This window comes from Copidosoma floridanum, unplaced genomic scaffold (genome assembly GCF_036245765.1).
Source record: "Copidosoma floridanum isolate Cflo_tuat_1 unplaced genomic scaffold, Cflo_Japanese_pri ptg000023l, whole genome shotgun sequence".
In the NCBI taxonomy this organism is placed as follows: Eukaryota; Metazoa; Arthropoda; class Insecta; order Hymenoptera; family Encyrtidae; genus Copidosoma; species Copidosoma floridanum.
Genome location: NW_028321900.1, coordinates 635695 through 1789127, shown reverse-complemented (window position 1 = coordinate 1789127; position 1153433 = coordinate 635695). Strand labels below are relative to the sequence as shown.

At 33.3% G+C, this 1153433-nt stretch overlaps 3 protein-coding genes across 3 annotated transcripts; all 3 read left to right on the top strand.

Annotated features, from left to right (window-relative positions):
• The first annotated feature begins 152180 nt into the window (after nucleotides 1-152180).
• Nucleotides 152181-153452, top strand: LOC106644341 (uncharacterized). The gene has a single exon (XM_089595009.1). The coding sequence runs from the start codon at nucleotides 152181-152183 to the stop codon at nucleotides 153450-153452; it is 1272 nt and encodes a 423-aa protein (XP_089451135.1).
• A 54-nt stretch (nucleotides 153453-153506) lies between these two features.
• Nucleotides 153507-157358, top strand: LOC106644342 (uncharacterized). The gene has a single exon (XM_014359791.2). It carries the CDS (start codon nucleotides 153507-153509, stop codon nucleotides 157356-157358), a length of 3852 nt encoding a protein of 1283 aa, XP_014215277.2.
• A 43537-nt stretch (nucleotides 157359-200895) lies between these two features.
• Nucleotides 200896-1099889, top strand: Cad96Cb (protocadherin Fat 4-like Cad96Ca). Its single transcript, XM_089595008.1, has 17 exons — nucleotides 200896-200908; nucleotides 201316-201602; nucleotides 305382-305474; nucleotides 305554-305661; nucleotides 306663-306764; nucleotides 306837-306962; nucleotides 430299-430493; nucleotides 430636-430723; nucleotides 533055-533173; nucleotides 533238-533384; nucleotides 777343-777457; nucleotides 838310-838379; nucleotides 838457-838567; nucleotides 838934-839107; nucleotides 962809-963029; nucleotides 963536-963816; nucleotides 1099800-1099889. The coding sequence occupies exons 1-17, from the start codon at nucleotides 200896-200898 to the stop codon at nucleotides 1099887-1099889; spliced, it is 2340 nt and encodes a 779-aa protein (XP_089451134.1).
• The last annotated feature ends 53544 nt before the right edge of the window (nucleotides 1099890-1153433 follow it).

The window sequence follows — 1153433 nt, the reverse complement described above, 5'->3', positions numbered from 1 at the left end:
TGAAAATATGACGCCTACTGAAAGTAATCGGCCGTCGTTCTGGTCCATGGACGCGCACTGGATCACCCGTCCCCAGGAGGTCAAATTTCTGCAACTAAATGTTGATAGATCGAACAAGGTAACTGGAGAGGTATACCAGCTGATTTCTGAGAAGAGATTGGATGTACTCCTGCTCCAAGAACCGGCCAAAAGAAAAACGGGTGACTCCTGGACGTGCACTGGACTGGGCGCAAGCACGATCATGGCAACCCGCTCGGAAGAGCCCTGGACGGCAATCGTTGTTGCCAACCCAAAACTCGGTGCTCTGTATATTCTGCAACTAAGCAACCAATGTTGTGTGGTTGCGGAAATCACAGCCTCTGGGCTCTCGTTTTATGCCATCAGCTGCTATTTTAAATACAGTGATGACAGGGAGTCGCATCTTGCCCACTTGGACAAGGTGCTTCGAAAGCTAAAGGAGAAGCGTGTAATACTGGGCGCTGATATGAATGCTGAATCGTCACTTTGGAGTCCAAGAGGCTCCAATGAAAATGGCAAAGCCCTGGAAAACTTAATAGCAACCCATGGTCTCGTGTCCCAGAATGAGATCACCCGGACACCAACGTATGAGTCGAGGGAGCGTAAATCCTGGATTGACGTTACCTTGACAAATTCATTGATGAACCGTGGGGTCCAGAACTGGAGATTACGGACTGCTTGGACAACTGGTGAGCACAAATCAATCTCGTTTAGCTTCAGAATCTGTCAAAGTGAAAAAGAAAACTCCTCTGCCAGATCCAGGTTCGACCTAGGGAGAGCAGATTGGGAGAAATTCGAAAGTGAATTATTAAGACTCTCAGATGAAAAACTTAAAAGTCTGGAACTGAGCAAAATAAACGAGATAGATAAATATGCCCAAGAACTGGGTATAACTATAATTGAGGCGTGCAAACGAACCATGCCCAGAAAGGGTCGCCGGAGGGATCGAAATCCATGGTGGAATGAAGAACTAGCGAAAGCCAAGAAACATTTAAATAAAACGCATTGAATGCTCAAAAGATACCACGAAGATTTCCTGGTAAATGAATATAGAACTCTGCGAAATAAATATAAGGCCATGATACGTCGGGCCAAAAATGAAAGCTGGAGAGACTTTGTTAGTAAAGTGGGAAACGAAGACGTCTTTGGCCGCGTCTATAAGTATATGGCAAACAAGAAAACTCCCCGAACTGCATTTAGTGCACTTCGCACCAAGGATAGTTATACAATGTCAATGAAAGAAACAGCTGAAACTCTGCTAGCAATTCATGTACCGGATGACGACAAAAATGGCGACTCTCCGGAGCTCAGTCGTATGAGGGAGGAAGCTGGGACTCTTCCAGAAACGGAAGACGCCCTGGCATTTTCTGCTCAAGAGCTCAGAATCGCTGGGAAAGGATTAAAGAATAGCAAAGCACCAGGGGCGGATCTGCTGGAGGTCCAGGTTGTCAAAAGAGCAACTGGACTCCTAGCGGATGAGTACCTGAGGTTAATGAATGCCTGCTTGGAAAAAGGCCATTTTCCCCAGGAGTGGAAAAAGGGACGGCTCACGGTCCTATTGAAAAGTTTCGACAAGGACCTTGCAGACCCAAGCTCATACCGCTTGATAAATCTTTTATCCGTGAACGGCAAACTTCTGGAGAAGCTTATAGTCAATAGACTCAACAGCGAAATACTGAGCTCCAGGGGCACATCCGATCACCAGTTCGGTTTTAGGCCCCAGAGGTCAACCGAGGATGCCATAGTGGAACTGAGACAAATAGTAAGTCAATCGACAAGTCGGTACACTTATGGAATCCTATTTGACATAAAGGGCGCTTTCGATAATGTTCAGCACTCAGCCGTCCTTTCAGCTCTGAAAGAAAGGGGTTGCCAAAGGAACGTCTACCAGCTTATAAAAAGCTACTTCGAAAACCGGCAAGTCTTCCTTGAATGGGCCGAACGGTCTGCCTCAAAAATGGCACCAAAAGGGTGCCCGCAGGGTTCAGTGCTTGGGCCCAGTTGTTGGAACCTCGCATTTAACCCGCTACTAGAAAGACTTGAGGCAAGACCGGACGTAGAGTTCCTGGCCTATGCTGACGATCTCATCACAATTGTGAAGGGAAATTCTCGAAAAGAAATTGAAGCGAAAGGCCAGGAAATCGTCGACGAGGTCATAAAGTGGAGCGAAAACATAAAACTTGAAATTTCAGAGAAGAAAACCGAAGGTATATACCTTGAAATCAATGAATTTGAAAGAAATGGACCCAACGTAAAGCGAAGACCTGACAGGCCCAAAAGATCAAGGAAATGGAAAGCAGCTCCGTTATTACGGACACCAGTAATCAAGATCAAGGGCAAAAATTTGAAAACAAGGAAAAACGTCAAGTACCTGGGAATCAACATTGAAGAGGGAATGCACTTCGGTAATCACTGCAAATACCTCAAGGACAGAGTAACGCCGCTTTTTTACAAACTAAGAATACTTGCAAACAGCGCGTGGGGCCTAAGGTTCCCAACGTGCATGCAAATTCACCGAGCGGTATTCGCCCCCACGGTCGCCTATGCAGCCGCGGGATGGGCGGACAAGTGCACATCGCATGACATTCGAATGCTGTCAAGCGCCCAGCACACGACGCTCGTCGCTGCTACCCAAGCTTACAAAACCGTCTCGACGGATGCGCTCTGCGTACTAGCGGGCACACTTCTAGTTGACATTCTTTTAGAAAGCCGAATTGCCCTGTACAAATTGAGGAAGGGGAAACCAATCTCCTTTGGGATCTCAAAGAAGACAGGGCAGAAGAAGTCAGCGAGAAACAGATAAGGGAGGAAGCCCTAGACGTATGGCAAGAAAGATGGGACAGCTCGAATAATGGTCGAATAACTTATTCGTTCATCAAAAACGTCAAAGACCGACTTGACATGAAGTGGTTAGAATTAAATCACGCAACCACCCAGGTGCTCACTGGCCATGGAAACTTCAAAGCAAACCTGCACCGGTTTAGCCTAGTGGACAGTGATGCCTGTGGCTGTGGAAAAAAGGACACATCTGACCATAGACTTACGAGCTGCCCTAGAACGTATGAGAATCGAAAGCAATTCATGCGAAAGGTAGGACTTGATATGTGGCCTGATAGCAATGAATATTTCGTGTCAAGTCAAGAAATCCTTGCCGCTTTCTCGGAGCTCTGCAGATCCATCGTGATAAATGCAAGCTCTGAGGGTGAAGAAGGAACTTGAAAATATAACCTCTTTGTTAGAAAGACGAGTACGAGAGACCAATAGAAAATTTGACCTTAGGGAGTTGCGCCCCTACTCATTTCAAGCAAACGACGTGGCTCCAGGCGGGAGCCGACGGACACGCCGCCTCGAGGTCCCCCGTGGATGCAATCATTGTCAAAGCTGTCTGCGAACGGTTGGATCTGGAATGACCAATCAAGAGTCGGGGCAGCTGATGATTGTAACGAAAGTGTCCGGCCCGAACTCCAACTGTATCGATCATAGAGACCCGATAAGATTTACTTTCGGATCTCCTTGGAGATGCAGCTGGTACGAACCAACGGGCGTCTAAATTTCTCCAAAGTCGGACCTAAGGCGGGTCTCGCGGGAACGCGAATGGGTTACTTCCAGATTCCCTTAGTACCTTTCAAGAGACTGCCAGCCCCAAGCGGTGGCGATCAGTCTGGAAACGGGGAGCAGCATCAGCCGGTTTCCCCGGAGAATATCGCTGTGCACTTCTTCGTGCGTCGTTCTCCTCATCTCCTGCCATATGAGCCGTGATAGGATAGGGACCTTTCCATATTTGCGCGAAGCCGGCGCAAAACTGTTCTGGAGCCCTCGAGAGTGGGTGGTTACGTATGTAGACCAAGGTACCTGGTGGGTAGATAGGACTGGGTTGACCAGTCGGGTAGTGTTGCTTCTGGTACTGCTTTTGATGCTTTATGGCATTAATATACCCCTTTTGTGGGAGTTTTTCTGCCAATTAACGGGTTCTCCATTCTCCTGGTCAAGAGGTATCATGACCCCAAAGCAGTTAAGCCGGAGATGCCCCGGTGACGGCGTTGTGGCGATTTCTTAATTAGTATAATGCTCTCGGTAAGTGTACGTTCCATTTGTTGTGGGATTGCCCATGCAAATGTAGACAAAGGCCTTTCTTAATCTCCTGGTTTCGGCACTCCGTAAGGTTGGCTCGAAGATGATAAATGGGAGTAGTCTAATGTTGGATTTCCCAACGCATACAAGCGTCTTGCCAGTATTGACCGATGAATTGTCGACCATTGTCCGTTAGGATGACTCGAGGATATCCCCACCGACCGAAAACTTCATCCTCCAGGAGCTGGGTAAGCTGGGGTGCCTCCAATAAAGCCAGAGGAAGAGCCTCGACCCATCGACTGAAAAGATCCGTGACAACCAGTATGAAACGTCATCCCCTAGAGCTCTTTGGATATTGACCCATTAGACAAATGGCTATGATCTCCCATGGGTGTTTGGGCTGATGTGGTCGCAGGGTACCTGGAGCAGTGATTGCTCTTTTATAGTATGCGCACAGCCTACAGTCCTGGACATATTTCTTAGTTTTGGCGTTCATCTCAGGCCAATAGTGGTAACCTTTGATACTGCGAGCCGTTTCCTCCATTTCTAGATGTCCCGTGTGGTGAGTGTCGTGGAACTCATAGAACACTCAGGGTACCATGCTTTGGGGCACATAGACCTTTCAACTTGAGTCCTTCGTTTGTCGCTGCCATATCAAGTCGTCGACGAGTCCATGACAAGACAAAAACTGGGTATCTGATAGTGAGAGAGTCGGGCTCTCTGCTGCCTGGATGATCTTGAGACCAAGTTTGAGACAATACGGGTCCTGGAGCTGTGCATCTTTAATTTCATTTAGTAATAAAGGTGTTTCGACCATGCAACAGACAGGTAGAGTTGGTATTTTCCGAGAATTTGTTGGAAGCAGTATCCGGTCCACATCGTCTAGGTTATCCGGCTCCTCTTCCACCGGATTACGTGAAAACAAGTTCGCCAGCTGGTTTTCTCGACCCGAACAGTGTTCGGTGATGGGATTGTACTCCTAGAGTAGGATAGACCATCGCTTAAATTTATCTCGAGTTTCCTTAGCCGTGCGTAGCCAAGTGAGGCCCTTGCTATCCGTTTGCAAGGTAAATGGTCGATGCTCTAGAAAGGGTCGATATTTCTTAATAGCCCCAAACATCGCTAAGCACTCTTGCTCATTGCTATGATATTTTGCTTCTCATGGATTGAACATGGCACTAGCATAACTGATGATACTACGCTGTCCATCGGGTCTGATCTGATATAAGACGGCTCCCATTTCACGAGCGCTAGCGTCTGCCTGCAAGACATATGGCCAACCCTCATGTGGTCAAGCCAATTGTAGAGGTTTCGAGAGTTTTTTTTTTTAGTCGCTCCATGGCTTCTTGAGCTTCTGGTATCCATTTGTATGGCCGTTTTTTGCTAATGAGGTCCGAGAGAGGCGCTGTTATTTCAGAATAACGAAGCATGTATTCCCGGAGCTATCCACTTGTGCCAAGGAAGGACTGCAGCTATTTTCGAGTTTTTGGTACTGGTTAACTGCATAGCTTTTCAACATGCTTGAGTAAGGCTTTGTTTTCCTTGGCGGTGACTTGATGTCCTAGGTATGTTAACTCCGACACTTCGAAGACACATTTTCTGATGGCTACTGTAAGTCCGTGAATTTGCAACCTCTCTAAAATAAAAGCGATATGTCTGAGGCGTTTTTCCTGTGTGTTGGAAAAGGCGATGATATCGTCTAGGTAAACAAGACAGAACATCCCCAGGTATCTAGTTAGGACTTCCTGACTCATTAGCCTTTGGAAGGTCCCAGGTGCTCCTTTCAGCCTGAATGGCATAACTCGGAATTGGTAGCAACCACCGGTGTGTGTGAAGAAAGCTATGTATTGCATAGACTCGGGTGCCATCGCTATTTGCCAGTAACCGCTTTTGAGATCCAACTACGAGAACCAGATAGCTCCACGTATGTCCTTTACAGCGTGTTGTATGTGGGGTACGCATTGAGAGGTGTCTTCGGTAATCGAATTCAGCCAACTATAATCCACACAGAATCACATGGTGCCATCTTTTTTGGGTGTCAAGATGACAGGGAAGCTATATAATGAGATGGATGGCTCGATGATGCCACCATCTAGCATCTCCTGAACTTGCTCCTCGATGAGTTCCCTGCTCTTGTCTGAGCAAGGATATGGTGCTAACTGGTAAGGTTGGTGTGGTCTGACTCGGATCTCATGTTGTATGGTGCGAGTTTGACGTACCTTTTTTGTCAAAGGTCCAAAGACTTCTGTGTGTCCTTGCAACAGTTTGAAGAGGTCAGTACATTCTCCTCGAGTGAATCCATGTTGAACCTGATCTAAGTTTAGAGCTGTTTGCTGATTCTCCCGAGATGGGCGTGACACAAATGGGATGGTTATTCGTTGGCTACTTCCAAAGTATAGCACTCCCCTCGTCAAATGCAAGATAGATTTCTCTGTGTACAGTGTTGTTAGACCAAGGACCATTTGATGTCGTAGGTCTGGTGCTACGAGGAAGCTAAATTTGAATGACTTTTCCTGAATCCGTAGGTCAAGATAAACACTGTCGGAGGTCGTGAGAGTTGCATTATCACAGGCCAAGTCACACTGTTGAGTGTAGGGTGTGATCTTCTACTGTCCTGAAAGTAGTGAGGGATGTACAAAATTTTTGGTAGATGCTCGGTTGACCAGAACAGCTATTTCTCGCTGACTCAGTCCAACCATAATTTTTTGTAGTGGTTGGCGGGGCATACTGGTGACATTTATTGCCAGCGTCCCTCCGGTGCGCCTGTTGCTGGCTCCCCTGACACTCCAGTTTTGTTACCCGGGAGAGTTGAGGCTCGAGTGATTCGAATGGGACAGTCCTTGTGAAGGTTGTAATCGGGACAGAAGTGGCACTTGGGTGGCCAAGTCTTTGGGTTGGCTCCAGTAGAGGTAGTCACTGGAGTTTGCTTGGCATCCGTACCAGACTTCTTGCACCGTGTCTTCGTGAGGTCTTCTTCATCTTTTTCCAACTGGACTGCCATAGTCAGAAGATCCGCGTAGGTCTGGAATGCATGGCTTCGGAGAAACTGACGAATAGATGGACAAATGGGCTCGACGACTGCGGTGATTATTACTTCTTCCTTGGCTGCAGGACTAATTTTTTTTAACAGAAGGTACTTCTCTTGTAGAAATGCTCCTACTGGTTCCTTCTCGGTTTGATGTTTAGAATATAGCTCGGAATGTAGTTTTCCCTGGATCGCCGGACTGTTGAAGCGTGCCCGAAGAAGCTCCCCAAATTGTTTGAAGGTAAAAGACAGATATTTATAAACATGCCACCATTTTGCTGCTACCAAAGTCTGTTAGGTATCCAGAGTGCGATAAGCCTTTAAATAGAGTTAACAGTGGGAGAGAAAGACCTCTGGGTCTTTATAGTTGCAAGCTCCATATGTAGGTAGCTCGGGTTACTGCTCCTGAGCCCTTTGCAGAAGTTTAGCTAGTAGTTCCTCGAGGCCAGTAGTGTCTGTGGCAGGCATTGTAAAGCGTGTTTTTTGTTTTTTTTTCTTTTTGAGTGCCACTAGGTGTTTCCTTCCACCTAGAAAGAGTTTTTGACTCGGTGACTCATGGGCACACTGCTCGTGGGTACCCGCCAGCAGCAGCTGAGAGTTCTTGGGAGATGGCCCCACGTCGGGTGCCAAATTGTTAAAAGTGGCCGTTGGGGTTAGGTGACTTTGAGTGGAAAAGTACAGTTGGAAGAGATCAGAGTCACTCTCGAGTGACTCGAGCCATCCCTTTAAGTCGAACAATGATGGTGGCACTGCTTCCGATGTTGTTGGTGTTGTGGCTCTGTTTGATTCATTGGAATGCAACTCATCGGAGAGGTGCGGCGATTGGGCGGTAATTCGTAGAGGCCTCGACGAGTTGGTCACCAGGTCGACTAGTGTATGTCTAGTTTTTTTTTTTTTTTTTTTTTTTTTTTTTTTTTTTTTTTTTATTTATTTATTTATTTATTTACTACCTTATTACAAGACACCATCTTTCCTACCCTCACTGGGGTCTCTTGGACTCGCCTTGGTGATCTTCTCGATGTCGAGAGGTCTCGGGATCTTGAAGTGGGGGTATTAACCTGGACTATACTCTGGATTAGCGGCTTGTGAAAATAATGCCCAGAATGGTAACAGTATATTATTTATGCACAAAAATCATAGGTCCTAAATAATACACGTGCTTGATTAAATGGTTTCTAGTATACAGAGTGACCATTTAACTTCACCCTCCCTCCAGAACCTAGCCTGGTGGTCCAAGTTGAGTGAGATGGATATCCCTTACGTAAAATTGGCTGCTGATTCTGATAGTGCAACTTAAATTAATGTAGGATAAACTGTCTTCAAGATAGAAAAATTATTTCCTCTGCAAAAATTTGTTGGTTGGATTCGATGCAATTTTCGGCTTGTCCGATGATTTTAACATGGATTGACACTCTATAGGATTATTTATTACTCGATTATATACCGAAAAAGTAAAAGTATTGATGTCAATCATTCAAACTATTGCCTTGTGCAGTGACTTTTCGTTCTCGAAGTAACTCGAGTCACTAATGCTAACTTCGCTCACAATGGCAGCATGTTGTTTTTACATTGCGTCAAAAATTGTTGTTTGATGGTTAAGAGAGTAACTGTGCTACGTTTCAGAGAACTGTCTTACTTAAAGTAGTGTCTACGTATAACAGCCCCCTAGAAAAGTACAGCACTTTACTCTCTCCGGATAAAATTGTATGTCACGCACTTATGGTGGATAAGTAAGGTATGCTCTATATTGCAAGTGTCTTGCAGCTCAAGACAAAGCCAAGGGTGTCAAACTGACGATCTGAGCGATTATTATTTTCTTTATTTGAGCGTATACAATTTTTCGTGCTGCTGCGGGGATTAAAGGGTAGCTTTGCTTTATATAGCGGGAACCTGCATTTTTTGCTCCCCTGGTGCGAAAAGTATCGCTCTCTACTCAGGCACCAACGTACATACCATAACCACGTTCGCGTCCATCGATTACGCTAGTCCTAATTTACGCCCTAGTGGCAAAATATAATACTTCTGCATTTTCTGTATTTTTAGAATAAGTTTTTTTTTTTAAATTTTTTTATTTATTCAAACTTCTCGTGCAGGAACGTACGCCGCTCCTTTCTCACCCTGTTCACGAGCACGTTGGGATAGTGTAAAGATGCCCGCCACCCCCTCCCTGACTTTGATCACGACGCTAGAGTACAGAAGTTTCTGCCGCCCTCCCTGTTTCTTACCACGTTATGGTGATGCAGTGCAGAATTTTATAAATTGACTTTTAATTTTTTTTAAACACTATTGAATTATATTATTATTTGTAATGAGTTACTTTTACTGAAAATTTTTTCTTTCACAGTTCCACGTCACACCTCCAGCTCTAGACCTGTTGTAGCTATGCAAAAGTGTACGCTACTACTCCTCCTTCTCAGCCAAAACTCCTTGCAGCATTGCTCCCGTGCATGTCACCAATTCCAGCTCTGTACCCGTTGTGGCAGCGCAGAAGTACAAGCTAACTGCTCCCCCCCCCAGCCCCCGACAACAAAGTCTGAAGGTCGTAGGTGATTGGAATTTGCATCCCTACGTCGTGGTAGTGCAAGAATGTCCACCGCCCTTTCTGGTCCTGATCAAGTTACGACGTTGCACGACGTCCACCACCCTCTCTCATCCTAGCAACGTCACGTCGATAGAGAAGTTCCCATGGCCCTCTCTGGTCCTTATCACATAACGGGAGGCAGGAATATTCGACGCCTTTCCTGTTTTTGGGGACATGGCATTATCGCGCACCACCCACTTCTTGCCTCAGTAATTAATTTGATATCCCGGGATAAAAAGACTTGTTAGAGTCATTGTAAAGTTTTGTAATAAAAATTTGTAAATGATAAACATAATTTTCATTAAATGAGTCATAAAATTAGTCTAAAAAAAGTTTTAAAACAAGTTTTACAATAGTCTCAAAACAAGTCTCAAAATGATTCTCAAAATGAGTCTCACAATAAGCCTTGAGACAAATCTCAAAACAAGTCTTAAAATGAGTCTCAAAACAAGTCTTAAAATAAATCTCAAGGCGAGTCTGAGAACAAGTCTTAAAATAAGTCTCTAAACAGGTCTCAAAACGAGTCTCAGAAAGGGTATCAGAACAGGTATCAAAAAAGGTCTCAAATCAAGTCTTCAAAAAGGTCTCGAAACATATCTTAAAACGAGTAACGAAACGGGTCTTGAAAAATTTCTCAAAACGGATCTCAAAACAGGTATCAAAATAAGTATTAAAACGGGTATCGAAACAGGTCTCAAATCGAGTCCCAAAATGGGTCTCAAAACGTATCTTGAAATAAGTCTCAAAAAGGGTCTTAAAACATATACCAAACAAGGTCTCAAAGCAGATCTCAGAATAAGTCTTGAAACGGGTCTCAAAACAAGTCTTAAAATAAATCTCAAAACAAGTCTCAAACAAGTCTCAATACAAGTTTCAACATACATGATATGCCGAGCGATGAAAATCTTGTTTTGGCTTCTTGATCATCAAGAAACTTTAGGCGTGCTTCTCAGTCAATAAAAAACCCTTGGCGGGCTTTTTGATCGTCAAGAATAACTCGGTGATCGTCTCGATCATCAAGAAACACTCGGAGGGCTTCCTTATCAACGAGAAACACTCAGAGGGCTTCACGATCGTCAAAGGATTCTGTGAAGGCTTCTCGATCGTTGAGAAACGCTTAGAGAGCTTCTCGATCGTTGAAAAACACTCGGAGGGCTTCCCGATTGCCGAGAAACCCTCGGAAGGCTTCCCGATCATCAAGAAACACTCGGAGGGCTTCTCGATCGCCGAGAAACACTCGGAGGGCTTCTCGATTGGCATGTGACATTTGGAGGGCTTATCGATCGTCAAAGGATTCTCAATCGTCGATAAACAATTAGATGGTTTCTTGATTGTAGAAGAAGTAAGATGAAAAACTATTGGTAACGTATTTTAGATGGATACAAATAGATTTTAGTTCCTACTAATCCTAGAAAAGCAAATCTCAATCCTTGACATTATACAATGTTTTTGGTGTTAAAACTTTACCAATACTTTTTTCTGAATACTATGTTTTTTACCTCGCCGAATGTAGTAACTTAAAAACATTTTTCTATATATATATTCTAATTTCTATTATAATATCATTAACAATAAGAAAACTTTAATGTTTGACAATATTAATGCCTTAACAACGATGATTCTTTTCTTGACTTTTGTATGTAACTTCACAATAAACAACTGATCTGGCATTCTGCAGCTTATTTTTCACGCATTTTCAAAACGCTTAGAGAATTGTTTGATTGATTAAACATACATTGATATGGATCGTATAGTGCCTCGTAAAAGGGTGTTGGAGTGTATTTTTTAAACACGTGTGAACGGTGAAAATAATTTCTGAGCAGCAATGCGCTTATTTGTAGCGAGGTATCCAAACGATTATTGCCCGACGAGAGCTTCATTCCGAAAGTAATTTTTTGCTTTAACTTTTATTTAAATGTAACTATTAACTTTGCAATAGATGTTCAGTTGGCAAGGCCTCATCTTCATTAATTCTTTATATAAATCAGACACATACATGATATTTTAAAAATTAATGTTAAAGAACATAATCTTGAGTGAATTTTTAATTAAGCAAGCATTGGATAAAATAATACATGAATATTGAACGGTATATATGATAATAATGACGGTATAATGGACTTTATGTATTTTGTCAGAATACCAATGTTATAGAATTAAACAAATTGATATCATACGAATACTGTTTAAAAGGAAATAAAGAACACTTCATTTTTGTAATACGCTTGGCAGGTTTTTCAACACAGAAACACCAATGATTGATATTCATAATAACTGAATGCGTTTGTCATTATTTCATTTTATAATAGTATTCTGAGGACTTACAACGAGCATGGAGTTGTTAATCCACCCCGAAGACTAAGGCACAGACCAGTGAGAGATGGTCCACTGAGGGAAATCGTGAATCAAGAGTTTACACGTGAATCGCGACAAAGTGCCAGACGAGTCGCTAGGCGTCACAGTAAGAATTTGTGATTAATTTTTTATATTCATCAAAATATACTTTTATTATAGAAACAGGCCACTAGGCACTCACGTCATGTTTGCACACTAAAAATTGCTCAGTTAAAAGTCGCGCGAAATGATTAATTGCATGCAGCCATTCAAGCATATCAATTTACCATTGTTTACTTATATTTATTTATAAATATTTTTCTATTGCACTCGGAAAATTTGGCTGGTTTTTAAAAAGTGCATCTAGCCAGCGTGGTCACTTGGCCCTCGGTGCAAAAAATGTCGTAAAAAATGTCAATAGCCCTGGCAGCGACGGCGCTTACGTGACGAAGACTACCAATTTGCTTGTTGAGTTGAATAGAGTGCTTTTTAGCAGATAAACATGACACGCGCTCCTATTGTTCCGCTTTAAATGAAAATTTTAAGTGATATTTTTTCATTAATTGTATAAGCATTAAATTTTTACGTGTATGTATTATCCTTAATATTATTTAAATAATTAAATATTATAGATGCTTCTCATAAAACTACACGGTTAATCGTTAAGGAAACGAGGCATCCGTACAAGTATAGGAAAGTTCAAAAACTGCATGAGAACGATGGGGACCGAAGATTGTTATACGTTCGATGGTTGTCAAGAAGACTAAGGTGAAAACCAAATTTTTGTAGTCGCATTTGTTGGACGGATGAATCAACTTTCACACAGCAAGGGATTTGAACTCGCAAAATAAAAGGAACTGGGCCATTAAGGGTCAGCATCCTCATGATATCCATGAGGTTGAAAATCAACAGGCTGGAGAGTCAACGTTTGGGCTGGAATAGTTGGTGATCGGATTACTGGTCCTCATTTTTTGAAGGAAATTTGAATGGCAGAATGTATGGGCAGTTTCTTGTTCATGACCTTCCGAATTTGTTGCGTGGAAATCCTGTACCTGTGGCAGAAATGTGGTGGCAGCAAGATGGCTGCCCAGCGCATAATAGTGCACTCGCCACAGATCAATTGAATGAGATTTTCCCACGTCACTGGATAAGAACAAATGGACCTCGTGCATGGCCTCCAAAAAGTCCAGATTTAACACCCTTAGATTTTTAGTTATGGGGTGTGTTGAAAGAACGATGCTACCAGACTCCCGCAACAACACCGGAAAACATGATCGAGAGGATACGACGGGAATGCACAGCAATAACTCCAGCTGAAATTCGCAGAGCTATTATGAATATCGACAAGAGGTTGTGATGTCTCATAGAGCAACACGGCAATAATTTTGAACAGTGCCTTTAAAGTTTAAAATTTTCTCATTAGTTTCTTTTGATTTTTGTTTTAATTTATCAATGCTTTCATTGTAAAAGTTTATGGCTAATACCGCTGTCAGTGGCTCAGAGAGTATAAGTTTCTATATTATATGATCTATGTAAACCTAATGCTACCTTTTTTATTACTAATAAATTGTTATTTTATTAAACTTTGAGTATAGTGGTTTTCGTAACAAGTGCGTAAGGTACTATTTTATACGCGAGTTGTGATAAATCACGCAGGATGATATTTAGACGAATAATATTACACTGTACGGAGTCAATTTAGCCGTGATATGTTTCGTATATACATCAAATAGATGCTCTGTCTTATTTTTCGTATGACTGTCGTTCTGCGTAATTGTCTTCATATTTGCAGATAGCCGTGATATTTTTCGTATCACTACATGCGCTGTGATTGCTTTCGTGTGAAGTCTCAAGTTGGAATTCTTTTTGGTTGACTAATGATGATGTGCCTTTTTTTCTCTAAGCAAAATTTACCGTGATTTACACATATATGTATCAATTAATTAACAAAATTCGAAACAATCTGTTTTATTAGAAAAAATGTGCAAAATCATGAACGCTGGCTATTTGGCTTAAAAGTCTGATCAAATTTGCACCCAGAGCTTTTAATATTAATGATGATAATAACCAAAGTGCCCATGGGGATCTTTTTTTCTTTTTCGAGGTATGCTTTCTTTGCAAGTATAAACAATTGCACGTTCTATCCGATCTGGTCTTTACAGCCTATTACGGTAGGAAAGATGAAAAAATACTTTTGAATCAGAAAAAGCATGAAGAAGAGTGATAAAGCCAGAAAATGAGAGCAAAGAATACACTTAGCACCACAAGTCACTACATGAAAAGAGAATTTCACTAGTAAAACGTAGTTGCTGATCTTCCTTCGGCTGCATAAATAATATAACGCAGTTAGTGAAACGGAGAAAAAGACGTCAGCCACTGGCTTCTTTCTGTGACCGTAAGCGAGCGTGTAGTCTTTTGGGGGCTAATTTGAAACCGATGAATTTGAATGGAAGTACCTACTACGCAGGGAACCAATTAAAACAATAGAGTTCTAGTAGCACTGTGCTCAGCAGAGATCGCCTACACCTGTATACTGTCCAATCATTATGATAAATTAGGTACCACGCAGTAGTATAAACTCGACATAGTCAGACGCAGAATAAATTGACTTTTCATAGTGATTGCACTCGTGATATTAACAATAGATTTTAAAGCTTTATAAAGAGATAATTATTTACTGTCGTTGAATCATCTCTTCACCGTCCGATTTCTTCGACTTGTTATTCTGGGGCTGTTTCAAGCTTGCCTTTATTTTCATAGTTATGTTTCTCGCGGTTTGTATGGAATCATAAATTTTTTATTACATCTCGCGTTTCTGTGCATACACTAATACAAACATTTTTTACGTTTATCGTAAATATAAGGCCTTTATTGCTAATAATTATAAGTTCAAATTACTTAATAAAAATTTCAATCTGAATTGAATACTAGCGAAATCATCCATTTTTCTATTTATTTTTACATTCATAAGAAAACTGCCATTTGTTTGAACAGTAAAACAAGAATTATTAACAGTAAAACAAAGTTGAAAAACAGTTGTCACTGTTACAATATGGAATATATCACAGTTAAAAATTTTCATAGTCTAACATCGACTCGTGAAGCATTGTAAGCTTGGTTCACAACCATACGAATAAAACTGAGTAAGTCGTTCCATGCAAATTAAAGATGCCGCTCGATGCAAACTTAGATAGCTATTATTTCATGAAGAATCGTGATAGACTTCTAAAACTTATCAAATTCTTAAAAGATCATCCGGAAGTAAATGATCAGGATATTCTAGTCAAAGCAACCCAGCGAAGAATAACAGAAGGACTAGGACTTCGAGACACATACAATGTCTCTGCAATGGCCTGTATTGCAAGTTTTATTGAAAGTTTTGGAGGAGTGAATTATTTTTGCACAGAAGCAATTGGAATGATAGCAGGTCATAGAGCTGTGGCTGTATTTATCATATAGTAAGTATATTCTTACATTTAACGAATAATTAAAAAACATCAATTTCTTTTGAAATTTTTTTTTGAAAAAAAAAAATAGTTTCTTAAAAAGGAAAATAATATCACTTTTTTATTTAGAAAAATGTAATGGACCTGTTATTTATATATTATTTCTACTAAATTGCAGAAACTACACATAGCGTACATTAAGAAGTTGGTATTGAGTGTTTATAAGTACTCACTAATAGAACTATTTTCAGTTACACGCAGGAAGAGTTACCGCCAATACCCGGAAAGTGTCCGTATTACAAATGCTCTGTAGCAGCTGCAATTAAACTGTGCAGAAAAATATATAGTTTTACAGAGAACAAAGAAGTTCCAAGGGAAACCATTTCAGCAATGAAACACATACTACACTCTAAAAATTTTTTACATGATTACACTGATTTAGAGTCACTTTCTGAAGATCCACACTGGAGTAGAGAAGTTTTTTTGGATCGAGTAAAGGAATTAATGTAAGTACAGCTTACATATGGTAATAATATTTTGTATTAATCTTGATAAACTTTTTTTACAAATAACTTTTGTTACAAAAAAAAATAGATAAGAATAATAAATAAATAAATATTTTAACTCTTCTTTTAGAGAACAGCAGATTTCTTTTGACAGAAAGAAAAAAAAAAGGATCATTAGAAAATCTACAGCACATTTACATGGAGATAATCATTCCCAAACTGCTGGTCCATCAGCACCGAAAGCAGAAGCAGGCGAAGACGTTACGCTCCCTGCTCCTCATCGCTCGGCTTCATCTCCCGAAGCACAGCGCGCCTGCGCCGCCGCTGTCTCTGCCACGTGCCCTACTCCCGAGGAGGAGGTTGTGGACGATCCTGTGCCAGCGAGGCGTCATACGCCTGCTGCCCAGCAATCCCGCTCTGCTGCACCCACCGCTGTCTCTGCCACGTTCCCTAACCCCAAGGAGGAGGCAGTGGCCAATCCTGTCCCAGTGGGGCGTCACACTCCTGCTGCCTAGCAATCCTGCTCTGCTGCACCCACCGCTCTCGATAACCAAATCCAAAATCTACGACGGTCATCCAGAAAAATTGAGGCCCCACAAAAAATAAATTTATGGTCAACATATTTTAGTGACCAAATTAAATGAGAAATTTGTATTTTCGAAATTTCAAAGCATACTTTTATCTAAAAAGTGTTATATTGCTATTGCCATTCACTCAATATTTTGTATCTAAGAGATTATTAGTATTATTGTTTTTTAATTTTGCCTATGAGAAACTGTACCACTTTGAAAACATTCTGCATGTAATTGTAAAAAAAAGTGGTATTTCTATTTTGTCGCGTAATTGTGACTTAAACTCTTATGCATTTTTTGTATTCAAGAAGCCAGACGCTTATTGGGATAGGTTAGTACAACTGTCAACATATTGTCATTGGGAAATATTCCTTTCGCAAACATTATTTTCCTTATATTTAACTCAGTCAGTGACAAGGTAAACCCTGATTCCTCCCTTAAGTGTTTGAAAAAATAAACGCCTAGGTAAAATTCATTAAAAGCTCGTTTGGCAGCTCTCATTAAGACTTATCTCGCGGTAATCTATGATAAAATTTTGTAGTGAGCAGCTCTACTACAATATGAGTGTATAGCAATGTCAAGTATGAGAAACCATAAACATGCTAGTGGATTGCTTTACAAGCTTAATTCGGCAGACCATTATCGTAGTTTAACATGTGGTAAACTGTGATAAAATAATTCTTGTAATCAATAGCGTTATTAACAATTGTTTATTTTATTAGTAATTTATGATTTTCCAATGATTAATATGCAAGTAAAAATTGTTTTTTATATTCACGAATTATTCTTTCCAACATATTCTCCCTTGTAGTAGGTAGTTCATTATAATATCTAAAAATGATAACAAAATTGTCACAATTCATATACTTTCTGTAAATACATTATAACAAGCCTTGGTGTTAGCTTAGTAATTCTGTGGCTTCTGAGACTAAGTGCATTTTTTTTATTTTCGAGATAATTGGCTTAAAAGGTTAAAAAGCTACTTTTTAATAGTCAATCGACGAGTAAAAAGCCCTCCGAGCGTTTCTCGACAATCAAAAAGCACTCCGAGCGATTCCCGATGATCAAATAACCCTTAAAATGTTTCTCGACGATTGGAAAGCCTTACGAGCATTTCTCAACGATCAAGAAGTCTTTCCAAAATCCTTTGACGATCGATAAGCCCTCCAAATATCACATGCCAATCAAGAAGCCCTCCGAGTGTTTCCCAACGATCGAAAAGCCCTCCAAGTGTTTCTCAACAATCGAGAAGCCCTCCGAGTATTTCTCAACGATCGAAAAGCCTTTCCATAATCGTTTGACGATCAATAAGCCCTCAAAATATCACATGCCAATCAAGAAGCCCTCTGAGTGTTTCCCAACGATCGAAAAGCCCTCCAAGTGTTTCTGAACAATCGAAAAGCCCTCCAAGTGTTTCTCAACAATCAAGAAGCCCTTCAAGCATTTCTCGACAATTGAAAAGCCTTTCCAAAATCCTTTGACGATCGATAAGCTCTCCAAATATCACATGCTAATAGAAAAGCTCTCCAAGTGTTTTTCGACGATCGAAAAGCCCTCCAAGTGTTTCTCAATGATTGAAAAGCTCTCCAAACGTTCTTTGACATTCGAAAAGCCTTCCTATGATTCTTTGACAATCAATAAGCCTTCCAAATATCACATGCCAATCAAAAAGCCGTCCGAGTGTTTCTGGACAATAGATAAGCCCTCCAAACAATTCTCGACGATAAGTAAGCCTTCTAAGCATTTCTCGACGATCAAAAAGCCTTTCTAGAATGCTTTGACGATCGATAAGCCCTCCAAATATCACATGCTAATCAGGAAGCCCTCCAAGTATTTTTTGACGATCGAGAAGCCCTCCAAGTGTTTCTCAACAATCAAGAAACCCTCCGAATGCTTCTTAACGATCGTGAAGCTCTCCGAGCCTTTTTTGACGATCGAAAAGCCTTACCAAAATCCTTTGACGATCAATAAGCCCTCCAAATATCACATGCTGATCAAGAAACTCTCTAAGTGTTTGTTGACGATAAAAAGACCCCCCGAGTGTTTCTCAACGATTAAGAAGCACTCCGAGTGTTTCTCGACGATCGAGTAGCCTTCTTAGTGTTTCTCAACAATTAAGAAGCCCTCCAAATATTTTTTAATGATCAAAGAGCCCCCCAAGTATTTCTCAACGATTAAGAATCTCTTTAAGCGTTTTTTGACGATCAAGAAGCCCTCCGAGTGGTTCTCGACGATCAAGAAGCTCTTTTAGTATTTCTCAACGATCAAGAAGCCCTTCGAGTGTTTCTCAGCGATCAAGAATCTCTTTGAGCATTTTTTGACGATCAAAAAGGCTTTTCAGAACCCTTCGACGATTGATAACCCCTCTTAATATCACATGCCGATCAAGAAGCCCTCCGATTGGTTCTCAACGACCAAGAAGCTCTTCAAGTATTTCTCAACGATCAAGAAGCCCTCTGAGCGTTTTTCGATGATCGTAAGCCCTTCGAGTGTTTCTCGGTGATCAAGAAGCCTTCTGAGTCTTTCTCGACGATTAGAAAGCCTTCCGAGGATTTCTCGACGATTAATAAGCCTGACCAAAATCCTTCGACAGTATGTAAGCCCTCCCAATGTCACATACCGATCAAAAAGCCCTCTGAGTGTTTCTCTACGATCAAAAAGCCCATCGAGTATTTCTCAACAATCGAGAAGCTCTCTGGGCGTTTTTTGACGATAAAGAAGCCTTCTTAGAATCTTCTGACGAATAATGAGCCCTCTAGATGTCATTTGCCAATCAAGAAGCCCTCCAAGTGTTTTTCAACGATCGATGAGCCCTCCGAGCATTAGGAAGCCTTCTGAATATTTCTCGTCGATCAAGAAGATTTTTTAAAATCCTTTGACGATCGATCAGCCCTTTAAATGTCACATGCCAATCAAAAAGCCCTTCGAGAATTTCTTAACAATTAAGTAACCCTCCGAATGTTTCTCAACAATTGAGAAACCCACCGAGCGTTTCTTGACGATCAGGAAGCCCTTCAAAATTCTAGACGATAGAGAAGCCTTCTGAGCATTTCTTGACAATTAGGAAGCCTTCTGAGCATTTCTCGACGATCTAGAAGCCTTGCCAGAATCCTTGAACGATCGATAAGTCTTCTACATGTCACATGCCAATCGGAAAATTCTCCGAGTGTTTCTCAACGATCGAGAATCTTTCTAAGCGTTTCTCAAAGATCAAGAAGCCTTTTAACAATCCTATAACGATCGATAAGCCCTCTAAAAATCACATGCTAATCGGACAGCCCTCTGAGCGTTTTTCGACGATCAAAAAGCCCTCCAACTGTTTCTCGACGATCTAGAAGCTCTCCGAGCGTTCTGTGACGACCGAGAGGGCTTTCCAGAATTCGTTGACGATCGATAAGCCTCTCAAATATCACATGCCAATTGAGAAGCCCTCTTAGTGTTTCTCGACGATTAAGAAGCCTCCCGAGTAATTTTCAACAAAGAAACAGCCCTCTAAGCGTTTTTTAACGATCGGGAAAACCTCCAAGTGTTTGTCAACGAATAAGAAACTTTCTAAGCGTTTCTCAACGATCAATAAGCCTTTCCAAAATCTTTGGACGATCAATAAGCCCTTTCAAAATCACATGCAGATTGAAAAGCCCTCCAAGTGTTTCTCAACGATCAACGAGCCCTCCGAGTGTTTCTCAACGATCAAGAAGCTTTCCGAGCGTTTCTTGACGATCAAGAAGCCTTTTCTAAATCCTTTGACAATTAATAAGCTCTCTGAATATCACATGCTAATAGAAAAGCCCTCTGAGTGTTTTTCGATGATCAAGAAGCCCTTCGAGAATTCTTTATGATCGAAAAGCTCTCTGAGCATTTTTCGACGACCGAAACGCCTTTTCAGAATCCTTGGACGATCGATAAACCCTCCCAATGTCACATGCCAATCAAGAAGCTCCCCAAGTGCTTCTCGACGATCGAGAAGCCCTCCAAGTGTTTTTCAACGATTAAGAAGCTTTCCGAGCGTTTTTTGACAATTGAAAAGCCTTTTCAGAATTTTTTGACGATTAAAAAGCCCTTTAAATATCACATGCCAATTAGGAAGCCCTCGGTGTGTTTTTTGACGATCGAGAAGCTCTCTAAGTGTTTCTAAGCGATTGAAAAGCCCTCCGAGTGTTTGTCAACGATCAAGAAGATTACCGAGCATTTTTTTAATATCGAAAAGCCCTTTAAGTGTTTTTTAACAATCAAGGAGCCTTCTGAGTATTTTTCAAAGATCAAAACGCTCTCCGAGTGTTTCTTAATGATCCAAAATTTTTTTGAGCGTTTTTTGACGATCAAGAAACTATTCCAGAACCATTGACAATTAATAAGCCCTCCAAATATTACATGCCAATTGAGAAGCCTTCCAAGTGTTATTCAACGATCAATAAGCCCTCCGAAAGTTTCTCGACAATCGAGAAGCCCTCCAAGCGTTTCTTGACAATTGAAAAGCCCTCTGAGTGTTTCTTAACGATAGAGAAGCCCTCCAAGCGTTTTTAGACAATCGAAAAGCGTTTCCAGAATTATTTGACGATTAAAAAGCTCTTTAAATATAACATGCTAAGTAGAAAGCCCTCCGAGTGTTGCTTAACGATCAAGAAGCATTCCAAGCATTTTTCGAAGATCAAAAAGCCCTCCAAGTGTTTCTAAACGATTAAAAAGCCTTCTAAGCGTTTCTTGACGATTAGAAAGCCTTCCGAGCATTCCTTGACGATCGAGAAGCCTTTCGAAAATTCTTTGACAATCAATAAGCTCTTTTAATGTCACATGCCTATCAAAAAGCCCCCCGAGTGTTTCTCAACGATCGAGAAGCCCTCCAAGTGTTTCTCAACGATCGAGAAAATTTCTGAGTGTTTCTTGACGATCGAGAAGATTTTTGAGCATTTTTCGACTATCAAAAAGCCCTTTAAGTGTTTCTTAATAATCAAGTAGCCTTCTGAGCGTATCTTAACAATTGGAAAACCTTTTGAGCATTTCTTGACGACCAAAAAGCCTTCCTCGAATTCTTTGACGATCAATAAGCCCTCTCAATGTCACATGCCGATCAAAAAGCCCCCCGAGTGTTTCTTTACGATCGAGGAGCCCTTTAAGTGTTTCCAAACAATCAAGAACCCCTTTTAGTGTTTCTTGACAATCAAAAAGGCTTTCTAGAAACATTTCACGATTGATAAGCCTATTAAAGTAACATGCCAATTAAGAAGCCCTCCGAGTGTTTCTCGACGATCAAGAAGCCCTCCAAGTATTTTTCAACGATCAAGAAGGTCTCCGTGTGTTTTTCAAGAATCAAAAATCTTTTTGATCAGTTTTTGACAATCAAGAAGCCATTCCAGAACCCTTTGACAATTAATAAGCCCTCCATATATGACATGCTGATTAAAAAGCCTTCTAAGAGTTTTCCAACGATCAACAAGCCCTCCGAAAGTTTCTCGACAATCGAGAAGCCCTCCAAGCGTTTCTAGACAATCGAAAAGCCCTTTAAGTGTTTCTCAACAATAGAGATGCTCTCCAAGCGTTTTTTGACAATCGGAAAGCCTTTCCAGAATAATTTGACAGTTAAAAAGCCCATTAAATATCACATGCCAATTAGAAAGCCCTCCGAGTGTTGCTTAACGATCGAGAAGCTTTCCGAGCATTTTTCGACGATAGAGAAGCCTTCTCAGAATCCTCTGACGATTGATAAGACCTCTAAATGTCACGTGGCGATCGGGAAGCCCTCCGAGTGTTTTAAAACGATCAATAAGCTTTCCAAGAGTTTCCCGACGATCGAAGAATCTTTTCAGATATCGTTGATAATTAATGAGCCCTTTAAATATTACATGCCAATCAAAAAGCCCTTTAAGTGTTTCTCGACAAACAAGAACCCCTTAACGTGCTTCTCAACGATCGAGATGCCCTCCGAGTGTTTCTCAACAATTGAGAAGCTCTTCGAGCGTTTTTTGATGATCAAGAAGCCCTTCGAGAATTCTTTATGATCGAAAAGCTCTCTGAGCATTTTTCGACGACCGAAACGCCTTTTCAGAATCCTTGGACGATCGATAAACCCTCCCAATGTCACATGCCATTCAAGAAGCTCCCCAAGTGCTTCACGACGATCGAGAAGCCCTCCAAGTGTTTTTCAACGATTAAGAAGCTTTCCGAGCGTTTTTTGACAATTGAAAAGCCTTTTCAGAATTTTTTGACGATTAAAAAGCCCTTTAAATATCACATGCCAATTAGGAAGCCCTCGGTGTGTTTTTTGACGATCGAAAAGCTCTCTAAGTGTTTCTAAGCAATTGAAAAGCCCTCCGAGTGTTTGTCAACGATCAAGAAGATTACCAAGCATTTTTTGACTATCGAAAAGCCCTTTAAGTGTTTTTTAACAATCAAGGAGCCTTCTGAGTATTTTTTAACGATCAAAACGCTCTCCGACTGTTTCTTAATGATCCAAAATTTTTTTGAGCGTTTTTTGACGATCAAGAAGCTATTCCTGAACCATTTGACAATTAATAAGCCCTCCAAATATTACATGCCGATTGAGAAGCTTTCCAAGTGTTTTTGAACGATCAATAAGCCCTCCGAAAGTTTCTCGACAATCGAGAAGCCCTCCAAGCGTTTCTTGACAATTGAAAAGCCCTCTGAGTGTTTCTTAACGATAGAAAAGCCCTCCAAGCGTTTTTAGACTATCGAAAAGCCTTTCCAGAATTATTTGACGATTAAAAAGCTCTTCAAATATAACATGCTAACTAAAAAGCCCTCCGAGTGTTGCTTAACGATCAAGAAGCATTCCGAGCATTTTTCGACGATCAAAAAGCCCTCCAAGTGTTTCTAAACGATTAAAAAGCCTTCTAAGCGTTTCTTGACGATTAGAAAGCCTTCCGAGCATTCCTTGACGATCGAGAAGCCTTTCGAAAATTCTTTGACAATCAATAAGCTCTTTCAATGTCACATGCCTATCAAAAAGCCCCCCGAGTGTTTCTCAACGATCGAGAAGCCCTCCAAGTGTTTCTCAACGATTGAGAAAATTTCTAAGTGTTTCTTGACGATCGAGAAGATTTTTGAGCATTTTTCGACTATCAGAAAGCCCTTTAAGTGTTTCTTAATAATCAAGGAGCCTTCTGAGCGTATCTTAACAATTGGAAAACCTTTTGAGCATTTCTTGACGACCAAAAAGTCTTCCTCGAATTCTTTGACGATCAATAAGCCCTCTCAATGTCACATGCCGATCAAAAAGCCCCCCGAGTGTTCCTTTACTATCGAGGAGCCCTTTAAGTGTTTCCAAACAATCAAGAACCCCTTTTAGTGTTTCTTGACAATCAAAAAGGCTTTCTAGAAACATTTCACGATTGATAAGCCTATTAAAGTAACATGCCAATTAAGAAGCCCTCCGAGTGTTTCTCGACGATCAAGAAGCCCTCCAATTATTTTTCAACGATCAAGAAGGTCTCCGTGTGTTTTTCAAGGATCAAAAATCTTTTTGATCAGTTTTTGACGATCAAGAAGCCATTCCAGAACCCTTTGACAATTAATAAGCTCTCCATATATGACATGCTGATTAAAAAGCCTTCTAAGAGTTTTCCAACGATCAACAAGCCCTCCGAAAGTTTTTCGACAATTGAGAAGCCCTCCAAGCGTTTCTAGACAATCGAAAAGCCCTCTCAGTGTTTCTCAACAATAGAGATGCTCTCCAAGCGTTTTTTGACAATCGGAAAGCCTTTCCAGAATTATTTGACAGTTAAAAGGCCCATTAAATATCACATGCCAATTAGGAAGCCCTCCGAGTGTTGCTTAACGATCGAGAAGCTTTCCGAGCATTTCTCGACGATAGAGAAGCCTTCCCAGAATCCTCTGACGATTGATAAGCCCTCTAAATGTCACGTGGCGATCGGGAAGCCCTCCGAGTGTTTTAAAACGATTAATAAGCTTTCCAAGAGTTTCCCGACGATCGAAGAATCTTTTCAGATTTCGTTGATAATTAATGAGCCCTTTAAATATTACATGCCAATCAAAAAGCCCTTTAAGTGTTTCTCGACAAACAAGAACCCCTTAACGTGCTTCTCAACGATCGAGACGCCCTCCGAGTGTTTCTCAACAATTGAGAAGCTTTTCGAGCGTTTTTTGATGATCCTGAAGCCTTTTTAGAATCCTTTGACGATCTATAAGCCCTTTAATATCACATGTCAAGTAAAAAGCCCTACAAGTGTTTCTTGACAATCGAAAAGCCCTTTTAGTGTTTCTCAACGATTAAGAAGCCCTCCGAGTGTTTCTCAACGATTAAAAAACCTTCCGAGCGTTTTTTTAAGATCAAATAGCCCTCTAAGTGTTCCTTAACGATCGAAAAGCTTTCCGAGCATTTTTTGACGATCAGGAAGCCTACCCACTGTTTCTCGACGATCAAAAAGCCTTCTGGGCGTGTTTTGACGATCAAGAAGCCTTTTCAGAATCCTTCGACGATCAATAAGCCCTCCAAATATGACATGCCGATCAGGAAGCCCTCCGAGTGTTTCTCGACAATTGCAAAGCCCTCCAAGTGCTTGTCAACGATCGAGGAGCCCTCCGAGTGTTTTTTAACGATCAAGAAGCTCTCTGAGCGTTTTTTAACAATCAAGAAGCCTTTTCAGAATTCTTTGACAATCAATAAGCGCTTTAAATATTACATGCCAATCGAGAAGCTTTTTGAATGTTTATCGACAATTCAAGAGCCCCTTTAGTGTTTCTCAACGATTAAGAAGTCCTCCGAGTGATTCTGAACGATTGAGAAGCTCTCCAAGCGTTTTTCGAAGATTAAAAAGCCTTTTAAGAACCCTTTGACGATCGGTGAGACCTCCAAATATCACATGCTGATTAAGAAGCCCTTCAATTGTTTCTTGACAATTAAGAATTTTTCCGAGTGTTCCTCAACGATCGAGAAGCCCTCTGAGCGTTTGTCGACGATCGGGAAGCCCTCCGAGTGTTTCCAGACAATAGTGAAGCCTTGTGGGCGTTTCTCGACGATTGGAAAGCCTTCTGATTATTTTTCGACTAAATGCCGATAAAGAAGCCCTCCGAGTGTTTTTCGACGATCAAAAAGCCCTCTGAGTGTTTCTTGATGATCCAGAAGCCCCTCAAGTATATCCTTACGATCGAGAAGCTCTTCGAGCATTTTAAAACGATCAACAAGCTTTTCAAGAGTTTTTCGACAATCGAGAAATCTTTTCAGCAACCGTTGACGATTAAAAAGCCCTTTAAATATTACATGCCGATCGGAAAGCCCTTTAAGTGTTTCTCGACGAACAAGAAGCCCTCAAGGTGCTTCTCAACGATCGAGAAGCCCTCCGAGTATTTCTGAAAGATCAAGAAGCTCTTCAAGCGTTTTTGACGATCCTAAAGCTTTTTTAGAATCCTTTGACAATCTTTCAGCCTTTTAAATATCACATGTCAAGTAAAAAGCCCTGTGAGTGTTTTTTGACAATCGAGAACCCTTCTGAATGTTTTTTAATGATCGAGAAGCCCTTCGAGTGTTTCTCAACGAATAAAAAGATTTCTGAGCGTTTTTCGACGATCGGGAAGCCTTTTCAGTGTTTCTCGAAGATTTAAAAGCCTTCTGGGCATGTTTTGATAATCAAGAAGCCCTCCAAGTGTTTATTAACGATCAAGAAGCCTTCTGAGCGTTATTTGACGATTGGTAAGCCTTTTAAGCATTCCTTGACGATCGAGACGCCTTTCTAAAATTCTTTGACGATTGCTAAGCCCTTTTAATGTCACATGCCGACTGAGAAGCTCTCTGAATGTTTTTTAACAATCGAGAAGCCCTCTGAGCGTTTCTCGACAATCGGAACGTCTTCCAAGCATTTTTTAACGGTTAAAAAGCCTATTCAGAATCCTTGGATGATAGATAAGCCCTTTCAATGTCACATGCCCATTCAAAAGACCTCCGAGTGTTTGTTGACGATTTAAAATCCCTCTGAGTGTTTCTCGATGATCGAGAAGCCCTCCGAATATTTGTTTACGATCAAGAAGCTCTTTAAGCGTTCTTTGGCGATAAAGAAGCCTTCCCAGAATCCTTTAACGATCGATAAGCCCTATTAATGTCACATGCCGACCAAGAAGCCCTCTGAATGTTTTTCAACGATCGAGAAGCTTTCCGAGCGTTTCTTGACGATCAAGAAGCCTTTTCGAGATCCTCCGACAATTAATAAGCCCTCCAAATATTACATGCTGATCAGGAAGCCCTCCAAATGTTTTTCGACAATTAAAAAGCCCTCCAAGTGCTACTCAACGATTGAGGAGCCCTCCAAGTGTTTCTCAACAATCGAGAAGCTCTCTGAGCGTATTTGACGATCGAGAAGCCTTTCCAGAATCCTTCGACAATCGATAAGCGCTCTAAATATAACATGCCAATCGGAAAGATTTTCAAGTGTTTATCGACGATTAAAAAGCCCTTTAAGTGTTTCTTAACGATCGAGAAGCCTTCCGAGTGTTTCATAACGATTGAAAAGCTCTTCGAGCGTTTTTCGAGGATTAAGAAGCCTTTTAAGAATCCTTTGACGATCGGTGAGACCTCCAATTATCACATAATGATCAAGAAGCCCTTCGATTGTTTCTCAACGATCAAGAAGCTTTCCGAGTGTTTCTAAACGATTGAGAAGCCCTCTGAGCATTTGTCGACGATCGGGAAGCCCTCCGAGTGTTTACATACAATCAAGAAGCCTTCTGGGCGTTTCTTGACGATAAAAAAGCCTTCTGATTATTTATCGATTATTGAGAAGCCTTCTCAGAACCCTTTGACGATTGATAAGCTTTTCAAAAGTCACATGCTAATCGAGAAGCCCTCCGAGTGTCTCTCAACGAATGAGAAGCTTTCCGAGTGTCTCTCAAGGATCGAAAAGCTTTTTAAGTGTTTCTCAACGATCAAGAAGCCTTTCGAGTGTTTCTGAACGATCAAGAAGCTCTTTTAGCGTTTTTTGATGATCCTAGAGCCTTTTTAGAATCCTCTGACGATCTTTAAGCCCTTTAAATATTACATGTCAAGTAAAAAGCCCTGCAAGTGTTTCTTGACGATCGAGAACCCTTCTGAGTGTTTTTCAACAATCGAGAAGCCCTCCAAGAGTTTCTCAACGAATAAAAAGATTTCCGAGCGTTTTTAGACGATCAGGAAGCCCTTTTAATGTTTCTCGACGATTGAAGAGCCTTCTGGGCATGTTTTGATGATCAAAAACCCTTCTGAGTGTTTCTTAACGATCAAGAAGCCTTCTGAGCATTTTTTGACGATTGGAAAGCCTTTTAAGCATTCCTTGAAGTTCGAAAGGCCTTTCTAAAATTCTTTGACGATTGTCAAGCCCTTTTAATGTCACATGCCGATTAAGAAGCCCTATGAATGTATTTTAACAATCGAGAAGCCCTCTGAGCGTTTCTCGACAATCAAGAAGCCTTTCAAGCATTTCTTGACGGTTAAAAAGCCTATCCAGAATCCTTGGACGATAGATAAGCCCTTTTAATGTTTAATGCCGATCAAAAAGCCATCCGAGTGCTTCTTGACGATTGAAAATCCCTTTAAGTGTTTCCCGATGATCGAGAAGCCCTCCGAGTATTTAATTACGATCGAGAAACTTTCTAAGCGTTTTTCGACGATAGAGAAGACTTCCCAGAATCCTTTTACAATCAACGAGCTTAATAAATGTCACATGCCGATCGAGAAGCCCTCTAAATGTTTTTTAACGATCGAGAAGCTTTCCAAGAGTTTCTTGACGATCAAGAAAACTTTTCGGAATCCTCCGACGATCAATAAGCCCTCAAAATATTTCATGCTGATTAAGAAGCCCTTCGAGTGTTTTTTAACAATTGAAAAGCCCTCCAAGTGCTTCTCAACGATCAAGAAGCTCTCTGAGCGTTTTTTTACGATCGACAAGCCTTTTCAGAATCCTTTAACGATCGATAAGCGCTTCAAATATCGCATGCCAATCGGAAAGCTTTTCAAGTATTTATCGACGATATAAAAGCCCTTTAAGTGTTTCTCAACGATCGAGAAGCCCTCCGAACGTTTCTTAACGATTGAGAAGCTTTTCAAGCGTTTTTTGACGATTAAGAAGCCTTTTCAGAATCCCTTGACGATCGGTGGGACCTCTAATTATCACATGCTGATCAAGAAGCCCTCTGATTGTTTCTCGACGATTAAGCAGCTTTCCAAGTGTTCCTAAACGATCGAGAAGCCCTCCGAGCGTTTGTCGACGATCGGGAAGCCCTCCGAGTGTTTCCATACGATCGAGAAGCCTTCTGGTCGTTTCTTGACGATTAGGAAGCCTTCTGATTATTTCTCGTTCATTGAGAAGCCTTTTCAGAAAGCTTTGACGATTGCTAAGCTTTTCAAAAGTCAAATGCTAATCGAGAAGCCCTCCGAGTGTCTCTCAACGATTAAGAAGCTTTTTGAGTGTCTCTAAAGGTTAGAAAAGCACCTAAAGTGTTCCTTAACGGTCGAGAAGCTTTCCAAGCATTTTTTAACGATCGGGAAGCCTTACCAGTGTTTCTTGACGATTAAAAAGCCTTTCGGGCGTGTTTTAACGATCAAGAAGACCTCCTAGTGTTGCTTAACGATCGAGAAGCTTTCCAAGCATTTTTCGGCGATCGGGAAGCCCTCTAAGTGTTTCTCAACGATCGAGAAGCCTTCTGAGCGTTTTTTGACGATTAGAAAGCCTTCTGAGCATTCTTTGACGATCTAGAAGCTTTTCTAGAATTCTTTGACGATCGTCAAGCTCTTTTAATGTCACATGCCGATCAAGTAGCCCTCTGAATGTTTTTTAACGATCGAGAATCCCTCTTAGCGTTTCTTGACAATCGGAAAGCCTTCCGAGCATTTCTCGACGGTTAAAAAGCCTATCCAGAATCCTTGGACGATAGATAAGCCCTTTCAACGTCACATGCTGATCAAAAAGCCCTTCGAAAGTTTCTCGACGATCGAAAATCCCTCTGAGTGTTTATCGATGATCGAGAAGCCCTCCGAGTACTTGTTCACGATCGAGAAGCTCTCCAAGCGTTTTTCGACGATAGAGATGCCTTTCCAGAATTTTTTGACGATTGATAAGCCTTATCAATTTCACATGCTGATCGAAAAGCCGTCTGAATGTTTTTCAACGATTGAGAAGCTTTCCAAGCGTTTCTTGACGACTAAGAAGCCTTTTCGGAATCCTCTGACGATCAATAAGCCCTTTAAATGTTACATGCCGATTAGAAAGCCCTCCGAGTGTTTCTCGACAATTGAAAAGCCCTCCAAGTGCTTCTCAACGATCAAGGAGCCCTTCGAGTGTTTCTTAACGATTGAGAAGCTCTCTGAATGTTTTTTGACGATCGAAAAGACTTTTCAGAATGTTTTGACGATCGTCAAGCGCTCCAAATATCACATGCTAATCGGGAAGCTTTCCGAGTGTTAATCGACGATTGAGAAGCCCTTTAAGTGTTTCATAACGATGGAGAAGCCCTCCGAATGTTTTTTAACGATTGAGAAGCTCTTCAACTGTTTTTGACGATTGAGAAGCCTTTTAAGAATTCTTTGACGATCGGTTCGACCTTTAAATTTCACATGCTGATCAAGAAGCCCTTCGATTGTTTCTCGACGATTGAGAAGCTTCCCGAGTGTTCCTCAACGATCGAGAAGCCCTCCGACTGTTTGTCAACGATCGGGAAGCCCTCTGAGTGTTTTCATACGATCGAGAAGCCTTCTGGGCGTTTCTTGACGATTGGGAAGCCTTCTTATTATTTCTTGATTATTGAGAAACATTTTAAGAACCCTTTGACGATCGATAAGCTTTCCAAAAGTCACATGCTGATCGAAAAGCCCTCCGAGTGTCTCTGAACGATTGAGAAGCTTTTCGAGTGTCTCTCAAGGATCAAAAAGCTCTCCGAGCGTTTTTCGCCTATCGAGAAGCCTTGCCAGAATTCTTTGACGGTCGATAAGCCCTCCAATTATCACATGTAGATCGAGAAGATCTTTTGACGATCTAGAAGTCCTTCGAGTGTTTCTTAACAATTGAGAAACCCTCTAAGCGTTTCTCAACGATTGGGAAGCCCGCTGAGTTTTACTCGACGATCAAGAAGCCTTTTGATCATTTCTCGACGATTGGGAAGCCTCTTGAGCATTTATTGATGATCGAGAAGCCTTTTCAGAATTCTTTGACGATCGATAAGCCCTTTAAATGTCACATGCCGATTGAGAAGCCCTCCGAGTGTTTCTCAACGATCGAGAAGCTCTCCGAGCGTTCCTCGACGATCAAGAAGCCTTTCCAGAATCTTTTGACGATTGATAAGCCCACTAAATGTCAAATACGTATTTACAAAATACATCGTTTCTAATGAATTAGCCGAAAACTCCCAAAAAATTAACATTTCGTCTTTTTTTGTACATATTTCTTACATGTAGCAGCTCTACTTATTAGGGACAGACTGGGTACGGTTGTGTCAAAGGACAAATGTGACAGTGGTCATAAAAGGGAACCACCAAATACAAGAGGGGGGATAGATTGAGTGCTCGGCCACTTGTGCTTCACTGCCACTAGGCCACTGCGATTCTTTTATTAGTTTAATCAAGTTGCACGCATAAAACATGCCCTTAAAATTTTGGTGCATTGAACACACGCACATACTGTGTGTACCTCTTGCTCCAGCTAAAACACACGATTAAGTCTTTAACTCTGCAAACTCACTTAAACTAAATAATAATTGAGGATGTTTTTCCGTAAAATACTTATATAAAATCTTTACATCTAATTAGAGCAATCTTTTTGGTACATGTTAAATCTTATCACCTTGCTTAATTTTTACTACATTCTTTTTATTTGGCATAACGCGACTGTTATTATCTCTATCATAGTAGTCTACAACCTTACTAAGTTCTGTCTGGTAATGTCTTACCCTTCTTTCGACTAGGAGTTGCTTGAATAACATCTTAATGTTTCAAATCTCGTGCCTTCTTAGACACTCTCAAAGAAACATTAAACTTCTACATAATAACTCGTAATGTCCAACAGTCAGGTAAAATTTTCAGAATGGAGAATCTCGGTGGATTATTCTCTGACAAAGTGAGAGTTTTTTAGTTCAGTCCATTTATTAATTGCTCCAATTTATCTTCTCTTGATAAACAGTTTTTTTTAGCTTACTGAACTCCTTTATTATCCAGTTGTCTAGAAATCCTTTCATCTATCAAATCCTTTGATAAATTGACAGTATTGGAGTACCTCTTTTTTCTACACAGTTACATTACTTTTATACCAATTTTTAGATTTAGTCCATGAGGTGGTAATACTTCACAAATATTGTTCAACATTTCCACCAGAAAATTTAAATAAATACTATCGTCCGACTTATCAACCCCTCTATGAATTGCGTTATCTATACTATAGTAAGTTTTAATTTCTCTCATTAAATTTTTAAGAATTTTATTTTTAAGTAAGAGGTGTACTCGTTATGCAATGTAAGTATAACATTACTCATCAATTAATTGTAAAGATTAGAAAATATTTGAGAACATATATTATTTGAGATCTAATTTTTAAAAATGTTAAAAGTTCTTATTACCCCTTCCCCAATTTCTAATAAAAATTTTGAAAATTCTTTATCGTTAGAACGAATATTGATCTCTAATTTTTCAAGTTAAAATGAGTTCCATAAAAATGAAGATTTAGTAGTTTGTGGAATTATAATTTGTCTATTACCGTTTTTTATAACTGGGAGAATCTGATGAAAAATACCTCCTTAAATAATTAATTTATTTTCAAAATATTTTTAGTATACCATGAGTCTCTTAACAGTCTGTCTATTTCCAATGCTTTTTTTGGAATCATTAAAGCCTCATCCTAACTAACTAAATTAACTTCTCTTAATTATTTTTCATTAAACTCGAAATCTAAAAATGCACTCTCTATATATTTAAGATCCAAAGAAATTCTTGAAGTTCTATGACTGGTCATCCCCTTTGGAAGCAAAATTGATGCTATGCCAGTCCATGCCATTAACATCATTTTTTTTATTCTGAGAAATAAAAAGATTAAATTAAGGTTTATATAAAAATGTTTTTCCTGATGCTCTGGGACTATCTATAAATAAAATATTATTTTTTTCTAAAATTATATGAAATACATTGTTCTGGTCATTATTTAAACTTTTATACATCGAGTCACACATTTTTTTACTTAAACGAATTTCATCATCTATATCTTCTTTTTTAATCTCCGTTTTTTTTGGTTAAGGTAAGTTTAAGCATTTACATAATTCATCTTCTGATTCTAAAATTTAGTTAATATGTGTAAGAGCTAAAAGATATTTATCATTAGGCAAACCCTTCGTAAAAAATTCTTTGTATTCATTTCATATTTTATTACCTTGAACGTTTTCTGAAATTAAAAACCAAGCAAAAAATTGTCTAAATTAATATGGAAACATAACAGCACTTGTTTCATTAAAAATATCATCGATTTTTTTATTATTGTCTATTAAACCCATTGCAATTGCAGTATCTTTGAAAAATTCAATATCTATTCCTTTATGTGTTCTTATATCTTTGAACAATGTCAAACCAGTTATTTCACTTAGCACAAGTTTAAAAAAAAATTTTCAATGATTTTTCGGACATCCATCAATTAATTTACCTATTGGAATATTTTTTATAACATTTTTTCTTATTCGCCGAATTTTAAATTAATCATCAAAAAAGTAGTATTCTCGAATGTTCGAACACTTTATGGATTTTGCTAAGTCGTCATGGTTATTTAATTAAAACCAAGCTGTTAACTGTGTCTCGTAGTTTTCTATTACAGTTTTAATAGTATTTTCTTTAAATACCAGTTTTTGTTTGTTTTCAAGGTAAACAGATAAATTTACAACTTTATGACTTCTACCGCAAATTGAGAATTCTCGCAATCTCTAAGCTGATTTCATTGGACCTACATATCTAACACCAACGTAACTATTAATTTTATCAAATATTTCTTCATCTTGGTCTTTTAATTTTTGAATTTTCATGTATGCTCTATCACTTCCTTTATGTATATAGTCATAAATATATCTCATGCTTTTAATGGATGTACAAAATTTGACGTTAATATGACATTTCTATTTTATTAACAAAAATTTGTTATACGGTACAACCATTGAATTATTTACTAAAATTTCATTTTTTCTTCAAATTTTATAAACATGTTCTTTGGAAGTATTATTTTTTTTTCTGTATTCAGGGTAACCATTTGTTTAAATTAAGTTACGTATGTAAAAGAAATATTTTCCTTATTTATAATCAATCATACAAGGAGTTAGTTTTGTATGAGGTCCATGAAGCATGTGCTTAATCACTGATTTTGTGAGCTTCGTATTAGCATAAGGAATTTTAGCATCAATTTTTTCAGGTTTTTTTATCAGGATGCAAAGTTATTAAATCATGTGTATGAGGTAGACCACGTTTTTAAATATATAATAATGTTTCTGCATATTTCTTGGACTTCCAATGTATGTAGAAGGAAGTAAGAGAAGATTTCAAATTTTTTCTTTCGTCTTAAAAGTTTTAGAAATGTTGCATGCACTATTAACAATTCCATCTAATAAACCTTGACAACATTTTATTCTTAAGTTATTTTGACTACATCTTTAATAATTGAAACGGTTACATTCAATCATAATGTAAGAATGAGTAAAAAATTTTTGTGTTAGCTGTCCCCTGTATGATAATGGATTAAAATTTATTTCATTTGGTCTGTAAGACAGTCTGTAGAAATAATGTTGTAACATAGTTTGTTTTTCGCTCTTATTTGAGTAGTTTTGAGAATAACTGGTACTTTATCCTAAATCTCCTAAGGAAAATAATATTGGAAATACCATGGGATCAATAAAATGTGACAGTTTATTAAAAAATGTGCTTTTAGGATAATTATTGGGAAATTTTTTCGGGTATTCACAAAGGTAGAAACTTTTTGGTAGTCCAGAGTCTAAAACTAAAATAGCACTGCATACTGCTGTCAATGGTCTATTGTGTGCATGTCTTCTCTGGATGGTTTTTTTAAAAATAATTTAATAATTTGGTGGTTCTTTTACATTCGTGATTTGATGTTTCAGGGGTTGGCATGCAAAAAGCAATGAGGGGTGGAGCCCTACTTGTATGTATATAAATATTCATTTTATTAATTTTTGGAAATAATAATAAATGTAAATAATTATCATTCCACTTGTTATAATAATAATGAATGTGAAACTAAAGTAGGTTACCCAGCCAGACTGCATAGCCTATAACAGACGGGGTTTAAAAGCTTGGGTCTTAGGTTATGTTGTTATGTAATCAATTATTTACTTATTTCATTCATTTTAAGTCTCTTTTTCCAGGGTGACTGTATTCAAAAGTTTGGATCTTCCGTTACAAATTATTTATATAATTGTTTATTTAATTAATACTCTTTCAAGTCACTTTCCTCTAGATTACTGGGTTAAAAAGTTTGTGTTTAAGATGATGTTGTTATTTAATGATTACTTATTTAATAAAAAGATTTTTAATTGCTTTTTTCCGGGTTACTGAGTTCAAAACATTGGGTTTTAGGTTGTGTGGCTATTAAGTCAATTTTTTATTGAATTAACATTTTTTAAAGTTTTTAGGTTAGGTTTTAGGTTATGTTGTAAATTTATTAAACAATTTTTTAAGGTTATGTTGTTGATTATTTATATAGGCACTATTTTATTTTTTACGTATTAAAAACCGCAAAAAAATTACGTTTACCACAAATTTATAGGTTAGGTTTCAATTTTACTGAATTCTCATAGTTTTTCTTTAATGTCTATTATTAAAGAAAGCAAATGAAAAGGACTACCAATCTATTTATCAACTTTCGCAAAATATTAGGTTTTGAGTAAAAAAAACCAAATTTTCCTACTGTGCGCCCCTGGGATGAGGATTTCACTCAGTGCGATACTTTCAAAGTCATGGGCTCTCAAGTAAAAATTGGCACAACCGTACACAGTTTCTCCATACATTGATTTAAGGTCAATTTCAAATTTTTATTTTTAAATGTTGACTATAGATTGAAAGACAGTCAACTTTTATTTATTACTTGCCTGAATTAAGAAAAGAATCTTTGTTATTGTGCATTGCTGTAGTAAGTCAGTAAGAAGGTTTGCTGTTTACATCAACAAATTAATAAAAAATTTTAAATAATTCTCATGCCTCAGAAACTTGCAGAATAATTTTACTTACTAATGAATCAAAGTGCTGTGTAACTATTCTTTTTACAGTTGAAAGTTAGAACTAAGTTATACACCTTATTAGGGATTTAAAAACAAGTTTCAATTTTTACGAAACTATTTTTTGTTTTCTTTATTGAATGTTGTTACTAATTAAAATTGTAACATTCAGTAACTAGCAATAATAGGACACTGAAGATTTGGCTTGATGATTGAGAGAAATGATTCAGTTTAGCTAAGTAGCTGTTATTTATGGTAGCCTGCAGGAAAAGCGTATAACTTTAATTGATAATTAAAGAATTAATCTTAATGAATAAGATTAATAATTGTCAAAGCTATACAATTTTGACATCTACACTAATTATAACTCTCTTCTAGCATCAACATCTTATAATTAAAGTTGGAATGAAGCATTTAGTCAATACAATAAGTAAAGACACAGTATTTAAATATTTCTTATAACAAAAGAAGTAAAATAAATGTTTAGGAAGTTTTGTGTGAGTTTTTTTGAGCATTCGGACCTCTTTTATCTTCGATTGGATATTGAAGATTTTTTAGTATTTCTTAAATGTAGAAGTTATTTTTTTTCCTAAGAATTTATTTTATTATTATGAAACTACAAAATGGCTTTTCAAACGAGGAGTATTACTTTAACAAATTATTAAATATAATTAATATTAAAAATACATTTATTTCGACGTATCGGATAAAGTGCTTACAACATAATGTAAAAACTTAAATAAAACCTAAATTAAGGAAATTAAACAACAATGATAAATTGCATTAAAAGAAAAAAAATTCTTCTGATAGTTGGAATCGATCCCAAAATTGCCAAATGATTCTAAAAGTGGCATAAGTCTTAACCATCTCAGCTATTGTAACTTCAGACAAGAGACATTTTGAAGTCATATTAGTTCATTGATAACCTCTAGGGCTTATCCAACAGTTTATAGCAATTACATTAAGGAAAAATAAAAATCTAGTGGTTATAGCTAAACTTTTATTTATAAATAAGAGCTGAATATTTTTTCAAAATATTCCCTGATTAAAAAAAAAAAAAAATAATAATAAAAGTACGAGAAAAATAAAAGAGAAATGTCTTAAAATTAAAAGTCTGTAAATACAATTACGAGCATTTAGTCCCACGATTCAATCCAATAAGATTAAAAGTTAACATTAAAGGAAGAGTGAGAGCAACAGTTAGTTGTATAACATATACCTAGTTATAGTCAAAGCATACAAAGAGAAAGACTTATGTCGTTGCTTGCTTTGGCCAAACACTTTCGAAAAATTGGCGCCTGGCGGTGTTAAAAACATTGAAGAAAATGTAGACGTAACGTTAACATATTGAGACAAACTAGACATTCTGAACCTATGTATTGTTCAATATAGCTACTGCAGACTACTGCTTTAATACAGTCGTTGTAGTTTTCAAAAGTCAGTTCAGTATTTTGCATTAAAAGTTCTAGATCTAAGGCTTCAAGAATCCTTTCTTAATAAACAGTGGGTCACGTGATCAAGCCTGTTTATTCGTTGTGTGATTAGCTGAGACTGATCAAGTGCGGGTGAATTTAAAAATGGGATTTTGAAAAATCAGTGAACATTCATTTAAATTTGTAAGTTGATAAATTATAATACTATGTGTTACGACAAAGATACAATTATTGTATTTTTCTCTACAAATAGAGAAAAGAAATGTTGGATTAAATTTTTGAGGTTAGCGGGTGGAGTGCGCAGGAGGCGTAGTTTCCTAGTTAGTTAAAAATTTTAACGATGTACACATATGCATATACATACAGTTAACTAAAGTGAACCGCAGTGCAGCATCGTGCCAGCCCTTGATTCGAGCTTAGAAGTCCGAGCGTCAACTCTTTAGTATCGTTTTACTTGAACGTTTCAGTCAGAGCACACTGTAAAAAAAGGCGTTTTCAATTAAAAAAATTTCAAGCTTTCCATCTAGTCTATTTAACAAAAATGTTTCTATGCCTTTCTTTCATTACAGCTAATCCGAACTACATCTGAAGGTGAGAGTGAAAATGATAACGAAATGATACTCCTCTTTGTCCTATAACGGTTAATACTTTGGATTGTTGTTATAATCTAATGATTGAAAATTATTTTCACTGGAATTTTTTGGATAATTATCAATTGTAAGCTGTAATAATAACTGTATTATGGTTGATTATTAGGTTATTAGTCACGACAATGCATTGCGATGTAACAATGTGGGAGCAATGTTAATAATTTCTATTTAAGACTCGTATATACCTGGTTTAATAAAATTAGAGCTACCTTCTACAGTTTCTGCATGCCAAATTTTTAGAGTATGGATGTTATTTCAACCAATGCACTACAGTTCTTTGTTTATCTCTTATTATACTTAACAAAGAAAATTACAAAAAAAAATTTTAAAATCTGGAGTAAGGCAACCTGGTGAATATCACAAAGGATACAACTACTGTGTTAAAGATCCAAAAGTCAAAACAATATAAAGTAGAAAATAAAAATTAAATTTTGAATTTGTAATAAGGTAAATGTTGCTACATCCGTCCGCTTAACCTAATATATGAGAAAGAAATTTTTCTTCAACACCATTATTATTGGAATCACATAAATTTTTGTCAAAAACAAAATTTAACTGTTTATCTTTTGATTTAAAAATTATTTAAAAAATGTTTCTGTTAACGTCTCTATTTTCGTTCGCAAACGATCGTCATGTACCAAAAATTGTTCTTATGTGACCCTATGTTCGTTCGTTAAAGGGATATGTTGAAGATACTGACATAGGTTCAGTAAGAAATGATGCTCCCGAATAAGAAGTATTTATTAATGAACTTTGGACGAATAACTGGATAACAATAATGCATAAGGGATGAGTACTTTATTAATTAAATATGATATAAATAAACAATTTAAGTTCAAAACACTTTTTAATACATTAAATAAAAATAAGAGCATCTTCTTTAAAACATAATAACTATTTCTTCATTTGCTTTAGTTTCTCAATTTTCAGTGATTCTTTTTCCGGACTTAATTTAGCTTTTTCTTATGCGTCTATGTAAGACGTAAGAATTCTCAGGACAATCCTGATAGCTATAAGGTAGTAAAAAAATTTACATGTTCGAAAATTAAGTACCAATTGTTAAGAAAACAAATTTTAAGAGAACAACTTAAAATGAAGGCTGCAAATTAAATAGGATCATTACGAGTGGATTTTGATGACCTGGCAGAGAAATCATATCAATATTTTAATGCTTAGTTTAAATAAACTTTTAAAAAGTTAACGACTATAATTGTTAGTAATAAAAACTAATAAATATTGGTTAAGAGTTTTTTTAATAGATCGCCTAATTTAAGAAACGAGTATTATGAAAATCTCTTAGTTCGATGTATTTTTAGTTGTGCGTAATAATTTTTTTATTAATTTATCATAAGAAAAGGGCATTCAATGCTTTTGGGATAAATTAATTTATTGGTCAGCCATGCACTTTTATTCCAACAAAAAAAAAATTTTAATGCAAGTTATCTATGTATAAATATATTTTTGTTAAACTCATCTGTAAATTAGTATGACTGATAAATGGTAAGATATAACTATCGATATTTATATATTTTTTTTCTTAAATTCATTATCGCCCCTTAAGGGGCTTAGACGTGGCTATTTTGACACTATAAAGTGTATTTAGCCATACGTTGGTTAATTAACGGTAGGTGTGAAACGGCAGAAAAATCAGTAGGTTTTTAATGAAGCTCAAATTCCTTCCAGAAAAAAATCTCATTTATTAATGAAAATTTTTGTCCAGAGTGGAATTTGAACTCCAGCCATCCAGATCAGTTGGCAGACACGCTACCGACAGAGCCATCGTGTGGCTTTATCGATACATATGTAAATCAGTTGATACAAAAATATATTAATTTGAAACAGAGCTAAAGAAGGTCCTGTTTTTTTAAGCGCTAAAAAAATAAAAAAAATTATCCAAGTGCTAAAAAAGATATAAATTCTACCAAGCTCTAAAAGGTGCTAATCAGCCAATCTCTTTAACAGATATTTTCATGGACATATAAGACTAAAATCTTTTAAACTAAAACTTTTTTAGGTGCGTTGCATATGGGTGGTTAGTTCGTCAAACAAGCGAACAAGTGAGCCAAGAAAACAAACGAGTAAGTGAGTCAACGCAAAATATATGTATGGCATGTACACTCGCGCCACTGCTGTGACTATATCTCAACATTCTCTCTCTTTTCCTTTCTTCATAAGTATTTTTACATCATTAAAAAGCTTGTTACTTATTCAATCTGCTTTAATTTTTTGATAAACAACTGCAGTACTTCTGCTAAACTATCATGCAACTTATAACGTAGAACTTTGGTCATCGATAAGAGTCTAAGTTAGAAATAAGGTTTCCAAGTTACTTTGATTAAAGAATTTCCATTATAAAGGGCTGTAAATTTAAGGAAAAAAACTCAGGGCATCCTTATCAGCCGTTTATCTGAATATCTTGTCTTTTTACAGTGCTTTATTTAGTTACATGTCACCTTAAAAGCAAAAGAGTATATTAGGCTGAAAAAAATTACTCTAGATTCTTATCCATAAAACAACATGTTAAAGAAATCTGTCAAAACGTGTACCTGTATTATCCAACTTTTAAATTGGTTCCATCAAACGAACGTTTTATGCTTTTTTTTCCATATTCAACGTTGTTACTGTTCTTGCACGGTTTTTCTAACTGTTAAGAATTTTCTGGCGCTTATTTTAGCAAAAAGGTAAATGGTAGTAAAATTGATTATGCATCAGTGTAAAAATTAATGCAAGGAGCCCAAAAAAAGGTGTCGATCATTGAGTCTGCCAAATCCCAAAACAAATTAATAAAAGAATTTGCTGATGACATTGAAAAAAACCCAGAAATATTAGTGATAAAGGCTGAGAACAAACAAGCAAAATTATCTGCACACTTAGTTTCGTTCGATACAAACAACGGTTATTTGATATGAATAGATCATAATCTTTTTAATCAGTTTAATAAACAAAATGACATGTTTATTGACGGCACATTCAATGTTATACTTTACCTAAAAGGAGTTCGTCAGTTATTAACAATAATGTGCAAAAAGCATAATGTAGTGGATACTACGAAAAAAGTATTAATACCATATTTGAATCTACCGAAGACAAACTTTGGAATTTATTTTTATTACAGCAAGAAAAACTGCTCTCTCCAGTAGTAATTCCCTCCTCATCGATTTCTCTTCTTTAGAGCCTGATTACTGAATAATGTTATAAGAATGGAAATGTATATCGTTCAAAATGTTTAAACTATTACGATTGAACTTGACGTTGTTATTCATCTAGTTTCTGCTAAGGGCACTACTCTGGGCACAACGCACTCACGATTGGGAAGATAGTGGCATTGGAGTGATTAACACTTAAATCTAGGGTAATCGTTCCGCATTCGCCAGGACCCGAAGTTACCAATAGAAAGGAGAAAAAATACTTGGGAAAACCCCAGAATAGCCTGGTGTATTGGGTGCATTTAAACCCAATGTTTATAAACGTTAATAAACACCAGGGCTAAGCTCCTACACACCTCTCACCTACATTGTCCGTAAAAACAGAGAAACAGTTAATCGATCCCAGAAAATCAAACAGTAAAGCCTTCCTTCTAGTTGTGTGACTGTACCAGCCAGGCAAGTTCTGGTTCGTATGTCTTAAAGCCAACCTTTATCCAGACCTTAGTTTCTTGATAATTTTTACCATTGCACGAGTACTGTCAATAATACTCTTCAAATTATCACCCACGAAAATCAAAGTATAATGCACTTTACTTAAGGCCCTCCAAATCTTACTGTAAAAATTACCAATTCAAAAGATCCTCCTTGTCTGGTTGAGCTGATAAAAAAGTTTTGTTAATGTTTTTGGTAAGTTCAAAAAGTTATTCAGTAAAAACTCTTAATCCATGTGAACCTTATCATTTTCTAGTACTTTGTTTAACTGTAAGACTACAGGAAAAATTGCTGCATAGGTCAAATCTTAAAACTCTTCAAAGTGACCATCCTTGGTCCTATGCCTTATTGTTAAGATCTGCTAGAATCTCTGAGCTCATTTATAGAGCTTTGATACTAAAGCTGCCTGTCACTAGTAGAGTCCGTAGAAATTTGTCTTTTAGCTCATTATCCCCCTACTCCCGAACTGGTCCAACCTAATAGACTACAAATTAGGTGTTCCGTAAGAACGAGATCATGATTTTTTTTCTTGGATCAACGCTTCTGTACCAGGTGATTTTATCATAAAACCGGCTCCCCTCTCCATCCATGTGACTAAAGTACATAGTTTGATCTGAAACGAAAAAAATGTATCCAGGAATAAGAAGCAGTTATCAACTCTGTTTGAACAATCGTTTGTGTTTCAATAATTAGTTAGAACACAAGAATTATTTTCATTCCATTTGCACTAACTCAGCGCAGCCAAAGGTAACCCTGTTCTGGTAATTTACAGAAAACAGCAATATATAGCTCCTTCAATACGTGTACTCCTCTACCAGTTTATATTTTAATCTATCCCATTTCAAGGCTGTCAGGGGTCAGGACACAATCTAAAACATTGAAAACTATATTATTTGTAATAAAAAAAGGCTGTTCCTCTTCTTTTAATATCATAAAATTTATCGGATCTAATTAATTCAATTACTGTGATCTTAAGACAGTATTTAGACATGAGATATATTTCTATGATAAATACAACATGTGTTAAGTATGAAAAGAAGTAGAGGGGAAAGCAAATATTAAAACTATTGTGAGAGCTGAGTTATTCGTCTTGCCATATGGGGAGTCCTGTTGATGTACTCTGTTTTTTGTTATTCCTTGTATTTCCTGATGCGGATGTTGAGTAGCTCTTTTTTTTTGATACTCCAAGTTTTGGAGAGTTGGTTCCGTTTATCCTTGCTGCTTTCTTTGCTCTCCGAAAACTTAAAGAATGGCTTCCATTGGAGACTTCTCATCAAACACCATAATTACATTAACTTTATAGTGCGTTTGCCAGACTAGACAGCCAATGTTGATACACTTGTGATCGCCCTTACAGTTAGCTCACTTGGAGGCATCGATGAACCGTGAGCCCTCATATTTAATTTTGATGTACATTATGCATAGAGCGTTTTGACTGACATTTCTGAGTGTGGGTCACACTTGGACGTGACGTGGCAAAACACAAAATTGTTGAAGCCTTCTAGTGACTTGCTTAAGTAAAATTTAACCATTACATAAGCAACATTGTATCAAATTTCAATATGCAAGTTACTCCCTTCAAAAGTCAAAAGGACCATTTCACTGGGTATCCGCTTCTTTTGTGGAACAACATTGGGTTATCTGTTCTTCCTATTAAACTTTTCGCACAACTCTTGTATCAAATTCTTCTTCTTCCGTTATTTTTTGTTCTGTATATTCACTAGGATAAACTTGATCATACTTTTTCTTGATTGTTTGGACTTAGGTGCAAGCAGTTGTACGTTAAAATGTGAGATTATAGGGTTACTTTGAATGACTAAGTCAGCCTCAGCTGGGGACTTGCAGACATCGTCCAACTTCTGTCATGTTTTCTGTTCAATAACTTTTTATTTGTGATCATTTTTAATCAGAATGCCTGCTACTCTAATTTTATTAATCTTGTATCCATCATCATTCATTATGGTGATCCAGACTAATAAATTTGATGTATATTATATTTTGAAGGCTAATTTTCTCGAAGTTATTCTTTGAATTCACTAAGCAAGGTTTGTTCCAGGATTAGGTAAGACTGTATTTATTTGCGGTGGCAATTTTTACTTAATTTTCTTATTCCAGGCTTTTTTCTCTACCTTTTGAGAGAGGCCTGCACCTAGAGGTAAGCCGTTATTGCATACATTCTCTGGATATTTACATTTCCTCTTGTTGTTTGTTTCAATTACTTTCATTAAGGAGCCAGTGGCACTGCCAAAACCAGCCATGGTGCCAAATCAAACCCACTAATGCGCAAGCGCTTGCCACTTTGATGCTACGTCCCTTCACTTGCTTGTATCACATTTGTTAAACACTAATAATAAGCAATATATATTGTTTTATTTATCGGATACATAGGGCTTGATTAGACAAGAATTTGATTAGGATTTCTTATTCACTCCATCACATTCTTGATCGCAAATAGTTATTTCGAGATAACTAAAGTACATTAGACAAATCCAATAAAGTATTTCTTATGATAGTGACATTAAATAAGTAAATACAATTTCCTAAATTATTTTATTAGTAGGACCATAAACCTTAGCACTGCATTCCGTTGTTCGTTGTACTAGCAAGCTTATTACGCCATAAAAACAATTGTCACATTTTATAACTAACATTGTATAAATTATAGGTTGTCTCTTATGCTTTTGCTTAAATAAGCCAAAAAACTTGTAGAAGTACTGTGCTGTATAAAAGTTTATGACAAAATTTTTTCCATCTTTTAAGCCCTGAAGAATCATAAGTGATAATAAAAAAGCATTAATAAAGTCAATAAGCACTTATTTCCGCAAGGACTTTGTAAGAAGATGTTACTCTTATTATTGAGGTATCATACTTGACTTTATAAATATCATCAGTAAAAGCTGAACAAATATTTGAAACATTGAGTATACGTAATTAAATTTACATCACAGTTCTTATTAATGTCTAATAATATTTGGTATGAAAGAGAATCTACAAAAAAAAGGCGTTTTCATCCTTTATTTTTATACAGAGAACCTGGGTTAAGGAAAAAAGACCTCCCTCCTGCCAGCAAAAGATCCCGCTACCTGCAATCTAAAAAAACTCGTGACTATTACTATGTTAGTGTAGTGGAAGTGCAATGCCTGTAACTAAGAAGAATTTAATAACATCTGCTCACTTCTATGTATGACAAAGGTAGTAGTAGTAGTAGTTTTTTTTTTTTTTTTGTGGAGGGAGGGAAAATACATTAAGGCACACCGCAGGGACAGCGATAGTGTGCGACTCGGTGGGTTTTTTTTATTAGACCACCCATACCCACTAAAACCCCCCCGTGCCGCGTGGCTTTTGATCCACCCCGGAACCACGTTAGCATTACTTCAGGGTGGAGCCACCAGAGAGACCATCGCGTCTCACAGCATTAACGAGCTAACTCACCACCATTTGCTAGAGGTGCTGATGCTCTCGAGTTCTAAAAAGGACTCAAGGTCCCTGAGGACCAGCACCGTGTCTAACGCTTCATAGGAGGCCGCCTCCTTAGCCAGCACCACTATAAGCTTAATGCTTTCTCTTGCTGATAAATAAAAAGTACCTAGCGCAGCGTGGGTCCACATAAGCCTGTCTTTCAACTCAAGGCTTTTTTATTTTGGCATCTTTTTAGTGTCATACTGACCCAAAAAGGCCAGCACTACCCTTTTTTTCTAGAAATGCGTATTTAAAAAAGCTTAAAACCAGGGCAGCAGCCCTCTCTGTTACCAGAGAAGATCGCTTCTTGCTCGAGCCGGCCGAGAGTCACCACTCTCCCTCAGTCCCACCCAAGGAGACTGCCCTGGCGTTAAGTAACAAGTGTAAGAATGGTGTTCGTGTGTAATGTATGTATTTGTGAGTACACAATGGTCATCCCAGCAAAAAAAGCGGCAGGTGTACAGTCCCACGATCGCGCAGACAACCCAACAAAACGGGCTGGCGTAAGGCATTAAGGTGCCGCCACATAGCCTCCTCAGTTGTAGTAAGCCTAGATAAGTCGGCCGACCTTGTCTTTTTTGTTTATAAGGCGTACAGCCATATCGAATTTAGTTACCCAGACTTACGTGGGCTTCATCATCCGGCTTCACCTGCCGCCAGGCCTCCAACGCAAAGCCCGGAAAAGGACCCACCACACGCAACCCAGAACAATCAGTAAGTGTCTCTGTGTTTTTTTAGTGGAAGTGTGTGATGCATGTATCGAAGAAGAATGTTTTAACCACCGCTAACTTCTATACACGACGGGTGCTAGTTTTTGTTGGCCCACATCAAGCAATAAAGTGCCACCCACAAAAGCAGCGAAAAGCGAAGAACAAGGAGCACAAGCAGAGCCGGCCCATGCATCCACACCGATTAAGACATGGAGCACAAGTCCCCCGTCTGCATCACCGCAGATACATACGCCAACGCATCACACGCCTCCCGACCCATGCCCCTGACCACCACCATAGAGAGCCACCCCAGCTGCCAATCGTCACCTTATATTTTGAGTAGATGCCCCTATTCACCACCTGGGGATTCGCCCAGTATGAAGAAACTTGCATAAACCCCACCCGGGTGTTGCAGTTGTAGTAGTAGTAGTAGTAGTAGTAGAAGTAGTGGTAGTAGTAGTAGTAGTAGTAGTGGTAGTAGTAGTAGTAGTAGTAGTAGTAGTAGTAGAAGTAGTAGTAGTAGTAGTAGTAGTAGTAGTAGTAGTTTTTTTTTTTTTTTTTTTTTTGTGGAGGGAGGGGAAATGCATTGAGGCACACCGCAGGGACAGCGGTAGTGTGGGACTCGGTGGATTTTTTTTATTAGACCACCCATACCCACTAAAACCCCCCCCATGCCGCGTGGCTTTTGATCCACCCCAGAACCGCGTTAGCATTACTTCGGGGTGGAGCCACCAGGGAGACCATCGCGTCTCACAGCATTAACGAGCTAACTCGCCACCATTTGCTAGAGGTGCTGATGCTCTCGAGTCCTGAAAAGGACTCGGGGTCCCTGAGGACCAGCACCTTGTCTAGCGCTTCATAGTAGGCCGCCTACTCAGCCAGCACCACTATTAGCTTAATGCTTTCCCTTGCTGATAGGTAAGAAGTACCCAGTGCAGCGTGGGTCCACATAAGCCTGTCTTTCAACTTAAGGCCTTTCTGCCTTATTTTGATCCTGCTTGGGCCTTATCCCTGGCCTCTTTCAGGGCTCTTCTGAATGAAGGGCAGCTTCCGCTGCCTGCTTCGTGCTTGTTGTCCGTTGTTGGGCAAAGGAAGCACCGTGCTGGGCCTGTACACTCTTTCTTCCGGTGGTTTGAGCTTCCACACCGAAAGCACAGCTTGGATCTGTTTTCGTTCTCACAGTTGCCCGAGACGTGTCCATATCCCAGGCATTTGTAACATCTTATTACTTCAATTCTTCTTCGTATTCGGCAGCTTACGAAGCCAACTCGTAACCTGCCTTCCTCTTCTACTTGTCTGGCAGTTGTTTCGTCCACCTTGATTAAAGCCAGCCTCTGTCCTCTGGCATTTGGCTTTAAGAGAGTAACTTCTGGCTCCTGGCTCTTAAGTCCAAAAGTCTTAGCGAAAGCCTTTTTGACCTCGTCTTCCTCAACGATGGCATCCAGGTCTCGGACCTCTAAAGTCACTTTTCTGCTGCTTATTTTGACAGTACCTTGTCCGGCTACCGACTTTTCAATTTGCTGTGAGAATGCAGTAGCATTCTCTACACCTTTGGCCTTAATAAGTATGTCTCCTTTTTTTTGTAGTGACAACACTTTGGATTGACACGTCAGTCTTATCGGGGTCGAAATTCGCCTTCATCGTCTTCAGCACCGTTGCAAAGGTTTGTCCTCCAGCCATCTTCACTACTACTGTTGTTGTGGCGTCTACTTTTTTCTTCTGGTTTGTTTTGTCATTCAGGGGAATTTCTTCTTGTTTGCCACTAACTGTTTTCTTTTTTTTTAAAGACATAATATGCTGGCGTTTCTCAGGGCTGTCCGATGGGCTCCTGTTTCTTTTACTACGTTCTATTTGTTTTAGGGCAGTGTTCAAGGTCTTTTTCTGAACATGCCGTCGAAAATTATCTCGCCTTTTTTCCCTCCACTGCAGCGATTCAAATGACGACTTCCAAGCGTTAACGTACGTTTCTTCTTCGTAGAGAAAGCCTTTTCTTAGCACCTCTGCCTCTTGGAGGTGTTCTAGCGCGGCTTTTAGCCCATTCTTAACAGCGTTCGCTGTGTTGCCGTACTTATCGTTAATTGATTGTAGCATCTCTGTTATATCTTTCGTTGCTGATTGAACTCTATCAGCCCATTGCTGTCGCTGAACTCTAAGCTTAGCACCATCTTCTTCAAAAGAGGCAAGCTCCTTCCTTGTCTGGTTGCTGAATACTGACACGTTGCTGTCCTCGGTGTCGTTAGTGCCTATACTCGACAGGCTTCCTCTTCGTCCTTTGTCCGTTAGAAAAGGCCATGAAACATTTAGCAGTCCCTGTTGGCCATGAGACACGTCTTTGTGGCCCCCCCCAGAATCCGTGGGGCCTGCGTCAGTCACCCGGGCTTTCACCGGATCGGAACTGACGGCGGATTCCCTCAGAGAGGTTACCGCCTGGGGTACCTGTTTTACATTGACGTTCTTCATTTTTGCATCTTTTTAGTTTCGTACTGACCCGCGAAGGCCAGCACTACCCTTTTTTTCCTAGAAATAAGCATTTGGAAAGGGTTAAAACCAGGGCAGCAGCCCTCTCTGTTACCAGAGAGAGATGCTACTTGCTCGGGCCGGCCAGGAGTCGCCACTCTCCCTCAGTCCCACCCGCGGAGACTGCTCTGGCGTTGAGTAACAAGTGTAAGAAGGGTGTTCGTGTGTAATGTATGTATTTGTTGGTACACAACGGTCATCCCAGGGAGACGAGCGGCAGGCGTACAGTCCCGAGACCACGCAGACAACCCAACAAAACGGGCTGGCGTAAGGCACTAAGGTGCCGCCATATAGCCTCCTCAGTGGTAGTAAGCCTAGATTAGTCGGCCCACCACGTCTTTTTTGTTCATGAGGCGTACAGCCATATCAGATGTGGTTACCCAGACTTACCCGGGCCTCATCATCCGGCTTCACCCGTGGCCGGGCCCCCAACGCAAGCCCGGAAAAGGACCCGCCACACGCAACCCAGAACAATCCGTAAGTGTCCCTATGTTTGTTTAGTAAGAGTGTGTGATGCATGTATCTGAGAAGAATGTTTTAACCGCCGCTTACTTCTATACACGACGGGTGCTAGTTTTTGTTGGCCCGCATCAAGCAATGGAGTGCCACCCACGGAAGCAGCAAAAAGCGAAGAACACGGAGCACAAGTAGAGCCGGCCCATACATCCACACCGATAGAGGCATGGGGCACTAGTCCCCCGTCAACATCGCCGCAGATACACACGCCAGCGCCACACACGCCCCCCGATCCACGCCCCCGACAACCACCATAGAGAGCCACCCCAGCTGCCCATCGTCACCTCTTATTTCAATAGGATGCCCCTATCCGCCACCCGGGGAAGCGCCCGGTATGGAGAAACTAGCGAAAACCCCACCCGGGAGTAGTAGTAGTAGTAGTCGTTGTAGTAGTAGTAGTAGTAGTAGTAGTAGTAGTAGAAGTAGTAGTAGTAGTAGTAGTAGTAGTAGTAGTAGTAGAAGTAGTAGTAGTAGTAGTAGTAGTAGTAGTAGAAATAGTAGTAGTAGTAGTAGTAGTAGTAGTAGTAGTAGTAGTAGTAGTAGTAGTAGTAGTAGTAGTAGTAGTAGTTTATTTTTTGTGGAGGAAGGGAAAATGCATTGAGGCACATGGCAGGGACAGCAGTAGTGTTAACCTCGGTGGATTTTTTTTATTAGACCACCCATACCCACTTAAACCCCCCCTTGCCGCGTGGCTTTTAATCCACCCTGAAACCGCGTTAGCATTACTTCAGGGTGAAGCCACCAGGAAGATCATCGCGTCTCGCAGCATTAACGAGCCAGCTCACCACCATTTGCTAGAGGTGCTGATGCTATCGAGTCCTGAAAAGGACTCGGGATCCCTGAGTACCAGCACCTTGTCTAGCGCTTCATAGTAGGCCACCTACTTAGCCAGCACCACTGTAAGCTTAATGCTTTTCCTTGCTGATAGGTAAAAAAAACCCAGCACAGCGTGGGTCCACATGAGCCTGTCTTTTAACATAAGGCCTTTTTGCCTCATTTGGATTCTGCTTGAGCCTTATCTCTTGCCTCTTTTAGGGCTCTTTTAAATAAAGGGCAGCTTTCGCTGCCTGCTTCTTGCTTGTTGTCCGTTGTTGGGCAAAGGAAGCACCGTGTTGGGCCTGAACAGTCTTTCTTCCGGTGGTTTAAGCTTCCACACCAGAAGCAAAGCTAGGATCTGTTATCTTCTTTACAGTTACCTGAGACCTGTCCATATCCCAGGCATTCGTTACATTTTGTTACCTCAATTCTTCTTAGAATTACGCAGCTTATTAAGCCAACTCGCACCTGCCTTTCTTTTCTACTTGTCTGGCAGATGCTTCGTCCACCTTAATTAAAGCCAGCCTCTGTCCTCTGGCATTTGGCTTTAAAAAAGCAACTTCTGGCTATTGGCTCTAATGTCCAAAAGTTTTAGCGAAAACCTTTTTGATTTTATCTTTCTCTACAATAGCATCTAGGTCTGGGACCTCTAATGTCACTTTTCTGTCGCTTATTTTCACGGTACCCTGTCTGGCTACCATTTTTTTAATTTTCTGTGAGAATGCAGTAGCATTCTCTACACCTTTGGCTTCAATAAATGTGTCTTTTTTTTTTTGTAGTAACAACACTTTGGACTGCCACTTTAGCCTTATCGGGGTCAAAGTTCGCCTTTATAGTCTTCAGCACCGTAGCAAAGGTCTATCCTTCAGCCATTTTCACTACTACTGTTGTTGCGGCGTCCACTTTTTTCTTCTGGCTTGTTTTGTCATTTAGTGAATTTACTTCTTGTTTGCCACTACCTCTTTTTATATCTTTAAAGACATAGTATGCTGGCGTTTTTCAGGGCTGTCCGATAGGCTCCTGTTTCTCTTGCTTCGTTCTATTTCCTTTAAGGCAATGTTCAGGGTTCGTTTCTGTACATGCCGTTGGAAATTATCTCGCCTTTTTTCCCTTCACTGCAGGAATTTAAATAACGACTTCCAAGCGTTGGTGTACAAATCTTCTTCAGTAAGACAGCGTTTTCTTAGCACCTCTGCCTCTTGAAGAAGCTTAAGCGCCGCTTTGAGCCCATTTTCAACAGCGTTCGCTGTGTTGCCGTACTTCTCATTAATTAGTTGTAGCGTCTCTGTTATATTATTCGTTGCAGATTGGACTTTATCAGCAACTTGCTGTCGCTTTACTCCGAGCCTAGTGGCACTTTCTTCTAAAGACACAAGCTCTTTCTGGTTCTGGTTGCTAAATACCGACACGTTGCTAATCTTGGTTTCGTTAGTGCCTCTACTCGATAGGCTTCCTTGTCGTCCATTGTCTGTAAAGAGAGGCCATGGAACATTTAGCAGTCCCTGTTGGCCATTAGATACGTCTTTGTGGCCCCCTCCAGAATCCGTGGGGCCTGCGTCAGTCACCTGGGCTTTTACCGGATCGGAACTGCTGGTGGATTTCCTTAGAGAGGTTATTGCCTAGGGTACTTGTTGAACATCGACGTTTTTTATTTTTGCATCTTTTTTGTGTTGTACTGACCCTCGAAGGCCAGCACTACCTTTTTTTTCTAGAAATTAGTGTTTAAAAAGGGTTAAAACTAGGGCAGCAGCCCTCTCTGTAACCAGAAAAAACCGCTACTTGCTCGGGCCGGCCAGGAGTCGCCACTCCTCCTCAGTCCCACGCACGGAGACTGCCCTGGCGTTGAGTAATAAGTGTAAAAATGGTGTTTTTGTGTAATGTATGTATTTATTTGTACACAACGGTCATCCCAGCAAGACGAGCGGCAGGTGTACAGTCCCGAGACCGCGCAGACACCCTAACAAAATGGGCTGGCGTAAGGTACTAAGGTGCTGCCATATAGCCTCCTCAGTGGTAGTAAGCTTAGGTTAGTCGGTCCACCACGTCTTTTTTGTTTATGAGGCGTACAGCTATATCAGATGTGGTAACCTAGACTTACCCAGGCCTCAACATCCGGCTTCACCCGTCACCGGGCCCCTAACTCAAGCCCGGAAGTAGTAGTAGTAGTAGTAGTAGTAGTAGTAGTAGTAGTAGTAGTAGTAGTAGTAGTAGTAGTAGTAGTAGTAGTAGTAGTAGTAGTTGTTGTAAGTAGTAGGAGTTGTTGTAGTCTTTTTTTCTTTTTTTAGAAGGAGGGAACGTTTATAAAGGCACACCACAGGGACAGCGGTAGTGTAGAACTCGGTGGATTTTTTTTTTGGACCACCCATACCCACTTTAACCCCACCATGCCACATGGCTTTTGATCCACCCTGAAACTATGTTATTATTACTGCAAGGCGTAGCCACCAGGAAGACCATCGCGTCTCACAGCATTAACAAGCTAACTTGCCACCAATTTTAAGAGGTGCTGATGCTCTCGAGTCCTAAAATAAACTTGGGGTCCCTGAGAACCAGCACCCTTTCTAGCGCTCCATAGTTGGCCGCAAACCTAGCAAGCACCTTTATAAGCTAAATGCTTTCCCTTGCTGATAGGTAAAAAGTACCCAGCGCAGCGAGGGTCCACATTTGCCTGCCATTCAACTTAAGACCTTTTTGCTTTATCTCCGTCCTGCTTGGGCCTTACCCCTGGCCTTTATTAGCGCTTTTTTAAATTATGGTAAGCTTCCACTGCCTGATTCTTGCTTATTGTTCGTTTTTGGGCAAAGAAAGCACCGTGCTGGGCCTGGACACTTTTTATTCCGGTGGATTAAGCTTCCACACCAAAAGCAAAGCTTTGATCTGATTTTTTTTCTACAGTTGCCTGAGACGTGTCCATATTTCAGGCATTTAAATTATCTTGTTTCTTTTATTTTTTTTCGTATTTAGCAGTTTTCTCTACTTTTACTCTTCATGCAGCACTACTCTTCTGTTCACACCACCACAGATACACATGCCAACGCCACACACGCCCCCTAACCTGCGCTTCCGACCACCACATAGAGCCACCCCAGCTGCCCATCGTCACCTCATGTCACGTCTTTAGAGTATGCCCCTAACCACCACCCGGAGAAGCACCCGGTATGGAAAAACTAACGACAACCCCACCTGCGAGTAGTATTTTTTTTTTCTTTTTTTTTTTTTTTTTTTTGTGGAGGGAGGGAAAATGCATTAAAGCACACCGCATGGACAGCCGTAGTGTGGAACTCGGTAGATTTTTTTTATTAGACCACCACATACCCACTAAAACCCCCCCCATGCCACATGGCTTTTAATCCACCCCGGAACCGCATAAGCATTACTTCAGGGTGAAGCCACCAGGGAGACCATTGCGTCTCACAGCATTAACAAGCTAACTCACCACCATTTGCTAAAGGTGCTGATGCTCTCAAGTTCTGAAAAGGACTCGGGGTCCCTGACGACCAGCACCTTGTCTAGCGCTTCATAGTAGGCCACCTACGTAGCCAGCACCACTATAAGCTAAATTCTTTACCTTGCTAATAGGTAAAAAAAACCCAGCGCAGCGTGGGTCCACATAAGCCTGTCTTTTAACTCAAGGCCTTTTTGCCTTATTTTAATCCTGCTTGGGCCTTATCCCTTGCCTCTTTCAGGGCTCTTCTAAATGAAGGGCAGTTCTTACTGCCTGATTCGTGCTTATTGTCTGTTGTTGGGCAAAGGAAGCACCGAGATGGGCCTGGACACTCTTTCTTTCGGTAGTTTAAGCTTCCACACCGGAAGCAAAGCTTAAATCAGTTTTCGTTCTCACAGTAGCCTGAGACGTGTCCATATCCCAGGCATTTGTAACATCTTGTTACTTCCATTCTTTTTTGAATTCGGCAGCTTACAAAGCCAACTCGTAACCTGCCCTCCTTTTCTACTTGTCTGGCAGATGCTTCGTTCACCTTTATTAAAGCCAGCCTCTGTCCTCTGGCATTAAGCTTTAAGAGAGCAACTTTTGGCTCCTGGATCTAATGTCCAAAAGTCCTAGCGAAAGCCTCTTTGACCTCATCTTCTCTACAATGGCATCCAGATCTCGGACCTCTAATGACACTTTTCTATCGCTCATTTTGACAGTACCCTGTCCGGCTACTGACTTTTTAATTAAATGTGGGGATGCAGTAGCAGTCTCTACACCTTTGGCTTTAATGAGTTTGTCTCCTTTTTTTGTAGTGACAACACTTTGGACTGCCACTTTAGCCTTATCGGGGTCAAAGTTCGCCTTTATAGTCTTTAGCACCATTGCAAAGGTCTGGCCTTCAGCCATCTTCACTAATACTGTTGTTGTGGCGTCTACTTTTTTCTTCTGGCTTGTTTTGTCATTCAGTGAAATTACTTCTTTTTGCCACTGCCTGTATTTTTTTTTTTAAAGACATAGCCTGTTGGCGTTTCTCAGGGCTGTCCATTAGGCTCCTGTTTCTCTTACTTTATTCTATTTCCTTTAAAGCAATGTTCAGGGTTCGTTTCTGTACATGCCGTCGGAAATTATCTCGCCTTTTTTCCCTTCACTGCAGAGATTCAAATGACGACTTCCAAGCGTTGGTATACAAATCTTCTTCAGTAAGACAGCGTTTTCTTAGCACCTCTGCCTCTTGAAAATGCTTAAGCGCCGCTTTGAGCCCATTTTTGACAGCGTTCACTGTGTTGCCGTTCTTCTCATTAATTAGTTGTAGCGTCTCTGTTATGTCATTCGTTACTGATTGGACTTCATCAGCAACTTGCTGTCGCTTTACTCTGAGCATAGTGACACTTGTTTATTAGGAGGCAAGCTCTTCCTGGGTCTGGTGGCTAAATACCGACACGTTGCTAAATCCGGTGTCGTTAGTGCCTATACTCGACAGGCTTTATCTTCGTCCTTTGACTGTAAAAAAAGGCCATGAAACATTTAGCAGTCCCTGTTGGCCATGAGACACGTCTTTGTGGCCCCGCTACAGAATCCATGGGGCCTGCGTCAGTAACCCGGGCTTTTACCGGATCGGAACTGCTTCCAGATTTTCTCAGAGAGGTTACCGCCTAGAGGGCTTGTTTTACATCAGCATTTTTTATTTTTGCATTTTTTTTGTGTCGTACTGACATATGAAGGCCAGCACTACCCTTTTTTTCTAGAAATAAGTGTTTGAAAAATGTTAAAATTAGGGCAGCAGCCCTCTCTGTTACAAGAGAAAGCCGCTACTTGCTCGGGCCGGCCAGGAGTCGCCACTCTTCCTCAGTCCCACCCACGGAGACTGCCCTGGCGTTGAGTAACAAGTGTAAAAATGGTGTTTTTGTGTAGTGTATGTATTTGTTTGAACACAACGGTCATCCCAGCGAGACGAACGGCAGGTGTACAGTCCCGAGACCGTGCAGACAACCTAACAAAACGGGCTGGCGTAAGGCACTAAGGTGCCGCCATATAGCCTCCTTAGTGGTAGTAAGCCTAGATTAGTCGGCCCACTACGTCTTTTTTGTTTATGAGGCGTACAGCCATATCAGATGTGGTTACCCAGACTTACTTGGGCCTCATCATCCGGCTTCAACCGTCGCTAGGCCTTCAACGCAAAGCCCGGAAAAGGACCCGCCACACGCAACCCAGGACAATCAGTAAGTGTCCCTGTGTTTGTTTAGTGAGAGCGTGTTATGCATGTATAGAAGAAAAATGTTCAACGGCCGCTAACTTCTATACTCGACGGGTGCTAGTTACTGTTGGCCCACATTAAGCAATGAAGTGTTACCCACGGAAGCAGCAAAAAGCGAAGAACAAGGAGCACAAGCAGAGCCGGCCCATGCATCCACACCAATGGAGGCATGGAGCACTAGTCCCCCGTCCACATCACCGCAGATACACACGCCAACGCCACACACGCCCCCCGATCCACGCCACCAACCATTACCACAGAGAGCCACCCCAGCTGCCCATTTTCACCTCATATTTTAAGAGGATGCCCCTATCCGCCACTTGGGAAAGCACCCGGTATGGAGAAACTAGCTAAAACTCCACCTGGTAGTATTAGTAGTAGTAGTAGTAGTAGTAGTCGAAGTAGTAGTAGTAATAGTAGAAAGTAGTAGTAGTAGTTGTAGTAGTAGTAGTAAGTAGTAGGAGTGGTTGTAGTCTTTTTTTTTTCTTTTGGAAGGAGAAAACATGCATTAAGGCACACCACAGGGGCAGCAGTAGTGTTAGATTTCGTAAATTTTTTTTAATAGACCACCCATACCTACTTAAACCCCCTTCATGCCACGTGGCCTAAGATCCACCCTGGAACCGCGTTAGCATTACTTCAGGGTAGAGCCACTAGGGAGACCATTGCGTCTCACAACATTAACAAGCTAACTCGCCACCATTTGCTAAAGGTGCTGATGCTCTCAAGTTCTGAAAAGGACTCGGGGTCCCTGAGGACCAGCACCTTGTCTAGCGCTTCATAGTAGGCCACCTACTAAGCCAGCACCACTATAAGCTTAATGCTTTACCTTGCTGATAGGTAAAAAAAACCCAGTGCAGCGTGGGTCCACATAAGCCTGTCTTTCCAACTCAAGGCCCTTTTAACTAATTTTTTTCTTCTTAGGCCTACCTTCTGGCCTCTTATAGGGCTCTTTTAAATATAGGGCAGCTTTCACTACCTACTTTGTGCTTATAGTCTATCGTTAGGCAAAGAAAGCACCGTGCTGGGCCTGAACATTTTCTTTTCCAGTGGTGTAAGCTTTCATACTGAAAGCAAAGATTGGATCTGTTTTCTTCCTTGCAGTTGCCTGAGACGTATCCATATTTCAGGCATTTGTAACATCTTGTGAGTTTGATTCTTCTTTGAATTTGGCAGCTTATGAAGTCTAATCGTAAATTGACTTCTTTTTTGCTGGTCTGCTAGTTGCTTTGTATACCGTTATTAAATCGAGCCTTTGTCCTCTGGCGAGTCCTTTTTTAGGCTGTTGTTTGAGGCCTGGTGGCAGGTGGAGCCAGATGATGAGTTTCAGGTAAGTCTGAGTAACCACTTCTGATATGGCTGTACGCCTCATAAACAAAAAAAAAGTGTCGGACCGATTAATCTAGCCCTACTGCTACTGAGGAGGCTATATAATGTTACCTAAGTGCCTTACGCAGGCCCTATTTGTTAAATTGTCTGCGCGGTCTCGGGACTGTACACCTGCCGCAAGTTTCGCTGGGATGACCGTTGTGTACCAACAAATGCATACATCACACAAAAACACCCTTCTTACACTTGTTTCCCAACGTCAGAGCAGTCTTCGTGGGAGGGACCAAGGGAGAGAGGCGACTTCAGGCCAGCCCAAGCAAGGAACGGTTCTCTCTGGTAACAGAGAGGGCTGCTGCCCTGTTTTTAACCTTTTCCAATTACTATATTTCAGAAAAAAAGGGTTGTGCTTGCCTTTGCGGGTCAGTACGACACTAATAAAGATGCCAAAAAAAAAAACGTCAATGCAAAACTAGTACCTTAGGCAGTAACCTGTTTGAGGGAATCTGCCAGCAGTTTTGATCCGTTGAAAGCCCGGTTGACTGTCACAGGCTTCACGGATTCTAGGGGGGGGGCACAAAGATGTGTGTTATGGCCAACAGAGACTGCTAATTGTTCCATGGCCTTTTTTTATAGATAGAGGGCGAAGAGAAAGCCTGTTGAATATAGGCACTAACGACACCAAGGACAGCAACTCGTTAGTATTAAGCAACCAGACCTGGCAGGAGCTTTTCTCTTAAGAAGAAAATGGTGCAAGCTTAGAGTAGAGATACTGCAAGTGGCTGATAAAGGACAATGAGACATGTCAATATCCGAGGCGTTTGTAACATCTTGATACTTTAATTCTTCTTTGAATTTGGCAGCTTACAAAGCTAACTTATTAATTTTCTTCCTTTTTTGCTGGTCTCCTTTTCCTTCGTCTACCGTTATTAACGTGAGCCTTTGTCCTCTGGCATTTGGTAACAAGAGAGCTACTTCTGGCGACCTCCTTTTTAGTTGTAAAGTCCTAGCGAAAGCCTTCCACACATTATCTTTTTTTACAGTAGCATTCAGGTCTTGGACCTAAAGTGCCACTTTTTTGTTGCTCATTTTGACAAGACCCTGTCCAAAAAACGACTTTTCAATTTGCTGTGAGAATGCAATAGCTTTTTTTATACCTTTGGCCTTAATAAGAATTTTTTTTTTTTGTAGTAACAACACTTTGGGTTGCTACATTAGCCTTATCAGGGTTGAAGTTTGCCTTCATCGTCTTCAGCACCTTCGCTATGGTCTGCTCTTTAGCTATTTTCCCTACTTCCGTTAATGTCGCGGGTGGGGTTTCCGCTAGTTTCTTCATACCGGGCGCTTTCCCTGGTGGCGGATAGGGGCATCTTCTTGAAATATGAGGTAACGATGGGCAGCTGAGGTGGCTTTCTGTAATGATGATCGGAAGCGTGGATCAGGAGGCGTTGGTGACGTTGGCATTTGTATTTACGGTGGTTCAAACAGGGGACTAGTGTCTCATGTTTCCGTTGGTGTGAATACATGGGCCGGCTTTGCTTGTGCTCCTTGTTCTTCGCTTTTTAATGCTGCCATGGGTGGCAATCCATTGCTTGATGCGGGCCACCAAAAACTAGCACCCATCGTGTATAAAAAAAAGCGGTGGTTAAACCATTCTTCTCAGATACATGCATTACACTCTCTCACTAAACGAACACAGGGACACTTATGGAAGGTTCTGATTTGCATGTGGCGGGTCCTTTTTTAGGCTGGCGTTTGAGGCCTGGTGGCAGGTGGAGCCAGATGATGAGTTTCAGGTAAGTCTGAGTAACCACTTCTGATATGGCTGTACGCCTCATAAACAAACAAAAAGTGTCGGACCGATTAATCTAGCCCTACTGCTACTGAGGAGGCTATATGGTGGCACCTTAGTGCCTTACGCAGGCCCTATTTGTTGGATTGTCTGCGCGGTCTCGGGACTGTACACCTGCCGCAAGTCTCACTGGGATGACCGTTGTGTACCAAAAAATGCATACATCACACAAAAACACCCTTTTTACACTGGTTTCCCAACGTTAGAGCAGTCTCCGCGGGAGGGACCGAGGGAGAGTGGCGACTTCAGGCCAGCCCGAGCAAGTAACGATTTTCTCTGGTAACAGAGAGGGCTGCTGCCCTGTTTTTAACCCTTTTCAATTACTAATTTTTAGGAAAAAAGAGTTGTGCTAGCCTTCGTGGGTCAGTACGACACTAAAAAAGATGCAAAAATAAAAAACGTCAATGCAAAACAAGTACCTTAGGTGGTAACCTCTCTGAAGAAATCTGCCGGCAGTTCCGATCCGGTGAAAGCCCGGTTGACTGTCACAGGCTTCACGGATCCTGGGGGGAGGGGGCAAAAAGATGTGCCTTATGGCCAACAGGGACTGGTAATTGTTCCATAGCCTTTTTTTATAGACAAAGGACGAGGAGAAAGTCTGTCGAGTATAGGCACTAACGACACTGAGGACAGCAACGTGTTAGTATCAAGCAACCTGACCTGGCAGGAGCTTTTCTCTTAAGAAGAAAATGGTGCTAAGCTCAGAGTTAAGATACTGTAAGTGGCTGATAAAGGACAATTAGCAACAAAAGATATAACTGAGACGCTACAACCAATTAACGATGATAATGGTAACATAGCAAATGCTGTTAAGAGTGGGCCTAAAGCCGCATTTGAAAACCTTGAAAAGGCAGAGGTAATAAAAAAAGGCTTTCTTTCTGAAAAAAAGTGTTTACAAGCTTGAACTTCTGAAGTAAAGGGAACAAAGGCTAGATAATTTATAACGACATGTACAAAAAAAAACCCTTAACACTGTCCTAGAGCAAATATAACGGAGTAAAAGAAACAGGAGCCCATTAGACAGCCCTGAAAAATGCTAGCAAACCATGTCTTCAAAGAAAAAGGAAACAGGCAGTGGCAAACAAGAAGAGATTCTTCTAAATGACAAATTAGCAAATGGAAAAAAGTTGACGCGACAACAACAGTAGTAGTAAGAATGGCTGAAGGGCAGACCTTTGCAAAGGTGCTGCTGACGATGAAGGCAAACTTTGACACCAACAAGGCTAATGTGGCAGTCCAAAGTGTTGTCACTACAAAGAAAAGAGACATACTTATTAGGACTACAGGTAAAAAGAAAGTTATTGCATTTTTACAGCAAATTAAAAAGTCAGTAGCTGGATAGGGTCTTGTCAAAATGAGCAACAAAAAAGTGGCACTAGAGGTCCGAGACCTAGATGCTATTGTAGAGAAAAATAAGGTCAAATAGGCTTTTGTTAGAACTTTTAGACTTGAAAGCTAGGAGCCAGAAGTAGCTTTCTTGTAACCAAATGCCAGAGGACAGAGGCTTGCGTTAATAACGGTGGATAAAGCAACTAGCAGACCAGCAAAAAAGAAGGCAATTTCCGATTTGACTTCGTAAGCTGCCAAATTCAAATAAAAATCAAATTCACAAGATGTTACAAATGCCTGGAATATGGACACGTCTCAGGCAACTGCAAGGAAGAGAACAGATCCAATCTTTGCTTTCGGTATGGAAGCTTAAACCACTGCAAAAAAAAATGTCCAGGCCCAGCACAGTGCTTTCTTTGCCTAATAATGGACTATAAGCACGAAGTAGGTAGTGGGAGCTGCCCTATATTTATAAGAGCCCTAGAAGAGGCCAGAAGGTAGGCCTAAGTGGAAAAAAATTAGTCAAAAGGGCCTTGAGTTGGAAATCAGGCTGATATGGACCCACGCTGCGCTGGGTACTTTTTATCTATGAGCAAGGGAAAGCAACAAGCTTATAGTAGTGTTTGCTAGGTCAGCGGCCTACTATGGAGCGCTAGACAGGGTGCTGGTCCTCAGGGATCCTGAGTACTTTCTAGGACTTGAGAGGATCAGCACCTTTAGCAAATGGTGGCGAGTTAGCTTGTCAATGCTGTGAGACGCGATGGTCTCCCTGTCGGGTACACCCTGAAGTAATGCTAACGCGAATCCAGAGTAGATCTAAAGCCACGTGGCATGGAGGGGGTTTAAGTGGGTATGGGTGGTCTAGTAAAAAAAATTCACCAAATCTAACACTACCGCTGTCCCTGTGGTGTGCCTCAATGTATGTTCCCTTCTTTCAAATAAAGAAAAAAAGACTACAACTACTGCTACTACTTACTACTACTACGACTACTACTTTTTTTTTTTTTTTTGTGGAGGGAGGGGAAATGCATTGAGGCACACTGCAGGAACAACGGTAGTGTTGGACTTGGTGGTTTTTTTTTATTAGACTACCCATACCCACTAAAACCCCCCCAGCCCCTCATGCCACGGGGCTTTTGATTCACCCTGGATCCGCGTTAGCATTACTTCAGGGTCAAGCCTCCAATGCTGATGCTCTTAAGTCCTGAAAGGGACTTGGGGTCCTTAAGGACCAGCACCTTGTCTAGCGCTTTAGAGTAGGCCGTCTGCTTAGCCAGCACCACTATAAGCTTAATGCTTTTCCTTGCTGATAGGTAAAAAGTATCCAGCACAGCGTGGATCCACATAAGCCTGTCTTTCAACTCAAGGCCTTCTTGCCTTATTCTGATCCTGCTTGGGCCTTATACCTGGCCTCTCTTAGGGCTTTCATAAATAAACGGAAGCTTCCGCTGCCTACTTTGTGCTTGTTGTCCATTGTTAGGCAAAGCCATGCTGGGCTTGGACACTCTTTCTTCCGGTGGATTGAGCTTTCACACCGGAAACAAAGCTTGGATCTGTTCTCGTCCTTACAGTTGCCTGAGACGTGTTCATATCCTTGGCATTTATAACATCTTGTTACTCCAATTCTTCTTCGTTTTGGCAGCTTACGAAGCTGACTCGTACATGACCTTTCTTTTTCGCTAGTCTGCTAGTGCTTCGTCCACTGTTATTAACGCTAGCTTCTGTCCTTTGGCATTTGGCTTCAAGAGAGCTACTTCTGGCTCCTGGCTTTTAAGTCCAAAAGTTCTAACGAAAGCCTATTTGACCTTATTTTCCTCTATAATAGCATTCAGGTCTTTGACCTCTAATGTCACTTTTTTGTCGCTCATTTCGACAGTACCCTGTCCAGCTATCGACTTTTTAATTTGCTGTGAGAATGCAGTAGCATTCTCTACACCTTCGGCCTTAATAAGAATGTCTTTTTTTTTGTAGTGACAACACTTTTGACTGTCACATTAGCCCTATCAGGGTAAAAGTTCGCCCTCATCGTCCTCAGCACCCTCACAAAGGTCTGCCCTTCGATTGCAATCTTTACTACCACTGTTGTTGTCGCATTCACTCTCTTCTTCTGGCTTGTTTTTCCATATAGGAAAATTTCTTCTTGTTTGCCACTGCCTGTTTTCTTTTTCTTTGGAGGCATGGTTTGCTGGCGTTTCTCAGGGCAGTTGATAAACTTCTGTTTCTTTTACTTTGTTCTAATATCTTTAGAGCAGTGTTAAGGGTTATTTTCCGGACCTGTTGTCAGGACTCATCTCGCTTTTGTTCCCTCTACTGCAGGGATTCAAACAACAACTTTCAAGCGTTTCCACGAAGAAAGCCTTTTCTTAGTACATCTGCCTCTTGAAGGTGTTTAAGCGCGGCTTTTAGCCTATTCTTAAAAGCATTCGCTGTGTTTCCGTACTTATTGTTGATATATTGGAGCGTCTCTTTAATATCTTTCCTTGCCGATTTAAATTGATCAGCCAATTGCTGTCGCTTTACTCTGAGCTTAGCACTACTTTCTTTTAAAGAGGCAAGCTCCTCCTGGGTCTGGTGGCTAAATACTGACACATTGCTGTTCTCGGTGTCGTTGATGTCTATGCTCGTCAGACTTCCTCTTCGTCCTTTGTCCGTTAGAAAGGCCCACGGAACATTAAGGAGTCCCTGATGGCCATGAGACACCTCTTTTTGCCCCCCCTCCCCAGAATCCGTGGGGCCTGCGACAGTCACCCGGGCTGTCACTGAATCGGAACTGCCGGTGGATTTCCTTCAAGAGGCTACCGCCCGGGGTACTAGATTTGCATCGATGTTTTTTATTTTGGCTTTTTTTTTACGGCGTACTGACCTGCGAAGGCCAGCACTACCCTTTTTTTTCTAGAAATAAGTATTTGAAAAAGGTTAAAACCAGGGCAGCAGCCCTTTCTGTTACTAGAGAGAACTGCTACTTGTTTGGGCCAGCCGAGAGTCACCGCTCTTCCTTAGTTCCACCCGCGGAGACAGCTCTGGCGTTGAGTAACAAGTGTAAGAATGGTGTTTGTGTGTAATTTATGTATTTGTTGGTACACATCAGTCATTCCAGCGAGACGAGCGGCAGGTGTACAGTCCCACGACCACGCAGACAACCCAACAAAATGGGCTGGCGTAAGGCACTAAGGTGCTGCCATATAGCCTTCTCAGTGGTAGTAAGCCTAGATTAGTCGGCCCACCACGTCTTTTATGTTTATAAGGCGGACAGCCATAATAAATTTGGTTACCCAGACTTACCTGGGCTTTATTATCTGCCTTTACCCGCCGCCAGGCCTCCAACGCAAGCCCGGAAAAGGATCCACCACACGCAACCTAGAACAATTCGTAAGTGTCCCTGTGTTCGTTTAATGAGTTTTGTGATGTATGTATCTTAGAAGAATGTCTTATCCGCCGCTTACTTCTATACACGACGGGTGCTAGTTTTTTTTGGCCCACATCAAGCAATGGAGTGCCACCCACGGAAGCAGCAAAAAGCGAAGAACAAGGAGCACAAGCAGAGCTGACCTATGCATCCACACCGTTGAGACATGGGGCACTAGTCCCCTGTCCACATCGCCGCAGATACACACGCTATTGCCACACACGCCTTCGGATCTACGCCCTCAACCATTACCACAGTGAGCCACCCCAGCTGCCCATTTTTACCTCATATTTTAAGAGGATTTTCCTATCCGCCACCCGGGGAAGTGCCTGGTATGGAGAAACTAGCGAAAACCCCACTCGGGACTCCTACTTATACTACTACTACTACTACTACTACTACTACTACTACTACTATTACTACTACTACTACTACAACTACTACTACTACTACTACTACTTCTACTACTACTACTACTACTGCTTCTACTACTACTACTACTACTACTACTACTACTACTACTACTACTACTACTACTACTACTACTACTACTACTACTACTACTACTACTACTACTACTACTACTACTACTACTACTACTACTACTACTACTACTACTACTACTTGCCGGGTGGAGTTTTCGCCAGTTTTTCCATATTAGGCGCTTTCCCAGGTGGCATATAAGGGCATCTTTTTAAAATATGAGGTGACGATGAGCAGCTTGGGTGGCTCTCTGTGGTGGTGGTCGGGGGCGTGGATCGGGAGGCGTGTGTGGCGTTAGCGTGTGTATCCGCAGCGTTGTGGATGGGGGACTAGTGCCCCTGCAAAAGGTTCAATTGTTCTTTAACTGTTTAACATTTTATGAAAAATCATATTTTTTTTAGTGCGACATAAAAATTTATTGATCAAAAAGTTCTCATGTCATTAAAATATGCTATAGAATCTTAATATCCATTAGCTCCTAACAACTTTGAGCAAGCAATATTTTGCACATCATATTTGTAGCCACCTTTTTCCTTCCATACACCTTGATAGTTGATGAAATTTTGTTATTAGTGATCGATGATTTAATAGGAAAGCAAGTGTGCTCGACAAGTGCTGTAAGATTTCCATACCATAGTTTATAATACATATACATACAAATCATTGCATATAATTGTAAAATTTATGTAAGTCAAACTCTAGACAACAGAAATTAGTCAGACAAATTATTGTTAAATCTATGTTAACAAATCAACACTGCTGCACACGTATGCTCATGTATGTTTATTTGTTTTTCCTGCTTTGAACATAAAATTTTCTCGAAAGGTTCTCAAATGGCCAAACATGAGCTACTAAACTCTTATTCATAATTATTACTTTCTTTGTATTAACTATTTTATCTAATCGTCACATTTTATAGAATTGATAACAAGAGCCACTTCCATATTTAAATTGTAACTTTGTTATCTTTTGATTGACACATAACTTTCGCTATCGTAACTACTGTATTAATACTTTTACTTTGATTTATAATCATCAGTATATTAACTACTTTTCTGATCTCTACTACTATATTGTAGCTACTCGCTTCAAACAAAGTATATATTTTGTATGTAACATCTTTAAATCCCTAGCATATTAACTTTTTAAAATTTGAAATCTTATTTTTGGGCTACTTTTATAATCTGTATCGCAACTCAGATCTGTCTCAACCTACAAATAGCTATCATCTATTGCACTACGAATAGGGTTCCACTCGCAAATACTTGATATTCGTTCATACAAAAGACAGCTGATAATTTTTTATCTGCTTATAACATAAAATTTATAAGTTAGAAGTTTATTTTTACCAAGATTTCTTTATAATTTTCTGAAAAAATTAAAAAAAGATTCGTAACCATACAACATCATGTGCTAAGTGTTTATTAAACAATTTTTATGTTCATTATTAATCATTTAACAACCCTCATTGTTGTCTTCCACTTAGGCAGACGATTAGGGTTGTCTTATATTCAATAAAGAATGACAGGTAAACCGTCGCATTCGCATATTTTTAAATCGTGAATTCTATTATGACTAAAATACATTCAGTTTTTTATTTAAAAAAAAATGAAGTATATCTGACAATAACTATTGAATGGAACGAGACACTGACCATGTCACGTGGTTTGTTTTGCCATATTATTGGAGAAACATTAAAATATTACTTACTAATGAGTGCTATACACTTTGATTAATAATGTGTTTCTCATACATTTAAGTACGAGAATACTAACACCACGATGATTTAGCTGCATTGTTGGAACTTATGTGGAGCTAAAAGAGTAATGCAACACCCTTATTGTAGAAAAAATTAAGAGTCCTCATTATAGCTCTTTTAAATCGACGCAAGACCTGAAAAAGTTTCCTTATAAGCAATTTTTATGAAAAAGTGCTTTTTTCACGTGAATGTGGATGTCATTTTGTTTCCCAAAATATGACAATTACAAATTTATAAAAGATATCTATGAGTCGCTCATTTAGGTCTTGTTAAGACATTAGAGGGAGAAAGAAAATTTGTTTTTCCACAATTTTGGTGAAAAACGCATATGTCGCGTGTTTTTGGCCGCCATTTTGGATATTATGGCTCACAGTTAATTTTTTTCATATAGTTTAAAAAATGAGGTTCCAATATATTTAATTTAAGCCTTTGTCGAATCCTATCAGGTTCATGCAGCAAGTTTTACAATCAATTTAGCAGAAAAAAGGTGTAGGTCACGTTGTTTCGACAGCTATATTGGATCTGCAACGTGAATTTTTTACACATGCCACTAAGCAATTAATACGAGAGGTCTAAACCTTTCTTTTGACTATCTATAGAGTTTTAATAACCCAAACCAATTTTAGATAGCAGAGGATCTCCCGTTCAGAAAAAATGCCATATACATGAATACATGTATATCTTCCTACATTATATAGTTATCTCGATGGGGCATTCCATACCACCCCCTTACTGCCTTCCCATAGATCCCCATACACCCCCACCGTGCCTCCACCCCCCCCACTAAATAAGGTAAAAACCCGTCATTTTCTCCTTTATTTAGACATATCGCAGTTTTTTTCCAACACCCCCCCCCACCCACCACAGACCCTCTACAGCGCTAACGTAGTTTTTCGTGCCCCTCTCCCCATTTACTACTTTTGAAGAATCTGACAGGGATCATACTGTCTTTTTTGACCTTGATATGTATACAGACGTGTTCGTGTCGTATATACTAATCTTTTATTTTTAATCTGCTATATTGCCGAATACTTTCAGATTTTTTTTTTGCTATGATTTATCTCATTGTCAAAAAAGATTTTAAAGTCATAATTGATCGTTACGCAAAGCTTAAATTACATTTAGTTTATCATTATTATAAACCGTGGAAGTTTCGCAGTAAGATAATTCATTAAATGAGTTGACTTATAAAACCCCTATTAAACCACAAAAACTTCGGTCTATTCCTATTCCGTTTTAAATAAATGTTGCAATGAGTAGAATAGATAAACACAGTATATATTTATGGGATGTATTATAAGGTCATTTATTTTGTCTATACATATAAGAATATTTAAATCATGTTGTAATTATTAAAAAAATTATTACATATAATCAAAAATTTCTTTCCAAACGATATTTTCAATATTTAAAATATTTTCTCTATCGATTCAAACAATAAGTTTATTTTTATTTTTGCATCTTGAAAAAATTACATACACTTGACTATGAGAAATTTACAGTTTATTTAATTATAATTCCAGATTATCAAGACTTTGACCTTGAGACTTGTTTATAGTCATAGCAAATGCTACAACGAATGAGAATTATTTTCTTTATAAAATGAAAAGATAATTATAAAGTAGTTTTGGTATTAAGTGTAATTCTTGAAACAAAAACTTTAGTCCAATTTCTTCTCTAGTACGTATTTCGCCTTTTACGTTATACTTCAATAATTGAGTAATTTACAATCGTGTACCGTTACATAAGCCGTCTAATATACTTAAATTTTTAATTAACATTACTATTGTGCCTTTTTTAATTTAAGATTATGAAGTGGCAAGCTTTCACGAATACTGTTTAATGTTTTTACGGGAAAATTTATACAATTATTATCATCTGAATCATCAACACCTACATAGATTGCATTATTGATGCTGTATTCTGGATACAGCATATTAATCCTATGGTATTTTCTTTATTATTCTCAGAAGAAGATGTAGGATGGAGTATATGTGATAGACAAAAATTCTTAACAAAAGCAGAAAATCTTACGCTGCTTCAACATAACTTATAACAAACTTTTTATCGACCAAATTGTAAAATTTTTAAGTTCCATACTCTATGCTGTAAGATTAACGCATCAATTTTTTTGCATGGATATATTATGATAAAAAGCAATAGAATAACATTATCAAGATGCAACGGCAATAATGCGAAAGTTTGGACGACCTGATTTTTTTATTACCGTTACATGTAAGCCTCAGTGGTTAGAAACAAAGCAAACTTGAAAAAACTTTTCTGAAGGTACCACTCTGAATAATATACCAAATATTATTATTTGATTTTTTCATGCGAAATTAAAATTAATCTTAGACGATAAAACTAACTACAATACTTTTGGAAAAGTTATTGCTTACGTTTATACCATTGACTTTCTAGAAAGATGATTACCTCATTCTCATATTATTGTATTATTTCATATTAACAATAAATTATTTACTACTATCGACATAGATAAATATATTTGTGCGGAAATTCCACTTGATTCACGAATACGAAAGTTAGTTACTAAACAGATGCTTCATGGATCTGATGGTAAAGATAGTCCATGTCTTATAAATCATCAAAAAATTCATACAAAAGTTTACTTATGATACTGTTTTTAAAAAAATGTGTAACAAAATCACAAAAAAAGTGACAATAGATGTCGTAATCATATGTATAGAATCAAAAATTGTAATAAAAAAGTTTTAGTTAATAATTCAATGGTAGTACCATACAATCCATTTTTCTTAACCAAATACAATTGCCACATTAATGTTAAGTATTGTGCATCTTTTCAAAGTATAAAGTATTTTTTTAATTGTATTCATTAAGGAGAAGATAGAGCATCACATAAGATAACGGAACATATACGATTAACGAAAAAGATGACATACAAATTTCTTATTGAATATCAGATTATGCAGATGGCCGCTATTTTAGCCCCATGGAAGCAGCATGGAGATTGAAAAAATTTCTTCTGTGTAGACGTAGTCATTTTGTATTTAATTTACCAGTAATCTTGTTATAAGTTTCAAAGAAGGTGCTATTGTTATGCTAATAAGAAACTTAAGTATATTGAATGGATTGTGCAATGGCACTAGACAACGTATAGACAAACATGTTTAAATATAATTTAGAAGCAAAAATAATAACTGGTGAATGTCTGGTAATGAAGTAGTTATTCTAAGAGTCACGTTAAATACAAGCAATAATTTATCTTTACCGTTTATTATATACAAAAAACAGTTTCCACAAGCTCTAGCTATTTCTATGGCAATCAATAAATCGCAAGGCTAATGTTTTGATAAATTAAGATTTTACTATAAAAGACCTTTGTTTTTTTATGGTCAACTATACGTACTAATATCAAAATGTAAAAATCCTGAGAATATATTTATGCAAAATGATTAGGAGAACCAAGCTATTATTAAGAACATTGTACGGCAACAAATTTTTGATCGTAAGCAATTTTTTTATTTTTTTGTCAAAGTTTATTTCTCATATTTTTTATTTTTCTTTAAGAAATTAGGTTTTTCAAATATATAGAATATTTCTTGAAAATTGAATTTTTAACAAGTGAAAATAAAAGGAAAACTTATATTTAAAGACACTAAATTACTAGTAAATTCTGGCATTAAAGAAAATAGAAATGCTCGCACTACAAAATTTTTTATGCATATTATAACTTTGACAATCACTACGAAAATCGTAAATTTTGAAAAGAATTAATTTTACCAAATTTAGGAGCAGGACAGCCCTAAATTTCATATTAAAAACTTCAGAATTATAAAAATTGTCGTATATTTTTAAACACCATCTTCATAATCATAAAACTTTCACACTTTCATTTTTGTGCCCATTACCATATCACTGCTACGAAACAAAAATAATAAATATTTGTTACTGAATGGTAATTCGTACGATTATACAGATATGTTCATCTTTCTTTTACAAAAAAGCCTTTATAGTAAAATGTCTATCTCTGAATACGTTAATTCCAAATATTAGTTGTTTTTATTATATTATAAAATATTGTAATACGAATCCATTGGTTATATGTATGTTTTAAGTATACTGAAATATTAGGAGCGGCATCAGGAAGAGTGAACAAACTGGGAAGCAATTGATTCTTCCTCTAACAAGTCCATTATTTTGTAGATATTAATTGAAAATCATTTTGAGTTATTGAATTTTTAAGTTTTAAATATTTCTTTGGGTTGGCGTGCAAAACGCGCAGGAGGCTAAGCCTCACTAACACACATACACACACACACGTATTAGTGTGTGTACGTGTGTGTTTGCGTTTTTTTAGAGGGTAATTATGCAGACAATCACATGCATGTCATGGGAATTATGAGGACAAAAGTGAAATTATGGGGACGTCCACATAACTCTACCATGTTATTGTTACAATTCTGTTCTATGCGCTTCTTACAGCCCTGCCCCCCCCCTCCAAAAAAAAACTTTTTTACAAATAGCTCGTCACAAAATAATGTAAAATTTGATCGTTTTTTACGTGATTTGGACACAGCTCAAAAATGTACTAGCCCCACATTCAGCTTTCTTACGCTACTCTCCCATCCACCCCTAACACTTTTTCTGATCCTCTACTGTCCCCAACACTGTTTTTACATGCATGAGCATGCTACTAAAGCATAAGAATAAAATATATGCACCTAATTGTTCTAAGCATATTTATTCTGTCAACGGTCTGAACACCTTAAAGCTAATCCCCAAACAAATCTTTTAAATGCATGATTAAGGTCGTAGTTACGTGGGAACGAAAAAGTTAGCAGATTATCACAGCGTCTAAGAAAAAAGTTGGTTATCCTACTAAAGATCTCATTTGTTGTGTAATCTTATTCTATAACTTAATTTAACTTGTATCAAATAAATACATACACACAAAGTACAAAGTACATTTAGGAAATTTAAATATACATTAATAAATAAGTGTACTCATCTAAAATGATGAATCTTTGTAATTCCGTAAAACATTATAATAACAGTATTTTTTGTTTGTTATAAATGCTCACGAGCATTTAAAATCTACTGACTTAAAACCGAACAAAAATTCTCACGTTTTTGTGACGTTGCCGTGAAAGTATATATGCTCAAAGTGCATAAAATATTCCTTACTGTTTATTTTTTGTCTTGTAAAGTTTATAGTTCACTGCCACTAAGGGATCAATAGTATAAGAAAATGTAGCTACTCTGTGCTTCGTCTTAAGACATTTAAGCTGATTTCCAAACGAACCTATAACATCTTTTTTAAAAGCCGTGGTTATGTGGGGTGAAAAAAGCTAGCAGAACGTCACAGCGTCAGAGAGAAAAGTTAATCTCCCTATTAATGTTTTTATTTGTTGTCAGAAAAAAAAGGGAATCTTTGGAAGCGCTTGATTTTTGTTCTAATTAATTGGTTCAGGTGTTCCCTTTTTTGGAGTAAGACTTCTCTAGACTAGCCTTGTGTGGAGAATCAACCTATGAAGTGAACAAGCAAGCAAACGGAGGCTTGTATACCTATAGCTATGCATCCAATATGCCCTGGATTGGTTGTGTGGGTACTACTTATATGACATGTGCACACGATCTCGTACATTCCTCATCCCAATTTTATCTTTCACGTGCGTTTCATGAATACCAAGCAATGTTACGATACACGTCCTCGTTAGTGATCGTACGTTTACTCACCTGCACTTCTTTAAACACATTTAATTCTATAGAGAATGTAATTTAAAATTCAAGATTTCAAAGCCACTCGCATTGACTGGACTAAGAATTATAGTTGAAATTTATTTTATATGTACACCCTAAATTCTACTTCAAATTTAAAACAATAAGTACACGTTATACGTGAAAGGTACCTGTGTGTCGGTGTTACAATGTAAAAAAAAAAAAAAAACAATTGTACTCACATACTGATCCACAATATAATAATACTGAGAAGTTAAATTAGTAGTAATGATGGAAATTTATCTTTTTTTTTTTTATTTTCTCCGCTAACAGTACTCAACCACTTTCTACACTTGTATGAATTTATGTAAGACAAAACTAGCTAGTTCAAAAGTGTACACAAATTTTAGGTTTTGAGAAAATTTTTTCTGTGTTATCTTAATTTTTTTTTAAGATTCAATTGTCATGAGAAAAATATCGAAAGTTTATTTAACAATGAATAAACAGTGTGTAAGTGCTTATTATCATTTAATTATGAGACAAATAAAACCTACAATGATTGTTTTCATCAATTAATAAAACATTTTTGTTTCAAGAAGTACCTAAGGATATAATTCATTTACAATAACGCCTAACAATAATGGACGAATGATGAAACATTTCAAGTGCGATCGCAAATTCCAAAATTACATATGTAAGTTTCAATCACCAAATAACATAAGGTGCTTACAGGCCACCGTATTAATTTTATTTTTACTTTATTATTTATTAATATTATTTATAATATATTTCCTTTCATTATTTATATTATATTAATAATATTGTTTATATTATATTTACTTTAATACTTTTTCCATTTATGTGTATGTACATATGTGTAATGTTAATTTGAAATCGGTGAGAAATTAACATTTTGCTTAAAAAGGCTTTATCTCCCCGTTTAGTATGAAATTTTTTTTGCTTTAAACAGTTTTAAATTTAAAAAATTAGTCTTCAAGCACTGCAATCTTCTTAAATAAAGGAACCCAATTATTAGACTATTTGTAATAGATTTTTCGTAATTGGTGCCCAATATTTGCGTGCAGAATATATATTTTTTCTTGTATTATTTTAAGAAATTAAAGAGATACAAAGATTGTTTTTAATTTTAATATAATATTGAGTTTTTTAAAGAAACTTAAGTTTCATATGTCTGCCTACTAAGTATTTTATAGTTTAATACATTTATATATTCGTGTTTATAAAAAAGACTTATCATCATTGTGAAATTGCTTTAGATTCTGTGATGTTCATTTACATTTTTAATGAAACAAATAACCTAACAATGAAGTAATGCAGCTCGTCTACCATTGATTTTAATACAACTTAATTTTGTAGATGTTCAAGTAAGAAACTGTGGAAATTGATAGAGAGCTGTATTCAAGATGACAGACGTGAATTTTAAAATTTTCTTATTCTTTTATTGTTGTTTCAACGTCACTTCCAAACAGAGTAAGTAACCTGTATAAAAAAATTTTCTTATCCCTAGCCATTATTCTTAAATTAGTACTTGATTGTGAGAAAATTGTTTTTATTTAACTATCGTACTACATATATTATTCGTAACCTAATACTTACACATATTTGAACAACTTAAAAAATTTCTAGGACATAAGTAATTTTTATTTCTGCACATTTTCTACAGTTTTGCATGTTGCTCCTAATATTTATAAAACAGCTTGATTTTCTTTATATCATTAGACATGCTCATTTAAAAAAAAATCGATAGAATTAGGTTTAGGTTTGATAATAAGAAAAAAGCTAGAAAAGAAGTTGGAAAACCACGCAGGGTCGTCGCTTTATTCAGATAGCACTTAAAAGTATGTATCTGATCAAAAATCTCTTAAAGTTTGAAATAAACATCAACATCTTTTAAGTAAACTACAGTAAGAAATTATTAATAATAGAAAATACCTTTCAAAACTTAATGATATGCTTATGATTCTTGTTTTCGTTAATATCTGGCTTTTAAGGAACTTTAAGAGGCTACTGGTAATAGTATCTTGTTTGTCTATTGAAGAAATTGTAAAAAAAGTGAAAAGGTATGATTTTTTTTCCTTTTATACATATATGACATGATGCTACAAAAAACAACAGTTATCAATCACCATAAGGCACGTGATTGGTTGAGACAAAGTAAAAAGTTTCATTGGTTTTATAACCTTTTTCATGCCTAAGATGCGGAAGAAAAGTCTATGATAATTTTTAAGATGTTGAACGCAAACCAATTAGGTGGGATTCTTACTATTGCTCAAGTTTTAAATAATACCAGTGTAATATGTAAGAAAAATTGAGATTTACAACTAATTGTGAATCCTATCCTTATGTTGTACATGTATTTTATATGGGTAAATCTGCAGTAAGTGGTTAAAAATGCCTTCAAGAATCCTTAAAAAAAAAGTTGATTGAAAAAATTATTTTTCATCGTAGTTGTACTTCAAATACCATCTAAAACGAATATCCAAAGCGATTCTACTACAAAGTTTTTGGGTCAAAAGTTATGTGGTACTTTTTATAAGACAATAATAGTCTATTTTTTAAAAACATACCTCTGTTTCTGATGCGTGTAGCTGTTTATATATATAAAGTGTTCTAAGCCCAAAAAAAATCAAAGCTAGAAATAAGCTCTATTGGTTGAAAGAAATTTGTTCTTATTTTGTGCCTCCATTCAAACGTTGTAGCTCTTCAAAGAGGAGCAACAAACATCGCCTAAAAGAGATTTCGTAGATTTTTGCCGAAAATTCATAACTAAAATAAAAAAAACCCTGACACTTTTAATTTCTGGCACTGAAATTTAAAGATTTTTTTCATCAATGGAGCTTTGCTTGAACGCTCAGTTGAGCCTAGTTTAGATCATCTATAATAATGTACTCCTTAGCTATTAGTTTCGGAAGTGGAATTGATATTAATCGATGTATTTTGCAAAAAAAGGCTAATTAGATCAAACGTCGAGACATGTGTCTCATGTTTTACCTCAACATTACTAGAGAAAAAGTTTTGTAAAATTTCAATGCACGAAAGCTAGAAAAAGACACACTTTTACCACGGAGGGGTACTAAAGTGACGGGTACGGAAGTGGTATTTTAAGCTTTGGAGTACTATTGCGGCTCGTAGAGTTAACACAAACGGCTTTCTGCTGACAAATTATCGATTCCCAATAAATAGTACAGAAAAAACTTTTTTCTAACCTGTATGAGTAACAAAGTGCTGGAGCCAGGGAGGAGATGGAAGTAACCAAAACTTTTGTACTCCTAAAAATTGAAAATTGAAATGTCTGTCAATTAAAAAGATCTAAATTTTTGACAGCTTTGGTTTGTGCATTTATCTTGATATAATGTGATATTATAAAAGTGATCACTAAAAGGTGTTACGAAGTTTAGTAATGTGATTTTCCAAGAGGTTTCCGCTATAACCAACGTTTTTGATTAAATTGTGGAATATTTAAAATTTGGTTAAAACTCTTGCTTATAAATTAAAAATGACTGTTATGATGGCATAAATGTAACATACGACTTTTATACTTGATGGTGTATGTGCAAGGATGTGGCAAAAGAGCTTATTTTTGTCCTAGTAGATTATTTTAAGTACGAAATCGAGATTGGGACAGAGTATGAAAATGACATTTTAACCATATTTTTTTATTTATTTCTTAGAGAAGTCAATGTATGTGCTTAAAAGTTTTATCTAAGAAAGTTTAGTAGATGCTTTTGTAATATTATCAAGAAATTTAAGTTTATTTAATGGCTTACGCAATGAACCTAGACTAAGTATAACAAAATTAATCAAATATGATTAAAAAGCAGAAGTAATAACTGGTGATAAATCTGCTAATGAAGTTTTTGTACCGAAAATCACTTTTCATACTAGCAGAAGTTTTTCTTTACCGTTTATTTTGTATGAAAAACAGCTTTCATTAGCTCTAGCTTTCTCTATGAAAATTAATTAATTACAACGTAAAAGTTTCAATAAATGACGATTTTACTTCAAAAGATCTGTGTTTGTTGGTAGTGAACTGTACGTATTGGTATTAAGATGTAAGACTCTGAAGAATATATTAACACGAAATTATTCTGAGAATCAATTAAACATTCTTAATATCGTATGACCAAAAACTTTTAATTACTAATAAATTTATTAGTTTTTTTTCAAAATTTATTCTCTATAATTTTGTCTGTTTTGTCTAAAAATTTAGTCTTTAAGTGTATGAAATATATCCTAATTTTGAGTTTATTAAGTGAGACTCACTACGGTGGTGTGTTGACATGTAATGTGAAACGTCTTTAGTTAAAAATCTTACATCTATTTCTAACACTTCTCATAACAAAAATCTTCTTGTTAAAAACATATGTGTTCGGAATCCATACCGTTCATTTGATTGGAAGTTAAGAGAATATAATAATGGTGAAAAGTACCGTGTATTAACAATAAAATAATTGTTGGCCCTAAAGGGCCGTTGATTCACAGTTTCTCCCATAAAATGTACGAAAAGAGCTTTTTTTTGAATCTGTAAGGATTTTAAGTTTCCAAAAATGTATAATTAAAAAAATTGTTTGTTTTATCTCACAACCTTGTTACCGAAGTAACGAAGTACTGAAGCTTAATTTCTACATATTTTATCTCCACAAAAATACAAATACATATTCTACTTATTTAAAAATCTGGAAAAGTTAAGAGATGACTGTGATAGTATGATGAAAAACTGATCTCTTACGCAACGGATTCTTTATTTATTAATTTTGACGCTGCTGTTTCACTTTTGACAAATGTTAAGCGTCAGTTTCTTGACGCCTCAAATTTTATTCATTAGATGTATTTGAAGTTTTCCTTCTTATTTGCACTCTTGTGACTTTTGGCATGGTTAAGACTTTAGCGAGCCGTAAGGGCTGCTTTTGTCAACTTCGTTAAGTTCTAATATGTTTGTTGGCAAGCTAGTTTGACGTCCAATGGCCCCAAGAAGGGCCAGTGAGCTTCTTAAATAAACTCTTTCTTGACTGAAATTTTCAGTAAAAGTGACTGCCTCGATATCTTAGGGTGATCTTCTCTGGCCAGCTGTTGTAGCTTCAGACTGATTGGGAGGAAAACTATAAAGTCTGAGGCTTTGGAGCTAGTTGTAGAGCTCTTTTCTAACGTCTCCTGAAATTACGCCAAAAACGTTGGTGTCTAAGGCACCTCCTTTTTTGCAGACTTAGTTGTTTTGGTGATCTCAGGTGAGAATATTAGTTTGTGATGCTTGCCCGTTGAAAACTGTCCAGTTAGCTCAAATTTAATTTTTCTTAGTAACTGTTGGATTCTCCTAGCGCAGACGTTGGAGATAATCGTGATTCCTAGTTCAAATCTTAAAAGTCAAGAGGGGAATAAATAATCATCAGTCACCAAAACTCCCAGCCTTACGATGAACTCCACTCGTGACATCTGCCAGTGAATCACTGACTTGGTTCAACAGTGGTTGGCTTTGTATAGTCTGTTAATTGACGAATCGTTGCCGGAAATAGTAGTCAAAACATCTTTGTTGGGAAGGTAGTTTAAACTCAAGAGGGCGTTAAAATAACCGATGAAATCAATGATTAAGTAAGGAACGTAAGTACTTAAAGTGGCCCTGGAAAGGGCCAGTGGTGAGACTTTCAGCTATTCTTTATTATTATTCTTGATGATCGAGAGCTGGCTGCGGATAGCTTTACTCTCACCCTCGAAGTCTCTGTGTATGGATACCATAATGGAGGGAGGTACACTGCTGACCAAAGAATATCTTGTCTTCGGGTTATTTTTCAGATCACCAATCGCTTATCGTTAGTCAGGAAAGTGGGCCTGAAGAACACCTCCTTCGTGGGTATACCACTGAGACAACCACTGAGATAAAAGCCGTAGTGGCTACCCATAGTCCTCAGGGCTATCTTCCCTTACTTGCATTTGTAGTAAAAAATTATCTGACGGTACCAGGCCGCAAGGTTGAACGGCCACAAAACTCTGAAGTGTTGGAGCAGGTTGTGCTCCAGCTAGACACGTCTCTTGGTATCCTGCTAGAGACGTTATCGTTTTAAAAATTTTTTTATTGGTGGCACTTATCCATCCTGGTAGATCATAGTGGAATCAGACGTAGATTAATCGCCCATTGGAAAAGATCATCGTCAGTAGCCGGGATACCCAACTGCACGACTATTAACTGTATTCTTGATGTATTGCCGATAAACGACTATAGAAATCCCTGAGACGCTGTGGCCTATTATTACCACACTTATTTTGTTCTATTGCAGGTAGCCTCCATTATATGTCCACGCCACCTAGCGGATTATACTTAATTAACGTTAAAATCTAGCGTTTTTTAAAAAATTTGAGATTATTTATTGCTATTGTTATTTACTTTTTTGAAGATAATAACCATTCTTAAGAGTATTCAGTCGATTATATAAAATTTCAACTTTACCGACTTTTCTAAGAATTTGTTGTTAATAACTTATTATAAAACTTGTAACACGTTAGCTGGGGATTGCGACTAACGTGTGTGTATACTTAAAACTTTACCTGTAATACTTTCATGTACTCTATGCCAACTTTTTGTTAAAAGGGATTGGGGAAGGGCTGGGTATCACTGGTATTGTGCAGCACCGTGTGCAGCAACAAGTGGCGCTGTGCAGCAATTATGATTGTATAGCTTTTTTAGTCGGTGACACTCACTAACCGAATACGGAGGCACCACACTGTCACAGCTGCACTCGGTGCTGCCCAAGCCGAGACACGACAACAAGACGCACTTTATAGTTAACTGTTTGTTTATTAAGGTTAAATAATAACTGTCATTGAGGTTACACTTATTTCATGGCACACCACAATGGCAACGATTCCTGTGTTATGGCTTGCTGTTGCCACTAATACGTAAATTAAGGTGTCGTTCACGGTAACTAGTGATAGGGGATTCGGGCTGACTCTATATAGCATAAGGGAAGGGTAATGAGGGACGACTACTTTCACGCACGCAATACACAACACCAACACTGTATACGTTTACCTACCAGGCTACTACTCCAGTGGAGTACTTAGTGATGCTCCTGGCGATGCTACGAGCGCCAAGGGTACCAGGGAACCTGGATGACCGTGTGAGGGCTGGCTCGTGTGTGTGTGTGTGTGTGTCTGGCACTGAGATCTCGGCTTCACAACGTCACGGCAATTTGGCAGGCAAGAGTCTGCTGACGCCGTGCCTTGCTGTTCTGGTGTTGGCCTCGCAACAAGCTCAGGTGTCTGTTCTTGTATCGCCGCGCAGGCGCACCGTATGCTATGCGGCCCAGTACACACTATCAGCCAACATAGCACCACACATAGGCCACCCCGACTACATTTATGCTCCCGGAACACCAACACACCGATAGCTGCCATTCACAGATTAATTCCTTTAGTAATGCACACACACACATCCCCAAGGTACAGGTACAGGGTGAACGGAAGGAGAGTCAGACTGAGCTCTATAGTTACTCTTAATCCCACGTCATACGGGCCTGATACTGGAATTTAGTACGCTACAGCAAGCCACATGCAGGAGAGAACTAGCTACCTATAAAACTCTCGCCATTTATTGTTGGTGACAAAGATTCCGTGACATGTTTGGATGTATATTCAATTCGCCACGTCACAAATTATTTAAGCCGAAAATGATGAGAACAGCCCCAAACTGCTGCTTTCAGGATTCAATCAAGCCCAAATTAAATGCAACCCGTTGTGATTTGAGAAAAAAAAGTTACATTTTAGATTGTGCACGCTGATCCATTCCGCAATTATCACAAAATGTTACCTTTTCTCTAAGCTCGCAACAAATTGTATTGAATTTAAGCTTGATTGTTCCTTCAAAGTACCAGCTTGGGAGCTCTTCTCATAATTTTGGGTAAAAATAGTTATATAATTAGTTATTAACAATAATTTTTTATTATAGGGGAGTCGATAAAGTAGAAATTTTAGATGATATACTGAATGCCCTTAAGCCATCTAGAAAGTGTTAATAAAATCAGTATGCAAAATTTCAGCAATATTAATTGAATAGTTATCGTGGTTAGCGATTACGACGGTTTTAGTGACTTTGCTTTATATTTTAGTAAGATTAGAAACATCATCTGAAGATGTCAACCAAACTGAGTAACACAAGTTAGTAATACATGATATAAAGCTGATATTATTGTAAAGTTCTTAAAATGTTTAGTTATTGAGTTATTGAATTACGTGGATATGAAACAATTCTTAGAGAGTTGGTGCGTAGAGCATGCAGGAGGACGAAGCCACACTAGCATATATATACGTAAATACTGATTTATGCATACTTTACGTACTTTTAAGATGTATGTTTGTAACGTTGAAAACTTTTTCAGACAATTAGTATAAGTCAGTAATCAGTCAGTAATGGATACAGTCTGTATTAATAAGTTTTTGGTTGTTGAGTGTCAGCATAAGTTAGAACATTTATATAAATGTGTATTGGGAATTTTTTGTAGACACAGCGACACTCCCCTTACCTGTCTAATCTCAATTATTGAAACAAACAATTGATTTTGGGCTTAAAATTCTCAGTTAGAGATCTTTTCAATGTCCTGTACTGACTTTCAATCACCAAATCTCTAACCTCCTTTCCTCCTGGAAGCCACCTCAACCAACTCAAGCAAACTAACCATAAGCAAGCTAACTCTAAAAGTAGTGACTTTGGTTGTTTATCTTTGTTAAATAATTTTATCTTTTTCTATAAGCTAGCCATAACTTCTATTACCTAACCCTCAAGCAGGCTCACTTACATGACCCATGGTAGAACTAGCTTATTCACTTATTCTTCTTTAAATATTTTAATATCACCTTACAAGTAAGTAAAAAAATCTACTTTTAACTCCTAAAAAAAGCCCCTTAAAAACTGCTAGCTGGCTAACGTATCTGACTCTACGTAGAAAAAACTAAGCCATTCATTTTTTATCAATTATTTAAATTTAAAATTTCAAGCAAGCCAAGCTTTTAATTCCCTACACATCTCACCCTAATTATCCACCCTCTAATCTATCCACCACTGACTTCTCAAAATCACCCCTTTCAAACTACAAGCAAGTTAACCTTTGTTATTCTATAAACAGTGAGTTAAATTCTAATTTGACATGAAAAATTAGAATGCCTTACTATATGCGAGCTATAGTATCTGATATCTAATCTTTATAAAATAACTTTACCAAACTACAAATGTGCTAGTTCATATGACTCATTGTACTGAAAGCTTATTTGCTTTACTTTCTCAAAAGATGGTGGCAAAAACATATTTATCTAGTTTCTAGTTGATAAAAGTTCATGAAAGTCTTAAATTTTTTTGTGGACTGAGAGGAAATGCATGGAGGCATATCAAAAGGATATCAGTAGTATGGGACTTAGTGAATCAATTCTAATGGACCACTTATACCCACTTAATCTCCTCCCCCCTATGCCGCATGGCTTTAGTTCCACTCTGAAACCATGTTAGCATTACTTTAGGTTAAAGCCACCTCGGAAAACATTGTATCTCACAGCATTAGCGAGTAAGCAGGCTACTATTCACATCAATATGACGTTATTTACGACAATGCCATAAAATGCTTTTAAATAGCCATCGGTTAAACAACAACCTATGTAAATGACGTCTTTTGAGACGTCGTGAAATACGTCTTTTGTGACGTCGTAAATGATGTCATATTTACGTTAATGTGATGTGATTCACGACATCATGAATGACGTATTTTGCGATGTCTCAAATGACCTCATGATCGACGTCATAACTTGAGATAGGGAGTTTTTTTGAGTTCTAAAAAAGACTTGAAGTCCTGAGGACTGGCATCCGTTATCTAATGCTCCATCATAGGCTTCAATCTTTTCTAGTGCTTGATGCTTTCCCTTGTTTAATGTACTCAACGCAGCTTGAGTCCACATAGGCGTCCACAGCCCTCCATCCATTTTTGGTGCGAATCATCAGCATGTTTCCGTGAGTCGACCCACACGCCCAGGTATAGAGACGCACCAAGACGCATATGCTCCTCGTCTTATGTGAGTGCTTCCATACATCCCTAATCGACTTAAAAACCTCGGCTACAAACATTACCATCGAACATCCCCTTCAAAGCCCGTACTAATCATACACAAGACTGACCTTTCCTCTTAAGTAGATTGGTATCAGCCTTTTAAGTGTTTTTCAAGTTGTCTAATATGCCTAAGGGTTAAAATGACGAAGGGACCATGGAAGAGAGGTGGTTTGCCCTTGCCCAAAAAGATGAATCATGGATCTCCCAGCATTTACTAAGCAGTTCCACGGACAGGTTATTAAGATAAGTTTGTTATTTAGATAAAACGTCAGTATTAAAATTCACAACAATAAATTAATTTAAAATGATACTTAATATATCTTTTAATTAATTTGATTGAAAAACTCACAAACAGCTTTGACTTTGTTTTTAAAAATTATAATATTCTTATTAGTAGTTTACAGTTTAGATAGGTCATTCTTAAGATCTACGAATAACTTATTATATGGAGAATCATTTTATTGGATAGAAGATGGTTATAAAAGTCATAAATGTGAGAAAAAATTTTTTCACTAGTACCAAAAAATAATTTTAAAAAAATTCATACACTATACGTACCATTTGTAGTATATCTTAATTTAAGCCAATGCTGTTACAGTCCAAAATTTCCAATGTTATTGTCCCAACGACCATCTTGTTCAGCCTTTCTAAGCTATTCAAGTAGCTCAACAGGTACAGTGGTATCAAATAAATCCATAATACTTTTTTTGTCTACTCTTTCTTCTTCGTTACTGACTACATTAGATTTTCTTTAATAACTTTTGGAGGAACCGGTTTTTTCTTCTAAAAAGTACATGCACCTCCACTGCATCAGAATTAAAAGAGTACAGTCCACTTGCTCTGAATTCACTTTTTAAGGTTTTTTTTATGGGCACGAGTTTTAAGTTTTCTGTAGAATATTGACAAAATGTTCTAGATCAAAAAACGAAATATCTAGAGGTTGCAAAGCGTGAGTAAGGTTTGGATACAAAGTTATCAGCTCTATCTTCTTTTTTGACAAAATAAGACTAAGGGTATGTTTATGTGGGATAAGTGTCCATCAGAGTAGAGTTTAACAGAAAACTCTATGTCTTCTATAATCAGACAAGGATAAAAGAGTATTGGCCACATACTTATAAAAAGTTTTAGCTATTCAACCATTATCAGAAATGTCAATACTGAGATCCTTACAAAACTGTGACAAAACTTTTTGTGGGTCTTCATCCTTATATTTAAATAGAACCGTTGGTGCCACGCGTATTTGACTTGCATTATACATAAAAAAAACAGAGAGACTCTCATTCTCCTCAGCATGTATTTCTTGGTAAACGGTACAAGAGCCTTTTTTAGCAATAACTTTTTGAGGATTCGGTAATAGTTTCATACTGGTTTCATCACAGTCACGTATTTATGATGGATCAATGTTAACCAAACTCTTTGTTTCCAAGTACTATTGCATGATTCGAAGCCAATGCATTTAATTTTCTTCTACCTCTGATGCTCGGTTTAAAGTCAAATGAAGAGATGTTCTGATAGCCAAACTCAGGTGACATTTTTTGAAAGACTCATAACAGTGTTGGCTGGAACGTCTGTGATTAAACTTGTTCTTCCTATCTAATTTAAAAATGTAAATTTGTATATTGTCTAACAATTTACTCTTAATAGTAAAAAATCTGAACTCTGATTTTTTAAAAACCAGTTAATAATCTTTATTTCTTTATCACTGTGTAAGATAATAATTGTTTATATTGTTGTCTTTAGATTCTTCACTGTTTGATAACAAGAAGTCGAAGACACCTTATACTTATTTGCAGCTTTTCTGTACGAAGTACCTTGGTAGATAGCATCAGCAGCTTCATGCAACAAACTTACATCATATTGTAAGCTTTTTTGACGCTTTTTTTGTTTCTTTAAAATATTTGCAGCTTTGTCATTTACTTAATAAGTTTTCACCTTCCTGTTTTTTTTTTTTTTTTTTGGCTACCTTAGATTGAACTTTTTTGTTTAACTCTTTTCTCTTTGTTTTTACCCGTTACTTTTATGGCCTTAAATCTGCACAAAAATTATCGACAATGAAAAATAATCCTGCACAATGAAGTGCAGATTGCATTTTTTCGAATTTAGCGGTTGTATTGTTGTTAACATAATAAAAACAAGTATATTTTAACTTGTGGATTTAAATCATGATCAAGTGCCTTTAAAAATACATTTTACTGTAGAAAAATATTTTCATTACTAATATATAAGGACCTTCAAGAACTTTTTTTAATCAAAAACCTTTTTTTTTAATAATGAAACCTATTTTATCTGATCCTATCTCAGCGTGTTTCAAGAGGCGAACATGCATTGAATCCGGTACGGGCACACGAAGTACTCTTTGTAAGCCGTTTTATATGGGAAAATAAAAAAAAAAATATACATCATATTAAACAGCTATTTTTATCATCAAAATAATAGTTAATGACGATTTCAGCTCCATAATGGTAGATTAGTTTTGAGTAGACTAGATGTACAAGTCTTACATTCGTTCAAATTACAAAAATTAACCAAAATAACGAAAGACTAAATCTGCTTCTAACTGCTCCTAATAGTAAAATTTTATCATACAGTTAAAGTGTTCAAATAAGATAATTTTTTTTGGTTACATTTTTCATCTTCACAATTCACTGTTAAAACCTGCTAAATAAATGAATGAAAATTACTCACTACAATTTTTTGTATTTTCTTGCTCTATCTTAGCTTTTTATTTTTTGATGAAATATCGTTTTACTTCAACTAAGGTGAACGTTTTAGATGGACGTTTCTTAGTGGTGCTTGTACCTTATGGTTTCAAATTCTGGTGTTTTATTTAAGCATAATCTCGTCAAAAACACAAAAATCCTACTGAAAAGTTATCCAACATATATACGCTTGTATCGGTAGTTTTATCTTGATGTTCATGTAATGGTTTTTTCATTATTTATTTTTTAGATTTTAGAAGATTTAGAATGCCGTACTTATTATTATTCGCTAAACTTATAAAATAGTCATAATTAATCAATAACTATTTTGCAACAATATTTATACAAACTTAGTTTCAGTGCTGTGAAATCGTAATCGAAAATAATTGTTTGGTTTTATTTTGGCAATATTTGGTCCGATTCTGAAAAAATTTTTTAAATAATGGTTAAAAGTAAAAAAAAAAAAATTAAGCAATTATACTTTATTGTAAGATATAAAAATGAAAAATAATTTCATATATTAGTGTAAGTAAACAAATTGTTTGAATTAAATAATTGTGTACATGAGTAATAATTTATCAAAAAGTTTGTTAAGAATTCAAAATTAATTTCGTTTTATTAACATTAAATGGCTTAGCAGTACGTAGAATAGACACTTGTAGATATAACTGTAAGATCTCTATGGAACACGAATATAAATTTTAAGAACAAAATAGTAGTTTCAGGACGGGATCTTTGTCAGATAAATAAAAACATAGTCACAGTTATGAAAAATAGTAATATAAGTATGATTGTTATAGAAATCAGCAGACTAGCGTTAATTTTACTGTTTTTTGTTTACTTTAATACAGTTTTAAAATACAATAAAAAGATGTAGAATTTTCAAAGTTACTTATTTTACTTGGTGAAGGGAAAACTAAGACATTTTATTGAACGTTGGTATAAAATGGAAATCAAAGAATGCCAATGGAAAAATTTTCATTGAAGATAGTAATTACTTAATAAACAGTGTTACTTAGACTTAGTTTTTCAATAATAAAATTCTGAATCAAATGGAAGTATGTACAAAAACATAGTTTATTGTAGATTAGGTAACTTATGAAAGTGTTGATAAGTTTGATGGTAATATTTATATTAACTTTCTAACTAAAATACTAAATACTTTTCGTAAAGGCCAACGACTTTATGAACTTTTACAAAATTTAGCAACAGTATTATAAATCAAAAATGTAGGCATAGCGGACGGCCTATGTAATAAGACAACGTTAAAAATAACTTAATTATTAAAGTAGAATATTAAAGCAAAAGTAATAACGAAAGATATGATTGAAAATAGAGTTTTCACCCCAAAAATAACACAAAATTCTTGAAGTATATTTTTATTAACATTTATTTTGTACAGAAAGTTATTTCTTTTAGTTTTGATGTTTGCTACGATAATTACTTATAGTAAGTCTTAAGGTCACAACTTCAACAGCATAAGTTAGTTTTTGAAGAAACCTTTATTTTTATATGAATCGTATGTTGCAATGATAGAATGCAAAATTTGACATCGTTTTTATACGAATACAACATGAAAATGATTCAGACATAAGGAATATAGTTTAGGAAGGATTTTTCAATGACAAATTCTAAATCCGTAAGTATGAAGTAAATCTACTTGCCCTCAGAGTGAAGTAGAAAAATATATCAAAGTCATGCTGTTTTAGAACTAAAAAAAATTATATTAGATTTTTTAGTAAAACTAGACCTATATTAAAGTAATTTTAATAAATATTTTAAAATACAAATTATTAGAACTTTGAGGTAGAGAAAAAATACTTTTGTTTATTATAGATTCGTCATGACAGAGAATGCAGGGGGCCACGAAGGGGGTATAAGGGTGACAAAAGGAGTGTAAAAGAAGCTCCTAAGATTGTTGGGGGAAATAGGTGAGGCTCAAGAATGAATGGAGTCTATACAAACAAGTAATAAAACAAAAGAAATTTTCCTCATTTTGCAGGGGTGATAAGGAGTACTAACACTTAATTGGTTGGTCTAGACAGCTCCACCAAAAGAACTCCACAATATAAGAAAAAAGATATGTGTGTGTGGTTGTGTGCGTATGTGCGTTTAATATTTAAAGGTAATGTGTATGTATATACATACATCAAACTTCTACTACCAGCTAATGACTGAGCATAAAAGCGTTGTATTCAGGTAACAATAGTGTTATTGTTTTATACAATTCCGCATTATTATAAAAAAGACAAAAAACTTAGCTTAACATTTTGACTTTACATATAACATTAAATTTCAAAGTGTTTCACGTTTTCAAAGAAAGATAAAAACGAAAAATTATATTTTTTTTATTTTTAAATACTTTTTTAAAACTTTTAGTATTTTTTTTTTTAATCATAAAAGTAATTTAATATTTCTTTATCTGTTTTATAAATACTCAAAAAATCTAGTAATGCACTTTTTTTAAACTATATTATGAGTATTTGTTTTCCTACTGTCAGCCGCAAAACTTATCTAGCCCTCCACAGTTCTTTTACAACTGCTCTACACGTTGTAAGAAAAATTTTTAATTTAAATTTATAATTTTTAGATGATTAATAATTGTTAAATGATTCTGAAACACAGCAGCATAACCTTATTTAATTGTTATAATATAAATTCACTATTTGATAATGAAACAACAATATTAATCGTTTTTCAGCATTTTCTTTCTTTTATGGAATATATAAAACTATACAAATAACCATAATAAAACTAATGTCTTAATGGATAAGAAATATGACTATTATTTAATCCTGTTTTAGTATAGAATTGAAGGTTGAGGACTGTAGTTTGACGCTTTTTTGCAGGCTGTGGAAACAGCAGGCAGTCTAATTATTTGTTTTTTTACTAGAAATAAAATAGAAAAAGTGTTTTAAAATGTTCTGGTTGACGGATCTTTTTTTCTTCTAGTAGCTCTGGGTAAGCTACGTTAATAGTTTTCATAGCTTTTACTATCTTTGGCTTATTTGATAACCATTTTATTTTTAATAACTTGGACAAAAAGAGACATAAAAAAAAAAAAAAACAGTAAGTCACTTTTTGGCAAGTTAGTTTCATAATTAAGTTCTGTACTCGATGTGCGGTAGCAGACTACTGACTAAAACACACACCAAGAAATACATCTTTTGCAAGGTTTTAGTTAAAACTGCTTTATCTTACGTACTATGGCACCGGTACTTGCTGACTTAATGTATATAGACTTGGTAGCTCACTTATGTTGTCACTTGACAGTTTCAAGAGGCACAAAGTACACAGTCAGATTTGTTAGGAAAGGACTTTCATTAAAAATGACTCTTTTAAGAGTATTAAAATTTTATCATCAAGAAAGAAGAAAATATGATACAAAATAGAATAATATACAATAAAATAGTAGTTTGAATAATTAATGCAAGTCATCATCTAACAGCCTTCCCTTCTCAAAACTATCGCTGTCCTTAGTGGATACATATGTGAAGGTAATCTGAGTTGAGGTGAAAAGTTGACCATGGTAAATAAAGTACTTAAAAAAGTAAAAAAAAAAAAAAAATGTTTCTACTTTTTACTGATACTTTCTTAAAATTATTCCAACCTTATTTGTAAGAATCTATTGCAAACAATCCTAAATATATATGTAAGTTTTATATTATTAGACATATTATAACAATCACACTAAATTTTTTTCTTTAACACTATAGTATTATTGTAAAAAAAAGAATAGCAGTATGGAAGACACTTAAGTAAGTGGTAATTATTCTACAAAATTAAAACATTAATATGGAACTGTGAAGAAAGAGCGAATAAGAGGCATTATTATGATTAATTAGAAGTTACTGCTCTCTTTTATCTCCCCACTCCTTGGGTTTATTTTCTTTTGTTACTGGTTGATTTGTTAAGGAATTCAGAATTTTTTGTAAAGCCTTTTCTGTGTACATCGTTGTCTTCTATATGTGATGCCATGTCTTTGATAAGTGATTACCTCAACTTGTTGTTAAAAAAAATGGTAAGTTTATTCTGTATTTATTATTTTGCCCTTTTTTTAACGGGTTTGGCATACTTCCTAAGATATTTTGGTTTATCGTTTTGCAATACCAAAATAGCACTTTCTGGATTAATGTATTTTAAATATCCTTAGAAAAGTCGATCTCTAACAATATAACAATACTAGCAGCCCCCCGTCTCGGCTTCACCCGAGAATTACTAAATAAAACACCGTAGTGTGTTGACATGTAATGTGAAACGTTTTCAGTTAGAAATCTTACACATATTCCTGACACATCTCAGAACAAAAATCTTCTTATTAAAAACAAATTTTTTCGGAATCCATATAGTTTATTTGGTCAAGTAATAAGGTGTGAAAATTCAAAAAAAATAATTATGCTAAAAAGTACCGTGCATTCTTTGTGCCATGAAATAATCGGTGGCCATAAGAAGCCGTTGATTTACAGTTTCTCCCATGTTATTCACAAAAAGGGCTATTTTTTTAAGCTGTTAAGATTTTAAACCCCCAAAAAATTTATATTAAAAAAATTCTTTTTTCTCATATCTTACAACTTTATTACCAGAGCAACAAAGTCCTGGACCTTAAACCCTACATTTTTATTGCCACAAAAACACAAAAACATTTTCTACTTATTTAAAAATCTGAAGTAGGATCTTTAAAGATTTCAGAGATTGCTGTGAGGGTACAATAAAAAAATTATCTCTCACGTAATGGACTTTTTATTTGTCGATTTTGACGCTGCTGTTTTACTCTCGATAAATTTTCTGCGTCAGTTTCTTGACGCCTAAGCAAAATTGTATTTATTAGATATATTTAAAGTTTTTCTTACAATTCACCCTCTTGCAACTTTTGGCATGCTTAAAAATTTTTTAACCCCTAAAAGCTGTTTTCTGTCAACTTTGTTAAGTTCTAATATATTATTTGGCAAAGCAGTTCGACGTCCGATGACCCTAAAAAAGACCGGTGAGCTTCTTAAGCAAACTCTTTCAGTCTTCAGTTAACAGCAATTGTGATTGCCTGGATAACTCAGAGTTTGAAGCATTGAAGCTAATTGTAGTGCTCTTTCCCAACGTCTCCCGGTATAACGTTGAAGACGTTTGTGTCTAAAGCACCTTTTTTATTTTGCAGATTCAGTTTTTTGATGACCTTAGATGGAGAGATTGGTTAGTGATACTTGTCCAGTGGAGGCTGTCCCGTTGGCTCAAGTTTTTTTTCCTTCATAGCTGTTACAGGTTTGCCTAGCGCAGACCTTGGAGAGGATCAGTGATTCCTGGTTTAATGCTGAGAGTCGAGAGGGTAGTATAGGGTCGTCGGTCACCGGGTTTTCCAGTCTTGCGAAGAACAACTCCGCAGGTGATGTTGTGCGTCTGCCAGTGAATAGCTGACTTGGTTTAATAGTGCCCGTCTTTAGTTAATATAGTCTTCTAGTCGTCGAATCGCTTCCGGAAATGGTAGTAAAAATGTATTTGTTGGCAAGGTAGTTTACACTTAGGTGGATCCTAAAAAGAACCGATGAAATTGATGGTTAAGTAGGGAACGCCAATACTTATAATGGCCCTAAAAAGCGCCAGTGGTGAAACTTCCAGGCTATTCTTTATTATTATTCCTGATGATGGAGAGCTAGCTGTGAGTAGCTTGACTCTTACCCTTGGAGTCTCTGTGGACGGAGACTGTACATGAGGGAGGTACGTCTCTGATCAAAGAATATCTCATCTCGGGTCGTTTCCCGGATAACCAACCACTCATCGTTAGACGGGAACATGTGGGTAAGCGCGTTGGGAACGCGATGACCAAGAAGGTAGCCATTGTGGCTACCCGTGCCCCTCAGAGCTGTTTTCCCTGGCTTACATTTGTAGCCATAAATTCTCTAACTGCACCAGGTGAGATGGTGGGACTGCCACACAACTCTGGTGAGTTGGAGCAGATTGAGCTCTGGCTAGATATGTCTCCTGGTATTGTGGCAGAGACGACATTGGTTGGAATAATTTTTTTTTTTTGGTCGCACTCGTCGAGATTCAGGGTGAATGGACACCTAGGTCCCTTCCCCCTTGGATAAGAGTGTCGTCCGTAACCGGGATACCCAGCTGCAAGACAGTCATCAGCATTCTCTATATAGCTCGTTGAACTGCCGAAGCTCGACTTCATTACTATCGAGACGCTCTGGCCTATTATAACTACGCTTATTTAATTCTTTTGCAGAAAGCTTCGATTTTATATCGACGCCACCTAGCGGATTTTACTGAAGTAAAGTAAGAAGCTAGCGTATTTTTGCAAAACTTTGAGCTCATTTATTGCTATTGTTATTAAATTTTTTACGATAAAAACCATCTAAGAAGTATCATGAATCTGTGTGCAAAATTTCAACAAAATCGGTTCAGTAGTTTTCGTGGTTAGCGATTACAACGGTTTTAGCGTTTTTGCTTTATATATTAGTAAGATGTTAGAGTTCCAAGTAGAGAAAATTGGTTAAAGAGGTCTCTTTCTCTTTTTCTTTTTTCTATATTTTATGGTAGAAGAAACGTAAGTTTTTTTGGATTAATATTTAGTATCTCACTTTTATCACTGTTTGGTGATGTTGACAAGAAATTTTTTTTTGCTTGGCGAAAAGTGGATATTATATAAAAAGTAGAAAGTTTCCTAATTTCCATTCTTTATTTTGTGTTTTATTAGGCTTTTTGATAAATGAGTCACTAGCATAAATGGCTGTTAAACTTTGATGTGTATAATTATGTAAGTCGGAAAATATGTGAATTTCCTTGATGTTTCTTTTATTTTCTAATTGTTGAATGGTTTTATGAAAAGAATGATTTATATTGACTTCAACCTTTATTATTATTTAATGTTAAAGTCTATTATAATACTTAGAAGAAAAATAGTATCAAAAAACTATTGATATATGAGTCATTTTTTAACTGTTAGGTTGTATGGAGTAAGAGTATCAAATCTTTCAATTTTTTGTTTTTATTTTTATTTGTAGATTTTCTGCTTCAGTTTGCATTTTTTTAAGTCGTTTAATAAGATCTTGTAAATATAATGGACCAGCTTGTTACCTTCCATTTATAGGTGTCTTCAAAGGCAATCTTGGTACTTTCTTAGGGACTAGTTCATATGGCGTAAAATTTGTTGCTGTATGTACACTGGTGTTATATGTGAAAGCTGCGAATTTAGTCTTATCATTCGATTCGTTATATCTATCAGAGTAAGTTCTTATAAGGTCAGCTAAGGTGGCATGATTTCGTTCTAGTACTCCGTTCGTTTGGGAATGATATGCTAATCTTGTAAGATAGTTGGTTCTTAGGGTTCTCATAAGTTGCTCTAGTAAATAAGGCATAAATGAAGCTTTATTATCGGATAAACTTGCTCTAGGACCGCCATGAACTAATATAAGACTTTATACGAATGCATCAGCAACCTTGCTTGATCTTAAATCTTGTACAGAAAGTAATGGAATGTTCTTAGTTAAATTACACTGTACTGTTAGTAAGAAAAAAATACTATTTAATGTCATGTGTAATTTACTAACAGTATTAAAAAAAATCGTATCAAATCATTTTGTAAGTGTATCTGTAGGTCCCTAGAGTTGTCTTGTTTTTATCCGTTAAATCTTGTTTTCTTGACATTTACTGGATGTGAATGAGAATTTTTTTTCTCATTCCTGGCCAACAAAATAATTCTCTTATTTTCCAATAAGTTTTAATTACTTCTTTATGTACTCCAACAAGGCTGACCTGTAGTGTTTACATTATCCCATTACGTTTTTGAATTCTTGGAGAATTAAACATTGCTGTTATTAATCCAGGTTTTTCCTCATCTGTAAGATCTTTCCTGTATGGAAATTGCAATGTTCTAATGTTTTGTCTAAATATTATTTTTCGTAGTGATTTAAGACCTTTTGTAAGACCTTTAGAAGTTATTTTATCGGTATATATTCCACTAATAACAGTTAACATTATTTTGTGCCTTTTTTTATGTGTTATTGATATTTGGCTTATATTTAGTTTTCTTATTTTCAAATAATTAACGCCCAGTGTGGCTGTTAACCTCAACAGCATTGGGACAGGTATGACTGGCTTACAATTTTTTCTAATAAAATGAATTATATTGTCTCTTTTGTATGTAAGGCAATTTCTGGTGGTAATTACATTATTTCTTAGCTGGGCCCTTCTTAATTTCTAATAATCGTCCATACAACTGCTACTATTAATTAAACTACCGTACACTTTTTGTATCAAATAATTAGTTAAAAAGGATATTAGTCTGACGGTACTCCAAAATTCAGTGTAATACCTCGATTTAGTAATTGATTTTTATTGTAGTATGTTTGTTTGTTGTTATTTTTATTTAAGTTATCCAGTGATTCTTCTGTTATTTGGTCCAAGTCAGGTGCTTTAGATCGGATGTTTCTTGCAGTAGTAGTAGTTCTTATTTGCGTCAGGGTACTATAATTCACGGATGTATTTATTCAATATGTAGGGGAATTAATAATTTGTCATACGTCGTATGTATCTTAAAATCCTACCTTTATCAAGTAGGGGTTTAAATTCTGTTGTACATCTTGATACATCTGCAATTTTTCCATGTGATTCAGAATCATCAGAGTTGTTGTGGTCATAAGAATCCATTCTGGTCAATAATATGTCTAGAATTTCAGGATCTGGTTTATCCCCATTAGAAAATTTTGTTATTAATAAAAAGTCTATATCAGCTTCTTTGAATTTATCATCAACGTCAGTCTTGTTCAAATAATCTTTAAAACTTTGATTGAATTTTTTTTTAACTTTTTCTTTTTTTTTATTATAAATCTCGTGAATTTTACTTATCTTAGTTTTAAATTGGCCCTCAGAACGTCATCATTTAAATTTTCATTCAGCAAAACAGGTGTCACGGACATTTCAGTATTCTGTGCGTCTGAGTCTCAATCAGCATCAGTATGTAAGTCTACTTCCATTTTAGTTTTCAGAAAATTGTCATTTAGGCTACTGACATAGATGATCTTTTAGTATTTAAAAATTTTTTTCTTAAGCTCTAGTCCATTTAAAGTTTTCTTTTTTTTTTAGTAAATCTTACAGTGGCCTTACTACTTTTGAAAAATCTTCAATAAAACATTTTTGGTATTCTGCTAACCCTTAGAATTCTCTTATATTTTTCACACTTCTGAGTTGGAGGAATTCTCGAACAGTTTGTATTTTTTCCAAGTCTTGTTCAATTTCTTGTTGACTTATGATATGCTTAAAAAATATTACTTTTTTTCGCAAAAATTCAACTTTATTTGGCTAAAGTACAATATTTGCTGATCTTAACTTGTTGAAAAGTACGTTAACTATATGGTTGTGATCTTCTAAATCTTTTGCGTAAAAAGTTATATTATCTTGAAGTACCAATATTTTTACATTTAATGAACCCCTTAATAAGAGATCAAGTAGCTAATTAAACGTAGAAGGTGCGTTTTAGAAGCCTTCAGATATTTTTTTTGTACTGGTAATGTCCATGAGGTGACGTAAATGCTGTTTTATACTTATCATGTTTAGTCATAGAAAATTATTGGAATTAACTGGACCAATCACGAACTAAAAAATATACAGATCATTTCAGCTGGTCCATAGTATCTGCAATGTTGGGCAATAGATACTTATCACTAATGATTTTCTTATTCAGTACTCAGAAATAGATTAGAATCCCTTATCTTGGATTTCCATAGCATTAAGGTTTCTTAAAAACAATCAAGAGAGGTGAATTATACGGGCATGACAAAGGCTTAACTATTCCATCATTTCATTTTTTTGCTACGTAATTTTCTAAAACTTTTCTATTTACCGGTTGGTAACAATATTGTTTAGTGTGAAAAGGGATGCTATTTTTCTTCAGAATTTTATGTGTAGTAAAATTAGTATAGGATATGGGTCTCCCAGTAACAAAAAGATATCTGGGAAATTGAAAAACAGTCGATAAATTTGGTCTTGTTTTTATAGGTTTAAGTGACGGGTACGCACAGGTCCCTTAAGCTCTCTTATTCTATCCTGTTTGTCTTAGATCATTGGTCTTTCATGTACACCACTTGGGTAAAATTTAAGTGTTATATATTTAAACAACAAAATTTCTCGTGATATCAATTACAATCGTAATATCGTCCTTGTTAGTATTCATTTTCATGACATTACATTGGCCAGTCTCATTTCTTACTATTCCTTCCTCTAGATGAACATCACAATGTCCAACGTTAACACGCAGTAAGTCTCCTTGAATTAAATTAGTATTAATAAAACTTATTCGTTGTATTTGTCGTGTTCAAGCCTTGATTGAATATTTATTAGTTAGTTTGTCAATGTCTTTTTTCATCTTTAAGGTAATGTTGTTCCATACTAAAAGTAATTTAACTCTGTTTACTACCATGAAGTTAGAGTGTATCTTGTTCGTCTGACTCATTGTTTTTTTTGGAAATGCTTCGTTAATTAGTTTTATTATTGGTAGTTTTCGTAATATTATCACTCCTCTCTCATAAAATCAATTTATTACATTTATTTCGAAAATGCATATCAGCTTTGATGTTTACAAATTTTTTATATTTGGTTGTATTTGACTTTTTAGGTAAGCCTACGATGTATCTGTTATAAAATTTTTATGGGTCAATTTCATTACCAAGACACTCTGCTTCTTTTTTTGGTATTAAGGGTAGTAGCAAAAATTCGAACCTCCTGCACATTTTTCAAGCTTTATTGCCATCTGTTCTTTTTCATCCTTTTCCAATTACTCTATTTTTTTAAAAGTTTTTAAAAAGAAATCGAATTTATAACCTCGTCGTCTAATATAATAGCAACATGATAATATGATAATGTTGCACATCATTTTTTGAAAAAATTGTAACCTCACAGGCAGCCATTTTTGTCTAAAAAATTGTAAGGGAAAACACAGACAGTTTTTGGTTTTTCTTTTCCAATTGTACACGTTGTTTCCTTACTTTAAACTAGTTGAAGTGTGATTCTGGCTAGATTTTTGATCTTACGAGTTTTTACACGTGAATATGGGCACAACTAGTCAAACTTAATCAAGTAAGTAAAAATGCTATTATGTAGAATATGTGTGATAAGGCAATTTCTTCCTCCCTGGACAGATAACTTTATGCTTGTAGGCTCATTGCTTACGCTAACTCTTACCATGCATTATAAAAGACATAAACAATATAGAAACAACTAGACAGATGCATAGATGAAATAATAACAACAATCATGCATCTGACAAGAAATACATTATGGATAATCAAGAGAAAATACTTGTTTTTTTATGTGTGTATGCCAATGTATAAGTTAAGGTTTCTAGTGTAAATATTTGTTTGGCGCATGCATGTAAAATAATTTTGGAATATGTTTTATAGGTGTATGCCTGCCAACGGAACAATAATTGTACTTTGTGTATTGTCTATACGCTAAAGTAGTAGAGCGCAATTAACCGCTCGTACATCTCAATTTCTACGTGAGCATTGTCTAGGGCATGGTATATGATTGAAGGCTCCTTCTGTGCAGAGAAAAAATGAGATTATCTGGATCATTACTTGATACAACTAAGCACTTTTCTTTTTTTAGATTAGAAGGAAGCACTATGATTCACTGTTTCATACTATAATAATCATTTATGTATAAATATGGGGTAATCTGTATAGACGTGAGACCCCTCCTCGACAAAAATTGGTGAGGCCATTTAAGGCATATAAGGGCTTAAAATTTAGCTCAAGACCTCTTTTTGCAAATGCCGTGTGGCGATCGTGAATAATCCAATATGGCGGACCAATATGGCAATTAGAAGCAAGTGGGAGTATCCCAGAAATCAGGTTTTTTTAGTATTCAGCTCTGAAAAGCTTTTGAAAGACAGGTAAAAAGATCAGATACATTTGAATATTATTACTAGACATGACCATGGACCGAACTACAGTTACAAACATGTTTAACCACAGATAACCATAAAAAAGTGACTAATAAGTGAAAAAAATGTTATATCAGCTACCAAGGTCACCTTAGAGATATGCTGACGAATTGTTTTCGTACAATTATGATATATCAACTTTATTGCTCCTTTTCCTATGACAACAAATGCGATTGAACAACCCTAACCTTAAATAAGTGACGAACAAAGCTGTTTTATGTTGTAATAAGGCTTCTAGCACAGTTTAAAGAAGAAAAGAAGAGTTTTTTGGCGCCATATACATTTCTGAGTGACATAAAGACCAAGGCTCGAGCTGAAAACCTGATGCATCGTTCCTAACCTTAAAAAAGTGACCAGAGAATCTGTTTTGACGTTGTAATGATCGTGTGAACACATTTCAAAGATCGGAAAAAGAGTTTTTTTAGCGCTTTTTTCATATCTGAAAAACATGAAGACCAAAACTTTAGCTTGAAACTCAATGAATCGTCCCTAACCCTAAAAATGTGACCAGTTGTATTCTGCTTAATATATTTTCGATAGTCTTGGATGCAAAGGAGCAAATGATTTCTACTCACTTTTTGCAGATGGATGACAATATATCCAAAGACGCCTCTAAATACAATTAATGAACATTACTGACAAAAACTGTTCAAAATTAATCACAAAAAAACATTAAGGAATAATCATAAATTCATTTAAGGGATGTTTTTAAAAAACTATAGTAAAATATTGTAAAAAATTGTTAATATTGTATTAAGTAATAGTTGTTGATGTTAAGTAACATGTAAGATCTACATCAAAAAAAAAAGAAAAACTTTCATCTTTCCACATGATAATACTGTATTTACAATTAAAATAAACATAGTTTGAAAAAATACGAGTTACTTAACTGTTAAAAGATTTTCTCGTAAAACATCAAATTATAAAACTAGTGGTCCTGAAATACAAATGAATCATTGTTTCGTGGTAATTAAAAATAATCATCTGCAAATAAAACAATATTCCAGCGCAACACAATCAACATTACTTCAATATAATATAAAATTAAGAATGTTACTATATCTAAAATGAATATTATTATTTTTACTATGATATATTGTAATAATAAGAGAACGGTGCCAATAATATTGTTTTTAAAGCTATAAGCGTACTGAATTTTTTTTTTTTTTTTACTTTTTCTCAAAAATTTAGGATGTATTCCACAGAATTGATGTATTTTTATAATTAATTTTGAACAATTTTTTATTGCTAGGGTTTATTAATTGTGTTCAGAGGCGTCTTTAGATATATTGTCGTCCATCTGCAAAAAGTGAGTAGAAATAACTTGCTCCTTTGCATACAAGACTATCGAAAAGATACTGAGCAGAATACAACTGGTCACTGTTTTGAGGTTAGGGACGATTCATCGGGTTTCAAGCTAGAGCCTTGGTCTTCGTGTTTTCAGACATAAAAATAGCGCTAAATGAACTCTTTTTCCGATGATTAAAACGTGTTCACACGCTCATTACAACGTCAAAACAGCTTTTCTGGTCACTTTTTTGAGGTTAGGAACGATGCATCGGGTTTTCAGCTCAAGCCTTGGTCTTTGTGTCACTCAGAATTGTATATGACGCCAAAAAACTCTTCTTTCCTTCTTTAAACTGTGCTAGAAGCCTTTTTACAACATAAAACAGCTTTGTTCATCACTTATTTCAGGTTAGGGTTGTTCAATCGCATTTTTAGTCATAGGGAAAGAAGCAATAAAGTTGATATATCATAATTGTACAAAAACAACTCGTCATCATATCTCTAAGGGAACCTCAGGAGCTGATATCACATTTTTTTCACTTATTAGTCACTTTTTTATGGTTATCTGTGGTTAAACATGTTTGTAACTGTAGTTCGGTCCATGATCATGTCTAGTGATAATATTAAAATGTATTTGATCTTTTTACCTGTCTTTCAAAAGCTTTTCAGAGCTGAATACTAAAAAAACCTGATTTCTGGGATACTCCCACTTGCTTCTGATTGCCATATTGGTCCGCCATATTGGATTATTCACGATCGCCACACAGCATTTGCAAATAAAGGTCTTAAGCTAAATTTTGAGCCCTCATACGCCTCAAAACGCCTCACCAATTTTTGTCGTGGAGAGGTCTCATGTCTATACAGAATGCCCTACATATACTCACATATATATCTTCCTATATTTTATAGTCATAAGAGTTAGAGCGTGGTTTTTCTTCTCCCTGCTCCCCCCCAGCTCCCTCCAAATAAGGTAGTTATTCTTTTATTTTCCTGCATTTTTCGAGTAATCCTACTTTTTTGATAGCTCCCTTCCGCTCTCCCCCAACCTCCGCCCGCCCCCCCTCAGCTCGCCCCCCAGCTCACCCCCATTTTTCCCATATATTATGTAAATATATTAGTAAAGCCTTGTATATTAACTGTTACAAGTGGTCTACTTTTCATATGTAATTTGATTTGACCATAACAACAAATTTTGTTACAATTATCTTACTAACGACATTTATTTTGGTTACATACTCTTAAATGACTTTTTAGGTGCTCTGCTTTTAGGGGTTAGCGCAACATCTACCGTACACCCGTGAATTAACTTTATTTTGTTACCATGATTGTGAGACAGTTTGATACTAAATATTGACTAAGTAAATTTTAAATTGTTATTTAGGATCTCAAGAGAGCACCGAAATTTTTTTGAGGAGTTAGAGCGTGTTAAAATGATTTTATAATAAAAATAAAAAATTAAGTTAACCCTACATAACCTTTTCCACAATTTTGACAAATATTTTTTTGAACGTTTTTTTCATGACTTTCTAAATGTCTCTGTTAGTGATAATTTCTTTTTAAACTTTTTTCGCATTTTATACTCTTAAAAATTTTTTCAATGTCTTGGCATTCCTTTGTGTAACGCAAAAAGTTTTTCTTGTTAAATGTTATAATGCTACACAGATCACATAAAAAAAATTTTTTTTGTGAATTTTTTCGTGCGATGATAGACACTCTTTATTTGAAAATTTTGAGTTACATTTATCATACTCATAAAATTTTGCATCCATGATGGTGTATCTGAAAACATGTAACAAAAAACGGATTGTTTATGATTACATAAATCTAGGTACTAGATGGTACTGAAATTTGCTTTTTTGATGAAAGATAAGATTTGCAAGAGAGTATAAATATAGTTATGAACTATAGAATAGTTTTTTTGTTACTCTGAAATTCCATTCCAAACAATATTTTTAATTATAAATTTGTTTTCTGATTTAATTGGAATAAAAATTTTTTTTTGGTTCCAACATCTAGACAGTGCAACATATAATTGCCCATTGGAAAATAATGGTTTTCTAAAGTACAACCCTAAGGCATCAAAGCTTTGACCTTAAGATTTATTGATAGCTATAGGAAGAGTCAAGATAAATGGAAATCGTTTTCTGTACAATATAAATGGTAGTAAAGAAGAATTGTTTGTATTGAGTGTTATACTTAGACTAAAGACTTTATTTCCTTTTTTTTTTTTTTTTACCTGAGATTATTCCAGCTTAGATGTTGTATTTAAATAATTTTGTAATTCATAATCTTGTACCATTGCAAAGTACTTCAGATATGTTTAAGTTTCATATTAACATAACAATAGCGTTGATTTTTAAATCTAATTCGTGTGAAAAAAGACTTTCTTTACTACTCTTTAAATATTCTGTAGAGAAATCAGTATAAATAGTATCGTCTAATTTATCTACTCCTTTGTGAGTTGCTTTATCAATACTATAGTACGTTACTAATATTTTAACCATATTATTTTAAATTTTTTTGTTCAAAAAGTGAGTGTATTTATTGTAAGATATTAATTTAGCTTTACTTAAAAAAGAATCATCATCACTATTAAAAATTTAAGAACATATATACATTATTTGTTTTCAGTGTCTGAGGAATTATAAAAGTTTTAATTTTGTTTTCTTCTATATCCAGTAGCAATGAAGACAATTTTTTATCAATTGAACGTATATTATTTTTTAAATAGAAAATATTAAATAAAGGCCAAAAATTGGAAAATTTAAAGGTTTCTTGAACAATAGAAATTTTGCTTCTGTTTTTTACTACTGGGAAAATTTGACGAAAGGCTCCACCTTAAATTATCATTTTATTTTCAAAAGGTTTATTACCACTAGATAAATCTTTTGAAGTCCTATCAACGATTTCTAACGCTTTTTTCGGCACCATAGAAGCTTCATCCCAAATAATTACTTCTACATTACGTAATTTTTGTTTATCTGGCTCAAACTGGAAGGATGCACTTTCTATAGTGCTTCATTCCAAAGGAAGTCTGAAAGTTCTGTAAGTGGTCATTCCCTTTGGAATCAGAATAGAAGCAATACCTGTCCAAGCCATGTAAGAATTTTTTTTCAATTAATATAAAATAATGAATTTATCTTTTGTATAGAAAAGTTTTTTCAGATCCACCAGGACCATCGATGAAAAAATTTTTTTTTTTTTTTTTTTTTAATTTTATTACTTCTTGTAAAATTTGACATTGATTATAATTGACTTGTAAAAACATTTCATGCAATTTATGTTTACAAAATATCTTTTCATCATTGTCAGTATCAAAATTTTTTTTTTCGTTTTTGTTGGTTCTGGTAAACTGAAATCTTTACAAGACATATTTTCAGAATTAAAAATTTCGTTTGAATGCAAAAGAGCTTTATTTTGATCATCTTTACAATTTTTAATAAGAAATTTCTTGTATTTGTTTCAAATAGTATTACCAAAAAAATTTTCAGACATAATAAACCATGCGAAAAATTTTTGTAGTTGAAAAGTCAGCATAACGTTACATGCTTCTTTAAAAATTATATTGTTTTGAAAATCGTGTTCTACTTATCCCATAGAAATAGCTGTTATTAGTGAGGAAAAATAAAAAGTGATTCTTAAGAATTCATGTAATTAATTATGATCAATATACATTTATTACATATATAAATTTTAAGTAACAATTAATATAATTTGGGTATTTTTCCATACTTCGTAAATCTAATTTGCAATTACGGGGGTTGGTGCGCAGAGCGTGCAGTGGGCATATATAGTTATAAGAGGTTAGAAATATCTATTGACACATTTAGGATAGACAGCTCATTTGAAAAAGAGAGCCCCTAGAAGAAATAATAAAGCTTACCAAAAAAAATTCAAGGGCACATCTCTCTGTCTATATAAATTTTACCACTTTTATTTGAAATTAGCAGCTTGTTTTTCATATTTCTTTAAAAACAGACCAGTAATCATACCCCAGCGTAGAAAATTTATTCCCGAGTATTTTCGAAAAATGCCATAGTCTTACGAATTCTGTAAAATATACTTCAACATATTATTTTTATACTAACAATTAATTTTATTATTTTTTAAGGCCTTAAAAAATGTTAATACAAACCTTATTTGGAAAAAATTACACTTATAACACAATAAAAGGGGGGGTTGGCGTGCGGAGCGTGCATGGGAGCGGAGCTTCACTAGTATGTATGTATATATTTATATATGTATATATAAGTGTAAGCTTCTGCTCATGCATTTATTCATTGTTGAGGGCCCTAAAGAAATTTTTCTTTGCAGAAAAAATTCATTTATCTAATTGAGTGTTCTATCAAATTTTAAATTTATTTTATTCCTGCTGAACATTAATTTTAGTATCGAAAAAATTATTTTTCTGAAGCGTACTCACTACTTTTGTTTGAAATATTATTCATTATTAAGTTAGTTCTTAGTCAATAAGAAACATAATAATATTACCGTTGGTTAATAAGGCATCTAATTTTTTTTCTAGAAGAATGTTCTTAGCTAATTGTTTTTGTGAATAAAGATTTTTGCCACTTTTTTTGTTTTTCTCATAACCCATCTAAATTCAAGTGATTGTGTGCTAAAATTTTTTACATTTTTAATTTCTATTTAAATATTTTCTTTATCCATCTAGTGTGTTATTATGTTTTTGTAAATTATAAAAAGATCACTTTGATAAGCAGATCTTCAATTTAGAATGTCCACTGTTAAAGCAGGGCAGATAAAGTGAATATCTTTAATGAGAAAATTGAAAACAAGAGTCAATAAGACTGCTTTAGTTTGCAGATCTGATGTTGAGGTTTACATTTGTACGTTTAGTATAAGAGATTACAAATTCATATTTCTTTACTATTGTTTACTATATAAAGTTATCTGACTTTTTTTGTGTTGATAACAGTAAAACTCTTTTTTGTTTATTTTATTGTTTATTCATTTATGGATTATTTTATTTTTCTATTACTCAGAAATACTGCATATACTATGGTCTCCGCAACAGCAGAGCATATACATGTCGGCGTTTATGGCACTGTATGGGTTGTTACTCGTCATTTACTTACATACTTCCTTAAATTGTATTTAGTGCTTCTTCAAAAATCATAATAAAAAAAACATAGAACAAACAAACAAGTAGATAGAGACCATAACTACGATCTGCTACCATTTATGTTAAATGTTTGTAACTATCAGTTAATTCTACCTTCAATGATGAACTGAAGATTATCGACGGCAGTGTCACACTTTTTTACAGGCTGTGGGACCAACAGACACTTTAACTATTCGTTTAACTGTAGGAAAAAGTATAAAAAATTTTATAAACTTTGCGTTCTATTTTTTCTAGCAGCTTTGGGTGAGCTGTGTTCATCATGAAAATAGCTTTCACTTTCGTTTACTCGTTTTAAATTGATTCATTTTAAATGACTATTACAAAAAGACAAACGAAAGAAACGAACAATAAGTAACTTTTTAAAAAGTTACTTTGGTAATAAATTAAGTTCTGCACTTGATGAGCACTAGCGAAAAATGGGGCTGGTACTTGCTGACTTCATATACTTAGGCTTAGCGGCTCGCTTCAGTTGTCGCTTGACACTTCTGAGAACCACAAAGTACACAGTCAGCACAGGGCACCTCTTCTGTTAAGATTGACTTGTTTAAAAGCCTGAAAGTTTTCACATTAAAAAAGAGATAAATAATTATGTGATTTGTCACTTAACACTTGATAATAAGAAGTTCTAGGAAGTTGATTTCACCATTTTAAATGAAGCTTTAATGCTTGTATTTTATGCATTATTGATAGTTGGTCAATTCTTAAAAGATCTGTGCATCAATAAATGCTTTTAGGAAGTTAATCATTTTATTAAGGATAAAGTTTTAATATCACCTCGTGACTCTCCGTTGGTAAGCGCCTCGGGCGCCCCCTTGGTTACCACTTTCTACGAGCCTCACTGAGAGAGCCTCGGTCGATGCATGAGCTAGAGCTTGGCTGTAGTCTAGCAGCAGTACTCTGCAGCAACATTTCAGCAGCAACCCTCATATCAATCATCACGTTTAATCATACCTACGTTTTTTATCTAAATATTTATTTATATAAAGTCATAGTCTTTTGTCCTTGAACTGCTGTAACTTGATTTATTAAAAGCGAGTTCAAGGTTGTACGTTTGGTCCACTAAAGTTAGCTTAAAAAAATATAGAATAAAAAAATTAAATTTTGCAACGTCCCAAGAAAATAATAGTATTTAAAATCAGATGGAAAAATTTAAAGAACTTACAATTAATACATAAATTTTTGGACTTGTAAAATTTATCATATAGAGGAATATTCAGTTATTTAGTGCATTAAATATGACGGTAAGGAAGTATTTTAACTTAGTAAACAGTAAACAACTGGAGTAGTATTATTAATGTGCAAAAGGTGCCATACAGATAAGTATGTTTTGCTCATAATATTGACATCTTTCTTTTCATTAAGCGTAAAATTGTTAAGATTTGTGTGTATGAGTTCAGATATTATGCTCTAATTGTACACCATCTCTTTGCCACAAATCTGGACACTATTTAAATTAATGTTATAATTGTGGCTTACAAGGTGTTCAACAGCTACAGAGACATTTTTGTGCATTGTAGAATATTTACTTCTACAGTGCTTCGAAGCCTGTATTGTCTTGACAACATAAACAGTTAGACAGTCATTGCAGAAGAATTTGTACACAACCTATGTTTTATCTAATTTTTTATTCTTATTCATGTTTAATTTTAATTGATTCTTCAACTGTTTGTGATAAGATTGTAAAATTTTTATGTAAAAAAAATAAAAGCTATTTTTAGGTTGACGGAAAAACTTATGGTCCATAAAAGCTAAGGGAAATAATATGTGGTAGAGAGTTGGTAGATAACTCTTAGGTTCAGGAGAAATGTGTGGAAGTCAAGCTATTGTGTATTTTTAAATGCAAGAGGTCTGGTTGTCATTCTCCCGCAGTAACTATCAAACAATCTGAATTTTTACTGTGAAAACTGTAGTGCGATAGCAACATTACCTAGTAAACGAGATTAAATATAATTCTTATTAATTGTCAAGGGGGCAGAAAAAATTCAGTGTAAGAGATATAGATGTAGCTTTTCTGTGCCAGTTAGTTATGATATGATACTTTTTTACAGTTAAAGTGATACCAAAAAAATTGTTGATATTTCGGTTTTGAAGGTTATAAGTAGAACGGAAGTTGCTATGGTAATTGTTAAAAGTGTTGAAATCTACGTTGATATGATTCTTGTAACTACAGACAAGACACCAATATATATTCACGTATCTATAATAAATTAACAGGATGCATTTGCTCTTTTTTTTATTCTGATAGATAAGACTCTTTGCAGTCAGTCATAACAAGGTCAGCAAACATCGGAGTTGTAGAAGGATTCATGAGCGTGCCGAAGATTTGTTGGTAATTGGTGTCATTAAAATTAAAAAAACGTTTAAAAAAATTAATGTCATTTAGTCTTTAAGTGTGTTAAAAAAGATTCATCACTTGCTATAAATGTAGTATACCATTCGACAAAAAAATTAATGGGTCATGGGATCCACGGTTAGAACGAAGAACGACACTGCGTTCATGTTGTTTACTAAAACAAAAACTTGGAAAAAGAATAAAAAAAAAAAAAAAAAATAGTTTACTACTCACGATGGTTGAACTTCGTGAGTACTGTATTTATGCACGACGTTCTCACGAAGTTCAGCCATCGTGAGTAGTAAACTATTTTTTTTTTTTTTTTTTTTTTTTCCAAGTTTTTGTTTTAGTAAACAACATGAATGCAGAAGTAACGTTTACAGAGCTTTGTTCTTCCTCTGGGTCTGGCGACCCCCTTGTTACCTGAGAAATTGTGTTTATACTCATCTCATGTTTAAAGAACTTCGTTCTTACCGTGGGTCCCATGACTCATTATTACCCCCTGGTTTGTTGTTTTAATTTCCTTTATAATTTTTTCATTTGTTTCTTTTTTTTTTAATTTCTTGTTTTATTTTTTTCTTTGTTTCTTGTTTTAATTTTTTTTTTCATTTCTTGTTTTATTTTTTTTCATATTTTGTTTCATTACATTTTTTTTCATTTTTTTGTACTGCCTTTAATTAATTTCTTTTTTTTATTTTCATATTTATTTTTTTTTTTCATTCCCTTTTTTATTGCATTTTTTTCATTCCATTAAATTAATTCATGTCTTTTGTAATTTTATTTTATTTTATTTTCATATTTTATTTTATTAATTTTTTTTTAAATTTTTTTTTCACTTATTTTTTTGCGATTTTATAGCCCATTAACACAATTTTTGTTTCATTTTTATTTAATTACTCAATGACATTGTGCCATTATTTGTTTGTTGAATTCGAAATAAGCGCCTTTAAAAACCATTGATACGTTTTTTAACTTTATTCTACATGTTCATTTTTTTTTTAATTTTTTTTTTAGATGTATTATTTAGAAAACTAATACATAATTTATCATGAATTATCATGTTTTATCAGCTAATGCATATGAAAATGAAATATTATAGTTACGAACCACATGATAAGTACAAGAAACCGAGTATTTATAGCCGGCAGCGCTCGTAACAGAGTAGGTAAGGTACTGGACTCATATGCAGGAGGTGGAGGGTTCAAATCTCTTTATTGGAAATTTTTTTTTTTTTTTTTTTTTTTAGAATTGTAAAAGAAATAAATTAAAAGTCAAAATAAAAATTATAGTGAGAAAATGAAATTAAAATTTGTTTAAAAATTAATTGCTTGGGAGTGTGAGGGGGAATGGTGGGCAAAGGTGTGCAGAAGAGTAACACGGCATGGTTGGCAGATATACATATATAGTGGGGAGAGAGGAAGTGTATAGAGAACAGTAGGTGAGGGGGACGGGGTAAGTGGAGAAACTTGGGAGGAAGAGACTCTGGGGAAACCACTTTCGTTTCAAAAAAAAAAAATCTGTCGGTTTTAAAATTCCAGCCCCCCAAGTAACGCGACATAAAGAACTTCGTTCTAAAAAGCATCTAGAGATATTGAAACAAGAGTCGTTGATTTGTCTTATTAGTCAAAAGCTTTTATCAATGTAATAAATAAATGTAGAGAAACAATCTTTAAGACTATTATAAATAATTTTGGGCAAAAGCTAAGTTGGGCTATTAGCAGTAAAAATAATAGGTAAGCTGTTGTACTGAGAGGGTTCTGGCTCATTTTCCTCCTTTCTCTAAGGGGAGCTGTGGCGTGAGAGTTCTGGCTCACCGAGGAGGGAGCTGTAGCGCGAGAGTGAGGGGCTCAATTTAGTGGCTGCCGTGGAGGGGGAGTGCCACACGTGTGGTGTGTGTAAGAAGTCGTGGGTCAGTCGTGCTATTGCACGAGCTTATCCGCACTCCTCCCTCTTCTAGTGTCGGCTTGTCTCCCAGACTAGCTTTTGGATGGGATCACTTATCTACACGCATGAAAATGTACACATGTGTACTTGTATGTATGTTCTCGCACTTATCCGAATGATCATACATGTAGATATCAGTGAAATAAGAAAAGTAAGCAAATTAATTAAATATTTTGTGTAAGAACATGTTTTACTTATGATAATATAATTTTTTGTAAATAAACGTAAATAAACATTTTTTTTGGCAATAATACGTGATATTTATGGCTTACTAGTTTAAGACCCTGTGCTTTTTAAATAAATGTAAGTAGTGAAATTAAAGTTTTAAATTGTTAGGAGAACATGTAAATGAAAAATATGCAAATAAATAGTAATAATAACAAACAACTTTAATTTAATACATATATTTGTGGCTTCAAAACATGTGAAAATTTTTCTCAGTCCTAGCTAGGACCAATTTTTTTTTTTTTTTTTTCATTATATCATATCCATCTTTCTTTGGATGAGAGCAACAATTTTCTTTTACTTTTTATTGGGAAGCATCATGGTGCTCTTCTATAAGAGGTCTTAGGCTATTTTTTTCTTCCTTCTCTATTCTGAGGCGTTCGTATTTTGGATGACTATAGGACGGATCTACGCTTTTTGATATTGCCTGCTTGATTGTAACAGGCTAATTGAAGCTGAATAAAAATTTTCATCAATTTATAAGAAGGCACTAATCAAAAGATATCCTTTTTTGATCTTTCTTTTGACACTTTCTTTTTTTTTCTTTGCCTACACACAGTCATAGTTTTTGGCATCAATATTATTATTAGGTTCAGAGTCACTATTAGTGTTAGCAGAAGTAGGTTCATCAACGACATCTTAACTGGAAGACATTTTAGAAATTTTCTTTTCATAACTATTAACTGCATCTATAAAACCTTCCGTATCTGGTTTAATGCTGCTTTCCACCAAAGAGCACATAAATAATTTAATCTTATGAGCTTTACTGAGTGTGCGAAATTTCTTTCTATGTAGATGTTTTTGTGCCTCATAAGTACAACCCATTAAGGGTTTTGTTGAATATCGTACACTAACAATGTAACGTCATGATTGCATGATATACTGCTGAATGTTTATCACAGCACACTCTATAGTGCATTCTAATACATGGCTATATTATCTTTATTAACTTAAATTCGGTGTGCATTTTTTGCTATAGCGTACAAGTGCTGTTGTAATTTTCTAATGGAACAATCACCCTCAAACCAACGAAGTCTATGCACTTCCTTCGACTGATGATCGTTATTTTGGTGCACATCTATACAGGTAAGTTGAAAAATTGTATGGGAGTCACATTATCCAATAACTTATGGCTGGCGTCGTAAGAGACGCAACAGCCTCTTTCTTTTGGTAAAAACTGTCAAGAAGTGTCAAAAAGACCTCCCATCTCCATAACATAGTTCATGTATAAATCGATTATTTTTAATTTTTAGCTTAAACAAGTGGTACTAACTATGATATAAACACGTATTCGTCACGTTTGATGCTGCGTAATAAATTAAGCAGCCCTCTGCGCTGAAATTAGTTTATGTACGTCCTACTTTATGCTAGTGTATGTTTTATAAAAGCTATTTATTGTTGCTTAGTTTTAAAATTTTATGCTAGTTGAAGATAATGGTTAAATATATAATAACAATAAAAGAAACTTAATACATTTGTTTGTGCTGATAAGTGAAAACAAGTTTTATTAAGATGATATCATACATGATCTCCAGAATCAGCGACATCTTCCCACTCCATAGCAAATTAGAATTTTTTCATTCTTTTAATATTGTGGGTGACATACATGGATCTATACGCACTGTTATGATGAGGACATGTAGTTGTTAACAGTGGAAGTCCAAACTCTGGAGAATCAACCATGTCATTAACTTAAAAGTTAAACCTCTCTCGCCACCTTTTCTTCAATTCTCTAATTACGAAAGCATTCTATCATCTTTGAGATTTTCTAGTAGTACATTCACATTTTCTGTATAGTTAATATTATTTGATTTCCAATCTTATTTATAATAGTAAAGCTCAAGCCATGTATATTCACATTTAAACTTTTGACTTGACTTACGCCAAGGAAACAGTGGTTTGGAAAGAAACACGTGTGGTTTGACGCTCTCACTTAAGGGAACAATTGGTAATTCTTTCAACACATAGTTATTTCCAGGCTTGTTGAAGCCTTGTATGTTCACTACATACTCCATTATAGCATAGAATAGACTAATTAAAAAGACTAATGCTGTTTTATTTTTTATGAGCAAGTTTAGACAGGTTTTCTCACATCCCCACTCACGGGATTCTACTCGACTATGCGATCATGTAGAATCAGACAAAGTGCAGCAGTTCCTTGCGAATAATTTTCTCTTGACTTACATTCCAAATGCACGTCACCTGGTGTGCTTTCCAAAGCCTAATTTTGTTTTGAACAGTCAATAATGACGAGTGGCATGTATGTAATAAAAATGTTTTTTATTAATCATAGGCTTCATTTTTTTACCATAATAAACATTTGAAAAATTAGTATACATGTTGTAGAGTAAAAAAAATTGATAAAGATTAATATGGAGATTGAAGTTTCCATAGGGGTAGTACTAAGAGTTAAAAAATAACTTAACATTACTTAAATTACGATGATAAAAGTGACAAGTTTTAGCAACTTTCTGACCTTTACGATTTGTTTCAAAGCCTAAAACAACAAAGCACGGCTTTTCCAGTTTATTTGATGTTTTTATGGTCCAAACATATTTTAGAGTTGTTACAAGGAGGAGATATTTATGTAACTCCCAATTTCAGAAGCTCAGGAGAATCAGCTTATCTCTTGCAATGACATTAAGCAGATAAATCTTAAGTCTGTCTGCCACAAGTACGTCAGTATGCTAGTGCGTAAAGCATGAGCCATTCTATTCGAGTCAATGTCATTTTAAAGTCTTTGCAAACATCCCTAGCAAATGTTGGTACGACTGTTTTTAAGTCATTTTTCGATCACGTGAGAATTAATTCATGCTTATCATTCACTACAACTTTACGATAGTCCTGAGAATAGCCAAGTATCTTGCTTAAAGATATAGAAACATTAAAATGACCGTTATCATTAACTTATTTGTTTGTTTCTGTAATACCTAGTTATCCTGTGATTTCTAGCATTAAACTTTGACCTTGATAGTGCGATATCCAACCTTTCATTTTAATGGCATAAAGTTCATAGCAAATTTATTCAAACAAACGACTAACAGCATTATTAATTAACATAGTTTACGTTACTGCAGTATTATTGTTCAATGTTATACGTCCGCAAATATGTAGAGCACTTTGTGAGAGTAAGAGACATAAATCATGACGTTGAGATGTAAATCTCATCACTATTGTTAATAGCTGATGGTTTAGCCAACGATAACTTTAAAGCCTAGGCTTTTTAAAAACTGTACGTTTCGACGTAATAATGCTTTGGTTGCTTAGTAATAACTGATTTTTCTTTTTATGTTGGTTAACTTTTATATCCTCTATCAATATTTTCTTCTTTTCTTCATGATGTATAAAATACCAATTTCTTGAATTTAATTGTTTCACGTGTAACCTTATTGTTATGACTTTTTCTCAAAAATTTATTCATTTTAATTCCTGATCAACGATCCGAGCTTAAAGATGATCTAATATCTAGACAGCAACGCGTAGGTAAATTCTTTGTGTTAAAATTTCAAGATTCTTATACTAAGGAGAAACTGTAGAAAAAAATTCAGTAATTGTATAAATTTTACGTTCAGTTATACATGCTCCAGCAGTGATGTTGCACTCAACTCAAAGTGCGTTTGCCTTAAGAATCGATACAGGCTTATCTGACTCCTGAGTTTTATTTGGTGCAAGTATGCATTTTTTATAACCTAAAACTGGTCCAAACAAGTCTCCTGGTCGAAAATAAATTGAGTGACTACACGGAATCACGCTACGAAACGTATTATTGTTTGGCTTTACATTATATCGAAATATATGTAAGTGTTAATATGTCGATGAGAAAATTATCTATACCTTAAATTTCATAGCTGTTCGTTAGTAAAGTTACTACCTCTTTACCCACGTTAAACTGTTTATTATTATCATTAATATTAGGTACGGAATTGAATGTCAGTAATTCCACTAAACTAAGAACGTAATTTTTTTGCGGGGAGAGCTCAATTCGAAGAAAATACAGTATTTTGTAAACGTATAATGTAATAGATTAACTTGAAGTGAATTCATCTTTCATGACAGTTCATCGATTTATGATAAATTTTTTTTCATCTTTGCTTACAAAGGCTTACGCTTAAGGTTATTCCTTAAAAATCTTAGACAGAGATGGCTACAGTTATAAGTTTGAAATTCTTTAAATCTTTTGAAATTATGCTTAAGAATACCAACAACACGGTATAACATCAAATCTAGCGGTGGTTGTAGATCATCAGAGCTATCAAAATATGTTACGACATCATTTTATTTTCATATGCAACCTTAGAAGAACCAGGATCTTCTTTATTATGTAGATTAACAATATCTGATTTATTTAAAAAGTGGACCACTATTTATTAAATTTTTTTTTTTTAATGCTCCTCAAAAATGTGGTATCTTTATTATTTTTGCACAATTTATTATATCTTTATTTGTGATAGCTTGATTAGGCAGTTTTACTTTAAACTTTTTTTTTTTTTTTAACCCCTTCTTGGTTTCAAGTAAAGATCCAAACCTTTTTATGTGGTTTTAGGAAGAGGCCCATACCAAGTCAAATACCTTCCATTTTTCTATTGTGTCTTGTACTTTCTTTAAGCTGTTTCTTGGCTTCATTTTCTGGATTTTTTGTTTTATATATACCACTTGCGCCATTACAAATAGCTTCTATAGCACTTGAACCTGCAAATTTGGGTACGATGTATGGTAAAAATTCTCCAATCTTTTGAGGTATGTGTAACATAAGTGGTATTTTAATATTTTTCTTACCACCTGCTTTTTTCATAACTGCTTAAGATTCTTTTAAAGTAGATTTTACTTAGCGAGCATATTTACTTGTAACCATGGACTTTCTATCACTTTAAATTAAGTTTTTCAAAGTCACTATCTTCCCAACTTTCTTCTTTCTAAGTTATTTTATTTTTTTGAATTTTTAATAAACACATTTCTCATTTTAATTTCACTTTCATTTTGCTGCTTAGAGCAAATTTGCGATAGCCTTTTTACCAATACTTGAATCTTTAGCTTTGAAGCGTTGCAAAGTCTTTTCCGAAAGAATTTTACCTGCTACGTTGCTAGCCATCATGTCGTCAGAGTTTTGAGAATAAGCTTTATCGTATTATCAAAAATCTTTATTCAATAGATTAGTGCCCAGATTTCCACGACTTAATCTTTTAGCTAGTTTAGTGCCCGGCTCGCAACACTAATATCCTGGTACGTGCAGTTCTACTTGCAGTTTCTTTACGGCTGTATTTATAATACCACGACCTTTTTATTGATGAATGATCATCACTTCTCGAGTGCCAAACGTTAACTAAGCTTGTTAACCTCAGTAGCACGCTATTAATATTAAAAAAAAAAAAGGATTTAATGTTTAAAAACATGCTGATTAGACTATCACTTGCTGTCTCAGTTGCGTCAGCATACAGTGTACATGAGCTTTGTGGAACAGACTATTAAGCTTCCATTTGTAAATCTTAATAATATTCTGAAAAAAAATAAGCAAATTAAACGCCACGACAGTTTGCTACCCAATACTATAAGAGCTGTTTTTGGCGGTCCATCAAACTGTGCAAAAATGAACAGCTTACTATCTCTTATTACTCACACCAATGTATTGAGATTCGAGAATATTTATTTGTACTCAAAATATTTAAGTAACCCAAGTATAAGTTTAAAAAAAAACTATTGGATCCCATTTATATCGTAAAATATTTTTCATTAAGCGAGCATAAATCAGTTATATTTACCGGATAAGGCTCTACCCAACTTCATAATGATATTTAAAGACATTGCCTGTGAAAAACAAAATTATGTGAGAACCTTTTTCTGTATGGGGTGATACAAAAATAATGACTGCTTCTATCTTTGTCAATTTTATGCTCAAGTTCCAAAGCATTAAGTCCAAGATTATCGAGACCTCTTAGTAAAATTTTGAAAAGATGATATGAATTTAAAACACATTTATAATGATTATGTTGATACAGACTTCATATATAATGATTTAAAAAAATCATGTGTTATATAATGGGAAGTTGGAAGACATGGATTTGTCGTAAGAGACAAGGAAAGAGATGTAAATAATGGTAGATATAGGAAAGGATTTAACTCCTTTGCAAAAAGTGTTACTCATTTACATTAGGTATGCATCAGTCTTTTGTTTACTATGAAGCGGTAAACATGGATACATTTCATAAGATAAAACATGTTCTTTAACAAATTGAAAGAGCGAGAAAACTGTGAAACAAAAGCATCAATTGTTCAAGTTAAGAAAAAAGAATTTTGAAAAACAAATTAGAAAGACTTTCAAGCCTTTTACTAATCCATTTTGTGAAATTATCTATAAATCAAATAAAGAAAAAAATGTACCGCAAAGCTTTGAATCTCAATCCAAAGAGTTTTTCAAGCCTTTAAAGCCTTCTAAACCAAGAAAAAATATCGACACATCAACGTTTTAATCATCTAATAGTAACACTAACAATGAAAATACGTTCTCATCCATTGATATTATTAAAAACTACAATACTGATGTTAAAAAAAGGCATGATGATGATGATGATAATTCAGCGCATAATGTTATGAAAACTTCATCCACCAATTTTTATTCAAAAATACTTGATGAAATCAAGACAAACTTTAATCGAATTCATAGAATAACAAGAGAAAAAAATAAATACGTACTTGGTGATTTATCATTCAATTAAGAAATAGTCAAATTTAAATAGAGAATCAAAGAAATCCTATAACGAATGAATTGATGGAGTTACTTATTAAAAAGCATCCTGATAAAGCATACGTGATTCCAGGTAATAAGGCTCGTCTCAACAACTTTTTTAAATGTCCTTTTATTAAAAGGTTAGATAACCAATTTCTTTCATAAGCAAAGAAAAGGTTAAGCCAGGCACTTGCCCCTTGCATAAAAGAGAGCGGAAAAACCAAAAATTAATAAACATCCAAGAACAAAGAAAATTGAATCGTTGCTAGGCATATATTGTACGTATGTCTCTGGATCTGTCTATACAAAAACGCTGTTCAAATACTTCAGGCCCTTGCCATTTACCGCCAAATTCAAATCGATCGAGAACGAGAAAAGAACGGCCCTGGACAACCCAAATGATCACCATGCACGCATCCCCGTGCTATGAAATTATTTCTCATAGTGTTGAGATACGCAATAATGGAAGAAATAACTACTCGCTCTCACGTAATACAATCAAATAAGAATCGCAAGCAGTTCCTTGTGAGACGCACATAAACATTTTATGTTTTCCTAATACTATAAATGAGAGGGGCCCTCAAATCATGTACATTAGGTTAGTCTTGTTTCCTAATCGACTTAACGAGAGACTGATCACACGTTTTTAAATTCTCTGTATCTCGTTCTCTATTAATATTTTTACTAAAGCAATGTCTATTTAACGTTTTGGGAAAAAGCTATTCTTGTGATCTTGTTCTGTCTCTAAATTTTTATTTTATCAAAATTAAACTTATGTGTAAATTCAATGCTATGTTGTGATGGTATAGATAAATCTTTTTTTTCTCCATGTCTTTATTATTCTGACATTCTTAATTTAACAGCTCTCGATGTTTGACCGACATAACATTTTAAGTGATGATAAATATTATTTACAGAAAATAATCCTTAAAAGCAATTATTTAAAGATACTTAAAATTTTGTAAGTGGGTGGGATACATACGGTATTTTCGATGAATTTAATAAGTTTGGTTAAGATATTTATAAAAAAAAACTTTTATAAATGCTATGGACTAATAAAAATACAAAAAAAAGAATTTCCTTACCATATCATTCTCTTGACACTGAATTCACCTACTTGTAATTTTTCTAAATTTCTTTCTGATTTTTTTATTAAGAATACTCCACGGGTGAAATTACACATAAAAAGTAGTTATAATTAAAAAAATAAGTAAAATGAAATCATCATTTTACCTGATAACACTTATTAGTCTAGATATAGTTAGTTTATTTATTAATAATAGTGACGCCTTTGTTGTAAATGCAATTAAACATTTCTGGAAATTTTTGAATGGTAAAATCAATGTTTTGCTCAATGAATTTTGCGAAGGTGTATCTTTAATTTTGAATTCAACTTTTTTCCATTTTAAAAACAAATTTGATAAACAAGTTTTTGGCTATTCAACCAGTGGTCCCTGTGGTTCAGTGCTGTGTGATCTTGTAATGCGTTTGCCTAAAATTTTATGCTTAGAGAAGTTATGTTTTAATGTTCCACTGTGTGTACAGTACGTGGATAATATCCTTATGTGTGCGCATTAAATATATCAACAATACTAAAAATATTTTTAATAGCTATTGTCCAGAATAACAATTCACTGTTAAATCATGTAATAACAACAGCATTAGTTTCTTGGACTTAAAAATTATCATTCAACAGAATAACACAGTACTAATTAATTGATATTAAAAATCCACACACTAAGGCCGATCCTTGAGTTTTCTTTCCAATCATCCAATACAACATTAACTAGGTATCATTTACACATTACTAGACTTTTCCATTAAATTAGCAGACACTCAATTCCATAACAATAACTTAAAATTAATCAATAAATATTTACTAGCTTACAACTACCCTCAAAAATTTATTAATAAATTCTTAAACATAAAAATAAATACCTCAAAAACATATATATGATTAACAATCGCCATAGAAATGATAATAATTATAAGCTCATCTTATCATTACCGTGTATTCCTCACTTGCATGGTCCTATTAAATATTATTGTAAGAAGCATCACATTGGTCTTGTGTACAGCTTAAACAATGAATTCGAATTGATCTTTTCACTTAGAAAAGATGTAACCGAGCCACTGGATGAAACCAGTGTCATTTACCATATACCATGTGCAAATTGCAACTGCTGTTATGTCAGTCAAACATCGAAAGCTGTAAGATTAAGAATCGCAGAACACAAAAAAGACATGGAGAAAAAAAAGATTTATCTGTACCATCACAACATAGCACTAAATTTACACATAACTTTAATTTTGATAAAATAAAAATTTAGTGACAGAACAAAATCACAAAAATTGCTTTTTTCCGAAAGGTTCAATAGACATTACTTTAATAATAATATTAATAGACAACAAGATACAGAGAAATTAAAAAAGTGTTGTCAGTCTCTCAGTAAGTCGATTAAGAAAGGAGACTAACTTAATGTACACGATTTAAGAGCCCCTTCCAATTATAGTATTAGAAATACATGAACTGTTTATGTGTGTCTCACAAGGAACTACTTGCAATTCTTATTTAATTGTATTACGTGCGTATACTATGTCGTTTGTGTATATGCAAAGCATAAAAGCAACTGAACTTGAAACTTTGACTATATTACGATTTTATATTCCTTTCGTAAGAGGCAGAGGTATGTTGTACGCTTTACTTAATTTGCATTTATTGTATTTACTAAAATTTGTATGGTAAGGAATTTCTTATTACTCATAGATTTTTGTACCTGATGAGAACCAGGATATTGTCTAAGCGGCCGAAACACTGTTTCGTTTTTCAATAAATACAAAATTCAACAGTACCACCATTGGACGTTGTTTTAAATTATTTACTAACTGTCATTGGACGTATTATTCAAAAATAGCATTTGTTTTGTAATATTTTTTCCCGAGAAAAACTCACTAGTTTTGCACTTCCGCAAATTTTACAAGTTTTCATACAGGTCACAGAAACACACTACTGGAGGTTCATACTTCCGCTACGCGTACTTGTTTATCCTTTTCTGGGAATTCTTGTTTTTTCACTACTTTCCGCCACTGATTTTGCTCTAGATTTTTGTCAAGAATTAATACTTGATCTTCCTCTTTCAAATATTTCTGATAAGTGAACCATTTTTTACGTGGAATCAACGTTAAAAGATACTCTCACAGCCAGAGCTTCCAAAACAAATTAACGTAAGACTGCGCACCGCGCCAATGCTTACTTAAGTTTAAAACTTGAGCGTCACGTCTTCTAAAACTTATCTTGCCCGATGACGTACATCATGAAAAATGATTTGGCATGAGCAATTTTCTGTCTCGTGGATCGACCAATGTATAAGTTAGCGGAGAAAAACTGACACAATGTTTGATTTTAATGAGAGTAGTTCGCGGAATTTCATCTTTTCTTCTTCGCTTTTTTAAAATCGCTAGGAGAGCCATTTTAACCGTCCAAATTTGACGTTCCCACACTACCCCCATGCATGGAGAAGCTGGTGGATTGAACCTCCATTGTATCTCCTTACTTAAAACAAAATCTTAAATTTCAATTACATCAAAGTCTTTAAAAGCTTTTTTTAACTCTCTGCTTATTTCTACAAAATTTGTCCCATTATCGCAATAGATTACCGCTGGCCTTTCCCTTGACACTGAACGAACATGGGCCCAAAGTTTTTTAATTCACAGTGTGTAAAAGGTTCTTAGCAATCAAATAATCTCGTGTCAGGCAAAGCAGCCATTTTAGGGTTCATTAAAAGTACTAGAGTAATTGCGGTTTTACTATTTTTTAAATTTATAAATCAACTTTTTCAGCGTAATACCAATTTTTCATCTAAATATGGGTCTAGGCCAAGAATTTGACCACTGATAGGGGGCTGATCTGACAATTTAAGAGCTTAAAATTTTGCCACAAAACTGAGTAGCTGACTTATTTTAAAACACGTTTGTTTAGTTTAAATGCGTATGGAAAATGGTTGGATTTTTTTATTTTGCATCAAACTAATTGACTCTAAGACGCACATTATTGTAGATAAAAGTTTTTACTAACAAGAAAATCGAAAAATATCTTCTACCAGTTCCTGCAGAGTTAAATAAGCAACTAATTACTTTTACTTGAGTATTTCTTCGTCGAACTTTAAGTACGAATTTTTCTCTGGGCCAATTTAAATAATTCTTGAATAAAAAATTTGGACCTGTCAACTACCTGCTGTTTTAATCTAGAGCATTCAGAGTAAGAAGAGTTCCTCATCTGTAGGGTTGTCTAGAGTAAGAACCCATTGACACTCAAATTTTTCTGACTGTTTCGCGATTTTTGATAAACGATTTGCTACGAAAACTTTAAACTCACAGGGCTCTTTTCTAATTCAACGATGCACGGTACTCAAATTAGACCAAAAAACGCGTCGTAAAATCGTAAAATTGTATTCGTTTTTAATCGTCCTAGCTGCTCAGACGGCCAATAAAGCAGCTTGGAGTTTCAGGCACGAAATTATTTATTTATTTTTGATCGGGGCTATGCGACTTTTAGCCATTATGAACGTGATCCAGAAATTACCGTTAGGAAGTATAAAATGCCAATAGGCGACTGTGAAGAAAGCTTGCAAACTTGCGTCACAAAATATGTGAAGCTCAGCTTCTGTTTGCTGCTCATCTTTTCAGTGATAGCAACGATCCAGACAAAAATCTTTTAGTTTTGATGAATTCCATAACCATGATTTGGCTAGTATCGTTTCATCTTTCCCTAAACGTTGATCCCAACTGATCTTCTTTATCCAAACTTCTTCCATTAATATACGCAATTCAATGGTAAATGGTGATAGCAACGACCCAGACGAAAATCTTTTAGCTTTGATGAATTCCATAACCATGATTTGGCTTGTATCGTTTCATCTTTCCCTAAACGTTGACCCCAACTGATCTTCTTTATCCAAACTTCTTGCATTGATACACGCAATTCAATGGTAAATGGTGATAAAAATTCGAGTGGATCAAAAATTAACATAAGAATTGCCAACAACTGCATTTTTGAGTAAATTTTAGATGTGTTCACAAAACTAGGATTGATTTTGGGAAAATGCACTTTAAAATAAAATTCATCTAAGGAATTTATCCAATTTAAACCTAAATCTATTCCATTCTCATTACCTTTCTCTAACTAAATCAAATTTTGTGGGACAGCTCTTAAGATAGTCATCCATGTAACAGTTTTTAATTAAACTATTTGCGGCTTGTGGGTATGTAGATTTAAAAAGACTAAGGTTTTTACTTTTAATATAAAGTGCTGTGCAGGGAGAAGACTTTGCGCCGATTAACATAGATGACACAATGTACTCCACTGGCTTCCCACTATGATTCACCCCTTACCATGAAAATCTTTGAGCGTTGCAATGTTTCTTATGGATCTTGGTTTTTAAAAACATGTCATGGATACCAAATTTTATCACGAAAAAATACTGTCTGAAACGCATCAAAACACCAAGTAAAGCTTTTAAAAGATCTGGGCCTGACAAAAAAAGATTCTGAAAGTTTATATTTCTCATCTTAGTAGCTGTATCAAAAAAAAAAAAAATCTTCCCGGAATTATTAATATTTTTTCCCCGAAAATAAGGCAAGTACCAAAGCCTTGAACTTATTGATTCATCACTTGCTTTTTCAGCGAAATTATTTTCGAGTAGCCAAGTAACTTTACACTGACGCGTGTTTCTTGGTCTTTGTCAAGTTTTTTTCAATTCAAAAAAGGCGATGTAAGGCAGTTGATCGACCATCCATCGGAGGTTTATCGTCTGTTTTCCACTAGAGACCCACTCCCTAAGGGCCGTTTACGTATATACTTGTTTTTTTCCAAAATTTTGATTGCACGTTTATCCCCGTTGGAAAATTTTTTATGCTATATTAAACCAATCGATGCGATGTCAAAATTCGTCTCTATTAATTTAGTTAATTTACTTTTCATTGAATTCCTCAAAAAATTTTTTTTATCGAATGCAATAGAGATTTTATTTAAACTAAAAACGTTTGATATGATATTCACGCCATGTAGGGCCCACCCTAACAAACATCAAAATAAAAAGAGCTTTTCTGACCTTAAAATTTTGATTTTACGGGTTACAATAAGTTCAGCATGACTTTGGCCCAATAACAAATCTGGGACTTCGGTAAATGGCAGAATCTTGATACCCAGTTCTTTTGAGAAGAATTTTGTTAATATTTGCCAAACCTGAGCAAATACATTGCAAGGGTAATGCAAGATGGTCAATCACTAAAACATTCTGCAAAAGGTAAGTTGAACCAAAACCTTTTGTTTTGGAATTTACTTTTTTATTAGCCACTAAACATATTTCTATGTCACCGGCGCAAGAAAGCGAAAAATTAACTGACAAATCTTCCACACCTATTTCTTTTTCAACTTTCGCATTAATTATAAATGCGGTTGCTCCATCATCTTGAAGTGCAAAAATTTCTTTACTACCTTTAGGGCCAGTGATAGCGGCAGGAATAATGTGTAACAAAGTTTTCGAACCCAGTTTACAGAGTCTTCGTTTTCAATTGTCTTACCTTCACAGGAGACTTCAATCGTCATTTGATCCGCTTTCTTTACATGTAAAAGAATATGATGGTGAGATTTGCATAACTTGCAAGGCTTCTTCGTGCAGTTATTGCGAGGATGCCCATCTTTTAAGCAATTGCAGCTCAGTTTTTGTGTGCGAATTATTTTTCAGCACTGCAACGAAGAAGCTCTGCTGAAATGACAATCTTTGATTGAATAATTCCCTCTGTTATAGGGAGCGCAACAGTCCTCATTACTCTTAGAAAAATTGTTTGAACTTATATCCATAACTTTCGCTTTTATGGACATTTTCGCTCCACTGTATACATAGTTAGATAATTTTTTTAAATCAGGTATCTCTTTATCTTTGTTAGCAGCAAAATGACTGTAATTAAATAAAGTTAATGATATAATTTTTTCAAGACTTTGTTGGCCAGATTGGTACTGAATATATAACTTTTGTAATTTGAAGATTTTATGGCGATTACGGTATTTCTTAAAGATGTCGCACAATCAATAAAACTAATTTTTTTTAAATCAATTCACGGAAGTTGTTTAATACATTAACAATCTTAAACAAATCATTTTCGAATTTCCATAACGCAACTCGAGCGTTTTCATAATTTCATGTGCACTACTTCTCCCAGAAAACAAAGTCTTGGCTGATTCTCGCACCTCTCCATATAAGCAATCGAACAATCGCATGATATTTTTTTGGTCCGAGTAGTTACCCAATTCTTTTAAAAAATAGAAAGCTTCCTTAATAGAGATCAAGTCAAACGAATTACCCAAAAATGGAGCTAGAGTTCTAGAACAAGTTAATTTTTTTATCAATTTTGAACTACCAGCGCTAGAAGATTCTGAAACTAAAGAAAGAGTTTGTTTGATAAAATCAAAATAACGACTGCCAGGATCCTCGCTCAACTGTTCCCTTACATTTTCATCTGAATTTTAACGACGCTCGTTGAAAGAACTTACAGTTTGTTTAATATTGTTATTGGAGAAGTGACCTAAGTAGTCAACAATTGGTAAAAAAGACGATTGTGAATTTTGAAAGTTCATAAAGGCTGATGACGTTGGTAAAGATGGTAATGGGAATGGTAATGGTGGCTTATACAAATCAGTCATAACGAACGGATCTGAAGCCCGTCGATGTAGTTCACGTTGATCTGCAGCGAAAAATGACGGCAATTTGTCCCAGCCATACTCAAGATAAGGGTCGGGGCGGTACGCGATGATCAGCAGTAGGAAACAGCGGCAAAATCAGGACAGGAGCCTGGGGCTGAAGTGTGTGGGAGAATGTCGGCTGTACAAGAACTGGTGGCAATGAGAGCAGCAGCTCTTGAAAACTAGCTGGGTAGTGGTCTCAAAAAGCGTGAGAGTGCACAGGCTGGACAAAGGCTGGAGATGGTTAGAGCAGTGGCTCTTGAAAGCCAGCTGCGAACAGGGGAGCCGGGACAGAAGCTTGGAGAAGCAGTTAAGCCAGCTCGTTACAAGTAACTGCAGGTCCTTGCAGAAGTTTTGCTTGGCTTACAGCTGGCTCTCGTTGTCTCTACATTTTTGTTTTTTTACTCGAAATTATTTTTCACAAAAAAAGTTTTGAAGAAAAATTTTGTTTCACTGATTTGTCTCGAAGGACCAAAAATGTTATCGCACAACATTAGTGGAAATGAAAAATAAAAATAAGTCAAGAACTTTTTCAAATGTCCTTTTTTTTAAAGGTTAGATAACTGATCGCTTTCGTAAATAAAGAATAATTGAAGCCAGGTGCTTTTTCCTTGCATACAAGAGAGTGAAGAAGCTAAAATCAGTAAACATCCAAAAAATAAAAGAAATTGATTCGTTGCTAGGCATAGAATATACGTATCTCTTTGTCAATGTCTGTAAAAAACGCTGTTTAAATACTCCGGGCTCTTGACATTTGCCATTGAGTTTAAATTGTTTGAGGACAAGCAAAAGGCGGCCTTGGACGATCCAAATGATCGCCATGCACGCATGCCTATACACTATGAGATCATTACTCATAGTGTTGAGATACGCGATTACAAAAGAAATAACTACTCGTTCTCTTACAAAAAAAATATTTGTTCTGTAACACTCCCAGATTAGACATCTGTAACAAAGAAACACAAAATTTTTTGTTAGTTTTAATATTCATAAAAAAAAATAGGTAAAAAAATATGAGTATGAAGAAAACAAATAGATATTGACCTAAAAATTGTGTTTTGCTCTTTTTCTTAACAAGAGCTCTTAAAAACTGTCCGTCTCCACATTTCTCCTCTTGTAAGGTTGTTGTTGGTCGATACCTCTTAGTATACTAAACGATCGATGATTTGATGTCATTGTCTGACAACTCTGATGATACTAGCCTGCAGTTAATCGTGTCATTTTTTAAATGAGGTTTCTATTACCACATGAGGTAGCTATACTATAAAAGTCTTACTCTCATTCGTTTTTTTTTAACAAATCACTTCTTGCTTGTTGTCATCACCCTTTTGTTCTTCTCTTTTGGGTTCTTTATGTATTTTATCATTCTTGCAAGATGATGAGTCAGTTATAGAGGTAACATTACATTGCTCACTATTATGCAAACTGAAAATTACTATACTTCGCTCATTATTTTGCATTTAATCATATTTGCACTTATTTTGCAGTTGCTCCGGATGTAAAGGTTCCTCTATTTCTTTTCGTAATGTCACCAAGTTGATCCCTTCTTGAAACTTTTCTTCTATATAAGCTGTATTGCGTCTGTCCTCGTTATTATTTTTTTTTTCTTCGTTTCCCTGGGTTGTGAGTCTCGACTCTCTATGTATTATTTTATGGTTTCTCGAGGGTATATCAGCATGACTCTTATCTCTTGAACTTGTTACGTTTTCTCTATCCTCCTGAGCTTTCTCTCCTACTATCACTTCATCTTGCCGATTTAAATTTACTTTTTTTAAATTTAAAATTAAATTTAATTCAGTTTTAAATGGTTTAAGGGTATTATTACTTGAGCAAAAAGCTATTTTTATTGTCTTTTAGTATAAATCTTGTGCAGATGAGATCTAATAATAATTAGCTATTGATTTGTGTTAATGTTTTGATTGCGTAGGAAATCAATGTAATCATTAGAATAAATAGTGGCTTTCACAACATTGGTCTAGACACCCTTTGCTTTTGTTATTCTGTCTTGATTCTGAACAAGAATGCTATACATTCTACTTCTAAGACTGATACATTTCGTTATAATGTTACCATTACACTAATCCCTCATTAGTTTTATGATTTTTTTATTTTTTAGTGGAATTTTATACTTATTACTATTTACGGGATAGTTAGGTATATTGGATTCTCAAATGTCAGTTTTCATAGTTCCATAAATATCATGGTTTTTAATTTTATATATTAAACTGTCTGTATCAGTATACAATAGCTTACAATTGTTTTTTAGTTTAGAAATCCTGTAATCATAATGAAAGCAGTATACAAGCTTTTTAGACAAGTCCAATATACTAAGCCCAGTAGATACGGACTTTTTTATCATTACTTCCCATCGTTATAGTTAAATTGTTACAAAATTTTCATCAAATATATCACAGCTATGACGGTTGGGTTTAGCAATACATGCAAATGCACCGTAACGCCCATCCCAGTTGTGTAAAAGCTTAAAGTTGATTTGCTTTCTTACATTCTTCATTTTTTTTTAACAATATCGTTATTGAAAAATTTAAAAAACATTTTTTCAAATTTGCTTTTTTTCTTTTATCACTATTCAGGTCTTTATACTTTTAGAGCCATTCACTCTGCTGGAACTTTAAAGCCCTAAAAATTCTTGTTACTCTTAATCCATGATTCTTAGTTTGCTTGAGAGCTTTATAATGAAGTACATATTCATGCTTATTGAGTATGCAGTCATTATTTTTTTCTGTTTAAAACTTAGAGCTAAAATTTATACAGAGCAGAACGGTAAGTCTTTATGAAAATTACGGAGCTGCTTGGAGTATTCCAAATCTACTTCTAAAATGTATCCATAATCACTTTCATTGCTCATTGCATAAAACAGTGAGGTTGTTTATCAACGTTTTTTGACCCTCTCAAATCCACTATAAGAAAATCGTTGAGTGATTGCCCAATCATGTAAATTGTTTACATCTAAATAGATTATACACTTGTAACATCATTTTTTCTGTAATCATCAATATAGTGATTATTTGCTTTGGCATATATGTTGCAGGATTGACTTATTCCTTGTCTTATGCCTTTTTCAATGAACAGAAACATGCCAATATCAGTAATAAGTTACAGTGAAATCTGTAAAAAAAGTTATAATTTTGTTTTGGAATGTTCTAGTGAAACTCTTTGTGTATATATTTAAACTTACTTTAGTTTTTTCAACATAGCATTCCAGTGAAGCCTGGTAAGCAATAAGCAACGTCTAATTTGTATTCCTCTAGACAACTACTTCTAAAGTTTCTAAAAACTTCTGCTCATAGAAGCACATCTATCTTGAAGTCTTAATATGAATACTGTCCAAGATTTCCTACATTAAATATTTTTGAACTGTTTGAGCATATTTATAGTTCTCAGTACTTATATGCGCGTCATATAATTTAGTATAAGAAATATTTTTTGATGAAAGCACAGTTTTTTGCAATTTTTCAAATGGTAATTATATAAAAACACACCCTTTCTTTTCAGCAATTGGATTTAATGTATGCTGTATGCATCGTCTTGACTAAAAGTAGTCTCTTAAATATTATGCTATTCCAAATAGAATACCAACTTATCGAGCGATGAAAGTAAAAATTGGTAAGAGTCAATATACCGTAATTTGTTTCTTGTTTCTTCAATATGATTTGTAAAAGAAATATATTTTTCTTTTGTCTGAGGTATTACTTTTACCCCTCCAGGAAAAAAAGTTACAAGTTCTTGTATAAATAAATGTGCATCATAAGTAGTTACTTAGCTTGTGGAAAACTATGGGTATTGTTTGCGAGTCTTGGTATTTGAGATTACATTCATTATGTGCAGGGGCTCGACATCTAAAATTGAAAACAAAACTTTTTTTATACATAACTTTAAGGAGAAAATAATGTTTATTTAAGAAGTCTAATTGAAAATAATTGCCCCCCAGTAAAGTGGCGATGATCATGAATTTTATAATCATTTTTGTTAGAGATCTCGCACATATGACATTCGTCAGTCTTCAAAAAATCAAAATTTTTTCTTAAATTAACAATCTTATTAGTACTGAATTATTATATATACTTTGCAAAGTTATCGCAAGATCTTACATTTTTCAACAAACCAAGTAGCTGGATTTTTACAGCTTTCAGCTTCTTTTCTGTGAAAAACGTATTGTTATTTAGTATCGTTAAAACTGCAGTTTAGGTGGTATCCAGCACTTAATGCTTTATGGTGTTGTATTGCTCTCTCATCATTTTGTACAGGTCTTACTTAACACTCAAAGTCTGCATGTACTATAATTGGCACTTGATTTTTCTTCTTATGATTTTAAAATTAAAAAATGTTATTACCACATTTTTTTGGCAAGTTAACTTTACATTTATTGACTTTAACGCACTCCAGTATGTGTCTCATAAGTTTTTTATGAGTTTTAAAGAAATGCAGACAACGATTGCAAATATGTATTTAACGTTAACATTAAGTTAGGGAACTTCTAACAAGCCGAGACAAGTCTTTCACCCACACATAATGACAATGGTATTCATCACTATACGTACGACTAACCCTGCTCACTAAGTTTTTTTCTGACTCAGCATCCTCTTTGTATGCCTCTTCTTCTTCGTATGCCTTTTCTATATACCTCTCTTACAATCCTATTATTAGCACGGTTAAGATCGTAATTTGTCTCTTCACTCTCTTCTACATTATCTTTTTCTGCATCATCTTCTAACTCTTTCATCATTTCAAAATGATTAAAATGATTATAATGTTCATTGTTAAATTTTTTTTGTTTTTTATTTGCTTTTCCCTTATTCTCCATTTCTATATACTTATTTTGTATGAGTAACAAATTTGCATGTTTAGCTTTTTCTTACCAGTAAAATGAAAGGAAAAAGTTTTGAAAGTATTTTTCCTTTTTTCTAAGAAATGTACATTAACTGAAATATCATTTTGTTTTTTAAATTTCGGTATTGGCTTAGGTTGTACTGGGAATGTTATCCCAGGAAAATCGTCGTTATTTTCATAATTTTTTAGAGTCCCGATACACATTTTTACTTGCAGGATGCAGTGCCGACAAAATAGTGCGTTTGGAACATTGGTGATCTAAATTCTTAACATTAACGCAGGCTTTTTTTTAGTGATAGAACTCGGTAGTTGTATGTAAGAGCTACTATTCATAGCCTGATATTTATTTATATTTATTACTAAATTTAGGTTAGAGCGCAGAGTTCACCCAGAATCTCCTTCTCAAAATTCATTAATGTCAGTAGCAATAGATTTCTGAATCCTATTTTCGAACCATTCATGCAAATCAGTTGTATGAAAAATACATTCCGACTTAGTGTTAAAGTACTTAACTGCAGTAGTCTTCGTACCATTTTTCACCAAGACAAGTTCTGCTGCTAAAACTGTATTAATTCTTAAAGCATCATGCTGATTTAGAATTTCTGGCACTTTTAAAAGAAACTCTTTTTCCGCAGAGTTCAGAAATTTTACCACACCCAAGTGCTTCTTTCTTCACCACAGCACTATTATCGTCACTATGGCTTGATGTAGTAGCAAGTCCATATGCTTGAATTTCCAATTTTTTAAGAAATGTTTCTAAAAAAGTTGTTATGAGACACTCAATATTTCATAATTTTTGCTCAATGTGCGATGACAATTTCACAAATTGTTAATGGTTTTTAATGCTTTCAAGCACTATCACACTAGTCTCAACTATATCTTGAATTTCACGTTATATTTTTACTATTTAACAGTCGTTGATGCTTTACTCACACTATTTTACGAAAACTAAAAAATTTTCTACACAGTCAGTATAAGCAGAACTATTAGATAGTCGTTCCATGATGCGGACACCGATTGCTAACGACCTTAAATGGTTATTGTGGTGCTTTGACATATGTTTGTAGCTGTTTGGTTACGTAGATTAAAGCGCTCCCTCCTAGTGGTGCATTAGAAAACTAGAATACACGTATAGAGTATAAAAAAAGGTTTTAAGTAAACATTAATATAAGTTGGCTATTAGTTATACTAGCTTGAAGATGGCTTAACACGTGACTGATATTTTAGGCTTCAAGAGTATATTTAACGAATTAATTTTTAAAGAGGTCGCAATTCTACCTTTAGAGAGAAAAAATTCTACCCCTACAGTATTTATTTTCGAGCCCCCACCTCTTGGGTCAGCTAAGGCCTCAAAATAAACGTGAAAACCGATATTGAGTACGTAATTACTCCTGCCTGGATCTCTGGGAATCTGGAAAAGTGCCCTATAAAAATTTAATCATCTCTTTTCAATCCATTATTAAAAAGAATGACGTAATTTTTGTTAAAAGACTTGAAAAAACGAAATTGCTTTGTCAAGTGCTCCTCAATAGGTACATGATTCGTCAAATCCAAAGTATTATAAATAAGAGATAATAAATACAAACTAACGGACTTTTTTATCTCTCTTAGGTTCATTAATAGTTTTAAAAAATGTTTGTCACTGAAACAATTTAACATGTTTAATGGGACATGTACGAATGATACATTGAAATTAGCCTGTTATGCTACACAAAATGCTGCAGCTATAAAAAAAAAATATTATAAACAATAAGGCTTAACAGATAAGCTTTTCTTGTTATGAAGCTCATTGATAGAAATTAAAAAAGAAAAAATAATAATAAAAAATCTTAGCTACAGAAGCAACAGTCGGACTCAAGGCAGGTTCGTGAAAATTGGTTGAGAGAACCGATTCTTATAAAATTAAATAAAGTTGGCGATTACAGCTAGCCAATTTGGTTCTCTACCACATAAGATAAGTGATATTATTTTATGTGTATTGATAAAATGATCACAAAAAAAATCTTTAAGTATTGATTTTTTATCCCCATCGTCTTAAGCCACTTTGTTTATTTATTTCAGGTAAGATGCTGATGTCTGAGCAACGTGCCAAAAGCATACTTGTGCTAAAAATATATGCGGACGTGGAGAAAGAAGTGGAAAATTCTGTCTCTAGACAAGTAAAAATTTTGTACAAGACCATTAGCTTATGACTTTATAGTTAAGCTAATGCACACTCAAAGAAAATTTAGTAAAAGTGTAAGATTTAAGTATCACACATTAATAAGTATGCGTATATAAACTAATATGCTTGGGCAAAGCTTTTCTCGTATACAAAGATATATCACTTGCTCTTTTGTAGCTAATAGCAGACAGGTACACTTTTATTCATACTCATGCCTTTGCGATTGAAACACAGTTATGGGTCACTTTTATTGATACAGCTTGTTAACTTAGATCTTATCGCTTCATCTGTCAAATCTCACTCGACCGAAAGAGAGACTTTTCTCTTAAAAGCCATTCGTACAATAAAGTATGATAATAAGTCGCTTAAATCTTATATGTGCATCAAAAAGTAAATATTTTTTTATGTTATAAAACACGAATCCCGCTTTTATTTCAGCATGGACATTAAAACTGAATTTCACACAATACCTTTCTTATAATTGAAACATGTTGAATATCAGTGAAAGCCCTATATTGTAACCTTATAAGCAAGTCTGCTGTAGATAAGAGCTGAAAAATATATATGCACATTTTTATTTTATCTTTACAGTTTGAACACACAACTCTCAACTTGCTTAAAATTTTTGATAGTAAAAAGAACTGCTAGAAAAGGTTTCAGTCGCTCAGATGTCTTTGAGCGAGGAAGTAGTCGTTCCTAACGATGCTCCTACACTTTTCATTGAGAGTTCGAGTTTACCAATAGTGAATTCAAGATTTGATGCCTTGTTAAGGTCAATACGTCACTGACTGTTTCCATTTAAGTATGTGAAAGAAAGCGTTATCGTGAAAATTCTACTGTGGAAAAATCACTATCGATTTTTTCAATTGTGGTACGTACCAGTTGAACGAGTATCCTGGACTTATTACTGACAGGAAGACATGGAAACCGTATGAGTTCTACTTCAAATCTAAAGGAAATGCAAATTTAATACACGTTGTTTTATATTTTATGAAAGACACATACACTACTTTGCGGTGCTGTGAACTTTTAAAGTGCAGCGCGGAGGACAGAAGAAGATGTATCTTCTGAATTAGTAAGTTGTTTAAATACAGTAAAAGAATGTAATCCTATTGCATGACACACCTGCTATCATAAGATTTACCTCAGTGAGTAATAAACTAAAAGTGTGGTGAAATCCAGATGTTGAGTAGTGATGCATGATATTATTTTTCACCACTGTACAAAAGACTTTCTCTGATATTTTTTATGACTCTATGTCAATACAGGCTTACCTAATAAATTTTTTGAAATTTTTTTATTTTACACAAGTGGTATCAGTAGGAGTTATATCCAAAGCTAACAGTTGTTATTTTTAAAATAAATATTTCTTGATTTTTTTTACAGCAGTGGTATCAGCAGTAGTGTCAGCAGCAACTTTAGCCACTTTCATTAAATAAAGTTGGCATCTAAAGTCAACCAAGTTTTTTCACCATCGTATAAGAGAAGTTAAATTATTTTATGTGTATCAATAAAATAATCGCAAAATATACAAAATATATTTGTTGGTGTTGATTTTTTATCTTCATCTTCTTCAAACAGCCTTGCTCAGCTACTTTCAGTAATATGCTTATGTCCGAGCATGATGAGCCACTCCAAAGGGCGCGTGTGCTGGTACGATTCTTAGATTGACCGTGCATTGCTCTGGTCATCCAGGATTAACCTGGCTGCTGCAATAAGAAACAATATTTTATGCAACAATCCATCTAGGGTTAAGATAGTCTAACATTTGACATTACGGCAGCAAGCACAGATAAGCTTAGGCAACAGCACGGCTGACCCAGCACATCGTTAACACGCGTACAAGCACATATATGCGCGCACACATATGTACATTTTCATGCGTGTAGGTAAGTGGTCCCATCCCAAAGCTAGTCTGGGGTACAAGCTGACACTAGAAGAGTAGTGAGCGCGAATGAGCTCATACAAAAGCGTGGCTGACCTACGACCTCTTCCATACACTGCACGTGCGGTGCTGCTCCTCCGCGGCAGTCACCCACTCAGAGGAGGAAGCTCCGTACCCTCGCACAACAGCCCCCCCTTTGGTGAGCCAGAACGCTCCTAGTACACCTATTTAGGTATTTATAAAAGGTTTTCTTTGTGAATCTTTGGTAGCTCATAGGCCTTTGCCATGACTGTATTTGTTTGGATAATACGAGTATTCTTAAATTTTTTGTGCAGAAGACCATTATCACTGCTTCAATGATTTATATGTGTTGTGTTGCAAAAACGTAAGAGAATAATGCTTAAAAATTTGATAAATATTTGTATTGTGAAGTAAATCTCATATTGTTTTGGTATATTCTTCCTCGTCTATACAAGTCACGACGCTTCTCTTATTTGCATGCGTGGAAAAATGTCTGCTTTTTTAAAAGTTTCGGTTACTTTTAATTTACGTTGGAACAGCATTTTAGGGCATGAAATATGAGTATTATATTTAAATTAGTTTAACATATTTCTGACTAATACTTTGCGTATATTACTTTTGAATTGAATACTGAAATTGTATTTTTTAAGGCAAAATTCCATGTCTTCGACAATACCAACAACTTGCTGACGGTTGGAATAAATTAATGCATTTCAGTCTACACCTAGTAAAAAACGTTACGTCTACTGCCAGGGATATTGACACCAGACAAGTTCATGATTCACTTTTTTTGTCGGTAGTGTTGAGAGTTAAGAATTGCATGATCATTGCAAGAAAAAATATCATCGTTAACAATTCGAGTAATCAATTTCTCTATCTTGCTTCTTTTTCTTCGGCAACATTTAAAAAACATTGTGTGTAATTTATTATCTGAAAAAGTGACAAAAATGATTGAAAACTTAGGTTAATGAGTTATTATTTCTCGTTGATCAGACGAATTTCACTTTACGTGTAAGAAAAGAATTTAAACATAAGTAGATGCTTTGAGTTTCCAAGTAAAGTAAGCTTTTTGATATTTCCTAATGCTGTATTACACTTTTAAGCGCAAAACTGACGAAAAAACTATTATTAGCAAGATTTTGTCATAGGTTGAAAAAATGTAAGGGAATTACATCATACCGTCTGCAGAGAAAAAGAAAGCAGTGTTATGATAAGGATCTCAAAACATCTTGGCAGAGCAAGATGAAGTGCTTAAGTAGAGCTATTGTATTGGCACCATTGTTGTTTAACTTCACTTGTTAGAATAAAGTTCTAGTTGTTTGTGTATTTTGGCTTCCCTGTGTAAAATGGGACGATGAGTAAGCACATATGATATTAAGACATTTTTACAAGAAAATTGTACATTATAAACGTACAAACTGTTAGTTTTCATATGTCTAACTTTATTTTCTGACCTTAAAAATCCTCTTCCACATTTTGTACAAATTTTTTGAATTTAACATTTACTGTGAATTTTTGTATGTCTATTAAAATGAGTAGATCTCTTAAATTTTTATTTTTAGTTTAATTTAGTATAAAAATAGCATGCCATGACTATCCATGTATATTTAATAATGCAATTATTAAACGTCTTGAAAATTAAAGAGAAAAAAAACCAGCGTGTTATAGCTCTTTTTCCAGAGTGGTATGGAAATTTGTTAACAAATTATATAATTAAAATAGTTATTAAAAGAGTGGTGAGAAATGTCTAAAAAAAGTTAGTACAAATATTGAATTATCGCCCGGACTATGGTTTTGATAAATTATAATTGTTAACATAGGCCTTAAGGTATGGAGCAAAAGGATTTAGTCAAAATTATATACTCTATCTCAAAATAAGAACTGAGTGATTTAACGAAACTGCTTCATTTCTAGTGTTGTATGAAAATTCATGTGATTTTATTCTTAAAATAGTTGTAATTAGTTTGAAATTGCATTAATGGAACAGAACTTTTCAAAATGTTCAGAATAGTTGACGGAATATTTTATGATTGGATCACGATTTCGAAGGTCATAATATTTTTGAAGAAGCATGTAATGTTATACTGCCATGCCAATAAAGAATTTTTTTTCGTGTCTTTTTTAATATTTGAAGATATTTAAGGCAAAAAATTCATGAAAAAAAATTGAAATAGGTTTTAATGAAATATTTTGAAAATGGGAGGAAAAAAATTCGTTATTACAGCTGAATTTAAGCTTCTAAATTGAAAAAAAACTGCAAAAAGTTACCGAGAAGCCTCTGATTAATAAAAATTTTTTTAAGTTATTATTTAATATTAATAAAGAAAGATTAAAATCATTGTAAGTGCTAAATAAATAGAAGACAACTCATGATTGTTCCGATATTTTTAGCAAAGATATCAACTTTGCAGTACATAACGTTATTCTTGCATCTCGTACCAAATATGCTTACTTTTTTAATACTAAAATTCTTAATAAAAAAAAAGGAGTGAAAACATGTAATAGCATCAATTATGCTATTTACAAAGGTGAAAAGTTTGATGGTCATATTTATGTCAAGTTTGAATTGAATTTGTAAACAATAATAATAAAGGATTACATCCATAAAAACTTTATTTCAAATTTAAATTAATTGTTATATTGATATAAAGTAATACAATTAATAAACTTATTGTCAATTAAAGATAACTGATACTACCACGCCACAGCACTATCTCATGGGTGGTGTAGAGATGTGTTAACAAATAATACATATAAAATGATTTTTCAACAAACGGTGGAAAATGTCTAAAGAAGGCTTAACCAAACATTGGAGCCGTACACAGACAATGTGCTAGAAATTATAAGGGAACTGATGTTTTTTTCTTAAACGGTGTAAGAGAAGCTGTGGTGAAAGGGGGGGTGAAAGTAATAGTTTAACTAAAAATGACACGATAACCCACGTACTTTTAACTCGTTTAGAGATGTAGCTGAGGAGTGGCTGAGGTAGTTCTTTAAAATAGCGAGATAAGCTTATTGGGTTATCCAATTATATAGGTTTATATAACAGTAAGGAGGCTGGGAGGAAGTAAAGGGTGGGTGGAGATCTTTTTAATTTTGTTTGGTGGCTGAGGGGAAAAGAAGGGGGGCTTAACGGAAATTTAACTCAATAAAAATAACGTAAGAACCTCGAGAATTTTCCGTTATTCGTAGGGGGTCTTTAGGGGGTTCATAGTGGTCGGTGGGGGGTTTATTTACCTCCAAAATCGCTATATAATGTAAAAAGATATATGTACTTACATATATATATATATATATATATATATATATATATATATATATATATATATATATATATAGTTGTAAGAAAGGTCATCAGTAAGGCTTCCGCTTAATTGTTCGCTTCCTCTCTGAACGATTTTTATGTATTTTATAATCATAACAAACATTTGATGCAAATTTTTTTTTTTTTAAAGTTATTTTGATTTGCTTATCGCCCCTTGACCCCCCCCACCGCTACTTCATACAGTCTTATATAACCTCCTTAACCTAGAAATAATGATGTTTAATTTTGTAAATCAGTAGGCATTTTGTAAATTTCACAAATAATGTACAAAAATATTAAACAGGTAGTTGGAGTCATTTATTTATCTACGAGTTCATTCCAAAGACAGGCAAAAAATTGTTTACGAAGTAACAAAAATGGATAAATTTATAATTAACTGAAGAACTTTTTTAACAGTTTGGTTTTATATAAATCAAGTCAATTGTTTAGTTTGAACGTTTTTACTAATAGTTTAACGTCAGTAGACTACAATAACTGATAATTTTTTTGCTTCCTAATGCGAACTGAAAATGAAAAATAGTACTATTTCATACAAGAACAAATAAAACTATCCTCAGGGAAGAACCACCAATGGCAAAAGTTTAACTGAGAGTAGCTGCACTGAGATATTGTGCTAAAATAATATGGAATGAATGCACATAGATTAAAATCAAAAGGAAATAATATTAAATGTCACAGTGATTACATATTACATAAAACAACTCATACATGCTGTATCTGTAGCAAGTAGGTGCCATAAAAGTGTTAACTACGGCTTATTTAAAAGAACGACTTTGTTAACATTTAAGTAGTTAGCTGATTTCTACCGTTCATGTTTGCAGACGCATGATTTACCGAGTAATCCTTTCATTATACTGATGATTTTATAAGCCAACTGCAATATCCTAATTTGTAAACTGGTTAAGTTTTTATGACTTTTATCAAAGGTAAAGAAAAACAAGAAAGTCTCGCCTTGACTCTGATAAGACGTAAGAAAATCCACACACGTATCTTCAATGTAGGCAATGGGATTTGCTTCTTCTGGAGGCATGCGTGATAATTTCTCCTACAACGACCAACAGCAAAAACATTTTTATCAAAATTCTACCAAAACTCTGATTTATTATTATTATTTTTTTTTTCCTTTTCAACACTATAATCAGCCAAAAACACCCATAAACATAACTATGCCAACTCATTACAAACGCAGCACTATTATCAATTCCTTTTATTTTTGTTATCATTACTATTATTATAACTACTACTAATATTATTATTACGAGCTATTATGGCAACAACCATTGTTATTACCATCCAAGTATTAGAGCTAATTGATACATCATAACACACCGATCGTTTATTCACCCGAGCATCTCTTAAAATCTTAACCAATTTGTACCGTTCTTTCTTCAGTGAGCTTGACTAAATGAACGAACAACATTTAGCATTAGTAAACATAAATAATATTCTATCTCCTGGTTAATATTAAGTCATAGTAAGATTTTGTAACAAATGATGTAATAAGATGTAATTATTTTGTAATAAGATGATGTAAAGAAGAAAGGAAGACCTTGAATCAGTGGATCATGTTCCCTTCTCTTGACACGTACAGGAGAAAAGCCAGATGTGGGAAGCGTCAACATAGTTCTAGTCGATTAAATTTTTGGCCATTATCGCTCCCTCAAGATTTCCTTCCCGACAAGATTCCCTGCGTCGATTAAGAGCCAACGCGTGGATGAGATTCGCTACTCTATATAAAAAGGGCCTAAAGCCCCTGAAGTGGCTGTCAATTCTTCGTTATCACCCTCGAACGGTCGATTGGATAGCTAGAGTCCTCCTCTGTTGTCGTTTAGTCCTCCACGAGTACGGTTCTGACTTCAATTCCCGCTGGTTCGCCGTGTCTTAAGTTTTTGTTTGAATAAAAGTACGTGATCAAGGTAAAATCAAAATTTCAATTTTCTTTTTCTTTTCTTTCTAAACGCACACACCACTTATACACTCACACCATTACTCGCCATGGTAGTGATACTACCAAAATACCAAGGAATGATCGGATTAACGCAAGCAAGTGCAATAGAATATTGCATAATAGTCACTTCAAGTTGTGTTAAAACAGTCGTAGTGCTCTGCAATAACCGTGTCGTTTGATTGAACTATCCTTTAGCCCCGCATTCCACCTACACGCCCAGCGTGAGTCCCGAGTCATCAAGCAAAATAGACTCAAATAAATCGCCGTGCTGACGTAACAATGGAATATAAAAATTAAATGGACAACAGTTATTAGAAATAGTATATTACATCACGATGCAGGGAAGTAGTAAATTCCCGTCTGCGTTTATATTGCCACCCGAGGTAAAGCCGAGACTCGTAGGAGTCGTTCACTTACGTATAAAATTCAATTACACACAAAGTTTATATTAAAATCTGTTATACTGGGACTATAGGAATCATATTAGTATGCTATGATCCTGTGATAGCTGTTTTCTTACATGAAAAATTCAGAAATAATATATAAACTTCATTCACTTATACTTTCACAATCGCTTCCAGTACTCAGACGTATAGAGACTAAGTACTTATTTATTCTTAGTTAATGGATATAACAATACTCACTATCTAAAATCATTAATTTTTATACTCTGCAATCTGCATTTTCGTACGGCATAAGTATTGAGGTTATGATTCAAGTGTTTTGGTTATCGTCAGCTGACTGACGTACATTGTTAAATGTAGCTGTATACACAAGAGTAGCTGACGACTAACATGAGAAAGTAACTAGGGGAGATCTGCGCAGTACCTTAGTGCGCAACAAAAAAATTCCCGTCCTGGTCAGAAATGCACAACTTCCCAGCCTGAAGTTACGACTGGAATGCGAACTTTCCATGAGGGTATGACGAAAAATTTATACATGTAGGTGGATTAGATGTTTTTTTTCAAACGATAGAAGCATTTTTTTTTTTTTTTAACTTTTAAGTTCAATTTCTAAGGTATAAGACATTAACGAATGTTACTAAAAACTTATGTTGCAAAATCAATACAAATGTCATCGTCAGATTTATTTACATTCTTGTATGTGGCCTTATGTACAATATTAAGATTGATAGTTTCTTTTTAACTGAGTTTGACATTGTATTATTTGAAAAGTATGCCGTACTTCGAAGCCTGGATGAAAACTATGCCTTTCACTTTAGCCCCAACGAAGACTACACCCTTGTTTCCCCCTAGTATACCTATTATCTACAATTATTATTTTATAATAACCACAGAAGTTAAATAACGTAATCTCCTGTTCAACAAACATTAAAAATCCACACATAATGCTTATAGAACTCTATATTTATGTTTAAAATTTTTAATTTACGTATTGTCTCACAGCCAAACTGTATTTATCTATCTGGAAAATTAAAGGGCTTTTATGTTACAACTTTTTTATGAAAAAAAAAAAAAAAAATACTTGTAGTTTTTAATAAATAAATTTTTTGTAAATATACAAGATGTATTCTGTTTGTATTCATAAATATAATAGCCTTCAATTTATTAAGTAAAGTCAATAAGTTGTGTAAAAATCTTTTTCCAAACAATATTTTCTACTTCAAAATTTTTTCGCCTTTCTACTTAAATAAATAAATCATTTTTTTCTTTTTATCTTAATAAAGCTACATGTAATTAACAATAAAAAAATTAGGGTTTTTCAAGTACAAACCATTATTATCAAGACTTGAACTTTCAAATTGGTTTATTGTCATAGCAAATGCCACAACGACTAAAAATTTTTCACAAAAAAAAATAAAAAGTCATGTTAAGGAGTTTCCTAAGTCTAAGGTTATTTTCGAGATAAAGACTCTATTTCTGATTTTTTCTACGGTTATTTTTCCTTCTATATTACACTTTTATAATTTTGTGATTCGTAAACGTGTTCCATTACAGAGTCCATCTGATATACGTAAATTTCTCAGCAACATCACTATTGTAACAATTTTTAGATTTAGTTTATGAGGTGGTCATTCTTCACAAACATTGTTTAACATTTCCACCGAAAAATTAAAATAAATATTGTCGTCTGATTTATAAGCCCCTTTATATAATCCGTTATCTATACCATAGTAAGTTCTTACACCTTTAGTTAATTTTTTAAGAATTGAATTATTCAAACAAGAGGTATACTTGTTATACGATGTAAGCATAAAATTATTTAAACAATTGTGGATATTAGAGAATATTTAGGAACACACATCATTTGAGATCCAATTTTTAGGAATGTTAAAAATTTTTACTTCCCCTTCCCCTATTTTCAATAGTTATTTTGAAAATCCTCTATCATTAGAATGAATGTTACTTTTTAATTTAAAAACTTAAAATGAGTTAAATTGAAATGAAGATTTAATAGTCTGTTCAATTATAATTTTTCTATTACCATTTTTTATCACTGGGAGAATCTGACGAAAATCACCTTCTAAAATGATTCATTTATTTCCAAAATATTTTTCAGTATCACATAAATCTCTTAACGATCTGTTTACTATTTCCAATGCTTTTTTTTGGATTATTAAGGCCTTATCCCAAATAATTAAATCAGCTTCTCCTAATTTTTTTTTTCTGATTCAAATTCTAAAAATCTACTCTCTATTTTATGAAGATCTAAAGGAACTCTAAAAGTTCTATGACTGGTCATTCCCTTTAAGAGCAAAATTGATGCTATGCCAGACCATGCCATTACCATTATTTTTTTATTTTGAGAAGTAGAAAAATAATTTAACGTTTTGTATAAATAAGTTTTTTCCGACTCTCCAAGACCAGTTATTAAGAAAGTATTATTTTTTTGTTCACGAACAACATGAAATGTATTTGTCTGCTCATTATTCAAAATTTTATACATCGAGTTAAACATTCCTTTACTGAAACGTTTTTCATCATCTATATCTTCTTTTTAACTTCCCATTTTTTTGGTGTAAGTAAATTTAAGCATTTACATAATTTATCTTCTGATTCTAAAATTTGGTCAATATGTAAAAGTAGTTAAATTATCTTTACTTTGGGCGAACCCTCCGTAAAAATTTTCTTTGTATTTATTCAATACTCTATCACCTTGAACGTTTTCTGAAATTAAGAACCAAGCAAAAAATTATCTTAATTGATATACAAACATAATAGCAATTGCTTCTTTCAAAACGTCATTAATTTTTTCATCATTGTCCATTAAACCTATTACAATTGCAGTATCTTTAGAAGTTTTCTAAGTTATTCCTTTATATGTTCTTATATCTTTGAACGATGTCAAACCAGTTACTTTCGTTAATACAAGTTTTAAAAAAATCTTTAATGTTTTTTTAGAGCTACAATATTTAATCCACTCGTTTCAGGATTTTTGAATACATTTTTTCTTCTTTGCCAAATTTTTAATTTCGTATTTAGAATGTGGTATTTCGAAACGTTTACATACTTTATAGATTTTGCAAAGTCATCATGTTAATTTATTTAAAACCAAGCTGATAACTGTGTCTCATACTTTTCTATAACAGTTTCAATATTATTTTCTCGAAATACAAGTTTTTGTTTGCTTACAAGGTAAACAGCTAAATTTTTAATTGTATGACTTCTACCGCAAATAAGGAATTCTTGCAATCTACAAGCTTCTTTCATTGGGCCTGCATATCTGATACCAACGTAACTATTTATTTCATCAAATATTTCTTTATCTTGGTCTTTTAATTTTTGAATTTTCATGTATGCTCCGTCACTACCTTCATGTATATAGTCATAAATATATTTTATGCTTTAAATAGATGCACAGAATTTGACGTTAACATGACATTTGTATTTCATTCACAAAAATTTATTATACGGTACGACCATTGAATTATCTACTTAAATTTTACATTTTTTCTAAATTTTATAAGCGTGTTGTTCGGAAGTATTTTTTTTTCTATATTCAGAGTAACCATTCGTTTAAAAATAAGTTACGTATGTCAAAGATTTGGGGAATTTTTTTTTACATTTTTTATCAATCATACAATTACTTTATTCTCCGTAAGGTCCATGAAGCACATGTTTAATCACTAATTTTGTGAGTTTCGTATTGTCAGAAGGACTTTTAGCTGAAAGAAATGCATTAATTTGTTTAGGTGTGACATTTTTTTCATCAAGATGCAAAGCTATTGAAATATTTACGTGAGGTAGACCACGTTTTTGAAATTTAATGGTATAAACGTATGCTAATTCTTTACCACATGTATCATTTGTATTGATGTCATCCAAAACTGACATTAATTTCAAATGAAATAGTCTAACAGCTAAGGTTTTAATATCATTTCGTGTTGTATTTGATATACATCATGAATAATAATAAGGAATAGCTACAAGTTTCATCACCGGCCCTTTTCAGGGCCACTATAAGTATTTACGTTCTCTTAACCATCAATCTTATCGGTTTTTTTAAGGGTCACCTTAGTTTAGATTACCTTGCCAACAAATACATTTAACTACAATTTCTGAAGATGATTCGTCAACTTAAAGACTATGTAAAGCCGGCCACTATTAAACCAAGTCAGTCATTCACTAGCAGACGTCACGAGCAGAGTTGTTCGTAGCAAGGCTGAAAACCCAGGTGACTGACGATCCTATACTACCTTCTCAACTTTAAGCATTTAACAAGGATTCACCAATCCCCTCCAAGGTTTGCGCTGGGAGAATCTAACAGCTATGAAGGAAAAATAATAAACGTGATTCAACGGGACAGCTACCAACGAGCAAACATCACAAACCAACCTTTCCACCTTAGATAATCAACACAACTGATTCTTGAAAAAAATGTGCTTTAGATACTGTTTTTGATGTTATACCAAAAGACGTTGAGAAAGAGCTCTACAACTAGCTCCAAAGCTTCAAACCCTGAGGTATCTAGGCAGTAACGTTTGCTGGGAACTTCAGCCAAGAAAGACTTTACTTAAGAAGCTCACTGGTCCTTTTCAGGTTTATTGGACATCAAACTACCTTGCCAACAAATATATTAAAACGTAATAAAGTTGAAAAAAAATAGACTTTAGGGCTCACAAGAGTCTGAACTATGCCAAAAGTCACAAAAAAGTCGAATTAGAAGGAAAACTTAAAATGCATCTTATGAATACAGTTTTAAGTGTCAAGAAAATGACGAAAGAATTTCTCAGGTGAGAGATTAGCGTTTTACTATAACCCTCATAGTAATCTCTTGAATATTTCAGATTTTTTAATAGGTAGAATATGTATCAGTATTTTTGTTGCAATAAATGACGTAGAGATTAAGCTCCAGGACTTTGTTGCCCTGGTCATAAGTTTGTGAGATAAAGGAAAAAAATTTGTTAATGACAAATTTTTTGTTATAGATATTGATGTTATTAATCGATGGGTAAGTATAACGTCAAATTATTATACATTGACCTCTTCCATCTAAATTGCGCTATGTATATTTTTTATAGAAACGTTGCGCTTATTTTTAGAGTGAAAGTCGCTGGAGTGCTAAAAACTTTGTCAATTAAAAATTACAAAGCAGTGAAAAAAGTTATCCGCTTCGGTTAATTGACAAAGTTTTTCGCACTCCAGCAATTTTCACTCTTAAAATAAGGGCGACGTTTCGATAAAAAAATATACATAGCGCAATTTAGATGGAAGAGGTCAATGTATAACAATTTGACATAATACTTACCCATCGATTAATAACATCAATATCTATAATATCGGCATTCAACCTAAAGACACGCTTAAGCAGAGCAGTGGAGAAGGGTGTCTGCCGTGGCTTCGGTGGCAAAGTTAGTTAACGCACTTTCCCGGCAAGAAGGAGGCCCAGATTTGACTCCTGGCCGAAGCAGATAACTTTTTTCGCTGCTTTGTAATTTTAAATTGACAAAGTTTTTCGCACTCCAGCGATTTTCACTCTAAAAATAAGCGCGACTTTTTTATAAAAAATATACATAGCGCAATTTAGATGGAAGAGGTCAATGTATAATAATTAAAAATTTTTTGTTATGTTTGAATCTTTACAGCTTTAGAAAATAGCTTTTTTTGTAAATTATACGGGAAAAACTGCAAATCAACGGTCCTTTATGGCCAATAATTATTTTATGGCATAAAAAACGCACGGTACTTTTCAGCATAATTATATTTTTTTTAATTCTTACAGCTTATTATTTGGCCAAATAAACTGTATGAAGTCTAAACCAACATTTTTTTAAAAAGAAGATTTTTGTTGTGAGAAGTGTCAGAACTAGATGTATAATTTTTCACTGAAAACGTTTCACATTACATGTCAACACACGATGGTGTTCCATTGAGTGAGTTTTGGGTGATGCCGAGACGGGGGGCCGCTAGTTAGTATATATTCTAAAAGCACGTAGTCCTCATATACATATAATGGAAAGTACGGTAATAAATATTTAATTATATGTGTATAACTATTTTACAGAAACAATATACAGTTAAGTTCAATTGTTTCCGACATTAATTACTCTGTTTGATTATATTGTCTGTTAAATACTACATCAATAAACTGACAAGTTTTTTTTTACGATCTGTAGACATCTTAAAGTTTATAATGTTTTATGATTTATGGAAATAGATATTTGTTCAAAATTGACAGACAAACGCAATGCTGTAAGTATATTTTATCTCCTAAATGTCTAAGAATGTAAAAAAAAAGAAATAAATACAATGAAAAATATTATTTTGTCATCAAAAGCAAAACTCTTTTGATTTGACATCTTGTACTGTATAAGTATAATAAAAATTATATTTGTGAGCGTAAAAAATCTTTCTCAAGACGAAAATTGTCATGATTATCACAGTTTTTTATAATCATTATAGTAATTATCATCATAATAATGAATCGTATAAGTATCCTTATCGTTATTACTAACATAATCATAATGATAATCACTGTGATTATACTTAACACTATTATTATAGTTATCAGTTGTAATGCTATCAGTATTATTATTATTATTTCTGTCGTTATTAACATTATTATTATAATATGAATATAGCCTCATTGCCCCTCATAATATTATTAGTAATACATCGATTAAAAAAAATATAATGAAATAATAGTATTAACTGCTTAGAATAAAAAAGTACATAATCCAACGTATTTTAAAACTGTACGCTACAATATGACATAATAGTTGACAATTTGCATACTTCATTGAAACTGTTTGATGTTCTATGTGTATGTTTGCACACCATCACACTCATATTAGTCAATAAATAAGAATGCTTCTATTTTCTATGCCATTATTTCTAAAGAATTACTATAAAAGAACACGTATGACTTGAAACTATGTAAAAATAATCCTAATTCAGTCAATATAATTGTTTCAGCAGTTTGTTTTTTAAGACGAATGGCTCTTAGTATTTTAATTACGTTGCTGCACTGTCATCCACACGCAGTAGAGCAGAGCCAATAAAATGTTTCTAGGTCGCTTCCTGCTACTGCTTGCTGGCAGTGTGAGCTGCTCCACTGCTCTCTCTCTCCTCTTTCTTAGTTCAGAAGCCGAACAATGCGGATATAGAGATAAGCCCCCTGCTATACCGTGGTCTACTTTTACTTTAGATTAGTAGCAAGAAAAGTTTGAGTTAAAAAAGTTTGATTTTAACATTTAACTGCCGGTGAATTGGTTCTCTCATGAGTACCTTTGCTATTTTATCTGTTTGAACCCAGCGTTCTCAGCCCTAGCTAGCACTACTTTATTACTGATGGCATAAAGTGCAAAGGGAAAGCACATACTTTATGGTCCTTTGAGCTGAATTTCAGGTAGTCAACGAAACAGTGGATGCGTGAGCAATGGGGCTTCATTGTAGGCAGCCACGAGGTCTATGAGTACGCTGGCCATGTTAAGTGATACAAAGTACGAGGGAGACAGAGAAGTGAGTGCGCCATCTTAGATTTACGAGTTCACAGTAATGTTACGCCAAGTGTTCGTTATTGCTGTTGTGTGCCTTTGTTTCTTCGTTTATATACACACACACACACACACATACACACACACATACATACACTACCCAATATTACTACTGTCTGCCGTTATTTGTACATGCACACACACATACTCCTCGTTATTACTGATGTGTGCCATCGTTCATAAACACGCAGTTACACCTACTCTTTTATTGTTGCCGTAGTGTTGCTGTAATACGTACCCAAACGATTGTACTACGATTTTTACGTCTTGCTATTTTGTCCAACCTGCATACTCACGTCTCGTGTTGTTCTTATGTCTTTAACATAGTTTTCGTATAATGTATGAGAAGCCACCTCATATCCAATGCACAGGAGGACGTACAAATTCTCGTGCTGCTACAGCAGTGTCCTGCACTTTAGCTTTAGCAGACAGGCTTACGTGCAAATCATCTCAAGCGAATTATTTTTCATGCACCATCATGCCTGGCAATGGTGACAACTGATGCAGGGGACAAAGTGTGTCAGGAGCTTCTCACTCGTCAAAAAATCCTGGCAACCTACATAATAAATTGTATTGTCAATACAAAGAAATCCAAAGCAATCAAACAACTTATAGTTTTTGATTTAAAGAACAGGATAAAGTTTCTTCAAGGTTATTGGGACAAGTTTGAAAGCAATGACATTAATCTCTGCTTGTGGGCAGATGACTTAAAATATCAACCTTACATTAAGGACGAGATGTTCAGCAAAACCCTTACTATTTTTAGGGAACACCTGTTGCTTCTTTAAGAATGCTAAGCTTGTGCCTACATTGACCAACTGTGACGCTCTATTGGTGAACTGCATCACCAGCAAGCTGTCACCAGATACTTAACTCGACTGGGCCAAGGAATGTTAGTCAAAAAAGATTACATTTGTCACATACCAAGCTCTCCAGTCTTTCCTCGAGACCAGGATCCGTACCCTGGATCAGCTTGATAGCATCATAAAGAAAGCTCGTGCCACTTCGTCAACTGAGGGCAGCAAGCCAAAAGACAAGGGCCAATCTTCTCAAATTCAGTATACATCTGTTCTTTTTTCAACATCGCAGCAGCCTACAACTACGCAACAGTCACTCAAGAGAACTAAGGCAACGAGTCTCCGTTGCTTAGAGGCATATTACACTGGTCCATATAAACAGCTCATGGAAAAGTCGGTGCCAAAGGGATGAGCCTTTGTTCAGAGCTGGAGACTTTGCTTTAACTGCTTGGGATCATCTCACCTCTTGAACGAGTGGCCCTTCAAAACCTCGTATAGTGCATGTCAGAGCAAGCATTACACTGCATTGCATATGGATCAAACATAACAGCCAGCCTCTTCAGAATTAGGAAGACCAAGATCAATCCAGACTAAAGATAAGTGTCAGACTTTCTTGGATTCCACAAAGTATTCAGCTGCAATTGCTTCTTTTACTAGCAGCACTAAATTGTTGTCCACGGTTATCGTATTGCTTACATCGAGTACTGGTGCCACTTATCAAGCCAGGTCTCTATTGGACTCATTCTCAGAAGAGTCTTATCTGTCAATGTTGTCAATGTTCTCAATCTAAGGGTCACCCCAACCTGCATGGTATTCAATAGTTTGGGCGACTCAACCTCAATAGCCAAGACTTGGGTTAATCTCTCTGTTAAATCTCCGTCTGATGACAATTTTGATTTTCAAATTAAGGCCTTAGCAATGGCCAAACTTCCTCCTTGCAATGTCAACATCAAGAGCTGGAACCACTTTAGAAACTTGAATGTAGTTGATCCTTTCTGCGGCACACCAAGTCTTATTGACTGTCTGCTAGGTTTTGAAGTCTTTACTGCTGCTCTACGCCCTGGCTTTATCTCAGGATTGTCTGGCACGCTTTCAGCAATCTGCATAGTATTTAGTTAGGTTCTTCTTGGAGGTTCTATAACCATCCAGCAGCTCCGAGGTAAACTCCACTTAAACTTTTACAATGACCATAAACCAACAGTTGTCTGTTGCATTATGAAAATTCTGGGAGGTCGAAAAGCTTTTTGAAACTAACTATTTATTTAATCCCAGATGACAAGAAATGCTATGCGCACTTCCAAGAAAAAGTACAAGGAGGTAAATTAGGTCATTTTATTACTCGTCTTCCGTTTTCCAATACGCCATCTTTTTCAGGTACTTGAGAAGCAGCTCTGGGTTCCTTACGGAGCATGGAGCTACGGTTGTTGGATAATCCGGCCCTTCAACAGGCCAATAATGTATTCATGACAGATTATAAGAGTCTTGGCCACTTGTCACCCATCCCCGTCAGCAAATCCGAACCACAGCAAGTAGCCTACTTTTCGTATCACCTAGTGGTTCATGATGACTCTTACAAAAAATACAGGTGGTCTTCAATGCATGAAGCAAGGATCATCACAGTAGCTGAATAACTGTATGCTCCCAGGCCCTAACCTCCACGAAAACATTCGCACAGTCCTAATTAAATAGAGGTTCGAACGTTTCGTATTTTCATGTGACATAGTAAGGATGTTTCATCAGTTCTTAGTGAATTGTCGTGATCGTGATTGGTAAAGAGTTCTATAGCATGATTCTCCAGACATTCCACCAACCTCTTATCGACTAAACACTGTCATTTATGGCGCAGTTTTGGCTCCATTCCTTGCAAACGTTTGCATGGTTGAGCTTGTTGAACACGAATCCTCACACTTTCCTCATGGAGCGTCCATAGTTGAAGGGGATCGATATGCCGACGATTTTTTAATCGGAGCTGATACGGAGCAGGATATATGCAAAAAGGCCCAAGAGCTTAAAGGCATATTGTTATCAGCCTGCATGGCATTGTACAAATGGGCTTCTAACTTATGTAGACTGCTAAGCCAGTCCAGCCCCAAGATCCTCCAATCTGTCAAGCATGTTGTGCCGGTGGATGCATTACCATCAGTCTTATGTATGCTCTGGATCCACGCGATGCACACCTTGCAGTTAAGAGTGGCAGTTTGTGATGTCAAGAAGTCCATCACCAAGCGTCACGTGCAATCAAGTGTGGATAGGCTCTACGATCCTCTCGGGTTTTGCAGCTCCAGTTTTTATTAGGGCAAAGATTCTGCTGCAAAGTCTGTGTCTTAGTGACCTAGACTAGGACCAGACACTACTGCCATCCATCACGCTACTCTGGCGGGCGTTTAAGTCAGAGTAACTGAAAATCAGCCAGCTACGTATTTCACGACAGCTCCAAACGAACTCCTAGTCTCAGTGGAAGGTACATGAATTTCGCGACGCTTTTGAAAAAGTTTACGTAGCAGCTGCTTATGTCGTTGTATGCAACGAATCCTCCTCCCACTCAACTCTCATAATAGCCAAATCCTGAGTTATACTTTTTAAGACTCTGAGTATACTGCGTCTAGAGTTGTATGCAGCTCACCTTCTTGCGGAACTCATCAAATTTCTCGAAAAGATCATCCAAAGAGCTCTTCCAAGGTTACATTGCTGGTCCGATTCAGAGATAATCTTGACCTGGCTTTGCGGCTACTCACTACGTTGGAAAATCTATGTCGCCAACCACACTATCAACATATATACATCACTGCCTCAAGTGACCAAGCATCACATGGCATCCAAGGATAACCCGACTGATTGTGCCTCAGAAGGGGTTTGGATCGAAACTCTAGAGGCTTTGGCACTCTGCTGACACGGTCTTCGCTGAATCGTTATCAATAAGCTGGTGCGGCTTACCATGGAGTCAAGAGCTTTTTCTCCAGAAAACCTAGAGAGTCCTCCTATGGCAGGCAGCGCGCCCTGTGTTATCACCGAAAATTAGATAATACTCATCAATGGCCTCACACTTACATAATGATTATTTAAAAACTATAACTAAGAAAATGTTACCTCTTTAGCCTAGCATAGGACTGTTAAGTTATTCAATTTTTTTTGCAATTATTGTAAGCCACGTTAAAACATTATCTTCTTAACCTATTCCGAACCTTGCAGCCTTAACTGGGATATCCTTCTAAGACAACGCGCTGTAAACGATGTTTGGCGGGCGGCATGTTTTGGCCGTTTATTATTTAAGGCCGATGGCCCTTGATATCTTAATTATGTTGCTGCATTATCATCCACATGCAGTAGCGCAGAGCCAGTAGAATTTTGCTTGGTCGCTCCGTGCCACTGCTTGTTGGCAGTGTGAGCTGCTCTGGTATTCTCTCCTTTTTTCAGTTTGGAAGCCAAACAGTGTGGACGTAGAGACATACCCCCTGCCGTAGCATAGCCTTGTTTTTATTTTAGATTAGTGGCAGAAAAAGTTAGAGTTAAAAAGGTTTGATTTCAACATTTAACTGCTAGTGAATTGTTTTTCTCACGCGTACCTTTGCCCTGCTGTTTTATCAGCCTGAGCCCATTTGCTTAGCCTTAGCTAGTACTACTTCATCACTGATGGCATAAAGTGCAAAAGGAAAGAGGAATATTAAAAAAATAATAGAATTTTTTAAATTTAAATGTAATAAATTAATTTACTGATGTGAATTGTAATAGTTTTTTTCCTTTATTTCGTTTTTTATAAATGACTTTACTATTCAGAAGCTTATTTAAGTCAAGAAAAACTTGAAATAATTGTTATTAAACGTGAAATAATATCACAACCTTTATGTTTATAAAATAAACACATAAAGCGTTGTTTGATATTAGAAAGTTTTGACAGTTGACGAAGTTGTATAATAATTTGTTCGATTTTGTAACATTTACTGCAAATATTCTGAAACATAAAGACAAAGCACTTTATGATTAAAAATAACAGGATCAAATTTTTGGTACTAATTTTTTAAGGACGTTCGGTAGGGACAGAACCCTGTGGTGAATCTTTTTGAAATTTTAACCAGACATTCTTATTGTTGTGACAATGAAGCTGTAAAATTTGAAGAGGTTCGTCGGTTTCGTTTCCGAGATATTGAATTTTCAAGTTCAGTCATTTATGGGGGAACTTCTAAGAACTCAGTTTAAAAAAAATTGGCGTGATGAATGTCTCCAATTTTTTTACATATCACAGATTATGTTATCAACTATATGTACACAAGCGCGCAGTGGCTCAGTCGGCTAGGTCGTGGATTGACACGCGGGCGACCGTGGTTCGATTCCCGGCCAGTGCGACTTTTCGGGCAAGTATCTCTGTGTCTTTCACATGTGCTTTTTCACCACGCAATGCTCCTCGAGGAGGGTGTAGGCAACCTTCTCGCAGCATAATTGCCTAATTTCCCCCTACCCCCTTCCAGTAATGGGAGGCCTCCCATCCCTCTTGCCTTTCTTCTCCAAAGTGCTAAGTGCCCATAGTAGTGCTCTTATTAAAGGGGCCGGACGTAGAGCACTATAATGTAGGAAAAAAAAAATTTATGTACACAAAGTTTCACGATAATTGTCCAATTAGTTGATAAACAAAAAAATTACATAATAGTTGGACAAAAACGCTACGGCAACATCGCAAGAAGCGGAAATTTCAAAATATTCCAGGACGTAAATCAGTAAATATTTAAACATTATTGTAGATATTTATGTATTTCTGTATAAAACATAAGCTTATACACATGTGTGAGTGTATGTACATAGGTTTCACCTGTATCCATAACAAAACAATGTATTATAATAACACATATTTATTTTTCTTAATAAAATTTTTTATTTCTAGTTTTTATACAATACAATTTTTTCATACAAGATAACAAAATTAAATGCTTGTAGTAATCGCAAAGGCTAGAGTCTGTCCTAATTATTTAACATATCACTTTCAATAAGACTTTTCAAGTCACATAAAAATTCAAGAATTTTATTTACATTCGCTTCTCTTTTGATAAAAAGATTTCGTTCATTTAATAGAAAAGATCTTAAACCAACGTCACCTTCCATCAATTTATCATTAATTACGTAAAAATTAGCTCTACAAATGTTAGCTACGAATATAATTGTATGTACATATATCTGTCACAAGTCTTTTAATTATTTACTCATTTTCATTACGTCATTATAACGAATAAAAATCAAATACTTACATCTTTAGCACAAATACATTACAAATCTACACATATGCTGCCGTAACCGACGCAGCAGACAGTGCAGATACTGCAGAGTGCACACCACCTGATGTGTGTATATATGTGTGTACATGAACACTAACATATTGGAGACCCGTGTGGCGATGCCAAGTCTTCACTCATCGCTACTTCCCCCTTGCTCCGCAAGTGGTTCCCCACCGTTATCTCTACCAAACGTCCTTAACTTCAATGGTTGAGAGTAAAAAGTCAGTTATTTATTTGTAATCATATGACGGCCATTAAAAAATGTGAGCATTAAGCAAATAGTTAATTTAAAAAGTTAATTTAACAATTTAAAAATATATATTTAAGTAAAAAAAGTTAAAAAAACGAAGCAAAAACTTTTTCACATCAGCTTAAAGTTGCACAATGATAATATCAAAATTTAAGACGATGAAAAATTTTGAAGCTTACAATTTTTTTATCGATAAGCCAATCAATATTTAAAACAAAATATACTAGCAAAGTTATCATGATTTGTTGACGTAGTGGTAAATCTCTCATTGTTTCCATTGAGATATCTGGGATGGACTTTAAATACTTGAGAAAATACTTAAGAAACTAAGTAGAGTTTGACCTACAAATTCTAAATTTTTATTGATGTATAAAGCATACATGAATTGAAAAAAATTTGAATGTTACATACATTTTTATTTCATATTTTTAATCAAAAGACTTATATTTCTAGTAAGAGTAGTAGGAGATTGGTGCAAAGAGCATGCAGGTAGTAAAGACCCACTAAATATACATTTATGTAGTATTTTATAGTTATCGATGTAAAAAATCAAATACAACGACCCAACAGCCTCCAAAACCTTTCCTGGTTGACCATAGCCCCTTCGAAGACCCACACATAATCCAATTGATACTCAACTGCCCTCTTGTAGGCCCTCACAAATTGAGGTGAAATTTTATCTTTTTCTCCGTAATATTGATGTTCCGTCGAGAGACGGAAATCAAACGGAGCGTTTGTATACCGTTCAACTCAAACACACCTTTTCTCTCATGTCTTCTCCGCGCCCGCTTAAGCTCATCGCTGGTTGGCTCACGGCTGGCCAATGTACGAGCGGCAGTGGGTGGGGCGTCGAGACTTACGCGTATGCTTGTCGGCGCTCTCTCGCTCTATTGCTTTTTGCACGCCTAACCGCACGCATCTCCATTGCTACCAACGCCTGCATTTTGCTGCCTTCTCGCTTCCAGGTCATCGTACACCAGGAGTCGACGGCTGTACCAGACGCTTACCACCAGAGGATCACGCCAACGCTAAGTCACCTCATCCTTTCATTATACTCGCTCTTATACGTTTAATCATTTAACCTCCCTCTGTATCTTTCCCACATTCTCTCCTAACATTCTACATATCTCCGCATACTCAAACCCCTTCCACGTCTTCCTCTACCTCTCTCTCTCTTTTTCTCTGCTGATCTATTGCTCCTATACGTCTGACATTCTCTCTCTAACCCTTTCCTATTCAATATATATCTATATCTCTCTCAATTTTATATTATCTTCACCTTCGTTCTCAAGCTATTTTCTACTTGTTGCTATCTCCCCATTTCTTTACATTCTACATACTTAGTTTCATTGCATCCATTATCTCATTCTTTCTTGCTCGTACACGCTCCACATTTTCATTCAATCCTTTCCCAGTGGCTGTACATTCCCTCTCTCTCTCTCTCTACTTTTCTGTAGTCCGCCATTTTTGCTACCATTACCAGGGCATATTCTACATCCTCGCCAACCCAACCAACGTGCTATCGCTCTCTCCTCTCGCATGAGTTTGTTCGCATCATTAGACCTGTACGCCTCTCGAAACGGAATAGTTAACTCCTCGCCCGATCCATCGATCGCAGCGCCAGCTGCGTCTGAATTGTCGCAAGGGGCAATTCCGCATTTCCGGACGTCGGTCCGCTTTCACCAGCCTTGCGCTGACTCGTGCGACCGAGCAGGGCCCGCCGGTTCGCAAGGGAATCCTGTTCCTACCTTCATTAATTCCTCGCATATTCACACACCGGAAGTCGTTACCAGTAGGTCCTTCCGTACAATCACACACATCCGCATTTACGCACACAAGACCAGTCCGTATCTAAAATTCCGCATTTTCATATCTCATTAGTTAACAATTTCATCGATTTGTATTTGTCTTCGTTTCTTAATAAATCTGGGTTTTTTATGCCGCTGGCTTTTTCCCATTAAATTGGTTTTCTTTATTTATTTATTAACCTCTGTTCAATTTCAGGTAATCAACGCATCATAACCCCTATTATCAATATTTAAACTCTCAACTTATTTTTTGTTATTATTTTTTTTATTATTTATATTTATTCCCCCCCCCCGTTTTTTTTTTAATTTTATTTCTGTTTTTATTTTATCTATTTTTTTTGATTGATTTCTTGTTACGTGAGCCCCCCCCCCTTTTTTGTTCATTCTGCCCTAATCCCTTTTTAATTTGGACCAGGCAATCCATGTTGGATCGGCTGTGCTCCCACACGACAATTTGGTGCCTCCTGTGAGGTTTGAAGTTTACTGCCTCATCAACATCCCCATCAATCATCGTTGTTTCCAACGCCATCGCTCCCACGGATCAACCTTCTCCCAGCTGTCAGAAGTTGAGTCAACGTCGTCAATACAGATAAGATTTGTTTTCTTTTATTCTTTTTGTTGTTAACCTTTTTCACTTTTTTCTAATTAGAATCAGCTTGGTTTTAAGATATTTCTTTACATTAGTTTTTTTTTGGGGGAACCATAAAGGTGGAGAGTGGGTAGTTTTTATTTTATAAACAAGAAGAGGGACCCGTGGTATTAACGCCATCAGGATGGCAGTTGCAACTTCCAAGAGTTTATCGATAAAGGCAAGGCTATTTTCGGATCGATTAGACGGTTTGGAAAAATTTGTAGGGGGCCCAGACGTCGACAAAGTCAGCGCGACTTTACGTTTGGGGGACCTAACCCGTAAATTTCAAGAATGTGAGGACTTAATAGAAGCGCTTAGTGTTGAGAACGGAAAGGTAATGGAAGTAGAGACGTGGCCAGAAATCAGTAAGCGGTATTACAAGATAGCCAGCGACATTGCGAAGTTGAATGCTCCCGACGGGATGAACAATGCGTCTTTAGTAGGTCAGGGAGGAGGAATGGGCTCTTCGACTTTTGTAGAACACCAGCGTCTCTTAAAACTCCCAGTAGCGGAACTTCCAAGGTTTAGCGGTGGGCACGAAGAATGGTTGTCGTACAAAAACACTTTCTTGACGATGATCAATTCACGCAGTGACATCGATAAACTGGTCAAGTTTATGTATTTGCGGAATACTTTACAGGGCGAAGCGTTGAACAAGATCTCGATTTATACCATCAGCGCGGAGAACTATGACAAGGCTTGGAAAACTCTGGTCGATTCGTACGAGCGTCGGCGTATTCTGATCTCCAAGCATCTTGATGCAATCCTCGACATTCCGCCGTTGAAAACTGCTACTTCCAAGGATTTGTCCATAATGGTTGACAAGGTGAAGCAGCACTTGAATTCGTTGGAGTCTCTTGGTGGTATGGAACCTCCCCGTATGGTCGTTCGCTTACTTGAAAGGGCCTTACCATCGCCCATTCATCAAAGATGGGAGGACTCGCTTGCGGTGGACGAACTCCCGAACCTTGAAACATTTTATTCGTTCATCGAAGGGGTAGTTTCGAGGATGTACACCATGGAGAATGATTGTCCGCAGTTCAAAGACGCCATCGAATCAGCCGGCAAGCCGAATCTGGAACCCAGGAAAGCGAGGAAGACCAACGACGGTGCTCGGATCCTCGTGACTACAGCAGAGCAGCCATGCGTGAAATGCGGTCAAGCACACTCGCTGTATCGTTGTCCAGAGTTTGCTACTTTGTCGGTCCAAGCTCGGTGGGATTTCGTCAGAACACATCGTTTGTGCTTCAATTGTTTGCGTTCACATGTCGGAAAGTGCAACCTGGGGCATTGCAGGCGATGCGATAAGTACCACAACACCTTGTTGCATGCGGACCCGAAGACGTCCCAGTCAACAGCGAAGTCTGGTGGAACTCTTGGTGGAAATTCGTCCAACAACGCTTCTCACACATGACTAGGTTTAGATATTTTCAGTGCCGTGTCTAGGTCACTCACATCTCAACTTCTCATGAGCGCGGTCATTTGGGTCAAGTCAAAGAAGGAGAGCTTCATCGAAGGTCGTACACTGTTGGATACTTGTTCCACTAATCATTTCGTGACGGAGCGTTTCGTGCAACAACTCCAATTTCAGCTGCAGGCTTGCGAAATGCCCATTAGAGGCTTTGGAGGAAGTGGCTCCATATCGAAGGGGTCTATTGAACTCGTCATTCGTTCGCGAGTCAATGAATTCCAGAAGACTCTAAATTGCCTTGTAGTCCCCAATATCACCAGCAAGATTCCAAGCGAACCATTTCCACGGGAAGTAATCGATATTCCGCATAACCTTCGATTAGCTGATCCGCAGTTCCACGTTCCTCGTCCGGTCGACATTCTTATAGGTTCAGGTGAGACTCTATCTTTTCTGTCAGTCGGTCAGATTCACTTGGCTCGAGAAAACTACGATCTTTACTTGCAGAAAACGCAGCTTGGTTGGGTGGTTGTAGGGGGAATAGACCAAAATCGAGATAGCGTAGCTACGTGCAATTTAGTCGAGTTGAACGAACAGCTCACGAAGTTTTGGGAATTAGAAGAGGTTGGTAGTCAGTTAGGTTACACCCCAGAAGAGACTGCGTGCGAAACCCATTATGTCGAAAACACGAGACGCGATAGTAGTGGTCGATATGTCGTTAGATTACCATTCAAGCAGTCAGCTGTACCTCTCGGAAATTCACGGGCTAAGGCGTTCCGACAATTCCAAGCCATGAAACAACGGTTTCTTGGGAACTCTGAACTTCGTGTAGAGTACACTAAGGTTATGCAGGAGTACATCGATTTAGGTCACATGACGCTCGTCAATAATGAGAGTTTTGGAGGGTATTTTATGCCTCACCATGCAGTACTCAAACCATCTAGTACCACCACAAAAACTCGAGTGGTGTTCAATGCTTCAGCCAAAACAGATAAAGGCCTCTCCTTGAATGAAATGCTCATGGTGGGACCTACAATACAGCCAAAACTCTTCGATCACATTTTTCGATTCCGCACTCACACGTTCGTTATCACGGCTGATATAGAGCGTATGTACAGGCAGATCCTTGTCGATCCTCGTGATAGGTTGTATCAGCAAATCTTTTGGTTCCACGAGGGCAGAATCAGGACATTTGAGTTGAACACCGTCACGTTTGGCGTGTCGTCCGCTCCATTCTTAGCTATTCGTACAATCCATCAATTGGCTGAGGACGAAAAGGCAGATTTTCCAAAGGCCAGTGCCATCTTGAAACGCGATTTTTACGTAGATGACTTGCTTAGTGGGGCTGATTCAGTAGCAGAAGTCGTACAGATTCGCAACGAACTTATTCAACTGTTGGCTCGTGGGGGATTTACTATCAGGAAATGGGCTTCGAACCATCGACACGCGTTAGATAATTTAGAGGGACGAGTTTTTAGAACAGAGTCTGTCGTCGAGGGAGATCCTGTAGTCAAGACGTTAGGACTAACATGGGATTCAAAGTCCGATGAATTCCTATACACGGTCAATCCAATCAAGTTGCCCGCAACAATCACGAAGAGAAACATCTTGTCAGAAATAGCTCGAATTTTTGATCCTCTAGGTTTGTTAGGTCCAGTTGTATTCGCAGCCAAGGTTATTATGCAGGAGTGTTGGAAATCAAAGGTAGGCTGGGACGAATCTGTACCTCAGGACCTGTTCACCAAGTGGGCCTCGTTTGCTAAGCAGCTTAACTTATTGGAAGGGGTATCGTTTCCAAGACACCTTCTTTTGCCACACGCTGTCACGATTCAAATCCACGGGTTTTGCGACGCCAGCAACCGAGGATATGGGGCTTGTTTGTATGTGAGATCAGTGGATAGGTCTGGGAAGGTTCTCGTGCGCTTAGCTTGTGCGAAATCCCGCGTCGCCCCAGTCAAACAAACAACGATTCCTCGACTTGAGTTGTGCGGCGCCTTAACGCTGGTTCGATTGTTCAAGGAGTGTAGGGAATCCTTTCCCTTTGTCATTAACAAGGTCGTATTTTGGTCCGATTCTGAGATCGTGTTGCAGTGGATCAAGAAATCCCCTCAGGTCCTCAAAGTCTTTGAAGGAAATCGTGTCGCTGAAATCCAAGAGTTGTCATCAACGATAGAGTGGCGTCACGTGGCAAGTAAAAACAATTTCGCGGATGTTCTTTCCAGGGGACAAAACCCGGCCGAGTTCGTCGAGAATCGTGAGTGGAAGTCAGGAAAGTCTTGGTTGTATGGTCCAGAAGAAGCATGGCCAAATTCAACGAGAAATCACAACATCGATTTACCAGGCTTGAAGGCGTCAACTTGTCTCTTATCGACTTCGAAACCCTCTCATTCCGCAACACCAACTGCGTCAAATTTGTCGTTTCAGGAATCATCCACGAGTCCACCATTCTACAAGCGATCCTCATCCTACTTTGCGTTAGTTAGCTCCTTGTCTTATTGCTTGCGCTGGCGTCATGCGTCTGATCGAACCAAGGCACCACTCTCGATTGCAGAAAGGTCCAGAGCAGAAACAAGGCTTTTAATTTTCATTCAACAGGAACAGTTTGGCAAGGAGATTGAGCAGATCAAGGGAACCGGAAGTACAAAGAACACCAAACTCGCTGCGTTCGATCCATTCATTGACGCGGACGGTCTACTTCGAGTAGGTGGTCGACTACGACACGCACAAATTCCTGATCGTCAGAAGTACCCGATTTTGTTGCCCTCCTATCATCACGTGACCGATCTTATCATTAGGGAAGTCCATCAGTCTTTGTTGCACGCGGGAATTCAAGGCACGCTGTATAAGATTCGTCAACGTTTTTGGTTGTTAGATGGTAAGAATCAGGTTAGGCGGATCGTCAGGCATTGCATTACATGCATTAGGCATCGACCCGTGAATCTTCAGGCCAAAATGAGCGACTTGCCGCGAGCGCGTGTCCAACAAAATGCGGTTTTTCAGCACGTAGGCGTTGATTATTTTGGGCCAATCAACATAAAGGAGAAGAAGTTCCGAAATCGAGTGATTTTACCAGCTTACGGTTGCGTTTTCATCTGCATGCCCACAAAGTCCGTCCACATCGAAATAGCTAGCGACATGACCACAGAAGCGTTTCTTGGAGCGTTTAAAAGGTTTATAGGGCGACGAGGAATCCCATCGCACGTATACTCAGATAACGGAACCAATTTCGTAGGTGCAAATAATGAGTTACGCGAAATCTTCAACCTAGTCCACTCAGACTCTTTCCACGATACAATCAGCAGTTACGCTGCGAAGCAAAACATCAAATGGCATTTCAATCCGCCAGTGTCACCACATTTCGGTGGGATTTGGGAATCCGCGGTAAAATCGTTCAAACATCATCTCAAACGCGTTATCGGAAAGCAAGTGCTTACCTTTGAACAACTCAATACCCTTTGCATCGAAATCGAATCAATTTTAAATTCGCGACCTATCAGTTCAATGTCAAGCGATCCAAACGACCCATCAGCGCTTACACCCGCACACTTCCTTATTGGTCGTCCTCTTACGATGATGCCTGATCACGATTTGACTTCCGTTCCAGATAACCGACTACCAGCATGGAAATTCATTGTGAAGGCGCGGCAGGACTTTTGGAAACGGTGGCATTTAGAATATCTCAACGAACTTCAAAAAAGGACAAAATGGCTCGAGGGAAAGGGAGAAATCAAGGTCGGATCTGTTGTCATCTTAATGGAGAAATCTCAGTCGAATTGTCATTGGCCGCTGGGAGTAGTCATCAAGGTGGATCCTGGGAGCGATGGTGTCGTCAGGGTCGTCGACGTCAAGATAAGGAATGGAATATACAAACGAAACATCACCGATCTGTGTCCATTGCTCGAAAATCAATAATCACATACAGGTCTTGTGTTGCGCACACTTCACACGAACATATACGCTATAACCCACAATTTTGCTCGCTTAATCTCGCAACGGGGGGAGCCTGTTCCGTCGAGAGACGGAAATCAAACGGAGCGTTTGTATACCGTTCAACTCAAACACACCTTTTCTCTCATGTCTTCTCCGCGCCCGCTTAAGCTCATCGCTGGTTGGCTCACGGCTGGCCAATGTACGAGCGGCAGTGGGTGGGGCGTCGAGACTTACGCGTATGCTTGTCGGCGCTCTCTCGCTCTATTGCTTTTTGCACGCCTAACCGCACGCATCTCCATTGCTACCAACGCCTGCATTTTGCTGCCTTCTCGCTTCCAGGTCATCGTACACCAGGAGTCGACGGCTGTACCAGACGCTTACCACCAGAGGATCACGCCAACGCTAAGTCACCTCATCCTTTCATTATACTCGCTCTTATACGTTTAATCATTTAACCTCCCTCTGTATCTTTCCCACATTCTCTCCTAACATTCTACATATCTCCGCATACTCAAACCCCTTCCACGTCTTCCTCTACCTCTCTCTCTCTTTTTCTCTGCTGATCTATTGCTCCTATACGTCTGACATTCTCTCTCTAACCCTTTCCTATTCAATATATATCTATATCTCTCTCAATTTTATATTATCTTCACCTTCGTTCTCAAGCTATTTTCTACTTGTTGCTATCTCCCCATTTCTTTACATTCTACATACTTAGTTTCATTGCATCCATTATCTCATTCTTTCTTGCTCGTACACGCTCCACATTTTCATTCAATCCTTTCCCAGTGGCTGTACATTCCCTCTCTCTCTCTCTCTACTTTTCTGTAGTCCGCCATTTTTGCTACCATTACCAGGGCATATTCTACATCCTCGCCAACCCAACCAACGTGCTATCGCTCTCTCCTCTCGCATGAGTTTGTTCGCATCATTAGACCTGTACGCCTCTCGAAACGGAATAGTTAACTCCTCGCCCGATCCATCGATCGCAGCGCCAGCTGCGTCTGAATTGTCGCAAGGGGCAATTCCGCATTTCCGGACGTCGGTCCGCTTTCACCAGCCTTGCGCTGACTCGTGCGACCGAGCAGGGCCCGCCGGTTCGCAAGGGAATCCTGTTCCTACCTTCATTAATTCCTCGCATATTCACACACCGGAAGTCGTTACCAGTAGGTCCTTCCGTACAATCACACACATCCGCATTTACGCACACAAGACCAGTCCGTATCTAAAATTCCGCATTTTCATATCTCATTAGTTAACAATTTCATCGATTTGTATTTGTCTTCGTTTCTTAATAAATCTGGGTTTTTTATGCCGCTGGCTTTTTCCCATTAAATTGGTTTTCTTTATTTATTTATTAACCTCTGTTCAATTTCAGGTAATCAACGCATCATAACCCCTATTATCAATATTTAAACTCTCAACTTATTTTTTGTTATTATTTTTTTTATTATTTATATTTATTCCCCCCCCCCGTTTTTTTTTTAATTTTATTTCTGTTTTTATTTTATCTATTTTTTTTGATTGATTTCTTGTTACGTGAGCCCCCCCCCCTTTTTTGTTCATTCTGCCCTAATCCCTTTTTAATTTGGACCAGGCAATCCATGTTGGATCGGCTGTGCTCCCACACGACATTGATGTAGCACGATTTTTCTCTGAATCCCCTATTGCCCCCATAGCCTCCACAGATCCCTTACATATTTCAAAGAACCTTCATAAGTATCTCACTACCCCTACACATCTTTTCTTGAATATGATTTTATTGGGTTACTTATTTTAATGAACCCTCTTCATCCCATCCTTGATACCCCTTTATTTTGACAATACCTCCCTTATTCTTACAATGACACTTAGCTACTCTTTAATCATTCCTTATTTCAATAATATCCCTTGATCTCCTTCAGCCTTCCTTTTTTTGTACAAACTGTAAGCCCTTACTTAACTTCTACTTTATATAAGTATAAACTTTTTTGTTTCTTCATTACTGAACCCAGTAAAATATTTCACTCAGCCTCTACCCCCTATTACTCTCTAACACTAACGTAATTCTGCTTGAGCTGCCTTCATTATTAGGCATTACAGTAGGTTTTTTATTTTGTTTAGTTAAATTTTCTGTCAGATTCTTTCAGCCTTATACTTTTATTTTATTTATACTTCAATAAATGTAGTGGAAATTTCTTCCAACATTCTGTCCTATTAAATAGGTCCAGTACATTTCCATCATTTTAGAATATTGAAACTAAGTCTTACTCTTACTTTGACTACCTTGATAACTACGTGTTTTTTTTTTCTATTGAATTTCAGTGTAATAACTTATAACCATACTGTTTTTAATTTTTAATTAGTTTATAAAATGTGTTATCAAACACAAATAAAAACAAAATATGGTTACTTTACACTCCATCCAAAAACAATAAATATTCTTATAAAATTTTTACAAAGTCGATTTTGCCAATATTCATACTTACTACATAGAGGCAAAAATCTTTTTTTCCTTTTTACGAAACTATGAAGATTACTTTCATCAGTTTAACCTTTTGTCTTTAACTAAAGATCTGCTACTAGTTCTAGAAAACCTTAGGATTGAAGAAAACCATTTCCTGTAAAAAGTAAAAGGTAACCAAGACTAATTTTTTATATTTACAGTAACTCATAGTTTAATAATCTGTGTCCTGATTTTCTCTATTTTCATCAATTAGTAAACATTTAACTTTAATTTATACATGGATTAAAAAAATAAAATTGAAGTTTTAATCATTTTATTAAAAAAGAGTTTATTAAAAAAGTTCAAATAACTGTGGATTTAAAAAAAAAATTCGCACTCAGTACGACCTTTAAAAAAATATTTGTCATAACATTTTTTTTGGCTTTTTTTCTTAGAAAGAACCGTTTACTTGAGTCATATGTGTGTGTATTTCATACTATTCACCCAATAACTAAATACCTGACTTTAAAGAGGAATGTTGTTTTCTTTATTATTTTTCTGTTGTATTCATTCTAAAACCAAATATTACCATTAAGTTCTAAAACATTAGAATAAAGTGAATGAAATTGTAATTTTAACGTTTTTTTTATAATAATACTCTCGTTACTTCTTTTTAAAAGGATAACCATACAAAATAAACTTTTTTCTCAAACTATCGATTTATTTACAAAAAAAAATTGTACAATTATATGACGTAGAGTCTCGTCTCATATTTTTCAAGTTGTTTTGAAAAATCACGAAGCCTTTTTTTCTACAATTAAATTTAATTTTTCTGGCTTCTTTCTTATTTTTGATCCTCCAGAAAGGTTTTACCATACTAAAATATTTCTCAAATCTAAAGTTAAACCAAAAATTATATTTTCTGTTACACTAAAAGGTCAAGGGATGCAATACCAGTTATGATCACAAATATATTTTTTTTCCTTAAAAATAAAATATTAATTAGAAGTTTTGTATAAAAATATTTAAGCTTGGTCATCCACGATCGTCTATAAGTAGATTTTTGTTATTCTGATAACATATAATTTTCAAAACATTTTCTTTAATACAGTATTATAAAATTAACAAAATATTTATTATTTATTCATAAAATGTCACTTTAATAGTGTTTTTTATGTTTATATAAAGAATCTCTTTTTAGTTATGATACGTTGAATTAGTAAAACATTTATTTTTTAACTTATAAATTTAACGTATCTAAAAAAGTGGCATTTGCTATTGATTATAAAATCTTCTGTAAAATAAGGTTTATAGTTTTTCGAACGAATGTCCAACAAAAACTTTCTCAAGGACAATTTATTTTCTTAGTAGAGGCCCCCCCCCGTACTTCACCCAAGGTTCACTGACTGGAGCCCTTTAGTGTGTTTATACGCAATGTAAAACGTTTTCAGTTTAACATTTTTCATATATTCTTGACACTTCTTGAAACGAAAAATTTCTTACTAAAAACATTTCTGTTTCAAATCCATGAAGTTTTGGTCGAATAATAAGCTGAAATAAAGTAAAAAAATTATAATAATGTTTAAATGTACAGTGCACTCTTAACCACCTAAAATAGTTGTTAACCATGAAAACAGATAGTTGATTTACACTTTTCACTTCATAAGACATGAAAAAAGCTGTCTGTTTAAGTTGTAACGATTTCAAACAAATACAGTCACACAGACACACACACACACACACACACATGTCTATTATTGTGGCTTCCCGGACAAACTGATTGACTCAATTTTTTCCAAAATTGATTGGGTATGATTTTAATTCATGTTAAAAGAATTAAGGATTATAAACAATTTTTTACGGCACAATACAATGAAAATAATATACAGACTGGCCAGTATAAGCGCGCTTCCATCGAATCTTCAGGTGATTTTAGAACAACTTCCTATTTTCTACGCTGACCACATCGGAACGTCACGCTCACATCCATCACATACAATCCCACACTTATTCCTCATCTATATTTAATACCCAAAATATAATTGTATACAAAAAATTAAGAAGAACCATCCTATCGTATAGCTTCTTTTATTAGGGTGTTATAAATAACATGCCAGTGAATGTCCCTTTTGATGACATTCATAAAGCATATGTTTCTTTGACAGATATTATTCAAATGGCAAACGTATATTGCAATAGCATTCAAAAAATCCACAAAAACTGCAGCTCGTTTGACTGTGCCACTCTTTTATACATCTTACGTTTAAAAAAATCAATATTTAACATGTAACCTCATGAAAAAATCACGTTGAATGGCATTTTTATGATTAGTAGGAGTCTCCTAATTTTTTGGGTACACAAGATTACTTGTAGATGAACCTATCGAATTAACAAATAAACCCACAAGTTGGTTTTCAAATGAATTTAGAAAGAGGGGGTGAAGTGTGCGTAAAAGCATGTATGTGAGTACATCCACATGAGAAAAACAATTGCTAGCTTTACTGTACACGTAAGCGTTCCTCTCACTTCTCTGAAATTTTCTCCCAGTAACTATGTGAAGAACGTCCTTTAGTCAAAAAATCACTTTACTTATAAATAAAAAAATTTTCAACGAATGAAACACAATAAAAATTAATTATTGCATTCGTACAGTACAAAAATAAATTTTTTCTTAATTTTTTAAAAATATTAAAAATTGTGTAAGTAATTATTTATTTGTTTTAAAAGTAACAAATTAATGATAAGGAAGTAAATGTTAAGTGTTACATAATATAAAAGCTGCTTTGCTTATAAACGCTAATTTCATAATTTTTGAAACATGTACGTAAGAAATATATTTCAATAAATAAACTATCTATTTATTTGATTTATAATTAAAGAAAATAAATTACTAATACACAGTACATAAGAATTTATATTTAAAAAAAGCAACGAACTGTATCATAAAGTGCAGTAATCAAGTTGGTTATACGGGCACGTTCATAGCAGAGTTGGCAAGGACCTTGGTCAGTTTACAGGAGGTTAATTTCTTTTCGAAAACTGTTTTTTTTTTTTTTTTTTTTTTTTAGATAGTTAAGAAAAAAGTATAGTTTAAAACGTGTACTTTACTGTTGTCCCGTCATGTTGTGCGGTGTCATGTGGTGTAGGGGGATCAGAAGTACGTCAAGAGGGGCGTGGCGAAGGGGGAGAGTCAAGCAAAATCCACTTTTGTCACACTTTTTCTGAAGGTCAAAATCTAAAATCGTTGATTTACTCTCACGCATAATGTACCCATAAAAGGGTAACTTCAAAAAATTCCCAAACAAAACATCGAAAAATGTCGTACTCTGAGAAAAATTTAATAAAAAAATTATTATTGTAAAAAAGTATGCAATTATTTTATGCTACTGCTGATGTTACTTTACTCTTTAAAAAAACAAGTTGCTGCTTTAGGTACTTCAGATGAGAGCATCAAAACAGAGTGTGTTTATCTAAGAAAACTTGAACACGAGAAAATGAAAAACAAAATAAAACGTCATTACAATTTGCTTAAAATTGTATCAAGCTGTGAAAGGTCACCAACATTTAAAACGTATGTGTACAAAATAACACTCTCATGGATGTCGGCAAAAGAACTTTATAAAAGAGATAAAAGTATTGTTAGCCATAAATATCAACCAAAAAGCTTAAGTTTCATCTGTAATAAATAGAAGTAACTTTATCAACAACAAAATTTGAATATTATGCGATATTTAGTAAAATTTGTACTAATAAATTAAAATTTTGCGTAAAAATTCTTCTAGATTTTGGCAATCTTGTTTAGAAGATTTTCATCCACTTAATTCAATGCCCATATCCTTGTTTGTAACCCAAGTGGCTCAAGTCGTTAGACTCCATAGAGTCACCTGAACTGTGCCTCAGATTTTTTTAAACATCTGACACCAACGGACCTTTTTATTATACCAGTGCTAAATAATAAACATGAATAACAAGTCTATTAATGTCTGTAAATGACAGGACGTTGAATAGGCATGAATAAAAAGAAAAGAAAGATAAAATTATAATATCTGTTAAATTAACAGCACTTCAAGAACAGAACAACTCGCATGTACATGTTGCGTGTTCGAACGCGATACACACCTTCTTCTTCACAATTCAAAGCGAACTGGCTTAGGCCTTCAGAGCCTCGCATCACGCCGGCAACGAACTTGCCTGCCCATGAAGCGTCCTACTCTACCGATGGTGGATCAGCGACCAGAACTTCGATCTCAATGTTGTTTTCATATCATACGAGTTTCTTTCCACGTCGAGTCGATTTACAGCCTAAACGGCCCCAGGCTTTCACCTGTGCACGCTAATTGACCTTCATAACAACCAGAACATCTCGTTCCTCGAGGTCCATAATTGACAAAGATTGGCTTGACGGCCGTGAATCTTGCGCCGATAAAGCACCTCGACCCATGTTCATCGTTTTGCGCATTCATCAACTCGACCTTAGGCATCTCTGCTCTTGATCGCTCTTCGCACCATTTACAATCTTTTGTGTTAACTCCTTGATTTACCAGTCTCGCGCATTTACAAGTTACGAGATATCGCTTACAGCAAATATACATACGCTAGCGCTCCTGATCCTTTACAATGTCATTATTATGTGGTGCTTCATCTATTACATTTGTGACGAGGGTAAAGCGTGAGTACCATGAGTGTTATAATTCGGTCGGGAAGCTTAGCACTAATAGGATTGAACGTGATGTTGAATGGAAAACTGATCAAATAGATCAACTTGGCCGAGTAAAGGGGATTCGCCTCGGCTAACAGAGAAAATAAAGCAATAAGATTTCAGTTGTAAAAGGAAGCCTTGTAATTGCAGGTAGTACTTGAAAATCGTGAATGGGCTTACCCAGTTGACGAAAAGTAAATCACCTCCCAAGCGACTGTCTTCAGAAGTTAAATTGTCTTGGAGAGAAAGTGAGAGATGGAAAATGACTGGTCGTTATGGCCGGAGAAGCTCCACCAATATTCCTTGGCAAATGACGTGCCAAGAAAAAAATATGTACTGCTATTTCTTACATTCTTAGGAAATCAGGCATACACACTGTCAATAAACCTTTGTTCGCTGGGGTTGCTGGCTATGAAATAGTTAGAATATGAAAAATCACCTGGACCGATGCTAAGTGTGATTATGGAACGTTACACGTTCAAAGAGTGTAAGCAACTCCATGGTGAAGATGTTCAATCAAATATGGCTAGAATAAAAAATTCAGCAACCTACTGCGATTTCAGGGTAGATTTGTACAATTACTTGCATGACCTGTTTGTCTGAGGTATCGTAAGTGATAACATTAAAAAGAAACTTCTGGGAAAAAATCAACTAACATACCAACACAAGATAAATTTAGCAACAGCTTTCGAGGTAGTGGAAAGAGATTCAGCACACATGCAGTCATCGAGTCAAAGCAGTGCTGATACGTGCAACTTCCTCTCCGAGAAATCAAAGAAAACAGAGCCACTCAAGGAGTCAACGGGAATTGTGCCTAAAGTTTTTTATCGTTGTGATTACATGGGACACTTTACTGATAAGTGCAAATTTAAAAATCGTTACTGTGACAAGTGTGACCAAATAAGACATTTGCAAAATATATGTAGGAGCACAGAAGCTAGCGTGCGTACATTATCATCGTGAGTGTTCAAGTTAAGGATGCTGAAAATAAGTTTTTCTTAGAATTTTGTATGTGACCAGGTCAAAGCACATTATATTATTATTACCATGGGAAGAAGAGTTGTGTCAAGAAAAATTAATTACGTTTCAAATAAAGTACTTTTGAAAAATTTGTTTTCGTGATCCCAAAAAGTCCGAAAAAATGGGCATCTGCCGAGTCAGTGGATAAAGATTATAAGTTTATCAAATTTTTTCTTACAAACAATCATGAACCATGGATTAATAATATCTTTGAATTTTGTATAAAATATAATGAAGTGAATCCAGTAACATTTTCAAGTCAAAATAATTGGAAAATATCACGTAGATGTGAAATGCATCCATTGTTTTTATCATGACTCCAAATCAACTCAGTAAAACTTTTTTTGGCTTATTTGTTGTGATTTTAAGATCGTTTGAAAAATTTGAATTAAAACAATAACTAGCTCGAATGTAAGTACTAAATTATAACTTATTTTGGTGGGAACATTTTATTTTTGATGAAAACTTGTGCTTGCATTTAACAATTATTTTATTTTAAATATTTCAATCTAGTCTATAGATGATGCCTTACCCCTTCCGTTATTTTTAAAAGTGTTCACAACTCAAGGTATACTAGATTAAGGTTGAAAATTTGAAAAAAAGTATTCAATACTTTGCAACGGATCACATAAATATTTTTGACGTACTAAAAGACCTATTATTTTGTAAAGTGTTACTAAAATAATTATAATCATTTGGTTGAACAGAACTTTAAATTGTTAAGATACAAAAATAGTTTTTTTTTATACTTAAAATATTCTATTTTAATAAAAAAATTATATTACATGATAAAAATATTGTATTCTAAAAGTTTTTTCATAGTAAAAACGTAAAGTTTTTTTTTATAATCGTTTGTGAGTTTTAGAAGCTGACATGAACTCAAAAACCAGAAAAAACATTGATTTTTCTAATTTTGTTTGCTCAATAATGCCTTATATAGTGATACTATGCTTATTAAGGTAGTAGTTTTCCAATACATGGGTCAATCGTATATATAGACATACAATACTAAGGTTATGTTCAAATATCATCCCGTATTCAAAAAATCAGAGAGAAAATTGAATGCCTTTGAGTACACTTATACGTACATAAACATATATACATCTATCTACTTGTACTTATGTAACAATGTGACGTTACCCTATCCGTGATATTTACTTGGTTATCTTCGAAAATCAAACGAAGAGCACCTTTTTATTACTATTACTTTAAAACTATGTGATCAGGAATTCTTAAAAAAATGTATGTGTGATCTTACTGTCTAAGATAGTTTTCAGTAGTTTTTTAATTATTTATAGATGTACGGTAAGTAACACTTTTTAAAGTAATGAGGCTATATAGTGTTTGTATTATTGCTCCAATGTTAAAAGAGTGATTTTTTGACGAAGATATTTTGATAACGACGAGGTAAATCAGTCTCAAATTTTTTACACATAATTCTCGACGTTTATATCAGTTTTGCTGAAAATTTCGTACCTTTTTAGATACTTTTAATTTAGGAAGCAACCTTAAGGTAGTTGTGCTGGCTGCAAAAAAATAACAAGCGTTTTTAAGACAGAATGGTCTTAACAACCATCACTTATTATGGGTACTACAAAGGCTTTTACAAAAGGTTGAAATTCTCTTGGAAAATATTTAAGATTTACAAAAAACACGAAAGTGCTTCCGTTGAAAGTGATAACTGCAGAATCTCGTTATCAGGCTTATATTTTATAATTAGAATACGCATTTTATATACACATCTTTAAGTACAGAAAAAACAAAATAATATTTTGATCAATTAAAAGATAGCAATATTAAAAAAACTCAGTGATTTATTCACACAAATTAATCAGGATTAAGTATCAATCACTATTGAAACGTTAAAATTATGTCCCAAATAATTTCAGTCTCAAAATGTTGAATAGGGTTTCTTTTGCTTACATTACTTAGCAGCTATTAAGTTAGCAGATACACTTTACATTAGAGGATAATAGGTGTGTGTGCTTGTTCTATAAAACGAATGTGGATCTGGAATTTTGAAAACTATCCTATACAAAAAGCCTACAATAAGATATAATAAAATAAGCAGTATCAGTACTAGTCCTGTCACTTTTTTTTTTCCTGTAAACAACAGTAACTATTCTAACTATGAATTGGATTCTGGCTATTATGTATTCACTCAACTCAATCGCAAACTAACTACAAAACAGAAGTTGTTCAAGTTTTACATGAAATAAATTTTTAGATTCTCAGAAAAGTATTTGAGGACTTCCACAATTTTGTAAGACTCGAACAATTTAAGAAAACAATTGTAAATTTAAGGCCTGCTACGTGTATTTACCATTAAGATTAGTAGTAAGTAATACACCTCCACATCATTTTAAAAAGTATACCAATCCAAGATAAAGTCGATGAACATGCAAAGTACTAATTTTTCTAGGTTTAAGCCTCACTAATATAGGAAAGTTCTTAACGCTAAGTTGTGTGCCACTCATGCAAATACTAACAACCTATGGTCTAGCTTAAGGTAGTAGTCGAGCACTCTACAGTTCGTGCCATAATGCTGTAAATAAAGTTTATTGATTAATAATAAAATATTGTTAATTTTCATCTATACTATCAGCTTGCGTACAATGCACTGGAAGGAATATACATACAGATTCATGAATACATGTAGAGATCGACGAAAGCAGTGTTGCCGGATTTTCATAACGCTCCTCGTTCTACTGTAATTTCACTGAATTTATCAACTTTGCAAAACTTTAACAACAAAACTATACCGCTGAGCCCTTTTAAATTGGAACCACAGTTGCTTTATAATATAAATTATATCATACTATTTTTTACGAAACATTGTAAGAAGCGTTTTAGAGATATAAGCAAATTTTGTTCACAAATCGACCCCCAATCCAGTGCTTTCCTATACTTTCCGTGTTAAAAGTTCAACATTAAAACTTTAATATCTCCAAAACTATACCGCTAAGCCTCTTCAAATTTTGGCTTATGATAAATAATAGCAATTTTAAGGCACACACAAAATTTTAGAAAAATCGTAAGAAAAGTGTTTTTGATCGACTACTACCTTAACTACACACCAAGCCTGCAAAAATCTGGAGAAGCTTCTACGCAAAGTTTTAATTTACGATAACAAACGTAACTTAATAGTACACAATATTATAACTTTGTTACTTATAACATTAATACTATCCATTAAAAATGTTACTTTGACTCTTTGGTTAATATGTATTGACAACAATAGTTTGATTCAATTTATAGAGTTCATTTTGTAGGCGTTGGTTAAAACGTTTTATTTATCTACTTTTGTAAATTTTGGTACTTAATCGCAGCTTAATGTGGTTGTTAAGAAGTTGCATCAACGTTCTATTTCGTTCTACAATTTTTCTGTATTTTATCGCAACTAGTCTTTTCAAAAAGTAAAAAATTAAGTGCAATATATGAAAAAATTGCAATGAAGGCGTTTGCATTAAAGATATTTTTTTATTTTTCTCAGTGTACGACGTTTTTTGATGTTTTGGCTTTGAAATTTCTTTTTTTTAGTCGTCTTAGCGTATTTGCATCGATAAAGTTACTGTGTCAATTTTGTATAGAGTTCAAACTTTCTCAAGAAGTTTTATTATTACTGCATTATAACTAAAGTAAAATATGGATTTCAATGGGCTTATTTATGTAATATAAAGCCGAAATTTAATACTATTCACTTATCTTATGACGTTGTAACCGAATAGTATTATGCTGCATGTCTCATCCATAGCATGATTTTTCAAGCTTTCAAAATAATTAGGACATAATTTAATAGTTGCCTATTAAGAAGTATTGTCTACTTTATTTCTTCTTAAAAAAAGCACTCCTACTTTTACTGTTAAACTTAAACAAGTTTTTTCGGTATTGTTGGATTTCACTACTACTGTTTAAACTGAAAAAGCATTAAAATAAGTTTCACAACCAGAAGCAGGAATCAATCGTTAAAAAAAGTCATGAAAAATCTGAATTTTCAGTTAGGTTAATAAATAATGTTTGTAAACAAATAAATGTGAACCATGGCCTGAATAATAAAATAGACTATTCTAAATGTTTTATTTCATTATGTGACTGACAACTTAATAATGCCTTAAGATTTTTAATTAGTCAGTCTTACACGCTACTTAGTCCAACAGTACTTACGTAACTCAATCCTTCATTATTTCGAGTGTTACTTTTTTCGATGATTTAATGGTTTTTAAAATCTATTCCGTTTTACTATCCTGACTGTTTGGAATTTTTTTTAATAACATTTGTAAAAAATTTTTTTAAATTGTTAACTTTTATAAGTTGGGTTGACAACTACTTTAAAAAAAATCTTATCAGTACAAGTGTGCCTAGTTTTTTTTTTTAACACACTGCTGCAGTGACGCAAAAATAAAAAGATTCAGATGCCGAATAATGTTACGATGGTAAGCATTTACTTGCCATCATGTTATTCAAATTTTCATTAATTTGATACATCTTTGATAAAGCGTTCTTTCAACTCTTAAGAAAACATCTAATGATACTGGCACTCAAGTGGTATTTCACCTGGAATACTTTTGTTTACATAATTTTCTTTATTATTATAAAATTCTCATAGTGTACGATCACTAACAGCATGAAAAATGACTGGCATAAAATTGTGTGTAAGATAAGAATTATTAAATGGGGTTAATTCTTATACTTTGCTGCAGTGTTTCTTAAAGAATTAGTAAGATACTCAATTAGACGTTCTGGCAGGGACATTTCATACGTTAAATTGGAAAATGCCATCACAGAGTGATTTGCATTAGACCACAACTTATTGAGGTCGACTGATACTGCTTTTAAGTGGACTGTTGTCTTTAAATCATTATTCATGAAAAATCTTGCTCCAAAAACTTGATGTTGGATAAGTAATGGATTATTTACACATTGCTCTACTGCCCTGTCATCCTCCACACCTTTAGAAAATCCATCATAGTTTTGTTTATAGTCAGGACTGCTCTTATCACGCCCTATATGGCACTCGCAATCACTTTTTGCTAAAGCTGCATACAAAACTTTTTTTTGTTGAGCAGTGCTCTATTAAAAAAACATGATCCAACTAACCATAACACGATCGTCCAGTTCCTTTCCTTTGCCATCCTACGTCGTAAGCAAATGTCAATCTGTTCTTTTCTTGTTCTGTTTTAATAATGGAAATATAATAATGTGATGATCGTAAAATATGTCATGGATACCAATGAAAAGATCTAAATAATGTATTTGACAGTCATTAAATTGTACGTAAGGCGATTGGAGAAAAGAAAACATAATTGGAATCTTTCCCATTTTTTTAATGGTTGTGGGGGGGAGGGACCAACCTTCCACTGGTCCCACTAGAAGTGATCCTACTCAGAGGGTACGGACCACCCCCCTTAAAGCCAAGTACCTTTGCCCCCCTGACGGCTGCCTCTACCTAGTACACCCTCTCCAGCTACGTGTCTAGAGGTGTTGGAGACTGCCAAGCCGCTCATCTGGAGTATATTCGAGGTATTACCCCCACTTCAAGATCCCGAGACCTCTCAACATCGAGAAGATAACCGAGGCGAGTCCAAGAGACCCCGGCGAGGGTAGGACAGATGGTGTCTTGTAATAAGGTAGTAAACTAATGTCTCGTAAAAGAGCCTAAAAATAAAATTGAAGTTAAAAACTGTCAGCAAATATTTATAAATCCTAACCTCTGAAAAAGGGACATATAGCTACATCATAGCGTAGCAGCTTATGACTGTTGAGTTGGATCTGAATGACACTTAACAGGAAACCAATTACTATATACAGCAAAAGATTGTTAGAAGAGACATATTATTAGTAGAATAGTAAAGAACTACCCCAACCACCACGTTAAAGTAAAGATGCCTCCAAAGATCTAGAAGATATAAGCATTTTTAAAAAACCAATATTTTGCTTGGCCTGAGTCACAATTAGATAAGTCATACCTTTGTAATCCATTGCTTTCCGTTAAGTAACATCTTACTTGTAACGTTATATTAATTAGGTAATTCAATCTTTGTTTTTTATGGCTAAGCAATCTCCTTGTCATTAAATCCAGAAGGAAAAAAATTTTTCGCAGTATCCTGACAATATGTCTAACATTTATAGGTAACTGTCTATATTTTTAAACCCTGGGTAAGTAAAAGCAGGATAACACATACTATAAAAAGAATGATAAATTTTGCACGTCTTACTTCTTATACTTTTACTGTACACTACCTATCACTACTATTACACTGTGTAACTATTTAGAAATACTTTAATTATAATAACGATTATTTGTTCCAATATAAATATAAGCCGTAATTTCAATTAAAAGTAACAACTCATAATATTTTTCTTTGTGCCAGTTATATTAGTTGTACTATGATGACCTCAATTAGTTTTATAATAATTATAACCGTTTTTGTTAGTATTATCATAATTGTTACGAGCTTTCGCAAGACCAACATTATCGGAGAATTTCGTTTATTTAACATGTAGGAGATTAATAACTACTATTATAATTTTAGTCACAATAAAAGATTTTTTGCTCATCATTATTGTAGTTACAACTAAAATTATTAAAGGCTGTTTCATTGGAACAATTCTCTCTTTGCCTTCCTGTAAGGTTCCTTCCTATTTTTTGACTCTTTGTCTGAATCACTTGCATTTCTAACTACTACAAATTTGACAATATAGGTATAAGAATGTCTATCTTTATTCTTAGACATACACAGATAATGAACATATTAAGGGCTATCTTTATGATCGACACTAAAAAGTTTCTTGATACTGACAATTATAACAACTAAAAACTAAGATTATAAAAATAATTGCTTCTGCTGTTGCAAACACAAAGATTATTATAACAATATAGATTATCTTTTCAACGGTTACTTCTTATTATTACTTCATATAATTAACACTGATATTACTGTACCTAGCCTCACCATTATGTTGTTTTTGGTGCTGCCAAAGCAAAATTTGCTACAACAGCAAGTCAGGGAATCTAACTCTGAAGAGTTTGGGCAGCCACAACGGCCTCTTTCTCAGTAGTTTGTTCTAACAGCATATCCACAGAGAAATTATTTTACAGACCTTTTTTCCGACTAACGATGAGCGGTTTGTTATCTGGGGAACGACTCATAGACGAGATATTCTTTGGTCAGCCGTGTACCTCCCTCCAGCACGGTCTCCATACGCAGAGACTCTAAGAGTAAGAGCCAAGCTACCCGTAGCTGGCTTTATCTTCAATAATAATGAGGAATGGCTGTAAGTATCGACACAAGCTCTATTCAAGGCCATCATAAGTATTTTTGTTCCTTCATTTATCATTAATCTCATCGGTTCTTTTAAGGCTATCTAACGTTAAAATACCTTGCCAACAAGTACATGTTTAAATTCATTTTCAGTCATGATTAGTAGACAAAAAGATTATATAAAGCCAGCCACTATTTAACTAAGTCAGTCATTCAATGGCAGATGTCACGAGCGCAGTTTTTGGTTGCAAGGCTGGAAATCTTGGCGACCAACAACCTTAGATTACCCCAGTGTGCCGAGATCGTGCTGAGAACTCGCGCACACTTGTGCGCAGCCGGCCTCCGATTGGCCGAGCGACTGCGCGTCGTTTGAACGTCCAAAACTCAAAGACACAGAGCTCAAAGCCCGAACACATGAGACCCAAATGCCTAATCCCCAATGACCCAGTGCGCTTACTTGGCCGCACTTTTTTTTATTTATTGGTAAGAAAAATCTCAAGCGGCTAATCCCCAACGACCCAGTGCGCTTACTTGGCCGCACTTTTTTTTATTTATTAATTACCAAAATCCCAAGTAGCTAATCCCCAACGACCCGGTGCGCTTGCTTGGCCGCACTTTTTTTTATTTATTGGTAAGGAAAATCTCAAGCGGCTAATCCCCAACGACCCAGTGCGCTTACTTGGCCGCACTTTTGTTTTATTTATTAATAAAAAAAATCTCAAGCGGCTTATCCCCAACGACCCAGTGCGCTTACTTGGCCGCACTTTTATTTTATTTATTAATTACCAAAATCCCAAGTGGCTAATCCCCAACGACCCAGTGCGCTTACTTGGCGGCACTTTTATTTTATTTATTAATAAGAACAATCTCAAGCGGCTAATCCCCAACGACCCAGTGCGCTTACTTGGCCGCACTTTTTTTTATTTATTGGTAAGAAAAATCTCAAGCGGCTAATCCCCGACGACCCAGTGCGCTTACTTGGCCGCACTTTTTTTTATTTATTAATTACCAAAATCCCAAGCGGCTAATCCCCAACGACCCAGTGCGCTTGCTTGGCCGCACTTTTATTTTATTTATTAATAAGAACAATCTCAAGCGGCTAATCCCCGACGACCGAGTGCGCTTACTTGGCCGCACTTTATTTTATTTATCGGTAAGGAAAATCTCAAGCGGCTAATACCCAACGACCCAGTGCGCTTACTTGGCCGCACTTTTTTTTATTTATTGGTAAGAAAAATCTCAAGCGGCCAATCCCCAACGACCCAGTGCGCTTACTTGGCCGCACTTTTTTTTATTTATTAATTACCAAAATCCCAAGCGGCTAATCCCCAACGACCCAGTGCGCTTGCTTGGCCGCACTTTTATTTTATTTATCAATAAGAACAATCTCAAGCGGCTAATCCCCAACGACCCAGTGCGCTTACTTGGCCGCACTTTTTTTTATTTATTGGTAAGAAAAATCTCAAGCGGCTAATCCCCGACGACCCAGTGCGCTTACTTGGCCGCACTTTTTTTTATTTATTAATTACCAAAATCCCAAGCGGCTAATCCCCAACGACCCAGTGCGCTTGCTTGGCCGCACTTTTATTTTATTTATTAATAATAACAATCTCAAGCGGCTAATCCCCGACGACCCAGTGCGCTTACTTGGCCGCACTTTTTTTTATTTATTGGTAAGGAAAATCTCAAGCGGCTAATCTTCAACGACCCAGTGCGCTTACTTGGCCGCACTTTTTTTTATTTATTGGTAAGAAAAATCTCAAGCGGCCAATCCCTAACGACCCAGTGCGCTTACTTGGCCGCACTTTTATTTTATTTATTAATTACCAAAATCCCAAGCGGCTAATCCCCAACGACCCAGTGCGCTTGCTTGGCCGCACTTTTTTTTATTTATTGGTAAGGAAAATCTCAAGCGGCTTATCCCCAACGACCCAAAGCGCTTACTTGGCCGCACTTTTTTTTATTTATTGGTAAGAAAAATCTCAAGCGGCCAATCCCCAATGACCCAGTGCGCTTACTTGGCCGCACTTTTTTTTATTTATTGGTAAGGAATGCACTGGGTCGTTGAGGATAAACCGCTTGAGATTTTTCTTATTAATAAATAAAATAAAAGTGTGGCCCAGTAAGCGCACTGGGTTGTTGGGGATTAGCCGCTTGAGATTGTTCTTATTAATAAATAAAACAAAAGTGCGGCCAAGTAAGCGCACTGGGTCGTTGGGGATTAGCCACTTGGGATTTTGGTAATTAATAAATAAAAAAAAGTGCGGCCAAGTAAGCGCACTGAGTCGTTGGGGATTAGCCACTTGGGATTTTAGTAATTAATAAATAAAATAAAAGTGTGGCCCAGTAAGCGCACTGGGTCGTTGGGGATTAGCCGCTTGAGATTGTTCTTATTAATAAATAAAACAAAAGTGCGGCCAAGTAAGCGTACTGGGTCGTTGGGGATTAGCCGCTTGAGATTTTCCTTACCAATAAATAAAAAAAAGTGCGGCCAAGCAAGCGCACCGGGTCGTTGGGAATTAGCCGCTTGGGATTTTAGTAATTAATAAATAAAATAAAAGTGTAGCCCAGTAAGCGCACTGGGTCGTTGGGGATTAGCCGCTTGAGATTGTTCTTATTAATAAATAAAACAAAAGTGCGGCCAAGTAAGCGCACTGGGTCGTTGGGGATTTGCCACTTGGGATTTTGATAATTAATAAATAAAAAAAAGTCCCGCCAAGTAAGCGCACTGGGTCGTTGGGGATTAGCCACTTGGGATTTTGGTAATTAATAAATAAAATAAAAGTGCGGCCAAGTAAGCGCACTGGGTCGTTGGGGATAAGCCGCTTGAGATTTTTTTTATTAATAAATAAAACAAAAGTGCGGCCAAGTAAGCGCACTGGGTCGTTGGGGATTAGCCGCTTGAGATTTTCCTTACCAATAAATAAAAAAAATTGCGGCCAAGTAAGCACACTGGGTCGTTGGGGATTAGCCGCTTGAGATTTTCCTTACCAATAAATAAAATAAAAGTGCGGCCAAGTAAGCGCACTGGGTCGTTGGGGATAAGCCGCTTGAGATTTTTTTTATTAATAAATAAAATAAAAGTGCGGCCAAGTAAGCGCACTGGGTCGTTGGGGATTAGCCGCTTGAGATTTTCCTTACCAATAAATAAAAAAAAGTGCGGCCAAGCAAGCGCACCGGGTCGTTGGGAATTAGCCGCTTGGGATTTTGGTAATTAATAAATAAAAAAAAGTGCGGCCAAGTAAGCGCACTGGGTCGTTGGGGATTGGCCGCTTGAGATTTTTCTTACCAATAAATAAAAAAAGTGCGGCCAAGTAAGCGCACTGGGTCGTTGGGGATTAGCCACTTGGGATTTTGGTAATTAATAAATAAAAAAAAGTGCGGCCAAGTAAGCGCACTGGGTCGTTGGGGATAAGCCGCTTGAGATTTTTCTTACCAATAAATAAAAAAAAGTGCGGCCAAGTAAGCGCACTGGGTCGTTGGGGATTAGGCATTTGGGTTTCATGTGTTTGGGCTCTGAGCGCTGTGTCTTTGAGTTTTGGACGTTCAAACGACGCGCAGTCGCTCGGCCAATCGGAGGCCGGCTGCGCACAAGTGTGCGCGAGTTCTCAGCACGATCTCGGCACACTGGATTACCCTTTTAACTCCAAGCATTTAAGCAGCAATCATCGATTCTCTCCGAAGTCTGCGCTGGGTAAACCTAACAGCTATGAGGAAAAAATAAACTAGAGAAAACGGGACAATTTTCAAGGGGCAAGCATCACGAACCAATTTTCCCACCTTATATTATTTATCAAAGTTAATACGCCACCGTCAAAATCGACAAATAATAAATCTATTATATGAGAGATCAGTTTTACATGATAACCCTGACAGTAATTACTTAAACTTTTCAGATTATCAAATAGGTAGAATAATGTGAATTTGTTTTTATTGTAGTAATGAAAATAAAGAGAGATTAAGCTCCAGGACTTTGTTGCTACAGTAACATAGATGTAAGATTGGAAAAAACAATATTTTAACTGTATATTTTTTATTAATTTTAAATTGGTACAGCTTAAAAAATAGCCCTCCATATTTATGTAAATTCGAAAAAGTATCAAAAGTAACAAATCAATGGCGCATTAGGGCCAACATTTATTTCGTGGCGTAAAGAACGCACGGTGCTTTTCAGCGATATTATATTTTTGTTACATTTTACTGCTTTTTATTTGACACTGCATGTATTCTGAACGGAAATATTTGTGGCTACTTTTGACCTCTATTCAAAGCTGTTTCTCTCTCAATCATTCATTAGTAATCTAACAACATATTTATACGTCACCATCTCCAAAATCTGCGTTCAAATTGTTATAAGTATTAGTGACACCATTCTTCTTGCTCTTCTTCGAAGCCTTTGTCGTTCTTAGGAAATTTATCAATATGTAAAATAAGGACATTAAGTTTTGAGTTTATTCTTAGGCAGCCCATTAAAAAAAAATTGTGTGCTATATTATTTTTAATACTTTTAAAATTCACGTCTTTACTGTTACCCAAAAATTTCGTTGATATCTCTTTAAAACTAGAATATACTACTTTCTTATTATCTTTCATAGTTCTTTTAAGCTCTTCTTTTCTAAATAGAGAACAAATTTCAGGTCTATTTAAAATAACTACGCTTAGTTCACCATTTATTTTTTGAGAAAATACTTTGCACAAATATTTGCAGAGTTTTTTTACCTTAGTTTAAGGTCTTGAGAAATTTTTCCATCAATTCAAGAATTACGTGGTGGCATTCTTTACTGTTCATTATTCATGAAGTCATTTATTTTAAAATTATATCGATACAATGCTAGTCTAAACTACAAATGAAATTTTTCACCTCAAGGAATAACTAATGATTTGTACAAAAAAAATTTTTTCTCCTCCTCTAATAATCATTGAACCAAAGATACATTGAATAAGACACTTTTGTACACAATAAAAATTATATAGTGTCATTGTTAAAGTTTTATCTTCGTTGCCCTTCATATTCGTAAAATTTGATTTATGCGTTGAATAGCATGGTTTTCTTTACTCCAAACAAAGTGTTACGTATAATAAGTTTTTATATTTTTTCTATAAATTCTTGCCATGAATGTTTTTCTAAATTATACCTTAACAAATTGTCTAAATATGCACAAGAAGCATAATTGTAGAGACTTTATCAATTTTAGTATAATTTTTAATTTCAATCTTAGTGATTGCAGTATTATATTTAATACTTTTGTATATTTTAAAATCGTTGAATGATATTCTCGATTCATTAATGCTCTTTATTAATTAGTTATCTTAGAAAGATATAAAACTCAATTAAGTATTGCTGTAGGTTTTTCTTAACATTTTTCCTGTATTTCTTAAATCTTAAGGTTGTAATTAAATAAACATGATATGAAATATGCACGCACTCTAATGATTTTGTGAGAAAATTGATTTTACTAACTTAGAACTAAGCTATTATGAGTGATGAGCATTGATCATGTTTTTTATTAGATTTTCTTCAGATGTTTGCTTCTTCTCAAAGTGTACAGATAAAATTACGTCTTTGAGTTACTTACTCAGAAAAATTTCTTCCTTGTATAATTTGTATTTTTTTTTTTTATTAGAATACTAGAACACTAATAAACGAGGTAACTTAAATTCAAAAAAGTAGCTAAATAATAATAATTTTCTGGGGGGTTGATGCACAGAGTACATAGGGAGAGGAAGCCCCGCTAGTATTTGTATAGCTATTTGTGTAAGTTAGTCCCCACAAACTCCTCACCACCTCGCACATCATCTAACAATCAACCACAGACCCTCTATCAGTCCCTCAAAATGAGGTAAAATTCCGTTCTTTTCTTCGTAACTTCAGTTTGACTTGCTATTGATTCCGACACCCCCCCCCCCTCACTTTATACAGCCACGTAGTACCTCCACATACCCTTCACCCACCCAAAAGAATTGTTTTAACCCCTTCTGAACCTCTACAGCCACTACATTATTTTTATGGAATCTCACTGGTATTACATAAATTACTAAGACGTTAAATTTATGCAAACGCCGTATCCGTTATTCTGACTGGTATTACTTCTTAACACGCACCCTACTACCCTCCACTGACTTTATACATGCTTGAATATATAATTTTAATTATATATTTCCTTAGTTACTTCCACACAGCCCAGAACGTAAATAAATAAACTTTACTGATATTTTCAGTTAATAATTTAATTAATAGTTTAGTCATGTATATAAAGAAGAGTAGGATAGTCTTTTAGTTGATATTAATTCTATTTTGATGTGCGTATAAGAACAAAGTTTTTATTTTAGGACTAGGGAGCCGAATGAAAGCGGGTATGATCTTGAATACCCATTATAAGGACTATAGTGCAGCGATTTCTATAACAATAATTACTGAGATTGATATAGTAACTAATTCTTTTATCAACATCAATGAGAAAAAAGTAATACCACAACAAATAGTAACATAAATTATTATTATAAGGCCTACAGGCCATGTAGAAACGGCTCAGTTTTCTCAGAAAATTTCAAAAACAATTATTGTGGAAAATATAATGAAAATTGGCAGAGAAAAAATAATCACAAGCAATGTAATTTTTATTTAACCGCAAAAATCCTAGTAGTTGCTATGCATACCAAAACTGGAGTCTTAATTCTAGAAGTAATTAATTTTATCGATGCAAAAATAATAATTACAATAAATGCTCTTAAAATAATTATAAGGATGAAAGTCAAAAAAGTTTTCATCATAATTATAATGAAAAAAGTTTTCAAATAATCTAACATCCAGTGACAACCACCTACCGCATCATTAAAACTCTCTAGCGGCGCACCCCTAAGATTGTTCAGAGATGAGATCTCAGCGTTTCAATCAAAACTCAATGCAGATAATAAGCCAACAAGTATAGCTTTTGCGTTTCTTATGCTCAGAATCGCTACACAACTTTTATGCTTCATAAGGGAGCTGCAAAAAACTTTGTGAGAATAAATGAATTACGTCGAAAACATCACACTTGATCTTGATAAAAGGAGCTGTAAATTAAACTACTAAAAGATTTCTTACTCCATCGAAATTTAGTTGTATTTAAACTCTTGACTAAGAATAATATTCTTAATAACGACAAACAATATTGTCACTCATTAGTATGTAGAAAAGTTTAAGAAAAACATATAATCAAAACAATAAGTAAGTAAATAATTAAACTCTTCTCATCACCATACAATTGACATATTCGGATTGCTTAAAAAACTGAATAGTTAAGGAAATACAAAATTAAGAGTAACTATTGATTTTAAAAATTTAAGTTTAAAAAACTACTAGTGATGCATACCCACTGACTAATACAGCTGATATAACGGATTAACTCAGTAGATCAGTATACTTTGTATTATCTGGTTTGGCAAAACGATTTTAACAAGTGCTAATGGCTAAAAATATAAGATCTAATAGATCGTGACTAAAAAGTGAGGTAACTTTTTGACCAGCTAAGATCAGCAAGAATGGTAGTTAAACCAGATACAGTTAAGTTCTCACAAAAAAAGGTCATCTTTCTTGGGCATATAGTGAGTTAACAAGAAATTAAACTGGACCCTAAAAGACACAAGCTGTTAAGGATTTTTTTACCTGAAAATAATTAAAAACAAAAGATAATTTTGTGAGTTAAGAAGAAATTATGGACACCATTATAGAATCTATTCAGGATGAAAGAGAAAATAAAATCGATCGAATGACATCAAAAAGTTATTAGTGCAAAGAGCCTGTACTTTGATTTCTTGACCTTAACAAGATATTTGAAGAAATATCAAATGCCTCTGATTATGCCATTGGAGCGGTATTAATTCAAGAAAAGGAAGAATTAAGGTACCCGGTCATATACCTGCCAAAAACTTTAAATATGGGATAAAAAAATATTCAGCAACTAAAAAAAACGTTTTGCTATATAGTATGCAATGCATCACTTTTATTCTCACTTTAAAGAAACCAAATTGATTTTTGTAGTTAATCATGAGCCATTGCAATGCATGTAAACTAGAAAAGAAGTAAGATAGTGTTCATTACGTAAGATGTTTAAGTTTACTGATGATGAACGTACCTTTTAATGCAAGCTTAGAAACCTTAACAGCAATGGAGATACATCATCTAAAAATCTTGTAAAACCTTTTGGTAGAAGGCTAATTATATAAATAATAGTTTTTCTTTACTGAGAAAAATAATGCTAGGACAAAGAAAATCAAAAGATAAACCAAAAATAAAAACACAACATTACGAACAAGCTGGTTTCCTGAGAATGACTCGAGCGACTTTGAAAATCTTTAGAGAAACATACAAAATTACTAACGTATGACCCTAGACCAAGTAGATTACGACAGAAACTGACTAAAGTGGACTCAGAACAACATTGTGATTGACTCAGACACTGACGTTACAAGTGCTGGAATACCTGTAACACCTATTTTGCTTAAAAAACTTAGATAATGATGTTACTGAAGTTTAATTAAAATCTATGATGAGTAATATGATAGAGATTAAGTTCTAATCTTTAAGAATATCAAATCAAAGCTAATAATGATAATGGATCCAAACAATCATATGTGGACTTTAAATCTAAAACTAGTTTTTCTGATGAAAAGTAACTGGACCTTCAAATTCAACATATTTTGACTGGAATAGACTTTTGTTTTTCTGCTAATTTCGATAATTCTGTATTAGATAAAAGAGTTGCTTAAATATCCAAGCATGCAGAAAACTTTGAACCTACATTCGGTGAAGACAAAATTTTACAAAAATATACCACAGATGAAAAATTATCAATTACTCTACGTATTCTACGAGAAAAACTCTAACCTCAAGTACACTTACACAAAGGACTACTCAAAACAGACAATCGAAAGCATCCCATTTAGAGAAAATAACAAAGAAACCTTAGGAATCTTTTTCAAGACTGTTGAAATCGGAAGGTGCACTGGACTTTAATTATTTTAAAATAGAGAAACCAAACGTAAGCCAAACATTAGCTTTACATTATAAAGGACATTGAATATTATTAACTGTAACTAATGGAATACCTACCGGCTTAATAACTTTAGAAAGAGTTTACCGAAAGATAATAATATAGCATGATATTAATAAATTAATATTGGAGCACACACCCACTCAAGGATTAAATGAAGTCTTGTTACATTTTGTTTTACAATTTAAGTATCCTTGCTGATGTAATTAGATGACAATGGTTCTTGTGAATTTAAAATTAATGTGGTCAAGATAACTTTATTTTACCTCCTTGCGTAAGAACGGAAAGATTGACATCTCTGGAATCATCAGTCAAATTATTTTTACACAAAAAATAGAGTACCAGTAAATTAACTCATTAGCTGATAATTTAAAGTTACTCTAAACACCTTATTAAAAACAATTCAAAACTATTTAGTTTAATAAAATGAATCAACAAGAAAGAGTAAAAGATACAAGTCCCTTACAAATACATAATGAGTGTACGAGAAAAAACGTAAATTAACGTCAACTAGTAATCAGAAAATCTTTTCTAGGATATTATAAACCTGTCAGACGGACGTTCACTTATAGTTTGTCACATAAACCCTTGAAAGATACTAATGCCTCTCACGACGCTACAAAATGAATTTGAAAGGTAAATTTATATAAAAAAGCATGGATAAATAATAATTTTTATGTAAAAAACATCATAAACTAAATATAAAAAAATACGAACTGACAAGTTTGAATGTACAAACTTTTTTTTATTACATAACTTCATTAAAACTATTATTATTATAACTGTCACAGCAATAATCAATAACAACGTTAAAAGTTGTTCCAAAAAAATTATGAAATGTCGTGTCTGAAAAAAATTCATAAAACGTACCGTTAATTTAATAGACACATTACACAAAGTAGCTATAAAACAAGAATCAAAAAAAGATAAACTCACTGAAGATACGTTGAAATTAGTAAGAAACATTTAAAATATAAGTAATTCAAAATTCTACTTTTTATGAAGTCACAGAGTTTTTATGAAGTTAATATATATCGTTCGTTACATAAAACTTTTGGCCAATTAGAAAACGAAGAAAACATCAAAGAAATCCACATACCTCCAAATTCTTAGAGTTATGCACAATAAACTATAATGGCCAGTGAGTGACTCATTCGTTAAATAACCTGATAACACACTCAATTAAGAAAAAGAAATCTAGACACCTTCTACTTTTAAGATAAATTTCACCATTGTCACTAAAAAAATTCAGAATGATATCAAAAATATCGTCCAAAAAAGACTCATGTGTCTTCAACCATGGAGAATAGAAAGAAAAAGAAATGAATTCTTACATCATTATTTATTGATTTGGAACCCTGGAATATTGCTATATAGTTAGAGATCGACAAAATAAACTATTTCAAGGACATGTTAAATATATGGGTCATGAAAGTGCTATCTTGGCATTCCAGAATAAAAAATCTGAATACAGAACTAAATATGCTGGAGGTATTAAAAAAAGTGCACGATACAAAATGAATCTAAAAATAATGCATTCCTTTTAAAAAAAATTACGTAAAGTTAATTGCGCATTATCGACATATTATTAGACCACTCTAGTAATTTGTGACATTAATAAATAGAAGCAGAAAATACATAAGATAAAAGAACCTTATCATTTTATATTCTACATTCTACGCCAACAAGAACGTTACTAAGTTTCAAAATTCCAATTTCAAGGGTTATAGAAAAATGGGTGAAAGGTATCCTCAATTTTGGGGGGTAAAATTACTCAACTTTTTTTTTTTTTCATATGCATCATAAAAGTATGTCTTGGGGCTTTAAATAAGAGGTCTACCAGGTTATAGGTTCCAAAAACTTTTTGGGTCCTAACAGGGCTCAAAAACAACTTTTTTTGCGTTTTAATTTTTTCCTTGCATTCTAATCATGAAATAAAACTGGTAAGATTTAAGTATACAGATGACTATCTTTTTTTGCGTTTTAATTTTTTCCTTGCATTTTAATCACAAAATAAAACTGGTAAGATTTAAGTATACAGTTGACTATTACTTTTAAATAGGACTTTTTTTTAAATTATGAAGTTGAACATAACCTAAAAAAAAAACTTCGTCCTTAAACGCTTTTTTTTGGCTTGTTTTATAATACCTGCATGAAATTTTTTTTCTCCATCTTGTAGAGCGTCTATGAATTAGTCCAAAACGTATTTTTTAAAAATTTTTTCAGGGGTATGCCATGTTTAAAAATACAAAAAACTATTTTTCTGACTCTAAGGGACTTAAACATAACACTACCTCACATCTCATTATTTTTCCCGCGTTCTAATTATGCACGATATCGAAAAAAATTTATAAGCAAATAATTTTTAAATACTCTTCAGTTGAATTTTTTTTTAATGAATGGAGTTAAACATAACCTTGAAAAAAATTATTTAAACTTCAAAGCGCAACTTTGGCCAGGTTTAATAATACCTGCATGAAAGTTTCACTTCCCATGTTGTAGAACGTCCAAAAATAAGTCGAAAACGTACTTTTCGAGATTCTTTTCAGTGTTGCGTCATGTTAAAAAATTTAAAAAACTGTTGTTTTTACTCCAAGAGACCTTAAAAGTAGCCTTTTATCACATTTAATTAAATTAAAAATGTCTTATGCATTTCTACAAATATAATGTATATTTGCATACCCTACAATTTAACAGCTCCTTCCAGTTCCTTTTTTACAAGTAAATAATGATAATACTAACACTTCAAGCTATCATTTTCCTTTAAAAGTTAAATTCTTAGAACAAAAGAAAAAAAATAAAGTACTTATTGATTAGGCTTAAGCAATGTTCACTGGCTGTATTTTACAGAATATTAATATATTTCATGAATTTTCACACCATCATTGAGGTATCGTAAATGGCGCATTAGGTTTTTGTTGTGAATCTTCGCTTTGAGTTACATTGTAACACTGATGATATTTTGAGTTTAAAGGTGATTTATGCTATGCATGAACGTATACAATATTTTACGGAGTTCCTTCAATTTTTCTAAAGTCACTTTCATCTGCACTGCAAAAAATTCTTTTTTAGTAGCCTTACCAAATTAATAGTACAACTTTCAATTGAGAAAAAATCTAAATACCTTGGTGCATTACAAATGATTTAGAATTCTAATCTTCATCACTCTTCTCGTTGATCACCGGATACACGTTATTAATGTTAAAAAGATCAGTCACTACTTCAGCGGGTTGAATCACGTTCGACAAGTATCTGCCATGTGATAAAGGATACAGAAGCACAGCAACATGAGAGCAACATCCAATTGTTTATAGGCCAATAGCACAACTGTAGCAGTATTCTTGTATTGTAGTTATATTGTCCTCGTTAGTATCGTAATGAATGTAATATTTGTAAGTTCTGGTATTAACATGCCTAGATCTTACTTAAAATCTTACAATACCTGCATCAGCTTTTAAGAAACTTATATAAAGAGTATCATCATCTTCAAGCGTTTCTCCTACATAGGAAATGGCTTGCTGTATTTAACAAGATCCCGTGAAGAAAAGTTCTAGTTCTTCCAATGTCAGTTCTGGTAAGTCAAGTAAAGCAGAAGAAAATATTTTTTAAAATTGTACCGATTTTTGATTGTAGTTTGAATTTGCTATTTTTTTAGCACAATAATTGACGACATTATTCTGCTACTTCATTCTTTTGACAATTACATCTAATTTATTATTGTCTGAATTAGGTCAAGGTCCAGTGATATTTTGAATGAAACGAGCAACTTGACAGTATATTGCAGAATCTGGGAGGGCTTGTTTTCTGAATTGATGATGTGATAATTTATACTTTTGTGCAAGAATTCCATGTATAGCTTCGATAACCTAACGAAATTTCGTAACGTACTTTGATTCATTTGATTCTTTAGTTGTAAGTTGATTTCTGTGACGTAGTAGCTAAAACTATCACACCACTGTATACCTTTACAGGAGCAAGTCATCGGCAGCTACCGAGTCTCATTACAGACATAGATATATATATTTCTGGATTACACAATGCTTTTAATGTGTGTTCTTGGTGCCGCGGACTACGAGCCAGAGGAGAGAGAAGGACCGAAGACCAGGAAAGCGATTGAATGTGTGTGAGGTATGATTGGGTAAGCGTGTGTGTAAGATAGAGAAGGAGAGATGGAAGAGCTCGCAACGCGTCGGAGAGGAGTGAGTGCCGGGCGGTCATGTCGATTCCCCTAGTTTTTGAAACCTCCAACAATTTACCGTTTTTAAGGCGTGTTGGAGATTTTTCGGATACCCGTGAGGGGCATGCGCATTGATCAAACTGGACTGCAGTAAAGCAGTAGTAGTTGAGTGGTAGCGGGAGACAGAACAGTGGAGAGCCTGGCACGAGCAAGTATCGCACGGAGCTGCATAGAGAGCAGATAGGAAAGAGAGAGTCATTGGATGTAGGAAAAAGTGACAGGTAGAGCAGAGAGTGAGGAAAGAGATCCAATAAGAGAGCATAGGAGAACCCTGAACAAGACTGCCCGACAGTTGACCATGATACCAAGTCGACGCGATGATCGAGATGAACTCCAGGTGGCACCGGGTGACTGCGAGGACAGAGAGAAGGTCATTTCACGGAGGATGGTGCATTAGATATTATTTCGAGGTAAAGGGTTGGGGACGATCCGAGTGAGTCAGGATAAGTGTGTGTAGAATTTATATAGGGATAAGAAAAATTGAATTGATTGAAGGTACGATTAAGGTCATGTCTGAGTGTGCGTGTAGCCTAGGTACTGGCCACTGACAGTCAAGCCAGGGAGGAGGTCGACGGTGAGGACAATCGGAGGTGATAACCCTAAGAAATCTACCTCGAGAATAACGTGCCAATATACATAGTTATCTAGAGAGAGAGAGAGAGACAGAGAGAGAGTGTAGAGCATTGAGAGTGTGCGGAGGAAAATAAATAGCGCGATCGCGCTGTGAAAATTTATATTAGTGAGTGTTTATTGATAAGTAGTGCCCTCATTTGCCCCCTGCTGTTTTCCTTTCAGGAGTGTTTGGTGTTCCCGAGCCAGACACCTGTGGCAGACCTCCCGGAGGAGAGATATCCAGAGTGTAGGGACATGGTAAGAAAATTAGTGAGAGTTTTGTGAGGGGATCCGGTACGGCTGTTTATCGGCTAGAAAAATGCTTGTCACATTTCTTTTTTTTTTTTAAGGCTGGCATCAGTACTATAAAATCTTTAACTTATAAATGAGTTGTGATATCTCTAAATCCACGGTCCAGAATGAAAACATCTTTTTCTCTTAAAATACTCATAAGTTCATTTGGATCTTGTAAAATATGATGAAGTATTGTGGCATTATTAAGAGTATCTTTAAATGGTCCAAGAAGATCAATAATAGACTCATCCGTGGTACAGATGGTAAAAGGCTTGCATAATGGAACTTTTTTTTGTCCAAAATAAGATTTTTGCTGTTAAGAATTATTTGCACTTTTCTCGTGTCTTAAGTAAGTGCCATCATAAATAACAAACAAAGTATCATCTAAATTGTACAAAAGTTCTGCAGCCTTTGCCTGTTTCTTCAAGAAAAAGTTTCGGTTATAAGCCCTAATTCCAAAGCTCTTTGGAAGTATCTGTTCTTTAAAGGAATTCAAAATAGAATTTATCGAATTTTTAACAATCTTCTCAGTAACTTCTAAAGTAGCGGCTATCAATGCATATAAATTTCCGGATTTTAGTTTAAATGAAAGTATTACAAGAGCTTGAATTGTATTTATATTAACAGATTTTCCATTATTGTGAACATTTCTTTAAGCTGTAAAATTATATTTCACGAATGTCCGATGAAAGCTTTCATACATTTGTCTGATAATATGAATTGACTAATTTCATCATGTAGTTTTACATTAGATTGGTTTAATAGCTTTTTCATACATGTTTTCGCCTCCCCAACTTCAATCGTAGTCTCTATCGAATAAACAGATATCGTTAGTATTAAGTTTTCATAAGATCTTTTTTAAATTAAATGACTAGGATAGCACTGATTCCAGTTGGGAATAAACAAACATTATTTGGAATGAACAATCATGTTGTTTCTCTCTCCACATGGAAAACAATATGCTTTTAAAAAACCATTCTTTCAAAAGGCACTCATCCGTTGGAAAATACATCGAGAGTTTACTTGATTCCCTGTTTAATGAAAATTAGTTAGATTTTTGTGAAAATAAAGTCAAATCTGGTGAAGATTGTTTATTACACGTTTTAAACTCGTCTTGATTGATCAAAACTTTAGATAAGGCTTGTGATAGTTCCATATCATCACCTTGTAACTCGGTTGAAATTTTTCTGTTCTAGCACAGTCTTAGAGTTTCAATCAGTGTTTTCTGTTGAAAGATTTTTATAAATTTGACTCTTTCCATACCTTAGTTTCAAGGAACATGTGTGACAAAAAGTGTGATTTGATTGGACATAACAGTTATAAGTCTTGAAAAACTCTTTAGCCCGTTCCTTTGTTTGAATTTTTTTCAAATACTAGTTTTTTTTCTTGCGTGGGAAGACTTGACACTTATAACATGTAGTACCATTCTATTTGTGTGTTTTTTTGAGGCTCTTCATTTGTAGAACTCATTTTACCTTCTGTAAATAATGTGTTTATGAGTATTTGTTAGTACTACGTGTAAGAATGACGCTTTGGGATTTAAGACAATATGTTAGCTTTATACTGGTTTTTTTATAAAATATTTTAATAATAACAAAGGGTTATTAATATTTTACGAAAACATAAAAGGTTAGATAGTTCTAATGAACAATTAGCAATTATTTATAGAATAAAACGTTTTTTTTCACTTCGTATTTTGGGTAATATGTAAAATTTCTATAAAGTGAAGTCCCTATTCGTGAAACACTCTCCACTATAAAAACTTAGCAATTCATCATAAGAGCTTGAATTAAGTGAATTGAACATACATACCGCAGTTGTAAATAAATAATAAAAGAATTTAAAAAAAATTTTCTAATAATCACTGCTGAATTAAAGGTAAGACTCAAAAAAGCAGGAACTCTAAAGGAAAGCTGTTCTTCACGATGCTTCGAGTAGCTTAGGTAGTAGAGAAGTGAGTGTGATACAGGCAGTGGCCCGCTCTATGCACTTGCTCGTTCGCCAGAGCATCACTATTGCGCTGGACACTGACTGTCAGACTGTCAAGGTCAAACCACTCAACTTTTTCGTGGTAAGTCTTTACGAAGTGATGTACATTTATTCATAAAATTATTATTTTAAGTATGAAATAAATTCGAAAAATATTTTCTTGGACTTAAAATAAATTGTAATTGAAAATGCAATAAAAAAATTTATAATAGGATTTTTTACCTTACATAGATATAAATATCTATTTTGTAGGATATAATTTTTTTTTAACCTGCTGAAAAAAAATATTTTGTAATCCAAGACGTCTTTGAGAAAATAGAGCCACTGGCTATTCGTCTATTGATACTGCACCTGAAACAGAAATAAATACCACTTCTTTACCCCTTGAAAGTAAAAAAAATCAGTGGTGTTCAAAAAAAAATTAAAAAAAAAGCGCCTAAAGATGAGAATGCTTTGTCATCTAAATAAGTATTATATTAAAAATAATATTTTATTATTTGTATTTAATAAAGAGCTTTCACAAAAATAACGAAATCATACATACGTATATATGTGTGTATTCTTCTACACTAAGACTACTATTAGTACAATGATTGCAGAAAATCAATAAGTACAACAACTTTTTTCTTAGCTTACATACATGTATATTCACTCGATACTTCGGTAAGTTATTCTTGAAAGGATCACATACACATAAATAAATAAGTATCAATCTCAATATTTTAAATATTCAGCTGTTTCATAGAAAATTGTCATACATCTTGTTTTATTTAAATTATTCTAAGAGCTGTACTAAAAAACTATTGTATATTGTTCGGTATCATAAATGCTTTTAATTTCTAATGCCGTTGGTTTACTTGTTGTCTGTCGTTCAAATTGTTATTTCCAATGCTAAAATACGTTTGAACTAAGCAACTACTATCAAAGTATTTCATTCAATGAATTTTATTTGCAAATAATTAATGTTTGATCTTCAATTTCCCCTACTAAAAAATAAAAGAATTTTATGATTATCGTATGACTACCATGTGACATTTTTCAAAAGTTTCATACACATCCCTATTAAATATACTTTTTGATGGTGAAACATGACATAAAGATACATAAATTAAGTAATTTCCTAGCAGCGTGTACACTAATTTGATAGTATATCTGATTATAAATTAGTATTTCATTTATTTTTGTTATCACCATGCATCGAAAAATTTCATAATTAATAGTTGCTTATTTTTTGTTAAAATACACATTGTTTAGTAGTTAATCAATGACAAAGATTCAAATTTGTATGGTGCCACAATCTGAGTGTGATTTTTCATAGATACTAGCGCTAGAAAAACGGGAAACGTGATTTAGAAACTTCTACTGGTCTACTTTTTGAGATATCAAACTCAAAAGTCAAAAAAATCATTTTTCTGCCCTCGGGTGGTTTTGGGAGGCTGGTACTTCCTCGGGCAAAAAAGCAGTTCTCCGATACACGTTCGGAAAGTCTCCTTTACGAACCTCGTTACGGACCTCGCCTTCGGCTCGGACCGCAAACCTGTCGGTTCGCAAACAAAGACTTTTCAAACTCGTAGGAAAACTACTATTTCGCAATAGTGTGCTGAAAATAGGTGTTTTCCGCACTGATATTAGAGTGGAAAATCGATTCTTCCCTAGTGTGCGGAAGATATTTTCCGCACACCTTTTCCGCACACTATGTGGAAAAATCTATTTTCCACACTAATATCAGTGCGGAAAACACCTGTATTCCGCAAACTTATTGCGAAATAGTAGTTTTCCTACGAGTTTGAAAAGTCTTTGTTTGCGAACTGAGAGGTCCGTAATGAGGTTCGTAAAGGAGACTTTTTGAACGAGTATCGGAAAACTGCTTTTTTACCCGAGGAAGTACCAGCCTCCCAAAATCACCCGAAGGCGGAAAAAACTTGTACGCAACTCGTGTGAGACGATTTCCCGCACTCGTGTGATAGACTCGCACTCGTGGCCGGTGACGGTAACTCGTGCCGTGCGATCACACTCGTGCTACGCACTCGTGTGCTCAACTGGCACTCGTGCGAGTCAATCACAACTCGTGCGGAAATCGTCTTTTCCACACTTGTTACCTTAATAACTATTATGTATAAGTGCAATATTACTGTGATTTCTTGTCAATTTGATAGAAAAAAGTAACAAAAATTTTTTTACTTGTGTATTATTCAAAATATTAAAGTATGACTCCAACGGCAATGCTGTCTAATGGTCTTTATTTATTTATTAAAGCAACGTTTCGGACACTTTAGAATGAGGCCCTTTTCAAGCACTATAAATTTCATATAAATCATGACAAAATTAATAAAAAGGTAACAAGGTCTGTCTGAAAAAAGAGAACATCTTTCTCTCACCTCTCCGACTCCCTTTTGGAGCCCGAGTAAGAGCAACCAGCCAGACACACCTCATACTAGCGGGCAGTCGATGCGTGACGCGCAAAAAGACTTAACTGTAACGTTATCATACCCATTGTTCCGCTAAAGTTAACGATTGTGAATAATTTTTTTAATGCAAAATGGGTATTTGTTAGTAAAGTGTGCAAGTTTCAGAGTTCTACGCGTTTCACCGTCGCATAGGGACTTAAAAAAAAAAAAAAACCTAACTTGGCTCCACATGGTCGTATCATGAAAACTTTTTTTTTTAAATTCGTAAAAAATAAGCACAATGCATTGCAGTAAGTTAGATACGTGCAATTATCAAAATATGTAAAAAAATTGCAAAAAACCGATAGAAAAAAAAAGCACTTTTTTCGGAGTCCGATTTCGGCATCAAGAATTGACAAGTTTTACTTACTACAAACATTGCATGATAGAATAAGTCTAGACGAAGAGATTTAGCCTTGAAAAGTTGCTTCAGCATAATTTCCTGACGTCTATTGAAGTTTTTATGAAAGGTGTTTTTTTTTGGAAAAAATGCGATATTTCGAAAAATTTTTAATATTTTTCGCTAAAAAAAAAACTGAAGGTTTGTGAACCAAAAACTTACAATTTGACCAAATACCAACTTTAAAATCTCAAAAAAAAAAGTTATTAACAAATTAAAAAAAGACGACTTTCGATGGTTTTTTTAAGTTTCCTCATCAATTACGCATTCAAATTATATTCAACGCCCATCAATCGATAGGTTTTTTTAAGATCTACAACTTTGTCTTCTAATTTTTTGGCATTGGAGGTCAATTTTTTTTTCAAACGCGAAAAAAATGATTTCCGGACTTTCACGAACTTTTTAGGTTAACTCAGCCACTGAATAACCGAAAAAAGAAAACACTATGTTTCTTAAATCATTTTTTTTCATATCAACATATTTTTTGTTTTCTGCTAACACTAATGTCATCCGTTTCATATATTAATTGACCTAATATGCTACAAGGCGTAAAGGCATGATCACTTTAAAAGTTTAAAAAAATTTAAAAATATCTTAATTTTATCGTCTGCTCTTTCAATGCTACATAACCAATTTGATCGCTCTTTTCAAAAGACAGTTAATGTTAACGAAAAAAAGATTAGTAAAGTAATTGTTTGATAGAAATTTCTATAAAACCTTCATACAGTTAATATATTTATCATTGACTTAAGGAAGAGTTTAGTTCGGGTGGTCATGGCTTTATACAAACTACAAAAGCTTACGCGTTTAAATAAGAGTGTATATCAGTGGTAAGTAGGTATGTTACTTAAGGTATGTTACCTAGTTTCCGACACGATCAGAAACTGGTAAGATACCTCATGATGTTTCTGACATTATTTCTAACATTTTGGATTAAAATAGTTTTTCCGCGGAAACCAGGGTATTTATTCTTAATTCTAACCTCTCGCGTGGTTTGACAAGGGAAAAAAAAATTATAGCAATATGGCAACAAGGCAGTTTCCTTTAACTTTCTTCTTATACTGCTTCGTGATTGGCTGTCGAAATAATGAACAGTCGCTGCACTGAGCTATCGTTGTCGTCGAAATACACGTCACTGAAATGAACATTCATAGTTTTACTGTAAAATTGAAGTGAACTGTCGTTATTTCAGATCTCCACCTCCCCCCCCCCCGAAATATACTGTCCTGTCTGTAAAAGAATTCTACAAAATACGGCAGAAAAAAGACGTGAAGAAAATTGCGTTCTCACAGGTAAATGTGAAGAATGGAAAATTAAAATGAGAATTCATTATATCTATTAATGTGTTTATTGATCACAGGAACACCTGCAAGCAAAACGATTTAAAACCTGTATCAACTTGCCCAAGCTCAAAGATTCCAGATCCAGATCATGCCTCTGAATGTTCTCAGGATAGTGAGCTTTGTAACAACAAGAGCTCTTCAATGTAAAAAAGAAAATATTGGAGCAATATAGAAATACCCAGAAAAGAGATGTAAATTTTAAAAACGAAGCAACTTAACATACTGAAAATTCAGTGTCCGAATTCTTACAGGTTTCTAGAGATTCATTAATGATTTTATTTTGAATACTATCATGATTAAAATAATTTTTTTGGGCTTCTCATAATAAGACAGTTCTTATTCCATTAAAAAAAAAGAAGCATCACTTATTATCTAGATCAGGTTGATCATAAAAACCACATGGAAATTAACAAATATTTTATAAATTTTATTATTGTCAATAATCTCTCATTGGACATTTTGGACTCTGATTATTTTTAAAAGTTTTGTGAATCTGTACGCCCAGCATATAACTCTTATCCTTTAACTCGGTTGTATCTGATACTACTTTGAATGATATCTATCAAAGTTATAGAAAATCAATTAAAAATAGTACATGTGATGGAATTATTTTTATCGATGAGCAAGATAAAAATGAATTTATTAGTATAATGACTATTACAAGAACTAATGGTGAAGATAAACAGTATATATATATTTGGAAGAAAGTGATGTAAATGAATCACTATTGGATTTTATTGCTCGGTCCATAGATAAATTGAAAGATTTATGTGCAAGTAATGTTGACACAGTAATTTCAAACTCTGTTCATACTTTTACTATTGAAGAGATCGGATAAGACTATTAGATCTTTTCATGCACTTCTATAACTATAAATAAATTGATAAAATTGGTGACAAGTAAAAAACTGTTTGAAAAATTACTCAAACTTAGTAATGAATTTTAAAACCAGGGTAATGAAGAAGAGATCCTGAAAAGATACAATTCCAAGGTACCTGACTTTGGCAATGATATAAATTATCAAAATATAAAATTAGATTTTGCTTTTATTATGGAAAAAATGATTTCCATAATTAAATTTATTCCATCAATGCGTCAAATTATAGCTGAAAGTAATCTTAATTTGGATTACGAAACTGTAATGATTACAATTCAAGGAAAAACTGAAAGCAAATTGGAAAAAATAACAGAGATATTATTAGATATATATGAAACTTTATGGGTGAAAGCTTACAACGTAAAAATTTGTGTTGCAGTTAAGAATTTTATCAATATTTTTCAGAAATATATTAATTTACTAAATAAATTAGATATAAGAAACTTACTTTGTAAATTTTTTAACGAATTTGTTATTGCATACGTCTTACATTCTGTTTTTTGAGGATTACATTTGGCGATCTTGAAATCTGACTACAAAGTAAATGTTCAAGAATTTTTCAGAAAAAAGTTTAGCCAAAGTTAAATGTTAGCATATCTCAAGGATAAACAAAAAAACTGGAATTTTTTAAGAATTGTATAAAAAAAAAAAGCTTTTCCTAAGTGCTTTTATGAAACACTTAAGCCAATATTTCTTGAATTTGCTGAGTTCTGTTTAAAGATTATCAGCATTCCAGCTTTTGCTACACCTTATAAGAAATTTAAAATTTTAGAAAGAGATAACAGTGATAAAGAAAAAATTAAAATCATCGAAGGGTTGTAATATTTATTTAAATGTAATAAAATAGCGTTGGACTAGATTTTTATTTTTAGTCATTAATGATTGTATGTTCAAGTTAATAAGTATCACAATTATAATTGTTGTTATAATCAAAACCTTACAAAAATCAATGTATTAAGATAATTGATATAACATAAATGTTCATAAGTCGATAACTTAAATAAATTGTAACACTGTTGCATAATTCTAAAAATTTTAATGTAAAAAGGTTTGAATTATGTTAGAAATATATGTTAATAAGTTGTAAACTAATGTACAGTTTCCACTACTAATAAATAAACGTTATTCCTGTCAAAAGACTTTCGTAATTTTTTTTATTCATTGAATATTCCTGGTGATGATTGATGTTTCTTGTAAAATAATTTTGGAAGTAGTTTATAAAATGCGGAAAAAATTCTAAACATTTTTTTATTCTGAATAAAATTATTCAAATTTCAAAAAATAAGAATCAAAGAGAGCATTTTAATGAATTTCCTTATCCTCCAATGCCGTATCTTATAAAACAACTAAATCATTTATTCTAAAATAATAATACAATGATATTAACTTTGATGATCTTTCCAATGTTAAGCGACTGCGTTTCGGAGAATGTATGTAAGTTTGACGCCTTATCAAACTTAGTCACCTAGACACGCACACCACTACTTAATTGTGCGTGCTCAACCGTGACTGAGAAAACATTCATTGGAACCATGACGCGGGTGCACGGTTGATGAGAGTCGCTCATGGATCGTCTTGCTGCGTAGTCATTGAGTGCTTTAACTTGCAAATATGAGTATGAAATACCGACTATTGTATTAATTTAGGTGCGGTATTAAAATTTATATTAAAAATATTCTCACACTAATTATAGACATTTTGTTCCTCTGTAACTAGCTATTTTAATGCTGCAACAACACTTGTTGAGTTATTTTTTCAACCTTTTTTTAATTTAGCTAAACCCCTGATTTCAAGGCTTATAAATTAACACAATATGGGTGACGTAAAGGCATTGTTCTACTCCGCTTCCAAAGCTGTGGATGCGAAAACTATCGTGATAAAAGTAAAAACGATCTTATGGTGGAACAACCAGAAATTTTTTAATTTCCTTGATATCAACAAACAAAGCAACAACAGTTACGGCTTTTCGAATAACAAATGGAGTAGTAAAGAGTCTAAGAACACGCAACAAATTTAGAAATGTAGTCATAACTTTGAAAGAAGGTGAACTGACAAATTAATATGGATGAAGAAGGTAATGTTATTTTTCATGAGTGTTATCTTGAGGCGATTCAAACTGAAACCCCCACTGCATTACAGAATCCCACAGAAACTCCATCACATGAAAAATCAACCTATTCTGTCTTCAAAAACATGATATTAGAAAAATTTAATGGAAAGAACTTAAATGCTGAAGCTTGGTTAAAACTTTTCGTAAATGACTGTAAAAGGCTCGAAATTGAAGAACACAGAAATGCAGAAATCTTAAGATTATTTGTAGAAGGCCCAGTTTTGGAATTATTTTCAATTTTCTTAAAAACGAACTCATTGTCTCATGCTTGGGAGTTCTGAAATAATTTATTCGTAGACACATTTACTCAAAAACCTTGGTCCAAAATCTCATATGCCTTCACTTTTAAATGTTTAAATGGATCTGTTTTGGATTTTGCTTGAAAAAAAAAGAAAAAATAAATATTCTCATAGATGTAGACCGGAACCTAACTATTAATTCTCAAATAAACGTAATAGTGATCTTGCTACCAAATTTTGTCAAGTCTTGCTTGGATAAGAAAAGCGTATCTAGCATGGATGATCTTATGTCAAACTCAGACAAATAGAACCGTTAAGATCCAAGTATAACAATAGCTTTAATGAAAGGAATGAAGATAAACACAAAATCCAAAACAAATATACCCGTGTTCACACTGCGAGAGTGTAGGCTTCCCAAATAGATTTTACCCCAAGCAAATGTGCCGCACGAAAATGGCTCATTAGAATCAAATAAAAATAAAAAAACTAAAGTAACTAACAACATAGAAATTAAAGATGCTATTGGATATTCTAACAAAGCAAAAAACGAATAGTGTCCCCTGTTATCAAATTAAAAATTTTGCTAAATGATGAAATAGCCATTGGTCAACATGAGTCGGGGGCGAATATATGTGTGATTAGTTATCATTTTTGGAAAAAGTGAAATCTGAATAAAAATATAAGTGAGGACAAAAATATACAGACAATTTCAGGAACCCCAAAAGCTGAAGGTATGATCATATTACCACTAACAATATTTTACATAAGGAGACAATTAACATTTTTTATAATAATGAGCAGTTCGTTCAAAGAAGATACATTTGTTAGGCTTAGATTGCATAAAAGAATATAAACTTTGTCAAGAAGAAAATCTAAAAATATGGCAAAAACACAATGCAAATAAAAAAAAGATAATAAAAATTATAAAATTAATAATATGGTAAAAAATACTATTATTTATGAGAATAATAGTTTAAAAAAAATATTGATTAAACGCAAAAAAACCGTCGCAGAAAAAAAAATTTAACGTTGGTACCGTAAAGAATTACAATACAACCATTAAACTAACAGAGAATAAATAAATAGTAAGAAAACCATACTAATGTTCAATTAAAGATGGAGTAAAAACAGAAAGCCAAATCAAAAAGCTATTAAAGGTGGGGTTAATAGAGGAACTACGTAGTCCATGTGCTGTGCCGGTTACGTTAGTGTATAAGAAAGAATAAAAAGAAATCCCGCTTATGCATCGACTATAGAGAGTTAAATAAAATAGTAGTCTCAGAAAGACAACCTTTTCCTAGAATTGATGACTGAACGTTACGAGCTAGAGATTGTGAATACTTCACAAAGTTATATTGGCAACATCATTGAATAGGAAAAACATTTACTGTTTTCACAGATCACAAGCCATTAGAAAACTTTAATAAAAAAAACTGTAATGACCAAGATTCAAGATAAACTTTAAACTATATGTGTCTATTTGATTTTAATATATAATGTAACCCAGGGTATAATAATTTAGAAGCAGATTGCTTATAACGTAATCCTGTATTAGAAAAAATCATCAAAGAGTATGAAACATCAAAAACAATTAAAATTAGACAAAAAATATAAAATAAAGAATAATTGTCTATAAAGTGTTAGAGAATTCAGAAAAAATTTGGTTAGCTTAAGAATTTAGAACCAAATTATTTAAAAATATTCGTAACAAATAAGGAAATATAGAGACAAAATAGTTAACATTAACAATTACTAATAAATTCTATTTTAAAAATGTGCATTGCCACATAAAAATAATATATAGATCCTGTGAAACTTGAATGAAAAGTAAAACTAGAACAGGAAACTTCAAAGCTCGATTATCTCAACTGGATCCAGCCTCTGAACCATTCGAAATAGTTTTATTAGACACAATAAGAATTTTTGCAGGTAATAAAAGTCCAAAAAGGTATCTACACCTTTTGATTGATTACTTCTCAAGATACGCTTTCATCCTGACATCAGAAATGCAGGTTGCAAAAGATTTTATAAAAATACTACAACAAACGAAAAATAGGGAGAAAGTACAAACACTATTCGTGGAACAATAGGCAGAAATCAATTTAAAAGAATTTAAACAATTTTTAAAATCCAGAAAGATAAACTTAGTTTTCGCCGCAGTGAATTACGCCTTCTCTAATGAACTAAACGAAAAAACTAATCAGACGCTGGTCAATGAATAAGATGTGAAATATTAAAAAACACAAGTCGTCCGTGGTCAACCATAGCAGAAAAATGTGTAAGTAAATACAAAAATATGATTTACAGCTCAACAAGTTTTACGCCAAATTACTTACTAACAAGAAGAGAAAGATCAATATTACCTATTAAAATTACGTCAAATGTCTGAGATAAATTAATTAAAAACAGATTAATAGCACATCAAAATTTAAAAAAGTAAATAAACAGAATAAACTTTATTACGATAAAAATAAGCTCAACATTGAGTACAATGTAGGAGATTTAGTATACATACGAAGTGAACATAAGTTAAACAGAAAAAAATTAGACCTGATTAGAACAGGCCCGTACAAGATGAAAGAAAAAGTATCAAACTGTATATACATAGTAAATAGTGGATTTAAAAAGATTAAATCGAAATTTTTCCATGCCAACAAACTAGCTCCCTATCACATCCCACGCTCCTTTGTCATGGTGGGAGGGATAAATGTTTGACGCCTTATTAAACTTAGTCACTTATACACGCACACCACTACTTAATTGTGCGTACTATACCGTGACTGCAAAAATATTCGTTGGAACCACGACGTGAGCGCACGGTTAACGAGAGTCGCTCGTGGATCGTCTTGCTGCGTAGTCATTGAGTGCTTTAACTTGTAAATATTAGTATGAAGTACCGACTATTATGTTAATTCAGGTGCGGTATTAGAATTTATATAAAAAATATGCTCACACTAATTGTAAACATTGTGTTATTGTATGATAAAAAATTACAGTTATTTTTTTAAAAATCTGTTTTTTTTTTTATATGGCTTACTGATGAAGCTTATTCAAGCAGAGGCCTCTTTTACTTGCTGTGATGCTATGAAAATGCTCTATTAAGAGAAAAAATTATTATTTTTACGTCTGTCACCTGTCATTTAATGTTAGAGTCAACTTTTTACTCCCGTGCTTCACAAGTAAGTTGTGGATGTGAAGCAAAACGTGTTGGCTCAGACAACTCGTATGAATTTCATAGACATCAAAAGTATCTGACTATGTTAAGCAGCAAGGTACAATGAAAAAGGTCAACCGAAAGTGATTTTAGAGACTATATATACAGAAGAAACCATCACAACTTCTTTTCTGCCCTTGAGTTCATTCCTGTAGCTTAAGAAATCACTAAGAAGTAGTGCACGAAGTACTAGGGAATTTCTAAGCAGCAGCATCAACCACCGATGGACGTGAGTTATTAGTAATATAATAAACACTAAGCCAGGAGCGACGTTGGCTCAGTGGTAAGCATGCTTGTTACTGATACAATGCAGTTCTAGAGGTCGAAGGTTTGATTCCCGGTAAATGCAGACTTTTTAAAAAATTTTCTTTATCAGGAAAAATTTCTATGTAACCCCGGCTGTTTCGGGCGGATTTTTCCGTGGAATTTTCCTTCAGAGTAATTTCAGGGTTTTTTCCTTGCCCTACAGGTTTTTGGGCCTGGGTGAATGTAAAACAGTGTTAGGGATATAGGTAGGGATTAGCGGACCCGCTACCAGGCGTTGGGCAGGGATTGTCGGCCTTACCGGCGAGGAGTGGTCCCTGAAACATGGGGCTTCTCCGGGGATGTTTATTAGCTTAGATCCGATGCTTTGACAGAGAGCACTGGCTTAACTGGTGAGAAGTGGACGTCCTGGAATAATGGAGTCTTCTCCGGGGAAAGGCTACACAGTGGTGAGTGGACCCAATGCACCATTGGTGCAGAGAGTGCCAGCTTAACTGGCAAGGTGTTCCACTGGAGATACTCACACTGTGTACATGAATTCAGGGAGGATATGAGGAAAAAGGTTTCAAAATAGGTGTGGCAATACGTTTCCACACATAGGTGGTAAGTGGGTGGCTTCCGCGACTACACCAGCAGGATGTCGTAATAACCCAGCATAAAAAAAAAAATTTTTTTTTAAATCAAATAAAAAAAATTAACACTAAGCTTTGTTACTAGAACCTAATTGATATTGTTGAAATACCTAAATTATTTTAATTTTGGTAAATAAAAAAAAGAAAAAACAACAATGTAATTCGCATCGTTTATTAAACTTACGCTTCTCATTCAAGTAAATGTATTGAATAAAGCTTACAAGCTGAATACTACGAAACCTATAACGAGCATCATATAAAAACGTTCAAGACGATACTCTTGATAAGTCTAGTTATGACATATTTAAGGTAGTTTTGATATTGAGCACAATTAGCAAATATATAATATCACATAAGCTTCATTAAAAGAACATGCAACGTAAATCTAACTTGCAATAGCTTTTCGTATGGAATTTAGTCAGTATGGACAAGCACAGTAATAACTTATTATGCCAAAGTTCTCTGGGGAATTTGAGTTTTTATCAAGGAATACCACAAAGGTTTAAAAGAAAAATAATTACAATTTTTGTTTGTTTGTATGTTTTAAACTGTCATTTAATTTCTTTTTCACTACTTCTTGAAAATCATTTAATACAAGTGTGAAAAAGAATTTTTTTTCTAATTTTTCGTTCTTAAGTATTCTTACACAAACTAATTGAGCAATTGTTTCTCAATTTAAAAAAGAAAAATGCATTCAACCCTGCATAAATATTGTACAAACAGATCAAACAAACATTTTTTTACATTTAAGAATTTTTAGTGCATAATATTTAGTGCAAACAGAACAATACCTCTCTGTTCATTCATATTTCTTATTGAAATTATTAATACAATTTTTTTCAGTCACAGAAGACGTAAGATGTTTCTTAAATAATGGAGCCACAGCTGTACACCTGTTAGTAAATGAAAATGTCAAGGTTGGTGAGACTATAGGTGTTCTTAATATATTTGGTGATCCAAGTTTTCTCGGAGACATCATGATCAGTTTGCAGGAAAATGACAGCCCTATTACTATTTTGCCCTATTCTCAAAATCTTACATTAACTCGGCCACTGGATAAGGAAGGAGTAGATGGTCCTGCTAGCGTATATATCAACATTATGTGTCAAAGAAAACGTACTCAAGATCTGGTATAATTTCTTACAACTTAATATATGTGACATCTAACTTCCAATACTTACTGAAAAATAAATTAATCAATTATAACAATACACGATTTGTCATGTAAGCCAAGCCAAGTAATAATATTTTTAAGTTATATAAAGCATAATTAGAGAAAAAGTTATTAAGAAACTACCTTTAAGTATCTTTCAGCTATACTGCTTTTATCTTTTCTAAATAAAAGTTTAAGTTATGCCTTTCATGAAATCAGAAACCTAGATACCTGTACTCCTTTACTATTTCTAATTCCTCTCCCCTATGCATCCACTTCTCATCTTTTTTCCAATTTTCTCCGTTTCTAAAGACCATTACCTTTGTTTTTGTCATATTTACATCTATTTTATTTTTTTCACTAAACCTTCTCAGATCTTTGATCACTCTTTTTAACTCCTCTTTGCAGTCCGACAGGGCCACTACGTCATCTGAAAACTTTAGACAGAATATCTTTTATTTCTTATAACTATTCCCTCTGCATTTTTTCTTTTTCACTCATCCTCCAAATCGTCTATGTATATGTTGGTTAGTGTTGGACTCAATGTGCAACCTTGCCTTACATCCCAGTTCGTTGCAAAACTTTTAGTAATCCCCTTCCCTGTTATGACTTCGTTTCTCGTTTTCTTGTATTTTTTCTGGATTACTTTGAGTATTTTACCTTTTACACCTTCATTCTCGAATTTTTCTATTAAACTTTTTCTATCCACTACATTAAACGCTGTTTTAAAGTCAATGAGTATTGCATATATTTTCCCTTTTTTTCTTTCAGTTTATTACCTACTAAACTATTTAGGATGAATATTTGGTACCTCGCTTCTCTTTTTCCCCTGAATCCTGCCTGGCTTTCTTTGATTTTGTCCTTCTCTTCTGTCCAGTTTCTTATACCATTCACTATTATATTTTCCAATAATTTGTAGCTTACATGTAATAGCGCTACCCCCCACCCCCCGTTATTTCTAACATCCGCCTCGTCTACTGCTTTAATTATAGGATAAATCCTTACTACTTCCCATCCCTTTACTAGCTCTACCTTGTTATACATTTTGTTAATAATATTTGTTAGTTTTACCTTCCAATCTAGTGATAGATTGTTTGGAAATTTGGCTGCTATTCCATCTTTCCCTGCAGCCTTTTTATTCTTCATTCGTTTTGACGTGCTAATTACTTCTACTACCGTTATATTTCTATTTACGCTTTCTACCTCCTTATTTCTTTTTTTAGTAGCTGGTTCCTTTTTATTTATTGGTTCAATTTCTTTGTATTAATCCTTATCTATTTCAGGTCCTAGCAGTTGCTTGAAATGTTTTTTCCACTAATCTTTTTTGATATTTTTCTCTTTCACCACCTTTATCGGTCTGAATGTTATGATTGCGTTCCAAAATTCCTGCATCTCCTTGCTTTTCTCTAGTTTCAAATACTTTTTCGCCTCCCATTCTATTACTAAGTTCTTTTTGAGTTCCCTAAGCCTTTTCCTTTCCCTGTTGTATTCTTCCTAATTACTTCCTACCCAAGTCTTAAACCATTTTCTTAACGCCTTCCTTATTCCTTTTTTGCTTCTTATACTCTTTTCTCCAGTAATTTTCTTGCCCTGCTCTCTCTACTCTAACCTTCTTCATACTTAACTCATCGGCTAATTCCCATACATTTTTAGTTACGAAGTCCCACCTATCTTATATACTTTTCCCCTCCCCTGTTATCCTCCCTGTTCTTGCAATCATTGCTTCCTCATAGTGTCCTGCTTTTGTCTTATCCCATTTTAATTCAATTATTTCTTTTCCTATTCCACTCTTTTCCCCCCCCCTGTTTTTTTTGTTTTACTCGCTATTTCAAACACTACTGGGAGGTGATTCGATTTAATTCTAGGTTCTACTTTCAATTTACATTTATCACTTTCTTAATCTCTATGAGGCTCAAGAACTAGATCAAGCACTGAGTCACTTCCATCTCTTATATTTGACGTTTTTTTCTCCCAGTCCCCTTTCATGGCTCCATTTTTTACTTTCAGACTATATTTATCACAGAAGCTTACTAACTTTTTATCTTTGCTGTTTACCGCTTTATCCTCAGACATTCTTATTTTTTTACAATCATTTATCTTTATTTTTTGTAGATCCGCTATTTTTGCGTTAAAGTCTCCCACTATAACAAAGTTTTCATCTTTAACCACAAGTATATTTTCCAAATATACTATTACATACTTGATCCCTACATTGTTTTACATAATTATGAAATTCGTTATTGAACAAGATTCCCTTTACTATATAACCCCAAACTCCCATTCTTTGAACTCTGTTCCGTTACTATTACTTTTTACTCCTACCGTGACCCCTCCCTTTGCCCTCCCTCTATTCTTCTGTCTGATTGCTGTTTTACAGAACCACTTGTTATTACTGTCTAGTTTATTTTTGACAAATTTTTCTCAGTTTTTTTTCTAGCCACGTTTTCTGCAGCATAATAACATCAAAATCTTTCAAAAATTTTTATCTTGCACTTGCTTCTTCTCTTTCTGCTCTTCTTCTGTTTCCTTGTGCCAAAAAAAACTGCTTGTTCTCCTGCCTTACTAGCATGCCTTCTTTTTCCAACCATACCAGCCACTGACCATTGATGTTGATTTTCTGATACTCAATTTTAACTCTCTCATTGTCCCTTGCCACTTCTTCTCCTAATTCGTCTATCCTCCTTTGTATTTATTTCTCCCTTTCCGTATAATCGTCATTCATCCAGATTTTGTATCTTTTTAACCATTCCTTCGTTTTCATAATTTTTATTTTGTTTTTTAAATTATCTGTCACTATCAGCTACCCTCCTGCCACCAGCCTTATTCTTCTAATTTTTATTGGTATCTGCAAATTTGTTTCTAATAGTAGCGATATTTTTGGTTGTACACCAGCATCGACTGATCTAAAACCTTACACAATTATTTTTACTATTTTTTTTTAATGTCATTTTATCGGGTTGTTTCACTGTACTTTTTTCTATATATTTTTCTATATTTATCTGCCACTACCTATCCTTCCTCTTTTTCTCATCATTTACGCATTTGATTTCTGTGCACTAATTACTTTTCAGTAGCCCTTCCACCTCTGTTCTCACCTGTTCAGCTTCTGTCTCTTATCTGGCTTCAGAGGCCTCTCGTTCCACTATCTGCTCAGTTTTTGACTGTCTACTGCTTAGTTTTTCTATTCTCTTAATCAGCTCCAGATTGACTCTTTTGGATAATAAATTCAATTTCTCAAACTCCTTTGCTTGTTTAGTTACCGTTCTTATCATCTCCTGTTTTTCCTACTCTATCGCTTACCGTACTTTCTTCATGTCCTTCATTATTTCTTTTTTCTCTTTTAGTGAATCAAATATTATACTTTTTAGCCTCTCAATTCTCTCCATGAGTGCTTCGTTTATTAACTTACCTACTTTATCCTCTTCCTTTTTTTCCTCTTCTTTTATTATCTCATTTTTGGATTCTGCTAGCGTCTCAGTTTCCCTTACCATCTGCCCTGTACACGGATCCTCTCTGTTCATTTGTTGTTTCCTCTTGCAAACGCTGCTCATACCTTCCTCCTCCTAGTCCGCTCTTCTCTCTCTCTCTCTTTCTTTCTCACCAACCACTTATTTACTATGTAGTCGTCGCCTTACTGCTTGTCCTTTATAGCTTCTCCTATCTCTGATATGTCCGTTCTTGACCTGTTTTCTGCTGTTATGAAGGCTACCTTGTCACTTACTGCCAGCAGGAATAGCTCCCTTCTGACTGATGTGTCTTACTTCAAATACCGTTTCATTATTCCAGAACCTTCCACACCATTCTGTCCTCTCTCCAGTCTTCCTCTTCTTTTTTTCGCTTGACCTCCTTTCTCATGGCCATGACTTTTTTTCTCGTATCTGCCTCTCCCACTGTCTTCATTTTATTGTCCGCCATATTTCACGCCTTACATTTTGAGCTTTCGTATGTCCCATAGGTTTCCCGCGTAATTACTTAGGATAACACTGCCCAGTTACCACCTCGTATTCACGCTCTTTTTTAAACACTTACTAACAATTTTTATACTTTGCAACCTTTTATTTTGGCACTTTTCGTAAAGCGCCTCGCATACGCGTGTTATCCTTATGACCATGGAACCTAACCTCCATGCATAGTAATACGTTTAAACATAGTTAATTGCACGGATGCTGTACTGCTCGCCTTCACGCTTTGAGTAACCTGTATATTATATATCATGTTCATTGAACATAATTGTTTGGGGTCAGTAAAAGGTATTTGAATAGGGGGAAGTTGTACAAAGGATCAGTGAAAAGCAGAAGGAGATCTGGATAAACAATGTCATGAAATGAAGTAATGAAAAAAAAAGTAAATTCTGCCTTTTTTGGAGGGTGAGGGCCTTTGAAAGGTTGTTTTAAATTTACAATACATGCAGCAATAAAGTATGAAAAAATATACCTGAATATATCAGACAGTTACTAAAAAGAGGCTTTTCACGCTACTCTTCGCTTCATCCCCCCGTCCAGCCTCCTTGCTTCCTTGCGTTGTCCTCCACAATATACAACAAAATTCAATTGCTATTATTATTTCTTAAAACTCATAAAATAATACCTTTAAATTATAGAGTCTTTCTGGCACTCGTATAATTTAAAAGTCCTCTACAATCTTTCTCAGTCAATATCTGGCACCCACAAAAAAAGTGAAAATTTTTCTAATTTAACTGTTATTTTCACCTAACAAGTAATTCTATAATTGTTTTGTGACCCCCTTCATGCCACTACCCACACGTTCTAAGGTCCCTCTCACAGACCCTGCCATTTATCTTAGAAACACATGTCACTATTAGAATACTCACGCAAATTTTAAGAAAACTCCATAGATGTATCTATAATTCTAACCCAATTCTATGATTTGTACGTCCTTTCTACTTTATTTTCCATAGCATATGTAAAACTTCTATTTTTCTCAGCTGTGTATATTTTTTTTGTTTTATAATAATTATTACACCAAACTCATTTGAATGAGGGTGACAGCTGAGGTGAGTTAGCTTTCTTTCTATAACTATGTCTTTTATACTTTAAGTCTTAGATACTTGCGTGCAATCCGATAATATACATCTGTATTTGATAACAAGTAGCAAAACAATAATAGAAACCATAGTTGTCTTTGATCAAACAAAAGAGTAAACTTTAATAAAATATATAACACTTGACCCTCTCCATCTGGCTTCAATCTCGATTCACTAGGTAAAGCTTGGTTATAAGTTTACACGTGATGTCAAGCATTTGAGTTAAAATTTTTGCATTTATTCTTAAACCTTGACAAAACAAAAAAAATTCATTCAGAATCCGTACGTTTTTAACTAAATATGAAGCTAGAAAAAAATAAAATAGAAAAATAATAATGACGCTAAAATGTAACCAGCGTTCCTAACGTCATGTAATCGTTGTTGACCTTAAAAAGGACCGTTGATGTGCACTATCTCTTGTTAATACATATAAAAAAAATATAAAGGGTTTCTCGTTAAAGCTGTAAAGATTTAAAAATAAAAAAAAAAACATGAAATTGAAAATTTTTTTTTGCAATCACAAAACTTTCCTACCAGAGCAAGCAAGTCCTAGAATCTTATCCCTCAATTTCTTACCACTACAATAAATAAAATTACTAGGGTTAGAACGATATGCTTATCTGTTACGTAGTTAGTTGTTTATCCGTTTATTTTTACAACAATGTTCCAATTTTTATGAATGTTCTGAGTGAGTTTCTTGACGCCTATAATTGTATACATTGAGAGCTTTTAAAGTATTTCTTTTGATTCGCTTTTTGCAACTCTCAGTATTGTTAAAAACTTTTGTGAGCTGTTTTTTGCCAACTTCATTGTAATATTCTTGTTGGCATTGTTTGTTAAGCAGTTCAACGTTATTTGGCCCTAAAAAAGATCGGTATGATAAACTCTTTTTTGACTGAAGTTTTTAGGGAATGTGACTGCCTTGATGGATGTTTCCTGCCTGCTGTTATAGCATTAGACTGGTCGCGAGAAAAATCACAACATTTTGAGGCATTGTAGTTAGTTGTATTGCTCTTTTTAAATGTCATCTGATGTTATGCCAGAGACGTTAGCATCCGAAGCACATTTTTTTTATCGTGGAGCTTTGTTATTTTGATGATTCCAGGTGAAGATTTATTCGTACTGCTTGCCTGTTAAAGACTGTTCCGTTTGCTTAAGTTTGTTTTTTCCTTATAGCTTTACTATAAGATTTACCTAACACAGACCTTGAAGAGGATCGGTGATTCCAGGTTAAATGCTTAGAGTTGAGAGGGTAATGGAGGGTCATTCGTGGTCGGGTAACCCAACCTCGTGGCGAAGAACTTCTCTTGTAATGTCTGTTAGTAAATGACTGATTTGTTTTGAAAGTAACAAGCCTTGTACAGTCTATTAGTAGACAAATCATTGTCAGAAATGGTTGTAAAAATAAGTTTGTTTGCAAGGTAGTTTGACGTAAGATGTACCTAAAAAGAATCGATGAGACTCATGGTGATTTAGTAAGCGTTTGAGACTTATGATGGATCTTAAAAAGCCCAGTAGTGACAGTTTTAGTTATTCCTTATTATTTTTATTATTTTAAATAATCAAAGTCTCTGCGTACGTAGAGCATGCTGGAGAAAAATATGCCACTGGTTAAAAAATATTTTATCTTTGGGCCATTCCTTGGATAAGGAACTTCTCACTAATTTGCAGCCGATGTGGATGCCCCAACTTCTCAGGGTTATTTTACCTTGCTTGCTGTTGTAATAGAAGGTGTTCTGTTAGCCCTTGATCAGTTCAAAGAACGGCCACGTAACCCTGAAGTGTCAGAGCAGATTGTACTCTGGCTGGACGTATCCTGGTGACGCCAGAGACGTTGGCATTCTGAACGCGTATTTTTTCGTGACTCTCGATAATCTTGTCATATCACGGTGAAATTCAACTTAAGTCGCTTATGCATTAGAGAAGAGTGTCATCAATAGCTGTTGCTGCTCACAATGCGATTTTCTTTGATGATCCTATTTTGTTTGTTCAAAAATTTCTCTAGCTTGCTATTTTTCAATCATAAAAATTGCTGTTACAAAGCACACCAGATAGTTTCTACAACGCTACAAGGTTACTACAGATAACTTAACTACTCAAGTATTGTATAAAAGCTTAATTATTACCTAGAGAGAATACAAGATGGTCTACAATATTATCCATACGTAAAAGAACGTTCAAAAATCAACAGTTCTTATTAATTAAGCTTCGTATCATGTCTTTTGTTTCATTATAACCTTTTTTTGCAATTAAATAATTATAAGGTGCTATAGGGAATGTAGGAGGCTATCTCAAAATGTGTGGGGAATTGTGGAAGTATAGAAAAGCTAACGAGAATTTTCGATATGTTAAAGTCACCTGAAATTTGAAAAAATTTTCCTATTATGTGTGGGGAGGCTGTAAGGGGCCTATGGTGAGAAAGTATGGAATCTTCCCCGCCCCTCAAATAATTATAGAATATAAAAGTAGTTTACTAGCAGAAATTTTGCCTCCATGAGCGCTCCACGCTCCAACTGATCACTAAAAAATTGTGAAAGCAATGAGTTTATCTTATATAAGGACCATTTTTAATCCTAAACAATATGAAATATAAACATGCTCGTCAGCTACAGTATAGTTCTCTGTTAGCTGACGATTGGCTAGTTAAGTTAGGAGTTTGATTAAAATTTTTTTAGATGAGCTCAATCGTAGCAAAAAGACCACGAAAAGCCAAGTATTGTTTAGTTACATTTCTTTGAAGGGTCTGTAGCGTGTGGTGGAGGGATGCAAATAATGCTGTTAGGACAGTAGGAAGACAGCCTATAGGCAATGAAGATGCAATAGGGAGTATGAGCTCAGTTTTAGTTGGGTTAAAATATCAGAGAAATTGAACAGAATTTTTTTGCAATTTATAGGAGTCCTTTGACAGAGGTTTTTCAAGGAGAGGGCTCTATACATTTTTTTACATAGTAAACGATATAATATAGTAAAGTATTTGAGTATTTATATGTACACACATACATGTTAGTGAATACATGTATGTATGCATATATCTGACTGTATTATATAGTATTTTAGGGTTATTAAGGTAATCTAGCTAGCTTTTATTTTCCCCTTAGTCTAATAACTTATTTTTTATAATGATATTATGAAGGTCAAATTTTATTGCCAAAGAGTATATAAGAACTTAAAAAAGTAGACAGTAAACAGCCTCTGGGATCACAAAAATCTTAACCATGCCAAAAGTCACAAGAGGGCAAATTGGAAGAAAAACTTCAAATGCATCTAATTTATACAATTTGAGGCGTCAAGAAACTGACGCAGAATATTTATCAAAATTGAAGCAGTAGTATCAAAATCAAAAATAAAGAATTCATGTAGTGTAAGATAAGCTTTCCATCACAAGCTATACAGTAATCTCTTAAATCTTCTAGATTTTTAAATAGGTAGAATATGTATTTTTATTTTTGTGGCGATAAAAATGAAGACATCAATCTCCAGGATCTTCTTGCTCTGGTGATGAAGTTGTGAGATTAGAGAAAAAAATTTTTAATTACATGTTTTTTGTGAGTCTTTAATCGTGATAGTCTTAAAAACAGCTCTTTTCGTATATTATACGGGAAAAACTGCAAATCCATGGCTCTTCAGGGCCAATCATTATTTCATGACATAAGGAACGTGGGATATTTTTAAGCCTTATTATTTCATTTTGACTTTTAACTTCTTATTCTTTGACCAAATGAACTGTATGAATTTCAAACAAATACGTTTTTACTAAAAAAATTTTTGCAAGAAAATTACAGTTATTTTAGAAGATATCTCCACACACCTTTCGCTACCTCTTTCACCTATTCTTATTTTCTCTGATTTTTTTTAAATACAATAAGTTTTTTTTATCATTTTGTTGTTTTAAATTGATTCAATTTTATTTTTACTCTTAATTGTCATTTACTACTCCTTAGGCTTTTACCACTATTTATTCATTTTTTCTTAGCACTTCTTAATGTAAGCTAAAAGAAGATCAGTTAATCTGTTACTTGATTGTGTCGAATTTTTAGAAGAAATCCTTCCTGCCCCCTCATTCTTATAATCTGCTTAAGCCTTCCATATATTTCTTGATTTTTATAGTATCCCATTGTCCCATTATCTTCTTTTATCTTAATAATATCCTGTGGCACTCTCAGTCATTCTCATTTCAGTTTTTTTTTTGCTCTTTCTGGCCTCTCCTTAATATAAGGTCAAACTTTTATAATTTGCTTGTTATTTGACCTAATTTAATTATTTATTTTTTATCCTTAGTTCCACAACGTTTTTTTGAATTTTATTTCATAAATGTAAGTTAAAAATTTTGCCTCTTCTCACACTGTTTAATGCATTGAATTTACTATTCTGTACCTTTTGAAATTCTTGAAATATCAAAGAAATTAAAAAATGATTCTAATGCTTGTCGATAAACTAACATGTCGATATGCTTACAATGACTCTGAAAAGTAAACAAGCAAAATGTATATATTAATTACTATATTTATTGGTGCATATGTATATGGCAGCACTTTTAAAAAGCTTTCTTAGAACAATCCATGCCATTTTGATAAAAAATATACTAAAAATTCATGATGAAAATTTACATAGTTTGTATTATAAGAAAACTTTATAAGAGATAAGTAAAAATGAGAAAAATATCACCCCTGGTAGTGGATCAAACGCACAATTGCAGGTTTACTCGACGGTTGCTCTACCACTTGAGCTACCAGGGAACCATACGCTCAGTCACAAAGTAGAATTAGGTAAGTTTATATTCTTAATTATTAAGCTGTTTCACCTCAAGCTTAACTTGATAGGCGTATTAAGAAGAGCTTGTTAATAAGTTACAAATTTTCATATGACTTTAAGAAGTATACAAGTAATATTAATACATTTATCATCGTATTGATTGGTGAATATGAAGATAATGGCCCTTTTAGAAAGGCACTCTAAGAACCATCTATACCTTTTCTGATAACATATAAACATCAGATTTATGATAACAACTTACATAAAGTAGAACACCCAATACTTGGACAAAATGGAAATTGAAACCAATACTTGGATGGTGAAAAATCAGTCGTTGTAGCAAACGAAAAAGAGGTATTATAAGAAACGTAATAGATTAGTATTGCTATGATTATTTTTTATTGTGTGTTTATTTTTTAATCAATTTCAGCAAAATTCAATACAAACCAACAAATTAAAATTTGATCAAGGTTCTACAAGAGTGTGATAAGTTTCCTCTGTTTACCATGATTTTAATGATGGGTGATACTCATTGAAATACATATAATTTATTTATATGCATGCAGTATAGTATTAATATACTATTTAAAAATTAATTTATAATTTACTTAATGTAATAGCGGACAAAAGATATTTTTATTATATGGAATTGTTTGTTCACGTATATCTCGAATTCGTAGTAGTTTGACTAACAGAGAGCTCTTGTCTAACTTCAAATCATAGGCACAAAAACTTCCTAGCCAGTACACGTACATCTGCTCAAAGTAATTTACCTTTTAAGACAATTTACTCAATCCGTTAGTTTTATGAGCAAAAGTGTATAAAAAGTGCAGAAGAACTGTGTATTAAAGAGCACTTTTCTGATTAGTTTTGTCATTTAGGGATGCACCTTTTTATATAAAGAGTTTTTCCAACAATTTAAATAGTTATCCTTGGATTCACTGTAAATATTACAGATAAAATATAAGCTCTGTAAAGAAAAAAGCTGTTAGAAAAAATAGTAATATAATAAAAAAGGAGAAAAGTGAAAGTCAAACAAAAACAAAAAGAAAAAGTGAGAATAATTAAAGTGTCGAAAAGATGCCAGCAGCAGAAAAAAAATGAAATATAAAATTACGAATCTACAAACCTAAACAAAATTAAAAACTTCTAAAAAGAACACCGTGACACTGATAGAACAATTTAAAAATTAAAAAGATGTAGGTATCGTGAAAAAAATTTGAATCAAAAAGAAGGTGTATAATTTTACATAAACAAAAGTGTTGAAGACCGAAATAAACCTTTAAGGATTTATCTTGTATTTGATAAACTATTTAAAAAAAAAAATTTTTTATGCAATTTAAAAATTTTAAACACTTAATTATATATTATTCATCACATTTGTGAACCTTACCTCGCTATTAGGTGTTTATTAAAATATTTACTTCAATTTTAATGAGTACTTGCGCCTTATATTTTTGAACGTATACACTATCCTTTCAATTGGTACTATTGTTATAAGAATTATGACTTCAAGATTTGAAATTAACTAGACGTTTTTCCAACTTGTAGTAAAAAAAAAATATTTCTTTTTAGATACATCTATAATATTTCAACTAAAATCGATCTTCGAAAGAAAAGATTTTCTACTCTTTTTATTCAATCACATACCTATTTTAGCAAAGATTTCATAAGAGTTTTATTTTAAGTCAATTAATAAACACAAATAGAGATATGAAAACCTACAATTTTTATTTAATCACATACCTCTTTCAGCAAAGATTTTATAAGAGTATCAATTAAAGTCAAATGAACTCCACTTAAATTTTAAATAAAGTTTTTAAAAACTTATTTTAAGTAACGTTTTAGAATAAACACATTCATTTTACATTTTAACAAAACTCTTTTGAAAATGTAAGTTTTTTATAATATTAATCTTTAAATAACATTTTCAAACATTTTTTAGATATATTAACTTATAACTTAGATAAAGATGGTTGATAAAAAGTCGAAAAAAATTTGAAAAATGTAAAGAAAAGTTAAAGAAACTTTTTCAAATTTGCGTTAAAAGTTCCAGCCACGTTTCACTTTGTCTGAAAAAAAGACTTGAAAAAAACTTTTTCCGAACAAAAACAAAAGAAATTTTTTTTTTTTTTTTTCTTAAAAATTGATTTCTCTACGTGGGACTCATCATCTTAGTGGTCCAGGGTAAGGATAGATGAGTGACTCTTGCCTATTCAAAACTGCAAGAATTAAAAGGGTGACCAAGGCTACCTAACTGCGCAATAAAAAGCTCTGTTTTTGCATCTACTACTGAACAAGTAGAGAATTGGGCATTTTGCTTGGGACTATTATTAATAGAATTACTTACTTTGGTTGTCAGTGGGATACGCCACCTCATGGATCCAATTTGTATGACAATGTATTTTTCTATAAATCTTAAGCGAAAATTCTTGTTTAAAAATTGTAAAGCAGTGTTTGCTCTTCATGTGGTTAATTAATCCAAAAAGAGTGGAGACAAATTTTTCACTTTCTTTTTAAATAAAGAATACGCTAAACTATACAGATCATTATCTAAAAAAATTTAATTATCTGAATATTTTTACATACTGACATTACGTTCTCTATCTTTATAAATAATTTTTCATATTTTTATTTAATTGAGCTTGTTTTAAGCAAGTTATTCTATAAGTTATTTTGTGTTATGAATGTTATATATTGTAGTATTACGACATCCTCTTTAAAAAAAGAATTGTGAATATTAGAAGTTCACATATCATACCTGTAATATTAACTTAACATAAATCGTTTCGAACAATCTAAATTGTATATTACCTTTTGATTAACTAGTTAAATCTTTTTTAATGCAGCAAATATCGTAACCAGAAAAAAAGTTAAAACTAAAATATAATACTTTTATATCATAATTGACTTAGAATACAGCATATGTAACTTTAAAATATTTTGTTTTATATTGAAAATAATAGCTAAAGCAAATTTTATTAAAGAAAAGACCAATGTCAAAGTTTAAATGACGTGATTTTATTTTCAACACTTTACAGTTTTTTTTAAACAGCTCAAACAATATTCTTTTATAAATTTTTTTCTTATCAATTAACCATAAGAAACTCAATTTGTGACAATAATACATATGTTGAAGGATCTTTAAACAGACGTATTGATATAACAACTTAATAAAAATTTTTTTAATCATATAAGGTTTTCATCAAATTATTATTATTTTTATAGGGTACGTTTTTATAAGCAAAGTTAAAATCATCACCTAAATTAATTATAAATATTCAGAAACATACGTTTACATTTTCTTGTTTCAGGTAGAATTCTACTACTATTTTTCTTATGGCAGACAGTATTTGAAAAGAATCACCACCTAAATCAATTTGTCTTTTTTTTGAAAATGATTTCTTATTGTTGGATTTCTCTTATAAAATTTAATCAACTATTTTTGAAGCTCCCTAAAGGATCATTTAAGCTTAATCCTAAGCGTTCGAAGCCATTTTCGTAACTTTTGTGTCTACATCGTAGTTGTATAGATGCCCTTTTAAAATTTTCCAACTGTGGATGTAAATGAAATAGTAAATGACTTGTTGTTTCCTGAAGAAGTAAGATAAGATAAATTCCAGACTTCACCATTAAAAGATTTACCTTCGGTTAAATTCTTAATAACGGTTGTTTGGACTTAATATTACCCTCAATAGTGGGACTATTGTTTAAAATCATTTTTCCGCCCTCGGATGGTTTTGGGAGGCTGGTACTTCCTCAGGCAAAAAAGCAGTTTTCCGATACTCGTTCGAAAAGTCTCCTTTACGAACCTCGTGACGGACCTCACCTTTGGCTTGGGCTGCAAACCTCTCGGTTCGCAAACAAAGATTTTTCAAACTCGTAGAAAAACTTCTATTTCGCAATAGTGTGAGCAAAATAGATGTTTTTTGCACTGATATTAGTGTGGAAAATCAATTTTTCTACATAGTGTGCTGAAAATATTTTCCACACACTATGTGGGAAAATTGATTTTCCAGACGAATATCAGTGTAAAAAACATCTATGTTTCGCACACTATTGCAAAAAAACTTGTACGCAACTCGTGCGGGACAATTTGCCGCAATCGTGTGATGAACTTGCACCTGTGACCGGTGACGGTAACTCTTGTCGTGCAATTGTTCCCGTCAACTCCGGCCACTCGTGCGAGTCAATCACGACTCGTGCGGGAAATTGACTTTTCCGCACTGGTTTCGTAAGTTACTATTTTCGTTATTTCGATATGTTTATTACTAGTAGACCCCACGTCTCGGCTTTGCCTAAGACTTACTAAATGGAACACTGTATTATGTTGACATGCAATAAGAAACGCTTGCAATTATAAAAAAAATTTTACATCTGTTTCTGATACTTCCCAAAACAAAAATCTTCTTACAAAGACATATTTTTTCAGAATTCATACAGTTTATTTGGTTAAGTTGCATGCTGTAAAAAGTGAAAAAATTTTAATCATGCTGAAAACTACCGTGCATTCCTTATACCATAAAATACTCGTTGGCCTTGAAATGCCATTAATTTACAGTTTCTTCTGAATAATCTATGAACAGGGCTTTTTTTTTAAAGTTGTAAGGATTTAAAGCTCAGAAAAAATATATGATTGAAAAATTTTTTTCTCTTACCTTACGACTTTAAACCAGCGCATTAAAGTCCTGGAGCTTGATCTCTACGTGTTTTATTGCAACAAAAATATAAAAACATATGATACCTATTCAAAAATCTGGAAGATTCAAGAAATTATTATGAGGGTTATAGTAAAAAGCTGATCTCTTACTTAATAAACTTTTCCATCAATTTTTTATTTTGTGTTATAAATGTTAATTATTGTGGTTTTAAGAAGAAGCATCCCCTTTAACAAAGAAATTGTAAGCATTGAAAGTTTGCATATCATACCTGTAATATTTACTAAACATAATTCGTTTACAACAATCAAAATTGTTTATTATATTTTTATTTACTAGTCATATCTTTTTAAATCGAGCAAATATCAAAATCAGAAAAAAAAACTAAAACTAAAAAATCATAACAAGTAAATAGAAATTTTTTAATCGTATACAGTTTTTATCAAATTATTATTATTTTTATAGTGTGCGTTTCGTCGAAGCAAAATTCAAATTGTTATCTTAATTAACTATAATATTTTAAAACATTTGTTTACATCTTATTTTTTCAGATATAATTTTTCTTTTATCTTCCTAACGGCAAACAGAATTTAAAAATAATCATTATCTGAATCAATTTTTTTTTTTTTCTTAAATGATTAAGTATTGTTGAATTTTTGCTATGAAATTAAATCATTTATTTTTAAGGCTTTCTTAACGATCATCAAAGCTTGATCTTAAATAATCAAAGCCGTTTTTGTAATTTTTGTGTCTACATTGTAGTTACGAAGACGCCGTCTTAAAATTGTCCAACTGTGGATGTAAATGAAACGGTAAATGACTTTAAAAAAATGAAAGTGTTATTATGTATTCTCGACTATTATGTAAAGGTGTAAGTGAAGTTTTATTTTTACAATTCATTTATTGACTGAAAAACTACTACCCAATAAGTGCATTATTTTCTTTATTGACAAAGTTTTAAGAAAACTAATTTTCACATGTATTTCTAATTTCTTCATTCAAATCACTTTTTAAAAGTCTTGAGTTCGCAATAGAATTTTCGTTACTTGATAGTTCTATAACAGAAAATGTTTTCTATATTATAAGTATGGACTATGCTTGTTATAAGAACCATGTAACGTGCACTTGTTAACTTGATTTTTTTAATTTTTATTCTAATGTAATATACTGTCAGATGCATTGGCTTTTACATCCATTGAATTTTAAAATTTGTTTTCCAGATGTAAGGTTATTAAAAGATGAGTATACATCAAACTTTTTCTTAACTGCCAAAAAAAAAAGTGTAAATGCAAGTAAAATAGCCAAACAATTGTGTTTGGGGTAAGATCTAATGCTGTATTACTTAGGTATCTAAAGATGAAAATTTATTACCTGTTTTATTTTTTATCACATGTCATAGTCATAAATAAATCTGGCTCACGGCAAGTTCACAATATTACAATTGCATTATAACACCACATCCATAGTGGTCCACTAGTGATCTACTAACTTTCGTTAATGTAGTATAAAGAAAAATTTAGAATTTAACATGAGTGAGTACTTATTCTGGCTTCTAAAACAAAGTAAAAGTCAAGATAACCATTATGTTAGTTTGGAAACTTTACAGCAGATTTCGAGAAATATTTAAGAAGTGTAAATAGAAAAAACTATTCTTGTAAAATAAAATAAAAAATAAATTGCAAAAATTCATAACACATAAAAAACGAGGATATTTTAAATTTTGTTACTCAATGACCATTTGATTTCTACAAATTACGTTAATATTTGAGTTGAGATTTAATGTGCTTAATTAATAAATCTTATATTAAATTGATACCTTACAATCTCTTTACACCCTTTTGTTTTAAATGTTTTCACCTGATGACTAATAGATTTCGGTAGATTGTATAAAAAGTACTTTAATATATTTACCACCTGTCCTTCCTCTAAGTCTTCAATCGCATTTATATTATGCGATAATCTTACCACCTCTCGTTCAATATATTGTCAGTTAATGAAAAAATTTATTAAATGCTTTTTTTTAAATATTTTACATTTAAAGTGTCTTCTTGCTACTATTAAAAATTAAATAAATGAACATTTTTTATTAAATGACGCGTACATTGCAATACTTATTAATATGTTGTAACGGGGTGTCCGTATTCACTTATGGCCTTGATTGCCATAAATAATTACGAGGAATACTCTGACCGGGACTGTGTTTCCCGGGCACCCACGGAGACACACTCGCGTTACAACGCGGACAGCGAGTCCGCTTTTCCTTGTTCACGTCTGCTTGCTGAGGGGCCAGCTCAGCTCTGGCTCAGTTCAGGACGCTCGCGCGTTGGTGTTTACGCGCGAGCCCGCGGAGGCGGCAGGATAAGGCCGATGCCCGGCTTACAGCTCCCTTCTGGACGCCAAGATTGCTGTGGATAAAACCTGTAAGGAAAGAGTAGCCGAAAGGGCTTCGTACAAGGGAAGGCTCTCGCAAAGCAAAACAAACATTTACTGATCAAAAGAACGGAAACTATATTGTCTGCACTAGTACAAAAGCATACGCACGTGTGTGTGTGTGGGTTTCGCTCGATCGCGTTAACGGCAAAGCCTGTACGGTCAAGGAAGGCTTTCCTCTTGGGGCCAACGGCCAGCGATAATTCGACCGGGCACAGAGAGAGATTATGCGGCTATTATGGTTCTCGCACACGCACTGCGCTTACCTGGCTTTTCGCAGCCTCTTATTTGCACCTGCTCGCCTAGCAGTTGGCCTCTCAGCAGGAATATTTGACCTGGTGTCTAGTCGGTAAGCCTTCTCGTTGACGGTACGTGGCTGCAGGAGCGGGCGAGGCGATGGCGAGGTTGTCCTCTCGTGGTTTGACAAACGTAGCGGGCGAGAGACGCACACGTGTTTTCCCTACCTATACCTTATCCCTTCTGGCCTGATGGCCAAGAGCGTCCCTCGCTAATACTCATATCAAGACGCTTGTCTTTCCTTTCTCTCTCTCTTTCGCACGCATTATCGCGCTCCCTTCCCCTCTCGCTCTCTCTCTGGCCTTTCTTCCTCGCGCAGTCTAGATGAGTGTAAACGGCGTTTGAGTATTAACCGCCCGTTACACCCCTGCCCCAGAAGATTCGTAACCCTGCGGATCTTCTTAATGGAGTCGCTCACCAAACGGCGGAGAGAGGAAGAACAGGATGAGCGTAGGAAGAGCAGTGCAAACATTTATCATAGAATGATAGAATAAAAAAAAGAAAAAAAAAATTTCTCAACATTTGCTTGGGCCGTTCTGGCCTCTATTCTCTCCCCCGCCCAAGACGGTTTGTGCTTGCCACGAAGCTTCTTCCAACTGCATTCTGTCTTGCAGTGGGAAACCACGGAGGGAGAGGATTTTAACAATTGGGTGGAGAAATGAAAACTCATCTGTGGTATCAAATGATTAGATGTGATCATGTATAAAAGAAGAGAAGGACACAAATGTAGCATGTCATTCAAAAAGAGAAAAAAAATTAAATGATAATACGGAAGAAGAAAAAGATGTTCGGCGTGAGGTGCCTGTGGTCAGAAGGACCTTTTGATCTCTGAGATTTATTGATTTTTGCGGTGCCAAGTGCCATCTGGGTAACACTCCCACATGTTGTGATCCTTTCGGCGTGGGCAGCGGTCAGTACGCTTCACTAAAAAAAATCCACAGCTGTGACAGAAGCCAATGCGCCCTGTGCTGGTGTACTCTGGCCACAGGGCCGTTGGGTCGCTAGCAACGGTGCTCGGGTACCGGGGCCAACGGCAGGTGTCAGTGGTCGTAGGCTCCCCTGAGTGTGCGCGGGGGCTTTCCCTCAGCTCCTCCTCCAGGCGGTGTTGGCGTGCCTTGGAGTAAGCCAGCGCATTCTCGAAGCCCTCAAAAGCCGCTCTAATGTGCCGGGCTGAAACCTCATGAGCGTTGGAGTCTTCGTGCGCTCCATACTTCAGGAGATGTCGATGCATCGCACTCAGGAACTCCGTAACCTTTGCCCTAGTTTCTCCGAGAGCGCAAGCGGCACTCTCCTTTAGGCGGCTTATCTCAGCCACGCTTCTCTTCCGTGCCAAATCATGAGGTGTAGGGGCCGGTGCGTGTAGCTCCTGAGTTGCCAAGGCTGCCTCTGAGTAGGGTGCGTTATTCTCGGCAGGGGTAGCCTGTGTGGCTTGATCCTCGCTTCTAGCGTCGCCTGGTTGCTCAGTGTAGGCAGCGTCTTTGGCTGGAATGGCCTCTGTGACTTCGAAGGCGGGTATGCCAGCTTCTGAAGTGACGACTTCCATGGGGTCGATGACGAGTATACTTGCCTCTGCTGGGCTGGCGTCTAGGGCCTCAGTTGCCGACGCAATGTTTTCGGTCAGCGCGGCCGCTGTGTGAGTGGCTGGCGCACCGATCTCTGCCAGAGTTTCTTCCATGGCCTCACTGGCCAGGGTTTCGCTTTCGGCTTGGGTAGCCTCAGCGACCTCGGAGGTTGAGACCACGCTTACTGCCGGGGCGGCCTCCATGGACTCGGTGGCTGGCGTATCATCTCTGGCCGGAGTGGCCTCTTCATTTCCGCGGGCGGGTAAGCTGTCTTCCGTAGGAGTGAACTCCATGGGCTCAGCGGCCTGGCATTCACTTGCTGCATCATCGCGTTTCTCCGTGGTTGCGGCATCCTCGGTATTGACCGTCTCCCCTGTTGTCTCATACCACTTGCCTGACTGGTCCATGACGGGAGCGTCAGCCCATGAGATGCCCAGCTCGTCCACGTAGGCGAGGGATCCCACCTAGTCAGTCCTTGCGTGTGTAGGTGGTCGGTCAGCGTCCTCTGCGTCGGATAGCGGGTAGTCCGGCCAGGATGGCCCTAGGCGGGTGAGGCTGGCCGTGAGGTCATCTGCTTCCGTTAGCCAGTCTACGACCAGCGGCTCAATGGGGACGTAACTGGAGGACACCGTTATGTCTGCGGGCTTCTCTTGTTCGTCCAAGTGCGTACCCCTCAGCCGTTCTTCTATCTCGTTCTCAGGGGCTTGGTCCATTACTGAAAGGTGGTAGTGAAAATAGATAAGGCAAATGATGAAAACAGTTATGCGAGTAATTAATGAAATGTATGAAATGACGCATGAACGGTGTAGAAATTAATAAGAATAAAAATAAAAAGGATTGGAGCTCGCAACTAGTAAGCCGACGCAGTGGCTTTCTTCGGGCGCCCCCTCTTGCGCTTCCCTGGCGCGTCGACCCGCAGCGGTTGGTCTACCTTTTTCTCAGGTTTTGTCGACTCGACTGCCTGTACACCCGGGTTCTTAGGCGGGCGCCCGCGCCTCCGCTTGATGGGTCCCGCAGCCTCGCTAGGATTTACAAGGTTATTCGACGGCGGGGCATTGGTCTTCGGGGTTGCAAGGGGCCTTTTTCGCCGGTGACCCCGACTTCTATTTACAGACTCGTCATCGCACAGATCTCCCGCGGTTACGCTCGCTTCCGGTGGGTCGCGCTTCGCCGGTTCTTTGTTCTCCAACGGCGGTAGGGATAACTCTGCAGATTTTTCATCTTCTTCGCTCTCTGAAGTGTCTTCCCTTGTCGAGTAGGCCTTCAGTTGTTGCACATGAACAGGGCCTTCTTTCACGCCTTCAGCGTTCATTAGCTTGTATGAGTTGGAGCCAGTATTCTTAAGGATGGTGTACGGACCAACGAATTTTGGTGCCAGTTTCGCCGCAAAGTTCTTACTGGCCGAGGATAGAACTCGATTCTCCTTCCAGAATTTGTCACCAGCCTGGAATTGTACGTCACGTCGGCGCACATTATGCACCTATTTATTATAGTATTTGGCCTGTTACTCTTGGGCTCGCCTCGCAGCATCGTAGGCTTCTTCGTGCAGGAGTGGCAGACGAGTCATTCGATCCTTCCATTCCTCGATGGCTTGCTGACCGAGAGAGTTTATTGCCGTGTGGTCCGCTTGCCGCTTCAGAGCGTTTGGAGCCAGTGGCTCGCGGCCGTGGTTGAGCATGGCCGGGCTCGAGCCTGTGGATTGGTGTTTGCTTGTATTATAGGCAAACACGAGCTCGGCAAGCTTTCTATCCCAGGTACGGTGGTCTTTTTCGATGAAAGACTTGATCATTGTTTTGAAGACCCTATTGACTCGTTCCACTGGGTTTGCCTGTGGATGGTATGCGGGCGTGTAACAGTGTGTAATATTCCGTTTCCGCAAATAGTCGTCGATTAGGCGGTTTTTAAACTCCGTCCCATTATCGGTGAGGAGCTCCAGCGGCGCACCGAATCGCCAAATAATTCTCTCTTCGAAGGCACTTAGTACAGCCTTCGCATTGGCTTTTCGCACGGGTACACACTCAATCCACCTAGTGAACAGATCTTCAAAAATCAAAATATACTCGTATCCGTGCGGGCTGCGTGGTAAAGGACCCATGATATCGGCCGCGACGACCTGCCACGGGCCGGGAATTACGCACCTGCCCATCAGACCCGCTGGCCGCTTTTGTTCTACTTTAAGCAGCTGGCAGACCCGACACTTCCTCACGTGCTTGGCTGTGCTTTGATAATATTTAGGCCAGTAGTAGTGTCGGGCCAGGCGCGTGAAGGTCTTCTCTCGACTAAGATGGCCTGCAAACGGCTCGTCCTAGCACTCCTTCTGCACTTTATTTCTCCCCTCCTCGGGTACGACAAGCTTCTACGCGTCCGAGTCGCCCAGCGTATCGTCAATTTCGGGGTCAGGGTGGTACATATAGAGTTGTCCACCAACGATTTTCCAGCGCGGAAAATCGGTGGGCGAGCAACTGACTTTCTTTAACCAGGCGTTATACCAGGCGTCTTGCGTGATATCCGTAAGAGTCATCGCTCCAATAGGGAGCTCCTTCTCTTCTTCGTACAGACGTGAGAGCACATCTGGCACGTAATTTAATGCACCTTTTCGATGCTCTATTTCGAATTCATAATTCTGCAACTCCAGTGCCCAGCGCGAAAGTCGTCCGGTCGGGTTATGCATATTGCGCCGCCACCGGAGGCTACTGTGGTCCGTGATGACCTTGAAGTGACTTCCTTCTACATACGGGCGGAACTTGTGTATAGCCCAGAGCACAGCGAGACATTCCTCCTCAGTCACGCTATAATTCTTTTCCGCTGGCGTTAAATTGTGGCTAGCATACTCGAGCACTCGCTCCTGCTCGTCGACCTCTTGCGTGATCACGGCGCCAAGTCCAACATCACTGGCGTCTGTTTGAAAAGTGAACGGCGCGTCGACGAGGGGCCTTTGTAGCGTGGGTACCGAGGCTATAAGAGCCTTCGCATGCTCAAAAGCATTCTGTTGTACCTCGGTCCACTCAAACTTACAGTCTTTCCTTAGTAATTGGGTCATGGGATTAGTGACAGAAGCATAATCAGGCAGAAACTTCCGGTACCAGGAAGCCATGCCTAGAAAGCGACGTAACTGCTTTAGATTCCGGGGCGCCGGATAAGTTAGAATTGGCTCAATCTTCGTTGGATCAGGGCGAAAGCCTTCACGGTTTATAAGGATTCCAAGGTAGCGAACCTCCTCACGACAGAACTCACTCTTCTTTTTATTGATGGTAAGTCCCGCGGCTTTTATCCTCTTAAGTACGTGTTCGAGCCACTTCAAATGTTCCTTGAAAGTCTCGGGGACAATAATAATGTCGTCAAGATAAGCGTTGGCGAAGGGCTCTAGTTCAGGACCAATCACCTTGTCGATCAGCCGCTGGAACGTGGCCGGGGCTGTACTCAGGCCATATGGCACTCTGCAAAACTGAAATAAGCCCTTTCCCGGTACGGTAAACGCGGTGATCTTGCGGGCGCGCTTGGACAGCGGTATTTGGTGATACGCGCTGCTCAAATCCAGTGTAAAGATGAATGGAGCTTTGCGAAGCTTGCGCAGAATTGTCTCCATGTATGGTAAAGGGTACGCGTCCGATTCTGACACAGCATTTACTTTCCTGTAATCGACACAGAAGCGATAATCGCCATTTGACTTTTTTATCATCACGACAGGGCTCGACCAGCTACTGTCCAACGGCTCTATCACTTTGTTCTTAAGCATTTCATTTACTTGCTCGTGCATCTCCTTTTGCAATTTCTCTAACACCGGATAATAACGTTGTTTAATCGGCTTTTTCGTGATCAGCCCAATATCGTGCTTGATCCACGAAGTACAGCCAAGAGGTGCTTCATCGTTGTAAGGCTGTTGACTAGCCGGTGGACTTGCTCTCTCGCTCTCTCGCAAAATTTGGCCTGCATATGCATCGAAGACTACCCGAAAAGCTCTCATGAAGTTCATGCCTAGGTAGCAATCGTCCTTCATGTCGGGCAGGATCGCAACTTCGATCTCCCTCGTTTGTCCTGCGAACTTTATCGGGAGGACTGCATAGCCTGCACATCAGGCTACACTGATACCCGCTAGGTCAGCTCCATGTCCGTAATGGGGGCTCAGGACCCGGCCGTATGCGCTGGCTAGTTGCAAGCCTATCTTGCCCATCACCGTTTGCTTCGCACCGCTGTCTACAAGGGCTTGAAATTTATACCCCTGTAACGTGAATGGAAGCCAGCACCGGCCCTTCTCTTCCCAATCTCGCTCTGGGACCTCTTCCTGGTGCACTTCAGGAGAGGGGGGGCTGAGGGGCACTAGAAATGCTCGCAAACGAGGGTTGTGAATCCCAAGAAAGCGTAATTCCCTCGCTTACGCTCCCGGGTTGGCGTTTCCCGGATTGCAGGGGCAGTCCAGGAAGCGATGCTCTGTAGAGTTACAGCCGAAGCACCGTGGCTTCCCTGGCGCGCGTTCAGCTGACGCCACGCCACGCCCTTGGCGCCTTGGCTTTTTATTGTTCGTGTCCTCTTCTTTTCTTGGTTGCGTTGTCTTCCGCTGTTCTACCTCTTCGTTCCCTCGGTCGTCACCATTCCGACCGGAGTCATTTCTTTCCTGTTTTGCCCGAAAGAGTTGTTGCAGCAATTTTTCATTGGTGCGTCTGTTGGCTTCTTGTTCTATAACTCATTTCTGTAGCAGGCTCAAGATTGTTGGGTAGTCGGCCGTTTCCTTCACATCTACGGCGCCGATTTTTGGGGATGGCTTGGGTTTCTTTGACACCGGTACTATTCTTGGACAGGCTAACTCTGGTAGCGCAAAGTACTCTGGCGCTGGAGGTTCCTGAAAATTTTCTTTAAACTGTAGCAGCCGTTCGGCCTCCACGGCTTGAGTTTGCAGGTCCCACGAGTCACGCACCTCATGCCGTTTAATACACAGCTGCAGTTCCGGCCTCATATTGGCAACAAGCAGATCGACTTCTGCTTCTGCATCCATCGGTAGGTCTAATCGACGCAACATCGCCGTAAGTTGCGTTAGATAGCCCCGTACTAGCTCGCCATCGTATTGTCGGTGCATTAGCGTGTCCTGCTTCAACTTGTGCTGCAAACCCTTGCCGATGTCGAACCATTTCCTTGCTGCGGTCACGAATTCTGCCCAGGTTCTCAATCTCCATTTCTCGTTGCGAAACCAGAGAAGCGCATTGTCGCTTAGGAGCGCGGGCACCGCTCGTAGCATTTCGTCGTCCGAAAGGTTGACGAACTCTCGGCATTCCTGTACTTTTGTGTAAAAGGCGTCAAAGCTCTCTTTGCCTTCCCCTGTGAACTTGAGATCCCACTTACGCACTACTTTGCCCAGATCGCGAATTTGTTCTCTGTTGTTGAAGCTGCTGGCCGCTTGAGCACTACCTGTAGTTATCTCTCTCCCCCCTCCCCAGGCTGGACAGAAGTCCGATGCCAATGGAGTGGAGCGGCCAGAAGGCTTCTGCTTGCCTAAGCCTGCTGTTTGATGATCAAAACCCTCGCTATTAAAATAGTGCTGTGTAAAGGTGTCCTGAAACTGTACTTAATTGCTTTCGCAATTTGTGAGGCAGGCTTGATTTGCACCTAATATCGACGAATTTCTAGCGGGCCTAGTGCTACTCTGCAACTCTTTGTATCTTTTCAACTCTCTTTCTTGGTATTCCCGGTTGAGATGCAAATCGTCTATTTACTTCCTCATCTGTAGAACTTCGTTGGCAAATTCCGCAGGTACAACAAACGGTTTGCCACCGCTGGTCGTGAGTTTAAAGACTTCTTCATTTTCTTCTTCTACTGAACTTACGCAGGGCGTATCTTTTAGGGGATGGCCTGGAGTTCGCACAGCTGGTGTCTTCCCTTGTTTTCTTGTTTTGTCGTAGACGTCAGCCGATTCCTCGTCGTTGTCTCTTTCAGACTCCTCGGAGTGATTCTCTTCTATTAAGCAGGTGTGGTGTAGATTTTGTTGCACTGCTTTTTCGTCTAAAAGTTGCAGCGCGTGGACATCTTCCCAATTCTCTCCCTCGCTTTCCTGAGGCATTTTGAGCTCTTCATCCACTGCAGTCTCAATAAATAAAGAGCGAGTGGCACAGCGTCTAGTCCTGTCTTCGACTGGATTGATTTCCCTAGTAAAATCTTGGGGAATATATTCTCCGGACAACCAGCGTGCAAGTCTGGCAGCTTTATCAATCCTCGATCCGTCCGAACGCAGTTCTAAATTCTTCATTATCCCTTCGCAGGTTGGTCGACCTGCGACATCTAGGCAATAATTTTCTATGATCTCTTCGGCCTGTGGCCCGAGTCCGCTTATCTTCCTGTAAAACGGCGGTGCAACAAATATATAAAAAAAAATTGGACGTGTAGCTGAGTGTAACTCACTCTGAGAAGAGGAAAGGATCGGGGAGCTACAATTAGGGCTGACTCTACGCTCAACTGTTAGTTTAACGTAATTGAGAGCTCTTTTAAGCTTCACAACTTGTCTTAAAAAAAAAAAAAAGATTTCAGAAAAAAAAATTTAATAGAAATTACTTCATCAAAAAAAAAAAAAAAATTTTAATCTAAATTTAAGTGCGACAACTGTAACTCCCTACTAGTGTAAAGTGTATGTAGTACAGGAACAGATAAATACAACTATGTTTTTGTGTACTTGCCTACACACAGCTACTCGTCTCCGCTTTTACGCACGCGGTCAACAAGGCGTTCAGCCAAGCGCGATGTTGCTTGAAGCCGAAAAGCAAGCTTGTACGCCTTGACTTGGGCTTTGTAAACAAATCAAATGTAGTATTCTAAGTATTAATCGAAAGACACACGTAATGCAAGATAACTTCTAAAGATATAATCTATAAGAAAATCAAAACAATCTATTGCTACAAAAAGCCCAAGCCGAGGAACTATACACGGATTATGTATGTTCACAATACATGTAAGTCCTCGTTGACTGACAACAACGTGACACGCTCTCGTGCCCTTAGCGACCTATCGACTCTCTCTCTGGCCACGCGCGAGTCGAGGCACAAATGTAAACACACGCAGCCTTGAAAAATCCGAAGCGCACACACACTACCCTAAAGTGCATTAAGTTGTAACTAACACGATAAAATAAAACGCTGATTTACATAAAAATCACCTATAGAGTGTGAGGCCTTTGCCGAGCATCTCATGCAAACCACAAAGTCAGGCGCCAGTTGTAACGGGGTGTCCGTATTCACTTATGGCCAGAATAGCCACAAATTAATACGAGGGATACTCTGACCAGGACTGTGTTTCCCGGGCACCCACGGGGACACACTCGCGTTACAACGCGGACAGCGAGTCCGCTTTCCCTCGTTCACGTTTGCTTGCTGAGGGGCCAGCTCAGGACGCTCGCGCGTTGGTGTTTACGCGCAAGCCCGCGGAGGCGGCAGGATAAGGCCGATGCCCGGCTTACAGCTTCCTTCTGGACGCCAAGATTGCTATGGATAAAACCTGTAAGGAAAGAGTAGCCGGAAGGGCTTCGTACAAGGGAAGGCTCACGCAAAGCAAAACAAACATTTACTGATCAAAATAACGGAAACTATATTGTCTGCACTAGTACAAAAGCATACGCGCGTGTGTGTGTGTGTGGGTTTCGCTCGATCGCGTTGACGACAAAGCCTGTACGGTCGAGAAAGGCTTTTCTTTTGGGGCCAACGGCCAGTGATAATTCGACCAGGCATAGAGAGAGATTATGCGGCTATCATGGTTCTCGCGCACGCACTGCGCTTACCTGGCTTTTCACAGCCTCTTATTTGCACCTGCTCGCCTAGCAGTTGGCCTCTCAGCAGGAATATTCGACCTGGTGTCTAGTCGCTAAGCCTTCTTGTCGACGGTACGTAACTGCAGGAGCGGGTGAGGTGATGGCGAGGTTGGCCTCTCGTGGTTTGACAAACGTAGCGGGCGAGAGACGCACACGTGTTTTCCCTACCTATACCTAATCCCTTCTGGCCTGATGGCCAAGAGCGTCCCTCGCTAATACTCATATCAAGACGCTCGTCTCTTCTTTCTCTCTTTCTTTCGCACGCATTATCGCACTCCCTTCCCCTCTCGCTATCTCTCTGGCCTTTCTTTCTCGCGCAGTCTAGATGAGTGTAAACGGCGTTTGAGTATCAACCGCCCGTTACAATGTATAATTTATTTTCACAAAACACTAACACTCGATTAAACGTATTAAAATAACCTTTATTTCTGAATAAAAAAGAAAAGGAGTTTTTTGTCATTTAATGATCCATAGAAATAAAAACAAAAGTTATTTGATTGAACATTTTGTTAGCTTATTCGTTTATTTTTAATGAGTTTGATATTTTTATGTGATTAACTTACCAATTTTTAATAACACAGTTTCTTTACTTCCAGCAAACTAAAACAAATTCAGCGTGCTATAGATATACCTAAATGGTAGTTTTAAAATTCACTAACAAATAAAACAGAAAAAAGTGTTAATAAAGAGTTACCAGGACCGTGCAAGTGGATAAGAAATTTCTTTAGACATCTACATGTGTACCAGTTCACACGATGATAAATGTATCGATATTGCTTGTATAACTCATAGAGTCATATTACAATTTCTAACTTATCAACTAGTAGTACAATTATTTTCGAATACATCTATTAAATCTATTAAAGCTTCTGGTAAAACAGCTCAAGAACTAAGAATATAAGCCTATCTAAGCCTACGGTGTGAGTGAACGTACGGCTTCTCGGTAGCTAAAGTGGTTAATGAACTGTCAAGTGAGCAAAAGGTTGTGTATTTGATCTGCACCCAACGAGGTACTTTTTTTTATTCTAACTTATTTCTTTATAAGTTTTTTTTAAATAGAAGATATGTGACATTTGATTATAAATCTTCAGCATGTATGCATGGATGGTTTAAAAGTCGTTACATAAAAGCGTCACTATCTACAATTGTCAATGTATCAATAGTGCTTGTGTACCTATTAGAGTAATCCTTAATTTTTCAATTAGTTATAAGCATTTCAACAATTTTTAAATATACCAGATTGAATTAAACTGGAGGTAAAAAACAGCTAAAAAATAAAAAACAGGAACTTATCTAAACCTACGGTGCGAGAGTAAATGTGTGGCTGGGTTTTTTACTTTATTTCTTATTTTAAAAATGTTGCTTAAGATATGAGTAAAAATAAAAAAAAAAAAAAAAAATTTCGTCGGGTGCGGATCAAATACACAACCTTTTGCTCACTTGACAGTTGATTTACCACTTTAGCTACCGAGGAGCTGTACATTCACTCACACCGTAGGTTTAGATGGACTTATATTTTTAGTTCTTGAGCTGTTTTACCACAAGCTTCAATTGATTTAATAGATGTATTTGAAAATGATTATACTTCTTGTTAATAAGTTAAAAATTGTAATGTGGCTCTACAAGTTATAGAATTAATATTGATACATTTGTCATCGTATGTATTGGTACACATGTAGATGTCTAAAAAAATTTCTTGTCTACTTAAACGGCCCTAATACCTACATTTTTGTCAATTTTAATTACAGTTATAATATATGATAACACTTTCTTCTGTTTTATTTGTTAGTGAATTTCAAAACTACCATTTAGGTATAGCTATAGCACGCTGAATTTGTTTTAGTTTGCTGGAAGTTTAGAAACTGTGTTATTAAAAATATGCAAGATAATCACATAATAACATTATACTTATAAAAAAATAGGCAAATAAGCTAATGAAATTTTCAATCAGGTTACTTTGTTTTTACTTCTATGGATCATAAAATGACAAAATTTTCCTTTTCTTTTTTACTCAAAAATGAAGGTTATTTTAATACGTACAATCGAATGTTAGTGTTTTGCGAAAATAAATCATACATATCAATACGTATTGGAATGTACATATCATTCAATAAAAAATGCTTATTTATCAAAACGAAGCTCTTTATACCGCGTGCTTTTGAGGGCTGGAATTTTAAAAATAACAGATTTTCATGAAATGGAAGTCGCTTACCAGAAGTCTCTTCCTCCTTATTTATTTTATTTCTTCCTTCACCCTGTCACCTTCAGCATCAGTCCCCTACACACTTTTTCTCACCCTGTCTCTTCCAACGATGCTGCGCTAGTCGTCTGCATACCTCCTCTCATCACTCCCCGTTTGGCCTTGCCCCACCATTATCCTTCACACTACACCATTAAAGTACACACACCAAGCAACTAATGTCTTATTCAATCATAATTGTTTTCTCTACGATAATATTCTGTAAACTGAAAATTTTTTCCTTCTACAGTTTAACAAAAAAAAAAAAAAAAAAAAAAAAAAAGACCCAAAAAAAAAACAAAAAAAAAAAAAACACTTTCCAAGAGATTTAAACCCTTGACCTCCTGCATACGAGTCGAATATCTTACCCGCTCTGCTACAAACGCTCCTAACATGAGAATTGCGGTTTTTTCTACTTATACAGTGGTTCGTAACTAAATTTTAATTTAAAAATTCATTTACTGATTATTCACTGATTTGGTTCGCTAATATATGATATTAATTATCAAACTATTTATTTGATTAACTTTTTTTTTTTTTTTTTTGAGTAACTATTTTCCAAACTTAAATACAAAATTTTTTTAGCAGGAGCTTTTCCAGACATTAATGAAAATTTTCTTAATTTTTACTAATTTGTTAATTGTCAAGTTAATCAATAAATAGTTATTTTTACGATTATTTCATTTTTTTCAAAGTTTTTCAGCTTTTTTATAACAGTCTTAAATTTTTTACATTTTTTTATCGTTCTTTCATCAATAGTTTATTCTTACGAGATTTTATAAATACAGTTATTAATTTTTATTGCGTTTTATTCTTCCATAGTTTTGTATTCAAGACTAAGGAGATTTTTTTTAGTTCAAAACGTTCATCACAGTAAGTGGGGGAAAAGTTTAGAGAGGTAGGAAGAGCGCAAATATGTAGTAACGGTGTCAATAATTTTTTTCATGTGGATATACCTATACATGCGCTTTTACAAATACTTGATCCTTTCTTCCTTATTTTATTAAAAAACAAACTTGTGAATTAATTTCCAAATTTTATAGGTTCATATAATAGTAATCTATCATACTAAACATTCAGAGCTTTTAACTGATCATTTACTTATATTTTTTTTAATTATTTAACGCATTACAGTAAAAAAGTATGACACGTCTTCCACTGCATATAAACTAGTTTGACAAGAAAAAGAAAAAAGAAGTCACAGCTTATCATAGATAGCCGTAAAACTGTTAACAATATACTTAGTGTAAGGAAAAAAAAAAAGAAAAAGGAAAAAAGAAGCGAAATAAAAAAAAAATAAAAAAAAAAGATTAATTAAAAACGTAAAAAAATAAATAAAATAAAGGAAATTAAAAAAAATAAGAAAATGAAAAGAAACCAACTAGGCAGTATAAATGGATCATGAGACCCATGGTAAGAACAAAGTTCTTGAACCATAAGATGAGTATAAGGAAACACAATTTCTCAGGTAACAAGGGAGTCACGAGACCCATAGAAAGAACGAAGCTCTATAAGAATAAGTACTGCATTCATGTAGTTCAGTAAAACAAAATCTTGAAAACAAATTTAAAAAAAAAATAAAAAAGAATTTGTTAAGTACTTACGATGGTTATACTTTTTGAGTACGTCGTGTATAAATACAATACTTACAAAGATAAAGCATCGTAAGTACTTATTTATTTTATTTTTTATTTCTTATTTTTTAAATTTGTTTTTTAAGATTTTGTTTTACTGAACTACATGAATGCAGTATTTATTTTTATAGAGCTTCGTCTTTCCTATTGGTCATGTGATTCATTGTTATGACCCTCTTGTGACCTGAGAAATAATGTTTCTTTATACACATCTTATATTTTAAGAACTTCGTTCTTACCATGGGTCTTATGATCCATTTATACCGCCTAGTTTGTTTCTTTTGATATTTTTATTTTTTTTAATTTCCTTTATTTTATTTTTTTTTTTACTTTCTTATATAATGTTTTTCTTTCGTTTCTTTTTTTATTAAATTTTTTTTTTTCTATTATATTTTTTCTTTTTATTTTTAATTTGATTTTTTTTTTTCCATTTTTTTTTTTTCATTTTTTTTTCTTTAATTCTTTTATTCAATTCGTTTTCTTTCTTTAATTCTATTTCTTTTTTTTTTATTTTCTTATTTTCTCTTTACGCAATGTACATAGTTAACAGTTTTATGACTTTCTAATGATGATTTTATTGGTAATAGTAGCAAAAATTCACTTTAAATTCAAAATATTGAAAAAAAACATTAAAAAAATTTTTTTATCAACTGACAATATATTAAACAAGAGGTGGTAAAATTATCGCACAATATATATGCGATTTGAAACTTAGTTGAAGGGCAGGTGCTAAATATATTGAAATACTTTTTATACAATCTACCAAAATCTATTAGTCATTAGGTAAAAACATTTAAAACAAAAGTGCACATTACATGGTCTTTATAACAAGTGTAGTCCATGCTTATAAATATAACAGTATATAAACTTTTTTTGGTGTGACCTTTACTTTATCTAACAAAGATTACAATAAAAAGAATACTAAAATTTAAAAAATCCACAGGTAAATTGAATTAAATTTCTACCAATGACATACCAACATTTTTTCACATTCATCTTGGGCTATGTGCTGCAAAGATTTTAAAACGCACAGAAAAATTTTGCATAGTAACTCCAAAGATTCTGCTATTAGCATGGGTTTCACGAAGCACAATTAACAAACTAAAGGAATATTTACATGACAGTTTCTGTAATGAAACTAATAAATAACGAAAATTCTTTGCGTTCTTTAGATTTTAAAAAAGTAATTTAAATAAAAAAATTAGAAATACATGTAAAAATTAGTTTTCTGAAAACTTTGTCAGCATTAAAGAAAATGATACACTTATTGGGTAGTGATTTTTCAGTCAAAAATAAAATGTTCAAACTCAAACTTTACATACATATTTCCATTAAAGTGAAGAATAAATAATAACACAAATTTTATTATGTACTGTACATAAATATTTAATATTTAATATCCTATGTAGAATTTGACTAATATGTAAAGCAAAGTCACTTAAACCGTTGTAATCGCTAACCGCAAAAACTACCAAAGCAATTTTGCTAAAATTTTGCATACTGATTCTTACTGATTTAGAAATGGTTTTCGCATTTTTTTCTTGGAAAAGTCAATAACAATAGCGATGAATAAGCTTCAAGATTTGTTATAATAAACTAGCTTTGTGCTTGAGTTCAGAAGGATTTGCTACGTAGCGTCGAGGTTATTAGATGCCCCATCGAGTTGACGATGATCGAAGTCGATCATCTGCACTACATCGATAACAGAGTAGTGCATGATTCAGCTGGGCGTTCGGGCTACCGATGACACTCTGGGCAAGCGAAATAAATCGGGTTTAACCCCACATTGCCAAATTCACTAAAAGCCACGGGAAAATAGGCGTTTGGAATGTTAATGTCTCCGATAAAATACCAGAAGATTTGTCTAGCCAGAGAACAACCTGCTCTAGCACTCCAGAGCTTTGAGGCTGTTCATCCATCTGATCTAGTGCCGTCACAGACTTTTCTACTTCAAATGCGAGCCAGGGAAGACAGCCTTAAAAAGTATGGGCACATACAACGGTCTCCTTCTTAATAGTCGTCCCAACGGCACACCTACAGAGAAGGTATCTTTCGGGCCTACTTTCATTGACTAACAATGAGCAGTTGGTTGTCTGGGGAATGACCTGAAGACGAGATATTCTTCGGTCAGCGGAATACCTCCCTCCTGTACGGTTTTAGTACACAGAGACTCAAAGGATAAGAGTCAAGCTACCAACAACTGAGGCTGCAAAACCAAGGTGCTTTAGACACCAACGTCTTCGACGTTATACTAGAAAAGGTAAAGAGGCAATTATGTTTGCTAGAAACTTCAGTAAAAAAGAGTTTATTTAAGAAGCTCACCAGTCCTTTTTAGGGTCATTGGACGTCAAAGTACTTTAACAATAAATATATTACAACCTTATACAGTTCAAAAAATAAGCCTTTAGGACTCACAAGAGTCTTAACTGTGCCAAAAGTCACAATAAGTCAGATTGGAAAAAAAACTTTAAATGCGTCTTATGAATACAATTTTAGGCATCAAAAAACTGACGAAAAAATTTAGTAGTTATGAGATTAAATTTTTACTATAACCCTCATTATAATCTCTTGACTCTTCCAGATTTTTAAATAGGTATAATATGTTCTTGTATTTTTGTTGCAATGAAACACGTAGAAATGAAGCTCCAGGACTTTGTTGCTCTGGTTTAAAGTTGTGAGTTATTAAACAAAAATTTTTCAATTACAAATGTTTTGTGAGCTTTAAATCCTTACAGCTTTAAAAATAGTTTTGTTCATAGATTATTCAGAAGAAACTGTAAATTAATGGCATTTCAAGGCCAAGTATTGAATGACATAAGGAATGCACGGTAGTTTTCAGCGTAACTATATTTTTTTTACTTTTTACAGCATGTTACTTGACCAAATAAACTGTATACATTCTGTACAAATATGTCCTTATAAGAAAATTTTTGTTATGCGAAGTGTCAGCAACAGATGTAAAATTAATAACTGCAAACATTTCTTATTGCATGTCAACATACTACAGTGTTACATTTAGTAAGTCTTGGGTAAAGCCGAGACGTGGGGTCTACTAGTAATAAACATATCGAAATAACGAAAAAATTATTTTAAACAATAGTCCCGCTATTGAGGGTAATATTAAGTCTATACAACTGCTATTAAGGATTCAATCGAAGGTTAATTTTTTAATGGTGACGTCTGGAATTTATCTTATCTTACTTCTTGAAGAAACAACAAGTCATTTACCATTTTATTTACATCCACAGTTGGACAATTTTAAAAGGGCATCTATACAACTACAATGTAGATACAAAAGTTACGAAAACGGCTTAGATTATTTAGGATTAAGCTTCAATGATCCTTTAGTGGGCTTCAAAAATAGTTGATTAAATTGTATGAAAAAAAACCAACAATAATAAATCATTTTTAAAAGGAGACAAATTGATTCAGGTGGTAATTCTTTTCAAATCCTATCTGCCATTAGAAAAATGGTAGTAGAATTCTATCTGGAACAAAAAGATCTAAGCGTATGTTCCTAAATATTTATAATTAATTAAGATGATGATTTTAACTTTGCTAATAAAAAACGTGCACTATAAAAATAATAATAATTTGATCAAAACCTTATACGATTAAATAAATTTTTATTTACTCGTTATTCAAATATGTCTGTTTAAAGATCCTTCAACAGATGTATTATTGTTACAACTTATGGTAAATTAATAAGAAGAAAATTTATAAAAGAATATAGTTTGAGCTGTTTCAAAAAAACCTGTAAAGGGTTCAAAATAAAATCACGTCATTTTTACTTTGACATTGGTCTTTTTTTTAATAAAATTTGCTTTAGCTATCATTTTCAGTATAAAACAAAATATTAAAGAGTTTCATATGCTGTATTCTAAGTCATTTATGATATAAATGTAATATATTTAAGTTTTAACTTTTTTTCTGGTTACTATATTTGCTGCATTTAAAAAGATTTAACTAGTTAATCAAAAGGTAATATACAATTTAGATTGTTAGAAACGATTTATTTGAAGTTAATATTACAGGTAAAATATGTGATTTTTTAATATTTACAATTTTTTTGTCAAAAAGGATGTCGTAATACTACAATATATAACATTCATAACACAAACAAACTCATGGAATAACTTGCTTAAAACAAGTTCAATTTAATAGAGATATTAAAAATTATTTATAAAGATGTCAGTATGTCAAAATATTCAGATAAATTATTTCTTAAGGATGATGATCTGTATAGTTTAACATATTCTTCATTTAAAAAGAAAGTGAGGAATTTCTCTCCACTCTTTTCGGATCCATTAACCATATGAAGAATAAACACTGCTTTACAATTTTTAAACATGAATTTTCGCTTAAGATTCATAGAAAAATACATTATCATACATATTGGATCCATAATGTGGCGTATTCCACTGACAACTAAAGTACGTAATTCTGTTGATAATAGTTTCGAGCAAAATGCCCACTTCTTTACTTGTTTAGTAGTAGATGCAAAAACAGAGCTTTTTATTGCGCAGTTAGGTAGCCTTGGTCACCATTTTAATTTTTACAGTTTTGAATGGGCAAGAGATACTCACCTATCTAGACCTTGGACTACTAAGATGACTTGTCTAACGTAATAGAATTAATTTTTAAAATAGAAAGAAACAAAAAAAAAAATTTTTTTGTTTTTTTTCAGAAAAAAATTTTTTCAATTCTTTTCTTCAAATAAAGTGAAACGTGGCCGGAACTTTTAACGCAATTTAAAAAAAGTTTCTCTTAACTTTTCTTTACATTTAACAAAATTTTTTTGACTTTTTGTATACTATCTGTATTTAAGTTATAAGTTAATACATCTAATAAATGTTTGAAATTGTTATTTAAAGTTTAGTGTAGTTAAAAACTCACATATTCAAAAGAGTTTTATTGAAATATAAAATGAATGTTAGTTTATTTTGAAACGTTACGTAACATAAGTTTTTAAAAACTTTGTTTAAAATATAAGTGTAGTTTAGTTGCCTTAAAATAATACTTTTATGAAATCTTTGCTGAAATAGGTACGTGATTAAAGAAAAATAGTATTTGTTCGTATCTCTATTTGTGTTTATTTGCAGATTTCTCAACTTTGTTGTTAAGTACAATTCGTGTTTAGTATTTGTACAAAAACATATATTTCTGATATTAGAATCCGAACAGCAGTCAACTTGTTAGTCCTCTGAAAATTAAAAATATGTGAAACACAATTATTTTCTTTATTACAACAGACAGCTTTTTTAACAACGTCTTTTCTTACAACAGCATAACTTTTACATTTTTCGGTACAACTTCCGTAATCGGAAAAACGTGAGCACTAACAGGTAAGTATAAAATTATACAATAATCCATAATAATATGTATCTTTAGTATTAAATATAAAACAACAAAAAATGTTTCGTTTTTTTAAGCATACGCATTGGTTTTATCATGAATTTCAGAACTCAGGAATTTACCAAACGTATAAGATTTTTCGTTATCAAAGTGTATTTTTCACTCACAAAAATGATTGCATACATCCTCTGAGGACAGCTTTATTTTTTTCACCTAACACAAACATTGTATGGCCAATTTTCTTTAGTTAACGTCTATATGTGCCTTTTTTTACAATATTTTTGCAATAATAATGAATGTCACTTTTACCTTCTGTAACTTAATTTTTAATTGCTGTTAAATTGAGATGTGTGGTAATAGAAGAGCAAATTTGAAGTTTAGGACTGTTCGAACCATGAATGTACATAACATGACTCCAAGAGGACCATGTTTTGTACCTCATTAGCCGTGTAAAGTTACAAATGCACATTTTAAGCAATGCTCTTTGGTTTGTGCAAGCTTACAAATTTACTTACAAATTTTGATAAGAAACTTTTTGTATCATCTATCTCTTTTTGCCTTGTACTAGATGCATTTAACAGTTTAATTCCAAAAACTAATAAAATAAAATGTTTGAAATATTTTTTTGACATTATTCCCTTTCTTAGAGGTAGATTATACGCCAGTAAAAATAATTTTTATTTTGATGCTTTTCAATATTCATGATTATTTACTTGTCTAAGAATTTTAATATTCTTTATCTTTCTATTAATCATGTCCATGTAACCATGTAGGGAAAAGAAGTTTAAATTGTCTTCGAAAACAGGTGCAAATAAAACAAGATTAGATATCTTTGCCTCTACCCAAATTCTAGCAATGTCCAAATTTTAATTCCTTATTAAAATATTGTAGGGCACTTTGTTAATCATTAAATAAATTGACCAAACACTCAGTTTAGAAGATTTAAATATTGAACGCTGTCACTAAACCATGGAGGCGTCACATTGTTGGGAATTTTTGAATGTCTGGCAAAGATTTGCATACAGAGATATCGACAAGATCCTCATAAATACAGTTAACCTTTTTTTTATCACCAGAATCTGTAATTTAAGTTTTGACGAAAATCTTTTCTTTTGAAGATTGATTTCAGTTAAAATATTATAGATGTATCTAAAAAGGGATATTTTTTTTCTTACTACAAGTTTAGAAATCATCTAGATAGTTTAACATCTTGAAGTCATAATTTTTACAATAGTGCCGATTGATCGGATAGTCTTTACGTGCAAAAAGTTTTTTTAGTTTGTAGACAGTTTTGTTGCAATTCTTCGGTTTAATGCAATGTAAGTTTATGAGAGATAATGTATTAGCTGAAAGTGATCCCATAATATTATGCCTTGTGGACAAAGTAAAAAAAGAAGAAAGACCTTCTCCTAATGTTATTGGTGCCCTAGCATCAATTGGTTGATTTGATTTGTTAACTTTTTTATTACTACTATTATCGCTGTCTGATTCTTCATTTTTACTGTCCTAGTCGTTGATTTAATTGCGTTTGATGAAGAGCTTTGCGTTCAAGAGACTTTACTGATTTTTGTCATATACCTTTGCTTATGTAAGAAAGACAGATAATCTTTGTGAGGATCACTGTAGCTGCATTACTCTTGTTTGTCCGTTACTTATGCTCAATTTCTTATAACTTGGTTATTTGACGAATCTTTACTGTTACTTTCCCTTAGTAAGTCACAGAATTTTAAAAATGTTATTCCAACTTTGAATAATTTAATGATAAAAGTTGTTTTTTGCGTTGCATGCATTGCATGACAGTTGGTTAGCACGCCTCTGTCGAGGAACTGGCACCAATTAGATATGTCGCTCGCAGGCAACTTGGAGAACTGCAAGAATATCTGAGCTTTGTGCTATTTGCGTGTAAATACTGACACTCTGGAGCTTGAAGGTGGCTAGCAAATTTTTGCTGAGGCCCCACATCTTTACTTAACCTGTGGAGAAATTGGCCATGATTGGTACACTGCAACGAAACTAGGTTTACATCCCTTACGTGTTATTGCCAACACCATAGAATTTAAAGTCAGACATCACACTTCTGTCACAGCCCCGCAAGCTCACTTAACTCGTGAAATAAGTACCATCCAGGCATACTGCAACAAACCCATACAAAAAGTGTTAAAGAATATTTTTCTGATATAAGAAACCCTATACAGCTTAGATTTCTGGAAAATTTTAAAAACTCAAATGCAAGTTTATGTAAATGCGCATATATCTCTTGACAGCGTATCAGAGCCACTACTAGTGTCATTGATTTTTTGATCACTTGGCTTATTCGTTTCTCTCTTCCATTCATTTAGCAATAGATATCTATTCGCCTGCAACCATCCATTCAATAGACGTTTGCGTTTCGTGCTTATCTTGATAAGTTCTATCAGATCACAAATAAAAATATTTTATTTTGCGTATGATTTTGTTTGTTAATTTTTTTTAAGTCATGTACGGAATCTTTTAAAAGTTATTGAAGTAAAACGTACCTGTGATCAACGACACTGAACAACAAAGATTCCTTATGCGCTAGCAGCATACGTCTTTTTTGCAGTTGTGCGTTATCACTATTTACGCTTTGTTACTGATACCAATGTTAAATTTGTTCTAACAAATTATGACGTTATCAACAAATTTTTATTCAAATAGCAACTTAAGAACGGAGCTGTCATTGCGATAGCCCAAACCGTTGCAAATTAAAAAAAAAAATTAAATTACTAACTAGATTTGCAGGAAAAAACAAGGGAGATTAGCATTATCCGAGAAAGCGATGTGTGACAAGAAAAAGGAAAATGCGGAAATGGCTGATATCCGAAGAAGACCCTGAAGACTAGCGGTAAGTCCACTTCTTTAAAAGGGGTCAGAGTAAAGCATTGGTCAGTATTATTCTCAGTTTAAATTATCTTACTAAAAAAAAATTAAATTTATCTTTAATCATTTTTAATAGGTGCAAACAAGAGATAAATCTCATTGTGAGGGAGAAAGCTAGTAAAAAATTAAGCAATTCTGACTCTCCACTATCATTTTATTATGTTTTGTTTACTTGCTGCCTTTTCACACTAGCTTGGCTATTATTTTCATTTTCAATAGAAAAATCAAGTTCTGATTACGTTTTTTTGATATTAAAGATTTTTTTTGTTTTTTTTTTTTTTTTTTTTTTGTTCCTTTGTTAGCTTCGTTACTCTTTTTTTTTAACATTTCATTCATACGTCAAAGAAAAAAAATGTTTTAAGCTGTCAATATTGAATTTGCGGGGAACGAAGAGTTACTGGACTCCTAGTTTATCACCACCGATGGAGACGTTCTTACTGCTAAAGACGACTCTTTGAGTACCTTGGTTCTTTTAAACGAAAAAAAGTAAGCCTGAACTGAAAATGAAAAATAGCATGAGATAAGAGAAAAATTAAACAAAGATAAACGTAAGAAAATTTTTAATGAAAACCACGTTATTGAATTTGATGCCTCTGAAGAAGAGAGTGATAGCTGCAATAGAAGTGAGGAAGAAGATGAAAGGGACAGTGAAAAAGAAAACCTTGATCAAGGTATAGGGTGAAAAAAAATGGAAAGCCTAATAAGCAAAATGATAGTGGCGATAATAATGAAATTGAGAAAAGTAGCAATGAGAAGGAACAAATTAGTAACGGTAACACTGATAACCACGTAAATCAGAAACATTCAAAGAAGTCAGACATGAATGGGATGCAAAGAAAACTAAACATGTTTTTGAAAGGCAGTCATCAAAACAGCATACTTTTGACATAAAAAGATTAGAAACATGCAAATGTGAAAAATTGATGAAATTTTCTAATAAAAACATCAAAAAATTTGCATAATTCTCTAAATTGTATGAACTATAAAAATTGAGGACAAAGAACCACCAAAAAAAATAGTATTATAAGAAGCAGCTTAAAAAACTTCAGTAGCAGCAGGAAATCTCGAAATGAGGACAATTTTGATAATTATTCTCACTTGACTACAGAAAGTAGCTTGGTACCATTGGGAGAGAAATCGTTGACTAGAGTCACTAAATGGAGCTTGATATATACAAGCTATCAAACAATGGTTCGTAAATAATAAGATGACATTATTGGCAAGAAAAATTTTAGAATGATATCACCAACGTGAAAAAACAGTTAAGATCCGATACTAAATGATATTTATAACGATGATTTTGAGTTAGTTACGATGAACACAAAAATGAAAAAGGATAAATAGTACAGAATATCGACAAACATTAACGTCATATTGTGCTTTGTTAAAAAACAAAAAAGTTAATATCAAAAAAGAAGATGACATCGAGTTAGAAGATGAAAGTGATGATAAAAGCGTGCGGAAAGAATAGGTCAAGCGACAAAAAAACATTAATCAAAGTTGAAAAAACGTCACGAAAAAGATAAGGGCTAAAAAAAGACAAGAGTACATCAAAAAGTAGCAATCATTTTGAAATAGAAGAAACAGAGCTGGATAAAAAAAAGGTAGAACTGCAAATGAAAATTTAAGAAAATCTTGAGAAGATTTCAAACATTGAAAAAAAAGATTTAAAAAGGAGTAATGCAGATGGGGTTACAGGGATTTAAAATTAAAAAGTACAATAAAAATACAGTTACATGATACAAAGAATTTTAAAATCTCAGACGATTATTACTTCCCTTTGATTTTTTTTTTATGAGCTGCTTGTACGTCAGGAATTTTTATCATCATGTTTCACTACAAAATCCATTAAAACAACATTTTAACTTTGTAAAAGGCTTATTTAACTTTTTTTATACATTAATTACCTCAAACAATGTAAATTGACAAAAAGCAAAAAAAAAATTTATCAAAGGTAGAAAAAATTTTTTTAGTAAGTTCGGAAATTTTTTTTTTCATTTGTGTTTATTGTTCTGACTAATTTTTTTCTGTCTCAAGAAAATACTCAAAGAAAACTTTTTTGGAACAAGAACATAAAAACTTTTTCTTAATTTTTTTAAATTTGATTTTTTTTACGCAGGGGGCCATGAAAAAAAGGTGTTCAAGGCACCAATGTCTTTGGCGTAACATCAGAAAACAATAGGCAAGAGCACAATCAGCTCTTATACTCCAGAAAACTGTTGCTGTTTTTCTGATCATTCTTATCCTGCCAGAACTTCTGTTGCTAAAACAGCAGGCCAGAAAATACTCCTCTGAGAGTGCAGGCCGCCACGTCTACTGGAAACATCATCAGCCTTCTTTTTAGTTACTCGGCTCAATGGCACACCCACGAAAAAAGTATTCTCCAGGCCAGCATAACTAATGTCAAGGGATTGATCATTAGATAAACCACCTATAGTCGAGACATTCAGATACTTTCAGCACGCTCTTCGTATGCAGAAATTCCAAGAAAAAGAGTGAAGATGCCCTGAATCCAGATACTCGAGCTCTGCACTGTACCTGTGGACTGAGCCAAGTTGTGGGCTCACTCTTGAGTAGTCTGGTGCTACTATAGCAGGCCAGCGAAGATCACCGTGAGGTATCTAGACAGTCATGTTTGTTAAAGACTTCAGTCAAAAAAGGGTTCAACTCTCCGATTCTTCCAAGATCTAACAACTTCTGTAAATCGTGAGGAATGCACTATAGTTTTAAGCATTATTATATTTTTAGAACTTTTTTACAGCTTATTATTCGTCCACAAGTGCATCAATTCCAAAAAAAATTTGTTCATTTGAACTAAAATTTTTTTTATTTGGAGATGTGTTAAAACTAGATTCAAAATTCAGAAGTATTATAATAAATCAAAAATATTTTATATGGCATGTTAGAACACTGAAGTGTTCTATTCAGTAGATTTTTATTTGTTACTTTATTTATTCTATTAGCTTTTCCCTGATTCTGATTCTTGTAAGACAGTTTTACTAATGGTAAAAAGAAATTTCATTGCTGATCAAAATTTTTGAACGTTAATTGAATGCAACGCTAGTCCAATCCATACATACTTTTCTTTTTCTTTAAGAAATAAGATAAAAAGCTTCTGTTTAGGAATTTCTATGTTCTATTTAGGAATATTTTACCTAACCCTCTAGGACTTTTGTTGATCAATGTTCCATTATTCTTTTGGCATATAATTTTTAAAATATGTTCTCATTGAGTGTGTCTTTTATTGTCAAAAAAAACATCATATTAATAGTGTCTTTATTAGAGTTTTGTTTTTTTAGTATTCTTGCACTGTTGTGAAGCATCTACTTTGAGTAAAAAAAAAATATTGATCACCATACTCAATTTGATGCGGATAAAACAAACGTTTCTGATTATTCAAAAAATCTATTTTTATTTTTTTATATTTCTTATTTTATAAGTTTTTGAAACAAATTTCTAAATTTATTATAAGAAATTTAATTTTCGTTAATGAAAAAATATAATGAAAAAAAGTACTAGTTTTTGAGCATTTAAACAGATCATTAAGAATTCAAATATCTACATAAAGAAGAAAAACAGAGTAAAGTTAGAAAATTATTTAAACAATTAAAAAAACGAATGAATTCAATAGATTACATCTTTAATTTAAAATTGTAAACTGTACAAATTTTTCCTATTGTGTGAGTTCTAAATATTATATTAAAGCTTTTTTCTATCATTTTCCATGACAATGTTACAATTGTGTCATACAATCATAGTGTTGGAATGAAATATAATTTTTAAGTAGATATAATTGTATATTTGAGTACATATTCATGTTTAATTATAATGTATAAGTTCTACATTTTACCATTATCTGGGAGTAAAGCTCAGTGTGCCACACGTACAGTGGTTCAAAGCAATATGTACGAAAGTTTTAAAAATATTAACACTACTATGCGCTTTTGTACAGTGTGGTCCAATAAAATAATTTTAAATAACTTCTTTGAGTTTTTCAGCGTTTCTTCTATGATTTTTTATAAAACATTTGTCTCACTTTGAATGAAATTGGTGCACTTTAACTTGATATTTTCTAGTTTATCTGGGATACCATTTAATATTTAATTTGTAACAAATTTACTTAAATATTCCAAATTTATATGGCTTAATGCTTTATGTCAGTTTTCCTCTTTAGTATTAATTTTACTTAGGTTATTCGACATTTCTTACTAAAAATGCTGAATACCTTGACTGCTTACACTAATTGAAAAAGTTTCATTTTTATCGTTTTTCTCTATAGAACTTTTTATGTGATATTAATTTCTTTGAACTTAAGTCATTGTTATTGCTACCAGTTTGTAACTAGCTTTATTTTAAATTTTTGCTAAAGCAGTAATTGCTTAAGTATTATGTAGTATTTTGATTTGTTAGTAAATATAAATTTAATTTTCTTAACTTAGAGGCTTTTACGTTATGAGCATTTTATAGACTTACTTTTATTGAATTTTTCAAAATGATAAATTACGTTATTCCTAAACTACAGGCAGTACTTTCTAGTGTACTGCTACTTCTACACTGATACATGTACGATGTTTTGGCAGATTTGGACTGATGAGAGAGATGCAAATCTTCAACGCATCGTGTGGAACAGCAACGAAGCTAGTACACTCTAGCCTTATTGACTGTTGACTGTAATATACGGAACATCATGTGCACCATATCTGTTTCTACATGCTATCCAATAGCCGTGCGAGGATAAGGAAAGGACATCCAGAGATTTTAAGTGACCTTCCTGGTTATTGGCTTCTTCGAAAGACGTAGCGACGGCTTGGCACCGATAGCCCATTCAGTAAACTTGAAGTCAGTTGGAACCTGGTCACTGATCGATTTCGATTCGTACCACCAGCGCTTCAAGCACAGCTGATCATGAAACGTTCCATCCTTGCCAAGCTCTTGCAGCTGTTCGATCTATGCGGTCAGCTTACTCCCACTGTCTTGGTTGCAAAGTTATTAATCCAGGACCTTTGGCAAGCTGGCTTTAACTGGAATGAGACTGCACCAGCTTTTTCTCCTCACATTTTGGAGGACTCTGAGAGGCTGGAATAAAAACGGTCGAAGGTTATCTCTAACGTACCATTGGCTCTAGGAACTTGACGTTTGAAAAACTTTTAACTCCTCGGGCCAGTATCGAGATGGTACTCAATAATCTACCACTTCCTCTTTTAACTTGTATTACTGATAATCTTGAAGTCCACTTCTTGGTCACTTTCTCCTCAGAGTCCTTCTCCATTCTATCATGAATCCTAAGACTTCATCTGACTGCATCGATTGGCTGACCCATTAGTGGCTCATTCGCAGCATACGTGACTATAGTCTTCATTTCGTTAAAGTCAGAAATATTTGAATACCCTTCAACAGCAGCCAAAGTGATATCGTCATCGTTTTGGACCCGACCCTCCAGCTTAGCGAAAATTAGCCACTCGGTCGTATCATCGCCGTCCACACTGGTCACGATGGCTTGGTTTGAGCGGCTACTATCAAGACCAGCACTGGATACTACACACAACTTGTCATGAAGCTGACCCTGCTCCCATGGACGTCAGATTTAACTATGGAGCCTATAGCCCAAGATCATGCTATCAATGATATCGATCCTCTTTTGGTGGGCGGTGTCTGAAGTTCCGAGTCATTCCCGGATCAAGGCAGGCGGATTTTTCAATCTGAATCACGCGCTTCGTGGCCATATCATTGTCATTGACGCTACAGCTAGATGCGACATCACCATACACATACTGTGAAGACAGTGTGCTACCAGCAGTCACAAAACAAAAGAAGGTGCTCTCTGATCTGGCATTAAGAAAGAAGAAGCTCTCTGTTCAGTACTCTCGAATTATTTATTCCTTTAGCACTGTATGATTCAATAAAAAATACACTTTATTTAACAATCTTTGTTTCTACATTATAGTTGCTGCCGTGTGCAATACTATTTTTACGTCTCAATTAAACGTTGTAGAAATAATATTTCTGTCATTAGGATTTGAATAGTGAGATATTTTATTACGATTGTACATGTAGGGATCGAATGAGCTGAAAAAAAAAAACATTCTTGTCTGCCTACTTGGTGTACCAGTACATTTACTTTGTCTTACGGGGGGGTGGGGAGGGTATTATTACCGTATATAGTACATACATAAGCTTCCATTTAACATTGTAGCATGAGCATTGCGGAATAATGTTTTCGCAACTTTTTTGGCTTCTAAAGCACCCTGTAAAACGCTAGAAAAAATTTTTGGTACTTTTAGTATCATGTTAGCCTTGAATTCATCGCATAGGGCACGCACAAATACTTAATCGCTAACTATTTCTAGATGTAATTTTAAATCAGACTAATAATGTTTCAGAATATCGTTAAAAGCAAATTCTATTTTCGCTTTTTTCGCACCTCGATTAATGAGTTAGGAGATTTTTCCGTGAAAATCGTGAATAATTTTTCTCTTTTTTGTTAAACAATTACTTATGTCAGTAATATATAGAGCGTAAGTTCAAGAGTGAGAAAAAGGGGCATTTTAATGGTTTATTTGATCCTCTAATGTATTTAATGTTTCTCCATCGAAACAACTTTTTGCTCTACCTTTTGATCTTGGAAGGACTGTTCTTAAAAACATAGGTTCTTCAAAATCTAAGAAGAGGGACGTACCGTTTCAATATCTCGCAAGAAATCTCTAAGTAGTGCATCTTAATTACGTTGTATGGCTGTATGTGAGGCAACTTTATCGAAACAAAAAGCTAGATTATTGAGGTCTACAGTACGTAATACTTCAAGGGGTTCTAGTTATTTTTCAGCTTCCATTGCCCTAATATAGTTTCAGCATCTGTATCTTTGTTGCTACATTAGCAATCTTTTTAAAATCCTAAAGTGTATTTGCATGATGGAAAATTTTTTAAAATAGTTAAAAAAACGAAAAAAACTCTAGAAAATAAAATGAAATGGTACATAAAAAAAGTAAAGTAAACGAAAAGTATTATTCTGTTGCAGCATTTTTTTAGTAACTCAAACGGCATAGTTTCCCATAAAAAATGCCAATTTTTATGTTAAAACATCTAAATATGCCTAAGGAAGTAAAGCGCTAAGATCGTAGATTTATTCTATAAACAAATAAATTTTATTTTTTCTTAATAGAAAGTAAGTATCGGACTAAAGCCTTTATTTACTCTTACTTACAATTTGCTATCTTTTAAACCGTGGACTTGGCACGTCAGTGTTGGATTTTACCGACTAATACGTATAAAGTGGTGTTGGTGTATCATTCGTGAAACTAACTAACTATATAAGTCTCTGTTTATGTAATAAAGTAATTGCATATTTTAATTCGTCTTTTAATCTAACGTTCTTATAAAGGTGTTTCTCATGCGTTAGTCTGCTTAATTTTCTTTTATATTGAATTTATAAATTGAAGCTAAAGTTCTGTTTTCATTAACTGTTATTTTATGTTTTAAAATATGTAAACTAAGAAAAGAAATTAATTTGCTTCTCTGATCATTGGTTAGCCACTTCTTACACGCACATAGTCGCAAAATCTTGCAAGGTTGACCACAACGATGGTTGTAATCCTATACGAAATGACCCATGGCCATAATAATAATCAGGCTGCTGCTTTCAACGTTGGAATCTAAGTCAACGGTTCTTTCTTTAAGTTTCTCTTTATTTAGGTTCTTAAAAGATTTTGCAGTGGTCTGGCTTGTTTGAGCTTTTTTTCGCAAATTGGTCATTAAACTAAGTTGACATTTGCTTACAATGCATGCTCTTAACACACGTAACTTTATCACCGAATTAGGTCTTACATTTACTTTAAAGACGTAACAAAACTCACCCCCTGATGTTTATGGTTACTTAAGAGTACTGAATGGAAAAGAAACGGCACATCTTGATGTGTGCAAGGTTTTATACTCTAGTGTTAAGGGAACCTTCGTCGGGTGAGGGATCCGAGCGGCCAATCAGTTTTTAACAAAATTTCTCACAATTAACACAAGCATGATCGTGGTGCAAAAATTAAACAGAGATTGGTGGTTAAAAATGCTGATCTCCCAGATTTTAAATTTTGGTTGACGTGGATGTCAAAGTGTACGATATTCGTTGTGAATCATACGCAGTAATGAATGTTAAAATTATAATTTATATTATATAATTATATTATAATAATATAATATAATATATTATGACATAATATAATATAATAATATTATATTATATTACATATATTATTATATTAATTAATATTATATAATTATTAACTGTTCCCATTCTTGCGTGTATTAATGCAAATTTATGCTATTAGATAAGTGCTTCACAAGATTGTTCAAATTATACACGCGTAGTTTTGGTTTTGAAACAGTAGCTCTTTTTTAAAAAAACATATATAATCTACCTTTCTAGTGAATACATTCTTCACTAATTAAGTAGCATTCATTGTTCATTACACATATGCGTCATTATTCTTATCACGGGCCAAGTTTATACCTAAAGTTTCTAAATTTTTTGTTTTAATTTAAGACTTGATTCTCAACACGATTGAAGCCACGTAAAAAATCTTATAAGAGCCCCTATAAGAGCCTGGATGTCAGGTCTGAAAATTTTGTCTTACCAAAACTAAAGAATTATTAGAAAAAACATATAGTGTCATGTATGATTATCAAATAGCATGTATCCTATTAATACGGTAACTTAAATCTTATTGCTATTTCGTAAATTCATTTAGTAAGATTTGATTATTTATTAATAATTTATTTGAACTGAAAATTTGTTTATAAGTTGGGTAGAGTAGTAGTCAAAGAATGGTGGCAGGCTAGAAAAATCGTACAGTGGAAACAACTAAAACTTGTGACATAGCTTTGAATAAAAAATGGTAAATAGAATCGCTGGATTTATTGTACATCTAAAAAACTTTGTTATAAATGGCCTGTTGGCGTGGGCAGCTTTAAACAAAAAGAATGAGTTGGGCGTGTTGAGAGTTGTCTTCGAGGGTATTGAATCAAATGTCGAGATCAAGCATTAATGAGCACTCTGAACTAGAGACTCTACGTGTGATTAAGCGTTGTTTCTGTTGAATGTTAATGCCACTGCTAGACCTGTTACCGCTGGTAGGTGGTTGAACGCTGATTTGCGACAGTCGAGATGAGCCCGTAGCCAAAGCAGTTCTCTCGATCGTTAGACAACAAAACCCGAGAGTGTAGACAATGGTTCTTAAAAATAGGTTAAAAAGAGAGTTAAAACTAAGTATTGCATGGTATTATACACTGGTATTAATTGCAATTAATTAATACTCTAGTCACTGCCGTAGCAGAGGTCTCATTGAGCATGTGAAAACATAGCATAAGCTTGTTATTTTGTAGGTATTATAATTGTTTTGAAGAAAAACTAACTTGCAATAACAGTAAATACTTTTTTATTCAATAAAATTATGTATAGAAAAAAGTTCTAAGTTGATTGCAACTGAGACTTAAAGAAATATAATAAAATAGTTCGAAACAGATAATTATACTGATGTTACCCTAATAGTATAATTTTATAGTGAAATTTTGATAGAGACCACATATATGAAAATTAATAGCTTTCTTTCTCATTACTAATAATCCAAAAATAATCGTATTTATAATGTATAATATACAGTACCGCTAAATACCAATTTGTCTGATTGTTATTAAAAAACCATTGTTATATACATAATTGTATTTTCTCTATTGATACATAAGCTGTTGCTTGAACACCTACTACAATGGAAGGTACTTATTCTATAAAGATAAGCGTATGCAACCAATTGCGCATAAAAGCTTCTACTATGTATATAAAAACGTTTTACTTATTTTCCTTATGAAAATTAAAGATTTAATGTTAACTTAGGTACTGTTACATAAAATTCAAATAATAATTGCTGTAACAATACCTTAAACCAATTTAAATAATACCACATAACGTTCAGTTTATTAGAAAAAGCTGTTTAAATAGTAGTATAAAGGTAACAGCAGCGTAATACAAACCGTATTCTTCTCACGATTATGCAACTATCATAGGATACGGAAAATAACGTCTTACTATAAAACTACATTCTTAGAATTACGTTAGCATCATAATCAATTTCAAATTTTTTCATAATATTTTATCAAGTCTTGGTGTCTATCAGTTTTTAACTTTTTTTTTATGTACAATTCCATGGATTGAAAAAAAAATTTGTATTTAATAAAGCTCAGTTTTACTTTAAAACTATTAAAAAATGTCAAAAAAACATGAGCTCATGTTTGTATACCATTTACAAGAGATTGTTTTTTACATTTTTTTTGGTCACGATGTTTTTTACACATATAAAAATAACATTTCTTATTTAGATTTGTACTTTAACATATCATTTCTCTACGAAATCATAGTATAAAGTAATAAACTATCACTACAAAGATATCATAACGTGTGTACTAGCTTATTTGACTAGCAAACTAAGTTAAGACAATCATCACAACTTCTTGAAGGGTCTGAAATATAAAATAAGATCAGTGATGACTATTTATTTAAACACTGTCTTGCTGCACTTAACTTATTGTTGTGCATTGTTCTCGATTGCGCGTCTGCTTATTGCTGGCATACCAAACTTCATGCTTTTTAAATTTGTTATACGCCCTGATGTTTGCTCCTTTGGTGCAATACGTAGCAAATGTTATTGAGTGATCCAAAAGCCATCAGATATTTGGTCCACTTGTCGGTCGTAATTATGAATTACGAAGTGTCTACAACTAGCAAAATATTCGTTGTAGTTGTGATTGTTGTTGTGTTAGCAATGGCAGTAGGCTCCTTTTGTTGGGTTGTAATGCAATGCATAATTATCTTTTGCATTGCCTCAGCTTCATACTCCGTACCATATTTGATATAAGCAGGTACAATAGTTTTCCCGTCTTGAGATTTGTTGGAAACATAAATATCTTTTACGATAAATATTTTAATACGATGTTAATGTTTAAAGAACTCCGTCAGGTAGTTAGAATTATAAGGTTTCTTTATTAGGACACACATTACCCTATTTGTACGTTTTACTCATACAAAGTGAAGGATAGACATTTTTTCATCTTCGTCACATGCTTTGATCACGGTATTTTTATCTTATCTACATGGTAATGATCCAAATAGAGGCGGCTGTGGCTTAATTGACATTTGCTTTCTTTGTACTGATGATTGATTTGTCCCTTCTATTTTGATGGTTGGTGCTGCATTTAATGTTGCTGCCTCAACCGCTGCATCACATAGTTGGTAGTATTGAGCGTTGTACCTGGTGTGTGGTGTAATGTATGGCTGTTCCTCTAAGAATAGCATCGGACCAAAGTTATTCAGAGTTTCCTCCATTTGATGTTTATTGATCAGATCTTTAACCGTTATGTCCAACCAACGTCTATTCTTTGGTATATTGTAAATTCTTGTTAACTTATCATTTATCAGGGACTCGAATGCCGTTGATGTTGCCTAATTCCTCAATCTATTTGTTGAATAAGATAGTAAATCAGGTAGCTTCTGTAGCGTTGGTGCTGCATTCAAACTGTTATCTGCCATTTTTGCCTTCGGTGGTAAACGACACACCACCTCATAACTCGAATAACCCATAGCACAGGATTCCCGTTCTGCAAACTGCCCTATTCCAAAATACTTGAGTATCTCTTTGAGCATGACTTGACTATAATTTTTCTTTAATAGTATGTTAAGTCATGATCTATCATCCATTGCTTTGACGATTTTAGGGTTTTGTGTGTCCATTGTGAATGTAATTCTGTAAGCGTAAATATAATAGGTGTTATAATTATTATTGATTGATGTACATGTATGTATGAGTACTATTGTAATGTATTTCGCGCTGTTAATAGTTTTAGTAATTCATAGGTTATGTGTGGAATGTCAATATAGAATTAAAATAATATTTATGGGGCGGTATGATTGGCAAGGAATACATAGATGGATGCAATCATTGCTTATCATGCTATATCGAAAAATTTGGACTTATGTATTAAATGTAGTCTTGGAATGATCTTCTATGCCGATATCTAACGATATAACCATATTTTAGGGTACCAAATTAAGAAAAACGGTTAAAGAAATCTCTTTCCCTCTTTATATCTTCTATATCCTACGGTTGAAGACACGAAAGTCTTTTTGGGTCAACGTTTGGTATATCATTGTCACTTTTTGGCGATGTTGGTGAAGAAATTTTTTCTGCTTGACAAATAGTGAATTTCATCTTTGAAGCTAAAAGGGTCTAAACTTCTTTTCCTGTATTCAGTGTTTCATTAGAATTTTTATTAAATAAATCACTGTTGTAAATAGTGGTGACAGTTTGATAACGACATAAATCTAGAAGTACGTGCATTGCCTTTATGTCTTCTTTATTCTCTTACTGTTCAATAACTTTATGCAATGGTAAATTTACGTCGACTTTAATTTTATTGTTATTTTATTGTCAGAGTTCATCGTGCAGCCTGAAAGAGATATATTATTTAAATACTATGGATTTACAAGTCCATTTACAATTTTTTGGGTGTATGGTGTGAGAATTTATACCTCCGTGTCTTTATTATGGGTCTAGTTTTAATAGTTTAGGTATTTTTCAATATGGTCAATTTTGACATAAAGTTCAATTTGGTTGACATATCATGACATATGGTTCTTGTTCCTTGGAATCTTGTTTTATGGTTACTCGGGGATCTGTGTTCAGTGGATAGATGGTGAATTTTATACATTTTTCTGAGAGACTACATTTTATAGTCTTCTAAAAGCAACTTCTTGCTTTATTTATGAATATTGCTATTATAAATATAATGGCTTCACTGACATGACATATTAAAATAAAATAAAAAGTTTGTTTTTTCTACAACTTTCGGGTTCATATTTTCTTCATTTGATTAATTATGTTCTGTACAATTGATGCTTCATCTGTCCATGATTAATTATTAAAATTGGGTTCTTAAATCTAGTTTATAGCGTCATGAAAGGCATGTATGTCTTTTAAAGGCTTATGTAATACAGTCAAGTTCAAGTTTACTTCTGCGTGATAGGTATATTGTGTCTAAGGGATGATCTTGTGTTCACTAATTAAAGTTATATTGTATATTTTTTTTATACACTCATCATTTATTCCTAAAAAACCTATTATTATTTCTGGACGATTCATTTTATTACAGTAGATTATGCTTAATTGTTCTTTATGAGGTTTCAAGAATAACTATGAATTGTCAACGGGTAAATAAATCGAATAACTTTCCGTTTCAGGTGAGAATATAATTTCACAGTATTTAAATAATTTTGTTCCAGGTAGTAATAGCATAAGAATTTTGCATTGGTTCACAAAACTAAGTTTTTTTTAACGTTTCTACACTGAGAAAGAAGTGGGAGAGCAGAACTTTTTCGAAGGAGCTCTGCTTTACCAAACAGTAGGGCTACTTATCTCCGCTCGAGTGAGGCAGCTGCTGTCCCACAGCGAGAGACTAGAGCCCCCCTTGCGGTGCATCCACAATCTCACTTGGCGAGACTGCAACTGTCTCCTATGTGGCTATTTCACTAACGGTGCGATTTTGTCCACCCAGTGGGATGCCACAGCTCCCACTCACGCAGGATACAAGCGATCCTTCCAGTGTGGAATACCTGTTGTACCGGAAGTGGCGCTACATACGCCCTACAACTATGAGAGCATAACCTCACCACCGCTGGTACATCCCAGCTCCCACTTCTTTCTCAGTGATATATATATGCTATATATAGCATAGCATAGATAACCATATACTGATTTATCACATTGGTTAGATGTTACTTTGTTTACTCGTAAATATGAACTATGGTCTGCTGCTACTGCTACGTAAGGGTACGATGGTTTTATATAGACAGATCCATTTTTTCCAGGTTGAGGTATCATGACTGGATGTAGTCTATAAAGATTATAAGGGGTTTGATTTACAAGTGGCATTTGTAATATGACCATAATTCTGTATCTTGATGCACAACATCTAATTTGCTTCGAGTGATTATTTCGCTAGCAAAAAGATTCTCTTTTAAAGCTCCAAATTCAAAATACCCTGCTTGGTTCTTCACCTGGGCTATGGTTTAAATATATTTGGAAAAAAAAAGCTTTGGATGTGCTTGACTTCTTTGTCAGTTATGCAAAATATCAATTAGACCTTCATGGAAACGAATAATGTGATCTAAAATAGCCTCATTTTTTCTAAGGTAAGCTGATAAATGTATCAGATATCTGTTGAGAGTAATACCTGGTCCTGAAAGCAATATATCAGAAACTTGTTTTAAAATATGCTCATGGCGTTGTGTAGAGTAATATAGTTCTTTGAACGCAGCTGCAAAAGAATGGCTATTTTGTTCATACAATTTATTATATTCGTTTTAATCAGTATGCAAATTTTTAATGTAAGTGTTCATAACGTTGATATGATCTTCTGTTACTAAGCTGAAAAGTCTTTTAGAAATTCTTTCAATAATTCTAAAAGGTGTATCTTTGTTCGTATGCTGTGTGGTGAAAAATGTTATGTACAGCATGAGTTCTTACAGTATTTATTATGCTTAATAGTAGTGCTTTCAGATACGTCAATCACTATATTTTTAAATTTAAGAGATTAATTTCTATATAGTAAGTGCAATAAGGATATCCAAACTGGACAATGTAATATCAAAAAATTTCAGAAGGGGTTTGTTTTAATGCAAATTTATCAATATCTACCCATATTTCAATCTTCCAATCAGTTCTTTTAATTCTTGTAATACCAATTCATTTTTAGTATGTTCCAGAATTCGTTTTATGTGGTTCTATGCTATAGTTGCCATGATTAGCAAACCTTAATTTTGTGCAATCTTTAAGCACTATTGTCATTAAGATGGCCAATAGAATAAGCATCGTTCTGGTTTCTTTTTTCTTTCTGCAAGACATGTAGAATATAATTTTTACAAGGATATTATTACTGGGGAACTAGATATGTTTTATCTGTGTGTTTCCGTATGATTTCACAATTGTTTTTTTAAGTAACACATCATTTCCCTCTGAAGCCATTTTAACCCTTAGGGGTTCAATATAGTAGCGATCAAATAAATGGAAACGCACTTCATTCTTTACTCAAAAGTAATCTCCTGGTTTAACATTTAGAGGCCTAAATATTATATTATATCTTATTTTTTCTTCAATTTTATCTTTAAATGTTGATTTTCTGCCACAATTAACACTTCTTGATGTCGCTTAATAATATCTTGTAACTATAATGGATAGGTTCGTAATCTTTTATCTTCAGAGATCTTCGAAGGCATTCCTGCTACTTTTCCAAGTACTAGTTAATAGAGCGTAAAATTTCTTGCTGCATATAAACTCTTGTTATACTTGAAAGCTGCAAATTTGGCTAAATTGTACCAGTCATCATAAGTTTTGAAGTAAGTATTTATTAAGTCAGCTAGGGCAACATGACTTCACTCTAGTGATCTGAGTGTTTAAGGATGATATGTTGATGTAGTTAGATTAATAGTCATTAGGGTTCACATGAGTTGAGATACTAGGTCTGGTACAAAGACAAATATGATGTACTTAGTCAAATTACACTGTATGATTATAAAATGACAATTGCCAATTGGTGTCATTCCTAATTTAACGACGGTCTTAATGGAAACTTTATTAAAAGCCTCAGTAGGTGTATGTGTTAGCACCACGGGTACTCTTGTTTGTATTCGTTTAGTTCTTTTCTCTCGACATTTGCTGCAATAACGAACATAATTAAAAATATTATTCCTTATTCCAGGCCAACGAAATTGTTCCCTTATTTTTTAACAAATTTGGTTTATTTCCTTATGCCCCCCAACAGGGCTATCATACAGTGTTTGTATTATCTTATTATGTCTTCAAATTTTCGGAAAATTAACCTCACCGTTACGGACAGTAATTTGTATAGATGTTTTATCAAAAGTTTCTAATAACATTTTTGTTACCACTTTAGGTTCTGATTTCTCTGTAAAATTTTTTTTTTTTTAAATTTGGAAAGTCTTAGGATTTTGTACCACGGGTACTCTTGTTTGTTTTCATTTCTCTTGACATTTGCTGCAATTATGAACATAATTAAAAATAGTGTTCCTTATTTCAGGCCAACGAAATTATTCCCTTATTTTTTAACAAATTTGGTTTATTTCCTTATGCCCCCCAACAGGGCTATCATACAGTGTTTGTATTATCTTATTAAGTCTTCGAATTTTTGGAAAATTAACCTCACTGTTACGGACAGTAATTTGTATGAATTTTTTATCAAAAGTTTCTAATAACATTTTTGTTACCACTCTAGGTTCTGATTTTTCTGTAAAATTTCTTTTTTTTTTTGAAATTTGAAAAGTTTTAAGATTTTGTCTTAACAATAATTTCGTTAGTATTTTAAAAGTTTTGTAAGATTTCTAAAGTTACTAAATTAGGAGATTTTTTATTAATTAAAACTGACAGTATTTTATGTCCTTCATAAGGTGTTCTTAATATTTGGTTAACTTTTAAGTTATTGGATTTCAAATAACTAAAGTCTAGTGTACCTATCCATCTCAACAGTCTTGAGACAGATGTGACTGGTTAAAAAACTTTGATAACAAAATGAACTATCTTGTGCCTTTTCTATTTATAACACTATCTGGTAGTAATTAAATTGCTTATTAGCTTATTTCTATAAACGTTCTTGTAAGTATCAGTACTACTGCTATTAGTGCTAAGATTTACTTACATCTTTACCTGCTGTTGTTGGTATCGATTGATTAGTTGGAAAGGGTATAAGTCCAATAGTAGTATAAAATCAAGTGCAATACTTTGATTTATTGATTGGTTTGCATTGCATTTTGTTTGTTTGTTATTTTCATTCAAGTTATCTAGGGTTCCTTCTGTTAATTGTTCAAAGTCTGGTGCTTTAGACCATCTGTTTTTTGCAACAACAGAATTAGCCATGTGCGTTGGTGTACTAGAAATAAAGGGTAGATTTTCTTGAATACGAAAGGTAATTGATGATTACCTACTCATCATACATTTTCTTAAATTTATATCTTTGTCAAATAGGGGCTTAGAGCCTGTTGTATATCTTAATAAATATGCGATTTTTTATCCAATACACACTTATCAAAATTATCGGGATTTTAGATGTCCATTTCAATTAATATGTCCTGAATTTCATGATCTGGCTTATCTCCATCGAAAAATCTGGTTACTGATAAGTCCGTATCAGCTTGCTTGGGTTCATCATCGTTGTTAGACTTGTTTAAATATTCTTAAAGACTTCAATCAAATACTTTTGTTGACTTTCATAATTCTTGAAAAACAACTTTATCAATTTCACTTGTCGTAGTTTTAGGTTGGTCTTAAAAAACGTCGTCAATTGAACTTTCACCAAGTGAAATGAAATCACGAAGATTTCAGTACTTGTTGCATCTGAGTCTAAGTCAGTATTTGAATTTGAGTTTACTTTCGTTTTAGTCAATTTTTGCCGTTATTCACTTTGTCTTGGATAATATACTGTTTGTTGTGTATCTTCTCCTGACAATTCTTCAAAATCACTTGGATTTTTTTCGGAAATTTTAGGTAATTTATATCTCTGACAACTCTGACCTCTAAACAAGGTTATTTATATCTCTGACTAGTAGTTGTGGCATTTCCTCATTTCTGAAACTATTCGGTTTAATTTCGATAATTTCTGTATACGTATCGCTAGCGTGACATTTTCTAATATACCCAGTCAAGATGTAGATAATGTCTGTGGTTGTGGATAATTCCTCATTTGAATCCTTTAAAAAATCACAATATTATTTAATTTTTGCCTTTTTTTGTTTGTTTTTAAACCAAAAGTCGTCTTGAGCCTCTGGCCAACTTAAGTACATTTATTTTTGGTTTAGTAATGCTTTTGGGTTTTGTTACTTTCGCTGTTTCCTTCAAGGTTGTTGGCAATGGTTCAATAGTCGGCTAATTAAATATTTTTACAATTCCTTTTCTCTGGTTTTGTAGTTTTGTTTTTCTTTTTTTCTTTATTTCATCAAGATCCATCTATATAATTCCTAATAATGATAATACACAATTTATATTGTTTTTTGCTTACAAAAATGGTCATACTGGACTTGTAGATAATGCAATAGCATTGGTATTGAGTTTTTCTGACTTGTATTTAAAAATGTATTTATATTTAGTGAATTTAAACATTCAGCGCATTAAACACTGGCCCACATTTCTTCTTGTATTCATCTAATTCAATGGTTTATGATCAGCTGCAAGAACAAACTTATTGCCTAATAAATACAAATGAGAATGGTTTATTGCATTTAGTGCAGTCGAGCATTTCTTGTCAGTCGTAGAATGATTTAGTTTTGCTTCTCTTAGCGTTCTTATAATATGAATGACATAATAGTCAAACCCCTTTTTTTCTTGACTTAACATCACTCCAATAGCGTAGTGAGATGCGTCTGTTGTTAACTTGAATAATTTACTAAAGTCAACAAATTTTAAAGTAGGCTCTTGACATAGATGGTCTTTTAGTACTTAAAGACTCTTTTCTTGCTCTGCAGTTCATTTAAATTTTTTTTTCTTATTTGATAAATCTGATAGTGGCTTAGCTATTTGAAGAAAAATTTTCAATAAAGCGTCTAGAATATTCTTTTAGTCCTGAAAAGTGTCTAATATTTTTTATAGTTTCTGGTTGGGGAAATTCTCTAACAGCTTGTATTTTCCTAGGGTCTGGCTCAATTTATCGTTGACTTACTATGTGCCCAGAAAATATTACTTTCGTTCGCAAAAGTTTTGCTTTATTTCACTGAAGTACCATATTCGCTAATCTTAACCAGTCGAAAAGTGACCTAACATTATGGTCGTGATCTACTAGATCTTTTGCGTGAATCATAATATCATCTAAATACAGTATCATTTCCACATTTCATAAATTTCTCAATATAACATCTATTAGTCGTTGGAACGTGACAGGTACATTTTTCAAACCTTCGGGCATCCGTTTGTATTGGTAATTTCTACGGGGTGTCATAAACGCTGTTTTACACTTATCATGTTCAGTCATAGAAATTTGTTGAAATCCACTTGCTAAATCAAAAACTGAAAAACATGCGGATCCTCCCAACAGGTTGATTGTACCTGTGATGTTAGTTAATGGATATGAATCTTCAATGGTCTTTTTTATTAAGTTCTCGATAATTAACTACTCTTGTCCATCTTGGAGTTCCATAGCTATCGGGTTTTTTGGAACAATCCAAAGAGGTAATTTATATGGTGATGACGAGGGCTCAGTAATTTCATTGGTAAATTTTATTTCTACGCGCTCTTCTAAAACTTTTCCATGTACCGGTGGGTGACGATATTATTAAGTGTTAATAGGGATGTTATTATCCATCGAGATTCTATGTGCAACAAGATTAGTACAGGATAAAGGGTCTTCTGGTCACAAAAAAACTTATGGAAATTTAGAAATCAATCGACAAGCTCGGTCTTGTTCTTCCAAGTTTAAGTGACTGGTACGCACAATTTGTTTTAGGTCTTATTCTATCTCGTTAATTTTTAAAATCTAGTCTTCCATATTCGCTGCAATTATCGGGATCAAAGTCATTTGCAATGTATTCAAAGGTAAGAATTTCTCTTCCATGGTTTTTTAGTCATAACATCATTCTCATTAGTGTTTATTGCCAGAATATTACATTTACCGTTCTTATGTCTTACTACGTTCTTTTTCTTAAATTAACGTCATCTTGTCCTACGTTAATTCGTGGTAAGTATCCTTCAGTTAAATTGTTATAAATAAGATTAATTTTTACTATTTGACGTGTTAGAGCCTCACTTGCATATTTAGACAATTTATAAGTGTTTTTTTGTTTCTCATTAAGGCAATGTTGTTTTACACGAGGAGTATTTTTACTCTGTTCAATAACATAAGCTTAAAGTGTATCTCGGTTGTCAAATTTATTATTTTCACTGTGTATTCCACTTTTATCAGTTTTATTATAAGTGAGCTTCATGAAGTTATCACCTCTTTCTGATAAAATCAATATGTAATATTTATTTTAAAATTGCATATCAGCTTTAACGTCTCTAAATATTTTGTATTTAGGTGTATTTGACTTTTTGGGCTGGAAAGAATCACACTGCAGATGTATACGAAAACTATAACAGATAAGAGCTTCTCACGAAGTCTATCATAGTTTACGAAGTCTGGCAAAAACCAATTTACATACTCCCGCTCCACCGAAAACAATCACGCATAGCAACACTCTTACGAAAGAAAGCATAGTATACGTAGTCGGACGAAAAATATCACAGCTAAGTGCAATATGACGAAAACAATCACGGCTTACTATACTCCGACGAAGAAAATCACACCTCCTAAAGTCTAACGAAAAATATCAAGACTTACTACGCTCTAACAAAAACTATTTCGGATAGCAACACTCTTACGAAATATATCACAGTTCGTAGAGTTAAACAAAAAATATCACTACTAACTGCTATCCGACAAAGACCATCACGGTATCTTTTAGCCAACCGAAAAGCTTTACAACTCGTCTAGTTTAACAAAAATAGAGCACGTCTTACTACGCTTCAAGGAAGAAAGACATATTAATATTGAAGATATTCTTTGCCATTATTATAAATGTTATGTTAAAAGGGTGCAATTGAATGTTGAACATGGCAGTTATTCAATGGAAAATCTACGAATCAACTTGCTAAACAGCACACCCTACAGGTAATCTATTTTTATACAGAAAACGTTATTTTTACCTAATATTTAGAGGTATACTTACATAAATTTTAAAATATATACAAATATAAGCAACTCAATTAAATTATCGATGAGTAAGTGATCATGCGAGTAATTTAAAATTAAAATACAAAGTGACATTTTTTTAATTGCTGCGCATGACAATTTTTTGACAAACTAGTCGTTTTAACTGAAGAAAAAAAAATATATAGTTGCGTGTGCATACTTGTCTTTTATAGAAATTTTGCTAAATTAAATAATTCACATTAGAACAAAAAAATAATCTTGAAAAAATTTTGATAACCTAGTACAATCAAAATACTTTTCTTACAGAATTACTCTTTCACATATCAAGCACACGTGTATAGATTTTCAGATTTGATAATTCGCACAAAGCAAAACGTTACACAATAATAGTCAGCATATGCAATAGCAGGCGATGCGAGTTTTATATTATACCGAAGGTTGCAAATAATTTAAGTCAATCTTAATCCGTAAATGGCAATAAAACAGTAAACTTTCGTTTTATTTACTTGTTATTCAAATAGCAATTTAATTTAGGTTTAAATTAAATAGTTTTCTTTAAGAATTTTATTCTATTGTTAATTAAACTTAGTTGTAGTTAATAATTCTTATTCTTATATATTATGACACTTTAGACTGAATATTTATTATTACTGGACTCTGCAGACGATAACTTCTTCTTAAGATTAATGAAATTGCGAATAGGTAAAAAAATAAAAGTCGTTTGAGTTGTACTTAAGAAGATGATTAAATTTAGATGTTAATTGAAGTACTAATAAATTTATAATTTAGTTCAACCGTAATTAAAATAACTTTAATCAATTAAATTTTGTTTACAAATTAAAACTTTCTTATTATTTATTGAATTGAATTTTCAATTGATATAAGATTTATTTCTTAATACAATTATAATTGCAATTGTTTTGCATGAGAAATTAAAAATTTAAGTCTACTGAGTGTACCAAAAATAGAAAATTTTTATTCTTGACCATGAAATCACTACGAAAAAAAAATAAAAAACAAAGTGAAACTTATTTAAGAAGATTAAAAATAATGCTGTAACACGGGAAGACGGTCTCATATTGGCACCTGCTGATTCATCAGTCGTCAAGTAATGCAGTACTTTCTTACCTTAGTGTTGATGATCTCAAATTGATTTTTTGATCTTAAATTGATCTTAAATTGATTGCTTAAAAATGTTATATTACTTAAATAAAATTATCTAAATATTTTTGTAAGTCACTCGTTTTTATTAGGTTCTGATCGTTAAGTCTTTGAACTCTAAGAAGGAAAAGTACGTTAGTTTAGGGAGACTATAACAAAGTGATTCACAGGTGAAAAGTTATCTCATGGACACAAGTACAACTTTGCGCCCTCAGAAAAAAACGTCATTTGCACCTCAGACACAGTAGTAGTAAGTTTAGTTAAGAAAAACAGCACTGAGTTTAAGGCCTTAGTGCAAAAAATTATATTTCTACCTTGGGCACAAACATATTATAACAAGCGTGCACTTGGGGCTCACAAGTGGCACTTTCGCCGTTAATACATAAATAACTATTTTAATATATTATTTTTTTCTATGACTTGTTATTCAAATCAGTTATAATAATAAGACTTATGGTGATCACAGAGGATTACTTAGTGGACTATTATAGATGAATTTATGTGGTGGACTGCGAGGTCTGTGAAGACTAAAGAGTATCAAAAAGTACTAGAGAGGACTAAAGAGGACTAATTAGGGTGAGTTTAATTTCGAGGTGAAAAATTGTTCAAATTCTTAAATCATATTGAATTTTTACGATTATATTTTTAACTATTACAAAATGTAATACATTTTGCCTTCTTTATTAAAGAAACAACATAATTAAAATCTAATCTTAAAACTACAAATTAAATCGAAGTATAATCTGAGGTACATACGATGGATATAATTATGATGACACTGAAGTTCGGAACGCTCCAGAAACGAAATTTGGAAATTTAAATAAGGATTTTAAAACGCAGCAGAATTGTCAAAAAATAACTAATAATAGTGCTGAAGACTTTCAATGACACAAAAACAAAGAAAAAAATTAATTTTCAATGATTATACCCCAACCCCAAAATTCTCCTATGTACCTATGCTAGCTTTCGTACCCGTCCTTAATTCTAGCTTCTATAACTCAAAATCCAGATCGAAGGCCCCGCTGAAAATAATAAAAATTGTTTATTATTACATAAAAAATATATTAAAACGAAAATATCCCGAAAAAATTGACAGGACGTGTAAGTTTCCCTCGATTATTCATCGTACGTGCATTTCGAAAAAGGTAAAAGTCCAACTTCTGGCTCTCACAAAAAAAACCAGATCGAAGGCCCCACTGAAAAAGATACACATTGTTTATTATTACATAAACAATGTATTAAAATCAAAATATATGAATAAAATCGACAGTGCGGGTAAGTTTCCCTTGATTTTCAATCGTACGCATATTTCGAAATCGGTAAAAAGTAATGTAAGTCTATTTTCATCAGTATTATTATAGTGCATTCTATTATTTTCGTAAATAAAAATTTTTTGAACAAGCTGGTTTGAAGTACAACATAAAGTCAATTAATGTTAAAAAAATTAATAAATTCTAACAGTACTTGTCAACAAGTTTTTTTTTCATCCGAAAAAAGTCTCACTTGAGACTATGTGCAATCGATAGTGAATCATGGATAACGTGATAAAACATTGTCCCTCGGACAAATTTTTTTTTTCCCATTTTAAAAATGTTACGGGACTTTAAATATTTTTGGCGACGCGCGCCGCTAAGGAAAACTCAAGTTTCTGCCGTGATCGGCCTCGGCTTCTGTATAGTACATTCCGCTCTTTTCTCCCCACTTGGCTGCACCACACTCTCCTGAGCCGCCAGTGAAGCATGAGCGCACTTATTTTTGCTATTTGCTATTTATTTGGCTTTTGGGTACCTGGTGGACGCGGATATGCCAGATTTAAATATTTGTTTTTTTTTAAGATTTGGAACCATTATTCATTACTGGTTAACATTGGCACGGTCTTACTCCGATAAACCAGGAGCTTACAGCGAAAAAGGACATGTGAAGATAACACAGAGGTACTACAAGTGGACGGAGCGAAGAATCAAACCCGAGCTCTCTAGGTGCCAATATGAGACCATCTTCCCGTGTTACAGCATAATTTTTAATCTTCTTGAATAAGTTTCACATTGTTTTTAATTTTTTTCTCGTAGTGATTTCATGGTCAAGAATAAAAATTTTCTATTTTTGGTACACTCAGTAGACTTAAATTTTTAATTTCTCATGCAAAACAATTGCAATTATTATTGTATTAAGAAATAAATCTTATATCAATTGAAAATTCAATTTAATAAATAATAAGAAAGTTTTAATTTGTAAACAAAATTTAATTGATTAAAGTTATTTTAATTACGGTTGAACTAAATTATAAATTTATTAGTACTTCAATTAACATCTAAATTTAATCATCTTCTTAAGTACAACTCAAACGACTTTTATTTTTTTACCTATTCGCAATTTCATTAATCTTAAGAAGAAATTATCGTCTGCAGAGTCCAGTAATAATAAATATTCAGTCTAAAGTGTCATAATATATAAAATAAAAATACTTTATCGAAAAGATTTAATCAAACATTTTAATTCACAATTCAATTATTAACTACAACTAAGTTTAATTAACAATAGAATGAAATTCTTTAAGAAAACTATTTAATTTAAACCTGAATTAAATTGCTATTTGAATAACAAGTAAATAAAACGAAAGTTTACTGTTTTATTGCCATTTACGGATTAAGATTGACTTAAATTATTTGCAACCTTCGGTATAATATAAAACTCGCATCGCCTGCTATTGCATATGCTGACTATTATTGTGTAACGTTTTGCTTTGTGCGAATTATCAAATCTGAAAATCTATACACGTGTGCTTGATATGTGAAAGAGTAATTCTGTAAGAAAAGTATTTTGATTGTACTAGGTTATCAAAATTTTTTCAAGATTATTTTTTTGTTCTAATGTGAATTATTTAATTTAGCAAAATTTCTATAAAAGACAAGTATGCACACGCAACTATATATTTTTTTTTCTTCAGTTAAAACGACTAGTTTGTCAAAAAATTGTCATGCGCAGCAATTAAAAAAATGTCACTTTGTATTTTAATTCTAAATTACTCACATGATCACTTACTCATCGATAATTTAATTGAGTTGCTTATATTTGTATATATTTTAAAATTTATGTAAGTATACCTCTAAATATTAGGTAAAAATAACGTTTTCTGTATAAAAATAGATTACCTGTAGGGTGTGCTGTTTAGCAAGTTGATTCGTAGATTTCCCATTGAATAACTGGCATGTTCAACATTTAATTGTACCCTTTTAACATAACATCCATAATAATGGCAAAGAATATCTTCAATATAAATATGTCTTTTTTCCTTGAAGTGTAGTAAGACGTAATCTATTTTTTGTTCAACTAGACGAGATGTAAAGCTTTTCCGTTTGCTAAAAGATAATGTGATGATCTTAGTTGGATAGCAGTTAGTAGTGATATTTTTTGTTTAACTCTACGAACTGTGATATATTTCGTAAGAGTGTTGCTATCCGTAATAGTTTTTATTAGAGCGTGGTAAGTCTTGATATTTTTCGTTAGACTTTAGGAGGTGTGATTTTCTTCGTTGAAGTATGCATACTATGCGTTCTTTCGTAAGAGTGTTGCTATGCGTGATTGTGCGAGTGTGTAAGTTAGTCTTCATCAGACTTCGTAAACTGTCATAGCCTTCGTGAGAAATCTAAAGTAAGTATTTTTTTCGTTCCACTAAATGAGATGTGTTTTTCTTTGTTGAAGCCAAATTTACTGTTATTTTCTTCGTACGAACCGTCACAATGTATCCGTTACAACTATTTAGCCATCTCTGTTCTTTACATCTTGAATATAGTTCTTGAGCGGAATATTTTTCTCATCCAATATAGGAACGGATTGAATCGTATGCTGAAATGAGAAGTTGGCATTGAGAGTCTTCATCAGTGCTTAAGCTACAGTAATATTGGCATCATTGTTTCTATTGACTATTTTATTTGCTGTATAATTTGCGTTGTGTACATTTTTTAATTCTTCTATTTATTTATTTTCAGCCTATATTCTATCTACATGTGTGATTAAAAAAAATTAATTATAATATTATTTTATTTTGTTTATTGGTTTAAGAAATGTATATTAATAAATCCTTCACATTCATTGCAAAAGACATAAGTAATAAAGAAATAGTTAGACTTATATATATTTATATATATATTTACGTATAGCATGATATGTAACGGTGGCATTTCCCAAGAACCACGTGAAGAGCAATTTTTTTTGACGCGAACCCCGTTAGAGTTAATTTTTTTAAGTAAATAGCTTTTAAATCGGAGCCGATTAAAAATACATTCTAAACTACCCCTAAATAGTGTTAAAAGGCTATAGCACGCTCACATGAACTCGCGACGTTGCCACATTGTTATTGGAGCCTAGTCAGTAAGCAGTAAGAACTATATCCATGTGCGCACGCAAGAGTGTCAGCTACTGCTGGTAACTTGAAGGTTGGATAAAAAAATTTTTACCTAAAAGTAAATATTGTCTGCTCCTTATGTTGTCAGTTGTTTATCCAAGCGCTTACTGTCCTTCTTACTCTCATGTTAGACAAAAACATCTTTAAATTTTTTAACTTATTAGTAATGTTACCTTAAATTTAAAAGAAAATAAAGGCCATATCAGTAGGAATTTTTCCACTCTACGCAATAGTATTTTTGCAAGAAAAGTCGACCTCTAGGTCAAAAATATTGTTAAGTCTTGCTTACGTTCTCAGGTATGCCGTGCTGTACACGATTTAGAACGAGTCCATTTATAAATTGCAATAATCAAAGTATATTACAGTTGATATTGCTCATAAAAATTATTTATTTAGTATCCAAATTTACATACTTGAAAACAATACGTTTGAAAATGCTCTAAATACTATCTAATTATTTCAACAAAAATTATAGAAAATCTTTTTTTTAAAATCATTAACTTTACAGTGTATTGAATAGAAATTTAGAAATGTCACGTTAATAAAATGTTTGTTTGATGTACATCTTTATTTATTTAAAACTTAACCATCAATATAAACTGATACAATGAGAATAGAAAATAGTTTACAACATACAGAGAATAAATTTAATCGCACTGAGTCCCTACCAAGTGCCCGGGAAGTCCCCACCAAGTGCCCGGGAAGTACCCACCTAGTTCCCGGGAAGTACGCACCGAGTACCTGGGAAATACCTGCCAAGTACCCGAAAAGTCCCCACCAAGTGCCCAGGAAGTACCCGCAAAGTACCCGCGAAGTACCCGAGGAAATACCCAAGGAAGTGCCTGGCAAGTGCCTGGAAAGTACCTGCCAAGTGCCCGGGAAGTACCCGATGAAGTGCCCATCAAGTTTCCGGAAAGTACCTGAGGAAGTGCCCTGGAAGTACCCGTGAAGTGCCCGGAAAGTACCCCAAAGTGCCAGGGAAATACCCAAGGAAGTGCCTGGCAAGTACCCGCCAAGTTCCCGGGAAGTACTTGCCAAGTTCCCGGAAAGTACCCACCAAGTACCTGGGAAGTACCTGAGAAAGTACACGCTAAGTACCTAGGAAGTACCCAAGGAAGTGCCCGGGAAGTACCCACCAAGTGCACAGGAAGTACCCGCCAAGTGCCTGGGAAGTGCCCACCAAGTACCCGGGAAGTCGCCGCCAGGTGTTCAGGAAGTGCCCGGCAAGTATTCGACAGTATTGTACTTGGCGGAGACTTCCAGGGTACTTGGCGGGTACTTTCCGGGAACTTGCCAGGTACTTCCCGGGCACTTCCTTGAGTACTTCCCGAGTACTTGGCGTGTACTATTTGGACGCTTGGCGGGTACTTCCTGGGCACTTGGCGGGTACTTTCCGGGCACTTGGCGGGTACTTCCCGGGCACTTGGTGGGTACTTCCTGGGCACTAGGTGGGTACTTCCCGGGCACTTGGCGAATATATATTCTGGGTACTTTCCGAGCACTTGGTGGGTACTTCCTTGGGTACTTCTCCGGCACTTGGCGGGTACTTCTTGGGCACTTGGCGGGTACGTCCCGGGCACTTGCTGGGCACTTCCCGAGCACTTCCTCGGGTACTTCCCAGGTACTTGGTGGGTACTTCCTCGGGTACTTCCCAGATACTTGGTGGGCACTTCTCGGGCACTTGGTGGGTACTTTCCGGGTACTTTGTTGGGACTTTGTGCGATTAAATTTATTTTCTGTATGTTGTAAACTATTTTCTATTCTCATGGTGTCAGTTTATATTGATGGTTAAGTTTTAACTAAATAAAGATGTACATCAAACAAACATTTTATTAACGTGACATTTCTAAATTTCTATTCAATACACTGTAAAGTTTATGATTTTTTAAAATAGATGTTCTATAATTTTTGTTGAAATAATTTGATAGTATTTACAGCATTTTCAAACGTATTATTTTTAAGTATGTAAATTTGGATGGTAAATAAATGATTTTTATGAGCAATATCAACTGTAATATACTTTTATTATTGCAATTTATGAATGGACTCGTTCTAAATCGTGTACAAACGGCATACCCGGAAACGTAAGCAAGACATAACAATATTTTTGACCCAGAGGTCGACTATTCTTGCAAAAATACTATTGTGTAGAGTGGAAAAATTCCTACTGATATGGCCTTTATTTTATCTTGAATTTAAGGTAACATTACTTAAAAGTATAAAAATTTAAAGATGTTTTTGTCCAACATGAGAGTAAGAAAGACAGTAAGCGCTTGGATAAACAACTGAGAACTTAAGGAGCAGACAATATTTACCTTAAGGTAAAAATTTTTACATCCAACCTTCAAGTTCCCAGCAGTATCTGACGCTCTTGCGTGCGTACATGGATATAGTTCTTACTGCTTACTGACTAAGCTCCAATAACAATGTGGCAACGTTGCAAGTTTATTCAGGTGCACTATATTCTTGCAATTCCATTTAGGGGTAGTTTGGAATGTATTTTTAATCGTCTTCCATTTAAAAGCTATTTGCCCTAAAAAATTAATTCTAACGGGTTTCACATCAGAAAAAGTCGCTCTACACGTGGTTCTTGGGAAATGCCACCATTACATATCATGCTGTACATACATATATATGTATATATACACATATACACATATATGTAATATGTATATATTCTCTAATGTCTCTAATGTAAATGTTTGTTTGACGCACGCATGTGCAATAAGTTTGCTGTAATTTTTATAGGTATACGCCTGCCAACGGAACGATAAGTGTGCCTAGAAACTAAACTAAAGAGAGTGTAATCACGCGCGTTTGTATGATATTATCTACTTTAGGTAAGGAAGTATATGGCGCAGGGATTTATAATATGGCATGTGTAGCTATCTAGCTAAATTGCTACGCCACCATGATCTAGGGCATAATTTAAAACTTTCTCTCTTCATTGAATAAAAGTATTTTCCTTCTAGCGTGCTCAAATACACTATCGCTGTATTTACTCTCAGCTACTGACTAGCATACGTATTTTTAACAGTGTATGAATCCGTGTTAATACTTCTACGCATATATGTGATCGTGTGACAATGCAGGCACTGATGCCGTAATGCCAGCTATACTGTGTGTATTAATACAATACTCATATGCTTGCTCATATAAAATTTTTGGTTCCGTTTGTTTACTCTGCCAGGGTCTTAAACTAATTTTTTATACGTAAATACGCTAAAGGCACAGATTTTGTATATTATATATGGAAGTCCATGTACTTCGTAGTCCATTATAGCCAAAAGTTTGTGCTTGAATAGCAGGCACACTAGGAATGCTTTGCACTACAACTATATTTACCGTTACGTGCAGTTCGTCGTATACAACAGCTCAAAACCTATGGCTAGAGACTCTCAAACTTTATTTAAGAGTGAGAGTTTTCCGTAGACACTGTATGCTGACATACACCTATATCTAGGGGGATCAAAAACTAATTCAACGAATCCAACACTTTTTTTCTTGAAGTATATTGTCTTTGTCGTCTTGTTTCATTTACCATGGTTACACATCCCTAAAAATATACGTACTACAACCTTATACGGTGGATAATATCGATACACTTATATGAGTATTCTGTTCAGGCACAACACAATTTCTATGCCTATGAGTTATGAATAAGGCTAGGAAAAATTATAATGATTTTCGAAAAATTAGTAAATTTTCAGACTTTTAATTTTTTTAATTTTAAAGTTCCTTTTTCACCAAAATGAATAAATTAATTAATTGTTCGTTGATTTTAGCTTCAAAATTATTAATTCAACTATCCAACAGATCAGCTTCTAATGAAAGCGAATTATGGTAATTTTGTATTAGATAATGAGTTAATACCAATCTCTTTTCTAGGACTACTTTCTGTCTTATAAGCTCCTGCACTAACAATTTCAGACCAATTTTGTAATTTTTAATAAATTAAGTTTTAGTCAGTGCCCTCTGATAAATTTAAAAGTTCCAGGTGATCGATAATTAGTGAGAGCCGAGATACATAAAATAAATAAATAGATACAACGTGTATTTAAATTTTGTATGTTGTGTTATCAATGCAACGTTTTGTTGACCATTTGTGTCAGCCTCATCAGACTACAAAATTTAAAGCACAATAAGAGATGTGGTAAAACTCACACACAAAAATAGAATAAATTTAATATATAAATTATTACCACAGTTATACAAGAATTAGTAAGTATCTTGACTTACTCATCACCGGTCGAACTATCGACTGACAATAAATCACACAACAAGCCAGCACTTACATAGGCGAAGCAACAAAGTTATATGACAAAGGAAAATGAACTAGTTCAGGATATTTAAACCTTCGTGGTAAAGAATGGTACGCTCGATGAAAAAAACACATTTTTCTTCCTAATAATCTTATGCTTGTCTAGCTTAATGTAAACCGTTTCGGAAATGATTTTTTTTTGTAATTAAACTTTTTGTCAAAGATTTTGAAGTTGTTCCAATTGAATTATTGGTTAAAAATATTTTGATGTGCACAAACAATAGACTAAGAATTTTTGTTATTAATGTGTTCATTAATGAGAAGCTAAGCAGCTCGATTTGTCTTACCCACGTATGACGCAGGACAGTTTTTACAATAAAACTTATATACGACTTTTGTTTATTTAAGTTTTTCCCTTTTTTTTCTTAAGCGGACGACGTGGTTAAGTTTATTGTTGATAAGAGGGTACGTGTAAATATTATAATTTCTTAGCACGGTTGATGTTTTTTTTAAATTATTGTCTATATATGGTATACCAACTTTGCAGAGAATAAGGGCTTACAATAGTTTTATTGTGATGAATATATTTGTGTCTGTTTAATCTTACTTTTGTATTTTCGTTTATATAGTTCAAAGAGTAATTATTTTTTGTCAATAGGTTTTTTACTCTAGCAATATTCGCACTGTAAGAACGTGTACTGCAAAGTAAAATTGCTCTATCAACTAAATTAAAAACAATGTTTCTTTCATAGCTAACTGGACGACCAAAAAAATAATTTAAAATACGTCCGAAAAAGGTAGATTTTTCAAACCAGTCAAAATTAAAATGGTTCAAATTTCTGATAATGGTTGAGTCTAAAAAGTTAAGTTTATTGTCACTCTTAACTTCATGTGTTAACTGTAGCTTAGGATGATATGAGTTAAAAGCATTTAAAATTTGGTCAATGTGTTTCACGTTAATAAAAAGTAATACATCATTTACGTAACGGAAATATAGAACTAAATGAATGTTGTAATTATTTTTAAAATAGAGGTTCAGTCATTTTCCAGGTCATCCAATACAAGGTCAGCGGACAGAGGTGAGGTGGGAGAGCTCATTGGCGTGCCAAAAATTTGTTTGTAGAAATTGTTGTCAAAGGTAAAAATAGTATTATTAAATACAAATTCCGTGCATTGTCGAGTTCTGTCAATAGAGATTCGACATTTATTCATTATGTTCTATGTACGTCGCTTGATGCTACTCAGTACTAATTTTAAAGGGTGATAAGTAAACAGGGAGCCGACATCTAAAGATACTCATCTGTAGTTAGGAGTGAGTTATATATATTTTTTTTTTTTTTTTTAAATTTAAAACTGTTATTAATGTGTGATTTTAGAAGTCAATCAAAGTTCTAAGTTCATTGTGAATTATTTTTGTGAGAAAATATGTAAGGCTATTAACTAGAGAGACGATAAAACGTAAGATAGCCTTAACTCTTTTTAGCTAAGGTTGTGTCTGTGAGTGCCTAAAGTTGGGATGGTACGTTCTAGAAAGAAAATCGTTAGAATTCAGGTTCTTTAAAATATTAGAGGTTATCTTTTGTAGATAATATCATGGACTTTAAAAATTATTTTATAAATGTATCTGACAACAAATGATGCATTTTTTCTGCATAGTCACTTTTTTTGAGACAATCTGTGACGTTGCCTTTGTCGGTGAAGGTAAAAAAAATATCAGGATTTTAATGAAAAAATTTTTTGTTTAATCTCGATTTATTGAGTATTCTTGGTCCTTTCTAGGAAGAGCTGGCTTATGTTTACAGATATTAAGTCAATATTAAGAAATTTTTTTGCAGATTTCAGTCTTCACTCGATCGTTAGTCTTGAGGTGTGAGAGACCTACTTCAAGGTGACAATGACACACAAAAAATCACGTTTGTGAACGGTTGATGGGACGTTAAAGTACGATCCAAGAGAGTCAATGTCAGAGACATTTCTTGAAAAGGCTATGTTTGTTAAGTTGTGTATCGAATTGTTTATATTCGTCGTGGTGCTTGTTTAAGGAAAGATTTAAAAAATTTTTTTTTTGTTGAGCAGCATTAGATCTCTTGTATATAATGTTCTGTTTGATATTAATTAATTTATAATACCTTTCAAGAAGTATGTACCTATGTTAGCTTTTAAACAGCAAATTGAATTTTGCAAAAACTAATATGTGTGTTAAAATCGCTGATTTTAAAGCTTAAAAGATTCTAACAGAAGTATAAGGCACACTTATTAAAACAAACATATATATATTGCAATGAAAATTAATGCCTTTATTCTCATTATAGAAGTATTTTATGTTGTTCTTAAATACCCTTTCGTACCTGCATTTGAGTAGAAATCTTCGTTGTGCTATACTGGTAGATAGTTGTATGAAGAGATCTTAACAACGTTTTAAAGTGTTGCATGTATAAGTATTAAATCCCTTTAAGATGTTTTGGTAGAAGTGTAGAATGGTGTTAAAGTCTTCCTCTGCTCCAAGACTCATATCAATGATTAATTAAGTTTAAGTCAGTGCTCTCCGATGAAGTTGTAATTTTAAGGTGATTAGTGATTTCTTGGGGGCGAGATACACGAAATGGATAAATTTATACAAGTTGTAGTTGAATTTCCTATGTTGTTCTAATAACGCAACGGTTTGCTGACTCTTTGTTTCAGCCTCATCAGGCTACAAAATTGAAAACATCTGGTAAAACACACACACAAAAATAAAATGAATTTCAGATATAAATCATTACATAAAAAAGCTATTCCTAGAAAGGACCAAGAATACTCAAAGAATTGTAATTCAACAAAAAATTTTTTCCTCAAAAATCCTGATATTTTTTTACCTGTACCGACAAAGGCAATGTCAAGCTTTGTCTCAAAAAAAGTAATTATCTAAAAAAAACGCATGATTTATTGTCAAATACATTTACAGAATAATTTTAAAAAATCCATTCCATTCTCTACAAAAAAGAACCTCTAATATTTTAAAGAACCTGAATTCTAACGATTTTCTTTCTAGAACGTACCATCCCAACGCTAGGCACTCACACATACAATCTTAGCTAAATATCATGGCTTGCCAAAAAAGCATAAGGTTAAGGCCCCCTTATGTTTTATTATCTTTCTAGTTAATAACCTTACATATTTTCTGGCAAAAACAATTTACAATGAACTTAGAAATTTGGTTAACTTTAAAAATCCATTATTGATCACAGTTTTGAATTAAAAAAAAAAAAAAAAAAAAAATATGCAACTCACTCCCAACTACAGATGAGTCTTTAGATGTCAGCTCCCTGTTTACTAATAACCCTCTAAAGTTAGTACTGAGTAGCATCCAGTGACGTACATCGAACATAATGAATAAATGTCAAATCTCTATTGATGAAATTTGACAATGCACGGAAGTTTTATTTAAAAATACTTTTTTAACCTTTGACAACAACTTCTGCCAACAAATTTCTGGCACGCCAATTGGTTTTATCACCTCGGCTCTGTCCGTTAACCTTGTAACGGATGACCTGGAAAATGACTCTTGCTCTATTTTAAAAAATAATTACAATATTAATACAGGTTTATATTTTTGTTACATAGATGATGTATTACTTTTTGTTAACGTGAAACACATTGACCAAATATTGAATGTTCTTAACTTATATCATCCTAAACTACAGCTCGCACGTGAAATGCAGAGTGTCAATAAACTCAACATTTTAGACTTGACCATTATCAGAAATTTAAATTATTTTAATTTGGACAGGTTTAAAAAATCTACCGTCTCCATATGGTGGAAATGCTTAATACATAATGAAAATACATTATGGGAAAACTGAAACAATTGTCGTATACAAATTTTTTCGTTAAAATTGTCCTGCGTCATACGTGGGTGAGACAAAGTAAGCTGCTGAGATTCACATTAATGAACATATGAGGACCAAAAATTCTAAGTCTATTGTTTTGATTAGGACAGTTTTAAGATGTTTGACAAAGAATCTAATCACAAAAAAAAATTATTTCCAAAATGGCTTACATTAAACATAACAAGCATATTTTTATTAGAAAGGAAGATGTGCTTTTTCATCGAGCGTACCTTCCTTTACTACGAAAGTTTAAATGTCCTAATTGAGTTCATTGCCCTTTGTCGTCTGCCTTTGATGATTTGACCATATAAGTACTGGCTTGTTGCGTAATTTATTGTTAGTTGATAGTTCGACAGGTGATGAGTAAGTCAAAAAGTCAAGATATTTACGAATTCTTGCGTACCTGCGGTAATAATTTGTGTATTAAATTAATGTTATTTTTGGGTGTGACTTTAACCAGGTCTCTAATTGTGTTTTTAATTTGGTAGCTTCATAAGGCTGACACAAATAGTCAGTAACACGTTGCATTAATAAAACAACATAAAAAAATTTAATACACCTTGTATGTTTTTATTTATTTCATGTATCACACCTCCAACAGATCACCGATCACCTTAAATCTCATTTGTTTTTTACTACTCGCAAAATTATGTGTTGGGAATTCTATTACATATTGTTTTATAAAAATAAATGGAGTAATTGTATGTATGAAAGAGAAATTACTAGATTACATCAAGTCCCTATTCCATCTTTAAGAATTTTTTTTCAACAGCTAACAATATTAAGTGCGAGTCTGTTTGTATAAATGTGCTTGTTATTTTGATAAATCACTTTTACCAGTAGATCTACAGTAAAAAGTATTTGCTATCTTAGGACGACTTATGGGTATAAACCACTCTGGTTACCAGATTCAGGTTAGGAACAGAAAGACCGCTCCGGTAAGCAAATCTTGTGTATAAAAAGTCTGCTACTCAAGCAGGACTGACGTATGAACCACTCTGGTTGGCAGGTTCAGGCTAACAATAATGTATTTGTTCTGTCTTGTGAGTATGTATCTGTGTGTGTGGTATAGGAGATTACTAGCTTTTATTTTTCTACTATTATTTAATACACAATGTTATCTTATTTTTTACTTTTTTTTTATTGTGACAATAAACTTTTCTTGGTTATAGTACCGTTAATTTAATAATATTTTTTTATTTTTTTGTTAGTTTTTTTAAATTTCAATATAACAAAATATCGCATGCATTAGGCCCTTCACGAAAGCACATCATATAAACGTCCGTGCACACTACACTATATGGAGTATCACGTGGCATTTATAAACATGCTTCCTTGAATGGTAATTATTGTTTTTTAAAAAATAGCACTAAGAAAACATATAATAAATTAAAAAATTATTAGAGACTACATAACGTGATGCTACTAGTTTTTGTCAAATAATCAATCGTAATTATTTACCTGTATCATCTGGTAAGAACTGGATAGTTGTAGATTTGAGTCTCACGCTCCCTGACAGGCTGCGGAGCTAGCAGACTGTATAACTATTTCTTGGTATGTGTATCAAGGAAAGGCAAAAAAAGTGTGTTGGGCTTTGTAAAATATATGTATCAACTTGCTTTTTTTCCTTCTATTTCATTCTTTAGTACTCCCTCTTTTGACATTATTAATTTTATTTGGTTTTAACTAACGAAATATTCTGCACTATCTATCATACTTATTTTCTTTATTCATTGTTACAATGAATTACAATTAATTTATCAAAGAATTATAATCATTTCTATTGAAATATTAAACAAATAATTAAGGACCACACTCGATGAGCAGTGGAAAGCTACTAACTAAAACGCTGCACAAAGAAATGCACCTCGCTAGAAGCTTTAGTTAAAACTTCTTTATCTTACATGCGATGGCGCTAGTACTTGCTGTCTTCACGTGTTTAGACTTAGGAGGTAACTTTGGTTGTCACTTGACACTTCCGATAGCCACGAAGAACACAGTCACCTATGTTAGGTGACAACTTTTGTTAAGTATGACTCTTTGAAGAGTCTTAAAGTTTTAACATTGAGGAAATAAATAGAATGTAAAAAAAGATAAAATAAGAATTTATTTATTTACGCAAGTCGTGACTTAACATCTTTTTTTAAGAGTTATTTATTATTGTGAATAATTATTTAATACCATTTATACAGTACATTGTTAGTATCATTGTTGTATCAGTAAAAAACGATGTATATATTCCTTCGTTAAAATTTTTTGTCAGACTTAGAAAAATTATCGTGCAAAACTCAATCAAAAACCTCCATCTTTTTCATCTCCTTTTAGGGGCTAGAAACTTACTGATTATTCAGAAAGTGAAGTCCATTAGCAGGTAAGAAGCTGCAAACCAAAAATCTGATCCAGCATTTATGCTCATTGGCTTTCCTACCTTCCTACCTCTCACTGCTCTCCATATGTATGTACACCACCATGCATGAGATGGCAGAGCATGCAGGGGGGCATGGCTATACTGTATCTTGGCTGTGCCACCTCACCGCACGCTGATGGTGGCTGATGCATCTCTTCTTATTACTTACTTTAACAGAAATTGCAAGGAATACTTAATAAATTCTTTTTTTAGCTTTGCGCGTGTTAAAAGATGAACAAAACACTTTATGAATAGGAATGTTTTTGTCCTGTACGCTGGTATTCTTGTTTCTATCATATTTACAACCGCTTACATGATATGGGCACGAGAAACTTAAGAAATGATTCTTACATTAAACTAAGGATTAAAAAATTATCTTCGTAATTTTTCCCAAGTAAGCGCCATTAAATACGCATAATATCAAAAAAAGCCAATTCACGAAGTAAATTTCTAATTCACGGCTTAACCAAGTTAATTAGCAACTCTAAGAGACGGCGTACATACTGTCTAGCCTAAGCTCTAGTTGACTTGGAGACGGTCAATAGTTGGGATGTATGATGTACGACTATAGCAGGTCTGTCACAACGATTTTATGTTTGGAGTATTATTGGACTGTTTAATTATCTTCTTGTGAATGCCTATCAATTTTAATAAGTATGGTAAAGTATGTTAAGCCTTAAAATTTGACAAAAAACACGAAACAAATTCACTTACTTTATATTTGGATTACCTTTGTGAATTTATTCTTTTATATCTCTTAGTGTTCTTGTTACATTATTTATATCAATTTTATTGAAAAAAGCACCATCGAATTTTTCTTAAGCAACACTGGTGATGTGGTATCATTTGTTACATAACTTACAACGGGCTGTCTAACCTAAACATGTAACTTTATGAGTGAATAAAAATATTGGGGCTCTAACATCTGCGCACCTTGTGCACCAGCTCTTACATCGCTAACATAAACAGAAGTGGAAAGTTTTCATCAAATTCCCCCATACAGAAAATCGTGTTATTGAAAAGCTAATGCATTCTTACGAGACTTTTTTTGTATTTAAAAATTTTAAAATCATTTAAAATAAAACAAAACAATTTATTTATATTCCAACAACAATTATCCATCAAAACATTAAGAAAAATTATTAACATTGTTACATACCTCGATAATAATTCTAATCTGAAATGCTTGTATCTGTATTCTGAACCAAGTAAGAAATTTTATATGAAAGTTACTCTCACATGTTTCAACTATCTCATTGCTACTTAATTATCAATTATCCAGCTACTTTTTGTAAGTTGCCATGGAAATTACGTTAAATGCGGTTTTTATTTCAATTTTTACTTCCACCTGAAAAAGTTATGTAATTTTTTGAATCTTTTATTTGATCAATTTTTATGAGATATACATGTGTAGCTTATTTGATCTTGCTTGACATAGTGCATTCAACATTTCATAATCAAACATGACATGATTTGCTATAATTTAATAATAAAAATATGTCATTAAAAATAATGAATTCACAAATTAATGTTAAGCAGTAGAGACAAATGTTTTTTTTATTAAATGTAACTTTTACTGAAGTTACTAAAGTTTTTGTAATCGCCAACCACGAAAACTACTCATCTAATTTTGTTAAAATTTTGCATACTGATTTGTGACACTTCCTAGATAGTTTAAGTATAGTTTTTATTTTTAAATAATGTTTAACAATAGCAATAAATACGCTCAAAGTTTCGTTAAAATACGCTGGCTTTTTACTTCAATTCTGTAGGATTTGCGACGTGGCATGAAGTAAAATCGAAGCCATCTGCAATAGAACTTAGTAAGACTGGTTGTTATATGACCGAGAAAAGCATGTTCTCTCACAGTCAAACACCAACAGTGCATGAATATTAGAGCAGGGAGTCATGAAGCAGTATATTCCGGCTATCAACAACACTGTTAACTTATAAACAAACGACGTACGTCCAATTCCATCTCGAACCACCAAGATTAAGGGGTGCCACTAATAAAAAGGTGTTTTGAATGCTAAGATCTCCGGTGAAATACTAGCAGACGTGTCTAGTCAGAGCTCAATCTGCTTTAGCATTTTGGAGTTTTGCAGTTATTTTAACAACCAGCCCTGGCACCACCAGAGCAGATTTTGCTACAACAGCAAGCAAAGAAAGACAATCCTGGGGAGTTTGAGCCACCCGCACCACCACAGCTTCCTTATTAATGGTTCGTCTGAGTGGCATACCAACAAAGGAGGTATTCTCTAGACCCACTTTCCTGACTAACGATGGGTGCTCAGTTATCTGGGAGACAACCTGAAGACGAGATATTCTTTGGTCAGTGACGTACTTCCCTCCAGCATGGTCTCCGTACGCAGCAATTCCGAAGGTACGAGCCAAGCCACAGCAAGCTCTTCACTATTAGTGGAAGAAAACGAGATTTCTGACTGAGAAATCCAGAGTGGGTCAAAAAAATTTCTTTGTATAGATCTCCAGCCCAACAACAAACTTTTTAACTTTTGAAAAAAAAATTTCTGCAAAAGGTCCAAAAAAAATAATAAAAATGGCTAAAACAGATATTTTTCTTCAACCAAAAAAGCTGTAATTCGGATAAAAAAATGTTTTGCATGAAAAAGATGCACAGTTCCAAGTCGAACAAAATTAACTCTCGTGGGCCCTGCCGTTTCTCTGCAAAATACAAAAAAGTATCAATTTTGCCTTGTTTTTTGATAGTTCGTATCTGCCGTACTCATCAATATTTTGATTTTAAATAGAAACAGGGCATGGGTCTTGTGATTCTCCACAACTCTACACAATTTTAAGAAAATCAGATGCAAATTTTTCTTGAACTGTCAAATTTACTAAAAATAGTTCCTTCCAAGAAATAGCTCTAAAAAGGTTATTTCACTACATTGAGCAGTCTCTAAAAACGTTTCCTCTTAATAAAATGTTAATATAATAATGGTTGAATTTTAACAACTCTTACTTTTTTGTAAGTATCTGAAAGATGTATTGAAAAAAAAAAAAACACGCCTGAAAAGAGTAAATTTCAGCAAACGGGACAGTCTACGATGGGCAATCATCATAAGCCAATCTCCCCATCTTACAATAACAAAACAACTGAGTCTGCAGAAATAAAAGGCGTAGTACCAAAAGACGTTAGGAGAAAGCTCTAGAACTTGCTCCAACGGTTAAGATGTTGTTTTCCTTCTGATCAGTCTACCACTTTAACCACAGGCCAGAGAAGATCACACTGAGGTATCCAGGCAGTCACGTTTGCTGGAAACTTCTGTCAAAAAAGATTTAAGGTCAACGGTCCTTTTGAGGGCTATCGGACCTTAAACTATCTTACCAACAAATATATTATAACTTAACAAGGTTGAAAAAAAGAAGCCCCAAGTGTTCATAAAAGTTTTAACCGTGCCAAAATTTGTAAGAAGGCAAATTCGAAGGAAAACTTTGTATGCATTCAATGTGTACAATTTGAGGTGTCAAGAAACTGATGCAAAACATTTATCGAGATAAAAGCAGTAACATCAAAATCAACAAATGAAAAACTTATTTAGTAAGAAATCAGCTTTTCATTATAAACTTAACAACATCCTTTCATGTCTTTCAGATTTTTTAGAAGGTAGAAAATGTATTTGTATATCTGAGGTGATAAAACATGTACAGATTAAGCTCCAGGACTTTGCTGCTCTGGTAATAAAAATGTGAGATTAAAAAAAATTTTTTCAATCATACATTTTTTGTGCGTTTCAAGTCTTTACAGCTTTTAAAAAAAGCTATTTTCGTACATCATGAAGGAGAAGCTCAAATCAAGGACCCCTTAGGTCTTATTATTATTTTATCACATAAGAAATTCACGGTACCTTTCAGCATTATTATGTTTAACTTTTTAAAGCTTATTCTTTGACCAAATAAACTATCAGGATTCTCAATATATAAGTTTCTTATAAGAAGACTTTTGTTTTGCGAAGTGTCAGGAATATATCTAAAATTTTTAACTAACAATGTCTCACATTACATGTCAACACACTACGATACTTTATTTAGTGAGTCTCGGGCAAAGCAGAGACGGGGCTACTTAAATGTATATATTTACATATATATTAGTTAGGCCTCTTCCTGTTCGCGTTTTGGGTGCCAACTTCCTTAGACTCTGTCTAAAAATAAGAGTTGTATCATTTTATAAAATAACTTTACTTTATCTCAAACTTGTAAGCCATGTGATTTTATACATGTAGAAGTAACGTATATCGCATAAACATATTTTATATTACATTGTACGATACAAAGCAATGTATCGATTTCAAAAGATAAGATAATATTGCTTACATATATACGTATTGGTCCGTATACTAAATCCATCTCAGGTCTGATACACCCAGCATGGATCTGGAATAGATCTCATACTGATAATTCGTCTTATTTTGAATAGTATTATGAACAAATACAAGTGCTTTACATAAAGTATAAATTGACCGATTTTGATGTTTATCCAATAAAATAAAGAAATACAATAAAAACTTTAATGCACACTGGGTCATTTCTTTGTATTAAGCTAATAAGTTTTGGCTATTGGGTGATCTGAGATACTCCTCTTGTACTTTATGAATAAATCGTCATGAATGAATAAGTGCTCATTTTATGCTTATTTGAGGCTTTAATCTTACGTATAAATAATCATACATCCGTGAGATGGCATAATCTACCCAAAAATACTCCAAAATCTCTTGCACCAAAGATACTTTTACCTAGCTTATTCTGTACATCATTATATGCAACTATCTGATTGGAAATAACCTCAGTCATTCTGTATGATTACAGCCCAGTCTAAATTTATGTATTTGTTAGAGTTAGGCAATCTTCAATACAAAACGCCTCAAGCCTGTGAAAGTAAAAGAAATTCACATAGAAGTAGCACATGAGGGATCTCTATCACTTTTATAGGCTTAAGTTATTTAGTAGTGTGAACTGCGTGCTCTACGTGACTATGACCTTAGAATTATTCATAAAACTTTTTTATTTTATTTTATTTTGTTTTCTTAAAAAATTTACACACAACACTCTTCACACGATTAACTGGAACATTTCCTCTTCTTTTTCTTTCTTACGTTACTTTTTTCAAAGTTTTCATTAAACCATGTGTGATCGTTACAAATTTTACTTCTGTAGGGAATATGTCAGTAGTTAGAAAAGGAGTTGAACAATAATTATCACAAATTTTAATTTATAGAATTAATATAAATGTAACATGTTAATAAAAGCATTACTTAAATGATAATTTTAATGTATATTGTTTAGCATTTTTATCATGTGTTTATAAATTATAATTAATAATTTGATTTTAAGAAGTATAACGAAGAATATCAGAAGGAGCTAGAGGTGGCCATTTTAAATGTGAAAGGGGCTTAAGATTAGTGGGGAGGGTAAGAAGCACCTTTACTTTTGAAGGATATTTTTTTTAGTTATTTGCATAGAGAAATTTTAAATTTTTTTCTTCATTTCGAGAGAAGCAAGGTGTGTTGTTGACTGATATAATTATAACATTAAAGATATAACATAAGGCCATAAGGTATCTCTTTTTCTATTAGTTGTGTGTTTCACAGCTTATATTTAACATTTTAGATTTTTTAACTTTTTTGTCTATTTGGTTTAAAGTCTAAGGTTTTGGTTTCAAGAGAGTTGAAATTAGGATTCAATTCTCGTCCATGTGGGGTGATAATAAGCTCATTTTTTTGCATTCCTATCTTCATTAAGACATTTTTTTCAAAGCTCTCTTTTGCTCATCCCCGTGTGATGTAGGGCCAGAATCGTAAGCGAACTAGTATGTGGCGTTGGTTGGATGGACTTAATCAATTTTATCTTGAGTTCCTAAGTAGAATGTTTAAAATAATGGAAGGTATAAAATAGAAATATTTATTTTTGTACGTGGATTGTCGTTCATTTAGTTTTAATTAATATTTGCAGTAGTATTTTTTATTTGGTGAAGTCGGTTCTTAATATATTTTTGGATGAAAGGTTACGTATAGTAATTATCGAGTAAAATTGTTTTGACTATTCGAATATTCTTTTCTCAAAAGAACGTATCAGACAGAAACATAGCTTGATTAACCAAATTGTACATGGCACTTACCTTAGAAGACGTGGGATGGTTTGAATTAAAATGAATCAGTCTATTTGATAAGATTTGCTTAACGTAATAACACATAACTATTTTTGGGATTTCGTACGTAATTTTAATGTCCAAGGAATGTAGGAAATTATTTTTTCGATTCCCGCAAGTAAATCTGAAGTGATTGTCATATTTAATTTTATTTGAAAATTGTTAATAATTAATTTTTTATATTTGTATGGATTATTTTTTGTTAAAATATTTATATATTAGTAGCCATACAATTACATTTATTAACATTTTTTGTTTTCTATTAATAATGTGAGCCTAATGAGGTTGGCGTAAAGATTAACGAAACGTTGCTCAAAATAACATTAAGCATTTTAGAATTCTTATTTTTGCTTCTTAATGAGCTATCAACTGATCGTATGGTTATGCATGAACTTGACTTGTTGTGGTAGAAAAATTTTAGAGCAGAGCTACATGCTTTACATCTAGTTTTATGAAGAAATTGAATTTTTTTCGATATTATTCTTAAATAAAGTACTCGCATGAAGATTTAAAAAGAAATCACTACTCAAATAGATTTGTTCGTTTTTTAATCTCTGAATATTATTGCATAAATATTCGTGAATTTGATTAACTACATCTAAAGATTTTTGGATCATCAGAGTCTTATTTTGAATAATTTAATTAATTTTTATAACGGCTTCTTTTAGTTGTGGTTTTGACGTTGCATTTCGACACTGTTTTTTGAGTTTCTCAACATGGAAGATACATCAAGGTGTAGTAATAAAAAGGTGTTGGTTCATATAATTAACAAATGTAAAAATTCTTTTCCGCAGTCAGGTGCAGCCATGACCTCTAAAGATCTTAAAATTTACCATATTTTAAAAAAGACGAAAAATATACTAAATATTTCTCAAACTAAAAAGCCTTTTCTATCTATCGTCTTTTTAAAGTTTTTAGATTTATCTTTATTAATTGCATCATTATAAGAATTAAGTATCTTAATATTTGTATGATTTATATAAATTATATAACCATGTGAAAAACTTTTATCTGTGTATCAATTCGGCTCTCTGTTTTTCCCAGTGATTATTTTAATTTTGAATTTTTATTTTTATCATTGCCGTTTGTATTTTAATCACCATTTTTATTTATAACTTTGTTTTCATGGAAACTAGTTTTTATTATGTCATCTTTTTCTTCTAAGCCAACAAAATCTGTGCCATCGTTGATAATATAAACTTTTCTAGCTCCGCCTATTTTATTACTCATCAGAACTCTATAAACAACATTTTCATAACCTATCAAAAGTCCTAAATCTACTTTTTTGTCCCATTTAAAATTTTTTCTTACCTATGGCATTCTCACAGAAACTCTACGTCTATAAACTTTCAAACTTTATTTACTAGGCTTAGTCCAAAACATAATTTCCAAGGCTATTTTATTCTTTTCAACACTATTAGTGTTGATTCTACTTTTTAAATAAGCTGTTGCATTTACTATTTCTAGCTAAAATCTATTATAAACCCTTGCTCCTTTTCATAAACATCTTTACATATTCACAATACCCCTAATCAATCTATCTGCCGTTTTATTGAATTCATTTACGTAAAGTGGACACCGTTTAATAGGTATACCTTTTTTACTTGCAAATTGCTTATGTTGCTGTGGTCATCCATAAAAGTCAAAAAATATTTTTCACCACTTAAGCCAGTAGTGCTATGTTATGTATTTCAATTGATACGTACAGTTCTTAAAATATCTTTGGCTCTTTACCTGCCATTTTGTAATGGCAAACTATGCATTTCATTTTTGAAACAAATTTTACATTTCAAAAAATCTGACTCTTATTCTATAGGCAAAGTTTTTAGGATTTTTTTTATCGCTTTTTGTTTTTAGATGATTAAAATTGACACGACCAAATATTTTATGTAGTGTTTCTTTTTTAGTTACCTTACTTTTTATCATTAAATTTGACTTACTTTCGATAATTTCACTTGCCATATGATAAATATCACTATTTTTGATAGCTAGTGCAACAAAATTTTTGTTTGGATCAGAAATTTTTGAAATGTTACCTATTGCAACAAAATTATTCACTTTAGTTACTTTTCGTAATTTATTAGATTCTTATGTATCTCTTTCGCGTAAGAAGAATTTTTCATAGTATTTACTTTATTTTTAACATAAACATTTTTTTTATTAATTTGACTAACTTTAGTTGCTCTTGTAAAAGAAGCAGCACCTTCTTTCACATTCATAAAATCTTTGAATTCAAATAATTCATAAAAATATCGATGATCATTGATGATATGATCTGAGCAACCACTATTAAGTCACCATTCTACCTCACTAGCACAGATATTTACTTCAACACGCGACTCATAAGGTCTTTCCTCAAATTTTGCATTGAAACTTCTAATATTATCAACTTCATTTTGATGCGTTAGATTCTTCTACTGACAGCAACCTCCTCAACAATGTTGACTAGAGCCTCCACCAGCTTTATAACCTCGATCTCGACCACCACGATGTTGGCACTGCTATTGTTGTTATTGGTGCCAGCCTTGTTGCTACTAAGCACCACCTTTTTATAAGAATAAATGCTTTGCCTTATATTCGTAAATTGTGTCTAAAAATATCTATATTTTCTGTACTTGAAACATGCTCCATCTTTTCTTTCAGTTCTAAACGCACTTAGACTGTATTTGATTTCATCTTTCTTTTCTTTTAATTTAAACATTTTTATTTAACTTTGTACGTACTCAACAGTTTAATAAGATTATTGTATACATTGACTTAGTCACTAATATAACTTAATTAATTTGAATTTCTTTATTATTTCGTAAGCCATTTCTTTGTCTTTCATGAACTGTAACTGATCCTTCGAAATATTTCTATATATTGTATTGATCGACTTCAAGTCCTTTTCGATCCACTTTTGTTCATCCGTCGTTGCCCTAGGTTGAGTCACTACTGCGCCATATGTCTTTAATATCAGGGTTATGGTAGTTTTTTTTTTTCAACACTCATAATGTTTTCCATCAAATACCAAAATGCATACTTCATTCGCCATTTTGGCTTCTTCTTGTTTGTTCGAACGTTATAGAATTTTCTTCATTATACGTAACATTTTTGATATTTTCACAAAACTTTTTCATAAATTCTTTATAAGTGTTGGATTGATACTTTCTTTTAATTCGATAAGTTTTAAAATTTTGAATTAGATACTTGAACTAGACTTGTAGTTGTTGATTATTATGGGGCGCTGCAGCAACATGTGAAAATCAAATGAGAGCAGCAATTACCACGAACTTGACCACAATGTTAAAAATATATACTAGGAGGTACTGGATCAATAATGTTACACTTATTAACACCTTAATCAATAAATTTATTAATAGAAACAAAGATATTACAAGACCTTCTTCCTTAATACTAAGAAAAATTGCAAGAGCGTGCGTGCGTGGCAACGGTCATGTTCTGTCGATCTAACTGTATAAACACACAAAAACATATTTAACTGTATTAATACATAATATACATATTATCTTGCAGCCATAGTGCTTATGCCGCATAAAAAATATCAGTTGTTACGTATCTAATATAAATTAATTCATTTTATATCAGGTGCATTGCAAAGAGCAAACGAGTCACACTTTAAGGAGTGAAGGGCAAATGTCATTGTGACAAAATTATTTTTAACAAACATGAACGTTAACTTTCAATATAATGTGGTACTTTATGCTAAAATTTATTAATATTCAGCATAAATGAATGAATAATTCATGAAAGTTCAAGAGTATACGGAAATATTAACGCTCACGCTTAGATTACAAGTCTAGCATTGTTAGCAAGACCTTTTGTTTTACGCCGTGTCTATTTGTACCTTATATCCAGCTATACGTATGTACCTTGCTCGCTTCGCTCGCTTGAAAAAAAAATTAAATTGAGATTTTATAAGGACGGATAGTAAAATTACCCACCATGCATGCGTATCAGCTATATCTATGTATTTACGTGGATATATGGTACAAATAGACACTACGTTGGTTTTAAGCCCTGGCTTACAGGATTTAAAATACAGATTGGCTTTTAATATTTTTCGTTCTAATAACCTCATTTACATAGATGTTTATTTCTGTGTCTTAAAATATTTTATGCATGTATTATGGTCTCCAGATTTATTTTTTCAATGTCTGATGGTCCAAAAGAGTATTCTTACGGTTAAAATATTATTTTGCTGCTCTTTCAAGGAAGAATCATCAGAATAAATTTTTGTTTAGTAAGACCACAAATCACATTTCCTTCAAGAATACGAAATTATATGTGTTACAATATTTTCAATTTTACCATTATTACAAGCAGTATAAACAAAACTGTTGGAGGTAAGCAGTCATGTGCGAACTATCTTTAGTATATAAATTGTCACACAACTTTTGCCACTCGTGCATCTTACGAATATTTACCATTTCCATCATTCCAATGGTTTTTCATGACTATACGTGAAAGTATATTCAAATAGAGTTGTAAAGAGGGTAGCTAAGGAATCATTTGGTAAAAAAAGTCTAAAAAATTGTAGTCTCAGAACAAAAAAAAAGTTTCTGGCGCTTTTTGAAAAGTGTTACAGTGGCTTTCATCATTCTTGTATCTGCATGAAAAGTACTTTTAAAACTTTTGAATAGTTATATAAAAAAAGTTATTTTGTGTAGTCATCTTAAAAAAAACTCAATTCTATTATATTTCAGCACGATCTTCACGTAAGCAGGACAAGACCATTCATAAGTGATACGATTAAACAAAAAGCATTACTCACTGATTGCATTTTTATTCTAAAAAAAAGTTTTATGTTTTTAACCGTTGAGCTGAATAAACTTTATTTGAGTATTTAAAATACCTAATTTTTTCATATTTTAGTCCTACTTACATTTATAAGAATGTTAAGGAAACAGAATATTATACTTTGTTACCATATTTACCAATTAAGTTTTTTCAACAAAACCATATAAAATGTATAAATACCTATATGCACGCACCTATAGCTTTTTTTAGTTTTATTACTAAAATAACTTGTTTATTTTCTAGAAAATGCAATGCATGATTTTACTTTCATAGTATATTGTAATGGAAAAAAAATTAACGTATTTTGCAGACTGTCTTCTTGTTTATTCAATTTATACATGACTTCTTCATAGCGTTAGTGATACGTTTGAGTTTTTTCAACATTTTATTTGTAAAGAACATTATTTTGAAACGGTTTTAACATTACACGTTATTTCCTAACATCAATACTAACAATGAAAGTTCTTAAGGAAAATTTTTTTTACATTCTATTTTAATTAAAAAGTTTTGAAAAAAATCTTGTTTCATGTATAAACATATCATAAAAGAATTCATTATATTTACCTAAGCACTGTATCAATATGTGAGAATTTGTTTTCCTCGCTGGCATTTAATACTCAACTAACTTTCCATTACTTTGGAATTTTTCATAGTCACTCAGGCAGCATTAAAAGCAAAGACCAACGTGCATCTGGAAAGTAGTATATGACCTGCAAGTTTGATGTGCTGCGGTACTATGACCAAACATGACTCATGCACATGCATGCTGACTGATGGAGACCAGACATAAAAAACTCATATTATCATAACAGACTCATCTCAACTCTCATGACAAACTCATCTTGACTCACATGACAGACTTCTCTTATCTTCTCTGCTCTTATATTTTTTAGAGCCCAAGCTAGGTGGGGCCGACGGACGTATGGCTATATGTTCTATTGTACGTAACACGTTTGAGGCCGTGACGTTGTCGTTCTCAAAGGGGATCATTTCTTATTTTTCAAAAGTGTTATGTGTGTGTCGTGTACTCTTCTATCTTATAATTGTTTTATAAATTTTGAAGTTTTTATATGCTCTGCTTATAACATGCTTTTTTTTGCACACTTATTTTCCTTTTTTCTATTACACACATAAAGACGTTTTACAAGAAATTATAAAACAAGTTGCTTATGTTACATTTTTTTGTGTTTATCTTACAGTACGTAGTTCTTAGTTAATAATTTATTTTATTTAAATTTTCTTTATTTTATACGTGTATGTAGACATTATTGATTTGATAATGACAACAAAAGAGTAATTTATGGTTTTTTATTTTTTTTTTGCTAAATTTACAGCACATATATTTTTCTTTAATTATTTAATTCATGTATGCTATGTTTCTTTCACTATTGTGTAAGTTTTACTTTTGACCGTGATAGGACTGACATTTGCCAACGATGGGGTTTGTTATTTTATATCAGATTGACTCAATTATTCTGGAAATTGAAAGCTCATGATTTCTACAGTTTTTTTGGAACTTAACTGCAGGTGTCTCTGCTCTTATAATCTTCTGACTTCGTTTATGAGACAGATGTACTACTTTCTTAAGTACGATTTTTTCTCATGCAGGTACGCACATATGTGTACAATATGTTTTTGTTTACTGTTATTCTAGTCTCATTGTGTCAAACGAATTTTTTTCAGATATCTGAGTTGTTGTTCTTCGTCGATCAGTGTTCAGTGTAACGTCATGATCAATAACGCAAGCATAAGTTTTTCTCTTTGATTGCAAGGAAGACGTTTTTTTAAAATGAACAATAATCCATGTATTTTTGCCATTGATTTTATTGGTAGATAAGGAATATAAAAATCTTTATGGAGTACTTAAAGGATTATAGCTAAGTGACCAATCAATTAAAATTGTAAACTGTAATTTTATTCCTTTATAATGTAAATCAAAATAATTGTAAGTAATATTCCTTTTTTTTTAAAAGTTTGCATAGTTCCCATCATTAAAAATTCACTCAATACACAGATCTAAAGTAGGCCACATTTACCAGTAAGTGTATTACTAAGTATTTTGTTGTTCAGTTTTCTAGTTGGCATTATTAGTTGTGTTCTTCTTTTATTTGTTGTTCCTTTTTTCAGTATTTTGATTTTGTTTTTATGAAAACAAAATAGTTTTTTCGCTTGTATTCTTGATGGTGAATATATATATTTATTATTATAAATAATGTCCCTTCTTGCTCCTCACAATTTATTCTTAAGAGTTGCAACATGTGATAACTAACTATTTGTGCACTTACATGTCTTTCTGAATGTTAGATATACACCATTTGCCGTACATAAGTGTTCGACTAAAATTTTGCTTCTGTTTTTTGTCCTCTTATTTACAACGCTTTTTATTTTTATATTTTATATTTTTATCCATTTTATTTTTTTTTGTATGACAATTATTCATTATTAATTTCACATTTTCTGTATATATTATAAGTATTCTTTTATTTTAATTAACTATTGTTGTATTTTATAGAGTGCGTCTGGGGGGCACGAAAATTGGACGATACCCTAATGATATTTGTCTGTTAGTTACATCGACACTCATATTTTATCCCATATTTCTACCAACTTATCTCCACGTAGCAATATGACATCTGAAAATCGCATATTTACCTGTAGGCAACTGCGAAAGTACGTATTATATGAGCTATATTTCTCCAGCTGCACCTATATCCTCGTGTTAAACATGTATTTGGACTTTCACTCCTGCAGGAGTCAGGCTCACTGTCGGATCCACTCGGTATTTCTTTATATCCTTTTTTTATCTCTTTGCACTTCTTGCACCTTAGGCCTTGAATTTAGATCTTTCTCTCTATCTTCGTTTTTTTCCTTTAAGACGCATGCTTTGTAAGCTTATTTACGTGTACTACTTTAATTTCATCATTTCTCTGTCACTTGTCATCATGACTCTTACAATTTATACTTGTAATTTAGTATTGGCCATGATATTGACAATTATATTTTACTTTCAATAGCTCTTTTAGTTGGCAGATCATATCTACTTCCATAAAAAAATTTGGTATTAAGCCTCATGTAATAGTAATATTTTGACTTATACTTGTTTTGCACTTGCATTAACGCTGCTATTTTTCTTATTTTTGTAACAGTATGTGTGATCTTCTTGAAGCACTTATTATATATTTGTTCTGTTTCTATCTGGTTGAAGCTCGAAGAACTACGAGCTCTCTGCCCAAAAAGTAACTCATATGGCGTGTATCTTGTGCTCTCATACTCCAAAATATTACATCCTAGCATGCATTAGAGTACTAATTCGTCCTATTTTTTGTTTTAATCAACATCTGCCTTTTGATATTCACATGAAATAAAAACATTCTCTCGATTGCCTCATTGACCAACAGTAATTTTCCCATGGCTCTAAAATATTAGTATTTCCGGGATCCAATGGTTTATTTACAGATATGTGAAAATCTATAGACATCTTCTTACATGGCCTGCTCGGTATGATAATAATAATCATCGCCTGTTAAGTCTTAACTCAAACGAGTTTTTGTGTCTAACATGAGTTATATCCAAGAATGAACTACCTGACCTCTGGCCTTATTTTTCTCTAGTAAAAGTCTTTCAAGATTCTATCGTACGTTTAGTTGATTCCTCTATGGCCTTCTACTGCTGTCTCATGATATTCCTTTATAACTTTGAACTGTTGGTCCACCAGTGGTACAACTAGTATATTTGTGTACAGCGTATATATATATATAAGTTTTATATCGTTAAAAGTTTTCTCTCATTGTTCAATTTGGTATATTCATTGATTAAGATTTAACATTGTCGGGTACCTCACTGCTCCTATATTTTTTATATGGTTACTCATTACCAGCCCTTGAAGAGTTTTCAAGTCAGTTTTAATACCTGACCATAGTACAATACCCTAAAAGTGTTTTTTCATATACGTGGGCATTATGGATACTTTACTCTTTTTGGAAATTAACTATTCCTAACTACTCTCTCGTCGTTATTTATGATTACTGGGTCAATATAACCTCGTTCGTTAAGCGCATTCATCGTTTCTGTATGTGGGACGTTTTCCAACACGGAGCAGAAGAATAAATTGTCTAAATATTTCAAAGGGTGATCTTTGACTTGTTTTATTTTCTGGAACAGAGGGGGGTCTGAACAATCGTTCAGGACCCACGGTGGCTTATCAAGCGGTTATCAGTTCCTGCATACTCTGTATCTATTTAGCGTGCTTTGATCCTTAAGATTATTCTTTTCATTAGAGTTGCTTTTATTTGCCTCTATTAGAGCTTTGTTGAGATCTCTACTCTTCCTCTTTTTCTTATGACAACTGTGACGTGCTACTGGGATCATGTACTGATGGACAATCAGGTGGAGGTGTGTCTCTATACTTATGAACAACATAATTCGTGTAAAAAATCATTTTCAGTATGCTCCATTTGTCTATACTTTTTTTTTCCTCCTAAGATTGAAGCAACTCAGTTTCCCGCTTCATGTCAATGTCTGATTTTTCACTAACTGTTGGTCCTCTTTCTTTTGTATTTTGTTTTATCTTGCCTTGCTAATTGATAGCGATGAGTGTTCTTAAGTAATTAATAATGAGATACAAAATACTCCTTATTTTGTTTACCGTAAGGCTTTAAAAAATTTTGCACCTTATTCTCTTCTAAGTGCCCTGCAAGTGTATACAATCATTTTTCTTAAACTTCTTTACAAATAAAACTATGCAGTCACTGTTATCGTATTTTGTATCAGACTGCAGGATTCTTTCTACTTCTTCTAGATCGACGCACTTGTTCTTCCACTTCAAGTTACGTAGTATGTAGAATTCTCGTGTTGTTAATGTATTGCAGATTAAAAAAAAAGCAAATTAAACAGGCAAGTGACCTGGTATTTTAATTAGAAGCTCCCCCATAAACTTAAGAATTTTATTCGTTTCAACGCAGTTTTGTTCTGAATTATTATAGAATATATCATAATCTTTTGTTTTATTTTTAACTTTATCCTCCTTATTTATATAATGACTTATTATCTCTTTCATTGTATTTCCATCCCCCAGTGAATTTTTATTTGTTTGTGGCGATGCACGTGAAAAGCTTCCCTTGCTTACGTGTTCATCTTTATCTCTTGAGCCAGTTCTCTATTTCAAGAGCTGTCGAAATATGTTTGTATCATTACCTGTGCCTTCCATCAGATTGCTTAAAGGTCGATTGGTGGTAATATTGGATTCCTAAATATCTATTCTCATGCTCAACTTACCTTTAAAATCTCGACGCTTGACATCTAGTTTAACTTTTTTGGCTTGCGAAAACCGTTAAGATTCACTTATTATTTCGTGTCCCTTTTTATTAAGCATGTCACTCTGCACTGTTGCTTCAGCGTATGTGATCTCAATTCAACCATGCTTGGTACATCTGGCTGTTGCCTGTTATACTCTTGGAGCACATTTAGTGCGTGAGACTCGTCCTTTTGGTCACTCTTTTTTGGTTTTTTTTCCTTCATTCTTGCTCGATTTGCTGTTTATACTGTAACCCCAATGTCTTGCTAATTTGGATTTTCCATTTAAGGCAGTGTTATAGTTTGCTATGACAATTTCCTTTGACACACTTTCTACTTTCGGCGTTATTCAAAAATTTGGTTGGTACTTATGCAATATATCTAGTTGCTTTGTAAGGATTTTGCGTTATAATTTCAGTTGCATGTCAAATTCCAAATAAGATGTGCTTATTATTCCCACTTTTTAAAAATATTTTTTTCTTCACACATGTTGGCTAATTTATTATCAGATTTCGCCTGTGATAAAGTCTGTTTTTCACCATTGGTGAAAGCTTGTGTTTGAATATTTTTTGTGTAATTTTCTCTTGTAATTTTTACCACTTGGTTTTATAACCTTCCTTTTTACTTTGTTTCTCATGTTATGTTCTTTTACTCTTTATAGTTTTACTTGCTACCAGCCACTTTGATTAATGAATCTGCATCGCTTTGTTTACTGATTATTATCTGAATTACTCATCTTGTGTAACTTTTCTCTTTCTACCTTTTTATTAGAATCTTCTGAATCAAATATCTTTATCTGACATTTTTTATATTTTTTAATTATGTTTTTCTTCTTTCTTGTCCATACTTTGATTATTCGTGCAGGTGGCACGTTTATAATATCATAACCATATCTTTCGTGCTCTTCGAAAAATTCATATAACTCTTGTCACGGCAGTTCAGGGGTTTTTGTCTTTATCCTTTACAATTAGATTGAAGGACAGTGCATCTGCTGCCTTATTAGCTATACCTGGTCTATAAACAACGTTAAGCTTATAGTCTCTTAATTCAGCTGTAAGCCTATTAAATGTTTTATCAGATTTCTTCAAAGTATGGTAGTAATTTGACGGCTCATGATTAGTGATGACCATAAATCTTTGTCCAAATTAATACAACTTAAGTTACTTGATTGCAAATAATATTGCTAGTACTTCTTTATCATATGTAGGATAGCGTAGCTCACTCACTCGAAAGGAACGTGAGGCGCACTTGCATGGTCGGTCTTTAGCAATTTCTTCTTGGCTTAGGATCACCTTTATTGCCTAATCGAAGATGTCTGTCATTACGATAAATAGCTTTTTTAAGTCCAGTGCTGTGGGTACAGGCTCTCTATATGATGCGTCAATAAATTTTTTAAAAGCAAGCTCCTGCTGCTGTTTTCATTTGAACTCTGTTTCTTTCTTTAAAAGTTTAGAGAGTGGTTAAGCAATTTTTGCAAATGTTTTCGTGAACTTCCTATAATATTTGATAAATCAAAAGAAAATGTCTGATTTTTCGTGCTTTTGTAGAGCTTTAATATTTTCTAGCAGCTTCTATCTTTTTTAGGTCAGTTTTTGTTTGAATATTTTTCACAACATGTTCTAGATCTTTCAGTATGCCTTACAGAAATTGGTTTTTGTATGGCTTAATTGTTAGGTTTGCTTTTCACAACTGTTGTAACAGCCTAATAAATTGTTCCTAGTGTTTAAGTTAGAAGCAAACACCACTATGTTGTCAAGATAAATCTCCATCTTGTGTCCCTGCAGACCTGCTAGTCTGCTAGTGCCAAAGTCAAGGCTCTAAAGAAGGTATTCAGAGAGTTAGTAGAATCCATACAAATTCTTTTATAATGCTAATGCCCATCTGATCTATAAAATGCTGTCTTATGGACATCATTCTCATGTATTTTGATATAGAAAAACCCTTGTTTAAAGTTAACAACTCTTATACAGCGTGCTGACGCTAGATGTTCAAGTATATCACTTTTAAATGAAATTGGGTGTTAGCTGCCTGTTGTTATTTTATTTAATTGCCTAAAAATTTGTTACAATGTACCAGAGTTTCTTAATGTTTGGTTCGGCATTTTTCAGCATGATCTACTTGCTAAAACTATACAGTGACTCCGATGGCTGTATTATGTCTTGTTTGAGCAGCTTGTTTATCTCTATTTTATCTGCTTCCTTATGGCTGGTGGATAGCTGGTGTATTTTCTCGCTGTTATCGATGTTTCCGTAGACGCACTTATCGTATATTTTAATAATTTCGTTGCTATTAGAGGCTCCCCTTCATGTCCAAACACATATGGGTATCATTCTATAATCTCTCACACATTTTTTTTCTCTACCTCATTACAACTCGGCACAATGACTATTTTTATTATTTTTTCTACTCTTGCTTTCTTGCTTATCAATATTTGTCGGTTATTACCTCTCTTATGGGCCTAAATGTTTTCAACATTGTTATAAACGACACTGCCATGCATAGTTTGCCTTTATTTTTTGAATCTTTTTTGTTTTCGATTATGTAATTTATCTCATTTTCACTCCCTTTAAGTGAATCCATCACTTTCTTACACTTTTTATTTTTTCCAAGCATTCGTATAGAAATCTTACGTATTTTTTTTTCATCGCCTTTATCGACGTCACCTGTTTTAGCTGTTTTAATAATCTTCACTATAATAAGCCCACGAGCAAGACCGATGTATTTATTATTTTGTATGTTGTATTCAGACATTTTGCATACACCTTATCGTCATTATTTATTGCAATGAAGTTGCAGAGTTAAATTTCCTCTTTTTATTTTTGTAGAGGCACCTAGCTCATTTCTGTTTTTCTGTGCTCTCGGTTAACGTATGCATATAGTACTTACCATGTTTTAGCAAAAATTTCGAGCCTTTCGGGTATTTCCAAGGAGATTTTGATTCTAATTTACGTAACAGTATTTTCTGTGACAAAAATTTAGCCCTTATACGACTTAAAAATGTTCTATCCTATTATGCCTTCCACTTCTGTGGCAAAATAGTTTAGGTCTACGTGTGAGGTACACAGGGTACACATAAGACTTTGGACTAGGATTTTGACTAACCCCAGTGTTTGGCGTGTTCCATGAATCAAACCTTTGTATTTACTTTTTCCCTGATATTTACTGTTATCTTTGATTTCTGTGCCTGTAAAGGCATAAAACGGAGCGCTTTAGCTTATAAAAGGGCTCTCTAAAATCATTAATGGTGGTGTATGACTTAGATTTAACATGTTTACTTTTAGCATGCAGAGTACCTGTGTCACTTCTTTATTTTTAATATCAGAATTTTCTTTAATCTTTCTGAGTAACTGCGCTATTATTCTGATATTTTGCTCAAAATTCATAGATTTCTCGTCTCTACATTTTGTGTATGCCAGCTTGTCGAGTTCGTCACTTTCTCTACTCTTTAATCGATTTTCAAGTGACTTCTTGTTGCTGACAATGGCTTTATCTACATACTTCGTAGTATGAGACTCTAATATTTTATCCTCTTGGTCACGTTTCTTAATCTTAAGCAATTGTGACTTTTCATTTATTGTTGGTTCATGCCATTAACAATTAGGGATAGCGTTAAACGTCCTGCGAGTTTGAGTGTTTAGTTTTCAAGTTGCTTATCCAGCTTATCCCAATGTTTTGTTCATTACAATAATTTTTTTTATGATCGCCCCTGTTGTTATGATAGTAGGAGTTCTAATTATTTTGCTAGTAACAATTATCATCCATTCTGTCGTCATATCTATTATAACTATCACCTTATTTCCTGTTATTTTAATTATTACTACCATAATTTTTATAATTATTATTATTATCATAATTCATATTTTTATTGTTGATGTTATCATTATTATATTTATTATTAAAGCATCTGTTACCACCACACTTATATCTTCTTCACTGTAAATATCAATCATTATTATTGCTAATGTTTGGTCTATTTTGCCCAGTGATATGAAATAGGCCATTATTCGGGGGATTGTTTTCCTCTCCTTTTTGACAAACATTTTGAATGGTTCATTGGTGGTTGGTTGGAGTTCGTTATTTTTCTACTTTGCACATCTTGCTACAGCTTTTGCATTCAGTAGTAAGGTAATTTTTTGTATTTTCTACAATATGAACACGATTTAACACCCTTATCTGACCTTCTTTATTCAATCCCTCTGTCCACGCTCTCCACTGGTGCATCATTGTAGATAAGGCCTACGATGGCATCATACTGTCTCTTGGTGTTGTCAGCCCTGAATCTCCTCTTTTGTGCTATGATTTACCAGTGGGGACTTAACTCATTGTCTACAGTAATAGCTGTTTTAATAGCCTCTTTTAACGTCTTTGGCTTAAACTCTACAACATTTAAGTTATACAAAGACTTTAATCAGTACAGGAACTGCCTCATAACTTGGCCGTTGGGGGGTTAAAGCCCAGTCATATAATGAAGCATAAGGCTGTTTGTGATTCAGTTCTCCACGATTTACTCTTGTCATGTATGCGTCTTCTTTGAATTTATCATTATTATCGTCGTAAAAGTGCTTGGCAAGATTTCTTTTCTCCGATATCAATTTATTTTGTTACAATGCCTAATTTCACTTATGTTTCTTTTGCCTTTAAATACATCCCTAATATTATTCTTTTCGTCTCAATCACTATAAATTTTCCACTGTACTTTCGGTCTCCTTTTTCTTTAATATATAATTTCAATCACCCAACTCTTGATTATCAAATAGTGCAGTCAGTCTATGGATTTTGACCCTTCAGAAGAGATATGGTAAAGAAAAGTACGTAAAAAATCGGAAATTTCACGTAAAATTCAGAAAACTAAAATACAAACAACTGGTGAATTGAAAATCCACGGTAAAGAAGGCTTAATTGTGCCAAATACGCTTTTTTCCACTTTACTCTCTTCAGGCTCGTCAAATAAAAATAAGTTCTAAACAAAAGTTGTAGAACTATCGATTATGGATCAATACGTTCAAATTAGATGTTAATAAATTAAAAAGTCAATTTGTAATTCACAAAAAACCGAAAACAAAGCGTTTTTGTAAAAAGCTAATATCCTTGCGAATAAAGATATTTTTTTTATAAAATTTAAGAGAAGACTAGCTCTTGCCTAACTTAAAAATCACGTTTTGAAACAATTAGAACAATTTTGTAGCTTTTGTAGCTTTCCAAAAAAATTGATTTCTTCGGAAAAATCATGGTTTTTTAAAAGTTCTATATCTCATAGACGCTTGCATTTTTATACTCCTTTTTGGGCCATAAGTTCTCTTTAAACGTTGTTGTTATGTTATTAATTAACTCTTCCTTTTTAATTCATTGGTAATTGGCAAAAAATTCATGAACTCAATAGCAAGTGAGGCATATTTAGGGCCAACTCCTTCGCTGGCAGTACTGGCGTGTGGTTGGGAGGAGGGATAGGGGTTTTTATAAAAAGCCTATATCTTTGCGAAAAAAGTTTTTTTTCAGAAAACTTAAGGGAAAAACAGCCTTTATCCTGCTTAAAAACCACGTTTTGAAAGAATAAAAAAAAATTTTTCACTTTTTTAATAAATTAAATTTTTCAAAAAATTATATTTTTTTAAAAGCTTTATATCTCATAGACGCTTGCATTTTTATACTTTTAACTTAACTCAAAATTTTGTTAAAATTTAGTAGTTACGTTGTTTATTTTTGCGCGCTTCTTTATTGAATCGATAATTCACAAAAAATTTGTTGAAATATCGTGTATTTTTAAAACAATCAAGAAAATAATTTTTTTTTTTGAAAACATTTTTTCTTGTATTTTGGACAACAGGATCAAATAGCTGGTATTCTATTACAAGTTCACAAAATTTCACTTTTGATACTTGACCATTGGAGGGGTAATAAATTTTTTTTTCAAAAAATCTAGTGCCCTTATTTTTGTAAATTAAGGGCTAAAATTTTCAGAGTTCTTAGATTGATACGTGCACTATTTATAAAAAAGTACTAGTGCAACATATTCCCTTCCCATTATTTGGACACTCAATGGCATTCAAAGTATACTTGGGTCTCACTCCTTCGCTGGCAGTACTGGTGTTTGCAATTACAGGTACTGGGGTAAAGACGCTGTTCATGTTCATAGATGTATAAAAATACGCTTTCCTTATACGTACCATGACGCAGTTTCAACTTCACATGAAGCCTTTAAATGATTATGTCTCTTGAGCGTAATGATGTGTTTTAAAGAAATAGTTCGAATAAAGTTTTGAAGAATTGTCACATAGATAATAATTGTTGAGCATTGTTTTTTTTTTTTTTTTTGTAAAAAATAAATATTTATTTGACACATTACTTATAAAGAATTTTTAGTTAATTTACAAGTAGATGGTACTTAATTGATACGCAGTTTTTTAATCGCAGGCCACTCCACTTCCCCCCCCCCTTCATCGCTAGTGCAGTTTTCGCTGTACGAAGTGAGTACGAAAGAGTCGGCTTTGCTTTTTATCTCATTATCATCTTTATCATTATCATTATCTTTATCATTACCATCATCACCAGCATTATCATCATCATCGTCATCATCATCATTATTATACATATATTGGTCTGCATCATTATGTTGTTCTGTCTGCTATTTGTTCAATAGCCTTTTCATTTTTTTCTGAGCAGTTTTAAAACTCTTTTGGGGGAGTCCCTTTTGGTAGCGAAACTTAGTTCCAATAAAGTAGTATACTCCAATAGATTTGTATAGACCTGTCTTACTTAACCTGTCTATAGTGAGTCACTGATCTGATTGAGATGATCGTCCCTTGCGTATTTTTTTCTAAAACGTCCAATGTTTCAATATTTGACATTTAACACCCCTTTTAAACTATCATGAAGGTATCAAGCATATTTAAACTGATACTAAGTGGGTAAGGAAAATCAGAAAATCTTTTGGTATTATCCAAGCTTATGCAAGATTAAAATCCAAAATAGAGATGAGCATGATGTACCTTTCCGTACGACCCTATCCTTAAGCAAGAACAAATCATGGACCTTAGACTTTAATATCTGATATACATAGGAATCATCCCATTTTTTTAAAGCACATGTATAATTTATGAAAATAAAAACCATTTAATTTTTATAAAAATCTGTATATTTTTTTTTTTTTTGATGAATTTGAGAAGTCAGAAAGGAAAAAAAATTGCTTGAACCATTGTTTAATGCTATTTTAAAACTTTATGCACTCAAAAAATTACTTAAAAATTAAATTGCAGCTCTTCACAGTAAACAACTTCTTTTTTCTGATTTGACTTACAGAATAAACATATGTGAAAAAAAGCTTTTATTATAGTAAAGACGCTTAATCAAAAAAATATTTAACTCTAAACTTTTTACTTTAACACTTATCTTTACTTTTTTTTATGCCACGCTATAAAAATCTTAGAAACATACGCTGCATAAGAGTGCAAGAATAAAGTAAGGTCTTTTTTTACATAACCAAAATCACCATTATCTGAAATTGCCAAATACTTTATGTTATGTACTGATATGTATTACAAGTATGGCAGCTAATTTACTCATTTTAATAAGCATGATTAAAAACTTTAGTAAAAGGTAGTAAACTGTAGTAAAAGGTAGAGTATATTCGCTATTCACCTATTTCATGTGACGCCGTCGAAGAAGAAAAATTGTTCCTTGCTGAGATCACCAGAATGTACAGAGCCTTATAGAAAATTTTTTTAATAAGTTTAAAAAAAGGTTAAGAAGAATGAATTGACCAAATAAATCAGTGATTTGAGTGTGTTATATGTTATGTAATATGTGAGTGTGTACAGTTATAAATTTTGATTGGTGTTGTCATGTGTACTACAAGATTGCAAAAAACAAAAACATGGATTGTGACTGTGATAACACAGCATATGTTAGTGCATATACATGCTTTAAATTTTTATCGGCAAAACGTAGGGTGTCCCATGGGTGGATGTGTATGCCCGGTATTTGCTGATATAATTTTAGAACAGGTTGAGAAGAGTGTCTTGTTTTAACTACAAGATAACATTTTGCTATATTAACGTTATGTAGACGACATCTTAGCAATATGATAAAAACACAAATACACAATATTCTAAATAAATTAAATAGTTACAATAGTTTCATACAATTTACAGTTGAGAAGGAAGTTGACAACTATTTACTCTTTTCATGTATGTTAATCATTAGATTTGACAATAAAGGTTGCTCCCTTGATTAGTATAAGAAACCTAGCAGTGTTAATCGTGTATTAAGTTACCATACATACCACCCCACGTCAGTGAAAAAAAGATTCGTTATAAATATGATTGACAAAATTTTTAAGCTCTATGATAGTTAGTTCAGAACTAAGAATATAATGAACATGCAATGTGTGTTGTCTAAGAACTGTTACCCAGAAGACTTGGATATAAAAATAATGAAAAATGGATTCAAAAAATTCTGTCATGGCAATATGAATCAACAAACTTCTATTCTATAACCCAAAAAACTACTCATAATTATACCCTACAATCCAATTATTGCTTCTAGATGTAATAATTTCTTGAAATCCAAAAATTTCAGGGTAGCAAACAGTTTTGATAACAAATTATCTTCAATCATAAGATTGGGAAAAGACTCCTTAGAAATAGGACAAAAATTTATACAGGCCAAAGTTTACGAAAATTTACGACCACATTAAAATAACATGAGGCACTTCATAAAAAGAAATCTAAAAAATCTGTTTTTTTCGTATATGCCACGGAATATAACCATAGTTTCGACTTTAATATTTACAACTGTAACAAAAATAATAAAATCATAGGCACTGAACAAAACCAGATACATAGAAAAATCATAGAAATGTTAACAATTTTTACTTTGATCATAACATCAATAGAAAAAGTGACTTAGATGAATTATCTAATACATTTAAATATACCATATCTTAGTTTAAAAAGAAACAAACGAATAATAGTTTCTTCAGTTGAAACTAACACGAACATATTAATTTTTACTCATATATTCCTCAAAACTATATCCACGCACACACCCTTATACACAATTCTAATAATAGCTAAATAATCAAACTCATCCTCTCAATGTAAACATGTACATGTAGACCTCGTATCTTGTAATCTCATTGCTCGTATGTCCATTAGTGTGAACAGTTTACCTTCAGCGTATTATTGTAAAGAGGTCTCCAGTGTATTTATAACATGGTTTCTGTATCTTACTAATGTATAAAGCAAAGTCGCTAAGATCGTTGTAATTGCTATTCGCGAAAGCTACTCAACCGATCTTGCTAAAATTTTGCATATTTATTCTTGACACTTCCTATATGGTTTTACTCTAGTATTTTTACTATAGTTTTACTATAGTAGTTTTACTATAGTATTTTTACTATAGTTTTACTATAGTTTTACTATGGTAGTTTTTATTTTGAAAAAGTTTATAACAATGGCAATAAATAAGCTTAAAGTTTTTCAAAAAGACGCTAATTTTTCTTGTTAGTTCAGTAGAATCTGCTAGGTGGTGTTGACAACAAATCAAAGCTACCTGCAACAAAATTAAACGAGTGTGGTTACTATATGCTGCAGCGTCCTGGAAACTTCCGCAGTCAACTACCGGTAGTTCATCAAGCTGCATCAAGAAAGTTGATATTGCAAGCCAGAAAAGACAGCCCTGAGAAGCACGGGCAGCCACAACGGCTTCCTGCTCAGTAGTCGTCCCAACGGCATACCACAAAGGAGATATTCTTCAGGCCCATTTGCTGACTAACGAGGAACGGTTGGTTATCTCAAGATCGACACAAAAATAAGATATTTTTTTGCCAGAGGTGTACCTCCCTCCATTACGGTCTCCGTACACAGAGACTTTAAGGGTAAGAGTTAAGCTACATGCAACCAGCTCTATATCATCAAGAAAAATAATAAGGAACAGCTGAAAGTTTCACCACTGGCCCTTTTCAGGGCCATTATAAGTACTTACGCTTCCTACTTAATCATCCATTTCATTAGTTTTTTCAAAGGCCACCTAAGCTTAAACTACCTTGCCAACAAATACATTTTTACTGACATTTCCGAAAACGATTAGTTAATTAAAAAACTATGATAACTAAGGACGGCCACTATTAAACCAAGTCAGTATATCACTGGCAGTCGTTGCGACCGCAGTTGTTCGTCGCAAAGCTGGGAACCCCGATAACCGATGACCCTATATTACCTTCTCAACTCTAAGCATTCAACCAGGAATCACCGATCCTCTCTAAGGTCTACACTGGGGAACTTAACAGCTATAAAGGAAAAAAAAACTTGAGCCAACGGGACAGTCTCCACCGAGCTTGCGTCACGAACCAATCTCCCCACCTTAGTCATCAAAACAACTGAGTCTGCTAAAAAAGAAGGTATTTAAGACACCAACGTCTTCAACGTTATACAAGGTGCCGTTACGAAAGATCTTTACAACTAGCTCCAAAGCTTCGGATTTTGTAATTTTTCTTCTGATTAGTCCCGGGCTTTAATAGCAGGCCAGAGAATACTGCCCTGAAGTATCCAGGCAGTCACGTTTGTTGGAAACTTCAGTGAAGAAAGAGTTTACTTAAGATTCTCACCGGTCTTTCTTAGGACCACCGGACGTCGAACTACCTTGCCAACAAATATGTTAGAACTTAGGAAAGTTGACAAAAAACAGCCTTTAGGGCTCACAAAAGTCTTAACCATACCAAAAGTCGCAAGAGGGCGAATTAAAAGAAAAACGTTAGATGCATTTAATGAATACAATTTAAGGTGTCAAGAAACTAATGTAGAACATTTGTTGAGATTGAAACAGCAGCGTTAAATTGACTACTAAAGAATCTATTGCTTGAGAGATAAGCTTTTTAATCAGTATTTTCAGAGTAATCTCATAAATTTTCTAGATTTTTAAATAGGTTCAATATGTATTTGTATCATTGTGGTGATAAAAAATGTAGATACAAAGCTCTAGGATTATGTTGCTCTGATAATAAAGTTGTGAGACAAGAGACAATAGTTTTTTTCTTTAATGTATACTTTTTGGGAGTTTCAAATCTTTAACAGCTTTAAAAAAAGATCTTTTCGTAGATTATACGGGAAGAACTGCAAATTAAAAGCCTTTAGGGCCAACAATTATTTCATGGCATAAGGAATGCACAGTATCTTTCACCTTAATTATTATTTTTTTTTTTTCTACAGCTTATTATTTGACTAAATCAACTGTATGAATTTCGAACAAATATGTTTTTTATAAGAAGATTTTTGTTCTGAGAAGTGTCAGGAATAGATATAAAATTTCTAACTAAAAACATTGTAAATTACATGTTAACACACGACGGTGTTCCATTTAGTAAGTCTCGGGCGAAGCCAAGACAGGGGGCCACTAGTAAAATATAATTGGTGGTCTATAGTGCGTGAGGTTTTTACGTAAAAAAAAGAGAGGTAGTGCACGTCATTATATCTTTACTTTTATTTTATTGTATTTTATGTATAATAAGCTAATATATGTGTGAATGTGTTGACAGTGTTAAAAGATCTCTGAGATGCGGCGAAATATTGACTAATAGATAAATAAAAAGTCTTGCTCAAGAAAATCCAGTGGTGTATTATTGTGGAAGTCAATCCTAAATGACTTTTATTTGCATTTATTAAACAATTTTTCTATAACGCTGCATGCATTCTGGTGATCTTAGTGAGGGACACTTTCTCTCACTCGTCCGCGCCCCGTCACAAAGGTGCATAGCAAATAATTTTTTTTTGTCACTAAACCAAGGGTACAATTTATGCTTTATTTGACTACATACAAAATTTTCATGTTATATTAACTGTTTCTTCAAGAGATTTTCATGATTACTTAATACAACACATATTCGCATTTTTTATTGCTACATAATCATTTTAAGAAATCTTACAGTTTATTAAAAGAATCTTGTTACTGATTAAAAAACACTTTTTGACAGAATTTTGTTATTCCTGTACACATCAGAGTAACGGATGCCAATGACAATGCCCCAGAGTTTGTAAACGGACCATATGTTTTGAATATTTCTGAAGTAAGATTTGAGTATAAAAAATCTCTGTAGCTTCAACAACAGTTATCAAATAGTATAGACCATCTGTTACTTTCAACAGGTTACAGTTGTTGGAACCAGAGTTCTGCAAGGTGTAAAGGCTGTGGATGCAGATCAGCCTGGGTCTTATTCTACTGTAGAGTATTATATTCTTCCCAGCATCTATATGGTAATCTTTTTCAATAAAAAATATACACGCAATATTTAATGTTATACTTACAAAACTTTTTGCTTAATTTCTGAAGCCTAGACACGTCTTTAGTGTTTTATACTATAAACATATTAATCGTGTGATTTTATTACGAAAAAAAAAAAAAAAAGTAAATTGACACAGCATATTAAAAAATTTCGTTTTAATGTTTTTTTCCCCCTGCTTCGTAATGTATTATGAAAATGATGTTGTTATGAAAAAATTAGTGATTTGCTCTTGTTATTTTTATTTGAACATTTTTTTGAAATTAATATGGTGAATAATCCGTGAAAATGTTAACCACAAGTATTTTCTAACTTCTTCAGTAAAAAAATTCTATATCGTTACTACATTAAAAGATGATGCTACTTTGTTTTTGTGGTAAGACATTCTTGTATTCAAATTAGACAGAATTTTTGTATGGACACATATATTTTATTGTTCTGTTGAAGATTTCTTTAAGCGCATTAATAAAACTTACGCATCTTGTTAATTGATGAAACATAAGCCAAAAATAGGATGTTGTTGATTATTTTTAAACTAGAGATTAATATTTTGTCCTATTGTAGTTTGTATAAATCTTACAATGCAATCACGAAAATTATTGTCTGTTTGTTTATAAGTTTAACAGCATGCTTATTGAATATAATGGTTTGATAAAATTTTTTGGACAGGAATCAATGTACATGCATATAATTCACCTATGACACAATTTGACTATACAAATATCACAAAATACACAAGTAAAGCTACTATACTATGTAGCTAAAATAAGAATATAAACCTAAATCAATAATACAATGTAACAGTATACTTGGTATTTATTTTACACTAGTTTAAAATTATGAAAATCTAAGGATAACATATTTCACGGATCAACAGAAAAAAATCTTCAACTAACATTTAAAGAATTTATTGAGATTAGTATATGATTGTTAGATTCTGGGATGTTTAGTCTCACTAATAAGTCGTTAATTTAGGATTATTTTGTATTTGAAAATGCAATGGAAGGTACAATGGTGCTACAAAAATCTCTTGATTATGAGGCTCTCAGTAACTTTTCCGTTAAGATATGTGCTCAAGTAAGTATAAACAAATATGTTTCGTATTAAACAGTTAAATCAACATATAGTGACTCCACAATTTGCTTGTAGGATCAAGGTTATCCTCCACTATCTTCCGTAACAACGCTTTACGTTAATATCATTGATGCAGATGATCAAAATCCAGCCTTTAGTAATGACCAATATAGAGTGAACATTCCACCACAAGTAAAAACCGTAAGTAAAAAATTGTTTTTACTTAAAAGTAAAAATACATTGTACACACTATCTTTTATCTAATTCGAGAATTATGGGTGTTTATTTGCTGTAGTGTCAAAAAAATGTACGGATCTTATTGAAGTATTGAATAAAAAGTTAATGCGTAATTTTTTACTCGAATCAATTATAGTATAGTGAATAGATGATTTTTCTAACAAGTTCAATATGTATTAAAGTTAATATTTGTACGGTTCCGTGCTTCTGTTAAGTAAAAAATGCGTATCTTAGCATTTTTTTCGGACTAGAAAAAAGTTTGTCTTACAACATGAGAAACATTTAATTAGTGGACATTATATACCATTTCGATAAGTGATAAAAAAATCAACTTAACATTTCTGTATTAACACAGGATATACATATATATATATATATATATATATATATATATATATATATATATATATATATATATATATATATTGTTACGGGGTGCTCGGGAGAAAATGACGCAAGAAACAGGACATGCCCTTATGTCCTGCCTTATGTGATTTTGGCCGGGCTTATCAGGGCCGGAGACCCTCGACAGCACTCCTTCTATTTTTCTACAGGTCAAACGACCTGTAAACCTTACCTAATAACACTGTTGTCAAGCCTAGGCGTCGAGTGCTCCGCTGGCTTATAACTCAAGGCCACGTATGTCCCTGATACGTTTAGCAGCTAGATATTAAATGACATGTATAGGACTGGGACCATGAAACTTTTAAAGTTAAGGACACACACATATATATACATAAACAAGAAAGATTCTTAATATTATGAATAAAAAAAAAGTGTATTGAATCCAAAGTATTAATTAAACAATAAAAAATTGTGTATTTTTATGTGCCTGTAATTAATAATAGAGTACGTTATAATACACCTCGTTGGAGAGATCAGTCTTCCACGTATATTCATAACTACAATCGGTGTCCAACTTCTGCGTCCTACGCAGTGGGTTAACCTCACGAGCTAATACATAAACCCTGCACAATTAATGAGGAGTGGACTTACTTTATTTTCCGATGGCTACAAAGTGTGAAGTCAAGGTCAAAATGCGCATCCTGAAGATGTGAAAACTGGTGGGCGTCTCCATCAGCCAAGTATCCTTTCAGATTCGGCTGGTAGCGCCGACCCGAGTGACTTAATACCCAATACCAGCAACGTTTACCCTTGCTATTCAGGCTCCTGGTGACACATCCATCCAGGCTCCTAACCTCTTCGCGCATCTGGCTTGCTCGAAATCTCTTGCTGGTTTCTTTAACTCATCACTCTCTTTCCGCTCCACCGCAACCCCTTTCCTTTCGACGAAAACTCCTGCGAACCCCAAATGGCGGCACCATTACGACCTCCTTCTAGACGTTGACTACTCGCTTCTCAACTCTACTAACCTGTGATTCGCGGATCTAACCTTCGACCGCTAAGATTAAAGGGAGATTATCTATATTCTTTGAATTATGATACGCTAACTTTTTTAAAGGCAGAAAGAGAACAAAGAATCAGTTTTAGGTACCTATCTAGCGAAAGCTAAAATTTTTTTCCTATCGTTTTTTAAGCCTCTGGATTTCGCGATGAGTCTTTGAGTTAAGCAATTTGGTCTGCCTGGTGTCACGCTTCGGAGACTCATCTGCTTCGCTCACACATATGATATTCACCTTTGGTGGGTCACTCATGACCGTATTACCTACATCTATTGGCGGTAGAGCAATCCCAACAGCGTTTTCTTCTTTCCATAGCATTGTTGTACATGTATTGAGGCAGAAAATTGGGATTGAATACGTTCATTTACTGTCTGCATCTACAAAGTCATACTTATCCCCTCCTATAGATCCTCGTTATTACTTACTGGAGGATATATGGGTGATAGTTGGGCCAATAGCATAGGCAAGGGAATCTAGTAAAGGTCTCCTGGCCCAAGTGACAAGCCATTGATTTGAGAGGACCCTTCCAAATGGCTATTGTTGGATGCTTCATTGGAATGACCAGTTTCTATGCCTCTTGATCACAAAAAGTGTTTGTGGAGTGGCCATCAACCGTGCTGGAATTTTCACACGTAGGATAAATACTCTGTCCACAGGGATTGATGATCTGCCCTTCTACGGCCTGCGTCACTGTATGTGTAGAATCAGGATTATGCAGCGCCCGAAGTTTGCAGCTTTCAACCTTAAGTTGTTACCACCCATGGCAGTCATCCTCGTCTTTTACTTTTGATGAGAGGCATTTTTCTGATGACACATAATTTAGCAAGTGTTTGTTTGTGAGAGGTGGCATAAGACCCTTATTTACGCCCACCTCGCCCCGTTCCCCTTCTTTTTGGGGCATCTAAGAGCTCCATGGCCTACTTCATCGCAAGCGTGGCACCGGCCACTGAAGGGTTGTATGGGCTTTTCTTTTTTTTTAAATTTTTCTGCTTCGTTTTCTCTTAAGGGCTTAAAGTGCGTTGAGTCTGACCATGAGGTAGAGCAGCTTTGACCACTTCTTTGGGTGATCGGATGGGTCTTGTGTTATTGTCTTTTCGTCAATGATGCTGTCCACCCCTCATAACTTTATTTGGAGACGGGCCACCCCTGTCAATGTGAGTTTTCTCACCGTATATCATATCAATCAAACGCTTACGCATGATCGTGGTGACGTGCGCTTGTTCTTCTTTTTTAGAACGCTTTTTCCACGTTTTTCTCTTTATGTGGCTCCTGGGAGTAAGGCGGGACAGTTTTGGGTCAGTTCTACCGGCCTCTGGTTTCATTATAAGACTAGAGGATAATTTTTCAAGTAGTTGCTCTTGTCCTTTTATGATTTAAGCGAGTAAAAAGATTATTTGGTCTTCTGACCTCATCTTGACGACTCCAGCAATCTTGGATTGTTTTTTTGGATCCTTTGCTACCTTCCTTGAGTTTAAAACTGTTTCCAGAAACAGAAAGCTTTCGGGTGAAGGTGGTTCTTGGAATGTAAACGGTAATTTTCTTATTCGCTCGGCCTCCATGGCTTTATGTAAAAGATCCCTTGTATGCAGGAGGTCCTTTCACCTGACCATGGCTTGAAGTTCCGGCCTTATATAATGATAGTACTAGTCAAGTTGTTTTCGTTCTGGCCATATAGGTTAAATTCTTCTTACGATGGATTTAATTTGTACCAAGTAATCTAGTACAGACTTACCAGCATATTGAGTCCGTAACTAAGCGTCTACAGCTAAGCGATATTGTAATTCCTCACCTGTTCTAAACCAGGATCTTTGATTCGACACAAAGTCCTTAAAACTCAACCAATTATCATTTTCGTTGTGGAACCAGGTAATCGCAATACCCGTGAGGATTTCTGGCAACGCTAACAGGAGTTCCTTCTATGTGAGGTTGGCAAATAGTCGACACTCGTCTATACGCGTGAGGAATGTGTCGAAGTTCTCATGACTAGCTCCAGAAAACTTTCTTTGTCACTTTCTTGCAATTTGTCTAATATCTCGGAAGCTCCTTTCTCTCAGCTGTCCTGCAGGGGCATAGCTGGTGTAGTTACTACAAGGATCATTCCTCCCCTCCCAGACTGTAGCGCCAGGAATAGTCAAAAAATGTGACTGCAAGGCATTAATACTAGAAGCTTGATACGAGTTTGTGTCTCCTAAGAACTGTATTAGCTTCGGTCGTTCCGTATTGGCTTTAATTTCAGTCTTCTCTGACCTTACAGGAGGGGTTAATGGTGATTGGATATTTTGCACTTCTTTGGTCACTGTCTCTCTCGTACTCGTTTACAAATTTTAAGGGCTCTTAAACTCTACCAAGAGCCGAAAATATAACACGTAAACAACGCACATTTTGCTTATGTGCTCGTCTTATCCATGTCTGCCCACGCACCAATATACCTATATTACTGTACGCATTATCTTTACGATCGACCTTGCAATTTATTAAAGCTACTGTGGATTTTTCATCGATCGCCACGTTACGGGGTGCTCGGAAAAAATGGCGCAGGAAACAGGACATGTCCTTATGTCCTGCCTTATATTATTTCAACCGGGCTTATCATACCCAGAAACCCTAGGCAGCACTCCTCATATTTTTGTTTAGGTCCAACGACCTGTAAACCTTACCTAATGTCACTGTAGTCAAGGCCGGGTGTTGGGTGATCCACTGGCTTATAACTCAAGACCACGTATGTCCCTGATACGTGGAGTAGCTAGATATTAAATGACAGGTAAAGGACTAGGACTTCGGTTAAAGTTGACGACACACACATATACATACATTAATAAGGCCGATTCTCAACATTATGAATAAAAAAAAATATTGAATCCAAAGTATTAATTAAACAATAAAAAATCGTGTGTATGTGTGTGTGTGTGTCTATAATTAACAATAGAGTCCCAAACAGAAAGCTGAAGAGGGCTTCATGTAGGGCCTACATTGGTTACCCAGTTACCTATGTAGGTCCAACTAGGGCAAATACATAGAGGTAGATAGCGCAGTCGAATGGGAGATTATGTGGGGCCAATATTAGCATCCTAATTAATCTATAAGGGACAGGGTCAGAAAAATAAAGAGAAATTTGAAAATCTTATTTAAAAATTAATGTAGGCAATGCATACAAGTCTAATTCGTAATGACATTCATAAGCATAATTTATTTGCAAATCACTCACATTATTAAATACTCCCACTTCATTGATTATTCCACGATTCAAAATTGTAAGTACTCACGAACTCTTTTTAATTTAACAACAATAAACGGTATTTTTTGGCACCCGTAGTAATTTATTAAAATAATGAAACTTGAGTAAATCTTCGTATTTAACACTTAATTGGTCTGTCCCCAAATATATATATGCATACCTTTCCACTCTTATATCTTTTGATGCGTACAAGAAAAAGCTAGGTAGACAATAACTTTCTCGTCCTCAGTTAGCGCCCCTATAGAGCCCCATCACAATCCTAGCTTGGTACCACCTAGGTCACTCACATAGGCCCCAGCTAACTAGCTTGAGAGCTCTGCTAACTTTTCGATCAGGGTGCATTATAATAAATCTTGGTGGGGAGATCACTGTCCTCCGTTCATTTATAACTATAACCCGTATCCAACTTCCGCGTTCTACGCAGCGGGCAGACCCCAAAAAAGCTAATACATAAACCTTGCACACTTAATGAGGAACGGACTTACTTTATTCTCCGACGGCTACAGAGTGTGAAATCAAGGTCAAAATGCACATCCTGAAGATGTGAGAACTAGTGGGCGTCCCTACCAGCCAAGTATCCTTTCGGATTGGGCTGGTAGCGCTGACCCGGGTGACTCAATACCCAATACTGGTAGCGCTTATCCTCGCTATTTGGGCTCCTGGTGACACGTCCATCCAGGCCCCTAACCTCTTCGCGCATTCAGCTCACTCACCATCCTCAGTTGATCTCTCTAACTCATCGCTCTCTTTCTGCTCTATCACGTCCCCTTTTCTATCTACCAAAACTCTCGTGAACCTTAAACGGTGGTGCCGTTACAATATATGTATGTATACGGGTGATTCTGCTGTAACTTGCTCAGATCGGGTCCGGTACTCATACTTACGTGCCGTAATAAAATCCAAAACTTTAAGAACGTTAAATTGTGTTAAATGTTGTTAACTTCACTTGACATTTCTTCTAACACGGATATAAACTTCTTTACTGAGATAATTAATCATTTAGAGTCGAATTTTCTATTCTGACCCATGTCCGTAATTTTGTTTCACTTATAAAAGCTTTCACCAGTAAAAAAAAAGGGCATATCTGCCACTTTGGCGTATACGCATTTTGAAATATAGCTACTAAGGATTAGATTTGTACCATAGTCACAACAAATATCGAAAAATGAGAATGAGTTTTCACTGCATACATTTTGTCCGCATATTTGCCCCATAATCGTGGTTTTAACAAAAATCATTTTAAACTTGTAACTTTATTTACTTGAAATGCTAACCAATCGTCAGTTTTTAAAGTATAGGACTAAAAAAAATCCTTATGACAGTAGTACCTGCAGTTGTTACCTCTCAAATAGCCAAGCTCTTCTTTTTGCGTATTTCGCACGTACAAACATTTCATTCTGTTCCGACCCCCCATGGAACAACCACTCAGTGTACGTGTGCAGGTACGCAAACGACAGTTTCTTATTGCATTTGAGGCTAGCAAATAACGTATGGGTGGAACAATCATTGTCATACGTCTATGAGTCGTACGAGCTCTACGAACATTAAAAATTCTATTCCGAACTTTTCCATTCCGACCCTACCTTACCTCAAAGTGCCGTTTTTTTTCGTTTTAGAGTAATCAATCCCAGCCAAACATTTTTTTTATCACTGTTGGGCTAAAAGTCGAGACACGTGTCTCGGGGTTTCGTCCAATTGGCCTCTTTTCGCTACATAAATGCAAAAACGGTGGTGCTACTTCCAACGTTCGTAACCAAGTGGTGCACTCTATTAGATGGCTTTATCTAAACTTAAATAAAAGCAAAAATATAGTCCTTATAATTAAAACAAAAATCTTTGAATTTTATGGCCCGAATGAGAAGTTGTAGTGAATTTATGAAAAATACTGGATTTTAGCCAAAATCACATTAATAGCGATATTCACGCCTTAGTTAAAACAGCTGTCACTTTTGAATGAAAGCACAAAACCGAACAAAATTTTTTTTTAATTAATTGGTCTTGATTCCAGCTTTTATTTTAGCCCAGTAAGAATACTCTCACTATTAAAGGAGCTACATGTGTTAGAAAGAGATACAACTATTTAAATATCGATGTAAACTGACTTTTATAAGATTTCGTATAACTTTTGACCAGCAAATTTAATAGTTGCATCACTTTCAATGTTTGTTAATGATGTTGTGTACAGTCGGAATACAATGAAAACAATTTTTTTTAACCAAATTTTTTTTTAAATTTTTCAAGTTGATCAGAGCAAGTTACGACAAAATCACCCATGTATATATTGTTTTATATCAGAGTATCATGAGTAAAGTAGTTGCAAAATTTTTTAACAACTCAATAATTTAAGATTAACCATCTAAACCTATCCAATTTTATGTTGCCATACGGCTTACAACACTGACACTTGCTCATTCTTATTAGTATTTGATTATTTAGTTACTTTCAAAAGTGCTGGCAATCGTCTTGAGCCAAATTTCAGGACGATCTGATATGAATTTTACATAGAAATATTTTGATGACAAAAAGTCCCTCAAAGGTATTTGCACTTGCACAAATTGCATGTTAATTTAAAAAGGACTTAAACCTCCTGTCCAAAGAAATACGTTAACTTATGCTCCTTGTACTGTCAAAGAATTTGGCTGACGCTAACTGAATAAGTAAGCTTAATTAAAATAAATTATTAAACAGTTATATGTCAGGTATATTAGTACATTTAGAAGCGTTGAAGTCAGCGGTAAGTGTACATATTGAAGTGTCAATTGCTACATTTTATCTTCTGATATGTAGTCATTAGTAATCTTTGGACTTGTACGTATCTTTTTTCTAATTATAAGTGTTTTCAATGCTGACACTTAGTTTTTGACTCATAATTTTCACTATTCAATTAAAGTATTGGACGTTTAGAACCTCTATTATGGTATTAACTAGCTTAGCTCCGATTTTTCCCAAGAACTTATTATTGTTTCGTATGAACTTTGCCAACGTTCGTGAAAAAGTTATAGGAAAATTATGAAACATTGGTGTATCAAAAAATACATTAGTCTTGATTTGGCCTATCTGTAATACCTGTTTAGTATTTTATGTAAAATTAGGCACTGATTGTTAAATTACGTTTAATGTCATTTAAGTTTGTTTTCAGCTTCAAATCAAAAACTAAAAAGAGATTTGCTGACATTTCCATCTCAAGGCATAGTTTATAGTGCCAGTCGTATTTTACCAAGATGATATTTTCTTGGCATGATGGGCAGATCCTTTTTAATTTCATTTGTGTTTTGCACAGAAGACTGTGTACTTTACGGTGAAATTTGGATATTAAATGTACATACGATGAATGTGTTATTATTTCACGGCTTTTTTGCGAGTCTTTTTGAGAGTAATTCGGTCCATACATTTTGAGTCCTTTGAGGGCCCTTTCCGTCGATTCTTCGTTACAGTATGTAGCGAAACTTAGGTATAAGTGTCTTCCATCGTAGCGTTTGACATCTAATGGGTAGTAGTTTAAATGGCTCAAAGGGCCAAAGGTCATTAACAACCAAGTGTATTCATTCAGATTCACAATGGCTGGTACCTTAGATACTACTTTTCGCGGAAGTGAGTCATTATCTTTGGAATCGTTATTTATTTTAATCGTGTTTTCTGTTTTTGGGTTTTTTGTGATTACATTTTTTGGCTGTTAAGTTATGCAATACACTGAAATCTGGCGCATGTTTTCTGCCCACTTAGTGGATTTATACGTTACATGAACGGGAATAATATCTTCCCGTGTTTGTTTTTTGGTTGAAAAATGAATATCTTCTATTGGATATTTGTTTTCAAAAAATTCAGTAATATAGTTTGTGTTAATAGGTTTTTTTAAAATGACGCTTATTTTAGTCCCTGTACGATTTACTCTTACAAATCGTAATATTGGACTAAGCTCTTCTTCATTAACTTTTTTAAGGGTTTTGACTTCCGTCGTTGACTCTGCATTCTTAGTTTGTGCTTCGATAATTCGGGAAGATGATTTGTCTTCTATTTCAATGGTTGTTGTATCATTTGAGGTTGCTGCAGCAACTGCTGCATCACATAGTTGGTAATATTCGGCCTCGTAGCTGGTGGCCATTGGCGCTAATCAATTGGTTCTTCGGTCATTATGTTTAACCAACGTCCATTTTCCGATATATTGTGGACCTTGACTTGTCTTTTATTTGGCAAGGGGACAGGTGCCGTTGACTTTGCCCAATTCCTCTCGTCTGATACATTTGATAATGAGTCTAATAGCTCTTGTAGCGTTGGCGCGCATTTAGGTTATCAGCCGCTAACGCTGCCTCCCGTGATGAAAGGAATGCCACTTGCGTAACTTGAGTACCCCGAAGCACAGGGTTCCCGTACGATGGACCTCACTATCCCAAAGTTTTCCAGAATTTTTTTTAGCATTAGCCTACTATAATCCCCCTGCAGCCGTATGCTAAGCTGGGATCCATCAGCCATTGCTTCTATGATATTAGCGTTTTGTTTATCTATTGTGTGTGTCATTCTGCAAGCGTAAATATGATGGATGTTGTGAGGATCATCACTTGATACTGTACATGCATAAGTGTTCTTGTAGTGTACTTCGTGTTGTTATTGTTCGTAAGTGACGTATGGAATGCAAATATGAGAATAAAATGAGGTTTATGAAACTATTGGATAATGGGTAGGGAATACATGGATAGATACAATTATTACTTATCATGCTATGCCGAAATATTTGCGTATTTGTTATACAATTAAATAAGTTGTTTTTATACATGCTAAAGTTTAATATTACAAAAGAGAAGAAAAAAAAAATTTTGACTATTTAGTAACATGCAGCTCAAATAGAATACAACATGCGCTTTCAAATTTGAAGCCTAATTACTATTATTTTTACAATTATTATATTTATTTATTTATGTTAATATATATATATATATACACATATATTTTTTTTTTTTTTTTTTTTTACTTATGATAAACGTACTTCATATAAATCCTACAGATAAAATTAAAAAGTAAAGTGAAGTTAAGAAGAAGGAATACGTGAAAGAGAAAAATTGATTGTATAAAGCCTAAAGTTAAAATCTTAGAACTAAGTGATGTGTGTTCGACGTAGAAGGCGGCTAGTTGAATGGTAGGGTTCAAGTATTGGGTTCATTTTCTGCTCTTGATTGATCTTTTCTCGTAGATCAACGGTTTTGGTAAGAATTGACTTCGTTTCTGTAGATTGTGTACAGCGTTGTCTTCTGCATGTAATCACATGTCTATGGTGGGTCATTAAATCAACTTGTTGTTGATATAATTGGTGAGTCAATTTTCGGTTCATTTTGTATTTTGTACTCCTTTTAATTGGTTCAGCGTATTTCGTGCGGTATTCAGGTTCATCGTTCTGCAATGCTAAAATAGCGCTTTTAAGATCCATGTATTTTACATGTCTTTGAGATAATGTTCCCCGCTGATCTCTAACGGCATAACAATTTTCTAGGGTGTCAAATTAAGAGAAATGATTAAAGAAATCTCTTTCCCTTTTCGTTTCTTCTATATCCCATGACAGAAGACACATAAGTCTTGTTGGATTAATGCTTGGTGTATTATTGTCGTTTCTCGATGGTGTTGGTAAAGAGATCTTTTCTGCTTGAAAAATAGTGGATGTAATCTTAAAAGAAGAAAGTGTTTAAACTTCTTCTCCTGTTTTTAGTGTTTCATCAGTTACTTTAGTAAATGAATCACTATTGTATTTAGCGGTTATAATTCGATGTTCATAACTATGTAAATCCGTAAGTATGTGTATTTCCTTAATATTTCCTTTATTTTCTAATTGTTTAATAACTTCATGTAAAGGTGGGCTTATGTTGACTCTAGTCTTTATTGTTATTGTATATTTGGAGTTTATCGTTTTACCTGAAAGGAAAATAGTATCAAATTACTATTGGTGTATGAGTCCAATTTTAGTTTTTAGGGTGTATGGCGTGGGAGTATCAAACTCCGTGTCTTAAATATAGGTCTAGCTTTAGATGATTTAGGTATTTTTTGTTTTTCTTTAATTTTAACATACAGTTCAGTTGGTTCGTGTTCATTTGGTTCTTTTTTTATGGTTACTCAGGGTTCTGCGTTCAGTGGGTTGATGGTACGTTTTATAAATTTTTCCGAGACACTATATTTCATAATGTTCTTGAAACAGCTTCTTGCTTTGCTCATGAGTATTGCTATTATAATCATAATAATGAAAGCTTTAATGACATATCGTATTAAAGAAAAAAGAAAAGTTTGTTTTTCCTCCAACTTTCGGGTCTTTATTTTCTCCATTTCATTTATTATATTTTGTACATTAAATTCTTCATTTGTCCATGCTTGTTCAGTAAAGTTTAATTCTTGAATCGATTTTATAGCATCATGGAAGTCATCAGTGTCTTTTAAGGGTTCATGTAGTACTGTTAAGTTTAAGTTCACTTCTACCTGATAGATATATTGTATTTGAGTGATAATCTTATGTTCACTGGTTCAGATTAATCCGTGAGTTTTTCCTGTACATCCATCATTCATTCGTAAAAGACCTATACCTTTTACTCTTTCTTGTTGATCCATTTTATTAGGACAGATGATGTTCAATTGTTTTTCATTGGGTGTTGACAATAACCATGAACTATCAGCTGGTAGATAAATTCATTGGCTTTCGTTTTTTGGCGTAAACATAATTTCACAGTATTTAAATACTTCTGGTCCAGGTCGTGATAAAATAAAAATTTCACATTCGTTTATAGAATAGGGTTCCTTCAGCGGTTCCATAGCCGCGTATATATAAGCATATTTTGTCTTATCGCATTGGTTAGATGTAACTTCGTTTAGTCTCTAATACGAATTATGGTCTGCTGCTACGGCTAAGTAAGGGTACGACGGTTTTATGTAGGCAGATCCATTTTTTCCAGATTGGGGTATCATGAATGGATGCAGTCTATAAAGATAGTAAGGGGTCTATAAAGATAGTAAGGGATCTAATATGACCATGGTTCTATTTTCTTGATGTACAACATCTGATTTGCTTAGGGTACTTATTTTGCCAGCATAAAGGTTTTTTATTGGTGCTACAAATTCTAGATTTTCCGCAAGGTTCTTCACATCCCGGGCTACTGTTCTAAATATATTTGGAGAAAATAGCTTTGGATGTGCTTGACCTCTTTGTAAGTCATGCAAGATGTCAATCAGATCTTCATGGGAACGAGTAATGTGATCTAGGGTAGCCTCAGTTCTCCTAAGGTATGCTGACAAATAAATCAGATATATGTCAAGGGTAAAATTCTGTCCAGAAGTCAATATATCAGCAACTTGTTTTAAAATATGCTCATGGCGTTTCGTGGTATTGTATAGTTCTTTGAATGCGGCTGCAAAAGTATGGCTATTTTATTCGTACAATTTAATATATTCTTTTTGATTGGTATCCAAATTTTTGCTGTTAGTGTTTATAACGTTAATATTATCTTCTGTGACTAAACCGTAAAGTCCTTTAGCAATGCTTCCAATAATTTCAGAAGGTGTCAGTCTTTTTGCTTGTATGCTGGGAGGTGGAATAATGTTATCTCCTGCATGGATTCCCACAGTCATTATTATGTTCAATAGTGTTGCTTTGAGGTTTGTCAATCGATTTATTTTTAAATTCAAGAGGTCCATTTCCATATAGCGAGTGCAATTAGGATAACCAAACTGTACAATACAATATCGAAAGGTTTCGTTTAATCCTTGAGTAGTTGTTTGTTCCAATATGAATTTATTAACATTGAGCCATATCACAATCTTTTAATCGGCTCTCTTAATTGTTGTTATACCAATTTGTTTGTAGTATATTCCAGGGTTCGTTTCAAGTGGTTCTATGCTATAGTTGCCATTATTAGCATAGTTTAAATCTGCGTGGCCTTTGAACGCTGTTGTCATTAAGATGGACAATATAATCTGCATCGTTGTGTTTTTTTTCTCTGGAAGACATGTAGAATATGTTTCTTACAAGATACTATTATCGGGGAACTAGTTTTAATTTATCTGTATGTTTGCGTATGGTTTCACCATTGGATTTTTCTAGTAACACATTATTTTCCTCTAAAACTGTTCTAACCTTTAGGGGTTCATTATAAAAGCGATCAAATTTATGGGAACGCACTTCTTTCTTTACCCAAACGTAATCTTCTGGTTTAACATTGACAGGCTTCAAAATTTCTATCATATCTTGTTTTTGCTTGTACTTTCATCTTTATTTGTTAATTTCCTGCCGCAATTTGCATTTCTTGAAGTCGCCTTATAAGATCTTGTAAATATATACATAATGTATATATATATATATATATATATATATATATATATATATATATATATTGACATTGGTTACTAGATTAGCTCCATTTTCGTTCTTATAATTATTAGTATGACTGCTACTATCCTTAAGACTTACATACACTTTTCCGTGCTGTTTTTTGTATCGATTGATTGGTTGAAAAGAGTATAAGTCCGATAGTAACATAAAATCAGGTGCAATAGTTCAATTCATTGACTTATTTTCATTGCAGTTTATTTGTTGTTTTCATTTAAGTTATCCGGGGTTTCTTCTGTTATTTGTTGCAAGCCCGGCGCTTTAGATCGTCTGTTTTTTGCAGTAGCAAAAGTACTCGTTTGCGTCGGTGTACTAGAACTTAAGGATGTATTTTCCTGAATACGTGGGGTAATTAGTAATTTTCCACTCGTCCTATATTTTCTTAAAATTTTTTTTTCATCGAATAGGGGTTCAAGACCTGATGTACGTCTTGATATATCCGCAATTCTTTCATCTAATACAGAATCATTAAAATTATCAGGATCGTAGGTGTCTATTTCGGTTAATATGTCTTTAACTTCGGGGTCCGGTTTATCTCCATCAGAAATTCTAGTTACGGATGAATATAAAAAAAAAAGAATTATATATGAAAAAAAAAGTAAATGAAAAAAAAAAGATTAAACATGAAAATAAGAAAGAAATTTAATAAAGGAAATACAAAAAAATGAAAAAAATGTAATAAAATAAAATATGAAAAAAAAAAAACAAGAAATAAAAAAAAGTAAATAAAAAAAAAAATAAAGACAAAAAAAAAAAAAAATAAAAAAAAAAAAAAAACAACAAACCAGGGGGGATAAATGGGTCATGGGACCCACGGTAAGAACGAAGTTCTTTGAACATGACATGAGTGTAGTAGTATTTATGCACGACGTTCTCACGAAGTTCAACCATCGTGAGTACTCAACTATTTTTTTAATTTTTTATTTTCATTCGTTTTTCAAATTTTTGTTTAGTGAACTACATTAATGTAGTACTAACGTTTATAGAGCTTCGTTCTTTCTACGGGTCTGGCGATCCCTTTGTTACCTGAGGAATTGTGTGTTTAAAGAACTTCGTTCTTACCGTCGGTCCCATGATCCATTCATCCCCCCTGATTTGTTGTTTTTTTTTTTTTTCTTTTTTGTTTTTTTTTTTTTTATTTCTTGTTTTATGAATTTTTTTTTATTTCTCGTTTTATTTTTTTTTATATTCCATTTGATTACATTTTTTTAATTTTTTTGTATTTCCTTTATTTAATTTCTTTCTCATATTTATATTTAATCTTTTTTTTTTCATTCCCTTTTTTTTCATATATCAATCTTTTTTTTTATTTTAAATTTCGTTACTTTTTTTTTATTCTTTTGTATTTCCTTTACTTCATTTCTTTTTTTATATTTCATTTTATTATTTTTTAATATATTATTTTGTTTGTTCAATTTTCATTTAATTTCATTATTATTTTTTTTCATATTTCATTTTTTCATATTTTGTTTCCTTTTTTTTCATATTTAATTTCATTACTTTTTTTCATTTATAAAAGTAATTTATTAGCATTATTGTAATGCCAAAAAAACCTCAGGTTTAATGAGAATCGGACAGTATTTTATGCATCAAATGCATTAAATACAAATGTTCAATGCGTAATAACGCGCCTTATTATATTTAATATACATAACCATATTTATTCTAATTGATTTTTTTTTTTTTTTTTTTTTTTTTTTCTCCAGATGTATCATTTAGAAAACAAAGACATAATTTATCATGAATTAAATGTTGTATTAGTAAATGCATATAAAAATGGCATATTATAGTTACGAACCACACGATAAGTACAAGAAACCGAGTTTCTGTAGTCGGCAGCGCTCGTAGCAGAGTGGGTAAGGTACAGGACTCACATGCAGGAGGTCGAGGGTTTAAATCTCTTTATTGGAAATTGTTTTTTTTTTTTTTTTTTTTTTTTTTTTTTTTTTTTTTTTTTTTTAGAATTGTAAAAGAAAAAAAATTGAAAGTCAAAGAAAAGTACTGTATAAAAATAAAATTAAAATTTGTTTAAAGATTAATTGCTTGGGAGTGTGAGGGAATGGTGGGTAAAGGTGTGCAGAAGAGTAACACGGCACGGTTGACAGATATACGTATATAGTGAGGAGAGGGGAAGTGTGTAGAGAACAGTTGGTGAGGGGGACGGGGTAAGGGATGAAACTGGAGAGAAAGAGATTTCTGATTAAAAAAAAAAAAAATCTGTCCGTTTTAAAACTCCAGCCCCCCGAGTAACGCGACATAAAGGACTTCGTTCTAAAAATCAGACTGTTCGGGCTCATCATCATTGTTAGACTTGTCCAAATATTCTTGAAGTCTTTGGTTAAATCTCTCTGTTAACTCTTATTTTTTTTGATCAGTAACTTTATTAGTATTATTTGGTAGTTTGAGGTTGGTCTTCAAAAACGTTATCATTCGAACTTTCGCTAAGTGAAATTGGTGTAAATGAAATTTCAGTATTTGTCATGTCTGAGTCTGAATCAGTATCCGTATTTGAGTCTATTTCTGTTCCAGTCAGTTCTTGCCGTAATCCACTTTGTCTAGAGTCATATATTGGTATTTGAGTATCTTCTCTTGACGATTTTTTAGTATCGCTTGGGTCATTTTCGGAGAACATACTTGTTCTTGACGATGCACCAAGGTTAATTATATCTCTAACTGGTAATTGTGGCATTTCCTCATTTTTGGAACTATTATGTTTTATTTCTGTAGTTTCAAAATTCGTATCGCTAGCGTGTGATGTTGAGGCTACTGATTCTGAAAAATTTACTTTTAATGAGCTAGAATCTTTTGATGTATTTTTAGTGACATTCCCTAATATATTCGGTTGAGGTGTAGATGATTTCTGTGGCTGTAGAGATGTTTTTGTTCGGGTTCTTTAAGCAATTACACTATGATCTAATTTCGGCCGTTCTTTGTTTGTTTTTGAACCAAGGGGTCGTCCAGGACCCTTGATCCACTTAGGTACATCTGGTTTTGATTTAGTCATGCTTCTTGGTTTTGTCACGCCTATCATTTCCTTCGTGATTGTTAGCAATGCTTTAGGTTTGAATGTCGTTAATTTGGGTGCTCTTACTATTCTTTACCTCTGACTTTGTAATTCTGTTTTCTTCTTTTTCTCTATTTTCTTTCGACCCATCATCATAACTTTTAGTAATGGTAATGCATTGTTTATATTATTTTCTGCATTAAGAAATGGTCCTACTGGGTTTCTAGATAATGCATCAGCGTTGGTATTGAGTCTTCCTGGTTTGTATTTAAAAGTGTATTTATAATCGGTGAATTTAAACATCCAGTGCATCAAACTCTGACGTGGGTCTTTTCTTGTATGCATCCAATTCAATGGCTCATGATCGGCTACGAGAACGAATTTATTTCCTAATAAATACGAACGAAAGTGATGCATTGCATATAGTGCGGCTGGACATTCCTTTTCAGTCGTGGAATAACTTATTTCGGCTTTATTTAAAGTTCTTGAAAGGTAAGCAACAGGATGTTCAAACCCATCTTTTTCTTGACTCAATACCGCTCCAATTGCATAGTCAGATGCATCTGTTGTTAACTTGAATGATTGACTAAAGTCAGGGAATTGTAAAATAGGCTTTTGGCATAGGTGATCCTTTAGTATTTGAAAACTCTTTTCCTGCACTTCAGTCCATTGGAATTTTTTTCCCTTTTTTAATAAATCTGATAATGGTTTAGCTATTTTTGAAAAATCTTTAATAAAGCGTCTATAGTATCCTGCTAGTCCTAAAAATTGGATTATATTTTTTATAGTTTTTGGTTGGGGAAATTCTCTAACGGCTTGTATCTTTTTAGGGCCTGGTTCAATCCCTCGTTGACTCACTATACGCCCAATAAATATTACTTTTTTTCGCAAAAATTCAACCTTATCTGATTAAAGTACTATATTTTTTGATCTTAACCGATTGAAAAGTAACCTAACTTTACGCTCGTGATCTACTAGATCTTTTGCGTAAATAATAATATCATCTTAATACACTATCATTTCAACATTTAATAAGCCTGTCAATGTGAGATCCATTAGTCGTTAGAAATAGTCGTGGCAGGTGCGTTTTTCAGGCCTTCGGGCATTCGTCTCTATTGGTAATGTCCATGGGGTATCGTAAATGCTGTTTTATACTTATCATGTTCATCTATGGGAATTTGTTGGAATCCACTTGCCAAATCAAAAACTGAAAAATATATGGCTCCTCCCAACTGGTCCATGATATCTGCGATATTAGGCAATGGATATGCATCACCAATGGTCTTTTTATTAAGTTCTCGAAAACTAATTACTACCGTTCATCTTGGGTTTCCCTGGCTATCAGGTTTCTTAGGAACAATCCAAAGAGGTAAATTATACGGTGATGACGAAGGTTCAATTATTCCATCGTTAAGTTTTTTTGCTACGTGTTTCTCTAAAACATTTCTATGTACTGGTGGGTGACGATATTGTTAAGTGTTGATAGAGATGTTATTTTCTGTCGGAATTTCGTGTGCAACGAGGTTAGTACAAGGTAAAGTGTCTCCTGGTAACGAGAGCATTTCTGAGAATTCAGAAATCAATTGATATATTTGGTCTCGTTCTTCCAAGTTTAAATGACCGGTGCGCACGAGACCTTTTAGGTCGTTTATCCTATCTCGTTTATATTAAACAGTTGGTCTCTCATGTTCGCTGCTAGTATCGGGATTAAATTTAGGTGCAATGTATTCAAAAGGTAGGATTTCTCTTGGGTATATTTCAATCGTAATATCATTCTTATTAGTATTTATTGCTATAAAATGACATTGACCGTTCTAATTTTTCACTATTCCTTCTCCTAAATATATGTTATCACACCCTACATCTATTCGTGGTAAGTATTCTCTAGTTAGATTAGTATTAATTAAATTAATTCTTACTGTTTGATGTGTTCGAGCCGTAATCGTATATTTAGTTGCTTCACTGGTATTTTTTTGTTCCTCATTAGGGCTATGTTCTACACTAGGAGTATTCTTAATCCGTTTAATGGCATGAGGTTGGTCGACTAATTCATTATTTTCACTGTATTTCCCACTTTTATCAGTTTTATTATCAGTGGCCTTCATAAGATTTTCACCTCTTTCTGATAAGATCAATTTATCAAACTCATCTCGAAAATGAAAATCAGCTTTTATGTCTCCAAATTTTTCGTATTTAGGTTTATTTGACCTTTTAAATGGGCCTATGATGTATTCGCCATAAAATTTCTGTTAGTTAATTTTATCCTTAAGGCATTCCGTCTTTTTGTTAGTATCAAGGGTTGTAGCTAAAATTTGATTTTCCTGTGCTTGTTTTTTTAATTTTATGGTTTTTTGTTCTTTTTCATTTCTTTCCAATTGCTCTATTTCCTCAAGAGTTTTAAAAAAAGGCATGGGGTTTATTACGTCATCATCTAGTACTATAGCATTATGATAATATGATAATGTGGCTCGTCGTTCCTTACAAAAGTTTTGACCAAATAAACCGCCATCTTTGATTAGAAAATCGTTAGGGATCAGATAAAAAATCGTAGGTTTTCCTTGTATGGTCATGTACGTTGTTCCTTTAGTTAAAACTGAATGAGGTGTGATTCCAGTAAGGTTAATAATTTCACTAGTCTCTACTCGTGAATATGAATGCAACTGATCTAATTTAATCAGATTTGTGGTGGCACCATTATCGAGCATGAGTGTTATAAAGTGATTTTTTCCTTCTGGGATTATTAACCTTATGCTTGTAGGCTCGTCGTCTACGCCAAGTCCCTGGCAGGTACCAATGTGAACGGTTTCAATTCTGTTTGGTGTAGGGATTGAATTCTGTCTTTGGGGGCTCACCTCCGAACGACGATTGGGGTGAGCCGCCTGAGAGTTTAAATGATGCGGCAAACGGTCGCCTCCTGGTTGGTATTGATTTTGTAAGTTCTTATTCTGATGGTTAGAATTAAAACTTCGTTGATTATAACTATTATAATTATTATTTCGGGAATATCTATTGTAATTTTGACCTCTGCCTTGGTATCCTTGATTGTTACCAGGATTAAAATTAGCATTCCTTTGAGTGTAATAATCATTAGGATTTTCGTTTTTATATCGTCCGGAATTATTCTGATAATAATTAGAGTTTCTGGATTGATTTTGAAAATTTCAATTTCTTCCCTGATTCTGATAATTTTTACAGTAATTCTGTCCATTATTTTGTTGTTAATATTGTCTATTATAATTTTGATAATTATTATACTGCCTATCAGCGTGATTATTCTCATTGTCGATCTGTTGTTCATTAACTTGTGCCACTTAATGTAATGAGAATGGCTGATCGGAATAACTATTCTACTGTTGATATGAGTTGTTTAAATAATTTCTAAAGTCACTACGAGGTAGTTCTTAATATCGCGTATCCGGAATTATGCCCGCTCTCATTCGGCTCTCCAATCTCAACGCGTAATCGACGGCGTCGGCTAGAGAAGCAGGTTTTTTCGCATCTACCTGCTGGTTGATCATAGGTGCTAGTCCTTTTATGAACATGTCTAACGCCATGTCTTTCATAGGGATCATTATATGTGCGTCGTATGTATTGCCTTCATCTGTCATTAAGGCTTTTTCAGCACTGCTTAGCAGTAGGCTTACATAATCATAATATTCACCAACTGATTGGCCTTGTCGTAGGCGCCCTTTCTGTAGCTGATTTTGATAGTAAGCAACGGTTTTTCCTCTTGCATATCTTTTTTTTAAATGGGTTATAAATGCTTCGAGGTTTTCGAAATCTTGGCCACTTACGCTTACGCGTGTGGCACCTCGTAGATTCTGCAATACTGCTCTTTTATGTAAATCTTTTTGATCATTTCTGACCCAGCTTTCTCCATTTCTGACATCTTGTATATAATCTTTCAGTGGGATATTTTTCCAATTAAATATAGGGATGGATTTAATCGCATGCTGAAATGAGAAATGGCATTGAGAGACTCCATCAGCGCTTCGGCTTCTGTGATATCGGCATCATCGTTTCCATTCACCATTTTTTTAGTTGTATAATACCTTGTGTGCGGTTTTTTTCTTCTACTTGTTTTTTAATTTTTTTTAAAACTATTTTTATTCTAATTTTTCTTTTTTTTATTCTTTATGTGTGTAATTCTAACAAAAAAAAAATTATACTACGATTTTGTTTTGTTTCTTTGTTTTGGAAAAATATTCTATTAAATCCTTTACATTTATCGCAGAAGACATAAGTAATGAAGAAATAATTATATTTATATATATATGTATATATATATATGTGTTTACATTTGTGTGTGGATGCGTATGTCTTTAATGTTAGCGTTTGCTTAACGCATGCAAGTGCAATAAGTTTGCTTTAATTTTTATAGGTATACGATAAGTGTACTATGTCTATGTCCAAAAACTAAAGTCAGAGTGCGTAATCAAGTGCACTTATATGATATCATCTGCTTTAAGCAAGGGAGTATACGGCGCAGGGATTTCTAATGTGGCATGTGTAGCTATGTATACGAATTGCTACGCGAGCATCAGCTAGTAAGCGATGTAATATTAAAGGGCTCTTTCTGTACCTGAGTATCTGACTTAACTTAACACTTTTTCCTCTTTAAGCAAGAATGGGCTCGATGGTCACGGTTTAAATACCGTATTAATAATTTTTTTATGTATTCGTATGCATATGAGTAATTTTCTGACCATGCGCTTATGTGTTCTTGAGTACCTTTAAGAAGCTCTTTTTGTGGGAAAGCAATTAATTTATTAAATTGTGTATTTAATTGATTTTTAAAATTATCGCATTTTCGCTGAAGATTAATTTCTGAATTATAAAAATTATTTTTCCGAAACGTACTTACAACTTGTTTTTCGACTTTTTTGTTTTTTGATAAACTACTGTTTAATGTATCACAGTTATAGTAATTTTGTAACTGATTATTAATAAAATCTAACTTTTTTCCTAGAACGTTTTTCTCTCTTATAAGCCCCTGCATAAACAATTTTCTACCACTCCTCTTACCGTTTTTATTACTCGCAAAATTATTCGTTGGCGGTTTTATGAAATATTATTTTATAAACAATTGTGGGTATATAAGTGAAATAATTAATTGTATTAAATCTTTACTCCGTTTTTCCAGAATTCTTCTTCTACTGACACTATTACGTGGAAATATGTCTGTGTGTATGTATTTGTTATTTTGATAGACCACTTTGAGTAGCAGATCTAGGGTAAAGAGTGTTTGCTATTTCAGCAGGACTAATGGGGATGAACCACTTTGGTTAGCAGATTCAGGGTAGGAAGAGAAAGACTGCTCTGGTAACCAGATCTTGGGTATAAAATGTCCGCTATTTCAGCAGGACAAAAGGGATAAACCGCTCTGGTTAGCAGATTCAGGGTAGAAACAGTGTATTCGTTCTGTCTTAAATGCGTGTAGTATAAGAGGTAACTATTTTCTTATTTTTCTATGATCATTTAAAACACATTATTATATTATTACACATTTATTTTTTGTTATTTTAACGACAGTTACCTCTTATTTATTTTTTTGTTTATTTATTATTGTAGTATTATATTTATTATTTTCTCTATCTACTTTATTTGTTTATTTATTTTTTTTTTTAGTAATAACAAAATATTGCATATACCATGCTATCCACAAAAGCACAGCATATACGCGTCAGCGCACAGTGTACTATATGGGGTATTACGCATCATTCATTAACATGCTTTATTAAATGGTGTTTTGTGTTTCTTAAGAGAAAGATAGTAATAAGAGAATATATAATAAACAAACAAATAGCTAGAGACCATCAACCCCTCTCTGCTACCAATTTGGTCAAATTACGTTTAATGTCATTCAAGTTTGTTTTCAGCTTTAAATCAAAAACTAAAAACTGTGGACTATAGTCTCACGCTGCTTTACAGGCTGCGAGACAGCCGATAGTCAAACTATTTGTTTGTTTAAGAAAAATTAAAAGGAACGAAGAAGTAGAGTGTTGAATATAATATCCAGATCAACTTACCTTTCTTTCCACTAATTATTAATTCGGATGACCTGCACTTCCTCTTTCCGTCGATTTATAATTATTTATTTATATTTATTTATTTGTTATTTATTATTTTATAATAATTCGAATTTAATTTCTAATTAGTTTTATATCACTTCATTTTATATTACTAGTATACTTATAAAATGAAACAGAAAAGAAAAAAGTAGACGGAACGTCTGGTTAATCTCATAAAATTAGTTATTACGTCTGCACTTGATGACCGGCAGCGGGCTACTTACTAAAACGCTGCGCAAAGAAATGCACCTTGCACGAAGTTTTAGTTAAAACCTCTTCGTCTTTTTTGCTATGGGGCCAGTACTTGCTGACTTCATGTGTTTAGGCTTCATGGCTCGCTTCGGTTGTCATTTGACGCTTCCAAGAGGCACGAAGTACACAGTCAGCTTTGTTAGGCGACGACTCTCGTTGAGTATGACTCTGTAAAGATTTTACAGAAGTAGTGAAAGTCTTAAAATTTTTTTATTGGGAATAAAATATAACAGGATAAAATATAATAAAAATAAAAATTTATTAATTTATGCAAGTCGATACCTAACACTGATGTAATAATTTCGTTGCATTTACGATCTAAAACTAAAATAATGTGATTTATAAAATATTTTGTATTTTGTAATATTAAATGGGTTAAAATACCATTTACCAATCATTTTTAAACAGTATCTTTATGTTTGTTATCAATTTAAAAGATCTTTTGGTAAGTTACAGTAAGTTAATTTTAAATGGACAAGTATTTACATTTAAAAAAAAAATAAACATAATGCTACATTATTTGTATACAAACTTTTGTATTATCATCGATTATTAAAGGTATCGTGCAAAATGTCAAGACAACTTATTACACATGTTGAACCATTAGAATATGCATCTTAAAATAAAATTATAGTTTTTATTAGGGAATCTTATGAGATGCTCCGAATCAGTCAGACGATACCATAATTTTTTTTTAACGTTTCTACCTATGATATAGTTTGATGATGTAATAATTTAAGGTTTCTCAGTATGACCCATAAAAAATTGATGGATTAAGCTGCAAATAATTTTTAAAAAGCTAACACCTTAAATTTTACTGCATTGTCATAATTTAATATGATTTACTCCTAGAAGAACACTAGTTTGTTAGAGCATGACTATTTATTAGGCAAAACTTTTATAAATCAAGTCCTTGCTATTCCGCAAATGGCCTCTTCAGGATAACAAACATCCGTATACAATATAAACCTTAAGAATTACAAATACATAACATTGATAATAATAACTATATTATTAAAATTACCATGTAGATGCTACCATAGCACGTTTATCAGGCAGTTAATTTATTTCCTATTATTTATACATTATAACTGAATCATAGAATATAAAATAGTATTCAAATATTTTTTTTTAAAATTGTATAAGAACAAATATACGTATATACGCACATGTATATATATGTATATATATATACATATTTCTTTATTATATAGTCGTAAAACTGTTACAAATGGTCTAATTTTCACATATTTTTTGATTTGACCATAACAAAAAACTTTGTTACAATTAACTAACTTACGATGTTTATTTTTATTAGATAGCTCAAACATTACTGAAATTTGCTTTTTTAATGGAAGAAAAAATTTGCAAGAAAGTATAAAAATAGTAATGAACTATGAAATAGTTTTTTTTGCTACTTTGAAATTTTATTCCAAACAATATTTTCAATTTTAAATTTGTTTTCTGATTCAATTTGAAAAAAAAATTTTCTTGGGTTTCTACATCTAGACAATGCAACATACAATTGCCCATGATAAAATATTGGTTTTCTAAGGTATAATCCTAAGGCATCAAAACTTTGACCTTGAGATTTATTGATAGTAATAGAAAAAGCTAAGCTAAATGGAAATTGTTTTCTGTACAGTATAAATAGTAGCGAAGAAGAATTGTTTGCATTTAGTGTTATTTTTGGAATAAAGACCTTATTTCCTTTTTTTCCAACTGTGATTATTTCAGCTTCGATGTTGTATTTGAATTATTTTATAATTAGTTATTTTGTACCATTGCAAAGTCCTTCAGATATGTTTAAGTTTCATATTAACATAACAATAGCGTTAATGCTTTAGTTCAATCCGTGTGGAGGAAGACCTTCTCTAACACTATTTAAATATTCTGTAGGGAAATTAATATAAATATTATCGTCTAAATCATCTACTCCTTTGTGAGATGCCTTATCAATACTATAATACGTTACTAATGTTCCTACTATATTATTCAAAAATTTTTGTTCAAAAAATATGTGTATTCATTGTGAGATGTTAATGAAACTTTAATGATAAAATAATCATCATCATTATTAAAAATTTTAGAACATATATCATTTTTTTCCGATGTCTGCGGAATTCTAAAACATTTAACTTAGCCATTTCCTATATCCAGTAGCAATGAAGAAAATTTCTTATCAATAGACCGTATATTATTTTTCAACTAAAAATATCAAACAGAGGCTAAATTTTAAAAAACCTTATGGTTTCTTGAACAATAGTAATTTTGCTTCCGTTTTTACTACTGAAAGAATTTGACGAAAGTCTCCACCTAAAATTATTATTTTATTTCCAAAAGGTTTATTACTACTAGATAAATCTTTGAAAGTCCTATCAACGATTTCTAACGCTTTTTTCGGTATCATAGAAGCTTCAACCTAATTAATTACTTATACATTACGTAATTTTTGTTTATTTGGCTCAAACTGAAAGAGCGCACTTTCTATAGTTCTTAAGGAAGTCTAAAAGTTCTGTGAGTGGTCATTTTGTTCAGAGGCAGAATAGAAGCAATAGTTGTTGTAAGAAAGTTGTCTGTAGATGTGAGAAGAAGTATTCTTTTTCGTTGCAATTTGGGAGTCTAATTTACTGTCACATTTTTGATTAGACATTTTGTAACTTTTTAAAACGAATTCAACGAAGTCAAAGTAAACGAAGAAAAAAATACAAATGGGCCACAATTTTAGCTATAAAAAATTGAAAGAAAAAAACCAATTAACCAATGATACTGTTAACACAAAATCAATTTGTAATCCTGACGATATCGTAATTCTTTAATTTCTGACAATATTTCAAATCTTTTAATACGTTGTCGTTTTAAATATATAAAAATCAGGCATTAGTCAGGGGAAATAAAAAATGATTGTTAAAAATTCATGTTATTAATTATAAGCAATATACATTTATTACATATATCAATTACGGGGGTTCGTGCGCAGAGCGCGCAGGGGTCAGATATAGTTATGAGAGCTTAGAATGAGGTTTTAGAAATATATATTGACATATACAGGATAGATAGCTCATTTTTTTCATAGCTTAAACTGTTTCGTTCGACGATATACTGTCGGTCGGCTCCCCCTCCTGATCGTCTCGGCGCTTCGTTACGCCGCTATCGCTGGCATCGATGGCCTGTGCCGGGACCAGCTCAGTTCGTCTCCTGACACACAGGTTCATGCATCAGCTGGCCAGCTCCACGCCTCTACCAGCCAAGCCACACACGCAGCAGCCAGCAAGCCGCTCGAGACAGCTAGTCCACCAATGTTTCAGCAGAGCGTAGTACGCAGAAAGCATGCTATTCGAGCAGGATTCAGCAACAAGGAGAGGAAAGTCGGCACGATGTAAGTACGCATTAAGTCCTGCATCTTGTGTTAATGCGCGTGTCTTGCACCTCCACGTACGTTAATTAATGTAGCTGGAGGTCATGGCCGCCACGCTGCCTATGATACGGATTGCGTGGCAGCCGTGGTTCTCGTTTATCAGCCACCACGGCCACCATATCGCAGGCGTCGCCGACTGGTGCTCGCGAGTGCACGCGCGCTTGGGATCGCCATATTGTCTGCTCGCTGTGCGAGCGTTGGCCACCACCGCCACCATATTGCAGGCGTCGCCGACTGAAGCTTGCGCACTCTGGACCGCCACGGCCGCCATGATGCCCGTGTCGCGGATTTGAGGTTTGGCTGCTCGCTATGCGAGCGTTAGCCCTGGCGGCCGCCATGTTGCCCGCATTGCATGACTGCTGCTCACAAGTGCACGTGCACTCGAGACCACCACGGTCACCATGAGGCCCGTGTCGTGGATTTTATGCAGTCTACTGAGCGTCTGGCGCTTTGCTGCCTTGCTCACAGAGTAGTCATCCTTTCCGAGCGCCTGGCGCCGTGTCGCCTCGCTTACGAAACAGTTGGCTCAGCAAAGCGACTTTTAACTGATCAAGAAGCGTTCGCCTCAACTTCCGTTGATGATTCAACGTTGAACTCATTATATTTATGATTTTCAGGGAAACCGGACAGGCGTCAGCCCTGGTCGGCACCCAACAACGGCTTGGCAACGTCATCGCTCGGTTCACGGCCGCTGTAAAGGCCACCGAGACAAGCCACTGGATGCTTATCTTTTATCTTGTCTTTTTACATGGTTCCAATACCTTGCTATGCCGTTCGGCAGGGGATCCCTAATGGTAAGTTCTTCAATCAAGGCTACTCTTCTTGCGTCGTTAGGATGTGGAGCATCCTCTTTATTTTATCTTATCACGTTCAGATTTACCATACAAAATTTCAATAAGCACAATTTGTCTACCGGACTTTGTAAATCTGAAGATGAAATGATTTGTACAACCGATTAGGCGAATCAAGCTACTACAAGAGAAACGAATAAAATCTGACTGTTTTAACTTGATTGGCTCCAATCGGGTGATTCTACGGTTCATTACAAATTGGCATCGCACTTGCTACATATACATACACATTTATTTACTCCTATTGGTTGGTGTCACAGTTTTTGAAGGATGGCTAATTTTACAACTTGTAGTAAAAATTGCATGGGACCTCTATATTGTTAAAGCCGTGTGAGATATTTTTTGTTCATCATTCAGTGCTCGGCCATTATCAGTTGTTCAGTTATGTTTTTAAAGACAGCTAATGGGAGTATGAATTCTATTTTTACAATGGCTTATTTATTTGTTTTTGTTTATAGTTTACATAACTGCTTAGCTAGAGAGGTCCAAGATACTTGAAAAGGACTGCCTTAAGTGCAGTCGAAACGTTGTCAACTGAAAAAAAGACTGAACAGTAAGCCCTTCGAGTTTATTAATTCTTCGCACTATTATTACTTATTATTTTCATTTACTTTAAAAGCGATGTAAAAGTTACTTGTATTAGTATTTACAAATGCTTAAACTTATAACTGCAACAATCATTGATTACTTTTTTATTTTGAATTTAAAATCGAATAGGTGGTCAAGTTAAACAAAGCGTGAGATTTCAAACTTATTATCAAAAGCAGTCTAAAAGTAATTTAAGTGACCCACCTCAGTAGTCTCATATTTAAATCTTTTTTTTATGACATGTAGTTTCGAAAATGTAAAATAAGGTTTAATTAAAATCATCTGCCATCCTGTATTACATTTCTCTTGTTAATATTTGCAGTGTCTTACTAAAAATGTTTTAAATAAATTATTTTATTGCTAAATAAGACAGTGAACCCTTTCTCTAAAAAAACAACTGTCAATTAAATAGTCTAGGTTAACTTTGCAGAGAAAAAGAGAGACATAGTGGGTAATGTTAAATAATTTTATTATTTTTGGATTACCCACAATAACATTTTTATTATTTAAAATTATTGAAAAAAACGAGTTATGAGTCTTAGGACCCCGGAAAATGTGAAACTTCTCATTATAATGTTATTTAAGTCGGTATAACAGAAATAAACAAATAAGAGTTTACTTAGTTGAAATAGGTCTTTAAGAATCCAATATTAAAATAGTAAAAATTTTAATATTAATATGTGTATTTAAGCACATTCGTGCATGAAATGCAGACATTTATTTATACACTATACTTATGTCACACTTGATTCGCCCATTCTAAGTTTTTTCATGTTTGCTTACATGTATAGATACACACATGTACACATTTTTACTTATAAGTCATGCAGAACAAAACATGAGTTTTTACCATACTGCACTAAAAAAAGGTATTTGAATGCTGTTACGGCAATGTCAGTAGTTGAATATTTAATATACATTGTCTTGTACAATTTTAACTTTACTATTTTAAGAAAGTCAAACGATACATGTGTCGTATATAACTAAAAACATTCTTACAAAATGAAAAATAAAGTATCAGTTAATGTAATTTTACAAGGTAAAAAACTAAATAAACAATCCTAAAACTTATATGCCACTATGTATCACGCAAAAGCATTATCCGAGAACATAAGAAAATAATACAAGAATAGATCTACAAATGTATGGTTTTCGTACAATTCTGTAAAAGATAGGCTACTACATTCCCGATATGTGTATGCACAGTTTAGTTAGTGTAACGTCAGAAAAGCATAATTCAATTTTAGTATCAAATTTTTTTTTTTTCGTTGTTAATTGTTTAGCGCAACGACCAAAGTTTCGTAATTATTCACAATTGAATGCTTAGAATTGGACCTCTCTAGCTAAGTAGTTCTGTAAACTATGAACAAAAACAAATAAATAATAAATAAGCCATTGTAAAAATAGAAGTCGTACTCCCATTAGCTGTCTTTAAAAACATAACTAAACAACTAATAATGGCTAAGCACTAAATAATAAACAAAAAATATTGCACATGGCTTTAACAATATAGAAGTCCCATGCAATTTATACTACAAGTTATAAAATTAGCCATCTTTCAAAAACTGTGACACCAACCAATAGGAGCAAATAAATGTGTATGTATATGTAGCAAATGCGATGCCAATTTGTAATAAACCGTAGAATCACCCGATTGGAGCCAATCAAGTTAAAACAGTCAGATTTCATTCGTTTCTCTTGTAGTAGCTTGATTCGCCTAATCGGTTGTACAAATCATTTCATCTTCAGATTTACAAACTCCGGTATACAAATTGTACTTATTAAAATTTTGTATGGTAAATCTGAACGCGATAAGATAAAATAAGGAAGATGCTCCACATCCTAACGATGCAAGAAGAGTAGCCTTGATTGAAGAACTTACCATTAGGGATCCCCTGCCAAACGGCATAGCAAACTATTGGAACCATGTGAAAAGAGAAGCGTTTGGACAAAAAGACAGGGCTCTCGTCTGAAGCACAAACCTAGAGACAACTTTCTCGCTTTCACGAGCAAATCAGAGGATAACCCTGATATGATATACTTAGACACGGTCGTTAGCAAAATTTGAGCGTTCAACCTAAAACTTCTTAGGACGTGTACTCAACCTCAAGGCTCAGATCATTCATTTTGCAGAATTAAATGTGACTCCGTAATCTTATAATACGATTTTTAAGATAACTTGATCTAGCAAACTAGAGTAACAGGCAACGGCACCCCCCGCTTTAAGTTTACCTACAACATATGTGCGACTAAAATTTGAGGCTACCTTACCCCAACCGACGGTAATCCAGTAGAAGCTTGGACGCACATATATAACAGGCATGGTGGAAAAGGAGCTTAAATTCTTATCTACCAGGACTGTTTTAACGTAATCAGTGTCTTCACTTATACGCTATTACTGAGATAGCCTAATTCCAGTGAAACGACAGGCCCAACGGAAAGCCAGATGGTGTACATGTAACAGAAGCAGTGTAGCGGGGAGACGCTTTTCTGATTAAATGTAAGTGCAGGCCACAGCACTTTTTGCACGATTACAACAGCATTTTTTAATTGAAACAATTTTTCAGGCTATCAAATGCAAGCTTAGGGCTAAAATAATAATAGTCTAGTTGCATCCTTCCTATGTAGCATAGAAAATTTAAAGGCTCTGGAGAGACTGAAATGCTGAATGGATTAAGGATAACATGCGAATTACACAACTAGAATCACTCTCATGACATAGGCACAAATACTGTAGAGCAAGCTTAATAACGTAATAACAAATAACGAGCAAACGTCATAACTGAACGTAGAATCACCTGTTATTAGACTCAGTTAGATGCTTCACTGTGAGATAAAGTAGATAAGTTCTCTTCTCCTTTGTATGACATCAAGCACTTGATGCCACATGTGTGTGAGTGCATCGGAGGCTACTCGAGCTGAGTGCTCCGCGCCTGCAGTGTGCCTGAAGCGCATGCGTCGCGCTAGAGAGAGAGTAGACTGTGCTCCGAGCCTCACGTCGTTGTGGTCAGTCAGCGCTGAATATCAAGCACGAGAGCCAGACGTTGTCACGCTGAGCTTCTCTATCACTCTTGTAACAAGATTTCGTGCAAGAAGAAAAATAAATTTGATCCGAATCTACCTTGCTGCATTTTAAGTATCTTATTTTGTGCATAACGATACCTGCCCTTCTCCCTTTAACGTCCAGTACATCATGTTCGCATTAACGCCATCTCTGAGGCATTGATATCGCACATCCTAAGGTCTTTGCCCCTGGTAATGCAAGTATAGAGCCGGTGGACCTTTTCACGCCAAAAAAAAGTCTTTTACAATCTTCTACCGAAGAACGTGGCATTAAAGAATCCAGTGAAATAAGCCACAGTACAGTAGAGGATTCGATAAATCTCATTTTACAGAAAGATCAAGGCACGAAAAGTACCATGGACCAATTTTTGCCGATACAATCGCCTCAAAACCTAAGGGACGCTGATTCTTTCACCTACCCAAGGATACCTTATCCGGCCAAAATGGCACAAGCAGTAACGCTTAAGGACTCCCTTAAGATGGTCCCAAAGTTAAGTTGCGACAACATCTTGCTGAGAGCATTTGTAGAAGGATACGACAAAGCAATAGATGAGCACTGTTGACGAAGAAAACTTAACCAAACTATTCAGAAGTAAGTTAATGGATGAAATTAAAACAACTGTGGGTGCCACCTGCTTTGCTTACTTAAATGCACTGAAAACACACATCAAGACAATATACGCACCTTCCAGAACCATTCAACAGCTGTTGGGGAAGATGGGCTCTGAGTTTCAAAGGGGCAAAGAGACCGTCATGTTCTTTGCTAACGGGATGAACGATTAACAGCAACAAATTCTAGAAGTCAAACGACTAAAGGATGGCATGGCTGTGCTGAGTACCTATATTTTATCCCTGGAGCAAGGCGTGATCAATTGTTTTAATACCAGCCTAAAACCTTAAGTTAAGAGCAGAATGACCACGAGTCCAGATAAAAAATTAAGAGATATTATAAAGAGGGTTATTTAAATAAAAAAAGCCCACTAAACGTGAAACGCACTACGTAATCAAGCAACTCAATAAACCTTACAAATAAGAAATAAGAACTACACTCTGTTTTGCAAAGTATATAACTCCACTGAAAACTTAGACGAGGGTTGCAAGGTCTGCCAGTTATGCAAGAACCCAAGCCATTGAACCACCAAACACTACTTCTTTACTCTACCTAGATGCGTTATTTATTGTAGATTAAATCATACAGAGCAACAATTAGACAGAGATAGATACGCCAATTGTGCACCAAAACAGGGCATTTGGCTATAAACTGTTGCTAATATATCAACTGGCCAAGTGACAACGTTGCAAATTGTAACGAATTAGGATGCCAGCTCTGTGGCGCGTCTGATCAGGCCGATCAGGCCGATCAGGCCATGCTACAGATAAAAGCAAATCCCGCACATACTCTAAAAATTTAAGGCACGTTATTCAGGAGTGCCAGAAAAGACTATATAATGAATAAATGGAGCTAGGAAATGGCATGGGGGCAAGAGTTCTATGTGCTACTCCGGCATCACCCTAAAATAAAGGGTACTTAAATCCTCTGGCTTATAGATTTTTAGAGTCAATGCAGTACATACGGATACGCAATCAAGCTGCTTGCCTTATTTAGACCTCTATCTGGGAGAAAGCCCCGTTTAGCTGACGATCGATTCAAGATCACACGAAAATCTTCTAAAATGAAGGAGCATCACCCATTAAATGAGACTGTGAAGTTTCAAGGAAAAGGTGAAGAGACAATCTTAGTAGTGGGAAAAACAATGCTTAATTTATTTGGCCACGTGTTGACTTAACACGTTATTAGAGACCCTTTTGCAATATCACATGACAGAATATTAGAAATAATATGTTTGACAAAGGCAAAATGCGAAATAAATTATCAACATAATCCTTTGAAATTTCCAGACCATGTGAGCAGGTTAAAAATAAATCTCACTGGAAACCAAACCTTACTAATATATAAAGCAAAGTCGCTAAAACCGTTGTGATTGCTAACCGCGGAAACTACTGAACCGATTTTGCTGAAATTTGGCAAACTGATTCATGATGGTTTTAGTATAGTTTCTATCTTAAAAAATTTAATAAAAGTAGCAATAAATGAGCTCAAAGTCTTGCAAAAATACGCCAGCTTTTTACTTAAGTTCAGTAAAATCTTCTAGGTGGCGTCAACATAAAATTGAAGCTACCTGCAACATAATTAAATAAGTGTGGTTATAATACGCCGGAGCGTCTTGATAATGATGTAGTCAAGCTTCGGCAGTTCAACCAGCTGTATAGAGAATGCTGATGATGAGCTTGCAGCTGGGTATCCTGGTGACGGACGACACTCTTCTCTAAGGGGGAAGAGACGAGATATTCTTTGGTCAGCGGCGTACCTCCCTCCATCACAGTCTCCATACATCGAGAATCCCAGCGTAAGAATCAAGCAACCCGTAGCCCAGCTCTTTATCATGAGGAATAATAATAAAGAATAGCCTGAAAGCTTCACCACTGGCACTTTTTAGGGCCATTATAAGTATTTACGTTCCCTACTTAACCATCAATTTCATCGGTTCTTTTTAGGATCCACCTAAGTGTAAACTACCTTACCAACAAATACATTTTTACGACCATTCCCGGAAGCGATTCGTCGACTAAAAGACTATATTAACTAAAGACGGGCACTATTAAACAAAGTCAGTCATTCACTGTCAGACGTCACAAGCGGAGTTGTTCGCCGCAAGGCTGGAAACCCCAGTGACCGTCAACCCTATATTACCCTCTCGACTCTAAGCATTCGACCAGGAATCACTGATCCTCTCCAAGGTCTGCGCTGGTAAAACCTACAACAGCTATCAAGGAAAAAAAACTTGAGCCAACGGGACAGCCTCCACTGGACGAGTATCACTCACCAATCTCCCCGTCTAAGATCATCAAAATTAACTGAATCTGCAAATAAAAAAGGTGCTTTAGACACCAACGTCTTCGACGTTATACCGGGAGACGTTGGAAAAGAGCACTACAACTAGCCCCAAAGCTTCGGACTTTGTAATTTTTCTCCCAATCAGTCTAAGTCTTTAACAGCAAGCCAGAGAAGATCACCCTGAGGTATCCAGGCAGTCACAATTGCTGTTAACTACAGTCAAGAACGAGTTAACATAAGAAGTCACCGGTCTTTTTTAGGGCCATCAGACGTTGAACTACCTTGCCAACAAATATATTAGAACTTCACAAACTTGACAGAAAACAGCTTTTAGGGGTCACAAAAATTTTAACCATGCCAAAAGTCGCAAGAGGGTGAATTGGAAAAAAACTTTAAGTGTATCTAATAAATACAATTTTACTTAGGCGTCAAGAAACTGACACAGAAAATTTATCAAGATTGAAACAGCAGCGTCAAAATTAACAACTAAATAGTCCATTACGTGAGAGATCAGCTTTTCATTGTACCCTCACAGCCATCTCTGAAATCTTTAAAGATCCTACTTCAGATTTTTTAATGAGTGAAAAATGTATTTGTGTTTTTTTGGCAATAAAAATGTCGGCATTAAGGTCCAGAACTTTGTTGCTCTGGTAATAAAGTTGTGAGATATGAGAAAAAAATTTTTTTTTAATATAAATTTTTTGGGGGTTTAAAATCTTATCAGCTTTAAAAAAAAGCCGTTTTTGTCAATTACACGGAAGAAACTGTAGATCAACGGCTTTTTATGGCCACTAATTATTTTATGGCATAAAGAACGCACGGTACTTTTCAGCATAATTATTTTTTTGAATTTTTACACTTTATTATTTGACCAAATAAACTATATAGATTCCAAAAAAATATGTTTTTAATAAGAAGATGTTCTGAGATATGTGAGGAATATGTGCAAAATTCCTAACTGAAAATGTTTCACATTACATGTCAACACACGACGGTGTTTTATTTAGTAATTCTTGGGCGTAGCCGAGACGGGAGGCTGCTATCACACATGTGTAGTAGATATCAGTAACTAGTATAAAGAACTCTTATACCTTAGTACACACTGACCTATAAAGAAATTTTTCATAGACACAGGGTCAAAAATTAGCATTATCCAGCAACGAATAGTCGATAAAAAATCAATAATAAGGCATTAAATCTAACAGTAGGAGCACAATTAGCGAGACTACAATGGATCTTGGATCTTCCGAAACAAAACTCTGAGTAGTTGGCAAAAACGCCAAACTATCAGTTAAAGGGATACTCAGCTCCGTTTTTCTTAGCGAAAACAAGGTAAGGATGAATTTTAGTAAGGGTTTATCAACCATTAGTGCGGAAAGAGTACTGCTTTACTCTAGAGACTGTAACACTGCTTCTTGACCTGAAATAAAACGAGGTGCCGACGCACTGCTAGCAAATCTCGATCGCGTTCGTCACGTTGTCCCTCTCACCTATTGGGTTTCTGCTCCTGAAAAAGGGGGACAGGCGCGGGAGTTCTCCCGTTCTACGAGAAGAACTATTAATTTACACACAATAAACACCTTTCACTGTTTCTTTATTAAACACTTTACACTAATACACAGTCTCCCTCTCTTCACAATACACGACACAATGCTTCACTTTGACCTCTGGACGGCGCTACAGCGACTCCGCCTCACAACCTGCGAGCCGCGAGCGCTCGTCCACCACGTCCTGCTGGTCCGGGACCAGGAGGGGCTCCTGCTCGTCCTCGACCCACACTACTACGCACACACTCACACTCCGTCCCCAATCTCTCACACTGCTATACACTCTCTCTCTCTCTCTCTCTACTCTACTATCTACCCTAATACACGACAACACGCACGAAAAATGGCGGCCCTCCTATGTACCTCGCGGTCTCTCGTTAGCCTCGTCTCGTCAACCCAAACTCTCTCTCTCTCTCTCTCCCTCACTGTCTACACTACAATCTCTCTCTCGCACGGTCTACACGACACACTACTTTTCTCTCTCTCAATATATAATATCTCTATCTCTCTCTATCTCTCTCTCTCTCTCTCTAGCCTCACCTCCTGGTCAAAACGTCCGCGAGTCCAACCCGGCGTGATGTCGTCCAGTGTCCTCGAGTAAGTCGTTCGTCCTGCGGCTTCACCCTTTCTCTTCTCTCTCTCTCTCTCTCTGCTTCTTCTCTCAGCGGCCGTAGTCCTCGACCTGGAGACCTCGTCGTCCTGGGAGAACACAGCAGCTTCTCGTCTCGCACGTACACTTCTCTCTCTTCTCTCAACACTCAACGCACCTTCTCGAAAACTCTCTCTCTCTCTCTCTCTCTCTCTCTCTCTCTTAACTCTTGCCACGAAAACCCGTCAAGTCACCGAAGCTCTCGCTGCTCGCGCTTAAGCGTGCAGTTCGAGGCTCTACTCCCGACTCACTCACGATCTCTTGCTCAAGCAATGGCCGCCGCCACTGCTGCCGCCACGTATCTCCTCTCGCAGTCACTCTCATACATAGCAGCTGCTGTATCTCGGTAGTTGTGTTCGCACTTTCCTTGTCCTTTTCTGCTGGCGTTGCTGTGCCTCTGCATCTCAACTGTTTGTCCGTTGGCGTCCTCGTCCCCTCCTCTCAGCGTATATACAGCTCTCGAAAAACAAACAGTTCGGAGAAGCGCCAAATTAATGCTCTTTGTATACATGTTTCATCAGCGAGAGCATTTTGGAATATAGAGGCCATTTTGCCTCGTTACAAGACTATAGGGAAGCCAATTAGTTGAGCTCACAAGTGTTCGATACTACTAACGTACTTACAGCAGACAATATGGATAAGTTAAGATTAGGCAGATCAGAAATTACCCTTCACAACCTTGAATAATCCGATAAATTTTGCACCACTGGAGAAAGGCACACGTATCTGGACTCTATAGATAAAGTATTCAAGGAATTTAATATACCCGCATAAACAAGCAACAACACCGTTAATATATACCTTATGCAGTCGATCTAGACAAACAATAACCATCGTTACACTCAGAACACAAACAGTTAGACCACCAGATAAGAGAGGTAACTTGAGGCAATAGACTTCAGCAACTTATGAGAAAAAGAGAAACAGAAAGCAGAGACGTTACTATAACACCACTGCAAGAGATTTCACCTCGATGGCGACGAACTAACGTCAACCAATGTCGTGATCCATCGTATCGCAACTATTGACGACGTACCAGCTGTCACACAACAATGTTGACTATCGCATGCCTTAAGAGCCAAAGTAAAATGACAAGTACAAGATCGACTGGATAATGGCATAGTCAAGCAAACTAAATTCAGTTACAATACTGCCCCTTAGATCACGCCCAAGAAAAGCACATATAGAACACCCAAGTGGCGAGTAGTGCATGATTTCAGAGCTTTGAATAAAAAGACTATCCTTATAAGTTTCCCCTTACTCAACATCACTGACATTTTTGATTAAGTATAAAATTCAAAGTCTTATGAAGCCATTGATTGTAAATTTGGATTTCACCAAATCTTAGTACACCCGGACGATATGCATAAAACAGCCTTTTCTACCCTCAATAGGCACTACGAATTCGTACGGATGCCCTTTGGATTACAAAAAGCTGCAGTTGAATATCAGTAAGCAATATCACGCATGTTGAACAGTTTAATCAATAAAGGAGCATTTGTATGTACTGACAACATCGTAATTTACAAAAAAATCCTCGAAGAACACGAAGACCTTTTCAACAAAGAGCTGAAAAGACTAAGGGACACCAACTGGAAACTCAATCTGAGTAAGTGCAAACTGATACAACAAGAAGTAAGGGCAAATATTACGCGAGAAAGAACTCAACCACAATTCCGAAACAATAGAGGTAGTCAAGTATTTTTGAGATTTTCGGCCTAGTACCGGACATTCATTAAAAATTTGGCTAAAAAAGCAAAATCTCTAAGCAAACTACTACAAAGCAATGAGAGTTTTCAATGGCCTGAAAGGCAAGAAGGAACTTTCCAAGAGCTCAAGGAGGCCTTGTGTTGTGCTTCCTTCCTCCAGTTCCCAGATTTAAACTAACTGTTTATAATAATAACGAATGCTTCAGGATTTGCCATTGGAGGAATTCTCTCTCAATGTCAGATAGGCAGCAATCTACCTATAGCATACCTCGTGAGTCCCAACGGGTCCCAAACTGCGTTACGACAGTCCTCATACACAAGCCACCCCCCCCCCCAATTCTTATTAAATAACTTAATGTCAAGAAGAAATAAAGGGTCAATCAAGATGAATCTACTTGGACTGATCCTGCTCTCTAGAATCACCATGACCTCTACGTTAATGGGTAATAATTGCGAGGCTCAATCTGTTAAAGTTACTACTTTACAACTACTGGACGTGGAACCCTGTAAAGCCCCAGTAAAGACAGTGAAAACCACGATGAAATATGTTTAACTCTTTAAATTTAAGAATTACATGAAAACATACAATTGAGTGTTAGGTTGTAATCCCAAAGAAACATTCACTACTGCTCCGTAGTGTACAACGGAGTAGCTAAAATCATCAAAAACGTGAATCATGATGACTATCCAACACTTTACCTCACTGGAAAATACAGACAATACACAGATAAATACGGCTCTTGGAGTGATGTCACTGTTCAAGGTACGATTCAAATGAAGCTACAGAAGTTTTTCGCCCATGTCAACTAACAAGAACATATCCTAATACTTCGGTCAGGTACCCGGTACCAAGTAAGCACAGAAAAGTGTACAGATCAAGATGGCAGTAGCACACATAAGACAGCCCTGCCCCATTTGAACTGCAAGTTCAAAATATATAGCACTTTATTCAAGGGAACAGTGGACAAAATCCAAGATACCGTTGACGGTGAGAAAAAAAGTATACATTCAATTGCATCTGCCGATATGACATTTGCTCTCGCAGTAAAAAGGCACGATAACGTATGTGGCTACAACATAATTAAAATTGAATACCCAAAACTGACTATCTATGAAATTAAAAAACAGCAGTCATTTACTAGCAACTAGCAATTAAACCCTGAAGATGTAGATCTCTTTGCGTATATCAATTCCAAGTTTGTCTACGTTGAGAAACATGTAAGAGCCCAAGTTAAAACACTTTATCAAGATATAGTAATTCAACAATGCAAGATAACATACATAGTACTGGAAAATGCTTTAGTCATAGCTAACAAATCCCCAGATCGTTTTCGTATATTATCATGAAAAGCTCCAGTTACATGGTGACAACAACAGGAGAAGCCATTTGCATTATAAAATACGTCCGTATAAAAGTAGCAATAGCAAAAAACGAAGAATGCTATACAGAACTACAAGTAAAAAGAGAGCTTCATACTTCAACTGGATAATGAAAAATTACTTGAAGAATTAGCAAATTCAACCTGAAACCATATTTAAAATCAATTGACAACATTTAGCTCAGCCAATGCTGGATTTGTAGCGCTCTACATCATAATCAGCTCCGTAAAAGCGATAGTCAAAGCCTTAATAAATAGATATCTACTCTACCAAATATACGGTTGTTTTGTGCGAATGCTGGGAGCACTTTAGAATGTTTTAGCACGGCTATTTCTATTCATTGGAGATAGACCAGATGACGCCCACGAGCAAAAAGATAGACGCCCAGGTTGACAAGGTAATTTAGAAATGCAACACATATTAGTAAGAGAACCAGATCAACAACCACCAAAAAAAAAAAATTATAATACCGAACTACATGCAAAAGTTAGCAGCTCTAACAATCCAGTATAGCAATGAGAAAAATGATACGTCTTCTCTTGCAATCTCAAAATCTGCATCTACATCTTTCTTGCTATATGAATTAGTTGTGAGGGCGGGGCTCTCTACACTACCCCTATTCCCCCCGCAAAATAAGAAAAAATTTAAGTACTGTAAATGATATTTTAACCCAACAAATTAATAACCAAAGACCCGCTGGGCTCCCCCTCAGCCCTCCTGCACAATTTTTAAAATCCCCCCACGATCCCCTGCCTCGCAGTTCCACCTAGCCTCCAACAAAATAAGGGAAAACACCGACAATTTTCCTGTTATTCTGAACCATCAATAGTTTTTCTTATTTTATTGTAAGGCCCTCAACGCGCGGCTCCCCCACTATTTGTTACCGATCCAACACCCCGTGAAATATGGAGGAAAACTTTATAGATTTGTAGCAGCTCAGTCTATGGTATATCAATAGGCTATTATATCCACAAACTGTACATTAGCTGACACTAGCTGTAGCTAGCAATCTCAAGTGGCAGCTCCTACAACTTACATTAAACTAGCTCTAAGCTGTATATAGTTATCTATTTATTCCACACTGCCCAGGAGGCCAATCGATAGATTTAATGCTTAGCAACAACGAGTACAAAAGACATCTAGTATAGTTAAGACTTTATACAAATATTAATAAGTATGAAATCTCAGGCTCGTTGACCTTCTTTTGTTGGTAGAACTTCTTCTGTAAATTAAGATTTAAATTATTTCATGTAATCGTATGACATACGATGATCACAAATATTTATTAAAACTTAAGTAGTCAAAAAATAATAAAAAATTGTTGCAGTCATCGCCAGTAGCTTAATGAAACTACGAAGAGACAGAGCTCCCTAATGTTCGATTTAAAGAAGAAGAAAATTACCATTGATAGGTATAGTGATTATTTGGTTTTTCGTCTCCAACTTCGTAAAGTAATTTAAAAAGTTTTTATTAACGAAACTAATAGTTCAATTTATTGAATTTATGAATTTCATTTTAAAAATATGAAAAAAAAACTTCAAAGAAATGATAACTTAATAGTTTCGGATATAACCGTACTTTTATTACTATGTTTATGACAGGAATTGTTTGGCGAAAATCTTCTCCCAAATTTCTAATTTATTTTTAAAATGTATGTTAGTATGTTATTTATCACGCAAAATTCTGTTTACTTTCTCTCAAGCTTTTTTCGGAATCAGAAAGGCTTCATCCCACATCAAATCAATTAGACGTAAGCATTTTTTTTAGATTTAATGTTAAAAAATGCAGGCTCAGTACTATTTAAATCCAGAGGTAAGCGAAAAGTTATATTACTAGGCATACCTTTTGGTAGTAGTACTGATGCAATGCAAGTCCATGCCATTGACAAAATTTTTTTTCTTAGTGATATAAAGCAATAGATTTATGTTTTGTATAAAAAGGTTTTTCCTGATCTTCCAGGACCATCTATACAATTAATTTGCTAAGCGTTTTTACAAAAAATTTGTAAAATATTATAATTATTCCAAAAATTATGATCATGTTTTTTCTCTTACATTAAAAACCATGCAAAATATTTACCTAATCAATGAGGAAGCATGCAAGTACTAGCTTCTTGGAAAACATCAGTCTGTGTATCATACTTAATTCCCGTGATTAATCCCGTGGCAGTTACAGTTTCTTTTAATGTTTTATATTTTGTTTAAAAAAAAAAGAATAAACTGATTAACAGGGGCTGTTACAGGACTAATGTTAAGACCTTAAAATGATATACTCTTGTAATGGTCAGAAAATTTGGAAAAAATATCTGTTTGAACTTTTTGAACTATAATTTCTTGTTAGGGCTATAAAACTGATGCATTTATGACATAAAATGAAATGAACTGAATTATGTATTGTTAGTAATGCAGTGTGCTTCTCACACCCTTGACTACCTTTTGACACTTCACCCAGAAAAAAGAACACATTTTTGCATTTAAATTTAGTGGCCATATGAGGTGTTACTTTTCAGATTGCCATACCAAAGTGTGGGACTTAACTAATTTATTATAATTTTTGGAAATAATAATATTTTATTTTATTAACCTGAAAAGCTTACTAAAAAATTAAGCTTTCATTTTTAGCGTTAAAAGACTCTATTAAACATTCTGGAAGAGTATGAAGTAAGAGTTTTTAATATTAAGATAAAAAATTTTCCGACAACTTGACTACACATCAGTAATTAATCCATATAACAGTTATCATAAATAGAGCTGCATTTTATGTGCTGTAGACCATAATTTTTTGTAAGAAACACCTTATAAACGTGTAGTAGTCTTTTTTATTCTCGTACCCCTGCTAAAAGTATGACTTTCTTTTCTGTTTTAAAAAAGCAAAGTGGCACATACCTTCGAGGTGAAAAATTGCTTGTACTGCCAGTAGAAAAAATATTAACTATACTTAAAGTTTTCTGTGTTTGCCAATGGATGGTAAGTGCAGCAAGTGAGAGAATCTAATCATGGCAAATAAGTGACAAAATTGTTTTTCTGTGTGATACGAGGTAATAAATTTTTGTTTTCTTAAAAAAGCCTTTCCTGATTCTTAAGAACCACGTATAAAATAAATCTGCTTAACGTTTCTACATAGAATTTTAAAAATGTTTTTTGTTCATCGTTCAGCTAAGAACATATTGAAGCGAACGTATGTTTACAGAATGCAACTTTCTCTCCATCTACGTTGTTTTGTAGGTCAATTTTAAACGGTACAGTTCAATTAAATAAATAATTAATATGATTTATCTTTAAGTTTGCAAATTTCGTTGATGTGCAGAAGAGCATAATTTTCTTTATTTTAAATGAAACCTTCACAAAAAAAGTTTTTATCCTTATTCCAAATTTTATCATCTCGTATGTTCTCTGATATTACAAAACATAGAAAAAATATATAATTGATGAGAAAACATGCAAGTACTAGCTTTTTCAAAAATATTGTCAATCTGTGAATGGTATTCGATGAGACCCATGGCAATCACGGTATCTTAGAATTTTCAACATTTTATATCTTTAAATATTTTTCAGTCTCTAAATAATGTTGCTTAATTTTTTTATTTAATATTAAGTCAAAAAAATTAATCGCTTATGATCTTTTGATAATACTGTATTTAATCTACCTGTTATAGAATTTCTTCTTTTTTTTTTTTTTTACCTTAATAATTAGTTATATTATAGATCATAAAAATATAGTTATCCAAGGTACTAAAATACTTTAAAGATTCTGCAAAATTATTAATTTTATCAAATTTGAACCAAACTATTAGATGTGTTTGCCATTTTTTCATTGTATTTCTAATTTTATTTTTTTTGAAAATAAATTTTTGTTCATTTTTTAGGTGCACAGCAAGATTTACAACCTTGTGACTCCTACCACGAAGTGGATATTCTTGTAATCTCCATGCAGCTTTCATGGAACTGAAATATCTACTTATAATAAAATTTCTCTTTTTATCTATAATAACATTATCGGAATAACTTAATTCTGAATTTCAATAAAAGCTCTATCACTACCTTCATGAATATAGTCGTACATATATTGGATGCTCTAAATAGATTTACACTACTTAACTTTTATGGGGCATTCATATTTTATTAACAAAATTATAACTTTCGGTAAAACTATTGTCAACTATAATTTTATGTTTATTTTAAGTCTTATATCCATGATTATTCATATTAATAATTTTTCTGATATATTTGGGATAATCATTATTTTAACGATGTTATGTCAGAAAATGTTTTAGGAAAATTTTTGATTTGTTTGTTAATGAATGTATTTAAACATAGGCTTTTTTTAATGTAAGGACCATGAAACATGTATTTCATAATTAATTTGGCAAGTTTCTTATTATTTAAAGGTATTTTAGCCGATATAATTTGACTCATATGCTTAGGTAAGATTTTTTTATTGTTAGGTTGTAGTGTTCCGAGAACATAAGCATGTGGTGAACTACGTTCCTGAAAATCCATAGTATAGCCATACGTTATTACTTTTTCAACGAGAATGATCATTATGAATCTCTAATAATTATTTCAATAAAGAAGTCAATATAATCAACACTGAACATTCGCGTATCGCAATGAAATTTTAGCGTATAAAGAGTAAGCACATCAAATACAATGTTTCTGAACTTAACTATGATCTGGTAACAGAAAGCTGGCCCACTTAGCGTGCAGAAAAGTAAAAAAAATGTAGTTGTATGATTTTAAACCTGCTAAGCTCACTCTAAGTAAGTTTTTCTTTCTTTACCAGTTTAATTTAACCAAATAAAAATGGATTGGATAACCTCTGAACAAATAACTGGCAACATTAGCACCTTTGAGTAATTAGCTTACTACTGATACTATATTATTAATTTGTTAAAGAGAGGGTTGGCGTGCAGTGCGTGCAGGAAGGTAAAGCCCCAGTAGTATATGTACACAATATAAAACTACAAACAAAAACAATAATTAAGCAGGTATCAAGAGAATATGGTTCTTAGAGAACTGTTTCTAGGTGTTCATGAGAGCCGTTAGTACCAGATTAAGGAGAAGGGTAATATGTTGAGACATGGCTCAACATATAGTGTAAGAAAAAGAAACAGTTTCTTTCTTTACATTTTTGCTCTTTTTTCTTCTCTTTCTTTAAATGCTAAGTCAACTAATACTAGGCATAAGAGATAGATAAACTTTAAGTCTGGACACGATAAAAGTTCGCAGAAGTATTTTCCTACATTGCAGGGTTCCTTATGAATTACTATTAGCCGTAAGTCACTCTGGGCAAGTGTGGGCCAGCCAAAAGCCAAACACTAACCCTTGACAATAACTGCAAATAAAATATCTTAATCATCTTACACAGCGTACCAATTCCAGAGGCTTATTAAAACCCATAGTACCAGTTTAAGGAGGGGGGTTACATGTCAGAGATGCATGTTTAAACTTTCGTGTCCGATTTTTTTTTCCGATGTTAGTTGTTCAGCGCAGCAACCAAAATCTTGTGATCATTAAACATTAAATGTTTTGAACTGGACGCCTCTAACTACGCAGCTCTTTTAACTACGTACAAATACCTTTAAATAAGCCAATGCAAAGGTGGTAGGCGTACTTCCATTATCTGTTTTTAACAACATAACTGAACAACTGATAATGGCCAAGCACTGAATAATTAACAAGAAATATTCCACACGGCTTTCACAACATAGAGGTCCCATGCAATTTTTGTTGTAAAGTTGACCATCCTCCGAAAACTGTGATATCAACAAGTCGGAATAAATAAATATACGTATATATATATATATATATATATATATATATATATATATTTATGTAACAAACGCAATACCTATTTGTAATAAACCTCAGAATTACCCGATTGAAGCCAATCAAGTTGAAACAGTCAGATTTTTATCATTTCTCTTATAGCAGCTTAATTTGCCTAATCGTTTGTACAAATGATTTTATCTTCAGATTTACAAACAGCGCAAAGCAGCCTTGGTTGAAGAACTTACTATTAGTGATCCCGTACCGACTCGCATAGTAAGGTCTTAAAACCGTGAAACAAACCAAGCGCTTCGACAAATAAACAATTCTTTCATCTGAAGGACAAACCCATTATCAACTTTCTTTCTTGGACACGCACATCAGAGGACAACCCTGACACGTTTACCCAGCGATCGTTGTCAGTAAGTATAAGACGTTTAACCTGAAACTTCTCAGGACGTGTACTCAACCTTAAGACTCACCTGCTCATGTTCAGCTGTCTCATCATATTCTATTAATAATTTCAACTTGAATGAAGAGTGAGTTAGCATTAATATTTTTTTTCTATTTTTTATTTTTCTAAGACCATTTAATATTCAAAATTTGGTGTGACTCCATTATCCTTTAATAGGATGTGTAAGAAAAATCGATGTAGTATTAACTTGAGTAACAGGCAATGGGATCGTACGCTCTTAGTTTACCTTCAATACATCCGAGACTAAGCTTTCAGGCTACCTAACCTCAACCTACGGCAACCCTAGGAAAGAGGAAGGAGCTCACCGTTTTCCCTACTACGACTGTTTTAACGTCATAAGCGTCTTCACGTATACATCATTGCTGAGATAGCCTTACCGTAGCTATATAACAGACCGAGCGGAAAGCTAGACAGTGTAGAAGTGACAGGAGCATTGTAGCTGGGAAACACTCTTCTGATTAAACGTAAGTGCCGGTCACAGCACTTTTTACGTAATTCTAAAAGTGTTCTTCAATTTAAACAATTTTTCAGGCTATTAAGTGGAAGCTTAGGCTAGAAATTAATTATACTCTAGTTTTATTCTTCTGACGTATCATTCGCTATCATACTTATTACCGCCTATTTCAACACTTAATTACTTACTGTATTGATAAACAACCTGTTACATTATTATTACTCGTTTATAAGTAGTTTTTTACTTAATTCTTAGTTTTTAATACTTAACTTCACCTTATACATTGTCTTTTTATAATTTTTTTATTTTAATAACTCTTTAACTATTATAACTGCACTTCTTGCTAAGTTAAAAGAAGTCTCCTTATGCACCATTTCAGGTCCTAGACTTATCTGGATGTAACATAGATAGTATTCTATTCTTAAAAGCTTCACAAAGTTTTGTACATTGACAGCCATCCATTGTATAGAATGATGTCATATGCATACACCATCGAAAAAAAATTTCAGCTCAAATTTTGTGGAATTTTTCCTGCAGCCGCATTTTGACCTCGACGGCCACCTACCATTGAACCACAGAAGTTTACTTTTTAAAAGTCAATTTTTTTACACTTTGACTATGTATAGTGGTATGACGTTTGAAAAATTAGTTTACATTGGCCTAAAACTTTTTTTATGGACATTTTTTGGAAGAACCTCTTTTTAGTTTTTTCAAAGTCTCTGGAATGCTACAAAATTAATCTTGTTACAATTTGTGTTTGTATAGATATTGAAGATTACAAAATTTTTATTCTATTAAACTTTTGAGTCTTCATATCCAATAGAACGAAAGTTATAGAATTTCGAAAAAATGTCCTAAAAAGGTGGTTTTTTGCAACCTACTTAGAATTTACTAGACTGATCAGAGCTTTAAATAACTTATCCGAACTGTTTGTTTATTGCACATTTTTCTATTCATTACATTTTATTTTTGAAATTCATAGTTCTTTTACAAATCGCAAAAAAAGGACTCTAGCGATTTTTGAACTTTTTAAAAATATTTTGCCCTATCGATAAGCGTTCAAACTTAATATCTTACTTTTACTGTTATTATCCAACAAAAAAAACCATAAAAGTGAAGTTTGCAATTTTATGTAACAGATTTTTTAACTTTTCCAGACTCTAACAGTGGAACAGGGCTGTGGTAATACACGAAAAATAATGATGCACTTTGTTGGGTATATTTTTTTTATCACTGTATTAGTTCAAAACTAGTTCAAGTAGTCTGATAAAATGAAATTGTTTCAATAACTTGATTTCTACTTATATAAGTAGAGCATTAGAGTTTTATTTAAAATACTTAAAAACATCTTATTGCATAGTTTTTGCTGCTCTCCCAATCTCTTGAAGTACAAAGATTTTTTTTCTCTCATTTTATTGATCACTATTTGTTAAAGGTCATCTTAGAAAAACTTCGATATAACTAAATAAGATCGTTATTCTCAAATAACTCTGTACAAAAATTAAGCCGTTAAACAAATCTGCTTTGTTTCAAAGAACAAATGTATTGTTAACTGATACACTATTCTAGATTTCTTGCAAGTAACATTTGAATACAACGAAAAATTATTTAACAGTGTACAGTATCACGCTCTTGGGGTATAAGGTACGATTACGTTTGGTTTATTATTTCTCTGTTCTTTCTTGTGAGGGTAAGAAATTTGTTTACTATTATGACACATAAAGTGATTAGTGACGTGATAAATCATACTTATACAAGGGTTTGTATGGAGGCACCTTTATTAGGAAAAACGATTCAACCAAGCAACTCGCAGGTACAAAGCTGGATTCGTAATGTCCCTAATCCAAAGCACGAGATACCTTACTGAGAGCATGTAGATACACAGTCAGGTTTTTATTGCCTCTGACAGGTAGAATATAACATCTCAGGTGGTTTTTCTGCCTTTGTTATGTAATTGAATAAAAAGTTTAACTCTCTTCAAACACTACATGGCGCAATAGTTTCTCGATGTCTCAGGATAGCTTCAGTTCGTATTTCCCTGAAGATCTGCCGGTCCACCAACCTTCTATCTAGAGGACTTACCCCAGTTTTTAATGCCTTGGGGGTTGGCTCCTTACCTGAGTGGTCCAAAAAAGTGAGCAATGGGGAGGAAAAGCTAAGAGATGGCACTAGCCTCGTCGCCGCCTCACCTATTGCTGTACGTGTTTTTCAAAACCAAGAATGAATAAAGAATAAGACAAGTTCTTTGAGAAAAGATAAATAAACAAATTTATTAAACATTTAATAGGTACACAATGCTTTAAAGAGCCCCACTTATATGTAAAGGGTAAGACCTTCTGCGTAAGGCAGAAGCAGAGTGATCGGTCCGTGTCTCTGTAGTGCCTTTTATACCTAAATCTGTGGTGGCGGCTTGACTAAGGTGGCTTGGCCACTGGAGAAAATAAAAGTTTTACTTAGTTCTTATTATATTAAAGAGGGTGCTAATACACATTTATAAGCGCGAGAATTCAAATTAATAATAGCTTTGGTTTAGTGACATATTTGTCTATTGTATTAATTAAAATTTATTTGCGACGACACATTTTTTATTATTGCTTGATACAATAAATCATAAGGGAGATGATCGTATTCATTACTTAATAAAATGTAAGAGGACAAGATTTTTTAAAATATTGCAAAAACAGAAAAAAACAAATTTTGCTACATTGTTGTTGCTATAAAAAATCATAATTCTAAGATCCTTTTATGTATCGCACAAACGTTAAGAGAGAGAGAGAGAAAGAGAGAGAGAGAGAGAGAGAGAGGAAGATGGTGGAGGATGCTTAGTTAGGTCCATTTCCAACTCCAAAATCTTTCACCTGTTGTGAAGAAAAACCTAAATCATGAGTGTGTGTATGCTAACTGTGCAGTTTATTTAGGTACATAAGCTGTGTGAAACATAATAAAATAAGAGGCTTCAAAGATGTACTTGTGTTTTGTGGATGCTATCAAATTATAACCTCCAAATTAATATAATATACTAAGTTATATGAGGAGCAGATGATAATTTAGTTTGCAAAATAATAAAAAAACTAAACAAATGTAGTAATGAGTTGACAATCACAAACAAGAAAAAGAAACAGCTGAAGAAGGATAATCAAACATTAAAAGATTAAAGAATAGAGACATTACATCAAAGAAAACGCATAGTAAAACAAAAGGATGAAAATAGTAAGGATGTACACAACGACAATTTAAAAGAATTCGAAAGACGACAAATACGTTTCTTTTTACTAAAAGAATTAAATATAGAGCTAAAGAGCGAAAACAAATATCTACAACAACATATTAAACTTTTAAAACAAAAAAGTACATATGCACTGGTAGTAGAACTACCTTATGATATTTAAAATAGTAATCAAAACAAAACATTTATGAGAACTCAAGAGAGAGCCAGAGAAAAAGTAAGACAAAGTGATGATCAAAACGAAACAGATAAGTAACAAAAGAAAGTAAGGTCCAAACTAAAAGAACAAAATGTCACTTAATTTACTTTGAAAAGTTAATAATGAGAATATAACATTTAAGTGTAAAACAGATAGTAAGATAAAAATGCTAACAAAAGACTTGTCTAATAGAATATAAGGAGAACTTAAAAATCCTAAAAAGTTCATTGCTCAGGATAGTAGCATTAAATTTATCTCTGATTATTTGAACAAAAATGAGCTGCAAAAAAAAAATGTACGAAAAAAATATACGAGGAGTATAACACGTTAGTCTAGGGTTATAACTAACGTGTGTGTTGTACTTTTTTTTTGCTAAAATCTCACTGTGACTGTATTCGGGAAGGGATCATGTCATTAACAGCTGTGTGTAATGCTAACTGGAGCAACCTGTAGTTAAGTGTAGAGGTAATGTAGAATAGCTTTTAAACACTTATGCACACTATATTACTCAAGTTCCTGTCCTCTGGCAGCTACACTTGGCATTACCTGCGCCAAGCGAGTATTCTTACACCACCTTTTTTATTAGATTGAGTATATTTATTTATAATTATAAATTTTAATAATCCAATGAATAATTTGTTAATTTCATAAACAGCTACTTAAATTATAACGGTGACACGGCACACCGCAAAGGTGACGGTCCAGTGTCATGGCTTGCTGTAATATATAAACTACGTTATAACTGACGTTTTATGCATATTGACACTCACAATAGGAGACTTAGATAGACTCGAATCATTATTACGGCTGGCGAATAAGAAACGACTGCTTTTACACTCCACAACACACAGCACCAACACTAGATATAGTCACCTACCAGAGTATTACCGGTGACAATCTTTTTGACAGTTCTCAATCCTCTTGACGATGCTATTCATGTCAGGAGGGCCCAGAGAACCTGGATGGCCATGCAATAGTTCGCTGGTGTGTGTGTGGCTCTGGGTCTTGGCACTCTTTCTGCACTATAACTCGGCAGGCGATAATCTGCTGATGTCATGCTGTACTGTTCCAGTGCAAGCCTCGCAGTGAGCTCAAGTATCTCCTTGGGCTCACTGCACAGGCGCAGGCACACCGTATGCTATCCGGACTACTACACACCATCATCCAATACAGCACTACACAGTGGCCACTAATACTACGATTGCTCCCGGAACACCGACACACAGACAGCTGTCTTTCATTGATCCACTCTCTCAACATCGTGCGTGCACATACACATACACACACAACATACACATACACACACACACACACACATCTCCAGGATAAAAGTAGGAAGCACGGAAGGAGAGTCAGACCAAGCTCCATAGTTACTCTTAACGCTGGGGTCTAGGGGCTTCAAACCAGAATTTTGTACATTACAGCAAGCCACATGCAGGAGAGAAAGAGAGAAAGCCACCTACGAGACCCTCGCTGTTTATTGTTGGTTGAAAAGGCTTTGTGACGTGTTTGGATGTATATCTAATTCACCACGTCACAGGAGATAATGTTAAATCAATCATATTTTTAAGCCTAATGTACATGGATTTGCAAATGTTAAAATGGAACTGAAAAGCAGTGCATACTTCATTCGGATGAGTGATAGACATGTGTAGATTGGGTGTTAAAGATTTAAAACCTTTGATGAGTATAATTTAACGAGATATAAAGAATTCTGTTGACATTTTTATAACATAAATAAATGTGCAATAACTCTTGACAAAATTTTGTAAGATTTACACTTTACCGTGAGGCTAACGAAAAATATGGTCTCAAAATTGATGGAAGGCATAAGGTGAGTAAAATAAAAAAATGATCTTCCTTTAAGCGACTACTTAGAAAAGTAATCAAAGGACCTTATGATTAATAAATACCTTACATAAAATTCGTAAAAAGTAAGTTGTATAAGTATTATTAATTATAACAAAATGAACAGAAAGAAAATAACTTGTGACAATGTATCTGAATACGCAAGAATAGTCAACTGCGAGGTCTTGTAAACATTTTTAAGTAATATAAGAAGTATTGAACCCTATAAGCTTAACCTTTAAACATATCTTACTAAATTTGCACAACAGCCAGATGTTTAAATAAACTCAGAAGTATCGTTAAAAACTAGTCCATCGTTCCTTGATATTAAGGGATACAACTAGTGCACAAAAAATAGCAATATAAACGAGGTAAATAGTCTCATTACGTTTACTAAAAGTAATGTTAAGCAAGAAATTGAAGCCCAAGTACATAGTAAACTACAAACTCTGATAGTCTTATTGTGAAATGGTGAAAAGATGATTAAAATAATACGTATATATATAGACATGTTTTGACTATAAAGACACAGATTTTTTTCTAGATCTCAATACATGTCTTCAAGTAACAGTGACAGGAAAAAACATTAACTCATAGGTGATATAAATTTAAATATAGCGGAAAAAAACGACATATCTACAAATTATGAATTTAACTTTTCATAAACAAGGCTACTAGGAGTGCCAAGCATAACAAGGCCTGAGTGTAATAAAGAAAGGGAAGGGACATTCATAGATTACACACGCGCGCGCACTTGTGTGAGAGAGAGAAAGTGTGTGTGTTAGAACTAGCCTAGATTCTAAAGTATACAAATTTAAAGAAAGAATATCGGACCACTGCCCATTAATATGCTAATTTGATTTTAAATAAAAAAAAAGATTAGAAATTAAGTCATCGATTATAATAAACTTACTACTGTAGAGAAACAAGACAAGTGGTCAGTTAATTATAATTTGGGAGATGGTCATAATTTAGACTTTACACTAGAGAACATCATAACAAAGGTTATTAGGTTATTGGTTACTGTGTTAAACAATCGTTAATCAAGCCTAAGAATCTAACAAATACGAAGTTCTGGATTACTCAAGGGCTTAAAAATCATGTTGAACTGAAAAAAAATATGTACAGAGTTTGGAGAAAATACAAATATTTATAATAATTATACATTTAAAATTTGCAAAAAATACAACAATACTTTTAAAGAATTTTTAATAAGAACAAAAAATATGTAAAAAAGTGAAATGTTAGCAAAATGTGATTGCGAAACATTGTGGTTCATTGTTCAAAATAAATTTAGCAACAACAAAACCCAAGTAAGAAATATTAGTTGTATACAGAGTGCTGATAGTAATCATAATAACAATAAACTTTTAAGCTGAATAGCTTAATAGACATTTTAGTACATTTTAGTTACATGTTTACTAAATAAATTGAATAAAAGAGATTACTGATCAATATATCTAAAAGGAGTAGATGTTATACTGGTTTTTTAGAAGGTGATAAGCTTGAGTCTGCCAATCACACGCCAATATCTTTGATCTTGAATTTTGTAAGAATTTATGAAAAACTAATTTATAACAGGTTGTACCATTTCTTGATTTCTAATAAACTCACATTGAATAAACAATATAGATTTCAAAAAAATTAAAGCTGTACTGGTGCTTTTATCTTATTCAATGATTACATAAATATAGAACTTGACTTATCAAAACCAACTGCAGAAGCCCCACTAGATTTATCTGAAGCTTTTGATTGTGTTGATTGTGTACTGCTTTTAAGTAAACTTAAGAACTATAAGCTGTGGGGAATGACGCTAAATTAAAAACTATCTACATGATAGACTTATGAGAGACATTGTTGATAATACTACAAGTCATGATAAAACTATCCATATTTGTGTACCACAGGGTACTATACTTGTTCCAGTGTTATTTCTAGCATACATTAACTCATTCTTCGTACTGATTGAGTGAGTCACTTTCTTTGTTGATGACATGGTTGTGTTTTCTTGTTCAGATACTTGGACTCATTTAGAAGAAGTATTAATAAACAAATTAAACATAATATTCTATTGGTTTTATATTAATAAACTAGCTACTTATATTAATAAGACATCCATTACGACTTTTAGCATATATAATGATTAAATACCACGTAATTTTCACACATAATCATAAAATTTATATAAAAAGTGAGACAAAGTACCTTGAACTGACCTTGAATAATGAATTTTGTTAGGATCGTCACATTAATAACTTTATTGGAAGAACTTAATACTTGCTGTTTGTCTTTTATAGGCTTAGGTTTGTACTAAAAACCAGTCAGTTATTAACTGTATACTGAACTTTATTTGACAGGACAGAGACTTATGGCATCTCAGCTTGGAGATCAGCGTATTAAAACGTTTTGGGTCTTTTACAATCATGACAAAAGAGGATCATTAAAATTATTTTTGACATGAAATATGAACGGATGAGACTTAAAGTAAGACCATTTATAATTTATTAGGCACACGGTTTTAAATATCTCGTCTAGGTATATAAAGCTCTTCAGTACATATATTCAACTAATTCAACTAAAACTAACAATGAAAGCACCCTGTATTTAAAATGTAATTTAAATAGTGGGAAATGTCCTAACAAGTACAAGGCCGTTACATTGTTTAGTGAGCTGCCACACGAACTTAAAATTTTAGAGAATATTAAAGGGAAGAGAGACAAAAAAATTATAGAAGACTGGTGTAAAAGGTTATGAATAAGATTACAAACAAGATAACTACATTTAAAAAAACCATTGGTCGTACTTCTTTGCTCTGCAAATTTTGTTAGTAAAAAAAAATAACTAAATTGTCTTCCTGCTAACTTCCTTTTGTTTGTTAAAAATAAGTTTTTCTTTATTAGTTTTAAAATCTCTGCTCTAAAATATAAATATCTCAATGCTTTCTTGCTGGAATAAATTTAGTTTGAGTTTTATATTATTATACAATTATAGATTAGTGAAAGATTGAAATCGTAAAAAACTATAAATTTATTCTTTTATCTATGTTTATTATGTGGGTAATAAATAAAAAAATTAAAGTAATATTACAAAATATTTAATTTATTTAACTAATACCGTATAAGTTAAAAGGACGTAGAAAAGAAAAGTGAGACTACATATCATGTTTCAATAGAAGAAATTAGCTTATACCATCACAAGAACGTGAAACAAAATTAGTTGAAGATATTAAAGTACTGTGTGTGGACGGGTACTTTACATGGAGTAGCTGAAAATGTAGCAAAATTTATTGCTAGATAAGCTGAAATAGAATAACAACGATAAAATTATTATTTCCTTTTCAAGTTATCATGCTTCAAACGGTACCATTGATAATTCAATAAAGAATGTTTTCAAAATAATTGTAATGGATAATTGATTAAAATAGACGTATTGATTTTTGATAAAAAAACAAAAATCTCGAATGTCTGAATATCCTTAGTGCATAGCTGCTTCTTTGCATTAAAAAACAAATAAATTTTCTTATGGACCTACATATTTTATTAAAATTACTTTTTAATTATTATTTAAAGTTAGATATGTTTGTATACAACAAATAAGTTACCTTACGAAGTTTATTATTGAAGTTTTAATAACTTTATTATAGATGAACTCATTACTTTTCATCAAAATTTTATATGTAGTTTCACCTTTTTTGTCTACGTCCTTTTAATTAACATCCAGTTATTTAAAAGAATTGTAAATTTTTTTATAAGGCTCTTAGCATTTATAATATCTATCAAAATATTTTGAGAGTTACGATTTTTTAGAGTCACAATAATAAAGTAAAATTCGAGGTATTAAAATAATCTTATTTTATTTGACTATTAACCTCGTTTTGAACTTGAGTGGTAATGAAAAAAAATTTGTACTCAGTCAGATGTGTCATTAGATTAAATATGTAACTACAGCACTGTTCTTACCATAATTTAGAAGATAGTGTTTGTAAAGATATACTAGACCATTTTATACAATAAACCATCACATTATACAATTTTTTTTTTAATTTTTTCTGAGCCATGAGAAAAGTTGACATCTCTGATATAGTGCATTTGTGCTGACCTCTAAGCAATTAAAATAAGGCTCTTCGTGTAGTTCCGTGAAATTCCTCAGTACGTTTGGTAGAAGTAATCATCTGCTAACTGTCAGGGGTCTAAAGGATTGTCCAACGCTTGTAAAGTTCGGTAGGTGAGACTATACGTGCCAATTAAGTTTGCATCAACGATTTCCAAATAATACTAAGTCACATTCTGTTGCTTATGCACACTAGAGTACATGCAATCACAAGGTGAATTAAAATAGTACAAGAATTCTTGACAAAGAATGGCATTCTAACAAATAAATCATTTCGGAAGCGATTTATATTGAACTTGATAAAAATAATTTCAATAAATAAAAAGACGTGCTTTTCCCTAACAAATTATGTGTCTCTTTATTACAACAGTCTTACAGTCCCAATAAAGTTCAACGTTGTCGACTTCTCTTGCTTACCTTTTCTTTACATAAACATAATGATTGGCATTAAAAACTGTTAGTATTACATGTGATTTTCAACACGAAAGACATTATCCTTATACAATGTTTATGTAATTAACCCTCTCGTGCACATTAGGTTCAGAAACATATTAGCATCTTGTATTCACTTTATTGTAAGTAGATTTATAAATAGTCTCTAAAAAGTGTTATTTATTATATTCAGCCTGATTACGCCAGCGCACATGGGTAGCAAAATGTTGCAATGATAAAGATGCAGTAAATCCTAAGTGCATTTTTGTACGTCTAATAAAAAAAAACAGTTAGAATATTGTAATGAATTTAAACTATCAATAAAGCATGTAAAAATTATCTCGCTTATATCTTTTTCATGGTAAGAGACTGGATATGCTTTTAATGCACTTTAATAAGAACACAATGATTCTCTAAGCTTATAATGTAAATAGTAAGTCAACTAAAACGATGAATTTTGTTTAAAATAGTTAACAATCAATTGTAGGATAATGTAACTAATGTTTTTGATTCTGGTTACATCAATAAAAGCGTTCCAATAGTAGTAAAATTCATCAAAGCTTTAAAAAAGCATACTCAGACTGTTATTCAATGAATACAGTTTAAAATTATCAAAATTAGAACTTATGATTTTGTCTGCTTTCATTATAGATTTTTGATATTTCAAGATCTTTATCCAATTTTATGCCTTGATTGTTGTCTTTGCAAATTAAGTGTTAATTAAAATATTCAAAAAGCTCTTAAAAATTTGACGTAATGTGGAGCAGACAATGATGTACGTCTAATTTTCGCATTTAAATAAACTTCTAGCAGACCAAGCAGACACACTTGTGTGCACGCATATGTCAGCTATAGCAATAAATATACTGACTCAGCTGTATGATACTGTGGCAACGTCAGGCGTTCAAGCATTTGCACCATTGCTGTGCAACTAGGGCTAGTTTATAACGTTTTTTTGATCGCTATCTATTTCCAAACTATTGACACTAAAAAATCAGTTCCAACAAGGTTTTATAAAAAATCGCTCCATATGCTGTTTTTGGGAAATCCTAGTGTCACATATTAGCCCGTATATAGAAATAAAATAACCTTACGTATTTAAAGTGTTTTAAATAATACTTTATTTTAAATTATAATCGAAAGAATTATTAATAGTTTTTGCGATCATTACTTTTAATTTAACTTGAAGTTTGTTAAACTCTATTCAGTAGATCTCATTTTTTTAAAGATAAGACTTTTTTACTTACATTTTCTTTTCAATTCTTGCAATTCTTTTTATTCTTTGTTATTTTATAGTACTTGTTTCTGTAAATTCATTGGAAGTATCCTTAAAAAAGAAGTAAAACCAACGATTTTAAAGTTAAAAAAAAAAAAAAAAATTCATTTACAATTTTACGTTTACTTTATCCACTTATAAAAAACTTAAAAAAAATCACTATCGTGAAAGGAACAATTAAGTAAGTCAATATTTTTTATTCATTCGACGTATAACGTTAACAAGTTGATGAAAAATTGTTGAAAAAACAAATGTTATATTCGATCCTCTAGAGCACCAAATAAATGACAACCACATGATGTATGCTTTAAAATTTTTCTAAATATTAACGATTCTTCAATTAACAATGTAATATTAACGTCTTATGATACATACTCATGGTTTTTAACAAAAAATCTTCAATATAATGACAGGAGAAACTGTAATTCACTGGCGCATCGATTATGCGACACATGACAAAGTGAATTAAACAGATGACAAGATTTACATTTAATTGTTAACAGAATTTAAAATCAATGTTAAAGTTATTTTTTATTAGGTTAACCACATTTTTAAGTTAACTCTATTATTATTATAAGGAACTAAAGTATAGGTAGAAGTCTTGAGAATATTACACGTTTTAAAATAACTTAATGATACTTGTTTAAGTACAGTATTTAAAAAGACCCTATTACTGGTAAAAACAGAAAAACAAAGATTTTATCTAATGAATTACAATAAATACAGGTAACTTATGATTAAAGCCTACTTTTTTAAGTAGAAAACCATTTGTAGGCAGTAAAGTTTTCTGTATAAGTATTTTTCAATTGTAAGGTAAAAGTTGTGATTCGGTAAGATTAGACTATAAAAAATCTTTATTTTCTCATGCAAAATTGCCTGCTGTACTGTTTTGTGGTTAAAATCCAAATGAAACTTTCTTTTAACTTTAAAAATTACATAGAAAACAAGTTAAGAACTGTAAGATAAAATAAAGTTATCGATCTTCCATTGTTGGGCGTACTCATAGCACAGTGGGTAAGAGGTTCGCCCAATGTGCAAGAGGATGGGGGCTCAAGTCTCTAGAAACTGTTTTTTTTTTATTTTTCAATTGGTTGAAAAAAAAAGGAAAACTCAAAATGTGCGGTGTAGTGTGGTGCAATGATGTTGGATGTTGGGTGGTGTACGGGGACTGGAAGTACGTCAAGAGAGGCAGGGCGAAGGAGAAGAATCAAGCAAAATCCACTTCCGTTATACTTTTTCTTAAGTTCATCAATCTGAAATCGTTAATTTACTCCGTTGGACAGAACGTGCTTATAGAAATGAAACTTTAAAAATACAAGTATCCTTTTTTGAATACTAATAATAACGATAATATAACTAAGGTAGAAGCAATGAAATCAATGGAACTATTAAATCAAAGAGAAAAAAGAAGGAAAGACTTTGTAAGTGTGGGCGTTGGTCACTAATAGGTGGTTGAAAGTACGATGAGCGATGAAAACCCAGCTCGACTGTTCCGTATTTATTTTATGAAGAAGCAAAACGTTATCAGTAAAGGAGGTGATATTACCCATGAAGGATAATATTCAGCTTTTGCTAACTGGTAGCTGATATGCCAAGCTCTCAAGCAGAATAGCTATTTTCTCATCATCAACTGCAAATGAAAGTTTGTGTTCAGCTGTATCATAAATTAAAATTCAGCACACGCACGATCACGACACAGCATTGAAAACTATACCTAGATAAGAAAAAAATGAAATAATGTTTTTGTGGTTACGACTAGAGAAAAGGTTTCTGTTATTGCTGCCAGAACAGAAATGACAATTTATTGATTCATTGCTCGAATTTATCTTTTTGTTGTCATGGTAGTATTCGCAGGGTAAGAATTCTGAACAAAACAAATTGACGGACTTTTACCAATTTTTAATTGATTTTTGATTGTGCAACAAAAATAAGAAAAATAAGAAAATAAATGTTCGATGGAACACTTCTAACTTTATATACATATGTCTTTATGTGCTATATAATGAAATGTATAAAGCATTCTATATGAACTTCATTGTCCCCCAGAACCCCTTCAAATAGAGAAAAATTCGTCTTTTCATGATTCTTCTTGTTTTGGTATGATGTTTGACATTTGGTGTGAAAAAATTATGTAAAAAAAAGTTCTTTTCGAATCAAAAATTTTTTAATCAATTTTTTGACACTGTTTAGAAAACATATAGATGGACTTTATAAATAATATTTATAAACGTTAAAACTCACAGTTATTGACCTCTAATGTGTATGAATACGTAGTAAGTCTTATGAAATAGTGTTAGAAATTTTATTAGTGTGTATAAAGTTCATGGTGTGTTAATTTTTTTTGTTTATAACGTCATACAAGTGTGTGAGTAAGTTTCTCATAGTTATACAATGGTAGGAACCATACAATTAGGCCCCATATATATAATTTACTTTTGTAAAAGTTATTACTGAACTCTATAAAACCACAAATAATTGCTTTTTTACTAGCCTTTCTTTAACTACTAAAATTACATGATAAATATGTACAGATCTTTGAATTTCTTTTTTTTGTTAAAAAATTTAATACCAAACTGATGCTCGTTAGGAAATCTCTTTCTTTTCAATATTTTCTATGACAAAATCATTCTGACTTATAATTTAGATAAATATCTCATTTTAAGTTTTGCATCTCAATAACGCACCAAAAAGTTAATCATGGGAAATCAAAGACTTTTTAAAGTGTAGACGAATATTATCATATCTTTTACCTGGAGATTTAGTGATAGTCATATCAAAAGCTAAAACAAAAGAAGATTGTGTTCTGTATAGAATGAAAGTTAGTAAAAAAGTATTTTGAGTTTTCAAAATTAATTTTGGAATAAAAACTTTTTTTCCGATCTTTTTTCTAGTGACTATTTTAGCTTTTATATTGTACTTATATAATTTCCGTATTTGTATGAGTGTACCACAAGAATCTATCTTATAAACTTAAGCTTCTCATTAACATTAGTTTACTTCTAATTTCTATATGAAGTTCATCAGAAGGTAAAAAGGTCGCATCCAAATGCCGTGGACAGTTTTTTGGATTTTTAGACCCCCCTCTCCCGTGTAAACTTTGTGTAAATCAGAATTGAGCCCCCTCCCAAGTTTAGATTAACTTACTTTTTTTATATTAAAAAAAAAAAATTTCAAATATATCTTTTAATTAATTACTATTAAATATTAAAATACTATAAGTTCTAGTAACGTTACAATGACAGTTTTTTCAAACAGAGTGTACCAGCAAACAAAGCAACGTTAGTCATTATCAGTATTAATATAAATACTAGCATGTTAAGAAATGCTGTCGAAGAATGCCTTAATCAATGAAAATCATAGTAGGATTTCAAACGAAGGAGCTTAACATCAAGTACAAAATTTTTGTGCGTCAAATGTTAAGTAGTAATAATGTAAAAGCTTATATTTTAAAATAAAAAAAAGTTTTTTGTTACAGATAAACTAATTGCCTGGCTTCTCTACCTCCAGCATAAACATACGTATAACTCAACCAAACCCCCCTACCCCTAAGACTGTCCATGGTATTTGGGAAAGACTGCTAAGCCTTCCCACATACCATTAAGCATTTCTACAGAAAAATTAATAGAATTATTGTTATCTGCCTTATTAACATCTTTATGAGTTACTAAATCTATGAAATAACAGAATTTGCACTCTCCTCCAATTCATTTCAAAAATCTTATTGTTAATTGCTAATTTGAAAATTGAAAATCTATATTTATAAGACAGTAAACGGCTTCCCTTTTTTTTTCTCATTTTTTAAAATCATTTAAAGACATTTTTAATTTACCTAAGATCTTCTTCTAAATTAACTTATTGATTCACAAAGGATTTTTCTGTACTGTATAAATCATGTAAAGTTCTATCAACTGTATATATAGCTTTTTTTAGAATCATTGATATCTCGTTACAAATAATTACAATAAGTAAGACCGTAAATACTTTCCCTTTCTCTTTTCTCATTTTTGAAAATCAGTTAAAGACATTTTTAATTTACCTAAGATCTTTTCCTAAAACAACTCATTGATTTCTCAAGGATTCTTCTGTACTGTATAAGTCATGTAAAGTTCTATTAACTGTATACATAGCTTCTTTTAAAATCATTGATGCCTCGTTACAAATATTTACATTAACCTTATGTCATTTTTTGATTTTCAATTTTAAATTGTTAAATAGTACTTTTAATATTATTTAAGTTCAAAGATATCCGAAAATTTCTGTGACTTGTCATTCCTTTAGGAAGTAAAATCGATGCAATTTTAATATAGGCCACTAGTAACTTTCATTTACCTTAAAAAATAAAAAAAAAAATTATGTTTTGCATAAATAAATTATCCTAGAACCTCTGGGGCCATGTTTAAAATAATTCTTATAACTTCTTTGCACATAGTATCAAAAATTACTTTCTGATTGTAATTAAAATTAATATACATAGAATGAAACTTTAGCGTACGAAATAATACTTCATGAGTATTATGTTTTTCAAGCTTTTTGTATTATGGGTCAGTCACAACATTTCCAAGATTTTTGTTATGATTTTAGAATTTGTCATATATGTTAGGGCAGAACTATCCTTGTTAGTATCAAAATTTTGTGAAAATTTGATTTATACTCATTTCATATTCTGTTAGCTTCAATGTTTTTTAAAATTAAAAATAAAGCTAAAATTTTCTTAGTTGATAACAAAGCGCAACAGTTATTTTTTTTTGACAAATATCTATTTGAAAATCATGCTTAATCACACCCATCATGATTGCAGTATCCTTAAATGTTTTTTACTTTATTCCATTTCATAATTGCATTAATATCCGCATTAATAAATACCTCTTAAGCTACTTAAGTATTTATATAAATTAAATCAGAAATTATTAAAAAGCAAGACTGCTAAATAACAATATTTTTTGTTTATATACAGCTGAACTACTGTCCTTCAAATAAGAAGAGGTGCATTAGTTGTCCTATGGCCAGAATTGTATAAGTAATTTGAAAAAATAAAATTTATATTTGTATTTTGTTTAGTCCATACATACATACACACACACATACATACAAGGATATTCAAAAGTACTTGAGGATTTTAAAAATCCCTGTACATTTAAAATTTATCACTCTTAGGCTCAGACGTGGCTTTCTTTTGTACGAAAATAGTGTTTATGAGCCATTGGTGCAAATCTGGTCTAAGCTAGTTATCTGGCAAAAAGTATGCTTTAAAAAAAAGTAAAAGATCACTTTCACCACAAAAACTTTTGTTATTTCCGGCAAACTCGTTTAAATAAAATTTGCATTTAAATTTATTTTTCCACTTACAAATAAGATAATTAGCAGCGTACTTTATGACACACTATCCAAGATAACGTTTTGTTTAGGAGTAACCTGTTAATAAAAATCTTCTTATCAGTAATTATAGTTTTTATTCTTATAATTGAAATACTCTTGGCTAACACAGATCTTGATGTTCAAATCAACTACATTTTGCGTGACATTTTGTTTTTTGTTCTTACTAATAACTGCAGATTAATCATTCAATACAGGTTGTATCGAATTGGACCCTAAAGAATTATATGGTGCAATTGAGCTCAGTGACAAGAACGAAAAAGTTCACTGCACTTTTCCGATTAGATGCGTTGTTTAAACAGTATGAAGAATGAACTGATGACAAAATCGACCTATCAGCAAGAGCTACGCGACGTAGGGGCCTAGTTTTATTTAGTATGGAGGGAAGAAAGGTAAGTAGTTAAAGTAGGGGAAAAAAGTACGACTTATTTGTAGTGGGAGAATGATGTTGATCAAGCATAGTAGAGGTTAATACGGCAGGTATTGTACCTGCTAAGGGTAAAAAAAAACAGAACAAGACAAGACTACGACTGCGGCTGATTGTATCCTAAGCATAAGGTAGTAAGCAAGCAGTTTTCTTTTTAAATAGGCACTGAGTTTTTTTTTCTTTATAGTAACTATATTAACTAATTAACAAGATAGTACGAAAAAACAAGAAATAATTAATTGAATCTTTATTTATAACTACTTTACATACTGTCAATAGCGTCACAAATAGGCATTCATTGTCGTTTGTTACTAATTCAGCAATGATTAATATAATAATAATCTAGCATTAGTGCTAAGTATTTTAAAAGGTTTTTATCACAATATTATGAATTATAAAAAGTAGGTGATGAAGACTTATTGCCAACAATCGTAATTTAAAAAAGTGATTATTTCACTTGGTATAAACGGTAGGTGATTAGTTTCTAGTGGTTAATAACTCATTATTATTGCTTCCATTCAATAAACTGATAATAAGGCAGTTAAGAAGTAAAACTGCATAGTTATTGTACCGTTTACATCGAGCAAGCGTTAGCGGTAAGTGACTTGATTGTTTTTTCCATACTTCATAAGCTATTAATAAATGGCAATCAAATATCGATCTTATGAAGCGCTCTGTTGTTTCAGTGTGATAAATAATTACTCAAAAAAATGTAACCAAGCACTCAGTAACAATAATAATCTTATTACCCTTTTTTAAGTTATAAATAGACGGAAAAATTACTATTTAACATGGGTATCAACAAATTTTATGATTTTGATACGAAAATTCATTTATTGAAGGACTTAATCAATAGGTTCCATGCACGCTCATGTAATTGGTAAGATTTTTTATATCATTACTTACTTTCGAATGAAAAATTTATATTTGAGATTTTTCTTGAACTGCTTAGAAACAATAAAAAAGGTCGGGAGCAAGCCACTTGGCTCGCCAAATTAATCCTTATTATTTTATTTTTATTTATGATAACGAAGCCCTTAAATTATTAGCACTAACTTAAATAAATAAATGACTGTAGGACATAGGCTCTGAATTACTTAATTATTTTTTATTTGATTCCATAATCAATGTGTAAGAAGAGCTGGATTTAGCACTTAGCTTGCGTCTTGGCTTATTATTTCATAAAAAGAAAAATTATTGAATAAATAAATAACCAGAAATCGTCAGCACATACCTTATGTTACATTTATCTTTAGTAACTTAAAAAAAAAGTAAATAGATTGCGATTGAGCCCCACCACTTTGCAAGTTAAGCGTCATTTCTTGGGTTGAGTGTTCTGCTCTTACAACATAGGTAGGTAGGTAGGCACATACGCGACGCGTGGTCCTGTCTACGAACAATGAAGCCTTATTTTGTTAGTGAGTAACAGAATTTACTTTTGTAGATCAAATACGTGAACATTAAGCAAGCCAGCTAAAACATGACAAAATAGCGGCTGACTACAGGAAAGCTTGAGATTTAGGGGTCTCTTTTAAACACATGTGAAATCTGAACCACTATACTCCATAGTCATGATAGTGCAGTAGGCATATTGTAAGCTTTTGGTCCTATGGGGACCAAGTTCAAACTACCATGAAAAACTTTGTTTTATTATTTTTTTCATTTCTTTTCACTCAAAATTCTTCTTAATTAGGCAGAATTAAGTACCTATTTAAGTAAACTGTCATTCAATTTTTATGTGTACTGCTTATTTTACCACTGCGATTTGGGTAAGTACACCATGCGTGATAACGAGCATGATCGAAGGCTTCTAAATTTGTTTTTAAAAAAATATTGTATCTCATTTTTGTTTTGCAGATTGATATTGCTTGTATTTAGCTAAACTACAAAATACAGTTTACTCGTTAAAAAAAAGCTTACTACACAGCAGAACGGCATTCAACCGAAGAAGTTAATTTTTTTTTTAATGTAAAAAGCATTGGAAACCTATGTGCTGTTTGTATTTTCTTTCAATGAATTTCGCCTGCCTTCCAACTTTTTATTGAGTTATTTTAATAAATAAACGTCATCCTTCTTTATTCTTACCAAATTTTAATATTTGAAAGTTGAAGAGGATACTTGCTTCGATCCCTTCGATACATGTTTCACTCCTTCTTAAAGTAGGTATGTATGTGCGCATGCAGCAGAATTGCCAAGTGACAGTTAACAGTGGAAAAATGAACAAAATTTAATGGAACAGGCTTTGTTTAAAAGATTTACTTTTCTTTTAAGTCTAAAAAGAATGGTGATAAGATGCGCTTTGTTATACAAACTCTTACGTACCTTTCAGATATTTTTTTCAGCAACGACAACAGAATTAGCTTCCTTTGCTACTTATTACTAAAAATTTAAGATGAATAAGTCGAAACAAATACTTGCTTCGTTGTTTTCGCTGCTGTTTTAGGTAGGTTCGTACGTGACACGCTATTGAGCGTGAAATTAATGAATCCTTATTTAATTTATGAATAATTTTATTCATTAATGAATAACAGAATTTCATTTTTTTGGCAAATCAAGGACGTAAGGATTACGCAAGGCAACTGAAATGTAATAAAATTTTGTCTGATCACAAGATTTTTGATTTTTAAGTTATACTTTTATATGCGGGTTTTGTCCTACAGAATAAATCAATGATTCCAGATTCGTAACCTTGAGAAAAAGTGTAATGGAAGTGGAGTTTGAGAATTCTTTTCCTTCGCCCTGCCCCTTCTGACGTACTTCCGGTTTCCTTTATATACCACACAACATTGTCTGACCCAACTCTAGCAAAAAAACATTTCAAGTCTTACTTCTTTTTTTTTTTTTTTAACTAATTTCTAAAAAAAAAAAAAAAAAAACTGTTTTCAAAGAGATTTAAACCACCAACCTCTTGAACACTAGCTGACACCCTAACCCACTTTCCTATGAACAGGCCTGTTAGCAGAAATATGATCACTACTTGTTATCTTACAGTTCATATAATATTTTTAGCATAAATTTTTATTTATTTTTGGTTTCATTATACATTAAGTAAATAATTTATTTAAGGTTACATATATTTTTGGTACACCTTTTTTTTAAAAATTTGGAAATCAGAATACATTAGCAGAGCCGTTTTTTTTTGTATTTAAAAAAAGAAAATATAGATTTACGGAAAAATAAAATAGGTTTATTGGACAGTAATCTTTTATACTAACAAAAATGGAGGGCTTAAACAGATCATGTAAATGCGAATTCAAGTGTTTTCTCTGTAAGGTTACTTGTTAAGTGGCAAATTTTTTAAATTAAATATGTAAAAGAGGGTACAGTTAACTAATCTGCTATTTTTTTGGGTATTTCTTATGGTATTTTTAGTATTCTTTGGATGCTTGCATAATATCTGTCAAAAAAACCTATGTGTGATGAACGGTCTGAAGTGACATTTACTGGTATGTACTTCTATGCTATTAAAAAGTATCAGAAATACGTAATAAATGAGAGCGTGACGTTACAGATATACTTAGCGTAGTCAGTATAGAAAGTTGTTTTGAAACCATCGGAAGATTAAATGAAAGTGCACAGTCTTGTTTTGGCCAGCCTTTTCACTGTTTATATTGTATTGTGCTATTTTATATTTTTATAATTGTTCAGTTATTAAATATTGCAATATTTATTAAAATTATACCAAACTTGCGAAAGTATACTCATTCCCATGATAATTGCACTGCCTTTGTACACAATATCGTTTCATAGAAGGTATATTTAAATTTATAAATGTATTATTTGCCATACAATTTTATAGAAGTATAACTTCTTGCTTGGGTACTAAAGCACGCACTGTCCGCTGGTTTTTATTGTATTAATTTTTTTTTTAATTAAAAAAAACATGAACATTTTGATTAAGCACACTGTCTTACATTTAGACCAACATTTTCTTCATTACTTTAGCGATCATAGTGAAATGAGCTCTTAATTCTAAATGAGTAAATTACAAGTACGCAAGTATGGTATAATTTAATGAAGCGTATTAATTCGACGTAAGCTCCTAAGTCTCTTTCTATTAATTGGCTTGAGTATCAGAGGATTTCTCCAAACATATCTCACATCTGAGCAAGTATACTTACTCGGTAGGATAGCGAAGTAAGCTAAAAACACTCTTTTTGCCCGTTAGATACCAAGCTTAAATCGTATTGGGACATTTTTTTTCTGCAAAACCCGTCCCAATTACGCAGAATTCAGTACCTATTAAGGCGAACTGTTATTTAATTTTATTGGCTCAAATTTAGCTGAACTACAGAGTGTAGTCAACTCGTGAAAAAAAGTTAACTACACGGTGGAATGGCGTCCAATCAAAGAATCTCATTTTTCCTTTCCAATGTAAAGAAAGCATTGAAAATCGATGAGATTGTGTGCTTGCTTCTAATACATTTTTCCTGCCTTCTTACTTTTCACCATACCAGGATGATAAACAAACGTTTCCCTTTTTATATTCTTATAAATTTGCAACACTTATAAGTTAAAGCAAACATTTTTTTTATGCCACTGACTCTTAAATTTTCATTTCGTTAAAACATATTAATATGTATTTTTTGTCGTGGTTCAAGCACACGTAGATCAATCAGAGCTACAAAGTGACAAAGTAATGAATACGTGGTGGAACAGCATGTGTCAAAAGAACTTAACTTTTGTTTGCACCTAGAAAAACATTAAGATTCAATGCGCTTTTCAACATGAAGACTAATATTTTCTCTGTTTATTTAGCAGTTATGACGAAATAAGTTGTTTTTTCTTACACGCAAATGACGAGTACACCATTGCAAAATAATTGCGCTAGTAAAGAGCATCAGTTCAACGTGAGCTCCTTAGTCTCACAAATGCTGAAGATTATATTCACTTTACCTCACCATTTACGTAAGCATGAAACTAAAACCTATTTTGAGACAATGAAATACTACCTTAAACCTTATTTCAGTGAGCTTGATATTAAGGGGTCTTTTGTAAATATATGTGAAATCTAAACCACTATACTCCATAGTTACGATAGCTTAGTGGGCATATCGTAAACTTTTGGTTCTGTAGGTACCAATTACGAACCACCATAAGAAAATTTTTTTTATCATTTTTTTTATTTCTTCTCACTTAAATTCATTCCAACTATACAGAATCTTATACCTATGTAGGTGAACTAGTACTTCATTTTTTTGTGAGCTACTAATTTTGCCACTACGACTTGGGTGTGTACGCCACAAGTAATAACGAGCGTGATCGAAGGCTTCTTAATTTGTTTGAAAAACTGTATAGTAGTTCTTTTTCATTTAACAGATTGATCTCGGGCGTTTTAAGCTGAACTACAAAGTGCAGTGAGCTTGTGAAAAAAAAAGTCAATTACACGGTGGAACAGCGTCCAACCGAAGAATCTAATTTTTTTCCCAATGTCAATAAAGTATCGAAAATCGATGAGCCTTACGTGTTAATATTCGATGAATTTTACCTACCTTATTCTTTTTCATTATGTGAGTATGATTAATAAACGTCCCTTTTATTTTTTTTTACACATTAACAATATTTAAAAATTAAAGCAGACACTTGTTTCGATTCCTTCGATGCATGTTTTGCTGCTACTCGAAGGAGGTATGTACGCGTGCATGCAGCAGGGCTACTAAGTAATAATTTACAGTGGCCAAATGAAAAGTATGTGGTGGAATGACATTTGCTTAGATAATAAAACGTTTTTTTTAATTTACGAAAAACATCAAGATTCGATGAGCGCTTGACTTTTTTTCATTTTATCTCCAATTGTCATGCAGTCAAGCCCGTAATCACTAAATATGTTTTTTGTTTAAAAATGTCAACATAACTTTTTTGTTGGGGTTCGATCATGCGCACATAAATTAGGGTCACTTAGTGATAATTGACAGTGACAAAAAAATAAATTTGTGGTCGGTTAGCGTTCGCTTGCAGGATGTAATTTTTTTTCTTAATTCTACAAAAACATTGAGATTCGATGCGCTCTTGACTTTTTTCCCGCAGCTTTGATTTTAACTTTGCTAGAATTGTGAGTGGAGCTATTCTTCATTGTTTTTCTGTACTTTGATTAAAAGAAAAAAATTAAATAAAAAAAGTATCCAAACTGACAGTACCTTTGTTTTTTGTTTTTCACTGTGTATCTTACTGATGCTGGGAAATCAGGTACTTGACGTGCGATTGACGATTACATCTTGATGGATTTATGTGAGATGATAGTTTAATTTATGCTATCTCTATTGGTGATTACTGGATTATCATAAGTATGTGGAGAAATAATTTTTGGGGACATTAAAACTCAGTGTAGCTCAATTAATAAAGACTAATTTTTTGATACCGATGTTAATAAGTCCGATTCTTTCTGTTAGCTTCCTTCCAATGCTTGAGCTCAATTTCACGAGTGGCTGGGACATTAACGAATACTAATCTCTTCAGCAGTTTTGAAGCTAGAACTTGTCTTGGCTGGATTCAACTTTGTTTTTCAGAATACATAAAAATTATAAGGTAGAATGTTTTCTTCCTTGCGAGTAATAAAATATAGTCACAGTCTCAGAGCTTATCTCGGGGAGAGCACAATGAATTGCATTCAAGCTCGCATGCAATATTGTGTGAAAGAGTACACACATATGATCCATCAATTTTTTTATATTAGCAACGGGGATCTGCAAGTGGCTTCGTGCTTGTACAATGCTCGTTGGCTATCCTGATCTAGACACTATTGGAGCGAGTGCACCAACTATGTATAGAGACAGGTAGTGTTCTACCAGTTCATGCCGATGCAGGACGCCCGTACAATGTTTTGGTTCCCGAAATGGAGGAGCAGATCGAAGATCTGTTTCAGGATGATCTGACCACCTTAGTTCGTGTGGTTGCGTGACAAATTGGTATTTCCGTTGGCCAGGTCCTAACGGTGATCTGGGAAACGGGTCAACACCCGTATCACTACTGTCGCATTCAGGAGTTGTTGTTTTGCGATCGACAGCCATAAGTGAACTTTTGTGGGGGTTCCTTAGCGCAAATGATCGGTAATCCCAATTTCATGAACACCATTCTGTGGTTGGACGAGTGTACGTTCACGAAAAATAGAATGCTCAACCACCATAACCACCACTATTAGGCTGATGAAAACGTTTATTTGACACGATAGACGAGTTTTCAATATGGCTGGAACATCACTATTTGGGCTGAAATAATCGGCAATTTAATTGTAAGAAACTTTATCTTTTATATTATAGCAGAAGTTTTTTTCAAAATGTGCATTCTCCTAGAGTGGTTTATTAATTAATTATCCTTGACACAGAAGGGAGGGATATTATTTTACTGCTTATTCTGGTGTCATTTTAATAAATTGCTTTGATAAGTAAATTTAATTTTGCATGAAGTTGTCAATTATATTTCAGATTTCTTGTCCAGTGCTTTTATTTGCGACGTTTATCACGGCACATTAAAGTAACGTTTGAAATTGTGAAAAAAAAATTTATTTTTTGATAGAGTGACGGCAAATTTTTGAGTGTTTTTTCGTAAAAAAATTTATTGATATTTTCTAAAGTAATCTTCACAACAAGTAACCTTTACTTATTTTCATAGATAAGTCCACTCTTTTAATTATCATCGCTTACAGGTGTTGTGTACCTGAACTTCCTGCACAACAATTTTCCAGGATTGCTGTAAGACGTTTCCTTGGCTGTTCAAAGGGTTTTGATGTATTAGCACGACGGGGCTCCAGCACACTTTTTAGCAGTCGCACGAGCCTACTTAGATGAGCAATTTCCAGATCACCAAGTTAAACAAAATGGTCCAACAAATTGGTCTGCTTCATCTGTAGACCTTACCCCACTTAACTACTTGTGGGGTTGCATTAAGAAAATCGTGTAGAAAATGCCGATGAACGCCAAAAAATGCCGTGAACGTATCGTAAGGGCTTCGAAGCAGTGCAATAAAAAGAAATGACCTAACAAGCCGTCAAGAATTTTAAAATAAGAGCAACTCTAGTCGTAAAATGCAGTTTTTAAGAGGAAATTTTTAGCACTTCTCATCAAACAGCAATTTGCTAATTGGTCAGTTAATAATGTAAGGAATTTATTCCTAACTAGGATAGTGCAATAGTTAGACTTTAATTTTTTATGTTTGTATTTTTCATTTTTTTCAAGTACATTGCCCAACTATTTTGGATATGCGGTATCTAATAAGAAACGGCGAAATAAAAACCATTCGTGGCTCCCATTGCGCTGAAATCCCAAAGACCGAGGGTCTTCTATCAAATAAAAACATTTTTTTTTCGACGGAATAAAAAGTTTCCTCGTTAAATGACTCTTCTATGCACTTGCAACCCCTCACCACGACTACACTTCATATTCCAGCTTAGTTTGGCTTGCGAGTACCAAATTAAAAATGAAGCAATTGCAGTTTGTTAATCTTTCACGAAAAACAGCTGTTTAATTTCGTGGCAATAATAACTATGAGTTTAAAGATCAATAGCTAACGGCGTACCGCGATATAGGCACTTGTGCCGCCAGATCGAAATTGCTGCCTTTACAGCGCCAAAAGCTTTCCAACAGGGCTTGATACGACCTCACAAGGAGCTCGAGATTAAAAATAAAACACGCACTCGCTTCGTTTAACTATAAAACAGTTGAATCAAATTTACTAACAACAAAGGATAAGAATAAAAATAAACTTAATAATATAACAAAATATGTGTGCCTGCTTGTTTGTTTGTTTGGTTCAAAAAAAAAGCAAAAAAACAAATAGCTGAATGTAAAAAGACTACAAAGGAAACGAACTATTTTGGAGAGATTCATGACTCGATAAATTTGACGTTAGAAGTCGCAAAAGGTCCTTAACGACGCAACAATGCTTTGGTGAGCGATTGATCTGCTCAAGAGACAAAGCCTTACTGCTGGTGCCTGCGAGCGAGAAAAGCCAGTATAGCCAAAATTTTACTTGCTAGGTAATGTACATGCAAGTGTAAAGCTAGTTAATGGCTGTGACGTCAATCAATGTTTCTGAATTCGGCCGTTCTCTCTCGCAACCAGCAGCAGCAGCTTTAGAGTTTAAATTTACAATTTTTAAAATGCGTTATCGCGAACATACCGCCGGCCTTGCTGTATCACTACAAATTTATATTTTTAAGAAAAAAAGGAAAAGGAATAAATATACGATTCGTGAATTGACAAAAAAAGACTAAAATTGCTCTTTTATATGAGGGCAAGACAAGTGAATGAGGATCACTAATCCTCTTACAATATGTAATTAATTTTCACAAAAGTACAAAAAAAATACAAAATTAAATTCATGACGAATCTTTAATCAGATTTAAAAAATCGACTGTTCAAAGGCTTTAAATCGTTAACTAGTGGATTTTTAAAATTTAATTAAATGTCTATTTCTTTATTAATTTACTCTTTCTTTGTTAATTGGAGTTGGTAGTAGATATCATTAACGTCCGTATCGACTGGGAGCCTTAGCAGCTTGATGATAGGGCGTACAAAAGTACTGTCAGCCGTCTTGACCATGACTGCTCTGACGAGTCCGTCCTTATCAGGATGGAGAGTCATGACTCGTCCCAGTGGCCACTTTGTTGGCGGAGTTAAATCATCCTTTAGCAGTAGAATGTCATGTATTTGTAGATTTAATTAAAAATGTTACTTCTTAATATGCTGCTGAAGCTATTGTAAGACCTCGCATCTCTAACGTTTTTAGAATGAGTTGTGCATTTGGCATAGCAAACGCCAGCTATTACGAGTGCTTAACTGTGACGTTTTCTCGACTGCTTCTAGATGTGAGAGGCACGATGAACCAATGAGAAAGTGCCCTGGAGTTAAAGCTATTAGTTTAGTGGGCTTGGTACACAAAGGGGATAGAGGACGAGAGTTCAGACAAGCTTTAACTTTAGCTGCCAGCGTGGTAAGCTTCTCAAAAGTAAGCGTGAAGTTACCAATTACTCTTTTAAAGTGATATTTGAAGCTGCGTACTGCAGCCTCTCATAGGCCGCAAAAGTGGGGCGCTCGTGGAGGAATGAGCTTCTATGTTGTGCCTCAAGTTGCAAGCTGACCAGCTCCCTTTTTTTTGAACTCAGAGGCCTCTGAGAACATGCGAATGAGCTCCACTGATGCCCTTTTGAAAGTCGCGGTGTTGTCTGAGTAAATCGTGTAATAGACTCGTCGTTGAGCTGTAAAGCTATCATATGCAGCCATGAATGCATCAGTCGTAAGATCCGACACGATTTCGATGTGGACAGCTCTGACTACAAAACAAACAAAGATCACGATATAACCCTTCGTGCGTTTTGGACCCCGACCTTTGGAGAAAAGCACTGGTATGGGCCCTACATAGTCTATCCCAGTTATGGCGAATAGACGTAGTGGAGAAACTCTTTGCGCTGGTAGTGCAGCCATCTGCTGATGTCCACTTTTCTTGTTGTGTCTGATGCCCTTGTGGTGATTCCGGTAGACTCGTGTGACGAGCTGATGTGCTCGTGTGATACACACAGTTCGGTATAACTGTGAGAGCATGCGTTACACTTTACCATGCAGCGTATTAATGTGTGTATCTTGGACAAGTCGCTTTACTATTATGTCATTGCCAGGCAGGACGATAGGGTGTCGCTCACTGTATGAAAGAGGAGCATTTTCCAAACGACCACCAACTCTAATGAAACTAATCTCTTCCAAGTATGGCGCCAATCACGCCAAATTGTTGCGCCTAGAAAGTGGTTTGTTGGCCTGTTGCTGCTCCAATTTGATGGGGAAATGTCAACGTTGTAGTGCTCTTAAATAAGAGGCAGAAGCCCAAGAAAGCTCCTGAGCTGATAAATAACTGTATTAACGTTTGTCAGTTTCCTGTCGAGCGTTAAGTATCCATCGCGCGCAATAGGCGAGAATACGCCGCATCTTAGCGAAACTAGAGAAGCACTGCAGATATAGCAGACAGTCGTCATCAATATTCTTTTGTAAAGCTGCCTCCTGCATTACAAATGCAACAAAATTTTTAATGTATAAGCAAGACAGTAAGAGTATCACGTGTTTTCTCTTGCACTTATACGGTCTCATAACCAATCTTAAAATTCATAAGACCCATCTAAACGCACCTTTAGGCTGCTGCGTATACATGGAATTTTGAACTTACAGGACTATAGCTATATGAGCAAATGTGAGTGCGAGTGGAGAGAAAGTACATTCTTGCTTCTGTGTCTTGCTTTGTTTCCGACAGAAGCTGATGACTTAAAATTCGAATTTGAAATCGATTTTGCCATCTTCTTAACATCCATGGATTATTCCTAAAAAATTGTGGTAAACTTTTATTCTGCATTTCAATCGGTAATTTTTATATTAAAATCTTTAAAAAATAAATTGTTACAAATTACTTATGAATTTTAAATTGAAATATTTATGGAAAATTTTTTTATAATACTTTTTTTCATCTCAATGACGCGAGTTTTCAAGTCACAATTAAAAATAGTATTCTGTTTTTTGCACAAAAAAAAAATTACATATGAAACATGATCGTCAGATGGGACAAATGATTCACAGTCAATCTAAAATTGGTGATTTGTGTACTGTTAAATATACTTTACCGACCGGATTTACAATTATAATGGTTTCCATATATATTTCTATAAATAAGACTGTTCAAAAAACCATTGAGTTCGTCCATGAATCATTACTAAAGTATACTGTTAGAGGTGCTGCATTACTTAGTAAAAATTATCATACAATCCCTATTATTCTTGCTGAAGATTTCAACATAAATTTTGCATCAAACGATTCATGCCATTAATTGATTTTCTACCAGACGAATTCCAATTAAACATGGTTCATAATCGTTATTAAGCCACAACTAGACATGGGACCACTATAGATGCCGTTTTTTACCGATGTATTGAAAAAATAGAATCAAAATTATTTATTTCATATTTTAGTTACCATAGACCGATTGTTTCTGTTATGGAATTCTCACAGGAAGACTCAACACAAAATGAAATAATTTAATGTGAATTTTTATATTATTTTATATGTATAAATCTTTTAAAATTTTGACATTTGTAATATTTTCCTATTTATATATGAAAAAATAAAAAATCATGAATACAAAACTATACAATTCTATTTTGTACTTGAAAATATTTTCCGAACTGCAATTATGACACCGTGACGTATAACATGAATTAAATAAATACGAGTGATCTACTTATCAAATTTTTTTTTTCGTACATACAATAATTCAATTTTAAAATTTGTAAAAAGTGTACGTAACACCATACGATTTCTATTACACCAAGTTCAATAACTTACTAGTTGGAAGTTTCACTTCTGCCGGGGGTCCCGAGACCCACACCTTTTTTTGTTGGAGCAACTTTTGTTTTGGCCATGAGCAGTACCGAAGTTTGACCAGGAACTACAGCGTACACTGCTGCAGCATAGGCTCGCTTTGAAGCGTCAGCAAAACCGTGAAGCTGCCAAGAAGATGTTTCCGCACAATCTATCTTGGCACAATAATGACTTCTAGTTTTGTCAAAGAGTTACGGAAATTCATCTACCGCTGCAAAGGATCTCAATAGTATATTAATGGAAAAAATTATCGTCAAAATAATTAAAATCAGGGGAGGGATCGGAATTTTCAAAATCAGCTGACAAACTCTAATTATTATCAGAATAATTCCAGACATTAAAGTAACGAAAATCCTAACGATTATAACACTGAAAGAAATGCTAATTTCAACCCTAGGCATAATCAAAGATACCGAGGCAGAAGTCAGAATAATAATAGATGAACTCAGAATAATAATTCTTATAGTTATAACCAACGAAGTTTTAATCCTGATTATCATAATCAGAATTTCCGAAATCAGTACCAATCAGGAGATGACCATTTACCGCATCATTGAAACTCCCAGGCGGCTCACTCCAATTGTCACTTGGAGATAAGCCCCCAAAGACAGAATTTAAACCCTACACCGAATGTTTCAGCACAAGTTATGAACAGAGCAACCGAATCATAGCAGTCAATATCGGTACGTGCCAGGGACTGCGCGTAGACGACGAGCCTACAAGCATAAGGTTGTCAATCTCAGATGGAAAAAATCGGCTTATCACACTCATGCTCAATAATGGTGCCGCCACAAATCTGATTAAATTAGATCAGTTTTACCCGTATTCAGGTGTAGAGACTAGTAAAATTATTAGTCTAATCGGAATCACACCCCACCGAGTTTTAACTAAAGGAACAACATGTACGACTGCACAAGGAACACCTAAAATTGTCCATGTGATCCCTAACGATTTTTTGATCAAAGAAAGCGGCTTACTAGGTCAAAACTTTTGTAAAGAACGATGACCCACATTATTGTATTATTACGATGCTATAGTATTAGCTGATGATGTAATGAGCCCCATATCTTTTTTTAAAACTCTTGAAAAAATAGAGCGTTTGGAAAGGAATGGAAGAAAACAAAAAAGCATAAAAATTTAAGAAACAAGCATAGGAAAATATTTTAGCTACTACTCTTACTACTAACAAAGAGACATAGAGCCTTAGGAATAAAATTGAAAGACCAAAATTCTATGATGAATACATCATTGATCCGCCCAAAAGGTCAAATATACCCAAACACGAAAAATTTGGAGACATAAAAGCTGATTTTTATTTTTGAAATAAATTTAATTAATTGATTTTACCAGAAATTTGTGATTATTTTATAAAGCCCACTAATTATAAAAGTGATGAGAGTGGGATAATCAGTGAAAATAACGAAGTAAACAACCAAGATACACTTCTATTCCATGCCATGAAATAGAGTAAAAATGCACCTAGGGTAGAATAACATTGCCTTAATTAGGAACGAAAAATCACTAATAAGTTAACTTAATGTACGATCAAGCTTCAAACACGTTAAGTAGTAAGAATTATCTTGATAAATAATAATTAAACTGGAGGATACTTACCAGGAGTCGACATAGGGCATGATGACGTATGTTTAGAAGAAGGAATAGTAAAAAATAAAAGCGGTTAATGTAATTTTGTGGTGATAAACACTAATAAAGATGATATTACGATGAAAATAGATCCAAAAAAAATTATACCTTTCGAATATATTGCACCTGAATTCGATCCCAAAACTAGTAGCAAATATGAGCGACCACATATTAAAAATAAGCAAGATAGAATAAATAACATACAAAAACTAGTGCGTACCGGTTATTTGAACTTGGAAGAACAAGATCGAATTCGTCAACTAATTTACGATTTTTCAGAAATCTTTGTATTACTGGAATACTCCTAAACCTTTAGTAATCTTGTTGTAAATAAAATCCTGACGAAAAATAATATTCCTATTAACACTTAACAATATCGTCACCCGCCGATACATAGAAAAGTTTTAGAAGAGCACGTATTAAAAAAATTTATTAATGAATTAATTGAGCCCTCGTCATCACCATATAAATCATCTCTCTGGATTGTTCCAAAAAAATCCAATAGCTATGGAACTCCAAGACGGTGAATTGTAGTTGATTAATGCATATCCATTGCCCAATGTCGCAGATAATATAGACTGGTTGGGAGGATCCGCATGTTTTTCAGTTTTTGATTTAGCAAGTGGGTTTCAACAAATTCCTATGACTGAACATAATAAGTATAAAACAGCGTGTATGATACCCTATAGAAATTACCAACACAAATGGATGCCCGAAGGTTTGAAAAATGTACCTGTCACGTTCCAACGAGTAATAGATCTTATATTAAGAAATTTGTAAAATGTGGAAATGATAGAGTATTTAGATGATATTATAATTCACGCAAAAGATCTAGTAGATCGCGACCATAATGTTAGGTCACTTTTTGAATAGTTAAGATTAGCAAATATAGTACTTCAGTGAAATAAAGTCAAATTTTTGCGAACGAAAGTAATATTTTCTGGGCTTATAGTCAGTCAACGATAAATAGAACCAGACCCTAGGAAAATAAAAGCCGTTAGAGAATTTCCTTAACCAGAAACTATGAAAAATATGTGACACTTTTTGGGACTAGAAGAATATTCTAGACGCTTTATTTAAGGTTTTTAAACAAAAGCTAAGCCATTATCAGATTTATTAAAAAAGGAAGAGAAATTTGAATGGACTGAAGTGCTAGAAAAAAGTTTTTAAATAGTAAAAGAGCATCTACGTCAAGAGCCTATTTTACTATTTTCTGACCTTAGTTAAGCATTTAAGTTGACAACATATGCATCTGAATACGTTATTGGAGCGGTAGTAAGGCAAGTAAAAGATGGGTTGGACCAGCTTGTCGCCTATCTTTCAAGAACTCGGAATAGAGCTAAAATAAATTATTCTACGACAAAAAAGGAATGCTTAGCTACACTGTACGCAATGCATCATTTTCGTTCATATTTATAAGGAAATAGATTCGTTCTTGCAGTTGATCATGAGCACTTAAATTTAATGCATACAAGAAAAGATCCAGGTCACCGTTAAATGCGCTGCATGTTTCAATTTACCAATTATGAATATACTTTTAAATACAAGCCAGGGAAACTCAGTACCAATGCTGATGCACTGTCTCAAAGTCCAGTAGGAACATTTCTTTATTTAGAAAACAACACAAACAATGGATGACCATCACTAAGAGTTATGATAACAGGTCGAAAGAAAATAGAGAAAAAGAAGAAAACAGAATTACAAAATCAGAGGAAAGAAATAGTAAGAACATTTTATTTAACGACAATTAAACCTAAAACACTACCAACAACCTTGAAAAATTCAGTGGAAATGACAGGACCTTGGAGAGTAATGAAATCAGAAAAGGATGTACCCAAATTGGTTAGTGGTCCTGAATGACCCCTTGGTTAAAAAACAAACACGGATTAGCCAAAGTTAGATTACAGTGTGATTGCTCAAAGGATCTGAACGAAAACATTTCCACAACCACAGAAATCATCTGCATCTTGACCGAGTATATTAAAAAATATCACTAAATATACATCCAAAGATTCCAGCTCATTAAAAGTGGATTTTTTGAAATCCATAGCCTTAACATCACACGCTAGCCATACAAATACAAAAACGACCAGAATGAATCCTAGTAGTTTAACTAATGAGGAAATTCTACAGTTACCAGTCAGAGATGTAACTATCCTTGGTGCATCGTCCAAGACAAGTATGTTTTCCGAGGAGGAATCGAGTGACACTAAAGAATCGTCAGAGGAAGATACACAACCACCAGTATATGACCCTAGACGAAGGAGATAATGGCAAGAATTGACTGAAACGGAAGCACACTGAAAGACAGATACTGACTCAAACTTAGACGCGACAAATACTGAAATCTCCGTTACACCCATTTCACTCAGTGAATGTTTAAATGATGACGTCTTTAAAGACCAATCTAAAACTACAACCAGTGATTTTGATTAGGTTACCCATCAAGAAATATAAAAGTTAACAAAAAAATTTAACCAAAGTCTTCAAGGATACTGAGACAAGTCTAATAACGATGATGAACTCACGCAAGCTAATTTGAATTTTTGATCTGTAACTAGATTTTCTGATGAAGACAAACCAGATCCTAAAATTCAGGACATATTTATCGAAATGGACACCTATGATCCCGATAATTTTGATGATTTCGTATTCAATGAAAAAACTGCAAATCTATCAAGACGTACCGTGGACTTTGAACCCCTATTTGATAAAAATAAAACTTCAAGAAAATACATGACGAGTAGAAAATTATCAATTACCCCTCGTATTTAATAAAACACACCCTTAAGTTCTAGCACACCAACGCACACAAGTACTTCTATTATTGCCCAAAACAGACAGTCTAAAGCACCAGACTTGGAACAAATAACAGAAAAAACCTTAGATTACATGAATAAAAATAACAAACAAATAAACTGCAATACAAACAAATTATCAAATCAAAGTATTGCACCTAATTTCATGCTACTATTAGATTTATACCCTTTCTTACCAATTAATGGATACAAACAATAGTACGGAAAGGTGTGTGTAAGTCTAAGTGATAGTAGCAGTAGAACTGACAACTATAAGAACATAAATAGATCCAAGCTGATAACGTTATAACCACCAGGTATTGACTTACGTACAAAAGGAAGAACATAGTTCATTTTATTAGCAAAGATTGTGAGCCAGTCACATCTGTCTCAAGACTGTTGAGATCGATAGGTACACTGGACTTTAGTTGTTTCAAATTGGAAGAAACAGTAGTTGGCCAAATATTAATAACACCTTATGAAGGACATAATATACTGTCAATCGTTGTCAATGAAACATCTACCGATTTAACAACATCAGAAAGTCTCATTAATGCTTTTAAATCACTTAAAAAAATATTGTTGAGACAAAATCTTGAAAATTTTTAAATTTTAAGAAGGAGCAACTTTACAGACAAAGTAGAACCTGGATTAATAATAAAAATGGTATTAAAAAATTTTGATAAAACGCTTATACAAATTACTGTCTGTTACGGTAAAGTTGTTTCTGCAAAAATTCAAGAAGGTAAGGAAATAACGTAAGCCCTACTTGATAGCCCTGTTGGAGAACATAAGGGAATAAACCAAGCTTATCGGAAAATAAGAGAACAATTGTATTGGCCTGGAATGAGAAATAATATTCTCAACTATGTTTGTAAATGTAAATGTCAAGATAAAAAAATCGAATGAATAAAAACAAGAAAACCCTTGGTGCTTACAGATTCATTTATTAAAGCTTTTGATAAAGTTTCCATTGATATCGTCGGTAAATTAGGAATAACACTGAATGGTTATTACCATTTGCTAACCATACAGTGTAATTTATCTAAGTACATTATATTAGTCCTTGTACTAGACCTACGATCAAGCTTGCTTGCCAATGCACTCGTACGAAATCTAATGTTAGTTTACGGTGTGCCTAGAGCAATTTTATCAAACAGACATGCTACAATTATGTCTTATTTATTAAAGCAACTCATAAGAATCCTACAGACCAATAATCTAGCTACATCAGCATATTATCCTCAATCAAACGGATGATCATGCTGTCCTAGTTGACTTTATGAGAATTTACTCTGAAACTTTGATGACTGGGATAGTTTCGATAAATTTGCAGCCTTTACGTACAACACGAGTGTACATGCAGCAACAAATTTTACTTTCTATGAATTAGTATTTGGGAGACTAGCCAGGTTGCCCTTGAAGATACCTAAGGATAAAAAGTTACGCACCTAGTTACTGTATTTACAAGATCTTATTAAGCGACTTTGAGGAATGCAAACTGCGACAGAAAATCAAGAAATGAGAATAAAAATGTAAGCAAAAACTAAATACGATAAAAAATTAAAGCATGCAAATTATAAACCAGAAGATTACGTTTTAGTAAAAAAGAATTACGATTCCATAAGTTTGATGGGTATTATAATGAACCCCTAAGGGTTAAAGCAGATTTAGAGGGAAATAATGTGTAAGTAGAAAAAACCAATGATGAAATCATACAAAAACGTACAGATTAATTAAGGCTAGTTTCCTTATAATAGTATCATTGTAATAAATATATGATACATGTTTTCTAGAAAGAAAAGAGCATAACGATGCGGATATGGCTTGATATTAATAAATTTTTATTGGAATACACACCTACTCAAATATTAAATGAAACCTTTTGATATTGTATTGCACAGTTTGGTTATCCTAATTGTACCCAATACATGAAAATGGAACTGTTCAATATAAAGATAAAGTGACTGACAAATCTTAAAGCAACATTAATGAGCATAATAAATACTAAGGGAACTAATGCGGGAGATAATATTATTCCACCACCAGCAAACGAAGAAAAAGACTGACACCTTTCGGAATTGTTGAAAGCAATGCTAAAAGACTTAACGGCTTAGTTACAGAAAACGATATTAACGTTATGAACACTAACATCAACAATTTGCATACCAATCAAAAGGAATATATGTAACGTTGCGTTTTCTTACCCTGCAACACGTAGGGTATCACGGCCAGGGCGGTTCCAAAGCAATGCACAAAGACACTCAAATTATCACTGACGGTTGCACTGGAAACGGCACAAATGGCACTGCACCTGAAAAGCAAAAAATATTACTGCTTAACGACGCTCGTGGATCGGCCAAACTCAGCTTGGCTCCTGGAGACTCTCACTTAGAGGAAGTCCCACCGGGGGTAGCCCGTCGGAAAGTAAGCTACTTTCCTAGGGAAAAACGAGTCCCACGACCTGAAAGAAAACGCTGTCTGGCAATGGCCTACAAATAACGACACGAAATGCGGATTTCTCGAATAATTTAAATCACTTTATTCGTTATTACACTTATGCGGGCATCTAGGCCCGGAAAATCTCGCCAAGATCCAGCGCTACGCCATGGCAAGAATTCCAACAATCACGCTTCTCTATCACCCGTTCTCGCTCTAACGATTTCTTCGAGGTACGATCCCAGGGGCCGGCTCTCGCGGCTTGCCCTGGCTACATGCACGCTCTCACGTACTACTTCTCGCGACACCACTACACGCTACTTTACTTCAGGGTTTACCATCTTACTCTTTTCTTCAGCGACTGAATCGGCTGGTGACCTTGCCCTCGCAGTTGACAACGAATGACGGCAGCGATGGTTCCTTGGTCATCGGGAGCAAGGTCGGGTACGGCTAGCTAATCGTGGTCGCTGGCTCTCCTTCTCTCTCGATTCTCTCTCTTAACTACCGAAATTGCGAAAAACTCGGTAGCTCTGGTTCACTCGAATGCTACTACAGAAGTGACGCGTTAGGCCCACCAATTAGTGCAGCCTCGTGCATTACCATCCTATATCTAAGCACATAGGTACCAACAGTCACACTAGCTACTCCTGCTCCTACACATATACTCCCACTCATATACATACACTCGAACGCGGCGCTGTTTACAACAAGAGACGACGATACCTTTGTTACATATTCGTGGCGTAACGATTAAAAGTATACATACATATGTGGCGAGATACTACAAATCCTTATTTACTAAGTACATGTGTGTGTGTATTTGTACACAGTAACTCTTGATGCATGTATTCCCGCAACTCTCTTGTCTTCTTTTCTCTCCTTCGCGAGACTCTTGTATCTGATTACTCTCACGTAGTACATGAAACAAACAGACCTTTATTAGCTCTTTGTAAATAAAAATAGATTTCACCTTGATAACGCGCTTCGGCGCTTACTGCTATAGGGTCAGAGAAAAATGACTAAGTTATATATATTAAATTGTATGAACAAAACAGCCATATTTTCGCGGCTGCATTCAAAGAGCTATATAATACTACGCAACGCCATAAGCATGTTCTAAAACAAGTTGCTAATGTATTGACTTCAAGACATGATTTTATTCTCGACAGATATCTGATACATTTATCAGCTTAACTTAGCAGAACTGAGGCTACCTTAAATCACATTATTCGTTCTCATAAAGATCTAATCAACATATTGCATAGTCTACAGAAAGATCAAGCACATCCAAAGCTATTTTCTCCAAATATTTTTAGAACTGTAGCCCAGGATGTGAAAAATCTAGCAGGAAATCTATAACTTATAGCACCAATAGATAGTCTTAATGCTGGTAAAATAAGCACTCTTGTAAATAAGATGTTGTGCATCAAGGAAATAAAACCATGGTAATATTACATTTGCCACTTGTATATCAGACCCCTTACAATCTTTATAGAGTACATCCAGTCATGATACCTCAACCTGGACAAAATGGATTTACCTATATGAAACCATCATACCCTTACTTAGCAGTAGCAGCAGACCATAATTTGCATTTACGATTAAACGAAGTTACATTTAATCAATGTGATAAGACCGCATACGGTTACATATGCTCGGCAAGGAACTGTTGAAAGAACCCTTTTCTATAAGTGAGTGTAAAATTCTCATTTTATTACGACCTGGAACAGAAGTATTTAAATACTGTTAAATTATACTAATTCCGAATACCGAAAGCCAATGGATTTACTTACCAGCTGATAGTTCATGGTTATTCTCGACACCTAATGAAGAACAATTAAACATTATCTGTCCTTATAAAATAGATTGACGAAGAAGAGTAAGCGGTATAGGTCTTTTGCGATCGAATGATGGATGTACGGAAAAAACACGCAAACTAACCTTTACCAGTGAACATAAGATTATCACTTAGATACAATATACCTATCAAGTAGAAGTAAACTTGAACTCATCTGTACTACATAAGCCCTCAAAAGCCCTAAAAAAAGATCATTATAGCAATACTCATCAGCAAAACAAGAATCTGTTTCAAAAAGACTATGAAACATAGTATCTCGGAAAAATTTTGAAAAGCACCATCAACCTACTGAACGCAGAACCCCGAGTAACCGTAAAACAAGAACCAAGAAAACACAAACTTACCAAACTCTACGTCAAAATTGAAGGAAAACAAAAACACCCAAATAATCTAAGGCTAGATCTATAATGAAGTTACGGAGTTTAATACTTCTACGCCATACACCCCTTAAGTTAGAAATAGACTCATAAATCAATAGTAATTAGATACTATTTTTCTTCCAGGTAGCACGATGAACCCTAATTATGAAATAACAATAAAGACTAAAATCAATATAAAATATCCTTTATGTAAAGTCATTGAACAATTAGATAATAAAGGAAACATCAAGAAAGTGCACGTATTTCCGGATTTACATCGAGCGATAACCGCTGTTTACAATAGTGATGCAATTCATGAAAAACCTGATGAAACACTAAAAATAGAAAAGGAAACTCAAAAATTTTCTAATTTTAAGATAAAATCTACTATTTGTCAAGCAGAAAGGATTTTTTCATCACCATCACCAAAAAGTGACAGCAACATACCAAACATCGATTAAAAAAGACTTACGTGTCTTCTACCATGGGGTATAAAAGAAACAAAAAGGGAAAAAGATTTCTTTGATTATTTCTCTTAAATTAGTACCTTAGAATATTGTTATGGCATGAGAGATCACAGAGAAAAATTATCCCAAAGATATATAAAATACATGGATCCTGAAAGCGCTATTCTAGCATTGCAGAACAATGAACCTTAGTATCGCACGAAATACGCTGAACCAATTAAAAGGAGTGGAAAATACGAAATGATCGAAAAATTGATTCACTCATTATGTCAACAACTAGTTAAGTTAATGACTTATCAAAGATATGTGATTACACGCAAAACACAACGCTATGCACAAATTTCAGAAACAAAGTAAACCCGTGCCAAAATCAGCGATCTACGAGAGAGGATCAAAAGTAGCAGAAAATAAACCCATTAATTATACCCAACCCTTTAACTAGTCACATTCTACGTCAAAGAACACATCACTTAGTTCTATGATTTTAATTTGAAGCTTTGTAGAATCAATGAGCGAATTACATTCAGTTAATTATTACCGTCTTATGTGCAAACTATATTAGTAACCGCAGAAATCACGTAATCATTTTTTCTAATTGCACCTTATTGTTAAGTTTCATCTTTAAGATCTATATGAAGTACGTTTGTTTTTAGTTTTCACATCAAATAAAGAAAATACACACGCACACATACTCACATACACAAACATACATCTTACTAATATATAAAGCAAAGTCGCTAAAACCGTTGTAATTGCTAACCGCGAAAACTACGGAACCGATTTTACTGAAATTTTGCACACTGATTCATGATACTTCCTAGATGGTTTTAGTATAGTTTTTATCTTAAAAAATTTAATAACAATAGCAGTAAATGAGCTCAAAGTTTTGCAAAAATATCCCAGCTTTTCACTTTAGTCTGGTAAAATCCGCTAGATAGCGTCAACATAAAATCGAGGCTACCTGCAACAAAATTAAATAAGTTTTGTTATAATCCACCAGAGTGTCTCGGTATCCAGGCAGTCGTACTTTGGCAGTTCAACGAGCTGTACAGGGTATGGTGATGATAGTCTTGAAGCTGGATATCCTGGTTAAGGACGACACTCTTCTGCAAGGGTGAGGGGCCTAGGTGTCCATTCACCCCGAATCTTGATAAGTGCGATAAAAAAAAAATTAATTCCAACCGATGACGTCTCTAGCATAATACCAGGAGACATATCTAGCTAGACCACAATCTGCCCCAAATCTTAAGAGTTGTGTGGTAGTTCCACCATCCCACCTGGTGGAGTTAAAGAATTTTTGGCTACAAATGTAAGCCAGGGAAAACAGCTCTAAGGGGCACAAGCAAGCCACAACGGCTACCTTCTTGGTCGTCACGTCCCCAACGCGCTTACCCACATGTTCCCATCGAACAATGAGCGGTTGGTTACCCGGAGAACGACCCGAGACGAGATATTCTTTGGTCAGCGGCGTACCTCCCTTCATCACAGTCTCCGTACATCGAGACTCCCAGGGTAAGAATCAAGCAACCCGTAGCCAGCTCTTTATCATCAGGAATAATAATAAATAGCCTGAAAGTCTCACCACTGGCGCTTTTCAGGGCCATTATAAGTATTTACGTTTCCTATTGAACCATCAATTTCATCGGCTCTTTTTAGGGGCCACTTAAGTGTAAACTACCTTGCCAACAAACACATTTTTACTACCATTTCCAAAAGCAATTCGCTGACTAAAAGACTATATTACCTTAAGACGGGCACTATTAAACCAAGTCAGCCATTCACTAGCAGACGTCACCTGCGAAGTTGTTCTTCGCAAGGCTGGATAACCCAGTGACCGACGACCCTATATTACCCTCTTGATTCTAAGCATTCAACCAAGAATCACTGATCCTCTCCAAGGTCTGCGCTAGGCAAATCTATAAGAGCTACGAAGGAAAAAAAACTTGAGCCAACGGGACAGCCTCCACTGGACAGGTATCACTAACCAATCTCCCTATCTAAGATTACCAAAACAGCTGATTCTGCAAATAAAAAAGGTGCTTTAGACACCAACGTCTTTGATGTTATACCGGGAGACATTGGGAAAGAGTACTATAACTAGCCCCAATGCTTCGGACCTAATAATTTTTCTCCCGATTAGTCTGGGTTTTCAACAGCAGGCCAGAGAAGATCACCCTGGGTATCCAGGCAGTCACAATTGCTGTTAACTGCAGTCAAGAAAGAGTTAACTTAAGAAGCTTACCAGTCTTTTTTAGGGCCATCGGACGTCAAACTACCTTGCTAACAAAAATATTAAAACTTAACAAAGTTGACAGAAAACAGCTTCAAGGGGTCACAAAAATTTTAAGCATGCCAAAAGTCGCAAGAGGGTGAATTGGAAGAAAAACTTTAAGTGTATCTAATAAATACAATTTTACTTAGGCGTCAAGAAACTGACGCAGAAAATTTATCGAGATTGAAACAGAAGCGTCAAAATCTTTAACTAAAGAGTCCATTACGTGAGAGATCAGCTTTTTAATGTACCCTCACAGCAATCTCTGAAATCTTGAAAGATCCTACTTCAGATTTTTTAATAAGTAGAAAATGTATTTGTGTTTTTGTGGCAATAAAAATGTAGGGTTCAAGGTCTAGGACTATGTTGCTCTGGTAATAAAGTTGTGAGATATGAGGGAAAAAAAAAATTTTTTTAATATAAATTTTTTGGGGGTTTAAAATCTTAACAGCTTTAAAAAAAGTTCTTTAATGAATAACACGGGAGAAACTATAAATCAACGGCTTTTTATGGCCACCGATTATTTTATAGCATAAAGAACGCATGGTACTTTTTAGCATAATTATTTTTTTGAATTATTACACCTTATTATTTGACCAAATCAACTATATGGATTTTGAAGAAATATGTTTTTATCAAGAAGATTTTTGTTCTGAGATGTATCAGGAATATGTGTAAAGTTTCTAACTGAAAATGTTTCACATTACATGTCAACACGCTACGGTGTTTTATTTAGTTAGTCTCGGGCGAAGCCAAGACGGGGGGCTGCTAGTATACATATATTTAAAGAAAAAAAAATACATAAAAAAAGGGGACGTACAAATAAATTAGTTTGATAATAATAAAAATGACTATTTTCAGACTCCATTTCAAGAAAAGGGCATGCTCTATTTTATAGCAGTTGCATGTCACCCTATTGTAAAAATTTTTTTCTCTAAAATTTCAAGCTTTAACACGTATTAAAACAACTTATTCCATTGCATTGTGAATCCACGAATATTTTGGCAAAGCATGATAAGTAATGATTTTATCTATCCATGTATTTCCTACCCATTATCTAATAGCTTCATAAACCTGATTTAATTTCCATATTTACATTCCACATATAACCTACGAATCCTTACACTTAATAACAGCACAAAGTATACCACAACAGTACTCATGCATACAGTATCAATCAGTAATCCGTATAACACCCATCATATTTACGCTTGCAGAATAACATTCATGATGAACAGACAAAACACTAAAATTGTAGAATCATTGGCCGATGGAACCTAACTTTACATACTGCTGCAGGGGGATTATAGCCAGCTCATGCTAAAAGAGATCCTGAGAAACTTTGGGATAGTGCTGTTCATAAAACGAGAACCCTATGCTAAGGATTATTCAAGCTTTGTGGTGTTTTTTCGTTCACCACTGGAGGCAGAAATTGCAGCTGACCGTTTTAATAAAGTGCCAATGCTACAGGAGCTAGTGGATTTACTATCTAGTCCATTGGATAATGTTAGGAATCAGGTAACATTAATGGCACCTGAGTCCCAGATAAATAGAAAAAAAATCCAAATCCACAATAAATCAATAAATGGACCTTGGTTAGATATAATGACAAAAGAACTGGTTAATAAACACTGAATGAAATTTTTTTTAAATAAATTCGGTCCTATGTTATGCTTAAAGGACCACGTACCGTATACCAGATATAAGGTCAAATATTACCAGCTATGTGATGCAGCAGTCGCTGCAGCAACCCTAGATGAAACAAGAATCATGAAAACAAAAGGGGCAAGCCAATCACTAATGTAAAACGTCCTAGCACTGAAAAAGAAAATAAAATTAATCACAAAAGTTGAATCTCCTGCAATGGATGATGAAAAGGAATCTGGTCCAATATAGTCCAAATACAACGACTTGTAAGAGTAAATCGTACTGGGATGAATATGAGCTTTCTTATTAAAAAACCGTTTAACACAAGCTGTATCATGAAATTTTTCGAAAACAAGTATCTAATAGAGGGTATTTATTTTTTGACCAAGAGATATATATGGGCAAATATTATTCCTGTGCATATTACGTATGGATTAGCTGAGTAGGCAAAAAACGTGTGCTAAGTAGTAGAATATTGTACAACGCAGCAGCCAAAAAGTGTAAGCACTAAAAAGGCAAAAAAAGAAAAAACGGACAGTGAAAATAATTCTTTTAAAGATTATAATCCACTACGGTAGAAAGTGGTATCTAAAGTGCCGGCCATTATAAAACCGGATGAGTACACCTGGTTGCCAACGACTTTTGGCCCCCTAAGCCATTTGAACTATTATACACTAGATGTCGTTGCCAATGACGGGATACAGCTCTGCTTAAGCTTCGCTACATACTGTAACGAAGAATCAATAAAGAAGAGCCTTTCAAGGACTTAAGATGTATAGGGTAAGATATTCCCACAATGACTGTCAAAAAAATTGCAAAAAAATTGTACATTTACTGTGTGGGAATTTAATATATAAAAGTGATCTAAAGGTATACAATCTTTTGTGCAAAACACAAATGAAGCTAATAAAAAATTGTCTGTCATGCCGGAAAGATATTATTCTAGTTGAATACGACTGGCACTACAAGCTCTACCATTAGACGGGCGTTTTAGCAGATCTAGAAGCCCTTAATAGAATAATAATAAACGGCAAAAGACCAAGGATGAAGGAGAATGAAAAAAAAAACACCATCCATGATTGATAATTCATATATATATACATATGTATACATATATTTATTACAATAATCCACAACCAATAAATAATTAACGTCTAATAATATTTAATCCTATTTTCCTTTCCAATTGCACGCTTCCCACGAACTGTAATAATTCCGTCAAATAATATAATAAATGACCATTTTTATGTAATCCGATGTAAAGTTACAAAAAAAAATCAATTTTTTTTTATACAAAAATGTTAAAATTATAACTAAAAAATTTTTATTTTAAGGTTGCAATAATTTTAAGAAAAAAAGTTAAGAGTAAATTTTTCTTTCAAGTATTCAGTTTACCATGATTTACTTCTTACCTTAAATCAGATTATTTTAGTACACGTATATTCACCGAGGACGATGATAGTCTTAAGAAGGGGAGGCTGTTAAGTAACGACTTACGTAAATGAATATATTTTTTATTTTTATTCCGTTTTATATTATATTTATAACTATGATAAAATTTCAAGACTCTTAAAAGAGCCGTACTTAACGAAAGTAATCACCTAACAAAGCTGATTTACGTACTTCGTGGTTCTCGGAAGTGTCAAGTGACAACCGAAGCGAGCCACTAAGCCTAAACACATGAAGTCAGCAAGTACTGGCCCCATAGCAAGTAAGACAAAGATATTCAAACCAAAACTTCGTGCAAGGTGCATTTCTTTACGCGGCGTTTTAGTTAGTAGCTTCCCACCACTCATTCAGTGTGCTTCCTAAATATTAATTCAATATTTTAATCTTACTTTTTATATTGATCGATAAACTTATAGTTGTGTTGCTTGACAAATTTATAGTTATTATTGTAATTTATCGTGAAGGTTAACAAAATTTAAAGGAAAAGAATACCTGGCTGTCCAGAATATTTTATTCGTTAAAATTTAATAAAATTAATAATCTTAAAAGAAGTAGAACTAAGGAATCATATAAAATTTAATAAAATAAGCAAAAAAAGGTATGTTAACGTTAATATTTTACAAGACTTAATGCTCTCTCTCTTTATTTATATTTTCTGCTTTTCCTTTCCCCAACATACAAATGAACAAATAGTTGAACTATCTGCTGTCCCGCAGCATGTGAAGGAACGTGAGACTCTAGTCCATAATCTTTGGTTTTAAACCAAACGCAAAATTAAATGATACTAATTATCATTTAACATACACAAAAAATATATTTCTGTGGTCAGCTGCCGATTTTTCATGTTTTAGCTAGCCTGCTTAATGCTTGCGTTTTTGATCTAAAAAAAAAATCCTTTTATTTATCAACAAAATAAGGATTCATTGTTTACGCTCAGGATTGCCCACTACGTATAAGCCTATCTACCTACCTATGTTATAGAAACGGAGCACTCTACCAAAGAAACAACACTTTACTTGCAAGGTAAAAAGGCTCAATCGCAATTTGTTTACTTTTTTTTCCTAATTATTAAATAAAAATGTAAAATGGAGTACGTGCTGATGATTCATGTTTATTAATTAATTTATTTTTTACTTAAGTGAATTATAAACTAATACGTCAGCTGATTGCTTAATCTAACTATTTAGTTCTTACACATTGATTACGAAAAAAAAAAAAAAAAAAAAAGGAGAGTTATTTAGGGCCCAGATCCTACGACCATTTGTTTATTTAAGTAATATAGTGCTGATTATTAACGGGTTTTATTATTATAAATTAAAATAAAATATTAACACTTTACTTATGAGCAGAATGGCTCACTGGCAACCTCTTTCATTTTTCCTAAACGGTTAAAAAAATACATAACTAAGATCAATTTTTTGTTCGAGGGTAAATAATAAAACTAAGAACCTTACTAATTGCCTGAGTTTGCTTGCAGCCTATAAAATAAGCACTATGATTAATAAAATTTCATATTAAAATTGTAAAATTCGTAAATGCCTTTGTTAAACAGCAATGACTTTATTTATTTATAACTTAAGGAAGAGTAATAAAATTATAAATATTCCTGAGTGCTTGGTTACACATTTGTTAGTAATGATTTACCGTACCAAAATAAAAAAGCGCTACTTAAGATTAATACTTGATTGCCATTTATTAATAGTTTATAAAACAAAGAAGAAATAATTACGTCACCTACCGCTGATGCTAACTCTCTGTAAGCAATGCACTTTCTATGTAGTTATACTTTCTCACTGCCTTATTATCTGTTTATTTAATAAAAACAGTCATTATAAAAGTTGTTAACTGCTGGTCATTAATCACCTGCTTCTTATACTAAGTGAAATATTATTTTTTTAAATTAAGATTGTAAGCATTGAGTCTCCATCGCCTACTGGTTAACAATTTCGGACTATGTGATAAAAAAACTAGTCAAATACTTAACACTGATGCTAGACTATTTACATATAAATAATTTATGAATTAGTAACAAAAGCCCATGAATGCCTCTTTACGATGCTATCGAAGGTGTGTGAAGTAATGATAAATAATAGTTCAATTAAATTTTACTTGTAGTTTTATACTATCTTGTTACTTAGTTTTTATAGTAACTACAAAAAAATAAATGAAAATAAAAATAAAAGAAGAACTCAGTGCCTATTTAAAAAAAGTAACTGCACACCTACTACCTTACGTTTAACCTTGTACCAGACGCAGTCGTGGTCTTGTTTTGTTTTAAGAAGTTCACTATTTTAACCCTAAGCAGGTATAATCCTTGCTGAATCGATCTCTACTGCGGTTGGTCCTCATCATTTTTGCGCTTCAAATAAGTTTTACCTGTTTTACCTCATTCTACTACTTGTCTCTTTTACCTTTTTTCTAAATAAGGCCATGCCCCTAAGTTGAATAGCTCTCACCGATTGGTCAATTTTGCCAACAGTTTACTTGTCATATTGTTTAAACAACGCATTTTATTGGAAATGTTCAGTGAGCTTTTTGCTCATCTCAACAAGCTTAATCGCAACATATAATTTTTTCGGAATCAACTTTAATACACCCTGTATATAAACAATTCTATAATGTTTATAGTTGATTTCTTTAGGAGGAAGCAAAAAGTCGTTTCAATTGCTTGTTGTGATCTTTCCGAAATTTCAATGCTGTAAAATGAGTAATTTTTTTGAGTAGAGGTCTTATCATGGCAAAACAGTTTTAAAATGTATTTTGGTTTTCAGAAAATATCTAACCTCGTGCTCTAAGCTCTTTCTATTATAATAATATTTTTTAAATGGTTAGTTTTAGATTAACAAAACAGTTTAAGACCTTAGAAGTACTGCCAGTAAACGTTTTAATCTTAGCAATACTTAAAATTATGTTTACTCAATCTATTTCTCAAGAAATTATAATGTTATTGATGCCTGGAATTAAAACAATTCTTTCAATTATTCATCCTGTTATTTCTAAAATTTATATTTTTAGAAGGAAACAGAAAAGTCGTTTCAATTGCGTGTTGTCAAAATTTTCAAAATTGCTATTCTGTAAAATAAGTAATCTTTTCAAGTAATGATCTTATTGTGGCAAAACTTGAGATAAATCTTAGTTTAGCTTTACAGTCAGAAAAAAGCTTCTGCTTTTTGCTCTGAGCTTAACTCACAATAATGATACAATATGAATGGTTAGTATTAGATTTACAAAACAATCTAAGACCCTAAAAAATCTGCCAGTAAACGTTTTATTTTTGGCAATATTTGGAAATATATTTACTCAAGCTACTTCTCAAAATGTTATTATATTGTCAATACCTAAAATTTGGATAATCAATTACATCATTTTTAATAATTAGAAAGTTGGCAGTAGCAACCCACTCCATCCTCTTATCATTGCTTTACTTGCTGAGTGGATATGACTTAAACAGCCAATCTAACATTTATCATTTCAAATTAATTTGGATGAGAGCATCTGACAGTTTATTTAAAAGTTGCTATTTATTTTTTATGACGCTTGAGATAACGTTATTTGCAAATACAACTTTGTACAACATTTTGGCAATTTATTATCTTCTTATGACTTATAAAATCATTTCTAAGGTATTTCATTACATGCAAAGGATCGTGCAGGAAAACGAATCTTTCAGCTATCATATTCTATATATTACTTCTTACGTATTACCTAAATAACTTATTGCTTTTTAATTTGACGATCCTTGATGACACATCATCACTTAAATTCTTAACCATATTTTTCAACTTTACTTATGATATCCGAAATAATTAATTTCAAAACTTCATCAGATACAGGACCTGCAGAATATGATAAATAAATTGCAACTAAGGTTGCATCAGAAATCTTATTAATATGCCATGAATTTTTTAAGGCAGCGAAACCTTTGACAAAAAAATAGCAACCTCATCCCACATAAGGGTACAATTCTGTTCAAGTTTTGACGTTGCCTTGAATTTTATTCTCAATATTAAAAATATAATGCTAGTGGGTAAGCTGGGAGGGTTCTGGTTTACCGAGGGGGGAGCTGTAGCGTGATAGTATGGGGCTCTGAGGCTAGGGCGGCTATCGTGGAGGAGGGGTGCCGCACGTGTAAGAGGTTGCGGGTCAGCCATGCTATTACGCAAGCTTATCCGTGCTCCCCCTTCTAGTATCGGATTATTCTCTAGACTTGCTTTGGGATGGGACTGCTTACCAACATGCATAAAAATGCACACTCGTGTACGGGCATGCATAAGTGATAATGCTAGATGGTATCTGGCTTACTCCCGCTCTAAGGGAGAGGACGATACCATATGTTGTACTTACGAGGAGGTTCCAGCTTTGACCACTCATCAATATGCGCGTGCATAAAAATGAATATATGCATACGTGCATAAATAAGCACGCGCGCCCGTGCTAATATTTTCCAAGTTATAATACCTGTATCCTTTCAATTGCTCAACGCTTGCCCATTTGCATGCTATTTTTTTCTCGAAAACGGGCACATCGAATTACGGTAGAAGAATCATGTTTACTATTTCATTACTGAAAGCGTATTCCAATAACGCTGGCTTACTCATTGTAGATACAGTACCTTGTCAATGAATAAAGCAAGTTAATAAATTTAAGATTTGAGATTATTAGGATAATATGTAAATGGATTGCAATAATGACAATAATTTTAATTTAATACATGTTTTTGCAGTAACTTCAATAAGTACAAAAAAATTTTTGACTGTCCAAATAAGGACCTATGATTGATTTTTTTTAAAAATATATCACATCAATTTTTCTTTGGATGAGAGCAAATATTTTTGGAATAATAATTTTCCTCGGCCTTTGGTTGAGATACCTCAACGTACTATTCTATAAGAGATTTTCGGCTATTTTTATCCCATTCCTTCTTACTGAGGCTTTTGTACTTTGGATTGTTGAAGTATGGACCCATGTTTTTTTTATATTGACTGCTGAATTAACTTAAGCTATACGCAAATTTTCACTAGCTTATAAGAAGGCTCTCATTTTTTTATACTACGTTGCAAGATGTACTTTAACATTTTTATTTCATATTTTATGCTTTTCTTTGCCTATACACAGTCATCCTATTTGGCCTTAATATTATTATTATTATTATTAGTTTCAGTTATACATTTAGTATTAGTAGTATTAGGTCCATCAACGATATCCCAACTGGGAAGCATTTTAGAAATTTCCTTCCCATAGTTATAAAAAGCGATTATAAAATATTACATGTCTGGTTTAATGTCACTTTTTACCAAAGATTACAGAAATGATTGAATTCAATGAGCTTTACTAATTGCTCAAAATTTCTTTCTGCATGAATCTTTTTGTGCCTCATGACTACCACACATTAACGCCTTTGTTGAATATCTCATACTAAGAAAGTGACGTGATAGCATCATATATTGTTGTAAGTTAACCACAGCACACTCTATGGTAGTTTTTAAATACGCAAATGTATTTTCTTAACAAACGACTTATGATCGTTATTTTGGCGTACATTTATAGGTCAGGTAGAAAAATTGCATGGATGCCACACAATCTAATAACGAATCGCTGGTGTCATAAGAGACAGAACAGCTACTTCTTTAGGGAAAAAACTGTCAAAAAGTATCGACAAAATGTTCAATCTCTTTAAAAAAATCCTTGTATAAATTCATTATATTTTTTGTATCTTAAAAATGTCGATCTAACTATGATATGAACGCGTATTCATCAAGTTTGATGCTGTGTGATAAACTAAGCAGCACTCTCTGCTAAAATTCATTCATATACGTCCTACTCTGTGCTTGTGTGTGATTCATAAAGAGTTAATCATTGGTTCCTAATATTTTAATCTTACACTACTATAAGGAAACGGTTAAAAAAACTTTCACGATAATATAAATTAAACATATTTATTTGTAATAATAACTTATAAGAAATATATTTTTATTAAGTTTTCATTTTACATAATCTTTAGAATCTGTGACATCTTTTCACTCCATAGCAAAATAGATTTTTTTCCTTCATTTGAAATTGTAGGTAGCACACATATATTAATACGCACCGGTATAATGAGAACATGTAGTTGCTAATGTTGGATGTTCAAACTCTGGATAATAAACCATGTCATTGCTTTGAAAAACAAATCTCTCTACCCACCTTTTCTTCAATTCTCAAGTAACAAAAATCTTTTCAGCATTTTTAAGATTTCCTTGTTGTACATTCTAATTTTTTTTATAGTTAATACTACCAGATTTACAATCTAATCCATGATAGCAAAACTCAAGCCATACATTCTCACGTTTATATTTTTGACTCAACTTACACCAAGAAAGTGGTGAATTAAACAGAAACACATGTGGTTTAACTCTTTTACTTAGCGAAAGAATGGCTGATTTCTTTAACACATGATCATTGTTAGTCTTTCTAAAGTGTTTGATGTCTACTATTTGTAGAGTTTGCTCCATCATAGCATAGCATTGTCTGATTTAAATGACTATTGTTGTTTTATTTTTAATAAGCAAATTTAGACAAGTTTCGTCGTATCCCCACTCACAGGACTATACTTGACTATGCGATTATGTAAAATCAGACAATAAGCAGCTGTTACTGATGGAAAATTATCTCTTGACTCGAATCCCAAATGCACATTAACTGATGTGCTTTTCACAGGTTTATTTTGTATTAAACAGTCAATAACGATGAGTAGCATGTAAGTAATAAAATCGTTTCTAATAGTCATAGATTCTGTTTCTTTACCATAATAGACATTTTGAAAATTTGTATACTTATTGTAGAGTAAAGAAAATTGATTATGATTCAAATACGTCCAATAGGTATACAAGCGAACGTCGATACACTTTAATCATTGTATCTATAGGAGCATATGTATAGATGGCGGTACTTTTTATACAAGCACTCTCTATTACCATCCATACATGCTCTTTCTCAATATATAAGGTATAGAAAATACTGATAATACAAATCCACACAATTTCTTTTTCAAGAAATTTTTTCTTTGAATAAATAATTAAGAACAAGAAAAAATCCTCTCCGGGTGCGGATCGAACACACAACCTCCTGTTTACTAGACAGTTGCTCTACCACTTAAGCTACCGAGGAGCTGTGCATTCACTCGCATCATAAGTTTAGATTAGTTCTCGTTCTCAATTCTTAAGCTGTCTTTCACCTAATTATTTCTCTAAAGAAAAAATTTCTTGAAAAAGAAACTATGTGAATTTGTGTTATCAGTATTTGTATACCTTATATATTGAAAAAAAACATGTATGGATGGAAAAAGAGAGTTCTTGTATGAAAAGTACCGCCATCTATACATATGCGCCTATAGATACAATGATTAAAGTGTATAAACCTTCGCTTGTATACCTATTGGACGTATTTAAATTCTTATTTACCGATAAGCATGAGAGTCACATTCCTATAATATTGAGCTTAGGTGAAAGACAGCTTAAGAATTGAGAACGGGAACTTATCTAAACTTACGATGCGAGTAAATGCACAGCTCCTCGATAGCTTAAGTGGTAGAGCAACTGTCTCGTAAACAGGAGGTTGTGAGTTCGATCCGCACCCGGGGAGGATTTTTTCTCGTTCTTAATTATTTCTCCAAAGAAAAAATTTCTTAAAAAAGAAATTATGTGGATTTGTATTATGAGTATTTTCTATACCTTATATATTGAGAAAGAGCATGTATGGATGGTAATAGAGAGTGCTTGTATGAAAAGTACCGCCATCTATACATATGCGCCTATAGATACAATGATTAAAGCGTATCGACCTTCGCTTGTATACGTATTTGACGCATTCGAATTCCAATTTATCGACAAGCAATAGAGTCACATTCGTATGATATCGAGCTTAGGTAAAAGACAGCTTAAAAATTGAGAACGAGAACTTATCTAAACTTACGATGCGAGTGAATGCACAGCTCCTCGGTAGCTTAAGTGGTAGAGTAACTGTCTAGTAAACAGGAGGTTGTGTGTTTGATCTGCACCCGGGGAGGATTTTTTCTCGTTCTTAATTATTTCTCCAAAGAAAAAATTTCTTGAAAAAGAAATTATGTGAATTTGTATTATCAGTATTTTCTATACCTTATATATTAAGAAAGAGCATTTATGGATGGTAATAGAGAGTGCTTGTATGAAAAGTACCGCAATCTATACATATGCGCCTATAGATAGTATTTGAATTCGAATTTACCGACAAGCATAAGAGTCACATTCCTAAAATCGATTATAATTAGTGTTGAGATTAAGATATTCATAGAGGTAGTACTGACAGTGAAGAAATAACTCAACATCACTTATATTACAGTGATCAAACCAACTAGCATTAGCAGCTTTCTGACCTTTACAATTTGTTTTAAAGCCTAAATTTACAAAACGCGGCTTTTCCAGTTGGTTTGATGTTTTTTCGGTCCAAACACATTTTATTTTTTTTGGAAGAAGAGGATATTTATATAACTTTTAAGTGCGAAAACTAATGAAGATTAGCTAACCTTTTGCAATTACAATAAGCAAACAATTATTGAGTCTGTCTGACGCACTTACGTAAGGCATGAGCCATTCTATTTAAGTCAATTAAATTTTTAAGTCTTAGTAAATAGCATTAGCAACTCAAAGGTATAGAAACATTAAAATATCCTTAAGCAATCACTAATCTGTTTATTCCTGTAGTATGTAGCCATCCTGCGTTTTTTAGCATTGAACTTTGACCTGTATAGTGTGATATCTAAACTTTTATTGAAGTTGTTATAGCAACATTCTTGCACTTATCTATTTCAATGGCATTAAGTTTGTAGCAAATTTCTTCAAACAAATCACTAATAGCATTATCAACTAACTCAGTTCGCGTTACTGCAGTATTAATGTTTAATGTAATACGTTCGCAAATATGAAAAGTGCTTTGTGAGGGTAAGAGAAATAAATCTTGATGTTGAATTGAGATGGGAATCTCATCACTATTGTTGAATGCTAATGAAACGTAAGGCTGATGTGCATTAATTTCATAGTGCGCAATTGATTCGTCAAATATGACACCTCACTGAATGTTTAGAATTTCTTCCATCTTTTAACCAGCAGGACAATATGCAAGTAAACTTTAGCCAACAATCACTTTTAAGCCTAGGCTTTTTAAAAACTATACGTTTAAAAGTGTTAATGCTTCGGTTGCTCGTTGATAACTGATTTGTCTTTCCCATGTTAGTTTACTTATAAATCCTCTATCAAATTTTTTTTCTTTCCTTTACGACGTAGAAAAAATACCCAATTCTTCAATTTCATTGTTTCACGTGTAGACTTATTGTTATGACATCTCCTCAGAAATTTATTAATTTTCCTTCCTGATCAACGATCCGAACTTGAAGATGATTTATTATCTTGATCGCAACAAGTTGTTAAATTATTTGTGATGGAACTTTAATAATTTTATATCCAGAAGGAACTGCAGGCAAACATTCATGAATTGTGTGAACTTAATTTACATTTATGTATGCTTTAGTAGTAATGTTACACTTAACTTAAAGGGCATTTACCTTAAGAATAGATACAGGTTCATCTGACTTCTGAGTTTTAATTAGTGCAAGTATGCGTTTTTTGAAACCTAAAACTGATCCCAACGAGTCTTCTGGTTGAAAATCAATTGAGTGACTACACAAAATCACGCTACGAAGTGTATTATTGTTTGGCTTTACACTATATCGAAATCTTTTTTAGTATTTATATGTCGATAAGAAAATTATCTATATCTTAAATTTCATAGCTGCCCATTGGTAAAGTTACTACGTCTTCACCACGTAAAATTTATTATTACTCTCGTTCATATTAGGTATGGAATCGAATGTGACTAATTTCACTAAACCAAGAACGTAACTTTCTTGTGGAGAGCTCAATCTGAGGAAAATATTGTGCTTCGAGAACGGATGATGTATTAGATAAACTTAAAGTAAATGCGTTTTCCATGATGGTTCATCGATAAATGATAAACTGTTTCCCATCACTTGCTTATAATGGCTTACGGTTAAGATTATTACTTAAAAATTTTAGACAGAGATGATCACAGCTATAAGTATTAAATATTCGATATCTTTTTTAATTATACTTAATAATACCAACACTGAGGTATGACATCAAATCTAGCAGTCGTTGTAGATCGCCAAAGCGTTGAAATATGTAACGTTATCACCTTGTTTTTTGTATGCAACCCAATAAGTACCAGGACCTTCTTTATAATCTAGATTAAGAATATCTAATTCATTCTGATATTGGCCACTAAACGGCATATCGTTTCTCATGAATACTCCTCGAAAATGTGGTATCTTTAATATTTTTGCATATTTCATACTATTTTTATTTGTTAAAGCTCGATTAGGCAGTTTAACTTAAAACTTCTTTTTTTTATACCCGTCCTGGTTTTAAGTAAAGACCTAAATTTTTTAAATCTGATTTTAGAAAGAGGAATTTACCAAGTAAAATAGCTTCCATTTTTTTATTGTGTCTCGCATTCTCTGCAAGCTGTTTCTTGACTTTCTTTGCTGGATTTATTACTTTATACATACTACTCACTCCATCAGCAATGGCCTCTACAGCGCTTAGAGCTGCAAATATGGGTACGATGTATGGAAAATCTCTAATTTTTCGAGGTATGTGTAATATGCAAGGTATTCAATGTTTTTCTTATCACCAGCTTTTTTATGGCTGTTCAAGCTTCTTTTAAAGCAGAACTCACAACTTTGTGAGCACATTGACTTGTCACCATAGACTTTTTACCACTTGGAATTAATTTTTTTTAAATATGTATATATATATTTTTTTTTTCTATAGATGGCATAAAATATTTTTTATTTAGCAAACCTGAATAAGTTATATCACCTTATAAGGCACTACCCTACTCCATAATAATATTCGATGACATTGCCTGTGAAAAACAAAATAATGTCAGAGCCTTTTACTGCATGGGGTGTTACAAATATGTTGACTGCTTCTATCTTTGCCAATCTCATGCTGAAATTACAAAGCATTTAGTCCGAGGTAATTAAAACCTCTTAGTAACATTTTGACAAGATGTTATGAATTTGAAACACATGTATAATGATCATGTAAATACCAATATGCCGTATAATGACTTCAAAAAATCATGTGTTAGATGTTGGGGAGTTGGAAAACATGGATTTGTTGTAAAAAACAAGTAAAGAGATGCAAATAATGGTAGGTATAGGAAAGGAAGTAACTCCTTCACAATAAATAATACTTATTTTTATAAAGTATGCATCAGTTTTTTGTTAACTATCAAGCATCAAGAAGAATACGTTCTTCAATAAACAAAAAACCGCGAGAGACGCTGTAAAACGTGAGCATCGATTGTTAAAGTTAGGTACAGAATATTTTGAAAAACAAATTATTGAGACTTTCAGGCTTTTTACTGATCAATTTTATAAAATTATCTATTGAACAAATGAGGAAGAAAATGTACCGCAAAGCTTCAAACCTCAATCCAAAGAGCCTTTCAAGCCTTTGAAACAAAAAAATTATCGATGCATCAATGTTTCAATCAACTAATAGTAATAGTGACGATGAAAATACGTTTACATCCAATGATGTTATCAAAGACTATAATTCTAATGTTAAAAAGTAATCATCATAATGATTCAGAGCATGATATCAATAAAACTTTAATTATGAATTATTATTTTAAAATTCTTAATAAGAATGAGCCTGAATTAGTTTAAATTTATAGTATAAAAATAGAAAACAATGGACAATGTGTGCTTGGTAATTCACCCATTTACATCAAAAATAATCAAATTCAAACAAAGAATCTTAGATATCCAATGATAGATAGGTTGATAGAAATAATCATTAAAAAGTGTCCTAATAAAGCATACATGACACCAGACAATTTACCTTAATACAAACATGTCTTGAAAACTTCAAGTGCTCATAACAAAAAAAATGATTAAAATGATACTATTTGACCATACAACAGTAAAAAATTTAATGATGTTATTGCTACATTGTTTTATCTTACATACGTATAGAAAAAGGGTGGATACATACATTCATTTAAAACTGCTAAACTAAACTCGCAAGTGGACTATATTTACTGGGACAACCCTAACGAACTCGTTAATTGACTAAGATTGCTTGTGGCAGAAAGATTGGCAGGTAATTCTAGTTATACAAATAAAGTAATTTCAATCGTTAAGAAGTTTTCTGAAGCTAATATTATAAATAAAGCTTATTTGTTAAATTTAACTTCAGTATTAAAATTAGCGTTGATATATTTAGACGTGGATCAGTTAAGTCTGAAGGTGGTATTCGAGGTCCTCCTGGAATTAGATACAAAAATAGATGGTCAATTTGACTTAGAAAATAAAAGATTGTGCAATGTTGCATCAGCTGTTTAACCTAATAATGCTATAAATCTGACTACCTTACAGAAAGAAAAAGGTTTTATTTTGAATAAGCAAGAAAAAATAAATCTATTATTGAACAATTTGAGTGACGAATTCTCAGAAACAATACTAAATTTGCAGCAAGAAATTAATACAATTAAGGAGATTCTTACCCAGATATCTAATATAACTTCAGAAGACAGGAAAGACAGGAGTAGAAGTGGAAGGGCTTTATAAACCTGCGAGACGCAACTATCTCCGCTGAAAGTTTGACGTTTGGTGCTTGGATAAACCATGGTGAGCAGATCTTGTGGATATTATATCTTATGCTCGTGGAAATGAAGGTTACAGATACTTGCTGACTGTTATAGATGTATTTTTTAAGTATGAATGGGCCGTGCCATAAAAAATAGAACTGGTATAGATGTGACTGCAGCTATGAGAACTATATTAACACAAGGAAGAGTTCCAGCGAATTCGCAAGCTGATCGTGGTAAAGAGTTTTACAACGCAAATTTTCAAGGTCTCATGAAAAATTACAAAATTAACTTATACTCGACGTACAGTAGTCTTAAGGCGTCTATATGTAAATAATTTAATCATACCCTAAAACTCGCTATGTGCAAAAAATTTACTGTAAGAGGTAATTACAAGTCACTAAATATTTTACAACAGCTGATAACTTCTTAAAATAATCAAAATACCAAACAATTTGTGCTAAGTCAAAACATGTCATAGAAGTTACTGAAAAAAATACTTTACAAAAATTTATATATTGGAAAAAGGAATGAAATCAGAATTAAAAGTTTGTGATAAGGTACATGTCAGTAATACTAAAAAGTCTTTGAAAAAGGTTATACGCCTAACTGGTCGACAGAAATTTTTACTGCGACCCGAGTAGTACTAACAAAGCCATTTACTTACCATTTGGAGGATTATCAGCAGTAGCCAATCTCTAGTGGCCTTTACGAGCGAGAACTGTAGAAAACCAAGTATCCTCATACTTATCTTGTCGAGAAAGTTCTACGCTGATGGAAAAATTAAATTTTCGTTAAATGGTTGGGTTTTGACAATGCCTACAGTAGTTGGATTTTAAAAGAATTATTACATTTAAAAAAATATAATATAAAGGAGATATATGTCAAATGGATAGAAAAAAATAAAGTCATTAAAATACTTAAACTGCAAAGAAGTTAACTTATTAAAGAAATTTTTTATGGAAAAAAAATTAATACATAGTTTTTTTGTTTTTTTTTACAGAAAATATTGAATCTATTTACTTAAAAATTGAATATGACAATCATTATAAATTATAAAGAGCTCCATTTTCTGTATGGAATCTAATAAATTATTATACAGTACTTTTATTATACTAGGTAAAAATATTTGCAACTCGTCATTGAGTTCTACAACTGCCTTTATTACGTATTTAGTGTTAACTTTCTTTTATTTTGTAACCATGTAGCTGTAATTTACTATCATCTCAGTCATTTTCTTGCATAGAAGGAAGCCTCTAGAAGTGACTTTATTTAATCTTGCCAGATCAGACATCTGTAACAAAGAATTACAAAATTTGTACGAGTTTTAATATTTATAAAAATATAAACAATAGGTAAAAAATATTGGTATGAAGAAAAAAAATTAATTTACACCCCACATTTGTGCTTCGCCCTTTTTCTCAATAAAAGTTTTTCAAAATTGTCCGTCTTCACACGTGCTCTCTTGTGAGGTTATTGTTGGACGATAACCCTTTGCTTTATATACTAAGCGATCGATGACTTGATGTCACTGTCTGGCAACTCTAATCATACTAGTATGCAGCTGATGGTACGGTATTTTATACAAGGTTTCTAGTACCACATAAGGTAGCTTTACTATAGTAATCTCTCTCCCACTCGTTTGTTTTGAAAAGCTACTTCTAGCCCGTTGTCGTCACCCTGTTGTTCTTCTCTGTTACTTTCTTTATTAATTTTATCATTCTCGTGGGACGATGTGTCAGTCATAGAGATAACATTACATTGCTCGCTATCATGAAAATTCAAAGTTATCGTACTTCGTTTATTGTTTTGCGTTTGATCATTGATACACTTATTTTTCAGTTCCTCCAGATGTAAAAGTTCCTCTATTTCTTTTTGTGATGTTACCATGATGATCTCTTCTTAAATCATCTCTCGTATACAATCTGTTTCTCGTCTGTCCTCGTCATTATTGATTTTTTCTTCGCCTCCATCAGTTGTGAATCTCGATTTTCTATTTTTTGTTTTATGATCACTCGGTAATGTATAAGCATGACTCTTATTTCTTGGACTTAATATGTTTTCTTTATTTTGGTAAGCTTTCTCTTTTTATACCGCTCTATCTTGCCGTTTTTGACATACTTTATAAAGCCCCCAGGGCAATGTGTCAGTGATATTAGAGAAAATGCATCGCTCATCATCACGAGAGCTAAGAGCTGTTTTTTCGTTTTTCAGTGTTAATCTAGTCCAGACGAGATGTAATTTTAATTTGCCCTTAATTAATATTCATGTTTTAATAACGTAGGCAACCAATATAATCATCAAAATCAACAGTGGCTTTAACAACAATGCTCTTAACATCCTTTGCTTTTTTCATTATGTCTCTATTCTCAACAAAAATGCTATACATTTCACTTTTAAGACCGACAAATTTTAAAGTAATATTACTATTAGACACATCATTTATAAGTCTTACGATTTTCTAATTTTTAAGCGGAATTTTGTATTTATTATCTCTGGGATAGTTAAATGTATCAAATTCCTGAAAGTCGTTTTTCATAATTTCGTAAAAATCATTATATTTAATTTTGTATATCAAACTGTCTGTATCAGTAAACAACAGTTTGCAATCGATTTTTAGTTTCGAAATAATATCATTATCATGGTAGCAGTATACAAGCATTTAAGACAAGTCCAATCCACTAAGCCGAATATATACGGGCTTTCTCATTATTACTTCGAATCGTTGAAACTAAATTGACAAAGTTTTCATCAAAAAGATCACAGCAATAAAAGTTGGGCTTACCAATATATGCGCCTGCACCGTAACACTCATCCCAGTGGTCTAAAAGCTTAACATCGATTCACTTTTTTTCATTCTTTATAAGTATTATTGAAAAGTTTGAAAAAAATTTTTCAAACTCATTTTGAGCTTTTTTTCTTTCATCACTATCAAGGTCAATAGAAAAGCCTACTGTTGTAAAATAGTGAGCAGCGTCTAATTTGTATACTTCTAGACTATTACTTTTAATGTTTTCAAAAACTTTTGCTAATAGAAGCACATCTGTCTTAAGGTAAAAATCTGAATACTGTCCGAGATTTGCTGTATTAAATATTTTGCATGTAGTTAAAGCATATATATATAGTCCTCAGTACTTATGTGTGCATCATATAGTTTGCTATGAAAATCATTTCTTGATTTCAATTTTTTAAGAAATGTTTTTAAAAAAGCTGTTATGACACACTCAATATTTAATAATTTTTGCTTAATGTGCGATGACAATTTCACAAATTTTTAATGTTTTTTAATACTTTCAAGCACTAATATGCTAGTATCAACTTTATATTAAATTTTTGTTGTATTTTTACTATTCAACAGTCGTTGATGTTTTACTTACACTATTTAACAAAAATTAAAAAATTTTTTACACAGTCAGTATTAGCAGAACTATTAGATAGTCGCTCCATGAAGCGGTCACCGATTGCTAATGACCTCAAATAATTCCTACGGTGCTTTGGCATATGTTTTTAGCTGTCTGGTTACATAGATAAAAGCGCTACGTAGTGGTGGGGTAACAAAGAAAATATAATATATGTATAATGTATAAAGAGAGGTTGTAAGTGAGTATTAATGTTAGTTAACTGTTATTTGTACTAGCTTAAAGATGGTTTAATACGCAAGGCTTTAAGACTTTATTTAACGAATACATTTTTTAAGGGGTAGCAATTCTACCTTTAAAGGAAAAAAGTAATACACCAACAGTATTTCGTTTTAAGCCCCTTCCATCCTTGGGGCTAGCTAAAGCCTTAAACTAAGCGTAAAAATCTCTGGTTTGAGTGTTATTACCATGTTCTCGTTTGAAATTCTGGAGAAGTGCCCTATTAAAATTTAATAATTATTTTTTAGTTTATTGTTAAAGAGGATGACGTTATTTATGTTAAAGGACTTGAAAAAACGGAATGTCTTTGTCAAGTGCTCCCCGATAGGGATATAATTCATAAAATGCGATGTATAATAAATAAAAGACAATAAATAAGAGCTAAAGGACTATTTTCTCTCTCTTAGGTTCATTCACAACTTTGGAGTATGTTTGTCACCAAAACAATATATTAACTGTCACTAAAACAAAATATTAACATGATTCATGTGACATGTACAAATCATACATTTAAATCAGCCTATTGTGCTGTGAAGAATTCTGCAGCTTTAAAAGCAAGTATATTAAAAAAAAATAAGGCTTGATAGATAAGCTATTCCTTATATAAAGTAAATTTATAGAAATTTAAAATACAGTCAACCAATTTTGATCACCACCACCTAATAGAAATAACATTATTTTATATGCATCAATAAAATGATCACAAAAAAACTATTTATAAGTATTAGTTTTTCATCCCGATCCTCTTAAGGCGCTTTGCTCATATACTTCAGTTAAGATGCTGATAAATTAAGTAAAAGTGTAAAATTCAAGTATCACGCATCAATATGTGTGCGCATGTATAGGACATTTCAGTAAGACAAGTGAATTGTGTATGTCCAGAACTTATAACTGATGGGAATACATAGAGACCTTAAAATTTGGATTTCAAAGCTCAAAGTAACTCATGAGTTTGTACTTTTAAAAAAGCGCAAAAAAGTGCAAGTGTCTTTTTTAAAAATAAATGTCATTTCTTAATTTCATATTTTTATTTTTTTTTTTACAGCAGTAGTATCAGCAGCAGCAGTGATATCAGCAGCAATCTCAGAAAATGTATTCTCTCCATCACGATTTTCATTTGTTTCTGATAAACGTCATGCAATATTGCAACAAGATTTTGGATGAATATTCAATGTATGAGGATGTTACAGACTGCGATATACGCAAGCATATATCACCTTAAGAGAAAAAAAAAAAAAAGTTGGAATAGAAACATCGCGAATCTAAAGCTTAAGAAACTAAATTTATGTGAAGTTGGTGTAATATCCCTTCATTCAGGTAGGCAGTGCAACAACTTAAGATATTACCAGACATGATTGTATAGTAACCACAAGGATATGGAAATTCCATTATGTGCTGCTTACCACCTGATCGGTAAAACCGAAGCGACAGAAGGTTTTACACGGGCTCATGCAGGTCTTGTGTCGTTTTTAGAATTACTGCTGCAAAGACAGTATTTATTGGTGTTTATTGGTGTAAGATATATTGCGACAAAGATGAGTGTGAGGAGTTGTGCCACATGGCGAAGGGATTTCTTACCTCAGATGCTTAATTAATAATATTGGAATGGGTGTTCAAATACCTGTGTTCTCAAAAATATACGTATCAAGTTTTGTTTGCAAGCTCATCTATAAGCTTACTTTTAAGATTTGTATTTTTATAATATATACGTATTAAAATATTTTTTGTGTTTATTTAAAAGCCCATAACTCTATGCGTCCGCTCTCAAGAAAAAAATAGCAAGCAAATGGATAAGCATTGAGCGAGTGAGTGGATATTGGTGTGATTACTTGGAAAATATTAGCACGGGCACGCGTGCTCATACATGCATGTATGTATATGTGCATTTTCATGCATGCGCGTATAGGTGAGTGGTCAAAGTGGGAGCCTCCTCGCCAGTACAACATATGGTATCGTTCTCTCCCTTAGAGCCGGAGTAAGCCAGACACCATCCAGCATTATCACTTATGGATGCCCATACACAAGTGTGCTTTTTCATGCGCGTAGGTAAGTGGTCTCATTCCAAAGCGAGTCTAGAGAATAATCCGACACTAGAAGGGGGAGCGCGGATAAGCTCGAGCAATAGCATGGTGGACCCATGACCTCTTACACGTGCGGCACTCCTCCTCCACAGCAGTCACCCCAGCTTCGGAGCCCCATACCATCGCACTACAGCTCCCCCCTCGGTGAGCTAGAACCCTCAAGCTACTCCTCCTCCCTCGGTAAACCAGAACCTTCACGCTACAGCCTCCCCAGGGAGGTGAGCCAGAACCCTTCAAGCTTACCTACTAATACTTTGTATGTCTGGACACAGACTTGGTTTATTTACCCACTATTTTAGTAACAATTTACAAGCCAATGCGATGTATTTTTGTTTGCAAAGATATTTACATGCTTTTCGTTACTTAAAACACAATTATAGAGCAAACTCTTTTTTATCTTTGTCCTATTATAGAATCTGATTTCTATGATACAACTATATTTGAACGAAGTTACAGAGTTTTTGTTGCAGTACTAAGACGCCTGCATGATGATTTTACCATTAGTTAACAGTTTTATTGGTTCTGACGATAACCTTTTAAATATTTCTTAACGACCTTATATTTTTAATCGTTATTACTGTAATTTTGTTAATAATTTTGGTTTGTTTCCGTAAGTTAATGATACTTCTTCAAAACCTAGCATAAGATTTTTTTATTTGGGTTAAACTTTATTTACATCTAATCTCGTTATTATTTGTATTATTCCGTACAGGCGTATTGCCACTAACAACATCCCTACTTCTATGATTACCAAGAGCTTCACTATAGCTAGCAGCACCTCAAAAATTGACTTTATCATCACATTGTTGAATTGTTGTACTGAAATCATTGTTTCTTACTTTAATAAGCTTGAGTTTCAGTGTGGCAATATCGTTAACCGTTCTTTCAATAATATTATTGATGCTAAGTAGTATGCAATTATTTCGTAAGACTTTTCTTCCAACTTCATGAATACAAAAATCAGATGGACTTAAGTGGTCAGAGCAGAGGATTGTTCTCCAAAGTCATTTTGCCCATTTTGCTGAAGATTTATTATTTCTAGATTGTCAGAATCATTTTTCACGCTAGCTAGTTCTTAAACATAAAATATTTTTTTAGATCAAAACTTCTGAAACGTAAGCAATGTAACAGTTAGGAAAAAATTATCTTTCTGCTTCTCTAGTTCACAGAAAAATGCACACACGCGCGCGCTCACACACGCACCACAAGCTTTTATTTAAAAAAACTAACTTCTTTTTTATATCAAGCTCAAATCTCCTGGGTTGTAGAAACGTTAAGTAATTAAAATTGACATTTCTTCTTATTAAAAACATTTTCCAATTAAACTAATGAATCTGCACACACGTGTATAATAGGCAAAAAATATCCAGCTTCTACTTTATCACCTTCCAACAAAAACCATGCAATTCTTGTTTTTAAAGTTTTTATCATAAATTTCAAACAAGTATAGATGCCTTATATGAGTACGAATACAAAACAAGTCTGTTTTTAAGTAACATAAGAAATTATAATTCTTCTCATCGTTTGTAGGAGATATTGTTCAATTTTCTGACTGAAAACTTCTACTACTTTATATTATTGGGCTGCAATTTTCTAATGCTGAAAATGTACGTCTAAAATAATCGCATTTTAGAATAATACAACAGACTTTTTTCTTAAATGACAGATTTTGCAGAAGACGAAGTACATTTTATAAGGACAAATAACATTTAGGCAGACTTTCTATGAATTAAAAGTTACTCTACGATAGTTTTAAATATTTTTTTTAGTTAATGGAAATACAAAGAAACGCATACTATGCTGTCATAAAAAGTGTGGAACTCAAGTGTAGAAGAAACATTTAAGAATGAGCATAGCCAGGACTTTAAAGCGATCCTTTTTACAGAAATAAAAACATTTATACTATTGCATCGTACTTTTTGCACTAAAAGAGCAGTTCTTGTATTTATCTTGAAAAAAGTCAATAAGGCTTCTATTAAATTGTAAAGGTTATTCGATGTCTTAATTCTCCTAGAGTAACATCTATTAGTTTTCTTTGTCCTTACATTATCGATCAGTTTTCTTAATTTTCTCTATTTTTTTAAAAAAGAGAACTCCATGATAATAATTAGACAATCTTAGGTTGTTGTAATTCAAAATTTCAGAAGCAGAGAACTAATGACCTTTAATCACAATACGGATAGTGGTTGAGTAAGAATTCTGACGGTTTGTACTCTGCTAAGGATGCTTTGTTCAAAACTGCTAAGAGAGTGATAGTGAAAAAAAAGATGGAAACGACATATAAATACGAAAAAAAGCATTCTTTGATTGAATATGGCAATTTTTTTTACTAAGTATTTCAGTACGTATCACTGTTACGACCTTGTTTCTTATAAGCTTGTACATAAATGTTAGCGTGTTTTGTTAATATTTAATCATTTTAATCCAAAAAAACCATGAGAATATAATTACAAAGTGAGTTCATAAGATACAGCAAAAGTAGTATAAAAAATAAAAACCAGTCGGGAGTGTTACGGGTGACTCTTGGAAAATGTGAAAACATACTCAAGGCGTGACTGATATGTTATGTATAAGTGTCGACACATTCCACTGGGTTTGACACATTTTTGGCATTAAATTTTTTTTTTGCAGGGGGAGTTTTTGGGATGGACCTTTATTGAGTAGTAGAAAAGTCCCTGTCCTGCCATAAATGACACTTCTGTACGACAACTTTTTATTTTTCATATGTTAGACTAGATTGTGGCAGTAATGTCGTTGAGACCAAGTTGCTCTTTTAATACTACAATATAACTCATGTTTAAGAGTAATGATTACTAAAGTATTCTAGATATATATGAATCACGGCGTTTTTCAACGTTTGTAAAAGTTGTAGCAGGTATTCTTTTACACACTTTAGGATCATACTCTAGCTGTCATAGTTACCATCATACTAACATGCTAATATGCGAGTGTTACTTTTTCTTAAAATTTGTATGCGCACAGCATGGCTTGGCCAGAGGCCATGCACAGCATCTGTATGTATATAAATGTGCATGTATGCTTAGCTGCTTGTAGCCAAATATGACATAGTATACCTATATATTTTGGCTGGCAGTAGCGTAAACTCAGCGCTCCTTAAGAGAAAGAGAAAGAGAACGGTATACCTTAGTACGTCAATATAGGTATGAGAGAAAAAGCGTTATCTTTTGAAAATTTTTACTTCCCAAGTGGAAAGTCCAAACCTCGTATAAAATGTTTTCACATAAAAAAGTAAATTAATGGTATTGATAACGTAAGTAATAATTTTGTAACTCCTTAGTTGATTCCTCAAAGGGTGTTTTTTTTGTTACTTTTTCTCTCAGTACTTCAGTCTCAATAAGTTAAGATCTTATAATTAGCGATTTGTCATGTATTTTTGACGTACGGGCCATCCCATAAAAAGAATTACATTTTTTGTCCTAGTCGATTACAACGTTATGTAAGGACATATCAATCTGGAAACTTTTTAAATAATCAGGCAACGTCTTCTGCACAGAAAAACTTGGATTTTAAAAAAGTATAAATTTAGTTGTAAAAATTTGGCTAAATAAGCCTTACGGACTTTTGTCTGACTCGTTAATTTGCAGTTTTCATGAAGCTTTTAAGCAAGATACGTATTAATCATAATTTTTTTTTTAGTGGCATAGAAAAGTGAAGTTATGAATCAAAATTCTCATGCAGTAAGAGAAGAGAAAAAATTACTTGAGATATGGATAGTGTTTCAGTAGTGGGTCCAAAATTTGGTGAATTAAGAATTTCAACGGAAAATGCTCTTACAAATGTAAACAATTTAGTTTTGGCATTCTGACTTAGATGTTTCATATTCTACGAAAATAAAAAATATTGTACAGGTCTTTTTTAAATTTTTCCATACCAGTAAGCCTAGGCTCGTGAGTTTGTAAATGTCTCCCTAAAAAAAAAACTGAGAGCTAGTAACTCTATAAAATGTCGAGTAACTATCGACAGAACGTGGGCAATTAAAATACAGCTATTCCATATGTGATAGAAGTACAATATAAGAGCAAGCTTAACCTTTATCTTGTACTTTACAGTGTATAAAGATTAAACAACAAATTTATAAAAGCATGTAATGGTTATTTTTTTTTTAATACGCAGTGATGCTATCTAAAAACGCTTTGTATTTCTTTTAATAGATAATAAACTTGGACAGTGACTTGTAAAGATCTCAACGGTAATCGGATAATATAAATACTAAAAAAAGCCAAAGATTTGTTAACAGTGCTTCTATCTTAATTATAATAAGATTTCATGTCAGCCCGTTATACAACTCATACTTGTAAATAACATAAGAAAATCAAATTTTTTTCGTTTAAATCTAGCAGGGCCTGAAGAATTTAACTCATTTTGGTTACGGACCATATGAAAATATATTTTAATGATTTAGTACCAATTTATTGATCCTAGCCCTTAATATATGCCAGTTTTTGTAAAATGATCCGTAAGTACTAGAATAATGATCTCCAACGTATAGGCTATTCAAGTGGAAAGTACATTCAATAAACATCCAACAGACGTATTCCTGCACAATAAAATACAAAAAAAAGTTATCGTGTCACGTTATTCTATATAAGCCTCGCAAATAAAATGAATTTTCATGACAAATAGCTAACACCAGCGTGACATGTAGCATAAAAAATTATAGAATATATTTTATAGAACAAAATTAGTTTCTAACTATCACAAGTATTTCTTATTGACGGGATACTATTTGTTACTGGAAAACAAGGAAATGTCACATCTGGCATTTTCATTGAGCTGTTCTTACATCTTCTGTATGAAAAACTTACCCCAGGAATTTGAGCAATTTTTTTTCATCTGATTAGTAATTAGTGGTTTCTAAAGTTTCATAATAAATTTCTTGTTTTGAGAAATAATAATACACAGTTTTTTAACAATAAAAGTAATAAAAAAAATTGATGTATCTAGTATTTTAAAGTCAATGTCCTTAATCTCGCTAATCATGATTAACATCCAGGCTATGACTTTACAAACAAACACATGTATAAATGTATCCATTAAAAACGGTCTGTTATCTTCACACGCCTGTAAATGCACTGAATATGTTAAAAAAAATTGTTGTGAGAATATAGTGAAATCTTAATAAAAAATAACGATCGTTATTGTTATCGTCATCGTTATCGTCTTCGTCATCATCATTATTATCATGATGAGCATTATTATTATCATCAGTCTAAGTATCATGTTTATTATTCTTATTATTATTATCAACATCATTATTATTACCATTACTATCATCACTATTATTACTATTATCCTTATGGACTTAACGATTAACATCATTACATTAGCACGATCATTACCATCTTTATTATTGTCATCGTCATTATTGTCATCATCAATATTTTTATTATAGTTACTATGATTACTACAATCACTATCATTGTTGTCATTTTCATCATTATTATCATTACAATGATTATTATTACCTTTATTGTTATTATAGTTAAGATAACAATGATTACTACTATCACCCTTATTATTTTTTTGGGATGGATCTTTATAGATCATACATAATAAATTTCTTTCAACTTTTTTCTCATAAAAAAGGGGATAAGGAATCTTCTCCAAAGTTTTAGAGTTCTTGTATTTCATGCCTGACAGCATGTTTTTGCAAACCTGTCTTTTTTCCTAATCCATATGTTTTCTTCGACAGATTATGTAAGGCCTTTCTGTTAGTATTCTTTCTCTGAAATTGCATTCTGTAGCTTTTACAGAATATACCAACATGAGTTAGTTAAGTTTACCACTATTTTTGTGTGATTGCATAATGACAACGCTGGTCTTGTCACTGGCACATCAACTGCTGCTGAGGGTTATAATGCCACTCACACAAAAAATTTTATATAAATATGTCCTTATTCAACTTTTGTTCAATATTTTGTTTTTATAAGTATTTTTGTTAATAATTTTATTTTCATTATTATTATTATTATAACTTAAATTATTATTATTACTGTTATTATCATTATTATTGTTATAATTATAAGTATTATTATTAATATCATTACTATTATTACTATTGTTAAAATGATTGATACTATTCATATTATCACTTTTAATAATTTTTTTCTGATAATTTAAAGTTCAACGCCTTGTGGCTTAGGTTTGTCACTCTTCTAACTTCTACCAGAAGTATGACAGATCTTGCTATGTGATGAATGTTCCTAGTTCTGTGGACAGCTTTTAAAAACCTTTTCTTTGCACTTATCAATGCAATTTTATTTTAATATTTTTTAAAAATCGTTGTCTTTGTTACATGCCTTTAGTACTTCTGCAAAGGTTCTCTTCCTAGTTGTTTTATCAAAATAACCTTGTTCATTTTTTTCACCTCGTATAACTTTTTTGTATCGTTTTGTAAAATAATAATTTTTTTTTTTCAATCGGTGGAATATTTCCTGACTCTTTTTTTGGTGAATATTTTCTCATACCAAATGGTTGCCGTCTGCTCTCTTCTATTGAGAACCTTTTTGAATTTTTTTTTGTACTCATCGTTATTACTTTTGCTTCTTTTAGCTGCGTTTTAGTCTTTAGTTGCACAGTCATCTTTTTCTTTTTTTTTTGACAGCTGTCAGGTAACGCAAACTTACAAATACATCCTCAAGATTGAGTATTGTCAATATTTCCTTAAGTATTTTTTAAAAGTAGTCTTTAAGAACTAAGCAGATTTTATAAGGGCTAATCCAGCCATCATTCTTAATCTCAAAGTCACTTCTTGTCGAGCAGGTGTCTTTTTCATCGTTTTAAGGATTTCTGCTAGACTAAAAAACTTTTTCTTGTTTTATTTCTAACTAGTAAAAATAGATCTCTAATATGCTACTGCCACTAGCTCAGCCAGTACTGGATAATGACCTTTTTTCTGGCTGGTCTAATCATATCATTCAATAGAATTTTTACAGACTGATTATAAGTCATTGATGAACCAAATACCAAATAACTTTAACTTTTCAAAATAAACAAGATACAAAGACAGTAATTGTTTCTATTATTATCATTATTATTCTTATTAATATAATCATTATTATTATCATAATCATAACAAATATTATGATCATTACCCTAGATTCTTTTACGAGACTCTTTCCTCGACGTTTTAGTTTCCAGAAACTAATTTATTTTATTTAACCCAATCAGCTTCAACCGCCACAGTGGCTAGGATCCATGCAGCTGTGGTAAGCCAACCTTTATCCACCACCCAGAGGATGTGCCCTATAGGCCAACTGCCTTAGCCCGAGAGATCTTTATCATTATTGATACCATTATTATTATGACAATTGTTTTTTTTATTTCTATTATTATTATTATTATTATCATTATTGTTCCTATTTTTATTCTTATTATTGTCATTATTACCTTAAATATTATTATTATTATTATTATTATTATTATTATTATTGTTATTACTATGATTTTTATAAGTATCATTAAAACTATTAAAATTATTGCTATCGTTATTAGTATTATTGTAAAAATGTTTATCATTATTTTTATTGTTCTTATTATCATTGTTATCATTATTATTTTTTTTATTATTATTATCATTTTTTTAGTCATCATAATAACACTGAGAGGTATTAATATAATGATTCTTATAATAGCACTCTTATAATTTTTATCATTATTATTATTACTTTTATTTGTAGTCTTTTTTTATCTGTATGCGAGGCCATTCAGAATGCCTTGACGCACGATAGAAGAGGGCAAAACTCCTGCCCTGTAGGGGACTGGTAGTCTGACGGTGTTGGTAAATTTTAAGCAAGGACAGTGAAGTGTTGACTACTTATGTGGCCTTGCATTTAAGTGTTTATCACAATCATGATGTCACCTTCTTTTTATGTCATCTAGTCATTTGCTGTTTTGTGAGAGCATCGATTTCCATTGCTCTTTCTTGTTGATGGCTTGGGTAAGTCAACGCAGCTTGGACCTGCAATAGTCATCCTGCTTATCACCTTTAAAACTTCATCTACGCCTTGTAGGCACCTTGCTTTAAGTTTTTTCTAGTGCCTTTCTAAATGCTAGACATTCAGCCTCTCGAGTGATTATTAGAACTAGATTCTGCCTTATCTCATTTGCTCCTCGCAGTGTCACTGTTCTTATCTGTAGTGAGCAATAAAGGATTTAACTTAAGTCAAGTTTAAGGTCAACCTTCTCAGTCATTCGAGTGTTACCCTATTCTCATCCTCTTTAACGAAAAATCACTCTTCCACGGTATTAGATAAACTGCTTAAAAGGACACGTCTATCCTTTATTTCTCTAATTTTGCGGAGATGATTTCCATTGTTATTTGTAGTGACTCCTTCAACTGTGATCTAAGTCCTTTCCGGCTTCAATTTACTCCTTATCTTCTTTAAGATTTCGTCAAAGCTCTGCCCTTCCACTATCTTTACAAAGATTCTCTTTTTCCTCTTTGTGACTTTTTGTTTGTCATTCCTGCTGGCAGTCACTATGATTTTTGGGACAATATCGTGGCCTTTTTTGATATTGCTTTTTTCTTTGTAAAGAGGAATAGAAATATTTTTTTAATTTTTAGGGCTTCTGTTCCTCTTGTCTGCCAGCACGCTACTTGTAAACAGTATTCCCATCAAGCGCGTGATCCTACCTTTTTTCTCTTACCGATATGTCTTCCTCTTGAGGCTAGCATCAACTTACTTTAGATGAAATTCTATTTTTATTTTAGTCCTTTTGCGACTTTCCTCTAAATTTTAGAGTAGGTGAACAGCCATTTTCATGCTTTCTTTAATAGGCATCGCTATTAAAAAAACATTATTGTAGACGCGTCCACTATCATTCTAATTTTATTTTACAAGTTCTGTAAGGTCAAGGTCCTTCTTTGTTTATTTATCCTCAAGCTTTGTTTCCATCATATTAGTGTGATTCACGTTCATCTTTTAGTTGTTTATTAAGAAGCTAATAGCACTGACATAACTTACTTTACCTGCTGTGCTTAACAGCCTCTCATGCTCGTGGCAAGGTAACAACGTGGGGTATATCTGTGGATGTTTCTTATTGGAAGGTATCTCCTCTAGCCATTCTATTGCAGCACTGTAATAGGTATCCCGGTCCATAACTACGTTTGTGTGGCCACGTGATAATGATGCCTGTTCTTCGGCTGACACAGCCACTGGTGCTGTGGATTCATAATCACCTTAAACGAAAGATGTCAATAAATAATCCTTTTTCTTGTTTGGTTTTTATGACCTTAATTGTTTTGCATTGCCCCATAAAAGACAGTGCTTCCCTTTTTTAAATCAATAAATATACTGGAAAGGGTGTAAATTGGGGCAGTATCTTTCTCCGTTTAAAAAAACGATCCCACTTGATTAGACCAGCTGGCCCTTTCCCTTAGATCTCCAAGGGGACTGTCTTGGCATTGTGTGAGAAAGTGTTTTACAAACTGTGTACGTATAGTGCATGCTTTTTTTAGTTTATGACGAGTGCTCCAAAGACAGGCCAATAGGCATACGCGGATCCCCAGCAGCGCGCGAGTTCGTCCACCCTGGCTGAAGTATTACCGTTTAGCCTCCTCAGTGGTAGTAAGGTTATTTAGCCCACCACGTCTTCGTAAGCCAGACATACAGTATTATGAGATGCGATTAAATGGCATTCTGTAGGCCTCATCGTCTGACTTGACTGATGCCCCAAAACCCCCACGCCATGAAGAAATGATGTCCCATCACTGCCACTGCCATCAGTTGTTATTTTAGGTATAAGCTCTTGATTTTCTCGTATTTTTTTTCCTTACTTAAAAGAAAAATTAAGGGTTAAGTTACCTGTCATTCACCAAGTTATATAACAAAAAAGTGTTAAAACTGCCATTTAAAATCCTAACGTTCCAACATCATCTATTACCTTTTTTAAAATGAAAATTTCTACAACTTTGAAATTCAATGTATTTATTAAAAAATTTATTTGGCTACTGTAAGCCTTACGGTATGGCTATATTAAATGTTGGAAATAGATTTTGTTAAAAATCTTAAGAACTTCAATACAAGAAAAATTTTTTTACAAGTTTGACACTAAGTATTTACACGTTTATTTTTTCCAATACAAACAAGTCGATGTAACTTAAAAGTTCTAAATCTTACCGTACTTTTGTGTTTATATTAAATGTTTAGGTTTAAATCGTTGTTCTATCTGACAACAAAATTAATCCTTTCTAAGATGGTATTTCTTGCTGATATATACAGTTTAATCATTTTGAAATATGACATTATTGTTAACAAAAGACATTATACTTGAACAATTTGACGTGATATACCGTCTTTAGCCTGAGAGATGGTATACACGTAAGGTTAAAAATTACTATCTGTGATCAACCTCACAACAGGAGAAAAACCTTATAACTAGTTCAGATCCAACATATATTTACCATAAAGTTTTGCTCAGACAACTTACATCGCAGTGTAAAAATTGTAAAAAACACTTACTATCACTTTGTTAAATGATGACTTAAAATTACTTTCATTAAAATCTAGTGGTGGGTACTTTGAAAGTCAACAATAAAGAAAACTCAGACAATCTCTGTCTGCGCTCTGGAAATGAGAGTTCACAAATTTATCAGCTGTATACAGAAAATAGACTTTGAAGATATATATGTATTACATATGATCTCTTTAATGTCAATTTTCTGCTAGTGAATGAGTCTTAATTTTGTCACCAATGTCACTTTTTTACATAAACTGTCTATTCTCTATCTATTTTGCCCAGTGGGGCACGTATAAATTTTGTGCGTTTAAAAATCGTTTTTCACTAATGTGACTTGTCATGGCAAGACTAAATTACGAAAACACTTCGGATCTTAACTATTTATAAGATTTTACAACTTTAGTGAGATTAGTGGCAAGTACTAATTTTTTTTCAAAACCCCAGCTCTTGGGCTAAAATGCATACCACCTTTTGTTCAAAAAATAAGACATCAAATCTAGTTACTCGATTATAAAATTTTTTTGTGTCATTGCTGATGTGTGTGAGGATTACTGATTTACATGATTTAACATGAAATAGAACACTATTAAATACAAAATGTTAAAGTTATATCCATTTCTCTGTGTTGAAAAATTGAATTTTATTGGGGGATAGGTTCAATGACAAAATAAACACGCAATAGATATACAATATATAAGTGTTTATTATAAGAAAGTCGGAACGTGTGCTGTGCAGAAAGGCGCGGCGCGGTCTGCTGATGCTGCTCGCGAGTGCTCCCCAGCAGGGCAGAAGGGTGATCGACGCGCAGTGAAGCGCACAGCGGTATACTCCAAAAGGCTGATACTGCTCCCCATTTCAGACCAGTCACCACCGTGAGGGGTTTCCAGCCACTTTCTAGTTCTAGGGGAATTGGAAGAACTACCACCAGCGCCCAGCGAAACATGCCAGGGGTCTGACTTAGAAAAATTTACGTGCCCGTTAGTCGTGTCAAGCACATTGCTCATGCCGCTTGAAGGTAAATTTTATCGAGTAGCATGGGCGTTGTGCTTGAATCGGGACGAACGCTTCAGTCACGATCATCAACTGTCCCGACTCTTGATCAGTCATTCCAGAGCCAACCGTTGGGCAACAGCCTCAACGATGATCGCGTCCATGGGGACCGCGAGGAGGCGCGTTCGCAAGCTCCCACCTGGAGCAACACGGTCAGCATGTAATACGGACAGGGACACAACTCCCTGATGGCTGGACCCTTAAGCCACACACACCCGGCTTTCAATGTTTGTGAGTCCGCACCATCCGTTCACGACCTATTTCTTATGTAAACACTCCCGTCATCAGTCCTGACAGCATCAAGGTTGTCAAAGGAGAGTTTCTTTCCTTGAGCAGTTCAGGGCGAGGTTGCGTTCAAAGGGAGGTCAACAAGCATGGTGACCGTAATAACGCATAGGCGTTCGTATTTGGCATAAACATGGGTAGTCGACAATTTGTTGTATGCTATACTTTCTTACCTTTCGAACTTGTGCTTGGTCCCATAAATGGTAACGCACATTCTTATAGGCCGCAATGCTTTAGTTTGCTGCCGGCTTTCAAAATTAGGCACTCAGCCTGCCAGTCAAGTTCTGCCCCATGCATGATCCCTTACTTCGGATTCTTTGTCAGGTCACCCAATCTCAGTGGAGAGAGGCTTTCCGTATCGTCCGCTTTTCAGTTCACAATCTTAACCAAGTGATTCGACTGGCCGTGGTGTACTTAAGGTGACACATACCTTTGCCTGTCGCTTCTGCGCTTCAGGTCTTGAGCTGAGACAAGCCCAGCTTTGATCGCAATTGGACCTTGGTCCTTATTTGTCTTTAGAAGGGTCATCCACTCTTCTAGTCTTGCGAAGGGCACTGCTACTCTCGTAGGGGTCCATGCGAGAGTCAGTCAGTTGCTCTTTGCGCTTTTTCACACTTATTTGCCTTTCGCTCCTGCTTGTAATCACTAGCAGATTTTTGTTCATCTGTTCTCATGGAAGCAAGAGTTGCACGAAATTTTGGGTCTTTGATCAGAAGAACCTGCTTCCCCCAATCGCAGTGTTCTTTATGGGCTTCGTTTTTCTGAAAGGTTATTGAGCCTCAGTCTCTCAACCAGGTGGTCAAGTTCCGGTTCCGGGTCTCCTTTCATGCAGCATTCTCCCGCTCACGCCTTAGTTGAAGTCGTTGAAGCATGAGATTTGATTACCGTCATTGAGAGAAAATGGCGCTCATTTTCCCTGGCTTGGGGTCACTCGGGCTTGCCACACCCGTGCCGTCATTTTTTATGACTGCCCCCTGAGGATTCTGAGACGAGGACGCTTGCATCCAAGCCGGCTCGTCCAGGGATAACCACTTCACTTTACCTTTAGTCAATCAATTCTTTCAACTTCACCTTGACTTGGTAAAGCTAATTCTGATTTCGCCACCATTGCGAGTTCCTTCACTATTGGGACTCATGGCGTTACCATTCAGCTTCACGTGGAGACATCAGGTTAGGCACTTACCAAAGCTACAACGTAGAAAACTCTTCACAGTGGTTTCGCTAAATTCCCAGCAGGGCAATATCGTTAATTCTCGTGCTTATCGCTAGGTACGATGCGATCGACACACGTCAAAATGAATATAGGTATACATGTATAGGACTACGCCAGCTGTCGAAAACACATCAAGTAGGGTTTAATACAGATACATACAACTTACGTACACAAGTGAATACATATGTCACAACAAATTTTATAATTAATCGGGATCGAAATGAACTGAATTTTTTTTCTATTTACAATAAAATTCCTAATATCCTTAAAAAAATCTTTTTTGAAAATTTGATGTAGCCGTACTGTGATGTTCAGTGTAGCCAAATAAGTTCTCACATTTGTAACTGTTTGTAACGTCAACTTTAATATTAGACAAAAATCTTTGCTTGTGGTTCATGAATTTTATAGTAAAACGTATTGGATTTTGAACTTTTAAAAACTTTGATTAAAAAACGTAAAAGCAGATAATGTTAAAAAACTGAAATTTTAAATTACAATTTTTACAATGTTTTGATTTATAACGTTGCAAAAATCAGCTATAAAATAATTTTACCAGTACTAAAAACTAAAAAGTTGAGTTACTAACTGATGACTTTTAGTTTTTTTTATTGCTGATTGATTATTACTAGCTGTTTAATAACAAAAAAGCTGGCAGGATTATGTCTCAAAACTATTTAATGTCACTGGAGCACCTTCAGTAAAATTAGCGGGATTTTTTTTTTACCAAGCACTACGAGACGTAAAATCGTAGGTACCGTACATTTGGAGGTGAAAAAATGCCTTTAATTTAACATTCACCGTTTATTATTATAAAATCTGTGACATGTTTAACCTTGCTCTTCAATCCATACATTATTAGTAAATTCATCCGTATCCGATGAGAAATAAGAACTACAGCCTATCACAGAAATAAAATTTTCGGAGGAAAGATTTTTTTTTGACCGAACCTCTAACTCACCCTAAAATCTAACCTTCACTTGAATATCTAACTCTCACAGTATGGGATAACTGTTCAAATACCACTTCAATACCCTTTCTTTTTTTTTTGCTTTTTCATGTATGTCATCAGCAAATGAAAAGACAGTTTCACTTTTTATACATACAACAAAACGTGGCTCGTTCGTAACCGTGATGATAAAAACTAGCTGTGTCAATGCTACAGGAACGAGATTTTATTTTAGTTCAAGCTTTTTATAAGCCTTTTGTACCACAAAAAAATACTGCAGAACTATTTTTTTTTTAAATTTCACTCACCATTTCATTTAGTTTGTATTTAGACTTTTCCTTATTAAATCTATTATTTTTTGGCAATAACTTTTCATAAATTACACCTAGTTGTTCCTACATAACATTACATTACTCATGCTATTAAAAACTAAATGTATAGAGCTGCCAGTCATTGATCAGTAGTTACGGTAATGTCCAATATTAAGATAAGCCCTCTAAATAACTAACACTTTTGATTTACATCTATTTGTTTTAATAAACACTTCAAGTCTTATCTTTAAACCAATTATTTTTCCAAAAAAAATATTTATTATATTTTATGATATCTTACAAGTTTTAAAGCCTGTTTTGACTACTCAATTTACGAATTTGGACAAAGTAAGAAAACGAACAAACAGAATATCTACTTCTTCTTTCAATAAAAAGAGACAAGTGGCTGTTTGACTAGGATGACTAGTGCACCGATAGCTATACGACACAAACTAGACATAACGATTGGAATACTTTTATCAGATATTTGGAAAGTAAGCAGAAGTAAAAGATGCCAAGTTTTCGTTCAATACACTTACATGTATTGTCACCAAAAATTTATTAATAATCCAAACCAAGCAAGTCAATCTTCCACCCGATAAATCGTGACACTAACAGCAATACTTTAAGATGTCTTGCCAAACAAGTTAAATTTGGCACAAAGAAAAGGAAGATGTACATACACTATTACTCTATGTTAATTTTTTACTACACAATTGTCAATGCAGACACAAGAACACTCATGCACGTTATGTGATAGTTTGACTACACTTACGAAAGTTCGTACGATCATAAACAAAAAAACTGGTGGTGGATGTATGAACAAAAGAGTAAAGAGTCGTGAACTTAGTATCACGTTACTTTAATTTCATAAGAAGTTTATGCTGTTTTTAGTTTTCTTGAGAAAAATAGAACAAAAAAGTAAAAAAAAAAAAAAAAGTTCCTTGTAATCATAATGATCCAACATTTTACCTGTATTCTTTGTGTCGTGTTAGCAGCTGTTTGTTTTACTTTTCAATATATTTAAAAAAGCTTAACAGTTTCAGGGACTTAAAACAAGGATTCTGAGATACATTTTTACTGCTACAAAAATTACAAAAAAATTTTCATACTTTTCCTACAGTTAGCTGTGCATCATTGTTATCTATCTAATACATGCAGCTTACGTCTTCAATCATCGTTTATTTCTAAAACTGTTTGAATGAGTCACATAAATAGTCATTGTATTAAATGATTGATATTTATAATTTTATGGGATAATGTAAATCAATCCTTCTTGAATGTTTTCTTTTATTTAATAACAATATTATTTAGGGAAAGGTTCTACATGTAAAACCAGATCGTATTAAAGCCTTTGATCAAGACATAGGAATAAGAGCTCCTGTGTTCTATTCACTTCTAGGTCAGGCGTTACCTTTTCTCACGATAAATAAGGAGACTGCAGATATCGAAGTAACCCGTTCCTTTTATGATCATGAACTTACGTCAGCAGCAACACTTATCATTAAGGTAATCGTAAATGAAAAGCTAATATTTTACGTATAATGTAAGGTTAGTAGCATTTTACATAATTTTTTTTTTTAATTCGTGTTAATGTTTGAATAATTTTCCACAAACTTATTTTATAGAAATTTATTTTTATTTATTTTAGGCAACGCAAACTGATAATTTAGATCGTTATGCTTTAGCAACTATTGTAATCGCTCGAGAAGGGGATTTAGAAAATGATTTTACATACGGTATGAATATTTAATGTTTACAATAAATAATTAATTAAATTAAATAATTTATCTTATCTTGAATAATTTATTATGCACCTTCTTAATATTATGAAATTTACATTATAAATTTATCTGTGAATATTATTTATGACATGATTTTAAGACCAATAATATTTTTATACAGCTGTGTTTTTAATCTTTAAGTCTGACACATAATTATTCATTAAATAATATAAATGTATAAGTCGTGGTGGATTTGACATTTTATATTACACTTGCACAAACAAATTTTGTTATTTTTACCATCACTAAACAACATATTTCAATTATTTTTGTAAAGCTTTATAAAAAAAAATAGATAAATTGATTTACTTATTAATGAAAGTAGTAACATGCATTCTAATTTTTTAAAAATAATTTAATTATATATATTACGTAAGACTCATTGCATTAAAAATGGTTCTTTCATTCTTAAAAAAAAAAGTTGCATTTTTTGCTTGATTGTTGAAAAAAAATAATTGGTGCAATTAACAGTGTTTTTAAGTAAAAACAGTGGGTAAGGAAAAAAATAGCCCTTTATTTAATCAATGAAGTAAAAAAAAAATTACAAAATACCATAAGGGCTTACACTGATTTCAGTTCAGTTAACATCAAAAACACTCACTTTACGCAGAAAAATCAAACATCACAAAAATCAATACCTACGTTTTAGAGAGTCCTGTAAGGTGACGAGTAGCATAAATTAATTTATCTTCGTCTGTCTTGATGATAAAATTTTAAGGGTCCTAAAAGAGTCATCCGTCATGAAAGTCGTTACATAACAAAGTTAACTGTGTAGTTCGTGGTTTTAGGAAGTGTCAAGTGACAACCGAATAGAGCTACTAATCCCAAATACATAAAGTCAGCAAGTGTTGGCCCCATTTTATGTAAAACAGTAGAATTTTAACTGAATTTTAGCGTAAGGTGCACTTGTCGAACGCTGTTTTAGTCAGTAGTCTGCTACTGCTCTTCGCGTGCAGTACTTAATTACAGAAGAAACTAGATGAAAACTGACTTATTGATTTTTTTCTTCTTTATCTCTTCGTACTGATAATTTGTATATAAGCCAAATAAAAGAGAATCATTGAAAAACAAGCCAAAAGAAGTGAAAACAATTCGAAATATTAAACCAACTTACACAAAGCTGCTAGGAGAAAAAAAGGTACGTTAATACGCATATTTTATAAAAGTTTTTTTTTTCTATAAACGAATGAATGGTTCGACTACCTGCTAATACTGCAACCTATAATAGAGCATAAGATTTTCGTTGAAAAATTTACGTTCGCATTGAAAGGCAGGGTTAAATGATAACCACAACTATTTTACAAAAATGATAAAAGAACGTGCTTGTGGTCTCTAGCTATTTTTTTGTTTATTTTGTGTTCCATGATTATCATTTAAAAAAGAAACAGTACAAATAATTCAAAGAAACATGTTATAAATAATGTAAAATGGTTTATACAGTGCAGTGTGCGTAGACGTGTATATAAAGTTTAAAAATAATAAAAATGATACATTAATCATGAACGGTAAAATAACCAACAAATCAGTTTTACTGCCATAAAAACAAAAAAACCAATAAGATAAGATAACACATTCAACAAAATTTGAGAAAAATTATTTCTTGGACTTAATTTAAACATATATACCTAAACATAAGATCTGCTAACTAAAGCTATCCATGAACGTTAACCTTGAATCTGCTCGTAAGAGCTATTCGTTCCTGAGTCCTCCTTTAATACTGGACATTCTTAATTGAGGATCTGCTTTTTATAGTGATCTCTTACTTATTTACAATAACACAATGGATAAAAAAAAACTGTATAAATAAAATTTTTTAACACACTTTATAGAAGTACATAAATTATGTAATGTTTACAGGTAACATAAAAAACGAAAAAAGTGGCAATAAACTTTACTTATGAAAACTATTAGCAGAGGAAATTTTTCTAGAAAAGAAAGTAGATGCTATAGATAATTGCACTCTCTCTTTTCAGTTTCCAGGCATCACACATAGTACACTTATCATTTTATCGGTTAGCATTTAACCTTTGTAGTGTTGATAAGATAGTAGCTAAGCACTAATACAGTTTTTTAAAGCCAAGCTTTTAATTTAACATGCAATAAAATCTATGTTCACAATCAGTGGAAAAGATATTCCCCTTAAGGACTATATTAAACACGTTAAAAACAAAGGAACGTAGCTTAGAAATGATCAAAAAGATCTATATAAAAGTGCAGTTTTGCAAAAATTTTCAAGTGCCACACGTATTAGCATAAGCACCTAAGACTCCAAAAACCTTGAGGGGCTTACAACACATTATTAAAAAATATATGGAAGCTAAAAAATCAATGCTTACTATCAAAATTAGCTGCAAAAAGTGGAATGGATTGAAAATAAGGGCAATACGTAGAACATGCATATGATAACCCCAATGAGAGAGATGACCTTAGACATGTTCGTAAAAGAATAAGCTTCTGTAATAAGCCAGCAGGTTAATGCGGAAGAATATGCTACCCTCCTAGATACATTTGATTCTGCATTAAGATTAGAGAGCTCAATAAGAGCGGGTTTTATCCCAGATACGCGATACTAAAAACTACCTCGCAGTTGCTTAAAAAATAATCTAGATAATTCATAATAAGAACAAAATAGGAACCTTAATTAGTAATTTCCACTGCATTAAGTAGAATAAATCACCAAAGACTCAATCAAAATTTTATATCAAAATGCTAATAGGCAGTATAATAATAACCAGAATGATGAAAATAGATAATATCAACAATATAGCAATGGACATAATTACCAACAATAATATCAGAATCAGAGAAGGGATCGAAATTTTTGGAATTATTTGGGGAATCTGTAATATTGTAAGGATAACTTTGGATGCTACGGTAACAAAGATCGTAAGCTTTACTTTACTCAAAAAATGTTAATTGTAATTCTAGGAATAATCAAGAATATTGGGGCCAAGGTCAGAATCATATAAGTTATATCTGCAATAATAATTATAATAATTATAAATAACAGAGTCTCAAATCTTATTATCGAAATAAAAAATTTAAAAGTTAGTACTATCTCAGGGATGACCGTTGGTCACATCATTTAAACCCTCAGGTGACTCACTGTTTGACTGGTAAAGATCAACAAATATGACACTTTAGTCCGATAAAATTGAATCATGATGGATTTTTTGAAAATAGTAGAGTTACTGTCAGATTTATTTAAAATAAGAGAAAATTGTTAATGGATCAAAGTACAAAAAAAGAGTTTTTAAATACAAAAAGATCTTCTATGTAAAGAACGTATATTATCATTTTTTTACCATAGTAAATTATTTAAGTTAACGATTAATGTACTTGACTACGAAACGAAAGTGGTATTGAGTCAAAAAAAAAGGTTTCTTTGCATTTCATTAGAAAAGATTGTCAACCAGTCACATCTATCTCAAGGCTGTTAAGATTAAAAAGTGCACTGGACTTTAATTATTTGAAATCAAAGAAATCAAGAGTAGGCCTAATATGAATAACACCATATAGAGGACACAATATACTGTTAATCGTTATTAGTCAAGCCCCTACCAATGTAATAACCTTAGATGGTCTTACGAAAGCTCTCGAATCAACAATAATAAAAGTAAATCCTATTAACCCTTAAAGGAGGTGAGCGCGTGGTGGCTTAGTTGGCTGGTTTGTGGGACGGCACGCGAGAGACTGCGGGTTCGATTTCCAGCCAGTGCGACTCTCCCGAGCAAGTGATCTTTTACATGTGCTTTATCACCACACAATGCACCTCGTAAAGTGATGGGTGACCTTCTCTGCAGCAAAAGTTGCTTCCCTCATAGATCTTTCGCTGTCGAGGTGGTCCATGTGACATCATCAACGTGCCAACGAAGTACAACTGTATCAATGCCTACCACATAGATCCTTCAATCTCGAGGTCTATGTGACATCATCATCATCGTACCAACAAAACAACCCTAAAAGGACGCTAATGCTTGCTGTGACGTTTGGTAAATAAATAAATTTACAAAACGTAGTAAACCAATCAGCAAAAATACAAACCCGCAAATTGGAGAAAAAAGAAACTTTTCTTTTTACAACACGTTATGTTATTTAATTTATTACTGTTATTATTATTGTTATTATTATCATTATTATAGCCATAATTATTATTAAAACTAGAAGTTGTTCCAAGAAAACTATGAAGCACAGTGACTTAGAAAAACTTATAAAATGCACTGTCAATCCACTGAGCTCAGAACCCAAGGTAACTATAAAACGAGAACTAAAACAGCATGGACTAACTAAACTGTATGTAAAAATTAAGAAGAACAAAAAATACCTAAGACTTTCAAAACTTGATTTATAATAAGGACACGAAGTTTTATACTTTCACGCCATGAACCCCAGAAATTGGAAATAGAGTCAAAAATCAATAGCAATTTATTCAAATTTTTTCCAGACTGTATAACAAACTTTGATAATAAAACAGCAATATAGACTAAAATTAACATATATCATCCTGTACATAAAGTTATTGAACAATAAGAGAATGTAGAAAATATTAAGAAAAGGCACGTACCTCCAGATTTACATTATAATACACGTTGAACTACAACTGTAAATTATGCTAGTGACTTATTATCAAAGAGCCTTATAAAATAATAAATTAAGGGCAAAAATTCAGACACATTATACATTCAAGACAAAATGCACTATTTGTCAAGCAAAAACATTTTCTTATCAATATCACCAAAAAGTTGTAAAAAACTAAACCAAACATTAATTTACCTTATAATATAAAAGAGAAAAAAAGAGAAAGAGACTTCTTTGAATAAAACACATACAACCATCATCTATTATACTTGCAGATTTATAGAACAAAACAAGCTGTAGAGAAAGAACCCTGTGCATTAGATTATTCTAGCTGCGAGGTGGTATTCAGTTTACTGTAAAAGGCAGAAATAGCAGTAAATAGCTTCAAATTAAGACCAATATTACAGTTACTAATTGACTAACTAAATCCAACACCAGATAACATAATTAATCAAGCAACACCAATATGGTCCATAATTCTCGTAATGCAAGCAACATCAACATGGTTCGCCATGCATGGCATGCAAGCAATACCTAAAGATAACCAAGAAGATGGAACAGTTCCAGTATTTAGATTTGTGAAAGTGAACCATACTGGAACTAAGATAAACGTTTTGATAAGAAATCCTTACAATGTTAATTACATATAAAACTTTTTTAATCATAAACATCTAATGAAAGATTTTTTTTTTTTTTAATCCAACAAAAGCAAAAAAACGTGAGACCAGAACATAAATCGTAAGAGAATAAAGATTGGGCTTTTCCAGCCTAATGTCCTCCATGTCTTTTATGAAAAAAATTATAATAAACTGCATTTGTCATCAGATTTCAGTAGTAAGACATTTGGGGAGTAGTGAAGAAAATAACACTAATGACAATAAAACTTTTAAAGACTGCGACCCACTTCTTTGGAAAATATTATCAAACGTGCCAGCTATCATGAATCCAGATGATTAAACGTGGTTATTAATGACGTTTATTACTCTGAGCTACTTTAACTACTAATTGCTAGATAATGTGCGCGGTAATGAAAGAAAATTGTATCTCAATCTCACTACTTATTGTAATAAAGAGTTAACAGCAAAAGACCTCCCAATGTATGAAAGAAGATGTACCAATAAGGATATTGAAAAAAATTTTCTTACAATGACGCATTAACCATGTAAAAACTTTATGTACAAACCCGACCTGAAAGTACACAGTCTTTTGTGGAAAATCCAAATACATCTGAAAAAGATTTGCCCACTATGTAGTAAGAATGCCAGTGTAGCGAACTGATAGCCCTATAAGATATGCCTTGAGACAGGCCTGTCAACCGATCTTAAAAGCCCTTAAGAAACTAACTATCAAAAAAAAAAAAAGTCATAAAATAAAGAGACGAGAAAAAACATGAACTCATAATTGATCACAGTTCATCCTACTATCGTTAACTTTTGCACAATCACAAATAAATCTAATAATCTTACAAACTAATTATGACTTGCTGTAGTATAACTCATCATGCTATTTCTGAAAGTGATACTTCAACGCCTAATAATGATAATAATAAAACTATAATTATCATCATATATTTGTTTAAATAATACTTATATTAAGAAGTATTTTTTATAAATTTTTACTCCTAAGGGTAGAATGGTTTTAAGACAGGGATAGTAAGAAGTGAAAGCAATTAAAAAATTTTTGAAGTATTTTATGAACCATGATCAACTTTTTATGTTAACTGAGATTGCTTTTAAATATATGAATACACCGATCACGGCAATACTTCTAAGAAGCGAAAACTGCTCAGTAACGACTTGCATGAATTAATTTTTTTCTTTATCTCAATGATACAATTTTAAGGCGCTTGAAAGGGTCATCCTTAACAAAAGTGACGATTCACTTCGTGGCTTTCAGAAATGTCAAGTAACAACCAAAGCAAGCCTCTTAGCCTAAACATATTAAGTCTACAAGTACTGGCCCCATAGAATGTAAGACAAAGTAGCTTTGACCAAAACTTTTTGCAAGGTGTATTTTCCCATGCAGTATTCTAGTCAGTAGCCCGCAGCTGCTCATTAAGTGCAATACTAAATTACACAAGTAAATTGCTATAGACTGATAGACTTTTCCTTTCTTTGTCTTTTTGTACGACTAATTGGTATCCAAACCTTTTAAGCCTTTCTTGCAATTCGTTACTTCCTAGCCAAGTTTGAGTTTTACTACTATTATCCGCAAAGTACACTTTAGCCAACACAACAGATGTTTTAATGACTTTCACGTGTAATATACTCACGGGACGCGAAAATTAAAATTTGGCTAAAACTTCAGAGGACATGTGTCAGTCACTATAAGAGAAATTCTTCGTCGTCGTCAAGCATTCCTTCTTAAGTCTAAGACAAAAAAGCTAAGTACTTTGAGGTGGTAAATAATACACGGTTGAAAATCTGCTTACTATTTAATGTTTGTTGCAGAAACAGTTGGCAGGGACGACGATGGCCTACCTTCAGACTCTGCAGCATTTTGTGGTCATTGTACAACAGTACTTGATATTTTAGCTTATTTGAAAACTCAAGTAAGTAATCGGGCATGTTAACAATAGTGACGTATAAGAAAAACAAGTCTTAAATGTGATTTACACAATTGTAAGTTTTATGATAAATTAACTACAGTATTACTTATAAAAACAACGATTAATATGTTGTTTCCTTTTATATATTTATACATATTTATATACGTACATTTATACATACATACATGCACACCACAAGGTCAACACATTGTCTATGTCAGCACAGAGAGGAAAAACAAGGGACTATTCTATGGTCTTTCAACCTAATCATAGCTCCGTTACTAATTCATGTTATATTTCCTTAAACAAAAATAGTAATCATCTAAAATTTACGTAAAATTAGTGAAGTCAGTAACTTAGTAATAATACAACCAACATGCACCGTTCATCCAGTACTGCATTACACAACTTTATGTGCCGAGACCATGCTGAGAACTTGCTCCCACTTGTACGCAGCCAGCTTCTCATTGGCCAATCGTTTGCGTGTCGTTCAAATGTTCTAAACTCAAAGACACAGTGCACAAAGCCTGAAAACACAAGATTCAAATTCTTAATCCCTGATAACCCAGAGCGCTAGAGACTTTTTTGTACTATTTAGTATAGAAGATGAGTTGTAACTAATCACAACTAAATAATCATAATTTATCGAATAAAGTTGATAGTATTCAAATGTTCTTTTTATAATCACTTTCTCCGCTGCTTTTTAGCAGTAATTTACTGCGATGATTTCTCTGCAGTTTTGTTTATTTTATCAATAAAAAAAATCTCAAACTACTAATAATCAATGATCCACCATGCTCGCTTCTAGTATATTTGTTTATTACTTTAATAAACTATATCTGAAGCAGCTAATCTCCAGTTATCTGATGCAACTACATACCTAAGTGAGTTTTTATTTTAAACGTAAATAAAAACTCAACATGCTTATTTCTGGAGTCCTGGTGCCCTTGCATGTTGGCACTAAAAGCTTTTCATCTAAAATTAAGGAAAAAATAAAACATTCAAATCAGTACAACTTATGCAAAATTAAAATAAGAATTTAATCCATGGAAGTTTATACAAGTAAAGGTCGAAATTCAGTACGTATTATAAATATATGCAAGTTTTGGGTTCCATTGGTCATGTCGAGTGTTACCCCAGTTGGTTCCACATTTTTTTTTGGACCCAAAGACCATGACTTCAAGACTTGATGACGTCATTTTTTTTATTTTTTTTTTCTGATATTTTACTATACTAGGAATTTTTTTTATTTATTTATAAATTAATAAATACAGCAAAGTGCATATGAATAAAAATCTTACTTTATTAATCCAACGCGCACGGTTGACACGTTTTTAAATACACTTATTAATCTTAATTTAAAGAAATTTCTTACTAGCTACCTAAAACCCTTCACTGCCTGCACTTTCATCTGTTTAAAAACTGACCAAAATTTAAAATAGCTCATACCCAGTAACTTAATGCGCTTGCTTGTGTACACATTTTTTATTAGGTAAATCAACAACACGTCAATAACGCAATAACCAGTTATCTGAAACATATAATCGCGGAAAATTTTGTTTATTTACTAAGTAGGATGCATTTAAAAAAGTACTTTGATATCAAGTTAACAGAAGTTCTCACTTGGCCACGCTTCTACTTCTCCATTGAAGAACATAGAGCTTAACAGTACATTTTTCTATCATATAATCCAAAGCGCTGGTTTGGTCACGCTTTCGTTTATGGTTCAAACATTTTTAACTTTGAAAGCCTCCTCCCTTATAGTTTGAAGTACTCACCTGTGTGCGCTTTTGTTTATTTATAAAGTATTATAAATTAAAAGAGCCAAGGACCGTGTAACTAAGATTGCTGGCTTGACTGACTTTTGTTTATCTACTGAGTATTTAAAATTTTAAAAGCCTAACCTTAAGTACCTTAAAGTGCTTGATAGTGTGCACTTTTATTTATTTAGTGGGTGTTTTAAATTTTGAGAGCCTAATACCAAGTAACTTTAAACACTTGCTCAGTCAGCTCTTGTTTTGACTAAATTACAAATAAATAAAAATATATTCTACTATTTTTAAGTACAAAAAAAAAATAAAAAGAAAAAAAAAATTACGACATCAAGCCTCTAACTAATAACACAGCTCCAAAAAAAAAAAAATTGAACTTCTAACCAGACCATGTAAGTCTTATGTTTTTTAGGTCACTGAATTCGAATCTGAAGTCTATTTTATTCCTACACCCTAGGATTTTTCATAATCTTAAAAAATAAGCCTAAAAATCCAGTAATTTCTTCTTAATTCAATCTATTTATTTTTTAATACAAAAACCATGTGTACTTGATTCCTAATCCCCTTGTTTAAAGAAAACTCTAACTATATAACACTTTAACCCTAAAACTTTATAACTATGCAACCCTATAACCCCATAACTACTTAACCCCATAACCCCACCCCCCGAAAAATGAACAAAATATTTTTTTGACCATGCCATGGTATTCTTATGTTTTTTGAGTTGCTGAATTCTAATCCAAGGTCTGTTCATCTCCATAGCTTTAGCATTTTTTGTAACTTTAAAAGTAAACCTTAACATCCAATAACTTTTTCTAACTGAAATCGGATTCTTTAATACAAAAAAACAATCAAACATCTAATCCTCAAACCCCTTGACTCGATAACACTTACAGCTCGATGTCTCAATAAAACTGCCTAACCTTTAAAAATAAATTTCAAGAGAATCAAAAATACTTCAATGCTCTTCTAATGTTATTGTTGTAGCATCATTGTTTGCATTTGTTTTTGAATGCAAAGTAAATTGTTTTATTAGTCGCTCAGTTTCTTTATGTGTCTGCGCCCAGGGCACCTCCACGTGGTGACAGAGGGCAATGGAGTAAATCCGTGATCCGGCAGAGTCCCTGGGTTGCGGATTTCACGCCATCATGGCAGGCACACGAAGAAAGTGCGTTACGATGCAGGGAGTCAGAACCCCAGTATTGGTGGCTGGTCAGGGTGGGAAAGCGGGCCCGCCAACGTCGTCATTTTGCAACCGTATGCGCTTCCACCAGGATTTAGAAGAAATGGAATGCCGCTATCAAGGAAGATAGGATAAAAATATGTTGGCAGATTTCTGCTAGAATTTAAAACGAGAAGTAGAGGTTTCCGAGAACGAGCGCAAAAGAAAACCATTACGCAGAAGCTTTGAAGACAAAAGACAAGGGTATAGTAAGAGACATAATGAAGTAAAAAGTTGATGTGATTCTACCACCGTGAGATGCAAGGGGACTCACGCTAATCGATCACCCCGAAACGTGAGAGGCAAGGGGACTTACGCTAATCAAGCACCCCGAGACGTTGGAGGCAAGGGGACTCACGCTAATCAAGCACCCCAAAGGGAACATAAGCCTACTAGGTCCACGTCGTTGTTCCAGGGTGAGGCTAAGAGTAGATTAAATATTAAATACAAAAACCCTAAGATGATGGAGTAGAACAGACCTGGGATTTGAATTCAGCGACCCAAAAAACATAAGAATACCATGGCATTGTCAAAAAAATATTTTATTCATTTTTCGGGGGGTGGGGTTATGGGGTTAAGTAGTTATGGGGTTATAGGGTTGCATAGTTATAAAGTTTCAGGGTTAAAGTGTTATATAGTTAGAGTTTTTTTTAATCAAGGGGATCAGGGATTAAATACACATGGTTTTTGTATTAAAAAATAAATAGATTGAATTAAGAAGAAATTACCGGATTTTTAGGCTCATTTTTTTAAGTTATGAAAAATCCTAGGGTGTAGGAATAAAATAGACCTTGGATTCGAATGCAGCAACCCAAAAAACATAAGACTTACAGAGTCTGGTCAGAAAATTAATTTTTTTTTCTTTTTGTGGATCTGTGTAATCTTTGGGTCCAAAACAAAGTATTCTGAGATAACAATCGATATGACCTAAGAAACTAAAAACTCACATATGTTCGTAATGTGTACTGGAACTTGACCTTTACTTGTTCGCGCTTGTGTCAGTTAAATTTTAATTTTAATTTTGCATAAGCCGTACTTACTTGAACGTTTTATTTCTTTCTTAATTTTTGAAGAAAAGCTTTTAGTGTCATTATGCGACTGCACCAGGACTCTAGAAAATAGCATGTTGAGTTTTTGTTTATATTTAAACTAATATTGAACTTAGGTATCTAGTTGAATTAGTTAACAGGAGGCTAGCTGCTTGAGATTTAGTTTATTAAGGTAATAAATAAAAGTATGAATTATATGTGTCAGAGTTGAGTCATACTGTAAGCGTAAACAATCAAATAGTCAGAACGTATGTAGTCGTCACGCCTTTAACACGATCTATGCCTATGTCTCAGATTGTACCTTTTTCTTTTAGTTATTAAACATAATATTTACTTTATTCTACTTTGTTATTTATTAACCCAATACATCACAATTATGGTGACGAGACAAATGAACCTTGATGTTGTTGTGTGTTATCGAATAGTTACGGAACTTCCAAAAGTTCACAAAGTAGGAAGGGGTCTTGTAAATAGCCGGTAAAAAGAAAACAGGATGGATCAAGTTTTAAATAAGAATCAACTGATAGAAAAATTAAGACTTAGAGGCGTGAAGAGTGATAGTGAAGAGAAATTTGACGATTTACGTAATCAGTTGAAAAATATTGTCAAGGGCGAAATTAAGGCGTTAGAATAAGAAGAAGAAAGTAAAGAAGCAGACTCAAATGATCATAATATTCCAGAAATGTTCCAGAAATGTCGAGAGTGATATTTCATAGCTCGTGATATTACAGGTGATGCAAAAGAATGTGAAACTATGCTCACTTGTCTCAACGAGAATACATTTAGGTTGATAAAACAAATAATGTCACCAAGCAAAATTTTAGATAAAACATATGTGGAATTAATGAAGGTGATGTCAAATGATCTGAGTCCTAAGCAATGGAAGGTTATGAAAAGGTGCTTATTCAATTTAGCAAACAAGAGCCATCGAATCAGTAACAGAATTTGCATGTAGACTAAAAAAATTGGCACTACATTGTAATTTTGGTGATTTAAAAACAGTGCTACGTAACCAGTTTGTGTGTGGTATAAAAGATCTCAAACGCGAGTGGAATTTTCAAAAAAGTGACGTTAAACTTTTAATGACGCATTTAAAGAAGCATCTACAAAAAAAAATAGCGATGAAAGACACAAATACGGCAATAAATACATTAAAACACAAGACCACAATACAGGTTGTATACGCGTTTTAAAATTCGTCAAGGCAAAACGAGTATAACAAGTATAAAGACGCGCGGAAATTACAATCCTCAGAGGTTCATTATCGAACATCTACCGAAAATAAATATCATTGAATTGATATTGTTGTGGTGAGCCCAACCATACAGCTAAAGACTGTCGCTTTTGACATAACACATGTAACCAATGCCATAAAAAGTGACATTTACAGCGCACGTGTAAACAGAAGAAGGAAAACGAACAGTTGCAGAAGAAAGTACAGCTGCTAGAAGAGTACTACGAAGAAGCATCAATATTATCAGAGAATAAACCAGATTTTTTTCATTAACAGTTTATTAAATTAACGAAGAATATATGCGTAAGAAAAATAACTTAAAAGTAACTTGATAGATGCGACTCCTATGTTTGTAAATATTATCATTAATAACGTCAATTTACAGATGGAAATTGATATGGGGACATACGCAACAGTTATTTTGGATAAAGTATATGATACGTATTTAAGTAAAGTTAAGATTACGAAAACTGATATGGAATTAAAGGCATATGATAAGCGAATTTTGAAACCCATTGGACAACTTATAAATTTAACTGTAAAGTTTAATAATAAGAGGCAAATTTTGGAATGTTTTGTTTTGCCTGGTACTAGTACTGTCTTAATAGGCTGTCAGTGGCTCTTAGCGTTCGACTTATGGCCCCTTAAAGTTGAAAATAACGCTTCTATAGAACATTTGAACAAAATTGATATAGAAAACTTACGCGAATAGGTATAAAAAGATTTTAAAGAATTATTTAGTGATACAATAGGATTATATAATAAAAGTAAAAAAAAAAATTTATTAGAAAAGTGACGTGCGTCTTATTGCAATAAAATGTACATAAGTTACGCATGCGTTAAAGCAAGTTATCAAGAAGGAAGTTAATCACTTAACAAAGTTGGGGCATTTAGAGGCAGTCGATGTACGTGAATGGGCCACGCCAAGAGTGCCAGAGATTAAAAGCAATGGAAATATCCGTATATGTGGAGATTTCAAAATTACATAAGATTTATTTATTAGAATCGATGAATATCCCTTGCACACTATAGATGACATTTTTGCAAAGATGCAAGGTGGCATATCCTCCTCGGAACTGGACCTAACGCATGCGTATATGCAGTTTCCGATAGACAATTCTTGTAAAGAATTACTAATAATAATAACTCATAAAGGGCTTTTTAGATATATGAAGGTGCCTAAGGACGTCTCGTGAGCTCTGAAAAATGTACAAAAGAAAATGGACAAGTGTTAAAGAGGAATAGCTAACGCGATTGCATATTTAGACAATGTATATGTCACTGAAAGAACGGAAGAAGAACCCTTGCATAATTTAAAACAAGTATGCTTAAGGTTACAAGAATGTGGATGCACGTCAATAAAAGAAAGTAAGCTTTAGCAAGACTAAATAAAAATATTAGGTTTTGTTATCGATAAAAATGGCTTACATAAGGCAAAATCAGAGGTAGATGCACTGGTAAATGCACTCCGTCCGACAAACAACAAAGAATTGGATTGGTTTTTAGGACTTGTAAATTTTCATAAAAGTTTTCAAAATAACAGATCTGTGAAGTAAGAACCGCTGTATAATTTATTAAATCAAAAAGATTTTTAATGAAATAAGGATTGTGAATGAGCGTTCGAATAGGTACAAGAGGAATCAATGTCACCGAGAACATTAGCGCACTACGATCAAAATGAGCAAACCGTACTTGCTTGCAACGCATCAAATTCCGGGCTTTCGGCGATATTGTTCTTATTTTATAAAGATACAAATATAAGCACAAATTCCGGGCTTTTGGCGATATTATTCTTATTTTATAAGGATACAAACATAAGCACAAATATAAAGAGCACAAATATAAAAATGGATCAGAAAGGCTGATTGCTTACGAATCAAAACAGATAGCTAAGAACAAAACAAATAGAACAATACTGGATAAAGAAGCAACGGCTGTTATTTTTTGATTCAAGCATTTTTGTCAATTTATTTTTGGAAGAAAAAATATCTTAAAAACATATAACAAATCATGAAAGTAAATTTGAGGACCAAGAAAAAGCAGTCCAGTGACAGCGGATAATAGGCTCGAAAGATGGGCTTATTACTAGTCTGAGTTTTGATACAAAATATAACATATCAAATCTGAAGCAAACGCGAATTGTGATGCGTTGTCCCAACTTCTAGTCAAGGACAACACTGATCTTATTGGTACAGATTTTTATTAGATGCACATAACGTTTTTCTTTTAATTCGCCCTCTTGCGATTTTGAATCAAGTTAAAACTTTTGTAAGCCCCAAAAGCTGTTTTTTGTTAACTTTGTTAATTTTTAACATATTTGTTGGCAAGGTAGTTCAACGTCCGATGGCCCTAAAAAGGGACGGTGAGTTTTTTAAGTAAATTCTTTATTGACTAAAGTTTCCAGCAAACGTGACTGCCTCGATACATCAGGGTGATCTTCTATGGCCTGCTGTTGAAGCCCCAGACTGATTGAAAGAAAAATAACAAAGTCCAAAGCCTTGGAGCTAGTTGTAGAGATTTTTCCCAACAGTTCCTGGTATAACGTCAAAGACGTTGGTGTCTAAAGCACCTTTTTTTGCAGACTCAGTTGTTTTAGTGACTTAGGTGGGGAGATTTATTTGTGATGCTTGCTTGTTGGAGATGGTCCCGTTGGCTCAAGTTCTTTTTTTCCTTCATAGCTGTTAGGTTCTTCCAGTGCAGACTTTGGAGAAGATCGATGATTCCTAATTGAATGCTTAGAGTCAAGAGGGTAATATAGGGTCGTCGGTCATCGGGGTTCCCAGTTTTGTGACGAACAACTGTGCTTATGACGACTGCCAGTAAATAACTGATTTGGTTTAATAGTGGCTGTCTTAATTTATCATAGTCTTTTAGTTGACAAATCGTTTTCGGAAATGGTATTAAGAATGTGTTTGTTGGCAAAGTAGCTTAAACTGAGTTAGCCCTTAAAAATACCGATAAGATTGATGGTTGAGTAAGGAACGTAAATAGTTGTAATGGCTCTTAAAAGGGCTAGTGGTGAAATCTTCAGTTATTCCTCATTATTATTCTAGATGATATAGAGCCAGCTGCGGGTAGGTTGACTCTTATCCTCAGAGTTTCTGAGTAACGGGACCGTACTGGAGAGAGGTGCCTTACTGATCAGAGAATATCTCGTCTTCATGTTGTTTCCCGCATAACCAACCGCTTATTTTTAGTCTGGAAAGTGGACCTGAAAAATACCTTCTCTGTAGGTATGCTGTTGAGACGACCACAAAAAAGGAGACCATTGTGGCTGCTCATGCTCCTCAGGACTGTCTTGCCTGGCTTGCATTTGCTGTAGAAAATTCTGGGACGGTTTCTTGCTGGATGATTGAATAGCCACAAAACTCGGAAGTGTTGGAGCAAGTTGTGCTTTAACTAGACACGTCTCCTGGTATTTTTACGGATACATTGACGTTCTGAACGCCTATTTTTCCATGGCACTTAGTTATTTTGGCGATTTGGGGTGAAAACCGATTTAGTTCGCTTGCTCACGAAAGAAGAGGGTAATTAGTAGCCAGGATGCCCATCTGCACGACTCACAACTTTATTCTTGTTGTCCTGACAATGAACAACTACGATAATCGATAATTCGATGGGGCAACTTATAACCCCTCTTTACTATGTTTGATTGCGTGTGGATTTCCTTTTACCTTAACGCCACCTAGCGGATCCTACTAAACTATAGCGCAATTTCATTTTATTTTAGCGAAATTTTGAGCTTATTTATCGCTATGGTTATTAGTTCTTCTAAGAAAAAGTTTATGCGAAAACCATCTCGGAATCATCAAGAATCAGTTTGCAAAATTTTAGTAAAATCGGTTCAGTCGCTTTTGTGGTTAGCGATTACAACAGTCTTAGTGACTTTGATTAATATATTAGTGCGATTATTTAATTTTACTTATTAATTTAAATCATTAAAAGTTATTACGGTATTTCCTACTCTTGTTGTTTTTAAAAGTAAACCATCTCTTACTTTTACACTAACTGGTACTCTTAAATTAGTACATTCATCATAAAACTTATAATAATATACTATATAATCAGAGCAACTGCTGTCTAATAGCCATTTAATACTATTATCACAAATATTATTGAACTCAAGATCTAATTTTTTTTAAAAATTTTTTATTACTTCAGTACAAAAACTATTTCGCTGAACATATTCAGCACTTTTCAACTCATATATTAGTTTTTTAAACTCCGTAAAAAATTCCCTTGTTTCTGCAAAATTTTTTAATCTTAACCTTTTCAATTTGTTCCTTACACATATTTGCAGTGCAGTAGATTCTTTAAGATACATCTTATCGTATTTATCCATTATACTCCTGGCCCTTTCTTTGTCCTTGATTGATTTAAAGTAATCGTTTGAGATTCCACAATACAATTGATTCATTGCTTTTAAGTCTATTTCTAACCATTCTTCTTTTTTATCTGTTGTCTGTTTCTCTCTCGTAACTACCCCGTTACATTTTTATAACTTCAAAACTATCAAAATTCTCTTCTTCCAAATAGTGCAATGATTACCATAAGAAACTGGTACTCTAAAATCGTCCACCATCTTGGCTTCTTTTTTACCAGATTCTTCTATTTTCTTTTTAACAATCCTTTTTACTATCAATATATAAGTGATCACTCTTTTACTCAATTTTCTTGACCTTTTGTTCGTTGGGTTAATACTTTTTCCAACCTTTCAATTTCATTCATGCTCGTGCCTTCTTTGACGTTCACGGCCTCCGAAGAAAATCATAAAAATAATAATTAAAATAAAACGACACTGCAACCACAGATTTGGCTACCATATTGATAAAATAATTGTTTAGCGAGCTAGCAAATACAATGAAGAGAATGGATTAACTTATATGTATATGTTTATTAAATACAATGAATGAAGATTTGTAACGATTTTGACAGTTACTCTTATGACACTGAGAAACACACGACGCGAGCGTGCGTACCTGGCAACGGCCATAATCAGTCTGCTTAATACTTTCTTTTTATGCATACTTTTGCTCTCATCGTGTCTCGAACAAGTCGTATCTACGCCGTACGGTAGATGTCACTAACTACAACCGATGTAAATTAACTTATATTCTATCAAAATTTACTATATATCGCTGTATCTAGTTTTTATCGACTTACAGATAAGAGTTTAATATTTACTAAGTAAAACTAGAAATAATGTAATAGATACATGAAGAGAAGTGTATAGATTCTGTTTTGGGTATAGAACTAGATATCAGTTATGATTAGACTTTCGGTATCATTTGTATAAAATGCTTTGCACCGATCTCTAGTTTTCAAAAAGAAAACGATGAAGCAAAACGTTTTTCAAATCCTACACTTTAGAGACAGCCTGAAAATTATGACACATACCGGTTTTTTTGTTCATGTAAGACTAAAGGTTTTAATTCTAAGAACAAACATACGATAATGTATACTAAATGTAATTTAATTACGTACCCTGAAAAAATTACTACAGATCTGTCTCACTTGAGCTCGTCAAAGTCTAATTACTCTGAGAACTACGACTTTTAAATGCAAGTGTCAGAAAAAGGTAACATTTATGTCTATCAGTTATAATATTAATTCATAAAGTTTACATACTAATGAGATGAATTTAACATCATGCCATAGGCTGAAAAAAAATTCATAAGTGAATGTGTATATTCAGATGAAAATCTTGTAAAAAAGAAAATATTTAATCAAGATAAACTCAATGACTTAATTAGAAATCTAGAACTATTAAAAGAACATGCTGAATCGTTAGCCTCTAGAGTGCAAGAAAAAATTTGTCTGTCAGCAAAAACTAAGGTTAGTTTTTACAACAACAGATAGCTAATTTAGGCAGTTTTTCGCAAACGAAGAGAGCTTAGTGTACTGCACAGATGTGATTAGTCTAGTTAGAAAATTTGACTGCATTGTATACGATTCAGATGAGTGGCGTCTTTTTTAGAATCTTTAAAAAGAAGTTTAAAAAGTGTTTTCTTACACAATAGTGATGCTTATGCACCAATACCAGTTACTCATTCTGTATTATTACAAGAAAAGTACTAAATTCTGCATTTAATTTTGGAAAAATAAAAATATAATGAACATAATTGACAACTGTGCAGTGATCTAATAATTTTTACAATCCTTCTTGGACAACCAAGTGGATTGACTATGTTCCCTTGTTTTTGATGTAAATGGAACAGCAGAGATCAGGATCAACGTTACATTAAGAAAAAGTGGCCTCCCAGAAAACATATGATACCAGGTCAAAGAAATATTTTAAAATTTTCTTTAATACCTGTTAAGACAGTTCTACTACCACCTTTGCATTTAAAACTAGGACTTATCAAACAGTTTATAAAAACAATGAAGGGAAGAAATAGTGAGGCTTTCAAGTACATACTATTTAAATTTTCCAGATTGTCAGAAGCCAAAATCAGTGAAGGAGCTTTTAATGGTCCACAAGTCAGAGCTTCATTAAACTATAAAGCTTCTGAAAATAAAATGATCAAAAACGAAAAAGTGTCATGGAAAAATTTTAGAGCCGTTATCCATGACTCTTTAAGTAACAGAAGAGATCTACTGTATGAAGTTTTTATTTAAGACTTTAAAGACTATTATTTAAAATAATTTTCTGAAAAGTTTGATGATCTTAGCAGAGAACAGAAAGAGAGGTTCCTCCAGAATCTGAAAAGCTTTGCAGAGAGATATTAAGGTATTTTGGATGAAAAAATGTTAGCCGACTATTGTTGGGCTATATAAAGGGACACAAATATGAAACACAGAAAAAGTCCATTAATAGATCATTTGAAAATAAAAAAATTTGCTTCTCACGCTAGTGATTTTATGTGTAAATACTGTACAAACTACATGATTACATTGATTTTGATTAAGTTTTACCAAACAATTTCTCCATACACTAATATGTTTTAAAACTATCATGTTCGTTAGTCGCATTTTTTTAAAGATGGTCTTAGTTATATCCGGATTAAAAAATTTAAAATGCAAGTTTTTCTTTAATGCTAAGCAATATATTTAAGACTACTTTAAAGACCAACTCTATTTAAAACTGCTAGCAAGCGTTTTTTCCTTTCATTGAGGGATTAAGTTTTGATATTCTTAGAAATTCCTTACATCTCAAACGATATTCTTTTTTGATCGTGATTTGTGTACTGTTAACTACTATTATACGTATTTCATTAAGTTAAAAAAATCTGTTAGTCCATATCCTTGTCCCTAAGGCCTGTATAACGCTGTTTTTCATTTCATTTTTTTTTTTTGCGTTACGTAGAAAATTCAAAACACAATAATGCAATTCAAATACACAGCACTCATTTAAAACTCAAAAAACATAAAAAAACAACATCTACGACACTTGAATTCACAGCTAGAAACGGAATTTTTTTCTTTTTTTTGGGAACAATTTTTTGGTTTATTGAGGTTATAAATTTTTTGAAAATGTCGCACATGTATCTTGGACGTTATTTTTGATACTTGCACTTAACCTTGTATTATTATAAACTTTAAAATCATCGTTGTGTATTAATTCGTATTCACAGCTTGAAATTGGTGATTTTTATGATCATTTTTGGTATTTTTTTATGTGAGATTGAAATCATGATGGTATAGAGCTATTTGTAAAAGACATTTTCATTGTGAATATAAAGATACGTAAGAAACTACCTTTCAGACTTTTTCATCCACAATTCCAAATGAATTTTAGAACTTCAGTTTTATTGATAAGGATTTGTTGGTTTTTTGAGGTAATAAACTTTTTACAATGTTGCACTTGTAACTTGGACGTTATTCTAGGTACTTGTACCATAACTTGTATTATTTTAAATTTTTAAATCCTCGTGGTGTGACTTAGCATTGGATTGGATAATTTAGATCCTAACTCTTGATTCAGCACCTCAAAATGTATAGGTGACATGTATTCACTTATTGGTACCCTGACACTTTTTTGTGGTCCTGGGTTATTAACACAGTCATTAAAAATTCATTAAATTAGTTGTTATTTGTAAAATAAGACGCATACAGGAAGATCACTGCTATCACTTAAAAATCATAAATATATATACTAAAAACTTACTTGTATGAAATTCTACATGAGTAGGATTTTAAGGACGAATATAAATGCGTGCTCAATAGTACACACTAGTATTTTTGAATGTTCAATAGCACGCGCTAAATCACGCTCACTGATATTTCTGAATATTCATTTGCACGCGCTAAATAGTGCCTACGGTGGTATTTCTTAATATTTATGAGCCCACGCTAAGAAGTACCCCGCTAATATTTCTGAATATTCGTGCGCTTAATAGTATACGCTAGTATTTTCAAATTTTCTTTAACGCTCGCTATATAGTTCTCACGCTGGTGTTCTTACGATTCCGTTCGTGAGCACGCTAGGTAAGACTTTTATGTATACGATTCTGCATTTTCGATAAAGTGACCACTAACGCTAACTCTTGGCTTCATTCATATTACGGTCGGTATAGTGTAAGCATACGCTTCCAACCTAGAAACGAAAAACAACAATTTGCCTGTTTGGAAATTGTTGCTAACCCTTTGATTCTATGCGATCATATTGTTTTTATGATCGTTTTCTCTTCTTACACTATTTGTACTTCAATTATCAAAGAAAAAAGTCACTGTTGCAGAAAAAAAATGTAAGCGGTGACAAAAATGGTGGTCAAAATTCAAGGACAGACATGCAGAGAGTTGGGTAGAAAAAAAGTACAAGGAGAAACAAGAAGGTAAAAAGTGTATATTATTTTTAAAATTAATTTCTTAAAAGTCACTTATCTGTATGGTATATAAGCCGGTTACAATCAAATTAACAATCGATGTTAAGCATCGAAAACTTCTTACTAAGCTGGACGATAAGGAGAAATCTTAGTTTAAAAGTTTAACAGAAAAGTTCTTAATTAATTAACCATTATCATCTTAACGTGAAGGTTATACAAAAATTACCATTGATGGATTATACTATTGAGTCATGAGTGGGCGAGAATAGAATCCTCGACCACTTTCTTTTCAACAATTAACTAAACAATTTTTGACCATAAGTACAGCAGCCTCAATTAGGAAAAAGTCTACACTACCTAATACAATAACTCAACTTAAAATTAGTACCTTACCCTTAATCATTTCACCCACTTTATTTATTAATAATTAAAATTATAATGTTATTTTTAAGAACTATTATCAGCACCTTTATCATTGCTAAGATATAAAGATCTTACAATAGTGTCTACTGTTATCATGGAATGGTGATAGGTACTTATCTGTAAAGGCAGATGTATAACTATGCTAACATTATTCATTTATCAAGCTTTATGGGACATGGTTGGAGCTCAGAGAAGCAAGCGTAGGATAGAAAATTTAAAGATCGTAAAAAGTTCATTGAAAGGTATGTAGAGTACAATGATGAGAAGAAGCAATGGAACGTGTCGCAGGACACGCATTGAAAACAAGGTTGCTGTCGTATATAGTATTGACATTATTATTCATTATTATGTCCCTTTTTTGCTTGCTGTACCTACCTCTGTAAAATTTTCAGCATTAATGCAATTAATATCTTTGTTAATCAATTTCTTCTTTATTTATTTATTTATTTATTTTTTTTTAATTTTAAATAGTAGTTGTATGAAGATAAGACATCTAATGAGTTACATTAAGAATACGTTATAACATTAACCAAGGCTTCTCTTTTTAAGCACTTTAATAACTTCATTGTCTTTTAGAGAACTCGTAAAAGTTTTTATTGTTTGATATATCCTGATTCTTCTTTGAGATTTAATAGTTATTAATTTTTTTTTGTTTTCTTAAACCTGTTGTTAAATGATTTTTAAATGAATTTCAAATAATTTTAATGGTTGTTTTCTTATGCTTTTTGTTCTTTTCTGATGTTTATTAATATTTACTTATAATTACATTGTGTTGAAGTTCCAATGTTACGTTCGCATTATGTAGGGATGCAGAAAGAAACAATCTAAAGATAGGCTGAGCCAAAAAACCAGCATTATATATATATATATATATATATATATATATATATATGCTGACGCTGTATAATTATCTGATATAGTGGTATAGTGTGTAAAGGAGAGCGAAAGAGTAAGAGTAAGAGTAAGAGTAATTTACTGAGACTAAGGTCTTGGGGTCTCTGATAGCCAAAGCTACATACATTGCATAAGAGAGAGAGAGAGAAAGAGAGAGAAAGATAATAAGAGAGAGAGAGAGAGAGATAATGAGAGAGAGGTGGAGCTAGTGGACAGACAGGGGGAGAAGAAGTAATACAAGGGAGGAAATAGTTATTGGTCTTCTTTATCCCCCCGTTTTCTAACGTTTTTTCGTAACGCTTCCTTGTTGAATTTTTATGACCATAATGCTACATGTTTTTTTCACCAGATCTCTGTACAGAACTCGGCATAAGAAACATTATCCCAAAAAAAATCAGAAATAAGTAATAAAAAATAGTGATCCATTAGGCAAGAGAACAGCAAGTATCAAGAATATAATCGTAAGAAGGTTATAAGCAATTGTGATTCATGAATTACATAGCTGATATAATGAGCTTTAAATAGCCTGTCAACTATTTCATGAGCCAGGAACTCTTTCACCTGACCCTACTGAAAATATTCAGGTGACTTGTCATGTTATTTGACAAGTGACATGTCAGGGGGAAAGTCATGCCAATTTACGACATAGAAGTATCATGTTGAATTGTCATGTGACAGTGTCATGTGGATTTTTATAAGCTAGATTTTTGGCGATTCGAAAATAAAAAAGTAAAACTTGTTTTTTTAACTGCTTAAAAGCTGTTAGAATAGCTAATATAAATAGTTACAACAAAAAAGCATCCCTTAGCTCCAGTAAAGGGATTTGAACCTGGTCCAGAACATTGGTAGTTGAGTGTCTTAATCACTTGGCCAAAATGGATTAAACACTTGGGACATAATTTACGTCCTTATAAAGTACATCTGAAACTTATGTTTATTTTATCATTTCGTGAATAACATGTACCGCCTTAGTTAACTTATCGATACTTAACTTTTTGTAAATGTACATTTTACATTGTTTCGTGTCTCTAAAACATTCGTCAACAGTAAATTTAGAATTAATTTCACAACTACTTTTTACTCACGGATTTTACTTAAACTTCACATACACTATTTATTCCAATGGAAAATAGTCTATTTAGGAAGGTGTAATAAATTTGTTGTAATTGCTACAACAAAGATGTAAATTACCTGAGCCTTTTTAATACTTTAATGTGCGTGTAAAATGCAAGCAAAAGAAAAAAATTTCTCACTTATTTGTACAGTAATCAGATAAATTATATAAATTCCTGCAACGCAAGCTTATACATAAAAAAAGGTTTTTTTAAAAACTATTAGATTCCAACAAAAATTCAGAAATTGTTATCTTTACTAGAATTGGAAATTGTAAAAAGCATTATTCTAAGGAAATTTCTGTTGGTATTTGATATGCACATTAAAGGATTAAAGAGAAAAAGGTAACTTACAACTTAGTTGTAGCAGTTAAAACAAATTTATAACATTTTTAAAAATAGACTTTTTTCTCTTAGAACGTAGAGTATCTGTAAAAATAAAGAAATGATAAAATAAACATGTGTTTCAGATGTACTTTATAAGGACGTAAATTATGTCCCGAGTGTCTAACCCACTCTGGCCAAGTGGGAAAGACACTCGACTACCAATGTTCTGGACCAGGTTTAAGTTCCTTAACTGGAGCTAAGAAATGCTTTTTTTTGTTCTTACTGTTTATATTAGCTATTGTAACAGAGTTTAAGCAGTTAGAAGTACAAGTTAGACTTTTTTATTTTTCAATTGCCAAAGATCTAGCTTATAAAAATCCACATGACACTTTCACATGACAATTCTACATGACACTTCTATATGATAAATTGGCATGATTTTTTACCTGACGTGTCAGCTAAAAAATAACATGAAAAGTCACCTGAATATTTTTAGTAGGGTGATACTCTAAGGTGTGTCATGAAATAGTTCTGGTTTAGTTGGAGAACAATTCTGGCTTAGCTATAGGTATACACCAGGTGTATGCACTATACATGAGAACAGCATGCATCCTATGTAAGGATGTAGGTACTATTGCTGCCAGCAGTGCCAGACTACTATGACTGCTGCAGCATACAGACGCACAACTTGCACACGCTTGTGCACAGCTAGCTTTTAATTGACAAAACGTTTGCGCTTCGATTCAACGTTCGAAATGTGACAACACTACGCACAAAGACCACAAACATTGAATCGAAATATCTAATCCCCGATAACCCAGTGCCCTAGAGATTTTTTTATGCTATTACGTATAAAATATGAGTTGTAATCAACACCACGTAAAAAATTTTAATTAATCGAATAAATTTAATAGTGTTTAAAAAACGTTTGATCTATAATCGCTTCAATTGCAAGCAGCTTATTCCTAGTTATTTACTGTGGTCACCTTTCTGCAGTTTTAGTTATTTCATAAATGAACAAGATTCCAAAGCACTAATTAATAATTGTAATGTATTAGGTTATTGGTATAATAACAAGTAAAATAGTGTAACACAACTACCTAGAGATAATACCCAACACTCCAGGAGCGTGAAAAACTAGCAATAGTTTGTTTTATAAAAGGGCTTGAAGCCCCAGTAGGTCGCTACATGTGCTACCCACGTACTACGCAACTCTCAAATATGCTGCCAACACACCGAACGAGTGAGCAATCACTTACGAGATCTTTAAAATCTAAGACTGCAGAAAAACTTTGATTTAACTATGTAATACAAAAAAAAAGGAAAAAAATAATTTTCCTTTTCTCACTCAGAATATCTTTATTTCGTTTTCAGATATCAGAAATGTTCTTCAGTTATATTATAATTCCAATCACGACAACAATGAGTGCCAAGGTAATATTTCAATTTTATCAATCAAACTTTAACCCGAGAATGACTTTTAAACAAATACAAGATATAAGAATAATAAGCGAATTTTGGTCCATAGTGTCTCACATAGACACTAAACATCTTAAAGAAGCCCATTATGACCTCACAGACACTTTAACCAATCTTAACACTACTCTTCTGGAAGAAAACATTTACAATGACACCTTGTCTTACATGGCTCAATAATTAGCAATCGAAATTGAAAAACTAGGCAACCTTAACTCCATTTTTTATAGATTATTATCGTTGTACAAAGTTAGCAACGCAGCCACTCATTCCGAAGAAATTAGAATTCTTAAACATATGTACAGCACCCAACAGCAAACCATCGCTACGTGCAAAAAGTGCACCTATTACATACATAATGAAATAAATCTCAGCGTAAATGCAGGTACGAAGTGACTAAGAAACTTACAGGCAACTCTTACTGAATTTAAAAAGAGTGCATCCACACCCACTAAGACACAAGTGCAAGCAGACGTCTTGTTACTTGAAACCTACCACATCTTCCTCATTTTTAAAAGTCTCATAGAAAAAATTACATCTTAATGCAACAAAATAAGCCCATATTTTAACATAAATTAAAACAGTATGTTAATCATTTTATACACCGTTTCCCAACAAGAAATGCCGAAGGAATGTATACTCAATGTTTATATAAGTACTGTCTAATCCTATTTCATGTAATCAACAGTAAAATCATAATACAATCAATATTTTTGCTCGTACAAATAATTAATTTTAAGCTGTTCAACTCAAGTGAGTATCATGGCCAGTAATTCAAAAAACAAATAGACGTAATAGCACAATCGCAGCTCGCATAATATCTACAGCAGATTATTAAGCGCTAGGGGATGGTCACCGTGAATACTATTCTATTGATTAATTAGAACTATAAGTAAATGCCTTTTAATCGATGTATAGTTATGCCAATCACTACCGCATGACATAAAACCAAGCTATTGTGGAATAAAAGTATTCCATAATCCTTAAAATATCGATCTTTACAAGTGTAATGTACAAGTTCTTAAACCTAGGCCGTCTTATATTATTAGAACATACAGCCCCTCTCATTGGCTCTTTTTGACAGAAAATAAACACAAAATCACCGTCCACTGCTGAGAAAATAAATATCACCTGCCATAAGTTAGATATGTCATCATAAAAGCAGATTTCGGATGCATTATAAAATACGCAGAAAAGCGCTTCGACTCCGGAAACAATAGATACGTAAACAGCAACAGAAGTATCCCGCCCCTTATCTTCACGATATACGAACCTAAAAAAATTTTTGACTATACTCATACGTATTAGCCACAACAACAAATTTATTTTACAGCTAATTTAAAAACCCAGACAGATATCATCATAACTGCGATGATTCTCCTGAAAAACATAACGCTAGTCCTATCAATTCTAATTATATGTGATGTAATTTTCACTAAAAGGGCTTTCGAAAAACTGATAGCAAAGCTAGACCAAAACAGCATACACCCATAAGTAGCATTGACCCCGATTTTCCCTGCAACTTTAAAGGGCTGACATGCACTTCAGAAAGTAATGCAACCCCGCAACATAAGACAGAGCAAATTTATGATGTCCTAAGCTTACCTCCTATAAAAGTTGTGCACAGCATAGGATTCCTATATAGTGATGGGAAACGAGTCATAGTCGTAGAAGCTGGCACAAGAAAGGCGGTGGACTATTTAAAGGTTCGCAAAGACAATCTAATGATTCTATGACAATAACATCAACACCTACCACTGTGATGGCCACCGAAGATCCCAAAATTCACAAAAAGATCCCAAGAAAATGAGAGTGGCCAAAATACACAACCAATACCCTCGTCATCTAATAAAATTTTCCAGCAGCCAAGTCATTGGTTCCAAATTTTCCTGAAGTCAAGATTATCTATTTGCAGATCTAATTAATGTAAAAAAAGCAAAGCTTGTCACGCCCACTTTTTTTGAATAACATGCAAACAAAGGAGTCTTAAACAATATTCAAACGCGAACACATTTTTCTCTTTATTTTCTTGAGTCTCTCAAACTTATAGTTCCCTTTATTCCTCAACTCCAACATCTGTTATCCGTAAAGATAGCTCTAATTGCTATCCTGATCAAAGCTACACTGAAATCTGAGATCTGCGTGACAGCCGTGCTAACAATGTTAGCATTCTGGATTTTCATATGAACGGCTGTATCGGGTTACGAGCGCAGAAGAAGAATCAAAACCAAGACAGTGAACAGGAGAAAGAAGCTGACATGCGCAAGGACCAACACCAAAAAAATTTTCACAGAAAAATACCAAGGCCAGGAGGTTCTTTGGGCCTTAAACAACAGTTTAGGGCGATTTGATCGTGAGACAAACTAAAGGAGGCAACTCAGTACCACTTTTCGTATACCAACCTATACGCAACGAACCTAACTGTCATGCAAGCACGAAACCCACTACTGCACAAGAACTGGAAGTGGAAAAAATCTCATTTGAAGCAGCTCTCTACATCTAAGATGTGAGGTAAATACGTGCATTGGACAGAACTTACAAATGATACTCAGATAAATTCGTCAAAGAAATGGTAATAAATATACTACTGGATAATTCCAAATTTATTTCCAATGTCACCATTAAACACCAAACAATGCGAGCGTATAAGGTAACCCTTAGAAACTCAAACAACAGCCTTCAGCATCGTGAACTAAATAGTTCATAAAACCTCCCGACCAGGGTCAAGCCGAAATCCGTGAACGAGAGCAAGCCGCGATCAGCACAGTTGGTATAGCATACGCTGAACTTTTAGAGTGGTATTCATAAGAAGGAGAGGGTTACGAGTGGCATGTTACTCCTTAGCAATGCAAAATTTGTCTCCTAGAAACCCTGGAAAGATTGTTGTGCATGCACTATGCATCATTTTCGAAATAATGGAGACAATACCATTGCAAGATGCCAGCTCGAGTGCCCTAACTCAGTACTCCACCAAAACATACATAGTAATGTTTGCGATTACTGTAGGTCCCCTTTTAACAAATTTGACTTCAACATCGTGATCCAGTGATAACCACCTTTTTTTCTCCTGCCATCCCATCTGAATGTCATTATTACTGCCTCGTTACTCAATTAACCTAATATTATAATAATTTACTATGAGAATATTTTGAAGAAACTGTACTAAAAACAGAAGTTAGGTACATTTTCGATAGCTGACCAAATATTTTACAAAGATGTCAATTTCAAATGCAATTGTAGCTAGTAGATCAAAAAAAAAAAATAACGATAATTATAATAATAATAATAAAATCAAATAGATAAATAATATATATATATATATATATATATACGTTACAACATAAAAAATAGTAATATCCTAAAACACTGCACGTCACTTACTGTATCATTAAAGAATAAGATAATTGTTAGGTCTTAACTCACACTGTTATACTAATATGTAAAGACAATATTTCAAGCGATCGTTACTCTAGCTATATTCAAATTATGTAAAACATATATTTGTAAAACACGAGCTGATCTTACCAGTCACGTACTCGCCCGGCGAGTAAAAACTTAAGCGTAGGGGGGCCTGTCACATCTAGTGACATACACCCACAGTTAGTAACAAATATAATATAGTGCTTGTCACCTAGCAGCCGCACCCACAAATTGATACCAACACACACTCAGTCGATCGCGTGCTCACCAGCCATTTCCACTCCCTAACTCCACCCCAACCACATTCAACATAGGGCCTACGCCTGTAGCTGCACCTTTTATCCAAGAATATGTCATAAAATTTACCTCCACTTTTTGACTCTCCACCAATCCTATCTCCGATTATCGATTAAATTTAAGGTTTAACTAGAACCACGTCCTGCGGTTTTCTCTTTTTCCTGGAGAAACCACCGACCAACAAGCAAGTAGGCTGTATTAACTAAAGCAAGTTACATTATTTAACATCTGTCTTATTATTTAAACTATTGTTATAATATTTGTGAACCAGTAAAGCAAGTTTAACTAACTATTTAATTAAGCTATTCATTTCTTATAATGTATTACCGGCTAAACACGCAATCTACTTCACCAGCCAATGCAGGAGAGCTGTCAGCTTCTAATCGTCCATTACTCGTAAGGGTACTGGTAAATTACTTTAAAACTTTTTAACTACATTGCAAACACTGCGGAACACAAACGCACTTCCTTTCTATGCGCTGTACGCTGCATTCGTATCCTGGCGTGCTAAAGTTATGTCAAAGAGCCATGACGTATCACGGCTCACAAAAGTCTTGACTATGCCAAAAGTCACAAGATGTTTAACTCAAAGGGAAATTTCAAATGCATTTCCTGAATACAATTTTAGCGTCAACAAAATGACGCTAAACATTTATCAAGATTTAAGCAGCATTAAAATTGATAAATAATTAATGTATGAAGTCAGAGATTAGCTTTTTACTTTAACCTTTAGAGTTATATCTTAAATCTTTTAGATTTTTAAATACTAAGAATATGTATTTGTTTTTTTGTGGCAATAAATAACGTAGAGATTAAGCTCCAGGACTTTGTTGTTGTAGTAATAAAGTAAGTGCCACCAATAAAAGGACATTTTAAGTAATACCGTCTCTGGTAAAATACCAGGCTGGAATACCGGTAAGATACCTGGTAAAATACCAACCTACTCCAACACTTCAAGATTATGTGATGGTTCTACCATCCGGCCTGGTGACATCAGGAGATTTTATACTACAAATGCAAGCCAGGGAGGACAGCTCTGAGAAGCACGGGCAGCCACAACGGCTTTCTTCTCAGTAGTCGTCCCAATGACATACCCACAGAGAAGGTATTCTCTAGGCCCATTTTTTCGACTAATGATGAGCGGTTGGTTATCTGAGGGAAAGACCTGAGGACGAGATATTCTTCGGTCAGTAATGTACCTCCCTTCATCACCGTCTCCGTACAAAGAGACTTAGAGGCTTAGAGCACATAGACCTGGAGTGAGCCTGCTTGCTTCCGAAGTGTTATGAGGGTGCGAGAGAGAAAGGTATTGAAGAGTTGATACCTTTCTCTTTCTTACTGAACGCTCATTGGTTACCGAAAGTAGCCGTCAAAAGAGAGCACGTAAGGTATACACTGAGATAAATACTCTGTGCGGTGTAAATACTGTAAATAAACATTTATTTTCATGTTTAATTTTAAGTAATTTCTACTTCGACTTTATTAAGCGATCATTCATTCACAGATTTTTCCAAATCATTACCATTGTTACTACGAAAAAGAATAAAATCAAATATTATTATATATTTCTCTCAATTGTTTGTTTATTTTTACATTTACTAATTAAGATTTCTTCAAACATAATACCAAAATTACTACATTAAGAATAATATATGTTGAAAGAATGATGTTTGTTGATTAACTTGCAGAATAAATACAATTAATCAATGAGACTGTTTTTTACTTATTTTATTTATAGGTTTTTATGGCAATATCTAATCTTGTTTATTATAACTCTGCTCATACATCTGATAAAACCAAGTATCTAATACAACGGCTAATGTCTTTGGAAAAAAAACACCATTTCCTCCAGCCTTGCAATCCTTTGCCACGACACTCCATTTTTATTCTGCAAAAGCGTACAATTACATTAGGAATTCTTTTTTTAAATGTTTGCCTTATCCTGTTTCTATTACTAAGTGGTACAGAAATATTGAGTGTCCATCGGGTATTAACAAGAGCATTATACATGCTGTAAAGAGAAAAGTAGAGTTATGTAAAAAAGAAAGTATGAAAAAGCCAGTATTATGCAACCTTGTTTTTGATGAAATGAGTCTAAAGAAAGGTTTTGAATAAATGAAAAAGAATACCGTTATATTGACGCAGGAGTGAGAGATGATAGCTGTGAAGTACCCGAGGCCACGAATGTATTGGTTTTTCGTCTCGCTTGTATATATGGAAAATGGAAAATTCCAATTTCTTATTACTTTGTTAATACCTTGAATGCAAAGGAGGAAGCCAATCTAGTTCGTGAGAATGTTATTGCTGTGCATAAAACAGGGTAGAAGTTACATCGCTAACGTTCGATGGATTACTAGGAAACTGTACTATGTGCTATTACTTAGGCGCAAACTTATTTGGACCATTTAAAAAAAAATTTTTTTTTACGTCCTGTCACAAAAAGAGCAATTTACATCATGTATGACGGATGCCATATGCTGAAATTAATCAGGAACTCATTTGCTCTTCTAGATATGACTGATTCTGATGGTAATATTATTTCTTGGTCCTTCATAGAATTTTTAGCGCATTTTCAACAGAATAATAGAATTCATGCAGCAAACAAAATAAGACAGAAACATTTAGAATGGGAAAAAAATAAAATGAATGTTAAGTGAGCTGCACAAACATTGAGTCAAAGCGTTAGCGTTGCTCTATAGTTTTAAAAGGATGATCTACGTTTGCTTGAATGTAGTCAAGTGGACGGCACAGCAAAATTTTGTGCAATGATTAATACGGCGTTCGATATCTTAAATTCTCGTCAATGATTTTCAAGTGACGAATTAAAAATTGGAATTTCTCAGGCAAATATAAACAATATTACACTTAGATCTCCACTTTTCTGATGGATGGTAAGTAATAAAATCGCGAAAAAAGCCGGATTTGTTGGTTCCATAATCTCATTAAAAAGCATTCTAAATATTGACAGAGATTATTTAAAAAAGTGGGAAGGATTCTTGTGGACATGCAAAATGTCGCAAGACCCCCTGGAGATATTGTTTAGCGTAGTAAGAAGTAAAGGTGGATATAACAATAACCCAACTTGTTATCAGTTTATAAACATTTTTTTAAAACTGTTAATTTGAGCAGATATCAAAGGATCAGAACATGCTAATTGCATAATGCTCGATGATACCGAAATTTTGCATATCTGATCTATAAATAATTCCTGTAATGAAAACCAAAATAATTTTTTGACTGATAAAATTGAAAATTCTGATTATTTCATTGACTTGTTAATTAAGCCATGTAGGAACGTAGTTTTAATATGTTAAATTTTAGAACAAAATATTCAAATATTTTATGAGCCTAAAGTTGGAATTTTTAAGGAATTGTGTAAAGTTTGTAATAAAAGTATTCCTAAAAATATTCTTGCGATTCAGCATTCATCAAATGCTTATGAACATTGTGATAATATTATTAAAACTATTTTTAAAAAGTACCTAATGATTAGGATTAAACATATCGAGACACAAAAAAAAACAAAGAAAAGAATTTTAGACGATTGTATCGTAAGTTAGTTCAGCAATACAACAAATAAATAATGAATAATAATTAACAATAATGAATCCATATAAATAATTATGTAGGGATGTAGGACATTTTTTAGTGACTTTTTGGTAAGATGGACCGCTATGTTTTAATCAGAAACTTAGAATTCACATTACTAGCGTGGTATCAGTTAAGGTACGTGGTTTTTGAAAAATAAATAATCCTTTTAATTCCGCTTTACGTTTATTATTTTTTATTTATCTGCATTTTTCTTTGTGTAATTTTCATAAATTAAATAAAATTTTAAGAATATTGGCAAAAATTGAATGAAAAATTTTTTATTTTATCAACATCCATACGCCTGAACTGACACCAAGCTAGTAGAATAAAATTTAATTGTACAAGTTATTCTATGCTCCTTCTGTGAATTAGGGTGTTGTGCACACGATAAATTCTAGTTAAAAAAGAACATCTACATAAGTCGCATTGGCTACTAGCACTATAAAACAAATGCCTACTGCTTTAAAGTTATGGTGAAATCATGATACAACAGGGACAGCTTTAATCAACTAGTTTTAAAGCACTATCTTAAATTTATAGTTAAAAACGATTATGACCTTTTTTTTGTCTGGATTTTTTAATTTGTTGAGGTTATAAATTTTTTGACAATATCGCACATGTATCTTGGACGTTATTTTTTGTATTCGCACTATACCTTGTATTATTATAAACTTTGAAATGATCGTGGTGTGTTACTTTGTATTCAAAGCTTGGAATTGGCGATTTTTCTGTGTTTTTTGAGGTTAGATCGTAATAATGACGATATAGAGCTGTTTGTAAGTCAAATTCCCATTTTGAATGTTAAGATGCGTAGAAAACTACCTCCTGGACTGTGGAATCCACAATCACAAATCAATAATACAGCTTTATCCTTATCGGTAAGGATTTTTTTGTTTTTTTGAGGTTATAAATTTGTTTTCAATGTTGCACATGTAAATTGGATGTTATTTTTGATATTCGTATTATATCTAGTGTTATTATGAATGTTGAAATCCTCGTGGTGTAACTTTGCATTGGAAGCTTGAAACTGGCCATTTGTATGATCATTTTTGGTGTTTTCTCAAGTTAGGTCAAAATTATGACGTGATGGAGCAATAAAGACCCTAAATCTCGATTCCGTACTTAAAAATATATGAAATACGTGTATTCACTTTTTAATCCCCTGACACTTATTTTTTGTGGTCCTGTGTAATTAACGATAGGCTGTTTTCTTCGAAATAGATAGACAGATATGTACCTCTATATCGGGGTGATTCTTATTTTTTAACTTAGATTTTTTTGTCACATTATTACCCAATTACATCTCCTTCTCTGACATCGGTCCAATAAACATTCATAGCATGTACCACGCCTTCCTCTACTTTCACTTAAAATTGTTTGACACTAACTTCTAGAACAAACTCCTCTATTTAATCGCACTTTAATGTGAGAGCGAATTTGCTACTTAACTCGGTACCCGATTCATGGATTGAAAATTTCTTCGAAGAAATGTTCGTGTCCTTTGAATTTTCAGAATGTTTGTATCGTTGGATTGTGCCCCTACAATGCTCACTGGGGACCTCAACAGTTACATTTTTATCTCTGAAAACACGTACTTGAATGAATATCTACAAGATGGTGATAACATTTATGCGTGCGCAACATTTCTTTACAAACGTTGCAACTATTCTAGCTAGAGCCTCAGTTCCTATATGCCTCTAAATGTACATCATGTCACCTTTAGCTCATATAACACCCTTCCTATGCTGAAAAAACGGGTGATGAGAGAAAACGTGTTTAAGTTTAGAATAGTTATAATTTAAATCACATTTTGGTACGGTAACTACACATCCTCATTTTCAGGTGAAACCCAAGGAGGGAGGGCATATCGTCGCTTGGGAGGAAAAAGGTCCTATTTCAGATTCACTCTAAGGAAGAGCCTCTTTTGGATTTGTTCTAAGAAAGATCCTACTTCTGATTTGCGCTCAGAAAGTTCCTATTTTGTTTTGACGGGAAAGGGCCTATTTCGTGTTTGACGGAAAGGGCCTATTTTAACTTTGTAGAAAGGGGCCTATTTTACGGAGCGCTCGGAAAAGACCTATTTTGGAAAAATCGATACTGAGGGGACAAGATCATGCACAGAACCCGACAAAAGTTAGGAAAATAGGCCACTGGGCGGTTGTATTGGCTATTATGTTTCCATCATAAAAATGAGTTTACTAATTGAGGACTCTAAGGTAAGAGTCCAAAAATGTATGAAGAATTTTTACGGCAGTAGATAAATTCTCAGCTGATCAGTTGAGAGCAAAAAAAAATCAAAAACGATCAGCTGTTAAGTCAGCTTTAGAATGGATTTCTTAGCGCTCTGTGAAATGAGTTCCTTTTATCAAAAACGAAAGAGGCCCTGTCCAACAAAAACAAAAAAAGCCCTCTCTTAGCGCTCGTCCAACATTGGAACTTTCTTAGAGCATGCTCTTTACATGTGGCCCATCATTAGTGTACCGTTTGGCATAAAAATACATTATTTGACTAGATTTCTGGTAGGAACGGGAATAATAATAACGTACACGTATAAATAATTTATATTGTTATTCAAAAGCTCTGACAAAGTAGTCACATGAGATATAACATACCGTTGCCGTTGAATATCGGTCGTCCATAGCCGTGGGTCTAACTTAATAAAGTAAAGTATTTTTTCATACCATTACAGATAAATATATTTTAAACAGTAAACTACTTTTTGCAATCTATGTTGAGTAGCGAACTATTGATTTCAGAGCACCGTGAACAAAATCAATCGACTTTACGTAGCTGCTTAACCTTTTTTTTATTTAAGGCCACATATTTATGATAGTACCATACATGACGCAGTTCGTAATAGATCACGCTGCTTCTTTTTATCAGGATCTTACAGGCTCCACATTAAAGTTTTTTTTCTGCTTTTACTTCTATCGGATAATTTTTTCTCTCTATTACAAGGTGTTTAAGAAGAACAGTAATATTGGTGTCATTACTAGCAAACGTACCCACCAAGTTTGATACCATTATACGTCTCAAATCGTTTTAGCCTAGTTTGACAGACAATTGTGTCCCTAATAAGATCTGTTTGGAATCTGTTAATAAGGAATGTAACTATAAATTTTGTTTTTTGAAGTCTGTTTATCGTTCAAAACAAAGAACTATTACTGCACGTTTTACTTTGACATCGTTATTGGCTTTATCCCTATTTTCTAAAAAAAAATAAGATGTTTGCTTAATATTACAGTTGGAATTGTAAATTTTAAAGAAAATAACGGTAAGGCTATATAACTATTTTCAGAAATAACTTAAAAATGTAGTTTAATTTCATACGAGTTACTAACTGAATTGGATTTCCTGTGTGTGAGGGTGGCAAAAGTTTTCTTGTATCCACAAGATGCATCGCTGTATTAAGTGTAAGTGCTACTGGCTCGACGCTTCCACAATAAAACCATACGGTCCATCTAAAGGGAGAGGAATTAAAGAATCAACAACTGTTTCCAAACCGGAGAATGGTGGATCGATTCCAGCTCCAGTTTCGCATACCACCACTTAAAAATTGTCAAAGCCACCAAAACTGGTGACTTGACGTAACCGTACATTATTACTACGTTTTTGATGCACTCACACACACATTTGTATACATGGGGCATTTCCATGTGGAAATAATCTTATTTGATTAGTAGGCAATAATGATTTTAAAAATAATATAAGAGATGATAAAAAAATAATAAAACTTTATAAAGTCCAGATTAGAGCAAAAGTATTGAAACTTATTACTTACAGTTAGTCGTCTTAGACTATTATAAAACCTTTATACCATTTATTAATAGTTATTATTTTTTTTATTTACAACATTGATTGGGTAGAACGAGCGTTCGTAAAAGTAAATATTTTTAAAATATTTTTTATTATTTTTTCTTAGTGTACATTGAATATGATACAACATTAATAATCTGTTATGAATAGTTATTATGAACTGTTAGGTCTTGGTAAATTTAAAAACTGAAAATAAGGATGGCTATAAATCTTTATACAAGTTTTTCCAACTTACTACTTTTTGGAAGTTTAGGAATGAAATCTAGGACCAAACAAAAATACTAAAAAGTAATAGCGAATCATACTACTTATTAAAGATTGATGTTATCTAAAATCTAGACGTTATACTATTAAGTTTTTTTTTTTCATTATTTAACCACAAAAAATTTTCACTTGGATACTATGAAAATTGTTGTGTCGAAAACGATTATATGCATAAAAGTAATTTTAAGTAAAGAATAACGAAATTATGTATTTTTTATTAAATATTTGTTTTTGACCATTTAGCATGCCTAGAAATCTTCATCACACACATAAATTTGTCGCTTACCGATTTCTTTACTACACATGGATAATCTCCCTCCTGGTTGTGTGCATTATGACTAAAAACACAGAGAGCACTTTGTACGTATTTTGTGTTCTCTACGCCTTGGTCTCCACTGCAACAGAAATTAAAAAAATATTCATTTGTCAAAACACGATACAGAGATCAAATAGTAAATACAGCTGTGCACCGATTGCAATCACGATGAGCTGCATGCACCCGCCCACGTGCACTATGCACTGCGAGCACCGTCAGCCACGTCGCATTTACTACGCACTGCATGCACTATGGACCACGTCGCGTGCACATATCCTGTGCACTACGCATACTTTTGCAAAATATACCTGTGCGTATATGTACATCTTAAACGATAAATATTCAGAAGCAATCATACAGGCCCTCACATTAACACATGTGCAAGCAAATGAACAATACTACAAAACAATTGATAAGTAAAAAGTTCACTTCACTGGTGGTTTTAAGAAGCTCATCTCTCCTTCTTTGATTCCCCTTACTTAAATCTGTTGAGGATGCGGAGAGTGAACCTTTTCTATTAACGCAAACTTCTCGAGGTTTTTTGGCACCCTCTTTTTTCTTTAAAAAGCTAAGACTCTCGTCATTGTGTCCCACAATAGATTTCTTCGCTACAGTAAGCTGACTGTCTCCTTTTTTTCCAATCTTAAAAAAAAAGGGACAGGAGCACTGCGAGCTTTTGTCCATAGACTGCTTCAAAAAATCAGCTGGGTCATACTGACCTGATCTCCCGTACTTCAAATTTAGAAAGTAATAGTATATCACCACGTTAATTTGATTAATCACTGCATTACACGTTTCTACTTTCAATTTTTCATCGGCATAGTATTATTTCAAGTAATGTATGATTTTCTCCTAAGGATCTTCGTTACTAGAGAAAAGCACGCCAGGCGGGTTTTTCAACGTTGATTACAACTTACTCCATCGTCTTTTTTTTACTTCCTTCTTTGAACACGTCGGACAAATGAATTCCTTGCAAGCGTATTCCAGAAAAGATGCATGGTGATTACACCAATAGAGATAGAGGGAGAAACAGAGACAAAGTGATGAGAGCACACTGCACGCCATACCTCTGGCAGAATACCATTAACGTAAATTAGTGTACGCTAAGAAGTCAACTCTATTACTGACCCACAGAGCAGTAGAGGGCGCACCAATTTATGTATGGTAGTATTTTTCGAGATAGTTAACACAGTGTGCTCTGTACACTTGGTTCCTCTTTCTCCCTCTCTCTATTTTGTGTGATCTTCAAATTTTATAAAAAAAAAGAAATCTATAAAGATCAAATATACTGTCACTAGTATTGCTTACTTGCGCATGCATTGCCTAATTATTAATTGCTAACTTACATAGGTAACTCTACACCCAGAATTCTTTGGTGAAAATTTTCTTGTGTTGGTGTGTTCGTATGTGTGTTTGCATGTATTTGCATGTACTTATCTTAGGGCAATCAATAATAATTCAAAACATAACGCTTAGAAAATCATTTCTGTTTATCAAAGGTGCGGCGTCCTTACCACAAGATAAACTTCAAAAATAAGTACACATGTCATACAACAGTTAATACTGATTGTTTCTCGCATTAAGATTAAAAATCCTGTAAAAATAACATTATGAATCTTAACAGGGTCTTGCATTTCTTACGTTACAGTAATTAAACTTGCTAACACTAGCAACTTTCCACTTATTTCGATATGTTTAAAAAGCCAATTTAACTTAACGCCGCTTTTCCAACTGATTTAACCTTTTTACTGTCCAGATATGCCTCAATATTGTGGAAAAAGGGAATATTCATAGAGTTCTCAAGTAAGAAAATTCGTAGATACTTATTTGTCTTTTAGCAAACAATGAATTGAGAAGATGAGTCTTATAAAAATGTGACATCACTACAAAAGACACTACATAGGCATTTCGAGCTTTTGTACTCTACTGCAGAACGTTACCGTTTTAAAGCCAAAGAAATAATGTGGTGTGAATCTTTGTTCTTAATATCAATTGTTATTATGCAGCCTTAATTACTACATTCAAAGTAATGCACGGTCTCTTTTTACATTCTACACTCATGCCCAATTAATTATTAATATTCGTGAAACTTGTGATACTTAAGGAGCAGATGTTACTTCCCCAATACTTATATCTCCAGCTTTGACACTTCACCAAGTTTTCTTGGCTTAGACTCTGTTTACTGAGTTTCTAGCCTTGAATTTTTTTCACTCTTATGAGTAGACGATATAATGTTCCATGCATGCTGTGACCAGTGGATTTATTTGCTTATTACCTCTAGCAAGACGTTTGACAAGTTATGTACCAGAACGGCAGTACTAGTAGCCTAGTATGTGTAATTATACGGGATAAGTATTAGAAATCCTATTTAAAAGACCACGTCGATTTAAGCGATGAATGATCATTACCTTTTTTTTGTTCAATTATGACTTAGCACCATGGGCTGAATGCGCTATGTTTGTACCCTACAGGTTGAAAAATTACTGTACCTATAACTGTTACATCAGTTATGATCCAGACATTTACTAAGTGGATATGCAGTTTCAAAAGCAAACGGTAAAATTGCCAGTTCTAAACTATGACGCTGATGTTAAAGAGGAAAAGCGTATAAGCTGACACTCCTAAATAGTATTTAAGTCAAATTTTGTGCCTATCTATACTATTCCAGTCGTACGCATAAGTACCAAAACACCTCGTTAGAGACAATGTTAGTTTTTTTAACTTTGTTTCCTCAAAATAAACTAAATTTAAAGCACGTGTATAATAATCATGTAAACTCTGACATGCCGTACACCAAGTTAAAGCATCTCTGCGCAAACTGTTAAAATAATAATAAATCTGAATTTGTTGTCATCAATACAGATTAAAAAATAAACAACAGTTAGTATTGCAAAGACTTTTACATTATTGCTATAAATATAGATGACACATAGTGCACTAGTATGTTTACTCTGTGATGTTGAAGTGTTACGGCCAGCGTGATGAATTATTTGAGTTTCAGCTTGTGCTTAATAACTTAAGACTTATAATGGTCGCGTAAACGGGACACAGTGCTAAAGAAGAAAGGAAATACGTAGTAGGGTACTTGCCAAAGGGATACGAATGCTTTCAAGTTAAGAAAATCGAGTTGTAATGCCTCGGAGCAGTTGTTGTACTGTATTGCGATACACTTACTAGCGATCCTCCTAGAGGTTATTAATACTATTTGAATTTGCTTATCAAAGGCATTATATATATTTATGATCTATTAGCTACCCATACCATCACGTGTAAGCGTAATTGTTCTAAAGCTTACATAAGGGGTAATATGTGAGTTAGCTCATGACTGGTCTAGAAGCCACCAATATTGTAACGAGTAAAAGTAATTCTTCTAGATTGTACGTATGGAAATATCGATTATTTAACCACGAAATCTAGAAGAAAACAATACTGTCACGAGTAATAGTTGTCACTTTTGATGCTATGCCCACGCCAGAAAGAAAAGAAGACAATGAAGTTAGAAAGACTTAATAGTTTATAATCACTTACTTAAGTTCTGTTTTTGAAAAATAACTTTACACACGATGAACCAGAGCGAGTTGTCAAAAGTCAAGATTTAGATGACGCTCGTAGAGGACCAAATAATACTAGAGGCAGGCACTAGCTACCCAGTCAACCATTCAAGGGTAAAAAGAAACTGTGCCCTCACCTCAAAATATACTGCGAGATAGCAGAGGCGGTCTCTGACAACCTAATCTACAGTTTGAGGAGTGACTATTAGGTGTCTGTTTCCTGGGCCTCTGGATCCTCTTATTGAGAGTTGTGGATCTCGGTCATGTGTTGGCTCGCAAGAAGCGCAGGAAAGCTTGCCAGGGAAGAATTTTGGAAAAGTGATAATAGCTAAAAATCTTATGAGCTAGAACTACTCTAGCTTAGCCATTTAGAAATTGGCACTTTCCAAATCCAGCATGCTCTTCTACGTGTGTGACAAAAAGAAAAGGTAATTCATTTACTCTTGCCTTTCTTTTATCTTTTACATCCAAATTTTAGAAAATTTTATTGTAATTTACAATTAAATTTAGGATAGAACATTGTTAATATTTGCTAATGCTGAACTCTGTTTGTTTATTTAATTTTATTTGTTGCAAGAAGAGCAAAAAAAATCCCCCAACGTTGCAATTGAACTAATACTCAAACATGAGAGAAGGTAACTGTTGCTATAACTTACAATCGAAATATTTGTAGTAGTTGTAATAAAAATTATGATAACAATAATAATAATAACAGTAATAATACTAATAATAATATTGATGATAATTGTAATAACAATAATAAAAATAACAGTAATGACAATAGCAACAATAATAATAATAATAATAATAATAATAATAATAATAATAATGAAATAAGACGTATAGTAAGAGTTGGTTATCAATTAAAATAATGTCCAATGGTGCTACTGTCAAATTTCGTAGTTATTAAAAAACAGAACGACGTTTCGGCCGTTTAGATAATGTCCAGGCTGTTATCAGGTACAAGAATCTGTGAGTAATGAAAATTCTTAACAATACAAATTTCAGTGAATACAATAAACGCAAATTAAGTAACTTGTATAACATAAGTACCTCTGACTCTCACAAAAGGGATGTAAAATCGTCATGTCGTCAGAGTTTCAAGTTAAGTTGCTTTTATACCCTACACATACACAAATGACATAGTATACGCATATAGTACTATCAAAATAGAATCCCAAGCAATCCCTTGTGAGTCACACGTAAACAGAGCACGTTTTCCTAATACTATAAATAAAAGGGGCCCTCAAATCATGTACATCAAGTGAGTCTCCTTTAATAATTGACTTAACAAGAGACATATAACGATTTTTTAATTTTCCTGTATCTTGTTGTCTATTAATATTATTATTGGAATAATGTACATTTAACATTTCGAGAAAAGGTGCTTTTTCAAGTTTTGTTCTTTTGTTCTGCCATTCTTAATTTTACACCTCTTGATGTTTGACCGACATAACAGCAGCTGAAATTCGCACATAGTATGTGGTAAATGACATTATTTTTATCAAGTGTCTTGGTTACATCTTTTCCAAGTGAAAAGATCGAATTCAATTGATTTTTTTAACTTCATACAAGACCAATGTAAAGCTTCTTACAAAAATATGAAATAGGACTGTGCAAGTCGGAAATATACGGTAATTATAAAATTAGCTAATAATTATTATTATTTCTATTGCAATTCTCAATCATTTTTATGTTTTTAAGGTATTTTTTCTTTTGTTTAAAAATTAATTAATAAATTTTTGAGGATAGTTTTTAGGTGGTAAAAATTCATAAATTAATTGTAAATTATCGTTATGGAATTGAGTGTCTGCTAATTTTATAGAAAAGTTTACTTATTTGTACATGATACCTATTTTATGTTGTATTAGATGGTAGGAGAGAAAATTTAAGTATCGCCCTGAATTTTTCGGTTTTTAGTACCAATTAGTTAGTACTAGGTTTTTTTGTTGAATGATTATTTTTAAACCTAAAAGACTTATGCTGTTGTTATTGCATGTCTCAACAGTGAATTGCAATTCCAGTCAATAGCTATTAAAAATCTTATTAGTGTAATTAATATGTTTAGTAGGCACACATATGAGGATATCATCCATACACTGCACATACAGTGGAACATTAATCCACCGCTCTTCAATTTCTTCTGATTTTATATTTACATCTGCATCTACACTGTGGTGCCATGGAGAACACCAGATTGCAATAACTACCAACTATTCTTACCAGTAGAAAGTTTAAATCGCTTCCAAGGGTCCTTTACAACATACGTGCATGCTTCGGGAGAAATGTACGTTTAAGTTCTTATATAAGCTTATTAGTGTTTAGAAGGAATCGAAGATCGGTAAATTAATGTGCAAATTTTGAATTAAATGTAGAATTTATAATATTTTTTAAAGATATATTACACAATCTACTAATAAATTTTATTATGTTATCATTTGTAGTTTCCGATCAAACATACCATAAATTAGCCATGTCTAAAATACATAGACTAATTTTAAATTATGAAATTTCAGACTTTTACACAAAAACCAATTTTTTAAGAAATAAAATAAAATAATTTAAGGATTAACTATTAAATATAAAATAAAAGTCATGGCTGTAAATCATGCATGATAAATTTATTTATTGATTATTACGAATTAAATTTGAATAGTATTTTTCGTAAGCATCGTTAAAGTTAAATTAAAAGTTCAATGCCCTTTTCTCGCATGAAGAATCAGAGTGCAAAGGTATATACGACACACTTCCAGCTACAAGTGTCACTGACCCTTGCCCGGTTTGGTGCTCTGCATTTGTTAACAATGAAGGCATAAGTGAAATAAAAGAAAACTAGCTATGTAACCTTTTTAACACACCACTACCTGATTGTGTCTCAAGCATATGAGAGTTGGGCGACAAATTTAATTTAATTTCTAATATTAATAAATGTGATTATATTCATCTTTTTAAAAAATTTGAACATAAAATATTCTGGAGAATAATAGACTGTTAAAAAAGAGCTACTTAACATTATTAGTAACAATAGGAATAATGTATCCACTCGTCTTTCTTTTAATGAAGGAATTCTTCAAGACAATGTAAAGCGAACACGAGTCTTTCTTAAAAATAATAAGCACATTTTAATTACTAAAGCAGGCAAAGGTCATATCACTATTGTCATTGACAAAGAAACTTACATAAATAAAGTAAAAGAATTATTAAGTGATGGTAAATACTATTTACAGCTAAAAAATAATCCTTTTAAGCAGATACAAAAAATTTCGCAAGCAAGTTGGATCAATACGGTATTTTTGATAAATCAAATAAGTTTGATGATGATATTCATAAACAAAACTTATCTAAATGCTACGGACTGATGAAAAAACATAAGAGAGACTTTGCTATTGGTATCATTGTCATGACACTGAATCCACCTACTTATAGTTTTTCAAAATTTCTCTCTGATTTTTTGATTAAGAGTATTTTGCAGGCAGAATCAGCCGTAAAAAATAGTTATTAGCTTAAAAATAAAATAAAAGATATAATCGTTTAACCTGGTTACACTCTTATTACCCTAGATATAGTTAATTTATTAAATGTTAAACCAATGTTCGTCTCAATAAATTTTGCAAACTTGTATCTTTAATTTTCAATTCAACTTTTTTCTATCTTAAAAAACAAATTTTATAAGCAATTTTTTGGCTTTTTAGAGGGCAGTCCTCGTAGTCCAGTGCCGTGTGATCTTGTAATGCGTTTTTTTGAAATTTCATGCTTAGAGAAGTTATGTTTCGATCCACTGTATATGCGGTATGTAGATGATGTTCTTATGTGTCTGCCTACTCAATATATTAGTTATACTAATAACAGTTATAATAGCTATTGACTGGAATTGCAATTCACTGTTGAGACATGCGATCACAACAGCATAAGTTTCCTAGGTTTAAAAATTATCATTTAACGAAATATCACAGTACTAACAAATTGGTACCAAAAATCCATAAATTCAGGCTGATTCTTGAATTCTTTCTTCTACCATCTAATACAACATGAAATAGGTATCATATGTATGTAGGATTGACAATTGCAAAACAAGTAATAATAGTTATAAACTTATCTTGTCTTTATCATATATTCCCCACTTGCACGGTTCTGTGAAATATTATTGTAAGAAGCTTTACATTGATATTGTATGTAGTTTAAACAAATAATTGAATTCGATCTTTTGACTTGGAAAAAATGTAACCAAGACACTTGATAAAAATAATGTCGTTTATCACATACCATGTCTGAATTGCAACTGCTGTTATGTCAGTCAAATATGAAGAGCTGTAAAATAAAGAATGGCAGACATAAAAACAAAATTACAAAAAGCGCCTTGTATCTGAAATGTTCAATATACATTATTTTAATGATAATATTAACAGACAACAAGATACAAAAAATTGAAAAATTGTTATAAGTCTCTTTATAAGAAAATTATGAAAGGAGACTCACTTAATGTACATGATTTGAGGGCCCCTTTTATTTATAGTAGTAGGAAAACGTGATCTGTTTACGTGGGTCTCACAGGGTATTGCTTGCGATTCTATTTTGATTGTACTATATGCGTATACTATGTCATTTGTGTATGTGTACGGTATAAAAGCAACTTTACTTGAAATTCTGTTACATTACGATTTTACATCTCTTTAGTAAAAGTCAAAGGTATGTTATACATTACACTTAATTTGCGTTTATTGAATTTACCAAAATTTGTATTTTAGAAAATTTTTATTACTATAGATTTTCGTACCTGATGAGGGCTGGGACATTGTCCAATCAGCCGAAACATCACTTTGTTTTTTAATAAATACCAGATTTGACAGTATAACCATTGAACAGTATTTCAATTAATAAATAATAGTAATAGTAGACATGTGACTCTAATGCTTGTTGGTAAATTAGAATTCAATACGTCCAATATGTATACAAGCGAACGTCAATACATTTTAACCATTGTATCAATAGGCGCATATGTATAGGTGGCAGTACTCTTCATACAAGCACTCTCTATTACCATCCATACATGCCCTTCCTCAATACATAAGATATAGAGAATACTTGACAATACAAATCCACATAATTTCTCTTTCAAGAAATTTTCCTTTGGAAAAATAATTAAGAACGAGAAAAAATCTTCCCCGGGTGCGGATCGAACACACAACCTCCTGTTTACTAGACAGTTGCTCTACCACTTGAGCTACCAAGGAGCTGTGCATTCACTCGCACCATAAGTTTAGATAAGTTCTCGTTTTCAATTCTTAAGCTGTCTTTCACCTAAGCTCGATATTGTAGGCATGTGACTCTAATGCTTGTTGGTAAATAAGAATTCAATACGTCCAATAGGTATACAATCAAACGTTAATACACTTTAATCATTGTATCAATAGGTGCATATGTATAGACGGTGGTACTCTTCATACAAGCACTCTCTACTACCATCCATACATGCTCTTTCTCAATATATAAGATATAAAAAATACTTGACAATACAAATCCACATAATTTCTTTTTCAAGAAATTTTTCTTTGGAGAAATAATCAAGAACGAGAAAAAATCCTCCCTGGGTGCCGATGGAACACACAACCTCCTGTTTACTAGACAGTTAGTCGACCACTTGAGCTACCGAGAAGCTGTGCATTCACTCGCACCGTAAGTTTAGATAAGTTCTCGTTTTCAATTCTTAAGCTGTCTTTCACCCAAGCTAGATATTGTAGGCATGTAACTCTAATGCTTGTTGGTAAATTAGAATTCAATACGTCCAATAGGTATACAAGCGAACGTCGATACGTATTGGACGTATTGAATTCTAATTTACCAACAAGCATTAGAGTTACATGCCTACAATATCTAGCTTGGGTGAAAGACAGCTTTAGAATTGAAAACGAGAACTTATCTAAACTTACGGTGCGAGTGAATGCACAGTTCCTTGGTAGCTCAAGTGGTAGAGCACCTGTCTAGTAAACTGGAGGTTGTGTGTTCCATCCGCACCTGGGGGGGATTTTTCTTGGTTCTTAATTATTTCTCTAAAGAAAAATTTTTTGAATAAGAAATTATGTGGATTTGTATTGTCAAGTATCTTCTATATCTTATATATTGAGAAAGGACATGTATGGATGGTAATAGAGAGTGCTTGTATGAAAAGTACCGCCATCTATACATATGCGCCTATTAATACAATGATTAAAGTGTATCGACGTTCGCTTGTACACTTATTGGACGTATTGAATAGTAATAATAGTAATAATCACATTTATATTTATAGTTATGTTAATAAAAATAATAGTTAAAAAAGTAAGGATAATGATATTAATTATACTGCTGCGCCTGTTGCAATTGAACATAATTAGGTTTGCAGGTTGTTTTGACTGACTACAATGTTGTTATAATAATTCCGATTTTCTGGAAAAATCTTGGTCAACCCTTTCTTTACTGCTAGTCATTAAAGGGGGGATCAACTCTCGCGCCTCAGGAAAGAATAAGTTCTATTACCCGTGTAAGAGGCAGACATGCGAACTTTCCGACGACATATCTGTGTCAGAAAATAGAGAACGGCTCAAAACTTACCTGTTTTTCTTAAAATCTAAAAAAAGTAACTAAATGTAACCCACTTACAAATTAGGGTATTATAGTTGGTTTGTGAAGTCATTAGGGTTAATAAAAAAGTGTTACTTGGTTAATCATGCCTCTGAGAACATGAACGGAGATAATCGGATAATTCCTTCAAAGTTAATAAAGTTGCTTTGCTAGGTTGACTGTACTTAAGATTTCAGTATGTTATTAATGGGTGTTGCTTGCTACAGGTGGAGCATGTATGGGTTGTTTTGTTTTTCAACTGTATGGGATAATTATAGTATTTCATATTACTTTCGTAAACTCCAAGTTATTCTAGCAATATATCTCAGTGCAGCTGTTTCTAGTTCAACTTTTACTTTAATTAGTGTTTTCTAAAACTGTTTCTAGTTATTTTTGTCTGGATCAATATTATTTCTGCATTTTCAGTCGGCATAGGCCAGTGTGTGTGCTCATGAATTGTAATGGTCACTGTGCCATAGTTGCACGGAAACTGCAGGTGATTCATTTCTTTTCAGATTCACGTTGGTTCCTGCTTTACATACTTTTCAATTAACTAGGAAAAGTTCAAAGGAATGAGCGGGAAAAAGAGTATCAGTAATTGTTGTAACTGACATAACAGAAGCATCAGTATATAGAAAGTAGAAAAAAAGACTTCCTTGTCAATTAGTAAAGGCTGGAGAAGCTGTCAAAAAATATCAATAAGTGAAGTTAAAAAATGTTACAATTAGAGCTTTAAATCTCTTACTTATTATTTACGGAAAATCACTACTTAAAAAGTGTAAAAAATGAAATATTCCGTAGCTTTTAAAAAATTTAATTTTCTACCCATCAAATGAATAAAAAAACAATAGAGCGATGATAGTACAATGTTTGAGTTCACTATAAGTAAAAGTGAGAATAATAATGATGATAAAATAAATGTTACCATTCAATCTTATAATATAAACGATGTTCATTTAGAAATAGTGAATACAATCAAAAAGATTTATTAGATGTAGTTAAAAGGACGCAAAGAGAAGTTAGATGACACAAGCTTTACCATTAATCGATAAGTTTTTAAAATAATTACATAATGATGGGTGAATTAAACTTCTCGAGGAGTAATGGGTTGATAGAGCTACTAAGGAAAAAAAAAATATTACTGGATCTCACGTGTCTGAAGATGATCTGAAGAACTAACACATGATTTCAATCTCCTTAAGTACCCACAGAAGTAACTACAATTAAAATGTACTTATTAGGCTGCATAATAACAGTACTAAATTCCATGAAGTTATAGCTCTAATATTTTATGTAATGGCTAGAAAAAAGGGTAGATCATCATAACTTGAAATAAAAATTGCTAGATTAATCCAGCAGCAGCACGTGGATTATGAACACTGAGACAATCCAAATAAGCTGGTTTATCGCCTTCGATTTCTCATTGAAGAACGACCTGCAGCAAATCTTAGTCATGAATCTAGAATGTAATTAACCCACGTATAAAATTAATAGTTCAATAATTTAATTTTTTTTTTAAATACCAGCCGTTAATGAGCATGGATCGTCAAAAGGAAATTGTATTGGAAGAGTTTCACCAACCATATCGTCGTTATGACGCACGATTGAGGTATATAAGCCGAGATTTGAGTAAAACATGGCAAGCTGATCTTGTAAGAATAAAACCATGTACTCGTTTTAATGTAGGTCGTGTGTACATGCTTACTATAATACATATATATGTTTAAAGTATGCATGGGCTGTACCTGTGACGGAAAAACTGCTAAAGATGTTACAGTAGCAATGAAATCCGTACATCAAGATTGTTGAATACTGAAAAATCTGCGTACTGGCAGAGGAAGCAAATTTTATAATAACGGTTTTGAAGAGCTCGTGCAAAAATTTAACATCAATCCCTATATGACTGACAGAGATCTCGTAGTATTTATAAGCAAACGATTCAATCACACTTTGAAAAACAAAATGTGGACAAAGCTTAGTCTTTGCAGAAATGGCAAGTAGCCTAATACTCTACGAGAAAGGCTACATGCTATACTGTTATAGTTAAGTATTGACCATTTTTGTAAAGGATTAACAATTAATCCAGATACTAGTTATTTAAAAGATTATGAGGAATAGTTAGTCTCTATGGCTTCTACAAAGAAGAGCTTTTGAAATCTACATATTAAGATGTATTTCTATTGAAAGCAGTCATAAGAAAACGTGAATGTATGGCTTATAGTAAGTGGTTAGCAATTGATAAGCCACGTTATAGTTTGAATAACAAGTCACATATTTTGGAAAAAAAATGGAGGAGGCAGCGTCTTGCGATCCGTTATGTAATAAACCTTCCATTCAGTTCAACTCTCGTGATTTTTCTTTCTTTTGCTAATTTAAAACTTCCAAATTCAAAATTCTTATCACCACTCTACATACCAACAGAAGCATTTTTTTGTTGTTTTTTTGTTTTTTTTTTTGTTAGATGGAGTTTTTTGTTTTTTTCTTAAAAAGGAGCATACTTTTGAAGTTTCTCTCTTAACTCGTTATACCAATCATTATTAACTGCTTTTAAAGCATGATTTAGAATAAAGATTTTTAATTCATCATTGATGACTATAGCTACTTTCCGTCTAAAGTTCATATTGACCTATTTAAACTTAGTCATCAAGTATTTTTGATTTTTCTTCAACTACAGCAAGCTCATTGTATGGAGGTTACTTTTGTTTGCGATAAGATTCTATGCAGTCAAGTCCATTCAAAAATAGATATTAGCTCACTTATGCATTCTGAAAGAGTATAAAAATAGCAATTTAGCTGAAAAAGGCAATTCTTGTTTTCTCGCTTAAAGGCAAACACTCCCAGAATGGAGTAAACTTTTCAAATTGTCAAGTGAAAAAGTCAGTTCTGCTGGAGAATGTAGCTGTATTTGCAGCTCTTTTTCGTTTTCTGTTTCTTCTTTCACTGCTTTCCTTTTTTCTCCAACCTTTTCATCTAGATAAAGAAGCATACCAATTAGCTGGAGATCTTCATTATCTGAAGTTATCTAACCTCATGGTAGCGTCCCTGTGCTATCTGGAACTAATTACCGTTTGTCATCTTTTTTAATTTTTTTAACCGTTGGTTTTTTTTAACTATGTGTAGCCTAGAGCAGATTTTGTGATGACAAATTACAGTAGACTTGTTGAAGAGACGGTTCCAGTAATATTCGAAGCCAATTTTGGTCTTCGCAACAGCTGTTATAATACCCATTGCCTTTCTATCAGCTTCTTGTTTTGCACACAAATGCAATACATTTTAGTTTATAGTCCAAAAAGTTCTGGCATGATGTTGCCACAGCATTTGTCATTCATTAGTCCAATGGCTTTCTTGTTTACCAAGGGTAGATTGCATTAATTATCAGGTGGATAATCAGATGTATCGATTTTCTTAATATTTTGTTTTATAATATCGCACTTATTACGACTACAAATCACTTATTAGGCTGATATGTGAAGTACACCTAAGCCAACATATATAGTTTTTCTCATAATTATTTTTGCACATGGCAGCTGTAAAGCTACGACGTTTTCATCAAAAATCGGGAGACTAACAAAGTCTCATCGGGCACTCAGTGTCTCTGCACTACAGGGCCCCTCCCATTTGTTCGCAAGCTTGATATCCACTCGTTTACTCTCATTATTTATGGTCTTATTACGCACGACAGTAATCATAACTTTGAAAAAGAGATTTTCAAACTTACTTCTACCCTGCCCTTTCTTATCCAATTTGATATCTACATAGGATTTGAGCCATGGACTTTCGTTAAACCACAAGACTCTATAAAATTTCTTAAGTACTAGTTAATGTCAAAAGAGCCTGCTTCAATGACTTCTTATATATGACATACTACTATTTATTGTACAGAATCATCATGAGTTTCGTCTACTTGGAACAAGATGGAGCCATATGTTGTGGGCAGAGAGGTTTATCCTTATGATAATCCACTAGATGCTTAAGATCTTCTTTCAATGTATGACCGCTATTAAAATCTGGTGAATCATTAAGTTGTTTGCATGAAATGACATAAGAAATTTATCTTTTTTTCTAGAATTGTTTTCTTTCTCCATGTACTTATTGTTCGCTTTGGCATAGTGATTGCAGCATTATTTTACACCTTTTCTGATTCCTTTGTTAACGAATACAAGCATGTCTATACTAGTGAGCAACTTTTATTCAATTTGGGTGAGCTTCAGCATGGCTTTTTATATTAGACCAGGTGCGGTGTATTAATGTGCAGCGTCAAACTTCAACTTTACACGTCAGCACTCTTTCTCTTAGCTTATTCGGAGAACAAACATAGTCATAAATAAATATATCCATGCTGAAATTTGCTATCAGTGATCTTACATTCATCCAAATATTATGTCAATTGTTCTGAGTAGGAAAGCATGAATTGAAACGAATCAATGACTCAGAAACTGATATCACTGCCCCTTATATGATTCGTGAATAAAATAAATTTCTCCTTGTTTTCTGCATAAAGTTGACGCTTTTCTCAAAATCTTTTCTTATGGGTAACTCTTTAATGATAAAATGTGAGTCATAGCTTGTTAGATTGTGAGATATCATTGGATTGAATATTAAACTCTAGTAGTTGACATTGCAGCTTTCACAAGCAGTACCTCTAAGTTTTTTGATCAGATAACAATGATCTTGTCCTTATTTCTTATTTTTTCTGAACGAACCACCACAAATGTGACTAGTTTTAGTTTTTCTAAGCATATTTCATTCTGCTTAAGTTAAGATGCTGGGCTTGGGATTCCCATTAACTGCTGCAGATATTCTATAATAGCTTTCAATGTGCCACTCTTCTAGAGTCTCTATATTATCATACTCTCGTTGGCAACTTTTGTAATCTAATTGGCTATTATCAAAGCTGCATTTTACGTAATAGTCTATACAGTAGGCTTGGTGCTTCAAATATGCATGTACATCAATCCGACAAATTTAATTAAATATCCAAAGTCTGCATAGATTATGTAAGAAACTATTTTAGCAGATTAGAAGTTATTGAACTACAAATGTTGCTTCCTTCAGTTTGACTTTTCACTTAATTATATTAGCACAATCAAGTTTATCCATATATAATGCATCTTAAACTCATCTTTGGAGTAGAAAAAATGCAGATATATTTCTGAAACCCAGAATTTCAACTTTTTCTAAGGCATCTGATTCATCACAAGCTTTGACAAACTTTTGATCCACACATTACAGTATCTTAATTCTAGAACAGTCTGATTTTTATCATGATCTTTTTGATAGTGTAAGAATTTTACACGGAAATTCAATTTACATGACTGTGTTTCTTTATAAATCTTATGCAACATAATGTAACTGTATGCTTGTCACCATATTTCCTAAACGTACATACATCAACAGCGACAGTATTATGTTCTTAAAACTTGCTGACTTGCTACAAGGAAGCTAAAAACACTATTCCGTTAAAGTTCAGTTTGCTTCTAAATGGTTTGTTATAACTCAATTGATATACAAAAATGCCCATTTTACTAAAGCAAACAGCACTGCCCACATTAAACACTTATCATGATTATTTTGTACATTTACATAAGCTTTTTTTTTCTATAAATCTTTTGGTCATTAAATGTAGGAACTTGCTTTTATTAAATTTATTTTATTTATATCAATTGTCAAACTAATTGTCTGATGCAGAATTTAACCAGAATTTTTCTCTTTAAACTCTTCCATTGAATATATACATGAATGTTTCATATTTCAATCAAACGAGTCATCATCTGTATCTATTCATCTCAAAGTTACAGCATTTTCCAAATAAAAGTGCTTTTGATCAATGACTTCTAAATCATTTTGCAAGCTCAAAACTAATATCTTAAGCATTGCGTTGTTCAATAGCACTCGTAACTCTTAACACAAAAATAATTTTTGCATTATCTTAAAAGGAAGAACCTGCTTAAAAATTTTTATCCAGTTCCCATAGGTACTCAGCTAAACCAGCTCTGGTATCCAGCGGTGCGTTAGCTAGGAATGTAATGCAACCCTCAAGACATTTTTGGCTTGCGTCTCAATAAAACTCGGCGTTTGACTTGCACACGTATTTGCAGTTATATGCCAAGAACAGGCACTAAAAAGGCTATTTTTCTGTTAATAAATATGTATATTGTAAGCCATATGTGATTGTTTTAATGAGGTAATGCATTGTGCATAGATGCAAATTGTAATTAGGACTACAGATAATATCTTTCTTTACAGAAAAAAATAACGGTCGAAAACGCTCAAATATGACATCTTAACCCATAAATTTACATTTTTGGTCATAATATTTAAAAAAAATTAGTAAAATTATGCAAAAAATTCAGTCAAAAGAAAGATCTAATTATTTTTAGAAGTTTCTCTAAATTAATTTGTAAATCACTGAAAAATTAAAAAGGTTAGGAGCAGTATTAAATGTAACTGTTAGGATTCGTAAAACAATAAATAATCTTAGTTCGTTAAATATTGATTGATAACTGGTGTAAAAAAATTTTATAAAAATGAATTTTCATACCATGATAATAGCTTCGCTCAGATTCGTGAGTGCCCCTTCTCTCATCTCTTTGAGAGTAAGTGGGCCTCTAAAATTTTCTAGAAGGTACTACTGTAGTTCTCGTCTGGTTTTCCTCAGTAAACTGCTCAACTTGTCTTGATCACAGAGGAAAGTAGCATACATAGATCAGCGGGAATGCATCTATCTTTCCTACAGATAAGGATATCAAGACGTACGCTTACAATACCTTAAATGCTTGATTCGTCAACTCTAACAATCTCCGTAGTTAATCATTATCCGCGTCAGCAATCTGCCCAAGATTTTCTTGTAGCAGATCTGCAGTGCACTTAAGGTTTTAAATGCTAATAATGTCTACAAATGGAAAAAATACTGTCAAAAGAGAGAAGAAAATGGCAGTAGAAGAAGTCTCCATCTATTTACCACACTTTCTAAATTATAAGCTTTATAGAAAATCTTCTGAGCATCTAATGAATACTGATCTCTAGACAAGATTAATCACAAGTCAATTCAGCTTTATCGATAGCTTTGTCTCCTAACTCACAACTTAAAAGAAGACAGTAAAATAATAATCATTAGACAGTACTAGTAGCTCTGCTCTCATTGATCTCTTTTGACAGACTAAGCTTTCTTTCTCTCTTAGTTATGGGGCCTTGAGAGAATAAATTCAAATACGGGCTCATTTAATCTTACTGTAATGAAATAATATTAAAATTTAAAATGCGCCTTCAAATCTAATATTCAAGTGAATCAAGGGTACCAGATTCTAGTGATGATCACCGTACAATAGCTTGAGGATCTGAGGGAAGAGGTGGCCCTATATCTGCCTAGCTACCAGGCCATGGCTGACCTTGAAACTAGGCAAAGAGTAAAATGGCTTCGTAATGACTCTGATAACCTATTTGTGACATGAATTGTTGGCATACTATTTTAATTTTGAAGAATTTTAAATTTATTATCTTTTTTCTGAGTCTATAATAATAATTTATCAAGACTTTTATCCATTGAAGCATTATCAAAACATAGTCTTATAGTAATTTTATAGTCTTATATTTGGTGATATATCATTCTCAGAGATGTCTTCAATACATGAAAGTGTACACAGGATAATAGGGTGTACTACATTAGCCGTAAAGACACAGGTGACCTATGTGTGCATTATTTATACCGATTATTCTGTGAGTACTTTAATGCATTTGAGACTTCTCCAAAGATGGTGAAGATGTATAACTAAAATATTTAAAATATTTAAAGTTTTCTCAAGAAATAAAACTATTTAAACATTCACTGTTGCATTTATATTCATAGATTATCTTGGACAGTAGAAGCAAGTAATACGTTACGAGCAGGTTAAATCCACATTATTAAAATTTACCAGGTTTTTCTTAAATTAAATGTATAATCTTTATCCTTTTATACGTATTGTGTTTTTCCAGAAAAGTTCTTTGGTTCAATATAGTTAAGATGTTTGGTTTGGTAAGTAATTCACAAAAACTGAAACATTTCATGAAGTCTATATTTATTAACAATGGAATAAATTTGTTAAAACTGGCCCATTAAAATCGGTGGTATTAAAACTAGTGGGAAAGTCAGAAGTGGCCCAAGTTCTCTTGAGGGTGCTGAATTGACTGTTGAGATCAAACTATAATAATAATCTCATAACAAAGTCTCTGACGAGATGCGAGATCACTTCTGTCATCCGAGATGTCACTGGAGCTGGTATATGGCAGGGTGATAATATACCGCAGTATGATGATATGCAAGTTAGAAGAGCAAGTTAGAAACCATGCAGTAGAAAGAAATGCTGCTGGTGAAAAATATCTCATCTTTGACCTTTCTATTGTTCGAACTCTTCAATATTGGTGGCTTGGGATAAAGTTTGACGTATGTCACTTGTCCATTACAGATCAGTGTTGTAGGTAGCTAAAAAATCCTTCTACACGACTCCCAGCTCAATGCTTCATGCACTGCTGCTGATCGACTGTGATATTTGATACTTTTCTCGAGGATATATTAACCAGATCTACTTAATTCTATCGTAAGTAGCTTCGATTTTACTTTTACACCACCTAGCAGATCCTACTGAATTAAAGCAAAATGAAAGCTTATTTTTTTAAAATTTTTAGCTCATTTATTGCTATCGTTATTAATTTTCTTAAGTTAAAAATCACACTAAATCTACCTAGGAAGTGTTAAGAATTAGTATGCAAAATTTCAGTAAGGTTGATTAAGTAATTTTCGTGGTTCACGATTACAACGGCTTAATTGACTGTGCTTTATATATTAGTAATGTTTTTATGAACCAGTTAAGTCTTATAATTTATTGTTAGTTCTTTTTGATTCTCTGCAACGATATATATCTTACAAGAAAAAAAAAATTTATTTTAATTAGGATGTTGTACGTAAGAACTTTTAGTGCATGATTGAGAGATACGTTGAGCTTAAACATTTGATGGATTAAAAAAAAAAGACTATAAAATTGTTGAATATTTTTTTACTTTTAGACGATACAATCGATCAAAGCATAGAAGCGTAAATATAAATGCTTTGACATAGCTTAACAATTTATTCAACACTTTTCATACAAATCATCTTAGAAAGTTGTGACACGGTAGCTAAAGCTATCACGTCACTATATACCTAAATTTTTGGTCAAGTCATTGGTGGCTACCAGGTCCTATAATGATGTATGTGTTCGGTATATATTTACAATATTATATAGTTTACTCAGTAGGGCATTCCACACAAACCCCCACCGCCCCCCACTGCCCCCCCCACCAACCTCCCACAAAATAAGGTAAGAATTCGTTATTTTCTTGCTTATTTTGAAATATCGTAGTTTTTCTCAAGACCCTCCACAGCCCCCCACGAATTTTCTCATGGCCCCCCACAAAATATCATATGTATAGTATAAAAGTTTAGTATGTCTTTATTCAAGCCAGGGAATACAACCACGTATGGCTTCATGGGATAATAACAATGTATGTTTCAATATTTAATCAAATAGTAACAGATTAGTGCACAATACTGTAATCAGCTAAACTTGAATACAATCAATTGTATTTTGATTTATTGGATCCCTTGGTTTCTTTGCAAGCATAAAGTTTTTGGTGGGCTGACTTTTTTTGTTAGCATCTTGTAATGTTGCATTTTGCCAGCCTTGTCAATGTGTTAAAGTCTATTACCACATTCCTACCAAATCACATGGAAATATTGTATAGTATTTTTTCTCAGAGCATCCCACATCCCACAACCTACCCCCAACGGCCCTCCCACCAACCCCCACGAATTTTTTTATGGCCCCCACCGTCTCCCCACACTACTTTTGGGGAATCTGACCGTGATCATACCGTCTGTACCTATCTTTAGACAAAACTGTCTTATCGCCATGATTTATTTTATTGTCAAAAAGAAATTTAAAGTCATATAATTAATTCATAGGGGGTTGTTGCGCTAAACATCATTATTTATACAACTATGTACGTTTAAAAATCAATTTATATGGAGTTAAAAATATTTTGAAACCAAATAATATATACACATATATTGGTGCACATAATTATCATATCATCATTACTTATATAGTCCTGGAATATACAATTCTTCTTTTTACGTACAAAAATTTAAGTTAAATTTAGAGTATCATTAATATAAACAATGAAAGTTTCGCATCACTTTATGAGTCATCTTATGAAGCCTGATTAAACCACGAAGACTTACGTCCATTTCTATTCTGTTTAAAATTAATGCTAAAATTTGTACAATAGATGAATACGATATACATTCATGATATGCATCATTAATCAATAAATTTTACCTATACATGAAAAAATAATAATTAAATCGTGTTATGAATATTAAATACATTAATATATTCAAAAATCTCTTTCTAAACTATATTTTCAATCTCTAAACTGTTTTCTCTATCGACTTGAACAAAAATTCCATTTTTATTTTTGCATCTTGATAAAGCCACGTATAATTGACCATGAGCAAATAAACGTTTTTTTAAGTATAATCCCACATTATCAAAACTTTGACCTTGAGACTTATTTATAGTCATAGCAAATGCTACAACTAATGGGAATTGTTTTCTATATAACATAGAAGGTAATGATGAACTATATCCAGTATTAAATGTAATTTTTGAAATGAAGACTTTATTACCAATTTTTTCTCCCATTACTATTTTGCCTTCTACGTTATACTTAAGTAATTCAGTAATTCGCAATCATGTACCGTTGCATAATCCGTCTCATATACTCAAATTTTAAATCAACATTACTATTGTACCTATTTTTAATTTAAGTTCATGAGGTGGCAAGCCTTTACGAATGTTGCTTAACATTTCTACGGGAAAATTTACATAAATATTATCATCTGATTTATTAACACCTTTATATGTTGCAGTGTATCGATGCTGTAATAAGTTTTAGTTTCTCCACATAATTTACTTTGAATCTTATTGTTTAAAAAAAAGTATATTCATTATAAGAGGTAAGTATCACGTTATTGTCAAAACAGTACCTGTAATTACCAAATATTTTGGTACAGACATCATCTGTTATCCAGAATTTAGGAATGTTAAATGTTTCTATGTCCCCTTCTTCAATTCTTAACAACAATTTTAAAAATTTGTTATTACTAGAACGAATATTATCTTGTTATCTTAAAATTTTGAAGGAGATCCATAAAAATGATGATTTAATAGTTTCTTTTATTATTATAGTTTTATTACCGTTTCTTATAACTGGAAGAATTTTTAAAAAATCTTCTCCTAATACTATTAATTTATCACCCAAGCAAAGTTTTGTATTACACAAGTCTCTTAACGTTCTATCAACAATTTCTAGAGCTTTTTTCGGAATCATAGAAACCTCGTCCCATATTATTAAATCAACTTCCCTTAATTTTTTTTTTTTAGTTTCAAATTCTAAAAATACACTTTCAATATTATCTAAGTCTAGAGGTAAACGAAAAGTTCTATGACTGGTCATACCTTTTGGTAGTAATACAAATGCAATCCCTGTTCAAGCCATTGACAAAATACTTTTTCCTCTAGAAATAAAGTAATAAACGAGTGTCTTATATAAGTAAGTTTTTCTGGATCCACCAGGACCATCTATAAAATATACTTCTGTGCCCTCGGGTGGTTTTGGGAGGCTGGTACTTCCTCGGGCAAATAAGCAGTTTTCCGATACTCGCTCGAAAAGTCTCCTCTACGAACCTCGTTACGGAACTCGCCTTCGGCTCGGGCCGCAAACCTCTCGGTTCGCAAACAAAGACTTCTCAAACTCGTACGAAAACTGCTATTTTCATCTTGTTTACACATAGTTTTATAAATTTTCCTTTGATCTTCATTTCAATTTGTGTACATTATATCGAACATTTGTTGACTGAAAGATATTTCCTTAACATTGCAATTATTTATATAGTTTCTTATGGTTGGTGTCGGTAAACTAAAATACTCACATGATTTACTTCCGATACCAAAATTTGATTAACATGTAGAAGCGCACCATTATTATTATTATTATCGAAGTCTTCCATAAAATGTTTTTTATATTCATTCCATATTTTATCTCCTTGAATGTTTTTTGAAATCAAAAACCAAGCAAAAAATTATTTTAACTGGTATGGAAACATAATTGTCATGGCTCCTTAAAAAATATTGTCGATTTTAGAATCATGTTCTATTAAGCCCATTGCAATTGCAGTATCCCTGAAATTTTGACATGTTATTTCATTATGTTTTTTAACGTCTTTAAACGATGTTAGCGCCATGTTATTTATGTATATCTTATAAAATATTTGGAAGTTGGGGGGTTGGCACGCAGTGCGCGCAGGGGGGCGCAAGCCCCACTAGTATATATATGTATTTTTGACACAACATTTAATGCGTGTTCTCGGTGTCACGGTCTACGAGCCAAGAGGAGGGAGACGGACTGAAGGCAATGAGAAAGGTTAAATGTGTGTGAGGTATGGTTAAGTGAGCGTATGTGTGTAAGAGAAAAGAAACGTGAATAAGCCCACGACACGTCGAGAACAAACCAAGGGCTAAGTCATCGCGTTAAGAACGGAGTTTTTAGAAGCTCCAACGATTTACCAGTTTTTAGGAGCGTTGGAGGTTGTAAGATGCAAAGAAAAAAACATGCACACCTATGCAGACTTACGACATAGTGCAGTCAGTATAGTACGAGGCATTAAACAGAGCAGAACGTAGAGATTAGAGTCAAGAATTACAGGGAAAATGACAGGTGATATATAGAATGATATGGGCATTTCCCGGGAACAGCGTGTAGAGCAATTTTTTCTGAAGCGAACCCCGTTGGAATTAATTTTTTTGGGCAAATAGCTTTTAAATGGAAGGCGATTAAAAATACCTTTTAAACTACCCTTAAATGGAGTTGGAAGGGTATGGCGCGCCCACATGAACTCGTGACGTTGCCACATTGTCATTGAGCTTATTTGGTAAGCAGAGAGAACTGTATACATAGGTATGTTTATGTGCACACGCACAAGCATCTGCTATACTTTACTGCTGGTAATTCGATGGTTGGATGTTACAAAATAAATGTTGTCTGCTCTTTATGCTGTTACGTTTTGTAGCCATGCATCAGATGAAATTACATAAATGTTACATAAAAATTCAAGGATAACATGTCAAATCATGTAACAGCAAAAGTGTAATGGGATAAACGTATTACCTCCTTATAATTATATCAGTTATTAAAATTACATTGCAAATACTATAACGATAATATTTTTAATATTATAATTTTGAATTAATATTAGTATCCCTTCATAGATAAATAAACTTATATTCAAACATTTTATCACAAACAGAAGTGTTATGAGCTGATCAAGTCGAGACTAACACAAATTTTGAGATAATAAGTAAAAGAAAACACGCATCGTCATGTACATGTGTCCTTATACATATTGATATTTGTTTGTATATGCGCTTTCTGTCTTACTCACTGTCATCTTTCAAAGCACCAAGAGTGATCTCCGCATTCCGTGGGCAAGGACAGACTTTTATAGATTGTCCTTCCGAGTGCATGCGGCGCGACTGTGGAATAGATTGCCCTCTGATCTGCGAGCGCTGGTGTCTCGTCCGTGCTTCAAACATCTGTTGAGAAAGCACTTTCTATGCCAATACTTTGGACGGTAGGCATTGTATGAGATTGTCCGTGGTACTTGGTGGGTACTTGCCAGCCACTCAGTGGGTACTTGCCTGGCACTTGCCAGGCACTTGGTGAGTACTTGGCGGGTACTTAGCGGGTATTTTCCGGGCACTTGGTGAGTTCTTGCTGGGCACTTGGTGGGCACTTGGCAGGTACTTGCCGGGCACTTGGCGGGTACTTGCAAGGCACTTGGTGGGCACTTGGCGGGTTCTTAACGGGCACTTGATGGGCACTTGAGTACTTGGCGGGTACTTGCCAGGAACTTGCCGGGCACTTGGCGGGTACTTGCCGGGCACTTGATGGGCACTTGGCGGATACTTGGTGGGTACTTGCCAGGCACTTGGTGGGCATTTGGTGGGTACTTGCCGGGCACTTGATGGGCACTTGGTAGGTACTTGAATCAGACGGACTGATAGACCGACCAACTTAAAAAAAACGTACCCTATGCTTATGAAAATTGTGAATTTTGAAAAGTAAGTGTGAACAATTTTTTTCGTTGGTGGCGCTATTTCAAAGTATTTTACGAAGTCAATAACATGAGTGCATAATCTTCTATGGGATCTAAATTCATATTTTTTTTGGTACTGTAAACGCATGAGTATGACACTTCTTATACCCCTACTTTTAAGTAAACTTCAAATTCAGTCTACTGTAAATTGTATAAGAAAGTGTAACATACATACTTTCGTAGTCAAATAGAATTTTACGTGCTTTACAAGTGTTAACCATAACCTAATTCGATTTATTTTTTTTGTGCTTTACAAAGATTTACGTAATCAACGATTTATATTAACAACAACGCGATAAATCAACTTGTAATTTTATACTTAGTTCAGAAGAGAAGCTTTACGTTCATTAATATATTATTAAGTTTACAAAAAAATTTATCTAGTTTTCTACGTTTCTTACGGTTTCTACAACTTATCTACGTTTTAGGCAGTTTCTTACAATCTATCAATGATAGTATCCAGGGATCGATTTTCTACAAAATTTTCAGTATTCTTTTGTATATTCGTAAGAAACTATCAAAAACGTATAAAAAACGTAGATAACGTAGAAAACGAAGACAAATGGCTTTGAAAGATAAGAGTGATTAAGACAGAAAGCGTTTAGACAAACAAATATCAATATGTATGAGTACGAATGTACATGGTGATACGTGTTTACTTTTACTAATTATCTCAAAATTTGTGTTAGTCTCGACTTAATCAGCTCATAAAACATCTGCTTGTGATAAAATGTATAAAATATTAGTTTATCTATCCATAAAGGGATACTTATCTTTATTTAAAATTATAACATTTAAAATGTTATCGTTATTATATTTGCAATGTAATTTTAATAACTGATATGATTAAAAGGAGGTGATGCGTTTATCATATTACACTCTTGTTGTTACATGATTTGACATGTTATCTTTGAAATATTCATGCAATTTTATCTGATATATAGCTTTAAAACATGACAGTATAAGGAGCAGACAATATTTATTTTGTAACATCCAAGCTTTAAATTACCAGCAGTATAGTATAGCTGATGCTTGTGCGTGCGCACATAAACATACCCATGTATACAGTTCTCACTGCTTACCAAATAAGCTCAATGACAATGTGGCAACGTCGCGAGTTCATGCGGGCGCGCCATACCCTTCCAACCCCATTTAGGGGTAGTTTAAAAGGTATTTCTAATTGCCTTCCATTTAAAAGCTATTTGCCCAAAAAAATTAATTCTAACCGGGTTCGCTTCAGAAAAAATTGCTCTACACGCTGTTCCCGGGAAATGGCAATGTTACGTATCATCCTATATAAGGGAATAGAGAGAGAGGAAGATTAATTGTAAACGAATTTATTAATGCCAAGGGTGAAACACCCGAATGGCAACACACCAAATAAGACATAACTAAATAAAGAAATATAATAACAGCAATAATTATAACAAGTATAAGGTAATAACTCAAGAGTAACATATTAGCAATTGAACTAACATAAGTACAATGGATTGCACCTATTAGATATGGTGCTAGTTTACAATAAATTATAGGCATTTAAGTAACATACAGTTAAACTATAATAACTAAGCACTTTGCCAAATTTCATAATTACAAATAGTAACGAATAATTTTCATTTTACTTTTTAATTTTTTATACCATGCCATCGGCCTCAGCTCATAATTTTTCTGTACAAAGAACTCCTAAATTTAGTTAAAGTTTCGGATAAACGGATACGTGCTGGTATAAGATCCCAAAACCGCATAGCCATCTGCGAAAACGACTGCTCATAGGTGGTTAGCGTTGCACGAGGTCTCTCAAATAACGAAAGAAGACACAGAGAGAGAACCAGAAGAGGAAAGTATCTAGCTGAATGAGAGGAACTGCCGTTAAGGGAATCACCTGAAGCTAGTGGTGTGACCAAGCCACTGGATAGTATACTAGAGTTAGGTACGGTGATAGAAGTATCCGGTTGATCCGAGTGAACGAGTGTGCGAAGACATGCAGAGTTAGGATGAATGTTAGAGACGCGTGAGTGTATGCAAGATTTTTTGCGGTGGTGACGTGCACGTAGATGGTGACCATTACGAGGTGTTCATGACATGGTGTGTCTGGATGTATGCGTGTGTATGTTAGATAGGTGTGGACCTTTGGCAGCTGAGCTAAGGAGAGGTTCGACAGTGAGGACGACCGGAACATATATATCGAGTGGCATATTAACCTCGAAGGCACTGCGCATTAGTGCTCATATTTATAGTGAAGAGAGAGAGAAAGTTTGTGGTATTCGAGAGTGTGTCAAGGACGAATAAATAGCGCGGGCGAGCTGTGAAAATTGAGAGAAGTAAAAGTGTTTACTTATAGATAGTGCGCCCTTTCACCTTTTTAATTTCATTTCAGGAGGGGCTGGTGTCCCGGAGCCGAGCAACTGTGGTAAATCTTCCGTAGGAGAGGTATCCAGTGGGTGGGAACAAGGTAAACGAAGTAAGACAAAAGATTTTGTGAGAGGATATGGAATGGCTATTTATCGGCTGAAAAATCTTTGTCACAAAGTAGAGTCTATATTTGGTGAAAGTGTATAAATAATGTATGTAATCACATAGTTTTTATCCTTCTAAAAAGTTGACGTGTGTGAAATATAATAATAAGTTCAACCTGATAATCTCATTTAACTCTATATTTTAATTGGAGTCTTTTCTTTTAATAGCCCACGTTATGTAGAAACTATGATCTAGTAAAAAGCTGTCTGCTGATTCGTAGAAAAAAATATCTCAAATCTATGAATGTCCGTAGGAGCACAAGATCTACGGCATACTTATCCTATCACTGCTGACAGATGCTTTACAAAACTTTTTAGTCTTGTTTAACTAGATTTCTGAAGTGTCAAATAAGATACGAAAAATAACGATCAATGAAAATTATCACACGTCTCACTATTTGGCTTTCTGTAAACCAGTGTTTAAAAAAAATTTTAAAAAGGTTTAAAAAAATGTATACACACTTGAATTTTTCGACGATTTATCCTGTAACGTAATTGCATCAGAAAAAGTGGTTACTAAGCAGGCTGCTCGTAAGTGAAAGAGACACATGCAACAATCGTGTAAGATGTTCACTCTGTGCAGGTTACTTTTTTCCGTATAGAGGCAGTACCTTTGCCCCATTCATGCAGCCTTGTCAGTTTACCAATTTATACATCCAAATTAGTTGTGATACTTTTACATAATTACCATCATTACTGTACGCAATAACAAATCTGTTACTATGTTACAACTAAACAACTTAACAAGTTGAAAAAAAATAGCAGTTTTTAAACAAAAATTTTTTATCAGCTTGTACCTCAACTAAGGTTAATTACATTTACAAAAAATTTAATGGTACAATAAATTTAAGTAAATGAAAATTTCCGATGGCCCTAATGTACCGCAATTAAACGTACCGAAAAAGGGAGAACTTCGAAAATAATCGAAATTTCCATAAATCAATAGATAGAGCAAAAGTCTTTTATTAAAAAGTGAGGGTTTAAAAGTGATTTCTAATTAGCACAATAAAAGAACAAATCTGAACACGAAATAAATAAAAATCTTTTTATAATCACATTCAAGGATGTATGTTTTACAAAATGTATAGTACTTATACTGTAGCCAGAATGGTACAGTATTGTGATAAGCACATTGGCATAATGACAATGACAATAAATTTGCTTATTAAATTTGCACACATGCACGCATACATGTAAGAAGTTATGTTTGGTCAGTCTATTTTTTAGTTAGCAATTTTGCGTCTTGAGAATAATTTTCAAAGTTATTTTTAGGCAAAAAATACGGATATGTCCTACGCATTTGTAAAAATTTAATGAATATACTTTTATCTTTCTTAAAATTTTGCACCTTAATAATATAGAGGAATATCAAAAACACTAGAGCTTGAGGTCATGTCGTCTTATAACTCAACACCTCTTTATTTTTGTGTCACGATGTTTTTCTTTCCCTTTAGGATGCCTGTAAAAATCGTTATTTGTAGAGTATTTTGTTTTTTTTTCGAAAATATGGCGTATTTTTTGATATTTAAAGGTAATGAGTACGCATGACGAAAAAAAATAATTTCTGAATTATCATCATTTTTCACTTAACGTTTTATAATCTTTTTAATGGTTTTCCCCATTATTTCGTTGAGGTACACCGTAAACATCTTAAATTAAAATTATGTTTTTACATAAATTAAAGCCTCTTTTTTTGTGCGCACCGATGATTGTATTTTCTTTAAGAAACCTATAAAATTTGTTACATTTTCTTGTTCTTGCTTCCTTTAAGAAATATAGCATATTAATAATATGTAAAGCTTATGTCATATTATGAAAATCCGCTAAATCGATACTGGCTATCTGCATTGACAAGCCATACATGCAAGAATTACTTGTCATATACTTTATTAAAATAAAAATATTAACAAGGGTACTTATAATTAATGTTAACTCCTATATTTTGTACACATGAGCGCAGACAAACATGTACACACTTGCACAGTACCAGCAGTGTGGTACACTGGCATAGTAACCCTCAAATGACCGTGTGAAAAAATTTACTATGGTAACCTGACGGTAATTGTTACACTATATTTATTTACCATCCAAATTAACATACTTTAGAATAATACGCTTAAAAATGCTCTAAACACCATCTAATTATTTCAACAAACATTATAAAACATCTATTCGAAAAAATTATAAGCTTTACAGTGTATTGAATAATAATTTAAAAGCAACTAGTTAATAAAATAATTGATCGATGTACATCTTAATTCAGTAAAAACTTAGCAATTAATATAAACTGACACAATAAGAATAAAAATTGTTCACAAGACACAGAAAATAAATGTAATCGAACTTAGTCCCCACTAAGTGCCAGGAAAGTACCCGCCAAGTACCCGGAAAGTGCCCGGGAAGTACCCGTTAAGTACCCGGGAAGTACCCATCAAGTGTCCGGGAAGTACTCGCCAAGTACCCAGGAAATTCCCACCAAGTGCCCGGGAAGTATCCACCAAGTACCTGGAAAGTACCCGCCATGTACCCAAAAAGTAATCGCCAAGTATTCAGAAAGTATCCAGGAAGTTCCCGGAAAGTACCCGCCAAGTGCCTGCCAAGGATCCGGAAAATACCCATCAAGTGTCTAGGAAGTACCTGCCAAGTTCTTGGGAAGTACTCGCCAAGTACCCGCCCAAAACTCGCCCGGAAAGACCCCGCCAAGTACCCAAGGAGTGCCCGCCAAGTGCCCGAAAAGTACCCACCAATTGCCCGGGAACTGCTTAGGAAGTGACCGCTAAGTACCTACCAAGTACCCGCTAAGTACCTCCGAAGTGCCCGCCAAGTGCCCGGAAAGTACCCACCAAGTGCCCGGGAATTGCCCAAAAAGTACCCGCCAAGTACCCGGTAAGTGCCTGGGAAGTGTCTGCCAAGTATCCAGAAGGTACGCAGCAAGTGCCCCGGAAGTCCCCGCAAAGTACAATATGGTCAAGTTTTTTCTGGGTACTTGTCAGGCACTTTCTAGGTACTTAGTGGGTACTTCCTGGGCACTTAGCGGGGACGTCCCAGGTATTAGGCGAGTTCTGGGCGGGTACTTGGCAGGTACTTCTGAGGCACTTGGCGAGTACTGGGTGGGTACTTACCGGACACTTGGCAAGTACTTCCCGGGCACTTTCCATGTACTTAGCGGGTACTTTCCTGGCACTTGGCAGGGACTAAGTTTGATTAAATTTATTTTCTTTATCTTGTAAACTATTTATTATTCTCATTGTGTCAGTTTATATTAAGAGTTAAGTTTTTACTGAATAAACATGTACATCGATCGAACATTTAATGAACGTGTCGTTTTTTAATTATTATTTAATACACTGTAAGGTTTATGATTTTTTTAAATAGATGTTTTATAATTTTTGTTGTAATAATTAAATAGTATTTGAAACATTTTCAAACGTTTCATTTTAAAGTATATAAACTTTGATGATAAATAAATAATTTTTATGAGTAATATTAACTGTTATATACTTTGATTATTGCAACTTATGAATGGACTCGCTCTCAATCGTGTACATACGTCATACCTGGGCACGCGAGCAAGACATAGCTAACAACAATATTTTTGACTGAATTGTTGACTTTTTTTTTAAAATAATATCTTTTAGAGTGGAAAAATCTCTACTGATATGGTCTTTTACCTCAATTTGAGGTAACATTACTTTAGTATAAACATTTAAAGATGTTTATATCCAACATGAGAGTTAGAAAGACAGTAAGCGCGTGGTAACACAACTGACAGCATAAGGAGCGGACAATATTTATCTTTTTACATCCAACCTTTAAGTTACCAGCAGTAGCTGACGCCCTTGCGTGCGCACATGGATATAGTTCTTACTGCTTACCGACTAAGCTTCAATAACAATGTGGCAACGATGCGTCGCGCTATAGAATTCCAACCCTATTTTCCAACCATATTTCCAACACATGCGAAGTTGCAGACTTGTTTGGTGTGCAATTTAATTATGATAGTGATCTTTCACTAAATAAAACCTGTTTTCTGTCGTGTTAAACTTATGTGAAATACAGTAGCCATGTTCCAATGAAAAGTCATTAGCCGCTTACATTAAGTCCTATTGGACTAAGAATATAAAAATATCCTATGAAAGATGATAAGAACTTTGTTGGCCTATTGTGCAGCAGATGAAGTAGCTCTAGACTATCCAAATTTTTAAGAACTGGTTACTGAATTTGTGATTTCGGTGACAAGCTTTTTCTGCTTCTCAATAAAAATTTCTATGACTTAGAGACTAAATACCCACCTACAGACTACTTGTTTTCACAATACTATAATAATTCACAAGAATTTATTTGAAAGGTAATAGTTATACTAATCTGGAGTTGAATACTACTGAGACAAGGTAGATTCTTGTACACTTGTACAACTTTTTGATTCCAACATTGCTACTAAATTAACAAAGAAAAGACTAGTATTAATAGCTAATAAGTAACGCCAGACATATGGTCCTAAGATTACTAAACAACGATCATCCTTATGCTGTTTAAAACATTAACAAAATGTTTCACAATTACATGCGAAAGCAGAAATAATTGCATGATACTGTATCGAAATAATAACAGGAGTTCAACTAGATCACTGGCGAGAGTGGCTATTCGAAATTGAGGCTTCAATATGTATCTGATTCTCAGGAAGGTGTATGGTGTAATCAGGTTGTTAATTGAAGGTGAGGTGATCGTAGCTGATGACTTAAGCAAGTCAGTCTACTCTTTCTACTATTTTGCTTGATCGTCTGCAGTATCCAAACAGAACTTAACGCAGTTCATTAAATAACTACACGCATATAGTAAACTACAAATTATTACGTATGGATCGAGCTTAGACACTTATTCACAAGGCTAGCTGTGACAAGGTAAAAAGGTAGTTCAGAGAAACACAATTCTGTAGAGAAACTAAAAGAAGTGATGGGCGAGGGGAAGCGTGAAAATGCATAGTTGTGCAGCACAGCTACTGGGCATTACAATGCAAGAGGAGAGCGTAGAGAAATCTATCTTTGCAAAGCATGACACTTGCACAGAAAAAAAACTTTCTAAATACTGTAAACTTTAGTTGAGCTCATAGTGAGACTAGGCTTGAGCGTGGAGGTTCAATTTGTCAAGGACAAAATAGCTACCACAAATACAAGTCATGCAAATTATCTCTGAACAAGATAAATAATACGGGTGGATACTCTACTATCCATACTCCTAGACAAGATGGATACTTCATTGTATTTTAAGTCTCTATGACTCTGGTCCAGCTCGAAGGACAAATGTAAAAGATTTAAAGTAGTGACTTAAATTTGAGTCTGCCTTCACACGAATTATTAAATTAAAAGAATTAGAAAGGAGAATCATACCGAATTCAGCCACATTAAAATCTTGGATATACATAGCATGTTAAGAGATTGCAGCAGAAAACTAAATAACAACAACAACTCTAGTAAACAAATATTAAATAAAAAAAGAACTACGGTAACATTAATTTGTGAACACACAGACAGCATTGTTTACAGATACAATAGGAATTTAATAACTTATTTAACACGCTCAACTGACTAGATCATTAAGACTTATCTTACATTAAGTTCGAGTAAGAACTCTAACCAATATTTAAGCTAATAACTGAAAATTGCAAGAACATGCGCAAAACTATCTTTTAGCCGGTGCACACGCCAAACCAACATCGTGACGTACACAGCACTCTCTTAAATGCTCACATACATGTACCAATCACCAACATTAAAGTTGTGTCGCTTTTACTATCGACTAAGTCATAACCTCGACATTATAAGACATTGAAATAAACGCTAGACAACAGGTAACCAGTGGAATGGTAAAACCACCTTAAAAATTAATAAATAATAAAAACTTAACTGAAGGGCCAACAATGAGGTCACTTAACCAGCTTACTAGTACTAGATATATAAGTCAACGTTAACTAAGAACGTAAATAAAAATTACCAGACAACCAAGGGCGCATGCAAGCTCCTTTTTCATTCATTAAGACATAAACTAACAACCTAATTATCAACTACTGGGTTACACAAGATAGTTAATCGATACTTTTAAGTTAATCAAGTTGTCAATCATTACCAAGACATGAATAAATCATACATATTGCTTCCTTCTAATATTCTTGACTAATCATACATGCCCTCTACTCAGAATACCACTACAACAGAAGTTAATTTCAAAAAAAATTTTTTGAAAATTATGTACAGTAAACACAGCATGACACTAAATAGAATTTTTCAAAAATCGTTCACACGCAAAAATCATAAGTAATCCACTATCAAACATTTGTAAAAAAAAGCATTTAGGGTTAGTACCACTTAGTTCCCTCACTCATATCAGGTAGTACAATTAATCAACGGTAAGTATGGCAACACAGCGACCGCTGTTACAATTGGGCTCAAAGCCGCGCTTAAACACCTTCAAGAGGCAGAGGTACTAAGAAAAGGCTTTCTTCATAAAGAAAAAGTGTATGCAAGCGTTTGGAAGTTGTCATTTGAATTTCTGCAGTGTAGGGAACAAAGGCAAGATAAGTTCCGATGGCATGTACAAAAAAAGACCCTGAACACTGCCCTTCAGAAAGTAAAACAAAAAAAAGAACAGGAGCCCATTGGACAGCCCTGAAAAACGCCAGCAGACCATGCCTCTAAAGGAAAAGAAAGCAGGCAGTGGCAAACAAAAAGAAGTTATCCTTAATGAAAAATCAAGCCGGAAATGAAAGTGGATGCGACAACAACAGTAGTAGAAAAGATGGCCAAAGAGACGAAGTTTGCAAAGATGCTGAGTACAATGAAAGTGAACTTTATTTCTGATAAGGCTAATGTGGCAGTCCAAAGTGTTGTCACTACAAAAAAAAAATACATATTTATTAAGGTTAAAGGTGTAGAGAATGCTGTTGCATTCTCACAGCAAATTAAAAAGGTGGTAGTTAGACAGGGTACTGTCAAAATGAGCAACAAAAAAGTGACATTAGAGGTCCGAGACCTGGATGCCATTTTAGAGGAAGACGAGGTCAAAAAGGCTTTTGCTAGGACTTTTGGACTTAAGAGCCAGGAGCCAGAAAATACTCTCTTAAAGCCAAATGCCAGAGGACAGAGGCTGGCGTTGATAAAGGCGGACAAAGCAACTGCCAGACAAGTAGAAGAGGAAGGCAGGTTACGAGTTGGCTTCGAAAGCTGTCAAATACGAAGAAGAATTGAAGTAACAAGATGTTACAAAGGCCACGGATATGGACACTTCTCAGGCAACTGTAAGAACAAAAACAGATCCAAGCTTTGCTTCCGGTGTAAAAGCTCAAACCACTGGAAGAAAGAGTGTCCAGACCCAGCATGCTGCTTCCTCTTCCCAACAACGGACAACAAGCACGAAGCAGGCAGCGGAAGCTGCCCTTTATTTAGAAGAGCCCTAAAAGAGGCAAGAGGAAAGGCTCAAGCAGAATCAAAATGAGGCAAAAAGGCCTTATGTTGAAAGACAGGCTTATGTGGACCCACGCTGCGCTGGGTACTTTTTACCTATCAGCAAGGGAAAGCATCAAACTTATAGTGGTTCTGGCTAAGTCGGCGGCCTACTATGAAGCGCTAGACAAGGTGCTGGTCCTTAGGGACCCCAAGTCCTTTTCAGGACTTGAGAGCATCAGCACCTCTAGCAAATAGTGGCGAGTTAGCTCGTTAATGCTGTGAGACGCGATGGTCTCCCTGGTGGCTCCACCCTAAAGTAATGCTAACGCAGTTCTGGGGTGGATCAAAAGCCACGCGGCATGGGGGGGGGGGTTTAGTGGGTATGGCAGGCCTAATAAAAAAAATTCACCGAGTCCCACACTACTTTTTCCCCTGCGGTGTGCTTTAATACATTTTCCCTCCCTCCACAAAAAAAAAAAAAAAAAAAAAAAAAAAAAAAAAAAAAACAAAAAAAAAAAAAAAACTGGCAGCAGGTGAGGCTAGACTATGAGGCTCATTTAAGTCTTGGTAACTGCATCTTATATTGTTGCACGCCTTATGAACAAAAAAGACGTGGTGGGCTGACCAATACTGGCTCACTACCACTGAGAAGGCTACAGGGCAGCACTTTAAGTTCCTTTATACGCTTACTCATTTTGGTAGGTTGTCTACGCCCCTTAAAAGATTGTATGCCTGGTGAATGCCTTCTGGGTCGACTGTGGTGTACCAACATATAGATACACTACACACATACACCACTTTTACACTTACTCTACTCATTGCCAGGTCAGTCTCCACTGGTGAGACTAAGGAAGAGTGACGACTCTCAGCCAGGCCGAGCAAGTGGCATGCTTCTCTGGCATCAGAGTGGCTGCTGCCTTGGCTTCTAATCCTTTTTAGTTAGTTTTCTTTGCTAGAAAAAAGGGTAGTGCTGGCCCTTGCAGGTCAGTACGTCACTTGAATAAGCTTAAAAAATGAAGAACGTCAGTGCAAAACAACTAACCCAGGCGGGAAGTTCTCTGAGAAAATTCGCCAGCAGTTCGGATCTGGTAAAAGCCTGGGTGGCTGCCGTAGATCCCACGGTTTCTGCGTAAGGAGGGTACAAAAACGTTACTCCGATAGAAAGGAGAATTATGGTATAACTAAGACGAGAAAGTGCTGACTTTGCTGCTCGACCCGGGGGTCGAGTTTCGGAAAAGCACTGACATCGCGTTTGAGATTCTTGCGAGGGCGATGAATGACCTTAATGTGCTTATGGCTAAGCACCCCGACACGGTGGGGACCAACAAGATTGACGCCAGAGAAGGCCCCAAAAAAGTCAAGAGGGCCTGGCTTTCGGCCCCAAGCAGTGCGTGGCGTGGTTGGTGGCACGGACAGTGGGGAAAATTGGACAGAGGTCCAGAAAAGTAGAAAGAAAAAGAAGCCAGTGAAGAAAAAGGTTAGGGAGGATAAGCCACCAAGATCTGAAGCCAAACCATCAATGGTCACTTAGGGAAGACATCAGAGAGTCAGGCCCGATGCGATAATCGTACAGCCAGCAGAGGGCAAAGAGTCTGTCGAGATCCTGGTCCTAATAAAAAGGTTCAATGTGGTCGAGCTCGGGGTGGGCATAAGGTCAATCAGGAAGACAAGAACAGGTAGTGTTTTCGTCAAGTTGTGAGAAACCACGTCTGACTTCCTAGATGCAATTGCTGACGCGCTAAAAAACGCTGTGGCGAGCGCTGGTGGCGTGAGGACCCTTGCCTTGCGCTTAACATACGAGATGAGAGACATTGACCCTACGGTGACAGAGCAGGATGTGTGGGCTGCTCTTAGAAGCTGTTGTGAGGAAGAGAGAACCCCTGTCATGGCAGTGTGGCTGTCGTCTGACACTATTAGGAAAAATCGGGTGGCGTACGTTGAGGCACTTTTGATGGCGGCTACGATCCTAAATAATATGGATCACATAAGGCTGGTCTAGGTGAACTGCAGGATGTGGCCCAATTACAAGGCTGAGTGCTGTTTTAATTGCCTGGGCTTTAGCCACTTTGCCAGGCAGTGTGGTGGGACTGACAGGACCGGGTTGTGCTGGAGGTGTGGTGAGAGGGACCGCGTAGCACGTAACTGCTCCAAAAAAGAAGTAAGCTGTGTTACCTGTGGGAATGCGTCTTCCCGAAACCAGACACTGGACACGTCGCTGGGATTGCCAGATGTCAAGCACTGCGGGCGTCTGCAGTAAAAGCTCAGTGAAAATAGCGGTGATCCTGCAGGTAAACCTTGATTGAACCATACTTGCACACAATCTGCTGGACCAGCTTGCACGTGCCTGAGGTGTGGACTTGCTCTTTATAAATTTCATAAGACTTTACCAGGACGGAGCTTGTACTGCAACAGGACGAAAAGCACTGCCATCCTGATCCGCAGCGACAGGCTCTTCGTATTTGACACTGAGTTACTATATTTCTCCTTACATTCCAAATGGCCTTTTTAGAGGGCGGCTTGCTAAGCTCGAGGATGCTATTTGCGTGTGTGGAGAAAATGGTAAGGTTGTCCTGGCTAGTGACTTCAACTCCAAGGCCATCACTTGGGGGAGCTGAGAACCGACTCTAGGAGGCAGGCGTTGCTAGAGGTAGCCGCAAATCATGATCTCTGGTAGTTCAGCAACGTTCAGGTGGCCAGGTCACCAGGGCACGATCGTCGATCTTACGCTGGTGTCGTCACAAATGATGGCACGGGTGTCTGACTAGCAAGTCCTGGAGAAATACACGGCTAGTTATTACCAGTACGTCAGCTTTGTGTTAAACAAGAACTATGGAGAAGGATCGAGAGAAGTAGACCAAAGGTGCATTACAGGGTGGAATATGGCAAAACTTAATCGAGATTTGCTGCAGGAAGCCATGGAAAGTGCACCCTCTCCTGTTGATTTGAGCAAAATCAAAATTACAGCAGAGGTTAAAGCACTTGTGAGTGGTACTATGAAACGGGTCAAGGAATGGTGCGATGCGTGTATGCCCAAAAGGTCTGCCGGAAAGGATATACTTTCGTGCTACTGGTGAACCGAAGAAGTTGCAAACTTGCGTGGGGAGGCGCAGCACCTATGACATCTTGCGCAGTGACACAGAACTCGCAAAGACGTCGAGGTAGCTGTTCCCGCGTACGGGAACGCGAAAAAGGCCTTGGTGAGGGCGATCAAGGTGAACAAGAACTGATGCTGGCGCAAACTTATTGCTCAGGTTGACAATAATATCTGGAGCCTGGGCTACCAGATCGCGTTAAAAGACTGCGCAGCTCTGACCTGACGCGCCGATGAGACCTTACTTTTTGGAGGACGGTCTCTGGAGCATCCCGAAAACAGGCAAGAGGACATAAGTACGGACCGAGTACCTCTCTCTACCCTTGACAAATGGAGGTTAGTGGCATCGGAGACGCCAGAGCGAAAGGCCCCTGGCCCGGACAAGGTGACATCCGATGTCTTTCAGGTCATAGCTGTAAAGAAACCAAAAATTTTGCTAGACATGTTTAATTCATGCCTGCGTGCTAGACTCTTCAGTGAGCGTTGAAAGATCCAAAGGCTTGTTCTTTTGGACAAGGGAAAACCACCCCCCCCCCTGGTCCCATCATCATTCCAACCTATAAGTATGTTGGACAATTGTGAAAAAATGCTTAAGAGGCTAATAAAAACTCGCTTGAAAGAAGCCGTCAGCCTCTTAGATAATCAGTATGTGTTCCGAAAGGCGCATATATAGCTGTTGCTAAGGTTCTTGAGTCGGTTAAGGAGGCATAGAAACCCTCCCATAAGACGAGGAGAGTCTGTGTTTTGGCGACGCTCGACGTCAAGAATGCCCTTAACTCGGCAAAATGGTCTGACATAATGAGGGCATCAAGGCGCCAGAATGTACCGGTCTACTTGAGAAAGATCCTGGACAGTTTTCTCCAGGACCAAGTACTCCAGTGCTATACAAAAGACGGACCAAGGGAGAGGCGTCTGACGTCGGAGGTCACGCAGGGATTTGACCATGAACCTGACCTCTGGAATCTAGTCCATGATAAACTTTTGTGCCTCAAAATGCCTCTGGGGTTAAGCTGACTGGCTTTGCTGATTACATATCACTGCCCGTCATAGCGAGATCCCGAGAGGAGGCTGAGCACAAATTACGGTGGGCAGTCGTGATAGTGTCAGAGTGGCTGCGAGATCACGGTTTTGTACTTGCGATTGACATGAAGAAGATGGTCGTCCTTACTAGGCAGAGATGTTTTAAAGAGGCCTTTTACCTAAACGTTGCGGGTGAGGTTATCTGCGCGAGTCCAGTAGTACGCTACCTAGGAGTGTGGATCGATTCACGGCTAACCGTCTGGGAGCGAATCAGGAGAGCAGCCGACAAAGCCGCTAGGGTTTCTGGAGCTTTTTTACGGTTAATACCAAATGTTAGGGACCCACTCGAAGCCGAAAGATGGCTTCTTGCATTAGTCTCCAACTCAATCCTGCTGTACGGCACAGAGGTGTGGGTAGACGCGCTAGTAAGAAGATATACCCAGAGGCACCTTACTTAGATGCAGCGCATCAGATCGCTGAGGATTGCGTGCGCCTATTTCACAGTATCCTTCACTGCTGTTGTGGTAATAGCACGAACGATTCCCATTGTGTTGCTTGCGTTGGAGTGGTAGAGAAAGTTTCTGATCTCCGGTGACGAAAGTGATAGCGACAAGAGGGGTAAAATGTTGATGACGTGGCAACAGGAATGGAGTCAATCTTGTGCGGGTAGGTAGACGAATCGGTTAATTTCACACCTGCTCCCATGGGAAGAAAGAGGGCACAGAGAGGTAAACTACTATCTCACTCAGTTCCTCTCCGGTCATGGCCAGTTTAATGTCATTCTCTATCACATGATGGTGAAAGCATCCCCCAGATGCGCTTAATGCCGTGCATTGGATGATACCATTGAGAAATGGTACCGTAAGCGGCAGCAGCTGATGGACAAGCTGGGCGTGGCACCCGCTCAAAAAACTAATATCTCTAAGATGTAGGTGCAAGTCCTTTGGGGACCCCGAGTCCTTTCCAGGACTTAAGAGGATTTGCACCTCTACCAAATGGAGGCGAGCTTGCTTGTAAATGCTGTGAGACGTGATGATCTCCCTGGTGGCTCTACCCTAAAGTAATGCTGACACGGTTCTGGGGTGAAACTGAACCCACTCGGCATGGTAAGGGTTTTAAGTGGGTACGGGTTGTCTTATAAAAAAAATCATCAAGTCCCTTACTCCCACTATCCCTGCAGGGTGCCTCAATGCAATTCCCCTGCTTAAAAAAAAAAAAAAAAAAAAAAAAAACTACTTCTACTAATACTACTAGTAGTACTACTTCTACTACATCCGGGTAAGTTTCGCTGGTTTCTCCATATCGGGTGCTTCCCTGGGTAGTGAATAGGGACATCCTCTTGAGATATGAGGTGACGACGGGACGAGCAGTTAGAATGGCTCATTGTGATGGTAGTCATAGGCCATTGGCAGGCGTTTGAGGCATTGGCATGTGTATCTATAGTGATGTGGATAGAAGACTTGTGCCCTCTGTATTAATCGATGTAGATGCATGGGTCAGTCGTGCTTGTGCTCTTTGTTCTTTGCTTTCTGATGCCACAGTGGGTGGTGCCTAAATGCTTGATGCGGGCCAACACCAACTAGCACCCGTAGTGTATAAAAGTAAGCAGTGGTTATAACATTCTTCTCAGATACATGCATCACACTCTAACTTAACAAACATCCAGATACTTACTAATTGTTCTGGGTTGTGGGGGGCGGGGCGTTTTCCGGGCTTACGTTGAAGGCCTGGTGGTGGGTGGAGCCAAACAATGAGGCCCAAGTAAGTCTTTTGCCACCAGCTTATTTCATCAGGTTGTCTGTGCGGTCGTAGAACTATACACCTGCCGCTCATCTCGCTGGGATAACTGTAGTGAACCAACATATAGAGACATTACACACGAACACAATTCTTATACTTGTTACTCAACAACAGGGTAATCTTCGCGGGTAGGACTAACGGAGAGTCACGACTCCCAGCCAGCTCGACTCCCAGCAAATAGCAGTTCTCTCTAGTAACAAAGAGGGCCACTGCCCTAGATTCAACCTTTTCGAATATTTATTTTTAGGAAAAAAAGTAGTGCTGACCCTCGCGGGACAGTACGACCTTAAAAAAGATGCCATCATGAAAAACGTTGATGCAAAACTTGTACCCCAGGCAGTAACCTCTCTGAGAAAATCTGCCAGAAGTTCTGGGTAAAAGCCCAGGTGACCATCGCAGGCCCCACGGACTCTAAGGGGGGGGAGGCCCAAAGACGTGTCTCCTAGCTAACAGGCACTGCTAAATGTTCCATGGCCCTTTTTCACAAAGGACGAAGAGAAAGCCTGTCGAGCATAAGCACCAAGGAGAAGCTTGCCACTATAGAAGAAAATGGTGCTAAGCTCAGAGTAAAGTGACAACAAGTGGCTGATAAAGTCCAATCAGCAACGAAAAATATTACAAAGACACTACAAGCAATCAACGATAAGTACGGTAACACAGCGAACGCTGTTAAAAATGAGCTTAAAGCCACGTTCAAGCACCTTCAAAAGGCAGAGGTGTTAATAAAAGGCTTTTGTTCCGAAGAAGAAGTGCTTGCAAACTCTAAGAAGATATCATTTGAATCCCTCAAGCGGAGGAAGCAAAGGTAATACAATTATCGAGGGCATGTACAAAAGAAGACTCTGAACACTGCCCTCAAAGAAATAAATTAAAGTAAAAAAAACAGGAGCCCATCAGACAACCCTAAAAATCGCTAGCAAACCATGCTTTTAAAGAAGGTAAAAAACAGGCAGTGCCGAACAAAAAGAGATTCTTGTAAATGACAAAACAAGCCAACAGAACAAAGACGCGACAACAAGGATAGTAGTAAGTATGGCCAAAGGACAGACCTTTGCTTAGGTGCTAAAGATGACAAAGGCGAATTGTGACCCTGATAAGGCTAATGTGGCAGTCCAAAGTGTTATCACTACAAAAAAAAGAGACATACTCATTGAGCTCAAAAGTGTAGAGAATGCTATTTAATTTTTACAGCCAATTAAAAAGTCGATAGCTAGATAGCGTACTGTCAAAATGAGCAACAAAAAAGTGACACTAGTGGTCTGAGACCTAAATGCTTTTGTAGAGAAAGATGAGGTAAAAGAAGCTTTTGCTAGGAGTTTATATTCCAAAGGCAGAAGTCAAAAGTAGCTCTCTTAGAACGAAATGCCAGGGGACAGAGGACGGCGTTGATAACGGTGGATGAAGCAACTGCCAAACATGCAGAGAATGAAGGCAGGTTACTAATCGGCTTTGTAATCTACCAAGTCTGATGAAGAATTGAAGTGAAAAAATGGTACAAATGCCTGGGATATGGACACCCGAAAAATATCCAGGCCCAGCACGGTGCTTCCTTTGCCCAACTATGGACAACAAGCACGAAGCAGGCAGTAGGTGCTGTTCTTTATTAAAAAAGTGCTAAAAGAGTCTAGAAGAAAAACCCAATCAGGACAAAAATAAGGCAAAGGAACCTTTAGTTAGAAGGCAGGCTAATGAGAACCCACTCTGCGCTAGGTACTGTCACCTATCAGCAAGGAAAAGCATCAAGCTTATAATGGTGCTTGCGACGTGAGCGGACTACTATAAAGTGCTAGACAAGCTGCTGGTCTTCAGAAACCCCAAATCTTTGTTAGGACACAAAAGAATTGGCACGTCTAGCAAATGGTTGCGAGTTAGCTTGTTAATGCTGTATGGTGTAATAGTCCTCCTGGTGGCTTTACCCTGAAGTAATGCTAACGCAGTTCCAGGATGAAACAAAAGCACGCGGCATGGGGGAGGAGTTTAGTGGGTTTTGGTTGTCTAGCAAGAAAAACTCACTAATTTGCACACAACCACTGTCCCTGTAATTTGCCTTAATGCATTTCCCCTCCTTTCAAAAAAAAAAAAACTTCTTATACTATTACTACAACTACTACTACTACTTCTACTACTACTTCTACTAATACTCCTACTTCTTCTACTACTACTACTACTACTACTACTACTACTACTACTACTACTACGACTACTACTACTACTAATACTACTAATTCTATTTATACTACTTCTACTACCACTTACGCCAGGGCAGTCTCCGCGGGTGGGACTGAGGGAGAGTGGCGACTCCCGGCTGGCCCGAGCAAGTGGCGATCTTCTCTGGTGACAGAGACGGCTGCTGCTCTGGTTTTAACCCTTTCCAAATACTTATTTCTAGAAAAAAGAGTAGTGCTGGCCTTCGCGGGTCAGTACGACACTAAAAAGATGCCAAAATGAAAAACGTCGATGTAAAACAGGTACCCCAGGCGGTTATCTCTCTAAGGGAATCCGCCGTCAGTTCCGATCCGGTGAAAGCCCGGGTGACTGACGCAGGCCCCACGGATCCTGAAGGGGGCCACAAAGACGTGTTTCATGGCCAACAGGGACTGCTAAACGTTCCATGGCCTTTTCTAATGGACAAAGGACGAAGAAGAAGCCTGTCAAGTATAGGCTCTAACGACACCGAGGACAGCAACGTGTCAGTATTCAGCAACCAGACAAGGGAGGAGCTTGCCTCTTTTGAAGAAGATGGTGCTAAGCTTAGAGTTAAGCGACAGCAATTGGCTGATAAAGTCCAATCAGCAACGAAAGATATAACAGAGACGCTACAATTAATTAACGATGAGTACGGCAACACAGCGAACGCTGTTAAGAATGTGCTAAAAGCCGCGCTAGAACACCTTCAAGAGGCAAAGGTGCTAAGAAAAGGCTTTTTTTACGAAGAAGAAAGGTACGTAAACGCTTGGAAGTCGTCATTTGAATCCCTGCAGTGGAGGGAACAAAGGCGAGATAATTTTCGACGGCATGTTCAGAAGAAGACCTTGAACACTGCCCTAAAACAAATATAACGTAGTAAAAGAAACAGGAGCCCATCGGACAGCCCTGAGAAACGCCAGCATATTATAACTTTAAAAAAAAAGAAAACAGTTAGTGGCAAACAAAAAGCAATTCCCCTGAATGACAAACCAAGCCAGAAGAAAAAAGTAGACGCCACAACAACAGTAGTAGTGAAGATGGCTAGAGGACAGACCTTTGCAACGGTGCTGAAGACGATGAAGGCGAATTTTGACCCCGATAAAACTGACGTGTCAATCCAAAGTGTTGTCACTACAAAAAAAGAAGACATACTTATTAAGGCCAAAGGTGTAGAGAATGCTACTGCATTCTCACAGCAAATTTAAAAGTCGGTAGCCGGACAAGGTACTGTCAAAATAAGCGCAGCAGAAAAGTGACTTTAGAGGTCCGAGACCTGGATGCCATTGTTGAGGAAGACGAGGTCAAAAAGGCTTTTGCTAGGACTTTTGGACTTAAGAGCCAGGAGCCAGAAAATACTCTCTTAAAGCCAAATGCCAGAGGACAGAGGCTGGCTTTAATCAAGGTGGACGAAACAACTGCCAGACAAGTAGAAGAGGAAGGCAGGTTACGAGTTGGCTTCGTAAGCTGCCGAATACGAAGAAAAATTGAAGTAATAAGATGTTACAAATGCCTGGGATATGGACACGTCTCGGGCAACTGTGAGAACGAAAACAGATCCAAGCTGTGCTTCCGGTGTGGAAGCTCAAACCTTCGAAAGAAAGAGTGTCTAGGCCCAGCACGGTGCTTCCTTTGCCCAACAACGGACAACAAGCACGAAGCAGGCAGCGGAAGCTGTCCTTTATTCAGAAGAGCCCTGGAAGAGGCCAGGAATAAGGCCCAAGCAGGAGTTAAATGAGGCAAAAAGGCCTTGAGTTGAAAGACAGGCTTATGTGGACCCACGCTGCGCTCGGTACTTTTTACCTATCAGCAAGGGAAAGCATTAAGCTTATAGTGGTGCTGGCTGAGTGGGTGGCCTGCTATGAAGCGCTAGACAAGGTGCTGGTCCTCAGGGACCCCGAGTCCTTTTCAGGATTTGAGAGCATCAGCACCTTTAGCAAATGGTAGCGAGCTAGCTCGTTAATGCTGTGAGACGCGATGGTCTCCCTGGTGGCTCCACCCTGAAGTAATGCTAACACGGTTCCGGGGTGGATCAAAAGCCACGCGGCATGGGGGGGGGGGTTTTAGTGGGTATGGGTGGTCTGATAAAAAAAATCCACTGAGTCCCACACAACCGCTGTCCCTTTAGTGTGCCTCAATGCATTTCCCCTTTCTCCACAAAAAAAAAAAAAAAAAAAAAAAAAAAAAAAAAAAAACACTTTAATACTACTACTACTACTTCCTAGTGGGGTTATCGCTAGTTATTCTATACCGGGCACTTCCCCAGGTGGCGGATAGGGGCATTCTCTTAAAATATAAGGTGACGATGGGCAGCTGGGGTAGCTCTCTGTGGTGGTGGTTGGGGGCGTTGATCGGGGGGCACGTGTGGCATTGGCGTGTGTATCTGCGGCGATGTGAACGGGGGACTAGTGCTCTATGACTCCATCAGTGTGGATGCATGGGCCGGCTCTGCTTGTGCTCCTTGTTCTTCGCTTTTTGCTGCTTCCGTAGGTGGCACTCCATTGCTTGATGCGGACCAACAAAAACTTGCACCCGTCGTGTATAGAAGTAAGCGGCGGTTAAAACATTCTTCTTAGATACATACATCACACACTCTTCTTAAACTAACACAGGGACACTTACGGATTGTCCTGGGTTGCGTGTGGCAGGTCCTTCTCCGGGCTTGCGTTGGAGGCCTGGCGACGGGTGAAGCCGGATGATGAGGCCCGGGTAAGTCTGGGTGAAAACATCTGATATGGCTGTACGCCTTATAAACAAAAAAGACGTGGTAGGCCGACTAATCTAGGCTTACTCTCACTGAGGAAGCTATATGATGGCACCTTAGTGAGCTACGCCAACTTGTTTTGTTGGGTTGTCTGCGCGGTCTTAGGACTGTGCACCTGCTGCTTGTTTCGCTGGGATGACCGTTGTGTACTAACAAATACATACGTAACACAAAAATACCATGCCTAAACTTGTTACTTAACGCCAGGGCAGTCTTCGTGGGTGGGCCTGAGGGAGAGTGGCGACTCCCGGCAAGTCCGAGCAAGTAGCGGTTTTCTCTGGTAACAGAGAGGGCTGCTGCTCTGGTTTTAACCCTTTCCAACTACTTATGTCTAGAAAAAAAGGGTAGCGCTGGCCTACGCGGGTCAGTACGACACTAAAAGGATGATAAATCGAAAAACGTCAATGTAAAACAAGTACCCCAGGCGGTAACCTCTCTGAAGGAATCCGCCAGCAGTTCCGATCCGGTAGAAGCCCGGGTGACTGACGCAGGCCCAGCGGATTCTGGGGGGGGGGCCACAAAGACGTGTCTCATGGCCAACAAGAACTGCTAAACGTTCCATGGACTTTTTTTATAGACAAAGGACGAAGAGGATGCCTGTCGAGTATGAGCACTGACGACACGGAGGTTAGCAACGTGTTGGTATTTAGCCACCAGATCCAGGAAGAGCTTGCCTTTTTAAAAGAAAGTGTCACTAGGCTCGGAGTAAGGCGACAGAAAGTTGCTGATAAAGTCCAATCAGGAACGAATGACATTGCAGAGACGCTACAACTGATTGATGATAAGGATGGCAACACAGCGAACGCTGTTAAAAATGGGATCAAAGCGGCGCCTAAGCATCTTCAAGAGGCAGAGGTGCTAAGAAAAGGATGTCTCACTAAAGAAGATTTGTATACCAACGCTTGGAAGTCGTCATTTGAATCCCTGCAGTGGAGGGAAAAAAGGCGAGATAATTTTCGACGGCATGTACAGAAACGAAGCCTGAACACTGTCTTTAAGAAAATAGAGCGAAGTAAGAGAAACAGGAGCCCTTCGTACAGCCCTCAAAATCACGAGGAAACCATGTCTTTAAAAAAAATAAAACAGGCAGTGGCAAACAAAAAGAAATTCTCCTAAATGAAAAAACAAGCCAGAAGAAAAGAGTGGACGCCACAACAACAGTAGTAGTGAAGATGGCTGAAGGATAGACCTTTGCAACGGTGCTGAAGACTATGAAGGCGAACTTTGACCCCGATAAGGCTAAAAAGGCAGTCCAAAGTGTTGTCTCTACAAAAACAGGAGACATACTTATTAAAGCCCAAGGTGTAAGGAATACTACGGCATTCTCACAGCAAATTGAAAAGTTGGTAGCCAGACAGGGTACTGTCAAAATGAGCGACAGAAAAGTGACGTTAGAGCTCCGAGACCTGGATGCCATTTTAAAGGAAAATGAGGTCAAAGAGGCTTTCGCTAGGACTTTTGAACATGAGAGCTAGGAGCCAGAAGTAGCTTTTTTGAAGTCAAATGCCAGAGAACAGAGACTGGCGTTGATAAAAGTTGACGAAGAATCTGCCAGACAAGTAGAAAAGGAAGGCAGGTTACGAGTTGGCTTTGTAAGCTGCCAAATTCGAAGAAGAATTAAAGTAACAAGACGGTACAAATGCCTGGAATACGGACACATCTCGGGCTACTGTGAGAACGAAAACAGATTCAAGCATTGCTTTTGGTGTGGAAGCTCAAATCACCGGAAGAAAGAGTGTCCAGGCCCAGCACTGTGCTTCCTTTGCCTAACAACGGACAACAAACACGAAGCAGGCAGTGGGAGCTGCCCTTCATTCAGGAGAGCCCTAAAAGAGGCCAAAGATAAGGCCCAAGCAGGATTAAAATAAGGCAAAAAGGCCTTGAGTTGAAAGACAGGCTTATGTGGACCCACGCTGCGCTGAGTCCTTTTTACCTATCAGCAAGGGAAAGCATCAAGCTTATAGTGGTTCTGGCTAAATCGGCGGTCTACTATGAAGCGCTAAACAAGGTGCTAGTTTTTAGGGACCCTAAGTCTTTTTCAGGACTTGAGAGCATCAGCACCACTAGCAAATGGTGACGAGTTAGCTTGTTAATGCTGCGAGACGCGATGGTCTCCCTGGTGGCTCCACCCTAAAGTAATGCTAACACGGTTCTGGGATGAATCAAAAGCCACGTGGCATTGGGGGGTTTTTAGTGGGTATGGCAGGCTCAATAAAAAAAAATTCACTGAGTCTCACACTACTGCGTTTTCTGCGGTGTGCTTTAATGCATTTCCCCTCGCTCCAAAAAAAAAAAAAAAGAAAAAAAAAAAAAAAGATCTACTTCTTCTACTACTAGTACTACTACAACTACTCCTACTATTACTGCTTTTAGTCACCCTCTAGGGGGTGCTAGGCCTTGTCGTTTGTGAGGGTGCCTAGCTTGGGATGGGGTAAGCTCTAATGGAATAGGTGATTATTTATCTGAATGTGTGAGGGGCTGTGCTTCCCTGAAAACAACAGAAACAAAAAAAAGGTGAACTTGAAAAAATATATAGAAGTATGAGTAGTGTATGCATGTAGGAACTAGAGCTTAAAATAAGCTGGTTGGATCCTCTAATGAAGACCAGCCGATTCGGAGGGCCGGCAGGGGCTGACCTCTCGTCCAAGCCACTAAGAATGAGCCTGCTGTCTTGGTATAGTGGCAACCTTGACAGATCTTAACTAATCTCTACACTATCGTGTATAGAAGTAAGCGTCAATTATAACATTTTTCTCGGATACATGCATCACGCTCTTACTTAGCAAACACAGAGATACTTACGAATTGGTTTGGGTTGTGCGTAGCGTTGCATTTTCCGGGCTAACTTTGGAGGCCTGGCAGCGGGTGAAGCCGGACGATGAGGCCCAGATGAGTCTGAGTAACCACATCTGATATGGCTGTACGCCTCATGAACAAAAAAGACGTGGTAGGCTGACTTATCTAGGCTTACTACCACTGAGGAGGCTATATGGCAGCACCTTAGTGCCTTTCGCCAGGTCGTTTTGTTGGAATATGTGCATGGTTGTGGGACTGTACACCTGCTGCTCGTCTCACTGGGATGACTGAAGTGAACCAACATATACATACATTACTAACGAACACCATTGTTAGATTTTTTTACTTGCCAAGGCAGTCTTTTCAGGTAAGACTGAGGAAGAGTGGCGATTTCCAGCTGGCTTGAGCAAGTAACGGTTCTCTTTGGTGACAGAGAGGGCCGCTGTCCTGTTTTTTACTCTTTTCAAATATTTATTTTAAAAAAAAAAGTTAGTACTGGCCTTCGCAGGTCAGTACGACAGTTAGAAAAATGCCATCATGAAAAACGATGATGCAAAACCTGTACCCCTAGCGGTAACCTTTCTGAGGGAATCCGCTGGCAGTTTCAATCCGGTGAAAGCCCGGACGACTATCGCAGGCCCCACGGATTCTGGTGGCTGGGGGGGGGGGGCACAAACACGTATCTTATGGCCAACAGGAACATTTAAATATTTCATGGCCCCTTCTCGTGGACAAAAAATGAAGAGTTAGCCTGTCAAGCATTGACTTCAACGACACTTAGGACAGAAAAAGGTCAATATTAGCCACTAGACCCAGGAGGAGCTTGCCTCTTCAAAAGAAAGCGGTGCTAAGCTTAGAGTAAAACGACAGCAAGTGGCTGATAAAGTCCAATTCGCAACGAAAGATATAACAGAGACGCCAAAAGCAATCAACAATAACTACGACAACACAGTGAACGCTGTTAAGAATGGGCTCAAAGCCGCGCTTAAACATCTTCAAGAGGCAAAGGTATTAAGAAAAGGCTTACTTTAAGAAGAAGAAGTGTTTGCAAACTCTTGAAAGTCATCATTTAAATTCCTGAAATGAAAGAAAAAAAGGCGAGATAATTTTTAATGGCATGTTCAGAAATTAACTCTGAACACTGCCTTAACGGAAATAGAACGAAATTAAAGGAACAAGAGCCCTTTGTACAGCCCTGATAGTCGCGAGGAAACCATGTCTTCAAAGAAAAAGAAAACAGGCAGTGGCAAATAAGAAGAAATTCTCCTGAATGACAAAACAATCCAGAAGAAAAAGTTGGACGCGACAACTACAGTAGAAGTAAAGATGGCCGAAGAGCAGACCTTTGCAAAGGTGCTGAAGATGACGAAGGCGAACTGTGACCCTGATAAGGTTAATGTGGCAGTCCAAAGTGTCGTCACTACAAAAAAAAGAGACATACCTTTTGAGCTCAAAGATGTAGAGAATGCTAAATCATTTTAACAGAAAATTGAAAAGTCGATAGCTGGACAGGGTACTGTCAAATGAGCAACAAAAAAGGGACATGAGAGGTCCAAGACCTGGATGCTATTGTAGAGAAAGACGAGGTTAAAAAGGCTTCCTCCAGGATTTTTGGACTTAGAAGCCAGGAGCCAGAAGGAGCTCTTCTAAGACTTACTTCCAGAGGACAGAGGCTGGCGTTGATAGTGGTAGACGAAACAACTGCTAGACGAGCAGAAGAGGATTGCAGGCTACGAGTCGGCTTTTTAAGCTGCCGAATCTGAAGAAGTATTAAAGTAACAAGATGTTACAGATGCCTGGGATATGGAAACGTCTCAGGCAACTGCAACGAAGAAAACAGATCCAAGCTTTGCTTCTGGTGTGGAAGCTCAAACTACCGGAAGATAGAGTGTCCAGGCTCAGCACGATGCTTCCTTAGCCCAACAACGGACAACAAGCACGAAGCAGGCAGTGGGAGCTACCCTTCAAAATTATTTTTGAAACACTCTTAATCATGGATAATGGCACATTTCTGGGCCACTGTTAGATCTTACTACTGGTTAAGGCTGGACACGGCTGTCAACAGCCTTACGCTATGGCAGGAGAGAAGATGAGACTCGATGCAGAGACCAAAGAGGCCCGGGTATTTTTATTACTGATGAAGTCGTACTTTCTGGATCAAAAAAATATGGTGAACCTTTTAAGTAAGGAGTCTGGCAAGTCAAGGACTACATGGAGGGCACTTCTAGTACATACCAGCAAGTACTTTTCTGCACGGTGAGAGCTCGAGGAACGACGGTTGTCTTACCGTGGCTTGCAATTAGTGCTTGGCATGACAAGGACAAATCTTACACCTATATTCGAACAATGCCCTATTATTTAGTTTGCTACTTCTGGAAACACTGGGGCGGGCGTGGAGGACGAATTGTACGTGTTCTGCTGAAGACTTTTTTAGCTCTCAGTGCATTATTTGAAAAGTATAGCACCACACAAAGCGACAAAAACGTCTAAATTATTGCTCAGACGTTGGACAATCTTATTTTGGTAAAGAAAATGTGACAGCAAAAGATTCCACAGCTTGTGCCAGTCGTAAAGACAAGGAGAAATAAACGTAAAAAGAAGACTGTTGGAAAAACACCTAATACAGTGGACGATGGTTAAAAATATTAAAATAGTGCCATAATTAAAAGTAAGACCCCTGTTTTTACTAATGAAGCAGGAATGAGAGAAAAACTCTTAAATAAAATGGACAGAGGTGGTAAAGAATAATAAAGGTATAAAAGCTACATCACAAGCAGAGACGGTCGAAGAAAGAAGACTTATAAACAAGCCAAAGGTCCAACGTATACGGACTAGACCAGAAGCGGCCTTGGTGAAACCGGCAGGGCAGTCAGTATGCCGAAGCACTCGCCTTGATGAAAAAGGTAGATCTGGATACGATGGGTGTGGGAGTAAGGGCTATTAGGGAGACAAAGACTGGAGGAGTTCTTGTCAAGCTGAAGGACACCTTGAGGAAGCAATGGGACAGGCTTGCTATTGCGTTGTAAGACGCGGTGGCAGCTGCTGGAGGTGTCTAAGCTCTCATCCCGTGACTATTCTGGAAAATAAGGAATGTTGATCCTGTTGATTTGCGCTACTTAATCAAGAAGCGGTTTATAAAGCCCTTGCCAATGCGCCACCTCCAGCTGACCTAAACACAATCTCAGGTACAGTGAAGGCTAAGTAGCTCGTTAGGTCCACCATGCGATGCATCAAAGAATGGTGTAACGTGAGTATGCCCCGAAAATATGCCAGGCCAAGTCAGAAACCAAACTATTGGTGGACTGACGAAATCGCTGATATGCGGAGGGGAAATCACAGACTTCGTCGCAGATACCAGCGCTTTCAGTGGAGGGAAGATGTAGAGGGGGTGGTGGCGCTCTATAAGGATGCAAAGAAAAAAGTGGTGAGGGAAATGAATCAAAAAAAGCAAAATCCGTTGTTGGCGCGAGATTATTGCCGAAATTGACAGAGACGCCTGGGGCCTGGGCTGCCGTATAGTCACAAAACGACTAAGTGATTCGGGATCGGTGGGACTCTTGGAATCGTCGTTTATACAGGACGTTGTCAGAACTCTTTTACCAGTACATTTGGAAGAGGAGAGAACTGAGACAGTCGTAGTTAACAAGACTCAATTGCTTACGCAAATGGAACTGTCAGTACTCGTATCAGAACTGCCGGGACAAAAAGCCCTAGGTCTGGACAGAATACCTCATGAAATCTTTAAGATCGTAGCAGAGGAGAAACCATATGCTCTGCTGGATATGTTAAATACTTGTTTAAAAGCAGGCATATTCAGCGGCTCGTGAAAGATCAAATGCCTTGTTTTTCTGGACAAGGATAAGGGTCTACCTGTGATCACAGTGTCATTCCAGCCTCTGTGTATGCTGGACGACTTGGGAAAGTAATGGAGCGATTTATCCGAACTCGTTTGTGAGGGGTTGTGAATATAGTCTACGATCAGCACGGTCTTAGGGTTGGCAGATTAACATGCCACGTGTTAACCAAAGTTATAGACTATGTGAAAAGGGTATGGCAAGCTCCTTACAAGACAGGGAATGTTTGTGTCCTGATCACCCTAGACTTTGAGAATGCCTATCACTCGGCAATATGGTCTAACATAAAAATGGCATTGCACGAGCAGGAGATACGGGCGTACTTGAGAAGGGTCCTGAACAACTATCTGCAGAACCGTGTTCTTTAGTACAACACAAACAGAGGGACCGCGAGAAGTTACATTGTCGTCAGGGGTGGCTCAGGGCTCTGCGCTGGATTCAGACCTCTGAAACCTCGTGTACGATGGGCTCCTCCGGTTACAATGCCTGAGGGAGTAAACCAAGGCCCCAAACCACCTTACTTCGGTGCAGCGGTTTGGGGCCTTGCAAGTCATCTGTGCGTATCACATGGTATCTTCGACCGTGGTGACGGTGACCATGAGAACCGTGCCTATTGTCCTTTTGAAACAGGAGCGCAGAGCCAGGTTTTTAACGGGTAGAACCGAGTCAGTTGACGTCATAAGGGAAGAAAGCGTGCGATGCTGGCAGCAGGAGTGGAATAATACGGCTGTGGGTAGGTAGACACACCAACTCATACCAGTACTGTGTCCATAGCTTGAGCATGGCCACGGTGAGGTTAACTATTACCTTACCTAGCTTCTCTGGGGTTCTGGACAATTTAATGTATATCTTCACCACATGGCGTTAAGACCAACAGCTAGTTGCCATTACTGCCCTGGGATGTATGATACAGCAGAGCACACTATTTTCCGGTATAAAAGGTGGAATGAACATCAGCAGCAGCTTGAGAGCCGTTAGGGTGAGGTTTTTATACCTTGTAAGCTTGTGCTGCTCTTAGTAGTTCTACTTATCAGAAAAAGAAAGCTCCAAGCATTTAGTGATGCTGTCAAAGACTGCGGCATACAAAAAAGGGCTAGAGCACGGGTGCCGGTCTTTAGGGACCCTGAGTCCTTTTTGGGACTCAAGAGGATTTGCACCTCTTGTACTGGTGTCTAGCTTGCTCGCTAACATTGTGAGATATGTTGTTCTCTCTGGTGGCTCTACACTGTAAAACTTGTACAGGTGTATCGTCAGTACAACACTGCCAAATGGCAGTGTTAGCCACAGTGACCACTGTATTGCGTTATCTTGCAGCTATTGCAGGAGAGTCCTGCAATTGTAGTAGTATGTACGCAGCTTATCAGTAAATTTGATACCACCGCCGAAACTACTTTACTGACTCCCGTGCTTGTATAGTTAAGGTATATTGTTCAAAATAAATAAGCCTGAAAAAATAAATACCTTATTATATCTTCTATAATAGACTTAACTTTATTAATATTAATACTCTATGTAATAATATTAATAAATTAAAATGCTATTAAATGCAAAAATTACATGAGGCATCTTTCCTCAGCAACGGTTACCTAATCACTTAGAATACATATCGTCATCAAACATGTTTCAGTCACGTGCCTCGAGAGCTTCTACGCATGCTCAATGCCTAGTGTCTCAGTGCCGTACGCATAATTTCAAGTTTACTAATATATTAACACGCCTACTTAAATTTAAAATCTTGTTATGTTGCAAGCCTTGGTTAATAATTTTTTAATTTTAGATCAATCTTAGGTCCTTTCTAAACTTAAAAAATTTAATTCTTCGAAATGCCCCAATAAAAATGTCTGCTTCGTTATTTTCTGAGTTTACTTTAACTTTATTGATTATACTGTTAAAACAATTCTCCTTTACAAAATGTAAATTTGTTCTAATGTCTTTCGAGTTTTTTTGTATGATTACTTAATTTAGCAATACTAGTCGCACCGGAGATATCTTCATAAACGTTTATTAGTTCATTAAATATAATTGAGAACTCTTTTAATATTCCTCTTATCCATAAGATTTCGCTTATTCTTTCAGCCAACGCCACATACTCAGCTGCTGTCAAAGATTTGGTAACGCTTCCTTATTCCTTAGATTTCCAATATATTACATTATTGAACAGCTTTACAACAGTAGTTGAGTTTTTATCAACTACATCACCTGCCTAGTCTGCATCTACAGAACAAGTCAAGATATCTACTTTGAAATTTTTTTATACGTTAACTGAATATCTTTTGTTGAATACAAATATTTTAAAATTCTTATTGCATATTTGTTATGAGTTTGGTTTAAACAGTTTTGAAATTAACTTAAATAGTTTACGCTATAACTAATATTAGGTCTTGTTCCTAAACTTATACATAGAAGTGCTCCTATCAAATTTCTGTAGTTTTTAAATTCAGATGCTGACCATGTGGGCTCAAATTTTAGTCTTGCTCCATTGGCGTTTTATATAATTTTGCAATTATAACATAATAATTTTTTATATCTTTTCTGATTTTATGTCATTATATCACTTTTACAATCGTAATCAATGTTCATACCAAGATATTTATTAACATCACCTATGTCTTTCATCTTAACTTTGTGTGTTAATACTCTTTTATATTTATAAATTTTATTTTGATTTTCACTACATATTAATAAATCATCTACAAAAATAATAATATAAATAAAATCATATCTTTAATTAATATAATGCTAGCAATAATTATTCTTGCTTTTTTTAAATTGTAAACTTTTTAAATATGTATACAGATACTCATACTATGGTCTAGGGCTCTCTCTCAAACCATACAATGATTTTTTTAACCTGCATATTCTGCCTGTTCCATTATATTAACCTTCTGGTTGTTTAACACTAACTTTAGATCTTACATTTTCATTCAAAGAAGCTGATTCCAGATCTATTTGATTTAAAATTAGAATATTATGTTAGCAATAAGCAAATAAGATCTTTAGAAATTGTGTTTTTGCTACAGGTAAATATAGTCGTCAGTTATCTTATTTTGTTAAAAACCTTTTGCAAACTAATCTAGCCTTTCATCTAACGTCTTATTTCTTGTTATACACCTATTTTAAATCAACAATTTTTTTATTTTCTAATTTATCTCCTAATTCAAAAGTTTTTCATTTTTTAATTCTCAATTTGTTTCCTTGTCCATAGCTTTTTTCCAATTTACACACTCTTTATCATTTGTTGCTTTATTATAATTTTGTGGGGTGTTTACACTAAAATAATTAATGTAAATACATGTTGCATAATTTTCTGGTTTATACCTTTCTGGTTCTATATGTGTTCTACTTGACCTTCTTTTTGTACTATTATTTTCATTTGTAGTTTCGTTAGTTTTTACAGTCGTAATATTTTCATCAAAAACCAAATCATTATGGCTACCATCATTATTATCATGTTATTTACTGAAAAAACTTTTATTTTTTGTGAAAAATTAAAAAAACAAGAACGAAACAGGCAACTCAAATTATCGACTGTTACTATGTTAAAAATAAATGAGACTGGGAAAATAAATACTTTATAACATTTTTTATGATAGACTTGAATTTATTATTATTGATACTTTATGTATTACATAAGGCATCTTTCCTCAGCATTAGTTACCTTATCACTCAAAATACATATCGTTATGAAACATGTACCAATCACTTGACTCGAGAGCTTTTACGCATGCTTAATGCTTAGCGTCCCAGCGCCATGCGCGTCCTTTAAAAAGTACTGATATTCTAGCATAAACATTTTTAAAAAAATTAAAATTGTCGATTTTTTTGCATAAAATATACTGAGAAAATAAATATGTCTTAACATCTTGGTGAGGCTCTTCAGTTTTTGAAAAATATTTTAACCCTGCAGAAGCAATATCCTAGTATTATTATTACCTTTTACATAGACTTAATTTTCACCGTTTTTATATTATTAGATATTTAGCAGTTATCTGTCCATTTTCATTTTATTTAAAAATCGTATTTTGAATATTATCAAAAATAAAAGATAAAACTATATCGCATGCATGGTTGTACACAAACACTTATACAAATATACTCTTGTATGTATATATATATATGTTTATATGAATATTCTGGTATTCTAAGGTGTCTATATAAGTGGTCGCGGTGGCGCAACGGTACAGTTGCAGTTTCATCGATCTCCGAGGTTAAGCTGCATTTAGTGCGGTCAGTACTTGGATGGGTGATCGTCTGGTCACCATTCAGGTCTTGCCCTTTTGCCTCTGCTTTTGATTCTCGAAGGTTGATTGAATGTTTCTCTGACGCTTCGTTTACGTGATCATAGGCGTGACTGAGTTGGTACAGATGTTTTCATACGTATACAAACATCTGGTCATAACTCAGGTGCACCGATGGCTGATTAATACTATACTTATGTTAAAAAAATGCCATGTCTGATCCTACGGGCGATGATGAATAGAAAAAAAAAAAAGAGTGTAGACATACGATACATACACATATGCATAAAGTCTTGAATACAACGTGCAGAATGTATACGTATATACACTACACGTAGCGCAAGAGTGAGTACAGCGGTTTTGGTGGTGGTATCAAATTATCGGATTAGCTGTGTACGTATAGCCACAACTGCAGGATTCTCCTGCGATAGCTACAGGATGGCGCCGTACAGTAATCACTGTGGCCAACATTGTGATTTCACTGAAAACCGAAAGTGGATGAAAATAGAGAAACGAAAAAAAAGGAAAAGGCGAAAAACAAAAAATGCTCTGAGGCACTGAGCAGCCTGCTCATGTCAACATTAAAAAACGTTGGAGGGCTATGCCTGATGCCATCCTGGTTAGGCCGTTGGAGGGCAATAAGTATGCCGAGGTATTAACACTTGTGAAAAGGTTCGATGCTGTTGGGCTTGGGACGGACGTGAAGTCCATCAAAGAGATAAAAACAGGAAGTGTTTCTGTCGAACTGAGAAGTACCACATCCGAGCACCACAATGCGTTTACCGAGGCGTTTAAAAATTCTGTGACGGACGTTGGCTGCGTTAGAACTCTCACCCCACGCCTGACTGCCTTCGACGGTGGCTTCGACTCTCGACAAGAGGGATCACATAAGGCTGGGTTAGGTGAACTGCAGGATGCAGCCTAATTCCAAGGCTGAGCGTTGCTTCAGGTGCCTGGGCTTTAGTCATATTGCTAGGCAGTGTGGTGGGCCTGACAGGACGGGGGTGTATTGAAGAATTAGGGAAAAGGGCCATGTAGCACGTAGCTGCTCTAAAAAAGAAGTGAGCTGCTACTTGTGCGAAAGCGTGGTCCCGAGTCCAGATAACAACCACATTGTTAGTGCTTCTGGATGTAAGACGCTTTGGGTGCCTGCCAGAGTAGCTCACCAAAAATGGCGTTGATCCTGCAGATAAACCTTGATAGGACCGTGCTCGTGCACTATCTGTTGGACCAGCTTGCACGAGCCTGGGGTGTAGACTTGCTCTTTATAAATAAGCCATCCCACACGTTACCGGATTGCGGCTGGTACAGTGACAGGATTTGGTGCATGGCCATCCTGATCCGCAGTGATATGTTCTCTGTTTCTAATACTGAAGACGAAGAGAGGTTCGTGTAAATTAGGAGTAGATATGTGACCTTCATTAGTTGCTACATATCCCCCAACATTGCGATTAGCGTCTTCAGACAGTGGCTCACCAAACTTGAGGACGTGGCTTGCGTGCATGGGGAGAATAGTGACATAGTCTTGGCCGGCGACTTCAACTCCAAGGCCATTGCTTAGGGGGAGCCGAGAACCAACTTCAAAGGGTGGGCGTTGCTACAGATGGCTGCAAGGCTGGACTTTATCGCCATCAACTCTGGTAGTTTGGCAATGTTTAGGAGGCTGATCATCGATCTTACCTTGCTGTCATCCCAAATGGTAGCACAGGTATCTAGCTGGCAAGTCCTGGAGGACTACATGGCCAGTTATCACCAGTATGTTGGCTTCATAACTAACGAGGATTGTTATGAGAGCTCGCGTAAAGTAGTTTGAAGCCACGTTACCGGGTAAAATGTGAAAAAACTTAATTAATATTTGCTGCAGGCAGCCATGGTTAGCAGGCCACTCCTGCTAATTTCAACAAGATCACAAATCTAGCGAAGGTCAAGGCTCTCGTGAACAGCACTATCAGACGTCTCAAGAAATGGTGTGATGCGTGTATGCCCAAAATGTCTGCTAGGAGAGGTCTGCGTTCGTGCTACTGGTGAACCGAAGAAATAGCTGACCTGTGCAGAAAGGCGCAGCACCTACAACGTCTCGCACAGTGACACAGAACTCGTGAGGACGGCAAGGTAGCTGTTGCTGCGTACAGGAAAGTAAAAATGGCTTTGGTGAGGGCGATTAAGGTGAGCAAGAATTGATGCTAGCACAAACTCATCGCTAAGTGAATAATGTGAATAAGGACGTGTGGGACCTGGGCTACCGGATCGCGTTCAAAAAACTGCGAGGATCAGACCTGACACCACCAGAGGAACATTTTTTCTTGAAGAGGGTGATCTCTTGTCTCTTTCTGGAGCATCCCGATAAGAGGTGGGAGGACATAAAAACATACCAAGTGCTTCTTTTTACCCTTAATAAATTGAGATTGGTGGTATCGGAGATGCCAGGACGAAAAGCTCCTGGTCCAGACAGGGAACCGTCCGAAGTTCTGAAGGTCATAGCAGTGGAGATGCCATATGTTTTGCTCGATAGGTTCAATGCGTGCCTTCATGTTGGACTATTTAGTTGGCGTTGAAAAAATTATAGGCTTTTCTTTTTGACACAGGCAAACTGACCCCCCTGGTCTCATCATCATTACTACTCTTAGGTATGTTGGACAATTGTGAGAAAATGCTCGAGAGGCTGATAAGATCTTGGTTAAAGGGAGGAGCTAGCCTCTCAGACAATCAGTATGGGGTTCCGAAGATGGTGTTTGACGGTCATGGCTATGGCTCAGGTTCTTGAGTCGGCTTAAGAGACATGGAAACCCTTTCATAAGACGAGGAGCGTCTGCATCCTGGTGACTCTTGACGTGAAGAATGCTTTTAACTCGACCAAATGGTCCAACATAATGAGGATCTTGAGGTACCAAAAAGTACTGGCCTACCTGAGAAAGATCCTAGACATTTACCTTCAGGACCGAGTACTCCGGTACGACACAAAAGATTAACCAAGAAAAAAGCGTCTGACGTAGGGGGTCGTGCAGAGATCTGCCCTTTGACCTGACTTTTGGAACCTGGTTTATGACGAACATCTGCAACTTGAAATGCCCCCAGAGATCAAGCTGACGGGCTTTACTGATGACATAGCATTGCAAATCGCAGCAAGATCCCGAGAGAAGCCCAAGCGCAAAATACGGTGGGCGGTCGCCATAGTGTCAGAGTGGCTTTGGGATCATGGTTTAGAACTGGCGATAGAAAAGACGAGGTTGATCGTTCTCACTAGACTGAGATGGTTTGGGGGACACTTCTAACTGAACGGTATGGAGGAGGTAATCTGCCCGAGTTCGATGTTGTGCTACTTGGAAGTCTGGATCGATTCACGGCTCTTCTTCTAGAAGCACATTAGGAGAGCAGTTGAAAAAGCCGCTCGGTTCTCGGGGGTGCCTACGTATACAATGCCGAACATTGAGGGCCAGTGGAAAGCCAAAAGACAGCTTCTTGCGTTGGTCTCAAACTTGATCCTGCTGTACGAAGCGGAGGTATGGGTGGACGCACTTGCTGTTACGTAGATGATGTTTTACGTTTTATTGATGAAGATCACATTTACCAAATATTAAATATAAGATAAACTCAACTTCTTAGATTTGACTATAACCAGAAATAGCAGTTATTTTATTTTTTACTGGGCTGTAAAACCTCTTTCTTTCAGACGTATCCTAAATTATTTTTTTGGCTACCCAGTTAATGACAAAAAAAATCTTGTCTACCTTTGTTGCTGCGCTTATATAAACACTGTCATGTTATGTAGTTTATTATCAGTCTATCATTTGATCTGTGACGAGTGAGTCAAGTTACTTACGAATTTTTGCGTACCTGCACTGAGAGATTAGTGGAACGCCCGCTGTCCTCGCACGGTTGGATAGAGTCCTAATGTAATGTACACCTACCGACCCAGGCAGTGGAACAGCTGGCAAGCCAGTTTGAACGCTAGGCAGACCACCGTAGTGAAGCAGCAGTACTATTTATACAGTACAGCAGTTGTCCCGGTATCTAGTGCTTGGTCTGTTCCAGTTTGTGGATACATAGCACATCAGTACTGGACATATCTATATATATTTTTAGCTGTATAGGTGCTACCTGTGCATTACTCTGTCACAAAAATGATTTTTGAAGTAACAAAAATTTTAAATGTTTTATATTATTTCTAAAAACTTTTATACACATTAACCCTATAACTGTATTTTACAGAAAAAAATTATCTCTCCAAACTGTAAAATAAAAATTTTTGTTCAAACAAACTATTATAAGAAAAAAGTTTTACTTTTTAATTTTTATGATATTTAGTTTATATAAAACTAAATTGTAAATGTTTATAATGTATAAGTTATCAGTATTATTTACAATAACGTACTAAGTGGCAAATAATAATACAGAATATGTTACTCCTCGAATAAATTGATCAATTTTAAAACATACCGCATTATTTTTAATATATTTTAAAGCGACACGGTTCATAAACGTGCATACATACAAACGCATTCAATAATATACCTATATACATCTATATATGTATGAACACATGCGCGTTACATACACATATGCGCATCAAGTACATTATAATATATTATACTCGACGCTCGGCATTCAAGCTACTGTGGGTACATCTAATGTACTTATTAATAGCACGTTAATAGCACCATACTTGTGGCACATTGCTTGTGCTGCAAGAGTGGAGCGCCTGGCATCCCACTCTGGGTTGTCTCTGCCAACGTACGTGGTAGCTCAGCCACCCCACCTGAAGGACAGAGGGCGTTTCACTAATCTCTCAGTATGTGGTAATAATTTGTCTCTCATAACAATTGTCGTTGTGTGTATGCGTATCATCAAATCTCTTATTGTGTTTAAAATTTGAAGCCTAATAAGGCTGATACAAATGGTTAGCGAAACAACGTAACAGTAAACCAACATAAAATAAGTATAAATTCACTTTGTATTTATTTATTTCTCATACTTTGCCTCCAGCACATTACTGAGCAGTTCCAATCTCAGGTTATATAAGTTAAAATATTCTTCTACAGTGTCAATAATAATTGCTTTTTTGCTTAAATGATTGTTTAGGGGATGGTAGTGAGTATTCTATAAGAGGATGAACTTTATGTGTACCAATTAAATTTATAAGGACTTTTTGTTGTTATATTAATAAAATAATCTAGGATAGAGAGGGTGGCTTTTTTCATGTTTAACAGCAAACTCTGTCAGAATACCTTTTTACTGTTGATAGTTACCCAGACTCTTCTATTGTTAAAGTATTTGAATCTAGATCATCCAACATAAATAAAGAAGAAGAGTAATACAATACTCATAGACATTTTTAAGCTCTATTAGTAGCTGGACGTTTGGTGATACTTCCTTTTTATAAATATTTCTGTACCAATGGAAATGAAATTTTCCAGAAATTTGGATGTTAAGCTGTTTTTACTTGTAATAATTTACTTATACCTTTTATTAGGTGAAGTAACGGTTTACTTTTTAGAAATTTAGCTTCGGAAGTTGTTTGTAAAATAGAATGTTCCAAAGTTGTAGAATATTTTGTGCAAACTCTACGGTATGTGAGAATAACGAAGAAAGATCATAAAAAAACCATGTTTATAAGCCATAACACAACAGTCTAAGCAAGGTACGCTAATTGCCATGCACACGAGTTTAAATTTTATAAAGTTTTAATCTCAGATGCAAAATTAAATAACTATTGTAGAAAATTTCTTGAATTATTTAATAGTTTCGGGTTTGGTAATAATTTTATTTAAAAAACTTATCTTACCAACCTGTACCCTGCATACACTAAACTCAATAGCAATGTTTATTCGTTTCCACAATCTTTTTTACTACTTATGAAAATGTTTTATTTATTAGACTAACACTAACACAATTTTCCATAGATTACTTCACTTTTTCTTATTTTCCTTTCCTTTTTCCTCAAAAAATCTACCAGCTAACCCATAAATAGTGACAGCTTCTGAGCGCACCTTTCTTCCTACACTTTTAGTACTTACCATGCATTACTCATCTTTATACCATTATTTGTTTTTTATCTGCTCTTGTAACGTTATATTAGGTAAATAAATATTTATTTAGTGTACTTTTTATGTTTTTTCATAAAAGACTTATATTTATAATCCATTTCATACAAGACCGCCATTTCAGGTATAAATAATGTGGGTTACTTTTCGTCGTCAGTTTTCGATGTACCTATATTGTTTGATCCATGTATTTGATTTCTAAATTTTACGTTCGTAATAGATGTTATATTAAATAGTGGTCAAGTATGATTGACTGTGATTCATGATACGCTACAATGTATAAAATAAAGTCGCTTTACTACTACAATGCACACTGAGATTTTTATAAAACCATTTGTTTTTCGATATTATCTTGACCTTTGAACTAAATTGTTAATATAAGTGACGTGAGTTAATTGTTTAAACGGCAGTTGAAAGTTAAAAAAAGTATATTGGTATAACAAACAAGTATAGAACCTAGGATGTATGTTCTAATATTTTTGATAAAATGAAAAAATTGTTACATAAGTTATGGTATTTTTACATTGCTTACATCGAGAACGCTTACTTTTGTAGTAATTAAATACTCAACTAAATGTCTGGTAGAAGAAGTAATTTTCATTCTATCATTAGTGCCACTTAAGGGGGTAAGAGATTTGTTAGCCTCAAAAGTTAGTTTGAATTAAAAATAAGTGTATTTTATCACTGTCCTTGATAAATCATGCTGTTACATACCATATATCAAAAGATCATTAATAAATGAGAAAATAAAAATCAATACTTAAAAATTCAGTTGATGCGCAATGTTTTTTTTCTTGTATGCTGTATACAGATATGCTAAAAGCATTTTGTTTAAACTTTTAGTTAAAAAATTTTTTGAACTGTTACAACGGGCTTTCTTAAATAAGAATACGTTATTTCAATTGTTATTAACAAAAACATGCTAGTTTTTTGAAAGATTTGTAAGAATACTTTTCAAGTTATGTGTGAAAATATAGAAATGACGACAACGTTCACGTTAACGACTAATTAAAAGATGTACATCACGAAAAATTACCAATTTTATCAACCTGTGAGGCATAGACAGAACTGAGTTTTTGGATGGAATTGACTTTCTTATTAATTCTAGTTTTTTTTTCAATGACGAAGTAAATAAGCAATTTTTCAGAACTCCCATGGGACGTTGTTGTTCACCTTGGTTCGCAAAAGTCATATTGGAATCTTTGGATAGTTCAGTACTAAATGGTTGCTACGATTCCATTTCACTGTATTTGAGATATGTTGATGATTGCCTAATAGTTATAAGACTGATCAAATAAGCTATGTCCTCAACCTTTTCAACAATTTTAATCCGTTTATATAGTTAACAGTTTAATATGAAGTCAACAATTAAATTCCCTTCGTAGATCTCTATGTTAAACGTATAAGAAATTATATTAGTAAAATAAATTTATATAAGAAACCCTCAGCTTCAGGTAAAATACTTGACTTTTTCTCACACAATCCACAATGCTAAAAAGTAGCCATTGTGTTCGCTATAAGTGATAAAGCTTTTAAGCTTGAAGATTCATTCTTTTAGGGTAAGAATATTACAGCAGCTTGTAAGACACTTACCGATAATGCTTATCCTCTATCTTTTATAAATAGATACATAAAAGCTAGAGTCAGTTTTCTTAATAAATAGAGAATAGGTTTCCAGCAATTTCAGATGCAAAATCTTTAAGAAGGCGATACACGAGTTGTTTCCCATTCCTCGAATCTGTCAGTTATAAAAAAGAATGTGTTCCTTGTAGTTCCATATCTCTGACCTATCGAGATAACTCTCCGTAAGGCCCTTTCCAAATACAATATACGTGTTGTTTACACATATTCTGAGAATTTAACTCATATTTTTAAGTTGGGAAAGAACTCAATAAATAAGTTGGACATAAGTGGCACTGTCCATAAGATTGTATGTAGGTGTGGTCTGTGTTACGTCAGCCAAGGTAAGAGACACTTTTTTGTACGTTCACAAAAACAGAAACGTTACATAAAAGATAGGGACGAAAGGTACCAGAATTGTCTTAAATCATTTTTATAACTCTACTTAACAATAATAATATAAAAAGACAATTAGATACACATATCTAAACAATTCTCACAAAAACTTTGTAAACCAAGTTAAAACTCAAATAAAAATGAAATTACAGGTTTCAGTAGTACATTTTTATAATGAAAACAACAAAAAATTACATATTTATCATGACTGTTCTCTATGAAGTACTTTTGCAATATCCGTTGATCTCATAGATAAACATAACTATATTTCTATTATAATTAGGCTTATAACTTTTTTACAGGTACTAAACAATAGCTATAACTCGACATTATAAAATAATATTGTAGATACATCGATTTTATCCCAAAATTTTTTTTAACTTTGGTTTTAAAGATACTTATAATAAATATATTTGTTTGTAAAGTTCAACAGTTATATTCAAATAATATGGATTTGAATCATTTAGACTGATTTATAACTGTCATCTTCACTTTGCATGGGTATTAACTAGAGACGTTCATGGAAACATGGAGTAGCGTGGTGACCTTTTAAATGTATAAGTTTTACTTTACACATATGTTAAAAACTTTTCAAAATCCCCCCGGGAGATGACGGTGGGAAATGAAAATAATTTTTATGGGGGTCATAAGGAAAAGTGCAAACAGTAGAATTTATTCTTGGTTGAACTTGTTTAAAAGATCTCACATCAATTTCATTGCTTGTTTATTATGATCTTCTAAAATTTAAAGTGCCAAAATACCATTTTATTAAAAAAAAAAAAAAAAAAAGTTATATTTTCAGTAACTGATTAAAAAAAAATGTTGCAAAAGAAAACATAGCTAACAACATGTTATTTTTGAAAAAAAAATTTTCATTTCAACTTCATTCTATTTTTTGAAACTTCGAGGAAGTTATTGATAAAATCTTTGAATAACGATTTTTTTTTAAAAGTTTTTAATAAACTTGTATGAAAGGAGACAGTAAAAATGAATAAAAATAATTATAACCACTGTAAGGACATTGTACATTAACATTTTTCAGGCAGTCAATCAGAACGTGTCCCTGTCCGATTTGTTCGAAGGAATTATTATGCAAGTATTCCAGAAAATATGCCAACTAAAAGTGTTATTTTAAGAGCAGCCGTTAATAAATTAGATCTTGTAAGTTCGCATGTATAGGATTTTCATAATTGAAACAAAAACTTATTTTTTTTTATTTTACTAGAATCTTCAATTTTGGTTAATCGGAGCATCAGAAGATTTAGAGAAGTTTTCTATTATTAGCAACGGTGACGTTCTTTTGAAAGGCAAGTTGGATTATGAAAAAAAAGCACAGCACAGTTTCTTAGTCTGCGTTATGGACAGATACACTGTAAGTTTTTTTATTTATTACTTTAATTGGACGTACGGAACGATTTTTTTTTCAGCTAACTATCTCTCTTTTTTTTTTTTTTTTTTTAGTAATAATTGAAAACACTTAAAACATTTCCATTCCCTAAAAAAACTAGTTTATTATCAACTTGGGATAAGATTTTAAAATTTTAAAAGGTATTTATTAAAGTCCCGATTTTCAAGTCACTAGAAGCCCAAAAGGGTCATTTTTTAGAAACACACACTGATTCAATGCTTGTGTCGGTGGTTCCTATCATGCTTGAAATATGTTTTTGATGTTCTTCAAAAATATTGAAAACAGGACCTAACCATCTCTACGTTTTTATAAAATTTGTATTTACTTTTTTAGAAGTGGCAAAAATATAATAGGTACATACTGAAATTATTTTAATTTGTTCAAACGGTTTTGAGATAATTTTCTGCAGAAAACAAACACTTGCATGGTGGTGTCTTAAAAAAAAGCAGACATGTATTTGTTACATTGTTTTCTGAAAATTGTGGAAACCATGCCTCAAATACTGTATGACAAGGAAATTTTGTGAATTGTTACTCATTACATTACACTACGTATTCATTAACGGATATTAAATGAAAGTATTTTAAAGTAAATTCGTAAATGTTTTTTTCATCAGTACGACAACTGGCCTAACATAAGTTGAATGAACTTATTTTATGGTTGTAATAAAAAACTTAGTCATGTTTTTTACAAATATTTAATATATAACTGGGATACTAAACGAAGATAATTAAATTGAACATTATCAACTAGGCTGGACCATATAATATGTTCTATAAGACTTTAATCACCTTATATTTTATAGAAAGATAAAAAGACCATGTACATGACTAAGAAATAGTGAGGAACGTAGTGGCCCTAAAAAGTCTCACTTGTTCCAAAATGAGGAAAACATTTAACTTTTTTTTATACATTTTCACTTTGTCTAACAAGCAAGATAAGTTTCCCTTTTTATAAAAAATGCTTTAAAAAAGATAATAAGCTGGTAATATAAATTTAGCTAAAACATTAGTGGAAAGCAAAAGGAAGATAAAATGTTTGTAATTGAAACCTTATAAACTATATAAAGTATAACAAAGTATTATATAACTGTGCATTTAATCACGTTACCAACCCCGTTATCATTAACGTGACATTATGATCTTTTATTGAGATATGATATTAAATGGGTATAAAATCATCTATCTAATTTTAGGCAAGAAAATAAATAAGATAGTATGTCCTTTCTTTCTGTGTTAAAAAAAAGTCAATCAAACGCATTTATTTAATAAACTTAATTTGTTATCTTGTCAGTCGTACAAATGATACTTAAACGTTTTTAACATAAGAATTGTAAAAATTTTGATTGTAAAACATCAGTTTTCGAGCACTTTGTAAGTCCTTAGGTTTAAATATGCACTTTTTTTTTAAGAGATGAAAAAAACTAATTAACAAGTGCTTCTTTTGTTATTGCTTTTAAACAGTTGTAAATTTAATTTTAAATAAAGTATGTAGCAAGCTCTTAAAAGCTCCCACACTTTATTTTACAACTCTTACGTTGCTATAGGCAATGGTTTTAAGAGAAATTAGCTTTTGATGAAGGTATAAATAATTTTGTTTTGAAATATATTGTGTTAAAGGTTGACAGTTTTGATATTATAGAGTGAAGTGTACGTATGGATATTTGATATAAAAAAAATTTGTTGTGAAAATAAATTAAAAAGTAAACACACGTGCACTCTGAGTATTTTATTACAAGACTTAAGTGCACTAGTTCGTATGCTATCCTAACTATCTACGAAAATTGTCTTTCACAATTAGTTACCAAATGACAGGGTGACGTGGCAGTAATTATTTTCAGGTAGATGACGTACACTTAGAAGTTCTAAATATGATCAGATTAAAATATCAAACTGTGTTTATTTGTACTTACTTGAATACTACAGAAAAATTCGTCTTAAATGTGATAAAACGATAGATATTTTTTGAGGAAACAGTAGAGTGAGGTTAATAAAAACTATGGTTCTATTTTATCTTGAAATGTCTAACTTTACTAGCTCTAATAATTTCTAAAAAAGCTATAAGATCATTTATATGTTATTTAAGGTTATTTATATCTAAGAATTTTTCTATTATTTAGAGTAAAGCATAGCATCTAAAAAGACTGACTAAATGTAGAAAACACACTGTCGGAAAACAGACTGGTGACTGAAAGCAAATATTTAAACCCTCAGATTTTTGCTTAAAAGTAAGACTTGTTACTCACTCGATCATCACTCACGAATTGCTTTACGCAAAGTCAGTCAGTGTTTTAAACGATGTATTTTGAAAATAAAGTTATGGTTATTAATTATCGTTCTGAACCTAATGGGACTTGGAAACAGATATATAACTCAGATAACAAAGAGTGACATAAGAAGTTATTTATGTCTAACGACCACAGCAACACAGCAGCTTAGGCTGTGATTCTTGTAGCTTAGAAACTTACTAACACATATTAACGAGTTTAAGTTCCAACCCCTTATCATTTGGCTCTCATGTCTAAAAATTTAATTTTTTGTGAGCGTACTTTTAGGTTTGGTCCACTGAATTGGAAGCCATGTAAAATAAAATGTTCTTTCTGTGATGTAAGCAATTAATTCGCAATTAATTAAGGTAGTTCTCTTATATTCTAGTGACTACAGCATTTACATGTAAGAGGGTGATAAAGCAATTCAGAGCTGTTATACGCACATTTGTCAGAATTGCTGTAAAATATATTAAAAAAAGAAAGAAGTCTTGAAAACCAGTGGATAGTGGGTGCTTAGGTACTGAAGAATAAAGTTATACTTCTATAAAATTGTATTGCAGTTAATATAATTACAAATATAAACATACCTTTTATGAAACGATACTATGCACAAAAAAGGTACAATTATCGTTGGAATGAGTATACCTACGTTAGTTGGGTGTGGTGTCAATAAATTTTTCAATATTTTATGACTGAAAAACTATAATACATACGTAAATTAAAAGATACGTAAGCTGTAACCTTAGCTTAGCAACAAATGGTACCAATAAAACGCAATAGTATATTTTTTCTTAGAAACTATAAATATATAATTATAATAACTGCGAATTTCAACCATCCATGTTGTAAAGTAAAGCATCCAAAATGTTTATAAAAAAAACCAGTAGACAGAGGGTGCTTGGGTTACCAAATATTACGTCATATGGCTATAAAATTATATGGCAGACAATACAATTATGGACATAAATATAACTTGTATGAAACCATGTTGTATAGAAAGGTAATGCACTTATCTTTGGAATAAGGATACGTATGTTTATGAGGTAAAATTTGAGTAAATATTTAAATATTTAATAAATGATAAATCATAAGCAGTACATCATGGCACAATGCAGTAAAAACGATACGTAGGCTATCTAGTATAGAACTCTAGAGTTTCATAAAATCCTCCGATTATTTCAAAACAGCTTCTTACCTTCTACGCTGATTTCATCTTTAACGTCACGGTTACATCTGTTACATATGCTCACACAACTTATCCTAACCCATATTTAATTGTATTTCTATAGGTTAGCCTATTTTCTCTTGCGTCAGAGATGCCAACTATACTTGAGTTTGCGACCAAATTAGAGAGTTACGACGTGAGTTGGCATTTCTGCACGAGGGAGCCACCTTAATTCAAAAACATTACAGTAGACCATGTAACCTTATGGAAAAATTGCTTAAAATTGCATTCATAAGATGTGTAAAAGTCTCTTAATTTTTGATTGTTCAAAAGAATACTCTTAAATAAATTTGCATCATTTTTTAATGAATATATTTTTTATTAATTTATTAACACAAGTAAAAGAGGTCAAGTATGCGTAAAAGCGTAAATGTAAAATACGTACGTATAAAAAAAATAATTGTCAACGTTGCTGCATGTACTTGTGCTCCTCCCACCTCTTTGAGCTTTGAGCTAAGCTGCAACCCTATGAGCTGTGTGATAAACATCCTTAAGTCAAAAATCACTTTAATCACAAAGGACAACTTTTGAAAAAAGAAAACGCAACAGAAATCTATCATTGTATATAAACAGTACGAAAATATTTTTCATAAGTTTCAAGAATTTTGAAAGAGTATTAGAAAATTGTTTGAACAATTATTTACTTATTTTAAAAGTATTAAATTAGTATTAAGTAAATAAATGTTTAATGATATATAGGAAAGCTGCTTTGCTAAAACAAAGTCATTTCTAAGTTTTAAAAAAAAATGTTTAACAAAAAAGCTTAGCTTATAGAATAATTTATTAATTTATTTTTGTTACTTGTTATCAAGCTCAATTTACTAATAAACAACGAATACAAATTTACACTAAGAATGAGTTATAAACCGTATTATAAAGAGAAGTAATCGAGATACTTACATTGGGATGGTTTTTTTTTTTTATTTTCTTCAGGTGGTTAAAAGAAAAAAAAAATTAAATTTATGAAATTTAAAATGTTTAGTGAGGTGTTGAGGAGATAGGACTAGCGCAGAACAGTAGGGTAAAAAGGTGTAGGAGTAGAGGGGACTACACTGTTGGTGTAGCACTGCAAAATGATGAGACGGGGTGGCGTACAGTAGGCTGGTGGGACGGGGTTTGGATAAAGATTAAATGGGAAGCTTACTTTCGTTTCATATTTTCTGAAGTCACTAATTTAAAATCGTTTGTTAACGCTGTAATGCACGATGCGCCTCTAGAAGTATAACTTAAAAAAAGTAACAGTAGCTACGTAATAGTTGTAAAAGTGCTTTACATTTCCTACAATTCAGTTACTAAATCTTTTTTTTAACTATTCTATAAATGGATTACGTACTAATGCACACTTTCTATAAATATAAAATTAATCTCACGTCAGTTTTCGAAAAAGGCCAGAGAGAAAGTTTCTAAAATCCTGTAAAATCAGATATTCATCATTATCTTACAACAAATGTGTTAAAAAATACTTTTGAACTTGTTGTCCTGTTTACATGATCATTAAAAAGACCTTTTTCTTTACTTGTTAGAACTTCCTTTTATCTTTAAAAGTTCCAGAAAACTTTCGGGTTGTTGTCAAGAAGCCTATTTGCATTATTTCATGAGCAATTTTACTTACAAGATTACAAGCAAGATAAAATAAAGGTTAATTGCAAGGCGTTGTTAATTTTTTATATAAAAAATTTACAAAATGCTTTATTAGAAGAACTACTTTTATAAAACAACCATTAGATACGTTTTTTCACAGCTAAGCACCTGACTCACAAAAACCAGCTTTGAATCTTTTTATATAACTACGTAACCACAAAATTAATAACAGAAAAAAACAGCACTCTGTATCAGTTCAATAGTTATAAAAAAAAGTATCTTGCCAAGATAAAAAGAAATAGATGATTATTAAAATCACCAGTACAATGTGTTTAAGATCACAAAATGTAAATCATTAGAAATCAATATGGAAAGTTAAGAGGTTCAAACACCCGTTATTATCTGAAAACGTGTGTAACGCATACCAATTAAAAGAAAAACCTTTAATTTTTAAAAGAGAATTGAGAATCTGCCCTCTTTTGCATGCTTCATGCAAATTTTAAAAATGTCACATACAACGAGAAACTTTGTTAATAAACTAACGATATATTTATTTTTTGGGTATACAAACAATTTTACAATTAAATAATAGTCTAACATAAATATAAAGAAAACCACTAAGCTAGTTAATAAGCAGAAAAACTCTATAAGTAAGTTATCGTTTACCTACACTTGCAACAAACTACTCAGCAATAGTGTCAGTAAGATCAGAAATCGGTACTATTACCACCCCTGTAAATTTGCGTGGTGTACAAAAAAATTGAATGAACGATAAATTTTGCCGTTAAATGCGTTGAAATAAGGTAAGATATAAATGTCACGCTCTAGGATTATCTTAGGTAACAGTTGGAACAATGGCCCTAAGTGGAAGTATGCTGGATGATTAAGTTCTTAAACCTGCCGATCAAATGCTTTATTTATCTACCACTTTTGTACATAAAATAGATAGAGAATATGCTAATATCTTAGATTTTTTATTCTCTTCCTGCCTTGTAATATTTCATAATTTTTAGCTTCTTGTAACATGTGTTTATTGTAATTGCTCAGTTATTTGCATCTGAGATGATTTTGTTAGACCTTGTGACAGTGAGGTCTACTTAGCTATATTTATACTATGTATTGCCGTTCTAATACGGTTAGCATTTTTTGTTTTTATTTACTGAACTTCACGTAGGTACTATTCAAGGACTTTTAATTGTGGCGCTTCTTTTGCAATCTTCTGAATTTCTGTTACTCAGAAATAGTATGCTACTGTTTAGATTGAGAAAGTCTTTTTGTATTTGCAACATGATGGATCAGTTTTTCTTCTTTACAGTAAGACAGCAGCCCTGGTGAAACGAAAGTGGGATTCGGTTATTCCTTTGACTCAAGGTGTTAATTTTAGCCTGTGTTTTTTGCAAAGATAAATAATTTTTTTGCATTTACTAGGAGGAAAAAATGATAACATCTTTCAGCTTTGAACAAAAAAAAAAATTTCTTACGAACATCATAAACAACAATGACTTACAAGGCAAGGTAATGTTAAAAAATGCAATAGTTCAATTCAAAAGTAAGAATTTATGTAAAAAAATTAGTTTTATCTGCCTTGGCACAAAGTTTCATAAGAACGTAATTAAATAAGATGTTTTTTTGAGCAAAATCAAGAATCTTTCCCTTTGTACCTGAGAATCATACTGAATTATTTGAGACGAAGAAAAAAATTATTCATTGATACTTATATCATTATGATACGTTTCATAATAAAAAAACTATCATATTGAAGTTATAACTTTAATGAAAATAAGTATTTAAATAAAAGTTAAGACCCTCACACAAACTAAGCTACGTATAACAATAATGCTTAAAAAAATTGTTGAATCGATTTAAATTTTTTTAATTATTACACTAGAAATGGTTATCATATTAATAAACATATATTACTCTATAGTAATAAAAGAAACAACACGCAGATTTTAAAGTAGTTGATATTACTATCTTGGCAGCACTATAATTTTCTTTAGTATTTATGTGGACCTTATAATGCAACACCATTGTCATTTTTAGAATAAGATTTCTATGCTAGAAGTACAACAGAAATAAGTAAAAAAGTTTTTCTAGTTCTGGGTTACGAAAGCCTGTAATAACAATAAAATAGAACTGTTCTATATTCCAATCTATTGCTCAGGTTGTCTCAGCCTCACTAAATGAAAAATTAGCAGAACCATACATGAACTCAGTTTTTTTTATAGCAGATCAAGTTCAAATATTAAATACTGCGATGATGTACCAATGGAATGATTTCACATGCAATGTTTTCACCATTACGTTGACGTACAAAAAAAATATACATATAAGCTGATTGTGATTGTTTAAGCTTTTAAAAGTTTTACAACAGTTTTTTTTAAGACTTTCAGATATTACTTACCTAATTTGCTGTTGTTCGAGTATTTTTATAATAAAAGTTATAGTTCATATATTACAAGCTTTGCATTAAAATAAAATTTATCAGATTTTAATTATATTTTATAATAGAAATCCTTATCACTTTATGTATGCTGTATTTTTCCAGTAAAAGTCTTAAGCCAGTGAATCTCGCCAGATACCTTAAAAATGGGTAAATATTAATATTCGAAGAAAATAAAATAAACAATACAAAAAAAACGGCTATCACTGTAAACAGCATATTATTAATCAAATAAAATTTATTATTTTACGAAACCACTAAAATACGCGCATGTTTTGAAAACTATATTTTTAATAATAACCTCAAGATTTAAAACAAAAAAAATATCGTAAAAAATAAACAGCCATAGGAAGTTAGACTTAGTACTTCTAAAGTTCATATAGTATTCCTAAAATACGTAACAATAGTCAATAAAAGGTGCTTTAATATACTGCAATCACTATAGATTTTATTCATAATAATACTTAAATTACTGAAACTGTTAGTAAATCTTGCACAATTGTGCTTCCTTTTTAATAACAACAATTTTTTGTGTAACCTATAGTGCAAAAAAATACTTATGGATACAATTTATGAAAATGTATAAAATATATTTCAAATGTCATAAAAAACAGTAGTTGACAGGGCCTCACGTGAACGATGTTGTGAAATATCATTTCTAAAGGATATCTTACAAGATATCCTAAACAAAATCTAATAAGATATCGTGTAAAATTTCTTGCACGATAGTCTACATGATATCCTACACGATATTAAGCAAGATTATTGGCAATAGAAAAATTAAAAGTATAAATTGTAACCCATGTAATTTTAAGTTTTTTCTGTTCAAAAGCTAGTAGAAGAGCTAATTTAAGTAGTGAAAAAGAAAGCATCTATTTGCTCCAGATAGGGGATTTCAACCTGGTCTGCAGGGATCGTAGTCAAGTGTCTTACCCACTTGGCCAGAGTGGATTAGACACACGGAACGGAATTTACTTTCTTATCAGGTACATCTGAAACTCATGTTTATTATTTCATCATTTCGTAAATAACATTTACCACCTTGGTTACGTAATTAATAATTAACATCTTGCAAATTACATTTTATATTTTTTCGTGTCTCTTAACCCGTTCGTCAACAATAAATCTAGTGATTGATTTTACAGCTATTTTTCGTTCACGGATATTACTTATACTTTACATATACTTTTTATTCCAAGGGAAAGTTAAATTAATATTTAAAAGTGTAATAAATTTATTGTTATTGTCACAAAAAAGTTGTAGATTACCTTTCCCTCTTTCATACTTTAATCTGGGTATCGAATACCGGCAGAAAAAACAATTTTTCACTTATTTATACAGTTCTCAGATAAATTAAATCAATTTTTAACATAAGATTGTACATGAAATAAAGTATTCTTAAAAACTATCAGATTTGAACAAAAATTAAAGAAATTTTTTCTAAAGTAGAATGAGGGACTGTGGAAACGCAATATCCTTAAGGCATAATAACATTATTAAATTTTATTTTTCATAGTTTTGTTGAATTTATTAAGATATTGTTCTAAAAAATGTTTGATTTACACAAGAAAATTGATATTTTTGTAACTGCTCTCAAAGCCTGAGAAAATGATTTCGCAAGAACATAAAGACTTTATAAAATACTGTTTCATGTAAAACTTAATTTAAGTAATTTTATTTTTTATAAATTTAATCATAATAATCCTGTTTACATGGTTTGGTAAAAATAAATAATTAAAATTGTAAAGACAGATCATACTCATTTTGTTTCACATTTTTAACAATAAAGATTAAGTTTTAACAGCATAAGAATAATTTTTTTTAGTAATTATAAAAGTTTATTTAGTGCTACAGATTTGCTGCATTGCAAAAAGCAAATAATTAACTGCTTTAGTACTAAAGATTAAATTTTAATACGTTTAAATAATGTGTGTCAAAGAAATGTTTTAATTTTACCCATAATATACAATACTGTAAACTACAAAAGTTAAATAGTCAACCTCAAATAATTAAAAAATATAAAGAGTATACGAGACTTTTTATGCTAACGCTATAAGATCACAAGCTTAGCACCGTCAGCTAAACTATTAGTTTTAGACACAGATTTATCGGGCTTTAGACACAGATATTTCCATATTTTTTTTTTCTAATTAACTGACTTATTCAATTGTTGGTTTCTATTTCTTTAAACATTTTATGCATCTTTAATAGACTGAGGATTTTTTGTTTAATGTATGATGGCTTAAAAAGGTGTACAAAAGGTGAAAATATAATTTCTCTGCTTTTTCGAGGAAAACTAGTGAATGTGAAATTATTAAAAATAAAACAGGAATACCATTTTCTTTAAGAATCTAAAAATATATGTGACAAAAAATTTTGATTTTTATTCTTATTACAAGCAGTGTTAACGATGTTTTTAGGGCAGAATAGTGATGTGCAAACTATCTTCAATGAATATGTTATACACACCACACAACTTTAACCACTGACGCTTCCTACGAATATTCACCGTTTACATTAATGAAATTAATGCTTATGATTATACATATAGGGTTCTTTAAAAAGGGTAGGTACCTATAGGTTTTATAATGTTTTAAGTAAAAAAAATTTAAAAATTTGAGTCTGAGAACAAAAACACAGTATTTGATCGATGCTTCTTTAAAATTATTATTGTCGCTGTCATGAGTCTTGTATCTTCATAAACAGTACCTTTGAAATTGTTAAATATGTATGTATTTACTTTGTGTAGTAGTGTTACAAAAACTCAATCCCATTACATTTCAGCATACTAAAGTGAGATAACTTACACAATTTAAAAAAAAAAAGAATTACTATGATTAAAACTATAGAATATACAATAAATGAAACGAAATTACATAAAATAATATTTGATGATGTTATTATGTCTTGAAGATAATGCTTTTTTACAGTCTCTAATTAAAGTTGAGAAAGAATTTTTCTAATTTTTGTTTGAATCTAATAGTTTTTAAAAAACCTTATTTTATGTATACACTTATGTTGTAAGAATTTATGTAATTTAACTGAGTACTGTGTAAATAAATAAAAAGTATTATCTTTTGTGCTGTATTCTCAGCCCAGATTAATGTGTTAAAAGAAAGAGGTTATTAACAACTTTGTTGTGATAATAATATTTAATTCATTAGACCCTAGTGGAAATTTACAATCGTAACACAATGGAAGAAAAAGTAATCACGTGTGATAATATGCCGTGACCCGTAAGAAAACATAAGAAGATGTAAGGAACTATTATTCGCATGAAATTTAGACGTTTTTTTACATTTTATTATGTTTTGTTACGTTCTCTTATATTTTCGTTACGTTTTGATATGAGTAACCACATACTATTACACTAATAATTTATCATAATAATTACTCTACTCTCTTTCGTGAAAAGTACTTTTTATTTGGAAAAGTAAGAAAATGTATCCAAAAACAATTGTTACGAAATACAAAACAGCATTATAAATTGCTAAAAATTTTAAGCTGTTCTTAATTTTAAGATCCAACCAAACCTTACATTACATCACAGAAAGTTACGGTGAGTTGGCTTTTTTTACATTATTTTTTTCCGTTGGCACACTTTCAAATAGGGACTAATTCTCCCTTGTAATAAAAAGTATATGCAAAGTATAAGTAAAATCTGTGAACGAAAAATAGCTGTACAATCAATCACTAGATTTATTGTTGACAAACGAATTAAGAGACACGAAACAATATAAAATGTACATTTGCAAGATGTTAATTATCAATTACATAACCAAGGTGGTAAATATTATTCAAGGAATGATGAAGTAATAAACATAAGTTTCAGATGTACCTGATAAAAAAGTCAATTTTGTTCCGTGTGTCTAATCCACTGTGATCAAGTGGGTGAGACATTTGACTACGATCCCTGCAGACCAGGTTGGAATCCCCTATCTGGAGCAAACAGATGCTCTTTTTTCACTACTTACAATAGCTTTTCTACTAGCTTTTGAGCAAAAAAAAATTTAAAATTATATGGGTTACAATTTATATTTTCTTTTTTTTTTGTTGCCAAAAATCTTGCATAATATCGTGTAGGATATCATGTAGACTATCGTGCAAAAAATCTTACACGATATCCTATAAGATTTTGTGTAGGATATATTGTAAGATATCGTGTGGGATATCTTGCACGATATCGCGCGGAAATTTTGTTACGGGTACAAATTTTCTAAAATTTTTGTTAAGGATTAAAAAAAAAAAAATAAAACATTATAATTCCTTTGACATTAAAAAACTTACATCAATAAAGTACCAAAAATTTAGTGGGAGGTATGAAAAACACTACTAAAAGAACTCTGACATATAGGGCATATTAGTAATATTTATAGTGAGGCTAGTGTTCAAGTATTATGAAAGATATTCGAATAAGGTTGAAAAACATCAAAGAATAATTCGTTTACTGTACACATGTACGTCATTATGACTTAGTTTACAACTTAGATTTATCTGTACAATATCATTTTACTGCGACTGTTGTACAATTTTCCTACGTTTTCCTTTCTTATGTATCTTTAGAAAGTATGAATATTTGTTTTTTAACTTCATAAAAAGTGCCACTGCCAATGCTGTTGTTAGTACCAAATTTTTTAGCATAAAAGAATTGGGCTTTATGAGAACACTTTTATTTTAATTAACTTTAATTCTATTTTCATGTGCCAAATTATAGTACTGGGAATCATTACAATATATTAAAATTGTTTGTAAAAAGTAAATTATTCAAGAGAAAACAAATCAGTAAAAGAACAAGAAAACAAGAGTCATGGGGCACCTTAGGTGAAAAGCACGTACCGACTATAGCTATATATATATGATAAATCTGATGAGCTGAGCAATCGTGTGTGTCTGGTATAAAATAAATTTTAACTATGTTACGAAGACAGTATAGAAATTACTCTTGAATAGTTTGAATTCGATGAACTACAACACTATCGTTTAAGAATTACTTATTCCATGAATTACCATGTGAAAATAAAATTGTTGTTAATTAATGAAAGAAAACTGTTCCCACAAGATCCAATGCTTTCATGCTGGAAAGCTTGGTACTTAGCCCCAGCATAAACAGTACCACCTGAGATGTGCTTGAAGTCAATATATTTTTTGTAAGCCCTTAACTCATTAAACATACAATTAGAGTTCGTTGCACAAGCTCTGATATAGTAGTGTTCACATCTTGACAGCATTTATTAGCCAGGTGCAAGTGATTGGAGGGAATAGATGAGTCAACGCCAGCGTACGTAGTGGCGAAAACAGGAAACCTGGGGTACCAAATTATTGTCATTTTAGATTATTTAAGGAAAGAATAACAGTATTTCGTTAGATTTAAAGATGTTATCATCACGTATGCATAAATAGTATCAATATTATGCAATTGCAGTTACAAAAATGTAAAACAATGAGCTATGTGGTGCCAAGAACGGTTGTAAAATATTTAAATGTATTAATGTATTAATAAAGCTTTGTCAGTTTTCGATCCAGAGCACACTCTCAGAAGCAGATGGTAAAAAGAAAGATGAATACGCAAAATGAAACATAATTATTGTGATTCCTATTATTTAAACGTTTATTGAAAACGGGTGTTAGAAAGGGCTGTGTTGTTCAGTATAATAGCAGCGCAAAGGCAGATGGAGTAAAATGACATAAATTTCGATGATTATCCAACTGTAAATAAAAATTATTTTTATGTGTATTACAACTTAGACAATTTTCAAAATAATCTGAATAAAACATACAAGCTGGTTCACTTTGTAGGGAGCTGAAGTAACCGAGGTCTGCCTTATTACGACGGCACTTGTCAAATTGCTTACTCCGTCACTTTAAAATTTTGTAACATCGCACACATGACTGCTTTCAACCAGCTGTTTACCATTTTTGAAGGCTTCAGAGTTAAAACGAATTGAGTGTGTGATATATTTAAAGCCTGTTTTTATGATAACATTCATTACAACATAAATAAATATATTATTTTTTTGCTGATTCATTGATTATTACTAAAAGTGTGCATCAGTGTATGATGTTGACGTACAATGTCGGTACCCGCGGTTGCATGATTTTGACAATAAGACTGTATGACATGCACCTGGCTAATACAAGCATCTGTTATATTATACTACCACATACCTCTAATATAGTATCGTTTACTCAATATAATATGATAATGCAGCTGTATATTTCTGCCTAGTGTATGCAATAACTTTAGTTATTACTATAGGTTTAAAGAATCTACAAAACCACCACCGATTTTCTATCTTTGATTTAATTTTGTACTTGGAGTACGTTACTATACACTAACACATATACGTATAAGCTTGTTTTAAGTATCTCTTTGTTGTTTGACTATTTTTTTTATATAAATAATTTATTTCTATAATACGATCCGTATAAATATGATCGAATAAAAATATGAAACCAATAAAGGTAAAAAAGTGGTAACAAAGAAAGCAAAGACTAAAATAAGCGACGCCTTTATTGCTATAGTTTTATGTTAAGAAGATGCTTGTTTAAAGAACTTTATATACAATGGTTGCAAAAGTATAACAGATGTATAACAAGTATTTGTCAGTGAAACGTTACAAGTGCTAAAAAAATTTTTGAATGAATTTAAATAAAATATTATGACTGTTACAAATATTTAACAACACAAACTAGACCATTATTTATGCACTTTTTATAATATTTATGGATGATGCAACATGGCTGAGTAACGTTGGTCTCATATGTAGGTTGTTATCAGTCTATACAGGGCCAGTCTATACAATAACCTGTATATAATTTAATCATTCTATGAGCTTAAACATTTCGTGGATGCAAAAGTACACTTTCAAATAAGACACTTATAATTAAAGTTTATTAAAATTGTGCTAGTCTTCATGTTTACATGTAATACGCATTCACATATAAATAGTTTTTGCACACTTAATATGTAACCATTGTATGTAGCTGTTATAAGTTAGTATGTATTCACGATAACTGTGTTATTCTATATCCAAAACAGTTTTATCTTATGCTTAGTTTTCTATTTTATTAGAACATTCCAACTGATTTTAAAAAAAAATACAGTTAGGAATTTTTTATCAATAAAATGCATTAAACGTTACATTGACCAGAAAAAAATGGCCTTTCCAAATATAACCCTAATGTATAAAAATTAAAACAGTAATATGTCATTAGTAAAAAGTCACTGTACGGTACAAATAAGTGAATTTCTAATCGAAATTCTGATATTAGTATTTTTTTTGTTTCATACGTATGATTTCCACTATTATTATCGATTATTTTTGATCTGGGTATCTGTTATATCTTAATTTTTCAACTGTTAAAAATTTTTTAAAAAATTTTTTAAAATATATTCAGTTTTACTTACAAAACAAAAAGTATTTTAGAGTGCAGCCCGAATTAAACGTTTGTATGGATTTATTTTCATCCATATGTATTGGTCAAATAGTAACATGTATTTAAATGTTAATTTACTAATGAATAAACATAAAGCACTCCTTGTTTTTAAAATGTAACGGTACAAGCATACGCAATGAATTAACTAAACGTAATTTTTTAAAGTGTCATAGTTTCAACTATGATATCTTAAAGAATTATCCTACAATGATGTTTAAAATACTACTAAGAGTTTTTTTCAAACATATTTTTAATCTTTCCTAAGGTTTTCCACTTAAAATTAATTACAAGCCACTGTTTTTAACAGATTAATCTCACTTAATTTTTTTTTTTTCGTCATTTTGATTTGTATAGTTAGGTTCAGTAGCATTACTCAATAGTAGCAAAAAACGCCACAACTTTTTTTTAAGTTATATTTCTATAGGCGCGTTCTACCTTCCAGAATAAATCAAAGATTTAAGATTCGCGACCTTGAGAAAAAGTGTAACGGAAGTGGATTTTGCTTCATTATCCGCCTTCGCCCCACCCCTCTTGACGTACTTCTGGTTCTTTTACATCACACAACGCTACTATTTACCATTGTCCCACCTCATTACAGCAAACATTTCAAATTTTACAAATAAAAAAAAATATATAACTGTTTATACAATCGTTTATACAATTTTTTACATTTTTTCATTATTTTTATTATGAAAAAAAAGATTTCCGTAGTGTGTAAACACAATAATTAGTTTTTATTGCATTCTTTTTTTCACAAAATTCAGAGAGGTAGGAGGAGCGCAAATATGTGTAACAATGCTGGAAATTACTTTTCTTACATGGATCTACTTACACGCTTTTACGCATACTTAACATCTTTCTTTTATGTTGTTGAAGAAAAAAAAAATAATTATAGGTCTACTTGAAAATGAAACAGGTCAAGATACTCCTTAGAAAAAAATATGTACTAGTACAGGTATATTTGTAGTGGCAGTAAACTTTAAACTACCTTACTGAGTGCAACTATTCCTTATGCTTAGTACGTAGAAATCGGATGCGTAGTACGGATTTTTTCTATACCAGTACAGAAACGTAATTGGCCAGTGGAGAATGTCTATAGCTGTACCTAACGGATATTTACCAACATAAACGGATATATATATATATATATATATATATATATATATATATATATATGCATGCATATAATTTATGTACTTTATCTCATGTACATTTATGTGTGTGTCTGTGTGTGTGTGTGTGTGTGTATGCATTGTAATGGTAATACATGCATACGTTAAATATATTTGCCATGTATTTTAAAAACAAAAGTTCATAAACCTAACGCACGTCTTATTTTTAATGTAAATAAGGAAATCAATATGAAGAGATAAAAATGTTAGTAACTCTATAATTTTACTGGCTTATTTAAATTTTATCAGTGCCCTCCGAAGAAATTGTAAATTCAAGGTGATCAGTGATCCGTTGGGGGCAAGATGTGAGAAATAAATAGACACAACTTAAGTGTATTTAAATTTTTTTTCTTACTTTGTCTTATTAATGCGCAACGTTTCGCTGACATATGTGTCAGCCTCATCAGATGCAGGCACGCGAGAATTGGTAAGTGTATTGACTTACTCGTCACTTGCGAACTATAAACTGACAATGACACTGTAGCATAGGCTGACACGTATGTCAGCGAAACGTTGCGCATTAATAAAACAAAGTAAGAGAAACAATTTAAATACACTCTAGTTGTGTATATTTATTTCTCACATCTCGCCTCGAACGGATCCACTGATCACCTTGATTTCCAAATAGTTTTACTATTGATATTTCAATTTCAATATTTCATATTTAAAAAAAGAAAAAATTATCCATCTTGTAAGAGGTGGCCAAAAATTCAAGGAGTTAGAATTTTAGCATCCGCCACAACAGACTACGATCGTTACAACATATAAAATATATAGATATGAGTATAACTAAATAAAATGTAGTGATTAGTGCAGTCAGCGCTTGTACACTAAGAAAAGTGGTATTGAAAAAATTATTATAAGTATAACAAACTTACAATATTTCTTAGGGAAGCTGAGACATACTTACCGTATTATAATAATTACTATTTTACATAGTTAATTCTGAGTATATTAAATTTTACTATGTTGGATAGCAAATTTTGCTTTCGACGTAAAATAATTTTTACTATGTTGGATAGCAAATTTCGCTTTCGACGTAAAATAGTTTTTACTGTGTTGGATAATAATTATTATATTTTCAAAATGGAGAATAATACATTATCACTTCATTAAATATATGATTAAATTAACTAGATTATTAGGTGGGGATTATCGATTATATTAGTCATTAGTGTAATATTATTAGGTAATTTCATTTTATGTTTGAAAGAAAGAGAAATTCATGTTAGAAAAATTGTACCCACCGGGATTCGAACCTCCAACCTGCAGCTCTGAAATTCGGTGTTGTAACCACTGGACCACGCCGACCTGTGTTCTTATGCGTATAGATAGAGTAGATATGGTATTCCACATACGTACGTATAATGTAAACGATTCTTCAATAATAAAAAGTTATCAATATTACAATATCTACGGACATGGACGCGAACATTGTATAATAACTACTCCATTTTTTTTTATAAAAATAAACTTTATTCAAATTGCCAGTTTACGTCGTTACAACCTTTAAATCTAATTTTTAGGAACATACTGATAACCATTACACAATAATACTAAATACGATATACAACAGTTAGTTAAATCTTCATCTTCGATTTTACTCCACATAAAATCATTTTTATCTGAAATTTTGTATGCTTGCAAGTTTCCGTCGTAAAAACAATTATTAATAGTTTTAGTTATGTATACGTATTTTTCGGAATAAAACAAAATTGTATGTAGTATTTGGAACAAAGGTCCTGAAGAGGAGAAGTAAACAAGAACCGAATTTGTATTTATTAATTTATCATAACAATGTATTGAGTTAAAGTAAAGAATATCTTTCGTAGTATTGATTAAATGTTTGTACGGATGATAATCTACAGGGGTAAGAACTTTCTTTCTTCTATTAGTACATGCAAAGACTGAATTTTTAACTTTTTCGCTCATAAATCTATAACTTAAATCTAGCTGATGTTTAATTGCGATAGTTTTGTTAATATTAACGCAACTAGTCGTTCGCTTAGAAACACTTTTTCCTTCGGAATTTTTACTTTCAAATCTCATGCAACTTATTTTCCACAAAGAACTGAACAATTCCATGAGACGAGGATAATTGAGTAGAATGTGGTGTTTTGGCTTAAAACTATTTGGCAGAAGGTAAGTTAATAAAGATAAATATTCATAAATTATTATTTCAAAAGCTTTATGAGTTTGGAGGTGAATTCGATCACTAAGGACAATCAGAACGATTTCTCTCAAAAGTAGGTACAGTTGCCAATACTCGACATTTGTATCGGGTATTAAGGGACCTATGATTAAATTTAAGTTTCTAACTAAGTACAACATTTTAGACGATGACATAACAATGTATTCATTTTTCAGATTATTTTCTTTTAATTCAGGTGGCCTATTTACATTACCCCCAGGACCATAATCGAAACCAAGAACTCTCATGATAAGCTCTTCCAAAGAAAAAAGTTATTTTTCATATATAAAATAATTTAAAATATGTGCAGAAGTCGTACCTACATACACCTTCTATAATATCATGCATAGGGTCCACGGCGATATTTTTTGTAAAATGAAAACCACAAACCCTGTGAAAATACATTTTTCTGTTATTCCAAATTCCTGTGGGTTATTTGAACGTATATGCGAAGCATAATTATTTTCTGTACGAAGTGTACACTGGTTTTCAAGCATAATATTATGTTTTTTAGAATTATCAATTAAGCAATGGTGGCAAAACTTTCGTGCATTAAAGCTTGCACAAAATCTCAAGATTGCATGTAAGCCCAAATTATTGGCTACGAATAATGATAAATCAAAGTACATTCTTATTTTTTGCGGTATAAAAATATCTATGCCACTAACAATCAAACTATTCAGTTCTTGAATTACTTAAGAAAAAACAAGATTATTTTTCAAAATTTTTCTATCATTTGAATTAAATAATAAAAATAAAAAAATATTTTCTAACTTTGCTTCGTATTCACTTGGAAGTACTGGACATTTATAATACACCGCTCCGGTTTTAGATACGCCTTTATGCGTTCCTAAAGGATTATTATTTTCATAGTCGTTAAAATACATAAGAAGAGGTATAATAATTTTTTCTTTCGTATTGTGCATTTTTGTTTTCCAATACTGTCCCTGCATGAAATTAGTTATAACTCCACAACTCGAATTAAATTTTTTAATATTTTCTAATGTCTCGTTAAAAATGTTTGGTAATTCAAAAAAATTTTTTTTAATTTTTCCAAGCTGAATGAATTGTACTGTTACAGGTAGATGTACCAAAGATAGAATACCTTTTTTTTTATATTCTTCTCGTTCACCTATGTGAATAGAGATTGGCTCTATAAACGTATTTTTTTTTTTTTAATACCGTAAAACGTTTAAATTCAGTATCAACAAACGATAAATATTCAGAAACATTATCAACCAATTGAAAGCAGTGATCTAATGTTTCGTTTGGTGTTTCGTATTTTCTTTCTAGCTCTCTTTTTAGTGCACTATTTAATTCGAATATATAATCTCTAGTCAGTTTAATTACACGATCACTATATTTTCTTGCAATATTAAGTATACATATATCTGAGCAATATTTTAAAGAAATATTTTCGAAAGATTCAGTCCAAGGAGAATCAATTTTGCTAATATTAATTTCTTCGCATTCATCATATAAAATAGAATCATCAGAACGACTGTCACTTGATTCAAAAGAGTCGTCATATATGTTTGACTCTGAAAAAGAAAAGTCTTCGGTACAAACAATTTTTTCAATCGATGCATCGAGATTATTATCAAAGAGAAAACCATGTTTTTGAATGGTATGTTTTTTTAAAGATAGACACACCGAAAAAACTCTACGACAAGATTGAACTAAACATAGAAAACTACTGCTCATTTCATGAAAGCGAAGAATATGATGGAATAAAAAACTTAAACTGGAAAAGATAAGCTGACATGCGAAACACCTAAATTCATCCATATTCACACACTATTTAGTAATGTATTTTTTATATAACCAACAATTACGTTTGCATCGACTGGTAAGCTGTCACAATGTAAGTCGATACCTAGTACGATTTTTTGTAGAAAAATCTAAATTGTTTTTGTAGCCTGTGGATACTCGCAATCTAACGTGAAAAAAATTTTCAAAGCCGATGATATTGCTTCCATCGAAGTAGGAACTTTAAACAACTTCTCATTTACTGCTACGTAGTACTTGTTTACGTCAACGACCGACCCAACTGCCACTATAACTGGTTTAAATGACTTATACCTATTATGGAATTCACATAAGTTTGTAAGAACATGAGTGTCTGACTGAAAAAATTATAAAAAAATTAGAGTTGGTAAAATTTTCAATCATGTGTGTTACGTACCTCTACCCGAAGAATAAAAGATTCTCTTCTTTCTTGAACAGAAAGTTTCCGAGGTGCGTCCTCATTTTTTTTCTCTTACCAGGCCTTTTTGGAGTAATAAGGTGACAGAGTAGGAATAAAACTAAGAAGTCTTCTTTGTCTGTGGATCAAAAAAATAATATTCAACAGGTATTAATAAAAAAAGCATAAGATCGATGATCGACTTCATGGAAATAATTTTTCTTACCACCACTCAAAACCTTAGTTTTGAAGAGCTGAAGAAAAACATTGTCATGAGATTTTTTGATGCTTGCTTCTTCGTTAAGTGAACTTATTAAATACGTTTTTACTTTGTTCCACTGCTCGGTCGTAATGATGATCCGCTGGGGATACAACAATGAGAAATCCAAAGAAAACTGAAAGAAAAGTGTCTTTTAGTTAGAAATAATAATTTGTTAAGATTTAAAGAAAAAAAAATACCAATTTAGTTCCTCGCTGAGTTTTGAGACATGGATACTTGTCAAGGTAATCTTGAACGGTTAAGTTAGATTTTAATAGTTGTTGCCTTCGTATTTCATACGTATTTTTTCATTTGACACCTACCTCTTCCCATGGCTGAATATTGGAATTCAACCAATCCAGGTTTATGTTACCTGATAAACAATGTAGAAACAGTGTAAATAATAAGAAAAAATATTTTCATGTACACACCTACCATTGACATCAGCTGCTTCGTCGATATTCTCAATAGTTGTGTATGATTTACGCCTCAACAATTGAGCTTCTTTCAAACAATCTTCGACGTAATTATAGTTATTCCATAACTTTCCACTTGCCAAGATACATATACCATTTTCCTTCACGAATGGAGTGTAGTAAGTAGTTGGATTTTGATTCCTGAATAAATGAGCGATTTCATTGGCTAAGATTTCAAACCGTTCTTTAGTAATGCTAAAAAAATTGTTCGATTTAAAAAACAAGATATTAAAATTTGACATTTACTTAGGGTTAAATAGTGAGATATGTACTTGAATGAATCAAGCGACTGATCTTCTCTTACATCTTTCAAAGCATGATCTTTTTCTCTTGTTATAACAAGGCGAACTAATTTTGCTTGAATCCTCTTATGCAAAGGTAAGTTGTGCTTCTGACTATCCTTGTACGCAATTAATATTTCTTTTCCAATACTAGTTTTTTTCAAATATGCATCAAGTTCCTGGGATAAGAATTAATTACTTAATACTAAAATAATACATGTTATGATTTGTTAATCGATAGCTTACTGTGCTAATGAAAGGTTGGTCTGCGAGCCTAGCCACATCTTGGTGAACAGGTACTTAATGAACTTGATCTGCATTGACTGCCTCGTTCTCATTTACATCTCCAACCTGTTGATATTAACAGCGAATTACAAACAAGTAGGCTCATAGTACACATTTTTTGCGTATCACAGAGTACGTATACTTTAGTACTAGCTCACCTCTTCCATTATCACATTGTCCATAATAAGACTAATTATTTACACACTTGTGATGGAAAAATGAGATAGCTTATACCTAAAGAAACTTTCACACAATAGGGTTAGGAAACAAAGGATCAGTTTTGAGAGTTAGATTTACTTACACAAATGCTTCCAACACGATTATTGGCAGGAATTAAAGGATGCGTATACTTACTAGTGAAATCTTTGAAGATTTTTGTGTTGAAGTCTAATATTAATGCAGTGTTTGCATCTTGTATTGCTCGCACATCCGACACTTGGCTTCGTTCTAGACTCAAATGTCAGCACATATATATATATATATATATATATATATATATATATATAGTAAATCCCAAATATACCCAACCTAATCTAAAATTTTATCATAAATATTACTATACTTTGCAACCCAATTTTTACTATGTTGGATAGGAATGCGATAAAACCAGATATTTTACTATGTAACATAGTAAATTTGACTCTAGAATGAAATACATTTTCAAAAAATTGTAATAAGATTTACTTTGTTGAATAGTTAAAATTACGACATCACGATTTTTGCTATGTTAGACAAAGTAATTTGTATTGTAGACTATAGTAATTTTTGTATGACTGCCTATTGTAATAATTAATTCAAATGTAATAAAATTTACTATCAACGTAACACTAAGTGTTATGAGGCGGGTATGTCTCAGCTTTCCTAAAATATAGTAATTTTTGTTACACTTATAATAATATTTTCAATACCACTTTTTTCAGTGTAGTCACTTTCGTATTGCGTAACTGTTTTTCACTAGCAAATAATAATTATTGAGCCAAACATTTCACGCAACATGTAAACAAACTAACACAGTGACAATTCCATACATGCATGCATGTATACATACATCTCTCCTCTGTATCAGCACGCGCACTATGTGCGGTACAGTAAAAAGCCGTGCACAGTAAATAAAGTACTAGCAGCCCCCCGTCTCGGCTTCGCCTGAGACTTACTAAATAAAACACCGTAGTGTGTTGACATGTAATGTGAAACATTTTCAGTTAAAAATTAAACACATATTCCTGATACATCTAAGAACAAAAATCTTCTTATTAAAAACATATTTTTTCGGAATCCATATAGTTTATTTGGTTAAATAATGAGGTGTAAAAATTCAAAAAAATTATTATGCTGAAAAGTACCGTGCGTTCTTAATGCCATAAAATAATCGGTGGCCATAAGAAGCCGTTGATTAACAGCTTCTCCCGTGTAATTCACGAAAACGGCTATTTTTTAAAGCTGTTAAGATTTTAAACCCCCAAAAAATTTATATTAAAAAAAAATTTTTTTTCTCATATCTCACAACTTTATTACTAGAGCAACAAAGTCCTGGACCTTAAACCCTACGTTTTTATTGCCACAAAAACACAAAAACATTTTCTACTTATTTAAAAATCTGAAGTAGGATCTTTAAAGATTTCAGAGATTGCTGTGAGGGTACAATTAAAAGCTGATCTTTCACGTAATGGACTCTTTAGTTGTTAATTTTGACGCTGCTGTTTCAATCTCGATAAATTTTCTGCGTCAGTTTCTTGACGCCTAAGTAAAATTGTATTTATTAGATACACTTGAAGTTTTTCTTCCGATTCACCCTCTTGCGACTTTTGGCATGCTTAAAATTTGTGTGACCCCTAAAGTGTGTTTTCTGTCAACGTTGTTAAGTTCATATATATTTGTTGGCAAGGTAGTTCGACGTCCGATGGCCCTAAAAAAGACCGGTGAGCTTTTTAAGTTAAATCTTTCTTGACTGCAGTTAACAGCAATTGTGACCTGGATACCTTAGGGTGATCTTTTCTGGCTTGCTGTTAAAGATACAGACTGATTGGGAGAAAAATAACAAAGTCCGAAGCTTTGGGGCTAGTTGTAGTGCTCTTTCCCAACGTCTCCCGGTATAACGTCGAAGACGTTGGTGTCTAAAAAACCTTTTTTATTTGCAGATTTAGTTGTTTTGGTGATCTTAGATGGGGAGATTGGTTAGTGATACTTGTGCAGTGGAGGCTGTTCCGTTGGCTTAATTTTTTTTCTTCATAGCAGTTATATGAAATTGATGGTTAAGTAGGGAACGTAAATACTTATGGCCCTAAAAAGCGCCAGTGGTGAAACTTCCAGGCTATTCCTATTCCTGATGATGAAGAGCTGGCTACGGTTGCTTGATTCTTACCCTGGGAGTCTCGATATACGGAGACTGTGATAGAGGGAGATACGCTGCTGACCAAAGAATATCTCGTCTTGGGTCGTTCCCCGGATAACCAACCGCTCACCGTTAGACGGGAACATGTGGGTAAGCGCATTGGGGACGCGACGACCAAGAAGGTAGCCGTTGTGGCTGCCCATTCCCCTCAGAGCTCAGAGCTGTTTTCTTCCCTTGCTTACATTTGTAGCCACAAATTCTCTAACTGCACCAAGAGGGATGGTGGAACTCCCTCACAACTCTGATGAGTTGGAGCATATTGTGCTTTGGCTAGATATGTCACCTGGTATTGTGGCAGAGACGGCATCGGTTAGAATTAATTTTTTTTTTTTTTGATCGCACTCGTCGGGATTCAGAGTGAAAGGACACTTAGGTCCCTTTCCCCTAAGAGAAGAGTGTGGTCCGTAACCGGGATACCCAGCTGCAGGACTATTATCAGCATTCTTTGTATAGCTCGTTGAATTGCCGAAGCTCCACTACAACACTATGGAGACGCTCCAGCGTTTTATAACCACACTTATTTAATTATGTTGCAGGTAGCTTCGATTTTATGTCGACGCCACCTAGCGGATTTTACTGAACTAAAGTGAAAAGCTGGCATATTTTTGCAAAACTTTGAGCTCATTTATTGCTATTGTTATTAAATTTTTTAAGATAAAAACTATACTAAAACCATCTAGGAAGTATCATGAACCAGTGTGCAAAATTTTAACAAAATCGGTTCAGTAGTTTTCGCGGTTAGCGATTACAACGGTTTTAGCGCTTCTGCTTAATATATTAGTAAGATAGACTATCTATGGTACAGGAAAATCCTGCACCGACGCTATTGAAAAACTTGTACTAGTATAGTTATAAAATCGACTCGTCACAGATTTTTTGGTGATGCAGAAAAGTATGTGAAAATATGAGGCTGGTTGCAGAAATCTAAGGACCTATACGTTATTTTTCTATGCTCATCACTTTTGGTATAGCTAATTATCATAACAACAATTTTCACCCATATCGTAACAACAATATTCACCGTTTTCACCTTGTCCACTCGCTTGAAAATTGTTTCACTATTTACTAGAAAACGTTAATTACTACAAATAACTTATCACAATGTTTTTAATTTTTTTTATCTATATGCATTTTTTTTTTTTAATCAAACATTAAATTTAAATTTTGCTCTACAAAGCAGTGATGCTTAAAACCAAGACTTCTCGTGCAACCACATAACGACTTTACTCTGTTTCTCTGTCACCAGGCTGGCAATATGGATACTTTTTTGTGCGCTTAAATAATCTGACTAATTAAGATCAAAGATGCTGCCAGGAAACTGTTCTTTTTCTCAAATTTTTAAAATAATTTTATCAATTTATATTTTATTATTATCATTATTCTTTTTTTGTTTACCAAGTAATAAATAAAAAAACTATTGTACTAAGCTTTACGAGCCCCCATAGCCTTTTTTATAATTTACAACATTAAAATGTCTTACGAGAAATGTACCTAAGCTGAGCCATACAGCTATAATATTTCCATTATTACCGTTTCTTATTTGTTATTTAGCTTAACTATTAATCGTACTAAGTACATATTTAAATTAAATGAGCACGATGTTTGCAATAAACGTTGTTTAATTTATTGCAGGTGCATGTGAATAGTTAGTTGAATTTTATACAAACCATCAATTTAATTTTAAATTATAAGCTATATTTTATAGATTTTAAAAGGTTTTTTAAGTAAAAAGTAATGGCTAAAGTTTTCATTTATTATCGAAGAAGTCTTGAGATTGACAGTTTTTAGTGAGATTAAAAACCAGCTGGTACTTTTGTTATGATTAACATTTTCTGAATTGATGAAGCTTAAAGTTGAATTGCCTGGGGTAAGCTTAAGTTTAATTTGAGTTAATTAAAATTAACTTAAATTTAGCCTATGCAAAGTACGAAATATTCATCAAGTCAAAAGCTACAGCTAGTGGAAGATTAGAAAATAAAATAATTAGTACATGAATATTGGCAAACATTAAATTACACTTCTGTCTAGTTCAATGTTAAGTAAAATTGCTCTTAACAGAAATAAATTTCCTTTGTCAGTATCATATTTAATACTTTTATATAATTGGCAACATCTTTTTTTTTTAATATTAGATCTTTCAAAACATTCATATACATATCTGGACTGTGTACAAATGGGGTAGAAGATTTTGGTAAGACCAATAAGGAAATTTCGTGTCTCTCAACTATTAACGTTTTCACAAATTTTGTGCTCACCAATTTTTACGGGAGGTATCTCATAGGTATGCCTTTAATTTTACTTGTTTTCATAACTTAGGACTCCTAAGTAAACATTGAACATTGACCGTTAATACGTGTAATGTATGTGATAACTATTTTGTTCTACATTCTTACACACACGATCGATTTATTATCTGTTGCAATAAATCTTGTTGCTATAACTATTTAATAACGTAGATTGTAAGTATTAAATTTTATTATTGATTATTATAAAAAAGTTCGCTTAACAATGCTTTGGTATGGAGTCAGTATGCAATTCGATTAACGCTACACACACAGCTGTTGTAAGTTGGACAGTTTTTTTTGGTATACATCGTGAATATGATTTTTGAAATACTTTCTACTCATGATTTTTGTTTATTGAAATAAAAATTTATAAAAACAGAAAATTTACACTGTTGACAGCAATATAAGAATAACATAGCTCAGAAAAAGTAAGAACGAAATTTCGTACTTTAGGTAATTACTAGATGTCGTATATAATCTTAAAAACATCATACCATAAAGAAGTGTGGAAACAGTGTCAATTGTTTGTAGTTGTAGAATGATAAGCTTAATTTTCTTACAATATACATTTTTTACGGTATAAGATACTTTGACACTGTGAATTATATATAAGTTAAGCATAATGACTTGGAAAAGTTAGTGAGATAGTTTTTTCTTTCTTAAATTATCAATTAAATTGTTTCAGCTTATTATTTAAACGTAGAAAAAATAAATTAAATTGTTAAAAAAGATAATAAAAGTCCTTGACAGTGTGTCACCTGGATGATTCAGATTTATCTCACAGACAAAAAAGCTCATTCTGTTACCAATAGACAGCTACGTCTCTGTACAATTTTAAATTGCATTTGAGCTATTAGATTCGGTAAGGCTAAGGTTGAAGGTAAGGGAATAAAAACTTTTTGTCTACTGCCTAATTGATAAAAGAGAGAGAAAGTAAAGTAGTGTTGATTACAAGATGGCCAAAAAGGGTCCCTCTACCACTCTGAAGCCACAAAAGAGAGTGGTAAAGGAATCACTTTTCGGTTGTGGCTGTGTAACTGCTGAGAGTATTGTCTGCTAGAACAGTAGCTCACACTTTTTTCAACTGACAACCATCAGATAAGATCTCACCTGCGATATAAGATAGCTATCTCATGCCAAAAACTCATTTGAGATCTAAGCTGTGATTTTTTACAGAGTGATCTTCCTAAAACAAAAGTTTAAGGACAATTTCACAGTATTCAAAGTTGGTTTGTTAGTGTAACCATTTAGATGATACATTAAAAAGTACGTCTTGAAAAGTTTTTTTGTGTCTATGTTTCAGTAGTGAAATAAATTTTTTCAATTCTTGGATAAGATATCAGGTACTTTCTTAACGAGATGTCTCATGAGATCTTATCAAGAAATTACAAAAATGTATTACATTACAAAAAACTAACATAAAATACTTTTAAAGATGCATTTTTAAAAGTTCCATTTAAAGGGTATTTTCAATAAACCAGCTTTAAATACTGTTAAATTGACTTTTTTTTCTTATAAAAATGCTTTCGAAAAAATCTCAGGTAAGATCTAATGAAGGTTTTCTATTGTGATAGAATTACATGTAATCGCTAATAATGGTCGTAGACAGGATCATGTACAATAAATGTACCATACGTATATTAGCTAGTCACTATACACGCTTTTATATAAGGGCTTTTTTCTATGGATGCTTACGAACAAAAAACAACAATTTGGTAATTAATTCTTTTTTTCCCTTATCCGTCACATTCTCATAACTGCTTACACTCAATAAAAATAAGCTTTTAGTTAAATAATTTATAATGAAAGCTATTTCGTGAAACTTGTAAAAGTTATTGGCGCTGATCACTTCACTGACTCTTAGAACTCTTGCAACTATTTGTAGTGAGCTACAAATAATAATTTGTGACGAAAATTTTTTTTTATCACATATTATACATAAAGTTACAATAGTTACCAGTGTGAAGTTCAGGATGGTGTTATAGTAAAGATAAAGTTTATTTGAATGGCTTATATGAAGGCATATCTGTCATGGCACATGCAAATATTAGTGATAAGTTGTTGACAAGTTAGGGTCTCCTGTTATAAGTGAGTGTGTTACAAACAATGGTTGCAATATTAAAGCATATTTTAACAACTTTTGTATATTTTTTGTTAAATATATTTCTCTTATTAAATTCTGTTAAATAAACTGCTTGTACAAGAACAGAAGACAAGACTTTAACTTAATCTGAGGCAATAATTAGTTGCAGTGATTGTCAGTGTTACATTTAGAAAGATAATAATTTCACTAGAATCCTTACTCGACTTTAAAAGAAAGAAAGTTTACTCTTTAGATGCTAAGCATCTTGTAATTACACATAATGCAAATATGATTATACTTACTTAAACTGTAAAAATGGCAATACCCAAAAGCTTTTACTCAAAAATAACACAAAAGATCAAATCTTATTTACATCAATTTAATTAACTTTCATCTGCTTTATGATATTAAGCAAATCAATATAATTTTATTTCATGCCTCGGGTGATGGATAAAAATACAAATCTTTAGTAAAAAAAAGTGCAGGTGTCTCTTAAACTTATTAGGTTAGGTAAGAATTTGATAGTTTTTTTGTATCACTTTTGTCAAAAATATATTCACATTTAATCATACACTGTGAGGTAACAGTGCAAAAACATACGTGTGAAAAGTGATTAATAAATTTTGAAGCAGGAGCACTTTACCGTGATCATTGATACACAGTTCATGAGAAGCAACAGCCTAAATATGAATTTTCATTTGTGTTACTAGAGTTACATATAATAGTAATCATACAAAATAATTCTTTTGGAATTTAAACTTATGTAAACAAGAAAAATGACGCTGCCAATGACGAGGATGATAAAGGAGACGAAGAGAATGACAAAAACAATGACGATGACATTGACAATTAAAATAGTAATAATAATAATCATGATAATGGTGATGATTATAAAGTTAATGAGAATGATAATAATAACAAAAATAATGATAGTGATAATATTAATAATAACGACAAGGATGATCATAATAATGGTCACGATAACGATGATAATTAAGATAATAGGGAATATAATAAAAATATTATTGAAAATTATAATTTTTTTAGTAATAGAAAATAAATTTTAGTTATTATCATCATTATCATTATCATTATCTACATCATTTATATCATAATCATAATTGAAGTAATCCTTAGAATCAATGCCATTTTCGTCGTTGTTATCATAAACCTTAAAGGTATTACTCTTATCTTATGAATATTTTAATCTTTTAATCTTTTTATTAATTATTATGATTATGATAATCACTATCGTTATTATTATTATCATTTTCATCCTCGTTATAATTCTCATTACCATCATCATCACCATTACCATCACTATCATAATCATCATCATCATCATCATTATCAACATCATCATCACTATCATTATTATTATGATTATTCTCAACATCTATGTTGTCAGTATCACCATAAGTAACATAGTCGTTATTATTAAAATCATCATCATCATTATTATCATGATCATTATTATCGTCATTATCGTTAGTGTCGTAATCATCATTATTATTATTATTATTATTATTATTACTATTATTATTATTCTAATTATCATCATCATTATCATTATCATTATCATCATTATCATCATTGTTATAATTTTTGCCATTATTATTATTATCATTATTATAAGAGTTGTCATTAACACAATCTTCATAATTACTGCCAATATTGTCCCTATCATAACTATCGTCAACAGTATACTTTTATTTTATCAATATCCTTACTTTCTTCATGATCATTATTATTGTTATTATTATTATTATAGTAACTTTTTGATAATCATCGTCATTATCATCATTATCAGTAACATATCCTTATGGTTATTGCTACTTTTGTTGTTATTGTTATTGACCTTAGCAGTGTCACTGTTATAACTGGACTTCTCTAGAGTATGGTCTCAACCGTTTTATTATAGTATCATTCATAAGTCCTTTTGTATTCAGCTAGTGAGCTTTATTTGTTTTTTCTTGTTTGGTAAAAATATTTATTTAAATAATAGAGATGATCTTAATTAATGTTTAATTGTTATTGCTCATATTAAAACAATTAAAAGCAGTTAATCGTGTTAAAGCTATAAGTATCTTAGCACAACACAACGTAGAAAATAAGTAAACATACACACTCACGACTGGCTTGATTGTACGTATGTAAACGGCTGGGCACCAGACGCCACGCAGAAGAGGTGGTGCGTAAGAGGCCGAGCGTGTCAGCGTGAGCATGACGTTTTTTGTGAGTTAGTTTTCGAGCGCTACGAGAAAGGGCACAAGTGCTTCGACTTAACTTTACACGATTCGTCGTGCACGGTGATACGACGATACCCGTGAAGTTCGAAGCTACTCAGTTCGTTCGAGCGAACCTTTAGATCCCTTTTTCCGGCCATCGTAGCGTTGCGCGTCGTGGCTTTGAAATTTTGTTGTATCTTTGAGTAGCAAGAGGTTCTTTTTTCTGTAAATTCGTTTACTTACTTGGAGCCCCTCCCCACGTGCGGACAATCTATACGTGTTGTAAGATATTCCATTAAATAAGTACAGGTACTACGTTTGAAAATGTAAATTGTTCTTATTTTAAAGTTAGCTTCGGATAAATAAGTCAGCGTTATTCGCGTACAATAAGGGATCTTGTAACAAACACCTCTTGTAATTAGTGTTGATTTGATTGTTCAATAAACAGTGTTGTGTAAACACAAAATAGTCTACTCTTAGCGTAACTCATTGACTCAATACAAAAACGTAAAAAAACATTCACTGCGGGATGATCTGATGTTGAGAAATTCTTGACCAAACAATTCGTTTATATACAATATATTAAGATTACTTTAACAATATTCTGATGTTAGAGCGCGCGGTGGCTTAGTCAGCTAGGTCGTGGATTGGCAGGCGGGAGACCCTGGTTCGATTCCCGGCCTGTGCGACATTTTCGGGCAAGTAAGGTAAATGTCCCTACCACGGAATGAATTTTGGTATCGATTTACCTTTATTACAGATAAAAAATTTTTTTTAACGTTTAGTTATAAAATTTCGATCAATAATGGTGGGTTATCTGTTTTTGAACGTAGGTTGCTTTTTTGTATCAAAATTTAAGCAGAATTAAAAAATTTATGTGATAAATAAGAAGGTGATCAAAATGTACATTAAACGGAACGTCTGCAGTAGTTAGGCAGCACTGTTCCGCAGTCATTGTCCCCATCACGGAACATGATTTGAAATGAATATATATAGAACTTTCAAATTATTTATGCATAATTTAAGGGTAATAATAACTGAGAGGTGGTCAGCCAAGGTAAAATATATATAATTTACTTTTTATTTTATAAATTTCGTATTTATTTCATTTTATTACTTAAAATTATTGTTTATTCTTATTTCCTTTTTATATTAATTAAATTTTTTTTTTATTAAAATATTTCGAGTTTGAGTACATTTCAATACAAAATCTTAGATTCAAATGAATTATAATAAACTATCTACGGTTCTTCTTGTTTGATATTTAATAAAATAGCTTTAATTTGCAAGTCGAACTCTTTCTTTGTATCATTCTAAGACTTTTTTTCTTCTTGCAATTTTTTTTTCCATCACCTGTTTTTTTTAATATTTTGATTTCGATCTCCTGGATTTCTATATCTGTTTTTTTTAACAACTAAATCATTCTTCTTTTCTTGCATCTTTTTTATTCAGCTTCCTTATCTTCCTTTTGTTTATAGATGTTATACCACGGATCAAATTTGCATGCAGCGACAAATTTTACTTTTCCTTTAATTTTTTCCTTTTTTTTTGGCAAACACTTTTCAGGCAGTGTAAAAATGTTGTTAAGCATTTCCAAAGATTTATTGCTTTCGTGTATGTTGGATTATTTTGAAGTGTTTGAAACAAAGTAAGAGAAAAAGAGAGAAAGATTTTTTTTGAAATTCTTGTGTGATTATTTAAAATAATTTGTAGGGGTCTAAAATACCAAGTTCAGGTGCAATATTATACTGACGCTTTGCACGAAGATCAGTACAGTTCAGATTTTCCCGTTTAAAATAACATTGCAAAATCTAGACTGTGCTGGTCTTCGTACGAGGCGTCGAAATGCAACTGTATCTCACGAGAGTTTAAATTTAAAGGCTCTGCTTATTTGTTTTTTGTTTTTTTGGCACCCATGTTTGCCATTTTTGTATACTTAAATCTAAAATAAATAAGTGAAACTTTATGTTGAATAGAGTTTTAAGGTTAAGTTTTATGTTTTCAAGTTATTGTGATTTAACATTACTTACCAATTAATTTAAGATGAGCAATGACAAATCTGATCTTATTAAACAAACAAATAGTACTTTCAACACTGCAAAATTGTTCAATACGTTATAATAACGACCAGTAAAGTGTGCTTCACGATGGGGACAAGATGTCTTGTTTACGCAGGTAATGAGGAACGTGTTATTTTGGCTGTTCCTTTTAATGTACATTTCGACCGACAAGGAACATGGAACGGAACATGCGAAAATTAATAAAAATATTCAGTTTTTCATCAAACTATACATATAAATCGAAAGTATAGCTTCAATACATGCAAAAAATTTAACTCCGAGCTCATATAATGCTTTATAATTATTACAGCATGGGTAAAGAAATCCTCTCTCTTCATAGTAAGTGTCACTTATCCTCATAAATTTTAGATGCAGAAAGTGCACATTCTTAAATTATTTTTTATTTACTTCTCATATCGGTAAATTCAGATAAAATTTTCAAAAAAGTTTTAAAGATATTTTAAGCTATTTATTGTAATTTTTGTAAACTTATAAATAAGCAATAAAAATTTTGGTACAAAAAATAAGAAATCGTTCCGCCATAGGGACAATATTCCTTGATAGGGACATTTACCTTACCTCCGTGAATTTTCACATGTGCTTTTTCAATGCTCTTCGAGGAGGATTTAGGCGACCTCCTTGCAGCATAATTGCCTTATTTCCCCCTACCCCCCTCCCAGTAATGGGAGGCCTCCCATCCCTCTTCCCTTCCTTCTCCAAAGTGCTAAGTGCCCTGTGTAGTGCTCTTCATAGGAGCCATACAAATATTACTAATTAATAGTGTACATCTATCTGTCATTGCTGTTACTGCTGCTTTAGAGTATTTTCATGCTTTGTGCTGTAATTTTCAGTGATTTTATTAAACAACATAAATTATTTCGTGGCTGGTAAGGTGTTGCGGTTTTTGCTTATTCTGCTATCACCAGAATTACTTTCAGTGGGCCTCCTTTGTTGCACCTCCCTCCTCAGAGAAGTCTGATACTATTAATGCTCTTGAACTGCACCTAAGTTACCTCAGCCAACACGTTATGCCTTACGTGTTTAAGGTACTTGTGAGTCACTGGAGTCAAGAGTAGACTTAAACTTCGGAGGACAGGTGACAGACGTAAAAAGAGTGATTTTGTCTTTCAATTAAGAGTTTTTATAGCGTTAGAGCGAGTAAAAAAGGCTTTTGGTTGAATTAGGTCAACTAATGAGCGATGTTATTGCTGACTGCGTTGACAGCAAAACAGTAGACTTGCACGTTGCTGTTACATGTTATGATTTTATATATTATGAAAAAACAATACAACAGTACCAATTGCATTTTTCTGACAAGTGAGATTGAGTTTGTTTAATCAGTGTTGATAAAAGCTTGCATCAGCAATAAAAAAACGCCAAATACAAGTTCAAGTGTGACAGTAAGTTTACAAATTTCGTAATTCATTTTTTTTTAGATTTTACAATCAATTTTGAAAAAAAAAAAGTAAAGTGTTAATTACAATTTTCAAATTGGTATGCGTTATTAAAAGTGAACAGTCAATGCACAAGTAAACTATTAATTTATACACATAATACAATTTATGCATTCATACATGTTGAGTACAATTTAAATATATACATGCATTCTTACAACGAGGTATTATTTTAGCATATTATGAAACATTCACCGTCAAGCAAATACACACACACACGCATGTAAGTGACGTATGAGCTCCATTTATCATATGATCCTACTGTTCATACACAACAGGTTTTGTATGAATTTTATGGATGAATTGCGTTCTTACTTATAGTATGATTTGTCTCTATCAACTCAAGATGTAAGATCCCCCTTCTTAGATTGTTACCATTCTTGGCAACTACAAATTGATCGAGAATTTTGGATAGTTAAGGAGACGAATTGTTATAATACTATTGTAGATATAAATTTTCTTTTGCTTTTTTTCTGTTAAAAAAATGATTTATCAATCATTTTACATTACTACTTTTATCGTAAAGCGATGTAGGTATCCAGTTATAAAATAAAATTAAGTGCATTAGGTAATTATTACTTCTTTTTTTTTCAGTACATATACATATATATTATTGTTAATTTAATGATTTAAGTATTAAATTGTTGGTATAGTTAAAACTTCTTTTTAGTTTCATGCAGTGAATGTAGCCGTAATAACGTTTTCTAATACTGTAGGATTGTGGTTGATGCAATACCAAAAAAAAGGTAAAGGAAGAGAAAAGAAGCAATGTGATTAAATTTTTTATTACTAATTTTCTTTTAGATTTTCTTGGCTTGAGATTAAATATTAACAGTAGTTCTAAAGATAAAATAGAATAATAATGACACAAAATTACTGAATACATTAGTTAAATTATACGTTTGTATTGTCAAAGGGAGCAGCGTTCTACTTTGTCGAAATGATTGTTAACTCTTCTGCCATTTCCTGATTTTAATATAACGTTATAACAACTATGTATTTCTTTAATTTTGTTAATCCCAATGTAAAATCTATCTAATTTTCCTTTCCGGTGTCTTCGAGCATGTAAACTATCATTTCAACTTTCAAGTTTCATGGCTTTGACTTATTGTCGTAACGTGATTTTGTATTTTGCTTCGATATTTTAAGTTTATCACAAGCTATTTCTTGGATTGTACGTCAACAGCGGGCAATGTAACTAGTATATGAGCTGTATGTTTCTAGTTGGAATTCGTCTGGAAGTGCATTTGGGGAATGTGACTGTCTAACAAAGATAAGTTTTAAGAGTGTAAAGCCTGTTGCTAAATGAGCTAAAATGTGATACTCATGCATTGCAAAGGAAACTTTTTTTTTTAGTCATTTTTGTTTTTAGCGTTAGTTCTCAAAAAATCGTTTAACATAGCGTGACTTACTTATAATAAACTATTTGATTGTGGGTGATTTGTACTAGCGTAAGCTAAGCGAATTCTATAAATTTTTGATAATTCTACCAATACTTAATTAGTTAAATTTTTGGATTTGTCACTGAAAGGAATGCTACAGATGTCGAAAGTTAAAATAACATATCTTAAGAAAACATTGGCAATAGTTATTGCCTGTTTGGTAGGAACAGGAACTGCAATATAAAATTGTGTAAGTAAGCGTTGCATTGTTTAAATGTGCTTATTTCCAGGAGTACTTTGTGGGAAAGGGCCTACTGTATCTATTTAGACTTTGTAAAATACTTCTGATGGTGTGTCTGTGATAACCATAGGTTCTCTGATTTTTGTGTGGACTAGTTTTTGTTCCTGGTAAGTTTTACATTTTTGTATGTATTTAGAAATGTCGTTGCGTATTTCCTTCTAATAATATTTTTCTTTCATTCATCTATAAGTTTTAACTACTCCTCTATAACCTTCAAATAATCTTGTATGACATTCAATTAATTTTTTCTTTCTGTCTTGTAGGGTTGGATAAGAACATGCGCCAGAACAAATTTTTACAATAAAAGAAAGGTGACGTAATTCTCCATATTTAATTGATGGCATTTCTCCTCTAGAGAGATCATGAGTGAGTTCACCTTTTCTAAACATACGATCAGAGGTAACTTCCTTTACTCATTTAGCATATCAAGATTTCTAAAGCAGTTTCGTAAAATGCTAGGTTTTCATCAGTACAGTTTTTGTTGACAACTAGTAAGAAAATGTAGCGATTTTAGTTTTCGTAGTAATAACGTTTTCCAATTTTGGTGGAATATCTTATAATTTTTCCGTTGATATAGCTCCTATATCTAATAGTAGTTCATTGTTTATTGATTTTTAATCTACAGTTTCAAAAATTAAATGGATGTAATTATCTTTGGTGTAAGTTAAATTTTTACGAGTGCTAGAAAATGTTAATTTATTTATTTTATGAGTTATAGTAGATTAATTTTCAGCAGGGCTTTTGTTTTTTCGTTACCTTTTTACTTCAAGCTGAGCTTCAATTTTAGCTGTATGGTTGTATCATTGCTGCATAGTTTGCTTGCAGCAAAATATTTTATTCGGAAGTTTTCTCGGTATTATAATCTCTTTTATTTCCTGTTTTCTGAGTGAAAAAGGTTATCACATCTTTCTTTACTATGATTTCGTTCTCTAAATAATAATGTTCTTCTGTACAGTTCATCATTGGAGCTTTGTAATTTATTTTTGGTAGGACCATTTCTGTGTAATATACTTGGGGATTTGCTCTAATAGGGTTTCTGCTTGCAATAAATTCGTTCATTGTTTTATAGATCTATTCATTTACTATAGTCAGAGAGATGAAATTTTGTGGTGACGATGAAAGTGAATAAATTCGTTTTTAATTCCAGTAACTACGTAGGGGATGAAGGTAGATATTCTATTTTTTCAAGAACGCTGTTACTTGGTATTTCATTTTTCTTGTCGTAATCATCCTACCATAACGAGTTTTAATTTTATTCTTTAATAAAATTTTCTCTATCGCAATCTTTATTACTGTTAGTGTTAATTCCTAAATCAGATAATTGCTTTTTATTTTTCTTGTACAGAAAACTTAATCTTGTACGAAGTGTTGTAAAGTTGATTGAAATTTTGGTTTCAATGTAGTTGAATTTAAAGTTTCTTGATCAGAAGACATAAAGTATTTTTCTGGTTGAAATATTACAGATGTTTGATTAACGGCATTTTCTAAGGTTGTACTGGGTGTAGTTAGAATATTACTCCGTCTTCTTAAAAAGCCTACATTTTTGTCAACTATTTCTTCAATTTCACTGATTTCCGAATTTTTATCTCTTGATTTTTTCATTATATTCTGAGGGATCTCTTTTGCAGGTGCATTTATTAGGCTTGGCATAAATGATCGTTTTTGCAATGATATTGACATATTGGACTGTGCGTCCCTGTGAAGTAGACGTGGTGTTAGGTTCGGATGAAGAGTAATTTATTTAAGCTCTTGGTGTTTTTTGTCTTCGTCTCGCTTTTAATTTCTCCGCTATTGTGTGTGCATTTAATTAACCTTGTCCACTTTTTATACCTCGAAGTACATTTAAAAGTGTATCTCTAGGTGTATTTTTTTTACTTTAGGTGCTAATTGTCTGGTTAAAATAATATCGGAATAAGACGTATCAATTTTTGACATATTTTGGCGAGCTATCAAAGTTTTAGTTTACTTAGATTTTATAGATAAGAAGAGAACATTAAACAATATTTCTCTGTCCAAGGAATTATTTAATCGCTTTTGTCTTCGTTTAATTCTATAGAATTTTTTGATGAGGCGTCTGCGTTAGATTTTACTCTACCAAGTTTGTATTATAAGTATAGCTATAAGCTCAAAGTCTTGCTCTCTATCTGTACAGCCTATTTATAAGACTATTCATAGACTTAACACAAGATAGTTGTTCATGATTTTAAAAACTGTAAATTTTTTGCCGTATAAGTAATGTCAAAGATATTTGACTGCTGCAACTACTGCTATACATTTTTTCCCGTTGTAGAATAATTTTTTTCAGGTTTATTTAGTTTTTTTATCATGTACGCAATTGTGTGGTCTTTTCCTGATTCTTGTTGGTTTCATATGACCCCATGAGCTATATTATTATTAGATGCATATATTGTTAATAGAATTGGCTTATTTAATTTGACACTAGCTAATACAGGTGCGTTGCATAATCTCTTAAATGCTTTGTTGCTAAGTATCTGTCCACTCAAATTTTTTTCCTTTTCTTAACAAGGACGTTAAAGGCTCTGCACTTCCCGCAAAATGTTTGACTGCAATTATGTTATCAAGTAATATAAATAACTCAATACCTTCTAGTCCTGATGAAATAATTGGCTAGATCCAAAACGGAAAAATAATTTAAGCCTCCAATTTGCTTTAATATTTCAGTAATGTTCGGTAGTGTATAAGTATCAGGAATGATTTTTTTGTTTAGTTTACTAAACAGTAATACTGTTAATGGTAATCTATTACTAACCTGTATCTTTTAGTTTTATAAGGTTCTTGTTTCTTAAGAACTATTTAGAAGGGACTACTGTAAGTGCTGTTTTATTTTATAATTGTACCGTCTGCTAATGATTTTTGTATTAAAGTTCTTACTTCCTGGTGTGACGATGAGGGGTAGCGGTATAGTTTGATATACATAGGACGGTTGACTGTCGTCCATTTTTCATGTGTCATAATAGAAGTATGAGAAGCTAGGTCACCTGGAATGTAGAACAAAAAAGCGTAATTTTCTACAATTTTTCTCATTTCTGATAGACTAGCTTTTAAATGATGAGGTGTTTTTAGCTTGTCCATTAAAAATTTAATGCGATCTTTTGTATCGTTTTAATTGTTTTCTTCGAAGTCAGTGACCAAAAAGTCTTCAGATTCCATATTATTGAAAGGCTCAAGTTTTAGTACGGGTATTTCGATTTTTTTAGGCTCAAATCTTGTATTTATAGCTTTTTTATAACAGTGCCCTTCTTTGCAATCTACTATCACTTTGCCTATATACAATCTGGGTTTGGTAGAAATTCTACGAAAACTGATAGCGTCAAATTCGGTTGTTCTATTATAATAGGGCTTGTTAATGGTAAGTACCATCATCATAAACATCATCAACATCATCATCACTATGACTTAGAGTATCATAACCATCATAATAATCATAATTGTTAATATCGTTACTGTCCTGACTATAATTATCATAATTAGCATCATCATCATCATAATTATCATCAACGTCATCATGATCATCATCATCGTTATTATAACCATCATCTTTGACATTATTATAATCATTATCATCATAGTCATCGTTAATATTATCATCAACATTATCATCATCATCATAACTATCACCATCATTATCGTAATATTTATTAACATCGTAATAATTATGCTTATCATTTTTATTCTTATTTTGATTATCACAATAATATACACTGTCATCTTTATCATCATGATGATCACATTTATCATTATTTATGGCATTATCAGTATAACTATCTTCAGTATAAGTATTATAATCATCAAAATTATTTACGATATCATCATTATCACTCCAGTTATCGTCATTATCATTATCAACATCACCATGAGTGACACTAACGTCATTATTATTTTAGCTATCATTATTATTGTCATATTTATTCTTTTTGCTGGTACAACCATAATTATCACATTTATTATTATCATAATTATCAACATAATTATTATTACAGTTATCAATATCACCATTAACATTATTACCCTTATCTCTAGTATCATTATCATCGTCATGATCATTAATATCATTATCATTATTATTCTGAAGATTATTATTTATATTTTATTATACTATTATCAAAACTATTAGGATCATTACTATCGTCATTATAAACATTATTAAAAAATTTTCATTATCTTTATGATTGCTACTATCATAATGATCACCAATATTATTACCATCGTCATCATCATCATTATCAACATTGTTACTATCATCATCACTATCACCATCATCATCATCAACATCCTTCTCTTCACTATTCTAATCATCGTCACCATCTACTTTACCATCATTATAAACATCACTACTCACTTTATCATCATTGTTTTCATCATCGTATCTAATATCATTATTAATATAATATGAATAACATTTTTATTTTTTCTTAAATATAATTTTTTATCCAATGGATAAGCTCACAAAGAAGCTCGTCCGGATCGTAGGTAGTAAGGTGGAGAGTTAATGGTAACACCAGACACAGCAACAATCAGGAGACATACTTTATAATAAATAACAAATTCTCCTTATATAACTTTAAATAAGCTTTATTAACAAACTTAAATTTATGTATACAAATCAAAAGATAATGTGAGCCATTAGTTCTATTAAAACAAATTAACACTCGGAGTGGAACGAGCGCAAATGAGCATCGAGCAATGCTTTGCCAGCTTGTAAGACGGAAGCGCACTCAAAAGCGAGTTTAGGGCTTCTCTCCAACTCAGCGCATTTCACATATACATATAATATGTGCGCGCGCTTGCTATACTTTACTTTGTGAATGACGCTTATACTTATGTGAAATTATATATTTTTCATTTTATAATCATTGTCATCCTTACCATTATAACTATAATCATTCTTTTGAGTATCATCATTAGTATTATTATTGTCATTATCATCATTGTTATCATAATCATCATTAAAAACAATATCATCATCATTCTTTTATTATCTCCATCATTATTATTACTATTATTATTTATATAATACTTTAATTATTATTATAATCCTTATTATCATTATTATTATTATTATAATTATTATCATTATAACTATCAGTATTATTATAATTATTATCATCATCATCATAGTCACTGTTATGGCGATTATTTTCATCATTTTTTCATTATCATCGTTATCGCTATAGATATTATCATTATGATAATAATCTATCTAATTATTATTATTAGTTTGAACACTTTTTTAATCTGTATCATGAACATGATTATTATTGCCATCATTGTCAGAGTTATCATTATAACTAAGAGGAGCATTAGTATTATCATTATTATGATTGTCTTCATCATCATTGTAGTTATTCATATCATCTTTGAATCTTTATCTCTAATGAATCCAAAGCCGTAATAGAGCGATGTTTGGAGGATATATTTTCGAGAATTTGGGCTAAATTGTTGTACCATTTTCTTAACTGAGAACATCCTAAGCTTATTATTTTTGTTAACTCGTCTATTTTGTTTACGGCCTCTGATATTCAATGAGTGCCTGATAAGAAGTCATCGACATAATCTTTTTCCTAAAGTATTTTACAGGTTTACTAAAATTTTTACGCTAGAGAATGGCTTGAAACTTTTGATTTAATTTATGCAGGAGGATTCGTCAGAACATTTTCTCCACATCAGTGGAAAATACAACTTTGTATTCATGCCATTTCATAATGAGATTGAATAAATTTGGCAACAAATTTTCCCCAGTATGGGGAGAAGAATTTAGAGAGAAGCCACTGCGAGCAGTGGCGGAACTATTAAAAACTACTCTGAGTCAGGTTGTTGTACTCCATTTATGCAACACTCCATGGCGAAGGGATACCACACAGAATTTTTTTGATCGTATATTGGAGTCATGTGTTAAAGATTTTGATATTCGAGCATAAATTTGCTGTATGACTCACGAAGCTGAGCATGAGACTCAAAGCTCAAATCAAGCTTAGAAAACATGGCTTCAGCCTTTTTTGATGATTCAACCTAGGATTCATACAAAATCTTAGGAGATTTTATAAACGAAAGTTTAACCGCCAATTGCCCTGATAAATCTCGAAAGTAAGTTCTTTGGAAAAACATCTCACACTCTGCTTCATCCACTGAGAGTGATGTATGTTTAAGTGGCAATTCCTCAGCTTGCCAAAATTTTTTCAATGAATCGAATAGGGTGAATACTTCCTTGCTGACATGAAGAATTGTTAAACGATTTACGTTAGAATGAGATTGACCCCATAAAGATCCGGACAGAAGCCAGCCTCATGCAGATTTAGAGGCCATCAGGCCAGTTGAGTTGCCCTTTTTAATTGAGCTCTCGATAATTCAGGCATGGATAGTGGCATCAAATAATAATTTGACCAGATCATCATTCAGATAATTAGGATCAGTTAGCTGTCAATTCCTTTAAATCGTCTAGATTTAAAATTTAACACGACGAAGATGGTTGGTAAGACGATACTTTATTTACTAAAAGAGCATGTACTTCATACGTAAACTCAGACTGGAAATGGGGTTTTATTTAAAAGCTAACCGAGTGCTTAGCGACAGCCCAGACTTGACCTCGAACATCTGACAATGAAACATTTTTTTTTTTTTAGAGGTGAGTTCAGCAGTTAAGCAAGTGCCTTAGAAACTAGTAACACTTGAGAGCAAGGATCAATGAGCACTCTCACATAAATTTGTTGTCCTGACGGAGCGACTATTTGCACTCTAGCTGCTGCTAATAGTACTGATTTTATAGAAATCAATGGTTGAATTGACAAGACAACTTGAGTTGATGGGCCCTTTTTGGCATCGGGGTTTCACGATTCAGCAGTGTTTTCCTTTTGCTCGCGATGCATCAACGTGTGATGCTTTTTATGGCATATGTTGCAAGTGCTAGTAATTTTGTACGACTTAGTGGCGTGATAGCCCAGACAATTCATGCAGAGAATAGCTTTAAGCTGAATACTTCTCTTGTCTGACCAGGATTTTGATTTAAATACTTCACGATTATGGATTGTGTGATCCAGACTATCGCAACAAGGGCAAGGAACTTAAGGTTTAGAAACATTTGCTTAATGAGTCACCGTCATGGTCGAACTACTTCCTTTTTTGCCAGGCTTGGATGTTTGAGCCGCAGAACCTAATTTAGGTCTGGGCGTATAAGAATCTAAAGTCATGAATTGTGCGTTTAAAAGTTCCTTAAGCTGTTCAAGTGTAGGCGGTTCAGTGGTAGCATTTGAATATTTTTTCCAATCCTTGGCAATCCCGAAATCTAATTTATTAGAAACTATTCCTATAAAGGAGTCTTCTAGACCATGTTCTTGTCTGCTCAGAGCTTTCAGGGCTGCGAGTGGCCTAACGGTTCTCTCATTAATGATTTAAGTTTGCTTACTGCACTATTTTTCACAGGACTGGCGTTTAGGATTAAATTTACGTAATAAGTTACTAGGTGACGTTTACTGTCATAGTATTTACACAGGGTTTCCAAGCCTGAACATAGTGATCAGCAGTTAGAGGCAATTATTTGATGAGTTTAGCAGCTTCACCGGTTACCTGTGAGCGAAGGTAATGATGCTTTAGAATCAATAGTATCTCAGTTTTATTGTGCACCAATAAACGGAAAACACCCTTGAAATTATACCAATCTGCTCTGTCAGCGCTAAAGTGGGGAAGATGTATATTAGGTGAGGTAGACGCTGTAGAATTGGTGATGCCAGATCTGGGAAGAGTGGTCTGTGTTAAAACGTCTGACTGTCTAAGTGGATTAAGATGATCGACGAAATTGAAAGTACGTGTGAATGTGCAAAGGCACCACAACAGTAACCGTACTGGGAGAGCAAACGCAAAGAGAGCAAAGTAAAATAAAGTGCGTGTGCGTGTGCAAAGGCACAAGAACAGCAACCGCACTATATATACAGCATGCTCGTAAGCAAACGCAGAGACAAAGAAAAAACGAGTCTTACGACTTACCTCACCAATGCAAAAGAAACATTCGATGGATGAACGGATGCAACTAAGATGGCTGCAAGTTCGTCGCATGGTCGATGACCAGTGCCAAGATATCTGAGATAAAACTTGACCTTCTACAATCTGGCTCGAAGAACTATGCTTAGAAATATAAGTTTCTATAAAATTAATAAAATCGTGAAGAAGCGTGCCGGAACCGTCAGAAAAAAGGCGGAAAGTTGATAGCGCTATCAGACACAGGAACAGGCAGGAGACAAACTTTTTAATAAATAGCAAGCTCCTCTTACATAACTTTGGATCAGCTTTATTAACAAACTAATATTTATGTACGTAAATTAAACAGTTATGTAAGCAACAAGCTTGATTAGAATAAACTATCTTCAATATTAACCCTTGGAGCAGCACGAGCGCAGAGGAGCAACTAGCAATGCTTTACCAGCCTAAAAGGTGGAAGCGCACTGAAGAGGGAGCTCGGGGCTTCTCTCCAACTTAGTGCATTATATATCTTCCTATATAATATAGTCGTAAGAGTTAGAGCGAGGTTTTGCTCCCCTCCCGCTCCCCCCAGCTCCCCCCGCTCCTCCAGCTCCCTCCCAAATAACACATTTGCTTTTACATAACCTTTGCCACAATTTTCACAAATATTTTTTTAAACGTTTTTTTATGACTTTTTAAATGTCTCTGTAAATAATTATTTCTTTTGAAACATTTACCGCATTTGATACACTTTAAATTTTCCTCAATCTTTTGGCATTCCTTTGTGTGACGCATATTTTTTTTCTCTAATATTATAATGTTACATACACATACAAAAAATTTTGTTTTCTGAATTTTTTTGTGCAATAATAGACACTCTCGAGTTAAAAATTTTAAATGACATTAGTCACTTTGATAAAATTTTGCATCCATAATGGTGTATCTGAAAATGTATTACATATAACGGATTGTTTATGATTTCATAAATCTGGGTACTAGACGGTACCGAAATTTGCTTTTTTGATGAAAGAAACAATTTGCAAGAAAGTATAAAAATAGTAATGAACTGTATAATAGTTCTTCTGTTACTTTAAAATTTGATTCTAAACAATATTTTCAATTTCAAAATTGATTTCTGATTTAATTTGGGTAAAAACTTTTCTTGGGTTCCTACATCTAGACAATACATCACATAATTGCCTATAGGAAAATAATAGTCTTCCAAGGTATAATCCTAAGGCATCAAAACTTTGACCTTCAGATTTATTGATAGTCATAGAAAAAAATAATGTAAATGAAAATTGTTTTCTGTACAATATAAATGGTAGCGAAGAAGAATTGTTTGTGTTTGGTATCATTCTTTGAATAAAGACTTTATTTTCTTTTTGTGATTATTTCAGCTTTGATATTGTATTCAAATAATTTTCTAATTAGTAATCTTGTACCATTGCAAAGTCCTCCAGATTCGGTTCAGTTTTGTATGAACATAACAATAACGTTAATTTTTAAATTCAGTTTGTGTGGAGGAAGACCTTCTTTAATACTATTTAAATATTCTGTAGAAAAGTAAACATAAATATTATCGTATACTTTATTTACTTCTTTGTGAGTTGTTTTGTCAATATTTTAATACGTTAGTAATGCTTTTACCATATTATTAAAAATTTTTTTGTTTAAAAATGTGTGTATTCGTTACGAAATGTGAATATAGCTTTAATTATAAAAGAATCATTATCATTATTAAAAATTGTAGAACTTTGTCATTTGTTCTCTATGTCTGAGGAGTTCTGACAGTTTTAATTTGGCCTTCTCCTATATCCTGTAGCAATAAAGAAAATTTTTTATTAATCGAACGTATCTTGATTTTTTAATAAATAATATTAAACAATGGCCAAAAATTCTAAAGTTTTATGAATTCTTAAATAGTAGTAATTTTGTTTTCGTTTCTTACTACTGGGAGAGTTTGACAAAAGTCTCCACCTAAAACTATTTTTTTATTTCCATAAGATTTATAACTACTAAATAAATTTTTTCAAGTCCTTTCAACGATTTCTGACGCTTTTTTCAGTATAATTAAGGTTTTATCCTAAATAGTTACTTTTACATTACGTAATTTTTGTTTCTTTTGCTCAAACTGAAAGAACGCACTTTCTATAGAGCTTAAGTCTAAAGGAAGTCTAAATGTTTTGAGAGTGGTCATTTCTTTTGGAAGCAGAATAGAAGCAATATCTGTCCAAGCCATTGTAAAAGTTTTTTTATCAATTGATATGAAATAATAAATAAATGTTTTACATAGAGTAAATTTTTCAAATCCACCAGGACTATTGATGAAAATAATCTTTTTTTCAAATTTTATTATTTCTTGAAAAATAGTAGTCATAGTAATAGTTTTCTTCTACAGATCTATCTCCTACTTTAAATTTGGACTTTAAGTTCTATGTAGATGTAGAAGGAATATTTTTTTTTGGTGCAATTTGAAAGTCTAATTGAACTGTCACATTTTTGCTTAGACATTTTGTAACTTTTTAATTGATTTTAACGAAGTAAAAGTAAACGAAGAAAAAAATACCAATGGACCAAAACTTCAGTTGTAAAAACTTAAGAGAAAAATAACTATTAACTAACGATACAGTTAAAACAAAATTAATTTGTGATTCTAACAATATCGTAATTTTCTAATTTTTGACGATAATTCAAATCTTTCAATACGTTGTCGTCCCAAATGTATAAGAATCAGGCGTTAGTCGGGGAAAATGAAAAATGATTGTTAAAATTTATGCAATTGGTTATGATTAATACACATTTATTACATACATTGATTTTAAGTAACAATTAATGTAATTCGTTTTTTTTTTCCACACTTCGTAAATCTATATTTTTAATCACGGGGTTTGGTGTGCAGAGCGTGCAGGGGGCAGAGATAGTTATTAGAGTTAGGAACAAGGTCCTTAAAATATCTATTGACACATGCAGGATAGACAGCTTATTTAAAAAGGGGGCTACTAAAAGAAATAATAAAACTCACAAAAAGAAATAAGGGCACATCTATTTTTCTGTATGAACTTTACTATTTTATTAAAAATTAGCAGCTTGTTCTTAATATTTTCTTAAAAGCAGTCCAGTAATCATTCCCCAGCGTAAGACATGTATTCCTGAGTATTTTCAAAAAATGCCGTAGTCTTCCAAATTCTGTCAAATATACTTTAGCGTATTTTTTTCATCCTTATAATTATTTTTATTATTTTTTAGGGCCTTATAAAATATTAATGCAAAGCTTATTATAAAAAAATTAGAGGTATAACGCAACAAGGGTGGAGAGGAGGTGGTTTTTCTATCATTATTATCCTAACTATTATAATAACTATAATAATTATTATCATCTTCATAAGTATTATCATTACTATTAATATGAATATTATTATTATTCTGATTGTAATTATTAATGTTAACATCATTATCATTAATCTCATTTTTTTTATCGACATTATTAATATTATCATTATTAATATCATGACTCCTATCATAACTATGCTCTTTATCATTATCGTTATTTTTTTCATTATTATTATTAACATTGTTCTTCATATTATTATAATTACTATCATCGTCATTATAATCATTATTATAATGATCATTCTCATAATTTTTTCATTATTATAATCATTATCATTGTAGATATTATTTTTATCATAATAATCCACCTAATTCTTATTATTAATTTTAAAATTTCCTGATTATCATTATAACTATCAACAGCATAATAATTATTTAAATAATCATTGTTATCATTATCATCGCAGTTATCATTATTATCGTTGTAATTACATTTATAATAACTCTTACTGTCATCGTTATCATAATCATCACTAACCTAATAAATTATATCATTATCATAAATACTATTGATGTTATAAATATTAAAAATATTATCAGTATTATCGTGATTATTTTCATGATCATCATATTTTTTATTATAGTAGTTGCGATCATTGTTATTATTATTTATATAATCTTTTTAATTAATTGTTGAGTATAAACATAATTATGTGTATTTTAATTATTTTTATTATTGATATGATTCTGCCTTTTATTTTTATAATAACTATCATCTGTATAGTAACAAACAACTGTATGATCTTTTTCGTTGTTATTAGTTTTATTATAATCATAACTAGCTAAACTAATCAAAGTATTGCTTAAATTATAACTAGTTTACGTATTTTTATTATGGTATTCGAAATTACTGTTCAATCAATCTTAAATATTATTACCATTATTTTTGTCACTATGGAAAAAGTTATCATTTATGTTATTGTTATAATAGTGCATTTTATGATTATTATTAATAGTATCATCAATATTTTTTTGTCAAAACTGTCCACATTATCTTTAAAATTATTGCTTTCAATAGCTGTATTATTAATTTAATTACTTTTTATAAACAATAGCAGCATCAATATAGTTATAAATATTTTTGTTACCATCTTAATGTATAAAATCAAACTTATTTGTATTGTTAATAAAAATACTAACACCATTATAATCTTTTTCATTTACATTATTATCAAGATTTATTTAATTATCAACATAATTATTGACATTGTTACTATTAACATTATAGTCATCGTCATTATTATCATAATTCCAATAATTACTACGATCAATATTATTTAAATCGATTTTATCATAGACATAATTACGATTCTTATCTTCATTATCATTATCCTCATTGTAAACATTAATTAACTCTGTTATCATCATCACTATCATCATTATCATTATTATCAATGGGACCGTCATCTTCTTAATAACAAACATTGTCCTCATGACCACCATAATCTTTATCATTATTACCATTGCTATCATAATTATTATTGTCAGCATCATTATCATTGTTATCATCACCACCTATATGACAATTATTATCATTTATATTATTATAGTTATCAACACTATTATCATTGTTATTTCTATCGTTAATATGATGAGTAATAAAATTATTGTTTTTATTATGACCAAGATAAACATTACCATAATAATTATCCTTGTAATAACCATCATAATCATAATGTTCACCATTACTATAATTATTATTATCACCGTATCATAACGACATAATTATTACACCATAAATACTATCGTCATCATCATCTTCATCATTATTATTATAATTCTTACCATAATTATCATCATCATTGTCATCACCATCATAATTGTAGTCATAATCATCATTATTATTAACATGATAATCAATTTTTTCATTATAATTCACATTTTTATTTTAATAATAAATACAATTATGAATACTATCATAATGATTATTAACAACAAATATTACCATTATTATAATGAACTTTATTATAAATATTATGACCATGACTTACTAAGCAGTTATCATAATTATGACTATCATGTACATAAACACTATTATTATTATTATTGTGACTATTATTATTATTTTAAGTATTTTTTCTATACTGAATACCAGCTGCATCATTAACATCATAACCATTCGCTTCACCAGAACTACCATTATTATAAATATTATTAACACAGTCATTATTGCTATCCTCATTGTTATAATGATTACAATGATCACAATCTTTATAATTATTATTATTATTGTCGACTTTGTCATCATAATAATTATTGTCATCATTAGACTGTTGTTATCATCATTTCTTTTCATCATCGTCTTAATAACTATAGTCATTATTGAAATTGTATGCTTTATAATTGCTATTGTAGCTATTTTTGATTAAATTTGAGTGATCTTTATCATAGAAGGTTATATTATTTTTATTGTTGTGTTGTGATGTACCAATGTTTTCGTTTTTGTCACTATTATTTATATTAATATCACGAAATCGATAAGTATAAGCAACCCTATCGGACTCATTACCATTATCGTCACTGTAAAAATTATAACGATTATTATGATTTATAACATCTTTAACCTTATGGCCAATATATACATTATAAATATAATCTTCATAATAAAAGTTTAATTGATTTCTCTTGCAACTTATCTCAATAACAATCGCTTTCATATTCAATATTATTATTTTTACCATCAAAACTATCTTTGTTTTATTTGAAATTTCTACAACTATTATTTTAATTATTATAAGTATCGTTCTGAACATCATTCATATTACTTTTTTTATTATCATCAATGTCAACCTTGACAAGACTATTTTACCTACAGTAATCATAACAATCATTATCAACATTCTAAAAAATTTAATTCAAGTTCTTATTATTACTATTATCATCGTTATTCTAAACAGCATTAGTATTATTGTAATCAGTATGATCTTCATCAAAAATAACCACATTCTTAATATAACTATCACCATCATTGTCGCCATAATACATGGTTAGAGTAAACGTCATTATCAATGAAATGAGTGTAATTTTTATTTAAAACATTATTATCATTTTTATCTTTGCTGTTATTATTATTATCAATATCATTATTGTAACTATCATAAGAATCATCATTATAACTATTTTGAACGTTAACATTATTATAATAATTATGATTATTATCATCATTGTCACTATAGTTATCATTGTTAGTCTCATTATCATCGTGATTAATATTTTGTTGTTTCCATTACATGATCATTATTATAATTATTACTGTCAGCATGACTATAATCTTTATAATTATCACACATATTATTATCGTCATCATAATTAATAACTTTCAACACCATTACCAATATTTCTATCAATAACACTATTATCATTAATGTTGTTATTTTATTATCATTAACGCAAACCTTATTTATATATTATAAATATAACAAATATTATTGTTATCATCATTATTATTATGTTTAGTATAATTATTAGGGTCATTATACTTATCATTAGTGTCATTATCATCATTATTACTATCAATACTAATATTATTATGATTATGATTTTCATCATCATCTTTATAATAATCACAGTCATCATTATCATCATCATTATTATAATCGTTGTCATCATCATTATCATCATTATTATTATCATCATCATTATCACCATCATTATCATCATCAACGTTATTATGACCATTATTATCATTATTATCACTATTATAAACGTTATCATCAGCATCATCATCATTATCATTATTATTATTATTATCATTATCATCATCATTATCATCACTATTATCATTATTATCATCCTTATAACCATTATTATCATGATCATTATCACTTTCCTTATCATAGTAAACATTATTAATATTATAATTTTTTTTACTATAAATTCAATATTATTATAACGAATGTTATTGTTGATATCATATTTTAGATAGTTATCATCGTTATAATTATTTCTATTCTGAGGATTATTTTATTGTTATTATAACGTCATCTTCATTAAGTAAATAAGTTTTAGTTTTTTGTTTAGCATTATAATTGACTCTGTTTTGATTAGTTTTGTTATTATTATCATTATCATAATAATAATCCAATATATGTCATAATCATAATGCAATACAAATTGAACGATTATTATCATGAACTTTATTATTATTATTATTATGACCATTACTTAACAAACAATAATCATCATTATGAAGATCATGTACATTAACACTATTATTATTTTTATTAATACCAATATTATTATTTTGAGTATTTTTTTTCCTTATTATCTGCATCATTAACATCATTACCATTTTTTTTACCAGAACTACCATTAATATATTCATTACTAACACAATTATCATTAGTATTTTCATTATTATAATGATTATAATGATCAAAATCATTATGATTATTATTATTATTATTACCAACATTATAATCGTGATTATTATTGTCCTTATTAAACTATTGTTAACATCATTTCTTCACATCATTATCTTGATTACTATTGTCATTATTGAGACCACATGCTTTGTCATAGCTATTAAAGCTATTTTTTCTTAAATTTGTGTGATCTTTATCATAAAAAGTTATATTATTAACATTGTTATGTTGTTATGTACTAATATTTTTGTACATTTTATTATTGTCACTATTATTTATTTCAATATTACAATATTAATTATTATGAACAACCTTATTAACTAATGACCAGTGTCAACACTGTAACAATTATAACGATTAATATAATTGATAATATCGTTAACTTTATGGCATATATATACAATATAAATATAATCTTGATAATAAAAGTTTAATTTATATCTCTTACATTTCATCTTAATCATTATCGCTTTCATAATTGATACTATCATTTTTACTATCAAAACTAACTTTATTTTCTTTTTAATTTCTACAACTCTTATTTTACTTATTATAAGTATCGTTCTGAACATCATTAATATTACTTTTTTTATCATCATCTATGTCAACGTTGACATGACTATTTTACCTACGGTAATCATAACAATCATTATCAACATTCCAAGAAATTTATATAAAGTTTTTATTATTACTATTATCATCGTTGTCCTAAACATAATCCGTATTATTATAATCAGTATGATCTATATAATCAATATTCACAGTTATAACGTTACCATCATCATCATAGTTAGAGTAAACGTCGTAATCAATAAAGTTAGTATAATTTTTATTAAAACCATTATCATCATTTTTTACTCCGCCGTTATTATCATTATCGATATCATCATTATGATAATAATTTTTGTTATAATTATAAATATTATCCTTCTTATCATCATCATTATTATAATTATCATCATAATCATTATCGTCAGAGTAATAATCATCATCAACATCATCATTATTATCATCATGATCATAAATATCGTGATTATTATTATCATCATTATCATCATTATCATTATCTTTAACATCATCGTTATCTTCGACATAGTAATAATAATCGACATTATCATAATCATATTTATTATCATCATAATAATTATAACCATTATAATTGTTACTATTATAAAATCATGATTATAACTATTTTTAACGATAACATCATTATAATAACTATATATATCGTCATCATTGTCACAAAAGTTATCATTTTTGTTGTTATTATAATCAAAATGATTTTTTTATTGTATTTTTTCTATGATCTTTATTATAATTATTACTATCAGCATCAGTATTAACTTTGTGATTATTGCACATATTATTACTGTCATTATCATAAATAATTTCTCACACTGTTACCAATGTTTTTGATCATAACAATTTTTTTCTTGATAATGTTTTTTTTGTATTTACAAAAAAATTATTTAAAGATCATCAGCACCATTGTTATCGTCATAACCTTCAGAATTATATACATAACTATTATAGTCCTCATTATTTTCATAATAATAATTATTTTTATTACGTCTATTAATAATATACTCATTATTATCATAATCATCTCTCTAATATTATTGACTTTATCATTATTTTTAACATAATCACAATCACTATAATCACGTCCATCATTAACAATCCTTTTTTTTAACACAATTTATGTCGGTAATTTTAATATTAATTCTATAGTATTAATTATCATTATCGTTATTAATATTATCATCATCATCATCATCATCACATCATCATCATCAATATCATCAACATCAGTAACATCATTATCATTACCACCATGAACGTGATCATCACCATTATTATCATTGTTATAGACGATATCATTATTATGATCATTAAGCATCATTATCATCATTATTATCATCAACATCAGCTTCATCATCATTATCATCAACATCATCATCATCATTACTATTACCATCATCATTGTTATTATAATCATTATTAGAATTATCATTATCATTATTATTACTATTATTATCGTTATCATAATTATAATTATTATTAAAACAAAAATTATTAATATTTGTATCACTATGATCGTTATTATCATTACCCTTTCCGTTAAAATTATTATGATCATTATCATTATTGTCATTGTCTTTATTATTATTATCAATATCAGTATTGTGATCATCATCATTATCATTATCATTAAAATCAACATTATCATTTTCAACATCATTATCGTTATCATCGTCATCGTCATTGTTAATATCTTTATCATTATCATTATTGTTATAATCATCCTTAACAACAGCATCATTATCATCATCATTAAAAATATCATCATCATCATCTTTTTTATCATTATCATCGTGATTATAATCATTATTATTGTTATCTTTGTCATAATAATTATTAATATAATCATCATAATATTTTTTCTTATTATGGTTGGTATTATTATCATTGTTATCATTATCATCATTATTATCATTATCATTATCTTTATCATCATCACTATCACTATTATTATTAATATCAACATCTTAATGATCATCATCATTATCATCATCATTTCCATTGTGACAATCATCGTCATCGTCATAATCATTATTATCATAATCATCTTCATTATCATTATTATTGAGATCGTTATATTTTGATTGTCATCTTATCATCATTATTATCATTATTATTACCATTATTATCACTATTATCACTATTATCATCATCAATAAAATGAACAATACTATCCACATTATCATCATCGTCACTATAATAATCATCATTATTATTTTTATCATCACTATTTTTATTATCATTATTATTTATATCATTATCATGGATTTCATCATTATTATTATTATCATTATTATTATTATCATCTTCATCATCATCGTCATTATCATGATAATCATCATCATCATCATCATTATCGTTATCATAATTATTATTATCGTCATCGTCATCATAATCATTATTATAATAACAATTTTCAATATCAATTCTTTTATTATCGTCAATATCATCATTATTATTATCATAACGAAAATAACTTTTATTTGTTTTACTATAATTAACATTATAATGATATTTTTTATTAAAATTATTATAATTTTTATAATTATTGTTATTGTCATCAACAATATTTTCATTATTAATATTGTTATTATTATCTTTATAATTAACATAATCATCCTCGTCAACATCATCGTCATTATCATCATTATTATTGTTATTATTATTATCATCATCATTATTATCATAATCATTATTATCTTTAACGTTATTTATATCATTATAATTATTATCATAGTCGTCACTTTTATTCTTGCGAACATTCTCATTTTCATTATCTTTATCATCACTATGACAATTACTATCATCATAATCATCATAATCATTATTATCATTATTTAAATCAGCATCATCATTATCATCATTATTATCATCTTTAACGTCATCATCATCAGCATTATTACTATCATCATATTCATCATAATCGTTATTATTATTATTTTCAACAATTAAATTTTTATTATTAGTATGAAGATTATTTCCATTATCATAAACATCATTTTTATTAATAACGTTATCATAGTCATCATTATTTTTATTATCATCATTACCATTATTTTTATAACAACTGTCATTATTATCATTATTATTAACATCAATTATATCATTATTATTACTAACAATATTATTATGATCATTATAATTATCTTTTTTATTATTATTGTTATTTTTATCATTATCTTTATTAGGATTATGATTCTTATAATCATTATTATTATTAATAACAATATCAATATTATCATCACTATTATTATCATCATTTTTATCATAATCATTATTATTAACATCGGCATCATAACTATTATCATCGTAATCACTATAATTATCAACATCATCAGCATCATAATTATTATCATCATAGTGATAACTATTATTATCGTTATCATAATCACAATCATTATTATAACAATCATTATCATCATTATCATTATAATTGTCTGAAATATTTTTTTTTTATAATAGTTACAAGCATTGTAATAACTATCAGTTTTATTATTATTTTTATTAACATTTCCATCACAAGCATAATAATTAAGATCATTATTATAACCATAATCATTGTTATTATTATTATTAACATTTTTATCATCATCATCATCATGTTGTAATTCTTATTTTTATTTATATCTTTATCATTAATATTTTAATTACAATTTTTATTACTTCTTAAATCCTAATGATCAATATTATTATTACTGTTAATGACATCCTAATTATTATCATTAACATTATTAAAATCACTATTTACACTACAATTATTGGCATTATTATCATTATTATCATCATTATTATCATTATCATCATAATCGTGATTATCTTTATTATTATCATCATCATTATTTTTACCATTAATATTATTATAGTTGCCATCATTATTATTGTCATTATTTTTATTATTATAATCAACATTATTATTATCAACAACATCATCATCATCATCATCATCATCATTATCATCAGCATCATCTTCATTATTGATATCATTATCATCAATATTATCATTATCATTATTATCACTATCATCATCATCATCATCATTATCACTATTATAAAAAACATTATCGAAATCATCATTATCATCATTATTATTATCGTTATTTTCATTATTATTATCATCAACATCATTATCATTACTATCGTTTTTATAATTATCATCGTCATCATTATATTTATTATTATGATCTTAATTATCACTAAAATTATGAGTATTCTAATTGTAATTATGATAATTATAATTATCAACAATATTATTATCGTCATAATCATTATTATCATTATCATACTCATCATCTTAACCATAATTATTATGATGATTGCCATTATTATTTTTAACATCATTATTATTATTATTATCATTATTTTTTCTATCATCATTATAAATATTAGAAACATTATTATTCTTATTACTATCATAATCATCATTTTTATTATCTTTGCTATTTTCATCATCACTTCTATTATTATTACTATCATTAATATTATTACTAAGATTATAATTATCATCAATATAACCATTATCACTTTTATCATTATTATTGTTAAAATTATTATAATCATTATTATAATAGAATTTATCATCAATCTAAAGATTTTTTTTATTGTTTTTAAAATCTATGTTATTTTCTTTATTATCTTTATTATCATCATTATCATTATTAAAATAATTAACATTATCATAATCACCATCATTATTGTCACTATTAACATAGTTACTATAATAATCCTGTTGTTTTTATTATTATTATTACTATCAACATTATTATTATTTTTGTTATTTCTATTATTATTATTAACAAAATTGTTATAATTTAAATTATCTTCGACATTATCAACATTTTCATAATTACTATCATCATTGTCATCAACTTAATCATTATCATCATTATTATATTATGATAAACGTACTTAATATCATCACTATTATTATTATTATTATTGTTATTATTATTATTATCATTTTCATCAACATTATTATCATTATTATTGTTTTTATTATTATTATCGTCATCATTATCTTTATCATTGTGATCTTTATCATTGTTAAAGTTCTTATTATCATAATCGTTTGTATGATTATAATAATTATAATTATTAAAATTATTATTATTATTATTACTTTAATTATTATCATTCACACTTTTGTTATTATTATTTTATTATCAATTTTATCATTATCATTAAAATTATCAAAATTTTTATTTTTATTACCATTATCATCATTATCTTTATCATCATTATTGAAATTATTACCATCGTCATAATATTATGATTATTATTATTATCGTTATCATCATTTTCATCATAATTATTATACTCTTTGAACTTATTGTTATTATTATTGAAATCATTATCATAATATCATTTTAATTTTTACAAACACTCATATTCTCATGATCATTATCATTATTTTAATCATTTGTCTTATCATAATCATTAAAATTCTTATAACCGTTATTATAAACTTGGTGATCGTCATCTTAATTATCATCATTATCATTATCACTATTATCATAATTATTATTATCACATTTATTATACTCGTTATTATCATCGATATCAACATTTTCATTATTATTATAATTATCAAGATTAATACTATGATTATAAATATCATTATTATCGATAATATTGTCATCACCATTATTATTTTTATTATTATCATCGAGATTATCATAATAACTTTCGGTATTATTATCGGTATTAACATTATTATCATTATCATTACAATTATTATTCACAATAATATTATCATCATCATAATTATCATTATTACTATTACTCTTATCTTCATCATTATCTTTATTCTAATTATCGTTCTTATTATTATTATTATCATTATTAACATCATTATTATCATTATCATCACTAATATTATTATCATCTTTATCATAATTATTATAATCAACATCGGCATAATAACTATTATTATCATAATTATCATTATTATCAACATCATCATCATCATTATTATTACCATCATCATATTCATGATTATTATTATCTTTATCATAATTATTATCATTGTAATACCAATAATTATTTCTATTATTATAATTATAATTGTCCTTATTATTATTTTTTTTATAAAATTTATTAGCATTGTTATTACTACAGTTTCTATTATAATTATTATTAAAAATTTTATTCTTAGCATGAAAGTTAAGATCATCATTATCATCATCTTTACTAACATCGTCATCATTATCATCATTTTTGTAATTATTATAGTCATTTTTATCTTTATCATTGTTATTTCTATTATCGTTATTAATAACTTTACGTCTCTATCATTATTATTGTAATATCTATTATTATTATCTTTACTATTATCATAATCCTTATCATAATTGTTATTATTATAATCACTATCGACATTTTCATTATTATCATTATCACTCTCGTCATCATTAGCATAATCAACATTATCATTATCATCATTATTATCATTATCATCATCATCATCATCATCATCATCATCATCATCATCATCATAGTGATAATGATGTTGATATTAAGAATGATAATAATTATGATTATAATAATAATAATTATAGTTATAAAGATGATGATAATAATAATAGTAATGGTTATGATAATGTTGATCATAAAGATAATTATGTTGATCATAATGATAATTATAATATTGACGATAATGATGATTATAGTGTTAAATATATTTATGACAATAATAATGATGATAATAATATGAATGATGATGACAATAATAATAATGATATTAATAATAATAATAATGATGTTGAAAATAATAATGGCAATTATAATAATAATGTTGAAGATGATGATGATAATAATGATGATAATAATGATGTTGATGATAATAGTGATAATAATAATGACAATAATAATATTAATGATGATGATATTCCTGATGATGACGACAATTAGAATAATAATATTAATACTAATGATAACAATGAGGCTAAAAATGTTTATTATTTTAATAATGATCGTGATAATATTGATGATGATTATAATAATAATAACAATTATAGCAATCGAGACGTTTATAATAATTATGCTAATAATATTCATATTAGTAATAACAAAATCGATAATAATAATAATAATAATAATGACAATGACAATAACTATGATGATTATAATATATATAATAAACAAGTAATTATAATTATAAAAAACTTCTTTTATAATAATAATGATAATTATAATGACAATGCTGATCATGATAAAGATCATAATGACAAAGAAAATGATAACAATTATGATGATGTTATAATGATGATAATAATAATAATAATTTTGGTAATAAAAAGAAATTTTAGTAAGAATCATAACGATAATAATAATAACGATATTTATGATAATAGCAACGATAGAGATTATGATGATGATAATGATGTTAGTAATATTATGATGATGATAATCATAATGACAATATTAATGATAATAATGATGATTCTAATGTTGATTGTAATGATAATAATAACATTGTTAATTAGAATAATGATGATGATGATGATAATGATTAAATAAATAATAATAATAAAACAATAATAATGATGATGATGTTAATAAAAATAATAATAATAATAATAATACCGATAGTAAAAATCACGATAATAATGATGTTGATAATGTTTATTACAATAGTAATAATGATGATGATGATGATGATAAAAATAATAATAATTATACTGATGATGTAAATATTAATAATAATAATGATGCTAATGATAATATCATAATAATGATACTAATGATGATGATAATTATGTCGATGATAATACTGATAATAACATTTATAATTATAATGATATTGATAATCCTTATTATAATACTAATGATAATAATAATAATAGTAATAATGTTAATCATTCAAATAATAATTATGCTGATGTAAAAAGTTGTAAAAATAATAATAATAATATTAAGAATGATGATGATAATTTTAATAATGATAATAATTTCTATATTAATAATTTTAATAATGTTAATAATTATAATAAAAGTGATAATAATAATAATGATAACAATAACAATTATCGTAATATTATTATTGATAATAATATTAATAGAAGTGATGTTAAAAATATCGAAGATAATACTGATAGTAAAGATGATAGTAATAAAAATTATATTGTTTAAAATATTAATAAGGATAATAATATAAAGATAATGATAATAATAATAATAAAGACAATAATAAGAACGGCAGTCATGATAATAATAAACGTTAAGATGATGATGATGATAATTATGATGATGATCACGATAAGAATAATAATAATGATAATAATAATTATGATAATGATTATGATACTAAAAAAAAAGATAATAATAGTAATAATGATAATTATTATAAAGATATTAAGCTCAATAATAGCAATAATAAAGATAACAATAATAAAGATGTAAATGACGATAATAATTACAAAAATTATAATTATAATGACGATGTTAATAAAGATAATGATAATGATAATCTTGATGATAATGCTAAGAGTAAAATTTCTAATAATAATAATAATAAAAACTGAAGTCATAACAATGCTGATAATTATTATGAAAAGAATAATAATAATGACAATTGTTACTATAATAATGATAAAAATTATTGTTCTTATAATGACAATAATTATGATAAAGATAATAATAGTTATGATTATGGTGAATATGATAATAATGATGTGAATGATAATAATAATAATAAGAACGATAGTTAGAACAAAGATGATTATAAAGATAAGATTGATAGTAATAATAATAATTATGATGATGATTATAGTATTGTTAATAAGTATTACAATAATGATGATAATAATGTTACAAACAATAAAAATAATGACAGTTATAATGATAATAATGTCGATAATGATAATAGAAATAATAATGATGATGACAATGTTATCGATAATAATGATATTTATAATCATAATATTAATCTTAATAATAATAATAATGATAAAAATGTTGATAATAATAAAAATAACGATTATAATAAATGTGATGATAATGATAATGATGACGATGATGATAATAATGATGATGATTATTATAAGGACAATAATGATATTTATAATAATAATTATAATGATTGTGATGATTATGTTACGACAAATGATTATAATTATGATAATAATTATAAGAATAAAGTTGACTATGATTACAATGATTATGACTTATATCATTGTGGTTCTGAGGTTAATGACAATTAATTATGATAGTAATGATAGTAATAATATTGATGATCATAACAAGAATAACATTTTTAACGTTAATTGTAACGATTTTGTTGATTATAATAATGTTAATATTAATAATTATGATAGTCATGGTAAGAATGATAATGGTAATAATGACAGTGATTATAATAGTGATGATAATATGAATGATTATGATAGTGATTATAATGATGATGATAATGAGAATGATGATGATGGAGATAATGATGATGATGATAACTAAAATAAAGATAATGACAATTATAATAATAATGATGAAGTTAATCATAAAATAATAATAACAAAAGTGTTAATGATAAAAATTAAAGTTATAGTAATAGTCATAATAATGGTCATAAAAATATTCACTATAATTATATAAATAAATATAATAATAAAAACTTCAACGATAATAAAAATCACAAAGATAAAGATAATAATGACAATGATAATAATGTAAACAATAATATTGATGATAATGTTAATGAGAATAATAATAATCATTATGACGATGATCTTGATAATAATAGTAATGATATTGATAACGTTTATCATAAAAGTGATGATTATGATAATGATGATGTTGATAAAAATAGAAATAGTAATTATGATAATGTTGATAATGTTAAGGATAGTGTTAATTATAAAAATAATGTTTATGATAACAAAAGAAGTAATTAGAATAATAATAATAATAATAATGAATAAAATAATCATAAAGACACTTATGATAATTTTAATAATAATGATTTTTATAATTATGATACAGATAATAATGATGATCCGAATAATCATAGTAATTATGTTAATTATAATAATAATAATTATGATAATGATGATGTTGATGATTTTAACAATAATAATTAGTATCATTATCATTATCATCATTTTTTATATGACTATAATTATTATTATTATCGTTATTTTTACTATACCGATCATTGTTGTTGACACTAACATCATTATTATTTATGTCATCATTATTGACATAATTTTTGTTATTATCATCATTATTATCATCATTACTATCATTACCATTACTATCATTATTATTATTATTATCATCATTATTATTGTCATAGTATAATAGTCATTACTATTATTGTTTTTTTAATTAGTATTATTATTTTTATTATTATGAGTATCATTATTAACTATACTATTATTTTGATTGTTTTAATTTAAAATATCATTATCATTTTTGTTAATAATATAGTTGCTATTATTATTATTATAATAAAAATTATTTTATTATTTATACTATCGTAATGGTTAATTTTATAATCAGAATTATTATTCAAATGAGCATTATCATTAATATCATCATTATTATCATTATTATCATCATTAACATTTTGACAACTATATTCTTTATTATTTTTATTATAATAATTATATTCTTAACGTCATTATTATCAAAACCATTATTTTTTTTACTATCATTTTAATTGTTAAAATATATATTGTTATCTTTGTATTAATCATTTTCTTAATTATCATCATTTACAACTACTTTATAATAATCTTAATTATTATAACTGTTTTTAACTTTATCATTATCATTATTATTATTATAATTCTCGTCTTTACTAGTACTATTGATATGAGAAATTTTTTTACGTTTTTATCGTAATTGACATGTATATTTTCGGATTTATCTTTATTATTATCATCCTCGTTATAATTATGAACATCGTTATCATTCTTATCATTATCAACAATATTTTTTTCATCATAATTATCAATATTATTAACATTATTATTATAATCATTATTATCATCATCAGTATCATAAACATCGTCGTTATCATGATCAATGTTGTTATCGCCATAGCCGTGATTCTTTTTATCATTATCGTAATAATAATTAACATCATCTCCATTACTATCATCATGATTATAATAATATTGATTTTTACCATTATTCTTATCATAATTATAATTTTCATAATTATCAGTATCATCATAATATTTAGCATCATCATTAGAATCATAACAATTATTATTATGATAATCATTATTATTACCATCATCATTATCATCATTATGATTGATATCATCACAACTATCATCATTGTTGCTATTATTATTATTACCGTTATCATCATTAGGAGCATTATTATTGTTTTTATTATTATCTTTCTTACTATTTTAGCCATCATTTTTATTATTATCATTAACAGTTTTATTATTATTATTATGATTAAAATAATTATAATCAATGTGATTGTTACTATCAAAATTATTATCACTATCATCATTATCATCATTATCACTATTATTAAAATTAGTATTAATTTTCTTATTATTAAATTTATTACGATCATTATTATTATTATTATCATTATTATTACTATCGTTATTATCATTATTATTTTCATAATAACCATCATTAAAATTTCAATAATTATCATCATCATGATTATTATCATAAATGTTACAATTATCATTATTATTATGATGATTATCTTTATCATTATTATTATTAATATTTTTATTATTATTATTATTATTATCATTATCAAAATTATGATCATCGCCAACATCATTATTTTCATTATCATTTGTGTCATTATTATTATCATTGCCATTATTATTATTATTATTATTATCAAAATTATGATCATCGCCAACATCATTATTTTCATTATTATTTGTGTCATTATTACTATCATTGCCATTATTATTATTATGGTCATTATTGTTGTTTTCAATTTTATTATAATTATGATTACAATTATAATTATTATCACTATCATCATAACTATTATTATCATGATTATAATTATTATTATTATCTCTATTATCATCACCCTTATTATCATGATTTTTATTATTATCATTATCATTATTATCTTTCTCATCATCATCATTATCATTATTATAATTATAACTATTTTCATCTTCGTTATCACTTCTATTATTATTATTGGCAACAGTATTATGATCCTTATTATGATTATAATTACTATCATAAACATTATTGTAATTATTAATATTACTATTATTATCATTATTATTATTATGATTATTGCTACTATCATTTTTGTTACTATCCTTATTATAAATATTGTTATTATGGTTAACTTAACCATTATTGTCATTTTTGTGATCATCATTATTATTTTTATCATAATTATAAACATAATTATTCCTATTATTAGCATAATAATTTTTATTATCATCATTATAACTTTTTTCATTATTGTAATTATTATAAACTTCGTTAATATTATCATCGTAATCCATTTTATTAGTAACATAATTATCATTATCATTATTATCATCAGCTTAATCATTATTATAATCATTTTCATCGTTTAAATCATTATTATCATCGTCATTAGTGTTTTTTTTTATATTATCATTAATATCGCTTTCATTGTAATCGCTATTGTTATTATTGTTATAATAATTATCATTATTATTAACATTTTTATCAATCTTACCATTGGAATCACTATCACTATTTTTATGATTATTGATGTTACTATTTATTGACTAAATATAATGATAATTATTAAAAATGATAATTTATTATTATAATTATTACTATCATTATTTGCATCGTAGTAATGATTTTTATTTTCATTATTATCATTATTTTTAATATTATTATAATTATCAAAATGGTTATTACAATTAATTATAATTATTACCATGAAAATCATTATTATTATCATTATTAACATGTTTAATACCTCAAAAATATTCATTATCATTTTTATTATCATAATTACTATCGTCATAACTTTATTAGCAAAAATATCATTATTTTTACTATGATTATCATTATTATCATTATCATTATCATTATCATCAATATTACCACTATCGTTATCATCATCTTTGACTTTTATACTATTATTATTATAATCATTACCAGCAGTTTTATGATTATTATTATAATGATACTCATTATTATTAATATTATTAATATCATCAAAACTATTTATATCATTATTATTATTATTATTATAATTATTATTATCATAACTATTACTGTCATTTTTGTAACTATTATTATTATTATAAGTATTATAAACATACTCTTTATTATCATTTATATGATAATTTATAATACCCTCATTATAATTAGTATTTTTATTATTATTATAATCATAATTCTTGTCATAATCATCATTATCGTCATTCATTTCAATACTAACATAATTGTTATCATTATTAACATCACCATAATCATAATTATGATCATTGTTATTATTATTATTAAAATTATTTTCATCATCGTCATTACTGTTTCAAGTATTTGTATCATTGATGTCGCTATTATTATTATCGCCGTTGTTATCATTATTATCATAGTCATTATCATTATCAACATTATTATCAAGCTTATTATTATAATTACTTTCGTTATTTTTATGATTATTATTATTATTATTATTTATTGTTTATTATTATCATTATTACCATCGTTATTTTTACCGTAGTAATGAGTTTTATTATTATTGTCATTATCATTAACATAATTATCATTATTATTATTATGAATATAATAATTATTGTTCTTATTGTCATTATCATTATTCCTATCATCATTATTATCATTATAATAAAGATTATTACTATCATTACCAACCTTATGCTCATTACTTTAAGTATCGCTATAATTATCTTTATCATTACCATTATTGTTGTCAATATTATCATTATTTTTATTATATAAAATATCCCAATATTCTTCATCATCATCATGATCAACATTTGTTATTATGATTTTTAGTATCATTGTGATCATCAACATCTCCATAATTATTATTATTATAATCTTAATCATCATTATCATAATCATCATCATCACTACTATCATTACTATTAATATTATTATTATTACCGTTATCATCATTAGGAGCATTATTATTGTTTTTATTATTATCTTTTTGACTATTTCAGCCATCATTTTTATTATTATTATTAACAGTTATATTATTTTATATTTTATAGAAATCGATGGTTAAATTGACAAGACAACTTGAGTTGATGGGCCCTTTTTGACATCGGGGTTTCACGATTCAGCAGTGTTTTCCTTTTGCTCGCGATGCATCAACGTGTGATGCTTTTTATGGCATATGTTGCAAGTGCTAGTAATTTTGTACGACTTAGTGGCGTGATAGCCCAGACAATTCATGCAGAGAATAGCTTTAAGCTGAATACTTCTCTTGTCTGACCAGGATTTTGATTTAAATACTTCACGATTATGGATTGTGTGATCCAGACTATCGCAACAAGGGCAAGGAACTTAAGGTTTAGAAACATTTGCTTAATGAGTCACCGTCATGGTCGAACTACTTCCTTTTTTGCCAGGCTTGGATGTTTGAGCCGCAGAACCTAATTTAGGTCTGGGCGTATAAGAATCTAAAGTCATGAATTGTGCGTTTAAAAGTTCCTTAAGCTGTTCAAGTGTAGGCGGTTCAGTGGTAGCATTTGAATATTTTTTCCAATCCTTGGCAATCCCGAAATCTAATTTATTAGAAACTATTCCTATAAAGGAGTCTTCTAGACCATGTTCTTGTCTGCTCAGAGCTTTCAGGGCTGCGAGTGGCCTAACGGTTCTCTCATTAATGATTTAAGTTTGCTTACTGCACTATTTTTCACAGGACTGGCGTTTAGGATTAAATTTACGTAATAAGTTACTAGGTGACGTTTACTGTCATAGTATTTACACAGGGTTTCCAAGCCTGAACATAGTGATCAGCAGTTAGAGGCAATTATTTGATGAGTTTAGCAGCTTCACCGGTTACCTGTGAGCGAAGGTAATGATGCTTTAGAATCAATAGTATCTCAGTTTTATTGTGCACCAATAAACGGAAAACACCCTTGAAATTATACCAATCTGCTCTGTCAGCGCTAAAGTGGGGAAGATGTATATTAGGTGAGGTAGACGCTGTAGAATTGGTGATGCCAGATCTGGGAAGAGTGGTCTGTGTTAAAACGTCTGACTGTCTAAGTGGATTAAGATGATCGACGAAATTGAAAGTACGTGTGAATGTGCAAAGGCACCACAACAGTAACCGTACTGGGAGAGCAAACGCAAAGAGAGCAAAGTAAAATAAAGTGCGTGTGCGTGTGCAAAGGCACAAGAACAGCAACCGCACTATATATACAGCATGCTCGTAAGCAAACGCAGAGACAAAGAAAAAACGAGTCTTACGACTTACCTCACCAATGCAAAAGAAACATTCGATGGATGAACGGATGCAACTAAGATGGCTGCAAGTTCGTCGCATGGTCGATGACCAGTGCCAAGATATCTGAGATAAAACTTGACCTTCTACAATCTGGCTCGAAGAACTATGCTTAGAAATATAAGTTTCTATAAAATTAATAAAATCGTGAAGAAGCGTGCCGGAACCGTCAGAAAAAAGGCGGAAAGTTGATAGCGCTATCAGACACAGGAACAGGCAAGAGACAAACTTTTTAATAAATAGCAAGCTCCTCTTACATAACTTTGGATCAGCTTTATTAACAAACTAATATTTATGTACGTAAATTAAACAGTTATGTAAGCAACAAGCTTGATTAGAATAAACTATCTTCAATATTAACCCTTGGAGCAGCACGAGCGCAGAGGAGCAACTAGCAATGCTTTACCAGCCTAAAAGGTGGAAGCGCACTGAAGAGGGAGCTCGGGGCTTCTCTCCAACTTAGTGCATTATATATCTTCCTATATAATATAGTCGTAAGAGTTAGAGCGAGGTTTTGCTCCCCTCCCGCTCCCCCCAGCTCCCCCCGCTCCTCCAGCTCCCTCCCAAATAACACATTTGCTTTTACATAACCTTTGCCACAATTTTCACAAATATTTTTTTAAACGTTTTTTTATGACTTTTTAAATGTCTCTGTAAATAATTATTTCTTTTGAAACATTTACCGCATTTGATACACTTTAAATTTTCCTCAATCTTTTGGCATTCCTTTGTGTGACGCATATTTTTTTTCTCTAATATTATAATGTTACATACACATACAAAAAATTTTGTTTTCTGAATTTTTTTGTGCAATAATAGACACTCTCGAGTTAAAAATTTTAAATGACATTAGTCACTTTGATAAAATTTTGCATCCATAATGGTGTATCTGAAAATGTATTACATATAACGGATTGTTTATGATTTCATAAATCTGGGTACTAGACGGTACCGAAATTTGCTTTTTTGATGAAAGAAACAATTTGCAAGAAAGTATAAAAATAGTAATGAACTGTATAATAGTTCTTCTGTTACTTTAAAATTTGATTCTAAACAATATTTTCAATTTCAAAATTGATTTCTGATTTAATTTGGGTAAAAACTTTTCTTGGGTTCCTACATCTAGACAATACATCACATAATTGCCTATAGGAAAATAATAGTCTTCCAAGGTATAATCCTAAGGCATCAAAACTTTGACCTTCAGATTTATTGATAGTCATAGAAAAAAATAATGTAAATGAAAATTGTTTTCTGTACAATATAAATGGTAGCGAAGAAGAATTGTTTGTGTTTGGTATCATTCTTTGAATAAAGACTTTATTTTCTTTTTGTGATTATTTCAGCTTTGATATTGTATTCAAATAATTTTCTAATTAGTAATCTTGTACCATTGCAAAGTCCTCCAGATTCGGTTCAGTTTTGTATGAACATAACAATAACGTTAATTTTTAAATTCAGTTTGTGTGGAGGAAGACCTTCTTTAATACTATTTAAATATTCTGTAGAAAAGTAAACATAAATATTATCGTATACTTTATTTACTTCTTTGTGAGTTGTTTTGTCAATATTTTAATACGTTAGTAATGCTTCTACCATATTATTAAAAATTTTTTTGTTTAAAAATGTGTGTATTCGTTACGAAATGTGAATATAGCTTTAATTATAAAAAAATCATTATCATTATTAAAAATTGTAGAACTTTGTCATTTGTTCTCTATGTCTGAGGAGTTCTGACAGTTTTAATTTGGCCTTCTCCTATATCCTGTAGCAATAAAGAAAATTTTTTATTAATCGAACGTATCTTGATTTTTTAATAAATAATATTAAACAATGGCCAAAAATTCTAAAGTTTTATGAATTCTTAAATAGTAGTAATTTTGTTTTCGTTTCTTACTACTGGGAGAGTTTGACAAAAGTCTCCACCTAAAACTATTTTTTTATTTCCATAAGATTTATAACTACTAAATAAATTTTTTCAAGTCCTTTTAACGATTTCTGACGCTTTTTTCAGTATAATTAAAGTTTTATCCTAAATAGTTACTTCTACATTACGTAATTTTTGTTTCTTTTGCTCAAACTGAAAGAACGCACTTTCTATAGAGCTTAAGTCTAAAGGAAGTCTAAATGTTTTGAGAGTGGTCATTTCTTTTGGAAGCAGAATAGAAGCAATATCTGTCCAAGCCATTGTAAAAGTTTTTTTATCAATTGATATGAAATAATAAATAAATGTTTTACATAGAGTAAATTTTTCAGATCCACCAGGACTATTGATGAAAATAATCTTTTTTTCAAATTTTATTATTTCTTGAAAAATAGTAGTCATAGTAATAGTTTTCTTCTACAGATCTATCTCCTACTTTAAATTTGGACTTTAAGTTCTATGTAGATGTAGAAGGAATATTTTTTTTTGGTGCAATTTGAAAGTCTAATTGAACTGTCACATTTTTGCTTAGACATTTTGTAACTTTTTAATTGATTTTAACGAAGTAAAAGTAAACGAAGAAAAAAATACCAATGGACCAAAACTTCAGTTGTAAAAACTTAAGAGAAAAATAACTATTTACTAACGATACAGTTAAAACAAAATTAATTTGTGATTCTAACAATATCGTAATTTTCTAATTTTTGACGATAATTCAAATCTTTCAATACGTTGTCGTCCCAAATGTATAAGAATCAGGCGTTAGTCGGGGAAAATGAAAAATGATTGTTAAAATTTATGCAATTGGTTATGATTAATACACATTTATTACATACATTGATTTTAAGTAACAATTAATGTAATTCGTTTTTTTTTTCCACACTTCGTAAATCTATATTTTTAATCACGGGGTTTGGTGTGCAGAGCGTGCAGGGGGCAGAGATAGTTATTAGAGTTAGGAACAAGGTCCTTAAAATATCTATTGACACATGCAGGATAGACAGCTTATTCACAAAGGGGGCTACTAAAAGAAATAATAAAACTCACGAAAAAAAAATAAGGGCACATCTATTTTTCTGTATGAACTTTACTATTTTATTAAAAATTAGCAGCTTGTTCTTAATATTTTCTTAAAAGCAGTCTAGTAATCATTCTCTAGCGTAAGACATGTATTCCTGAGTATTTTCAAAAAATGCCGTAGTCTTCCAAATTCTGTCAAATATACTTTAGCGTATTTTTTTCATCCTTATAATTATTTTTATCATTTTTTAGGGCCTTATAAAATATTAATGCAAAGCTTATTATAAAAAAATTAGAGGTATAACGCAACAAGAGTGAAGAGGAGGTAGTTTTTCTATCATTATTATCCTAACTATAATAATAACTATAATAATTATTATCATCTTCATAAGTATTATCATTACTATTAATATGAATATTATTATTATTCTGATTGTAATTATTAATGTTAACATCATTATCATTAATCTCATTTTTTTTATCGACATTATTAATATTATCATTATTAATATCATGACTCCTATCATAACTATGCTCTTTATCATCATCGTTATTTTTTTCATTATTATTATTAACATTGTTCTTCATATTATTATAATTACTATCATCGTCATTATAATCATTATTATAATGATCATTCTCATAATTTTTTCATTATTATAATCATTATCATTGTAGATATTATTTTTATCATAATAATCCACCTAATTCTTATTATTAATTTTAAAATTTCCTGATTATCATTATAACTATCAACAGCATAATAATTATTTAAATAATCATTGTTATCATTATCATCGCAGTTATCATTATTATCGTTGTAATCACATTTATAATAACTCTTTCTGTCATCGTTATCATAATCATCACTAACCTAATAAATTATATCATTATCATAAATACTATTGATGTTATAAATATTAAAAATATTATCAGTATTATCGTGATTATTTTCATGATCATCATATTTTTTATTATAGTAGTTGTGATCATTGTTATTATTATTTATATAATCTTCTTAATTAATTGTGGAGTATAAACATAATTATGTGTATTTTAATTATTTTTATTATTAATATAATTCTTCCTTCTATTTTTATAATAACTATCATCTGTATAGTAACAAATAACTGTATGATCTTTTTTGTTGTTATTATTTTTATTATAATCATAACTAGCTAAACTAATCAAAGTATTGCTCAAATTATAACTAGTTTACGTATTTTTATTATGGTATTCGAAATTACTGTTCAATCAATCTTAAATATTATTACCATTATTTTTGTCACTATGGAAAAAGTTATCATTTATGTTATTGTTATAATAGTGTATATTTTATGATTATTATTAATAGTATCATCAATATTTTTTTGTCAAAACTGTCCACATTATCTTTAAAATTATTGCTTTCAATAGCTGTATTATTAATTTAATTACTTTTTATAAACAATAGCAGCATCAATATAGTTATAAATATTTTTGTTACCATCTTAATGTATAAAATCAAACTTATTTGTATTGTTAATAAAAATACTAACACCATTATAATCTTTTTTATTTACATTATTATCAAGATTTATTTAATTATCAACATAATTATTGACATTGTTACTATTAACATTATAGTCATCGTCATTATTATCATAATTCCAATAATTACTACGATCAATATTATTTAAATCGATTTTATCATAGACATAATTACGATTCTTATCTTCATTATCATTATCCTCATTGTAAACATTAATTAACTCTGTTATCATCATCACTATCATCATTATCATTATTATCAATGGGACCGTCATCTTCTTAATAACAAACATTGTCCTCATGACCACCATAATCTTTATCATTATTACCATTGCTATCATAATTATTATTGTCAGCATCATTATCATTGTTATCATCACCACCTATATGACAATTATTATCATTTATATTATTATAGTTATCAACACTATTATCATTGTTATTTCTATCGTTAATATGATGAGTAATAAAATTATTGTTTTTATTATGACCAAGATAAACATTACCATAATAATTATCCTTGTAATAACCATCATAATCATAATGTTCACCATTACTATAATTATTATTATCACCGTATCATAACGACATAATTATTACACCATAAATACTATCGTCATCATCATCTTCATCATTATTATTATAATTCTTACCATAATTATCATCATCATTGTCATCACCATCATAATTGTAGTCATAATCATCATTATTATTAACATGATAATCAATTTTTTCATTATAATTCACATTTTTATTTTAATAATAAATACAATTATGAATACTATCATAATGATTATTAACAACAAATATTACCATTATTATAATGAACTTTATTATAAATATTATGACCATGACTTACTAAGCAGTTATCATAATTATGACTATCATGTACATAAACACTATTATTATTATTATTGTGACTATTATTATTATTTTAAGTATTTTTTCTATACTGAATACCAGCTGCATCATTAACATCATAACCATTCGCTTCACCAGAACTACCATTATTATAAATATTATTAACACAGTCATTATTGCTATCCTCATTGTTATAATGATTACAATGATCACAATCTTTATAATTATTATTATTATTGTCGACTTTGTCATCATAATAATTATTGTTATTATTAGACTGTTGTTATCATCATTTCTTTTCATCATCGTCTTAATAACTATAGTCATTATTGAAATTGTATGCTTTATAATTGCTATTGTAGCTATTTTTGATTAAATTTGAGTGATCTTTATCATAGAAGGTTATATTATTTTTATTGTTGTGTTGTGATGTACTAATGTTTTCGTTTTTGTCACTATTATTTATATTAATATCACGAAATCTATAAGTATAAGCAACCCTATCGGACTCATAACCATTATCGTCACTGTAAAAATTATAACGATTATTATGATTTATAACATCTTTAACCTTATGGCCAATATATACATTATAAATATAATCTTCATAATAAAAGTTTAATTGATTTCTCTTGCAACTTATCTCAATAACAATCGCTTTCATAATCAATATTATTATTTTTACCATCAAAACTATCTTTGTTTTATTTGAAATTTCTACAACTATTATTATAATTATTATAAGTATCGTTCTGAACATCATTTATATTACTTTTTTTATTATCATCAATGTCAACCTTGACATGACTATTTTACCTACAGTAATCATAACAATCATTATCAACATTCTAAGAAATTTAATTCAAGTTCTTATTATTACTATTATCATCGTTATTCTAAACAGCATCAGTATTATTATAATCAGTATGATCTTCATCAATAATAACCACATTCTTAATATAACTATCACCATCATTGTCGCCATAATACATGGTTAGAGTAAACGTCGTTATCAATGAAATGAGTGTAATTTTTATTTAAAACATTATTATCATTTTTATCTTTGCTGTTATTATTATTATCAATATCATTATTGTAACTATCATAAGAATCATCATTATAACTATTTTTAACGTTAACATTATTATAATAATTATGATTATTATCATCATTGTCACTATAGTTATCATTGTTAGTCTCATTATCATCCTGATGATTATTTTATTGTTTCCATTACATGATCATTATTATAATTATTACTGTCAGCATGACTATAATCTTTATAATTATCACACATATTATTATCGTCATCATAATTAATAACTTTCAACACCATTACCAATATTTCTATCAATAACACTATTATCATTAATGTTGTTATTTTATTATCATTAACGCAAACCTTATTTATATATTATAAATATAACAAATATTATTGTTATCATCATTATTATTATGTTTAGTATAATTATTAGGGTCATTATACTTATCATTAGTGTCATTATCGTCATCATTACTATCAATACTAATATTATTATGATTATGATTTTCATCATCATCTTTATAATAATCACAGTCATCATTATCATCATCATTATTGTAATCGTTGTCATCATCATTATCATCATTATTATTATAATTATCATTATCACCATCATTATCATTATCAACGTTATCATGACCATTATTATCATTATTATTACTATTATAAACGTTATCATCAGCATTATCATCATTATCATTATTATCATTATTATCATTATCATCATCATTATCATCACTATTATCATTATTATCATCCTTATAACCATTATTATCATGATCATTATCACTTTCCTTATCATAGTAAACATTATTAATATTATAATTTTTTTTACTATAAATTCAATATTATTATAACGAATGTTATTGTTGATATCATATTTTAGATAGTTATCATCGTTATAATTATTTCTATTCTGAGGATTATTTTATTGTTATTATAACGTCATCTTCATTAAGTAAATAAGTTTTAGTTTTTTGTTCAGCATTATAATTGACTCTGTTTTGATTAGTTTTGTTATTATTATCATTATCATAATAATAATCCAATATATGTCATAATCATAATGCAATACAAATTTAACGATTATTATCATGAACTTTATTATTATTATTATTATGACCATTACTTAACAAACAATAATCATCATTATGAAGATCACGTACATTAACACTATTATTATTTTTATTAATACCAATATTATTATTTTGAGTATTTTTTTTTCTTATTATCTGCATCATTAACATCATTACCATTTTTTTTACCAGAACTACCATTAATATATTCATTACTAACACAATCATCATAAGTATTTTCATTATTATAATGATTATAATGATCAAAATCATTATAATTATTATTATTATTACCAACATTATAATCGTGATAATTATTGTCCTTATTAAACTATTGTTAACATCATTTCTTCACATCATTATCTTGATTACTATTGTCATTATTAAGACCACATGCTTTGTCATAGCTATTAAAGCTATTTTTTCTTAAATTTGTGTGATCTTTATCATAAAAAGTTATATTATTAACATTGTTATGTTGTTATGTACTAATATTTTTGTACATTTTATTATTGTCACTATTATTTATTTTAATATTACAATATTAATTATTATGAACAACCTTATTAACTAATGACCAGTGTCAATACTGTAACAATTATAACAATTAATATAATTGATAATATCGTTAACTATATGGCATATATATACAATATAAATATAATCTTGATAATAAAAGTTTAATTTATATCTCTTACATTTCATCTTAATCATTATCGCTTTCATAATTGATACTATTATTTTTACTATCAAAACTAACTTTATTTTCTTTTTAATTTCTACAACTCTTATTTTAATTATTATAAGTATCGTTCTGAACATCATTAATATTACTTTTTTTATCATCATCTATGTCAACGTTGACATGACTATTTTACCTACGGTAATCATAACAATCGTTATCAACATTCCAAGAAATTTAATTAAAGTTCTTACTATTACTATTATCATCGTTGTCCTAAACATAATCCGTATCATTATAATCAGTATGATCTTCATAATCAATACTCACAGTTATAACGTAACCATCATCATCATAGTTAGAGTAAACGTCGTAATCAATAAAGTTAGTATAATTTTTATTAAAACCATTATCATCATTTTTTACTTCGACGTTATTATCATTATCGATATCATCATTATGATAATAATTTTTGTCATAATTATAAATATTATCCTTCTTATCATCATCATTATTATAATTATCATCATGATCATTATCGTCAGAGTAATAATCATCATCAACATCATCATTATTATCATCATAATCATAAATATCGTGATTATCATTATCATCATTACCATCATTATCATTATCTTTAACATCATCATTATCTCCGACATAGTAATAATAATCGACATTATTATCATCATATTCATTATCATCATAATAATTATAACCATTATAATTGTTACTTTTATAAAATCATGATTATTACTATATTTAACGATTACATCATTATAATAACTATATATATCATCATCATTGTCACAAAAGTTATCATTTTTGTTGTTATTATAATCAAAATGATTTTTTTATTGTATTCTTTCCATGATCTTTATTATAATTATTACTATCAGCACCAGTATTGTCTTTGTGATTATTGCACATATTATAACTGTCATTATCATAAATAACTTCTCACACCGTTACCAATGTTTTTGATCATATCAATATTTTTCTTAATAATGTTTTTTTTGTATTTACAAAAAAATTATTTAAATATCATCAGCATCATTGTTATCGTCATTACCTTCAGAATTATATGCATAACTATTATAGTCCTCATTATTTTCATAATAATAATTATTTTCATTACGTCTATTAATAATATACTCATTATTATCATAATCATCTCTCTAATATTATTGTCTTCATCATTATTATTAACATAATCACAATCACTATAATCACGTCCATCATTAACAATCCTTTTTTTTAACACAATTTATGTCGGTACTTTTAATATTGATACTATAGTATTGATTATCATTATCGTTATTAATATTATCATCATCATCATCATCATCACATCATCATCATCAATATCATCAACATCAGTAACATCATTATCATTACCACCATGAACGTGATCATCACCATTATTATCATTGTTATAGACGATATCATTATTATGATCATTAAGCATCATTATCATCATTATTATCATCATCATCACTATTACCATCATCATCGTTATTATAATTATCATTATAATTATTATTATTATTATTATTACTATTATTATCGTTATCATAATTATAATTATTATTAAAACAAAAATCATAAATATTTGTATCAATATAATCGTTATTATCATTACCCTTTCCGTTAAAATTATTATGATCATTATCATTATTGTCATTGTCTTTATTATTATTATCAATATCAGTATTGTGATCATCATCATTATCATTATCATTAAAATCAACATTATCATTTTCAACATCATTATCGTTATCATCGTCATCGTCATTGTTAATATCTTTATCATTATCATTATGATTATAATCATCCTTAACAACAGCATCATTATCATCATCATTAAAAATATCATCATCATCATCTTTTTTATCATTATTATCGTGATTATAATCATTATTATTGTTATCTTTGTCATAATAATTATTAATATAATCATCATAATAACTTTTATTATCATGGTTGGTATTATTATCATTGTTATCATTATCATCATTATTATCATTATCATTATCTTTATCATTATCACTATCACTATTATTATTAATATCAACATCTTTATGATCATCATCATTATCATCATCATTCTCATTGTGACAATCATCGTCATCGTCATAATCATTATTATCATAATCATCTTCATTATCATTATTATTGAGATCGTCATATTTTGATTGTCATCTTATCATCATTATTATCATTATTATTACCATTATTATCACTATTATCACTATCATCATCATCAATAAAATGAACAATACTATCCACATTATCATCATCGTAACTATAATAATCATCATTGTTATTTTTATCATCACTATTTTTATAATCATTATTATTTATATCATTATCATGGATTTCATCATTATTATTATTATCATTATTATTATTATCATCTTTATCATCATCGTCATTATCATGATAATCATCATTATCATCATCATTATCGTTATCATAATTATTATTATCGTCATCGTCATCGTAATCATTATTATAATAACAATTTTTAATATCAATTCTTTTATTATCGTTATCATCATCATTATTATTATCATAACGAAAATAACTATTATTTGTTTTACTATAATTAACATTATAATGATATTTTTTATTAAAATTATTATGATTTTTATAATTATTGTTATTGTCATCAACAATATTTTCATTATTAATATTGTGGTCATTATTATTATCTTTATAATCAACATAATCATCCTCGTCAACATCATCGTCATTATCATCATTATCATTGTTATTATTATTATCATCATCATTATTATCATAATTATCATTTTCTTTAACGTTATTTTTATCATTATAATTATTATCATAGTCGTCACTTTCATTCTTGCGAACATTCTCATTCTCATTATCTTTATCATTACTATGATAATTACTATCATCATAATCATCATAATCATTATTATCATTATTAAAATCAGCATCATCATTATTATCATTATTATCATCTTTAACGTCATCATCATCAGCATTATTACTATCATCATATTCATCATAATCGTTATTATTATTATTTTTAACAATTAAATTTTTATTATTAGTATGAAGATTATTTCCATTATCATAAACATCATTTTTATTAATAACGTTATCATAGTCATAATTATTTTTATTATCATCATTACCATTATTTTTATAAAAACTGTCATTATTATCATTATTATTAACATTAATTATATCATTATTATTATTAACAATATTATTATGATCATTATAATTATCTTTTTTATTATTATTGTTTTTTTTATCATTATCTCTATTAGGATTATGATTCTTATAATCATCATTATTATTAATAACAATATCAATATTATCATCACTATAATTATCATCATTTTTATCATAATCATTATTATTAACATCGGCATCATAACTATTATCATCGTAATCATTATTATTATCAACATCATCCGCATCATAATTATTATCATCATAATAATAACTATTATTATCGTTATCATAATCACAATCATTATTATAACAATCATTATCATCATTATTATTATAATTGTCTAAAATATTTTTTTTTTATAATAGTTACAAGTATTGTAATAACTATCAATTTTATTATTATTTTAATTAACATTTTTTTCACAAGCATTATAATTAAGATCATTATTATAACCATAATTATTGTTATTATTATTATTAACATTCTTATCATCATCATAATCATGTTGTAATTATTATTTTTATTTATATCTTTATCATTAATATTTTAATTACCATTTTTATTACTTCTTAAATCCTAATGATCAATATTATTATTACTTTTAATGACATTCTAATTATTATCATTATCATTATTATAATCACTATTTTTATTACAATTATTGGCATTATTATCATTATTATCATCATTATCATCTTTGTCATCATAATCGGGATCATCTTCATTATTATCATCATCATTATCTTTACCATTTATATTATCATAATTGCCATTATTATTATTGTCATTATTTTTATTATTATTATCATTAACATTATTATTATCATCATCATCATCATCATCATCATCATCATCATCATCATCATCATCATCATCATCATCATCATTATTATTACTATTATAAAAAACATTATCAAGATCATCATTATTATCATTATTATTATCGTTATTTTCATTATTATTATCATCAACATCATTATCATTACTATGGTTTTTATAATTATCATCGTCATAATTATATTTTTTATTATGATCTTAATCATCACTAAAATTATGAGTATTCTAATTGAAATTATGATAATCATAATTATCAACAATATTATTATCTTCATAATCATTATTATCATTATCATACTCATCATCTTAACCATAATTATTATTATGATTGCCATTATTATTTTTAACATCATTATTATTATTCTTATCATTATTTTTTCTATCATCATTATAAATATTAGAAACATTATTATTTTTATTACTATCATAATCATCATTTTTATTATCTTTGCTATTTTCATCATCACTTCTATTATTATTATTATCATTTATATTATTACTAAGATTATAATTATCATTAATATAACCATTATCACTTTTATCATTATTATTGTTAAAATTATTATAATCATTATTATTATAGAAATTATCATCACTCTGAAGATTTTTTTTATTGTTTTTAAAATCTATGTTATTTTCTTCATTATCTTTATTATCATCATTATCATTATTAAAATAATTAACATTATTATAATCACCATCATTATTGTCACTATTAACATAGTTACTAAAATAATCCTGTTGTTTTTATTATTATTATTACTATTAACATTATTATCATTTTTGTTATTTCTATTATTATTATTAACAAAATTGTTATAATTTAAATTATCTTCGACATCATCAACATTTTCATAATTACTATCATCATTGTCATCAACATCATCATTATCATCATTATTATATTATGATAAACGTTTTCAATATCATCACTATTATTATCATTATTATCGTTATTATTATTATTATCATTTTCATCAACATTATTATCATTATTATTGCTTTTATTATTATCATCGTCATCATTATCTATATCATTGTGATCTTTATCATCGTTAAAGTTCTTATTATCATAATCGTTTGTATTATTATAATGATTATAATTATTAATATTATTATCATTATTATGACTTTAATTATTATCATTAACACTTTTGTTATTATTATTTTATTATCAATTTTATCATTATCATTGAAATTATTAGAATTTTTATTTTTATTACCATTATCATCATTATCTATATCATCATTATTAAAATTATTACCATCGTCATAATATTATGATTATTATTATCATTGTTATCATCATTTTCATCATAATTATTATACTCTTTGAAATTATTGTTATTATTATTTCAATCATTATCATAATATCATTTTGATTTTTACAAACACTTATATTCTCATGATCATTATCATCATTCTAATCATTTGTCTTATCATAATCATTAAAATCCTTATAACCGTTATTATAAACTTCGTGATTGTCATCATAATTATCATCATCATCATTATCACTATTATCATTATTATTATTATCACATTTATTATACTCGTTATTATCATCGATATCAACATTTTCATTATTATTATGATTATCAAGATTAATACTATGATTATAAATATCATTATTATCGATATTATTGTTATTACCATTATTATTTTTATTATTATTATCGAGATTATTATCATAATGACTTTCAGTATTATTATCGTTATTAACATTATTATCATTATCATTACAATTATTATTTACAATAATATTATCATCATCATAATTATTATTATTACTATCACTCTTATCTTCATCATTATCTTTATTCAAATTATCGTTCTTATTATTATTATTATCATTATTAACATCATTATCATCATTATCATCACTAATATTATTATCATCTTTATCATAATTATTATAATCACCATCGGCATAATAACTATTATTATCATAATTATCATTATCATCAACATCATCATCATCATTATTATTACCATCATCATATTCATGATTATTATTATCTTTATCATAATTATTATCATTGTAATACCAATAATTATTACTATTATTATAATTATAATTGTCTTTATTATTATTTTTTCCATGAAATTTATTAGCATTGTTATTACTACAGTTTCTATTATAATTATAATTAAAAATTTTACTCTTAGCATAAAAATTAAGATCATCATTATCATCATCTTTATTAACATCGTCATCATTATCATCATTTTTGTAATTATTATCGTCATTTCTATCTTTATCATTGTTATTTCTATTATCGTTATTAATAACTTAACGTCTCCATCATTATTATTGTAATATCTATTATTATTATCTTTACTATTATCATAATCCTTATCATAATTGTTATTATTATAATCACTATCAACATTTTCATTATTATCATTATCACTCTCGTCATCATTAGCATAATCAACGTTATCATTATCATCATTATTATCATTATCATCATCATCATCATCATCATCATCATCATAATGATAATGATGTTGATATTAAGAATGATAATAATTATGATTATAATAATAATGATTATAGTTATAAAGATATTGATAATAATAATAGTAATGGTTATGATAATGTTGATAATAAAAATAATTATGTTGATAATAATGATAATGATAATATTGACGATAATGATGATTATGGTGTTAAATATATTTATGACAATAATAATAATGATAATAATATGAATGATGATGACAATAATAATAATATTAATAATAATAATGATGTTGAAAATAATAATGGCAATTATGATAATAATGTTAAAGATGATGATGATAATAATGATGATTATAATGATGTTGATGATAATAGTGATAATAATAATGACAATAATAATATTAATGATGATGATAGTGCTGATGATGACGACAATTAGAATGATAATATTAATACTAATGATAACAATGAGGCTAAAAATGTTTATTATTTCAATGATAATCGTGATAATATTGATGATGATTATAATAATAATAACAATTACAGCAATCAAGACGTTTATAATAATTATGCTGATAATATTCATATTAGTAATAACAAAATCGATATTAATGATAATGATAATAATGACAATGACAATAACTATGATGATTATAATATATATAATAAACAAGTTATTATAATTATATAAAACATCTTTTATAATATTAATAATGATTTTAATGACAATGCTGATCATGATGAAGATCATAATGACAAAGAAAATGATAATGATTATGATGATGTTATAATGATGATAATAATAATAATAATAATAATAATAATAATTTTGGTAATAAAAAAAAAATTTTAGTAAGAATCATAACGTTAGTAATAATAACAATATTTATGATAATAGCAACGATAAAGATTATGATGATGATAATGATGTTAGTAATATTATGATAATGATAATCATAATGACAATATTAATGATAATAATGATGATTCTAATGATGATTGTAATGATAATAATATTATTGTTAATAAGAATAATGATGATGATGATGATAATGATTAAATAAATAATAATAATAAAACAATAATAATGATGATGATGTTAATAAAGATAATAATAATAATAATAATAGCGATGATAAAAATCACGATAATAATAATGTTGACAATGTTTATTACAATAGTAATAATGATATTGATGATGATGATAAAAATAATAATAATTATACTAATGATGTTAATATTAAGAATAATAATAATGCTAATGATAATATCATAATAATGATACTAATGATAATGATAATTATGTCGATGATAATACTGATAATGACATTTATAATAATAATGATACTGATAATCCTTATTATAATACTAATGATAATAATAATAATAATAATAATGTTAATCATTCAAATAATAATTATGCTGATGTAAGGGGTTGTAAAAATAATAATAATAATATTAAGAATGATGATGATAATTTTAATAATGATAATAATTTTTATATTAATAATTTCAATAATGTTAATAATTATAATAAAAGTGATAATAATAATAATGATAACAATAACAATTATTGTAATATCATTATTGATAGTAATATTAATAGAAGTGATGTTAAAAATATCGAAGATAATACTGATGGTAAAGATGATAGTAATAAAAATATAAAGATAATGATAGTAATAATAATAAAGACAATAATAAGAACGGCAGTCATGATAATAATAAACGTGAAGATGATGATGATGATAATTATGATAATGATCACGATAATAATAATAATAATGATAATAATAGTTATAATAATGATTATGATACTAAAAAAGATGATAATAATAGTAATAATGATAATAATTATAAAGATATTAAGCTCAATAATATTAATAATAAAGATAACAATAATAAAGATGTAAATGACGATAATAATTACGAAAATTATAATTATAATGACGATGTTAATAAAGATAATGATAATGATAATCTTGATGATAATGCTAAGAGTAAAATTTCTAATAATAATAATAATAAAAACTGAAGTCATAACAATGCTGATAATTATTATGAAAAGAGTAATAATAATGACAATTGTAACTATAATAATGATAAAATATATTGTTCTTATAATGACAATAATTATGATAAAGATAATAATAGTTATAGTTATGGTGATTATGATAATAATGATGTGAATGATAATAATAATAATAAGAACGATAGTTAGAACAAAGATGATTATAAAGATAAGAGTGATAGTAATAATAATAATTATGATGATGATTATAGTATTGTTAATAAGTATTACAATGATGATGATAATAATGTTAAAGACAATGAAAATAATGACAGTTATAATGATAATAATGTTGATAATAATAATAGAGATAATAATGATGATGACAATGTTATCGATAATAATGATATTTATAATCATAATATTAATCTTAATAGTAATAATAATGATAAAAATGTTGATAATAATAATAATAACGATTATAATAAATGTGATGATAATGATAATGATGACGATGATGATAATAATGATGATGATTATTATAAGGACAATAATGATATTTATAATAATAATTATAATGATTGTGATAATTATGTTACGACAAATGATTATAATTATGATAATAATTATAAGAATAAAGTTGACTATGATTACAATGATTATGACTAATATCATTGTGGTTCTAAGGTTAATGACAATTAATTATGATAGTAATGATAGTAATTATATTGATGATCATAACAAGAATAACATTTTTAACGTTAATTGTAACGATTTTGTTGATTATAATAATGTTAATATTAATAATTATGATAGTCATGGTAAGAATGATAATGATAATAATGACAGTGATTATAATAGTGATAATAATGAGAATGATTATGATAGTGATTATAATGATGATGATAATGAGAATGATGATGATGAAGATAATGATGATGATGATAATTAAAATAAAGATAATGACAATTATAATAATAATGATGAAGTTAATCATAAAATAATAATAACAAAGGTGTTAATGATAAAAATTAAAGTTATAGTAATAGTCACGATAATGGTCATAAAAATATTCATTATAATTATACAAATAAATATAATAATAAAAACTTCAACGATAATAAAAATCACAAAGATAAAGATAATAATGACAATGATAATAATAAAAACAATAATATTGATGATAATGTTAATGAGAATAATATTAATAATTATGACGATGATCATGATAATAATAGTAATGATATTGATAACGTTTATCATAATTGTAATGATTATGATAATGATAATGTTGATAAAAATAAAAATAGTAATTATGATAATGTTGATAATGTTAAGGATAGTGTTAATTATAAAAATAATGTTTATGATTACAAAAGAAGTAATTAAAATAATAATAATAATGATAATGAGTAAAATAATAATAAAGACACTTATGATAATTTTAAAAATAATGATTCTTATAATTATGATACAGATAATAGTGATGATCCGAATAATCATAGTAATTATGTTAATTATGATAATAATAATTATGATAATAATGATGTTGATGATTTTAACAATAATAATTAGTATCATTATCATTATCATCATTTTTTATAAGACTATAATTATTATTATTATCGTTATTTTTACTATACCGATCATTGTTGTTAACACTAACATCATTATTTTTATGTCATCATTATTATCCTAATTTTTGTTATTATCATCATCATTTTTATCATTATTATCATTACCATTATTATCATTATTATTATTATTATCATCATTATTTTTGTCATAGTATAATAGTCATTACTATTATTGTTCTCTTAATTAGTATTATTATTTTTATTAATATGAGTATCATTATTAACTATACTATTATTTTGATTGTTTCAATTTGAAATATTATTATCATTTTTGTTAATAATATAGTTGCTATTATTATTATTATTATAATAAAAATTATTCTATTATTTATATCATCGCAATGGTTAATTTTATAATCAGAATTATTATTTAAATGAGCATTATCATTAATATCATCATTAATATCATTATTATTATCATTAACATTCTGACAACTATATTATTTATTATTTTTATTATAATAATTATATTCTTAACGTCATTATTATTAAAACCATTATTTTTTTTACTATCATTTTTATTGTTAAAATACATATTGTTATCTTTGTATTAATCATTCTCTTTATTATCATCATTTACAACTACTTTATAATAATTTTAATTATTATAACTGTTTTTAACTTTATTATTATCATTATTATTATTATAATTCTCGTCTTTACTAGTACTATTGATATAAGAAATTTTTTTTTCGTTTTTATCGTAATTGACATGTATATTTTCGGATTTATCTTTATTATTATCATCCTCGTTATAATTATGAACATCGTTATCATTCTTATCATCATCAACAATATTTTTTTCATCATAATTATCAATTATATTAACATTATTATTATAATCATTATTATCATCATCAGTATCATAAACATCGTCGTTATCATGATCAATGTCATTATCGCCATAGCCGTGATTTTTTTTATCATTATCGTAATAATAATTAACATCATCTCTATTACTATCATCATGATCATAATTATATTGATTTTTACCATTATCCTTATCATAATTATCATTTTCATAATTATCAGTATCATCATAATATTTAGCATCATCATTAGAATCATAACAATTATTATTATGATAATCATTATTATTACCATCATCATTATCATCATTATAATTGATATCATCACAACTATCATCATTGTTGCTATTATTATTATAACTGTTATCATCATTAGGAGCATTATTATTGTTTTTATTATTATCTTTTTTACTATTTCAGCCATCATTTTTATTATTATCATTAACAGTTTTATTATTATCATTATGATAAAAATAATTATAATCAATGTGATTGTTACTATCAAAATTATTATCACTATCATCATGATCATCATTATCACTATTATTAAAATTAGTATTAATTTTCTTATTATTAAATTCATTACGATCATTATTATTATTATTATCATTATTATTACTATCGTTATTATCATTATTATTTTCATAATAACCATCATTAAAATTTCAATAATTGTCATCATCATGATTATTATTATAAATGTTACAATTATCATTATTATTATAATGATTATCTTTATCATTATTATTATTGATATTATTATTATTATTATTATTATCAATATCAAAATTATGATCATCGCCAACATTATTATTTTCATAATTATTTGTGTCATTATTATTATCATTGCCATTATTATTATTATGGTCATTATTGTTGTTTTCAATTTTATTGTAATTATGATTACAATTATAATTATTATCACTATCATCATAACTATTATTATCATGATTATAATTATTATTATTATCTCTATTATCATCACCCTTATTATTATGATTTTTATTATTATCATTATCATTATTATCTTTCTCATCATCATCATTATCGTTATTATAATTATAACTATTCTCATCGTCGTTATCACTCCTATTATTATTATTGGCAACAGTATTCTGATCCTTATTATGATTATAATTATTATCATAAACATTATTGTAATTATCAATATTACTATTATAATCATTATTATTATTATGATTATTGTTACTATCATTTTAATTATTATCCTTATTATAAATATTATTATTATGGTTAACTCAACCATTATTGTCATTTTTGTGATCATCATTATTATTTTTATCATAATTATAAACATAATTATTACTTTTATTAGCATGATAATTTTTATTATCATCATTATAACTCTTTTCATTATTGTTATTATTATAAACTTCGGTATTATTATCATCGTAATCCATTTTATTAGTAACATAATTATCATTATCATTATTATCATCAGCTTAATCATTATTATAATCATTTTTATCGTTTAAATCATCATTATCATCGTCATTAGTGTTATTTTTCATATTATCATTAATATCGCTTTCATTGTAATCGCTATTGTTATTATTGTTATAATAATTATCATTATTATTAACATTTTTATCAATCTTACCATTAAAATCACTATCACTATCTTTATGGTTATTAATTTTATTATTTATTGACTAAATATAATGATAATTAATCAAAATGATAATTTATTATTATCATTATTACTATCATTATTTGCACCGTGGTAATGATTTTTATTTTTATTATTATCATTATTTTTAATATTATTATAATAATCAAAATGGTTATTACAGTAATTATAATTATTACCATGAAAATCATTGGTATTATCTTTATTAACATTTTTAATACCTTAAAAATATTTATTATCATTTTTATTATCATAATTACTATCGTCATAACTTTATTTGCAAAAATATCATTATTTTTACTATCATTATCATTATTATCATTATCATTATCATTATTATCAATATTAACACTATCATTATCATCATCTTTGACTTTTATACTATTATTATTATAATCATTACCAGCAGTTTTATGATTATTATTATAATAATACTCATTATTATTAATATTATCATTATCATCATAATAATCTTTATCATTATCATCATAATTGTCGTTTACTTTGTTATTGTCATTAATATTTCCATTATTATCATCATCTCCAATATCATTATTACTATCATCATTATTATTTTTTCCAGTATGAGCATCATCATTATTATAAAAATAATTAATATTATTATCCTTATAATCATTATTCTTATACATATTAACAGTATAATGATGGACAATATTATTATCTTTATCATTATTCATATTATTATCATCATTATCATCATCATCATCATCATTATTATTATTAACATTATTATCATTACTTTTATTTTCGTCATCATTAATTTCATTGCCACTATTATCATCACTATTATTATAATAATTATCAATTTCACTATCATCATCATAATCATCATCATCATTATTATCATTTTTATCATTATTAACATTCTTTATATTATTATCTGCACTATTTTAATTATTATTATTATTCTTATGACTAAGAGTATTATGATTATAATTATCATTATTATTAGTAGCATAAAAATTTTTTTTATTATTATAATTATTATCATCATTATAACTCTTATTATTAATATTATTATTATAATTATCATCGCCATCATCCTCATTATGAAAATTACTTTTATTATTATCATAACTATGATTAAAATTTTTATAACCAACATTATCATTAATATTATCATGAACATCATTATTAATATTATTATTATGATAATTATTACTGTCATCATTATCATCAGTAATCTTATTATTATTTGTGACGAGGATTTTTCTAGCCAATAAACAGCCCTCCCCGATCCCGTCACAAAACTCTTACCACATTTCTGACCATGTCCCTACACTCTGGATATCTCTCCTCCGGGAGGTTTGCCACAGGTGTCTGGCTCGGGAACACCAGACACTTTTAAAAGAAAAATAGAAGGGGGTGAATGGGGACACTACTTCTTAATAAACACTTGCGGATATAAATTTTCACAGCGTTCTTGCGCTATTCATTCGCCTAAATGCCACTCTCCACAACGTCGCCTTTCTCTCTCTCTACATATATATATTTGGCACACTATTCTCGAGGTAGATATCTTCGTGCTGTCACCTCCGGTCGTCCTCCTTGCCAAACTCCTCCCTGGCTTGACTGTTGGTGGCCGGTACCTAGGCTACACACACACATGGACACAACCTCAAGCATACCTTCCGCTCAATTCATTCTTTCCTATCCCTATATAGATCCTACACCCTTTATCCTGACTCAATCGTATCCTCTCCAAACCTTTACATCGAAATAACACCTAGTGCACCATCCTCCATTAAGTGACTTTCTCTTTGTCCTCGCCATCACCCAGTGCTACCTGGACTTCGTCTCACTCATCGCGTAGACTCGGCGGCACGGTTAACTCTTGGGCAGCATTGTTCGGTGTTCTCCTATGCTCTCCTTTGGATCCCTTTCCTCACTCTCATCTCTACCTGTCACTTTTTCCTATATCCAATCACTTTCTCCTTCCTATCTGCTCTCTATGCCACTCCACGCGATACTGACTGCGTTATGGCAGTACACTTCAACTGATGCGCACGCCCCTTCCATGTATCCGAAAAATCTCTAACACGCCTAAAAACCGGTAAATTATTGGAGGTTTCAAAAACTAGAGAACCGACGCGGCCGCTCAGTGCTCACACCTCTTCGACGTGTCACGAGCCCTTGCCTCTCTCCCTCTCTATCTTACATACATGCTCAACCAATCATACCTCACACACTTTCAATTTCTTTTATGGTCTTTGGTCCTTCTTTTTCTTCTGGCTCGTAGTCTGTGGCACCGAGAACACACATTAATTTATGTGTTATAGATTAACATATAGAAAATATATATGTTATTCTTGGACTCGGTAGCCGCCGATGACTTGTCCCGAAATATAGGTATACAGTGACGTGATAGCTTTAGCTACCACGTCATAAACCCCTCTCCTAGGCTAGACATTTCCCCGAATGTCCAAGCCGTAAATCATCGACGACCACCTTCTTTTAGAACGAAACGACGCTTACCTCGGGACTCTAGCGATGGTTTCTGGTATCTCCTCATATGGGTCCCTGGGTTACCTGAAATAAATAATTAATAATCTGGCCTAGCGCTACCTTTATTCGTCTCAATCTCTCTCTCTCACTTCCTGTTCATCCAGTTCTTCCTCCCTTGATCTTCTCTTGGTCTCTTGATCTTCTCTTTCTTTTTTGATCATCCCTTTTTCTCTTTATTCTCTCTTTCTCTCTTGATCTTCTCTTTTTCTCTTGATCTTCTCTTTCTCTCTTGATCTTTCCTTTCTCTTTCTCTTTCTTTGGTGTCTCCGCCCTCTCTTTGCTCCTTAACTCTCTCCTCTCTCACATGTTCACCATCTCTTAGTATTCCATTTCTCTCAACTCTCTCTCCCTTCCTCTGTTCTCCTTCTCTCTCTCTCTATCTCTTGGTTTATCAAACCGTAGAACAAATAAATTTGCTTCGTTCTCATATCTTTGTCTATATTTATATCTGCCTCCTTACCCCTCGGGTTTATTCCTTTTCCTCCTGTTCTCTGTTCTAGTCAACTTGTCTTCCCTAATTTTCTCTTCCTTCCTCTCTTCAATCTTTACTTCTCCTTGGACTTGGGTTGACTTCACATTATCTGCAAAAAAAAACGAACAAAACCGGCAGACTTTTGCCAGAATATCCTAAATTCCCCCCTACCTACCAGGATTCAGTTATCCTAAGCTAATCATCTCGTTTGCTATGACACATGCACCCTCCTCACGACTGCTCTTTCTCTCGTTTCATTTCTAATCTAGACCGTCGGCGACTTGGTGTTGTTACGCTAGCCTTTACCCCCGTCCCCTTATTGACTGAGATATCCTTAATACTAGTACAATCGACACACACAGTATCTTCTGACGAATTCCCTAACCCCTTTAATGGATGCCACTCTCCCTCAAAGACTCGAAATAACCCCTGACTCAACCGTAGATCTAGATCAAACGCCTCCTGAAAATCGCGTCCGAACACTATATCTTGATTAATTCCATTAACCGCTTTAATCGGTATCTCTCTATTATGACCATCGACTTCGCAACAAATTTGCAAAGTGCCCAATGCTTCAGAAAAAGTATTATTAACCCCAACAATTACCGCATTAGTTGGCTCCAATTGTTCTTTGAATCGTTCCGCTAATTTAAGTCCAATAATCGAAGACTGAGCTCCGGTGTCTAGAAGAGCGCCGTACTCTTCCCCTCCCCATCTTACCGAAAGATACGGTAGGTTTTCGCTCTTCACACTCGAAAGACTCTCATACGATCCTCCTTCGGCTAACTGTTCTTCTCTATCTTTTATCTTATTTCTTGTATTTTGTACGCCTTCCAACTCAAACAAACTAGACGCTCCTAATCTACAGCTGTTTGGAACTACTTTAGTTGTCGAAAAAACCGCACTCTGGTTACGTTTCCCCGAAATGTTTCTATCCTTATCTTCAAAGACCTTATCAAAAAAATCTTGGAGATCCTCTACGTTGATCTGCTGAGGCTCACCTTTCTTCTTGGAAGTCGAAACCTTCTCTCCTTTTTCTTGTCGCTTGATTTCCCAATCTGTGGTCATCCTAGCATTCTCAGAATCTGGCTTGAAGACTTCCTCATTATAACGAACTCTTTCCGTTTTTAAGTCTCGATCCCCCTCAAAATTATTCACTTGGACGTCGCAGTCTTTGTCCAGACCCGATACTTCCTTCAAGTATCAAACTGACTCCTTTTTCTCGTTCACTTTTCGTTTCCACTCTTTTTCCCGTGACTGCCATACTGGATCTCGGTCTTTTCACGCGACCAACATCCCCTCGTTTTCCCCATATCTCTATCCCTACTCGGAGACCACACCTCTAACTTTTTTTTTTTTTTTTTTTATATTATAGTGCTCTACGTCCGGCTTCTTCAATAAGGGCACTACTATGGGCACTTAGCACTAGGGGAAGGGACAAGGAAAGGGATGGGAGGCCTCCCATTACTGGGAGGGGGGTAGGGGGAAATTAGGCAATTATGCTACGAGAAGGTCGCCTAAACCCTCCTCGAGGAGCATTGCGTGGTGAAAAAGCACATGTGAGACTCACAGAGGTACTTGCCCAAAATTCGCACCTGCCGGGAATCGAACCACGGTCTCCCGCGTGCCAATCCACGACCTAGCCAACCGAGCCACCGCGCGCTCGTACCACACCTCTAACCTTTCACTCATCCCCCCGTATTTACCCTTCAGTTTCTCTTTCGCTGCAGCTTCTCTTAACTTTAAGGCTTGTTCCGCGCTCCTTTCTCTCAGCCGGTTTAAACTTCTTCTAGAGAATTCAGCCACTTCCTGAGCATCGTTAGTCGCTCGCACTCGCTCATCCTCTGACGGTATCCCCGTCCGTTTGCTCTTACTCTTACTCTGTGGCTCTTGAAGAGTCTTCCTAGGGCTCAAAACCAATTGGCCATCTGCTCCCAAAATCCACGTTTTTTCGCTGTTGGTTCTCTGCCCTTCACTTTTTTCTAACCTCACCGAATCACTTAATTTACTCTCAACTTCTTCTCGGGGTCTCGTCTCGATCCTGTTTTCCCTTAACCCTAGTCTTGGACGGAACGCGGGGGTTGCAGAAGTTAACTCGTTTAATTCTGGCCCCCGCACGCCCCGTTTCCCATTGTTTTACGCCAGAACTCACATTTGGGGCAGGACGAGAAAACTGCTCCCTGGGTACCACAAACCTGACACTCGACTGTCGGCTTAGTATTGGGGTTCCCTGGGGGTCTTCTTATTTGGCAATTTTGTGCCTGGTGTCCTTTGGCTCCACACGCGTAGCAGATCACCTCCAGGTACTGCGCTGAACGATGTCCCACAGCCCGGCAAGTGTAACACGTGGTGAAGAAACCATTATTTCCTTCAGCCCCCCCTGGGCTAATCGCCTGCCTAAGAATTGTTCCCTGTTGAGCCCCGTTAGCACCCGGGGCCATAGACTGACCCCCCTCCTTGACGTTTGTCGGGGGCTTCACGGGCGCCTGATTATTCCACGGCATCGGCCTCCAGTATTGGCTCCACGGCGGACGGTTCTGCGCCTGCGCGAAACTCGCGATTAACTCTGGGGGTAGATCCAAGAACGGAGACCCATTTCCCTCTAGGCTTGTTGTCTCCTGCGTAACCTTACTATCTCCGCTTACTTGTTTATTTCCTCCCTTCCCGTTCTTCGTCCCCTTGTTTCCCGTCTTCTTGGTTAACGCATTCTTCCCCTTTGACTCTTCCCCTTCACTGGCGTCAGCCACGCACGCGATCTTAGTCTTGACAACTGGAGCTCCAGAGAACCCTGCACCGGGTACGTGCATTTTGTCCGCTGGTGGGGGCGGGACATAGCGGCTGTCCAGCTCCTTCTGCCTCTCCAACCACAAACCATAAGTCTCGATATCATCTAGACTCATGACCAGTCTGTCAGACTTCGCCCGGCGATACTCTGGCAACAAGTTCCGTCGTGCCAGTTCTACTATCAATCTCGTAGAGGGTGGCACCGTAAATCGTGAGATGATGTATTTGAACTTTGACAAATACATGGCGATGTTCTCTGTCTTAGCTTACGTGCGCCGACGCAAGTCATCCCACAAATCTTCCTCATCATACTCCCCTATATACTGCCTCTTTAATAACACCTTGAAGGTGTCCCAATCCCTCAACTCTCCTCGGATCGTTCGGAACCAGCAGCTCGCTCCCTTGGATAACACGCACGGCAGCGCGCTCAGGAGTTCGTAATCGCTGAACTCTGCGCTTTCTCGGCAATCCTCTAATTGCTCCAAGAACTCTTCCGCATCTTCACCTTTGTCTTCACCCGAAAATTTCACCCCCCCAATCCTTCAGGAGCTTGACGGCCTGAGATCGAGGCTCGTGCATTCGGTATCCCTCGGCTGGGCTACTACGCACACTCTGATTCCCCTCATCATTGTCTCGGAACCCTCAATTATCCTGGGGTCTCCGCTGATCCTCATACCTCTTCCCGGGTAAACTAACTCGCCTCCTCTGATCAGGCTGCAGTTCTGGCCACGATCTCGCCTTGCGGTAGTCGGCCGGTCTACCTCTCTTTTCGGAGGGGTTACCGTCGGAGACCCTTTCCGAACGCTTATTCTGCAGGTTCGGCTCATGGTCCCTTGTTGACTGCACCCTCTCGTGTTGTGGGGGGAGGCACTGACTTCCTCCAATCACGCCGATCCTCTTCTGAGTCCCCCCGATCCAAGTGTTCGACCAGTTTCCTGGATACTTGCGCTGTACCCGCTCCCCTTTTCGGTCTTCTAGACCCCAGTCTCTTTTGAGTGCACGGTAATCCCCTAAACTGAGTTTCTTCAGTACCCGACTCTTCGATCGTCTGTATATCGTTCTGTTGTTCATTTGTCCTACTATACTTTGGTTTTTCTGGGAAACCCCTCCTCAAGTCTCTTTCTCTATATTCCTTCTCTATCTCTCTCCTGATCTTCGCGCACTCTAGTCTATATTCTTCGTCAGCCTGTTGGTTCTGTTTCTCCCTCCGCCTTTCGGACCCCTCGCCGTCCTTTTCTGAATCTCGATCGCTCTCGTTCACTTCTGGTTCAGGGGTAAAATACTCGCTTCGATTGGTTCTGTTGGGTAGGATAAAACTACTTGCCGATTTCTTTAAAATCGATTGTTGAGCGGTTATATTGATTTTCGGAGTTTCTCTATTCTTTTTAAAGGGTGCCCGATTATCCTTTAAGGCTGCCGAATTTGCTGCTCCGGCCCCCTTATAAGCCCCCATTACTTCTCCATGACTCCCTGACTCTGCCTTGTTAGCTGATTTGGGTACCCAAGGAGCCCCCTGAGGTGCCACGTTATCCTGTGTGACTGTAGGAGGGTGTCTCGTGAGGTACTCTCATACCTCCTGGGACAAACCCTGGGTAGCGGGAACACTCCCTCCCAGAGTGTAGGTGGTCGCACTAAGAGTCTGTTCACTCTGGAGATCAGCTATTAGAAACCGGTGGAGGGTAGGGTCAATCATAACCGATCGCGTCTACTCCTCTGCGGTCTTTGGTCTATTTCCTCCCCCTACCACTGACGTTGTAATAGGCGTGGTGTATGTCGTCGTAAATGTCGTCGTCATCACAGTCTGTACCCTAGAGTCCGCTAGTGGTCTATATGTGTTTATGTTCGTCTCCATTCTTCACCTTAACTCGTTCTCTAACTCGGACCCGCTCGCTCTCGTGTGTTCCCCCTCCCCTCTCCGCGGCACCCATACCGATGTCTCTTTCGCTGACCCCGTCATCCTTGGTCCCAACGGAGGCCCCGGACTCTACCTCCTCTCCGATTCCGATCTGTTTTTGCGCGATAACTCCCTATTTATTAATTCGTCCGCTGTAACATGATGGGTCGTCCGCGGAGTACTGTGCCCTAATTGCCTCTTCTCCGCGTCCGCCAGCATGTCATCTTCGTATCGAGGCACTCTCTTGTTGTCGGGCTCCATTTCCAACATCAACACCCGGAGAAACCTATCCCTCACCACGGATTCTGTTCCCTCCGTACTGAATCCCCGCAAAAATAACTCGTCCGCCAGCGACTCTAACGGCATCGTTGTGATACTACGTCTAAGTGCGCGCAGCTCCCACGTTTTTACAAGAGCCGGCATTGTTTGTTTATGCAACGCCATCTTGTTACTTACGCAAAGACACTGGCAAAAAAAAACACCGAAACGCTAAACGACTCTACCTAACTAAAACACCTTGTTTGTGTATTTTCGCCTGCCCGCACTTGTCGCCAACGGTCTCACCACAAAGCACTGATATATATTTGAGAACAATATATATAAATGTCAAAAAAATTTTTAATTTTGGATAAACTTATTTTCTAATACTTATTAATATTAAATGAAAAATTGCTCCGAATTCTTATAATTTCTAATTTCTCTTCTCTACCCCAAATCCGTCAACACTCTCAATTCACTCACACTTGCACTCAAACCCTTAAAACTAATTTGACCCGGGAGTCCCTTCCTACTTCTGTGACATGTTTTCCCACAAGGGATGCCATTTGTGAAGAGGATTTTTCTAGCCGATAAACAGCCGTCCCAGATCCCCTCACAAAACTCTCACTACATTTCTGACCATGTCCCTACACTCTGGATATCTCTCCTCCGGAAGGTCTGCCACAGGTGTCTGGCTCGGGAACACCAGACACTCCTAAAAGAAAAATAGAAGGGGCAAATGGGGGCACTATTTCTCAATAAACACTCGCGGATATAAATTTTCACAGCGCTCTCGCGCTATTCATTCGCCTCAATGCCACTCTCCACAACGTCACCTCTCTCTCTCTCTCTCTCTCTACATATATATATATATTTTGGCACACTATACTGGAGGTAGATATCTTCGTGCTGTCACCTCCGGTCGTCCTCCTCGTCAAACTCCTCCCTGGCTAGACTTTTGGTGGCCGGTACCTAGGCTACACACACACACACGGATACAACCTCAAGCATACCTTCCACTCAATTTAATCTTTCTTATCCCTATATAGATCCTTCACCCTTTATCCTGACTCAATTGTATCGTCTCCAAACCTTTACCTCGAAATAACACCTTGTGCACCATCCTCCATAAAGTGACCTTCTCTCTGTCCTCGCAGTCACCCGGTGCTACCTGGAGTTCGTCTCAATCGTCGGGTGGACTCGGCGGCACGGTTAACTCTCGGACAGTATTATTCGGTGTTCTCCTATGCTCTCTTTTGGATCTCTTTCCTCACTCTCAGCTCTACCTGTCACTTTTTCCTATACCCAATCACTTTTTCCTTCCTATCTGCTCTCTATGCTGCTCAACGTGATACTAACTGCGTTATGGCAGTACACTTCAACAGATGCGTGCGCCCCTCACATGTATCTGAAAAATCTCCAACACGCCTAAAAACCGGTAAATTATTGGAGGTTTCAAAAACTAGAGAACCGACGCGGCCGCTCAGTGCTCACACCTCTTCGACGTGTCACGAGCCCTTGCCTCTCTCCCTCTCTATCTTACATACATGCTCATGCAATCATACCTCACACACTTTCAATCCCTTTTATGGTCTTCGGTCCTTCTTTCTCCTCTGGCTCGTAGTCCATGGCACAGAAAACACACATTAAGTAATGTGTTATAGATTACCATAAAAAATATATATATGTTATTCTAGGACTTGGAAGCCGCCGATGACTTGTCCTGAAATGTAGGTATACAGTGACGTGATAGCTTTAGCTACCACGTCACATATTATCATTATAATCTTTGTCATTATCATCATTATTGTCATCTATTTTATTAGTTACAAAATTATTTTCATCGTTATCATCATCACCATAATCATTTTTTATCATCCTTATTAGTATTATTTTACCATAATAATCTTTATCATCGTCATAAAAAATATTATTATTAAAATCATTACGATAGTTATTATTATTGCCATTGATGTCTTCATTATTATAATCATCATTACAATCATTTTTTTATTTTCACCATTGTAATCACCCTCACCATAATTATAATAATTATTATTGATGTCATAAACATTATTTTAAGGTTTTTTATTGTCATTATTATTATTCTTAAAATTATTCCTATAATTATTATTACAAGTATAATTAAAAACAAGATTATCGTCTTCACCATTATTATAACCATTATCATCATTATTATCATTCGCATCTTTATCATCATTATTATCAATATTCCATCATCATAATTATTATTATTATTATTGTCATCATCACTTTAATCATTTATGTTATTATTATTAAAATAGTTATATAAGTATCGATATCACCATTGTCATTACCATAATCATCATTTTTATTATTATAATAATCACATTATCATCATCATCATTATTATTATTACTATTATAATCATCAACGTTATTATTATCATTATCAACAATATTATTCTTATCATCTTCGTCTTTTTCATTATTATAATAATTATCATTACCAACAGTATTATGATCATGATTAAAATTATTATTATTATCGTTAATATTAATGTTATCATCAAAATTATTATTATTATCATAATAATTATTATAACTATCATTATAATTATAATTATCTTCATCGTCATTATTAAAATTATTATTAGTATTATTATCATAACAATTATTTATGGACATTTTTATAATTATTATCTTTATTATCATTTTCATTATCATCATGACCATATTTATCATTATCAACATGATTATTATCATTATTATTATAAAAAACTATTATCATTTTTATTAGTTTTATCATTATAAGTAAAATAAGTATCGTTATTATTATTATAATTATTAAAATTTTCATCAATTTTATCATTGTAATCATTTTTATTATCTTCATTATCATTATGGTTATCATTTCTTTTACTATTACATGAATATCACCATCATACTAAAATTCATCATCATTATCATCATCATCATTATGATTATTAACATTTTCATATAACTTATTATTTAAATTATTATTATTATTTCTATAATTATCTTTAATACTTTTTTTTTATTATTATTATGAGTATTACCATCATTCTTAGCACTTTAATTGTAAATTTTTTCATCAATATCATTATCATTATTATCATTATTATCATTGTCATCACCCTAATTATTATTATTGTTATCGTAATAATCATCATTATTATCATCAACATCAATATTATAATTATTATTATTAATTTCATGATCATTTTTAGTCTTATTTTTATCATCATTATTACCATTATTAATACTATCGTTATTATCATTATTATTATCATTATCATAATCATCACCAACATCACTATTTTTATTATCATCATCGTCATTATAATTACTATCGCCATTATTATCATCATCATTGTTATCATTTTAACGAGCAATAACATCATTGACTATCATTCCTATAATTATCATCATAATTATTATTATTTTTATCATAATAATAATTATTATGATGGTTATCACTATAATCATCATGATTAGCATTATTGTCATTATAATTATCATCATCGTCATTACTCTTATTATTATTATTAACATTAAAATTTTTATAATTATTACTATCAACATTACTATCATTATTGTTATTATCGTTATAATTATTATTGTAATACACATTATCATTACCAACATCATTATCATCATTTCTGTTATTGCTATAATGCTTATTATCTTTATAGTTATTATCATTAATATCAATACATCCTCGATCATTATTATCATTATTACTAGCAATATTTCGAACAATATCGTAATATTGATTATCATCATCATAATAAACATTATTTTTATTATTATTATTATAATCAACATTATTATGATCATTATCATTATCATAACCATTTTTATCATCATTAATATGTTTATTATTAGCATTATCGTTATCATCATCGTTAGCTTCGTTTCTATCATTGTTTATATCGTTATAATCATCATTTTTTAGCATAAACATTATTATCATCATTATCCTTGTTCTTATTATTGTTATTGTTATTAGCATTCTCATTGTTATCATAATTATTATCATTATTAACTTTATTATTATAATCAATATAAGTATCATTATTTTAATCATAATTACCAATTATATTATCATCATCATCATAATCAAAAATATTATTATTATTATCATTATCATGATCATTATCATCATCATAATTATCATTATTATTATCTTTATTATTATCGTCATTTTCCGAATTATCATTATTATAATTGTTATTATCATCATTATAATTTATTATTATCATAATTATTATCATCATCACCATAATTCTGATTATTATTATTATTATTTTGATGATTATTAAAACTATTATAGCCATTATTATCATCATTATTGTTATTATCATCATTATCATTATCATAAACATTATTTTTATAATTATTATAATATTTGTCATTATTATTATCATCGTCATCCATTTCATTATTATCATAATCATTATCATTCTTTTCATTATTTTTAACATTGTGATAATCACCATCATTTTTATTGCCATTTCAATCATCATTATTATTATCAATGTTATTGATATCATTATCTTCATAATTAATATTATTATCTTTATCATAAGAATCATCATGACAAACATAATTATCTTTATAATTGTTATTATGATTACAATTATTATTACCATAATCATTATTGTTATAGTAACCATAATTGTCATTATCATTATTATTATCATATTTATTATTATTATAGTCTCCGTCATTTCCGAAATTATCGTTACTATTATCGAAAAAATTATCATCATCATCATTGGCATTATTATTATTATCATTATCATTATTATCATTATCATCATTATTATTATTATCATTATTATTATTATTATCATCATTATTAATTTTATCATCATCATAACTACCATTATCACCACTATCATAATTTTTATTATTATTATTATTATAATCATCATTAATATTATTGACATTATTGACATTATTATTTTTTGATCTTCGTCTATTTTATTATAATTATTATAATCATTACCAGCAGTATAATGATCATCATAATAATTCCTATTATTATCATTGATAGTATTGTTTTTATTAAAATTATGTTTTTCATCATTATTATTATCATTATTGTTATTATAATTATCATTATCATCCTCGGCGTTATTAAAATTATTATAAGTATCATTATCGTAACCATTATTAACATTTTTATAACAATTATTATTATTATTATTATTATAAACATTATTATTATTATCATTATTATGATAATTAATATCATTATCATAAGTATAACAATTAACAGTATTGCTATCATCATAATCTTTGTAATTATCATCATCATCGTCATTCATTTTTTTAGTATAAAAATTATAATTATTATCATCATTACCATATTCATCATTATCAACATGATTATTATTATAATTATCACAAAAACTATTATCATTGTCATTAGTTTTATAATTATTAGTATCATTAGTATCACAATTATCACTATCATTGTTGGAATTTTTATAAATCTTATTATTATAATCATTTTCATTATCTTTATCATTATCAGTAGTATTATTGTTTGTAGTATCATCATAATTTTTACTATCATCATTTGCACTATTATTATAAGTTTCCTCATTATTATCATCATCATCATTATAATCATTATCATTATTGTCATTACCTTAATGAATATTATTGTTATGGTAATAATTATTATTATCGTCATTAACATCATTATCAAAAAATGATTATTAATTTTATAATTATCAGTTTTATTTTTATCATCATTATTACTATCATTATTATAATTATTATTATTTTCATAATTATTATTATTATTATTATTACCAACATCTCTGTTTTAACTATCATCATCGTCATTATCATTATTATTACCATTATTATAATCATCATTATCATTATTATAATTATCATTAACATTATTTTTATTATTATTATTACTATTATTATCATCATCGTTATTATTATCATCATTATTATCATTATCATTATGGTTATCACTATAATCATTATAATCATTATCATTGACGTTATTATTATCATCATCGTCATAACCCTAATTATCACTTTATCATTTAAATTTTTATGATTATCATTATTAATATTATTAGAATTATTATCATTATTATCGTTATTATTATTATTATCATTATTAATATTACCATTACCAACATCTTTATCATGGTTTTTATTATTGTTACAATAATCATTATTATTTTCATGATTATTGTCATTAATATTATTTCATCCTTAATAATTATTATTATCATTACCAGCATTATACTCAACAATATTGTTAGATTCCTTCTCATCATTATAATTAGCATTTTTTTTATTATTACTATCATAATCAACATTATTATTATTATCATCATCATCATAACCATTATTATCATTATTATTATCATTATTATTATCATTATCATTATAATTATCGTCATCTTCGTAATTATTTTGATTACTATTATATTTATCATTATTCTTATCATATAAATTATTATTATCATTATCCTTGTTCTTAAGATTATTATCATTATTATTCTTAAATAACGTTTAATGTCATTTCAATTTTCATAGCTTTAAATCAAAAACTAAATACTGTGAACTACAGTCTCACGCTCCTCCACAGGCTGCGGAAAAGCAGATAGTCTAACTATTTGCTTGTTTAAGAAAAATTAAATAGAAGTAAAAAGTAGAGTGTTGAATATAATATCGAGATTAACTTTCCTTTCTTTCCGCTAATTATTAATTTGGATGACCTGCACTTCCTCTTTTCGTCAATTTATAATTATTTATTTTAATATTTGTTTATTTGTTATTTATTATTTTATAATAATTTGAATTCTTTTTCCAATTAGTTTTATGTCACTTTATTTTATGTAACTAGTGTACATTTAAAAGAAAACGAAAAAGAAAAAATAGATGGAACGTTTGGTTAATCTCCTAAAATTAGTTATTACGTCTGCACTTAATGAGTGGCAGCGGGCTACTAACAAAAACGCCGCAAAAAGAAATGCACCTTGCACGAAGTTTTAGTTAAAACTTTTTCGTCTTACTTGCTATGGGGCCGGTACTTGCTGACTTCATGTGTTTAGGCTTCATGGCTCGCTTCGGTTGTCACTTGACACTTCCAAGAGCCACAAAGTACACAGTCAGCTTTGTTAGGCTACGACTCTCGTTGAGTATGACTCTGTAAAGAGTCTTAAAATTTTTTCATTGGGAATAAAATATAACAGAATACAATGGAATAAGAATAAACATTTTTTAATGCACGCAAGTTGTCACTTAACAGCCTTCCCTTCTTTAAACTATCACCGTCCTTGGTGAATATATTGTATTATATTATTTTATTGGTTTTTTTTTTTTTTTTTCATATATTTTCATTTTATAAGTAATCATTAATGAGTTACATTATATAAACATTATACAATAATCCTTATAGTAATGTTATAAAGTATTAATTTACAGAATTATTACATTTGTTTATACGGAACTCAGAGTAAAGGAAGGAATGGACTCGTGAATATTACGTTTTTCTGTTCTCCTTGGCCCCTGATTTTGTTTTGTTAATTACTAGTCTATTATCTGCATTAAGATTTGCTGACACTCCCATCTCAAGGCATAGTTTATAGTGCCAGTCGTATTCTACCAAGTTGATATTTTCCTGGCATGATGGGCAGATCTTTTGTAATTTCATTTCTGTTTTGCACAAAAGACTGTGCACCTTAAGGTGGCATTTGGATATTAAATTTTTACACGACGAATGTGTTACTATTTCACGGCTTTGCGAGTCTTTTTGGAAGTAATTCGGCCCATACATTTTGAATCCTTTGAGGGCCCTTTCTGTCGACTCTTCGTTACAGTATGTAGCGAAGCTTAGGTATAACTGTCTTCCATCGTCGCGTATGACATCTAATGAGTAGTAGTTTAAATGGCTCAAAGGGCCAAAGGTCATCAACAACCGGGTGTATTCATCCGGATTCATAACGGCCGGTACCTTAAATACTACTTTTTGCGGAAGTGAGTCATTGTCTTTTGGATCGTTATTTATTTTGATCCTGTTTTCTCTTTTTGGGTTTTTTGTCATTACATTTTTTGGCTGCTGAGTTATGCAAAACTCTACTATCCGGCGCATGTTTTTTGCCCACTCAGCGGATCCATACGATATATGAACGGGAATAATAACTTCCCGTGTTTGTTTTTTGGTTGAAAAATGAATATCTTCTTTTGGATATTTGTTTTCGAAAAATTTAATAATACAGTTTGTGTTAATAGGTTTTTTTTAAAATGACGCTTATTTTAGTCCCAGTACGATTTACTCTTACAAATCGTAATATTAGACTAAGCTCTTCTTCATTAACTTTTTTAAGGGTTTCAAATTTCGTCGTTGACTCTACATTCTTAGTTGGTGCTTCGATGTTTTGTGAAGATGATTTGTCTTCTATTTTAATGGTTGTTGTGTCATTGAAAATTGCTGCAGCAGCTGCTGCATAACATAGTTGGTAATATTCAGCCTCATAGCTGGTGTATGGGGCCGAACATGGCTGTTATTTTTATGATAACATCGAACCAAATTTGTTAAGCGATGTTTCCAATTGGCGCTTATTAATTGGTTCTTCGGATCAATTTTATAGCGTCATGAAAGTCATCAGTGTCTTTATAGCGTTTATGTAGTACTTTTACGATTAAGCTCACTTCTACCTGATAGATATATGGTATTTGAGTGATAATCTTATGTTCACTGGTTAAAGTTAATCTGTGAGTTTTTCCCGTACATCCAATATTCATTCGTAAGGGACCTATACCTTTTACTCTTTTTTGTTGATCCATTTTATTAGGACAGATAATGTTTAATTGTTCTATATTGGGCGTTGAGAATAACCATGAACTATCAGCTGGTAAATAAATCCATTGGCTTTCGATTGTCAGCGTTAACATAATTTTACAGTATTTAAATACTTCTGGTCCAGGTCAAAATAACATAAGAATTTCACATTCGTTCATAGAATAGGGTTTCTTCAGTAGTTCCATAGCCGAGCATATATAACCATATACCATCTTATCGCATTGGTTAAATGTAACTTCGTTTAGTCGTAAATACGAATAATGGTCTGCTAATACTGCTAAGTAAGGGTACGACGGTTTTATGTAGGCAGATCTATTTTGTCCAGATTGGGGTATCATGACTGGATGTAGTCTTTAAAGATTGTAAGGGGTTTGATCTACGAGTGGCAAATGAAATATTACCATGGTTCTATTTACTTGATGTTTATCAAATTTGCCTAGGGTACTTATTTCGCCAGCATAAAGGTTTTTTATTGGTGCTACAAATTCTAGATTTCCCGCAAGGTTCTTTACATCCCGGGCTACTGTTCTAAATATATTTGGAGAAGATAGCTTTGGATGTGCTTGACCTCTTTGTAAATCATGCAAGATGTCAATTAGATCTTCATGGGAACGAATAATGTGATCTAGGGTAGCCTTAGTTCTTCTAAGGTATGCTGACAAATAAATCAGATATCTGTCAAGAGTGAAATCCTGTCCTGAAGTCAATATATCAGCAACTTGTTTTAAAATATGCTCATGGTGTTTCGTGGTATTGTATAGTTCTTCGAATGCGGCTGCAAAAATATGGCTATTTTGTTCGTACAATTTAATATATTCTTCTTGATTGGTGTCCAAATTGTTGATGTTAGTGTTTATAACATTGATATCATCTTCTGTGACTAAGCCGTAAAGTCCTTTAGCAATGCTCCCAATAATTCCAAAAGGTGTCAGTCTTTTTGCTTGTACGCTAGGGGTAGAATAATGTTATCTCCTGTATGGATTCCCACAGTATTTATTATGTTTAATGGTGTTGCTTGAAGGTTTGTCAATCGCTTGATTTTTATATTCAAGAGGTCCATTTCCATATAGCGATCGCAATTAGAATAACCAAACTGTACAATACAATATCAAAAAGTTTCGTTTAATCCTTGAGTAGGTGTTTGTTCCAATATGAATTCATTAACATCCAGCTATATCACAATCTTCCAATCGGCTCTCTTAATTTTTGTTATACCAATTCGTTCGTAGTATATTTCAGGGTTTGTTTTAAATGGTTCTATGCTACAGTTGCTATGATTAGCATAGTTTCAATCTGCGCGGCCTTCGAACGCTATTGTTATTAAGATGGCCAATAAATTCTGCATCGTTGTGTCTTTTTTTCTCTGGAAGACATGTAGAATATGTTTCTCACAAGATATTATGATCTGGGAACTAGTTTTAATTTATCTGTATGTTTGCGTATGGTTTTATCATTGGTTTTTTCAAGTAACACATTATTTTTCTCTAAAACTGTTCTAACCTTTAGGGGTTCATTATAAAAGCAATCAAATTTATGGGAACGCACTTCTTTCCTGACCCAAACGTTATCTCCTGGTTTAACATTTAGAGGCTTTAATTTTTTATCATAGCTTGTTTTTGCTTGTACTTCCATCTTTTTTTGTTGCTTTCCTGCCGCAATTTGCATTTCTTAAAGTCACCTTATAAGATCTTGTAAATATAGTGGGTATGTTCGCAGTCTTTCATCTTTAGGTATCTTCAAGGGCAACCTTGCTACTTTCCCAAATAGTAGTTCATAAGGCGTAAAATTTGTAGCTGCATGTACACTCGTGTTATACGTGAAAGCTGCAAATTTTGCTAAGTTGTCCCAGTCATTACATGTTTCAGAGTAAGTCTGTATAAAGTTAGCTAGGGCAGCATGACTTCGCTCTAGTGATCTGTTTGTTTAAGGGTGGTATGCTTATGCAGTTAGATGATTGGTTTTGAGGGTTCTCATGAGTTGTTCCAAAAAATTAGACATAAATGTAGCATGTCTATCTAATAGAATTGCTCTTGGCGCATCATAAACTAATATTAGATTAGGTACGAGTGCATTGGCCAGAGTGCTTGATCTTAGGTCTGGTACAGGGACTAATATGATATATTTAGTCAAATTACACTATATGGTCAGCAAATGGCAATAACTATTTGGTGTTATTCTTAATCTACTAACGGTATCGATGGAAACCTTATCGGAAGCTTCAATAGGTGTATCTGTAAGTACAAAGGGTTTTCTTGTTTTTAGTCGTTTAATTTTTTTCTTTTGACACTTGCTGCATTTACGTATATAATTAAGAATATAATTTCTCATTTAGGGCCAATAAAACCGTTCTCTTATTTTCCGGTAAGTTTGGTTCATTTTCTTATGTCCTTTAACAGGGCTGTCATGTAATGTTTGTATTATTTCATTACGTTCTTGGATTTTCGGAAAATCAACCTTACCTTAACAGACAGTAATTCGTATGGGTGTTTTATCGACAATTGTTGATAACATTTCTGTTATCAATCCAGGTTTTAATTTGTCTGTAAGATCTACATTTCTTGAAATTTGGAAGGTTTTAAGATTTCGTCTTAACAATAATTTTTTCAACGATTTTAAAGCTTTTGTAAGACTTTCTGAAGATACTGAATCGGTCGACGTTTCATCAATAACGATTGACAGTATATTATGTCCTCTATAAGGTGTTATTAAAGTTTGGCCAACTCTTGGTTTCTTTGATTTCAAATAGCTAAAGTCCAGTGCACCTATCGATCTCAACAGCCTTAAGACACATGTGACTGGTTGACAATCCTTGCTAGTAAAATGAACTATATTATCTTTTTTGTATGTGAGGCAATATCTGGTGGTAATGACATTGTTTACTAGCTTAGCTCCATTTTTGTTCTTATAATTAACAGTATGACTGCTACTATTACTAAGACTTACATACCCTTTTTCATGCTGTTTTTTATATCGAATGATGGGTTGAAAAGAGTATAAGTCCGATAGTAACATAAAATCAGGTGCAATAGTTTTATTCATTGATTCATTTTCATTGCAGTTTATTTGTTTGTTATTTTCATTTAAGTTATCCAGGGTTTCTTCTGTTATTTGTTGCAAGTCCGGCGCTTTAGATCGTCTGTTTTTTTGCAGTAGCAAAAGTACTTGTTTGCGTCAGTGTGCTAAAACTTAAGGGTGTATTTTCCTGAATACGTGGGGTAATTGGTAATTTTTCACTTGTCCTATATTTTCTTAAAATTTCTTCTTCCTCGAATAGGGGTTCAAGACCTGTTGTACGTCTTGATATATCCGTAATTCTCTTATCTTAAACAGAATCATCAAAATTATCAGGATCGTAGGTGTCCATTTCGGTTAATATGTCTTGAATTTCGGGGTCCGGTTTATCTCCATCAGAAAATCTAGTTACTGATAAAAAATCGGCCTGTTCAGGATCATCATCGTTGTTAGACTCGTCCAAATATTCTTGAAGGCTTTGATTAAATCTCTTCGTTAACTCTTCTATTTCTTGATAAGTAACTTTATCAGTATTATTTGTCGTAGTTTTAGGTTGGTCTTCAAAAACGTCATCATTTAAACTTTCGCTGAGTGAAATTGGTGTAACAGAAATTTCAGTATTTGTCATGTCTGAGTCTGAATCAGTATTCGTATTTGAGTCTATTTCTGTTCCAGTCAGTTCTTGCCGTAATTCATTTTGTCTAGAGTCATATATTGGTATTTGAGTATCTTCTCTTGACGATTCTTTAGTATTGCTTGGGTCATTTTCGGAGAACATACTTGTTCTCGACGATGCACCAAGGTTAATTATATCTCTAACTGGTAATTGTGGCATTTCCTCATTTTTGGAACTATTATGTTTTATTTCTGTAGTTTCTAAATTCGTATCGCTAGCGTGTAATGTTGAGGCTACTGATTCTGAAAAATTCATTTTTAATGAGCTAGAATCTTTGGATGTATTTTTAGTGACATTTCTTAATATATTCGGTTGAGGTGTAGATGATTTCTGTGGCTGTAGAGATGTTTTTGTTCGGGTTCTTAAAGTAATCACACTATGATCTAATGTCGGCCGTTTTTTGTTTGTTTTTGAACCAAGGGGTCGTCCAGGACCCTTGATCAACTAAGGTACATCTGGTTCTGATTTAGTCATGCTTCTTGGTTTTGTCACTCCTATCATTTCCTTCGTGATTGTTAGCAATGCTTTAGGTTTGAATGTCGTTAAATTGGGTACTCTTAGTATTCCTTACTTCTGACTTTGTAATTCTGTTTTCTTCTTTTTCTCTATTTTCTTTAGACCCATTATTATAACTCTTAGTAATGGTAATGTATTGTTTATATTATTTTCTGCATAAAGAAATGGTCCTACTGGGTTTCTAGATAATGCATCAGTGTTGGTATTCAGTCTTTCTGGTTTGTATTTAAAAGTGTATTCATAATCGGTGAATTTAAACATCCGGTGCATCAAACGCTGACGTGGGTCTTTTCTTGTATGCATCCAATTCAATGGCTCATAATCGGCTACGTGAACGGATTTATTTCCTAATAAATACGAACGAAAGTGATGCATTACACATAGTGCGGCTAGACATTCCTTTTCAGTCGTGGAATAACTTATTTCGGCTTTATTCAAAGTTCTTGAAAGGTAAGCATCAGGATAGTCAAACCCATCTTTTTCTTGACTCAATACCGCTCCAATTGCATAGTCAGATCTATCTGTTGTTAACTTGAATGATTTACTCAAGTCAGAGAATTGTAAAATAGGCTTTCGGCATAGGTGATCCTTTAGTATTTGAAAACTCTTTTCCTGCACTTTAGTCCATTGACATTTTTTACCATTTTTTAATAAGTCTAATAATGGTTTAGCTATTTTTGAAAAATCTTTAATGAAGCGTCTACAGTATCCTGCTAGTCCTAAAAATTGTCTAATATTTCTTATAGTTTTTGGTTGGGGAAATTCTCTTACGGCTTGTATCTTTTTAGAGTCTGGTTCAATTTCTCGTTGACTCACTACATGCCCAAGAAATATTACATTTTTTCGCAAAAATTCAATTTTATCTGGTTAAAGTACTATATTTTCTGATCTTAACCGATCGAAAAATAACCTAACTTTACGCTCGTGATCCACTAGATCTTTCGCGTAAATAATAATATAATCTAAATACACTAGCATTTTAACATTCAATGAGCCTCTAAATATGAGATTCATTAGTCGTTGGAACGTGGCAGGTGCGTTTTCCAGGCCTTTGGGCATTCGTCTATGTTGGGAATGCCCATGGGGTGTCGTAAATGCTGTTTTATAGTTATCATGTTCATCTGTGGAAATTCGTTGGAATCCACTTGCCAAATCGAAAACTGAAAAATATACGGCTCCTTCCAACTGGTCCATAATATCTGTGATATTAGGCAATGGATATGCATCACTAATGGTCTATTTATCAAGTTCTCGAAAATCAATTCCTACCCTCCATCTAGGGTTTCCCTGGCTGTCAGGTTTTTTAAGGACAATCTAGAAAGGTGAATTATATGGTGATGACGAATGTTAAATTATTCCATCGTTAAGTTTTTTTGCTTCGTGTTCCTCTAAAACTTTTCTATGTACTGGTGGGTGACGATATTGTTTAGTGTTGATAGGAATGTTATTTTCCTTCAGAATTTTGTGTGCGACGAGGTTAGTACAAGGTAAAGTGTCTCCTAGTAACAAGAAGATTTCTGAGAATTTAGAAATCAATTGATATATTTGGTCTGGTTATTCCAAGTTTAAATGACCGGTGCGCACAAGTCCTTCTAGGTCGTTTATTCTATCTAGTTTACTTTTAACAATTAGTCTCTCATGTTTACTGCTAGTATCGGGATATCATCTGCTTTAAGCAAGGAAGTATACGGTGCAGGGATTTCTAATGTGGCATGTGCAGCTATATGTACGAATTGCTACGCGAGCATCAGCTAGTGCGCGGTGTAATATTGAAGATCTTTTTCTGTACGAGAGTATCCGACTTAAGTAAACACTTTTTCCTCTTTAAGCAAGAATGGGCTCGATGGTCACGGTTTAAATACCGTATTAATAATTTTTTTATATATTCGTATGTATATGAGTAATCTTCTGCCCATGCGCTTATATGTTCTTGAGTACCTTTAAGAAGCTTTTTTTGTGGAAAAGCAATTAATGCATCAAATTGTGTATTAAATTGATTTTTAAAATTATCGCATTTTCCTTGAAAATTAATTTCTGAATTATAAAAATTATTTTTCTGAAACGTACTTACTACTTGTTTTTCGACTTTTTTGTTTTTTTAAAAATTAATGTTTACTGTATCACAGTTATAGTAATTTTGTAACTAATTATTAATAAAATCTAACTTTTTTCCTAGAACGCTTTTCTCTCTTATAAGCTCCTGCATAAACAATTTTGTACCACTCCTTTTACTGTTTTTATTACTCGCAAAATTATTCGTTGGCGGTTTCATGAAATATTATTTTATGAACAATCGTGGGTATATAAGTGAAATCCTTAATTATAATAAATCTCTACTCCGTTTTTTAAGAATTCTTCTTCTACTAACACTATTACGTGCAAATATGTCTGTGTGTATGTATTTGTTATTTTGATATACCGCTTTAAGTAGCAGATCTAGGGTTAATAGTGTCCGCGATTTCAGCAGGACTAATAGGGATAAACTGCTCTGGTGAGCAAATTCAGGGTAGGAAGAAAAAAACCGCTCTGGTTAGCAGATCTTGGGTATAGCATGTCCGCTATTTCAGCAGGACAAGAGAGATGAACCGCTCTGGTAGGCAGATTTAGGGTAGGAACAGTGTATTTGTTTGGTCGTGTAAGCGTGTAGTATGAGAGGTCACTATTTTCTTATTTTTTTATTATTATTTGAAACACATTATTATCTTATTACTTATTAATTTTTTTTTTATTTTAACGACTGTTAACTCTTATTTATTATTCCGTTTATTTAATAATGTAGTAATATATTTATTATTTTCTTTATTTACTTTATTTATTTATATATTTGTTTATTTTTTTTTTTAGTTATAACGAAATATTACATATACCATGCTATCCGCAAAAGCACAGCACATACGCGTCCACGCACAGTGTACTATGTGGGGTATTACGCGTCATTTATTAACATGCTTTATTAAATGATGTTTGGTGTTTCTCAAAAAAAAGATAGTAAAAAGAAAATATATATTAAATAAACAAAGAGCTTAAGACCATTACCCACGCTCTGCTACGAATTTCGTTAAATAACGTTTAATGTCATTTAAATTTGTTTTCAACTCCAAATCAAAAACTAAAAACTGTGGACTACAGTCTCACGCTTCTTCACAGGCTGCGGGACAGCAAATAGTCAAACTATTTGTTTGTTTAAGAAAAATCAAATAGAAGTAAAAAGTAGAGTGTTGAATATAATATCGAGATTAACTTACCTTTCTTTCCGCTAATTATTAATTCGGATGACCTGCACTTCCTCTTTCCGTCAATTTATAATTATTTATTTTAGTATTCATTCATTTGTTTTTTAGTATTTGATAATAATTTAAATTTCTTTTACAATAAGTTTAATGTCACTTTATTTAATGTTACTAGTAAACGTATGAAAAAAAACAAAAAAGAAAAAAATAGATGGAACGTTTGGTTATTTTTATAAAATTTGTTATGACGTCTGCACTTAATAATTGGCAGCAGGCTACTAACTAAAACACCGCACAAAAAAATCCACCTTGCACGAAAATTTAGTCAAAAATTTTTCGTCTTACTTGCTATGGGGCCGGTACTTGCCGACTTCATAAGTTTAGGCTTCATGGCTCGCTTCGGTTGTCACTTGACACTTCCAAAAGCCACAAAGTACACAGTCAGCTTTGTTAGGCGACGACTCTTGTTAAGTATAACTCTGTTAAGAGTCTTAAAACTTTAAGATTTGGAATAAAATAAAACAAAACAAAATAGAATAAAAATAAAAATTTATGAATATACGCAAGTCATCACCTAACAATTATCATTATCATTATAATCACTATGATTATTAACAACATCATTATTATCATCACCATAATTATCGTTATCATCATCATATTTATTATAAGCATTATTATTTCTATCATTAGTATCATCATTATTACTGTCATTATCATAATTATCATTATCATCATCATTTTTGTCATTATCATTATCATTATCATCATACTTAACATCACTATAATGATTGTTATCATTATTACTTTAATGATCATTACAATCATTATCATTATCGTCATTATTGTAATCGTTATCATTATCGTTATTACCGTAATTCTCATTATCATCATTATTATCATCATAAGCATTATTATTATTATCATTATCAAAATTGTTATTATCATCATTTTAATCATAATTTTTATTATCATTATCATCATCTTCGTCCTAATCATTATCATCGTAATCTATTTTATTGATTTTAAAATCATGATCATCACCATCATCAACTCCAATATTGTCAATATCACTACAATGATTCTTTTCGTTGTTATCATTATCATTATTATAAATGTTATAACTATCATTATTTTTACGATTATAATCATAATGTATATCATTAGTATTATAATAATCAGTGTTATCATCTTTATTATTGTCATTATCTTAATCATCATTATTTTTATCATCATCATTAACATCATCATCATTTTTATAATCAACATCATTATCATTGTCATCGTCATAATGATCATTATTATTTTGACTATTATCATTATTATTATTATTATTACCATAATTTTTATTGTTATCATCATTATTATCGTTATTTTCAACATCATTATTATTATTACCATTATCATGATTAGTATCATCATCATCATAATTATTATCAACATTATTTTTATTATTATTAGTATTATCATCATCATCATTACCATCATTATCATTGTTTTTGTCATCATCATTATTACTATCATTATAATTATCATAACCATAATTATCCTTGTCATCATTACCATAATTATTATTATAATTATTATCATTATCATTATTATCATTACCATTATCGTAATTATTATTATTATGATTATTATCATTATCATCATAATAATTATCATCATCGTTATTATCAGTTTTATTATGATAATTGTCATCATCATAATAATTATAATGATCGTTATTATTATTATTATTATTATTATCATCATCATTGTCATCATTATTATCATAACAACTAACAGCATTACCTTTATCTTTATTTTTATTACTAGCATCATCATTATCATTACGATTATCATTATCATTACCAATAGTAATATTATTATTATATTCATTATTTCTATCCTTATTATTATCATTATTACTAACAGTATTATTAATATCATAATAATTATTTTTATGTTCATCATTAATATTATTAATATGTTTGAAGTTATTATTTCCATTATTATTATTATTATAATCATTGTTATATTTATTATTATTATTATTCTTATTAATAAAATCATCATTATTTTCATTATCATAACAATTAATAAAATTTTAAAAATAATTATCATTATTATAAATATTATTAACACTATCATTATTGTTACTATAATTATAATTATTATTATTATTATAACCATCATGTTTATAAGTATAAATATCTTCATCATTATTATTATCAAAATTTTCGTCATCATAATCATCAACGTCATCCATTTTATTTGTATCATAATAATTACTATCACTATCATCTTGACCACAATCATTGTTATCATTATGATCATTATTACTATTATCATAATTATTATTATCATCGTCATTAGTGTTATTATTGTTAGTGTCATCAGTATTATTATCAACAGTGTTATTATCATTATCATTATTATTAACATTTTTATTAACCTTATCATTATAATCGTTATCATTATCTTCATTGTCATTATTCTTAGCATTTTTCGACTATTATTGTCATTTTTACTATTATTACTAGCACTATAATCGCAATTTTTAATATCATCATCATCATTATCATTATCAATATTACTTTTTTATCCATCTCATCATTTTAATCATTGTAAATATCTTGATTATCATCTTTTTTTTATTTTTTAAATGATTATTATCATATATATCACCATCATTATAAGCACCATAATGATAAGTTTTATTATCATTTTCATTATCTTATCATTATCATCATCATCATAGTCATCACCTTAATAATTATTAGTATTATCGTTATAACTATGATTATCATCATCAACATTATTATCATAATTATTATCTTTGATATCATCATTAACAGTATTATTATTATCATCATAACCAGTATTATGATTGTTTTATTATTATTTTCATAATTATCATTATCATTAAAATCACTAACATCATTATTTTTATTATCATAATCGTCATTATTATTATCATCGCCATTACTATCATCATTATCATCATCATTATTATTATCATCGGCATTATTATCATCATTATCATTATAATTATTATTATTATCAACACTATTATCATTATTATTATAACTATTATTATCATCATAATTATTTTTATCATTATCATAACTATCATTATTATGCTCATTTCTATAAATATCATTATCATCATCATTATTATTATTATCATGATCATTATCGTCATCACCCTAATTATCATTATTATCATTAAAATCGTCATGATTATTGTTATTAACATTATTATTACTTATAATTATCATCAATATCAATATCATTATTATTATCATTATTATTATCATTACCAACATCATTATCTTCATTATTATTATCGTAATAAAAATCATTATTATTTTTATGGCTATTGCCATCAAAATCATTATCTCTTCGACTTTTATTATTATTATTTTTAGTATCATTATTAACAATCTTGTAATATTTATTATCATCATCATAATCAATATTATTATTATGATCATCATTATAATTAACATTATTATAATCATTTTTATTATCATAACCATTATTATCATGATTATTATATTTATCATTATCATTATCATAATCATTATCGTCACCTTCGTAATTAGCATTATAACTATTGTAATTATTAACATTTTCATTATTAAAATCATCATTCTCATCATCCTTGTTCATATCAATGTCATAAATATAAGTATCATCGTAATCAACTTAATTATCATTATTTTTATTATCATAATCATTATTTTAATCATCATCTTTGTTATAAATTTTAGCATTATCCTTATAACTATCATCATAATTACTAGAATCATTCTTATAAGAATAATTATTATAATTTTTATTATTATTATTATCATCGATATCAACGCGATTATTATTGTTGTCATTATTATCGTCATTATTATAATTATTATTATCATTATCACTATCATCATCATAATTATTTTTATTGTCATTATGATTATCATCAACACCGTAATTATTATTATTATTATTATTAAAATTATTATCATTATCTTTATTGATATTCTTATAAAAATCAGTATCATTATTAACATCATAATAATTATTATCATCAACATTATTGTCATTATTATCATCATCATCATAATCCTCAGCAACATTATTATTATTATTATCATTATCTTAATCCTAATTATAATTATCGCCATTATTATGATTTTCATGATTATTATTATTATCAAACTTATTATTATTATCATGATTATCATAATCATTATAATCATTTTTATCATTATCATGTTTATTATTTTTATTATTATTATTATCATTATTCTTAGTGTTATTATCATTATTATTATAATTAGTATTATTACCATTATCATTGTTATTATTACAATTGTTATTATCATTGTTATTATTATAAACATCATTATCATTTTTATTTTTATTAGTATTATTATTATAATTTCTATCATCATTATTATCATTATTATTAATATTATTATTATTATTGTGATTATTGTTGTAATCATCATTATCAGCACCATCCATTTTGTTATTATCATCATTATTATCTTTATTATCATTATCACTATAATTATTATTATTATTATTATAATTATTATCATCATTTTCATTACTGTTATTATTATTAGTATCATTTTTTTCATCATTATCAGTATCTCCATTGTTATTATTATTATCGTTATCCTTATGTGTATTAATATTTTTATTAATCTTATCAACATAATCATTATTATTATACTAATTATCATCATAATTATCATTTTTATTATTATTATCATCATTATCATTATGATTATTAGTACAATAATAAAAAGTATTATTATCAATCATTATTATTATTATCATTATAAACGTTGTCATTACTTTAATCATTATCATTACTATTGTAACAATTATTATTATCATTAAAATAAATTACATGTAATATACTTGTGATATAAAGCATGACTTTATTTTGTACATATCGTAAATATGTTGTATTTATTGAGAAAACCCCTTTAGGTTACTATTAAAAAATATATAATGAGAACAAGAGTGGTTTAAATGCTACAATAAACAATAAAGGTTACATGTGCAGCTGCCAAAATAACATGTTAAATAGTCAAAAGAGCGCTACTTAATATTTACATTACTTAAACAACAAATGAACAGGAATCAAGAAAATAGACTATTGCATCATATTAATAACTCATGAGTCCGCATACGAAAATAGAATTATAAGAGTTGAACACATAAATGCAAAAGGCTACAGACTACATATCTTTCGGCATAGATCAACGAGTCCATGTAGATTGGAAAGCAACAGTTACAAGCATGGGATATGGATACATATGGTTTTATGAAAATTTTGTGTTTTATGTCTAACAAAAACTTTTTATATAAATAGTTTAACTTGTTGGTATCTAATTGTTTATTGATGGTGTTTAAATGTAATGTGATAAGCAACACTTCAGCAAATTCTTGCTTGTACCTGTTAGCCTCCTGATCCAAAGCCACCACACCTTTAAAATCAATGCTTTGTGAACACTCAGAGGAGTGCATAAACAAAGCTGACTTAGTGTCCTTATTTCTGATACACCTTTTTTTTTACTTAATCTAATGTTTTAAAATCTTTCACTTTGCCCTTTATATTTGGCACCACACCCTCAACTTATTAAACAGACAATACCACTCCTATCCAAAAGTTTGGTTTGGTCCTTTTCCAACTTGTCAATATATGTCAATTTATTTGTATTAGTAAGAATTGGTGAAGACTCTAATGTTGAGACATGCTAGCATCTTACAAATTGGAGGGTATAAAGGATGAAAATAGGGAAGTACCATAAGTATACAATTTTTTCCATCCTCAGTATACGGTATTTATACTGTCGTATTAAGATTACTTGGTTGTGAAATAAGATGAGAATTATGGAAATGAGATCTATTAAGTCGATTGTGATAACTTATTTTTGCCTTTGTATACTTGTTTATGAAAAAAAGAGGATAAGCATTTATTATGAGATGTTTTCAGACATTGTGAATATTTTTATATCTGAAAGTAAGATCAGACAATTCAAAGGTTTTGTCAATCAAAGAAAAAATTATAGCTTTTTTTTTGAGATACCGGGTTACGTGAAAAATAGCTTAGTAGTCTACCAGAAGCTAAAGGTTTTTTATACAAATCAATATTACACATCGAATTGGGAATTTTAGTAAAAAGTAATTTTAAAAAGGGAATATAGTTATTTAACTCTGTTTCAAGTGTGAATTGGACAAAAGTATTATAACTGTTAAAAAGATCAAGGGTACTACTTATGTGATCAGTTCTCAAAACCAACAAACAATCATCAACATATCACATGTATAACAAAATGTCATCTTTGCATCCATTGATAACGGATTTCTCAATAGACTTCAATACAATCTCAGCAATTCATGGTGAGCTGCAACCTCCCATTGGGATCCCACACGACTGTTTGTAAGTTTGGTTATTAAAAACAAAATAGTTTGAATTAATTAACAAGTCTATGCCATTGAGAAATTTAATTTTGCTGATGCCCAAAATTTTAGTTGAATTGTCAAGTTTGTGCAAGATACACTTTTTCATGGAGGAAAAAGGTAGATTAGTATATAAGGACACTACATCAAAAGAAACAATTGAGAAGTCTTCCGGGATTATCAAGCTTTCAATTTTATCCTTTGCTTCAAGCGAATTTTTACTGGAGTAAATAGATTTATTGAAAAATTTGTCGAAAAACGATGAAAACCACTTATCCAATTGATATATGGGTGAGCCAAGAGTGGAAACTATTAGTCTAGCAGGAAAGTTTTTTCTATAGGCCTTGATGAGACCATAAGCTTTGGATAACTTACAAGCATTCAAATCTGCAATGTTAGGTTCGGGAATCTCAGAAGCCACAAAAACACCTCTATCCTTCTATTTACTTACAAAATTTTTAATAGAATTTGTCAACTGTGAAAGGACCTTCTTCCCATTATTATGGTGTAAATTCGTATAGTATAGATCATTATTGAAAATGGCATTGACTTTACATATATATTCACACTTGTTAATCACAATAATTGCACCTCCTTTATCTGCCCTGGTTACAAACAAATTTTTATGATCATAAAGATAATTTCATGTCAATTTGATATTGCTCTGAATATTTTTGTCGAATTAACAAAGTTTTGAAGAGTTGAGAGTGTGCTTTTTCAAGAGTGATAAATATGATTGTCTAATTTTATAACATTTAAATTGATCAAACTTATTGCCCAATATTGTGCAATCAAGAGATTTCATGAAATTGAAAACAAATTTTGTATCTACATTTTGTATAAAATCAAATCCCATCCCCAATTTCAATGTAAAATCAGCATAATCAGGTAATATTGTATCTGTTAAGTTTTTAACAAAGTGATGATTTTTTTATTTGACAAAACGATAAAACGATATCAATCTCTATTTGTAATCCTCTGCTAAAAATTTTTTTGAACGACCTATTTCTACCTTATTTGAATGTGAAGTACAAGAAGTACAACTAAAAATTAAGGAGAACTTATTATCTAACGTTGTTTGCACTATGTGGCATAAATTCTGTTGCACTCTGTAAGTAAATATAGCAAGTGCCCTAGAAAAATCTTTATTAAAACTTTTTACTATTTTTTTGTAACATATTTTAACTCTCACGGTAAGTAAATGTATATATCTATGTGAATCTTTGATTTCAATATTAAGTATTTTTCTCTTAGTGTGATAAATAGTTTTTTCAATATCACTCTTTGATGAAATATTTTTAAAGGTAAAAGTGTTAAAATAACGCATACTATTATCATTGTGTTTTGGTAAAAAGCCATGGTATCTACATCTCAACAAGAAAGTGCAATGCAACCTTGTGTTAGATAATTTGTTAATCAAATCAATATACTGTTTACAAAGATTGTATGAGTAAATATTATATTATTATTTTTAATTGACAAAAGAAAAAAGAAAATGAATAAAATGCGTTAAGAAAAAGGGTATTTCTGATAGTGTCGATTAAAATATTGTCAAATTCAAAAATGTATGTGGTCGCATACTCAGTGTGATTAAAGAACTTGCGCTCCTTATGCCATAGCCATGTAAGTCCATCGTGCCACCTGCACATGAAGAGTCCTTGTTGGAAATCACATAAAGAGATAACACAATAAATTTCATACATTTCTGAATAATCATATCAAATACAAACATCTTGCTCCTTTGTCATAATCAATAAAATAAATAACACGTAATAAGCTTGTGATATAGAGCATGACTTTATTTTATACATATGATCAATATTTCGTTTTTATTCTAAAAACCTCTTTAAGGCACTACAAAAAAATGCATAATCAAAACAAGAATGGTTTAAATGTTACAATAAACAATAAGATTAACATGTACAGCTGCAAAATAACATGTCGAATAGACAAAAGATCGCTACTTAATATTTACATAACTTAAACAACAAATGAACAGCAATCAAGAACATAAGCTTTTGCATAATATCAATTAAACATAAGTGCACATACAAAAAGACAGTTATAAGAGATGACGACATAAATGCAAAAAGCTACAGACTACATGTCTTCCGGTAAAAAAAACATAAACATTAATATGTTATCACAAAATCCTTACACGTTTCATATGTTTTTATAATGTATCATAGATCTTACACATTCAGCACTCAAATGTATTCATATTTCATGCATGTAACTGTTGCTTTTCAATCTACATGCTCTCGTTAATCTATGTCAGAAGACATGTTATCTGTAGCCTCTTGCATTGATGTGTTCAACTCTTGTGATTGTAATTTCGTATGCGCACTCATGTTTTATTAATATTATGCAATAGTTTATTTTCATGATTGCTGTTAATTTATTGTTTATTGTTAAAATTATAAAAATATTTAGCAGCGCTTCTTTGTCTGTTTAACATGTTATTTTTGCAGCTGCACGTTTAATCTTTATTGTTTATTGTAACATTTAAACCATTCTTGTTTTTATTATACATTTTTTATAGTGTACCCAGGAGAGGTTTTCAGAATAAAAACAAAATATCGGCAATATGTTAAAATTAAAGTCATGCTCTATATCACAAGTATATTCTGTGGGACTCATTTCATTAATTATAACAAAAAAGCAAGATGTTTGAAATTGATATTATTATTATCATTATTACTATCATAATCATCATCATTACTATTATTTTTATAATTCTCATTATAATTATGATTATTATTATAATAATTATTATTATCATCATCATTATCAACTTTATCATCATTATTATCAACGTTATTATTAAAATTACCGCAATTATTATCATCATCATTACCATTATTATTATCAACATCGTCATCATCATCATTATCAATGCCATTATAATCATCATTATCATTAAAATAATTATGCAAATTATAATCATTATTATCATTATCATCATCATTATGATTGTTATCATCATTGTTATCATTATTTTTATATATTTATCATTATCATCATCATCATCATTACCATAATCATCATTATTATTATTACTATAATTAACATTACTATTATAAATATCATTATCGTCATTACTGCAATTATCATTATCATCGTAGTTACTATTATTATTATCATAATCAACAGTTTTATAATCATCAGAATTATCATTATCATTAACATCATAACTATTATGAACATTATCATTTTCATATTTATTATGATCATAGTTATCATCATCACTAACATTGTTATTATCGTCATCACCGTCATCATCATTATTGTTTTCGTTATTATTATCATTTTCATTATTAACATTATTGTTATTATCATTATTAATATCATAATTTTCATCATCATTATCATATTGATGATTAGCAATATCATTATCATTATTATCGTCATCACCATAATCATCATTATTAGTTTCACTTTTATCATCATCATCATCACTGTCACTATCATCATCATCGCTATTCTTTTCATCATCTATAAAATCATTCCCATTATGAACATTAAAATTATAAATATAAGTATTATAATCATTATTATTATAATCAATATCATTATTTTTATCATTTTTATCATTATCATCAATATCATTATTATCATTTTTTCCATAATCATTATTGTTATCATTAACATTATTATCATCATTATCATTATAATTATTGTCATTACCGTAATAACAATTATTACTATTGTTATAATCAGTATTGTCATTATTACTAATATTGTCATTATCATCAATATCATCATGACTATCAACATTATCATTACCATAATAATCATTATGATTATTACTATCAACATTATTATCATTATTATTATAACTTTTGGTAACACCAAAATTATCACTATTATAATTGTAATCATAATTATTCTTATACGTTCATCATTATTATTACTATGATCGTCGTTATCATTATTATCATTGCCATTATTATCATCATAATCTTTTCCTTTATAATAAACATTATAATCATTCTTTTTATTATTATTATTGGCACCATTATTATCATTATTATTATTATAACTCTTACTATTCTCATCATCATACTTATTATTATCATAATTATCAGTATAATAATAATTATCTTTAGTTTTATAATAATCATTATTATTATCATTGTGATAGTTACTATCGTCATCATTATGATCATTATTATCGTTTCCATTATTACAATTATTACGATCACTATAATCATTATTATCATAGTCGTTATTAATATTGTCATTACCGTTATTATTAATATTATACTTGTAATTTTCATCATTATTATCATCAACATTCATATAATCATAACAATCATTAGCATCATTATAATCATTACTCTCATCATTATCATTATTATTATCATCTTCATCATCACTATTATCATTATCATCATAATTATAATTATTATAATCATAATTATCATCATAATCATAATAACCAACATCATTATAATTATTATTTTCATCATCATTATTATCATCATTATAATCTTTGCCATTTTAATTATTTTGACTATTATAATTAGTGTCATTATTATCATTACCTTCCTAATTATCATTATTATTGTAATTGGTATCATTAGCAACAATATAATAATCTTAATCATTATCATCATAATCAACATTATTATTATCATTATCATGGTCACAATTATAACTCTCATAATTATTATCATTATCATAATAATTACGTTATCATCATTATTATTATGATTCTTAGCAATATCATCATTGTCATTATCATCATTATCATCATCATCATCATCATCATTATTATCATCATCATCATCATCATCATCATCATCATCATCATCATTATCATTATCACCATCATCATCATCATTATTATCATAATCATTATTTTCATCATAGTCATTGTCTTTATCATCATTTTTACTATCACCATTATCATTATTATAATTATAATTGCCATTATCATACTTAATGGATTTATCTTTAATGTCTTTACGATAAACTTTATCGTTATCATCGTAATAATCATTATTATTAACATTATCAGTGCTATTATTCTCATTACTATTATTATTAATATAATTTATATAAACATTTTTTTTGTCATCTTCATTATTAGTATTATTATTATGATTATCATCATAATCATCATTTTCATTTTTATAATTATTATTATTATCGTCATCAACATTATTGATATTATTATAAGTATTATCATTATTATTATTCTAATTATAATTGTTATAATTATCATCATCATAATTATTATTATTATAATTATAATTATGATCATGATTATTCTTATAATTAGCATTATTATTATTATTATCATCGTCATAAACATTTACATTCTGTTTTTTTTCATCATCACCATCATCATTATTATGAGCATTATCACCATCATCAAAAGCATAATAATAATAAGAACTATTATCATTATTGTTATAATTATCATTATCATTATTAACAATAATATCACCTTGATTATTATTATCAACATCTTTATAATTATCATTTACATCATCATCATTATTATCATTATTATTATCAACATTATTATTATCATCATTATTATTTTCATCTTTATTATTATTGTTATTATCATCATCGTTATTATTATTATTATTTTCTTTATCATCATCAATATCATTTTTATTATTTCAATCATCGACATTATAAATATTATCGCCATTATTATTGTCATTATCACCATTATAAATATCATTATCATCATCATCATCATTATTGCCAGTATTATCTTTATTATTCTTATAACTATTAACATTATTATTATTATCATTATTATCTTTATCATCGTTATCATTATTATTATGATTATCATTATCACCATTATTACAATAATCATTATCAATATCATTAATATTATTATCATTATTATAATCAGTATCGAAATATTTATAATTATTAACAACACTATTATTATAAACATTATTATCATTTTTTTTGTCATTATCATTTATATTATCAATTTTATCTTCATAATAATAGTTATTATAAACATTTTTATCTTTTTAGTTATGTGATTACTACTATAATCCTTATAATTATTATTATAATCATTATTATTATTTTTAAAATAAGCCATATTCGTATCTCAATTAGTATTATTACTATCGTCATCATCATCATTATCATCATAATTATCATCTACAGCATCATCATGATCATCATCATTATTATCATCATTATCATTATTTTAATAATTGTCATTGTCTTTATCATTCTTTGTATCATTACCATTATCATCATTATTGTTATGATTGTCATTATTATTATTATTGACTTTATCTTTTATCGTCATTACCGTATTTATTATTATTATCAACGTAATAATTATCATTATCAATATTATTTGCGAATTTATTAATATTATTATCATTATTCTTATCATTTATAACATCTTAATCGTTATTATTATTAAAATGTTAATTATAATTATTTTCATTATTATTATTTTTATCATTATTGTTAACACTATTACCGTCATCAGTATTCTTTATCATAATTATTTTTATTATTCTTATAAGTATTTTTATCATTATAACTATTATTATAATAATTATTATCATTATTATAATCATTATCATATAACGATTATTAGTATTATCATTAATATTATCATCATTATTGTAATCATATTAGAAAAATTTATATCAATAACATTATTATCATCATTAACATTATTATCAGCATTGTTGTCATCATCATCATTATTATTATAATTATCGTTATTATTATCATAATCATTATGATTATTAATATTTTTATTATTATTATTATTATTATAATTATAATGATTATAAACATTATTATAATTTTTTTTTATAATTAATATTATTATTATCATTATTATTATTACTATTTTTATGATTATTAGAATTATTCTTCTCATCGTTATTATCGTTATAAAGATTATCATTATAATAATTTTCATCATTACCATTATCATCGTCCTTATTATTATCCTTATTTTCATCATTATTATTATTATTATTATTTTTATTATCATTTTTATTATTATTATTATTATTATTATTCTCATCATCATTTTATCCTTATAATTATTATAATCATTATTATCATTATTTCCATTATCCATATTATTATCGCTATTATTATCATTATTTTTTTTAACATCATTGATATTATAATCATTATCCTAATCATTATCATTATTATCATCATCATCATCATCATTATCGTCATCATTATTATCATTACTATAATTATCATTCTTATCGTTATTTCTATCATCATGATCATAATTATTACTATCATCGTCATCACCATAATTATCATCACTATTATCGTAAAGATTATTATTATCATTATTAATATCATTATTATTAATAAAATTTTCATTAATCTTTTTATTATTATTATTATCATTACCCTTATAATCATCATAATTGTTATTTGCATTATTATAATCATTATCGTTAGCACTATATCAATAATAATAATGATCATTATGGGGATAATGGATTTTTTATTATTATCGTTGCTTTTATTGTCACCTTTATTTATCATTGCTATAACTGTATCTAATATCATTATCATTATTAACATTCTTATAATTATCAAAATCATTATTCTTACTATCAGTTTTTATATTATTCATAGGATTATTATCATTATTGTCATCATCATAATTATTAACATTACCATCATAATCGTTTATATTATTAACATCATTATTATCATCGTCATTATAATTATTATTATTATTATTATCATTATTATCATTATCATTAATATTATTGTCATTATTATTAAAATCATTTATATTATTCCTATCATCACGATTACTATCATTGTTAACAGTCTTATGATTTTTATTATAATTATCATAATCATCATTTTTATCATTGTTAGTATTATTATTATTGTCATTCTATCATTATTATTATTATTATTATCATTATCATTCTTTATATTATTATTATTATCATTAACACTATTAAAATCATTATCAATATTTTATACTTACTAATATTATTATCATCATTATAATCATTATTATCATAATCATTATCATTATTATCATCATCGTTTTTATCGTTTTTATTATTATCATGATTATAAGTATCATTACCATCTCTGTCATCATCATCATTTTTATCATCCATTTTATTATCAGTATTTTTATCATTATTATCATCATAATCATTATTATGATCATGATTATCATTATCTTCATTATCATTATTTTTATTATTGTCCTTACTCAGAATATTATTAGTATTTTTGTTATTATCATCATTATAATTGTTATCGTTATCATTATTATCGTTATAAATATTAACATTCTCATTAGTCTTACTTATGATCATTATCATTATCATTATCATCATCGTCATCAACATAATTGTTATTATCATCATTATTATTATTATTATTATTATTATATTATCCTCATTTTTGTAATCATTATCATTACCATTATGACTATAATTATTATTATCATTGTAATCATTATCATTATTATGTCTCTGATTATTGTCATCGCCATAATTTTCATTATTATTTTTGTAAATACCATCGTTATCATTATTATTATTATCTTTATTGTCATTCTAATCATAACTGACATTACAACCATCTTGACTATCATTATTATTAACATTTTTATCATTTTTATTATTATTTACATTATTATTATTATTATCATCATCATTATTATCATCATTATCATCACAATCTTTAGAATAAATATTAACATAATCATTGTTCTCATTATCATCATTATCATCATCTTCATTGTTATTATCAGCGCCATATTATCATCATTATCACCATCACAGTTATCATTATCATGATTTTCTTTATTATTATCATTTTTTTTTTTATTATTATTATCATCATTATTTAAATGATTATCATCCTCCTTATAGGTATTCAGGCTATTTTCGCTTAAACATTTATGATCTTCATCATAAAAGGCTTAACAATTAACATTATAATGTTAATTACAGATATTTTAGTACATTTTCTTATTATTATTTTTATAATCATTAATATAATCATCTATATAACTATAAACAAACTTTTTCGACTTATTATTATTATAGCCGATATAATAATCATAACAATTATTATTATAGATTTTATTGTTAACCTTCTAGCCAAATATATAAAGTTAATATAATCTTTCGTAAGAGAGGTTGATTGATTTTTTAGATAATTTTTTTTAATTATTCTCACTTTCATCATCATTATTATTTATTTAATTAATTGAAACTATTTTCGTTATTTTTACATTTCTACAAATAATATTATATTTATTGTAAACATTTTTGGGTTAGTATTCATAATATTATTTTTATTACTTTCAAAATTAATTTTAAAATAACTATTATACCTACCGTTATTACAACACATCATTATCAAATTAATAATTAATTTTCTTATTTTTATTATTTTTACTATTATTATCGTCTTTTTTATTGTTATTGTTATTATTTTGATTAGTTCTATTTTCTTGATCAATTTTGACATTTTAACTATAAATAGCACCATTACTGTTATAATATAATAAATAATTATGTCGTTATCAATATTATTGTTAAATTTCTTATCACAGACAATATTATGATTTGTATCTTCGCCATTATCATTATCATTGTTATTATTAGTAGAATCATGATTATTATTATAATCACTAATATTAGTATCATGAACACCATCTTTATTATTATCGTGATTATTAATATAATTATTATTATTATCATTTTTACTATCATCATTATCATAATTATCATCATCATTATCATCATCATCATCATCATTATCATCATCATCATCATCATCGTCATCGTCATCATTATTATTATCATCATTATCATCATTATCATTATGATAATCATCATCATTATCATCATCATTATCATGATCTTCATCATCATCATCATCATCATCATCATTATCATCATCATCATCATCATCATCATCATCATCATCATCATCATCATCATCATTATCATTATCATCATCATCCTCGTCATTATCATTATTAAGTATTATTATAATTATTTAAACTCAGAGTCTTGAAAAGGACTGCCTCAAGTGCAGTTGAAATGTTGTCAACTCAATAAAAGACTTAACATTGAGCCCTTGGAGTTTCCTAATTCTTTGTATTATTATTATTCTTATCACTGTCACCATCGTTATTATTAGACTATTAATATTTTTATTTTCAATATTGTCTGAATCATTATTGTTAGTATTAGGATGATATGCTTTATTAAAGATATGAAGGCTATTTTCGCTTAAACTTATATAATCTCAGTCATAAAAGGGTTTATTACTAACAAAATAATGTTTTTACAAATATTTACTCACATTTTTTTTTTTTTTATTATAAATATAAATATTTTTATCTCTATTTTATAAACAATCACATCAGACGTATAACTTTTATTGTCAATATAATAATCACAAAGATGAATATTATCCATAATATCGTTAACCGTATAGCCAATAACATATTATAAATACAATTTTTAGTGTAAAATCGTGATCGATTCCGTTGGTGATTTATTAAAATTAATATTGTTTTTATAATCATTATTGTTGATTTCACTTATCAAAAACATTTTAATTTTTTTCAACATTTCCACAACCACTATTATTATTATTGTAACTATTACTTGGATTATTATTAATAATATTTTTTTTATAATTATTTATATTTACGTCAAAATGACTGTTATACCTACTGTTATTATTACACATCATTAAATTTTTAATTAATTCTGTTACATATATCATTATTACTGTTTTTATTGTCCTCTTTATTTTCATAGTCATTAATATAATTAGTTTTATCTTATTCAATAATATTCTCATTCTTATTATAAAAAGCACTATCATTGCCATCGTAATAATAATAAATATCAATGTCGTTATTAATATAATTGGTATCATTCTCATACCAGACATTATTATAATTTGTATCTTTGCCATTATTATCATCATCGTTATTATTATTATAATAATAATTATTATTATAATCATTAATAGCATTATCATGAACGTTCTTTTTATCATCATCGTGATCATTAACATCACCATCATTATCATTGTCATAATCATAATCATTATTATTATAATTGTCATTATTATTTACAGAATTATCGACATCGTCATCATCATCATTACCATGATTATCATCATTATTATTATTATCATCACTATCATCATATCATTATCTCTCGTATTATTATTCATGTGATCGTTATGATTCCTACTATTACTATCCTTATTATTATTAAATTTATCATTATTATAATGATGATTACTATTATAATTATAACTTTTATCATCATCACAAGTCTTACCAATATTATTAATGTTCGTATTATTATTATCATTCCTTTATTTATTAGTATCATTATTTTTATTGTAAATGTGAATATCGTATTATTTTTATTTTTTTGTCATTATTATAAGTATAATTATTAGAATTAATTATATTATCATAATAACCTTTGTCATGGTACATATTGTTCACATGATCACTATTATAAAAATTAAGATTATCATTATTTATGTCATCATTGTTATCATCATTTTTTTTTTTTCTTTTTTCTGAGTTTGTCCAGAATGCCTTCATGCACGATTAAAGGGTGTACGAAGTCTCTTCTGTGTGGGACTCGTTATGTCCATACCCACTAAACTGGCCAGACTTTTCTCCTGGAACACCCGGCTTAAAATCTGCTGTCGCATTTACACTTTAAGCTGGGGCCACGGAGGCTTAGCCCTTGGTTTAAGCTTTCTTGAGTGTTTTGATACTAACTCGTCTTGAATTTTTTGCGTCTTCTAGGATATTTTCTAGTTTTTGTTATGCATCTAAGCTGCTCTTCTTTGGCTATTTGGAGAGATGGAGCAAAATAATGAGCAGATGCTCCCCAGCAAAAGCCCAAACCAGGCTATCCCCAACAAAGGCGAAGGGAGCGCACCTACTGCAGAGCCCGAGGAGCAGAGACCTGGGCCACTGAGGTACAGCTGTTCATCGGTAGGACGGTGATATAGCGAAGCTGTTCTCAGGAGCTTGCCCGTATTTAACCACTAACGCGAGTTTCTATACCGCACACCAACTTTCGTGTGACCACACCCCAGAAGCGCAGCCAAAAAAAAAAAGAAAAGAAAAAAAAAAAAAGTGGATGCGAAGCACTCGGAAGCAGGGGCTACCAGGTCACAGCATTTTATCAGTAGCAAGATGATAGAACGAAGCGGTAAAAGGGAGTCTGCACGTGCTTAAGCACCTACGCAGGCCCATACCTTGCGCACGAACCGCCACGTGGTCACGCTTCAGTGGCCCCGCGCCCCAGCACCCCGACACCGCCCCACCTGAACCGCCCAGGCACCGCAGCAAGAAAAACATCCACACGCCCCCCCCCCCCCGATGGCACCACATGTACATTTGCACCACCTCCGCTCAGTCGTCCAGAAAACCATCTTTTTTTTTGGCCCGGAGAACTGTATGTATATATTGAGCCTTTTCTGCAGCACGTTTCGTTTGGCTAACCACTTGATGCAGTCAAAAAACAAATGTTCTGCGTCATCCTTGTCATAGCCCCAATACTTGCAAGCAGCTGTCTTTGTTTTCCACATCTTGTTAAGGTACGAGCGGAAATACCCGTAATTTAAAAGGAATTGGATAAGGTAGTAATCTACTTTCCCGTGTTTCTGCTCTGTCCATTTCTTGACATCTTTTATTGGGTGTGCCGTCCATCTACCTCTAAATTCCTCTTGCCATCTATGTTGCCAGCGTTCTCAGGTGATTTCCCAGGTGTTTTTCTTGGCCTCCATTCTTCCTAGGTCATGCTCCGTAAGATGCTTCAATCATCTTTCTCTCGCAAGGAGATCGATATGGATTACTTCTTTGAACTTGGCCGATTTTAACTCTCTTTTTCTCGACATTCATCTCATCTTCACATATCTCAGCCCCGTCCAAAATAATGGACTGGGCTGTAGACATAAGGAACCGTCGTTTTTAAGGCTTTGGACCTCTAACGTTCTGCATAATTCAGCTTAATGCCGCTACTTTTGCCATCGCCTTGTCTGCTGCTTGCCTAAGGTAGCTCCAAAACGTGAACTTTCTATTCAGCGTCACCCCTAGGTATTTCACGGCATCTGTTGTCATTACTTCTTCTTTTTCTACCTCCAGAGGGATAACGGTATCTGTCTTTTTTCTTGTCAATAGTACCATCTCCCTCTTCCCTGCTGCAATTTCGAGACAGTGGCTCTGCAAGAACGCCCCTCTGGCATTTTCTGGCGGAGTAGTCCGTCGTATGGCGCGTTCTGGAGATTAGGTCCAAGTATGGAACCCTGGAATGCCCCGGCAGTTATTTTCTCCTTTTTTTTTGCCTTCTGTTGTCGTATAGGTCAAAAAGTGGTCCTTAAGATAATCTTTTAATACTCTCAAGAGATAGTCTGCTGTTTAAAATGTGTCTTTTAGAGCGTGAAGCATGTCCTTGCATTTTGCTGGATTAAGAGCGTTCTTTACATCCAAGGTCATCAGAAGAACAAGAGGTCTCACTTCATGGCATATGTCTCGAGTGTTCTGAACTGCTTTTACTACTTCTTCTACTGCTTCAATGGTAGACTTCCCTCTTCTGACTTTGTACTGCCTGTCGGATAGGTCTCCTACGTTTTGCATGGCCTGTACAAGACGGGCCTCAAGCAGCTTTTTGTATAACTTTCCAGGCATATTAGTTTAGGCGCCAAGTAGGGTCCCGTGGCCTTTTCAATTAGAACGGACCCACCAAAGTTTTTTTAATGTATTTTTGCCTGCTGAACACGATTATCGATGGTGGGTCGCGATCCAGATGGACAATTTTTTTTTATCAACAATTTTTATAAACAAATATAAATTATTCATTTTTTTTGGAAAAAAAAATTTTTTCCTATTCTTTAGCTCATTTTTAACAAAAAAGTTTATACACACCATATGCCTTAACCCAATACTTTTCCCGTAAAAAATTCGACAACTTTCAAAAAATGCGTTTTTTGCTATTTTCAATAGCTTGCTACTTAAAGCCCAATTAATATTTTTCAACTCAACACCTCTCAAATTGTGAGCCAAACATAGTATTTGAAGAATACGTAAAGACCAATTGATTTCATTTGGTTGTTCTTATCCAGCGAGCTTGACGGTCTGTGCCTTTTTAATGTGACCGTACGGCCTCGGCGCAATACAAAATATTCTGGCATTAAATGTTTGTTATCTGGACAGCCATACATAGATTGTTTTTTATGTATTTTTGCCTGCTGAACATGATTATTGATGGTGGGTCGTAATATCGAAGTTGATCAATGTTTTTTTATTAACAAATTTTATAAACAAATTGCAAAAATGTAATTTTTTCTAAAAATAATGTTTTTTTTGCTTTTATTATATTTTAAACAAAAAGTTTTGTATAATGTTTAATGTACATCTGTTAAGCCCATACTATTTCCGCAAAAAAACGTGAACTTTAAAAAATTCACTTTTTCCATTTTTCACACAGCTGCAACGTGGGGCTTTTATTATAATTTTTTACTAAAAAGTTTTTAATTCTTCAGCTCATGCAGGGGCTTAAGAATGTCTTATAGTTGATTAATTTTATTCGTTTGTTATTTTTGTTCAGTGAACTTAGCAGCTTCATGCTTTTTAACTCTAAGTAGAAAAATGCAAGACAACCCAACGCTTTAATACTATCCCCTTCTTTTGTCAAACTTTTTGTCTTACAAAAATCGTTCGAAAACAATTTATTTGTGTTACGTATACAATCAATTAGTAAAGTTAATTGATCAATGTGTTCCTTGACTCGATAGCAAAGTAAAATTTTAATTGCAATGCAAGAAGAAACATTCTGGGGCTCATCTGATAATAAAATATTATCACAAATATTTTTACGTGATTACATGATTAGGCAGACTTCTTCAACAGATATTCATTTAATATGTAGCACGATCAATGAATTTCCTAGTACATCAAGCATAAGATATTTACATGAGTCAGAATTACAAAGAACTGAAATTGAAGAAGCTGATCTAAGAATAATAATTCATGTAAACAATGCAATCATAAGCGGATACACAAACGTATTTTTGATATCATCAGATAGAGACGTTATTGTTTTAGTATTATACTTTTATCATGACTTTTTAAAACAAGGCTTAAGGGTTAATTTTATTGAAATATCTATGAACTCAGTTTATGATACCTAGGAATTAATTACATTATTAATTTATTGATTTCAGTCTTTATGGGTACAAGCTGGAGCAGCTGGTTGTTTAAGAAATGTACCTATTCATTCTTTAGCTTCTGCTTACGGTGAAAAGTTATGTAAAGTTTTACCTGCTCTTCATCATCTTACTGGAGCTGATTATCAATTTGCACATTTTAAGAGCATATTCCGTTGTATATTATCAAATTAAATGTTTGAATGTTGATGTTAAACAATTAGATCCGAAAGAGTTTGGTTACATAGAGTGTGACGATCTCCTTATGCCACGATAAATTGAAACTTTAATTCCACCTTACAAAGAATTATTACAACCTTGTTCTTGTAAAGTATGCAGTAGAAAAACCTACTTATGTGTTGCAGAACAAATACCATGCTGCACTTACAACAAAAATTGTGGTAACTTCGTAAGATATGTATATATGTACGAGATGCAGTATTCTATAAAATAGATTCTAAACAAAGAAATGTATCGTACCTTAATAAACTACGTATTATCACATTATTATACTTTGGGGTAGTCCTGTTATATTTTCTTGAATTTTATTTTGCACACATTGATAAAAACAAAAATTTTTGATTACTGGTGTATGCTAATTTGTTGACAACAAGAAACTGACTACATAGCTATATATATACTACCGTAAGCCCCTATGTAAACTGGAGAATTAAAAACTTTTTAGTAAAAAAATATAATAAAAGCAAAAAAAACATTATTTTTAGAAAAAATTACATTTTTGCAATTTGTTTATAAAATTTGTTAATAAAAAAACATTGATCAACTTCGATATTACGACCCACCATCAATAATTTTGTTCAGCAGGCAAAAATACATAAAAAACAATCTATGTATGGCTGTCCAGATAACAAACATTTAATGCCAGAATATATTGTATTGCGCCGAGGCCGTACGGTCACATTAAAAAGGCACAGACCGTCAAGCTCGCTGGATAAGAACAACCAAATGAAATCAATTGGTCTTTACGTATTCTTCAAATACTATGTTTGGCTCACAATTTGAGAGGTAATGAGTTGAAAAATATTAATTAGGCTTTAAGTAGCAAGCTATTGAAAATAGCAAAAAACGCATTTTTTGAAAATTGTCGAATTTTTTACGGGAAAAGTATTGGGTTAAGGCATATGGTGTAAAACTTTTTTGCTTAAAATGAGCTAAAGAATAGGAAAAAATTTTTTGTTCCAAAAAAAATGAATAATTTATATTTGTTTATAAAATTTGTTGATAAAAAAAAATTGTCCATCTGGATCGCGACCCACCATCGATAATCGTGTTCAGCAGGCAAAAATACATTAAAAAAACTTTGGTGGGTCCGTTCTAATTGAAAAGGCCACGGGACCCTACTTGGCGCCTAAACTATATCCAGCATGCATGACGGCCTAAATGATGACGGAGAGTTAGGCTCTCCCTTGCCTTTATCAATTAGTACCAGTTGTACGTTTTTCCAGGGGGTCAGTAATTACTATCCGTATTATTATTTAAATCATTTTTATCATTGTTATCATTATAGTTATTTTTCTTATTATGATAACTACCATTACTATTTGTATTATCACAATTATTATCGCTTTAATTTTTATTATTAACAGACCAATCATTTTCATAACTCTAACAATTGTTTGTATCGTCATTATGATCATAATCATCCCCATTGTTATCGTTATTATCATTATCATCATCATTATCATAATTATCATTATCATTATCATCATCATAATCATCATCATGATCGTTATCATTTTTATCATTATTATTATCATCATCATCTTCGTTTATATTATGATCACCCTTATTATTGTGAGTATCATTATTTTTCTTATTTTTATTATAACCATTATTGTTGTTATAATTATTATTTTTACTATTATTATTATTATTGACATTAGTATTGACTTTTGTTTTATAATAAATATTATGATTAAAATTATAACCATTAATAAGATTATTTTTGTTATTATCATAACAATAATTATTGTTATTATTAGTGTTTCTATAACTATCATTATTATTATAAACACAACAATTAATATTAATATTTTTACTATTATAATAACTATCATTATCATTATTATTGGCATTTTTTACCATCATTGTCATCATTATCATCAGTATCAAAATAATCAACATTATCTTTATTATTATTGTTATTATCATAATCATAATGGTTATCATCATTGTTATTTTTATGATTATGATTATCCTTATTATAATGAGCATTAATATCATTGTTATAATCATCAGAATCAGTATCATGAGCATCATTATGGTCAGCATCATTATCTTTATTATGATTAAAATCCGTATCTTTATCATTATATTGATTTTTATTTCTAACATTGTAACTATTTTTACTATTACTATGATTATTATTCTTGTGATTTTTGTTATTATTATTATTTTTATCATTACTATTGTAATAATTATTAAAATTATTATTAATATTTTCACTATTGTAAACATCATTATCTTTAGTAATTTTTTTTACTCATTATTTTTATTATTATAATAATTATTGCCTAGAATATGATTATCAAAGCTTATATTATTATTAATAATTTTATTACTGTTATTATTATCGTAACTGTTATCGTTATTATGATCGTTATCATTATTATGATTAATATCATTATTATTACTGCTATTATTATCATTATATACATCGTTTCAATTATTATTAGCATAATCCTGACGATCAATGTCAGCATCATTATTCTTATCATGATACTCATCGTTATAAGTATTTAATAGTTGATTTTTAATATTAAATTAGAAGTGAATAGTGACACCATCTATCTGTTCCAACGTCATTTTTTTCTGATGGATAATAATATCTCCTTAATTTTTGATGTATAAAATTAGATTATTTATACTGATTTTAAGCCTGCTTATTATTTTAATATCCTTTTGGTCAATAGTATATGCATATTATTAGACATTGAAAATACCTAGTTATAAAAACATATGTAGATGTTTACTATGATCACTACTGGCAGCTCTTACTTTCACATCTATTGAAAAAAATAGAAATAAATAAAGAAAAATTTCTCTTCTTCACTATTGCTGCACAATATTTTTTTTTGGCGTTCTCTTATGCTCTTCTTGTATATTATTTCAGACACGTAAATTTTTTTATATTCTCTTCCTTTGATAGGCTTGTTTTATTTTTCTTTCTTGAACAATTTTTTTCTTCCTCCTAATACTGTCACTCAATTTTGTTTTCTTTCTCTTTCTTCTACAGTTAACTAGATTTAATTCTAATCTTTTCTCTCTAGTCTTTTCTCCGTTTACGTTTTTTTTCTTCTACTCTGCTTCTTATGTGTTCTGGGTATATAGCAATGGGACTTAACAATAATGACTTGGACTTTAGTTTTAGTGCAAGTTTAGAGTAAGGAGACGAGTAACCATCATCAGACCCAATAATGGGCAGGCAAGGGATTCAGCGAACAGTTGAGACACTTTCTTATGAACATATAAGAGAATATCAAAGGAGTCTTATCCTAGTATACCTTAAAACACCTGCATATTACAGTCCAATAAATACATGGTCTGATTTAGAGGATCAGTTGTACCCAACAAGTAGTCTAGAATAACCTCGCCCACCCTTACCACAAATACCTGGCAGAGATAGATGGCGTGATATGTTTTATCTAAGCACAATTACCAAGCAGGAAGAAGTGGAAAATCTTCATAGGGACAGAAATACTTTGAAAGAAGTGGTCAGACAACTAGTTAGAAGAAATTTACCTGACCAGATATCACTGTAAAGATTATCCCATAAGCCATTTGTTGAGCAAATAATGTATGATACAAGCAATTTGAATAGAATACGCAACATGGACATACAGGACTTGCTCACCAAAAACATACATTCTAGAAGAGCATGGAAAGAAAAAAGTACTCAGGGGTTGTTAAGTTAGTTGTTGGGGTTGGCTAAAATGAGGGAAGCTAATACCACAATAGAAGATTCAGGTATAGGAAAAAATGATGTTCAGGGGTGGGGATGAAAGGACGTGTTCCTGGAAAAAATAATATAGGGAAATCGAATGAGAAGCGAGTTGGATCCTTAAGTTTAATTAATGATTCACCAACTACGAAAAGCATAAGAACAGTCGTTCCAGCCAGATACGTTTCAACGAGATTTATAAGAGGTTCTTAGAAGAAAATACAGACGGAATTAATATCTTTTAATACCGTCAATACACCTCGAAAATACTATTGGATCAGGGTATTATGTAGGTAATAACTATGCTATAGAAGGAATGCGACAATGCCCTCCTAAATATGCATATGATACCTCAAGAAGATACACTTCAGATTACAAGTGAAACCATATAAGAGCGTATAGACATCTGCACCCTGATTATCGAGGTTAAATGAACTGGGCCCACATTCAAAATTTTACACATTTCTTAGTGCTAAGAAGAGAAGTCTAGGTAATAAGAAGTAAAGATAAGGACTATTAACTCCCTCTCTTACCCAAAGAATCTATTTTCTTCTTTACAGCCTTTTAAACTCCACTGACAAGGAAAGACAAGAAAATTAGCAGTGGAAAGGTCCACAGTGAATACTAGTATTGCACTAAGTACCATTGAAAGCATGGAATCAGCAGCCAAAGTTGGAACTAACAATCAATTACACGAGGCAAGTACGCAGGCGAAGCCAACGGCAGAGCAGAGTCTTATCCAAAAAACATTTAGCATGGAAGGTCAAAAGGGCACAAAATTAGGCACTTGCTTTATTTGTAAGCAAGGTGGATACTGGCACAAGAATTGCCCAGAAGCCATTAACTGCTGGAAATGTATAAATATCAGTAACAAGCAAGTAAAATGTATGAATTACGATACTCCAAGTCCGGAAAACTTGTAAGAGGAGATGCGTTAAGAGCTGGTGCTACCTCTGCAAACTGACTACATGCTTGAGCACAACATTAAAGGATGGGGCAAATGCGCAAAACTTATGCGGGTATTGTTAATTTAGAAAAAAGTATTAGCATGCAGGTAAAAAGGATGCGTTCGATAAGCTTAGGACTATGTGGTGATGAAATATCCCCTATATTGTAAAGCAGGCGTGTGGGGCGTCAGTTATCAGGAAATAAAAGCACAACGCCAATGGAAAAGGGTAGGTTAAACAGCAACAAAATAAGCTCATAAAAATTCACAGATACTCTCAGAAAATTGAAAGTATTATCACTCAACAGTGAACCAAGGCACTTCCTCAACTTAAATATCAACGGGACTAGGGTATCTACGTTAATTGATAGTTAGGTAGCCCATTGTTATTTAGGTAATAAATTTTTAAAAAGATTAGAGAAATTTGATATATGCCAGTCTACAGTTACGGTAGCAAATGGCATGCCCATTTCATTATAACGAACCTTTAAAGTCAATGTTGAAATAGGTTGTATAAAGGACTCAATCGAGTTTGCATTGACAAATGGCCTTAAATACAAAGCAATCATAAGTAATCATTTTTTACGGAAATTTAAAACTTGAATGGATAATAATACAAATTCATGGAGCCAAGAGACTTCGACATGGGAAATGTTTTATCCTATAGTAGAAAATTTCACTTGTTACTCAGTCGCAGCAGCAGTTGGAGGATTACATTTCCTGTCCCCTAAGGAATAACAAGAGCTGACTCAATTCTTAAATAAAGTTATACTACTACGTCCTAAAGAGCTCTTACTACCGTTGCAAAGCATCGAATAGAAATACAAGGTCAGACACCAATCAAACAGCGACCACGTTGATATGCACCTAAAGTGTTACAAACAGCATACGATGAGATAGAGAGACTTAAACAGGAAAACCTTATCGAAGAGTCAGAAAGCGCTTGGTGCAACTGTCCACTACTAGCCCCAAAGGCCAACAGAAAATTTTGATTTTGTATCGACTACAGAAAACTAAATGAGGTTGCTAAAAAGATTGCATACCTAATGCGCCTGATGGATGATATTCTTGACAAGTTTCACAAGGAAGAACTTATTTTAATAATATATTTTAGCAAAGCCTATCACCAAATACTGTTGGAACATGACAGTAAAGAGCTGACAGCTTTGGTAGTGCCAGGTCGAGATCTCTATCAGTATATACGGATGCTTTATTGCCTCAAGAACGTGCCTGCCACCTTTCAAACAATCATAGACAAAATTATTTAGCCAGAATGAAAACCATACGTTAATACTTTGATGAATAATATTATAATTGTAACGGAAAACTTCTAGGAACACAAGAAATGGCTTACCATTGTCTTAAACGCTGTAAAGAACGCCAATTCAGTCATAAATCGTGAAGAATTGGAATTTAGTTGTCTGGAGGTGAGGTACCTAAAGTATAAGGTAGATAAGTATGGATTGAGGGTGGACTTTGATAAACTTAAGTCAATTGACGAGTAATCAGCTCCAACAAATCTAAAACAACTCAATTTGCTTATTAGTATGGTTGGTTGGTACGCCCATTCTATTAAAGGACTAGGAGACTTTAACACACCCCTAACAAAACTCATATCTAAGGATTTGAAATGGGGATGGACGAGTGAAGAAAAGTAGGCATTAAAAAAGTTAAAGCAGGCTTTAACTGAGGACCTAGTACTTGCAAGGCTGGACTTCTCAAAGCCGTTGGTGCTGCAAACTGACGCTAGTGACCATGCCGTTACTGGTGTACTTACTTGGGAAGTTGACGGGGAGGAACATCCTATTTGCTGTGTAAGCAGGACCTTAAGTAAAGCGGAGTAAAATTATACGGTAACAGAATAAGAGTGCCTCACAGTAGTGTGGTCAATAGATAACTTTAGTGGATATTTACGAGGAGAAAGCTTTACAGTGATAATGGATCATAGTAGTCTATTATGATTAAACAAGTTATAGGATCCAGTAGGTAGAAGAGCTTGTTGAAGTACGGACTTTCAACCATACGATATAAAATTTATCTACCGAAAAGGAAAGCTGCATTAAGTTCCGGACGCTTTGTCTCGGGCATACGAAGACCAAGTAGTAAGAAAAAGTAAAAAATAAAAGCACTGCAGAAAGCGCATGCAAAGCTACAGGCTGCGCATTTGGAAGTTAATAAGACCTATTTGAGTTTAATCCTGTACCACTATTAGCCAAGATGATATCACAACGTTGCAGAGTATGTAAAGGCATGCTCGGAATGCCAGAGAAATAAGGTTCTGCAATAGGCTCCAGCAGGTTTAATGGGTGAATGGAATATTGAAGAGCCCTGGATGGTAGTAACCACCGACATACTTGGGCCAAAACTGACATCAAAGAGTGGAAGCTGATATGTGCTAGTTTTTTAAGATCTTTTCGACATGTATGTGAAATTGCTACCCCTTCACAAAACGGATGACAAGAATGTGAGGAAGGCATTCGAAGATCAAATTTCTAATTTTTGGGAAACTCCTAAATGTATACTCACAAAAAATAGGACCAAATTCGTAAACAAGGTAACAAAAGAGATGTGCGCAAAACTCAGGCGTCAAACTTTGGGATGTCCACCTTTAGGAATGTGTTTTTGCGATAAACACCATTAAAAACGCATTTACAAAAATGACTCCAGCTTTCTCAAATTTTTTTAGGAATCCATTGCCAATGAAACCTTCAAACAAGCTAGGGAACAAGGATAAATTGGATATGAGGGATACAAATAACTGGAAGTATTGAATACAGAAGCTGGCTCTCGTGAGAGATTTAACCAAAAAGCATGTCAACAAAGCTAGGGTTCGCCACGAAAAGTATTGTAATGAACATCATAGGCCTAAACAACTTTAAAAAGTAGATCTTGTCTTAAGCTGGGCTAAAATTTTCAGCAAAATCAGCCCCTAAATTCATAGGTCACTGCGTGATCGTTCAAGCTTTGTCAGAAGTGGTAATGAAGGTTAGGAACGTAGAAAAAAACTAAGGTACACATATCAAATTTAAAAAAAAACCAGGTGTGGGTCTTAAAACCCCCGGCAGAAGTAAAACTTTTAACTGAAATGTTATTCAACTTGATATAACAGAAACTAAGAAAATTAAATTATACCTTATTTCACTACGTCTTTCAGAATCCAATACTAACGTAGTAAAAGTTTTACTATTATTACGTATTCGAGGATGTGCATGCATTTGTTGGCATGTACGACTTTTTAATAGGCAGTATATATAGTGTGTAAGACAGTGCCACAGGCAAGGTGATACCTGTGGGCCCTATATAGTCAGTACAGTGTAAGCTACCGTGCCTTCTACATCTCTCGTCAGCTCTCTTTATTTTCTTTGTCCGTTTTGTCAGTAGTAAGTCGGTAAACTGTATCAAGTCAGTTGTGTTTTACGTTGGTCGGCAGTCTAATTATATAAACTTTTTGTTTTACTTAAAAATACTCGTTTTTATTTCGCGCACCCCCTTTACTCACACCTCTTCAGGTTATGGGCCCCAGACTCGCATCACCACGCGTGATCTCTTCTTAATTTTTTTGTGTGGGTGAGTGTGACAAAAGAGAGGATGGTGTAAAGGGCTAAGACAGCAAAGGATAGACAAGAGAGTCCGATCGAGGAAGTGGCCGAGAGCGTGACCCCTGGTGACCAGGCCGAGTTCATTGTCGACCAGTTGTTGTCGACGCCGGTCGAGGATAGGGGAGCAACTCTGGACGCCGGAACCGAGATCAGTGGTAGGTCAACACTTTGTCCTTTCGAGTGATGCCTAGATTGGACGCTACGACGTCAGGTAACAAAGGGGATTTCTTGTGCATTTCGAGAAATGTGCGGGATTCTAAGAAACACGTGGCGTTGGTAGCGCGACACGCACACGCAAGAGCGGGGCAGATCGAGAGGGGGACTACAGATTGCGGCTGAGGAGAGAGTTCGGTCTCTCTCTCTCGCTCTCGTGTTGACGCGAGGCTTTTTAACTGAAAATATATATTACGAGGCCGCTTATGTTTTGTTTTCGTGTTTTCTCGCGTCTCTTGTTCTTGTCGCCTTGACTGTTGCGTGCGCGTTACAATATAAATGTCTGAACTGGGAAAGTATGAAAGTGTGTTGGCAGAAAGTTATATATGTCCTTTCCCGGTGTTTTTAATTAATTGAACTCTAGGCAATGAATATTCAAGGCGGTTTTCAGATTTATTCAGAAAAGGCTGATATTTTAAAATATTTACTTTTTCTTTTGGACGAGCAAAGGGATATTCCCGCCAAAGGTGTGAAGACAAAATTATTTTCCGTGTGACTCGCACAGTCACGTTAGACTTGTGTTCGGTCACGCGCGGCTGTGTGAGTGCCCAGCGTGCAATCGTGCTTTGTGTTCGAGCACGATAACACGTTTCGGGCCACGTTGACTAGATTCGGCTTGCTTTCAGTCGATTTCTAGTTGACTCCCTGAAAACAATGTCCGTCTTTTCTTTTAGATTACCTGATCGGTGACGATTACAAATACATCATTGAATTTATTTGTAAAAAGGAAGGCAAAGTGATGTTGCCAGAAAATCTATTTAGGGAAGACGGGGAACGCGAGGAACCTGCTCGTGATAAACCCGGGTTATTTAAAAAGTCGGTCGATGTGTTTAAAATGTCAGATGAGAAAAAGTCCGAAATGTCAGAAGTCCCAAACTTTGATGAGATAAATGTAGACAGTGAAAATCTTTGGCAGAAATTAGGCAGAAATGAGTGTGTACACGAAACAGCCCCCTCTTCCCCGTCACGCACACCGGAAAATACCCAACTTAAAGTAAAGAAAGTGCAAACCATTAAGAACAAATATAAATAGATGAACGTCAGCAAATGAAGTTGCATATTGCAGATATACAGAAAATTAAAAATTTTTCAGAATACATCATGCTGGCCAGGTTCGACTCAATGATGGCCGCGATTAGTCAGATGATTGAAAGGCAGGAGAAAGCAAACGAGGAGGCAAGAAAGGCAGAGAAAGAAGGGGCAAGGAAGGCAGAGAAAGAAAGGCAGGAGGCTAAGAGAACAAGGGAGGAGATAATTCTGGTCATGCGAGATTTTAACCAGAGGTTGTCCCGGTTGGGCGAGTGGGTGAACAGGGTCGAGTAATCCGAGGCCCAATCGTCAACCGGGGCACCCCTGCAGTCATTAACTCCTCGCAACGACAGAATACGGGTGAGTCTGCAAGACAAATTGAAAACGTTCTTGAATGACACGAAAAATGAAGATTTGTCCAAAGGCAGCGCGGAACTTCTCGCGACAACCATCAGTCAAATACATAAATTCGGCCGTGATTCCAACACATATACGATTATCATCTGTCTAAAGATATGAAGTTTGAAGTTTTCCTCAATAAATTTAAGTCTGAACTCCGGTCTAAAGGATTACTACATGTCATTGATTCTTCGGTTAAAAATACGGAATTTATTAACAAAGACATGATCAAAGAAGACAAATTAAGAGTCAGAGATATTTTATTAAGTAGAGGAATGAAAAAATATCATTTAAGAACTTTTCGTCTGCAAGATCCGGTTGTAATATTAGAAAGTCTGAAAGAACTTAAGAAGGGGGAGACGCCCCTTACAACGGCCGCGATTTGTAAAAAATTGCATGAAATTAAATTTTACAAAGGGAAAGAATCAGTTGCCAAATCCATAGGAAAATTTGAGGAACTGGTCAGAAATTATGAGACTATAAGTACGTCTGGTCCCTTTTCTGAAGAAGAAAAGCGAGATGCCTTTTATACTGCTGTAATCGGAGCGGTATCTAGCGTGCAGGTGACAGACTTCACGCTTAAAATGCAAAGCAGAGATAGAAAGGGTATGACATATGAAAACCTCATATCGTACATGTTTAAGGTCGAGTCAGAAGTCCTAGCAAAAGCCACTGGAGGTCGCCCCACGACAGCAGCTTTGACTGCCTCTTGGCCCCAGGACCGCCTCCACTGCTTCAACTGTGATGACTGGGACCATATGGCTGACAAGTGTCCGAAGGCAGGTACCGGACTTAGGAAGTGCTACACGTGCGGCACGTTCGTGCATGACATCCTAGCTCACAAGAGATGCAGCCCAATATGTGGTGAGCAAAATAAGTCTGATTCATGGGATTTTAAAAGGCAGGGCCGTGAAAGTCAAGGGAATCGAGGTGGCCACGGCGGTGGCCGTGGCAGTGGCCGAGGCCGCTCCAATTCCCGAAACTTTGGGCAGAAAAGGGACTCTAGCAACGTCAGGAACGAAAAAGATCCCAAGAGGCAGAAAGTTTCTGACCAGGGCCGGGAGACGAAGGAAAAACAAAATGCTTCAGGGTCAAATAAAGGTGAGTCTCTGACGTTGATCGAGCCCCCCAATACTCTGTTTTCAAACTCTGTAGGTTGGGTAAATAATTCAGAATCGGATGGAGAAAATAAGATCAAATTTGTTGCTGATTTGGGAGCGACTAATCACTTTGCAAGGTCAGAAAAATTCTTTACAAATATTGACAGAAACAAAATTGGTAAAATAAAATGTGCAAACTCAGACTTATCCGCAGACTTGAAAACGGAGGGAGTGGGAAATTTGCTGCTTAAAAATTGCAATAACGACGTTGAGTTAAAAAAAGTGGTGTGTGCTCGCGACTTGATCGGGAAAATATGAAAAACCCTATTGGATGGTTGAATTTGTTAAGTCGGACAACAAAAGAATGAAAGTCTTGACGGCTGAGTCAAAAGCACACACTATTCCTGAAAATTCAACTGCAGATATAAAATTAAATAATAAGTCAGAAAATTTAGAGAGCTTAGTCGGTAAGTTAAATAATGACAGTTATAAAGATGTATTTTTAATAAATGACAGAAAATTTCATGAAGCCGGAAAAGTTCTGACCGAAGAAATAAAAGACATTTAAAGTCCGTTTAGCAAAAATTATTAAAAAATTTAAAGACAACAACGAGGCCATGCTGTGGCATGTCCCACTGGGCCATGCTTCGTTGGGTTTTCTAAGGGAACTGCAGAAAAACTATCCGGAAGTAAAAAGTCTGAAAGAAGCCGTATTTAATGATGTGATTAAGACTTGTGATGTGTGTTTAATAACAAAATCCTAAAAACTGCCTTTCTCTTCGGTACGCGAACGAGCATCCCAACTCCTGCAAATAATTGATTCAGATACAATGGGAATTATTAGTCTGCTCTCTTACCCTAAAAGATACAGATTCACTTCGGTATTTATAAATGATTATTCCAAGTTTGCAATCGCTTACCCGATGAAAAACAAAAGTGATACATGTGAATGTTTAGACAATTTTGTAAAAGGCTGTAGAAATCTTCTCGGGTTTGAAGCTAAAGTGTGTTATCTGAGGTCTGATCAGGGTTCCGAGTACACGGGAGGCTCCGTGCAAAAAATATTAAATGACCTTGGAGCTGAACTCCAACTGAGTTGTCCGGATACCCCTGAACATACTGGTACGTCAGAAAGGCTGAACAAAACAATTCAAATGAAAGTACGAGCTCTGATATGTGATTCGGAACTCCCGGAAAACATGTGGGACTTGGAACTAAACGCAGCTGTATTTGCGTACAATTGTACTCCGCATCGCTTAAATAACATGGAAATCCCTTTAATAAAGCTGGCTCCGAAAAAAAGGACAGACCTAAGTCAGATGGAAAGATTCGGCTGCATCGCGTATTTGAGAGTTCAGAGAAACACTGAAACTAAATTCCATGCAAAAGGGAAACGAGCAGTTGTGGTAAGATACACGCCAACAGGGTATCGTCTGCTTTGTCCTGACGAAGGAAAGTTTTATGAAAGTCGGAACGTCAGATTCAACGAGCGTTTTGTGTATGGAGACGTTTTTGGTAAAAATTCATTTAAAAACTGGGAAAATGTGACTGTAGATATAAAATTAGACGAGTGGTTTTTAAAATTTGAGAAGGAAAGAGAAAAGACAGTGTCATCGGAGGAAGCGCCCCCAGTGGTACAACGGAAAAGAGGAAGGCCGAAAAGACTGATAGAAACAATGAAGGCCAACTTGGTCCTAGAAAGTCGTGTAAAGGACATCAGCTTTGCGGGCTTAGCTTTCAGGGAAGAAGTAACAAAAAACCTAATTTTTAAGAACGGTGATACTGAAACGTCAGGAAATAATACCATTTATGCGGAAGATCTAGTTTACCACTCTTTGCTGACAGAAATAAATAAAGATTCAGCTTCATATAAAGAAGCAATGAAGGCTGTGAATAAAGAAGGCTGGAATCAAGCCATACAAGAAGAACTTTACTCAATGGCAAATAATTAAGTCTGGAAGTTGGTAAACAGACCTGCAGGACTGATAAATAGTAAACGTCCGAATATCATCGATTCCCGATGGGTTCTTAAGAAAAAGGTTGATGCTCAAGGATGTGAGAAACACAAAGCATGGCTGGTAATACGGGGTTTTAAAGATAAAAATAAGTATGATCTTACGGAGACTTACGCTCCGGTGTCAAGACTGACTTTAATAAGAACTGCTTTGGCTGTAATCAATAAATTAAATTTAAATACATGTCAGCTTGACGTTAAAACGGCATTTTCAAATGGTACTCTTGACGACAAGATATGTATGGAGTTACCAGAAGGTTTGGTTTGTTCCGATCTAAAAAAACAGAGCAAGGTATGCAAGCTTCAGAGAGCCCTCTACGGCCTTAAAGTCAGTCCGAAAAAAATGGCATGAAAGATTCTTGGAGGCAGCAACTAAAATAGGTCTAAGATCTTACATCTTGGAACCTTGCCTGTTTACTTGGCATGAGGCAGATATAATTCTGATGTTGGTTCTCTATGTTCTTCAATGCCTAGAAACGATTTAACTTCTCTGAGGTCAGTTATTTCAAAGTCACTTTGCAGTCTTTCCTTCACAGACTTCAATTTTCCAGTATCATTACTTGCTATAAGCATGTCTTTAAGTCAGAAGAGACAGAGAAAAACAAGTTCTAACTTTAACTCAGACCAATTACATGAATAAGATACTTAAAAAGTTTGGGTCTGATGATTCTAAGCCAGTGAAAACTCCTATGGTCACAGGTCACGTGTTAAATCAACAAAGAAAACAAAGAGAGCAATCAGAAAGGCAGATTGACTTGAATGAGTCCAGATCGACTAAAAGCGTTCCCTACCGAGAGGCTGTTGAGAGCTTATTATATGCTGCCAATACTGTTCGTCTGGATATAAGCTATGCAGTGAATATGCTGAGCAGGCATCAAATAAGTCTGACTAAAAAAGACTGGAATATGGTTAAAAGAGTGTTTCGGTATCTGGCAGGGACCAAATCTTATGGTCTAAGATATTGTGGAAGGCAGCAAGGGCTGAAAACATTCTCTAATGCCAGTTTTGGTGACTGTAAAGGGTCTCTAACCACAAGTGGTTACGCGATTAAAATCTTTAGAGACTCAGTGGCATGGAAAACTCACAAACAAACGTATGTGTCTTTGTCAACATGTTAGGCAGAGTATGTGTCACTGAGTGAAGCATGTAGAGAACTGATGGCAGTTGATAATTCGATTAAAATCGTACTGAATAATACTTAGTGTCCGGCAGATCTATGGTGCAACAATAAGGCAGCTGAGCAAAATGCTAAAATTATAGGCAGTGGTAAATTAAGGCATATGACAAAAATTCATGAACATTATGTTAAAGAATGTGTAAATTATGGTAGAGTGAATGTCAGATGGCTAAATACTAAAGAACAGATGGCCGATATATTGACAAAACCTCTACCGATCGAGCTTCATAAAAAATTTGCTAGCAGAATCGTGAACAGCTTCTGCGACTCTGACTGGTAACTAATGAGTTGTCTCTGTTTCAGATAGGCGATAAAGGAGCCATGGACCGACTCATAGACTACTTGGGTGTATTTCCAGAGCCATGGAGCTGAGTCAAGAACACACAATTATTTATCTATTTTACAAAAAAAAAAAAAAAAAAAAAAAAATTTGTTCTTTGTATCTATTTTAAATTATAATTTTTGTTTAATCTACTTAGCTATCTTAAGTTGAGAGCAAGTGTTGGCATGTACGACTTTTTAATAAGCAGTATATATAGTGTGTAAGACAGCGCCACAGGCAAGGTGATACCTGCGGGCCCTATGTAGTCAGTACAGTGTAAGCTACCGTGCCTTCTACATCTCTCATCAGCTCTCTTTCTTGTCTTTGTCCGTTTTGTCAGTAGAAAGTTTGTAAACTGTATCATGTCAGTTGTGTTTTACGTTGGTCGGCAGTCTAATTATATAAACTTTTTGTTTTACTTTAAAATACTCATTTTTATTTCGCGCACCCCCTTTACTCACACCTCTTCAGCAATAAATATACATGCTAATAAGACAAGTGATTCACATATTCTAAGTACTTCCATGTTTGCTATAATAAAGGTATTAAAATATGTACGGAGTGTAGGTCATGTCATGCAGAACAAAACAAAAAATTTCACAATAGTTCCGCAAAGAGGTTTTTTTGTCCAGTTACGCGGGACAAAAGTTCCTTTTATTTAAAATTTTGTATTCGTGCATTTAATTAAAGATTATATTTGTACAATAAATTCTTGTTTGGATCGTTGTATCTTATCTTTTTTTTTAAACTTCGGTTACCAAGAAGTAAAACAATTCACTCTATCTAATTAACATTAAGGAATACAATAGACGTGACACATAGCTATTTTCCATTGTTGAGTTGTAATTGTTAATTCAACTCATTTTTCATAATTATTTATGTTTCAATATTAAAATGTTTCTGTACTTATAACTCATTTCTACTCATCTCCAAATTAATAATAAAAATGTAGATATTGGTTACGAGACACTTATTCTTACAATTCATGGTTGATAATGAAAAACGAATGAATTCATAGCTAGGATATAAAGAATGTAGCTTTGCCTTTGGAATATTACTTATTATTTTTATAATAGCTACAATTATTTAAATAAATCGGTATGACATATTTTTTTATTTTTAACACTAGTTATTATATAGTAGCAGCCCCCCATCTCGGCTTCGCCCGAGACTTACTAAATAAAACACCGTAGTGTGTTGACATGTAATGTTAAACATTTTCAGTTAGAAATTTTACACATATTCCTGATACATTTTAGAACAAAGATCTTCTTATTTAAAACATATTTTTTCGGAATCCATATAGTTGATTTGGTCAAATAGTAAGGTGTAAAAATTCAAAAAATTAATTATGCTGAAAAGTACCGTACATTCTTTATGTCATAAAATAATCAGTAGCCATAAGAAGCCGATGATTTACAATTCATCCCGTGTAATTAACGAAAATGGCTTTTTTTTAAAGCTGTTAAGATTATAAGCCCCCAAACAATTTGTATTAAAAAAAAAATTTTTTTTCTCACATTTCACAACTTTATTTATTTATTACCAGAGCAACAAAGTCCTGGACCTAAAAACCAACATTTTTATTGCTACAAAAAAACACATACATTTTCTACTTATTGAAAAATGCTGTGAGGGTACAATGAAAAGCTGATTTCTTACGTAATGGACTCTGTAGTTGTCAATTTTGACGCTACTGTTCCAATCAAGATGAATTTTCTGTGTCAGTTTCTTGACGCCTGAAATTATATTTATTAGATACATTTAAAGTTTTCCTTCTAATTCACCCTCTTGCGACTTTTGGCATGCTTAAAATTTTTGTGACCCCTAAAAGCTGTTTTCTGTCAACTTTGTTAAGTTCTAATATATTTGTTGGCAAAGTAGCTTGACGTTCGATGGCCCTGAAAAAGACCGGTGAGCTTCTTAAGTTAACTCTTTCTTGACTGCAGTTAACAGTAATTGTGACTGCCTGGATAACTTAGGGTGATTTTCTCTGGCCTGCTGTTAAAAACCCAGACTGATCGGGAGAAAAATTACAAAGTCTGAAGCTTTGGGGCTAGTTGTAGTGCTCTTTCCCAACGTCTTTTGGTATAACATTGAAGACGTTGGTATCTAAAGCACCTTTTTTATTTGCAGATTCAGTTGTTTTGGTGATCTCAGATGGGAAGATTGGTTAGTGATACTTGTCCAGTGGAGGCTGTCCCGTTGGCTCAAGTTTTTTTTCTTTCATAGCTGTTATAGGTTTGCTCAACGCAGACCTTGGAGAGGATCAGTGATTCCTGGTTGAATGCTTAGAGTCGAGAGGGTAATGTAGGATCGTCAGTCACCGGGGTTTCCAGCCTTGCGAAGAACAACTCCGCAGGTGACGTCTGCTAGTGAATGGCTGACTTGGTTTAATAGTGCCCGTCTTTAGTTAATATAGTCTTTTAGTCGACGAATCGCTTCCGGAAATGGTAATCAAAATGTATTTGTTGGCAAGGTAGTTTACACTTAGGTGGCCCCTAAAAAAACCGATGAAATTGATGGTTAAGTAGGGAACGTAAATACTTATAATGGCCCTAAAAAGCGCCAGTGGTGAGACTTCCAGGCTATTCTTAATTTTTATTCCTGATGATGAAGAGCTGGCTACGGGTTGCTTGATTCTTACCCTTGGAGTCTTTATGTATAGAGACTGTGATGAAGGGAGGTACACCACTGTTTAAAGAATATCTCGTCTCGGGTCATTTCCCGGATAACCAACTGCTCATCGTTAGACGGGAACATGTGGGTAAGCGTGTTGGGGACGCGACGACCAAGAAGGTAGCTGTTGTGGCTGCCCGTGCACCTCAGAGCTTTTTTCCCTTGCTTACATTTGTAGCCACAAATTCTCTAACTGCAGCAGGTGGGATGGTGGGACTGCCACACATTTCTGAAGAGTTGGTGCAGATTGTGTTCTGGCTAGATATGTCTCCTGGTATTGTGGCAGAGATGGCATCGGTTGGAATTAATTGTTTTGTTTTGATCGCACTCGTCGAGATCTAGGGTGAATAGACACCTAAGTCCCTTCCCCCTCAGAGAAGAGTGTCGTCTGTAACCAGGATACCCAGCTGCAAGACTATCATCAGCATTCTCCATAGAGCTTGTTGAACTGCTGTAGCTCGACTACATCACTATCGAGACGCTCCGGCCTATTATAACCACGCTTATTTTGTTATGTTGCAGGTAGCTTTGATTTTATGTCGACGCCACCTAGCAGATTTTACTGAACTAAAGTGAAGAGCTGGCGTATTTTTGCAAAACTTTGAGCTCATTTATTGCTATTGTTATTAAATTTTTTAAGATAAAAACTATACTAAAACCATTTAGGAAGCATCATGAATCAGTGTGCAAAATTTTAGCAAAATCGGTTCAGTAGTTTTCGCGGTTAGCGATTACAACGGTTTTAGTGACTTTGCTTTATATAATAGTAAGATTACTATTATTAAAATAAATTTTTTTTTGTTTTTCTTGATTAAAAAAATATTTTTCTTGAGAGAACTTTTTTTTTTTTTTATTATTATTTCTAGTTATCCTAGAGGGACACCGCATTAATAAGTGTGAATCAATGAATATTTTGGTAGTACGACTATTTTTTTTATATTTTTTTTTTGGAAACCTTTATCACACATAGAACATTTCACACAGCTCACTTGAACATAGCCTACAATGGCTGACGGCAAAAATAGGTCTGATTTACCTAATATAGAAAAATCTGCTGTCTATCACAAGTCAAGGTATTGTCTAAGTTTTGGCACAGGAAGGCTATGTGGTCAGGTAAGGATTGTGATCTATAGAAAATATTTTTTATTTATTTTTCAGTTAAACATAAAATAATTCTACAATCCTATGTTGTATATGCCAGAAAGAAAAATTTTGGAGAAAAGAGCATGTAAGTCTTCAAGCGATAGAAAATAAATAACTTTTTTCTATTGACATGTAATTATTTTTTATTGTCAACGTTTGAACCTATCATAAGCTGGTAGAGACATTAATAGCAATGATACTCATAGCAAACAACACAACAACAGTGTCTCATATTTAACAGTTATACAAAGCAAGGCTACGTAGTGCCAACCAGTTATATTCTGAAAAAATCCAGAAAAACAAGATTGTTCCTAACATCATACAAACAACTGCGCTTATCACACTGACACCACAGTACATTGTCGTCAAATTTTTTATAAATTCTGGCATCAGGTCTTACATCTGCAGATTAACTTAAATTGCACAAGGGAGACGTAGGGTTTTCTAAAGGGGAATTCGTAATGGAGTGAATTGGAAATACATCTGAATACGTCACGGAGCCCTTGTCACCAACAATGAACGGCAAGAATCTCGTCAGTAGCTGTCTCTCTACTACATTTGGCTTGTTATAATGGACGAAATCCCGGTGTAAAGCTCAAAGGTCAGAGCGTTAAGAATAACTATAGAACTGGGTCTGACTTCCCTTTTATGCTTTTACTAGCCTAGCTAACAGGCGCAAAATGCTCTGAAATCCTAGTGCCACACACACACAAGCAAGCTCTCACACGGCCATCCAGGATCCCCAGTGACCCTGACACAAATACCATCATCGAGAGAATCGAAGAGATCATCACCAGTGATATCCAGGTAGGTAACTATATGTAGTATTAGTGTGCTCTGAAGTGTGAAAGCAGTTCTTCCTTATAACCCGGCCTTAATAACTATTCAAAATTATTTAAGTTCCCTTTTGTAAGTGTAAGCACGCATAACACGCTAAGTGTAACGTAGCTCACATATAACAGCAAGCCACGACGCGCGACACATGGACACCACTTCTTACATATCACTTAGTAAAACCTAACAACACAACGCGGAGTCAATGATTTCAAAGGAAAATAAACTGTTAGTAAGAGCAAGGCCTTTGGGGTGACAGCTGATTTTTGACTAACGAAAACTAAATTTATTAGTTTGTAGAACGGTTCTACCCTTCACTTAAAAGCTTAGCCGTAACGAATCGGCATTTTTCTGAGGAACAAAGCCTTAGGTCTTACTTGCAGTGTGATTTAATCAAATTAAGATTATCATTTATAGAACGAACTTCTTTATCGTGGGTAACGATGGGATTCCCCCATCGTTATTAAGGATATATAATCCCCGTGTACTTTCTGTGTATAAGGACGATCGGAAACGGGGACCTATCAGCCAGAAAGTGTAAGAACAAAGCGTGCATTTTTAGAGAGTGGGGGTACAGAGCAGCAGTGGCAACTCAGAGTGAGAGAGAGGGAAAGCCAGCTAGCTAGTGCCAGGATCTATTGGCCTGAATGCGTAAGGAAAAAGCCTGCACTCTTATTTTTGCTCGCTTAAAAAGAAAAAATAAATAAACAAATAAATCAAAAAGTCCAGTTGAAGGAAATTTAATAACGAATCAAATGCATAAACAATTTTTGCAAGCGGATCTTTTTTAAATAAATGGGAACACCTTCTTGGCCGACATCCATACACACACAACTGACATACATACTCACACCCATCTAAGCTCAGAAGCCACAATCACATAACCAGTAGGAAATTTGTGTCAAATTTTAATACTAAAATAAATAAAATAAAAAGAGAGAGAGCAAGCGTGCATGCACCGAGCGTACTCTAAGTATTAAAAGTGGCCAAAACACATGACTCAAGAATTTTTTACAAGATATTTAAAATGGGAGGTCCTTTATTTTAAGTGCAAGAGAACCCGTTCTTTTAGGAACAGTAATTTCAAGGCTTAAAGATAGAGCAAGAAGCTGTCCAGACGGACTAACATCAAATACATTAATCGATCTAACAAACCATAAAGAAGCACACTTTGCCCCTTCTAAGATCCACGCTTAATACATTACCGACATTAATAATCCTCGAATTAAACAGGGGTAAATTGTACGCGACTTTCAAGAGAAAAACTACCAACTTATAAATTAAGGTACTAGAGCAGTAAAATAGTCACTTTCAACAATATTCCTAAGCATCAGAGGCTTTATTCAAAATTATATGTAGAAGTAGTTGGCTGTGAAGCCTTCGTGCAAGGTCTACGCGATAGATTCAAAGCCAACATAATGTCAAACATACCAAAAATTTTTGCTGGCACTTGACAGGTAGCTTTAGAAGCTAAAAAAGTTAGGAAAATATTATACCCCTTTACTTACGCTACTATATATTATCAAAATTCACATACATACCTTGCTTAGCAATTACACGGTACAGCAAGATAAAATCTATCAGCGCACCAACAAAGCAGACAACAACATTTCTAATATTTTTAACCCAATCAAAACAAATGTTGAAATGTTTACTTCAGATGGAAAAAAGTATGACACCTAGCTCTTTACTGTCAGAAAAACGATTCCACTGACCAATCTGTCAAATTATTAAAAAAATCGAGAGAAACACAATCTTATCATTTAAACGACTTGTAAAAAATTCATCGAATCTTTGGCTGCACACAACCAATACAACACCAAAATAAATTATAAACATATTTGAAAAGCTCCCTTCACACAAACTCACTGCAGTGTGTATTTGGCGACTTGTCTACTTGTTGAATGGTAAAGTATCCCTGCACATAAAAAAACGTTAAGACACCGTGAGAGTTACAAAATGACACAAGCTTTCAGTTAAGGTTGAATTATTTATATAATCAACAAAATTTTAGACCAACTTTTCCTAAATAAAATCATCCTTTTAATAGTAACGGTGTTCGTTGCTAAGATGCAGTGGCGAGCAAGGACCTAAAGCAACAATTACTCATGAACCAATTTGTGTAATTACCTGAGGGTCCATCGCTTAAAAATTTGGCAATGCTTTTGCAGTAAAATTGAAAATCTCACAACTAATTAAATTCAAGATACATTTATCATAAATATAGAAACTGATGTCAATGCCACAAGAATATCATTATTGCTACTAAATATTCTTATAAATGTGTATACAAAAGTTGCTCTGATTAGATAAACTTCTTAAAACATCATAACATTAGAAACAGTAACGTTAAATGTATTTGATGAAAATCTTATTTTTTACGTCTTGTCACAAGGAACACCATTTCGTGACACAGAAATGTAAGAAAATTTATTTTCAGTTGCAGAATGAGACAGGCTTTTTTATGACATGACAGCCTTGATATTTAAAAGAAGACCTGTAATTCTCATTCTATTCATAGTGTTGTGATCCTTGGGGTCCAGGGTATAACAAATTGAAGTGAACAAGAGATTAATTTGGAGAGTGGCTTTATTACAAACAGCAATGTAATTTACTATACGAGGACTGTCCTCATCGACAGTCCTGCTCGCTCTGCTTTGCCAAGTGCGCATCCTATCCACTCAACTCGAGAGCCTCTTTAGACTAGACACGCAATGCCATATGTCATATTCATTACAATCCTCCTTCCTTAAAGAACGCTTACATGTCGGATGGTGTTATAAACTCAGTATTTTAGGCACCTTACGTATAAAGATGCATAGTCAAATGATGCATAAGAGGCTGATTATCTATTGATTTGGCAGTTATAATACCCTACTTAACATCAACTGGTTGAGCTCTTAACGTGGGTGACCCTCAAATCTTGGAACGAGTGCGTTAGTTTACAACAGGTTGCTGAGCATGATATTTTGGTAGTTCGCTTACAACAGATTGCTGAGCTGGAGTCAGAACGTTTTCAACACCGCTGTTTACAATTTTATAACGCAACGGATCCAAGTGTCGCTTAGACTCTTCATTATTTTCATGAGTGATAGAGTACGTAACAGAGCCAAGTTTTTCTGATATTACGGCTTCCTTCCATGTATTTGCACCGAAGTGCTTGGTAAAAACATTGTCACCTTTAATAAAACTTTCTTTCCAATCACGTTTAAAATACTTTTTTTGATTTTCTTGGCTCTGTTGTACTCATTCACGCACTGATGGCTTGATCGCGTCAAGTCTCATTCTCACTCTCCTTTCCAATTGTAATTCAGCTGGTGTCACCCCCATAGTACAGTGAGAAGTAAATCGATATGACAGTAAATAACTTGCCAACGCTTCCTGACACAGAGTCTTACTTTAGACAACTAATTTAAATTTACTCTTAAAGGTTGTAACGGCATTTTTTGCTGCCCCGTTTGATGCCAGATGGTTCGGTGGAGTAAGCAGTTGTTTGATACCATTTTTGTGCAAGAAAGATTTTAACTCTCCTAACGTAAACGTAGGGCCATTGTCAGACATGACTCGTACTGGGATTCCCCAGGTAGCAAAAAACTTTCTTAAAATCTTTATAGTGCTCACCACCATAATATTTGACATCTCATATACATCAATCCACTAGAAATATGCAACTGTTATGATCAAATACATGTGACCTTTGATCGGTCTCCAAGAATCAATATGTATGCGCTTATTTGAACTCAGCGAACTCGAAATTCTGTGGGTACAACTAAACCCATAAGTATAAAACTGGACGTTTAAATTCAAATGCTAACTTTTCATTGTGTACCTTGTAGATTCTCATAGAGTAAATATGTCAAATTCAAAGGGGCGTAAAGGAGTTAGCAATACTTTAAAGTTTAGTAGTAACAGAACTAGTAGTCATATACAGACAAATCAAAGACTCTACAGTCATATAAGATAATATATGAATTTAAACAGTAAGAAAGCACCAGATTGCCCTTATACACACGAATACAGCGTTTAACAAAGCGTTTCGTAGAACCTAGAACCGGAACGCAAAGTTAACAATTGGAAAAAAAATGTAAAGCGAAGTATAAGTGGCCTGTAAGCTAATAACAAGTTTTTAAATAAAGAAAAATTTAATTAACTTTTTGTAGTTTAAAATAACAAGTTACACACTTTACATATGAATTTAGATGTGAAAATCATATTGCCGATGAGAATGATAATAATAATAATGCTGCCACCAGAAACGACATTAATACCAATAGTAATGTTTATAAGCAGAGAATTGTATAGTAATGATAATAAAAACAATAATGATAATCATGACAATAATGGTAAAAATAATCAAAATAATAAGGATGATTATAAGAATAAGAGTAGTTATAATTAAAAAAAATATAAATAATGACAATAAAAAAAATAGGAACTGTAGTAATAATGATAATGATAATAAAAAAATAACAATAGTAATAACAATTAGAATCATTATGATAGTAATAATAATAAGTAATAAAAATAAAAGCGATAATAGTAAAAGTTACGTCAATAATAATGACGAAGATAACTACGATGTAGAACCAACACGATGGCTCGATGATAGAGTTCTAGACCCGTTAATCACCGAGGTCAAGCAGCATTTGGCGCAGTTAAAACTTTGATGGATGACCGTTCAAGTCTCGCCATTTCGCCTCTGCTGTTCGCTTCGTGGGTTGAGTGACCGTTCCTCTGTCTCTTTGACATTGTAAGCAGAAGGTGTGCCAAATTTCTGACACGTTGTCTAAGTCTGCTGATTAGATATCAGGTCAGAAATGAGGCAGATACACCAGGAAGTTCCAGATCAGGTTTTTCCTACGGAAGATTCCCCAGAACTTTCCTTATCTACATGACAATGGACATGGGTGAATGCGGAGCAGTTATGAGGGCCATATCCCCTTTCACTCCCATCTTGAGACTTTCCCAATTCCAACTGCTAAGTGCCCAAAGACGTACCTCTACAGGAGGGCTGAACGTAAAGCACTATAATAAAAAAATGATAAAAAAAAACTATGCTGTAGTGATAAGACTAATCATCAACAAAGTAATAAGAGAAAGATAGTGATGATTATCAAAATAACAATGAGGATATTAATGACAAGGATCATATTAAAAAAATAAAATATATAAATAATAAAGGAAGTGATGGTAATAATAACGATAGTAATATAAAAAAACTATAATAATAATTTAAAGAAAAATGTTCTTATTATTATGCTGTTAATGATAACACTAATAATTATAATTACAAAAATAAAAATAATAAAATAACTAAGAGATTATAGTGATGATGATGAAGACAATAATAATGATAAGGACAACAATAGTAATAATAACAATTAAAGACTATGCTAAAGATTATAACAATAATAATATTCTAAAAATGATAATAATGGTAATAATGGTAATACTGATAAAGATCATTATTTTCATAATAATAATGATAATGCTGATAATAATAATGATTATAAGGATAATGATGATAAAAATAATAATGATAACAATAGTAGTAAAAATAATGATAACAATAGTAATGGTTAAAACAATAATTGTGATAACGAAAATAATATTGATAATAATGATAATACTAATAATGACAAAGATAGAAAAAGTAGTGTTGACAAAAAATGGTGTTGATAATGATGACATTGGTAATGATAATGATTATAGTGATAATGATGATAAAAATAATGATGATAATAATGATGATAGCGATGATGATAAGAATGATGATGGCAATGATAATAATAACGGAGGATTTAACAATAATAAGCATATTGAAATGCTAATAACATTGATTATATGTGTAATTGTACGAAAAAAAAGAACAATTATGGTTGTATTGATAATAATTAATATTATAACAATGTCTATAAAGATAATGATGATGATGATGCAAATAACGATAATAACAATTTTGATAATGATGATACTTACGTTTATTATGCTAATAAGATTATGACTGATAATGATAGCAAAAATATTAAATAAAATAGTCATAATACGTATTATATGGCAATGATTATTGTGAACAAAGTCATCGACAAGTAAAAATATCTTAGAATGACATTTATATGACAAACAATAATAAACATTATAATAAAGATTTTGATGATAATGATTGAGCTTACAATAATGACAATAATAGTCAATTATTGTAAGACGATTATCTTATAGTGGCAATAACGATAGTGGCTTCTACAATAACAATAAAAGTAGTTATTATGATAAGAGTTTTTAAGATAGTTGAAATGTTTAAATAACAGTAAATTCAATGCAGAAAATAACAATTTTTAAGAAATCACAGTCAAAACAATAGTTAGTATGTTGTAAAAAATAAAAAACAAAGCAATAACGATACAGATTTAGATAATCATTGTAAATATTGGAATTATAATAATGAAAATAATTATAATAATAATTGTTGTAATTTAAACAAATAAGATATAAAAATAGTTGTACTAATGATAATTATTATTATAATTGTATCAGTTATTATTAATGTTAATACAGATAGTCGAGAATGTGATAGTGAAGTTGATTATAAGGATTGTGTTGATATTAATAATAACATTAATAATAATATAATGTTGGTGCTGACATTACTAGTATCGCTAATAAAAATAATACAGATTATGATAAAAGTAATCATGATGATAATTATAACGACAAAAATAGTGTTTGCAAAAAAATTAAAGAAGAATATTAATAAAAATGATAATAATTATAAGGATAAAAATATTTATAACGTTGAGAGTAAGGATTATGTTGGCAATAATATTTATTATAATGATAAAAATGAAAATAATAATGATTATAAATATGTTATTAAAAATAATATGATGATTTAACGAAACTACAGGAAGATAATAATGACAGTTATGTTTATAATAATTAAGAATTTAACAATATTTATCATATTTTCAAAACAACCAAAATAATAATGAAATAAATTATATAACACAAAAGTATACCAATAGTCATATTTATAATGACGACAATTAGAATATTAGTGATGTCCACAATAATAATGATGATGATGAGAATAATAATTAAATTTTTAACAATAATCTAGTTTACATAACTCATAGTATCAATAAGGATAATCATTATGAAACGAATAGGTAAGATGATAATTATAAACATGAAAGTGCAATAATTGTTATCAACAAAAAAATTGTCGACCTCAAATACGTAAAAATAAAAATATATATAATAATTACAAAAAAAAAATAATGATAAAGACAAAAATAATAATAAAAGTGTTGTTAATAATAAAAATTATGGTAATAATCATGTTTATAGGAGGACAGTGACTACTAGAATAACAGTAAAGAAAGTGAAAATCATAAGAATTTTTTTTATAATGGAAATGTTCAAAAAACAGTAAATTAAATGCAGATTATATAAAATTATAAAAAATTACAATCAAAATAATAATAAAAACATAAATAATACTAAAAGTAATAAAATTGATTAAAATATCAAGTTAACTGTAAAAACTATTACAATCGTAAAAATACCAAGAACCGTCACGATAATTATTGATATAGTTTTAACAAAAACTGTATGAAAATAACAGTGATAATGACAATTGAAATGGTAGTGATAACGATAAAAATAATATAATTAATGACAATAACGATAATTGGATGAAGAATATTTAAAATAAGAATGACAAGAGTGTAAATGATAAATATGATGCCATTAGTAACAAAAATTTAACTTATAACGATGATTATAATAATAATAATACTACAATTTAAAAAAAAAGCATTATGATGATGATAAAAGCCGGGTCAATAACAATCATAATAATATTAAGTTTGTGATGGTAACATTTACATAAAGAATAAAAATAATACAATTATAATGATAAAAGTAGTTAAAATGATACTAACAACGCTGTGTCTAGTCGTACCTTATATCCTTGTATACGTATACGCCTAGCTTACTTGCAAAAAAAAAAAATTTGGGACCCTTGAAATACCAGACAGTAAATCAGCCAACTGCACACTTAAATCCGCTATATTAACGTAATCAATGTGTGAATGGACATAACGTTATAATAATAATTAAAATTAAAACAATAATGATTATAATGCTCAGACTAGTGGTAATACTTATAATAATTGTTAAAATGACAATAATAATGATAGTTACGATAATATTAGAGCAAATAATGATAATGATAATAATGATAATAACAATGACTCTAATAATGATATTAGTGATAAGAGTCATTATAATAATAATAATGATAATAACGATAATAATGATGATTATGACAATACAGATAATGATGTTACTGATAATGATTTTAAAATAACAACTCAGCTGATAGTAATAATAATTAATAATAATAATAATAAGAATAATAATAATAATAATAATAATCATCACCATTAAGACCATAGTATTCATAATGATAATACTATTAACAATAATTATAATAATCCTCAAACTTATACTGATTTCAATGGTTATTATGATGTCAATCACAACGATAATGATAATAATGACGATGATAACAAAAAAAATAATGATGTTGATAATACTGACAATAATAATGATTATAATGATAGAACTCGTAAGAATAATAATCATAATGATGATGATAATGATCATCATGAAGATAATTATAATAATGATCAATATAGTAATAATAATGATAAAGATAACAACACTATTATTAATACAAACAATCACGATGGTTGAAATGATTATTTAAATAATGATGATTATAATAATAATAATACTAACAATAATAATGACGATAATAATAATAATGACGATGCCTATGACAATGATTATGATGATGTAGATTATGACAATGATGATGATAATGATGATATTGATGATGATTATCAAGACAGTAATAATAATTGTATTGATAATAATTATAATGACAAAGATAATATTAATATTCATAATTATAATGATAAAACTAAAGAAATTGATAATAATGATAATAATTATGATCATGACGATCGTAATAATAGTGATGGTTATGGTAATAACATTTATAACAACGACGAAAACAAAATAAATGATGATAACAATGATAATGATGATAGTAAGAATGGTAATGATAAATTTTATAATGCCAATGGTGAGAATAATTATAACAATAATAATAGTGCTTATAAAAGTTATGGTAGTAATAATTGAAATAATCATGATAATAATAATGATAATAATAATAATTATAATATTAGTACTAATAATGATTAAAGTATTAATAATGATAGTAATAATAGTGATGATAATAGAGATAATAATGACTTAAATAGAAAAGTCAATAATAATCTGTGTAAATAATTAGTTCTAATGATCATTATGACTGGTATTATTATAATAATAATTTACGGGAAGATTAGGATACAAATGATGTTAATATTCATGATTATAATAATAAAAATAACGATGTTAATGAAAAAATACGCATAATAATGATTAAAATAATGACCATAGTATTAATAATAATAATTAAGACGTTAAAAAAAATGAGCCAACCTTTTTATAAAGATTACGTTGATGAAAATAATAAAGATTTTAATAACAATAATGATAATAAAAATATGGATGATAATAATAATGTTTATAATTGTGATTCAAATAGTGATTATTAGCATCGTAATATTAATTATAATTCTTCAAATAAAGATAGTTAAAATAATCATAATAATATAAGTATTAATAATAATTATAACATTCATCGTATTAACAATAATGATAAAAATAATGATGATGATTATGTTGATGAGAACGGTAACTACGATTACAATGATTATGACTAATATCATTGTGGTTTTGAGGTTAATAACAATTAATTATGATAGTGATGATAGTAATAATGTTGATGATCATAACAAGAATAATATTTTTGACGTTAATTGTAACGATTTTGTTGATTATAATAATGTTAACATTAATAATTATGATAGTCATGGTAATAACTGATGATGATGAATAACTGATGAAATGATAATGATAATAATGACAGTGATTATAATAATGATGATAATGAGAATGATTATGATAGTGATTATAATGATGATAATAATGAGAATAATTATGATAGTGATAATAATAATTATGATAATTAAAATGATAATGATAATGATAATGATGATGATGATGATGATGATGATGATGATGATGATGATGATGATGATGATGATTATGATAATGATGATGATGATAATAATGATGATGATGATGATGTTGATGATGATGATGATAATGATAATGATGATGATGATAATAATGATGATGATGATGATGTTGATGATGATGATGATTATGAGAATGATAATAATGCTTGTGATGGAGGTCATGTTCATAGTGATAATAATTATCATAATAATTATGTTGATGAAAATAATAGTGTTGATGATAATAATGACAATCATGATAATGTTGTTGATGACGATGACGATATTGATGATGATGATGAAAATAATGACAGTGATTATAATAATTGGAATCACAATGCTGACGTTTACTATGAAGATTATCTTGATGGTAATGATAAAGATAATAACTATATTCATGTGGAAAATTTCAGTTATGTTGATGATGATAACAATGATAATAATATAGAAAATTATAATGATAGTGAAACTTATAACTATGACGTTTGTAACGGGTACAATAATAAAAAAAAATTTATTAGGTATGATGATACTGATGAAAATAATGCTAATAATATTGAACACATGAGCCTGGTAGTATGACTCGGTGTTGGCTACACTTTTCTTACACTATATTCTCATGGTGACCGTAGTGGTAAAGGAATCAGGTTGTTTATAGCTGGGTGTGATGTCATTTACAGTAACCTGTTGTTAAGTGTAAATAGCTTTCAGCACTTATTCATACTCTCTACCTTTAGATTCTGACCTGCGGTAGATACATTTGGGATCACTAACGCTAATTCAATATTTTAAAACAACTTTCTTAACTTTTCCGAGTATACAGTTTTAAATTAATAAACATTTACTCAAGTTACAGTATTAACTATGTATGTTACAAAGGTGATGGCCAAGCGTTGATGTTGCATGCTGATCTGATTTCGATCCGCTATTTGAATTTTTATTTTATGCAATGCAATAGTAGCGTATTTTGATTGTCTTTTTAGCTTCCGTCCTTGTAAAGGTCTTTGTAGTATGCTTTTTATTCGATTGTTGCTTGGAGTTTTATTTATTCATCAAAGCTAAAATTCTGTTTCTATAAATTATAATTTCTAATTATTAAATATTTAAATTAAGTAAATAAATTTAATAAATAACAAAGTTGTATTTTATTAGATGATTAAATAAATTTTGTAAAGTTAGAAATGATGGATCTTACGAATTATAAAAAATATAAAGTTTTAGATTTACATTTAAAATGTTTTACACAATTTTCAATTTTTTTTTACTTCACTTACTTCTATGGTACTATAAGCCACTGCTTGCATGCACGCAGTCACAATATCTTACAAGGTTAAACGCAATGATGGTTCTATTTCCATACGAGAGTACTCGTAGTTATGACAATGATTAGGCTACTGCTTTTATTGTTGAAACCCAAGTCGATGGTTCTTCTATTTTTGTTACTTTTTTATTGACTTTTTAGGTAAGTCTATAGTGGCCTGGTTTGGCTCAGTGCTACTTCCTCTTTACATCGCCACTTTACGTATATTACACTGTACAACAATACTATTATTAACTGGTAGACCATTTTCTACACACTTTACACTATTGCATAATATCTTCAGTAATTCTTTATGATGATGAAATATACTACTTTGAGGTACATTTCCTCTCTGACCAAATTTTTCCCAAAATTAATTGAAACATTATTTTTCTGCAGATTATAGACCTGGATTTTCTAAATATTACCAATATCTTACCTTACATTTTCTTAATGTTTATATTTATCAATGTATTATAATTTATCTACTTTTGTTTCAACTCCAGTGGTCCACCTACTTGATTTTTGCATAATTTTTGAAAAAGTGTCTGTATACTCTTTAAAAAAAACCACTACTTTAAAAAAGAAGATAATACTTAGAAACTTCGTATTATTAAATGACATGAATTTTTTAATAATTTCTACCCTACCTCTAAACATTTTTTTATTTCGACGGATACCCATGTACCGAATAAAGTCCTATCTGACACTAAATCATGAATATATTCTTTCAGAGAGGATGTTCTTATACACATGCAATACAACCCAAAAAGTAAACGACCATACATTTTTCTTGGAAGTATAGGACGAAATAAATTTAGCGGCGGTAAAATCGTGCATTCTTCTAACTCAACTTTTTCTTTAAAATTTTCAAAGTTTTTTGCTAAGAATTCTTAACAGTTATTTTCGATATAAACTTTTAGATGTCAAAGTGGAAATGTAGAAATGTATCTGTCTTACAAATATAAGAGCATAGTGAGAGAAAGTCTAAATATTTTATCCTGCCATAATCCTTTACCATTTCATGTGTAACAATATTTTTCTTATGGTTGCCGTAATAAGCATTTCAAAGGTTTAAAGTACAGATTTCCGTAATTGGGTGATTTTTTGTATAGGTTCCAAACTTATTATTATTTCTTACAAATTTGTCGAAATCATGCTCTCATATCTTAATCACTTGGTAGCCGTACTTTTTTGTGTCAACCGTTGTTTTCGTAGTATTTCCGTATGGTTCCGTAAAAATTTCATTATTATTTAATTTTTGATACTGATTAACAGAATAACAATGTTTATAACCATTAAAATAACACTTATGAAACTAAAACGCGGTTTCTTTTAAAATTGTTGTTTCTACTTGGGACTTCAAATAACCATTAATGTGAGGACCTACTATTCAATAATATTGTAGCAATCTATCTACATTGACGATCTCTACATTTCTTACTTTTTTTCTCACAAAATCCAATAGGTGAATTTCTTAAATAATTCCCCTGCGTAAGCTTACCTGGTTGCAGAAATCATCTAAAATGTAACTGTTTTTGAAATGTTGTTTTTGTAGGGTAGGGTACAGCAATTGCAGCAGTTAGTTACAGCCTAATTTTTTTAACACTATTACTAAAAAGATATTTTATTGATGATACTAAGAAAAAAGATATAAATGATATCTGAATAACTAACGAATTAATAAACAAACATCTTGTTCTTCCACTTGCACTTAAACATATTTTAAAGAAATTAAAAGCAAAATGACTGCTAGGTTAGAAAAAATGGGGTAATTGGAGCGGTTTACGTCGGGAAATCGGAGCAGTTTTATAAGTGATTTTTCTTTTAACGTGACATAAAAAATCACATTTATTTCTTGATTAACGAATAACTTACTATTTGGTGGATAAATAATACAGATGCAGTTTTTATTAGTAAGAAATAAGTTGTGTTTTATCACAGCTACATCTTTTTTTCAGGGTGAGAGCAGACAAAACAAACGTAACAAAACCGCTCTGATTGCCCCACGAAAACCGCTCCAACTGCCCTTTATTTAAATTATTAATTTTGAAAAAAAATCTTTTAGTTTTTTAAAAAATTTAAATATATATTAGACTCATATATCATATTTTATATTTTGGATTTCAAAATTGAAGTTTTTGAATTTTTTAAAACAATTTTCATGCGATACAACTAATATTAAAACCATTTTTTCTTACTTAAAAGTGATAGGACACTTGAACTTGTTTTTATTTAAAAAGTATTATTTTTCGTTGCTATATTCAAATATAAAAGAAATCCGACATGGCAAAAACTGTTTCAAAATACTTTTTTTTTTATAATTGGATGAATTTACAAAAAGATATCAAGAAAAGTTCCGATTACCCCACTACTTCGCTTACCCCACCACTCCCATTACCTCACTTTACCCTATGTTATAGAACACGCATTTGCTATTGCCACAGTCTTAATCAAAGAGTCTGCTTTGTAGATTTGCATAAGATTTTTTCGAAGATCCGTGCAAGCTTTACGTAATTTTTTCACATCTCGCACACAATACTCGACAAGTCTTTTTTAAAACCAAACTGCGCATGTACGTCTCAAGTGACTTTATCGTACAACTATAGAGACTACGTGATCGTAGGTACTCATACATTTTAGGGCATAAAAGCAATGATCCAGATAAAGACCTCTATAAATGTTATCGCTCGTATTAAATAAATGCAGAAAATATCCTTTTTCTATATTTCCTGCAAAACTCATCATTTTGGGTGACTCAGCCAACGTAATGGGTAAATAATTTAAACTGTCTATAAACATAGTTGTTTTTCACGACATAAAAATAATATTAAGTACATTAAAAATAACCTTTGGAGTGCCTCTTTCATTTTCTACAACATATTGCAATATAAATTGGCCATCAAGCATCTTACAGTTATTCGCTATACAGGTAAATTGAGTAAAAGGTTTACTTCAAAATTTTACTACAGAATTAACATAATTTTTGAGATACTCCTCATCGTGGAAAGAAATCCATTAAACATACAGAGGGAGCCAATCACGTAGGTATCTATTTCAATCTAGTTTAAACAAGCATCGCACCGTACTTGTACTACAAAAAGGATCCGTATGTGTACACACGTATTGGCAGTATCATGTCATCTGATATTTTGTCACGTTTGAAAGTCGTAAAAAGTATTAAGTTCTTTTCAGCACTTATTTTATGCTTTGGTGTGATAGGTTTCACACTACCAAACGTGTTAATTTTATAAACGTTTTTTCTAACTTTGCAATATTTTTTTCCGCAATCATGCTTACATTTACCTCAGTTTATAAGCTTGTTACATAAATTACAATTCTTATCTACATTGCATATGCTTTTTGTCAGTTTTTTGTGACGTTTTTGTACGCCTCAACCACTTTTTTATCTTATAATTATTGTTACATCAATCTCCTTAAAATTATCTTCTATAATGAGCACCAAATTTTTTACAGTATTGTTGGTGTTACTATAATTTGTAGACCCACTAAATGTGGGACAAACTGATTGACAAAATGCTCATTTTTATCGCACGTTTCACGAAATCTTATTAATCTCACGAGTGATAAATTTTTCATTAGACTATAATGCCTCACATCTGTATAATACGTGATGTTTATAAATAATGTGCAATATACTGTTCTGTAATAAGAGTAATTCATAATGAATTTATACGTTAATATGTAAATGTAATATAAAAATACAAAATTGGATTGAAAAAAACGATGGATGTTAAAATAGTGTTTGGGTTTTAGATAATTTTTAAGTAGAAGTGCTTAAAAAGTATGCATTAATATTCATTAGTCCAGTACTATTTTCTTTAATGTTATTATGTGTACTACTAAAACTAATTTAGGCATTCTTAAAATAAAGAGGAACATATTTTCTTAAACTAACTGTTAGTATTTCGTATTTCCATAGTTAGTAATCGTTTATCTTAACCCTTGTTTATTATTAACTCCAATGTCAGACTCTTGTATTAATCTGGCATTCTTCACCGTAAATTGTTGTTCTTTTTCCTTCTTGTTGTTCATATGTTAATGAATGAAGAAAATTTAAACATAACCAAATATTTGCGTTTTCTAACCTCTAAGTTTCACCAATAAAACTACATATTCGGTCATACAGTACCTTTTCAATATATAAAAATAAAATGAAGTTTACTTAAGGTAAAAAAAGGAATTTTTAATCATAGACAATATAATATCACTGAGCTTAATCATATATTGTTTAACGTTTTATGTTTGTTGGAGGTCCAAAGACCCACACCTGGTTTTTTTTAAACCATGATAAGTTCTTGAAAAGCGTTCTTAATCTACTTTAAAGACTCGCCGTATCCATATAGGGTAAGTTATTTGAAATTTAATTGCGCTGTAAATTGTTTTAAAAGATCTAAGAAGTTTTCTCTAAGCAATTTCTAAAGAAATTTAATTTTTACTTATTGATGTGCCCCGTTTGTCCTTCGTCTGTACGGCAACGCTTAAAGTGCCTATTCCATTCTAATGCTCCTGCTATTGTTCAATAGAAGCACTATCTGTGAAATTGTGAAATAAAAAATATATTAGTTCGGACTAATATTTAATACAAGGTGTTTGAGAAATACTAATTCAAAATTTATGTATTACCTGCAGGGATGTTACGCATCATAATGACCTGACAGGCTGGGAATCAGGTCAGTTAACTACTTTTGATGATAGCTAGGTTGGTTCCCTATGCAATTTAAAAAAAATAAATATAATCTATAAGTTAATATCAATAATAAAAAAAAGACACGTTGAGGAAGTTTTTAATGAACATGAAAATATTTTTTGCTTTTTGTAGGATAAGGTATCTAGTATTTGACCACCTACCAATGATTAACTAATTGAAAAAAAATCCTTCTTATACTTACACTTATTTTAATAAACTCGTCAATTTTATTTTATTGTCATAGGTGCTAATGTTTTGGGGATCCTTGATTTTAAAACAAATTCATGCGGTTTGTAATCTTAAAAAAAAATTCAATGTAACAGAAAATCCATGATCTAGAGATTATCCTATGAATTTTGGTTGACACCAAAAAAGAATCTGATATCTAATACTGTAAAATACTAAACTATTAAATCATATTTGCCTAGAAATAAGGTGGCAGTTTTAAAAATGATATGAACAGTAACACAAGCGTGACAGACAAATAAGTTATTGAAACAAATAAAATTATAAATTAAATGTGACGGTTACTTACTGAACACATTTCAAAGCCATTTTGACAGTATATGAACGTCTTGTTAAGACTGGTTAACGTCTAGCCACTGTACATCTAGTTGATGAATAGGCATTAGCTGTTACGTTAAGCAAAGTAAATTAAGTATACTATTTAATTAGTTGCGATAAGTTGTTAATAAGTTATGATTAAAATTAAAAAAAAAAAAAAAACTATGATACAAAATGGAAGAGGTAGTAAAAAAAGCGCTTGTACAATATTTCTCACCATACTGTAGAAGCTCTGCAAAAAAATTTTGATGAAGTCAAGTCTGATGATCAATAAAGCTTGTTTGAACTATTTAATACCTAAGGGAACGTTACCAAATAAATTACGTTCAGGCTCATGTGTATGGAGTTGAAGGGACCCTTTCCCATTAATAATAACAAAAGAAAAAGTAAGAATAAAATAGTGGATTATTTATAAGGCTGCTGTAGGTTATGCTATGCACCCAACAGCTGTTAAGGTAACAATTACAAGTGTATTGGATCAATCTCCACGAAAAAATCTGTTTCATAACAATATATATTATATACATGGTGATAAATGGCTAGAACTTTTTTAAAACAACATCCAGAAATGGGTTTGAAGCATACAAAAGTTTTATCAAAAGGCAGGGCTTGTATTAGTGAGCTGAATTTAAGGAAATGGTGCTCAGATATTAAATAATATTTATTAAAAGAAAATGCATTAAGAATTCTAGAAGATCCATCGAGGATTTTTAATTTGAATGAAACTGGAGTAAATAAAAACGTGCCCAAAAACTGTTAAATTACTTTGCTTGGAACAAAAGGATGTGTATTACGTATCTCCTGGGCAAAGAAAAGAAAAAGAAACTGTTTAATCTTGCTACAGTGCTAATGAACAAGATATTGTCTAAATGATTGGTAATCTATATGGAAGGTTTCCACCTAAAAATGTGTCAGCTTATGTGCCTAAGAATTTTCTGGTAGGACATTCAGTACGTGACTAGATAAATAAAAATCCATACAATACTAACATAATAAGGAAATTTTATAAAACTCATGTTGAATGAGGTGTCGAGTTTCCAGTCGTACTACTATTTGATAGGGACAAGTCACACGTGAGTATGAAATCATCTGATTTGTATGTTACTAAGTGTTTTAAATTGCATTTACTTCATCCAAATGTAACTCACTTGATTTAGCCATGTAATGTTTGTATCTTCAAAGCATTACAAACTTTTTAGAAGCCACAAATCGCATTTTATGCTAGAAATTAAAACAAAGCTATAACCAAAGTAAACTTCGCTCAAATATTTCATTTATCATAGTAGCAAGCTTGCCCACCTGTGGTCATTAAAAAATCTTTAGAATGCTATGGTTCGTATCTGTTTGATCCAATTTTTTTAATGGCATGAATTTTAAATCAGTACAGTAAAATCATAAAACATTTGTTTATCGTTTAGTTTTTATAATTAATATTTAAGTTTAATTCAATTACATATTTTACAAAATATTCGTATGAGATATACTATAAAATAGTTTTTATTTAAAAAATCCCACCCACCACCTACTTTTCCAACCACTACAATGTTTTTTATTTTTATACGCTTACTCACTGAGCAGAGTTCGTAATTGGGCAACACTTTTTAATTTTTCTCTAGAAAAAGATCTTAATACAACGTTCCAAACAAAAATTCTTTTGTTGTATACTTTCTTCAAGAATCTTTTTTTTCAATTACGAAAATAAATTTAAAGAAGGCGAAAGTACTAGTAAGAAAAATTCTTTGCATTTTAGAATAAACAAAGATAAAAAAATAATAAATGAGTCTGGATTAAAAACATTTTGTATAACTCACTTGAAGTTTAAAAAGATAGCAAAAACCAATTTAATCCAGTATGATCTGCTTTTTTAAACGAAAAGAAAAGTTGTTTTTTTTAAATAAAAAAATATTAAACTACTTAAAAAGGTTAAAAACTCTATTTTTCGACTTCAGGCGTTTTTTAGAGTCAGTTGTGCCCTCGGAAGAATAAATATAATTTACCACATAAATTCTATCGTTCCGCAGCTATCTTACATCTCAAGAGCTCTGCTTTGCTGCTTCGTTGGGTCGCAAAATAGCCTCGGAGACGATGGCACTTATCTGACGAAAACAATTTATAGTATTTTTTCTTAAAGTATATACATTTAATTATGTCTGTAATCATGGCAATGAAGCAAAAATATAACAGAAAATATTTTTTATACTCGTGTGTTTACATGGGTAATGCTGGAATAAGTGACCAATTACGTGTCCAGAGCTCACGCCACTACAAGAAACTGAAATTGAATGTTCCAGTTACGTAAAATTATGTTTAAAGTGCTAAACTTTTTAAAAAAAATCTTTCAAGCTAATACATTGAGTCCTTAACAAAATAATTAAGAAAATGAAGTCAAAATATCACTTCCATGTCCTATTCAAATCGCAATTTTGCACCCAAAAGCTATTACTTGAAAGAAAATAAGCTCTTCTGCTATATCCTCACACGTATGTTGTCAAGTGTAGACGTCATATGTTTTATTTCTTTCATAATATCATTTATTTTTCAGCCCAAGTCTCCAATGATTTGAACTGAAATGTCGGTTATAGTGGAAATCACTTAGAAAATCACATTGTTGTGTTTTGTAACACCTTTTATGTCACTTTTTTAATATCACATCTGAGAAGACACATGCACACGCTAAAGTTGTAACCAATTACAATCCCTTTAATTGGCACATATTTTGATTCTCAATTTTCACGTGAACAAAAATTTTGATCAATTCCATTCCCCCCTTGATCCACCACTCTGTTAGTCATATAGTTGAGAAAATTTTTTTTTCTTATTCTATTTATTAGGGAGATATGTTTTGTAAGCGAAAAACTATTTATATTAGGTCTACGAGCTGCAATAGTACTCCAAAACACGAAATATGACTTCTGTACCGTTCAGGGGTGGAAGTATCTTGTTTCCTAGCTTTTGTGCATCGGAACTTTATAAAACATCTTTTCCGCTATTGTTGAGATGAAACACGAGACACGTATTTTGGCGTTTGATCTAATTGACCTTTTCTCGCGAGATACATCAATAAACATTAGTTCCACTTCTAACACTATTAGCGAAGGAGTTCACTGTTTTAGGTGGTCTAAAATTATTCAAACTAACTGTTGAAATAAAGCTTTGATAATTAAATAAAAAAATTTGTTGATTTTAATGCAAATGATCAACAGTTATAGCGTTTTTTTTTATTAATTACGAATTTTTGGCCAAAATCTACGAAATCGCATTATTAGCAAGTTTTATTGCTTTTTTGTAAACAGCTATAATTTTTGAACGGAGACACTAAATGGAACGAAATTTTTGTGTAATCGTTCGAGTTTGATCCTTACAATTTCTTAATGTGGGTAATAACACTTTAACAACGAAAACAGGTTAACTACACGAATTAGAAGCCAACACACTTTAAAAATAACTGACTTATGTAAAATACCGTTTATCTTTCTATCCAGAAACTTTATAGTGAATTCACTCAGGATATTCGTTGTTAACAGTACTTGAGGACAACTACTACGAAAAATTCTTTTTTTAACCATTTTTTTAACGATTCTTGAATTTATGTTGAGCCACCTACGACAGAATCACCAATAATTGTACACATATATATATAAATTACAAATAGGGCTAGGACAAGTATAATAATTGGCACGTTAATCAAAAATGTAATCAAGCTGTTTTGAGCTCTCTCAGTAACTCTGAAACAGTGTTTCCAACTACTCAAGCGTTTTCACGTACACTTGTATGCAGGTTCACTCTCTATCTTTCACCCACTGCCCACGAGTAAGTAGAACCGCTTTCTCCTTAACTTTAACTTAAGCTTCACCCACTTTTAACAGCTAAAGTATAATATTTTACTATAAGATTTTGAGCTTTGTATGGGTCAGTTGGTTCAACACTTCGCGCACACGAGACTGCATGGGCAAGTCTTCAATTCCGGGGAGATGAATTGTTTTTTTCTTACAAAAAATATAAACAAATGATAGTATGTTCGTATTTGTTTTAGGAGAAATATTATGTAACATTTAAAAACATGCTAGTTAAATTTCTGCCTTATTTATTAAGACCAATTACTTTTTTGACGATAACATAAATTTTAAATTTGAAACCAACCTGCCAACAAATAAGTAAGCAGAATTATTTAAAATTTGTAAAAGTTGCCAAGTGTATATTATCAAAGTAAAGAAAGTATTATATTATACGGCTTAATAATTAAAAATGAGGGATGATGTTGCTTATTACTGTCATTGCATGACTTGTAAATTTATTTACTTCGGTAATAATGTTAAAATCAGTTAAATATATATAATTATTTATTTTGTTTGATACTTTTAAGGTAAATTTTCTTTGCCACTTCAACAATTTATCAATTAAAATATTTTTTTAGCATATGCAATATTTTACTAGGCCCATAAGGAAAACCACTTAAAGAAAAAATAAGGACCTAATTTATAACTCTTTAGCAACATAAAATTTCACTGTTAATTTAACTTCTTACGGAACGAGATTTTTTTTGCCATTTTAATATCAATACTTTTTAATTTTTTCTTTAAAAAATCAGGTGTGCATCCTAGGACCCACGACGGATTTGAAACCTTAAAGAATGTGTTATTAAACTCGGTAGTATTTGATTCTCTATGATGAAAATAGTAGTTTTCGTCAGAATAGTGACATCATCTCCAGGGCTATTACTTGGTCCAAGAGACCTGCGAAACAGGGTGATGATTTAATCAGTGAATATCATAGATTAGGGAAAAGCAAATTATGTTGGTATTTTTTTTTTTTAATATGGAAACAACGAAAACAAGACAGAACAATAATAGACGGCAAAGAGTTTCTATGCGACCTACCTACTCAAAGGTACATACATGAGTTTACCAAATGTTCGTATGTATTACTTTCTCTGTCTCTCTGTCTCTTTTTGGATTTGAATATCTGTTCACTGTACGTATTTGCGCACGTACGCAAATTTCGTTGGGTTGGCTCTTTCCTAAAGACAAGTTAAGATGGAGTTTGGATAAACATAATTGGAAATACCTAGAAAAATTTTGCACAATGCTAAAATATTGATATTTTAAAATAATTTTGATCACAGAGAAAAAATTTTTTAAAAGTAATAAAAAAATAATACTAATTCTAATATTAATTAATTATTTACTAAAAGCACGAAGTATTAAAAAAAGCCACAAAAGAGACATACCTGTATTCGTACAATAGTGAGAGAGAGAGAGAGAGAGAGCGAGCAAGAGCAGATGATCAATGGCTCTATCTAATTACCTTTTACAGGTACTGCCGAAATGCCTTTTTTTTTTTCCTAACCTTTTGCGATCGTATAAATAAAATTAAAAAAGCTAATGTATAGATAATTTTCCGCCTTACACGCTGGTATTTTTATTTTTTTTGAATATCAAATCGTTGAAAGATATAAGCAAAACGAACTTTAACACAATTTTCAAAATCTTAACATTAATAGACCACTCAAAAATAATCATAACTATTTCCTCAAAAATTGGCACGCTTCATTATGTATAATATAAAAAATACCTTATTATAGATCAATTTTCTAATTTAAAAGTTTCTTGGTTGCTGTTCATGAATTATAAGAACAAAATTTGGATTTGCATGCTGCATAGCACAATTGACAAGGTCTCCGACTACGAATGCTAAAGATGTAGTTCAATTCTCGAAGTCAATACAATTTAAAAATATCATTTAAACAACAAACTGAAACGTTTCTCTTTAAAATTAAGAAACAACATTCAATGTTTATTGATTACAATCTTGTCTCTCACAACTTATTTCCAATAACTAGCTTTCTTCAATATTGCTTTGATCACGATCGTTCCTTTCTAATCTGCTTAGTCACCTTCTCCTATTACCTTTTATGTTTACTGTTATTCTGACTTACCTACTCGACTAACGCAGTAGAATTCAAATTTTTAGGATGTATTCTTCATATATCTCCGCCCTCAGGAGAGAGAAACGTCTTCAACTTCATGCTCCGTGTCGACTGCTAGCGGAGTTAGTTTTGAGAAGTGAAAAATGTTAGACTCTTCTTTCCTGTACCCAGTAGTTACTTTTAATTTTAGTGTTTTTGCATTAATGAGTAATACGTTTGATCCTGTATCATATACTCCATCTATAACGAACTCTTTATTTATTATAACCTTATGATTCAATCAATGGTGTGTGTATTAGTTTTTTGGATCTTGTTCTTCTATTTCTATGTCTGTTGGAGAGTTCTTTATTTTTTTCTGTTTGTCTTTAAACCAACAACTTCCTACTGGATTAAAACGAAATTTGTTAAACTTTTTTGTACATATTATACAAGGTGTTTTTACTTTTTGACTTTGTTCATTTACTATTTTAGAACTATTTGTTTTTTCATAGGTTAGGTGTTCTAATTTACCTAATTTATTATATAGATCTTCTGTTTCAATGAAAGAATTTCTATCTATTTTATCACTTACATAGTTGGGTAGACCTACTGCAATTAAATCAATCAGTGTGCCCACATCAATGTTTTTTTTTGTTTTTAACACTAACTTTTCTTTTCTTAATGCGTATTCTATTAATGATCCTGTTTGATATTAAAAATTAATTGCATACCTGATTGGGCTCCAACCTTTATTAGCAAAAGAGTCACAAAATTTTCTTTTCCAGTCCAACCATTGTGAGTTCATAGTCAGTTTAATTAAGACACATTCATACCAGTCTACACATGATTTGTCTAGGAAAAGCTTAAACAGTTCAATCTTTTTCTTATCTTGTGTCACGTTAAATCTGTTGCATTTACCTTCAAATTCTTTTAACCATTGACTAGCATTTTGTGTTTTATTGATAAATTTATTGAAAGTTAACTCTTTTGCAATATTTTTAATGGATTTTTCTGACTTTTGATTAGTTTCAATCAATTTTTTTATTAATTTTTCGAATGTTGTAGTTTGTGCAGACTCATTGACTATATTAGTATTGATTGTTGATTCTTCTAAGTAATAGTCCTTGAACTGTAAATTTTCATCTTCATCGAGGTAATCTGTTTTAATCTGTTCAGTTGATGTTATCCAGATTTTCCTGAATTGATTTCTTTTTGTTCTACTTTTTTTTACTTTTGCAAATACTTCATGACCTGATATCCTTGTATGTAATAATGCTGGTTGTATTTCATAAGGCAAAATAAACTTCCTCTTATCTGGAGTTTCAATTAAGGTTATTCAAAGAATATTTGATTTTCCATCTGTACTACCTCTCATTTTAAATTAAAATTTCAATTTTTTCATTGTTTCTTATTTCTTTAAACGAGAATGTTGTTTTATAATATATTATTTAGTGTTAATCTGGGACAAGATCATTATAACAACAAACTGAAACGTTTCTCTGTAAAATTGAAAAACAACATTGAATGTTTGTTGATTACAATCTTGTCTCTCACAACTTATTTCCAATAACTAGCTTTCTTTAATATTGCTCTGATAACGATCATTCCTTTCTAATCTACTTAGTAACCTTGTCCTATCACCTTTTATGTTTACTGTTATTTTGACTTACCTACTTGACTAACGTGGTAGAATTTAAATGTTTAAGATGTATTCTTTTTATATATATATACATGTATATATGCGAATATGTATGTATACGCTATATTTACAATAGATATATAATATTGAATTATTATATACTTTCCTATACAGCCATAACCACACGGGTAGTACACTTTACAAATGAGAAAGGGGTGGCATTAAGCGCGTGGAGAAAGAGATCAAGAGTTTAGCCAAGCCGAGCCAAGCCAAGTTAAACCGTATATCGTGCCATCAAACGGGTCGCTTCATCGCATTGGTCAAGCCCCCAAGCGCGCCAATAGATGTTTCACATTAAAACACGTACATACTGAGCTCAGCGACGCTAAGTACGTTTTAGAGGTACTAATATTGCATTAGGTACAAAGGTTTGGGAGCAATGATGAAATTTCTGCAGCCACTTGACACACGCACTTTGTTTTCTCCAGCTACGTTTGTATGTGCCTGACTACGCGTGTACGTGTGTCAATATAGGCATTATACTTCTATGATCTATAGCTGTACCTGCTACATGCGCAACCAGTGAAAGAGAGATTGAAGAATTTCTGGGCTATGTTCTTCGATTCCTTTCACCCTCTCATTTGCACACTTTGCTTGTACAGCATACTATGTATGCAATGTACATCTATAAATTTTTTGTAACGTTTTTTTGTTACGATCACCACGCTTCACTCACGTTTACTCACCACGATCACGCACGCTTATAGATGTTTCACATTTAAAAAAAAGACGCTTTAAGATATCTACCAATAGATGGTGTGAAAATAGTGTTGTTTTGTTTTATTTTGATGGGTCTGCCAAATACAATAGCATGCATAAGCTGTTGAATTAAAACAAACATCTCGTTACTCACAGAAAATTATCGTCAGCTTACTGACTGGTCAAGCTCTTCACTTAGTGCATTTTATTAACTGTATAATTATCTCCTTTAATAATTTATTTATTCATCGAAAAAGAGCGCATTACATCTTTCGTTTATTTATGTATTCTTTCACATTATGTAAATTTATATTAAACTTGTCTGGCGGTTGATCTCGTGGGTCATCCCATACCTTTTGTACCATCTCTTGGTACAAAGGATCTCCAGCTAGGGATTCTCATACTAGCGCTGCCACAGTGCCATTTTCATCATCTTCAGTTGTTACAGGGCATTAGGTACGCAGTTTTGCGTCCATTTCCGGTTTTCAACCTCGAAGCCATGGCTTTGAAGCTCCATGGCCCATTTTGACAGTCGGGTTGTAAATACTAACCAATCACCAGAGACTGCTGTGATCGATCACGACTTTAAAGCGTGTCCCTTCGATATCCAGGTGGAACTTTCGCGTCACCCATAAAACCAAGAGAAATACTCACTCTGTTACGCTGTAATTTCGTTCAGCCGGTGTCATTGAATGGCTCGCAAATTTCACCACTTTTTTCTGTCCGTTGACTATTTGCGACAATACGGCGCCAAGTCCAGAGTCACTGGCATCTATTTGTACCATGTATAAACTCTTGAGGTCAGGTCGTTTTAGCACAACCGAAGACGTCAGCAAAGCCTTTGTCTGTTCAAAAGATCGTTGTTGTTCGTCTTTCCAGTTGAACGGCTGATCCTTACGCAACAGCTTGTTGATCGGCTCTAGTACCGTCAAGTAGTTTGGCAGGAACTTCCGGTACCATGAAACCATGCCTAGGAACCGCCTAAGTTGTTTCAGGTTCTTCGGAGCCGAAAATGCCGTAATTGGTTCTAATTAAGCTGGATTTGGTTGTAAACCATCTTGACTTGGTTGAGAGTGAGTCCTGCTTTACAAACGTATTTTAGCACGTGCTCTAGCGATTTAAGGTGCTCCTCGAATGTTTCCGTGACAATTATTATGTCATCAAGGTAGGCATAGGCATAGGGCTCGTGCTCTGGCCCAATGACGCTGTCGATTAGCCGCTAAAACGTCGCCAGTGCAGAACTGAAAAAGTCCCTTGCCTGGCATGGTTAATGCTGTTACCGACTGAGATTTCTCAGCACGCATTACCTCCTGGATCCTATCTGATACCAGGTAGCACTTCTGTTTGATGGGTCACGAGGTTGTGACCTTGATCTCGTGTTCGACCCATGTAGTGCATCCTAAGGGAGCTTCACGCTCCACGTAGCGATCCAGAAGGGTCTGCAACTCTTCTTGTTGCTTGGACGAGATTTCATCCAGTCCAACAGCAGCGAGTTGGACTTCCCTTGTCGTTGACAGTCCTGCTATCTCTGAAATCAGTCGTAATTTACATTGTTGATTCAACAATGATTTAACGTTGAATGAACACTGATTCAACTTTGAATCAGTGTTGATTAAAACATTAATAATTAATAGAAAAATATAATGCGTATTCAATACAGTTTTACATCAAATAACCGAACCCCCCTGTTTTGGTGTAACCATACGGATAGTACCTCCATATACGTCAATATATCTGCTCTAAATGTTATTATACTACTTTTTAATTTTTTACAATTCAATTTTAACATTTTGATCAACGCTGAATCAACGCTGATTCAACGTCAAATCAGTGTTAAATCAACAATGTAAATTACGACTGATTTCAGTGTTCCGTCATTCATGGAATCAAGGTTGAATCAACGTTCATTCAACGTTGGTTCAGCGTTGATTCAACGCTAAAATCAACGTTGATTCAGCATTGAAGTTTTTGATAGGGTAGAGAAACCCTGGTCACTTGTCCTTTTGGTACCAGGACTCTATCGACAGGATCGTGGACGGCCCCAAAAGCGTGGATAGAGTTAGCACCAACGTAGCAATTAGCGTCTGTTTCAGGAAATACTACGACGTCTACATCTTGTTTTACCTTTCTTAGCTCAAAAAGTAGTGTGACGAGGCCTAAAGTGCGTGACAGTTGTCCATCGGCCATCGCCACACTTCCTAGCGTGGGGTGGAGCTGACAACCGCAGGAGTTCGCTATCTGGATCCCGACTGCTCGCATGAAAATGTGGGTAGCACCAGGGTTATATAGCGCTCCCAGCTTGTACCCAGCTACTTTAAGCTGTAGCTGCCACCAGCGCGCGTCCTCCAATGCAACAGTGGCGTGTCAGGGTTGGATAGAGAGAGGCGGTGCACAGTAGGACGAAATGGGAAAATTTTTCTTAAATAAGATAGCTCCTGACAGGAAACTCGTACATTAATGTTTTTTTTTCATTTTGAAGATTTTGAATTTTAGATTAGAAGAAAATTGGTCCGAAGTATCGATACGGTACTGGGGGGGGGGCAGTCAAAATCCCCCAAAGTGCCCCAAAATTTGAAAAACTATTATTTTTTGCATAAAATTTATAATTTCCACCAGAACCATAATAAAATAATTTCTTAAAACTTTGTTTTCCCGGAAATCAGGCTCTTATAAATTCTTTAAGATTCAAGATGGTGGTAGCAATATGGCGGCTAGTATATACAAAATTATAAACGATTTCCATTATTTCTGTTATGATCAGATTTTTTTGTCTTAACTACTTAGAAATAATAATATACTCAGTGACTATAAAACGTAGAATAAAACAAGGTTTTCTGTAATATGTAAAATAAAAAATGGTGGTCAAAACGAAATGGCTGAATGTTGATATTCATACAACACCTCTTATACGGGTATCAAATAAGAGGGTTTGAAGAGTATAATACCTTTGAATGTGTACCATCATTTAAATTCCAAAATGGCTGTTTATAAAAAATGATAAATTTTTATTATTTTTTTAGTTCTTCAAATATGGATGTCAAAAAAAGGGGCTTAAGATGTAGAATACATTTAACTTTTGTAGCCCCATTTCAATTCTCATTATGGTGGTCGATACAAGATGGTGAATTTTTTATAATTTTTAAACCCCTTCAATATGGGTTATAAATAATAGTAAATAATAATAAAAATTCTTTGAAATATGTGCAAGCATTTCAAACCCAAAATGGTGGTCAACATAAAATAACAGATCATTAATTCTACTACAACTCACTTGACATGGATATTAAATGAAAGTGTATGTCAAGTAGAATAGAATCTTAGAGCGATGAAATTACAAAAAGATGTTTGAACTCTTAATTTAAGTCTGTGTAGAATATCATTTACATTTTAGAATGTTATAAGATAGCCTACTTTATATTTTACCACTATGCTACTGTAAGTTAAACAACTTAAAAATTGTTTTGTATTTATTGAAACGCTTACCGTGCACTAAATCGTAAAACAATTCAGTGAATAAAATATGAGACAAATAATTACGATGATAGCTTTGAATTAATTAGAAATTAATTCATGTTTCACAATTCATCATTATTAAATTAATCATTTTAAATAATTATTGTTCTCACAACAATCAGAATTAAAAAGAAATAATGTTGCTATAGGCAGCTCTATAGACTAGCAGATCTAGGCATACAAGATCTAGAACATCATTGCATATAATGGTGTTGAGCACGCATAATACTGCATTGTAGATATGTCAATGATTTAATATTTTAAGCACTGCTGGAAAAGATAGATTATATTTATGAATAATTAAACAGTTACAATAGTTTATTTTGATTCACCATAGAACTTCTCAGTACCTTAAATCTTTTATTGAATTTCCAAGAAAGAATACCTGCTACACAATCAACTTTCTAGAGTTATCTCTAATCTGAAACTCCCATGAAAAATTGTTTATCGATTGCCATAAAATCCCTACCGGTAAGGGCCATTTTAGTAATTATTTATCTTTCTGCCCTATCCACCAAAAACAGGTCTTAGTTACAACTTAAAAGACAGATCATTAAAGCTTTTTCTTTTTTAGTTTTGTAAAAAAAAAATATGAGACTCAATTAATATTCTGCTAGCCAATAATTTTTCCTTATTATTTATTTGCAAATCTATTACTGGAAGAGCAGCTCAAATCCCTGACCATAACAATACTGCATTGGTACACATAAATATCATACACAGACTTGAGCTTCAACTTTATCGTTCTAACCTTTATTAAAATTTAAAAAAAAAATTATTTTTAAATAAATCTTACAAAATAATAGTAAAATTTAATGTAATGCATTTCTGAGCAATGATTGAATCAATGTATTGGAAAATACCAAATTTCAATGTAGAAGGTGTTATGGTAGTTGCGATTGCAAGTGTACCAGATAAACTAAAACAAGGTTGGAAATAGAAATAGCGGAACGTATGGGCAATAAAAATTTTAGATTCAGAACCTAGATTTAGATCACAGACGTTTTATTTCAGAAATGGCGCATATTATTCACAGCAATAACATATTGTGTAAGCTAACAGATACACAAAAACGATAAATATTTTTCATTATTACATGTGAAAACATTCACAATAATATATTTGCTGACAGGCTTCCTTTCATTTAGCTTACATGTGTAGCGTAAGTTTCTAATATTTAACACACGTTTCATACGTGTATTGTAGTTCCATGGCGTATTTAAATCCTTAAGCATCGTCCATTAAAATATCTAATATCTCTCATAAACGTGGAAAGTAGATGTAAAAAATATTGTGATGAACACATATCTAAAAGAGCTAGTAAATTTATTAAGTAAGTAACATGTTTATTTTCTGTAGTTTTTTAATTAAATTTAAAAGATTGTATATCAACATAATTTAAATGGATTCACCAAACATAAATGAAAATAAAAATAAGTTAGATTATAGTATTGATGAAAGTGGAAGTAATGGTGAAAATAAAAGTAATAGTGACAGTAGTAACTTCATAACTGATCAAAGCAATGGGAGTGATTCATCAGAAGATCCAAGTTTGTAAGTCAATTATAACATTTTTCTTATGCGTTTATTAAAACTCTATTTTCTTGATTAAATACATTTATGAAAACATTCGTAACATTATAATTTACAAATTCATGTACAAACCGTTTTAAACTCTACTAGCGATTATGAAATGACTATTAAGAAACAACATTTTTTTTTTTTATAACATTCAAGAAAGTATTAGTGATAAAATAAAAATAATCAAGTTTAAACAAATTTCCATAAACATTTTTGTAGAGCTTCAGAATCTCTTTTGTCAACTCTCTTCAGAAGGTAAATCACTAATTCATGTAAAAAATCAGCATGTTTAATATTTTTGAATTTTATACACATAATTGCTATAATAACTGCAAGAGAAAAACAAATAAAAACATGATTAATGAATAATTTCTCAGTTAGTATAATAAGAATTTATTAATTGATTTCCAGTAACAAACTGTTTCCTGTAAAAATAGTTTAAAAAAATGTATTCATAAAGACAAATTACGTACATTGAATTGTTCTACGATTTAGTGCATGGTAAGCTTTTAAATAGACACAAAAAAATTTTATACTTATTTTACACAGATTTAAATTAAGAGTTCTAACATATTTTTGTTATTTCATCTCTCTAAGATTCTATTCTACTACTATGCTACTTTGCTTGAAACATCATTTTCAATTTAGAATGATATAAGACAGCCTACTTTATAATACTTGACATACACTTTCATTAAAAATCCATGTCAAGTGAGTTGTAGTAAAATAAATGATCTGTCATTTTATGTTGACCACCATTTTGGGTTTTGAATGCTTGCACATATTTCAAAGAATTTTTATTATTATATACTATTATTTAATACCTATATTAAAGGGGCTTAAATATTATCAAAAATTCACCATCTTGTATCAACCGCCATGATGAGAATTTAAATGGGGCTACAAAAGGTAAATGGATTCTACTTCTTAAACCCCTATATTCGACATCCATATTTGGAAAACTAAAAAAAATAGTAAGAATTCATCATTTTGTATAAACAGCCATTTTGGAATTTAAACGATGGTAAACATTCAAAGGTATTATACTCTTCTATCCCTCTTATTTAATATCTATATAAGGGGTGTTGTAAAAATTTCAACATTTGGCCATTTCGTATAAACCGCCATTTTTGGTTTTAAATATTACAGAAAACCTTGACTTATTCTACGTTTTATGGTCGCTGAGTATATTGATATTTTCAAGTAGTGAAGATGAAAAAAATCTGATCATAACAGAAATAATGAAAATCATTTATAATTTCGTATATATTAGCCAGCATATTGTTGCCACCATCTTGAATCTTAGAGAATCTATAAGAGCTTGATTTATGGGAAAACTGAACTTTAAGGGATCATTGTATCATGTTTCTGGTGAAAATTATAAATTATATGCGAAAAATAATGGTTTTTCAAATTTTGGGGTGGTTTGGGGGATTTTTACTGCCCCCCCCCCCAGTACCGTATTGAAATTTTGGACCAAATTTTCCTGAATCTACGATTCAAAACCTTCAAAACTAAAAAAAAAAGCATTAACATACGAGTTTCCCATCAGGAACTATCTTACTTGAGGAAAATTCTCCCATTTTGTCCCACAGTGTGGCACAATACCCTCGTTTACATCTGCCTTCTCTCGTTTCCCTGCCTCTTATTCGGGCAATCCCGCGCGTAGTGGCAAAGGTAGTTGCACTGATAGCAGCGCAGCTGTGACTTCTAAAAAGGAGACCTGTCTCTTCAGGTGCCAGGATTTCTTGTGCCTGACCCCTCGTTCAAGTTCCACCTTGGTGAGCGCGAGCCTGAGCCTCGGTGTCTATTTGCCTTGGGCGAAGGAGGTTTGGGTGATCATCGCCCCTATTGACGGGGACTGTTTAAGAAGCGGGAGCTCTGTTTTGGCTCGTTAGCACATTCAGCCAGGCCTGTTTGACACCTATCAACGTAAAAAAGGTCAAGCAGCAGCTTCACCATGTCCTCATCAATAGTAGATTTTCTGACCTTCTTCTTGGTCAGCTTATTGACTATTTCTGCTGAGTACTCATTCATCACGTTGAATACAGCAATCTTAGGGGGATTAGCCAATTTCTTTGGAAACTCCTCAATTGCCTTTTGAAGGGCAGCTTGTTCGCTGCGGATGGATGGTATCTCTTGTGCATTAGTGCTCTAAGATTGGGCTTCGCTTATACCCGTTACCCTTGGCTGTTTCTTGGCCACCGTATCTTTAGCCTTGGGCTTGTATATTGGTTCTGGCAGGTGAAAGTGTTGAGGTAGAGATGGCTCATAGAACGCACTCCTGATCTTCAGGAAGCACTTAGCCTCAGTGCCCCTTCGCAGCAGTTTTGTCAGACTGTGAACCTCGTCTTGTCTAATTTGGTTCTGTTTCTTAGGACGCATATTCCTGTTAAACAGATCTAATTGGTGGTCAACAGGCCATGGAGGTTAGATCTGACGCACGATATTCTTAATCTGCGTTTGAAAATTGCGTACGAGCTCGCCGGCATATTGAGTGCACATTTGCGCGTTCGAGGTGAAGCGGCGCTGCACTTCTTCGCTTGAGCCCTACCGTTCCTGGTCTGCAGCTATGAAATCAGCCCAGCTGATTTACTGGTTACATTTGTTGCGGAACCACGTCGCTGCAATGCCAGTCATAAGCTCTGGCAGAGCGTAGAAAAGTTCTGCTTCCATGAGCCCCGAAGTTGTGCAGCACTCAAAAATGCGCGTGAGGAAGGAGTCAAAGTTATCGTGACATTTCTCCGTAAGCTTTACGTTCTGTCACCAGACAATTTGTCTTAAATCGCAGCATCCGGAGTCAACGTACGACCTGCCTGACCTCCACTGTCTTTTGGCCGAAGGCGGGCACCCTGTTCGGGCGCCAATGTTACGGGGTGCCTTCGATGCGGATTAAGCGAGGCAGAATTTGCAATCTCGACCAGACCAGTATTACCTGGATACCTTTGGTGATACTTTCTGTAAGAGATGTATGCAGGTCTCACGCTACGAGACACCGCTGGGCCCAAGTATCGCTACGACCTTGGACGTCATCCCCTCTCGTTACGACTTAAGCACAACACAGGGGTACAAGGCACACACAGAGAAGAGTAAGCACTCGCGAGTATTATGTAAGAACAAAATATATATTTGAAATAATGTTAAAAAAAATACAAAATTTAATATACTCGTGGGTATATGCGTGTGTGTGTATGTGTGTACGCACGTCATGCACAAATACTTGACGAGCTCGCGGCGCAAAGCTCGTGAACCAGGCAGACAATGCGGGCTAATCGAGGGCCACTGCCCTTTACAAAAAACGGCCTATGGCAGGTACTCACGGGGCATCTCGGGTGTTGCTCCTCGACGATGTCTTGGGTAGGCCGCGACCACAGGTGTTAACAAAGTGGGTACGCAGAGGCCAGTAGGCGTCCCTACTGGCTGCGTTGGAAGGTCAAGATCGTCGGAGTTGGCGTTGGCTCGACCTTGTCAGCAGGACCAGAAGCAGGGTCACGACACCAGACACTACATCGAGACGTCGCACCAGATCACCGGCTTAGGGTCACCAATATCCGCAATATCAGTGATCATAATACCACGCTTCTCGTGTCGACGCAAAATTTTTCTTTTTCGCGCGCTTTAAGGCCCAAGCTAATCTGTTTTCTCCAGGCTTCTTTTTCTTCCTCTCCCCTCTTTTCCTTTTTCCCTTTTCTTCCAAGTCTCTTCAGACCTTTTTCCTCTTTTTCCTACCTCTCTGCCTGATCTAGACTACCTATCTAACCTAACAATGGGGCACTATTATAACATAAATGTATATCTTTATGTAAGATGACTTATGGGGACTTTACGTGCTTTTGAAATATATACTAACAACATTAAGAAGTTATGAGGACAGTTTGCATACGTACAATTTTGTCCTCATTATAACCTTTGTTTACATAATTTATCGGCATAAGTCACTATTGATAACGATGTATATATACATATATCTCTTTATCAATGGTGACTTATGCGGACATTGTTATGTAAACAAAGGTTACAAAATATGTACTTATATATATCTACACATATATATTAGTACATATTTTGATACTGCACTTCTCTGTAGTTACACGAAAAGCTAATCAGCTAAGGTTATTACGTTAAAAGCTAATAAAAAAATATATATATATATATCTTCCTATATTATATAGTCGTAAGAGTTAAAGCGAGGTTTTGCTCCCCCCGCTCCCCCCACCTCCCCCCAAATAAGGTAGTTATTCTTTTATTTTCTTGCATTTTTCGAGTTATCCTACTTTTTTAATAGCTCATCCCCACTCCCCCCTCCCCCTCAGCTTCCCCCCAGCTCCCCCCCATTTACCCCATATATAATTTAAAAATATTAGTAAAACCTTGTATATTAACCGTTACAAGTAGTCTAATTTTCACATATAATTTTATTTGACAAAAACAACAAATTTTGTTACAATTATCTTACTTACGATGTTTGTTTTGATTACATACTGTAAAATGTCTTTTTAGGTGCTCTGCTTTAAGGGGTAAACACACCATCTATCGTACACCCGTAAATTCACTTTGTTTTGTTACCATGATTGTAAGACAGTTTGATACTAAATATTGACTCACAAAATTTTAAATTGTTGTTTAGGATCTCAAGAGAGCACCGAAATTTTTTTGAGGTGTTAGTGCTTGTTAAAATAATTATATAATAAAAATAAAAAATTAAGTTAACCCTACATAACCTTTTCCACAATTATGACAAAAATTTTTTTTAACGTTTTTTTCATGACTTTTCAAATGTCTTTGTAAGTGATGATTTCTTTTTAAACTTTTTTCGCATTTAATACTCTTAAAAATTTTTTCAATGTTTTGGCATTCCTTTGTGTGACGCAAATAGTTTTTCTTGTTTAATATTATAATGCTACACAGATCACTTACAAAAAATTTTTTTTGTGAATTTTTTCGTGCAATGATAGACACTCTTGATTTGAAAATTTTGAGTTACATTTATGACACTAATAAAACTTTGCATTCATGATGGTGTATCTAAGAACATGTAACAAAAAACGGATTGTTTATGACTACATAAGTCTGGGTACTAGACTGTACTGAAATTTGCTTTTTTGATGAAAGATAAAATTTGCAAGAGAGTATAAAAATAGTAATAAACTATAGAATAGTTTTTTTGTTACTCTAAAATTTCATTCCAAAAAATATTTTAAATTTTAAATTTGTTTTCTGATTCAATTGGAATTAAAATTTTTCAATATCTAGACAGTGCAACATATAATTGCCCATTAAAAAATAATGGTTTTCTAAAGTACGACCCTTAGGCATCAAAACTTTGACCTTAAGAATTATTGATAGCCATAGGAAAAGTTAAGATACATGGAAATCGTTTTCTGTACAATATAAATGGGAGTGAAGAAGAATTGATTGTATTGAGTGTTGTACTTAGACTAAAGACTTCATTTTCTTTTTTTTTACCTGAGATTATTCTAGCTTTAATGTTGTATGTAAATAATTTTGTAATTTATAATCTTGTACCATTGCAAAGTCCTTTAGATATGTTTAAGTTTCGTATTAACATAACAATAGCGTTGATTTTTAAATCTAATTCGTGTGAAAAAAGACTTTCTTTACTACTATTTAAATATTCTGTATATAGCTATTCTGTATAGATCTTAGTATAGCTCTACTTATAAGAGAATCATCATTATTAAAAATTTAAAAACACATATCATTTGTTTTCAATGTCTGAGGAATTATTAAATTTTTAATTTTGCCTTCTCCTATATCCAGTAGCAATGAAGATAATTTTTTATCAATTGAACGTATATAATTTTTTAAATAGAAAATATTAAATAAAGCCCAAAAATTGAAAAATTTTATGGTTTCTGGAACGATAGTAATTTTGCTTCCGTTTTTTACTACTGGAAGAATTTGACGAAAGTCTCCACCTATAATTATTAATTTATTTCCAAAATGTTTATTACCACAAGATCAATCTTTTTAAGTCCTATCAGCGATTTCTAACCCTTTTTTTGGTACGATAGAAGCTTTATCCAAAATAATTACTTTTACATTACGTAATTTTTGTTTATCTGGCTCAAACTAGAAGAATGCACTTTCTATAGTGCTTAATTCCAAAGGAAGTCTGAAAGTTCTGTAAGTGGTTATTCCCTTTGGGAGCAGAATAGAAGCAATACATGTCTAAGCCATTGTAAGAATTTGTTTTTAATTGATATGAAATAAAAAATTAATCTTTTGTATAGAAAAGTTTTTCCAGATCCACCAGGACCATCGATGAAAAAAATTTTTTTTTTTAAATTTTATTATTTCTTGAAAAATTTGACATTCGTCATTATTAAGTTGTAAAAACATTTCATGAAATTTATAATTACAGAATATTCTTTGATCATTGTTAGTATCAATATTTTTTCCCATCGTTTCTGTTGGTTCTGGTAAACTGAAATCTTTACAAGACATATTTTCAGAATTAAAAATTTCGTTTAAATGTAAAAGAGCTTTATTTTGATCATCTTTACAATTTTTTATGAAAAATTTTTTGTTTTTGTTCCAAATAATATTACCAAAAATTTTCAGACATAATAAACTATGCGAAAAATTTTTGTAGTTTAAAAGGCAGCATAACGTTACATGCTTGTTCAAAAATTATATTGTTCTGAAAATCATGTTCTACTAATCCCATAGTAATAGCTGATATTAGTAAGGGAAAATGAAAAGTAATGGTTAAAAATTTATGTAATTAATTATGATCAATATACATTTATTACATATATAAATTTTAAGTAACTATTAATATAATTCGGGTATTTTTCCATACTTTGTAAATCTAATTTGCAATTACGGGGGTTGGTGCGCAGAGCACGCAGGGGGCATATATAGTTATAAGAGCTTAGAAATATCTATTGACACATACAGGATAGATAGCTCATTTGAAAAAGGGAGCCACTAGAAGAAATAATACGGCTCACCAACGAAAATTTAAGGGCACATCTCTCTGTCTATATAAACTTTACCACTTTTATTTGAAATAAGCAGCTTGTTCTTTATATTTCTTTAAAAACAGACCAGTAATTATACCCCAGCTTAGAAAATTTATTCCTGAGTTTTTTCGAAAAATGCCATAGTCTTCTGAATTCTGTAAAATATACTTTAACATATTATTTTTATACTAACAATTAATTTTATCATTTTTTAAGGCCTTAAAAAAGATTAATACAAACCTTATTTTGAAAAAATTACACTTATAACACAATAAAAGGGGGGGATGGCGCGCGGAGCGCGCAGGGGGCGGAGCCCAACTAGTATATATATGTGTGTGTATATATATATAACCACTAGTAGAGTACCAACCTCCATTAACTAAGTAATAATGTAGTATCAGCAGTAAATTGCTTAGTTAGAAGTGTTGGTATCACCACTTATTTATTTAGAGGTTAGTTACCTATTTAAATTTAATTAAATTTAACTCATAAAGAAAGGAAAAATTTAATTAGATTAAGAGGAGCAGATATGAATTATACAACTATACTTTTTCTTCCCTTCCTGCACGCTCAGTACACTGACTTTTTATTACCAGATCATAGTTAAGCTTAATAACATTGTATTTGATGCGTTATCCTTTTGTTATCCAAAATTCTACGAAAATAGGCAAATGTTAGTAGCTAAATATATTTACTTATTTATTATAATAATTATTGCACAATACTACAGGTAAGTATTGTTGACTTGCACATAGATTTAATGACAAACTGTAGAATAATTATGTTTAAAAATCAACCAATCGATAATTTTCGGTAATCAATTAGAAGTTTAGTCTTGACAATAGCACCTCAACATATCTCAATAATAACACGTTGCTGCAAATGACAGTGTTGTTTTTGATCCATTTGTAAAAAGAATTATCATTTATTACAATTAAAAAGGAAAATATTATGTTTTATTTTCATTATATTTTGCTATGTACTCACGTTTTAAAAGATTTTTTTAATATGTCTGTTAAATACGTCATTTCTGAAAAAATCTTTTTGATACTTAAAGTCATTTTTTTTCTCATTAAGATTATAAATGTAAATATGTCTATTTAAATAAGTTTGTCTTTTAAGCTTTTGTATACACAATACCCTTAATTTTGTTTTGTCTCTACCATGCTTTTATTTATGACGCACATAAAATTTGTATTTTTTTATAATTACTTGACAAACTTTGCACTTAAAAAACTCATTTTTGTGTTTTTTTTATAAATATTCAACACATCTTAATTTTTATGCGTAAGAGAGCAGAACTAACATCTAAGTGATGAAATGAAACTACAAAATAAACTTCACTTTTTATAATAATTCTTATTTCTGAGACCTGCTATTTAAGTGACTATAACAATAACTTTTTAAATATTTTGTAAATACATATAAATTTAAAGGATGAAAATTTTATTCTACGTGATAATTAGAGACTTATGATGTGAAATTGTATGTATAATAAATTATTGTACTTGTCAAACGTATTTAACCGAAAACTACTTACTTACTATTTATTATTTTATTTAGAAAACAGAAACTTTTTAAGCAACTATTTTTTAAATTTATTTCATGACTAAGATGATAGTTGTGAGTTGTAAAGCATATTTATAAGTGATAGAAAACAAACTATGAAGTTATGCTTTGAATAACTTACTACCTAATGAATAACTGATAAAACAAAGCTAATAATACTATTTATTTTCAACCAATTCATTTTATCACTTATTTTTTGAAAAGTTTTTTAATAAAGAAATTTTAAATAAATATTTTTGTACTGTCTAAAAGAATTGAACAAAATGATGCTAATAGGTTGGTTATAAAAGAGAGAAAAGATCTTTTCCACCCTCGGGTAGTTTTGGGAGGCTGGTACTTCCTCGGGCAAAAAAGCAGTTTTCCGATACTCGTTCGAAAAGTCTTGTTTACGAAACTCGTTACGGACCTCACCTTCGGCTCGGGCCGCAAACCTCTCAGTTCGCAAACAAAGACTTTTCAAACTCAAAGGAAAACTACTATTCTTCTACATCCATATAACTTTTAAATACAAAATATAAAGTAGGTGATAAGTCAGCGTAAGTTATAACCATATTACATTTTTAATACTACTATTATTTCTTTTTCTTCCATACATACAATCAGAATGTTTTTTGTTTTTTTATTTTACAACTAAACTTATTTTTTAAAAGATTTATAGTTAATTAAGAAAAAAAGATTATATGATGTGAATATCATTTTCTTGTTTACACAAAATATGTCAATTTTTACTTTGTTTCACTTTTTACATGACTTGCTAAGTGTCTATTAGAATTTCTTTTATTTAAAAAAAATTTCTTACGCTTACAACATAAAAACACTTGTTTTTGTCAATGCTATAGAATTAAAAAATGTGATTTATTAGATGCACATCTTCTTATAACAGAATATCTTAAAAATTAAATAATGTTATTAATTGATTTCTCACTTGGGCGTTGGTGAAACATTTCGAATCAAAATGTTAATTAATAAGTAAAAACTTAAAAGTTGGCTTGGTTTCACAATGTTTTATTATTCGCAGACAGCTGTTTTGGCAGTTACGCCATTGTCAGATGCTCGACATACACTGAATGGTCTATGTACATCAGTTCGCTAAAGTCAAGTACAAGTATTACAAATGTAGTTGTCGCTCAACGGTATGATATGTATGCGCCTGTGTATGAGTACCTTATGAGATACTATGTATTACATTTTGTATTATTGGAGATGGAGTAAAATTAATTTGATCGTTCGTTATGGATTTATTATGTTATTTTGCTAATTCTATTTTTATTGTCTCAAACATATTTAATTTAAAACCTTTAGGTAAACTGTGTAGTGACTTTATATTATTTTCATCTAGGAAATGCGCATTAGAATTACAATGTTTACTAAAACCCGTCATATTGCGATCATTATAAATAGACTTTTTGTGCTCCTTTATACGTTCGGAAAGGGCACGTCCTGTCTGTCCAATATATATGGCATAGCATTCGGAACAATTAATCTGATAAACACCACATTTCTGTAAAATACCAACTTTTTTCTTATTATTACATAAAATGGATTTCAAGTTACGTTTATTGACCATGATTGTATTTACATTTTGTTTTTTTAAAAAATTACTTATTTTATCGGATACTATGGGAACATAATTTAACACATTAAATTTTTTGGTTTGTTTTGCGACTGCGTAAAAATATTTTGAAATAAGTCTATTGTTCATTTTAAAAATTGGATTATCTATGAGATTTTCATTGTAACCATTGTAAATTGCTAAACATTTTAATAGATTGATTTCCTTTTCGTAATTAGATTTCGTTAACGGTACTGTTAATAATCTATGTACAAAAGAGTAAAATGCGCTCATTTTTATATTGATGGACTGCTTTGAATCGTACGGTACTAACGGATCTGTAAAAGTTGGTTTTCTATAAATTTCATACAACAACTCACTGTCTTTTTGTGTTATTTTTAGATCCAGAAAATTTAAACTATTTTAATTTTCAGCTTCTGCTGTAAATTTTATACCTGGTACTAAGTCATTTATGTAGCTGAGAAAATTGGTCATTGTCCTCTCTGTACCCTTCCAGATGCAAAACACATCATCGACATACCTCGACCTGTGTAAAACATTACTGGTGAGGGGGGAGGTCGAATCGAATATAAGGTCCTCTACGTATGAAATGAATATCTCACTGAGAAGGAGGGAGAGGGGAGAGCCCATTGGAAGACCGTTAAGTTGTAAATAATATTTATTATTGAACTTGAAGTAGCTTTGTTCTAAACAAATGGATATTAATTTTAAAATTTCTTGTTTTGAATCAACACACAAGGAAGGGCTATTGTCAATCAGATATTTAATAATATTCTTTAGATGGTCTGTAGGAATGGAGGGAAATTGATTAATTCGTTAGATGTTGTTAATCTATTAATGTAATACATAGTATCTCATAAGGTACTTATACACAGGCGCATACATATCATACCGTTGAGCGACAACTACATTTGTAATACTTCTACTCGACTTTAGCGAACTGATGTACATAGACCATTCAGTGTATGTCGAGCATCTGACAATGGCGTAACTGCCGAAAAAGCTGTCTGCGAATAATAAAACTTTGTGAAACAAAGCCAACTTTTAAGTTTTTACTTATTAATATACATTTTGAATTAAATAATTTTACCTGAACAACTAAATGAAATTATATCAGCTGAAATATATTCAAACAATAAGAAAATTAAAAAATTTATTATTAAATTATACATGCTTCATGGTCCTCACCTAAACAAAGCCCGTGCTTTAATACATCTAATAACAAACGTATCCATAATTGTCCTAAATCATTTGCTGATATAACATCGTTAAATTAAATGGTTGTCCCGAATATTAAAGCAAAAATAAAATTTTGGATAACCACGTATATAAAACTTAAAATAAATGTAAAGTTACTGTTGACAGACAAATGGTTGTACTGTTTAGTAAAATTTTAGTAATGAAATATAAATGCTACATGAACGTTGAATATTGTGCATCTATTCAAAGCAAAAAATACATATACGTGACTTTATTCATGATGGTAATAATAGAGCTTTTATTGAAATTAAAAGATTAAATAACTCTGACGATGAAATTTGAGATGAAATAAAAAACTATATTGATGGTAAAGATTTAAGTCCCATGGAAGCAGCATAGAAATTACAAGAATATCTAATTTGTGGTGAGAGTCACAAGGTTACAAATCTAATTGTACATCTCGAGAATAAACAAAAATTAACTTTTGAGAAAAATGAAATTAGAAACACCATGAAAAAATGCCAAGAGTCTTTAATTAGTGGAAGAAGTCACAAACAGGTTAATCCATCCATACATCTTAAAAATAATCAAAAACTATGATTCGACAAAAATAAAATTGAAAACACAAAAAAAATGGTGGACGCATCGAACAGCTTGGTTTTAGTTAAATAAAATTAATTACTTTGCGAAATCTTGAAAGAACATGTTAATTTTCCGGAAAACGGTATTTTTAATAATCAACTAAAGATTTGGGTAAAAAAAACAAAAAAAAAAAAAAAAAGAAATACTGCAATAGGTACAGTATATACAGTTTTACTAAAAAATCATAAGAGATTTTTTTTGAAGATTGTATTAAATAAAAAAAATAGACTAAGTTTATTTGAAGATTTAAAAACATACAAGGATATATAATATAAAATATATAAAGATAATATGATTGCCATGAGATAAATCATGTATGATTTAAAGACTGATATTTTTTAAGACGCTAGTACTGTTTTGCTTCCTCATCAATTAGAGAAATTTTTTGCATGGTTTTTAATATCAGAGAACATACAAGGTGATAAAATTTGAAATAAGGATGAGAACGAAATTTTTGAGCTTGAAAATAAATTATATAAATATTTTAATTTACCTGTACTGATTAAAATTGACTTATAAAACAATGATGACACAGAGGTAGTTGCATTCTGTAAGCAAATGTTCGATTTGATGTATACTTAGGCAAACAATAAACATACAAATATTTTTTAAATTGTATATAAGAACTTTAAAAAAGTTTATTTTATAAATTGTCCTGCAGAATCAGGAACAATTTTTTTATGTGAAACATGAATTTCTAACTTTATATCACAAGAAAAATAATTTTGTCAATGGCACGCACTAGCATTACGTCAGTACTACTACAAAAAGGCAGACCTTTGATCAGTCACAAAACTTTTCGGTTGCCTTCGGATTTAAGTAATATTAGGATTTCATTTTTTAATTTGAATCTGAAAGAAAGGAAAATACGTCTAATCAATAATTTCAGATAAGACTTCTAAGATTTCAGAAAAAGCTTGAGAGACAGTAGACAGAACTTTGCGTACTATATGTAAGTGCAATACACACATACGAATGAAAAAATATACTATCCGGCTGTGAACCGAACACACACCCTCTTGTTTACTTAATAGTTACTCCACCACTTGAGCTACTAAGGAGCCATACATTTACTTGCTCTGTAGTTTGTGATAAGCTTTTATCCTTAACTTCGAGCGGCTTTTACCTCAAGCTCAAATTTAATAGATATATTAAAAGTTAATTGTAATGATTGTAAGTAAAAATTAAATTTAATACTATTAACACATATGTACATAGTGGTGCTATAATAAAAGACTCTGCAAACTATACATGACTTTTTTTGATAATAAATGTATGGTCTGCTATACAAATCGTTTTCTGATTAGATACTCGGAGTATCCATACAGTTGAATAAATTAGCATCTTCTAATCTAAAGCTGCAGTGTGAGTAAATGTGTAGCTCTTTGGTAGCTTAAGAGGTATTGCAACTGTCTGGTAAATAGAAGGTAATGTGTTTCATCCACACCTAGAGAGGATATTTTTCTCATTGTTCCTCAACATTAAGTGATTAACCAAACAAAGAAGATAACATAAAATTTATTTTGTAATTTACCTCCAACTTTCTGCTGATTCCATCCTAGATGTATTAAATAATGGGAAACGCTGATTTACTTGATTTTATTAATATTCCCAGTCTCGAATCATAAGATAACTTGAACATCAGATCATACGTATGTCATCAAGAAGGGACATGGATCATTTTCAGAGTGCTTATATAAAAGTGCCACCATCTGCATGTGTACCAGTTATTGCGATGATAAATTGGTCAATATTGCTTGTATGCGTCTTAAAGTGATGTCATATTTTTCTTTTATCAACAAGCATTACAATAAAATTCTATTAAACCTATGAGAACCGAGGTTAAGGTGAAAGTACTTAAAATTTAAAAATGGGAACTTATCTTCAACTACGGTGCAAAAAACCGTACAGCTTCTCGTTAGCTTGAGTAGTGGAGCAACTGTCTAACAAATAGAAGGTAATGGGGTCAATCTACAGCCAGGGAGGATATTTTCCTTTTTCTTACCTAACATTAGGTGATTCACTATACAAAAAAAACAGTTCATAAATTATTTTATTATTCGCCCTTAACTGTTTGCTTATTCTATGTTATCTGTAAAACATACACGAATTTTTTGTGATGATTTTAAATAATTATAAAGCTCTTATTCCTAGTTAAACTCTTTTTATATTAATAATTAAACATTTTTCATGCATTTTATTGGTGGCAGAGCCGTTAAGACCTTGTTTTTCTATTCATTTGGCACGTTAGCAAGCTCACCACCAGTTGCTAGAGGTGTCAATCCACTCGAGTCCTGAAAAAGACTCGGGGTCCTTTAGGACTGGCACCCATGTCAAGCGCTTCCTTGTAGACTGCAATCTGACCTTCAAGCTCTTATTACCTCTGACGGCCTACTCAGTAGACCCCCGCATTCTGCACGGTAGCTCTTTCCTCTTTCTTCTTACATCAAATGACAGACTGGACAAAGCCATCTACTGCCCTTCACCCCTCTCCAGTAGCATTTCAGAGATGATAGTTTTTAGAGTAGGGGCCATGCTGAACCGGTCTATCAGCTGCTGGCACATACAGTACCATCTCTTACACATAAAAAACGTATGTTCAACGTTATCATCCAACGCATGGCCGTAAGTGGAATTAAGGTGATGCCATTACCAACATGTGATGGAAATAGGCATTAAACTGGCCATGCCCAGAGAGGAACTGGGTCAGATAGTAATTTACTTCTCCATGTCCTCTCTCCACTCATGGCTACAGATGCGGTATCAACCAATGCATTTATCTACCCATACTAGACTGATTCTATTCCTGTTGCCATATCGTCAACGTTTTCTTCCGCCAGTCACTATCGCTTTTGCCGCCAGAGCCAGAAACTTTCTTCGCCACTCCAGCGCAAGGAACACAAGAGGGGTCGTTCGTGCTATCACTTGAGCAGCAGTGAAAAAGACTGTGTGATGAGTGCAAGCAATCATGAGAGATCCGATGTACTGCACCCAAGTAAGGTGCTCTCGGATATCCCTTCTCGAGAGTAAATCCGCCCACACCTCCGCTTCATACAGTAGGAACGAGTTAAAGATCAACGCACGAAGCCGTTTTTTAGCTTCCCACAGACCCTCAACGTTCAGCATTAATCGTAAAAGCACCCAGGAGACCTTAACAGCTTTATCGACTGCTCTTTTAATGTACTGCCAGAAGCATAGCCGTAATTCGATTTATACTCCAAGAAAGCGCACCACTAGACAAAACCACTCTGACACTATCGCAACTACTCACAGTATTTTACGCTAAGCCTTTTTTTATGATCTCGCTGTGACGTAAAATGCTATGTTATCAGCAAAACTCGTAAGCTTGACCCCAGAGATATGTCAAGGTGCAAAAAAAAGTTTGTCACAGATCAGGTTCCAGAGGTTGAGTCCAAAAGCAGACCACTGCGCAACCCTTGACTTTAGACTCCTCTCTCTCAGTTTGTCTATTGTGTCGTACTGGAGTACTGGATCCTGGAGATGACTGTCCAGGATCTTTCTTTAGTAGTTTAGTACATTTTAATGCTTCAAGGCCCTCATCATGCTGGACCATTTTGCCGAGTTAAAATTATTCTGTACGTCAAGAATTGCCAGGACGCACACACTCCTCGTCTTGTACGAGGGTTTCTATGCTTATTTCACGAACTTAAAGACCTCAGCCACATACATGACCGTCAAATGCCCCGCACTAAGCCCGTACTAATTATCCAAGATGATGACTCCTTCTTTTAAGCAAATTCTTATCAGCTTCTCGAGCATTATTTCATGTATATTCAACATGTCTCTGGGTCAAAATGATGACAGAACCAATGGGGGTGGTTTGCTTTTGTCCAAAAGAACAAGCTTTTGGATCTTCCAAAATTTACTAAGCAGTCCCATACGCAGATACGCATTGAACATGTCCAGCAAAACGTGTGACTTCTTCACAGCTATAACATTAAGAACTTCGGATGGCACCCCGTCCAGACCAGGGACCTTTCACCACATCGTCTTTGATTTTACCAACCTTAATTCATCAAGGGTAAAATGAGGCACTTGGCCTGCACTTATGTCCTCCCACCTCCTATTGGAATATTATGGAAAGAGGCAGGAGACCACCCTTTCTAAAGAGGACGGTTCTATTGGTGGCGTTGGGTCTGAGCCGTGCGGTATTTTGAACGTGATCTGGTAGCCCTGGTCCCACTTATTCTTATTCAACTCAGTGATAGATTCGCACCAGCATTGGTTCTTTCTCACATTGATCGCCCTCACCAAGGCCTTTCTTGCGTTCTTGTACGTGGCAACTGCTACTTCGGCGTCTTCGCAAGTTCTATGTTGCTGTGCAAGATACCATAAGTGCTGTGTCTCTCTGTGCAAGTGAACAGTTTTTTCATTCCACTAGTAACACGACTATTGAGCCTTTCTGGTAGACCTATTGGGCGTACACATATCGTAACATTTTCTAACATGTCTCCTAGTGCCGTTCACTAGTCCCTTGACCTCCACTGTAATTGTGATCTTGCTCAAATCAACAGGAGGGGGCGCACTCACCATGGCTTCCTGTGGCATATTACGATTGAGTTTTGCTACATTTCACCCAGCAATGCACCTCTGGATTACTTTTCGTGAGCTTGTTCCACAGTCCTTGTCTAGTACGAAGCTGATATACTAGTGATAGCTAGCCATGTAGTCGTCCAGGACTTGCCAGTCAGACACCCATGCCGCCATTCGTGACGACACTAGCGTAAGATCAATGATAGTGCCATGGTTACCAGGCTGTCTGAGCGTTACCAAACTAGCAGAGTTCACGACGATGATATCTAACCTTGCAGCCATTTTCAGGATGGCTTGCCCTCTGGAGTTGGTTCTTGGCTCCTCCAAAGCGATGGCCTTCAAGTTGAAGTCGAGCAGTATGTCACCATTCATCTTACGCACGCGAACAGCATTCTGGAATTTGGCGAGTTGCTCTCTAAAGATACTAATCGGAGTATTAGGGGACATGCAGCAACTTACATAGAATACACACCCATATCTGATTCACATGAACCCGTCTCCACCTCAAGTATCAGATACAAAGAACTAGTCACTGTGGATCAAGACGGCTACGGATTTAGTGCTGTCACAGTACCAGCCCCGACCTTGTAACGTGCGGAATGGCTCAGTTATAAGGGTGAGTCCACACTCCAGGCACATTAGAACTGGTCCAGCAGATTGTGAGCAAGTACGGTCCTATTTATGTTAACTTCCAGCATCACCGCCATTTCTGCTGAACTGCCCTTGCAGATGCCTGCAGCCCTTGACACCCCGCAGTTCCAGTGACGTGTCTGATATCGAGCTTCAAGTCCAGGTTAACGCACAGAAAAAAGCTTATTCCTTTTTTTTAAGCAGTCTCGTACCACATGTCCCTTTTCACCGCACCTATTGCATGCCCTGGTTCTATCAAGTCGACCACACCACTTTGCAATATGGCCAAAGCCAACGCACCCAGAACAGTGCTTAACTTTAGACTTTGAACGCATCCTGCAATTCACCTAGCCAAGCCCTATATGGTTTCTTTTGTTTAGGACCGTTGCTGCCGTCGTAGGTGCCTCAAAGTAGGCTATGCAGTTTCCTCTGATAGTTTCAGAAAAAAGCCGCACAACCATGTCAGGACCCCCTCCTTCGTTAAAAAAGCTCTTTACTGCCACCTTGACGATCGGCTCTATCATCGTAAGATCGACGTCCCTGATCTTACAGGTCAGGTGCCGGGTGAGAGTCCTAACTCTACCAGCATCCGCCACAGCATTCTTGAGCTTCTCGGGAAACGCATTGCAACGCTCTGGCACAATGTTTTTTAGTTCAACGAGAACACCACCAGCTCTCGTTTCTCTGATCAATCCAACGCCCGCTCTAAGCCCGGCTACATCGACCTTTTTTATGAGGGCCAGAACTTCGGAAAACGTCTTGCCCTCATTTGGCCTTACCAGCATCGCCTTGGGTTCGGCTCTCCAACGTCTCTCTTCGGCAATTTTTGGGGGTAGTAATTTTTCCCCTGGGGTTTTGCCTTTTTGAAGCCTTGCGCTTACTTTTTTTTTTCTTGAACTTTGCTCATTTTTTTCTTTTACCCGCACGTCAGCCACCATTATATCTGAATTCGGCTGAGTGGTGAGCTCTATTGCCTTCTTTGACATCGTTTCAGGGCTTGGGAGGTTTTCCTCTCGCCCTCACTATCGCTTAACCTTTGTCTTGTCCTTCGCTTGCACTAACTAAGGGATTAGTTTTGTATCTTTGTCTAGCTACGTTTGATATTTGCTTAAGTGCAACTATGGCCATCGCCAGCACAACGTTCTTCTTAATGATCTTCAACGTGTTGGGGGGCCTTGCCATAAGTAACTTCAGCTGTGTTACTGCCTTGACGAGTGCGTCAAACTCACTGACTGCGCTCCTATGAAGATCATCATCCTAGCCTGGTTTGGCCACTTCAGTTGAGCCAGAAGCAGGTGGCCCTTTAACGGAGCCACCGTGTCCCCATAACTTTCTCTTTGTCCTCTTCCTCATGTTACAGATTTCACTAACACAGCTGCTAGTGCTAGAGAAACTTGATCATAGTCCCTTTCTGAAAATGGCCATGAGACATCCAACAATCTCTGTTAGTCACGAATAGCGTCTTTGTGCCCCCCCCCCCCCCCCAACTAAGTACATGGAGCCTGGAACAGCCACCTAAGCTTGCACTGGATCGAAACTGCTGGGGATTCCCTTACAGAAGTTACCACCTGAGTAACAAGTTTAAAATTCACGTTCTTCATTTTGGCGTCATTGTTTGTGACGTACTGACTTGTGAAAGCCAGCACTTCCTTTTTTTTGAAGAATAAGGGTTTGAAAAGGCTTTAAATTACCGCAGAAGCCCTCTCTGCTTTTAAAAAAGGATGCCACTTATTCAGGGTGGCCAGGAGTTGCCACTCTTTCTTAGTCCTAACCACGAAGACTACCCTGGCGTTGTGTTTTTTTTGAAGGCCTTTTTGCATCTTTGTACCCCGTGACAGCTACCTCGGCGTCTTCATGAGTTCTGTATCACTGTGCAAGACGCTGAAGGTTATGTGCCTGATGGAGCAAGTTTGCAATATCTTCGGTCCACCAGTAACACAATCCTCAACCCCTCCTGGCAGACCTTTTTTGGCATATAGGCATCGCACCATTCCTTGACAAATCTCATAGTGCCGGTAAGTGCCTCAACCTCCGTTGTATTTGTGATCTTGTTTAAATTAACAAGAGGCGCACTTGCCACGGCTTCCCGCAACAAATCTCGATTGAGTTCTGCCACATTTCACTCGAACACGCGCCTTCGAATCATTTCTCGCGGGCTTGCTCCACAATCCTCGTTTAACACAAAGCAGACATACTGGTGATAACTAGCCGTGTAGTCCTCCACAACTCGCCAGTCGGTCACTCGCGCCACCATTTGTGATGACACTAGTGTAAGGTCGATGATCGTGCCCCGGTTTCCAGGCCGCCTGAACGTTGCGGAACCACCAGAGTTTATGACGGTGAGATCTAGTCTTGCGGCCATCTCTAGCACTGCCCGCCCTCTGGAGTTAGTTCTCGGCTCCCTCCAAGCAATGGCCTTGGAGTTAAAGTCGCCAGCCAGGAGTATGTCACCATTTTCCCTACACACACGAACAGCATCTTTGAGATCGGCAAGCCGTCGTCTAAAGACACCGATCGGGATATTAGGGGATTCGTAGCATTTTATAAAGGTCACGTGCCCACATCTGATCCACACGAACCTGTCTCCACCTCCAGTGTCGGACACGGAGAAGTTGTCGCTGTGGATCAGGATGGACGCATATCCAGTACTGTCGCTGAACCAGCCACGTCCCGGTAGCGTGCGGGATGGCTTGTTTAAAAGGAACCAGTCCCTGATCGTGCGCAAGCACGGTCCTATCAAAAATTACCTGCAAGATCAGCGCCATAACCGACAAGCTGCCCCTGCAGATGCCCGCAGCGCTTGACACCCAACAGTTCCAGTGACATGTTTAGTGTCAGGCTTTAGGACCACGCTCTCGCACAGGTAGCAGCTCACTTCTTTTTTGGAGCAGCTGCGTGCTATGTGGCCGATTTTTCCACACCTCCAGCACGCCCCAATCCTGTCAGATCCACCACACTGTCTGGCAATGTGGACGAAGCCCAGGCATCTGAAGCAGCGCTCAACTTTGGGCCGCATCCTTCATTTTACCCAACCCAGCCGCAAATGGTTTAGTTTATCTAGGACTTGCGCCGCGGACGCAGGGGCCTTCCCGTAAGCTACCCTGTTGCCTCTTATTGTTTCAGGTGCAAGCTTTACTACCAAATTGGGGAAAGCAGCTGTGTCAAATTGGCCTTTTACTGTCACCTTGGCATCCTCCTTGGTCACCGTAGGATCCACGTCCCTTATTTTCTAGGCGAGACTCGGGACAAGAGTCTTAGCCCCGTAAGCACCCGCCACCGCAACTTTCAATGCGGCCGTGAACGCATCGTGGTGCTTAGCATTGGCGTCACGCAGTTTGATGAGGACTTCTTCCGCTCTTGTCTCCCTAACTGACGCCACTCTCACCTCAAGCTCATCCAGGTTCACCCTTTTCATTTGGGCCAGGACTTCGGCGTACTTCCTGGCTTCGGCCTGCTTTACAAGGATTGCCTCTGGCCTGGCCCTTAAACTTTTTTTTTTTTTCTTTTCTTTGTGTTTTGGAATGGTCTTTCACTCATCTTAGTTGAGAGAATGATTGTCCCTGTTTCCTTCATTTGTGGGTGAGGTCCGTACCTGAGTCTTCGGACTGGCCTCCACCCGTCCCTTTCTTTTTTTTGATGGTTGTACCGAATTTGTTGGGCTCGGGGAATCCTATTTCCCCTTTCTTTTCGACGGCTCGACGGATTATGGGGGGGGGGGCACAAAGATGTTACTTCCATAGTAAGGAAAAATATGGCGTAACTGGGATGAGAAAGGGATGACTTTGTTGCAGAGTCACACGATCTTGAGTTTGGTGAAGGATCTAAGCTGAACCTGGAGGTCAAGTTTCGAAAAAGCGCTGACATCGCATTTCAGGTACTCGTGAGGGCGATGAATGATTTCAAGGTGCTTCAACTTAGCACCCCAATATGGTGAGGACCATGAAGGATCTTGTCAGGCTGGGAGCGACGGATGTAGGCGCCCTTAAGCGTTATCAGAATCGGCTTGAAGAAGCGGGAGAGCCAGAGATTGGTATAGAACCAAAAAAAAAAAAAAAGAAGCGAAGAAGAGCAACAGAAGCCCCAAGTCCTAAATTGACAGCAGGAAAAGCCTCAAAAAAGCCAAGAGGGTTTGGCTTTCAGCCGCAACCGAAGCACGGCGTGGTTGGCAAAACAGGCAGGAGGAAAAATTAGACGAAGGTCCATAAAATAAAAAAGAAAAAGAAATCAGTAAAGGAAAAGGCTACGAAGGATAAGATCCCAAAATTAGAAGCCAAGCCATTGAAGGCTTCTGGGGGAAAAAGTATGCCAAGGTCCTGGCCCTGATGAAGAGGGTCCATGTGGTCAAGATAAGGGCAAGCGTGGAATTAATCAGAAAGACGAGAACAGGTAGTGTTCTCGCCAAGTTGAAAGACACTAAGTTTGACTGCTGCAAGGCGTTCACCAACGCACATTAAAATGCTGTGGTGGGTGCTGGCGGTGTGAGGGCCCTTACCCCACGCTTGACATAGGAGATGAGAGACGTTAATCCTATAGTGATGGAGCAAGATGTGCAGGCTGCACTTAGAAGCTGTTTTAAGGAAAAAAAGGCCCCTGTCTTGGTAGTCCGGCTGTCGTCTGGCACTGTCAGGGGAAATCGGGTAGCCTACAATAAGGCGCCGGCAAAGGTGGCTACGATCCTTGACAAGATGCATCATATAAGGCTGGGCTGGGTAAACTGCAGGATGCAGCCTAAATATAATGCTGAAGGCACCCCCACCAACGACAAGGTCTTGCAGCCCCTTAAGGTTGGTAGTAGTAGGAGTAGTTTTTTTTTTTGTTTTGTTTTTGTGGAGGGAGGGGAAATGCATTGAGGCACACCGCAGGGACAGCGGTAGTGTGGGACTCAGTAGATTTTTTTTATTAGTCCACCTATACCCACAAAAAAACCCCCTACGCCACGTGGCTTTTGATCCACCCCGGAGCTGCGTTAGCATTACTTCAGGGTGGAGCCACCAGGGAGACCATCTCGTCTCACAGCATTAACAAGCTAACTCGCCACCATTTGCTAGAGGTGCTAATGCTCTTGAGTCCTAAAAAAGACTCAGGGTCCCTGAGGACCAGAACCTTGTCTAGCGTTTCATAGCACCACTATAAGCTTAATGCTTTCCCTTGCTGATAGGTAAAAAGTACCCAGCGCAGCATGGGTCCACAAAAGCCTGTCTTTTAACTTAAGGCCTTTTTGCCTTATTTTAATCCTGCTTGGGCTTTATCCCTGGCCTCTTTTAGGGCTCTTCTAAATAAAGGGCAGCTTCCGCTGCCTGCTTCGTGCTTGTTGTCCGTTGTTAGGCAAAGGAAGCACCGTTCTGGGCCACGACACTCTTTTTTCCAGTGGTTTGAGCTTCTACACCGGAAGCAAAGCTTGAATCTGTTTTCGTTCTAACAGTTGCCTAAGACGTGTCCATATCCCAGGCATTTGTAACATCTTGTTGCTTCAATTATTCTTCGCATTCGGCAGCTTACGAAGCCAACTCGTAACCTGCCTTGCTATTCTACTTCTCTGGCAGTTGCTTTGTCCACCGTTATGAAAGCCAGCCTCTGTCCTGTGGCATTTGGCTTTAAGAGAGATACTTCTGAATCCTGGCTCTTAAAACCAGAAGTCCTAACAAAAGCCTCTTTGACCTTATCTTCCTCTACAATAGCATTTAGGCCTCAGACCTCTAATGTCACTTTTTGTTCCTTATTTTGACAGTACCCTGTCCGGCTATCGACTTCTCAATTTGCTGTGAGAATGCAGTAGCATTTTCTACACCTTTGACCTGAATAATTATGTCTCTTTTTTTTGTAGTGACAACACTTTGGACTGCAACATTAGCCTTATCAGGTTCAAAGTTTGCTTTCATCGTCTTTATTACCTTTGCGAAGGTCTGCTCTTCGGCCATCTTCACTACTACTATTGTTGTCGCATCGACTTTTTTTTTCTGGCTTGTTTTTTTATTTAGGAAAATTTCTTTTTGTTTGCCACTGCCTGTTTTCTTTTTCTTTGGAAGCATGGTTTGCTGGCAATTCTCAAGGCTGTCCGATGGGCTCCTGTTTATTTTACTTCGTTCTATTTCCTTTAGGGCAGTGTTCAGATTTCTTTTCTGTACATGCCGTCGGAAATTATATCGCCTTTGTTCCCTCCACTGCAGGGTTCCGAACGACAACTCCCAATCGTTAGCAAACACTTCTTCTTCATAAAGAAAGCCTTTTCTCAGCACCTCTGCCTCTTGAAGGTGTTAAAGCGCGGCTTTAAGCCCATTCTTAACAGCATTTGCTGTGTTGCCATACTTATCATTAATCAGTTGTAGCGTCTCTGTAATATCTTTCGTTGCTGATTGGACTTTATGAGCCACTTGCTGTCACTTTACTCTGAGCTTAGCACCACTTTTTTCTAAAGAGGCAAGTTCCTTCTGGGTCTGGTGGCTAAATACTGACACGTTGCTGTCCTCGGTGTCGTTGGTGCCTTTGCTAGACAGACTTCCTCTTCGTCCTTTGTCCATTAGAAAGGGCCATGGAACATTAAGCAGTCCCTGATGGCCATGAGACACGTCTTTGTGCGTCCCCCCCAGAATCCGTTAGGCCTGCGACAGTCTCCCAGGCTTTCACCGGATTGGAACTGCCGGCGGATTCCCTCAGAGAAGTTACCGCCTGGGGTACTAGTTTTGCATCGACGTTTTTCATTTTGGCATCTCTTTTAATTGTCATACTGACCCGCGAAGGCCAGCACTACCCTTTTGTTCTAGAAATAAGTTTTTTAAAAGGGTTAAAACTACGGCAGCATCCCTTTTTATTACCAGAGAGAACCGCTACTTGCTCGAGCTGGCCGGGAGTCACCACTCTTTCTCAGTGCCACCCGTTGAGACTGCCCTGTCATTGAGTAACAAGTCTAAGAATGGTTTATGTTGGAAATGTATGTATATATATGTTGAAACACAAAGGTTATCTTAGCAAGACGAGAAGCAGGTGTACAGTCCCACGACCGCGCAGACAACTCAACAAAACGGACTGGCCTAAGGCACTTAGGTGCCACCATATAGCCTCCTCAGTGGTAGTAAGCCTAGATTAGTCAGCCTACTAAGTCTTTTTTGTTCATGAGGCGTACAGCCATATCAGATGTGGTTACCCAGACTTACCTGGGCCTTATCATCTGGCTTTACTCGCCGCCAGGCCTACAACGCAAGCCCGGAAAAGGACCCACCACACGCAACCTAGAACAATTCGTAAGTGTCCCTGTATTTGTTAAGTGAGATTGTGTGATGCATGTATCTGAGAAGAATGTTTTAACCGCATCCACACCGACGGAGACATGGGGCACTAGTCCCTTGTCCACACCGCCGCAGATACACATGCCAAAGCTACACACGTCTCTTGATCCACGCCCCTGACGGCCACCACCGAGAGCCACTTCAGCTGCCGGTCGTCATCCAATATTTTAAGAGGATGCCCTTATGCGCCTCCTGGGGAAGCGCCCGATATGGAGAAACTAGTGGAAACCCCACCCACGACAACAACAGTAGTAGTGAAAATGGCTGAAGGACAGACCTTTGCGAAGGTGCTGAAGACGATGAAGGCAAACTTTGACTAGCAATTTTAAAAATAACCCAACAAAATACGTTTAAATTAGACGCAAGAGCATCTTTAGCAGCAGTAATACTTATAACAGTGTACGTTTGGTTACTGAGAACAATGAAATAGTAAGTTTTGATAATGTTAATATAACTTTTAAAGTACACATTATGACAGCATTGGTTGGTAACTTAACACATTCAAATGTGACAAAGTTTTTCAAGGACACAAAAAAGTAGTTTTTTAACAAAATACAATAGTCTCTTATCGAACATTAAGCATTTCGAGTTGATACAGTGTTGGCATTCAAATATATATTAAAGTAAAAGATAACTTTGAAAATACCAATATGAAATTTTTTTACGCTTAGTCACCATCCATTTATCAAACAACTAATGTAAAAGATTAGTTTTACAAGAATGTGCAACAACCGATTCAAAAAAGCATGGATGACTTTGAAGATGTCGGTCTTGGATAGTTTTGACGTTCAGTATTTAATTGAGTCGTCAACTTTACAAATTATATCGTATTGAGGTAGTTCCTTTGTAGACTTAATAGACTACTTAAAAAAAAATGCTAGTGTGAATATGGTAAACAATACTAAATTTTAGAAGACATGAAAACCAGTGAAATTTTAAGGATATTGAGTTCTTTGTTACCCTTAAAAAAATTTTTAATTTGAAGAACTATGAATTATTTTGGTTGATTTATATTTTTTAAAAAAAACGTAATACTCAGAATGTTTATCCTAGGTTTTATCGAGAAGCAAAAAAAAAATCGTGTGAACCTTTAAATTGTTAAAAGTTTTCATTATTTATAATAAGGATTACCAAAATAAAATAGACATAGAGGACGTTTCAAGTACAAGTATTCATATCGTTATGATTATGTTAAATGTTTTCTTACGTTTAATGCGTAAGCAGTTGTCCAAATATTAGCACGCTACAAATACATGTAATTAATGACTTGACTTCTCTTAGTCCAAAGATAAATTGAAAGCCCATGCAAAAGATTGGAAGAATAAAAATAGTTGAAAAATTATTCTACCTTAAAAAGAGAAAAATAAGCACTTATATAAATTTTCAAATCTAACATACGAGAACCAAGTCACTATTGTTGTTGATGCTTTCTGAATTATATTTGGAATATGTTCAAAATAAACGTGCGTATTAATATTATATAGTGTACGGTATTGGAAATTACATCAAATGTTGTTCTGACAATAGGAAACAAGAGTATCAAAGTTATAGACAAAATGATAAAAAATTATGATGAGATACGTGTAAAATGGTTCGACATCATCAAAAAAAGTCATATATAATCTAGCTTTTTTGTATCGTGTATGTTAACATCCCATCAGTTTGGTCAATAATAAAGTAAGACATCACTGTCATCTGGGGTGTTTTCCGCAATCGTCACCAGCAAGTAATTGTAGGTTGCGCTCTACGTTAACAGCAGGTCAGTAAGTCAACTATTTTGAATTAACTGGTGCTCTGTTCCGTAATCTGGCCAGTTAAAACAGCAGACGACGTGAAAGTCAAGAAAAAACGTGAAGACTTTGTGAGAAGTTTTTGTTGTTGTTTTGCTGTTTATTGTCGTCTGTTTTTTTTACTGGCCAGATTACGGAACAGAGTGTCAGTTAATTCAAGGTAGTTGACTTACTGACCTGATGGTAACGTAGACCGCAAATTACAATTACTAGCTGGGGACGATTGTGGAAAGCACCCCTTATTAAAGAAAATATGTATTTTTTCACTGTGATCATAATTATTATTATCCAATAAACTTAACTTAAAAGTACTTTTTTGTAAAAGGTTTTAAGATCCTGAGTATAACAAGTACAAAAATAATTGTCACGATTCTCGAATGATACCTATAATTATCTAAACTCATACGGTTACAATTCTCATTTGTTTATGAACGTACTTGCCTCGAATTTCCCTGGAAGGGTTCAACAAACTGTTATCACGTTCAAATAAATTGAAAATTACAGTGTGTACATTTTTAAATGATAACAACTATAAGAAAAATCAAGTACATTTATTTAAAACAAAGGCATGTATGCTTATAATTATGTAACCATTTTTGAAAAACGAGTTGAAAGAAAGTTACCAACAGAACAAGATTTTTATAGCAGCTTATACAAAGCTCACATTATTCATAAGGAGTATGAACATTCTTAAAGTATCTTAAATACTTTTAACATTCGAACACTTGGATGAAACTCAGATATATACATTAAAACTGACTGATGTACTTCTACTTGTCAAAGTTTTCAAAAGTTTTCGGAACCGTCTTAAAGTATCTAAGTTAAACTCAGTTTAGTATTATACAATATTTGGATTAACTTGGAATGCTTTGTTGAAATACTAAGTATTAGAATGTTTAAAAATATATTTTAAACTAAATTTATAATCGAATAATAATAACAATAATGCAATAATAACAATTCATTAAGGGTAAGACATGAATTGTTAACTGATATTGACATAATTGTGTTTCTTGAGCATAGCATACGTGGTGGCATCAGCTAATGTTGTAACTTCTATGCAAAAGCAAATATTGCATCCATGTCGAACAGGAAATATGATGATTTGGATAAAAAATATTTCATATCTTAAGATGTCAATAATTTGTATGATTGGGCTATGATCCAACCATTGACTTACGCAGATTTCAAATAGATTAAAAATATTAGCTCAAGAGATACTTTTATTTTTAAGGATAATGCTAAAATCGGGTATATACTTGAAGTAGATCTTGCTCACCCTGAAACCCTTTATAACGCACACAAGAATTTGCCATTTTTTGCTAATCACATGACGCCTCCAAGATCCAACAAAAATAATTATTGACTTCTCTCTGTGACAAAAAAAAATATGTCATAAACTATCAAGCGCTTAAGAAAGCTGTAAGTCATGGTTTCCGTGTAACAAAAATTTATAGAACCATACAGTCTGATCGTCAATCTTGGTTACAAATATATATAAATCTTAACAGTCAAAAACATCAAAATGTAAAAATGACTTTAAGAAGATGATGTACAAGTTACTTTTTGTAATGCTGCATATAGTTTGACAATTAGCAATCAAAACCTATTTTAGAAAAGGCAAAGGCGTGAAAAGCTCTATACTAAGGGCTACGATAACCTTTGAAGATTACATCATCTGTCTGTATAAAGAATTTTAGCATCACTTTACTGCAAACAATGATGAGATCGCCTCATTATTAGTTACTTACTGAAAAAGAAATGAAAATTGCTTTAAGTGTGCCTAACTGCCTAAAAAAATTTCATTACTACGTCTTCAAAGGATCTCATTCACAAGTTAAGTATCTGGTTGCTTCGTTTTTTGCAGTTCTTACTTATAAATCCCCCCAGAAATAGGCTAAACTTTATAACCTTTGAATTGTTAAGATTTGATGCTGCTACCCGTGTAATTATAAATATTTCTGTCAACAAACTCAGTGTACTACCTTTTCTAAATGCTTGTTGGATTTTTCTCATCCATATATTATCACTCATTTTAAATTTTGGCTACCTGCTACCTTGACGTATTTTTTTAATCTTCTTCAAGAGTTTAGCTTTATTTTTAGCTGTATTGTTTTTCAATTTCTAACAAATTATTCGATGTTTTAATTGTTATAAAGTTAAATGAACGTTTGTAACAAATTAAACTACACATAATTATCTTGCGAATTAAATTTTTTAAAGTACGATTGATCGATCGTTCATGTAAGCTTTGAGATGGCCGTTACTTAAAAAGAAAATTTATTTTATATTTTTAGTTTGGATTTTTACTGTCACCTATTCTGTTTCTAATGTCGAATGGCAACTACTTCTTCACCCGCTTTTTTCTTAAAAGGTACAGCCCATACGTACTTTAAAAAAAAGCTATTCCAGTAGGCACATACTGAAACCGTTTATTTTTGGAGGCGTAAGGCTCCATCTTTACAAGCTCTGCTTCCAAGTTCCATCTTAACTACGAATGCTTTATTTCCGGTGAGGATAATTAATCCGGGTCTTACGTCTTCAGTTATTAACTAAATAGATCAACTCTTTCTTAATTCTAAAGTACAACTTTCGTCGATCAATGTATATACATGAATGTATATATACATATATATATATGAATGGGGCTTTGCCCCCCTGCGCGCTCCGCGCGCCAATTCCCTACTGTTCTAACTTAAAAGGAGAGTCTTTAAATTTGGGAAGAGGTTGATGCTCAGAAATTCAAGAGAAAGAAGAGTCTTTGATCAACATTGTCAAGTATTAGTTATATATTTGTCAGTAATTTTTCACACAACCCAGAAGGTACGATGAAATTCTCATAACGAAGGAACGTACAAATGGTAATGTAGTACGTTGAAAGTTTTTTTTTGAACCCTCCAGTATGCTTAGAGAAAAAGGGTATACATTATTTTTTTATAATTGAATTCCAAACATTAAAAAGTTTTAACCTTTTTAATCACATATAAACTATTTGAATTTTATGTAAAATCTACTTATTTTATATTAAAGTATATAATTAACATATGCTTTAATTTATTTTTGTTACTATTATGCATTCTACATTTTATCAATTGATATAAGTAGTCAAAAAGAATTTTTTATTTTCAGATTCAATTACAAGTATGAAAGTAATTACTTCACAGTGCTTCACACTGTAAATTTGAAAAATCGTTTGTACTTTGTACTATTAAAATTTATTTTAAAATTAAACTAAATACTTTTATAATTTTTAAAAATGAGCAATATGAAAGTTAGCGTGAAAGAGGACGGATATTGTTTATTTAGAACTTTTTCTTATTTTATGTATAGTGACGAAGATTTCCACATGAAAGCTTGTTCTTGAGTTATCAATAATGTTGTCAATAAATGGCTTAAGTGTTATGAATTTATAGTAGGAAACGATTATTATCAAAATATAATAATTAGTGATAAATATATTAACATAATGTCAAAAAATTGGTCTTCTGAAACAAGAATTCAAATTAAAAGCTTCTCAGATTTATTACAAGTTCACGTTATGGTTAATTTCTCGAACAATAATATTCGAACATACGAAAATTTAAATAGCAATCTTAAATTAACAATCAATCTTAAAGGAAAAATATAATAAAAAATATTGCAATCGGTCAACTAAACATTGTACTTCCAAAAGATCGTCAAAGATTTTTTTTTAAACTTGTGTTATACAAAGTAAAAGTTTCGACATTGTTTAAAGTCATAAAAACATATAAAGGAATAACTTATGAAACTTTGAAAGATACTGCAATTGCAATGGGTTTAATTGATGTTTTTAAAAAAGCTATTGCTGTTAAGTTTTCATATCAATTAAGACAATATTTGGCTTGGTTTTTTATTCCAGACAACGTTCAAGGTGATAAAATATGGAATAAATACAAATAATTTTTTACGAAGGGTTTGCCTAATAATAAAGATTATTTAGCTCTTTTACATATTAACCAAATTTTTGATTTGGAAAATAAATCATGTGTATACTTTAATTGACCTACACTTAAAAAAAATGGGGGGTAAAAAAGAAGATACAGATAATGAAATACGTTTCAATCAATAAATGTTTAACTTGATGTATAAAAGTTTCAATAATGACCAGAAAAATATATTTCATATTATTTGCAAACAAAAAAATAATATTTTTTTTCTAGATGGTCCTGGAGGGCCAGGAATAACTTATTTATACAAAACGTTCATTTATTTTTTTATTCCTCAAAATAAAAAATCATGTCAATGGCATGGACAGGCATAGCATCAATTTTGCTACCAAAGGGGATGACCAGTTATAGAACTTATAGACTTTCTTTAGATCCTAATAATATACATAGTGTATTTTTTGAATTCAAGTCAGATAAAAAAAATTAAAAAAAGTTGATTTAATTATTTGCCACAAGGCTTTAATGATTTTAAAAAAAGCATTAGAAATAGTAGACAGAACGTTAAGAGATTTATGTAATACTGAAAAACATTTTTTAATTAAGTTAATTATTTTAGGAGGTGAATTTTGTCAGATTCTTCCAGTGATGAAAAACGGTAATAAAAAAATTATACTTAAACAAACTATTGAATCTTCATTTTTATGGAACTCGTTCCAAACTAAAAAATTAGAAATCAATTTTTGTTTTAACGATAAAGGGTTTTCAAAATTATTATTCAAAATTAAGGAAGAGAAAATAAAAACCTTAAACATTTCTAAAAATTACATCTTAAATGATTGTTCTCAAATATTTTTTAATATGCACAATTGTTTGATAAATAGTTTTAATCGTACGTCGCATAATGAGAACCCCTCTTATGCGAACAATAAAATTCTTAAAAAATTAATTGGAGGAATTAAAACTTATTATAGCATAGATAACACAACTCAAAATGAGGTTGATTAATGAGACAATAATATTTATTTGAATTTTCTGGTGGAAGCATTGAACAATATTTGTGAAGGATTACCACCTCATAAACTAAATCTTAAATTTAGTACAATAATGATATTGCTGAGAAATTTAAGAATACTAGATGGACTTTGTATTGGAACACGTTTACGAATTACAAAATTATTACAGTATAATATAGAAGGAGGAATAATAACTGAAGAAAAAATTGAAAATAGAATCTTCATTCCAAGAATAACTTTAGACACAGGAAACTCCTTAACATTACCGTTTATTTTGTATCACAAACGAATTTGTATCACAAATTTTCAATCGTTGTGGCATTTACTATGACAATAAACAAATACCAAGGTCAAAGTTTCGATACTGTAGGTTTGTATTTAAAAAAACCTTTATTTCCTCGTGGTCAATTATACGTGGCTTTATTAAGATGCAAAGATAAAAATAATTAATTTATTCAAGAAGAAAAGCAAAAAAAAACAGAAATAAAAGATCTTGATTAAAAAGGAATTTTGACATAATTTATTGACTTTACTTGATGATTCTTATAGATAAATCAGCAATATTCATGGTAATCAATTAAAAGTCACTTATAAATGTTTCATTATTTAACAAGTTTACATGACATAATGTATAAAATGTAGTGTGGTGGGCTTGTGGGGGGTCTGTGGAGGGACAGGTGAAATTGTGTGCGGGGGCTGTGGAGGGTCTATGGGAGTTTGTGGGGGGATGTGTGGAATGCTTGACACGAATATCTATATAAGATAGGGATACATATATATATATATATATATACATACACTAGTGAGGCTGACACACCCTGCGCGCTTCGCGCGCCAACCTCCCTAACTTTTAAATCAGTAAAATACTTTTCTTTTACATATAATGTCTGTACTAAAATATTTGATAATTACAATAACTGTTTTGGTAATAACGTAATACTAACTTCACATAATGAATACACTTTTTTTTAAACAGTAAAATTTCAAGTAAGTTAAATGGAGAGACAAAAACTTATTACAGCATCGATACTGAAACCTATAAGGGTGTTGATAAATCAGATGATATTATTTATATAAATTTTGCCGTAGAAATGTTTAACAATATTTGTATAGGCTTGCCACTTCATGAACTTCAATTGAAAATAAGTAAAATATTATGGTAATGTTAATTCAAAATGTGAGTACATTAGGCGGATTATGTAACGGTACATGGTTGCGAATTACTTAATTGTTAAAGTATAACGTCGAAGGCCAAATAGTAACGGGAGAAAAAATACGTATTAAAGTTCTTATTTCAAAAATAAAATTAACTACTGGAATCATCATTACCTTTTGTTTAATAAAGAAAACAATTAACATTTATTGTAACATTTGCTATGACTATTTACAAGTCTCAAGGTAAAAGTTTTATTAATGTGGGATTATACTTGAAAAAAACTTTATTTTTTTATGGTAAAATGTACTTGGCTTTATCGAGATGCAAAAATAAAAATGGAATTTTTGTCAAAATCGATAGAGAAAATATTTGAAATATTGAAAACATAGTTTTTAAAAGAAGTTTTTGATTATCAGTAATAATGTATCTCATAAGAACAACATGATTTTGATATTCCTATGTGTATGGACAAAATTTATAACCTAATAAAACATCTTTTAAATCTATATTATGTTGTACCAACTGTACCAATTGTACTAATTTCATCATTGTTTTAAAACCGAATAGGAATAGACCTAAGTTTTCGGGGTTCGATAGGGCTTTCTAAGTTGACACATAAAATAAGTCATCTAAATGTGAAACTTCCATGGTTTGTATTAATGAAAAACTAAATGTAATTAAAATTTTTGTATTTATTGAAATAATTTATTCGTATATAGAATAATATAATAAATCTACATAAGAATTTTACACATAGTTTATCAGAAATGCTAACAAAAAAAGCTTAACGCACCAAGAACTTTATACTTACGAATAAATGGAAATACAGTTGACCTAAATTGATATTTGGTCGTATTGAGTTTTATAAATGAAATGCTTATGAATTGTTCGTATATATAAAGTCCTTTTATATACCTCCTGGGTGGTGTGCAAAATAGATGAAAACAAAATATATTGTGAGAAACAAAACATGTTCTTATTAGTTAACATTCTTTACAAATAAACATTTTAATGGTACAAAAATATCTATGACATATTATTTTTATGATATACTAAATTATATATTCTTTTAAAAAACTCTGAATAAAACATGAATGACTCAATAATTTAAAAACTCCCATTATAAATGGTTCTATATGGTGGAATGTTGCTTAGATTGCCCTACACAGTTAACTATATAAGGTAACAGTTAACTTTATAATTCCATATATAATAATAATGATGCTTTGCGCAATGACCCCCTATAACTTAATTATGACTTTAAATTTATCTGGACAATAAGATAAATCGTGGTGATAAGACAGTTTTGTCTTTAAGTAATTTAACTTTGAAGCAGGGCAAAAATGATAGACTAATCCGTATACGACACGTACACGTCTGTCTACACATCAAGATCCAAGAAATACGATAAATATGTAGTGATCCACGGTCTCCAAAAGAAGTGTGGCAGATGGTGGGTGGGGTGGTGGGGGTCCCGAAAAAATGGGCAGGGGAGCTATGGGAAGTTTCGGAAAAAACTGTGATATGTCAAAATAAGGTAAAAAATGACAGGTTTTTACCTTATTTTGTGGGGGGGGTGGGGGGTAAATGAGGGCCGTTGGGAATTGTTTGATTTATATATATATATATATACATATAGCACGCGGTGGCTCAGTCGGCTAGGTCGTGTGGATTGGAACGCGGGATACCGTGGTTCGATTCCTGGCCAGTGCAAAATTTTTGGGCAAGTACCTCTGTGAGTCTCAGATGTGCTTTTTCACCACGCAATGCTCCTCGAGGAGGGTTTAGGCGACCTTCTCGCATCAAAAGTTGCCTAATTCCCCCCACCCCCATACTATTAATGGGAGGCCTCCCATCCCTCTTCCCTTCCTTCTCCAAAGTGCTAAGTGCCCTGTGTAGTGCCCTTTATAGGAGCCGGACGTAAAGCACTATAATATAATATAAAAAAAAATTTATATATTATGTTCTTTTATTATATAGTTATCTCAGTAGGGCATACCACACAACCCCCTACAGATCTCTAATAGACATCTATTCACCCCCCTCTCCATCACTCCCACAAAATAACGTAACAAACAGTCATTTTCTTTCTCATTTTGATGCATTGCAGTTTCTCCAAAGCACCCCACAGCCGCCCCACAGACCTTCGTAGCCCCCTACGGATTTTTAGTGCCCCCCCACCACCCCCACACTACTTTTGCGGAGCCTGACAGGAATCATACCGTCTTGCTCGGACCGTGATGTGTACACATACGTGTACGTGTCATATACGGATTAATGTGTTATTTTTAATCTGCTTCATTTTTAAATTACTTCAAGACGTAACTGTCTTATTATCATAATTTATCTCACTGTCAAGTACAAAATTAAATTCACAATGTATTTATAGGGGGTCATTGCGCGAAGCGTCATCATTATTGAATATTAAATTATAATGCTAACTGTTGTATTATTTTGTTAACTGTGTAGGCATTTCAAGCAACGTTCCTTCGTATAAAACTGCTTATGTTGGTACTTAAAAGATTATTTATTTATTTATGTTTTACTCAAAGTCTTTTGATAAAAATGTAGTTCAATTTATTATTTGATGAAGTATAACAAAAATATATCATAAAAATAAAATGTCATACATATTTTTGTACTGTAAAAATATTTATTTTTAAGGAATGTTAAGTGATAAGAGCATGTTTTTTTTCTTACAATAATACTTTATGTATACGAATTAATAATAACCATTGCATTTATACAACGAAGTACGACCAGAAATTAATTTATTTTAATTGCAATTCAATTTTTTTTGTAAGTATAAGCTTCTTGGTGGGCAAAGCTTTTTTTTGTTGGCATTTATGATAAAATATGTGTAAAATTTCTATGTATATGTATAATATTATTTTGTACATAAGTTAATAATACCAATACGTATACAATTTTAAATTACCTTTAGTTTATCATTATAAAAAAATATGGAAGTTTTGCATTACGATGACTTATTTTATGAGTCAACTGATAAAGCCCTGTCAAACTACGAAAACTAAGGTCTATTTCTATTCTGTTTTAAATGAATTTTAAAATTGATAGAGTATTTTAACACAGTATACATTTATGGGATGTATTGGTAAGTAATGAATTTTTTCTATACATATCAAAATATTTAAATAATGTTGCTATTGTTAGATACATAATTACTTATAATCAAAAATTTCTTTGCATACTATATTTTTAATGTCTGCAATGTTTCCTCCATCGATTTTGATAAAAATTCCATTTTTATTTTGGCATCTCGATAAAGCCAAGTACAATTGACCATAAGAAAATAAAGGTTTTTTAAATATTATCCCATGTTAACAAAATTTTTACCTTGAAACTTGTTTATAGTCATAGCAAATGTGACAATAAATGTTAATTGTTTTCGATATGAAACAAAAGGTAATGATACTTCCAGTATTTTTTGTAGTTCTTGAAATAAGAACTTTGATACCTATTTTTTCTCCCGTTACTATTTGGCCTTCTACGTTATACTTCAACAATTTAGTAATTTGCAATGATCTACCGTTACAAAATTTGTTTGATATACTCAATTTTTAAATTAACATTACTATTGTACCTATTTTTAATTTAATTTAATAAGGTGGCAAGCCTTGACAAATATTGTTTGACATTTCTATGAAAAAATTTATTTAAATATTATCATCTGATTCATCATCATCTTGGTAGGTTGCAGTATTGATGCTGTAAAAAGATTCAGTTTTTCCAGTTAATTTACTTAAAAACTTATTGTTTCGAAAAAAAGTCAATTTATTATGAGAAGTTAGTATTACGATGTTACTAAAAGAGTTGCTGCAATTAACAAATATTTTGGTATAGACATCATTTGTTATCCGTGACTTAAGGACATTAAATGTTTTCATGTCCCCGTCTCCAATTTTTAACAATTATTTAGAAAATTCCTTGATACAAGAACGAATATCGTTTTGTAATCATAAAATTCTATGAAGGTGTTGATAATCAGCTTCTAAGACAAAGCTGTTAGTCGAAGATCCTGTTTTTCCAAACCTTGAAGTTAAGAATATTCAGTTACCTGATTTTAGTTTTAAGTTTATACATAATATAATTTTTGTTGACACTGTTTACTTATACCTCTTAAGTCTTATATCAATCGCATTTTGATGATATGAGAATATATACATCATGATAATGTTTGTAAGAGTACCCTGTAAACTGCAAATTTTAGGATACGGTTACACATAGTGGAAGTAGCCGGAGTCGTAGCAGAAAAATAAAACAGTCTCTTCACCTCCATTTAAATAAAAATAGATGTTTACGCTCTAACTTCCGTTACCGAGAGAAAAAGTAGTGTTGAGTAGTGTTGAGGTGTAATCCACAATGGGGAATAATCACAGCGTTGGCCACGATAGTCAAAAGCTTGATGCCAACCGCAACCTTTAGAGAGCTCCTTTATCAGCACCACCACCAGCCAAGCTGTGAGTTATCGCTAATGTACGTATATGCACATATCTATATACAGTTTACAGTGATAGTTTACAGCTGGGCTGGCAGTGGTACTGATAAAGAAGCGCTCTGAAGGTTGCGGTCAGCTTCAAACATTTGACCATCAAGGCCAACGCTGGAGAATCAAAAACTTAACTACCAGAGGGCAGCATGTGTTTGTGAAATACTGTATCATACCGCTGGCATATGTATATCTCATACGACACCAAGCAACGACTTAAAATTGAATTAAAAATAGCATGCTGAATAAAAGGTTACGCACCCGTTGGTTGTGTCAGTGATTTAGGTCAGAATTAAATCTGACAATGTTTATCACTATGCCAATGACGATAGCATAAACGTTTTATAGTAACACATCAATGCAGAGCCGTTATACGCACCGTTCGTCACAATGGTTTTAAAATATAACAACGATTGTCTTTATTTTTATTTCATTTCTACTAAGGCCATTAGTTTTAGCCATCCTCAGCCACTGACCACTACTCCTAAGCTCCACGGTATGATTTATTCCATAGTGAACTAGTTAACCGATTTAAAATTTGGAGGGTTGGCGCGCGAAGCTTTTTTAAAAAACTTTCCTTAAGGTACCACTCCGAATAATGTACCGAATGTAACTGTTGGATCATTTCATACAAAACTAAAATCAATTTTAGACGATCTGACTGAACACAATATTGTTGAAAAAGTTATCGTTTACTTGTATAACATTGAATTTCAAAAAAAAAATTACCTCATTCTCATATTATTGTAACGTTAAGATAGTCCATGTCTTACCAGTCATCAAAAAATTTGTACAAAAAAGTTTCCAAAAAAATTGACTAATGATACTGTTTTTACAAAATAGGATACCCAAACTACAAAAAAGTGACAGCCGACGTGATAATCACATATATAGAATCAAAAATAATAATGAAAAAGTTTTAGTTAATAATTTAATGGTAGTACCATACAATCAATGTTTGTTAACCAAATGTAATTGCCACATTAATGTTGAGTATTGTGCATCTTTTTAAAATATAAGGTATATTTTCGATTATATTTATAGAGGAGAGTAAAGAGCATCACTTAAAATAACTAGAACATATACGAGTGATAAAAAAGACGATATAAGAATTTTGGATGAAATATCACATTCTGTATTTAATTCACCAGTTATATTGAAAATTGACAAAATTTAGATTTTCAAAAAAATTACATGTTTACAGTGATATAGAACTCCAAAACAGCAATCGTGGCTTGGTTTAAATTAAATTAAATAGATAGTTTCGCAAAAAAATAAGATACGTAAATATTCCAGAATATAACTGTTTCAATTCGATGGTAAAAATTTTGGTTAAAAAAGATAGACTTAGACGTAGCTTAACAATAGGGTAACTAAAAAAAGTGTCACCAAGGACTCTAAGTTTTTTTTTTTTTTTTTTTTTTATGAATTTTAAATTGGCGAAGTGAAGCTTAATCTTTTAAAAGATCGAAGACACTTAATAACATACATATAAGTAAGTTTAGAGATACTGCTATTGCCTTACGTTAAGTTGAACATGACTGTTAAATATATAAAATATTCAGAGAAGCTTGTAACGTTATGCTGCCATATTAACTAAGAAAATTTTTCTGCATCTTGTAAATTAGACTTAAAACAAGTATAAACATGTAAGAAACCTATTTATTAAAGCACTGTATTTCTAAATTCCTGCATTAAAAAAAATAGAAAAACTCGCATTATGAAATTTTTCATGCATATAACAACTTTGACATTTATCTTGATTATGTTGAATTTTAGTAAAAAATTATTTTTACAAAATTAAAGAACAAAACAGCCTTTAATTTTGTACTAGAAAACTTATAATTACAAAAATCGTTGTATATTTTCAAACGCCAATGATATAATTATAAAAGTCTCACACTTTCATTTTTTGTACCCAATACCATGTGTCTGCTACGTTATAATAATATTAAATAATAATTACTAAATATTTCACTGCATACGATGAACAAACTGAGTTAAAATTATCATTTATCTTACAAGTCTATTATTTTATAGATATTAAATTTAAACGAAGTCATTCAACTTTTAATTTTCTGACATTCCTTGGGGGTTGGCGCGCAAAGCACGCAGGAGGGCGAGACAGGGATGTATATATATATGTGTGTGTGTGTATCATTATGTTTATATTGACATTCTTAATAAATGTACATCATTATTGTTCTTTTCACTATAATTCTTGTAATTACTATGAGTATAATCATTATTACCATAACAATTATTATTATTATTATTATCATTAGTTTTAGTATTAATATCATCATCATTATTACTATTATTGTCGTCTATATAACAAAATTAAAAGAAACGTAGTATTATGTAATCATTATTCTTCAAGTTTCTGCTTTCTGAAAAATTTTTTCAATTGTTTTATTATACACCATCAGTACGATTCAAACGATTCGCTTCGATCTCTTTTGATATTGCAATGCATTAAGTTCTAATTTATATAGTATAATAACATATTTATGTCTTATATGGATGTTATTTCCATGTAAGGCTCATTTTTAATAAGAGGGGCAAGCAGGTGTGAGAAAAGATTGAGCGACAACAAAGAGAAACTGTATGGGGCAAAAAAAGATTAGAAAAAAAAAGGGGGTGAGCAGGCATCAAAAGCCATTGTGAGGCTGCGTGACAAAATAAGGAGACTGGGTCATAAAAAATATTTTACGTCGAATTTTATATTTAGATGTAAAAAAATTTTCCTTGTTTTGAGGGGGGCTGAGGAATGCCTGAGATGGGGCCAAAGAGGGGGGAAAAAAAGTGTGTTGAGGTTCCGAGGAGGATTGAGTTATGATAATGAAGGGCTTAATCAAAAGTTTATTATGTTAGTTTTCCATTTAAATGAAAACAATTTTCCCTTATTTTAAGTGGTGAATTTTTCTCACAAAAACATATAAAACTGTGTTAATTGTAACCTTATTCATATATTTATAAACATAAAGTTGTTTGATATGAGATCCTTAGATAATAGTAACTACATAATTAAAAACTTGTACTCCTGTATGATACAATTTAGTGATAAAATAGGCTTCTATATTTCTACACAAACGTTTTTTTATTTATGTGGACACTAATATTCAACATCATTCAGCTAACTTATCACCTTAAATAACATCTTATATTGTTACTTACATCAAACAGCTCAATAAAAAGTCAACTATAAGTTTTGTTTAATTTAAAATAGTTTCATGCATTTTTTGACAAAATTTTTGTTTTTTGTGAAATTTGGTGGATCAAATGATAAAATACTTGCTGTTATAATTTTTCTGTACATTAAATTAACTTAGCAGTGTGCTCCAACAGAAGTATTTATTCTTTTTTAACCACTTTTGACATATTTCAATAAAAAAAAGAAATACGTTACTGTGAGACTTGGGACGAGGCTATGTGGACATTACAATAATGGCCATTGGCAGAGGTGACACAGTAGCCATACTGCTAAGTGGATGTTGTTTAAGTGTTAGTATGGGTTATTGCTGATTTAGACCTTCTAATTTGTGAGACATCAAGGTGGCATCTGGTTATCTACTTCTTAAAAAGCTTTTAGATCCCTTTCTACTGCAGCTAAAACTTATAAAAACACTCAATTCATGCTAGACACCAGGACATATTAGTGCATTGCGCAGCCAAGTTCATATTAAATGCCAATATAAGATATTCAGAGCTGGTACTTACACATACGTACTTACTCTACTCCAATTTTGTATACATACAAGTTAAGTTTCTTATAATTTGCATGTTGAAAATAATAAGTTACTAACAACCTTTATTATCAGCAACATATAAAATATAATCTAAGAAGTGTGATTGTTCAATCCATTTTAAAAAATTTTTAATGTAACAATGGAGCGTTTGTTTATGGGTTTAAAGCCATCTTGCAAACTACTAAGCAAATCAATGCCTAATTTTGACAGAAAGTTGATTCTAAGCCCGTATGTGTCATTGGATATTTAAATAAGCTATAACTTAAAACAAATATTATGTTATGAAGAAAAATTACTGCAAAACAGCTCTTAAAAAGGCGTTAGAGAGTAAATAGTTGTTTTTTTTAACATTACTTTACGTTGTGTGAGCCGCATCCACAATTGATTTTTTAAGTTTTGCTTACATGTTGAAGTTTATGGGCTGCCCAATGCCATGTAAAAAAATAATGTACAAAATTCGATAATTTTTTTTTCAGCGTTGGGATGAAACTAACCAAATTTTTTACTTTTTCATCGTATAAAAATAAAAAATTTTATTTGTATGTATCTAAAAATTTCCAATGTTACTGATCTTGTATTTTTAAAATTTGGCAGAAGATAAATTACGAGTTTTAAATTTTTTGATGTATCATAAACTGTAGTAACATGATAATTGCTGGGTGCATGAAGATGTAGTGAACAACCAAACCCGTTGAAACTTAAACAGCGAGCGGAATTGGTAAGTTAATCATCCTTACAGTTTCTTAATTTATATAGATTAATAATCAACAAAAAGTAAGGAGTAGGTATACTGTGAGGGTTCTGGCTCACCTCCCCCCTAGGTTGGCAGGGGGGACGCTGTAGCGTGAGGGTATGGGGCGCCCCCCCTCCAAGTGTGTGGCTCTGAGCTGTTGCCGCACCGAGTGGAAAGGGGTAGATGGACACTTGTGAGAAGGCCCCTGTATGACGTATGTGTACGTGTAATGGTGTGTTGGGTCAGCCATGCTATTGCACGAGCTTATCGATAACTATGCTTCGTCATATATACAACGCTTTTACCTCTACAAAAAGAGCGTTGATGTGGTAATAGAGTGTATATGCCTATTTAATATTATGTATACCATTTCAATGCATTATTCACAAGCAGATGTTGACTGTTTCTCAATAAAAGGAATGTTTTTATAAGGTTATGAATATTGGTACGCACTAGTCCTGAGAGTCTCAATAGCTCAACAAGACCGCTTATATTCTTTCCACTTTTTCTCTTTCTGACACTTTTATTGTTTTATGCTTACGGTAACGCTGCTGCAGCAGTACTCTTATTGTAGAAATACATTTCTTGTTTAATCGATGGAACACTTGAAAATACAAGAGTGGAGATTGTGTAAAATAGTTTTAATAATTTTTTTATTTTCAATTTCTACCAATCACTATAAAAATTTTATGTCAAGGATAGTTTATTATTGACGAAGCCATTTCGTTTTTTCAAGTCTTTCAACATAAATTACGTCATTCTCTTCAATAATAGACTTAAAAGTGACGATTAAATCTTCATAGGGCACTTCTTCAGAGACCCAAAGGAAACCGTGGTAATTACATTCAAACCAACGATTTTCACACTTATTTTTAGACCCAGGGGTGAGGAGGCTTTTTAGGGAGGTTGGGGAGGGAAAAAGAAAAACTTTTGGTGTAGAATCTTCTTTCTCTAAAGGTATCATTGTTACCTCCTTAAAAATGAATTCGTTATATAAAGTCTTGAAGCCTTGAATATCAATCACGTATTTAGACATCTTTAAGCTAGTATAATAAACAGTCAACTGACATTAATACTTACATACAACCTCTTTTTATACACCATACGTGTACTACAGTTTTTTTTTATTAGGCCACCACTAGGTAGCGCTTTAATCCATGTAAAAAGATAGTATGAGACGTGTGTCGAAGCACTGTAGGAGTCATTTGAGGACGATATCAATCGGTGTCAGCATCATGGAGCAACTTTTTGATAATTCTGCTAAAAGCCAACTATGTAGAAAATTTTGTGGTTTTTTGTAAAATAGTGCGAGTAGAATATCAGCAACTGTTGAATGGTGAAACTACAACAAATATTCAAGATGAAGTGAATAATAGTGTGATAGTGCTTGAAAGCATTAAAAACTATCTGCAATCTGTGAAATTGTTACCACACATTATGCAAAAGGTATAAAATATTGAGTGTCTCATAACAACTTTTTTGTAAACATTTTTAAAAAAAATGGAAATTCAAGGACATGGTCTTGCTGATACATCAATCCATAATGATGATGATACTACTGTGGAGTGAAAAGAACTTGATAGTTCGTTTCAAAATCGTATAAGAACTGTCATAATTGTGAATTGCAAGTACTTAAATGTGGTAAAATTTCTGAAGTCTGCGGAAATACAGTTTGTTTCAAAAGTGCCAGAAATTCTAAATCAGCAGCATGCTTTAAAAATTAACGCAGTTTTGACAGCAGAGTTTGTCTTAGTGAAAAATTATGTGGACACTAATGAAGTAAAGTACCTTAACACTAAATCGGAATGTGTTTGTCGTACAACTAATTTGCATCAATGGTTTTAGAATAATGTTAAGAAACTCATTGCTACCAACATTGATGAATTCCAAGAACTAGATTCCGGGTTGACTTTGCACTCTGTTTTAAATTTAGTATTAAATATAAATAAATATCAGGCTATGGATGATAGTTCTTACATAGAACTACCCAGTTCTATTATTAAAAAAAAGCTTGCGTTAATGTTAAAAATGTAGATTACCAATGTTTCCAATGAGCTATTTTGTCAGCACTACATCCTTCAAGTAAAAATGCGAGTCGAGTCTCTAATTATACAAAATATGAAAATGATTACGATTTTACTAGGATAACATTTCCAGTGCAACCTAAGCAAGTACCAAGGTTTGAAAGAAAAAAGGTGTTTCAGTTAATGTATATTTTTTAGAAAAGAGAAATTATAATTTTAAAACTTTTTCACTTCATTCAACAGGCTTAAAAAAGCCTAAACATGTAAATTTGTTACTTATAGAAAGTCACTAGGCGTAAACGAATGATAGGGGAAAAACAAATGAAAAACAAAAAATTTAACAACGAAGATGATGATCTTAATTTTTCTGAAATGATGAAAGAGGTAGAAGAAGAAAATGATGATGATGATGACGATGATGATGATAATGATGATGTAGAAGACGACCTAGAAGAGAGTGAAAAGATAAATTATGATCTTAACCATGCTAATAACGATGGGCTTATAGAAAAGGCATACGAAGAAGATGTTGAGTCAAAAGAAAGCTTAGAGAGCAGGGTTAGTCATACGAACGATGATAAATACTATTGCCATAATGTGTGGGTTAAAGTATGTCTTGGCCTGGAAGAAGCTCTCTTACTTAATGTAAACGTAAAATATACATTTGCGACCGTTGTCTGCATTACATCATAAGTAATGAAAAACTTATAATACACACAGGGGAGTGCGTTAAAATAAATAAATGTAAAGTAAGCTTGCCAAAATGTGGTGATAATATTTTGAAATTTGGAAATTATAAGAATAAAAATCGAGTGCTATTTATAGTATATATATATAATAAAAATGTCTTATACGTGAGAACTATTTTGAAAATGATGAAAAATTTTACGATCATTGTCATTTTACTGGAAGGTAAATATTTTTTTTTACACTTTTCTAATAAATATTATTTTCTTCTATAAGTTAGTTTTTAATTTTTGTATTTTAGATACCGAGGTCCTGCACATAATAAATGTAATCTCAAATATCAAGACTCACGAGCAATACCCATAGCTTTTTACAACCTAAGTAACTATAATGTGCGTTTATTTATACAAGAACTTGTTACTTGTTTTCCTGGAAAAGTAGAAGTAATACCTCAGACGAAATAAAAATATATTTCTTTTACAAAATATGTTGAGGGAACGAGAATCAACTTACGCTTTATTGACTCTTATCAATTTTTACATTTATCGCTTGATAAGTTGGCATCCTATTTGGAACAACATGACATTTTAGAGAATACTTTTAGTCAAGACGATACATACACCATAGATCAAATTAAGTTGCTTAAAAGAAAGGGTGCGTTTCCATTTGATTATTTAAGATCATTAAAAAAACTTCAAGAAATTGCTCTGCCATCAAAAAATAATTTTTATAGCAAATGATATGACACACACATAAGTATTGAGAATTACTGACATGCTTAAACTATATGGAAAATATTTAATACAGCAAATCTCAGACAGTATTTAGATTTGTATCTCAAGATAGATGTGTTTCTATCAGCAGAAGTTTTTGAAAACTTTAGAAATAATTGTCTATAGGTATACAAATGAGATGCTGGTCACTATTTTACAATACCAGGCCTTACTTAGGATGCTATGTTGTATAAACCAAAGTAATTTTTACTATGTATATATAGAAAAAGTCTCACTAGAACATTTAAAAATCAAATTTGTAACTTTTTTTCATAGATTTCACTAGAACTTAGTACTGACATTGACATGTTCATGTTTATTGAAAAAAGTATAAGAGAAGGAATAAGTCAGTGCTGCAACAGATATGCCGAAGCAAATAACCCCTATATGAATAATTACAGAAAAAATAATGCTGAAAAATATGTTATCAATTTTGACGTGAACAATTTATATGGTTAGTCTATGACTCAACGACTTCCTTATGGTGGATTTGAGTGGGTTGAAAACGTTGACAAACAGCATAACGATTTTTATAAAATAAGTAATGAAAGTGATTATGGATATATTTAAGAAGTAAATTGGAATATTCAGAAGTGCTCCATGATTCTCATAAATACTGACCGTCTTGTTCTGAACACATTTCAGCTCTAAATTCAAAACAGAAAAAACTAATGACTACGTTATATAATGAACATTAATATTTACTTCATAAAGCGAATCACTGTTAAGCTTATAGACCACTGCAATGGGTGTTACGGTGCAGGCGCATATATTGCTATACCCAACTTTTATAGCTGTGATATTTTTGATAAAAATTTTGTAGCGATTCTAAAACAACGTTTGGAAGTTATGATAAGAAAACCCATATATATTGGGCTATATGTGTTAGACTTATCTAAAACGCTTGTATATCGCTTTCATTACGATTTTATAATTTCTAAACTAAAAAATGATTGCAAGCTTTTATATACTGATAAAGATAGTTTAATATATGAAATTAAAAATCACGATATTTATGAAATAATGAAAACTAACATTCAGGAACTTAATACATCTAGTTATCCTAAAGATAATAAGTATAAAATGCCGCTTAAAAATAAGGAAATTGTGGGACTTATGAAGGATAAGTGTAATGGTAATATTATTACGAAATTTATCGATCTTAGAAGTAAAATGTGCAGCATTCTCGTTCAGAATCAAAATACAATAAAAAAAGCAAAGGGTGTCAAAACCAGTGTTGTTAAAGCCACCACTGATTTTAATGATTACATTGATTGCCTACGCGATCAAAACATAAATAAAGATCGAGAGGTAGTAATTATTAGATCTCGTCTGCACAAGATTTATACTGAAAAACAAAAGAAAGTAGCTCTTAGCTTTTATGATGATAAGCGATAAATTTTCTCTAATATCACTGGCACATTACCTTGGGGGCATTATAAAGTAAATCAATAACGACGAGATAAAGTGGTAGAAGAAGAGAAAACTAAGGAGGACGGAGAAAACGTAAGAAGCCCAAAAAGTAAGACCCATGCTAATATATCACGGGGGACCATAAAGTAATAAATAGAGAACTGAGAGTTACAACAGATAGAGAAGAAAAAAGAAATAGTGATAAGGACAGGCATAAAACAACTTGTATAGAACAGAGAATTTGAGAAGGGATCAGCATGGTGACATCATAGAAAGAAATAGAGGAACTTTCATATCCAGAGAAACTGCAAGGTAAGTGTACATATCATAAAATCTAAAATAATGAGCCAGAGCAGAGAAATATTAGATCCAGTCATCAGAGAAAAATTGAAGAGCGAAATATAATAACTTTTAGTTTTCATGATAGCAAGCAATGTAATCTTACCCCCATGACTGGCTCATCGTCTTGCGAAAATGATGAAATAAATAAAGAACTTACCAGTGACGAACAAAAGGGTGATGACAACGGGCAATAAGTAACATGTCTTAAAAAAACGAGTGAGGGGGGGATTATAAAAGTAGAGCCACCTTACGTGGTACGAGACACCCTTTATAAAAAACCACAGCAACAATCACAGGACGGTTTGATTGGAGTTATTAGCCGGCAGCATCAAGTCATCAATCGTTTAGTATTAGAAGCAAGAGGTATAGACCAAGAACAACCTTACAAGTGAACAAGTGTGGGGACTAATAATTTTGAAGAACTTTCATCGAAAAAAAAGGCAAAACACAATTTTGAGGTAAATGTGAATTTGTTTCTTTCATAACCATTTTTTACCTAATTCATTAGTTTTTCATAAATATTATAACTAATTAGAAATTGTGTGTTTTTTTGTTATAAATGTCTAATTTGACAGTTTTAAATAAAATCGCTTCTGGAAGCTTCCTTTCATGCAAGAAAATCACCGAGATGATAGTTAACTATAGTTATATGGTTACAAAATTAAAGAAAGTTAACACTGAATACGGAACGAAGGCAGTTGAGGAACTCAATGATGAGTTTCAAATATTTTTGTATATTACAATGTCAAAGTCAAAATCATTGATAATGAAGCGATGTATAATAATTTATTAGACTCCATACGGAAAGTGGAGCTCTCAATAACTTGTAACGGTTATCATATTCAATTTTCAAGTGTAAAGGTTGAATAATTTTTGTGGAAATAACCAAAACAACCATGTTTTGTATTCTTCTTCATAAAAATTTTATTTAATAAATCAACTTTTTTGCAGTTCAAACATTTTTTTTTAATTCTGTCTCCATGCGTTTACCACATATTTTTAGTACATCATATTTTCTACAATTACAATTAATTTTAAAAAGTTAAACTATTGTGGATATTATCAAAACCTCATCATTTAACGAAAATTTGATTTTTTCGTTGGCGTAGAATTTTCTCAACAAGATAAGTATTAGGATACTTGGTTTTCTGCAGTTCCTGCTCATAGAAACCTCCAGAGATTTGCTGCTGCTGATAATCTTTCAAGTGGTAAGTGAACGGCTTTGTTGGTGCTACTCAGGTTACAGTAAAAATTTCTGTCAACCAGTCAGATATATAACCGTTTTCAAAGACTTACTTAGTATTACTCACTTGTACTTTATCACCATTTTTAAATTTTAATATCACTCCTTTTTTCGAAAATATAAATTTTTGTAAAATTTTTTTTTTATTAATTACTGAAACCTTACTTTTTTTATCTTCACACCAATTGTTCGGTGTTTTTAATTATTGTAAGAAGTTATCAATTGTTGTAAAATATTGAGCCACTTGTAATTACCCCTTATACTAAATTTTTTTCCTCATAGCATGTTTTAGTGTACGGTTAAATCGTTTACATATAGACGCCTTAAGATTACTGTGCGTGGAGCAAAAGTTAATTTGATAATTTTGCATGAGACTTTGAAAACTTACGTTGTAAAACTCTTCACCACGATTTGTTTGCAAATTAGTTGAAACTCTTACTTCCGTTAATATAGATTTCATAGCGGTAGTCACATCTATACCAGTTTTATTCTTTACGGGAACTGCCCATGTATACCTGGAAAATACATCTATGACTGTCAGCAAATATTTATAAACTTTATTTTCGCGAGCACGAGGTATCATCTCCACAAAATCAGCTTGCCATGTTTTATCCAAGCACCAAACATCAAACTTTTCGCGGAGGTAGTTGCGTCTCGCAGGTTTATAAAACTCACTACTTCTTCCATTCCTCTTAAATGTCTTCTGAAGTTATATTAGATATCTTGGTCAAAATCTTCTTAATTGTATTTAGTCTACGCTGTAAATTTAGTATTGTTTCTAAAAATACATCACTGAAATTGTTGACTAGTAGACGTATTTTCTCTTGCTTATTCAAAATTAATCTTTCTTCTTTCTGTAAAGTTAGGAGATTTATGGCATCATTAGGTTGAGTAACTGATGCAATATTGCACAATCTTTTATTTTCTAAGTCAAATTGACCATGTAAGGTAAGCTTATATTCAATTCCAGGAGGACCTCGACTACCATCCTCATATTTAGTTGATCCACGTCCAAATACATTATTGCTCATTTTAATGCTAAAGTAAGATTTAATAAGCAAGCTTAGTATATAATATTAGCTTTACGAAGCTCTTCAACGATTGAATTTATTTTATTAGTATGACTAGGTTTATCTGCTGATCTCTCTGCTACTAGCAATGTTAGTCAATTAACTAGTTCGTTAGGGTTGTCCCGGTAAACGTAGTTCATTTGTATATTTAGTTTAGCAATTTTGAATGAATGTATGGACTCACCTTTTTTATTTAAATGTGTAAGAATAAATAATGGGGCAATAACATCATTAAATTTTTTACTGTCGTATATACAAATCGTCTCATTTTTATCAAATTTTCTTTCATGTGCACTTGAAGTTTCCAAGATTTGTTTGTGTTAAGCTAAATTTTCTGGTGTCATGTATGCTTCATCAGGATGCTTTTTAATGAGTTACTCAATCAACCCATCAGTCATTGGATATCTTATTTAAATTTGATTATTTTTAAAATAAATGGGTGAATCACCAAGTATATATTGTCTGTTTTTTTCTTTTCTTGTCCCATAAATTAGATCTAATTCTGGCTTATTTTCTTTAAGTATTTGTAAATATAAATTCATAGATAAAGTTTTATTAATATGCCCTAAATCATCATCATGATTACTTTTTTTAACAACAGTGTTGGAGTCTTTGATAGTATTATTAGTTGAAAAAGTATCTTTTTCTTCTTCTTCTTCATCATCACTGTTACTATTGGCTGAGTGAAACATTGATGTGTTGATATGACTTTTTGGCTTAAAAGGCTTAAAAGGCTCTTTAGATGGAAATTCGAAGCTTTACGATACATTCTTTTTAAATTTATTTTATAGATAATTTTATAAAGCGAATCATTAATAGGCTTAAAAGACTCACTAATTTGTTTTTCAAAATCTTCTTTTCCTAACTTCAACAATCGATGCTTGCGTTTCACAGCTTCTCTTGCTTTTTTAATTTGTTGAAGAACATGTTTTTTCTTATGAAATGTATTCATGTTTACTGCTTGATAGTTAACAAAAGACTGATGTATACTTAATGAAAATGAGTAATATTAATTGCAAAAGAGTCGGAACCTTTTCTATATCCACCATTATTTACATCTTATTCCTTGTTCATTATAACAAATCTATGTTTTTCAACTCCCCAACATTTAACACAAAACTTTTTAAAGTCATTATACGTCATATCGGTATCAACATGATCATTATAGATGTGCCTCAAATTTATATCATCTTGTCGAAATATCACTAAGAGGTTTAAATCATCTCTGACTTAATGCTTTGGAACTTGAGCATAAGATTGACAAAGATAGAAACAGTCAACGTTTTTGTGACGCCCCATGCAGAAGAAGGCTTTCACATAATCTTGTTTTTCACAGGCAATGTCATCGAATATCATTATGGAGTTTGGTAGTGCCTTATCTGGAGATATGACTGATTAATGCTCGATAAAAGAAAAATATTGTATGCCATCATAGGATCTAACACTTATTTAAGAAACTTGTACTTTGGTTGACTCAACGATTTTTAGTACAAATAATCATTTTTAAATCTTAATCTATTGATATGAGTAATAAGAGATAGTAAGCTATTGGTTTTTCCAGAGTTTGATGGGCTGCAAAAAATGGCTCTTATAGTATCAGGTATCAAATCACCATGGCGTTTTATTTTCTTACCTTGTTTAACGATAAAATCAAACTTCACGACAGGAAGTTTAATATTCTGTTCCACGAAGCTCATGTTAACTGCATGCTGACTCAACCGAGACTAAAAGTGATAGTGTAATCAGCATGTTTTTAAGCATTTAAGTCTGGCAGTTTGCTAACCTGTTTTAAACATAAAACTATAAATAGCGTGCTATTGATTAACGTGGCAAAATTTGCTTCACAATTTTGCACGTTACTGTCGACGTCCCAATTCTGAAACCAATTCGTGTTCTTAATAGGATCCTCGCATAACCGAAATTTTCGTATGTTTTAGGAACGACTAATGGTAAGCCTGAGAAGAAGACACACACCTAGACCAGAAATGAAGCGTGCGTACGAGTGAATGTGATGATGTAAGTGTCGAAGCGTTGGCACGTAAGAATGATCTGGAACATAAGGTAGGGACTGGGTAGGTAGATCAAAAGATAGTTAGTTGACCTACCGAGCGACAAGTTGGGAACGGACGCAACTGATGAGTTCAGTGGGTGTGAGACCACAGAGCGCGAAGGTAGAAGAGAGTACGTGGAGCGAGAGAGCCGAGAGTATAGCGAGTATTAAGTGCGAGAGAGAGAGAGCGAGTGAAAAAGTGAGCGGGAAGAAGGACCCAGAAAAATAAGCCTGATCCCGACCCATCCGACCCTGAACGGCAGCCATCTTGAGACGAAGCGTCCTCCCGTGACGACCCGAGCCGAGCCCGAGGTGAGAGGTGTACCGGACAGCAGGCGAGAGAGGCCCAGGTATCACACAGCGTCGACTTCCTGGACTGCGACCCTTGACGCTCATGGTGGACTGGTCTTACTGTAAGGAAGCACGGGATCCGCCAAGGTACAGTGTGTAGGTTACGTGGGGACGTGGGTCAGATCGTCGGCTATAGCGATAGACGCGAGAGCAGGAGCGGAAGGATCGGGGCATGGAGCAGTGATTTTTGCGCGCCACGGTTGGGCCTCCGTCGAGACGTGAGGACGGACGCGTCATACAAGTGTGGGAGGGAGAGACAGGAACCGAGTGAGAGTGAGAGAGAGAGAGAGAGAGAGAGAGAGAGAAGAGACAGGCGGTGGCATAGACGGGAAGCAAACGCCGAAGACACCTCTAGGGGGACGTCACCGTGGTTTTTACGGGCCGCTACGGTGACCTACTCCGTGGGCTAGAGATCAGGCCAAGTAAGGGTGTGTGTGTGCACGTACAGCCAGCCGCGTTGAGGAGGCCTGGCCCCAACCGAGAGTCGTGTGGTAAAGAAAGAGAGTGTAAGAGTGCGTGTGTGAGGGGGTGCGTAAGTGAACATCGTGTCTCTCTAAGCGTACCACTGGCGTCGTGGTTGCGATCGAGGGATTATGGAAGTGTAATCGGGACCAAAGAGAGGTGTTGTGGTTATTATAATAAATACGTGAAGTAAAGTTAAAGTCAGTCTATGTCGTTCATTTGACCCAGCCGCGAATCCCCTTTTTCGATAGATCCAGTGAAGGGAGAGTCGAGAGCGCGAATCATCAAGTAGAGACGTACGAGAGAGAATAATTTCGATATTTTCTCTCCAACGGTAAGTCACCTTGGGGAATGAAAAATATACTTTATATGATATTTATGAGCTCATTTAACATTAACACTTGAGAAATGATAATTTCTTTTCGACGAAAAAGTCGTGGTATCATAAATACAGTCATAAATAAATTGCCAGTAGAACTGCACGTGCCAGGATATCAGTATTGTGGACCGGGCACTAAACTAGCCAAGAAATTAGCCCATGGAGATCTAGGCGCTCACCTATTGGATGAAGCTTCTAAACAACACGATATAGCTTATTTTAAAAATCCAGATGACATTACGGCTAGAAACGAAGCAGATAAGATTCTTTCAGAAAAGGCTTGGCAACGCTTTAAAGCCAAAGATTCAAGTATTAGTGAAAAGGCTACCACTTTTTCTGTGAGCAGTGCAATGAAAGGGAAATCCAAATAAGGAATGGGTTTATCTAAGAATAAGAGAATAAAAAAAGTAAGAAAAAAGAATCTTAAAAAAAGTGTGACTTTGAAAAACTTAATCCAAAGTGCTAAAACAGCTATGGTGACAAGTAAATGTGCTTGCAAAGTTGTAAGTTCTGCTTGAATGGGAGCTCTAAGATCTTTGAAGAAAGCTGGTGGTAAGAAAAATAATAATACACCACTCATATTACACATACCTTAAAAGATTGATGGTTTTTTACCATATGTCGTACCCACATTTGCAGGTCTAAGCACTGTAGGGGCTATTGCTAATGGTTCGAGTAATATATATAAAGCAATAAATCAAGCAAACAAAGCCAAGAAGCAGCTTGAAGAAAGTGAGAGACACGGTTAAAAAATGAAAGCTTTTTTACTTGGTAAAGGCCTCTTTCTTAAACTGCACAAAAAAGGTTTAGGTCCATCCTTAAAACCAGGAAGGGGATTAAAAAAAAAAGTTCGAAGTAAAACTGCCCAATCAAGCTCTTAGAAATAAAGATATTATTAAATATGCAAAAATGTTAAAGATACTATATTTTCGAAGAGTATTTATAAGAAGTACTATGCCATATAATGGTCCACATCAGAATGAATTAGTTATCGTTAATTTAGATGATAAAGATGGTCCTGGTACTTATTGGGTTGCATACATAAAACAAGGTGATGACGTAACACATTTTGATAGTTTTTGTGATCTACAATCACCGCTTGGTTTGATGTTATACCTTGGTGTTGGTATTATTAAGTATAATTACGAATGATATCAAGAATTTGATACTTATAACTGTAGTCATCTCTGTCCAAGATTTTTAAATAACAAGCTCAACTATAAGCGTACATATGAAAGGGAAATGAAAAAAATTGATTATTTATTGATAAGCCGTTGTGGGAGACGCATTTACATTGAGTTTTTCTAGTAAATCATCTTTTCTCGAAGCACAATATCTTCCTTCAATTGAGCTCTCGCCGCAAAAAAATTACGTTCTTGGTTTAGTGGAATTACTCACATTTGATTCCATACCTAATATTGACGAGAGTAACAATAAGTTTAACGTGGGGGAAGAGGTGGTTACTTTACCAACGGGCAGCTATGAAATACAAAATATAGCAAATTCTTTTATCGACATATTAACACCTAAGGATATTTCAATAAGTTTAAAGCCCAATGATAACACGCTTTGTAGTATAATTCTGTGTAGCCTTCCAATTGATTTTTGACCAGAAGACTCGTTGGGATCAGTTTTGGGTTTGGCAAAACGCATACTCACACAGAATAAAAGTGTAAGATAAACCTGTAGCAATTGTTGGGGTTAATGCACTTTGAGTTAAGTGTAACATTACTACTGGAGCATATATATATGAACGTAAAGCTTATACGATTCATGAATTTCTTCCTGCAGTTCCTCCTGGATATAAAATTATTGAAGATCCAACACAAATAATTTACCTACCCGTTGCAGTCAAGACAATAGATTATCTTCAAGTTCAGATTGTTGACTATAAATGAAAATTAATAAATTTCCGATGAGAAGTCATAACAATAACGCTACACGTTAAAAATTAAATTAAAGGAATAGGTATTGTATATATTGTGAAGAAAACAAAAAAATTTGAAAGAGGGTATATAAGTAAACCAATATGGGAAGGCAAATCAGTTATCAACAAGCAACCAAAGCATTAACACGTCAAAATGCACAGTTTTTTAAAAGCCTAGGCTTAAAAGTAATCGTTGGCTAAAATTTGTTTGCACATTTTCCTGTTGTTTTAAAGATAGAAGAAATTCTAAGCGTTTAGTCAGGTATCACATTCAATGAATCAATCGCGAACTACGGAAGTCATGCACATCAGCCTTGCATTTTATCAACATTCAACAATAGTGATGAGATACGCATCTTAATTAAACATCAAGATTTATGTCTCTTACCCTTAAAAAGTGCTATACATATTGTCGGACGTATGACATTAAACAACATTACTGCAGTCACCTGAACTGAGTTTGTTAATAGTGCTATTTATTATTTGTTTGAGGAAATTTGCTACGAACTGAACGCTATTAAAATAGACAAGTGAAAAATGTTGCTATAACAACTTTAATGAAAGGTTGGATATCAGACTATCCAGGTCAAAGTTTAATGCTTGAAAACGCAGGATGGCTAGATATTGCTGAAATAAACAAATTGGTTAATAATAAAGGTTATTTTGATGTTTCTATACCTTTAAGCATGGTAATTAGCTTTGCTGAGGACTATCGTAAGGTTGTAGTAAATGCAAAGCATGAATTAATCTTCATGAGATTGAGAAATGACTTAAATACAGTTGTACAAACAGCTACTAGTAATGTTTACGAAGGCTTTAAAATTTTATTGACTCGAATAGAATGACTCATGCCTTACGCAAGTGCATCAGACAGACTCAAAATACATCTGCTTAATGTCATAGCAAAATATGAGACAATTTCCATGAGTTTTCGCAATTGAAAGTTGTATGAATATCCCCTTCTTCCAACAACTATGTAACATGTTTGGACCGTAAAAACATCAAATCAACTGGAAAAGCCGCGATTTGTTGTTGTAGGCTTTCAAACAAATTGTGAAGGTCAGAAAGCTGTGAATGCTAGTTGCTTTGATCATTGTTATACAAGTAATGTCAAATTATTTCTTAACTCTCAGTATTACTCGTATGGCAATCTTTATCTCAATATTAATCATAGTCAATTTTTTTTACTCTACAATATGTATACAAATTTTCAAAATGTCTATAATGGTAACGAAATGGAACCTATGATTAATAAACACAATTTTATTACACACATGCCACTCATCGTGACTGACTGTTCAAAACAAAATGAAGCTTTGAGAAGCGGGCCAGTTGATGTGCGTTTGGAATTCGAATCAAAAGATAATTTTTCGCAAGGAACAGCTGCTTATTGTCTGATTCTACATAATCGTGTGATTGAGTATAATCCCGTGAGTGGGGATATGAGAAAACTTGTTTAAACTTGCTCATAGAAAAATGAAGCAGCATTAGTCATGTAAGTTAGTATATGCCATGATGGAGTATGAAGTGGATATGCAAGGCTTTAAAAAGCCTAGCAATGATTATGTGTTAAAAGAATTAGCAATTCTTCCGTTAAGTTAGCCCGTTGAACCGCAAGTGTTTCTTGTTAAATCACTGTTTCCTTGGCGTAAGTTGAAAGTATAAACGTGAAAATTTATGGCTTAAGCTCTACTATCATGGATTGGATTGGAAATCTGGTAATATAAACTAAACAGAAGTTGGGAATGTGCTACGAGAAAATCTTAAAGATGCTAAGAATATTATTGTAATTGGAGAATTAAAAAAAAGATGGCTCGAAAGGTTAAGTTTTCAAGTTAATGATATGACTGATTATCCATAGTTTGAACTGCCAACATTAGTAATAGCAACTATATGTTCTCATCATAATCGTGCTTATACATCTATTTGTGCCACCCACAATATGAAACGAATGAAAAAATTATATTTTGACTTGGAGTGGAAAGACGTTTCTGATTCTGATATAGATGTATAATAAAAACTTAGTAAAACTGTACTTTTAAAAAAAAATTACTGTCACATACAAATGTACTTAAATTATATTATTGTTACTATTTATATAACCTTTTCCTAAAAACTAGCTTAAGATTAAAATATTAAGAACCAATGATTAATTTTACGAAACATAAACACACACTTGCACAGTATGAGATGTATATGAACGAGTCTCAGTGCAGAGAGCTGCTTAGTTTATCACGCAGCATCAAACGCGACGAATACGCGTTTATATTGCAGTTAGTATGATGCTTTTAAGCTGCAAAATAAAAATGGATTTTTGCGAGGATTATATTATTGAGATTTGAGGTTTTTTCGACGCTTCTCGATAGTTTTTACCAAAAGAAGTGGCTGTGGTGTCATTTATGAAACCAGCGATCAGTCGTTGGATTGTGCAGCCCCTGTGCAATTTTTCCACCTTACCTATGGATGTGCGCCAAAACAACGACTTTCAGTTGAAGCGAGTGCATGGACTTCGCTGGTTCGAGGGTCATTCTTCCATTATAAAGTTGCAGCAACATTTGTACACTGTAGAAAAAAATGCACATCAAATTAACGTTCATGCAGATAATACCGCCACTTATTTGGAATCGACCATAGGGCGTACTGTGATTAACATTAAGCAGTGTATGGTACCATCGCGTCACATTCTTAATACGGGATATTCAACACAGGCGTTAATGTGTGGTACTCATGATGTGCAAAAAAGTCTACGTAGAAAGCAATATTGTGCACTTAGTAAAGCTCATCAAATAAAATTGTAGCTTTGTTCTTTGGTGGAAAGTAGCATTGAACCAGACTTAGGATGTTTTTTAGACGTTATTAATAGTCATAAGAACAAAATTTATAAAATGCTTCCCAGTTGGGATACTATTGATGGAACTAAAACTGATGATTTTGATACTGATAGTGACTTTGAAACTGAAGCTAATGTTGATGTCAAAAACGATGTCCGTGTGTAGGCAAAGAAGAAAAAAGTAAGCATGAAATTTAAAATCAAAAATAAAGTATATCTTACATTTAGTGGCTTCTGATAAACTGATAAAAATTTGCGTACAGCTTCAGTTATACTGTGACGATTGATCAAGCAACATCAACAACATGGGTCCAATCTTTAGCAAACCAAAATATGAGAGCCTCAGTAAGGAGGAGGAGAAAGATAAAAATATCCGAAAATATCTTATAGAAAAGCACAACGAGGCATCTCCACCAAAAATAAAAAGAAACTATTATTTCTAAAATATTTGCTATCATTTGTATACATACTATAGTATCTATAATGATTTGGTTAAACTAATACCACAGCCACCATGTTGTATATACTTTTATCTAAGAAAACGTTTGCCTTTGTCAAAAATTTAAAACTTGTAACAAATTCTCATTGATTGAGGGAACAACCGCACTTTCAATGACTGGCTCAAGAGACTTTTCTGGAGTTTGGGGCTCCTGTACTTCTCTAATTCGAAGCGTTTTGTCAACTGGAAATAGTTTTCAAAGACGCATTCGAGTTTTTTATTTTTTCCATTCATAGTCATATGTTTGTGATGTTATCAGCTGTTAGACTATTGAACCATTCATAAATACAATTCAAAGAATAAATCAAGCCAAAGTCCTTTGAGGCAGTCTTATTAAGAGAAGTATTGTTTACATCTGTGGAGTCTAATTTGTGATAACAGAGTGTTCTACTATAACGTCTATAGCACTTTGCAGTAAAGTGCATGATTCAACTAAACGCTTACTCATTCTATCTCATTGATGTTTACATATATATGATGACTTGAAAAATATTGGCACGCACAAGCACTTATACATGCACATGTGTACATTTTCATGCATGCGTGTAGTGGTGGTCAAAGGGGGTGGGGCATTGATACGCTCGTACAATAGCACGACTGACCCAACACACTATTACACGTACGCATACGTCATACAGGGGCCTTCTCACAGGTGTCCGCCCGCCCACCTCCACTCAAAGCAGTAATAGCTCAGAGCCACCCACTTGGAGGAGGGACCCCCATACCCTTGAACTACAGCTTCCCCCCTGCCTTTCTAGAGGAGAGGTAAACCAGAACCTTCACAGTATACCTTCTGTAAGTATTGTCATATTAAAGTCTAAGAAACTCAATCAATGAAATCAGATATTACAAAATTCAACTTACAATCAGTTAAAATTATTTGAATATATTTTGAGATTTTTTTGGTATAAGACTCGTGATATTTGAAACGATGAGACCTACTAAGCACTTAAAAGTATGCAGAAAAATGACAAACTAGTTTGATGTTAGAACATAGAATTAAATAAAGCGTTTGCATAAGAAAACTATCAGAATGGAGGGAAAGCAATTTAAGTACCAAATAACTAAAAAAAAAAGAATTTTCGTAACACATACCTTGAAAATATATGTAACCCAAGAAATTCCGAGTTCAAATTCAAAGTTGAGGGTGAGAAAACTACAAGCATTACCATTTGAGAGATGCTTTCGTCCTGTAGAAGTATTATATAATCTTTTTTTTTTTATCAACGTAAAATGTTTCATTTTATGGGTGAGAATAAAACTTTTTTTTTATTGACCATTTTAGAATTACTAACTCTTACTAACAGCTTATTAGACCGAGCTCGAACAGTAATGAACCGGGAAAAGTTATTCACACCCAATTTTTTTGTGCTTTCTTGTTCATAATATAGTAATGTATCTGAAACTTCATCTGTATACCTATATATACGTTTCGTGGCTCAGCGAGTAGTAAACACACACACACACATACACACACACACACACATATATATATATATATATATATATATATATATATATATATATATATATATATATATATATATATATATATATATATATATATCCACGCGGGAGCGCGCTCTAAAAGCCCTAAACGTTTATCGCAAAAAACAATCTTGCCACTTAACTTTTCCACATTTTCTTTTTTGGAGATTATATAGAAGGCTTACAGTTTATAATCATGTGTTTTAATATATGAAAATGAGTTTATTTAGCCCTGTCGTGGAGCTCTAAAAATCAGAAAAAATGCACTTTCTAAAACTTTGAAAATCGCTTACTCGAAAACTGTGAGGCTTAGGTACATACATTATAATTAGTTTTTTGTCCCAAATGTGCCAAAGAATCTAATAAAATTTTCTTCCGATCAAAAAAACAACTTTGACGAAACTGTTTACAAAAAAATTGTTTAAACATTACCTGACCACATTCTTGCGTGGCAAGATGAACTTTCAGATACATTACTATATTTTGAACAAGAAAGCACAAAAAATTGGGTGCGAATAATTTTTTCCGGTTCATTACTGTTTGAGCCTGGTCTATGTACCAGTTGATACTGCAGTTTTTAACTGTATAACAAAACTTTAAGGTATGAAGCTCATTTTGTTACTATATTATTTAAGATTTTATTAGTCTTATCCTTTTTTTACGTTCGTTACTTAATTTAGAAACAAAATGAATTTCGTTAAGAGACAGTACAGTATTTATGTGTAATAGAGAAAAAACTCGCTAAGCACGTTCATATTATTTTTAATTATTAAATCTTAGTTGTTGGTTACGAACCCTTATACTCAACATATAAAGCTTCTTTTAGTAAAATAATCTACGATTTTCTACAACAGTAAGTTTGAAAATCACTTATTGATAAGATTGTTTTTTTGTTGGCTCTAACCTTACATAAAACTTAATGCAGAGAAACGTTATAATTTTATTATCATTACTAATTAATAATAGATTATTTATCATACTTTTACGTCACAAGGCCCTCTTTGATATTACAACTTTAAGATTATCACAACACTTACAGCAAAAATGTATTTGTTACTCTTAAGAATAAATTAATATAATTGTATTATGTAATAGTTTTTGATATTAACTAAAATTTTTTTCAACAGAATGATACAGCCAGAATAAATATATCAGTTATGGATTTTAATGAATGGGAGCCTAGATTTAGACATCCAAGATATGAATTTCACGTTAAATTATTCAAAGAAGGTTCAGTAGTAGGTAAAGTTACAAGTTTAATAAAATAGTATTGCTATAAATATGATTTCAACAACATACTTTCATCGTTTTTTGACAGTTGTAAAATAATAAACTATTGCATTTTCAAGTCTCTGGACATACTATGGCAAGAACAACGATTTAAGCCAGTATTGCGCCTTTATACTGCTATGACCTTATAAAACTAGTAATAATGATAATAATAAAATAAATAATAATGTAAATATAAATAACAATAGAAGCAACACAAAAAATCATAATAGTTATAATAACAGTAAAACAATAAAAATAACTTTAATCATATTATTACACTGACAGAAATTTTTTTTACGTTTTCTTGTACAAATTTTCATATTTTTAGAATGATTTTTAGTACTTTAAATCATACAACAGTAAAATTTGTAAAAATGGTGATAACATACTAGGACCAACGTTCAATTAAACAAAATATTAACTCGTATTTTCAATGTACTAGAATGTATGAAGGCAAAACATTCTTTTCACGCACGCAATCTTGTAAGATCTAAAGAAGTCATGTAAGGGAAGGCCTAAGAGAGAACAGATTATTTACAAGTACGTACAGCAATCAGACTGCTTCACAACTATTGATTTAATAATGTATGATAGTTTGCATTCATTTATTCTCTACACTGGAAAAAACTCTACCGTTCAGACTAAGCACACCTACGCCAAGTCAGTGGTTTTGCCACTAGCAGTTAATACACCGACAAAACAGCCTAGACGACTCGCTTAAGCTCTGAGTTAGGAATTTGTTATTCAAGGAAGCGTTTTATGTTTTTCAACGTATTTTCTACGCTGATTACGGGAAAAATAATTAAAAATTTTTTAAATAATTAAATCAATCTGAAAATTGTGTCTGAAGTCTATTTTACCCATGTCTCTTTAACGGTAACAGATACGACAAAAATAAAAATACCAGTGTGTAGGGTGGAGAATTTTCTACCGATTTGATTTATCACATATCTTAAGACAAGTGTGAAATTATGAAAAGAAAAATTGATTAAGCGTTTCTAACACTTGCTGTAAGAGTGAGTGAAAAAAAGAGAGCGGCAGTGGTGCACCAGCCACGATGAGCTATAAGCTACGAGCCATCCTCCCTCTATGCTTGACTATACATTGTATACGTATATACATCACGATGCTTGGTGAGAGAGAAGCAAGAGGGAAAGCAGCAGCGAAAGCAATTGCTGGATTAGATAGAATATTTTTCTGTCTTAGGATGCGGGCCACGCACTTAAATATTTCTAAGTCTTCAAAAGATATTTAACGGTGAAAAAAGGTCTCTGAGAAAAGAGTTTTTTCGTCCTTGGATGATTTTAGGAGGCTGGTACTTTCTCAGGCGAAAAAGCAGTTTTCCGGAACTCGTTCGAAAAGTCTCCTTTACGAACCTCGTTACGTCCCTCGTCTTTGGCTCAGGCCGCAAACCTCTCGGTTCGCAAACATAGACTTTTAAAACTCGTAGGAAAACTACTATTTTTACATTTCTTTGTACTTTATATCCATTGGTTATAGTGTCGAATCAGGTTTTTTAATTTTTTTATTTTACTTATTTCTTGAAATAATGAATCGAACTTCATCATTAATCAGCTTTAATTAACACGTGCGTTTAGGCACATTGTGCATGAACGTAAAAGAAAAATTTTAATTTTTGAATTTTTAACAATATTTCAGGAAAAACACTGTTTTGCAATTCAATCACTGCAAATAACTAATATATGCTGTAGATAACTAAAAAATGCCAATCGATTGTAGTAGAATTAAACAAAAAACATTTTCTGCTATTTTTTAACGAATAATGGCAAAAATTTTTAAACACAACTTGTAGCATTGGAAATGAACAAGCCTAAAAAAAAAAAAAAAAAAACACACAAAAAAACACAAAAAAAGGAAAACAAACAAAATATAGAAGTATGCGTGGCAAACAGACGAACAAAATGAGCTGCCGTTGATCCCCATTGATCCTGTGGTCATTCCTAGCAAAAGAAAGAAACCTCGTTGTTTGAGCCAATATTAAAAAATTAATAATTTTTTTTTGCACAAACATTAATAGCTAAAATTTGGCAGAGTTGTAGCTTCATTATTCTTGAATATAAACTCTCAATTTCAACAAGATCGGATGAATAGTTTTCACTAACCTCAGCCAAATGCAAAAAAAGTACTTTGGCAAAACCGCTTTACAAAAGTTGTTTGCAACGTTAGATGCAATTTTTTGCGGAATTATATTCTTTAATACTTACTAAACAACTTACCAAAGTATCAAATTTTGTTGCAGTGTAAAAGTTGCTTAAAAAATAATGTACTGCATTAGTATTCTTTGCGCACGGTGGTACCGCACGTAAGGGGCAATAATTATTTTATAATAACAATAAACTACCTGAGAAGCAAGACAAAAATTTTTTGCCAATCACAAAATTTAGTAATTATTGAAAAATAGTAAAAAACGTGTGTTTCTTCATAAAATTATTAAAAATTATTACATCACTATTTTTTATTTTTCTTAAGTACGTAAAAAACGATATACTCTTATAAGAAATTGGTTGCGTTTGTATACATAACAAAATGACAAAGTTATAAGCATTTGATTATCAAGCTAAAATTTCATATTGCAAAAAAATAGGGTAAGAAATTGAGAAAATTTTATTCCTTACAATTTCGAAGTTGATTGTACTCTTGACAAAGTGCCGTCAGAGTTCTTTGTCTATTATTTTTCCACGCCTTAACCAGGCAAATGCATTTCGAAATTAACAATTGCGTTGTAACGTCATTTTCAAAAATAACTCGCCACGCATCGTGATCTATATACGTATACAATGCACGCATGTATAGTCAAGTATAGAAGGAGGATGGCTCGTAGCATATAGCTCATCGTGGCTGGCGCACCACCACCGCTCTCTCCTTTTCACTTACTCTTACAGTAAGGGTTGAAAACGCTTAATCAATTTTTTTAAGAATAATTTTGCGCTTGTCTGAAGATATGTAATGAGTAAAATCGATAGAAAGTTTTCCAACCTACATGCTGGTATTTTTATTTTTGTCGTATCTGTTATCGTTAAAGAGATATGAGTAAAATTAACTTTAGACGCGGTTTTTACATTGGTCAAATTACTTAAAAAATTTTTCATTATTTTTCCTGTAATCAGTGTAAAAAAATACGATAAAAAACATGAAACGCCTTCTTGAACAACAAATTTTTTAACTCAGAGCTTAAGAGAGTCGTCTAAGCAGGGCACAACCCTGTTTCTGCTGAGTCTCTCTACTAAAATCTTATTGCTGCAACGTATAGTTAGCACAACCATTCAAAGTGTTGTGGTCGCGCAAGGCTCTTTCAATAGCTTATTGTTACTAATTACTATGGAATAATGAGTTTGTAGATTGAAAACCTTATAAAAAAGAGTAACCAGAAGGACTTCGCGGACAACGATTTCTCAGGGACTAAAATAAGTGACTCCTGCCAAGAGGGAACTTCAGTTGATTTCACTGGTTTTACTGAAAATTTAAAATGTTGAATTTTAATGATTTATTAAAACTAGTGTCATCAATTTATTTTGATTTTGGTACTTAGTACAGATTAAAAAACAATTTTTTTATACAACTTAATTCTTATGTCTTTAATAAATATTACGTATCAATTTACGTATTATGTGCACTCATTTCAGAATCACGTTTGCCCTTTTAGGCGATTGCGCGTTCCTTAGAATTACTTAGGCAGATTTATGATTGATTATAAAAAATTTTGTTGACAAAATAATTTTGTTGTATTAATTAAGGTGTTTATTGGACAACATTCGTTCTAGCTGATAACTGATTATTCGAGTTAATAAGTTACTAAGGTTCAATTACATTATCATATCAAAAATTTTTCAACAAAGTAATAATCTCAAACAATCACTATATGAATTGCAGAGATTCTTAGACTATGCGACACATAAAAAAAATTATATTTTTTTTACTACATTAATTTAGTCGGTGAGTAAGCCTAATTGACTACGCACTGGGTAACGAGCCTGCCCTTCAGAAAGTTGACTTTAACAACTACGTGTTGGGCCTTGATTCCTAGGTTTTGACGGAAATAATTGTTTATTGAACGTCACCTCAACTGCGATTGCACTCATAATTATTATGTAAATATTAATGTACACAATGTAATAACATAAATAATTATGCACATTGTGTGCTATGTATTTGTTTTAATCATAGATGTTTTTATCTTATTCTTAGTATCATTTATTAAGTAGCAAATATGCTTTATAATAATTGTTTATTTAATCTGTTTGTAGTTTATTCTGAAAATAGCAGCTAAATGCAAAAGTGTTTAAGAATTTATAGATCGTACGTATAATAATCTTATTGTAAAGCATAGTTTCCAAAAAAATAGCTATATTGACTCGATGGTTATTTTGATTACTATTTTTGAACTTTAATTTAAATTTCATGAATGGAAATTGAAAAAGTGACCTTAAAATAAATTTTCTTTCCTGCAGCTTATTAAAAGTACTGCACTTCTATGACTTACGAAACATAAAATTAAAATAAAACTAATGTTTCTTTTAAGAAAGTGAGACTTTTAAATTACTAGAGCTTAACCTAATGACTATATTTCATTAAAAAAAATAACCTAGTAAATTTTGGCACTCTTACTCGTACAGAAACAGATATATGAAGGGGGATTAAAAATGACTGATAAGGTGATTTTTATCATTTTCGTCTCTTGTTTATGTCTCAGCTTCTATAAAGCGCTAAAATTAGGTAGCTCTGTCTCCTTAGTTAAATATATTACTTCTTTTTAAAGCTTAAGTGATTCTGCTGTAGTGGAACTGCATATTAGGATTATGGAGTCTTACAACTACAATATTAGGATATTCCGTAAATGGGTAATTTATGTAAACAGAAAAAGCATAAGAAAAAAGTAATGGAACAGAATGAAGTTTTAGCTATGCCACTACTAAGACCACTTGTGGCCACAAATAAAAATTTTTTTATTGGATTATACTGAGATAAAAACTATAGAAAACTTAAAATTCTTCTTTTTAGGAACGTTCAACAATTTTGTCAATGTACCAAATAACCTATCAGCAGCTTTTATCGCATAACACTCTCTATAGTAAAAGCTACGTCTATCAAAGAGTAAATAAGATGGTGGTCTTTAAATGAATGTGTCTAAAATTTTTGAGTTAACAATATTCGAATCTGATGTAAATCTTGTTGTATGTCATTACTACAAACAGTATTCAAACCTGCATAAGCTTTTTCAAATGCAGTGTTATATAACAGTTAATTATATAATTAGATAATTTTGTTTATGTACGGTGAGCCTGCTATACTTGTTTTATATAAACATAGAGTCTTGCTAAATCACGTTATATTTTGATAGATGGCTTTTTAACAAGCTGTATGATTTGTTATTTACATAAAGTGGATCAGTGTTACAACACTATCAATAGTTAAGGAAGATTAAAAGTCTTACCAACATTTTTGTCGACATAATAATGTTAACTTTTGTTTATTGCACAATCAATTTTAACAACGGCTTGAAAAACTTTTTCTCGCGGTACGAAATTTTTTTTTTAACATGTGCAAACTTTTAACTCATTCGAGATCTCTTTCATTTTTAAGCCATTTAAACATAATTCAATGGCATTCAATTACTTTTTAAAGTTTGGTGAGCAAGACCTGTAGATAACTGTCAACAGACTTTTTCACGTATTCGAGTTATTTTTTAATTTTCTTTGCAAAACATTAGATTGCTTACAAAATAATTCAAAAACCATGTCACTATCGGTATTTTAAGTAATAAGCTAAAATTCTCTGGTAAAGAACTATAGTAACTTCAAATTTCTTGGTTCTTTTAAAGAAAGACACATATTTAAAAATGGTACTAAACAATGTCAATGATTTGGATAACATACTAATAATTTTTTGAAATAAGTTCACATTGTCAAGATAGTCATTGTTAACACAGTTTGCCCTTGTTTATTGTAAAATCTCAGTTCAGACAACTTTGTAATAAATAAGCAAAAACGCAAGTGCTTGTAAGAAACTGGCTGAAAGTAACTTGCACTAGACAAACTAAATTGGGTTATTATAAAATTTATATTCGAAGCACTCAAGATCTTTCTCTGAAAACAACAAAGACAGCAAGTGTACAGGCGGTTTTACGAAAAAAAGTAAAAATAGGTTTTTTTTATTTGCTCTGTCTAAAATAAAAGACTTAATATTTTGTGCTTAAGTCTCGTAATTTTTATAAAATAATTATGAGTTAGGACAAAGTTATCGACCAAAATAAGAGCTGATATTCTAAGGACAACGCCAAAACTGGAATCATGTGAGGAAGGTTACGTGAAACTAAACGTTAATTGTTTGTAGGGATTTTCCCCCATTTACATTGTTTTCATTCGCTGTCTCTGTCTTTCTCTGTCTCTTTCTTTCTAAGTTATTCTTTTTCTTCACTTACATTTTCTCCTTTGCTATTTCAAAACTATAGAATTCTTCTTTTAAAACAGATTTTTGTAAACTGGTTAAATCAAAATGACCACATTTATTTATTAATAATAAATGAGCAAAAAAACTTGTAAAACAATAACATTAAAATTAATAAATTTTTATGTGTATATTGATGAATTTTAGTAGATTTTTTTCACAAGATAGTTTGATAAAAAAAAAATCAATATTTTTCCGCTCAAAGTGGCACATTTTTTAGCGATACACATTAAATAGTTGATATAAATGTCAAGGCGATGTTTAAACATTTAAGTTGATTGAGAGTTAAGAATCTTATCAACCTTTGAAGAATAATGCGATACATTTTTCCAGTGATAGACACTACTAGAAACTTAACAAAATTGAGCTTGATGTTGAGAATCAAAATTTTTTTTTAAGAAAATTTTACCAATAGATATTAACAATCTTTGCATTTACTTTCTGATATTGTCAAGAAACAGCAGATGCGACATACCTTACAATCAGTTGTCTGGCGCAAGTAATAATGAAGGTATCTATTCAAGGTGATTACTATGGGCCGCGTGATCAGTGACTAACATTTTCTTTAGATTAAATGATTTATTTACTTGTAATTAAGAGATGTCTTTACAAAAAATTTTTTGTCCAAGGACTGATATAAGAAGTTTTAAAAGAAATTTTTTCAAAAATTGTTTAAGCAAACCAGTATACGTTAAAACTTCTGAGAGCAAAAGATAGGAAAATATTTGCTGTATCGAATTTCAATTAAATAACAAAAGTTTAACATACAAGTACAACAGATTAAAAGTAGTATTTTAAACGTGTTTATTGTTTTCAATTATTTGTTTAATACAACTCTTATAATGTATATGTTATGTAACGTTAAAATTTTTTTTTAATGGCTACTGTCATTATAAGCATATTTATAATACTAATAATAATGATAATAATATAATAATAATAATAATAATAATAATAATGAAAAAATCATAAATAAAATAATAATAATAGTAAAAAAAGTAATAAAAATAATTATGACAGCAAAAAATGTACTGATAATAAAAACAATAATCATAAAAGTAATAACAAAAATAATAAACATAATAGCAAGAATGATCAAACAAACAATATCTGGACTACGGCAGTGAGCCATGGAGTACGTCATCTGGGTAATTTCATTTTGTTCTAACCACAATCGGGTACAAGGTCCGACCCCTGCAGCACCTCTGAACCATAGACCTGCCGAAGGCTTGCCTCCATTTTCCATCCCGATGACGTGCCTCAAGGCTGACTGCCTCAGCCCAGAGATAACTTTTATTATTATTATTATTACTATTATTATTATTGTTGCTATTATTAGTATTTTTATTATTATAATTATTACTTTCATTATTATTATTATCATTTTTAAAATTTTTTTTAATATTATTATTATTATTTTTTTCATTATTGTTATTTTTATTATTATTATTAGTATAATGATGACATTACCCGTTAAACAAAAATTTTTACGTTACATAACATATACATTACAAGAGTTGTATTGAATGTATTAAACTTTTGTTGTTTAATTGAAATTTAAAGCAGTAAATATTTCCCTTTCTTTTGCTTTCAGAAGTTTCAATATACTCTGATTTGCTTAATTAATTTTACCTAATTTTTGGAAAAATTTCTTTTAAAACTTCTAATATCACTCCTTGGACCAAAAGTTTTTTTTAAGACATCTTTTAGTTTCGAAGTTAAAAAATAATTTAATTTAAAGAAAATGTTAGTCGCTGATCAAGCAGCCCATGGTTATCACCTTGAGTACACGCTCAGTAGTCATTATAGCATTAAGCAATGGTTAGTTTACAAACAAATTGAAATAATTATCCACATCTTCATTATTACTAGCGCCAGACCACTCATGGTAAGGTATGTCACATCTGCTGTTTCTTATAAAATAAACAATATCAGAAAGCAAATGTCAAGATTGCTTACATCTATTGGTAAATTTTTGTAAAAAAATTTTGATTCACAACATTGAGCTTAATTTTATTAGGTTTCTTGAAGTGTCTATGACAAGAAAAATACATCATGTTATTTCTCAAAGGTAATGAAAAAAAAAAAAATGGTCAAGTACTTACGTTGGTTAAACATTGTCAGTTACGTATTTATGCATGACGTTCTCACGAAGTTCAACCATTGTGAGTACTGCACTATTTTTTAATTTGTTTTTCAAATTTTTGTTTTTCTAAACTACATAAATGCAGTACTTATTCTTATAGAGCTTCGTTTTTTCTATGAGTCTCACGATCCTTGTTACCTGAGAAATTGTGTTTCTCTATTTTATGATGGTTTTCGGCACACATCTCATGTTCAACTGTTTTTCAGGACTTATCGCATGTTTAAAGAATTTTGTTCTTACCGTGGATCCCATGACCGATTTGTACCCCCTGCTTTGTTTTTTTAATTTCCTTTTTTTTTTTTTTTTGAATTTCCTGTGAAATTTTTTTTCATATTTCTTTTAGTTATTTTTTATATTGCATTTGATCACTTTTTTTTTAATTTTGTTGTATTTTTTTTATTTCTTTTTTTTTTCTATGTAATTTTTTTTCTTTATTTATTTCCTTATTTCCTTTTTTTCCATTTTACTGTATTTTTTAATGTCTCTTTTTATTTTATTTCATTTTTTTTCATATTTTATTCTGTTACTTTCTTTCCTTTAATTTTTTTTTAATGCATTTCGTTTTTAATATTTTTTAAAATGCTGTACTTTTATTTCATTTTTTTTTTTTCATTTTTTTATTTTGTATAATTATTTAATGACATTTTGCCATTATTCGTTCAACAAATTTAAAATAAGTTTCCTGAAATACTATTAAAATGATATGTAACTTGAAATATACGTATATAATGATCTTATATAATTTATTATTAATTTAATAAATTACTATATTTATATAATTATGTGACATTGTAACATTATTTGTCTGTTAAATTCTAAATTAGCGCCCTTAGAAACCATTGATACGTGCTGCAAATCCATTGTATATGTTCATTTAAGTCATTTATTTATTTATCAAATAATTTATTTATAAGAGTTATTCTTAATATTTTGTTAACACCACAAGAAATCTCAGGTTAAAAAAAAATTGGTCTGTATTTTATGCATTAAATGCATAAAATACTAATATTTAATTTGGAATAAGGCGCCTTATATGATTGAATCAACATAAACATATTTATGCTAATTAAATTTTTTGTTTTAAAAAATTTTTTAATTTATTATTTAGAAAAAAATTTTTTTTTTAGGAGGAAGAGACTTTTAGTAAGCGACTTCTATTTTATTAAAATCCGTCGTTTTAGAGATTTAAGCCCCCCCAAGCGTGTGACATGAAGAACTTTGTTTTAATAAATAATAAAAAAAATGATGCATCATTAATTGAATGTATTATCAGTTAATGCATATAAAAATGAGAAATAAGTTACAAACCACATGATAAGTATAAGAAATTAAGCTCCAAAGTCGGCAGTGCTCATAGCAGAGTTTGTAAGGTACCTGACTCGTATGGAGGAGGTCGAGGGTTCAAAGCTCTATTTTGAAAAGTACTTTTTTTTTTCTTTTTTTTTTGGAATTGTAGAAGAAAAAAATTTGAAGTTAAAAAATTTAAAATAAAAGTTACTGTGTGAAAACAATTTGTTCAAAAATAAGTTCCTTTAAAGTGTGAAGGAGAATGGTGAGCTGAGGTGTGCAGGAGACTAGCGCAGCATGGTTGGAAGATATAGGGTGAGGGGAAGTGTGTAGGGACTGATGGTGTTATGGTGAGGGCGCTGAGGTAAAGGGGGAAATACAATGAATTAGGAGGAAAATACCTCCAGTAAGCAACTTCCGTTTCATATAAATCTGTCGTTTTTAAAAATCCAGCCCCCCCCACCCCAGTACGTGACATAAAGAACTTCGTTTTTAAAATTCTTGGGTAGATTTTTGAATAAAACCTATAGTGAAAGACGCTAATAAAAACCTAGTATCCCAGGTGGTAACCTCTCCAAAGGAATCTACCGCAAGCTCCGACCTGGTAAAAGCCTGGGTGACTTAGGTAGGCCTCACGGATTCTGGGGAAGACCACAAAGAAGTCCAGAACAAAAGCGAGGGGACAACCTCCGATAAGGAACACTCACAGAAAGGCTTCATATTCCTGCTCAGCCACAGACGAGAAGTCTAAGAAGAAGATGAAAAACCTCCTAGAACAAACCGATGATAATCTGATGCAAAAGACGTACAGATTAGAAAAATGGAGAGAATCACATGCTCTATACATTCTCGATTCGTAAAAAGCGTGCTAACAGACAAGCGGAAAAGGAGTCCAGAAGCTTTGAAGGAGGCCCCTAAGCCCTTTTCTAAAAAAGGTAAAAAGACCCAGCAAAATCAAAAGCTTATCCCCCAGATAAGAATTAATGGTAGTGACAGTGGCAAATGTGACAATGTGAAAAAAAAAGAGGAGAAAATTCTCGTTAAGATCGCGGAAGGGCACAGCTTTATGGAGGTCCTAAAGAAAAAAAGGACAGTTTTTAAGCCAAAAGAGGATGAGATCACCGTCAAAGGAGTCACTACGACCAAAAGGGGAGACCTTTTTTCTAAAATTAAAGGAATTAAGAACAGAGAGATCATGGTTTACAGTATAGATAAGACCGTTAAAGGGCTAGAATGCATTAAAACAGACGAGAAAAGGGTAACGCTCGAAATCCAGAATCTGGATCTTATTACCAAAAAGGCTGACGTTGAACTCGCATTAAGTAGAATCTCTGGTTGCTTGCCACATATAAGAACCGTGATGCTGCTGGGACCAAATAAAATAAAGGAGAAGGTTGCTTTATTTAGTACTGTAAAGACTGATGCCAGATATATAGAAGAAATTAGGAGGCTGTTAATTGGCTTCACAAGCTGCCAAGTAAGAAGACAGGTTAAGTCCTCAGATGCTACTGGTATTTGGGGTATGGAGAAATGGCCCAGAACTGCAGCAAGAAGAATCGGCTAAAGCTACGCTTTCGATGTAGCAGCTGAAATCACCGTAAAAAAGGTTACGAGAAAGAGGCCCAATATTTTGCTTGCGAAACAGTAGGTGCCTAATACGGAGCAGGCAGTGGTAGCTGCTCAGCATTAAGACGGGCATGAGAAGAGGCCAAAAGTAAGGTGTCTTCTAGAAGCAGATAGAGTTGAGGAGAATAGAAGCTAGGTGACCATTGTAGACCCAAGCTGTGCTGACTTACCCAAGCCATCAGCAAGGGGAAGCAACAAAAATTTATGTTTCTGCAAAACGGCAGACGATTAGACAGAGTAAAATGAAGGTAACATTCCGATGAAAACGACACTCTAATGGAAGGCCACGTTAATGGTCAACACTCCGTGACCCTGGCTCGAAGTATTAATGCCAAAGCGGATTCTGGGACAGGTGACCCAAGACATAGGTCTTACCAATTTAGTAGGTATTCAGTCATTATCACGAAGAACATTGTAGCAAGAAATAAGATTTTATGGACTTACTGTAAGTACCAACGTAAAAACGGACTTCGTATCCCCTCCTTTCAGTCATTAAAGCATTTTAGATGACTTTGAAAAAAAAAATCAATAATAATAATAATAACAATAATAATATTAATAATAATAATAAAAATAATAATAACGATAGTAACAATAGTATTATTATTCATAGTAATAATCATAATAAAAATAGTATTAACAATAACAATAGTAATAAGAATAATAGTAATAAGACTCATAATAATAATACTAATGATAATAATAATAATAATGATAGTGAAACAAAAGTAATAATTAAATAATAACAATAATATTAAGAATTCCTAATATGTCTGATATTCTTACTACAAGATCTTACGTCCTTAAGGTGGCTCCAGCGCCCAGTGCCGTATCAAAATGGGGAGACTAAAAATTAATCATTATTTTTTTTAAAATATGGTATAAAATTATCGTAGAGACTGTTGTAAGCCATATTCTACATTTTATGTGTTACTTTAGTGAGTTAATATAAAAAAACAAAAAAGTTTTATGGTGCCCTAATTGATGAACTGTTACGGTACGCTCCTAAGTTGAAGAGTAGTTATACCTAAATAAATGTACTCTGCAGAATGCAGACAGCTGAAAGCTGACTTGCACTTGCAACTGTATACTTAGTCTCCGATTATTTAAAGATTTTGTTCGATAACAAGACACTGTTCTCATGTCATCGAAAACTGCGTAATACTATATACAAGATAGTATGTTTTTTACGCCTTACGGCTTATGTATATAAGTGCAGCAGTAGGTTGTATATCGCGTAAGCTTACATTTCCTATCCAACCCGTCCTAAAACTACGATTTTGTAAGCATGATTTCTTACAATTTTCATCGTCAACCTTAATTTTTTTTTATACGAATAGAAAGATGGGAATTCAAAGAATATAATTCAATTTTATTAACCTCGGTTGGGTTATTTATAATTTTAACATTGAGGCCACTGGAGCCACCTTAAGTATTAGCTATCTGTCATAACGTTCATACGTTTGCAGCCTCGTTGTTTTATCTAATCATACGAGTATGTTTTTAATGTCTTTGTTAATTATTTGCGGTGTTAAAGAACTAATAGTGCCATTCTGAAGATTAGCAGCTGCACCAATTCTTCCATTAACTATGTAGTTTGAACTGTAGATGCACAAATATAGTCAAAACATGAGTTGGGTATTTCATAAATAAGTTTACTGAATTTATTCAATTATGTAGGTATATGATCCTGTAAATACGTTAAAGGACAAAATGTAGCAATGCAAGGCATTTTTTTAGTGTTCTATTGAATCAAAGCGTCATACCAAACACATCTAGACTGTTTATGTTTGACATTTAATAATATCTTTGGAAGACGACATTAGCTGGAGATTAAAATGAATCCTATAAGCTTTGACAAAAAGGAATTATATTGTTGATGCCATTCTTGCCTAATTGGCTCTGGAGAAAGCTGCAAGCATATTGTAGGTGTCTTGATATATTTGTCCAAGTATATACCCTATTATAAGTAAGGACGTATCTTAAAACGTATCTTGAGACATTACTAGAGACGTTATTAGAGACGTCAATACACATGTCTCAAAGATGTCTGTGAGACATCTTGAAGACTTATGAAATTCCGTTTCCAAGGATGTAATTATACACGTCCCTTAAACTATTTTTGTATTCCCAATCACCAAAACACGTTAAATAAACCTTATAACGTTTTTAACAACGTTTTTAATGTTTTTGGCTGTTAGGCATTTCAATTATGTCTCTATGGCGATTTTGTATCAGTTGCTAAGAAGGTTCGTATAAATAAATTATAAAACATCGTCTTAGCGTAGATTAATATATTTGCATAAGTTCAATATACATAGAAAATAAGAATTAATTTAGAATAACAAGTTGGATCGTGAGAAGTCATCAGTTATTTCTTTTTTTGTTTGAAGTTTTGAAAACTTAACAGAATTTTATAATTGTTTATGTACTTATAAATAACAAGTTTTTTTTAAACTTAATGGAAATGATCTTACGACACAGAATATGTTAGTGTTTTTCATTTTGCTAATCAGAAAATAAATTAGAAACAGGGCAGATGTAACAGCTCGTGGGTAGTATCAAAAAAAGACAGATTGGATCCATTGAATAAAAACTCTTAATTACTTTTTTATCTGATGTTTTACTATGCGGAAGAAATTATTGTTAGTGCAATCTTTTAATGCAATTGTCTCATTTTATGAGCAACATAGGATAGTTTTTTGTTGTAGATTAAATTGTTGCATGTATAAGTCACAAAATAGACACACTGTGCAATATGTAGTTGTACCTTGAGAAATAAATAACGTATCCACACAAAAGAGAGACTGAGAAAGGTTTGCACATTGAAAAAAATAATTAATCATCATCAACAGATTTGTAAGTCTAGTCACTGACAATTACAATGAATAAACAAGAGCAAATTTTAAAACAGCAAAAAGTATTTCTGTCTTACTAACGATCATGCGAGTTTTTATAACTTGGCCGTTTGATAGTTTAGTCAACATTTCATGCAGTTTTGGAAAATTGCAATGGTAAGTACCCGAGATCTCTCCATCATCAATATCTTTCATTCTCTAAAAATTATCGTTTGACAAATTTATGTCTTCTGAATTCGGCTCATTGCCTTTATGCTCAGAATTATGACATTTACTAGAGCTACTATTACAATCAGGTACATTTCTTTTTTCCTGACTCTCATAGCTCTAAGACAACATCATTAACATATACCTACTTCTAATCATTGAATAATAATAGTTGTATTAACGAAAATAGTATTGTATGTTGGCAGGGTGGATGCTGAACTCTGCATCCTACAATATACTAACAGTATTCAGAGCGACAAGTTATTCATCATTGATTGAGAAATCAAGCATACCATGTAATTGCTACTTGCATGCTGTATAACAACTTCGTATATGCTCCAAATACAGGTGTTCATCGATTAAAACTGACGCAGTCGATGACTGCTCCGAAAACTGTTGTTAGAGGTGTCGTTCCTGTCATTAATTAGTACTATATATAATAAACAAAAACCTCATGGCTACGTAAAATTTTATACCAATACACGTTCATCTCTTTTACTTTAATTTGATGATTGCTCTGTCGATGAGTAATGTACTGACGATAGCTATCACAAGTTGTTATCTGTTTATGTAGATTCATGGCTGTCGTATACGGAACTGAAAGTATCAGATTTATTAAGTTTTGGTACAGGCTGTACTATGCACTTCTATATAAGAAATAATAGAACGTTTATTTGAAGAAAAATATATTTAAGTACTTATATACACAAACGATAACTGATTAGTAATGTACTTACTTGCCATCTAGACAATCCTTGGTCAATTTCATCCAAGTTTATGATAAAGATCGTTATAAAGATAATGGAAAAAAGAACTCTCCAGCTAAGACTACTCCATCAAAATAAAAGCCTAAAGGTTGTGCCACTGCAGCCCCACAAGTTTCCTAATAAATCTTGTTTACTCTATTTATTCTGCTAATTCATTTTGTATGTCCCGTTGTTTATCCTAGATGTGATTATGTCACGTGACGCTTAGATTTCCACTAACAGGCAAGGCTCATTCTACAATTGGACTATGCAGGGATGGAAATAAGTTAATCTTTTAGCTTTTATTACTGCTTGTCCAGCATATTTTTTTCCAACGCTGAGAGTATAAAAAGTCTTCTTTCGATCGTTTTCATGTGAATCTTTTTCATGTGAAAATGGTCGAAAGATAACTTTTAATGAGCTTAGCATTGGACGACAAAATTGCTGGACAAGCAATAGTAGAAACTGAAAAAGTTACTTACTTCCACCCCTGCATAGTCGAATTGTAAAATAGGCCACGACTCTCTGAGTAATAAAAACAAGTGGAATAAACATGCTTAAGGAATAGTAGAAACGAACTGAATGAATAAAAAAAGACGATGATAACCAAATGTGCCCACATACTGTATTCAAACTGGATTACCGTCTTGGGTCTCAGGTCTTTTTGTGTACTAATGCAAGACGCAATTCGAAGTACACAACTCACTTTTCTAAAAAATCTTTTTTTTCTGTTGCCTACAAGTGGACAAGTAAGTACTTCGCAACTAATATGATTAATAATTCAATGAATCGTGCCGCGATTGTACCACTTGCTTCTGTTTTACATAATGAGGTGTTTGGCATTACGCAGCAACCTACAAAATTTTAGATTTATTTCGATCGATGCCAGCATATTTGAGCATAAGATTTTCATAAGTTTTGATAAATGTTTGGTCATAGTACGTTAACGCAAACTGTTACATGTGATAAAATATGCAATCGTAATGTAATGTAACTTTTGTCATGTAATTTTAGTAGCCAAAGATCATAGATGGGCAGCAGTTCATATTTTTGGCGATGAAAGTGTTAAAAAAGTGAAAACAGTTTCTTTAATTAACGTCGTTGATTATGAAAGTAGATAAAGTCAAGAAAAATCTGTCCACTGGATCCGCTTTATTGAAAGTGGCGTCATACAACTAAAAGCTAGTATAGTTCTCCGTACTGCAGGTTCGTAAGTTTAAATGTATTTAATCAACAGTATATAGTATAAATATTATATTGTTCTTATGAGTAAATCAAAATATTTGTAGCCACTAAAGATGAACTTAGCAGCAATGCAACAAGATATAAATTTTTAAAGAAGAGACGTACCTAGGTATCAGGTACACTGCAGAAGAAAAAGGAAGAAGAAGGAGCTACGGCGGTAAGTATCATTGATTTTGTGTTAATTTGTACACTTTTATTATCTGTATTAGTGTGTTAATTTTATTAACCATACAAAAATGCTCATGAGCCAAATTCAGTTATTTTCTGTAACTTGCTGCTACTTTTCGTATACGTATGAAATATAGTGTATCAAATCAACTACACTAGGGCAGTACCAATACATATTTTCATTTGATGCAATACATCATTACCATTTGCTGCGATATTCTAGAGGGGTTAAAGAAAATATAGTCTCATTTGAGAAACTGTTATAGTTGTGAGTTTATATGTATTTATCATATGTAGTTATCACTTTTTCAAGTACGTTTTCCGTGACTCGCTGTAATGTATATTTAAAACGAAAGTAAAATACGATTCCTATAAGGTTTGTTATATGTTAGCACATTATTTATTTATTATGTTGGTTTTCATTTATACATGTTTAGAGTATGTACTGAAAGAATTTTTTTTTAACTTTATAAAGACTAGCAAAAATCAATCGTATGTAAAAGAAAAAATACCAAAGGATTGTGAGACAACGGAAAAAAGTAAAAAGGAATGTGTAGCGAAGTCTTTTGCTCTAATTTTACGACAAAAAAAGTGAACAATCGAAATTAGATGACAGTACACTAAAAGATGGAGATGAACAAAAACAACACGTTAAAATTTTGTTAACTCAGATAGCAGGCTTGCAGAAGCAGCTGGATACTTTTCAATCACAGCTGAATGAAGAGAAATGGAATCTGGAAGCAAAAAAAATTGAAATTTCTTTCGCAAGCTCCCGTGATGCTAAAGTTATTAGTAATATAAATAATAATAGTATAAGACTATCTAAGCGTGTGATACGTGTATTTGATATCTTCATTTGTTTTACTGTGTTATTGTTTTATGATTAAAAATTGAACTTTCAGGTGATACGAGTTGGCAAAAATTAGAAAAAGGCTTACCAAAACGCAAGGTATTGCTTTCCCCATCCATCAGTATTGCATTGATAAAGCAAAGGTTGTCAAATGCTAGTTAGAAGGATATAAATTCTGATTCAAGTTTCTCTACAAGAGATATTTATAGAACGGACAGAAAAAAATAGAAAGAAAGGTTTCCACCTATGAGGTATGAAAAAGAAAGAGCAAAAAATTAAAAAAAACAATGTAAAACAAGTGATGATAAACAGAATTAAAGAAAAGAATCTAAAAAAAAGACTGCAAAACTAAAATGTACGCCTAAACAAGAAAAAACGATAAAAAGAATATTCAAGTCAAAATTATTTAGTAGTTCAGAAAAAGACTGTAGAAGTATATCTCATGTGATTAAAAGTATCAATAAAAAAACAAAGAAAAAGGTTAGAATATAGTGTTGATTATGTATTTCTTTTTTATTTTCATAGTAACACAATTTTACATTTTTGCAGGTCATGATGATTCACTTAATCTGCGGTGTCTGCATTCCCTTCACTAATTACAATGAATTTGACGATACTTAGTTAAGCTGTTAAAAATATCTACACATGTTATGGGATGCCGTTTGGACGAAAAAATTTTAATCTATCGGGCGGTTTAAATGCCTAAAGTAATCAAAAAACTACCAGGAAGATCTCGAAGAAAGCTCCTAACACTTTTGAAAGTGTCAACTGTTGATAGTATACTTAGCTTAGCGTATTAAATTATATAGTTCTCATAAGACATTTGTAGCTACACAAATGTGCATTTTCAGGTTGCTTAAAACATTTTTTAATATTAAAGTTTCCAGTCAGCGAGCAAGTTCAAAAAAGTATTATAGAAGCTTATGTAAAATCAATTAAAACCTATAAGAAATAGTATTTAAAAATTTACTGGGCAGTATTTTTACAGATTAAGAGAAGGTAAGACATCTTGTTAAGTTTAATGTCCGTTAATTAGTACTTACGTTCTAAGTTTTATATTATTACAGAAACCCTCTGTAAGTCTGACACCAATTCAGATGACTCAGAATCTTGATCAGGGTCTGCTCGTACATCTGAATCATTTTATTTGGATAAACCAGGTGATTGAAGTGATACCATGCAGTGTAAATAGTCGAAATAAAAAGAATCTTAGTTCCTACACTGATTGAAAAAAAAAAATATTTTCAAAAATAATATATTTGTTCATTAAGAAAAAATAATTTTTTTAATTTTTTTATTTTAAACATTGAAGCCATAAGCAATAAGAACATTTTGATCATTAAATACGTAGTCACTTAACACATTACAAATTATTATTTTAACTTAATTTTCGTGTTCTATGTAAATTGCATGCAGATACATTCATCTATGAAAAGACGATGTTTTATAATTCATTTTTCTGAACCTTCTTAGCAACTCAAATCAAACGCAATTGAGACGGAATTTCAATACAAAAAATAGTTGAAGATACGTGTAAAATTACGTCTTTATGGACGTCTCTAATAACGTCTGTAGTAATGTCACAAGATACGTCTCAAAATACGTCTTTATTTAGAATAGGGCACGTTATGAAATACAAACATTATCTGACACTGAAGAACATTAGTTTTCCCATACGATGTATTATGTACTATATTTGAATTACTTTAAAAGTAATGACCTTTTTTTAAATATTTACTGCAAAAAAATGTTTAAGGAGTGACCTTTTTAGTTATGTTACACACCTTTATTTATTGTCTTAACGTACCAGTATTTTATCCATCCTTTCGAGAACGTCATTTCCATAGAGCGCCGGATGGATCGCGGCTGAGATCCGTGGTGAATAAAGGCGTTAGGACCATATTTATAGGTTAGCTCAGCGGTCGGGCGGCGTTGGTGGGCTTGCCGAGTATAGGGCGCTGCACGTGAGGCTGAAGGCTCGCATTCAGTACTCGCATGAGGCTTATTTGCGATCGTTGTTGGCGGGGAAGAGGAACCAGGAGAAGTGTTGGCGCATACTTGATCGATTTATGATTGCAGCTGCTAGGCTACGATTACCATTGATGACCATGTCTCCTGATATACTGCTGTGACACTACTCTTCAGTATCTTGCTCGTCCGCTCCCTGCTCCCAGCTTGAACTTGAAGAGATTCTTGACTTATTGCCGCCCTCGAGTGATCCCTTTTGGTTTGGCTGGATTGATGTCATCCATGTACGCTGGTCTATGGAACGCTGTCTTGGCTCGTCGAAAAGGCACAGTGATGATGGACTATTCCTAGCTTATTTTTATGGAGTCTATGACAATGTTGCCAACTACATGGTACATCTCTTCAATAAATCCTTGCTGACGAGTATCGATCCTTCTGTTCGGACACTTTCCACCATTGTGCCTCTCTTTGAAGTGACAAACCCTGTTGATGCGGGTGATACACGTCTGATCGCTAATGGTGCTTATTCTACCAAGGTCCTTGACTTTTTGGTAATAAACCATACTGATGATTACTTGAAGGACAGGTCGTTTCTCTCGCCGCTTCAGTCTGATTTCTGGCGTGGCTGTAGTACTCAGCCTACGTTGCTCAAGGTATTGGACGATATTCGGTTAGGAATGGATTGGGGCCTCGTTACGTTAGCCATTTACTTCGATTTTTGTCGTGCGTTTGATACGATTAGTCATGCGGCCGTCTAACGCTCGTTAGCCTGCTTTAACTTCTTGGCTGATGTTATCCGCTGGATACACACTTACATCTCCAGCCGTTTAATTGCCATGCTGGAGCTGGACGGTGAACTCACTGAGGTGTGTTTGGTTACCACGGGGGCTGCACAGAGGTTGTCCCAAAGTCCTATTTCGTTTCTGATCATCATCAACTCTATTCTTCCTGTTTTGAGATTTTGTAAAGCAATCGCGAATGACCTGCAATTGTATATTTAATGTAAGCAGCCTGATCTTGAAGCAACTGTACATTTTTTTAATGCTGATATTAAGGCAGTGGTCAAATGGATGGGTGACTGAGGACTTATGATTAATGATAAAAAAATTTATGCGATTCTAAATGCCTAAGTACAGCATCATATACGCATTGATAGGGCCGCATTGCCGCAAATATTGTTGAGAGTTCATCCTGTTGCGCTGACTAACTCAGTTAAGAGCCTGAGAGTTGTCTTAAGTGAGGACCTGTCTTGAAACCATCATGTGTCGAGTGTGTGCTCCAGGGTTCACGGCGTGTTTCATCGTCTTCACCACAACGGTAAGGCACTCTCGGTATGGTTTTGTATGATACTTGCGGGTGCATTGGTTGTTCCTCACCTTGATTATTGCTGCCTGGTGCTAACAGATGTCCGGCAATCTTTAGTTAAAGCTCCAGTGGTTACTCATACGTTCCGTCTGAGGCACGATGCAGAATTGAAGCACTATTTTAGACGTAAAGGTTGGCTTTCTTTGAGATTGCGTCAACGGTATTTCTTTTTGGTGCTAATGTATCGTACGCTAATGACTGGTTGCCCAGATTATCTTAAGGGACCCTTTCTTGAGTTAATAGACATGCAGAGGTTGGAAAGAATTGGGGCTTCCACGTTACTTAGGCCAGTGGCTACAATACAATTCAATTGGGTCACTGCAACAAAGTTCAACGTTAATTTTATTACTGATATTTTACTTACATCCATCACTGACTATTTTTACTGCTGCTTTAGAAATTCCTTATGCTTCATGCTGTAACCGTCAGTATTTCCTTAAACTACACGAACGAGTTCGTGGCCAGTAGGATGTTGCGATTTCTGCTTCTGCTGCTATCACCAGAATCACTTTCGGCGGGCCTCCTTTGCTGTACCTTGCTCCTTAGTGTAGTCCGATACTTTTGACGTTCTCGATACGCACTTGAGTTACCTCAGCCAACACGTTATGCCTTACGTGTATAAGGTACTCATAAGTCGCGATAGTCTAGAGTTAACTAAAACTTTAGAGGACAGGTGACAGACATAAAGAGAGCACTTTGTCCTCTTGATGGTGCGTTTTTATAGCATCAGAGCGAGTAAAAGAGGCCTTTTGTTGAATTAGATCAACCAATGAGCGATGTTCTTGCAGACTGCGTTGACAGTTGCATGATGATGTTACATGTTATGATTTTATATATTAGGAAACAACAATACAACAGTACCAATCGCATTTTCTGACAAGTGCGATTGAGTATTTGGGTTAGTGATGATGAAAGCTTGTATCAGCAATGTAAAACCGTCGAATACAAGTTCAATTGTAACAGCAAGTTTACAATTCCAAAATTAATCTTTCTGAGGATCTTATAATCAATTTCGAATACAATAAAGAAATGTGTGAGTTACAAATTTTAAATTAGTTTACAATATCAAAATTAAACAATTAATGAGCAAGTAACTACTTATTTATACATACACGCATTTTTACAATGAGGCTGGCCGTATTTTATGTCAGCATATTATGAAGCATTTACCTCAAAGCTAACACACACACGTGCACACATAAACGACATACAAGCTCCTCTTGTTATATTCACAATACGTCTTATCTAAATTTTGATGGACGGATAGTTTTTTGTTATAATATAATTTGTATCAACTCATAATGTAATAATATCTTTTATTTAAGTTGTACATCGGTACGTTCTGAATCTTGTCGCAGTATGGATTCATGGAGAAGTATGTGGCAATATGTTGTTGTAATTCTTAATTGTGATGTGGTGGCCAGAGTAGGATGGATACCTGTCTGGGCCGTGGCTTTTCTTTTTTTTGTTTGTCTTCTATGCAGTAAGAGGCTTGACTTCTGATCCATTGAGTCCGAAATTATTGAACGATTACATCTTAAATTCGTAGCAGGCTCAACCACTGTTACCTTTCATGGCAAAGTCTTTGCCTACGAGGTTTTTAAGTAGAGCCACATTGCTCTCACCAAATTATTATGTATGGTTGGATTTGTAATCGACCATTTGAGGATCAACACTCCAAATGGAGTACTAGAGAACGGGATTATCCTGGAATACCTAACAGATAGCAAAGTTTTGATAGCAGTTCGCATTCTTAAGTTATTTGTTAATAACTACAACTTAATAATTTACAGCTTGACGTAACGTCCTGGAATTATCATGTGTCTATTATCTATATCATCGAAAGTGTATAATGTCCTGCATCGTCTTCGACTTGTAAGCGACTTTGTTTTTGTGTTTGCGTAAATAATTGGCTTGTACGTTAAAAGTAACACACTTTAATCAATGATAATTCGTTTATGCTGATCTAGCAGACTACTCTTATACAAAATAAAAACGATTTTTTAGTGCAGTTGTCAGATATACCTTTCGCTTGAGATGAGATGTAAAGTTTTTACGATCTTACAAGCAATTGGGATGGCTAAGATTCTACTCATATATAATAATAACTTTAGTTTAATCAAGTGGTATCTCGTTTTAACTGTTGGTTAACTTGCTTACTTAAATGATTTCGTTAATACAGCAATTGAAGTCCGTAAATTAGAGTGAAACGTTGTTTTTGGGCTTTGTAAGCCCACTGTGTCTACAGAAGCAGTTGAAAGGTATTTTACTATATCAGAAACTATATTCTAGAAAAAAATTTCCGTATTATATCAAAAGGTCTTAAATGCTTACAGCATTACAAATATCTTAACAAGCATTCTTATTTACTAACAAATGGTTATAGAAGTTCAAAATATTATATAACGGCTATTAATTTAAGCTCTGTCCAATGAAGTGTATCATGTGGTTATATTAAAGTTAAGCTATGGAGAAGTCTTAAAGGAACATAGTAATACTGTTGATTTTAATGTTTGGTTTTTTAATTTAAGTTTTAGTTTACTATTATTTTTAGTAGTATTATCGTTAAAGTTGTAACTACAAAATTGTGACCCAAGTTATGCCACCCGGGTCTTGGGCTTTCGGCTTAATGTACTTCACTTTTAATTTATTGATCTCTCTCTCTCTCGCTATCATTCTCTTTATCTCCTTCTCTCACTCACTCTTTCTCTCTCTCTTTCTCGGTGCACACGTGATAAAAAAGTTTTCACTATCAAATCAGTATCAAACATAATGATAACTGTTGTCATAGAAAAAAAAGAAGTAATTTGCGGAAAGAAACAGAAATTAATTAATATTCGTATTGTTGATTATTTCTTGCACTGTTTCCTCTTGTTCGGTTTCTTTTTTTTAATAATATTGTCTGAACAAATCATTTAAATCATGGGCTTATTGTTGACTATTGGCACCGAAAATGACAAATGATATAAACGATGACTACTGACAACTTAGTCGTTTTACAGTGCATGCAAGAATATATATACTAGTGAGGTCTCAGTTTCTGAGATCTAACCCCCCATTAACATAGTAATAATATTATATCAGCAGTACATTGCTTAGTTAAAGGTGCTTGTGTTGCCACTTATTCGTTAAGAAGTTAATCAATCTATTTTAGTTTGGTTCAATTCAACTGTGTAAAAAAAAAAAAGCTTACTTAGAGCGAGCTAAGCAGATTTCCAAACATACATCTGTACTTCTTGCACCCTCCTGTGTGCTTAGTGCGCTGATTTTTTTTCACCAGATCAGTAGTGAAGTTCAAAAACATTGTATGTGTGTTTAGCTTTTATTAGATACAATTTTTAAGCAGTACGTGAGTGTTAAAAGAATAATGTATTTTTTTATTTATTCAAATAGTTATTCTACAACATCACAGTAAATTGCACATAAATTTACTGACAAATTGTAGAATAGTAATAGTTAAAAAAGTTATGTTTAAAAATTAGCCAACCAATAACGTTATTGATAAAAACAATTATTATCAAAATTTAGTTGTTAGCAATAGTTATCACATTGATGTAAAAAATAAAAATAACTATAATGAGTCAATGGTTAAGGAAGGAACTTACAGAACTCCCATTAAAGTTTAAAGTTTTATTGAAAGATTATATTTACATGTAAAAGCTGTGTTTTGGAAAGAAGAAAAAAAAGATCGACTTGTTGTCATCATGGAAACATTTGCCTAAGTCCCTAAAGTAAATCACTTTAGTTTTGCATCTGTTTTGAGTGACAAACTAGAACAAAAAGGAAAGTCTATTTATTTAATAAAAAACTTATCATCAAAAACACCTGTACAATAAACAGTTAATAGCAGAATGTGGTGCAAGTATCATCTTGGACTCGGGTTTACTGGAAAATATTAATCCATGCATGTATTTTGAAGAGTTACCAGACGATTCTCCAAAAGCATCATATTTTAATAAATTGTCATGCTTCGTTGATCCAATGATATTTCCTTTAATGTTTACTTTAGGAGATTAAGGATAGAGCTCCAATCATCCGAAAAATTTCCTAAGCAAAAATGATAAGCTCACTCTTTAAAAATTTACTACAATATTATTCATACAGACTATCACGTAGACCTAAAGAGCTAAATTTTACTCCTTTGCTGTATGCCAGAAGATTGACACAAAAACTGTTCATACATTCTTTCATAATAATTGAACACGATCCTTTTAATTATTTCAGAATCAACCAAAAACAATTAGAAATTGTATGCTATAAAGGATTGTTGGATGCAATTGTTAATAGTTCTTTGGACATATCAAAATATTTTGAAAAAAACAGAAAAAATTGGCAAACTTTTTATTACCAAGACAGCATTACCAAGATGCAATGGCCATTATGAGAAAATGTGGTGGACCAGACTTGTTTATGAAAATTACATGCCGTCCAAAATGGAAGAAAATGAAATAAATTTTATTTAAATTTTCAAAAAAAAACTACTCCTAATGATGTTCCTAACCTTACTGTTAGATTACATCGTGCAAAGTTGCATTGAATTTTAAACGACATGGCACAAAAAAATTTTTTTAAGAAAGTAAATATGTTTATACAATAGAATTTCAGAAATTTTGTTAACCACATGCACATCTTCTTATAACACTACATCCTAACAATATAATAATACTACCTGCACAGATTGATGAAATTATATCAGCTGAAGTACCTTCAAATAATAAGAAGTTTGCAAAATTGGTAAATAAACACGTGTTTCACGGTTCTTACACTAATCCAAGCCCATATTAAAATACATCCAATGACAAATGTATTAAAAATTTTTCTAAACCATTTAATGATATAATATCGTTACGAAAATGGTTATCCCGAATGTATCAGAAAAAAAAAATTTTTGGATGATTATGTACATAAGACTACAAATAAACATGAAATTACAGCTTAAAGTTCAATGGTATTACCGTCTTACAAAATTGTGTTAATATAATATAAATACCACATTGCAACGGTCCACTTTTGTTAAGGGTGGCTCGCGATGAGTTTAAATTATGGCGAACAGAGGAGTTGAGGACAGAGGAAACTTAATAAAATTCAGAAGCAATGGGCAACTGAATAACTTATTAATGTTTATTCAAATTTGCCAAACAACAAAAAAAAAAGAAAATATAAATCGTGTTATCACGTCAAATCATTATCACTTGATCAGTTATTCAAATGACTAATACTCATTTCTTATGATTCACAGAAAAATTAAGAAACTTCGTGTGTTCTAATAATTTAAGAAAGACCCTCACAAAAAATAATTTTTCTCAATGATGGTTAGCTTAAAAAATATAATATCACGCTCAGAAAAAGGAATACAAAATCAGATTTTATAAATTATTTCAAGTAATTAAAACACTTTGGATTTAAAACTTAAATCGTGGTAAAAACTAATGTTCAACGCATTAACAATTTATAGACTTCTCCCAATATACTTTGCCAACCTAACTTGGGGACCTCCACCGGGTAAAGTGTGTTTTTTTTAAGTCTAGGCTTACAGGTTACTCTTTCGTGAGAATTCACAACATAAACTCTATTTACATAAGAACGTCGTATTTTCAAGAAACACTGAAAAGTTATGATATACTTTAGATCGTTGTGTACTAAAGTAAAATGATGATAGGCGAAATCAAGATCTACCACGTCTGAACTTTTCCAGCCTTTTTTGGAATCAAAATTCAAGAATCAAATCAACAAATCAAAAAGGAATAGAAATTTAGATGTAGCGCACACATACAGTCAGTGCCACTGTGCAGACCACACGATCAAAAGCCCACCAAGTAAAAATTATTCTTAACAAAGAAAAACCCCCTGGGGATGACGGAGAAAGCGGTCGGTAGGTCACCTCTCAGTTCGCTGAGCAGCTGGGGACTTCTACCTATCTACTAAGCGATTTCACGAAGTAAGATCAACGCTTGTCATTCACCTTTAAGAAACATACTCAGCTGCCACTTACGAATCGAATAAGAATTACAGGAGAAATGCAACATCAGAAAGAAAAAAACCAGGAAATACCGGAAAACTTCCTTCAATCAAAACCACTGCGCACCGAGAAACTTAGCACAAAACAAAACAAGTAAGCCTCTTTCATTCCTCGTCACAAACTCAGGACCACTATTTGGTTTAATTAATTAAGCAACAAGAGATAGTTTAGAAACAAATGTTAATAAAAAGACGATACCAGAATGCGAAGGGAACACTCGTAATTTTTTTTTTTTCAATCGTGCAGCAACGTCTAGTAACGTCGTTAGCTTAATCTGAAGATCCCCGGCAGCAGGCAAAAAGCACTAGAGCTGTACTCACACTGAACGGACCCTTCGTACTGATGCCTTGGGTCGTTCCCTTAGAGACCACCTTTCCGCACTGCCTTGCCGAGCTCTCCTTTGTGAGCTCCTCTTCAGTAAGGCCCTACTCTCGGACCACCCCTAAGCGCTGCGGTAACTGATGCGCTTCCCTTATGAACTTAATTCTCGTGCATTCCCCATGCTAATTTGTCCCCTGATGTTTTCGTGTGCACATACACATAAGTCAACCTCTACATGTGTACACTTCACATAAATGTTAAAAATTGTGCATCTATTTGAAACACAAAATACATATATGACTACATTTATAAAGGTGGTAATAGAGCTTTTATTGGAATTAAAAGATTAAGTAATTCTGATAATAATATTCTAGATGGAATTAGAAACTATTTTAATGGAAAATATTTCAGTTCAATGTAAGTAGCATGGAGATGACAAGAATATCCTATTTGTGGTAGGATCCACAAGGTTATGAATCTTGCTGTGCACCTCGAAAACGAACAAAAATTAATAATCGAAAAATATAAAACAAGAAAGATTATGAAGTAATGGCGAACGCATTAAAGAGCTTGGTTAAAAATGTATTAAATTGATAATTTTATTAAATTTTTTAAGTATGTTGGTATCTCAGAAAACTATGCTTCTAAAAATCAAATAAAAATTTGGAAGAAAAGACCAAGAAAAATGAAAAACACTGCAATAGGTAGATTAAAAATAGTATCACCAAAACATCATTAAAAACTATTTTTTAAACTTATATTAAATAATAAAAATAAATTCTCATCTAAAGATTTAAAAGCAGATAAAGAAATCAAATGTAAAACATTTAAAGATACTGTAATTGCCATGGGTTTAATCAAGTATGATTCACAGATTGACAATATTGTTCAAGGAGCTAGTACTTGCATGCTTCCTCATCAATTCAAAAATTTTTTTGCATGGTTCCTAATATCAGAGACTACATAAGGTGATATAGTTTGGAATATGTATGAAAACTATTTTTGTAAAGATCTTATTCGTAATAAAGAAAATTATGCTCTTCTACACATCGACAAAATTATTGAACTTAAAAATAAAACATGTAAATTATTTAATTTACTTGTACTGATTAAAATTGACTTACAAAACAATAATGACACAGAGGAAGTTGCAATCTGTAATTACATATTAAATTTAATGTATGATTAGCTAAACAAGTAACAAAAAAAATATTTTTCAAATTATTTGTAAAAACGTTCAGAAAATTTATTTTATAGATGATCCTGGAAGATCAGAGAAAAACCTTTTCTTATAAAACATAAATTTATTACTTGACATCACGAAGAAAAAAAAAATTTGGTAATGGTATGGACTCACATTGAGTCAATACTACTATTAAAAGGTATAACCAGTCATAGAACTTTTCGTTTACCTTTGGATTTAAATAGTATTGAAACTGCATTTTTTAAATTTGAATCAGAAAAAAAAGTACATAGCAATAATAGTATAAAACTAACAATAATATATAAATAATAATAGTTTACAATAATAAATGTTATAGAAGTTTGTTGTATTAAAAACTTTTCAGTCATTATTTCCTTAGAGTTCTTTTTATATTTTAAAATTCAATACAAACATTCGTTCGGTCAATGAAAACTTTTCTCGAATACGTTTAGAAATTGGTGAGAAAAGAATAAAATCAACTATCATTCTTAATAAATGAAAAGTCAATGATGCATGTTTATAAGTATTTCGTAAGAATAACCAATCTTTATAAGAAAGTATAATCCTGACTTCTCATAATTAATGCACAACTTTTTTAGGCAACAAAATTTAGAATCTAATGAAATGAAAAACGACTACTTATTACAGCATACCACATCCAAAGTGTCGATAGATCGGAGGACAAGATTTACGTAAATTTTCCTTTTAAAATACTAAGCAATATTCGTAAGGGTTTGCCACCACATAAACTAAATTTGTAAGCTGGAGCAGTAGTTAAGTTGATAGCAAATTTGTGTACAGCAGACGGTTGTGCAACAGCACTTAATTAAAGATTACAAAATTATTGAAGTACAGTATTGAAGCTGCAATTATAACAGGAGCGAAACTTGGAAATACAGTATTTATGCCAAAAATCACTTTAAATACAGTAAATTCATCATCACTTCCTTTCATGTTGAACAGAAAACAATTTCCTTTCGTCTTAGCATTTTAATGACTATAAATATACTGAAGGTCAAAGTTTTATTAATCTTAAATTATATTCGAAAAAGCTACTGTTTGTGTGCGATTTATACGTCGTGTTATTAGGATGAAAAAATAAAAATGGAATTGATATTTTAATAAAACGTGATAATAATTTAGAAATGAGAAATATTATTTGGAAAAAAATTTTTACGTTAACTAGTCTGAAGAAGATAAAAAAAAATTTTTATCTTCACGTCAGAAAAGTATGAAATTATACGTAATATTCCAGCACAGCTTATTTCAATAATAAGTACATGTATCAATTCCATGAAATTATTATTCAAACATTTTTTGTGACGATGCAGATTATTTAATTTATTTCAATAAATATGATTTATATCTTTTCGTGGTAAATCAGGCTACGAGCAATGTTCATGGTTTAAACATTTTAAATATTTTTTAAGCTTATTAATTGTTGTTGATTAAGTATTAACATATAGTTTTATGTTTTTATACATGTTTAATAATACAATTAACACGCTCTTAAAAAATTAAAAAAAAAAACAGTTTGCCATAGAACTACCTCAACGGAGGTGTAAAAATGTGGTAATATACTAAAATAGTTATCAAAAAAGTGGTGGAAAGTGGCTGACGGGGGCTAGAACAAATATTAAAGCGTTGCTAAGATAAAGTTTTTAGAAATCAGAGGCTTTCCTTAAACTGTAAGGAGATTTATAGTAGAAGGTGATTACACAAAAACCGAAATACTTTTACCTCATTTAGAGATGTGGCTGAAGCGTGACTGGGATAAGTTCTTTAAAATTGCATTGAATTTTCTGGTTAGGTTAGGGAGCAAGAGTGAAAAGAGACTGTTATTAAGTCATAAAATAATGATGAGGGCTTAGGGGGGTTAAGATGGGGGGGGGGAAAAGGTGACTTAAAAAAATAAAACACAATTGAAATACAGTTAAAACTGACAGAATTTTACTTTGCTTACAGTGGTCTGTAGGGGGTTGAGAGGACTTGCTGAAAGGGGATATCCAGATTTGAGGGGAGCTAAGGGTGGTTAAGGAGGGCAGAGAGAGATTTTAACCCAACAAAAATTATGTGAAAATGTTAGAATCTTGACTTAACTAGATGGAAGCTGAGGAGGGGCAAAGGAGAGGCTGGGGTGGGGCTCATTGAAATCTAGTGCGTGGCTGGGGGGGGGGGGTTGAGAAGAGGCAGAAGAAGGCTGACAAAAAATTTAACCCAATAAAAATTACGTTAAAAGTGTTACAATCTTACCTTATTTTAAGGGGGGGCTAAAGGATGGTGGAAGAGGCACTGAGGAAGGGCTCATCCAAATCGAGTAGGGGACTGAAGTGGATTATAAAGAGGTGGAGGAGGGCTAACTAAAAATTTTACCCAATAAAAATTACGTGCAAATCATCAGAATTTTACTCTCTTTACAGAAAGGTGATGGGCTAATGGGTGGCTGAGGAGGCATGAAGGGGGTGCACAGGCGGTTGTGTGGAATGACTTTCTAAAATTGCTTCAAATTGTTAAAATATATATGTGTATATATATATATATATATATTCATATATTTTCGTCATCCCCGACAGTGAAGTTTTTTGTTTAGAGTTTACATCAACAATAAAACACCACTTAATTTCTCTTGCGCAAAAATTTTTTCGTTTAGAAGTTTTCGTTTATTTCCGCTTTGTCAAATGTAAAGCAACAAATATACGGTTGCGGGATTCCTTTACATCTTCTGAGCGAGGTATCTTTACGAGATCCATGCTCTTAAATGCAAACTGGATATATATATATATATATATATATATATATATATATGTATGTATGTATGTATATATATTTTAAAATAAGTTAAACTAAATTTTTTAAGCTTTCAGTATTACATTAAGTATTAAATTAGAAGAAAAATTATCGCAAAGCCTAGTGTTAACCTTCCTTAATTTAGTCACCATTTATCTTATATGTGGAGTCATCTTAGAAATTTTGTCTGTTAAAAGAAAACCTTCGGAATAAATTACTACGTTCTGCAAGTTCAGTCCGTAGGATTCTTGTAAATACTCTTTATGTTATAAAAATACCACATCAAACTATGAGGAAGTCAGGAGTTTTTACAGAGTGTAACGTTTTAAGAAGCAGCTACTAATGGCAATAATGGCTTACTTGAAGGCTTTTGTTTTTTTTACCAGTTCTATATAAATCTCTGGCCAAAAGTATATAAAATAAGCTCTGTTGACTGTGACACTTCCTTCTATAAAGCTAGCCCCTCCTTAGCAGTTTACCCCCTACTGTCGCTTCTCCTTCTATTTTTGGAAGATCTACTACGTAAATACTATTGTCTCTATTTCTTCATTATGATTCGCTGTTTTAATCTATTTTTTTTGTTTTAAACTAAAATAACTATCTTTCTACCGTCTAGCTCTTTACTTCCCTTCCCCATTCTCTTATAACCCATGCTGGGTATCTGTAGAACCAGATAAGATAGCGTTTGTCATAATGCACACTTAGCGTTGTTTTTGTTTCTTTTTAGGTAAAAAGTGGATACTGTCATGATCTGATACTTTTTTTCTCTCGAGTCAGACTGATATTTTGCATAAGCTTTTGATATGATCATCAAAGTTCATTGCTGAGTGGATACACAGTCGATCCAACATAGATTGCCTGGTCCAAATTTAAAATCATGTAATTAGTGGAAAGGCAAGGGGGTTTGAAAAAAATGAATATGAATTTAAATGCAAGGAAAAAGGTGATATATATAAAAATCCTATTAAATAAAAAAAAATTATAATAATAATGATAATATAATAAGTAAATAAAAACAAAAAATGTCATGAGTTGTAAAAAAAATTCAACTAATTGAATTTCTGGAATGATAAAAAAAGCAGATTAATACAATTAAACAAAAAAAAATTAACAGGAAGAAGTCAGTGGCATAGAAAACCCAGACAAGTCAAGATTACTATTGAAGAGCAAGATCGTGAATTAGTTTTAATTGAGTTAATACAATATTTTTTTTAAGAAGTTTGTTGAATTTAAACGATTTTTTCTCCTAAAATCTAGTATCGCTCCAACTATAGAATTTGATTGAACTGCGTAACTATATTAATTTTTGTTACAGAAAGACCATAGCGAATGACTTGTTTAAGCACATGATAGTTGGTCACATATCGTCGTTTATCAAATAGTATTGTCATAAATTTATTTGCTTTCACGCTGAAGGTGCAATGGGCTCAGCACAGAAAGGTCATTTTTTATGAGCATCATAAAGAGTCTTGTAAATACTCGTTTCTTATCATATAAAGATTTTAAAATAACCCTTTCGTTCATATTATATTTATTTTACGCTGTTTTTTAATATCATCAACAAAAATCATTAGACGTTGGCGCAAATCGAGTAATCAGCGCTATTAATGACATGCAGTAAGCTTGATAATATATGCACGAGGTTTATCGGTTAATATGTATAACTAATAGTGTGCAGGAAGATAGTGCATATAACAGTGCTGGATTAACTTCAAATCGGCTATAGGTGAAATCGCTAACGCACAAAAAAACATATTCTTCTCCAGTGAACTTGTGACGTGGACGCTCGCTGCTTATCCAAATCTGGAACTGTTTTGTACACAGGTGGACACCACGTAAATTACACGCCAGGATAAAGAGGATAAGACAAAAAAGCCTAGCTACTACTAACTGGTAACTACTTAGATTCTCAGTATTCGACTGCCTAATGTGGGGTGACGATGTTTCCATTAGTGGTTAAGGAACTAGCGATAGCGTTAGCATTCTTTGGACGAAGCACCTGGTTTCTTTCCCAAAGCAGTTCTTAAGACAGTCAAAAGGATCTGAGAACAGCCTAAACTTACGTGATCTCCTTTGTAAGAGACATAAAGTCCATTAGTAACTTTTCATAGCAGTTCTTATAATTTACACTAGTCTTACCATGGGTACGTAGGGGAGGATTTATGTGCAAAAAAATTAATAAATTGTCTTATCATAGTTTGTGTAAGAAAGACTTACACAAAACTAAAACTAAAAGTTAAAAATAAAATTTCGTTTTTGTACCCAAGAGCTAATTTTAAATTGTATTTAGATTTTTCAAATCCTTCTAAATATAACATATAAAATCCCTCGCTAGTCTAAAATTGCGCCAATCATTTTAATATTATATTATTGATTGCATATATAATCTCCATATGGTCAAACTATTATCAGATTGAATAACTCTAAGAGAGGCACAAATTAAAATAGTTTCTGAATGTATTTATTTATGTTAACGACACCCCTTTATATGTAATTTCCAAATCCTAATATTACTGTTCATCCATTTAAAAATTATATTAATTAATTATACATTTTTGTTCAAATTTTAAGTATTTGACATGGGTTTGACTATTTTCGATCTTATGACTGCCAAGGGCGACAATCATCTAAGGGAGAGTGCCTGACATCCCAAGTCATAATCTCAATATTTATAACTTCCAAACACAAAGTTACATTTTAAATTAAAAAAGCAAAAGCTCAGCGATCTCAAACCGTTGAGTAGTATACCTGCTTCTGGAATCGCGTGACATATAACTTACTTTTTTTGAAACAAGCTATGGTTGCAAAATTCAAACTACCCTTACGCAATCTTATAGAACGCTCTTCTTACAAAATCAATACGTACAAGTACACTAAATAATGTGATCAATAAATAATTTTCACATTTTTTACAACAGATGTACACAAGAAATATCATACACAATTTTCATTCGCCCTGTCTCTTTTATCAAATTCTCCAAAGTAACTATGGAGATTAAAGAGTGAGTTCTGTTGCTTCTTTTTAGTGGATGTAAGACTTAGTTCGATGATTAAGCTACGTGTTAAAAGCGTGCATTTCAAGCAAATATAAGACTTAGTTTGGTGTCTAAGCTGTGTGAGAAAAGCTCGAGCAAACCAGGTCACTGCAAGCTCACTTAAATGTGAATCAAGGAGAAACAAGAAAAAAACAACCGTCAACTTGGGTTCTGACGTTAAAAGCAGAAGCCCAATTATTGTCATCGCCACGAGTGCTCTCGTGTAGGATAAGGAAGATCATTGCGGTCAAATTTGTAAGAGACCTTGCGACTGCGTGCCTGCAAGCAGTGGCTAACCAACGTTTATAAAAGTAAGTTAAGTTAAGGAAACTAAAAATTTTATAACATTGTAAATGCGAATCTAAGACTTTATTATTCATACTAGTTGTAATATTAACTATTTCTGGCTTTTCTTAATTCATTCAATTATCAGATAAGACATAACTTGGTTATTAACTTAATTAATTTTGCCAATGCAAAAACATTTTGATTGCTAAATTATATGACACATTTCAAGATCTAATAATTCAAATTGATGAACAAATTGAATATCGAGGAAAAATAAGATAGACACTGTATGACGAAGACCTTTACAAGGACGTGAGATAAAAAGACGAATAAGATATGCTACTACCGTATGACATAAGACATAAGCTCTAACAATCAGTCAACGCCAGCTCAGCGTACCACTTCATACATATTGCTCGGTAAAACCGAACACCACAACGCCGAGTCAACGATTTCAAAGAAAAGTATTCTGTAAGTAAAAGCAAATAAGCCTTTGGACCAATAGTTGGTTCCTGATAAACAAATATGACATTTATTTGTTTGTAGAATGGATCAACGAGTTCCGCGCTATACTTATAGAAGCTCGGACGTAACAAATTAGCATTCCTTGTGGGGACTGAGCCTTTTGTTTTACTTAGAGTAAGCTTCAACCAAATTAAAATTCTTATTTTTGTTTGTTTTTCTGAATTCCTTCATTGTATTGTCTTTTTTTATCTATTTTTAAAATATTCTTCAGTATACGGGATAAGATACTTGAGAAAATAAGCAAAGTATCTGATGTAGCTACAAGGGTACAGTAACTCGAACAATACCATGGGGCAAGGAAAGCCAAAAACTCACTTGACTTTCTTAAATTATCACGTAATGTAGCCCTACATAATTCAGCTTTACGTGTAAGTCAATCTGCCTTTCACATACCAATACATAGTGGTCAAAATATACCTCTCAGAGATTTCTCGCATAATGCTAAAAATGGTAGGCCCCTTATCTCAAATGCGGAAGAGCCTTCATTTTTAAGAACAGTCATTTTCAGATTAAAGGGTAGAGCAAGGAATTGTCCAGACGGATTAACAACAAGTACATTAGACGACCTTATAAACTAATTAAAGGCACACTTTGCTTCGTCTAAAACTTATGCTCAATAAATCTCTGACATCAATTATTCTGAAATTAAACAGGAAGGAACTGTTCGGGACTTTCACGAAAAAAATCTCCCAACTCATTAATCAAGGCCCTAGGAAAGCCAAAACAGAGGCCAGTTCTAACAACATTCCTGAAAATCGGAAGCCTGATTCCAAATTATACCTAGAAATGGTTGGCTGTGAAGAATTTATGCGAGGCCTACCCGATGGATTCAAGGCCAACATGATGTCAAACGTACCAAAAACGTTTTCCAGTGCTTTAGAAGCAAAAGAAGTTAGAAAAATATTATACCCCAATACTCACGCTACCATGTACCATTAGAATTTACCTATAAACCTTGCTCAGCAGTTACACCCTACAGCAAGACTGAATTTATCAGTACACCAATAGAACAGACAAGGAAATTTTGCATATTTTCAGCCCAATCAAAATTATATACAACAAGTTGACTATAATGATCCCAATGTGTACAGTCACGATAATGTATTTAATTATTACAATACTAACACCACAAAAATTTTCTTGACTACGTTTTACTTCTTAGAATAGTATCACACCGAGTTCTTAAAAATCGAAATAACGACTCCAATAATCAATCTGTAAAATTGTTGAAAAAATCAAATGAATCGCAATCTTACTAGCTTTAAACGATTTGTGCAAAAATCATCGAAATTTTGGCCCCACACAAACAACACAACACCAAAAACAATTATTAGCCTAATCGAATTCCTAAACCAGGCCATCCTCATGGGAACGGTGCTCGTCACCCAGACGCAATAGCCAGTAAAGACCTGAATCAGCGTCCACTGACAAACCAATTTTTGCAGTTGCTCGAGTGTCCGTCGCAAGAAACATTGGCAATGCACTGACAGTAAGACTTAAGATTTCACAATTAAATAGAAGTGAAGACACTTTTATAATAGCTGACGTTAACGCTATAAGAATATCTTTATTGCTACCAAATATTATCATAAATACTGATACAAACATTTCTTTTATTGGATTAACTTCTCAAAATATTATAACATTAGAAACAGTAACGTTAAACATATTTGATAAAAATCATGTTTTTCAAGTCTTAGCACAAAAAACACCCTTTAGTAAGACAAAAATATGTCAGGCTCTGTTATAACACAAGAGCTTATATGATAAAAAGAAGACCTATAAGTCCCATTTTATTTACAAAAAGAATTGTAACAATAAGTGACAAGGAACGCGAACTTAAATGACTTGATGCAACAACGGAATATACAAATAATGAAAATAATTGTTATAAAATTGTTCGGGTTTTCTTACCGACCAAGCGGGGACCCGCGCCCTGCCATGCAACGTCGGTCGCTGCGCTCTCTCCCGGCCTCCCACCTCGTGCGTCACCACGCTCGGCAGGTGGCACTCACTCGTGTACGAGGGCTCAGCGAGGACAGTCGCACGCCACGCTAGAGTAGGAGAGAAGAAGAAGACGACGATTACACGCCGAAGTGATTATCCTTTGTGCCTTTCTTTTATTTAAAGCGTTAAAAGCATTTTGTAATCCCCTGCGAAATAAATAAAGCAGTAAAAACATTCATTTGGTCCTTCGAGCCGGATACCGAGGAGAAGAGCAGCCAACGCCGCAGCTAGGGTGGTCATAGTCTGCGATTCGACTTACACAGCGTAATGTCAGTACAGTTTAAAGAAATGTTGTGTAATGGAGGTCGTCGTGGTCGACACAGTTCCCACGATTCGACACAGGTGTTGGCCGCGACGAAGTCGTGCCGCCATTAACGCTTGCCTTGCTGGCACTCACGTTATCAACAGCGTGGACACGGTGGCTGCCGCGGTCGCCACAGAGCCCGCGGTCCAGCAGCTGTGCTCAGCCACGGCAGAGATAAGGCCGTACGGTTGTCGATGCGACGCTTTGTTCGACGCCATTTGAACGTCGGAAAGCGAGGCTTTCGTGGCCGCCATTGTTAGCCGCGATCAAGCGCTTGCGGTGTCCTCATCGGCCGCGGCCGCCATGTTGGCCTCGTGTCGCGCGCGTCCACCTCGCGTGGCGGAGCTGTTGCGCTTCGCTGGCGCAGGGGGTCGACGCCGAGGGACAGGCTTCGAAGCTTGTGTAGCTTGCGTGCGCGTTGGCACGTGCGTGGTCTACGCACGTCCCTTCTGGCATCCTCGCCCTTTCGTGTTCTCTCTCACACTCTTTCTTTTTCACTCTCCTTCTATCTGTTTTGTCTGCCGTCGATGCGCCGCGTGTCGACAGCTGTGTTGCGTCTGGCGATGACATGGCCCCGCCGCTCATGGCCCGGAGGCAAGACATGCTTCGTGCAAACGTCAAGCTAGTAATCGCTTTTTCAGGTCAAACGACGACTGGACAAGCCTGCTCAGCTCCCAGAGCGCCCTCGCCGGCGTCATCAGCCGGTTCGCACGGGACGTCGAGAAGATCGACCCCCCGAACTGGAGCCTGGGTCTCGTGAAAGAAAGGCTCGAGCTGCTGAACGGCTACTGGAACACTTTCCAGGCCAATCACGTGAGTCTCCTGGAGTCACCGCCGCCCAAGAAGCTGGAGTCTCTTGACCAGATGTACTCGACGGCAGAGTTGGACTATATCGCCTCTCAATCACGCCTCTACAACGTAAGAAACACCCTCACGCTTCTCCCTGGCCCGGGCGGCGCCGACCTGGACCGTCATAACTCGAGACACGGAGCCCGCTTGCCCAAGATCAGCATCCCTTCCTTCTCGGGGAAGAGAGAGGATTGGGAAAGTTTTCGGAACCTCTTCCGCGCGCTTGTCCATGACAATAAACAGCTCACCGACGTGGAGAGGCTTTTTTTTTTTAAATCCTTGGTGGACGGAGACGCCAAGGCTGCTCTCGACACCGTTCAGACCATCGGTGCCAATTACCCAACGGCTTGGGCCTTACTTGAAGCGCGTTTCGAGCACCGCCATCTTCTCATCCATGATCATATCACGGAGCTCCGTAACATCAAGTCTCTGAAGGAAGAGTCAGCTCGAAGGCTTCAGGGTCTCCTCAACACCCTGGAAAAACATCGAGATCAGCTGGAAGCTCTGGGTCGTCCTGTGTCTCAGTGGGACGACTGGATTGTCTCCTGCACGATGACTGGCATGGATCCGACGACCCGGCGCGCGTGGGAGGACGAGATCGAGCGACTGGAGAGCGCTGGCACGGACACCACGGCGGAAGCTGCCACTTTTGCTGACTTGACGACTTTCCTTCGTCGACAGTGCCGCGCGCTCAGCTCCGTCGAGGCCTCTCGCCCTGCTCGTTCAGCCAACACGGCCAGCATGCGCTCTCCAGCCCCCCCGTTTCCTGGACGGAACTTTAGAGCCCTTACCACCAGTAGCTCGCTGCCGCCATGCCCGTCGTGCAGAGAGTCGCACTACCTGGGTCACTGCGCGCAATTTCAAGGCCTTGACGCGCAGGCCCGGCGACGCATGGTCTATCAAGGGCAGTTATGTTTTAACTGCCTGAGACCAGGTCACGCAGTAAAGTTCTGCCCTTCACGGTCTGTCTGCCAGCAGTGCAGGGAGCCCCACCACAGTCTGCTGCACGAGAGCAACCATCGGCGCAAGCCTAAATCGGATCAGCGTCCCTCTTCGCCCAAGAAGCCAAAAGTCGACCCCGTGGGCCCGTCCGCCACCGACTCACAGCATCAGGGACCTCCATCGTCCTGACTAGCTGTACTTTCGACCGCTCTTGTCCAGCTAACCGGTCCCACCGGCCGACGAGTCGCTGGTCGAGCTCTCCTTGATGCGTGCTCTGAGGTTACACTCATCTCCATCCGGTTGGCCCAGCAGCTCGGCGCAGCGCTAGAAGTCAACGAAGCGAGCATTCATGGGGTTGGGGAAGGGTTGACCATTCCTTTGAGAACCCGAGCGCATCTACGCCTTGAAACTGGAGAGAATGCACCGTCAATCCACCTGACAGCGCTCTGCTTGCCGCGGCTCAGGCTCACCTCTCCGTCTGCCCCCTTGCACCCAGCCGTGATGAGACAGTTGCTCGATCTTGAGCCTCTGGCCGATCCAGCGTTTAGCACACCTCGCCGTGTAGACATTCTGCTCGGAGTCGACGTTTACCACCGCCTCATCTAACCAGGTTACGTTCAGCGTGACGAGCTTGTCGGACAGCGCACGGCTCTTGGCTGGACTCTCGTCGGCCGGGCCCCTGGCCTGGGCTCGAACGCCCTCATCGCAGGCTCAACTCTGCACACGAACACTTAGTCGCCCTGGGATCAAGAGCTGGCTGCGCAGCTCCAGCGATTCTGGGAGAGCGAGGAGGTGCCACATGTCAGCCGCCGAGCGCCTGAGGATGTGGAATGTGAGCGAATCTTCGCCGATTATCATCGCGCTGACGACGGGCGTTACATTGTGCGACTTCCGCTGAAACATAACGCTGTGCGCCTCTTTGGTGACAGTTTGCAGGGCGCCACCGCGGGCTTGCGCTCGTTGCATCGTCGGCTGCAGCGGACTCCTGAGATGGCTTCTGAGTACGCCCGGTTCATGGCAGAGTACATTGCCCTTGGTCATATGAACCCCCTTACTGATGACCAACTCGCTGCATCGCACCGTCCAGTGCACTATATCCAACATCACGGCATTTGGCAGCACGGTGACCAAGGTCACAAACTGCGCGTTGTTTTCAACGCGTCGAGCCCGACTTCCAGTGGCTATAGCCTAAACGACGTGCTCCATGCTGGTCCTCGGCTCCAGACGGCTCTCCCCAGTGTGCTCCTGCATTGGCGTCGTCACCGGATTGCGTTCTGTACTGACGTTCGCATGATGTTCCGCCAGATCCTGATTGATGAACGCGATGTCGACCTGCAGCGCATTCTGTGGTGCTCCGACCCAAAGCAGCCACCTACTCACTACCAACTGCTCACCATTACCTACGGTGCCTCGTGCTCCCCGTACCTGTCACTACGGGTCGTACAGCAGCTGTGTGAGGATGACAGCCGCCGCTGGCCCGAGGCCGTCCCAGTGGTGATGAACGATCGCTACGTTGATGACATCCTCTCCGGCGCTGATGACATCGGCTCGGCCAAGCGTCTGCGCGACCAGCTGATCGGACTTCTTCAAGTGGGCGGTTTCCCTCTGCGAAAGTGGGTTGCCAGCACGCCCGAGTTTCTTGAAGACCTTCCCGAAGACGTCCGCCTCCGTCCTACTTGGGATTAGCTCAGTGTTGAAGGTCTCGTCAGCGAACTGGGCGTAGGCTGGGACCCGCCCTCGGATTTCTTCCATTTGACGCCACCCGTTGTCGAATCTCAAACCACAAAGAGATCCATGCTCGCCGCGCTCGCAGGCTTGTTCGATCCGTGTGGCTGGCTTGCCCCGATCGTGTTGAACGCCAAGCTTTTACTGCAAGACCTGGGGCGCGCGCGCTCGGACTGGGACGAGAACGTACCATCCTCCATGACTCGCCGCTGGACCGCTTTCATCGCCGAGCTGCAGGCCATTCCCGGGTTTTCTCTGCCTCGTTGGATTGGTATGTCTTCGTCGTCGAATGTCCAGCTGCACGTGTTTTCTGACGCCAGTCCCCGTGCTATGGCCGCTGTTGTATATTCGCGGCTGCAGTCCTCAGATGGGCCCGCTCTCTGCCACATACTTCTCGCTCGTACTAAGCTTGCGCCCATCCGCGCGCTCAAGCCGATGACTGAGCCCGCCGCTCGCATGACCATCCCACGTCTAGAATTGCGAGCGGCCCTCATCGCCGCCAAGCTTCTTCGCTCAGCAGCCAGCGAGTTGGGAGTTGCGATCGAGCACTGCCACGCTTGGTGCGACTCTCAAATTGTGCTCCACTGGATACGCTCCGATCAGCCGGCCAACAACGTGCTCGTCGACAACTACATCGCTCAGATCCAGGAGGTCCTGCCACCCAGTGCCTGGCGATACGTGCCATCGCAATCGAATCTAACCGACCTAGCCACCAGAAGCGCCAACATGAGTGGCCTCCGACAGCAGCCCCTGTGGTGGAGAGGCCCCACGTGGCTGACCCAGGACGACAAGTCTTGGCCCCAGGAGACACTGCCTCCGCCCACGCCCACGCTCTCACTCTGCTGCGCCTTCCGCGCGCCTTAATCGGACCTGCTGCAGCTCTTCTCGAGCTTGCGCGCTGTATTGGGCCTCCTTGTGCGCGTTCGTCGATGGGTGCGACACCGCTTGCAGCGCATGCCCACCCGTTCTGTGCTTTTGCCGTTGACGCCGTCTGAGATTCAGGACGCTTCTCTGGCCTGCGTTCGGTTGAGTCAATCGATGACGTTTGGAGATGAGTTGGCACTCCTGCGGAAGTGTGAACGTCTTCCGAAATGGAGCCCTTTGACCTCTCTTGCTGCCTTCCTCGATGCCGACGGAGTTCTGCGTGTTGGCGGGTGGCTCGATAACTCATCGCTGTCTTACGAAGAGAAGCACCCTCCCATCATCAGCGGAACATCGCCGCTCGCTCGACTCGTGGTCTCTTGGGCTCACGCACGCGCCCTCCACGGTGGATATCGCGTTACCAGCGCATACGTCTCCAGGCGTGCCTGGATTCTTGGTGGGCCACGCAGAATCAAGGCTCACATTAGAGGGTGCGTCATTTGTGCCCGGTTACAGGCGCGCTCTTCAAGCCAGTTGATGGCTCCGCTGCCCACGTCTCGCGTCACGCCGTCTCACGCTTTTGGTCGCACCGGAGTCGATTACGCCAGGTCCTTTTCCGTCCTTACATCGAAGGGATGGGGGATCCGGACCACAAAGGGCTACATCGCTGTCTTCGTGTGCATGACCACCAAAGCCGTGCATCTGGAGCTTGTCGGCGACCTTTCCATGGCCACCTTCTTGGGTGCTCTCAGCCGTTTCACCGGTCGTCGAGGCCGACCATCCGAGCTTTGGAGCGACAACGCCACCTGCTTCCGTCGAGCTGATTTGGAGCTCCGCGAGACGTTGCAGGGCGCAGAATTTAACTGGGACCTAGTCGCCGAGACTCTTGCCTCCCAGGGGGTTTCCTGGCAGTTCATTTCTCCCGGTGCGCCACATTTTGGAGGACTCTGGGAGGCTGCGGTCAAGTCGACCAAGAGCCATCTTCGCCGTGTGCTCAGCTCTCGTCATCTAACGTATGAAGAGTTCTCTACGGTTCTCGTTGGAATTGAGGCCGTGTTGAATAGCCGCCCGTTGACGCCCTTGTCTGGCAATCCCTCTGACCTTGAAGTGCTCACGCCTGGACATTTCCTTATCGGGGCTCCCGTCGATTCCATCATCGAAGCTACCCCCGCTGCAGAGAATTTGGACCCGCTCACGCACTGGAAGCTCGTCAAGGCCGTTCGCGCCCAATTCTGGACGCACTGGGGCCATGAGGATCTAAATACTCCTCAACAGAGGCCGAAATGGAGCGCTGTCCGTCGGAACTTCGCGGTGGGGGACCTGATGGTTCTTCTTGACCCTACGCTGCTACAGTTCAGCGGACACTGGCCTCTGGGCCGTATCACCCGCATACACCCTGGATCCGATGGACTAGTCCGTGCTGCTGCCGTCAAGACGGCCACCGGCGAATACGTGCGGCCCATTGTCAAGCTTGCGCGTCTCCCTGTGGCACCTGCGGACTCTAGCTTCCCTGCGACGGACGATCGAGGGACTCCACCCGCTCTGGCGGGCGGTGACTAGGGTTTCGCTCTTGGATCGAGGCGGGCGGCATGTTCGGGTTTTCTTACCGACCAAGCGGGGACCCACGCCCTGCCATGCAACGTCGGTCGCTGCGCTCTTTCCCGGCCTCCCACCTCGTGCGTCACCGCGCTCGGCAGGTGGCACTCACTCGTGTACGAGGGCTCAGCGAGGACAGTCGCACGCCACGCTAGAGAAGGAGAGAAGAAGAAGACGACGATTACACGCCGAAGCGACTATCCTTTGTGTCTTTCTTTTATTTAGAGCGTTGAAAGCATTTTGTAATCCCCTGCAAAATAAATAAAGCAGTCAAAACATTTAGAAATTATAGATGGTACTAGCATAAATGAAGAAAACTTGCAAACTCTTCCAACTTCTCAAAATTTTAAACCTACAGGAGTAACCTTTGGTCAAAATCGTGTATATAAAATACCAGTAAGAATGAGAGTTCCCATAGAAAGTCCTGTTAAGCAGATTAACAGCCACGGGCAAGCATACTTGCGCTTGATAAGAACTATTTCCGGTATATTCGTGGGCAAAGCAGCAGTACCATACGATAAAGGCCGCTGTTTTACGATGGCTGTAAACAATAGAGAAGAGCCAGTATAAATTACGATTTCTCCGCAAAATCTAGTACCTTTTGATCCAGATGATTCAGAAAATTATCTCGACTCAGATTTTAGCGATAATGTTCCCGATATAACAACAGAGGAAAGAATTACATGTATTACGGAAAAACTTTGCCAATATTATCATAAGAAGATAAGCTATAAACAACTTTACCGAATAGTATAAGAGTATTTACATCTATTTTATATGAAATATGATGCTGCTCCACGTATGTTGTATGCGCAACATAATGTACCAACAACTGACAATAAACCTATTTTTTCTCAACAGTATGGATACGCTACTGCTCTATACAAAGAAGTTTGAAATTAAATCGATAAATTACTACAAGAAGTAACCATTGGCTATTCTTCTAGCCCGTACAATAATCCGCTGTGTATTGTTCCCTAAAAACAAGGACCCAACGGAAAAAAGATACAATATCTCGTAGTAGATTACAGAAAACTAATTACTAAATTTATCCCTGATGATGACCCATCGCCTAATATAACAGAGATATTAGAGCAAATTGGCCGGTCAAAATTTTTTTCAGTATTCGACCTAGCTAATGGATTCCATCTAATTAAAGTAACTGCAGAAGATCGCCATAAAACAGCTCTCAGTACTCCCTACAGACATAACGAGTATACAAGTATGCCATATAGATTATGCAATGCATCAGCTACATTCTAAAGACTCATGGATTCTGTATTATTGAGATTTCAAAGCACAGAACTATTTATATTTTTCAATGGTATTATAATATGTGCCAAAACTTTAGAAGAACATGAAAGAAAAGTAAGAAAATTATTTAATACACTATCAGATGTTGGTTCAAAATTACAGCTGGATAGATGGGAATTCTTAACTCCTAAAGTAACATATTTAGGACATAAAATAGGTGGTTAGGGAGTAAAACCCCATCTCAAGAAGCTTGTAGCAGTTAAAAATTTGTCAAAACCAATCAATTGCACGAAAATTTAAGAATTCTTAGGACTCACAGGATATTATAGACGATTTATTAAGGATCATGCTAAAATTTCAGAGCCTTTAACACTATTATTACAGAAAAGTCAGTGGAAAATTCAATTAGACTAAGACTTAGGAAGAGAGCTTTGAAAGATTAAAATCAGCCTTGTGTGAGGCCCCGGTACTTGCATGTGTCGATCTCGACAAACTATTCATTCTAACTACCAACGCATTAAACTTAGCTCTTAGTGCTGTTTTAAGTTAAGGAGAACCAGGAGAAGACCATCATGTAGCCTAAATGTCTCGCACTCTTAATAAATGTGAAAAAAACTACTTCACTACTGAAAAACAGCCATAATAGCCACCATACAACATTTTCGAGACTATTCATATGGACGAAAATTTACAATTTACAGAGACCATGACCCTTTGACATGGATCGAATGTATAAAAGATCCTATGAGTCGCCTTTATCGATAGAGAGCAAAACTCCGCAGGTACAACTACACCTATAAGTACAAACCCTGACGTCTGAATTATAATGCTGACGCTTTATCGCGTAACCCTGCAGATTTATATGAAATAAATACCGTAAAGGATGATAGAGATTGCAAGTGAAGGCGTTGAAGAGTTGAAAAAATTTCAACATCCACCAGTAACAGAAGCAGTAGTCGCTCTAATAGTTCAAGCTCTGACAGCAAGTCTAGTAATTATAAGACATTAAGTCTCGTACGATACCCTTAAAACCTATTTTAAAAATCTCTCGACAAACAAAAACATCTATTGCACGTGTTAATAGTGGCAGTGATATACACAATCAAAGCTCGAGTAAGCTTGAAACCACAACTACAGCGAAGCAAGCAACGAGAGAAAGAAAAAAGGGCTCTCAAAATTCTCCTCTCATTATAACGCCAGAAATGGAAGGAGGGCAAGGAGAACTCACTGCACCGTCAGTAGCTCAAAGGTTACCTAAGCACCGAGGTTAAAAAAAATAAAGTTCACCTTCTCTTGACAGATCCATGGCTACTTTAAATTCTCATGATATAGAAATTCTGGATACATCAGAAGATAAAGAGAACCAGCAAGCACCGATACCCCAAAGAGATAAATTTCTACTTCCTAGTCTCTTGAACACTAAACTAGATTCATCATCCATTTCAATTACAACAGATAATGAACTACAACAAGAAGCTATTAGTGGAGCCAGTAGCTTGGAAGAAATATTTAACCCTTCAGCACAACCATCAACTTCTACGACTTCTACAAATAAAAAAAATCGAAACTGAACCTGGAAAGTCAGTGGGATTTAAATTTGACACTAACTTATCAAGTACATCAGAAGATGAAATGGTTGCTAAAATAAAGCAAAATCCGAAGCTGCAATCCACTGCTCGTAGATCAACGCATGAAGATGCGTTTGAAAGCAGTTCCAATGAAAATAATAAGAAACAATATCCCTTAACTTATAGTTTGCAAAATACAAATTTTGCTGACCCATCTTTATGATGGGATTATTACGTATCACCAGGAACAACAGGAAATAACGAACCAGAGTCAACCAAAACAAATTTTTAGAATTTAAAAACTTCATCTAATGAAAAGGACAACATTGCAGGGTTTATTTTGGCCGACTTGACGCTTAATTCTACTAAAATAAATTATTATTAGATTTAAATTATATTTTTAAATCCAAATTGAATAAAATGCAACCACAAGTTGGTGATAGGATAACAACCAGTTATAAAAATAAAGTAGTATTTTGTTTGGTTATCGAAGAAAAAGATGAAATATTGTTTTAAGATCTTCACTCATGCTTAGCAGGTTTAGCCAAAGCAATAGAAAATAAAAACGTAGAAACATTGAAAATATTTAGAAAGGGTTAAATAACCGATAATTTGCCCAAAGGAATATTGCCTTAAGCAATGCATGAAGAATTCAGTCATGTAAACATTTAAATAACTGTATGTCTCGGCAACTGTGCTTATTTGTCAACTGAAATGAGACAACAAAGATTAATAGAATGCCACAACAGTCTCTTCGGCGGACACAAAGACACAAATAAAACTTATAGAAGAATACGAGAATTGTATTGCTAGGAAGGTATGAAAAAAGATATTAAAAACTTTGTACGAAAATGCAAAATTCGCCAAAAACAAAAACAAAAGAACCTTTGATAATAACTGATACCCCAGCTGAAGTTTTCTCAAAAATAGCCATGGATACTGTAGGGCCATTTGCAACAACAACATCTGGTCATAAACATATATAAACTATACAATCTTTATTTTCAAAATACTGTGTAGCAGTAGCTATATCCGACATCCAAGCTATCACAGTCACAGACGGTCTGCCAAGACACTTCATAGCGTTGTATGCAGTGCCTAAAATAGTAATCAGTGATAATGTAAAAAGTTTAAAAAATAATATGTTAACAAATTTAGCCCAAATTTTCGGTTTCAACCTTTACACCATTACACCTTACCATCCTCAATCTAACGGTTCACTAGAACGTAGTCATGCCATGCTTGCAAGCTTTTTAAGAAAAAAAGCTACAGCTAGACAGGACTGGGACAAAATTTTACCTTTTGCTATACATAAATACAATACATTACTGCATACAGCTACCAAATTTACACCTAATGAATTAGTATAGGGCAGAAAAGCACGTCCACCTAATCCATATCCAACTGAAAATCAAATGCAGTCTTTTAATAAATATCTTATTGATTTGATCCGTTGTTTAAGAGATATGCATGAAAAAGCCCACGATGAACTCATTAAATATAAATATAAAAGTAGACAGAATTATGATAAGCATGCTAGATCTCAGAATTTAGAAGTTGGTATGAAAGCTTACGTAATAAAGGAACGTAGGGAAGAAAAATTAGATAAATGTAACAACGGAATTTTTGAAATCACTAACATACATAAAAATAATAACAACAAAACACTTAAATCAGAAAATAAAAAAGTACTTATTTAACATTTGGATAAAGTGAAGCGCTGTTACACATGAGACTTCACTCATGTTTCAGAAATCGTAAAAACTTAACAAGTATTCTTTAACTACTGAATTCTAACCACAAATAATGTAACATGATTCTTTAACTACAAATAATGGGAGTTTTATTAACAAAAGAAGTCTTAGCGTATTCAATGGACCATCTTTCTTTGAAAAGCTTCTACGAAAATCAAGAAATATCTAACCATCGGAAATTTACTATGAGTATTGAAAAGAAGTTCGTCATATCCGTACACAATGGACAATAAACGTACTTTAAGATTGCAAAAATCTTACTTACCACAACGAAGAACTAGGTTTCCAGATGTATGACTTTTCAAACTGCTGTTGTGAACAGCTACATACGAACCAATGTGAAAAATGAATACCTATGTCATATTTACAACAATTACTTAGAAACGTTAACTTATTACAATCGGAGCTACAACAATTTTTTTACCAACTATTAAAATCTTTGACACATCAATATCCGATTCTCACAGTATAAAAAAAGGCGCTCTTCTCGAACTCGTAGGATGGATGTCTAAGAAAATTTTTAGAATAATGGACGCAACAGATGAAAAAAAAAATCGTCTCTAAATTGAACAATATTTATTTGAAAACAGAGAATATTTTTGTTCTTGTTGCAAACCAAACTAACATTGTACAATCAAATCTAGAAGTGCTTCACAAAGAAATGAAACAAACAAAGATGGATAATTTAAAACTCACTTAACAAATACGAGAAATAACTAATAGAACCACTTATTTCTTAGAACAAGAAAAAATAGATACAATCTCACAATCATTTAACGTGTAGGTTGTACATTTACAGGAATTCTTATATTACACATGACAGTCTTATAAAACATTAATTAACGCAATCGAAACTACTACCAAAGGTCATCTATTAAATCAAGTAGTAGAAGAATTTGACTCGTTTTGTAACAAATATTCTCTACCAACAGACGAAGCACGAAATTACGATTGCTAAATTACATAGCTTTTCTCGTACAACAGCCATAATGGATGATAGACGATTAGCAGTCACTACCAAGGAAATTATTTTCTATCAGATAAAGACTAGATAAATGAATGTTTACACTATGATTGTTTACTACTATGTGAACCTACGTATGCAATAATGGAAGAAATTGACGATGCTAGAGATTCCCTAACACTCCTTCTAATTTTTAATTATGATCATCATCAAGAATTAACACTCAAAGGCACAGGAATTCCAACATTAAGCGGAGAGTGCATTGCACATTCACGTGATGTCCTCCTATATGGCATAAACTTGATTAAGCTCAATCACACCTATATTTATAAACCTAAGCTAACTCTGAATTCATCAACGCTATTATCTCAGGATAAAATTTCTAGCAGTATCATCGATACACTTGATCTAGAGAAAGAAGAGAAAATAATATTAACAAAATGGGCTGAATCAAGCGATGCCTTATAATTACAAGACATCGAAGGAAAACTGAGAGAAGTTGCAAACCATATAACGGAGAAACCCTAGAAAAAATTTACGTCACTACAGCATTTGGATAAAACCTAATTATAATACTATATACTTATACTTTAATAAATGTGTATGAATTGGTCACATAGAAACAGAAACCAAAGAAATCTCACAATGGGTTGTCCAATATCTTTGAACATAAGACAACCAATTGGAGAGCCCAAAATTTTTGCAACCTCGGCAAGACCATCAATGCAACGTATACCTACTAGAAGAACCTGCATTCCTAAAGATACAGATACTCTCTATACTCAGTAGGTAAGCAAAACATTGCCCTCAAAAAAAAAATATCAAATTACCCAGCCAAGGCATGCACTAATATTATCATACAACTATTTATTATTCATATTATTCTTTCCACACTTCTGCACCTTTTCTTTTCCTTCCACCTTTTTCACCTGACCAAATACGTATGTATACTTACATATTAATGTGACGCAGCTCAGCAACACATACGTAGAACCGGACGGATACATGTGGTTGTCTGTGCATAAGAATGTCTGATGACTCAGCAAAATATCGTACATCATTTCTCCAACCATTTAAAAAAGAAAAAAGGGGGGGGGAAAGAGAGAACCAAAATGTCAAAGCTACTGACAACAGCTGAAATCTTACGCCACTGTAAGTGTATACATACTTGGCACAATATAGCACACGCAGTGCAGCGGCATCTATTACCACGAACACATATAATTGTCTGCATCTGATGACACATCAAATTATTACACTTTATTACTCTTACCGTTACTATACGTCACATTTATCGGGTTCTTAACACAGTAATTAGGTGGTTAAATAAAAAGACAATCAATTTATAGTCGCAAACTTATTTATTAAAAAAAAAAAAAAAATTTATAGAAGAAACCTTGTTTTTTCTTTTCCATTCATACAAATTTATAAATACTAAATGTTCAATATTTTTTTTTTGTTGTATCTTTTTCGGCTCCATGGTTGGATCGCATTGCTACACTAGATATTCTTTTATATAAAATCTGAAGGTAGTGTAATGCGCCGATATCCCAATTTCTGGAAATGTATCAACTACAACCTTAGAGCACGTAAACAATGACCGGAAGTTGCTGACATCCTCCCCTGAACCTTGTCTAACCTTAGCCAGTTAAGCTGACGTTCATAGGCTCCTTTGCTAAGTTTTCTTGACCATTTTGCCCTTCAAACCTTAATGATAGAAGTATATAAATACATAAATATATATATTTATATTAAATTTTTTTATAATTAATATATAAAAATATATATATCAATAAATATGTATAGATATATATATTTTTATTATTTTATCACACAATAAACAATTTTTACTTACTACATAACTTTTAAACGTACTTTGCCATCATTTCTTGAACCTTCTCCAATCCAAGAATGGCAGTTTCAACTACTTGTTCTTCCAATTGGAATGAACGTTGGAAACCAAAAATGTCATTCATCGCTTCCAAAATCATCACTCGACCACTCAGCACAATGGTGTATTCATACCCCTCCGTCAACGTACCTCGACAGCGCTTTAACTTGCTTCCGTAAAATTTTAGCATGCATAAAAATTCCACTATCTGAAAAAGAAAGAAAAAAAAAAAAATTATTACCACAATTAAAATGATAATTCAACTATTGTTTCTTCTCAGTTATTTACCCCCATACGTATTAAACCGTTCCGTCGAAGAAAAACGGGCTGTAACTTCTCATAACTTAATTTAGCCCCTTCTTCAACAAGCACTTCGTTCCTTATAGATCCCATCATCCTTTCTTCTCAGGTGCATGACATCAACCCGAACTAAAACAAAAAAGAAGAGTACCTTCATAAATAAAAATTTTTTTTGACACACAGTATAATGGTACACTTTTAATACTAATTAAAATAGTATTTTGCCGTCGATACATTACTTTTTTTTATATTTTATTGACTGGTCTGGAAGAGCACACGAATAAAACTGGAAAAAAACTTTGCTTCTTACACTTACCTTGCAAAACTGCAATTTGACAAAAATTTACACTTAATGCCCACAAGATATATGAGTTAAGAGGGCGACTATCTTCTACTTAACTTTGCTATTCACTATATAAAAAATTGTTTTAACTTACACTTATTAAATTAACTGCCAGGTTTTGACATCACAATTAACTTATATTTGTAACCTTATAAGGGGCTCTGTTAAAAATGTACATTTGTTTATAAGTTAGTAATATATGACCAATGAGAAATAATATTAAAGATACAAAATTTTTTTCAAAACATTTAAATGTAAGCAACGTCTGGAATTCATTACCAATAATACCCAAATATTTAAACCATAAAAAAAAGAAAAAAAATTTATTGTCAACTAAGATTTAAAAAAAATTTTTTCTTACAAGTTTGCATATACTACTGGTTAAAATTATACTCTTTTATTGTATAACACACAACTTGTAAACATAAAACAATTATATGTACGTGTAAAACCATCAACGGAAAATTTCACGTTTTAAAGATGTATTTCTAACCGACTTTCAACAACATTTTGTTTAACACTAATGCATTGTCGAGTTATAACAAAAATGGACACTGAAATTCATGTCTAATAGTTCACAAAAAGCATTTTAAACATGTAAATCATCAATAAAAATGTATTTCGTGTTATAACACAATTTTACACAGGATTGAAAACGATATAATAAAGGTGTGACAGCAACACAGCAGTACCTCCTCTCCCTTGATATCAATCGCGTAATGGAGAAAGGTAAATGAAGCATTACGGATTCCGTAGAAATTTAGTGTAAAACATCAACGCTATTAGGAGACTTTGTAAACTGCAAAGCATCCACGCCTACTGCATAACAGTATCGATAAAAGCTGCAATCAAGAAATAAAAGATATATACAAACCTTGTTTTATGCTCCAGTTACAGTGCACTGCATTACTTTATAACGACTTAAGAAAAGAGAACAGAAAAGAGAAAAAAAAATTTTTTCAATTAAAAAAAAAAAAAACTGACCAACAACTTAAAATCACCTTGTTTATAAATCAAGTGCAAACATCATTCCTACCAAACTAAGTAAAATTGTGACTATTAAACTGCCATTTCTTAATGACAATCCATTCTACAATCATAATTGTAGCATAACATTACGCATAATAAGTTCAACTTGCAACAACAAAATCTTAAAAAATGACGATTTATCTTATAAATTGTATTAATTTATATTTAAAACATAATTTAAATGTCTTATTCTTTTGATTCGATATTTTATACTTCTAGAAATATGTATATATATATATATATATATATATATATATATATATGTATATATATGTTTCTATTCAAATTTTGAGTACTTGACATGGGTTTGACTATTTTCGATCTTATGACTTCCGAGGATGACAATCAGCTAAGGGAGGGCGTGTAACATCACATGTCATATACTTAATATCTACTACCTCAAAAAACAGAGTTTTATTTTTAAATAATAAAAAGCAAAAGCTCAGCGATCTCAAGCCCTCGAGCAGTATACCTGATTCTGAAATTGCGTGACATATTACTTACTTCTTTTGAAATAAGCTACCGTCGCGAAAGTCGAACTACCCTTACACAATCTTATAAAACGCTCATCTTACAAAATTAATTCGCACAAGTACACCGAATGATGTGATTAATCAACAATTTCCACATTCTTAACTGCAGATGTACACTAGAAATATACACAATTTTGACAGCAACTTGCACTTAATGTAAAATCCAGAGCCCCGATCAGTACACAGTTTCATTCGGTTTTTGGTACACGTTTACTGCATGCAGTCATAAAGTATTGGATAAAATATAAGGTTAATTGGGTTCAACTAGAGAATTTGTGATAAAATTTATTTATTATGGATAAAATAAATTCTCATAACTGAACCACTGAATGATATCGAAAGATCAAGTTAAAAAAAAGTTAACCATGGAATAACTGTATGAAATATATTTCATTTATTATATTTATTTCAGCTAAAAAAATTAATAGTAATTATTTACTATAAAGATAAAAATCAAAGTAAACAACAAATGAGTTTTCCTCTTATTGAAAGTATTAACTAGTTTCAATAAACATTTTTAGTTAAAGATTACTTTGTTTTGTCATTACTATCCTTAACTTGTACTTAATTATCTACACACTTCATTGTATTAAAAAAAATTTTTAAATATACAAATGTTAAAACAACTGAACAGATAAATTACGTATGCATCGTAATTGTATATAGTGTGGAATATGAAAAAGCCCAGTAGGAAAATGGAATTCCAACCCAGGACAGATCTTGGACAGGCAGTCAGGTAAGCGCAGGCAAAAGTCTAAATGTCTTTATATACATACTTACACAGCATGAGGATGAGCTGCTAGTCGAGTATAACTAAAGAAGGCTGAAGAAAAAAGAACCGCTAAATTCTTTAATGCGTGCGTGGGAATAAAGAGCTGCATGCGGCAATGTGTATAGCTTTATACACGGCTGTATAACTATAGTGGAGCTGGAAAAAAGTCTTGTGAATCATTTTTTGGTCAAGCCTTCTTTCATCCAAAACTGATAACGTGAGAAAAGAAGCTTTGTTTCAATAAATTTTATGTACCTTTTGGAAAAGAGAAATCGATAAAGCAATTATTTTAAATCATCACTGCAGATATTACAGAGATCTATTAACAATTCAACAAGTTAATTTAAATTGTAATAAAAGCTACTTTGATATATTCTTTAAGTCTCATAGTTTGCAACACAAGCAATTTCAATTTACTTTTCACTTTCTTACACTAGGCAACGAACCCACTCTCTAACATGTAATCGCAGACATTGACTGTGTGTTGATTCTCGATCCTATAGTTTACTTGGTACAGAAAAAATTTTGACCCATTTTGATTACTGCCAACTCTCTGAGGTTGTACTCAAAGGAAAAAAGGTCGTAGTCTTTGAGTATTTCAGATTCACTATGAGTATGTGACCTTTTCCTTTATCAACTGCAAAATTTGAAGTAACAATCAAAAAAAATTTTTTAATTAATTTGAAGCCTAAGAAACGTAACGGTTTGGTAACAAAATGTAGCGCATCCAAACAAATTTTTAATGTCATAATGCTTCAAATATTTATCACTTATATTAGCGTCATAGCTTTTTTACATGCATAGATTATTGGCGTTGCCAAACTGATTGAGGAATTGGGTAATATGGCCAAGAACTCCACACCTGATGAACTTCACCTTATGTATGTAAGTCAATAGTTTCAACTGTAGTTATAACTACAATTAAAGAAATATATTTTATAAAATGTTCTTAATACTTTGTGCTTCTTACTCAGCTTCGTAAATTTTAACATATCATTTTTTGCTAGGCCAGGAATTGTGTAATAATAAGCTTAATCTAATTGATATGCCTAAAGACAATTATTTCAGAAGTTTCCAAATATTTAAGCTAGTAGTAATTCATATGTTTAAAGAACCGTGTATAAATAACCTAATAATAAAAAAAGATTTGAAAATTTTAAACTGCTGGAAAAATGTTTTGAAAAAATTAAAAAAATTCAAAAATATTTCTAAAAATGCGCATATTTATCGTTAAGTAACAAATTATCTTACTAATATATAAAGCAAAGTCACTAAAATCGTTGTAATCGCTACCCACGAGAACAACTGAACCGATTTTGCTGAAATTTTACATACTAATTCTTGACACTTCCTAGGTGGTTTTGGTATAGTTTTTATCTTAAAAAATTAAATAACAATAGCAAGAAATAAGCTCAAAGTTTTTCTAAAATACGGCAGCTTTTCACTTTAGTACAATAGGACCCACTAGGTGGCATTAATATGAAATCGAGGCTACCTGTAACAGAATTAAATAAGTGTACTTATAATAGGCCGGAGTGTATCAAGCATTTCCGTAGTCGTCTGCTGGCAGATCATCGAGCGTCTTCAAGAATGGGTATGATAGTCGTGCAGCTGAAATCCCAGTTATCAACGATACTTTTATCCAATGGGCAAGTGACCTAGATCTACTTCTACCTGGAACGTCTAGGATTGACAAGTGCTGCCAATAAAACGTTATTCTAACCGATAGCGTCTCCAGCTGAATACCAGGAGACGTATCTAGCCAGAGCACAATCTGCTCCAACACTTCACCGTTATGAGGCTGTTCCACCATTCGGCCTGGTGTCGTCAGAGAATTTTTGACTACAAATGTCAGCCAGGGAAGACACCCCTAAAGAGCATGGGCAGACACGATGGCGTCCTTATCAGTAGTCATGAGTGGTCGTCTCCCCAACGCACATACTCACATGATCCCGTTTAACGATAAGCGGTTGGTTATCCAGGGAACGATCTGGAGACGGAACATTCTTTAGGCAGCGGCATATCTCCCTCCATCACAGTTTCCGTACATAGAGACTTCCAGGCTTAGAGACAATCTACCCGTAGCTAGCTCTTCATCATCAGGAATAATAATAAATAAAAGCTGGAAGTCTCACCACTGGCGCTTTTTAGGGTCATTACAAGGATTTACGTTCCCTACTTAACCATCAATCTCATTGGTTCTTTTTAAGGGCCACCTAAGCGTAAACTACCTTGACAACAAATACATTTCTATAACCATTTCCGGAAGCAATTCGTCGACTAAAAGACTATATTAACTAAAGATGGCTACTATCAAACCAAGTCAGCCATTCACTGGCAGTCGTCACAAGCAGAGTTGTTCTTCGCAAGGCTGGAAACCCGGTGACCGACGACCTTCTATTACCCCTTTGACTCTAAGCGTTTAACCAGGAATCACAGAACCTCTCCAAGGTCTGCACTGGACAAACCTATAACAGCTATAGAGGAAAAGAAACTTGAGCCAACAGGACAGCCACTAGGCAAGTATCACTGACCAATCTCCCCATCTAAGATCACCAAAACAACTGATTCTGCAACTAAAAAATGTGCTTTAGACACCAACGTTTTTGACGTTATACCAGGAGACGTTAAAAAGATCTTTACAACTATCTCCAAAGCTTTGGACTTTATAATTTTTCTCCCTATTAGTCTGGGGCTTCAACAGCAGATCGGAGAAGGTCACCCTGAGGTCTCTAAGCAGTCACAGTAGCTGTTAACTTCAGTCAAGAAAGAGTTTACTTCAGGAGCTTACTGGTCTTGTTTAGGGCCATCAGACATCAAACTTCCTTGCCAAAAAATATTAGAACCCAACAAAGTTGACAGAAAACAGCCTCTAGTGGTCACAAAAGTCTTAAGCATGCCAAAAGTTGCAAAAGGGTGGATTAGAAGGAAAACTTTAAATATATCTAATAAATATAATTTCAGGCGTCAAGAAACTGACACAGAAAATTTATCTTGATTGGAACAGTAGCGTTAAAATTGACAAATGAAGAATCCATTACGTGAGAGATCAGCTTTTTAGTGTACCCTCATAGTAATTTCTTTAATCTTTTAGTTTTTTAAAAAAGTAGAAAATTTATTTTTATTTTTTTGCGATAAAAAATGTAAAGATTAGGCTTCACAACTTTGTTGCTCTGGTAATGAGGTTGTCGGAAAAGAGAAAAAAAAATTTTTTTAGTACATATTTCTTGAAAGTTTGTAATCTTAACAGCTTTTAAAAGTAGCCCTTTTCATAAATTATACGGAAGAAACTGCAAATCAACGGCCCCTTATGGCTAACGATTATTTTATGGCATAAGGAACGCACGGTACTTTTCAGCATGATTACATTTTTTTTAATTTTTACAGGTTATTTTTTGATCAAATAATCTTTATAGAATAACGAAAAAACATGTTTTAAATAAGAAGATTGTTGTTCTGAAATGTGTCAGAAATATATGTCAAACTTCTAACTAAAAACGTTGCACGTTACACGTCAACACACTACGGTATTTAATTTCGTAAGTTTCAGGCGAAGCCAGGACGGGGGGCCGCTAGTTAAAAATGAATGAGCATTTACGGATATGTAGATTATGGATTTCAGAGATTGCTGTGACAGTACAATGAAAAGCTGATCTCTCACGTAATAGATTCTTCATTTGTCAATTTTGACGCTACTGTTCCAATCAAGATAAACTTTCTGTGTCAGTTTCTTGACGCCTGAAATTATATTTATTAGATATATTTAAAGTTTTCCTTCTAATCCACCCTCTTGCAACTTTTGGCATGCTTAAGACTTTTGCGACCACTAGAGGCTGTTTTCTGTCAACTTTGTTGGGTTCTAATATTTTTTGGCAAGGGAGTTCGATGTCTGATGGCCCTAAACAAGACCGGTAAGCTCCTTAAGTAGACTCTTACTTGACTGAAGTTAACAGCTACTGTGACTGCTTAGAGACCTCAGGGTGACCTTCTCCGATCTGCTGTTGAAGCCCCAGACTAATCGGGAGAAAAATTACAAAGTCCAAAGCTTTTAAGCTAGTTGTAAAGATCTTTTTCAACGTCTCCTGGTATAACGTCAAAGACGTTGGTGTCTAAAGCATATTTTTTAGTTGCAGATTTAGTTGTTTTGGTGATCTTAGATGGGGAGATTGGTTAGTGATACTTGCCTAGTGGAGGCTGTCCCGTTGGCTCAAGTTTTTTTTCCTTCATAGCTTTTGCAGGTTTGCCCAGTGCAGACCTTGAAGAGGTTCTGTGATTCCTGGTCAAACGCTGAGAGTTGAAGGGGTAATACAAGGTCGTCGGTCACCGGGTTTCCAGCCTTGCGAAGAACAACTCTGTTCGTGACGACTGCCAGTGAATGGCTGACTTGGTTTGATAGTGGCCGTCTTCAGTTAATATAGTCTTTTAGTTGACGAATTGCTTTCAGAAATGGTTACAGAAATGTATTTGTTGGCACGGTAGTTTACGTTCAGGTGGCCCTTAAAAAGAACTAATGAGATTGATGGTTAAGTAGGGAACGTTAATCCTTGTTATGACTCTAAAAAGCGCCAGTGGTGAAACTTCCAGCTATTATTTATTATTATTCCAGATGATGAAGAGCTGGCTACGGGTAGATTGCCTCTGAGCCTGGAAGTCTCTGTGTACGGAAACTGTGATGGAGGGAGGTATGCTGCTGCCTAAAGAATATTCCGTCTTCAGATAGTTCCCTGGATAACCAACAGCTCATCGTTAAACGGGATCATGTGGGTACGTGCGTTTGGGTCGCGACTACTAAGAAGATAGCCGTTATGGCTACCCCCGTGCCCCTCAGAGATGTTTTTCCTGGCTCACATTTTTTGCCAATAATTCTTCTAGTATTACGCTAGGGACTGCTATCGATTAGAATAATTTTTTATTGGTGGCACTTGTCGAGATTCAGGGTGTATGTCAACTTTGGTTTCTTTCTCTTTAGAGAAGATTGTCGTCCGTAACCAGGTTATCTAGCTTTACGACTATCATTTACATTCTTTATGCAGCTTGACGAACTGCTGATGGACGACTGCATCATTAGTCGAGACGCTTTGGCCTAATATAACCACACTTATTTAATTATGTTGCAGGTAGCCTCGATTTTATGTCAATGCCACCTAGCGGATCCTACTAAACTAAAGTGAAAAGCTAGCATATTTTTGCAAAACTTTGAGCTTATTTATTACCATTGTAATTATATTTTTTTAAATAAAATTTATACTAAAACCATCTAGGAATTGTCATGAATCAGTGTGCAAAATTCCAGCAAAATTGGTTTAGTAGTTTTCGCTGTTAGTGATTACAACGGTTTTAGCGACTTCGCTTTATATATTAGTAAGACAAAAGTCGAAACTTTATATAATACAATAAATTCTTTTACTGTTTGCTTTGTGCAGCAATTTAAAACAACGCTGCCTTTAGAGGAAAAGATGTCAATGCTAACTAACACAAATACACAGCGTCTGATGGACGATGATAGATTACATGGGATTATTTTGACAGTAATAAATATTTTACAACTAACATATGTTTTTTTAGTTTTCTGGTAGCATAACAATCGAAAATGATACTTTTTTTTAATTTTATAAAAAAAAAAAAGTAAACTCATAGTATAAAATGCATATAATGTATAATTAAGCATAATAAATATTACTTTCTATTGAGCTAGTTTGGAAGTACTTCACTGAATAAATTTATACTTTAAAAAAAAAACGATATACACTAATAAAATATAAGCATGTAAAAAAACAAATTTTTTTGAAATAATGCTTAACAACCAAAAAAATTACATAAGTTGTAAAATATACTTTATTACGGAAAGAAATGCTTGTAACATATTATTGTCGATAAGATTCTGTGAACTCTTGTTAGTTAATATCAAAAATTTTTATTTCAAAGGTAGTGTTATTACAAATTGCTGCACAAAGACAATATGGATATTATTACATGCAAGGCCAAATAAGAAAATTTTATTGTGATGTAGAAATGTTATATCTATATGAATTTTTTCCTCGCATACGGCAATGTTGATAAAAAATGTGCTAGATACATTTTATACTTAATGTTTATGTAAAATATAATTGTATTTTTTAATATAAAAATTTTTTTAATTTAAAAAATGTATAACGAAACTTTGGAAATACAATTTTCTTTCAGAATATTTGAACCTAAAATAAATACCAGACAACCTTAAAAATCATACAACTTGTTTTTGTTTTATTACTTATGATTTCTTAGTGTTAACAATAACGAAAAACCGTGATATTGAAGCTTTGGGCTCATTTTTAGGCCTGTTTTCAGTCAATTACCATCACGCAACAAATTTTGTTTCAAGTAGTAAAAAAAAGTCAAAATATAAAAAAAATGTAGAAAAGAATTTTTTAATTCTAGTAGTCTTAACATAATACTCATTTTAGAGTTCAAGACGCTGAAATAATACTAAAACATGACCTCAAAGTGTATGAAATTGTGTTAATCGTGTTCTACAAAAAAAAATTCTCATGTCTCAAATTAACTTAACAGCAAAATTAACAACAAAGCGGTCTTAAAAAAAATTTCAATTCTGGGACGGTCACTGATGGCCACAACGTGGGTTAAAAAGTCCTTAAGAGTAACAGTATTGTTTGCTCAAGTAGTACTATATATGGCCAAAGTTGAAAGAAAAAACGTTTTTGTTGTCTCCATTTACATGAAATGCCTCAGTTACATGTATGTCATTCACAACTATACTTATTAAAACTCTTAATCATGACTTGTACAGCTTTGAAAACAGGTTATTTTATAACAATTATCATGCTAAACGATGGTGTTTTAATGGCAATAAGGCTCACTTTTTTTCATAACATATCACTGTTAATAATAAAATAGTTGATTCGTCAACAACTTCATACATTTTTTATTTTATGAATATAAGAAATATTAACATCATGAACATACAATCACAATTTATTGCATGTCTTAAATTTTATAGTTTTATGATATCCATTTTTTCAGGAAGAGTTGAAGCTGCTGATGGTGATAAAGAAGATAAAGTTTTTTTTACTCTACGAGGACCAGATGCAAGGTATAATAATAATAACTAGTTAAAGTTAAAGTCAAGTTTATTTGCAATCCAAACTAATATGCTCATTTTTATCTTAGATACTTTAAGATACGTAATGATGGTGAGTTACTTTTACAATCTACGACACAGTTCAATGGAAATATTGCACGACTTGTTGCTGTTGTATCTGATTCTGGTAGACCATCTAGGTAATTAGTAATTACACTAATGTCAAAGACTTTTTTTTAAATCATAGTAAAGCAAGATATCATAACTTTCTAATAATAACTTTTTTGCTAAAAATCTATTAAAAATAAAATAGTTAAAACTCATAAGTACATTATCTAATAATAACTTTTTTGCTAAAAATCTATTAAAAATAAAATAATGTACTTATGAGATACCCACTATTTTAATGCTTTAAAGTATTATGAGTCATTGATAAATTGCATCTCCAATTCTTTTTTATTTCATAACATTAAGTATCTTAATATACAGGGTCTTAAACTATTTTCATAAGACCTTAAAATTTATCTTACATTTAACGTAAATATTTGTACTTTTTTGCATTACAGATCAAATATGATACCAGTTATAGTTCGTTTTCCTAATGCAGAAAATTTAACAATGACAACTAGAATAGCATCTACCTGGTTTGAAGGTAGCATTCTTTTCGTTGGAGCATTTGGATCAATCCTTGGATTTTTTGTATTTCTTATATTATTTTTAATATTATACATACGCAAACGGTAAGTATTTTTGTACTTTATTTCTGTAAAAAAAGCTTAATCTTTGCCCTTGTCAAAGTAACTCCCTTGCAAACACTTGAGAGGACAAAATATGATTAGTTAAGTAAATTAAAACCTGCTGAATCCAATGGTAACTCTCTTTACACTCCAAATTAAAAAAAATCTCCAGAAATTTTAGCTCAAAGTTGAACCGTTCAACGTAAGCTCATATGCAAAAGCCTTAAAAAATAAGGTGTACAAGCATTTTCTAACTCTGAATAAAAAATCTGAGAAGACGTTTAATGATGTACTTGTAGAAAAAATTCTGTTCATATTCATTCTGTTTCAGAAAATACTGGTCATCGATTACTTTTACAAGATATTTGCTAAGAAGGATGTAAAAATCTTTTTTATGGTTACGTGACAGATAGTAGCAGAATACTAACACTGCTGTATGTATGTACACCCGGTTGGAAATTTAACTTGGCTGCCTCGGTAGTTAGAGGGGGCCTTGGTAGGCTGGTTAGGTAGGCCCAAGGTTGGTTTTGTAACGGTGAACTAGGTACAAAGCCTAGCTAGGTATCTTCCATCTCACTCTTTCTTATGCTGTAGCTGTAGCTGCAATATATAGGTACAACTGATGCTAATGACAGCCATTTCGGAATAGTGTGTGTAAGATGATTAACTGACATGTTAAGGGTTCTCTGCATTTTTATTAAATGGTTTTTAAAATTTTTTTGGTAAAATAAGTAAGCCAGTGAAACGATCGTTATCATGAGGGATAAGTAAGAAAAGGGTCAAGAGATATCGTGCTTTAAAACGTGCAATTGTAAAGGAGGCAAAAAAAAAATACAGAAAAATTCAATAATAGTTCTCACATTTTTATTAAATTGACACTTTTTTTCTTTACTGTATTTTTAAACATTATAAAAATAATTTATTTTTTTAATAAAAAAGTTACCATTGTTGTAAAACGTTGTACAATTTTTCATTTTCCTAGTCTAAGAATTCATTTCTTGAAGTACAGTATATTATGAACATCCAGTGAGCGAGGTTAAGGAGCAGAGCAGAACAATTATACTTACAGCAATTTTGGTAGAGTATGCAGAAAATGCTCTATATAGGTTACCTATAGGTAGGGCCAAGCTAAGCGGCGTTACATCACGCCATCTACCTCTATACTTTTGCCTCGCTAGGACCCAGCTACGCTAGCTAGGCTGCCTAGGTAGGCACAAGCTAGACCCCCGCTAAGCTTTCCAATCGGGCAAGAGTCAAATTCTCCTACTTGACAAGAGCAGTAGACAAGAAAGCTATATTAATAAAGATTGGAGATAAACAATGAAAAACAAAGATTAAAATAACATGTTGCACATGAAGTTTTATTTCATATACGTGAAGAAATTAAAGAAAGTTTAATTTATGTAAATTAATTATAGATAAAAGCAATCTTACTATGTAGGTAGTCCTGAATCAAATTCAAAGCATCAAAAATAATTTGTGTAAAAACTATAAACTGAAAAAAAATTGTAGCAAGCCGCAGTGGACGACAGTACGGTATTCTTACCTAGGTGTTATTGGAGGGACACGCACTTAGAAATTGATACTGTACGTTCATGTTGTGTAGCGCATACCAATTTTTATGTTTCTCTGTTCATCTTTTTAGAGTGGTAAGATTGCTAAGTTGATCAGTTCTCACCCTTACAAGGGTTAGATTTTTTCAAGAAGAGATCAAGTTTAGGTGTGAAATAAGATGGCCTTTCAAAAATGACCAGAAGAAATAAAATCTAATTTACGAGGATCACCTGTAAAAAGCCGAGAACTCATGATTCAATACGTGACTCAACATGGCATGCAAGCGTAAAAAACTCAACAAAAGAGCACCTGCTCCCTTATAACTCATTCTACATAATACTAACCTAACTTAACCATGGCCTCTCGAAGTTCTCTGAAATGTGGGGCACTTAGGAAGTTGGACTATCGCTGTGTCCCTAAAATATTTAAGGAGGCAATAAAAAAACTGATTTTCTAAGACAAATGTAGAAGTATAATTCAGTTGATTAACAGTGACAAGAGACAAAATATTCAAATCCTGCAAAATTTTTCACTAGCTTTATCTTCGGTAACCGTGAAGTGGGTGCCTTCAATAACACATTTGCAAAGACGACAATTAAGTCTACAAGGGTCACTTTACTGTGGCTCCTAAACAGCTAAAGAGAAAAAGTGCTGTCGTAGTCAAACTTAGTTTTCTATAAAGCTAAATTACGTACTTCTAGAAAAATTCGTCAATAAGTTTAAGCTGGAGAGTGGCAAAAACCCTTTGGCATTTTACGCACTGTGATAATTTATGATGAATTATTTATCATTCTTTCAAAATCCAACGTATTCAACAAAATCTTACAATTTAATCAAATAGGGGCTTTCTGAGTGAGTAACCTACAATCCCAATACATGTAGCTGAAATCGAGAAATACTAAACATCTTAATGAGGATGTGTGTATCCAAAGAAGAAGAAGTAGCAGTAGAAGTAGTAGTAGTAGTAGTTTTTTTTTTTTTTTGTGAAGGGAGGGAAAATGCATTAAGGCACACGGCAGGGACAGTAGTAGTCTGGGACTCATTAGATTTTTTTTATTAGACCATCTATACCCACTTAACCCCCCCCCTAATGCCACGTGGCTTTTGATCCACCTCGGAACCGCGTCACTTCAGGGTAGAGCCACCACGGAGACTACCACGTCTCACAGCATTAACGAGCTAACTTGCTACCATTTGCTAAAGGTGCTGATGCTCTCAAGTCCTAAAAAAGACTCGGGATCCTTGAGGACCAGCACCTTGGCTAGCGCTTCATAGTAGGCCGCCTATTTAGCCACCACCACTATAAGCTTAATGCTTTCCCTTGCTAATAGGTAGAAAGTACCTAGAGCAGCGTGGGTCCACATAAGCCTGTCTTTTAACTCAAGGCTTTTTTGCCATATTTTGATCCTGCTTGGGCCTTATCCCTGGCCTCTTTTAGGGCTCTTCTAACTAAAGGGCAGCTCCCGCTGCCTGCTTCGTGCTTGTTGTCCGTTGTTGGGCAAAGGAAGCAACGTTCTAGGCCTGGACACTCTTGCTTCCAGTGGTTTTAGCTTCCACACCGGAAGCAAAGCTTGGATCTGTTTCCATTCTAACAGTTGCCTAAGACGTGTCCATATCCCAGGTGTTTGTAACATCTTGTTACTTCAACTCTTCTTCAAATTCAGCAGCTTACAAAGCCAACTCGTAACCTGCCTTTCTTTTCTACTTGTCTGGCAGATGCTTCGTCCACCTTTATTAAAGCCAGCCTCTGTCCTCTGGCATTTGGCTTTAAGAGAGCTACTTCTGGCTCCTGGCTCTGATGTCCAAAAGTTCTAGCAAAAGCCTCTTTGAGTTTATCTTTCTCTACAATAGCATCCAGGTCTCGGACCTCTAATGTCACTTTTTTGTTGCTCATTTTGACAGTACCCTGTCCGGCTATCAACTTTTCAATTTGCTGTGAGAATGCAGTAGCATTATCTACACCTTTGGCCTTCATAAGTATGTCTCCTTTTTTTGTAGTGACAACACTTTGGACTGCCACGTTAGCCTTATCGGGGTCAAAGTTCGCCTTTATCATCTTCAGCACCGTTGCAAAGGTCTGTCCTTCAGCCATCTTCACTACTACTGTTGTTGTAGCGGTCACTTATTTCTTCTGGCTTATTTTGTCATTCAGAAAAATTTCTTCTTGTTTGCCACTACCTGTTTTTTTTAGCCAAAAGTTCTCCTGAACGACAAAAAAAAACCAAAAGAAAAAAAAAGAGCAACTGCCAGACAAGCAGAATGTGAAGGTAGGTTAAAAGTCAGCTTCGTAAGCTGTGAAATACGACAAAAAATTTAAGTAACAAGATGTCACAGATGCCTGGGATATGGACGTTTTTCAGGAAGGTGTAAAGAAGAAAAAAAATTAAAGATTTGCTTTCAGTGTTAAAGCTCAAACCACCAGAAAAAAAAATTTTTAGGCCCAGCATGGTAATTTCTCTGTCTAACGACGGACAAAAAAAGCACGAAGCCGGCAGTTAGAGCTGCCCACTGTTTAGAAAAGCACTAGAAAACGCTAGAAAAAAGACTCAAAAAAGACGCAAATAAGGTGGGAAGGTCTTAAGTAAGAAGGTAGGCTTATGTGGACCCTCAATGCACTATGTACTTGTACCTATCAGCAAGGGAGAGCATTAGGCTTATAGTGGTTCTTGCTAATTCAGCAGCCCACTATAAAGCACTAGACGGTGTGCTGGTCCTCAGGAACTCTTAGTCCATTTCAGGACTCGAGAGAATCAGCTCCTCTAGCAAATGTTGGCGAGGTTGCTCGTTAAAGCCGTGAGACCCGATTGTCTCCGTGGTGGCTCCACTCTAAAGCAATGCTAACGCAGTTTCGGGGTGGGACAAAAGCCACGTAGCATGGCAGAATTTAAGTAGGTATGGGTGGTCTTTCAAAAAAAACCACCGAATTTTATACAATTGCTGTCCCTGCGGTGTTTCTTAATAAAGTTCTTCTTCCTCCACAAAAAAAACAAAAAAAAAAAAAAACTATTACTACCACAACAACTACTACTATAAAGTAGCCATTAGAAGTAGGCATGCACAAGGGCTTTGGTTTCTTGCTAGGGAATTATTAAAAAAGCATAATCAGGTACGGTGAGATTATCTACATCATTTAAATGATGAGTTCCATACTGCTAACGAACAATTGCGCAATGAAGTCAAATTAAATGTAAAGGATGCCATGCAGGCTTGTTATAGACGTATTTCTTCTGAATGTTAGAAAACTGAACAATTTTGGAACACCATTTGGTCATTTAGTTTAGTTAGACGCAATGAGCCTACTGCAGATTTTTCTATACCTCTTTCAGAACTTAAAAAGCACTTTTTTGAGCCACAGGAGTCTTCATCACTACCACTTCCGCATGGACCGAGATTCTCACTAGACCATTTGCTTTTACTTTGGTCATGTTGAATCAACGGATAATTAAAAACCTCCAGCTTTGCACATTCTTATGCAACTGGAACTGTTAGACTTAACCTCATATTTCTCAAAATATACCTGCCGCTTATTTTCCCCGTTTTTGTTGATGTATTTTAGTCATTATTCTTGCCATAGTCAGATGCATTGAGGCGAGCACTGGTCCTGCCAAGGCCTAAAAAGATTTACTCCACTCTGACAGGCGACTTCAGACAAATCAGCATATTGTGTATTTAAGGCAAGGATTTGGAGGTAATTGCGTTGAAGCAAATAATAAAATTCCTCGGGTGGAGTTTTTTCTAGTTTCTCCATACCGGGCGCTTCCCCGGGTGGCAGATAGGGGCATCCTCTAAAGACATGAGGTGACGATGGGCAGCTGGGGTTGCTCTCTATAATGGCGGTTGGGGGCGTGGGTCAGGGAGCGTGTGTGGCGTTGGCATGTATATCTGTGGTGGTGTGAACGGAAGACTAGTGCCTCTTGTCTCCACCAGTGTAGATGCATGGGCCGGCTCTGCTTGTGCTCCTTGTTCTTCGCTTTTTGCTGCAACCGTGAATAGCACTCCATTGATTGATGCGAGCCAACAAAAACTAGCACCCATCGTGTATAGGAGTAAGCGGTGGTTAGAACCTTCCTCTTAAATACACGCACGGCACTCTCACTTAATAAACACAGGAATACTTACGGATTGTTCTGAGTTGCGTATGGTGGGTCCTTTCCTGGGCATGTGTTGGAGGCCTAGCGGCGGGTGAAGCCCAACAATGAGGCCAAGGTAAGTCTGGGTAACCACATCTGATATAGTTGTACGCCTCATTAACAAAAAAGACGTGGTGGGCCGACTAATCCAGGCTTACTACCACTGAGAAGGCTATATGGCAGCACCTTAGTGCCTTACGCCAGCCCGTTTTGTTGGGTTGTCTGCGCGGTCGTGGGACTGTACACCTGCCGCTCGTCTTGCTAAAATGGCTGTTATGTATAAACATATACAAACATTACGCTCGAACATCATTTTAAGACTTAGTACTCAATGCCAGGGCAGTCTCCACAGGTAAGACTGAGGAAACGTGGTAACTCCCGGCCGGCCTGAGCAAGAAGTGGTTCTCTTTGGTAACAGAGAGGGCTGCTGCCCTGGTTTTAATACTTTCCAAATACTTATTTCTAAAAAAAAGAGTAGTACTGGCCCTCATGGGTCAGTACAACATTGAAAAAGATGCCAGTATGAAAAACGTTGATGCAAAACTTGTACTCCAGGTGGTAACCTCTCTGAGATAATCCGCCGGCAGTTCCGATCCGGTGGAAGCCCAGATGACTGTCGAAGGCCCCATGGATTCTGGGAGATGGAGGGCACAAAGACGTGTCTCATGATCATCAGGGACTTCTCAATGTTCCATGGCCCCTTTCTAATAGACAAAGGACGAATAGGAAGCCTGTCGAGCATAGGCACTAACGACACCAAAAACAGGGACGTATTGGTATTTAGCCACTAGACCCAAAAAGAGCTTTTCTTTCTAGAAGAAGATGGTGCTAAGCTTAAATTTAAGCAACAGCAAGTGACTGATAGAGTCCAATTAGCAACGAAAGATATTACAGAGATGCTACTTTCAATCAACGATAAGAACGGCAACACAGCGAACGCTGTTAGAAATGGGCTAAAAGCCACGCTTTAACACCTTCAAGAGGCAGAGGTGCTCAAAAAAAGCATTCTTTATAACAAAGAATTGTATGCAAACGCTTGGAAGTTGTCAATTAAATCTCTGCAGTGTAGGAAACAAAGGCGAGATAAGTTCCATCGGCAGGTACAGAAAAGAACCCTGAACACTGCCCTAAAGGAAATAGAACAATGTTAAAGAAACAGGAGCCGATCGGGCAGCCCTGAGAAACGCTAGCATACCATGCCTCCCAAAAAAAAAACAAGCAGTGGCAAACAAGAAGAATTTCCCCTGAACAAAAAAACAGGCCAGAAAAAAAAGTGTATTTGACAACAACAGTAGTAGTAAAGATGGCCGAAAGGCAGACCTTTGCAAAAGTGCTGAGGACAATAAAGGCGAACTTTGACCCTGATAAAGCTAATGTGGCAGTCCAAAGTGTTGTCACTATAAAAAAAAGAGACATACTTATTAAGGCCAAAGGTGTAGGAAATCCTATTGCATTCTCACAGCAAATTAAAAAGTCGGTAGCCGGACAGGGTACAGTCAAAATAAGCAACAAAAAAGAATTGTTAGAGGTCCGAGACCTGGATGCTATTGTAGAGGAAGATGAGGTCAAATAGGCTTTCGCTAGGACTTTTGGACTTCAGAGCCAAGAGCCAGAAGTAGCTCTCTTGTACTTAAATACTAAAAAACTGAAGCTGGCATTAATAAAGGTTAACTTAACAACTGCCAGACAAGTAGAAAAGAAAGGCAAGTTACCATTCGGCTTAGTAAGCTGCCGAATTCAAAAAAGAATTGAAGTAACAAGATGTTACAAATGCCTGGGATATAAACACGTTTTAGACAACTGTAGAGAAGAAAACAGATCAAAGCTTTGCTTCTGGTATGGAAGCTCAAACCACCGTAAGAAAGAGTGCCCAGGTCCAGTACGGTGCTTGCTTAGCCCAACGACAGACAACAAGCACAAATCAGGCAGTGGGAGCTGCCCTTGATTTAAAAAAGCGCTAGAAGAGGCCAAAGGTAAGGCCCAAGCAGGAGGGAAATAAGGCAAAAAAGCCTTGAGCTGAAAGACAGGCGTATGTGGATCCATGCTGCGCTGGGTACTTTTTGCTTATCAGCAAGGAAAAGCATTAAGCTTATAGTGGTGCTTGCCAGGTGAGCGGCTCACTATAGAGCTCCAGAAAGGGTGCTGGTCCTCAGGGACCCTGAGTTCTTTTTAGGACTCGAAAGCATCAACACCTCTAGCAAATGTTGGCGAGTTAGCTTGTTAATGCTGTGAGACGAGATGGTCTCCCTGGTGGCTTCACCCTGAAGTAATGCTAACGCGGTTCTGGGGTGGATGAAAAGCTACGCGGTATGGGGGGGGGGGTTTAGCAGGTATGGGTGGTCTAATAAAAAAAAATCCACCCAGTCTCATACTACTGCTGTTTTTGCGTTGTGCCTCAATGCATTTTTTCTCTCTCCACGGAAAAAAAAAAAAAAAAATTACTACTACTACTACTACTACTACTTACCCCCTAAAAGCTGCTAGACCCTGTTGTTGATGGCGTCGCCTGGCTAAGGATGAAGTAGGCTTTAAAGAAATAGGTGATTACTCGTTTTATTGTGTGAGGGACTGTGTTTCCTCGGAAATAAAAGAAAAAACAGAAAAGGGGAATTTTTTAAAAATGGATGAGAGTATGAGTGGTGTATGCATGTAGAGACTAGAGCTCAAAATGAGCTGTTTGGATCCCTGAATAAAAACCAGCTGACTTGGAGGGCTGGCAGTGGCAGACTCATCGTTCAAGCCACTAAAAATCAGCCTGCTGTCTTAGTATGGTGGTAACCTCGACAGATGTTAACCAACCTCCATCCTGTCGTGTATAAAAGTGAGCGGCGAATATAACATTTTTCTCAGATACATGCACCACACTCTCACTTAACGAACACAGGTATACACACGGATTGTTCTGGGTTGTGGGTAGTAGGTCCTTTCCTGGGCTTGTGTTGGAGGCCTGGTGGTGGGTAAAGCAGGACGATGAGGCCCAGGTAAGTCTTCGTAACCACATCTGGTTTGGCTGTAAGCCTCATAAACGAAGAAAAAGTGGTGAGCCGACTAATCTAGGCTTACTAGCACTGAGGAGGCTATACGGCGGCACCTAAGTGCCTCACGCCAGCCTGTTTTGTTGGATTGTCTGTGCAGTCGTGGGACTGTACACCTGCTTCTCGTATTGCTAAGATAACCGTTGTGTTTCAACATATATATACATACATTTCCTACGAAAATTATTCTTAGACTTGTTACTCAATGACAGGGCAGTCTCCGCGGGTGGCACTGAGAGAGAGTGGTGACTCACGGCCCGCTCGAGCAAGTAGTGGTTATCTCTGATAATAGAGAGGGCCGTTACCCTAGTTTTAACCCTTTCCAAATATTTATTTTTTCAAAATAGGGTAGTGCTGGCCTTTACAGGTCAGTATGACATTTAAAAAGATGCCAACATGAAAAACGTCAATGCAAAACCTGAACGCCAGGTTGTTACCTCTCTGAGAATATACGCCGGCAGTTCCGATCCAATAAAAGCTCGGATAACTGTAGCAGGCCCCACGGGCCCAGAGAGGGGCCACAAAGACGTGTCTCATGGCCAACAAGGACTGCTTAATGTTCCTTGTCCCTTTCTTACGGACAAAAATTGAAGAGAAAGCTTGTCAAGTTCAGGCACCAACGACACCGCAGACAGTAACGTGGCAGTATTTAGCCACCAGACCCAGGAGGAGCCTGACCTGGTAGATCAGGGACGTCGACCCAACGGTGACCAGGAAGGACGCTGGGCGGCAAACAAGGGCTGCTTTGACGAAGGCACGGCCCTTGGTATGACCGTGCGATTATCCTTTGGGATTAACAGAGGGAATCGCATTGCCTATGTCGACGCACCTGCGACGGCGACCCCGTTTCTTGATGAGAGGGACCACATAAGGTTAGGTTGGGTAAACTACAGGATGTGCCCAAGGCCAACAGTTTAGCGCTGCGTCAGGTGCCTGGGTCTTGGACACATTGCGAGGCAGTGTGGCGGACTTGACAGCACCGGGACGTGATAAAGGTGCTGTGAAAAGGGCCACGTAGCACGAGACTGCTCAAAAATAAAAGTGAGCTGTTTTTTGCGTGGCAGCGCGGTCCCGAAACTGGACACCAGATACACCACTGAGACTGTCAGGTGTCGAGCGCCTCAGGCATCTGCAGGTGCGGCTTAGCAGAAATAGCAGTGATCCTGCAAGTAAACCTTGATAGAATCGTGCTTGTGCACGATCTGCTAGACACAATTTTTCGAGCCTGGAGCGGATCTGCTTTTCATAAACAAGCCGTCCCGTACGTTACCATGTCAGGGCTGGTACTGCGACTAGACTGGATGCGCGGCCATCCTAATTCGCAGTGACAAGTTTCCCGCATCTGATACTGAAGACGGGGACGGGTTTATGTGAATCAAGAAAGGAAGTGTATTTTTTGTGAGCTGCTACATTTCCCCTAACATTTTAATCGGTGTCTTTACTGGGCAGCTTGCCAAGCTCGAGGATGCTATTCATGTGTGCGGAAAAAATAGTGACATAGTCCTGGCCGGCCACTTCAACTCCAAGGCCATTACTTGGAGGGAGCCAAGAACCGACTACAAGGGGTAGGTGGTGCTAGAGATGGCTGCAAGGCTGGATCTCATCGTCATTAACTCTGGTAGTTCGAAAAGGTTCAGGTGAACTAGAAACTGGGGCACAATCATTGACCTTACACTAGCGTCGTCACAAATAGTGGCGCGGGTGTCTGACACAGGTTCTAGAGGACTATATTTCTAGTTATCACCAATGTGTCAGCTTCATAATAAATTAGAAACGTGGTGCAAACTTGCGAGAAGTGCCTCGAAGGCACGTAGCCGAGTGGACTGGTGCAAAGTTCAATCGCGATTTGTTGCGGAAAGCCAAGACAAGCGCACCCCCTCCCGTCCATTTATCCAAGATCACCAATTCGGCAGAAGTCGAGGCTCTTGTAGCAGGTACCATGAGACGTGTCAAAGAGTGGTGTGACACGTGTATGCCCAAGAGAACCACCAGGCGAGGCCGGCGCTCGTGCTTTTGGTGGACCAAAGAAATCGCCAACCTGCTCGGGGACGCACAGCACCTAAGCCGTCTTGCACAGCAACACAGAAATTGTGAAGACGCGAAGGTGGCTGTTATCGTGTACAGGAAAATAGAAAGTATCCTGGAGTGGAAAATCAAAGTGAGCAATAACCGATGCTGGCGTGAACTCATCATTGATGTAGATAAAGATACGTGGGGCCTGTGCTACCAAATGGCGCTAAAAAGACTGCATGGCTTGGACCCAGTGGCATCGATGGAGCCTTCCTTCTTAGAGAGGATGTCTCTTGTCTCTTCTTGGAGCATTACAAAAGATAGCGAGAGGACATAAAAGTAAGTGAGGTGCCCCTCTTTACCCTCGACGAATTGAGGTCGATGGTATTAAAGACGTTGGACCGCAAGGCCCCGGGTCCGGATGGGGTGCCGTCCGAAGTCCTTAAGGTCATAGCTGCGAAAGAACCACACGTGTTGCTGAACGTGTTTATTGCTTTTTTTCGCAACGAACGGTTCAGCAAACGGTGAAAGATCTAGAGGCTTGTCCTTCTGAACAAGAGTAAACCACACCCCTTGGTCCCGTCGTGGCTACGACCTTTGTGCATGCTGAATAATGCTAGAAAAATGCTTAACAGGCTGATACGAACTCGTTCAAGAGAAAAAGTCAGTCTCTTGGACAATAAGTACGGGTTTCAAGGGCAATGATCGACGGTCATGGCTGTAGCTGAGGTCCTTGAGTTAGTGAGGGAGGCATGGAAACTCTTACGTAAGACGAAAAGCGCCGGTGTCCTAGTAACTCTTGACGTTAGAAACGCCCTAAACTTGGCCAAATAGTACAATATAATGAGAGCTTTAAGGTGATCAAATAAACTGGACTTCCTTAGAAAGATACTGGATAGCTATCTTTAAGATCGTGTACTCTGGTACGACACGAAGTATGGACTAAGAGAGAGGTGCCTGATGTCGGAAGTCACACAGGGCTCCACCCTTGGCCCTGACTTATAAAACCTGGTCTATGACAAATTTCTGCGCCTTGAAATGCCTCCGGGGGCAAGCTGACAGGTTTTGCTGATAACCTTGCACTGCACGTTACAGCAAGAACCCGAGAGAAGGCCGAGTGCGAAATTCGGTAGGTGGTCGCGATAGTGTCGGAGTGGCCGTGAGATCACAGTTTTGTACTTGCTATTAACAAAGGAGAGATGGTCGTCCTTACCAGGCAATGGTGGCTCAACATTAAAAAGATGTCAATATGGCAAATGTCGATGCAAAACTTGCACCGCAGGCAGTAACCTCTCTGAGGGAATCCACTGGCAGTTCCGATCTAGTGAGAGCTGAGGTGACTGTCGCAGCCCCACGGATTCTACAATTTGCTACAAAGACGTGTCTTATGGCTAAGAGGAACTGATAAATATTCCACGGCCCTTTCTTACAAACAAAAGATGAAGAGGAGGCCTGTTAAGCATAGGCACCAACGACACCGAGGACAGCAACGGGTCAGTATTTAGCAACTAGACCCAGAAGGAGCTTGCCTTTTTAGAAAAAGAAGGTGCTAAGCTCAGATTTAAGTGACAGAAAGTGACTGATAAAGTCAAATTAGTAACAAAAATTTAACAGAGACACTACGAGCAATGAATAATAAGTATGGTAACACAGCAAACGCTGTTAAGAATGGGCCCGAAGACGTGCTAAAGCACCTTGAAGATGCAAAGATAATAACAAAAAGCTTTCTTTCTGGAAAACGACTGTTTCCAATCTCTTGGAAGGTGTCATTTGTATCCCTGAAGTAGAGAGATGAATGGTGTATTAATTTTTGACGGCATATACAGAAAAAACCCTGAACACTGCCCTAAAGGAAATAAAATGCAGTAAAAGAAACAGAAGCCTATTGAACATCCCTGAGAAATGCCAGCAAACCATGTCTTTAAAGAAAAAAAAAGGCAGTGACAAACAAGAAGAGATCCTTCTGAATAACAAAACCAGCCAGACGAAAAAAGTAAACGTGACAACAACAGTAGTAGTGAAGATGGCCGAATGGCAGACTTTTGTGAAGGTGCTAAAGACGATGAAGGCAAACTCTGACTCTAATAAGGCTAATGTGGTAGTTAAAAATGTTCTCACTCCAAAAAAAAGAGACATACTAATTGAGGCCAAAGGTGTAAAAAATACTACTGCTTTTTCACAGCAAATTGAAGAGTCTACAGCTTGACAGGGTACTGTTAAAATGAGCAACAAAAAAGTGACACTAGAGGTCCAAGACCTGGATCTTATTACTGAGGAAGACGAGTTTAAAAAGGCTTTCGCTAGGACTTTTGGCCTTAGGAGCCTAGAGCCAGAAGTAGTGCTCCTAAGACCAAATGCCAGAGAAAAGAGGCTGGTGTCAATAACGGTGGACGAAACAACTACCATACAAGCAGAAGAGCAAGGCAGATTATCAGTCGTCTTCGTAAGCTGCCGAATCCAAAGAAGAATTAAAGTAACTAGATGTTACAAATGCCTCGAATATGGACACGTCGCAGGTAACTGTAAAGAAGAAAACAGATCTAAGCTTTGCTTCTGGTGTGGGAGCTTAAACCACCGGAAAAAAGAGTGTCCAGGCCTAGCACAGTGCCTTCATTGCCCAACAACAGACAACAAGCACGAAGCTGGCAGTTGGAGCTGCCTTCCATTTAATAGACTACTAGAAGAGGCCAGAAAGAAATTCTAAGCAGGACAAAAATAAGGCAAAGAGGCCTTGAGTTGGAAGGTAGGCTAATGTGGACCCACGCTTGGTTGGGCACTTTTACTGATCAGCAAGGGAAGGCATCAAGCTTAAAAGGTTGCGAGCTAGGTCCGTAGCCTACTATCGAGTGCTAGACAGGGTACTGGTCCTCAGAGACCCCAAGTTCTTCTCAGGACTTGAGAGATTCAGCTCCTATGGCAAATGGTGGCGAGTTAGCTCGTCAATGCTGTGAGATGCGATGGTCTTCCTGAGGGAGTCTACCCTGAAGTAATGCTAACATGATTCTTGGGTGGAACAAAAGCCACTAGGCAGGGGGGGATTCAGCGGGTATGGGTGGTCTATTAAAAATAAATTCACAAAGTTTCAGACTATTGCTGTCCTTGCAGTGTGCCTAAATGCATTTCCCCTTCCTCTACAAAAAAAAACCAAAAAAAAAAACAATTACTACTACTACTACAATAATATACTCCATCGTTTATAGAAATAACTGGTGGTTATACCATTTTTTTAGATACATGCATTACACTTTTTACACAGGTATACCCACGAGTTGTATTGGTGTGCGTATAGTGGGCTGTTTCTATAATGTTCTAAAGGGCCTGGCAGTGGATGGAGCTGGACACTAAGGCCTATGAAAGTCTTGGTAACCACATTTGATATGGCTGCAGACTTCATAAGCAAGATGTGGTTGGCTGACTAATCTAGGCTTACTCCCACTGAGAAGGCTACATGGTGAAACTCTGAGTGCCTTGTATACGTCAGCTTGTTTTGGTGGGTTGTATGTACTGGTCGTAGGATTTTATGCCCATTGCTTGTCTTGCTGAGACGACTTTAGCGTAGAAACACACATACATACACTATACACAATTACTATTATGACACTTTTCACACAACTCCAGAGCAGTCTCTACAGGTGGGACTGAGGGAGAGTGGTGACTCATGGCCTGCCCGAGCAAGTAGCTTTTTTCTTTGAAAACAGAGAGGGCTGCTGCCCCAGTTTTAACTCTTTTTAAATACTTATTCTTAGAAAAGAGAGCAGTGTTGGCCGTTAAGGGTCAGTACGTCACTAAAAAAATAAGGCAAACATGAGGAACGTCAAAGAAAAATCTGTACCACAGGTGGCCACTGCACAGAGGGAGTCCGCTGGTAGTACTGATCTGGTGGAAACCTGGGTGGTTGCTGCAGGATCCAGGGATTTGGGGGAGGGGAAAAGACTTTATTTCACGTATGGACAGGTTATGCACCACAACGGAAGAGTTTGTAGGACTAAATGGGCTGGGATCCGCTTACCAAAATAAGCGGGTAAGCGTGGAGGACGCTTTGTACGGTGTTTTGTTGAAAATTGTTTTAGCTCTCCATGTATTATGCAAACTGTATAATACCACGCAGAGCAAAATTAAAAACAGCCTTAAAATTATCGCCTAGACGTTGGATAATCGTTGCCGGGTAAGGGAAAAGTAATAGGAAATGATTCCGCAGTTTGAGCCAGTCATAAAGACAAGAACGGAAAAATGGAAAATAAACACTGTTGGAGAAATATCTAGTCCACTAGGTGATATTAAAAAACCTTTAAACAGAGCCGTAGTTATAAAAAAGACTCCTGTTTTTACCAATCAACTAGGAGTGGAAGATAAACCCTCAAATGGACCAGATAGATTGATAGAGGTAGTGAAGAGAATAAAAAAAAAAAGCTACATCCCAAGCAGAGACCGTCAAGACAAAAGGCTTATAAACAAGTGGAAAGCGCAACGTCCTAAGACCAGACCAGAAGCAGTCTTGGTGAAACCAGCGGAGGGCAGTCAGTATGCCGAAGTACATGCTTTGATAAAAAAGGTATATCTAGATATGATGGGTGCCAAAGCAAGGGCCATCATGGAGACAAGGACTGGAGGAGTCGTTGTCAAACTGAAGGACATCTTGAGAAAGCAACGGGACAGGTTTGCTGCTGCGCTGCGGGACGCGCTGGTAGATGGTGGAGGTATTCGGACTCTTATCTTGTGACTGTCCTGGGAGATAAGGGCTGCTGACAGTTACGAAGGAGAAGGTCGTAGCGGTGGTCGAGGGGTATTTCTGCGAGGAGGACGTTCCCGACATGGTTGTGCGATTATCGTCAGGCAGCATTAGGAGAAACCACGTAGCATACGTGAAGGTTCCCGTGAAGGCCGCGGCAGTTCTCAAAAAAAAGGCCACATACGGCATGGCTGAATGAACTGCAGAGCTCGGCCTGAAGTAAAGGCTAAGGGCTGCTTCAGGTGCCTGGGTGCCTTTGCCCACGTTACAAGCAAATGCAGCAGGACCGACTGGTCTAAAGCTGGCTGGAGATGTTGTCAGGCGGGACATATTGCTGGTACATGCTCCCAGAAGAAAGTAAAGGCTACCTGTGCCAGGAAATGCACACTTATCTGGGCCTCTTCCATGTCGCTAGATCAGAGGGATATAGTGCTCAAAAGGCAGCTGAAGTACTACGTAAGCAGAAACGTGATCATGCAGGCCAACTTGCAGAGGTCCTGGCTCTTACAGATACTGCTGGACCAGTACTCTCAGGACTTGGAAGTGGCGCTGCTCATAATAAGTAAGCAGTACTGTGACATCTGGAGGCGTACCAGTACGGCATCCTGAGGGGCACTGCGGCCGTAGTGGTCTGCTATAGGGACAAGTTCTGGATCTCTGACTCCTGGGCCGGGAGCGATTTTGCATGAATCAGGAGTGGCTGCATCGCAAACCTATGTCAGAGAACTTTCTGTGTTGAAGATAGCCTCAAGTTTCGACCTTACAGTGTTAAACTCTGGTAACAAGGCAACGTTCAGGTGAATAGGGATTAGGGGTTCGATAGTCGATGTGACGTTTACAACACCAGAAATTGTAGCACGGGTATCTGCCTGGAGGGTTTTGAAAAACTATTAAGCAAGTAATCAGCAGTTTATTTATTAGAACTTGGTGAGCTGCGTGTTGCTGTGTCACAAGAGGCACTCGAGGTGTGAGCTGTCAGGTAAAGTGTAGTGCAACTCGATCAAAAAGCGTTTTACAAAGCCCTAGCCACTGTGACTAAGCCTCCGGCTGACCTTAACACAATTTCAGATGCAGTGGAGGTTGTGCAGCTCTTTAGGTCCACCATGCAACACATCAAAGAATGGTGTGACGCGAGTATGCTTCAGAAATCCTCCAGGTCAAGTCGGAAGCCAAACTATTGGTGGACCGAGGAAATCGCGAGCACGTGGGAAAAGCGTCACAGACTCCGTCACAGATCTTAGCGCATCTAGCAAAGAGAAGATGTGGAGAGGCGGTTGCGCTCTACAAGGATGCAAAAAAAAACTGGTAAGGGCAATCAAAAAAAGCAAAACCTGTTGTTGATGTGAGCTTGCTGCTAAGATCAACAGAGACACCTAGGGCCAGGGCTACCAGATAATCACAAAACGGCTGAGTGGTTCCAGACCGGTGGGACTTATGGAACCATTGTTCATGCAGGATGTCGTCAGGACTTTTTTTTTAGTACATCTAAAAGAGGAGAGAACTGAGACTGCTGTAGTTGATGGGGTTCCAATGTTCACGCAAATAAAACTGTTGGTGGTGTTATCGGCACTGCTGGAATGTTGAGCCACAGGTCTAAATGAAGTTTCTAATGAAATTCTTAAGATCGTGGCAGCAGAAAAAGCACATGTTCTGCTGGATATGTTTAGTGCTTGTTTAAAAGCAGGCATATTCGGCAGGCCGTAGAAGATCCAGCTTCTCGTTCTTCTGGACAAGGGTAAGGGTCCACCTGTGATTCCAGTGGCATTCCAGCCTCTGTGTATGCTGGACGACTCGGGCAAGGTAATAAAGCAATCGATTCAAACTTGCTTGCTATGGTTTATAAGTATGTCCAACAACCGGCACGGTTTGAGAGTTGGCAGATCCCCATGCGACAGGTTGACCAAGGTTCTAAAGTACACAAAAAGGGCATGGCAAGCTTCTCACAAGATACGGAATGTTCGTATCCTGATCACCCTAGACGTTAAGAATGCCTTTAACTAAGCAAGATGGTCCAACATAAGGAAGGCGCTGCGCAAGTGGGAGGTACCCGCGTACTTAAGCAGGGTCCTAGACAACTATTTCCAAGACCGTGTCCTTCAGTACATTACAATGGAGGGGTAAGAAAAAGTCGAAAACATTAACGTCGTGGGTGGCTCAGGAATTCGCGCTGGATCTGGACGTCTAAGACCTGGTGTACGATGGGCTTCTGCAGCTTAAAATGCCCGAGGAAGTCAAGCTAGTTGGTTTCGCGGACGATGATACCCTGGTTATCCTAGAAAGATTTAAGGCCTAAGCTGATCTCAGAATTCAGTAGGGACCTCCAGAGTGTCAGAGTAACTGGAGGACTACGGCTTTAAGCTAGCTAACCACAAAACAGAAATAGTTATCCTCACTAGGCAGCGATAATTTAACGTTAATTTTCGTGTAATGAGACTCCAAAAATGGATTCTCGCATCAGTGGCAGACTCCATAATAGAGAATAGTTCGAAGGTCTAGGCAGATTCACTGGTAGAGTCAGCTTTCTGGCAGGTGGAACAGAGTCAGACAAAGTCATAAGGTAAAAGAGCTTGCGACGCTAGCAGCAAAATCAGTATAATGGCGCTGTAAGAAGGTGGACGCACCGGCTCATATCATTCCAGCGTCCATGGCTTGAGCGTGGCTACGGTAAAGTTAAATAATACTTTACCCAGCTTCTTTCATGTCATAAACAGTTTAATGCATATTTTTACCGCATGGCGTTAAGACCAACAACTAGTTGCGAGTATTGCCCTGGGGTTAATGATACAGCCGAGACCACTTTTTTTTTAGTGCAAAAGATGGCGCAAAAAGTGGCAGCAGCTTGGGGGCCATTTATGTGTTATCGTCAAACCCAAAAACATTGTGAATAACATGTTGAGAAGCATCAATTCTTGAAGTGATGTTGACAGGTTTGCATAGACAGTTCTCTGAGAAAAGCAGAGAGGTGCATTACCACCCTTACAAAACTGTATGAACTCATGCTGCTCTAAGCTTTTCTTTTTACCAGCAAGCAGGAGCACCAAGCACTTAGTGATGCTTGCAAAGACAGCAGCCTACAAAAAAATGCTAGCCACGAGTGCCAGTTCTCAAGGACCCCGAGTCCATTCCAATTTTAAAAAGAATTAGCATCTCTAGCAACTAGTGACAAGCTTGCTCACTTTTGCGGTGAGATACGGTATTCTCCATGGTGGCATCACCCTAAAGAAATACTAAAGCGATTCTAGAAAAAAACTAGAGCCACGTGGCATGAGAGGGATCTTCAGAAGGTATAAGAGGTCTAATAACAAGAATCTACTGATTTCCACACTACGATTGTCCCTGTGGTTTGCCTTTATTCATTTTCCCTTCCTTCACAAAAAAAGACTACTTCTATGACTACTATTACTACTATTACTACTGCTACTACTCCTACTACTACTTCTACGACTACTTCTACTACTTCTTCTACTACAACTACTTCTACTACAACTACTTCTACTACTACTACTACTGCTACTACTACTACTACTACTGCTACTACTACTACTACTACTACTACTACTACTACTACTGCTACTACTACTACTACTACTACTACTACTTTTTTTTTTTGTGATGGGAGGTAAAATGCATTAAGGCACACCACAGGAACAGTGGTAGTGTGGGACTTAGTAGATTTTATTTATTAGACCATTCATACACACTAAAAACCCCCCCCCCCATGCCACTCGGCTTTTGATCGACCCCAGAACCGCGTTAGCATTACTTCAGGGTGAAGCCACCAGAAAGAACATCGCGTCTCACAGCATTAACAAGCTAACTCACCACCATTTAAGAGGTGCTGATGCTGTCTAGTCCTGACAAGGACTCAGGGTCCATAAGAACGAGCACCCTTTCTAGCGCTCCATAGTAGGCCGCTAACCTAGCACGCACCACTAAAAGCTTGATGCTTCCCCTTGCTGATAGATAATAAGTACCCAGCACAGCGTAAGTCCACATTAGCCTACCTTTCAACTCGAGGCCTTTTTGCCTTATTTTCGTTCTGCTTGGGCCTTACCCCTGGCCTCTACAAGCGCTTTTTTAAATGAAGGGCGGTTTCCATTGCCTGCTTCGTGCTTGTTGTTCGTTGTTGAGCAAAGGAAGCAACGTGCTCGGCCTTGACACTCTTTTTTCTGGTGGTTTGAGCTTCCACTCCGAAAGCAAAGCTTTAATCTGTTTTTTTCTCTACAGTTGCCTGAGACGTGTCCATATCCCAGGCATTTGTAACATCTTGTTACTTCAATTCTTCTTCGTATTCAGCAGCTTACGGAGCCAACTCGTAACCTGCCTTTCTTTTCTACTTGTCTGGCAGATGCTTCGTCCACCTTTATTAAAGCCAGCCTCTGTCCTCTGGCATTTGGCTTTAAGAGAGCTACTTCTGGCTCCTGGCTCTGATGTCCAAAAGTTCTAGCAAAAGCCTCTTTGAGTTTATCTTTCTCTACAATAGCATCCAGGTCTCGAACCTCTAATGTCACTTTTTTGTTGCTCATTTTGACAGTACCCTGTCCGGCTATCAACTTTTCAATTTGCTGTGAGAATGCAGTAGCATTATCTACACCTTTGGCCTTCATAAGTATGTCTCCTTTTTTTGTAGTGACAACACTTTGGACTGCCACGTTAGCCTTGTCGGGGTCAAAGTTCGCCTTTATCGTCTTCAGCACCGTTGCAAAGGTCTGTCCTTCAGCCATCTTTACTACTACTGCTGTTGTCGCATCAACTTTTTTTTTCTGGCTTATTTTTTTATTCAGGAAAATTTCTTTTTTTTTGCCACTGCCTGTTTTCTTTTTCTTTAGAGGCATGGTTTGCTGGCGTTTTCTAGGGCTGTCTGATGGGCTTCTGTTTCTTTTACTTCGTTCTATTTCTTTTAGGGCAGTGTTCAGGGTTCCCTTCTGTACATGCCGTCGGAGATTATCTCACCTTTGCTTCCTCCACTGCAGGGATTTAAATGACAACTTTCAAGCGCTTGCACACACTTCTTTTTCATGAAGAAAGCCTTTTCTTTGCTTCTCTGCCTCTTACAGGTGTTTAAGCGCGGCTTTGAGCCCATTCTTAGCCCAGCATTCGCTGTGTTGCCCGACTTATCGTTGATTAATTGTAGCGTCTCTGAATTATCTTTTGTTGCTGATTAAACCTTAACAGCCCCCTGCTCTTGCTTTACTCTGAGCTAAGCACTACTTTCTTTTAAAGAGGCAAGCTGCTCCTGGGTCTGGTAGCTAAATACTGACACGTTGCTGTTCTCGGTTTCGTTGATACCTATACTCAACAGACTTTCTTTTTGTCCATTGTCCGTTAAAAAGGGCCATGAAACATTAAGCAATCCCTGATGGCCGTGAGACACGTCTTTATAGCCCCCTCTCCCAGAATCCATAGGGCCTGCGACAGTCACCTGGGCTTTCACTGGATTGGAACTGCCCAAAGATTCTGTCAGAGAGGTTATCGCCTGGGGTACAAGTTTTGCAAGACGTTTTACATATTGGCATCTTTTTTAATGTTGTTCTGACCCACGAGGGCCATTACTACCTTTTTTTTTAAGAAATAAGTATTTAACAAGAGTTTAAACGGGGGCGGCGGTCCTTTCTGTTACAAGGGAGAACCGCTACTTGCTTGGGCCAGCCAGGAGTCATCACTCTCCCTCAGTCCCACCCGCAGAGATTGCCCTGGCGTTGATTAACAAGTCTAAAAATGGTATTCGTGTGTAATGTATGTATATGTTGTTACACAACGGTCATCCTAGCGAGACGAGCAGCACCGTACAGTTCTACGGCCACGCAGAAAACCCAACAAAACGAGCTGGCGTAAGGCATTAAGGTGCCACCATATAGCTTCCTCAGTGGTAGTAAGCCTAGATTAGTCATCCCAAAACGTTTTTTTTGTTTATAAAGCGTACAGCCAAATTATATGTTGTTACCCAGACTTACCTGAATCTCATCGTCCAGCTTCACCCACCGCCAGGCCTCCAACGCAAGCTTAGGAAAGGACCCAACACACTCAACCCAGAACAATCCGTAAGTGTCCCTGTGTTTGTTAAGTGAGACCGTGTGATGCATGTAGTGAGAAGAGTGTTTTAGCTACCGCTTACTTCTATACACAACGGGTGCTAGTTTTTGTTGGCCCGCATCAAGCAATAAAATTTCACACACGGCGCCATTAGAAAGCGTGGAACAATGAGCACAAGCAGAGCCGGCCTATGCATTCACACCGGTAAAGACAAGAAGCACTAGTCTCTCGTTTACACCACCACAGATACACACGCCAACGCCACACACGCCCCCCATTCACGCCCCCGACCACCACCACAGAGAGCAACCCCAGCTGCCCATCATCACCTTATGTCTTTAGAGGATGCACTTATCCGCCATTCGAGCAAGCGCCCGGTATGGAGAAACTAATGAAAACCCCACCCGGGACTACTACTACTACGACTACTACTACTACTACTACTACTACTCCTACTCCTATAACTACTACTACTACTACTACTACTACTACTACTACTACTACTACTACTATTACTACTACTACTTCCGGAAAGGGTTTTCGCTAGTTTCTCCATACCGGGCGCTTCCCCGGGTGGTGGATAGGGGCATCCTCTTAAAATAAGAGGTGATGATGGGCAGCTGGGGTGGCTCTCTGTGGTCGTAGTCGGGGGCGGGAATCGGGGGGCGTGTGTGGCGTTGGCGTGTGTATCTGCGGCGATGTAGACGGGGGACTAGTGCCCCATGCCTCCATCGGTGTGGATGCATTGGCCGGCTCTGCTTGGGCTCCTTGTTCTTCGCTTTTTGCTGCTTCCGTGGGTGGCACTCCATTGCTTGATGCGGGCCAAAAAAAACTAGCACTCGTCGTGTATAAAAGTAAGCGGCAGTTCGAACATTCTTCTCAGATACATGCATCACACACTCTTACTAAACAAACACAGGGACAATTACGTATTGTTCTGGGTTGCGTGTGGCGGGTCCTTTTCCGGGCTTGCGTTGGGGGCTCGGCGACGGATAAAGCAAAATGATATGGCCCGGGTGAGTCTGGGTAACCTCATCTGATATGGCTGTACTCCTCATGAACAAAAAAGACGTGGTGGGCCGACTAATCTAGGCTTACTACCACTGAGGAGGCTATATGGTGCCACCATAATGCCTTACGCCAGCCCATTTTGTTGGGTTGTCTGCGCGGTCGTGGGTCTGTACACCTGCCCCTCGTCTCGCTACGATGGCCGTTGTGTACCAACAAATACATACATTACACACGTACACCATTCTTACACTTGTTACTCAACGCCAGGGCAGTCTCCGTGGATGAAACTGAGGGAGAGTGGCGACTCCCGGCCAGCCCGAGCAAGAAGCAATCTTCTCTAGTGACAGAAAGGGCTGCTGCCCTGGTTTAAGCCCTTTCTAAATACTTATTTCTAGAAAAAAGGGTAGTGCTGCCCTTTGCGGGTCAGTACGACACTAAAAAGATGCCACGATGAAAAACGTCAATGCAAAACAAGTACTCCAGGCGGTAACCTCTCTGAGGGAATCCGCCGGCAGTTCTGATCCGGTGAAAGCCCGGGTGACTGACGCAGGCCCCACAGATTCTGGGGGGGCCACAAAGATGTGTCTCATGGCCAACAGGGACTGCTAAATGTTTCATGGCCTGTCTTTACAGACAAAGGACGAAGAGGAAGCCTGTCGAGTATAGGCACTAACGACACTGAGGTTAGCAACGTGTTGATATTTAGCCATTAGACCCAGGAAGAGCTTGCCTCTTTAGAAGAAAGTGTCACTAGGCTCGGAGTAAAGCGACAATAAATGGCTGATAAAGTACAAAGAGCAACGAATGACATTGCAGAGACGCTACAACTGATTAATGATGAGTATGGCAACACAGCGAACGCTGTTAAAAATGGGCTTAAAGCGTTGCTTAAGCATCTTCAAGAGGCAGAGGTGCTAAAAAAAGGCTGTCTTATTGAAGAAGATTTGTTTACCAACGCTTAGAAGAAGTCATTTGAATTCCTGCAGTGGAGGGAACAAAGGCGAGATAATTTCCGACGCCATGTTCAGAAACGAACCCTGAACACTGCCTTAAAGGAAATAGAACAAAGTAAGAGAAACAGGAGCCCATCAAACAGCCCTGAGAAACGCCAGCAGGCTATGCCTTCAAAGAAAAAGACAACAGGCAGTGGCATACAAGAAGAAATTCCCCTGAATGACAAAACAAGCCAGAAAAAAAAGTATATTTGACAACAACAGTAGTAGAAAAGATGGCCGAAAGGCAGACCTTTGCAAAAGTGCTGAGGACAATAAAGGCGATTTTTGACCCTGATAAAGCTAATGTGGCAGTCCAAAGTGTTGTCACTACAAAGAAAGGAGTCATACTTATTAAGGCCAAAGGTGTGGAGAATGCTACTGCATTCTCACAGCAAATTAAAAAGTCGGTAGCTGGGCAGGGTACAGTCCAAATTAGCAACAGAAAAGTGACATTAGAGGTCCGAGACCTAGATGCCATTGTAGAGGAAGATGAGGTCAAATAGGCTTTTGCTAGGACTTTTGGACTTGAGAGCCAAGAGCCAGGAGTAGCACCCTTAAGGCCAAATGCCAGGGGACAGAGGCTGGCGTTGATAAAGGTGGACGAAGCAACTGCCAGACAAGTAGAAAAGAAAGGCAGGTTACGAGTTGGCTTTGTAAGCTGCTGAATTCAAAGAAGAGTTGAAGTAACAAGATGTTACAAATACCTGGGATATGGATACGTCTCAGGCAACTGTTAGAACGAAAATAGACTCAAGCTTTGCCTCTAGTGTGAAAGTTCAAACCACTGGAAGAAAGAGTGTTTAGGCTCAGCACGGTGCTTCCTTTGCCCAACAACGGACGAGAAGCACGAAGGAGGTAGCGGGAGCTGCCCTTTATTTAGAAGAGCCCTGAAAGAGGCCAGAGATAAGGCTGAAGCAGGATCAAAATGAGGCAAAAAGACCTCGAGTTAAAAGACAGGCTTATGTGGACCCACGCTGCGCTGGGTACTTTTTACCTATCAGCAAGGAAAAGCGTTAAGCTTATAGTGATGCTGGCTGAGTAGGTAGCCTACTATGAAGCGCTAGACTAGGTGCTGGTCCTCAGGGACCCCGAGTCCTTTTCAGGACTCGAGAACATCAGCACCTATAGCAAATGGTGGCAAGTTAGCTCGTTAATGCTGTGAGATGCGATGGTCTCCCTGGTGGCTCCACCCTGAAGTAATGCTAACGCGGTCCCGGGGTGGATCAAAAGCCACGCGGCATGGGGGGGGGTTTTAGTGGGAATGGGTCGTCTAATAAAAAAAATCACCGAGTCCCACACTACTGCTGTCCCTGCGGTGTGCCTCAATGCATTTCCCCTCCCTTCATAAAAAAAAAAAAAAAAAAAAAAAAACTACTACTACGACTATAACTACTTTCACTACTACCACTACTACTACTACTACTACTTCTACTTACCCTCTAAGGGCTGCAAGACCTTGTCGCTCGTAAGGATGCCTGGCTTGGGAAGACGTAGGCTCTAAAGAAATAGGTGATCATTAGTCTGAATGTGTGAGGGACAGGGTTTCCCCAAAAACAAAAAAAAAAAACATCGAAGGGGGAACTTTAAAAAGGAAATGAGAGTATAACTAGTGTATGCGTGTAAAGACTAGATTTCGAAGAGAGTTGTCTGGATTCCCAAATAAAAACCAGCTGACTTGGAGGGCTGGCAGGAGCTGACTGCCGTCCAAGCTACTAAGAATCATCCTGCTGTCTTGGTGTGGTGGCAATCTTGACATTTCTTAACCAATCTCCACCCTGTCGTGTATAAAAGGAAGTGCAAGTTTCAGCATTTTTTTTAGATACATGCATCACACTCTCACTAAACAAACGCAGGTATACTAAATGGTCGTTCTGGTTTGCATGCGTCCACCTCTTTTTTTGGCGGCGGGTGAGGCCAGACGATGGGGCCCAGGTGAGTCTGGGTAACCGCATCTAATATGGCTACATGCCTCATGAACAAAAAAGTTGTGGTGGTCTTACTAATCTAGGCTTGCTGCTACTGAGGAGGATACATGGTGGCACACCAACTCGTTTTGGCGCGTTGTCTCCGCCGCTTGTGGGATTGTATACCCAGAGCATGTCTCGCTGGGTTGACTATGGTCTACCAACATATACATACACTACACACATACACAACTCCAACACTTACTCTATACAATGCCAGGGCAGTCTCCACAAGTGGGACTGAGGAAGAGCTATGACTCCCATCCAGCCCGAGCGAGTGGTGGTTCTCTCTGCTTACTGAGAGGGCCACTGACCTGGATTTAACCCTTTCCAAATACTTATTTCTAGAAAAAAGGATAGTGCTGGCCTTTGCGGGTCAGTACGACATTCAAAAAGATGTCAGCATAAAAAACGTCACTGAAAAAACTTGTACCTCAGGCGGTCATTTCTCTAAGGAAATCCGCCGGCAGTTCCGATCCGGTGAAAGCCCAGGTGACTGTCACAGGCCCCACGGGTTCTGGGGGGGGGGCACAACGACTTTTCTCTCATGGCAAACAGGGACTGCTAAATGTTCCTGCACTCAAACTGACTTTTTTATTGGCTCCGCTATAAGCAATACTGATATAAGAAATTCCATTATTCTTGGTATCGTGTGGTTTGTTACTTATTTTTAACGTGAACTTTAATTTACTGTTTATTAATGGATTTGGTATAAGCTACTTAACTGGGTAAATAATTGCAGCTTTTCTTCATATTAATAAATACTTCATTACATAATATAGATTTGTTACTGTTATAATAAATAAATAAATAAGTGTTTATATAATTTTTTCGAAAATTCGAAAAATGAAAAAAATTTTTTTGCACTGAAGAAACTTAATAGTTATTTTCTATTGCATTTTAATCTTTCACAATTTTTCTTTTGTAATTGAGGTATTTTTTTGACTGAAGAACGTACATTTCATAGTAAGCAGAAAAATAGTACAGAGAGGTAAGAGAAGCTTCAAAATATGTAGGAACACTAGCAAGTATTATTGTCATATACATGTACTTACATACTGGTTTTTACGCATACTTGGCACCTTTTTTCTTGTGTTATTAAAAAAAAACTTACAGATCTATTTGAAAATTTAATGGGATTTTTTAAGCACAATGTATCATAGAAACAGAAATTAGGAGATTTCTACAGATCATATAAATGCAATTTTACGTGTTTCTTTCAGAATATTACATGTAAAATTAAAACTGTTTGAAAGGAAACTCATAAAAAAAGGGATTTTGAGGAAGCCAGTAGTTCATATGGATTTTTTTCATGCTTTTACAAATTTATGTAAAATGTTCGAATAATATTCCATAAAAGAACCTATGTGTAATAAACGTCCTGAAACGAACTTCACTGAAAGCGGTACTACAAAATGATTTCTAATTTTTTTAATACAATTATATTTTGGGTATTAAATATGAACAAGAATAAGTATATAGGCATATGTAACCGATGTGAGCGTGAAGTAAGGAATATAATCAGCGTATGTGGTAGGCAGTTGTTCTGAAATCATCGAAAGAGTCGATGAAAGCAAACAGTCTTGTACCTGCCAGCTAATATATTGTTTATATTGTATTGTACTGTAAGATAATGATACATTGTGATAGTAGATATACTCTTTCCAACGATAATAGCACCATCGTCGTGTAAAATATCGTTTTATATAACGTATATTTATGATCATAATTACATTGTCTGCCATATAATTTAAAAAAGTAAGTATTTAAACTTAGGTACACGAACAACCCAAGCACCTAACTGGCTTTTATCTTGCTTATTGCTATCTGTTTTTAAAATAATATGCCAATATGTGTGAAACAATAAAAAAAAATGTCATTCACCCTTAGAACAGTGATGAAAAAAAAAAACTTTAATTTATAATAATTTTTTTGACTAAAAGTTTGTACCTAGAGTGAAAAAATAATAACGTCCATAAAAGATAATTCAATAATATACTTAATGAATGTATTTGTAATGACTTGATATTTTTTCAGATTTGCACACATACTTTTGTCTGTTATATATTTGTTGTCTTACAACCATTAACATATGTTTTTGAGGTTAGTGTACTGAAACAGCTCTTAAAATTTTTATCAATGACGTTATTTAACATGACTTCAAGTAAAATATTTTCTCTTTTAAGCAATCTATTTGTTCAATTTTTCTTCATTCACTTTGAAACCCTTATTAACTTCATTTTTGTTTACTTGTTGTTAGTTATCTTACCTTCTTTTGATGATCATTTATGTTTTAGACAGAGACACAAGCCACTAACTTAAATAGATATCCTTAAATTATTTAACTTCTATTTATTTATGACTCTAATTTCATAATTGTTGTTATCATTATTAGAAGTATTTGATTAGATTTTCTTGTAGGACAACCAGGGCCATGTGAAAATATGTAGTGTTATTTGAGACATACAACATCACAAAGAAATGTTAATAAGACACTAAAGTCATCACTATTGTTGTTTTCCTTACAACTTATATTGTGAAATTGTTAAATTAAGCTTTTTAATTTAATAATTATTTTTATAATATAGAATAATAAAATCAGACAAAAAAAGGTATAAAGAAGTGCACGTTAGTTTTAGAATTTTATTAAATTAATATTTAATATTTATTAAATTTGTAACTTTATAATAGTATACTTCATAAGATAAGTACACGTAAGGTATCTTTACAGCGATTCACGCTCACACAGCTAACTGCCTGACTCACACAAACAACTGGCATACGCCAGCTGGAGTCGGACTACTAAAACAGAACCACACGTTACTGTTATCAACTAGCGACTGACTGTATACACTGATCGCAGTACCGCATTCATTCTCTCCCTACTCTTATCTATTACACTTTACGCTTGTACTTATATTAGTTACCCTTATAAAATTTATAGATATAGTAAATCCTTAACAAAATAGTAATAAACATAGTCTCTGAAAGAGCTTTTGCAATTTGAATTTTACTAAAATTACATCTTTTTCTGAACTTGGTTATGATTACCTTGCCTAATGCTGTTTATTTCTATAGAGTATCCGTAAACAGATATGTCTGTTTAACTATTTTTTCTCTTGCTAAGTGAAACAGTGGTCTTTCTTTATTCGGTTATAGTTTTTTGTGTTTTTTTGCATCATCATTTGTTGCTTTTAGCCTATATATCTTTTAAAGTTCTCTAAGGTAAGCTACTCTTACGTCATTATTTAATTCTTATTCAACGTCAAGAATGCTATAGTCATTTAATATTATTTTATAAGAATCTTTATACAGCTCTTTTAACACGAAAACCATTATACCATTTATTAAATATCGTGTTTCTAATTTTGTATTGTAGTTAACAAGTAAGCATACATACAAGAAAGAATATTATTGCATTTTCGGCTATTGTCAATAAACACTAAGAGATACTTGCATAATACGTGATGCACTGTTTTGATTACTATAGAAATGTATACATGAGTTTGTGTATGAAATGCTGCATTTAAGGATTTTTTCAATTTTACATAAGTATTTTAACTTTCTTACTATCTTATCACCTCCTAACCTTTCTTTAACCTAAAGTAGTTTTTCTTTGGAGCGCCAAAGAGAGTGTCATACCTTCATGTCAAGTTAGACTTTGTAACAGAGAAAGAGATAAGATTAGATTAGATTTATTTATTTAATAGACTAAGGACTCAGAGACGTGCTCAGTAGTCCTGTATAGCCTACGCCGTATATTCATTAAAACATTACAAAGGGGCTACTGAATCTAAGCGCCCAAGAATACTATCGCAATTATTACAGTATTTAAATAAAATAATAAAGAAAACAAAAAAAAAAACAAAACGGATGAAAATAATAAAATTAATAAAAATGTAGTGAACAAGAAATAAAATTAGTAACAGTAGTAATGAAAAGCGTAATTAAATAAATAGTACTACACAATAAGATTTAGTTACAATTAACAATGAACGCGAGTTGCTGAACACAAGCTGGTAGTATTCATAAAGTTCACTCTTGAAACATGGGCGCTGGTATGATTCACGTATAGCAACTGGCACACCATTCTACACACTAGCGCCACCAACGAAGGAAGAATCATGTAGAAACTTAAGGGCAGCAGGAGGGATAAGCAGATCTTGGTGAAATGCCCGTTTTGTGCCAGTCATATCATGAGGTCTAAGCTTAAATTTACACGATAGATACTGTGACTGACCACTGCGCAAGATTCAAGCAAGGAATAAAAGCGTAAAATATTCAACCCAAAGGGAATAGGGAAGCGTATTCAATTTTTTTTAATCAGATGTGATGAGCTCGAGCTTGCGTGTTCCTGTTACGAAGCGGATAGCCGCATTCATACTCCTAAAAAGTTTTATTTTAAGCTCCTTAGAGAGTGGAAAAAACAAACCAGCACAGTAATCAAAGTATGGCAGTATAAACGATTTGACCAAGGTAAGCTTACAATCTTGAGGAAGTGACAATCCGCATTTACGAAAGCGATACAGCGCAGAAGAACACTTATTTGAAGTAGTACAGCACTGTGCTTGAAATCTCAACGTTGGATCAAGCACAATGCCTAGTATTTTAGGTGTATCAGAAGTTTGAGCTATAAAACCATCAAGCAAAACGTCAAGAACATGGATTTTCTGGAGTCTACTCATAAAATTACGTGAGCCTAACCATAAGGCACATGTTTTTTTCTTATTAATAAGTAGGCCGTTAGAGAGAGCCCATAATAAAATATTATGTAAATCTTCATTAATCCTACGCACAATACTCGCCAATTCATCAATTGAACCATGCAGATATACACACAGGTCATCAGCATAAAGATGGTATGAGCAGTGCTTAATTGCAGAACTAATATCATTCATGTAAAGGGAAAAAAGCAGTGGGCCCAGCACTAAGCCCTGTGGCCCCCCTGAGTGTCCATACAAAGGTTTAAAGCTTTCACCCTTTGACAAAATTACAACTTGAGCGCTATCAGTGAGGTAAGATTCAACCCAGTTACAGACAGAGCTCGAAAATCCCAAACTGTAGAGATTATTATTATTATTATTATTATTATTATTATTATAATGATGTTTGCTGTTAACAACGTCGAAAGCTCGTGAAAAATCAATAGCTAACAGGAGCGTAACCCGCTGCTCATCAATAGCAACCCAAATATCATCAACCAGCTTGATAACTGCTGATTGAGTGCTATGAAACTTTCTACATCCTGATTTCAGTGGATCAAGTATTTTTAGTCGCGTTACATATTCCAAAATTTGTGCATGTACAACAGTTTCGAAAACCTTAGAAGTAGCACTCAACAAACTAATAAGTCTAACATCTTTTATTCTTTTAGGGTTCCTGACCTTGGGAATTGGGCATACATTAGACTGCTTTCATAATGCTGGGAAAATTCCACTTTGAAGTGATGCATCAAAGATATTCATCAGTATAGGAGCAACGTAAAGAATACAATCATGTAAAAAGCGTAGGGGTATACCATCAGGCCCAGTTGCATTTAAGCTTCCCTTTCTTATAGCATTAACGACATCAGATGCCTCAACTGCCCTAAAAAATAGTCTATCATCATCATGGATTTTGACGGAAGGGGTCCAAGTAGTCAGTGGCACAACACTTGTATTGCCTATGAAAAATGTGTTCAGTGAATCGAGGTAAGTTGGTAGAGTATCGCAATGAATGACACCCCTCGACCGGCCAGCCCTATTAACACAGTTCCAAAAATCCCGAGGCGACCTGCAGTTCAAAAATTGTTGTTGGTGGTAGCAAGAAATAGCGTTGCGTATAGCAAGCTTAGCACGGTTACGGAGACGATTACAAACTTCCCTATTGCTACCTTTCCTGGTACGCTTAAAAGTACGACAAGCAGCATTTCTTGATTTTAAAAGAGAGAGAGAAACAGCGTCTTGGTATCATGTGTATCTGGAGTAAACAAGCCACAAGAAAAAAATGGATTTTAAACAACTAATGTAGGTTATGGATAGGTATTTAAATATGCAGCAGCGTGCTTCTCTATGTTTACTTACAATATGTAGGACCTGCATACAGTTGGTGAAGTGCAACAGGAAAAGAGAGACAGAGAGAGTTATAGCGTCTCATGTTTCATATACTCTGTGCTGGAGTAAAGAGAATGCAATGGATTTTAAATGAACACTACGTAGATTATTTGTTATACACCTACTTTAGGTTGCACCGTTAGTGAAACGAATTTTCCCCTTCGTAGTCTTACGAAAAAAATTTTTATTTACCAAAAAAAACTTACTATTGAGACTATACTGATTAAAATAATTAGTGATTTAAGCATGTATCAGGTTCATGATTGGTAATGAATTTAATTTTGATTGGTGCTGTCATATGTCCTATAAGGTTAAAAAAAATTAAAACATATGTTTTGCCTATGACAACATGACAACAACAGCAAATTGTTATTTTATTTTATTTTTTTCTTATTTTCTTATAAATGTACTTATTTTTTATTACGAAATCTTTTTATTTGTTTTTTTATGATTATTATTATTTGTTTTCTTAACGGCACAACTTCATTTGTAAATGATACTCATTAAATATTTATAATGTAAGTATTTGTCTCTTAATACCAGTAACTTAATAATTACAATATTAATATCAATGTTTTGTTGCAATACAAATACATATGTACGCATTCTAAGTTAAACATGAAACATAAGCTGATTCCAGATTATTTGTCTAAAGTCATCGTATTTATATAGTTACTCATACTTATTACAGTAAAATATGGATATCGATTTACCAGGTGAAATTAGAGCCCGTAGGTAAAGTTAACAAAAACAATCGTGCTTTTTTGTATTGCAGCAACACAGCCACAATCTATATTTTTTTTTTCACGTAGGACCAACACCACACAAAATATACTAGTGTAAAGGAACGTGATGTATACTCAAGTCACTGATCAGTTTAGTTGTTTGAATCTTTATAAATTTTTCTTTTTTTTTTTTTATTACAAAAATGCCCGTAATCTTTTATTAATTTTATACTCGATAAATATATTTTATCATACATTTTTAAGTTTATCTATATTATCTTGATATTAAATTTGATATCAAATCTACATTATCACTGTATACATCAAACGTCTATCAAAAAGGGAATGGACCTTTGTTCTGAACGGAGATCCATGGACTATTTATGATTGGTTATCTTTCTGATATTAACGTAACATTCAGTTTGTTTATCTTCCCACATGTAAGACTTCGTCCATAACATCGGTAAAAAGTTTATTTTCTACCCTGTTATCAATATGGTTTTCAAACTGTTTGATATATTATGTCTTGTGTCACTCTTTTCTACATGCGTCACGCTTTTTTCCCACGTATGTACGACAGTTAGTCATCAATTGCTTTTTGAAATATTTTTTTGTCTTCTGCTCTGGCTTAGACTACTGTTTAGTTTATTGCTAGATGATGACGTATAATTTTCTTCTATGGTTGACCCGTATTTTCTATGATTTCCTTCATCTTAAATATTTAGTAGATCTTGTTTCAGCTTTACTACAAGACTGTCTGCCTGTACCCGTTTCTAGCTTTCCTCTATTAAATTTGTTGTGATACATATTTTTTTTTTCCTTATCATTCGAGACCTTTGAATCTTAGTAAGAAATATTATGGTTCTTAAGATTAAGCTACTGTATTGATATTATCCAGTGCTTTATTTTCTCACACGTCTACTAGTTGGTATAACTATCGACATGACTCAAGTTAATTACTGAATTTTAATAAAATGTAGTCAGTTAGCTTTGCTTAAATTACCGATGCTTGGACGTACGATAATGTTGTTAGTAACTCCTTTCCATAGGTTTGATAGCATTGCTCGCTACCTTGAAGACAGCATTCGTCGTCATGATAAAGGGCTTGTGTAAACTGGGTGGAGAAAGCTGCGTAATGCAATAATAAGTGTTTGAAAAGATTATTTATACTGCACCTTACATTTATACTCTGCTTTTTTTTCAAGGGCTGAGAAAATTGCTAAGCAAATATTCCGTAGTAAAAAGTTACCTATCCATAACATCTGACATATCCAAGAACTTTTTTGTATTTGTGAGTTTGGATACTTTTTCCTGCTTCGATTGCCTAACATCTGTTTTTTATTTGTCGATTTTAACAAGTGTGTCCTGGTACATTTGATCTTATCTTACAAATTGGTATTTTCGTATTTCTATTACTCTGTTAGCATTTCGTCAAATTTACACAAGTCTCTGAGTTATAAAATGTGTGCAGAGTTCTTCAAGATTCGGTGGAATGCCATAATATAATTTAAATTTCAATCTCATATCGATGAAAATCTGTTAAGAAGGAGTTATTACTTTTACGGATGTATTTCAGAAGTTCTTGGGCCCCTTGGCACTCTCTGATACTAAAAATGACCATCTAGTACGGACAGTGATGTCTTATGCACATTATCTTCAAGAATGTTAACCTAAAAAAATTACTGGTTCACATCTATAATAGTAATGTAGTAACCTCTACCCAAACACTCGTGCATATTGCTCTTAAACGGGAAAGTAATAGCAATTTTCAACAGTAAATTGGTTAAGCTATCTATCTAAGGTCTCTAAGTACGTGCCAATGCTGTTCATTGACTGAATGAGTACGTTTTGGCATTATTAACATACATGGCAAATTTAAAGTTCACCTACACCATGTTTTAGCAATTTTTCTGTCCTTTAATTAGTTATATTATTTTACTAACGTTTTTTTTTCTTTCGTTGTTTAAGATACTATTAAAACTGTTCATGTTTTTAAATTTGCGATTGTTCTTACGATTTCCACAATTTTTTTAAGTCATATTTGGTTCCACCTACTCTTTGATTAATATAAATTTTTATCTTAAAAAGTCTTAGGACTGCCTTACACGCCAAATTTTAGTCCATTTAATACTGAATGGCTTAATTTCTGGCATGATTTCACATTTTAATAAGCTAATTTTGAGTATTAGCATACTAGTTTATTTATTTAAAATATGAATACACTTGGTAAAAATTTTCTGCTTAATATAAGAAGCTACGAAATTTTTAAACAGCATTTCATTTTCTCATTTTTCTAAAGAAACCTAAGAAGATTCTATCAAATGCCTTGATCAAGTTAAAATTTAATTCAGAAGTTAGTTGGTGCGTTTGTACTCACGTATAAAGCTATATTTACATAAAGGACGATGGTTTTGTGTATATATTTATGTATGTATAGATAAACCTTACATAAAACAATATTGTTCTAAATAACCTGAGCTGGCTGTAATGTATTAAAAACAGATAGTCATCCTTAAAATAAAAATATTTAGTTGCAAGGTGCGATTTTAATAAGTATTTTGTTACTGAATAAATCATTGAAGAAAACATTTTGTAGATGACAAAACTACAGAGTACAGCCATGGCACGACGTGCTGCCAGACTGTGGCCAGTACAAGACTGCGTTTTTATCGAATCTTTTAATTATTTTATAACAATTTCCTGCGCTGACGAGATCTATAGCGTCACACTTGCAACTGTCACATATGCTTATATTTTCTTATTCTTACTTGCGTATACTATCACCTTATATGTAATAGGGTAGTAGTACGTATCAGTGAATGCAATTAAACTCAAAAAACTCGCTTCTTTATAAGTGTAACGGTTTTGAAAGGATGAGGCACAAAAAAAATTAATTCATGTATAGAATATTCTATGAGTTAACCAAGAATAAATGAAAAACTAGAATGATGGAAAATTTTGTTTGTTAATATTAAAAGAAATAGAAAAAATATTTATAAAAAAAAAAGTGACATACCACAATATTTAAAAAGTAAAAAGTATTGTACTATAACAGATCAATTGGGGCAACAAAGATATGGTGCTATGTTAGAATGCACAAGGGCATCTGTTAACATCCAGTGAAATGTGTTTTTTTTTAAATCTAATAAAGGAGTAAAAATAAGAAGTTTTTATTTTTTACTGATCCATGCTTATAACTAGAAGTAGAAGTGAAAATTTACTTTTGTCATGTATTTTTTAAGGAAAAAAGATTAAAATTGTTTATTGAATCCCATGCACATCATAACAAGCCTGTAAAACTATGACTTAACGTTATCTACTTCAATTAACTGAACTTTTTCTTCTTTTAATTTTTAAACGCTTTCTTTAGCACTTGAATGGCCTGTCTGTGGTTAAAAGATATTATCACCGATAACATTTCCATGTCTACTAGAAAGCTGTTTCGCACTATATAAGGAGGTTTATACTTGAATGCAAAAAATGATTGTCTTATTATTTAAACATCACTTTTTATTTCTCCTTCCTGCGTTGAGTTTGTGTGAATCAGAAATTTATCCTTTTTTCTTTAGAGAGAAAGCGTTTATTCACTTTTTCTACATTCTTATCACCAAGTTATTGGTAATGTATAAAATATTTAAATTTCTTAATTTTGTAACGTAAATATCGTGCCAATTTCTGTAATAAAACATATTTCACCCAGCGGGTTGAAATGTAAAGTATCTCCCATGGATGGTGTAATGTATCAGGGCTGCATTTAAATAAAACACAGGTTGATAATTAAGTGGTTTTAATAAAGGTAGAGGGCATTGTACTACACCGCAGCATGCTTGGTGCATCTGATGGGTTGGCAGTCTCAAAGCAATCACACACTGCCCCATCGTAACAACGAGCTTGTTGTTACATGATCAACGAAACTCGTCAAAGGTTGGAAATAATCGTTACGTATACGCGTTCACAATACATTACACTCCTCTGCCCTTTAATTTAAAAGCAACATTTTGTGGGATGACGTAACTTGTACGCAGGCTTTGCATTTACAATTTGGTTCTTGAGTTACTTGCACATGATTTCCAGCTTGCCTATCATAGTGTAAGTTGATAGTAACAATTGTTTGTCAACTTCTCCTGGCATGCACCTTTTTTTTGTCTACGCTGTAGTTCGCGATCGTTACGTTTGACCCCGTACAAATTCAACATTATGTAACCCGTATGCATTGCTCTGGGTGCCCTAATTTTTCTTAACTAAACTCTCAGTAGCCTCTGGGTGCAGTATATCCAAATGTGTACGCAATTCACACTTTTATATTAACCACGCTCGCTTTTTGCCTGTGCCGCAGTGCATACAATTTTAGTACTTGAAAAGAGACAATTTGATTGCATCGTTTCCCTTTTATAATTTTATCTACTTTATTTTTGAAACGAATTAACAAAACTTTTAGAACCACTATTTGTAAGCAGGTGGTAATGGGGTAAGAATGTATGCTTCATTCCCAGTTTGCTAACAAATTCTTTGAAATCTGCGTTTGAAAATTGTCTCCCGTTGTCCGTTATAGTATGAATTGGTAGCCATGCCTTAGCTTGCTTTTCGTACTTGTCTTTACTGCATTCACTTACGCAGCAACGCTGTTTTTGCTTGTAAATAATTTATTTCAATGTTTTTACTACAAGTTCACTTCTTACGTGATATTCGATACACACTTAGAGGGAGCTTCTCATATGTTGCTTAAACTCTGCTAGTCCATTGCCCATGGACAAAAAAATTCTTATGTTTGCCAGTAGACAAAAAATTGGTTATCTCCTTCTAGAATTTTTCCAGAAATATGGAAAAAATAGTTTTGTCTAAATCAAAAGTCAGCTTCATTTATTTTTTCAACAATTCATAAGAAAATTCTAGTTTTTTATTTAGTTTTTTGCTTATATCTCCACTTTTATTGATCTTACAGAAATTCTTTGGCTGCCAATCTCTTTGTCATGTTACATATAAAGAAGATACTTTTGCAAATACATCATTAATTGATGAAAACGTGTCAATGGCAAAAAAATGCAGAAAAAAATTGTTAAAACCGCAAAATTACAGATTGGCCTTAAAAATAATAATCATATTGATTTAAACATAAGCATGGCAAAATATATATGTTAGGTGTATAACAAACAGCTATTTATAAAAATTGCAAAACAATTGTCAGCGTTTTGGTATATAATTTTATAAAGTGAAACTTCAAAGTGATATTTGCGATCCGTTTATTAACATTCATCTTTACTAATCAAATGTAGTTAATGTTGGTAATATTAACAAACAAAAACAATCGATTTTTTGGAATGTCAATGTTTTGCCAGCAAAAATTATATTTTGCAACTTGAACAATTGTAAATATTACAGTCGGTTTTGCATACTTTTTTTTATAATAAACATCATTGGATTCGTCATGAAAAAATACAAATTAAAAAAAAAATGCTCAAATTCATTTTGAAGCCAAGATTTAGGAAATTTGTGGTTTTTGTAATCATACAATAATGATTGAATTTCTTATTGCAAAAAAAATTTGTGTATTATCTTTATGAATTTCTGCATCACACGGCCAGACCACACAGTAAATTTTATTGAGAGGGAGGCTTAGAAAAAGTCAGTAAAGTCACATAATAACAGCCAGAGCAGTTTAGCAATCACATATGTAACCCTCTCTTCCGACTAGGTAGACGTCCGGTTGAAGTACGTGAGGGACAACACGGGCTGTGGCTGGTGTTTGAACTTTAATAAGTTGTTGAATATAATTATACAGTTAAAAACATAGTATTAAACATTGAACATGCTTGGCTAATGAATTATCACCTAGTATATCTTCAGTGTATAACTGAAAAAAAATTCATACAGTAAAATAAATACTTTCATTCTTCTAATGCAGAGGGCGCTTAAAAGTAAAGTTAGCCTTTTATTTTATATTTTCTTAAAGAATCTTTTATAACAATTAAATAGAGATCTCAATAGCTTAAATAATACAGAAATAAATAAATACTGCTTGGGAAAAAATTTCTCTAATATCGAGTGGCTCGTTTCAAATAATGAAGAATAATGCATTTACGCCGATTTACCATATCGTAAGCGCCTTCAACCCTACAAAAAATATCCGATAGAAGAGACTATAAAACTGAGACTGATGTGACGCGAAAGCTAATTATAAAGAAAAAACGAGATTTTAATGTATCAAAAAAAACTAAAATTTAATGTTCTCAAAAACTTGAATAAATATATATTTCTTGTAACGATAATTTTTTGTATTGAATTCATTAATGAGGCATATTAACGTTAAATACTACGTTTTTAACTGTATAATTGTGGACAACTTATTGGAATTTAAACGCCAGCCACAGCTCGTATATTGCCCCATACGCACTGCAATCAGTCAGCCCCTTAGTCGCAAAAGAGGGGCACAGATGGAAGCGATAAGCTGCCTTGGCTGTCGTAATGTGACTTTCTTAATTATTCTTAGCTTCTCTTTCAATAAAATTTATGACGTTGTCTGGCAGTATAATGCAGAAATATATGAAGATGATACAGATATTATTTTGGAACAAAAAATTTAATTACTTGCCCATTATTGCGAAAAACACCAATTTCTTGTATCTTGTCTTCAGAGTGAGCTGGAGCGTTCTTTTTTTTTAAATCCGTTCTTTTTGATGACTAATACGATAAAGTATGTTAGGGAAGAAAGTATGCAAAATTTACTGAAATATTTGTAATGGTTTAATTTGGAAAATACAATTTTTGCTGGCAAAATGTTTAAGTTCACAAGAATTAATCTTTTTTTTTTCTTATAATTACCAACATTTGATAAAATATTTTGATTAAATATTTTTATCGGAGCAAAATGCCAAAAAATTTACTGTGAAGTATGTAACATCAATTCAATGTTCCACTGTAAAAAATTAATTAACAAAAAACTCTCAATTACTTTGCAATTTTACCTCTTGCTTTTTGTTATGTAACTAAATATCTATATCCTCACGGTTATAATTAAATTAACATGATATTTTTTTACGTTAATCTAAGGTTTTTCAACGCTCAGACACAATAATTACGTATATGCATTCGCGGTTCATTACAGGTGATCAGTAAGTAACAGGTGAAGAGTGTGCCGTAGGATGCAAAGTACCGTGCCCGAGAAAAAAAATGGTTTTTTTCGAATATGGTGGCGCATGTTGCTAGGGAAGGTACTAAGCCTGAGGGATCTTAAAAGCAGAGTTCGAGAGATTCTTTGTCCTTGCCCTGATTTGACGTGTACCAGATGTAAACCTTTTTTTCTACTGAGATTACACCTGACCCTCTAAAATACCTGAAGTAGAAAAACAGTTTTTTTTAACAATATTTAAAAACTTCTTTTGCACATTAAATGTAAGAGATACCGTTGCAGTGCTAACAGTTATTACTTACATACGTCTCTAACAACTAACGTCTAGAGAATATATTTTTACTCGCGTGTTTTTTCAATCACTTAACACTAAATACACAGTATTTGTATACACTATACACTGTACTCTATAACCTACAATATACTCAAACGGTGAATCAGTGACTCCAACTTCAACTCCTAAAGCCACAAACGTACACCTGCTACGTCCAAATGTATGCAATCAACAGGATCGTTTGCTTTATCGTGTGTCTGTCCTCGTCACCATACTATTGAATGCATATTTACTCGACGCACAAAATCTTTGTGCTAGTTTCTCTCTTTTTCCCACACTACTTTGTTTTCTCTGTCAGCTAAAACATCTGAGGCAAAAAGTAATTTAGTAATTTCAGTGTATCAGTAAAATTTAATGTATAATTTACTCAAAGCAAAGGTGTCACTTAAAAACAAAAAATGCAAAGAGATAAGCCAAAACAATTGTATACTTTTATTCAACGTATAATTATTTACTTAAAGATAAATTCCTACACTAATATTATTAACTTTTGAATAAGAATGTTTAAAATTCTTAAAAATAAAAAGTATTTTTTTAACATGCTTTAATATTGTTTACTCGTCTCCTTTCGCAGCACAAACCTTTTAATAATTATCAAGTTTTGGTGTGCAAAAAATACTTTAAAAAGTTCAATATTCTCTAACCAAAAAAGTTACATGATAAATTTATTACGTATTATCAATCAGCCACGAGAAATCTACAAATCTTAAGAGCGAATCAACGTACTCAAAATTTTTAATCAGAATGTCAACTTTTTTTTTCTCACTGCGTTACAATGTTTGCAACTAGTGTTAGCAGAGTAAAAAGTAAAAATAAGAGGAAACAAGTTTTCCGAACATTACTTATTGCTACAATAATATCAAAAAATAAATAAAACGTATGGTTCAAAATGTAATGGGTGTTAAACAATACATATTCGACTTTGGGCAACATTTACCACTGCCAAAACTTTTAGTTAACCATTTCTAAACTAATTTATCATGCTTAAGAAATCAAATGTTATAAAAATTATTACAACAAAGAACTTCTGTATTGTAATTCGGTGGGCAGCCAGAACAAGAAAATTTAACGGTTGTGGTATAACTAACGTTGACAAACTGTAAAAGATTTTTATCAAATATTTCTGTCCTGCTTGCAGTTATTTGTATTGTGAGTGTGATCCAAATTTGGGTGAATGAGATCCAATGACGAAGGTCTTACACACGCGACGCGCTCTTCTCTCGCTTAAGATAAATTAAGGAGTTGATATTATTTCCTTAACTGTTAACTTTGTGAGCAACTCAAGGCCACAGAACCCTACGTGACAATTTGGTTCCAGAAGTGGGATGGTCATCGCGATTAAGGAAAATAAAAGTAAGCTTTTTTTTCGGTCGCTGTTGACGGTAAAGTATCGACTCTCACGATTTTTGGGAAACACACATAGTGTTGTGCCACAAAGTAAAAAAGGAATTGTTACAAGAGAGATCAGCGTAATAAGGAGTTGCCGAAGCGTGGAGAAAAGCAACTTCCAAATGAGGACTAGGGCAGAATAATACTTGGGACTAAAATACGAGATCGAGCAAACAAGGATGTTAAGGGTCTTGGTCACCATTGTTCTAGACAGGAGTATATAGGAAGTAATTAAGCAGAGATGAATAGAGAGATTGCTAACGCCAATGCTACGATGCGAGACAACTTTTTGGCACTGATCAGAGCACCCTACCGTGGCCAGCCGTCGAACCGGTCGCACATCTTACTACTTGTATCGAACAGCGTGCGCCTACGAGAAGAGGAGTAGATTCGCGTGAAAATGATCATATAGGCGCACATTTTGGAGAGACGTAAAAAGGGTACACCGAATGTGTGTCTACGAGGAGAAAAGAGGAAATGTTGACTATAGATATATATCTGAACGCACAGCCAAAGCAAGCGACGACACAAGTTCTTCTCTTTTGACTGCGACCGAGTATAACGTATATATACTGGACTAATTTTTGCTCTCGCTCTTTTTTTTTTTTCTCTACTTTTAATACTTATTTTGAAATTCAGTATTATTTTGAAAAAAAATTTTAGCTATTTTTTTAAGGATGGAAGTTCAGTTAAAATCCCAAATTTATTATTTTTTCTCATAATTGTTATGAACGTTAGGACAAGCTCTGGAGGTTATTAATGAACATAAATGGCTTTAAGATTTCTGAGGACCGAAGCTATAATAGCTAAGTTGATCGATGCTTATGCCGTCGCTCTAATTGTCTTGCTATCATGGGATCGATTTCAACTTACTGCAATTTTTTTTTTTTAATGTAGTTTATTGGTTTGGTTGAATTTATTTTATTTATGCTTTACATGAATTGATAAATAGTGTTGCCAACTTTTTTTTTCTGATACGTTGAAATAAACCTTTTTTTTAAACTAAATCTATTTAATAATTTAGTAAGTTAATACTTCTCGTTGGCAAGGCCATTTCGCGATTTCATAATAATGAAATAAATTTTCTAAGATGTAAGTAAAATTCGTACGTTTTAAAACTCGCAAAAAATTATAAACATCTAATATATTAAGAGATAAAAAATTCAAAGGCAGAAGAAAAGTTATAAAAAACTGCCTTACCATTTTGATTTGCGTCTTTCGTTGTAAAATGTAAAACAATCACATCAGCGTCCATCTACTGCAATTACTGCTGGTTGAAATTTCAATCAGTAAAAACATGCAATTAACAAATGAAAAAACAAATTTGCTGGCACAAGAAAACTTACTGTTATTACAATAGCATCATATATGATTATTATCAGCAAAATTTATACGTTCCTCCTTATCTATACCTTGTGGTAACAACTACTTGTTATTTAATTAATTAATTTATAGTAAGTGTATGTAAGTGGTTTTTTAAGAAAATGATTAAGCTATTTCGATCAATAATGTTTTGTATGATAATTAGTTATTTATGAAAATTAATCAAAATACGTTATAACAAAAAACACTGCTCTTAACGATTTAATTTAAAAAATGAAATATTTATTATTCTGCATCACCCTGATAAGTTGTAGTTTTTTTTTTTTTTACCAAATTAATAACATATTTTTTAACATTCAGTATGCTTTAGAAGCATGCTTGTTGCGTGTGAACACAGCCGATCTCACATGAATTGCCTGGTTCAAATTCAAAAAGAGTGAGATATAGATATAGGGGGGGGCTTGTACTGTATAGAGGGTTGGTTTAAGTTAAATTAAAAAAAGTAATACAAAAAAACAAACAGTGATTCAAAATTAAATAGAATTAAAAGGAGAGGAAGGTTAACACAATTAAGAACAACTAATTAATGGGAAAAAGCCTATGGCATAAAAAATCCAGATTTATTGAAAAACGAGTCAGAATTAATACAATTAAAGAAAAACAGTTAAACGTATTATACCAGTAACAATGGGACCAATACTAAACCTATGTTGTGTTGGTATGTGTATGTGTGAGGATGTAAGGGAGGACCAGGTGGTGACGACTTCCAGTGTGTGTGAGTTCAAGGCGAATAAGGGAGGAGTGAGGAATGAGGGGTCCTGCACGGTCGCACGAGTCAGCGTAAGGCTGGTAATAGCGGGCCGACGCCCGAAAGTCGAAATTAACTACCACCTGTGGCAGCTCAGTTGTGATGTTATGTGAGAGGCGTATTCAAGTGAGGACCCTGATTCCGGAACGAAAAACGGGATTGAACGGATGAGACGTGGCGTGATGACAGCGGGATGACGATATGCACTAAGTATGGTGTAACAGACGTGTGATTGGTGTGATAGACGTATGATTGGTGCGGGTAATGGTGTGATTTAATGCGGATGCGTAGATAGAAGTTAACCTAAAATGATGGTGAATATATGTAGAAAGAGATACTGAGCAGATGATGATAAAGGTTGTAGGGTGACGTGACGTATGGATAAGCTATTCGTTGATCTGAGGTGAAATAATTAGCGAGACGTGTATTGAGCAGGGCGCAAATGATGCAGATGGGATAAGCGTAGGCGTGCAGACGGGTAAAAAGGATAAGCCGAGAGCGATTGTAAAGGTGATTTTGGGTAGAGAAGAGTTGGATAGAGAACAGAAGAGTAGCACGAACGAGAGGAGAAAAGGTTGTGATGACGGTGTGAGGACGAGCAAGAGATCGATGGATGAACGATGATCAAATGAGAATGGAGGCTGTAGAGGCACAGACCTAGCACAACGTGTGCTTAATGAGATGTGATGAAGAAGCAAGTCATGAGAGAATGAGAGGTCGAGTTAATGAACGAAAGATGAAAATGAAATACAAACTATATGAATTGTGATAAAAAGACTTAGCGTCTCGATGTCGATGTCCTGAGTCCTGGGGCTCGATGGCAGCAGCGAAATCTCCAGCTGACTGTGCAGACTGCAAGCGATAAAAAAAACACTAATCGTGAAGATGCTTCCAATTCGGCAGGCCAAGCAAGAGAGAGCGTGCAAGCGAAAAGCAACTGTTAAGTACTGAAGTTCCGCCCCTCCCTTCACCGTGCCGATGGGACATGAGCCAATCAGCGACGAAGGCGGGCGCGCGCAAGGCTCCAGGGGAAAATGAGGTGCGTGCGATTCTGGAATTCGGAACGAAAAGGAATTCGGAACGAAAAGGAATTCGCTCATCTCCGTCCCTCGACGGAACAATGCTAATTTGTTTTTTTTTTTTCAATTATTAATTATTAACTCTTGCATTAGATGTTTATTATTTCTTGTGAGTTTTGAAATGTACGAATTATACTTATATCTTAAATAATTTATTTCATTACGATGGAATTGCGAAATGGCCTTGCCAACAAAAAGTATCAACTTACTAAATTATTCAATAGATTTAGTATAAAAAATACATTTATTTAAACGTTTAAAAAAAAAAAAAGTGGGCAACATTATTTATAAATTTATATGAAACATAAATGAAAGAAATCCAACCAAACCGATAAACTGCATTATAAAAAACAAAATTTACAGAATGCTGGAATCGATCCCATGATACTAAAACAGTTTAAGCAGTGGCATAAGCATCGATCAACTGAGCTATCGAAACTTCGGTCCTCAGAAATCTTAAAGCTATTTATGTTCATTAATAATCTCCAGAGCTTGCCCTACAGTTCATAACAATTATGAGGAAAAGTAATAATTAAAGGACTATAACTGAACTGCCATCTTTAAAAAAAATAGCTAAAATTTTTTTTCAAAATAATACTAAATTTCAAAATAAGTATTAAAAGTAGGGGAAAAAGAAAAAGAGCGAGAGCAAAAATTAGTTTTCCCTCCTTTCCTCGTAGATACACATTCGGTGTGCCCCTTACACGTATCTCCAAAATGTGTGCTTATATGATCATTTCCATGCGAATTCACTCCTCTTCTCGTAGGCGCACGCTGTTCAATACGAGTAGTAAGATATGCACCTGATTCGACGGCTGGCCGCGATGGGGTGCTCCAATCAGTGCCAAAAAGTTATCTCGCATCGTAGCATTGGCGTTATCAATCTCTCTACTTATCTCTGACTTAAGATAACAAATAAACAAGTATATTTATACTGTTTCAGGGGTGTTGTTAAGACTTTTAGTGCGATACAAATTTGTTCTTGTTTTTATATTCTTTTTGCATTTAATACTCTCCTCAGAACATCGGTGGCACGTCACTCAAGTAATCTGTCGTGTGTCAGAAAGATTTCGGATAGTTAAGAAAATCGATCGGGATGGAAGCGAGAACATGAATAAATTAATAATAATTAAATAAGACACGCAATAACTATTTTAATAGAACAGGTTAACCATCTTAAAATACAAACGCAAAGAATCGTACTGAAATTCATAAGTGCTAAAGCACTCCCATACTGGCAGAAAATCAAGTAAAATGGAGAAGAATAGTAGATTACCTAGAAAGCATAACTTCGGAAAAGTGCAAAGTGACGCAATAAGTAATGAGGATTGAAGTTCCTCGTATCCGGAAAACGAGTCAAAGTCAGAAATACTGACCCTATTTTTGGAACGTAGCCTGGAATCCTAAAAAGAAAAAAAATAAACAAAAAACAGCGCCTTTTAATGCTAAAATTTAAAAAAAAAATAAAACCAAGTATTGTAGAAGAAAAAACTTCTCCAAGGACTGTACAAGCAGCAGGGCTGAGTCCAGAAATTTTTACATGAGTAATACCGTTGGAGGTGAGTTATTTCTTAAAGACGCGAAGTATGGGGCTGCAAAGGTAATAAGCGTCTTTACGAGGGATGGGGTAGTTCACGTGGGAGACACACTCGAAAATTCCAATACACAACAAAAAATCCAACAAAACATCTCGCAAATTTCCAAAGAATGTATGAAGGATACGAGAGATTTGCACGTACCAAGCAATTAAGTATTTCAGAACATGTCGACAAACTGACAGAGGTTCAAAATTAAAGTGCAGGATACCAACAAAGGGAATTATTATTTGATCTGTGAGACAGTAATGTAAGTGTGAAATTCTTTTTGTACGACCAACATCTGGTTCAACCAGGTGTCATATATACCAGCCCCGTGGTACACCAGCAAGCCGAATACATGCAGCCTTCAAATGCAAACAACATACTAGCTCAGGTAAATAGCACATCAGGAGGCATCCCAATATTTAACGGGGATTGAATTAACTTTCTACTTTCGGAAGAGATGGTAAAGATAGCGAAAACAACAAATCCGTGGCCATACGAAAAATATTTTATAGAGATCTTAGGGGGTTAGTTAAAGGGTATAGCTGCAAACCAGTGTCGTACGTGGCTTTCACTACTTAATACGGTCGATGAATTTTTACTAGCACTTTCATGATAATTAAAAGCATGGGAGGCGTGGAAACATGGAGTATTAGCAGAGTTGAAAATGTTAATGCTGATGACCCATGATTCAAATCCACACCTAGGGGAAATGGAGAAGACAGTACTAAAAAACCATTTAGATAAGCAAGTGGCTAAGCACTTTGTGTACAGCCTTAGGACACCATGAAGTTGAAATGTAGCTGGACTTAGATCGGCAACGATAGAGAAAGCTATATAAGCTGCCACAAGCGTAAACAACAAGATGGGCTTGAGTAGCACGGGACAAGGACCGTACAATTCCTATGCAACACAGGAAAGTTACCACAGAGATAAAAGGTATTTAAAAATAATGATTTGCTAGTATATATCGGTGCCCTCCGGTGAATTTGGAAATTCAAAGTGATCAGTGATCCGTTGGGGGCGAAATGTAAGAAAATAAATAAATACAAGTAAAGTGTATTTAAATTTTCTGCGTTGATTTATTGATGCGCAACGTTTCGCTGACAATATGCGTCAGCCTCATCAGGCGCAGATACGCGAGAATTCGTAATTTCCGTATTTAAAAATAGGTGTATAAGCGACCACTGATGCACCAATGAAAAGCACAAACACAAAATATGAAGTGAGTGGGTTTGGGGAAGACGATACATGTTGCTTATAGTTTAGAGAATATTACAAACATTCAACTAGAGAATGCAAAAAGCTGTATAAAGATGTGCTTACTAAAAAAATTACGAATCCTGATAAACTACTAAACAAACCGTGCAAAGAATCTGCCACATGGGAGAACAAGACTGGAACTACGTCAAATAAGTCATCTTATGTTACGCGGCAAAATGGTCTCAACTTCAGTCGTAATAATAATTAATATCAACAGAAAAAAATGAGAAAAGTGGTCACAGGCACCTTAATAACAATAATTGTAATACTAACAAAAACTATCATAATAATAACTATGGTAACGACACTAGTAACCATCGTTACATCAGCCAGTGGCCACAGAATGTTTATGCAGATAATAATAATCGTCCAAATAGGAAAAAACAAGATGTTTATAATAGAAACAGAAAATAATACTACAAATAAAGGTAATCGTAATAGGAGATACTATCAAAATGAAACGGGTTATAATGACCAGGATTGACAATGAGGAAACTAGATCATGAATTTTAGAAAGTAGTCGCAAGACGTAAGAATAACTTAATCCTGCATAAATTTTAACTTCAATGATGCTCGATGCGCTCCCTAAATGTCGACAATTCAGCAATAGGCAATAAAGTAATAAGCGTGGTCAGTGGTAAGGGGTAGAAAGCATAAATAGACAACGAAACGCACGAAGGTGCATTCACATGGCAGGTAGAGACATAGGAGCTCAGCAGCAGTATTTCGACCCTAATACAGCCCGTAAGAGAAGTCGTTAGATAGTCGTTTTAAGTCAATTTAGGTAAGAGAAGCGCTGACTACGAGCGCGTACGTCGATAGGATAATAAGCAAAAATGATTCGCTTCAAAACAGCCCACGAACGGAAAAGAAAGACCGAAAAAATAGTAGATACGAACACTCTTGAAAAATCATAAATATATTTAGAGCAGGTAAGACCCCCCTTATATGTATAAAAATCTCTTTGTTACAAAATGGTAAAATACAACTTCACGCCAATACAGGCACAGATATACTGATTGTAAAGGAAAATAGCCTTTGTTCAGATACTTTCGTGGGCAAAAAGATCCAAGTTAGAATCATTGGAGTAACGCGTGGCAATCGTAGCACGTTTGGTAAAGAAATATCACTTAATAGCCTCATGTGTACATAACATGTGGTCCTACGTTATTTTTCGATTACTGTGGAAGGTATAATTAGTTAAAAAATTTTTAAAACGTATAATGGCCGTTTATGTTCCCAGAAAAATATTGTGCAACTAAAAAGCATAAAAATAGAATTAGAGCCACAGATGCTCGAAATTCACGCCAGACCAAAGCAAGTGGTAAATGCTCGTGTAAAAAAAAACGCAACTTATTGATGAGTCCAGCTGTAACGAAGACAAAAAATAACATGTCCAGAACACAATCTTTACTTGTTTAGTCTGAATGAAGCACCGCTAAGAGCCACTTATATATTAAAATATCGTATCAAGACTACAGCAGACAAACCCACGACCGCTGAGCACTATAGGTACCCACCAGCGCTGAGCAAACAAATGAAAAAAGAAGTAGAAAAATTGCCACAACAAGGTATACGTAAGCCATTGTAATTGCCGAACAATTTTGACATGTGGTTCGTACCCAAGCATGTGAGGCCAGATGAAGAGAAGCGTTGGCGCGTAGTTACTGATCTTAGACAGTTCAGCGAAATTACCGTTGCAAGCTACAATCCTTTACTATTCCAGAGCGACAAACTTGAGCATTTGCATCATCTCAATATATAACAGTTTTTGATCTTAAACCAGGATTTTTTAAAATCAAAATTAACGAAAAGGATGCGCATAAAACGGTGTTATCTGGGCTGGACGGGCATTATCAGTATAGGAAAATGCCAATGGGATATACAGACTCACCCAATACATTACTAAGAGCGATGACCCTCTCTTTAGCAGGTCTACAAGAAAATGTAATAGAGGTGTACCTAGATGATAGAATGGTATTTGCTTAAGACCTTAAGAAATACAAAAGACGCTTTATTAGACTTTTAAATGGCTTGGCAAAGGTTAACTTGACCATCGAACCTAAGTAGTACCAATTTCTAAAATGGAAAGTGAAAGTGTTAAGGAATATTATTGGAGATAGGCAAATAAAAACTGATCCAAAGAAGATAAAAACAGCAAGAAAATACTAGAGGCCAACTAATACAGAAAAATTAAATAATTTCTTGCGTTTTTCGGCTTCTACGGATGATTTATCCAGAATTATGCAAAAAAATTACAGCCACTCTTCAAGCTCTTCAAAAAAGAAACAGAGTTTGAATAAAAAGAACCTCAAGTGCAAGCCCATAAGACACTTGTCAAAGCTTTATCTAGTGAGCCGGTGCTCGTTGCACCTAATCTGAGCAAGCCCTTTATAGTTGCAATGGACACGTTGGATCACGCAATAGGGGCAACATTGAGCGAAGGCAAACTGGAGAAAGATAGACCGTGTAAATATACTTCAAAATGCCTCCGAGTAAGTAAATTACGTTATCAAACGTGAGATAAGAAGCTGTTGGCTTTAGTGCTCGCAAAAAAACAGTTTTGACCACACTGATTGGGGAGAAAATTTATAGTGGTCACAGATCATGAGCCACTAAACATTATCACACGTCAATGGAACCTGACGTAAGATTAAACAGGCTGGAAGTGGAAGTACGAGCCAACGATTTTGAGATAGTATACTGGCCAAGCATTTCAAACAAAGCACCTAACGTACTCTCTCAAAATCCAGTAATAAGAGAGAGAAAAATTAACACTGAGAGGCCATGCCAAGGATCATATCAGCATAGGCCTCCAGCGCGAATTTTTTAAAATACGAGCGACCCGTAAACAACCTATTTAGGGGAATGCCAAAAAAGGAAAAATTGATTACTTGGACTCAGAGGAATCAGATAAGAAAGTGCAAAAGAAAAAACAATTCTTTGAGGGACAGAATGAAAATAAACACTACACAGAAATATTATGCATAGGCTCAGATACATCAGATGATAAAGCAAAAAAAAAAGAAAGAAAAAGCAAAGGTTGACAAAGGGAACGATACGCACGAAAACAAAGACACATCTGGGAAAGCGGGTTCAAAATTAGAGAAATCGGATAAGAGAAAAACTGTCAGAAAGAAAAGGAAAAAGCTATACGGAAAGGTTGACACCAGAGAAAAAATGGCAAGACCTATTGCTAATGCAGGGGACGATCCTATTTCCCAAGGAACGACGGATGGAAAATAAGGTTATATTATCAAAGAACCAGGATTCTGAAAGAAATTAAGAACGATGAGTACACCAGCAGCAGCATTGATCGAGAAAAGAAAGCAAAAGTTGTGCAAGAGACAGATGGATACATTAAACAGACAAAAGCCGAAATTCTTAATTACGCCGCTAATAACAAACTCATCAAAGGGAATAGCTTATTGTGAGATGCCATGAACGTCAAATAGTTCAACAGCATAAAATACGAAAGAAGAAGAATGAAGGTCAGTGAAGACCTCAGAGAGTTTAGAAACAAATTTTACTCCACCAACAAAAGTAGACAAGGAACTGGATGTACACGATTTGTTGAAGGAAAAACCAGACGAACTGTGGGCGTAAGTTATGATCAACGTAAAAAGGCAAGTTGTAGAGGGAAGGTTGAGAATAAGAATTGACGTGTGGGAGCCCAACAAAAACATACCTGAGAAAAAAACGTCTAAGGAGAAAGGGGAAGAAATGGACCCAACGTTGCGTAAAATTATTCATCAAGTATAGTTTGAATAACCAGGGGATTAAACAATAAAAGAGCCCAACTTGCCATCAGTTATAATGGCGCTGACAGGCAAGTAGCTAGGGTATTTTAACGATAATAGACGAAGAGAAACGAGTAAATGCATTCAATCAGATAAAGTACTTTCTAAAGTGCCAGGGCTACCAAACGACCCACAGGAAAACTGCCTATTTTATACCTACATATTTTTATTAAATCTTGAGCTCCCGACTGACAAGATTAGAACGATATTAAATAATTCAGAATACCTTTAAAGGCCTAGAGACCCAGAAAAACCAGAAAATATACTAAAAACTCATACAAAATATGGAAACAGGTAATGTATATATATATTCTTTTTCGCAAGAATTCACGAAAAATGTATGCGTACATCTTAAATTAAATCATGAAATTTATATTTATACTTACCGTATTTCAAGGGACAAAAAAAAATCAGCCACTTACATCTAGAAAGTAACGTTGAGACCGCCAATCACATGCCCCTAATACAAACATCTAGCACTGAATTAGGAAGTGATTCATCTGACGATGACAACAGTAGTAGTGAAAGGCGTGAAAAACGCAAGTGTGCCAGAGCTAGACAAAAGAACAGACTGGCATAAGTGGAGAAGGGATAACGAAAGTTCATCGAAAATGGAGAAAGATCCCAGCGTAGCAGGAACGGACACATGTGCATACACAAGAACGGGAAGAAGACAAACAGCTGACAAGCAGCGATGATAAAAACCCTGAAACTACAGTGGAGGGAGAAGTACAGCAGGTTAATGAGTTGAATAAAGCATTATGTGAAATAGTAAGCGAGAATAAACTAACAGAGCTCTCTTTCCTCTAGAGTACTCTTTCCATCGATGGAAAAATACACAGTGTGCAGAACACGCCTGCTAAATAAGAGGCCATTATAGGCACCAAAAAAAGGGGAAGATCTACTCTTGTGCCAGAAACTAAACAAGATTGAGAACCATCTCTTTAGGTCCCGGAAAAAGCTGTCGATTAAAACGGTAATAAAAGCAGTATCAGGTATGAAAGCGATAGATGCCTTACATGAAAAAAGAGTACATAAGCCCAACGTGCATGAACATCGAGGACGAAGTCGTAGGTAAATCTAAAATTACTAAAGAGAGAAACAGAACAGTCATACACATACGTATAAAGAAGTATTTTAAAAAAATAGCACTTAAATCGAACATTTTCAAATGTTTTAAAGCTCTTAAAAAAGTAATAGTTACAAACAGCATTTAAGAAATTTGAATTGTAAGTGATCTAGGGATTTTCTATCTCATCTAATTAGGTATTTTACCAACATTTTTAGAGAAGTGTTTAAAAACACTAGATTAGAGACAGTGCTATACACGAACACACTAATAACTCTACCAACAAATCAAAGTTTGAGAATCATTAGCGAGTACCACAAAGTAGCAATAGGCGGGTATAGAGGTATGAACAAAACATATAGTAGGATCGTAGAAAACTTTTACTGGAGAAATATGCACCCAGACGTAAGGGAAATCATTTAGGGGTGCCCTTCATGCTAGACAAAGAAACTTGTAAGAGTAAAAACAAAACAAGCCATGCTAATTACGGACAAACTAAGCAGACTATTTAAAAAAAAAATAATAAACTACTACTAATAATACTACACACTAGTTAGTATACCATCAGTAAATAGACACAAATATTTTATCTATGCAGGACTGGCTCACAAAGTTTATTGTTCTTGCAACTGTAAAGAGAGAAACAGCAAAGGAGACCGAAAGGGCAATTACCAATAAATTTATAACATACTTCTGATCCCCAGAACATCCACTATCCAACCGAGGTACCCATTTCATGAATAAAAGCATGGACGAACTAGTAAGATTGTTTAAAATAGACAAAATAGGTAGCACAGCATTTCACCCTCAGACGAATGCGGCCACCAAACGAATACATCGTACACTCGCGAAATACATAAAGACCTATGTAGAAAAAGAAAATTATTGGGACGAACACTTACCGTTGTGCATGAACTCACGTAAATCAGCGGATCATGAGAGTACAGAATACTCACCACATAAGCTTGTTTTCGCACAGAAAGCAACAGCACCTTCTAGCTTAAAAACATCACCTAATGGTCTGACTCCGAACCAATATTTAAATAAGCTGGTAATGGTATTGAGAGAGATGGGAAGCATCGTTGCAATGAATCATGTGCAAGTAAAATACTGGTCAAAGTATTATGAAAACCATAAATTAATCACGGGATACTATCGTAAAGAAAAAGTGGTATGTGCTAAGATTTTTGTGTTAAAAGAACCATTTCAAGGGATATTTAATGCCAAATACGAAAACCCGTATTAAATAACTGGCATTGATTATGCAAAAAAAAGTCAAACTTTCAAGAAAGGACGATGTAAGAATATCTCGCGTGGATAAAATAAAAAAAAGCATGCGTGGTAAAATTTTTTGCAGAAAATGCAAACACGGAAAGAGACATGGAGGTACAAACCTAAACTGCTATCTTCACTTGAATCTTCGCAGCCCCTGGTCGCACCACGTTAAATACAACACCAGTAAATTAAAATTCAAGAAAATTTACAATACACACAGAAAACGCGAAAATAATAGTATCTAATAGTGGTAGCAAAAAATGAAGTTAAATGGTATATTAAATAAAAAGATAAGAAAAAAAAAAAAAATTTAAGTCAAAAGTTTTCATAAGGCAAATGGCTGTAGACTCAACATTCAGGGAGACAAGTCATTGTATAGATAATAATTCTATTATATTTTGTAACCTTTCAGAATTATTCGTTAGAAGCAATAACGAGTATCATTTACAGTAGCAAAATTATATGTAAGCCATTAAAAATATAGTTAAAACATACAAATTAAAAAAAAAAATTGTACTTGATCTAAATTATCAAAATATGCAGTTGCTATTAAAATTTTTATCGATAAAGCCCTTAGCTATAATCCCTGAATATTTTTTCTTAAAGATTTTTGTACTTCTTAGCTACTAAAAAATTCAACGGCAAAAATAAATAGATTATTGTTTAACTTTAAGTATCGTCGGTCTTGTAATCATGGAAACAAGTTATAATTGCGTAATCGGTCATAATATGAAACTAAACAGTGATTGATAAATAACAACTACTCTGATTCCTAAGAGGAAAAAGAGTCGTTTTCTACATTGAGACTAAAATGTATCCAAACAAGAACATATGTGTACACATGCATACGTACCTGTATGTAAGAAAATAATACTCAAGAGAATAGTCCATCTGTCTCTTAAACAAAGTAAGAACATTTTAATAGCAGACGCATCTGCAGTAAACTTTAAAAAACACAGCTATCATAAGCTAAAAATTGTGAAAAACTAGATAGTTTACCAGTGAAAAAAAACATTAAAATCGATCAGGTGTTGGAGCTAAGTTTGTTATTATTACGTATAAAAACAAATCAGGATCTTTTATAATATTTCAGTTGCCATAATTATTTTAAAGAAACTCCCCCTTTTCTGATACAGTGTTGGTCATACAGAATTACAGCTGCTTACATAATAGGATAGCGCAAACAAACTTTGACCTTCAAAGGCGGTAAGAGCTCTAGTCAATCACATACCACCTTCACTAGTAAGAAGAAAACATATAGAAGCTTAAATAAATACAGAAATTAGTAATATTTTATGTTTCATTTTTCATCAGAATTAATAACTCTGTTTTACATTGCTATTATCACTCAACTGTCTTCAGTATCTTATATACTTTTTTAATTGTTACATAAATGAATTGTACATCAGTGTACATAGTAATAGCCTACACTTTCTACCTGTCGCAATTTTAACTTCTACAGATTTTCCTAGTAGTTCATATTCCAAAGCTTCAACATTTACGAAAAAACTTTTAATTTTTAGCACTGAAAAAAACAACTAGTTTCTGCACAAAGTTTTTCCAGAAATACAGAGATAAAAGTTCTAAGCCAATTATAAGCTGGAAACATTCATTTATTGACCAATTTATAAAAAATTATTATATTATTTTTTTTTATGCGTACATCTCCAATTTTACTGCATTTAAACACATCCAACAACAACCAATTGGTTGTCATTAAATTTGCTATTAATTAGGTAGTCTTGCAAATCTCTGTCGTACTCTCCATAACGTGTCAAATGCAAATCCGTATTTTATACCCAATAGCATGCTAAGAACGCATTAAGTATAAAGTAAAAGGTAAATAATTTTTAGCCACCAGAATAAAAATTAAAAGTATACTTTAGTGAATAATTAATTGCAAGTTACTGAGGTTTATCTTTTAGTAACATTGCATCCGACTACGATGTTACCTCCCTCATAAATACATTAGATACAGTATCTCATTTTTGACTTAACTACGTGCAAACAAAATAATACCTTTTATTATTCTTGGCCTTACATACTAAGAAAGATTCTATATTTTCTGCTTGGGCAACACAGTCAAACCTCCATGTAATCTCATCCTAACTTCGTTGATCGACGAGACTGTAACTTTACCGCTGTAACCACAGAGTACTAGACCGTCACTCACAAGTATTATTGACCTAATGCTGAATTATAATATACATTAGTATAGTAGTTGCTTAATAAGAGATTAATACTCACAAAACCATTGATCTAGATCCAGGAGAGGGTCTTAAGCACGGTAGCAGAAGCACAGTCAGTCAGTTTGGCCACCGTGACAAATACTTTTGTAGGGCTAACCCTTAAAAAAGGAAGCTGTCATATAGTTTTTAGTTAAGCACGTGTCAACCTGAAAGAAAGCCAGGCCATTTAAGCAAGGGGACAGCATGAATCTAACGTAAACCTTAAAGCTAATGATTACCAGTCAACTTGATGCTGCCCAATAACTATAGGCTCTGTGATTTGTTCATACTTCTTGACTTTCGATCGATGCCTGTAGTATGTGTGTATGTGTGTATGTTTAGGAATAGATTTAAGTACGGTTGTTGTATACAGAAAATAAAATATACAATGTCGTTTGAAATGAACAGTGAAGGGAAAAAATTTAGGGTTAATTCAAGGTGATATATAGGTTGAAAACATTTTTTTCTCGGTGATGCGAGCCAAGACATGATCGACAGGAAATTCGCACCCACGTTCTACACCTATATTCGTTGATTGATCGTGCTTATGTGTTATGTGCTTACTAGGTACAGTGTAGGCAATGTGCACGTATACTAAAAACGACGTGTTTGCAAAAGTAACGAGCTTTGCTGTCACAAGTCACCAGGCTTGCACTGCCACCACATAGCGCATAAGTTTTATGGTATTGAAAGGAATTCAGAGCAAGGGAAAAATGAAAATAACATTTGATCTAGGTAGATACGTAAGATTCCTATAAAAAATATGTGTGAAAAATTCGATAAGACATACGTGTATGCATTTTTTAAGACTTCTAAAATAACTGCAGCAGATAAAATAAGAAATTGAAACCTTTTTACTACAAGACTTTTTGTTTAAAATTTTGCCAATTAAATGATAAAATTTTGGTGTAGGTGGAAATCCTAAACTAAAAGTACGACATAGCTACTGAATATGGACGGTCTTTCCTAAAAATAAATGCACAATTTATTGCAGATACGAAGATTCTACTAAGAACCTTAGCATTTGTACAACTGCTAAAACGTCATACTTCTAACAACAACTTAGAAAAAAGAAAGCAAGTTCTTTAGAAGCATAAAGTACTTGATAAGATTTGATCATTAATAACACATATATGTGTACATCAGATTACGGATTAAATGTAGTCAAATAAATCAGATTACTTGGAGGAAAACAAGAATTCAATCAAGAAGATGAAGAAGAATAAGATAAAGACAAGACTGAAGAAGACAAGGAATGAGAAGTAAGAGAATTGAATACAAAAGAAAGAGCAAACCATAAATTTGAAACTAGTTTTGCTAGTATAGATACCAATAATATAAATAATCCTCATAAAACAAAGACGCAAACAGAATCATTGTAAAGCGTGGTATGTGATGTTTACACTTTGCAGTTATGCGTCACTATTAGACCAAAAATCTGCTGTTGTCCTGAAGGTAAATATAAAAGTTGTGTTAGTGCGACTGTGCACACTTCCTTTATAGCACTTTAAAAACCATCTTGGTAACCTTTTCGTGATGAAGGAAAGTTATTGCTTATTTTTTATGTAACGGGATATCTCATAAATAGCTATAACCTTGCACTTCTCTACCTTCCACCCTTGATGACTTCTTAGCACATTGTTAGGCACCTCACCATTGGTTTCACAAAAAGAATTTATAAAATTAAGTATTAAGGTGTGCATTGTTGCATACCCCTTTATAAACACTATTAATCATTTCTCAAGATTCATTAACGAATTTCGATAAACAAGAGTACATTTTTTATTTATTATATATTACTAAAAATTGTTGGAGCAAAAAAAATTTCATCTGTCCTTGTGTTTTTTAATTTTAATGTCACTATTTTGTAAAAGTTTTTATGCCAAAAATGACTTTTGAGCTATTTATAATTGTTTTAGAGATTCTTTGACAACAGTCTTAAAAGATAAATTTTCTACCAAAACAAGTTATTTTATCATGGAAAGTATTATATGGTTTTCTGTATGTGCGAAAAAATTTTTTCATTGGTTTTCATTACAGAGCGTACGTACATAAAATTAAATAATAGGCTATGTTTGTATGTACACTTATATGTAAGCTTAAGTAGGAAATGATATTTCATCACTTTTTTGACGAATTGTAAAAAAATCTATTTTTATTTTATTATATGCTGATTACAACTGATAAGAATAGTCTAAGATTAGACAAATAAAAAAAATTTGTCTGTTGCATCTTGACTTTATGACTTTTTAAAGATTTTTTTTGTTTGTTAATGTTGATGTTTATTATTTTTCTTTTAATCATGGAATACGTTAACACTCCAATTTACATGAAAAAATGCATGTAATACATTAAAAAATATTCAGTGTTAATAATATATTTATAGTAGTAAGTTGTTTATTGCAGAGCTTGCATTTAATGAGTCAAAGAAAGTAATGATATTCTTGACATTGAAGCCATAGTTAAAGTGAAGATTGAAAAATATGCATTGCAGACTCTTACTGTGGCTGTGTTTTGAAAGTTAAGCTTACAGATCAAATGGTAAGTCAGGGTTAGTACTAGTTATTTGTATTTATTTGATGAGTTTTTCAGGAGTTTTTTATTACTCACAACTCATGATGTCTTGACAAAAAATTTCTTATTTTGCAGTTAAACACTTTATTTGTCATGTATTGTATAATACTAGAAATTCTAGGAAAAAGAAAGTTCTAACTATATTCGGTTTTTTAATTGGGGGAGAGGTTCTACGTATATTATGATGAGATCTCTTTTAGCTGCAAACTCTTCAACTGGTTATTATAAGCTTTTAGGTTACATAGATAAAAAATAATTCATTGTTTAACGAAATTGGTCAAAGAATCTTGAGGTATGACTAATAGCGTTTATTAGCAGGCGTACAACAATACACACAACAATGCATACTTAGACACTTAATATTATAAATTTCATCTAGTAGAATCAATGGTAAGGTGTCTAAGAATGTGCTTAGGAGTTACCAGAGGTAGAAGTTCGTGAGATGCAGGGCTCTAGCTGTTTTTAAGATATCTTATTACTAACAAAGTGAGCGACATTTTTCCCGTTTTGTGAGGGAGTCACCAAGATAGTTTTTATAGTGGTGGGAAGGATGTGTGTGCAGTACCACTAAAGTAACTATGTAATATGAAAATGTGTGTGTGTGCGCGCGTCCGTATATTTGGAATTGCACTCAAGGCTAACATAACATTCGTTTTATAATTACCTTTAAGATAACAGCAGATTTTTTGTCTTATAGTGACGCAAAACTGCAAGGTGTCAGCAGCACATCACACGCTTTGTAATAGTTCTGTTTCCATCTTTGCATCGTATGGATTATTTGCATTAACTGTATCTACACTAGCAAGACTCGTTCTAAACTCACACTTTGCTTCTTCATCTTTATTTTCTTCTACTACTTTTACTTCTTCGTCTTCTCCTCTTATCTTCTTGTTCTTCTTGATAAAATTTTTGTTCTCCTTCAAGTAATCCGAATTATGTGACTATCTTTGATTTGTTATCCGACGTACATGTATCAATGTTATTAAAAGATACTTCAGGCTTGTAAAGGACTTGCTTTACTTTTTTTAAATGGTTGTCAAAAGTATGACGTTTTTGCAGTTGTACAAAAGCTAAAGTTGTTGTTTCAATCTTTGAATCTACGACTTCAGTATCTCTGAAACTTATTTAGTAACTTTTATACAGTAGCTGATTTTTTCTCAACGATTTGTATTGTGTAGTTTTTTACGAATTTTTAATTTAAATTTCTTTACATTAGACAATCTAAAAAGTTTCTGGTTTGCTGTGTCTTCATGTACAACATATAACAATACTAAAAAATCTGAGTTAAGATTCCTAAAGAACGTCGTCTTTAGAGTTAATACATTAAATTAAATATCAATGTTACCTTATGCTGTAAAAACATTGATATCAGTTGAAAGTATAAGACGAAGAATATTTTAATAAAATTATTTTTGGAAGTAATCGTTATATAAATAGTTTTTTTTTATTTTATATATTGCACTTTTAATTAAGTAAATTTAAATAATTTTAATTAAGTAAACTAAAATAATTAAGTTAATTTATTAGTACAAGCCTATGCAGCTTTTTGGTGTCATTCTATTTTCCACCTCTTATGTATTTGGACACGCTGTATCAATCCTGCCATCGCATCATATACATCTGCGTATTAGTGCAAATATCAGTTGTGTTCGTCTACGGCTAAGATCACGAGCACGCTGTACTAAAGAGCTTAGTTAGTGGTTGAAAACGAAATAAATTCGTTTCCACTTCTTTGTTGCTATGATTCCTTCTCTTTCTTTACCTTTATTTATTAGCACCATGTATAAATTTAAAACCTTGTAGCAAAATTGTATTTGTGCCACGGTATACACAGTGTGCGTATTTAGTAATTATTTAGTCAAAAAAAAAATCTTATTAGACTTTGTATTGCCATTAAAAAAAAAGATTAATAAGTATAACATCTTCCACCTACCTCACGGTGTATTTGATAAGGATGTTGGCAAGTGTTATTACCAAATTTATCGTTTTAACAAATGATTTTGATTTAAGATTATAATACATTTATTTAGTGACAAAAATCAAGGCATGATAAATATTAAGCGGTTTGTACAAGCAAAATAAAATTTAATAATGAAAACTGCATGTACATGTATCATTACGCGTAAGAAAAATCCTCAACCAGCCAGGTATCATGTGGGAGCCGAGCTTTAGTCACAGTTAAGGTGGGGAAGCTCTCTTACTCTGGTTTGTCTGGATATAAATGCATATTATTTTTTACGTACACAAGATGTATTGGGTACCCTGTTTACTTGGAGACGGTTATATACAATGAGCATTCAAACTACTTTTAACTAACGAGTCCATGTTTTAAAACAGAAATAAAGAAACGAAAAATATTTTTTAAGGTGATACGCACGATAGAGATCTTCGTTACATTTAATGTTACATGATTTTTTTGATATTACGATGTGGCATTTGATTGGCCCTTTGTTTTTTTAACATGCAAAATGAAACCTAATTTAAACTCTACCACCTTTATTTATTTTTTTTACTGGCTCCTTGGAGCTAGTAGTTGTGTATTATCTCAAAAAAATTTTGTCAGATAATTTTTAGATCATGCATAATATTTTTACCTTTTTTTACGTCAACTTTCATCATTTCTCTCGTTCTTTCTGCCTAGATTTTAACTTTGTTTTGCGTTTCATTTAGTGATATAAGAAAATAAAACACATTTGAGAGTACCAATACTTCGGAATGTATTATGTTTTTAAAGGCTTCATCTTCGAATAGAGAAAATAGCTGGACGTGAACAGTCCTCAGTTTATTGCGTTCTGACAAGCTTCTCTTAAAGCGATTAAAAAACTTATTTTTGTCTGCTATTTCATAATTCATTTAACATGCATCTCTTAATTTTACGAGCTTGCGCTACCTCTGTACGTTCAAGGTTTGTAAAGGTTTGTTTGTTCAGATTATCTGCATGCTTTTTTTGTAAAGTAATAGTAACTATCTTTACACAATTATAGGCTTCCATTTTTTAATTTGTTAATATCACTCACCGTTATTTCACGTTTACAGTTATCAATTTTGCAGGTATTAATTTGTTTTTCTCTGTCATCCGGATAAAACTTGTTCATAGGACTGGTCTTCGACCACCCAACCGACTGTCGTTTTATCTTGAGGCAGTTTCTTTAAATATCCTAAGTGTTAAGAAATAAATGATTAGATAAAAATTAATATCACAATAATTAATATGAATGGTTGTGATGGAATTATAATTTTTTTTTTTTTATATATTCATGAAAACTTACAGTATAAAAACGCGATTGAATTTGAGTTTTGAGGGTTGAAATATCTTTAATGTTTATGAAAATGTAACTGAAATGTAACATACTTTTACTTCTGCAGGTAGGGTAACGGTTAATTATCAAAGTTAATTGCGCTATCGGAGAGCTGGATCGAACTTCTGCTTGGATATCAAACAGGGCATTTGATATATCAAAAAATTGTCGTAATATGATGTCAACGTAATGTTTTAAAAGGAACTTTAGTGCTGAAAACAAAATTGTCGATAACACTCCACGTTTCTAATACTTCGAAATGTACCCTATAAAACGCACTATTTTTCTCCCTACAATTGTGTCGTGCTGCTAATGAGCACTTATCTGTAATCCACAAGTTGTGAGACATTTATGGCTGCTCCGTTTGCCATGCATTTCATACATAAGAGCCGTGCCTTAAACATAAGATATGTATCATGGCTGCACACAAGGTACCGATCGTACAGTCAAGGCTAAGTGGCTATATCTGTACATTTATTGGCATGTATGCAAAACACTTTTTACATTTTTAACTTGCAACTTACTAAATAAAATTGTTATACATGAAACTGATTATCGTTTTCCGTTCTACTAAGGTAAAAGTTTCAAAAAATGTTCAAGGCACTTGTTGATTGCAATACTAACATTGTTAAAAAACGTATAAATAGAAAATTTTAAACTTTTTTCTAGAAGACAATAATTTTCTTCAGAAATAATGAAAGTTACATATTAACAAAAAAAAAAAAAAATTATAATAATAATCTAAATCAAACTTATACACCTGTTATTTTTTCTAGTGTTCTGAATATTTTTCAAACATTTTTTAAACACGATTTAGAAAGAACAATCTTATTTCTTGTATCTTACGAAATACATTAAAATTAATTTATGTACTAAATCCCCTTTAATCATGGTATCGCTCTTATCTTCCTGAAAGCAAACTTGCACAAGTACAAAAGAAAAGTACTTGGCTTCCTGTTGAACTTTGTTTCTTTCACGATCAACATGTCGGCATAATGGCACTTCGGTGGAATAAATGACACGATTAATACTCGCGAAAAAGGTTTGCTTACTTACTTATTTTAGCAATTGCGCCAGATTGCCTCTAACCCAGAAATCAAAGTCTCGTTAATTTGTGCTTCTCAATGCTTTTTTGGAGTAAGAGAGTTATAAAAATCATTAACATTGTTCTACAGCTAACTTTTGTTAAAAAAATCGTTGATATCTGAAGTCTTTTTAAAGATTATGTTGTCGCAAAACTATTTTAAAATTTTATAAACATGTTAGAATTGATTTTTTTAGCCAGTTATTTTTTTTTTTATTTTTTCATCCTAATTTTTTTACAATATAATTCGAGTATACTAATTGAAATCATACTTTTTTGATTTACTCGCTACTGTAGATCTTAACATTGTCTTTTTTTCTTAAGAAGCCTGACGTTAAAACTGTTTTTTTGAACTTACGTAACTTTCAATCATTTATAGGTTTAATTATTTTCGAAACATGATAGACTTAGTGATATAAAATTGATAGAAATATTTAAAATCTCTTGACAATTTCTCAAATGATTTAAAGCAATTCCGCACTAACTGTTTCGTATATCACTACCTGGAGATTCTTATTAAGATCTTAGGAAACCTTGATTCTATATTCAATTACCTCGAGCGATTCCATAGTTAACTTATTTTACGGTACCACCGTCATCGGCAAATACTTGCAGTGTCATTCGTTACATTGTTATTTTTGACTTTGGGTTTACTTAACGTTTTGGAATCACAAGTCTCATGACCTAACCCTAAGACTTTTTTCCAGCACACAAATCATTTACTTACCATGAATGGTAGTTTTATTTAAAAAAGATACGTATAACTGGCAGGTGATATGACGCAACAAAATTTTAGACGTGAATTCCGTTTCTGTCACAAGAAACGAAATAATTTTTTTAGTTGTTGTTGGTAAAATCAAGTTAGTTATACTAAAGAAATACTTCCGTTTTATCCCTAAATAACGTACTTACTGTAATTAAATTTTTGTTTCTTTATCCAGAAACAAAGCGATACCAAGTAATGTTCCTATTATTTGTCAAAAAATGAAGCGAAATGACGCTGACTCAGGTTTCGATACAGATAAAAATATTGTAGTGCTTATAAGATTTGGCTTCTGGGACAAAAAACGAAATCAAGATTTTGCAATTTTCGTTTACAACAATTATGAAAGAAACTCAATTGATTGTATTTAGAATCAACTAAAGTCTTGTATCTGAGAAACAACACATTCTTACTCTTAATTTAGTTTTGTCATCAAGAAACGAAGCAATATTTTTCTACGCTTATTTTTTTTACAAGTTTATATTTCATCAGCTTATTGGTTAGTTTAGTTTTAATAAGGTTCGTTATTGAGTTTATATTAATAAAAATCGCGTCTTTTAACTCTTAATTTTCTATAACCAAATACTTATTTAAAACATCACCAACTATATATGAAAGGTGATTAGACATACCCTCATTAACCTTAACCAACGTTAGATAGTGCATGACACAAATCACAATTACGACATTAATTACACGTCGTAAATGGCTTTCGAAAATAACATAACGTACATACGTCCATGACACGTTCGCGCTACTGTTATCTAGTCACGTTGTGGTATATTAACTTACACTCTACAATCTTACACAGTCATTTTCATGAGATACACGTGTGCCTAAACAGTATAGCTAAGGCTACTTGTAAGTTCAATATTTTCATAAAGATCTTATTTTTTTATAACTTAGACAAGTTGTCTCGTCATATTGTATCTTAATCTCCAGCCTCCTAAGATTGGAATAGCTTTATTTGTCTTCCTTTGTATGTAATTTCTAAGGATATACTTGAAAAAAAAGAAATGGTAGGTAAGTTAAATGTATTAAATTAATATTATTTCAAAAATTTTTAGGCCTTTTTACGTTGGTAATAAATTACATTATCAAACTATCCAAAAAGTCTTTAAAATTCTGCTTATAGGCCATTACATTATGACGATACAGCAATGAATTAATGTAAGGTTTGTATTTTTACCAGTCCAGAGTCAATACATTTTTATTTTATTTTAATAATTAACGAGTCTTGAGAAATACTACAAGTGTCATATAAAAATTAAGCTGCATCAAAAATAGACAATAAGTTTAACAGTCTTACAGTCTTTTAGACTTTTATTTGAAATTTACATTGATTTTACCAACGTTCCAAATTCGTTAATAGGTTAATTTTGTTAAGCTTTAAAAATCATAATCACTAGTTTTAAAAATTTTAAAGTACGTGCCATTCTTTTTCATATTTTAACTTAAGTTACTGCCCCATAGAAGACTCCACAAATATATTTTATAGCTTGTCATTATTTATTCCAGATGTTATGACTTTATTTTCTACGCTTCAGTTAATAGTGCGTAAGTCAAACATAATTTGCATTCTACTTAAAAACTATCGTGTAACTCTACATTATTATCTTTTTTTGGAAGTTATACTTCTGTAGGCACATTCTGCCCTAGAGAGTGAATAAACGATTTCAAATTAGTTACCTTGAGAAAAAGTGTAACGGAAGTTTGCTTGACATACCCTCTTTACCCCGTCCATCTTGACGTGCTTCCAGTCTCCCTACTCCACCGAAAATTATTCCACCACACCACGTAACACAACATCATGGTACACCATACGACAGATTTCAAATTTCACTTACTTTTTTCTTTCAACCAATTTAAAAAAAAAAAAAAAAAAAAAAACAGCTCCCAAAAAGATTTGAACCTCCGCCTTCTTGCACACTGGACAAGCCGTTTACCCACTCAGCTATGAGTGGGCCTTACATAGAAATACCAGTTACTTCATTTTGTCTCACAGTTTGTAACTTATTTCAAACGTATAGTATTTCAATATCAATTTCTATTTATTGTGTATTCATTCATTTGGTTTCATTTTACGTTGGATAATTTAGTAAAATAATTTTTTTCGGTACACGGTTTTTTTTTTAAATTTGGAACATTCATTTATTCATTATGAATTTATTACTTTTTAAATAAATAAATTGTTGTCAATATATTCTTTTACATTTTTGTAGAGTTTTTATAGATAAAAAAAAATCTTCGCACTGTGTAAATACAATAATTGATTTTTATTACTGCGAGTAGTTAAATTTATCAACACTTTTTATTTATGACGAGATTGCCAAGTCAACTCAATATTTTTCAGTTAAAAATACGATTTGTAGAAAAATTAATACTTACTCATCGATAAAATTATATAAATTTTTCATATTCTTATATACCATATGAGCAGACATTGACTGCGAAATTGCCAAAAATATGAAATGTAGCAGTTGAGAAGAGAAGTCACTGAGACCTCGATAGCGAAATTATGTAAGGCATTTTCTCAGCAAGAAAAGAGTTCCAGGCTCAAATCTTGGTCGAGATGGCACTTTTTTTAAATTGCTACGTACGACAATTTTTCTACAAATCGTAGTTTTAACTGAAAAAAATTGAGTTGTCTTGGGAATCTCGTAATGGATGGAAAATATCGATAAGGTCATTTACTCTCAATAATACTTACCCATCAATAAATTTCAATAAATTTTTAATATTCTTATGTACCACATAATTTTTGTTACGTTTTTTCCTTTACAAATTTTTCCTTTGTGATTAGGAACAAAATTCAGAGAGGTGGAAGGAGCGCAAATATATGCTGCAACACTGGAAATTATTTGTTTCATCAAGATAAACTTACATACATAATTTTATGCATACGTGACCCCTTCTTTTCTTTGATGAAAAAAAAACGAAAAAAATTGAAAAACGTTTTTTTTAAATTACAGATCTATTTAAAAATGGAACAGGTTTCTTAAACAGTAATCTTTTATGCAAACAAAAATTGAAAAGCTTTATATAGATCTTACACATTTAATTCAAAGTGATTTTACCTTCAGGTTACATGTTAAATTGCAAATTTTTCAAGTCGATCATACGAATAACAGTACAGTTGAACGATGTGGCATTTAATAAAAGTATTTCTTATCTTGTTAGAAAGCTGTTTTAAAACCATTAGCAGATTTAATAACAGGGTACGGTTTTGTACTGGCCAGCCACCATATTTTTTATAGTAAACCACACCCAACTAACGTAGGTACACTCATTCCAACGATAATTGTACCACTTTTGTACATAATATCGTTTCATACGAGGTATACTTATATTTATAACTATATTATTTGCCATATTATTTTATAGAAGTATAACTTCTTACCTGGATACCCAAGCATCCACTGTCCAATGGTTTTCTTATTCTATGGTAGTGCAAACAGCGTTCAATATATACTATCTTTTGTTTAAAATCAATTGTGTTATGTACAGTATTACCCTGGTGATAGCTGTAAGTAATTATCCTTTTTTTTCTTAGTAGTCACATTTGCACCCTTGATACAATTAATGTCTGATAAGGGTGGAGTCAGATTTTAGGGGAGCTTAGGGGGGGGAGAAAGTTGAAAAATTTTTGTCAGTCTCATAGCTGTCTTTATTTTAGCTATTTTAGCCTCGTTTTTGCCAAGCAACAAGGCTGATGTGGACATCGCACTGGCGCGTCATCTGTTTTGATACACAGATACAAGTACATGCACGCAGAATCTACTCTCCTACGGCTTTGTTCAACCAAGCGAGTTGGCTAAAGTGAGAAAACTCGCATGTATAACATAATCATGGACAAGTGAAGTGAAGTTCTGAAGGCTTTTGTTGTGGGGCCTTATCGATGTTGCTGCTTTCAGCTTACTTGGCTTTTAAAAACGAGGTCTCTGCTACGATAGGTGTGTACCACAGTAAGCGCCGTATTTGCTAGCCCCTTGAACAATATGGATGCCGTTGCTGCTACTGTCTACAGTGACCATTCGCTACTGTTGCAACCATTTCTGTCTTTGGTAATGTCGTCCTCACTATAAGGTATTTTCACTTGTGACGTCATTCCAAGATGGCGCGATCACTGGGTTTTTTTTTCAAATTTGCACCAGATGTGCAAAACCAGCTGTGAAATTCACGAGGACGTCCCAACTAATGATAATGCGTTTAAAAACTTCAGGTTTTAATAAGCTATCGAATGAGCACTAAATTTTTTACATCTTCACTTGGTAAGCAATGCAAAAAAATGAATGAAATTATCGCGGGCATAAAGTTGATTAGAAAAACATTTTATTTTTTGTGCTTACCATGATCCAGTTATAACGAATTTGAAATATAGTCAATAGCGATTCCCGATGCATTAGAGGAAATTTTTCGTTTGTTTGCCAAAAGTGTAGTTTTAATGAAAATCAGCACAGAAAAAAAAGTACTGCAATCAGGCGGATTGTACCCGTCTACTATACATATATATATGGTTGCAAGCTTCCTCGCCTCCGTGATCATAACAAAGTCCCATAACCTCTGACGAGCTGTTAAAATTGAAGCAGTGTGTGGCAAAAACATGAATAAAAGTTGTTGTATAAGTGGTTGTCACGATAAATCTGCGAAATCTTTTTTTCGTATTCCATCTGTGATTTTTCCGGACAATAAAAAATACAAAAGTGTCAGTGCAGAGGAACGAAATGAAATTATTTCTTTATCTATGAAAAGACAACATTATTTTGCAGATTTATCGTGACAACCACTTATACAACAACTTTTATTCATGTTTTTGCCACACACTGCTTCAATTTTAACAGCTCGTCAGAGGTTATGGGACTTTGTTATGATCGCGGAGGCGAGGAAGCTTGCAACCATATATATATGTATAGTAGACGGGTACAATCCGCCTGATTGCAGTACTTTTTTTTCTGTACTGATTTTCATTAAAACTACACTTTTGGCAAACAAACGAAAAATTTCCTCTAATGCATCGGGAATCGCTATTGACTATATTTCAAATTCGTTATAACTGGATCATGGTAAGCACAAAAAATAAAATGTTTTTCTAATCAACTTTATGCCCGCGATAATTTCATTCATTTTTTTGCATTGCTTACCAAGTGAAGATGTAAAAAATTTAGTGCTCATTCGATAGCTTATTAAAACCTGAAGTTTTTAAACGCATTATCATTAGTTGGGACGTCCTCGTGAATTTCACAGCTGGTTTTGCACATTTGGTGCAAATTTGAAAAAAAAACCCAGTGATCGCGCCATCTTGAAATGACGTCACAAGTGAAAATACCTTATCTACTGTTGTAGGCGTGCTCCATGATTAGTACCGCATTTTTTATATTTCTTGAAAAATGTCAACGACATTGCTGCAGTCAACTACATCGGTTGTTTGCCGTTCTTAGCACTGTTTATGTTAGCCATCTTAGTTAAAATCATTATAACTATCTGCTGTTACAGGTGTACACCATAGTTTGCTCTATGTCCACTGGCCTCTTTGAACAATCTTGACAACGTTGCTTTGCTACTGACTGCTTTTCATGCCCAAACGTCTTCTGCTACAAAAGCTGTGAAGTTATTTTTTCTGCACATGTTTGTTGCTGTTTTCTAACTCGTAAGCCTGTCAGTCTATTCTTGCTACCATGACTTCCTGCCTTCAACATTTGATCGTTTATCTAGACGCAACAACCATCAAGAACCAGGTTAACCTCGTAATAATAACTCATTGTTTGAGATTTGTGCAAAAATATTTGCATACTTTTATGTAGAATTTTTCGCATATTTGTGTGTAAAAGTTTCTGCAAACTGTGCTGCAAAATCATTGGCAAAAAATTTTATCAAACATTTCGTATGTTTTTTGCAAGAAGTTTTGCAAAACAGTTTGTAAAGATTTCTGTATAAATATTTGGCAAAAAATTTTGCAAATTTTTTTTTAGTTTCTTTCAGATGTATTCTGCCTAAAAAATTGATGGAATGGGAATATTCGTTGACGTTACCTCTATTTTCCTACTGAGGTTTTAGCCTGACACAGCGCTGTAATTGGTCAGGTTTTTTAAAATCAACCTTATCCTCTGAGGAACTAACCAATTAAAGCGAAAGTTTTGCGATATATTGAATGGTATCGGTTTTAACTCAGTTAATAATGCTTTTTATACGTTACTGTCTTTAATTGGTATAACCATATTTATTTTATGTACTTTAGTCTCCAAAAATGTAATTATTTTACATAAACACTTTGTAAACTATGATGTTTTATCTATACTGATTATATAAGATTGATCTCTTGTTATAATCAAGTTGTATGATCTAAAGAAAGGTAATTTAATGTTATACCAATGTTTTTTGTTGACGTATTTTTTTTATCGTTATCAACAACGTCTGCATAAAATCATGCGAAATATTTGGCATCGTGATATGCAAAAGTATCTGTAGAGAAGTTGGCGTTTTCCATGATAATTGTTTTGCATAATTTTTTGAATAAAATTTTGTGTACTCGTGTGCAAACATTTCTGTGAAAACTTAAGCGACAGTTTTTGCACATCATTTTGTAAAACTTTTTGCACTCGTACTTTGCAAAAAAATGTGCAAAAACCCCTTTCGTTTTTTTAGATGCTTATTTATATAAACAAACAATGTCTTTTCTAGTCATAAGTTTTAGTTACTCGTTTTCCTCCACACAAAGTAGGTTTACGTTACGTTTTAGTGAAGTGAGGCTTACCTTCATATGTCCAATGCTCACGTTCGAATCTCACCTTTCTTCGTCTTAAGCCTTGAAGCAGTTGACCATATTTTTTGTATGTTACTGTTTTCAATTTAAATATCATATCTATATTCAATTCTATATTGAGCAACTTATACCAAGCAACAAACCATTAAATAATTACACGTTTTTTTACGGTTGTTACAACTTTCTAGGTTATTACCATTATTAGTCAATGAAAAATTCGAAACGCATATTCTTTGATGTCTATAATGCTATCTTTTAATCTTGATACATGTACATATGAAATGTTGTTTTATTGTTACTTATTTCGGGTAAATCGCATGAAGCTCATTCGTCAGATGGCGCGACCGTGCCTTACAGACAATGGCGTCGTTCACGTGTTATACTTGTACATCTGAGTCACCTACATATGCATTCACACAAGTTGAAATTCCATATATAAAGTGTACTGTTACACGTGAACGCCGCAATTTTGACTAAGGCACGGTCACGTTATCTGATTTGTGATATACCCTCATATGTAAGAACCAACAAGGTTAGATAGAATTATCCAATTTATGATTAAAAGCTTCTGTTTTTTACTAAACCTACATTTACAGAATTTTTTTTAAGACTACTTATCCACTATTCACCCAATAATTATTTAGCGTTGTTTTACATGTAACCTGTGCAAACTATGACTAAACTATATTTATTATCTATACTATTTTGATTTGATTAATATTTCACAATATACATAAGATGTGATAAAAAGAAATATGTTAATTTTGTAACCATAAATTTAGTTTACGTTTTATTAGATCTGCATTAATAGGTGCAACGTAGTTTACATACATATGTGCAAAAATTTTTGTAGGCGACTTTAAATGTTTAATGCAAATTGATTTAGTAGCATAAAGTTTAGTTAACACTCAAGGAAAAATTTCTGTAACAACTTTAGCGATAGTTCTTGCAAATACTTTTGTAAAACTTCTTGCACACATATTTTGCAAAAAAATTGTGCAAAAGTCTTTTAGTTTTTTTTAGATGTTTCTTTATTATTAGTGAAAATTTCATCATAAGTTACGGCTCATAACAAAATTTCTTATTAATCTTTATTACAGATTCTGTACAAATAATATGTTACGCTAGTCTGTTTCATTATTATTTACAAGAGAAAAAACACATTGTTCGTTCGCGTATGGTACTGATATACATTTTCTTTTTATAGATTCAACTTTATAAGCTCGTACGATATCTGTTGCTTCGGCAACGAAAGAAAAATCAATCGATGTCAGTGTTTCATAACGACACAAAATATCATTTGTTTTTCTCAATAGTTTTCCTAAAATAACGTACGTTTTTTCCTGAGTGTCAACTGATGTCACCTGGACTAATGCGTATAAGCTTAAACATTCATTTTCTGTCGTGATTATGCTGTTGTATCGTTTCCTTAATCTAGTATAATCCGTCGTGTGAATCAAAATATTATTATAAATAAAACGGTCGTACCGAGCAGCATTGTCCTTTACGTCGTATGATAACAAATTGTATATAACATTTTTTTCAAGCATAGTAAGTTTTTTATTTTTGGATTTTCCAAATATTCGCAATGAAGATTCGTTTTCGATGCAATTTTTTATACGGCATTGGTTCATCAATTTTATAAATAAATCGTGAACTTTTTCATCACAATCATTTTCAATAAAAGCTGAAGAATTATTTCTTATGTACCTTATGCGATTGTATATCTGGCAAATTTGTTGAATGTAATGCTGAGTTCCATGACATAGCCTAGCTATGATACCGTTAGTGTGCTCCATTGGAAACGTCGACTATGCCCACAAAGGTCCGTAATTTCTCACAGCTTGTGGAATGTGAAGCAAAATATGGATATTAAATCTCATGAACCTTTTACCATACAATTTTTCCACATATAATACAAACTTGTTTAAGGCTGTTTCACAATTTTCAATGTCCTGTTCACATATTTTGGTTTGCAACAATTGACTCATACTATACACGAAAAGGAACCAGTGTCTCAAATATTTTTTCGGCAACAAACCTTTAAGGCATGGCAAACTATAATACAAAATAAAACTTTTGTATTCACTACCCTTAAACTTTTCTACATCAATGCTCTTGGGCGTTCTTGTTATTTTGGTTGGTGGTCGTATGCTTAGCAATCTTTTAGTAAATTCTTTGCTTTTACTTCCCAAGTACCATCTTTCATCTTTATTTTTACTATTAAACCATTCATCGCAAAATAGTTTTCCTACCCCTAAAAGACAACTATGCAAATACTCTGGAGGATAGGAATTGACAGGATCTAGGTATGGCAAAACAGAAGTGATGCTTTTTCCTTTGACTCCTTTCACAGGTTTACCCGCTCTTTCTGCCAAATGACATAATTCGTTATGTACTTCACGCGTCCTGCAGGTAGTTTTTTTATACCTGTATACCCGAGCTGTACCTCTACCCACTTCTACTTGCTCACCTTTATGGAAGCAATACGATCATCCATACAAACCATTATACTGCTTTACATTTAAGATCAATGGTCGAGCCACCGAATCAACAGAGCACAAAATGGTATGTACTTTAATGTTACGTAACCGTTTAGAATTGTAAACTGTGGAATCAAAGCCACTCACACATAATGTGCGTAATTCTTCTATAAATGGTCGTAAATATTGATTCATCACAGGTTTATTCTTTCCTATGTATAAGCCACATAAAATAACATTTTTTTTTCTAATTCTGTAAGGAAATCCATTTATCTGTACAAGAATAGGCCACATGCTAGTTTTTGAGGACTTACACAATGACACTCCGTCAGTGTTAAAGGTTATCGTTACGTCATCATAATTCATGATTTCACGCAACTGCTCATACACATTGCCATTTGTTATATCGCTTTCATCCGTGTCTTGACGAAAGCGTGAATAAAGTGGGCAATTGAGAATTTCTATCAATTGGTCTTTTAACGGTATATGCACAAAATACTGTCCATCTCTACGTAGAACTCTTTTTTTTAAGATTGTGTCACAACAGATTTCATCACCGTCTTTAAAATTAACTATTGAAAAACAAACCGCACAAAAATAATATTCATTCATTTGTGGAGAAGTGAATGACTGTAGAAATCTATATTTTAATCTATACTCAGGGCTTGGAAGATGACAATCGATTAGATTGAGCATATTGTCCAACGCAATATCAGGCATATTGTGCCGAATAGTCATACTTAAAATAAGTAGTTCACTTTGACGCCGTGTTATTATTGATCCGTCATACATAACTTCTTGTATCTAAAAAGAAATTTTCAGAAGTTTAATGTTTGTATTTAAAAATTGTGTCGTACATCTACACATTTACTTCCAATGACAACACTAGATTGCACGACATTATTACGATTTCTCTTATGATCATCAATTAATATTATATCAATTTTAAGCCACATTACTGAGATTACGTTTTATTTTATAGAAATTGTTTTGCATTGACATATTTATTGTTTTTTAAACACACGGAAATCCGATTTTTTTTTTCAAATGGCGAAAAATTTTATAATGCTTAGGTAGACTTAGTAAAAGGCATATTAGTATAACTATATAACGCTTGCTACATATATACGCTTATAAGAAATAATATTGCAATACTTACGTGATTGTGAATGTTCATATTATCGTCACTTTCATCTACATCGTTTAACGAATCATTATAAAATACATCATCTATATCACCATCATCGTCATCGTCGTCATCATCATCGTCATCATCATCATTATCATCATCATTAGCATCATCATCATCATCATCATCATCATCATCATCATCATCATCATCATCATCATCATCATCATCATCATCATCATCATCGTCATCATCATCATCATCATCATCATCATCATCATCATCATCATCGTCACCATCATCATCATTATCATCATCATCATCATCATCATCATCATCATCATCATCATCATCATCATCATCATCATCATCATCATCATCATCATCATCATCATCATCATCATCGTCATTATTATAGTTATCATTTTTATTATCAGCACCATTATCATCGGCATTATGATAATTATTATTAGAATTATTTTTGTTTCTATCGTTTTGCTCGTGACGAAGACCGCCTAAATTATCACTAGGATCAAAAATATTCTCAATCTTGTCAGTATTAACTGTTTTAATAGGATAGACGGTTACTGCAGTAGGTAAAGCATCACGATTATTAATGTTCACTTCATTACCAACGGCAGCATATGTAGCACATACAGCACCAACAGTATTATAATAATTATTGTTGTCGCCATCATCGTCAAAATCATCATTCTCATTATTATCATCATTATCTTTATCATTGTCTTTATTATCATCATCATCATCAGCAGCCCTTTTCTCAAACAGGCAAATGGTTTTTTCTTTATTATTTTTTTTAGCATCGTTTAAGGATGTAATAACGGCTCTCTCTGTATTTAATACGATGTTACGATGTGTTGCTGTTAAAGTTATGAATTAAATATAGTTTATTATCTTACAATATAATAAATAACTCAATATCATCTTTTAATATAATATAATATTTTAATATTTTTAGGATACATACTAAAGAGGTTTGGCCGAACTACAGAAGTAAAAAAAAATATTAAATCTCGAATAAGAGCTAAAGTTCAAAAGTATGGAAAAATGATGCGAAAAAATTAGAAAATGCAATCAGATAGCATAAGTAAAATGTACAAATGACAAAGGACTACTGTGATTTACTCGTCTAAGTGAAATACGTATAATATTAAACTTGTAAAAAGTTACTCAATGTTCCTTACATATTATATGTATATATAAGCATGCATAATAAACAATTAAAGAAAGAATGTAACATACTTTCTTATAGAATGAAAATGCCTGTTTTTAGATTATATACTATGTATAGTAGAATAGAGTATTATTATTTTCATAGTATCAATCAAATTTTACAGTTTATAATTACCTAAACAATAGTTGGAAAATCATGTTATTATTTAATGGTTTGTTGCTTGGTATAAGTTGCTCAATATAGAATTAAATATAGATATGATATTTAAATTGAAAACAGTAACATACAAAAAATATGGTCAACTGCTTCAAGGCTTAAGACGAAGAAAGGTGAGATTCGAACGTGAGCATTGGACATATGAAGGTAAGCCTCACTTCACTAAAACGTAACGTAAACCTACTTCGTGTGGAGGAAAACGAGTAACTAAAACTTATGACTAGAAAAGACATTGTTTGTTTATAATAAATAAGCATCTAAAAAAATGGAAGGGGTTTTTGCACATTTTTTTGCAAAGTACGAGTGCAAAAAGTTTTACAAAATGATGTGCAAAAACTGTCGCTAAAGTTTTCACAGAAATGTTTGCACACGAGTACACAAAATTTTATTCAAAAAATTATGCAAAACAATTATCATGGAAAACGCCAAGTTCTCTACAGATACTTTTGCATATTACGATGCCAAATATTTCGCATGATTTTATGCAGACGTTGTCGATAACGATAAAAAAAATACGTCAACAAAAAACATTGGTATAACATTAAATTACCTTTCTTTAGATCATACAACTTGATTATAACAAAAAATCAATCTTATATTAATAGTATAGATAAAACACCACAGTTTACAAAGTGTATATATAAAATAAATACATTTTTGGAGACTAAAGTACATAAAATAAATATGGTTATACTAATCAAAGACAGTAACGTATAAAAAGCATTATTAACTGAGTTAAAACCGATACCATTCAATATATCGCAAAACTTTCGCTTTAATTGGTTAGTTCCTCAGAGGATAAGGTTGATTTTAAAAAACCTGACCAATTACAGCGCTGTGTCAGGCTAAAACCTCAGTAGGAAAATCAATTTTTTAGGCAGAATACATCTGAAAGAAACTATAAAAAAATTTGCAAAATTTTTTGCCAAATATTTATACAGAAATCTTTACAAACTGTTTTGCAAAACTTCTTGCAAAAAACATACGAAATGTTTGATAAAATTTTTTGCCAATGATTTTGCAGCACAGTTTGCAGAAACTTTTACACACAAATATGCGAAAAATTCTACATAAAAGTATGCAAATATTTTTGCACAAATCTCTGCATAATTCAATGCAAAATATTTTGCAAATTTTTCTGCAGATTCTTACTATAAGGGAAGTGTTGCTAAATCTTTCAAGATAAATGTATCGTTTTTGTTTCTGTAGCAATATTTATAATCTTTATTTTAACATCGATCTGATTTCTCTTTCTTCAATGTGTAAGTAGATTAAGAAAAATTTGTCAATTCTTTGATTTATAGCTAGCAACTCATTTTTTGGTACAGCCCAGTTTTTTAGTGTGATAATTATAATTATTTTAATTTCACTAGCTTACATTTTTTTTAATGAAAGCACTTTGTGAAGAGCACACAAGACTGGTCAAAAAGATAAAATCTACCAAGCCTCGGTCAGCTTATGGAGTATGTCTTCAAAAATAATTAACCAAGAATTTTTTCTAGTAACTCCATGAGTAATTAAGTTAACATGCCAAGTTACACTAATGAGTCTCGTTCAACTTCGAATCAAATTACATTAACTTTTAACATTTTATGTTATTGCTGTGAGAAAAATTACTGACTTGCGTGTTGTGACTCCATTAAGTAACAAATTTAAAAGGTTGAACTTGGCCTTCTTCAATCGTATTACTGTTGTATAAATAACTTAAGTTCGCATTAGAATAAGAGCTGCTCTTAAGTGATTCGATGCGAACACTTTCATCAGACACATCTTAGAATAATGCACCATGAGTCACCTTATAGGGCATCAAATATTAGATGGGCCAACTCCTGAAGCAATGCAATTGCATTTCGTAAAGAAATTTGGGACTGATCGCAAACATTTTATACAAGATCTGTTTCACCGTTTGAAATTCAATCAAATCCAGTTTTTCCTGTTACAGCGAGAGTTTACGAACAAGTCCCAATGGTGATTGTTTATTAGTAAGGGCGCTCATCGATCAATGTTTTCGGAGTTTTTTAATTACTAAAACAAAAGCTAATTTATAATAAGTAAAGGAGATGAATTCTGATGTTATAATTTCATAACATTTTTTTTATTATTTTCTTATCCGCTTCTGAATATTGTTCTCAACATTTTTTTTAAGATAGATGGTAAAGTTTACAGCTACAGAAACGATTATATGAATTAGAGTTATACTGAAAAATTTTAAATTAGTTGTATTAATATACTACTATCATTTGTATCTCTACAAATGTATTTCATATTTTTTGTACGTATTTAAGAAAAAGTAAGCTACACTAGTGATATTTACTTTACATGCATTGTTTGTCATTAGGCTATCCCAATTGTTGTTTTTGTAAAGTCTGATATTTTACACAATATTGATTATAATACAGCGATTGATAAAAGTATATATTAAAAAAAATACTGTTCTAAAACCTATAAAAAGCATAAATAAGATGACAGTATGTGGATTTCAAGAATGTATGTACCTTTAAAATGACAAAATTAGCTTAGCTAAAAGAATGTATATAGATACATAAATATACATTTTTTTACCTAATGCATACTTATACTATATCTGATACATTCATTTGTTAAATATCTCCCCCCCATATTGTATAGTTATTTGAGTAGGTCATTCTACATATCCCCCACATCCCCTCCATGGACCCCCCACAGACCCGCCACAAATAAGCTAAAAATTTGACAGCTTTCACCTTTAAATCGAGACTTTTTTTTTTTCTTAAAACCCCTTACAGCCCCCCCAGCCCCCCACACATTGTTTCTTTTTTCCCCATAGACCCCCCATACCATTTTTCTTGTCCTACCACAAACCCCCCACACTATTTTTCTTGTCTCCCAAAGCCTTTCCATGACATTCTCTTATTTCCCTACAACTTTTTCTGTTAAGTACAGATTACCCCTATTAACAAATAATAATTATTTTACTTAGTTTTACAAATAATTTTTTTCATCTTTTTTTTCATACTGCCAAAAAGGCAAATCAATGGACTTTATACATCAAGATGAAACATAAAATCCCTGTCCAATTATGTAATAATGTTAATAAATAATTTTTAAAAGTCGTAATATAATGATAAACAAGCTGTTAAAGTTTATTGATAAGTGAAAAAATCTAGGTGCATTCAACTTTTTTTGTGTCATTATGATTTTAAAAGAATGTAACATTCATTATTTCTTGTATGTACATGTATGACATAATACAACTACATATACAAATTAAAACGTTACATAATTATTATACAATGATAATCGTAGAAGTATAGCCTGATTTAAATAGATTAAATGAATTACTTTTTAAATTTAGCTTTATCATAACCACGATAAGACAGAACTCCCCGCACACAATCATAAATTCGGATAATACTCATGATGATACATATGTATACTTGTTTTATGTATATTATAAATGCATACTTAATGTCTTACTAAACATTTTTTAAATGTACCACTATTTTATATGTATGTTTATATATATTATCTCAATTTAAAGAATCTGACTGTCTCTTACCTATTGCTTCAGCGTATATGTGTTATAAAATATTGATTGTTATATTTTAATATTAAAAATTCATAAATCAAAATTTTATTTCATAACTGCTTTTTAAAATAACAATAATAATAAAATTTACATAATGATTTAGAAATAGCTATAACAATTTTCTCATAACATGTATACTAAGCTATTGTATTTAAATAAATTTTGATAAGAGGACTCCAAGAACTGTGAAAATGATACGAAGAATTAATAAACTCCAAGGGCTTACTGTTTAGTCTTTTATTTAGTTGACAACGTTTCGACTGCACTTAAGGCAGTCCTTTTCGAGTCCAAATTATGTAGAGCAACGTCCACTTAATATTAAATAATATATTTATCTGCTTTGGTATAACCGACTGGCTTTAAGCTGCCTGAATATAATCATACTTCATTCAGATAGCTTAAAAGCCAGTCAGTTATATTAGAGTAGATATAGATATTATTTAATATTAAGTGGACGTTGCTCTACGTAATTTAGACTTGATAAGAACTGCCTTAAGTGCAGTCGAAAAGTTGTCGACTGAATGAAAGACTGAACAGTAAGCTCTTGGAGTTTATTAGTTATTCGTATTAAATAAATTTTGTTAGAAAAAGTAGAGATTTTTTATGCCAAAAAATTAAGAAGTTATATTTTGTAACCAAAGTTGGCATCATAAAAAAATGTATATCATGTCATACTTACTTGTTAAATGATAACATATTCATTATTAACTTTCGATTTTTTGCCATAAATATTGCCAATTTATCGATAGAATCATCAAGTAAAGTCAACAAATCATGTAAAAATCTCTTCCCAAACAATATTTTCTATTTCTGTATTTTATTGCCTTTCTACTGAAGTAAATAAATTATTTTCATCTTTTCATATTAATAAAGCTACATCTAATTGACCATGAGAAAATAAGGGTTTTTTAATATACAAACCTACATTATCAAAACTTTGACCTTAGGATTTGTTTATTGTCATAGCAAATGCCACAACGATTGAAAATTGTTGACAACACAAAATAAAAGGTAATATTAATAAGTTTCCTGTTTCTAAAGTGATTCTTAGAATGAAGAGTCTATTTTCAATTTTTCCTTTAGTTACTATTCCTCCTTCTGTATTATACTGTAAGAATTTTGTAATTCCAAAAATCAGTACAATAGTAATGTTACTGAGAAATTTAAGCGTATCAGATGGACTCTGTAATAAAAAATGTTTACAATTCAGTTTATGAGGATAATTCTTCACGAATATTATTCCACATTTCCCCCAAAAAATTTAAATTAATATCATCGTCTGGTTTATCAACCCTTTTAAAATTTGCGTTATCTATACTATTGTGAGTTTTAATTTCACCAGTTAATTTAAAAAATAATTAAATATTTACATAAGAGATGTACTCGTTATGCGATGTTAGTATGATACAATTCATCAAAAAACTGTAGATATTAGAAGATATTTGAGAACATTCTTCATTTGAGATTAAATTTTTAGAGATTTTAAAAGTTTTTATTTCCCTGCCCCAATTTTTGATAGTAATTTGGAAAATTCTTCATCGTTAGAACAAACACTCGTTTGTTATTTCAAAATTTGGAATAAGTTCCATGAAAATGAAGATTTAATAGTTTGTTCAATTATGGTTTTTTTATTTCCGTTTTTTATTACTGGGAGAATCTGACAAAAATCACCTCCTAAAATAATTAATTTATTTCTAAAATATTTTTCAGTATTACATGAATCTCTTCATGAACGTTCTGTCTTCTACTTTCAATGTTTTTTTTTGTAATCATTGAAGCTTCATCCAAAATAATTAAACCAACTTCTATTAATTTTTTTTTTTCTGATTCGAATTTCAAAAATGCTCTTTCTATATTATTGAGATCTAAAGGAAGTCTAGAAGTTCTACGACTAGTCATACCCTTTAAAAAAAATTGATGCTATGCCAGTTTATGAAATTAACATGATATCTTTATTTTTTGAATGAAAAAAATTAATTAACGTTTTACATGAATCAGTTTTTCCATACCCTCCAGGACCATGCATTCAGAAATTTTTTTTTGTTTACATATAACATAAAATATGTTGTTTTGGTCATTAGTCACACTTTTAAACGTCAAGTTAAACATCTCTTTACTGAAACGTATTTCATCATCTATATCTTCTTTTTTGTTCTCTTTTTTTTTTGTGAAGGTAAATTAAAGCATCTACATAATTTGTCTTCTGATTCTAAAATTTTGTTAATATGTAAAAGAGCTAAATTACCTTTATTATTAGGCAAACCCTTCGTAAAAAATTCTTTGTATTTATTTTACATTTTATCACCTTGAACGTTTTCCGAACTTGAAAACTAAGCAAAAAATCATCTTAAGTAATATGGAAACAGAACAGCAATTGCTTTTTTAAGAATATCATTGATTTTTTTATCATTGTCTATTAACCCCATTCCAATTGCAGTATCTTTAAAAAATTCATGAGTTATTTCTTTATCTGTTCTAAAAGGTTTGAACGATGTGAAACCAGTTACTTAGATGAAACCAGTTACTTACAAGTTATCATGTTTATTTTATGCAAACCAAGCTGTTAACTATGTCTGGTGGTTTTCTATAACAGTTTTAATATTATTTCCTTTAAACACCAGTTTTTGTTTATTTTTAAGGTGAACAACTAAATTTACCACTGTATGACTTCCACCACAAATTTGTAATTCTCGTAATCTCTTAGCTGCTTCTATTGGACCTACATATGTAGCATCAACGTAACAATTAATTTTATCAAATATTTATTTATCTTAGTCTTTTAATTTTTGAATTTTGATGTATGCTCTGTCACTACTTTTATGTATATAGTCATAAATATATTTTATACTTTGCATAGATGCACAGAATTCAACGTTAATATGACATTCATATTACATTAACAAAAATTTATTATACGGTACGACCATCAAATTGTCCCTTAAAGTTCTATCTTTTCTCCAAATTATGTCAGCATGATGTTCAGAAGTATTATTTCTTTTTCTATATTTAGGGTAACTAGTTGTTTAAAATAAAGTTACGTTTGTAAAAGATTTAGGAAAATTTTTTATACTTTTTTTATCAACCAGACAAGGACTTTGTTCTGTATGAGATCCATAAAATATGTGTTTAATCACTAATTTTATGAGCTTCATATTACCAGAAGGACTTTTAGCTAAAATAATTGCATCAATTTGTTCAGGTGTAACAATTGTTTCATCAGCATGCAAAATTATTCAAATACGTCCGTAAGGTAGACCACGTAAAATTTATAATTTAAAATTATAACTTAAAACATTTTAAAATTTGATGATATGGACGTCTAATACTTCACCGAATATATTGTTTTTAATGATGTCATCTAAAACTGACATTAATTTTAGTGAAATAGTTCAACACTTAAGTTTGTATTACGTGGAGTTTACGGCACGGAAATAACAAATAGGCCAACTTGTGGTTAACTTGTGTTTTATTGCAATTACTTCTATTCGAGGATAGTTGCACGTGTCCTAATCTCGCAGGCCTGGTCCTCTCGCTCTCGTGTCTCTAGCTGATCTTCCCTTTACTCTGTCCCTTTGCTCTTCTTTTCTTATCACTTCTCCTCCCTAGTCCCCCACCTTTCAGGTCCAAGCCAGCGCAGGTGTACGCACGCGTAGCTATATGTTATCGTACGTAACACGTCCGAGGCTGCAACGCCGACGTCCTTGGCGGTGATTTTCTTCTCTATCTGCATCAAACAGTTATTAATAGAATTGTCAATTTCATGCCTTTTTTTTTGTTTCGTTGTCAAGGATGTTGAAGGTCTAGGACTTACTGGTTAACTTGTTTCTAGTTGATTGATATTAATTATGATCAAGGATGTTGAGGGTCAAGGACCTACTGTTTAACATATTTCTAATGTTGTTACTATTTTTGCTAATCCTACTATAAATTTGTATCGGTGTTATAATTATTTTTAATGTTATTATTATTATTATATAGTTTTTTTGTCATCACTACTTATATTTCATATTATATTTGACGATATATTCGCTTCGAAGATGTCTGTGATAGCGTACATTTATTATCATATTTAAATTTCACGAAAAATTCATAATTTCGCTTATTTTATGTCTGTTTGTAATACATACCAATATTAGCAATTTTGACCCACAAATGTCTAATGATCATTGTCGAGTATGCGCTGGTTATTAAAAAAGTTTTTTCTTTTTTTGTTAATATTTATACATATTGATCATTCTCTGAGTTTTATTTTATTATTAGCGCTATCCTTCTTCTCCACTATTGCTATTAATTTTTCAAGTTAATCCATATATCACCGAGTGATGTTGCTCTCCGATGTTGTCTTATCTACTGTTCGTTTTCTGTTGTGTTGGTCGTTATCTGTAAACAATCTATATAACACGTATTAGTAAAAGGGCCCCCCTCCCCATAGAAAACGCTGATTGGATGCAACCGTTGTAATGAAGAAAGAAACTTTTTTTCTTTGTGTACAAAATGCTTGTACTAGTTTTCTTATAAGATATAGCATCGTTTTTTTTTTTTTTTTTTATCACTGTTATTAGTGGATTCTAAAGAATATGTTGATTGTGTACGTGATTTAATCATGTACAAAATATAGATTCTTTCTTTCTTTTTTCTTTCACCTGATATTAGCTAAAAATGTTTCTCAGCTATAATAAATGTTTGGTTTTTTTCTGATTTGGGACTGTGTGAATTGTGGGAAGGAAAATTTTATAGGCAATTCGTAGGTATTTTTAGGCAAAAATGTGTTAGTTTTTTTTTCTTATTCCTGTATAACATGCAAAACCTAGGCTTTTTTTTCTACTGGACACTTACTCTTGTTAGTCAATACTAGGATTTTTGGCTTCTCTTTACGTCGTCATTTATCAAGCTGTGTTTTTCTTTTTTTTCTCCGGTGCGTATGTCTTCTGCCATTGTAGTGTTGATATTCACTAATGATACCGTATGGTATTTCAGTAGCAGGGTCGCTGAATCATTCTGGCAATATATGTTTTATTCTCACTGCGGATTCTTAAGAATTATGTCACAGGTATCTGCTTAGGATGTTCTGACTTCCTTTATGAGACTGATGACTCGTATTATTCTCTTGAACAGGGTTTTTCCTGCATAAATACACATGTATGTACATATGCACAAATTTTTCTCTTCGATTTATATTTTACAGCCACTGTATTTTTTTCTGAGAACTGTGTCCTATAGGCTCTACAATGTTGTGTTACTATGCATGTATATGCTGTTGTCATTGGTATTGTGGAATGCTGCCTTAGATTTCATTGTGATTTTAATTTCCTTCACAGTGGAAAAGACCTCATCTTGAATGTCTTCCAAACCAAATGTGTGTGAGTATTTCCTTGTTCAGTTTTATTTAAGTCTCATTGTGTAAAACTAAACTCCAGAATTTTCAGTAGTCGTTATTGTCCCCTGATAACTGTTCAATCTAAATCTTATGATTAATTATGCAATAAAAAATTTTTTTCTCTGTGATCTCTAATAGACAATTTTTAAAATTGAACTAGGGTCTATCTATTTTGACATTTTTATAGTAGGTAAGGAATATTGGGAGTGGCCATGAATATAGTAGTTGGCGGATAATAGCTGAGGGTGCGCTTGGTACAAATTTCAAATTGTAGTTGTATTTCTTGGTAATTAAAATCAAAATAATTTTCAAATACGACTTTTTTCTTGGAACTTCGCATATCTCACCTCCTTCAAAATCTACTAAGTACACTATTCTGAAGTGTATCACATATAATTGTAAGTGTACTTGAAAATGTTTTGTTATTAAATCCTCTTTTTTTGCATTGTTAATAATTTTTTTTTTCAATTGTTTTTTTTTATGGATTTTTTGTTCTTACAGAAATACAATACTAATAATTATTATTTATTTATTAGTTATCATTATTATTATTATTATGTTTATTTCTATAGTTCTGAGTGTAAGCACATAATTTTCTTATTATAAACAATATCTCTCATTGATTTTTTTTTTGTTTTTTTGTTTTACAATGCCTTTCTTGTTAAGGGTTTCAAAATATATTACCTTGTCATTCATCTTATTATTTATTTATTCATTTTCCCATACGTTGGGTATTGTGCAGCCACAAAAATTTGACAAACGTGTACTCTTGTTTTTTTTTTTCGCTTTTACTTTGCGCGTGCATCCGAGGGCCACGATGAGGGAATTTTTTTTTTTTTTTTTTTTTTTTTTTTTTGTATATATTTTATTTATATTGTTCCTTTAGAAAGTAAGGTATTGATTAATTAAATATCTGTTGGTCACGCGATCATTTGTTATTTTATTTTTTTTTTACCGTATAATTCGTTGTTTACTTGCAGCGTATCCGAGGGCTGCGAAATAAAAAGAGATTCCTTTTCAATGTGTTCTATACGTACTTGTTGGCATTGATTTCGTAAGGAGAAGTTCTTGATTTTTAAGATGTCTGTACGTTACGTTTATGGGTGCATTTTTTTCTGTGTCTGTTTACATATTTAATTTTGTTTATTTACTATGTTTTTGTATATTTAGTTTCGTTTGTCCAAGGACCAAGAAAAAGAAAAAAGTATGTAATTATTCTGTTGTGTCTTGCTCCTTTTTCTTTTTGTTTTTCGCTGGGTGTGAGAATTTTAATATACACTTTTTTTTGATTTTATCTACATGTGCTACGCGTATTTTGTTGTCTCTTTTTGATTTTACGTTGTGAATTTCGTAATATATATCTGTTATTTCATATGGCCCCTCAAAATGGTCGTCGTACTTCCCTTTGGACGGTTCTTTTAATACGTATACCATTCCCCCTTCCACAAAGAACTTTGTGTTCAGTTTCTTGTCGTAATAGTATTTTGATCTGTACTTATTGTATGTCTGTGTCATCGCTGCTAGCGTTCGTAATTGTGAGGTTCCTTGTTACTTATTTTAGTAAGTATGTGTACGTGTGTCATGTTTCCAGCTGCTTTAACTTTGACGGAAGTTTTGCATGTTGGCCAATTCCAAGGTTGTGTGGGGAGTAGCCTGTGCTCTCGTGCTCTGATGTATTGTATGCTTGTGCGCACAGTGATAGTACCCCGTTCCAATTTTTCAGTTTTGCTGACGTACGCCTCTAAATATTCTGTCAGGACGTAGTGAATACGCTCGATCGCACCGTTGCTTTACGGGTGGTAAGCTGTGCTCCCGATTTTTTTCTTTAAATAGTTTGGAAGATTCCTCCATAGTTCTGTTCATGAAATGTGTTCCCCTATCCGATAATCATTTCTCTGGGGCTCTGAAGTATGCAATAAATCTGTCCATTAGGGTACACACTGTTTCTTCTGCCGTTACTTTCTAAACGGGGGCCAGCACTATATATTTGGTTAGCCAATCTTATATTAACAAAATGTGTGTATTGTTGCGAGCTGATGGTTGGTTTATTGGTCTATAGAAGTCTATCGATATCTTTTTGAATGGTCTACTCAGAGTGTCAGTGATCACCATGGCTTGTTTTGTTTTTACTCACACTAGTTTTTTTGTTTGACAAGACGAGCAGCCGAGTACGTATTGCCTTACGTCTGGCCTCATATTTCGCCAATAAGAATCTTTCGCTATTTTGCTGTACGACTTATTAATACCACGGTGTCCTCCTACTGCCAACTCGTGATACTCTTTTATTAAATTATATCTCTTATTTACTGGTGGCACTATCAATGTATTTGTGTATTACGTAGCGCTCATTTTTATGTCTTTGAGGATTTTCTTAAACTGTTCGACTACGTACGTGCATTGGTTAAGATTTAGTATTGCTAAGTCTCTTACCAGTCCTACTGTTTTTAATTTGTTTATCATTACCAGTGATCTAAGGGCTATGACGCATTTCTTTATGTCAGATTTCAGTGCTGAATACTCGAAGTGAGTTTTCGCGTACATTCTAATAACGCACACTTCTTTCTTTATTTTAGATAGCATGATGTCCCCAACTGCCTTTGTCTCGTTATTCATGACTACCTGGTTCCAATAGAATCGCTCATATAGTGCGTCGATAGTAGATAGATGTAGTGCCTGGTATATCGTCTGTTATTGTAAAGAACGCTAGGTTATTGATATATCTGAACAGGTGATCTTCGACTTTCCTCAATTTTTGAAATGATGTGGAGTCTGTGTTGCCTTGCGGGGCCTATGGAGGTATGTCACGTAGCAATCGTGTCCAATATACTCTATACTTTTCTATTGTGCCCGCTTTGACAAAAATTTTTCTCGTCTAACCGGGACTATCGCTGCTTTCTTCTATTAAAGCTTTGTTTAGGCCCCGGTCGCTATCCGGTGAGAGAAAGTCTGGTTTGGTGTTAGTGTTCAGTGATGGGGGAGATTTATCAGCTTTCTCTCTTTTTTTCTCTCTCTCGCTTTCTTAGTCGGTCTCCGTATCCCCTGCGCCCTGCTCACTATTCTCTTCGTTTTTTTGTTTACATATTGTTCGTTGCTGTTTCCTTCGAGATTTTCTTCTGTGTTGTCTTGGGATTTTTGGTTATCAGGGTCGTCCTCTTGATTTCCATTATTATTTGAGTATTAGGTGAGGCGTCACTATTGGTTTCCTTCACAAGAGCCTGGTAGTGTTGGCTTTCAAGGTGTATGTGTTTGAACTCTGCGTCCTTTCCCCCATAAGGTGTTGGTATACTGTCTTACTGGGTGACACTTGTAGGCGTATGCATATGTTTGCTTCATACTGTTGTGAGAATATAAAAGTGCATTCCCCGTCACCGAATTCATGGTTGTTATTGAGTATTGTTTTTGCTTCTTTTGGGTCTTTACATTTATTTATCCATTTTGACTCACGTAGCACTTTTCTAAGTTCATCTGTTGATTCTGCCGACCCATGGAGGAGTATGAGGCAATGAAACAGACAGCTCCCATCTCTAGGGACGTCGATCGTTCTTTGCCATTTGTAGGATTTTGCGCATTGGGTCCCTGATATTTAAGTCTTCGCATCATCTTCGTCGTTCATCACGATTGGTATATCATGGCTTTCTAGTACGTCGATTTTTATGCCTTCTTTTCCCTTAATGTATTTCAGTTCAACGTTGATTGAGACCTTCGATCATAATTAATTTGTTGATTTGTTAAGTATTCATTTTAAATTGGTAATTAGACCTCTGTTGTTATTATAGTTTTTGTTTTAGCCGTCAGGTTTTTGTGCATCTAGAGGTCGTTGGTTCGCATGTTCGTTCGGTGCCGTTTGGCTTGGTTTGGTTTTTTCCGTCCCTTGTTCGTCTACCTGCTGTCTAGCTTTGGCTCCACTCTCCTTCTGCTGGTCCAGTACCTCTTTTTTATATTCCGATCCCTCTTTACATTCTTTGTCTCCATCAGGTGTTGCAGCGCTAGTTGGAATCCCCAATGTTCTGCCAGCTTAGGTTTTCTCTGTGTTGCTGCCAGTGAATCGCAACGTGCAATTATAATCTCTTCTGAGTTGCGCGAATGCTCAACAGTATTAGAAAAGTCTGGGATTTACCTATGAAGTGTATCCAATGGACGTTTACAAGTTCTATGTTGTATTTTTCCTGCGGTATCTTCGTTTATAAATGTGCTAGTTGTTTTCACATCTTTTTCCATATTTTTTCTTTGCGTATGCACGCTAGTTTGTTGTCTACTGGTCCTTGCAATAAAGTTTTCTCTTTGTCGCTTATTGTTGTAAGGTTGTCTTTTTTTGTCTTATTTTTAGGTTTCTCCATCATTTCTTGTTTTAATCAGATGTTTTTATTTTGACTTCCTTATTCCTTATTCTTTCGCATTAGATTCCTCTGTCTCCTTGTACGCATTTTATGTAGTCGTGCTGGTGGCACTTTTACGTCTTTGTGATTGTTCCTTTCCTGTTTTTCCACGAGCTCATTCGGCGTAGTAATTCTGGGTTGTTCTCCCCTTCTTTTAATATTGGGTTGTGAGACAGGGCTTCTGGTGCCGTATTTGTTAGTCCAGATCTGTAAACAACATCAAACTTGTATCCTCGAAGTTCTGCCTTCAACCTTGTAAATCCTAAGTCTGGCTTTTTTGATGTATGAAAATGCTTGAGCGGTTCGTGGTCTGTTACGACTGTAAATTGACGACCGAGCGAATATGGCCTAAGTTGCTCTTTGGTGCACACTATCGCCATCAACTCCTTATCGTAGGTCAGGTATTGTAATTTACTGCCTTTCAAGCATCTGGACGCATATTCACAAGGGTGATCTTTACCTATCTCCCCCTTGCTTAAAATTGCTTCCATGGCGTGGTCAAATGCTTCGGTTGTTACGATGAAAGATTTGTTTCTATCTGGGGCTATCAGTACTGGCTTACTGCACAGAGCGTTTTTAAGTTCTATAAACGCATATTCTTGTTCTTTCTCCCATTTAAATTCGGCTGTTTTTCTTGTAAGCTCTGAAAGAGGTTGGGTTATTTTTGCGTCACCCTTGATAAAACGTTGATAGTAAGCTGGTGGCCCAAGAAATTGTTTTATTTTCCTCGCATTTTTCGGTTTAGAAAAACTTTTTACTGCTTCAATTTTTTCTGGATTAGCTTTGATCTTGCCATTGCCTACAATATGACGGAGCAATGTTGCTTTCTCCCTAAGAAATTGGCATTTTCTCGGTTCTATTGTAAGGTTTGCTTTGGCTAACCGTTTTGAGAGCCTTTTGAATCGTATCCCGTGTTATTCTAAGTTTTCTGCAAACATCATGATGTCATCCATATATACCTCTTTTTTTATATTAATAGTGTACTGACCTACTATGGGTATGTAAACTATCTTTATTCATTCAACACTTACATTGTCTTTTAACATATCGTTTTTCGTCGTATCATTATACATTTCTCTTATTTTCGCTTGTCATTACATTTTCGTTCTTTATTTATTCGCATATATCTTTTTCATCTCCCTGGTCACGCAGGACCGGTTATCGAGAGTTCGTCACAATTCTTTATTTTTTAATCACTTTTTTACTTTTCTTTTCATCTTTAAAAACTAAATCTTTATCCTAAGTCAGTTTCATGAATTCGATACCTGGCAAGAACCATCAGAAATAATCTGAGTACCCCCCGACCGGGAATCGAACCCACGACCCCTTGAGCTGTGTTGTTTTGGTGGCTAGCATGCTAACCACTGAGCCAACGACGAGCTCCATATATACCTCTATCTCACGTCCTTGTAGGCCCGCTAGTGCTAGTGTTATCACTCGCATGAAAGTATTTAGAGAGTCTATACATCCCATTGGCATTTATTTATATTGGTAATTTCCGTTTGGTCCTGAGAAAGCAGTTTTGTAAGCATCCTCCTCGAGAATTTGTTCTTCAAAAAATCCGCTAGTTTTATTGGATAACGTACCCTTTTAAAAACGATTAGTGTCTATGCTGACGTAGTTATTCTGTGTTTAAGTGAGTTTATAGCCTTTAGTGGCTCGCAATCAAGGCCAAATATGAAAGGACTGTACTTTATAAGGTTTCGGATGTGGTCTAGTTCCTCCATGTTGCAGCCGGCTGTATCAACAATTTCCATTATTTTGTTTATTCGAGCCACTATATCTTATCTCTTATTATCTTTGGAATTTTTAATGTCACTTCTTACATTGCACTTATTTTTACCGCTTATAGAACTTTTTTGTTTTATAACTTTATTATCTTCTTTATTTTTATCTTTTTAGTGTTAAAAAGCCCAATCATTGCTTCGTTCGTCCCTTCAACGTCGTCCCCAGCGGTGCTAAATGATTCTGCCTCCTGTCTTGTTTCAAATTCGAAAACATCTACCAGTGGTACTGGTACGTCAATTTGTTCGTCTGTTATGTTTATAATTTCCGCATATATTTTTAAGTTTTTATTTCTTCCTATGACTTATGTTTAAATTATGTTCTTATAACTTTATGTTTTGTAGAGGGACCCAGACAACTTGTACGTGGTTGTTAACATCTTTTAAAAGCGTAAATATAATTTTCCTCGACTTTTGTGGGGACCTTAAAATATTCTGGTTTTAGTAATGGGATTTTGATGACTCTTAATTCTAAACAGTTTTCATTGGCACTCCTAAGGCCATTCTATAACTTAAACGCGTTCTAGCCAATAATGCCTTCCATTTGTATCGGAAAGGTATTTGAGACTACATGCAGAATCGTTATCATACTGTTAATAGGTATTTTAGTGGTCCCTAACGTGCAGCGTGCTCCATATGTGACGCCTGTTATTAAGACTTTTTCTCTGCTCTCTATATGCGTGTCTGTAGTGAGACAGCATTCTTTTATAGTTGATACTTTGGCACCAGTATCCGCGTTAAACTTTGCGCTATATGATTGCAGCTGATTGCTAATTAATATTACTGATATTGTGCTTTCAGTACTCGTAATATTAACCCTGCGGATAGGTAGGTTCATGTTTTCCTTGATATTTGGTCCGCCAGCTCTAGGGCTACTGGTCATGGGTTCTATTTCAACTCTTTTTTCTTCGTAAATATTTTCAGCCTTTCGAAGAGCCTGCTCGGGTCTATTACTTCGATGTGTATTTTGTCTGATTCTGTTGGCTCTTCCTCTCCTTTAGCTGCCTCTGTCTCATTCTTACGCTCTATCTCTCTTTTTATTCTTAGAGCCTGCTCGGTGCTTGGAAAGCACAACGAGTGTCCTGCGAATTTAACTGTTTCGTACTATGCATAAATATTTTTCCATCAGGTGCATTGTTTATTCTATTTTGAGGTCCTCTGTCGTTATGATTTTGGTCCCTATAATGATTTTTGTTATAGTTATAATTGCCTCTATAAATATTGTAGTTACCGTACTGGTTATTATAATAAGTGTTATTATATCTGGAGTAATCAACGTTCCTGTTGTAGTTATTACATCTGTTGTAACCCCCATTTTTATTAATGTTCCTTCTATAATCGCTGTTATAGTTTTGGTTATACGTATTAGAGGGGTAATTATAATTATTTCGGCAGTTGAAACTTTTTTCCGTACATTCCCTGTTATCGTTGTTAAATTGTTTTCGTTTGTCGCTCTGACTTCTTATTCCACTCTCTGCGTCCCTTACTACTGTGAGACATTCGCTTGTATCGTGCCTGCTGCGTTTGCTGTAAACGCAATTTTTAACTCTTACATTTTGTTCATCTTGTGCTGTCTGCGCTGGTGGGTCATTTGCTCTAATGTCCAAGTTTTTGATTTTCTTATTCATTGCGTCTGCTATCAGTTTCATACATAATTTTGTAGCATGCTCCCCGTATTCATTGCAATAAGAGCAATATTGATGATCCCCGGTTGTTTTACCTTTTGCTGTCATTTCGCATGCTTCTATTTACTCTTGGTTATGCGCACGATCATCCGTATCTCTTGTTTCTGTTCTCGCTAGGCATATTTGGGCCTCAATCCGTGCTGGCATTATCTCACGTACGCTAAGGTCACTTTCCATTTTCAGCGAGGCTACTATAGCTTCGCCCAATGCTTTTGGACTAAGGCATGTTACCCTGTAGTTATAAAGCGATTGTATCCCGTACGTGTATTGCTTTATGGCTTCTTTTTCAGTGCTCTCTTTCAATGCCTCTCTCACTCTGCCCATAATCCTAGATCATCTTCTAAGTGAATCCGTATCACCTCGTCGTCTGTGTTAATCGGTCCCACTGTGTGTGTGTCTGTTCATCTCTTGACTTCCTGTATTCCTCCCAGTGTATTGCTTGTTTCTACGTCACTCATAATTTGGATCTCTAGTTTTATCTGTAGTTTGTCTCGTGTGTTCGTACATATATACACACACTAGTAGGGCTAACGTTTCCCTGCGTGACCCGCATGCCAACCTCCCACTAACAGATTGAGTATACAAAATAACGACATTACTTGTGTATTTATCGATTTAGGTTGATAATTTGTTCATAACAGCAGAAAACATGACTAAAAAAGAAGTTCATAAAACATATGATAACATGTATATCAATTTTCCAATAGAATTTGTAAATAATCTCAGAGAAGATCTTTCATTACATGAATAAAAATTAAAAATAAATGCTACGGTAATGTTAATAGGAACTTTAAGTATATCAAACGGTCTCAGTAGAGGCACAAGATTGTAATAAAAAATTATTTAAGTATAATATAAAAGCAGAAATAATAACGAGAGAAAAAAAGAAAAAAAAGTTTATATTCCTAGAATAACATTGAATACTACCATCTTATCATGATTACATTTTGTCTTCTATAGAAAACAGTTTTCCTTTGTATTAGCATGTTCTATGTTAATAAACAAATCACGAGGACAAAGTTTTAATTCCTTGGATTGTATAGTAAAAACCCTTTTTTTTTACGGACAGTTATACGTTGCTTTATTAAGACGTAAGAATCCAAAAAAAATTTTTATTCAAATTGAATCTGAAAATAAATCAGAAATTAGAAATACTGTTCAGCAAGAAATTTTTCTGTAATTCAAAAATATGTAACTTTGAAGATCACCACATTGAAACAGACGTATGTTGATCATAAAAATCATGAAATAGAAATATGTAAAAAATGTGGAAAGGGTTTTAATAGAACAAATGGGTTAAAACGACACATGAAATGTCAGAACATTAAGCTAACAGAATGAATTATTGTCTTGAAAGCTTAATTGTGTTTGTCTATTTAATTATACCTTATCCTGAATTCTGTCATTTTTCAAATGAAGTCCTCAGGTTATCAAGAATTTTATATTTAGGTAAAGTACACATAAACAAGAAAGAGATTTAAAATGTAAAAGGTAAATTAAGTTAAACAAATAATAGTCCTTTAGAGATATATAGTAAGTAAGTGGGAGTGAATAGACAAAGAGAGATATATTATCAGTGATCAGCAAACCCTGAAAACGAGGTATGACTTGGGTACTAAGTTACATATATTTTTTAACATTTATGATGGTAAAACATTCAATAAATAAGAGTTTTTTGGGGGGGAGGTAAAGAGGGAGGTGGAGGTGGAGCGAAGGGGAGCAGAGGAGGTGTTGGGGGAAGTGGGGGGGAAGTAACTAAGAAACAATTTGATCAAAAATAACGTTTAAACAAGCAATTAACTATGTGAATCGAGGGGGAGCTATGGGGGAGCAGAGGGGGAGCTGAGCGGGAGCGGGGGGAGCTGAGACCCACTTTCGTTAATACAATTATGTAATATAGGGATATATATATATATATATATATATATATATATATATATATATATATATATATATATATATATATATATATATATATATATATATATATATATATAGGGATATATATATATATATATATATATATATATATATATATATAGGGATATATTGTTGTTATGTATTTTATGTTAACACGATAGATGTACTCGCTGTAATTAGTGTTCGTCAATAGTCTTTTTTTTTTCGCTTTTGGTTAACTACACCGTGTATTAATTATTAAGCTTATAAAATTTGGTTTAGAGTGCTTGTCGCTTGTACATCGGGTATATGCTTGGTCTTTAGGTTTGGCGATTTAGTAATAATATCGATATGAAAAAAAAAAATTTTTTTTCTTTGAGTGCATTTTCCCTTGGGAGTTATGAGTACGTTATACAAGAACAGTGAAATTTTACTTACCAGATTCCTGTCATGGTGGTCAGTATAGTGGTAATCCTGTGTATCCCCATAAGTTTGCCTTTGATCTTTCAGTGAGTTGACCTGCCTTCGCTTACCATGTTGTTTCCTACTTTTAAGTGATGTATTCCGTATCCCTTCAAGGGCTGCTGTCTAGGCTCGGCTCACCATGTTCTCCCTTTATCCGCATTTTTCTGGCTGTAGTAATTTGTAGTTGCCCTAGTATTTTGGTATGTTGGTCCACTGGCTTAATATGCAGTTTCTTTTCTTATTGCTGTACTAGTCTAGTAGCAGTGTTGATAAATTTTTTCATTGTTCTTCCTTTTTTTTTGACACTTCCTCTAGATTTCTTTTATTGTGACGGTCAAGCCACCAAATTTGGTGTCCGACACTTTTGACAATTTTTTTTTCGCGAGACGACAAAGATTTCTACGCACACGACAGAGTAAAAAATTCCGTCTGTATCCCACTTCTGACACATGCTGTTACGTGGGGTTTGCGGTGCGGGAATAAACAATAGGCCGACTTGTGGTTAATTTGTGGCTAACTCTTTACTCTGTTCCTTCACTCTCCTTTTTCTATCACTTCTCCTCTCTATTTCCCAACCTTTTAGGCTCAAGCCAGCGAAGGCGCACGCACGCATAGCTAAATGCTATCGTACGTAACATTTGGAATATTATTTGGTGTTGTTTTTTTAGGAAATTTTGATATAATTAACTTTAATTTTTTTTATTTAGGATTTCATGTTACTGTTATAAATAAGTCTAGTCCACCACATTCTCTAATTATAGATATTGCATCTTGATAATGTTTCTATATATATCTTCGACTTCCAGTTTATGTAGATGGGAGTATAAAAAAATTTCCAATTTTTTTCTTTGTCTCGAAATTTTTAGAAATGTTGGATGCACTAATAATAATTGGGTCTAGTTAGGCTTAATAACCTTTTTTTTTAAAAATTTCGTTGATAATATCTTAAATAATTTAAACGGTTATATTCAATTATAACGTTAGAATGAAAAAAAAATTGTTGTGTCAGCCGTCGCCCGTATAATAATGGATTAAAATTAATTTTATTTGGTCTGTAAAACAGTCTGTTAAAATAATATTAAAACATATTCAGTTTTTTGCTTTTATTTAAGTGATTTTAAAATAACTATTAAGTTATTACAACTTTTTTTTTGTTTTATGTTTAACGTTATACTTTTTGAATTATTGACTTTATTTTAGAATTTTGACGAAAGCGTTTTTCGAAAAAAAATGAAACCGTGAGCAGATTTTATAATGTTTTTAAAAATTCATAAATAATTATATAATATGTTTATAAAAATTTTAGGTATTTATTTTTATACATGGTAAAAGACACTGGAGTAAATTAATTCTCACATTTGCGGTTTTTCAATGTTTTTAAATAAATAAAAAAAAGTAACATAGTTGAATTTTAAGTAACTGAAGATTAACAGAAAAAACTTTCAAACTTTTACGCCAGTGGTTGGTGGGCAAAGCGCGCAGGGGGGTGGAGCCCCACTAGTATACATATATAAATCTTAAAGTATAAAAAGATCAAAATGTCATCCTGCAGCCCTCATAAGCTAAGGAAAATTTGGTTGTCCTCTCTTTTATATTCATGGGTACATTTTTCGCTGACTTACCCACAGCCCCCAAAAAACCTCTTTCAGCCAACCCAATCAGTTTGAAGAAGCCATCCATGACCCCTTGTCACCCCGCTAAAGAAGCATCTAATCATTTTCACATTGCCTATAAGGCAAATTTTAAGGATTTCAGTGTATTTATTTTTATGATGATATCAACAAAAAACACATAAATAAAAAAAATATATCTTCAATTATTACACACCTGTCCTATATGACATACTATATTTATATGTAATGTTAATTTTTATGCACTTTTATTAAATAATAATGAGTTCTATTGCTTCAGCTTTGTATAAAACAAACAAATTGAAAGTCCCTGTACCTCCCTTTAATGAAACTTTTTTTTAATAAATACGTGAACTGTCCGGTTACATTTACAAAAAATAATAATTTTTTACTTATATTTTAATTGAAAATTTTCAACTGAATTCTATTAAAAACAGTAAAAATCGTGAGAATCAAGAAACACTTTTCATAAAATAAACTTTTTTTTAATTTAAGCTGTTATTTACCGTTTGTTAATTGATTTCGTTAAATCGAAAATTATGTTAAATAATGGATGATTTATTGAGGAAATTTTAAGAATCAGTACAAGTGATAGGCTACGCCAGTTCTGGAGCAGCTGTTTCAGTTCTAGAGCTATTGTAACATGGCTCACCTATCGTCTCTGGCGTTCTTGTACAGCTGTTCTAAAACTAGCGTGCTATGTTCTTCAACGATAAAATCAGTAGTTTTTTTTTCTGAAATCAATTATCTCCCAATGAAAAAGATATCAAGAGGCATTTTTTCAACATTTGTAGATAATTGCATCACTGATTTTACAAAACTGTAGCTAAAGTCTAAAAATAAAAACCAATGCTAAAAAATGGATTTTCGCAGATTATTTAAAAAATAAATAAAACTTGTGGCCTTGAGTAAATAATTTATATATAAAGGCGTATTTAATATATATTATTGTTGTTTTAGTGTATATAAACCTAAGAAAATAGATAATTAAACTTTGAAATGCTTAAACATAATCAAAAATATTAAAATTAAATATTGTTTTAAGAAACTTTTCTTCATCGAATACTCATAACCATATGTATCCGCATATTTCCAAAGAGCCCTGAAGACAATCACTACAAGTCTAACGACATGTCTTTTGTAGGTTGAAGTAATAAATCCAAAATGGAGGTGACAAAACTGTAGCAGGTACACTTTTTCTTAACAATCCCATCGATATGGGTCAACAAATAAAAAAATTTGACCAACAGAAAACAGTAAAATGTCTATTTTCATGCCAAATCCGATATGGTGGCAACGAAAAAATGGTGAATTTCCGTTTTATTTATGGCCTTCCATCATGGGTATCCAATACTATTTATTGTACGTGTTTTATTGTATTTATTTACAATATAAGTGTATTCACTGTATTTATTGTATTCATTTTTTTTTAAACAATCCCCTTGATATAAGTATCAAATCGAAGAATATAACCAGCTAAATTGTGACCGGTGTACTATCAAATAAAATTCAATATGGTGCTAACAAGAAAATAGTGGATTTACTTTTTCTTTGTATCATCTTTGTCATGGATATCAACTGGAACGGCATGACTAGCAAAATACAGTTAAATATTTACCGTCGTACCTATTCTAATATGACGGCTGTTAAGAAATTTCATATATTTTTTCAAAATAACTTTATTTTATCTGTATTAAACTGTATGGCTTAATTATTAGTTCTTTAAAAGTCATAAATGTACGGCTTATAACAGATATGAAAGTAAAAAATTGATGCAGTCATCAAATTTTAAAAGGCGTTTTTTATTTGTCCCAAAATTAATGATAAACTGTTTAGTGAAGCCACACATGTGATGCTTCAAGTAGAAGCTTGAGGTTCCTAAATCATAAAGCAAGCTTGAGTTGAAATATTTTGACGTTATAAAGTATTTACGTAGTGTCTATTCGCACCAAAACGCACCGTATATCCACGTATGTACATACACATGTTTTGGCTTTCTGGTATATGATATATTGGTTTCTCAATAGGTATATACTTTTTTCTGTAGACATATATACTTGCTCTTCTCTCTCATTTTCTTTCTTTCTTTTTTTTTCTTTCTCTGCCACTCATTTACTTTTATGCGCATGCACGCTATTCCCATGCCCTGCTCCACGCTATCCCTTTACCACCAAGAACTGGATGGACACTTTTGCGTTGTGTTAGCCAGTTTTACTCACCACTATAAATTTCCAATACGTGGCTATAGAGCTTTCACTTTAATATATGACAGTATCACAACGATGAGAATCTTTTTTTCTGTTATAGGTTTTTTGTTGAAAAAATCATTCTAAGCATAATTTATTTATTAACACAAGTATGCAAAAAGCTGTAATTCGCAAGCTTCGTGTGCGGAAAGTTAGCACTTTGCGCACTCATGTTAAAAAATTTCGTACACAACTTTTTCGGGAAAGTAATCGCAACTCAGATAATTGTCACCCTCACTTTGCAAAAGTGCTAAACTTCATCCTCATTGATATTTTTACTTTCTCACACGTGTTTTATAATGTACTACTCTTAGCTTAACAAGAGTTCATGTTATTTAAGAGGATATTTTTAAGTTTAATAATAGGAGCCTTGAGTTTTGGAGATTCTGTTGTCAGTTTGCTTTATTATGGGCTGGGGTATCATTTCTTTTTTTTTTAAATGTGAATCATCTAAAGTGCATGAAATTTTTTTTTTAAACGTCATATTTAGAGAATGTTAAAATAATTTTACCTGGATTGCTTAAACTTGTATAACTTAAGTACTACTGGTGTGTATAATGGGGTCTACTTATCAAAAGTCTTATAATTATAAACTTTATTTTACTGTATGTTTATAATCGATGGATAAATTGCTTTTACTTTAACTTCTTTCTGAATTCAAGAACCAAACTCATAATTAGGCTGTAAAAAGACTATTCAAGCTACTGGAGCGTCGTTAAACTATACGGATTAAATTTGGCTGCAATATTTATATTTATTATGAAATATACTATTCTATGCTGATTTGACAACACTTATATTAATATTAAACTTATTGATAAGACACCATGAAACTAATTTAAAGAAATGCAAATTTTACAGTTTAATTAATTTGGTATATAATTTACTATTCAATTTTCGTTATTTGAATCATAATATGAAAGTCATTCAGTCATTAATTATATTAATAATTCCAAGACAGCGTAAATTATGTACAAGTATAGTTTACATAAAAGTATTGTGACGGATAGCATAGGTGGTACTGCTAAATGTTCTAGGTTGAGAAGCTTTTGGTTGAATTCTTGGTGGAAAGCTTTAAATTTTTTATGCACCTTCTGACATCGTTTCCTTGTCTCTTTTAAAGTCCGTCTTTTAAGTTAGCCGATTCTAGATAAACTGCTATGCAAATTCGAAACTATCTGTTATGTTCACTCTTCAAGCAGCGTTTCTTTGAAAAATGAAATAATCGTAAGTACATGCATGGTGTAATATTTTGCAACATGCTTTTCTATACGTTTTAAACTGATTTTGAAAATTTATAAGTTTTAGTGCCTTTAGTATCAAATAGAAATTTTAATGGTAATATTTAAAAATTGCATTGTTATGTATGGTTATATGCGTTGCAATGACTTTGTCTACTTACGTGAGAACTAATTACTGAATTAGCAGTTCAATATGCTGTACTACTTTTCTGTAGGTATGGGTAACCATTCACGAATAACAATGATTTTAACCATAAAAATAAAAAATTGAATCATTAAACTATATGAATAACAATGTACAATAAATATTTGGAATTACTTGTGAATTGTGCGCTCACCTTAAAAAAATAAATACATTACACTTTTACTGATAAAAAAGCACTAAAAAATCAAAAAACTTCTTGAGTCTAAGATAAAGTTTGTTATATGCAAGACTTTAATAACTTAATTGAGAACTGACTTTTTCACTGACATAAATTATTCAGTTTCTTTTTAAACTGTTAAAGAGTTGCACTTCAAAATTCTTTTTTTCTTTTTTTTTTATGAAAAAAAGTGTTTCTTTTAAAATGTATTGATATTACTTAATTTTTGGTCAAATACTTCCATACTTCTATTATCACAAATTGTAAATGAGTATTGAGGAATAGCATTAAAAGTAAAACTAAAATAAGCATTAATTATTAGTTGACAATATTCATTTATAATGAATTTGCCCCAATAGTATAGGGTAAAATTTTATACATTGTATTTTATCAGGTACTGTGCTATGTACAACATATATAAGAATATTTTGTTGCACGCACGGTATTGCATACATTTCCATTAATCGTATATGTAATAGAACATATTACTGTGTTGTCGTTAGGTTTTTGACGATAAGATCTTATTAAATCATTTTTTTAGCAAGCATGCTCTGTGAAGAGCACACGATAGTGATTTATTTCATTAAATGTATTTGTACATGTGTATGATACATGTAACAACAGTCTTTGTTTGTAAGTTTTTTCAAGGAACGAGACACTCAAAATAAATAAGGAGCTTTATGTTAAATTATTGAATTAAGCAAGTCAGTCAACTATTTAGAATATGGTTTGTGATTGGGTTTTTTTTTTTTTTTTTTTTTTTTTATAATCTAATACTATACTTAACGTATTATTTTTGTTAATAAGAGTACGTCTTAAGTTGAATCAAGAAATGGTGGAGCTTGTCCAGCAGGCACTCTTTTGACTTGGGACATTGTCAAGTCAATCATTCAAATGAGTTGACTTGTAGCTGTAGCGTCTGCTACTGTTACTAGTATCACTGCTGTGGTTGATACTGCTGCTAAGAAAAAAAGTTCAAAGCCAATATATAGAGCAAACTACATTCAATCATACCCATACATATGTTACTTGCAATATCTTACCTGATTATTGACCCATGCATTCAGGTGACTTCCACGGCTCGAACATGGCTTGCACAAATGACTGTGCTTACTGTAAGGACGAAGCTTGTCTTTCTCAGAAAAAAGTTATTTCAGAAGAGTTTTGCAAAGCTAGAATTAATATTTTTTATTTAACGGCATTAACAGTGATAGGCTCTTATTCTTTTAATGCCATAGGCTTTGCTACTAAAATTGAAAAAAAAAAACTAAGCACTCTAGGAGTGCAGGCAGAAGTGAAAACTTGAACATATGGCGCGTGGGGCACTTTTTTGGGTGAGCATTCTTAGGTGCGCTCGTGACATGAGAAATTGTACATAAAAAATCAAGTTTATCACAGCAATGTGGGCACTTTTTGAATGGACATGAAGTATAATAATATAGAAACTATATATGAAGGAAGTGGTTTTATTTAAATGAGTAAATATTAGTAAACAGTAAATACAAAATTCATGAATTTTTTTAACACAATGTCATAGCAGCAACACAAATCAAATTAAATATTTAAATAAACAAATTTTCCGTTTAATATTCATTTATAAAATAAATATAAAAAACTCTTAATCTTGTCTGTCGCGAGGGCACGAACGAATGCCCATGCAAAGACTGCGTATCAGCGTTGGTCTGAGCATTATTCCACGCTAACAGTTCATGCTTGATCGCACATAGAGCCGCTAAATGGATCCCATCGAGAACTAATTCGCACGAGAATTCGAATTCAAAATCGTATGATTTTTTCAACAGACAGTAGGCGTGGAAATCCAAATTCGAAAGAATTCTTGGTATACTATTTATGTATGTAATCATACAACATTATCCAATATTTATAGGCAATAATAAGCCAATACATACAAAGATTTCTTTCGAATTTGAATTTCTGTGCCTACTGTCTGCTGAAAAAATCATACGATTTTGAATTTGAATTCTCGTGCCAAGTAGTTTGCGGTGAGATCCAGGCAGCAGCGCTATGTGCGATCAAACATGAACTGTGAGCGTGGAATAGTGCTCAGACAAACGCTGCTGCGTATAGCATGCAGCGCTCTCGCATACCTATACACTCTGAGTATACATATAGGTATGTAATCTCGTCTGTCGCAAGAGCACGAACGAATGCCCATGCAAAGAGCGCGTATAGTGTACATATATTATAAGAATACACGCGGAGTATATCTGTGTAAAATTTTGTCTGTCACGAGAACGGCTGAAAATGCTTACCCACAAAAGTGCCCAATGCGCCATAAAAAGTTTTCACTTAAAAAAAATTAAAATTTAACTTAATAAATGAACAACATTTTTTTATGCACCTACAGAATGTATAAAATTATCTCCTAACCTGATGGTTGAACAGTCCAGTGAGAATTTTTTGTTTTAATGCTCTGCCATTGTCTGAAGAAAATGTTTTTTTAAACTCTATTGTATGATATTACCAGTTAAATAATCATACTTTATTTTCGTCTATCATAAGCCGTTTTTTAATTCACTACAGACTAATTAAAGCTTTTGAGACGACTATAATTAACTTATTCAAGCGTTATTTATAACATTTTTTATGTTATCATTATGATTTCTTATACACTTTATGTTTCTTGATTTAAAAGAAGCTTTTTTTTATTCAAGACAATTAACAATTATCAATTATCAATGAAGACAATTATCAATTTTTTTATATTACCTCGTACCTCAAAACCTATGTAACAGATTATTGTTCATTAATACGGGGTTAGCACAGAGCATGCAGATGGAGTTACACTAGTATATATATATATATATATATATATATATAATGCATTAAGTCATGTCTCACCTGATGGTTGAACAGCCAACTTAGGCTTGTTTTCCAATTTAGCTGTAAATGACGGCGTTGGTGATGCCTGTAACTTCTATGAAATCATAAACTCTGTGGATTGGAAAAAAAAAAATAGTCAAATAAAATTAAACTATATTATTTTATACATAAATATAACCCTTAATGTTATATATTTGAATGTGTGGGGAATTCCACATGACCCTCCACCCTCCAATGCTCCTCTTCACCACCCAAAAGACACTTCACAGCCCCTTTACTGTCCTCTCAACGCCCCCACAAATTAAGGGAAAATTCATCTTGTTTTTACGTTATTTTAACCCAATAAATATTGGGTTAAGCACCCTACCAACTCCCACTGTCCCTCCATATAAATCCTCCTCCTATTGCCACCACACAATTTTTTTGAGCATTTCAATGGACTTCCATTGTTTGCGCGGAATCCTTTCTATAATTTGACTATATTTTATGACCTTCAGCCTTACTTTTCAATTTTTATTGAATTTTTTACACCACTCAGGAAGCAAATAGACACGTTCTCAATACATGATAACAATGTACATAAAAAAAACAGAATAATTTATTTTCTGTTCATTATTATGGTAACAGTAATGAGAAATTCTTATTAGTAAGTATCAAGTATTATATATAACTACATTATAGTTTAATGTGTTGTGCAAGCCATATAACTTCCGACTGTCGCTTACAACCTACAAAAAGCCTCTAACCCCCCCCCCCGTTTAATTATATCTTCTTTCTACGTGTTTTTAACCCTATCAATATAAGATAGAGCCCCCCACTGACATCACACGATTCTTCTTGTTTTCAATACAACACCATTATAAAAAAAATTTTTTAATAACGTTAAGTAATGGGCGAAAAAACTTACAATTACATCAGTTTATTTAATAATTCCAGGTTAATAAGCTCACTTGAGTGTATGTATTGTCCACATGTTTTTAGAACTATGGAAAGATTAAAAATTCATCAGAAAAAACATAACAATAAACTTTTTGAATATAGTGTATGCAATATGGTTATAAAAAAAAATTATTACGTACTCCCTGTTAGAGAAAATATATACTATAGAGTCTTTAAAAAAGTAAATAAAACAATTGTAATAGCATGTAAGTAATAATCAATCATAATAGTAATATTTGATTTCTAGTTTTCTAACTTCTTTTTCAACACAATACAGATTAAACTATTTTGAATGAAAATCAAAGGTGAGTGTGTAACCATTAACATTAAAATATCTATGTAAACTAAAAAGAAAATAAGTAATAAATAGAACTTATTTATAATAAATATTATCATTTATAGTCAAAATATTTTTAGTACTATGCTGGAATTCTTTTTTTTTGTAAGTTAAATACTCATGTTTCATTTACATCCATTATGAGCCACTCTTTATCAGTTACCACAGACGCAGTAAGGCTTTTATGACAATCGTTAATAACTTATCTAAAAAGTATTTTTTGTATTTCAATTGAATTTATTATTATTATTGCTCATACAATTAATGTGTTTTAATTAAATAAAACTTTTGTTTCCTATTTAAAACCTCCTACCTCAAAGCTGACTTAAGAGATTATAATTTACTAATAGCAGGTTAGCGAGCAAAGCGCGCAGTGGAACGGAGCCCTACAAGAATATATCCATATATATATATCTAAGGAAGTTTAACTTCATTAAAAGAGAAACACAATATGTTACTCAGTAAATAAAGTTAATTTCAGTTGTCATTTAATTTATCCATTCTTCCTCTGTACACTATGTACAAATAAGAGATTTTATACGCGATCTTACCTGTAAATAAGAAACGACAATTAATACATATTTTTCATCTACTTTTTAACTGCGATATATTTTGTTTCATCTCTGAGTCTGCACTGCTAAGCCACGCCTTGATACAAGTGGCTACGTAGTGCATCTACGTGTCTGCCTTTTGTATATATTTTCTATACTTCTGTTGGGCCTCGTACTAACGCTATGTTTGTGGTTCTCTTACCTCTTTACGACTGTATTCTTTGAGTGCGCATATGGTACACTAAATTCCAATGAAAGAAACTACATTTTTATACATATACATATATATATGTATAATGCATGAAGTCATATTTTATCTATCTATCTATCTTGATGGTTTTACAGCCAAATGAGGCTCGTTTCCAAATTGAGCTGTAAATGACGGCGTTGGTGATGCCTAGAAATCCAACGGAATTATTGACTCTGATGCTATGAAAAAACATTAGTTAGTTAAATACGACTTAACTGTACATTTTTATCTGTATTGCATAAAGTCATTACCCTTTTGGTAAAAGAAGCTCGTTGCGTTTATTATAAACATGTTAAAAAATGCAAAGTAATACTCCCAAATAAAAAAAAAAGTAAGCGGATTTTTACTTGAACTTGAAAACTGTTTGCACAAAAATCAAGTACCATTCCTTGGGTATGCTGATTTTGAATGCATGCTGGAAACTACTGAAAGTAAACGTGCATATTAACGTCATAAGTCATAAGTACTGAACATGACATGAAGTTGTAATGATAGTCTATCAATATACAATAGTTATAGGTTGTTATAGGCACAATAATAAAGAAATTAAAAACCTGCAACGTAAATCGTGAATAAACTTCATTCTTTGGCATTAAAACTGAAAAAACTGTGTAAAAATCTACTTGACATGATAAATTTGACCTTTCAAGAACAATCAGAATATCAAAAATAATTTTTCATATTTGCAATAAAATAATTGGTCTAAATGATAAAAAAATTCAAGATCATTGTCATCATACAGGGAAGTGAGGACTTTAATGATTTATTCGATTTCGTCTTTTTTATAGTAAAACTGAACATTATTTATTTTTTAGGATATCGTGGAGCTCCACACAGTAAAAGTCACATAAATTATTAAGGACTGAGGACAGTTCCCGTCTTTTTTGTCAATTTAAGAGTATATAATTAACGTTCATGTATAAGGTAACTACCAACATGGTTTTCAGGCCATATACGGCTTCTGTTAATAAAAATATGGTAAAGAAACAGATATTAATCTCTTATTTATCGACTTAGAAAAGTATGACATGCTAGAAAAAATGCTAATGGGAGCTGATGGGTTTTTATGGAATAGGTTTAATTACTAAAAAAGGAAGAGAGGATTATCTTATGATTACATCTCTTCCTATAAAAAAAAGACAGTTTTCCTCCAAAAGACTGCTTCTATAGTAGTTTGTATCAAGCTTCTATAAATAATAAAGAGTATTAACACACCAAAAGCGTTCGAATAACATTTAAAATTAAAACTCTAGGAAAGTACTTAGATTTATACCTAAAAACAGATGTTTGACTCCTAGCTAAAGTACTTGGAAACTTAAGAACGAATTTTCTTACAGTGTATGGATTAGATGCCCATTAGTATACAACTCCTGGGTTAACATAGAATGTAATGCGAACGTACGTGGAGGTATATCACATTATTTAAATATGTTGAAAAAAAATTTTTTTTAATGTTGAAAATGTAACACATAACTTCCAGTATACAACAAATATACATACATGTATACATGAATACACACCTACATACATACATACATACACACACGTACATACATACAACCATACATGTAATCTACGTAAAAATAATCTAATGTAATGGTTACTCTGTTGCAGAGGCAGTTATAACTATTGTGTGACGTTGACATTATATCATTTATCGCAAGAGGTAAACGTGGAGGCATAAGTCAGTGCTGCTGTAGATATGCTAAAGCTAACAATGACTGCATCAAAGAAGGTTTTAACTTTAGTAATCCCTAAAAATATCTCATGAATTATGACGTTAAAAACTTATAAAGTTGGGCAATGACTGAATATTTACCACAAAGTAGCTTTTAATGGGTTGAGAATATTAAGTAGCTGAATATTTTAACGGTAGCCATTAATCCTTAAGTCAGTTACATTCTGCAAATGGATATCCAATATCCTAAAAATCTCCGTGATGCTCATAAGGGCTCACCTTATGATGCCGAATAAATATCAACGCCAAATTTCAAACAGACCAAATTTATAAGTATGCTGTATAATAAAAATAGATACCTTATTGACTATCGTGCATGAAACACGGCAGTAAGTCATGGTCTCAGCAAACAAAAGTTCATCGTATCATACAATTTAATTAAACTCCACGGTTAAAAAGTATATATATTTACATACTATTAGTCGATAAAATGCTAAGAAAGATTTGAAACAAGATACTATTTAAATTAGTTAATAATGCAGTGTATGCAAGAACCATAGAGAATAAGCGTCAAAGTATTAATGTAAAGGTTGCGAGTAAATGGAAAGGTTGTTACAGTATGAAAGCGCTGATTTTCTAGCCAAATTTGCATAACTGTAATATTTCTAACAACCAACTAGTAGCCATTCAGTTATAACGTAGTAAAATTTATATCATAGAGCCAATATACGTAGGTCTTAGTGTTTTGGACTCATCCAACACATGAGTCTACAAATATTACAATGATTTAATGCAAAGTCGTTTTGGAGATCAGAGCAAGTTTTTGTATACAGATACAATTAGTCTTAAATATAAAGTGACTAACATTATTAAATATAATGTAATGCACGATAATATTCAAGAGTCTTAAACATGGGATTATAAGACTAAAATTATAGCTAACATGCCTCAAGATAATAAAAAAAATTAAAGGACTTATGAAAGATAAATGTAATAGAAAATCATGCTTTAATTTGTGGGACCTCGCAGTAAAATTTATAGTATAAGAATACAGTACCAAAAACTTCTAAAGAAAGGCGTCAAGACCTCAGTAGTAAAAATTATATTAACTTTCGATGATTACATTACATGTTTAGAAAAGAATACAAGCATATCTCGTGAACAGCGAAAAATTAGATCTCGCAAACATGAAATTTTCACTAAAAAAAGAATTAAAAATCACACTCAGCGCACATAATAACTAACGTTATATTCGTCCAAAGATAATGGATACCCTTCCTTGGGGTCATCACGATATGGTTATCATGAGGAAGTATGCAAGAAGTAGTACTGAGCAAACACCAATGTAATTGGAGAGAGAAATAAAGCTCTCAGTAGATAATATAAGAGAGAGGCAGATAATCTTAGATCAAGAGCAGCATCTATGGATTAGAAGTGGACCAATGGAGAGGGCAGAGCGTTTTTACATCAGAAGCAGTCCAATAACTTAAGATTAGGGGCAGCATTTTTGCATCAGAAGAATATCAAGAACCTTAGAGTGGGGGTACCATCTTTGCATCAAGAACTATTTCAAAGCTTTGAGCTCATTCTACCAGATTCATCAACCACAGCAAGCATCACCTCTGCCACCACCATCAAGTGCTCAGCCTTGTGACTAAATCATTGAGAGCATTTATCCCTGACCAACAGTAAGTGAAGTTTCACACTCTGCAAATGAGTACAATTGGACAACAATGGTAGAAAGTTAGCAAGAGAGCATATCAAAAAGTAAAAGATTGAATAAGTAAGAGAACAAAATTTTCTTGGGGTTCGTAAACTTGTTTGTCTCTGTATTTTTAATAATATGTTTATCCCTTAGGCTAACTGTTCCTATTTCTGATTACGTTCCAATAAGTTCTTAAACAATATACAAAAAAAACATATACATACTTCCTTTAAGTGTAAGATGCTCTTAACTACTATTACCTAGTATAAATATTAGCTGCAAAACTAGAATGTATTCTTTTTATGTAATAGATGGATCTAGCTACAATAAACCAAACTAACCGTTGTGGCTTTTTACCCACTAAAAAGCCAAATAAGATGGTTCAAGGATAAACAAATACGGTAACCAAGCTGAAGAAAGCAAATACTTAATTTGGACTAAAAATAATTGCTGAGTTCAGAGATAAATTTCAAGTTTTTCTTCTAAGCAAAGTATCTACAGCTATTTATAACAATATAGAATTTGTTGATAGACTGTTAGAAGCAGTTAGTAAGAGTAAATAATTTATATCACAAATGGAAAAAAGTGTTATTTTTAAATGCGTAATCTTTGTAAAAAAAGTTATAAATAATTCTTATTCAACGTGGAGGTGAAACTGAAAGAAAAGAATTTGTTAGCTATTGATCCAAGTCGAATTCTCAATTTGGATGAGTCTGCCCTCCAGTAAGTGCCAAAAGGTGATAAAGTTATTGCAAGGAAAAGGGTCAGGACCATTTATTAAATTGTAAGTGCCGGTGAAAAGTCAAAAGTTATTGTACTTTTTACTGCTTCAGCGAATGGTCAGTTGGCCCCTCCGCTTATTTTGTTTAAAGCCAAGACAGCACCCACCAAACGCACTCGAGTTGGGCATCTTAAGTTAATTCCAGAATGCTGAGGACTGGGTAATACAGAAGGAGGTTGAATGACAGGAGAGAGTTTTTTAGTTTTATTAAAAATATTTTTGATAAATGGTTGATCAAGAATATGGTTGATCAAGAATAACCTTACATTTCCAATTGTCTTAATTACATTTTCAATTGTGTTAATTGTCTGATATGTTGACAATCGTTCCTCTCATGTTAATCTGGAGCTGCTTGAATTTTGTGCCGTAAATTGAATAGAGTTAATAGTGCTCTATCCAAACTGTACACATATTCTTTAGCTACTAGACGTTGCCTTTTTCCACCCACTCAAAGTGGGATATAAAAAGGAATTAACAAAATATCAAGTAGAGAATAACATTAACAACGTCAAGAAGAGCATGGTTGCAATAGTCTTACAGCTGGCTCTAGAGTCCAATAACTTTGATTAAAGTATTAAAAATGGTTTTGTTAAATGGGGACCTTATTTTTTCGATCCTAATGCTGTTGATTACCAAATTCTAAATAAAAAATCCAAAATCCAACATAAAAACTGTTTGACAGCGGAGAATATGTCAAATTCACAAAATAATGCAGAATTTTTAGCACATTTTCAAACAAATATTTTATCTTCAGATGTATTAGAAATTTTTTAGCCTGAGGAAAGAGAAGAAATCTGGACTGAAAACAAAAGTCAGCTTGCTCTTTTTGAAAGTAAGATAAAGATGAGAAGACTAGCCGGTACATTTTGTAACCAAAATGAGATCAATGTTTTCTAAAAATTATATTTTGGCAATTAATAGCAATTAATATTTTTTATGTCATTTGCATTTAATCTATAAGGGAATCAGATCGACGGACTTAGGTTACTATACGGAAGCTGCTATTTCAAACGTCAGTATTCAAAATGGTACTCTTACTTGTAAAAATAATTCATCGAAGACAAACATAACAGATGATCAAAATTTGATCGTAAATTACTCACCTTGTTCTACGAAGAAAATGTCTATCTCAACCAGTGATTAAATGAAAGTCAATCCTATAGAAATTGACAGCGATAATATTGATTTTTTTTTAACGTAACAGAGCCAATGGACATCACAGCCTGTATTCCAACCAAAGTCAATCCAGTGTGCTGGTGACAATGCAAGTAATGATTCCGGTGTTTTTTGTATGCTAGAAGAAAATACATTAGTATCAGGTTCATAAGAAGTTTAAAATAAGCTTAAAGAACTTGAGCCAATTATAGATATGATGGATGCATTTGTACAAGATTTGACGCTAGAAGAAGGTAACTACATATTTTCAAGCTTTTGTACCATCATTAACTGTATTTGTTTATCTCATCACTTTTAGTTGGAAGAAAAGATACTTCTCTTTCAACGAGCAAGTCCGACAACAAGACAAGCCACTTTGAGTTGGATTCCAAGAGCAATCGTAATACTACAATACAATACTTGAATCTCAAAAAATACGTTCAAATGGATATGAATTTCCAGAGTGTAAGAATTTATTTGTTACATGTCATTGCCTACATCAGTCAAAAATCGTGAAGATAAATTTTCTTACTTGCAGGCAAAAATGTTATTTCCAACAGTGAATTAAGAAAATCGAGTGACTGTTATGAGCACTCTACCAGCTTGTCATGCAAAGATGACGGTCAAAAGACAAACTTGAATTGCAGTATTCTACAAGAAATTGATATAAATGTCTCAGACTTTAGTAACAAATGTTCTCTCAAAAACTTTACAGCTGTCGCAACAAATAATGAAGTATTGGCTGAAGTACCAAAAACAGGTACAATTTTTTGTTTTATTTTTGATTTTTTCTTCATGTAGATAATTAAAATCTTACTATTGTTACTTTTTATGTTCGTAGATTTTGAAAGTATTTTTATGATTCTGAGTGCTCCAGTGAAAAAGATATATAAAGTGTTTCAAGGAAACTCGGCTTTTGTCATTGATGAACAAAAAGAAAAATGAAAAGAAAGCCAAAAAAAAGATTAAGTTAAGAAAGCTAAGAAAAGAGAAAAATAAGCAAATGAGAGAGAAGAAAAACAATATTAATAAGGTATTGAAGAAAAAAAGTGCAATTGCTAAAAACCCAAAAAGAAATACGAAAAAAATATTTGGAAGACAATAATAGAACTTAAGACTAAGACTACACCCGAGGATATTACTGCATCAAAAGATGAATTAAAAAATTTAGAAGAGCGCTAGGAATCCATTGATACATCGACTTATCTCCATGAAATGGAAGGCTAATCAAACAAAATCAGAATAAAAAAAGGAATAATATAAGGTTTGATTTACGACAAGAAAGTTTCTGTATTAGTGGTTAAGTTTTTTTGTTGATTACGTTTGTAATGTCACTAGTAAAAGTTCTGTGATCTTAATACAACTCTTATTGCTTTAAATCAATGTGATGATTTGAAAATTAGTTGGAATGATTATTATAACTTCTGTCAGAAAATCAAAGTTAAAATTGGTATTAAATCATTGTTTATAGTTACAGACCGTTGATTATTAATTCTAATGCTTTTTCACATGAAAATTTCTTTCACATTCCATTTACCCCGATATCACTTCTACGTATCAACCCTATTTCAATGATAAAAGTCTATATAATTAAAATTGTCATATAAGAAGCATGTTTTTTAAGTATTACATAAGTAGATATTTTATTTATCCAGATATCTGTCCTGATTCTAAAGGAATTGCAAACCAATTCAATCCGTGTCCATATTTCGGGGTCTCGAGGTCTTACTTTCAAAGCTCATTCATTAGATTTGGCAACTGCTTGGAAAGAAAAAAAAATTGCGTAACATTTACACAAATCCTGAAATTATTCTTAAAACTATTGCTTACTCACCTTTAAACGCTAATTTCTTGTAAAATGATACATTATGAAGCCACCATAAAAAGTTGTCCTGATATTGGATCTTTCACCTTAAGTATTATTTACTGCATCTTGTAGTTGTTTCACTCTTCTAAGATTGCACAGTCTCTTATTAACTACGTCAAACTGTCCATCTATATCAAGTTTGTATCCAATACTAGAAAGAACTTGGCTACTACTTTTAATTTTATCCAGCCTTCGACTAAATACATCGACACTTATTTTAATACTAATATAGTAGTGTAGTAAGGCAGTTTTATAATAAGGTAGCTCTGAGCCACCTTTTCCATGGACCATGGTATTGAATACTGGAGCCATGATTCTATTAAAATTATTGCTATTATAGATTCGTATAGCTCCATTTTTAAAACCTTTTTCTGAACATTTGCAGTTTGTAGTATAGTGTAGTACTTTTCTAAATCATCCTAAGTCATCAAAAGTTCATTAAAGTATTTTTTAACGAGTAGCTCAAAAAATCTAGCATTTATCAAATAATTTACACTGATTCTTCTGATACGATTGCTTTCAAATTTTATTTGCGAATGACAAAGCTTGTACACTTCTTTTTCTGTTGATACTTCATACTTCAAATCTATCAAATTTTTCTGATTCTGTTAAAGTTTTTATAAATAAAAATTATTTGTCAAGTTCTTACTAACTTCAACAGAATTATTATATTAACTTTGAATAATTTCATTTAAATCAGTATCAGTATCCTGATGATTACTATTCTTATCATAACCATTTTCACTAATGGCAGACTTAAATGTTGTATCACTATCACTGAATTTTCTTCTTTTTTTGTAGATTTTCTTTATCAACCTTATTATTTTCTTCATCGTTTTTACCATAAAAATAACTGTGAGTTACAGAACAATTACTATTAACTGTTTGCTTTTTTGTTTCAGCAGCAATTTTAATTAGAGTGTCTGTAATTGGCTGAAAACTCTTACTAAGGACTTTCTTAGCCTTATTTTCGCCTAACTTTAACTCTCTGTACTTTATTTTACTACTTCTCTTGCCTTAACTAGCTGACGTAGAACGTCTTCCTCTTGTCATGATGACGCTCCAATATCTTACAACAGACTGTAATGATCGAAAAAGGTATGTCCTAAGTGCAGAACAAAGCTATTAAAGCTTTTTTTATAGTGACCATTATTTATTTATCTATTTTTGATTATTAGAACAGATCCCCATTTGTCGTTATTCTGGCAACATGTATGAGCTTAGGTGATCGTTTTACACATGCATTAAACTAACTTCATCTTGACAAAATTGAACTATAGAATTAACGTTATTCCTAACGAGACACTTTGGTACTTGAGAATACAACTGTCGAAGACAAAACCAGTCCTCATGTTTGTGTCTACCCATGCAAAAGAAGACCTATATACTATTTTATTTTTTATAAGCTATATCATCAAAAATCATTATAAAATTTTGTAAAGCATCATCTGGCAAGACTACAGTTTTGTGTTTGCTGAAAGATAAGTATTTCATACCCCTTATAGGCTCTTATAAATCTTTTAAAAACTTATACTTCCATTGATGCAGCGTTTTAGAATACACATACACATTTTCAAACTTGATTTTATTGGAAGGCATGGTTAAAGCCAAGAAAATATTCGTTTTATCACAATTAGATGGAGTATGAAGAACAGCACAAATTCTGTTGAGAAGTAATTCACCATAGTAATTTTATCACTTTTTTTTTTTTTTTCTTTACAATAAAGTCAAAATTTAGAACTTGTAATTTTATGAATTGTTCTTTGGACTTTGTGTCCATATTGTACAAATAATCAGTTACAACTAATCTTTCGATTAAAGAGTATAATACTGTCATAGTGTCAGCTCTTTATTGCAATAAATTTGTCTACTATAAATGCATTATTCATTTTCTCCAACGCTTAGTTATGATCCATCTTCTGAAGACTCATCATCGTCATGCATCACCATGCATCGTAAGAAAGGACGAGGTTTTGTAAATTAAGTCATTAATTCCGTACAGAAGAGCTTTATTTCCCAGGCTATCAGTACTGCGATCTGAGTACCAAGCTAGCTAAACGTCTTGCTAGAGGGGACCCTGGAGTAAATATGCTATACGTAGCATTCAAAGAACTTGATACAGCGTACTAAAAAAATTGCCCAGATATAGAAGCCAGACACAAAGCCCATAAGATTTTAGCTGAGAAGGCTTGGCAAAGAGTCAAAGCTTTAGATTTAAGTATTGGTGAAAAAGCAGCAGCAACCCTGCTGACAGACAGTATGAACCATAAAAATAAATTTTGTATAGGGCTAAAGGAGAAGAAGAAACAAAATAATAACCAGTTGACAGTAGGTGCTTGGGGTAACTTTGGGAATAACCTTTGGGTATCCAAGTATAAAAATATACTTTTATACAATATTATGGCAAACAATATAATTTTAAGTATAAAAGTAGCATCTATGAAATAATATTGTCTACAAAGTCGGTGCAATTATCGCGAAAATGAGTATACTTGCGTTAATTTGGTATGCTTTTAATTAATATTTCATGAGTTAACGATTATAAGAAATATGTTACGGCACAATACAATAAAAGTTATATATAGACTGGCTAGTACAAGACTGTACGCTTTAATTGAATCTTATGGTGATTTCAGAATAAGTTCTCGCTGTCTATGCTAAGTACATCTGTAACGTCACGCTCACATCGATCACATACGATCCTTCACTTATTCCTTATCTATATTAAATAAAATAAAAAATAATTGTATGAAAAAAAATAAGAAAACCTCTCTAGTATAGCTTTCTACAAAAGGGTAGTTTTACATGCCAGTCAATGTCCCTTTAGGACGTTCATCACAAATAGGTTTTTTTGACAGATATTATTCAAACGTCAAACGTTTATTGAAATAGCATAAAAAATACCTACAAAAATTGCTGTTCGTTTGACTGTACCATAATTTAGTATATGATACATTTGAAAAAATCGATATTTTACATGTAAACTTATGAAAAAATCGAGTTTAATTGTATCCATACGATTTTTAGGAATCTCCCAGTTTTTTTGGGTGCAAAAGATTACTTTTAAATGAACCTATTAAATTTTTAAATAGACCCTTAAGGAGGTTTTTAAATAAATTTAGAAAAAGGGGAATAAGGGGGCTTGAGCGATTTTAAATTAAATGATGGCTAGGTCTGAAATTCAGAGATTATATAGATAAAGTTTGCTAGATTTTTTTAGGAAAACAAAATAGGTTGGTCAACTCATTTATTTTCGATAAAATCGCTTGTGAAAATTCATCATTTTAACAGGCAACCTTACGGAACCCGAAATTCAATAGACTACCGTACCGCAATAAAAAACTGTGGGCCCACACATTAAATTGGTACATGTACTTGAAAGTATAAAGAATCTATTATTTAAAAAAAAAAATAGGATTAACACGTTAAATTTTGAAAAAATAGCGAGGAAAACATCGAACATGAGAATTGTTTTGTTCAGGTACTGTAAGTGCGCATGCGCTGTACATTCATAAACATACAAGCATGGTAATTTAAGTCTAACACAAGTATAGCACATCTAATACACCTATGTATATAATAGCAGATGAGAGCAAGGGAGTACAGTGTTGTCAGCTTTATCGTGGCAGGGCCGTCATCTTTACACGAGGTACCTCGGGAAAACTAATATATTTTTTAATATCGATTTTTCCAATGACTTTTCCGCGTATTATTGCTATTTTGTTTACACATGTGTATAATCAAAATGATTATAAAAAAAATATTACAAAGAATCATTTGTATCACAAGTACCCCACAGGAGCCCCTCAATAGATACGACACCAAACGCCCAAGCCTCCTTAAGTGTGCGTAAAAGTTTGTTTGTTGGTATATTTACATAAAAAAAAACAATTGCTCGGTTTACTGCACACGTTAGCGTTCCTGTCACTTGTTTGAACTTTTCCCCCATAAACTATTGAAAAAACGTCCTTGAGTCAAAAACCACTCTCACTACAAATTAAAAAATTTTAAAACAATAAAACACAATAAAAATTAACTATTGTATTTTTACAGTACAAATTTTTTTTTTTCAATTTTTAAATATTTTGCAAAAATATAAAAAATTATAAAAATAGTTATTCATTCACTGTAAAAGTAACTAATTTGATATGTAGAAATAAATATTTATCAATACATTAGAAAGGTGTTAGGCTTAAATATACTAATTTTCAAGTTTTTGGGGTTATTAAAAAAATATTTAAAAAAAAATTATTCTATTAGGAATTATTTATTAATTTACTGTTAAATGAAACCAAATAAATAAACACACAATAAACAAAAATTCACATTGAAAATATGTTACACACTGTAAGATAAAATGAAGTTATCGGTTGGGCCCACTTATAGCAGAATGGGTAACGGCCTTGGCCAGTGTGCAAGAGATCGGGGGTTAAAATCTTTTTGGTAACCTTTTTTTTTTTTTTTTCAGAAATCAGTTAAAAGAAAAAAGAAGTAAAGTTTAAAATGTGTGCTTTAGTGTTGTCCCGTGACGTTGTGAGGTGTCATGTGGTGTAGGGGAACTGGAAGTACCTCAAGAGGGGAGCAGCGAAGGGGGAAAATCAAGCAAAATCCACTTTCGTCACACTTTTTCTCAAGGTCAAGATCTAAAATCGTTGATTAACCCTTGCGCATAACGCGCCTATAGAAGTATAACTTTAGCAAGAGGAAAGAAAAAAAGGAGCTCAAAGAAAGAACAAGTTGTGATTTATCTGCAATTATTTATCTTAATTTGCAATTAGAAAGCTCAAGATGTCATTAGTTGTATTTTAAAAGGTGCTCATAGTGTACTTAAAAAGTGTAGAGGTGAGAGGCACGTGAAAATTCCCCGTATCTTACAACTTTCTACTTAAATTGGTGGAGCTCTACTTTTTATTTCCTTTTTTACTGGTTTGAGTATACCCATCGCTATAGCCAATGGAATAGCTGGAATCATCAAGAGCATGAATGCTGCTTAGTCAGCCAGGGAGCAGCTAGCAAAAAGTCAGAGATATAATGAAACCATAGAGCTATTACCTTCGGAAAAGATTTTTATCCTAAACTGTATAAAATTATTTCCAGCTGTACCACTGGCTAGCTGCACCACCAGGATATAAAGTTGATAAATTTCCTTCACAAACACTTTATTAAGAGATTATTAAGCTTATGGTTGATCATATTTAAATACGTATAGAAAATCACATGACATGACAATGCCTTAGTCAATTTCAGTGTAGAAGTCATAAGTATAAGATTGCACATAAGACCCTCTTTATGATGGGTATCATTCATAATCAAACAAATCATGTACACAGCTCAATATGCACTCCAGCACTCAGTCAACAACGAGCTCTTAAACTGTTAAGACGTCGAAGATAATAGTCTATTAGAGCATCAAGACACCTTAGAGAACAGACAACATGGAAAAAACTAATTCATTAAAACATACAATTTATAAAAAGTTTTGGTCCGAAAATAAAAGGTCCTGGTAGACAATAAGTTGGATATTTTTATGTTGTATACAAAACGGATGAGATTCTAAGTAGTAAGCCTTAAGTTACAATTGACGAATTCATTGCACACATGAAATACGTGATTTTCAGCCGTATGCATCGTCGACATATGGTAACAGTGATGAAATTTGTATTTTAGTTAAACATCAAGATTTGTGTCGTTAACCATCCAGAAATTTCTCAAATGTTCATAGAAGATAGCTTAAAGCAAACAAAAAAACAACAGTAAATAATACTGCAATAATTAACAATGCCATTTGCACCTTAAAAAAAAAATATATATATATATATATATACATATAAAATAAATTTTACAGAGGTTGACAAGTGCAAGAATTTTAAATTAACAACCCTTTTGAAAAATTGATTATCACTTCGTCCTGATTAAGAATCTGAGATCAATGCAGGTTGATTTGGTATTAACGGAGAAAATAATGATCTTATTAATAATAACAGATACTTTCATATCATATTTCTACTGAATATGATTTTAGGGTTTGATGAAGACTATCGTTAGATAGTTTTTCATGTTTAATACGAGCGTAGACTTACAAAAGAGAGAAACAATTAAAATGCCGTGTTGCAAGCTCCACTTTATGCCAATGCTACGGATCACGTGGCAGCAGCAGCTTGGGTTGACTTTAAAATAGTAATTTTAGAACTTGAGTGTCTATTACCCTATGTAGTAATGTTACATTCTCATAAAATTTGTTTATTGAATTATTTACAAAAAGATAAGTAAACGTCTATGAGGTTTTAAACTTGGAAATTATATGAGTATCCCTTTTACCTTATACCTACAAATATATATGGACATGTGAAACAGCTAATCAATCGGGAAAGCTACGTTACGCTATTTAAATCTTTAACACTTACCGTAAAAGTGAGAACAGATGTAAGCACTAGCATGTTTGATCAATGCAGTACCAGAAATGTGAGAGTCTATTTAAATTTCTAATATTATTCTTACAGCCATTTTAAGATTAGTTAAATGCGTAATTAGTTTACATTGCTATGTAATATGTATCGTAGTTTTTAAAATTCATATTATGGTAAAGAATGCGCTCCTTTAATCACTTTCTCAATTGAATATTTTTAGTCATCCTTAATTATTCTAAACAAAACGAGACATTAAAGAATGAGTAGATATAAGGCTAGAATTAAAGCCACATACTAATTTTCCTGCTAATACGTCAGCTTATTGCTCAATTTTACATGACCGTATCGTTCAGTATAGTCCAATGAGTAGGGATGTCAAGAAACTTGCGTATGGTACTACATAAGCCAGTTTACAGTTCTGCTAGCATTAGTTTATCTTTAACTATTATGGATAAAAGTCAGAGCAACAGCTAAAGTTAAGAAGAAGCAGAAAATAAATGACAACAAGAAAAGTAGGAGAAATTTATGAAGAGAAACAAGAAATAAGATTTAAAGTTTAAAAAAATAAAATCTGTCGGACAATCAAGAAATAAAGACTGCAAAATTGTTGGGAAAATCATTTTGAATATAAGTTATACTACAATCATTATTTTGCATAAGCCGTGTGAAAGCAATCTGACATTTTATTTTAAGTAACAAAATATCTTAACTAAATATAATGACGATAGAAACACGAAATCTGGACTGAAATAACTCGTCGATAAGTATTCTACCAACAAAGGGTCTAATCCTAGAAATGATGGTTATAAAAAAAAAAATAATTAAAATATCATAATTGCTGATTATAGGATATTTTGTAGACATGCAAGGTTTCAAGAAAACTGGTAATGGCTATGTGGTTATAGAATTGCCCATTCTTCCGCTTTATACTAACGATAGAAAAGCACAAGTATTTCTTTTTTAAGCACTTTTTACCAAGCAAAAATTATCACGGACTCACCTGGAACTCAGAAAAAACTGAGTATACACAGACAGAAGACTTTTATGCAAGAATCCTACAAATGCTACAAAGATACATGCTTTCGGATAGTTCAAAAAATTAGATGGAACAATTAAGCTTTGAAGTCACTGAAATGACAGATTATCCACCGTTGGAACTTCCAAGACCGGTTACTACTTGTACACATCACAACAGAGGTTACAAATTTATGTATGGTCTTTATAATATTAAGCGAATGAAAAAGTTTTAATGTAATATGAAATGGGTAGGTGTTGAAGACGATAATGTTAGTAATGAAAAGCCGTAAGAATGTCCTGTATTTTAGAAATAAGATATTAATAAGCTTTTTATTGTACGACATATATGTTTGTGAGACTTGTTTTGTAAATGTTTATCATTTATTTAAAATGAACTGACTGCGAATAATAATACAAAAATATTTAACAATTATTATCCTGTCGCTCCACATTCTATATTATCATGCAACGCCCTTTCTTACATAAAAAAATCTTGAAAATGTATAAACTATCGCCTTCACAAGCTGCACAAAATTAAGCACATTTAAACAACAGCTTGAACCATCCTTAAGTTAAAAAGGCGAGTAACAGCGTGAGCAACAAGTTAAAAACGCTAGCCTTGAGCAAAGTATTGCCAGTCAGCACTAAAAAAACCTAGCGAGGGGAAGCAAGCAAAGACCGCACCGGTGATAGAAGGCTAGCTGTTCTACAGTCAGTGCTAATTCTAGAACAGCTACCTAAAGAACGCCAGTGGGAAGAGGCTAGCTGTGTCAAAATCGGTGCTAGAACTATAACAGCTGTTCCAGAACCGGTGTAGCCTACCTACTAGTGTATTTTAGCAGAGCAGCTTCTCTATGTATTATTAAATATTAATTTTTTCATTCTTAATTCATTTTTTGAACAATAAATAAATAATTGTTAATACAATTTTTATGTATTCTTTCAAAATTTTTCAAATATAAAAAAAAATTTCTTGTACTGCATTAATACAAAAATGTATTTTTGTTGTGTTTCGTTCTTTCACAATTTGTCCGTTTGAAATTAAGATGAGTTTTTAACTTAAATGTTTTTTCATATAGAATCTCTTATTGTGTTTTTGATATCACTTTTAATTTATATAAATAATTTTTTTTTTCTGCATTTACAACGCTACATATAAGTGTTTGTGAACATACAAAAATTTTTTCCAAATATAATCTAGCACAGTTAAAGCCTTGTAGTTGTATTTTCTTCATCACACTGGAAAAAGTAAGAACCAAACAGTATTGCATTCTGTGTTGTATAAAAAATAAAGTTAGTGAACGACCTGTATAAGAAATTATTTTTGAAACAAAAGCGTAAGTTTCCAGCTTCTATTTAGCTATTGTTTCTGCTTCGTGTTAAACTCAAGCCTTTTTGTCATTCACAGTCCTGTACTTATTGCAAAAACCGTGAATTATACTTAACTTTCTAATGAACATAACTATTCCTCATATCGTCAAATAAAGTTCATGGAATAGGTGACTTTTATAAATTCTATTTAAAATTCAAATAAACAAATGTATATCAATACTATTGTCGCTTCTACCATGACCTTTGTAAGCTGTAGGATTCAAACAATAATGAGCTAATTTTTTTCTGTGCAGTGCATTCAACATTTTTTCATTCATAAAATAAGTGTACTTATTATAAAAAAATGATATGACTAGATCATGCAAGCACCTGTCCACTATTTCTAAGTATTTTTTTAACATCATGGATGCCTTATTCCGAATTAAAGAATTAGTTGCCCGTTTTTTTGTTTTTTTTTCAATTTTAACTCTAAAATAACACATTTTATATTGTTAAAGTCCAAAGATAACTAAAAAAATATATGACTTGTTACTACAGTTGGATCCAATACTAATGGAATGCCTGTCAAAGCCATTAATCTAATTTTTTCGCCTTGAGAAACAGACTCATTAATAGATATTTCAAATGTTGAAGTTTTTCCGAATCCTCCTAATGATTATTAAACTAAAAATACATTAAACTTTTAAATTGTTAAATTACTTTTGGAGTTATAATTTTTATTTGATAGTCTTGTTGAAATTAGTACATTAGAGAGTAAGCTTGATTTGTCTCAAGTTTAAAAAATTTGATTTATATGTAGAAGAATACGATTTTTTTTGTTACAAAAAATATTTTTCGTACAACAACTTTTACATTTTTATCTTATGTCATTACTATAAAAGCTCTTCAAAACTAATACCCACACAAAATGTATTGTTGGAATTTAATTGAAAGCGTAATTGATTGGGCTTCCTGAATAGTTTCATTGAATGACGTATTATTATAAATGCAACCCATGATTACCTCAGCATCTTTAAATGCTGAATACTAACTTTTGATCAGTATTTTAATATCTTGGAATAATACACATTGTGTTCTATTATTTTTTTTTTTATGAACTAATAACGTTAAAAAAACAAAGAAAGCAATGGAGCCAAGCCCTTTTAGTATATATTGAAGGCTTTGCTCTCTAGCTCGCTACATCCACTAACCCTCTTGTGTAAAAATGTAAGTTAGTTATCATTAGGACCTCAAAAGTGCCTTCTTCAGCATTAGCTTATAAAATTCATTTTAAAGTCCTCACAAACCTTTTACATACTTTTACTCTTCTATTATACTTATTTTATATAATTTTTTATTGTTATCGATTTCTCATGATGTTATTGTTCACCCTTGATGAAGAGCTTATGAATGCCATATTGAATCCCCATGTAACGCTTACTAGAGAATATTTTATATAAATTTTTAACAATCAATAACTTTAAAAAATAAATAATTTAAAATATAGGTGATTTTGAAGTTAAATATTTTTAACAGGAAACGTTTATTTTAAAATCTTTTTCTCATTTTTTAGTGTCTTTCTCACACCACCTTGCGGTCAATACCGAAATGCATAAGTAATTTATGTCCAACCAACCTTCAGCAAATAATTCTAAATTTTTTCGATCAGTGATTTTGTATACATGACCAACCAATTTTTCGCAAATAATTTTGAGTCATCTCGTGTCATTTAAAATGTCTAATTTTATTTCCGATTCCTCAAACAAAATATATTGTAACTATTCTGCCATAACACCTTTAAATCATTAAAATTAAAAAATTCCTAACATCAATCATTCACATCTAACCACGCCAATTACAAAATATAATTTTAATTAAAGTTTTCTAAGAAACTATTGCTACATTGTTAATGCAAAACAAACTTCATTATAATTTTGATTTTTATGATACATAGCGGATTGTTCTATACGGTTATAAAGAAAAAAAATTTTCTGAATTTGTACACTGCTTCAACTCTTCTGTTTCAGTGTTACGATTCAGATAATGTTTTGATTTAATTGTAGCACCTATAATGGCCTATAAATGATTTTTAAACATCTATTATACATGACGTTTGTGTCTTTATCGTAAGCTAGGTTTTTTGTAAAGTTGTCTGAATTATCCTAAAAGACGACTTTGAAGACATCATTTACGATATATTTTAATATATCTTTACGTTAAATAAGTAAAGTATCGAAAAACTGGCAAAATATTTAACGTTATATTGGGTCAGCCAAATAATAGTAAGTTAATCCAATAGTGAAAAGTAATCCAAAGATACTGCTCAGTTGAGAATCGCCTCCTTAATATCTAACTACAAGCCGCATTTAGGCTAATTTGAAGCCAAAAAACTTTTGATGCATAACATTAAGATCTAGTAGCATAAACTGGATCCATAAAGAGTAAACATAACAAACATAGCTCAGCACTTAGTAGGAGACTTCAGAAAAGTTAACAGAGATTTATAGTTATGCAGTAACATCCCCTCCTTCCTTCTTAACTCTTTTATAAGACGCGAACGAGTAATTAGATTTTCATTTAGGATAATCGATAAAATATCTCAAAAATAAGATTTTATTGATTGTGCATAACAGTGTGCTGAATATAATAGAAAAAATAAATCACTGGCTTTAAGATTTCTCATCAACGGTGAGACTAAGTGCCTTTGGTAAAATAAAGTTTGACATAGTGTGTCATAATATTTTGTAATAGGTAAGAAGCGTTATTTATTTGAACTTTTTCTTATGGTAACTATTCACTAAAAATTATACAGAGATATAATAAAACTTTGTAATGTATAATCAAATTTTGTATTGGAACAAGTTTGTACTACCGAAGTAGTTAGTTATAAGAACTGTTACTAATAACTTTAAGTAATATTCACTAGTATAAAATTCATTATAATATATAAGGTAAAACCAAATACTAGAATCCTTTCTTCATTCAAGTACAAATATACATGATACTAACATTGGAAAAGAAATTCAACATTCGGGAAGCGTAGAAAGTATGTTAATAGTTTTTCGTTATTTACAAAAAAAAAATTATCAGTACACCACGAACACTATGCAATACAAACTTGTGTTTGCAGCTCATGAAAAATTTGCTATAGAATTCATCTAAATATGTTTCAGCAATAGGTCAAAGAGTAATGAATCTACAGGTTCTGTGGAAACAGTATACATTAAGAAATCCTCTGTGATTTCCGCTTTAAGTCCTAATACAGAAATCGAAGAAACTTGTATTTTTCAAGATATGACACAAATGTACAGTAATAGACATTGTGAGTACAGTGAGATGAGCAATCCTGTGTTTGGAGAAGACAATGGCAATGGTCAAAGTGCAGAAATAAATAGTAAGATAATGATATAATTATACCAGAACTACTATTGTGTCAAAATCAAATGTTTATTTTTGGTTTTTCACTTCTAACAAAAAAAAAAAAATCATTTTATTATAATTAAATTACGGTAGAATTGTATTGTTACATAGAAAAATCAAGAACTCCTCTATTTTGTATTCGGTTTGGTCATTATCTTAATTTTTATAAAAAATTTACTACTAAGCTTTTGTTTGTGACATTAAAAGAATCAGTTTAAAAGTAAAGCTATTTGTTAGAATACTATTTGTCGTAATGTTGTTGTGTTACATCGTGTTAAATCGTGTAATTTTTTATATCATCTAACCTACTGTAGTATCTAGTAAATTTTATCAAAACTTATGGGCATTACGTACCATGTTACAGTAATGGATTGAAAAAAAAAGAAAGAAAATTAAATCTCTATAAATAAACGAATAGCAATTAATACTCTCTACAATAAAAGTACTAACTTATCACACTCACTTTTACCAAAATTTCAGATACTATGCAAAAACACCAGTTGCCATCTTTATTAAGACATCAAGTGATGCTAAACGAAGAATCACCTGTTCTATCAGCAACATCAAATATACCGAACATTTGTGGGCTGGTGAGAAATATAAACAATTTCAATGTGAGCCCTAAGAATAGTTATTTACAAGCAGGTTCTCATGAATTATTAAATTTTTCGGAAGACCCCCCTGATTCACTGGTACCCATTTATCCAGTTGTTCTGATGGCGGGACTCGTCAAGAAACCTTCTTGTGATGATAAGGACATGGTGAGTTCTTACCAATGATTTTTCGACTCTGTTTATCATTGTATAACATTTATTTTATTGTCTTGTTTTCTAATAGTAACGAATCCTTTTTTATTTTTCGCATACTGACATTCTCATCTCTAACGTTCAAAACCACTTTTAGAGAAAAAATACAAAAATTGTTGTTTCCGTAAGATTACATATTTTATATACCTAAAAGGTAATGATGGACTTACTGCTCTTAAAATGTAAGCTTGTTGAATAGATAACAGAATATTATCTTACGCTTTTAGAGTCTCTCATACTTAGACTTAACATTTATGCTTAAAAAAATTAGTTGAAGTATCAACGTCGGGCTAGAATATTAACTTCTTACAGAAATCTATAACAGATTTCAGTAAAGTAGTAAAAGAGATTCTCACAAATTACTACAAACTTATTATTAGTACTAGATAATATAAAAATGTACTTGTGAAGTCTTGTAGGGGAAAAATGTGCTAATTTTTTTAAAGTTAAGCCTATAAAAATAAGTTTAAAAAACCACTGTAAAGTTGTAGGTACGAAGCTTTTTTATTTATACATACAAAGACATACGTTTAATTTATGGCATTGAATTTTACTAACAAAAATCAAAATCGTGCTATACACCAAAATTTTTTTCAAGATTTTGAGATTTCGCCAACATTCCTGTAAAAAAATGCAATCAAGGTTCATAACAATTAAAATCTAATTTGCCAACCAAATAAGAACTAGCAACACATAAAATTAACATTTATTTTCAGTCACCAACCTTATCCATGTATGACCGTCAGGTAAGATCTCACCTGAGATTTTCGGTAACCATCTAATGCCAAAAACTCACTTGAGATCCCAGCAAAGATTTTTTTAAGAGTATTACCATTAAAAAAAAGTTAAAATCAATCGTACAATATTTAAGGTTTCCCTATTCATTTTGACGTTAAGATGGTATACTACAAGAGGTGCTCATAGCAGTAGTAAAAAAGTTTTTGTAAAGTGTAGTCAGGGAAATGAGGGTCGTTCAACAAATAACTTAATGTAAGCCCATGTATTGTTTGATAGTCAATTACAACACCTATACGATAAAATCGCATTTAACCCTTAAACTACTTGCAATTTAAATTTAATACAGACACATATTTATTATACTCTTTCACGTGTGTAAGAAATTAAAACAGAGTTGAAAAACAAATCCAGGACAAAATTAGCATTAAAAAAAAGTTAAAAAGTTAAACAAAAAATGTTTTATTAGATTTGTAAAAAGGTGTTCTACTAATAATGCACAACTAAAGAAGTAACAAAAATAATTAATCGTAGAAATCAGTTGGCAAAGTGATTTCCTTGCAACTTATAAAAAAACTACGTGATTTTCATGTGTTAAAAAAATGTATACCTCTCGCTTATATTATATTAATGGAAAATACTTTTAATAAGCAATTGAAATATAATTTCGGAACTCATTCTAAAATTTAATGGGAATAATCAATTAATGCTTACAAATCTCTGATTTGGCAAAGATCTTTCTTTGTATTGAACTGTAAAACATTATTTGCATTCAATAAATATGAAATAAAGCTTTTCTTACTCTATACTAAATATTTAGTCAATTTTTTTATTTTAATAGTTGTTAAAAAAAATGATAAGTAAAGCACTGTAAAATATACAGATCGTGAGAACCAAGAACTAAGAGCACTTGTTTTTTTAAAGGCTCTTGTACTATGGTTATTTTTACCACGCTTTCACTACGGCCATGCATGTCTGACGTTGAAGGCTACAATTTATAAATTTTAATTACGCTATTTGCATGTTTCTAATTCAAATCTCACGAAATAAAAAATAAAAAAATTGGTAAGTTAGTACAAAAGAAAAAAAATTGATTGGTAACCATCGGTCTGTCGGTGTGGAAAAATAGATGAAAAAATATAATTTTAACTTAAGAGATGGTTAAAGTCCCTTTAACAAAAATAGTTTCTTTTAATGAGCACACAAATCCAATTTATGAAATTTAAAAATAAGCAAGCTGATTTTGGTTACAGTATGAGAAAACTGCTTATCTAATTGTTATTTACCTACATTTGTTGTCTTTAGTTTTTTTAGTATGTCAGTTTTTGCAGAATACGTTTTTTATAGAATGAAAATAGTAACTTTTTTACTTGCATTAGAAACTGCGTTTACTGTTTTTTAAAGGCAAAGTTGCCATTAATTTGGGTTTTGAATAAAAATATTTTAATAAGCGAAAGCTCATCAAATTTACTAGTAACAAAAAAATAAATATTTACCGCTTCTTATACTCTACATTTTGATGCTTACATGAGTAAGCCACTAAAAAAGAATGTTGATTATGTGTATCATTGACTTATAATAAAAAAAATTGATTTTAATATATTGGTTCACCTTTTTGTGCCGTTTCAAAATATTTTATATAATATAATAAAAGTACATATTTGACACCAAATAATACATAAAAATAAAATTTTAACAAATGTGTGTGGGTACATAAATGAATATAATTATTTGTATGTAACGGTTTTCTTGACTAGTTTCAAGACAATTCTTTCATGTATACTGGTGATATCTTTAATTACCAAATAAATTATTTTGTATGACAAGCTATTGCTGCTATAACAATTTGCTGGTATCACAGAGACTTACAGTGCCAAAATTAACTTTTATTAGTTCAATAAAACAAAAAAAATTAGTTAAATAGAGTTGTAAAAACATAAGTAATAACTTTTTAAAAATTTCAAAAATAGATATTTTTTAAAACAATGCGTTTTGTATAATTTTATTTTTGTTAGCTCTATAAGTATTCAGTTAATGTTTCTTATATAGAATCGTTATGTTACAAAAAATTTCAATCTTATATAGAATCGTTACGTTACAAAAAATTTCAATTACTCGATATGACTAAAAAGAAAACATCAAATAAAATAAAATCAACATCAACATTGCTCTTAAGTAAAGTATGTGTCACTTATGGTAAATATCACAGCTATAAGTCGTGTGTAAAGTACTAAACTAGCGAAAAAGCCAAGATCGTAATACCTAACACATGTTTGAAATGACCAGAATAAAAAAATGAAATGCCTTCTAAATAGTCATGGAAATGAAGTACTTCATCTTCAAAAAAAAAGAGAAGCTGACACAAAGATTAAACAGTATCAAATAAATTAGATTAAAACTTTTTTTGTATCTTCATTAGTGTGGTTCAATCATGGTTCTTCTAAGGACGCAATGCTCAGGTTTTTGCATCTTACATCATGGAAATCAATCAACATACCTAAGTTATTCTTTTACGTCTAGCACTAAAAGTTTTTATAATATACTAGTCAACGTTTGAACGGAGAATAGGATGATTTTAGGTCTTAGTTGAAAACTTACAACGTATTGCAACACAAATCGGTGTAGTATTTTATAATAAATTATATTATTTCAGTAGAATTTTTGATTAATTGTAATTTAATCATTAACAACTTTTAGTTATAACAATACCTAACTAATGAAATAAGCTAAACAATTTACTATAAAGAATTTATTAAGATAACTGTAATAAATATTGCTCTCGAGTAATCCTTAAACTTCAGAGCAAGGGCGAGGAGCGAGGGTGATATTAATTAATTAGGAAATATACATGTCTGTGTATGTGTTTGTGTCCATGCGTAATCACTCCACTTTGACCAATTTTTATCTAATAAGGCTTATTTTTTTTGTTTATACTTCTTATCACAGCAAAACTAAATTTAATTATACATTTTTTTTTTCTGACAACTATAATTTGAAAATCTAATTTTTTTAAACTACTGTGTTTAAACTTAAATACAATTTATAAAGCAGTCATGCTAGTTGACTGAGGCGTAAGTCCTACTTTTATTAGAATACGGCTGCCTTAGTAAAACATAAGTTAGAACCCGTGCGGTAACCCTTTAAATTAGAGCCTCATTTGAACTTGCTTCCGGCTAATGTTTCCCTTTTAATAACTGTATGGCTTCCCTTGAAAACATTTTTTTAACCTACAGAACGTCTTACGTGATATACTATAAGATTTTATGCAGCGATTACTAGTGCATGGATTGTTTTTCCATAGGTTTGAGGGCCTTATCGTGGCCAAGCGGGCAAATCAGGCACATATTTTAATTTATTGAGAAGCATGGTAGGAATATGCCTGTGAGAAGAAAAGTAATCTAAAGTGAATACTTAAATAATTTCTAAGAATATACATATCATTTATGCCATTTTGGCACAGCTGTAGAGTTGCAGTTTCGTCGATCGATCATAGGGCTTAGGCTCACACATGGCTTTTTTGCACAAGCCAAGAGTTTTTTAGCCATTCAGGCAAATCTTCGTCTTGACCAGATATTATACATGTAAGTAGCAGAACTCACTTAATCACAACTATGATCACGTTAACAAAGCCTAAGAAAAACAGTAAATCGACCCTAGAAAATCAACAGCACAGGCTAAATGGACAGGCTCGAACGGTCGCCTATCTAAGTACTTAAAACGCCAAATGCTGCTATACTTTAGAGTTTGACAAAACTGCAACTCTACGGCTGTGCCAATATGACTTAAATGATATTTATTATCTTAGAAATTATTTAAGTATTCACTTTAGATTACTTTTTTTCTCACACGCACGTACTTCTACCATGCTTCTCAATAAATAAAAAAAAATTTCCAAAAAATTATGAACATCCAATTTACGAGAAAAAAAAGTCAAAATCACCAAAAAAGTCGTCTTCATTAAAATAATATTAAATATAATTGTTATCAGCAAAGTGTAAAAAACATCGAATCATACATAAATGTTTGTCTACATCTATATATTATATTCTTGTTTCGTATTTACATTCAAATCTCATACCTCAGGGTTATTCTATTGACAGCATACTACAGTTCTTATACAAAAATGATTAGTGCGTCGACATTCCTTACAAATATTGGCTGTGTATTTCAGATTAAAGATTCTGACAGAAATTGAAAAATGCTTGTTTATTCAACACAGTAGTTTCAACTATTTGTAACTGAGTGTATGAACTAAAAAATAAGTTTCATTCTGTATGAAAAATAAATTGTTTTACCTACATTATCACTTTTATTTTATAAAAATCAGGTTACCTAAATCTTTCCACCTTCAGTACATTATCACTGTAATTTTATAAAAATGGTTACCAAAATTTTTGAACAGCATATCACTTATGCAGAAAAGAAAATAGATCAAAAAAATTATTGGTACACTTATTAATAATTCTTAGTAATAAAAAAAAATATCTTTTTTTTAAAAAACATATTCAAAATAAAAGTATTTTTTATTTAACTTTACAAGAATTATTATCTTGTGATTTTAGAACACACGCTAATGTTGTATAGTAAAATAGTTTAAAATACTTGTTAACAAAAGACACTGCTATCGATTAATCAGCACAAAATTTTTTAAACATTTAATTTCCACCTTTTGTTAAAATAAAAGCTTAAATAATTAAAGTTATTTAATAAAAGTTAGATTTAAAGCTAAAATACCTATACTTAGTATATTAAACTAATGTGCGATTTTCATCCTAAATGAAGAATGTTGATTGTAAAACAAAGTTTTGCGTCGTAGCTATGTAAAGAATAAATAGCTGCAAAATTATGGAATAAAAATCTGAAAAGTAACGAAATCTGATTAATTAAGATAAGTTCTATAATTCTTAGTAAAAATTTTGCTTTTTTAGTAAGCATCAATCGAAAGATTATTTAAACTTGTTATTGGTCCAAGCTGGTATCTAATTATCAGCGTCCATCTGCTGTAATTTACAAAATATGTAAGTTCTGATCAGTAGAAAAATGAAATAAATGAACTTACAATTACTAAAAGATTTTTGTGAAATTAAAATTGGTACACAATGTATTTGTAATGCATACGTATTATCAAATTTATAGGCACATTTAAATGGAGGTAACACTTATGTCAATATAATAACAAGCAAGTATATCTACGGTGATTTTTAATGGCAAATAGCTCTCCAATTAAATTTAGAAAAGGCGAAAATTATAAGTTTTAAAGAATTTCAAACTATTCACAAAAATGTCAAAAATCTGTTCCTGGTGTGGATCTAGTACACAACCTATTGTTTTCTAGACATATAGTCTACCACTAAAGCTACCAAGGAGTCGTGCACTCTACATATACCGTAGATCTTATGCTTAATTTTACTCATATGTGGTAAATCATTACTAGGGAAAGATTTTTTTCATTCTTGTGAAAAGTTTCAAAATTCTGAAAACTTACAGTTTTTGACTTTTTCGAATTCAAGTTACTTGTCATCACAAAACGACATAAAAAGACTGAGAGTGCTATGTTATGACCGGACTTGTTGATAGTATGGTCTTAACCGTTTTATTTTAATGTTATTCGTGGGTCTCTAAGGATTGAGCTCGTGAGCTTTATTTGTCGTTTTTAGTCAAGTAAAAATAATAATTTAAATAATATGGATGATTTAATCAACGTTTAATTTTTAATTCTTTTATCAAAACAATTCAAAACAAGTATTCTCTTACATACAGTCCATTCAGATCACTTCACAGACTTTGATATTATTAATATTACTGATGAAAAACATCTATTAGTATCTGTTGTTACTGCTGCCTTGGAGTTCCCTAATTCTTCGTGCAGTAATTTCCAGTGATTTCTTATACTACACAAATAAGTTTGTAGTCTATGAGAGGTTGCGGTTTCTGCCTTCTCTGCTATCACTAGAATCTCTTTCGGCGGGCCTCTTTTGTTGTACCTCGCTCCTTAGCGTAGTATGATATTATTGATACTCTTGAACTGCACCCAAGTTGCTTCAGCTAACACGTTACGTCTTACGTGTATAAGGTTATCGCGAGTTGCTGGAGTCAAAAGTAGACTAAAACTTTAGAGGACAGGTGACAGACGTAAAAAGAGCAATTTTTTCTCTTGATGGTGAGTTTTTACAGTGTCACAGCGAGTAAAAAAGGCCTTTGGTAGAATAAGGTCGACTAATGAACTATGTTCTTGCAGATTGTGTTGACAGCAAAATAGTAGGCTTGCACGATGATGTTACAGGTTATGATTTTATATACAAGGAAATAACAATACAACAGTACCGATTGCATTTTTCTGACAAGTGCGATTGATTTTTTTGGGTCAGTGATGATGAAAGATCGCATCAGCAATATAAGAACGCCAAACACAAGTTCAAGTGTGACAGTAAGTTTACAAATTTCGAAATTAATCCTTCTGGGAATCTTACAATCAATTGTGAATATTATAAAATAGTGTATTAGTTACGAATTTGAAAATTAATGTTATTAGAAGTATGCGCAAGTGAATCATTTATATATACATACCATACGATTTATTAATTCATACATATAATACGATCTTTAAACATACGTGCATTCTTATAAAGAGGTTGGCTGTACTTTATGTCCGCATATTATTGAACATTCACCTTAAAGCTATTACACACACTTATATAAATGACGTATGAGTTCCTCTTGTCATATGAGCTTGCTTTATATTCACAATACGTCTCATCTGAATTTGACAGACGGGTAGCGTTTAGTTATAATGTAACTCGTATCAACTTGGGATGTAACAGCTGCAAATAGTATCTTCATTGATTAGGGCCTAAACATTTGATAATATGTATGTGTATCATAAATGCTTCTTAACAGAGCAGTGAAAATGTTACACAAACTATTTAATTCTCAATTTATTGGCTAGTTATAGATTATTTTCCAAAACCTCACCTTATGTGAAAATTGAACAGAAAATAGTTTAGAAAAGTCTAAAAATCGTTTTGAAAACATCAATAAAGCACATAACTACGTTTTAATATCAGACTGCAAAAAAAATGAGAAAGAGCATTTTGATTTATAAGTAATTTTAATCGTTTGACAAGCTTTAAAGGCATAAGAGTTTTTAAAAAATATTTTATAATTTTTTTAATAGAAAGGAAGCTTATTAACCAATCAGGGTGATTCTAATTAATAGAGATCTTTTAAAGCTGCAGATCATTGAGAAAGTAAAATAATTATCTCCAAATGCAGTGCAAGTAGATGAACTATGAATTATAATTATTCAAATTATCTGAAAACCGCGAGAATGAAGAATATTTTGATATTTTTAACTTTAGTTTACAGTAAAAAAAAACCTTACTGTATTTCTGTCCATAAGAGCTTGAATGCGATATAAATACACTGGTCTTTTGGGCAATAGTGTTCTATTTTTTTTATTCTTGACACCGATACATGCTTTGATAATATTCATCACTGTCCTCTGAGTTTTTATTTTATTGACCTTGCATTTAGAAATAAAATCTGAGTAATTAAAAAGTTTGTAAAAATATTTTTAAGAACTAGAATTTCTTATTAATCAGAATATAGCTATTGTGGAACATTTAACTACCTTCTCTGCGTTTAAAAAATCAGTAAACTAATAAATCATCAAAAAAAGCATATTTTAAGTCTTAGTTGCTTATTGTGATCTATTACTTTCCATAATACAATCGTAGAAGATCGTTAAAACAAGTCAAACAACGTTTACATTTGTAAACTGTAAGAAGTGTTTAAATATAAATAACTTTAACCTGCGATTAAAAATAATTACATTACTCAAATATTTAGTAAAGCATGTAAATCATACTATGAGTAATGTTCTTATTCAATAGCACACAGCACAACTACTTAATTTTTTCGAGAAATTTTACGTCAATAATATCATCTTCCTTAATAACGGCTCAAAAGGTTTTAGCTAGATCCTTGTAGGGAACTTCTCCCGTGCTCCAAGAAAGACCGTGGTAATTAAACTCTTACCATCGATTTTTACACTTGTGCTTAGGCAAGAGCTTTGCCCATGAATATGGGGGCTTAAAAACAAAAAACTGACGGTTTAGCATTTTCTTGTAAAGTTATAATAGCAACTTCTTTAAAAATAAATTCCTTGTACATGGTTTGAAAGCCTTGAACAACGATCACATATTTCGTCATCTTAACATTGTAATGATTATTAGCTGACTAACCCTTTTATTGATATGTGATCGTATTATATACAGCTACTAGTCACCGCTAGTTATCATTCGTATCGCTTTTGCAGAGGCAAATCAGTATATGTGAAAAGCTTAAGCAGCTTTTCGTTTATTTGCGAGGGTGAAAGCAAGCTGTAAGTATGATGAAGCAACTCCATGAGAATTTTGCTAATGCCGATGACGTGAAGCGTTACGTGACTTTCTGTGGAACAGCGCGAATAGAATACCAACGTTTGTCGCATAGTGATAATATGACTGAGATACAAGCTTTTATTGATAATAGTGAAATAGTGCTTAAAAGTATTTCCAACTATAAGCTGTCTGCGAAATTGCCATCACCAGTGGAAAAAAAGTTGTTGACTATTGAGTGTCTTTTATCAACGTTTTTTGCAGCATTTTATAAGGTGCTAGAAGTGCGAGGGTCAGGACTCAATGAAAAATTAGACACTCAAGATAATGATAAGCCTGTGATATGGAAAGATCTTGCTAGTGCTTTTGAAAATTGCATAAAAACGGCTGTTATAACTAGAAAGTAGACTTTTAGATATTATAAAATTCCTTAAGTCTGCGGATAAAATATTCATTTTAAAAGTGCAAGAAATTCTAGATAAGCAGAATGCTTTAAAATTAATACAGTATTAGCAGCAGAGTTTTTGATGGTGAAAAATGATACTGAGGCTGTCGAAGTTAAATATTTTAACATCAAGTCAGAATACATTTTTCCCGCAAGAAAACTACACGAATGGTTTGAAACAAATGTCAAAAAGCCCATTTCCAGAGACATAGAAGAATTTCAGGAGGGTAATTCTGGGTAGACCTCACGCTCAATTTTGAATTTAGTAATAATTGTAAATAAGTACAATGCAATGAGTGGAAGTTCTTACATAGAACTTTCTCCTACTACTTAGAAAAAAGAGTTTCCGTGAATGTGCAGAATGCTGATCAGCAATACTTTAAATAGGCCATTTTGTTAGCTTCATATTCAGTGAATAAAAATGCACATTGAGTGTAAAATTATACACAATACGAAAACATTAATAATTTCAAGGTGATCACTTTTCCAGTGCAGCCTAAGGAAGTTACAAAATTTGAAAAACAGAATGATGTGTCTGTTAACGCATATTTTTTGGAAGAAAGTAAAAGTAGCTACAAAACTTTACCCCTTTATTTAACATTAGAAGAAAGGGAGAAATGTATTCACTGGCTGCTTATACAAAATTATTCTGTTGATACGCATAGTGAAGGATAGTAAAATAAGGCAACAAAAAATATTAACAAGGAATAGCGTGATTTTCTTAATGCTGAGGCAGTGGATAAAGATGAGGTAGGATGGAGAAGAGTATTTAGAAGAAAGCCAAGATGGTGATAATAGTGCTGATAATGAAATCAAATACTACTATGTATGGATTAAAGACTTATGTAGGCTGGTAAAAAGTTATTTAAGAAGACATAAAAATGAAATATATATTTGTGACCACTGCCTTCATTACTTCACAAATTCTGATAAGTTAGAAGTACATACAGTGGAATTCGTTAGAGTAAATAAGTGTAAAATAAGCTTGCCGAGATGTAATAAGATTTTAAAATTTGAAAATCACATAAATAAAAACCCTCACGATTCATAGTGTATGTAGACTTTGATTGCTTATTAAAACCTATGCACAAGTGTGACTATGCAATACGACATCATGAAGCATCAAGTGTTGGATATTATGTAAAGTGTAGTTTTGGTAATGCGAAATCATGATACGTTTGCTACAGAAAAAAAACTGAAAGCAGTGAAAATCCAGCTACTTGGTTTGTAAAAAGAATCTCGCCTTTCACTTTGACGCAGAAATTCATTTTTTTTACGCAGATTTCCAGGACCAGCTCACACTGTTATCTCAAATATTAAGACTCACGAGCAGTACCAATAGTTTTCCATAATTTCAGCTATTATGATGCCCACTTATTTATACAAGAACTTGTAACTGGCTTTTCTAGAAGAGTACAAGTTATACCTCAAACGAAAGAAAAATACATTTTTTTCACGAAATTCGTTAGAGAAACAAGTATTAACTTACGCTCCATTGACTCATATATATTTGTGCCATCGTCGCTTGATAAACTGAAATTTTACTGAGAGCAAACTTGAAAAAACATCGCTCCCATGTAAAGATGATTTTTACAGTAAATTATAAGATGCACATACAAGTAGCGGAGATTATCACTATTTTACTATTCTAGGCTTTGCTTGAGATGCCATGTTGAAAAAAAGGAAATTAAGTTTTGTAAATACAAATACAAATGTCAATTGTGTTTTAATTATTAATCAAGAATTTTTTTCAGATTTCACTCGAACTCATTACTGATACAGATATGCTTACGTTAACTAAAAAAGGCATACAAAGTGGAATAAGCCAGTGCTGTAACAGATATGCAGAAACTAATAATCACCACATGGAAAACTATAAAAAACCAGGTACGGGTCTCGGGACCCCCGGCAGAAGTGAAACTTCCAACTCAAATGTTATTAAACTCAGTATAACAAAAACTGAAAAAATTAGATTACACCAAATTTTAAGGGGTCCTTAAGAATCCAATATTAAAATAGTGAAAATTTCATTATCATTACGCATTCAAACATGTGCGTGTATAAAATACATATACTTATGTAACATGTGACTAAAACATTCTAAGAACTTTTATGTTTGCCATGATAAACGTATTGATATATTTACGAATTTAAGGACATGTAATGCAGAACAAAACAAGAATTTTTACCAAAATGCCCCGAAAAAGGTACTTTTGTTCAGTTACGTGGGCCAAAAATTATTTTTACACGAAATTCTTTCATCTAATATGACATTATAAGTATACGTACTATCAATTCTTGCTAGAATTGTTGTATCTAACAAATAAACATTTTTTTAATTTTGGCTACCATAATAGTAAAATAATTTACTATTGAGATTAAGAAAAACAAGAGACGTTTAGCTATTTTCCATTGTAAGGTTATATTTTCTCATTCAATTCATTTTCTTTGACTATTAATAATTTAGTATCAAAATTTACACGTCTCCTAACACATTTCTACTAATCTAAAAATTAATAACAAGAGTACAGGCTTTTAACACGTGACAATTATTCTTATAATATAAAATAAATAATAGAAAATTAATTAACTTATAGCTAGGACACGTACGATGTAGCTTTGCCTTTGAGATATGGCTTACTATTTTTATAATCATTACAATTGATTGTATGAATCCGAGTCACATATATTTTTGAAACTCAATAATGATTTTCTCTACTTGGAATTATTTTTGGCCTATCTGGATTTCAATTCAAGGTGTGACTTTTTTTGATTATAAAAGGTTATGTTGTCACAAAAAATTTTCAAAGATTTTGTAACTGTCCATATTAATTTTCCAAGTACGGCATAAAACATAAAATTTATTTTACCCATTCTTTTTAAGATTCAGTCACAGAAAAAAATAATTAAGGTTATGTTTCATGCATTGTCTAACTCGTCTATATTTGTGCACTATGACCATGTCGTTTTCCTTTGGGCAACCCGTAAAAATTGTTATATTTAGCCAATTTTTCTTCCCCGTTAAGATACAGCAACTTTTCTTGTTTTAAAAAATGAGGTTACCACATAATACGTATTTCATACTGTATGAACGTTTTTTCATATACATGTATACATATAAACATATAAACTTGTGTATAATGCCTGGAATGTGCAACTCACATGTTTATTATATATGTTGAACATATATATATATATATATATATATATATATATATATATATATATATATATATATATATATATATAATTGTATATATATATTGGTATTGTGATGTGTCGTGCCTTGCTCACCTTGCAGTCAGCAGCAAGACACGGCACATATAAAATTATTCTTTATTATGACTTACTATAGGGCTAAGCGGATAGTAGAGGCAGCTGGCAATCAGTATACATCTAAGCATTTATTTGAATTTATTAATAACTCAGAACTTATTAGTATTTCTATACAACGTTTACTCTGCCCAACTATCTGACTTGGCCTGACTCTATACAACCTCAGCCCTGCAGTTGCAGGTTCGGCAATTGCTGCTCGGCACAATGCTTGTCTACGGTAGGGACGGGATAAATAGGAAATAGGCCTACCGTTCTTTTGCTACAGCAGGGGTCTTTCTGTAGCACTATCCTCGGGCACCGGGAGATCCGACAAGCAGGGGTTGGCACTCAAACCCAGCAGTCCTTAACAGCGTGTGTGTGAAGGTCATAGTGGCAGTCTGGGTAGCCAACAGGTAGCCGTTGTTGTGCGTCTCCGGTGGCTGCTCGGTACAGCACACAGTCATATCTCGCACACACACCCGTAGCACTATATAATGTTGCGGAGCCCTCGGATTATACGTCCCGGTGGGAAGCAGACAAGACGGAAAGTGCCTTTCTTGTCGCCCTGCTGAATCGTGCTCCCTGATACTGTAGCTATCTGCCTGCGTATGCGTCGGGGTGCACATACACCCGTGGCTGCACAGTCAAAGGCTGGCAGTGCTGCCTATAGTAGGGATAAGTAAAGGGATAGGTCGGTACAAGGGCCATGTGTGGGGTAGTGTTGGTGTGCATAGTGCCGCCTCTTCTCTTGTCTGCTACTATGACATACCTTCCTACCGTGATGTCGGTTTACCACGTCACAGTATGTATAAATCCTTATATTATGTAGTTATTTGAGTAGGGTATTCCAGATATCCCCTCCACTGCCCTTCCACAGACCCTCCACAGCCTCCCACAAATAAGCTAAAACTCGACCTTTTTAATCGTTAAGTTAACATTTTATAACTTTCTCCTTAAACTCCCCACATCCCCTCTACTGCCCCCCCCCCACAGACCCCCCACATCATTTTTTTGTTTCCAACAGCCCCCCACAGACCCATCACACTATTTTTCTTGTCTCCCAAGGCGTTCCCACACCATTCTTCTTGCTCCCTTACAACTTTTTCTATTAAGTATAATTCACGCCTATTAACAATAAATTTAAATTTTACTAAGTTTCAAAAATATTTATTTTTATCTATTTTTCCACAACGGCAAGGAGGCAAATAGATGAACTTTATACATATAAATAAAACATTTAATCCATGTTTAATTATGTCATAATATAAGTAAATTAATTTTTTTTGAATCGTACCATAATAATTATTAAATTGTTAAATGTAGTTGATAAGTATAAAGTACTCGGTGCATTTAACTTTTTTTGTGTTACTATTATTGTAAAACAATGTAACATTCGTTCATTCTTATACGTACATATATGACATGATACAACCACATATATAAATTAAATTGTTACATAATTATTAAATAATAATAACCATGGAAGTATCAACTAGTTTAAAAGGTTAAGTGAATAACCTATTAAATTCAGCTCTATCATAACCACGAAGAAATAGAACTCCCCGCACCCAATCGTTAATTCTGATTATTTTTATAACGGTACACATGTAAACTTGTTTCATGTATTTTATAAATTTATACATGTTTTAGATGTATCAATATTTTATGTGCATATTTGTATATATTATCTCAATTTACTGATCCTGATTGTCTCTTACCTATTGTTTCAATGTATACGTCTTATAAAATAATTATTTTTGTATTTTAATATTGTAAATCATTGAATTTTTTTATTTAAAATTATCATCGTAAAAAAAATATACACTATGTCATATATGCTTGTTAAATGATCAATTATCAATAGGTGACTTTTAATTTATTACCAAAAATATTGACAATCTATCTGTAAGAATCATCGAGTAAAGTCAATTAATTATGTAAAAATCTATATCCAAACAATATTTTCTATTTCTGGTTTTTTTTGCCTTACTTCTCTAATGAAAAAATGACACCAGCACACAAAACAAAAATGGACTGTACTTTTGACCAGACCCACTTGTCTTTATGTATTTTGACGCACTTAATCCGAATCCGAGGTCCGTTTGATCCGTACACCCTCAAAATTTTGAGTAATTTGCAAAAAACTGCTGTTACGTGGGATTCTCGGTGCAGGAATAAATGGAAGCGTGACTTGTTGTTACTTATGCTTTATTAGAATTACTTATATTTAAGGGAAGTTGTGCGTGTCTTCTTGTCTCGCGGACTTCGTCCTTACCCTTTCACGTCTCTAGCTGATCTCCCTGTCCCTTCTCTCTACCTTTTCTATGACCTCTCTTCTCTTTTTCCCTACCTTTCAGGCCCAAGCTAGCAGAGGCGCACGCACGCATAGTTATATGCTGTCGTACGTAACACGTCCGAGGCCGCAATGTCGACGTTCTCGGCGGCGATTTTCTTTTTGGTGTGTATGTCTGTGTTATGTTGTTTGTGTTGTATAGCATTTTCTGGTTAGAGGAAAGAGGGTGGTATGAAGCGCTCTATCCCTATTTTCACTACTGGTTTAATTCACTGTATTTTATGTGTATACTTTCTTTGTTTATTGTTTGCACGCTTCCCTTGTAAAAAAATTTATTCTAGAATTCGCTTAGTTACTTATATTATATAATTGCTTAATTATAGTTTTTTTGCTTATTATTTATGTACATTTGCACTATACAGGGTTATTAAACAGTTTATTTTCGCATTAGATACAAATTAATATAATTGTCAGTTTCATATTTTTTTTTTTTTTTTTTTTTTTTGTGTCAAGGATGTTGAGGAACATGGTCTTACTGCGCTAATTAATATTATTATTAATAAATTTTTTCTTTGTTTTGGTTGCTTGGACAATTATTGCCCTAATATCAGTACGCCACTTAGATATGTCTTGATACCTTCCTGTAAAATCATTGCTGGTTTTAATGCCAAACTATTATCCAGTGACGTTTTGTTGGCTCTCCGACTGGTGTTCTTTCATTTGTTACCTGAGATCATTCTATAACAAGTGAGTTGCGGGGCCCCCCGTGGGAATGGCACTTAAATTTAACTGTTGCTATAAATAAGAGAAGGCAAGCTGAGTCAATGTGCTGAATCTTTGCACCCAACATAACAGGGTAAAAATGATTTGCTTAATACTTATTATATGCTAATAGATTTTGCCATTAGATACTTATTTGTTTTGCACCCCTTTTACACATTATATTTTTCTGGCCTCATGTTAAATTCTTGTTTTTCTGTAACAACTCTTTTTTTCGTGTACAAAATGCTTATACTAATTTTCCTATTAAATATAACATTGTTTTTTTTTTTTTTTTTTTTGCTTACATTAGGGGACTGTGTATAGGATGTGTTAATTGCATACGCAATTCAATGAAATGTGTTTTTTTTTTTCGTCCGATGTCTATTTAAAATATTTATCAGCTAAAATAAATGCTAATTTCTTTCTTTGACAAGTGACCATGTACGTTGTTGAAAGGAAAATTTATAGAGAATTCGTTAGTATTTTGGCGGCAATTTGTTAGTTTTTTTTTTCATTTCCGTATGATTCGCAAATGTTTGGCTTTTTTTTTCCTGGATACATATATCTGGATCAGACAATACGAGGGTTTTTGACTTCCCTTTACGTTATCATAATCGAGTTGTTTTTTTCTCTGGTGTGTATCTCTTCTGCCCTGGTAGTACAAGCATTCACTAATAGTATTGTGTAGTGTTTCTGTAGCAGGGTTGCTCAATTGTTCTGGCAATTCATGTCTTATGTTTACTGTGGATTTTAAGGAATTTTTATCACAGGTGTCCGCTTAGGATATTCTGGCTTCGTTTATAAGACTGATGACTTGTATTATAGGGTTTTTCCCATATAAATACGTATGTATGTACATATGTAATGTATGTATATGTTTTTTTTTTTTTTCGTTGAGAACTATCCCCTGTAGGCTCTGCTATGTTGTATGACTATGAATGTAGATGCTACTGTTTTGTCGTGGTCAAATACGGTTTCAGATTTAATTGTGATTTTGATCCCTTATACAGTGGTGGAAATCTTATCTTATATGGCTTCCATACTTAATGTATGTGACTATTTCCCTTGTTAAGTTTCATTTTAGTTTCGTTATGTAACAAAATTTCTAGAATTTTCAGTAGTTGTTGTCATCCTCTGATAACCGTTGATTTTGATAGTAGGTAAGGGATATTAGGATTGACTGTGAATAGAGTACTTGACAAAATATAGCTGAGTGCACAATTGGTAAAAATTTTTTAATTGCAGCTGTATTTCTTAATAATTAAAATCAAAATCATTTGAAAATAAGATCTTTTTTTTTGTAAAAATTTTGCATGTCTCACGTTCTTTAAAATCCACTAATAATACTGTTCTAAAGTGCGTCACACTCAATCGTAATTGTACTTGTAATTATTTTGTTAATAAATCTCTTTTTTTTTGTATTGTACAATGCTTTTTTTTTTAAGGGTTGCTAAATGTAATAACAATATCTTTTATCCTATGACTCATTTTGCTGTAAGTTGGATGTTGTACAACCAAAAGTTTTACATAAGTATACTCTTCTTTTTCTTATTTTTTTTTTTCGCCTTTATTTTGCGCGTGCGTCCGAAGGTCACAACGAGAAAAAGTTTTTTTTTTTTTTTTGTATTTTATGATATTATTCCTTCAGATAAGGGGGGTGTTAATTTTCAGAATGTCCGTTGGTTACGTAGTTATCAGTTATTTTATATTTTCTCTTTATAAAATTTGTTGCTTTCTCTCGTGGCTCGTCCTAGGGCCGTGAATAAAAGAAAAATGATATTTTTTCTATAACTTTTACTCTTTTGTTTCTGCGTATCCCGTCTTCCTACGCTATACTATATGCATATGCTTAATTTACTGTTATTAAATTCTACATTACTTTTCTCCTATTATCATTATTATTCTTATCACTATTATCATTACTATATTATAGTTAACGTTGTTATTATTCATGTTTATTTCTTCTGTTGTAAGTATGATTCTATTCCTATAGCCTTATTAGACTTTTTTTTTGTAGTGTCTTAAGTTAACCTATCAGTTGTCAGATGATATCGTTTTCTGATTGTTGTCTCATTTACCGTCCGTTATCTGTTGCGCTGTGGCTGGGACCTTAGTATAACCCCAAGTGATTTGTATGCTTTGCAAGTCCTGTTATGAGTCTTTGCTCTTGTTTTCCCTGATGATCAGTTTTATTTTGATATTTTTTTTGTGTGTCACCGTTGTCTGTATTTTGTTGTTATGTCTTGATTCTTAATTAAGGAGAGTTAGTAATTTCTGTATGGGTCCCTGTTATTCCATTGGCTCTTTCGTGTTCGGTTGCCCTGTGTATGTATTGTTATTCGTCTTGGTGCTTCCGGGTTTGTTGTTGTTCCATTCGTTATAGGGTTGTTTCTTTTTTGTCCGTCCATAAGCATTCTTGCCACCTTCAGTGCTACTGGGCCTCCCCACTTTAGAACTCCGAATAATCCTGCGGCCGTTCCCAGCAATGTTTCCGCTATCATCCATGCACACTTTTTCCATTTTATCAGTTCTCCTTTTACGTGTGTCAGTACGCGTATGCGTTGTATTGGATCTGTCAATTTCGTGCCCATCTTTATTATGTCTACGGATCCATGTTCTTGATCCCCTAGTTCTTGTAGCCCGTCTCTTTTTATTACTGTCCTCATCAGCTCCATCATTGTCTCTTTTCCCTCCCCTTTTATTCGTTGTAATATTTCTTTTAAATTTAGATTTGAATTTTTAATTTGCATTATTTGATTTTTTCCTTCCTCTTGTCCTGATTCTAATCTATATTTCACGCATGTAGGCGTGTCCAGTACGTTCCTTTTAGCTTAGCTAGTATTATTGGGCAATCCTCTGGTTTTTCTATGGTTTCCTTAAGTATCAATCGTACCTCACAGGGATGATCCTCGTCTACCTCCTGTGTTGGTTCTACATTCGTACATATGTTCATTTTTCTTAGCTTTTTGCATCGTTTGGCTGTCTCCTTTGATACTGGTGTTAACCCTTTTTCACTCGTGCTGGCTGCTATATATTCACAAGTTGGTTGCAGGTATGCGACTACATCTGTTATATTTAGTCCCTCTTGTACCGCTCGTAGTGGTGATATTCTGAAAAATTCTAATTTCTCTATGGTCAGTACCGGTAATTCAATGTAGTATATAATTTTTTTGTTCAATGCTATTGTCGCTATTTCCGAAACCTCTGCTACTTCTTCCTCTGTTGTATAAGTTTCCCCTGGAAACCTGAGATCCCGTCTGAATTGTTTTGCTAGTATTTTTACTTTTAATAATGCCTTTAAGGCTGTCTCTGGTAGGTGTGAAGTGCCTCGGCTTGCTAGGTATACTATATCCGTCGCTGTTTTGAATCTCACCACTAGTTCGTCGGACAGTTTCTCGGATTCTCTTCTCATTTTTGATGTTCTATCGTACCTATTTACAAGGTCTGTGAACATTTTCAGTCCTTTTTCCGTTATTTTTCCCGCTGTATTCTCTAGTTTTTCTATCACTTGTAGAACTTTGTCGTTATCGCCGAATGTTGCGACTCTTATCTGTTAATTCAGATACTTTGTTGTGTCTGTCGTTTGAGTCCGGTTTGACTCAATTAGTCTTCGTATTTTCTCCTTTTTTTCATCCGTTGTTTGCCCCTGGAGTATTTGTATTCCAGTTTGGTTATTTCCAACCTTTTGTCCTACCATTGCCATGTATGCTATTTCCATTTTTTGTAATGCTACCGATACCTTGTTTACTGTGTGTTCTATCAGCCCTTCGCACTCCTTCTGCTTCCTTATGGTTACCCTGCATTTCCATCTTATTTGCCTGTTTGCTGTAAGGAATGTATGTGTCTCTTCCGCTAATTGGGCCCAGTCTACGTATCATATTGCCCTCCATGTCGTTGCAACCGGTTGAATCGAGCCTAAGTCTTCTACCAGAATTCCGGGGTTTCTTTTAATTTAATCTATTTCTCTTGGTCGATCTTTTGCTGGAGTGGCCCTAAAATACAAAAATACAAACGGCCGTTTTTCTTATGTGTGGGGGTATCTTTTTTTAGAACGAAGTTCTTTATGTCGCGTTACTCGGGGGGCTGGAATCTTAAAATTGACAGATTTTTTTTTTTTGAAACGAAAGTGATCTACTCAAAGTCTCTTTCTCTCAAGTTTCCCCCTTTACCTTGTCTCCTTCACCTTCTGTTTTCTATACACTTCCCCTCTCCCCACTATATATGTGTATCTGCCAACCGTGCCGTGTACCTCTTCTGCACACCTTTACCCACCATTCCCTCACACTCCCAAGCAATTAATTTTTAAACAAACTTTAATATTATTTTCCCACAATAATTTTTATTTGACTCTGAATTTTTTTCTTTTACAATTCTAAAAAAAAAAAAAAAAAAAAAAAAAAAAAAAAAAAAAAAAAAAAAAAAAAAAAAAAAAAAAAAACATTTTCCAATAAAGAGATTTAAACCCTCGACCTCCTGCATATGAGTCCAGTACCTTACCCACTCTGCTACGAGCGCTGCCGACTATAGGAACTTGGTTTCTTGTACTCATGGTGTGATTCGTAACTATAACATTCCATTTTTCAATGTATTCCCTGATAATACACTAAACTATGAATTTGTTTTATAAATTACGTATTTGTTTTCTAAATAATACATTAAAAAAAAAAAAAAAAAAAATAAAAATTATTGTAATAAACATGTAGAATAAAGTTAAAGAACGTATCAATTTAAGGACGTATCAATGGTTTTTTAAGGCACTTGTTTCGAATTCGACAAACAAATTATGTAACATGATGTCATAATTACATAAATGAAGTGATTCATTAAATCAATTATAAATAAATTATGTAAGATCATTATATGAATATATTTCGAGTTTCAAATCATTTTAATTATATTCCTGGGCACTTATTTTTAATTTGATAATTAAATAATGGCACAATGTCCCTAAGTAATTACATAAAAATATAACAAGAATTGTATTAATGGGCTATAAAATCGCAAAGAAATAAGTAAAAAAAAATTTTTTTTTTAAATTGATGAAATCAAATATAAATATAACATAAAATAAAATTACAAAAGACATGAGTAAATACAATGAAATGAAAAAAAAAAAAATAAAAAAGGGAATGAAAAAAAGATTAAATATGAAAATAAATAAAGAAATTTAATAAAAGAAATATAAAGAAATGCAATTAAATGACATATTAAAAAAAATAAGACAAAAAATGAAAAGAAAAGGATAAAACAAGAAATAAAGAAAAAAATTAAACAAGAAATTAAAAGAAAAAAAAACAAATGAAAAAATCATAAAGGACATTAAAACAACAAACCAGGGGGTATTAATGGGTCATGGGACTCACGGTAAGAACGAAGTTCTTTGAACATGAGATGGGTGAAGACACAATTACTCAGGTAACAAGAGGGTCGCCAGACCCACAGGAAGAACGAAGCTCTGTAAACGGTAGTACTGCATTCATGTTGTTTACTAAAACAAAAACTTAAACAACGAATGAAAAAAAAAACAATAAGTAGTTTAGTACTCACGATGGTTGAACTTCGTGAGAACGTTGTGCATAAATACTTATTGTTTTTTTTTTCATTCGTTGTTCAAGTTTTTGTTTTAGTAAACAACATGAATGCAGTACTAACGTTTACAGAGCTTCGTTCTTCATGTGGGTCTGGCGACGCCCTTGTAACCTGAGAAATTGTGTCTTTACCCATCTCATGTTTAAAGAACTTCGTTCTTACCGTGGGTCCCATGACCCATTAATGCCCCCTGATTTGTTGTTTTAATTTCCTTTATAATTTTTATAATTTGTTTTTTTTCTTCTTTTTTTCTTGCTGTATTTTTTTTCTTACATTTCTTGTTTTTTTTTTCATTTCTCATTTTATTTTATTTTTTTGTATTTCCTTTATTTAATTTTTTATTTACTTTCATATTTAATCTTTTTTCTTCATTTTTTTTTTTCTCCACGCAGTAACAATCTTTCGCTATTTTTTTTTTTTTTTTTTTTTTTTTGGTAGTGTTGTTTCAGTTTGATGCCCTCCCACTTTACCAACAACGAGGGCGCTTGCTTTGACCAGATTGATTGATCAGTTATGTTATATGTAAAAATAAAGTTGTTATTTTTTTTTCTACTGATTTTTGCTTCGTCTTTTTTTCCTTGGTACTTACTCCTTATTTTTATTCTACCGGTTTAGTTTAGGTAGCCCTTCGCACGTCTGTTTGCTTTATTTTCATTAATTTTAGATCCTCGTTTTTTCGTGTAATTGCATACGTGTGTGTGCGTCGGTCTTTGGTGTGCTTTCCTTCGTGGTGTGTCTGGGGGCTGCAAAAGAGAGAAGAGAAAAAGGGTTTATTTTTAGTGACTACTGCCTGTGCCTGTTGATTTTAATTTTGTAGGGGGGTATGTGATTTTTCGTGTGTAATTGTGTTATTTCTCTGTGTGTGTGTTTTTTTTTCTTTTGCCCGTCTAAGGGTTGCTAGCAAAAAAACGCGTGGTTATTCTGTATTATCTTGCTCCTTTTTTCTTTTCGTTTTTCGGTGTATTCAGGGATCTCAATATGCATGCTTTTTTAATTTTCTCCATATGTGCTACGCGTATTTCGTTGTCCCATCGTAATTTTCAATGTTGTTTTTGTAATATATACCTGTTATCTCATATGGCCCTTGAATTGGTTGTCGTACTTCCCTTTGGACGGTTCTTTTTATACATATACCATTTCCCCTTTCATGAAGAACTTTGTATTGAGTTTCTTGTCGTAGTAGTATTTTGATTTGTACTTATTTTGTGTCTGTGTCATTGCTGCTAGCGTTTGTTGTTGTGTGAGGTTCTCTGTTATTCGTTCTATCAGTGCCATATACGTATGTTCTTTTTCTGGCTGTGTAAAGCTTGAGGGAGGTTTTGCACGTTAGCCGAATACTAGTTCGTACGGGGAGTATCCTGTGCTCTCATGCTCTGATGTGTTGTATGCCAGTGTGCACAGTGGTAATACTTCGTCCCATTTTTCAGTCTGGCTGACGTATGCTTTCAAATATTCCGTCAAGACGTGGTGCATCCGTTCGATTGCGCCATTGCATTGCGGGTGGTAAGCTGTGCTCCCAATTTTGTTGACTTTAAATAGTTTCGCAAGTCCCTGCATGGTTTTGTTCATGAAATGTGTCCCCCTATCCGATAATAATTTTTCTGGGGCTCCGAAGTATGCTATAAATTTGTCCGTTAGGGCTCTTACTATTTCCTCTGTTGTTGCTTTCTGTACGGGGGCTAGCACTATGTATTTGGTTAGCCAGTCCTGTATTGATAAGATGTGTGTATTGTTGTGTGCCAATTGTTTGTTTATCGGTCCGTTAAAATCCATCGATATCTTTTTAAATGGTCTACTTAGAGTGTCCATAATTATCATGGCTTAATTTGTTTTTATTTGCACTAACTTTTTTGTTTGGCATGACGAGCAGCCAAGTATGTACTGTCTTACGTCTGGTCTCATATCTTACCAATAGAAATCCTTTGCTATTTTGCTATATGATTTGTTAATACCACGATGCCCACCTACAGCCAATTCATAATATTCTTTTATAAGCTTATACCTTTGATCTACTGGCGGTACCACTAATGTGCTTGTATATAGAGTAGCGCTCATTTTTATGTCTTTAAAGATTTCTTCAAATTGTTTGACCATGTATGTCCATTGGTTAAGATTCAGTATCACTAGATCTTTTATCAGCCCAATTTTTTTTTAGTTTGTTTACCATTACTAGCAATCTAAGGGCCATTACGCATTTCTTTATGTTGTATTTCAGTGCTGTATCTTCAAAGTGAGTTTTTGCGTACATCCGAATAACGCATACTTTTCTTATTTAAAATATCATGACGTCACCTACTGCTTTTGTCTCGTTATTTATGACTGCTGGGTTTATATAGCCCCGCTCGTACAATGCGTCGATAGTCTCTGTGACAGGGACGTCATCCGTTATTGTAACGAATGCGAGGTTGTTGATATACCTGAGTGGGTGATCTTCGGCCTTTTTTATTTTTTGAAACGGGGTGGGTTCCGAGCCGTCCTGTAAGACCCATGAAGGTATGTTGCGTGGTAATCGTGTTCTACATATCCTGTATTTTTCCATTATGGCTATCTTATCCACAATCTTCTTTTCCTCGCTGCAGCTCTCATCACTTTCCTCTATCAGCGCTTTGTTAAGGCCCTGGTCACTATTTAGTGAGAGAGAATCTCGTTTAGTATTAGTGTTTAGTGGTGGTGGAGGTTTAGGCGGGGGCATGCTCCGTTCTTCATCTGCCTACTCTCCTTCTTCCTCCCTCTCATTTTTTTCCTCGCTCTCTGTATCCCATGCATCCTCTTCATCGTTCTCTTCGTCTTGTTCGTTTACGGCGTGGTCGTTGCTATCTCCTTCAAAATTTCCATCTGTGTTATCTCGAGGTTCCTGAGTGTCGAAATCATCGTTTTGATTCTCATTATTATATTTGGGTGAGTGATTGCCACTAGTTTCTTCCACGAAGGCTTGATAGTGTTGGTTTCTGAGATTCATGTGTTTAAATTCTTCGTCTTTCCCCCCCATGAATTGTTGGTATACTATCTTATCGGGTGATACTTGTAGATGTATACATTTGTTTGCTTCATGTTCTTGTAAAAATATAAAAGCACATTCTCCATGGCCAAATTCATGGCTGTTATTTAAAATTTGTTTGGTTCCTTTTGGGTCCTTACATTTATTTATCTATTCTGACCCACGTAGAATTTTTCTGAGCTCGTCTGTTGATTCTGTCAATCCTTATAGAAGTTTTAGGCAATGTAACAGACAACTTCCGTCTCTAGGGACATGGATCATTATAAGCTGTCTGTAAGGTTCTGTGGATTGGGTCCCCGACACTCGAATCTTTGCATCTTCTTCTTCGTTCATTGCGGTTGGTGTGCTATCGCTTTCCCATACATCGATTCTTATGCCCTCTTTTCCTTTGCTGTCTTTCTTCTCAACGTTAATTAAGACCTTTGCTTCGAATCAATTGGTTGATTTATTAAATATTGACCTTAAATTGGTAATTTGACCTTTTATTATTATACTTATCGTTTCCGCCGTTAGGTACCTGTGTATCTGGCGGTTGTTGGCTCTCGTGTTCGTTCGGTGCCGTTCAGCTTTGTTCGGTCATTTCCGTCCCCCGCTCATCTACTTGCTGTCTACCTTTGACTCTACTCTCTCTGGTCATGTACCTCTCTTTTATTTTCCAATTTCCCTTCGCTTTCTTTGTCTCTGTCAGGTGTTTTTGCTGCTGCTGTTTCCCCTATTGCTTTCCTAGCCTTCCGCACTCTCTCTTTCTCCACTCTTTCTGCTGCCTCGCTATTCCGAACTAATTGGTAACTCCAATGTTTTTTTTGCTCGGTATACCTCTGCGTTGCTGCCAGTGTATCACAATGCGCGATAATAATTTCCTTTAAGTTGTGCGGTTGCTCAGTGGTGTTAGAAAAATCTGAAATTTTCCTATGTAGAGTATCTATCTGTCGTTTACGGGTTCTGTGTTGTTTTTTTTTTTGTTACACCCTTGTTGATAAATGGTGTGCTTGTCGTTTTTACCCCTTTTTCCATGTTTTTCTCTTTTCACATGTACGCCAGTTTATCGTCCGCTGGTCCTTACAACACAGAATTTTTTCTTTATCGTTTACCGCAGTAAGGGTATTTTTATCTGCCTTATCTTTTAGTTTTTCCATCATTTCCCGTTCTGATCCTATGTCTGTACTACTGCAGTTGTGGGTACTTGATACCTGTTCGCTTCCTCTAAGTTTTCTAGGCTTCTCTTTAATTGTCTTCTCGTCTTGCTTGTCTGAGTCAAACGTTTCGATTTTTACTTTCCTGTTCTTTCGTATTAGATTTCTCTGTCTCTTTGTACGCATTTTATATATTCATGCTGGTGATGCATTTATGTCTTCGTGATTGTCCCTTTCCTGTTTTTCCGACAGCTCGTACAGCTCCCAGCGTGGTAGTTCTGGGTTTTCTTCCCCTTCTTTGAGTACTGGATTGCGAGAAAGAGCATTTAGTGCTTAAATTTTCTAACCAGGTCTATAAACAACATCAATTTTATATCCACGGAGTTCTGCCTTCAATCTTGTGAATCTTAAGTCCGGTTTCTTTGATGTGTAGAAATGTTTGAGTGGTTAATGGTCCGTTACGATTGTAAATTTACGACCGAACAAATATGGCCTGAACTGCTCCTTGGCGTACACTATCGCCAATAATTTCTTGTCATATGTCAGGTATGGTAATTCACTGCCTTTCAAGCATCTGGATGCATATTCGCAAGGGTGATCTTTGCTAATCTCTCCCTGGCTTAAAATTGCTCTGATAACGTAGTCAGATGCGACAGTTGTTACGATAAAGGGTTCGTTTATATCTGGAGCTCTCAGTACTGGCTCACTGCACAGAGCGTTTCTAAGTTTTGTAATGCATGTTCTTGTTCCTCTTCGAATTTAAATTTGGATGTTTTTCTTGTAAGCTTTGAGAGAAGTTGTGCTATTTTTGCGTAATCCTTAATAAAGCGTCGATAGTACCTCGCCAACCCAAGGAATTGTTTCATTTTCTTTACATTTGTTGGTTTAGGAAAACTTTTTACTGCTTCAATTTTTTCTGGATTTGTTTTGATCTGGCCGTCACCTACAATGTGACCAAGCACTTTTGCTTTTTTTTTAAGGAACTAACATTTTCTTGGTTCTATTATGAGGTTTGCATCGGCTAGCCGTTTTAAGAGCCTTTTGAATCTTATCTCGTGTTGTTCTAAGTTTTCTGCGAATACCATGATGTCATCCATATTTACCTCTATCTTGCGTCCTTATAAGCCTGCTAGTGCCAGTGTTATCACTCTCATGAATGTACTTGTTGAGTCGATGTATCCCATCGGCATTCGTTTATGTTGGTAATGTCCGTTTGGTCCTGAGAACGCAGTTTTATGAGCATCCTCCTTGTGAATCTCTACTTGGAAAAACCCGCTCTTCAGATCTACCACGGTTATATATTTTGCAGCTGTTAAATTTTCTGAAATTTCATTCTGGAATGGCTGTCTGTAGCACGTACTCACTATTATTTCGTTCAATAGCCGGAAATCTGTTACGACCCTCCAGCGTTTTTCTTCGTTTAGTCCCATGTTTTTCGGGACAATCTGCATATTTGAGTTATATGGGAATGTCGATGGCTCAATTATTTGTTGCTGCAGAAGTTTATCTATTTCTACTTGCATCTGTTCCTTTGGTTTTATTAGATAGCGTACCCTTTAGGCAACTATCAGCTTCTCTGTTGCCGTTATTATTCGATGCTTAAGTAAGTTTGTAGCCTTTAGTGGCTCGCCGTCGAGGCCAAACACGAACGGATTGTACTCTATGAAATCCCGAATGTGGTTTAATTCCTTCATGTTGCAGCCAGATGTATCGACGATTTTTATTATTTTGCTTACTCGAGCCACTATATCTGATTTCTTGATATCTGTAAAATTTTCAATGTTGTTCTTTATTTTATCATTATTTTTACTGCTTACGGCATTTTTTTTATATTTTATAATTTTATTATTTTTCACCTTTGCGTCTGAATTTTTAGTGTTAAAAAGCCCAATCATGGCTTCGTTTAACCCTTCAGCGTCGTCCCTAGCGATGCTGAATGGTTCCGCTCCTTGTCTCGTTTCACATTCAAAATTTACTTCTGGTACTGGCACGTCATTTACGTTGGCACGGTATTTGTTTGACTGTTATGTTTATAATTTCCGCATATATTTTTGAGTTCTTATTTTCTCCTATAAAATTTCCAAATAAGATTCCCTCCTTTATATTTTGTAGAGGGACCCAGCCGACTTGTACGGCTGCTCTCATCTTTTATACGCGCAAATATTATTTTCCTCGATTTTGCGGGGATTTCAAAATATTCTGGTTTAGGCAATGGGATTCTAATGCCTTTTAATTCTCAATAATTTTCTTTGGCGCTTATAAGGCCATTATACAACTTAAAAGCGTCCCAGCCAATAACGCCTTCCATTTCTATCGAAAAGGTATCGGGGACTACGTGCAGATTCATTATTATACCGTTAAGAGGTATTTTAGTCGTCCATAACGTGCAGCGTGCTCCATGTGTGACGCCAGTTATTAGCACTTTTTCTCTGCTCTCTATATGCGTGTCTGTAGTAAGGCAGCATTCTTTTATAATTGATACTTCGGCACCAGTATCCGCGTAAAATTTTGCGTTGTAAGATTGCAGCTGATCGCTGTTTAATATTACTGATGGTGGTGTGCTTCCAGTACCCGATATATTTACCTTGCGGAGAGGTAGGTTCATGCTTTCATCAATTTTTTCTTTACCAGCTAAAAGGCTACTAGTTATAAATTCTATTTCAATTCTTTTTTCTTTGTGAGCATTCTCAGCCGTGTGAGGAGCCTGTTTGGAGTCTGTTTCTAGCGATACGTTAATTGTTTCATTTTTCGTATAATTTCCTTTGCGTAATGTCTCGCTATCTTTACCTTCGATGCGTATGTTATTTGTCTCTGCTTGTTCCTTTTTTTCAGCTGACTCCGTTTTGTTTTAATGCTCTATCTCTTTCTGTATTTTCGGGGCCTGCTCGGCACTTGGGAAGCACGACGAGCGTCCTAAGAGTTTAAATGTTCCGTGCTACGCGTGGATATTTTTTCATCAGGTGCATCATTTGTTCCATTCGGAGGTCCTCTGTCGTTATAATTTTCATCTTTTTTATGATTTCTGTTATAATTATAATTTCCTCTATAATTATTGTTGTTACCGTACTGGTTATTGTAATTGTTATTATTTTTTCTTGAGTAATCAGCGTTTCTGTTCAAGTTATTATATCTGTTGTAGCCCGTATTGTTATAGAGGTTCCTTCTATAATCGTTGATATAGTTTTGGCTATACGTATTAGGGGGGTTATTATAATTATTCCGGTAGTTAAAATTTTCTTCCGTATTTTCCCTGTTATCATTGTTGAATTGTTCGCATCCGTTGCTACGATTTATTCTCCCATTCACTGCGTCTCTTACTAGTGTGCGGCATTCGCTTGTATAGTGCCCTTTGCATTTGCAGTAAGCACAATTTTTATCCCTTACGTTTTGTTTATCTTGTGATACCTGCACTGGTTAATCATTTGCTTTCATGTCTGACTTTTGAATTCTTTTATTCGCTGCGTCTGCTACTAATTTTATACATACTTTTTTAGCATGCTATCCGTATTCATTGCAATATGAGAAATATTGATAGTCCCCTGAAATTTTATTTTTATCTGTTGTGTCGCGTACTTCTGCCTGCTCATGGCTGCTCGCATGATTGTCCGTATCTCTTGTTTCTGCTCTCACTCGGTATATTTGGGCCTCGATTTCCTGCCGGCATTATTTCTCGTAGGTTTAAGTCGCTTTCCATTTTCAGCGCGGCTACCATAGCTTCGCTTAACGTTTTCGGGGCGTGTTACCCTGTAGTTGTAAGATGATTGTATCCCGTACGTATATTGCTTTATAGCTTCTTTTTTAGCGCTCTCCTTTAATGCGTGTCATTGCCCGAGTGATAGTGTCGTGTCCAAATTGTATAGGGTTATTATTTTATCGTATAATGTATAATGTTTGAACGAGCCTGCTGTATTCTTCTACTAATTCCCCTCTGTATTGTTTCACTACTTTTGATTTTGCCAACAACGTGTTAACGCTTCCGATTCTGCAATATCTATTTTTCAATTCTACCAAAAATTTATCTACAGATAAGAACTGGGCCAGGCGTGGTATAAATTTAGAGGTTGCTTCTTTCAGCTTATTCGCTAGTGAGCCTAAAAAAAAATATTTCATATACGAGGCCTACCGTCCACGATACCACTCTTACCATTTGTTCGAAAAGTAGTAGTTTAACGGAATCGCCATCAAATATCGGTATGTTTGCTGCTAGGTGAGTTAGTGACGACAGTGTGTTCTGAATTGGGTGATTGTAATTAGGATTTCCTGTGTAATGTGGGGGTACTGTAAATCGGTCTTGGGCATTCAAGTAATTTCTATTTGCCCAACTTAACTCGTTTTCTCCTGCAGAATAAAGTGATGCTGCTGTGTTCTGTCTATAGTAATCATTGTCATGGTTTGTATTGTGGGTGATGCCGTCGTTTTCGATTTCTAGCTCACCTTGAGCTACAGGGGTTCGAGTTTGTGTTTGATGCCGTGTAACTTCTCCGTACGTCTGTGGTGATGATTGATGTTTTGGTTGAGTAGGTGTAGGTATTCGATTTATATATTGTTGCACCGCTTGTGCCGCTGCTTCTCTTATTATAGCGTGTAAATTTTTGTCGTGTTTGGCTTGTGTTTTATCGCTATGTGGAATAGTGACTCATCGATTCATGTCAGTTGTCGCATTTTCATGTTCGGTATATGGAAATAACTTTTCAAATACAGGGAGTTTATGTGTTTCTGTGTGGGATGGCGCATCAGTTTCGTTATCGCTTGTGTCTTGTCTATGAGATAACTGTCCACGTTTTATGCTTGGCGTTAATTTCCTTAACATTTTCATCATAAAAAACTTCTGTTTTTTGCTGGCCTTCTGCCACTCTGTCCATGTTTCCGGATCATCTTCTAGATAAATTTGTATTATGTCTTCGTCATCTGCATTAATTGGTCCTGTTTCGTGTATATCTCTGCACCTTACGGCTTCCTGTACTCCCCTTTCCAGTGTATCATTTGTTTCTACGTCACTAAAAGTATTGCTCTTGAGTCTCTTTTTTTTCTGTAGTTCGTCTTGTGCTTTTCTAGTTCGTACATATATTTTTCTAATCGTAAAACGCCGTCGTTTCTGTGTACTTTGTGTTAACCTGATAGATACGCTCACTCTATCGAGTGTTAGTCGATAGTCTTTTTTTTCATTTTTGTTTCTGGTTGGCTACTCCTTGTATTTATTAACTGATTTTAAAAATTTTCTACGAGTGTTTGTCGTTTGTATCGGTTATACGCTTCTGCATGCAATTAGGGGTTGCTGCTAAGGTCTTAAGATATTGCGATTTAGAAATAATATCGATGTAGAAGTTCTCTCTTTTAGGTGTGTATTTCCCTCAGGGGTTATGAGTATAGTGTATACGAGTAATGAGAATTTACTTACCAGATCGCCGTGACGATAGTCAGCATGACGATAATCCCGTGCATACTTATGGGTCCCTTCTTTGATCCTTCCTAGAACTGCTCAGCTCCTGCCTTCGCTCGTTGTTCCGTTTTACTGTGCCGTGCATCCCATGTTCCCTCTGTGGCTGTAGTCCAGGCTTGGCGTACCGTGCATACTTCTCTTTGTCTGTGTTTACCTGGGTTTAGTAAACGGTAGCTGCCTCTAGTGTCCTGGTATATTGGTTCACTAGCTTGATATGTAGTTTTTCCTTGTTCGGTATCCTTGCAGTATCAAAGATTTTTCTACTTATATCATCTCGTTTTTTTCTTTGCGACAAGAGATACATTTTTTTTATTTCTTTTATTAATTATGTCAATTAAGTTAAGAAAAAAATAATAAAAAAATTTTTTTTTTTGTTTCGCGAGACTAAGTGATTTCCGCGCACACAACAGACCGTGAAAAATTTTATCTGTATCCCACTTCTGACACCAGCTGTTACGTAGAATTTTCGGTGCGAAAATAAATAGAAGCGTGACTTGTTGTTACTTATGCTTTTTTAGAATTACTTATATTTGAGGAAAGTTATATGTGTCTTCTCGTCTCGCAGACTTCGTCCTTACCCTCTCGCGTGTCTAGCTAATCTCCCTGTCCCTCCTCTCTACCTTTTCTACCACTTTTTTGCTTTTTTATCCTACCTTTCAGGCCGAAGCCAGCAGAGGCACACGCACGCATAGCTATATGCTATCGTACGTAACACTGCGAAAAATAAGCGAAAATCGTAAAAAATCACATTTTCAGCTCTTCAAACATTCAAAAAAAATTTCGTACACATGTGACGAGGTTGATTTGTATATATTTTAATGCGTTAAGTCCAAATCCAAGGTTCGTTTGATCCATACAACCTTAAAATTTCGAGTAAATCGCAAAAAATGCAGAAAATAGCTGAAAATCGTACGAAATCATATTTTAAGCTCTTAAAACTTTCAAAAACATTTTTGTTAACATGTGTCAGGGTTGATTTTTTTCTATATTTTGACGTGCCTAATTCTAATTCAACATCCGCTTAACCTATACACCTTCAAAATTTCAATAAATTTGCAAAAAACAGCAGAAAAACTGCAAAAAGTGGCGGAAAAGCACAGTAAATCGTAAAAAATCGAATTCCTATGCTCTAGCTGAGTACAAAAAAAATTTCATGCAGATTTTGTCTAATTTTCATGCTTCATTTCATGCTGAGTTGAGGTTAGAGATTCGTTTAGCTCCAAAACTTTCAAAATTTTGAGGAAATAGCATGAACAAAAAGAAATTGCGTTTGTAAGCATTAAAAAAAAAAAAAAATTTTTTTTCAAATCTTTTAAAAAAATGTTCTTCTTGTATGTCGAAGAATGATGTAAAAAAACAGCCAATATAAGGAGTAACAAGTGTCAAATATAAATGTCATGGATATAAAATAAAGCAAAATAGGTCTACACGTGTGAATCATGTTTTCTTTTATATGGTTCTCACACTTTGTTCTTCTTGTAGCAAACTTTGTTCTCTTAGATCAACCTATGTGGCGGGTTTCTTTTTCTCTCATTTCTCTTTTGAGTTGTTTCTCCCTTCAATGTCCAACAGACATTAACCATCATGTTAATATCCCATCTTCCTTGATATCAATTTTTCATTTCACTTATATCCTGATGAAATTTTTTTCCTTGCTCTTCGCTGTAATCTCCAAGGTTTTCTGGGAAATAGTCAAGAAGAGAGTATAAACAATTAAATTTGAGACTCATCAAACAACCCAATTATTTAAAACTGTCTAACAACTCTTTAGCTATATTCAGGTAATTCTCACTATTCTTATTTCCTAAAAAGTTTTGAGATATGCTCTTAAGACTTTTCCATGCTGCTTTTTCTGTATTATTTTTTGTCACAAAATTGTCATCATAAAATAAAGCACGAATTTTAGAACCATCAATAATACCCTCCTTTAATTTTGCATCACTTATCGCGGGAAACTTCTCAACCTAAATATTGAAAGCAATCACCATCTTAGTTCAGAGCTTTGACGAATTGCTTCATGAGACCTAGCTTGATATGAAGAGATGGTAGCGAAAATTTGGAACGTTCAATTAATGGTTCACGTACGATGCTCCTTGGTCTTGGATGAAATTCAGTTGTCTTTGGCCAGTCTTTTTAAAAATAATGATTTTTTCTGTCTCTGCTATCCCATAAACATAAGAAGCAAGGATTTCTTGTGAGTCTGGATTGTTGACCTAGTATTAGAGTTGAAACATTGAAATTACCACAAACTTTTCATTGATGTTTCGCGTAGTCTATTTTCTCTAATACTATCTGTGAATTTTCATAGGTCTCTTTTAGTTCCGTGGAATGAGCTATTGGAATAGGAGCGTACGAATTTCAGTTGTGAAGCAGAACTGCTTTTAGACTTTGTTTTGATGAATCAATAAAGTCTCCACTTTTCGTCCTTTTAAATATTTGGTTTCAACTCATTAACTACTTTTTTTACATTAGAGCAGAGTACCAGTGAGTTTTTCTCATCTTTGGTGAAGAATTTTCGAAACTCCTTATCTCTATCACGATAAACGTTAGCACTAGCTCCTTTTGATATAAAATTTTTCTTGTTCAGTGGTGCTGCCAGGTATTCAGCTCCATCTTCGGGTGAACAAAGATCTCGTATCAAATTATTCAATTCTTCTTGAGTGAATGTTTGAGGAGCACTCCTTTTAGAGACTGGTGAGTAATCGTCTACCTTGTCATCTTTTTACATTCTTCTTCAAAAAACTCATTAGTTTTCATTGCTTCCTCTTCGTAAAATTGGTCAACATCGATGGTTTCTGGAGCTGTTGTTTTGTTCGAGACTACCATTTTTTCAGATCTCACAACTGAAAAAACGTTAGCGTACGAAACTTTCGTCTTCGTAGCTGTGGTAAAACATGGAGTATTTGTCATACAGGAATAACAGTTTTCACGGCATAATAGGGCAGACCATAACATTGGCTTCGTGAATCTCAAGTTTTTCTTTTTTCTAGGCTTACCCTATCTCGTCAACATCGCATAACACGAACCGCAAACGAAAGAGGCTTCTGGTATTTGGAAACTTCAAATTCGGATCACGTAAGGACTCATTGCTTGTGCCTGTAACCAGGGCACCTTCACGTGGTGACGGTGGGCAATGAGTCCATGCGGCAGAGTTACTGGGTTGATGCCGTCATGGCAGGCACAAGCAGTGAGTGCTTTACAATGCAGGGATTCAAAAATCCAGTATCGGTGGCTGGACAGAGTAAAAAAGCGGACAAAGTCTGACGTAAAAAGATTAGTTAATGAGTTGAAACCAAATATTTACAAGGACGAAGAGTGGAGACTTTATTGATTCATCAAAACAAAGTTTGAAAGCAGTTCTGCTTTACAACTAAAATTCGTACACTCCTATTCCAATAGCTCATTCCACGAAACTAAAAGAGACCTATGAGAATTCACAAATAGTATTGGAGAAAATAGACTATGCAAAACATCAATGGAAAGTTTGTGGTAATCTCAAAGTTTCAACTCTAATACTAGGTCAACAATCCGGACTCACAAGAAATCCCTGCTTCTTATGTTTATGGGATAGCAGAGACAGAAAAAATTATTATCTTTAAAAATACTGGCCAAAGACAACTGAATTTCATCCAAGACCAAGGAACATTGTTGTACGTGAACCATTAATTAAACGTTCTATATTTTTGCTACCACCTCTTCATATCAAGCTAGGTCTCATGAAGCAATTCGTCAAAGCTCTGAACAAAGATGGTGATTGCTTTCAATATTTAGGTGAGAAGTTTTCCGCGATAAGAGATGCAAAATTAAAAAAGGGTATTTTTGATGGTTCTAAAATTTGTGCTCTATTTAATGATGACAATTTTGTGACAAAAAAAAATGCAGAAAAAGCAGCATGGAAAAGTCTTAAGAGCATATCTCAGAACTTTTTAGGAAATGAGGATAGTGAGAATTACCAGAATATAGATAAAGAGTTGTTAGACAGTTTTAGATAATTGGGTTGTTTTATGAGTTGTATTGGCTGTTTTTTACATCATTCTTCGACGTACAAGAAGATCATTTTTCGAAAAAATTAGAAAAAAACTTTTCTTTTTTTTTAATGCTTACAAACGCAATTTCCTTTTGTTCATGCGATTTCCTCGGAATTTTAAAAGTTTTAGAGCTAAACTAATCTCTAACCTCAACTCAGTAAAAAATGAAGCATGAGAATTAGACAAAATCTGCATGAAATTTTTTTTGTTCTCAGCTAGAGCATAGGAATTCGATTTTTTACGATTTACTGTGCTTTTCCGCCACTTTTTGCAGTTTTTCTGCTGTTTTTTGCAAATTTATTGAGATTTCGAGGGTGTACAGGTCAAGTTGACGTCAAATTAGAATTTAGCACGTCAAAATATAAGAAAACATCAACCTTGACACATGTTTACGAAAATGTTTTTGAATGTTTTAGGAGCTAAAAATATGATTTCGTACGATTTTCGGCTATTTTCTGCATTAATTTGCGATTTACTCAAAATTTTGAGGGGGTACGGATCCAATGGACCTTAGATTTGGACTTAACGCATTAAAATACATACTATTTTACCTCGTAACATGTGTACAAAATTTTTTTTTAATGTTTGAAGAGCTGGAAAAGTGTTTTTTTACGATTTTTGCCATATTTTCCGCAGTTTTTTACAATTTCCTCGATATTTAGAGGGTGTACGGGTCAAACGGACCTTGGATTTGGACTCATTGCGTTAAAATACATAAATACAAGTGGGTCTGGTCAAAAGTACAGTACATTTTTTTCTGTGTGAAGATGTTATTTTTATCTCTGCATCTTGATAAAGCCACATACGATTGACCATGCGAAAATAACGGTTTTTTTAAGTACAAAACCACACTTTCGAGACTTTGACATTAGGATTTCTTTATTGTCATAGCAAATGCCACGATGATTTAAAACTAATTTTATTACAAAATAAATGGTAATGTTAAGGAATTTCCTGTGTCTAAAGTTATTCTAAGAATGAAGACTTTATTTTGAATTTTTTCTTCAGTTATTATTTTTTTTTCTATGTTATACTGTAAAAATTTTATAATACGTAAACGTATTCCATTACAGAGTCTATCTGATATACTTTAATTTCTCAGTAACATCACTATTGTACTAATTTTAAAATTTATTTCATGAGGTAATATTCCTTCACGATTATTTTTCAACATTTGCACCGGAAAATTGAATTAAATATTATCGTCTGATTCATCATTTTCTTCATAAGTTGTGTTATCGATACTGTAGTAAGTTTTAGTTTTTCCAGTTAATTTTTTAAGAATTTTATTATTCAAATAAGAGGTGTACTCTTTATGCAATGTAAGTATGACACTATTCATCAAACAAATGTAGATATTAGAAAATGTTTGAGAACATACATTATTTGAAAACTAATTTTTATGAAAGTTGAATGTTCTTCTTTTTCCTTTTTCAATTCACAATAATAATTTTAAAAATTTTTTATTGTTAGAACGAATGTTGATTTCTAATTTTAAAATTTGAAATGAGTTTAGTAAAAATAAGGTTTTATTAGTTAGTTAAAGTATTATTTTTGTATTACTATTTTTTATTACTAGAAGAATCTGACAAAAATCACCTCCAAACATAATAAATTTATTTTTAAAATATTTTCCAGTATTACATAAATCTCTCAACGTTTTGTCTACAATTTCCAACGCTTTTTTTGAAATCATTAAAGCCTTATCCAAATAATTAAATCAACTGATTTTAATTTTTTTTATCTGACTTAAATTCTGAAAATGCACTCTCTATATTATTAAAATTTAAAGAAAGTCTAAAAGTTCTATGACTGGTTATTTCTTTTAAAAACAAAATTGATGCTTTGCCAGTCCATGCCATCGACATGATTTATACTAACGTTTTATATAAATAAGTTTTTCTTGACCCTCTAGGACCATCTATAAGGAAAATGTTACTTTTCTGTTCGCAAATAATATGAAATATGTTTTTGTTGTCATTATTTAAACTTCTTCACATCGAGTTAAACATTTTTTTACTGAAACGTATTTTATTTTTTAAATCTTTCGTTCTACTTTCCATTTTTTTTGGTGTGAGTGAATTAAAGCATTCACATGATTTATCTTCTGATTCTAAAATTTGGTTAATATGTAAAAGAGCTTAAGTATCTTTATTAGTAAGCGAACCTTCCGTCAAAACTTTGTTATATTTATTAGATATTTCATCACCTTGAACGTTTTCTGAAATGAAAAACCAAGCAAAAAGTTGTTAAGCTAATTTATATGGAAACAAAAGAGCAACTGCTTCTTTCAAAATATAATCAATTTTTTCATCATTGTCTATTGAACCCATGGCAATTGCAGTATCCTCAAAAGTCTTATAAGTTATTTCTTTAAATGTTCTCATATCATTGAACGACGTCAAACCAGTTACTTTATTTAATTCAAGTTAAAAAAAAAAAGTTTATGATCTTTTGGAGATACAATGTTGAATTGACCAACTGCAATATTTTTATTATATTTTTCCTTCTTCGCCAAGTTTCAATATTTTTTTCTTCAAATACCAGTTTCTTTTGTTTTCAAGATGAACAGCTAAATTTACAACTGTATGACTTTTACCGTAAATTAGGAGTTTTTGTAATCTTCAAGCTGCTCTCATTAGACCTACATATTTAGCATCAACGTAACTATTAATTTCATCAAATATTCCTTTGTCTTGGTCTTTTAATTTTCGAATTTTGATGTATGCTCTGTCACTTTCTTTATGTACAAAGTCATAAATATATTTTACGCTTTAAATAGATGCACAGAATTCAACGTACTTATACTACATTAACAACAATATATTATACAGTACGATCATTAAATAATCTACTGAAATTTTTTTTTTTCTCCAAATTTTATAGACATGTTGTTCGGAAGTATTATTTCTTCTTTTTTATTCAGGGTAACTATTTGTTTAAAATAAGGTCAAGTTCATAAAAGATTTGGGAAAATTTTTTGTACATTTTTTATCAATAATACAAGGACTTTGTTTTGTATGAGATCCATGAAGCATTCATTTAATCACCGATTTTGTGAGCTTCGTATTACCAGAAGAAGTTTTATCTGAAATAATTGCATCAATTTGTTCAGGTGTAACAATTATTTTATCAGGATGCAAAGTTATTAAAATACGTAAATGAGGTAGACCACAATTTTTAAGTCCTATGGTATAGAAGTTATTAAAAGTTATTAAAATACGTATGCTTATACTTTACCAAATGTTTCATTTTTAATGATGACATCCAAAACTGACATTAATTTCAAGTAAAATAGTCTAACAATTAGGTTTGGAATATCATTTGGTGTTGTATTTTTAGGAAATTTTGATAAAATTAACTTTAATTCTTTCCATTTAAAATTGCATGTTATTGTTATAAATAAGTCTGGTCTACCACACTTTCTCATTATAGACTTTGCATTTTGATAATGTTTCCGGATATATCTTGGACTTTAAATGTATGTAGATAGAAGTATAAAAAGATTTCCAATTTTTTCCTTGGTCTCAAAATTTTCAGAAATGTTGGATGCACTATTAACAACTACATCTAATAAACCTTCATGACATTCTTTTCTCAAATTTTTTTCGTTGTATCTCAAATAATTTAAACGATTATGTTTAATTATAATGTAAGAACGAATAAAAAATTGTTGTGTCAGCCGTTCGTTGTATAATAATGGATTAAAATTTTTTTTTATTCAGTCTGTAAGACAGTTTGTAGGAATAATGTTGTAACATAGTTAGTTTTTCGCTCTTATTTAAGTAATTTTTAAAATAACCAGTACACTATCCTAAAACTCCTAAGGGAAAAAATAATGGAAATACAATGGGATCGATAAAATAAGACAGTTTATTTCAAAATTTTTCTTAAGATAAATATTGAATAATTTTCTCCGGTATACACAAAGATCGAAACTTTCTGGTAGTCCAGAGACTGAAACTACAATAGCACCGCACTTTGCTGTCAACGGTTTATTGTATGTATGTTTTTGCTGGCCGCTTTTTCGAAAAAAAATCATTTTATAATTTGGTAGTTTTTCTACATTCGTTAGTTGATTTAAATGTTTGTAATTTTTTGCTATTGGATTTTCTTTTATAATTTTCGTCAAAGTTTTGATAAGTTTTTAAAAAATTTTAAATATTCATAAATAATCATATGGTGATTTTAGAGAAAAAAATATATTCTCTGACTGATTAAAAAAAAAAAACAGAAAGTTGTTGTTTAGATTAACTACTCCATGAAAAGCATTATTGCGTTATAATAGTTTCTTATACAATCAATGAATATTGTAAAGTATAATGAAATTTTTTATTGATGAAATTACTTGTTATTTTATGGTAGTATTAACATTCAATATAAAAGTTTAAGGACTGTTTTTTTTAATCATATCCAAATAAAACGAAGCTGTCAAAACTAGCAAAGCTTATATATACTTTTTTTTCAAAACATGTCGGTGAGTTGCTAAGAGAACTCTCAACGTGCCACAATAGTACCTTCAGGGTGGTGTGAAAATTTGCTGATAAATATATAACTAACTAGCAGCCCCCCGTCTCGGCTTCGCCCGAGACTTACTAAAGAAAACACCGTAGTGTGTTGACATGTAATGTGAAACATTTTTAGTTAGAAAATTTTATACATATTCCTGATACATCTCAGAACAAAAATCTTCTTACTAAAAACATATTTTTTCGGAATCCATATAGTTTATTTGGTCAAATAATAAGGTGTAAAAATTCAAAAAAATAATTATGCTGAAAAGTACCGTGCATTCTTTATGCCATAAAATAATCGATGGCTATAAGAAGTTGTTGATTCACAGTTTCTTCTGTGTAATTCACGGCAAGGGCTATTTTTTAAAGCTGTTAAGATTTTCAACCCCCAAAAAATTTATATTAAAAAAAAAATTTTTTTTCTCATATCTCACAATTTTATTACCAGAGCAACAAAGTCCTGGACCTTAAACCCAACATTTTTATTGCCACGAAAACAGAAATACATTTTCCACTTATTTAAAAATCTGAAGTAGGATCTTTAAAGATTTCAGAGATTGCTGTAAGGGTACAATGGAAAGCTGATCTCTCACGTAATGGACTCTTAAGTTGTCGATTTTGACGCTGCTGTTTCAATCTCGATAAATTTTCTGCGTCAGTTTCTTGACGCCTCAAATTGTATTCATTAGATACATTTAAAGTTTTCTTTCCAATATACCCTTTTGCGACTTTTGGCATGCTTACGACTTTTATGACCCCTAAAGGCTATTTTCAGTCAACTTTGTTAATTTTAACACATTTGTTGGCTAGGTAGTTCGACGTCCGATGGCCCTAAAAAAGACCGGTGAGCTTCTTAAGTTAACTCTTTCTTGACTGCAGTTAACAGCGATTGTGACTGCCTGGATACCTCAGGGTGATCTTCTCTGGCTTGCTGTTGAAGACCCAGACTGATTGGGAGAAAAATTACAAAGTCCGAAGCTTTGGGGCTAGTTGTAGTGCTCTTTCCCAACGTCTCCCGGTATAACGTCGAAGACGTTGGTGTCTAAAGCACCTTTTTTATTTGCAGATTCAGTTGTTTTGGTGATCTTAGATGGGGAGATTGGTTAGTGATACTTGTCCAGTGGAGGCTGTCCCGCTGGCTCAAGTTTTTTTTCCTTTATAGCCGTTATAGGTTTGCCCAGCGCAGACCTTGGAGAGGATCAGTGATTCCCGGTTGAATGCTTAGAGTCGAGAGGGTAATATAGAGTCGTCGGTCACCGGGTTTTCTAGCCTTGCGAAGAACAACTCCGCAGGTGACGTCTGCTTGTGAATAGCTGACTTGCTTTAATAGTGCCCGTCTTTAGTTAATATAGTCTTTTAGTCGACGAATCGCTTCCGGAAATGGTAATAAAAATGTATTTGTTGGCAAGGTAGTTTACACTTAGGTGGATCCTAAAAAGAACCGATGAAATTGATGGTTCAGTAGGGAACGTTAATACTTATCATGGCCCTAAAAAGCGCCAGTGGTGAAACTTCCAGGCTATTCTTTATTATTATTTCTGATGATGAAGAGCTGGCTACGGGTTGCTTGATTCTTACCCTGGGAGTCTCGATGTACGGAGACTGTGATGGAGGGAGGTACGCCGCTGACCAAAGAATATCTCGTCTCGGGTCGTTTCCCGGATAACCAACTGCTCATCTTTAGACGGGAACATGTGGGTAAGCGCGTTGGGGACGTGACGACCAAGAAGGTAGCCGTTGTGGCTTTCCGTGCCCCTCAGAGCTGTTTTTCCTTGCTTACATTTGTAGCCACAAATTGTCTAACTACACCAGGTGGGATGGTGGGACTCCCTCACAACTCTGATGAGTTGGATCCAGATTGTGCTCTGGCTACATATGTCTCCTGGTATTGTGGAAGAGACGGCATCGGTTGGAATTTTTTTTTTTTTTTATCGCACTCGGCGAGATTCAGGGTGAAGAGACACCTAAGGCCCTTCCCCTTTAGAGAAGAGTGTCGTCCGTAGCCGGGATACCCAGCTTCAGGACTATCACCAGCATTCTCTACATATTTTGTTGAGCTGCCGAAGCTCGACTATACCACTATGGAGCAGTGTGCCGAGATCGTGCTGAGAACTCGCGCACACTTGTGCGCAGCCGGCCTCCGATTGGCCGAGCGACTGCGCGTCGGCTGAACGTCCAAAACTCAAAGACACAGCGCTCAAAGCCCGAACACATAAAACCCAAATGCCTAATCCCAAACGACCCAGTGCGCTTACTTGGCCGCACTTGTATTTTATTTAAGTGCGGCCAAGTAAGCGCACTGGGTCGTTGGGGATTAGCCGCTTAGGATTTTGGTAATTAATAAATAAAATGAAATGCGGCCAAGTAAGCGCACTGGGTCGTTTGGGATTAGGCATTTGGGTTTTATGTGTTCGGGCTTTGAGCGCTGTGTCTTTGAGTTTTGGACGTTCAGCCGACGCGCAGTCGCTCGGCCAATCGGAGGCTGGCTGCGCACAAGTGTGTGCGAGTTCTCAGCACGATCTCGACACACTGCTATGGAGACGCTCCAGCGCTTTATAACCACACTTATTTAATTATGTTGCAGGTAGCTTCGATTGTATGTCGACGCCACCTAGCGGATTTTACTGAACTAAAGTGAAAAGCTGGCGTATTTTTGCAAAATTGTGAGCTCATTTATTGCTATTGTTATTAAATTTTTTAAGATAAAAACTATACTAAAACCATCTAGGAAGTATCATGAATCAGTGTGCAAAATTTCAGCAAAATCGGTTCAGTAGTTTTCACGGTTAGCGATTACAACGGTTTTAGCGACTTTGCTTTATATATTAGTAAGATACTTAACAATATAGATCAAAAACCCTCTTTCCTCATAAAATTCTGGGCACTAACCTTTCCCCACTAACAGGTGAAATTTAAAGACTCTTCTTTCAAGTTAGAACGGTAGGGGGTTGGCGCGCGGAGCGCGCAGGGGGGTAAAGTCCCACTAGTATAAATATATTACATGTTTAGAGTTTTTATAATTCTTAATTAACCTTGTGTAAGATATAACATTTGCACGTATAGTGAGACAGATTTCATTTGCACACTTAGTGGATTACATTAAATGATTGTATCAATTCGATTGTATAATATTCTCAAATCTGAATCCGTTGGGGTAAGTAATTAAAGCCGACTATCGATCATCATATATATACATATATTTATACATATATATACATATACATATACATATATTCATACAGTATACATTCTTTAGCTCTAGTATGTAGGTACAGCTGTTGTTTTTTCCTTCCATTTCCTTTTCTCGATAGCTATACCTCAGCTTGAGCAAGCTCATAGATTTAGTGTTGAGGTTAAGTTGTAGCGTAGAAACATACATACTAACTTACTTACATACATATTATATATGTAAACATATATAGGTATAGTAGCAGAGTGAAGGAAAGGGAGCAAGCGGAGTACATAGGAAAGAGAGACGGAGCAGTAGATAGTAGTAGAGGGCGAGCGCTGCGAAAGAGAGAGATGGAGCAAGAGGAAGAGAGTGTGAAAGAGAAGATTGATGAGAGAATTTGGGTCGCAGGGTTCGTGGCTACGTTTTTTCGTAACGGTTTTCTCCTTACGTGGCTGATCACGGCCCAACACAAGAAGTTTCACTTCAAAAAGAGGAAACTAAAAGGTGTATAGCATATTTTAATGTAAATAATTTGTATGATTGGGCAATGACTTAAAAACTTTCTTATGGTGGATTTCAGTGGATCTTAAATGTTGAGCAACAGTCTCATGACTCTTATGATATTGGCAACGAAGGTTCTTACGGATATATTTTAGAAATGGATTTGGAGTATCCAGAAGAGCTCCACAATTTTCATGAGGATTGACTATTTGGCTTCGGACACATTGCAGCTCCAGGTTTAAAGCAGCCTTCATTAATGACAACACTTAATAACAAGCATAAACGTGTACTTCATTATGAAGCCTAAAGTAAGCCGTAAATTATGGATAAAAATCATGGACTGAGAAAAATTTATCGAGTCTTAAAATTCTGGCAAAGTACATGGCTTAAAAAATATATTAATTTTAATAGCAATAAGAGAACAAAGGCTAAGAATAAGTTTGAAAAAATGCTTTTCAAACTATTCAAAAATGCTTTTTTGGGGAAAACGATGGAAAACAAGAGAAAGCGTATCGATATCAAACTTCTTAATCGTTTGGATGGACGCTATGGGGCGGCAGCATACATTGCAAAGCCGAATTTTCACAGTTGTGATATTTTTGATGATAATTTTGTAGTTATACAGCTGCAACGTACAAAAGTCATGACAAAAAAGCCAATATACAGAAGGCTTATTGTCTTAGACTTATCTAAGACACTGGTGTATCGCTTTCACTATGATTACATGATTACCAAATTTAAAAATGATTGTAAACTCTTATACACTGACACAGGCAGTCTGGTATATGAGATATCAAACCATGATATTTATAAATTAATAAAATTTAACATTAATGAATTTGACACATCAGATTATTCAGAATATAATAAACTTATGATGACAATAAAAAATAAGAAAGTCGTTGGGCTCATGACAGACGAGTGCAATGGTAATTCTATACTGAAATCAGTTTGGCTTAGAAGTAAGATGTGTAGTATTCTCATTGGAAATAAAAACGTGATTGAGAAAGCAGAGGGTATTAAGAGTAACGTCGTAAAAGCAGTTCTCGACTTCAGTGACTACACTGAATGCTTACGTGACCAAATTATAAACATCAATTAAGAGAAAATTAATATAAGATCACGTCAGTACAAACTCTACACTGAGAGGCAAAATAAAATTACTCTTGGTTCCCAAGGTAATAAACAAAATGATACCTTTTATCAAACACTACAGACACGCTGCCTTGGGGCCCTTGGAGAATTAAAGTAGTTAAAGAACAAAGAGCTGAAAAGTGCATGGAAAATCATAGCAGACCAACAACTAATGAAAAAGCAGTCAATGTGAAGGGAAAGATTTATCCAGTAGTGGGAGAGAACCCATATCTTGAGCAGAATCAACCAGCAGAGCATAGTCAGAACTGTAGTGAGCAGCTAAAAGTATTAATTACTTCATCACCCAACACAAGCAGCTGAATGTAACAACAAGCTCTTAAAAGAACAGGTTTAAAGTTAAAAAATTTCTACAAAAATAAGCAGACTTGTATAAGACAGCAAATCTCAGATGTCAAGGTTTGTGATGTGTTTTGTTATTCATATATTTTTTTAACTATTTTAAAACTCATGTTACTTTCTCATATTTTAAATGGCTGAGTAAGCACCACTCAATCCACTGGCCTGCGGAAGATTCCATAACACAAAAAAGATCAACAAGATGGTCAAAGGGTAAAGTCATGTAGTCACAAAGCTAAGAAAAGCTAACACTAAATTTAGCACGAAAGCTATTACCGAACTAGACAACCACTTGCAGATATTCTGACCTAATTAAGTATCTGAGTATCTTTGTGAGTGCTAAACTCATCATTTAATAATTTGTTGAAATCCATCGATAGAAAGAAGCTGTCAGTTTTTTATAATAGTAATAAAGTTGAATTATTTAATCCATAAATATTTAATTGTATAAATACAAGAAAAAATTCACTCTGTAAAACTAGCTTCATGTGAGAAAAATTAAATGCTACAATCCATTACATGTTAAGAGTTCTTATTAATCTTAATTAACCTTGTGTAAGATATAACATTTGCACGTATACTAAGACAGATTTCATTTGCACACTTAGTGAATTACACTTAATGATTGTAACAAGTTTTATACAAAGTTTTTACAACTTCTCAATTTAAATAATTTTACAGTACATATTATTTTTACTCTTTGTTATTATCAATCCAACTGTTATGGATGTTATGAAAGCCCAACCACTTGACGAATACTTGATTTCTTCGTCGACGTGGAAATCAAATACTTTGGCTGATTCAGTGACTTTGAGTATATATAAATATTCTGAAATATTAATCCGTTGGGGTGAGTAATTAAAGCCGACAAACTGTTTATTTTTACATAGTAACTGGAGTTGTGAAGGTTATCAAAGATGCTAAAGTTGCTCGAAAACAGCTAGAGGAGAGTGAGAGGCACAATAACAAATGGAAACACTCTTACTTGAAAAGGGGCTATTTTTAAAACTATATAAAAACAGCTTGGTTCTAAATCTAAGGCCTGGAAAAGGCTTAAAAGATGGGACAAAAAATTTTTCCTATTTAAAACTGTTTAACCAACCTCTCACGAACTATGACCCCATCAAGTGAGCAAAAATTTTAAAAATACCATATTTCCGTGGAGTTTTCATGAGAAATGCTTTGCCATTGATGGCCCACGTTTCTTAGAATCAGCAACAGTTAATCTCGATGATAAGAATAGTCCTGGTACTCACTGGGTTGTCAATAGAAAACGAGGCAACAACGTGACTGATTTTTGTACATACAACAGCAGTCATCTTTGCTTAAGCTTTCTTTGTAAAATACTCTGTTATCGTCCTATATAAATGTATTTTAATATTTAAGTAACATTAGTCATTGACGAACCATCATGGAAAAATCATTGACATTAAGTTTATCAGGAACATCATCTATTCTCGAAGCACAATATTGGCTATCTATCGGATTGTCACCAGCACATAACTATGTTCTTGGTCTAGTAGAACTCCTAACTTTAAATTCAATTCCAAATATCGATGAAGGTAGTAATAAATTCTACGTAGACAATCAAGCAGTTATTTTTCCAACCACTAGCTATGAAATCCAAGATATTGAATCATTTTTGATTGACGAGTTACAGTTCAACGATATAGCTTTTAGCACCAAACCAAACAATAATACTCTTTGCAGTGAGATGACGTGTAGTCAAACTATTGACTTAAGACAAAAAGATTCTATAGGCCATCTTTTAGGTTTTACTGAACAAATTCTTAGAGATATCAGTACTTACAAATCAGATATACCGGTTGCTATTCTCAAAATTACCACATTGATATTTGAGTGTAATATAACTAGTAGAGCCCATACAAACGGAAAAAAGCTCACACCAGTCACGAATTTTTCCCTGCCATACCACCGGGATACAAGATTGTTGGAGTTCTAACACAAATAATTTATTTATCTGTTGCTGTTAAAATTATAGATTTTCTTTAAGTGCACATTAATAATCAGGAAGGTTACTTGAATAGTTTTCGTGGAGAAGTTATAAATATACGGCTACATGTTTAACAACTTAACTTAAATGGGAATAACCTACGACAATATTAAAGTTGGACAAGGCTATGAAACAAAATTAGCAAAAGTCACGACGATTATTTATCCGTGAGGCAACAAAATTAGACATATAAATAAACCAAATAGATAAAACGGGTATAAAAATAAACCAAAATGGATGAGACGGATCAGTCATCAACGAACGCTCCGAGAGTTAACACGTCAAAATGTGCAGTTTTAGAAAAAGTTAGGCCTAAAAGTAAGAGTTCTTGGTGGCAAATAACTTTTGCTTTCTTTTGCTGCCTGCAAACAAGGAAAAGTAGGGATGGAAGAATTTCTTGGGATTCAGTCAGGCATCGTATTCAATGAGTCAGTGTTTTTTCTTACATTTATATCTCTTACCCTTCCAAAATCATCTACGTATTTCTAAACGTTTAACAACTAATCATGACGGTTCTCTTGAGGGAACAAAACTAGTGAATAACGTTATCTGTCATCTATTTAAAGAAATACGGTAAGAACTTAATGTATAGAAATCGACAAGTGTAAGAATGCTGAATTGACATTTTTAATGAAAAGATAGATATTTTCCTCTCCCAGTCAGAGTTTAATGCTTGAAAATGCTGGTTGGATTAATATTGTAGAGAAAAAATCTATTATTAATGACCAATCTTATTTAAGAGTGTCCATATTTCTGATTATTATATTTAGTTCCGCTGAGAAATATCGCAAAGTTGTGGTTTATGCAAAATGTTGGAAATGAGAGCTACCGACAGTAGGCCCGGCTTTTGTGTACATTGTGTACATTTGTAGTCTCTGTTGGCTCAACGCTCTGTGCGTGTGCGCTTGGTTGACTTGGCACGCTGCAGGTGTGTGTGTGCGTGTTTACGTGTCAAGCTTTGTATACTGTAAGCGCTAGATTATACTCAGCTCTCGTCGAAGAAAGACTCTCTTAAGTGACGTTGCCAAACTCTAGCATTCAAAGGTGCATACATCACCTTAGATGCTAGTGTAAATCTTCTGATTAACTCTCGCTATACAGTTGACAAAACTCAGTTGTGCAGTGCAGTGCACTTAGTGCTTTGTTTAAGTTGCTCATTGCATAATTTGCAGACCAGCTCAAATAGTTAATCTCATCGAACTACCAGTGATTATCAACAGCAAGACTCAGTAAAACTCTAGTCTATTTCCACAGACAGTAATTGTGCATTTTTTAACAGACAGTGGTTTATAGTTATTCAATATTTCAATCAGTTATACTCTATCAGTGCTATCATTTTCAGATTTATTTCATGTAACTTTCAAACTCTCTTGTGAGCTCAAGGCCAGTGCGTGTTTACATATTGTGTTATTCAACTTGACTTTTTTTTCTCTACATTCTTCCCCTTTATATATTTTAATAGTTTGTTGCTTAAAGACTATAGACAGTATTTATTTTCTCCGGTATAAGTTTGACCTTTACAATTTTTGCGAATAATAACTGTGTTTTCTTTGCCTGTGAGTGACATTAAAAGTTGTTATTTTTATGTTGTTTAATTTTATTGTATTTTATTGTGTATTTCCAATCACCCTATCCGAGCCTAGTGTGTGCTAACGCATACGCCTCGTACATTTTTGGTCCTTCGAGCGGGATAGGGGTGATTGGGGAGTGATCCGGTGGCAGTGCGCAATGGAGAGGGCCGATGCAGCAGCCGCGGCTGCGAGTGACGATGTCGCTGCGACTACCATCATCGATGGCCAGCGGGTTTCTGTGACTGACGGCTTGCCGGGGCGCGGCACGCGCTCGATGGGAAATGTGATTTCGGCCGGGTTCCTCGCGAAAATCGAGTCACAGAGAGCGCGCATAATTGACTTGAGCCAGTGTGGCAAAGCTTCTGAGGAGGCGACTGCGGAGTGCAGTCACGCTGAGGCCATGCAGCTCAGAGAGGACTGCGTCGCGCTCCATGAGGAGTTCAAGCGTGAGCATGCTCTCATTGAAAATGCGTGCCCGGCGGTGTTGCTCAAAAATGAGTATTTCTGTCAGAATGCGTCGGGAGCCACGCAGCAGGCATACTCGAGGTCAATGAGATTCATAACCCAGCTGCTCGCTGCCCATCCAGATCCACAGGCAAACTTATCAGCGGCATGAACTACTGTTAGTCACACTCAACGAGGCAAGCTCCCGGAGATTAAGCTTTCGCAATTCTCTGGCAACTACACAGAATGGGTGAGTTTCCGAGATTTTTTCTTAAGTATTATGGAAGACGAGAGGTTTACCGATTTGGAGCGCCTTTACTACCAGCGAGCGTCACTCTTGGGCCAGCCAGCAAAGCTCATCGAGGGACTCCCTCTCACTGCTGAATCCTTCAAGATCGATCGGGATGCTCTGCTCGAGAGATATGAAAATAAGCGGTTTGTGCTCGCACAGCTGCTGCAGGCCAAGAGACGCATTACACTGATGCATGTTGGCAGCGTTAGGTCGCTGATGGATTTGGCAACGGAGAGTCGAAAGCTCCGCAGGCTTATTTCTGGCCTTGGCTCTGCTCAAGAGGTGCTGGACGCCTTGTTCGTGGATGAGCTACTCTGAGCGTTGGATCGACCCACCAAAGAGGCGTGGGAAACATCGACACCGGCAAGAGCAAACCTCCCAGCGTGCGAAGCCTTGGAGGAGTTTTCGATCGAGCGGGCGCAAGCCTTGGAGATAGTTGATGCTCAGTCAACCAAGAGACAAGATAACTCATCCACATCGAGTAAGATTTAATCTAAACCAAGCAAAGCTCAGCACGCTCATACAGGTCAAACTCATCCGCTCGGCAACTCTCAACCGGGCAGTAACGCTCAGCAGAATCGGGTTGGGAGTTCGGCTTGGTCGCAGGATGATAGACCGGCTCCTCCAGTGTTCCCGTGCACGTACTGAAATCAGCAACACTTTATTGCTCGCTGTTCAGCATTTGCGGCCCTCTCCATTGACCAACGATACCGGTTCGTGGATGACAAGCCTTTGTGCTTCAACTGTTTGGGCCGCCATGCTGCTGCTAAGGGTATGAACACGAAGAGGTGCCAAACCTGTGGTAAGGCTCACCATACCATGATTCACGGCGCTCGGTTGTTGCAACCGATCAGCAGGTTGGCGTCTTAGCCGACTCAACATCAAGAATAGGAAATCAGCGCAGTCATCAGACACACTCATCGTCAAAACTCCACATCTAGTAATACTCATCCCAGAGTCAACATCAAGTCAAACTCAACAAGGATCACATTGTCAAACCAAACATCTAGTCACTTATCTATCTTGTTGCCAACAGCAGTAGCCCAGGTACGGGCTCCAGCTGCACATCATCATCTCAGGCTTCTGATCGATCAAGGTTCAGAATTATCATATATTTCGAAAGATGCTGTGAAGCGTCTGCAGCTAACGCGCACGAAGTCCAACATCTGTATCCTGGGTATTGGAGGCAACGTAGTCAGTAAAGCACTTGGTAAAGTAGAACTCAGATTATTTTCATTATATTCTGACTCCAGCGTCGATGTGGTGCTCCACGTCTTGCCTAGAGTAACAGCTCCACTACCATCTTTTCAATGTAAGATAAGATCGTGGCTGCATACGGAGTTTCTGGAGTTAGCTGACCCCCATTTCTATCGGCCACGAGACATAGACTTGCTACTTGGCACTGACTACTATTCAGCTATAATAACCTCAGATCTGCTCAGAGGTTCTTTATCAGAACCTATCGCTCAACGTACACTGTTTGGTCTGATTTTATCGGGTTGCGTTAACCATCCTGTTACAAAGATTACTCGTCACACTCACCATATCGTTTAAAAAATTGAAGATAAACTTCAGGAATTACTCATCAATTTCTGGATTCAAGAAGAGGTCCCTTCAAAGTCAAGCTCGCAGCTTACACCAGAGGAACAGTAGTATGAGGAACACTTCGTGCAAACTCACTCTCGGGATAGCACCGGAAGATACGTGGTAAAGCTTCCTCTGAAGCAATCTTCATCTCTGCTGGGCAACTCAGTCAACCGTGCTCGTAAATGCTTCGATCGCACAGTGGCCAGGCTCAGAACAGACGACAAGTACGACAAGCTCTATATAGATTTCATGAATGAATATTTGGGTCTTGGCCATATGCGACCAGTGCCTGCAGATGAGCTCAACATCAAGCCTCATTTTTATCTGCCTCATCACGGCGTATTGAAGGAAGATGGAGACAACGCCAAAATCAGGGTGGTTTTCAATGAATCAGCCCTTACTTCCTCTGAACATTCACTCAACAGCATAACTCACACGGGACCTAATCTACTGCCCAACATAACAGATATACTCTCCTGGTTAGGCACATTCAAATGGACTTTCTTTGCGGACATCTCCAAGATGTATCTTTAGATCAATGTTCATCCAGACGATTGGGATCTTCAGCGAATTATCTGGCATAGCAAAACTCACGAGGAAGCTCACTTTCAGCTCACCACAGTGACCTACGGAACGAGACCTCCTCCATTTCTGGCCACACGCTCACTGCTGCAGCTGGTTAAGGATGAAGGGCACCGTTACTACCAGGCGGCCCAGATTCTCACCAGCGGCAGATATGTGGACGACATTTTTGGTGGAGCGGAGACTCCAGATGAGTTGAACGAGCAGGCCCTCCAACTCAAGGAGCTGTGCGTGGCGGGCGGATTGCCCCTGGCTAAGTGGCACTTAAACTTGCCAGGATTCAGTTACTCGAACTCCAGTGAAGAATCAGCCCTCTCTCTCGATGACTGTGATGCTAAAGTTCTCGGAATGGTTTGGAAACCACTTTCAGACAATCTCACCTTTCAGTGCACACTCAAGCCTTTCAGTCAAACTCCAACGAAGAGAACAATTCTTTCAGAAATATCTCAAATCTTTAATCCTCTTGGAATAGTTGCTCCAGTGATTGTTGCAGCCAAACTCATCATTCAGGAATTGTGGTTACTCAAAATTACATGGGATACACCCATACCAGATGCTCTCGCTCAGAGGTGGCTACAAATACGAGATGATCTAGCCAAACTCTCCGAAGTGACGGTTCCTAGATGGCTTGGAGCACATCCTTCTTCTGCAGTGGAACTCCATGGCTTTGCTGATGCGTCTCAGGATGCTATGGGTGCTGTGATTTACCTGGTGATAAAGTCAGACTCAGCCACGTCAAGCTCATTCGTTTGCTCCAAGACGAAAGTATCACCACTGAAGAGGATGTCAATACCAAGGTTAGAGTTGACAGCAGCTCTCATCCTGGCTAAACTCACTAAGTATGTCACCAACCAACTCACACTCAATATCAGCAACATTCACTTATGGACAGACTCGTCAGTCACACTCTATTGGATTTTGTCTCATCCAAATAAGTGGAAGGATTTCGTCAGGAATCGAGTTGCAGCAATTCAGGATCTGGTCCCTGCAGCACATTGGAGACATGTCCCTGAAAAGAAGAATCCTGCTGACTGTGCCTCTAGAAGGATTCTCACTTCACAATTGATTGAGCATAGGCTCTTGTGGCATGGACCAGAGTGGATGATACAAGCCCAAGATGGTTGGCCTCTGCAGCCGAGTAACGTCGAGGTGGAGGATGAGACAGAGGCGTGTCAGGTGTCAGCATTGGTGTCATCAGTCTCGGACTCGGAGTTCCTACTCAGGTTCACTCAGTCCAGCTCCACATTGCACAAACTCTATCGTATCATAGCCACCCTCTTACTTGCTTGTGCCAAGTTCAAAGCCTTACTCACACAGCAGGAATCATCCGTAGCTGTCACTGCAGAACTCATCACTCAAGCTAAGCTCTTACTCATCAGATTAACTCAACAGGAATGTTTCAAGGAGGTAATCAAGATGCTCAAATCAGGTTCTCTCCCAAAGGGCCATGTTTTCCACCGGTTGATGGCATATACTAATGATGCTGGCACACTGCGTGTGGGAGGCAGACTCATAAATGCCAAGCTCAGACCTGATGCAAAACATCCTGCCCTACTTCCTCGTCAAGCTCAATTCACCAGTTTGGTTATCGATCAGGCTCATCGGCAAACTCTACATGGAGGAACTCAGCTCACTCTTAGCAAAACTCGTCAAGAGTTATGGATAATCGGTAAAAGGGCCCCCATCCGATCCAGAATCCTCTACTGTGTCAAATGTGCCAGGTACTGGGCACAAAGAGCACAATAACTCATGGGACAGTTACCCGAGACCAGGGTAACTTTCTCCAGACCGTTTGCTCACACAGATATCGACTACGCAGGTCCGATACATCTCAAATCTTGGCGCGGCAGAGGGTCGAAGACATACAAGGGTTGGATATGTGTATTTGTGTGTTTTTCGACCTCTGCTGTGCATCTCAAAGCAGTGACAGATAACTCTACCAAAGGATTCTTGTCAGCGTATTGGCAATTTGTCTCACATTGGGGACGTCCATTTAAGTTGTATTCTGATTGTGGGACGAACTTCGTTGGTGCAGACAGGGCTCTTCAACAGTTATACTCAGAAGCAATCAGTCAAAATTCTCATCTATCAGCCATGCTCGCCCAAGATGGAACGTCATGGCATTTCAACCCTCCAGCTGCTCCTCACATAAGAGGAAAATGGGAGGCAGTAGTTAAGTCGATGAAACACCATCTCCATCGGACTATGGGAGAGACTCTTTACACGCTTGAAGAGATCACGACGTTGCTCACTTAAATCAAAGCAATACTGAACTCTAGACCACTAGAACCACTTACCAATGATCCAGAGGATTTAGACACGCTCACTCCAGGACACTTCTTAGTAGGATCAGCGCTAAACTCACCGCCAGAACCGTGCTTGTTGAATTTACCTCCAGCAAGGCTCACTCGCTGGCAGCTAATCCAAGCTTAAAAACAAAGGTTTTGGAAGCAGTGGTACACAGTACTTGCTTAGATTAAACTCAATCTCCAAGTGGCATACTCCAGCTCATAACATCAAGACAGGCTCATTGGTGCTTATAACTAGTGAGACTCTACCACCAGAAAAGTGGCCACTGGCCAGAGTCGTCGACGTCCACCCAGGCAAGGATGGCCTGGTTAGAGTGGTGACTCTCAAGACCTCAGTGAGCGCGCTCAGGGGACCAATTTACAAGTTAGTGCCACTACCGGTCTACGGCTGCTGTCAGCCATTGACTGACGGCGGGTGAAATGTTGGAAATGAGAGCAACCGACAGTAGGCCCGGCTTTTGTGTACATTGTGTACATTTGTAGTCTCTGTTGGCTCAATGCTCTGTGCGTGTGCGCTTGGTTGACTTGGCACGCTGCAGGTGTGTGTGTGCGTGTTTACGTGTCAAGCTTTGTATACTGTAAGCGCTAGATTATACTCAGCTCTCGTCGAAGAAAGACTCTCTTAAGTGACGTTGCCAAACTCTAGCATTCAAAGGTGCATACATCACCTTAGATGCTAGTGTAAATCTTCTGATTAACTCTCGCTATACAGTTGACAAAACTCAGTTGTGCAGTGCAGTGCACTTAGTGCTTTGTTTAAGTTGCTCATTGCATAATTTCCAGACCAGCTCAAATAGTTAATCTCATCGAACTACCAGTCATTATCAACAGCAAGACTCAGTAAAACTCTAGTGTATTTCCACAGACAGTAATTGTGCATTTTTTAACAGACAGTGGTTTATAGTTATTCAATATTTCAATCAGTTATACTCTATCAGTGCTATCATTTTCAGATTTATTTCATGTAACTTTCAAACTCTCTTGTGAGCTCAAGGCCAGTGCGTGTTTACATATTGTGTTATTCAACTTGACTTTTTTTTCTCTACATTCTTCCCCTTTATATATTTCAATAGTTCGTTGCTTAAAGACTATAGACAGTATTTATTTTCTCCGGTATAAGTTTGACCTTTACAATTTTTGTGAATATAAATTGTGTTTTCTTTGCCTGTGAGTGACATTAAAAGTTGTTATTTTTATGTTGTTTAATTTTATTGTATTTTATTGTGTATTCCCAATCACCCTATCCGAGCCTAGTGTGTGTTAACGCATACGCCTCGTACACAAAACATAAATCAATTCCTACAAGATTAAGAAATGATGTTAGCGCCGTCATATAATTAGCTAACAATCAAACTTTTGAAAAGTATCAGCTTGCATTGACTCAGATTGAGCAGCTTGTGCCTTACGTTACTTCATTGGACAGACAAAAAATTCGTTTACTTGATGTTATTACAAAAGACAAGCCTATTTCTAAAAGCTTTCGCAATTAGGCGTTGTATGACTATCCTCTTTTGCCAAAAACTTTTAGAATTGTGTGGAGTATCAAAACTTCCAATAAGTTGGAAAAGCCTAGTTGCGTTATTTTGGGCTTTCAGAAAAAGCAAAAGGCTTTCAGAGCCTGCTTCAAATGCCAGTCTCTTTGATCATTTTAATATTAGCAATGTAAACCTTTTCTCGAACTTATACTTCTATTTTTATGAAAATCTTAATCTTGATATTAATAAAAATAAAGTTAAAATGTTATATAATATGTGTAAGAATTTTTCTATTTTGGGAAAGAATCATAACCTATGTTGAATAAAAAGAATTTTATCACACACTTGCCTTTCACTGTGATTGACTGCTCTAAGCAAAACGAGACTTTGGAAAGAGTGACATAAGGCGTATGATTAGAGTTTAAAGCACAAGGAAGTTTCCTGGAAAATGTATCTACTTACTGTCTTCTTCTACATGATCACATCGTAAAGTTCAATCCTATTAGTGGTGACGTGATAGAACTTGTTTAAGCACGTATGTGAAACTTAAAAAATACTAGCAGTGATGTCAGTCTTTATCATCATGGAGTACGTGGTGGACATGCAGGGCTTTAAGAAGCCTGGTAACGATTATGTTCTTAAAGAGTTAGCAATTCTTCCACTCCAAGAAGATGATGAGCCCAAGTATTTTTCTTCAAGCCACCATTTTCTTAGTGCCATCTTATTAATAAGTACAAACGTGCAAATTTATGGCTTGAGCTATCCTATCATAGATTAAATTGGCAATCAGGTAATATTGACATCACAGAAATTGGTAATGTTCTTCGGGAAAATAGTAACGATGACTATAAGATTTATGTAATTGGAGAATTGAAGGAAAAGCGGCTCAAAAGGTTTAATTTTCAACTTAAAAATATGATTGATCATCTAGAGTTTAAACTTCTAACATTAGCTACTGCAATCCTCCACCAAAACAAAGCGTATGGATCTGTGTGAGCCACACTCAATATCAAACGAATGAAAAAATTCTACTCACATATGGAATGAGCAGATGTCGATGATTTTGAAGATGATGTATCATAAAAATCAATAAGACTATTTTTTTTGAAATTATGTCATAAATAAATGTATTAAATTATATTATTGTTGTTAATGAATAATGTAACCTTTCGCTCAAAACTAGCTTAAAATTGAAATATTAGAAGACAATGATTTATTCTGATGAAACACACACACTTGCACAGGGTAGAATGTGTGTAAATAAATTTCAGCGCAGAGTGCTGCTAAGTTTATTACGTAGTATCAAACATGACAGAAAGGTGTTTATACCACAGTAAGGACAACATTTTTAAGCTACAAAATAAGAAAATCATACTGGATTTATACATGAATTATGTCATACAGATTGAAAATTTTCTCGATGGATCTCGACAGTTTTTATCCAAAGAAGTGGCTGTTGTGTCTCTTATAACACTGGCAATCAGTCATTGGATTGTGCGGCCCCCGTGAAGTTTTTCTACCTTACCTATAAATGTGTGCCAAAATAACGATCATCAGTCAAAGAAAGTGCATGGACTTCGCTGGTTTGGGGGTGATTGTTCCATTAGAAAATTACAGCAGCACTTGTATGCTGTAGCAAAAAATGCTAACTGAATTAACGTTTATGAAGATAATACAGCGGCGTATTAAGAATCTACCATGAAGTGTGCTCTGATTAACATTCAACAATATATGATGCCATTACGTCACATCCTTAGTATGGGATATTTAACTAAGGCGTTAATTTGTGGTACTAATGAGGCACTTAAAATTCTATGTAGAAAGCAATTTTGCGCACTTAAAATTAAAATAGCTCATCAAATTGAATTATTTCTGTGCTTTCTGGTGGAAAGTGGCATTAAAACAGACACGGGATGTTTTATAGACGCAACTATAAGTTTTAAGAAAAAATTTCTAAAATGCTTTCCAGTTCGGATTTCGTTGATGGACCTAACACTGCTAATACTGATAGTGACTCTGAAACTAATAATAATGTTGATGTCAAAAACGATGACTGTGGGTAGTACAAAGAAATAAGTGCCTTCTTATATGCTAATGGAACTTCGCCCATAGCTTCAGTTAACCTGTGACGACTGAGCAGTCAACATAAGAAACATAGGTTCGTGTTTCCGCCATAACCGAAATACGAGAGCCTCAATAAGGAAAAGAATGATAAAAGTATCTGAAAACCTTTTATAGAAAAGCACGTTGAGGCATCTCAATTAAAATTTAAGGGAAATTATTTTTTTGAAAATATTCTCTCTTATCCGAAGAGAGATGTACATGATATTTGAAAAAAAAAGAATCAATAGTCAGTCCTTGCTAGGGCTATCAAAATTGTTCACATTTTTTAAAGCTATTACAAGTATACGTATTAAATTAAAATTTTTTTTATCATTTAAACCATTAACATACTATCCTTATGAACTTAACCTTAAATTCATAAGTTGGCTGTATTTCTTGGTAGGATACAGCATCGAGCGAGCCAGCATTGGTCAGTTCAAAGGGCGTCCGCTTTTTCCAATAAAAGAGTAATTTTCTCTTCAACAACTTGATACACCCACACTCGAGAAGCAAATATTTCGCTGAGATGCCTTAAATAATGAACGGAAGAAAGAAAAAAAACATCCACTAATAAGAAATACTCGTTCAAGCTGGATCATCTTTTTCTCGCTATACGCTGAGCTTCTTAGTAGCCTCTTGAACTATCCTGATACGAAAGGTTAATTCGCAACCAGAAACGAATGTAGTCCTCGGTACCTTCCAACGTCACAGCTAGCAGCATCCGGATCATAAGACCCTACGTTACTGCCCGAGTAATCCTCACTACCCAGCGCCTCGTCGGTACCATCCAACGTCACAACTACCAGCATCCGATTCACAAGGCCCCACGTTACCGCCTTAGTAATCCTTACTACCTGGTTGCTCAATCTTCCCATCACCAACTGGCCCAATTCCGCTTAACCCAGCGCCTTTTCCAACGACCTGGTTGCATTATACAGCTTGAACCTCTCCAGCTGCCCGATCAGTCTATTCCCCCACCATCGTCTCTCCTCTAGTACCTCTCCCCCTTCCATCACCCCAGGGGGAGCTTGGGGATTGCCAGAGCCCCCATGGCTTATCTACTCTAATAGTTTGTAGAAAAATCATTAAATGCAACAATTTATGAAAAAGTGCGACCACAACTAAGCCTTGCACTTAGATCTCTTTCTTGCTGGAAAAGTCAAAAAAGCTAAAGAAGACATTCTGTCTTCGTTATTAACGTATTTTCCCAGCAAAAAAGAGGCTTAGGTTAAAGACCTGTGTAAGGTGGTAGCTTTGATTAAACTGCTGCGTATAATAAATTTTCTATAAATTAGTAGTATTAACTGAAAAATATTTTGACTATTAATTAAACAACTGTTAACCAATAATATTGATTAGATTTTGACTTTGTTTCTAAATAATCTATATATTCCAGTAAAAAAATACTTATTTATATGAAATTGCGCAAAAAAAGTTTATATAACTAACAAAAAACTAAGAGATATGGTTTTTATTTATGTCAATTTTTTTTCTTTAAAATTGTTGATATTAATACGTTTTTTAAATAAACTTATTTATGAAAGATATGCCCTGACCATAATTTAAATTTCCGTCCTTTGGCTTCCAAATCAGGCTCCGTAACCTCTAGACCATAGTAAGCTATGTCTGCCTTAGCATTTGTCTGCACGTATTAATTTTTGACCTTTATACATAAAAAAATATGATTTTCTTAATGATTACATTAGCATAACCTCAAATTCGGAGCTCAATAGGCATGTATACCTTTAAACGTCATATAAAGTTACTTTGGAACATAGCAACTTTTACTGTACTGAATAACAATGCAGCAGGATTAAAAATTTTACTGTCATATAGTTAATTTTGCTTTAAAATGTGGGACATTTTAAAATGGTTATAAAAAAGTTGATAATCTTTTGAAGTGAAATTATACCTTTACGATTCTCGCTATGTTAGACATAGTAACATTTATTATGTTGTGTTATAATATTTTTAGGGTGATTATATAACAATGATTATTTAAAATATATTAAAAGTTATTTTAATTGGAATTATTTGCGTCATTTATGTATTCATTTACTTGTTCCTTACTAGAGTACACAAATTATAAAGAGCAATAGAAAAATATAAATTTCCTTGCAAACCCTGCAAACGTATATGCAAAAACCTGTTCGCACGCTACTTGACCTTAACGTTAATTACAATGTATACAAAAAATACTGAAAATCTTATAACGTCATTTCCATAAATTAAAGTGCCAGTTTGGCCAAGATCCAAACAGCAAAATAATATAATGTTCTTTGGAAGGGTTAACAGAAAATTTCATATAATATTTTTAGTGATCCCATTACTGTTTAAGATAAAGTGAGTATATTAATAAGAGCTTACTAGTGCCTTTCCACTTTTTTTTATTTTATTTAAATTTTTTTTTTTTTTTTCGAAATCTAAACGTTTGGGATCATTTATTAACTTATTTAATAATTTCATAGCACATATGTGACTGTTTTTTATAATTCACAGTTCTTATTATTTTCGATAATTGTATTAGTTTATTTTTAGTTACATTATTTAAGGTCATATATTGTTATTGTAATTCACTATCATAGAATCAAAGAGATTTAAATTCCAGGAATTGTTTTACAGATCAGGTTTTGTCTATATTATGCGTATTTTCTTTTACAATTTTTACAAGTCTGTTTTGTATTTTCTATATTGATATGGGTCATGAATATACCACCCCAAGCACTCTTACTATGTCTTGTTATGCTGTAAAAAAAGAAAAATATATAACTTTGAGTGTATTACAATTCTTGTATTAAGAGATTTTATGAAATAGAAATACTAAAAGCTCTCTTTTCATAGTTTTTTTCATGAATTTGTTCCATTTCAAACTAACATTAAAGATTAACTCCAAATACTTGCAGTATTCAACCCTTCTAATTTTTTCATCTCTAATTGTAATACTAAATGCCTGGGGTACGCTGTCAAAGTAGCCTCCAAATGTCATTATTACTGTTTTATCTAGATTAAGTAAAATGTCATTTAGAGCCAGCCAATCAGCTGTTTGTGCTAAACTTCCTTTTATACTACTTTTGACTTTACTCCAAAAGTCTCGAACTGAATTTATTGCAGTATCGTTAGCATAAGACATAAAACATCTATTAGGCATAGCTGTTAGGAGATCATTAAAATATATTATAAACAGTAAGGAACCTTATATTGTTCCTTCTGGTACCCCAATATTTATTTTTTTTCATTTTACTTTGATCTTCTCCCAGTATAACATACTAAAACCTATGGACAAGATCAGGGCAACGTATGAAATTACTTTAGATGTTCTAATCCTACTGAATTAGGCCTATCGTTTCGAGCGTCATTACATGCATTGACTGTCAATGTTATAGCTCCATTCAGTACGACAGGGACGACAGACCACAAAATATCAGGCTATAGTGTGTTTCTCTCCTGCCCGAAAACATAACCTTTTTGCTTATAACTACTAGCAATTCAACTTGTCAGGTCAACAGTGCTGTTGTGTTTATTTGCATTGGTTAAAAGTTGTAGGCAACACAGCACAGGTCATCATGATATTGACATAACTGACACTACGAGCTTCATCAAAATGTCAATCTCAGCAGATTCGGCTATTTCGAATTCTGCAGTAAAGTCATCGCACTGAAAAGTATTTGATGAACTTTCAAAACAAATTTTTTTAACACCTTGTCTAAAAACAGTAAAAAAAAAATTCTCTCCTTTAACTTAGAAGACCCTGTAGATGAGTTCTTGGGCGATATTATCAGGGTAAATCGTAAAAACCAAGTTCTGTCCGTTTTCACTGATGAATTAAGTAAATCAATGGAGATCTTTAGAATTCTGAGCTTGCAAAAAAACCTTTCTGGATCTGAGGACCTGTTGGTTTGCAAATTTGGTATGCCATGCTGAGGTGGTAACAGTTGCTGCTAAAACACTTAAAAGTAATCTTTGTGGTTGTATTATAAAATAATACTCTTGTCTCGTAAAATGCTGCAAGATAAAAGATAAAAATATTTGATTCTAGGTATTTCACCTACTCTGGGTACAATTCAAAAAATTTAACAGGTATTTAACAATTTAACAAGAAAGTAAGAACAAAAATGTTTAAATGATTCGCGAAAGATACTCAAGGAAACAAGTTGGTGAGTTTACGATTTTAGTTGCCTAATGATAAATAAAAAAGAAAACTGATTTTGTTTTTTATTAAACTTTTTTCACAGATTATTCGAACAATCAGATCCTCTGATTTCGTTATCTAAGAAATTGCCAAAAAAAAGCTCTGGTATTAATGATGAACTATAAAAGTTATAAGTACTGGATAATTCATCATATAACGAAGACTAGTTCAATTACACAGAAAATTAAGAAGAATCACAAGAAGCAGACAAATTAGAAGACTAATAAAGAAAAAAATTTATCATTCAATATCTTTATTTCAAACTTAGTTGGTGTGACTTCTATTATTGTGCGCATGCGAATAAGTTTTTACTTGTTATATATTTCTTACTGTGAATTAATTATTAATTGATGTTTCAGTGTATCTTAATATTGTCATGTATATATGAATGTAAACAAACTTCTATGTATATATTACCTGAATACTAATTTGTGTAAAAATCTGCATATGTAAATGAAGATAATAGCATTTAACTTCTATGTATACAAATATAATTTTTTCACATTTTTGTAATGATCTGAAACAACGATCATAATTTAGATAAGACCCAGAACCTCTAAGTAATGATTATTTCTAAGGCTTTATAAATTTTGTATTACTAATCCAAAATGGCCGAAAAATATATAAAAAAAAAAAATTGAATAACTATAAACTTAGTATATTAATAATCTAAAATGGCAGAAAAATATAAAAAAAAAAAAAAAATTAGTTATTCAAAACAGACTCGTTATAAGGGACAGTAAGAACCTCCAAGTATTGATTAGTTTGCAAAAATAAATTTTTTTTTATTATGCATGTGCTCCATTTTAAATCCATAATTTGAGCTTCTAAAATCCTATCTGACTAACGACCTCCGAGATCCCCGAGTGTGAATTATTTAATACATTTAAAATTTCGTCAGCCTTTTGTATCTGCCATTTTTACTTAAAAAAATTTCAATAGTCATCATCAGCGACCTCAAAAATTGCCGTATAAAAATCATTTTTGAAAAAACTGAACATTTTCTTAATTTTTTTTGGCCATTTTTAATCCACCATTTGAATTGAGATATTTTAACAGCAGATTCATACTTAGCAACCTGTAGAACCACCTCGTAAGAATTATTTTTTGAAAATTTAATTTGTTTTTAAATTTTTGTTCGCTATTTTGGATCCACCATTTTGAACATCCAAAAACAAATAGATAATTTGGAATCAGTGACCCAAAAAACCCCTAAGTGCGTATGGATCAATTAAAAATTTAATGTTTCAAAAATTTTCGTCCACCATTTTGGATCTGCCATTTCAAATGTATGAATGAACTATCTTTTCGCAGCTCTCTCCTTTTTGTTATCGTTATTCTTACTATGGTTGTGGTTGGAGTTGTTGATGATAAGTATGAGAGAAGGCGTCACTGTAACACGGAAGCAGTGCCAGGATGTAATGTCAGCTTCCATGTGTGAATATTACCATGAGGCTAACTTTTAAAACAAAAAATAAACTTTGTAACTTTTAATTCAGTTTAACTTTTATTTTTCTTGTTCACTAGATTTTCTAAGGATGAATATGTTAGACAGCAATGGATTAAAGCTTTGAAACTTCTCAATGTTACTTTAAAACTGCTATTGTTTGCACTAATCACTTTATCACAAGTTTTATTAATTTAAAAAATAAAGTACTCATGGAGCTGATAAAGTTGATAATAGTAATGTTGAGAGCCAAGAAAACATGTCTGACAATGCAGGGGTTTCTACTAATATTCATAATAAGTGGTCATGTATCATAATATTTCATATTCTGTAGTAAAAATTTGTTGTAAGACTCATGTTTTTTCATTTATTCTTCAGGTAACGTATCATCAAACCTACAATTAAAAAATGCTAAGAGTGAAATTTGTGCATAAAATTGTTATAAAGTACTTTAGTTCAGACAGTTCCACATCTGATGAAGATTGGAAAATGTTTTTTTAGTATAAGGAACATTGTCGATTAAAACTTTATATGGTGTACAATTGCAACTACAGGAAAGAAAAAAAGATACATGTCCCTTTTTTTTTTCAAATGAAATTTTTAATCAAGCGTATTAATAACCTTTTTGATTTCAACATGATTATTTTTTTTTCAATAAGCATGTTTATCCTTACACCCATAAATCTTATTTTGCAATATTAAGAGATTTTTTTTTATTAACTAATAACTTGTACTATTCTTTTTTTTCCTTATCATAGTCAGTTTTCCGTACAGAATTTACTGGACCATGTGCAAGAGCTGATCCAATGAGTGGAGAATGGTAAAAAAACATCCGTCTTTTCCCCAAGTCTCAAGAATTTTACTAGAAGCTTACACTCCCATTCACCATCTGCATATGAATAATTCATGCATCATAGTTTCTTAAAATGCCTACCATCTGTTAGATGTTTGAACAATTGGCTACGGTCATATGATTGTCGACAAAAAATTTCTGAACAAACAGTTTTGAAAATTTTGAGAATGGTAGACAAAGAAAAGGTGAAAGGCATCAATTAAATTTTTAACTTTACGTTGGACAAAATTATTAAGCAGTACAGGGAATTGGATGTAAATAGTTCTATAGCGGCTTACGTATTAATTGGAAAGGGTTGGTTGACTTGGGTGGGTACTTGAACGAACGTAGAGTCGATGGTGAGCCCTAAATGGCTTCAAAATTATTAGTTTTTATGCTTTTTTGCACGAGCAGTTCATTTAGAGTACCCATTGCTCATTATTGGATGCACTCTTTGACTGGACAAGAAAAGTCAGTTCTATTCAAGGGTCTGTTAACCATTCTAGAAACTCATGGAATAACTGTTACTATTGTCACTTTTGACGGCGACAATGCTCATAGAACTGCCTGTAAGTGTCTTAAAGCTAATCTTAATTACTCTAACAAAGCTCAGTTTAAACCATTCTTTCTTAACCAATCGGAAACTCCAGTTTATTTTTTGACCAATTTCACTGTATAAAACTATGCAGAGAGTATTTTGCACGGAAAGGTCCTTTAGTTTATAACGATACAGATTACATCAAATGGCGTTTGATTCAAAAGCTAAACATAATGCAGCAACATGAAAAATTACATTGTGTGATAAGATTTTTTAAAAAACACGTTAATTTTAATAGTAAAAAGATGCAAGTATTTCTAGCTGTTCGAGTTTAAAGCACTAGTACGGCTGTGTTTTTGGATTCTTTAGAGTTTCATTTAAAAGATACAAATTTTGTTGGTTCAAAAGCAACTTTGATTTTCTGTAAATCTTTAAATAATATATTTGATCTTCTGAACACCGAAAGTACATTATCCACAACTTGAAGACGTTCTGCAGTCACAAATACGAGCACAAATAATTTGAAAGATAAAACTGATGCAGTTATTTCTTACATAGAAAATTCGAAAATTGAGCAGACAACTACAAAACGTACTAAAAAAAATAAACAAAATACTACCCTTTTCAAGAAAGTAACAGAATGTTCTACTGTTATTACTGGGTTCAATGTATTGATAATATATTTACAAAATCTGTTTAACATAGGACACTATTAAATTGAAAAAAAATACATAAATTATCTGTTGTCTTATATGCTCTCGCAGGTCCATATTAAAATACTGTTTTCGATTATTCGTAAAATAAACATTTTTTATAACAACCCATCAACAATCTTACAAATATATGAAGCAAAGTCGCTAAAACCGTTGTAATCGCTAACTGCGAAAACTACTGAACCAATTTTGCTGAAATTTTGCACACTGATTCATGAGACTTTCTAGATGGTTTTAGTATAGTTTTTATCTTAAAAAATTTTATAACAATAGCAATAATTGAGCTTAAAGTTTTGCGAAAAAACGCCAGCTTTTCACTTTAGTTCAGTAAAATCCGCTAGGTAGCGTCAACATAAAATCGAGGCTACCTGCAACAGAATTAAATAAGTGTAGTTATGATACGCCGGAGCGTCTCCACAGTGATGCAGTCGTGCTTTGGCAGTTCGACGAGCTGCATAGAGAATGCTAATGATAGTCTTGCAACTTAATATCCCGGTTACAGATGACACTCTTCTGTAAGAGGGAAGGGACCTAGGTTTCCATTCACCCTAGATCTCGATGAGTGCGATCTAAAAAAAATTCATTCCAACCGATGACGTCCCTGGCATAATACCAGGCGACATATCTAACTAGAACCCAATCTGCACCAACTCTTCAGAGTTGTGTGGCAGTCCCACCATCACGCCTGGTGCATTCAGAGAATCTTAAGCCACAAATGTAAGCCAGGGAAAACAGCTCTGAGGGGCACAGGCAGCCACAACGGCTACTCTTTCTAATACTTGTCATCAACAACTCCATCCACAACCATAGTAAGAATAACGACAACAAAAAGAAGAAAGCTGCAAGAAAATAGTTCATTTATACATTTAAAATGGCGGATCCAAAATGGTGGACGAAAATTTTTTAAACATTAAATTTTTAAATTATTCATACGCACTTAAGGGTTTTTTGGGTCACTGATTCCAAATTATCTATTAGTTCTCAGATGTTTAAAATGGCGAATCCAAAACAGCAAACGACAATTCACAAACAAATAAAATTAAAAAAAAATTATTCTTACGAGGTGGTTCTATAGGTTGCTAAGTATAAATCTGCTGTTAAAATATCTTAATTCAAATGGTAGATTCAAAATGGCCAAAAAAATTAAGAAAATGCTCAGTTTTCCCAAAAATAATTTTTATACGGCAATTTTTGAGGTCGCTGATGATGACTATTGAAATTTATTAAGTAAAAATGGCAGATACAAAAGGCTGACGAAATTTTAAATGTATTAAATAATTCATACTCGGGGATCCCAGAGGTTGTTAGTCAGATAGGATTTTATAAGCTTAAATTATGGATTTAAAATGGAGCACATGCATAATAAAGAAAAATTAATTTTTGTAAACTAATAAATACTTGGAGGTTTTTACTGTCGCTAATAACGAGTCTGTTTTAAATAACTAATTTTTTTTTTTTCATATTTTTCTGCCATTTTGGATAAGTAATACTAAGTTTGTAGTAATTCAATTTTTTTTTTTTTAATATTTCTCTGCCATTTTTAGTTAGTAATACTAAATTTATAAAGATTTGGAAATAATTATTACTTAGAGATCCTGGGTCTTATCAAAATTATGATCGCTGTTTTAAATCATTACAAAAATGTGAATAAATTATATGTGTATACATAGAAGTTAAATGCTATCATTTTTATTTACATATACAGATTGTTACACAAATTAGTATTCAGGTTATATATACATAAAAGTTTTTTACATTTATATATACAAACTTCCATACTCATGTAGAACTATTTCGTATTAAATATTCAACACATATGCCACATTCAATGGATATGACACAATACATCCATTCAATGGATATACTAATATTACAATGACAATATTGAGATACACTGAAACTTTAATTAATAATTAATTCACAGTAAGATATATATAACAAGTAAAAACTTATTTGCATGCGCAGAATAATAGAAGATACACTAATTAAGTTTGGAATAAAGATATTGAATGATAAATTATTTTCTTTAATAGTCTTCTAATTTATCTGCTTCTTGTGATTCTTCTTTATTTTCTGTGTAATTGAACTATTCTTCGTTATATGATGAATCATCCAGTACTTATAACTTTTATAGTTCATCATTAATACCAGAGCTTTTTTTTGGCAATTTCTTAGATAACGAAATCAGAGGATTTGATTGTTTGAATAATCTGTAAAAAAAGTTTAATAAAAAACAAAACTAGTGTTCTTTTTTATTTATCATTAGGCAACTAAAATCATAAACTCACCAACTCGTTTTCCTTGAGTATCTTTCGCGAAACATTTTAACATTTTTGTTGTTACTTTCTTGTGCCTTTTTGGAAAGTAGGCCGACAGGTAAAATCAAAAGTTTAATAATTTAATATCCATGGATAAGGATAACATGCAGAGACACTGGAATATAGTACCAATTGTACAGTTACGTGTACATTGAAGCTGTGTCTTTACAAAAAACTTGGAATTTCTCCTGATTGATCTTGTAACCAGAAGAAATCGCTGACAAAATTGTCCCAATCCCTTTTTAATAATTTCAAATTAAAACCTAAAACAAAAAAAAAGTGTAGTTTATTTATCTTCTATTAACTTATTCACAACAGTCGGTTAAATTGATAAATTAAAAAGTTTCTTATTCTCTTTCAAAAAAAGCTGTTTTTTGGCAGAGAGTACAGTTTCCTTAAAAGCTTTTGATCGATTTTTTAATGGACTTGTAGATGACAACATTTTATTTTTCAAACTTTTCTGTGCATGTCCATGTAGGTGCATGCGTAACTATATATTAAACAATATCTTACAAATACGTACACGGATATTAATGATCCAAGGCTTGCAAGATTTTTCGTTTATTTTCATTGAATAGGAGAAAAAATTAATGCTCAATACGTCTTATACCTTAGTATGGTTGTTTAAATAACTTGCGATGGTCGAAAGTGATTTTTTATTATTTATTAGGGGGCTACATCCGTTTTAAATTCTAAATAGTTGTACGCAGCAGTAAAAAATTTCTTTTTTTTATTGGGAATTATCCTGGTACGTCATTTTTTCTGTTTCGTTGTTTGATTATGTAAACAATAAAAATTTTTAAAACGCTTAGTGACAGTTTGTAAACTCGATTACAGATTTAAATAATTAAGAGTTTTAATTTTTTTGTTTTTTTGTTTTTATAGCACCTTCAGAATACAAAAATAGTTTTTTACCTAATTAAAATTAAAAAATAAAATTTTTCATACAAGAATAAAAAATTTGCGGTGAGAAACTATAATTCAAAATTAAAATAATTGGACAAGTAGAACATAAACGTGTAATTAAAAAAAAACTGGTTATTATGTCTTAAGTAAGCTTCGCAAACATTTACAGATAGTAATTTTGTAATAATGATGGGTATCCAACTGAAGAAAAATAAGCCACTATTCAAAACAATCACTTGAAAAAATTTTAAGATATCACCGATTATATACATGCGCACTTATGCATCCACACAAAGCTAGATTTATATTTATTTTTATTAATCTAAAAAAGTTCATTTTCGACAGTCCATAATCTTGTAGATTTACTGAATAAAAATATTCTCAATAAACAATAAGATGCAGAAAGAGCCAGCTAAACGCATGGGCTCCAATTTAAAATGTTCTGGGAATTGTACAAATTTTAAATTTAATATTAAGAACATATAATGTGCTTAATAATTATTACGTAGCAATATTAAAAATCCAATTAAATGGACCTCTAGATGTCTTATGTGCTATAATTTAAGACAAATGCTAACACACTTACCTCAGCACGTTTATGTCAGATACAGGTTACTTGAAGAGAAAGGACTCTTGTTTATTTTCAAGTTTAAAAAATTAAAGCACGGTTCTTAAATTTTTTTTAATATGTTAATTGAAAGTCTGTTGTTATATATCATTGAGTAAACACTGTATCATATTGTTTAGTAAATACGATAGCGGTTGTGTAAATCGTGACTTCCAGAACTCGTTAGAATTAAATATCGCAGGAAAATTTTCCATTAAATTGGGTTGGTCATTTTTAATTAGCCAATTTACATTTATGATAACTATAGTAATGACAACTTTTCGAAAATTGATTTTTCTTTATGAAGTCTGTGCTTCATTTTGGATCCATCATTTTAATTGATAAAATCATATAGCAAATTCATAATGACTTTCGAGATCCCCGAGTATGAATTATTATTAAATATATTTAAAATTTTATCAGCATTTTGTATCTGCAATCTCGACTTTAAAGATTTCTGTAGTCATCACCAGCAACCTCAAAAACCGCCTAATAAAAATTATTTTCGAGAAAACTGAAAATTTTCTCAATTTTTTTCGGCCATATTGAATCAACCATTTGAATTAACATATTTTAACAGCATATTTATACTCAGCGACCTGTATTACCACTTCGTTAGAATTATTTTTTGAAAACCTAATTTGTTTTTAAATTTTTGTCCGCTATTTTGGGTCCACCATTTTTAATTTCCGAAAACTAATAGCAAATTGGGAATCAGTGACCTTAAATACCCCATACTGCCTATAAATTGATTAAAAATTTTAATTTTTCAAACTGTCGTCCACTATTTTGGATCCACCATATTGAATTTTGAAAAACTAAAAGCAAATTTGCAATCAGTGATCCGAAAAATCCTGTAATGCCTATGAATGTTATTAAAAATTTTTTTTTTTAAATTGTCGTCTACCATTTTAAATCCGCCATTTTTAATTTTCGGAAACTTATAGCAGATTTGCAATTAATGACCCGAGAAACTCCTAGGTCTGTATGAATTAATTAAAAATTTAATGTTTTAAAAATTTTTGTCAACGATTTTGGATCCGCCATTTTGAATTTGTGAAATCTGATAGCAGATTCGTAATCAGCAATCTCAAAAATATAAGTATACTAGTTTAAACTTAATTTTACTGGTGCTTGTTATTGCAATCAAATGGTTATTTACGTATAAATAATGGTATAGCGTTAATAATGAACTTTTAGGTAATGTATTACATCCAATCATTGCGAGGGAGACGATTTCATATTCTCTGGCCAAAGACAAACTTTCAAAAAATAATTTAAATCAAATTCCTTTAAAAATCAGGTGACTAAAAGTTTTGCCATTTTTTTGCAATCTGGACCACTGTGCAGCGCCAACACAGACAGGCCGCATGGGCGCAGAAGATATCTTTTTTATCTTGTCATTTGGGCCTCAGAAAAATGTTTCAAAAATCACAAAAGCATAATCCTCATGCAGTTTTTTTTTAGCTTTCTGATTGCGCTATCAGTTTTCATAAATTTTCACTTTCTAACTTATAAAAATGCAAATGTTGGTAAAAGTGCTTCAAATCTCATGACTTACAATTTTTAGAATTTTTTTGTTTATCTAGACCAAAAGATAAGATAGTTTTACTAAAGCAGAGTCAATAAAAAAGAGGGTTTTTTCGGTATTTTTATGTATTAGACCGATGAATTTATAGGTGCGAGTCACCGCACGGCAAGGGTGGCTGCTATGCGTCTGCCGTTGCTCATAATGCCACCACACCCTGGGAGGCATTATTTTTTATCTATTCCGAGTGTAAAGAAGTACGCCCAACCTGAATACTGATTAAAAAAAGTTTTGTGTTTGTTTTTTGTTGATACTCTTTGATTATAATTATCAGGACATTTTTATTTTCTGTCGTACGTTGCACTTTTTATAGAATTCTGTTTATTTAGAAAGTTATTTGCCTACAATATGTATTATTATTGTAGTGATCTGAAATGGAGCTATAGTAACACATCCTCAAATTCCAGCTATTTAATTGTTATATTTTACTTTTTACAATCAGTATTTAAGATGGTTGTTTGCTGTAATCCCTTAAATGGAGAGAATCTTTACGTTAACAAAAGTATAGTGAAATTTCCGCAGTTGTTATGAGAAAAATTTCCATTCATTTAAGATAAGGCTATAATATAATATGCTTTGGACTTCCGTTGTGGACACGTAGGAGAGTGGACATGTAGAAGTGAGCTCCTGATTAAAGCAATAAATAGAAGAAAAAGCAAGGGTAGATATCTGTAATAAAGTCTTTAAAAAGTCGTGAAATACATGAGGACATAATAAACAGTGACAAAAAGTGAAAAAAAAAGTGAAACAGAAGGATTATTAAGAATTGAAAAACAGGTAGGACAGAGAACGCGAGAGACGAACAAGATGTCGATGCAAGTCGCAAAAGAATAGTGCAATCGGATAAACAAAGGGAAAAGTTGTATACGAAGGAAAAGGAAGAAAGAAAGAAGTGATAATAATTAAAGAAAAGTGAGCAGTAAATAGTGAAAAAGTGGACAAACAGGGGTATAGAAAAAAGTGAGGTTAGTAAACCCAGTAAGAAGAAAGAGCACGGGCAGGGACAGGTGATTTCTTTTTATCGGTTACTGACAGAGAAAGTAGATAAGGAAGATACCAAATTTTTTGATATTAGTTACGTGGTTAATAAAGAAGGAACCCTAAAAAAAAAAAAATTTTTTTTAAAAGAAAAAGGACATTTTTATAGAGACAGTAAATAAAGAAGTTTTTGACAACCTGGTTACTGGCAGTAGATAAAAAGAATTCCTGAATTACCGGAATTGACAGAGTCGGTAAGGAAGATACCTGTAGAGTCAGTTAGATTTTGAAAATGACAGGAAAAAACGCAAATTTTAACACGAGAAGTAATGCAAACACAAATCCAAAAATTAAAGAACAATCCACCCTGAATTTCCAGAGAGAAAAAGAGAAAAAGGATAAAAGTCAGGATGTAAAAGAACAAAATGATAAGATGAGTAGGATAGAAAAGAGATTAGATAGTTTGTTTAAGTTGATGGAAAGATTAGAAAAAAGAAAAGAAGAATGGAGAGAGAAAAGAAGCAGGTGGTTAAAAGAGAGACTAGAGTGGATAGAAGAGAAGAAAACCATTAAAGAAAGGATCAACAGATTAGAATGGGAATGAGAAAAAAATGAAAGGGAGAAGAGAAGACAGAACATTGTCATTAAAGGTGCAATTATAGAAAAAGAAAATACAAAAAGAAGGTGGAAGAGTTTGTGGAACAAAAAATCAATGTCAATGTAAAGGTAAAAAATGCTACTGAAATAGTGGTAAAGAAAGAAAAAAGTGATATAAAAATGGTAGTTGTAGAATTAAAAAGCAAGGAAATGAAAGACAGTATCATGATGAACAAGAAGAAGCTTGAAAAAGGAATATATATTGAAAATGATTTGACACGAAAAGAAAGAAAAATACAAAGATTGATATTAAATAAATCAAAGGAACAAAGAAACGAAGGAAAAACCACAAAAATTGGCTATATTAAATTAATGATTGATGATAAGTGGTATAGATACAACGAATGAAAGGGAAATTTCCTAGAAGAAAGAAGAAGGACACAGGGGAAGATAACAGGAAGATCCCAAGAATGAAGAGGACAAGGAGGGAGTGAGGAGAGGGAGTTGGAGGAGGAGAAAAAAAAAGTGTAAATATATGCGTTTGGAACATAGCAGGAGTGTTAAATAAGGACGTGGAAGTATGGGAATATTTAAATAATTTTGATATTAAAATGTTAGTAGAAACATGGTTAGAGAAAAATAAATGGGAAGATATAGAAAGTAAGATTTCAAAAAAGTATGAATGGAAATTTGTTGCAGCAAAAAGAGAACATAAAAAAGGTAGAGCGAAAGGAGGAATAATAACAGGAATTAATAAGAAGTTAGAAATTAAAAATTACGAGGAATTGAGTGGTAACATAGTAAAACAAGAGATTTAATATGGCGAACAAAAGTGGGCATTTGTAGGAGTATACTGCCAAGACGTGGCAAAGACAATGGAAATTATAGAAGAAAAAATAGGAACGCAGGAAAAAGTGGGTATTATACTGGCAGGAGATTGAAATGCAAGGACTGGCAGGGAAGGTGGATGGGTCAGTGAGATGGAAATTGGAAGCAAGGAAGTTAGTAACAGGAAATCAAAAGATAAAACAATCAACGAGGAAGGAAGAAGGTTAGTTAAGGAAATAACAGAAGAAGGATGGGGTATAGTTAACGGACAAAAAAAAGAAGAAGGAAACTACACGTACATTGGCAGCAGAGGTGAGTCAGTAATAGATTATGTTATAAGTAATCAAGAAGCGTTAGATCAGATAAAAGAATTAAAAATAGGACCAAGAACAGAGTCAGATCACATGCCGTTAGAAATATACTTAGAAAATAAAATAGAGATGGTAGAAGATAGGGGAAAGGAAGAAAAGGAAATTTCAAGAAGAGAATGGACGCAAGAATTGATAGACCAATACCAGGAGAGGTGCGAAGGATGAAATTGAAAAGAGATACAAGTAGAAAGAAGATGGAAAGAAATAACAGAAGCAATATAAGCAGCAGTACCAAAAACTTAAAAACAGTCTAAGGTATGGAGGTTGGGAGAAAGAAAGTGGTATGACAAAAAATGGAAAACAAAAAAGAAGGAGCTGAGAAAAATACTAAAGCTATGGAGAAAAAAGAAAGTGGATGGAAACTATCTAATTAACAAACAGAGAGAGTATAGAAATTGGTGTGAGGCGAAAGGAAAAAGGTATGAAATAACGGAGGAAAAAAATATAAAGGTCGCAAAATCAGAAAAGGAAATTTGGAATTATATAAATAGACATAGAAAGAAGAAAGCAGGCGTTAATAATAAGACATAAATTAAAGAATGGAGAAGGTATTTTATGAGAAAACTAGGCGGTAAGGATGAAAAAGCTATGATGATAGAAGAGAATGCAAGAATAGAGAAAAGTACACAGGATCAAGAAGAATTAAGCAAAGAAGAGTTCAAGAGGTCAATAAATAGGTTAAAACCGAGGAAGGCATCAGGAAATGACAAACTAGAAAACGAAATATGGAAATATATGCCAAAAGAGGTTGATGCAGCGCTATGGAAATTGATGAAGAAAGTATGGGAAAAAGGAAAGATTCCAGTACAATTGAGAAAAGGAGTGATATGCACAATTTATAAAGGAGGTGATAAAGAGAAGCTGGATAATTTCAGAGGGGTAACTTTGACATGCACAGCATATAAAATATACGCGAATATGTTAAATGAATTATTAAAAAAAGGGATTAAACAAAAATTAGCAGAAAGTCAATTTGGATTCAGAGAAGGAAGAGGAGTGATGGAAGCAATTTATACGCTGAAGCACATAGTGAAAGACAAATTAAGTAAACCAAAAGACAAAATATTCGCATGCTTTATTAATCTAAAAGAGGCATTTGACAGAATAGATAGAACGGTTTTAAAGGAAGTATTGCAAGATATGGAGGTGAGTAAAATATTGATAAGTAGAATTATGGATGTATACAAAGAAACTATAAATATAGTGAAGGTAGGAGATGAAATATCAGATGAATTTTGGACAGAGAGAGGAGTAAGGCAAGGGTGTTCATTGAGCCCAACATTATTTAATGTGTACCCAGCGGATCTAGAAGAGGAAATGAGAAAAGGGCAAGTAGGAGGATGCAGAATAGGAAATGAACAAAAATGGAGTTTATCCTACGCTAATGACATAGTTTTAATAGCAGACAGAGAAGAAGACCTAAAAGATATGTTAAAAAGGTTAAAAAAAGTACATTGAGAAAAAGAAAATGATTTTGAGTGAAAGAAAAACAAAAATTTTAGTATTCGAAAAAAGAGCAAGGAAAAATAGAGTATGGAAATGGGGAGAAAATAAACTAGAAGAAGTGACAGAAATTAGATATCTAGGACATATTTTACAAAAAAATGGTAGTAATAAAAGGCATTTGGAAGAAAGGAAGAGAAAGGCTATAATGGCGATGAAATGCGCTTGTAGTATAGGTGAGAAGATATTTAAGTATAGTTATTAAAGAAGGAAGAAGTTATTTGTGGCATTAGTGGAGAGTATAGCGTTATTCGGATCAGAAGTATGGGGCTGGGAAGAAGATGAGAGATTGGAAAGTATACAAAGAAAATATATTAAGTGGTTATTGGGATTAGACAGGAATACACCAAATTATTTAGTGGAAGAAGAATGTAAATTGGAAAGCATGAAAATAAAGGCGCTAAGAAGAGCAATAAAATTTGAAGAAAAGATTAGGGACTCAAAAATTAAATAAGCAAAAGAAGGCATAAGAAAAAAAGATAAAGATAAAGAAAGAGAAAACATAGGAAGAGTAGCAAAAAATAGAATGGAAATATTAAAGGAAGAGGAAGTAACAGAAACAAGATACATGAGAGGGACAGAATTCAAAGAGCAAGTAAGATTTAAGGTAATAGAGAGTATAAGAAAAAAGGAACAAGAAAAAGATTTGAAAAGATAAAAAACTCAAGATATAATAAGATATAGAAGAACATGATAACAGAGGATGAACCATAATATCTAAAGATGGAAATACCAATAAAAGATAGAAAATTAATGGCAAGATTTAGATGTGGTAATGAATGTATAAGCAGAGAACATTGGAAGGAAGAAGAAAAAAGGAAATGTAGATTATGCAAAGAAGAGGAGGAAAATCATACACACATACTGCAGAGATGCGAAAAAACAAGGAGCGATAAAGGAATAGAAGATATACTTGATAAGAGCGCAAAGGAAATAGAAATATTGTAAAGAGTAGTTAGGAAAAGAAAAGAAGGGGAGAGTTCCTGAGAGTGCCAAAAGAAATAGGATGAAGAAATCAAGAAGGAAGAAGGGAAGGATATGAGAAGAGAGAAGAAAGAAGAGAAAGGATCAAGAAAAACAGTGAAAAGTGTAAAGTGAAGTGTAACTATACTTCCAAAAAGACTGAAGTATTTAAGATTTAATTTATTTAATTGCAGTGGTTATATAGGCAGTATTTTTTTTTTTTTTTTTTTTTTTTTAAAGTTCCTCATATTATATAAAAGAAAAAGTAAATAATTGTTCCAATATTATTAAAAGATTTCATTTCATTTTATTTCTAGTTAAATTTAAACATAAATGTTAATATGAATTTTAAATTAGATTCAAATTATCTTTGAAAAGTTTTTTTAAAATTTATTATATGTTTTTGTTTACTTACTAATAAGAATAGGTTATGTAACTTGAAAATCATAAATGAAAATGTAAAACATATGTAAAAGTAATGTGCAAAGATAACGATAAGAAATGTAACGGAAGCCCTCCAAACCCAAAAGGGACAGAGTATGAAATAAATAAAAAAAAAAAAAAAAAATATATAATATGCTTTGTCATGCTTATATGATATGTTATGATATGACATGATATGTTATGATATTCTTACAGTGCGATAATTCGGCTCCCAAACTCAAAAATAAGGGAAATGGCCACGACAATACATACTTTAAAGCAGGTATCGCAGACTAGAGCAAATTAAAGAAAAGTTTGGGTTGTCAAATGATCAGGAGGAAAAGATTACGCTGTTCTTACTTGTTTCCAACTTTTAGAATCGACGCAATCTGATGAAAAAATTTGGATGCACCAAAAGAGAAGCTAGAAAAGCCTTGGATTTAGTTGGACAACATGAAATTTTATTGTCACCCGATAAAAAAAAGGGTAAGGTATTTTCAGTCAATAGTGAGGATCGTATAAAAAATTTTTACGAACAAGATAACGTAAGTCGTCTAATGTTGGGTGTGCAAGATTGTATTCCATTGAAGCAAGATAACAGTGATCCAATATGCGTTCAAAAAAGACTTTTACTTGGCAACTTAAACAAAATACTTATTTTATTTAAAGAAGAAAATGAAAGTATTGAAGTTAGCCTTACAAAGTTTGTTCAACTAAGACCACCGCATTGTATTTTAGCAGGCAGTAGTGGTACTCACAATGTTTATGTGTGCGTGCACCATGAGAACGTCAAACTCATGTTAGACGCGATAAAATTAAAAGAATTGACAAAACACGCAGTTTTACCTCTTAAAATTTACGGAGACTGTCTGAATCTTATTTAATGTCACGATCCTTCTAAAAATTGCTTTTTAGAAAACTGTTGAGGTTGTCCGAATTGTACAGGACTTTGATTAATGTTGCTAGAGAGCTTAGAAGCTGAAGATATTTTTGAAGTAAATTATTTAACATAAACTTAAACTGACTGAAGCACAATAACTTTAAATTCATTGAGAATACCTTAATACTTGGTAATAAAATTAAATAATTTATCCCATGATATAATAGCTTTACACATATATCAAAAGAATATTATTGATTATTTAAAAAAACGCTATAAACAAAAAAAACTTACTGCAAGAACACAACACTTTAAAAATAAGATGAATTTTCGTTTTCTTTGAAATCATAAAAATGATTTCAACATTTCAGCAGAGTGGCATTTTCACGCCACAGACCATGAAGAAGGATCATGAGATGGAATAGAAGCAAATCTAAAACGTGGGGCTCGACGATCAAGTTTGCAGCTCTTGGCAGGAAACCATATTGTGACGGCAGAAGATTTATTTCATTGGGCTGAAAAATATTGCAAGGAAACAATAGTTTTTTTCAGTTGTAAAACTGACTACAAAGAAACTACCAGAACATTACAACATCGAAATTCAAACGCAAAAATAATTTCGGGAAGTTTAAATTATCACGCTTTCATACCTACTAGTGACAATAAATTTATAGAAAAAAATTTTTCTGCAAGTAATAAATATTAAATATACCGGAAGTTGAAAAAGCGTAAGATGGCTTTGAAAACAACTACTGCCGATAAAAAAAAAATGAATAAACAAAGTAAAAATGCTGAAGAGTACAGAAAAAAATAATTAAATCTTATTTTCATTATTGTAAAATTATAAATCCTTGATTGTTAAGAATATATTATTATGTTGTAACTTACGTGTCTATTATTAAATTTCCATCTCCATTTGTTGACTGTTATTTATATAATCAAAAAATAAATAAATAAAAGTGTCTTGCGGTGTGTGGCAGCATTAGGAGCGGTGACGGGCACATGATAGCCGCCCACGCCGCGTGGTGACTCGATCCTATAAATTTAACGGTCCAATACATAAAAATATCAAAAAACTTTTTTTTCCATTGACTTTACTTAGGGAAATTGTCTCATCTTTCAATCCAGATGGTCAAAAAAATTCTAAGAATTGTACCTCATAAGATTTAACGCATTTTCATCAACATTTGCATTTTTATAGGTTATAGAGTAAAAATTTGTCAAATCATTTTTCTCAGGCTAAACGACGAGATGAAAAAGTCGTGTTTTGCGCTCACGCGGCCTGTCTGCGGTGGCACTGGAACAGTTAAAAAAATTTCCCCCCCCCCTTATATAGGTATCGATAATAAATGTTTCATGTAAGGGCAAGTCCAGCCAATCGCGTATCTTTGACACAGAGCTGCAAAACAAATTATTTTTGATGTCCCAATCAACCTGCATTGGCGCTATCGATAGTAAGCAGCACAGTTCAGTACGATCAAGGCATACAAGTAAAATTCCTTGTTTTTTACCACAAGGCGGCGTTGTCGACGTTAACTCGCCTTTTCATCGTCTGCACCCTTTTCCAAATACTAACAACATTTCAGTTATCAGTAATGGTTATGTTTGTCCATTATCATCACACATTGTACTAAATTGCCAACAAAACTGAATTTTTTCTCAATTAAGTTAGTGATTTTTTTTTGTTTCCGCATATAACTCAGTGATATCGTGGTAAGAAATAGTCGCCAAATTTTACCACCTAGAGTTTGTTATCAAGGGTCAACAAATCTTTACTTTACTCATCACAGGCTTGTGCCTTGGACTACTAGCAAAAAGTTAAATGCCCGAGTTTTCTATTGCATTGTTTTACCGTCATTGGGAGAGATGAAAGGTCAGTCTTTCCTCGTGCATCAAATACTCAAGTGCCCAGATGTATTCTGTCTAAATTGATGGACTCAAAACAGCACCCACTGGCTTGGTAATCATGTGCAGAAAATATTCAAATGGCTCATGCAACATGTACTTGTGCTTGCTTTACAAGATTTTTATGCCTACTTCGCATGCTTCAGGTAAGTTCATTCAAAGTTAATACATGATTTATTACAAAACTATTTTTTTTTACTTTGACATTTCTTATCTTATTTTTTTATTTACTTTTTTTTTCTATCAAAACAAGAGTTATCAGCCCTAATGCAAATGTTTCTAGGCATCCCAACAGCACAGTAATACTGCACTATGCTTGGTACAACAGCAACACCAAACTGGGTAACGTAATAAAGCCTTAAGGGCGCTTCGAGTGTGGAGCTGTTTAACCAGACGTGCAACAACGCCCACGATTAGATGCTTGAGAAGATCACAACTAAACACCACGGACATTGAACCGGATCTCAAGACCGTTGAAGCTCTTCAGAAGCGATACCAGCACCTTGACCGCAAGCTCGCTCCTGTTAAGAAAAAGGTTGGGAAGGTCAACTTGCTGGCACACAGGGTCAATAATATACATCCCAACAAGCTGAACAATGTTAACACAAGGCAAAACGAGATTTGCGACATTTGGAACAAGGTGCAAAATAAGACTCTGAAGAGATGTTTAAGGCTGGAGGACGCCGTAAGCCGACATTTCTTTATAAACAGTTCCAAGAATATGATCAACTGGGCTACGGAAGTGTACGAAATCATTAAAGCCGAGGAATCGGTGAGGGACATTGCCACGGCAGAAAAGCTTAAAAAGGAGAATGTGAAACTTGGGGAGAAGGTCAAAACGAAGAAGGACAAGTGAGTATAGCGAGAGTTTTGTGAGTTAAGTGTCTTTAGAGTTGATAAACGTTGTGTAATGATTTTCTCAAGATTTAGAGAAGTTGAAGCTCCCGAAAGCCAGTTGTTGCTGCGAAACTCATCCCTTCCCATTATTACTTTGTATGATTCCGTGAAATTGACTTAGCGAGCTTAGCAATCTTAGCTGGAGCAGTGCCTCATGTAACTGCAACAGTACAACACAGAAGCGGATCAGATCAACGCTATGACTAGATCTTACACAGCTTTCCTCGACCTCGGTAATCTTGGAGAGCCGCTCAATGACGTCAAATCTTTGTTAAAGCAGCATGAGGAATTCGAAGGTATCCTGATGCGCGCGACGATCGGTTGAAGGTCTTTAGCGAAGTGGCCGAAAAGCTTATTGCGCAGAATCACTATGTATAATTATCGATGTAATTATACAACTATCAGGCGAATGTATGATGGAGTATAATTTTATTCCAGTATCTACAAAAAAGAAATTAAGTTCTCCTACACCAAGTCTTGAACAATTTGGAGTGAAAGCTTTAGAAATACGACGCTTTCGAACGAGAACTAAGAGCTCATGAAGGTCAGCTGAGGGCTATAAACAAAGCCTAAAAAGCTTTAATTTCCAAGGGAAACTATGGGTTACTGGTGTGTAGTTTTTAAAGTTATACTTTTATAGGCACGTTCTTACCTACGGAGTAAATTAACGATTTTAGATTGGTGACCTTGAGAAAAAGTGTTACGAAAGTGGACTTTGCTTTGATTCTTCTCCTTTACCCCAATCCCCAACCCGCCACAGTTTTGGAAGAGATTTGAACCCTCGTCTTTTTGCACTTTTGTTTAATTTTACATTAAATAAACAAGTTGTTTAATAAAATGAATTTTTTTGAGACATGTTTTTTTAAAAATTTTTTAACAATGATTAATTCATTATGAATTAATTACTTTTAAGAGGAATAAATTACTGTTTGTAGAATTTTTTCACATTTATCAGGATTTTGGTAAATAAAAGAAAAAACATTTTCGTTCAGTATAAAAAGTATAAATACAGTAACTAATTTTTATTACGTTTTTTTTTTTTATAATATTTCCTTTGTAATTAAGAACAAAACTCTAAGAGGTTAGAATAGGGCAAATATATGCTTCAACGCTGAAAATTATTTTTTTCATCAGGATAAACTTACATACACGCTTTTATGCACGCTTAAAATTTTTTTGTGATAATGGTAAAAAATAAAAAACAATAAAAAAGTTATAGATCTATTTGAACAAAAAGTAAGTTTATCCAACAGTAATTTTTAACATGAACAGAAAATTGAGAGCTTTATATAGATCTTATAAATCTCATTCAAAGTAATTTTTACATAAGGTTACATTGCAAATTCTTAAAATTTAACATGTGCAAATGGGTACAATTTATTGATCAGCTATTCCATTAGGGTATTTTTCTTATTTTCTTAGGAAGGTCTTTTGAAATCATAGGAAGATTCAATGACAGATCACGGTCATGTAATGGCTAGCTGCTTTCAAAATATTATCAAAACCACACCCAATTAACGTAGGTATACCCATTTCAACGGTAATTGCACCATCTTTGTACATAATATTGTTTCATACGAGGTATACTTATATTTTTAATTTTATTATTTGCCACATAATTTTTTAAGCATAACTTCTTACTTGGGTACCCAAGCACCCACAGTCCACTGGCTTTTTCTATTCAGTCTGCAAAAATTAAAAATTATATAAGTGGTACAAGTACTTGTAGAACCGAAAATGTTGAAGAGATTCTGAAAGACTTGAATGAGCAGTGAAATCAGCTGGTCGTTCAATCGTTAGAAAAAGGAAGAAGGCTACGACAGGTGGCTACTTAATATGGGTATAATCGCGTAGTAGAGGATGCTCGTGTAGATTTGGGAGGGATCAAGAACACCGTTGCAAGCAAACAAGTGGGCAAAGACCTACGCAGTTGCAAATATCTCTTGAAAAAATACCAACTTTTAGAGACCAAACTCATGCAAGGGGAACAAAAACTCAACGATCTCGTGACGATGGGCTAGGAGATGGTTCATGAGGGCCACTTTGATGCTCCTAATATCTTAAAAACTAGTCAAGCTTGACAACAGAAGTGAGTTTACTTAATAAAAACTGCATCGTCTGTTATGAGTATGAATATTTTTTAAACTACTTCATACCGATGTATTTTAAATCCAAGATTTCAGAGTCTTAATGATCCGGAAAGAAGAACGTCTCGAACCGCTGAAAGAAAGCTTGTGATTTTACAAATTCTAGAACTTGCACCAGGTGCAATCACTCCACAAAAAGCACAAAAAATTCGAAGCTGAGTTAATGGGACATGAGCCAATCATCATAAAAACTCTTGCTTCTGGTCGAAATCTCATCGATCAAAAGCATTCTGAACAAAAAAAGGTGCATGGGATGCATAAAGAAATCTTTCAAACATCTTAGATTAACAAATATTTTTATTAAAGGGCATTTACGTTCATAACTTTATTTTTTCCAATTTAAAAAATGAGCACAAAAGGGAAATTTTTTTAGCACTTGTTACTGTTGTTGATGTTACTATTAATACATTCATTCGTTTAGGAGTACAAGAATCTTTTTAATTGCATATAGTTGTATGATTTATATTATGAACAGCAGGGGGGTTATTGCGTCTTTATTCTTGGTTAACGTACGAAGGAGAAAGGAAGCTAATCCAAAAGCTCACACAAAAAAAATTAACTACTGTAGTCGTATCTTTTTTGATTTCGTGCGTGCTGAACTAGATAAAGAAGAAAACTGTGAATAGTTACAATGGATGCTTCTTATGCGTTTACAGCTTACTATTTTCATGGCACAATATTGTAATTTCATTTTGATTATTTGAAAACTGTTTTAGTGCAACTTTCAAAGTCTCTCAAACTTTGACTATTGATGTCCGCTCATTAAATACATTGAATTATTATTAACATTTACAGGTTTAATTTAGCTCATAAGTATGTGTATTTTAAATAGCTAATGTACGTGTCTTGCAGCTTTTTGTATTGAAAAACTTGCCAATTTCTGTCTTTTGTTATATATCTTTAATACTTGGAACTTTAGATTCAGGAGCTGTGAGACAACTGAAACGATGCATGGTAGAATCTTCAAGAGAAGGCAATAGAGCGAAGTCACGCTCTCAATTTGTCTTTAAAAGCTCAAAAATTTTTCTTTAAAGCTGGAGAAGTGAAAAGTTGGTTCGTCGAAAAGAACGATGTACTAAGTTCTACCGACTATGGACGCGATCGCGATGCAGCAAAAAAATAACTAACTAAAAATGAAGTATGTTTTTTATGTACCATTCAACTATAATCATTTGACAACTTTGAACTTTCCAAGGTGATGACAACAAATTTTATTTGAGGCTTTGGAACTCGAGTTAGATACCTACAACGGCATTGGGCAATACAGCTGCTGCGATAATTAACGCCAAACATTCCAACAGCAAATCCATAGCTAACAAAATATAGGCAATTGCTCAGCAAGTCCGATCTCTGTAACGCTTAGCTGCTCAAAGACAGCTACGATCGATGAAGATCATGTACACGCATGAGTACTTTCTGAATAGCCAAGAGCTCGAGCAGTGCATTAAATAGCAAGAGCAAACAACTGCCTCTGAAGACTACGGCCAAGACTACTAACACTTGCCCTGGAGTAGCAACAAGTTCAACGATTTTAAGAAAATGTACCTGTGATAATTAGAATAACCGGAATAAAGGTAATAAATTTATTTATTTATGATAATTTTTTTTTTTTTTTTTAGAAAACATATTTAAAAACACCACGTTCGTTAAATTACAGGTGACGGAAAGTAAAGCACCACAGCTCAAACGACTTGGGCAATGGTTGATGAAAAATCCCATGTTTGACATCGATCAAAAGTGGGCGGATCTTGTTTGCATCGAAAGAAGATTTTGGAACAAGATAGAGGAAAAGATAATAAGGGAAAGAATCCTGCCAGGTCTCCCATGATGTCAGGTTCGAACAACCAAAAATCTGTAAATCAAGCTAATCTGGATGCGGCATTAATGACTTCTGGTCTGGATTTCTCTGGACTGGGCAATCTCTACAAGTTTCTCAAGTACCTAAGACGCGACTTTCCTCGTGAAGTGGTTCTCGCTCCGCTACTCTACCTGGGCCGTGAGAAGGATACCTAGCAACCCGTGCAATTTAACATGGCTGCTGATCAACTGGTAGGCTCGTCTGACATTTTTTTGATGAATTAAATTCCTTAGGTACGAGGACAAAGTGTTATTGTACATTGTTACGTTTTTCTTGGGTTTTAAGACAATACTAATTACTTAGAACTGATAATGGATCTCGGCTACGGCTTTACTAGTAGCGTAAAATATACAAATATTAATTATACAGTTCCACGCCAACTATACATTTTGTAAGATGTATCAATTGTAAAATATATTTTATAGCAATGAAGCAGACAAAGCTCAATATTTATAAGTTGTTAAATGTATTTTATCTCAATAAAAGCCTGTTAAAAATATGTATTTACATAACATGTGTGTGTTTGTCCCTATGTCCTACATTCAAATTGTAAAATCTATTGCATCACAAATATATTTCTATTTTAAAATAGTATTATGTGAGGGCATGTCGATCTAAAGTTTATTAATTAAAGTAGTTTTTGTTTGAAAATTAAAAAAAGTTCATATCATTAAAAAAGTATTGCTTTAGCTCTTAATAAAAAGTTGGGCTACGTTAACGTTACGAGTTCGCACATGACTTGATAATTTACGATTTCGACAAAACCTGTAATAAAAATATGGATTATATTTTAACCATCTAAAATTGTAATGTTATTAACGTCAACATTATTCTCGTGCATTTTAAAGAACTAAGAAAATGGATGCTGTGTTTGTTGCAGGACCAAAATCTTAAAAATTTAATATTTCTACAGAAAATAATCTCGAAAATGCACGCAGTAAGATGAGAAGACATTTCTAACGTCTTTTTTTGCACAAAGTTAAATACTTCAGTATATCATATAAAATTTTATTTCATTTTTTCATCATGATAGTAAAAAACATTCTGAAAATATATTCTTTGTTCGTATAGTTTTAAAATTTTTGAAACTTTTTTTTAACTGTTCAATTCACTTGAGCAATATAAAATTTGTCACTTAGCAACGGTAATCTTTTACAAATAAACAAAGCTGTTATAAGATGAATTTTATGTTTTACGTGTGTGGTAACAAATTTTATCTTCGCAACCATAAAATCGTTAATTTTGATTAAAATTCGTAAGAATAACTGATGTTGCTGTAAGGCTGCAAAAAGTGCCGGCTGCCAAATAGCTCCCAACGGCAGTTTTTGTTTGACAGAGCCAAAAAAGGCTGCAATAAATCATTTTTGCGCCACTATATAAGGCTGCCACATAAACTGACATTTGATACGTGCACTTGTATCGCAATAGTTCGCGGGATGGTTTAAAAACCATCGCATTAACACTTTCATCGAGCATTGTATTTTGTATTGCACACTCGAATATAGGTCTTTTGTAATAATGGGTCCAAAGCTTAATTCCATCAAACCAACAAAACAAAAAATAATTAAAAAAGTCACTCAAACACACAAAATTATAAAGAAAGTTGTTAGAAAGTAAAATAAAAAATGGGAAGAAAATCCCCTTTTCAAATCATGGATAACAGAGGGCGCAGATGACAGAGTTCTTTGCAAGTTGGATAATATTTTTTTGCAAAATCGAATAGACATTCTGAAGATTCATGTATTGAATAATGGAAAGCATTTAAAAGCAATAAAAAAATTAAATAGTCAATTAAAGATTTATACTGATACACCAACATAATATCTAAATTTTCCTCCTAACTCTGAAAATTGCGTCAAAGGAAACATGCAACAGAATGATGCTAATAATCATAGCGTCAACGATTTAAGTTTTATAGAAACTACTGAAGATACTGCTTGCACGGTATCTACAAGAAGCGTTTTAGAAATGAATAATGAGATTGATAAAAGGATCGTTACAAACAATACTGAAGAGACAATCGCAAGTAACATTGTTCAACATCTTGCATTAAACCTGTACGTTATCAAATAAGTAGGGTTCATGATGCTCTTATAACCTTATCAGAAGATGATAAATCAGATCACCATACCCGGCATGACGCAATCACTCTTTCAAAGCAGTTGAAAGACTATAATTTTATGGTTTCTTTGGTTGTTTGGTATGATGTCTTGTTTTAAATCAATGTTGTGAGTAAAATGCTTCAAGCTCAAGATATTGACATTTCCGAATGTACTAGACTTCTTAAAAACTGCTGTGATTTCTTGGAAAATTATAGACGGTGTGGTTTTAAGCAAGCTATTATATCAGCTAAAGAATTAGCAGCGGAATTAGGAGTTGAGCCTATATTCGAACAAAATAAAAGAATCAGACGAGTTAAACGGTTTTTTGACGAAAAAGCAAACGATGAAATTATAATCGACCCAGAAAAAAAATTTGAAATAGATGTATTCAACCCCTCATTAGATGTCTCATTATCATCTTTGAGGAAAGATTTAAACAATTGGAATATTTTTCGACCACATGGGGATTTTTATTTAATATTCAAATTTTACCAGAGAAAAAAAAACTTCTCGAATTGTGTTCTAATCTTGAGAAAGAGCTTACGATTGATAATAAATCAGATATTAAAGGGAATTTACTGTGTAATGAGCTAATTAGTTTGAGAGAATTCTTAATCAGAAATTCAAAAGATAAGATTACACCTATGGTCGTATTGGATTTCATTAAAACTTACAATTTACGTTTGGATTGCAATGCGTATTCTTTTAACTATTCCCGTTACTGTGGCGTCTGGAGAGCGAAGTTTCTCAAAATAAAAGTTAATTGAAACTTTTTTGCGAACGACAATGACACAAGGTAGGTTGTCAAGTCTTGGTACTTTATCCATTGAAAATGAGATAGCAGAAGATTTAGATTTGACAGAACTGATTAAAGATTTTGCAAGTTAAAAAGCTCGAAAAGTTCAATTTTAAGCGGATTAAGTAGTTAGAGCTTACTCAATCTTTTATAGAAGGAGTGTATAAGTGTCTGTAAATAATAAATACTATTTTTTCATTAAAATCTGACAATTCTACGCTTTTTTTGAAAAATCATATTATCCAAAGTCAAAATATTCATTATGCTTTATGGTCACAAAGTAACATATTTAAACGTGAGTATTACATAATTTTACTTTGTCTATATTTAGTACGAAATTCAGTACTTAATGCTTTAAGGTCAAAGTGCCCCTTCACACTCATATATTATAGATTCGTATTGCACCAGATAAAAACAATAAATATATTTCAAAATTTACTAAGGCATGACTCTTTTGGCGCTCCTCAGAGCTCGGCGCCCCCGGGCGCCGCCCGACCTCGCCCCCCCCCCCAAAAGCCGGCACTGCATTGTTGAGGTTAATAATATTATGACTTGTAATTCAACACGTAATGATTTTAAAAAATCGATTTATAAGAGCAATCCTGAATGGGAGAAAGCTGATGACTAGATAGTACTGTCAGTCACTAAAACACTTTTTATTTGCAAAGTATGCGGAGGTAAGCCTAAAGTATCAAAATTGAGTGTAGTAAAATACCGTGATCAATCAATCACACACATATTTAACAAAAATTAAAATACTGATACAATGGATGATGCGGATTTAAAGAAATATGATTTGGAGAAGCTATCCTGTGGATTGAAAATTACTGCTTTATGGATACATAAAAATTAAATTTTTTAATTAATTGATACACTTTTACCAATTTTTCAAAACATTGCTCGTGACTCAGATTTATTAAATAAATCTCAATAGGATAGGAATAAGATTCCCAAGATAATAAAGAATGTTATTGTTTCAGTATACTACGACAGATTGACTAATATTTTGAAAAAACGAAATTTGATCTTTTAGTTGATAAAATCGCAGATATAACAACTGACTCATCTATTTGTATAGTTGTTAGATATTATGACGATAATGCGTATCAAGTAAAAGATGTATTGTATGATTTACTAAGAGTATATAAATATATAGGTGATCAATATTGAAAAGCTAATTTAATCACTATTTGCGATTAAGTACTATCTCCTTTTATTAACAATGATGTACTATTGACACAGATAATTTCTTTTTGTTCAGACACTTGTAATGTACTGATGGGAAACAGCAATTCCGTATCATCGTATTTAAAAGAAAATATTTGATTTTTAAAAACTGTTATTGATAGTGCTTTAAAAGTGAAAGATACGGATGAATTAAAAAATTTAGAGAAGATTCTCGTCAATTTTCGCTTGCCTCTTCCTACCTTTGATAATGAAGAACTAGAAATAAAAAATCTTTTCATTTTCTGGAAAAAAATTGCTGGTGTTATTGATGACAATGGTCATGTTTGTTCAAAAATTTATCGGAATTTACATTCACAGCAATGAAGGTTCCCCACTTCAACGCTGAACTAGAACGTGTATGGAGTTTGAGAAATTTACGTAAGAGTTTACGTAGAGGCTCAATTAGTTTTGAAGTATTGCGGGCTCTTTTACAGTCATGTATATGAAAGAAAAAAAATTTACCAATGAACTTTGAACCTACAAAAGAAATGTTAAAAAAATCCATCTTAAATTTAAATGACCATTTTAAAAAATTAAAGATTTATTAATGATGTTGACATTTCTGATGAAGAGGACATTAATAAAGAATATTTGGATGAATGTAAATCTGAAGATTTTTATCATAGACAAATGAAGTAAAAGTTAAAATCAGACTTTTAAGACTTGTGTAAATGACTTACTTATGAGGATAATATAGTGTTTAAAAAATCACAAAACAAAATTGATGGTGAAAAAAGTTATGGTCATATCACAGATAATATATTATATAATGTTATTTCTAAAAACCATTGAAAAAGTACTAATAAAACGGTAAAGAGCGAAATACAAATAAAAATGTAAGGATGTGAATATGGAGAATTATTTTGCATGATGGGCTATTTTTCAATCAGAATTACTATTCCAAAATATTATATCATATTTATGTACATGAAAAAAAAAGATATTTGTCTTGTACTATTGGTAAATGTTGTAATGGTTTTAAATGCATCAAAATGTTCCTTGACGAATTTCAAACACTTATGGAAGAGAATTATCTAGAGGGTAGTGTTACAGATGTTATATCAACGATTTACGAAAGAAAAAAAAAAATTAAATATGTGTTTATCGAGACACCTCATTCTCACTTATTATTTAGAGACAAATGGACAAAATCTTCATCTAGTGAATGGTATATGTTAACAAAAGTATTTTTATCTTCAGGAGTCATATTTATACCTTATATGAACAGCAACCACTGGCAGTTACTAGTATTGGATCATTGCACTTAAGTTTTTTTCATTGTTGATCCTATTCTAATGTCTCACGAAAAAATCTTTTTAGAAACATTAAGAATCAACAAAATTTTCAAAAAATACGTAAACGAATGCAAACAAAGAATCATCATAAATAATACATTTACATCAGAAAAATGAAGATTTAGCTTTAATGTAAATATAATTTTCAAGCGTCCTCTCCAGAGAGATGATCACAATGATCATAATTGTGGTATGTATGTGATTTATTACATGGATAATATCACCAGCTTAGAAAAAATATGCTTACAAATACAAACTTTAATCCTGATACCTACAGAATAGACATTTGTAAATTACTCTAGCAAGAGTCTGATGATGTAAGGCATATTTGTCTATTTTGCTGGAACATCGTGGATGTACGAAAAGACAAAACCTGTGTCAGATGTGAAAGATTTGTACATGTAAATTGCATTAAGAATCAAAAGTACGTAAAAAAAATGTATGCGACTTATGTGAAACTTAAAAAAAAATTTCATTAATTTTTTTGTTGTGTAATACATAATAATCCTTATGAAAGTGTAAACTGAAGTACAATTATATTGAGTGATCTGTGATACAACTCTGTAGTCTAAAGGGATACTTCCTTTTTTTATTTTTAATATATAACAAGAAAGTTAATTAAACAAATTACTAAAAGCCGTAGCTTAAAATGAATTCTTCGTATATGAATATGAAGAATATAGATCATCAGGATAATTTGCACTATTGGCCAGCTTGAGCAGTAGCAGGCGTTTTAGAGGGGCAAAAAATAACAAGTTCCTTAAGCGCATACACTGAAAAAAAAAATTAGAGTTACTTTTCTAAGATCATTGTACTGACGATAATAATTACTACCCTAAATTGTAAAAATTATTGTTAAAAAAGTGAAAAATCATCAGGCAACTGAATAGCTCCAGATTATTATTCTAGAACGTTGATTTTTATTTTTTTTTTTTCAGCTTTCAGTTCAAGTTCTGCAAGCTCAAAAAATATACATCTCTTGTGTCAAAAAGCACTTTTTACATTGTGCAATAAGTACGTTTTATGGTATTTGTAGTCAATTATCACTGCTAAAAAGAATCAACTGATTCGAGAACCATCAACTTGCTGAAAAAAGTACTCCTAACACTATAAAAAATTCTGTTTGTACAAAAAAAAGTCCCGACTATAAAAAATTTGAATTTTCATTGTGAGATGTGTGCATTTGTGAAAATTTTAAGTTGATTAAAGTATTTTAAAATAGTGATTCCTTTTTGCTCTAGGAAAATTTTAAGTTTCTTTTAAGCGTGAAATTACACGTCCCAGTAGCGCAAAAAAAATTAAATCCCAAATAAAAGAAATCAAAATTTCCGTTGGCAAACATGTGCATTTAAGGTAGCTCCCTTGCGAAAACCTACGGAATTAGATATGTTACATTCAATAGATTTTGATCCACTAAATCCAACGATGTCCTTGTTTGTACTCCAAGTGGAGCAAAATCTCGAGATATTTCAGCTCATATTCAACTGTTTAACACGAGCTTAAATGGCAGAGCATCAAAATATCAGCTTTACAGGCATTTCTTAACTCACAATAACAAACCTGAGCAGACTAATTATTATGTACTTGCAGAAAAATCTCTGTTCTTCTCAATACTGTCATATAAAATGCTGGTAACGCGGCATTTTTTAAAGATATTTGCCAAGAAAGACGTAAAAATTAGCTTTATGGTTGTAAATGACAGACGGTAGCCGAATACCAACACTGATGTACGTATATACGTATACATACACAAGAGAAACTCTCCTACTTGACTAGAACAGTAGACAAGGCAGCTATCTTAAGGTAACTTTTAGTTAATCAAAGCGGTCATGATCAGTAATTTATTTTCATCCAACTGCAAAAAAAGAATATCGTATGTTTAAAAAAAAACTTACTATCTGGGCACCCGAAATCAAAAGTTTTTCTAGTTTACTAATTCCTTTTTTAAAGTCTCCGAATACACATTCAATCCTCCAAAATGTAAGATAGTTTAAATTGTAGTCAAAATTTTTTTGCTCTCAGGACTTGTATTTATTTGCCCTAGTAATACTTGAAATTTTTACACTTTTTAAAACAAAATATGTATTTTCCTGGCAAGAACTTTAATCTTTTCGTACTAGGGGAGGGGGAACAGTAATTTTTAATACCAACAAGACTTAAAAGTAAGAAAAAGAAAAATACTCTTTTGAACCATAATACTGAGAGTAGGATTCGTTAGTAACTAGCATATGTTAACTATAAACTTACGTATGATATGCATCTCAAAATTATACGCATATTGTTATAGTTACAATACCTATACTTCGTTTTATTGTTTTGCCCTAATGAAAATAAAATTATAGCTCATATATTCTAAATTTTGTTTACGTTTTTGTTATATAAAATAAAAGACGGCACATAATTTTGTTGTATTGTCATTGCATTATATTCCTCTAAGATGGCTTATCATCCTTGTATTATACGTTTGTGTGACACTAATACTATTATTTTACACACTACTACGACTATTATTAATAACACATGAAACCATTGGGTAGCAGGTCTCATATGTATACCTATAAATATGAATCCGCTTGTTTACATGCCATGGTTAACCTATAGTTTTGGGCTTAAAATAAGTCATATATTTTTTTTCGCTCAACAACCTTGTACTTTCGCGATTTTATTGTAAAGAAAATTATTTAAACAACCTGCTCCTAGTTTCTGTAGCATATGTCTTGACTTTTTGCCTCAAGCTGAATGTTTTGATGAAAAAATCAAAATGCCTTTCAAGACCAATGTTGAATTTTCGAATTTTGAACGTATTTTATCTTTTATTTTGGTCGACAACATGAGCTAAAATTTGAACAGTACATTCGTTGAGTAATACTTTACCATGGATTTTAATTGGAGTTCAACGGCTTAACTTTTATCATGGAAATGAGCCACCTTAATAAGGAGAAAAAATTAAGTTGAATGTTTCATGTATAAGCACCTGTAATGACTTATATCTATTTAAACTTAACGTAAGCCATTCCAACGTAACATAGTCAATGAACGAAAGCATTTATTGGAAATTTTGTTAATTAGTAATAAACATAGTTCTTCACAATTTTTTTTTCTTATCAACTTAAAAAAATTATTTTTCTAATTATGCAAAAATTAATGGCAAAATAAATTATTATAATGTTAAAGTGGGGATGAAATAGACTCGGTAAACAAAGACACCAGCACTAACTTGTGGTTAAATGGTGAGTCTGCGTGGTTAGAAGAATACATATATTAGCATGTTTTTTCAAGGTCAATAATTTTTCATTAACATTAAGATTCTTTCTAATAGGCTGATCATCCCAATTAAAATGTTAAACTCCTTAACTTTATGATAAAATTTTTAGTAAGTGTGTGAGAGATAGAGCATACTTAATAGTACTGACACATGAAATAAAGTTCATACGTACAAGCAACAAAGGAGTGTACATCTTTTTTACAACTTATTAAATTAAAATTGAAGGCTAAAAAAATTGTATTAAAGTTACTAAGAAATATTATTACAAAGTTAAGGAATTATAGATTCTGATTAAAATGACTAGACTAACAGAAAAGATCTCGATATTAATAAAAAAAATTTATTGACTTTAGACAACCATGCTTCTCCGTGTATTCTCGTAACAACGGGACTCACTATTTAGCCACAAGTTGGCGCTGGTATCTTTGTGCATGGAGCCTATAGGCCCTTTTTTTAGCACTCGGATGAAATGAAAACTTTCTGAGCGCAAATCTACAATAGGGCCTTCTTACTCTCAATCGACGAAATAATTACGTATTTTCATCGAGTTTAATTTGAACAATAATGTATCTTTTTATTAATTATTCACTTAAGATTTTCGATGGCTTAGTAGTTAGCGTGATAACCTCCTAGCCAACGAAAATCGAAGGCTAGTAAGTTTTAAAGTTACCTATATTTTTTACGAATTCTGTCATACTATGAGTGCTTGAAATAATTTCTGTCATACTATTAGTGCTTTAAGTCTGTCTATTTTTTTAAAATGCTTCTTCTCTCGTTGAAAATACAAAAGACAATTTGAGTTACTTAAAAAAAAGACATTAAAGCTAATTGGCATTGACGTACATCTTACTAGAAAGAAAGACTTTCAGATCTACATTTTTCTACAAATTTGAAGCCACATTTGTTCTTGTGCCCATATAATTCCAATAAACTTATACCTAACAAGAATAATGAATGATTAATATCATTTTTAACTTCATTTTTAATATTAATTGATAGTGGTATGCTGACTTACCAGAAGACGAGTGAAAATCTAGGCTCAATAATTGCTTGAAACACAGAGGCAAATTTAATCCTCATCATGCAACACCAGAGGTCAACGACAACGAACACATCAACGATGATAACGACAACTACAACGACAACGAGAGCGAAAACAGCACAACGACAACGACGATAACCAGAAAGTCAATGATAACGGTAATGACAACCACAACGACACCGTAACAATAATGACAGAGACAATGACGACGACTATCGACGATGACTAAGTTTTTAAAAATAAGAGCATTAAGTTAAAACTTATACTTAAAAATAAATTTAATTTTAAATTAAAATAATTAGAACATATACGTTATTACAAGCTTCTTTGTTTTTTATTGTATTTAGGTACATAACTGGCCAGCTCTCCCAACTCGATTCCCTCTATAAGGATGATTGGTGTTGCCTTGAAAAAAACAAAAAACCACCAATTTTAGTATAAATTAAATCATGTAAGGGTGACAATGTCTTATTTGACTCGAAAAAATTTCAAAAATCGTTCTAAAAAAATTTTTAACACTGCTTTATATCGTATTTCTATGTCATACAAAAGTTTCGCCCAAATACGTAAGCGCCTCTCCTCTCATTTTTAAGAGCGAGACGGCCTCTGAAATTCTACGTTCTTCTCCTTTTTCTTATCTCCTTTTTGTCTTCAAGGAGCATGGTCCTACAGACCTGTCCCATGCTGAGAGGTTAGTTTTTAGTCAGAAGATACACCGGGTGAATCCGACACTACCACCGGAATAGCCAGGGTGTCTTCTGAAGATTTTTCCCTCCTCACTCTAACAAATATATATATATATACGTAAAAGCATGTATGTAAGTTTATCCTTATAAGAAAAATAATTTCTAGCGTTGCAGCGTGTATTTGCGCCTCTCCAACCTCTTAGAATTCTGATTTGAATTACAAAGGAGAAATTATGAAAAAAGACAATGCAATAAGAATTTATTATTGTACTTATACTATTTATATAGTCTGAAAATGTTTTTTTTAATTATGAAAGTTCTAAAAAAATCTTTAAAAATTGTATAAGCAATAATTTATTTCTTTAAAAAGTAATAAATTCATAATCAATAAATCATTGTTCTTAAACTTTGAAAAGAAGCATGTATCAAAGAAACTTGTTTTTTTTTATAACTTCTTTATTTAAAGTAAAATAAAACCAAATGAATGAATCCACAATAAATGACAACTAACATTAAAATAAAGTTAGGAACCGTAAAATAAACTAAAGTAATCAAAAATTTTTATGTTGAGCCAGCTCATTGCAGAGTCAGTAAAGGACTTGTCCAGTGTACAATAGGACGACGGTTCGAATCTCTTTGAAAACTGTTGGGGGTTAAGAACTGGGGTAAAGGGAAAAAATCAAAGCAAAATCCACTTTCGTTACACTTTTTCTCAAAGTCACCAATCTTAAATCATTGATTCACTCCGTAGGGAAGAACACGCCCATAAAAGTATAACTTTGAAAACTACAAGCCAATAACCTATAGTTTTCCTCAGAAATAAAAGCTTTTCTGGCTTTTTTTACAGCCCTCTGCTGACTTTCATTAGCTCTCAGTTTTCGTTTAAAAGCGTTGTGTTTCTGAAGCTTTCATTCCGAATTGTTCAAGTCTCAGCATGCGAGCACTTTATTTCTCTTTTTGTAGATATTGAAACGAAATTATACTTCACCACAATTCCCTGTTAATAGTTTTACTGGTAAAATTACATCGATAATAAGCACTTACTCGTTTTTGTCACTGTGATTCTGCGTAATCAGCTTCTCGGCCACTTTGCTGAAGATCTTCAACCGATCGTCCTGCGCGCTCAGGATACCTTCAAATTCCTCATGCTGCTTCAACAAAGCTTTAACGTCATCGAGCGACTCCCCGAGATCACCGAAGTCGAGGAAAGCTGTGTGAGAGCTAGTCGTAGCGTCGATCTGATCCGCTTTCCTTTGTAATGTTGCAGTTGGAGGCACTGTTTGAGCTAAGCTTGCTAAGCTTGCAAAGTCGATTTCATTAAATCATACAAAGTAATGATAAAAAGGGAAAGGTTTCGCAGCAACAACTGACTTCCTGGAGCTTCAATTTCTCTAAATCTTGAGAAAATCATTACAAAATGTTTATTAACTTTAAAGACACTTAACTCACGAAGCTCTTACTATAATCACTCGTCCTCCTTCGTTTTGATCTTCTCCCCAAGTACCGCGTACTCCTTCTTAAGCTTTTCTGCCGTGGCAATGTCCCTCACTGGTTCCTCGGTTTTTACGATTTCGTACACTTCCGTAGTCCAGTTGATCACATTCTTCGAACTATTTATAAAGATCTGTTGGCTCATGGCGTTCTCCAGCCTCAGGGTCTTGTTCTGTACCTTGTTCCAAATGTTCCAAATCTCGTTTTGCCTCGCGTTAACATTGTTCAGCTTGTTGGGATACATATTCTTGACCCTGTTCGCCAGCAAGTTGACCTTCCCAACCTTTTTCTCAATATTAGCGAGCTCAGAGGTGCTGGTACCGCCTCTGAAGAGCTTGAACTGTCTTGAGATCCGGCCCAATGTCCACGGTGTTGAGTTGTGTGATCTTCTCGAGCATCTGATTGTGGGATTCATCGCACGTCCGGTTAAACAGCTGCACCGCACATGGGCTGATAACTCTTGTCTTAATAAAGGAAAAGAAAACAAAATAAGATATAAATGTCAAAGTAGAAAATAGTATTTTTGTAATTGATTACGTAATAATTTTGAATAAACTTACCTGAAGCATAAGATGGGGGTGTAAAAATGTAGTAAAGCAAGCACAAGTACATGATTGTTGCATGAGCCATTTGAATAATTCCTGTACATGATTACCATGCCCGTGAGTACTGTTTTGAGTACATCAATTCAGACAGAATACATCTGGGCACTTGAGTATTTGATGGACGACGAAAGACTGACCTTTTAACTATCCCAATGACGGTAAAACAATTCAGTAGAAAACTCGGGTATATACCTTTGGGCTAGTCGTCTAAGGTGCAAGCCTGTGATGAGTAGAGTCAAAGTTTGTCGACTCTTGATTACAAACTCTAGGTGGTCAAGTTTGGCAACTACTTCTTACCACGAGATTGCTGAGTTATATGCGGAAACAAAAAATAATCATTAACTTAACTAAGAAAAAATGCAGCTTTGTTGACAATGTAGTACAATGTGTGATGATAATGGACGAACATAACCATCAATGCTGGCTGAAATGCTGTTGGTATTTGGTAAAGGGTGCAGACGATAAAAAGGCGAGTTAACGTCGACAACGCCACCTTATGGTGGAAACAAGTAATTTTATTTGTATGCCCCAATCGTACTGAACTAAGCAGCTCACTATTGATAGCGCCGATGCAGTTTGATTGGGACATCGGAAATAATTTTCTATGCAGCTCTGCTGTAACAGAGAAGAACAGAATTGTTTAATGCAGCTATCTTTTTTAATTTTACTATAGCTTCTATTTACGTGCTGGTTTATAATTTTTCCATTTTATTTTTATATCGCTATGGATGGAATATGAAAATTTGATAAAACAAAGTTATACATACATATAACAACGACTGTAATGGAGATAAAACTAGCCACAACTTTGGCAAAGATTTGTTTTTAACAATAATATATGCATGAAACCAAAGTTCCGGCAGTTTTAAGGTTATCCAAAAGGGGAAGTTTACCTTTTTTGCATGAGAAGTTTTAGGTCGAATCCTTTGTCATCCCCAATTTTCGACGCAAAAAAAGTAAATTTTTTCCCCTTGGACAGTCTTAACATTGACAAAACTTTGGTTCTGAGCACATGTTATCGTAAAAATGTTTGCTAAAGTTAAGAGAGATGGTGAGTTTAACGGGTGGTTAAAAAAAATTTTATTCCTGGGCCTTAGCTCTTAGTCTATTACCTATTACTAAATTTAAACGGATCCATGCGTGTTTAATAAAACTGCTCTGTGGTATTTGTTTTTTTTTTTTTATTATTTCTAAAAATTATTTAAATTAACTCTGATTATCTTAGTATAATGGTTAGGCACCTTTAGCAGATGACTGGTATGTGTTATTCTACTGGCTCACGGGACGCTGTATATATAAATGTGAACTTCCGATCTTCATGAATGTTCACTTCGATGAATTCGATAAATGTCAAATTCGATCTTATATTTTTTTTCCAGTAAAGAAAAATTTCTCATTTCCCTACAGAGTTTTCTAAAAAATATTGGAAAAATAGTCCAAATTAAATGTTCGCATCATTTATTTAAGTAATAGTTTTCGAAAAAATGCCATCTATTGGTATCGTGTCATGCTTGTATCTTTTGCTTAGCTTTTGTTGCTCCTTGAGAAATTTGACAATCACCAGTTGTTTTTCGTACTCACTGGAACTGGTGCTATGTAGTTGCCTATAATAACACTTTGAAGTATTACTTTAAACAATTCATTCAAAGAGGATTAGGAACATGCATAAATAACATAATTGAACATTTGATATTCTTAAAAAGATCGATGGTTTGTCATAGATACGTTTAAATTGAATTGGTATTTTTTTCCTACAATAATCCAGTTTTTCGATGATAAAATTTTTTTCCAAATTTTTTTCAAATTAACATGTCATAAGCAATATGCAACAGACTGTCAAAAGTGTTTAATTTGTAAAAAATTTGTTGAGGAAGATTGAAGGTCAGAAAATGTCTCTAGGAGCAACATAAGCTGGGATACAAGCACAACGCTATAAAAACATTTGGCATGTTTTCATATATTTTTTAATAAATACATAAATTAAGCCAATGTCTGATTTCGAGAAGACTATTTTTTTTGTATACCTAAAAAATTCTGGATGGCAATGAATAATGTGTGCCATAACATTTTATTAATTATTAAAACTTAGCGGTATGATGATATAATCGGAGAAGAAAAAAGGGAAAGGAGGAGCAATTGCTTAAGGCACAGAGGAAAATATAAAAAAAATTAAACAACTTCTTAGAGCATGTACATTTAATTATAGTAACTGCAATAACTCTCTTAAATAATTTATTCATGATTTCATTGTTTATGGGTTTTCAGGATTTTAACTTCAAGGCACGTAGTTCTGATACAGAAAATTAAACGGTATTATTTTATGTTCTATTATTTCCTTGTTAAATAAAAAGAGGTAATAACAATGTCAACATACAGTCAGCTACCTGTACGACCCATGCTTCCTAGAGACAAACCTTATTTTTTATAAAAGTTTTTGTCTAGACTGAGATTGAAACCCAGGACATCAAGATCTGAGGGCAGGCATGCTACTTAAAATATTGCGTGGCATGCTATATGTTGTTAAACAATCTAACAGCAAAACACAATTACCAAAGTCATTAAAAAAATATATTAATACAAAAAGCCGAGATCAATAAATTTGAACGTTAAAAAGTCTGATATGCCACCTAACATTAAAAACATGGTGATGTACATGTAATCCGTTACTTAAAGTTGCTACAAAAATCTACTTATTGAAGCAACTAAGTAAAATTGCTTGCAAGAGAAGCTCAGTTAACGTATAATAGCATTGGAAGAGATACCACTTGCTTTCAAGCATTTCAAAGGAAATACTTCCTTAAAAAAGTGTTTTACAGTTAGTTTTTATTTTTAGCATAATGTTTCAATAACCTTATCATCGGTTTTCATTGCCCATAACAAAATTAACTGCAAAATTAAAATGAAGTAAAATAATAATATTTATTTGATTGTTTTTTTTATTTTTGTGTTTGATTGACTTTTCTTGTTTATATTCTTAAAAATGCAAATCTTGGAGATTTAAATTACAAAATATTATGACGAAAAAAGAAATTTTTTTTTCTAATTTTAGGATGTTTTTTGTTTGGGACAACGTAAAATACCTAGAATCAAAAATTTTAATATTTTACCTTGCAGTATTCTACTAGACAATAATATTGTTTTATGATTAGACCTTAAAGATTACTTTTAGGTACATTAGCAGCAACTATAGCCACCTCTGTGTAGTGTCCATTCTGAAATAGCATGTCAAAAGGTCCTCAGTTCCAGAAAGGTTGTGTTGCAAGCTCAGAATTCTAAAGATCTCCATTGATGTACTAAATCCATCAGCGGAAATGGACAGCACTTGGCTTTTACAATTTATCCCGATAAAATCACCTAAGAGCTCATCTGCAGGGTTTTTTAAGTTAAAGGAAAGGATTTCTTTTACTGTTTTTAGACAAGTTATTTAAAAAATTAATTTTTAAAGTTTAGCACATACTTTTGAGTATGATGACTTTACTGCGCAATTCAAAATAACAAAATCTGCTGAGATTAACATTTTGATAGAGCTCGTAGTGTCAATCATATCAATACGATGATCAGCTGTACTGTGTTGCTCACAATTTTTTACCAAAGCAAATAAACACATAAGCATTGTAGACCTGACAATCGTAGTAAGAAGCGTAAAGGTTATGTTTTTGGGTAAAATAACACGCTAAAGCCTGATATTTTGTGGTCTGGCGTCTCTATCGCACTAAACGGAGCTGTAATATCGACAATCGATGTATTGATATGACGCTCGGGATAATAGCGCCAATTTAGTAGGATTAGGACATCTGAAATAGTTTTATATTATATTTTCAACAAAATAGCTTTTGATTAAGTTTAAGGCATTACCTCTTATGCTGTAGTTATATATCTTGTCAAGCAATAGAGTATAACTTACAGTATCAAAAGCATTTTAATCCTCTCCCTTTTTTAAAACCATATTGATTTTCAGCTATAAAATCATTGTGAGATGTTCAATTTATAAGCTTATTGGAAATTATTATTTAAAATATTTTTGCTATGTTAGATATCAGCGATATAGGACGGTAGTTTAACATTTTTTCTTGTTTTCCGAATTGAATACACATACAACATCCGCAGATTTGAGTGCATTAGGCCATATCGATTTATCAATACACATGTGAAAATTGTGCGCTCGTACACCACTAATATTCTCAGATAATAACCTAAGAATTTTAGTATTCATTCTATCAATCCTACTATTTTTATTCGTTAATTTCTTTATGATTTTCTGTGCTTCGAAGGTATTTGTAGGAGTTAAATAAATCGAGTTTATGTTGCTGTTCGGTATTGTCAAACTGTGTGATGTTGATTTTACTTTATTTTTACTTAAACTAACTCTTATTTTACAGAAACATTTGTTAAAACAACAAAGACTTACAATTTTTTTACTTACGAGATATCTTACTGCATTATTAAAATCTTTTTCACAAACTTTGGAATTTATAACTTTTCAAAGTCTCCTAGACTTAACTATTTGTTTCGAAAGTTTTCTATCATACTATACTTTTGCCTTCATTATAACTTAGTCTCGTACCTCTACACAATTTTCATATTTAATATTCTGTAGATTATTTTAAGTATAATTTTTTGTTTCCTTATATAAAATCTTTTTTATTTTAACAAGATTTACTTATAGAAACAAGTTTTTAGCTTTTCCAGAGATGCTACAATTTTTTTACCTTAGTATTTAATTTCTTATATATTTTTTTGTATACTATACGGTATCATGTCAATAAGTTTATCTACAGCTGTATTCAGTTCATGTATTGATTGCAAATCCTTCATGTCCAAGTTCTTAGCTATTATTTTAAGTTTATCATAGTTAAAATAAAATTTTAATCTATCTTCTATACCTTTTAGATATTTATTTATTTCAAAGAAGAAAGGATTACACGGGTATAAATATATACAATTGTTAATGTAGCTATTACAAACAGCTGTTTTGGCAGCTGTACATACAGCTATAACTACCGATATTATAGCTATAATCGGGTCATAAATAAGGTTTACCGAAACGTTTATTTACAGGTATAGTTATAGGTATAAATTGTAGTTATTCATTTTTTTCAGATTTTACTTAACTGTTGGTTTCAAATTGGATTTTTTTGAATGTTTAACAGACTTTACTAGTGCAATCATCTGTATCATAACTGGAGCCTGTAGTATTTTGGAATCATTAAGAAAAAAAAAAAAATATATCAAACAATATTCAAAGTTTTTTAAAAATTGTTTAAAAATACTTCAGGCCCTCAGTTATTACATTATAATACGGATGGTAGCACTGGAATAGTCTAATAAACCTCAAAAAAATTTGATTTTAAATGAACTTTTATGTAAAATCTGAACAACATTTATAGCTATAATTTAAATTAAAATAATACCTGTAAGTAAACGTTTATGTACACCTTATTCATACACTTGATTATAGCTATAATATAAGTAGTTATAGTTGTATGTACAGCTGTCAAAACAGCTGTTTGTAATAGCTATATTAACAGCTTTATATTTTTGTCTAAGAATGATCAGGCATGACTTGTTCACATTTCAATGTGTTTGCTTTATAGTTATTATTTTTAATTAAAATTTTATTAATACATGAACCATTTTCACTGAAACCTTTTGGTCTAGATGTACTAATAAGACCTAGGTAATATCTATTTTCAATTAGACTATTTCAAAAATCTTTACTTATCATATTACACTCTGCTATTTCAGTTTTAAAACCTTAAATTATTAGGTGGTTTTTAATACTTTCTTTTTTTTGTAAGAATTTTTGGAAACACAAACTGAACCCATTACAAGAAAATTAATGACATCTTTATGTTAAGGTTACATTTATATTGATTTCATTAATCAGGATGATTAAAGTATCTGTTATTTGTAGTTTTCTTAGTGTAATTATTACAGTGTTTTTAATAATCTTGTTTTTAGGGTATGTATTTAAGCTTGTATTTAAGCTACTTTATAAGCTTTAATCATTTTCCCAAAATTATAACATAACTTATACCCTCGTGAAACAGAGTGTTGATAATTTTCAGATATCCATGACTCAGCACACACATTCATAATGAGTTTCATCATAAGTCTCTGTATAAAGATTTCTAATTTTTTATAATTTGCATTCAAACTTCTTATGTTAAGGTATAATATTTTTGTTCGTTATGTATACATTTATTAAGAGACTCAATATCACAGTAACAAAAAATCCAATTTGACCATTTCTGTCAGCAAGTTATCAAGCATATTAAGATTTCGATCCATTGTTTTGAATGTGCACGTTTATTCGTTGATCTCAATGTAATCTGTTGATTATGTGTCCTCTTAAGTGACTAATCTTTCTTACCAGTCCATGTCAGTATTGCAGGTTTAATGGCATGATTCGTTGTATCAATTAATTTTCTTATTTTGTTTTGTAGAATTACACACTTTGTACAATCATTTGTTAGATGATTGACGTCGTACGCAGTTTTATGTCTTATGTTACTGTAGGTACAGATTATACGCTTGAAATTTATACTTTTGCATTTAGTAACTTTATGACTATTGAAAAATTGTAGGCATACTGTTTAATAATTGCATTTGAAACCACTACGACTATATCTTCCACAATCATGCCGCAGTTTAATTTGACCATATCATAAGTTTTACAGTTATGAAATCCAACAAGTATTCTGTAGTTGTTATCTTTTCGCTGTTAGTTGACTTCTGGACTTTCTTTCATTGTCACTGTAGCAGAATTATTCTCTTTAGTTTTGTATGTGTATAGTACTTTTTTATTAACTTCATGGTTACGATAGTTTGTTATGTTAATATCCTTCTTAAAATCTTCCATATCCATTTTATTTGTATGGTCTATCTTAATTCTCCTTTTTTCAAATTATTTAGTTGTTTAGTTCTAACTTCACATTTTTTCATTGTGACTTTTTAAGTATTTTTTTTATTCCACTTATACTTTTAGTATTCATGCATTTTATGAGTGATTTCTTGTTTTTATTGGACACATTTTTTGTTTGTATATTACGACCTCCTTTTTTTGAGCACAGCCCTGACTAGTTGGCAGTGGTTAAAACACAGCTGGGAATGTTATCTGTGCCAGGAAAACTCTAAGATTAGGAACCAAGAAACAATCAATAATAGTGATTATACTTTAGAGGGTGGGCTCGTTTCCCAGAGTAAAAGAGCGAAAGTCACTCGGGTTGCCGATTTTTTAAATAAAATTATCTCAAAGTAGCTTTCATCAAAATTTAAGTAATCTCATCGAAAAATCTCTGCAATATCTACAGTGATTATGCTCAATTATTGCTTTGTTCATTTTTTCTTCTGTAAAAGGTAAAGTAAACAGATTTCTTTCATTTGTTTGGTAAATTTTTAGTATTCTAGGGGAATCTCTTTTGGCAAAAAACAAATTCTTAGCTTTTTATATAAGTCGACACTTTTTTCTAAATTAAAGTAAAAAAAAAATTTTAATGAATTTGATTTTTAATAGATCATAACTTAACAAAACATCTTGTTACCTAGCTTTTACATTTTCAAAAAGTTTTAAAGATTCTTAGGACTCGCAATCACCTATGGGGGGGATAAGTTTAAGTGAATTAGTACAATTAGTTATTCTCTCTCTTAAGTTTACTAACTCATATTTTAATAAGGGAATTGTGTTTCAGTCACTTTGCCATTTACATATAACATTTAAGATAATAGCACAACAACAAGAAAAGATTTCTCCATTTTTCATCAATGAATTGTTTGAATTTGAAATTGGTTTGAATCACTTTCAGATGATTTGAATTTCACACTTAGATTTCACAACGAAATTATAGTTATAATTTTTATTGTCCCCAACCTATGAATAGGAAGTTTAAGTGCTTCTGCACAAATTTTCTTCTATGTACACTGGATTAGACTGTGGCGAATAATTAGCACATTCACAAATTTTTGGTACGGGATCTAGGCCTATCCGAAAGAAGTTACGTAGAGATAGGTCATCTTCAGCGCCCCTATAGGTGTCTTCAGTACATTTCAAGTGATTGACCGAGGTACTTAACTGGAGGAGCGTAATCGCTATCCCTAGTGCCTCGACTAATTGGGAGTATGTCATCACCACGCTTTAAGCGGTCAAGCACTGAAGATCCGAGTAGATATCAGTTACTAGTAGTAACACACTATTGGTATTGTTTAGGATTAAACCTTTGTGATGACTGTATAATTTGACTGTTCGTTGAGCTGGAGGGAGTTAGGGAGACGGAAAACACAAAACTGGTGAACACTGAGTCTCGTCTGGTTAATAAATCACTCACACGTATACAAACTTTAATGTAATGTATTTCAAATAAAGAAACCGTGAAAGTTGCAATTATAACACAACTTTATTGTACTAATTAGTAGTTAAAATAATGTCACAGCTTATGAATTATTAACAGATTGCAAGATAATAAATCTAATGTCTCTTCTAAATAACAAAACTAATGATAGGTTGACTTTTTGTACAATCAATGAGTCACGTACGTATTGGTATACAAAAGCACCAAGAAAACTAAGCCGTTGGTTGTGAGAGCCGAAGCCAACACAACCCATCTCAAAAAAGCCTGAATCTTAGAGAGGCCGCAGTTTTGCTGAACCGTCTTGCTCAAGCATGGCAGGTAGACTGCCTTTGCCACGCATGAAGTCAAGCTCGGGGCATGCACACCTGAATCATACAGTACACGTATGGAGCTCTCGGCTTGTATCTCGTTTTCTGGTTTCTCTCGACATAAGCACTCACAAAAATCATTAGGTATAACGAGGTTGATGTTATACAGGTATACTTACTCTGATACTATTGATATGAGCCTTCGTACCTTATCCTTTTCCTCTTGGCGTGTGCTTCTTGTGGTTACTACCGGTGCACAGGAGAGTTCCAGGTCTGGCTGGGCAGATGTCCGTTTCCCAGTCTCGCTGAAAAGGATGTGATGCCTCCTCGCAATACTTTTAGTATGAAATATAACTCGGGCTACGTCATTTTTTATAGTAACATAATTTTTTGTATTTTTGTTTGTTTCTATTATGATTTTTAAAATTCAAGTTTAATAAGGCATTATTTTACTTAATGTACTAGCAAAGGTTATTTTTTTTCAGATAATAATTCTTTATTTCAACCTTTAATTTTCTTCGTTTTAAATTTCGCAATGATTGTTCTTACTGTGATAGTAAGATAATCCGTTTTTAATATTGAGGTTAGATCTATGTTCTCACATTCTGTATAAATTTTCGAAGTGTACTAATTTTTTCAGAGTTTAAGGTCCAACCTAGATATCCTGAAAACAACTAAAAGAAAAAAACGATTGGGTCTAGAAATGATAATAACTCATAAAAGTATGTATAATTTAAACAATTAGACAGCTTACCTTTAAGAAAATGACATTTGTCAAAATCTCTAAAACTGTCTCCAAATCTAAAGCTATTATTACCTTCAGAGTTAATACAGACGAATCATGTTATACGTAAAAACCCAATTGATCCGTTCCATTCATACAAGACGTATTGTAGATAGACAAGAGCTAATATGACTAGTGGAGCTTATATGTCACTTATATGCGTGTGTGTGTATTATTTTAAGAAGAATATTTGATAATAAATTGATGTACTATACGATCAGCCTCGTTGTAACAAGGCATGTTTTCATTAAAATTGTGTGTTACATGTATAAATGCATAAATTGCATTGTATGTACAAATTAATAGTTTACTTGCGCATTGGTTCCCTATTACTAATAATGTATGCCAATTTTAAAGTTGTAACTAACAAATTATTTAATTACGTATAAAATTGATTGTAAGATCCCCAAAAAAATTTTTTGCGAAATTTGTGAACTTATTGTCACATTTAAAATTGTATTTAGTGTCTTTTCTATTGCTAATGCAGGAATGCATCATAAGTGATGCTAAAAATCTCAACCACACTTGACACAAAAATGCAGTTAGTACTGTTGTATTGTTTTTTTTTTAACACATACAATCATGACATAAGATATCATCATGAAACCCTGCATTTCTGTCAACATACTCTGCAAAATTTTGCGTATTGGTTAATATAGTTTAAGCAAAGGCCTCTTTTACTTACTCTATCACTATAGAAGCGCAAAATTAAGAGGAAAAATCGCTTTAAGAGGAAAACCTGTCCTCTATAGTTTTAGTCAACTCTTGACTTCTGCAACTCACAAGTACCTTATACACGTAAGGCATAACATGTTGGCAACTATCATGCAGTTCGAGAACATCAATAGTATTAGACTTCGCTAAGAAGTGAGGTACAACGAAGGAGTCCCTCTGAAAGTGGTTTCAGTGATAGCCAAGAAAACAGAAACCACAACATCTTTCTGTCCATGAACTTATTTGTGTATTTTAAGGGACCACTTGAAGTTGCTGTACGAAGTATTAGGGAACTCCAAAGCAGGAATAGCAACAATTATTGATAGAAATACGTTATTGATAAGTCATATAATTAACACTTACGCTGGTTAAAGTCACTTGAGTAAATTTTATTTAAAAGAATGTACTATTTTAAGCGGTCTTATAAAAAAAGTACATTAATTGATATCATTTATGTTACTTAAACAAAAATTTTTACCTGACTTAAAAGAATGAATAAAGCTCACGAGTAGAACTCCAAGTGACTCACGAAGGACACTAAAATAGGACGGTTAAGACCATTTTCTTCACAAGTCAGGCCATAGAATAATGGCATGCCTTGTGTATTTCTTAAATCTTTGTTCTGTTAAAAGCATGAATCACCGTTTTAATGAAATATAAATTATTAAACAAGAAAAAAAATTCTTAGAAATAGTGGACAAAACTTTTTCATGGACGAGTTTCTTTTACAACACTTTGTAGATGTTTCATGAGAATTAACTGCAACTAACTAACTAATGCGCATAAGTCAAGCATCTTAATACATACTTTCTCATGACAGATACTTGACCTCCTTCAAAGACTTTCTACAAGACAGTTGTAGAAAGTTTCTACAAAACAACACGTAGAAAATAGACGAACTCCAACAACAACCGCTTTAAAAGCTATATATCTTTGCTCAGTTGTTTCTAGACTTAAAAGGAAAGCTCAAAAGAGTCTTATAGGTTCTGCGTATGCATCAATTAATCAGTTAAAAAAACATCTAAAACAAGAATTCTTGCCAACTAAATCGTATCATAAATACATGGCAAAAATTTTTAATATTACAATGTAACAAAACAAAGCAGTTCGAAATTTTTTATTAATGATTGATGTCTCTTACAGAAATTACTTCAACAGCCCTATTGACTTATTTATATTTTGAAAAGTTCAAGAATACATAAATAGTACAACTTGAAAAATTAGCACTACAAATATTTATGAACAAACGGGAAATAAGATACTGAGACGCACAAATTGAGGTGTCATTTGTTATGATTACATAACCTCAAATTCGTATTTGCGGTCTATCTTTATAAAATTGTAGGTCTATCTTAACTCGTAACAATAACACATATGATTGCTTCTCATATAATTTTCTGTATAAAATAAGTTCAATATTTAATACTTGAAGTTTTACTTCTATCGTGGGTCCCACAACCCATTTTTTCCCCATCTCACGATAAAAATGATGGCACGATTAATCAACCAAAATTCGACGAGTATGGTCGAAAAACTGCATACCCCACACTAAGTTACGCACCATAACGTCAATCAAGTACTCTGCCACCAAGCCGTACACTACTTCTACCCTAGAGGGATCAACCTTATCACTATGACTACCCTCTAAATTTCGAAGAATTTATATATTTTCAACCACCACCTCTTTATCCAGCTTACTACCCACAAGTTTATTATGCTTATCCTTATACTCAAGACTATCCTTACCAATAATAAGCCCTATTTCAGTACCATAACCAAAAGCAACATCAAAATTATAATCTAGAACTATACTCAAAGTCTCGCCCAAACCCTTCGAAATACCAGATTCAGTCTTGCCATTTTGACGAAACCGCGACTTTAAATCTGATCGTTTGTCTAAAATCAATAATAACAATGAACTTTACAGAAGTTTTTGATCAAAAACAATAGAAAATTTGCCAGCAGTTAAGTTACACTGCGAAACATTGCGGGAAAGTTCAAAAATTTTTATACAAGATTCAGGTGCAGAAGTGAATTTTACTTGTTATAACGCATTATAAAAGGGCACAGAAATAAATTTCCATACTACAATTAAATTTAAGTAGACATCTCCACAGCGATAATACACTCTAGGTACTGTTACGGTAAATTTATTGTATTTAGATGACGAATTTTATGTTATGAGTCAAGAATCGTCAATCAAAAATAGATCTATGTTACAAGATATGTTTTTACGTAAGAAAACGCTGAAATCGATTACGGATAAAATGCATTAATAGTAGGAAACCAACTTATGAATCTATACCTTGTCTATATCAAGATTATAAAATCAACTCTATACAGTTAATAAGAAACCAAGAAAAACTTTAAGACTTAAAACTAATTAAAATTTTCAACGAACAGGAGTTAGAAGTTACCAGCCTGAAAAAAGTAGCTATTGAATTACCGACTCAAAACAAAATCATTGGCCATACTTGTGTTTGTAGAATTACTATCGGACCTAGAGTGGACATAGACGAGGTAGTAGTAGCTTGCAAAGAAGTTCACTGTTATACAATAGCTATAAACACAAGAGGTAAGTTGACAAAAATAGAAATACCTGCACAAATATTGCCGATGTTTTGTTAAGACATTTAATTTCAACTTTCGAGATTTCTAGACACTCCTTAGTGACAGATCAAAAAGTTTTATTAATCAAGTATTACCTTAAGTATCAAAAATTTTCTGCTTCTGTTTAGGTCTCACTAGTGCATACCACCTACCATCAATTGGTTTTTAGAATAAAGCCACGCTACGTTAAACGATTTTTAAGACCTAATGCTAAAAATAAAGATGACTGGGATACAATAGTTCCATTTGCAAAGCATCAGATTAACACTTAAGTGCACTAAGCAACAAGCTTTATACCTTTCAAACTTGTTTTAAGTACATAGGCCCGTTCTCCAAATTTACTTCCAGATGAATTCCAACTAAAAATATAGAGCTCAAATGCTAGTGACCTTGTCCACTGTCTACGTACAATCTACGAAATAGCTCGTGACAGTCTATGTGCTTAAAGAATTCTAGAAAGGAGAATTAGATAGATTTTTAAGCGGAATCTTCAGAACTAAAAAAATACATAGCAATAATAACGTCATATTAAAATTAGAAAATGGTAAAATGATTAATAAACTTATTGACAAAGTAGAACGCTGCTACCCAAAAAAACAAAACAAAAAAAATTATGTATATGCTGCCAATAATACATCTAATTTTAAGAACTACTTTAGATGTTTGATCTCCAGCCAGAAAAGGCTACCAGAAAATCAGTAATAAAAAGCTCAATCACATCGTTACTCTTCTCTTCCTTTACTTTCTTTTTGGTTGTTTTGTATAAGCCGCAATCCTACAGTATAAGCAAAAGTTATTACCACTTTCTTTATTGCATGTCACTTACAAATAATTAAGCTACACAGTAAATTTAAAGCCTTAGTTATTAAATTAACAGAAGAAAAATATTATAAAAACATAGAAATTTATCAATACACAATGCACGCGTTTTGACAAAACAGCTTATTACCCATACTGCTTTACGACAAAAACAGTAGTGTAAAATAATTGATCGGATATGCCTCCCAAATAAGAAAAAAATAAAAAGCAAAAAAAGTTTTTCACATATTACATAACATTGTAATTATTCATCTCATCAAGTCACGTGCATTCTTGATCGATCTATAGTTGCTGAGGGTGGAAACAATCTAAGAAGGGTATATTGGGTATAATATCCTGAGTTAATACAGATAGTTAAAAATTTTAGTAACATGTATTATTACAATTATTGTACTTTATGTATAAATAAATGGTTGACTTGCGCCTAAATAGCCCATTTTTAATAGTGTATACCAATTGAAAAACAGAAATTACCGAATTATATTACTGCATTGAAATTTGATTGTAAGATTCCCAGAAGGATTTCCTGCAAAGTTTTCAAATTTATTGTCATACTAAAGCTTATATTTTATGTCTTTTTTGTTGCTGATGCGAATTTGCATCAAAACTGATCCAAAATCTCTATCGCACTTGTCAGAACAATTCGATAACTACTGTTGTATTGCTATTTCCTTCAACATAAAATCATAACATAAAACATCATCGAACAAATCTACTACTTTACTGTCAACGCAGTCTACAAAAATGTTGCTTGTTGGTTGACCTTATTCAACCAAAAGCCTCTTATACTCGCTCTATCACTATAAAAACTTACAATTAAGACGAAAAATCGCTTTTTTACGTCAATCACCTGTCCTGTAAAGATCAAATCAAATGTTAACACCCACACCTTATAAGCATTTTATACACGTGAGGCATAACGTATTGGCAAAGACCACTGAGGAAAATTAAAAAAAGTCAATAGTATCAGACTACGATAAGGAGATAGGTACAATGAAGAAGTCCCACCAAAAAAGGGTCTGAGGATATCAGTGACAGCCGAAACCACAATGTCTTTCCGGCCACAGACTTATTCGTATTGATTAAGAGACCATTTAAAATTACTGCACAAAGCATTAAAAAACTTCGAAGCCGAAGAAACAAAAGCCAGTTATATATATGTGAGTTGTTTATCAGTGATATAATTAGAACCAAACCTAGTTAAAAAGATGCAAATAAGTACGATTTAAAGCAATAAACAAAAATTAGTTGTTTTAATAGAAAGATACTTAAAACAAAATAATCAAAATCAATTAAATACAGATTTTTACTAAACGCAACAAAACAAAGAAAGCTTAAGACCTTTACCCTAGAAAACCCACAAATAACCCTTGAATAATACGATTAGGACCGTACTCTTAGCAATTCAAGTTGTAATATTTTCAAAATTATGCAATAAGCAGCCGTTAATAAGTATTTTTCACTTATTTGTCCCTAACATGTACACGTAAATAAAATTTTGTAGTGTAGTAATTAAGCATAAATACTTAAAATTTGTAACATAATATAATAGTCAATTTTTACACAATTCTTGATTATTTTAATAACAAACTTTTAATATTATGTTAAACATAAATTTGAATTAAATCTTTTTTTTTTATTTCAACAACATCATCAGTAAAGAAAAATTTACATTTTACCCATGACGACTAAGGTTTAACCATTACCTCGAAACACTTAAGAATGTCCATTTTATTTCTGAAATGCTTTGTTTTCTTCTTGCAACATATTTTTGAGAAAAAATGCCAAGGCTGACAAAATTACTTAATAACCTCTTCAGCATGTTAAAAATGTCATCATTAAACATCATCTACTGAGTGCAATCCATGTATTGATATTACCTATGTAACATTATTCTACCTACACAAAAATGATGATTTTCAATCATTTTTTTAAAGATTATCATTAGAATATTAGTTTTAATAATAAAAGTAAAAATAGTAATAAAAATGATGATTATGATGATACTAAAGATAACACTAATAATCATGATGATGATAACACTCATGATGCTGATAATGATAATAATGGTGATGATGATGATGGTGATGATAATAGTGATGATGATGATTATAATAATGATGATGATGATTATAATGATGATGATAATGATGATAACGATAATGATGAGAATGATGATGACGATGATGATAATAATGATGATGATAATGAGGATAATAATAATAATGATGATAATGATGTTGATGATGATGTTGATGATGATATTGATGATGATGATGATGATGATGATGATGATGATGATGATGAGGATGATGATGATAAAAATGACAATGATGTTGATAATTGTTATAATAATGATGATGATGATGATGATGATAATGGTTATGATGATAATGATAACGATTATGATAATAGTCATAATATTTTTTGTAGTAATAATGTTAGAAATCATGATAACATTTATAAAAATCATAATGACTGGGATGATGACAATAACAATAATCATATTTCTGATAATATTAATAATTGTGATGGTTGTAATAATAATTATTGTTATAATAATGATTATAATGATGTTAATGATAATGACGACAACAGTAAGAATAATAATGATATTGATTTAATTATCATGAAGATAATAGTGATGGTAATTATAATGAAGATTGTAATAAAAGTATTATTGACAAAGACGATAATGGTAATGTTTATTATAAATAGTTAGTTAATGATGATGATAAAGATGATAGCAAAAACGATACTAAAAGTGTAGATTATAATAACAATAATAATTAATATTATAATGATAATAATGATTATTGAAATGATAATAATTGTTATAAACATAGAATAATAATATCGATAGTGACGATTTAAAAAATTGTGATATCGAGAGTGTTAATATTATTTAGGATAATGATAAAAATTATGATCCAAGAAATAATAATTTAAAAATTGGTTGTAATGGTAATCATGGAGATGATAATTTGATATTTATAATAATAATAAATATAGTAATGATAGTATAATGATGATGATGATGATTTTGATGATAATAATGATGATAATGATGTTAATAATAATAGAAACAATAAAAATAATAATAAGAATCATAATGGTAATTATGATGATTATGATAATAATAAAAAAAATAATAAGAATTCCCGGGCTGAGGCAAACAGCGTATGGGGCGCGTACTCTCTGGAAAGCAGATGGAATCAAGCTTTTTGGGGGTGTATGGTTTTGAGGCCCTGTGGTCTTCTTAGAGGGAATCTGCCACCAGTTCCAATCTGGTGAAAGCCCAGGTGGCTGGTGCTGGCCTCACGGGTTTTGGGGGAGGCCATGAAGGCGTCCAGCATGAAAGTGCTATGCTTTCTAACTTGCGAAAGCAAATGACAACTAGACGTTGGTTAATCGATTGGACAAACAAATCACAGGATATAGACCTAAATACACAGAATGAACATCCACTGGTACTGGCTGAACTGAAGGCCACTCACCTACAGAAAACTCTGAGTGACATAGAAAAGGAGGAGAAAAAAGTACGAGGTAGAATGACAGATATCTTACAGTGTATTAAAAAAGCCATTGCCAGGCAGCCAATTGTCAGCAGTACAGTTAAGGAAGCCAGAGTTCAGCTAAAAGAAATCTGGGGGCTCTTGAAGAACCTTAGATGCCACCGCCATAAGGCAGTGAAGGAGATGTTAAAGTTAAGGACATCTCTGCTAGCTCGTGTGATTAGACAGCCTCCAAAAAAGAGAGGTAGAGATGATGGTGCTACCGAGGATCGCAGTGCATCGAAAAAAAGTAAAAACGACGATGACGACGATCTGTGGAGGGAAGTCGTAAACATAAGAAAGCAGGCACAAGCGAGCCGCAAGAAGCAAGTGACCGCTAAAAGAAGCCGGTAGGTAGCACACCGACTCTGAGCAAAAATAAGCCAGGAAAAAAAATAAAGAAGCGGAGAAAGGCAAAGGAAAGGAACGAGGTCATCTTCGTGAAACCAGCAGAAGAAAAATCATACATAAAAGTACTGGGAGCATTCCCTAACGCTGTTGACCTGAAAGACTGTGGCGCAGAAGCTACCAGAATACGCAGCACAAAGACTGGTTGTACTCTAGTAAAGCTCGCCAAAAGCACCAAAGACACGGAAAAGTTGACGCAGGGGATTTCACTGGCTATTAGAACCACTTAAAAGGTACAACCAAGAAAATCTAGAGTTACTTTTAAGGGACTGGACTAAGAGGCAGTCGCTGATAAAGAGGAAGTTATAGCAGCTATTCAAAAGGCTGCTAAGATCAGAGAAGACCCAGGGAAAATCAAAGTGGCTATGCTACCGCCAAATCGAGGTCAGCAAAGAATGGTGGTGGTCAAAATGTACGAGGCTGGCGCTTTGTTTCTTTTAAGGAAAGGGACGATAGTGGTAGGATGGATCAGATGCCGAGTAAGGCACAGGATCATTGTCCAGCAATGCTACAGGTGCCTAGGATATGGGCACACAAGATACGACTGTAGAGGGCCGGACTGATCAGGCCTCTGCAGGAGATGCATCAAAGACAAACACACAGCCGAGGACTGCAAGACCAAACAAGGATGTATCCTATGCAGTGAATCTGCGCATGGAGGAAAAAGCCCCAATCATGTGCCTAGATCTGGAGCGTGCAGGGCCTTTACACAGGCCCTGGATAAAAAAAAAGAAACCTGACACAATGCCCAGAGTTCTCCAAGAAAATATAAACAGGGCAATAAACGAAGATGCTCTTCTGCCACAAATACTATGTATACAAAGGGTAGACATAGTGCTCATGAGCGAGTGGTAGAGGAACTATAAGCCACCTAATTGGCTCAGCAACGCAGCAAATATGTCGGCCATTTCAGTTCCTAGAACAGGAAAAATCCATCAAGACACAAGCGGATTGGTGAAACATTTTATTTGGTTGAAAAGTTGAGGCATGACGTATGTCAGCTGCTACCTTCCACCAAACACTAGTATCAAGGAATACAGGAAAAAAATAAATTACCTTATAGATACCACCAGGAATGGTATTGAAGGCGACCTCATCGTCGCTGGAGACTTTAATGCAAGAGCAGTAGAATGGGAAATGCATACAACAAATTTTAAGGGCCAGACAGTCCTAGATATGGTGGCAAGGCTAGGCAGTGTCAGAGACAATAACACAGATAATTAAAAAAAATGATAAAAATAATAGTGACAAGAATAATAATAACAATTATATTTATAAAAGTCAAAATAATAATGATTAAAGTAATTTTAATAATAATTATAATCATAATAATAATTATAGTAGTGAAACTAATAAGGAAGATAGTGATAATAATGATGACGATTGTAACATCAGAGATAAATATGCTATTGATAAACATGACAATACTAGTATTTATAACAATCAAAGATAATGTTATTAATAACAATGATATAGATGATAATGATAATTATAAAAAGAATGATTATGATTATAATAATGATAATTATTAACGTGTAATAATGAAAATTATAGTAATGATAATAATAATGATAATAAAATGAGAATCATAATGATAATTACAATGATGATAATGTTAACAATGATCACAATAAGATTTGTGATAGTACTAACAGTGTCGATAATGATGACGATGATGACGATAGCGATAATATTGATTATAAAGGAAGTGACAATAATTATACTATAGATAATAGATGAAATGGCAATAGGAATGATAATGATTATGATGACGATGATAAAAACAATAATGATTATGATATCAATTAAAATTTTCATACCATTATTAATAATAATTGACAAAATAAGAATAATAATAGTGAAACCAATGATGATTATTATGTTAATGATGATAGTAGTGATGATAGCAGTAACTATCATAATAATAATGATAAGAACGATGTCAATAATGATGTTTATAATGATAATGGCAATAATTAGGATGATGTAAATAAAAATAAGATGATGATAATATGGATAAAAATGATAACGAGAAAAAAAGTAAAAGTGATATTGGTAATACCTATATAGATTATTGTAATAATAACAATAATATTAATAAAGTTATCATAATTAATAATAAAAGAGATAGGAACCACTAAGATAACAATAATAAAGACTATGTTGACGATTATAAAAACTATATGTTCCTTAAGTCTATATAAATAATAATAAATTTTATGATTATAATTAACAAAAAAGAAATAATAATAATGATGTTAATAATCACAATGATGATCATGACAATAACGATGATGATTATATTGATAATGTCGGTGACAACAATGTCAATGATATTGATGTTAATGACGATAATAATTATTATAATGATAGTAATAACTCTGACGATAACGATAGTGATAATAATGATAATAATGAGAACGATGATAATGATGATAATGATGAATAACTGTGATAGTGATGATTATAATGGTTATGATCATGATGACAATGATGATAATGATGACGACGATAATGATGATGATAATGATGATGATAATGGCAATGAGGATGACGATAATAACATTTATGACGATGATACTAAAAATAACAATGACTAAGCGATTATGAATGTTTTAGATACTGATGTTAATAATAATTTAGATAAAAATAAGAATTTTGTCGATGCAACAGTGATGATAATAATCATGTTTATAATTTCGATGATAATAGTTTTGATAATAATGATGATCAAGATAATGATAATGATGAAAATAGAAACGATACTGGCATTAATAATGATAACGCTTATGGTGATGGTCATGATGATGATAATTATAGTGACGATAAAGATTATAATATCGATTAGGATGTCGATTATAATGGCAGCATTAGTGCTAATGGCGATTATAATAAAAATGATAACAATGATGATAACTTAAGTAATAATCATGAAGCATCGTTAAAATATCAATAATAATAATAATGATAATAATAATAATGATAATACTGTTGGGGATGATAAAGATAATAATAATGATACTAAGAATAATTATGACGATGTCGATGATAATGTTGATAATGATGACGCAATTGATGATAATAATGGTTTTAATAATAGTTAAGATTATGATGATAATAGAAATTTGTTAAGACAATAGGAATGTGATTGGGTTTTTCGTAGCTTTTATTAGTGTCAACTTACGACTGAAGCGAGTCATAAACTTTTAGCACATAAAATCAGCAAGTACTGGCATCATAGCAAGTAAGACAAAAATAATTAATTATCACTTTGTGCAAGGTACTGTTCTTTGCATGGCGATTTATTTAATAGTTCTTTACTGCTTCTTAATTGTGGTTTCCAATTGTTTGTTTAATATTTTAATCTCACTTGTTATAAATGCTTGATAAATTTATAGTTGAATCGCTCGATAAGTTTCTAGTTATTTTGCTTGATAAGTTTATAGTTGTATAACGTTATAAATTCATAGTTATTTTCTAAATTTATTGTAAAACTGAATAAAAAACAAGAAAAAAAGCACACTCGATTGTGCAGAATATTATATTTACTGAGATTTTATAAAATTAATAATATTTAATGAAGCAGCATTGTATAATGTTATTCAATTTAATAAAGAAACGAAGAAAAAGTACGTCAAAATTAATATTTTACAAATCCTAACACTCTCTCTTAATTTTGTTTGTTTTTTCTTTTCCCAATCTACAAACGAACAAATAGTTAAATTATCTGCTGTCTCGCAGCTTGTGAGGAAGCGTGAGACTGTGGTCTACAATATTTGGTTTTAAACTAAAGGCAAAATCAAATGATGTTACCTCTTATTTAACAAAAATTAGTAGCAGAACTTAACTTAAAAGAAACAATAAACACCATTTGATAAAGCATCTTTATGAAAAATGCGTAACTCTTTGTGTAGTGCAATGAGTGCGACGCCAATTTGCTGTGCCTTCGTGGAGAGCTGTGTATATGCAATACTTGGTTAGAATTAAAGGAAATAGCAGTTTGCGAAGAAAATAATGATAAATTATAATACATTATTAAGTTAAATATAAAACAAACAGGAAAAGTTTACTGTTATAATATAAAAAATAATAAAAATTTAGAAAAAGAGTAAGAAATAAAATAATTTTGTGTTGTGATTACCATTAAAAAAATTTTAAAAAGTGTTCTCTTATACTGTACACTTATAAGAAAGACCAAATACACTATCTCTTTCCTGACCTTGCTAACTAGACTGGTTAATATCTCTAGTCCTGCATGAGTAGCGGACATTCCATACCCAAGATCTGCTCACCAGAACGGTCTTTCTATTCGTACCCTGAATCTGCTAACCAAAGCAGCTGATCCCCATGAGTCCTGCTGAAATAGCGGACACTCTTTATCCTAGATCTGCTTCTCAAAGCAATCTATCAAAATAATAAATATATATACTTCATCAGAATTGTTGGTTGTGCAAAAAGAATTCTCAAAACTGGAGTAAGAATTTTATATCACCTAATAATTTCACTTATAGATACACAATTGTTCTTAAAATAATATTTAATGAAAACCCTGTCACATAATTTTGCGAGTAATAAAAAATTGAAAGAAGTAGTAAGAAAGTATTTGTGCAGGAGCTTATGAGAGAGAGAAATGTCTTCGTAAAATAATTGGAATTAATTCACGATTAGAAACAAAATTACTTTAATTGACACGAACTAAAGACTGAATTATTAAAAATAAAAATCTATAATTTTAAAGCAGAAATCAACAAATAATTTGACGATTTGATCATCTATGCTGAAAAAAAACTCTTAAAGTTAAGAGAAAAAAAATTATAATAAAAAGTTTGGAAATTTAATAATAATTTATTCTTAAATTTACTAATAATCCACAACTTATTATAATTTCCTCTTGCTTTATTTATAATTCATAAGTACATATATTGCGCATTGCTCACACAAAACGTTTATATGGGTGTATCAATATTATCCTCCATATTAGGTCGCAGCGTATATATTCTTAGGAATCTGTAACCGTATTTAATAGAAAAAACACAAGGTACAACTCCTTCAGAAAAACCAGTATTGAGTCCGTCGGATTACTTTCAGATGCCCAGAGATATAGGCGTACGTCAGTATACCGCATGAGAAGAAAATTCTCACTCTTAAACTAAGTCAGAGAGACTCTAGCTATAGGATTAAAATTGTTGTATGCGATGGACTGCACAAAGCAGTGAATATAGTTGTAGCGCGCAGTATTCGTATTCTGTCTGGTATTCAAGCACACACATATAATATAATTGGCATTAAGGCATCAGTGCCTGCATTGTCACATACGTGCATGAATGCACAGAAATACCAATACAAATCCATACACTGTTAACAATACGTATGCTAGTTTGTGGCAAAGAGTAGATACAGTGATAGCATATTTGAGAGCGCTAGAAGGCGAATACTTTTATTCAACTAAGAAAGAGAGTTTTAAATCACGTCCTACATTGCTGTGGCATAGCAATTAGAATATTTGGCTAAACAGGCCATATGAAAAACTGCTGTGCCATATACTCCTTTCCTTAAAAAAGACGAAATCATACAAGCGCGCTTGATTGCACTGTCTCACTTTAGTTTTTGGTCATATACATAGTACACTTATTGTTCCATCGGCAGATGTGTACCTTTTAAAGTTAAAGCAAATTTATTGCACATGCATGTGCCAAACAAACACTCATATCAGAGACATACATATACACATCCACATATCCATATACATACTTTATTGTTCCTTCATTACTTATATCTTTTACAATAAATGTCAAGGATTAAATATAATATCATTCGGAAACAAATAAGAAAAACAAAATAGTAGTCTTTTTTTTAATACACACACTTTAAGTATACAGGATGAAAATAAAAAAATGAAAAAACAAAAACGCACGTAAAGCAAATTATAGAACTAAGAAAATGGTCAATGAAATGATGATGCTAATATGACAATAGCTGAAGCGTTAATGGAGGCTCTCAATGCCTACTTCTTATTTCAGCATGCGATTAAATCTATTTAAAATCAATAGGAAAAATATTTCGCTAAACGATTATATATAAGATGTTAGAAACAGAGAAAGCTGGGTAAGAGATGATCAAAAAAATTTACATGAAAGAACAGTATTACAGAATCTACGAGTACCGCACGCATAAGCATAAGTAGTCAAGATTGTAAAAACCTCAAAGCATTTATAACCCATTTAAAAAAAAGATATGTGACAGGAAAAACCGTTACTTATTATCAAACTCAGCTACAGAAGATGTGCCAATGACAAGGTCAACCGGTTGGTAAATATTATGATTATGTAAACCTACTGTTAAGTGATGCTAAAAAAACCTTGATGGAAGATGAAGGCAATGCATACAACGCACATATGATGATCCCTATAAAAAACATGGCATTAGACATGTTTATAAAAGGACTAGTATGTATGAGAGTAGAAGCAAAAGAACCAGGTTTTTTAGCCAACGCCTTTGATTATGCGTTGGAATTAGAGAACCAAATGAGAGTGGGTATAATTCGGGATACACAATACGAAAAACTACCTCGTAGAGATTTTAGAATTAATTAAAATAACTCATATCAACAGCAGAATAGGAATCCTGGTCAGCCATTCTCATAACATCAAATAACACAAGTTAATGAACAACAGACCAATAATAAGAGTCGTCACTCTTATGGACAGTGCAATAATTATTAAAATAATAATAGACATTATCAACAATATTGTAATAGACAGAATCACCGTGGAAATCATCAGAAACAGGAAAGAGATTGGAGTTTTCAAAATGAGTCGAGAAATTATAATTATCATCACAATAATTTTGGACAATATAGTAACGAAAATCCTTAAAATATTTATACTCAAAAAAATGCTAATTTTAAACCTTGGAATAATCAAGGATAGCAAGGCAGAGGTCATAATTATAGTATATACCACAAAAATAATGATTTTAACCAACGAAGTTTTAATTCTAATTATTAGAATCAGAATTTTCAAAATCAGTACTAACCAAAAGTAGACCATTTGCCACATTATTTAAACTCTCAGGCGGCTCACCCCAATTGTCATTCAGAGATGAGCCCCCAAGGACAGAATCCACTCCTACAGTAATACTAACAAAAAGACGGGAGACTAACAGGAGCGCCTTAGGAATAAAAATGACCCATAAAAATGTAATGACAAATACTTCGCAGGCCTGCCCAAAAAGTCAAATATACCTAAATACGAATAGTTTGGAGACGTAAAAGCTCATTTTCATTTTCGATGTGAATTTGACAAATTGATTTTATCAAAAAGGGGTGACAATTTCATAAAACCCACTAATAATAAAAATGATGAAAGTGAAATGTACAGCGAAAATAATAAATTTAACTACTAAGATACACTTCAACCCTATGCCATTAAACAGAGTAAAAGTACTCCTAGTGTAGAACAACACTGCCTCAATGAGAAACAAAAATATAACAATAAAGGAACCAAATATACGATTAAAACTTAAAAACGTCAAGTAGTAAAAAATAATTTAACTAAAACTAAGTTACCTGAAGGATACTTACCACGAGTTGACGTGGAGCGTGATGATGTATATTTGAGAGAAGAAATAGTAAGAAACGAGCAGGGTCGAAGTAATATTATGCCGATAACCACTAATGAAGATAATATTACGATTGACATAGATCGAAGAAAAATTCTACCCTTTGAATACATTGTACCTAATAAATTCGACCCCAGTACTAGGAGCAAATACGAGAAGTCCGTTACCAAAAGTTCACAAGATAAAATAAGAGACCTAAGAGGACTTGAGCGTATGGGTCACTTGAACCCGGAAGAACGAGACCAAATTTATCAATCGATTTCCGAGTTTCCATAAATATTTTTGCTGCCAGGAGATCCTTTACTCTGTTCTAATTTTGTTACACATAAAATCCCGATGGAAAATAACATCTCTATTAACACTAAGCTACATCGTCACCCACTGGTACACAAAAAAGTTTTAGAAGAACTCGTAGCGAAAAATCCTAACGATAGAATAATTAAGCCCTCAACATCACCGTATAATTGATCTCTCTGGATCATTCCTAAGAATGTTAGACAGCCATAGAAATCCAAGATGAAGCATAGTGATTGATTTCCGAGAAGTTAATAGGAAGGTGATTGGTAATGCATGTACATTGCCTAATATCACAGATATTATGGACCAGTGGGGAGAATCCGTATATTTTTTCAGTTTTTAACTAAGTAAGTGGATTTTAACAAATTCCTACGGCTGAACATGATAAGTATAAAATAGCATTTACGACACCCCCATGGACATTGCCAATATAGACGGAAGCCTGAAGGTTTCAAAAATGTACCTGCCACACTCCAACTCTAGTAGATCATAATTGTATAGTTAGGTTACTTTTTAACCAGTTAAGATCAGCAAATATGGTACTTCAGCCACATAAAGTTGAATTTTCGAGGAAAGAAGTAATATATCTTGGGCATATAGTAAATCAACAAGAAATTAAGTTAGCCCATAAAAGAATACAGGCCGTTAAAGGATTTTTCCAATCAAACAATACGAAAAAAATTAGACAATTTTTAGAACAAGCAGGATACTATAGACGCTTCATAAATGATTTTTTAAAACTAGCTAAGCCATTATCAGATTTATTGAAAAAGAGAAAAAAATTTGTGTCAAGACCTTATTCAACAATCTCCTGACTTTAGTAAATCATTTAAGCTGACAAGAGATGCATCTGACTCCGCTATTAGAACAGCATAACATCAAGAAAAAAAATAAGTTTGACTATCCTGTCACCTATCTTTCAAGAACTCTAAATAAAGCCGAAATTAATTATTCTACAACTGTAAAGTAATGCTTAACTGCACTATACGGAATGCATTATTTTTGTTCGTATTTATTAGAAAATAAATTTATTTTCGTAGCCAATCACGAGCCATCAAATTGGATGCATACAAGGGAAGATCTGGGTCAGTGTGTAATGCGCTAGATGTTTAAATTCATTATAAATACACTTGCAAACACAAGCCAAGAAAACTTAGTACCGATGCTGATGCACTATCTATAAACTCAGTAGGACCGTTTTTTATGCGGAAAACGATATAAACAACGGATTACCATTACTAAGAGTTATGATGATGGATCGATCGAAAATAACGAAAAAAAAAAAATAGAATGATCAAATCAGAGAAAAGGAATAGTAAGAACATCCAATTTAACGATGATCAAACCCAGAAGCATGAGTTAATCAGAAATAGATGTTTCTTAATTGGCAAGGGTCCCTGGACGAACCCTTAGTTCGAAAATAAATAAGGAACAACTAACGTTAAATCATAGTGTGATTCCTCAAAGGAATGGAACAAAAACATTTTCAAAACCACAGACATTGTCCATCTTGACCGAGTATATTAAAAAATGTCACTCAAAATACATCAAATGATTCTAGCTAGTTAAGAAAGAATTTTTCGAATTCAGTAGCCTTAATATCACACGTTAGCAATACGAATACAGAAACCACCGTAACAAAACCTAATAGTTTCACAAATAAGGAAATCCTACAATCCTACAATTACCAGTCAGATATATCTTTATCCTTAGTGCATCGTTAAGGACAAGTATGTTTTCCAAAAACTACCCAAGTGACACTGAAGAATCGTCAGAAGAAGATACACGACTACTAGTATATGACCCTAGACGAAGTGGATTATGACAAGAACTGAGCAAAACGGAAGTAGACTCAAATAAAGAAACTGGCTTAGACACAGACGCAACAAGTACTGAAATCTCCGTTACACCCATTTCAATTAGTAAAAGTTCAAACAACAAAATTTTTAAAGACCAACCTAAAACTACGACCAATAATAGTGATAAGGTTAGTTATTAAGAAATACAAAAGCAAACAAAAAAATTTAATCAAAGTCTACAAGAACTTTTAGACAACTCTAACAATGAAAATAAACCCGAGCAAGCTGATACGGATTTTTTATCAGAAACTAGATTTTCTGACGGAGATTAGCCGGATCCTGAAATTCAGGACATATTAATCGAAATGAATACCTATGATACCGATAATTTTGGTGATTTTGTATGAAATGAAAAAATTATAGATTAATAAAGACAAGTAGCGGACTTTAAATCTCCATTTGATGAGGATAAGATTTTACGAAAATATGTGAAGAGTGAAAGATTATCAATTACCCTTTATATTTAGGAAAAGACACCCTTAGGCTCTAGTACACCAATGCATATAAATACTTCTATTATTCTGAAAAACGGATAGTCTAAAGCCTCGCACTTAAAACAAATAACAGGAGAAACCCCAGATAACTTAAATGAAAACCACAAACAAACAAACTGAAATGCAAACGAACTAATAAATCGAAGTATTGCACCTGATTTCATGCTACTATCGGACTTACACCCTTTCTCACCGATCAATCGATACAAACAACAGTACGGAAAGGTGTATTTCAAGTGTTAGTGATAGTAGCAGTTGTACTGACAATTATAAGAACGTAAATAGAGCCAAGCTAATAAACAATGTAATTACTACCAGGTATTGTCTTACGTACAAAAGGAACAATATAGTTCATTTTATTAGCAAAGATTGTCAACCAGTCACATCTGTTTCAGGACTGTTGGAATCGATAAGAGCACTGGACTTTAGTTATTTAAAATCGAAGAAACCAAAAGTTCTCCGAATGTTATTAATACCTAATAGAGCACATAATATACTATTAGTCGTTATTAATTAAACATCTACTGATTGAGTAACCTTAAAAAATCTCACAAAAGCTTTTAAATTACGTAAAAAAATACTTATGAGACGAAATCTTAAGACTTTCTGAATTTCAAGAAGAGGAGATCTTCAAGACAAATTAAGACCTGGATTAATAACAGATATGTTATTAACAACTTTCAATAAATGACGTATACAAAGTACTGGCTGTTACCATTAGGTTGATTCTCCAAAAATTTAAAAACGTAATGAAATAATACAAATCCCACATGACAGCTCTGTTAAAGGACACAAGGAAATAAACCAAACTTCGATCAGATTATTTATATACTTCCACAAAGATCTAATTGACGTCTTGCATGATTTACAAAGAGGTCAAGTACATCCAAAGCTATTCTTTCTAAATATGTTTAGAACTGTATTCAGGGATGTAAAGAACCTGGCAGAAAATCTGAAATTTGTGGCACTAATAGATAATTTTTATGCTGGTGAAGTAAGCACTTTAAGAAACTAAAATGTTATGCATCAAGAAAATGGAACCATGGTAATAATACATGTGCCACTTGTTGATTAAACCCCTTATAATCTCTACAGACTGCACCCAGTCATGATACGCTAATATGAACAAAATGGATTTGCCTATATAAAATCATCGTACCCTTAGTTAGCAGTAAAAGCAGACCATAATTCGTACTTAGGATTGAACGAAGTTACATTTAACTAACGTAATAAAACGATACATGGTTATAAATACTCGGCTATGGTAGCATCAAAAGAACCCTACTTTATGGATGAATGTGAAATTCTTATGTTATAATGACCTGAAACAGAAGTATTTAAATACTGTAAAATTACGTTTACATCGAAAACCGAAAGTCAATGGACTTACTTACCAGCTAATAGTTCATAATTATTCTCAAGACCAAATGAAAAACAAAAGAACAATTTGACATTATCTGTCTTAATAAAATGGATTGACAAGAAAGAGTTAAAGGCATAGGTCTTTTACCAATATATCATGGATGTACGGGAAAAACTTACAAATTGACCTTAACCAGTGAATATAAGATTATCACTTACATACAATATACCTGTGAAGTAGAAGTGAGTTTAAGCTTAGCTGTACTACATGAATCCTTAAAAGACACTGATGGCTTCCATGATGCTATAAAATTGATTTGAGAATTTTACTTTAATAAATTAGCATGGACAGATAAAGAATTAAATGTACAAAATATAGTTAATTAAATGGAAAAAACCACTAACCTGAAAATTGGTGCAAAAACTAACTTCTCTTTTTATTTTAATACATCATGTCATTAAAGCAATTATTATTATAATTAAAAGAGCAATTTTCATTAGCAAAGCAAGAAGCTGTTTCAAGAAGACTATAAAACGTAGTGTCTTGAAAAAATTTATAAAATGCACCATCAATCCACTGAACGCAGAACCCCAAGTAACCATAAAACAATTGAACAATAAGTTGACTCACTCTTTGCGTTAACAAGAAACTAAGTTAATGACATATCAAAGATAAATCATGACATAAAAAAGACATTGATGCACAAAAACTTCAGAAACAAAGTCAAGCTTTGCTAAAATCATCGATTTACGAGAAAAAAAATCAAAAGTTGCGGAAAATGAACCTAATAACTTAAATCTACCATTTAACTATCTACTTCAGACGTCAAGAAATACATCATTTAGTTCTAAGATTTTAATTTTAAGCTTTATAAGACCAATGGGCGCATTTGTATTTAATTAATTATTACCACTACGTATTCAAACTATATTGGTAGACACAAATATCAGGAAGAAAAAAAAAAAAAACTCTGAGGCTTTGAAATTCAAACGCATGTTGTATTTTATCATAGTTGCATATTACTCTATTGTGAGACTTTTTTTGTAATATTAAGCTTCAGCATGTTTTAAAATTACGTATTTCATTATATTGTGAATCCGCAAATATTTCGGCACAACGTAACAAGTAATAATTGTATCCATCCATGTATTTCCTACCTGTAATCTAATAATTTCATAAACCTAATTTTACTTTTATATTTACATTTCCAACCAACTTAGCACACTGCTGTAGGGAAATTATAGTTGGTTTATGCTGAAAGAGATTCGGAACAACTTTGCGATAGTGTGGTCCATAGAACGGGAACTCTGTGCTATGGGTTGTTCAAGCTATGAGGTAGTGTTTTGTTCACTACTGGAGGCAGAAATAGTGGCTGACAGTTTAAATGCAGTGCCAATGCTACAGGAGCTGCTGGATTCACTATCACATTCATCGGATAATGTGAGGAGTTAGGCAACGTCAACGGCACCTGAGTCCCTGAAAAATGAGAAACTGGTCAGAATCCATAACATGTAGGAGAATGGGCGTTGGTTCGATATAATGATCAAAGATTCGGTCAATAACAATGAAATGAAAAAATTTCTTAATAGTTTTGGTCCAGTGCTTTTCTTAGAGGAACAGCCGTGCATCACACTGTACACTATGTACAACATTGAATACTGGCAAATATCTGATGCAGCAGTCGTGGCAGCGACACTGAATGCAGCACCAACCTTCAAAATAAAAGAAGCAAACGAATTACCAATACAGAAAGTATAAACGCCAATGGATGTCGGAACCACAATACCAAGTAGGAATGTAAGGTTGCCTGCAATAATGGGAACTTCTGCAAAAATAGTAAAGAAAGAAATATTCCAATATTACAATTTGTGAGAGTAAGTTGCACTGGGACCACAATAAGCGTCTATATAAAAAAACCATACAATGCTTACTACCTCAATGAATTCTTCCCGCACAAACATCCAGTAGAAGATATTAATTTTTCCACTAAGCAACAGACACGAGAAGATCTTTTTCTCATTCATGTAATATATGGAACGGCTGAGTTGGCAAAAGACATGTGCCATACAAAAGTATATTGTATAACACAGCAGCCAAAAGAAGTAAAAGTTAAAAGAACCAAGGACATATACACAGCCAATAAAGATAATATTCCTAAGGACCACAATCAACTACGGTGAAAAGTGGTATCTAAGGTGCCAGCTATTATTAAACCAGATGAGTATACCGGTTGCTAAGGCCTTTTGTCCCCCCAAGCCATATAAATTATATCCACTAAATATCGTGCATAATGACAAAATACAGCTGTATCTAAGCTTCGCTACATACTGTAACAAAGAATCAACCAAAAGAGCCTTCGAAGGACTTAAAATGTATGGGGCGAGATATTTTCACAAAAATCGTCAAAAAAACTGCAAAAAAATTACACATTTACCGTGTAAAAATTCTATGTATAAAAGCGATTAAGAAGTGTAACATCTTTTGTGTAAAAAACAAATGAGGTTAAAGAAACTTGTCTGTCATGCCAGAGAGATATCAGTCTAGTCAAATACGATTGGTACTACAAGATATGCCTTGAAACAGGCGTTTCGGTAGATCTTGATGCCCTCAATAGATTAGTAGTAAATGTCAAAAGACCAAGAACGAAAGAGAATGGAAAAAACACAATCACTGACTAACATACAAATGAACCTACGAATACATTCATTTATTAATTTATTGTTATACTTTTTATATAATGCTGATAAACGTTAAAGGTTTTTAGCAACAAATTTTTATTTATAGTGTTAGAATAATTTTAAGAAGAAAAAAAAAAGTAAGAAGTAAAAATTTTTTTTTTCTCTTTTTCTGTTAGATATTCAGTTTATTATAGTCCACGTCTTACCGACAATCGGATTATTTGTATATATATATATTGATCGAGTATGGTGAAAGTTTGAAGAAGGGGAGGCTGTTAAGTGACGACTTGCGTATATAAATGAGCTTTTTATTTTTATTCTATTTTATATTATACATATTTTCTCCATAATAAAATTTTAAGGTTCTTTAAAAAGTCGTATTTAACAAAAGTCGTCACCTAACAAAGCTGACTGTGTACTTCGTGGTTCTCGAAAGTGTCAAGTGGCATCTAAAGCGAGCCATTAAGCCTAAACATAAGCAGTCAGCAAGTACAAGCCCCATAGCAAGTAAGACAAAAAAATTTAACTAAAACTTTGTACAAGGTGCATTTCTTTGCGTGGCATTTTAGTTAGTAGCTTTCTACTGCTCATGGAGTGTGGTTCCTAACTATAATTTCAATATTTTGATTTCACTTGTTATAGTTGCTTGATATGTTAATAGTAATATCGCTCAATAAATTTATAGTTATTATTAAAACTTATTTTAAGCCTAAATGAATGAAAGAATATCATACCAGATTGTTCAAGATATTTTATTAGTTAAAATTAAATCAATGAATAATATCAAAATAAGAAGTACTGAACAACCATATGGAATTAGGTAAAAGTGGACAGTGGGTGCTTGGGTACCCAACTATGAAGTTACAATTCTATAAAATTGTATGGCAAACAATATAATTTTTAGCATAACAATACCTTCTATGAAACAGTATTGTGTACAACGGTGTTGCAATTATCGTGGGAGTGAGTATACCTACGTGAATTGGGTGTATTAAATCAAACAATATATTACGATACAATACAATAAATAAAATATACAGGCTGGCCAGTCCAAGACTGTGCCCTTTCATTGAACCTTCCGGTGATATAAGAACAGCATTCTACTGCCTACGCTGATTACATCTGTCACGTCACGCTCACATCTATCACATACGATCCCATACTTATTTCTCATCCGTATTTAATACCCAAAATATAATTGTACATAGAAAATAAAGAAAAATCATCCTTTAATATGTATAGTTTTCTCCAATAAGGTAGTATTGCCAGTGAACGTCCCTTCAGGACGTTTATCACACTTAGATTTTTTTGACAAATATTATCCAAACATTAAACGTATATTAAAATATCATAAAAAATACCCACAACGTTGTAGCTTGTTAGGCTAAACCATTATTGTATACGTAATACATTAAGAAAAATGGATATTTAATATGTAACCCAAAAAAAAAATTACGTTATTTAAAGTTTGTACGATTTGTAGGAATCTCTTAATTTTTAGGTACGAAAAATTGCTTTTACAAAAACCTATCAAATTTTCAAACAGATCCACAAGTTTCATTTCAAACAAATTTAGAACGAGGGAAGAAGGTGTGCATGTAAGCAAGTATATGAGTACATCTACACGAGAAAAAGAATGGCTAGCTTTACTGTACACATTAGCGTTCCTGTCATTTCTCTAACTTTCCACCACAAACTATGTGAAGAACGACATACAATGTTGATTACTGTATTTTTATAGTACAAAAAAGTTTTTTGTAATTTTTAAGAATTAAAAAAAATCAATGAATTTTATAAGAAATTATTTTTTTATTGTAAAAGTAACAAATTAAATACGTAGAAAAAAATATCTACTATACAATTAAAAGAAGGTTATGCTAAAATGTACTTGTTGCCAAGTTAATTGTTTATTTATCTCATTTATAACCAGATTAAATTAATTAATAGATATTAAATAAAAATTTCTTAAAAAAATATGTAACAAACTGTAAAATAACATAAATAATTGATCTTCTTTTGTGAGGCCTACTCATAGCAGAGTAAGTAATGGCTGTTGCCTGAGAGTCAGAGGTCAGGATTTCAAATCTTTTTGAAAACTTTTTTTTTTTTTTTTTTCTTACAGAAATAGTTGAGTAAAAAAAAAAAAAACATGCATGAAACCTTAAATGTGTGGCATAGTTATGTGATGTGGCATCATGTAGTGTAGAAAAAACCGGTAGTACGTTTGACGAGGTAGAGCCGAAGTAAGGAATCAAGCAAGGTCCACTTCTTTCACACTTTTTTTCACGGTCAAAATATGAAATCGTTGATTTACCCCCACGCATAACACGCCTATAAAAATATAACTTTAAAAAGAGAAGGAAGATATATAGGCATTGAACTTTTACTAATATTAACACTCTCTCTTCAATTTCTTTGTTTTTTTCCCAATATATAAACAAACACATAGGTAGACTATCTGCCGTCTCGCAGACTATAAAGTAGCGTAAGACTGAGGTCCAAAATTTTCAGTTTTAAACCAAAGGCAAAATTAAATGATATAAATTATCATTTATCAAATAATATTAATAACTGTAACGATGATGATGATGATAATGATTATAATATTAATAATGATGATTATGCTGATGATAATGATGAAAATGATGATGATGATAATGATAATGATGATAATGATGATGATGATGATGATGATGATGATGATGATAATGATACTGATGATGATGATAATGATGATGATGATGATGATGATGATGATGATGATGATTATGATGATGATGATGATGATGATAATGACGATGATGATGATGATAACGGTGATGATAATAATGATTATGATAATAAGGATAATATCAATACAAATGAAGAAAAAAATATTAACGATAATAATCATAACGATGACTATGATTTTAATAAGAATAATATTGATAACATTTATAAGGTCATTAAGAATTGTAATGTTGACAAAACTGATGACTTCAATGCTGATAACAATGATAACAATAATAATAATGAAAATGATAATAAGATTAATCATTTTAATAATGACAAAAAAGGTTAATGATGATAATTATAATAATAATAACGATGTTGATAATGTGGATGTTGATGACGATGATAATGATGATATCAGTGATTATAATAATGACGAAGTCGATGATCGTGATAATAATAATGATAATGATCGTGAGGATTGTGAGGATAATGAGAATAATGAGTGAGATGTCTATGATAATTATAATTATTATGATTATCATAAAGACGATAATAATAATAATGGTGATTAAGATGGAAAAAATTTTTAACGATCATGACGATGTTTATGATAGTAATAATAACATCAAAGATAAAGTCGATGAAGATGATCTTTATAATGATGATGATGATGATGATGATGATGATGATGATGATGATGATGATGATGATGATGATAATCATGATGATTATAATAATGAGAATGAATGATGATGATGATAACAGTGATCATGGTGATTATGATGATGATGATGATCGTGGTGATGATGATGAATATGATGATGATGATGATGAAGATGGTGATGATGATGATGGTGATCATGATAATGATGATAATGATGATAATGATAATGATTATGATAAGGATTATATTTATGATGCTAACGATTATAATAGCTAGAGTGATGATAGTTGAAATGATGTAGATGCTAAAGATGGTGTTGATTATAGTATTAAAATAGTTTTGCTGAAAGGAAGCACAATAATTATAATAGTAAGGTTAGCGATGTTATTAAAGCTATGTTATTTATTTAATTGATTTAGTTAAAATAAATGTTACATAAGTACAAAAAAATAAAAATAGCGTTGTTGAATATAATTATACAACTATGAGTGAGTTTGGAAGTCGTTCCTGTTCTCTTTAAAAAACACTGAGAATTCGCTGTTGTTCCTTACACTATAATTTATGTTGAAAAAAACTTTATAGTGAATTTGTTCTAATATACTTTTATCAATGATTCGTAATTAGTTAGTCGTCGATCCTTTTTCAGGAATTTTTAAGATATATTTTTTTTTTTTTTAGCTTTTTTACATACTTCTTATATTTTTTAATCAAGAATCTTACTAGGCAAGGTAAGTTTTTTGCAGTAATAGATGTTCATCCCGTTTTTTTTATTGTTTTCTTTAATTTTCTAACAAGGTTAGAAACCAATTGACTTAAGGACATCTATTAGGGTTGTGTTACAAGTGGTAGTAGGATCGCAAATTTCCAGCAACGTTTACAATAATTTTTTCGTAAGAGCTCACTGACACTAGCTTTTATATACACTAACCTTTTTTTTTTGTAGTAATAAAAACAGTAACTTATGAATTTTTTTGAATGTTAATAGATTTACTATTATTTAATTTACCATACAACAGTGATTTAGACGTTTTACATGTTGTTTTTCTGTAAATGTAATTATACGTGATTTCGAATAAGTTTTTATTTTGAATTAACATTTTTAGTTTATGAATTAATTTATGAATTAATGTAGCTTAACGATCTGCAAATTACATTATTAGCTCTTGTGATTTTTCGATTATGTACTGTATTATGAGTTTATTATTGTCTAAAGATCGTAATCGTGATCAACTTTGTCATTCGCATATACTAGCATATAATTCTATTAAAGATGAAGTGGTGACATAGAATGGTCATTTTTATCTGATTTAATACAAAAATATAGGATACAGCATATAAGCGAGTCTGACGGGTATAAGTGTGACATTATTATAAATGTAATGATAACGCGCACGTCTTCCTATGGCCCTGTTTTGTTTCTTCCTAGGGTTCATGATACATTGTTTATACTTGTTTTTTCTTTTAATATTAAGTCTTGTGTTAGAACTATACATAATTAAAGTATACATGCTCATTTGAACGATAATTGCAACATTTTTTTACACACTATTAATTTACAGAAAGTACAACTATTTCCATCCATCGTTTGACGTTTACTTTCATAGAGCAATTTTTTTTATCTTAGGGCTTTGCAATTATTTATTATATGCTTTATTAATAGTATTTGTTTAAAACCTTACTTTATGTAGCTTTTTTGTGTCAAATGGTTTTTCTTTTATAGAAATTTTTAGGTTTGTGGTGGCTTGCCTATTTTCTTTACAGCTCTGCGTTCTGCTTATGATATACTTTGTTTTGTGTTTTTATTTTTCTCTCTTTGAGTCACACAATCTGATTTCTATTATTGATTGATAACACTTATACATTTTTTTGTCTTCTTGTATTAGGCGGGCTAGTTTAGTGATACCTGATTTTGAACACAGCTCAAATATAACTGTACAAATGTGAATGCTTAGTCATCGTCTCCTAGCTTAGAATTAAAAATTAATACATATTTATATGTGTGTGTGATTAGAAAAGAATTTTCAATATTTTTGTTCATACTTTGAACAATAAATCAAATCTTACTGTAACAAATCATAAGCTTAAGTTAGTAACCAACCATTAGTTAGTTTGACTTGATATATGATTACTTACTTAGCATTTTAGCTAGAAAATAGCTCTTCTTCAGAGCATTCTATAAAATTGTTGTATCAGATTAATTAACACGTATATTTTCCTTCAAGGATAGATGAAGAAAAATGAAGCTTACTACTTTTTCTTCTAAGTCTTTGTTGTTTTATAGCTTCATAGTAAAATTCATTAAATAACTTGTTATTTACTTACAAAAAAGTAGCTGCTGTACTTTCGGGACATTCTTAAGAATAGTTAACGCCTTTATTCAGTGAGATTAATTTAAATTTCTTGTCTCTTGCTTCTAATCCTCGATTCATTTTACTAAAATCACGCTCGGTATATAACTGAGATAATTATTTATGCCTGAGTAATTTTTTACACTTCTTTGCCAACAAATTGCACTTAATAATAATATTCATTTTATAATAAAAATTTATTCTAAAATTATTTTTTCTTTATATAAATACATTCAATCACTTACCATAGCACTTGTCATTTCCCTACCCAACTCATCCTTAGAAAATTACTTTAACTAAGTATAATTTACTTATTCTATGCAATTAGGCAAACAAACAATAAATGACTTTTAATGCGTCACTGCTACAGTTCATAGTTTTTTAAGTTTAAAACGTACAGTATAAACATAATTTTTATAGGCTTATTTGTATTTATGTATATCATACAATATAAAGACACAGCTGACTAAATCGTTTTAACAATTGTTTCTAGCATTTTAAGGCGTTTTACTTTTTTTACTATTCTTTGAATAATTTAATTATCAACTAAAAATTTGAAGCAAACCAACTAGAATTCACAGATATCTTGCTCTGCCTTGCTACTTTAGTAGCCTCTAAATATAATTTAGCAAATGGATACCTCAGACTTGTGGTAAATAACTAGTATTGTGTCAAGAATAGTCATGGGACTGACACACTCGGCTTGTTGTCTTTAAATTTAGTTGTAAGACAAAAACTGTGAGTAATTTTTGTCAGTTATCTTTATTTTTAGTACTTTTCCAAAAATTATTTTAGTGCAGAGGTAGAAAAAACATGAATTGAACCTTATTTTGTGAGTTTTAGAATCGTTCTCATATTTTTAATTAATATAATGTTAATCAAAGGTATCTCGGATAATAAAATTTATATTATAATTATGAGTAGTTTAATAGTATGTGTTTTTAGAATAATACTTTATAATTAAATTTGATTCTCAAGATTTGGTTCAACTTTAAGAAGCTAGTTGTTAAAAAGAAATTCAAGCCCCTGGTTTTCAATGCCCAAATTTTGTATATTTGTAAGATTTATTAGTTAAACGTCAACATATTTTTTTATGCAAAGGATAGATTGGACTAGGAAAGTGCGGCTTTTTTAACTCAACATTTTGTAAAGAGATTCCTCTTCTTGCCAGCACTCTCTTTAAGAATTGTTGGATTCTCTGCGATTCAAATATAACAATAGTCGAGCAAGTAGAATTACGAACTGCCTATTATTTCTGATGAGTACCCATAGTGTACTTATTACTACGTATTAACTTTTAACGTAACCCTTTCCAACCAAAGAAGTTTATTTAAATGTTTCTAATAAGACAAAGTGATACAACTACTCAAAGAAACATTTAGTTTTGTATTTATAAGTACAATTCTAAATATTTTTAAAAAACATTATTTTTATGTGTTTGTTAAGTTGTGTTGATAACTGTTTATAATAATTTGTGTCTATCAATGTGAAGTCTAACACAATTCATCGAATGTAGCTTTTCTGTTGCCTAACTTTGTATTGTTTAATTAAGATAGTTATGCAGATCATATTTATTTTTCAAGAACGATTGCAATAGTTGAGTCACTGCTTCTGCATCTTTTGAGTTTAACTATAAGGATATGTAACTCTATCGTCAGGTTTTGTGCTATGGCATTGTTATTAAAGAACTAACAGTACACATATACTTAGGAATAACTGCCTACAAAAAGCCAATATTTTTATACTACAAAGAATTTTCTTCTTCTTCAGTCCGTACTTTATTAAAGAAAGTTAATACAATAAGTTTAATTACATAGCACATGTATAGTATATAAATAATAGGACATGATCCTTCAGTTTCTCCAATATAATAAGTACAGATGTAAGCGATCCATCTACTTCGCTTTGATAACTTCTTCTTTGTTCATTCATAAAAACTAAAAAAATTCAGTAGTGCCTTATTATTCTAAGATCCAAGCAAAAATACTGTCCTAATTAACGTTAAAGACTCACTTTTTCACATTCATGAGGTTTATTTATGAAATAAGTTCTATTAGAATAAATGCATAAGCGAGTAAAAATACATTGTCAATGTATTTTAGGTGATCCGCAGTCTTTTTATACTTAAATGCTAATTTATTTATACAAAAATTTCAATTCAGTGAGCATCTAATTGTTTTTCTTTAGATCATGGAAAACAAAGAAAGAGCTTCAATTACTTATTCTAGCACAAATTCAACAACTAATAAGCAACTAAAACTGACTGTATATATCTGAGCCACCTGTACGATGATTTTGACTACTTTTGTTAAAAACAATCAGAGTAATCAAGAATTCAAGATAATTAAATTAATTTTTTACATGAGCTTGGCTGTGTTTAATAAATATTTTCTTAATACATTGTTGTCTCACTTATTACCTTGACTTATTATTTCTCCTAATTACCTAATAATACAGGTATGTTTGAAGTTCGCTCTTATGCAATAACTCTTAATATTAAAAAATTGCTAAAATATTTTAGTACTTCTTGTTCTAGATAATGCTACATACTGACAGTTTTAGTCAGTAGCCCGCTGCCACTCATCAAGTGCAGACGTAGTAACTAATTTTATAAGATTAACCAGACGTTCCGTCTACTTTCTTCTTTTCTGTTTTTTTTTATATGTATACTAGTAACATAAAATAAAGTGACATAAAACTTATTATAAAGGAATTTAAATTATTGTAAAATAACAAATAGATAAATATTAAAATAAATAACTATAAATCGACGGAAAGAGGAAGTGCAGGTCATCTGAATTAATAATTAGTGGGAAGAAAGGTAAGTTAATCTGGATATTATATTCAACACTCTACTTCTTCCTTCCTTTTAATTTTTCTTAAACAAACAAGTAGTTGGACTATCTGTTGTCTTGCAGCCTGTAAAGGAGCGTGAGACTGTAGTCCACAGTTCTTAGTTTTTGATTTTAAGCTTAAAACAAACTTAAATGACATCCAACGTTATTTAACAAAATTGGTAGCAGAGCGTGGTTAATGGTCTCTAGCTATTTGCTTATTTATTATATATTCTCTTATTACTATCTTTCTCTTAAGAAACACCAAACACCATTCAATGAAGCATGTTAATGAATGACGCGTAATACCCCATATAGTACACTGTGCGCGGACGCGTACATGATGTGCTTTTGTGGATAGCATGGTGTATGCGATATTTCGTTATAAAAAAAAAATAAATATATAAATGAATAAATAAAGTGAATATAGAAAATAAAAAATATAATACTACATAATTAAATGAACCGAAAAATAAATAAGAGTTAACTATCGTTGAAGTAACATAAAAAATAAATAAGTAATAAGATAATAATGTGTTTTAAATGATAATAGAAAAATAAGAAAAAAGTGACCTCTTATACTACACGCTTACAAAACAGAACAAATACACTGTTCCTACCCTGAATCTGCTAACCAGAGTGGTTCATCCCTCTTGTCCTGCTGAAATAGCGGACATTCTATACCCAAGATCTGCTAACCAGAGTGGTCTTTCTCTTTCTACCCTGAATCTGCTAACCAGAGCGATTCATCCCCATTCGTCCTGCTGAAATAGTGGGCACTCTTTACCCTAGATCTGCTACTTAAAGCGGTCTATCAAAAAACCAAATACATACACACAGACATATTTGCACGTAATAGTGTTAGTACAAGAAGAATTCTTAAAAACGGGAAGAAAGATTTAATATAAATAATGATCTCACTTATATACCCACGATTGTTTATAAAATAATATTTCATGAAACTGCCAACGAATAATTTTGTGAGTAATAAAAAAGGTAAGAGAAGTGGTAGAAAATTGTTTATGCAGGAGCTTATAAGAGAGAAAAACGTTCTAGGAAAAAAATTAAATTCTATCAATAATTAGTTATTAAAAATTACTGTTATACATTAAACAGTAGTTTATCAAGAAACAAAAAAGTCGAAAAACAAGTAGTAAGTACGTTTCAGAAAAATAATCTTTATAATTTAGAAATTAATGTTCAGTGGAAATGCGATAATTTTAAAATTCAATTAAATACACAAATTAATGAACTAATTGCTTTTGCGAAAAAAGAGTTTCTTAAAGGCACTTAAGAACATATAAACGCGTAGGCAGAAGATTACTCATATACATACGAATATTTAAAAAATTATTAATACGGTATTTAAACCGTGACCATCGAGCCCATTCTTGCTTAAAGAGAAAAAAGTGTTAAGTTAAGTCGGATACTCTCGTACAGAAAGAGCCCTTTAATATTACACCGCGCACTAGCTGATGCTTGCGTAGCAATTTGTATATATAGCTACACATGCCACAATAGAAATCCCTGTGCCGTATACTCCCTTGCTTAAAGCGGATGATATCATATAAGCGCGCTCGATTACACTCTCTCACTTTAGTTTTTGGGCATACACATAGTACACTTATCGTATACCTATACAAATTAAAGCAAACTTATTGCACTTGCATGCGTTAAGCAAACGCTGACATAAGAGACATACACATCCACACACGAATAATTACACAGTCATTTACATATATCTATAAATACTTACAATTATTTCCTTATTACTTATGTCTTCTGCGATAAATATCAAGGATTTAATAGAATATTTTTCCAAAAGAAAGAAACAAAGCGAAATAGTAGTATGATCTTTTTTTGTAAGTATTACACACATAAAGAATAAAAAAAAAAATTAAATAAATAAAAAAAAAGTTTAAAAAAAAAAAAAAAAGGAGAAGAAAAAAATGCACGTTAGGTATTATACAACTAAGAAAATGGTCAATGGAAACAATTATGCCGATATCACAGTAGCCGAAGCGCTGATGGAGTCTCTCAATGCCAACTTCTCATTTCAGCATGCGATTAAATCCATCCCTATATTCGATGGGAAAAATATTCCACTGAAGGATTATATACAAGATGTTAGAAATGGAGAAAGCTGGGTCAAAGATGATCAAAAAAATTTATATAAAAGAGCAGTATTGCAGAATCTACGAGGTGCCGCACGCATAAGCGTAAGTGGCCAAGATTTCGAAAAACTCGAAGCATTTATAACCCATTTTAAAACAACAAACCAGGGGGATGATATTAATAGGTCATAGGACCCACAGGAAGAACAAAGCTCTGTGAACGTTAGTACTGCATTCATATTGTTAACTTAAACAAAAACTTGAAAAACCAAAAAAAAAAAAAAAAAAAAAAATAGTTTACTACTCACAATGGTTGAACTTCGTGAGAACGTCGTGCAAAAATACAGTACTCACGAAGTTCAACCATCGTGAGTAGTAAACTATTTGTTTTTTTATAATTTTTTTTTATTCGTTTTTCAAGTTTTTGTTTTAGTAAACAATATGAATGCAGTACTAACGTTTACAGAGCTTCGTTCTTCCTGTGGGTCTGGCGACCACCTTGTTACCTGTGAAATTGTGTCTATGTTTATTACACGTTTAAAGAACTTATTTTCTTACCGTGTGTCACATGACCCATTAATACCTCCTGGTTTGTTGTTCTAATTTTCTTTATAATTTTTTTTTTTTTTTTTAATTTCTTGTTTTATTTTTATTTTTCATTTCTTGTTCAATTTTTTTTTATATTTCATTTTATTACATTTTTTTCATTTTTTTGTATTTCCTTTATTTAATTTCCTTCTTATTTTCATATTTAATTTTTTTTTTTCATTCCCTTTTTTTTCATATATCATTCCCTTTTTTTTATATTTAATTTTATTACTTATTTCTTAATTCTTTTGTATTTCCTTCATTTCTTTTTTTTTTATTTTTATATTTATATTTATTCTTTTGTATTTCCTTTATTTTGTTTTTTTTTTCATATTTTATTACATTATTTTTTAATATAACATTTTATTTGTTCAAATTTTATTTAATTTCATTATTATTTTTTTTCATATTTTATTTTTTCATAATTCGTTCCTTTTTTTTTCGTATTTAATTTCATTACTTTTTTTTATTCATAACAGTAATTATTAGCATTACTGTAATGCCAAGAAGACCTCAGGTTTAATAAAAATTGGTCGGTATTTTATGCATCAAATGCATAAAATACAAATATTTAATGCGTGATAACGCGCCTTATTATATTTAATGTACATAACCATATTTATGCTAATTAAATTTTTTTTTGTTTCTTAGAGGTATTATTTAGAAAACAAATACATAATTTATCATGAATTAAATGTAGTATCAGTGAATGCATATAAAAATAAAATATTATAGTTACGAACACCACCATAAGTACAAGAAACTAAGTTAATATAGCCGGCAGCGCTCGTAGCAGAGTGGGTAAGGTACAGGACTCATATGCAGAAGGTCTTTGGGTTCAAATCTCTTTAATGAAAAATGTTTTTTTTTTTTTTTTTTTTTTTTTTTAAGTATTGTAAAAGAAAAAAATTTAAAGTTAAAGAAAAATTACTGTGGGAAAATAAAATTAAAACTTGTTTAAAAATTTTTAATTGCTTGAGAGTGTGGGGGGAATGGTGGGTAAATGTGTGCTGAAGAGTAACACGGCACGGTTGGCAGATATACATATATAGTGAGGAGAGGGAAAGTGTGTAGAGAACAGTTGGTGAGGGGGACGAAGTAAGGGAAGAAACTTGAGAGGAAGAGATTTCTGATTCAAAAAAAAAAAATCTGTCGGTTCTAAAATTCCAGCTCCCCGAGTAACGCAACATAAAGAACTATGTTCTAAAAAGATATGCAACAGGAAAAACCGTTGCTTACTATCAAACTCAGCTACAGTAAGGGCGCCTACGACAAAGCCAATCAGTTGGTGAATATTATGATTATGTAAGCCTACTGCTAAGCAGTGCTGAAAAAGCCTTAATGGAAGATAAAGGCAATACATACAACGCACTAATGATGACACCTATAAAAGACATGGCGTTAGACATGTTTATAAAAGGACTAGCGCCTATGATAAGCCAGCAGGTAGATGCGAAAGAACCTGCTTCTCTAGCCGACGCCTTCAATTGCGCGTTGAGATTAGAGAGCCAAATGAGAGCGGGTATAATTCCGGATACGCGATATCAAGGACTACTTCGTAGTAACTTTAGGAATAATTTATACACTTCATATCAATAGCAGAATAGGTATCCTGATTAGCCATTCTTATTACATCAAGTGGCACAAATTAATGAACAACAGATTGACAATGAAAATAATTACGCTGATAGGCAGTATAATAATAATTAAAATTATAATGGACAATATCATCAGCAAAATAATGGACAAAATTACTGTAAAAATTATCATAATCAGAGAAAAAATTGGAATTTTCAAAATCAATCAAGAAACTCTAATTATTATCAGAATAATTTCAAACAATACAATAACGAAAATCCTATTTATTCTTACACTTAAAGAAATGCTAATTTTAATCCTGGTAATAATCAAGGATACCGAGGCAGAGGTCAGAATTACAATAGGTACCCCCGAAATAATAATTAAAATCGTTATAATTAACAAAGTTTTAATCCTTACCATCAGAATCAAAACTTTCAAAATCAATACCAACCAGGAGGCTCATCCCAATCGTCGTTCGAAGGTGAGCCCCTAAAGACAGAATTCAACCCCTACACCGAATGTTTCAGCGCAGATTATGAAAATAGCAACAAAATCAAAACCGTCCACATTGGTACCTGCCAGGGACTTGGCGTAGACGACGAGCCTAGAAGCACAAGGTTATCAATTCCAGAAGGAAAAAATCACTTTATAACACTCATGCTCGATAATAGCGCTGCCACAAATCTGATTAAATTAGATCAGTTGCACCTATATTCACGAGTAGAGACTAGTAAAATTATTAATCTTACTGGAATCACACCTCATCCAGTTTTAACTAAAGGAACAACGTACATTACCATACAAGGAAAACTTTAAATTTGTCATGTGATCCCTAACGATTTTCCGATCAAAGATGGCGGTTTATTGGGTCGAAACTTTTGTAAGTAATGACGAGCCACATTATCATATTATTATGATGCTATAGTGCTGGATGATGACGTAATAAACCCCATCCCTTTTTTGAAAACTCTTGAGGAAATAGAGCAATTGGAAAGAGATGAAAAAGAACAAAAAACCATAAAACTCAAAAAACAAGCACAGAAACATCAAATTTTAGCTACAACCCTTGAAACCAACAAAGAGACAGGATGCCTTAAGAATAAAATTAACCAACAGAAATTTTATGACGAATACATCGTAGGCCTACCCAAAAGGTCAAATATACCTAAATACGAAAAATTTGGAGACATAAAAGCTGATTTTCATTTTCGAGATGAGTTTGACAAATTGATTTATCAAAAAGAGGTGAAAATCTTACGAAGGCCACTGATAATAAAACTGATGAAAGTAGGATATACAGTGAAAATAATGAATAAGTCGACCAACCCCATGCCATTGAACATAATAAAAATACTTCTAGTGTAGAACATTGCCCTAATGAGGAACAAAAAAATACCAGTAAAGCTACTAAATATACGATTAACGCTTTAACACGTAAAATAGTAAGAATTAATTTAATTAATACTAATTTAACTGAAAAATACTTACCACGAATAGATGTAGGGTGTGGAAACATATATTTAGGAGGAGGAATAGTAAAAATGAGAACGGTCAATGTTATATTATGGCAATAAATACTAATAAGGATGATATTACGATTGAAAGAGACCCAAGAGAAATCCTACCTTTCGAATACATTGCACTCGAATTCGATCCTGATACTAGCAGTGAACATGAGAGACCAATTGTTAAAAATAAACGAGATAAAATAAATGACCTAATAGGACTTGTGCGCACTGGTCATTTAATCTTGGAAGAACGAGACCAAATATATCAATTGATTTCTGAATTCTCAGAAATCTTCTTGTTACCAGGAGACACTTTACCTTGTACTAACCTCGTCGCACACAAAATCCTGACGGAAAATAACATCCCTATCAACATTAAACAATATCGTCACCTACCAGTACATAGAAAAGTTTTAGAGGAACAGGTAGCATAAAAACTCAACGATGGAATAATCGAACCTTCCTTATCACCGTATAATCCACCTCTTTGGATTGTCCCTAAAAAACCTTAGCCATGGAAACCCAAGATGGAGGGTAGTAGTTGATTTCCGAGAACTTAATAAAAAGACCATTGGTGATGCATATCCATTGCCTAATATCGCAGATATTATGGACCAGTTGATAGGAGCCGTATATTTTTCAGTTTTTGATTTGGCAAGTGGATTCCAACAAATTCCCATGGATGAACATAATAAGTATAAAACAGCATTTACGATGCCTCATGGACATTACCAATATAGACAAATGCCCGAAGGCCTGAAAAACGCACCTGCCACGTTCCAACGACTAATGGATCTTATATCGAGAGGCTTATTGAATGTTGAAATGCTAGTGTATTTAGATGATATTATTATTTACAATAAAGATCTAGTAGATCACAAGCGTAAAGTTAGATTACTTTTTGATCAGTTAAGATCAGCGAATATGGTACTCCAACCAGATATAGTTGAATTTTTGCGAAAAAAAGGAATATTTCTTGGGCACATAGTGAGTCAACAAGGGATTAAACCAGACCCTCGAAAGATACAAGCTGTTAGAGAATTTCCCCAACCAAAAACTATGAAAAATTAGACAATTTTTAGGACTAGCAGAATATTATAGACGCTTTATTAAAGAGTTTTAAAAAATAGCGAAACCATTATCAGATTTATTAAAAAAGGAAGAAAAATTTGAAGGGACTGAAGTGCAGGAGAAGAGTTTTCAAGTACTCAAGTATCACCTATGCCAAGAGCCTATTTTACAATTACCCGAATTTAGTAAATCATTCAAGTTAACAACAGATGCATCTGACTATGCAATTGGAGCGGTATTGAGTCAAGAAAAAGATGGGTTTGACCATCCTGTCGCTTACTTTTTAAAAACTTAAAATAGAGCCGAAATAAATTATTCCACGACTGAAAAGCAATGTCTAGCCGCACTATATGCAATGCATCACTTTCGCTCGTATTTATTAGGAAATAATTTCGTTCTCGTAGCCGATCATGAGCCTTTGAATGGGATGCATACAAGAAAAGATCCAGGTCAGCGTTTAATGCGTTGGATGTTTAAATTCACCGATTATGAATACATTTTTAAATACAAACCAGGAAGACTCAATATCAACGCTGATGCATTATCTAGAAACCCAGTAGGACCATTTCCTTATGCAGAAAATAATATAAACAATGGATTACCATTACTAAGAGTTATGATGACTGGGACAACTTAGAAAAATTTGCAGCTTTCACGTATAACACGAGTGTACATGCAGCTTTAAATTTTACGCCTTATGAACAAGTACTTGGGAGAGTAGCAAGGTTGCCCTTAAAGATACCTAATGGTGAAAGATTACGAACATACCCATTATATGTACAGGATCTTATAAGGCGACTTAAAAAAATGCAAATTGCGGCAGAAAATCAACACATAAAGATGAAAGTACAAGCAAAAACAGGATATGACAAAAAATTGAAGCCTCTCAATGTTAAACCAGGAAACTACGTTTGGGTAAAAAAAGAAGTGCGTTCCCATAAATTTGATCGCTTTTATAATAAACCTCTAAAAGTTAGAACAGTTTTAGAGAGAAATAATGTGTTACTTGAAAAAAACCAATGGTGCAACTATACGCAAACATACAGATAAATTAAAACTAGTTTACTGATAATAATATCTTGTGAGAAACATATTCTACATGTCTTTCAGAGAAAAAAAAACACAACGATGCAGATTATATTGGCCATCTTCATGACAATAGCGTTCAAAGGCCGCGCAGATTTAAACCATGCTAATCATGGCAACTGTAGCATATAACCACTTGAAACAAATCTTGGAATATACTACGAACGAATCGGTATAACAAAAATAAAGAGAGCCGATTGGAATATTGTAATATGGCTGGATGTTAATAAATTCATATTGGAACAAATACCTACTCAAGGATTAAACGAAACTTTTCGATATTGTATTGTACAGTTTGGTTATTCTAATTGCACTCGCTATATAAAAATGGACCTCTTGAATTTAAAAATAAAGCGATTGACAAACCTCAGAGCAACACTATTGAACATAATGAATACTGTGGGAATCTATGCAGGAGATAACATTATTCTACCCAACAGCATACGAGCAAAAAGACTGACATTTTGGAATTATTGGGAGCATTGCTAAAGGACTTTACGGCTTAGTCACAAAAGATAATATTAACGTTATAAACATTAACATCAACAATTTGGATACCAATTAAAAAGAATATATTAAATTGTACGAATAAAATAGCCATATTTTTGCAGCCGCATTCAAAAAACTATACAATACCACGAAACGCCATGAGCATATTTCAAAACAAGTTGCTGATATATTGACTTCAGGACAGGATTTTACTCTTGACAGATATCTAATTCATTTGTCAGCATACCTTAGAAGAACTGAGGCTAACCTAGATCACATCATTCGTTTCCACGAAGATCTGATTGACATCTTGCATGATTTACAAAGAGGTCAAGCACATCCATAGCTATTTTCTCCAAATACATTTAGAACAGTAGCCCGGGATGTAAAGAACCTTGCGGGAAATCTAGAATTTGTAGCACCAATAGAAAACCTTTATGCTGGCGAAATAATGACCCTAAGCAAATTAGATGTTGTACATCAAGAAAATAGAACCATGGTCATATTACATTTGCCACTCGTAGATCGAACCCCTTACAATCTTTATAGACTACATCCAGTTATGATACCCCAATCTGGACAAAATGGATCTGCCTACATAAAACTGTCGTACCCTTACTTAGCAGTAGCAGCAAACCATAATTCGTATTTACGACTAAACAAAGTTACATTTAACCAATGCGATAAGACAGTATATGGTTATATAGGCTTCCCTATGGAACTGCTAAAGGAACCCTATTCTATGAACAAATGTGAAATTCTTATGTTATTACGACCTGGACCAGAAGTATTTAAATACTGTGAAATTCTGTTTACGCTGAAAACCGAAAGCCAATCGATTTATTTACCAGCTTTTAGTTCATGGTTATTCTCAACACCCAATGAAGAATAATAATAATTAACCATTATCTGTCCTAATAAAATGGATCAACAAGAAAGAGTAAAAGGTATAGGTCTTCTACGAATGAATGATGGATGTACGAGAAAAACTCACGGATTAACCTTAACCAGTGAACATTAGATTATCACTCAAGTACAATATATCCATCAAGTAGAAGTGAACTTAAACTTAACAGTACTACATGAACCTTTTGAAAGACACTGATGACTTCCATGACGCTATAAAATAAATTGAAGAATTAATCTTCAATGAACAAGCATGGACAGATGAAGAATTAAATGTAAAAATTATAATAAATCAAATGGGAAAAATACGGACCCGAAAGTTAGAGGAAAAACAAACTTCTCTTTTTTCTTTAATACAAAATGTCATTAAAGCTATTATTATTATGATTATAATAGCAATACTCATTAGCAAAGCAAGAGGCTGTTCCAAGAAGATTATGAAACGTAGTGTCTCAAAAAAATTTATAAAACGTACCATCAACCCACTGAACGCAGAACCCCGAGTAACCATAAAACAAGAACCAAATGAACATGAACCAACTGAACTGTGTATTGAAATTGAAGAAAAACAAAAAATACCTAAATCATCTAAAGCTAGACCTATAATAAAGACATAGAGTTTGATACTTCTACGCCATACACTCCAAAAACTGGTAATGGACTCATAAATCAATAGTTATTTGATGCTATTATCCTTCCAGGTAGAACAATGAACCCCGAATATAAAAAAACAATAAAGACTAGAGTCAACATGAACCAACCTTTTCATAAAGTTTTTGAACAATTAGAAAATAAAGAAAATATTAAGGAAATGCACAAACTTACGGATTTACATAATTATGAACATCGAACAATAACCGCCAAATACAATAGAGCTTCATTTACTAAAGTAACTGATGAAACACTAAATACAGGAGAAGAATTTCAAACACTTTTTTCTTTTAAGATGAAATACACTATTTGTTGAGCAGAAAATATCTCTTCCCCTACACCATTAAAAAAAGACAGTGATACACTAAACATTAATCCAAAAAGACTTGTGTGTCTTCTGCAATGGGATATAGAACAAACGAAAAGGGAAAGAGATTTCTTTTATTATTTCTCTTAATTTGGCACTCTGGAATATTGTTATGCCGTTAGAGATTGGCGGGAAAGATTATCCCAAGGATATGTAAAATACATAGATCCTAAAAGCGCTATTTTAGCATTGCAGAACGATGAACCCGAATATCACACGAAACACACTGAACCAATTAAAAGGAGTACAAAGTTCAAAATAAAAATAAAAATTGACTCACCAATTATGTCAACAACAAGTTGAGTTAATAACCTACCACAGACACGTAATTACATGCAGAATACAACGCTGTACACAAACTACAGAAACGAGGTCAATCCTTACCAAAACCATTGATCTACGAGAAAAGACCAAAAGTAGCAGAAAATAAACCTAATAATTGAACCCTACCTTTTAACTAGCCACCTTCTACGTCAAATACACATCGCTTAGCTCTAAGATTTTAACTTTAAGCTTTGTAAGATCAATTTTTTCTTTTACGTATTCCTTCTTCTTAACTTCACTTTATTGTTTAATTTAATCTTTAGGATTTATATAAAGAACGCTTATTATTAGTAAAAAAGAAAAAAAAATATATAAAAAATATATGTATACATATATCAATATAAACATAAATAAATAAATATAATAAGTATGAAAATAATAATTATTAGGCTTCAAATTTAGAAGCGCATGTTGTATTCTATTTAAGCTGCATGTTACTATATTGTAGAATCATTTTTTTTTCCTCTTTTGTAATATGAAGCATGTATTAAAACTACTTATTTAATTGTATAACAAATACGCAAATATTTCGGCATAGCATAATAAGTAATAATTGTATCTATCCATGTATTCACTACCCATTATCCAATGGTTTCACAAACCTAATTTTATTCTCATATCTGCATTCCATACATCACTTACGAACAATAACAACACAAAGTACACTACAAGAACAGTCATATATGTACAGTATTAAGTGATGATCCTCACAACATCTATCATATTTACGCTTGCTGAATTACACACACAATGGACAAACAAAACGCTAATATCACAGAAGCCATGGCTGATGGATCCCAGCTTAGCATACTGCTGCAGGGGCATTATAGTAGGCTAATGCTTAAAAAAAATTCTGGAAAACTTCGGGATACTAAGGTCCATCGAACGGGAACCCTGTGCTATGGGGTACTCAAGTTAAGCAAGTGGCATTCCTTTCACCACGGGAGTCAGCGTTAGCGGCTGAAAATGTGAATGAAGCGCCAACTCTACAGAAGCTATTCAACTCATTGTCGAATGTATCGGACGAGAGGAATTGGGCAAAGTCAACGGCATCTGTCCCCTTGCCAAATAAAAGACATGTCAAGGTCCACAATATATCGGAAAATGGACGTTGGTTAAACATAGTGACCGAAGAACCAATTAATAAGCGCCAATTGGAAACATCGCTTAACAAATTTGGTCCGATGTTATCATCAAAAAAACAACCATGTTTGGCCCAATAAACCAGCTACGAGGCCGAATATTACCAACTATGTGATGCAGCAGTTGCTGCAGCAACCTTAAATGACACAACAACCATTGAAATAGAAGACAAATCATCTTCACGAAACATCGAAGCACCAACTAAGAATGTAGAGTCAACGACGGAAGTCAAAACCCTTAAAAAAGTTAATAAAGAAGAGCTTAGTCCAATATTACGATTTGTAAGAGTAAATCGTACCGGGACTAAAATAAGCGTCATTTAAAGAAAATCTATTAACACTAACTATATTATTGAATTTTTCAAAAACAAATATCCAATAGAAGATATTTATTTTTTAACCAAAAAACAAACACGGGAAGATATTATTCCCGTTTATATAACGTATGAATCCGCTAAGTGGGCAGAAAACATGTGCCAGATAGTAGTGTATTGCATAACTCAGCAGCCAAAAAATGTAATCACAAAAAACCCAAAAACATAAAACACGATCAAAATAAATAACGATCCAAAAGACAAGGACTCACTTCCGTAAAAAGTAGTGTTTAAGGTACCGGCCATTATGAATTCGGATGAATACACCCGGTTGTTAATGACCTTTGGCCCTTTGAGCCATTTAAACTACTACCCATTAGATGTCATAGGCGACGATGAAAGACAGTTATACCTAAGCTTCGCTACATACTGTAACGAAGAATCGACGGAAAGGGCCCCTAAAGGACTCAAAATGTACGGGGAAAATTACTCCAAAAACGACTTGCAAAGCCGTAAAATAGTAACACATTAATCATGTGGAAATTTAATATCCAAATGCTACCTTAAAGTGCACAGTCTGCTGTGCAAAGCACAAATAAAATTAAAAAAGATCTGCCCATCATGCTAGAAAAATATCAACTTGGTAAACTACGATTGGCACTATAAACTATGCCTTGAGATGGTAGAGTCAGCAAATCTTTATGCACATAATAGCCTAGTAATTAACAACACAAAATCAGGGGCCAAGGAGAAGAAGAAGACGTAATATTTACGAGTCCATTCCTTCCCTTACTCTCAGTCCCGAATAAACAAATGTAATAATTCTGTAAGCTAATACTTTATTACATTACTATAAAAATTATTGTAAGATGTTTATGTTATGTTACTCATAAATGTTTACTCATAAGATGAAAATATAGCAAAAAAAAAAAAAAAAAAAAAAAAAACCAATAAAATAATATAATTTAATATATTCACCAAAAATGGTGATAGTTCTAAGAAGGGGAGGCTGTTAGGTGACGACTTGCGTAAATTAACAAATTTTTATTTTTATTCTACTGTATCCTGTTATATCATTCCCAATGATAAAATCTTAAGACTCTTTACAGAGTCATACTCAACGAGAGTCGTCGCCTAATAAAGCTAAATGTGTACTTTGTGGCTCTTGGAAGTGTCAAGTGACAACCGAAGCGAACCATGAAGCCTCAACACCTGAAGTCAGCAAGTACCGGCCCAATAGCAAGTAAGACGAAGAAGTTTTAACTAAAACTTCGTGCAAGGTGTATTTCTTCGCGCGGCATTTCAGTCAGTAGCCCGCTGCCACTCATAAAGTGCACACGTAATAACTAATTTTATAAGAATTACCAGACGTTCCGTCTATTTTCTTCTTTTCTGTTTTTTTTTATATGTATACTAGTAACATAAAATAAAGTGACATAAAACTTATTGGAAAAGGAATTTAAATTATTATAAAATAACAAATAAATAAATATTAAAATAAATAATTATAAATCAACGGTCAGAGGAAGTGCAGGTCATCTGAATTATTAATTAGTGGGAAGAAAGGTAAGTTAATCTGGATATTATATTCAACAATCTACTTCTTCCTTCCTTTTAATTTTTTCTAAGCAAACAAATAGTTGGACTATCTGCTATTCCGCAGCCTGTGAAGGAGCGTGAGACTGTGGTCCAGAGTTTTTAGTTTTTGATTTGAAGCTGAAAACAAACGCAAACGACATTAATCGTTATTCAACAGTGACGATGCGACGTTGCCACATATGTGATACTTACTTGGTTATCTTCAAAAACCAAAAGAATAGCACTTTTTTGATTACTATTACTTTAAAACTATGTGCTGAGAAATTCTTAAAAAAACGTTTGCGTTTTTTTACTGTCTAAGGTAGTTTTCAGTAGTTTTTCAATTTTTTATAGATATGCGGTAAGTTACACTTTTTAAAATGATGGGGCCATGTAATGTTTGCTACATGCTCCAATGTAAAAATAGTGATTTTTTTATGAGGATATTTTAATAACGACGTGGTAAATTGGTCTCGAATTACTTACACATATTTCTTGACGCTTATTAGCATTTCTGCCGATTTTATAATTTTTTAAATACTTTTGATTCAGGAAGCAACTACCTTAACATGAAACTCCTGATGTTCACCATCTCCAGTTCACTTGGTGCCCAGAGTACACAGTATTGACGTGACCTCTTGAGATTTTTTAGAAATGAGCAAATATAAGCAATGTTTTTCATGACAACATTTTTTTTAACGTCACGTGTTAGAAAATTTTTAAAAAATTTAGAGTTGGTTTGAAAAGAATGTTCTTTGTAATTTGAAACAGCGTTTAACTTATTTTATACATTCGTACTATTATCCTATATTTGCTCTGAAATACTTCCAGTTAGAGGGAATATTAGATCTTTTATTAAATCTAAACTGTCCGTGGATAATTACTTAATTGGTTTTTGTGGTATAGGCCAATAAAAAAGAACGATAGGACTACTAATTTATAAAAACTACTTAATAACATGTTCCATGTTTTTTTCCCTGAAATTTTCGAACGAAAACTTTAACTGAAATTATTTAAATAACTTTTTTTGTAATTTTCATTGGCTTTTCGGGATGGTCAAGTAATTTGCAAGCTGTAATTTGTAATTAAATTTTTTTCTTACATGAATAGCTTCTGTGCAAACGTGTGCATATAATATCATGAGTATGCCTGAACTCATTTGCAAACCGTTTCTAAAACATAATTCAGATGTATCTCAGTGTCAACTTTACAACTCCATAATATTCCCTTCAGTGTGACATGTAAATAATCTGTTAGATTTTGGTCCACGCAATTAATTTCAGTTAAAATTTGTAAATTTTCAAAAAAGCATGTGCTGTATTTCTATTACTTTATAAGATATATGCCATAGGCATTCAAAGCACCTTATTCAAGGATTAAAAAATGAAAGCCTAAAATTTAATATGGAATTTCAAACAGGAATTTTTTATATTTTATCTAAATCATTGAGAGGTATAATGGACTCTAAGCAAGCAAAATAGTGTTAACTAAATAAACATTAGGTTAAGAAATGGTTAACACATTTATATGTTATAAGTAAACTTAACAGAAGTTATACATTAATTTATTTTCTATGAAGATCTGTTGCACTAGGCCGTGATGTGATATATTTCTGCTCAATTCTGGGTTATTTTTATTTTTCCTATAGGACTAAATTCTTGTCCAGATTTTTTAAGTTATTTGACAATTGGAGACAATAAACAAAATCAAACTAAACACACACTTCTCAACTGCTAAGACTTATTTCTTAAAAACTGAAACTCAATGTATACAAGCACTGATTTATAAGTAGTTAAGTTATTATACTTAGTACTCAGTCATTAAATGGATAACCAGTATCTTATTACCTTATAAAGAGTCCCAAAAACTACATTTTTACGGTATGAGCAGCATCTGTTTTTTTTTTTTTTTTTTTTAGTAAATTCATTGATTTTACGTAAACAATTTTTTTTACAAGTATTGAGTTGCAAATCGTTAGCCATTCAATATTTTAATCCATTTAAACTTTTATGAAAGTTAGATGGTGGATGACAGAAATATAAATGTATATGTATTGAGCTTTAATCAAATATAAGTCTATTTGTACTTTTCTTTTCCTGTTTATAAAGAAGCACAAGTGTCTGAAGAAACTGAAAAATTATAATTAGGGATTGTAAAAAAAAAAAAAAAGAGTTATGAATAAAATTAATTTTTTTATCACCTTTAACTACATTTAATATTCTTGTCCACTTATTTACAAACATTAGCTTGACCAGCACCTTTTTCTTAGATTTAATGTCTTTAATTCCAAATTGAATTCAATTAACTGAACTTCAACTCCACTCGAATCTTTAAGAATAGTTATTAATTTGCAAGTATGTGTGTGCTACAACATGGTTCTCACACATGCACACGTACCTTTTTCATGCCCATCGAATTCAACCTTTGTTAAAACTCATACTTAGTGCTAGTATTAAACAGCACAGAATGCATGATAAGGGAAACCAAGGAATAGAAGAGAAGACAGTGAATTATTCCTCAAAATAATTTTTTCTCTTAAAATAGAGGACAAAAATGATATATTTCTTGGGGATTCTTTCTTACATAAAACTTTATTGTATCTACACATGCATATGCTTCTTCTCTATACTAAGCAAGTTACTAGATCATTAACACGCCACATTAGTACTGTCTAGCTAGCAATTAAAGATTAAACGTTTTTTTTCCTTTTTTTTTATTTTTCAGTTTTCCATTTAATGCAGTCCGTGCTTCTTAGTAGGGGTAGCAAGTGTAAACTTCAACAGATGATGGACTTTCTAAGCATAGAGGAGGTTTATGTGCATGTGTGGGTGTAATTGAATATCACACACACGTACACACGAAATAAATAACGTTGCTTACACAGTCAACTGGAGAGTTGGAGCAAATTGGATAAAGTTCTGTTAATTAATGAGCTAGCTGTTTTAGGAGTTCATACTTATCAGTTTATACATTAATAGTATATGATTATAAAAAAATATGCAAATTTTCCAAACTATTATATTAATCTCACTTGTTTTATAGTAATGCCTATAAGTGCAAGTAAAAGACAATTTTGGTTGCGGCTAAATCGCTAGCATGCAACCCTGATGAAGTATAGTTAGCGATCCAGGACAAAACCAATCCTTTTTTTCCATTTTATAGTTTTTTTAGTCATTTCACGCTCTATAAGAGAGATATTAATTATTGATCTTAGCAAATGTTGAGCTTGCTTAGCGTAGATCAAGTGAGTATGCATATGTGTGTGCAACACAATTGGGAGCATGCATATTCACACACATACACATATATACGCAAATGTAAATAAATAGGCATGCTTAATAAGTCAAGTGAAGACTTATAGTTTCATTCATTTAATGCTATAAAGAAGTGAACAGGTGGTTTCAGGAGTTAAAATTAATTTATCGATTGAGTATTGGCCTACCGTTATAAATCCGTGCAAATTTTTTAACCTTTTACGAAAATCTTGCTTGCGTTAGAACAAAAACTTTAGATAATTGAGCATTCGAGTCAGTTTATTATAATTTAAATGATTTTAATCTTATTAAATCACTTAGCTTCTTTCTTAGTGACCAAAAAAATTCACTTTATTATTACTTCTAACAAATACATTTATTTTAGCTATTTAACGTTAAAGTGTAAATTTTAAGTCGCGAGCGAGATTTAAAATTAAAAATTACTCAAATACAAAATGACGTCATATTTTTATTGAACAATTTATTTAAATAATAAAATACATTTTCAACTTTAATATGTACATTATCTAAAGGTTGTAGCATACGCATAATTTCCGTTGAAGTAAATTTCTGTTCTGATTCAATAGATGTTACAATAAAATGTAAAGAGAGAAAGACAGAGAGACATAGTAAGAGAGATAAAAAAAGAGGGATAGAAATTATTAAACGTCAATAAAAATCAAGTAATATACATGCACGTCCATGCGTAGCTACGCATAGGGAGTCAAGTATGGCTGCACTGAGAGCAACTTTTTTCAGAGGCCAGATAGTAAAGATTGAAAAGCGTATAAGAGGGGGAAAATAATTGGTTAAAGAGGATATACAAATTTTGTACAATAAGCCGTTAGTACATGGAAAAGAGAAGCAAAGCTAAAATTTTTTATGTTTTTATGTAAAGCAAGTCAAGAGAGTGAATAATAGTTTACAAGGCCTTAAAACGTGTTACCTTATGACCTGTATTTTTATGTTTGAGTTTATACAATTTCTCTAGTAAATGTCATATACCACTAACCTGTAGTTTTTGATTTTATTTTATTCACTCAAGTTGATAGTAACGTAAAAAAAGTATATTAATTTCTAAAATTTTATTTTATTTCTTTTTATCTTGACAATATAGATGCTCAATTAAAAACTACTTCTATACTGGACTTCGCATGACAGTAGTATGCTTTGCAGGTTGTAATCATCGGATTCTATCATCCGCAGGTAAGTACTATAGTTAATAGTAAGTCAGGAACTTGCTATTGAAGTTTCTTACTTTTAAAACTTTTGGTAAGGTTTTCAGGATTTTGCCCTATTATGCCTCGTGCTAACTTGTTTCATGCAACGTAATAGATAAGATTCGTCATTTTAATACACTGAAGATCCTGCGCGATGTTTGTTTAGATAGCATATGAGAAATACAAGAAGTATTTTACCATAGCAATGGACTCTGTATCTTTCACAAGCGCAGAAAGGCTCAGGGAAGTGCTCTTTTAAGCTTTCTCATTTACTTGAAGTATCCCAAAGTGTTGGCGAGCTTCAGGACATTCATGTGATCGTGTGACATGCACTGAGTAAGAAGGTCTTAAATAATGACATCCATTATTGCATTCCGAGGGATAAAGAACTATTAATCCTAATTTATCAATAACAGATCAGCTAAGCACATACAGTTTGATTGACATTTTTATTTTCAGTCATTTCAACATACAAAATTATACAGCATAAAAAAGTACAGTTTTACTTTACTCTGTTATTAATACATTAGCTTCCTGTAAGGCTTTCTGCGAAAAAAATTTCTATAAAAACTAACAACAGAAAAAGTGTTAAAAACAAATAAGTAATTTTAAAACGAAGAGGAAAGTACTAAATTTTAATTCAAAGATAAGCATTTTCATAAATTTTCAAAGTGATGTAACAAAACTAAAGCTATGATCACTTTAAAATACATATAAAAAACAAGAAAAGCAGAAAATATTACTCCAAACAAAAACGTCTTTGCAAAAAATAACTAAGAATAAATAAAACGCATGAATTGAGAAAAAACAGAAAAAAAAGTTAACGGTCGCAGATCAAAGTAAATAAGGAATAAAAAAAATTTACGTCCAAGTGTAAGTACAAAAATAATTAGAAATTTATCTACGTATTAACATCTTACTTTTAACACTCTCCTTAAAATGGTAAAAAAAACGTATAAGAAAAAGAAAACAATAGGTAATAAAAAAAATTATTCCATTGAACTAATACTTCGCTAAAAAGGATAAATATACAATTGAAAAAAAAGAAATTATGAGAAATTGATGTAGTGGCTCAAATTTTTTACAAATTAATACAAGCTTCAGCTTCATTATAAAGAGGGAAAGCCAATAAAAGAAATATGTTAGAAGAATACATCTTCTAAGATAAAAGAATATGTTGTGAAAACAAGTTTAAACTTCCAAAACCAGTTGTTGATAGGCTAAAAGTATAGTTTGGAGTTACCATTTTTACACAACCAAGACGTCCACTGTCACGACAGACTTGCGGAGAGGCTACACTGCATTGAACACAAACGTGAATCCTGGTAGTTCAAGACAAACAAGTAATCAGGAACGATATCGTTACTTGCAATGCAAGCCACGACAATAATAATGATAAACAAAATACTGTGGAACAACCGCATCCTGCAGAAGAATTTGAATCAGGTTGGGAGAATAAAAATTAGTTGAACACTTAACACCAATTTACAATACCCCCGCATGACACAGGAAATTTGAATAACGAACACCCAATTCAGGATACGTTATCATCACTTATTTACTTAGCAACAAACGTGCCAATATTTGAGGGTGATCCTGTTGAGTTACATTTATTCAAACAAATGGTAAAAATGGTGTCATGGATTCTAAGCCCTTTGTACGAAAAGTTTTTTAAAGGTTCACTAGCAAATGAATTTAAAGACAAGGCAGTTGGACTTACACCACGCCTAGCACAGTTTTTTTCCGTGGATGAGTTTTTAGTAGAACTGAAAAGTAGACACAGCAGCATCGGTAGTGTCGATAAGATGTTGGCGAAATTAAAAGTCATCAAACAATACAGAAGCAAAATAGTAGAAGATTACAACAGCGACGTACAGAAACGTGCGATAGAATAATAACTCTATACGACCTGGACAAAACACTACTCCCTAGTCAATGACATACGTTGAAAGATAGCGCCAAAAAAGAAGCCTTAAAACAATTTACGTACGGAATATAAGCGCCTTATAACTACAAGGTAACATACCTTAGTCTAAAAACGTTGGGTGAAGCCATTGTAGCCACTTTGAAAATGGAAAGCAATTCAAGCCTATGCGAAATAATGCCAACATGAATGGAGGCTCAAGTATATCGAGCAAAAACAGAGAAAAAAGATACAAATGACTAGGTGCGAAATCATAAACAGGCAGATGTACGTCAAACGACAGATAAAGATAAAATAACCAGATTTTACCGATTTAGCTCATATTGCAATGAATACAGGAGGCGTGCTACAGAATTATGTATGAAACAGGTAGCAAATGCAACAAATAAGAAAATGTAAAGTCCAGATATAAAAAAGAGTAACGCAACAACGCAAGTAACATAGTATGTGCAAAATATAATGAACAAAAACTGTGCTTATTGCAAATGCAGAGGGCACAATACAAGCCAATGTCGCACATTAGTTAGAGACTTAGAAAATGGATAATTGAATAGAAGCAATGGGCAACATAGCAACGATAACCATAATTGAACAGAAAAAAATTTTATCTACTAGAATAATCATGATCACCCTACTTACACGAATACTCAGAACTACAACAACGACTATAGAAGAAGCCCCTACAATAATGCGGGTAACAATAATTATAACAACAACTACATCAGAAATACTGATTATCCAAGAAAAAATTATAACGATTACAACAAAAAAGATAGTAACTTTAATAATTGTAGCAGTAATTATAATTATAATATCAATTATAATAGTGGTAAAAATTATAACGAAAGAGGACTCCTGCAAATAATGCACCTGATGAAAAAATATTTACTTATATAACAGAGCATTTAAACTTTCAGGACGCTCGTCGTGCTTTTTAAGCGCCGAGCAGGCCCCGAGAATAGAAAGAGAGATAGAGCGTAGGAATAACACAGAGGCAGCTAAAGAAGAAAAGGAGGCAACACAATCAGACAAAATATACATTAGAAGAACAGACCCCGAGCAGGCTCCTCAAACGCCTGAAAATGTTCACAAAGAAAGAAGATTTGAAATGGAGGTTATGACTACAAACCCTTTAGCTGACGTAAAGAATATAAATGAAAACATGAACCTACCTCTCCGTAAGGTAAATATATTAAGTACGGGTAGTATATTACCATCAGTAATATTAGGCAGCAATCAGCTGCAATCACATAGCACCAAATTTTATACGGATACTAGTGCCAAAGTATCAATTATAAAGGAGTACTGTCTTACTACGGACACGCGTATAAAGAGCAAAGAAAAAGTCCTAATAATTGGCGTCACACACAAAGCACGATAGAGATGACTAACATATCTCTTAATGGTGTTATAATTAATCTGCATGTAGCCCTAGATACCTTTTCGATAGAGATGGAAGGCATTATTGGCTAGAATGCGTTTAAGTTATATAATTACCATTGGTCTTATAAGCACCAAAAAATAATTATTAGAATTAAAAAGCATCAGAATCCCACTTTTATAATTAGGATATTTCAAAATCCCCGCAAAGTCGATGAAAATTATATTTGCGTACATAAAAGAAGAAAGCAGCAGTATTTAAAACATAAAAGAGAGAGTTGTACTCGGTAGTTTTATGGGAGAAAATTAGAATTTTTCAATATATGTGGAGATAATGAATATAACAGTTAAATGAATGAAGGTATCAATACCAGAGGTAAATGTTTTTGAATGCAAAATCAGACAAGGGGTGAAACTACTTGGGGTCGCTGGGTACAATGCCGAAGGTTTTTAATAAGAAATCGGATATATTGGCCCGAGCATACAAAATATTCAAAATCGTGGATACATCTGGCTGCAACACGAAAGAATTAGACCATATCCTAGGTCTCATAGAATACAATCATTTCGTACTTGATCTCAATGGTGAGCCACTAGGCTACGAACTTACTTAGGCATAGAATAACAACGTCAACAGAAAAGCTAATTGTTACAAAAAGAGTACGGTATCCAATCAAACTAAAGAAACAGATGCAGGTTGCAATAGACAAGCTATTTGTAGCAATAAATAATCGAACCATTGACATACCCATATAACTCAAATATGTTGATTGTCCCGAAAATCGTGGGACCAAACCAGGAAAATCGCTGGAGGGTTGTAACAGACTTCTTGCTATTAAACGAGAGAATAGTCGGTACGTGCTATCTATTGCCATTAAAATATGAAATCTTGGGTGTCTTGGCAGCTGCAAAATATGTAACCGTGGTAAATTGAAGAGCGACTTTTACCAAGGGGAAATTCGCGAGGGAGATGCTCATACAACATCGTTCTCAGGACCAAATGAACACTACTAATATTAGCAAATGCCAATGAGATAAATAGACTTCCCAAATACATTTATGCGAGTGAAAACACTGGCATTAGTGGGTCTACAAGGACGTGAGATAGAAGTACACATGGACGACATGATGGTGTTCGCAGAAAATTTAGAGTAACATGGGATAAGATTCATAAGGCTCTTAAGGTGGTTAGCCAACGCAAACCTCACAAAATAGCCGAGAAAATGCCAATTATTTAAAGAGAAAGCAAAAGGGCATATTGTGGACAATGGCTACATCAAAACAAATGCAAAAAAAAATTTAAGCAGTAAACAGTTTTCCTTAACCAACAAATGAGAGGAAAATGAGACAATGCCTTGGATTAGTGGGGTACAATCAAAGCTCCAACAAACATTACGCCAAAATAGCCCAACCTCTCTTAAAACTTACAAGAAAAACAGCTAAATTTAAATGCGAGAAAAAACGAGAATAGGTGTTTATAAAAATAAAAGACACTCTGTGCAGTAAGCCAGTACTTAAAGCTCCAGTTATAAACGAACTATTCATTGTAACTACCAACGCATCCAACTACGCCCTCAGAGCAATTAGAAGCCAAGGAAAGATAGGTCAAGATCACCCTTGTGAATACGCATCTAAATGTTTGGAGGACAGTGAATTATGATATCTAACATACGATAAGGAATTCTTGGTAATAGTGTACGCAAAAAAGCAATTCAGACCATATTTGTTCGGTGTTAACTTTACAGTCATAAGTGACCAGGAACTGCTCAAGCACTTCCACACATCAAAGAAACCAGACTAAAGATTCACATAATAGTTCAGCCTGATCATTGTGTACACAAAGTACACTATCTTTACAGATTTCTCATGAACAAGACAATTACTTAAAATTCACTTTCGAAGTAGAGAAAACTAATTGTATAAAATTCTTAGACATTACAATAACACATAAAAACTTGAAAATAATCACTTATTTGTATGTTAAGACAATTTTATCCAAAAGAATAATTAATTTTAATTCTAACCATCTCCGATCGTTAAAAGTCAATGCTGAATACGATGTGATTGATCAAGCCATTCTTTTATCTGATAAATTCTTTCACGGAAAGAATATTCTCATGGCTAAAAGGATTTTACGTGATAATGACTATACTGATCTTCTTATACAAAAATACATCAAGAAAAGACTTTACCAAATAATAAATACTAATAATGATAATAACTTTCTTACTAAATGACAATCTAAGTGCTAAAATAAAAATTTCTATTCTTTACAACCCGTTAATTTTCAAATTTTTTTTAAAAACTGTTGTGTATTATTTTTCTTGCGATTCTTGCCCTGCATCATACGTAAGTGAGACAAAAAGAGCATTGAAAAAATGGCTAAACGAACACAAAAGTACAAAGAAAGATGAACTTGTTGTCGCTTCACACATGAAAAAATTCAACCATAACTTTAATTTTTCTCAAACCAAAATACTACATCATGAACCAAATAGACAAAAAAATTAGTATCAGAAATTCGACATGTTCACTTGACTAAGCAAACAATTAATAAAGAAGAGGATACCTTATTTCTCAATAACATATATATGTTCTTATAAGTAATCTCTTTTAAATACGTACACACGTTATCTATATTTGCAAGAAACGTACATTTATTGTTTATATGTATTGCAAGGTGTAGGTGCACACACGCACGAGCTGAGTCACGTGGGACCTCTTGCTCTCCTTTTCCTTCCTTTTTGAAAGGGGGAATTGCGCAATTTGTAAGTGCGCAGGTTGGCTGCAGATAGACCGCCGAAAAAAAAGAGAGGCAAAGGGGCAAGCAAAGGAAAAGGAGTTGAGACTGAGCCGAGGAGAGTTAGTTAGTCATGAGACGCCCGAGCGAAATCAAGAAAATCAGGAGCTGAGCATCAGATAGGAGTGAGTAGGAGCTACCCGTTGGAGAGCGAGGCGGTGAGTCCAGCCCTTACACGATCGAGGGGGTAATCCTTGGCCCATGGTTGTCTAATAATTAACCAAGTGGTGCCCTTCGATCTGCTTAGCTCGAACGACGGAACTTTTCTTGGTTTTTTTTATAACATCTTGTTTGTTGTTCTCTTTTTTTTTCTCGTTTAAGTTACCGGCTTGCAATTGTTTCTTCTCTGCATTTTCCGTGCGATTCTTGCTCCGTGTCCTTTTTTTCCATTAATGCGCTCATTAGCTTTGTGTCTCTACGCCCATGTGGTTACGATCTGACGATTATTTTGTGTGCGTTCCTTAATTTAGTTAGTCTGCTCGATTTTTTTATTCTAAGGGCCACTGTGCATTGTAATTTCATTATAATATTTTTTTTTTACATCGCCAAACCAGCCAAGAAGATAGTGTCAGCCTTGTTTAATTTTTTGTTAAGACCTTAAGTGATTTTTCTTTTGTTTGTTAACGAATATATGAAAAGCACCGACACGCTAGAGCGCCTGGTTATTCTATAAGGATCTAATTTCCAGGAAAAAAAACGTAAACGCGGCGTGTGTTGGATTTGATTTTTCTTTTGTTTTTGTGTCGCACAGACGTCATCACGCGCTTATTCATTATTTTCTTTTGGTTGATTCAACGAGCAGTGGCGCTGACCTTGTACGTACTACTTTAGCTGGATCATAACAATATCAAGTTCGCCTTACAGTCATTGTCATACGTGAACAGTTTATACTTCAATTCTCAGAACTCACCTCCGACGACTATGATTATTTTCTTTTGCGTTCGGCCATGCAACTTACTCGAAACTAGTCCCATGCCGTATTCACTATAACATTTGTATTTCTGCGTATTCTTCTTTTTTTTCCGTGTAGGTACATTTTTTTACCGCACTATATTATGCGTTACCGGCCATATGCCACTTGTTTTTCTCCAGCGTGGCAATTTCGTTAACTGGCCGTTGCGTTTTGATATTTGTATGCAATTTATTCGAGTAATGAATTAACACATATTGTTGCTATTATTTTTATTATTTTTTTAATAAATCACATTTCAATCGTATTTATTCCTTTTTGTTGTGGTACTGTATGTGAACCTCTGTCCTTACCACCCACACTACTTTCATATATAAAAGAGACCCTTTCAGTACATATAGAAGTACATACATGTTCGACACTTACGTTATTCGTTTTAGGTGACCAACAGTATGTAACGATCGTCTCTATGATATAGACGTAGGTATCTGTTATTAATATCTATAAACAGTGGCCCTATAATGTAATTTACAAAAATTGTTGTGTTTTTTGTTTTTGTTTTCTTTGCTGATAAAGTGAGCCTGATGAAGTTGGCGTTAAGACCAACGAAACGTTGCTCAAACTAACACCTGATTTTTTAGAGTTTTCATTCGTACTCCCAAAAGTAGCTCTTACTGATCGTGTGCTAAGGCACTGACCCTCAAGTCATCATGAAAACAACTGAGAGCAGAACGACATGTTCAACAAACGATATAATAAAAAGAAATCTTTGCCACGGTAAATGACAAAGAGAAAATTTTGTCGAAAGGACAGTTGGACAAAATAAACTAGCACATATACGGACCGTAGAAAACATGGAAAAAGAGGTTAAAAGAACAAGCACACCATTCATAAATAAAGAGAATTTCATACAAAGATACACGAAGGACACAGATAGCGAAAATAAAATGAGAGAGAGTAAAAACGTGATAAGGTCAAACGAAAAGTGCATAAGGCCCCTATAAAAATATAAAAATAATGAAGGTAGTATACCGATAGAGTATTGTATAGAAAGACAGGATACACAGAAACGTACGTGTATAAATATACAGCAAAAAGTGTTATTTTCCTTTAATTTGTGGCCCTCGGACGAGCCGCGAGTAAAGAACAAATTAGATGGAGAGAAAATATAAAATAACTAATAATTGTATAACTGACAGACATTCTGGCAATGAAATACCCTCCTTCTCAGGAAACAACAGTGATAGAATACGTACAAAAAAATGATTTTCCTTTTGCGGCCCTTGGACGTGCCATGAAAAAACATACATTGACAACAGCAGGTAAACAAACGATTACGCCAAGGGCAAAAAAAAAAGAAAACACATATACGCACATTGACAAAGGTGAGAAATTATAATAATAACATACGAACGATATAAGAACCAAACATTGAGCATACAAAATGCCCGCGCGGCATTTGCTAACAAAAAATGTAACAAAAAATGTAGAAGAAGAAAAATGTAAAAAATAACAATGATAGTAACAATCATGATAATGGTAAGAATAAGATGATAAATGGGTAGTAGTACTCAAACAAAAGCGAGGTGCTACAATAAATGAAAAATTACATAACATGTATAAACATGACAAAGATCAACATGCAGGGTTGAACAGACAAATAAAAAATAAATCAAAAGGCAGAGAAAAGTCCGAAAATAAGTCTATCAGATTTTAGGTAACGCAAACGTTATAAATGAATATCCTTATACCCTAAAGCAATCACATCCATAGCATTTGAAGATCACTCCTTTCTTCTCCGAGGATAACCTAAGAGCACCTCACTATCCCTAACAATTCTACAAAGATCCTTCTCTAGGCTTGCACCTGGAGCAAAGTGAAAAGGAATGGTGGTTGAGCAGCCAACCACCTTGACAAATATAGTGGCAATGGCACGCAAAATGAAGCGTACAAACTGATGAAAAGCTGCAACATAAGCTGGTAAAAAGAGAGAAAGAAAGTAGAGAACGATAATTGCAGTGAATGAGCAACAGAGCCATTAGATCATTGAAATTAATAAAGCTTCATCATAATTTTCTTTTCATGCTTGATACTGTGAACAGAAGGAAGAGAGCGGGAGAATTTATAAACAGGAAATCAGACTAGACTAACAAAAGACAATTAAGCCTCTGGTACAAGATTGACAATCTTTCCGGACTTGCTTTTGTTGGAGCGTAATAATAATTAAATATTTCACGAAAGTATACTTATTCAATGACCAAAGAGAATGCGTAAATATAAAAAGAAGAAAAACAACAAACTAGAGAAAAAAAAGTTAGAAGAAAACAATAAATTGAGAAAAAAAAATTACGACAAAGTAAGGAAAAGTAAAGTTTGTGGAAATAAAGAAGCGTAGCCGCAGTAGGATAGCGTGGAATACATATGTGTACACCACATAGCATATGCTGCAATATAAGATAGGAAATAGACATCTGTAAGAAAAGTGACACACTCACAGCTGAAAATAAGCATATGATTTTGAAATGGTGTAATGCATTGGGTCACGTGATATTGGAGTAAACCACTTTCCAGGTACAAATATGTGCATTAGCGTAGATGTAGAAAAAGAGAAACGTAAATAGGACAGAAAAGAAGACGATACATAGCTATACGGCTAACCACTCTCTCTTTTTTTCCCTCACTTTCTCCACTGTGGTTCTTAAAAGATCTTAAAAACAAAAATGTACCCACGGAAATAGAGTAAAATATGCGAAACAAGAAAACATCACGGTGGTGCGTATCACCAAACATACGAATTCAAGGTAGTGCAAATAAAAGAAGAACTGCCTGACTTAAAGGATTTTGTGAGTTCAAGTGGATTCAAGTCAGACTATTATTCACTTCCCCCATTGTGAGACCCACGAAACAATATAATTTTTTATCAGTAAGTGCTGGTGACATTATCTCAAATCTATTAAGCTTTCAATTTTGCATTCTTATGATCTCTTATATTTTTAATGGAAATTTTTCGCAATTTTTAAACTCAAACCTCTTATGAGGATCTTCAACGATGCTTTTCGATTTTTGTCTAAAACAACGAATGGCATTACAGAATGACTAATAATTTACAAGTAAACTTGGCTGCTCTAAGATTTACATTATAGCTAGATTTAATTTTCAGAATAGATCTTGTTAAGAAATACTAAGAACTGGAAAACACCATTACTTTCTACAATTATAATAAAAATTTCTCACAATTTAAAAAACAATATCTCTTATTGGAACCAGTAACTGTGCGCATCGATTTGTGTCTAACATTGGACAAAACAACTACATAGACCCATAAGATAACTTTTTTGTGTGCCAGTAATGCTATAACCATATTTCTTCGTATTTTTTGCTGCTGAACTGCTGCTTGCTACTTGAATCTGAGGCTAAAATAGCTTTATGTGGTCTGAATTCATCTATAACCTTAAAAACCTGCAGTATTGGCTACAAAAAGCGTTGAAAAACTTTTTTTCTGGCGAGACGAAAAAAGTAGGCTAACTGTTTGTTTTTAAGGTTGCTACACTCAGATCTGAGGTGTTAATAGCTCTATCTAGTAGTCAGTACTTATCCATAACCTCAGTTAACCTACTAGTAAAGTATAGACTTTTATGTGTAAGCGTCAAAAAATTTTCGCTTTGATCACATAAAATAATGCGTTAACTGTAAGTTTTTAGTGTCACTAGATCCCTTGCCCCCATAAACCCTTTAATCATGTAACTTCTTAATTCTACAACTCCAAAAAACCATAGCTTTAAAACCATAATCATAGGGGAGAGTTTATGCAAGAAAATAAAAATCTTTCATGTTTATTTTAATAAGCCAATATAACTTACTGTTTTTACAGCTGTAAGCCAATATAAAGAAAAGATTTATGACGATCTGCTTTTGCGAGCTCCCTATCTGCGAATGATCTATGAAGTGAATTACTTTTACGTTTCTAAGCAATGTTAGTACTCTCTTTTTGTAATGTCTACAGAAGTTGGCCATAATATTTACACTCCGGACACCCAATAACGTCTCTCCATTTCCTCCATATCTTGATGAAAACATTTCCCTTACTTTTTTTTGTAACCCCCCAGATTTAGCGGAAAGTCATCCAGATATGAGCTTAGAAATTTTACTTTGTAATTCATCAAGCAGCCTAGTGTTTTTTAGTTTTTGAGGAGATCAGCCACTTATTCTCTATAGTTCTCACTTTTTTTGTTTTCCAAAAAATTTTCAACCACGTTTTTCAAGCTCAGCCATGCAGCTTATTCTTTCTTAGTTATGAAATCAATGAACCATTTATCTCTTAACAACTTTCCGATCTGGCTAATCATGAACGTGTAGTCAGTATTATTAGACCCCCAGGTCCTGTGAAATGTTAGTCAATGATTTCAGTGAGTTCTTAGGTCTTTTTTTAAAGTTACGAGAAAATCTCAGCGTCTACAGGTTAAATGAACTAAAGATTTAAGTTCAGCCTCAAATAATACATAAGAATATGGTTATAGCAATAATGTCGCAGAAAAAAACTGTTTTTGTAGGCCTGTGTTATCAATTTAAAAATTAATTTGACTGTCCTGAACATCCAAGTATGACTGGACCAAAGATTTAGAGTGAATTTGCTGAAGGACACAAAGAAATTTATTACAAAAGAAAACAAGTTTGTTTATTATTTTTACCGTGTTTTCATATGAAAATGAGTTTTTCGATGAAAAATTAACGATAAAACTCTTACGTTTTATAATTAGCCGTGTTGTAATATTTTTTACTCAATAGATTATATTTTTATACGAATTGTAATTAAAAAAATACTGTCATAAATTTTTTATAACAAAAGTTATTAACAGTCTTATGTTTACGGTTATTGTTTAAGTTTTAACTGTTGTTTCAACTTAAAAAAAAAAATCTTACCACTTTTGCAGCGTACGTACTGTAATTTGCACAAGTCAATTGTTTTTAATACATTACTAACAATGAAAAAGTATTTTATAATTAAACATTTTGACGGGTCTTACCATTCTTTAAACGGTGGGTTCCATGCAAAGCAGTTTTCGGCATATTAGATGAGTTTCAGTCTGTCTACTAACATACCTTTTATCACAAAATACTTTTGTTCTCTGTCCATTGAGCCTGATGACGGCAGGTATAATTTTTGTGCGTTTCACAATTTCAATGCACCCATGTAGCTCGCTATAGCAAAGCTACATTGTGAAAACTCTAGAGTTTTTGACAAATAAAAGGTTTCTCAATTTGTATTAGATTGGTGACAAGTATTTTTTTTATCGCTTTATCTGTATCCCAGCTCTTAGTCTAAAATTCGTGCAATCTACTATTTATAGAATAGTGTAGCACGTCCAAATGTTCAAGTATAATATTTCTTATTACTACTCGTATTATTAATGTACAAAAATATCATTTTCTTATAGAAATTAACAAAGCAGAAGTTAAAAAATTTGTTTTTATGTTATTATAACAGTTAGAATTTAAACAATTGTGATAAACTCTTAGCTGTTAATAACCTTTGTTAAAAAATTTTTATGAAAATAATTTTTTTTTTTTTTAAATATGTAAAAATTCATTTTATGTTTTTAAAATTGGTTACAACGTTGTAAGTTATAAGATGTTACAGTTTTATTAGCTTCTTTTATTCCAAAATTTAATTTTATGCAAACACGGATTTAAAATTGAAAATAAAATTTTTTTTGAATGAATATTTATTTTGTGATGTCATCCATTAATGTCAGACAAAAATTATTGTGCATGGTTAAAAAATTCCCATGAGAGGTATTGATTTCCAAGTTTTAAGCAATTTTTATGAAAACATGTACAAGATAATAATGGTTCAAAATTAAAACTGTGAATAGTGGTTTTCGCAACTTTTTGCTGTATAACATTGTGAAAAATAGGTTTTCAATGATGTAAACAGCACCGATCAATCGATACTCAAGTAGCGAAGAAATTTTTCCTAGCTTTTTGCAATATTATGCGTCAAAAAAAGTATAAATAAAATTTGAAGACAAACTTTGATTAATTTCTAATATTTGTTTAATAAAAAAAAGCCGACCCTAAAACTATTTTCCTACGTATTTTAATCAGAATACGTAACGATTTCAACAATTGCTATCGTTATCACATAAAATTCCTCATTGTATGATCCGTAAATTTTTCTATTTATGGTAATAAATATACGAGTTAATTCTTTGACGTTCACCTTATAACTTGGTTATTATGCTTAAAAAAATTTTCTTGAGCTTTTTAGGAAGATTCAGTTTGTTATGTTAAACAGAGTGCATAGAAATACAGGTATCTTGAAAGACATCAGTGTCACATAAACATTTATAAAATTTATTATTCGTCACTGTACTTCTACATATAATTTAAAACTATCATATATCCTTAATAACGCGATGTTCTTACTTTTATGAAGTGTTGTAACATTCAAACCAATTATTTTTCTATATATTGCCAGCGTAAAGTAACTAGGAATAAAAGAAAAATCAGAACTATTTTAACATGTACTTGGAACCATTATTGAGATAACTTAAAGTTCTTAAACAAAGCTTAGAAGTTATTGGTTGCCATATAAAATGAGTAGCCTGTATTGGTTAAAAAATAACAAGGGTAAAGAATGATTTATGACTAATGTATAAAATGGTGAGTAATAACCATTATGATAACGTAGCCATCACTGAAAAATGTATGCATAGTCCCCGTTTCTATGTGCATTATGGTAAGGGTTACTGTATGGTAACAATCAATTTTATCGGGTTATTTGTCTGCGTACTTTTATGCTGTAACATGATATATTTCTAATCTTCAGGTCCGTACACTGTGGGCCAAAAGTAAAAAATATAGATATACATCTAATGAAGAGCAGTCATATTTATCATATATTATTGCTAGTTGTGTTCATTTAAAACTTATAAAAGATAAATAAAAGAGAGGGAGTTGCTAACTTCTCACAGTAAGCTTGCGAAAGCATCAACGAGCTGAGATAAATTAAAAGCCTTATCAAATTAATAATAATAGTATAAATTACGAATTTACAGGAAAGTTAGGCAATAAAAATTGGGGGAAAAATACAAAGTTAAAATCATACTATATTTAAAAGTTTGAAGTTAAGTAAAAAGGAGAAAAATGGCAAAAACCTTTGAAGCTAGAAGAAAAAACTCTACAATACGTATACAACACGTTGCCTAGAACATGATTGCAGATATAAGATAAATACGGAACAGTTAAAGAAAGGCAGGGGAAAATTATGAGTGGTTGCTAGATTGACAAGAGAATGTGAAAGTTCAGAAGGGCAATATTACTATTAGATTTAGATTTAAAAAAAGGCCTTAGATGACAGTCAAGGAAGATTTAGTACAAAAAAAAGAACAAGAGATCGTTTCTACGTACTTCAAAGAATTATTCATAACAAATAAAAAAAAATAAGGTTCTTTGTATTCCTTATTGGTTTAAAAACAGCATGTTATAACTTGCAGAGAAGCATTTTTCTCAAAAACAAAAAAAAATTGAGAGATAGGGAAAAAAACCATAAGCAAGATAACAACAAGTATAGAAATATCTAAAAAAAATTGAATTCAATAAAAGGTATCAGGCCAGGGTGGTCTCTTAATAGATCAATTTTTAATCTATATAGAAACCATACTGAAAAGAAATTAGGAAACAAAAACAAAAGAAAAAAATAATAATTAGAAAGAAAAAATATTTAGCTTCAAATTTAAGGTTTAAGCAGTAGCTGTAGATGGTTATAAGTAGGGGCTATAAGGCATATTAAATAACTAATAAACAAAACAAAAAAAATTGATTAAAGTTAATACTGTATCATAAAAAACAAAAAACCGTGTTTAAGGATGAGATGATTAACATAATACATTAATATGAATACCTTGGATTTTGATTTGCAAGAAAAATGCAATGAGTACATTTGTAAAGAAAACTAGAGAGAATCTTACTGGAAACATGTAAAAAAGGTAAGGATGAAGTTGGGTTTGTTGAGCTGTTTGATATTTTTTGTATATTTGATTTGAAAGGTGTAATAAATAGAACAGGGATGTTCATGCTATTTACGATTTAATTATATTGTATATAAATGAGTCACGTTTTTTTCTAATATTATACTATATCAGGATTCACATTTATAAGTTAAAAATTCTAGCTTACTAATTCAAAACTCCAAAAATAATGGTGCCTTAACTTTGAGTTCGTGAGGACAACTTACTTTTTCTGGAATATTGACGACTAACAATAATCTAAACAAAACAAATATTTAAAAGAAATATGATTTCAGGAATAAATACTTCTATTGAAATAAAGTCTTAGTTTTTGGACAAAAATAGTTTATTTTGACTTTATTGCAACAGTAATCGTAATAACAAGTTGCCGAAAGCTAATTTTTTTATGCTTTACTATCAACTTTTTTATACAGTGTATATGTTTATAAGTAGTGACTTATGCGAACTTTACGTGATTCTAACATATATATTAATAACATGGTAGAACTATCCGGACGTCCTCACAATTCTACTTTTTTTCTCATAATAACCCTTACATACACGTGATTGTCTGCGTAAGTCACTATTCATAAACATACATATATACATATCCCTATATTCTATAGTCATTTGTGTGGGGCATTCCACATATCCCCCCGCAGCCCCCCATATCCCTTCCACAGCCCCTCACATATAAGCTAAAATTGGGCCTATTTCGCCGTTAATTTGACATTTTATCACTTTTTCCTCAATCCCCCACAGCCCCACACATCCACCAACACCATTTTTTTTGAACCCCCGCGGTCCTTGTGCGCTCATTCTCTTATAGCCCTACCATTTCTCTACTTAGTATAAATTTTCCTTGTTTTAAATATATTTAATTATACGAAGTTTGATGAAAAATACTTTTCATATATTTTTCTATACCGCCGAGGATGCAAATAGATGAACTTTATACATATTGATGAAACGTAAAATTTTTATTGAATTATTTACTAACATTAATCGTAATAATTATCGTCCAATTGTTTGAATCAATTTATAAGTACAAAGCTCTCGTTGCATTAAACTTTTTTTGTGTAACTATTATTTTAGACCAATGTAATATCAATTATTTTTTATACATACGTACATGACATGATACAATTACGTAAACGAATTAAGACGTTACATAGTTATCAAATAATAATAATAACCATGGAAGCATCGTCATAATCAAAAAGGTTAAGTGAATAACCTATTAAACTTAGCTGTATCATAACCACAAAAACACAGAACTCTCCGTACCCAGTTATAAATTAGGAAAATAATTTACCATAGTTTTAAATATTATAAATTGATATATTGATTTGTTGTATTTATAATCAATATGTATATTTACATGTATATCATTAATCATCCTAATTAGGAAATCCCGTCTGTCTCTAACCTATTTCCTTAACATATACATGTTACAAAAAAACTGTTAGTGTATTCTGGATTGATAAGTCATAAAGTTAAAATTTAGCTTTAATTTAATTGAACTGCAGTTAAAAACATTATTGATAATTAAAGTAACCAAATGTTTTAAAAATGTATAATAATTTTCTTTTAACATGTATAATAAGCTATCATATTATAATAAATTTTTTTTTTAAATATTAAAGATTTTTTATTCTGAAATAATCAAGATTAAATTTTTTTAACAAAATTGTATCGATATTTAAAAAATACGTCATATCATGTCTCATTTTTGAACGATGGAGTATCCATAAATATAAAGAATTTTTATTAATTGTTATGAATTTTGTCGATTTATCTATAAGAATTATTAGGGAAAATCAATTGATCATGCAAAAAATTCTTTCCAAACAATATTTTATATTTTAGTACTTTCTTCTCTTTCCTCTTAAATAAATATATTATTGGTATTTTTGCATTTTAATAAGGCCACGTATAACTGACCATGAGAAAATAAGGGTTTTTTTTAATTACAAATCTACATTATCGAATCTTTGACCTTGGGATTTGTTTATAGTCATAGCAAATGCTACAACGATTGAAAACTGTTTACGATATAAAATAAATAGTAATGTTGAGTTGTTTTCTGTATCCCATGTCATTCTTGGAATGAATACTCTATTTCCAATTTTTTCTCTAGTTATTATTTCTCCTTTTATATTATACTGTCATAATTTTGTGATTTTTAAACATGTTCCATTACACAGTCCATCTAATAAACTTAAATTTCTTAATAACATCACTAGTATACTCATTTTTTGATTTAGTTTATGAGGTGGTAATCTCTCACGAATATTGTTCAATTTTGCCTCCGATGAATTTAAGCAAATATTATCGTCCGATTTATCAACTCCTTCTAAGTTGCGGTATCCATTCTATAGTTAATTCTTATTTTTCCAGTTAATTTCTTAAGTACTTTATTATTTAACTAACAGGTGTATTTATTACGCAATATTAGTTTAACACTATTCATCGAACATTTAGAGATATTAAAGTTCCATAAAAATCAAGATTTAATAGTTTTATTTTATATTTTATATTTTTTTATTACTGTTTCTTATTACTGGGAGAATCTGACAAAAATTACCTCCTTAAATGATAAATTCATTTCCAAAATATATTTGAGTATTACATAAATCTCTTAACGTTCCGTCTACAATTTTCAATGCCTTTTTTGGAATCATTAAAGCCTCATCCCGAATGATTAGATCAACTTCTCCTAATTTTTTTTATCTGATTCAAATTTTAAAAAGGCACTTTGTTCATTATCGAAATCAAAAAGAAGTCCAAAAGTTTTATGGCTTGTCATCCCCTTTGAAAGCAAAATTGATGCTGTGCTATTCCATGCCATTGACAAAATTTTTTTATTTTGCAAAATAAGAAAATAAATTAACGTTTTGTATAGATAAGTTTTTTCCGACCATCCTCGACCATCTATGAAGAATATTTTAATGTTTTTTTTCGCAAATAATGTAACGTATTATTTTCTGGTCATTATTTAAGCTTTTATACATCGAATAAAAAACATTTTTTTACTAAAACGTATTTCTTTATTTATATCTTTTTTAAGATACGCCATTTTTTTGGTGTAGGTAAATAAAAGCATTGGCATAATTTAGCTTCTGATTCTAAAATTCAGTCAATATATAAAAGAGCTATACTATCTTTGTTATCCGCCAAATTTTCCGTCAAAAATTCTTCGTATTTATTCCAAATTTTATCACCTTGAATATTTTCTGAAACTAAAAACCAAGCAAAAAATTGTCCTCATGGATACGGAAACATAACAGTAATTGCTTCTTTAAAAATTTCATCTATTTTTTTGTCATCTATTTACCCCATTGCAATCGCAGTATCATTTAATGTTTCATTTGTTATGTCTTTATATGTTGTAATATCTATGAACGATGTCGCACCAGTTACTTTGTTTAATCCAAGTTTGAAAATAAATCTCTAAGATCCTTTGGAGATACAATGGTCCATCTACCTATTGCAGTATTTTTTATAACATTTTTTTTTCTTTTCGAAATTTTTTATTTATTATCAAAAATGTAGTATTTTGGAATGTTCACATACTTTATAGATTTTGAGAAGTCATCATGTTTACTGTTTTGAACCAAGCTGTTAACTGTGTCTCATAGTTTTTATGACAGTTTCAATATTGTTCTCTTTGAATACAAGTTTTTGCTTGTTTTTAAAGTTAACAGCTTAATTTACAACTGTATGACTTCCACCACAAATAAGAAATTCTTGTAATCTCCAAGCTGCTTTCATTGGACCCACATATCTAGCATCAACGTAACTATTGATTCCATTAATTATTTCTTCGTCTTGGTCTTTTAATTTTTGAATTTTAATGTATGCTCTGTCATTATGTATTTAGTTGTAAATAAATTATACTCTTTGAATAGATTCACAGAATTCAACGTTTATATGACATTTATATTTCATCTACAAAAATTTATTGTATGTGGTACAACCATTGAATTATCTTCTTGAATTTTCATTTTTTTCTCTTAAGTTTAGAAACATGTTGTTCGAAAGTATTTTTTTCTTTTTTACATTTAGGATAACGATTTGTTCAAAATGATGTTACGTTTGTAAAAGATTTTGGAAAATTTTTTGTACACTTTTTTCAACTATTCAAGGACTTTGTTCTGTATAAGGTCCATGAAGCTTCTGCTTTATTACTAATTTTGTAAATTTTGTATTACCAGAAAGAATTTCAGCTGAAATCATTGCATTAATTTTCTCAGGTGTAATACATTTTTTTTAAGAATGCAAAGTTATTGAAATGTGTGCATGAGGTAGACCACGTTTTTGGAATCTGAAAGTTTAGACATACGCTACTACTTTACCGAATGTATCGTTTTTAGAGATGTCATCCAAAACTGACATTAATTTCAAGTGAAATAGTCCAACCGTTATGTTTGGAATATCGTTAGGTGTCGTAGTTTTAGGAAAATTTGTCAAAATTAACTTTAATTCTTTCTATTTAGGATAACACGTTACTGTTATAAAGAAATCTGGTCTACCACATTTTCTCATTATAGACTTTGCATTTTGATCATGTTTCAGCATGTATCTTAGACTTTTAATGTATGAAGATGGAAGTATAAGAAGATTTGCTATTTTTTTCATTGTCTCAAAATTTTCAGAAATGTTGGATGCACTATTAACAATTGCATCAAACAAACCTTGATAATATTCAATACTTAATTTTTTTTTATAAGATCTTCAATAACTTAAACGGTTATGTTTAATCATCATGTGAGAATAAATAAGGAATTGGAAATTCAAAGTGATCAGTGATCCGTTGGGGGCGAAATGTAAGAAAATAAATAAATACAAGTAAAGTGTATTTAAATTTTCCTGCGTTGATTTATTGATGCGCAACGTTTCGCTGACAATATGCGTCAGCCTCATCAGGCTACAAAATTAAAATTAAAAACACACAATGAGTGATCTGGAAGGCTCTAACACAAAAATACAATAAATTTTTTTATAAATTGTTACCGCAGGTACGCGAGAATTCGTAAGTTTGGTTGACTTACTCGTCACCTGTCGTGCTGTCGACTGACAATAAATTACAACCACAAGCCAGCGCTTATATAGGCGGAGCCGCAAAGGTAGACAGTAAAGGGCGATGAACTCGATCGGAACATTTAAACTTTCGTAGTAAAGGAAGGTATGCTCTATTAAAGGAAAGCACATCCTCTTTTCTATTGATGTTGTGTTTGTCGAGTTTTATATAAAGCATTTCGGAAATAATTCTTTTTTTATAATTGGATTCTTTGTCAAGGATTTTAAAGTTATCCCAATCGAATTCATGGTCAAAATTGATTTGGTGTGCACAAACAACGGAATCGGAGTTTTTACTTTTCATATGTTCACTGATGCGGATCTCCGCCGCTCGCTTTGTTTTACCCACATATGACGCAGGACAATTTTTACAATAAAACTTATATACTACATTTGTCTGTTTATGTTTATTCGTTGTATCTTTTCCTAAGCGGACGATATGCTGCAGTTTATTGTTAATAAGAGGGTAAGTGTAAATATTGTAGGGTTTTAACATGGTTGAAATTTTTTCAAAATTATTGTCAATATATGGTATGCCAATTTTGCAGAGAGGGTAGGTGTTTGTAGTGCTTCTGTTATGATTACTATATTTGTATCTTTTTAATCTGACCTTCATGTTTTTATTAATAAAGTTAAAAGGGTAATTGTTTTTTATCAACAGGTTTTTCACCCTAGCAATATTCACACCATGAAAACGTGTACTGGCAAGTAAGATCGCCCTATCAACCAAATTAAAAACAATATTTCTCTTATAGCTAACTGGATGACCAGAAAGATAATTTAAGATTCGTCCGGAAGAAGTAGGTTTTTCAAATCAGTCAAAATTAAAATAATTAGAATTTCTTATTATCGTCAAGTCTAAAAAGTTGAGTTTCTTGTCAATCTCCATTTCATATATAAATTGTAGTTTGGGATAATATGAATTAAAAATATTTAAGATTTGGTCAATATGGTCAACATTAATAAAAAGTAATACATCATCCATGTAACGAAAATAAAAAGATGGAATAATATTATAGTTATTTTTTAAGATGGAGAGACAATCATTTTCCAGGTCGTCCATTACAAGGTCAGCAAACAAAGGTGAAATAGGAGAACCCATTGGCGTGCTGAAAATTTGTTGATAAAAAATGTTGTCAAAAGTAAAAAAAGTATTATTGAACAAAAATTCTGTACATTGTCGAATTTCATCAACCGGGATTCGACATTTATTCATTATGGTCACAATATGTCGATGGATGCTCCGTAGTACCAACTCTAGAGGAATATTAGTAAATAGGGAGCTGACATCTAAAGACATTAGTCTATAATTAGTAGTTGGTTTTATATTTTTTAATTTGTTTTTCAATTCAAAGCTATTTTTAATGTGTGATATTGGAACGTTGACTGACTTCTTGAGTTCATCGTAAATTACTTTTGCTAGAAAATATGTAGGGCTATTGATAAGAGAGACGATAGGACGTAAAGGGGCATCGACCTTGTGAATTTTCGGCAAGCCATAACATTTAGCTAGAGTTGTATCTGTGAGCGACAAAGCGTTGGGATGGTATGTTCTAGAAAGGAAGCCGTTAGAGTTGAGATTCTTTAAAATGTTAGAGGTTCTCTTTTGTAGGGAGTTTAATGGGTTTTTTGAAATAATTTTATACGTCGATTTATCAGACAAAAAATTATGCATTCTTTCCGTATAGTCACTTTTTTTGAGACAAACCGTAACGTTGCCTTTGTCAGCAGAGGTGAAAAATACATCGGAATTTTTGTTTAGAAAATTTTTTGTTGATTTTAAATTTTTTGCATATTGGTGGTCCTTTCTAGAAATAGCTGGCTTTTGTTTACAAGCATTAAATAAATATTGAGATAATTTTTCACGGATTTCGGTCTTTACTCGATCGTTCGTATCGAGGTGTGAGAGACCAACTTCTAGGTTTTCGATAATACATAAAAAATCGCGTTCAGGAAAAGATGGTGGGAGATTGAAATTCGGTCCAAGAGATGCAATTTCGGCGACATCTTTAGGAATGGCTATATTCGTTCAATTGTGTATCGAATTATTATTGCTGGTTGTGGTGTTTGTTTCCGGTAAGTTTTTTTTAAATTTTTTATGTAACGTATGATTAGATCTTCTGTAGATGGTGTTTGATCACTTTGAATTTCCAAATTCACCGGAGGGCACTGATATATACTAATAAATAAATAAGGAATTGTTGTGTTAGCCATCTCCCGTATAATAATGGATTAAAATGTTCTTCATTTGGTCTGTAAGAAAGTCTGTAAGAATAATGTTGTAACATAGTTAGTTCTTCGCTCAAGTTATTTCTCAAATAACCCGTAGTCCATCCTTAATCTTCTAAGGAAAAAAATAATGAAAAAATCATGGGATCGATAAAATGAGATAGTTTATTTAGAAATGTCTCTGGAAGTCCAGAGTTTAAAACTGTAATAGCACCACATTATGCAGTCAATGGTTTATTGTACGTATGTTTTTGCTGTCTGGTTTTTTTTAAAAAAAAACATTTCATAATTTAGTAGTTTTTCTCCATCCATGATTTGATATTAATGTTTGTACTTTTCTGTTGTTGGATTTCCCTTCATAAATTTTTTTAAAATTTCAAAATACACAAACTTTAACTTTTAATTTTTTACCTCTTTAACCTAACAAAGTTTTCGAAACCCTTTTGGACTCTAATTTATGATCATATGAACATATGATCTAAATTTAATATCTAAAAACTAATGGACTTGTTAGATAAATGATTAATTGTTACTTAGTTTGCTCACTTTTCTTAATGATGTTTTTTTATACTCCAGTATACGTAAAATATACATACAACATCAAGTTCAATATCACAATATTTTATTAAATGATAAATACAACTTATATTTTGAGTTGAAGTATTCAGAGATGAAAATTTTATTAGAGAAGCTTTTTTGTCAAAGAAAAAAAACTTATCTGTATCATCGTATAAATTAAATTATTCACTAATCGAGATATGTTATTATGATAATAAAGCAGCAAAATGGTATTTGGCCCAAAAAATAATAGTATAAAATTTTTATAATAGTAAAATTGGCAATGGATAATGTACGACGATTTTTGTCATTATAGAATTTTTAGTACGAAAGTAGAGGCAGTCCTGTCCTTTAGTTTTGTAAGATTCATTTTTGACTAATATTAAAAAATTTTCTAGAAAAATGTCAAAGTTATAATATGCATGAAAAACTTTGTAATTGAAGCTTTTCTGTTTTTTTTAATGTAAGAATTTAACATCACAGTATCTAAGTATATCACTTTTTTTAATGCTCTTACTTGTTACAATTTTGATTTTTTAGATGCATTTTATATATATGAAAAACCTTATTCCTTAGAAAAAAAAAAAAAAATTATAAGAAATAAGCTTTGACAAACAAATAATAAAATTGTTAACGATCCAAAATTCCTTGCCGCACAATGTTTCCAATGCTTGCTTGGTTCTTCAAATCATTTTGTATAAATATATTCTCAGGACTTTTACATCTTAATACCAATACGTTTAGTTGACCACGAAAAAATAAAGGTCTTTAGTAGTCAAATCCTAATTTATCAAAACTTTGACTATGCAATTTATTGATTGTCATGGAAAAAGCTAGAACTATTAGAAATTATTTTTTATGTATAATGAACGGTATAAATGAATTATAAGCAGTATTACCTGTAATTCTTAAAATGAAAACTTCATCACCAGATTTTTAACCAGTAATTATTTTTGCTTCTAAATTATATTTAAATAAATTTGTTACACGTTATCTAGTGCCATAGCACAATTTATCAAATATACTCGAGTTTCTTATCAATATAACAATAGCATCTACTTTTAACTTTGAAACATGTGGCTGTAATCCTTAATACTTATTATTTACAGTTTCTATAGTAAAATTTATGTATATATTTTCATCAGTACGATTACTACCTTTATACTTTGCACAATCTATTCTGTAAAAAGTATGTTTTTCTCCTTTTATATAACTGAAAATTTCATTATTAATAGTGTACAAAAATTGGTTATTAGTTGTTAGAATTACTTTGTACAGGCAGCTATTTATACCATCTCTATAAACTTTTTCAGAAACATCGTCAGTTTTTCTTCCCTGTGAAATTTCAAAAGACTTTATTGTTTCATTTGCAATGTCCAATTGTTAATCAATCATAATGTCCATCAATTATAAAACAATCACACTCATGCTTTATCTTCGGAAATATTTGTCTAAAATCGCCTTCTACGATAAATAATTTTCCACCATATAGAATATTATTATCACATAAATCTTTCAAAACTTCATCTTTTATTTTCAAAGCTTTTTGGAGCTTATAAAAGCTTTGTCCAAAATAATGACATTTACTGCTTGTATTTTCTTTTTAATCATCTTTATACTCTAAGAAATAAGTCTTACTGTTATTTACATCTTATACTAATCAAAATTTTCTATGAGTTGTCATTTCTTTAGGTTATACAATTAAAGCAGTTCTTGTCCAAGCCTTGGATAATATATTTATCTTTTTAACCAAAAAAAAAGAAAAATCACCGTTTAGTATGAAAATGATTTTCCAGAACCTCCTTGACCATCAATCAAATATATATTTCTAGCACTGTTAATATTTGTATAAAAACTTATTCTTTGGTTACTATTTAGGTTAGCAAATAAATCCTTTAAATTTGTTTCTAAATCGATAACAGATTCCTTGTCCTTTCCATTTCGATTTCAGAAAGATTTTATTTAAATGTAATAAGGCATTATTATTTTAATAGTCTTTTAAATCTTTAAAAAAAAATTTTTTAGTGATTCCTACAAAGACTTACCACAAACGTCTTCAGGTGTAAAAAACCATGCGAAAAGTTTTCTCAGCCGTTATGGCAGCATAAAGTTACAAGCTTCTTTAAATATTTTATAGATTTACAAGTCATGTTTGATTTAATTTCAAGCAATAGCAGTACATTTAAGCGTTCTGTAATTTATGTTATTAACTGTTTTAAAACTTTTAAAAGATTTAGCTCCACTCGCCCAACTTAAAATTTATAAAAAAAAAAAAAAACGCTGAAAGTCCTTAAATGACACTATATTTAGTCACCTTATTGTTAAATTACGTCTAACTCTTACTCTTCTAACCCAAGTGTTTACCGTTAAATTGAAACAGAAAGATTCTGGAATATTTACGTATATTATTTTTTTGCGAAACTATTTATTTTATTGAATTTAAAACCAAGTTGTTAAGGCCATTTCATAGTTTTCTATTGCTTTAAACGTAATTTTTTTCTTGAAAAACTATTGTTTGTTTATTTACAATATGAACTAGTAAATTAAATACAGAATGACTACGTCCACCCAAAAGGAACTCTGTCAGTCGCCATGCTGCTTTCATGGGGCTAAAATAGTAGCCATCTTTATACTCTAATATTTTATCAATAACTTCTACGAGTTGTATTTTTTATTACTCGTATCTGTTTTTGTTATTAAATACTATGCCTTACCTCCTTCTTTATAAACATATTTAAAAATATACTTTATACCTTAAAAAGATGCACCATACTAAACATTAATGTGGCAATTATATTTCGTTAATGAAAATGGTTAGTATGGTTCTTCCATTGAATTATCAACTATAATTTTCTAACTACTATTTTAAATTTTATAAATGTGATTATCACATCTATTCTCCCTTTTTTTGAACTTTTTCGGAAACTTTTTTGTATGAATTTTTTGATGACTGGTAAGACATAGACTATTTTGACCATGAAATCCATAAAGCATGTGTTTAATAACTGATCTTTGTATTTGTGAATCAAGTGGAATTTCCGCTGGAATGTATTTATCCATGTCTGCAGTAGTAAATAGGTTGTTGTTCAGGTGCAATGTTACAACAATATAAAAATAAGTTAATTCTCTTTTGTGAAATTCAATTGCAAATGTAAGCAACAACTTTTCCAAAAATGTTGTGTTTAGTTATATCATCTAAAACTAATTAAAATTTTGTATAAAATAGTCTAACAGTTTTATTCTGTATATTACTAAGAGTAGTATCTTTAGAAAAGTTTTGAAAAATTTGCTTTATTCACTTTTATTGATGGTTCAATGTTACGGTGATATAAAAATCAGGTTGTCTAAACTTTCGCATGATTGCCATTGCATCTTGATAATGTTTCTGCATATACTTAGTACTACCGATGTATGGTAAATGTAAAATGAATAAATGTCCAACTTTATTGTTTAAACAATTTGTAGAGTTATTTTAGGCACTATGCATTACGTGATCTATTAAACATTGATAACATTTCATTCTTGAAGTTTTTTTATTATTGTGAAAGAAGCTCATTCTATTGCTTTCTATCATAATATATCCATGCAAAAAAAATTGTTGTGTTAATTCTGCAGCATAGAGTATGGGACTAAAAATTTCACTATTTGGTTAATAAGAAGTTCGGTGTAACTAATATTAAAGCAATATAAGATTTTCTGTTCTAGTTAAAAATTTTCGTCTATCGTATATATGGCGTCAGCTCCCGACAGAAGCCCAAAACAAGCTTTACACCGCAAGTAACAGCTCATTTCATGTAAGGTCTGGTAGTAACACACCAGGGCACGCTACCGCACACGACGTTTCTATCAGTAGCGCCTTCTTTTAGATAGCAAACGCTGCTGACGGCACAACGCTCTTGACCAGCGACGGCATCAGCATGCACTTTGCCCTTGATCAGCGGCACCGACATATTTTCATTTATGGTAAGGTTAACAACTAGTGGGAAAGTGAGAGTGAGGGACATAGTATGAGGCGCCAAGGTGAGGTTCTGCAAGTGTAGAATGTTTTGAGGGTAAGAGTAAAAAGCGGGCGTGTGGATGAGTGTAAGGGGTTGAAGGTACGGGGGATTTCGTTGGGGTTGTGGAGAAGAGTGAAAAATGTAAGCGAGGGGTCAAAATTTGCTAAAAAGTGAGAGAGCGTTAGAGGGAGAGAGAGAGAGAGAGAGAGAGGGAATGAGACCAGTAATTCGGACTGCCCAAGGTGACGATCCTCGTTCCAGGATGGGAGCTCGACGTGCCTGATCGCTCCGCCCACGGTCGCTCCGGGGGACCCGAACCAGTTGAGAGCAGACTTTGAAGTAAGTGGCCAATCGTGTGTGGGAAAGCGGAGTTTGTAAAGCGGGCAAATCGTGTGTGTGCGTGAAGCGGGAGTCGTGAAGCAGCGTATGCATATGTTCGAAGCGTCACCTGAGCCCCGACAGCTGGTGTGCGGCTGCCTGTCCGGCCCCAGGGCACAATTCAACAGATGTAGGGTGCTCTCGACGCCAGGATTACCCCAGGGTGACTCGCGGGTAGAGTTACTATAGTACGATTGGGAATTCTCACGGGCAAACCCGATGTTTGTCGCTTCGGCGCTGGTCCTCCATTGGACTCCAGGAGTGCGAAGTTACGGGTGCGGGAGGATGGTGTGTACGTGGGGATGGGCAGGTGCGGTCATGAGAATGCGGTTGGGGGGGGGCGTCGTTGGTCGTATGCGAAGGAGGTCATGCAGTAAACGGGTGTAGGTGAAATCTGTGCGAGCCGAGTTGTGAGAGGCGATTCAGTGACGACCGTAGCAACAGTTCTCCTTGACTTTATTTTCTGTTAATGAATAAATCGATGTTTAAGGTGCAAAATTTGTGTTGTGTGCACTTATTTGTGTAGTACGTAAGGTGTATCTTGGTCATTTCCCTCGGGAACCGTCTGCTTCCCAACTGACAGTCCGCGACGGGGCCTCCTCTAGGTAATTGTCTTCATTGGGAGAGAAGAGTGGAGCCAAGCCAAGGCGTTCGAGAGGGTATCGGGTCGCAGAGTTTTGTTGTTTCAGGTGTTGTACGCAATCGAAGGCGTTTTAGTGCGTTGTATTGGGACGGCTTTGCGTCGACATAAGAACGTCAATTCAGGGCTGAAAAATGGTAGCTTTTGGGTAGCTTCAACTGGCCAACTCAAAGCCATCGCAGCTACTACGATAAATGAAGAGCCTTGCTGCGGGCAAAGTCTCTGTCGAGATCCTAGAAGTCCGGTGGCTGCATCTTCTTCCTCCACACGTCAAAGGTATCCTCTTCATCATAAAGGCAGCCATCCTAGACGAGCTCAGCACCATGGTAGACAAGCTTATAGGTTCGATTTCTAACGTCAACGCTGTAACCACCTTACCGGTGCTAACAACGGTGCCAGTCCACCCAGCCAGCTCAGGTCTACCACAAGACATCGCTAAAAGGCACAAGATGTTCAATCAGCTGCTATTAGATAAGAAACAGCGTCTAAGCCAGAGCGGATCCAGATCCCGATCTAGAAGATGAAGAGAATCCATGTCAAACACACCATTAAACCCAGACTGGTGCTGGTATTACCAGAAGTTTGGAACCGCTGCAGAGAACTGCCCGCCCCCTGCTCCTTCACGTCTACGAAGTAGAAAAACCAGTTAACCCCCCTCCGTCTCTAGTATCAGAGGCGGGCAGTCAAAGACCCTCAGAGAATCGCTTCCACATCTTTTACCGTGAGTCCTGGATCACCTTCCTGGTGGGCTCTGGCTTAGTCGTCTCACTGTTGCCTAAGGATCTTATCAAAGACCGAAAGCTACAGCCTCAGCCACACACGCTCACAGCTTTCAACGCCTCACCAATAGCCACTTTCAGCAATCACCACATGACAATCGAGCTGGGCCTTCGACGTGCTGCAACGTCGAGTTTTATCGTTGCAGACACTTAGATCGCCATCATCGGAGCCAACTTTCTTACCCACAATCCGAGCCACCCCACAATAGACTTTATGAGTTCAATAGGTCCTCTATGGGTCAACGAAACGCTCCTTAGTCGCTCCAGCGGACCATGGACCTCATTCTCCGAGAGCTTCCATTCATCAGATGTTACCTCAACGACATTTTTGTAGCCTCAGGAGACCACGAGCAGAACCTCCAACATCTGTGCCAACTTTTTCATATTCCGCGCAAGGCAAGTCACCGCATCAACCCAGAGAAGTGTTGCACTGTATTCCTGTCACGGGCCTCGTCAGGTGCGCTCAACGACCTGCTAAAAGTGTTCCCACTTAAGAGCAAGAGGATCTCACTTGTTTGGTTAAACGATGCAGACACAGCATTTCGGCAATGCAAGGACGCTCTAATAAAAGCAGCTACAACGACTTTTCTAAGGTCAAATGCTCTGATCACCCTGAGAACAGACACTTTCAACACAGTAATCGAGGCAGCTCTGAAACAAAAACACCCACGTGGCATCTGGAGGCCGCTTGGATTTTTCTCCAGAAAGCTCTCCGACACTGAGAAGCACTACAGCACCTACGACAAAGAGCTTCTGGCAATCTTTGCAGCCATTTAGGACCTCAAGTGGGGGCTCGAAGGACGCCCATTCATGGTCTTAACCGAACACAAGCCACTCATAGTCACAGGCTACAAACGATCAGACAAGGCCTCAGCGAGAAAGGTATGGCAGCTTGACTACATCCTACAGCACCAGGTAACTCTCTTCCATATCAAAAGTGAAGAGAACGTATAGCCAACGCACTCTCGCGCATTAACTCAGTCGCCATGCCGTCCATCCTGGAGCCAAAGATCATCGCAGAATCTCAGGCTGAAAACCTGGAGCTCAGGCATCTGTTCAACGATCTTCATCTCGTCTTCCAACCTCTGACCATCGACGACCAGCAGATCCACTGCGACATCTTGACAGTCAGTATTATATCATACCTGCCTGACACTTTCCATAGCACTACCTTTAAAGTTCTCCATAATCTCTCACACCTCAAAATCCGAGCCACCGCACGCCTCATCTCCGAAAAGCTTATGTGGCCCAAGATAAGTAAAGATTTTACACGTTAGGCCCAGCAATGCAAGCCTTGTCAGCGTGCAAAGGTTCACCAGAATAATCGATTAGCCCTTGGTGACTTCAACGCGCCAGACAGCTGCTTCAAACACATTTAATTAGACTTGGTCAAACTTCCCCTAATTAAGGGCCTATACCGTCTGACCATCATAGACAGATTCAGCAGATAGCCAGTTGCAGTTCTAATACCAGACCAACGGGCTTTGAATGTCACAAGAGCCCTGTACAACCACTGGACTGCCTGCTTTGGGACACCCCTCACCATCACTTCGAATCAGAGTCTAGTTTGAGTCCACTCTTCACCGAACTGGTCAAAACTACATCGTCAAGGTCAATAGTCATCCTCGTACTGCCTCAATGGACACGTAAAAGCCATCGTCCCTCAAGGCGGATCTGCCTACAACTAGCTCCGACGCTACGCACCCACCTCTCTTGTGGCCAACAGGACCACAATCAACCAGACCATGGACATCAACGCAGCCCTTATCACCTGCCACCATGCCTGGCCTGACTGTTTCTCAGCCTATCCAACCTGTGCCTGGACCACCACCCTCTACAAGTTACAAACGAATTTCGTTCTGCCCGCTTTCTGCAGACAGCACTGGAGGGGGAGTTTCTGTGGCATCAGTTCCCGATCAAAGCCCAAAACAAGCTTCGCACCGCAAGTAACAGTTAAGTCCACGCTAAGTCTGGTAGTCACACGCCAAGGCGCACCACTGCACACGACGCTTCTATCAGTAGCGCCTTCCTTTAGATAGCAAACGCTGCCAACGGCACAACGCTCTTGACCAGCGATGGCATCAGCGTGCACTTTGTCCTCGATCAACGGTACCGACATATTTTCATTCCGTCTTGTACTCAATAAAGCTAAGGTTAATACACGCCTTGCTTTCTTATTTTATGATCTGCTTCGTGCTTCTGTTATCCTTGAGCACTGGGGATTGGTTCACTCGTGATTATCCCTAAATCTGTACTTCATCCTGAATCTCCGACTGGAAACAATGAAGGTAATACCATTATATTGACATGCTGTATTTGGCATACGCCATCAATAATACAACCTATAAAGGTGTTAATAAATCAAATGATAATATTCATCTAAATTTTTTTGTATAAATGTTAAACAACGTTTGTGATGGCTTGCCACCTCATAAACTTCAATTTAAAATAGGTACAGTAGTAGAGTTAATTCGAAATTTTTGTACATCAGATGGCTTAAGTAACGGTACATGATTGCAAATTACTAAATTGTTAAAGCACAAGGTAGAAGACTAAATAGTTATGGAGAAAAAAATTGGTAAAAAAATTTTTTATTCCAAAAGTTACACTAAAAACCTAAAAATTATTCATCGTTACCCTTTATTTTATACAGACAACAATTCAGATTAGTTGTAGCATTTGCTATGACTATAAACAAGTCTCAAGGTCGAAGTTTTGATAATGTGGGATTATTCTTGAAAAAATCTTCATTTTCTGATAGTCTATTGTACGTGGCTTTATCAAGATGCAAGAATTAAAATAAAATTTTTGTTTCAATTAATAGAGAAAACATTAAAGATATTAAAACTATAGCTTGGAAGAAAATTTTTGACCATAAGTTATAATGTACCTAATAATAATAATATGATCTGAGAATTCTTATGTGCATGGACAAAAGTTATTACCTAATTATACAATCCATTAATGTATATTGTGTTTATCTATTGTACCAATTTCAACATTAATTCAAAACAGAATAGGGATGTACCTAAGTCTTCGTGATTTAATAGGGATCAACAAGTTGACTTATAAAATGTAACATCTTAATGCAAAACTTTCAAGGTTTGTTTTAATGATTAAATAAATATTATTTGAATTAATATACATTCTTGTTTGATTCACTCATACACAAAATATTATAATACATACACATAAAAATTAAATTTTCACCCATAGTTTATCATCAATGCTAACAAAAAGAGACTTAGCGTACCAAGAACTTTAAACTTACTAATAAATTGAAATACAATTAATATGAATTATTTTCTTATCATACTTTTAGTTGTGTTAATAATATGGTTAATAACTATTCGTATGTATGAAGTCCATCTATTGGCCTCCTAAGTGATGTGAAAAAATAGATAAAAAAAAAGTTGATTGAAAAAAAAACGTTGTTCTTACTAGCATGATACCTGAGTAACTATTAATAGCCAAGAAATCTAAAAAGATTTTTTACTAGTCGATTGAAGTAGATATGTTTAAAAGAAATCCAAATTTCTCAAAAGTATCTCCGACTAGCAAAAAAAATGATTACACTAAGAAGCTAAATCATAGTTACTTGAATCTGTTAAATAATTATTAATTAAGTGTATCACTTTTTTCTTTCACCACTGGTTGTTTGTTATTGTTTCTTCCTCTTATTTACAAACAAATGAGCACCAGACAATGTTTATTACGTATCTATACATATGTATATAGCTTCGCACTATCTCTCTATCTGTCTCTCTCTACCACTATCGGTCTCTCTCTCTTTCTCTTTTTCTATCTATCTGTACAGTTTACTATACTTGCTTTTATCTTTTTTCCTGATTTTCTTTTTTCATGATTTATATTATATTTGTAAACAAATTAATGCATAACAATCATTTATCTTTCTTCCTTTTTTCTGTTTTTTTATATACTTTTCTAGATCAACATGCTATTGTACATACAAGCAGATGCGTTATTTTTTTTACCTCAATCTGTGTTTTTTTTTTTCCTTTTTTTTCTGTTGATTAATATAGAAAACGAAGTCCCAAAAACCATTGTAATCCCTAACGGCAAAAATTACTCAACCCATTTTGCTGAAGTTTTTCATACTGATACTTGACGTTTTCTAGATGGTTTGTGTATATTTATTAATTTAAAAAAGTTAATAACAGTTGCAATAAATAAGGTCAAAGTTTTGCAAAAATACGCTAGCTCTTCACTTTAGTTAGGTAGGATTCACTAGGTAGCACAGAAGTAAGATCGAAGCTACCTACAATACGAGTATGTGAGTCTGGTTGTATTATCCCTAAGTAAGTTTCCAAATACTATTGTAGTTTACCAGCAGCACATCAATAATAAATCAAGTTCTGCACCTGGATATTCCAGCTACTGTTAAAACTCTATTCCAGTGGACAAGAAACTTACGTTGAATCTCATCCCGAACTACTCAGATTAACGAGTGCTATAACTAAAAGGAGTTTCAAACGCCAACGTCTCTGGTGTGATACCAGAAGATGTTTAGCTAGAGCACAATCTACTCGATCAAGTTTCAAAATTATTAGCCGTTCTTTTCACTGATCTGGTGCTACCAGAGCAGATTTTGTTATAATAGCAAGTCAGAGTAAATAACCCTTAGGAGTTTTGGGCAGCCACATAAGCTGAAAATTTCATCAGTTTTCTCCTTAGTAGTTCATTATAACAGCGTACCTACAGAGGTTTGAATTCCAGACCCAGTTTCCAACAAAAGTTGAGCAGTTTGTTATTCGGGGAACGACTTAAAGGCACAATATTTATTGGCTAGCAGCGTACTTTACTCCAGCATGGTCTCCATATCCAGAGACTCCGAGGGTAAGAATCAAGCTTCTCGCAGCCAGCTTTTTATCACTGAAAATAATAATAAGAAGTGACTTGAAATATCACCACTGATCCTTCTCAGTACCATTATTAGTATTTACCTTTACTCGATTAGATCAGTTCTTTTTAGGGCCATCCAAACTTAAACAATTTTTTCAATAAAAACGTTTTTATAACTATTTTGGTAACGATTGGTGCATTCAGGGACTATAGAATGACTGTATAACGGCCACTATTAAAAAAAGTCAGTCATTCACTGGTAGACGTCACAAGCAGGGTTTTTCGCCACGAGCCTGAATACCCTGACAACCGACAATACCCCTACATAACTCCCTTGACTCTCAGCATTTAACCAGGAATCACTGATTCTTTTCGAGGTCTGCACCGAGTGAACCTGATAGTGAAACTTGAAAGGAAAAATAAGTTTGAGTAAATGGAATAGTCTACAACACGCAAGCGTCATGTACCAATCTCCCCATTTAAGATCACCAAAACGACTGGGCTCTGTGAAAAAAAGGTACTTTGGGTACCAACGTCTCTGGTGTTGCACTAGAAGATAATAGGAGGAGAAAAAGCATTACAACTAGCTCCAACACTTCAAAGCGCAATATTTTTTTTTTCAATCAATCTGTTGCTGCAACAGCAGGTTAGATAAGTTGACCTGGAGGTATCTAGGTCGTCATGTTTGCTGGAAACTTCAGTTCAAAAAGGGTTTAGCCCACTGGTACACTATAGAACGTTACACGATTTTACCAACAAATGTATCACAACTTAACAAAGTTGATAAGAAACAGCTCCTAGAGCTCACAAAAAGTATGACAAACGCTATAGTTGCTAGAGGGAGAATGAAAAGGAAAACTTCAAACTCTTCAAATGTACATAGTTTCAGGTGTCAAGAATCTGACGCAGAACATTTATCAAGATTAAAAAGGCAGCGTCAAAATTAACAAGGAAATTATTCATAAGATGAGACATCAGCTTTATATTATAACCCTGACAGTAACCACTCTTATTGTCTAGGTTCTTATATGAATAGAATATAATATGTATTCGTATTCATTGTGGTATTAAACGATATAAAGATTCAGCTCCAAAACTTTACTACTCACTGCACCTAATTCTAAATTTTTTAATAAATAGCCCTTTTTATCGATTATAACATTGGAAAGTGCAAATCAATGGCCCTTAAGGGCCAACATTTATTTTATAGTATAAAAAATGCAAGGTTCTTCTTAATATCATTA

Excerpts from the sequence above, each read along its gene's own strand:
- LOC106644341 (XM_089595009.1), top strand. The coding sequence starts at position 152,181 with ATGGCAGTTGCAACTTCCAAGAGTTTATCGATAAAGGCAAGGCTATTT.
- LOC106644342 (XM_014359791.2), top strand. The coding sequence starts at position 153,507 with ATGAGCGCGGTCATTTGGGTCAAGTCAAAGAAGGAGAGCTTCATCGAA.
- Cad96Cb (XM_089595008.1), top strand. Across the intron at positions 305,662-306,662 it reads TTCTTCCCAGCATCTATATG|GATTATTTTGTATTTGAAAA; the intron begins GTAATCTTTTTC and ends TCGTTAATTTAG. Across the intron at positions 430,724-533,054 it reads AGAAAATGATTTTACATACG|GCAGTCAATCAGAACGTGTC; the intron begins GTATGAATATTT and ends AACATTTTTCAG.